General features: G+C 44.0%; 5 protein-coding genes across 6 annotated transcripts; 3 read left to right on the top strand and 2 right to left on the bottom strand.

Annotated features, from left to right (window-relative positions):
- Positions 1 to 30,113: 30,113 nt before the first annotated feature.
- WWC1 (WW and C2 domain containing 1) lies at positions 30,114 to 182,393 on the top strand (the record flags this gene model as incomplete). Its single annotated transcript, XM_084243467.1, has 23 exons — positions 30,114 to 30,232; positions 100,710 to 100,819; positions 111,007 to 111,210; positions 122,672 to 122,748; positions 124,034 to 124,113; positions 129,785 to 129,914; positions 131,592 to 131,738; positions 132,947 to 133,020; positions 138,051 to 138,293; positions 144,118 to 144,207; positions 145,098 to 145,630; positions 148,632 to 148,740; positions 149,168 to 149,248; positions 149,873 to 149,959; positions 151,072 to 151,264; positions 155,963 to 156,115; positions 158,132 to 158,223; positions 165,488 to 165,638; positions 166,972 to 167,136; positions 175,624 to 175,716; positions 178,749 to 178,982; positions 181,327 to 181,448; positions 182,327 to 182,393. The coding sequence occupies 23 exons, from the start codon at positions 30,114 to 30,116 to the stop codon at positions 182,391 to 182,393; spliced, it is 3,354 nt and encodes a 1,117-aa protein (XP_084099593.1).
- A 5,437-nt stretch (positions 182,394 to 187,830) lies between these two features.
- RARS1 (arginyl-tRNA synthetase 1) lies at positions 187,831 to 213,718 on the top strand (the record flags this gene model as incomplete). Its single annotated transcript, XM_084244295.1, has 15 exons — positions 187,831 to 187,875; positions 189,213 to 189,347; positions 194,059 to 194,247; positions 195,225 to 195,333; positions 196,946 to 197,046; positions 197,463 to 197,584; positions 198,541 to 198,661; positions 201,657 to 201,786; positions 203,144 to 203,248; positions 205,382 to 205,560; positions 206,337 to 206,446; positions 208,148 to 208,253; positions 212,331 to 212,503; positions 212,640 to 212,887; positions 213,609 to 213,718. 15 exons carry the CDS (start codon positions 187,831 to 187,833, stop codon positions 213,716 to 213,718), a joined length of 1,983 nt encoding a protein of 660 aa, XP_084100421.1.
- Positions 213,719 to 223,695: 9,977 nt separating this feature from the next.
- FBLL1 (fibrillarin like 1) lies at positions 223,696 to 224,694 on the top strand (the record flags this gene model as incomplete). The annotated part of the gene is made up of 1 exon (XM_084243751.1): positions 223,696 to 224,694. One exon carries the CDS (start codon positions 223,696 to 223,698, stop codon positions 224,692 to 224,694), a length of 999 nt encoding a protein of 332 aa, XP_084099877.1.
- Positions 224,695 to 243,122: 18,428 nt separating this feature from the next.
- PANK3 (pantothenate kinase 3) lies at positions 243,123 to 260,405 on the bottom strand (the record flags this gene model as incomplete). The annotated part of the gene is made up of 7 exons (XM_084243468.1): positions 243,123 to 243,173; positions 244,906 to 245,031; positions 246,757 to 246,880; positions 247,453 to 247,629; positions 249,530 to 249,783; positions 250,971 to 251,323; positions 260,378 to 260,405. 7 exons carry the CDS (start codon positions 260,403 to 260,405, stop codon positions 243,123 to 243,125), a joined length of 1,113 nt encoding a protein of 370 aa, XP_084099594.1.
- A 67,292-nt stretch (positions 260,406 to 327,697) lies between these two features.
- SLIT3 (slit guidance ligand 3) lies at positions 327,698 to 929,758 on the bottom strand (the record flags this gene model as incomplete). Of its 2 annotated transcripts, none has more annotated exons than XM_084244368.1 (36): positions 327,698 to 328,004; positions 338,639 to 338,847; positions 340,067 to 340,352; positions 341,097 to 341,251; positions 349,474 to 349,604; positions 351,809 to 352,049; positions 352,767 to 352,904; positions 358,426 to 358,519; positions 361,456 to 361,595; positions 365,369 to 365,466; positions 371,933 to 372,057; positions 374,071 to 374,234; positions 375,979 to 376,050; positions 385,855 to 385,926; positions 386,290 to 386,361; positions 387,766 to 387,834; positions 399,727 to 399,859; positions 401,224 to 401,387; positions 404,566 to 404,709; positions 405,441 to 405,584; positions 412,826 to 412,900; positions 414,055 to 414,205; positions 424,039 to 424,202; positions 425,445 to 425,588; positions 437,140 to 437,211; positions 440,717 to 440,788; positions 446,479 to 446,550; positions 456,917 to 457,058; positions 465,844 to 466,007; positions 471,790 to 471,861; positions 492,931 to 493,002; positions 531,488 to 531,559; positions 828,650 to 828,721; positions 880,179 to 880,250; positions 886,366 to 886,437; positions 929,547 to 929,758. In XM_084244368.1, the coding sequence occupies 36 exons, from the start codon at positions 929,741 to 929,743 to the stop codon at positions 327,769 to 327,771; spliced, it is 4,572 nt and encodes a 1,523-aa protein (XP_084100494.1). In that variant the 3' UTR covers positions 327,698 to 327,768. The 2 variants fall into 2 exon arrangements, with proteins under 2 accessions (XP_084100494.1, XP_084100493.1); XM_084244367.1 differs by having other exon boundaries at positions 371,933 to 372,105; positions 929,547 to 929,743.
- Positions 929,759 to 992,348: the final 62,590 nt, after the last annotated feature.

The raw sequence follows: 992,348 nt of genomic DNA, 5'->3' as shown, positions 1-992,348 counted from the left end.
GGGAGAAAGCACAAATAAATAGGATAATAAATGAAAGAGGAGAAATCACAACGGACACAGCAGAAATCAAAAGAATAATTAATAACTACTATGAACCGTTATATGGAAACAAGTTCAACAATCTAGAGGAGATGGACAAATTCCTACAACTCTACAATCACCCAAAGCTAAATAAAGAAGAAATAGAACACCTAAACAGACCAATTACAATTAGCGAAATTGAAATGGTAATCAAAAACCTCACCAAAAACAAAAGCCCAGGACCTGATGGATTTACAAATGAATTCTACCAAACATTCAGAGATGAATTGGTGCCTATCCTTCACAAACTGTTCCAAAAAATTGAGAAGGAAGGTATAATACCTAACACGTTCTATGAAGCCAACATTACACTAATACCAAAACCAAACAAGGACAACACAAAAAAAGAAAACTATAGGCCAATCTCCCTAATGAACACTGATGCAAAAATCCTCAATAAAATTTTAGCTATAAGAACCCAACAGTGTATCCATAAGGTAATTCACCACGACCAAGTAGGATTCATTCCAGGGACACAAGGATGGTTCAACATCCGAAAATCAATCGTTATCCAACATATCAACAAAAAGAAATATAAAAACCATATCATAATATCAATAGATGCAGAGAAAGCTTTCGACAAAGTGCAGTACCCATTCATGATAAAAGCCCTTGAAGCCTCCCCGGTGGCGCAGCGGTTGAGCGCTGGGTTGCGAGGCTGCCGGCGGCCTCTGCAGCTCCAGTTCGATTCCCGGCTGCTCCCCAGCCACCAGAGGAGGGTCCCACATGGCGTGCAGACCTCTCCTGCCGCCCGCTGCTCCCCTCAGCAGTGTACTTCGGTCCTTCTGCCTGTTCTGCTCCCCGCTCTGGCTCTGGTGAGTTCTCTCACCCTCCCGCACTTCTGACTGTACCCAGTGCTTGTACAAATAAATAAATGAATGAATGAACAAATAAACAAATAAATAAATCTAAAAAAAAAAATAAAAGCCCTTGAAATTCTTGGGATACAAGGAACATACCTCAACATCATAAAGGCCATATACGACAAGCCAACAGCCAGTATCATTCTCAATGGTGAAAAGCTGAAAGCATTTTCATTAAGATCTGGAACAAGACAAGGATGTCCACTCTCACCACTGCTTTTCAATATAATACTGGAAGTCCTAGCCAGAGCAATAAGACAAGAGAAAGACATACAAGGAATCCAAATAGGAAAAGAAGAAGTCAAACTATCACTATTTGCAGATGATATGATAATATACATAGAGAACCCCAAAAACTCCATAGAAAAACTAATTGAACTCATCAATCAGTTCAGCAAAGTGGCAGGATACAAAATCAACATGCAAAAGTCAGAAGCCTTCCTATACACTAACAATAAATCTGAAGAAGAAGAAATTAAAAAAACCATCCCCTTTATTATCGAAACAAAAAAATCAAATACTTGGGAATAAATCTAACAAAAGAGGTAAAGGACCTTTACAAAGAAAACTATAAAACACTGTTAAAAGAAATAGAAGAAGATACAAAGAAATGGAAAGACATCCCCTGCTCATGGATTGGAAGAATAAACATTATTAAAATGGCCATCCTACCAAAAGCAATATACCGATTCAATGCTATTCCAATAAAAATTTCAATGTCATTCTTCAAAGAAATAGAACAATTATTGATGAAATTCATATGGAATCACCAAAAACCCCGAATAGCCAAAGCTCTCCTGAAAAAAAAAGAAGGGAATGGAGGCATCACACTCCCAGATTTCAGGCTATACTACAAAGCCATAATCATCAAAACTGCATGGTATTGGAACAAGAACAGACACACAGACTAATGGAGTCGAATAGAAAATCCAGAAATAAACCCACAGATTTATGGTCAACTAATATTTGACAAAGGAGCAAAGAATATGCATTGGAGCAAAGAAAGTCTGTTCAATAAATGGTGCTGGGAAAACTGGGCCGCTACATGCAAAAGAATGAAGCTTGACCACTACCTCACACCATACACAAAACCAACTCAAAATAGATTAAAGAACTAGACATAAAACCTGAAACCATAAAATACATAGAAGGAAATATAGGCGAACCACTACGTGATTTGCACATCAAAGATATCTTTACAGACACATCACCCAAAGCAGTGATAGTGAAGGCAAAGATAAACAGCTGGGACTACATCAAATTAAAGAGCTTCTGCACAGCAAAAGAGACAATAACAAAAACAAAGAGAAACCCCACCAACTGGGAGAACATTTTTGCACCCAACACTAATGATAAAGGACTGATCACAAATATCTGCAAAGAGCTGATGAGACTCAACAACAACAAAGAAAATAATCCAGTCAAAAAATGGGCAGAAGAGCTAAAAAGAAACTTCTCTGAAGAGGAAATGCAAATGGCCAACAGGCATATGAAAAAATGTTCAACATCACTTGTAATCAGGGAAATGCAAATCAAAACTACCATGAGATACCATCTTACACCAGTGAGAATGGCACATATTAAAAAAACTAGCAACAACAAATGTTGGCAAGGATGTGGAGAAAAAGGAACTCTTCTGCACTGTTGGTGGGAGTGCAAACTGGTCCAGCCACTATGGAGAGCTGTGTGGAGATTTCTGGACCTACTAAACATAGAGCTTCCATATGATCCAGCAATTCCACTCCTAGGTATTTACCCAACGGACACAGAAACATCAATTCCAAAGAACACCTGCACCCCTATGTTTATAGCAGCACTATTTACAATAGCTAAGCTTTGGAAACAGCCCAAATGCCCAAAAATAGATGACTGGATCAAGAAGATGTGGTACATATATACCATGGAATATTACTCAGCATTCAAAAAAGATAAACACATGCAATTTGCAGCAACATGGATGGCGCTGGAAGGGATCATGCTCAGCGAAATAAGCCAGAAAGAAAAAGAAAAATACCGGATGGTCTCACTCATAGCAGGAATCTAGAAAACTTAAATAAGGGACCAGGAAAATGAATAACTATAAGAAAGTGAAAATCAAAATCAACAAAAATCTATGATCCAGAGACACTTTTGGGGAGGTGGGTGGAGGGAGGGGAGGGATTGGGGTCAAAATGGGGGGGTTGAAATTGTATGGGGAATATAAAAATAAAATTTATTATAAAAAATATAAATAAATAAATAACTGAAATTTAACTCTTTAAAAAAAAAACAAAAACAAAAAATTTACAGACAAATGTAAGCAAAACTGTCTAATAGGAATATTGCAAAGAATTTTTTCTTATTGGGTTTCCTGGGTATATTTATTAGTGAAGGGTTTTTAACATTTAAAATATGTCATATATACATTTAATTATATTTGTATATAATTACATAGAACATATTATCTATAATTGTGTGATATACAAAATATACCTTAGAGAATTATGTGTTTATATGTTTATATTTATATATAAATATATATTTAATTACCTGGTTTAGATAAGTATATGAAAGTACTTTTTATAATAAAAAAATTAGGAAATAAAGATAAGTAAAAACGAAAAATTAATAACCCCAACTACATTTTTCTGAGAGGCTCGCTATTAGTGTTTTTCCTCACATTCCTATAGTTTCCTAAAACATGAACCCTTCCCCTTACTAAAGCAGACTCTTTTCTATATAAATGGAGCAGTAGCAGAGGAATTTATTGACTCAGGGAAGTGACTCAATGTGGCTGTGTAGACGTGTGAGGAAATGTGCACAATCAGAGCTGTGGAGGAAATGCCTGAGGGTGAGGGTCAGTGTCCTCCTCTCCCTCTGTTAGGGAGAAAGGATGGCCTGAGCTAATTCCATACAGGCTTTGTAACACCTCCTCTTCCCCTTTTCCCTCACCATCTATCCTTGGGGTCTATGGAAACTTTTCACCAAAGGCCAGAGAGTAAATATTTTAGGATTAGCAGTTCATAGTATCTGTTGCACTCCTGAGGAGACCATGTGTGGGCAGCAGATAAGAAGTGGGAGAGGGGCCTCCCCGGTGGCGCAGCGGTTTAGCGCTGGATTGCGAAGCTGCCCGCAGCCTCTGCAGCGCTGGTTCGAATCCCCGGCTGCTTCCCGGCCACCGGAGGAGGGTCCCACATGGGGCGCAGACCTCTCCTGCCACCCGCCGCTCCCCTCAGCAGTGTACTTTGGTCCTTCTGCCTGCTCTGCTCCCCACTCTGGCTCTGGTGAATTCTCTCACCCTCCCGCACTTCTGACTGTACCCAGTGCATGTATAAACAAACAAACAAACAAATAAATAAATAAATAAAAATACATGCCTCTTAAAAAAAAATCTAAAAAAAAAAAAAAAGTGGGAGAGGCTGCATTCCTTCTAGGCCCTTGCCGGAAGGGGGCGGGGACCAGGTCTGTCCCAAGGTCTTACTTGGCTCCCCACTGGCTCAGGTGCATGTGATCCACATGCTAAGGGGCATCATGGGGTGATCACCTTGTGTATCCTTGTCTTATAGGTAATGGTCTAATTTCAGAACCTCTATCTGTGTCTGCTTCTAGGGACAGGTGGGTCAAAATTTTATCAGAAGTCTTGTTTTGGAGCATAGACACAGAAAAGGAGTATGTTTACTGTAGTGGGGAGAAGATCAGGTGAAAGAATTGGGGGTGAAAGAATTCATCAGAGACTGAGTGGAGACCAGAACAGGAGGATTTATTGAAATACAGTGTATTTATTGAAATACACTGCTACAGTGTATTGAAATACACTGTAAGACAGAATTCTATGCCCTAAGGAGGATTTGAGACTCTCTTTTATCCTGTTGTCACGGGCTTTCTAACTTGGGGTGCCAGTTTGCACCAGTTATCTACTGAGATGTATGGTCTCTGGTACTGGCCCTTGACACAGAAGCATGTTCTGGCCTCTGCTTCTGCATTCCTGGAGCTGGGCTGGTTTTCAGGTCATGGTGGTCAGTTTTATGGCCTTTCCCCCAAGCCTTATTCATTCGCTCATCTATACCAGCCTCCCAAAGCTCTCTGCTGGGTCAGGAGTAGGGGCTTAGTTTTTAATCTTATTGAATTGTATTTACTCCACCTGCATGAGTTCTTACTGGGTACCTGGAATGCACCCACACAGTGCACAGCTAATTGTCTAAGACCCAAGAGCACAGCACTGCAAGCAGCTCCTAGATTGGCCAAAGCGAAGCAAGTGCTGATGAATATGGCCACCGTAAGGAAAAGGAGACTCGGTTGGAGGGCAGGCTGTGGTGGGAGCACTTGCCCAGATCTGTAGGCCCCAGTTGGTGACAGGAAACCTGGCAGCTGCGACAATGTCGAGGGGACTTCAGCTAGCCTGAGCGGGCTGGGCATCAGTGAGGATTAGACATAGAGACTTCCCAGGGGTGCTCTACCCACATGTGTGCTATCCATGGCTGGGCCATCCTAAGCACTAATTAAGGAACAACACAGTTTGCATAGACGGCCCACCAGGCCTCGCTAAGATAGACAGGCTTGTAGGTGCTGCCATCTTGTGGTATCTCAAGATCATAATTTATCCAGTAAATTTAAATGAGGGAATTTTCCTATAACAGTGCTTTATTGGTATCAATATAGGATTTATATAAATTTGATTATAAAAAGGAAAATCCACATCATGTGCATGCATCGATATTTTTGCCTCTTTGTTTCCTAACAAACAATTTCTGTGATATGGGTTCTTTGAAGTTTAATTTAAATGATAAGAAATGGTAAGGTCTTAAACTCCTGTGGAAAGAAAGTGTTTCTACTTTGGTTCTCCCTCCCAAACAGACCTGGTGCACATAGTTTATTTGAGAAGTGATGACAGGAAGCTCGAGGAAGCGAGAATGTGAAAGGGGGGAGTCAAACAGGAAATGAAAATGTCAGAAAGATGACTCCTGAGCTGGTTACCACTGTGGAAAGCTGGAGATCAATCCCAGTGCAGATCATCTTGAGAATTATGGAAATTACATTTCAGAATTGTCCTTCTGAGGGCAATGTGGGGATTTATTCAACAATCCATGTTTCCCATCTATTGACAGCTTCTCTGGGGGGGTGTCCAATTTCCTAAGCTGTTTGTGCTTGTGCACAGCGGATTGTCCCTCACACTCACAGCCTGAGTTCGATCCCCTGCCAGGGAGCTGACCCACATATGGTGCAGCAGACCTCTCCTGTCTCGCCTGCTGCTCCCCTCAGCAGTGCATTTCAGTAGATCCTCCTGTTTTGCTCCCCACTCTGTCTCTGGCGAATCCTCTTACCCCCTGCACCTCTGGTCTACACCCCAGTTCTTCTATACAAAAAAAAACATCTAAGGGAAAATAAGAACCCAAAGAGGTATGTGTAACATCAAAACTGCTTTTTCCTGATAGCATTTGCCAAACAGGGAAAGTACTATCCGTTTTGAAGGTATTAGGAGTTAAACAGCCAGAGTTCAAAAGTCAGAACTTGCCCAAGATAAAGAGTCTTTGGAGATGAATGGACAACATGGTATCATTAGTTAATAATACTATGTTGTATATTTGGAAGAATAGATCCTATCCTAAGAATAGATCACAAGAAAAAACAGAACTATGTGTGGTGACAGATTTAGCTAATCTTACTGTGATGATCATTTTGCAATATACAGATATCTTAATCATCATGTTGTATTCCTGAAACTAATGAAAAGTTATGTCAGTTATATCTCATTTTAAAAAGAATAACTCATGCATCAGATTAACAAAATATTATGATTCAGTATAAAAAATTGGAAAGGGGAGGCCTAAAATGGCAGAACAGGGAGAACTTGTGCTGACTTCCTGCTCTGATTATGATTCAAAACCCAAATACCAACTAATCTACACAGACCTGAAACCTGGATCTTTCCACAACAGAGTAAAAAACCTAAAACCCACGTGTGTAGGAGAGACAGAGAGACATGCTTACCAAGGGAGAAACCCTATCAGGCAGACCTTTAATAATGAGGAAATGCATTTAGTTTAAATATTAAAATTCCGGGCCTCCCTGGTGGCACAGGCGGTTGAGCGCAGTGCTATGAAGCTGCCAGCAGCCTCTGCAGTACCGGTTTGATCCCCAACGGCCGCGGAGCAACCCACATGGCACCACAGACCTCTCCTGTCTCGCCCGCTGCTCCCCTCAGCAGTGTATTTCGTCAGTCTACCTGTTCTGTTCCCCACTCTGTCCCTGGTGAATCCTCTCACCCTCCCACGCATCTGGCCTGTACCCCGGTTCTTGTATAAATAAATCTTAAATATTAAAATTCCAAGCTTGGAATTTCCCATAGTTCTGCTGCTATTTTGGAGGCTTCTAGTTATCTTTCAAAAAGTAATCACAAGAAGGTAATGCTACCAACAAAGCTGTGTGAGACACTGCCTTTATTCCTCCACTTTAAAGGTCAACTAATCAGGGCCTCCCCGGTGGCACAGCAGTTGAGCGCTGGGTTGCAAAGCTGCCCGCAGCCTCTGCAGCGCCGGTTCGATGCCCGGCTGCTCCCCGGCCACCGGAGGAGGGTCCCACATGGCGTGCAGACCTCTCCTGCCGCCCGCTGCTCCCCTCAGTTGTGTACTTCGGTCCTTCTGCCTGCTCTGCTCCCCACTCTGGCTCTGGTAAATCCTCTCACCCTCCCGCGCTTCTGACTGTGCCCAGTGCATGTATAAATAAATAAATAAATCTTAAAAAAAAATAAAAAATAAAGGTCAACTAATCAACTACAGAGCAACAGGGGTTCGTGTGAGCATCAGGCCAGGGCATTAGAATGGACCACACATCAGTGTGTCTGCAGGCGGTAAATCGGCGTTCAAGGAGGCTGTAGACTCAGGTTGGTGAGTGGTCAGCCTGATCTCAGGCCCCAGAAAAGAGAAGACAGAGACTGCTTATAGATTCAGGCCCCAAGGCAATCCAGAGCAGAGAAGAGGAGCAGCAATTGGGCTAGAAGGGAAACGGAAAGCAGGGAACTGTAGCTCACCCTCCTGTCCCCACAGCATCAAAACAGATGCCTCCAGGGAGTGCAGGCAGCCAAATTTTGATGTGGATCCCCAGAAAAGGAGGGGCAGTACGAGTGACTCAGGTCTTCCCCTCTTACGCATACCCCCCATCACTGCCATCTTATCAGTGGAAGCAGATACCCTCACCCCCAGATTGCAAGTAGTGAAGAGACAATGTTTGATATTAAAAAAAAAAAAAGTCTACAAAGCAAGGCAGGCGAAAGGGAAAAAGAAACCATAGCATTACCTGCCAAAAAGAAAAAACAAAAGATGAATATTTTGAACCTGGCAAATTAAAATTAAGGAAGGTAAGGCTGACAAAATAAGCCTCTCCAAACGGGAAGACAGAGTATTATATCTCCAACCAGCATGAAATTATAAAATATGACATAAAAAGAGAAGAATTCTCCAGAAATCAAGCTTTAAAACACAAAAGAGTGGGGGCCTCCCCGGTGGCGCAGCAGTTGAGCGCTGGGTTGCGAAGCTGCCCGCGGCCTCTGTGGCGCCAGTTCAATCCCTGGCTGCTCCCCGGCTACCAGAAAAGGGTCCCACATGGCGCGCAGACCTCTCCTGCCGCCCGCTGCTCCCCTCAGCAGGGTACTTCGGTCCTTCTGCCTGCTCTGCTCCCTGCTCTGGCTCTGGTGAATTCTCTCACCCTCCCGCACTTCTGACTGTACCCAGTGCTTGTATAAATAAATAAATAAAAATAAATCTTAAAAAAACACAGAAGAGTGGGATAAAACCAATAAATAATCAAAATAGCAATAATAAAGAAATTCAAAGAGATACAAAAAAAAAGTCAGAGAAGCCATTCAAGGAGCTCAGAAATAATTAATGAGCAGAAGAAAGAGACTGGAGTTACAAATAAACAAACCATGATTCAGGATGTGAAAAGCTCAATAATTAAATTGACAGTGCTATAGAAAACTACAGAAATAGAATAGATCTCGTGGAGGAATGAATCAGCAATCTCAAATGTAGAAATCTAGAAATCAATCTGGTGGAAGAAGAGTGAGAACTAAGGCATATTTGTTTATTTATTTATTTATTTTTTAAGATAGATTTATTTATTTATGCATAAAATAGCTGGGGTACAGGCAGAGGTGTGGGGGGTGAGAGGACTCACCAGAGACAGAGTGGGGAACAGAACAGGCAGATTGACTGAAATACACTGCTGAGGGGAGCAGTGGGCGAGTAAGGAGAGGTCTGCTGCACCATGTGGGTTGCTCCCTGGCCAGCCAGAGGATCAAACTCATACTGCAGAGGCTGCGGACAGCTTCATAGGTTACGTCTTAACCCCTTGCGCCACCAGGGAAGCCCAACTAAGGTATATTTAAATGAAGACGTGCGATGAGAGCTATCTGATTCCATTAATTAATAAAAGCAACATATGGATAATGACTATGTTGAGAAAGAGGAGAGGACTCCCTGGTGGAGCAATGGGTTAAGCACAGCACTGTGAAGCTATCTGCAGCCACTGCAGCACAAGTTTGATCCCTGGCCGGCCAGAGAGAAACCCACATGGTGCAGCAGACCTCTCCTGACTCGCCCGCTGCTCCCCTCAGCAGTGTATTTCAGTAGATCCGCCTGTTCTGCTCCCCACTCTGTCTCTGGTGAATCCTCTCACACCCTTGCACCTCTGGCCTGTACCCCAGTTCTCGTATGCATAAATAAATAAATCTTAAAAAAAAAAGTATGCCTCACTCTGGGAGTAATCAAAAAGCAACTGTAGAAGTAGCCTAAGTAATTCCCTGGGACCCAGAATGAGGGTCCAACATGCGGCAGGCTGTCTGTTCCAGGGGGAGGCACCCACTCTTCACAGCAAGCAGCTTCGCGCATTTGTGTTGGCTCAAAATCTTGGGACTGAGATGAAAATAAGAGAAATTTTACACACACACTGCCAGCAACAGGAAACTAGCAATCAGATTAAGTCAAAGAAGTAATGTAGCTGAGACTGCAGGTCAGTGTTCTGGTTGCCAGAAGAGAAGGGAGGAACTTGCAAGGAGCCCAGTGGTGGGATCCAGGAGATCATCCCACCAATTCCTGCAACCATTTTCCCTGCCAATTTCATTCCCATTGAGGAGCATGGCTGCTTTTTGAAAAATATCCACAAGAGGGCAGCCGAGATTTTTGTTTTAAAGAAGTGGCTCCTATCCCAGCACTTGAGACAGATGGAGAGGGAGAGTCATAGAGGAGAGGGATGGGGAAATGATGATTTTAAAATAGATTTTATAAAGAAGCAAGCTTGTAAGAAATTTACAAACTTTTTGTAAAGCCTGTAAAAGTTTCTAAGAAGAGATTAAAAGCAAAGAAGTCACATTAGGTAAAAGGAAGAAGTGAGAAAAATCTGTCCTATTAGAACCTTCTTTTAGTAAAACAAAAAACAAAAAGGATGGGAGGACGTCAAGAATTAAAGAGAGGTCAACTCTTTGGGAGTTCGTAGATATTAGTCAGCAAACTAAAGAACCTAGGGTCCTGTATTCAGTGGTATTTTAAATCCCCTGGGGAAGAATTACATATTTAGTGACTGGTGACAAATGGCGGGTAAGATTCACCTTCCCTTGAGCAATGACCATACTGTTACTTATTTAAAAAAAAAAAAAATTGTGTGCACAGGGCCTCCCTGGTGGCACAAGGGGTTAAGACGCAACCTATGAAACTGTCCACAGCCTCTGCAGCACGAGTTTGATCACCCCAGCCAGCCAGGGAGCAACCCACGTGGTGCAGCAGACCTCTCCTGACTCTCCCGCTGCTCCCCTCAGCAGTGTACTTCTGTCAATCTGCCTGTTCTGTTCCCCACTCTGTCTCTGGTGAATCCTCTCACCCCCCACACCTCTGGCCTGTACCCCAGCTATTTCATACATAAATAAATAAATCTTTAAAAAAAAAAATTGTGTGCACATAGAAGAACTGTGTTGTAAGCCAGAGGTGTGGAGGGTGAGAGGATTCACCAGAGACAGAGTGGGGAGCAGAACAGGCAGACTGACTGAAATACACTGCTGAGGGGAGCAACGGGCAAGACAGGAGAGGTCTGCTGAGACTTGTGTAGTTTAGCTCCCTGGCAGGGGATCAAACTCAGGCCACACGGGTGTTAGCACTGAGACTTAACCCCTAGGCCACCAGGGAGAACCTATCTATCTAATTTAAACTCTTTCTAGAGAGTTTAGGCAGAACTATGGTCACACATCAAGAACTAAATACATCTATGAAATATAACTCTGTAATGCCTGGTACAGAATGGACCTCAGTATACTTATGTTTACTGTTGGTGGTAAGAGAAGGGCCTTTAGTGAGAAGTTGTGCAGAAAGGCAATCTTAGAAAATATTCAGATGAGCAATAACAACTTCAGGGCGGCAGTCAATCCATTCATATTGAAACCACAGTTCCAAGTTACTGCATTTCAGTGCTCAGAAGAATCCATTTGCCAAGAATGAAGTTTAGTCTAACACTGAATCTGCTGTGGGATATATAAACCCAGACTAACTTCATGGAAGAAGCCACATGTTAGGATAAATCATACAAAGTGACTTCTGCCATATTGGTAGATGAAGCTATTCTGTGATTAGTAGACCTATTGTCAACCACATAGGAAGAACCATGTGTCACAGCAATCCAGTTCTCTAACATGCTCCTACAATGGACCTATCATGTGCACATGGACCTATCCTGTGGACTTACATAAGATATAAGCTGGCATTACTTTTTCATGCAATTGACCTGGCTCTTGTAAATCATTATATTTCCTCTTGTATTTAATAAAAATTTATTGATTTACAAAACTATAAATGGGGGCTACATCTTCACCTCTATGTGTGCATAATCCTCATCTCACTCACCACGAGTGCGCTTCCCTCTACCAGCTTAGCATCTTCTGCCGTTCCCTTCCCCTTCCCCTGATGCTCCGGTAAGCACTATATATTTTACAGGGTCTAAAAATTATTTTTGTTTTGATTCTTAGTTTGTTTGCTTTAGTATTTATATCCCATATATGAGAGAAACCATCTGATAATTTTTCACTTTTCTGCCACTTTGCTTAACATAATTACCTCCAAGTTCTATCCATGTTGTCACGTGGTCAGATTTCATCTCCTTTTCTATAGCTAAGTAGTATTCCACTGAGTATATACACCACAACTTCTTATCCACTCATCTTCTGAAGGTCATTTAGGTTGTTTCCATGTCTCAAATGTTGTGAATAATGCTGCTATACTCTTTTGCAGAAATATTTTTGAATTAGTGCTTTCACATTCTTTGGATAAATATCTAGAGGAAGTATTTGCTGGGTCTTATGAAACTGCCATTTTCAGATTTTCAAGGGGTCTCTATAGGGGCTGCATCAATTTGCATCCCCACCATCAGCAAATGAGAGTTCATTTTTCACCATACCCTCACCAATACTTATTGTTCCTGGTCTTTTTGATATAGGCTCTTGGGACAGGTGTGAGGTGATAGCTAATTGTGGTTTTGATTTACGTTTCCCTAATAATAAAAGAATTTGAGCATTTCTGTCATATGCCTGTTAGCCAACTATGTATCTTCTTTATAAAATTGTCCACTCAAGTTCTCTGCCCATTTTTTGAGTTGTTTGCCTTCTTGTCAAGTATGGGTTCTTTTTATTTTTTAAATATTAAGCCTTTGTCAGATTTATAATAAGCAAATATTTTCTTCCAGTGAATAGATTTTCTTTTCATATTTGTGATAGTGTCTTTTGTTTCATGATGGTTTTTTGGTTTGATGGTGTCCCACTTATTTTTGCTTTGTTTCCTTTGCCACTATGATCTATGCTCATGAGTATATCCCCTATATTTTCTTCTATGTATTTTATGGTTTCAAGTCAATGAAACAAATGCAGTTCAAGTTAATGCAGTTCAACTTTTGTGTGTGGTGTTAAATGATGACCTAGTTTTGTTTTTATACATGTCCTGGTTTCCCAGCACCATTTATTGAAGAGGTTTTCTTTCTCCATTGTGAGGTCTTTGACACGTTGTCAAAGATTAAATCTTTTTTTTTTAAAGATTTATTTATTTATGCATACAAGAGCTGGGGTACAAGCCAGAGGTGGGGTGAGAGGATTCACCAGAGACAGAGTGGGGAGCAGGACAGGCGGATTGGCTGAAATACACTGCTGAGGGGAGCAGCGGGCGAGACAGGAGAGGTCTGCTGTGCCATGTAGTCAGCTCCCTGGCCAGGGATGGAACTCGTGCTGCAGTGGCTACAGATAGCTTCATAGTGCTGTATCTTAACCCCTTGCGCCACCAGGGAGGCCCCAAAGATTAACTCCTCATGTATGTGGTTGTTTATTTCTGAGCTCTCAGTCTATTCCATTGGTTTGGGTGTCTATTTATGTTTCAGCACCATACTGTTACTGCTTTACAGTATAATTTGAAGTTAGCAAAAGAGATACCTCAATTTTCCTCCTTTTTTTCTCAGGCTTGCTTTGGCAATTTGGAGTCTTTTTTTTTTATTTTTTTTTTAAAGAGGCATGTATTTTTATTTATTTATTTGTTTGTTTGTTTGTTTATATATGCACTGGGTACAGTCAGAAGCGCGGGAGGGTGAGAGAATTCACCAGAGCCAGAGCGGGGAGCAGAGCAGGCAGAAGGACCAAAGTACACTGCTGAGGGGAGCAGCAGGCGGCAGGAGAGGTCTACGCGCCATGTGGGACCCTCCTCCGGTGGCCAGAGAGCAGCCGGGGATCGAACCGGTGCCACAGAGGCCACGGGGAGGTTCACAACCCAGCGCTCAACCCTGCGCCACCGGGGAGGCCCAATTTGGAGTCTTTTGATTCTGTATAAATATTAGAATCAGTTCCTTTTTAAAAAAAATGCCATGATGGCTGGGCCCCCGGGTGGTGCAGTGGTTGAGCGCTGGGTTCGATTCCCTGCTGCTCGCCGGCCACCGGAGGAGGGTCCCACATGGTGCGCAGACCTCTCCTGCCGCCCACTGCTCCCCTCAGCAGTGTACTTCGGTCCTTCTGCCTGCTCTGCTCCCTGCTCTGGCTCTGGTGAATTCTCTCACCCTCCCGTGCTTCTGACTGTACCCAGTGCTTGTATAAATAAATAAATAAATAAATAAATAAATAAATAAATAAATAAATCTGTAAAAAAAATAAATGCCATGAGGGGGGATCATTAACAGATTTTAGAAAGGCTAAGATAATAAGCCTGAGTCTTTCAGAAGATATGAATAAGAAGCTTGGCTACCTAAACAAATTACAAATAGAAAATATTCCCCCCCAACATTTTTCAGTTTTTTCCACTTAAAACATACCATAAATTGGATGTAGTGAAGCTAGAGAATTTGAAAAAGATAATTTTTTAAAGATTTATGCATACAAGAAGAACTGGAGTGTAGACCAGAGGTGTGGGGGGTGAGAGGATTAACTGGAGACAGAGCTGGGAACAGAACAGGCAGATTGACTGAAATACACTGCTGAGGGGAGCAGCGGGCGAGACAGGAGAGGTCTGCTGCGCCATGTGGGTGGCTCCCTGACCGGGTATTGAACTCATGCTGCAGTGGCTGGAAATAGCTTCATAGATTGCTTCCTAACCCCTTGCACCACCAGGGAGGACCTGAAAAAGATAATTTAAAAAATTTTAAAAGTCAGAAATCATTTAAAAATAATTAGAGACAAAGTTTAATTTCTTTAATTATTGCCAAGGCGAGAAAGACATAGATAAATGAGCTAGAGTCAATGTCCATGCTCAGATTTTTCAATCCCTCCCTTTACTAAAGATCAACAAGAACTATTTAAAGAGAGAACTATTTTCTAGGATTACATTTCAGATCTAATCTGCCTTCTCTGGTCACCTAGTCGAACTGGAAATGGCCAAAACAAGGGTTAGGAGGTTCCAGGACAGCAAGAAATATTTTAAATGACTGAAAAGCTGATTCAGAATATCTCTACAGAAATTCCGGCAGGCAAGGCCATCTGCGGGTCACACGTGTCTCTCCATTTACCACCAAAGCTGATGCTTCACTGCAGTGATTGAGAGGCCTGTCCCCTCTCACTAAATGTCATGAAGCCCCACCAATACTGCAAGGTCAGCCAAGGAAGATGGCATTCCTCACCAAGGACAGTGGAGTCACTGCATTTCCCTGCTGGATGCCCTAAAAAAGACTTCTCAAACAGGAAAGCTTTCTAAATGTGTTCAATGACAAGATACCTCAAATTCCAGAAATTCCTAGTTTTTGACTCTTCCAGATCTAGTTATGTAACAATCTAACAAATCTAGATTCTATAATGAATATATAATGAAGTAATATATTTTCTATATTCTCAGGTAAAATACAACTATGAAAAGTGAGAACTTTCTAATAAATAAAAGCAAAGTAGTTAATTCAAAAATTATTTAAACCTTTATCTACAAAGTTAATTGTCTTGACAATTAAAAATAGCATCTCTGAGTTAAAATTATATAGGAACTTAAAATAGCAATAAAATAACTGTTATATTGGGAAAGACTATAGAGTTCAAATGTTGTTATTTGAATTGCCCACTAATAGGGAAAAGTGGACTTCACGAACAAAGGAGCAAAAGTTGCAATCCAGCCGGTCAGTGGTGATTCCGATCTTGATTCCTACAAAAGCTGGACACATAAAGCATGTGAATTATAATGATAGGTTCCCACCTAGAAGTGCTTCTTTTTTTAATGTAACCCTTGAAAAGCGATCCGTGAGTAGTAGGGGAGAAAGGCTGTCAGAAGATGGAGCTCTTACCACAAGAGGGCGCTGTGGGGTGCAGAATAGGCTTACTCTGCTGCCCCAGAAAATCATTGATACTCTTTATGACTAGCTGCACATTCCAAATCCTGTCCTAGACCAAGGAGTGCAATTAAGAAAAATAGGTGCTCTATGACAGTACTTTTCCTGTTTTTAGATATTACTTAATAAATAGGCCTCTTTTCCTTTTTTATTTTTTTTAAGATTTATTTATTTACGCGTTCAAGAACTGTGGAACAGGCCAAAGGTGTGGAGATGATAGGATTCACCAGAGACAGAGTGGGGAGCAGAACAGGCAGATTGACTGAAATACACTGCTGAGGGGAACAGCGAGCGAGACAGGAGAGGTCTGCTGCGCCATGTGGGTAGCTCCCTGCCCGGGGATCAAGCTCATGCTGCAGTGGCTGTGGATTGCTTCATAGGTTGTGTCTTAACCCCTTGCACCACGAGGGAGACCCCCTCTTTTCCTTTTTTAGAACCTGATGTTGAATGATACTGGAATCAAACAGCCCATGTGTTGGCTACATTTGGGAAGACTGGAGTAAGCCTCTTTCTGGAATCTTCCATTCTCCAAGTGCATTCCAGTTCCTACCAGAAAAATGGATGACAGCAAAACTGTTCTAAAACATGCAACCTTTTGTGATCATTGAATGCAACTTATTGTGTTGATACTGCACTCTACTTCTATGTAGAAAATTTTTAAATGTGACTAAAAATTACAATGGACAAGGTTGTGCAACAATCCTGCACCTCCCTGAAGTACAACAATACCGTGTCTGTCCAAAGACTGTGATAATATTTAATTTTCACCTTTTTATCATTTTTTCCAAATTTATGATTTTTCTCTATAAAAGACTTAAGTTGGAATGGATCGATTGCTCAAGGTTAACTGGATGTCAACAAAGAGGAAGTATTTATAAAGACAAGATAAGTGATGAAAATCCACTGACCACACATTATTTAACCACAAATCTGAAAGAAACCACAAGACAAAACCATTAGTAGTTGTCTATTTTCACTGCTAGTGCAAGAATATGCTTGATTCACTGAGGCCAGCTTTATAAATTAGCCACACATGCACGATTCCTTTTTCTTTTTTTCTTTGGGTAAACTAGATTGTGAAATTTAATGACTAATTCCTTTAATGCCTTCATATAGCTAATATTAGGCCTTCTTTTATAGGGCATGGGATGACTCTAAGGCATTTCATATGTTAAAATTAGACAACTGAAAGACAAGGTAGTTAAAACTGCTTTCCTCAGTCAGTAGTCAGCAGTCAGTTGTCTGTGGTGGATTTTACTGACTAATTTCTATTGGTTTGGATATAGCAGAAGTGACAATACTCACTTCTGAGATTAGAATATGAAATATCAACATCTTTCTCTTTGGGAATGTGCTTTTTCTGTTCCACATCATTGACCTGACAAAAGCCATGTCATGATCAGCCCAGAGAGAGGCCCACATGAGTAGGAAGTGAGGGCTCTTGCCAACAGAGCTATGGAAGGAGCTTGGATATGGATCTCTAACCCCAGCCAGGCCTCCATAGACTGTGGCTCAACCGATAACTCAGCTTCACATACATGTGAGATCCTGTGTCAGACCACCCAGCTTCAGCTTCCTGACCCTTGGAAACCATAAGATAATAAATATTTGTTTTTCTAAAGCTGTTTTGTTTGGGAGTAATTATGCTATAGATAGTTAAAATAGATTTGGGTAACTAAGTACGCAGCAATAACAAAAGTATAACACGTGAGAGTGTCCTAGGAACAGGGCAGTTGGCATGGAAGAGAAAGTTAATAAAAGTCTAACACTGGGACTTGGTGCAAGGGGTTAAGTCTCAGTACTATGAAGCTATCTGCAGCCACTGCAGCACAAGCTCAATCCCCAGCCAGGGAGGTGACCCACATGATGCAGCAGACCTCTCCTTTCTCACCCACTGCTCCCCTCAGCAGTGTATTTCAGTACATCTGCCTGTTCTGCTCCCCACTCTGTCTCTGGTCCTCTCACCCCCCACTCCTCTGGCTTGCACCCCACCTCATGTATGCATGGATAAATAAATCCTTATTAAAAAAAAAGTCTTACATGCCTTGAGTAGCTATTAACCAATGTCTCATAGTCACTGATAAGTCAATGAATGAGAACTTGCAGGAAAGAAAGGTAAATGCTACTGGAATCAGGGATCCAGAAGCTCTTTGTATTTTAGTAGCAGAAAGTTCAACAACAGTGTTGCATGTAGTTGTTGACTGAAAAGCAGAAAAAGTACCTAAAGAACCAGATATAGAGATTTCCAACAAGAGTATCAAAAGTGCCACCAAATTTCCTTTTACTGCTTGGGGAGGGATACAAGGATTTCTTTGTCCTTGTACACTCAGAATAACAGGAATACCATTTGGATTAATCTAGAATTGTTGAATCACCCTCATGCAAGATCTCATGTGCTGGCAGGATCTTCTCTATGGCCAGGTATGAGGTTCTTATTCTACCCCAGCAGCCTGAATTTTAATGTCAGGCAGATCCCAGTCTGAATCCTCTGTGTTACATTCTGAGGCTGGAATGAGTAGTGGACAAGGGAGATGCCAACTCAGAGCCTGGCATAGGGTAAGTACTCAGCCAGAACCCATTCACATTGCTTAACTGTATCACTCATTGCTGGCCCCAGAGATGCCCCTGGTTGCAGACTTGAGCTGAGCATAGTGCAGGCCCATCTTCTGGCAGTGACTGCTATTGTTGCAGTTCAGTTAACATTTTATTGAGATGTATTCCAGGCCAGACATTGCTAAATGAGAATTGACTAAAATATAAAGTGTAGAATCTATTATATACCAGGTGGTAACATTTTTGCCACATCTGCATGCTCTCTCTCCCTTCCTCCCTTTGAAATGCTCAAGTGGTCTCTGAACTAATTGTAAACAAAAGGACGCTTTGCTCATAAATGCTTCGATGAGGCCTCCCCCACCCCACACCCCCTTGCCACCCATGGTGCAGCAGGTTGAGCGCAGTGCTGGGAAGCTGTCCACAGCCTTTGCAGCGCAGATTCCATTCCAGGCTGGGCAGGAGATTCCCACATGGCAAAGCAGCCCTCTGCAGTGTCTTCTGTCCTTCTGCCTGTTCTGCTCCCCGCTCTGTCTCTAGTGAATCCTCTCACCCTCCTGCACCTCTGGCCTGTACCCCAGCTCTTGTATAAAAATAAATAAATCTTTAAAAAAATAAATAAAAATAAATGCTTCAGCTGATATTTCCTAAAAACAAGGGTTTTTCTCCTACATAACTACAACAGCATCGCTGAGATATTTAACGCTGACATAATAGTGTCTAAAATGCATTCCATATTCATGTGTTCCCAACTGTCCAAAGAATGTTCTTTGCAGCCTGTTTATTTTTTAAGTACTCCAGGAGCCTCTCAAAGATCACACATTGCATTTGGCTTCTTCTTTATGTCTTGATAGTTCCCTTATTTGCACTTTGAGAGACAGTGCTCTCAAATAAAGATTTTGGAGAAAGAACCTCCAGACTGAAACTAAAAAGAAAAATCCTTCCATAAAGGACTGTTGGGTGCTGTGTAATTCTCATGCCTTGCCACAGATGGGCAAAGTATTTCTTAGAAGGGCATATGGGCTCCTAATTATTCCAACAGATTAATGCCATCTGCTCCCTACAAGGAGGAAAAGCAGGGACAAGGTGCTGTGAGGGTGTCTCAGGCCCTAGGCAGGGTCTAACCCATGTCCTCTGACACATGTGCATGTCCATCTGTGCCAGGCCTGTTTCAGACACTGGAAATGGGGGTGGGGGGAGGGAGTACAAAATAACACTGTTCTCATAGGGTTTGCTGTCTGGTTAGAAGAGGGGAAAAAAGAAACAGGGCAATAAAATTCTGAGCTTGCTCATCAAAGGATAAAGTAGAGGGAAGAAAACATAACCCTGATTTAGACAGTGAAGGGACAAGACACATCTAAGCTGGCAGCTGAAGAAGGAGATTTTACCAGCTGAAGATGGAGACGAAACAGTTGTGGCAGGAGAAACTTCTTGTTCAAAGGGCCAGAGGTGAGAAGAATAGAATGTATGTGCCAACAATATACCCAAGTTCCATCGCGCAGCATGAAGGCAGGAGGCATGGATTTGAGACTAGGGGGACCACACTAGACGTTAGAACACCTGGTGAGGTGCTGGCACTTTATCCTAAGGCCATGAAGAGCCACTGAGGGCCTCTGTGGTGGTGCAGAGATTAAAGTCTCAGCGCTATCAAGCTATTGCCAGCCACTTTAGCATAAGTTTGATTCGATCCCCAGCCATGGAGCTGACCCAAATGGTACAGCAGACCTCTCCTGTCTCGCCTGCTGCTCCCCTCAGCAGTGTATTTCTGCAGATCCACCTGTTCTGCTCCCCACTTTGTCTCTGGTGAATCCTCTCACCACCACCACTTCCCTCCACCCCCTGCCTCTCTGGCCTACACCCCAGTTCTTATATGCATAAATCAATAAAAAAATAAGCAAAAAGGGCCTCCCCTGTGGCGCAGCAGTTGAGCGCTGGGTTGCAAAGCTGCCCGCAGCTTCTGCAGCACTGGTTCGATCCCTGGCTGCTTGCAGGCCACCAGAGAAGGGTCCCACATGGTGTGCAGACCTCCCCTGCCGCCCACTGCTCCCCTCAGCAATGTACTTTGGTCCTTCTGCCTGCTCTGCTCCCCGCTCTGGCTCTGGTGAATTCTCTCACCCTCCTGAGGTTTTGTCTGTCCCCAGTGCTTGTATAAATAAATAAAAATCTTTAAAAAAAATAAACAAACCAAAAAAGCCATTGAGAGGATCACCCCTGACACTCAGTATGGAAGGATGGGACAAGTGGGCAAAGAAAGTCCAACTGGGAGGCTGATGAAGGAGCAAGAGACAGTGGCCTGGACCTAAGGTAGTAGATATGGAGATAGTGGGGTGGGAACCATACATATTTTGGAGACAGGACCCCATGCTCTTATAGATAGAATGTACAAAGGGAGTAAAGAGAAGGGGAATACCTAAGGATGACACCCAGGTCTCTGTAATTAAAATGATGTCTTAGAAACTAAAACGTAAGGGCTATGGTCTGCTTAATAAATAAAGTTTTATTGACACACAGTCATACCCATTTGTTTACACTGATCTATGGCAGATGCCAACTGCAAAGGAAGAGGTGACTACTGAATGCATTTTAGATGATCTTATCAGGTCAGCATTAAATATCTTGGTAATGGTAGTGGAAATTATGTCAGAGAATAATCCTTGCCCTTATCAGCTGAATATAAGCTGAAGCAGTTCTGACAGAGACCATGTGGACTTCCAAGTCAAAACTATTTATCACCTGGTTCTTTATAGAAAAGTTCGCTAATCCCTCTTTTAGAACACTGTATTTCCAGACATGCCTCAGAAAAGAAAGAGTATTTTAGTCAAATAAATTTGGGTGGTTCTGTACTCTATATTGTTTTCTTGACTACTCTCTATGGATGTAAGTATGCTGATAGCTGTGAGGAATTCCATAGTGAAGTAATTCCTTTAGTTTATTAAAATCAACAATTCCCAAATACATATGCTCTCAGAACATTCTTAATTTTGACCCTGAGGAATGCACCTGTGAGGGAACGCTCCAGAAAGCTTAGGGGGCCTCCCTGATGGCACAAGGGGTTAAGTACCGCACTATGAAGCAATCCACAGCCTCTGCAGCACGAGTTCAATCGCTGGCAGGCCAGGGAGCAACCCACATGGTGCAGCAGACCTCTCCTGTCTCACCCGCTGCTCCCCTCAGCAGTGTACTTCGATCAATCTGCCTGTTCTGTTCCCCACTCTGTCTCTGGTGAGTCCTCTCACCCCCTGCATCTTTGGCCTGTACCCTAGCTCTTGTATGCCTAAATATATAAATTTCTTTTAAAAAAAAAAAGAAAGAAAGAAAGGAACGTTTAGGAAGTACACAGTAGATGTAAAAATTGGTAACAACACAAGTCAGTGATGAGCTCAGATACAATTAACATGACCAAAGAACCAGACAAAAGGACCTCGAGTTAGGGCTGCTTAGGTCAAAAAGAAGGAAGAGATATAGTAAAGCATGAAGTTAGAATCCCATTTCCTGCTTAGAGCACTGCAGGGAAGGTGAATGGAAACAGGGAGGCAGAGAGGGGAGGAGGAGAACAGGAAAGAGTCTTGAGGGAAAGGGGTGAATTCCAGCTGGGACACAATGCGTCTTGTTGGCTCAGGGAAAGCAATGAGCTTCTGCTTCTGGGAAGGTGGTGTAGGCATGCTTTCCCCTATTCTTCCAACCAAGTAAAATTAAGAACTCTGGACATTATGAATAAAAACAAGGCAACAATCAATGTGAAGGAAAGAAAGCAGAAGGCTAGGGTCTTCAGAATCTGAAGACCAACCTGGAGATGAGTTCTCTGGATTATCTTTTTGCCTCCCATATCCCAACTGAGTGCTGGGGAAATAGAAAACCCAGAAACACCAACAGGTCCAGACACAAAAAAATGGCCCCAAGAAGCCTGTTCTCTGTAGCCAAAGTAACAGGTAAGGGGCAAACAGAAAACTCTTAGGTAAGCAACCCACTCCAGCCAAACACCATAGAAAAACACTGTGGCCTACTTTCATCCAAACCAGCAAATGTTGAGGGAAGACCCCAAACCTCCCCCCAAAGGGGCTGTAATGAGGTGCCCCAGCACATCTCTGTTATGGTGTCAGGGAAGGCCAACAAGAATGTTCCTGTTTTGTCAAGAAGGCCAAGAAGGAACTTGGACTTCTACATCCACCTGACAGTAATGAGGTCCTTCCCCAATTTTCTCCAGTGGGATGGCATCATCAGTACAGTTGAAAGTGGCTTCCTTAAGATCCAGAGTTCAAAACAAAATATTAAAGTGCTCTGGTTTCACAGCCCAAATGCCCAAAAATAGATGACTGGATCAAGAAGATGTGGTACATATATACCATGGAATATTACTCAGCATTCAAAAAAGATAAACACATGCAATTTGCAGCAACATGGATGACGCTGGAAGGGATCATGCTCAGCGAAATAAGCCAGAAAGAAAAAGAAAAATACCAGATGGTCTCACTCATAGCAAGAATCTAGAAAACTTAAATAAGGGACCAGGAAAATAAATAACTATAAGAAAGTGAAAATCAAAATCAACAAAAAACTATGAACCAGAGACACTTTTTGGGGGGTGGGGGGCGGGAGAGGAGGGATGGGGGTCAGAATGGGGGGGGTTGCAATTGTATGGGGAATATAAAAATAAAATTTATTAAAAAAAAATAATGTTAAAAAAAAAAAAAGTGCTCTGGTTTCAGTCCTCAGGCCAAGAAACAAGACAATCTCAGACTGAATGAAAAAAAGTAGACAATCAACAAATGTCAATATAGAAATGACAGAGATGTTGGAACTGTCTGACAAAAGTGAAAAAAATGCTTCCATGAGTGATTATGAACACTCTTCACATATATGCAAAAACAAAGCCTCAGCAAAGACACAAAGTCTCAGCAAAAATAAGTGACATAAACAAGAACCAAATGGAAATATTAGAACAAAAAAAAAAACCAAATGAAATGAAAAAGCTCTGTGGATGGGTTTAGGAGCAAAATAGAGGGGACAGAGGAAAGAATCATTGAACTGAAAGACAGAACAATAGAAATGACCCAATCTGAGCAACAGAGAAAACAGAATGAGGAAAAAAATGAACAGAGCCTCCGGGACCTGAGAGATTATAACAAAAAGCTGTGAGTCCCAGAGGGAGAGGAGAAAGAGGGTGGAACTGTTAAAGGACCCAGAAATGATAGCTGAAAACTTCTCAACTGAGGGCCTCCCCTGGTGGTGCAGTGGTTGAGCGCTGGGCTGTGAAGTTGCCCGCAGCCACTGCAGTGCCGGTTCGATCCCCGGCCACCAGAGAGGGTCCCACATGGCGAGCAGACCTCTCCTGTCTCGCCCGCTGCTCCCCTCAGCAGTGTATTTCCTCAGTCTGCTTGTTCTGTTCCCCGCTCTGGCTCTGGTGGATTCTCTCACCCTTCCGCGCATCTGGCCTATACCCTGGTTCTCGTATAAATCTTTAAAAAAAAAAAAAAAAAAACCTTCTCAACTGACAGCCAGCATCAAACCAGGGTGAGGTGTTGCCTAGTAACAGGGAGAAAAGCATCCTTAGGTAATTTTGTAGAGGGTCTGCTAGACCCTAGGTAGGTCTAGCAGAATAACCAGAGCTGGGAGCAGGGTCCCTGTTCAATTTGGATCAGGGTGATAATGATACCATAGGAAAACATGTATTGGGGGCAGGCAGAGAACCCTGCAGGAATGTAGGGCACCCACCTCCCAACTTGAGTGTCTCCAAAGAAAGCAATCTCTTGTGGTTTTCACTGGAATGGACGCTGTGCTCTTCCAGTGTGTTGAACATACCAAATCTTCAGGACCCTTGTATCTGCTCTTCTGATGTTCTTTGCATCTTTATACTTCAGGTCTCTGCTTAAATGTCACTTTCTCAGGAAGGCTTTCTCCTTTGGCCCTGTCTAAAGTAGGTTCTTTACCAATCCCCACTCTCCAAAGTCTGTCATAGCATTCCTGCTTGTTTCCTTAATTAGTGATTGCAACTTGCAATTATTTGTTGATTGGCTTACAGTATATATCCCCCACTCCCACTGTAAGTTCTGTAAGAGCAGAAATCACCCTGTGTCCTGAGCATCGACTCATCGTCTGGTATCCAGGTGGAACACAAAAAAGTCTTGTTGAATGAGTGAATAAAGAGCTAATAAGGGGGGCCTCCCTGGTGATGCAAGGGGTTGAGACACAACCTATGAAGCTATCCACAGCCACTGCAGCACGAATTCGATCCCTGGCCTGCCAAGGAGCAACCCACATGGCGCAGCAAATCTCTCCTGTCTCACCTGCTGCTCCCCTCAGCAATGTATTTCAGTCAATCTGCCTCTTCTGTTCCCCAGTCTGTCTCTGGTGAATCCTTTCACCCCCCACACCTCTAGCCTGTACCCCAGCTCTTATATGCATAAATAAATCTTTAAAAAAAAAGAGCTAATAAGGGAAGGGGTCCCATCTTTAAAATACTCCTTCTGGTGGATTAAGAAGATGTAGTCTTTATACACAATGGAATACTGTTCAGCTCCAAAAAGGACAAAATCTTGCCACCTGCAACAACATGGATAGAACTGTACTAAGTGAAAAAAAGACAAAAACAGGTTAATTTCACTCATAGGTGGAATACAGAGAAACAAGACAAAGGAACAGATGAAACAAGACCAAAACAAACCCTAGAAATGTGACAGTAGAACAAGGCTACCACAGGTGGAGGGTACTGAATGGACTATGGTGGAGGATTCTGGGTCCTTCAGTGCTTGGCATGGTAACACACATCTGAAGAGGTGTGAACCCATAATCTTTAATTGGGTACAGTGTTGTAAACCAATGCTACCTAAAAAAAAATACAATAAAGAAATAAAATATTCCTTCTGTGTCCCATCTGAGTCAGCATTTTCCTCATATCATCTCATTTAGATGCCACAAGTCAACAAGGAAGCAGGTATTCCTCTCATTTGCAGGTCAGGAAATGGAGATCCAAAAAGGTACAGACTCAGGTCCAAAGTCATACCCAATCAGAGATGCAGAACTAATTTTCACCAGGGAATTTTTTTTCTGCCCATGCATTTTCTACCACTCTACCCAGCTACCCTGTTGAGGCAAATTGTTGGGGTTTAAGCCCCAACTCTACCCCCTTTTTTCTGATAACTTGTTAAGCTCGCTCAGATTGCTCATCTAAAAAGTGGCAAAATTCCAAGAATGAGTTATCAAACTCCAAACAATGGACAGGTAAAGAGCATTTCATTCCAACCCTCTCGAAGCCGTTGGGATGGAGTTTAATTTAAGTGCTTGGGTACCATGGCGATGCCAGCACTATAAATACCAGAGAGACTTCTCGCAGCCAGCCTGCTGGTTAGTGCGCTTTACGCCCACCCCCGGTTCCCACCAGGGCTCCTCTAGTGCTGTTGGGTTGGGAGAAGAGGAAAGCAGGGTTTGCAGGGACTCCCTCCCCCTGCTCACGCTCTTCCTTTCTCCTCTCCACACCCTCACCCTGGAAATTGAGATTTCATCTCCACCTCCTCCTTCAGCACATAATTCATTTCCTCCTTGGTGAAAGACACAACAGTTCCCAGCCCCCGGTACCCAGAGGACTTTTGGATGGGAGACTGGAAACCTCTTCTGGTAGCCCCAGAAAAGTGTGTATCCAGAAGAAATCCAGTTTGGCTAATGAATGAATGAATGAGCAAGGCAGAAAGGAGGGCAGAGGGAGACAGGCAGAAAAGTATACCCCTTCCTGGGACATGCCTGTTTAAGTCCCTGCTACTCAACCCCTAGGTGGGACTTGTTGAAGGTCCTCCTGGAGGTCAAGAATCAGGAGAGGATTATCTTCAGCTGAGAATTCAGAACCCCCACCTCAACTCTGCCATGTCAACTCCCCGACCTCAGGACCCCCTTTTCACTGCCACACACTCCAAATAGGCAATCCCAACGAAACATAGCTCAAGACTCTTCCTCTCTCACAGGCATCCAAAGTCCTATGATACAGTGATTCAGCAGCAAAACCCACTGGAAGCAGCTGAGCTGGAATCAAGGCTCTATTATGTACTCTGTGACTATCGAAAAGTCACTTCGCCTCCCTGAGCCTCAGTTTACACATCTGTAAACTGGAACCAATAAGAAATAGCATCATGAGCCATGGTTCATAGAAACAGCATCTCCCTGTTGGTAAAATGAGTAGGCTGTGCTAAACTTATTCCAATTTATTTTCAAGTACTATATTAAGCACTGAGGACCCAGAGATGATTCAGAAACCACCTCTTCTGCCTCAACAATCTTATCGCTAGGGGTTCTTCCACTGAATTTTCCCCAGCTGAGGATGTTTTCCCATCATTGGGAAAAAAAGAACACTCCCCATACAATTATGAATCTCCAATAATGCGTGACTAAAGAAAGGGGACACTTTTGGCTCAGTCACAGAACAGTAACAGTGTACATTCTCCGGGAGGTGGGGGTGGAGAGCAGCAGCAAAGTGTAGGAAGAAAACCTACCTTCAGAGAAAGTCTCCACAGCCTCCATTTCCTTGAAGAATGTAGAGGCTCAGGAAACTACTGCTGACATCTCTTTGCCTTTTATTTTAAATTTAATTCCTCCTTTTCCCCATCTTCACAAAAACATATTATTATGTAGCTCTGAAAGTCTCTGAAACACATATGTGGAAACCAGCCTTTCTTTGTTGCTGTGGCAGTAGAAAAAAGGATGAAGGTGGGCATCGTTCTGAAAAAAAAAAAAAAAAAAAAAAAAGACAACCTGCCCCAGACTCAGGTGTCCACTATGGCCACTTGGATGTGAAAGTAAATGAAAAAAGGCTCAGTCTGTGGTGACTTCTGCTCGGCTCCTCTACTGGCCAGGCCTGTCTCCTCTGCCTGAGTTCACCGACAGACAAGGCCCAGGAGGCAGGCCCAGAGGCTGGGCTTCTTGCCTTCAGATTCCTGCTGCTCAGTCACCTGGAGAGTAACGTCCAATTTGCCCTATCACGTGGCTGAGCCGGTTTTACCTTTAATCTCTTTCACATTTGTCCTCAGCCTCCAAGAATGCCTGGGGATGATTCACTCACCATCACAAGGGGCAGGCAGTCATCTGTTTTATTACTTCACCCTGCTTGCAACTTCTGGGAGATAACCTAGGATTCTTTTGTTGGGGGGGGGGGGGATGATCAGACCAAGTTCCTGAGCAATCTATTCCTGCCCTGGGCTCACTTTCCTGCTCCCCAACCCAGGTCTAAGGGTCCAAAGAAACAAGCCATTTGGAAAATGCCAGAGTTTGTACACCCAGGCTATAAGGAATATCAAATTTGGCAGTGGGGAGGGTGTTTTCCCCTTGCCAACAACACCAAGTTTGGTTGCAAAATGGAAATTAGCAAGCAAAATGGACCTTCGCAAGCAACTGCGCGCAATTATCCAGGCCTATGTTTGGAACAGAAAATACTTCATCAAGTCGTATTTCATAGGGGTGTGCTCCAAAGTACCCCATGTAATCCAGTAAGGTCCCTGGGATGATGGCTGACAGCTGAGTGCTGAGTCCTTTGCATTTTTTATTTCCTTCAGTTCTCTCACAATGCGCTCTGTGGAGCCTATGTTAGGATGATGTAAGATTGACACTTCAGTCAAACAAGTTACTCAAGGTCACAAGGCTAGAAAACAGGGTGGCTTTGGGACCCAAAAAACCTGGTTTTAGAGTTTTTGCTTGTCAGCCCCCCAAATTGTGAAGCAAGGAGCAACAAGATCAGGATTTATCAGCAATCCATAATATTCCAGATCCAGACCAGGGATAGGTCCAGGAGTTGGCAGGTAACAAAACAAAACAAAAACATTTAAGGGTTAGTGACTGAGGCCATGGGTGCTGGTGTCAGACAGACCCAGGTGTACTTCTTAGCTCTGTATTCCTGGCTAACAATAGAGTCTCAGAACCTCAGTTTTCACATCCATAAAATGGGTATAGGAAACAGTATTCCCTATGCCAGAGGATTGATGTAAGGATTAAATAAGATCATGTGTGAGAAGCACCTAACCCCATGCTGGCTTTACTTCTGCGCAATTGCCTTAATAATGGGAGGTTTTGATATAGTAAAGACTTGGCCCATGCAGAGGAAGTGGAGAGAACTTTGGGAATTCCCCATAAAAAGATGGGAAACTCCTATTCTTGAGTATCAGGACCAGTCGGAGGCCCTCATCCCTGAACTTCTGTACTTGGCATCCATGGAATGAAGGAGGGAGAAAGGGCCAAACATGGAGCCCCTACCTGACCTCAGGGAGGCATTTGAAGGTGAGGGGCTGCCATAGTGGGTCTTCCCTGCCAAGAGGAGATGAGTCCACAGACATGGAATCTCCTCCCAGGCTCAGCGTACCCATACAGTACAGCATGCGAGTCCTCTGGGGCAGATGACACTGGCTTGGTTCCTCTGGTCCAGCTTCCTGCCATATATTGGCCGTAGGGGGTGGAAATGGTTAAACATATTCTCAGGAAACACAGACATAAGAATGTGCAAAGCCAGTGGATCCTTAACTCAATCATGCTACCATCTTTTCTGTATTTAATTATGTATTTTTACTTTCTCGAGCAATCTTGTCTGATTTATTCATTTCCTCTCATTTTCTTCAAAATGGGAATGTGGCGTTGCTTTCTTTCTTCTTCTTCATGACCCCTTTTTTCCAAATCCATAGCACACCTACCTCAAAGGGGAGGCATGGGAAGCTCGCTAGCCCACAGCCTGGGACAGGTTAAGTATTCAACTTGGCTGACAACATCACGGTTACTATGACTTTTACCAAATGCTTCCCCTGATATCTTCTGGAAGCCCCCCCGGAGGTGGGGGAGGGAATTCATAGCATTCCTCATTTTAGGGACCTTAAGATGAGCCAGCTACATTTGCAAATTCGGGGGGTGGGGGTTGGCCTAACAATATGAGAGAGGAGTAAGTAAGCGAGACAGATGGTGCGTGTATTGGGGGAAGGGACCAGAGACACTGGAAAAAAAACTTCTGTTCCCGGATTTGCAAGACTCTTTCCATTTAACCACTTCTTGCCTGCCTCCTGCGTCTACAGGACAGAGCAGGGAGGCGTCGTAAGATTTGGGGGCCACCTGTGCCTCGCGGGGGACACCGGGGAGCGGAGGGCCAGGCGCGCCGGGAAGACCGAGCAGCGCGGGTTCGGCGCTGCCCTCCGGCGGCTGCGCGGCGGGTCCGGGACGCGGCGCGGGGCGGCCTCCCTTCCCCGGCCAGGGGCCGCGAAGGGGCGGCGAGCGGCTCGGACTGTCCCGCGAGGGGGCGCGTCTCGGGCCGTAGGACCCGCCCTCGAGGCGCAGGGGGCGGGAGGGGACCCGGGAATCCAGGCGCCCCTCGCTCCGCCTCCCGTTTCCGGGGCAGCGCGGTTACCTGCGCCGCCCGAGCCGCACCTGGCGGAGGCAGGAGTCGCAGAGCGCGGCGCGCGGCGCGGGGAGCAGGGGCGGCGGCGCGCGGGCGCGGGGGGCGGAAGAGCGGCGGCGCGTGGAGGGCGCAGCGCGCGCGCGGGAGGAGGGCAGGCGGCTGCTGCGCCCCGCTCGCTCTGCCCCGCCGGCCGGGCGCGCACCCGGGCCCGCACCGCGCCGCGGCGGCCGCACATGGCAGCGTGAGAGGCCGGCGGCCGGAGGAGCGGGCGGCGCCGGGCCGGCACTGCAGGGCCGCATGGACAGCGGCGCCACCCCGGCCGGCCCCCACTAGGCCCCCCAATCCGCGGGCGCCACCCCCTCCCCCATCATGGTGCCTCGGCGGCCGCCCGAGCCGGGTACAGCCGGCCGGAGCCGCTGAGCCGGGGCCCCCGCGGCGCCCGGGAGCTGCATGGGGGAGCGCGGGCCGCGCTGGAGAAGATGCCCCGGCCGGAGCTGCCCCTGCCGGAGGGCTGGGAGGAGGCGCGCGACTTCGACGGCAAGGTCTACTACATAGACCACACGAGCCGAACCACCAGCTGGATCGACCCGCGGGACAGGTAGGGCCCCCGGGAGGGCTCCCCCAACCCCCCAACCCGGCCTCGGCCCCCTCCGGCCCCAGGGACCACCAGCGAGGGCTGGGCAGGTGAGGTGGGGGGAAGGCAGAATGGGGGACTCTAGGAACCCCTTGCGCTTTCTTCAGAGTCTACACCTCCCCCGCTTCTGCGGGGCTCGTCCTGCTGGGGTGGATGACCGGGAGGGGGCCGGCCAGGGAGCTGGCCCAGGGTACCCCACCTGCATCCCCAAATGCAGGATTAGGCCCCTGCCGGCACCTGCCCAGAGTTTTGACCTTAAGCTCTAGCCCCGCCCCCGCCCCCTTTAGGAAGAGAGGTCGTGCCAGAGAGTGGGGAGCGACGTAGGCCAGATGCTGGGGCTTCCCGGGGAGGCTTTCCCCAGGATGGTGGGGGGGCTGGTGGGGAAAGCATTTGGTTTGGAAGGGGTAGTAGGGACGCTGGACAGTGGAGGTGGCTGGAGCAGGGCGCTGGTCGGAGGGGAGGCAGCCGGAGTGTGATATTTGACAGGTGCCTCCAAGACTCAGCTGCGAGCCCTGGAGTAGCCAGAGAGCCTGGAGGCCGGGAGTGGGAAGGAAAGGAAGGTGCAGGGGAGGGCTGATAGGGGAGACTGGTTCTCCAAGAATCTCACAGCAACTTGGAAGCTGTTAGGATGTAGATGGAGGTGAGAGGGCGTCCCATAATGCCCAGTCCGTGGCCTCTGTCACCTCGCTTATGTCCTCTGGGGTCCAGAGCGACCGTGCACCTCAGGCCAGCACAAACGCCTCCTGACCTTGGTGGGCACCACTCAGGCTAAGCAAGAAAATTTTTTTTTTTTTTTAATGCGGAGGCAGGTGGAGTCTTCCATGGCTGGTGAAGCTCTTAGCTTCCAGACTTTTTGTGGGTTTTTACTGCTTGACATTTCTTTGGGGGCAGGAGGGGAAGACCATCCTCTGGGACGACTTTGTTGTTCTTTGTAGCCTGGGTCTGAGGTCAAAATATCTCAGGAATGTGGAATTTTCACCTAGTCAGTGTGACCTTGGGCTGCAGGTGACTAGGAAGCAATGGAGGTGACTTGGAAGCAATGGAGGTGACTTTTTGGATCCTTCATCTTGGTGGGGTTGGGATGGAGGTTCCCAGAAGTCCAGGATGGGGAGTGTAGCAAGGTGAGAGTTAAGAAAGAGTATAAAGAAATGTGGATTGATTCCCAGTCCTTCCTGTGAGCCCTTAAGTCCATTCATTCCAGTTAGTGTGTTCCTGCTCACCAGTGTCATCTGGAAGAGAAGTGTTTAGTGCTAGAGAGTGTCCTTTGGATTAGAGCTTTAACCTCTGAGCCTCAGTTTCCCTATCTGTCACATTTTTAGTTCGCCTGGTAAGGCAGGAGTTAACAGAGGAATTCTTAAAAGTTGGAAGCAACAGAGAAGATCAGAACCCAGACCGATCTGGGTTTAAAGAGAGAGCAAGTTTGAGGTCCAGAGGGTGATTTTCTCAAGTATTTGTGCCTTTCTGCCTGCTCTGCCTTACACCAAGTTCTTTTGATCTGCTCTGCAGTTTTAACCTCCAAACCTGTCTTCCTGACTCACTTCCACCCCCACCCCACGAGTGGTTATCCCAGGGTCTCTGTTACTGTGGTGGTGAACTAGGCAGCTCTTTTTTTTTTTTTTTAAGATTTATTTATTTATTTATAAGCACTGGGTACAGTCAGAAGCGCGGGAGGGTGAGAGAATTCACCAGAGCCAGGGCGGGGAGCAGAGCAGGCAGAAGGACCGAAGTACACTGCTGAGGGGAGCAGCGGGTGGCAGGAGAGGTCTACACGGCATGTGGGACCCTCCTCAGGTGGCCGGGGAGCAGCCGGGGATCGAACCGGCACTGCAGAGGCTGCGGGCAGCTTCGCAACCCAGCGCTCAACCACTGCGCCACCAGGGAGGCCCTGGGCAGCTCTTTTTCCCTTGTCTTCTCCTAGAACAGACAGAAGTTCAAGCTCGTGCCTCTCCTAGTGTGGGTCCTGGCTGCTTACTAAGGCTGGAGTGCTGTCACTAGCTGGGTGTCAGAGAGCTAGGATAGCCCCATGCCAGGCTATCCATGCCTATGGGGACAACTCTGGGCTCTGGAGGATAATACAGTTGCAAAAGCTTCTCAAACAACAGTAATTCTCTTTTAAATTTTGATAGAATACACACAACATAAAGTTTACCATTTGAACCATTTTTGATAGTACAATTTAGTGGCTTGTTTTCACAGTACTGTGCAGCCTTCACCACTATCCTGAATATTTCACAGTGCTAGTGACAGTCGTCCCCATGCTGTACATTGCCACCCCCATGACATCTTTGTTTTATTTTATTTTTTTCCTAAAGATTTATTTATTTATGCATACAAGAGCTGGGGTGCAGGCCAGAGGTGCAGGGAGGTGAGAGGATTCACCTGAGACAGAGTGGGAAGCAGAACAGGCAGATCTACTGAAATACACTGCTGAGGGGAGCAGCAGGCGAGACAGGAGATGTCTGCTGTGCCATATGGGTCAGCTCCCTGGCTGAGGATTGAACTTGTGGCTGCACATAGTTTCATAGTGCTATAACTTAACCCCTTGCGCCCCCAGAGAGGCCCTGACATCTTAGTTTTATAATTGGAAGTTTGTACCTTTTGTTATCTTTCACCCATTTAGCCTACCCCACCCCCTTCCCCTCTGGCAACCACCATTTGGTTCTTTGCATCTGTGAGTTTGGTCTGGTTTGGTTTTGGCAAATAACAGTAATGCTTACCCTTGGAAGAGGATAGCTTCTAGGGGGGAATTGATTTGTCCAGGGCATAATTTCCCAAATTTTAATTTGGGGTGGCCCAGGGTCATATTTTTTTTTTCTGCATCCACTTGTGATACTACTTTACATCAACTCAATTTAAGAATTTTTGAATTTCTCAAATGGAAAACTAGTCTATTGTTAAAAGTAGAAGAGATGCTTAAAAAATACAAAGGGGAGAGAGACCCGATGCCATTATATTTCAGTTCCATACTATGGCCTGCCCAGCAACAGGCCTTTGATTTGAGCACATTGGCAAGATTGGAGAGGGGTGAAGAGCACACTGGCACTGAACTGAGTGATCAGATGCTCTTCAGCTTGTAAGTCAGTGGTTTTTAACGCTGTCTTTATACTTCTGGATCCCGAATTAGCCCACCACTTGGGCTGTGTGGAGTCACTATTGTGGTTGGCCAGTTTTGAATGTTTTGGGAAAGAGCTGAGCACAGACCATACACATGTGGCTTTTGGGACTTTCCCTCCTACATACCCTGTTAGGGATTTCTGCCTTGTAGTGCCTGCCTGTGTGACCTCAGGCACATTGCTGGACTCCTTTGAGCTACTGGTGCTCAGTTGGTGAGGGAAGTATGTTGATTAGATGGTCTTTCAAAGACCCTGCCAGCCCTCAGGTATGATTTCAGACTCCTTGGCCTCTCCATACCTGGATTGACTCCGTGCCAGATGGGGAGGAGTAGACAGAGGTGACTGTGAGAAAGAGAAGGAGAAAGAAAGCTGAAAAGATCCAGACTTTTGGGGGTTGGGGGGTGGAGTAAGACAGGAGAGATAAATTCTGCCGAAGAAGTTACATCTCTGTGACTAGTTAATGCTGTGAAACAAAAAATTCACATTAAAAGAATTCTCCTTAAGTATGTATATGTGTGTGTATATTTGCATTTGTATCTGTATTGGCTTTTTCCTTACCTGAATCAAGGAGGTTCCAGCCCATTCTCCTGAATTTAAAACAAGTAAGTCAAATGGTCCTTCAGTCAGAAAAGTGATTTCTTAGCCACCGAGAACAAAATAGCGTCTCGGGTTACCAACCCTGAAGAATGTCTTGGCACATTCCTCCCTCTGGGGCTGAGCTGTTTTGTGTGCTGTCCGGCGAGGCTGCTGGGGGTAGGGAATCCAGTTTTCAGCTTCCCCTTTCACCAGGGGGCTGGAAGAGCAGCCAGGCGGCCAGCCTTGCCAACTCTCTCCCCTTCTCACCCAGGGCAAGACTGGGAGGCCGAAATTCCTGAGGGTGGTTGTTGGGACAACCAGAGAGGGTCCAGTGGGCAGCCTGGGCCCTGCCTACTGGGCCAAAGGCTCCAGCTGCACCACAGACTCTTTTCTGAGGCCAGGCCAGTCAGGGAGGACCACAGGCCCATCGGGAGTCAGGTGCTGCAGACCAGGCCCGTGCAGCCCTTAAGCAGGTTTCCTTTATCAGAAACACTATTGCTGCTGGGAGCACCCAGCAAAGGGCAAAGACTCCATGTGTATTTAACATTAGTGTATGCAAAAACAAATATACAGCTTGTTCTTAGAGGAAGAATGGATTGTTGGAATTGGCCCCACCAGAGAAGGTTCCTGAAGCATGACTACTGCTCGGTCTGAGGTCTGAGTTCAGACCTTCTTCTAGAAAACCACCTGCAAACTCTGTTGGCTCAATTACTGGTTCTGTGATAAGTGCCGGAGCCCCACATGACTGAGAGACCAGGTTGAGAGAGTCAGGAGGAATTTATGCTAGCCCTGTTACTTCAGAAATAACTTACATGGTATGATATAATTTATATGGGTCTGTGGTAGTCAAAAGATCAGACACCCTCCTTCCTATCACAGACACTTATGAGAATCTGACAAAGATTTTCAAAATATTTCCAGGAGAAAAGTACAGACTCAGTTTCTAGCACATACTTTCAGGGGGCTGATGGATCTCAGGTTGATAACTCCTAAATAGATTAATCCAGAAACTGCTCATCCTGAGCTCTGTGGCCCCCTATAAAGGAGACGGGAAATAATGATTGAGCATTTGCTGTCTTCAGTGGTCTGCTGAGATCTGCTCAAGGGGGATTTCTTTATAGATATTCGCATAAGAGCCCTGGCAATAGGTATAGTTACCCTCTTGAGGAACCTGAGGCTCAGAGAAGCTAAGTGTGGAGAAAGACACTCAGCATTTGTGGAAATGAGATGCAAAAACGACCCCAGAACCTTGTTTCTAACCACAGCACAATTCAGCGGTCTACTGAAATTCTTTGCTGAATCAAGACCTCTGCTCCATGGCCTTGGGGGATGGGGTCTAGACATGCATGATTTTACTTACCTGAGATGATTCTGGTGTGGCCAGGACATGGTTATCCAAAGAGCAAGTATGGAAGGTGGAAAGAGGGGAGCCTTTGATTTGGCCAGCTTGTTTCTGTTAGTGCTGAGTGATGTTGGCAAGTGACATTTTCTCTCTGAGCCTTGCTTTTGTCTTCTCCAGGATGGAGAGTTGAATACAAGCTGTTAAGGGCAACTCTGGGCAGTAAATGAACTAAATCAGGTAGGGCAGCTAGCACAGTCTGGCATGCAGGAAGAGACACTTGGGAATGCCAGTTCTTTTAGTTTTGACTAGAATGTACCTATGCAGCACTTAAGTCCATTGAGACTGAGTCTGTACTGGCCTCTGTAGCAGTTGACAACTGGATGGACTCTTCTTGTCATGTGAGTCAGTCCCTTCATTTCACTGATGCAACTGAGACTCAGACTAATTACCTGCCTAAGGTCACACAGTAAATACATGTCAACCCTGACTCTCCAATAATCCATTTTGGTGTGGCCAGAATCTTCTCTCCTCTCTTTCTTTTATGTAAACTTTCCCCCAAAATCAGATCCTGTTTCTCCTGTCTGTTGTAATAATTCAGATTGTAATACTTTGTAATATTGTGTGCTTGTAGATGTTGTTCTTTATAATCCTTCTTAAAAGTGAATACCAGCAAGTTTCATTCATAGTGTCACAAGCATTTGTGAGTACCATCTAGGAATTTGGTATATATTGAACAGTTAAAATACCTAGTGATTGCAAGTGAATTACTATTTTTATATTCAGTTAAAACAGATTTAAGGTTATTGTCAGAGTAATGTCACTTTCTACCAATTTGTATCTGACATGCTTTCTTAAGCAGGAGTAATAACCAGCCACCAGGGAGTTTACCCAAAGCCTCTTTTCCCTTATACTCCTGCTCCTAATGATCCCCTAATACTTGTAGACTAGGTCTTTCCAAATTAGTAGAAGAGTAGATTTTCGCTTTCCAAGTCTTAAGATCTACATATTCCATGGGAGTCTGACATGCTTGGGAATATTGTGTGTCAATTAAGAAAGTTAAAAAGCACTAGTGTAGATAACAGGGAGACATAAAGATTTATTAAAGGAACCCACAAATAAATAAAAGAATAATAAATACTAGCATCTGTGTGGTATATATATAGTATAGCCTGGGTAGTGATCTCATTGAATCCTTTCACCAGCCCAGTGAGGTTAAGTATTGTCATTATCTCCATCTTCAGGGGAGGACCATGAGACTTTGAAAGGTTAAGTAACTTGTTAAAGGTAACCAGTAGGTGATGTGCCCAGGATTGGAGCCTAGATTGCTGGACTCCTGAATCCATACTCATATTAGCTGTCTGTAGCACCCTGTGAATTACGTTGCACTTGAGTTCCTGAAATGAGGCAAACCCACTGTGGCTCCCAGGGTGAGCTCGTGCCGAGGAGGCTTGATCAGAGAAGCCAGTGAGATCCCATGGTGGCTTAAAAAACTGCTGGACACAAATGCCACCTTCTGAAAGCAGCCAGTTAGCCAGAGCTCTGGGAGGGAGACAGTCGAGATGGAGGCAAAGAAACCAAAGGATGCAGTGTATGTGTAAAGTTTCCAAGTTGCTTGGGTAAATGCTCACAACGGCCAGGGAATTAGTAACCTAGGCAGCTGCTGTCTGTCACCACCCCTCCTGCATTGGCCTAGCCAAACTGACCTGATTTCCCATCCCCTGGGATCCCAGGTAGCTGTGCAACACTGCTCTTTTGAAGAGAATCAGGTTGCCTTAGTTACGGGGAAGGTTGGAACGCCAAGCTCAGGTGCACATATGAGAGACAAGGCTGGAGTAAGTGGGAGTGGGAAGGGGCCGGCATGCTGCTGCAGCGCTCTCTGGATGGAAACCGCTTTGGTCAGGTTTTGGTGGGGGGTGGGGGTGGCCGGGGGTGTGCCAACCATATGGCAATTAGCTGTCTAGGCTGACTTTCAGGAGTTCTTTCTGGCCAAGTCTGCCTCCAGACCATGAGGACCTGCAGCCCCAGCTCAGAAAGGGGGCTCTGATAAAAGAAATCCACTCCCTATGGAGAAATGTCTTGGGTGACATCTCTTAGCTTCTCTACTTGGACAGACCTGAGGGCTAGATCTTGGCTGAGTCCCAGCCGAGAAATTCATGCTGCGCCTCTCACCCAGCAAGGAGACCCTTTGGTAGGTCAGTAAGAGGCTTTGGCTGCTGCTGCTGACCAGCTTCTCAGCTGCCTTGAATCCCTGTTACAAAGTGAGATAAAAGAAGAGAAAACCCAGAAACTGGATAGTGTTTTGTTATTTAACCTTCACCAGCGTGCCATTAAGTCTCCAGCTTCAGAGTAGAATACCTCTTGCTTTCAAAATAGTGGGGGGAAAGTAGGAGGGGACAGGTATCCACTGTGTTCATGTAAGGAGAACATAGAACATTCTGTAAAGATGCTGGACAGGGAAGGGGGGTAGACTTAGGAGTGGAGAGGAGGGGGAAAGGACAAGGTGGTAGATCACATCCCTCCCCCAGTGCCTCCTCATCGCTTCTTCTACCCATGACATCTCACCATTGGGAAGAAATGGGATCTTTGAGTTTCAAATGCCTGCCACAGAAAAAGGGCAGGGGCTTAAGTTCTCCTTTAATGGTCAGCCAGAAAAAAATGAAGCTGAATCAAGATTAAGGATACCTTTGTTGGCTTTTTTTCTTCCCTCACTCCATTCATCACTCTCTGGCAGCCAGGACACCGGGCCAGCAGCAGCTGCTGACTTTCCCCAGCCGGCTGCCTGCTGTTGCTGGGCCTGTTTTGGTGGCAGCCTTGCTGTCCCCTGGTTTCCTCCACACCCAGTGGCGGATACTTGTTTGATTCCGCGCTGGGGCAGCCCCTGGGATCCGCTAACTGGTACCTGACTTGGAAGGATAAAGTGTCAAGATGGAGGTATCAGGTGGCTGGCTGCTGGGATGAGATGACAGATGACCTTGGGACCACTTTCGATCCTGCATCTGTTGTGACTTCTCTAGGGCTCGTGAGCATTTCACTGTATAGTCCAGGAATTTCTTGCTAGTGCACTGTTCATCTTTGTATCATGAAGAAAGAGAACAATAACTGGCCTCCAATGATGAGGATGATGATAATCCTTAATCATCTTTATCCAGTGCCTATCATGTCCCAAGTACTATTTTTTTTTTTAAAGATTTATTTTTTATTATTTTTTATACAAGCACTGGGTAGAGTCAGAAGCGCGGGAGGGTGAGAGAATTCACCAGAGCCAGAGCGGGGAGCAGAGCAGGCAGAAGGACCGAAGTACACTGCTGAGGGGAGCAGCGGGCGGCAGGAGAGGTCTGCCCGCCATGTGGGACCCTCCTCCGGTGGCCAGGGAGCAGCTAGGGATCGAACCGGCGCTGCAGAGGCTGCGGGCAGCTTCGCAACCCAGCGCTCAACCTCTGCGCCACCGGGGAGGCCCCCAAGTACTATTGCTCATCATATTTTTCTTGCATTTCATGAACGAGGAATTGGAGACGAAGGATGGTTCAGTGACAAATTCAAGCTCATACTGCTGGAAAGAGGCAGTAGTGCCTTGGTCCAGCTGACTTCAAAGCCTAATTCTTTTTAACACCGCATGGTCTCTCAGTGAATTTGGAAAGAGGAAGAGAGGAGGAAAAGCAAAGAGAAAGAAACCTTAACTATAGAGAAAGAAATGAAAACACACCTATCTTGCTCACTGAAGAAAAATTTTTGTGTGGTTGGTTTGCCATATCACACTCTTCTCTGCAGTGGGTCAGGCCTCCCTAAAGATCTTCAGAGGACACCAATTCACGTCCCAGTTCTGTTATTTACATATTATAAGTGACCTTGAACAAGTTTCTTTTCATCAACACAAGAGGATAAGAGTCAGCCCGATCCCCAATCCCCCAAGGGTTGTGGTGAGGATGAGACAACACCAGATCTGTCCAGTCTTAGCCCAGTGCTAGTGCACTGCAGGCTTTCAGAAGGGAGCTAGTACTCATCAGGCCCCAGACCCTCTTATGCAGTAGTAGAGAAAAAGGAACCAGTGTTCCTTCCTTGCCAATTTAAGACTCTTCCTGGTGAGCCAGGCTCTTTGGAGCCACATTGATATCAGAGCTTGCAAACCACCCTGGCAGCACTCATATATAAATAAATCAATAAATTCTTTCCCCCTGGTCTTATCAGAGACAAGCCCTTCTTTGGAATTTCTGGAGTGAAGTGACTCTTGCCAGTGAGCTGACTCTGGGCTGTGTGAAGCAGAGGCAGTGAATGGCAGTTGCTATGGCAGAGCTAAAAAGATTGATTCAGGATCTGGAGGTCTCTGGAATTCAAAGGTAGCCACTTTAATATCAAGTCCCTTACCTGGTCTTCCCCCTTGCAGAAGAACGTTGGTATTTATCATGTCCCGCCCAGCCAGGAGTTGGCCATTCATTCTGTAGGTATTTATTGAGTGCCTACTGGGCTTTGGGCTCGTGCTGAAGATCAGAGCAAAGTCCCTGCTGATGGTGTGAGGGAGATGAGCAAACAGTTAAACAGATAAATTTCATTTTGCCTGGGGGCTTGGTATTCTCTAGATTTCTTTTTTTTAAAAAAAAAGATTATTTTATGCATACAAGAACTGGGGTAAAGGCCAGAAGAGGGGTGTGTGTGAGAGGATTTACCAGAGACAGAGTGGGGAACAGAACAGGCAGATCCCTTGAAATACAATGCTGAGGGGAGCTGCGGGCGAGTCAGGAGAGGTCTGCTATGCCATGTGGGTTAGCTCCCTGGCCGGGGATGGAACGTGCTTCATAGTGCTGTACTTAACCTCTCGTGCCACCAGGGAGGCCCTCTCTAGAATTCTTTTAGACATCTTAGGAAGATGAGAGCCAGAACTTGTCTGTTTTACCTGGTGGTATTTATGATGCAGACTTGGATTGGGAGATGGAAGACCTTTATGTCTTCGATAAGGTGTTGTGGAGAAACTGTTAGGATGGGCCAGGTGCTGGGCTAAGTGCTGGGAATGCAAGGGTCAATAAGACAGTCTCCAACTCATAAAATTTACTATAAATTAGTAAGTGACAGAGTCATCAAGCTGGTTAGAAATGCCAGAATCTCTGAAACTTGCCTCCTTTCTCCTGTTTCACCTGTTTCATCTAGACTGGTTCAATCATTGAAAAATATTTGAGTGTCTGTAAATGGATGGAGTGTGTAATGTGCCAGGCACTGATCCAGCACTGGGGATTCAGCAGTGATGAAACCAGAAAAAACCCTTTTTTCTCTTGGAGCTTACTTTCTAGAGCAGTGGTTGTCAAACTTGGGAGAACAATCAGAACCACTGGAGGCATGTGAAACCCCTTGAGTTGGAATACATAGGTGGGACCTGAGAATTTGCATTTCCAACAGGTCCCAGGTGATGCTGCTAGTCTGCGCCTTGTGCTTGGGGAACCACTGGACTGGTCGATTAATTGGATGCTCACAATACCCTAGGAGGGGCCACCATATCATCCCTGCTTCACAGAGGAGACAACTCCTCTGTGAAGGCAGGTCCAGTAGCAGGGCCCTCCTTACACTAAAAGAGCCACAGGAAGTGGTTTCAGAGCAAACATTGCTTACCCACATCTCTGTGATCCCCATGAGCATAGGTTGCTTTAGTTCTTTTGCTGATTCAAGCCTGAATGGTGACAAAATTCTATAAGGTTTTCTCTCCCATTGTGAAAAAAGCATGGAGATCTGAAAGCATTCCAGAAGCCAGGTGGGACTTCTCTTTAGTTTAGAATGTAAGGAATTTGGGGCATCCCTGGTGGCCTAGGGGTTAAGTCTCAGCACTGTCAGCACTACGGCCAGCCTGAGTTCCATCCCCAGCCAGGGAGCTAATCCACATACAATGCAGCAGACCTTTCCTATCTTGCCCAGTGCTCCCTTCAGCAGTGTATGCCAGTAAATGTGCCTCTTCTGCTTCCCACTCTGTCTCTGGTGAGTCCTCTCACCCCCCACACCTCTGGACTATACCCCAACTCTTCTACGCAGAAAAAAAGAATGTAAGGAAGGAATTTATAGATCATGGTCACAAGAGGATCAAAGAGTCCTCCCTGTTTCTGGATGCAGGTGAGCCAGGACACTGTGCTGAGCTCGTTCACCCCTGGAACTGCCCTCATCCAGTGCTTCAACTCCAGGGAGTGCATGGGAGGTGTGGGGTAGAGGCATGTCCTACCTCCACTGAATGCTCACCACAACACTGTATCTCTTATCCATGGCTATCTCCCTTGACCATGACTTGGACTTTCCATACCAGGCTTGTTACTGGCTAGTTCTATGACTTAGTTAAGTTACTTAAACCCTCTTGAGCTTTTAATTTCCTCGTGAGCATAAGTGAAAATCTAGTTCATAGTGTTGTTAAGAATCAGTTTAGAAAGCTTGCTTTATTTTGGAGATCTGCTGCCTAGACAGTTCTAATTTTTGCAAGCAATGAAGGCCTTCTTCATAGTCTGTTATTAGCATATAAATTCTGTTCAATTAATATATCTGGATTACCAGATTTGGGGGACAAAAACCACTTTCTTCTTGTTTCTCTGGTAAAATTGATCATCCTTAAGCAGGCAGACATTTTCCCGTAAATGATGACTTTCGCTAGACAAGGCTATTAAAAGGTATCTTAACAGCTCAGGGAGTTTTAACATCAGTCTGAATGGTTTATTTCCATTGCTGATGGAAAACAAACATTTGCCAGCAATCAGTGGAAGATCCTAGGTATATATTCAGTCTCCTTCCTGGTCACCACACCCTCGTGGTTCTCAAAATGTGATCCCAGACCATACCTGGGTCAGCTTCACCTGGACACTTGTTAGAAACACAGATTTTCATAGCCCCTTTGAGCTACTCAATCAGAAATGCTGGATATGACTTTAAAGGAGCCCTCCAGCAGCTCTGCTGCCCCTGGAGCCATTAGCCAAATATTTGCAACCATAATGACCTAAAATATTTTGTTAGTGAGCCCAAGCAAAATCTGGCCATGTTTGAGAAACCTTCTGAGCTCAGGTAGATGCAGTGCAGCCAGTTGAAATGATCTTCATTGAACACTTTCTTATCTTCTCCAAACCCTTATTGGCCAACCTGGACCTCCATACTTCCTTCCCCAGGCATCACTTGACATCACTTGACATCTTCTTTGCATGAAGAGTCAGATCACAAATAAAATCTAAGAAAAGCTCCCTTGGCTGGGCTGCATGGCATCTTCTGTGGTGGAACAGCATGGGCACCTGTAACTCTCTCGTCTGTGGTGAAGAGGGAGCTCAGTAACGGGCACTCTTCAGGAGCACATGAAGTCAAGAGATGACTGCCCCCCCAGTTGGGAGTTCTGGATGCTCTTATCCTTTTTCATAGCAGCAATCCCTGGGGCCACCCTGAGCCACAGTGTCTGTTACTCTGCAATGGGGGGACAATGACCTCGATCACCTTTTCACAGCAGAGACTAGGAGGTCATGTTTGGAGCTGGAGAGCACCGGGATTAGCCAGTTCATTTGCACATTAGATTCACTAGAAAGGATATTAAAAATACCCATGCTCAACCCATCCAGGTTTAATTTTTCTGGGGTGTGGCCAGGACACAGGATTTCTAGACTTTCCCAGCTGATTCTAGAGCAGAGACGGTAGATGTGTATCTGCCTTCGTCATGGGCACTTGTAGAGCTTGAGATTATATGAAAGTACCTTGTAAGAGCTTTGAAAATTGAAGATTTATACAGTTCTCCATAGAAAGATAGATGCTTCAGAAAGTATTAAAAAACAGTTGTGGGAGAAGGAGAAAGACATACTTGTGGGCTGTCAGGCACCTTGCTGTTAGCTAATTTCCCCTCTTCTATACCTGTCTTGTTCTTTCTTTCTTGATGTGTTAAGTATCAAGAGATTTGGTCTCATCTTTTCCTTAATGTGAAAATCTTTCAATTCCCATTGCAGCAGTAATGATTTTAAATTGGTCTAAGCAACTTTAGAGTCCTAGGCCTGGGGGCCTGCTTTCGCTTGTCTCTGCCGGCTGCCTCTGGATTTCATACACCTGTGTCCCTGAGAATCCTAGAGCGTGGGGAGGGCAAATGTTGTCACCCTCTAGATCCCAGCCTGTGAATAAGAATGAATAATAGCTGTTATTATTAGCCTTTCACTTGCCAGTATCCAAACTGTGTGCTCTGAATGCATCATCCAGTATAATTCTCATAGCAACCCCCTGAGATAAGAAGAACTGTTACTGCTGATGAGGAAACTGAGGCTTGGGGTGTTGAAACCTTGCCCATGGTTGCACAACTAATAAATGTGCAGAACCAGGTGTGAACTCAGGATGTCTGCCCCCCATGTGCGTTCATCACCATCCCAGAGGTCAGGCCGTGCTATCAGGAGAGCTTCGCTGGCTCTGTCTTGGAATCCAGACCGCAGCCCACTCACGACTGTGATTCCTGTCTCCACAACTTCTTTCAGCTGCTCAGGGTCAGTCTGGAGAGCCAGGCCTTTTCGTTGGCTGTCTTCTGTCTCACCATCTGTTGCTCTCCCAGCGAACAGGGTGAGTGAGCTCTTTTTCTGTGTGCCGCTGGTTTTTCGAAATCCCTCCAAGGATCGATTTCCTTGTCCATGGTGGTGATTAGCTTCTTTCTTTCCTCACATGTCCTGCTCCAGGGTTTCTCATCTCTTGTTCGTTGTGTCTGACAGTTGCCTTTTTTTTGTTGTTAAAGATTTATTTATGCATACAAGAACTAGAGTACAGGCCAGAGGTGTATGGTGGGGGCGGGGGGGGGGGCGGTGAGAGGATTCACCAGAGACAGAGTGGGGAACAGAACAGACAGATCTACTGAAATTCACTGCTGAGGGGAGCAGCGGGCGAGACAGGAGAGGTCTTTTGCACCATGTGGGTAGCTCCCTGGCTGGGTATTGAACTCGTGCTGCAGTGGCTGCAAATAGCTTCATAGTGCTGTGTCTTAACCCCTTGCGCCACCAGGGAGGGCCCTGGCAGTTGCCTTTTGACTCTGCTGTCTGCGTATGGACTTGGTTTGCATGTGGGCTTGGTCTGCATTCTTCCTGCTTGTCCAATTGGACACCCTTCAGGGTGTTTCTTTGGGATTCACTGTGGTTCACCTTCTAAAGATCTAAAAGGTACACAACAAAATATAGGTTTCCTTCCACCCAGGGCCCATTTACTAAGCCTTGCTCCCCAAGCAACCTCCATTTCATGAAACTTCCATCTTGAGTCTTACTTCCCCCCACCTGACTGCCAAGTTCCACCACCTCCTTTGCAGGCTGACACTTCCTTTTGTGCTTATTCCCTGGAGGCTTAGTTGAAAATAGGGACCAAATGACAGGCCTCTCCCCACTGCCAGCCAATCTGTAGCCTGCTTCTAGATCACTCTCACATAACCCAGAGACCAACCCCCCCAGCCCTCTATAGGACCTGTGTGCTTGCTGACGGTCAGCCTTCTGAGCTTGAAATGCCCAAGCTGCTCCCATTTTCTAAGTCTCTGTCTCTTTGTGTCACTTTCCACATCAATAAGTTGAGGATGATAGTTATATTTACCTCATACTATATTTAAGCATTTAAATAAAAATCTTTCCCATGGTTATTTTGGTTTCTTTTGCATTTTGATATAATTTCAAACTCACAGGACATATAATGCAAAAATATAAGAAATGCCCATATATACTTTATCAAGACTTACCAAATTTTACATGTTGCCCATTTACTTTGTTTCTCTATACACCTGTTACTGTATGTGTGTACACCTATCATTGAATATGCATGTAACCATTACATTTATAAACCATTAAAGAGTAACTTAGTGACTCAAGTAGTTAGACATCATGTCTCTTTACCTGTAAATATTTCAGTGTGTATTTCCTAAGAAATACCGAACCACACTACTTCATGATATTTTAATAATTTTTTAAGTTAAATAAACTGTGGGAAAAACTTTGCAGAGTGCCCAATGGCAGCAATTGTTAGCTATAATTAACTGAGTTCTCTTCCTTGGTTCTGTGCTTCTAGCCCGCCTGGGCTGGTGGCAGTACCAAAACACTCCCTGTACCTCACCACTCTCTACTGCTGGGTGCCCATGTCCCAGCCCCATGTGATTCCACTGAAGCTGCACCTGAATCATGGAAACCCCAACCTCTTGAAAGGACACAGGAGATACCACCTGCTCATCTCTCTGCTTCCTCCCTGCTCCTGGAAGGGGTCTGCTTTCCAGGCCTGATCTACACAAGATGGTTCTAGAGAAGGCAGGCTGTTATGAGCTTAGAGATTTCACAGGAACCCCAGGAAGAGAGAAGCAGGCCCCACTGCCTCGCAGGAAGGAGCTGCAGCTGGAGGCCATGAGCATGTTTCTGCTACTTCCTGAAACCTACAAACTACAACAAATCTAAAACCTGTTCATAAATTAATTATCCTCGTTAAGAATCTGTTCAGCCTATTACTTGCATGTGACTTGGGCAAGCTGCTTAATCTCTTTGAGCCTCAGTTTCCTCATTCTGTACAAGAAAGACTGAGTAATAAAATAATAGTCAACATTTTATTAGGTGCCAAACCCTACTCTAATTGTTTCATATTTATTAGCTCAGTTAACTGTCACACTAACCTCTGAGGAAGGTTCTGATACTGTCCCCATTTGGAGATAAGGGAGTGGAGGCACAAAGAGACTGAGTAATTTGCCCATAGTCACACAGCTGGAAAGTGGCAAAGCTGGGATCTAGGCTCAGGCTATCTGGCTCCAGAGTTCATGTCCTTCAACTGCCATTTGCTTTGAAGGGTTATTGCGAGAATTATAGCAGGGATTTCAGGCACTTATTGGAGATCTAGGCTCAGGACACATATTCTAGAATGTTAACCACTATGACATCATCACGGCATCTGTGTGCAGGTGACCCTGATGGCCTTCATGGCCCCAGCCCATCATAACCCTTCCGCTCAGCAATGACTGACTTGCTGTCCTGGTTTTTAAATCTCATGAGTGAATCTGATTCAGAAAGATCACAGAGCCAACCTTGAACTGGCTTTACCAGGTGACAGGAAACTATGACAGAGGTTGAGGGTTCTGTGGTACCAACTGCAGCAGCTGCCCACTGGAAAGAGGCCATTGGCAGATGGCCTCCTTAGCCTGTTCTTCCCTAAAACTGCTGGAAAAAGATTGTTGGAAGGCTGTGGTACTTAGCATGACCTGGTGAGACAGTTTCTGAGCATGTGTGAGATTCTGAGCCTCATCCCAGCAAATTCCCATTTATTAGGGTCCCCCTGATCCTCTTGCTGACTCTTATTAGCTCTGATCTTAGGATGCCAGATCGCGGTATTAATAAACAGAGTTATAACCACTGTGCATGGGAAGGAGCTGCTTGGCCTGGTTCTGAGCCCCTCATGGAATAAGGGAACTGAAGCTGCATGGGAGAGTGGGTCTCCATTGAGAGGATCACACCTCCTAGGAAGAGGCTGGGCCCCAAGGCCAAGACATATCCTCCAGTGGGGTCAGAGGTCAGAGCAACTGCAGGTTCTGCAGGAAGCCCAGGAGATTCCACCTGTTGGCTATTGTGAATAATGCTGCTATGAACATTTGAGTGTAAGTATCTGTTCCGAGTATCTTTCAATTCTTTTGTGGAATTGATAGGTCATATGGTAATTCTGTGTTTCTCTTTTCGAGGACTGCTGGTACACTGGTTTTGAATTCTTTAGGTCCTTGTACAAATAGGGCCCCCCCCCCCCCCCCCCCCCCGCCAATGTCTTGCATTTTCTTCATTCAGACAGGGCATGACCCCTGCAGGGACATGGGACTCTTAGAAGGTAGGAACTTGTGTGTGAGGGTAGTGTCTGTGGGCCTGAACATGTAACAAAGAAGGTAGCTGGCAGGCCTGATCACGAAACCAGATTTTGGCCTGTAGAGAACAGTAGCCAGATCAACACAGGGAGGTCCAGGTTCCTGATAAGCTTCCCAGGCAGGGACTTGAGTCAGCAGAATGAACTGCAGTCCCCCTGGAACTAGCTGAGTGGGGCAGAGACAGTACTGAGAGGGGACTGCCTGAAATAATGCGTTGGGCCAAAGTACAGGCTAGTGGAGCAAGGGCCCCCACCTGCCAACCCTGGTCTGAGTTGGGGGAACTCGATGGGGTGGCACTGGGCCTCTGGGAGGGGCAGAGCAGGAGGCCCAGTGAATAGCCTGGCCTTCCTACCCTCAGGGTATTAAGGTGTGGCTGGATTCCTGAGGGCTTTCCTGTTACTGTCGCTGCAACTGGGCCCTGGCTCACCTGTGAACAGTGTTTTCAGCATCAGCGTGGACCTTGCCCCCACACATTCCTGAGATAACGCCCACCATCGCCTCGTGGAACACGGTGACACCCGGTGCTGTGTGAACGAGGCTCCCAACACCCTCCCTGCCTTCATTTCCACTTTGTTTGATGTCGTGTGTGTCTGTGTAAAATGACTGAAGCACGAGTCACTCTTGAGCTGTCCAAAGTCCCTTTGGGATCATTCCAGGAAAATAAACTAAATATTCCATCAAAACCGCAAATGGCTTTACCTCCCCCCATGCCTTCAAAGTGGGGATTTCTCAGAGTGTGGTCCGCATACCTCCTGCGGTAGATTCCCCTAAGGAGTTTGTAAAACTCAGATCCCTGAGCCTTTGCATGAAACCTGCTGAAGGAGAATCTCAGTGAGGTTTCCAGAATTCTCATTTTGAATGTGCTAACACAGACAATTATAATACACCTTAAATTTGAAAACCTCTCCCTGCCTTTGCCCACAGACATGCCCCCTTTACTTTGCATACGCCTGCTGAATCCCCCTTCCTGTGCTGCCTCTGCCACACCCAGCCAAAGGACCACCCCTTCCAGGGAGCCTCTTTGGCTTTCTTTTTTTTTTTTTTAAAGATTTATTTATTTATTTATACAAGCAGTGGGTACAGTCAGAAGCGCGGGAGGGTGAGAGAATTCACCAGAGCCAGAGTGGGGAGCAGAGCAGGGAGAAGGACCGAAGTACACTGCTGAGGGGAGCAGCGGGCGGCAGGAGAGGTCTGCGCGCCATGCTGGACCCTCCTCCGGTGGCCGGGGAGCGGCCGGGGATCGAACCGGCGCTGCAGAGGTTGCGGGCAGCTTCGCAAGCCAGCGCTCAACCGCTGCGCCACCGGGGAGGCCCCTCTTTGGCTTTCTTGGTCCCAGATTGTGTAAGGGTCCCCTACACATCCTTCCCACAGGACTCTGCCTCACAGCCATCATCTGTTCATGTCTCTGAAGGATGCAGCCTCTGTCTCCCCAGGCCCAGCAAGCCATTTTGCATATAATCAGAACTAAGTGAACCGGAGTAATGGCAGTTTAGAGTCGAGAGTGATAAGTAGCTGCTTCCCATTAAGAAACTGCCACTTTCTCTTTCCTTTCTGGGGCAGCCAGAACTCCTGGGTCAAGTTTTAGAACCAGAGGGCAGTCCCGGTACCCAGCAGAGCCCGGGAATCCTGGTTGACTGGGGGAACTACCCCCCTATCTGGGGTTTAGCTATCCCCAGTGGAAGCCCAGCTGTCTAGCTACATTTTAGGAAGACTCCAGAGCTTGAGATCCATCCTGATGTAGAAAATTAAGACAATTAATACATAAAGCCAGCCCCAGGCCTGACACCAAACCCAGGGCTACTAGAATACTCAAGCCTCCCCTCTGTAGGGCAGCAGGACTTAAAGAATAGAGCTCTGAAATTCCCACCAGGCCTTTCCCCGGTGATTCCCAGAGTTTGCTACCTTAATGTTGTTTGCCAAATTGATCACTGTTGACCCAACAGAGATCACACGAAGCTAGGAGAAGCCCTAGACAGGCTGTGGACAGGGGAAGGGGGAGTCTGATATCTGGGACCTGAAGAATGCTGCCCATCACCTTGCTCAGAAAAACAATATGTATTTCCTTATTCTTAACCACCTGAGTGCCAGGAAACCTGCTTGACCAGTCTGGGGTGCCTCTGATCTCCCTGGCTTATCTGTGGGTATGTGGGGAGCAGGGGACCTTTGGGCAGGTGGGGGAGGTGGGGCAGGGTGGCTTTGGAAAGACCTGACCTGGGGAGACTGTAGGGTTGGCCCAGACTGCTGTGGCCACAGGTGACCTTAGTGCTTGGAGACAGACTGACCTCTTCGCAGGTGAGGGCAGCCTGCTCTCTTAAGCAGCCATGGTAGGGGCAGAACCTTCCTTGGTTCCTTGGAAAAGAAGAACGGATTGGCTGAATGGCAGTGGCAGGGTGGAGCCACTGAGGGCTCAGGGCCCATTGGGCCCTCAGCAAATGCTTCTCAGATTGAGGTGGTGAACGAACGGGAACATCCAGTTTTAGTGCAGTGTGGGTTGTGTCAGAATTCTTCAGGCGTTTCCTATAATTCCAAGTGGGAGTCAGGTTTTATAAGATTTTAGATAATTACTGAGTTTCTCTCATGCTTTTTTTTCATGGAGGATGTTATTTCTAAGTCCACTCCCTTTGTCTTCTCATCTCTCCCAGATTACATTGGATTTAGCTTCCAGCAGGGAGGCAGTACAGTATTATCATTTGGTTAAGATTTCCTAGTCAAAAAATGATAATGGGATAATAAAGTTTAAAATCTTGGTGGATGCTGTGGAAAGCCCCCAGATGGAGGTTGTTACAGTGGCCGTTGACTGAAGAATCTTATACGCCTTTACTGCTTCACCTGTCCTCACCTTCCAGATGAGACAGCTGAGACCCAGAGAGGTTAGGGAATTTTCCAAGGTCACACAGCCAGGTGGGGAGAAGGTTGAGTTTCAATCTGGGATTCTCTGTGTCCTGGATGTTGCTGGTGTGGGTTGATGTGATATCATTAACGTGGAGTTCTCCACCATTTCTCAGAGGGTTTTGTGTATGTGTCTTCATTTGAAAATGAGTTAGGCTTCAGGCTCCCCTCATTCCAGTGAGCAGTGGTTGGAATCCAGGCACTGGAAGAAGTTTCTGCCGCTCCCCTAAAGTCTGCAGGCATCTGAATCCCAGAGGCAGTGGGCACAGGCGATGTGGCACAGTGGTTGCTGGGCTGCCTGGCCAAGGGTAGGTAGCACAGGTAGGGTGATGGGGCAGGGTGATGGGTGGTGGGGCACAGACTGCTTGTCAGTTTCAAGGCTCTGAACCTTCAGCCATTCTCCTGTCAGACCTCTTCTATTTCCTCTTTACCTCTATGGCTATTTGGCAATGTGAGTGCCGAGGACCCTTCAGAAAATGTCCTGATCTCCACTATTCCCAGAGTCTCATTCACTGGAGAGCAAGGCAGGAGTGTGTGGGAATGCCAGGAAAGTATAGGGACCAGTTTAGATCCAACTGCTAGCGGCTCCTGGTATATGTCCCTGCTTGCATTCAGGGATACTGCCTGATGGAGTGGGGGGCACAATACTTGAACCACGTGCTGCTGTCAGTGCCAGGCACCAGTTCTCTGACAGCCTGGCAGCCCCAGCTTTATGAAAACACCTTCACAGTAGAGAAAGCAGGACCATGTTACACTGTATAAACCAGCTTTGTTGTATGATTCCCATGTTTATTGGCCTTTCATTCCCATTCTCTTAGAGATTGCTTTTTTAAACTTTTCTGATTAGGAATCAGTAGTTCAAGCCTGCTGATCACCTCTTTGGCTTGGCATGTGGAAAACCAAGGCAAGGCCAAAGCATTTCACCTGTTTGCAAATATTCACTTAATTCCAGAAGTCAAGATGAGTCTTCAGTACCCCCTTTTTAAAAAAAAGATTTATTTATGCATGCAAGAACTAGGGTATAGGCCAGAGGTGTGGGGGGTGGGGTGAGAGGATTCACCAGAGACAGAGTAGGGAGCAGAACAGGCAGATCTACTGAAATACACTGCTGAGGGGAGCAGTGGGTGAGTCAGAAGAGGTCTGCTGAGCCTTGTGTGTTGCTTCCTGGCCAGGGATTGAACTCATGTGCAGTGGCTGTGGATAGCTTCATAGGTTGCGTCTTAACCCCTTGTGCCACCAGGGAGGCCCCCAGTCCCCATTTTTTAAAATATTAGAGTCTTATTCAAGAAAATTCCCACTGTAATTATAATAATACATGGCCTTAGATGGATGACTTTTTTTTAAATTTATTTTTAAAAGGGGTAAAATACTTGTAACAAAATTAACCTTTGTAACCATTTGTAAGTGTAGAGTTCAGAAACATTGAGTTCATTTACATTGCTGTGCAACTATCACCACCATCGGCCACAGAGTCTTTTACAAACTGAAACACTATATCCATTAAACACCAACTCTCCACTCGCCCTCTCCCCCATCCCTGGCAGCCACCATTCTCCTTTCTGCCCCTGCCAGTGTAACTGCTCTTGATGCCTCCCATGAATGGACCATTCAGCATTTCCCTATTGTGACTGTCTTATTTTACTTAGCATAATGTCTGCAAGGTTCACCCATGTGGTAGCTTGTGTCAAAATTACCCTCCTTTTTAAAGACTGAATAGTATTCTATTGTGTGTCTACCATGTTTTCTTTATCCATTCATTCGTTCCTAGACACTGGGTGGCTTTTACCTTTTAACCATCATGAATGATGCTGTTATCAACACGGGTGTACAGATATCTGTTCATGGCCCTGCCTTTAGTCCTGTTGATACATACCCCAGAGTGAGATTACTAGATCATGTGGTCATTCTGGTTTTAACTTTTAGAAGAGCCGCCATGCTGTTCCCTGCAGTGGCTGCACCAGCATGGCAGAGGGGTTCCCATGAATCCACACTCTCACCGACATGCTTGTTTTGGGGGTGTTTGGGAGTAGCCCTCCTTGTGGGTATGAAGTGGTATCTCACAGTGGTTTGGATTCACACCTCCCTACTGATCATTGATATTGAGCATCTCTTCAGATACTTTTAATATATTTTTTAAAGATTTAATTTTTTTTTTGCATACAAGAGCTGGGGTACAGGCCAGAGATGTGGGGTATGAGAGGATTCACCAGAGACAGCGTGGAGAACAGAACAGGCAGATCTACTGAAATACACTGCTGAGGGGAGCAGTGGGTGAATCAGGAGAGGTCTGCTGCGCCATGTGGGTTTCTCTCTGGCTGGCCAGTGGATCGAACTCATGCTACAGAGGCTGCAGATTGCTTCATAGTGTGGTGCTTAACCCCTTGCACCACCAGGGAGGCCCTCTTCAGATACTTTTTAAAAAGACAAACTCATGGGGGTCTCCTGGGTGGCCTAGGGGTTAAGTTTCCTACTGTGGTCTGAGTTCAATCCCTGGCTAGGATGCTAACCCACATGGCACAGCAGACCTCTCCTGCCTCACCCACTGTTCCCCTCAACAGTGTATTTCAGTAAATTCCCTTTGTCTCTGGTGAATCCTCTCACCCCCTGCACCTCTGGCCCACACCCCAGTTCTTATATGCATAAATAAATAAGTCTTAAGACAAAAATAATTTAAAAAAAAAAAGATGAACTCATGTCATTTCACAGCTGGAGCTTTTAACATCATGCTGAATCTTAGAAGCCAGACTGCACTGGCTTAATGCTGACTCCAGTCCTTACTAACTTTGCGACTTTGTGTCAGTGATCTTTCTTTGATTCTGTTTCTCAACTGTAAAATGGGATGATTAGCAAACTATGGAAAGGAGTCAGTGAATGAAAGCAGATAAGTCCCTAGAACATGCTAGGCACCTGTGTGTTTGCTAAATTTTGGGCACCATTAGTCTCAGTGAATGGAGTGGAATCTGCTGCTGTCCACCTTACAGGGATGGGCTTTACTTTGCCTACTCTCTCTCAGGTGGGGCATGCAACTCAGAAGTTGGAGGTAAGATGGGGGCTGGAACCCACTGGATGTTCATACCAGAGAGAGGGACAGTGACAGCCTGTGGTTTCCATCATGAGTCTTTTTTTTTTAAGATTTGTTTATTTATGCATACAAGAACTGGGGTACAGGCCAGAGTTGGGGGTGAAAGGATTCACCAGAGACAGAGTAGGGAACAGAACAGACAGATTGACCGAAATACACTGCTGAGGGGAGCAGCAGGCAAGTCAGGAGAGGTCTGCTGCGCCATGTGGGTAGCTCCCTGGCCAGGGATTGAACTCTTGCTGCAGCTAGCTTCATAGGTTGTGTCTTAACCTCTTGCACCACCAGGGAGGCCCTCCATCCTGAGTCTTGACAGCATCTGGTTTTGAGATGAGTGCAGAGCTGGTGATTGGGAAACGGGACGAGGCCTGAATATGGGGTACAGAGGTTGTTGGGGTTCCTTCAACCAGTAACTATTAGAGCTAATAGCCATCTGGACAATAAGTAGCTCCTCCTGGTCTGAGATGAAGCCAGTTAGGTAAGACATGCTGCTCTGTATTGCAAGGGCCTGGGCAACTGTGGTCAGGCCTATGACCCCTCAGGCTCCCCTGGGCCTTCTTCTAGTGGTCCCTCTGTAGGTTGTCACCTCACCCTAGGCAGAGAGCTCAGGGTTTTCCTGTCCAGGGATAAAGTCCAGGCATGTCAGAAGGATCCTGGGTGACAGCTGTTCAGCACAGATCTCTGATGTGGTCTCTTGTGCCTAAGGAAGATCCATGGGAATTTAATCCTCCTCATTCATCCTGTTTGAAACCTAACTCAATTTCCTTAGCAAGGCAAAAGGCAAAAGTACTAAATAGGAGGAGAATGCCTCTCTCCCTCCTTCACCTGCTTAACTGCCTTCTTTCTCTGGGCCCAGCTTTCAAATTACTTCCTTACAGCATCATTCCTGACTCCCTAGACAGGGTCAGGTTCTGTGTTTATAGCAGGGCAATATTACTACTTCCTATTATTTTTGTTTAATGTCAGCCTGGGACTTTTCTAAACCAACCAACCTCAAAATGTGGACCTTATGGTTTTTCTCTCAGGGATTCTGCAGTCAAAACTTGATAATAATATTAGAGAAATATTTTCTCTTTTTTACTTTGCAAGAGTACAGGGTACAAGAGTATAGTGGAGCTTTTCAGAGGCCACATGACATTGATTTTGCAACAGACTTAATAAGCCAGACATTAAAGAAATGGGCAGAGATGTGGAATAATGCCACTCCTCTCACTAATTTTTGGAGGGGGTTGAAAACATGTTTTTTTAAAAAGATTTCTATATTTATGCATACAAGAGTTGGGGTATAGGTCAGGGGTGCAGGGGGTGAGAGGATTCACCAAAGACAGAGTGGGGTGTAGAATAGGCAGACTGACTGAAATACACTGCTGAGGGGAGCAGCAAGAGAGACAGGAGAGGTCTGCTGTGCCGTGTGGGTTACCTCCTTGGCCAGGGATTGAACTCATCCTGCAGTAGCTGCAGATTGCTTCATAGTGCTGATGCTTAACTCCTTGGGCCTGAAGACATGATTTATTATAAAAATGTTGTTTATGTTAACTTGTGATGGGTTTGTTATTACAATGAAATTTATAGTATTTTCAAATTGCCTCTCTTTTGATTTCTAGTATGATAAATATTGGTAAATAATGACCACATGAACAAAAGCTCTTTGGGGTCTTCCATGTCACTGAAGAGTTTGAAAACAGAGGTCAATGACTTTTGTTTAGTAAAAAGATTAGATGGTAAGTAGTTTAGGCTGTGTGGACTATAACATCTTTGTATTAACTGTCCAACTCTAGCATAAAACTGGCCAGTTTTGATATACAAACAAGCAGACAGAACTATGTCTCAAAATAAGCTCTTGCTACAGAAAACGGCAGTGGGCGAGTTTGGCCTGAGGGCCATAAATTACAGTCTCCTCTTCTAGATTATAAGTCCCAAGACATTAGTTCCTACTGCTAATTTGTTAATTAATTTATCCACTGTGACATAGGTCTTGCTACTTAGTAAATACTTTATAATATTAACAGAAATAATGTTGAGCTTCTGAGAGTACAGTCAGAAATAACAGTGGCTTAACTTCAAGATGGAACTTGACATCTTTATCACACATAAAAAAAAAGGTGTGTGTGTATGTGTGTGTGTGTATTAAAAGAGGCAAGTGAGGGACACGGTGGTAGCTGCACACTGTCCCCAGGGGCCAGGTTCCTTCTGCCTTTCTGTTACACCATGCTTAGCATGCAACTTCCATGATTAAACTTGCATTGAGTCCAAAAAGCCTCAACTTAATGAAATTGATCTGCCAGTAAGTTAACAGCCCATCAGAACAGATTTAACATTCTTTTAGGAAAGAACACAAAATCCAGATTTGCAACAACTTTGTGGTCACAGCATACTGACAAGACACTAGATGTATGAAGAAAGGCATTCAGTAAAAAAAGATTCAGGAATTAGCAGATGACTTAAATTATTACAGATATGGTTAAGAATTTCAAGGAAAAGAAATCATTAGAGAAATGGAACCCAGTGCAAGTTGTAGATGAAAACTGCAATAACTAATAAAGAATTCATTAGAAGGATTTAACCACAGAGTGAATGATTTAGGGAGAGGGATCATTGAATATGAAGTGAGAGCAATGGAAATAATCCAAACGGAAGCACAAGAAGAAAAAGAAAAAATGGTCAGAACTTTAGTGATCGCCAATATTACTAAGCAGTCTAACAAGTCTATTTGGATTCCTAAAAAAGGAAAGAGAGGAGAGTGAGGAAGAACATAAAAAGGCTGAAAATTTCCAAAGTTAGTGAAAACTAACAACCCACAGATCCAGTATGCTCAGCAGATCCTGAGCAGGATGGTCATGTTGGAAAATAAACCTAGATGCATCATCACCAAAGAGCTAACAACTAAAGATAAAAGAAAAATCTTAAAGTCCACCAGAAAATAAGACATAGCACATAAAGTAGAACACTAAGAATTGTTGCTAACCTCTCATCAGAAACAATGCAAGCCAAAAAAAAAAAAAAAAAATCCTTTTGCTAAGTTCTGAAGGTGGAGAAAAACTACAGTTCTATATCCAATAAAAATTATACTTTAAAATGAGGATAAATCAAGATTTTTTCAGATAGAGTGAGAAAAATTCTCACCAGCAGGATTACACAGAAGAAATGTCCCCAAAAATGCTTCAGACTGAAGAAAATACAGACGGAAACTTGGATTTACGTAAGAAATTAAGAGCATCAAAAATATAAAAGGCTATAAGAAATTTCTGATTTCTGTAAAAGATAATTGTTTAAAGCAAGCAAACTAGAAATAGTATCTTATGGATGCATTTTTTTTTAAAGAGGGAAAAAATCAATATACTATGAGACAAACAAAAACAAATGGGCAACTTAATAGACTAAAATCCAGCCCTATCAATAATTTATTTATTGAACCAAATGCTCCAATTAAAAGGCAGATTGTGTCAGGTTGGAAAAAAGTCAAAATTCAAGTGTCTAGACTGCCTACAAGAGATTCACTTTATGTGTAAAAACACAGGTAGGTTAAAAGTAAAATGCTGGGAATGATACAGGAGTATTGCCAAATACAGAAAGTCAGCTTTTATTATAACAGGTGAGTTCATTAAGAAGTCATAATATTCCTAAATGTGTATACACTTAATAGCTAAGTTCAAAATACACAAAGAAGGAACTGAATCCAGTAGAGCAAGCTTTCCAGCTCTTCTCCAGGGGAAGGATTGATGGAGCCATTTCCTCATTCTAGGCGCCATCTCCTCTGAGTCAGTTACAAGGGCAGACGTTGGCAGAAGCAAGCAGAACTTCATGGCTTCATCTGTGTTCAGCATGCTGGCCATTTGCATCATTCCTGTGCCTCTAAAACAGGCCCCACAGCTCTCCCACAGAGCCCTTACAAGTCCTTCATACAGGGGACCCCAACTCTTCTTGCCATAAAGCATCTTCTGCAACTATCCAGTACTTGGAGTCAGGTCCCTGAGGTCACAGAGGGATGTCATTGTTGGTCTCTAGAAACTCTTGAGTGTCCCAAGACATAGGATCAGGTGGTACTGACCATCCTTAGAATGGTTCCTGCCATTCAGATACTGAAAGTCACCAGGTGGAGCAGGGGAAGGGGCTAGGGGAATTTTTGAGGAAGAATGAAAAGTTGCCAGAAGAGGAAGAGGGTCCCTCCCCCCCCAGAGTGGCATTGTTTACCCCAGTCCCATCTGTTGACAACCCAGCAATTATTTCTTCCCCTCCTTTTCTCTTCTCTCCCTCTTTCCTTTCTCTTTTTATTGAAGCACCAATGATTTACATCCTTGTCAGTGTTTTGAAATTACAGGATTTCCCCTCTTAGGCGTAGCCACTGCAGCACACCCACCCCGGAAGCACCCATAGTCCCCAATGTGGTCTAGGGCCCCCCTCCACCGATGTCTCAGATCTGTGGTCAGCTTTCAATGTTTTTTTTTTTTAAGATTTATTTATGCACACAAGTACTGGGGTACAGGCCAGAAGTGTGGGGGGTGAGAGGATTCACCAGAGGCAGAGTGGGGAGCAGAACAAGCAGACTGACTGAAATACTCTGCTGAGGGGAGCAGCGGGCAAGTCAGGAGAGGTCTTCTGCACCATGTGGCATCTCCCTGGCCAGGTATGGAACTCATGCTGCAGAGACTGCAGAGATTCATAGGTTGTGTCTTAACCCCTTGCACCTTCAGGGAGGCCCAGCTTTCAATGGTTTTAAAGTCTGTGTTTGCCTGGCCTTTGTTTGGTTTCTTTGTATTCCGCATATAAGTGACACCATCTGGTATTTATCTTTCTTCTGGCTTATTTTGCTTAGCATCATTCCTTTCAGCTCCCTCAAAGTTGCTGCAAATGGCATGAATTGTTTGTTTGTTTGTTTGTTTGATCACTGGGTAGTATTCCATTGTGTATATATACCACATCTTCTGGATGCACTCATTTGTTTTGGGCACTGAGGTTGTTTCCATAGCTTGGTTATTGTAAATGGTGCTGCAAATAATTTGGAAGTGCATGTTTCCCTTCAAATTAGTGCTTTTATATTCTTCAGGTAGACACTTAGAAGTGGAATTGCTGGGTAGTATGGCAGATTCATTTTAAGTCTTTTGAGGAACGTCCACACTGCTCCCATGGGGGCTGGACCAGTCTGCATTCTGATCTACAGTGGAAGGGGGGTCCTTTTTCTCTACTTTTTCATGAGCACCTTCTGTTTCTGGTCTTTTTGATATGAGCCATTCTCACTGGTACCTCATTGTGGGCTTTTCTTTTTTTTAAGATTTATTTATTTATGCATGAAAGAACTGGGGTAGAGGCCAGAGATGCAGGAGGGTGAGAGGATTCATCAGGGACAGAGTGGAGAGCAGAACAGGCGTGTCGACTGAAACACACTGCTGAGGGGAGCAGCAGGCGAGACAGGAGAGGTCTGCTGTGCCATGTGGGTAGCTCCCTGGCTGGGGATCAAAGTCATGCTTCAGTGGCTACAGATAGCTTCATAGTGCTGAGACTTAACCCCTTGTGCCACCAGGGAGGCCCTCATTGTGGTTTTGATTTGCATTTCCGTGATAACTATGATGAACACTTTTTCATGTGCCTGTTGACCATCTGTATGTTTTCTGTTTATTTAGCCTTTCTGCCCATTTTTTGATTGGGTTTATTAGTTTCTTTTTTTGTTGTTGTTGATTTGTATGAACTCCTTGTAGATCTTTGATATCAACCCCTTGTCAGAGGTATGGTGTACAAATGTTTGCTCCCATTCAGAAAGGTGTCACTTTGTTTTAGTTATGGTTCTCTTCTCTCTAACTTTCAAGGCAATTGTGATCAAATACACATAAAATAAAATTTGCCATCTTCAGTATTTCAAAGTGTACATTTCAGTAGTGTAAGTACATTCACATTTTTGTGCAACCATCACCAGCCTCTATCTTCTGAATTCCTTTCATATTCCAGAGCTGAAACTTCTGTATCTATTAAGTACTAACTCCTCATACTCCTTCCTTCAGCTCCTGGCAACCACTACTTTCTGTCTCTATGAATCTGACCATTCTAGGTACCTCAGATGAGTAAAATCATACTTTATTTGCCCTCATGCTTAGCATAATGCCTTCCTGGTCCATCCTTGTTGTTGAGTGTGGCAGAATTTCCTTTTTAAGGCAGAATACTATTCCAGTCTATATATTCCATTGGTTGCTTGTCCATTCATTTGCTAGTGGACATTGGGGTTACTTCCACCTTTTGGATACTGTGAAGAATGCTATGAACATGTGTGTACAGCAGTGATTAATTTTTTGATTAATTGTATTTCGTTTTAAGGTAATAAGGTGAAATGGGGGCAGTAGTGAGTGGCTCAGGACACTGGTGTGACAGCCTTACTTCACACTTAAAGAGACTGAGACCAAAAATCAGCACCTGGGAGAGTTTATTCTTGCAAATCTGCATTTTTAAAGGGAAAGGGCTACCAAGATCTTTGGGTGGTTGAGGTTAATTAAGTCTGTTCTACACTTCTGCCCACTTTTGCCCTTCTTGGTCCCATAGCCACTGTCTGAGTTAAGGTGCCACCTCTTGCATTTGCTTTTGTAACAGTCAGCTAACAGGATGGCCAGATTCCAAGATCATTTTCCAGCAACTCATGTTGCAACTACTTTAGGAATTTTCTTCCCCAGGCCTTTGCAGAGGAAACCACTCCCCTTCTCAGAAACTTCTCATGGTTCTCCAATGTCCATAGGAAACCCCGAAACTTCTTAACTTCTTAGCATAATTTAGTGCCTCACTGGCCTTTCCAGTTCCCTCCCCTCTTCCTTTCCCTCCATTCCCTCATTTATGGATTGGTTCATTTGTTCATCCTGTGTCCTATATTTTTGTATATGTTTCTGCATGTCTAATATTGACTCAATCAAATATTGTGTTGAAAGATCCAGTGTATAGTAAGTGCTGTATGTTTTATGATGAAGAGAGTTTACCCTTCATTCTTCCATAACAACTTTGTGAAGTAAATCATTTCATTCCCTATTGACAAGTCAAACAATTGTGCTTTAGCAGTGCAGAGAAATGAGTTTATGATTTTGGTCCTTGAATCAAAATTCAAAATTGGAACTAGGGCTTCCTTTGAGTAAGACTGTGGCTTTATGAGATAATTAGAAGCGAGAGGCAGCAAGAAGAAATGCTCAGGGACTCTGGATTACCTCTCTTCCTCCAAGCAAGGTTAAGGCCCTGCTGTTTTGTTTTTGTTTTTTTTTTTAAGATGTATTTATTTATTTATGCATACAGGAACTGGGGTTGCAAGCCAGAGGTGGGAGGGGTGAGAGGATTCACCAGAGACAGAGTGGGGAACAGAACAGGTGGATTGGCTGAAATACACTGCTCAGGGGAGCAGCAGGCGAGTCAGGAGAGGTCTGCTGTGCCATGTGGGTTGCTCCCTGGCTGGGGATCAAACTGTGCTGCAGTGTCTGTGGATAGCTTCATAGTGCTGTGTCTTAATCCCTTGCACCACCATTGAGGCCCCCTTGCTGGGGTTTGATTGAAGAAAGATCAGTGCTGGTAGATGTCTGTGTAAAGAAAGCTTGCTTGTAAAATGGTGCACTGTTTCATTAAGTTGACTGCTTTCCCAACTCTGGAAGGACAAATAATGAGAATATCTATTCTTAATGTTGGAAAGAACACACTTCTCCCTTTACAGGGGATCCAGGAACAAAGAAAAAGCCTTACCAAAATATGTTACCAAAATGTATAACCATGCTAGTAAAACTATCAACATTTGGCTAGGTCAGTCAGGAAACTGGAGCAATTGGGTGGAAATGGTCTCAGTCCTTCTAAGTGTCACCTAGTTAGAGTTGAGGACAGAAACCCCTGCAGAGGGCTGCGTGACTCACTGAAGGTCACCCAGCTAAAAATGGCTGAGCTGGGCCTCCCCCACCAAAGAGCCCACATTCAGTGCTGTTTCTGACACATTGTACACCTTGTTTTTAAAACACATCTTCCTTTTGGAGGCTGTGTAGAACCTGGAAAAAATGTGAGTTCTTTCTTGCAAGGTTAGTAAACCTCAGTGACTTCAACCGCAAGGTGTGGCTGCAGATTCCTGCCTCACTGTGCTGTACTGAGGACCAGGAGCTAATGGAGCCACGCAGCTGATGGGGACCCGAGACAGCTGGCTAGTCATGGTGCTCTTCCTGATCAGTCTTTATTTCATTGGCACTGCCTTCCCTTGGCGATGCCACAACCTTCATCCCCTGGGATGTGCGCATGGTTAAGATTCTTATGGATCACTCCTTGGGTACTAGCATTGAAGGAGCAGAAGATTCTGGTTGGGTACAAGCGTCCTGTAACAAAGTTATCCTTAGTTGTCCTTACGAACATCCTGTAACTGCAGTTGTTTTTCTTAGTAGCGCATTTCCATGGCTACACCATCAATATGGGAGTAGGTATGGGAAGGCTCTTTACTTTCCCATTTCCCAAAGATACCTGCATGGCCTCAGTAATGTGGCTAAATTGGCACTACCCATCAGCTCAGCCAGCACTCATCCTGGCAGCCTGTGCCCCACCCCTCACCCACCTCCAAGGTATTTCCAGAGATATTCAGACATGCCTCATTGAGAAAATGAGCATTGCCCAGAGTCAGCACCTGGGTCTGTCCCTGATGCAAAGTTGGCTTTGCCCTTGGGCACCCCCATGGTTAGGTTCCCTTTTCTTCCATCCACTTGGCAGTATCACAGGAGGAAAGTGCTACCGTAGAGCTTCCAGGAAAATTCCCCTTGATTGCATTACCCAATGATAACCCCGTGTTCCCTGGAGTAAAGGGACCTGTAATTTTGAGTTAGATTTAGGATTTGATGCATGCCAGAGTCAAGGCCCAAGTGAATAATTGAGAAGGCTTGGTTCTGCAGCGCCCAAACCAGACATTACCTGGAGGCTGTAGGGTTCTTATATGATACATTTTAAGGGGACCCCTTCTGTGGGGACAGAACTTCAAAGGAAACATTCCAGACTACACTTAATTTTGGTAAATCTTAACCAGTGTAAATGTTTACTTTTGTGTTGTAAATCCTATGAGGTGGGGGAAGCAGGAATTTCAGAAGCAGGTGTCCTGCCCTTAAAAGTTAAAACTTAATCTGCTGTTTGGGGTGCTTAGGAGAGAGGGTTGTGGGGGAGGGGAACATTTATAATTAACGAACCTGTTAATAAACCTGGACTGAGACAGCACCTTTTGCCACGTTCTGCAAATTCCTGCACCTTAGGAGAGGAGGAAAGTTTAGAAAGATCCACCTATGAATGAAAATGGGAGGAACAGGGAAAAGCAATAATTAAAAGGGTGGAAAGATAAAGAATGGGGAAAGTGAAATGATGTAAAGCAAGCCTCATCAAAAACTGCGGCTTTGGTTAAAAATGTGAGTCCTTCAAAAGATGACTAAAAGAAATGACCATTCCCCTACCATCTCCCCTCATTGCACCCAGGGACATAAAGCATTGAAGCGGAGGGTCTTGGGAAACTCCACTCTCCAGGAAAGACTTCTCATTGTCAATTTGCCTAAGAAATACCCCCTTGGAAGAAACTCTCGAAAAGCTATGGCATTCTCTGGCATGAGGGCCGATGTTGTAGTACAGCTTGGGTGAAGGCATTCACCTTCTCCAAGACTGAGTTTTCCCATCAATAAAATGGAGCTAACAACAGGTACCTTCAGCAGTGTGAGGATTAATTGGGATTGTGTATGGCCAGCACAGTGTCAGTACTCTATTGTCACCTCCACCCCTGCAAAGCCCACATATGTGCATGGAATGTGCTGGAGGGAGTCCTGACTAAGAAACCTCCCCTCACCTCCACCCTCTCTCTGAAGCCCCCTTTAACCTCCATTTCTCTAGCAGGGTGAAGGCTGGAAGGGGAGAAAAGGAGGCACAGTGAAGAAGAGGGTGCAGTGATTGTTACTGGGATTATTAGCATGCATTGGCTAGGTTTGGGGGTGTCCAGTCTCTGCAGTTTAGGAGGGAGGTGGGGAAAGAGTTGGGTGCACTTTGCCAACCTCCTCCCAACACTGCTGTATCTTCTGACTATAAGAAACAGCTGGTACATCCAGAATCCTCTACAAGGAACCCTTCCTGTCTCCCCAGAGGCTCAAACAGACCTCAAGGCAGAACTGCCAAGAAGTTAGGTGATTCACAGCCAGCCCATTTGGGGCCACCAGCATGTCCTCCAGGGGTCATATTTCACACCTCAACTTCCTCACTTAGTCTTGTGTGCGTGAGCAACAAAATCAGGAAACAGCCTAAATAGCTGGCACTGGGTGCTACCTAGGTGCATTCTGGGATTCCCAGGCATGTGTAGACAATGGACAAAAGTGCACTGATGCTTCAGGTGCTGTTGCAGAAAAAATTCCAAGGTATATGATTAAGCAGACAACAAGGTTCAGAAAGTATGTTTTGTACTAAAAAAACAAATTTGGAGTTGAAAATACTCACACACCCATTAAACTAGAGTCTTATGGAGGTACACTGAAGAATCCTCGGTTCCACAGAAACATTTGGCCACATGGGGTTTTAAAATAGCTGCTGGGCCAGGACCACCCTTGGAGAAACACTGCTCAGAAAACTGACATTCACTGCAGCCACCTCTCCCACTGCTCTGTTACCTGCTTGGCTCATGTGGTGATTTGAATTTGCAGCGCCAAGTCAGCCGAGCGTGAGTTGAGGAAGACTGTGTAGACCGTTCTCATCCATTTTAAAATCAACTTGACTCTTCGTTCTACAAAAACAAAATGGTAACTTCTTCCACTGTTAACACCTTCAAGTTGTGGAGGAATCTTGGAAACACCTTTGGCCATTGTCATTGCCTACACACAGCCCAAAAGCTGGTGCTCTCTCCAATACCACGGGGCATTGTGGCCCCTCTGGGTTTCAGTTGGGATATATAAGAACCATTGTGGACAGACCTTTGTTCCTATCCAAAAACCTTTCTTTGACATCCCTGGTAAAATCAAGAAGGGACCAAAATCAAAATTCAAGGTTATGTTCAGTGGCTTGTAAGAAAATCACGGAGACATTATAAGCAGTCTCTTTCAAGAAATGCTACTTTGATGCTCAGTGGCAGAAAATGACATTGTGAGGAGCACAGAGGTAGAGCCTGAGTTCAGCATGTCTGCAGAAGGATTCGGTCTTATCAATACCTTAGCTAATTTATTTTCTTTCCCAACATGGAGAAGAGGGCCGTAGAATTAATCATGTGTCTAAATAAATCTAAGTGAACTTTTTGCAATACATATAAATATTTTTAGGTAAAACAAGCATTGGGTCATGGTTTATTGGCAGTGTCTTTCTTACTTTGTTGTATATAAGGCAAAACTGTTTTGTAATTGAGAATTTCTTAGGTTTGATGAAGTGGAGTGTGTGTGTATTCAGCACATGTGTATATTTGCACATATGTGGAGGCATGCAGTACGCATGAGTGTTCTTGCACAGGTGTGGATGTATTCAGCATATCTATGTGTACCTGTATTGAGCACACACACCTATCTGTGTGTGTATGTGTACCACAACATGCAGCACTTGTATATATTCATGTATGTTGCACACGTGGATATCCACTACACACAAATGCATGTATTTCAGCATATGTGTGTTCATATGCTTGTGTATGCACTGCTAAGCACACACATCCCATGTAAATATATGCCTATTCAGCACACATGTAAACACACATACATTTGTACTCTTTCATCATACACACATGTGTGTACTAGGTGTGTATGCATACAAGCATGTCCATGAAAATATTTCTAGAAGGACATACAGGAGATCTTAACTTTTACTTTATGGGCTTACATCTGTGGGTAAGGAGGGAAAAGTTTTCTGTTGTCTGTGTTTTGGGGTTTTGTTTTATTTTTTTCATTATAATCTCTCTGAGTTTTTACTTTAAAAAGTAATGTGGGGGCCTCCCCGGTGGCACAGCGGTTGAGCGCTGGGTTGCGAAGCTGCCCGCAGCCTCTGAGGCGCCGGTTCGATCCCCGGCTGCTCCCCGGCCACCGGATGAGGGTCCCACATGGCGCGCAGACCTCTCCTGCCGCCCGCTGCTCCCCTCAGCAGTGTACTTCGGTCCTTCTGCCTGCTCTGCTCCCCGCTCTGGCTCTGGTGAATTCTCTCACCCTCCTGCACTTCTGACTGTACCCAGTGCATGTATAAACAAAACAAACGAATAAATAAATAAATAAACACATGCCTCTTTAAAAAAAAAAAAAAAAAAAAGTAATGTGGAGCAACCTTGAGAGTCTCAAGTCCCATCTAAAACCTCCTGACTTAGAATTTCTCTGGGTGGGGCCTCACGCTGCATGGGAAACATTAATGTCGTTGCAATCTTTGATCATCTCTTCGCTGTCTTGAAGTTTGATCATGTGCCCTCAGTGCTGTGAGCTCCCGCACGCAAATGCCTTCCCCGCCTGAGAGTGACCTGGGTGCAGGGCCAGGTGAGCCTGTCAGGTTCCTACTGACTGGCACTGCTGCTGTGATCCCAACCACTCAGAGAGGCTGCTCTGGAGGCATGTCGGGGTGCAGACATGCTGAACTCAGGCTCCTGCAAGAGAGGGACATTTGGAAAGAGGGCACCCCACCTGACTCTTATTGGCACACCCCCCACTCACTAGCCCAGATCCATAGTTCTGGGACCTTGGCAACAGCCACTCAAATTCCCTCATTGGTTTACTTACTTTTTGGCTTCCCTTCCCTTCCCCCACTCCACTCTCCAAGATGATCTTATTAAAGGTTCTTGGAGAAATGCAGTCTAATCCTGCTACCCCCTTGCATTAAACACTTTGATGTGCCAACGTGGCCCATAGGGTCCTCAAGTATGTCTGATCCTGATTTTGCCTCTCCAGCCCCATAATGTGCCCCAACCCCCATAGTATTCTGGCAGCAGGTCTGCAAAGGCACTGCAGGGTGGTACTTTCCAGAGCCTGTGCAAATGCTAGTCCCTCCACTAGAGTTTTCTTCCCTCATTGCTTTTAACCTGTTTGTGCCCACTCATCTTCACCCCTGAGCATAATCATCACTGACTCACCTCGCTGCCTGGGTCAGGCCCCCTTGTGCAGGTTTATGCCATAGTGTGCTGCTGCTTTGTAGAACTGCTTGTGCTGCTGCACGGCTCCCGAAAACAAGGGATCTGGCTGCTTTTCTATAAAGCTGTATTTCCAGTGTCTCACCCCAGTGAACACCAGACATATATGTTGGAAAGATACTGAGTGGATGGAGGTGCATGATGCTTCTCCCAAAGCCAGGCAGCCCTACTCCCAGCAGGAGTGACTGAGGAGGCTGATTGGTGGGATGGAATGCGACAGGTCCCTCTGGTATCTTGGAGACGAGAGGATGGGAATGTAAACTGGGCCCAGAGGCTGCATTCTTGAAATTTCACTTCGGCCCAGGAGGAGCCTGCAGGGAAATGAACCTGACCTTGAAGTTCTTGTCTTTATTTTTTCCCTTCTCTTTAAAAACAAATTGAGATAAAAGGTGCAATCATGCAACACATTCTTTCTTTGGGAGCTGTGGGCTGGGGGCTTCTAAGTCATGCTGTACTCATCCCACAGACCTGCCTCAGCTGGTGCAGAAGCACCTCCCAAACTTCCTCCACATCGTGCACCCGCAGTGAGTGTGCCCCTGGCGCATGCTCCCCGGGCTCCCCTCAGGAACATCTAGCAGCAGTTCTGCAAGTGAGGTGCCACAGCAGTCAAAAAGTGACTTGGTGACAACAGCAGGTGCTTATTGAGCACCTATAATACAGCCTCAGGCAACGTGCTAAGCACTCCGCATGCTTCCTGGGATCCCAACATGGCCATAAGTGGGGATTTTGATGCCAGTTAAACAGATGAGGAATTAGGGCTCCAGAAATTAACATGATCTGTCCGTAGTCACACAGCTGGGGTGGAAGTGAGGAAATTCAAACATAGATCTGTCAAGGTACACCCACAGCTCTGTCTGACCCCTGCACCTTCTCCAAGGTGCCCTGACAGCAAGCACCTTCCCCAAGGACAGTCTTCCCAGCATTTCACCTTCATGAGTTCATTTAATTGTTTACAGAACCTGCCAAGGAAATGATGATAACTCTCATTTCTCAACTCACCGAATGGGGGCTTAGAGAACTTAGTTAAGTGCCAGAACCAAGAATCCATCTGCAGAACCCTCTCCTTGATCTGTGTCAGGAAAACAGAAGTCTGTGTCCCTTGGAACAAATCACTTTTCCTCTCTGCACCTTGGTGTCCTCATCTGTGAAACCGGGACTTTGGGCTCTGCCAGGGATTTTCAAACATTTTTTTTAGCAAGGAAGTTGTCTCTTCAAATGGAATCTTTCCCTGAAACCTGGTGTGTGAACCTTTTCTCCAGAAAAGGTTCCATGGCCCCCAGCCAGCCTTGATAGGTGCGTCTCTTTCCCCACAATATTCTCAAAGAAAATTTGAGAACCATAGTGGTAGGTGACTTCCAAAGGCCTTTATGGTGGGCTGGGGCATCTCTGCATCTGTAAATGGGGGCCTAGTGGAAGAGAGAGCAGGGTAGGTCCTCAGGCTCCCATGGTCTTTTACTTTATGGTCTTCTAGCTCCTCCAGACCTTAGTCAGGAGCTGAGCCTATACCAGGAACACCTGCCTTTGTGTGTAGATGCCAACTTAACTGTAGGGAATAAAAATAAAACTTATCATCTTAGCAGTGCAGTTAGTGTCCTGACTTACTAGGAATTGGTATAAATTAGTAGTTACTTCAAGGCAGCTGGAGTTCAACTAAGTGGGGCTAATCCCTGCATCTGCTTGTCACCATTTGTGCCTGTGGGTGAGCTACTTCACCTGCTGCTCCAACTTCTCCTGTGTGTAGATGAGGCAGCCATGCCACACCAGGGTGCAAAGGGAGCTATCCCCCCCATTCCAAGGTAGAATGTTTTTATTTGGGGTCATTTCATAGCTGGTATTTAGATGTGGGGATGCCCCCAGTTTTTCCATATGAATTAATAGCAGTAAGCATTCCTAGATCCCAAAGATAACCCACCAAATCATCTTAAGTTGGAATGTTCTACTTTATGCTAGCAGGGGAAACCTGTATTAATCTGCAAGGTGAATGTGCTCAGTGAATACTGATCATTCTTGATAGTCTTGATTGCAGAGCACACGCTGTCCCTTGTGTGCCATGACCGCAGTTAGAATTTGGCACAGAGAGCAATGACTCTGGGTTGGGTAAAGATCAGGGGATGTCCTAAAAAAGAAGCATCCCCTCTGCTCCCCTGCCAGCACCCCAGCCATCCACAGCACCTGATGGGGGCAAAATCTTTAGAGTCCTTCAAAGCTATGGACTTGAACCTCCTACCCCACTCTTATATGTGAAGGAGAACAGCCCTGCTTCATGCTAATGTACCCCATTCTCAAACTATATGTCACTTGGGATTGATTTTTTTCCCCCTTGTGACTTACTCAATCTCTCAACAAATCTGTCAGTGATTATTAACTGAGTAAGATTTTGACACCACCTCCCCTCCACCCTGCCCTCTCCCCAAGGAACATTTGGCAGTGTTGGGAGACATTTATGGTTGTCACTATCAGGAGGAAGGGTACATCGAATGGTTAGAGACCAGGGAAGCTGCTAACACCCACCAGTGCATGGGACAGCTCCCCTACAAGCAAAGAATTATCTGCTCCCCCGAATGTCATGATGAAGGCCAAGAGTGAGAGACTCTAAAGCCCTGTTAAAGCACCCACTGTGCAGCCCAAAGATGAATAGACCTGTCCCTGTGACCCAGTCTTGTTGATGCTGTGGCCTAGTATGCATAGAAGGGGTAAAGGGAGGGCCAAAAATTCTTTTCCTCATCACTATCCCTTATACCCCTTTGACTTTGCTCCTTTTGCTCCTCAGAAACCCCAGTGCTGAGTCTCCCTGGTGGTGCAGGGGTTAAGTCTTTGCACTATCAAGCTATCACCAGCCACTGTGGCCTGAGTTCGATCCCCAGCCAGGAAGCTGACCCACATGGCACAGAAGACCTCTCCTGTCTTTCCTGCTGCTCCCCTCAGCAGTGTATTTCAGTAGATCCACCAGTTTTGCTCTCCACTTTGTCTCTGGTGAATCTTCACACCCCCTGCACCTCTGCCCTATACCCCAGTTCTTGTATGCAAAAATAGAAATAAATCTTTTTTTTTTTAAAGAAACCCCAGTGCTATTAGCTGTGCCCACTAGTTTATAGTTACTACGCTTTATCAGTTCATTGACTTTGTTTCCTTATGTTTATTCATATTTGTGAAATCAAATATGGCTTCTCTGCTTTGCATGATTTCCTTGAGCTCCTTCCATGTTGTGGTAAATGGTAACATGTCATCTTTCCATATGGCTGGACCAGTATATAACACATCTTTATCTAGTCCTCTGGCGGTGGACACTTAGGTGATTTCTAAGTCCTTGCTATTGTAAATAATGCTGCAATAAACATTTGGAGCATTTGATTTTACTAGTTGACATTTTTGTGAATCCTGTCATAGGGCATTTTCATTTTAAGTTTTTAAAGGTAAATTCAGACTACTTTTCAAAATGGCTGCACCAATTTACATTCCCACCAACAGTGTATTGGTGTTTCTCACTCTCCACATCCTCTCCAGCACTCGTTACTAGAATTCTTTTTGATGTTGGCCATCCTCACAGGGGTGAGAAAATACTATACTCTCTGTAGTAGTAGTATTCTTGCATTTCTCTGGGGGACAAAACTAAATGACCCAACAAAGAGATAAACATATAATTGCCAATGATTATCAGTTTTGTGCTAGAAATAGCAACACAGTGGTACCTTGGTGGAGAATAAACCAAGAGGTCCTAATTAAGAAGATTCCATCAGATCCGAGCCCTCTGGAAGTTGTCAGTTAACCTGGGATCTGCTAACCCCGGACCTAGGGGTTGGTTAGCATAGGTCTAATGCCTAGGAGGGCATTCCTGTTGGGTCAGAACAGACTGGCTGCTGGTGTAGTTTAGACAACATGGTAGGAGTTGGAGGAGCTGGAGGGTCGGCCATGGGAGTGAGGTCTTTTGTTCCAAAAGTGCATTTTGCCCCAAATGTAGTGAGAAACCACTGGAACCCTTTAACAGGGATATGGCAGTATCTCAGGTTTGTTGTTGTTGTTGTTGTTGTTTTTTAAGAGTTAAAGTGTGAACTGGAAGGGATATTTCCTGTGTTAAAAATGTTAAGAGGTGCTAAGAAACCAGGCCATTTGTAGAGAAGGAAGCTCCCAGGGCCCTGGGTAAGCCATGACCTAGGCAGGTGAGGACTCATGGTTTTCTTGGAAAGACAAAGCTTCGAGAGTAAAGGAGCTTCAAGAGAAAAGCAGAGTGCATCCCCTGGGCTTCTCATAGAAACCAAATGCCCCTGGAGCAGAGGAATGGCATGGGGCTCCTGGAACTCAAAGCAGGAGCCACCCTTGAGCTAGGGCCTGGCGGGTAGAGTGCCAGCAGGCAGGCTGTAGGGCCTTGGGGGCCCGGGGTGAAGGACGCTCACACTTGATGTGATGGAGAACGTTGCTTGTGTGTCTGTTTTGGCCAAGTTGTCCCAGCTTCATGCCCATGGGCCCCTGGATTTGGGGAATATTGTTTCTAGGATGATTCCACTTAAAGGCTTGGCCTGTTCTGCTGCTCACCACTTGATGGATTTGGGGGTTATTTCCTCTTTTTTTATATTTTCAATAATGTTGCTGTGAACATTCACATACAAGCTTTTGTGTGCATGCAAGTTTTCATCTCTCTTGGTACATTTTCTTATCCTGTTTTACAAATGAAGAAACCAAAGCACAGAAAGGTTATGTTACTCGCCTGAGTCTCAGCTCATGTGTGATTAGAACCCAGAGGGACTAGAACCCAGGGAGTCCGGCTCCAGAATCTGTTTCCTACACAACAGGGACTAAGCAAGGTGCCAGAGATACCAGAGGAGCAAAGCAAAAATGTCCCTGCCCATACCAAGCTCCCAGGGAGACCAGAGCAGTAATGCAGGAAACAGCCACAGCTGGACTTCGAATAATGTCATCTCATTCAAAGACTTTTCACTAGAAACATGGATGATCGAAAACAGAACTCTATTCCAGAACTTGCTTGCATTATATGTTGTGTCACTTAAGTCACAGTTTCCAAGAACCTACTGACAATGTTAAGTGGCAACTTAGTACAATGTGACAACAGCTCATGGTCCATCCAGGTTCTGACAGGGGGGCTGGTGGCTCTGTGACTCTTCCTCACCAGAGACTGGGAAGGAAGGTTGCCCAGGGCAGAGGTGCAGGGCCACGATCTGCAGAATGCGGAGATGCAGACCAGGCAGGAATGGAGGGAGTGAAGTGGAAGTCTGGGGTGGCAACAGCCTCCAGGGTGGAGCCAGCAGAGCGGGCCTCCTGCAGAGGCCAACCTTTACATAGCATTCGTCCAGCTCCCATAGTGGGCACAGCGATCCACAGGCACTGGCGCCTAGGGGCAGTGCTGAGAAAAGTCTCTCCAGCTCCACCACTGGGCAGAACACATCTTACTGTCAGCTGTTACTAATGTCTCCTTCAGGGAAACCTGGATTCCAGTCCTCACCTCTCATCTGAAACATAAAAAGTCTGGTATGCCTCAGATCTACACCTAGGGTGGCCTTTTTCATCTCCTTACCTCCAGGTAACTGGCCTTTCAAATGCAGAATATCCACTTGTCTTCAAAGGCAGGCAGGTGTCACGTGCTGATGAAAAGATGAAAAATGAATTGGGAGAAAAGCAAGATGTCAGTCACCAGATACCCCTCTGCCAGAGGTTTGGCTAGGTGCCCCCTGGAACCCTTAAGTGAGCCATGAAGAGACCTGGGGACTCCTCCATGGGAGTCATGTCATCTCTTGGGAAGGGGTTGGGAGGGGTGGGGCTCATTATAATCACCCCACACATTTAGAGCCCTGCTGTTCCCTGCCTGCCCTGTGCTAGCTGGTATCAGGGCCTGGAGTCTCAGACACCAGCCTTAATGCAGTGGGAGGAAGCAGCTCGCTCTCCCTGGGTGCAGGTTCCAAATGCCTCCTTCAGCGTCAGAATTGGCCCCTGTGCAGAGGTGGAGGAGAATGGGAGCAATGGTGGCTGGTGGCTGAGAGACCTCAGACCTGGGGAAGAGTAGACAAGGCTCAAGTGCAGCTTGCCTGATTTTATTCTGAATTGTGTGGAGCAGAGGAAGAGAGCGGGAAAATGTCAATAACAGGGTAATAGGTTCAGAGGCTGCTAGAATTGAAGTGGGGAAGGAAGCGTGGAGGGTAGAGCTATGAGTAAAAGTCAGGCCTTTGACAACTGAGTAGGTCCTTGGCCAGGTCCAAGTCCCAGTAGAAGGTGATGTGGGTGAATTGCAAGGGATGGCACGACCCCTGCCTCCCAGGAGCTCAGTGATGATGCACACATAGGGTCGTAGCCTCTCACTTAGATTTGGGGGGTGAATTCATGTGCTCAGGGTCCAGGCAGAAGGAGACTCCTGTAGACTAGGTGGGGGCCCTCAAGGTTTGTAGGATTTACCAAGGGAGTGATGTGTATGGGGATAGGCCAAGTGGACATGGTTAACTTCCCCATGGCGAGAGGTTGTGGTGGAAGAGCTTAGGGACAAGCCCTCATTGCCTGGTGGAGAGGGTGCAGACTCCAAGGGCAGATGAGGAGGAGTCTTCTGAAGACCCAGCTAAGGAGACCTATGGGTGACTTGGAGCCCCTGGAGGCTCATGAGCAGAGCAGAGAACACACAATCTGTGCCTGGGTTGAGGGCACTGTTGTGTGGCTCCTAACCATATCCACCAGTCTGGCCAAATGCCCTCCATCAGGTCCCTTCTCTGGGCACCTAGCCTGAAGCAAAGGGTGTTTTCACTTCCAGTATCCAGTCTTTCCTTGTTTTTATAAGTCAGGGACATTGGGCTCCCAGAAGTTTATCCTTGTTACGTAATTGCTGTTCCTACGCCAAGATACCCCAGAGCCCTGCAAGCTCTTACCAAATGCACAGGCTAGCCTCCCACCACCGAGCTTTCCCAACTTGAATTCTGTCACCCCTTTGCATAAACCTGTAGCATGGTTTAAAGGTCCTGAGGTCCCTTCGCTAACGGACACAGAAGAACCTCCTTGATGAAGGAACATAGCGTTCATGGAGCACGGTCGTGTGCCCTGCGCCCGAGCTTACTCATGATAGTACCTGTGTTTGAAGTGTGTCCTGTGAAGCAGGCACTGTGCTATCTGTGTATCACATTATCACAGTTTTCACAACAGGTGGAAGTCATCACCCCCATCTGATAGATGAAGAAAACTGATCCTGTATGCCCAAGGTCACAGAGCTCAAGTTGTCCCGACTTTAGGTAGAACATTCCTGCTTTCCCCACACCATGCTGCCTGTGGACAGCAGCACACACTGCTGGTTGCACAGATGTTGCTGTCTCACACCTCAAGAGTTGAACTCTTGTTCCTAAGGGTGTTTTATTTCTAGTCCTCTGGGGTTTGAAGTGCTTTTCCCAGGATTCACAATCAGTTTTCCACTGATGATGTGTCTTAATTATTCAGCTGCTTCTCCCTTGACTTAGTTGGGAGTTAGGAACTGCCACATCTAAGCCAGTATGGCTGACAAGAAGCTAACATGCATCCAACCCAAACAGTGGCTTACAAGGCTCCCTGCATCCTGAGCATTTGACCAAGAACACTTCTGAGACGTATTTTCCACCTAGAGTATTCAGGAGAGACCAGTGGAATGCACTAATCATTACTGTTTTGCTTATAGGCTTTAGGCTTTGGACTATTTGTGTGAAAGGAAAGAAAATATGTCTGCATGTTTTTAAGGCAGCCTTGCAGATAGTTTCTAAAAAGAATGCTTTGCCTGAATAAATGTTCGCCAGCCTGCAGAATTTTCATTTGTCCTTCCTAAAGTTGAGAGAGCTGAGTAGCCCATGGGAAAGAAAGAGTGGTTAAAACTCACTTATTTAGGTTCCAGTCCTAAAACTTCTACCAGTGAGTTATGGGGCTTCTGGCATGTTCTTTCAGTCGGAACCTCGGTTGCCTCACCTGTAACAATTTGTTGCCTCACCTGTAAGCTTTCTTGCAGAATTGTCCTATGGGTCAAGGTGAGATAGTGGATCTGATAAGTACTTTGAAAAATGCAAAGCATATCTACATATGTGAGATAACAGCAGTTTCCTTAACTCCAAAAGTTTGTGAAGGCATCAGATAAAACAAGAGATAGAAAAGCAGCTCTCTGAGTTTCTGGGAAATGTTGTTATTGCTCAGCCCTTAGCCATGTGTCTCCCATAGCAGAAAGCAGAGAGACCTTGATGGAGTAGTGCAGGGAGGGGCCATTTTCCAAGGAGAGGATTCATTTAGAAGAGAAATTACTTAAAATAAAGAGCAGACATTTATAGTAAATATTGGAGGAAAAAAATATTTGATTGAATTGAGAAATACATCAGAATGTATACAAGTGATTTTTTGTTGTGTTTAACAAAAATTGCTATATTTGCAACCATGCTGCAATTAGTAAAGTGTTGATGTGTTTCTTACATAATTGTTTTTGAAACAGTTAACAATAGCAGTAGGGATAGCTTGCTCTTCTCATTTGACTTTTCCAGCTCTTCCATTTGAGTTCCAGCAGACTCATAAGGAAGGTCATTTTGCAAAATATTGAAGAGCGCTTCATCAGTTTCCAAGGCCCTCCCTTAATCCCTCGTCGTCATTGAGGTTGTTCTCTGTGGAAGGACCTGTTGTCTCTTTTTCATTTTGGTAGCTTTTCGCCTTGGTTGTTATCTCAGGAACTCTGCACTCCTTGGTGTGATTTGAGGATCACTTTCACCATCCTCATGAAATCCTGCACACTTTTTAATGTTAGTAATTTCCATTTCAGTTGATGTGCATTGTACTTGCATTGCTTTGTCAGCTGGGAAGCCATGGAGTCCAAGAAGATGTTGATTCAAGATGTTCCAACTGATTTTAAGTGTGGAGTAGCACTTGAGTAGTACTGATTTTATAAGTGTTCAGTTTGTAGGTTAAATTTTAAAGTTGTGTTGACTCTTCCCATCTTTTTTTGTAAGATTTAATTATGCATGGAAGAACTGGGGGTGTAGGCCAGAGGTGTGGCAGATAAGAGGATTCACCAGAGACGGAGTGGGGAGCAGAACAGGCAGATCTACTGAAATATACTGCTGTAGGTAGCAGTGGGTGAGATAGAAGAGATCTGCTGTGCCATATGTGGGTTAGTGCTATTCAATCCAATATGTGGGGCTGAATTCCGGCCACAGCGATGACAGTATGATGGCCCTGAGACTTAACCCCTAGACCACCAGGGAGTCCCCCTAACTGATCTGAGTATAGAGATCAAGAAAAGAAACAGTCTAGGTGTGGGAGGTGGGTGAAGTAAGAGGATTCACCAGCCCTTGGATTGCAGAATTGTCCTGTGGGTTTCACCAGCCCTTGGGTTTGAATCCCAGTGCTACTTGTACAGTCTGTGTGACTCTTGACAAAACAATAATTAAATTATCAGAGTCTCAATTTTTCCCCGCCTGTGTAAAAGGGATAATATTAATCTTTAGCTCTTAGAGTGTTTCTGCAGGTTAAATGAACTATTTGAGCTTAGTTCCTGGATCATAGTACACTAAGTCCTCATGTAATATCAGTAAGTTCTTGGAAACTAGGCAAAACAATGCAGAATGAAAGCAGGCCCTTGAATTAACATCATTTCTTTTATTGTCAGCCAGGACTGCTTTTTCTCATCAATATTATAATGTCACTGAACAAAATGATGTATTTGATGACCTACTGTACATTCTCAGCAAGTGTTAATTATTATTACCAAGTGTCATTGCTCATGGTTTTCCCCAGAATTTTTTAATCCTATGTGGATCCCACCCCCTGCATTTTTCTGTAGAACTGCTGTTCACAGCATCAGCATCACTCTGCATCCAAGTCCAAGGTATAAAATAAAGAAGGGGAAAGCAGGAAGGAGGCATCACAGAACCCACATTAAGATTGGAAGCAGTGGACCTCCCTGGTGGTGCAAGGGGTTAAGTCTCAGCACTATCAAGCTATCATCAGCCACTGCAGCATGAATTCGATCCCTGGCCAGGGAGCTACCCACTTAGTTCAGCAGACTTCCCCTGTCTCGCCCGCTGCTCCCCTCAGCAGTGTATTTCAGTCAATCCACCTGTTCTGTTTCCCACTCTCTCTGGTGAATCCTCTCAATCCCCCGCTCTGGCCTGTACCCCAGTTCTCATATGCATAAATAAATAAATATCAAAAAAAAAAAAAGATTGGAAGCAAGCATATCACCAGAATGCTAGACCTTTGTGTGGTGTGAGAGGTTTCTACCTAACCCACCTTGTCAGGGAGAAATGACTGACCATCTTATAACAGAATCAGACATCTAAGGGAGGCATACAACCTCAAGATGTATGGACCAAGATGGCACAGCTGGCTCCCAAGCCACTAGAAGCACTCTGCTCCCCAAAATTCATCAGGTGCCTTGTGTCTGCCATGAAAAGCAAAGCGAAGAAGGGTATGGGAAGGGCAGGGAAGGGAGTTAGGCTCGGACGCTGTATTTTGAAGGTGCAAAAACACTGTAAAAAGATAGCACATGCTTTGCACTTAGTAGGCATGCCAGAAATGTTTGCTAAGAGAATAATGCATGTAGAATACTTTGGAATTCTGCCTGTGTTGCTATGAGCAAAGGAATTCAGCTAAGCCATTGCTGAGAAACTCGTGTGACTACTTAAAAAGTGAAACCTGGGAACCTCCCAGGACCCAGGTTTGGTGTGCTTTTGGAATGAGACTGTTCCACAAAACGTGGTAGTTTGGAAATGATAGCCAGATAGGCCTTTAAAAAAAAAAAAATGTGGCCGTTAATGCTTAGGAGGATATAAAACTATTTGAGTATGAGTCGTGTGTGTCAGGCTTACTTATGCATCTTTCTTCTGACATTGGGGCACTGGACGGATGTTCTGAGGATCTCTTTGGGAGTCTTGGGGGTATGTAGGGCAGGGGTTAGCTAAGCAGAGCAGGAAATGAGCCTGCAGCCCCAGACATGAACAGGATTGTTTCTCTACTCAAGAAAATCAGTTGGAATCTGTGAAAAGATTCTTTTTTCTTTTCCTTTAGAGGCCTAGAAATCACCCCTGTATTGTCAATAACCCCTAACTCCCTGGACTGGCCTTGGAGTGACAAGGGTCCTCCTTAGAGGTCCCTGTAGGTCTCTGGGGAGGCAAGGTCTCACCAGGCCAGCTGCAAGGACTGTGGAGCACTCTGGGGTCATTAACTGGGATGGATTTACAGCCTGACTGGAATGCTGACTTCTTGATTAACTGGTTTGACCCACATACCCTACGGGGCAAAAGATGTGGTTCTGCAGAGACTGCTTATTCAGCCCACTGTGTTGGAGGGGTCCATTCTAAGCTTGCCATCTGCCACCCCATGCTTGTCTGGAGAGGAGTTTGGAATTCTGTACCTTGCATCCCAGCAGCCTCTACAAGATCTCCTTGTACCTTTTGTTGAAATGCCTGTGTTAGGGGGGAAAAAAAGGCTTTACAAAGCGAAGTCCTTGGTCATTTTTTTGGGACCTGCATGTGGATCCCTTCCTAAGAGGAAACTACACCCCCTGTGTTTACTATTCTGTGGGCCTGAGGTCTGATCTTGACACAGTCCTCATCTTCCTTCACATGCCCTCAACTCGAGGGTCTGAGGAAGTATAAAGGAATCCCCTTGAGGATCTGTTTCATTTATTAGCCTCTGTAAAATCTAAGAGATTTTTTTTATAAAGTCATTGTGAAACAAAGTCAGCCCCCAAAGCAAATTCTGTATATCCACTGTCCTCACATTATTCTATCCCCTGGGAACACTGCTGTGACCTAAGTAGTCCTTGGGGAGGTCACTGTTGACAAGGAAAGACTGTAAGTCATTGTATGGCAAAGTGGGGTCTCACCTGGTCTGGGGGGCTGAGAGTGTTGTTTGGTTGTGGTGATTTTATTATTCCATGCACCCACCATGATAAAGAATACTGAGTACAGATGACCCTTGAAAAACATGGGGACTGAGGCATCCACCACTGTGCAGTAAAAATCTGCATGTAAGTTTTAACAACTCCAGAACTTAGCTACTAATAGCCTGCTGTTGACCGGAAACCTTACTGACATCATAAAACACTCAATTAACACTGATTTTATGTGGTTTATGTATTCTGTGCTGTCATCTCACAATAAAGTCAGCTAGAGAAAAGAAAGTGCTATTAAGAAAACCATGGCCGGGCCTCCCCGGTGGCACAGTGGTTGAGCGCTGGGTTGCGAAGCTGCTTGTAGCCTCTGCAGTGCTGGTTCGATCCCCGGCCGCCATCACGAGGGTCCCACATGGCGCACAGACCTCTCCTGCCACCTGCTGCTCCCCTCAGCAGTGTATTTCATTGGTCTGCCTGTTCTGTTCCCCACTCTGGCTCTGGTGAATTCTCTCACCCTCCCGCACTTCTGACTGTACCCAGTGCTTGTATAAATAAATAACTAAATCTTTAAAAAAAAGAAAAGAAAAGAAAAAGAAAACCATGGTCTTCACAATAACCAGGCTGAGGAAGAAGAGGGATTGGGGCAATCCCAGCTACACGTGGGCCCACACACTTGAAACCTGTGCTGTTCAGGGTCAGCTGTATAGAGTATTGAGTCAGGGTCAGCTGTATAGAGTATTGAGTCAGGGTCAGCTGTCTAAGTATTGAGCAGCTGCTGAACCCAAACACTGTGCCAACATCTGGCCAGCCAGAGCTGCTTCTCCTCTCGCAGCCCCTGTGAAATGGGTGTTGTGTCAGCTCCTTTAACTGGTGGGATGTGAGGCCCAGACTGAAGAAGTGATGTGTGCAGGGCACACAGATGCCAAGTGGCAGAGCTGGTACCTGAGCTCAGGGGATGCAGCTGCTCTGTGTGAGTGTGTGTGTGAGTGTGTGTGTGCAGGCAGAGGTAGGTGCAGCTCGGGGAGACATAAGTCCTCACCCTCACCCTCTCTGCTGCTTTCCTGCCAAGGAGGGGCACGTCCCCAGGATGTTTGCCGGCTTTATTCCGCCTGGGCACTCACCCAGGCTGCTTTAATCCATGGCCGGATGGGAAGAGCTGCTGGCACTGTGGGCAGAGGGAAGGACCGCACTGCATTGTCCCTTAAATGAAGCACACCTCTCAGTGAGTTCCGGGGTGGGGTGGGAGCTTGGCTGGGAGCACAGGCCTGCCTTTATCCCACCTCGACGTCCGACAGGCCCAGGGGGTGGTGGCCTCACAAACACAGGCTTCTCCAAGGAGGAAGCACAGAGGCTCACTCCGGAAGGCTGGGGACGGGAGGACTGTAGAGTAGTTGTCTGGTTAGGGTCCACTGGAGAAATACAAAGACAGACAGAAACCGTCAACCCAGGAAAGGGTCATGAGGGGCCCTTCCTGAATGTGGCCCAGAAGGAATCTGGTTGGGGTAAAACTACTGGTGATTCCCATCCTTTGTGTGGGAATATGGGGAAAAAGGGATTTCTTTCCTGGTGGAAAAGTTCCTGACTGACCTCTAAATTGACTACCAGCAAGCCCCAACTGCTTCCCACATGCTGGATATAATTCCCAAGGTTGTGCCCATGTGTTCCTGTAAGCCTCCCAACAGTCCTACAAGGTGGAAGCAACTGTCACCCACCCTGTACAGAGGAGGAAATGGTGAGATGACCATGCCCCAGGTTCTAGAGCTGGCTCTCCTCCCAGTTCCTCTTCCTCTGGTCACGACCAAGTCACTTGCCTTCGCTGAGCCTCAGTTTTCCCCCCTTCACATCGAGATGACCACACACACCGATTTCTAAGTCCTCCCAGTGCCAACTGCCCATGACAGCCTGTCTCTCGAAATCTTCTTTTGTAGCTAGCATCCCCTACCTTACAACTAAAGGGAAGTATTTTGCTATTGTGTTTTAAATGTTTTCCAACTTTGAGCTCAAGGAATTCCTCTTTCTCTTCTCTGTAAAACTTCGGCCCAGGTTCCTCTCTGCAGGCCCTTGCCATGGCCAAGAGCACAGCCCTGGTGCCCTTCACTCTCTAATCTTTGTGGCACTTGTCTCAGAACTCCCACATCACACAGTCATGAGAGGCGAGACCACACTAGGACTTCCATCTGATCTGCTTCTAGGCACACAGTAGGTCCTCAGGGGGTGCTGCTTTCCTTCTCCCTCATTAGCTGGCTCTCCTTCCTTTTGCTTTTATGCAGACAGAAGGTTGAACAGTCCTGGGAGCCAAGTTGACTGGTCCTAACCCAATGGGCTGGGTCTCCCAAGCCCTCCAGAAAGGTTGGTCTGACTGGCAGCTCCACGAGCCCCAACTCTGTGACCTTGACAGAAGCCTCCATAGTAACTCTGTGTTTTTAAAGCAGTACCCCTCAGAAAGGCAGAAATCCAATGGGCACCATCTTTCTTGGCCCCCCAAATGTGAGCTCTTTATATTTGGCTGCTTAAAACACCTGCTTCACTGTCTATCTCCAGGTCATTCCTCTAGGATCTCATGGAAAAATCAAGATGGGCATTAAATATCAGAGGATTATAGTGGTCACATACTAGAAAAGTCTCCAGAAGTCTCTGTCAGCTCCAAGACCCCAGTTCTATCACTAGGACTTGGTTTCCCTCCAGACTCTGCCTCTGCTGTCTTGGCCTCTTGCTTACTTTCCACATCATGGGCATCTAGGATTCAGGCAGATGCATGTGCTCACACAGAGGCGTGACTGCCATCAACTCTTACTGTCCTGTATGGGATCAGGCTGGTGTCAGCCTCTCTCCAGAACAAGGGTGGCAACAGTGTCCCACCAAAGCATGCTAGACGCCCTGACTAAGTGCCTCCCCTTCCTGCAGCACTGGTTTCTTCATCTGAAAAATGGGCACCTACTTCAGTGATCAAATACATTTACAAAGTCAGAGCCACACAGTTTGCCGCAGGTAAATATTTCCTTTCCTTGGAGGCTTTAGCTATGCTTTGGGTTTATCCAAGAATTATTCAGCTATTATTGACTGAGCTCTAACTTGATTCAAGAGACTTCTATCCTTTTTATTCTATTCTGATTATCAAAATAGCACTGTAAAATACTGGTTGTATTCCCCATTTCACTAGTAGTGGGCCTACTGGGTTTACATCCTGATTCTTCCATGTGATAGCTCTAGGGCTGTCAGCAACAGGCTTAACCTGTGCATGCCTCAGTTTCCCTAAAATGAAAAAACTCTTAGGTCAATGCCTGGTGAATACTACTTCTCTTATTATTAGTGAAGTTACTTATTAGCTGGTAAAAGACTGAGCTGAGATTTGAACCCGATCCTATGCCCTCCAAAGCCCATGTTCTTTCAGTTCCACTACCAGTTTCCCTCCCACTTGGAAATATTTTTATGCGTTGGGGCCTTTCTAGGAGGCCTGGGAAATCTTCCTGTGCTGCCTCTCATCCCAAAGCCTTCCAGGACTTACCCCAGTGGGTTTGCTCACCTGCCTCTGTTGCTTCCCTAAGACAAGGCCCCCACTGACCTTTTCCCTCTGACGTCCCTGGAGTTAGCATGTGACTGTCTTGGCTCTTCTTTCTAGAATTTTTTTACTGCCCTATGCTATTTGTCCAAACCCAAAGGCAGTTCTTGCCCTTTGCATGTGAAGCTCTTAAGTAAAGGGACAAGATGCTACTAATGCACAACTGCTTGAGAGCCAGCTCTCACCTTGTGGCACCTTCTCATCTCCTGTCCACAGAATGGGAGTTGCTGCCCTTCCCCTACCTAAACTCCTGGTGATCCAGACCCCCTTGCACCTGGACTGTAACCTGGGGGCCTATGGCACCATAGTTGTATGCCCATCACAGCCCCTCCCGCCCCTCCGTGACCTCCGCAGGAGGTGCATGGTTGTGAAGGTGAAGATTCAGGCTGTTTACTTGGCTGAACAATGGCTGCCCTTCAGGACAGGCTCCTTCCTTTCAGTAGCCTCCTGGGAGCAGTCCAGGATCGCAGGGGTCTCTCCTTTCTTTAATCCTGTGACACCTTTCTGGAAAGTTTCATTTTGAACAATGTCTCCGTTGTTTTTGTCTCCCCATGTACATGATCGCGTGTGTGCTTATCTCCACCTGGTTTTGCGCTCACGTGTAGTCACTAGTGCTGTGCAGAGGGGAGCTATGTAAAAGATATTTGCTAACTAGCATGTGCTCTTTCAAAAATGAATGTTTTTTTCATCTCTTGTTTTTCAGTATTGATGCACTTGAGCAGACGTCAGTCAGGGGTTCATTGCGGAATCCTTTCTCATGGGTTTGTGTGTTCCCTCAGGAACTTGTGTTCCCAAGTCTTCAACTGCATGGGATAAATTTCTGAATCTGTTTTAGCCTACTTTTTCAAAAAAGATTTATTTATTTATGCATACAAGAACTGAGGTGTAGGCCAGAGGTGCATGGGGGTGAGAGGATTCACCAGAGAAAGTGGGGAACAGAACAGGCAGATCTACTGAAACACACTGCTGAAGGGAGCAGTGGGCGAGACAGGAGAGGTTTGCTGTGCCATGTGGGTCAACTCCCTGGCTGGCCAGGGATCGAACTTGTGCTGCAGTGCCTGGTGATAGCTTGATAGCACTGTCTTGAGCCACTGCGCACTAGGGAGGCGCTGTTTTAGCCTACTTTTTAAAAGCTCATGTTTTCTTTCCTCCAGTCTGTTATTTTTCAAGAGCCTTGGGTATAGAGAGCACCAACACTGTTCTAGGTACAAAAATAAAGATTCCTGAAGCTCACCCTTTCCTTCAGTGTTTGCTGTGGACCAAGCTCCTGGGTCTGAACTTTGCCAGTCCACAGAGAGGTTGCCCGGTGCCCATCAGGCCCCTCTGTAGGCAGATTTCTCCTTCATGCATTTGTTTTGGTTTTGTCCACGTCTTCCCGCAGGGGGCTCTCAGGCCTGTTCTTTGGTAATTTCCAGTTCACCGTAGGAGCTGGGAGGGCATGGAGGTTTTCCATGAACAGTTCTATGGCCTGTAGCCGGCCCTGGAAGGGGCTGTGTACGTTGTGCCCTTGGAGCTCTGTAGAAGGCCGGGGATGGTCCAGGACTCTGCCAGCAGAGGGAGGGAGGAGGAAAGTGAACACGCTCACAGTGTTTCCCCTTGGAAAGGAAGAGGGTGCACACAAACCTCTGCTTCGTTCACTTAGCAGATATCAGGGAGCACCAGGCCCTGAGCTCCACCTGGATGGAAGACAGTGGAGAGCTTGACCTACTAGCTCCAATGGAGTGGGAAAGATAGTGAACCAGAGCCAGATAGAGGAAGAGAAAATAACGGGAGAACCCGCTCAGACAGGGCTGCCTGGGAAGGCCTCTGAGAGGTACATTGTGGCTGAGAGCTGAAGGACGTAAGGAAGCACCCACACAAACTGTAGACAGTGTGTGGGGAGGGACAGGTAGTGACATCCTGGGCAGAGGGTGTGAGGGGGGAATGAGGCTGTTGAGTCCTGAGGATGGAAGAAAATAGGACTGGAGAGGTAGGCAAGGGGCCATGGAGGCCACAGTAAGGTGTTTGATCTCATTGTAATTTTGGTGACAAGACTGTAGAGGGTGAAACAAGAAAGCTATGAGACAGAGAGAGAAAGAGAGAGAGAGATTGATTGATTGTGTGTGTTTTAAGAGGAGGGGTGCGAGCAGAAAGAAGAGGGTAGAAAAACCAAGAATGCTGACAGTCACCAGTTGAAGAAGTAAGGAGAGGAGGCTGCAGAGGGGAGAGAGGGAGGAGCTAAGAGAAAGAGCAAAAGGCCTGTGATTCCCTTGGGCACCGTAATGAAAACAAATGGGAGAGATCCAGGGTCTTTTGGAAATATACCAGGAAAAGCTCTAGGCCACTGACCATGAAAGCTCTGAGCTCAGAACTCAGTTTCCCCACCCATGAAGGGCATGGAGAGTGAGCCAGGAGGGAGGATCCTGGTTCAACAGCTGGTACAAGGCCCAAATAGGTTCTTTTCCACCAGGAAATCTTGCCACACAGTTTCCACTGATTAGACTCCTTAAATAGCTGAAAAGCATATTTCTTAGAAGCCTTTATTCTGGAGAAAAAAGTACAAGGAAGCATAGGAACCACCATTTGCAAGCCCTGTTCTGTGCTGAGGAGCCCACAGAGAGGCAGTTCGGTGTAGACTCAGCTGGAAACCAGTGCTCTGCAGTCCCAAAGCCCCAGCCTGCTACCCTAGCCGATGGGCCCCTCTGTGTTGGTGTCCGTGGAAAAGAAACTTAAGTCCGTGAGTGGAGGCAAGAGCCCTCCCACATCCGACTTTGATCTGGGGATGTTACATGGTGATGCAGTGGCTCCTAAATAACTGGAATCCTTGAGACGATCCATGGAGATCCTTTCTACCCCGAGGGGTCCTTGTCCCCTAGGACTTTTGAGCAGAGCTATCTAAGACTGCAGAATGCCTGTATCAGAGAGTTTTACTTCTGCATGATGATGATTATACTAATGAGATTGAAACAGGAGTAGGAGACACAGGCCTCCGTTGGCTCCTCAGTGGGTTACCCGGATACTCCTGGGGGAAAGGAAATTGGCTGTTGCCACACTTCTCCAATTACCAGCTGGGAGGGGCGAGTGCATTGAAACAGTTTGTGGTGGAGGGGACCCAGCAGTGTGCCAGAGCTCAAATGGTTCCTGTCCAATTCTGGCACAATCCTGGTGCCTGGGAGCCCTGCAGGTTTAGGAAAGTTCCAGCATGAGTTTGCTCATCTGAAAAATGGGGGCATAGTAATGATGGTAGCATTGCTGCTCTTGTGAATCAAAATAAAGACTCGAGAATCAAAGTAAAGACTACAAAAGCACTTCTCAGATCCTACAGTATTTCTTCCATCACAAATTTCTCTTTGTTCGTGTATGCATTCAATGAACATTCACTCTGTACCATTCATATAAGATGCTGAGGTTACAGTAGTTAAGAAGACACACCTCAGAACCTCATGAAGCCCATGGAAGTGACAGACAATAAACCAATAGTAACAGTATATATTGTAAGCTTTCTGGCCACTGCCTGAGATAGACAGTTGCCCAGTGACACTTCTGGGCAGAAGGAACAACAGGGACAGAGCATAGAGGTGTGTGAAATGAAAAGAAGTATGTGTGAAATGGTCTTAGAGAAAATGAGGATTCCTCCTAGAATGACATTTTTATAAATAGGTAGAAGGAGGTTCTGAGTAGGACTGAAAGTTGGCAGAAAAGGTTCTCGGTACTTTTAGGGCTTTTTGTCTTCATTCCTTTATTTAGGGCTTTTGTCTTTATTCTTTAAACCAAAAAAAAAAAAGAAAGAAAAACACATAAAACTTGTCCCTGTGAAAGACAAACATGGTCACCATTTTGGCATTTTCCTTAAGACTTCCCTTTTTTTCTTGCAGTCAGGTAGGATTATGGTGCTGCACACACAGTTTGGTATCCTGCCCTTTAGCCTTTTATTGTTTTATTGTTTTTAAAGATTTATTTTATTTTTATGCATACAAGAGCTGGGGTACAGGCCAGAGGTATGTGGGGTGAGAGGATTCACCAGAGGCAGAGTCGGAAACAAAACAGGCAGATTGACTGAAGTACATTGCTGAAGGGAGCAGCGAGCAAGTCAAGAGAGGTCTGCTGTGCCATGTGGGTAGCTGCCTGGCCAGGGATCGAACTCATGCTGCAGTGGCTGTGTTTAGCTTTATAGGTTGTGTCTTAACCCCTTGCACCACCAGGGAAGCCCCCTTTTCCTTTTAAATTCTGTAATATCAGAAGCAGTCGCCCTTCCATCTTTCAAATTGTTTCATAAGCGCATACATTTCAAACAGTTGCATCAAATGGTTAGAAACATAGTTTACCGATTCTTCATTCCCTGTAGGTATTGTGGCTCTGTATTATTTTTATTTTCCTATGATAAACAATGATGCATTGAACATCTTGCGTATAAGTCTTTCCAAGGGGGCAGGCTGGGAATAGCATCACTGGTGCATTTACCTTAAAGATAAATGATGTATTTCTTCAGGCCCCTTCTCTTTTTTGGAGCCAGGTGCTTCTCTGACTTCGGTTAATCAGCTGTGACTTCTCTGCTTGGGTTGGACCCCAGAATGATCATCTCTTCCCATTGATCTAATAATCCAATTCTTTTCCTCCTTGCCTTCCAGAGCCAGCCGTCTCCTCTCTCAGAGCCTTAACCACAGCATTTCTAATACCTAGTTTATAAATGGGGGCAGAAATAGCCCTCACAAATCTAGTCATGTTACTAGATTTTATAGTTGCAATTTATGGAGGGTTGTTTCAAATACCATGGTGTTTTAAAAATTCCCTCTCTGGCCACCCCATTGTGTAGTTAGCTATCTCCATTCACTATCTGAATAGGAATTAAGACCTGAATTTAAATCCTCAGTTGACTTCTTAGCAACCCAGTGACCTTGGGCAATTTCCTGTCATTCTCTAAGCTCCGTATACTCATGTATTTTTTTATCTGAATTTCTTTTTTTTAAGATTTATTTTTACTTATTTATGCATACAAGAACTGGGGTTTAGGCCAGAGGTGCAGGGGGTGAGAGGATTCATTAGAGACAGGGTGGGGAGCAGAACAGGCAGATCTACTGTATTTCAGTAAAGGGGAGCAGTGGGCAAGAAAGGAGAGGTCTGCGGCACCATGTGGGTTAGCTCTATGGCTGGGGATTGAATGCTTGTGGCAGGTGAGAGCTTGATAGTGCTGAGACTTTAACCCCTGCACCACCAGGGAGGCCCTACCATATACTCATATATTTTATGGGATTGTATTGGGAACTCCTTAACTGAATTCTGTGAGAATTCAATACATTGACTACATCTAAAATACTGAGCTGTGTGAGTATTAGCATTCTGTAAAGATTTTGACACCAGGTGATGACAAAAGAGCATTAGTCACCTCTCAGATGCTAGATGTTTATGACAAAATGGTACTCTGGAACACCAGACCTGTACAGCTTGATTAAGATGGAGTCTGTCCCACTTGCTTCATTGGCAGAGAAATGAGGCCCACGGAGGGGACAGGACTTGACCAAAATCCCAATGGATGGATATAAGGTACATTGCAGAGCTGCTCCTGTGATCAAGAAAGGCTGGGGGCTTCAGCCCCCATATGGAGTCCTTTCACAAGCTGGGCCCATTCTTTGATGCCCAGACATTGGATGGGCTCTGTGTGGGGATCAGCTCAGGTTCCAGATTCCACCCATTGCCTATTGAGCCCCAGGTCAATCCCAGTGAAACCTGAGAAATGCTAAAAACTATATATAATCTCTTTTGCACTATGCAGGTGGCTTCTTATGATTCTCTCTCTCTCTCTCTCTCTCTCTCTCTCTCTCTCTCTCTCTCTGTCACACACACATGCACACACACACCTCTTAGGCCAATTAGAAATTCATACATTCTCCCCTGGCACTGGAGCTGAAAGCATCTGCCAACCTGTGGGTTTCTTTTCCGTGTGGTTCACCATCTGGAGTGGCCACCTGGCTTCCGTGTATGTGTATGAGTGTGTATGTGTGTGTGCACGTGTGCACATGAGCATGTACACACACACACATGCATATGCACACAGGCTGCTCTGGTACCTGTATCCTAGGGCCAGGGTATTGTGTCCTCTCTCTGTGCTTGAATGGCTGAATGAACAAGAGAAAAAGAACAGACACAGAGGACAATGCCCAGAAGTCACCCTGGCGAGATGAATGAATAATTCATATTGTATCTGCCATTTTCCTGGGCTTCCCAAAATAGCTATTTTAATTGCATATTTATCTCACTGCTGACTTTAATTCAGCTGTCTTCTGCTCAGAACACTTAGGTATTTAATGTTGACTTGCAGGTAGGGCTTCCCTTCAGGGAAAAACAGTCTATTTATTTTCTCCTTTACAAAGAAATGTGGGAGGAAAATTAACCCTTAAAGTCATACTTTTCAGAGGTGAAAACTACTTTCTCTTCAACTCCTGTGCAGAATTCTTTGAAATAATTTCCTGTAGGCATCTGTGGTCTTGGAGCTTAAAGAAATAGCAGTTAGACAAACAGACAAGGACAGGTTGGGGGCCAGATCAGCTGGCTCACTCTAATGCAATCATTAAACACTAGAGCATCCACGGCTTTTCAGAACCTCAGACATGACCAGGCAGTGCTGACTTGGGCTTTCCTAGACAGCCCATCTGCAGCATCTAGGAAAGATATTGCAAGGTCCTACCTGCCTGGGCACGTGACATGGGGGACTGTCCTGTCATCTGCCTCCTGTAGAGTGAAGGGATGGCCTGTGTCTTGTCCCTCTGGCTCTGGTAGGACACAGCTAGTTTGGAATGCATGACTTGGCTTAAAAAGGTCTCTTCCAGTGGCCCTGGAGAAAGGATGGGAGAGTTTACAGACCCTGGGCAAAGGGATGCCATGTAGGTCACAGCTGAGATGACAGATGTTGCAGAAATGGTACCTGTGGGTTCTATGATCTAGTCCTGCCCCTGAAGAGCCAGTTGTCTGTAGAAAGGGTGAGCTAGCTACAGTCCACTCCAGCCCTGCTCAGCCTTACGGCCTGCAAATGGATGCAAAGGGAAGAGGGCCATTGTGGGAGGGAGGTTGGTGATGGTTTCTGAGAACCTACTAGGTGCAGAGCAGCAGAGTGGTTGAGAACCAGAGTTCGCAGATCAGATCTAAACACTGACTGCTTACTGGTCATGTGACCTCAGGCAAGACTCCATGGGACAGGCACTGAGCAAACGTTGTCAAGGCTGATATCGCCTACTTGCAGGGCAGAGCTCGGGGGGTAGGTGTTGGGTTGGGGGAGGTTGGTGGCAATGACTGCCTGCAGAACAGATGGGCAGCAGAAAAAGAGCGAGGGGTGGAGAAAGAGAAAGACGCCATCTGTGGGTTAACAAGCCCTTCAGGGCAGCATGACCTTGGACAAGTCCTTGGTCACAGACTTAGAAACTTATTCATGAAAGGTCCCTTAGCGAGCACTGTGTCATCTGATGGTGGGGTTGGGGAGTCAGCAGTCCCTGGCTGGGGAAGGAATTTGGCCGTAGTCCCTCAGTAGTTGCACTAAAAATTAGAGCCTATGGGATTTACCTTTCCACTGGCTAGTTGAGTGTCCCTGGATGTATCAGCCTACTTCTCTGTGCCTCAGTTTCCACATTGTAAAATGGAGTTAATAACAGTGCCTAGATAATTGTAAACAAGTTAGTATATGGTATTGAATATGAGATTGAGATTTTTCCTTTATCTTTTCCTTGCAACTATATTGAGGAATTATTGATGCACACTAAATTGTATGTACAGGGTACAGTTTACTGATGTGTTATATTTATATAATAGATATATATCCTTCTATGAACATATCTTTAGAATCAATATAACATCACCCACAAAACTTTCTTTGTGCCCTTTGGTAACCCCTTTCTCCCTCTAAACCCATTCTCCAGGAAACCACTAATCTGCTTTCTGTCCCTATTAGGTTAGAATTTTATGTTCGTGGGACCATAGTAATGTTTCTGAGACTTATCTGTGTTTTTGCAGATTTTAATAGTTTGTTCTTTTTCCTTTCTGAGCAGTATTCTGTGGTGTGGATGTGTACTCCACTTGTCTATCCATTCCCCTACAGCTGGGCATTTGGGTTGTTTCCAGTTTGGGATAATTACCAATCAACTTCATGTTAATTTTAAGAAGCACCTTTCTTTTACATGCCACTGAGAAAGGAAAAATACTACCAGTTAAGTTATGATGCAGTGTTTTAAAATAATCAACATCGGGCCTCCCCGGTGGCGCAGCGGTTGAGCACTGGGTTGCGAAGCTGCCCGCGGCCTCTGCAGTGCCGGTTCAATCCCCAGCTGCTCCCCGGCCACCAGAGGAGGGTCCCACATGGCGTGCAGACCTCTCCTGCCGCCCGCTGCTTCCCTCAGCAGTGTACTTCGGTCCTTCTGCTTGCTCTGCTCCCTGCTCTGGCTCTGGTGAATTCTCTCACCCTCCCGCGCTTCTGACTGTACCCAGTGCATGTATAAACAAAACAAACAAATAAATAAATAAATAACATGCCTCTATAAAAAAAAATTAAAAAAAAATAATCAACATCTATTTCATACTCATTGAAACCAGTCTTTCAAACTTAATTTTTTTAAACTCACCTATCCTTTTATACATGTAAAACCCCCAGAGGAATACATAAGCAAAACAAAGTCCAGTAGTCCTAAAATATCTTCTCATTCTGAATCCATTTCCCTGGAGTCAGTGTTACCAAAGACTGTGCTTTAAATATTGTCCTTTGTGCCTCGGAGAGTGTTGGTGGGGAAGCCTGGTTAGGAGGACCCACAGAAGAATGCAGAGTCTTCCGTGTGGTGGCAATTATGCACTTAGCTTACTCTGCACTCCCGCTTTGGGAATGCTGCTAAACGTGCTCTTCCACCCTTGCCCGAAGCTTCCTGGCAAGGTGAGAGGTGCTGCAGTATTGTCTCTGGGATTTTAACCCAAGCCTCTGACACCTTTGATGTTTGTGCACAGCAGACAGTGCCAGAGCCAATGAGGGTGTTGTAAGATGTCAGCAGCGGTTACACACATCCCAATTTCAGAGCTGTTCAAATGTGTTTAAAAACGTTCAGCTTAAAATCATTGAAATGGGGGCCTCCCCGGTGGCGAAGCGGTTGAGCGCTGGGTTGCGAAGCTGCCTGCAGCCTCTGTGGCGCCGGTTCGATCCCCGGCTGCTCCCCTGCCACTGGAGGAGGGTCCCACATGGCGCGCAGACCTCTCCTGCTGCCCGCTGCTCCCCTCAGCAGTGTACTTCGGTCCTTCTGCCTGCTCTGCTCCCCGCTCTGGCTCTGGTGAATTCTCTCACCCTCCCGCGCTTCTGACTGTACCCAGTGTATGTATAAACAAACAAAGAAACAAATAAATAAATAAAACATGCCTCTATAAAAAAAAATTATAAAAAAAAATCATTGAAATGAAGGGTAAGTTAGGGACCCTGAAAAGTGCCTGTCACTTTGTGAATACTCAATGAAATTTAGTTTTTATTATTATTGCCGTAAATATGAAGTGTCTGTTTTCTAGCTGGTTAAATGAAGGTGGAGTGCCTGCCTCACAGACATGCTGGGAAGATAAAGGAAATGTTTTATTTTACATAGATACACACATGCATGTGGTCCAGTGCCTGGGACTTAACTGACCTTCAGCAAAAGATGTTTTAATTATTGTTTCATTGCAACATCCCAATGCCCTTGACCCTTGGGACACACAGATGCTGTCCCATCCTTCCAGTATAATATTCCAACTCTCTTGTTTACACATGGGAAGCCCAGGGAGGGTAGATGCCTTGCTTAAGGGCATAGCTAATCTGGTGGCAGCTGAGGCTTCTCATCTAGATTTTGTCCCCTCTCTTCCAGGCCTCTCTCGAAACCATGTTGTCATGGAGGAGTTCTCAGTCAGGCACGTTCCCAGAGAGACTTTCACAGCCATTTCTAGGTAGACCAGCTGCTCAGGCTGATGGTGGGGTGAAGGTTGGAGTTCAAGGAACAGAGGAATGACCAGATTCCAGGGGATGGTGTGTTGAGTCATTCCCATGTGCAAATCCATCTAATCCCTGCAAGAGCCCTGTGAGGTGGATTTTCTTGACTGGGTTCTCCCTATAGAAAAACTGAGGGAATGAGCTAAGATTATACAGTTAAGAAGGATGGAACTGGGAATCCCACTTGGTTCTGTTGGTCCCTCCTGTAGGACAGAGAACTTCTGTAGCCTAGATCCCAATTCAGGAGTGAGAATGTTGCTGTACGGGAGGCAAACAGTTGTGCCAGGTACTCTGTTCTGCTATGTAGTTGGGCTTCCAGGAATTGACGAAATGAGCATAATGAAGGGCCCATCTCTCAACTTTGTCTCTCTATGAATGGGTGCCTCATGTTCATGGCTTCTCGACCAGTGATCATTCTCCTTCCAGCATAATAATGTTGGTTGACCCAGGGAAGTTCTAGTAATAACTACTTCTTGGAGACTGGCCAAGCACTCACTGCATTTTAAATGGAGCCAAACTCAGCCCCAGACTGACATGATCTATTGGTGTCACAAGTGTGAAGGAGACCTGGGCTTGATCACCAGATTTTAGTCTCAGCCCTGCTGTGGGGTCCTTGGGTGGCTCTGTGGAAAGTCTTTTCTCTCTGTACCTAGTATCCTTATTGATAAAACAAGGGGGTTGATCTGTCAGACTCCAGATAACCTTTTATTATTTACACTATTCAGTACCTTTACATGAGGGACTTCATTGGGACAGCAGTGAAAATAACAAGTGGCTTGCTCACACTGTGAGCCAAAATATTGTTTCATGCTGTATCTTATTTACTCTTCAAGGAACACTGTGAGGCAGGTCTGAATGGTAACTACCTGAAAGGGTTGTTACGAGGGAGGGCCAAGTGAGTCATGTGTGTAAAGCGCTTGGAGAACAGTTCCTGGGACACTGTGAGTGTCCAATAAATGTATTATCATTTTTCCTGTTTTTCAAGTGTGGAAAGTGAGCCTGAGACAGTTTAAGTATCTTACCCAAAGGTCACCAGATCAAAAAAGGCAGAACCTGGATTCAAACTCAGGGAGTCAGGCTACCTCCAGAGCCCTGTGCTCTTGTCCTCTGTGCTGCCTCTGAATAAAATGCAGGGAAAACACATCAGAGAGTGGTGGGGAGTTCGTTGGCCATGCCTACTCTAATTCACGATCAGATTCTCAGAACTGAATCTTAAATCCCTGCAATTGATATGCAGAGAGAAATAGCAGCACAGATTAACTGCCATGTCATTTAAGCTGGAGGGGATGGGGCGTGAACAGGAATAGAACATCAGGATGGAACCCAGGAAAGAAAACAGGCTCAAGGCTCAGGTGTGTGATCCCAAGAACACAGCGGGGACAGAGTGCAGACAAGACTGAGCAGTGGGAAGTGAACCACCAGTTTGTGGGAGCCCAGTTTGAGGATGAGAAGGGGATGGGAAGCAGTCTGGAACTTTCCCTCCAGCTCTCACCCCCTCCTCTTTTATCCCCGACAAGGGAAAAGAATTTCAGGAGTGGGAGTGACTAGACCAAGAAAGCTCCTGGATGAACCAGCCCAACCACAGTAGGGAATACAGGGCATCTGGGGGTCGAAAGGCCAGAATGTTGAGAAACAGGTGTTTTGAGAAGGAAGGGAAGCAATGGTTAAGAGCAAGGGAGCTTGGAAATTCCTGGTGTAAAGGCTTACTTCAGAGAACACCGTTTGAGAGACCCACCCAATGCAGCTGTCCTGGCTTAACTTCTCTGGTTTATTTTCCAAAAACAAAGAGCATAAGTGGTCCCAGTTCCTTCAGGAAAGGTAGCTGGGGAGGACCGTGTAAGGCATATTGGCTACTAGTCTGCACATTACTTTGCCTCGATTTCCCCATCATGAAAATAGGGATATAAAACCTAACCCGTAATAACAGCTGATGTTCATTGAGCCTTGCATGTTACATGCACAGCAGAGCTCATTTTAACCAGCTCGTTTTTCTGAGCACCCCACTTGACAGACAGATAAGCTGACTCAGACTGGTTAGGGTTCATGCCAAGGGAACAGAGCCAGTGAGTGGCATTGTAGGAGCCCAGATAGCTGACTGTGGAGCCTGAGAATTGTAACCATCACTGGGTATCTCTTCGGATGTAGAATGGTGATGGTGATGATCATAACCAGAGGGTGATATGACATGTTGACACGGACGGTGAACAGTGCTTCAGTTCTCTCTGTGCATAGACCACAGAATTCTCTCCACTGGTCACGTTAATAGCCTGTATTGCTCCTGAGGGCTCCCTGCCAGGCTCTACACAGGGTACTTTCTGTGGGTTATCTCATTTGATCCCCACAACGCCCTCATGAGATTGGGACTTCTCCTCAGTTTCACTGAGAAGGAAACTCCTAACCAGGTTACATAATACACCCACAGTCATGGAAGAGGTGGGGCTCCGGTGTCAGACCAGCATCCATTCCTCAGTCTGCCTCCCTGTCCCCTGCCAAGCTGACTAACTGTTCTCCACTGCCAGCCGACCTCTCTGGACTCCTGCCTCTCCAGCCTCCCCTTTCTTTTCCAGTCTCCCCTGATGGTATCCCATTGCCTCAGTCTCTCTCTTGACCTTTCACATCCGGACAGCTGACCTAGCACTTTGCTGGCCATCCCTGCATCCCCTAATTGCCTGAGTTTGTGCCTTGGGTAGGGTGGCTACCACGGGTACCCTCACCAAATGGCATGGGGGGTTGCTAACTGTTCTTATTTTGAGTCTCAGTTCCCTGGCCAGACCCTCTGCACTTGAAGGTAGAAACAGAGCTTATCCAATGCCGCAGACCAGCATAGCAGTAGACGATGAGGCCACCTCAGGGTTGAGAGAAGCGTGTAGGGTGGTCAGGGAGTCGGCGAAAGAAATGACAAACAGACACACTTCAAGAGTGAAAATCTGAGTGTAATTTTTTTTAAGTTTGTGACTAGTATATATATGTTTTCTAAAAGCACAGGAATGAATATTAAAGAAATTAGCTTGTTTGTTGGCTCAGTCTATCACTATCAGGGAGGTGATCTACATAACAAGCAATGACCATTATAGAAGAAAGGAGGAAGTTTAGAAAGACAGATAAGGGATTAAAGTTTGTAGTTTTAGGATTTTTAGTATTTTTGTAGTGGTTTTTGGTGGTTGTTATTTATTGATAAGCTTTTGTCTTTTTAGGGAACTTTTGCTGTACTTCCTCTGCTTCAGGCTGTTCTCTCCCCACGCGCTGGTTGCCCAGCCGGATCTAGGGACCGTGGCGAAAGCCATTCCTAAAGATCACTGCGGGGAGAGGTGCAGCAGGTAGGGTTTTGCTGTTCTCCCCCTGCGCGCTGGTTGCCCAGCCGGACCTAGGGCCGGTTAGCCCTAAAGGTCACTGCAGGGGGAGGTGCAGCAATCCAAGCTTCCGAGTCCTCGTCATGCCTGGCACTGGATTGGGCTGTGTGTACAGGCCATGAAGGCTTGTTGCTTGGAGCTTGATTGAAACTAGGCTGAAAGCAGGATTGTAAAGGGTGAGGCAGGAGGTTCCCCGCAGCTCTGCATATGTACCAACCTCTGCCTCTCTTTGCTTCTGCACCATCACTTATTCCCATAAAGATAGCGTGTGCAGCTTTCTCTTCTGTTCCTCCAACTTGCCAACCTTGTCCTGTCCCAAAGCTTTTGTGCCTTCCCACCACCTGGGTCTCCCTCAAAAGTCACCTTGTCAAAGATGCTTGCCCCGAAGCCCCTCTCATTACACTCGATTTCACCACCCCAGTGTATTTTTCTGATGGCGTCTATTTGCTTCCTGATTGGGTGTGTCTCCCCATGTGAATGTAAGGGCAGGGCCCTGACCGTTTTGACTGCTTCTGTAGTTGGCATTCATCTTAATAAACCACTGTGTGCTGGGTGTCAGCCCTCCTAACTTATTTGTCAGATGGCTGTTTTCACCTCCCCCAGATTTCTTAAATGAGTGAGTAAAGGTATTTTGATGAAACTGAATTCCAAGCAGTAAGGTGAATTTCAAATATTGCACTGCAGCTTCCAGGCAGGAAAGGCTAAGAGCTGCTTAGAAATGGGGGTGCACAGCCACCGGGAGATGGAGACCTGCAATAGGGATTTGTGCAATCACAGTTATGGGAACTATGTGTGTGAAACACCCCGGGGTGGGAAGGGCCCGCCTGCCCCTCGTGCCTAGGCCGGGAGGAGCGGTTCCGCTGAAAGTTTGGACAGTTCTTGGCTGCGAGTCTGGAGAGCTCTTTAGAAAATGACCCTGCCCAGCTGGCCCTCAGGGAGAGCCCAGTCCCAGTGAAAGGGGAGGTGGGGGGAGAGGGAGGGTGCCATAAAGAGGTTACTGTGGGAAGGGTTTGCATTGCTGGGGAAGCACTGGGATCGTGAAAGATATGTTAGGCGTTCTGCGGTCCCCAGAGAATCACCACCCAGTGTTAGACTTGGCAAAAGACTCCCTACTTCTGTGAGCTGCTGCCTCAGAAAAGATGCGCCTGTCTGAATACCTAATGTGCTCCCGGGGCCTGTCCCGTAGCCCATCCTGTATCCCCTAAAAAAGCACCATGGTACAGGCAGGAGGGCGAGGGCTCTGCTTTCCTGGACCTGTGTGCTCTAGGTTGGATGATCCAGCAGAACCTACCTGTCTCCAAAGTGACACATCTGGCCGCTTTGTCCAGGAGGGCTGTTGTGAAACATTCAGGAATGTGTGTGCTCCTTCAGAGATTTGTAATTAAGAAGAGGCAGAACTAGTTCTTGCTTGGCATCCCTCCCTCCCTCCCTCTCACACCTCCAGCATGTAGGTCATTTGATTTCATGATTGGGATTTTGCAGCAGCCAGGATGTGGCGTGTGGGGCTGCACCAGACTGGATTGGGGTGAATTGCTTCCTCAGAGGTGGGGGCTGGGAGTTCCAGGCAGGCCCCCAAGTTCTGGCCACATTTGAAAGTGGACATCTCTTCCCAGCTCACATTCTTGGCACTTGCCCAAGGGGAAACATCGCACGCCAGAGAAGCACCCACAGTTTCCTGGGGGGGGCGGGGGCTGGTTTAAACAGACAGTCCTCTCTCTGGCAGGAAAAGTGAGTGTGTGCACGTGTGTGTATGTGTGTGTTTAAATCCTTGAGCAGCTAAAAGCATTTTTTCTTCATCCTGATTCTCTGAATGACACATCTCTGCACACTGAATAATTCATCTCCTTCTTGGCATTTGTTCTCGAGAGAATCTTGCTGTCCAGATTTCTTGTAAGTTGCATAGTTTTCCAATAGGAGTGTTTCTTTTTCCCATGAAATAGCTTTGGACGTCAGGAGATCAGCCTTTTAGGTTCATCTCTCCAATTGCACCCTGAATATCAAGCCCAGAGTCTTCCTTTCTTCTCCCTCTTGCCCTCTCCTTTGAACTTTGAATCCCCTTGACTCCCTCCTCTTTTTCCATGTGGGGCACCCAGTCTGTGTTCACAGCCGGTGCCAGCATGCCAGGCCTAGTGGGCTAGCCACATGTCAGTCATATCACTGATATTTGTAGCTAACATTCATTCCATTCTGGTTTCCCAGTATCTTAAGACTGGAACAATCTGTGGAGTTAATGTTTTTCTGGAAAACTGGTGCATATTTTGGTGTTTCATTCCTTTCCCAGACTGAGCGCTCAGTGAATGGCTTGCGTTGATGACTTTGATGGCTTGGAAACATTTAGTTGCCTTTTTATTAAGCAGCTCTGGGTTATCCAAGAGCATTGAATATCTTTATGCCAAGCCATAGAGACCTGAAGGTGCAAGCCTGCTAATGCGCCAGTGCCTCTTACCTGCTCAGATTCCCCCAAGTTCCCCAGCCCCAGTCCAGCTTCATCACCTATATCTCTAGCATTGCTTACTCTGTGTTCCAGATTGATCTTACTAACTTTTATTAGCAAAGTTCAGATTTTGGAGTCAGGCGCTGGGGCTTCAGGTTGTACTTCTGGTGCTACATGATATTGAAATGTTTTCTTATATATGAAATGGAATAAGAGCAACTGCTACCCAGCGAAGGAATGCGTGTGTGTGTGTGTGTGTGTGTGTTGTTATCTAGACCTAGATTTAACCATTATTAAATATTTTAATTACAGCTGATATTTGAACATTAAAAAGAAATTAGTAAAAAGAAAAATGTTATAATCCCTGTATCCAGATAACATTATAATGCATATCTTCCCAGTAGCTCTTCCACTCACAGAGATAGACAAAATATCATACTGTGACTGTATCCTGTCACTTTTCTCTTTCACCAATGTTTTTCATAGGGTATTTTTTCACCAGTATATTTCTTAGCTCATCTTCAACATTAGCTCCAAATTATACAACACTACATCATTATTTTTGGTTTCTACATATTTATTATTATATTCACCCACTGCACAAATATTTATTGAGCATCAATTATAGGGGGCATAGGATTCCACTGCTTAGATGCACCATTAATGAAATGATTTAGTTTGGGAGAGATTTGGGTAGGGAGAGAGTTAGAAAGGTGGTGATCGGTACATAGGTTTTGGGGAAGTTGTTGAGAGGGACTTATCTCCTTGGTTTTCTGGGTTGCAAACTGTGTATTGTAAGATTCGTAGTACCTCAGTCAGACTGGCAGGAAGGCGGGGCTTCTCAGAGAAGAGTTCAGAGAGAGGAATGAACTAGAAGGAGAGTTCTGACTGTCGTTGGCAATAGCCTCCCTGTTCCACAACAGATTGGTCTATCCTCAGAAATATACTGATTTCCCCTGTGTGAGTACAGGTTTCCCCTGCTACCGGAAAGTAGATTGTTCCTGTATGGGGTGATTTGTTAGGTTATTTTTCAGGTCCGGGGATGCTGTTTATATGGAATTTTTTTTTTTTTTTTTTAGCACTCTCAGGCTCAAAAAAATAACCTACCAAATCATCCCTAATAGGAATGTTGTACTTTTGGAGAGCAGGAGAAACCTATATGTTTCTTCAGTGATCCTTTTGCAGATTTGTTGGATAAAATGATGTTAGATGAACTTTGGCTCTGAGTCACTGGTTTTCATCTTTGTAAGGAAGTGGGAGCAGCCCATTTAGAAAGTTTGAGGAGGGGGAAACACAGAGGGCTGCAGCCTTTTTCTTCTGAAGTCTGAGCAGCTCGTGGGAGGTAGAGTGGGATGAAGGCAGCTTTGTAGAAACTTTACCCACGCTGGCACAGAGGTTCTGAATGAAGAGCATTCTGAGCCAAAGAAATCACCTGTGTCTTCCCCAGTTTGTGGTTTTTCCATGGAATTCAGGAAATGCGGTGAAGTCATCAACTTTCAAGAGAACCTCTTTGCTCACAGCAGGGACTAAGAATACAGATTGCCTCTCTTGAAATCCCATCTTTTAGAATGTCCTTTTCTTGGCCTCAGTTTCCCCTTCTGGGAATTGGAGACAATAAGTACTAATGCTCTATGAGTACTTCTGTACATGAGGATCCGTGCTAAATTTTTTTTACAAACATGACCTTATTTAACCTAACTGACAACCTGCAGCACTCTTATCCCCTTTTACAGATAAAAATTCTGAGGCTCAGCGAGATTAAGTAAGTTGCCAAATGCACACAGTGAAAAAGAGATGTTTATTGAACCCCTTGATAAAGTGCTTAGTCTGGTGCATACCTTATATTCCTCTGGCTTCACTGTCTCCCACACTGCAGCAGTAAATTCCTTACTAGCAGAAGTGTTGGGGCTACCTTTTCATTTTGTCAGTAGGTATTATTCACAACTTGCCAGACAATGGACATACAGTGGAACCTAAACTTAGTTCTGTCCACCAGAGAGTTTCATTTGATGTTTGTTTTCCCCCCCATATATTTTCTTTTAAATTTGATTTAAAATTTAAAAAGGGAAGAAAAGTGGTAGTTTCCTGTGTTTTACAGGGCAGCCCTGGATACCATCCAGTCATCTTTCCTCCTGTCCCATTGTTCCTTGGCTTGCCAACCCGTAGAAAGAATAATTGCCTCCTGGGTTTCCAGAACGGAGTGCAGGTAGGGGGCAGAGAGGAAGAGAGTATCACAATAGATAACTAGGCAGGTCAGCAATAGGGAGAAACTGTAGGCCTCATCAGAGGGCCCACTGAGGCTGACCTTTCTGTCTCGATTCCTGGCCGCTGCACTCTGACCAAAATACTTGACAAATATTCTATGTTATTTTCAGCCTGGACAACCATTATACATTTAGTTGGGTGATTTGTCTCTCTGAATTAGCCACTAAAGACTGGGGGATCACCACATTTCTCCCCCCTACAGAGTGGAGACTTAAAGGGTGGTGACTACTAAAATATCAGTTTGGGGCCTCCCCGGTGGCGCAGCAGTTGAGCGCTGGGTTGCAAAGCTGCCCACAGCCTCTGCAGCACTGGTTTGATTCCTGGCTGCTCCCTGGCCACCAAAGGAGGGTCCCACATGGCGTGCAGACCTCTCCTGCTGCCCGCTGCTCCCCTCAGCAGTGTACTTCGGTCCTTCTGCCTGCTCTGCTCCCCGCTCTGGCTCTGGTGAATTCTCTCACCCTCCCGCGCTTCTGACTGTACCCAGTGCTTGTATAAATAAATAAATCTTTAAAAAAAAATAATATCAGTTTGACCTGGATTGCTTGGGGAAGGACAGCGATGGATGGGTACAGGCATTTGGGAACTGGCAACAGGCATTTGGGAACTGGCTCAGGAGGCAAATAAATACTGTTTCAGCCAAACTCATGGGGATGGAACACCTGCTATTGTAGATGCTGCAGAGACTCAGCTTTCCAGAGGGGAAGCGGACATGACAAGCATGAGATAGAGCCAGGATGATGACTAGGGATGGGATGGGCCAGTGAGTTAAATGTGAAGAAGCCAGAGTGGCTGGACAAATCCAGAAGAAAGGCTTGACCATCGAACCCTTTCCTGCAAATCCCTCAATTATGGAGATACAGAAACAGAGGCCCAGAGAAAGAAGGTGACTTTCTTGAATCCCTCCCAAGTTAGGAGCACGTGGAGACTGGATCACAGAGTCCCTGCCTCCCTGTGTGTGATCTGGCCGTGCTGCTTCAGCCATGTGTCCACCTTCCCGGGCAACAAAGACAGCAGAGCTTGTTTCACTATCCAAAGCTTCCAAATCATGGGGCCAGCTGAGAGGAGCAGGGAAGTCAACAAAAGCAGGAGCTTGGGGACTGGAGAATCAGGGGCTTGGGGACCGCAGGTGATGGAGTCTGTTTCTCCTCTCCCTTGCCAGGTACACCAAACCGCTCACCTTTGCTGACTGCATTAGTGATGAGTTGCCGCTAGGATGGGAAGAGGCATATGACCCACAGGTTGGAGATTACTTCATAGACCACAACACCAGTAAGTTCTTGGCCCTCCCTCCCCCATTCCCTGTCTCCTCTCCCCTTCTTCTACCTCCACGCCCACCCCAAGTCTGGAAGAACCACCAGCAGACGCTCTCGATGCCAGATTGTGTTTTACTTTACATAATGTTAGCTAGAGATGTCAGTGTCGATATAGATAGATAATGTATGCTGTAAAAAATCACAGTTTGGAAGGACTTTAAATAGAATCTAAGACTGCAACTCTTGCAACCCATCCCCGGTTTTATCGAGGCAAGCATAGCTAATGATTTCTTGTGTGTCATTCCAGGAAGTTTCTAGTCACGTGTGTATTTGCAGAGATGCAGACATTCTTTTTTGACGTATGTCAATTTCTGCACATGCAGATGTTTTTCATGAAAAGTAGATATGTCCCTCCTGTCATTCCTAGCCGATTTTGGAGCAGCTGGAGCCCCAGGCTGTCCCCAGGAGCATGAGCACATGCACATAGAGGATTGATAGGAATATGTGTGTCTCGAGCTCATTATAGCAGTCAGCCTCCCTCTCTTTTGTCCCTGTGATGTGGGTGTCCTGATCCAGGTTGAAGACTCCTAGTATCTTAGTCTCTGGGGCTATAGTGGAGGAATATGTTGGGAAAGGAAGGGAGAAGCATGTCAGCTGGCAGGGAGCGGAATCCAGCTCATATAGCCATCGGCTGGGAGGAGTCTTTACGTTCTTGGGCCTCACCCTCTGTGCTCTTCTTGGCCAATGCTGTTCCTTTCCTCTGAAATTTGCTGCCCCACTTGTCCAGGTTTACAGAGGAAAGAGGATTTTCTGTCCCATGCTCTACTCTTCCAAATTGTAGGATTCCCTGTATCCTATCAGACAAGCAGAGAATGGAATGACATGGGATGTGCCTGGCAAAGCCTGAAGGGTGAGAATAGGGCCCCAAATCCTAGAAGCTACTGAGCACGTACTCTGTGCAAGGTACTTGGCAGGCATCATCTCACTTACTCTCCCCAACTGCCCTTTTGGATGTTAAATTAAGATGATCATCGCCATCTTATAAATGGATTTAGAGGTAGTAATTGACTATGCAACACTCGACACTAAAACATGGCAGAGCTGGACTTTGAACAGCATAGGGAAGCCGAATTTTGCTTCTCTGTCTGCTTTCTCCTCTGAGTTTCAGTAGCACGTGGCCATAGCTCTGTAGTGTCCCACATCACGCAGTAGTTGCCCGCTTACTGTTACTGAAAGTTCTTTTAGAGCAGGAAGTTGTCTAATTCATCTCCCTAGTCCTGGGCCTTGTAAGACACATAGTAGGTATGCACTTTGTTGAATGGGAAGGGTCTACGTGCAGGAATGCGTGGATCGGAGGATGAATGAGCACACTGTTATTGGCACCAAAGTATAGAAGAAGAGTTTCTTTGAGACAGCTAATGGCATTAATTGCATTGTTGGGGGTAGCAGAGGTTTTTATTAGCACTCATTGCATACTGGATAATGAGAAGTAAATATGCCTAATTGAGTGTGTATGGGGAATGAGGTTAATGCTTGGAGGGCTGCATGGCTTGCTGGGTTAAACACTGAGGTACAGGAACCCTAATCAGTCCTTTCCTGTTTCTAATTGCTGAGTGCATCCCCCTCATTAAAATCTGATAGTAGAATGAGATTTTTAAGGTGCTTCTGGGAGTTGTTGGAAAGCTAGAAGGAAGGAGTAGCAAGCAGTGGGAGAGCTTATTCTTGAGGGAATGATGACAGAAATGGGGCATATGGGAAGGGTTGTAAATGGGAACCACAACAATAATTCCATCTGGTCATTTTGCCAGCTGTCAGATTACTGGTTTCATTTTGGTTTGGAGGTGCTCTCAGTAGATGGAGGTAGATAGAGTAGATAGAGATAGAGTCTGTAGATAGAGTCAGCAAGACAAAGGCAGTATGAAAATGACCACTGAGGCCTAAGCATTTGGGGTCATGGACCCAGACCGACCTTGTGTGTGTATTATTCATTGACTGAAGTTATTCTCTTAAGAATTACAGACACAGTGTAATGGAACAACAACTTGAATCTACCATCCAACATACATTCAGCAAGTATTTATTGACTACTGGCACTATTCCAAAAGATTTAGATACATAGCAAAATGGCAGAGATCCTTATCCTTACAGAGCTTTCATTTAGACAGAAGCAAAAAAAAATATACAGAGTAAATGAGCAGGTTATGTAGCAGATTAGAAAATTATCAATATTGTTGGAAAAAAAGGTGAAAGCAGAGTTTGGGACTAAGGTGCACTTCAGGAAGAAGATATGGTTGAGAACATCAGATTTGAGCTAAGAGCATTTCAAGTAGAGGAGTGAGCAAGAGATAAGACTATTGTAAGTTTGATTGAAGCGAGGGGACTACTGTTTGTGTAAAAGGGTGAGTAGGGAGGCAAGGAGAACATGTGGACAGAGAACAGCAGGGAATGGAGGTGGTAGCGTTCTGCCTCCAAGGCCCTGGCTTTTTGCTCCATGAGAAGGGGAAGTCATCAGAAGGTTTTTAGCAGATGAGTAACATGATCTACTTTATATCTTAAAAAGGTGATTGTGGCTATTGTGCTGAGACTAGGCCTTAGTGGGACAAGGACAGAAATAGGGAGAGTCCAGAGGACTGGAAGACAGTGTCCCAGACCAGGTAGTAGGGATGGACATAATGTGGAATGTAGGATTCTGGTTCACCCAACAGGGCGTTCTGATGGAGCACATGTGGGGTGAGAAAGAGAGAAAAGTTTGACCCTGTTGCTCCCAAGTAACTGGTGGGATGGCGCTGCCATCAGCTGGGCAGAGAAAACTACAGAAGAAGGCTTAGGGAGAAAGAACAAGAGTATCTGCACATGTCAAATCTTGCGTGCCTGTTACACAACTGGGAGAAGCTGTTGCAGATCAGTTTGACAGGGGAATCTGGAGTTCAGGAATGAGAACTGGACTTTGAATAGGTTTTTGGGAGTTGTTGACATAAAGGTAGCATGCAAGGGGGTGAAGCTGGAATAAGACAGAGAAGAGAGCTCGGGAATGAGGCATAGTGTCCCCAGACAGTAAGAGGGTGAGGAGAAGAGGAAAATCAGCTGTGAGTCTGAGGAGTGAGTAGAAAAGCTACAGTGTCTCAGCAGACTGTGTCAAGGGACGGTTGTCAGATAATTCTGATGGATCAAACACAAAGAGAGCTGAGTGATGACCAGGATGATGCCAGTGACCCTGCCTTGGAGGGCAATTTTGGAAAAGGATTGGAGGCAAAAGCCTGACTTTAGTGAGTTTGAAAGAAAATGGAAGGATGGAATTGGAAGAGCAAATATCGATCAAAATACAATGACCAAAATTATGTCTTTCCAAAATACCTGTTTTGAATATCTCATATCAGTGTTCAGCATTCCCATTACTTCTATCTGTCCAAATTCAACTAGTGACCAAATTATGTGCATTACTATTTTCTCTTCATGCATGTCATGAATGTTTGAGAGATGTTACATGGTTTTCATAATTGTCTTTTAATACATTACACAGATGTATCTATACATTTTAACACATAAAACAAATGTAACTTAATGCTCCTATTGCTAACCTATTAGGTTCTTTACATTTATTTTTTATTATAGATCACTGGGAGTAGGAACTTCAAGCACATTGCTTTTTTGCTTATATGATAATTTTCCAAAGATACATTTCCATAGGATTACAAAGTGAAAGATCATGAGCACTTTTGAGCTTCTGGCCCATATTTCTACATTGATGAGTATATCCGAAAGGTTCCATCCATCCATCCATTCATCCATCCGTGATTGTCACAAGCGTTAAGTGTACTCTTTTCCTAACACCTTCATCAGGATGGGCTATTCCATTTTTTTCATTTTTTTGAAGAAATCATCCTAGATTTAAACTGTTACATTTTTCACTCACATTCCTTTGCATAGTAACAAGATGGGTTGTTCTCCAGATGTTCTGCTATTTTTAAGACATTGGTTGTTGTTGAAGCCCTTGGAGAATCTAGCAGTGTTAGCCAGCTAAATATGAGTGAGTAGGTGTGTGGTGTATAGGAGGTGGGCTGTGGAATGGTGAAATGTGTGAAGAGCTCATGAGTGTGGTGAATATATCTGCTGTATGGAAAACTGTATGTGGAATGTGTTCGTAGGTAGAAGTTTCAAGCATGAAGGAGGAGGGAGATGTTCTCAACAATGGCCACTCTCAGTCAGCTATATATTTGTTGGAAGTAGCTGCCTTTTGGGGAGGGTGACCTGAGGGAGAAGAGATTGGAAGAAGAACGTTTTAGCCAGCTAAGTTTGTAACCTATAGATGGATTAAACACTATTCATATGTAGCTTTTAATAAAAATGAAAGAGAAACAATAGTTGGCCACATGATCTGTAAGATCCCATCCAGGCATAAGTTATCCATTCTGGAGGATGGTGTCAGCTGAAGGGGGCTGAGCTGTGAGAGGACCATCTCAGAGACCAATTAACCAATTAACACCACTCCTTAGACCCACCCAGAGTTCTTTTAAAATCCCTGTGCCCCCCAAGGACAGCCTTCTTAGCATTTGCTTCTATAACTGGTCAGTACATGGAATGGAAACACACCTCCAGTTCTGCCCCTGCCTCGCATCCTGTGCCCAAAAAACTCTAAATGATCCATAGATCTCAATATAAAAGGTAAAACTAGAAAACATCTAAAAGAAAACTGGTAAGATTTTAGGTTGAACCAAGATTTTTTTTTTTTTTTTAAAGATTTATTTATTTATTTATTTATTTATTTATACAAGCGCTGGGTACAGTCAGAGGTGCGGAAGGGTGAGAGAATTCACCAGAGCCAGAGCGGAGAGCAGAACAGGCAGAGTGACAAAGTACACTGCTGAGGGGAGCAGCGGCCGGCAGGAGAGGTCTGCGCGCCATGTGGGACCCTCGCCCTGCGGTCGGGGATTGAACCGGCACTGCAGAGGCTGCAGGCAGCTTCGCAACCCAGCATTCAACCGCTGTGCCACTGGGGAGGCCCTGAACCAAGATTTTTTTTTTAAACTAAACACAAAAAGCACTAGCCCTAAAAGAAAAATTAATAAATTGGGCTGCATTTTATTGACACTAGTAAGAAATAGGCATGCGATAAGTACATAATATTTGCAATATGCATATGTGACAAAGGAATATACTAGAATAGATGCTGAACTCTAACTTACTAGTAAGACACCCAGCAATGCAATGAAAAACACCAGCAAAGATTTAAATAGATCTTTGGCTAAAAAAAGATATACAATGGCAAATAAACACACAAAAACATGATTTACATCTTTAGTCATTAGGGAAATGCAAATTAAAACTATAGCAAGCAAGGGAACTAACCCATGTAGTGAAATAGACCTCTTTGTCTTGTCTGCTGCTCCCCTAAGAAGTGTATTTTTTTCAGTAAATCTGCCTGTTCTGCACCCCACCCTGTCTCCAGTGATTCTGCTCACTCCCTGCACCCCTGGCCTACACTCCAATTCCTGTACTCAAAAATAAAAAAATAAATAAAAGAATACGATTACAGCAAGGTATCAACATACCCGCTATGATAGCTAAAATGAAATGATGGTGGCCAGCATGTAGTTGGCTGGCATGTGGTGGAACTACTGGGGAGAATGTAAACAGGCACAACCACTATGGGCAAATAGTTCGCCTGTTCCTTCAAAAATCAGCATCTACTTACCATACATTAAAGCCATTCCTCCCTAGGTCATTTTATCGAAGAGAAATGTGAACGTGTCCACACACAGTCTTGCGCATGTGTGATTATTACAGCTTTATTCCTAACAGTCCCAAACTGGAAACAGTCTAAAGGTTTATCCAAAAAGTGTGTTGTGTTATATTCATATGGAAGAATGTTACTCAGCACTAACAAGAAACTGACGAGTACAACAGAAATGAGCCACAAAAGCTTTGTGCTGAGGCAAAGATGTGAACCCAAAGAGCATATTCTGTATGATTGTGCATGATTCCATTTTGTCTGTTTTCAAACAGACAGCACCAGACAGGAGGAAGTAGGTGGTGTGATTGACTGGGAAGGGGTATGGAGACCCTTGGGGTAAAGGTGATGTTTTGCACATCAATTTACATTTATGGTGTATGTACATATCAATACTCACTGAGCTCCACGCTTTAAATGACTGCATTACATTGTATTGAAGTTATGCCTTAAAGAAATCGATTTAAGTAATATCTTAATACCCGCTTCATACTAGAGGCCAATTAAATGAAAAGCTCCTGGGTAGTAATTCTAGCATGAGGCTAGGCTGAGGCCAGTGTTCTGCTATGGGTTTGTGTGCTGTTTGTCTCTCTGCATCCCTCTGTCGATCTTGGTGTATACCACAAGAGGCCAACCACAGCAAATGGTAGCCAATTCAAAAACCAAAATCAAAAAAAGTCTGAACCTGGTGCAAAAACACTTAAATCAGAATTTCTGGGAGTGGGATCCAGGCATCCAGAGCTTCCAAAGCCTCCCCAGGTGCCTGCCATGCAGATGTGGCCAAGAACCCTGGCTACATGTTAAAATCATCTGGGAGATTTTTAAAATCCTGATGCTTGGCCAGACCTTCCATTAAATATACTTCTGTATTTCAAGGAGCAAGGCCTTTCCCAGCACAAGGAGAGTGCTCCTCCCAGACTAAACCAGAGCCCCTCAGGGAGAATCCACCCAGGTATGTCCCAGGGCATATGTCAAAGGCCTAACAGTTCAGCTGGTGATTCTACCTGGAGCTCAGCACCTCACCTGCCAGCCTTGCTGCTGGCACACATGACCACTTCACCACTGTGTTGTTACTTCTTAAACAATGGTTCTCTTCTTTGGTAGCACATTGGAATTATTTGGAGAGCTTTTCAAATCACCATTGCCTCATTTCCACCCCAGGGATTCCCATTTAATTGGCTCAGGAGTGGGACTTGAGCATCAGAATTTAAGAAATCCCCCAGATGATTTTAACTTGTAGCCAGGTTTCTAGGCCACATCTGCACAGCAGGCACCTGCGGAGGCTTTGGAAGCTCTGGATACCTGGATCCCACTCCTAGAAATTCTGATCGAAGTGTTTTTGCACCAGGTTCAGACATGTTTTGGTTTTGGTTTTTGAAGCTCTTCAACTGATTCTAATGCACTGCCAGGACCCAAAATCACTGGCTGCAGCATCAAAAAGACAAAAGGCAGTTTTGCTGAGAATCTGGAAAGTCACTCATACCCATGGCGAAAGTAAAAAATTGCCACAACCTTTTGGAAAATCATTTGTTTAGTATCTATTAAAGTTTAAAATATGTATACCCTCTAACCTAGTCATTTCTAAGAAATCTCACCTATAGAATTTAATAGCACAATTTCATAGAAGTATGGTTTTAAGATCCCACATGAGTGGCCTGGTAACATAAGCTCTAATTCTATACTGTGGTATATTATTCAGCCTCTGAAAAGACTGTGGTGAGTTCAAAATAAAAACAGTACAAGCAATAATAAAATTGAAGAAAAAAAATGAAAGATTGAGGTAGAGTTGTGTACCTATAAGGAAGGATGAACCGGGTAAGCCATTTGCAAATGAAAGCCGATTGAGGCTAATATAGAAGACACTGGGCCATGTTGCATTAAAAACAAGTTTGTGCAGAGAGACATATGTCTCCACAGAGATTTGTTTATCATCAGAGGGCCATAGCTGTTAGTAGGTGAGACTCCTAACAGTACCTGTCTCTGGGGAGTCAGATTGATTGGAGAAAGGAAAATGCTTGCTTCTTGCTTTATACATTTGCACTGGTGGAATTCCGAGATTTTTCTTTTTTGTATATTCAGTATATCAAATCTTTAAATTTTTAAAATTGCAAACTTTAAAAAGCACCTCCAACCTGGCCATGACAAGCCAACTTTCTTTCTGTGGCCTGTGTTAGCCAGAGATGTGGAGGGGGCCTCTCACCCCCTCCACACGCACACCTCTGACCTGTACCCCAGTTCTTGTATGCATAAATAAATTAAAAAAAAAAAGTCTCACCTCCCTTTTTATTTTCTTTCCTTGTCAGTGTTCCTCCCTCTTGTATGGTTGACACCTTACAAAGCTTTCCTTATGGGAAGCAATCTTGTGACCCCTGCTAACAATCTTCTGACCTCCTTTTGTTTCTCAGAAAAGGGGAGGGGCAAGAGCTTGAAGAATTGCTGTTCACAGCCCATTCAGACTCTGGTCCTGGGAATAGTTTGGCTCTACTCTCTCCATTACTCGTTTGCTTTACCTGGGCATAAGTGCTTTACAGCCTCCTTGGAATCTGTGAAGCTGGGCCCATCATCCACCTTATTAATTACAGAAGCAGATTGGGAGGTCAAGCAGCCTTCCATTGTGAGACAGGGTTATTGGCAGAAATGAGGACTTGTTTTCCCTGGGGATGCTCATTTTGGCCTTTTCAGGAGGAATGAGAGCTAAAGGGCTGACAAAAGGAGGCACAAGCTCTAAATTCCTCAGGAACCAATCACGTGACCTAACTGATGCAACACATGCCGTGCTCCCAGCTGGGGTGCTGGGGTTAGTGGTGAAGGGAGGACCCAATGTGGCTAGATCTTCTGAATGATCTAGAGGAACCAGAAATCAGGATTTTAATATACAAATCTCCTGTTTTTACATACCAGTAATCTATTTAAAATTAAATAATTCTTTGAGCTAAGTTAAACCTGCAGATGCAGGCTGAATTTAACAATAGCCATCGTGGCAAAACTTCTAGTGAGCCAGTGACCTCAACACCCTCCCACTGACCTGGAAATGACTGTGGAGTGGACAGTCAATGGCATCGATTTTGTGACATTGGTTTGACTTCTTCCTTCTCTGATCAGTTGTCAGCTGTCCTTTTTTTTGTGTGTGTGTCTGTTTTTTGGGTTTGGCCTTTTTTCCCAAATTATTGTTGTGTGCATTTATTGTACATATATATATATATATATATATATATATATTTTTTTTTTTTTTTTGCATAGAAGAACTGGCACATAGACCAGAGGTATGGGGGCTGGGGGGTGAGAGGATTCACCAGGGACAGAGTGGAGAACTGAACGGATTTACTGAAATACATTGTTGAGGGGAGCAGTGGGCAAGACAGGAGAGGTCTGCTGCATCATGTGAATTAGCTCCCTGGCGGGGATCAAACTCAGGCAGTAGAGTGATAGCGCTGAGACTTAATCCCTAGGCCACCAGGAAGGACCTAAATTTTTATGTGTACGTAAAAATTATGTACACATAATTTTAAAAGATTAAAAAGTGAAAAAAAAGTATCCTGCCACCAAGAGATATCTGCTGCTGATACTTTGCTGTTTCCTCCACACCTCTTTGAGAATACACATTTTGATTTTGATCCATATAAAATTATTTATGCAGTTTTACATCTTGTATTTTCTATTTTTTTAATCATAAACATCTTTCTAATCATTTTTCTTCAAGGCATTGTTTTCAATGTCCATATTAGCATGTTGTATAACAGCAGAATTATTTGTTCCGCTACTTTCTGTGTGGCCTTCAGCAAGTTACTTAACCTCTCTGTGTCTCAGTTTTCTCTTTTATAGAAAGGGTTTAACAATAGAATCTCCTTTGTGGAGTTAGTGTAAGAACTGAAGGAGTAAACAGCCATAAAGTACGTAGTGCTTGGTATAGAACAGACATTATAGAAATGCTTGCTCTTTGCTTTCATTATTATCATGGTTTGTACAAATGCATCATTGTCTGAATTTATAATTATTTTTATGCCATATTACTGTACGGGAATTATTGGTCAAGGATATTAAGATTTAAGGCTCTCAATTTGCACAGTCAGATAGCCCCCTAGTAAGGTTGTCTAACTTATATTTTCTAGCAAGCAATGGAATGCCTCTTTCTTCATACCCTCCAAAATATCAGTTATTTTACTTTATTTACCAAAACAGATAACCTTGAGCCTCTCTTTCTAGATTGGAGCTCATAATTGGGCCTTCTCCTGTCCATGCTAATACACACTGATACACTGATTTGGGGTTTAAGAATAGATCCTTGCCTATTTTGTGTTTGTTTGCTTTAATCCACATGGGGAGTCTCTCTTTTAATAAGTAAATTTAACCCATTCCTACTTATTGTGGTTTACTGCTTATTGTGTATTTTGGTTTTGGGTTAGTGCATTCCACAGGCCTCAGACCAAATGGATACATGTGACATGCTTACCGAGGATCTCTGCGGTCTGTTGCAGAAACCACCCAGATCGAGGACCCCCGGGTTCAATGGCGGCGGGAGCAGGAGCACATGCTGAAGGACTACCTGGTGGTGGCCCAGGAGGCCCTGAGTGCACAAAAGGAGATCTACCAGGTGAAGCAGCAGCGCCTGGAGCTGGCCCAGCAGGAGTACCAGCAGCTGCATGCCGTCTGGGAGCACAAACTGGGCTCCCAGGTCAGCTGTGAGTACCTCCCACCTCCAGCACCCCCACAGCACAGTGGCCTAGAGGAGTAGGGGCCACTCTTGAGTCCTGCCTCTCAGTGCTTCTCAAAATGCCCCCTTTCCTCCAGCTCCACTCACTGCTTGTGCAAACCTCCATCCTCTCTACCGCTCTTCCTGCTCCTCATGCTTTGTGGTGGCTCATGTGCCATTCCCTTCCCTTGTATTAATCTGTACTTTTCTCAGAATGCCAGTTGGGTTACATAGCTTCTTGTTGAAAACCCTCCAGGGGCTGGAGAAGTCAGGGGTTGGGGAGCTCATATTGAATGGGTATGGAGTTTCAGGTTGGGGGCATGGAACTTCTGGAGATGGGTGGTGGTGATGGCTGCACACGTGTGCCTAGCACCCCTGAACTCTACACTGACAAATGATTGAAATGGTACATGTTATGTGCTGTGTGTTTTATCACAGTTAAAACCTTCTATGTCTCTTCCCATGGTCTACACAAGGATGCCTTTGAGCCACTCTTTCTATGTCTTTTCCCATGATCCCAGGCCTCTGCCTCATTTCATGCTCTCATTTATTTGGCTCTAGATGCACCGAATCCCCAACCCCAGTGCTGCTCCCCAGATTGCCCTGCACCACTCCACCTCAGAGCTCCTATACTTGCTGCTCCCCTGCCTTTCAAGCTGTATGCACAGCTGGCTCTTCTCATCTTTCCAGGCTGGTCCTTCAGGTACTCTCCTGGAAGGTTCACTTCTGAGAATTTCTTCAGCAGATACCCTTCCCTATTTGTTGCATCTCTGTAACAATGCTCAGGTTATTTCACATGGATCACAGATCACCTGCCTATGTGTCTGTCCTATGTCCTCCCTTCCAACATAAACTAGATTGGTAAGGACTCCTTTCTACCTTGTGCACCCTGGTATCTGCCAGGAGAGCAGGCACCCACGGTCCCCAGTCCTTCATTCCTAGTGCCATGCTGGACAGGAGTCATCAGGGAGCCCACTGACCTTTTCCAATATGTTGGGATTTTTAATCTTTTACCATTGTTTCTAATAATCCATCCTTTCCCATGGTTATTGAGTGCTTACTATATGCTGAACACTCACTATGCTGTGCCAGTTAATCCTTTTATTATCTAGTTAACAACTCTATGCGCAAGTTACAATTAATGTTCCCTTTTAATGGGTAAGGAAACTGAGGCTTAGAGGGGATGGGTAACATAACCAGGGTTTTTCAGCTAGTGAGAGGCAACAATGAGTTGCAGACCCATTCTGTCTGTCCCCCCGACATTAGTGGGATACAAGGAACCAGCATTAGGGACTTGGTGTCAGGGTGGGTCAGGATGACCCTCCTGTGTGCAACCTCCGCTTTGAGAGGTTCCATCTACCGGAACAAACTTTTGAGGCATCTCACTGTTCCAGCCCTGCCCTTTCCCTTAGCAACTAAACAAACAAACAAAAAAAAAACACCTCAGATTCTCAGATTATAGAAAAGAACTGTATTACACTTATTAGCTCTTCCTGAGTCAAATAATATCCTGGAGACTGACATTTAAACTGTCTTGTTTTAGCTCAAGCTGCCATCACAAAATATCAGCCTAGGAGGCTGCAACAATAGAAATATATTTTCTCACAGTTCTGGAGCCTGGAAGGCCAAGATCAGGGTGCCAGTATAGTAGGATTCTGATGAGAATCTTCTTGAAGGTACCGTCGCACTGTGTCCACTTGGCGGAGAGACTCATAGGGAGATAGAGTACTGCCTGATGTTTCTTCCTATAAAGGCACTAATTCCATCCTGGTTGTCCTATCTCCGTGGTTTTATCTAACCTAATCCCCTCCCAAAGGCCACATCTCCAAATATCATCATCTTGAGGCTAAAACTTCAACATAATAACTTGGGAATGGGCTGGGGAGGGAACACAGTTCAGTCTCTAGCATTTTCCTTGCCACAGCCCTGGTAGGGTGCTACTGTCATCCTTAGTGGAACAAGTCTGAATAGGTAGAGTGATTATTTTTTTCTCTCTAAAGTCCTGCTGCCCGAAAAAGTGTCTAGTTTATTAAGAACAAACCTTGGGGGTCAGGATACTTACATGTACCCAAAGTATCATTCCACAAATCATTTACTAATTTCAAAGGCTAAGATACATTTTTCACATGGGATAGAGCTACGGCTAAATTAGCATCACCGAGAGTGAGATGAGCTGATATCTGTTGATGGAGTATAGTGAGAACATTTGGTAGGATTCTTGACAAACATGTTTCCTCTAAATCTTAATCAGAAACAGCCAAACAGTTCCATCTTGTGGAATAGCCTTATAAGGCTATTGGTCTAAACTGCTTTAAAAGAAAAATGCTATGGGAAACCAAAAAGAAGAGTACTTTTTTAAAACCTAAACTTAAACCAAAAAAGTGTCTAATAAGGGAGGCACAAACCAAATGAAATGTGTGCTCCTTGATACCTTGATTAGACCCTGGATGGGGAAGAGGCAGCCATAAAGGACATTGTAAGACAATGGGAGACTGTCAAAGATGTGCACAGGTGTGCTGTGATGTGGCTGTGTAGGAGAATGTCCTTGTTCTTAATACATGCATGTAGCATCATGTCTGCAACTTAATCCCTATAAAGGTTTGGAGGAGAGTGGGCGGGGGAGGGAAGAAGACTGTGATGTCAGTCCAGGTGACTAGGGATCCATGACACATTGACTACTTTGAATATGGTGCAGATTTTGTGTTTGGCCTCCATTTCTAGTTCTTGTTCTTCAAAACTTTACTACGGACCAGTGAGGGATCCTACTGAGGGAAAACATTAGGGAGGTGGCATGGGATGGGGAGATAGAACAAATACGAGGGAATGTTAAAATTTGGTCGATCCAGGTGAAGGAGACATCAATATTCATTGAGTTATTCTTTTAAATTTTGTGTAAACACACAGTTCCCAAAATAAAAGTCAGGATGAGGGAAAGAGTGAAACATGTTGCAGTGAGGCATTCCCAGAGCCAGAGATGGCAGGCACCGGACTCCTGAGTCACAAGGCCTGCCTCCAGTGTCCATTCCAGCAGTACTATGTCCTCCACTTTTAAGTCTCAGATTCCTTATGCTTAAGTAGGAAATGTTAATAGTACTGTCACCTCACAGACCCATGTCAGTTTCTCTTCTCCACTAGTGACATTGGGAACAGGATAAATCTTTCTTGTAGGGGCTGTTTTATATATTGGGGTGTTTAGCAATATCCTTCATTTCTCCCTACCAGATGCCAATAACACTCCCTATCCCTAGTTGTGACAACCTAACAATGTCTTTAGATTTTGCCAAAGGTGCCCTTAGGAGCAAAAGTGTCCCCAATCAGAAATCACTTGCTTAGATAAAACAGTTCCCTTAGAGATCATATTAGTGGCTCAGTAAAAACTCTTTTTTTGACAGGAAGCACTTTACATAATATTTTGAGAGTGTGGACTCTGGAGCTGGGTGCCTGGGTTCAAATCCAGGATATGCAACTTACTAGCTGTGTAACCTCGTACAAGTTATACCACTTCTCTGCCTCAAGTTCTTTGTCCAGAAAATTGACATCATCTATAGGGGGCTTATGAAGCTTAAGTTAGTTATCAAGTGTAACTTGTCACATTAAGTACTTGCTAAACAGTAACCATCATTATTTGATATTATGAATTCATTGGCATTGAAATGACCAAGGTTTTTAAAATTTTTTTAACAGATCCCTGAATCAGTAGTATAAATACATGGCCACTAGGTAGCAAGGTAATGACGGGGCCCTGTCCTCGGGCTTCAGAGCTCCACCAGGCTCTAATGAGCTGCCAGTCTAAATGCTAAAGATCTTCCATCCAAAGGAACAGGGGTCATCTCAGGTAACCAGATCTGAGGACCAAACTTGGCAGGAAAAGAGATGTCCCCAGCCCAACTATGCCAGTTAAAGGGGCATGACTCAAACCCCCTTATGACTGTCCAGGTTTTACCAGCCATGTATACCTTCCAAGTCAAGCTCCCTGTGTGTTGATAGACTGGCAGGATGGCATACCATGCCTGTCACTCAGTTGGCCTGCTGGGGCTTGTGAGAGTTGGCTGCTCCAGGACCTGCCCACAGGTGGGGCCCTGGCCTGGGGATAGAGACGCTGTTGTCAACTCTGGTACAACCTATAGTCCATGGGCAAGGAGATGAGGACTAGCATTTATGTGCACCTGTTATGCACCTGCAGGGCCATGTACAGGCACTCGACACATGCTATTTAAAGTCACCTCCCTTTCTACTCACCCACACAAAGTCCAGCAAGATGATGGTATTCCCATCTTACAGATAAGAAAACTGAGGCCCAGAAAGGGAAAGTAAATTCCCTAGGGTAAAACTGGTGGACAGCGGCAGAGCTAGTCTTATCCCCAGGAGTATCTGACCTCAAAACCAGTCCTCTCAATTTAATCCAAACTTTCAATTAATCATAGTCAAATTCTAAGGTTTTTGAGCTATATTCAGGTCCTCTCATCCTCTCAAAAATGAGAACTCTGGGCCTCCCCTGTGGCGCAGTGGTTGAGCGCTGGGTTGAGAAGCTGCCCGCAGCCTCTGCAGCACTGGTTCGATCCCCAGCTGCTCCCCGGCCACTGGAGGAGGGTCCCACATGGCGCACAGACCCCTCCTGCTGCCTGCTGCTCCCCTCAGCAGTGTACTTCAGTCCTTCTGCCTGCCCTGCTCCCTGCTCTGGCTCTGGTGAATTTGCTCACCCTCCCGCGCTTCTGACTGTACCCAGAGCTTGCATGTATGCATAAATCAATCTATCAATCAATCAATCTTATATATATTAAAAAATGAGTCCCAGTTTTTTTTTTAAAAAAAAAATGAGAACTCTGGGGTTTTTGGGACCCCACCATGTCCTTCCTCTCTCTCAGCCTTGGTTTTGCATTTGAAAAAGAAACCACTGGGAGCCTTGCAGTTAAAAATACCAGTTAAACCGCCCACCCAGTGCTACTCACTCCAAAAACTATGAAAATAACAGAAACTGGATTTCTTAAGGCATATGTGCACAAGGACAGAGGGGCTCAGAGAAAAAGAGCTAAAACAAAATCTGGGAAGCAGGCAGAGCAGAGACAGCCTTATCTGGTGGACCCAAGAAAAGAAAAGATGTACCAATAGAGAGAAAAAGTAGCCCTCGGTCTCCATGGGCACAGGCAGAAGCCTCAGGAATCGGAGGCAACTGCTCACTAAGGGAGTGGGGGGAAAGTGAGGAGGGTATTGAAGAGGACTGGATGGAAGTTGGTCTGGTGGACTGTGGGGCCACCCCATCCCCCACCCAGATCTTGACCAGCCAGATAATTGCCCATCCCCAGCCTGGCAAAAGGCTAGAGGTTTATTTTTTGAAGAGAGAAAAGTCTCTGTGCTACAGATTACAAGGTAAGTTCAAAGATGGTGTACTTTTCTGTAAACATAGTGATTAAGTGAATGTACACAGAGACCCCAGTCCCTGTGTACCACTTGGTTCCAAAATGGTGTCAGCCCATCACCCTCTAAGCTGGACATGAAAGAGTCAGGGAATCTAACCAAAGGAAAACAGATGAAAGGAGAAAAGGTGTAAAGACACTGCCTTTGAGGGTTCCTGGATGAAACCATCCAGCCAAGTCATGTCCCGAGTAACCCACTGTCAATCATGGAGCCCTCAGTCAGCAGCTTCCACTCCAGCTAGCCGTTGGGCCTCAGTGTTTTTGTTTGTTTGTTTAGTTACTCAGTTCTTCATCCTTTAATAAGGCTTTTGAAAGGGAAAAGAGCCATCACTGTTTAAATTCAAAAATATTGAATGAACATTTCTACTCTCTTGTGAACTGAACTGTTCAATCATACATCCTTTCATTTTTTTTTTTTAAATTGTGGTTTTAGGAGTACAGGTTCACACTTCTTTAAATGTGGCCACCCACATACCCACCACCAAAATACCAAAAAGCTTCTACCACGTCTACTGGGCCCCTCCCCCTTTTCTCCATTCCCTCCCCTCTCCCCCTTAGTCCTGCAGGGTTTGCTTTGGTTTGCTTTATTTCTCTGTATTCCACATGAGAGTGAAATCATCTGGTACTTGTCTTTCTCTTTCTGACAGCATAAATCCTCTTCATTTCTATACATGTTACAAATGGCAAGATTTCACCATTTTTATAGCTGAGTGGTATTCCATTGTGTATCTAGACCATCTCTTCCTAATCCATTCATCTGTCAAAAATCATTTAATTTGTTTCCATAGCTGGACTGTTGTAATTAGTGCTGCATTGAAGATAGGAGTATGCAAATTCGTGGTTTTGTGTTCTTTGGATAGATACCTGAGAGTGGAATTGCTGTGTCATATGGTAGATCCATTTTTAATGTTTTGAGAAACCCCCATACTGCTTTCCATAGGTGCTGGACCAGTCCACATTCCTACCAGCAGTGTACAAGTGTTCCTTTTTCTCCACACCCTCACCAGCACTTGTTCCTTCTTGTCTTTTGATGTGGGCTATTCTCATGGGTGTGAGGTGGTATCTTGCTGTCATTTTGATTTGCATTTCCCTAATGATAAGTGATGATGAACTTTTTTTTTTTTTTTCCATGGGCCTGCTGGCCACCTGCATGTCTTCTTTGGAGAAATATTTATTTAACTCTTCTGTGGGGCCACCACTCTTAACTGTGAGCAGACAGCTAAGATTCCAAACATTCAAGAAAAGCCTCTACCATGAAAACTAGTGATTATAACAAGAACATGTGGAAGGAGACATTGGAGGGATATGCCTAGAGAAGCATCAGAGAAACCACATAACCACACAAAACAAGGACAAAATGCTATATTTTATAAAAAGGAGCCCTCAGAGAACACAAGCAGACCTCTGCAAATTAAAATATGGTGGTAAAAATGAAGGAAGACTAGAAAGTAAAAGTGAGCACATCTGCTAAAAAGCAAAACAAACATACAAAGAGATGCAAAAATAAAGAAAAGACTAGAGCATCAGGCCAGGAAATCTATCTGAGTAATATCTGAGTTCCACATAGAACAGAAGAGGCATCAATGAAATAATTCAGAAAAAGTTCCCAGAACTGATGGAAGAGAAATTTGAAGGGCTCCCTCAGGGCCCAACACAGGGGATAAAAGTCAACTCACACCAAGACTTAGCCACTCTTGAGACTTCAGATGCTGGAGATAATTTAAGACCCTAAAAAGTTTCCAAGAGAATAACCAGAGCACACAAAAGTTACAGGACACAGAAGGCTTCAGGCTTCTGTAGTAACTCTAGAAACCTAATAAACTATGAAAACCATTTTCCACCTTGAATTCTGTACCACCCAAATTGACTATAATCAATTGTAGACGTTCACTGTGTAATCCCGTTTTAGTCAACAATGCCCTGCACCTATGATGGTTCTCCCAAAATTCCTGTTGCCTTGTGATGCCATATCTGTGGTGATGTCATAGCTGTCATGACATCATAGCTAATGTGACATCATGGCATTTTGTGCCAGCCATAGCCGTATACATCTTAATAGCATTGTTTCCCCCTGTGCCTGATTTAATCTCATGTTTTCATCATGGGTCCTAAGTGTACAAAATGCCACTATGGTCCAGTTGTCTGCAGTATCCAGTACAGTACATGCTGCCCTGTGTTTGTAGCCTAGGAGCAATAGGCAAGCCCCTCCAGCCTAAGATGACCCCATCCAGTAGTAGGCTAGACCATCGTGGTTCATGGAAGTCCACTCAGTGATGTTTGCACAATGGTGATACTGCCTGATGGTGCATTTCTTAGACCCTGTCCCTGTTATTAAGTGACACATGAGTAGATGAAGTAAATATCCTTTTAGGCATGCAAGATTTCAGTAAGTGTCCTCCCTTTATGGTTTACTTCTCAGCAAGCTAGTGGTAGTGGTGTTCTACCAAATTGAGGGGGTGGACCACCAAGGGCGAAGACGTGGCACTTAGGAAGGAGTAGGGCAGCCCGAAGGGGCTCTCCCATGCTAGCTCTGCAGCCAGACCTGCCAGCTCCTGCCACCGCGGGCACACACCTGGGAGAGGCAGAGCAGCGAGAGCACGGCACGGATGTGTGCTGGCCTGGCCCCCATGAGAGAGATTCAGATAGGAGATGGGAGGTCAAATCTGTGGTAAGTTTGTAGAAAGTAAGCAAACATAAAAATGACAATTATTAACTCTAGGAAAAACAAAAAAGTGCTGGAAAGGAAAAGTAAGCAAAACCAGTCACATGGTTTTGCCTCAAATGGTGTTTACAGAGTAAAAGCAATGCAGACACCTAAGACTGCTTTCACCAAAGTGACACTATCTTAGGAGGGTGGGGAACTACGAGGGGCTTTATGTGTGGTATGAGGGCCTCGGGAACAGAGAGAGATGCTGGATGCCCATCCTCCAAAGAGAGAAGCAAGTTAATCAGGCCTAAAACTAAAAGACTCACAAAGCAGCAATACTCACAAAATTGACTAACCACTTTGAAATGGTCTCCCCTTGCAGAGTGAATTATGGGATTAGGTGCCTGTGGAATGTTCTTTTTTTTTTTTAGCACAATCCATGTAGTAGGTTGAACCAATTAATTGTGTTCATATATAATAGATCTTGAATTAAAGCTAAAAATTAAACTCTGGAAAACACTGAGCACCTGAGAGACAATCCCTAAGGTAGTGTTTGCCTGTAAAACTCTTTTGCAGGTGAGGTATTGACCTTTTCCTGGACTGGGGTGATGATTACTTGGCTGGGCTTCTTTTATGAAAATCCGTCAAACTAGCCACATATAATTTGTGCATTTTTTCATCTGTATGTTTTACTTCAACAAAAATTTCACCTAAAAACTGCTGATAGACTACATCCCATTTCAGAAGCTTTAGATACAAGCAGGGTATTTATCGGTGATACTCCAGAAGATGACATTCCAAACCCCAGATGGCCCAGCTGGCTAGAGTCTCTTCTTTTTGGAGTACCTTCCCTTCAGTATTTCTGAGCTTTCCCAAGGAACACTCCAGGTTCCACATATCAGCCCTGACCTGCAGGTCCCCCAAGCCACCCTCTTCCTGTTAAGGGCAGATCTGGCCATATTTACAGGCTCTTCCAGGCTGCTGTTAGGCTTCCCTCAAGGGTAACCCCAAGCCCAGTGGCCCAGCCTAATAAGCAAGGTAGATGGCTGAACAGGGTGCTCCCAGAACAGACACCGAGCCCCCTTTTGTATCTCCCCCTCTTACTTCCTCACTGACAACTCTCCACAGTATTTTTACTGCCAGTCAATGTCTAACAAATAATATTAAATCCCTTGAAATTATGTTGAAAGTGCCTATTTGGGGAATATGCTTAAGGCAGTTTCTCCAGCTCGTATCAGTGCAGCAAAGACCAGAGGAACTGGTAGGCAGAAAATGAAAACTTCAAAATGAAATGAAACCTTCCTGTGTCTTGGAGTCCCTGTTTCATGCTCATAACAAAGACCACAGGCACTCCTTACCACGGGTATCTTGCTGTTTATCTTGCCTAGTCTCCATCTTCCCCTTCTATTCTCTAGATCCCACCTTCACTGTTATAGTCATCATCGTCATTGCAAGCTCAGTGGAACTATCACGCTGCCCAGGTGTAAAACACCTTTACTGCTGTCATGCAGAGCAATTTGACTTTCTTTTCCCAAACTTGCTAGTATTAAATTTTAACTCTCCTTGTGCACAGTTGAAAGGACCATTCAAGTATTTCAACCAAGTCTAAAGAGCAGCCACCCCTCTACAACTGTCACTTCTCCCTGCGAACACTGAAAATTGCCAGTGATCTCCATGTAAACTTTGCTAGCCTGGGAAACGTCCAGGTCGCAGCAGATGATCTTGCCTCATGCAAATAGAGTGTCCAGGTGATGTTAAATGAAAAGAGGGGACATGATGGAATTTCTCCTGCTGTGGGATTCAGGATTCATGGGAGAAGCATTTCTCTTGCCTTCCTACAAAGAATAATTGTTCTTCTCCAGAACTGTGTGGGGTTGTGTTTGCCTTAAGGGACACCTTGAATTTTGTATCTGCCTCTTTCCCTTTTCACATCACTAGTTAGGAAGCTCAGAGCCTGACCTGCGGAGACTCAGGTCAGGAAGTGGTCCTTGTGGTGTATTGAATCCCTAACCTTACGCATGCTTGTCACCATTTTGCTTTCTCTCTCTTCCTCTTGCCTCGTTTTGCTTACTTTGAACATATTCTACTCTGGTGTGTTCATTTTTGAAAGCCTTAAAGTCCCTTTTCAAGACATAAGATAAACACTATTTTTAAAATGTAGTAAGATTACAGGTACATGTTAGAACTGCCAGTAGATTTGGAAGGCAACCTGGAGCAAAGATCATTGTATCCTGGCAGTAAGATTGTAGATAATTTGTTTTTTCTTTCCAAAAGTACATTAATGTTGTAAGATGAAATAAATAATATCTTTAGTAATTTTTGGTTACAGAAATAAATGTTCATTAGAAAATGTAGAAAACTACAAAGCTGAAAATTTGTATTACTCATCACCCAAATCTCTAGATAATGGTGTTATCTTTTGGGCATGTTTCTTTCCTGTCTTTTTTTTAGATGCATATGTTAGTGAATGTATTTGTTTTTGTTTTTGTTTTTGTTTTGTTGTTTTTTAAGATTTATTTATTTATACAAGCACTGGGTACAGTCAGAAGTGAGAGGGCGAGAGAATCCACCAGGGTCAGAGCGGAGAGCAGAGCAGGCAGACCGACGAAGTACACTGTTGAGGGGAGCAGCAGTGGCAGGAGAGTTCTGCACACCATGTGGGACCCTCGCTCGGTGGCCGGGGATCAAACCAGCGTTGCAGAGGCTGCAGGCAGCTTCGCAACCCAGTGCTCAACCGCTGCGCCAAGGGGGAAGTCCTGTTTTTGTTTTTGTTTTTAAGATTTATTTTATTTTCATGCATATAAGATCTGGGGTACAGGCCAGAGGTATGGTTGGGGTGGGGTAAGAGGATTCACCAGAGACAGTGGGGAGCAGAACAGGCGGACTGACTGTAATACACTGCTGAGGGGAGCAGCGGGTGAGACAGGAGAGGTCTGATGCATCAGGTGGGTTGCTCCCTGGCCAGGGAGCAAACTCGTGCTGTAGTGGCTGCGGCTAGCTTAGAAGGTTGTGTCTTAACCCCTTGTGCCACCAGGGTGGCCCTAGTGCATGTATTTGTTAAGAGTATATTTTCTAAATCAAAGTTTTCCTTTCTTTATAGGGTTTGTGTGTGTGTGTGTGTGTGTGTGTGAACTATTGTTTTCATGTAACAGTGAGTTTTGGACATTTTCTTATCATTCAGTGTTCTTATGTACCATCATTTAAAATTGCATAAGCCATATAGTTCCTATTTTATTTGTCGTATTTATTGAACAGATCCCCTTTTGTGGAATACTTATGTTGTTCACAATTAGTCATTCCTTTCTGGGTTTATCTAGATGGCCCAAAAGAACAATTTAGCCAAACTGTGTTTCTTCTACAGTTTGTTTTTATTTTCTGTCTCATTGCAGTGGTCTCTGGTTCGTCATCCAGCTCCAAGTATGACCCTGAGATCCTGAAAGCTGAAATTGCCACTGCAAAATCCCGGGTAGGGACTCCTTGCTGGTCCTGGTGATGGGGGTCATGAGGGCAGTCTTAGGTCACAAGCCCATCCACAGGATTAGAGTAGATGCTTCAGCTAGGCAATGGCAGCCACTGTTGACTAAGAAGGCCTGAAACATTAGCAATTGATGTCTTCATTGTCATAGTAACAATAATGGTAACAGCAACTATCATTTTCCAAGAAATCACTATATACCAGGCAGCGTGCTCAATACTTCACGAGTGACACATCCTAACAATAACCTCACAAAGTAGCTACTGTCATTACTTGTACCTTCAAGATGAGCAAACAGGCCTGGGAGAACTGAGTACCACACTTAAGGTTAGAAGGGACTCAAGACTCACTCCAAAGTTCATAATGTAGTGTACTACTGCATAGTCTATGTTACCTTATTTAGTTACTTCATGTTTACCTTAGGGGATAGCTAATGTAAAGTCATATTTTGAACACTGGTTTAGTTTCACTTCAAATAGCCTCTACAAACTCAGATACCTGAAAAAAAACAAAGAGTGGGGGAAGTAGGCTGGAGGTGAGGCAATAGGGAGTAGTGAGGACTGTATAACTTAGAGAGATAATGTATAATAGGTAGTTGATTTCAGCTCTAGCCTCTTATGACCCTGCTGACATATAGGTTCACTATTGTTAGATCTTTAAGTAATTTTAGAGAAGAATTGTATATCTAGGTTTATTATATCACCTCACTCAACATTTAATTATTAGGAACTAATTTTTTAGATTTTAGTAATACTCAAGGCTAAACAAAACTTTCTTGCCAGCTGGGTCTGGCTGCCAGGCCATGTCTTGCCTCTAAAGTTATTTTAATATTTCTTATGGCTGTGCACAGCACTCCCATACTTCTTTAAGTAATGCATAGCCCTGGAACTGCCATTGTCCTTATCCACCAGAACAGTAAATGGGGAATCAGAGGTGGCTTGAGAGAGGTCAGCCAGCTAGGCACGGAAGGTCAAACTAGCCCAGCCAGCGCCTGTCCACTTCCTATTTCCCCCAAACAAAGGCTAGGTAGGAATGACCAGGAACATGACTGACCTGCAGAATGCCAACTGGGTGGGCCATGTCAGAGACTGGGGTGACTTCAGTGAAGGGAAGGTATAGTGACCAGGTGACCTAAAAATGGTGACTGAGCCGTTAGAAGCTTTGGGGGGCTGTTAGAAGCCGTTAGAAGGGACAGCGGGGCTCTGGATACCCACTGGGGAAGAAGGCAACCTGTGGCTTACCATCAACCTCGTGTATATGGTCTTCTGTCATCCAGGTCAACAAGTTGAAGAGAGAGATGGTTCACCTCCAGCAGGAGCTACAATTCAAAGAGCGTGGCTTTCAGACCCTGAAGAAGTAAGTCCACCCTGCCGAGATCTCCTCCAAGAATCCCCTCCTATCTTCTTTATGTTGCCTTCCTCTTCAGTTCTTTTTACCCTCCTCAAAATGTGATTCGCCACTGATTCCAACTCTGGTCTACTGGCACTTACTGAAGATGCTGTCACACAGGTTGAAGTTTAAAAAGCAAAAGGGGAGCCACTGGAGACTTCAGGGTTCTTATCATCCTCTGAATTCCTAAAGCTGTTAAGGTCTGTTCCATCCAGTTGAGATTTACGAACCGGTCATAAAAACAAGTAACATACGTCATCGCCGTACACCCATCTCCTCACTCCCGTCGGTCTATTGGAATCTCATATGCACACAACAAACAAAGCAGGTGTTTTTCCATGACCCTGAGAGCAAGCATGGACTTTACCCAGTGTCTCTCAGTGACCAGTGTTTTCGTAGCAAGTACATTCCTAGAAGGGTGTGCATGGTGCCATGTGCCCTGTGCTTGATGGGTGACTTCAGAGTTTCCAGGAGAACTTTGACCAAATGTAATTTTTTCACTTTTAGGAGCTGACTAGCAGCTTGTCTGCAGGAATCTGCTCTGTGGCTTCTTTAGAATAGGCGTGTCCATTGTCTTCCTCACAGTCATGCTCGCTGGGATTTGTGAGGCAAATGTGCTGGGGAGCACATTAAGTGTTTCTCCATGGTATCTTCACTTAATCCTAGAAAGTCTGTGAGGAATGTTCTTTGAGCTAACTCCATCTCCATAGAGGAGGAAACTGAGTCCCTTGGAAGGGCTCAGTGTTGGTGGATTGTTACTAAACACAACACAGACTTGAGATTTAGTCATGAGTCAGGTTTAGTGACTGCCGGGCTCACAAACACTCATTTTGAGGTGCCTGTTACCTCCTTGGAAGGTCCAGGGAGGATATCCTATAGTTTTCTCCATCCTTGGGGACATCTCAGAGTCCCAGATAGGCTGCATCCAGATGGACAGCAGCTTCTGAAGTCACTTTCTCTCTCTCTCCCTGACTGCCTTTTCTTCATCCTGTAAACCTCAAATCTACCCCCCTGCTCTCCCCTTGCTCATCCAAGTCTTTGGATGTCAGGTTGGAGGCTCCATTCATTAAGGGAACTATGCTCATCTGTTCAGGGGTTGGTTCGGGGTTATTCATAGTTTCCTACTTTCCTCCCAAACCTCCACTACCTGGGGCTAGCCCATGAATCCCAAAACAAGGTAGAAGAAATTGTGGTTTTATATTACAAATTGTGCATCACACATTTTTTGATGTAACAAAGTATTTTAACTGATGACTTCATATGTGTGTATGTGTATGTATGTTTGTAGAGATATATATTGATGTGTGTTTACGCACATATATTGTATAAATGTCATCATTTATGATAGTTTCTAATTTGAAAAATGTGCCATACACAATTTGTAATACAAAGCCAGTCCTGCCTCTCAAACTAGATGCTAAACTCCTGAAGACAAGGGATGGTGCTTTATGCTTCTTGGTACTAGCAGCACCAAGGACAGTGGAGGGCAATACTGTGAGCTTCAAAAAAGTCCCTGGCTTTTGTTCTATGAAGCAAATAGCCTCCTCAGCCCTCCGCTTTGCAGTGGCACCACTTCTGAGCACAGAGTTGAAGGACTTCTCACTCCCCTGTCGTCTCTCTGGGCAGGTGCCTCCCCTCCCCCTCCTGTAGTCTTCCCCAGCTTCTGGTTAGTTAGAACACTTCCCTTTATTCTCCCGGCCACCACAAACCTGTTTTACTACTTTGTGACCCTGTAGCAGCATTGAAAATCTTGTCCTTTGGTAAGCTGATACCCAAGGACCAGAGACCAGCCTCCTTTATTTTTCCCTCCCTCCACCCCATGCTCGATATCAGGCCCAGATAAGAGTTCCTCACAACTCTGACTGCCCACCCTCCTCCGTCCTGGAAGCCAGCTCCTGTATTTGGTGAGGAGGAAGGTATCTGCCCTAAAGCACACCTTGGCATAGGTTAGGGGTTAGGAGTGTAGCCACAAGAGGCCAGTGGCTTTGGTTCAAATTCCAGTTCCCTGGGAACTTGGAAAAGTGACTAACCCCCTGGAGCTTTGGTTTCTTTATCTGAAGAATAGCTTATTGGAAAGGTCAAATTGAAAATTCCACCTCAAGGCAGACAAGGCCTGGCAGGGAGAGAGCGCCCAGTGAGTGTGGGGAGCTGGGCACCTCTAGCTTATTGCCTGTTTGAACTTGGGAGGACACTCAGATAAACTTACTGTTTACAGACGCCACTCAAAGAATGCACTAGTGCAATCACTCCATTTCATTGTCCTTACCATCTTCTGAGGATTTTTGTTATGCCTGACCTTATACATGGGGGCACTGATGGGGTTTGAAAATAGCTCCCAAACCATGGGGCCGGTCAGCATTGGACTGGATTTCGAACCCAAAACTGTAGGATTTTGAAGCTTACGTCCAAATACCTTCTTTTCCTGGTGCCTCTTAAACCGGATGCTAAACTGTCTGGTTCCCAGGTAACCCCTCCCCAAATCCAAGAGACTACCCCCCCTCCATCTCCCATGGGATCCTTTTCAGAGTCTAGTAAGGGCATGATCCCATTAGCCTCCTGTCTTTGGTTGAGGGGGAAGGGGAAATGTATCCATGCGTTCACTGTGTGGTCAATAATCCCACTTTTAAAGCCAAAGATTGATGAGGATTAAAGGCTACCTCTTAGAGGAGATTGGAACGTCCAGACCAAAGCTTGGGGTTTGGGGCCGTCAGCTGCCCTGAGCCCTTGTAAATAGGAGAGAGTTGAGACTTGGTGTGTCATCCCCGTGGGAGGAGAGCACGCCGTGTCTCTGCAGGTCCCCTGAGCAGTCCTGCCCAGGTGGGCGTTGTCTGGGCAAGACTGAGAGGAGCTGGCTGCTGCTGGAGCCTCTGCCCTGCTTCCCAGTGGCTCCTGTGGCTACTGGGCGTGTGAACCTCTGAAGTGCTGGGGAAAGGACAGCTGCGCAATTTGGAAATCCTAAAACATACGCATCCCCCCACCCCACTACCACACAACTTTTCTTTCCCTTAAAAAAAGATTCATTCACTGAGAGCATAATGGTGAGCCTTTGTTTCCTGCCTCCCCCCCACCCTCCCCCCATGTCCCAAGAGTGTTCCATCTCGGGCTACTCTCCACAGCCAAATTCCACAGCCTGGGTTGCTAAGGCCCTGAGAGATCAGGTAGGGGCAGTTTGAGGAGCCCGAGGCCCAGCAGACAAACCCCTTCTGTCTCATCCTGCTGAGGATTCAAAGCCATCCTCACCCTTCTGGCAGAGGGCAGCTGAGAGCAGCCCCCTCTCCAATGCCCCCAACCCCTGGGCCTGCTCGAGCAAACAGTGTCTCCCCTGTCCCCCCTTGACTTGGGAGAGAGCCATTCGATCCTGACACTCACTCGAGGGAGCCTCCTTTCCAGGGAGCATCTGGACTGGCCTCTGCTGGAGAGAACTCCCCTTAGTCTAATTTTCTAGACTAAATCTGAGACCCATCTTACCCGACCTGGCAGACTCTGCCAGGTCCAACTCCTCGAAAGGAATGGACAGCTATTTTTAGTGGGGAGACATAAATGGGGTTTTGTTTCCCCTCCACAGATGCTGAAATAACGGAGGGGGTGTGGACTGTGCTGAGACCCAGTGCCTCCTTCCCTCTCCTGCTCAGAGGCATGGACTTGAGACCTTGAGACCTGGGTGCACACCTAAGGCCCCATCTGAGGTTATTTTTAGCCCAGGACAATTTGGTCTCTAACTGGAGAACAGGAAGTCATGTCTGTGAGCGGTTTTTGTCCTAAAATAATGGGTTTGTGATGTTCCCTCAGACTGTAGAACTTCCTTGCCTTCCCTGAAGGCTCAAACCTCAAGCCTGTTGACAAAAGTGTGAAGCAGTGACAGTATCTGTGCCCTCCAGACCTTTTCCACACCACAGCTCTCCTTCCCTAAGATGGGGACCCCACCATCACTGGTTTGGTTTGACTTTCAGAAAGCGACATTCTGATCCCCTTCCCCCCACCTCTCCACCCCCATCAAAATAAACCTGTATAAAGGGCTGCAATGTACCAATAAGCTCTCCAGGTTAGAAGTATTTTGGTACATTGTATCTGGTACATCCTAGCTTACCACTTGATTTTTTCCAACGTGTTTTTTTCCCATTTGACCCTCCTAATGACCCCATGAACATGGACCAGGCAGAACACATTATTCAGAGTTTTCCAGGGGCTAAAGCTGAGGCTTCTTGCAGTTGAAGGTGATGCTCCAGGTTATATACTAAGAAGTAGGACTAGAGCCTCCCTGGTGGCCTAGGGGTTAAGTCTCAATGCTATCACTGCTATGGCTTGAATTCAATCCCCAGCCAGGGAGCTTACCCACATGGCACAGCAGACCTCTCCTGTCTCACCTGCTGCTCCCCTCAGCGGTGCATTTCAGTAAATCTACCTATTCTGCTCCCCCACTCTGTCTTTGGTGAATCCTCTCACCCCCCCAACACCTCTGGCCTACACCCCAGTTCTACACAAAAAGTAAATGTGTGTGTGTGCGTGTGCGTGTGTGTGTGTGTATATACGCATATATATATATATATATATATATATGTAGGGTTGGCAGCTTTTCACCCTTCTAACCCTTCCTTTGTTATGTCAGTATACTTACTAAAAGCAGTGGTTCTTACCAGGAGTGATTTTGTTCCTCCCCCAAGGGATATTTGGCAAAGTATAGAGATGATATTGGGGTCAAGATACTAGTAGCATCTAATGGGTCGATGCCAGGGACATTACTATACATCTCACAATATATAGGGCAGCCCCCCACAGCAAAGAATGATCTGTCCCCAAATTTCAAGAGTTCTGTGGTTGAGAGCCTTGGCTTAAGGTACTATTCTATGCCAGATACTAAAACTGTTCAAACATGCTCGACCCTGTCTCCACCCTCATGCCTGTCAGAGTCGAGGATACCAGCACATAAACTGTTAATTACAGTACAGTGTAATGTGTGCAGTGTCGCAGCTGCACACAGTGTGTTGTAGGGGCACCTAGCCCAGCCTGGGGAACCCAGGGAGGTAATTAGGAAGGCTTCCTGTAAGAGCTGACATATAGAGGACCCTTAACTTTAAGAGTGGTGTAGCCTCTTTTTTTTTTTTTTAATGACCACATTTTTTTTTTTAAAGATTTATTTATTTATTTATTTATTTATTTATTTATTTATTTATTTATTTATACAAGCACTGGGTACAGTCAGAAGTACAGGAGGGTGAGAGAATTCACCAGGGCCAGAGAGGGGAGCAGAGCAGGCAGAAGGACCGAAGTACACTGCTGAGGGGAGCAGCGGGCGGCAGGAGAGGTCTGCACGCCATGTGGGACCCTCCTCCTGTGGCCGGGGAGCAGCCAGGGATCGAACCGGCGCTGCAGAGGCTGCGGGCAGCTTCGCAACCCAGCACTCAACCCCTGCGCCACCGGGGAGGCCCCGGTTTTGCTTCTATAGCCACACATCATTTGCAATTTAACCTTTTGCATGGGTCCCTATTTGCACCTTCTGTGCCTTACCCCATAGGCAGGGCAGAAAGGATACTTTCAGAGGGACTGAAGCACTGTGAACTGTGCTTTTCCCTTCAGGAAAGCCTCCCCCTGGTCCCATCTTTGTTTCTTTGTCTGACCTTTCCTGTTGACTATCTCCTAGAATCGATAAGAAAATGTCTGATGCTCAGGGCAGCTACAAACTGGATGAAGCTCAGGCTGTCTTAAGAGAAACCAAAGCCATCAAAAAGGCCATCACCTGTGGAGAAAAGGAAAAGCAAGATCTCATTAAGGTATGCACATTTCCGGGAACCTGGGCCCTGGCGCCATTGCTTTTGAGCATCTATCTGTCCAGAACTCCTGGAGCTACTTCTGCTTGCTGTACCAGTTACTAAGATCGCCTTGCTAGTTTTCTTGTACAGAAGAGGAAATAGAGGTTCAGAAGTACCGAGTGACTTGCCTGAGATCACACAGCATGTGTAAATGGCAGAGTTGGAAAAGAGCCCTGTTGTCTAGACTAAAGACAGTGTCCTGGCCACGAGCTCTAAGCACCTGACTGAGCCAAATGGAGGGGGAGGTGGTTTCAACAGCACTAACCTTGACATCAACATGTCAATCTTTATAAGCATTTCATGGTGTGTACTGACTCTCCACTGGGGACAGAACGACTGATAACAGATATGAAACAGCATGCAGGGCAGTTGAGCTGAATTCTTTGCATGCATAGTGCTTCCCTTATCCCTGCCATCACCGATTCGTTCATCCCTGTCATAAAGATAAAGACTTTACAACTCAGACAGCACATGGTAGGGCCAGGATTCAGACTCATGAAAGCCTCACTCGGAAGCTGCTTCTCGTAATCCCTGTCCATCCTGCCTTACCTCCTGGGAATGACCCTGACTGCTGAGATGCTGTATTATTGTTCCTCTTGGGAGATAGGAGGCTGAGACTCAGAGATGCAGTAAATGGCTCACAGAAGGGGGTTTCTTTATGCTCTGAGACAGACAGTAATTTCGAAGCTCATGCCTCAGGCTGCAGCCCAGTAAGAACATTCAGATGATGCAGTGGGGGACAGTGAGCAGGCTCCAGCCATACTCAGCAAGTGGAAGCCCCGAGTCTTTTTTTTTTTCTGGAGAAAGTGATTCTTCACATTTTTTTTTAAAGATTTATTTATTTATGCATACAAGAACTGGGGAACAGGCCAGAGGTTTGGGGGACGAGAGGATTCACCAGAGACAGAGGGAACAGAACAGTCAGACTGACCAAAATACACTGCTGAGGGGAGCAGCAGGCGAGACAGGAGAGGTCTGCTGCACCATGTAGGTCACTTCCTGGCTGGCCGGGAATTGACCTAGTGCTGCAGAAGATGTGGACAGCTTCATAGTGCTATTCTTAACCCCTTGTGCCACCAGGGAGGCCCCCGAGTCTTAATTGATGGACCAGGACCAAATCCTGACACTGTCAGTAGCCATTTTCTCCATTAACAATTACCTTGGTATAAATCCGGGTGATGGTGGATAAATCCTGGGTTATCCCTCACACTGTGATCAGGAGTAAATATGATAGTGGTAAAGCTGACCACTGAGTGTTGACTGTGGTAGCACTTTACATGGTTCACCTCATTTAATTGAAATGACAGCCCTGTAAGATAAAACCTGTGATGATTCCCACTTTGCAGGAGAGAAACTGAGGCTCAGAGAGGTTAACCAACTAGCTCAGATCACACAGCCAGGAAGTAGAGTAGGGGCTCCAAATCAGGCAGTGTGGCTCCAGAGCTGGTATCTATACTGGTCTCTCCTGGACCTGGCACATGCCTGGCTCGAGTAAGCTCGTAGTCACTGCCAGCTCTTCCCAAGATAAGCAGAATATCTGGTATAAGCCTGGGCTCCTACTAAATCTTCAAAGGCGAAGAGGAAAAGAGAGCTCCCTCCCAGGAAGGTGGATCACTAACCCCTGTCTTCCCCCTTCAGAGCCTCACCATGCTAAAGGACGGCTTCCGCACTGACAGAGGGTCCCACTCAGACCTGTGGTCAAGCAGCAGCTCCCTGGAGAGTTCAGGCTTCTCGCTGCCCAAACAGTACCTGGACGTGAGCTCCCAGACGGATATCTCGGGAAGTGTGAGTAGGCAGTGGTGCTGCTGGGGCCCTCGGGACAGTCTCCAGAGGGGCCCTTCTCTCCTTACCCACCTGAGTGCTGGCCAGCAGCTCTCCAGTGGACTGGCTGTTAACTTCTGAACTCTTGCACATCTCCTGGCCCTAGGATGGGAGATGACTCCCTGCCCCAGTGCTGGCCTGGCCACGGTGCCAGCATCTAGAGGTGGCACAGAAAGCACCTTTGAGGGACCAAGCATCACTCTCTGCTTTCCGTCATAAGACTTTGCAGCCTAGTGCTGTTTTCCTTTCATCCATTGAAAAGGAGAGGAAAGCATGCTCCTGTTTGTCCCAAAGTAATGCAGACAGCTCTGAGCTGCCTGATTGATTACCTGTCAAAAGCACAGCCTGGTCATAGTGATGAATTCTGTCAGTGCTGTCTGCGGCAGCTCATGAAGCTTCAGAGCAGTACTGACCCACGGCACTATTTCCTCTGGGAGAACTTTTCTTTCCCTAGAGCACGAGGAATGTTCCTGGTGACGGGAAACAAACCCACCTCCCAGCCTCCCTGGCTTAAGTGCTATCCCAGTATGATTTCCATAGTTGGATTCCCACTTGTGAAGAGAAGCCATGTCCACATCTAACTGGGTGAGACTTGGAGCTTTTTGATGCTCTTGGCAGACTGGCATGGCATACGGGGCTGCCCCCTTCACCCTCAGCACCCCGGTGTCCAGCTGTTAACCACCTGTGGGCCCTAGTATTGGTGACGGGTCCTTGTGCTGCCTTGAAAGTTCTAGGACCTTTTCCTCGCTCACCCACTATTTCACTCCTGAATTCCCTGAGTTTTCAGTTGACACCCCCTCTTACCAGTGCCCCCAGAATGGCTTCCGTGTGTACTGGCTGCTCCTGTGTCTCCTAAACTTCTGACTATCCTCCCTGCTTCTGTGGCTTGAATGGGTTCCAAGCCATTTGGAGCTGCAAGATGGTATTCCAAGCCATTGGCTTCGCTCTAGAAGTAAGAGATGTCCGAGTTTGGGGTTCTGCTTATGGCCTGAAGGAAGACAAGTGTTTTTGTCTAACTAGCTGGCCTGTGATCCACATAGCCAGATAAATAATTGGGGGCCATTCTTACCTACTGCCCAATGCAAGCTGTCAAATCTCCTGTGAGCTCTTGAAGCCCAACTCAGCACTGGTCACCACAGCCATCTAATTTCCAACTTTGTTCTGCCCTCCAGTTCGGCACCAGCAGCAACAATCAGTTGGCAGAGAAGGTCAGATTGCGCCTTCGATATGAAGAGGCTAAAAGGAGGTAATTAGAGGCTGAGGGGTAGAGGATGGTTCCAACAATAACATCTATTGTTTTCGAGTGTATGCCTGTGTCCCTGCTTTTATGCATCTTCTTTTAATCTTCACCAAGATCATGCAGATGGGTATACAAATATTTATATTTTAATCTTCTCTGAAACTCAGAAGTGGAAATGACTGATCCAGGAACACTTCACTAGATAAAGAGTGAAACTTATGTTTTGAGGGGCCTCCCTGGTGGTGCAGGCAGTTGAGCGCCGCACTGTGAAGCTGTTCGCAGCCTCTGCAGCACGGGTTCATCCCGGCCGGCCAGCGAGAATCCCACATGGCTCAGCATACCTCTCCTGTCTCGCCTGCTACTCCCCTCAACAGTGTGTTTCGTCAGTCTGCCTGTTCTGTTCCCCACTCTGTCTCTGGTGAATCCTCTCACCTTTCTGCGTGTCTGGCCTGTACCCCAGCTCTTGTATAAATAAAATAAATCCTTAAAAAAAAAAACTATGTTTTGAACCCAAATACATTAAATCTCAAAACCTAGTGATCTTTCCACCTGCTGGCATCAGTTTCTATAATAAAGTAAGTACTACACTTTGGTTTAACAGACCACCACTGGAGTTTTAACAGTAGGCATGAAAGGGTGTTTGTGGTCTTATAGAATACCAAGTTGATGTCAGGCACAACTGGATCCAGAAATTAAAACAGTGTCACACAGGCTCAATCTGGATCCTACTCATTTAAGTGCCTCCTACCCAAAAGGAAGTGAGCTGTGCATTTAAACCATGTAGACCCAGTGACATTAGGTATTCTGTGTATTCCACTGCCACAAATAGAATAATGCTCAAACATTTTTAGATCACCTGTTATGGGCCAGGCAGTATACTAAATTTCATGTATTTTCACCATCTTATTTAGTTTTATAATTTTTAATATACCATGGCTTATATTACCTCCATGTTAGAAAGAAGAAAGGTAAGATCTAAGATAGTTCATGATTTTTCAAGGCAGAATCAGAATTTGAACCCTGGACAATCTTGCTTCAAGGCCATGATCGTTCAATGCAGAGCCAGCCTTTCAGGGAAATAAATGGTGGGGAATGAAGCCAGAGATACTGTATCTATTGTTCATCAGGCTAAGTTGCCTCACTATGAACCAGAGGGATGCCCCTCTACCAACCCTGTGTGAGCAATAGAATCTTGCAGCAATGACAGAAATCTGAGAGAAGCTAGAGGAAGCATGAAAGGGAATTTGTTGGCTTGTTGAACTCTATGCTGGCTTCAGGCACAGCTGGATCCAGGGATTAAAACGGCATCACATAAACACAATCTCTGTCCTTTTCTCCATCCTGCTTGCCTTTTTGTTGACACATTTTCCTATCAAAGTGTCAAGATGAACCTCAGCAATTCTAGGCTTACCTACTACTAGGTTAGAAGCCCCAGAAGAAAGAGGGCCTACCTTTTCCAGCAGTTTTAACAAGTTTGGGAGTTGAGACTCAGCTGGCTTTTCTGGGTGAAACAATCACTGTTGCAGGTGGGGGTGCTTTAGAATTACCCCCACTCTGGAGATCCAGGCATGGGTCTACTACCCAACTCTGGGAAGGAGATTGTGGTCAGCTTTGTGGGGAGCAAGAGACTTAAACATATGGGAGGAGTGATTTCCTAGAGAAAATTTGGAATACTGTTAACAAAAGAGGAAGAAATTGGAACCTGGTCAGGTAGAAAAGTGTACTATCTCAGCTCCCCCTAGAGGTTCAGCAGAACTTGAACAGTCACTTCTTGTCCCCATCTGAAAGGGACCACTCTGAATTCTGAATCTGTTTCAGCCTTAGATGATCAATCCTGGGAAGAATAAAGGACTGAAATCTTCCCTCTGGGGTTGAGTCCTTAAACTTCTCATCAGAGAGATTCCGGGCTCATCTGACTTTATCCAGCATCTTGTCTCTCCTCCCGCCAAAGCTAGTTTGAGCATAAATGCCACAGCAGCCTGTTGATGAGAAAGCAGAGGCTGCAGGACTTAAAGGAGGGAGGATAGGTGGCTATAATGCAAAATTTGATTTTTGTATGTCAAGTTTTGTCACTTGTGCATTTCTGGGAATTGAGTCTAGTAGTTTTCATCAGATTTTCCAAAGGCTGGATGACCCAATGTATAAGAAGCACTGGCACAGAGAAACTCCACTAGAAAATACATCCAGGAAAGCATCAATCACCCCTCCTTGCCCCATGTGTACCAGAGTGTCTGCCAGATCCGGCCATACCACTCTATCCTCAAAGCAGCCAGAGCCATAAAATTATCCCAGAGCCAAGTCTTTTTTTTTTTTTTTTTTTCCCCCCCTTGGGAAGTTTTATTTATTTATTTATTTATTTTTTTTTATGAATTTTATTGTTATATTCCCCATACAATTGCAGCCCCCCATTCTGACCCCAATCCCTCCCCTCCCGCCCCCGCCCCCCTAAAAGTGTCTCTGGTTCATAGTTTTTTGTTGATTTTGATTTTCACTTTCTTATAGTTATTCATTTTCCTGGTCCCTTATTTAAGTTTTCTAGATTCCTGCTATGAGTGAGACCATCCGGTATTTTTCTTTTTCTTTTTGGCTTATTTCGCTGAGCATGATCCCTTCCAGCGCCATCCATGTTGCAGCAAATTGCATGTGTTTATCTTTTTTGAATGCTGAGTAATATTCCATGGTATATATGTACCACATCTTCTTGATCCAGTCATCTATTTTTGGGCATTTGGGTTGTTTCCAAAGCTTAGCTATTGTAAACAGTGCTGCTATAAACATAGGGGTGCAGGTGTTCTTTGGAATTGATGTTTCTGTGTCCTTTGGGTAAATACCTAGGAGTGGAATTGCTGGGTCATATGGAAGCTCTATGTTTAGTAGGTCCAGAAATCTCCACACAGCTTTCCACAGTGGTTGGACCAGTTTGCACTCCCACCAACAGTGCAGAAGAGTTCCTTTTTCTCCACACCCTCGCCAACATTTGTTGTTGCTAGTTTTTTTAATATGTGCCATTCTCACTGGTGTAAGATGGTATCTCATGGTAGTTTTGATTTGCATTTCCCTGATGACAAGTGATGTTGAACATTTTTTCATATGCCTGTTGGCCATTTGCATTTCCTCTTCAGAGAAGTTTCTTTTAAGCTCTTCTGCCCATTTTTTGACTGGATTATTTTCTTTGTTGTTGTTGAGACTCATCAGCTCTTTGCAGATTTTTGTGATCAGTCCTTTATCATTAGTGTTGGGTGCAAAAATGTTCTCCCAGTTGGTGGGGTTTCTCTTTGTTTTTGTTATTGTCAGAGCCAAGTCTTGATGGGCTGCTAAATATGGGAATATGGGATTTAAAAGATCCCTGCTAAGAGATGGGCCTGGAAATGAGCAAGACTGAAATGTTGACTATACAACCTGGAGAATTCGTTTCCAACAGTGTTTTGATAAACTAAGAGCTTGGCCACATTGTATGCAGATAAGTTTGGGAGCCCAGACACCTGGACTCTTGGCAAGCACTGGCCATGTTTATGATTGCAATCTTAGGGGAGCCACATTTTCTCTGGATGTCTGTTCCTCAGGGTCAACCACAAGGATTTTATCCTGGGAGACACATAGGAGTGGGGGGGACAAGAATGTGATAGCTGAAAGGCTAAATCCTAAAAGATCACATTATGATTGCTGTTAGATGCTTGTAGCAGTATTCATGGTTATACTGAGAATCTCATTTTGGCCCAAAGATAATAATCCCTAGTATCCATACAGCCCTTGATAATGTGTAAAGAGCTTTAATGATATATTCTTCTTTGGTTTTCATAGCTCACCCCATTTTTTGTTAATCTCCACCCAACATATGAGGATACTGAGTCTTAAAGAAGCTAAGGGATAGGGTTCCCAACTCCTTCCTTAAACATTTATTAAGTGCCTGCATTATACCATGCAAAAAGCTGGTGATAGCAAAATGCTTTCTTTTTTTTTTTTTTAAAGATTGTTTTTATTTATTTATGCATACAAGAGCTGGGGTGTAGGCCAGAGGTGCAGGGCGGGGGGAAGTGGTGAGAGGATTCACCAGAGACAGAGTGGGGAGCAGAACAGGCAGACTGAGTGAAATACATTGCTGAGGAGAGCAGTGGGCTAGACAGGAGAGGTCTGCTGCATCACATGGGTTAATTAGCTCCCTAGCTGGGGATCGAACTCGTGCTGCAGTGGCTGCTGATAGCTTCATAGTGCTGAGACTTAACCACTTGCACCGCCAGGAATGCCCAGCAAAATGCTTTCTTAAGAAAAGTTTCCTTCCATCAAGCAGGCCAGAGCCAAGATTCCAAATTAAGGCCTGACCCCGGATCCACAATTGTTCATCCTGTGACTCCTCCCCAACCCCCATCCTCTGGACTGACAGCGCATGGTTAACAGTTAACCATGTATTGCGTTGTGGGAAAAGTCATGACAACCCAATAGTATTTGCTGTCTCCTATGCTCTGATTACATTGTAGTTCATCCTCCAACAATTTTGCCAAGGAGTTTGCCCAGTATTAGACACCCAATAAGTGGTCCAACTAGGTAATAACAGTAGCTGCAAAAGCATTTATTGAGTGTTTAGTATGTGCCAAATACTGTGCTTTGAGAATTTATGGAGCATGTCATAGAACCTTCAAGCACAGCTCCATGACCAAGGAGCTTTTGTTAATTTCCAGCAAACAAATGAAGTGACATGGCCAAGGTCACACTATCATTAAAAGGCTCTAGCCTGGTGACAAATCCAGCTCTCTCTATGAGGCTTTGTGTCCCTCCAGGCAAGGTCACTGTCTTGTTTCCCTCTTTCTCCATCCCTGTACAGCCCACTCATTGTTGGCACATGGTAGGCATCACATGTGTTTGATACATAAAAATATGTTCCCTGATGTGACATGCCAATCCACAGGAAGACAATAACTACCAAGATGGCACTGGCATTTCCTGGCTCCTTGGACTTCGTATCCTTGGAAACACAGTCTGTAGCCCCACTCCCGCAATGTCTTTGGGCACACCAGTCATGTGTACTTCTTGGCCCCCAGGATCGCCAATCTGAAGATCCAGCTAGCCAAGCTGGACAGTGAGGCCTGGCCGGGAGTGCTGGACTCAGAGAGGGACCGACTGATCCTCATCAATGAGAAGGAGGAGCTGCTGAAGGAGATGCGCTTCATCAGCCCCCGAAAATGGACTCAGGGGGAGGTGGAGCAGCTGGAGATGGCCCGGAAGCGACTGGAGAAGGACCTGCAGACAGCCCGGGACACCCAGAGCAAGGCGCTGACCGAGAGGTGGGGCAGGGCTGGGCCTGGAAGGGTGTTGGGACCCTTCCTTCTCTGTGGTCTACCCTCCAGGGACGGGGAAGGGGGACAACCTGGGGTGCCTAAGAATACCCAGTTTAGAGACCTTAGAACTCTCTCATATAGCTGATCAAGGGAAATGATCTACCATCCAGCTCCCCAGTATGTCACACAACGTAACCAAAACATCTGCTCAGGTGCAGAATTCAGGAATGCTCTTTTAAGGGAAACCACTTAAGTCTAATTTCAAGCAGTTGGTTTGCAGCAAGCCCAAGGGCTTCCCCGAACAATGCATTCTCTTTCAGTGTGTGGTATTTTCTATCTTACATTCATTTCTTCTCCTGCTGGTCATGACCTACTCAGTGGGTTTGAACACCTGCTAAGGGGTTGCTATTTGCAGGTTGCAAAGTACCATTTTAGATGGGAGTTGCAAACTGAGATGCTTAATGGGCCACGCAGGTGAAATAATAACTAGAGACCCACATAGTAGTGGACAGTGTCAGACTGGAGCTCCTGAACCCTGCCTGTCTAAAGCTGCTGTATCTCCCACCTCCAGCAGGAGTGAGGTCCTGACTGCCTGAACTCCATGTCTCAAGAAAAGACTTGTTTGGATATTTAATTTTTAAATATTGGCAACAAATCCATATTTGAAAAAAAATACTCTGAAGGCTAACAGAGCTTCTTCTGTCCACTTGATTAACCTGAAAGGCCCTGGTTTACTTTCTGTAGTTTAGACCTTTCAACATACTTAATTTTCTTAAGTGTCCCATCAACTTTCACACCCACATTGTGTGGAATACAAGCCCCTGTTCACAGCAGGACCTCCAATCCCCAGCTTCTCATACATTCATTCATTTAGCCCACCAGCCAGTCATCCATCCAATCATTCAGTACATCAACTATTCATTTATTCAAGAAATATTTTGTTTACATATTCTATGTGCAATGCAGTTTGGAAGAGTCAACAATTATTAAGGCATGGTCCCTCCCCCTATACCCTTAAAATGAGTTATTTCCACATTTTTTTGACAACATACTGAGCAATACCTGCCCATACGGAGCTTAGAAATGAAGATAGTGATATGTGTGTGTGTGTGTGTGATGTGTGTGTGTGTGTGTGTGTGTATTTGGGGGCTGGGACAAGCAGGGTCTTCCTCCCTCCATGAAAGCAGAAGCTGAAGCCCAGGTTGCAAAGCAGATAAACTTGACTGCACTCCAGTGGAAACAGATGGGAATTTAGATACCTGCATGTGGTCTCCCTGTATCACCCCAAAAGTTCATGGGCATCATAAGCTGCCTTCTGGAATCTTCTGAGCTCTAGGACACCCAGATGGGTAATACCATCCTAGCAACTGAGTGACTACCTTTTACATATGGTGGAGTACCAAAAGGATGAAGTTGGCTAGCCTCTGCCTGCCTCTGTGAGCGCATCAATGAGCCCACTGACTGGTTGATGGTGGGGAATCTCCCCACCAAGCCCTTTGGCAGACCTCTCCCAGAGAGTGTCACCTTCCTCTCTTCCATCCTCCCCTTGCAGGGATGACTAATTAGCTGTGCCCTCCCCACCCGCTGCCAAGCAGGTGGAAGAAAGAGAATAGGAATGTCACATAGGAGTTTTGCAGCCCCTGGAAGACCTGCAGGGACTCTTCTTTAGCACTAAGACTGTCTTGCCTTCCCTTGGGCTGTGCACCTTGGGTACCACGCTATGTCTATGGGCCCTGTTGTTATTGGTGTTAGTTGAAAGGATAATTTGGTAGCCAGCCCCAGTAGCTTCCCAGTCCTCTGTGTACCTCTCCTGACCTCAGTTCCTCACTTGTTCCCAGCCCAAATGCTGCCCTAACTGTTTATCATGTTTATCATGCTGTTTATCATGCTCAAAGCCAGGAGCTGAAGAGAACAGATTCATGACTGCTTTACTCTGTGCAGTCAAAAGAGAGACCCCTCCCCCTGTTGACCTTGAGCCAGGTCATTAACCAGTCAGCTATCCAATATGGAAAAGTGGGATACTTCTCCCCACATATCCACCTCGTCTGAAGACAGATGGCCAAGCCAGATTGTGAATTGAGGCTGTTCTCTGCTATACGTTTGGTTTCTGAAAACTAGGGCAGGAGGTTCTCTTAGACCATCCTACGGTACACTCCATGAAAAAGCTACCCTTATGTGCCAGACCCCGAAACCTGTATCCTATCTCATTTAAACCTCCCAGTAACCCTAAGGTTAATTTTTATTAGTGCCTTTACCTCACCTTTTGAAAGTCTGGTTCCCCAGACAGCAAGTTCACAACACCCAGCCAGTCACACCCCTATTCCTCAGCAGCTTCTGAGCAGGTGGCTCTGAGGAACCAAGGGGGTGTTGGGAGCCAAGGACAGGAAGAGAAGTGAGGTTCAGTGACAGACCAGGCAGGTGCTGATGGCCGGAAGGTTCTGTGAGGGAGAGAGGAAGAAGCCCAGCAGCAATGTCTGTGCCTGCAGCCATGTGTTCCAGGCCTGTGTTCATCCTCGGGCTCCGCATCTTTTTGCTTCTCATGCTCCCCTCTGCTCTCTTTTCTGTCCCTTTCAAAATAAGATTATAATACTTCTCACCTTCACACAACAATCTCTCCCTTCTGGTGCTTTGAGGACAGGACTAGACATCTCCAGGAAAGGCCTGCCAAACCCCAATCACAACTGACAGACACACAGACATCCATCCTGCCCTTCTACCTCGTTCTACCCCCTGCTGCCCTCTCCACTCCCTGGGGGCCCTCTCTACTGATGTGATGTGATGTGATATGCTGAACCCGGAACCCCAGACTGTGTAACAAAGAATTGAAATGCCACACACAAACAGCAGTAAGCAAGCCAAAAGAAGTTTATTTATAGGCATAGTCCAGCTCCTGGGAGCAAAGCCGCAAGGGCTAAGGAAACAGGCTAACTCTTGCCAGCAGCAAGCAGGCCTGAGATTTATGCAGGGACAGATAAGAAGCTCCATGCACAGAGAAGGGGCCACCAGTGGGTTGCCACTGGTGAAGACAACTTCAGGGTTTTTATAGTTACACTCATGTTTTGGTTCTAGCGTATGGGCCGTGGTGATCATGCAGTTTCTTGATTGGCCAATGTCCTGACATAGATTAACCAGTGATAGTGCTATGGGCTGATTTCTTGACTTTTCTCTCTTATTTTGTCTCCGGGGTCCCAGTCCTTATCCCTCCTGTTATGTCTCCCAGGGCCTGAGTACCTATCTTTCTATCAAGGGCTAACCCTTCACCACCACTTCATGGTGCCTGGGCTCCTGGCCGCAACCCAGGAACCAATTCCCCAGGCTGAGATGCAGTTCAGGTTCTTGAATTTTTAACAAGCTCCCCAGGTGCTGAGCTGCAGCTCATGGGGAATCCAGCCCCACCTTCTGGATCCTCAGCCTGCTTCCATGCTTGGTGTGCTCTTGCCCCCACCAGCACGTGTCAGGCATCTCACACACACATGCCATATGGCCTTCTCCATCCCCCCACTCCAGGAGGGCACCTCGACTTCTGCTTGTCACTGCCAGTGGCCACACCCCTGTGCTCCAGAGTCAGGGCAGCCCGACTCTCAGTTCTCTCAGCATCCTGCTGGGGTTTCAGTGAAGACCTACACTTACTCCCAGAAAATGCCTCTTTGGATTTCTCCCAGAGGAGAGCAAAATAAAGGTAGAAATGGTGAATCTCAGCTGCTCTGTGACCCCACACCTCATAACCTCTCAGACTTTGCTTCATTGGGAGTTCTAGGAATTCCACCATCTTGTCCTTTCTATTGAGAGTCAAGGGTGTTGTTTGTACAGCCTCTGTCTGCCAGCCTGCTACCCATCATGCCAGCCCCAGGCGGACTCTGCAAGAACAGTGCCAGGGATTGAGCTGGCTAAGAACCATGCCAAGGCTCCTCTGCCCCCTGTCTTTTCTTTAATTTTGCATATCCACTGCCCTGTCCCTGGCCGCGCCTGCCCCTCATCACATTTCCTGGTGCTGGAGCCAGCTCTGCTCCACATTGCAGAGCCTGTGGTGGGGACCAGGGCATGTTGATGGAGGGATGGCCTGGTGGGGGTTTTATATAGAAGTGAACTGTTCTCCTTAGGTCCTGCCGTCAGGCTGGATTGGCTTGTGCTCTGGATACAATGGGTCAGTTGAGGCAGAACACATCTGTCCCAGGATGATTTGATGTCCAGATCTTCCAGCTGAATGAACTTTGAACTTTGCCTACTTGAACTGGGAGAAAGTCATTGGTTCATATATGCTTATCAGTCACATCATCGGGTAATGAAAGAAGAAATGGTGAACCCCACCTGCTCCTTGACCCCACACCTCACACCTTTTCTGACTGCTTCAATGGATGATCTAGAAATTCCACCATCTTTTTCTTTCTATTAAGAGTTAAGGACTTTGTTTATTACAGGCTCCATCTGTTGGCCTGCTACCCATCCTGCCATCTACGTGCAGGGAGGGCAAGGTGTGGCTCTCCAGACAGTGAAGCAGCTCATAAACCTTAATGTGCCCAAAACTCACTAGGATATGTCATAAAGGTACAGAATCCTGGCCCCTGCTCCCAGGTCCTCTGAGTCAGATGTAGGAATGTGCATTAAATGAGTCCTGTTCCCTGTCTGTGGGCCAGCACCAAGAAGCACTAAGGTCATGGACATGGTTGTGAGGACACGGGCTTATTTGAGGGGCCTGGGAGCAGGCTGACTCCAGAACTGAGAGGGAGCCAATCCGGGCAAGCGCTCTTTCCTGAGCTTACCTGAGCTGTCCTCCAGGGGAGATTTCACGAGAGACTGAGACAGTAGAGAGATGTGCCTCTATTCAGCCCTACCTTCCAAACCCAAGTGTTTTACCTCTAAGGTGGTGGTTACTGAATAGGGTTTTAGTGTCAGGCTTGTCTGGTTGCAGGTTTCTGGTGCCAGTTTCTATGACACTCCATCACACTCACCCTTTCTTGCTCCCTGGTCCATTCTCTCTGACTTCATTCATTTATTCAGAACTGGATCCTGGGCCCTCTCCTGTCCTCCCCACTCTGTTTTACCCTAAGATGGTGAATTTGTTTCTTAGGGCTGCCAGACCAAAGTACTACAAACCAGGTAACTTAAACAGGAATTTATCGTCTGTGCATCTGTCTGTCTATACTGGATCTCTTCCCTCAGGTTCTTTTCTACCATTCTGTATTTTTTACTCATGGACCTTGTTACACGGGTGTTAATTTGATATTTGAGTATTTTTTTAATGTGACTCTCCCCACCCTTCCCAGTATAATGTAAGCTCCATAAGAGCATAAACAGGCTCTGTTTTTCTCATGACTTTATTTCCAGTGTCAAGGACAGGGCCCGGTATGGTAGACTGTTAGTGATTACTGCTGTGTGAGTGGGTAGGTGGGTGAATGGATGCATGGACTGATAGGGAGAAGCGAGGGAAGGAAGGAGGGAGGGTAGAATCCTAATTCTGCCACTAATTCTCTCTCTTTGAGTAAATTAAGAGCCTCAGTTTCCTTGTTTAGACGTGGTTAAAAAAAATTGTTCTTACCATGCAGGGTTATCAAGTTAAAACAAGGGTTCCTAGCGTAATACCCAAACTACAGTAGCTGATGGACATGACCATCACAGAGGGATTATCTGTGGAGGCCATATCTCCCTAACATTGTTGTGAAATGTTTCCAGAAAGCTCCCGTGTGTGTGTGTGTTGTGGCGAAGGGGTACAGGGGAGGGGGTGCGGGGATCTATAAGTACATTTCCATGAGTACATGTCTTTGATTCCTCTTTTGGGGAGATAGAACCTTGATTCCTTGGGACTCCCCCTTCATACCCTCTCTCCCTTTAGGTTAAAGTTGAACAGTAAGAGGAACCAGCTGGTGAGAGAACTAGAGGAAGCCACCCGGCAGGTGGCCACTCTGCACTCCCAGCTGAAGAGGTAAGTGGTGGGCCGTGCTCGGGTGCTCCCTGGGATGGCCAATGCAGGTGTCCCCGGGTGGCCCAGCCCAGGCTCTGCCCTTCGTGCAACCTTTGTGGTGTGAGTGTGGACCTTCAGAAGCACAGCAGTCAGGCGGTCAGTCTAGCAGACTTAGCCTTGGCCTGACCGGGCCACAGGCAGGCTGCTTCACCTACCAGCATCCACCACCCTCATTCCTCTAGCAATGGGGTTGGGGTGCGGATGTAGGGCGTGGGAAGAGTGGGAAGGAAGACCCAGTCAGTGTTCGGATGTCTTCTTCAAGCCTCTCACACCTGCTATAACTCACTTTTCCAGCACAGAGAGACTAGGCCTTGGGCTTGGCCCTGAGTGAGTAATAGTACATGGCTGGAATTTAGTGACATTTTGTTTTCATCAGACATTTTTCACAGTTGCCTTTTATTTCTAGTCAGTGATGCTGCTTTCCAAATGACACTTGGGATATTAAGTCTCTTTTTCCATAAATGCATTAAAGCATGGGGAAAAAGTGAGTTGATCTGAAGAGAAAATATTGAGAAATATTATTTTGGCCTGGATTCAAATATGGAAAAACATCACAGAAATGCAAGGGAACCATTGAAAGTTTGGGAAACAGAGCTATGGATGGGAATGTCGACAGTTTTAAGGCAGCTGACTTGGGTAGGAATCCAAGCTCTGCCACTCTCTCGTTGTGTGAGTTTCTTGGGGTATTCTTTTTAGTGAAATGGGGGTACATGATCCACTCAGAAGAATGCCAAGATGGTCCCACAAGATATTTTCTAAGTGCCCATGTGCTGTTTTGAGCCCATGTGCTTTTCAGGAAGTTCCAGGCGGCCTGCTTCACTCTGGCCTCCCTCCTTCTCTCCCTGCCCCAGCCTCTCCAGCAGCATGCAGTCCCTGTCCTCGGGCAGCAGCCCCGGGTCCCTCACATCTAGCCGGGGCTCTCTGGCCGCCTCCAGCATAGACTCCTCCAACTCAGCCAGCTTCACAGACCTCTACTATGATCCCTTCGAGGCACTGGACTCGGAGCTGCAGAGCAAGGTGGAGTTCCTGCTCCTGGAGGGGGCCACGGGCTTCCGGCCCTCGGGCTGCATCACCACCATCCACGAGGACGAGGTGGCCAAGACTCAGAAGGCAGAGGGGAGCAGCCGCCTACAGGCCCTACGCTCCCTCTCCGGCACCCCAAAGTCCATGACTTCCCTGTCCCCCCGCTCCTCCCTGTCCTCCCCTTCCCCACCTTGCTCCCCTCTCACCGACTCTGTCCTGACTGGAGACACCTTCCTGAGCCCCCTGGAGTTTGAAGATCCTGAGCTGAGTGCCACTCTTTGTGAAATGAGCCTTGACAGTGACCCCCAGGAAAGTTACCGACTGGAGGAACCAGAAACAGAGGACAAGCCATTGGGCCAAGGTAGAGAGCGGCACGTGGGGGAGGGGACTGCTCAGGCCTGTGCTCTGGCCCCAGTGATAATTATGATCATTATGTCAGCGTTTGCTGACTGCTTTCTGTGTGCCAGGTCTTCACCTAGCGTACCAGTATACTCATTCATTAGCTATTTATTATGTATTCACTATGTTCCAGGGCCTGGGCTAATAGCTTTTCTGTGGCAGATTCATTCATTCAAGATATTTATGAGGTATTTACTAAGACTAAATGTCAGGTCCTGCGCTAATGGAGATGCATAGATTCATTCATGTTTCATTCAACAGATGTGCCATGTGCTGGCACTGGGTTAGTCACAAGCATAGTCAGGCGATCCCTATTGGCATGAAGCTCATGTGCAAGTGGAGACACAGGTGAGGGGTATGCAGCCAGCCCAAGAAAAGCCCTAGAAAGAGAATAAAACAGGGATGCAGTAGAGCCACGGGTTGGGGTGGGGCTGCCGGTTCAGGCTGGATTGTAAAGGAAGCCCACACTTAATGGAACTTGAGGAGTCAGCTCTGGGAAAAGCCAGAGCAAAATCTCTAAGGCTAGAGGTCAGAGATCACTAACAAGGTGGAGAAGCCAGAGTCTGGCCCATGGACTACCTGGTGGACCATGTAAGGAGTTTGGATTTTGTTCTAATTACAGCCCAGCCTTGTGCCCCTTTGAAGCCAAGGGATGATGTGGTCTGACTCCCATTCAGCATGTAGTCAGAGAACATCCTCGTGTGGATTGGGAATCAAGTTGGAATTTTTAAGATGGAAGAGGATGCTAAGATTTATTAAAAGAAAAATTCTTTTGTTACTGTTTTTAGTGCCAAAACCCAAGGAGAGAATTTTTTTAACAGCAACCACATCATAAATCACAGCAGTTAACGTTTATTGGGGTGCATAATATGTTGGGTTGATATGTTAAATATGGCACAATAAGTTACTTCTTCTATGCCCATTTCACAGCTGAGGAAACAGGTTTAGAGAGGTGATGTCATTTGCCAGAGGCTCCCCAGGCAGCAAAAGAAAAGGATGGATTGGAATCTGGGTCTTTATGATCCCAGGACCTACCTCTTTATCCTCAAGTTCCTTTTAGGACATGAAGTTGCTCAGTGTGTTCACTCCTGGCAGGCCCCACCACTTTTGATTCTCTCTGATTCTCTCTGGGCCTTGGTGTGAAGGTCAGGTCCAAGCAGCGTCTTCCTGGCTGTGATTTATCCAGTGCAAGTGTACAAAATGCATGCACTGTTGTGCACAGTTATTCAGTTAAGCCACACATCAACTCTGTGTCTGTGTGTTGGGTAGGGGTTGGGGGGGGGGTGCTCCTTTCATCTTCATCTTACAGACAAAAGAAGTGAAGCATAACCAGGTTCAATGACACATTCAAGGTCAGTCCCACAGCTAGGACATGGTAGTGTCAGGATTGGCACCTGGGCCACCTGCCCAGAACCTATGCTCAGACATGTGCCTGTCTCGTCTGCAAGGGGCTCCCATTCCTGCTCCCCCAAGGCAGGTCAGAGGAAACAGGGCCCATCTCAGCCACAAGCTGGGAATGGGGAGGGGGGCCACCATGTGCCCAGAATTTCCTGTTCATGTACAAGTGTCAGTAGAAACGAAGTGGGGAGAAGAGATTTTCTAGTTAATTCAAGGCTCTGTTGGGTGCATGCTGGACATATCCTTAGAAGAGAAGCCTAGCAATCCCTGGGGCTCCTCATCAGGAAGAGCATCTTCCTGAGAGAGCAAACAAAAATAAAAAGCTGCTTCCTATGATAGCAGGTGGGAAACTTCAGAAAATAGCTCCCTGGAGAGGATGGGGTGCAGGAGGAACCTCTAATGAGGCTCAGGAAGTGGTCCCCAGGCACCCTGTCTGAGGACCGCCCAGCCTTCCCTCCCTGACAGCATCCCTGGGCCTTGAGGGCCAGACACCACCTGTCCCAGGGCAGCCTTTTCCTTCCTACCACCTCCTGAAGCCTTCCCCATGAGAGCAGGGCCAGGCAAGCTCAGACACTAAGCAGGTTATGCGATTAGTGCCGCTGTTCAATCAGCAGACAAATTAATCTCCTTAAGTGGTTAGTGGAGGGTGGCAGTGCCTGGCTCTGCAGATGGGAGATCTCCCTGACTGGGCCGTAGGCGTGGGACACGGGCTGGAAAGGCTGCACCCAGATGGCTGCCTGGCTTCCTTGTCAACAGCACTTGTCTCCCAGGCTCACTGTCACAACTCCTTTCCCCAGCTGGCCCCAAGCCTGGCATTCAGCAGTGTGGGTCCGGGGGCTGGAGGACCTGAATTGGGCTTCCCTCCACTCAGACAGGAGGAACCATCTTAGCACTTCATTGACTCTGAACCTGGTGATGGGCCTGGCACTTTGTTGGCACTCATTTCTTGGGGAAGGAAGGAATGAACATCCATCTGAGCCCCAGCCAGAGACTCTCAGGCCTCCATGAAGGACAGGGAAGAAGAAGAGCTGTGTTAGGAGTGGGATGGGGTAGTCTGATGGGCCCATTGAGACCCCGTGTCTAAATCCTCCTCTTATCCCTTGTCAATAGAGTGTCCAGGGCTGTGATGGTGTCCCAGGTGTGTGGGAACCCATTTCCATGGTGATAGGGACACCACACACAGTGACAAGAATAGTCATGGATTTTCTAGAGCACTTTCCCCTGCTCTAGCCCTACAAAGGAGGTATTATTATCCCCATCTTGCAGATGAGGAATCCAGGGCTTAAGGGCCAACGTCCAATGTCGTTCCAGTGTCATAAAGCAGTAAGTGGTAGAGCTGAGCTGTGAACCCAAGCAGTTTGGTGCTTAAGTCTGGGATATTAAACCCAAAATCACATGCCTCTCTTTCCTTCACCCCAAAACAAGGCAGGGTCTTGCTGTAGCACTCAGAATGGTTGGAATTTGGTGGAACTGTGTTAGAACAGAGTGAATCAAAGTGTGTGTTGCCAAAATGTTTTCCTGGTTTCTGAACCCCCCACCCTGCCACCTCCCCCCTCTTCCTCCAGCTGTGAATACAACCCAGGGGTGCAGCCTGAAAGTAGCCTGTGTCTCAGCTGCCGTGTCGGATGAATCCGTAGCTGGGGACAGTGGTGTGTATGAGGCTTCGGTGCAGCGGTAAGTCCCAGAATCCTAGGAACTCTGAATATCAGAGGCACCCACAAGTGTGTGGGAGAGGACTATAGGAGGCCAGGGCCAGGTGACCCCACCTTCCCCCTGGCAGGCCTGCAGAAGTTGCAGACAGCTTGTTCCTCCACGGGCTGGGGGTGGGGAGTGTTTCAGACTTGAGAGGGCATTAGTCTGGTGACTGCCATGAAGAGATGTATGGTTCATGGAGCAAGTTCTGGAGAATGGGCACCCCCTTCTAAGAAGGATCTGGAGCATTTATGGGAGGGTAGCGTCCAAGGGGAGGTCTAGCAGATCCAGTGCCCGCCTGAGGATGCAACCACACCCTCTCAGAGAGAACCCTGCTTCTTAAACCTGACTTTGACCCCAGATGGTTGTGAGGAAGCCTGATGTCTTTCCCTTTCCTCTTGCCTTTCAGACTGGGTGCTTCCGAACCTGCTGCTTTTGACAGCGATGACTCAGAAACAGTGGGTGCTACTCGGGTTCAGATTGCCCTGAAGTGAGTGATGGGGGTGAGGGGGGCCTTGGAGGTCCATTTCTGAGGTGTCCCACCTGCACTTACCATCACAGCTCCCCAAGCAGGAAGGCAGGACCTGTTGACCATTGTGACCCCTAACTAAGTGGGAATCAACTTGGACTACCTCCAGCTGCCCATTTTACAAAAGAGAAAATGAGACTTTGAAGACCTTCTAATGCTTCCACTCATTGAGCTAATCTGTGGAAGAGCCAGGCCTGGGGACAGGAACCTCCGTTTACTCATCATTACTATGGGCTTTGTCTTATTGTCTCACCCAGGTTTCCACCATCTAAACCGAGGTTGACACCTGGGGCTTCTGCCCACCTTTTGCTCTAGCTGTTTTCTGTTCATGCCAATGGCCTCCATATTATTTAAATAGGAATGAATTGCCAACATGTGAAATATCAGGAAATTTCATGCACTTGCCTGGCTTCTCTGAAAATTTAGCCTGCAAGCTCCTAGTTCTCTGCATAGCAGCAGCAAAGCACAGGACCTGTGCTCTCCAGCTCAGCACAGTCCCCAGAGCAGCCCACAACCACATCTGGGATTAGGAAGAAGGAGAGAAAGGTGTTAAAACTAGGCCTTCCCTACCCCCCTTTATTTCAGGTATGATGAGAAGAATAAGCAATTTGCAATCTTAATCATCCAGCTCAGTAACCTCTCTGCTCTGTTGCTGCAACAAGACCAGAAAGTGTGAGTATGTAGCGTGTTTTTCCCTCTCGCCCTCTGTGGGCATTCCACCCTGCCTTGGGTGCCCTGAGGGTATTTTGATGCATGTGACTGTGATGCACAACATCAGTGCTGTGGATGTGTCTACAGCACAATGCAAGCATGCTAACTATAGAGGCCATCCTGAATGCATAGCATGTGCCAGCACAAAACGTGGGGTGGGGGGGCAAGCAAATCCCTGCTGTTGAATATGAGGTCAGTCCCCTTTATCTAAACTCTAAGCTCACGTTGTCCACACAGAAATAGTCAGATCTTCCCTTCCTAAGAGCCCATGCCTGTCCCTGCACTTCCATTGGGAGGGTGTAATGGGGGTGCCCTTGCAGTTGCTAATACAGCAAGGACCTGAGCCAGCTGCCCGTTGGCTTTTTCCAGTGCAGACCAGATCTTTGTGCTATTGCAGTCATCTTCCTCCGCGTCTTCTTTAACTAAACCTTAGGCCTTGAGGGCAGTCACAGGAGCTTCTACTTCTGTGGTCTGTACCCAGCCAGCATTCTGGGGATGCGATGTTGTGGGAAGGAAGAAGACAGGCAGGATAGCAGGCAGAACAGAAGGGAGACAGGATAGGACCCTTGATGGCAGCCTTTGTTCTGACAAACAGCACCAGGATGAACTGTCCCATAGCTCCTTGGTGCTGTGCAGGGAGTAGGGGGCTCTGTGGGAGAGTGCCTGAAGTCAGTTTCCTGGATAAAAGGGTGAACATGTCTGTGAACATGACTGTCACACTCCCCTCTGCTGGGATTGTAGTGTTTTGCCTCCCTGCCAGCAATTGTAGGAGGAGTTCTCAGCATTAGCAAGCAGCTTTGCTGGTCCTTCTGGGCACATCAGTTTGCATACTTTTGGCCTCAGGCTCCACATGCTTTGAAGTTCTAAGGATCTGGAGGATTCAGGAGAAGGAAGAGCAATGTGTTACCCTTAGGGGATCTTTCTGTGTCCCTTGCAAATACCTACATGATGTCCTAACAAAGTACCAGCTGTCCTCTCTGTTGTTGGCTTGGGGATGTGCACAGCTGGTTGGCACAACACATCTGCCCCACCACAGGCTGACCCGGGCTCCTTGCATTTGTGTCTCCCTCTAGGAACATCCGTGTGGCTGTCCTTCCCTGCTCCGAAAGCACCACCTGCCTGTTCCGCACCCGGCCCCTGCATGCCTCGGACACCCTTGTGTTCAATGAGGTGTTCTGGGTGTCCATGTCCTATCCCGCCCTTCACCAGAAGACCTTAAGAGTCGATGTCTGTACCACTGACCGGAGCCATCTGGAGGAGTGCCTGGTGAGGAGTGCCTCTGTCTGTCTGTCCAGCCATCTGGCCTTGTGGATATTGGTTCACCTTGCACTTCAGGGAGAAAGCACAGGTTGCAGTATCCGTCAGGCTCATCTTGGGCAGGGACTCCTCCACTGTGAACAGCATTCTCAGACTTACTGGGAGCTGGGAGTGGAGGGAGAACCATCAACTTGACAGCATGTTTTAAATTGCCAGAACTTGGAATATGCTAGCCATAGGCCTCAGCTTTACCACACGGTGTTAGAACCTGGATAAGAAGCACAGGAAAGTGAGAACAAAGAGACAGGCGCTCACATCCCACCTTTATCACTCCCTGGATAGCTTGGTGACCCAGGGGAAGTTAGTTAACCTCTCTGAGCCTCAGTTTCCTCATCCATAAGATGTGAATGAAAATGCCTCCTTCAAGCCCACTAGAAGAGTCAGCTATAAGCAGTAAGAGAAACCATTCATGTAAAGTATCTATCAAGTGTCTGACACATAGTAGGTTCTTGTTGGATGGAGTCTTTGGTCCCCTCCCAGGACCAGAACTCCCCTTCTCCTCTGTGCTTTGGCAGGAGATGAAGTAACTCTGGGGACATGTGTATCATGAGAACACCTCAGGTCTCTGCTGTCCACTTTGACCCAGATCTGCTTGTACCGGGGAACCGTTCTCCGCCATCCCTGGACCTGCAACTGAGTTAGCAACCCTCACTGTCCCAGGCGTTCCCTAAGACTTTAAATCCCAGTGTGTTTCCTTATCTGTAAAATCTGGCTTGCACTGCCTATGTCACCAATGGTTTGCTGAGGATTACAGATATACTCTAACAATGCTTCTCAAACTGTAACACATAATGCAGGCCCTGATTCAGCAGCTCTGCATTTCTTACATGCTTCAGGCAGTGATGACGCTGCTGGTCCCAGACTGCACTTGGGGTAGCATAGATGAAAAGCATCCAAGTGTGTGTACACACGTGGTCTCACGGGATAGCAGTTCTCATCTCTTTCCTCCTAGGCCAGAATACAGAACAGCATCACTGTCATTTGTGGTGGTGATGTTATAATTACTGACAATAATGTGACAGTGTCCATTGCCGTTTATGTGGTGAGCGCTGAACTGAGCTCCTGATATTGATCCTCAACATAGTCTTATAAACTAGGTAGTATTAGACCAGTGCTGAAACTGAGGCATCTGGAAAGGAAAGAGCTTTGCAGGTCACACTGACTGGAAGTGGTAGGAGCAGTATTGGCAGCCAGGTGAGCCCATCCACCTGAGCCGTGGTGTACTCTCTGTGCTGGCACAGTGCTCCCTGGAGTCTGCAAGCAGAAATAGTGATGTGAGGGTTTGACCAGCATGGGGGACTCTGAACGACATAGCAGAATGCTTTTCCATACCCGGCTCCTCCCATGAAGCTGTACCTCGGCCCTTGGCATTCCTGAGCCAGAAGAGACTCAATCCTATTTTCTTCTCCTAATTGGATGCCTTTTATTCCTCCTTCCTAATTGAAGTCTGGTCCTTGCTGGTTGCCATGGTAGCAGCCAAAGCGCTCATCCCCCTGTGGCTTGTCTCCACCGTGACCAATGGGTAACCTCCTTTCCCGTTTCCTGTGGGGATGTGCAGTGTCAGACTGTCATGTTTGGGTGACTGGCGAAGGCGAGGGAATGAGAGATGGGGAGCAAGGGATGTCTGCTACCACATGCCTGACCCTCCCCGCACAGCTGTTTTGAGCCATGTAATCAAAGGCAAAACAAGAGGACCTGGCCTGGGCTGTGTCAGTGTGTCTGGCACTAGGCTGAGAACACTCCATGCAGTATCTCATTTAATCCTAGCAGCAGCCTAAGAAGAAGTGTTAGAATAACCTGCATTTGTCAGATCAAGGAGCAGAGAGGCTAAATAACCTTCCCAGGCTATTCAGCTAGTAAGCGGATGCCTAGATCTGAACAGATTCCAGCTTCTTTGTGTGTAGCCATTGCACTCTCCTGGTTGTTCTCCCCAGATCTGGACCGTGGATCTGCAGGGATATTTGGCTGACCATCCCAAATATCCCTGGCAGAGTTCCACCAAATGGTCACAGGTGCCCTAAGCTGCCCAGATATGGTACCGCAGCAGCTCCCTAGACCAGTTCCTCTGCTGCTCTTCTTGGTGGCTTAGTCTTTCCTTCTCCTCAAACATTCAGAGGCTCTTGCCCTGGCCTTGGCCTCACCTCAGTGAGAGAATGGGGACCGGAGATTGGTCCCACAGCCCCATTCCACATCTAACTCCTCTTGTAGGTTTTGCAGCATCTTCTGGTTCTGATGATGGCCCTTCCCCACGCCTCTCTCCCCACAGGCCATCCTCTCTCAACTACATCACGCCAACACTCTCCTTTGTCTTCAGTTTTCCCTCCATCGCTGGATCTGGCCTATCAGTATACCAATATGCCATTATTTCCCCCATGCTTTAAAAAATACAAAAACTAAGCTTTTTTGGTGGAGGAGGAGGGCACTTCTACCTCCAGCTACTACATTGTTTCTTTGTTTTTCTTTACAGCAAAACATGAATGAGGTGTTCCTGTCCTCTTACCCAACCCATGTGGGCTTTTTTCTTGTCTTTTTACCATAAAAGTGTTCATTGAAGTCCTCAGTGATCTGCTGTGCTGACCTGGTGGCCAGTTCATCCTCTCCCCTCTCAGCCTGTCAGCTACATTTGGCTCAGTTGCTCACTCCGTCTCCTCAGCATTCTCTGCCATGACTTGGGTTCCTGGGCACCTCACTCTCCTAAGCATCCTTTGTACCTCACTAGCTCCTCTCCATGTCTCCTTGCTGCTTCTCCTCCTATTCCCTGACCTCTATCTTGAAGGCCCCAGGACTCAGGCCCCCTCTTCCCTTTTCTTTTTGCCTTTGCTCCATTGGTGACCTCATTCTGTCTCCCGGCTGCAAACACCTCCCCTTGATTGACTGCAGCCTGGTCCTTTCTGTTCGTCTCTACATTTTATGTCCATGGCCTAGTTCATGAATCTTTTGCATGTCTTTTGCAAATGAACTTGTCTACAAGCTTGTCTACAAGCACACCCTGATCTTTGCGCCTGCATCGTCACTATCTCAGCTGATGGCAGCTCCACTCTTACTGCCCAGGTGAAGAGACCACAGTCATCCTTGACCCGTTGCCTTCTCGTACTCACATCCAGTCCTTTAGGCACTTAGGGCAGCTCCACCTGCAAAAGATCCCAGATTCCCACCACTTCTTACAGCTGTCTTGGCACCAGCCACTGTCTTCTCTCACCTGGATTATTATGTCTTCCTCACTGGTTCTCCCTGCCCTATCCTTGCCTCCCTTATCTTTTCTACATAGCAGCCTCAGTGAGCCTATTAAATTGCATTTTTTAAAGATTTATTTACTTAGGGCCTCCCTGGTGGCACAGGCGGTTGAGCGCCACACTGTGAAGCTGTCCGCAGCCTCTGCAGTCTGGGTTCAATCCTGGCCGGCCAGTAAGAATCCCACATGGCACAGCAGACCTCTCCTGCCTTGCCCGCTGCTCCCCTCAGCAGTCTGCCTGTTCTGCTCCCCCACTCTGTCTCTTGTGAATCCTTTTACCCCGTGCACCTTTGGCCAGTACCCCAGTGCTTTATGCATAAATGAATAAATAAATCTTTAAATTAAACAAATTGTAGGGACAGGAACGGACACTGAGCAGGTTTTCTATGATCCAGCAGACCAGGTAAAGGAGGAGTCAGAGTCCTCAGTGGCTTTTGCAGATTTTTTATTTAGATTACCAGGTACACGGCAGGCAGAGGTGCTGGGGGCCCGGGAGGCTGGCAGTCCTCCCAGCCCCTAGCAAATCCTCACTTTATCTGGGCTCTCTGGCGTTCTCTCTGCTTCTCTTCTCTCAGCTTCTCTGCTTCTTTCTCGGCTTCTCTTTTGGCTTCTACTGGCGTCCTCATGGCTCCGCCCTTAAAAGCCCAGTCTCAGCCCAGGTGAATCCCATCTATCTATGCCCACACCCTAGTCCAGGTGTCCGCCATCAGGCATGCACTCAGGACCGCAAGGATCCATCATCTATCCTGATGGTGGGAGCGCAGAAAAGCCTGACATTTTTTTCCTCACCCTACACAAATAAATCAGAGAAAAACAATCACTTGTGACTTAAAAAACAGATCTCATAGAAACAACATACACTGAAGAGGTGTGAGCCTATACTTCTGAATCATATACGGTGTTGTCAACTACTGGTAGCTCAATATATAATATTTTTTTCAAAAAAGAATCAGAGAGCAGATTGGTGGTTGCCAGGGTAGGTGACAGAAATGGTTGAAGGGGGGGTCAAAAGATAAAAAAATTCCAGTTATAAGAGAAATAGGTCATGGTGGTGTCACATACAGCATTGTGACTATAGTTAACAGTGCTATATTATACATTTGAAATTTGCTGAGAGAGTTGATCCTAAAAGTTCTCATCACAAGAAAAAGCATGTCTAACTATGTAGGTGACAGGTGTTGACTTATTGTGGCAAGCAGTTTACCATCATGAAAAAATGAAAAAGAACGTATGCTAGGTGCTCATTGAAGACAGGGCAAATGAGCAAAGAATGAATAAATAAGTTAGTGAATGGGTGCATTATCGGAAATGAAATGGTTAACAACTGGGAAACTTCTAGGACCTTTCCCCAGGATCCAGGTTCCCAGAACACTTCATTATCCCTGCTTATACTATGCTCTTTTTATCCTTGACAGGGAGGTGCCCAGATCAGCCTGGCCGAGGTCTCCCGGTCTGGGGAAAGGTCGACTCGCTGGTACAACCTCCTGAGCTACAAATACTTGAAGAAACAGAGCAGGGAGCCCAAGCCACTGGGAGCCATGGCCCCCAGCCCAGGGCCTGAAGTCACGGTGAGCCACCACCCCCACCTACCCACCACCACCACCACCACACCTCTCTCTCTCTCTTTCTCTCTCTCTCTCTCTCTCTCTCTCTCTCTCTCTCTCTCTCACACACACACACACACACACACACACACACATACACGCAGCACCAGCCTGGGTAGAAGACTCTTAGAGCTGGAGGTGGGGCATCAGAGATGGAGAAGCGGAGAGGACAAGGAAGGAGAGACCCCTACTAGTGGTCCCTTCTGCATTTGTGCTTTCCCTGCCCATCCCTTTGTGTGACCAATACAACTTGCCTGATGAAAACCTTTTAGTTCACAATTTTTTAAAAAATGAAGTGCAGAAGGAAAGAGCAACCTGTGGAAGATAGGAAACTAGAAATGAGCCTTGATCAAGAGCCTACTATGTGCATTGGGTTCCATCGTGGAGGTAGCAGGTCAGGGAATGACAAGCCAGAGCCTGGGCCTTTCTGAGTTGGGTGACAGGGGTCATTCTTTTCACCTCTCTGAGACGCCACTTTTTCCTGTCTAATCTGAGTCTATGAAAGTTGTTCTGAAACTTGGAAGGATTACATATAAAGAGCACTGGTAAGCACATGATGAATGGTACCTGTTCTATTATTAAATTTTTTGAAAATCTTACATTTGTTTATTTTTGGTAAAAAAAATGTCATTTTCATTTTGGTATAATATATTTTGTGATTAAAATATCCTTAACATGTTTCCTGCACTTGGGAAGCCCATACCTGCTGGCCAGGTAGACAGGCCAGGGCTCAGGTGAGCAGTGAAGTTGCCTCTAGACGGAGAATATCAGAGTCTGGGATCCTGGTGAGCTCCTGACAGCACAAAAGAGCCAAATAGTGTCTGGGAGTGTCAGCTTGTACTTCTCTGTCATGTGCCTTCCTTCCATCAGTACATGGTTACTCTGGAGAGTCACAACCCAGACTTTCGATAAAGAGGGTGGGATAGATCACAGAGGTAAGATAAGAGTAAGAAACAAACCTATTTTCTTCTTGTTCACCTTTTTCATCATCATCTTCTTCCTCTCCTTCTGCACTTCCTTTTGTGCTAGGCACAATCCCATTTATTATTATGTGCAGTTTTCCAAGACTCAGAAATGTTAATTGAATTATCTGATGGTCCACAACTATGCTAGGTCTCAAGCAGGTCTCCCGCACCCCAAAAGGGAGAGGGTGATTGGCCTGAGTCTCGAAAAAAGAGTCCTGTGTTTTCTGGAGCATCTCACTGGGAAAATAACTTCAAGCCAAGACACATTGGTTGCCTCACTTCCACTTTTTAATAATTATAATCTCTACCAGTCAGAATGGCAGTAAATATTCAGTAAGATGCTATGCGTAGGCATCTGTCACAGTGCCTGGCAGACCAGGTGCCCTTGATTTTAGTTTCCTCTTTCCTTCCCCAAAAGGTAGTCACAGTAATTATCTAGGCTCTGGACCACACTAGCAATGGTAACTGTAAATGAACCATGTGCTCCAAAAACTAAGCTCAGTTTTGCTTTACTGTTAGCTGTCACTTACCAAGTGCCAATGTGCCAGGTACCCTTCTGCCTGTCTTTTACATATATTCCCAATCCGTCTTCAAAAAAAATCCTTTGTAATAGTTATTAAAGGAAATGGAATCTCAGAGAACTTAATTTCCTGAAGTTGCACAGATTTCCTCCCAGTAGACATGGCTCAGATGTTCTATTCCTCCAGGAAGCCTTCCTTGAATGCAGCTCTCCAAGCTCTCCTGTTCCTTTTTTCCCAAACATCCAATACTTACTTCTCTTATAGGCCTTCTCACATTGTTATTGATGGTTCAGGTGTCGGTCTCCCTGACAACACAGTCATCTCCTTACAGCGACATAGAATTCTTCCACTCAGCTACTAAACGGGGTTGTCTTCCAAAACTCTGTCCCTGCATATAAGGGTTATTCCCAGTAGGGAGAAGAACTAAGGATAGTATTTCCAGGTGGGGCTGTCCACTGTGGCACCGATGACCCCATCTTGCTTTGTCTCCACAGGATGCCGTGTCGGCTCTGTTGGAACAGACAGCTGTGGAGCTGGAGAAGCGGCAGGAAGGAAGAAACAGTGTCCAGACCCTGGAAGACAGCTGGTAAGTGAAGACTCCCTTGGGCCTCAGAAACTCACCTGGCTCGGAGATCCCCAGACCTGGGGATCCTAAGATCCCCACTCACCTGAGATCCCCAGACACTACAGCAACTAAAGGAAAGCTTCCCCTGAGAACTGAGAATCTCTCTTCTTATGGCTTCTCTGCAGGCAGCAGGCAATATATAACCTCACACTGCAGATCCTCACCCAGATCCCTTTCCAGTTTGTCATTTTGTGTTCCCTGAATCACTCATGCCAGTTCACAACTGATATTAGTGTTTTCTTCATGGACTTACATTGATCTTGGTTTAAAAACTTCGGAAAAAATTTTATAATTGGAAAATAAGTAAAATTTGCCATAAACTGAATTTTCTCCAATAAGGATTGCGTTTCACTACTAGAAACAGAACAGAAATAATATTTAAGTAAGATGAAAGTTTTTTGTTACTTAAAAAGAAGAAGGATGGGAGGAGGCAAGCCAAGTCTTGTCTGTCAGCTCCACAGTATTAGTGGGACCCCAAGTGCCCCTCTTTGTGCTTTGTTAACAGTCCTTACTGTGTGACCTCCATCCCCAAAACCGCTTTATAGCTCAAAATGGCTGCTGAGTCACCAGCCATCCGGATGGCATTAGGAAAGAGGAAAAACAAAAGGGTGTGCCTACATGCCTTTTCACCAAGATGTCTTCTTGAAAATCTCACCCAGCAATTTCTACTTGATTCTGCTTGGCCAAGCTCAGCCACTTGGCTCCCCTGATGGCTGGGGAGATTGGGAAGTGAGGCCTGTTAGTTTGGTACTTACCAAGGAAGAAAGTGGGGATGGATATGGAATAGACCAAGAGCCAAGTCTGCCTCTAAAGGTAACTGTAGAAAATTAAATGTAGTGAACATGAAACAAGCATATCAGAGTCTAGGCAGGTATGTTACTTGCTAAGGTTTAGACACTGAAGTCTCTCCTGTTGCCAAACAGGAAGATTAGCGAGTGTTCAGCCACACCAGAGGGATACTACTGCCACAGGGAGACTCCTTGCTGCGGCCAGAAGGTCTGAAGGAGATCTGAAGGGGAAAGGCAACTCAGTGCCCTTTGGTCCCTTGTCTGCCCTCAGAAGGGCCTCTTCACCCATTCAGGAAGCAGTGACGCAGACCAGGGCTCAAATCCAAGCCTCACTCTTTTTATGTAACGTGGACTTTTTGTTGCAGTTATAACCTACATATAATAAAGTTAACCTAAGCATAGGGCTCATCGAATTTTCAGAAACCAAGCACCCAAATCAGGAAGCCAAGCAGCACCCACACTTGGGAAGCCACCACATGCTTCTTCCCAGTCACTGTCCCTCATGGCCATCCGCTGGCAGATATTGTCTTTCTGACTTTGTCTGCACCTCAGCTGAAGTTTGGGGACATCATGTCAACAGCCTGAGGTTATTAGAAAGGACTGATGGAAAAGGTACTTCTGAGGAGCAAGTGTAAGGCTCACAGTAGACACTTAAAGAGATGGTAGAAGTTATTAGCAAGACAAGAAGGAACATCACAGAGTACCAGCTACAAAAGGAAAGGGCAGATCCCCTCCGTGGACATGACCACCATCCGGACCTTGCCCTCTGGCAGGAAATCTTGTCCAGTTTAAGTGCTCCAGATTCAAATAGGTATGGACACAGCATCTCACCAACCAGCTTCTGTGAGAACCTGGCTCTGGGTGACGTCTAACACACAGCCCTAACTGAGAACCATGGCTCAAATCTTCCATCTCCTCATCTGTAAAATAAAAATTTAAAAAAACAGCCTCTACCTCACAGGTGTTTTGTAGGCTTGATAAAACGATGCATGGTAAGCGCTTATACAGACCCTGGACCCCAGGAAACACTCAGTAACTCTCCTTATTTATCCTAGTACTGCCGCAAGTGGTATAAACAATCTCAGAGGGAGTCTTGCCTTAGTATTTTTGCCTGCAGGGGGTGGGGGTCAGCAATTGTTTTCTGGAAAGGACCAGATGGTCAATGTGGCTGTGTTGCGGGTCCCAGGAATTCTGCTGCATCTATTCGGGTCTGCTGTGGTAGATGTCAAAGCAGTGTAGACTGTGCAACCCCGATTTGGTTCTGACACTGAAATTGTAATTTTATATCATTTGATCAGGTCATGATATGGCATTCATTTGCTTTTCCCCCTCAACCATTTAAAAAGATAAAAATCCTTCATAGTCTGAACTGTCCAAGAACAGGCAGGGGCTGTACTCCCCAACAGATTGAACACTTTAATATTTATTCCTCCATGTGATAAAGGGAGTGGCGCGTTTCCTGAAGTTTTGTGTTTATTTGTTTTGGAGTTCTCTTAAAATTGTCTCCATTTCTCTTGCTCTTCCTTCTCCCCCACCCTCTTTCTCCCATCTTTTCTCTGTCTCCTCTGCTTTCCTCCCTCTTTCTTCTCTCTCGCGCCCAATACCCCTCTCTTTCCCTCTCTCATGCCCAACTCTCTCTGCTCCTCCCTTCTTTTCTTCCTTCCTAACTTTCTTCCACCTCTCTCCTTCATCCTTCTTTCCCTTTTCTCTCTCTCTCCCTCCCACCTTCCCTCCTGCCTTCGCTTTCCCTCTCTCTGATACACTGCTGGGCTGATCGGCTGTGATTCACACAGTGATGCAGACCAGGCAAAAGGTCTGATGCCGGAAATAGGCCCAGGACCTATCTTCCAAACTCTGGCACAAGATCAGTGGTTTCCGCCAAATTCCAAGCTTGTATTGAGACTTTTCACGCCATCTCCTAGCAACCACCCTCTGTTCTCTCTCCCTTTGTGGCCCTCTCCCCCCCATCCCTTGCCATTCAGACTTCCCTAGACACTGACTTACAAAAAGAGCTGGGAATCCCAGAGCTGCTGTATTGGAGTAAATCCATCTGCAGCCCCCTCCCCCAGGCTGAAGGCTTCTTTTGGTCCTGGAATGTTAACTAGCCTCGCCAGGCCTGCTTAGTGCTGGAGTCCTGTGTGGAGGTCTGCAAAAGACTGGCCCTCTATTCTAATTTACGCTGCTCCCCTAGCACCCAGGGTCCAGAGCACCATTGTTTCTCCACCTTTTATTGGTTTAGGTTTCTTTAGTGCTTATGATCAGAAGACTGGATTATTGTTGCTTTTTGCTTTTTAAAGATCCACAAGCAAAGCAAAACTATGAGTATTAGAAAATATAGGAGACTATAATCACAAACAAGGCTGGAATGAAAATCCTCATATTTGCCTGCTTGGGAACTTGTGTGTGTTTGTCCAGGGTAGAGGTTGAGGGGGGGCACTGCAATAGGCGTTGCAGAATAGTTCAGATGCTGCCAGGCAATGCTCCCATTCGCCACAACAAGAGTTCCCTGAAACCTTCTCCATCTCCAACACTCAGTATAATCCAACTAGGGTACTTCAAAGAATATGTACTTTATAAACTTAAGCCAGTACTGCTGAATTGCCTTCAGAGTGTAATTTGGGCCACTCTTATTTACTCTACCCTCGGGAATATGCCTATGTTTGTACCTTCACCAGCAACCCAGGGCTAAATCAGATATATAGATGGATAGACACACATACACAGATGTATAATACATGTAGCATCAGAATGACTATCACATATCTGCTCTATAGAGAAATCAATATGCAATATATGTCTGTCTCTCCAGATACATATGTTTGCCACTCCTAGATGTGAAAAATGTCTCTTTTGACAATTTTCCTCTTCACAATTGAGTTTTTTTCCCCCTTTCCAGAAATACTTAGATCAGATTCACAGTAAGCACGATGAGCGCTTGAGTGCTTGACTTCATAGCAGTTGAACGCCTCAGAGAATTGGATGAGCTTGGGTGGGAGCTCTGGTTCCACCACTTAGTGCCTGTGACACTGGACGAGGCCTGTCAACCCTCTGATCTTTGGCTCTTGAGTCTGTGAAGTGGAGACAATAATCACTTTCTGTACTGTTGTGAGGCCTCAGCTAGGCACCTGGAGCTTATTAGGGCCTCAGTGAGTGCTGGTTCATGTGGCGTCTGTGGGGCTTTTAGGGAGGTGCTCCCCGAGGATTTCCACATTTAATGCCTCTTTTATGAGTAGACAGAAAGGGGGAGAGCAAAGACCCCTCCAGAGCAGTCAGACCTTCTAAGTGCAAGGAAGGTTTCATCAGGGAGCTGTTCTCCAATTGGGAAACTCCTAAAAGAGATTTTTGTTTATCGAGCCTCACTGAGCCTGAGAAATAGATGTCAGAATCTCTGCTTTTGGCCAGAATTCCTTCAACTCAGTGTGGGGACACTGTCGAGTGCTGCTCAACAGCCTGGCAGTTATGTATGTCTTTGGGAAGTAAAGATGGAAATAGACACAAATGACTAATTAACAAATGTGTCCATTTGTCAGCCCTAATTAGTCCTTCTGAAAAAGGAAAGTATCGGATGGTTTCACTTATAGCAGGAATATAGGGGAACCAAATAAGACATCAGTGTAAAAAAATAATAACAGTACAAAACACAACAAAGCAACAACAGACAATTATAAATCAGAGACATCCTGCAGGGGAGGAGGAGGCAGAGGGATCAGAGGGAGGGAGGGAAGGAGGAGCACAGGGAACTGAGATGATGGTTCATGGGTGCATTGGTGAAGGAAACTCTATGGGGACTACACCTGAGGCGGTAGGGGGAGCATATATTGTTTAAAAATGAACAATGATGTAAAAAAATTTTTTTAATTATATATATATAAATACATTAATTTATAAAATAAAAAGAATATAACCATCAAAAAAAAAAATTAGTCCTTCCAACCCTGGAGTCAAGGGAAAAGGATAATTATAAAGAACCTCATCCAAAGTGAAGTCTCATCAGCGAATGGTGCTGGAACGATGGGATAGCCATGTGGAAAAAGGTAAATTTAGCTCTTTAATCTGAAATGGATCCTAGAGCTAAACATAAAAACGAAAGCTATAAAATTTGGGGACAATTCTTTGCAGCTTGGGGTAGGCAGAGTTCTCTTGGATAGGACATAAAAGCACAAGTTGTAAATGAAAAAATTTGGTAAATTGCATTTTGCCACCATCTTGTCATGGTCTTTGGAAGATGCCATTTAGAAAAGGAAAAGGCAAGTGACAGACTTGGAGAAAATATATGCAAAGAGTTTGTGTTCAGAATACATAGTGAGGGGGTATAGCTCAGTGGTAGAGCATTTGACTGCAGAATACATAGTGAACTCATAAAATTCAATAATGAAGTGATCAGTAATTCAGGGCTAAATGAGCTAAAGATTCTAGCAGACACGTTGTAAAAGAAAACATATATGTGGTCAATAAGTGCATGGAAAGATTCTGAGCAGGAAAGTACAAATTAAAACCACAATGAGATATGAGTCATACCTAGTAGAATGACTAAATTTAAGGTTGACAGTGGCAGGTATAGAGGAGGAACTAGAATTCTCATCACATCCTTATCACAACCCACATGACATAACCATGTTAGAAGCCAATGTGTCCACTTCCTAAAAGAATACAATATACTTACTGTGTGGCCCAACAATTCTCCTCCTATGTATCTATCTGTTATGGTCTGAATTGTGTCCCTCACATATACACTCCGTATTCTTATGTTGAAGCCTAACACCCCACCCCCAGGATGTCAGAATATTTGGAGTATTTGGAGAGACCTTTAAAGTGATTAAATTAACATGAGACCATTAAAGTCTGCGTGGGCCCTCCTCCAGGATAATTGGATCCTTTTTAAGATAGGCAAATTTGGGCCTCCCTGGTGGTGCAGGTGGTTGAGAGCAGAGCTGTGAAGCTGTCCGCAGCCTCTGCAACACCTTTTGATCCCTGCCGGTTGTGGAGATGCCCACATGGCGCGGCAGACCTCTCCAGTCATGCCCGCTGCTCCCCTCAGCAGTGTATTTCATCAGTCTGCCTGTTCTGTTCCCTTCTCTGTCTCTGGTGAATCATCTCACCCTCCCGTACATCTGGTCTGTACCCTGGTTCTTGTATAAATAATTAAATCTTCCCCCCAAAAAAGATGAGCAAGTTTGGACACAGAGAGATACCAAGGATGCACATACAGAGGATGGCCATGCGAGGACACAGTGAGGAGAAGGCCATATATAAGCCATAGCGAGAGGCCTCAGAGGAAATGAGATCTCCCACACTTTCATCTTGGACGTCGTATATTTTTTCTGTTGCTGGATCCACCTCATTTGCGGTGCTGTTATGGCAGCCCTAGCCAACAAACACAGTATCCAAGAAAAATGAAAACCTGTATCTACACAGACTTACATGAATGTCATAGCTTTATTCTTAATTGTTAAGAAATGGAAACAGGGCCTCGTTGGTGGCCTAGATGTCTCAGCGCTATCACTACTGCAGCCTCAGTTTGATCTCCAGCCAGTGAGCTAACCCATATGGCTCAGCAGATCTCTCCTGTCAGATCTCTCCTGTATCGCCCGCTGCTCCCCTCAGCAGCACACCTCTGGCCTGTACCACAGTTCTGCTAGGACTAGGGGGACATGTCATGTGAGGACAAGTCCACACAACCCCCAAGAACAAGGAGACAGCCCAGTCCTTCCCTCCTCTGGAGCTGCTGGGAGAGGCTGAAATTACCCACACTCTCCGGTGAACAGCTTTAGCCCCAACCCCTGATTGATCCATCATTATCCTCATCCTCCTCCCTCGGGACTCCGGGACTTCTTCCTCATAGCTGAGTCTTCCCCACTTGGGCCTGGGTCATTACCTCCTTCAGTTGTTAGAGATTTTGAACCTCACTACTTTCTCTCCCATCCAGATGCCTTGAGGCTGTATAGGCCCCCTACACTTGCTGCAAACTGGGGAGTTTGGCTGGGGGAGAAAAGATGAAAATTTTCTCCAGACGGCAAAAATTCACCCCAAAAAACTGTGTCCTCAAATCGGAAAATACTTGGAAGCCCTGCCCTGGATGCACTTTCATTTATTTTTTTTTTTAAGATTTACTTTTTATTTATACAATAGCTGGGGTACAGGCCAGAGGCACAGGAGGGTGAGAGGATTCACCAGAGACAGAGCGGGGAGCAGAACAGGCAGACTGACGAAATACACTGCTGAGGGGAGCAGCGGGCGAGACGGGAGAGTTCTGTCACGCCATGTGGGAATCTCTCTGGCTGGCCGGGAATTGAACCTGCACTGTGGAGGCTGCAGACAGCTTCACAGCACTGTGCTCAACCGCTGCACCACCGGAGAAGCCCTGGATGAACTTTTAAAGGCAGGTGTGCAGATCATAGTGGCCTCCCAGTGGGTAACCAAACACTTTGTCATCGCAGGAGGTACGAGGAGACTCCTGAGAATGAGGTGGCGGCTGAAGAAGAAGGAGAGGAGGAGGAGGAGGATGGAGAGGAGGAGCAGGAGGAGGAGGGAGAGGACATTTTCACTGAGAAAGCTTCACCAGACATGGACAAATGTCAGGCCTTAAAGGTAGGGGAACCAAGAAGAAGGGTGGGGCTGTCCTGGGGAAATACTCCTCAATCCTTCAGCCCAGCAGTCAGAAAATTCTGGGCCTGCGTCCTATACTTTGCAATAGGGCCAGGCCCTCGGAATGGGGTGGCCTGCAGAAGGTTCTATGGGAGTGTTCCTGCTTGTGCTTTGTGACATTTCAGTAACAGTAAAACAGGAGAGACTGACTCACCCCTCATCACTCTTGCCCTCCTGCAGTTCCCCACTTCTCTGGACAGACCTCAGGCTTTGTAGCCAGGTGGGTCTGGGTTCAAATCCTTGTTCTGCCCCACCCTATCTGTGTGATCTTAGGCAGAGAACCTGCCTCATTATCCCTCAAGCCTCCATGTCCTCATCTCTAAAATGGACAGTCATACCCGCCTTCCACTTGGGTTCTGGGATTTTGATGGAACGTGTCTCTTCATTTGGGTCTGCCCAAAGTGCCACAGGAAAAGTGTGTGCAGTTGGATGTGCTCACCTACTGCCACCCTGCTGTAGAGGGCTTACCTGGTATGGGATCCACTTCTCAGAAAGGTCTCCATGCCCTGCACCTGCAGTACCCTCAGAACAGCAGCTTTCGTGTGGGCGCAGAGCCCTCACCACCAGGCTGGGGCTTTAGGTTGTGTGGTGCACAGATGTGTCTGGTGAGAGGGGATGGAGAAGACGCTATTGGCAATTTCTCTAGCCAAAGCGGGTACCTTTTTCAAAATTACCAAAAGGCATTGGTTAAGCTGACAGAGTCCCTACGTTGACAGAGGTAGTTTTTCTGCTTCTTTTATTGACTACCATGTAAGAGGGATGGTAGAAAACCTGATGACTAAGTTTGAAAAGCCAGACTTGCTTATTGTCTCAGTAACTCCAACAAAGCACTTGTGGGTTTTGGCTGGGGCAGCCTAGAGGCTTTGGGTGTGGTTTCCCCAGAATGTGCTCTGCACACCAGTTTTGAGAGGCTGTGACAACAATGCTGGAGTCACCTGAGCTTACTTGGAGACTGAATATTCTCCCAGGGGTGTCATTGAGGAAGGTGGGTCAGCACTCAGGGCCTGGGAGCTAGACTGAAACCAAGCAAGTCCCCAAAATCCAAGACCTACCTCTAGCACATGAATATTCCACTAATTTACTGGCTGCTTATAGAATTAGTCCCCACACAAAGATTTTCTGCAGCCCCTCCCAGAAATAACATAAACCCCTCCCTCAGCCAAAGGTAAGGTGACAAGATCTGGGGCAGCTGGGGAGGCTTGTCCCAAGAGTCTTGGGAAAGATGACTGACACTCCATGGATTACAGTGGTCTCAAAGCTGTGACTTCTTCCTCAGGTGGACAAAGAGACCAACACAGAGACCCCCACCCCATCTCCCACGGTGGTGCGGCCCAAGGACCGGCGGGTGGGGGCACCATCTCCAGGGCCTTTTCTTCGAGGGAGCACCATCATCCGCTCTAAGACCTTCTCCCCAGGACCCCAGAGCCAATACGTGTGCCGGGTAAGCAAGCAGGAGACACTTTCCTGCTCCCAGAACATCTGCTTCCCACAGAGGAGCAGGAGCCTGCGGCCTCACACAGTTCTGCATGCAAGTTCCAGTTACTTTATCATTACACTCAGCCAAGGCAGTGCCTCTGAGCCTCTCTTACCTCATGTGGAGTTAATAGGCCAATTCCATGGGATTGTTTTAAGGATTACAGTGGATAAAATATGGAAAAGTCTTGGTGACCACTATGTGACTGGTGTTATTGTAAGTCCATCCAGCTCTCCCCTCCCCTTCCAGTGCCCACTCACAGAGACCTGATTGACCTCTCATTGTCCCCAAGCAGGTGTTTCCTTCCCACCCTCTGCAGGAGGCCTTCCCTTACTTTCCACTTAGTCTGCCCCTTCTTAGGCCTTCAGTACTTTCATTCTATGAGGAATGGAGTGTTTGAGCAGTGGCCAAATCTGAGGGGTCCTCTGGGTGCTGGTAGTACAGAGTCAGACCCTGTTCCTCGGGAACAGCTCAGATAAGACACCTGCACACCGTCCCTGAGCTCAGAGCTCCAGTTGCATGTCAGCATCCACCCCTCCGTTCAGAACCACTGAGCAATGACCAGCAGCATAACTGAACCTTCAAGCATAACCTTGAACCTTCCTGCCGAATGCTCCAAAAAGTCATCACAGAAGAACATTTCTTTTTTTTTTTTTTTATTACTTGTGGACTACTTTATTTTTTTTTTTATAAATTTTATTGTTATATTCCCCATACAATTGCAGCCCCCCCATTCTGACCCCAATCCCTCCCCTCCCGCCCCCGCCCCCCTAAAAGTGTCTCTGGTTCATAGTTTTCTGTTGATTTTGATTTTCACTTTCTTATAGTTATTCATTTTCCTGGTCCCTTATTTAAGTTTTCTAGATTCCTGCTATGAGTGAGACCATCCGGTATTTTTCTTTTTCTTTTTGGCTTATTTCGCTGAGCATGATCCCTTCCAGCGCCATCCATGTTGCTGCAAATTGCATGTGTTTATCTTTTTTGAATGCTGAGTAATATTCCATGGTATATATGTACCACATCTTCTTGATCCAGTCATCTATTTTTGGGCATTTGGGTTGTTTCCAAAGCTTAGCTATTGTAAACAGTGCTGCTATAAACATAGGGGTGCAGGTGTTCTTTGGAATTGATGTTTCTGTGTCCTTTGGGTAAATACCTAGGAGTGGAATTGCTGGATCATATGGAAGCTCTATGTTTAGTAGGTCCAGAAATCTCCACACAGCTCTCCACAGTGGTTGGACCAGTTTGCACTCCCACCAACAGTGCAGAAGAGTTCCTTTTTCTCCACACCCTCGCCAGCATTTGTTGTTGCTAGTTTTTTTAATATGTGCCATTCTCACTGGTGTAAGATGGTATCTCATGGTAGTTTTGATTTGCATTTCCCTGATGGCAAGTGATGTTGAACATTTTTTCATATGCCTGTTGGCCATTTGCATTTCCTCTTCAGAGAAGTTTCTTTTTAGCTCTTCTGCCCATTTTTTGACTGGATTATTTTCTTTGTTGTTGTTGAGTCTCATCAGCTCTTTGCAGATTTTTGTGATCAGTCCTTTATCATTAGTGTTGGGTGCAAAAATGTTCTCCCAGTTGGTGGGGTTTCTCTTTGTTTTTGTTATTGTCTCTTTTGCTGTGCAGAAGCTCTTTAATTTGATGTAGTCCCAGCTGTTTATCTTTGCCTTCACTATCACTGCTTTGGATGATGTGTCTGTAAAGATGTCTTTGATGTGCAGATCACGTAGTGTTTCGCCTATATTTCCTTCTATATATTTTATGGTTTCAGGTCTTATGTCTAGTTCTTTAATCCATTTTGAGTTGATTTTTGTGTATGGTGTAAGGTAGTGGTCAAGCTTCATTCTTTTGCATGTAGCGACCCAGTTTTCCCAGCACCATTTATTGAACAAACTTTCTTTGCTCCAATGCATAGTCTTTGCTCCTTTGTCAAAGATTAGTTGACCATAAATCTGTGGGTTTATTTCTGGATTTTCTATTAGATTCCATTGGTCTGTATGTCTGTTCTTGTTCCAATACCATGCAGTTTTGATGATTATGGCTTTGTAGTATAGTTTTAAGTCTGGGAGTGTGATGCCTCCATTCCCTTCTTTTTTTTTCAGGAGAGCTTTGGCTATTCGGGGTTTTTTGTGATCCCATATGAATTTCATCAATAATTGTTCTATTTCTTTGAAGAATGACATTGAAATTTTGATTGGAATAGCATTGAATCTGTATATTGCTTTTGGAAGGATGGCCATTTTAATAATGTTTATTCTTCCAATCCATGAGCAGGGGATGTCTCTCCATTTCTTTGTGTCTTCTTCTATTTCTTTTAACAGTGTTTTATAGTTTTCTTTGTATAGGTCCTTTACCTCTTTTGTTAGATTTATTCCCAAATATTTGATTTTTTTTGTTTCAATAACAAAAGGGATGGTTTTTTTGATTTCTTCTTCTTCAGATTTATTGTTTGTGTATAGGAAGGCTACTGACTTTTGCATGTTGATTTTGTGTCCTGCCACTTTACTGAACTGATTGATGAGTTGAATTAGCTTTTCTGTGGAGTTTTTGGGGTTCTCTATGTATAATATCATATCGTCTGCAAATAGTGATAGTTTGACTTCTTCTTTTCCTATTTGGATTCCTTGGATGTCTTTCTCTTGTCTTATTGCCCTGGCTAGGACTTCCAGTATTATATTGAAAAGCAGTGGTGAGAGTGGACATCCTTGTCTTGTTCCAGATCTTAATGGAATTGCTTTCAGCTTTTCACCATTGAGAATGATACTGGCTGTTGGCTTGTCATAGATGGCCTTTATGATGTTGAGGTATGTTCCTTGTATCCCAAGAATTTCAAGGGCTTTTATCATGAATGGGTGTTGCACTTTGTCGAAAGCTTTCTCAGCATCTATTGATATTATCATATGGTTTTTATATTTCTTTTTGTTGATGTGTTGGATAACGTTGATTGATTTTCGGATGTTAAACCATCCTTGTGCCCCTGGAATGAATCCTACTTGGTCGTGGTGAATTATCTTATGGATACATTGTTGGATTCTGATGGCTAAAATTTTATTGAGGATTTTTGCATCAGTGTTCATTAGGGAGATTGGCCTGTAGTTTTCCTTTTTTGTGTTGTCCTTGTTCGGTTTTGGTATTAGTGTAATGTTGGCTTCATAGAACGTGTTTGGTATTGTCCCTTCCTTCTCAATTTTTTGGAAGAGTTTGTGAAGGATAGGCACTAATTCGTCTCTGAATGTTTGGTAGAATTCATTTGTAAATCCATCAGGTCCTGGGCTTTTGTTTTTGGGGAGGTTTTTGATTACCATTTCAATTTCGCTAATTGTAATTGGTCTGTTTAGGTGTTCTATTTCTTCTTTATCTAGCTTTGGGTGATTGTAGAGTTGTAGGAATTTGTCCATCTCCTCTAGATTATTAAACTTGTTTCCATATAACTGTTCATAGTAGTTACTGATTATTCTTTTGATTTCTGCTGTGTCCGTTGTGATTTCTCCTCTTTCATTGATGATCCTGTTTATTTGTGCTTTCTCCCTTTTTTCCTTTGTGAGCCTGGCTAGGGGTTTGTCTATTTTATTGATTTTTTCAAAGAACCAGCTCTTGGTTTCATTGATCTTTTGGATTGTTTTTTTAGTTTCAATTTCATTTATTTCTGCTTTGGTTTTTATTATTTCTTTTCTTCTACTGGTTTTGGGGTTTTTTTGTTGTTCTTTTTCTAGACCTTTGAGCTTCGAGATTAGGTTGTTTCTTTGAGTTCTTTCTTGTTTCTTGATGTGAGCTTCTATTGCTATATATTTTCCTCTTATTACTGCTTTTGCTGCATCCCATACATTTAGGATATTGGTGTCCTCCTTGTCGTTCAATTCAAAAAATTTTTTAATTTCTTCTTTGATCTCCTCATTAGTCCAGTGGTCTTCCAGTAGTGTGGTTTTTAATCTCCATGAGGTAGGAAAGTTCCTTGCCTTCTTTTTATGGTTTATTTCTAGTTTGATGCCTTCATGGTCAGAAAAGATGGTTGATATGATTTCAATCTTGGTGTATCTGTTGCTGTTTGTCTTGTGCCCCAGTATGTGATCGATCCTGGAGAATGATCCGTGTGCGCTTGAGAAAAATGTGTACTCCGTTTTTTGGGGGTTTAGTGTACAGAAGAACATTTCTATGGAGCACTCCCCCGCTCCCGCATCCTCAACATGTAGCACTTAACTCTTGTTATTTGAGGTAGGAGTTCTTGATATCTGGTATTTAGAATCCAAGACCTACCCCCATCCATGAACATTCCACTAAATTACTGGCTACTTATCAAATGAGTTCCTGCCCAAGCATTGTCTATAGTCCCTTCCTTATTGTCCGGTCTCAAGCTCATCATCTGAGCTAGTGAAGATTAAGAAGTCAGTGCAAGTGCACTGCATGTGGACTGAGTTCTGGCAAGTGGTACACAGGGTTCCTGAAGTCACTGAGTGTGATTTTGATGTTGGGGAAATTCCGGATCACAGCTGAAAGGATCCAGAAATTAAGCCAGCTCACACACAAAGAAGAGAAAAATCCAACCTTGGTTTCATCTGTGAATAATTTGGAGGATTTAGGAAAGCCCATAGGATAATGAATAAAACTGTCTGTTTTGGACAAAATTAAAAGCCTTCGAAAGTGCAGTGGAAACCAGATGCAATGTGAAGGACGTCCATCATCAGGAGAATTGCATTAGAATCATTCCTTTCTGTCAGGATTAATTAGAATGCCGTAGCTATTTTGTTCAGTGGATAATATAAAATATAACTTTTGTAAACTAAAAGATTTTTTTTCCAATATTTACTATAACATTCTGGTCCCCTGTTTAAATGACCTTCAGTCCCCCTTGTCCAGAATTGGCACTTTCAGATAACCAGGAGCTCTGGTCCCATCTATTAAGCATCCACCACACACCTGCTTCTGCATTGGACCATTCCCTTATTTTATTATCTGGACCAGTTTCCAATTCTGCAAGTTTGCAAATGAAGAGATTCTGAGTTGGTTGGATCACAGCCATAGGCAAAAAGGACCTTTCTTAGCAAAGCCATAGGTTTTCCTTCTCTGCTTTCTAATTGGCCCTTGTCAGCCCAAGCTTATGTCCTTGTAGACTCTGACTGAAAGCTACAAAAAAAGAGCCAAGAGTCCAACATCCTGAATTTTTTTCCTGTCATTTCTCCTGTCTATCTCCTGAGATACAAGTAAAGATTTAACCCTTTCTTTTGCACCCACAAAATGAACATTATCCAGTTCCCAGTAGGGAATATCATGTTTATGTGGGCCCTAACCTACTGCATACACAGCAAGCTCCCTGTTTTCCAGCCTGTGACTTCCAGCACTCCACTTCTGAGTACCATGCCCTGCACCTGTCAGGATTCTTCATGGCAAACTCCAGAAACAGACTGTGAGCACTATGTGCAGGAAAGATTATTTGGAAGAAAATGGAGTAGCTCACTATTCAACAGAAAGTTGTAGAACCAGTTTCAGAAATTAGGAATAAAGCAGGCCAGGCCACAGGCACAATCATACCTCGAAGGCAGTCAGGTGAGGACCCCACCAATGTTGCTTTAGAACTTGCCCCCAGCTGGCCCCGCTGCTTCCTCAGGCTCATCACTAATCCCCCAACACTCATGCTACTGCAGGAGGCCACAAGTTCTGGTGGCTGCGCCGCCACCAGGTCTCACCACCTGTGGCTTCTCCCTGAGATCCCAACAAACATGAGATGATTGTGGAACAAAAGAGAGAGGCCCTGTTAAGTCTAAGAGGCTCACTAGCATAAATTGGTCTAGTCTAACCAGGGTGTGATGCAAAGCCTGGAGTTGGTTGCATGTAATAGGCAGAACCCTGCCCTGGGCTTGGCCGTGGCTACAAGGGAGCCCTTGTGAGGACTCTGGTATCTCAGCTTTGTGAGTGGGAGGTGACGTTGTCTCCCATCAAGAGTCATAGGTGAGGATTTCCCTACCCACAGAGTGGAGTTTCACATGCTAATTAGCAACCTTCCCAAGAAAAAAAATCATATCATGTGTCATCTAATTTCACAGACAACCCTGTGAGGCAAGTTGTATTAACCCACTTCATAGATGCAGAAACTGATGCTCAGACAGTCAGGGTTACCTGGGTCCCTCAGTCCTGAGTGCAAAGCCAGGAGTCTGACTACAGAACCTGCTACCTTTCTGTGAACCAGCCAGCTCCTGAAGGACATCTTTGCCATCTTCTGTTCTGGATACCAGTAATCCCTTCTGCTGGCCCAAAGCCACATCTCTGCACACCAAGTGCCCTCTGCTTGCTGTTCAGCATGGTCTGTGTCACTTACGTTAGCCTGGACCCCCCACTGAACTTTGAGTCCAAGAGGTAGGAGCAATGATCACACACCCCATAACCTGTGTATTTATCTACCGGGAGTGCTGCCATCTTTGTTGGTTGGCTCGCTTTGATCTGATAAATACTGTCCTTCTAAAATTCTCATTCGTGCACTAGCTCCCTGCAACTTTCCATTATTTCAGCCCTCTGCTCTTCAGAGTCCCTCACTATTACATGGATATAAAACAAAGCAACAATATTCTTTACCATGTCTGAGCTTAAATGCACTCAAGTATCTATAAGAAAGTTAAGCTCAAGGACTTAAGGTTACTTCTGCTGCTCTTGTTCAACATGGTCATTATCACACAAGCAGCCAGGAGTTAAGGATCAGTTGCCCTGAAGCACATTTCTAAATGTGTGATACATGACTGTGGGGCCAACAATGTAGGGTAAAGCCCCCTTGAGGGATGATATCCAGACAGTCTGTTTGCACGCGTCCACCTGCAGTCACTGTGGTCCACAGCCCCCGTCCATCCATATGTTAATTTCATCTCTAAACCTGATGAGCTTCCCAGGGGCCAGGAGAGGATGTGGCTGTGGGATCAAACAGGTGGGACCTTGAACTCTTTTCCTGATGCTCACCAGCTGTTCAACTTGTAAAAGTGTCTCGATCTCTCTGATGTCAGTTTCCTCCACTAGGATTATGTGAGGATTAAATGAAACTGTCGATAAAGTATGCGGTGCAGAGTAGGTGCCCCACCCATGTGGCTGTTGTGTTACCTGTCTCTGCCGGAGACTGCCTGTCACAATAGCTGCTTCACCAGTCAGGTCCGTGGGGCTCCTCTATTCATCACCTTTGAGGTCGATTAATATCATTATCACTGATAATTTTTAATAACCACAGAAGTGACATCAGGAACCAATTCCCAGGAGAGGCCTGTGGCAGCAAGCTGCCATAACAAGCTGCTGGGTGGCATCAGCTGGTGGTGATGCCACCAGCTTGGAAATGTGTCTGGAGAAAGAAGCCCTGCCCTCACTATCTCCTGGGATGTGCTGTCACTCCCACTCTGGGTCCTACTCTGGTGAGGGGGGCGCTCAGTACAAAAGCATCTCAACTGGACCACAGCCCTGCTCTCTGGCCACAGAGAGGGGACATTAGCGCTTTGGGAGAGAACCCATAAATGAACTGACTGGAGGAATTCTGAGGAAGGGGAGAGCCCTGAACTGCATGGATCTCACAGAGCCCATTCTCCCATCTTCTCAAGGCTGGGGTGTTAGAGGCATTGCCATTGGTCTCCCTTTCTCTCTCTCTCTCTCTCTCTCTCTCTCTCTCTCTCTCTCTCTGTTTCTCTCTCTGTCTTCACAGTAGCTCCATTTGAGCTATAAAGGTAGGACCTGTGGACAACAAGGAAGAATCACTGCAAATGGGTCTTGTTGTAGTTGGCCCAGGGGCCAGTATGTCCTGGGATGTCACACTATCTGTTGTCGGCTCTGCTGTGCTGCTCCCAGCTCACCAACCTTGAGCCAGTTCTGGAGACCCTGAGTCCCTGCCTCCTCTTTGTGAAATAGTGATGCGTCTATCCCATGGGGCTGTTGGGAGGATTAAGTGAGATGTCACATGTAGAGCGTCTTGAGATGTGAATGATGGAGTATGTGTTTAGTGAGCATTCACCTTGGGGGAAAAAAAAGGAAGGTCGCTGCAAAGGATTGCAGCCTCCTGCAATCTCCAGAGAACAGGAAACACTGGGCATTTGCTGAGTGGGGGAACCCCACCATTCTCCTGGCCCCAGTGTATTATCTAAATGTACTTGGATGGGGCCTCCCCAGTGGCACAGCAGTTGAGCGCTGGGTTGCGAAGCTGCCCGCAGCCTCTGCAGCGCCGGTTCAATCCCCGGCTGCTCCCCGGCCACCAGAGGAGGGTCCCGCATGGCGCGCAGACCTCTCCTGCCGCCCGCTGCTCCCCTCAGCAGTGTACTTTGGTCCTTCTGCCTGCTCTGCTCCCCGCTCTGGCTCTGGTGAATTCTCTCACCCTCCCGCGCTTCTGACTGTACCCAGTGCTTGTATAAATAAAAATAAAATAAATAAATAAATAAATCTTTTTAAAAAAATGTACTTGGATGTCAGTTAACACCGATGACTTTTTCCTCGCAGCTAAACCGGAGTGACAGTGACAGCTCCACACTGTCCAAGAAGCCACCTTTTGTTCGAAATTCCATGGAGCGGCGCAGCGTCCGGATGAAGCGGGTGAGAGTCACCAGGAACTCGTTGTGTGTCTGTGCTGCCTTGTTTCCCCAGGCCCTGTGCCCTGAACACCCAGCCCCGGGGTCTGCCCATGACTTCTCAGCCATTAGGTAGAAGAGGGTGGTTTTGTGAGTGTGATGGTGTTGGCACTTGAAATTTATGAACTAAGGCCTGTGGAGGCACTGAGGAAGGTGCCACAGGGTAAATGTGACATTATTACCATGACCAGTTAGATCAGGTGTGTGCATACTTGGCCCCCTTCCTAGTAGAACTCAAAGTCACGAAGGACTCACTAGCCCAGAGGGCCTGCCTCACACAAGACCCTGACTTAGAGCTAACAACAGTTAAAGGTTCTGACAGCCATCCAGCTGTGCACCCCAGCACTGACCCAAAGCGGGCTGGGTTAGACTGGTGCAGTCTTCTTGGTCCAGCTGGAAAGGTGCAGGCAAGAAGCCACAAGCTGTCCCTACAGAGCAATCTCTCCTTTCCTTATGGCAGCCTGGCTGAGGGGTAGGGTGGTGTGGTGAATAGGAGCATCTACCAGTCAAGGCTGCAGCAAATGTAGAGGCATCCTGCCCCTTGAGGCTGTCAGCACAAACTTTGCATAGTTGCAGTGAGTTCAGAGCCAGAAGCCACCTGGGAGCCAGAATGTCAGAAAGAGTGGGAGAGGTGGCACAAGGGGTGAAGTCTCAGTACTATGAAGCTATGGGCAACCACTGCAGCATGAGTTCAGTCCCTGGCCAGGGATCTGACCCACATGGTGCAGCAGACCTCTCCTATTTCGCCCACTGCTCCCCTCAGCAGTGTATTTCAGTCTGCCTGTTCTGCTCCCTACTCTGTCTCTGGTGAATCCTCTCACTCCCCAACCTCTGGCCTACACCCCAGCTCTTATATGCATTAAGAAATAAACTTAAAAACAAAAAAGACTGGGAGAGAGAGCAGAGCGAAAGCAGGGTGCCCACAGACCCAGGCAAGACAAGGCTCCCCACATCTCCTGCAGCCCCGTGGCTGACAGCTACAGTCCACAGTCAGGAGCTGGACCTTTGTCTGTCACCACCCCTCCCCCCAATTCTCTAGAAAGAACTAGAGAGAGCAGGAGAAGAGGGCACAGAGGAAAGGGAGAGAATGCTGACCGTGGGAGGATGTGGACCTGACTTCCTAAAGGTGGAAGGTGCTGCCATCCTAGGTCCCCCACCCAATCCTTTCTGCTACGTCAGGCCGGTGCCAGTGTCTCAAGGGTACTGAGATGAAGACCCTAAGTCCACACTCCAGATGACGTAATCAAGGCCAGTGGGGTGGGGGCCTGCAAACTGCATTTATCAATTCCTCAGAGGATTTTGGAGCAGGTGTTCTGTGGTCCACTCCTGGAAAAAATGTACCTTGAACATTCCTTATTGCTCCCCTGCATTCCCTCGGACTCCCTTCCAAGGCAGGCCCCACAGAAGTTCCCCCTCTGCACCACCTCTTCCCCTTAGCACAGGGGAGCCCTTGATGTTAGATTTGAGCAGTGGAATCCAGAGGCTGGGCCAGGGCGCTGGGCACCACAGATTCTCCACTCACTCCCTGAGCCAAATCTGCTTTAGCACATCCAGACAAGGTGCTAGCACAGGAAACTAGCCAGAGCAGAGCATTTGTGGCCTGAGAACTTGAGTCACACAGGTGACTCAGCTGGACTTCCTGGTCATGCTCTTTTGTAAGCACGGACTAGGCAGCTGTCACCCTGGAAAAGCATTCGAACATCTGCACTGAGATGTTTCATGCCTGGGCCTTACAGTATTGTTTCTTGTACCATTGCTCAAGTTCCTTTATTGGTTATTGAATTTGCTGTTATTGCAGAACAAATCACTGCAGCTTAGGGATTTAGGCACACCATGGCTGATTCTCAGCTCCGCATCTCCCCAGGCTGAAATCTCAGTGTTGACAGTCTGCATCCACATCCTGGTCTGGAGGTTTGGCTAGGGAAAGATATGCTTCCAGACTCCCTGGGGTCGTTGGCAGAATTCATTTCCTTGTAAGCTGCAGGCCAGGAGCTATTAACTGCTCCTGGAGGTCACTGTCAAGTCTTTGCTGACTGGCTCTGTCTGCAACATGCATTGCTTCTGTAAAACTGGAAGGAACTCTCCCCACAAGAACGACCAGGGCCTCATATTTTAAGGACTTGCCTGATTATATCAGACCCACCAGTATCATTTCCCTTTTAATTAACTCAAATCAGCTGATTAGTTTCTTTATCACGAGAATGACATCCCTTCCCAGTGACATGTCCCACTCACACTGAAGGGAGGATGGGGACATTGCACAGAGCTTACATATCAGAGAACCTTAGGGGCTGTCTTAGAATTCTGCCTACCTGCAGTCAGTTATTGTTGTGTTTTTAGTTATTTTTTTTTAAGATTATTTATGCATACAAGAACAGAGGTATAGGCCAGAGGTGTGGGGGATGAGAGGATTCACCAGAAATAGAATGGGGAACAACAGGCAGATCAACTGAAATACAATGCTGAGGGGAGCAGCGGGTGAGACAGGAGAGGTCTGCTATGCCATGTGGGCAGCTCCCTGGCCAGGAATCAAACTTGTGCTGCAGTGACTGCAAATAGCTTCATAGGTTGCATTTTAATTCCTTGAGCCACCAGGGAGGCCTTAGTTATTCTTTATTAATCACTACTGACTTTTACAGGAGGAGTTAGTGATTATATTATTTAGGATCTTTTACATGCATATAACTTTAGAAGTCAACTCAAATATAAGTTGAAAATTAGAGGAAATTATTAGCTCAATTAGTAGGCATTCCCAGGATATTCAGGCTGGGTTAGTCCAGCAGGTAAAACAATGTCATCAAGCCTCAGTCCCCCTCTGATTTCCCCTTAGTGGGAGAAATCAAGATTGGCCTCTCAGGGAGGGAGAACAGGCCTCATATTTGAAGAAGTAGAAGACTACAGTGACCAAAGGAGGATATTTAAGGTTCAGAAGATGGCTTGTGTGGGTTCACTGGATCCAGCCTCCCAATAATGGGTCAAAACCATCTCATCTTCCAGCCTTCATCAGTCAAATCCCTGCGTGCCGAGCGCCTGATCCGCACTTCACTGGACCTGGAGTTAGACCTGCAGGCCACCAGAACATGGCACAACCAACTGACTCAGGAGATCTCGGTGCTGAAGCAGCTCAAAGAGCAGCTCGAACAAGCCAAGAGCCAAGGGGAGAAGGAGCTGCCACATTGGCTTCGTGAGGATGAGCGCTTCCGCCTGCTGCTGAGGATGCTGGAGAAGCGGGTGAGTATGGCCAGGCTCAGGGCAGGTTGTGGAGGTGTCATGTTCTGCTCTTGGAGCCACCAAGGAGTGAGGCCAGAGCTTTGATGAATGCTACAGTCCTGTGACTCACAGACAATGGCCACAGGTCCCTCACTCTCAGCAGCAGAGGGATCCTGTGCCCAGTAAACTTTGCTGTGTCTTGATGAGAAACTGCCAGGCCCTTTGGCTACCTTCCTGTGTGTATGTGTGCAAGCCCTTATTATGCATGTATGTATGTGTCCATGTAGTCCAGAAAACATATTGGGTACCAGATTTGTGCTAGGGCTTACACTTCAGCCAAGTTCAAATAGAACACTGACACCCCCAGGATCAGGCCAGGGGAAGAGGAGCCCGTCAGGCCAGGGCTTTGTAGCGACAAGACACCCTGAGACTACAAGCCTCCTGGGGTCTTGCCTTAATGCAGTTTGGTTGAGGGAATTGAGGTTGCTTGAGCAAGAAGACATGACTTAGATGGCAGTATTTGAGTGGCACTCTTTCCACAATTTTGCACACAGAGGAAGTCCCTTACAGTTTGACACCTTCCAGAGGTGCCTGTGCTGGGCCCACCAGACAGAAGGGAGGAAGGCAAGAGGACTTCCAGAGGTGAGGTCACTCAGCAGCACTGTGGGAAGTGAAAGAACTACAAAGCAGCAGCATGCTGCATGTATATAGCCCTGGGGTTTGTCTTTTCTATGATTTGCAGGTGTAAGGTGCAGCCTATGGGGTATGCAAAGAAGGCAGGTTCTAAGAGCCAACAAATCTGCCTGTGTACAGATATTTAAGGCAGCTGAATGGGTAGAAATTTGAGTTTGGGACCAAACTGGCTTTGAGGCTAACAGGTCCCAGGCTGTCATGAAAAAGTTAATAACACAGGTCCAACACACAGAGGCCGCCTCAACACATCCATGTAACGCCTTCCATGTTCATCAGGAATGGCAGTGCTTTGCTAGTTCTCTATGCACACAGCCAGAGAGTGCAAAGAGAACTTTATAGGTGCTGGATTGTCAGGAAGGTGGATGCAAGTGGTGATGCCTCACAGCAGGAAGGCTGTGCTGAGCTTCTTAGGTCTGGACTAGGGTGGGAGCTTCCAGTTAACTTTGGCAAGTCAAAGTTTCAGAAATGTATATTTCTTTCTAAGCTAGTAGTATGCTTATATCAGGGTTTCAATAAAACAGAAAATTAGAGGAAGTTTTAAGGAGGAGAATGAGATAGATATATTCCTAACCTATGTACAGTTGTCTGTTACATCTATCTCTGAGCTTCCTGGTAGCCAAGGCAAAAATAGGTAAGAAAACAAGTACATATATGCCCTGCCATAAGAAAACACAAACTAAGAAAACCTGGCCTTTGAAACAGAAAAAATATATATATAAATAGTACATCCATGACTGTCTGATAATGACCAAGTGAAGAGCCATTTACAGAATGGCTCCCTTCACCAAAATTCTGTCTTCATAAAATGTTTTCAAGTACATGATACATGGATTTTTTTAAAAGATTTATTTACTTATTTATACAAGGACTGGGTACAGTCAGAAGCGCAGGAGGGTGAGAGAATTCACCAGAGCCAGAGTGGGGAACAGAACAGGCAGACTGACGAAGTACACTGCTGAGGGGAGCAGTGGGCACGACAGGAGAGGTCTGCGTGCCATGTGGGACCCTCGAGGGCGGCCGGGGATCGAACTGGCGCTGCAGAGTTTGCAGGCAGCTTTGCAGCCCAGCGCTCAACTGCTGTGCCACCAGGGGAGGCCCCCAAATACATGGGTATTTTAAGGCTCTGTGAAGTTTGTTCTCAAAAATGCTTACATAGGCTTGCATCAGGAATAAAGGGTGCAATGTATCTAAAGCCCTGAGCACAATTGCATGACTTGGTATTGGATTGCTACCATTTTTACTACATAAAAAATTAATAATAAAAACTAAAAACCAGAAAAATACTTCTAAAAAATTTCTGAAAATGCCTGAGCCTCAGTTTCCTCATCTGTGATACAAAGATCATTATAAAATCTACCTTCCTAGGGGACCCTGAGGATCAAAGAAGGTAGCCACATTTTACCAGGCAGCCCTCACCTCCTTACTTCAAACAGGTACACAGTGATATTCGGTTATCTGGCCCCAAAACATGTCCACTGTGACAGCTGATGGGAACATTTCCCCTTATTCTGGACAAAGAGGATCCCACAGTAGAAGAGGAAGAATAACAGTGTCTGTTCTTCGACTCTCAGACCTCTGGAATACAATGGACTCCTCATTTGTGCTAGAACATTCTTCCAGATGCCCTAAGCACTGTCTCTTATCTCATGGCCTTGTTTGTTTTTCCCCACAGATGGACCGAGCAGAGCACAAGGGTGAGCTTCAGACAGACAAGATGATGAGAGCAGCCGCCAAGGATGTGTACAGGCTCCGAGGCCAGAGCTGTAAGGAGCCTCCGGAAGTGCAGTCTTTCAGGTGAGCGTTGGTGCCCACCCAGCCTAATTACTTTCTACATCTCACTGCACCCCACCCTTGCTCCCCTCTCCAGCAGAGCATCTGCTCTCCTGCCAGATGCTCCTCCTCTGCCACCCCCGGGCTTCGGGCTGCTGGGTCTGCGGTGCTTTCCCAGGGCTGTTTTTATCTGTCCCTACACAATTCAAGCTAATTTGTTAGATCCTCTTATTTAATCAATAAGCCACCTGCTTCAGCCTTTCCTCTTAATGTTTCCATGGGGTAATTGTGGAGGATTGGCTGAATGATAAATAAGCCCTGGGGGCTGATGGAGGCTTGCAAGGGCTCCCTAGCTGCCTTAGCTCCACCCAGTGCCTGCCAGGATCTCAGAGATGCACATTCTTGCCGTTCTGGGGCAGATATGTCACCGGGAGGGCCCCAAACACTATGCCCCTGGACTCCCCAACGCAGAAGGCTTGTGATGGTCTCTCCATAAGGTATTTTGTGTTGAGGCTAAAAAACATCCCCTCTGGAATTTGTACGACAATGTTTAGACAGCTCTTCATGTTGAACCAGTGGGGAATTGAAAATAAATACACATGCATTGAAGGCCCTTTCCACCCTGGGAGGCCCTTGATTTGTACAGAAGGCTTCTGGTCCTGCTAATATCCCCCAAAGCAGTGGTTCTCTAGCAGGGACCATCTGGCCCCAACTTTGGAGACATTTGGCAGTGTCTGCCTGCCCTTTGGGCCTTCACAGCCGGGAAGGGGCATAGAGAGGAGCTGCCACTGGCATCTGGTGAGCACTTTATGACACACAGTCGCCACCATCAAGAATCATCCCGTCCCATCTACAGTGTGATGTTGAAAACCCTTGCTCCAAAGTGTTGGCCTCTTTTACAGGGAGAAGATGGCATTTTTCACCCGGCCTCGGATGAATATCCCCACCCTCTCTGCAGACGATGTTTAATCGCCAGCAAAGTATTTCTTTCGTTCCACTGACCAGGCTGTGAACATAGACTGTGGCTAAAGTTATTTATGTGGTGTTATATGAAGGTCCCGAGTCCCGAGTCCTCTAGCGCTCTTGTTGGTGTGAAGATGAACAGATTTTTTTTTTTTTAGTTTGGGTTCTATTGTTATTAAAAAACAACAACAACAAAAAACCAGCATTAAAATGACAAGATTGTATAGTTTGTATATTTAGGAATGTATTTTTGAGAAAGAAAATTTAAATGAACTATAGCAGTGTTAAGTTGCTGCTCTTAAAATAAAATTGTTTAGATTTTTTTTTTGTACAGCTCTACCTTCTAGAGGTTTCACTGCAATAAGAAGTAATGTCTGGGGGACGGTCATCCTCAAAGGACGTCCTGCCAGTGTCACAGCACAGCTGACCTTTCCTACTTAACATATTTTGTACAATATTAAAAAAAAAAAATGCACAGGATCCTTCTGGGGGATTCTGGGGTGCATCCGAGAGTCTTCATGAGCTGTGATGTGGGTTAATGTGGCCACCTGACCTGGCACGGGCATGTGGGGCTGGTGACAGCCCGTCCATGCTGGTCTCAGATGCCCAGTGAAGCCACTGAAGCGAGTGAGGGAGGGCTGTGGAGGGCTTCTTTTGATTTTATCTCCATCAATAAATAAAGTGGCCTTTCTGAATGAATTTCCTCTCTTTTTCGCTCCCCCCACCCCATCCCTGCTTTTTCACTGATGTTTCACTCTCTCCCTTGCAGTCATTTCCTTCCCACCTCCCTGAGTCCAGGTGACCTTTTCTCTTCTACCCGTTCCCCTGCCCCTTTGCTCAGGGCTGCTGCAGACCATCGGAAATCAGCCTTCAGCAAACAAGTCCCAGAATCCCCTTCTCCCTCCTTCCTCTGACATCATCCTGTATCACTTTCCTCAAAGGACATTGCCGCATCCACCACATCAGAAAACACTCAAAGCAGCTTGTTAAAAATACAGACTTCTGGCCCTCTCCCCAGGCCCACTGAACTCCACCTCCCCCACCAGGATGGGCCCAGAAACCTGCTGTTCACCACATTCCTGCTGTAAGTCTAATGCAGTTTGAGGGACTGCAGGGATAAGCTGGAGGAAATACAGGTGGAGACCGAAGCAAGATGGTGAGGCCCTGAATCCTATTGGCGAGTCACTCAGTGTATAAGAATAGACTAGGCCTTTCCAGGCCACCTGGGACCTTTAGGGGAGAGGTGATGGAGGGAATGAAGCCCTTTTCACCTGCCTTTGAAGACTGTCCCCTCACCTCTTCACTATATCCCTTCCCTAACTATTTCTCATATAAAAGGAACGGAGAGTGGTGTACAATCCACTGTTACTCTCCCTCGTGGCTTCCAGGCTTTTCATTGCCAGGCCTCCCTCTATCCAGTCCAGTTTCTCACCATCAACACATGGCTTCTTCCTTCTCTATCCCAGCCAACACCAACCTCTGATGCACTGTGCCCTTCTGTGAATGCCTCTCCTACAGGTTGAGAGTTGGCTTTGCAGTTTCTGCAAACGACTAACGGTGTTGTCCCCAGCGCAACTGGAATCTCCAAGAGCACAAGGCTGGCATTCCGTGCTGCTCCTGCCACCCCTAATCCTGCCCAGCTCAGAGCTTTGAGGTGGCCACTGTTCTTGCTGGCCCTGCCCTTCTGTTAAGGTCACCAGCTGCGGTGAGGGGGGCAGAGTGGCCATCCCCTTGGACTCCATGAGTAGATCGAGTAGACATGAGGCCAAATGGAGCCCTTCCCTGGCATTTCTCTGGTTAGAGACTAGATTTTCTTTCCCCAATGGTATCTGTGGTCATGGTTCCAGCTTTGGGGGACATCCCTGCAGAGAGGAGCAACTGCAAGAAGTGGGGACAGTAGGGGTTCCCTTGGGGTCTGCATTGACACTAGCGGTCAGCTGCATCCTTGCTCTATTTGTAGCTTGTTTGCTGAACCAGTCAGGTGCTCAAGAAAACTCAGCCACACCTTCATGCATGTTCAGCTCTCTTGCCAACAGTCCTTCACACCAGAAGCAGCAGCCTCTGCGAAGTAGAGCTCTACACGCCTCCTAATGTATGGGACAAGCTACATGGAATAAATCCTCCTGCCGGAAAGTATGTCACTGCAACTGAGAGAGCATTTGTGGAGAGGCCCAGATCCCCCTCTGAGTTGTGACCTTGAATTCCATAGAAACAGTTCTCTGGTCCACCACCAGTGTGTTCCATTGTTTGCCTGGCAAGAAAATGAAGAGTAAATAAAGAAATTTCCATTCATAGCATGTGCGTGTCTTCTCCAGAATCTTCATGAAAGCAAAGCCCAGAAATGGGAAATGAACCTGCTCAAGACCTCTCACATAGTCTGTAGTTGAAACTGGGATGCAAATCTTTGTCTGCTGAGGCCTAGGTCTCTTAGCTTCGGTTTCTGTTTCACAGGCATCATCACCTCGTGTGAGGCCCTACTTGAAGGGACTTTGACCTTTCGGTTTTGAAGAGAGAAGTCATAAAAGCCTGTGGTTTCTCTGCAGGGAGGAGGAGGGAGACAGAGAATGGTGGGGTGAGCAGGCTATGAGTATGAGAAGCGACACTCACTAGACCTTAGAGGGTCTTGGTTGTCCCGTTATAAGGCCAATGTTTGTTTTTTTGACAATAAATCTTAATTATATACAAATATTTTGCTATGTCTCCCAAGAAAGCTAACAAGTAAGACCTGCCTGGTTAACTCTTGCCCTGCTGATCAGACTTACACTGACCTTTTACATTTCTTACTGAAGTAACTGCTTTATAACATTATATAAGTTTCAGGTGTATATTATTATAAATCAACATCTGTATATACTACATTATGTTTGCCACCAGGAGTCCAGTTTATACTCTTCACCATACACTTGACCCCTCTTACCTAATTTTACCCTGCCTATAACCACTACTTTGGTTTTATAGTCTAAGTTTGTTTTTGTTTTATTTAGTTCATTCTTTCTCTTCCACATATGAGTGAAATCAGACAGTGTTTGTCTTTCTCAGACACTGCATAATCCCCTCAAGTTCCAACCAGGTTGCTGCAAATAGCAGGATTTCACCTTTTTTTAATGAGTAGTATCCCATTATATATCCCACATCTTAATCCACTCATCTGGCCAAGGCATTCAGGCATTCAGGAGACCTCCAGCTCTTGGCTCTATGAACATGGAGTTTGCATCTGCAATGAACATGGGGTTTGCATCCAGTTTTTCATATTAGCAGTTTGTTTGTTTGTTTGTTTTGTTCTTCAGATAAATACAGCAGTGTGGTAACTGGGATGACCTTTTCTTTATTCTTATCACAGGGCCTTTTCAATTGTAATTCCTTCTGCCTGGTACACTCTTCATCCCCTGTCTTCATCCCCTCTTCATAACTGCTATTCAGATCTCAGCTCAAGCATCACCCATACAGCCGCCTCCACCCTGGGCCTGGGTAACCCATCAAATTTGACCCTCCCAGAAGTCACTCTGACACAAATGAGTAACCTGTTTGATTTAATGCTTCTCTCTGCAGTAGTCTTGCTACATCCCCCTTTTCTCCCAATTCCCTCTAGAAGTCAGATTTTTAAAGCAGGGACCTTGTTTGCTTCCTTTTCTGTTCAGCCTGACTCAGAGTGAGTCCTTAATAAATATTTGCAAAATGAATGAATGAGATTGAATGTCTGTCCAGAGGTGTGTTGGCAACTTTTGCTTTGTCATTCCTAATTAGGAGAAAGAAAGGTTCAGGGTGGGCCCAGAGCACTGGAGGCTGTACTGGAGAGTGTCAGGTTGTGGACCCCTCCTTGATCCAGCTCAATCACACTCCCCCTTCAAACATACACACATGCCACCCTGCTGCATAAAGTAGAAGTGATGGAGATTCCTAACACACTGTTTATATTCTTTGAGGAGTCAGATTATTTACTTCTCCTGACGGCCTCAGAAAGAGCTGGCTGGTGGGCTGACTCAGGGGTGATCCTAGCTGTATCCAAGACAGTATTTCTCACTGAGTCCACTCCTATCCCACCCTAATATCTTCCCCTAGATCTGTATCCCCTGGGTTAATTATCAGTGTAACTTTTTCATAATTCCTCTACCCATTTGTTAAGATTTATTGCTAAAATAGTGGTTCCCCCAATATAGAATCAAAATATGGAATATGTTTTCTTTTTGCATATATCTCCCTCCTCTCTTTACCCATCCATACTCTTAAAAATTAGCGATCTAGTTAAAAATGCAAGAGGTAGCAGAAGGCAGTAGCAGTCCCATTCTCCCAGCCCAAGGCCCAATCCTGTGGTGGAACCAGCCCCTGAGCTCCAGAATGGGTGACAACACTTACCACCTGCACTGCACTCTGGACTGCTCATTCCTCCTCCCCCACTGAAGATCCGGAAAGTCAAAGGGAATTTTGACCCCAGAACCCTAAGGGCCTTGGGGCTAAGGATGCAGACTGCCTCTTTCCACCTGGAATCCTCCTTTCTATCTGGAATGCCCTCCTTCATCTCACACCTGCCCAGTATTATAACTAGATGAGCCAAATTCACAGCCCCCCAGTTTTGATGAAAATGCATTGTACAAGAAACAGCAGGTCACAGAGTAGTTCATAGCCATTGTTTAAAGGTATGGCAAGTTTTCAGATCTCAACATTTGAAAGTCTACACTGGAGTATGAACTAAAAAAATCTTTTATGGGACACAGCACAGAAAAATTTCAAGACTGCTGTTCTAAGTACTATATAGATTTATAGGTAGTATATTTATAGGACTTTAGGGAAGAGTGAACAAGACAGGGAAGTTCCCTGACCTCTCAGAACTTACATCCCATGTTAACTGTTTATAACTAACATAAATGTCACCTACTCAGAGGGCCTTCCCTGACTGGAGTCCCTACTACAGCACCTTCCTAGACTATCTGAGATTGTTGATTACTTTCTTGCCTAGTCTGTCTCCGGTCTAGAATGTAACCTCCATTAGATCGCGGACCTTATCTGTCTTCTTTCCAGCTTGTTTTCCAGTGCCTGGAATACTGCCTGGCATATTAATGAGCACGGTAAATGCTTATTGAATAAATGACTAGATTTTGTTGGTTCCCAGCCCATTCCACAGAAGAGCAGCAGAAGCCTTGGAGAAATCTAGGTAGGTGCCACTGTCCATGTCAACCCAGGCACAGAACACAAAGCAGCTCCAATCCGATTCCAGTCAGTCCCTTAGCTCTCGCCCCACAGGGATCTTAGGGCGGCGTTCCCCAGCGTGGCAGGGACATCCCCGCGGGGTGCCCCCGCGGTGTCACCTGGATCCCGCTAGGGGGCAGCATAGGCGGATTCCCGCAGCCGGCCGCAGACGCCGGCGGGCGGGGGGAGGTTTCCGCTTCCGGGTGGAGCGGCCCGTTTCCGCTTCCGCCGAGGTGGTATGTGAGGCACTGACGGGAGGATGGACGGGCTGGTGGCTCAGTGCTCCGCGCGGCTGCTGCAGCAGGCAAGACCGCGGACCGTGAGGGGAAAGGCTTGCGGGCTTGGGGACCAGGCCCCGGATCTGGGCGGGCCAGCGTCAGCGAGACAGGGACGCCCGGGCCCCGCGGACGCTGGTGGGGGCTCCCGAGACCGGGTCGGCGCTGCCTCGCGGGGACGCTCTTCCGGGGGTCGCAGTGGACGAACCCAGCCCTCGAAGGCGCCTCTGACAGTGACGTTGCGTGGAGCGACGGGACCCGCCCCCCTCTCCCCCCACAGACCTTCCCCTAAGTCCGCATCCCCGGCGGAGCCGCCCTGGAGCTCCACGGTGCACACGTGCGCGCTCGGCGTCCGGCTCCGGGCGGGGCGCGGCGGCTGCAGGAGCCCTGGGTCCTCTCTCTCCGCGATGCCCAGCCGGGGGGACCCTAGGAAGCCCCATGGGGGGCATTATTAGCAGACAAGCAGGAGTCTGCTCTCTGCTTTCTGTGTTGGGGGGGGGGGAAGAAACAGTACCCGCTTGTGAGAGTGGGGCTGCTCGAGTCGGGAGGGATGAAACTAATTTAATTCTTCTCAGTCCTCATGGATCTGTAGTCAAAAAAGTATAAGGGGGGCAAGTCAGTTGGCAAGGTTGTTACTGAGCCGTATATCCCTGGTCATTCTGGGGAGGTAAAAGTACCCTATGACTGGGGTATGACAGGAGTTAATAGAGCTGACTTCTGACAGCTGTTTAATCAGCACTTGGAACGTAAGGTATGCTCGCTTATGGCAGGTGTATGTAGTTGGCGCAAGTTTCAGGTAAGGGCTCCCCCTTTTAGTGTCCCAAGTGGGAAGCTTGATTTCATTCTGGTTTGGCAGGTCTCTAGTTTTAGGAATTTTAAGTCAAAAGCCAGGTCTATGTCAGACACAGGAAACAGAAAATGAGGAAATCCCTTTGTCCCAGAAAGGGCAAAAGACAGACATTTGAGCTCTTTAAATGTGACAAAGGGCATTTTTTTTTTTTTTTCTTAAGAAAGACCCAAGTCGTAAGGTTTGGAAATAAAAGACCGTTACACTTAAACCCTTAAACTTAACCAGTGTTCTCACTAAAACAGTGTTTTATTCTGGCCAGCGAAACCAGTGAGATGAGACTTATGCTAATAGATTCTTTATGCACCAATGTTAACCTTTATACAAAAGATTATATGCTAAAGTCATCAAAAGCCTGGAGGAGGAAAAATAAAAGCAAATGGAAAGTTCTTCTTTCCCAGCTTCTGTACTTTGCCCTTGTGGAGAGGCAAAATGAGGAAGCAATTTAATGGTACAATTTATCTTATTCAGGAAGTGTTCAGTTTTACTGGACAGAACAAAGTACCTTTTCTTTCTTAGGAAAAAGAGATCAAGTCTCTGACTGCTGAAATTGATCGTTTGAAAAACTGTGGCTGCTCAGAAGCTTCTCCAAATTTGGAACAGTTGCGAGAAGAAAATTTAAAATTAAAGTATCGACTAAATATCCTTCAGAAGGTAAGTACCATGGGCTCTGATTTTATTCTGTGATTTGAATTACTGTGTCTTATTAAAAACCCTTGTTACTAATAGATTCTGAGAATGTACCTTGAGGAATTTGGAAAACACAAGTCATTTCCCTGCATTAGACAAGTCAGGACTAAGTTGTGGATTCAGTTAATGGAAAGGTTAGTATTGTCCTGTCCTTTGTCAGAAGTTCAGAAACAGCTGAAATGAAACCAATGAATCACTCAAATAGTAATTATTAAAGGTTTATTGTTCCCACAACAGAATGATAGTTTGCAAACCTGAGCATTCAAATCAAACATGGAATGGGGCTCAGGGTAGAATGTTACTAAGCAGTTAATACAGTGAGAAGGCAGTGACTATTTCTTCTTCACAGTGACTGGTTTGTAATTTTAGAATTTTCTTAAATGATTTAATTTTCTTAAATAATCTATTAGGCTACCTCATAACAACTTTAGGAAACAGTTTACCTTTTACTTAAGATTTCTAGATCAAGTTAGTCTTGCAAAAATAAGCTAAATTAAGCTTTACTTGTGCAACTAAATTGGTTTCCTCTGCTCAGGAAATTTTCAAGGCTAGTCTCCATTTGCCTTTGATTTTAACACCTTCCGGGGCCCTTTGAAATATTTCATCATATGTTTGGCTAGATTCAGGTAGCCTCCTAGTAGGATATAGACATTACTTTCAACGGTGGTCCCTTTTTTTAAAAAAACTTTTGAATTTTAAGTAACTGCCTATATCAAAGGGAAGTATTTTAAAATACACCCACAATCCTTCTTTCCACCCTGAGTTATTTGTGTTCTACAATGTCACATTTGGTTGTGTTTTTTTCCCCACTTATTAGTTCAAACTTTTTTTTGTTCCATCAAGCTTGTGCTGGGTTGTTATTTAATGACTTCATGACAGTATTTATTAGTTTTGTCAAAAAATTGAGCTTATTTCTGTTGGGGTTTTAATTTTTAGTCTTGTCTTTCAGGTCTTATGACACATCCTAGTGATAACCTCATTCCCATAATTGTTCTTCTGTGTATATTCTGCTTTCAGCAGGGCTGCACTAGCTTTTTATCTTTTTCCCTAAACTCACCACATTCATATTAGACTCTACCTATGCCACAGCCATGAAGTGTCATATTGCCTAATTGTGATCTGTTTCTGTTTGTGATAGCTTTGTCTTTGAGTCTTCTCAAAGCACACAATTCCTTTTCCATGAAATGTTCCTCAGAATGTCTCACCTTTCTGATTACTTCATGTATGCCGCACTTACATTTATTTCTCAGTTATATTTATTTCAATTCAAAAATATTATAAAATGCCTAATATGTGCTAAAGTTTATGAAAGAAAGGATACTAAAGGAAATGCCTTGTATTCTAATACACCTTAGTAATGTAGATTAGTACTAGGGGAAAGGTAGGTCAATGCTGTCAGTGTGATGAGGGAAGCGCATTGTTAGATTTTGCTCTACTGAGTAGCTGCTAAATACCAAGTACAAAATACAACTGGAAACACTAAGCCACTGAGCACTAAAGTTGCTGCTTGGGATATCTGTTCGCCCTTCCTTCTTCCCCTGGCTCACTTGGGCCACATGCTCTGACTCAAACACTTATTATATGGTTGTCTCAGGAGCATTTTGCCCTTGTCTCATTACCTCAGCTTAAGTCTACCTTAGGCCCTTCCCATTGAGCTGCCCTTATCTTTTTATAAGATAAAATCTTATATTTATTCAGTATTTACTAGAAATTATAGGTGTGCCTTTCTAACAGTAATGATTTTAGGATTGCAGTTATGAGTGTGCTCTTATTATAACCACACAGAGTTTGAGTCACTTGTGTCTGATTCTAATTTTCTCAAAGGTGATGTTATTTTAAGGATACTTTTCTTTTTTTGCATAGTGTGAGTTTTTTTTTTTTAAGGAAGTCTTTTTTTTTTTTTTCAAGATTTTATTTTATTTTTATTTATATAAGCACTGGGTACAGTCAGAAGCGCGGGAGGGTGAGAGGATTTACCAGAGCCAGAGGGGAGAGCAGAGCAGGCACACTGACGAAATACACTGCTGAGGGGAGCAGTGGGCAGCAAGAGAGGTCTGCGCATCATGTGGGACCCTTGCCCGGCGGCCAGGGATCGAACCAGTGCTGCAGAGGCTGCGGGCAGCTTCGCAACCCAGCGCTCAACCGCTGCGCCACCGGGGAGGCCCAGCGTAGTGTGAGTTTTTTAGAAGGCTTACATTGTGTTACAGCAAAAAATGTTTGTAGCATATGTAATGTAATAATATTCCTTAACCTAATATAATTACTTACCATTTTGGGGGAGAAGAGACTTGCACATATGAAACACACAAGAAGATAATAATCATTTAATTTGATCAAACATTAAATTGCATGGTGCAGAAATCAAGTACAGTGGGTTTCATGTGTATGCTCACAAAAACACACACATGTACTTACATACTAGTATTTCTATCCTTTAAAAAAATACAAGATTGTGGGCCTCCCTGGTGGCTCAGCGGTTGAGCGCTGGGTTGCGAAGCTGCCCGCAGCCTCTGCAGTGCCAGTTTGATCCCCGGCTGCTCCCCAGCCACCGGAGGAGGGTCCCACATGGCGTGCAGACCTCTCCTGCCGCCCGCTGCTCCCCTCAGCAGTGTACTTCGGTCCTTATGCCTGCTCTGCTCCCAGCTCTGGCTCTGGTGAATTCTCTCACCCTCCCGCGCTTCTGACTGTACCCAGTGCTTGTATAAATAAATATAAATCTTTAAAAAAAAAAATACAAGATTGAGATTATAGTGGTTTTAGAATCCAGTAAATTTAATATTTGCTATTGGAAATCTTTAGTTTGTGAAAAGCATATCTTTTCCTTTGAGTGTATTACCACAGAAAGGAATCATTACTTACTGGTTGATAAAAACTTAAATCAGTTTTTTAGTGGATTTAAGAATATAATTTCTTTCATAGGGTAGGAGGGTTATGAGGAAGTATAGAACTTGGATTCTTCATTCCAGCAGAACTGAGTTTGAATCCTGACTTATCTTTTCCGAGTTTTTCATTTCTAGCCCACAGGAAATGGTGATAATAGTAAAACTCAACTTTTGTTGTATAAATGAACTAAGGTAATACATACAAACTAAAGCACTTGACTCATTATACACTTAATAACTTTCTTTGTTCCCATTAGAATTGCACATAATATTTGATTAACAGAAAATTAAAATTAGTGTGTAGGTAGCCCTTTCACTTGTATTCTGCTAGAAACATAAGTTGTTACAGACCTAATACTGGGTTCTGTCACCCTCCATTTAGAAAACTAGACTCTGAACCACAAGATTGTTTCCACAGAGGAATTGACTTAATAACATATGGTGCCTCCATGGGAGAAGAGCAGTTAGTACTCCAAAAAAAGACCATCTCCCGAGTAGTGAGTGTAGGAACATTATAGAAAAGAAAGGAGTTCGAAGACATGAGGAATGTGGGGAAGGGTTTCCTTATGCTCATATCTGAGAAGGCAACAAGTAGTCTAGGAACAGTCAATCCCAGGATTATCGATGACCTTCCTAGAATAGTTGCTTTATTCTGTGTTATCAGTGGAGAATGGTGTCCTGGTGTTCATCAGGCACTGATGTGTTAGCAGCAGCATCAGATGGAACAGAATATCTTGTTATAAATTAAGCAACCCATCACTGTGGCTCTGAGGAATGTTGCATAGTGGATTAAACTAAATTGCTAGATTAAAGGTTTAGCTCCAGTCCGACAACCACAAGTGTTCAGTCATCATTTCATGATAACCTGAAAAGTGCAGTGCTCGGTGCCAGGAATATAGCTGTGGATAAGACTCTTACCTCCACCTAGAAGTCTGGTGGAAACAAATAATTTTAAGAATGTATGAAAGTACACATCTTCAATGAATATATTCTGCTTCAAAGAAAATGAGAAATAGAAAGTAGTGATCCAATTTCAGATTATTTAACAATAAGACAAAGCTAAGTATTTTCTGATGCTTTGAGATTTACTGCTTTGTTCTCTTTCACTTCATGCCTTGAGGGGGTCAACATTTTAATGGCAAGAATATATATTTTTTTGTTTCTCACTTTTTTTTCACTTCAGGCATTCTATACAAAGTTGTTTAGGATTGGTGTTATCCTGTTACTTCCTCAGCACTTAGGAGAAAAAGAAAAGAAGCTTCAGGACCTCCCCGGTGGCACAGCGGTTGAGCGCTGGGCTGCGAAGCTGCCCACAGCCTCTGCAGTGCCGGTTCAATTCCCGGCTGCTCCCCGGCCACCAGAGGAGGGTCCCACATGGCGCGCAGACCTCTCCTGCCGCCCGCTGCTCCCCTCAGCAGTGTACTTCGGTCCTTATGCCTGCTCTGCTCCCAGCTCTGGCTCTGGTGAATTCTCTCACCCTCCCGCGCTTCTGACTGTACTGAATCTTTTAAAAAAAGAAAAAGAAAAGCTTCATTCAATCCTTTTGACTCCCATCTCCCAGTTTCAATTCTGATTAAATTAGAAAGAACTGGACATTTTTCATGTGTCTTGAATGTTATGGGATAGATGTGTCCTATTGTATTGCTCAGCGCATCCCAGATGTGAGAGGGCTACACTGTGAATGTATGTTACCTTTGGTTCTTCTCATGACATTTATGGGTCTCTTAAAATATTTGGGAAAATTTTGTATAATGATTTAATATTTTGTCAACATTTCCATTCTTTTCCTACAGAGTCTTCAGGCAGAAAGGAACAGACCAACTAAAAACATGATTAACATCAACAGCCGCCTACAGGAGGTTTTTGGTTGTGCCATTAAGTCTGCTTATCCAGATCTGGAAAATCCTCCTCTGATAGTGACACCAAGTCAACAGCCCAAGTTTGGGGATTATCAGTGCAATAGTGCAATGGGCATCTCTCAGGTGATTATGTTATTATGAATCTCTCTTGGGGGTTTGACTTTCTTAAGCCAGTATCATCAGTACTTATATAGATAATAACAAATTATTGTATCTTCAATGAAAAATCACACTGTCATTCACAGATCTGAAAAACCTGAGAACAAGGGTTTTGTGTTTTTTAATTTTAAAACACAAATATGAGTATTAAGTTAAATTTTACATATATTTAATTATTTAAGGGCAATAGTTGGTGCTGTTTTAGTATTTCTCTCCTACTGTGTCCAGAATTGGCTGTTATTTGTGAGTGTTGGAAGGTGAACGATTAAGTTAGTCATTTATCAGTGAGCATTCCCATTAAATATTTAATGTAAACTGTGGTGTCTTTGTGGTATATTTCATTTTCAGTCAATATTTCCCAGTTTTTGATAGCTACATTGTGTAATATGTTTGTGGTCATTTGACCTGTCTTTGCTTTCCTTTCTTTGCTATAGAAAGGATTAAAGAGTTCTGAGTTTTTCTAGATAATTTTTATGTGACAACATGGGGGTTAAGTAGTATAAGAATGCTTTTTGGGGCCTCCCCTGGTGGCGCAGCAGTTGAGTGCTGGGCTGCAAGGCTGCCCGCAGCCTGTGCAGCGCCAGTTCGTTCCCTGGCCGCCGGCGAGGGCCCCACAAAAAAAAAACAAGAATGCTTTTTGTTAGTAAAATGTAAATATGCTGGAAGCTTTTATCTTTGTTGAAAAGTTCTAGCTATATGGCAACTCCTTTTGAGATAAAGATGATGTAGTTTTGGTACTTTTGTATTGCTCTTGGCACTATTGATGCTTGAATCTGTCCTTTCACAAGGTTATTGGTCTTTCCTGCCTCTGCTTTTTTTTTTTAAGATAGAAAGATTTGCCTCTGCTTTTTTTATAAGTTTTTTGTCAGATTTGTCAGTTTTGCATTTGAGTAACTTGCTGAAAGCTGTCATAAAATGAATCATTTCATATTGTGTTACAGCTACTGAAAACCAAGGAACAAAAAGTTAATCCAAGAGAAATTGCCGAAAACATTACCAAACACCTCCCAGACAGTGAATGTATTGAAAAAGTTGAAATTGCTGGTCCTGGTATGAGTTTGTTTTATCCTTCCATGTGGTTGTATTGATGCTGAATTCTTTTGGGAATAAAAGAAGCCATTTTAAATATAAATGTAAGGGGGTCTCCCTGGTGGCGCAGGGGTTAAAGTCTCAGCACTATCAAGCTGTCACCAGCCACTGTAGCATGAGTTCGAACCCTGGGCAGAGAGCTAACCCACATGGAACAGCACACCTCTCCTGTCTTGCTCCCCTCAGCAGTGTATTTTAGTAGATAAGGCTGTTCTGCTCCCCACTCTGTCTCTGATGAATACTCTCACCCCTGTATCTCTGGCCTACACCCCAGCTCTTGTATGCATAAATAAATGAAACTTTTTAAAAATAAATATAAATGTAGGGTTATAACTTGTATGTTGAAAAAGGTAGTAAAGTCCCTTGGACTGTGAGTTAGGAAACAGATTTTACTCTAGACCATGCTGCCTGATCTTGGGTGAGTTTTTCTTCCCTGTGATTCAGTTTTTTGTAGCAGAAGCAGATCCATAATGGCAAATAGGTCTTCTGCTCGAGAGTCATCTATTTTCTTTTTTTTTTTTTTTTCTTTTTTTAAAAATATTTATTTATTTATTTATTTATTTATTTATTTATTTATTTTTTTTATAAATTTTATTGTTATATTCCCCATACAATTGCAGCCCCCCATTCTGACCCCAATCCCTCCCCTTCCGCCCCCGCCCCCCTAAAAGTGTCTCTGGTTCATAGTTTTTGTTGATTTTGATTTTCACTTTCTTATAGTTATTCATTTTCCTGGTCCCTTATTTAAGTTTTCTAGATTCCTGCTATGAGTGAGACCATCCGGTATTTTTCTTTTTCTTTTTGGCTTATTTCGCTGAGCATGATCCCTTCCAGCGCCATCCATGTTGCAGCAAATTGCATGTGTTTATCTTTTTTGAATGCTGAGTAATATTCCATGGTATATATGTACCACATCTTCTTGATCCAGTCATCTATTTTTGGGCATTTGGGTTGTTTCCAAAGCTTAGCTATTGTAAACAGTGCTGCTATAAACATAGGGGTGCAGGTGTTCTTTGGAATTGATGTTTCTGTGTCCTTTGGGTAAATACCTAGGAGTGGAATTGCTGGGTCATATGGAAGCTCTATGTTTAGTAGGTCCAGAAATCTCCACACAGCTTTCCACAGTGGTTGGACCAGTTTGCACTCCCACCAACAGTGCAGAAGAGTTCCTTTTTCTCCACACCCTCGCCAACATTTGTTGTTGCTAGTTTTTTTAATATGTGCCATTCTCACTGGTGTAAGATGGTATCTCATGGTAGTTTTGATTTGCATTTCCCTGATGAGAGTCATCTATTTTCTATTAAGAGGTGCAGAGGCCACTAGCTGAATGTGGTGGGGCCCTAAATTTATTAGTAGGAGGCTTTTAGGAGAATGGTAAAGGTGTGAAATAGATGCTGAAAAAGGAGCTTGTGTGACAAGGGCTCATGTCAAGGCCCTGTGTTATTTAGGAATAGGAAAAGTTTGCCAGAACCATATCAGTAGCACTCTGGAGCCAGCATAAGTGAAATGGAGTCTTCGGGAGTCATTCAAGATTGGATATGATTTTTTTTTTCCTTCTCTTTATTTTCATTAGGTTTTATTAATATCCACTTAAAAAAGGACTTTGTATCAAAACAATTGACCGATCTCTTGGTGAATGGTGTTCAGCTCCCTTCTCTTGGAAAGAATAAAAAGGTATGTGTACAATCTTCAATTGATTAATTAGTACCTTAGTAGAATTGGATGGAAAGTGCTATAACTGGTAAATGACTTTCTCTTTTTATTGAGATTTAATCATCGATGTTTGGGATATGAACATGAAGCAACCTTTCTCCTGGGTCTTGGCTTGTTATATTATTTTCCTCTTCATTCCACAAGTCATTTGAGGTAGCCAGCTAATATCTATGAAGTTGAGGACAGATTATTTATATAAACAAACTCTGTTCTCTTTCCAGTTAATAATGGACAAGTAGGTTGGTCAGAAAACCTAACACACTACAATCCAAGCAATGTCTAAATCTAAGTTTATGATTAAATGTTATTAATGAACATGGTATGGATTAAATGTTAATTACTCTTTTTAAAAGCTCTCTTCTTATTGTCTATCTTAGGTTGTAGTTGACTTTTCCTCTCCCAACATAGCTAAAGAGATGCATGTGGGCCATCTCAGGTCAACTATCATTGGAGAGAGCATGTGCCGCCTCTTTGAATTTGCAGGATATGATGTGCTAAGGTATGTACTCTTGCTTTTGCTTGAGATTTCTATAGGAAATGAAAAATGTCACTTGAGGAAGACTCTTTGGCCAAATCAGTTAGTTATAAATGTAGTTATGCTTCATAATCACCTAGCAGTCCTTTTTTTTTTTTTTTTTTTAATAAATTATGTCCTTTGAACTATTATCTTAGACTCTCTGGAGATGGAGTCAAGAAAAAAACCTCCCCCATTCATTCCTCAAATATTTCTTGAGTGCCTCCTGTATACTGGGGGCTTACATTCTGGTAGAGAGAGAGCCAGGCACGAAACAGCTTATGCTTGGACTTGTAGGTCAGGTAGGAAATTAGAATTTTAGTTTAAGTGTAATGGAAAGCTATTGGAGTCATAATTAGTAGAGCAGTTGCTCTAATTAAAGATTACTCTGGCTTCTTGGAAGAACCTAGACAGAGTAAGGAGCTCTGTAGTTAATTTAGAAGACTATTTTAATAATCCAGTTAAGAGATGATCTAGTGGTTTGAGATTAGCTGAAAGCAGAGATGGCAGGTAATTAGAAAGACATATTTTGAAAAATTTATCCACTGTCATTTAGGAGCCACTGGTCTTAACACTAAGATAATTGGTTGAAGAGTTAAATTTTCATGAAGTTGTTGACCAACATTGAGTTAACTGCAATTTTTCCAGTTAACTATACAACAAAAGATCATACTTCATTACAGGAACTTTATTCATTCAGCAAATCCTATATGCCAGCTATGTGCGACTTGTCACTGGGTATAAAATGCTAAATGTAACAGTCATTGCCTTTTCCTCTTAGTGGAGCTTGCAACCAATTGAGGAAATAACGAAGTAGACAAGATACTACTAAATAAAAAGTATTGGCATTTAAATGTTAGTGGTTCCTAATGGAATATAATGACTTGAATTTAAATGTTAATCATTTTTTAAATGATTCTGTGTTCTCTGATCGGTATTAGATTAAACCATATAGGAGACTGGGGCACTCAGTTTGGCATGCTTATCGCTCACCTGCAAGATAAATTTCCAGATTACTTAACAGTTTCACCCCCTATTGGAGATCTTCAGGCCTTCTATAAGGTTGGATACTACTTATTGTTATTTTATTTGTGTGTTTATACCATTCATTATAATTATCTTTTCATTAGGGGGCTCAAAATGGTACTTGAAGCTACTATGGGGTTACATAGAAATTGCTAATCTCTCACTCCTTAACATGTCTTTTGCTTTTTATTGTTATATATTAGACACTGAATTCTACCATGTTGTCCATTCATTGTTAAGTGAATATGGGGATTTGTTCATCAGAATATATAATTAGTATTTAAATCCTTTCATGTATTTTTAAAATATTAAGTATATATTTACCATAATTTTTTTTTTTAAGATTTATTTTTTATTTATACAATAGATGGGGTACAGGCTAAAGCCATGGGAGGGTGAGAGGATTCACGAGAGACAGAGTGGGACGCAGAACAGGCAGATGGACCAAAAGTACTGCTGAGGGGAGTAGCAGGCGTGACAGGACAGGTCGGCTGCACCATGTGGGAATCTCCCCTGCTGGCAGGAATCAAACCCATGCTGCAGAGGCTGCAGACAGCTTCACAGCGCTGCCGCTGTGCCATGGGGGAGGCCCATAATCCATAATTTTAAATCACTCATTGTGATCAACTTTCTTTCACTTCTTGATTTACCCATACACAGTTTTTTGTTTTTTGTTTTTAAAGATTTATTTATTTATACAAGCACTGGGTACAGTCAGAAGTGTGGGAGGATGAGAGAATTCACCAGAGCCAGAGGGGAGAGCAGAGCGGGCAGACTGACAAAGTACATTGCTGAGGGGAGCAGTGGGTGCGACAAGAGAGGTCTGTGAGCCATGTGGGTGGGACCTTTGCCTGGAGGCCGGGGAGCAAACCGGCACTCAGGGGCCGCGCGGCAGCTTCGCAACCCAGCGCTCAACCGCTGCACCACCAGGGAGGCCCTACACAAACAGTTTTTTATAATTATTTTTTAAATGATGTATACTGCCCCCTTGTGACTATGCAGGTGTCTCTCTTTTCCTAATAAAACTGTCCTTTTAAAATGTAAAAATGGGGCCTCCCCGGTGGTACAGGGGTTGATCGCTGGGTTGCGAAGCTGCCCGCAGCCTCTGCAGCGCCGGTTTGATCCCCGGCTGCTCCCCGACCACCAGAGGAGGGTCCCACATGGCGTGCAGACCTCTCCTGCCGCCTTCTGCTCCCCGCTCTGGCTCTGGTGAATTCTCTCACCCTCTCGCCCTTCTGACTGTACCCAGTGCCTATATAAATAAATAAATAAATCTTTAAAAAAATAAAATAAAATGTAAAAATAGGACCTCCCCGGTGGCACAGCGGTTGAGCCCTGGGTTGCAAAGCTGCCCGCAGCCTCTGCAGCACCGGTTTACTCCCCGGCTGCCGGCGAGGGTCCCACATGGCGCACAGACCTCCTCTGCTGCCCGCTGCTCCCCTCAGCAGTATACTTCGTCGAGTCTGCCTGCTCTGCTCTCCCCTCTGGCTCTGGTGAATTCTCTCACCCTCCCGCGCTTCTGACTGTGCCCAGTGCTTGTATAAATAAATAAATCTTAAAAAAAAAAATAAATCTTGGATGAAATAAATGACAAAAATGACTTTAGAAACAGAACTAAATAATAACACTACATGCAACATTTGTGGGAGACAGCAAAATCAGTTACTAGGAGGAAATGTATAGCTATAAATAAATTTATCAGCAGAGAAGGCAGGTTGAAAATAAGTATTCAATTCAAGAAGTTGGAAGAAGCATAGGAACAAACCCATGGCTCTTGGAGGAAATAATGTAAGGAAAGAACAACAACAAAAAATTACATATGCTTTTTGTATTCTGTTTAATTTTCAATATAAACATTCGTTTTACTTTATAGTATGACTGCGCATTGTTTTCTTGGATTGATGTACCAACTCTTGACATTTTTTCCATTGGGGAGGCATTGTTATCTTTTCTATAAATAATTTTGTTTATGTGTAGGTTTTTATTTTTTAGAGAATTCTGGGTTTATTTCCCTGTGTAGAAGAACGGGGATGTAGGCCAGAGGTGTGTGGAGGAATAAGTGGATTCACCAGAGACAGAGTGGGGAACAGAACAGGCAGATATCCTGTTAGGGGGAGTAGTGGCGAGACAGTAAAGGTCTGCGGTGCCATATGGGTTAGCACCTTGGCTGGGGATGGAACTCAGGCAATTGTGGTGGGCAATTATAGTGATAGCGCTGAGCATTAGCCCCTGGAAAGTAGTTTTTAAGAAAAGATTGAAAAGAAGTTAAATGTGTACTGATACGAGATGGGTAAAATAACTATAATCTGTTATAATTTCATGTTCTTAATATAATGAGGAAGATTTACTAATGTAACAAAATGTTTATAATACATTTCTAAGTTTAAGAACCAAGATAAAAAGTAAAATATTTCCAGTTTTTGTTAAAACACATAGATACTGTATTTGCAAAGAAATATCTAGAATTAGACACCAAGATGTTATCACTGGTTAGTTTGGAGTGGGGTAACAGTTTTTTATTTTGTTTTTTTAATTAGCGTGTATTGCTTTCAAACAGGATTAAAATGACAAGAGCAGTTTTATTTTGGGTAACAAAAAATTTATTCATCCCATAACACATCCAGAATAGAAAATGGAGCCCAGAAAATTCAGTGTCACCTATTCGCCATTTTTTATTTCTCCTGAAAACAAAATCATTAGTTGTGAAGTGGTCTTCTATAAATTGGAAAAGTGGAGGGAATGATGTGGTAACAATTTTGTATATTCAGGAAAAAATATTTGAAAAGAATTAGCACACTCCCTTGTAACAATGTACTTGACTATTGTATAGAGCACTTCTGGTCTAAATTTTTTCTTCCTTACTCTTGAGGATTTTTTTGTGTATGTGGAATTTTTGTTTTAGGTTTTACTTGTTTAGGTTTGGGTTTTTTTTTTTTTTTAAGAAATCAATTTTTTATTTAAAAATATGAGGTTGAATCTTTTTACTTTTACTTTTTACTTTTCTTAAGTTTTATGGTTTTTTTAAATGCAGGAATCCAAGAAGAGGTTTGACACCGAGGAAGAATTTAAGAAGCGAGCCTACCAGTGTGTGGTTCTGCTCCAAAGTAAAAATCCAGATATCATGAAAGCTTGGAAACTTATCTGTGATGTCTCCCGCCAAGGTGATTTGGGGAGCTTTGTTCATTCATACACCAAATATTGCTGTATATAGTTTCCTTGAGTCTTTATTAATGCTATTTTTTCTTAAAGATTTATTTATTCATTCATTCATTCATTTATACAAGCACTGGGTATAGTCAGAAGCGCGGGAGGGTGAGAGAATTCACCAGAGCCAGAGCAGGAGCAGAGCAGACATAAGGACCGAAGTACACTGCTGAGGGGAGCAGCGGGTGGCAGGAAAGGTCTGCGCGCCATGTGGGACCCTCGCCTGGCAGCCGGGGAGCAGCCAGGGATCGAACCGGTGCTGCAGAGGCTGCGGGTAGCTTCACAACCCAGCGCTCAACCGCTGCGCCACCGGGGAGGCCCTCCTTGAGTCTTTATTCACAATTGACTTTGAGTGACATGTGAAACTTTCAAAGACTAGCAAATAGATTTTTTTTCCTTAAATATTTTTGAAATTATTACCACTACAGAGCTTCTGCTAACATTATATTGTATGATGTAAGCTGAGATTTTTTTTCTAATTAACATCGTAACACAATCGTATTTGAAGACCTGGTTATTATATATCATTTTCTTTAAAGTCACAGTTTTAAAGAACCTATTGACCATGTTAAGTGAAGCTTATTTTATATTAAGAAATATTATTAAGGCATGCAGATCCAAAATTCAAATTTCTTAAGTCAGCAAAAGTTAATTAGAATATAAAATAGGAAATAATTGGATTCACAGCAACCAAGTCTGTAAAGCAGTTAGGGATCAGTTTATCTAAAAATGTTTATCTAAAAATGAAGCAAAATAACACAGAAGAATGGAATAGAATGTTTGAAAAGGGGATCAAGCAAAGTCCCCTAGTTTTTCAAATTCATCTTTAGTTTTAAGATAATTTCAAGTTTTTACACTTGACAAAGTAATTTTAAAGTTGAAAAATAGCCAGTAGATCTTTGAAAAAAACTAATGATGGCAATTTGCAGCACTTAAATAGTAAAGTGATGCTACAATGAGTAATATTATGTCACTGATGCATCGCCAGATAGACAAATGAATGGTACAAATTAGACTTAATTAGAAAATTCAGTAAATATATTTGATCTCCAATTTAGATTTTTCACCTCAGCTACATATTTTAAAAAAAAATTTTTTAAACCTTATATGTACAAGTTCCTTATAGAAAAAGTTTTAGATACTTTTAACATTTTCAAAATAGCAATGTGTGTGTATAATGTTCTTACCATACTTTTTAAATATGATTAATTTTCCTTCTCAGTGTTTGAGTTATTTAATAAATGTAAAGTAAGATGCATGTTTCCTATTTGTTTAAATTCTTATATATTTATTTTGTGATCTTTTTGTCCCTAGAGTTCAATAAAATCTATGATGCTTTGGACATCTCTTTAGTAGAGAGAGGAGAGTCCTTCTATCAAGATAGGATGAATGATGTTGTAAAGGAATTTGAAGATAAAGGTAAACGCTTTACCTTAAAACTTTATGAAAATTTTCAAAACAATGGAGAGAATAGCATAGTGATCTCCAAATTCACCAATTATGAGTGTAGGCCAGTCTTATGTTGATGTATTCCTGTGTCACTGCTTACATCAGATTTCATTTGTAACTGCTTTGGTATGTCTGAAAGAACATGCCCTTCCTCCCACTCCAACACCATGAAGCATTATCACTCTATGAAAATTAATAATTTCTTAGTATCATTGAATAGCCAGAGTTCAAATCTCCCAAGTTGATGCATAATCTTTTTTTTTTTTTTAAGATTTATTTATTTATACAATCACTGGGTACAGTCAGAAGCACGGAAGGGTGAGAGAATTCACCAGAGTCAGAGCGGGGAACAGAGCAGTCAGAAGGACCGAAGTACACTGCTGAGGGGATCAGTGGGCGGCAGGAGAGGTCTGTGCGCCATGTGGGACCCTCCTCCGGTGGCCAGGGAGCAGCCGGGGATCGAACCGGTGCTGCAGAGGCCGCAGGCAGCTTCGCAACCCAGCACTAAACCGCTGCGCCACCAGGGAGGCCTTCATAATCTTTTTTTATCATCCTTTTTTCAGAAATTATATATTACATTTGTTCATACATTTCTTAAATTCTACATAGATTTGCTTCTTTCAACCCCCTTTAATTATTGTAGAAATAGACAATTTCTAATGTACATAGTGCAATGTTAAGATAGATTAGTGGATCCTGGTATTATCAGCCTGATGTCTATATAATTTTCCCCAGTAGATTTTCTCCTACTGGTTTTAGCAGCCATTGATGATTATAACTGATTTCATTACTTCCTGAAAGGTTGGAAAATGGTAGTATTCTTTCATTTTCTCTCCCTTTGTTACCTGGAATTCTGTGAAAACTTTATCACAATGATTTTGGTTACTCTGAGGTAAAATTCATCTTGATAAGAAGTGTAAGTGATTGATTCTTTATCAATTTTCACAATAAGTTAATTTCTTAGCATCTTGCAGATGTGACAAATGACTTGTTTTCAGCATTGTTGCAAAGGGATTTAATATATTTTATACATTTTTAATCAGTTACCTTTATTCTTTTTAATGCTCAGTTGTCCCTTATTTGGTTAATGTAGCCCACTCAAATTAACTCCCTGTTTTTGGGTTTGTTTCCTTCACCCCCTAGTCTTTGATCCTTTGCTTACTTTGTACACAGTATTTTAGGGTCATTTTGCACATTTCTTCCTTCAGATCTAGAAGTAAGTCATGGCTCCAAGAAAGCCTGATTCCTTAAATAGGAAGTGCTGTCAATCACCAATCACCATTAAAATCAAGGCACCACCTTTTTTAGATAATAAATTTTAAAGCCTTTTTAATGACAATCTGTACTAGGGGCACATAGCTGAGAAATGAATGAAACCTAAGCAGTCTCTCTTCAGAGCTTGTTTATAACCATTGTTTTAAGCTGCCTTTTCCTTTCCAAGCTTCAGTTTCCTTATCTGTAAAAAAAATAGTAACAATTACACTTATTGCATAGAGTTATTACAAAGGTTCAACTTTAGAGTTAGCATAACAGTGGCACATGGTAGCACTCATAACTGTTATGTTCTTTCCTACCCATGCTTGCATCCAAGAATTTTGCCTTTTTCATCATTTTTGATATATGAACATGGGGTTTTTTTCCCCCTCACTTCTCATTCAAAATACTAAATCCTGCCATGTTAGTCCCAGGATCCTATTACAATTGTAATTTCTTTTCAGTACATTTTAAGAGGCAGTGTTAGAAATTGCATCTTTTTGTCAAAGGAAGGCTGTGGTTCCAGCTTGATAACAACCCATGGATTCGATTTCCACATGCTGGGTCTGCTGAGCAGGTGGGCTCCAGTGAGGTGCTCTGAAAAGAGCTTGGGATCCAAGTGTAGTGTGAGCCAAGAAAACTGCTGCTTATCTTACTTTGCAGCCTCATAACACCCATGGCACCCAGACAACCTTAACCACAGCCATTTTCCAAGGCTCATTGGAGGTCATGGTGAGAAAAGAAATCATGCTATCTCTAGCTCTCTAATAAATATCCTAGAAAGGTTAACCATTTATGTTTGTTTAGGGTTCTTTTAACATAAATGTTAATAAAGATTTTTTTCCCTAGGATATGTGCAAGTGGATGATGGCAGAAAGATTGTATTTGTCCCAGGATGTTCCGTACCATTGACCATAGTAAAATCAGATGGAGGTTATACCTATGATACATCTGACCTGGCAGCAATTAAACAAAGACTATTTGAGGAGAAAGCAGATATGATTATATATGTGGTGGACAGTGGACAAGTGAGTTTTATAGAACTGTATACTTAAATTGTTTCACTGGAGCGAAGACAGTGTGGTGAGGTTCTTGTCATGTAGCACCATAAAACTATAAATTTTCCCCAAAGACTGAAATTTAGCATACCATATTTGGATTTGGCCAAACTTGCTATTCGCCACTTTCCAGTTTGTCTCTGTAAACTGAAAAAGGTCATTTCTCTGAATTTCAGGGACAGTTGCTATCTGAGAAGGTGATTGTGAGACCTAAAGTTTAAATGAAATGCTTACATGTAAAGTGCCCTTAAGTTGCTTTAAAAACCTTTTAAACAAAAAGTATGTTAACAGCCTTGCCCTTCTTTCTCATATGAAGGGAATCAAAGAGCTTTCATGATTATGCTTGCCTCACAAGATTTGTGAGTAATGTGAAGTTTACAAATTCTTATCCTTAAAACAACTTTAAGTTATTTTTTTATGGTTAGAAGTTTAGCAAGTGGGGTCTCCCCGGAGGCGCAGCGGGTTGAGCGCAGCGCTGTGGAATTGTCCACAGCCTCTGCAGCGTGGGTTCAATTCCTGGCCAGCCAGGGATATTCCCACATGGCACAGCAGACCTCTCCTGTCTCGTCCACTGCTCCCCTCAGCAGTGTATTTCAGTCCTACTGCCTGTTCTGCTCCCTGCTCTCTCCAGTGGATTCTCTCACCCCTCTGGCCTGTACCCCAGTGCTTGTATAAATAAATAAATCTTTGGAGAAAAAAAAAGAAGAAAGTTTAACAAGTAACTGTTTGTTTCTCTTTCTTTCTAGGCTGTGCATTTTCAGACAATATTCGGTGCTGCTCAAATGATTGGTTGGTATGACCCTAAAGTAACTCGAGTTTCTCACGCTGGATTCGGTGTGGTGCTGGGGGAAGACAAGTAAGTCTGGAAAACCCAAGGTAGTAATAGTACATACCTGTCCCCCAAGTTTCTTTGGAAAAGGCTATGATTCTTTTGATATATTGGATTTAAGAAAGTCCACCATTTTCTTTAGTCTACATATGTTGTAATGGCTAATCAAATTGAGCCATTTGTACTTGTGTACTGCCAGATAATGTAGCCTGTTAGGGAGAATTGTACAATTAAATCAAAACCAAACTGTAGACTTAACAGGTGATAAAGAGGCTTCCCATTTCCACAGAGCTACATTGTAAAATCTATCAAAGTACCATCTTAGATTTCAAGCATCTTGTAAATGTCTGTGGTTTTCCTTCATGGTTGAACACTTGGTTGATGTGTATAGGTTTATTGAGATTCCAAGTAAGTGTTAAGATTCATGGCTTTCCATTTCTGTGTTTGTCTCAAAAATACTAAGTTTATTGGGACCTACATGTGAATATCCATACTTAGGGCTTTTTAAATTTTTCAGTCATTTCCCCCCACTCTGCTCAGTGTTTATGAAATAAAAAGGAAAATGCATGCAAATGTGGTGGTAGTCATCATCAATTCAAAGGCACAAAACTTTTAACATTATATTCCATACTATCTTAGGATCGTGTAGGTATTTAATCAGCATATTTCTTAAAATGGCATCTTAGATGTGTGGTTTGGTACAGATACTGTCATCACACAAAGGGGGTAATGCTTGTGAAAAACCACAGAAAGTAACACAAGATGCTTCATCAGCTAGTTACAAAAGCCCTAAATAAGCATATAAAAGGCGGGTTAAGTATCTGATGGCATTATCTTAGATGTAGATTATATGGAGATCAAAGACCCTGTTGGATTCAACATCAAACAGTTTTAATTATAACATGCAACTCTTTGTCAAGCTGTATTTTTTTTTTTTAAGATTTATTTATTTATACAAGAACTCGGATACAGATCAGGTACGGGAGGGTGAGAGAATTCACCAGGGAGAGCGGGGAGCAGAACAGGCAGATGGACTGAAGATACTGCTAAGGGGAGCAGTGGGCGAATAAGACACTGAGTTTTATAGTGATCGTGGTCCTAAGAGAGTGCTTAAAAACCAGTGAACTGAGTATTGCTTATAGTGTCATAGTTCTAAAACTGTTGATTGTTTTTGATTAGCATTATTCCTACAGTTGGGCAAAATTATGAAATTTATTATAACTGATATGTGTCCCTATTTCAGCATTTAAATTGTCATGTAATGGCTAAGAGGTTTTTTTAAATTTTTTAAATATTTCTGTACTCTCAACATCATGTAATAAATGACATTCTAAACCATTCAATAATAGTTAACGAGGACAGCCTACCTTATTTTAAATATTTATTTATATTAAAATCCTCACAAGTTCTATTGTCTGTATTTTAGTGAAATTTTCATTTTAAAACTTTTCACAATAAATAATTTATCATTTAGTCATCTTTGTTATCCATTGGACACCTTCTAGCTGTATTAAAAGTGAACACGTAGAGAATGCTGTTACAAAGATATCGAATGCTTTGAATTGAGGGCTAGAGATGAAAGATAGTTGAAAATAAATACTCATTTCTTTTGGCATCCTGCCTAGTTGCCAGCTGGAATAAAGGCACTGTCAAACCTTCATTTTCAGGATTGTAGGTTGACAGAACTGTTTCAAAATCTATTTAATTGGGACTGAATTTTTTTTTTAGGAAAAAGTTTAAAACACGTTCAGGTGAAACAGTGCGCCTCATAGACCTTCTGGAAGAAGGACTAAAGCGATCAATGGATAAATTGAAAGAAAAAGAAAGAGATAAGGTAATCCAGGCCTTATTAGGCTATTGTGCACCATGCATCATGCGGTCATAATTCATTTTTGTTATTGTTGAGAGAATTGTGAAGCTTATAAGGGCAAACTTATATTTACCAGATTTTATTGCACAGTAGGGTTTTATGAATTAGTAAATATTAAATTAGAAAATTAGTTTCTTGGCCATTACAAAATACCATGGCCTTTCATCCCAAAAGCATTTGTTAAGTAAATGTGTGTAAAGTACAATGTAAAGCTTGGTGGAGTGACACACACACACACACACACACACTCTCTCTCTCTCTCTCTCTCTCTCTCTCTCTCTCTCTCTCTCTTCCTCTCTCTTCTTTTTTCACTTGGACACATATCAAGAAATAGCATTACTGGGTTATATGTTTGACTTGTGTTTAATTTTATTAAAACTAGCAAGGACAGAGATGTTTATTCTCCCACCATTACATGATTTTTTTTCCAGTTCCCCCATATCTATACCAACACTTGATTTTGTTTTATTTTGACCTTTGACTGGCGATTAGTGGCATCTCATGTGGTTGACATTTGCACTTCCCAATGAATTATGATTTTGACTAGTTTTTCTCCTACTTATTGGGCATTTACATTGACTGCTTTTTTTCATGCTTATTGGGCATTTACATATCTCCTATGAAGAATTTGTTGAAATCTTGTACCCATTATTGTTTTAAATCATCACTATTCATTTATCCACATATTTATCCACATATTTACCCTTTCCTGCATTTTTTGCTTCTATCTAGGATTATTTTTCTTAAGTATGAAGATTTCCTTGTAGTATTTTTTTCTGTAGTGCAGACCTGCTGGTAACGAGTTCTAAGAGCATTTGTTTGTCTGAAAAATCTTTATTTCACCTTCACTTTTGAACAATATTTTTCTTAGTTATAGAAATGTAAAATACAGCTGACAGCTGTTTTCTGTCAGCATTTTGAAGATGGCATTCGATTATTTTTTAGTTTTCAGTTTCTTTTGAATATCAGTTGTCACATTGCTGCTCCTTTGAAGGTAGTGGTTCTTTTTTAAACATTTTCCTTAGGTTTTGTTTTCAGTACTTTGACTATGAAGTATCAAGAGAACACTAATAAAAAGTAATATCTATGTGTGGTGTGGAGCTTTTGCAGGGAATTGTTTCTTTCATACTTACCTTGCTTGGTATTTTCATCAGGTTAGGAAAATGCTTAGCCATATCTCTTCAGATTGCCCCTTTGTGTTCTTTCTGAAACTATAAGTACATATATTATGTTAGAACTTCTGACTCTGTCCCTAGTATCTCTCATACTCATTTTTTTCCCCGTATTCTTTATGCTTCATTTTGATTATTTTCTACTTCAGATAGACTATTTTGCTATTCTGTATTCTGCATTTCTGCTAAAATTTTGTATCATTTCATCCAGTTTTGTCTTCATTTCCTCAAAATTTTTAAACTTAACATACCATATTGATTTTTGGCATTTTCAAATAATTTTAGACCTACAAAATTGCAAAATTATACAAAGGATATCCGTGTTAATGTTCCCAAATAGTAATATCTTATATTGTAAGTCCTTACTTTGTATTGGCAGTAGTCATCAGTAGGAAACTGACTCTATGCAGAACAACATAATGAAACCAGGTCCTGATATAGTGTCATTTTATTCAAAGTCTAGAGAAAAGCAGCCTTGATACAGCAATCTGAACTGTAGATCTGATTCACGTTTCACAAAATGTCCTTTTATCTAGTTCAGGATCCAATCCAGGCTCACATGGAACCATTACTTGTCATGTCTCCTTAGTCTTTTTTAATCTGGACAGCTCCTTGTTCTTTCTGACTTTTGTCACACTTTTTAAGAGGACATGTAATATTTCTCAACAGAAAGTAGAATTATGCAATCTTGGCAAGAATAAGTGTAGCGTTCTCACTTCATTATTTCAGGAAGCACATTATGTTGATAAGCCTCATGATTCTTAATATTAACTTTGATCTTAACTTCGTTAAGGTAATACTGCTAGGTTTTTTCCTGCTATAAAGTTGTTATTTCTCCCTTTGTAATTAATAGTTCTTAATTGTTTACCTTATATTGTTGTTGCCTTTTTTCTTTTGTTTCTATTTCTTGTTTCTCCCTTCCCCAAACCCTTGATTTTTTTTTTTTTTTAAGATTTATTTATTTATTTATTTATTTATATAAGAACCAGGGTGCAGGTCAGATTTGCCAGAGGGTGAGAGGATTCACCAGAGACAGAGTATGGAACAGAACAGGCAGACCAATTGAAATATACTGCTGAGGCGAGTAGCGGGCGAGACAGGAGAGGTTTGCCACGCCATGTGGGACCCTCGCCGGCTGGCTAGGATCGAACCGGCGCTGCAGAGGCTGTGGACAGCTTCACAGTGTGGCGCTCAACTGCCTGTGCCACCAGGGGAGGCTCCAGACCCTTGATTTTTAATCATTACCTCTGGCTTTTAGCAGTCCTCATTACTTTCTAGGCTGGATGTTGTGAATAAAAAATTATAGTTTCTGGGGCGCAGCAGTTGAGCGCTGGGCTGCGAAGCTGCCCGCATCCTCTGCAGCGCCAGTTTGATCCCCGGCCGCCAGCGAGGGTCCCACATGGTATGCAGACCTCTCCTGCTGCACCCGCTGCTCCCCTCAGCAGTGTATTTCATCAGTCTGCCTGTTCTGCTCCCTGTTCTGGCTCTGGTGAATCCTCTCACCCTCCCGCGCTTCTGACTGTACCCAGTGCTTGTATAAATAAATGAATAAATCTTTTTTTTTAAAAAAAAATATGGTTTCTGGGCCTCCCTGACAGCACATGGGTTAAAGCTTCAGTGCTGTCAAGCTATCGCTAGCCACTTCAGCATGAGTTCCATCTCCAGCCAGGGAGCAAACCCAATGGTGTAGCATACCTCGCCTATCTTGCCCTCTGTTCCCCACTCTGTCTCTGGTGAATCCTCTTACATACTTCTGGCCTACACCCCAGTTCCTGTATGCATAAATAAATAAAAATAAATATTTTTTAAAAAATTATAGTTTCTGGGTGATGCCATGTTCCTCTAAAGAATGGTTAAGCTTTCTTCTTGCCAGCGTAACAGCTCATTGTCTTGATCCTATCAGTCTTGGTCTTTATATGTTAGGACCAAATTGTTTCAATTTTACCTGGATTTCTAGAGTGAGGCCCTTACTCCTGAAATTTGGCTTTTCTGGTTTCAAGGGAATGTTTACTATATATTGCTCTTCTCTTTGCTGCTGCTGGGACTACCCTGCATCACACGCAGATCTGCAGAGATCTTTGCTTGGCTCTTTAACCACCCACTTGTGCTTTCCTGCTGGATTTTCAGGAGCCTTGCCTTCTGCGTGCCAGCAGTTTAAAAGGAGTGTGGTAGGTTTTTTATGTTGTTGTTTCCTCTTCTTAGAGATTTTATTCTCTCCTCTTTGGCAGCCCTAAGCTCCTATTCCACTCAGACCATTTTCCACTTGGGCTATTCTCTGCTTGCCCACTGCTGTGTGTTGGAAAATATCCTTAGGAAAAAGCCAGATATGTATGGAATTCATCTCCTTCTCCCAAGGGTCATTGCCCCTCAAACTTTGCTTGAGTGTTGACTTCAGGTGTTTATTATAATGAATCTAGCTTTTAAACAATCTAAAGAGTTAGTTTATTATACACTACTATAGCCAGAATAGGAACTCTTAATGTGGTTACTTGTGACCTTTGTAATGCTTCAGAATGTAGGACCAGTTATTAGCAAAGCAGTGCCTAAGTTCTCTCTAACCTTGACACCCTGTTTTGATTTCACTTAATCACTTGACCCAAATTAAAAAATTTTTATTGTATTACTCTATTTCCTATAAGCTGCCTCAGAATCTTTATGGAATTAAATTAAATAAACTAATAATGATTGTTTTCAGTTTCATATCTTGGGGGGAAAGTAATCAAGTTGCACTTGCTTTTTACAAATCATGTTTGTCATAAACATGTTCTTCATATGCATAACTAACAAATGTCTCATCTTCTGCCTGTGTGACGCCAGGGTAGAGGCAGTGTCTTAACACTATGAAGTATTGTTTTGTTTTTTTCCAAAGGTCTTAACTGCAGAAGAATTGAAGGCTGCTCAGACATCTGTTGCTTATGGCTGTATCAAATATGCTGATCTTTCCCATAACCGATTGAATGACTACATCTTCTCCTTTGACAAAATGCTGGACGACAGAGGAAACACAGCTGCTTACTTGTTGTATGCCTTCACTAGAATCAGGTAATTGTGGGTACAGCATTGTTTTGTTTTGAATCAAATGATAATGTCTGTGTTTGTCACTTATTATATATATTTGAATGGAGAAGAATGGCTGTGTTTAACATAAGGGAATGATGGTTATTGCCTGATTGTTCAGGTCTATTACACGTCTAGCCAACATTGATGAAGAGATGCTTCAGAAAGCTGCTCGAGAAACCAAGATCATTTTGGACCATGAGAAGGAATGGAAGCTAGGCCGGTGCATTTTACGTTTCCCTGAGATTCTGCAAAAGATTTTAGATGACTTACTTCTCCATACACTCTGTGATTACATCTATGAGCTGGCAACTACTTTCACAGAATTTTATGATAGCTGCTATTGTGTGGAGAAAGATCGACAAACTGGTGAGTATGTCCTCCTGTGTTCAAACTTGTTTTGTTTATGGAAATTTACCCCCTCTCCTCCCCCCCCCCCACACACATACACAATTCTTCCTATTTAATCTATTTCCCACTCTCAGGCACATGCATGCAACTTTTAGGACTGCAAAGAAAACAGTTGAAGGACCACTGCAAATGAAACAAAATGGGACTGTGGGTCCCAGAATGAGTCTCTTTAAGGGATCTTGATAATGTAAACTGACCTTGGAAAAAATGTGTTATCTTTTTTTACCCTGGGCTCTATCATTTACATAGTTAATGACATAGACGGAATCTGTCAGTTTCAGGGCAAGCTGGAATCTCTGAGAACTGAAACTTTATTCACAAAAAATTCACCACTGTTTTGAATTATTACTGTTATTAACTGTATGGTATTAAAGTTTATAGCTATTTCCAAGCTTCAGAAAGAAGAACCCTGAGTTTTCAAAAGTAATATAAAATTTAAAATTTTATATTAATCATAGCAAACCTTTTATCTCTTGTCCTGATTATCAGTTAGGAGAAAACTTCTTGAACAGAAATGTCTTCATTTCTTTTTCTTTATTTGTAAGGTAAGGTGATTCTAGTTAAAGCCTAAAAACATCTGTAAGTGAAACTACTCCTCAGTAAAATCCAGAAATAACAGATTCATTAATAATGGTTTTCAAAAAGAAAAATTAATGTTTTCTTTATTCTGTCTTCTCAGGAAAAGTGTTGAAGGTGAACATGTGGCGAATGCTGCTATGTGAAGCAGTAGCTGCTGTCATGGCCAAGGGGTTCGATATCCTGGGAATAAAACCTGTCCAAAGAATGTAATCTTAGATTTGAACACCGTTTTTACCAAAGTGGCCATTAGTACTGTTTGCTTTTTTACAATCATGTGGATATAAAAACAAGTAAAGGAAGTTTCTCAACTAGCTAAGTAATATGTGACTCTTTATCACTAAGTACTAGACTTCTGAAAAGAAAAAAATTACTTTGCTGTCCCATTTATTCTTTAGTCCATTGTTCTGTTGTAGATACTTATCCTTGTTTGACAAAACTGAGACTCTTTGGTAATAAGAAACCTGCCCTGAATTGCTTAGGAACAAAATCAAGACTCGTATCCATGTGTGTCTAATTCCCAAAGTTAAGCTCTTTCCATTTCAGCGAAAGACAACCGGGGCAGGGTTGGTGGGGTGGGTGACACAAGAAAATTTAAGAGACTAGAATTTTCTTGAAGCTCCAGATTAATTCTTTCTAGTCATATGCCAATTGTAATTTCAAGGGAAGGTGGAAAACAAGTATCTAAGTAAAGAATGGGATTGTCATGATTTGCTTAGATAAGTCAAGTTTCATCCCCTAGGCTTGGCATATTATTTCACACTGTGAATCTGGAGTTATTCTGGCATCACAAAAGGTAGAGAGAGAGAGAGAGAGAGAGAGTGTGTGTGTGTGTGTGTGTGTGTGGTAGGAGCAAGGGGGAGTGGCGGTGGTTCAAGATGGTTGGGTCAGTGGTTAATGTAATCTGCCAATACAAATCAAAGCTGAAATGAGAAGTCATATAAAGAAACTAACACAATACCTGGAAAAACAAGTGCAGTAAACAAACAGGAATTATATCACGCTTCTTCAAGGGAACCTACTTGCCATGTACACATAGACTGGTAGGTATGTCAATCTGACCTCCACATCAGATCACTGCCCCCTTATTGTTGGAACTTGGAGCTTATTTCTTAATTTATGCTTTTTCAGATGATACTGCAGTGAAGGTTCATGGAGCTAAATCATTGCACATACCCATAATCATCTCCTAATAAACATTAAGAAGTGAAATATTAAAAGATTCAGCCCACATTACCAAATGACTCTAGAGAGAGGATACAACCCCACAGTCCCGGCAGCAATGTAGGAAATTCTGTTTCTAGAACCATACCCAACCCTGGCTATCTAGTTTGACAGGATTGACAATGCAAGGTTAGTGCTAGGAAAATCAATCAGCCTAAAATTGTTTAACTGTGTTAAAATACAAGAGAAACATATGTCCTTGCTCTGAAGAAGGAAATCCTGAGTATGGATTGGGTTTTTATCCAGTCCAACCACTTATTTTCCTGCTGTTTGACTCTGGAAGAGATACTTAATCTCTCCAGACCTTCATTCACATTGCCTGCCAACTCAGAACAGTGTTACAGAGTGCCCCTCCCATTCCACTTTCATATGTTGATGCCCTAACCCTCAGTGTGACTGAATTTGGAAACAGGGCTTTTAAAGAGGTAGTTAAATGAGGTCACAAGAATGGGGCCCTAATCTGATAGGATTAAATGTGACTTTTTTTAAAAATGTCCAGAAGGGCAGGTTTATTTATAAAAGGGAAAGGAAGGGACACTTGCACAGATACAAGTGGGTGGAAAAAGCTGCCCCTGAAATGGACACGTTTGTGAGAAGAAACACCTGCATAGGCACAGGCAGGCAGAAAAGCTGCCTTTTTTTGTAGGATTGCTGACCTTATAGTAAGAGGAAGAGACACTGGAGAAATCTCTCCCTCCTGTTCCCTCCCACACACCTTCCCTGCCCCCAAGAAGAAAGGCCATGTAAGAACTAACAAGAAGGTGGTATTGGTAAGCCAAGGAGGTCTCACCAAAAAACTGTGCTGGCAGGTAGATCTCCAGTTTTACAGTCTCCAGAACTGAAAAAATTTCTGTTGTTCAAACCCCCCAGTCTGGTATTTCATTATGTAATAAAAAAAGGGATGGAGTTATAAGCACTGCAGTTCAGGGCAGAATTTGTAAGGTTGCATGTGGTCCCATTAGTTATTAGCTGTGTGATTCTGGACACGTTAATTTCATTGTGTGTAGTTAGGGAGGATAAATGCAAAGTGTTAAAAAAAATAGTCACTACTACTATTAGTAATAAGAGATGACTGGGTAGACACTCAAAAGATGTTCATTGTAACTCTATGACTTGGCTTGTAAATGTTACTTCCTCTCTATTCATCTATCCAATGGAAATAATAACCTACGTCCCAGGATTACTGTTGGGATAATGGAAAGTGAAACAGTTGGCTCAGTGCCATGAACAAATAAGAATTTTTCTTTCCTTAGAAATACTTTTGGAATCAATCTCAGAGAAACATTTCATAATGCCTGACAATTCAGAGAGTATATTTGTGAACTCTAAAGTAGAGGGATGGATCAACAAGATTACTGGTCAAATGAACTGTTTATCCTTGCCAAGAATCTACTCACCTCTTTGGAAAAATAATCCTTGCAGCTCCTTTGGCCTGCAGTTCAGTTACCTGTTGCTGGGTTTGCCTGGTTAATTGCAAAATCATAGGAAGGCTGAGGCACCAATTTCACAAGAGATTGAAATAAGAGCAGAGATGGGGAAGGAGCAAACTCTCCTGTTCTTGATTGGTAAATATCTCGCTTCTTAAGGGGTTGCAAGCATAGTTAAGTAAGGATGTACGAACATCAAGCAATAAACACACTGCCAACATCATAAGCCCCTCTGTACTTGTTCTGACTTAATATCTTTTTTTTTTATAGAGGCATGTTTTTATTTATTTGTTTGTTTGTTTTGTTTATACATGCACTGGGTACAGTCAGAAGCGCGGGAGGGTGAGAGAATTCACCAGAGTCAGAGCAGGATGCAGAACAGGCAGAAGAACTGAAGTACACTGCTGAGGGGAGCAGCGGGCGGCAGGAGAGGTCTGCGCGCCATGTGGGACCCTCCTCCGGTGGCCTGGGAGCAGCCGGGGATCGAACCGGCACCGCAGAGGCCGCGGGCAGCCTCGCAACCCAGCGCTCAACCGCTGCGCCACCGGGGAGGCCCCACTGACTTAATATCTTTGATAAGAACTACTCATTACTGAGCACCTATTGTAAGGTTCAATAATCCTTACAATTCCCTCATTACTCATTGAGGACATACTTAGCAATTCTGAAGCCATGTTTGTTTGCCTTGAAGTACACGTGTTTCCTTCTGCACTTTCCTTTCTTCCTCTCCTCTTTCTTCTGGTTTACTTTTCAGATTCCTTCCTTTTTCTTTCAGCCCACTTGGATTTTTTTTTTTTTTTAAGATTGATTTATGTATACAAGAACTTGGGTACAGGCCAGAGGTGTGGTGAGGTAAGAAGATTCACTAGAGAAGGAGGAGCCCAACAGGCAGATGTACTGAAATACACTGCTGAGGGGAGCAGTGGTCGAAACTGGAGAGGTCTGCTGTGCCATGTGTGTCAGCTCCCTGGCGAGGGGTCAAACTCATGCTAGAGGTGGCTACTGATAGTTTCATAGAGCTGCGTCTTAACCCCTTGTGCCGCCAGGGAGGCCCTAAAGCCGCTGTTTCTTAACATGTTTAGGGAGCTTGAATATTTTCGTCCAAAACAATTTCATATTATGACCAGGGCAAAAGAGTTCAATGAAGGTGAAATATGAGGTAGGGTTGTTACACTGAAGAAGACCTATGTTTTAACCATTAACAATTTTTATCTTTTACAAAGGAAGCAAGACTACTCGAGAAAAAGATAGTCTCTTAAATAAAAGGTGCTTGAAAAACTAATAATCATTCAAAAAAATGAAACTGCTGAATGCCTACTGGAATGAAGCTGGACTGCTGTCTTATACCACTTACATTAACTCAAAATGAATTAAAACTTAAATGCAAGATCTGAAATCATAGACCTCCTAGAAGAAAATGGGAAAAATCTCCTTTACATTGGTCTTGGCAATAATTTTTTAGATATGACATCAAAACCACAAGTAATAAGGGCAAAATTAAAGGAGGTTACATCAAACAAATGTTTATGCACAGTGACAAAACAAGTAAAAGTGCAATCTATGAAATGGGAGAAAGTATTTACAAAGCGCATACCTGATAAGGAGTTAATGTCCAAAATACATAAGGAACTCATACAACTTGATAGCCAACAAAACAAACCAAATAGTCTGATTAAAAAATAGGCAATAGATAAAAATAAGCAAAGGATCTTACTAGACATTCAACGAAGATAATCAACAGGTTCATGAAAATGTTCCCAAAACTAATCCTCAGAACACAAATCAAGACCCCTGTGAGATACCATTTCAAACCTGTTAAAATGGCTATTTTCATTTCAAAATGAATCTATGAAGACAACTCTTGTTTACTGTTGATAGGACTATAAATTGGTAGAGCCATTAATTTAAAAAAATTAAAAGTAGGCCTATATGATCTAGCCAACTCTACTTTTGGATATATGCCTGAAATAAATGAAATCAGAAATTCAAAAAATTTTCCTGCCACCCTCTGTTGATTGCAGCATGATTTATAATAGCCAGGTAACAGAAACAGCGAGGTGTCCATGAGTGGAGAAAGCAATGTGGTATGCCCATCTAAGTTTTTTGTGTATTTACTGAGAGCCAGTCACTAATTCTACTGGGAGAAATGGAATGAGAGTCTGTGTCAGCTCAGAGTTTAAGTACCAAACCAGGTAGAGGTAATGATCGAATGTTAATCAGATTCCAATTAAGGGACTTTAGCTATTATCCAATGCCCAGAGACTAGAATAGACCAGTTCTTTTTTTTTTTATTTAACAAACTATATTAAATAGCATTAAATATGTAATTGAGAATTGATTGTGGTTCTGGGTTTTAGTCATTTGTTAGTAAAAAGGCATTCTGTTTTGCCTTGATGTATTTAAATATATGGTTATTGAACAGTAAATTTCATCTTTGATGTCTGTGTTGGATACACTGATCCAGGGGTGCCAGCTTGACATTATACAACCATTATTGTTTACTGCAGCTGTTTCCCACCCACATTTCCCAGCTGCCTTTCAGTTACACAAGAATGTAACTAGTTGTGATCAATGAGTTGTATCTAGAAATGACTTCATCAAAGTTTGTACCAAAACATAGAAAGCATGTGAGCTCTCCATGTGCCCTTCCCCTTCAGTGGTAACAATGGATGCTCTCTTGTTTCTCATGTTACAATCACAGGATGCTGGTGCCTGACTTTTTCAGTGACTTTGTAGACCAAACTTCCCTCCCATGGACCTTCAATGGACATGAAATGTAAGCAAAAAATTAAACATAGTTGTATCATTCCTTTAAGATTTGTTAGCTAATGGAGATGTTACTGCATTGTGGTCCAGCTTATCTTGACCAGCTACAGCCATTCATATCACTGCGGGTAGAGATGCAAATCTCTCCCTGGAGTCACCACTGAAAGTGAACCAAGGCCTATAGAAAAATAGGCTGGGAAAGCCTCTTTGTGGGTAAATGTTTAAGTACTAATGAGAACAGGGGTGGGGTTTCACAACCTTCTAGCTGGTTTTATCTAAATCATGGCTAATTACTCCTTACGCAATTAGTTGGAGTGGTGTATGAGAAAAACAAAGCAAAGTTCCTCATACGTATACCTTTGATCTGTGGATAGGACAAATATACTCTGTTAACTAATGAGGTCAGACATCACTATAGATCTTACCTTGCAGAATAAGAAGTCAATTTTAAACAAAGGTATATTTATATTAAAAAAAAAGGTATATTTGGTTATCAGAGAAAAATGTATGGCTCATAATGCCAGCTTATCCCTTTAGAAAACATCTTGAGTACATTGGACTTGCTGCCAAAGAACGTGTGGGAATAAGACTGATTTCAATGTGATCAGTGGCTTCTGAGTATAATTTTTTTTAAGATTTATTTATTTTTATACAAGAGCTGGGGTACAGGCCAGAGGCACGGGAGGGTGAGAGGATTCACCAGAGGCAGAGCAGGGAGCAGAACAGGCAGATGACAGAAATACACTGCTGAGGGGAGCAGTGGGCATGACAGGAGAGGTCTGCTGTGCCATGTGGGATTCTCGCTGGTCAGCCGGGATCAAACCCACACGGCAGGGGCTGTGGACAGCTTCACAGCATGGTGAAGCTGCACCCCTGGGTGCACCACCGGGGAGGCCCCTGAGTATAATTTTTTTTAAAGATTTATTTATTTATTTATACAAGCACTGGGTACAGTCAGAAGCGCGGGAGGGTGAGAGAATTCACCAGAGCCAGAGCGGGGAGCAGCGGGTGGCAGAAGAGGTCTGCGGGCCATCTGGGATCCTCCTCCGGTGGCCGGGGAGCAGCCAGGGATCGAATCGGCGCTGCCAAGGCTGATGGGCAGCTTCGCAACCCAGCGCTCAACCGCTGGGCCACCGGGGAGGCCCCCCCCCCCGCCGAGTATAATTTTATTTTTTTTTATTATTTTTTTTCCGAGTATAATTTTAATGGAAGGTTTTTTTCACAATTCCCTCACCTCATGACGGCAATACTTGGCATGAGTTCCTGCCCTGTTGGCATTCTGAGGTCATGCACAGAATGGGTGGAACATGCTCAAGTAGACTGATAGTCTTGCTGACTGATGGGCACTCCCAGGCTGTAGCATCCCTACAAACAGGCTGTAAGAAATGGCTATGCCAGGTTGGAATCCAAACCAAGAGACAGAAAAGGTTTCTGCAAATTATCAAAACACTGATGGGGAAAGGATAATTCTAGTCAGAAGCGAGATTTGAAATCATAGTTGCATCAGTCCTGAGAGTGCCACTGGCAATGAGGCAATGGTAAGAGTCCTGAGAAAACCACCTTAGGCTTGCCAACCTTGAGGGAGGGTGGCTCTGGAACCCCTAGTCCATTGTTGAAAATGACAGCAGTGATGTGGTGAAACTGATGAGCAGCTGGGGGCAGAGGAGAAAAGATATTTGGAGGAATCATCACTGCTAGAGTGTAGTTAAGTCTTCCCCAAGCCCTGGTGTGAAATCTAGTGAATAGTGTAAGCCACCAGAACCTGAGGAAATGGGCAGAGGTGAGCGGGTCACTTCTGTTGCTAGTCCACAGTAGTTACTCCCAGAGTACAACTCAACACTCACAGAGATGTTGCTCATTAGATTTAGAATTTGTAATCACTAGTCATCCCTCCCAGTGGATTCCATGTGATCTATCACATGAGAATGCATGGCACCCTTGAGAGCATCCATTCGAAAATGAGCAGCTCATATAGTACAATAGAAAGATCCTCTCAGTCCATTTAAAGCAGAGGCTATGAACAGGGGCTTGGGAGATATTTGTATCGTGAAGATTTAATGGCAACATTAGCACAACAAAGTGCTAAGACAGGTCAAAGTGTGTCATTGGGTATGACCTCTAAGGCTTTTACCTGGAGTAGAGAACAGAATTATCTGAACTATTTTAAGTAAAAGTTGGGCAGATCCTTTGGTGTTGCATCCAGACCTCTTTCAGTACCCTGGAGGCATAGTGGAGAGGGTTCTTTGTGAGAGATTGGGCTTTGGTACCCTTATTAAACAAAGAGGGAAGAAGCTATTCAAATATGACTCAGGCTTCCATGATACTACCTACCAGAGTGAAAAATACAAACGTTCACTAATGACAGTTCTGTTCTGCTAAATTGAACACCTGTATTGCAGGTGAATGTATAGTATGACTTTCTTGATACACTAGTTTTATGAGCTCATGCACATTTTCTAAGTTAAAAATTCTGGTTGTATATGAGATGTATTCCAAGTGAAACAGGCACTGGTTTTTTTTTTTTTAATTTTATTGTTATATTCCCCATACAATTGCAGCCCCCCATTCTGACCCCAATCTCTCCCCTCCCGCCCCCCCCCAAAAGTGTCTCTGGTTCATAGTTTTTTGTTGATTTTGATTTTCACTTTCTTATAGTTATTCATTTTCCTGGTCCCTTATTTAAGTTTTCTAGATTCCTGCTATGAGTGAGACCATCCGGTATTTTTCTTTTTCTTTTTGGCTTATTTCGCTGAGCATGATCCCTTCCAGCGCCATCCATGTTGCAGCAAATTGCATGTGTTTATCTTTTTTGAATGCTGAGTAATATTCCATGGTATATATGTACCGCATCTTCTTGATCCAGTCATCTATTTTTGGGCATTTGGGTTGTTTCCAAAGCTTAGCTATTGTAAACAGTGCTGCTATAAACATAGGGGTGCAGGTGTTCTTTGGAATTGATGTGAAACAGGCACTGTTAATGCCCTACCCAGTGTCTCCTGGGACCTCAATTTATAATGATAGCAGAAACCTCTAAGGAGAGTTTTATGTGAACCATCCACCTCAGGAACTGTACATAGCATTCTCTGACCCCTTATCCACATTCCAACACATTGCTAATGAGTTACACAGACACTCAGGGAAAGTCAGACCTGATTTCAGTCCATGAACTGAAGAGAGGAAGTCCCAGTCCAGGATGGAATAAAAGTTTTGCTCTGTGCACATTCATTCAGTGTTCCCTAGTTGACATTTGCCCTAATCTAAGTTCCACTAACGGGGAGGGGCAAAGAGGGAGGTCTGTCAATTGCTTACACCACGGTCCGCGAGTCTTGGTGAGCCCCAAGTCTCCCTCGGGTAGCCGGAGTAGCGCCAAGAGATGCTGCTGTCCGTGGTGCTGACAACAGGCGCAGGCTTTGCGTTGAGACCTGTTTCGCTGTCCGTGGTGCTGCCCGATTTTTTTTTTTTTTTTTAAATTTTAAATGCTGCAGACTTAAAGAGCAGGTTTTTTGAAGCATAGTTCAAAGATAAACATAAGAGTTTGGCTTTGCAGTAGTGTATTATAGGATTTAGAGCTCTTGTCTCTGTGTTGCCATTAGCACTGAAGAATCAGCATTTCCTTGCTGCCTCATATTCCCAGAACAGGTTCTGAGATTTAACACAGTTAATAAAAGCGAGCAGAGCTAAGTAGAGAGGAACGGGGCTGTAGATCACAGGCCACTAACCACAGCAGGGGAAGCACTACACATTGGCTGTCCCTGGCTTGGAATTTTCCTCTTTCTGACTTCCCATTCAATCTATCATAAAGTTCTGTGAATTTTATCTTCTAAATACCTCTTGCATTAGTCTACTTTATCTCACCTCCACCATTGCTTTCATGACAACAACGATCATCTCCACTACTGCCATATCACCCTCCCTCCTCTAGCTCTAATTACCGTCACTTATTACGGGCATCATCCCTTCTGGATAAAGGTTTCAACATGGAATAATTAAATTGACGTATAGGTACATTAAGCGTTTTGTTAAACTGTACCAATTTGCACTCCCACCAACACTGTGTAAGAGGATCAAAATCATTCTTTAGTGGCTAAAATTCTAACAACGATACATTCGTTTAAAACAAAACATTTGGTGCATCGTTGTGTATGTAAACTACACCTTAATAGACAAAAAGAGATACCTAAAAAACAAAAAAGCTAATGCTAATAGACACTTTAACATGCACCATGGTAAACTTACATGGCGCTTTTAATCAAACCTGTGTGGTAGATTCTATTCTACAAATGGGATGATGAGACCCAGATACGTCAAAAAACTTGTCCGAGTGAGGCAAGATCCTCAGAGAGGCTCGGGTAGCTTCCTCAGACCACACAGCAAGCGAGTAGCAGCCCCCGACGCCCGAAGCCCATGCTTTTGGTCTCCCCGTTTCCTGACAAGGCGATGCCCCTTCCCGGAGGCCCAGAAGCGCCAGGTCCGTGAAAAAGCAGAAGGGAGGGCAGAGGGCGCGCATTATTGGGGAGCAGGCTGCTGTGCGCCCGGGCCGGAAAGGGGGGCTTCCGGGGTGCGGGGTGGCCTAGCGGGTGTGATGTAATCACGCCTCTCCTGCGTCAAGGGGCGGCTCCGGGGACGCGGAGACGGGGAGAAAGCGGGGTGCAGTCGGCGCCCGCTCGGCTCCGCAGCTCCGCAGCCCGCGCCCCGCGCCAGGCCCCTGACCGCTGCCCCGCCGGCCGGTAGCCCCCCACGACCACCCTCAGCCCCGTGCGCCCCGGGCGCGCCATGAAGTCGAGCTCAAGAGGCGGCGGATCTGGAGGCCGAGGCGGGGGCGGCTGGGGGGGCGGCGGCTGGGGCGGGGGGCGCGGCGGCGGCAGCAGCGGGGGGGGCAAGGGAGGGGGCGACGGCGGCGGGCCGGGGGCCAAGGGGGGCTTCGGGGCGCGGACGCGCGGCTTCGGCGGCGGCCGGGGCCGGGGGCGCGGCGGCGGGGACGGGCGGGACCGCGGCGGCGGGCAGAGGCGCGGCGGAGTGGCCAAGGGCAAGAACCGCCGCAGGAAGCTCGCCAACATGGTGTCGGTGGAGCCGCACCGCCACGAGGGCGTCTTCATCTACCGCGGCGCGGAGGACGCGCTCGTCACGCTCAACATGGTGCCCGGCCAGTCGGTGTACGGCGAGCGGCGCGTCACGGTGAGCGAGGGCGGCAGCAAGCTGGAGTACCGCACCTGGAACCCCTTCCGCTCCAAGCTGGCCGCCGCCATCCTGGGCGGGGTCGACCAGATCCACATCAAGCCCAAGTCCAAGGTGCTGTACCTGGGCGCCGCCTCGGGCACCACCGTGTCCCACGTCTCCGACATCATCGGCCCCGACGGGCTGGTGTACGCGGTCGAGTTCTCGCACCGCGCGGGCCGCGATCTGGTCAACGTGGCCAAGAAGCGAACCAACATCATCCCGGTCCTGGAAGACGCCCGGCACCCGCTCAAGTACCGCATGCTCATCGGGATGGTGGATGTGATCTTTGCCGATGTGGCCCAGCCGGACCAGTCCCGCATCGTGGCTCTGAACGCCCATACCTTTCTGCGCAACGGCGGCCACTTTCTCATTTCCATCAAGGCCAACTGCATCGACTCCACCGCCTCTGCCGAGGCGGTGTTTGCTTCTGAGGTGAGGAAGCTGCAGCAGGAGAACTTAAAGCCTCAGGAGCAGCTGACCCTGGAGCCCTATGAGAGGGACCACGCGGTGGTCATCGGAGTGTACCGGCCCCTTCCCAAGAGCAGCAGCAAATAGCGCTCGGCTCCATCTGTCGCTGAGCTCTACCCACAGCTGTGCTCGGTGTGAATATGTATGTGTTTTCTTTGTGTGGTGTTTTTCTTTCTTTTTCTATTAAATGCCGTGCAGAAACAGATTTCGGGTGTACTGGTGAGGTCGGACTAGGTTTTGGTACTGTGACATCAACCCCCAAATCCCTGGGACCCAAAACAGCTGGTGGTGTGGGTCCATGGAGAACAGTTTGAGAGCTGTGTTTAATCTCATTACTCACTCCGCAGGGCCCTGGCTCCCCAAGGCCCTTCTTCCATGCTTCCTTATCGCAGACCAGGGGAAGGAGCGCTGAGAGATTGCTAATAAGCTTGTAAAGTGCCTGGTGGAAATGTGGGGGGACTTCCATTCACATTGTCCAAATCACATGACCAAGTCAGACTCCCGGGAGTGGTGCAGGATACTAATGGGCTGTCATAGAGTCTAAAACAGCCCAGCTGTCTGACCCCAAGTCAGAATCTACACCATGATAAATATTTAGCAGTTTACTCCTCAGCTAAGCCTTTTTGCATTCCCTAGTACACGTAATCCACACACCATCCCCAGGATGGCTCTTTTTATTTTTTTCCCCACCATTTCTCTTTTATATGCGAAACAGCAGGGCTTCTGAAAGTAAACTGGTTGCCCAAGTATAACTAGCCAGTAAGGAAGTGGCCAATTTGGGGCTCTAAATCCTCTACTGTTTACTCTACAGTGACATCTTACCTCCCACACCACCCACACTGGACAGATTACAAGTCTCAACACACATATCAAGCAGGACTACATAGCTTCCTTGTCTTCTTTCTCCCACATCCCTGCACGACCCTTCCTTAGATTTCAAAATAGAAAACAAGGCAGGAGGTAACATGTGGGTACATCTCACACAGTGTTCCCACCACAAAGCATAACATACCCAAAGGGGCATCACTGTGTCTGAGAAACAACCTGAAGAAATAACCCCCCAGGGCCACCCTGGTGGCACAAGGTGTTAAGATGCAACCTATTAAGCTATCTGCCGCCACTGCAGCATGAGTTCAATCCCCCTGCCCAGGTTGCTGACCCACATCGTGCAGCAGACCTCTCCTGACTCACCCTTTGCTCCCCTCAGCAATCTGCCTGTTCTGTTCCCCACTCTGTCTCTGGTGAATCCTCTCAACCCCCACACTTCTGGCCTGTAACCCAGTTCTTGTATGCATAAATAAATAAATCCTTTAAAAAAATAGAAAAGACCCCCTAGAAAGTACCATCTCTGAAGGGTATTTTCTGCAGAATGTGGGTGTTAAATTCAATGCACTCAATCTTGGCTCGCCGAACCATCCTGAAAGGAGTAGAGGAGTGAGAAGCCTGAGAATGGAAATACAGTAAACCAGGCCCTGACAAGGTCTTCATTTATCCCTTCACTTGTACATTAAAAACATCCCTGCTGCCAGTTGCCAGTATCATCAACAGTCTGAGAATGATTGTTCCCTGATGCATCCTTGGGAGGGTAGGTTTACTCTCGTAAGATGTGCTTGGGTAGGGATTGGGGTTTGTCAGCATTTTTTGAGGATATACTTCTTAAATGAACAAAAAGAATATAAATCAGTTTTTTTAAAAAGCAACTACCCCTCCAAACCTGCCTATAATCCAACACACACACACACACACACACACCAAGCTACAATGCAGGGGGAGAGCTATAGTTCAGATCTGCCAGTAAGACTGACTCACGAAGATGCAGATGAGTGGAGTAGATGTGAAATCTTCACTGCAACCCTCCAAATCAAGGGTTATTATTCCCATTTACCAGAAGAGAAAAATGCAGTTCAGAGACATGGCATGACTTGCTTAAGAGCTCTCAGTGAGACTCAGCCAGAAAGCAAACCCACAGGAGTCTGACTTTAAAACCCAGGCCCTCTCCCTAGGCTCCTCTGTGCTGGCTCCTTTGTTTTGAAAAACCCTTTCTCCAATTCTGGGCCCATTACTTTATTTTTAAGATGACACCCTGAGACAGGGGATGGACTCCCAGGACAGGAAGATTATTTCCAGAATCTTACAGGATCTAGTCCTTCCTCACAGCCAGCTCAGCCTCCTTAATAAGAATCTCTTTGTTCTTCCTTAAAGGGTTTCTTTCTGCCAGTATGGGGGACAGAGTGGGGGAAATATCTTCTTCTTCTTTTTTTTTTTTTGGAAATATCTTCTTTAAGGGGCCTGAGTGGAGAGAGAGAGAGAGAGAGAGGATGAATTTGCAATCCATCTGAACTGCAGGTCATCAATGAAAAAATGGCATGAAAACAACCTCCTAAAGAATATCTCTGAGTTGCAGATGGGTTTATGGGCAATAGAATGACATGGTAAGTACTAAGAAAAATATGGGAATAAGAACGAAGGGAATATGGAAGGGAAGCTTGAAGCCAGGTTGTGGATGATGGGCTGGGGGATGTATGGACTGTGACTCCAGTGGGCAGTGAAGTCCAGGAAACCTAGAGATAGCAGTGATACCAATCCCAACTTGCCCAGAGCATTAAATCGGGATCTTCAGGTCTCTTAGGCCACTTGGACTGTCATAACAAAATACCACCATATGGGTGGCCTACCCAATAGACCTTTATTTTCCCATTTTTCTGGAGGCTGGAACTCCAAGGTCAAGATGCCAGCAGTGTTGGTTTCTAGTAAAGCCTTTCTCCTTGGTAGTTTGATGGCTGCTCTCTCCCTATACCTTCACAGGGCGTTTTTTCTATTTTCATGAGAGAAGTGGGAGGTGGAGGTAGGAGAGAGTGGGAAGGGGAAGGAGAGGGAGGGCAAAGGGAGTGAAGGGAGGGAGGAACAGAGAGAGGGGCCCAGGTGTCTCTTTTTATAGTATATCATTGAGATCAAATTAGGGCCCTATGCTTAAGACCTCCTTTAGCCTTAACTGCTGCCTTAAAGGCCCCTCTCCAGGGCCTCCCTGGTAGGATCTCCAGCCAGCCAGGGAGCTACCCACAGGGTGCAGCAGATCTCTCCTGTCTCACCCACTGCTCCCCTCAACAGTGCATTTCAGTCAGTCTGCCTGCTCTATTCCCCACTCTGTCTCGGCTGAAACTTCTCACCCCCACCCCCGGACCTCTGGCCTGTACCCCAGTTATTGTATGCATAAATAAATCTTAAAAAAAAAAGCCCTATCTCCAAACCTAGTCACATCTAGGGTCACAATAATTAGAGGGGAGGGTACAACTTAGCCCATAACACTAGGGGGAGTGGGAACTTTTAACTAAAATGCCTATCTTGTTGACTCTGGAGAGATGACAGGAAAAGCAATGTGCATATGATAACAGCAGCAGAGCTTGGGGCATGGTGTGTGCCCTGCACGTTCTCTTCTCCCCACTTTCCTCTGATTGCCAAAAGTGCAGAAATAACAGTAATGACCCACTGAAGTAGTACTTAGTACAAGTTTATTGTGTACATACTGGAATGACAACTTGCAAACCTGAGCACTCAAGCCAAAACATGGAATGGGGCTCAGAGGTAAATTGTTACAGAGCAGTTTCTGCATGAGAACATAGTGAAACTGTTTCTTCTTCATAGTGAGCCATTGTTAATATTGGAACTTTCTTAGAAAAGAATTGGGTGATGGTTGCCTCATATCAATTTTGGGAAACAGTTTAAGTGTTCCTTATAATGTCCAAAGGCATTATCAAGAAATGACCTAGATTATGGTAGACATGTGAATGAAGCTAAATGACTTTTTCTGACTCAAGAGGTTTTATCTGCTCCTGGAAATCTCAAGGCTGCGCTCCACTTGTTTTTGAAATAATATCATCAACATAAGAAACAGAAGTGTTGGAGACACAAAGAAATAATCCCATAACTGTCTGGATTTTTTTAGACTGGCAAGTAATCAAACAGGCATCAGATGATTGATAAGAAAAAAATTAAGAAGTTTAATAATAACATCTGTCCCCCTATGTGGGAGAAACCCAACAGGACTAACTTGCCCATGTGGTTTCAGATGCCATCTTAAAACAGCTTAGCTAAAACAAGGGAGAGTGAGGGAAAAGAAAGGAAATGTTACTGTCGAGTTTACCAAGAAAAGCACCACAAACAAAAGGAATACATATTCAAGTTCTGCCTTTTCCTGGGAAAGAGATGGGGCCTCTCTGGGAGACACTCTTAGAGAAGTTCATATGTAAGCATCTTTTTCAGAAGCGATCTCTACCTGACCTTCAGAACCTTCCCTCCCACGAAATCAAATTTTGCAAAAAAAAAAATTGGGGGATGGCATGTGTTATCCCCAGTCATCCCAGCCCAGGTAGATTCACCATTAGTTCTAGTGGCTTGAAGGAGAATTTTTGAGTGAGCCCTTCGCATCATTTTTACAGGTTTTCGTGGCAAAGGGTGTGGGGGAGACACCCCCTATGAATCTCTACATGCTCTTTTTTCTGGGCTTTCTCTGGTGTTATCTTTTTTTTTTTTTTTTTAAGGATTTGAAGATTTATTTATTTATTTATTTATACAAGCACTGGGTACAGTCAGAAGCGCGGGAGGGTGAGAGAATTCACCAGAACCAGAGCGGGGAGCAGAACAGGCAGACGGACGAAATACACTGCTGAGGAGAACATCGGGCTCGGCAGGAGAGGTCTGCGCGCCATGTGGGACCCTCCTCCGGTGGCCGGGGAGCAGCCGGGGATCGAACTGACACTTCAGAGGCTGCAGGCAGCTTCTCAAGCCAGCGCTCAACCGCTGCGCCACCGGGGAGGCCCTTCTCTGGTCTTCTCTTGTGGCCTCTTCCTCTCCTGGCCATTCTGCCCTAGCCCTCTCTAACGCCGCTTTTATATCCCTGACTTCTAGGTTGGAGGGTGCACACCTGCACATGCGCACACACCCATGCTCAGGTGTCCACAGTCAGGCACACGTGCCCCACATTCACACGCGCCCTCTACTTTAAGAAGGCCGCAGGTGATAGCCACAGAGGCCCATGGCGTAAAAGCCTGACAAACTTCACTGACACGACAGCTTTGTAATCCCCTACAGTGGCTGAGAATTGAGTTAGCATAAGGGCCAGAGGTCACACTAAGTGTGTGGGAGCCCGGCAGGCTTCTGAGAGGACCACTAGGAGGTGGGCAGAGCTGGCTGCTGAGTTTCAGAGCATGAGCAGCCGGGCAGAAGCCAGGTGGAGACCCCGCCCCACTGCCAGGAAGTGCCCACCTGTAGTCACTGCGCAGGTGCAGCGAGGCGCGGCTGGTGCTTAAAACCCCCGCCAAAGAGAAGGAGCAGGGGCCGCAGCGAGGAAGACACAGATCCCACCTCGCGCCGCTCACCTGCACTGCTGTCTCCATCAGCCTCCCCTGCCAGACGCCTCCTGGGATGAAAGGAGAAAGAAGAGGGAGGGTAAAAAAGATTAGATCCAAAGGAGACTCTTTTAAACCCGAAAAAGCCGACTTTTAAAGTTTTAAACTGGCAGTTTCCCTCCCAGCCCCAATCCTGCGCTCCGGCAAGACGCCTCCCACCTGCGAGCCGCGGTGAGTACTCAGATTCGCTCCTCTCACTCCTGCTGTCCAAGCGCTCACTATGTGCCAGGCATAGAGCTAAACACGCGTGGGACTTTTGACGATATTGTTTTAAAATTATGTGAACAAACATAGTAGAACATTCTGAGGTCGATAATCAGCCTAATGAGCGGCCGGTGCCAGCGGCCAGCGCACGTGTCTAAGCTCTTAAGCGCGCGGCCTGGAGCCGGACAAAGCCCGTGAGCCGCGTGCACAGCCAGCGTCTGGCTCAGCCCCATACCGTTGTGGGGCCTTTTGGGTTGGTTTGTAATGAAATGCTCAGAAATAACTGAGGTAACACCTTCCGTGAATCACCCAACTTGTTTTAGCAAAAGTTTATTGTGCGCCACAGAAAGCACCCAAACCATGGAATGAGGTTGGGTGGGATTGTTACAAAGCTGCATAGAGAGTGCGGGGGAGTGACTGTTTATCTTATTGTTCACAGTGATTGGTTATAAAATTATAATTTTCTTAAATAAGGCATTGGTTGGTTGGTGGGTCCCTCCTGTCAACGTTGGGAAAGTTTACATTTTGCTTATGTGTTCCAGAGGCGTAAAAAAAAATTAAAAAAAGACCAGGTTAAGTTAGTCTTGGAAGTGAAGTTAAATTCAGCTTTGCCCCTTTGATTCAAGTGATGTGTCTGCTGGTTTTCCTTTGCTTTTGAGTTTAACATTTTTCCCCTATGGGTCATTCCCTTAGCCTGCTGTGCTTCCCACCTTTGATGTAGCTCAGGTCCAAGAATCACTTCTCGCTGTTTCCACTAGTTGAATCACCAGGGTGAGGGCCAGGTGGATGGCATCTCCACGGTTTATGCAGTTATGGCTGATTCTATGCAGTTGTCTGATGCTGATGGAGTCTGTGATTATTGAGCGGTTCCAACAGGCATTTAGAACTGTCAAGAGCATACAGTGCCCAGGGAGGTTGATAGTGCCCTAGGGAGGTTGATATGAGGACCATGGAGAGTGTAGCCAAGGATTGGAAAATTCCATGGAGATGCCCAGAGCCCAATTTAACTGGTTAATTAAGTCAAAGGGGTTATAATCAGATTCAAGTGTTACCTTTCTAAGTCAGTCAACCTTTTGGGGGGATAATGTGTAATTGGGCTTCAGAAAACATTTAAAAAGTTGCTACGTAGGCACATGCTATGCATTGACAATCTGTTATTGCCTTGATCACTGTGGGCAGGATGAGTAGGAGGATGATTTATTTCAGGAAGTGGGGTCATGGGTGAGCTTCCACCTGAATTAGTCTCTGTGATGTGAGCAATCAGGTAGTTTGTTATAAATTCTGATTCTGAGTTTGGAGAATTACCAGTTGAGAAGATTTCTAGAATTGACTTAGAAGCATCTCCAAATGGTGGAATGAAGATGGCAGTTTGTGTCTGGTGTTTTTTCTGGTTTGCAGTTTCTTCGATGGATGAGGTCAGGTATTCTGTTAAACTTTCTCAAGTAACCCACTCAGCACAAGCATAAATCCTGTGAATACATGGTCTGCGTGGTGGTTTTCTCAAGTTTATGTCAGTTGTTGGGCTCTGGGAAAAGGGCAATTTTATTTTACCACGATTCCAAACTGGAAGGCTGGGAGAAAATTGGAAAGGTCAGTTTGGAGAGTTGCTGCCAAATATTGAAAGAAACTAGAAGAATTCAGGATCCAAACCAAACTTCAAAGACAACAGCACTAGAATCTGATATCCACAGAGTTGCATTACTAAAACACAATTTTTCTCTTAATAATCATTCCCATTTCAAAGATAACCACAGAAAGAATAATTTGTTTGCAAATTATTCTAATTTCCACAAACATGCCCCTGTTATTTACAGAAGCACAATCGGAATGGCTCTTTTAAATTTCTTTGGCTGAAACTTTTCATACAGTATTTCAGATTAGGCCTTTTAAAGTCTCTTTAGACTAAGAAGCCAAGCTAAGCACTCGTATAATTGTGTCCTATTATAAGGGGAGTAGATTCATATTGAAATAACGTAGTGTATGTTGTCATGAAAAACAAGAATATTTGATAAGTCCCTGAATTTGGAGGGACCAGGTAAAGAGGAAAAAAGTAAATGTTTCAATATTTATTGCCAAAGTCTACATTGCTAAATTTCTGTGTGATAGATAGCTTAAAAAAGAGGAGGAGAGGGCCTGCCTGATGGCGCAAGGAGTTAAGCACAGCACTATGAAGCAATCCACAGCCTCTGTAGCACTAGTTTGATCCCAGGCCAGCTAAGGAGAAACCCACATGGCGAGGCAGACCTCTCCTGTCTCGCCCGCTGCTTCCCTCACAGTGTATTTCAGTCAGTCTGCCTGTTCTGCTCCCCACTCTATCTCTGGTGGATCCTCTCACTGCTCCCCCCCCCCCACATCTCTTGCCTGTACCCCAGCTCTTGTATGTATAAATAAATAAATCTTTGGAAAAAAAAAAAAGAGGAGGAGAAAAGGGTCCTTGAAATCTGGAAAGTGAAACATAAAAGAATCAGCAGCAATTTAAAACAGTTCTAAAAATTACATTCACCATCATGCAGTCAGTCTCCTGTAATTTTTGTTGTGCTGCTTCTTGGATTAGCAGCTTTATGAACCAATCAGTTTTCCAATAGCATTATAGGAATTCTTATCCAGTTCAGTTTGGCGTCATTTGTAATCCCTCGTGGCCACCAAGCCCCACAGCAGCTCCTGCTCCAGGTCCGTTGTCCAGTAGATACTCCCCTCCCACTACCTGCAGGTAAGCTTCTCTCTGGAGGACTCTGGTACCTGCCACATCACCCTAGAATTCCAGGAGATGGGAGCAGCACTCCTGATTCCTCTGTAGCCTGGGGCAGGGGCAGTGAATTCCCGTCCTGAGGTGACACAGAACTGTCCTTTGCAGGGGTCCATTCATAAAATTAGGCAAAGTGTTTACATGACACTGGGGGTAGGAGGGATGGGGAAGGCTTAATTCTGTGAAAGTAGACAAGAATCATTGGGTTGGCAAGCATATTAAGAAGGGAAAAATCTGGAGGTAGAACGAAAAGCTTGTATTGCTTCTATTTCAGTGCAGAAATGTACTTGTCAATAACCTTTAATGTGGCCCTCAAATTGTAGACTTCTAAGTCATGTCCATGACATTAGGGGGAAACTAACTTGTTTAGCCTAAAATGCTTCTCTGATTCTGTCTCTAATCTGAACACAGATTCTTTCTCTTCTAGTAGTTCTATTGCTAGTGCTCTTGGTATCAAATTCCCCCCCCCCTTTACTGAAAATAACGTACTTATTTGAGACCATTTTATTCCTTTAGTGGGCACTGGAAGCACAACATGGTAATCAGTCTTGCCTTATGCACTATAATTTTGCTAGAAATAACAGATCCAGTGGTAAAATGTCAGGTGAATAGAAGCTGATGGTGTGTGAAGGTCTAGAGGCAAATAACCTAGAGGTAGCCCAGCGTACTGGTAGCTAATGTGCCAGTGTGCACTAACTCAAAATATAAACACACTTAAGCGGGGTGAGGGGTGAATTCCGGCTGCATGCAGTAGCCATGGGAAGAAAGCAGAAGTTGTCTATATGGAGAACACCATCTCTCTTACCCCTCCAGGGGTTGTAATCTCCCTTCCCAAGTTCTTTCCTCCCCACTTTTGACCACGTCACCACCTTTAGGAACCCCAAATCCAACACTATTCAACCCCATAGCGACTTCCAACTCTCTGACCCCCTCTTTTCACCACACCTTCAACTCCCCTCTCCACGGCCACCTCGCCGCCATCGGACTGCTTGGCCCGTCCTTAAAGTCACTTCATTGTGCAGTTCCTTGTCCTTTTCAGAGAAGGTAGGTTTTATTTTTTGAAATTTATTGAGACTTATGCCTTGGTCTTTTATGTGATCAGTTTTTGTGAATGTTCCATGTGTGCTTAAGAACATGAACTCTTTTTTTTTTTTAAACATTTATTTATTTATTCAAGATTGATTGATTGATTTATACAAGCACTGGGCACAGTCAGAAGCGCGGGAGGGTGAGAGAATTCACCAGAGCCAGAGTGGGGAGCAGAGCAGGCAGAAGGACCAAGTACACTGCTGAGGGGAGCAGCGGGCGGCAGGAGAGGTCTGTGCGCCATGTGGGACCCTCCTCCGGTGGCCGGGGAGCAGCCGGGGATCGAACCGGCGCCGCAGAGGCTGCGGGCAGCTTCACAACCCAGCGCTCAACCGCTGCGCCACCAGGGAGGCCCTTGAGTCATAAGTTTTATACCGTAATCAAGACAGCAGATTGCATGTGTTGACTGATGTGTGAGTGGTTATTCTGTGTCTTGAAAAAAACTTCACTGAGGTATAATCAATTTAAAACAAAGGAAAATATACAGCAAACAGTAAATATTTAAAGATAATTTAATAAACTGGTCTCAAACCGAAAGTAAATAAAAATAATAGAAACTCACTGAAATAATTTTTTGAAACATTAAACGGTCATCCTGAAAGCCTGAAGTAGTTTTCCAGAAAATCTGAAAATAAAAGCTCTAAGGACATTTTTGTTCAAACACTAAAATATGATAGCTGAAACAACAAAATAACACCACAACCCACTTAACTATGTACTCACTGTTTCCACATCCGGACCTTGAATTATCAGAATGACATTTGATATATATTTGATTTTGTTTGCAACATCAGGGGTAGCTAACTCCAAATTCTTGCTAGAGAAAAATGAGCAAATTAGGGTCTTCATGACAAAAGAGCAAGCTGATCTTTGTTTCCAAAACCTGTAAAGGTTGCTTTTATTTTTATTTTTTGAAAAGATTTATTTATGCATACAAGAACTGGGGTACAGGCCAGAGGTGTGGGGGATGAGAGGATCCACCAGAGACAGAGTGGGGAACAGAACAGGCAGATTGACTGAAGTACACTGCTGAGGGGAGCAGCGGGCAAGTCGGGGAGGTCTGCTGCACCGTGTGGGTAGCTCCCTGGTCAGGGATTGAACTTGTGCTGCAGTGGCTACAGATAATGTCTTGACCCTTTGTGCCACCGGGGAGGCCCAAAGTTTGCTTTTAAAGCCCTAGCTGGGGCCTCCCCAGTGGTGCAGCGGTTTAGCGCTGGGTTGCGAAGCTGCCCGCAGCCTCTGCAGCGCCAGTTCAATCCCCGGCTGCTCCCCGGCCACCCGAGGAGGGTCCCACATGGTGCGCAGACCTCTCCTGCCGCCCACTGCTCCCCTCAGCAGTGTACTTCGGTCCTTCTGCCTGCTCTGCTCCCCGCTCTGGCTCTGGTGAATTCTCTCACCCTCCCATGCTTCTGACTGTACCCAGTGCTTGTATGTATGTATATATAAATAAATAAATAAAGGAAAAGCAACATTAAAAATTCCCTTTTTTGATGTGAAAGAGATAAAGTCCCAAAGTTGGCAGCATTCCCAAGTTTATTTTAGAAAACAAAACTTCAAAATCCTCCAGAAACAGAAACAGGAATATCTTAGGGTTTATAAAGATTCTGGTGTATGAAGTGATCAGTACAAAAAACATTAGCAATGTTTGCTCAGTGAACTCGATTATGTGCCAATAGAATAAACATGTTTTCAAAATTGATATAGTTGTGGATAGAATTCAGTGCAAACTCTCCACCTCTCCTGGAACACATTCAGATCCTAGCATGTGTGAAACTTTGACCTACTGTTACTCTTCAGTATTTTATTTCCAATTGCCTATGGTACTTTCATACTTGAGAGCTAACCTACACCTTACACCTACTTATTTCCATACCAGATGCACCATTTTCTCCCTTAGCCACCTTCCTTTCATCCTACCTCCTGCTTGCTGGTTATTTTAAACAGGATGTGCACTTCACAAGTCACATGTTTTCAACCATGCCTTTATGCCTGGAGTTAAGACAACCATATACTTTGAAAACCCAGAGGTTAATTTCCCAACTTAATCCTCACATATCAAAAAAGATTAAAGATTGAATAGAACAGAGGCCTCCCTGGTGGCGCAGGGGGTTGAGCACAGTGCTGTGAAGCTGTCTGCAGCCTCTGCAGTGTGGGTTCGATTCCTGGCTGGCCAGGGAGAAACCCACATGGTGTGGTAGACATCTCCTGTCTCACCCACTGCTCCCCTCAGCAGTGTTTTCGGTCCATCTGCCTGTTCTGTGCCCCACTCTGTCTTTGGTGAATCCTCTCACCCTCCCATACCTCTGGCCTGTACCCTAGTTCTTGTATAAATAAATCTTTGAGGGGAAAAAAAAAACCCACAAAGATTAAAAGGAACACTTCTTATAAGCAGTACCTATTAAAAATAAAGGATATTTTGATTGAGAAGCATGCATGACTCTTCCCAACCAGCACCAAAGAAGCATCCATGTTCTGGCATCTCCCCTGTGGAACATTTGTAATAACTGCTCCATTGTCAACATTCATTTTCAGGTGTAGGTTAACATGGGGTGATTTCAAGGAAAAGCCAAGCTTTCCTTCATGTTGATAGACTTAAATCTTAAACTTTATGGCTATCAATGTTTGAAGAACATTTGTGCTTTCTAGATTTGGGAGAGGAAGACAGAGGCAGACCAGATAGGTAAGGACACTCTTAAACAATTTTTATTGAGTCCCTTCTCTATGTCAAGTTCTGAGTATCCGGAGGGGAATCAAACTTTATTATAAAGTCCCTGCTCTCCAAAGCTTGCTTGCTTTCTTTTTTTGAAAAAAGATTTATTTACTTATTTATATAAGCACTGGGTACAGTCAGAAGCACGGGTGGGTGAGAAAATTCACCAGAGCCAGAGCAGGGAGCAGAACAGGCAGACTGACGAAATACACTACTGAGGGGAGCAGCGGGCGCGGCAGGAGAGGTCTGCGCACCATGTGGGACCCTCCTCCGGTGGCCGGGGATCGAACGGGTGCTGCAGAGGCTGCGGGCAGCTTCGCAGCCCAGCGCTCAACCGCTGTGCCACCGGGGAGGCCCCAAAGCTTACTTTCTATTATCCTTTCAACTAAAACCTTGCATATTTCCACTCTGATTAAATGTAATACACTTTTAAAAATAGATAACAGAGTAAACAAGTCAAAAGAATTTATTTTGAAAGTAGGAAATAAAAAGCATGATTAACATTTAGAATAGGGACAAAACTAGAAAAAGTTAAACTACAGAAAAGGCTGAGTACTGGAAATTGGCTTAGTGGTCGTACAGTACAAACAAGCAAAACCCAAGTTTCTCTTTCATGCAAATAAACACTTAGAGGAATATGGTAATGTTACAGAATAGGCCACAACAAATACTTTAAAAATTTACATAAGATACTGTACATAAATGAAAAAAATAAATTAGACAATTTACAAGAAATGTTTTATAGGTTACAATAGGTTATAACTTAGTTTATTATGAATAAAATTTGTAGCACATTATACATTTTTACAGCAAAGATTCAGTGTTAGAATTCCAACATGACAAAGCTTAGACCTGACAAGAACACAGTAGATAAAATAAGGCAACTTAAACCAAAATAGCTTGTTTAAGTAAAATGAACACCTAACAAACACCTGCGTATGATTTGGTCAATAACTGGCAGAATGAGGCCAAATGCCTTTCATTCAATTCCAGTTAAGAAGTCAAAATTTCACTGTAGTTCAAATAAAAAGCAAAAGCAGTTTATATAAAAGACAAGACCACTTTAAACCTGACTTACTTCCGTTCATTGTATTTGGGACAGGCTAGTGATGTCAGGTCTATTAAGTTTTCCTTTGTTTCTCAATGCTATAAACGAAAAAGCACCCCTAAGAAGACAGTGGCAGACTTTGAAATGGTTTAATATCTGATACCTACTGACTGCGCCACGTACAATATCTGTATGATTCAGAAAGATGGAAAACTGAATCAGTCTCACAAGGTTTGCAGCATTTGTATATACTTTGCAGATTATGTAAAAGCTGAATTTTTTTTGAAAGCTAGTGGAATAGAAAGCACGGCAAAGTAGTAAAGATTTTTGAGAAATAGCCAACAAGAAATCAGCAATGTCTTAGAATTAATTTTAATTGCACATATAAGTAAAAAAAATCATGAATTATAACTTCATTCTTTTGGAAAATACTTCCCCATTCTTTTACATAAAATTTGTGTCAGTTGCACCAGAAAAACTAAATCTCTTATCCTTTAGAGGAGCCAGAATGTAAATTTTTTTTGAAGTAGGAAAAAAATCAGTTTTCTCTCAAACACATCATTTACTAACTATAATACCTTAAGTCCCAGCATCAAATCATGGCTACATGTGTTTCAAATAGAAAGCTGAGGATGTCAGACACATGTCCAATTTGATCATTCTCTGAGAAGACAAAGGATAAAAGTATTTTATATATTCAACACATTTGATGTGGATGACTGTAATCCATGATATTTCAACTTGCTTGCAGGTAATGATTGTGTTTTATAAATTTTGCTACAAATTGTGTTCAACAAAGCATTAATTTCAGAAGGGCGTTAAATTCCATATCTATCCTCAATTACAGTGATCAGAAATAAGAAAAAGTTGAAAAAAGGGTCCAGGAAAAATCAAAACCTAATATTCAAACAACTATGAATTTAGTGGAGTATTTTTCTCTGTATAATGGAAGTTATAATGTCTATATAATTTTGAAGTTAACACAATAAGATTTCTAGATTACTTATTTAAGTACATACACACTTGAATATACATTAAAAAATCGTATTTAAGGTACATTTACTTGGCCATTCTGAGCAATAACATAATGTTATGAATACCCCAACATTATGAACACTTATCTGCTGGTTTGCTGAGGATCCAAAACCTAGTACCGATCAACATCACAAATAAAATTAACTCCAGAACATGACATCAAATTGTCATCATCATTTAAATACTGCCATGAATGCAGCACCTCTTTTTCAAGGACATGGTAACTGGATCATTTTCCATTATAACTAATCAATCCTCTCATTTTACAAATGAAGAAAAAAAATTCAAAGTGTTCCAGTGGCCACTGCTAGTTCTAATATACTGAATTATGACACCCCCTGACTCTCATCCTCTGAAACGAATGATAGAAATAATAGAGACTGTTATGAAAACATATGAACTTTTTGAAAGGAAAAATCATTTAAAATTTAGATATGGCTGAAAAAGAGGATGAATTACTTTTTTATATAATACCACCATTATTTTTTAATGAGCTATTTATATCAAAATACTTGAAGAAAAAAATGCAGTTTTTTGGGACTTTGCTGATTATTACTAAGTACAGTAGAAAATGTAAGACAACTACTATCTCAGATATTGAAAACAGTAATAAAAAGCATATTTTCTAAGATTATTTTATAATAGAAACAAAGCTGATTTAATTCCTTCAGTATTAAAATGAAACACTAAAATAAAACTTGGAAAACAGGACATTGATATTTCATGGCAAATCATCTTAAATAAGGTGATAGTATTACAAAGATGCAACATAGTTTCTATTTTGTTTACACATACCACAAAACAGTAAGTTAAATACAAAATAATGCACATTTTTCTGATTATCCTTGTTTTTAAATGGCTTTAAAAGAGAATTTCTAAACTACATTCTCAAATGCTCAAGACTGAAAAGCATAAAGTGCTCAAAAGAAAAATACACTAAACAAATTATGAAAACTTTTGCACATAACAAGAGTGGTTATAAAGAACATTCGGAAACTATTGCCTTGCTAAGCTTTCCAACCAAAAACGCAATGTTAGAAATCAAGGCAAAATGTGGACTGCTCTGAGAAGGCAAGAGAATTGCTGGACATAGAGGGGGAAAATCTTTTCCCCTTTCAGCTGCATATTTTTGCTTATAGAAATGGACTTTCCAGAACTGCTATTTACAATACAGCTTATTATACATGCAAAGGTTAAAAATTCAGCAATTTCTATAGAGTCCAGTATTTGGCAAATAATCAGAAACTCTTAAAGGGACCGTCAATTACCATGTGTATTACTGGCAATGGCATTGACTTACTTAAAAACACTGAGTCCACCTATTTAGAGTAGCTGAGCAAGGAATCCCTATGTTGACAGGCAAGCAAGTCTGCTTATACTGTCTTCAGAGAAGGTTTCTGAGTGTGATTAGTTCTAAGTATCTAGTTAAAAGGCAGTTTCAGGAGGAGTGGTAGAAGTTCCAGGCTTGATTTTTACCAAGCCCCCCCAACAAATAGTGTTCCTTTTACTTGTAAATATTTTATCGTGTTAAGAATGAACATTAAATCCAAAAGTTTTAACTATATGTATAGAACGCAATGAAGATTAAAAGGATGAATTTTTAGTCTTCAAAACTGGCTTCTCTAAACAACAGAAAAAAAATAAAAACTTCTCAAAGTTCAATTGGATAAGGTAGGGAATGAAATTTAAATCATTGGACTCTTCAAACTTACTTCAATGAAGGAAATACACATCTTGGAGACTGTTGCGGTCAGTCAGAATGTATAGTGGGCAACTTGGTCAGTATCTTGGAAATGTGATAAACACCCTATGATGAGACAGCAGGATGCAACTTAGGATGTTTTTGGAATGGTAAGAAATGAAACTTGTCTATATAAAATACACTAGCCCAAATGATCTACTTTCTGTATACAATCATTATTTTTACATTGCCCCTTAAATATTCTTTAAAAAGTCCACATTTCTAAATTTTTTAGTGGATACTTTGAGCTAGTTCTAGCACTGCACTGTCTAATACAGTAGCCACAGGCCACATGTGACTTCTGAACTTGAAATGTGGTCAGTCTACATTACATTGAGATATGTTATAAATATAGAAGGTAAAATATCTTGTAAATGATCTTTTATATTGATATGTTATCAGATACTAGGTTAAATAAAAAGATAAATGAATTTTTACTTTTTAAATGTTTGTTTTCACTTTTGAAATGTACCTACTAGAAAATTAAAATTACACATGGCTCACATTTTATTATTAGCCAGCACTGTTCACAAGCATAGAGCTTTGAAGCATTATGTTGACTGAGGTTAGGGCTTACAGGGCATTTCTTGATCATAAGGAAAACTAGAATCTTGGCAGCCTTTATCACAATTCTGTGTTTTATTTATACTATATTCTTGCTTATAAGAAAAGCCAAGACCAACAGTGGTGAGACAGCTGTTCACTTTATATGCACTTTGGCAGGTAATACCAGTTTCCAAGATAGAAAACAGGAATTATATCCCCTGCCCCCCATTAGCCAAAGTATACACCAAAAAAACCTACATAGACAGCCATTTCTTTCTTAAAGACAGCCTAAAACTGTAGCTGTTCACAAAGTACAGTTTGCCACAGGTATACAACTTAAAATTACCATAAAAAAATAACTTAGTACAGATGCCTGGTAATATTAATTTTAAAATAAAACAAAGAGATGAATATTGGCTGACATATCTAGTCATCACAATGGAAACATTAAAGAAATGTTTTGTCATTTTAAGTTTTCAAAGACTACTGATTTGATTCAAAATTCCAAATATTCTAAATTCAAAAAATTACCTTTTTATGCTGCTTTCCAATCATTAACTTCCATTATTCATAAAGAAAACCAAATTTTAAGTATTTGAGCACAAAATGTGAAAACTCCAAGAAAAAAAATCTTTGTCAAGCACCTCTTGATAGTCTACTGAATATTGCTCTCTATGGAGCAAAACTGGGTCTATAGAACCACATTGAAATACTTCTTTCTTATAATGTAAACAATTTTTAAGCTCTTCAAATTATATCCAGATTTACTGGTAATTAAAGGGGGTAAATACTTTTTCCCAACTCTATTCCTGAAAAGTAACAGTGTTGAAGGAACAACTCTGCTGAATTATTGGACCTTCAAATCTTACTGCCAAAGTAAAATTGAAAAAATGCTAACATTAAAGAAATAACATCAAAATGGAGAGCAAATTCCAGGGCAAAGGATTTATAAATTTTAGAACTAAAATGCATGAAACACTGATACTTTTTTTTAATTCAGCAATACTGCCTCAAAAATCACAAAAAAAACCCACAAAATAAATTTTTTAGATTCCATAATAGCTGATTAGAATGTGATTTTTGCTGCTGTTCATAATAGAATAGTTTTGAGCTTTGATGGGTTAGACATAATTAAAGAAAAACTGTTAAGTTTGGACCAAAGATGAATGTTATATATAAAGATCTCGGAACTCTACCAGTACACTCAAACCATATTTCATTACAATTTCTAGGACCTCACTGAATGGACTTTCAAATAAAATAATTACAACTCCAAGCTATAAAAATTATTTTAAAATGTATTAACTCAAAATATGGATGTGCGATGTCACCCAATATGTGCATTTTTGAGGATTCATTTTACGATTCAGGCTATATTTAACAACAGTATTTCAATTAAATTATGGCATTAATAAGGTTATGCTTCTGGGGGAAGATCACAAACATGCTTATTTTGGTGGATGTGTTAGAAAACTATAACAATTGATATTGTCTTAACATTTCTAAAATCACATAAAAATGATCATGTTTGATTGCCATGTCAATAAATTTTGATACAGGGTGTTATTTTCCATTCACTAGTAACCAAACTCATAGAGAACAGACTTATAACAAATATTCAGAATCATCTTCATGAGCTAAACATATCTGAGACTTTAAGATTCTGTTTGAGCATACAGTACTGCAATGTTGGCTACATAAGAAAAAACAGAAAATCTTTCTCAGAGGAAGTTCAATAATCAGAGGCTGTATTGCATTTAAGGATTAACACTGGCTATATACAGAAGGGAAAGCATTTCATCTAGAAATACTTTAAATGTTATGGAGTTCTCTTTTAATGTGGCAACATTTAGCAGCTAACCATTTTGACATTTAGAAATGAACAGTGATAGCGCTACTCTTTTATCCTTTGGTTCCCAGTGACAAATAATGCAGTGATGATGCCTCTGGTTTCCAGTTCCTCTTGAATCACATTAGCAGAGAAACCTGGTACTTCAGCTGAAATTTGGTAGTCCAAGAAGTGCACCAACTGCTCCAAAGTATCCCTGTAGATTTTAAAAACAATTATTAATATAGTGAAGCTTTTAAATAGCATACAAATAGCATATAATGAACAAAATATTTATGTATAATCAATCTAAGAACAACTATTCTGCCTTGTTAGCTATTATAAATTTTTTTTTCCTGAAACTGCATTCTCACTATATACTTTCAGAGTACATATTTTTAAAGTACAGCTTTTATTTTTTTTAAAGATTTATTTATTTATGCATATAAAAGCTGGGGTACAGGCCAGAGGTGTGGGGTTGAGAGGATTCACCAGAGACAGAGTGGGGAACAGAACAAGCAGATTGAACGAAAAGTACACTGCTGAGGAGAGGTCTGCTGTGCCATGCTCCTTGTGGGTTGCTCCCTGGGAGGCCGGTGATCAGAGGCTTCAGATTGCTCCATAGTGTAGTGCTTAACCCCTTGCGCCACCAGGGAGGCCCCCTAAAGTACAGCTTTTAAAACACAAGCTTTGTTATATAACTATTATAACTAAATGCTAACAGCTAACTTTAGAAGCCATGTCGTCTAGTTCTATTTTTTGTTTCTTCCACAATATATTGTGTTCTTCATCATAATCCACTCAGACTGAACTTTCCTGACCTATTCATACCACTACTTCAGTTAAAGTCAAACTTCTGAACATCAATTTCTTGAATTAGCCAGTGAATTGTTTTTAAAAATTTTAGAAGTTTATGTATTAAGGAATATTTCTATAAGTTTCTTTTTCTCAAACCCTCACTTCTTTCCTGCTTAGTTAAATCTGTCCACATGGAATTTCACTTTGAATCGGAAATGATCAACCTAGGATAATCTCTGGTGTCCATATTGGCCTCCAACTCAAGGTGTCCTGAAGGAAGTGCTATGATAAAGAGGTGCCATGACTGGGGTTAGGTGGAGAATGATGATGATTTATAATAATAAACATTCATGGAGTTTACAATGAAAAAAAAAATAAATAAAACACAAGCTTTGAGGGCTATTCAAGCAATTTTCTGGCCCTCCCTCCCCCCCCAAACTTCCTCTGGCTCTGCCTGACATTCTCACAGCATCAAGCATGCCACACTGATCTGGGTAGTGAGAGTAGAGACAGTGAATCATTCAAGTCAATAAGAGCAGAACAGAGACAGTGAAACATTCAAATCAATAAGAGCAGAACAAATACCCTGAATCTGCATTCCTAAAATCCAAACAAGACATCTGTTTCTCTGACTAGAAACAAAATAATTCAAAATTTACTTAATCCAAAACATTTATAAGAACTATTTACTCAGATCAGAATTTAAGAGTATAAAGACTAAGTAAATAGAAAAAACTTTAAGAATAAACATCAAAATGCTAACAGAGGTCGCCTGCGAAGATGGGGGTGAGGTTGTGTTGAGAACAATAAGAATTTCCACTGCTAAATTAAGTATTTTTGTATTGTTTCACATTCAACATGTTATTTTGGGGAGGAAAAACAAAAGAAACAGTGTATCAAATAACAATAATGCAACAGCCTGGTATTTGAAGAGTTCCTGACTTGCTATTACCTTCTTGGTCAGAAGTGAAATTCTCTTCAACCTACAGGTTGTAGTATCTTGTTCCCTCCAAACAGACTATTCTGAGAGAACTAACATACTAGTTAGGTAAACTGTAATTTTTATTTTTCCTTGTATTTACAAGGGAAGAAATACTAAATGAAAATTACATAGAAAAGCATTAAAAGTCACAAAACTTTTTTCATCATACCTCATGCTCTAGAAACAATGCTTTTAGTTGACCTTTTGACCAATAATCCAGTGCATATGCCAAAAGTTTCATTGAGAGAGTATTGACACGTAAAAAGTTTCCAACAAAGACAACTCTGTTTATTTTCTAGAACAAAACAAAGGAAATGATGTGAAAGAATTGTCAAGTAGATTTTACAATACTACGGAGTTTACAAAATCTCTACTTCAAATTATAAACCATTCCATTTTTTTAGTAGCTATTAGGACTTCTGGTACATAATGTCCATATATTCCTGAATATTTAAAATCAATTCTGAACACACTACTACATTATTTGTTAAAACCCACAAAATGTATACTGAGAGTGAGCCCAAACATAAACTATGGCCTTTAGGTAATAATGTGTCACTATAGGTTCATCGACTGTAACAAATATACCACTCTGGAGCCAGATGTGCTGCAGAGCCTTTGCACCTGTGGGGTCAGAGATGTATTGGTATTCTCTGTACTTTCCACTCAATTTTGCTGTGAACCTAAAAGTGCTCTAAAAAATAAGCTATTTTTTAAAAAGGTCTGGAAAAACTCTAGGTTAGTGAGAATTCCCCCCTACTTTAATGTTACTGAGAATTTTCTTCCTTTGAGACATGTTTTTGAAAATGGCCAAGAAATAATCCATTTAACAAAGTAAATGGGAGAGATGCATATGGGATTATAGGTGACAAACTCAAAAATTTATTTTTAAGTGTGTTCAGAGTTAAAAAAGCTATAAACATGGCCAGCATGTTGTGCTATATACTACAAAATGACATGCAACCCAGAGTTGGAAAGCAACGTGGACTGGGGCATTGGCACGTGCACCCAAGCCCTAGGGCTCAGCATGCTTGGTCCCCAGCCTGACATGTCAAATCACCGCTAAAATTCCACTCGGTAATTTGGTTCCTTAAGTACTTAAATGACTAGGAAATCTCAGAGGAAATAATTCGTGTATGAATCTTCAGAAAACCTATTTCTACACTTAAAAAATACACTTTTGAATATACATTTTTGCACAGTGAGCTTGGATCACATAAATGATAGCCAGTGAAAATCTAGACCTACAGGTTAAGAAAGAAAAGTCCTTTGTTAAGTTACTTTGTTAGCTCCCAAATTAAAATATTCTTAATTTAGGTTAAAAGACTTGCTAGTGGCTCCCTCAACCAATTCACTACGCTGCTAAAAAAAACTCATGGATTTATGTATAAAGAAATTCAATGGATTATATGGGTCTCTGCAGTTGGAATCCTTTAGAAAGAAAACTTCCCAATTCATTTAAAATATCTGACAGTTACACAAATGGGCAATCAAGTTTATGACATGAATGCAGAATGGCATAGTTTCCTTCAAGAAAAAGAACCCAACTTGAGGTAACTCTAGTACTATAGGCTTTTCTCAAGTATATATCATCCAAATTTCATGTGAAGAACAAATCTCAATGCCTTCATAGCCCTGTACAATGCTGCTTGATCCATATGCAACAAGGCAGCACTGTAAAGAAGCCGAGGGCAGTAAGAAAATTTCCCAGTTAACAAAGCTTCACCAATTAAATGCAACATTAACAGTAAAACAAAAACACAAACTCACTTACAAGGAATTTTATATCTTCAGAGATTTAGGTGTGCATTTTTTTTAAAGGTTTCAGGATAAGCAAGATGTAACCTATTTGTGCTTTTTTGGATTTGAATTATCTGCTACTTTAACAGTGATCTAACAATTTGGTAGGTAACAGACTTAATGAGCCTTAATGAATTAGGAGAGCTCAATCATAAAAGACCTTAAGGAGCTCTGCAATCTACATAAGACCCCAATTCACATATATATATATATTTTTTACCTCATTAACAGCACACATTCTTGCCACAGAACCAATGTTATTGGTGATAGTAACTAAAGTTGCTCTTGCTAGATCTTCTTTACTAACAGATTCTCGTTTCTCCTTATAAATCATATTGCCAAAACTGCAAAGAAATGAAAAACCAATTCAAATTTGATATCAACATCTCAAACACTTGGGTAATTTGGTGACTGATCCCTAAGATAAATCTATGCATGTACAGTGTAAGGTATGCATAAGGTTACTCACTGACTTATGGACCCACACATAGTGAAATCCTAGAAACCCAAACATCCAGCAAACCATAGATACAGATGGGAATACCATGAAACCATTCACAAAGGAGGGGGAAGAATAGTGGGGAGAAGACAAGATAAAATGGGAGGAGACAGACAGATTGTTGTTGAAGAGTATATGTGGTATGCCAGGTAATGGTACATAAAATACAGTACCTTCTACATAAGGGGAGAGTAAGTATTTGTAATTAAGTGAGGTACATTGGAAGGGCACTCAAGAATAGAAAGCTTTCCTATGGGGTAGATGCAGGGTAGACTTCTTGATATATATTTAATTTTAAACTACATGAATGTTCAAAATTTGGAAGGTAAACTGGGTAAGAGGGGAGCTCTCTACAATTTCCTAAAACTATTTCTTTCCAAAAACCAACTTGAATTGCAACTTAAATGATAAACTTACCTAGATGCTACAGCCCAACCTGGCAGACCAAATCTTTCATAATCTCCTCCATAAATATCACGGACCAACTTATCAGCTTGGGTGCTGTCACCTTTGGATGCCATTTCAAGAGCCTCTTCAAAACTTTCACAGCCAGTCAATAAACTGCATAAACCCAGGAAGGTACCCCCTCCAAGACTAAAGAAAATAAAAAATCTTGATTAGTTTCAATTACATACTGTATTCTTTCCACAAAGTGAAAGGTTGGAGCAAACACACAACATATTGCTAATATTAAAGCTGAAATATTCTCATAATGAAAGTAAGAAAAACACTGAAGAAGACAAAACTTGTCTTATCAAATCAAAGAAATAAACATGGGGGGTGGGAGAACACTTAGCAGGGATTTTTAAATGGTCTTGAGGAAATGAATGCTCAGCAGGGCTAAAATCAACTGAATGTGGTACATTAACATTTAAAATGACATAGAAGGGCCTCCCTGGTGGCACAAGGGGTTAAGAGGCAACCTATGAAGCTATCCGCAGTCACTGCAGCATGAGTTCGATCCCTGGCCAGGGAGCAACCCACATGGCACAGCAGACCTCTCCTGACTCACCCACTGCTCCCCTCAGCAGTGTATTTCAGTCATTCCGTCTGTTCTGTTCCCCACTCTGTCGCTGATGAATCCTCTTGTTCCCCCCCACCTCCGACTTCTGGCCTGTCCCCCAGTTCTTGTATGCATAAATAAATAAATCTTTAAAAAAAAAATAAAATAAAATGACATAGAAGTCAGTAGTGTGAGGAAAGTTGTCAGGCTGCTTACCATGTTAATGACAAATTCATTTGGTTTTATTCTTTTGGATATGCTTACAAGATGAAATCATGTTTTTCTGATCCTAAAATCAAAACCTTTGTTCCCTGGTCTCACCTAAATTTCTAACGGGTTCTGTCCCTGAATCACCACTGAAATTTAGTTAACCGGGGCCTCCCCAGTGGCGCAGCGGTTGAGCGCTGGGTTGCAAAGCTGCCCACAGCCTTTGCAGCGCCGGCTGGGGTGAGGGTCCCACATGGTGCGCAGACCTCTCCTGCCGCCCGCTGCTCCCCTCAGCAGTGTACTTCGTCAGTCTGCCTGTTCTGCTCCCCGCTCTGGCTCTGGTGAATTCTCTCACCCTCCCATGCTTCTGACTGTCCCCAGTGCTTGTATAAATAAGTAAATCTTAAAAAAAATAAAAACACTTAATAAAAAAAAGAAATTTAGTTAACCGACTGAATTTGTCTTTTAGAAACAAGTGAAGTAAGTAGTACTTCCTTGTAATTCCAAGGCAGAGTGTTACAAGGGAGGTTGATTTTTGGCCAGAAATAAAATACCAATTAAATTTAAGTAACACTTAAATAGAAATTCTACTTTAAAATGGCAGTGTTTTTTCACAAATCAATCTAATGTATTCCCAAATCTTTATTTTTCAACTAAATTTAGAAGTCTCCACCCTCCTCAGAAACACAAGGAAAATTTTAAATCTCACACTTAAATTTCATTATTTCAGGTATTATGGAAAAACTGAAATATTCAGAAAACAAATACTATCCTATAAAGGAGCTCATCTTAATTTATTGTGTAAAATTAGTGTGCCCAATACTGCTGTTTAAAAGTGAGTTGAATCAGCCTGTGGCAAATTTTAGGCTTAAATATATTGAATCCTCACGTAACATCTTGGATAGCTTCTTAGAAAATGTGATGTTAAATGAAAGGTATTTAACAAAACCAAGTCCTCAAATAACTTGGCAGGGATACGTTTTTTCTCACCAATGTTCATTCAGCCTGTTATCTGAGGATGTGCTGTATAGAACTAAATGGAAAATAAGAAAAATGCTTTGGAAAATAAGTCAGAATCATTTCAGGTAAAAATCCACTCTATCATGGAAATATTGATGTCCTTTACATACATGCCTTGTAAACAGTGTTGTCTGCTACACTGTAACTTATACATCTACACTTTTTGCTGTTGTACATATTATTTTCCTGATGAAACTAGAAGAGTTGATTTCACAATTTCTATGTATAAAACAAAATGAATGCTGCAAACAAAAAGGTTACTACCTTGTCCCAGTTACTCGCTTATAGTTGTCTTTGGAATGGACTGCTAAAATACTGACTCCGGAACCAATGTTCACTACCAGCAGTGGATAGGGGTCATCCAGGTTAAAAGGCATCTTTTGGCATCGCTCAGGTTCTGAGGCATTAGCAAAATAATAGCACTCTGCTTGTCCATTGAAACTGACAGAATCTATATACAGCAAGCCCTTTACAAGGCAATCAAGTTCATCCAGTTTGTGCAGGTGGAGGTTTCCAATCTGTAAAAATATCAGAAAATTTGTAAAGTGAACAAAGGACAGCATTTAAAATATGATTTAGCTGTATTATATAGTTACGTACTCTACAAACTTCAAAATCATCTAAATGCTCACATTTGTACTGTGTTTTGTGTTAAAAAATCTAGTTCATTGGTTCTTGTGGTGGTGGAATCACTTTATAAGTCATTTTGAAAATCTGTGAGGACATTTTAGCTTCCACAGGGATGGGGAGTACCAAACTCAGATTTAGTGGGCTGGGACCCACTAAATTGTCTGGAATACTAGACATTTCCAATTGGTGAGATGAAACAAAAAAATAGTTTGGGTTCTTGCTTGAAAGCATTAAGTTCATTTCAGATTACAGAGTGTACTTAAAAATATTTGCTCTAAAAAACATTTGCTTTGGCATCAGTTTTTGTGGGAAACTTCTCAATTCTCTAGGATGTGTTGAGGGTCCTTTCTCTGGGTTTCCACCAAACCTCTTTTCAGGGCAATAGTAGAAAGCATAGGCTTTTATTTATAATTCTGTGTGGTGTAGAATACTGTAACTGGGAGGCCTAGGTCACTTTCTTATTCCTTAGTTCTCAGTGTGAGCACAATACCTGACTCTAAATGTTCATATGCTGCCTAATAAATGAGTATGAACACAAACAAGTATTATACCTAACGCTAACATAGTTCTCTTATCATGTCTGAAAAACCTCTTTTGAAACAAATGTAGTATGGGGTTGATGGTAAAAGAAAAAAGGAAAACCTAAATACAAAGGAGTAACAAGGACTTCCATTCAGGTTTCTTTCTATTAATCAAAAGACACTAGTTTTGTTGGCCCTCGGAGAGATGACTATGTGGATAATACTCAAAAACCACATGAACATAAAACAGTAATAAAATAATTCTAGCTCCCTTTGAATCTGGCTTTGTACACTGTCAAAATTCATTCCAGTATCTTTTATTATAGCTTGTGGCAGTCCCTAAACTTAGTGTATTATGCATATGCCCAAATTTGAGAAACTTACACTATGAAAGTGTTTAAATGGCCAAAGTAGAGGCAAGTCATGAAGATATATTTCCTCTGTATCCTCACTGGGAACTAATCTAAGAAACATGCTAGACAGAAATAGTTGCCTCATAGTCTAAAACATGGAGAGAAAGGGTATTAAGTTTTGACTGATTAACAGATACCTACTGTGCGAAAATCTTTTTCAAACTTGTAAGCACCACCTCCTGTAGCACATAGCACCGTGTGTAATGTTGAGAAGTTTTTATTTCTTCCCATTTGGATAAAAGTAGGCAGGTCTTGGGTTGGAAATCTGATAAAGTGCAAGTTCCCTCTGCGGCCGAAAAGTGTTAAATCCTTTAGTTCTAGGTGTACATCCCGAATGCCAGTAGATCCGTATGCTACATTAGAAGTCAAATACTTTCGAATACTTTTTAAGCTCTCAACTTCTTCTTGTTCTTCCTCTGCTGTGATATCAATTGGTTCAAAATATGAGAGCTTGACTAGAGTTCCCCCAATATCCATGCCAAACCATGGGAAAGCTGTGGAGTTAAAAAAAAAAAAAAATTAGGAAACAGTTAACTGGCTACAAACTTCCATCTCCCTGAACCCAGTACTTGTCATACTACTTCTAAAGTAAGGCACATCTTCTAAGTGCAACTTACTTTCTCCCCTTCAAAGTGTTCATTTGTATATTTTCTAAAAACTCTTCTCAATAGGATGCATGGAGTTGGCCCAGGGCCTTTTAATTCCTGATCAGGCAGGCTTTCCTGGTACACATACTGATTATGTGCACTAGGGAATTAATGAGAATATGGACCATATCAGTTTTAATAAAATAGGTCATCAACTAAGGCTTGAAAATCTTTGCTTCTAAAAAGACTGTAATATAATAAAATTGGCCTATTATCACTTCAAGTAACCCAAGGGAAAAATGTTTCCTCAGAAAGAAATCTTTTTCTTTGCTCATTAAGCATATTAGATTTCTTTGGTACATCTGGTTATTAGCTGTTAATAAAGCTGAAGGTAAGCCTACTTGGGGACAAGTACAATTGGCTAGGCAATATCACTTGGGTTTGAGACCCAATGCTCTCAGAAACTGGGCTACATGCCTTTGGAAAAGCCATTTATTTATCTCCTTGAATCTTAGTTTTCTCAGTTTCCCTTAGGAAATCACTGAGCATCTCTTCTACACCAAAAAATAGGAATGCAGTGAATAAGATAAAATTCCTGCCCCTGAGAAAAGAGGCAAGGGACTATACATTCAAGTATTAAAAAAAAAAAAAAGGTGGCAGACAAAAAAAATTACAGTAGATGGAATACTTAACTCTATGCCTCAGTTTGTCTGCAGGGAGTGTGAAAAATAAATAAAACAAAGAGCCTACCCAAAGGAAAAGAGGCATAGTTAGGGAATATGGAAAAGGAGTAAGGCTAAGGAAACAGAAGTCATGGTAGGTGACGGATCTTAGACTTGAACCTGCAGGCAATCGAAGCACTACTGATGTTCTAGGCAGGAAAGTGACACAGTCTAGCTGCTGATAGAAAGCTTACTTAGTACAGTGTGCAAATGGACAAGAAGTGCTGAAGATTTGCCTATAAAGCCTAACATTTTACATAAAGTAATCGAAATAACCTAGGTACCATTAAAAAAAAACATAGATTGTTGAGCCCAAACCCCTTAGTAGTGTACTAAACAATACTCTTTAAAGGCAGGAGCTGGGACTCTAAGGAAAAAACAAATCCAAATGGCATTTGAGAATCTTTGCCTTAAGTCACCTAATTCCTTCACGCCATGACATTGAATGTCATATACCATTGTCCCCAAGGCTGGAGGGAAAATCAGTATCAAATTATTATGAATTACAAACTTTCCAATTCTTCGAATTTAAGCACAAAGGACTTAGTTTTCTACAGAATGGCATTTATTAAGTGCTAATCATACCGATTGGTTCATTTAATTCCCAAGGCTCCTAAATGTTGTCCTTGTCTGCACCACCACACAGACAAGGAAAGGCAGCAGAGATGACAAATTCCCCTACTAAGGTCAAATTGTTGACAATAAGTGTTAAGATAGGATACCATTCTAGAAGGCCTGTTTCTATAGCATCTCAATCATTAAGATACTAAAAAAAATTTTTTATATTTATGATACATGGATTACAAAATGCTTATTAACAAAGTATTTAACAGGGTTTTCGGTATAAATGTTGTAAAAGACAATCAATTCTAAACTACTTTTATTTCTTAAGTGTTCAGATTTTACTTATTTGATACATGTGTACCATTAGAAACAAAGAACATGATTCAGTGAGAAAGGTTTCTATACATTTCTCTTTCAGAATTCCATTTAACTGAAAATAGTAAATGATAATGAGTATGACAGAGTAATTCTCATTATCTTCTGGAGAAATAGCTCATTTGTTCCTGCATTTAAAACCAAAGTTGCAGATCCACATCTAAACACAATCTTTAGGGGTCTCCCCGGTGGCGCAGCGGTTGAGCGCTGGGTTGCGAAACCGCGCGGCCTCTGCGGCGCCGGTTCGATCCCCGGCTGCTCCCCGGCCACCGGAGGAGGGTCCCACATGGCGTGCAGACCTCTCCTGCCGCCCGCTGCTCCCCTCAGCAGTGTCCTTCGGTCCTTCTGCCTGCTCTGCTCCCCGCTCTGGCTCTGGTGAATTCTCTCACCCTCCCGCACTTCTGACTGTACCCAGTGCATGTATAAACAAAACAAACAAACAAAACCAGCAAACATAAATAAAGCATGCCTCTATTAAAAAAAAAATAAATAAATAAACACAATCTTTAAAAAGATTTCTTTTAAAAAAGTAAAATGATTTAAGAACTTGTCCAATAAATCAGGAGCAACCAGCAACACTAACAATTACAGAGTGTTTGCCTGGACAAGCATGTTTAAAGAAAACACTGGGAGTAATCTACTGGTCCAGTAAACAAAAGGTTCCTTGAGAATTCTCCCTATCTGATGAACAGATATGTAATTAGGACACTTTTCAATGGGCATTAGACAAAACAAAGAGACCCTTCTATATTACATAACCAAAATGAATTCTTTGTGCTTGATGCCTAATTCTAGATTTCATGGGGGGTGGGCAGGGTGGAAGGTGGAAATCACCATTCCCATATAAAGTACATTTTGGAATAGAAAAATTTCTATGAGGTGAGATTTATGTTGAGCTAAAAATCTTCATTTTCCAAAATACATTAAAAAAGTGTTTGCAGTTTTTCTTCCTGTGTCTTTGTCAGTATCAAACATCCAGGTATCAAAATATACATACAAATAAAAATGTTAAGGAGCAAATTACAAAGCTGAGGCTTAACTTGGTTCAAAGTTCATGCCATTTTTTTACTTTTAGTTGGAAGCCTATCTGCTCCCAGGTTTAGAAACATCAGAATATTGCTTTTTGAAAGGCAAAACTCCAATTAATACTTACATGAAGAACTTATTTCTTACAAAAAACCATGAATTATGCTTCAAAGGAGACTTACTGCTTAGGAAAATATTTCAAGTTTATAGATAAAATATTCGTGAAATGATCTACTTACAAGAGCTGGGGTGTAGGCCAGGGGTGTCGGGGGTGGGAGGTGGGTGAGAGGACTCACCAGAGAGAGAGGGGAGCAAAACAGGCTGCTTGACTGAAATACACTGCTGAGGGGAAGAAAGGGTAAGACAGGAGAGGTTTGTTGTGCCTTGTGGCTTAGCTCCCTGACCAGGGATCAAACTCCTGCTGTAGTGGCTGCAGATTGCTTCATAATGCTAACACTTAACCCCTTACCCCACCAGGGAGGCCCTGATCTACTTTTCTAAAGCCATGCATGAACTAGGTTTCTGATCCCAAAAGTATACCAACAGCCAATTCCAAAAGATATATATTTGAGCAGGCAAGCAATAGAAAGGTTCACTGAATGAAATCCTGTTTCTGAAGTCTGGAGTGCACAGAAGTGTTAACTGGCTTTCCCAGAAAAAGGCATTTAAGGCATAATTATCACTAAGATGATAAAGGAATACCTTCTACTGATCCTTCTTTGTTTTTTTTTAAAGATTTATTTTATATAAGAACCGGGGTACAGGGCAGATGCACGGGAGGGTGACAGGATTCACCGGAGACAGAGCGGGGAACAGAACAGGCAGAAATACACTGCTGAGGTACTGCTCCTTCTTTTAAAGGAGTTGACCTTTTTGTATGAAACCTGTCCTATCTCAAAAAGAAAACATTGCTCTCTTTTGGCTTGCGTTCATTGCACCCTGGTTTCTGCTCAGCTGGGCTAAAATATAGGTAGGGCAGATAGCATCTGGCCATATGCTGGCCAATATTCTTTTATCTTAGCTCTCCCTTTTCTCACTCCATATGCAAATAAATCTTTTAAAATCCTTTTCCTTATTTCTCTTTACATCTGCTTTTAGGTCTTATCCTGTTATTCCTAAGCATGCGGTGTGGACTTAACAAAATCTGGTCATTTCTTTTTCTTCCAGGGTTTACCGTATTACAATTTGAGCCTACACATTGTTCTCTATAACAAACAGTTGCTCATTTTAGCCTTGACTCTGTTTAGCTAACTCTATAATCTTAAATTACTGTTAAAAAAGAAACAACCAGCCCGAAATGGAGTCACTTGTGCTAAGCCCCAGGTCAGCAACTCCCAGAAATGTAACCTTTAGCTGGCAAGATGGAATTTCCTGGTCAGCAGGGATGACGTAATATACCCTGATGGACCGCTTCCATCTCCCATAGGAAGGTTATCTTGTCTGAAATAATAATGCCATCCTTTCCCTCTCATTTGTACCACTCCTTCAGGCCTCTTTTCTACTTGCTACACAGGATGCTGATGGATTAATTAAGCAATGAATAAAGCAAATTAGAAATTTAAAAAAACCTTACACAGAAAGTAAGAAAAGTTACTGTATACAATGCTGTATTATTGTATAAAGTAAATCTCTCACTTGTTTTAAATTAAATCAAATACTGAAGAATATTATAAAATGTGGGTGGTAGCTACGGCATAAAGAATTAACCACAAACCACTAGGAACTCATGATTACCATTACCATTAAATTTTAAACTTTTATTTGTAACCCTCCTTTATATACTGGACTACAGAAAAGGTTCCATGAACTTTAAATGGGAAAAACCATACAATTTCCTTAAATGAAAATGCCCAGAGGTAGGTTTTTTTAAAAATCTGTAATACAAAAAAGCCCAAATTCTCTCATATCTAGCCTGTTAGATATGTCTGTTCTTTAAAGTGCTTTTCTTCAAGAAAGGGCATAAAGATAACTATACTGCACACAAGGAATTTCTTAGTATAACCATACTGTGACAATTTTCTTCTTAAAATCAGGAAAGATTAAAAAAGAACTCAGATCTGCTAGTGGCTCCAATTACTAAAAAGTTGGTTAATAGCCACCTTTTGCATAGAAATCCTTTCACTTCAGCAGAGTTCTGAAATTCATTTCCTTATGCCAGAGAAATAATCAGCATTCAGAAAGTATGTGGGAGGCAACAAGAACACTGGGACAAAAATTCCTAATTATGATGCACTCCTATCAGTTAGCAAGTGGACTAATTACAGGCTTTTACATTCTCCAGTATATTAAGAAAATATAATTTTTATTTGTCACTGACCAAAATGAGAGAAGAGGTGTGAGTCTCAAATTTTATTTGCAATGAAAGGATAAAGTTATTAAGTAAAACCAACCACTGGTCCATTAATAGTTCCATTGAGTTAAAAAAAAATCCGTTTCCACGGCTCTTATCCTAAGACTCCCCACCTGTGTCTATGCAGGAGCCCCTTTTAATAAACCTGTCCTTTTAAAATGGAGGGGGGAAATCAGTTTCCTAAGAAATCAGGCAAGCATCTATAGCTTTGTTGCTTCTAGAAGGTTAAAAGTATTTCATCAGTGCATAAGTAGTCTACTTACTACCAAAGTGGGAAAAAAAAAAAAAAACCCCAATCCACATTAAAAACCAACACTACATTCCAGAAATACATTTGACGACAAATATGCATTACCTGCACCAGACCTTGAAAATGTGCTAGACTGTCATGACATGTATATTTGGTCTTCAAAAAAAAATAGTGCAGTCTCCCTTTATGCTCAGTTTTACTGTCTGCAGTTTTGGTTACACACAGTCCAAAAATATGACACACAATTAAGATATCTTGAGAGCAAACACTCTTATGTAACTTTTATTACAGTGTAATTGTTCTATTTTACTGCTGTTAATCCTACTGTGCCTACTTTATAAATTCAACTATCACAGATAATCATGAATAGTAGAAAACATCGTGTATATAGGAGTTGGCACAATTCTGGTTTTGGCATCCACTGGATTTCTTGGAACATATCCCCTGGGGATAAGGCGGGGGCGGGGAGGGACTATATATACAATTTGTGTGATTTCTCACCTAGGCCTATGAGAGCTGCTATTAGTTTTCCCAGTAGTAACCTAAAATGCTATCAAGATTTATCTTACCAGACTGATTATTAATTGGGCAGGGGGGAATCTGCATGTCCAATCATATTTTTAAGTGATTCAACAGCAGCCACAGGGGTAAAATGTGAATTTCCAATACTACTATAAAAGTTTGGTCAAACTAAGTGTTGGTAAGAGAATGAGGAAGCATTAAAGAACTATTTAATTGTTACTGGTCTCATGCAGATTTTACCCCAAAGGGCTCTTATGCCAAGTTAAGATTTCAGCTGTTCTTTAGCATAAAGAGAAACCAATTGCAGAAAATGTCAAAACATTAGTGGATTATTTCAAAACAAGGATGTGCACTGGTAAATTCCACATAAGTTTCTAGTTCTTGGGTGAAAGACATTTCACTCTTCCTGAGTCAATCCAAGTAAAAATGCTTTAGAAACAGACTATAAAAATAAGCATCTTCACACCTTCAGAATTATAATCCCTTAGTAGACCTTCAGATAAATTTCTTTAGTAGACTAGTTACATATAAAGGAAGGTACAGAGAAACTAGTACCTCCAAATGCATCTTCTTATCTACGGAAGTTATAATTTTAAAGTGACTGACTAAATTTACAAACAGGACATTCAAATTATAGAGGCAAACCACATATATATGCTATATACTTCTCTCTTGACCAAAAACTTTTGTTTTAGCAAAACACAAACTCAAAAACTTATTTTGAATCAAAATAAACATATTTTAGTATCACCTTGTTAGTAAATTCATATGCCACAAGGTAAGCAAAAACAAAAGCTGAAAAACCTTAACCTTAAATTATGTCAGTTGAGGTACACAGAAACACAGAATCATGTGGACTTTTAATAATAAAGCAGTGTGAAAAACCTTAGTAAAGGCAGCACAAACATTGCCATTGTTTTGGTTCTCATATTTTAAGTAGCAGAATTTTTTTCATTAGCGCTTGATTTCGACTGCTCCTAGAGTTGAATTAGCAATTTCAAATGCTAATCTTTCATTAAAAATCTTGAGAAAGAAACCAATTCTTTATTTTCTAGTTAAATAGAGAGATCGGCTTGTAATCTGAAAATGATGACGGTTTTAAAAGCAATGCTTTCTAACATTTAGGTGAATAATGTAATGTGGGAAACCACAGTCACTTGTTTCAACAGTATGATAGTTTCTATCAATAGTTACAAGAGTTGTTGTAAGGGTTAAATGATGTAATGCATGTAAAGTGCCTTACACATACTAAGTGCTCAATAAACTGATTATTAATAGAATCCCCACCACGAAAACTCTATAATCAAAAACGAAATACAACTTTAGTTAACCTAAATGGTTAAAACAATTAGAAATAATACAAATATTTCCAAGATAGTTCAGAGTCTGAAATATATTCCCATATGAAAAAAAGTTTATTTTTACCCAAAAGAATTGAGTAGCCAGTAAAACACTTTTTAGATATAAGAAAACTAAAATGTAATTTTAGATTTCTGTCATATTAACAAATTTTTCAGCACTATTCTATTTTGCCAATAATACTCTCAAGGTAGCCACAGGCAACTCACTTGAAAATTACTTCTCAACGTAAAGCTTATAAACTTTTCATTATCTTTTTGGAAATACATCTTGGACAGGGCGGTAGTCATGCTTAGATTACCAGTTTGCCCAAATCCAGCTAATCAAATAATTATGACAAAAATGTAAGATTATTACTAAGATCATTTTACTAACTGGAAACTAGACAAACAGAAAATGCATCTGTAAGGAGAAGATGTAAATGAGCAGTGTTTCCTCTATTCTGTCATTTAACTCTTCAAATCACTATTTTATAGGCTCCTCAAACAAGAACTTTTCAGCTATCACAAGAAATCATTTTTTTTCTTAAATTGGCAGATAAAACTCTCAAAAGTATTTAGACTATGCCCTATGGGGGCAAAGAAAGAACCCTGGCCTACAAATCAGTCATTTTAGGGCCCTGAACGTCATTAAAATGCAGGTAGGTAAAGCCTTGAAAAAGTTATTCTGAGGCTCAATAAGTTACTTTTTGGCATATGTAAAATTAAGATGGAATAATCTCACACTTAAATAACAATTAGCAGTTTTCAAAGTGCTCATTTTTAGCATGCTGCCTCTCCTGTGAGGTTTACTAGAACCCACACAGGCTGTCAGGGGAGGTATCAGTGCTGTTTTACAGCAGATTTCTTAGAACTGTTGGGTGCATCACATGAGACACTATAAAAACTGCAAAGTATCAATAGAATTCTAAGATGGAAGCATGCATCCTGACATTCCTAGAAACTCTGGAAGATCAGACAATAACAATGGCTAAGGGATCAAATAAGTCATTTATAGGAGTAAAGGTTTTCAAAACTCTAAAGATAGAAGAAAGTCAATGAAAGTTGATCTGTTCTCTTAAAGAATTAAAAGAAAAACAATTTTTTAACTATATGCAAAAAAAGCAGATGCAGATGTAGTCATAGAAATATTTTCTTTGGGTAGTCACCAAATCATTAACAGGGATTGGCTCCAAGTGGTAGGAACATGGGTGATTTTTATTTTTTGTCGGCGTTCCGTGTTTTAAAAACTAGTTGTCATTCCAAACAAAAACAAGCCAAGTTCAATAATCCACTGGCTGGTTACCTACCTGCACGTGCATTTAAAAGCTCAAATTGTAACAGCGACAACTCCGAGGAACCCACCAGGATTTCAAGGACAAAAGCAGAAAGCTCAGAAATTAGTAAATAAGGAAAAAGAAAAAAGGGGGGGGGGGTTTGCTGACTACCGCGACGCAATTCGACAGTCTGAATCACCCATTTTCAACCAGACTTCAGAGGAAGCTGAGAAACATGACTGTTAGCTCTAGCCTCGCTTGGCAAAACCCGAATCAAAAATTCCCTCTCGGACCTCTCACATGGCGAGGAGTGGAAGAAGCCACGGGGAGGGCGACAGGCCTTCACCCGGCTCTTCCAGAGGGATGGGGAGGAACCCTCGAACCGGCAGCTGAAATGCCCCTATCCCGTGCGCCCCCATCCCGTGCGGGGCGCTGCCGAGGCACCGCGGGCTTGCAGCCAGGCCGCTCCACCAAGAGGCTTCCAGACGGGGCCCGAGGGTGCTCCCCCAACCCGGCGGGCCCAAGTCCCCCATCTTACAGGGCTTCTTGGCATCCTTGATCTTCATGGCGTCGGCCTGAGGGGCGCGGGGCAGCCTCGGATCCGGAGGACAGAGGGCAGTGGCAGCGACTTCGGAGGTGGCTGGGCCGCGCACAGAGAGGCCCCGCCGATTCCTCCCCTCGGGCCGGGCGGGGCGGGCCTAGGGCGGGGCAGCGGCGCCTGGGGCGAGGCCCGGCCCAGGGGGCGGCCCCCCACCCCTGCGAGGGGCGGCCGGGGCCAAGTGAGCTGGGGAAGGCCGCCGGCCTCGCCACTCTGGGGGGGCCCCCCCCTGCAGCCGCTCCAAACAAAAGGCCCCGGTTCCCCAGCCTCCGCCGCCGCACTAAGAAAATAGCCCGCCCAGGCCGAGCGCCCACGTGATGTAACCCGCACCCTCTTCCCTCTCCGCCAGGCAGCTGGGGATTGTAGTTCTTCTCGGGGTGAGGCCCGGCTCTCTGCCCGCAGCTGCGCAGATGGACTACAAAGCCCAGGCTGCATCGCGGTCCTTCCTCGTAGGCCCTGCCTCTTCCGGAGGTCGCCTCAGAGTGGGCCCAGGGGGAGGGGCGGGGCCTTAATCACGCCAGCGATGACAGGACCAATGGCCGCTGAGATGGGCGGACTGCGGAAGTTGAGGGCTCAGGTCCCACCTAAAGAGACTGGGTAGGGAGCTCTTCACAGGTACTGCCTGTCATGGCTGTCGTGCTGGTCGCCCACTTTACCTGCAGGCAGAAAACGACCTGCAGGTCCTTGGGCGTGGAAGTCGGCTATTAGGGGTTCTGAGGGTGCCCTTTGGACAGATCTTCCATTTGCAAATTGAAGTCGTTTACAAAGACAATACAGATACCTCCAAGGTTGGGGTTGAATGGTGATGGTAATAATGGCAATAATAGGTAACACTTATTGAATGATTACCATATGCAAGGTACGCTGCAGGTACTTTTTGTGAGTAATTCCACAGCCTTGAGAACTACTTAAACTCATTCATTTTATTATCTAACACTGACTTTGAAGATGGTGCAGGATCTGGTATGTTAAAGCACTTTGGAGGCACATGCTTTTTGCCACCATTCCAAGTTCCCCTTGGCCCTGCAGCCCAGTTTCTTCCTTTCAAGGAAAAATTAATTCCCAGAGGGGAAAGTTACTTGCTCCAATTCTCATGGAAAGCCAGGGCACTTCTTTCCTTATGCTTCCTGGATTGAGTCTCTACCTGAAACAGGAAAAATAGGTCATTAGGAATCTTCTGGACTCCTCTCCAATTAGCTGACCAGGAATTCAGTGACTTTGGCAACAAATGTTTGGAGGATAATTCAAGAGGTGTGAATGAATAAAGGACACAAAGAACCATTTAGGGCAGTATTTGGGAAGAGCAGGCAGTTTGTCAGGTGCTTTACTTTTTAAATTTAATCCTCAGAGCTACCCTTTGAAATGTAATGATAAAGAACTCAATCTGTTATAGGACAGGGAGAGGGGCAGCCCAAAAAACGTGAATTCACATGTTGGCCCTACAATTTGATAATAAATTACTTTGCCTCTCTGATTCTCATTGGAAATAATGATACCTACATTATTATTATTATTATGAGAAAGGGATTGGATGAAAGAAGGCATTATGAAGTGCTATCCTCATTGTCTGGCATGTAAGTAGGGATTTAGAATGATCACTATTATATATTCTTATTCTAAAGATAAGAAAAGTTAAGTGTCTAGACTCTGCCTAAGGCACTGGACTCAAGATTGGACCCCCATTCTGAGTGGTGATTTTGTGGTTCCTTGCCTTTTGTTACTTCAATCGCAGATTCCAGATTTGTTGTTTAGAAATGTATCTATTTTTACTTTTTATAGAAGCATTCTTCTGTGCCCCTACTTAGGTAACCTGATTACTTGGAGTCCTGCATATTTGATTTAACCTTCTTTTCTTCTTTTTTCCCCTTCAGTCATTCCATTCCACCCAGAACCCTACGTATTCTTAAATGGCTCTGTTTTCCTAGTTTTATTGGATGAGTCATGATTTCTGATCTGAAATGACTTCAAAGAGTGTTCACTACCTTAACACGATGTACCCCCTGGTTCTGTAAGTCTGCTGTGCACTCTCTTGTCTACCAACAATTATCTTTTGGTTGGTTCCTGCCTAATTTGATAGCATCAACATCCATATATTCGATCTTCATCGCCATGGAAATGGGGGCAAAAAGTGAAAGGGGGGAATTGTTAGGGGGAAAAGGATGTCCTAAAGCTAATTCCATACAGGCTTTGTGGACTCCACCCCCACCCCAGGCCAAAGCCAAAGACACTGGGAACTCCAAATCCCATCACCACCAAAGGGAAGGTGGCTGGGACCTGAGGGTGGGGTTAAGCATCCAGGTTTGGTATAAAGTCAGACATGTGGGCTTTGGAGGGGATCCCCCATTTTTGGCTCCCCGCCAGCTCGCAGCGTCAGGCCAGCTCTGAGGGTGCCTTTGGGTTTCCAGGTCAGCGGATCGGGTAGGACGCCTTAAAGACTTTATTTCCCTATTTTCTCCCTGAGTTGTGCATTTCCTTAATTCCCTTTCCCTTGTAAATAAACCTTTTATTAACCTTTTGTGTGTGCCTGTAGTGGAGTATTAATAAGTCCCTTTTAAGCGCGTGGTTGAGGACCCACAGCCAGGCAACCCGTTTTATATCAGGGTTGCCCTATAACAGTTCTACAGTGTTGTAAACTATTGTTACCACCATGGAAAAATAAGGAAGGAGGGGAGAGGGAAGTGATACATGTGCCTTGTGATAGGCTGGCCATGGATCAAGAGGAAGAAGAGTTAGAAATGAAAAACCATAGGAAATTGAGTGACTTGGATACAGGCCTTGCTAGTTTCATTGGCCACAGAGGAGAGCATACACATGCTTCACTTATTTAGCTGAAGGTAGGTTTAGACCTGTGATCGTATGTGCCAGAAAAACTCAACTTTGTGAGAATCCTCATCTGCAATCAGTCATGGAATTTCATTGTAGTCCCAGGAAAGTCCTTTCTCCTCTCTAAATTCAAATTACTCATCTGTAAAATGAAATGATGGATATTTCTTCTAATTCCAATTTTTGAGCTTCCCTAAAATATGTCTTTTTAAGGAGAAATATGTGTCCAACTATGTTTTTCTTTAGGTTTTCGCCTAGTGTTATTGAAACTGACAGGTTCTCCCCACTTCAGTTTCTGGTCAGAATTGTTCTTCTGTAGCCTCTACTGTCTATTGTCTATTAGTCCTCATCTTTCCCTCCAGCACTGCCTGGTTAGCTGTATTTTCTCACCTTTCTGACATGTCTTCAAAACCCTTCCAGGAGAAAGAATGCAGGAACTGGGAAGAACATTTAAAGGGGCCAAGAGACTATCTTCCTGTCTCAGTATTTATTGTCTACCAAACACAATAAATCTACCCTGTCTTGCAATTGTTAGAGGAGAGCTGATATATCCTCATTTTGTGTTTACTGAGTATGCATCCAGGGAGACCGGTGGTAGATGGTACCTAATGATGACCGTAAGGTCTCCTGGCAAGAAATAAACTCACACACACACCCCTAACCTCAAAGCCCAGATTGCGCTCGTAACAACAAATTCTGACTCTAATTAGATGGTCAAGAACATTGTCTAGTCTGTCACTGGATCTGCAGACCACCATATCACCATGGGAGAACATCATTATCAGCATCATTGTTGTCAGCATCGCCATCACAATAATGGAAGCACAATTTTATCTAACAGACATTTTTTGATCTTTTACTTTTTTTTTTTTTTTAAAAAAGATTTTATTTATGCATACAAGAGCTAAGCTGTGGGCCAGAGGTGTTTGGGGTGAGAGAATTCACCAGGGACCAAGTGAGGAGCAGAACAGGCAGATCTACTGAAATACACTGCTGAGGGGAGCAGCAGGCAAGCCAGAAGAGGTCTGCTGCACCATGTGGGTAGCTTCCTGGCCGGGGATGGAACTCATGCTGCAGAAGCTGCCAATAGCTTCATAGTGCTGAGACTTAATCCCTTGTGCCTCCAGGAAGGCCCCTAATTTTGTTCTTGGCATTGGAGTCCATGCTGGGGGTAGAAGGGTTGAAAAATAGAAACAGTGATCATGTTAATAAATCAATAAACATGAACAGGTTGTGATTAGTGATGTGAAGGAAATAATCAGGTAGAATATCCTGGAGGGTGCCTAGGGTTGCAGAAGAGAGGGAGGGCTCCATTTCAGTTTGCTGGCCTGAGAAGGCTTCTTTGAGGAGGTGGTATATGAACCAAGATCTTTGCCAATTGCTAGGGAAGCCATATGTGGGTCTTAGACTAGAGGTAGGTTTGGTTTCAGGAACAGAAGCAGAGTATCCCGAGCAGAGAACAAGGAGTCAAGTGATAGAAGGTGAAGTTGGGGGATGTCCAAGCTAGGCCTTGAGGGCCATTGGAAACTTCTAAGCAGGGAAATATATGATCTGTGATTAGGGAAGGCTACACTGGCTGATAAGTGGAGAGGGATTGGATTGGAGTGGTACATGACTTGGCAATGGAAAAGTCATCAGGCAATCGGTCACCAAGTCCAGGAGAAGGACTCTGGGAGCACTCCAGCATCATATGAGGCTTGGCTCAGTGTGGTGGCAATAGAGATGTAGAGGAGTGCTGAGATCAGGATCTTCAGTGCACCTGCACTGTTGTAGGAATTAGGGAAATGAGGAAGAACTTGGAACTTACTTTCCACAGAGGTTGTAGACAGTAAACAAGTTAATAGATGTGTGATAGCAAGTGCTATGAGGATAATAAAGCGGGAGAGGGGATCAAGAGTGAAGGGACTGTTTGAGACTAAGTGGTATTGAGGATGAGTTAGGGGTGGTGGTTGGAGGAGGGGAAGGTAGGCATAAAGGTAGGCTATAGGATATGGGCTTAAGCCTTGGGGTACTTGATGGAGGTTTTGCCAGTGGTCCTCCACCCAATGGCAGAGAAGCCAAAAACCATGCCACCAGCTCTTGAGGAAAGAATCAGTTTAATAGAAGGTCACCTGGCAAGGAGACTGGAGGGAAGGCTCAAATCAGTTTACCAAAGGATGGGGCTTTGGGCAGTATTTATGGTGTTGGGAAACAAACAAACAAAAAAAACCCAAAAAAAACAACTTGGTAGAGTCCGATTGGTTGTTTTCTGCTAAGTCATGGTATAATTTGAATTTGGGTCCAGCACTACAACAAATCTGAGTATTCCTTGCTTCTGAATGTTGTCAGACATGTCTAACTATAAGCCAGGACCTTATTTATGTTTCCCATGGCTATTTTTCAGTCTGGGTAGTGAGAGGTTACCTCTAGGTCAGAGAGCACTCTTCGGCCTGCTCTCTGAAACACAAAAGTCAGCTTATGAAAAATTAGGTATTTTTCCTTGCTTACAGTGAGTAGAGGTATTTTTGTCCCATTGTTGCCAACAGCTGACCTTGCTATTCTTGCAAGATAAGGAGAAATAGGGAAAGATCATCAGGACCATCACAGTTTCAGTGTCATTTACCAAGAAGAGGGAACTCTGGGAATAAAACCATCAAGGTTCTGCCTTGGCCTTGTTGATTCTTCAGGACCATCCTCTTCTTTGGTTGTCAACACGCCTGTGCTTTATTAAAGGATCCAGCTTATTTCACCTACTGACAGTTTGCATGTTAGAGGTCCCAGCCTGCAAGTCTTACTTCTGCCCTGCCCAGAAAAGTGTTCTTCTGCACATATCTAGTGGGAGCAGAGTAGGGTCTCTCTGTAGAGCTCTGTTCTGCTGACTAATCACATCTCCTGGCACTCGAAGTCAAGAAGTCAAAATGCTCATCTTCCTCCCACTTGCTCTTGCCTACTGACTTCCTGAAGGCCCTGCCTCGGCAGGTCAGACCAGCAACCATCCGCTTGCCCACCAGATACAGAAAGTTGGGAGTCCTCCTTGACACTTCCCACACCTGCACAGTGCACAGGGGATCAATTACCAAGTTCTCTTGTTCTCATTCCCATGTCTGTTCCTTCCTCCGACCTGTTCTTGTTGGAGCACATCTCACATTTCTTCTAAAGGCCTGTCTTTTGACTGGCTTTATCTGATCAGCTCTCCTTATTGATGCCAGAATGGTTTGCTTTTTGAGAAAACTCAGACTGGATCCTTCCCAGGGCTGAAAACCATGTTTCTCCACTCTTATTTTCAAGATAAAATCCCAGTCCCTTAGCCCAGGATATAAGACCTACCACGATTGGCTGCTTTGGATTTCTTTTAACTGCATCTTGTGCATCTTCGTGCCCTTCCTTATATGTTCTGAAAAGACAAAAACTGCTTATAGCAAGCTGAGTGCATACTACTGCCTGATGTTGTCACTCTGCAATATTTTTCAGTTTCCATTGAACACCTATTCATACTTTAGAACCTAACCCATAAATTCCCTCCTTCAGAAAACTTTCTTCTATGTTACTGCTGGTTCCTGTAGAAACTTCTGTCTGCTACTTGTTACATCATAATCTACTGATCCATGATCCATTTACTTGCCTGTTTTCTTCAATACCAGGCAAACTCTTTGTTTTGTTTTGTTTTGTTTTTTTTATTTATTTATTTATACAAGCACTGGGTACAGTCAGAAGCGCGGCAGGGTGAGAGAATTCACCAGAGCCAGAGCGGGGAGCAGAACACGCAGAGTGACGAAGTACACTGCTGAGGGGAGCAGCGGGCGGCAGGAGAGGTCTGCACGCCATGTGGGACTCTCCTCTGTGGCCAGGGAGCAGCTGGGGATTGAACCCGCGCTGCAGAGGCAGCGGGCAGCCTTGCAACCCAGCGCTCAACCGCTGCGCCACCGGGGAGGCCCCCAGGCAAACTCTTTGAAGGTGATTTGTTCTGCTTTATATCCCCAAGTCTACTACAGAGTCTGACCCAGAACAGTCGTTCACAAATAATGAAATGGGATGGGTTTAGGTCCACGTCCTTCAGATGGGAACTCTCATCCTTCTAGAAACTTTCAGCAACCAATGATTATTGTCCGCAAAAACTCCTATTGAGTAGGAGCGAATCGCTGTACTTCATGGGGGTTGTACTTTATGGGAGTAATAGTCAGGAGGGTATGACCTCGGGGCCATCTTGTACTTCCTGGCAGCATGTTTAATCAAGAGCAGCTCTTATTACAGCAGGGCCTCTTCCTGGGCCTGGACACTTATGAGGATGTATTTATGAAGGGTTTGACTGGATTAGAACAGTGCACAGTAGTTAAGAACTAGGCATCACAATCCGGTCAAATTAGATTCTGATCTGATTGGTTATACATTTCCAGAGTGATAACTTTACCTCTCTGTGTCTTGGTTTCCTCATCTGTACAATCAGGACAAGAATGACTTCCGGGCTATCAGGCTTTGTGAAGATGAAATGACTTCCTACATTGAAAGTGCTTTACACAGTACTTGAGACATGGGAGCAGTAGAGTGGCCTTGGTGGTGACTGTGGGAAACACAAAGCATCCATGCTGACATTTGAGCCACAGTTTCAATGACCCTTCCACCCTCACTAAGGCACAAAAGCAGACTAGCCCAGGGTGCTTGTTTTACTTTCTCAGGAAACATTAGTCCTTTTGTCATGGCATCTTTCATGACACCACATGTGTCATGTGTGATCTGACTTCCTGTGTCAACTCTGAAAGCTCCCAAGGGCAAGGAGCCTCCTTTACTCCTCCAGTTTAACACAGTTCCTGGCACATAAGACGCTCTAACAGAATGTTTGAATGAATGAGCAAAATGCCTTCTACCACTAAGATCCTAGCAAGGGACACATGTGTCTGTGTGTCTTTGTATGTGGATGGGTGTGTGTGAGTAAAGGGGCTATTTGGTGAGGTGAAAAGTGGGAATACTGGAAGAGGGCCCATGGTGATGGAGAATGGGGGCAGACTGATTAGGCAGCTCTGTACCTATCTAAGAGGAGGCTAAGAGCACATGACAGGCCCTGCATCATAGGATTTTTAAGGTTGTCGCTGCCTTAGGCTGTGAGGACAGTGTGTATGATAAGAATAGTTTGCACAGCTCTACTTTGGAAATCAGGGCTTTGACTGAGAGCTTAGCCAACTAGCCTGCAAGAATAGCTTTCCGGAGCCGAGGGCCTCATGAAAATTCCAAAAGTATAAATAAGGCTTTCTTACTGGCTTTGAAATGCAGGATTTAAAAAGTTTTTTCTCGATATACTGTTCATCTACTGTACAAATTATCTTATGCTTCCTGTGCACAACTCCCAGATGAGAGGAAGGAGGAGCCAGGAATAAACAGATGCTTCATTTGAAGTCACTGGCTAATGAATGTAGAAGAGTAGGGGTCCAGGGACTTGGCCAAGGCTACCCTAACTGTGGTTCTAAGATGGGGGCCAACCCCCAACTCTTTGTGATTAACTCCCAATGGGATGGAGTTTGCAGAGAATGTGTATCAATTACATCACTGAGCACACTGTTTTTAGTTCTGCTGAAAATTTTTTCATGGCAGGATTTGCTAGCTGAAGGTAGCATTACATTGTTTAATATATTTGTGCAATTTGTCGCTGCCTTAGACTTGGATCAGAAACAAGTAATTTGATTAGCAGCTAACTTTGAGCAGCACTGGTCTAGAGTATGGACTTTTAAATCCATCATACTTGGCTCTACTACTTAAACAAGTCCCCTAAGCTTGCTGAGCTTTGGATTCCAAATCTGGAAATGGAGATTTGTTTATGCCCAAACATAATTTTGAGAACATACTATCTGCAGGCACTGCTCCTGATTTGAGTTTTGGGATGTAGGGGGAATTTTCACCATCCTATCTGGGTTCTTCTAAGACTAGATGGACAAATTAATATCAGACAGATTAGTAGGAGAAAAGTCCAAAATTTAATGATACATATATATATGTAGAATTTACATGATTGCAAATTCTAAGGAATAATGGAGTGGACCAGGAACTTTTATCCTGTGTTTAGGGACCTGAGGCTTTAGGGAGAAGGGACATTTCATGACAGACAAGAAGGGGTTACCTCATCTTTACTCTGTAATAATGAGACCCTTAGATAGAGTTCACTGATAAGCCTGTCATGAGACACTGGATGAGACACATACCCCTAACTACATTTTTCTAAGTCATAAAAGGAATAACATTGATAGCTTCTACAAAAAGGAAAAGGGCAGAAGCTTAGGAAGTGATGTTCTGTTCTTTGATTAGAGAAGGGTGAAGGATTTAGGCAAGAACAGAAGCTTCTCCTTAGCCTCAAGGGATTTCATTGTTCTTAGCTGAAAATGCCCTTCATTCCGGAGTAGGATATTGAGAAGATCAGGTTTGAGAATCTTGGGTTGTTCTGATGTGGGTACCTTCATGAGGATTTTGCTGTGACATTGACTAATAGGATTCCTGCTTGCAAAGATAAAGACGTTAGGTAATTTCAGTTTATGATAAATGCTATTAAGAAAGCCAACCTAACTCTGAGGTGTGTGTGTAATAAATGGGATGATGAGGGTCGGGCCAACTTTAGAAGTTTAAGAAAGAGCCAACTATGTATGTAAAGTACTGAAGAATGGGTACTCCAGGCAGATGAAAGAGCAAGTGCAAAGGCTAAAAGGCTTATTGAGCAAACTAGAAGACACCAGTATGTCTCTGAAGTAGAGTGAAGGCAGTAAGATAGAGGTGGGGAGAGGCGAGGTCAGAGATGATCCAGGTCATGCAGGGTCCAGAAGGACATAGAGAATAGTTAGGATTCCATTCTAAAAGCCTGGACATTTGAAGCCAGATCATAAGTTTCTTATAAATTATGTTAAAGAATGTGAACTTTGTTCAAAGAATAACAGGGACCTACCAAAGACTTAAAAGCAGGGGAGTGTGAAGATTAGAACCACATTTAGAAAGTTTACCCAGACTTGGTAAAGATAACAACATAGGCAGAGACCACCTATGGGAAGATATTCTGGTGGTGGGATGAGTGAATAAATGTAAGGATTTAATTAGTATTGACTAGCTTCCAAGCTTCTTTATGCTTAGACTTCATTGCCTCTTGCTTGGGATACTCAACAGCACAAACTTTGGATCTTTGTGCCAATTTTTATTTAATAATTAGCTAACTAGACTGACTAGATCCCCCATCCACTATACAGAGCCAAGTCCTTGGATCTTCTCCATGGCATAGTAGTCTGTTTCCTTCATCTGTTCTCTCCTTACCTTCATGCCCACTGATGTGCAAGGCTAGACAGTGAGTCAGTTTCCAACAACTTCTGAACTAGAGTGATTTCCACCTGGAACCCTGTTTGGAATGTGCTTTCAGAATCATCAAGCCACCAAGCCCGCCACACCAGGCAAACTCGCACTTGCCCAGCCTGCTTGAGAGGATTCTCAGTGCTCTTACATGAAAGAGGCCTATTCCTTCTCAGAGGCCTCCTTGCTTGTCAACGTTGACTCAACGAGTACCAGGGGCCAATGATGAGAGGTTATTGAGTAGAAACTATGTACCAAGTTTGAGGCTAAGGGATTTACATTTATTCTGATTTGTAAATTTCAACCAGAATATAAACCTGTTCTTTCTAATCCCAAAGCCCTGTCATTTAATAGCACATTTTAATTTATTTTCTTTTGGGGGATTGTTTATAACAAAGTTATGCTTTTTTTTTTTCACTCATTTTAAGTTTATATAAACTACTGAAAGTATTTGTTCTGGTCATCAATTACTGTGTAACAAATCAATCCAAAGTTTTGTGGTTTAACAACATCAAATCAGGGCCTCCCTGATGGCATAGGGGTTAAGTCTCAGAACTATCAACAGTATGACCTGGGTTCCATCCCAGGCCAGGGAGATAACCCACATATGGTGCAGCAGACCTCTGCTGTCTTGCCTAATGCTCCCCTTGGCAGTGTATTTCAGTAGATCTGCCTGTTCTGCTCCCCACTCAGTCTGTCTCTGATGAATTCTCTCACCCCCTGCACCTCTAGCTTCTACCCCAGTTCTTCTATGCAAAGAAAAGTAAGTAAAAAATAAAAATAAATAAGAACATCATATCATTTACTCATTATCTACCATGAATCTGGGGCCTGACAGTGCCCAGCCAGCTGTGTAACTATCACTCAGGAGCTCTCTTATGGTTATAATCAGACATCGCTGGAGCTAGGTTCTTCTTAAAGCTGTCAAATGCTCATGTCTGGTACTGAGTGCTCACTGTGGGACCCCAACGGTGTTGTCAGCTGGAACACAGTTGGGTTTCCTCATGATGGGGATCCAAAACAAGCATCCAAGAAAGATGCTCATTTCTTAAGGTCTGGGTCAGAAACTGGCACAGTGTCTCTTTTGCTAGTGTTCTATTGATCAAGCAGCTACAGAGCCAAGATTAAAGGGAAAGAGACATTGACCCCACTCTACCATGGTAGGAAGGTCAAAGAATTCGAAGGTCAAGAAATAATTTGGAGGTCAAGTTTTGAAGCTGCCGTAGTCTGCTTTTAATATTCCTCCTGCATGGAAAACACAGTTGCCCCATCCAAGATCCTCCCCCAAATCTCATGCCATCAGATTCACAGTTCAAGCTCGAAGTCCAGGTCTCATTTTCTTAATAACTTGGAGGTATAGATGAGATGCCATGAGTGTGCCTCCATAGTTACAGATCTTCATGTATGATTCTTCTTGATCTGAAGGTCTGTGAGCTAAGAAGACAAGTTATCTGTCCCCTCCACCCAACATGCAATGATGGGATAGGCTTCAGAAATCACAGTAAACATTTCATAGTAAGTAATGGTCTGTGGCAATTCTGAAATCCACCCAGCCATGTTGCAGGGTCCCTGATTAGGGTGCATATCTATTTAAAGATTCTCTGCAGATCTGCCTTCTGAGCTGTAGGTTCCACTTTCTGAATTTCCCCTTTTTTGTGAAATGTAACTCAGTAGTTTTTTGGCTTGCTCCCTACCCACAGATGTCCTCTTTTCACCCTACACTATCTCTGCTATAGTTCAAGCTGATTATAAAAAGCATTGAGAATTTTTTATGATTCTTACTGGGGTTCCCTCCACTGGAAAAAAAAAAAAAAAGCCACGTCCACAAGTCTTTTCAGCTCCCATAAGTCCTTTTCCACCTTGCTGCTGTGGACAATGCTATTTAAGATTCTCAGAAATCCCATTGTCAAGAAGAGACCGTGAAGGTCACCCCAAAGCTCCTTAGAAGGATTTTGTCTGAAAGGGTTAAGGGAGTATCATCTTAAACTTTTCAGAGATCTTAACAAAAGATGTTATACCCACCTTTGCTGGAATGCCATTCATTTAAGAATGGTTTGCCCTGTAGAGCTTCTGGGAGTGAGAGGTAGTTTTATTTTCAAAAACCAGAAAACACAGGCTCTTTTACATTCTCTCAAATACTGCTCAAAACTCAAAAAATGTTCCTTTTTTTTAAGTTTCTCTCTCACCTTTGGAATCGGGAGCATCTTAATGATGCTACATGTTTAGGTTTTTGTTATAGCAGCAACCCATTTGCGATGCCAAAATTGGTGACAGTTGCTGTGTAAAAGTCACCCAAAATGTAGTTGCTTCAAACAACAATTAACTTGATTGATCATGGTCTTTAGGCTGGAGAAGGCTCAGGGAGCCTGTTCTTGCTCAAGGTCTCTCAGGAAGTCACAGTTGACTAACTGGGGTCAGAGTCATCTTCAAGGTTCATCCAGGCTACATCATTCTAATCCGCCCCCTCAGGGGATGTATAACTGCGATACTCACAGACTAGTTGGTTAAGTAAGAAGAGCCAAGCTGAGAGGCCTTTGGGACTTTATAGTCAAAATGGAGCTGAGATTGGTATATTGGACCATATACAAGAAGGTCAAGAAAAGGAGAGAGAACAGGGATGTAGAGGACAGAGAGCGTAGAGCACTGTGATTTCTTATGGCTTTCCACACCCACTAAGTCACAACTGTACTTTGTTTCCATAATACCTCAAAAATCTCACTCTAAACTTACCTTTGACTTGAGAACCTGGCATGCCCTGACCAGAATCGTGGAAGGATGTTGTGAGGGATCTTTATTATTCTCTGGGAGTGATGGGGAGAAATGGATATGGGCATCAGGGCTCTTGACTCAGGCATGATTTATTTATATCCATTATTCATGCAAGGAAGCCTGAACAGTATTGAACTTGATAGGTACCAACTTCTGCGAGGCATTGGGTACACAGACACAAACAGGGGTGGCAGGGCCCCTGTCTTCATGGCACTCATAGTCTAGTGAGAATCACAGAGAGCCAAAGTCAAAATTTACCTCACCCAGTAACTAGCTGGGTTAAGTCCCCCACTTAATTGGAAGATCCCTTTTTCTCCTCTAGGAAATGGACATCGTTTTGTGGAGTTGATGTGAAGCTTAAATGATGTATATGAGTAGACAATATTGTACATGAATGATCCATAAATATTTGAATTTGTTTTTCCTATTGTTTTCCTCAAGCAGGGTTGATACTCGAGCTGGATAATTTTTCATTGTGGAGGCTATCCTGTGCATTATAGGATGTTTAGTAGCTTCCCTGTCCTTTACTCACTCTATTGTCGTAGCACCCCCCCACCCCCACTCCCCCAGTTATAACTAAAAATGTCTTGCCAAATGGGCCTGGGGGTGGAGAAGAGATGGGCAAAATTGTAAACCACCTAGTTGCAAACTACCACTTTATGCTTAAAGCTACAGATCCCAACACCGCCTCTGCATTTGACTTCCCAATCCATCTGACTCCCTTTCTCTGGGATTTTTGCTTCCAAAACTAAATAGCATCAGAAGAAATGTAGACACTCATGCCAATTTTGTGGCTGTGGCATTACCAAAAGGAAAATCTGCATAGTCCCCCCGCCCCTTCCTTCTCTGAGGCTAAGCCCAGTCCTGCCTACTTGATTCCCTCCAGTGAGTTAGCATTCATCAGGTCTGTTGATCCACCCTGACATGAAGAACAGCAGGCTTAGCCAGATCTGACAGTGCAGGGAAATGGCAGTCTTCCCCTGCCATCAACAATGTTGATCATTGATCTCACAGGCCCCAGCTGGGGGTTCCAGGTCATGACTTTGGTGGCTCAGGGCTGGAACATACTTGTCATTGCCTGAGGGAGAGGGAAGGGATTCTGCTTCCAGAGATTGCTCCAGAATTTCACAATAAGGGGAATCAGGAGTATAGGCATATCTGATTTGTGTAGAAACTGAATTTGCATGGCAAGAATAAGATTTATCCATAAATTATATTATAGAGCTTTAAAAATACCTTAGTTTTCTAAAAGCCCTTTGTTTACACTACATAAATTTGAGAAAACAATCAATTGTTCACTTTAAATCCTATGGTGGTGATCATAATCTCATTGGTCCGGGGTTGTAGTGTCAGAGCCTGTGGGGTAGTGTTAGGGGAAAAGGATGTCCTAAAGCTAATTCCATACAGGCTTTGTGGACTCCCCCCCCCACCCCAGGCCAAAGCCAAAAGACACTGGGAACTCCAAATCCCATCACCACCAAAGGGAAGGTGGCTGGGACCTGAGGGTGGGGTTAAACAGCCAGGTTTGGTATAAAGCCAGACATGTGGGCTTTGGAGGGGATCCCCCATTTTTGGCTCCCCGCCAGCTCACAGCATCAGGCCAGCTCTGAGAGTGCCTTTGGGTTTCCAGGTCGGTGGATCGGGTAGGATGCATTAAAGACTTTATTTCCCTATTTTCTCCCTGAGTTGTACATTTCCTTAATTCCCTTTCCCTTGTAAATAAACCTTTTATTAACCTTTTGTGTGTGCCTGTAGTGGAGTATTCATAAGTCCCTTTTAAGCGCACGGGTGAGGACCCACAGCCAGGCAACCCCTTTTATTTTATATCGAGGTTGCCTTATAACAGTAGGACTGGCAGAGCTTGCCGGCCCATTCTTTGTCTTACACTGCCTCCTTTGCTTATCACTTACCTTCTGTTCCTGGAACAACAAGCTCCTGAAGGGCCTTTGTACATATTTCCTTTTCTTAGAACATGTTCTGTCTTAGTTGGCTTGGACTGCCATAACAAAGTATCCCAGACTGGCTAGCTTTAATAACAAACTATTTCTCAAAGTTTTAGAGCCTGCAAATTACAAGGTCAAGGTGTTGACAGTGGGTTTCATTTTGAGGCCTTGTGTCTTGACTTGTGGTGGCCTCCATCTGGCTGTGTGCTCACAGGACCTTTCCTCAATGACTAACACTCATAGAGGGATGGGGAGAGCAAGCTCTATGGCCTCTCTTGCAAGGACACTAATCCTATTGGATCAGAGCCTAACCCTTATAATCTTCCACCTTAATTGCTTCCTTAGAGGCTCCATCTCCAAGTACAGCCACAGGGGTGTTAGGGCTTTAACGTATGATTTTGGAGAATGGAAGTGCTAGAAATACACTGTTAATGACACTCCTGTTAATACCTATACTTGGCTTTGTCCCTAACTTGAAGTAACTCTTTATCTGTAGCACCTTTTCCACCTTTTCTTCTGTTACTGGCCTTCACTGCTTTCATTTTCTTCCTAGCACTTACCCTACCTAAAATTATTTTATATTAAAAAGCTGTGTGTCTTGCCTGTCCTACCTCATGTTTGTTGACGATCAAATGAGCTAGCTTAACTATTCACTTAAAAAATATTTGAGTGCTGGGCCTCCCCTGGTGGCGCAGCGGTTGAGCGCTGGGCTGCGAAGCTGCCCGCAGCCTCTGCAGCGCCGGTTCAATCCCCGGCCACTGGCGAGGGTCCCACATGGCGCGACAGACCTCTCCTGTCACCCGCTGCTCCCCTCAGCAGTGTATTTCGTTAGTCTGCCTGTTCTGTTCCCACTCTGGCTCTGGTGAGTTCTCTCACCCTCCCGCGCTTCTGACTGTACCCAGTGCTTGTATAAATAAAATAAAATAAGAAAATATTTGAGTGCCTACAATGTACCAGGCACTGTATCAGGTTCTACGGTTGTCATAGTGAAGTAAAGTACACACATTCCCTGCCTTCAGGGATCTTACCATCTGGTAAGCACATATATTGAACACTTCTAAGTATTGGGTATGGTGCTGACAGTTTTACTTGGATTATTTTGTTTGATCTTCATAAAAATCCTGTGCTGTCAGTCCTATTACACTTATTTTATAGAGAGGAGAGCTAAGGCCCCAAATGGATGAGTCACTATTTCAAGGTTATTCAACTCCTTGGAGCTGAGTCTTGCATTCTGGCTTCTTAACCAGTACGCTTGGCTACTATGATAAAGTGCACAAGGAAGGCTGGCTAGTGTGCAGGCAGGTTCCAGGAGATGAACACAGCCATTAAGGCTAAAACCTATGTGTCGAAAAATATTCTGTATTGATGCGTCCTATCAATCATCAGAATAACCCATACATTCACTTTACTATAAAATTTGTATATAAAGACCTATATTGTTAGTGTGCAGACTGAGGGAAACCCTAGGATCCCCAAACTTGCACTCTGAGTGGGTTCTGTCACCTGCCACATATGGACAAAGCATACTTAGTGTGAAGAACTTTAATAGGATTAGTGTGCATAGAGAGAGGAAAGGATAATAGTTTCCCAATGATACACCCAGAGTTTCCCTTCCCTTCATGGGTAAATGTCCAGCCAAACAGGGATGGCCCAAAGCAGGACCACCGAGGCCTGAAAACTTGCCACAAATCTAAGGCATCTTCTGGTAGGAAACCATGGGAAAGGGATAGAAGGGGAAAAAGTCTGGGGAAAAAGGAGCAAAATCAAAGTACAAATCAAGGTGACAGTTACCATCGTCAGCCTCCCCATATGTCTCTTCCAAGTGTCTCTACATGTCTCTCCTCCACATGTATCCTCCAAGCCCCCCAAGTCCCTGGTGCAAGGCCAAAGGCAAGAAGCAAGTGGTACTTCTTCACACGCCTCTGCTGCACATGTCTCGTCCAAGTCTCTTCCAAATCTCCTCTAGCTTCTCCTTTCTGCTCGGCTCCACCCTTCCTTAAGTGGGGCAGGAAACATGGAACCTCCCTTTTTTATGGAGATTATACTCTCTAACAGCATCACAGGATTGATAATCTGAAGTACTATGAAGGAGTCCATAAAAAACATTGCCATGGGGGCCTCCCAGGTGGCGCAGCGGTTGAGCGCTGGGTTGCGAAGCTGCCCGCGGCCTCTGCGGCGCCGGTTCGATCCCCGGCTGCTCCCCGGCCACCGGAGGAGGGTCCCACATGGCGCGCAGACCTCTCCTGCCGCCCGCTGCTCCCCTCAGCAGTGTACTTCGGTCCTTCTGCCTGTTCTGCTCCCCGCTCTGGCTCTGGTGAATTCTCTCACCTTCCCGGCTTCTGACTGTACCCAGTGCATGTATAAACCAAACAAACAAACAAATAGATAAATAAAATAAGACATGCCTCTAGAAAATTAAAAAAAAAAAAAAAAAAAAAAAAAACATTGCCATGGGATTCCTTTCCTTTCTGAATGAGAGAAAACTGTAAGAGCTGGGCTTATGTCCCTGTCTCTCTCACTGCCCTTGGAAACTTCAGCAGGGTCTGAGACTTAATTTTCATATCTGTGAAATAGGATAGGATAATATGTATTCCTAGAGTTCTATAATATCCTTGCAAATAGAGGCTATTTAATTAATGACAGCTAAATTTTATTGTATTACTTCACAGCACATTTTAACTATAATTTGATTTTATTTAAATTACTAACCACATGGATCCATCAGTATTATATAAAGTGAGACCAATCTGGAAGAGTTGTATAAACTGATCATTTGGAAACATCTTTCTCCTTCAGTTCTCCCAAGCACCTCAAGATATTGCTATTAATCCCCAATTCCCTGTCCCCTTGAATGGAATGTCTTTGGAACCATCTGGATCCGTGTTACTGGGTTTGGTTGGGTTAGGTACTATCACTGGTTTTGTAACAGGGTGGTCCCCAGGAAAGGGGGAGGTTCCCTGCCCCACCCAAGGGAGGGTGGAGCTGAGCAGGAAGAAGAGAAGCTGAAGAAGAGACTGAGGAAGGAAGGAGCAGGATGGAGCCAGAAGGAGACCTGGAGGAGGCACATGGAGCCTAGAGACACGTGAAGAAACTGTGCTTGTCTTTTGGTCGTAGACTGGGTGACACAGATGTGGGTGAGACCCATGGGGAGGTGACAATGGCAGCTTTTATCTTGATGTTGATTTTGCTCTTTTCCTTCCGGGCTTGTCCGGTTGTTTGTGATCCTTTTCTGTGGGTCCCCACTGGAAGATGCTTTAGACTTGTGGCAGGCCTTGGGGCCTTGCTCTGGGCCAATCCCATTTGGATGGACTTTTACCCACGAGGGGACGGGTAACTTTGGGTGCTTCATTTAGAAACTAGACTCTTTGCCTTTCCTGTATTGTTTCCTAGTTTTATTAAAGATCCTTCCCATTAGTCTCATGTGTTTTGTGTTGATGCGGCGGATGGCCGAACCCATTTAGAATAGGCAGGTTTGCAGGGTTTGGGCTGACCCTCTCCCTGTCCTATAACAGTTTGGCAGACCACATGGTAACAGGCCTTTGGTGAGGTGTTTCAGAGGCAACTATATATTTTCCCTGCACAGCACCATTCTCACTTCTTGTAGAAGTACCTCGACTTTTTTTCCTTTGGGAAACCAACCTTCTACCTATTGATTACAGGTCTCTTCAGATGCTTCCAAATAGACCCTCTGACACTGTTGATAAATGACCCTATCATTTTCTCTCTTCAACCAACCAGCAGTGCTTACCAAAAACCAGATTCCACAGTGTTGTAAGGGAGAATTGGGTAGAGGACGGAGGCATGGGAGTGAAAGAATTCACCAGAGACAAATGGAGAACAGGACAGGTGGAATTATTGAAATACACTGCTAAGAGAAGCAGTGGGCAACAGGAGGAATCTGCTGCACAGAGTGAGGGTTCAAAGGCCTATTTATACTCCTGACATCATTGACTGGTTAGAGTGACTGGTCTTGGGTGTATCCTGACTGATGATTTGAATTAACATAGAGGATCATCAGCTTTTGGGATCACCAGCTTAATATCCAGGTTCCCATGGCTGTTCCATCTACTCCCTTTATCCGTTCAAGCCTCCCAGACTTGCCTTCTGGGCAAGGAATGGGGTTAGGGTTATTGGAAATTTAGCAATGATACCATGACAAATGATTGGTTTGGTCAGCATTTGCCCAGCCCTCTCAAATTCAAGTCCCCGTGTCAATATATGAACCTTCCCCTAAACTCTCCACCTAACAACCTCCTGTTCAACCGAAAGTGGATGTCTTAGCTGAGTCTGTTTCCTAGGACCACTGCTGGCACCAGCTGTCTTGGAATGGTTTCCCTGGAATGAGACCTGAAGTGGGGTTCATTGTTCACGTGGTTTTTTTGAGGGAACCAAAAAAAAAAAAAAAGAGAGAAGGGGAATAAGGAAGCAAGACAAAGCTGGTGAAAAGTTAAGCAAGAATGTGCTCTCAGTGGGAGTCTAGTTTTAGTCTGAAATCCCTGGAACATAAACTGGATCAGAGTTGAACCCCGACTAGAGGCCAGGGAAGCTGCTTTTTCAGTCATTGGCCTCCTCTCCCAGGGAGGAGCAGTCTGTTGTTCTCTCCTTTTCAGAAACCTGTCTGAGGGGAAAGCAAACCCTCAGCCTCAGGGGAAAGAAACTCAAAAGAAGAGGTTTGGCCTTTGGCCCAATTTCTCTGGAAAACTATTTCAGGCTTGAAGTCATTTTAATTCATTGTAATGCATGTCACTGATCCCATCTCTTCTGGGATGGCTGTTGGCATGGGGACGGGTGCCTTGCCCGCCAGATTTGCCTTCTGGGAGCCGATAGTTGGATAATCATGGACACCACAGGGATTTTGTTGCACATGTCTTTTTCCCCCCTTTCCTAACACGTTTACTAATTATCTGTTAGTGAGTCATTTTGAAACCTGAAGGACTCAGAATATAAGACTTTTAACCAGCTATCTGGGGTGGGCCTGAGAGACTGGGGTGACAGGGAAGGAGGGTGTGTTGGTTCAGTACCTGCTTGTTGGCATCAGGCAGACCTGAGCTAGATTCCCAGCCGTGACTGGCCTTGAGCATGTGGCTTAACATTTCAGGGTCTCAATTTCCTCTTCTGTTAAATGGGGTGAACTGGTTTCTACAGGTTTCAATCACGGGGTTGATGTGAGAATAAAATGAGATCATACATGTGTAAGGGAACAAAATCTGCCATCCCAAAGTATCTCTTTTTGGCAAGGATCTCTGAAGGCTGGTTGGAAGTTGCGTTTGATATTTATCTATAAACTTCTCCCTGTAAGGGACCTTATCTCCTTATTGCTCTTCAGTACAGAGGCAGAATTTAAATCTGTATTCTTGTTTTCCCTGATAGACTTCCTGAGTTTTCCCTTTTGTTCCCCCAACCTCCCCTGTCTTAGCCAAGCTATTTTAAGATGTTATCTTCAGGGGCCTCCCCGGTGGCGCAGCGGTTGAGCGCTGGGTTGCGAAGCTGCCCGCAGTTTCTGCGGCGCCGGTTCGATCCCCGGCTGCTCCCCAGCCACCAGAGGAGGGTCCCACATGGCGCGCAGACCTCTCCTGCCGCCCGCTGCTCCCCTCAGCAGTGTACTTCGGTCCTTCTGCCTGCTCTGCTCCCCGCTCTGGCTCTGGTGAATTCTCTCACCCTCCCGCGCTTCTGACTGTACCCAGTGCATGTATAAACAAACAAACAAAACAAATAAATAAATAAAGCATGCCTCTATAAAAAAAAAAAAAAAAAAGATGTTATCTTCAGTGGGTGAGTGACTCAGTGACTCAGTGCTAGGTTTCACTCATGTATACAGGAGGTATATATGTTCTTAGTAACACCTTTTTGGCTTTTTAAAAATCTTAAGGGCCTCCCTGGCGGCGCAGGGGTTGAAGTTTTCAGCACTATCAAGCTATCGCCCACTGTAGCACAAGTTCGATCCACAGCCAGGGTGCTAATCCACATGGCACAGCAGACCTCTCCTGTCTTGCCCGCTGCTCCCCTTAGCAGTATATTTCAATAAATCTGCCTGTTCTGCTCCCCACTCTGTCTCTGGTGAATCCTCTCACCCTGCCCCCCACAACTCTGGCCTATACCCCAGTTCTAAGCATAAATAAATAAAAATAAATCTTTAAAAAAATTAAACAAAAATCTTAATAATCTGTCTGATGCTTTTTTTTTTTTTTTTAAACTGTTTGCCAGTCTGCATGAACCCAGAGCAGTACGGGATGATGTCCTTTGCGTCCACATGGAATTGATGGATCACCAGGAACCTGGTGACTGCTTAGTAAATGCTTTTTTTAAAAAAAAAAAAGATTTATTTATTTATTTACACAAGCACTGGGCACAGTCAGAAGCATGGGAGGGTGAGAGAATTCACCAGAGCCAGGGTGGGGAACAGAACAGGCAGACTGACGAAATACACTGCTGAGGGGAGCAGTGGGCAGCAGGAGAGGCCTGCCGCCATGTGGGACCCTTGCCCAGTGGCCGGGGATTGAATTGGTACTGCAGAGGCTGCAGGCAGCTTTGCAACCCAGCGCTAAATCTCTGCGCCACTGGGGAGGCCCAGTAAATGCTACTTTTGATAGTGGAATGTTCACTGAACTTTTTTGATCAAGGAAGAAGCTAGGACTTTGAAATCTGACGGAATTCACTTTCATTGCAGTCTCTTCTACTTCCTGTTTGTGCGACTATGGGCAATTTACTTCCCCCCTCTGAGCCAAGTGGAACAATGTTACCTGGCAAAGAGTCTAAGAACTGTCACCAGGTCAGAACCTCTCTAACTGGTACTGGGTCTGGCCTCCCACCACCACAGTGCAAACTAAAAGACCTTTGGTGTGGGAAAAAGTTGGAAAAAAATTAAGCAACAGGGTAAAGGGAAAGGGAAAACTAGCAGGTGAGAGGGAGGGAGATACAGTTAAGTTACTCACCTATTTTGTCAGGTGGAGTTGCAGGCATAGGTGCCAACAGGGTGTAGCAGAAACCTGCCACTCCTGAGTGGGGGAGGGGCACGCCTCTCCACTGCAGGGCATGACAGCTGCCTCCCATAGCAGTTCCCACCAAAAGGGCCAGCCTACTTGTGTTACTCCCTTTTTTTTTTTTTTTTTAAGATTTATTTATTTTTATACAAGAACTGGGGTATAGGCCAGATGTGCGGGAGGGTGAGAGGATTCACCAGAGACAGAGCGGGGAACAGAATAGGCAGACTGACGAAATACACTGCTGAGGGGAGCAGCGGGCGAGACAGAAGAGGTTGGTTTCACCATGTGGGATTCTCTCAGGCCGGGATCAAACCCGCGCTGCAGAGGCTATGGACAGCTTCACAGTGTGGCGCTCAACTGCCTGCGCCACCAGGGAGACCCATTGCTCCCTTTTAAAGGTTCCTAAAATGGCCACTCAGCTCTACCTCTCCCCTCACTCAGGACACATCAGGGGTGGTTTTCCAACCAAGGCACTCTGCAGGCATCAACCTTCTGGATTGGGTGGTGCTGAATGTCAAGGGAAGGTATTTGACCCCTCAGCTGCCCAGGGTGCTCCAACAACAGTACACTTACATTGCAGAATTTTGGTGAAAAAAGCATCTGATTCACAGTTGGCATTCAGCTCACATCAGTGTTCTTTCTTCTTTCCATTTGCAACATATATTTGGCCCATGCTTTTATTTTCTCACATGTGACTTGAAGACAAAGCTGAAAATTAGATTTTGTAAGTTTCTTAAGGATTAAAAGGTAGGCCACAGAAGGAGTGAGCGCATTAAAACAAAAGACTCCTACATTCCCAAAAGAAGCCAGACATTAATTGTAATAGAAACATGCAGCATCAAGTAAGCAAAGACAGCAAGCTCTGAAGTGCCATTTTAACAATAGGAGCTATAACCGCTCTTAGCATCTGTTCCTCTTAACCCTTAATTACCATAATGAATGTGAGTGTTTCTGAGCAAAGGGTCTAAAAACTGTCACCAGATCAGAACCTCTCTCATCACTTCTGGGTCTGGCCACCTGCTGCCACAAATGTAAACAAAAGGACTTTGGTGCAGGAAAAAAACGGAAAACAAAACTATTTAACCTATGGGTTAGAGGGTGAAGGAGAAGGTCCAGTTACTAACCTATGGTGTGATCGTTGGAACAGCCAGGTGCACATGAAGGGTTGAACTCTGTCCCTGCTATCAGGCACCTCCCAGGCTGGAGGAGACAGAGCCTCCCCAGTGCCTTGGTCTGAACTCAGCCCCTGACATCCTGGTGGAGGGAGGGGGGAACAGCTGGCAAGGGGATGGAACTGAGTGGTGATTTTTGTGAGAAGCCTTTAACAGGAAGGTAGTCGCCCCACTGACCTGCTGGGAATTGGGCCTTTGCTCTGCTCCCCTCCTCCCCCCACCCCTGCCGGCTCCTGTAACAGTGCTCCGCTTTGCACCATTCCAGTAACTGCACCTTCTCCCTTTGCTTTGCTCTCTCTCCCTCTCCCTTTACTTTGTTGGCCAAAATATTTTTTTTTCTCTTTTGCTGCACCCCTTTTGTTTGCATTTGTGGCAGGGGGAGGCTAAACCTGGAACCAGTGAGAAAGATTCTGACCCAGTAAAAATTTTTATACCCTTAGCCCAGTAGCACAAAATTGAATTGCAACTACAGAAACTGGCAGAGTATGGCAGAAGTCTCCTACTGCTGAGGTCACCACCCCCTGCTGGGGGGCAAAGTCCTACCTCTGGCCAATTGACCATCTAGTATAGCTCCAATGACAGAGAGAGCCCATGTGCCTTGCTCCCTTTAAAGCTTCCCCCAGAATGGCCACTGTATCCCATCCCCTTTCTAGGAGCCCCCTCCATCAGGTGTCAGGGTGGAGGTGTGACCAACGCATTGTGCTCAGCATTCTTTCAGGTGTCTGGGGGTGGAATTCAGTCCCACACTGTGGGCCTCATTTCCTGGTGCTGGGAGCGGGAAGAAAGCAGTAGGTTTGCATCCAGACTAGGATGAAGCTCCAGCCACACCAAGGACCTGGGAATGTCTAGGGTGAATCCAACAGGAGGTTGATGATGGCACCGAGTAGTTTCTGTTAATCTTCCTTATAATCTTCGATAAGGGAGTAGTTTCTGTTAATCTTTATAATCTTAGTTTCTGTTAATCTTCTTTAAAATCTTCGATAAGGGAGAGTCCATGTTCATAGATAAGTTAAATAACTTATTCCAAGGTTATGAGATAGTTCAAAGCACATGGGTATAAGAATGTAAGTCTGAGTCCAGAACCCCAGATGGTCAGCAACACCCCTTTATATCCTATGAACTTTCCAAGAGTCAAGCTGTGTGACTGAGGGGCATGCAAGGACCCCCAAATATACATGCCCTAAAACTAGGTCCTTTCATCCATCTGCCCCTGTAAAAACAAAGGAGACAGATTTAGTGTGATCTTTAATAGAATTAGTGTGCATTGAGAGAGGAGGAGAAGAAAGGATATTCTGAATAAAACACCCAAATTACCCATCCCCTCATAGGCAAATGCCCAGCTGAACAGGATCAGCCTGTACCCAGGCCACTGAGACCCAAGGCAATCTTAAGTGTGAGGCACTTGTTGGTGGGGAACTACTGGAGAGGGGCAAAAGCAGCCTGGTAAATCTGGGACAAAAGAAGAGCTGCAAAAATACAAATGAAGATAACATCTGCCATTGTAAGACTCTCTATGTCTCCAACCAAGTGTCTCTACATGTCTCTCCTCCAAGTCTCCTTCCTAGCAATACCAGGATGCAAGTCAGGCCACAGAATCAAGAACTCTGTTTAACCCAAATGCCTTCTGTGTAATATAGCATCACCTGGCAACTCAGCTCTACCCAGAATTCCTAGTATTTTCTTCCAAGTGGCTGCATGTAAGTGGGGGCAGGGAACATTGTACCCCCCCCCCCGACAAACTTTAAGGAAATAACAAACTTCAAGGACTTCTTAAAGAAATACTGTTTGAGACTTTCATAAAAAGATGTTTGCCTAGCAGCTAAAATTCTCTAAGGGAAATAATTTTGAAAGAATCTTTTATATTGCTCATATGATTTGTAATGATCAGAGAAATGCTTATTTCCTATGGTTAGTAAACTAGACAGAAAATTATATATCTACAATAGTAAGCTCTCAATGGTGAGGAGAAAAAAAATAAAGTCACTTAGGAAAAAAGAAAATGTTAATAGTATTGTAACTGGAAGACAGTTTGGGCCACCTGTCAACATGAATGCCAATAAAGTAGAGATAGGAATTGAATCTTTACGGTGCCCTTTATTCAGACAGCCAGCTATCTGGAAGACAGGAGGTTAACACCCTAAAGAAACTGCCTTCACATTTCATTTCCAGCTGGTGCTTTATAGGGAGTTGAATAAAGACAGTTCAGCAGTAAGCCGGCCTTCACTGCTGCCAGGAGCTTGCGATGCCCAACCCTGGGGCTCCATATTGCCCTCATGGATGCCTGGCCCCACGCTTGTCCCAGTGTACTGAGGCTGGTCTTCAGATAGCATGGGCTCCCTGCACTCTCCAGATGTGTCCTGGGACTCGAAAATTTACTCAGAGCAGACAGGCCATAAACAACATGTGTGTGCAGATTTCCAGCTATACCATGCATAGTGTCGAACCGATCTTCTTCCCCTCCCTGGCCCCTATTATTGTCTCTGCTTACTTGGAAGGAGTAATTTTTTTTTATATTTTCCAAAATTACTGCACTCTTCATTTATTTCATTGGTAATCAGGGAGAAAAAAGGTAAAACACAACTGGAGAAAATTATCTCCTATGTTGTGATAAGCGATCTGCAAATTATCTGGGAAATAAAAACTTCTAGAGCCAAACTAGGCGTATGGGGGGCCACCCTCCCCTTTAGAAACAGTTACCAGGAAGGGTGAGGGGTGCCCCAGGGACTCCAAACCTGCCCACTGTAAGTAGGTTCTGCCATCCGCATCAAGACAAAACGTGTAAAACTTTTAATGGAAAGGAACTTTAATATAATTAGTGTGCACGGCTTCCCTGGTGGCACAGGGGATTAGTCTCAGCACTATCAAGCTACTGCCAGCCACTGTGACATAAGTTCCATCCCCGGCCAGGGTGCTGACCCACATGGTGCAACAGACCTCTCCTGTCTTGCCGGCTGCTCACCTCAGCAGTGTATTTCAGTAGACCCACCTATTCTGCTCCCCACTCTGTCTCTGGTGAATCCTCTCACGTCCTGTACCTCTGGCCTATTCCCCAGTTCTTGTATGCATAAATAAAAATAAATCTTAAAAAATATAATTAGTGTGCTATAAAGACAAGGGAACAAATAGATAAAATAGTTTCCAAATCAAGCACCCAAAGTTACCCATTCTCTTATGGGTAAATGCCCAACAAAACAGGATTGACCCAAAGCAGGACCACCAAAGCTCAAAAGCCTGCCATAGGTCTAAGGCACCTTCTGGTGGGGACCCATAGGAAAGGGGCCAGATAAGTGTGGGAGGAAAAGAGCAAAATCAAGATAAAGGCTGCCACTGTTTACCTCCCCACAGTCTCTAGCTCACATGTTTCATGTGTCTCCTTTCATGTCCTCCCAAATTCTTGATACAAGTCCAAGGCTGAGAAGCAAGCACAGCTTCATTGTGTGTCTCTGCTCCATGTGCCTCCTCCAGGTCTCCCTGCTCTCCATCCTTCTGTCCTTCTTCAGTCTCTAGCTTTCCTCCTCCCAGCTCAGCTCCACCCTTCCCTGGGTGGGGCAGGGAACCTGGAACCTCGCCTTTCCTTGGGGACCACCCTGTTAAAAAACCACACAAATGACTTACCAACAAAATGTTGAGCACAAGAAAACTCACAAATGTAAGCATAATGTTACATTTTCTGGGGACCCCAACCCTGGTCTGGCAGACAAACAACAGAGCTTTTGTCACAAAAGCCATCTCTTATGCAGGAATCTGCTGTCTGAAAGTATAAGTCAGTCTTTTCAGATGAAGATGATTTAACAATGGGCACCCAGCCTTTGCAAATCTGCAAGGCTTTCTTCAGAAACTAAAAGATTAAATCCTGCATTGCCTCCCTCTACCATCAACATATCTTTAGATCTGGACAATTTAGAAACAGAAGCCCCTCCTGTCAAGAATAATGCGTTTTTGTTTTTTTTTTTAAGAATAATGCCTTCTTAATGTCACTGACTCACTGTTTCTAGATATGTAAACTCATTCAAACTTATATTTAGCTACAGTACTCAAGAATAAAATCTGTTGGGCTGCTTGCTGGGTTGGAATCCTCACTTTGATTATCTAATAATCTCTAACTATTATTGAGAAACTACTTTTTAGTTACACAAATCAAGAAAACCCATACATTTCCATTTACTATTACCTAACAAATTGCCATGTATATATGTTATTAGGCAAAGGGCCTAAAAACTGTTTATGGGTCAGAACCTCTCTCATCAGTTCTGGGTCTGGCCACCTGCTGCCACAAATGCAAACAAAAGGGCCTTTGATACAGAAAAAGAGAAAACATTTATTTTCATCAACAGGGTAGAGGAAGAGGGAGAATTAGAGTGTAGAAGGAATGGGAGAGGGTCCAGTTACCCACCAATGCTGTGAGATGGGATTGCAGCTACAGGAGCTTCAGGGTGTGATAGAGATGGGGGCTCCCCCCTGGGATGGGAGCAAAACCTGCCCATCAAGCTGGGAGGCAGCTACCTTTCACAGTTGCTCTGATGATGACAAAAGAGAGCAAGCCCATGTGCACGGCTCCCTAATAATGGCTCTCCATGTGGCCACTGAGCTCTGCCCCCCTCCCTGCAGCCCCCATCTCAGGAGGTGCGGGGGGGGGGGGGGGGAGTCCAGACTAAGGCACTGTGCTGGAGATGGAAGCAAGAGTAAAGAATTTGGAAAGGAGGCTCCCAAGACCAGAAACTGGCTCTCACACAAGCCAGAAACTGGAGGTGGGGGTAGAAGTGATTAACATAGTTGTTAAACCAGTTATAGAAATTGAAAATCCCTAGCCAACTGCTTTAGCAAGTATCAGACTGCTATAGAAAGGATCATGGGGTGCATACCAGAGGTGGTGATATGGGGATGGAGAGCCACTGTGGAGAATCACTGGTCCTTTCAAATCAACCTAGAGACACCTTAGAAGTAATTAATTTAGCAAAAGTTAACAACTCTGCAAAGAAATGAGCCACTCCCAAAGAGAAGTGGACAATTTCTGCTCTGACAAGGGGCAGCAGCCCTTCTGCCCACCTGTGCCTATGCAGGTGCTCCTGGTCGTCAACCTTTTCCCTTTGCAAAGCAGCAGGGCAGCTCTCCTCCCAGGGTTGCCCACCGGTGTCTATGCAGGCCTCTCTTTTAGCAAATCTGTCCCTTTCAGGGGCAACTTTTCCTGCCCACTTGTGTCTGGGCAAGTGTCCTTTACTCTTCTCTGCCCTTTTGGGTATAACCGAATGTCTCTGCCTCGTGGGGAAAATTGCTGCACACTGCTGAAAGGGGAGAGCCGGTGAAACTTTTCCCAGAGGTAACCCAGGTGAGAGGAGCTGAGACCAGGAGAACCTGGGAACTGGAAAGGCCGAGATATGGGACAGTGATTTTAAACAATGTAGGAACAGAAGGAACAAAACACTCCCAGGAAAATAGAAGTGTTTTGCTGAAAGGTTGCTGAGCGAGCCACCACCTGGAGTAAGACCCAGTTACAGAATAATTAGGGAACAGAAAAACAACCACTGGAACTGTTATAGAGCACCTAGTATCTAATCAATAGCCTGGCACATTGGGCAACAGGAAATCTGCCAGTATATAGTCATGTATACACTGACATTGTTGCAGAAATAAATTCTAGGGGAAGGGCAAGCGGTACTTTAGGAATGGTGAGGTCAGGAAAGCTTTTTCACTCATGCACGAGATCTCAGACCTGGGTAGTCCCATAAGATCTGAGCACTGTCTAGAGACAAAGAGTTTCTTTTATACACAACCACTTTACATTGGTAAAGTTGGTTAGTTAGCATACAAATTCTTGACACAAGAAAAGGGGAAGGATACAGATCTTCCAGGATGGCCTGGGAGATCAATCTGCCTAGCAGGCTGCCAGAGCTTGTTTAGATATGCTTATTAAGGAAGCAAATTTATTATTTATTTTACATTTCCAGGTCTATGACTCTTTAACAGGGAAAGATTTCTTTTTCTTAGCAGTTCCCTTTCAACATATGTATAACACAGGGCTGGAGTAAACGGGCCTCCTCCCTAGAATCCCCTCCTGCTGTCAGGAGTTCTTTCCTCTTGCTTCCATAAATCCACACTTGCCTGCTCTCATGTTTAGTGTGGCAGCTGTTATTCTTCAACCGATGTACACACCGAGACCCACGAGCATCCACTCTCCTAACAGAAGGACCCTGCTCTCTGAACCCAGCACCTCTTCAAACCCATGTAACAGGCACCAGCCCCTACAGCTTGGGAGGTGTGAGGTGTCAGGGGTTGGAGTTCAGCCAGACCAACTTTTATGGGTCTGCTTCTGAGCTTTCAACTCTGTTCCATTGCTTTATTTGTTCTTTAATAAGACTGCACTGTGTCAACTGTTGTGGTTTTAAAATATGCCCTAGTAGCTAGTTACATGGAAAGCTCCTCCTTAGCTCTTTATCAAAATTAATTTAGCTGTTTGCAGACCAATTACAGGAAATATACTTGACAGGTATTTTGAATATAATATCTTTTGAACTGTGAGTTGACTTTTATAGAAACAAATTATGGATTTTTAGAAACAAATTCTATATGGATTTTTTCTGTTATCTTGAATCATGTTTACTTCATTTTATTTTTTATTTTTTTAAGGTTGTTTTTTAAGATTATTTATGCATACAAGAACTGGGGTACAGGCAAGAGGTACAGGGGTGAGAGTGTGGAACCAAGTTTAGCCAAGGTTTCGCCATTTTGTATATCCTCCACCTTGATATGTTAGTCCTTGTCCAGCCGCATTCCGGAGATAGTTTCAGCAGTCACAACCCTCACTCCACTTGGTGGCGAAAAAGCAGATCACCCCAGCCGCCAATGAGGGCAGTCCTGTCCATAAATGGGACAGCATCTCTAACCGTCCAGTCAGTTTGAAACTGTAACCGCGCGCGCCAAAATGCCTTTGTAGTAGCCAATGAGTAATTGCCAGCTTCTTTCAGAGTTCGCGCCACTCGCGACCCTATAAGATACCCCTGCTTCCTCTATTCGGGGCTCTCGACCTCTGCCGTTGCATCGGTGCGTGTCGAGGGCCCGGTCTCGAGCCCGTAATAAACTCCCCTTTGCATTTGCATCAGCTGTCTTTGGATTCTTGGAGGCTATGGAGTCTGCTGATCTTGGGCACAACAGAGAGGATTCACCAGAGACAGTGGGTAACAGAACAGGCAGACTGACTGAAATACACTGCTGAGGGAAGCAGCGGGCAAGACAGGAGAGGTCTGCTGTGCCATATGGGTAGCTCCCTGGCCAGCCATCAAACTCATGCTGCAGAGGCTGCAGATAAGCACCACCAGGGAGGCTCCCTCTTTTTAAGTTGTTTTTTTTTTTAAAGAGTTATTTATTTATTTGTTTATTTGTTTATTTATACAAGCACTGGATACAGTCAGAAGCGTGGGAGGGTGAGAGAATTCACCAGAGCCAGAGCGGGGAGCAGAACAGGCAGAAGGACCAAAGTACACTGCTGAGGGAAGCAGTAGGCGGCAGGAGAGGTCTGCGCACCATGTGGGACCCTCCTCCAGTGGCCGGGGAGCAGCCAGGGATCGAACCAGCGCTGCAGAGGCTGTGGGCAGCTTTGCAACCCAGTGCTCAACCGCTGCACCACCGGGGAGGCCCTACTTCATTTTATTTTTTATTACCTTTTCTATTTTTTTGTCTTCCATTTATGTTGACTTCTGTTGGTTTGAGATACATTCTATTTTTTTTTTAAAGGTTTATCTATGTATGCATACAAGAACTGGGGTACAGGCCAGAGGTGTGGGAGGTGAGAGGATTCACCAGAGACAGAGTGGGGAACAGAACAGGCAGACTGACTGAAATACACTGCTGAGGGGAGCAGCGGGCGAGATAGGAGAGGTCTGCTGTGCCATGTGGGTAACTCCCTGGCTGAGGATTGAACTCATGCTGCAGTGGCTATGATAGCTTCATTGGTTATGACCCAACCCCCTGCACCACCAGGGAGGCCAAGATACATTCTATTTTTAACTAATAAAGACAAAAACTTTTATCTTTATAATTTTTAAAACTTGTCAATGTCATTATCTTCCTTCTGAACAAGACGAAATTGTCAGCATCCTTTTGTTTTCCTTATTTTTCTATCCTTAATTCCCTCCATCTATGTCCATAGTGATATTGTCTATAATTTTATTTTTTAAGATTTATTTATGCATACAAGAGCTGGGGTACAGGCCAGAGATGCGGAGGTGAGAGGATCACCAGAGACAGAGTGGGGAACAGAACAGGCAATTGACTGAAGTACACTGCTGAGGGGAGCAGCGGGAGTCAGGAGAGGTCTGCTATGTGGGTTGCTCCCTGGCCAGCCGGGATTCCAACCTGTGATGTGGAGGCTGTGGACAGGTTCATAGGTTGTGTCTTAACCCCTTGTGCCACCAGGGAGGCCCGTCTATAATTTTAGATTTGAATTCTTAGTGATTGTTACCAGCTATTTTTATGTGTCATTTTGACTTAGACTGCAATGCTGGAACTGGTTAAAAGTCAATCTAAATATTTCCGTGAAGGGTTATTTTTAAATTTTTATTTTTGTGGGCCTCCCCGGTGGCGCAGCGGTTGAGCACTGGGTTGCAAAGTTGCCCGCAGCCTCTGCAGCGCCGGTTCGATCCCCAGCTGCTCCCCGGCCACCGGAGGAGGGTCCCACATGGTGCGCAGACCTCTCCTGCCGCCCGCTGCTCCCCTCAGCAGTGTACTTCAGTCCTTCTGCCTGCTCTGCTCCCCGCTCTGGCTCTGGAGAATTCTCTCACCCTCCCGCGCTTCTGACTGTACTCAGTGCTTGTATAATTAAATAAATGAATAAAAAAAATGAATAAATAAATAAATCTTTAAATTTTTATTTTTGCATAGAAGAACTGGGGTACAGGCCAGCGGTACAGGGGGTGTGAGGATTCAGCAGGGACAGAATGGGGAGCAGAACAGATGCATTTACTGAAATACACTGCCGAGAGCAGCAGGTAAGACAGGAGAGGTCTGCTGCACCTTGAGGGGGTTAGCTCCCTGGCCGCAGGGTAGGGTGGTAGTGCAGAAACTCAACCCGTAGGTGACAAGGGAGGCCTTGGAGGTTTTTTTTTTTTTAGATGAGATTAACATTTAAATGAGTAGACCAGAGTCAAAGAGATTACCTGATATGGGTCAACTTCATCTATCTAATCGGTTCAGAGAAACTGGATGGAGGTCCCCTGAGGAAGAAGGAATTTACATTCAGACTGTCTTCAAAGTGAGCTGCAACTTCAGCTCTTCACCCCCTGCAGTGTGTGGCATTGCCAGACCTCAGAATTATACAGGCATCAGCCTACTTGTGGTGTATGTGTGTGTGGGGGGAGGGGAGTACTTATTATCTCTCCCCCCCACATTGTCCTCCTCCCTCCCTTGCTCTCCTTGGGAGAAACTTGACTCAACACAAGGATATACTTATCCCACCCACTCACACCCAACTATTCTAGAGAATAGTGTAACGCTGATTCTAGATTTAAGATTTAGAATCCAGACTTTTGGTCTGGCTGGCTGGGCATGATTTAAAATTATTTACATTGCAGTATCATATACATATACAGATACAAACTTAAAAGGACAGCTTGATGACTTTTCAGAAAACCAACACACCACTATAAATAGCATAATAAAAAGCCAGAACATCACTAACATTCAAGAAACTTCCATACATCCCTTGTTGAAGGGACTGTGCATCTGAAACCTATACAGTGTTGTCAACTAACATTACCTTGAGAAAAGAAAAAAAGAAACTTCCTTTATCTCTATTCCCAGTCACTAGCAAAATCCTTATTAAGGTAAACTACTTATAAAACTTATAAAAGATCAGCTATATTTCATCAATTTTTGTAATTTATATATATTGCATCATATACTATATCTTTTTTATATCTTTTTAAAATTATGTTTAACATTTTGTTCATAAGGCTCATGTAAATGGCTATATATTAAGGTAGTTTGTTCATTGTCATTTAGTATATCTTGTATAGTTTGTTATATGTCTCACTATAAAATTCGTGTATCCATTTTACTGTTGATAAGCATTTGGACATTTTCCATTTTGTTTGCTATTATGTACAGAACTACCATGTTCTAGTGTGTGACTTGGTGAGCAGACACAGGCATCTCTGTGGAGTATGTCACATGGAGTAAAATTGCTGGTTGTTAAGGCACACAGGTTTCAGCTTAAATCAATACTGCTAGGCAGATCAACAAAACAGTTGCGCAGTTTACACCCCCATCACCATTGTATGCTGTTCCAGTTCCTCCACATTCTCACCCACATGTAATTTTTAAAAAAGATTTATTTATTTATGCATACAAGAACTGTGGTACAGGGCAGAGGTGTGTGTGTGGGTTGGGCTGGGGGGGGTTGCGTGGAGAGGGTGAGAGGATTCACCGGAGACAGAGTAGGGAACAGAACAGGCAGATTGACCGAAACACACTGCTGAGGGGAGCAGTGGACAAGACAGGAAAGGTCTGCTGCACCATGTGGGTCACCTCCCTGGCTGGGGATCAAACTCATGCTGCAGCAGCTGCAGATAGCTTCATAGTGCTGCATCTTAGCCCCTTGCACCACCAGGGAGGCCCCTCACCCACACATAATTTTGCCATTTTTTAATTTTAGCCATTGTAATTCTGATGGGTTTGTACCATATTGTGGGTTTTGTTTGCATTTTCCTAAAGGCCAGCAAAGCAGAGTGTCATGTTTATTAGATGTTTGACTATCTTCTTTTGCAACGAGATCTTTTGTACCTTTTTCTATTGTGTTGGTCTCTTTCTAGATTATTAAGGTGGAGGCTAGCCTATTGATTGAGGTCTTTCTTTTCTGATATCGATATTTAAAGATATGCATTTCCTTGGAAGTATTTTTTTAACTGCAGTCCATACATTTTGCTACTTATTTTTTTTTTTTTAATAGAGGCATGCTTTATTTATTTGTTTGCTGGTTTGTTTGTTTTGTTTTTGTTTGTACATGCACTGGGTACAGTCAGAAGCGCGGGAGGGTGAGAGAATTCACCAGAGCCAGAGCGGGGAGCAGAGCAGGCAGAAGGACCGAAGGACACTGCTGAGGGGAGCAGCGGGTGGCAGGAGAGGTCTGCGCACCATGTGGGACCCTCCTCCGGTGGCCGGGGAGCAGCCGGGGATTGAACCGGCGCCGCAGAGGCTGCGGGCAGCTTCGCAACCCAGCGCTCAACCGCTGCGCCACCGGGGAGGCCCCAGTCCATACATTTTGACATCATGTTTTGTTTTTATTCAGTTCAAGATGTTTTCAGATATCTTGTGTGATTTCTTCTTTGGTTATCTATAAATTTGTTTAATTTCTAGAAATTTGAGGAATTCTTAGCTTCCTGTTAGTTGATTTCTAATTCAATTCTCTATGCTTGGAAAACATGCTTTGTATGATTTCAATCCTGTTAACATTTATTAAGACATATTTTGTGGCCTAACACATGCATTGGATTTTATTTGACTTTCCAAAGCTTTGTGCCCAGCTCATTTTGCTTCCCACACTTCTAACTTTAGGAATCAGCAAATGTCCACTGAGGAAAAGCAGGTGTGTCAGAGGCTCCTCGTTCCCTCCTAGGCCTGTGCAGTTGCTGACGGTTTTGATGGTTTCCCTCTCCCCTAGTAGCGTTTCTCCGCCTGGGTCATGTCCCTATCCTTGGCCCATGCCCAGATTTGGCAGATGCCCCAGGGGAAGACACCAGCTGCCAATCTAACCGCTCTCCTTCACCTCTCCTCTGTGATTTTTTTAGTCCACCCAGTCTTACTCTTCCTGGTGTCTTTGCAAACCTTTAACATGTGACTTTTATAATTTATCCAGGTTTTAATATTTGCTGACTGTGGCACTATTGTCTATTTCAACCTTCCACATCCCCAGCCAGAAGTGGAAGTTCTTTGTCCTGACTATGTTAGGTAACAGTATCCATACTACGCCATTTTCTCACCTTTACAGCATGCAGCATTCCTAGGTACTTATTTATCTTCTCAGAATACTCCCAGTAAACATTTTTTCAAAGAGGAAGTTTGAGTGAGAGAACTGAGATTTGGCTTTGATGTTCTTTTCCTGTAAAACTTTTGAAAATATTATTTCTTTATGAAAGTATTTTGTTCTTCCTGACTCCCTATTGGAAACAACTGAAATGTCCATCCACAGTAGAGCTAAACATTGATATGTTCATAAAATGGAATACTATACAGCAGTGGACATGATACTGCCTCCCAAGAGACATTTAGCAATGTCTGGAGTTGTTTTCTGGTTGTCACAATTTGTTGGGGATTTGGAAGAAGATTGCTACTGGTGTATAGAGGATGGTGACGGGGGATGCTGCTAAACACTTCCCAGTGCATAGCAGAGCCCCTCAAGAAATTATCTGGCCCAAAATATTAGTCATGCTGAACATGCTGACCTTTCTTCTAAATCAGTGAGAATAAATGGATGATTGGTTCAAGGATGCAACTCACAAGCATAATGTTGAGCAACGGAAGTCAGGTACTGAAGAGTGTGTTTCTATTTATATATAGTTCAAAAATAGAAAAAAAACCTTAATTCATAGTATTGCCACTCAGAATAGGGCTGTCTTTGTGTGGCAAATGGTGATGTTAAGAGGCAAAAATGAAACTTGGTGGGTGGTGGTGACGTTTTCTTTTTTGATGTGGGTGTTAGTTACACAGATGTGTTCACGTTGTGAAAACCAAGCCATGCTTTATAATTGGTGTAGTGTGTAGATTATATCTGAATAAATGTTTTTCAACATTCCATTGTCTGACCTTAAGATGTGATCTATTCATAAACATTCACACTTTTGCTTTGCTTTCGATATTCTGAAATATCATTATAAGGTTACTGAATGAGTTTATTTGTGGGTATCTATCACTCTATAAGATCTTTTCATTTAAAATCTTTCTAATCTGGGAATAATTTCTAGTTGTTGTTTCTTCAAATGTTTTCTTTTTCCCTTCCTGGATTTTTATCTAAATGCTGACAATTCTACTTCTCTCTCTTTTTACAAAAAATGTTAGTATATTGGGCCTCCCTGGTGGCACAAGGAATTAAGTCTCAGCACTATGAAGCAATCTACAGCCACTGCTGCACAAGTTTGATCCCCTGCCAGGGAGACAGCAGACCTCTCCTGCCTTGCCCATTGCTCCCCTCAGCAGTATACTCAGTAGATCGGCCTGTTCTGCTCCACACTCTGTCTCTGGTGAGTCCTCCCCCATCCTGCACCTCTAACCTACACCCCAGCTCTTGTATGCATAATTAAATCTTAAAAAAAAAATTAGTATATTTATTGACATGGAAAGTTAGTCACACTGAATGATAAATGCATAAAAAGGTTATATACATAGTAGGTGGAGGTACTTATAGTATACTTTCTCCTTCATATCTCTTTTCTTTTATAATTGATATTCCTTTAATCTCTTCTCAGTTATTCTTTGGGTGAGAAGAATTTCCATGCAAATTCTTGACTTGAATTTCTACCTTACTAATTCATTCTTCAGATTTATTCTCTCTGCAAGTGAACCCATTCATCAAGTTTCCTTTTTGTGAACCTTTCTATTTTTCTGCACACTATTTTCTTTTTAAAGATTTATTTATTTATTTATTTATTTATTTATTTATTTATTTATTTATTTATACAAGCACTGGGTACAGTCAGAAGCGCGGAAGGGTGAGAGAATTCACCAGAGCCAGAGCGGGGAGCAGAACAGGCAGACCGACGAAATACACTGCTGAGGGGAGGAGCAGGCGGCAGGAGAGGTCTGCGCGCCATGTGGGACCCTCCTCCGGTGGCCGGGAGCAGCCGGGAATCGAACCGGCGTCGCAGAGGCTGCGGGCAGCATCGCAACCCAGTGCTCAACCGCTGCACCAACGGGGAGGCCCTCTGCACACAATTTTCAACCCAGTGTTTCTTACTGTTTTTCAACAGAAGTTTTTGCTTTTGAATTATTTTATATAAACTCGGATCCTCTGTTATGTTTTTGAAGGTATGTGGTGTGCTTATTTAAATTGCTGTCTGGCCTGATCCATCAGGTGTGCTTTATCCCATGTTCATTGTCCACCTCTCAGACTTGCTGTGATATGTTACCTTGTGAACTCACACACACTTCCTTCCCCCCGCCCCGGGGGCTCCTTGCCTGGGCTGGTAATGTGGTTCTGGTGGCCTGTGCTCCATGCAGCTGTGAGAATGTGTGCATGGAGGAGTCTGCTCTGGCGGGCGGAGTGCCTAGAGCCTTGCCCTCTGAGTGCACCTTCCCTTCTCTGCTGCCATCTGGGCCAGCATCCTATAGCAGCTATTCTGCCTCAAAGCCCTGACTGGTAGCTGCATCCTGACCACTCTGGAAAGGAGAGAGAAGAGCTACTTTAATCCCTTCCAGGATCTGTCACCTGGTTTCCACTTGGTAGTCTTCTGTTCTAGGCTGTCACTGCCCATCTACATTAGGACCCAATCATCTTTTGGCTTTTCAGGGGATTCCTCACAGTTATACCCAGTTTCCTCAGATTCATCAAACTCCCTATTGTTGTAGAGCAACCCCGATACAAAACGGGGTGCCTGACTGTGGGTCCTCACCCGCGCGCTTAAAAGGACTTATCAATGCTCTACTGCAGGCACACGTGAAAGGTTAATAAAAGGTTTATTTACAAGGGAAGGGGAAATGAGGAAATATACAGCTCTGGGAGAAAAGCGGGAGACAAAGTTTTAAATGAGTCCTACCCGATCCGCCGATCTGGAACCCCAAAATGGCGCTCTGAGAGCTGGCCGCCAGCCAGGAGCGGTGAAGCCGGGAGGCGAGCGATCGCGAGCCAGAGAGAGCCCTAGGCCCACGTGTTTGGTTTTTTATATCCAACCTGGCTGCCCAACTCCACCCTCAGGTCCCAGCCACCCTCCCCTTGGTGGTGATGGGATTTGTCTTCCCCAATGTCCTGATGGTTTTAGTCTGGAGTGGGGGTGGAGTCCACAAAGCCTGTATGGGATTAACTCAGGACATCACTTCCCCCTAACACTATCACCTCATATTCTGGAGAGTCAGGGAAGGCGTCAGCAGCCTTTGTTAGTTTATCACCTTGTTGGAAATCAGAAGTGGTCATGAGTGTGGACTTTAAAAGCCACCTCTTAATACTAATATCCATGTGATCTCAGGTTAGTTATTTACATTTGCATATCTTTGAAATGTGGTTGAAATGTTACCAGCTCAGAGGGTTGCTGTGGATTGGCACAGCACTGGCACATGTTGACCTGAGAAGTAATCAAGCTGCAATAGAACCAGGAAAGGTGTTCATTCAAGAATAGGAGTCACAGGGCCTCCCTGTTGGCGCAAGGGGTTAAGCAACACACTGTGAAGCAATCTGCAGCCTCTGCAGCATGGGTTCGATCCCCGGCTGGCCAGGGAGAAACCCACATGGCGCAGCAGACCTCTCCTGTCTTTCCCGCTGCTCCCCTCAGCAGTGTATTTCAGTCAGTCTGCCTGTTCTGCTCCCTGCTCTGTCTCTGGTGAATCCTCTCACCCCCCTGCCCTGTACCCCAGCTCTTGTACGCATAAATAAATAAATCTTAAAAAAAAAAAGAATAGGAGTCACAGCGTGGACCCACATCCAAGGGGCAGTCCCAGGGTGCGTTCTACCAGGGTCAGGGAGAGGAAATTCACAGGATCAAACAGGGAAGTGGGCTGAGCTTAGGTTGTGAAACTTTTGGATTGGTTCTTAAATTCATTTGTTGATTTATGATTGGTTGGCTAAAGTCTACAGGCAGAAGGCTGCAGTGTGGGAGTCTGTGGCAACAATCAGCAGATGACCCCTCCTTGCTTCCGTAGTCACCTATTCAGGCAGATTCAGCAATTCACCCAGAAGTTTCAACATATCTACTGGACAAGAAGGGTCTACTTGACTCAAGGCAGGTTCCCTCCATGAAGTTCCCTCCACATATTATGATGTGGTTGGGAAGTCACCAGTGGGGAGCTGAGGTTCGTGGTTGAAACTGTGGATTTGAATGTCATGTCGTGGATGAGTGAATAATGTGGGGAATGAAGGAGCCTTAGGAAGTGGCCCTGGCATTGATTGAAGCGTTTGCGGATAAGGATGGAAAAGGAGACGGAGAAGGAGGGTATATTGCTGCCAGAGGTTGGACCATAGAGGAAAGGAGAGTCTCAAGATTGTGGACTGGGGTCCTCCCTGGTGGCTCAAGGGGTTAAGTCTCAGCACTGTGAGGCTATTGGCAACGACTGCAGCACGAGTTTGATCCCCGGCTGGGGAGCTACCCACATGGTGCAGCAGACCTCTCCTGTCTCCCCCACTGCTCTCCTCAACAGTGTATTTCAGTGGATCTGCCTGTTCTGCTCCCCGCTCTGTCTCTGGTGAATCCTCCCATGACCCCACACCTCTGGCCTCCACCCCAGCTCTTGTATGCGTAAATGAATAAAATAAATCTCTCTTTTAAATATTTATTTATGCATACAAGAGCTGGGGTACAGGCCAGAGATGCAGGGGGTGAGAGGATTCACCAGAGACAGAGTGGAGAGTAGAACAGGCAGATTGACCAAAGTATACTGCTTAGGGGCTGAGGGGAGCAGCGGGTGAGTCAGGAGAGGTCTGCTTCGCCTTGTGGATTGCTCCCTGGCTGGCCGGGGCATTGAACTCATGCTGCAGAGGCTGTGAACAGCTTCATATATGTTGCATCTTAACCCCTTGTGCCACCAGGGAGGCCCGGAATAAAATAAATCTTAAAAAAAAAAAAAAAAAAAAAAAAGAATGTGGGCCGGGTAGTGGTGAGCCTCAGGGCTGCACGAGAACATTTTTTCTAGCCTTTTGGAATTTGCAGTTAGATGATGACTGTAGATCATGTTTTAGTGGCGAGGAAGGGACAGAAGCCATATTGCAGCCCATTGAGAAATAAATGGGAGGTGAAGAAGTGGAGACAAATATAGACCTTTTCCCTGAAATGCTTACCCGTGAAGAAAAGGAGAGACATGAAAGCAGTAATTGGCAGGGGTGTCAGGTCAGAAGTGTAACAGAGAAATCTCCTTAAAAGGGGAGGTACCATGTCTCCTGCCTCCACTTCTATGCAGCCATCTTACACTAGCCACTGGGAATGAGGGGGTGGAACTGAGCACCCAGGTGGAGTTGTCAAACAAGGAAGGCAGATGGACTTTGGGGAGATTCGTGTAGGAGAAGGGCTTGTTTACTTCTAGGCTTTGCACTTGCACCAGGGGCTTGGGGGACTTGTGGAAGTCACATGGAGGAGAGACAGGTAGACACTTAGAAGAGACACGTGGGTGAGAGATAGGTGGTGAGGCTGACAATGGCAGCCATTACTTTGATTTGTACTTTGATCTTGATATTTTTGGTCTAGGCTTGCTTAGCGCTTTCTGCCCCTTTCCTATGGGGCCCCTCCAGAAGGTGCCATAGACTTGTGGCAAGCTTTTGGGTCTCAGCAGCCCTGCTTCAGGCCAACCCTGTTTGACTGGGCATTTACCTGAGAGGCAATGGGTAATTTTGGGAGTTTTATTGGGAAACTGTAGTCTTTCTTTCTCTATGCATACTAATCCTATTAGAATTCTTCCATGCTAAGTATGCTTTGTCTTTTTGTAGCAGGTGGCAGAACCTCTTTAGAGTGTGCAAGTTTGGGGGTCTCAGGGTACTCCTTGGTCGCACGCTAACAGAAGCAAAGTGAGTGTCGGTTTCTTGTGGGGAAAGAGCCAGTTACATCTTTCCTACTCTTCCTCCCTTTCCCTTCACCCATTCCCTTCTCCCTTCCTCTAGGTTTCATCTATAAATTTAACATAGCATCATTCTAAAAATGGAGTTTAGGTGACTAGAAAGATATATATATATATATATATATTTCAAAGCTATGTGAAGAAAGAAGTGTTGTAGAGCAACCCCGATACAAAACGGGGTGCCTGACTGTGGGTCCTCACCCGCGCGCTTAAAAGGACTTATCAATGCTCTACTGCAGGCACACATGAAAGGTTAATAAAAGGTTTATTTACAAGGGAAGGGGAAATGAGGAAATGTACAGCTCTGGGAGAAAAGTGGGAGACAAAGTTTAAAATGAGTCCTACCTGATCCGCCGATCAGGTATCCCAAAATGGCGCTCTCAGAGTTGGCCGCCAGCCAAGAGCGGTGAAGCCAGGAGGCGAGCGATTGCGAGCCAGAGAGAGACCAAGGCCCACGTGTTTGGTTTTTATATCCAACCTGGCTGCCCAACTCCACCCTCAGGTCCCAGCCACCTTCCCTTTGGTGGTGATGGGATTTGTCTTTCCCAGAGTCTTGATGGCTTTAGTCTGGAGTGGGGGTGGGGTCCACAAAGCCTGTATGGGACTAACTCAGGACATCATTTCCCCCTAACAGAAGGAAGAGAGAGTTTTGGGACTTGCCCTGAATGGGCAGAGGTATGGGGTGCTGAACCCCAGGGCTGGGAGCCTTTCCTGTGTTGCAGGAAAGCCAGAGAGGTATCTGTGGGCATCAGTGTAGGTAAGTTTGCAATGGGGGTGGTTGAAGGTCAGGGAGGAATGTGATGTTTAATAAATAAGAATCACCACTGTGTAGAGGGAAAAAGATTTATTCTTGGGAGTCAGAATGGAGGATTAACCCAGAGGGAACAGACCTGGGAGAAAGTGGTTCCAGCCAGCTGCTTCTTCGCTTCCCCCCATTGGGTGGGGCTTGCATAGCATTGGGCCAGCAGGGTTTCACAGTAAGAGGGAAGAGAAACATCTAAGGTAAGCACATTAGAAAAACAAAGGATTGTGGGTTTTTGGTTGTTTATTTTGTTTTGTTTGCAGGATGACATGCATACTTTACCCTCAGGATGCAAACTGTGTATAAAGAAGGCAAGGACTTTGGGAGATAAAAATCTCTGATAAGGAAATGCTTGTTAGATTAGATATATGCGGGCCTGTAGTCAGTGGCTCCAGGGGGAGGTTCCAGGTTTCCGGACAAAGGTCCCCACAGGTCAGAATCAGGACTTATCTATAGGACTCTTCACAGCAGATCTCTTTCTTCTGCTGCACCTGCTCTGCAAGTCTATAACACTTGCCCCAAACTTGTTGACTTTCTTTCACAAATGTAATTCCTGGCTTTTCCAATTGTATTCACTTTGGTTTATGAAGAACCTCAGTAGGCTTGAAATGAGCATTTCGCCTTTCCCATGGACTGATAATATTCTACTCACAGAGCTCTGCATAAGAGCAAGATGAAGAGATGTGTGTGTGTGTGTGTGTAAGAAGTGTTGTGTGTGTGTGGGATACTGTGTGAAGTACAGTACAGGCGGTGCTGACAGGAATAGCATTCCCGGAAAAATCCAGTTTGGCCTGGTCACTGGCTCTGATGATGCCAGGACTCAGTGACTCAAGCTCAGCCCTAGTGTTAGGGGGAAAAGGCTGTCCTAAAGCTAATTCCATACAGGCTTTGTGGACTCCACCCCCACCCCAGGCCAAAGCCAAAGACCTGGGAACTCCAAATCCCATCACCACCAAAGGGAAGGTGGCTGGGACCTGAGGGTGGGGTTAAGCAGCCAGGTTGGTATATAGCCAGACACGTGGGCTTGGGGGGGGGGGTGTCCCCCATTTTGGCTCTCTGCCAGCTCACAGCCAGAGTGCCTTTGGGTTTCCAGGTCGACGGATCGGGTAGGACACATTAAAGACTTTATTACCCTATTTTCTCCCTGAGTTATACATTTTCCTTATTTCCTTTTCCCTCATAAATAAACCTTTTATTAACCTTTTGTGTGTGCCTGTAGTGGAGTATTAATAAGTCCCTTTTAAGCGCGTAGGTGAGGACCCACAGCCAGGAACGCGTTCAATATCGGGGCTGCCCTATAACACTAGTAGTGGCCCTTGATGGCGGTGGTGGGGGAACAGCACTGGGGTCAATCATGATCTTACACTCATTTTTGGGTGATTTTACTGTTTGGGGGTGCCCCTAGGAGCTTAAAGTGAGGGAATCAGGTTACCACCCACAGTCCAATAGTCAAATGAAGTGTGACCAGAGAGGGTAAAAGGACCGCAAGTTGGCAGGAGGCACATGGAGCAGAGAGACATGTGAAGAAACTGCGCTTGCTTCTCGGTCCTGGACTGGTTGCACCAGATGTGGGTGAGAGACTCCGGGGGAGGATAACAATGGCAGCTTTTGATTTTGATTTTGCTCTTTTCTGTCCTGTAACAAAAGTACAAATCAAGAAAAAGTCTGCCATTATCAGCCGCCCCTTGAGTCTCTCACCCATGTATTTCTTCCAAGTCCCCTAAGTCCCTGGTGCAAATCCAAGGCTGACTTCTTCTCATGTTTCTCTGCTTCATGTGCCTCCTCTTAAAATCTTCCAAATCTTCCAAGACGTCTTTCAAGTGTCCTTACTGCTCACTTCCACCCTTCCTTAGGTGGGTCAGGGAACCTGGAAGTTCCTCTTTTTATGGGGAATACTCTCTGTAACAGTTCCTCTAGAGAACAGGCTGAGGCCACGTGTAGCAGGATATTTTGGGCCCAGATGATATTTGTGGAGATAACACCTTTACCATCCAAGTCTCTTAGGCTCTGTTTTCATCTCCTTGGGCATATGTGCCTATGGGAGTGTTGTTAGCACACAGATTGAGGGGCATTCCAGGACCCTCCACACTTGTGTGCTCTAAAGAGCTTGGCTATCCGTGTGTACAAAGATGAAAGCATACTTAGTGTGTGAAAGAAATTGATAGGATTGCTCTGCACAGAAAGAGGAGAAAGGGTAATAGTTTCTCAATAAAACCCCCAAGGATACCCACCCCCTCATGGGAAAATGCCCAGCCTTACTCAGAAGTATGTGAGAGGTGAGAACAATAGGTGTGAAGCGCCCCCTCAATTTTTTTTTTAAAGATTTATTTATTTATACAAGCACTGGGGTACAAGCCAGAGGAGGGAGGGTGAGAGAATTCACTAGAAACAGAGCAGGAAGCAGAACAGGCAGAAGGACCAAAATACACTGCTGAGGGGAGCAGTGGGCGAGACAGGAGAGGTCTGCCACGCCATGTGGGAACCTTCCTGGCAGGCCGGGGATCGAACTGGTGCCTGTAGAGGCTGCGGACAGCTTCACAGCACTGCGCTCAACCCGCTGTGCCCCTGGGGAAGCCCCCTCAATTTTTAAAAGGAGGTGCAAGACTAGCTATGCAGCACATACCACATGGGGATAGAAACACCTGTGGGGGCATGAAGAGGCAGGATGATGACAGAGACATCCCGCTGAGAGTAGGAATTTCCTTGAGGGGGGTGCTCTTTATTTACCCATTCCTACCCTGTGCACCCACACGCACCTTGATTGAAGCGAAAGGTGCCCAGTAAGCCACTGAGAATGTGGCAAATATCTCGTGGGACTTGGGGACCATCTGAACAGAAGCCTTCTCCTTCCTAAAATGGAAGACCAGAGGCTGGCCAGAGCCTCCCTGAAGAGCAGGAGCATGCTGGCTTCCACCAAGCCAGCTGGCCAGGGAACCCCGAGTGTGTGGTCCTAGGGAAAGGCCTCTGGGGCACAGTCCAGTGGAGATAGCAGTGAGCCAATTGGCTGGGGCATGTGCATGCTTGATGGGAAAGAGCGCAGTTTCCTGTTCTTCTTCAGTGAATTCTAGCTTGAAATGGCCTTGCAATTCCCACCTAGGATCCTCTTTTGCCTCCAGAATTCTCTGGGGTGAGTGGGGGTGAGGAAGCATGGTGCCTCAGAGCCAAAGCATTTCAGCCGCTTCGCCCATTGTGTGATGCTCATGAAGTAGGATGGGTGGTTGGCCAGCCTGGGTCTGGTATCCAGACACAAGGACCCTCCTCACCTCTACTTTCCTTGGACCTCTAGGTTCCTGCTCTCCACCTCCAGTTTTCTAGCCTGTTGCCTGGCTGGAGTGATGTGGTGGCAGAGAAGCTGCCTATACTGCCCAGGGCTTGGGGCTGGAGCTGTGAGGTGGCTGCTGTCAGCATCCCAGGCCAAGCTGAAACAGATTCAGAGATGTGGGAAAGGGTCAGCTGTGACCACAGTTCCCAGAGAACCTGTGAAATCCCGTATCACTAAGAATAGATTGCTCACTTTGAGGGTTCTCCACGCTCCCTGGAGATTTCCCAGAGGTCAGGGACATAAGCATGGGTCACCTCCAGCCAAGGTAGGACTTCCTCCATGATTGGGCCTTTTGTTCAGAAGGAGCTTGGTCCTTCTGTCAGTGGACCTGATTACCTAAATCCAAGCCTGGCTTTATCACTTACCAGCTCCCACACCCTGGTTTGTGTGTGGCTTCCTCACTCTGAGTCCCACTTTTGTCATCTTTGGAGAGATGATCATACTCTGAGTCCCACTTTTGTCATCTTTGGAGAGATGATCACACCTGTTCTCAAGGGTTGTTGTAGGAATGAAATGAGACACCACACCCCAAATGACTTGCCTGGCATCTTGGAAAGAGCAGGGAGACACATATCACACCGCAAGGGTAGGCCTCCCCAAAATGTCCAGAACAGGCCTCCCAAGACATGTTATTTTGGCGTGTGATTATTTTGAACTGAGGTCAACCAGCTCCCCACTTCCTTAACCACCTAGAAGAATGAAAATGAGGGCAATTACCCAGAATTAGGATTTTCACCAGAGCATCTGGTCTTTGTCATGAGTCACCCTTCTCTCAAGCCCCAAGCCCCTCTCCCATTCCATATCTCAGTGCAGAGAGATCTACACCCACATCTACATCTATGTTTATATCCTTATTTTAGGTCCCATTGGCTTTGAGATCTATATCTATGTAGATTCTCCATACATATATAATTACGTTTGTTCTTTCCGGCTGTGTACCTGTCTGATGTTCATTTGATTGCTCAACTAGCTTGAGAAGAACCTGCAGAGGTAGGGGGAGATTTTCTCTCTACCCCTATTTTCTTTCCTGGTCAACTTTTACCTAGACCCAGCCACCAGTAGCATTCACTGGCAGCCACTAATGTTGGGAAACGAGAAGGAAGTTCCTGCAGCATGCCTTGTGATGCCACTTGTTGGTAAAGGTTTGGGCGTGGCTCCTCCCTGCCAGCCACTCCTCTGGTGAATGCCATTTATCTGCAGGATGGCTGGGGTTGACGTCTCAGGGGCCAGGTATATTGCCAGGTGAGGGGCCCATGCGGGCAGCCGACAGAAGCTCGCAACCTGAAACAATGTCCTGTCTCACAGCCCTCTCCTCTACAGCCCATCCGGAAACCTAATGGCCCTTCATCTGACTCCCGGCTCCAGTCCCATGCTTTGAAACTGGGGGCTGAAAATTGGGGAATCCAGTAATTGTGATAATTAGACGAAGAGTTTATTAGCTCATCAGAGTGAGGATTTGAACCAGTCTGACTGCTCTGACCATGAGAGCATTGCTCTGCCAGTCACATGTGTGAGAGAGGTTAAATCCTTAGGGAAGAAGGGAAGAGTCACTGCCTTTTGTCAAACATTGCAGTGACCAGATGGTGCACCAGCCCTTAACATGTCCAACATCATGCCAATGGGTCAAGACACTAGGTTTTTGACAGGGCACTCTGGTTTTCTTTAACAGGCTTTGTGATGTCAGACTTCCTCTCAGAGACTGCTGTTATCGCACAGGGAGACTGGTGGTCGGGGAGACTTGTTTGAGCTTCCTGTAACTGCCTCTGGTCAGCCATCAGGGTGGAGAGGTTGTTGATTTCATCTTTTCTTGGGTCTGTAATTTTTCTGGGGGAATTCTTCACAGATCACGGCCAGCCAGTTCTGACTCTAGCCTATGCAAAGGTTTGGAACTTCCTTCCCACATGTTCTCACCAGGGAGAAAGATCCCAAAATGAAATTTCACTTCTCAAAACTGCCTTCCACACGGCCCACTCATGTCACTTTCCTAAAACCCCCCAGTGGGCCCCTTATTGTTTAGAGCTGTGTTTTTCAAACAATGCCTTCTGACTTTTAGTGGGTCATGAAATGAATTTAGTGAATTGTAACCAGCATTAAGAAAAAAAAAGCAATCACATTATTGCTTTGTGAAACATTATTTCAGTTTAAGAATAAGGATGTATCCTAATAGGGAATTTGAGCCCCTCCCCACATCTGACCATTTTTTAAGGATACTTTTGACAAATATCATTTCTGACAACTTTGTGTTGTGGTTCAACAGATTTGATGAAGTTCACAAATTGTTAAGGGTGGTGAGTTTTCATATATGTAAACTCTCATTTAGCTACCACTTATATCAAGATATAAAATATACCTGATACCCCTGAAGTGTCCCTCATGCCCCTGGTCACATACACCCACTCCCACTTGAGATAGAATTCTAACTACTCTAATTATCAGTTAGTTTTGCCTGTTCTTGAACTTTCTATCAGTGTGATCAATGAATATGTCCTGTTTTGGGGTTTGGCTGCTTTAACTCAGCACTCTGCTGTGACCTATAGTCACGATGCTGCGTGTGGTCTGCTTCATCCGTGTTCATGGTTGCATCCCATTCACGAGCACACCACAACTTGATGACCCATTTCTCCTGCTGATGGATGTTTGGGTTCTTTCTAGCTCTGGTTACTGTGAACAGAGTTCTGTAATATTCTTGTCTTTTTGTGAACATAGCCTCTCCTTTCTTAGGGTCATGAGAATAGGAGTAAAATATCTGGGTCATAGAGTAGATGTATGATAATGTTACTAACTCTGCCAAATCACTTTCCAAAGTGGTTACAATTGAGACTTATTTCCTTTTTCTTTTTATTTATTTATTTATTTTCAAATATTTATTTATTTATTTATACAAGCACTGGGTACAGTCAGAAGCACGGGAGGGTGAGAGAATTCACCAGAGCCAGAGCGGGGAACAGAATAAGGAGACCGGCGAAGAAATACACTGCTGAGGGGAGCAGCGGGCAGCAGGAGAGGTCTGTGTGCCATGTGGGACCCTTGCTGGTAGCCGGGGATCGAACCGGCGCTGCAGAGGCTGTGGGCAGCTTCTCAGCCCAGCGCTCAACCGCTGCGCCACCAGGCGAGGCCCTTCTTTTTAATTTTTGCATAGAGGAACTAGGGTGTATGCCAGAGGTGGGAGGTGTATGTGTGTGTGTGTATTCACTAGAGACAGTAGGGAGCAGAACATGCAGATCGACCGAAATACACTGCTAAGGGGAGCAGTGGGTGAGACAGGAGGGGTCTGCTGTGCCATGTGGGTTAGCTCTCTGGCCAGGGATGAAATTCAGGCCGTAGCTGTGATAGGGCTGACTTAACCCATAGGCCACCAGGAAGGCCCCTACAATTGTGACTTATGTATGTGTCTGTCTTTATATATGGTATATATAAGTATGTCCATGTGGTCCAGGTTGCCTTGTAAAATGATTTTATGATTAGATTTTTTTAAGATAGATTTTTATTTATTTATGCATACAAGAACTGGGGTATAGGCCAGAGGTGTGGAGGGGTGGGGTGAGAGGATTCACCAGAGACAGAGTGGGGAACAGAACAGGCAGATCTACTGAAATACACTGCTGAGGGCAGACAGGAGAGGTCTGCTGCGCCATGTGGGTGGCTTCCTGGTGGACTGGGGATCGAACCTCTACTGCAGTGGCTGCAGGTAGCTTCATAGTACTGTGCTTAACCCCTTGCATCACCAGGGAGGTCCTGATTGTGGATCTTTGTAAAAAAAATATGTTGAAAGCTAATCAGAGGAAAAAATCAAATTCCTTAGCATGGTTGACAAAGCAGGGTGTGATCTGCTTTTCTCTATCTCTATTGCCACAGCTCCCACCCACTTGTCCAGACTCTTCTTCTTCCCTGAAAAACAATTTTCTGTTTGTAGACTCCTACTTGTCCCTGAATGTTCATTTGGAATTTTAGTTATTTCATGAAATTTCCCTGATCAGTCCTTTCCCTTTTGACCCTGTATAGCCTTAGCCATCCTCTATCATAATGCTCATGCCTTGTATTCTGTCTCCTACCAGTTTGTTTCCTTTTCTATAAGCTCCTTAGGAAAGATATGACCCACCTTTATTACATTGTAGGAACACTTGTTCTTTTTCTTCCCAACTCCAAGATCTCTTTTTTTAGTGACAGCCTCTAATTTGAATGCAGGGAACCAGAATTCTGTACTGTCAGTCCAGGGAGTGCACATGTTGTCCCATCTTGTATTCTGTGGATTGGTATTCAGATGTACTTGTGATCGCCATCTTGGTCCCTCAACCTATCCCCTGTCCTTGACCATGGAGCTTGGTTGTGGTGTGTAGCTAAAGAGGGTTGGTGGGCATGGACCACATTGTCTTCTCCATCTCTGCTCACCCTTGGTTGCTAGCCCATTATGTACAGGCACTGTGCTAAGTGCTTGACAATTACTATTTAACTTTCACAGTGGTCCTATGGGGTCCAGGCACTCTTATCTCCATTCATAGATGAGTACTCCAGTTCTAAGAGATTAAATAGCATGCTGCTAATGGACCTCCAGAACTGGGATTTGACAAAAACCTCAGGACTGCCTTTGTATCAATGATAAAACATCAAACTTTTCCTCAATTGAGAACAGATGGATGAAGAAAATACTTTTCATGTCATACCGCAGTGGCTGGTGATAACTTGATAGCACTGAGACTTTAACACCTGCACCACCAAGGAGGCCCCAGCCTTTAGGCTTTAACCACAGATAGTCACTGTGTTCTCTCACAGTGGGCCTATGGAGAGAGGAATGGGCAAAAAGGCTCTTTTCCAGACAGTGGTGGGTGCCTTCTACTGCCATTATTATTATTATTTTTTTTTATAGAGGCATGTTATTTATTTATTTATTTGTTTGTTTGTTTGTTTGTTTTGTTTATACATGCACTGGGTACAGTCAGAAGCGCGGGAGGGTGAGAGAATTCACCAGAGCCAGAGCGGGGAGCAGAGCAGGCAGAAGGACCGAAGTACACTGCTGAGGGGAGCAGCGGGCGGCAGGAGAGGTCTGTGCGCCATATGGGACCCTCCTCTGGTGGCCGGGGAGCAGCCGGGGATCGAACCGGCACCGCAGAGGCCGCGGGCAGCTTCGCAACCCAGCGCTCAACCGCTGCGCCACCAGGGAGGCCCTCTACTGCCATTATTGAGATTAGAAATCTGTGTCTCCAGCTGTAGTTAACAGTTGTTCACAAGTCCAAAACCTCAGAATTTCCTTACGTTCAAGGCAAAGCTTATTGGGCTAGAGGGTCTGAATTAGACTCATCAAGAATTTGAAAGGAAAATGTCTGAGATCAGGGAGCTCAACAAGATGCTGTGCAGAACTGTGTATTAGGGCAAAGACTGGGAGAGGATACCTCCCCTCAAACTTGCTCCAATATGACCTCTTCCCTAAGCTCTCCAACCAGACATCAGAGTGGCTTAATTATCAAACCCAAGCAAGTCTGGAAAAATAATCTTTATTGAAATAAAATTCATATAATAGAAATATCCATTTTAACCATTTTAAAGTTATAATTCAGTGACTTCTAGTACATTCAAGATGTTGTACAACTGTCCCCCTGATCAAATTCCAGAACATGTTCATTACCCCCAAAGGAAACCCCATGCCCATTAAATACTACCCTCCATTCCCTTTTTCTTTCCGGCTCCTGGCAACTCATAATCTCTTTTCTGTCTCTGGATTCACCTCTTGTGGACATTTCAATATGTGACTTTCTATGTCTGACTTTTCTCACTCAGTGTGAAAGTTCAACATTTGTTCATTGCCTAGAAGTTTTGACCCTCATTTTTGCATAAATTCCTGTGCTTTTTGACTTTCCCAAGCTGTCTTCTTCTTGGGAATTTCCAACAGGGAAGCGTGAACCCTGGTGAAATGCGGTGGGGGTAGTGGGTGCAGACATTGCTGTTTCTGCACCCACTGCCAAAATTCTTAAGGCTTTTCTGTAGGTGTCTCAGTTTTTCCACCTGCCCCTTCAGCCCAACTGTAACCAAAAGATCATTGTCTTCCTAAGGTGTCTATTTATTTTTTATTTTATTTTATTTTTTTTAATAGAGGCATGTTTTATTTGTTTGTTTGTTTGTTTATACATGCACTGGGTACAGTCAGAAGCGCGGGAGGGTGAGAGAATTCACCAGAGCGGGGAGCAGAGCAGGCAGAAGGACCGAAGTACACTGCTGAGGGGAGCAGCGGGCCGCAGGAGAGGTCTGTGCGCCATGTGGGATCCTCCTCCGGTGGCCGGGGAGCAGCCAAGGATCGAACTGGCGCTGCAGAGGCCACGGGCAGCATCGCAACCCAGCGCTCAACCGCTGCACCACCGGGGAGGCCCTAAGGTGTCTATTTAAATGCAACAAGGTAATATTGTTTAGGAGAAACTACTATGGTTTACAGAAGTGGATTTCAGTCCTATCTCTGAGAATGCGGAGGTCTGGGGACATCCCAAAGCAGACACACCTTCACAGGGTAGAGACACCTAGAATCTAGATATGACTCTAGAGAAAGGGAGTGGGAGACGGTGAACTGAATAGGATTGCTTTTTTTCCCTCTATGCAGGAGGAAGGAGAGCTGAAACAGGAATCAGGTTCAATTTAGGAAAGGCCTGCTATGATTTTAGCACTTGTGAATAGGTTACCAAGAAGCCTAAATTTAAAAATAAGGTTGTTATCCACTGCGCTTCATTCTACTTTATTTCATTCTGAGGTCCAGAAATAGGTTGGACTTCTTTCTTTAGAAACTTTTTTTCCCTCTTAATCTGAGAAAAGAGCCTATGATTGAGCTGATGCATTGAAGAGGTAGAACTTTCTAGCTTTAGAGGACCAGCCAGCTGACTTAGGGCACAATTTCTCAGATGAAGCTCCCAGGAAACCCTCCTGGGCAGTCAGCCTGAGGCTTAGCTTGGAAGGGGAGGGCTTTAGTCAGACTTGGCTTCTGCTGCCTCAGAGCCTGGTTTTCTTGTGAAATCTTCCTGTAGCTGCAGAACTTCCTTCCTCCTTCCCCCTGCTTCTTTTTTCCTTCCCCCTTGTTTTTAAAGCTAGGCAGAAGTTACCAAACACAAAGATAACCATTTTAAAGAATACAATCCATATTAGCACATTCACAGTAGGCCACCACCTCTGTCCAGCTGCAAAGCACCTATCTGTGAAGCCTCACAGGCCATGCCTCCCAGAACCTGGCAACAGCCCATCTGCTTTCTGTCTCTACCAATTCTCCAGTTCCTTGTTCTGATCTGTCTGTTCCATATCAATGGAATCACAGCCTGTGACCTTTTATGTCTGGCTTCCTTCTGCATCCCCTTTGTACCCTGCAGTCCAGATCTCACCTCCTGGAAGCTTGGGGGGCCACCCACACAGTCCCCACACATTTCCAAACTCCATTTTCTAGGAGTTAAGTTAGAGAAACAAAGGGGAAAATGTCAGAGGGCCAGGGGGTTGGAAATTAAGACAGTTTAGGAAAAGAGAAACCCAGCAGTTTCTGATCCAGTCCCAGCAGATGAATTTGGTCTGGAGGTTTTAAGTACCAAGGCTCAGGCTTCTGTGTCAAGCCATGTGGGAGACAGGCTGGCCCTGGCTCTGCACTCAAAACAGGTGCTCTGTGCCCAAGAAGAAAAAATTGAGTTTGGAAAAAAAATGCAGTCTCATTGAGACGGTGGTGTGACTGATTTTCACAAAGCTGTATTTGTAATCAGACAGAAAAGCCCCGGGGAACCAGCTACAGGGTCAGCTTGCCCCTTCCTTTGCAAGTGGCAATACCTGGCCGTGAGATTGGCAGACGCTTGGAGACGCATCATAAAGTTGTGGTCCACCACTTGTCTGATTCATACAGAGGCAGGATTTTGAAACTGCAAGTGGAGGAAATCGTAGGTGGAGGTGTCTTTCTTGCTCTGTGTTTTGATAGAGGGCTGGCTGGTGACACACTTTTCAACTCTGAGGTTTCTCTCTAGGGCTTCAGTGATTTTTCTGTGGAGCAAAATGCTTGCCTTCCTCAGTTCCCCAGGAGGGGGAACCATGGGCCAGTTATAGGGTCATGTCCATGAATAATGTCATTTCATTCAATGTCTTTCATTGTAAAGTTGGTGAAAAAGAAAACCCCGCCTGGATTCCCTCTGGGGCCATGGTGTGTGTAGGGTTTCCATGTTCAGCTAATTATGTTTTATTGGAGGACTCAGCAGGGTTTAGCAGTGATTCACATTCTCTTTCTTCTTCCCCCCCAATCCCCTCCCTTCCTCCCTGCTTCCTCCTTTTATATATATGTGTGTGTGTATATATTCCTTCTACATATATATATATATATATGTATGTATGTGTGTGTATGTATGTGTGTGTATATATATAAAATATGCTAAAAATATAGCATAACCATTTTTTGTTCAAAGAGGAAAAAATGCACTGGTCACCGTGTGCAGAGAGGGTGAGCCGTTTCTGCTCCTTGCTGTGCACTGTAGCACAGTTTGATTTCAACCACTGCTTCTCCATCTTCAATCATTTATCTAAGCTAAAACCATACTATAAAGATACAGGAAGAGACAGGGCAGGTGGAATCCAAGCTCGGCCATGCCTTACCGCACGGGTGACTTCTCCGGCCCTCAGACTGTATTTATGTTGGATCAGTCACGCCCATGTTACCCCCAGGCACCGGCATCCACCAATACATATTCCAAGTGGAAGGAACTTAAGAAGAGGGCTGAGCAGAGCTTGAAATGAGCATTCACATAGTCACAATGGTATGACCGAGTAATTCTGGAATTACCTACTTGTTTAATTTTGAGCAACACATCCTAGCATGAATGCAGTCACATTCTCAACCAGACTGTGTAATTCTAAACCTACTGAGAGGAAAGAGAATGCAGCCGCTGGGGAGAGAGAAGTGGAGAGCCACCTGCATCCTTCTCTGCCACAGCCGCTATTTTTCCTCTGATTTTTTGATTTCCAATTCCAAATGAAAATAGCATCTTGAGTCTCATGAAGAACATTTCATAGACCTTCAAGACTGCTCATAAGAAATTTGATGTTACCTTTTAGCTGCCAAAATTTCAGCATCTGCATTTACCACTCATACTCACTTGCTATCCTGGACTCCCCAAAGAGGGTCAGTCTATAACCCATTTCCTCAAGGAAATACTGAATTTTTTATTGTAATATAAATGATATTTGACATTACATTAGTTTCAGGTATGCAACATAATGATTCATAATTCTAACTATTGTAAAAACATAATGATTTACCTGTATTGTGAAATAATCGCCACAGTAAGTCTCGTCATTCATTCATCACCACACAGTGGTGACATCCACATACAGAGTATGCCACCATTGCCTACGTGAACGTGATGTACATTACAGCCCCACAACTTATTTTATAACTGGACGTCTGTACCTTACCCATTTTGGTCACCTCCTCACCCCCTGCTTCTGGCAACCACCAATCTCTTCCCTATGAGCTGGGGACTTTTGTTTTTAGATTCCACAAATAAATGAGATCATACTGCCTTTGTCTCTCTATGTGACTGTTTCACTGAACATAATGCTTCAAGTTCCTTCTGTGTTGTTGCAATGGCAGGGTTTCCTTTTTTATGCTGAATACTATTCAATTGTGCATATATATATATGTGTTTGTGTGTGTGTATATATATATATATATATATATATATATATATATGAAATATCCATCCATCATTGGATGCTGAGGTTGTGTCCATGCGCTGATGATTTTTAATAATGCCGCAATGAACATGGGGGTCCATTTATTTTTGTGGGGCAGGTTTTTGTTTCTTTTGGATAAATACCTAGCTGCATCATATGTTCTATTTTTATTTTTTTGAGGAACCTCTATCCTGCTTTCCATAGTGGCTGCACTAATTTGCATTCCTATCAACAGTGCACAAGGCGTCTCTGTTCCCCACATCCTTGTGAACACTTGTTGTTTCTTGTTATTTTGGATAATAGCCATTCCGACAGGTGTGAGGTGATAGCTCATTGTAGTTGTAATTTGCATTTCCCTAATTAGTGATGTTGAAGGTCTTTTTCTGTAGCTGTAGGCCACCTGTATATCTTTGGAAAAAAATTTAAATTGGGTTTTTTTCTATTGAGTTACAAGAGTTCTTCCTGTATGTTGGATACTTACCCCTTATAATATATATGATTGATGAATATTTTCTTCCTTCCAGTAGGTTGCCTTTCATTTTTATAGTAGTTCCCTTGGCTGTGTAGATAGATGTCTTTTAGTTTAAGTCCCACTTGTTGATTTTTGCTTTCGTTGCCTTTCCTTTTTGTGTCATATCCAAAAGTCATTACAAGACCAATGTCTTACCATCTATGTTTTCCTCAAGAAAATTTATGATTTCAGGTCTGACAGGCAAGTCTTTAGTCTGGTATAATATTATTATTATTATTTTTATTATTATTGTTCATTTTTAAACAATATTTGCTTCCCCCCACCTCCTCAGGTGTAGTCCCCATAAAGTTTCCTTCCCCAATGCACCAGTGCACCATCACCTCAGTCCCCTGTGCTTCTCCCTCCCTCCCTATGATCCCTCTCCCTCCTCCTCCTCTCCAGTATGTCTCTCATTTATAATTGTCTGTTTCTGCTTTGTTGTGTTTTATACTGTTTTTATTTTTTTTACACTGATGTCTTATTTGGTTCCCCTATATTCCTGCTATACATGAAACCATCCAATATTTTTCTTTTTTCTTCTGGCTTATTTCACTGAGCATAATTCCTTTTAGCTCCATCCACATTGCTGTGAATGGCATGAGTTTATCTTTTTTGATTGCTGAATAATATTCCATTGTATATAAGTACCACATCTTCCTGATCCAGTCATCTTTAGTCCATTTTTCAGTTAATTTTCACATATGTTGTAATATAGTGGTTTCATTTTTTCATGTGCCTGTCCATTTTCCCAACACCATTATTAAAGGAACTGCTCTCTATATCTTGGTGCCTTTGTTGAAAGTTAACTGGCTATATATGCATGTATTTATTTCCAGGTTTGCTATAGGGTTTCATTGATCAGTACATTTATTTTGTAAAGTTTTATTATTTTTATTTATGCATATAAGAACTGGGGTGCAGGCCAGAGATGCAGAGGGTGAGACAATTCACCAGAGACACAGTGGGGAGCAGAACAGGCGGATTGACTGAAATACACTGCAGAGGGGAGCAATGGGCAAGACAGGAGAGGTCTGCTGTGCCATATATGGGTTAGCTCCCTGGCCAAGAATTGAACTCAGGCTGTCATAGTGATAGTGCTGAGACTTAACCCCTAGGCCACCAGAGAGGCCCCTTGTATGCTTTCTATGACCATATCTTCCACCTCAGTGATTCTATCTACTGCTTCATCTTTTCTGCTGTTGAGTCTCTCTTGTATTTTCAATTCACCTATTAAGTTCTTCTGCTGTATTATTTATGTTTAGAACTTTTGAATATTTTTCTGTCTTTTTTGTAGTATTTGTTTTCTCCATCCAATACACTCCCAAGTTCAGTGATCATTTTTATGACTTGGCTTGGAAGCATCATCAGGCAGTTTACATATTTGTGTTGTATTAGGTTTTTTCCCCTAGGGTTTTATCTTTTTCTATCATTTGGGGGTATATTCCTCTGTCTCTTCATTTTGTTTGACTCTGTTTATTTCTATGTGTCATGCTAAACAGCTTCTGTCCCAATATTGACTTTGTGTTATGTTGCTTGGGCAACACTACACTGATAAAGAAATGGGAATTGTGGAGCAGGCTACATAATGCAGGATGCTGCCGAAGAGCAAGATCCTGGCCTTTTTATTGATACACAGCATTAATTGAAAGGGGAAGGAGATTAAGGGGAAGGAGATTAAAGAAAGGGGTAGAATGTAGAAGATCAGGGATTGTGAGTCTGCCCTCCAGGCACTTCTCATCTGCTTGAGGACTTGGTATTGTCATTGAGATCACACTCTAATCCCCCAGCCATGGTTTTAATCTTATCAACAAGGCATTCCACTGATCAGCTTCTGGGGTTCCTTGCTATACATCTGTCCTCAGCCCCCACCCCTGGGCGTTCCTGGTCAAACCTCACGCCTTCCCAGCTTTGTGCTCTTGTTTGATATGAAGGGCACCTTACAGGCTTGGGCTCCTGTACCTAACTGACTAGGCCATTTTGACCTTGCTTAAGATTTAGAACTATAGGTGACAAAATGGTGGCTGAACAGGCCACTTAGGAGTAGCAGACCCACAGTGTTAGATTTGAAGGTCATGGCATGTTGGCCTGGGATGCTAGGTTATCAGGGACTCTATCAAGTGAAGTCTTGGCACAACCACGAGTGACTAGTGCATAAGAGTGGGCATGAGGTGGAGGCCCTGAGCGTATAGCTGACAATATGGGAACCAGAGTGGTGTGAAGTATAGAATCTTGCTGCTAGGGAGTGCCGTGGGCACAAGTCATTCTGGTAGCTGCAGCTGTGTGAGCTGTGAAAGGAGCAGGTTCATGGCAGCTTCTGTTGGCAATTTCCCCCTGGAGACATAGACTTGAGTTGACTGAGCACTGGGTCTGTGGACATGGGTTATAGATGGATGCTGTGGGTGAGTGAGCACCCAGTTGCTGGCTGGTAACTGCAAGAGTTGAAGAGGGGAGGGATTTTTCACTGTCTGGTTCAGGTGTTTTATTATTTGTTAAAGATTTATTTATGCACACAAGAACTGGAGTGTAGGCCAAAGGTGTGGGGGGTGAGAGGATTCACCAGAGACAGAGTAGGGAGCAGAACAGGCATATCTACTGAAATACACTGCTGAGGGGAGCAGCGGGTGAGACAGGAGAGGTCTGCTGCTCCATGTGGGTAGCTCCCTGGCCAGGCATCGAACTCAGGCCATTGCAGTGATAGTGCTAAGACTTAACCTCCTACGCTACCAGGGAGGCCCTGAATCCAGTGTTGTAAATGAATCCTGTCAGTATGGCCTATGCTAGTTCTAACGCTATATGGACAGAGGGGAACCTGGAGGATCCCACCAACATCTCCATTTGTGAGGCGATTGCATCTTTTCCCTATGCCTCTGGCTGATGTTTAAAATGTTATCAAATGTAAACCTTCTAGTATGCTTTAAGCACACTTCAAATTGTTTTTTTGTGCTTCTCCTTGGGTCTCTGTTCCCCACAGTCCTCTTATTTTCCTTAATGAAGCCCATTGTTTTCCGCAACTGGATGTGAGTACTTCCCTCTCTGGTGCAATTCCCCATGTAGGAAGAAGCTCTTCATTCCCCAGGGAGAGGCTTTGTGTTTAGGATGTACCCCCCCAGAGTGCTGTGTCTCCACTTTTCCTCCCTTTCCATGGTGTCTTTGACTTTTTGTTTTATCCTCAATGCTGTTTCTAAAGTAGTTTGTCCAAATATTGTTTCTGGTGTCTTGTATCAGTGGGGAGGGGTGAGCCCAGAACCTCCTCACTCTGCCATATGGCACCCCTCCATCTATCTGCAACTTTTGACATTTTAATTACATGCCTTGATGTGGATCACTTTGGGCCCATATTCTTTGTTACTGTCTGTATTTTCTAGACTTGGATGTCTCTTTCCTTCCCTAGGTATGTAATTAGGGAAAGGGCCTTAAAAAAACTGTCACAAGGGGCAGAACCTCTCTTACCAGTTCTGGGTTTAGCTACCCACTGCCACAGATGCTAATAAAAGGGCCTTTGGTGCCACAAAGGAAAAAAAAAAATGTCCTAACCAACATGGTAGAAGTGTTACAGGGCAACCCCGATATAAAATGGGGTGCCTGACTGTGGGTCCTCACCTGCGCGCTTAAAAGGGACTTATCCATGCTCTACTGCAGGCACACGCGAAAGGTTAATAAAAGGTTTATTTACAAGGGAAGGGGAAATGAGGAAATGTACAACTCAGGGAGAAAAGAAGGATATAAAGTCTTAAATGCGTCCTACCTGATCCGCCCACCTGGAATCCCAATGGCACGCTGAGAGCTGGCCAAGAGCCAAGAGCCGTGAAGCCCAGAGAGAGCCCCAAGGCCCACGTGTCTGGTTTTATACCAACCCTGGCTGCTTAACTCCACCCTCAGGTCCCAGCAACCTTCCCTTTGGTGGTGATGGGATTTATCTTTCCCAATGTCCTGATGGCTTTGGTCTGGAGTGGGGGTGGAGTCCACAAAGCTTGTATGGAATTAGCTCAGGACATCCTTTCCCCCTAACAGAAGGAGATGGAGAACTAGCAGGGTAGAGGGAGGGAGAAAGTCCAGTTACTGACCAATGGCATGAAGTGTAATTATAGCTATAGGAGCTGGCAGGGTGCAGCAAGGGCCTGCCACTGCTGAGGTTGGAGGTACCCCCGCCCTCCAGTGGGCATGAAGCCCTGCTGCCAGTTCAGCAAGGAAAATGCTTTCTGCAGACGCACTGATGACAAAGAGAGTGAGTCCATGTGTACTGCTCCCTATTAAAGGCTCCCAAAATGGCTGCTCAGCTCTTCTCCTTCCCAGCAAACCCCTTGCTCAGGAAACCAGGGGCAGAGTTCATACAAGGGTAATGTCAGGCGTTATCCCCCTCCAGCTTGGGCAGTGCCAGAGTCAGGGGGCAGAGTTCAGCTCTCGTAACATTGGCCACCTGTGGGCCCTGGGGTGCAAAGCTCATCTTCGCTGGTCTGTTCCAGTAATTTGGGACATTAACAGCCATTATTTCTTCAAATATGTTTTCTGCCCATTTCTCTCTCCTTGTCCAGCCCATATAACATGAAGGTTATTCTCCTTGATGTCCAGTAGCTCCTTTAAGCTATCTTCACTTTTTAAAATTCTGTTTTCTTTTGGTTGCTCTGTTTGGGTGATTTCCACTACCTGTCTGTGGGCTCAGTGATCCTTTCTTCTGCTGCTTCTAGTCTGTTACTGAGCATGTCTGGTGTATTTTTCAGTTATTTCATGCATCAACTCTGTGACTTCTTGTCTGATGCTTTTTTGATTCTCTCTCCTTGTTGACATTCCCACTGTGTTCATCCATTCTCCTGAGCTGTGTGAACATCTTTATCATCATTGGTAAAATTCTTGCCTCTGTTTCACTTAGTTTTTTTCCTTATATTTACTGTGAAATATATTCAGAAAATCTATTTATTCCCTCATTTTGCTTGAGTCTATTTGTTTTTATGTGTTAGGTGACATGGCTGTCTTTCTCAGCCCTATAGGGCTGTCCTCCAGTGTAGGTGATAAGCTTTATCATTTAACCTTGCCTAGCACGTGTTTGTCTCTTGAACTTTTATGATTTTTCTAAGTAACCCAATTTTTTTTTCTTGATTGCTCCCAGTTGTGGAGGTTTCCTTGAGCTGTCTCTCTGATCCCGTCTGTTCCATGGGGTGCCAAAACTCAATCCCCACCCCCCAACCTCCCTTGTCATTGGAGTGGCACTTGACTTTAGTAGTTTGCTCTGTTTTCCGTCTGCAGTGGTTGCCAGTCACTTTGCCATTTCCTCAGGAATTTCTTCCCGAGAATGCAGCCCATGCACTTGAAAGCCAAGTGTGACCCCCCCCCAGCTTTTTTTTTTTCTTTCCTTTTTTACATTGTATCAGGTCCAGGAGCTAAATATTCCTACTTGACATAGTAAGAACTACCATAGATTTTCCTATTCTTGGACCATCCTATTCCTTTTTTTTGAGTCTTAAGTTATTCTGAATTGTAAACCACAGAGCTTTGATTATGTCAGTTTTCCCCATTGTTTTCTAGATGTGGAAACTGAAGTTCCTGGTCATGTTGCTAGAGCCGGGAAGAAGGGGAGCAGATACAGCGATATCTAGGGCAGGTAGAGATGAGAGGGATAATCTGTGAATAAAAATCCTCCCACAACCCCCTAGATGTCCCTCACTTCTGATCTCCAGCATCAAGTCTGGCCTCATCTCCTCTCCCCCTGCAGGGGCTGCTAAGCAGGGACATTTACAGAGTCTATTTACAGAGCCTTGGTAGGAGCTGAGGGCATCTCTCTTCCTGTATCTCTTTATAGGGTTATTCTGAGTGTGTGAGGCTATTGTGCCAGTCAGTTATCTTGCCATTATTGAGAGCTGACCTGGCATCACTTGCCACATCTAGAAGTTGGACTGTGCTTTTTTAGTCACACTTCTTCACTTTATCAGATTACACGCAAATCCTCAGTCCTCGTGTTTTCATTTGATAATCTTTCCTGCTCATCCTGCTGGAACCTAGCTGAAGGGTAGGATTCCTGGAAACGGAAACATACTATTTTTATTCTGTTCTTTAGTTCTCTGCCAGTGGTAGGTCCAAAGATGAATGCCTCTCCTGCTTTACCATGTGATTTGACATGTACGTATATTCAACACACAGTCCATTGCTATCACCTATCTGTAGTGACTAAGCAATAAGGACAGAGTAGTAGAAAGGATGTTCCACTGCTGGGAACATCTTGGGCCCAGTTTCTCATAAATTTTCTAATACAAGTACAGCCCAGCAGTCTGTCCTATGTTCCCACCCAGGGATTACTTTTCTCCTGAAAAGGTCAATATTTGTGCCTATTTAGCCCTCTGACCTACTTCTTCCTCTGTGTTTGCATCAGGTGTTCAGGGAAGGATCCCATTAGTCCAAGTCAGGGTTTCTTAATTTTCTGGCCACAGTCATACTTTGCTCATGATGTTTCCCACCAACAGTGCGCTGTATTTACAATGGTGGTTGCAATGGGCTACGCCACATAGCCTAGGTGTATAGTTGGCGAGATCATCTAGGTCTGTGTAAATACACTCTATGGTGTTCACAATGACAAATCACCTGATAGTGCATTTCTCTGAAAGCATCCTTATTCTTAAGTGACACATAACCATACTGGTAGCTTTGTTAGGAAAAAGTTTTGTGGTGGGGGCTGTCCTGTGTATTGTAAGGTACGTAGCAGCATCTGTGACCTCTGCTCACTACTGCCGTTAGTGCCCCGCTAGGCATAGAATCAAAAGTGTCTCCAGATATCGCCATGTGTCTTCCAGGGGAAAATATCTCCCAGCTGAGAAGCTCTGCAATGGACTGATGGAAAGGGGAATTTTGTAGGGCTTGAGAGATCAAAAGGTTTCAAACCTGGAAGGAGAGGCTACTAGGTCTACCTCTGGAACATCAAAGCAGTGGGTTCCTGGATAACAACTCCTCCTGGCATAGATGCCCGGGCTCTCTTACAGTGTGTCAGTGCAAAATCCACCCCCACCCCATTTTAGACTCATTGACATTGTAGAGTATGAAGCTAATGTCAAGAGCAGCTCTGATGTAGGCTCAGGGCCCCTGCTCATCAGGCCCTGTCTTGCTCAGGGAATGTCAAGGGGAGAAGGGGAAAGCCATTTGCCAGGGAAATGAAATTGACCTTCAGTGAGCCAGTACAGCCTCCAGACCTGTGACAATCTTTATTCAGAAAGGCCATGGCTGTGCTGGGGTGGGGGGTGGGGGGGATGGATGCCCCAGGGCTTGTTGGCTGAGGGATAAGCTCTTCTCAACTTGCAAACCCCTGTGTCCTGCTCTCCAGCCTAAGATGCTTGGGCTACCCTCTTCCCTTGGATGCCACCACATGAGGGCAGATGTGGGGTCAGGCCTCTTCTTCCATTCCTTGGTGCTTCACCTCACTCCATGGGCCATCCTCAGAGAGGGCCTCTTCACAGAGGACTTTTTGACTTCATTGTGTAAAGACCCTACCCAGCTATTCAGTCATATCACCTCTGCTTTATTGTCTAAAGTGAACTTATTGCCATCTGGCACTATCTTTGCTTTATTTGCTGACTGATGCATACTCCCTTAGTTAAAGTTTAAGCTCTAGGAGAACAAGGACTTTGTTTTGATCATTGTTATGGTCTCAGTGTCTAAACCAGTACCTGGCATGTAGGATGGGGTTAATTAGGCTTTGGAGAGCCCTGGAGAAATTTCGCTCATGTCTTCATAAATGGTTTCTTCTCTCAGCTGGTGTGGTTTCCTACCCCAGGACCTTTGCAAGTCAGTTTGTAGCTTACAGATCGTACCCCCTGTAGATCCTAAGCTGTGTGTTGTGTCTTCTCTCTCCCACCTCTGGGTCTCCCACATCATGGTCCAAGAAAACAGTTATCCCCACTAACTCCATTCTTCACTTGCCCAAGCCCATGAATGCAGTCATCACTGCCCCAGGGAGTGTGAAGATCTGTGGTAAAAATGAAACACTACAGAGCAGGGCTGATCTTAGGGCAATCACAATATCTCTCCTGTGACTCATCCATTTATTTTAATGATATCAGCATATGACAATGTTGGGGGGGGGGGGAAGCACATTATTTATCCCATACTGGGAAAGTGGCATTATAACATTTTTTTTTTCCAAAAAAAAAATCGTAAACTTTTTCCACTAAGAACTTATTGTGGAGTAAAATAAGCTTTGCCAAATGCCCACTCTGTCTTTACTGGTCCTGGCTAGCTGGCATCTCTCACCAGCTTTCCCCAAGCTGTGGCACTGTCTAGCACTGTCTAAGTCACTAGAAAATATAGAGAAGTGCCACCAAACCAGATAGTGTCCCAGCTTCCTGGCCATCTCACTATGTCAGGAGATCACCATGGGGAAATTTTGGGGATACTTTTCTGGCCATCAAGAGGGTGTTCAAGGGTCTGTCTCAGCTTTCTCTCAGTCTGGATGTCCACTGTGGAGTATTAGCAAGAACTTTGGCTTGGGTAGACACTGGATCTATCCCAGCCTTGTGATAATTTCTGGATTAACCTTGGTCTCTGTTCTAGACCCTTCATTTCTGATTCTCATTTTACCACCCACCCCCTCACCTCCAGCTGGGTTCCTCCAGCTCTTTTTGGGGGACCCTATCAATCCTTGAGGGCTTCTGCTCCCAGCAAAGGCTCTGAGTGACTACTCAGCCTGAGGGCTCAGTCTGGTGACATCTCAGAGGGGCAAGGTTAGCTCAATCCTGGCCACTACTGGGTTCCTGAGGGTTGTCCTGAGGATATTCTCCTTTCTCTAGCCCTAGATCTCCCTTCTTCTACTTGTCCCTCTCTTCCTTGTCTTCCTCTCTGTCATCTTTCTGAAGTATCAGTCTCAGTTTCCTTTGTATGAGATCAAAAAGGCAAATTCATCTTCTACAAAGAGCTTTTGGCATGTTAGTAGTAGCAACAACAACAGTAATAACAACAGCATCTTACATGTAAGTTTTGTTTACACTGTACAAAGAGCTTTGAAATACATCATCTCATCTGCCATTTTTGGGTTCCTTGGTTGATTCAAAAAGGGAGGCTCTACTCTCTTTTCCCTGAATCCTGCTCAGGGAGAAGTAGAGCTGGGACCCTCTCTTATTATGTGCATGTGCACATCCCCACAAGACGCATTCAATCATACTTTTAAGGACACAAATTAACTGCATTTTGGGGAGGGTTTTTAAAAAATTAACGCTGAATTTGGCACTTTTTAAATTCAGGGCTTCCAAAATTGAGGAGAAGGCTCAAAATCACCCCAGGCCACACCGAGAGAACCTCTTCTCTGTGTTGGCTGACTGTGTCTGGATTCAGAGCTGGGTCCCAAGGAACGACTGGCAGAGGAGACCTTGGATATGCCTGGGCAGAGGGAAAGCTGGCAGCCAGGTGAGTCTCCTGAGGGAGTCAGTAACCCTGGATGGGGCGCTCAAAATAATAGGCTGAGTGTGGGTAGGGAGAAGCTAATATAAGTTTTGATAGAATAAGGCTCAGGTCCACCTGCCTGGGTGGAGTGCGATGGAAGGGTAGGGGGGATGGGTGGAGTGTGGGTCAGATCCCAGGACAGCCATTCTAGAGCAGAGCTTCTGAGCAACCACAGAGGCTTTAGTGACCCATCTGGAAATCAGTGCTGTCTAGCAACAACACACTAGCATGCATACCTGGGCGCCCCAACAGCCATTTTAGGGTGCAGAGCTCTGTCTCATTTTCAGGCCTCAGCCTACTTTGCCACGAGTTCTCCTAAAACAGTGCTTGTCTTGCTCCTCCCCTGCTCACTACTCCTGCTGGGTCCTGTAGTCTAGCCTGCCACCCATGGCGCCCCCGTTTCTTCCTGCTCCCTACATTCTTGTTACCCCAGACCTGTGACTGCTCCTAAAACCTACCAGGCCTTTTCATACTTTACTGCTTTTTAATAAACATTCTCTGGAAAGTTCCACTCCCTCTCCCACCCCCTGGCAAACTCCTCTTATTGTTGAGGACCCAAGGTTGGAACTTCGGTACTCCGGGCAGCCACTTCTCTATGTACCCTGCCCTTCAGGAACGCGTTACATTAAAGCTGTTCCCATTTCCATGATTGTTTTCGCCCCAGACTGTAGGATCCTTAAAAGCAGACATGTATCCTTCCCATGAAGAACAAGTCTTGGGCCCAAATCCTGGTCCTACAATTCATTAGGCTTCTGCTCTCATACAAGTTCCTTAACTTCCCATGCCTCAATTTCCTTGAGTCTAAAATGGGCTAGTAATGCTTTTACTATACAGTTGTTCTGAGAATTAAATGACTATATATTCAAATTATATATATATTTATCTAATTTGTATATAAATTAGAATGGACTCTAATACATATTTACTAAGTAAATCTAGCTAGTAATATTTAAAACAAATCCATCATAAGGTACAGTAAGTACCCGGAACATAGCGTATATTAACATATATTTTAAAATTCTTTCATCTTACCCTCCCTTTCAGACTTCATTATTTCCTCGCCTCCATTTTCCTTCCTCTTTCCCTCCCTCCTCTCTCATGCCTTCCTACCCTTCCTCCTTCCTTTTCTTTTTATCTGCCACGTGCCTTGTGCTCCTCCATCATCCTTTCTTTTCTTTCTCCCTTCTTTTGTGCCTCGGGCCCACCACTGGTCCTCACTGAACTACCAGGCCCCTCTGGGGATTCTCAGCTGGAAGATCCACTGAACCCCACTCTCTCCTCCTCCTGCAGGGGAGAGATCTGAGCTACCATGGAGACTTCAGTCACTTCTGGAAACCAGCACTGTCTAGCCACAACAAACATAAACACCTGGGCAGGAGAGATGGGCTCCATGAGACACGCAGTTGTGAGCAGCTGAGGACCTGGGCCATCACCCCTGCCTGGTAGGGGTAGAAGGGGTAGAGGAGACAGGGATAGTCCCTTTAAGGAGGACTTGCAGTCTTGGAGTGGAATCATGCCAGGCTAGTTGCCTTTGCTCATGCTCCCTGATACTAAGCCCTTCCATGTAGAAAATTTCCAGTTACTAGGGAGGCAGAAGGAATGAGCAAGGCAGAAAGAGAATAGGATAGAGTGGGGAAAAAAAGTCTATTTTCCTTTTCTGGTAAAACTTCCCTAATGAATTGAAAATGCCTGGGCTCCGGGCCTGGCTCTTCCACTTCCAGAAGTGATAAGTTGCAGAGCCTGAGAGGCCACAGTTTCCGTATCTATGAAATGGGGCTGTGCTGGCTTACCTCTGTGGGGAAGGGTTAAATGGATAAAGTAAGGTGCCTTGTGAATGTGCATTGCAAAGCATTGCAGAAGGGCAAGGGGTCATCACATTAGGATGGTAGCCTGGATCAGGTGGCAAAGGCCTGTGCCTCACAGCAAAAGCCTCCAAGAACTTCCTAGAATCGTAGGAAGGCACGGTTCCCAGCCTTCCTCACCCAGCAATGTGGCTGCCCGCTCTCCTGGTATCACAGTCCACTGTGAAGCTGGCTGTAGGGCTGAGAGTGGTTCTGAACCTTCAGAAAAAGAGCAGTAGCTGGGGCCTGAGGCTGCTCCTCCCCACTTCACTTGGGGCACCACCTTCCTGGAGAGGGCAGGAAAAGAGCGATGTTAAAATTCAACAAAACCGGCTCAGGAGGCGCCTGGGGCAGAGTTCAGATAAGCCTGGAACACAGACCAGATCCAGCCAGGAGGGAGAGGAGGGGTCTGTAGGAGGCCCTGCTGAGGTCAGGGCAGCTGGTCCGATTGCTCAGGGTTGCAGAGACTGTGAAGGCCTGGGCTCAGGAGCTCCACTTAGAAGATCTGGGCATCTCGGCACTCGTAAAAGCTGGGTGCTTTTAGGGAAGAATGAAAAGTTGTTAAAAATAAGAAGAAACAAACGTCTTTTCCTTTTCTCTCTTCCTCTTATTTCCTTTTCCTGAGCTCAGAAAGTAGGTCTTGGTTTCTGCTGATATGAAGAATGTTTCATAAACATAAAAATGTCCTTCTTCCTCAGACAGGCTAGCACTTCTTTATTCTTTTCCTTTTGTTTTAAAACATTTTTATTAGTCTTTTTTTTCTTAAAACTTTTAATAGCCGTTTATAAAAACACGACAAATACACAACACAAAACTCAGTAAAAATAACTCACTATATGATACATGTACTCAGACGATGTGATATATTTATATAAGAAAAGATGAAAATAGTCACTTTCCATAATAAAAATAAGTTCTATTTTTTTTTGTTTATTTTACAATATACTTAATATTCTCTTCTTTTGTTTTTTTTCTCCAGCTTTCAGGTCTTCACTCTGAATCCCGAGGGGGTCCCACATGGCCGTCTCGGCCCCACGAAGCTGGACTCTGGGGGGCTTAGGAGCACAGGCGGCAGCCACACTCTAAGTGTCTCTCCACCTCTTCGACGAACGAGGAGCCGTCTGTGCACTGGAAGACGTATTTCCGCCGCTTGCTGCGGGTGGGCTGGCAGCACTGGGCCCCGCAGCCCCCACGGCATTCCATTATGGGCACCTTGGAGGCTGTAGCACATGATGCGTATCCTTTTTGGCGGTGAATCACCTCTCGGACCACCTCCCCCAGGCAGGGGCTCTCTGTAGAGGGCAGAAGGGGTAAGGTCAGGGCACTGGCAGCACAGTGGGTGGGGAGAAGCCAGGCAGCTCCTGGGAAGGCTGTTCTGAAACCCTTGTGTGCTGAAGAGCACACGAGTTTGCTCATTCACTCATCAGGCACCCATCCATCCCTCCATGCCCCCATCTCCTTCACTTACCACCCATTTATCCATCCCATCCACAAACACTAACTAAGCCTTGGGGGATATAATGATGACCCAAGAAAACTTGCTCCCTTCCTTCAAGGAATTTAAGACCAAACTAGATGTCAAACCGGTAGGCTGAAGGCTAAATCCTGTCTCCACATTTTAATTGCGCCACATATGCTTAAGAACAAAAAACATATGAACACAACCAGTCCAGGCGATGTCACCTAACAATGGAGATCTCTGACTTAGTGGAAAACCAAGAGGTCTGGCTCAGCGGAGCCTGCATCCCTGCCTACAATGATGGGCGGAGGTGGAGAACTTTAGCTGGCACAGGAATCTCCATTTGCCCTGGGCCCCACCACTCTCAGCAGCCTGTCTTCCTTAGTGCAGAGTTTGGACACAATAATTATATACTATTTTAAATGAGTATATTTGCATTGATAAACTGAGGTGGATGCTACAAAAGGAACATGTTTATACAAGAGCACACAGCAGCAGCAGCTGACCCAGCCCAGGGCCAGAGGTGCTGTATCTCTGGGAAGCTGTAGATGGTGAGATGTGAACTAGCAACAGGAAGGAGGGGGAGGGGAGCTCCTATAGCTGCTTGAATCCTCCAGATACTGATCCAACTCATCCCCCCACCCTCTGTCCTTACTACATTGGAACTGTCTGGAGCAAGGTACTGAGGAAGAGAGTAATGGGTGGAGGCCCTGGATCCTCAGCCACACAGCCTGTACAAGACACAGCACTCCTGAGCCTCAGTTTCCTTCTTGGGGAGGGCACCAGGGGGAGGGAAAGTAAGTGGAAGAGGAGGCAGAGATGGATGGGAGGTAAGGGAGGGATAGAGGGGGGAAGGGTGGGTGAGGGGAGGGGGGAAGCATGGTAGGGAAGGGTGGGGGAAGGAGGGATGAGATGGGGAAAGGTGGGTAGTGAAGGGTGGAGGAGAGTGGGCAGGGGAGGGAAGGAGAGTTGGGAAGAGAAGGGTAGAGGGGGAGAGTTAGGGAAGGGTAGAGGAGGCTGGGGAGGTGGAGAGGGGAGGAGGAAAGGGGAGGGGTGAGGGAGTAGGGTGGGGGAGGGGCTGGCAGGACAGGGTAGAGGTTGGGCAGGGGTGGGGAGGAAGGAGAACTGGAGGGGGCGGGCAAGGGAGGAAGGAAACAGGAGGGTGGGCAGGGGGAGGGAAGGAGTGGGTAAGTGTAGGGTGGAGGAGAGTTGTTCAGAGAGAGGGAAAGGAGGGTTGGGGAGGCAGGGAAAGGCAGGGAGGAGGAAGGGGAGGGGTGGAGAAGGGTAGAGGAGGGTGGGCAGGTGAGGGTGGAAGAGGAGCGGAGAGTTAGGGAAGTGAAGTGTGGGCAGGGGAGAGGAAGGAGGGGAGGGGGAGGGTGGAAGGTGGTGAGGGAAAGGAGGGATGGACAGGGATGACAGAGGGCTGGGGGGGGAAGGATAGAGGAGGCGAGGTGGAGGGTTGGGGAAGTGTGGAGGTGGGAAAAGGAGAGGAGGGAAGAGAAGGGTAGAGGAGGGTGGGGGGAAGAGAAGGGTGGAGGAGGTTGGGCATGGGTGAGGGAGAATTGGGGGAAAGGGGTGATAGGGAAGGAGGGTTGGAGAAAGGTGGGGAGAAGGGTAGTGGAGAGGGGGCAGGGGTGAGGAAGAGAACAGTAGAGGAGGGTGGGCAGGCAGGATGGGGAAAGGGAAGATGGTGTGGACAGGGAGGTAGAGCCGGGGCATGGAGGGTTGGGGAAAGGCAAGGGTGAAGGAAAGTGGGCAGGGGAAGGAGGAACGGGAAAGTGGAAGAGGGGTGGGAGAGGAAGGATGAGGTGGAATGGGGACAGGTGGGGAGGGAAGGGTGGAGGAGAGTGGGTTGGGGGAGTAGGGTTGGGGAAGGGTGGAGAAGAGTGGTCAGGGAGGGGATGGTAGAGAAGGGAAAGGAGGGGTGGGGAAGGAAGGAGGGTCAGGGAAAGGCAGGGAGGAGGAGGGGGAGGGTAGGAGAGTGGTGTTGGGGAGAGGAGGGAAGAGAAGGGTAGGTGTGAGGCAAGGGATGGTGAGGGGAAGGAGAGGAGGTAGAGAGGGAAAGAGGTGAGGGAAGGTCTGGGAAGGGTGGTGGGGAGGGTTGGAGAGTGGGCAGGGGTGAGGCAGGAGAGTTGGGTAAGGGTGGGGTAAGGGGAGAAGTGTGGGAAGGGGAAATAGGGAAAGGAGGGTGGGGAAGCAGGGTGTGGTAGAGGCAAAGAAGGGGTGGGGCAAGGGGTAGTGAGAGGAGGCATGGGGTAGGGGAGGGTAGAAGAGGGGTGGATAGGGAAGGAGGGTTGGGGAATGGGAGGAGGGGGAAGGAAGAGAAGGGTAGAGGAGGGTGAGCCAGGGGTGGGGGAAGGAGGGTGGGCAGAGGGTAAAGTGGAAGGGAGGTAGGCAAAGCAGGGTGGGGCAAGGGGTGGTGAGGGGGGGAGACAGAAGGAGGGTTGGGGAAGTGAGGAGGGGTGGAAGGGGGGAGATAGGGGAAGGAGGGTCAGGGAAAGGCAGGGAGGAGGAAGGAGAGGGTGGAAGGGTTGTGGGGAAGTGAGGGTTGGAGGGTGGGTGGAAGGGTGGGGAGGGAAGGAGGGTTGGGGAAGAGAAGGGTGATGGATGGGCAGGGGAAGGAGGGTGGAGGAGAGTGGACAGAGGGGGAGTGGACAGGGAATTCAGAGGAGGGAGGGGAGTGGTAGAGGTAGGTGGGGAAGGGAGGTAGGGGAGAGGGGAATGGGGAGGGTGTTGGGGTGGTTATAGGAAAGGAAAAGGTTGCAGGGGGGTGGGAAGGTGGGGAGGGGGGCAGAGGCTATAGTGAAGGAAGGAGGGGAGCAGATGCAGGAGGGAAGGGGTGATGGGGAAAGGGGTGGGAAGGGGACATTAAGGGGATCTCTCTAAGCAGAAAAGAAATAGAATTTAAGCAGTAACAAGAAAACATGAAAGAAAATCTTGTAACTACACAATAAGGATAGTGGATTAATCACTTAGAAAAATAGTATGAAAGAATCATCAAACCACAGGGATGTGAGAGAAAAACTAAGTGGAAAGATAAGACAAAACAACAAAAGGGCAGTAGTACATGCCTACCAACAAGCGCTTTAAATGTAAATGGACTAAATTATGCAATGAATAGATCAAATGACTGAATAAAAAGGTCTTATTTACATACTCCCAATAGTATTAATTTTATGTGTTAACTGTAAATATTAGCAGCTGTAAAGGGAGAAATTGACAACAATGACTATAGGGGTGGGGAACTTTGGTACCTCACTTTCATAAATTTATCCCGCTAGAAGAGCAACCACGGAAGAAGCCCAAAATGGCACATTAGACCCAATGGACTTAGTAGATTCAGAATATCCCCTCCCCAAACAGCAGAATAGAGATTCTTCTCAAGTGCACATGGATATTCCCCAGGATAGATCGTATGTTAGACCACAAAGCAAGTCTTAATACATTCAAGAAGACTGAAATCTCATCCAGCATCTTTTATAGTCACAATTACATAAAACTAGAAACATCTTAAAAAATGTGGAGGTTAAATGAATGCTACTGCTCAATCATTGGGCCAAAGAAATAAAAAAATACCTCGAGATAACTGAGAACAGAAATAAGGCACCAACATCTATAGGAGGCAACAAAGCAGTTCTGAGAGGGTCATCCATAGCAATATAGGCTTACTTTAAGAAATGAGAAGAGTCTCCAAAATGTCTAACTTTCCATCTAAAGAAACTAGGGAAAGAACAAAGCCCAGAGTTAGTAGCTGTGCGCAGGTATAATCTAAAAATGGGAAGCTCCATGTTCCCTGCCCTACCTCATGAAGGAAGGCGCTGAGCAACTAGGGGAAGTTAAAAAGGACTTGAGAGAGAAGACTTGGAGGAGGCATGTGGAGCAGAGACTTGTGAAGGAGAAGTAATGCATGCTTGACAGCCCTGGACTTGCACTAGGAACTTGGGGGGCATGGCAGGAGACACTTGAAAAAGATGTGCGTGAGAGGCCCTTAGGGAGGCTGACAATGGAAGCCTTTATTTTGACTTGTAATGTGATTTTGCTCCTTTTGCTCCTTTCCTTCCAGACTTGCCCGGCCCCTTCTGCTCCTTTCCTGCAGTTCCCCACCAGAAGGTGCCTTAGATTTGCGGCAAGCTTTTGGGCCTCTGCAGTCCTGCTGTTGGCCAACCCTGTTTGGCTGGGCATTTACCCACAAGGGGATGGGTAACTCTGAGTGTTTCACTGGGAAACTATTATCCTTTCTTTTCTCTGTTGGCATGCTAATTCTATTAAAGTTCTTTCCTATTGAAGGTCTTATGCACTAAGTATATGTTTTGTCTTTATGTAGTAGATGGTAGAACCTATTTAGATTGTGCAGGTTGGGGGGGGCTCTAGGGTTCCCCTTGGTCTATTCACTAATAGCAGAAAGAAAATAATGAAGATTAAAACAAATAAATGAAATAGAGACTAAAAAGACAATAGAAAAGATCAATGAAACCATGAGCTGGTTCTTTGAAAAGATAAACAAAATTGACAAATCTTTAACTAGATTCACCAAGAAAAAACTGAAATCAGAAATGTAAGAATGATGCCACAGAAATATAAAGGATCGTAAGAGACTACTATGAATAATATGCCAACAAATTGAACAACTTCAAAATAAATTCTTAGAATCATACAATCTTCTTAGACTGAGTCATGAATCAAAAATCTGAATAGACCAGTTATTCATAAGGAAATTGAATCAGTAATAAAAACTCCTTACAAAATTCCAGGACCAGACAGATTCCCTGAAGAATTCAGGCAAACATTCAAAGAAGATTTAATACCTAGCCTTCTCAAACTTGCTTAAATTGAAGAGGGAGTACTTCCAAATGCATTTTATAAGACCAGCAGTGCCCTGATACCAAAACCAGACAAGGTTATCACAAAACAAAACTGCAGCTCAATATCCCTGATGGTCATAGATGCAAAAATTCTCAACAAGATATTTGTAAACCAAATTCAAGAAAACATTTAAAAGTATCTTACACCATGAGCAAGTGGGATTTATCCCCAAGATGCATGGATGGTTAAACATCTGTAAAGCAATATGGTATGTCACAATAAAAATGAAGTATAAAAATAATGTGTCATTAAATCTGGAAAAAGAATTTTTACAAGTTTCAGTATCCATTTATGATAAAAATTCTCCACAAAGTGGGTCTTAGAAGTAATGTAGCTCAACATCAAAAAGGTCCTCTGTGACAAGCCCCCAGCTACCATTATGGACAGTGGTGAAAATCTGAACATTTTTCTTCTAAGAGGAACAAGGCAAGGATGTTCACCTGCCCTATTTTATCCAGCAAGGTATTGGATGCCCTTGCTAGAACAATTAGACAAGAAAAATAACAGGTATCCAAAATGATGTTTGCAGATGACATGATTATATATATATATATATATATATATATATATATATATATATATGTATGTATGTATGTATGTATATGAGAAACCCTAAAGACTCCAAAAAATTGTTAGAACGAATTTAGTAAGTTAGTTGCAGAGTACAAAATCAACACAAATATCTATTGTCTTTTTATTCACCATTAGAAGGAAATTAAGAAATCAATTCCATTTATAATTGTATCAAAAGAATAAAATGCCTACAAATAAATTTAACAAAGGAGGTGAAAGTCCTCTACACTATAAGGCTTGAAAAAAATATAAGATGAAGGTACAAAGAAATGGGGAGATAGTCTCTGCTCACAGATTAGGAGATTTAATATATTACCTAAAGTTAAATGTCCATATTACCTAAAGCAATCTACAGATTGAAATCAGTTCCTATTGAAATTCCACCACCATTTTTTTTATGGAAAAAGAATAAATATTAACATTGGCATGGAGCTACAAAAGACCCTGAATAGCCAAAGCAATCTTGGAAAAGAAAATAAAGCTGGAGGTATCACATTCCCTGATTTCAAAGTATATTATAAAGCCATGGTGTTCAAATGGTATGATGTTGGTGTGAAAACAGACACATAGATCAGTGGAACAGAACAGGAACAGAACAGGGAATCTCGAAATAAACCCCAATAATATTATAGGTTGGTCAATAAATTTACAATAAAGAAACCAACATAAATGATGGGGAAATCTCACGGTTGCTTCAATAAATGGTGTTGGAAAAACTGGACATTCACGTGCAAAAGAATGAAACTAGATCACCCTCTTACACAATATACATGTTAATTTCATGTGGATTAAATATTTGAATGTGTGAAAGAAACCTAAAAATACATCAGTATAAGTTTTGATCAAAGAAAGAGGCCTAGTCAGCAGATCCAAACCTGCTGTGAAGAATTGCAGTTAAACCTGTGTTCACCTTCCAGCCATCCATCAGCAAGTATTGTTGACTAAAGGCTGAAGCTTCCCTCCCCAATGGAGACCACAGACATTTGACTAAAAAGCCATTTCCTTATCATAAAATATCTCTTAAATTCTTGCCTTATATGCATATTGTCTACCAGAGATAAGATTTAAGATATGCAAGTTACCAAAACATTTTTTTTTTTTTTGGTCGCAGTGTGTTTATCTCAATATAAACCTCCTTTTCTGGGCTTCCCCTCCCTACCACCTCAATACTTAATAAACCAAACCCTAACTGGTGGGATGGGGGTTGAAGAAGAACTGGCTCAGGCCCCCTTCCCTCTTCTTCCAGGTTAATCTAGAATAAATATTTAACTTTTGTTTTTCCCTGTACACAGTGGTGATTATTTATAAGTCCATAAGACCTGAACCCATAAAACTAGAAAAAGATACAGGCAGTAAATTCCCTGATATTGATCTTAAGGAATGTTTTTTTCCCTCCAAGACCAGGGCAACAAAGGTACCTATCTACCACAGTATGGCAGAATTGCAGATTTTGATAAACATTGCCAAATGTAACTACAGAAAAAAAATGTGTTCATAGAAAATATCACCAGTTCCATGCAAGCAACTGGAAATTGAAACATGCGTGTCTTACCCAGAGGTCGTGACTCACTGATGGGGCAGAGCAGCTAACTGGTAAGGGAGTCACAGACAGACTGGTGGCCATGCAGGCCAGCCCAGCAAGCCAGGGACTTGGCACAGACCTTGCCTACGAGTCTCTGGACTGTTGAGTTCAGCTGTGGAAAATTTGGCTGGGGAGCCCCCCACTCCTCTTTCTTGTGGGGAACACTGAGAGAGAAGCTGCACATTTTTGACTGGGAGGGTTTTGCTACACTGATGCCCATTCCACACCAATTCCCACACTCCCCAAGCCAAAACTGCTGCCAAGCCCTGGGTGTGTGCACCAAGGACTGCACCAAGTCCTGTGTTCCTGGAGCCAAGGCCCACAGACCTCGAGACAGGATCATCAGGGAGCTGGGCCCTGGAATTTGGGTTCCATGAAGCAGTGAACACAGCAAGGGAAGAAGAGGGAGTCCCAATAGTTCTGAGTGAATTAAGCCCCCTCATTCCACCAGACAGGTACAGTCTCTTTGGACTTCAGCATTCTCTCCCTCCTTCAAGCAGCTGCCAAGTTAAACAAAGATAAACAAAGACACAGCACCCCAGCTGGAAAAAGCAAATAAGGTAACCACATATGTCTAGGAGACAAGGGGCATCTGAACACAAAATGGAAAAGAGGAGAAGCCCAGAAAAGTATATAAAAACAAATAATTTGAGGCCCTACTAGAGATTTTTGATTAACCATTTTAGAAATGCTCATTGCAATTCTGGAAGGACAATCAGAAAGGCAGATGCCCCTTGTCTCCTGGGCATATGTGGTTCCTTATTTGCTTTTTCCAGTTGGGGTGCTTTGTCTTTGTTTATCTTTGTTTAATTTGGCAGCTGCTTGAGGAAGGACAGAATGCTGGAGTCCAAAGACTCGGTGTACAGGATCTCAGGAAAGAAATTCAGGAACAAAAAGAGCTCTGCAGCATTACTCACAATAGCCAAGACATGGAGCCAATCTAAAGGTCTGTCAACAGATGATAGGATAAAAGAAATTGTAGAATGTACTCAACAGAATACGACTCAGCTATTAACAAGGATGAAATAGTGTCTTTCGGGACAAAGTAGATGGATGTTGAGGTGATTATGCTAAAATGAAAGACAGAGAAAATGAAAGACAGTGGCAGAATAGAAATAAGCAAAGAAAGAAGCCTATGAAACAAGAAAAAAAATCCTAGGTTATATGAATAATACACTGCTTAGCATAAGTTATGGGGAAGGGGGTAGGGGAGGGAAGGTGACAGGGTTGTGGCCCTGGAGCTTTGGTGGAAGGTGAGTGAAGCCTATGCACCGATGGAGGTGTGAAGTTCAACTCCCAAAATTATATAGTTACGTAAATTAGTGGAAAATGAATAAAACTTTTAAAGAAATCCTCAATTTCTAGTTTGTAAAGTGAGCATTTACTATGAATTGTTGCAAAGATTAAATAAGCTATATATAGTACTTAACACAGTACCTAGTTTTTAGCAGGTGCTCAATATAAAACAAATTTCTTGTGTGTTAAAAAGGAATAAGACAACAAGAAACCATGCATTATTCCCATAAAAATAGAGAAAAAGCTAGAACTATCAAAACAAAAATTAAACAAGGAAAAAGAGGACAAAAAATAAGAGAAACTACATGCTACTAAAGTTTCTGTGCAGTGAAGGAAACCATCAACCAAATGAAAAGTTTCTGTGCAGTGAAGGAAACTGTCAACCAAATGTGGTATGCAATGGAGAAGATACCTGTATACCACACATCCGCTAAGGGGTGGAAATGGAAAATATATAAAGAACTCATACTACTTAATAACAAAAAAAAAATCAGTCTGATTAAGGAGTGAACAGAGGATCTGAATAGACATTTTCCCAAAGATACACAGATTATCACTATTATCAAAGAAATGCAAATCAAAATCACAATGAGATCCCCACACCTATCAGAAGAACTTATCAAAAAGAGTAGACATGTGTTGGCAAGTAGGCAGAAAAAGGGGAATCTTTGTGCATTATTGGGGGAATGCAAATTGGTACAGCCACCATGGAAAACAGGATGGAGGCTTTTCAAAAACTTAAGAGCTAACATATGATCTAGCCATCATACTTCTGGGTTTTTATCAAAAGAAAATGAAAACACTGATCAAAAAGATATACGCACGCCTATGTTCATTTGTATCATTATTTACAATAGTCACAGGATGACAAGTGTCCATTGATAAATTAATGGATAAAGATGTTCCTATATAGAGCCTAGGTGTGCTGTAAGTTAGACCATCCGAGTGTGTGTATGTATACTGCGATGTTCACTACAGTGAAATGAACAAATGGTGCGTTTCTCAGAATGCATCCCCATCATTAAGTAACACATGATTATGTGTACATGTGTATATGCACACACGCACACCAGAATACTAGTGAGCCATAAAAAAATGACTGAAATTATGCTATTTGCAATAACATGGACGGGTCTTGAGGGTATTGTGCTCAGTACAATAAGTCAGAGAGAGAAATATCATATATTTTACCACCATAAAAAAAAGAATCTTAATGTTCTCCTTTATCTAATATTATCTCACTCAGTCCTCACAATAAACCTACCAAGAGTGGGGAATAATGCTGCCCTAGGTCATGTGGTTCAGAGTGATGGAGCATGTCTGCCTTCATCATGAAGGTAATGCTGTTTCCACCTTTTGAGAATGTTAACCAGGACTGTTTATGAAAGCAGATAATGTTGTTCAGCTGCCAGGCTCGTGGCGCTATGCTAGGTGCTGATTACTTTAGATCTCACTCCAAGCAGCCCTCTGAGGAAGTCTGGTGGCCAGTCCGCTAAGATTCATGTCCTCTAGTCCCCCCGCCCCCCCACCACTGATGGCTGATACCTCCTTGCTGTCACCATGAGGAAGTGACAGTGTAAGCGACTTCCCTGGCTAGAAATATAAGACTTCTGGCTTCCTCCTTGCTCTATCTTGTGTTTTTCACTCCTGGGGAAGCCAGCTGCTTCCCCATGATATGGGGAAGCCGTATCATGGAGATGTCTGAGTAGAGACTCAGGTAGGGAGGCACTGACACTTCCTGCCAGTAATCAACACCACATACCTATCCTAAATGGTAGCAGATCCTGCAGCCTCCAGATACCTGCAGTCCTGGCTGTGCCAAATGTGACCTTCAGAAGCTCCAGCTGCACCTACCCAGCTAAGCTTCATCTGAGTCCTGTACTGGAACTGTGTGGGATACACATGCTTAGTATGGGGTTGGAACAGCAATGTCTGGGGCTGCTTTGTAATGCAGCAATAGACAAAGGAAGGTAGTATTGTCCCATTTTTGAGATGAGGGAATAGAGATGGAGGCTTAGAAATGACTTACCCAAGGTCACAGAACCTCTTAGGGACTCAGCCAGAACCGCATCTTGGATATTCTAGAGCTGAAGCCCAACTCTTCTAACTGCATCCTGCCCAGGTCCCCCCTTGTGGGTGCACAGCAGACATACCTTGTTCGCAGTGCTCCCCACTAAAGCCGGGCTGGCACAGGCAGTGGGTCTCCCCTCGATCTGAGATGTGGCATTGTCCATGGTGGCACTTGAAGGCTGAGCAGGGGTCGGTGGAGTCATTCTTGCGGTCACACAAGGCCCCACTGTAGCCCTCGGCGCACTTGCACACGTATGAGGTCCCAGCAGCTATGCATTTCCCATGGTTACAGCTGGGGGGAGAGGATAAGAAGGGGTCAGCGTGGGCTGTGCTATCTGAGGCTCCCTCTTCACCATAGCCAGGGCCAGGCTGAGACTAGGGAGTGGGTGTAGGGTGTGGGGTGGTGTTGGCGAGCCCCAGCTGACTGGCCTGACCTCCACTAGCCGAGTAGTGAATATTTAAATACTCTGCTCTCGTGTCAACCAGCTGGAGGCTCCAGAGTGTCACTGCCAGCTGTGACCATGACAGAGGCTGGCTGGCTCGCTCTTTTACACACACACATCAGAATTCACACATCTGAGTGGTAAGTCACTGCCTGGAAGAAGCTAAACACCCCATACATTTTAATTGCTCCACCACATTAATTGCCAATAGCCTATCATTACAACCTGCACACCAGCTGCTACCATGTGCCTGGCAGCAGGGAAGCATTTTACACCTTCCATCAGTTTTATTTTCTCCAGCCACCTCTCATCCACTGCTCTTATGAAGTAGATGGTCTGGTCCACACTGAGGTGGAAGAACCAATGCCTAAGCCTATTCACAGTCACCTTGTGGCATCGTCTCCATGGAGCTAGAATTCCTCCTGTCCATATTCAGTGCAATCAAACACACACTCACGAGCTGCCTGGAAACTCAAAGTCCGGATAGTTGTCCCAGATGCAAAACATCATTTCCCAGCTCGTTAAGCCAACCAACTTACAGGCTCTGGTGTTATGTTTGGCTGACTCAGATTTCTTACCCCTGAGAAGGCTGGGTCTCTTGTGCTTAGCAAAAGGCCTGGCCCATAGCAGACTCTCAGTAAATGTTTGTTGACTCGAACGAGTAAGCCATGACATGGGATTGGTCTGGGCATAGTGACATGCCTGGCGCCCTGCCCAGGGCACCGGCCGAGGGAGCCAAGTCCCACCCCACCGCTTGCCAAGCCAAATATCCATGGGCTGCGTCTGCCCCCAAAATAAGCCTCCGATTTCAGAGGACATGAAGTGGCAACTCCAGACAGGTTCTAAAGGCTGTCAGTCAGAGAGGTGACTTTCAGCTGGACTCTGTCACTGATGCTTCTGAGTGGGACCTGCTGTTTAGATGTGTAAGCTCTTAACCTTTTGAGCAGTGACACCTATGTAGGTCCTAGCGCCAGTCCTTCCTCAGTCTCTGTAGCGTCTATCAGTACTAATGTCTTGGGTGGGGTGGGGTAGGGTGAGGATGGGTTGGCTCTATGGAGGGGCACTGACCTGTGGCTGAGGCAGGGGTCCTGCACCTCCTGGTCGCACAGCGGGCCTGTCCAGCCCGGGTGGCACTCACACACCACGCTGTCCTTCTCCACTGAGCGGCACAGCCCGTGCTTGCACACGGTGCAGGACTTGCAGCCCGGCGACACCCCCAGGGACTGCGGCGGGAGTGCCTTGAAGTCCTGCAGCTCATTGTTGATGCGCACCTCGTGGATGCATCCGTGGAAGCCGCCCAGTGGCCGGTCGGCGCCCTGGCGCAAGGCCGAGAGGCCCGTGGAGGTGGGGATGCCTGTGGAAGGGGTGAGGCAGAGCAGCCTGAACACCCACCCTGGCTCTCCCTGCTGCCTATCCCAGAGACCTTCCCTCTCAGCAAAAAAGAGCAGCTGCAGTGTTTGTGGTTAAGCATGAGCCGTCCTGAGCCTCTGCTGTTCACATCAGGTGAATGGGCCCACGCTGGGACCCAAGCACACTGGACAGTTTGTTTTCGTCCTGCACGCTCACTCTTTAAACTCTTGAATTTGTTGTCAGTATTTAAATATAGAAGATTTCCCATAAAAATATTTCCCATAAAATACATATTTTGGTCTTCTGTAGAAAAACAAGACAGCTGGTCCCCCATGGTAGAGTGGCTGCTCTGCCTGGAGGGGCAGGACTCCCTCTAGGCAGGCAATGGATAGGCCTTACAAGTGTCTGGGGGTGGCAGAGCACAGGGAGTGCGATCTGAAGCCCATACATCATAGACACGGACCCTACCTCCATCTGCTCCCTCTCTTTCTCTCTTTGCCTTCCCCCACAATCCTTCCTGAACAGCCCTGCCTTCTCTCCTTTCCTCCTCTTGTCTCCATGACTTAACCAATTACTTGCTCTTTAGGGATTGGCTTGGTTGTTACCTCCTCTATGAAGCCTTCCTTGGTTGCATTTGGCAGTGGGTGCTGATATGAGAGCAGGGGCACCCCAGCCAGTGGGCTTGAATGTGAGTGCACTAACACAGAGGACAGTGGGCAGTGTGAGTAGTAGGGGAGGAATACCTTACCTCCAAGGTAGAGTGGACTGTTGGTGCCCACTGCCGGCTGCTTCTGGAGCTTTCCCAGACTCTTGGGGGCTCCTTTGTCCACCACGAGGTTCAGGGTCTGATTTAGCATCACCAGCTCCACGCTGTGAAACTGCCCATCATTTACCGTCTCCACGCTGTTCAGGAAAGGGTAAAGTCAAGAAGTTTGTTCAGTGCCTTCCATGGCTAGGCACTGGGCCATGAACTTGAGTGTATTACTTGCATTTTGTTTCACTGATATTTGGAAAAAACTTCAACCTCACATAAGTTGCAAAAGTAAAAAGAGTATAGAAAATCACTATTATAACTACAGTCTCCTATTAGTCTCATTTGTTTTATCTTTTATTCTCTGTGTGTGTACACACACACACACACACACACTCTTGCACACTTGCACCAGCGTGCATAGGACATCTAGGGAAATGCTCCTGCAAGGAAGTTTGTTATCTCCATCAGGAAATGAGAACACAGAAGTCCAGGGAGGTAAAGCCATTCACCTAAGGTCCCACAGCTAGTAAGTGACAGGTGGGGACTTGAACTGAAGAGTCCCCCTTCCTCCCTGGGTTTCCACTGACAGCACCAGCAGCCACGCACCCAGGGCTTACAACAGGCCAGGCTTGGTTCCCAGTGGGTCACTTCTGTTATTTGAACCTCATGCCAATTCTGTGAAGTGGTTTCACAGAGGAAACCCATTTCACAGAGGAAGAGACTGAGGCCCAGAGAGATTAAGTAATTTGCCTGAGGTCACCCAGCTAGTTAATGCCAAAGGTAGAACTCGTAGGCAAAACTTTTGATTCCAGGGTTCTGCTCTTTCCTCCATTCTCATCAGGGGCTGAGAGAGAGCAGTGACAGGGGATGGTAAAGGAATCTAGGGAAATGATACCTCCTTCCTTGAAGAAAAGGGCCTCAGAGGGGTGGCTGAGTGCTGTCTTATCCTTTCACGTATGGGTGGTAAATTGGAGGCTCCTTCTCCCTGGCAGATCCCCTATGAACTGGCTCCAGCCAGATGAGGTGGCACTGATTAGTGCCACCAGCAGCAGAGACTATTTCAGTGACTGACTCAGATTTGGAAATTTCAGCAGCCAAAGACATGAAGACAATGCTTGGGAGAAGAAGACAGGCTAAGTTCGGGTGTAGCAGGGAAAGCGCAGAGTCCATTCTAGCCCTTTCCTCTGCCTGGGACCACGGCCACCTACAGAAACGGAATCCCTCTGGCCTTGGCTTCCTTATGTGTAAAAGGGAGAGAATAACTTGACAGAATTGTTGAGATTATCAAGTCAGAGGAGATATGTGAAAGCGCTCTGCAGATTAAATTGCTGGGAAAATGAGAGCATTTATGTGTTACTGAGAATATTAGTAACACCAAGTAGACACCATTGCCTGAAAACCTAGTGACCCTTGCTATAGTGCTGGCCTCTGAGAGAGTGTGATGGCAGAGCAGAACATGCAGGAGCCCAGGACTCTCCCATGTCCATAAAAAATTTTCTCCTCTCAGACCCACCCACCCACGTACCTACTCATTATTCATCTATCCATCTATCTAATCATTGTCTATCAAGCCATTCACATTTCATTCACCCTCTCACCCATCTTGTACCTGTCCATTCATCCATCTACCCAGATCCATCTACCTCCCTCCCCATCCATCCATCTGCCCATCCATTCACCTACCACTCACCTAACTGTACACCCATTCATTTCTACCCATGCACTGATCCAATCCATTCACCACCCACACAACTACCACCCACCCAACAATCCATGCATCTATCCATCTGTTTCTATTCATCCATCCATCCATCCACCCACCCACCACTCATCTACCTCCCTCCCCATCCATCCACCTACTACTCACCTAACCATCCCCCCATCTAACCATTCTTCTCTATCCATGCATTCAATTATCCATCCACCCACCCACCCATCGGCCCAGTGTCTGCTGTGAATCAAAATGTCCAAGGTTCTGGGCGGCAAACAGGACAGACAGGGCAACTTCACCCACCAGAACTCACCACCCCGCAGCCTTTTCTCTAAACCAGGCAACTAAATTATTTATGTAAGGTCTAGTCAAGAAATAGCATAGTAGGGTGGATTTATGACTAAAGGAGTTCACTGGGGGATCTGGTTTTATGAAGGGAAGCCAAGAAGCCATATGAAGGAACACAGTGGTTTCTATTTCAGTGACTTCCAATTACTTTAAATAGTGATTTGAAGACCAGACAGAGGCCTGTGAGCCTGCAGGCTAGTTGGGAATGGTGGGTTGGGGAATGGAGGCTGGTGTGCAGAGACTACAAATCTGAGACCTGTAGCCTCACACAGTTTTCCAAATACACATGAAAAAATATGTGGATCTAGCCTCAGGCCATCCTGTAAACTGACATTGTTCTGAATGCAATGAGCTCCTGACCCACACAGGCATGTACCTAGACATTGGACAGTGTCTGTCTGAGAGTGAGCTGGTGAGTGGTCTTAGTTCCCCTCCAACATTAAGATTCAAAGAGTCTGGGGCAGCTGCATTACAGATATACACGGACACACCCAGCACACACCACTAACCCCTTCCTCCAGCTGGCTTCCAGCCTGTTTCCTTCTTCCCTTTCCTTGCCTTAGACAGGGCTGGCCTGGAGACAGTGACCTGGCTGAAACCTCAGGGGCAGAAGCAGACAGGACTGGGTAGACACTAACCCCTGCCCTGACAACATGCTGGCATCCTCAGTGCCCTAGTTGCCCAGCTCTGGGGCCATATCCCCCGGCTCCCCTAAAGGGGAGTCCTATCATGTCTCTTCCTCAGGTTTGCTCTTCAGCCAGTTCGTGTGCAGGGCTGGAGAGATCAGGTGTCACACTGGGTCCTCCAGCTGGGGGTCCCGGGTAAGTCACATCACTTCTGTGAGTCCCTGTTTTCACTTCCATGTAACAGGGATGCTGATGGGGTGGATCCCCCTGGCCTTTATGGGATGCCTAGCCGCAATGCAAGTGCCCAGGGAAAGGTGAAAATGACAAGCTCTTTGACCTTGATCTTGGGTTTGGAAGAACAGGGTGAGCAGGAGGGGCAGGGTGGAGGAGTCAGTCAGTGGACCCTAGAATGCTTCTGCTGAGTTCTCGCCCTTTCAGCTGCCCAGCGTTTGAATTTCTGTTTCCACTGGCTATAATGATCTCTGAGGAGGGTGCTTTTGTGAACCCCATTTTCCAGGGAGGGAACCTGAGTGACCCCATCCAAGTCCCACTGATAGGAAGTGGTGGGACTGAGGTTCAAAGTCAGGACCAACTCCAAATTCAAACCTCTACAACCTTGTCTGTGCCTGCAGGTGCTCATGGGTTAGAAGGTCACTGCCTTCCTGGCACATCTTAATTTGGGTCTCCTGGAAAAAAATGCCTAAAACTGGGGGACCACCAGGGTTTGGAGTGGGTAGAACTAAAGGTTCTGATTTCTCACCACAGTCTTTCAAGTCAGGATGGTGTCATTTCTACTTGAATTTTTCTGTTTAAATCTAGGTCTTTGAAGTAAAATAATGAGCAAATAGGCTCTCTTGCTACAAAAGATGAGAAAAAAGTTGTCTCCTCCCTCCTAGCTCTCCAAACCCTGCTGTTAACTCTGAAAGAAACAATCCTACTGTGGTCCAAAGCCCTATATATAAGTATATCCCTGGAGAGATATTTTGGGATTTCAGGGGAGAGAAGGCTGGGAGTTTTCCTTGCTAGCCAGTGGGCCAGATGAACCAGCCTCACATGGGCAGGTGGAACACACTGGGGGTGGGGTCTCAGCCAGGTGGCTCCCAACTGGGACTGGCATGAGGACATGCATAAGTCACAGTGGCCCCAAATTCTCCTCTACTCTCCGTAACAATGGTGCATGTGTCCAACACTTCATAGGTGCCAGGACTTGTGCGTGTCCTGCATTCTTTCCCATAACCCTAACACCCCCTATTTGGCAGGTACAATTTTTTTTTCCAGGCCTAAGGCTCAGGGACTTAAGGAGTCCAGCCCAAAGTCTTAAAGCAGAACTAATGGAGGCCAGGGGCAAATCCAAGCACCTAAGCCACAGGATCCCAAGCCACTATGGGACCAACAGTGATTCTTCAAAGTGCTGGGCACACTCACCTGGATGCCCAGTTGTGACCACTAGGTGGCAATAGAGCCTCACGGGAACAAAGGGTCTCCAGGATTTCTGTTGGGCAGCAGCCTAAGACCTCAGATCCCTCTGCTGTAACCCTCACGCCCAACTCCTGCACCTTTAGACCATGGAACCTTTGAGGCAAGGCCCACACACTTACACATTCAGGCTTTCCTCCCTCCCCTGACCCCCTCTTTCTGCCCCACCTTTCCAGGCTGGGAGCCAGTACATGGGAGAGAGGGTTTGGTGGGGACTTAAATCCCAGCTCTGTATTTACTGAGTGTGTATGCCTTTGGGTCAAGGACTTCAACTGGGAATCAGGTTTCTCATCCCTAAAATAGGAGTGAAGATGCTTGCCTGGGGCTTGTGGTCAGGATCAAATGAGACAAAGTCCTTGGCAAGAATGGGATTGTGGTTATTAAGTCAAGTGGAATGTGCTTCGGGATGAACAGAGCTATCAACATGGGCTCTAAAGTGGCTTGCATTTAAACACTGAACTATTTTGCAGAAATGCTGAATTTCTAGCTCTCTTGAGAATCTGCATTCCCATATGGCAGGAACTGCTGATGCTGAGGTTAACTGTCCCTCTGGATGAGGTCTGTACCCTCAGGCCCCACAGTCCCCACTGCTCCCTACTGGAACCCCATCCACTTTCCCCAGGTCTGCTACTTTCCTTGGCCCCTTGGCCTTGAAGGAAGCTGATGTGCCCTGACCAGTCTCAGATATGAGGAGTAGCACATCTGTCACCCTGATGGGCAGGTAGGGGCTCAGGTGGGCCTTTGCCCATGGGGCTTGAAATAGTACCTCATTAGCACCTGTGACTACAGCTGGGTAGATGAACAAAATTAGGTACCCACACCTAAGAGGCCTCAGGCTCCAGCCCGGGCTGGCTGCTCCTCTTCACTCTGGGGTAGGTCAGTGGGGGCTCAGTGGGCAGAAGTACATAGGCTGCTAACCCCGATTAGACAGCTCTGGTTAGACTCCCTGGCCCTGAGACTGAGGAGGCCTTCTGGTTGATTAGCGGTCACTGCAGTGACTGAGGAGGAGAGCTCATTTTAGGTTGGGATGGTCTCCTGGTCCTGTTGGTTAGCTTGGCCTGTGCCCTCTATGAACCCCAACCTGCCAGCATGGCCTTCATGCATACCTCTACCTGGGCCACCTCACTTCTTAACCTGTGGGAATACTTCTCAGTCAAGTACAGCCTCAGCTTAAACATTACCTCTTCCTCCAGGGAGCCTGCGCTGGTTTTCCAAGCAGAAATATCTGTTCCTTCTTCAGTGTCCTCCACAGCATGTACTGGGGTCACTGATCGGACCTATTTTATTGTGCCTGTGTAACTATTGCTTGTATACATATCCGTCTTCCTGAACTGCATTTTATTTAACTCTGACTCCTACTCCTAGCCCAGGATCAGGAACCCCTGCAATCACTCCAGGGTGCCTGAGTGGGTTAAAAAAATGCACTATTGGGGCAAAACCAGACAGCAGCCTCAGAGAAAAGTATTTGGAAGCAGAACCTACTTTGATATGGGATTTTGGGAGAGTTTAAACCTGTAGGATTATAAGGTGAAGGTACTAAAGGTCTGTCACCAAGTTTGGTGTGCGGATGCAGGGCTGGGCATCTGACACTGGTTTCCTCCCCTGGGTAAGATAGAGGGCCTGGGCCTTCCCAGGGCTACCTGCTCACTCCCCGACTCCCTGATAAGGGCTGTAGGAGAGAGCCGTTCCCTTGTCTCCTGTTTCATCCCTCATACCCTGGATTTAGGCAACAGCATGAAATTTAATCCAAGAATGCTACTGGCAACATCACCCCTTTATCAGTCTGCCTCCCACCAGCTAAACTGGTGTGGGGAGTGGCAGACTCCACATGGAGGGAAGCCTCTGAGTTTCTGTCTTCAATATGCCCACATTAAGGCTCAATTTGTTGAGGCAATTCTCAACCCTCTACATTGCACGACACCCCGAGGTACATCTGCTATTATCCACAGTACAGAGGGAAGAAAACTGAGGCAGGAGATAGAGTAACTTGTTCAACCCAGATGCGCCTGTCGCCACAGGCATTGTCAGGCAGAAAACATATCAGGCTGCCCCCAGCACTGCCTTCTGCCATTCTGCCCTCTCTGCTTTGCCCACAGCTAGCAGCTCCAGGAGCACAGAGGTGGGAGGCCCTGATCCCAGCAAGCATGGAGGCCACTGGGGTGCGCTCCTTCTGGTGGCCATTGTTCCCCACTGTCATAACCTGGCTGGGCTTCCCCCCAACCCAGCCTCCACCCTGAGCCTCTGCCCTGACTGAGGTGGAGATGGGCCAGAGACTTGTCTTGCTGCCCTCTCTGCACAGTCTCCTTTCTTCAATGCCACCTGTGCCCAAAGTGCCTTTTCCAGGAAGCCTTCCTGGGTAAACACTCCTCAGACTGATGCATCACAATTGCCGGGAGGTGCCTTAAAACACATGCTTGGGCCTCCCCCCAGAGCTCCTGCCCGTAGGTCTGGATCAGTGTATGAACATTTACAACCAGCTCCAAGTGCTGCTGGAGCTGCAGCTCCGCCACCACACTCTGAGAACCACTGGGTTAAACCATGGTGTGTGAGGCATAAGGGGCCTTCCTTAGAGTGTGTGTGTGGGGGTGTCTGAGGGGCAGCTTGTCCTTTGTGGACAGCTGACCACTGACCAATGTGGGGTGAATGGCACTGGTCCACAAACTGGAATTTTCTTTTTAGTTTTCAGTGTGAACCCATGGCATCAGGGGTGTGAGCACAGCACCGTCAGGGTCTGTTCTTTCTTTCTTTCTTTTTTTTTTTTTTAAGATTGATTGATTTATTTATACAAGCACTGGGTACAGTCAGATGGATGGGAGGGTGAGAGAATTCACCAGAGCCAGAGCAGGGAACAGAACAGGCAGACTGACCAAACACACTACTGAGGGGAGCAGCACGCGTGGCAGGAGAGGTCTGTCGTGCCATGTGGGACCCTCGCCGGTGGCCGGGGATCGAACAGGCGCTGTAGAGGCTGCGGGCAGCTTCACAGCCCAGTGCTCAACTGCTGCACCACCAGGGGAGGCCCCCCTTCTGGCTTTCTTAAGGCCACTTTCCTTTTTCCAGCTTACTTTGTTGCAAGCGTACAATGTACAGTACATATAACATGCAAAAATCAGTGTTCTTTGACAGTTTATGCTCTCAGCAAGGCTTCCTGTCAATAGCAGTTTGATAACTTTTGGGAGAGTCAAAAATTATACTCAGATTTTTGATTGTGAGACAGTTAGGTACCTTGACCTCTATGTTGTTCAAGGGTAAAGTGTTTTTTATATTGTTGAGTTCAACATTGAGTTTCCACTGAAGAAAGATGTAGTTACTGGGGAAAAAATTCTAAAAGTGACTGCTTTCCACTCATCCCAGACATTGGGGATCCCCTTTCTTCAAAGGGGAGAAAATGTGGGCCTCTCATGAACTCTGTGCCCCCCAAAGAAAGGCTCTGCTGCCACCAGTGGTTTTACAGGATTTTAAGTGGAGCCTAGATAGACACTTATCATTTTAATAGTTATTTTTATAACCATTGCAAAAAATATAGCTACAATATCTTTCTATTCTCATAGTTTAGGATTAATTTTCCTGAGATGTAGCAAAGGACAGACCGTATTGACCTAGCATGTGATGTCACAGATGACAGCAACCTAGACAGCTGTGACTTCGATGATAACACCTAAGCGAAGCCACCTTTAAAAAGCCAGTGGGCTGCAGGCTGATGGAGGGAGCGTGTGATGTGAGACGGAGGATGACACACCGCATAGAACAGTGTGAAAGCAGGATGGTGGTTGGAAGGACAAAAGTTTAGGAAAAACCGTCCCTTGGGACAGTTTGAAAGTCATGTAAGGAGCAGAGCCGCTCCCCTCTGCTCTCCAATTTCTTCCCCTCGAGTTGCATGCTAATCTCTCCTGTTTTCTTTCTTAAACTAATAAAAGATTAGGATGACATTTTGAAAAGGGCATCTCATTAAGCCGCCTCCTCCCCATTGGAGCTCGGGCCCCTGCACGGTAGCCAGCTGGCCATTCATCTTATGGTAATGAGCTGTCATCTCCCGCAGCCTGCCTTCCTCTCTGCGCCTCCTCCAACACCACCTTCCTCCCTCCCACCCCACACTCTGCAAGGGGCAAGTCTGGGGGGCTGGTGAGGAGAAGGGACTGGGTGGCCCCTAGCATTTCTGCAGGGCTGACAGCAGGTAGGACGAGGCAGGCAGGTGCGATGGGGTCCTCACCTGTACACCGTGGTGGGCGGGGAGCTCAGGCTGTCGTAGACCAGCCTCACGTGGCCCTGGTACAGCTCCAGCGCCAGGGGGTCGTTGTCTCCCTTGTAGAGGAGGATGCCGTTGTCCTTATCTGTGGCCACCTGGAGACAGGCACATGGGTTAGGGCTCCTAGAGGTCTCACTGCCGCCTCCCCTCTGCACAGAGCCTCTTCCCAGCTAGCATCGTCTGAAGGAACCTGGATCTGAACTCATGTCCGTATTTCCTTCTTCACCAAGCCTGTCCGTTCCCAGAAGGAAGATACCTACTTATTTAATTGCAAATGTTGACTGAGAGATTCACTTCCACAAATATCCCCTGGACCTACTAAGTGCCACTAGGTGATATGATTTTATATGACCTGATATACTGAATCATTACATATCACATAGACTGCATAACATATTTTGTTATGTTGTATATATTTCACTATAAATGTATACTATATAATCTTACACATTTTATTATATATATTTATAGGTATGTCAGGAGCCCCAAGCTCTCATCAAGCCTCTCCCACTGGCATTCAAAATGATTCCACCCAAATACCTGTCCTTCTGAGGACTTCAGTCTTTCTGTGTAAAGTATAATAGTAAGATGCTAACAGTTACTGTTTAATCCAGTGTTTAATCCGGTGTTTACTACCAACCAGGCACTGTGCTTGAAGTCTGGGGGATTGGTAAAAGCAGTGTCTGGGCTTCACCCCAAACCAATTACACACTCTGGGGGTTGAGCCAGGCCAGAGACAGTTTCAGAAGTTCTCCAGGCAACTGTTGTGTGTTGCCAGGACTGAGAACCCATGTCTTCAGAATCACTGCCCAGAGGGCACTCATTTGTGGGCATGGGCTGCAGATTGGGTCAGCTCCCTGCCCCTCCCCAACCCACGTATAGCCTGAAGGAATGGGGTGTGGGGCAGGGGCCTGATAGCACTTCTGGGGTACAGTGTGCTGCTCTGGTGGGCACAGAGCCTCTATTGGGGTCCCTGGGTGGGATAGACTGAGGGAGCAGGGGAGGAGGGCATGAGGGTCACCCAGGAGAGGTGAGGGTAACTGAGCATCTTTCCTGTGTGAGTCCAGAGCCAGCTTCCTGCTGGGCCCTGTTGCCTGACTGTGGGCACTGAGGCTGCTGCAGCTGAGTGCGGTCCCGCAAGCCCGGTGTCTATAGTGATGCCGGATGTGTGTGCTCAGCAGTCTTTGCTGAATGCATATTTCACTATGAGCTTAAACCTGGGCTATCATCGCTCTGACCCCCAGGAGAGGAGGGTGACTCAGACCTGCACCTTCTCGCTGTGCTCCCCAGGTCCCTCCTCCCCAGAAAGCTTATAGGCTCTTCTCTACCACACACATCCCCTGCTCCTAAGCCCACCAAGTGTATCCTTTAGTATAGTTTGGAATGAATGTGCTCTGATCCACAGCTAAGGAAACTGAAAGAAGTTAGTTGGAAAAGAACTGGGTTCATATTAAAGGGTTTTCCATTCCCTGAAAAGTGGCCCTCTTGCTTGGGCCTCTGGGTCTTTGCACAAGCTGATGTCTCAGGCTGTGCTCCCTTTTTTTTTTTTTTTTTACAGATTTATTTTTATTTATTTATGCATGCAAGAACTGGGGTATAGGCCAGAGGTGGGGGGGCAGTGAGAGGATTCATCAGAGACAGAACAGGCAGACTGACTGAAATACACTGCTGAGGGGAGCAGTGGGTGAGACATGCTGTGCTATGCGGGTTAGCTCCCTGGCCAGGGTTTGAACTTGTGCCATAGTGGCTGGCAATAGCTGAATAGTGCTGTGACTTTAACCCATGCAGAGAGGCCCTGCATCCCTTTCTCACCCTGCCCTCTCTGCCCCTGGCCTTCTCCCCTTTCATCAACTCCTACCACCCCTCCAATCTCAACTTAGTTATCACTGACTCTGAGAAGCCGTCCCTGCTTATTCCCAGCAGCACGCCTCCCTCCATGCGTTCCACAGCACGCACTGTAATGTCACTTTGCTTGTCATCCTGCCCCGGGCAGGGGCTTTGACGGTCTTATCCACCCCTAAATCCCCACTGTCCAGGAGTGTTGGGCATATATTTGGTGAATGACTATTTTGTAGAGAAATGAATAAATGAAGGTGGAAGTAGAGGCTGCTAGGCAGGCCTTGTCTACAGAGCCCTCTGGACAGAGGTAGGTAGGCCCCCTGAATTGAGCCTTGTCCTTGATGATGCTGCAGGGAGGGGGCAGCTCTGCTGCAATCTGGGTCATCACAGCTCTGCTGGGAACATCAGAGCTTGGGGGCATGTTGGGGTCCTCCTGACAGCTAGGTGGAGTAGGACGCACCTGCAGGGAAATGTTGGCCTGGGGTCGGACCTTGGCAGACGCCAGTTCCACGTAGGAGTCCTTGCCTACAAAGTTGACGGTGATGAGCTTCTCACACCGCGGGCCAGCGAAGCCAGGGGGGCAGCGGCAGGTGGGCTCCTGCTGCACCACGATGCATTGGGCCCCGTTCTGACACTCATACTGGTCGCAGGGGCTGGTCTGCAGCAGGACCATGGGTGGGGGGTGCTCACAGAAGAGCCCGCTGGAAGAGGGGAGAGAGGACAATCAGTTATTGAGGCCAGAGAGCCATGAGCAGAGAGGGTGGAGCAAGATGGGAACTGGCACTAGTTGTAGGCTATGGCTCCCTCCCACGGTAACCGGTGAAGCCCTTTTCCTTCCCTGAGCCTCAGTTTCCCATTTAAAAAATAATAGGGGTTGGACTACAATACAGGTCTCCAAATTTCAGTCTCCTCAGAATCACTGGGATGAATTTGTTAAAAGTACAGATTGTCATCTGTCCGTGATGAAAGGATAAAGAAAATGTGGTCTGTACAGTCTGGTGCTGCTTAGCGACCCCTGGTTGATGAAGGAGCACGTACATGACAGAGGTCCTAGCAGGCTCATATAGTCTGGGCTGTGGCAGGCTAGACCTGCGAGGTTTGTGTGATTACTCCATGATGTCTACACCACGAGGACATCGAATGATGCATTTTTCAGAACGCATTCCAGTCATTAAGTGATACATGACTGAACATACAATGGAATATTAGCCAGCCTTAAAGAGGAGGGAAATACTGACAAACATCATAGCGCATGAAGCCTGAGGGCTTTATTCTAAGTGAAACATACTAGATTGGGGGGTAGGTGGGAATAAAGCCTGGATGAAGATCCAGGCCTAGAGCTGTCTAGGCCTGGATCTCCTCCCTGGCTGCCTTAGCTCACCAGAGCCCAGCCTGCTGCTCTTTGCCTTCGGCCCTACCTGAAGCCCTGCGGGCAGATGCACGTGTAGCCATTGACTGCGTCCATGCACTGTGCCCCATGGCGGCACCTGTGGGCCACGCAGTCGTCATTGTCAGTCTCGCAGAGCTTTCCGCTGTAGCCAGGGAGGCAGTCACACCTGGAACACAGAAGCGAGAGAACACTCCGTGGGCTCCCCTTATCCAGGGCCTCTTCACTCTCCTCTCCCCAACCACTGTCATAATTCCCCCCAAACTTGTGAACCCTGCCAGGCCTGGCACTTCTTTCACTGGCCACCCATAGATCTGGTCCCTGCACGTTCACGTGTGCTGCTTCACGTAGGGGCATCTTGTTTTCAGGAGCCAGGCTGAGCAGCAGAGTGAGAATCACACAGATTTGGGCTTGATGACCTACTTTCTCCCTAGAATTAGCATCTAGTTAGGTCCTGCCTGACACTGTGGGGACCACCCCTCACAATCCCCTGTCAGGGCTGCTCTGCTCCCCATGCCCCTGTTATGAGGAGGAATGAGGCATAGGTGGCCAAGGAGGACCAGGAGGAATGGCCTCAGAATACTTAGGGGACAAAGGCACCTGACTGGGGAGGCATTAGGATGAGGGGAGGTCTCTCCCTCCTACCTTCCTTTCTCCCTCGGCTTCTGAAGTGGGTAGAAGTGGGCTGGAATCACATATGGAGACTGACATCACTGGGGCTATGGATTCATGGCCAGGTAAGAAGCCTGGGGGTAGGTTTCCCTAGAGGGGAGCACATTCTAGAATCTGAGGATTTACTGGACCTGTGCTCAAACACTGAAGTTTACTCAGATCTGACCTACTCACCTTTACTTATCTGACTGGTAAATTTGAGATTATGTGACCTATTGGGGTGCCAGAGTCACCCATATCACTACGCTAGCGTTAAAGACAGAGACCACGCATGTCGTTGACGGGAATGCACCCAATAAAACACTGTGCAGAATTCCAAAGAACACCTGCACCCCTATGTTTAATTTTTTTAATTTTTTTTTTTTATAGAGGCATGTTTTCTTTCTTTGTTTGTTTGTTTGTTTGTTTGTTTGTTTTGTTTATACATGCACTGGGTACAGTCAGAAGCGCGGGAGGGTGAGAGAATTCACCAGAGCCAGAGCAGGGAGCAGAGCAGGCAGAAGGACCGAGGTACACTGCTGAGGGGAGCAGCGGGCGGCAGGAGAGGTCTGCGCGCCATGTGGGACCCTCCTCTGGTGGCCGGGAAGCAGCCGGGGATCGAACCGGCACCGCAGAGGCCGCGGGCAGCTTCGCAACCCAGCGCTCAACTGCTGCGCCACCGGGGAGGCCCTGCACCCCTATGTTTATAGCTGCACTATTTACAATAGCTAAGCTTTGGAAACAGCCCAAATGCCCAAAAATAGATGACTGGATCAAGAAGATGTGGTACATATACACCATGGAATATTACTCAGCATTCAAAAAAGATAAACACATGCAATTTGCAGCAACATGGATGGTGCTGGAAGGTATCATGCTCAGCGAAATAAGCCAAAAAGAAAAAGAAAAATACCGGATGGTCTCACTCATAGCAGGAATCTAGAAAACTTAAATAAGGGATCAGGAAAATGAATAACTATAAGAAAGTGAAATCAAAATCAACAAAAAACTATGAACCAGAGACACTTTTTGGGGGGTGGGGGAGGGGAGGGATTGGGGTCAGAATGGGGCATGTGCAGTTGTATGGGGGAATATAAAAATAAAATTTATTATTTAAATAAAAAAATATATCAACCATAAAAAAAAAATCTATTCACTGGAAAAAAAAAAAATAAAACACTGTGCAGAGCTCTGCCATCATGCTCAGCCTGGCCCAGGTAGGCATTGTGTGTTTCCTGAATGCATTTTCAATTAATTTTTTTTTTTGGTATTGAAGTAACATTGCATTACAATATTACGTAAGTGTCAGGCATTCATTGTTGAGAGACAGCAAGTCTATACTACATTAGTTTCACCCCTAAAGATCCAGTCCTATCCTTCATCATACTATTGTCTCCTTTGTCCTGCTTTACCACCCCCTAACCCCCTTCCCTTCTGATTATCACTAACTGGTCTTACAGTTGAAAAGCTTATTTTTATTTTACTTAATTCATCTGCTTGTTCTCTCTGTATTCTGAGGATTCTAGAATTCTCTTGAATTCTAAGAAGTACCTGCAGTGCAATTCAAATTACCAAGGATCTTCCCCAAGGCAACAACAGCTGCTCAATACTTACAGGGTAAAACCCAGCCTTGTAGGCATGGAGGGCAAGGCTGCTGAGGAGATCTGCATGCAGCAGTGGGGAGGCTATGCTGCCCGTAGACTAAGCAGTGGAAGTCTGGACAAACATGTTGACATTCTTTTCACTGCTAAAGCCCTCTCCACACCAGCACTTGTCAAGCTTGAGCCAAGCACTTGAGCATATGTAACACCTGGGATCCTATTAAAGTGCAGGTTTGGGTTCAGGGTGGGTGGGTGGGGCCTGGGGATTAGCATTCCTAATAAGCTCTCTGCCATGCTGCCTGTGGTGCTGGTGCAGGAGTCTCACTTCCAATAGCAGGGGCTGACCGTGACATTTCTTCAACCGCTAAAGAGATGCATCTCTTTATCTGGTAGTTGTAACTTGCACTCCCTATAAGGCTGGGGCCTCCCCAGTGGCACAGAGGTTGAGCGCTGGGTTGCGAAGCTGCCTGCAGCCTCTGCAGCGCCGGTTCGATCCCCGGCCTCATCCCCGGCCTCCGGGGGAGGGTCCCACATGGTGCGCACCTCTCCTGCCACCCACTGCTCCCCTCAGCAGTGTATTTCGTCAATCTGCCTGCTCTGCTCTCCCCTCTGTCTCTGGTGAATTCTCTCACCCTCCCACGCTTCTGACTGTACCCAGTGCTTGTACAAATAAATAAATAAATCTTAAAAAAAAATAAAGTGTAAGGCTGATGCAATTTTGCTAAGCATATGACCTACTGATGTATACAAGGGGGTGTAACCAAGGGATGTCCTTGGTTCCAGGACACTAGGGGTCTTTTGGATTTAGGAAACGGATCAAAGTTGGATCCACTTGCAGCTCTACCCTCTTCTGTGAATGTGGGTAGAGGTGATGTGCCTCTCTCCAGAGCCTTCCTCCCCACATAGAAAAGGATAACTGTTGCTACAGCCCATGTGTGTTGAGTATTAAATGAGATACTGTATAGTTCTGAGTAAATTTCAGTGCATGCCAGTGATGGTGATTTTCATTTTTGCTATTTTCAGTGCTTCCATATACCAGCATTTCAGTGACCATATCATGAGGGAGTGACACAGCACCATCTATGCAGCATTGTCCTGTTGCTAGGACTGCACATAAGGACTCTCCAAGGACAAACATCTTTGAACCTGGGCCAAGGCTACACTGACTCACTTGGCTTTTGTGATGTCCCTGTGGCCTGCCTGGGGGTATGAATTGTGATGGAGATGGAAGGGGAGAGGGATAAAATCCCACAGCATTGCATTGAGAGGAGGGATTTAAAGTGCATTTTTGATTGAAATACATTTTAATTACAAAAAATCCTCATCTTAGGGCCTCCCCGGTGGCACAGCAGTTGAGCGCTGGGTTGTGAAGCTGCCTGCAGCCTCTGCAGCACCGGTTCAATCCCCGGCCGCCGGGTGAGGGTCCCACATGGCGTGCAGACCTCTCCTGCCGCCCGCTGCTCCCCTCAGCAGTGCGCTTGGTCACTGCCTGTTCTACTCTCTGCTCTGGTGAATTCTCTCACCCTCCCGTGTGTCTCTGACTGTACCCAGTGCTTGTATAAATAAATAAATAAATATTTTAAAAAACTGTTTTAGTTACTTCCTAGTGCCTCTGGGATAACATTTAAAAAAAAAAATCCTCATCTTGGAGCTGGCCTGCAGACCTCTTCAAGATTCTAGGAGATGTAAATAATTATATTAAGTTGTGAAACCTAGACTGGTTTCTTTCTATTCTATTTTGTCCTAGAATTCATGGGGCCTTGATTACAGTAGAGTGAGGTTTCCGGGGATAAAGCATCTCTGGCTGTTTGTCTCCAGCTTCAACTCCCTAGCACCCAGGCCAGACTTGCATCCGGGACCATTTCTGTCCTGCCTTCATGCTCACTGTTCTCCATCAAGCCAGTGTCCTCTGAGATTGCTGTCCACTCAGCCTGGAGTGCCACTGAGCTTCACGGGATGATATTCTACCTATCCTTCAGAGCTCAAATCCCTAGTCACCATCATTGCCCCTTTGCTCGTGGGCTCAGTCTGCTCTGCTTTGGGGTCAAGTGGTGTTTTACACCCGTATTCCTTCCCCTTTGCTCTTCATTAAGTTCTTCAGTTAAAGTGCAGCCCTGTACTGAAGTCGAATTCTGTGATGGGAAAAGCCAGAGGTGCTGGTGAGGGGGTTTGGAGGCTTTCCTCACTCTCATACTTTGTAATTCCACAGCCTGACAGCCCCTCCTGGCACACCCCAGGAGTTTGGAGGCAGATAAAGGCAGATTTGAATGAGGGTGGGCTGAGCTTCCTTTGCTCTCAGCCAAACCAGAGGCACTCACACACATCTTGCATTTTCTCTGGTAGTATGGTCTAATTTTGGGGTGTCAAAGCAGGAAAGGAAAATGTAAGACAAGACAGGTCCTCTTTCACCCCCTCATTATTTAGGCTCCCCTCCACCCGTGAGGTCCTTCTCTCAGCCCATCCAAATTCCATCCAACTTTTGGCTCTAGCCTCATTTCCCATCTCCTAAAGGTGGGCAGGTTTCCCTCTCTGTTCTAGAAGCTTCTTCTTGCCCTCTTCATCATCCCAGAAGTCATTAGGGCCAGATCAAGAAACCCAGACATTCCTTCTTTTCTAAATGTTTGCTCTGTATTGCATTTTTCTCCTGGTAAGAGCCTGTGGGGGAGGAATCAGAACCTTGTGCAGTTGCTTCTGCATTCAACACAATAGGGTTCTGAGGACAGACGGGTGAACCCACAGTTCTTAGATTCTTGGATCTAAGAATTGGGAAGGTGACGAAACAGCCTTTGAAAATGGCTTGCTCAGTGGGATCGCTCTGCTTTTCTAGCTCTGGAGAGAAAGATATGCTGAGAAGGGGATGGAGAAAGGGAGGGAGGAGAAAAGAGAGAGAGATTAAGAGAGAGAACTCCCCCTTTTTATTTTTTTTGAGGGGTGGGGAAACTAAGTTTATTTATTTTTTAAATTTATTTTTTTCTTATTAATTTTTTTAATTTGATGGTCTCACTCATAGCAGGAATTTAGAAAACATAAATAAAGGACCAGGAAAAAGACTAATTATATTAAAGCAAAAATCAAGATCAACAAGCAACTATAAACCAGAGACACGCTACAGGGGTGGGGAGGAGGGAGTAGGATCCAAACTCCTTTCTTCTCCTTATCCCTCTGACTGCCTCCCTTCCCCCCTTCATCAATTGATCAATCGATCTACCTAGACAAACACTTAGAGTGACACCCACAGAGACATGCACATAAGTAAACAGAGACAGAGAATTAGACCATAACCAGTCAGAGAGAGAAGTACATGATAATGAACATGCAAAAGGCATACAGACTGAATATGAGGACTAGAGATGTAGAAAACTCCAGAGCCTCTGTTCAAATTCAGACAGTCAGTCCGAGCGCTCAGGTCCTTGTGTGTGGGGGCACATGAAGGCTTACCTGAACCCTTTGTCCAGGGAGATGCACTTGGCCTTGTGCTGACAGAGGTTCATCTCAGGCACGCAATGGTCAATCACCTCATCGCATAGCTCACCTGGTGGGGTGGGTGGAGAACTGGGCCTCAGTGGGGAGGGTGGGGGGCACCCCAGACAGAAGATCAGACCTATCCAGCCCCCTACAGAAGGTCATGGACAGCAGCAGTCCTGCATTTACACATTTGGCCTTCCTCTCTCCTGGTTCTTGCCTCAGTTTCCTTAGCAGTGACAGTGGGAAGATTTCAGGATCTCCCTGGGCTCTGTAGCACCCTCTTTTGGCTATTTCACTTGATGATTCAGGGGCTGCCACAGGGTGTTTGGCCCTGGCCTGGGGCTATGGTTATGCTTCATTTCATTCCATGCATTGAGCACGTCCTGCGTGATGGGGGCACACATGACTCTCCTGTCCTTCCCCATGACCCAGTGAATGGGGGATTGACAAGGAATCAGGCAATCACCACACAGAGATGTAAGTGTGACAACATTGGAAGCCTGTGGGGAGGTGGGGGGGGGGGTCCTAGAGGTGCAGACAGGCTCCAGCAGCACAGCCTGCCTGGCACAGACCAGTAAGCCCCTTGGATTTCCTCAGAGGGGAAAAAGGAAAGGAATTTGGGGTTCTGGTCTCTTTGAGGTCCCTATGCCACCAATGGGTCATAAATGCTCAGGGATGCCCTTGCACAGAAGCCCCCAAAGCTCACACTACCTGAAAATGTGATGTAGGGATGTGGGAGGTGGGACAGGTGGGCAGCTGCCCAGATTGGGGGGGTCAGTGGCAGGTATGCTTCTGAGCTTTGTCTTTCCTCAGATTCTACTGGGTCAAGTCAGGTGGAGAGTGATCTAAAAAAGGACAACTTCTAACAACGGGAGTTTTCTCCAGGCCAGGAAATGGGGGCAGGAGAAGGCTCCCAGGAGACAGGACACAGGAAGGTCCCGAGATGGCTGGGGAGTGAATGACAGACAGACACAGTCCCAGACTCTGTCCCCTGCCATGATGGGGACAAGCTTCCTCCTATCCAGTCTGGGAGGGGCCCTGCCCCCCACACTACCATCAGCCACTTAAGGCCACAGAACACCTTGTATTCTTTCTCTGCCCCCTCCTTTTCCATCTCCCCCAGAGAGACACAGAGAAGAGAACTAGTCTCTGTGTGGGACAGGCCAAACCATGACAGTCCATTCTCAGGAATAAAGTGCCACAAATCAGAAGTGGACCCCTAGTCAAGTAGACACCAGGGGTTGTCCACAGGGGCAAGAAACTGAGGTGTCAGTGTCTCCTTAGCACCTTCCCTTTGCTCCCCACTGCTCATTTGCTCTCAGTAAATTCAGTTCAAGCCCCTTCTCTGTCCCAGCCCTATTTTGAACCCCTGTGTTTTGTCCTTCTGAACTGCTGGGATCTTGACTTGTCTCTCTTCTGACAGTGAGCAAGTCCTTCTGGGCCAATGGTTTGGTTCTGTATGGCAAGCCCCCTTATTTAGGACCAAAAGCCCCAGTGGGTTAAGAGCATATCTTGGCCTTTGTCTCTCTAGTAGCTATTTCAAATATTTGCACACAGGAAGTGCATAGCAAGTGTTGCCTGCTGCGAATGGAGTGCTTGCCTACAAGCAAGCGTAAGGTGGAAGCTGTCCTAGGGGAAGTAGACCAGTGGCAGCTTTTTCTGCACAAAGCCCTCCTAGGGACCCAGGTGGTTTTCTCACTGGAGGCCAGGTGGTTTTCTCACTGGCCTTAGCATACTTCAGCAGTCCCAAGAGTATGGGGGTGGGAGACCTGGCTGTGGGGCTAGAGGTCTGCAGGGAGCAGGATTGTGAGGGACTGTGGGGGCTACCGGGCGTCTCCCTCTGCAGGACTGTGTCTATCCCTCTGGCACATCTGCCACCGCCCACCTTGCTCCTGACATCCAAGTCAGGTTCCAAAAGGCTTGCACTGTCTCCCTTGTCACCTTGCCTCTATTTCCCCAAATATGTTTCTTTCAATAAAAGGTTGCTGGGTTGCCAAAGGAGTTGTGGGGTAAGCTAGGAGGGGGTTTTGAGATCCAATAAGTTTGGGAACTGCTGGTTTAAACAAAGTTAAATTGTTCTCTTTTGAGTTGGAATTTTCAGACCCTTTAAAATGCTTATTTTTATGAAAAATCTCTAAGAAGAGGATTATATTTATATGTAGTATTTCCCAAGCTTTTTTGCCTATGGAGATTTTTCCTCAATCCATGGAATTTATGGAATTCCAGCTTGGGACCTGGAACAGCTCAGTTCCAGTTTGGGAACTTTAGGGTGACTCAGTGACAGTGTTGACTATGTTTCCACCGGGTGTGGGGGTGGGGTGGGGGCATTTTGCTTTACAACCTCAAGGTATGTTTAACTGTCCTCATTAGGGCTGTTAATACTGGAAATAATGGTGCTGTGTTTTGGGGGGGCAGAGGTAGAATGATAACCTCCCGTTTGGAGCCTCCCTTTGTTCTCAGGCTGGCTAGCTGCCTCCTCCGTGACCCCATGCCCCCCTGGGCTAATGGTATTCTTTCTTTTACTGAACACATGACTCTGTCTCCTTCACAATGAGCATCTCATTAAAAGAAATTATCTTGTTCATTTTTGTGTCACCAATTCCTAGCTGAGTGTCTGGAAAATGGAGATTTCCAGAGGAGGCTGGCTCCATCTGAATAGGGCATAATAAACACACCACCTCTCGGCCAGCCTTGAGTACCAAGGGGCCTCAGAGGAGGGGATGGCATCATCTAGTTGCGCTGACAGTGGAAAGGAGACTGGGGGCCTGTTTCAAAGGGGGGAGGATCTATGGTTTGCTGGATGGGGGTGGCAGGGCTGGAAAAGCAAACTGATAAGACTTTTGGGTGGGCCCTCATGGCAGAGCATGGGGTTGGGGATCCGGGTCTGTCCACAGGGGGCAGGAGGTGGGGTCCCTGAAAGAAGCTAAGGAAGAGGTATTCGCCCAGTGTGTGACACGCCTCCCCCCACCCCCCGCCCTCCACGTCAACCATCCGGGACCTTACCTGTGTAGTTAGGTGGGCACACACACACATAGTTATTGATCCCATCCACACAGGTGGCATTGTTCTCGCAGTCGTTGTCCTCACAATCATCAGGGTTGATCTCACATCGCTGCCCCTCAAAGCCCAGAGGGCAGGAGCAGCTTTGGGGGTGTGTAGGAGGAGAGGAAGGGACCAGGGAGTAGGGTGGAGGGGAGTAGGAGAGAGGAAGATAGGGGGTAGGAAATAGGATTAATTAGTCAGGTCCAAGGCAGCACTTCGGACACAGGGAAGACCCTTTGGAGTCTAGGAAGCCATTTCACCCAGTCCCCTCCTTTGGGCAATAGTATTCCACCCCCTCCCCAGCCTGGATGGCTGCCTGGCAGTGGTGATGGGGAGCCGATCTCCAGCAGTAGCACCTCCTTCACCATGCCTGGGCTGGAAGTGGTCTGCCAGATCTAGCTCAAGTCCCTCCAGCTGCCTTCTAAGCCTCCCTGCCTTTGGCTCGTCAGAGGCATAGTCTCTTTTATAAACAGAATGAGAAACAGGGTGACAAACAGCCCCTTCCAGCGACTTCTCTTGAGCAAGAGCAGGCAGAGCGGCTAAGATCTGCATCCACTTTTGTGGGGATGAGTTCTGGCCTGCCACTCCCTAGTTATCTGACCTTGGAAAATAAACTGAATTCTGTGTGTCAGCTTCATCATCTATGGGCTGGAGTAACAATCTTTACCCCCAGGGTGGTTTAGGGATTAACTGAGATTATACAAGTAAAACAGTTACCAGGGTACAGAGCACCACGAAAATGCTCAGAACATGCTAGACCACTTTAGTTCTAGACAAAACCAGCCAAATCTTTCCCTAGGGATGCCATTTCTCCTTGTCCTGCGACTCTCCTATTTCCAAGCTCCCTCCAACTTCTGGGTAATGAGGGGGGTGAAGTGGGAGGCCCCTTCTGTTGCCAGGATTGAGGCTTTGCGTGAACTTGGCTTAAAACATCATAGATTAGCACGATGCATTTCCTCCATTTGTCTCTGGAGTGTTAGATCTCCTGAATAAAACCCTCAACACTCCTGCCCTCTGCCCTATCTTGGCCACATCCCCAGGATGAGGGCTGCAAAATAAATCAGAACAGATACAGGCCAGGCAGACAAGAAAGTGTATTGGGCGTTCTAGAGGGTTCAGGTGGGAGACGAGTGTCTGATTAAGAGAACCCCTAAGTGAGAACAGAGGTGAAAGTTACTCTTTCTTAGGCCCAACCCACTAACCAGTAATTTAAGCCCCATCCAGGAAAATGTGTCCAGCATCAGACCTAGAATTGTAGGCCTCTCTGATGCAGAGACTGCTGTGATTTGGGATTTAGCTAAAAAATGAAACATAACTAACAGAAGTGGATTTCTGTAGCTCTGGACTCCTATATAACCTCCTTCCTCTACAACTGGAAAATAATATCACATTTTCAACAAAGGCCAGGGGACCCCAGGACCTGGGGTCTGAGCTCTTGAGGTACAGCAACATGAATCTTATTCCTTTTTTCTGTTCTGGACCCTGGACTTACAGGAAAAAAGCTACTTCTTGAAAGAGCCACATAGGGCTGGGTTTTCTGAGACCAGAAATCTTAACATTGCCTGGTTTCCTGAAGTGGGTCACTATGGCTATCCCCAGGGCCTGGGGATCATGGGAAAGTGGGGCAGAGGGGATGGGTCAGGGGAGTGAGGTAGCTGATGGAGTGGACAGAGCAGGGGAAGGAGGCTAATATCTCCTGTCCTCACTGGAAGCCTTGGCGGGGGTGGGGGGTGGTGGTTGCCAAGGATCACCTAGTCATATATCACCTAGTCAGCTGTGGGACCTAGGACAGGTCACATCTCCTTTCTTGGTCTCCTGCCTGGCCAGATCTGACAGCCTTTGCCCTTCTTGTGAATGGACACGAATCAAGATTGGAGAAGCATCAGTGTGGAGGGGTAGCTGATGCTTCCAGAAGAGGTGCTAGGGGTTGGATTGTATTGTGTCTCCCTAAAATATTTCAGTGTTAACTCCCAACAACACAGGTGTAATTAGTTAATGTAAGATGGGGTCACACTGGAGTAGGGGGGTTCCAAATCCAATATGATGGCTGTCCTTAGAAGACAGCCATGTGAAGGGACATGGAGTGAATGCCATGTGATGATGAAGATAGAGATGGGGTGAGGCAGCTGCAAGCCAAGTATGCTAGAGATTGCCAGCAACCCCCAGAAGCCAGGAAGTGGACAGAAGGGGCCCACCTCATGGGTTGAGAGAGCGCACAGCCCTGCTGACACCTTGATTGTGGATTTCCAGCTTCCAGAACTGCGAGCATCCATTTCACCCAGTTTGGGACATTTTGCAGGGCAGTTCTGGGAAACTAATGCAGGAGGGAAGAAGGGAGCAGAGCATTCCTGACAGCTGTTCTTCCCTTTGTCTTCCCACCAGGCTCTGACCTGAAAGGGGAGAGGGTCCCTGCTCCCTGGGAGCTGTGCCAGCCCCAGTACTTGGGCCTCTTTGCTCTAACCATCCATACTTTACCTAATCCTGGAGATCTGGACTCTATCCCTTGAAAATTAAGCCCTAAAAATTTTCCAGTTCATTTGAATATCTTCCACGAGCCAGGGTGGAAATCAGCCTGGTATTCCCAATCACCAGTCCCTCCAACCTGGAGGGGAGAAGCACCTGCGTGCAGGGGGCACTCCTCCCTTTGCCAACCCCATAGCTGGGCGGGGTAGGCAGAGCCAGGTTTTGCCCTGGAGGTGTGTTTCCTGTCTGAGACCGTGGCCACCTTGGTGAGATTTCCCTGTGGTTTCTCCTCACCCCTGCTTTCATCGAGAAAGCAGGAGTGGGTGGTTTGGCTGGCCCCAGGCAGGAAAACAAACTCTGCCTTGAAATTCACTTTCCAAGAGTCAGAGTTTGATGGGGCTGGCTTGGCAGGTGGTCACAGGGGCGGCTGGTTCCCTGGGGAGGAGAACCAAGAGCCCAGGTCTGATTTCTTTCACAGACCACACAGCAGCCTCCGGCCAGAGTGCCTTTCATAATTAATTGTTTGCAACCTGAGCTCTTAGCCTTCTACATGGAGCTTGGCATTGGGTGCCCGTACTTTACAGCTGAGGACTGCCACCTACTCAGCTGGCTCACTGGGGGTACCAACAGAGCTGGTTCCCACAGGCCTGCTTTACCAGGGTCATGCGCTGGGGAATTAGGCCCCTGAAAGCAGTTGGGGGAGGGTGGGAAATAGGAGGGGCCCTGAGGTTTGGCAGAGGCCCAGAAGACCCAGTCTCAAGATAGGGGTGAGAAAATGGAAGTGGCTTCTAACCCCTTTTCTTCCTAGCTCTTAATGCTAGGGCAGGATTGGAAGACGCAGAACAGTGTCAGGATATGAGACCTAGAGCAAATCAATCTCTGGGCCTCTGCTTTCTCATCTGTTAAATGGGGATTTACCTACCAGCACCAGCTAGAGTCACTGTGAAGATTTAAATGAGATCATATTTGACCATGAGACCCATAACAGTGTGATCAGTGTCACCTATTATGGTTTTTGATCACACAGATAAGAGTGGTGGACTTTCTAGGCTTGTGGGTCTTTGGTTATCATCCCATCCTTCTTTGACTTTAGCCATCAACTGTAGCCTCCCTGGTAGTTTTCCTGGTTCTAGAGTAGACTACTGGAGGTCAAATCCCTGCACCAATGCTCATTGTCCATGCAACTGTGGGCAAAGGACATATCCTGTTGGTGCCTCAATTTTGCCATCTGTACAATAAAGATAATAGCAGTTCCTTTATGAGGTGTGAAGAACCTTGAAATCATTCACATAAAAGGCTTTGCACACTTGTGGGCATCCAGTAGGTCCTCAGGGAGCACAATTATGCTTCTTCCCTAGGTGTCTGCTCATGAAATCCTCAGGGGAGGGAAGACCCCAGGCTGAGTCATTACCTGAAGCCATCCTCGTGGGCCTCACTCAGGTGGCAGGTGCCTCCATGCTGACAGGGGTTCTGAATGCAGGTGTTGATGGGCGTGGTGCAGTCTTTGCCCTGAGGAGCAGAAGAGATAAAAGCCCCTGGTTAGGGAACTTTCAGTGGCATCTATGACCCAGGAGACCCCTCTGAGTTCCCAGCATTGGTTGGCTGTAAGGATGCCCTGGGTCCTGCCTGTTTTGTGACTCAAGAGATAGGGGAAGCCCTGGCCTCTGGTCATCCCACATGAGAATGGAGAAATGGGGAGGAGTCTGGACCCCAGCTTCATCACTTCTCAGAACTCATACCCTTCTCTAAATCCTAAACTGCAGCGCAAGAACATGGGCTTTGGGTAAGGGAAAACCTGATTTCACATCCCAGCTTCCTCTCTTTCTGGTTGTCTGTCCTTCATCTTGCATCTTGTCTAACCTTTCTAAGCTGACTTTATAGGGTTCTTATGAGAATTACACTAGGCATTAAAGACTTGGCATATAATATCTGAAACCATATAATACATAGAAGAAAACATATATAATACAATAATCAACACCAACCTCAGAGATATATTTGGGGATTCAACTCTAATGGCAACGGAAACAAAAGAAAAAATAAATGGGACTACGTCAAGCTTATAAGCTTTTGTACAGTGAAAGGAATCACTATGAAAACAAAAAGGACTGGGAGAAGATATTTGCACATCACACACCTGACAAGGGGTTAATTCCTAAATATACAATGAACTCCTACGAATGAAGAATCAAAACCCAACCGAAACCCAATCAAAAAATGGCAAATGACCAAAATAAACACTTCTCCAAAGAAGACAGAGATGGTCTACAGGCACAAGAAAAAAATGTTTAAAATAAATTATAAAAGGAATACAAATAAAAACCATGAGGCACCACCTCACTACTGTGAGAATGGTTGATATCAAAAACACTAGTGTTGGTGAGAAGGTACAGATAGAGGAGGTAGAGATAAAGGAACTCTCACTCACTGTTGGTGTGAATGTAAATTGGAGCAATGTCTATGGAACAGAGTGTGGAAATTCATTAAAAAACTGAAAGTCTAAATACCATATGACCCACTTGTAGGTATTTATCCAAAGAATATGAAAACACTAATACAAAAAGATTTATGAGCCCCTATGTTCAGAGCAGCATTATTCACAATAGCCAACACATGGAAATCAACCTAAATGCTCAACAGACTACTGGATAAAGAAATTGTGGAATCGACACTCAATGGAATACTACTTAGCTATTAAAAATGAAGAAAAAGGGCCTCTGGGGACAAAGCAAATGGAACTGGAAGTCATTATGCCAATAATGACTCCACTCATTTGTGGAATATAAATAATCAAAGAAGACAAACTTGCAAAACACAGCAAAAATAACTCTTTGATTCTGAAAATTATGGTAGTTAATAGCAGGAAGGGTAAGGAGGAAACACAGGGGGTAATGGGACAGGGCGCCAGCACTGGAGCTTTGGTGGAGGGTGAATGAAGCATGTGTACATACTGAAGGATGAAGCTGTAGTCCCTAAATTATGCAGTTTTGTAAACAAATGGCAAGTCATTAAAATTTGATTTAAAAAAAAAAAACAACTAGTGTTTGGGGTCTTTATTTAAAGGTGTGGGACGCTTGTGTGACCAGAAATATGCTGTAGGAACTTAATTCCATGTCTGTCCATTAGCCTAAGGTCAATTAGGTCTCATTATGTATTGTCTCACATAAAGTAGAAGTTTCCAGGAACCAATTGATGACATTTAATAGAGACTTCTGTAGCACTTGGGAAGACCTGTGGGGTTGGTGGTATCCATGCCATTTGCTCTGGGGATGTGGGCTTGGTGTGGGCTTCATGGCAGGCAGGGGTGATCATAGGTTCCCTCCTATTGCTAGACCACCTGCTTGCCATCTTCCTGAGAAAAGCCTCTTCCATGCTCTGCTGCCTCCAGTGCCTGTGACAGAGCAGGACTGGGCTTCCTGGCTGGGAGGCCACTGCCAGCTGGGCCCAGGCCTCTGCTGTGCACTGCCTGCTTCCTATTGCCTCAAATGCCCAAGCCCCAGGCCTAGTCTCCAGCAGCCAGAGGGGACAGCTACATCTGTCTGGTTCTTTCTATGTTCCATCACAGATAAAGAGAAAGCCAGGGGCTTCCTAAAGGGGAGGAGAAAGTAGTTTCGGGTAGGATCTGGGTTTATCCTAAACCAAAGCAACTGGGATCCTGTTTAGAAAGTCAGAGTGTGGAATAGAAACTCCAGGTCTCATTCCCACTCATATGGATTTTTGGTCTAGGGCTCATGCTAAGTGTTTTATATTCATAGTTATATAATGTTCACAACAACCATAGGAGATTGGAATGATTGTTCTAGCCCCATCTTTAGAGCTAGGGAAGGCAGACATGAAACACGAGGTATTTCAGCCAAGGTCTTGCAGCAGTAAGTGCGACAGGCAGCAGCTGAGGCCAAATGTTAGTAAGACCAGTGCTGGAACTGCTGTGTGGGCCTTTTTCTCTACCCTCTCCATTTAGGGCTATGGAGCTCACAGGTCTAAGAGCTTATTCTGGTCCAACTGTTCTGTGCCTTGAGGGAATGATCAGTTCTCTTTGAGAGATGGTTTTCTTATCTATAAAATGGGATAACACGACCTATGCAATGGAGTTAGGGAATGATGTGTGTATGTGTGTATGTTTGTGTGTGTGTCAAATGAGCAGACGCTGAAGACAGAACAGGAGAAACCTGAGTGTGTCAAGGCAGGTCCTCCTTAGCACGCAGCAGGATCAGTCTCTCTGCCCTGGAGATCCCTCAAGTGTCAGGGACCTCAGGTGGCATTGTTGTCTGGGGGTGGGGGTGGAGAGGGACTTCCTGGTGTCTGTTGAGTAACTCATGAGCACAGACTCCCAGGAGGCTGAGCCTAGCACCTGAGGACATGGTAATTGGGCCTGGAGGTGGGGATTTCTGTCACTGTACAAGTTCTTGACAGATATTCCCCATTGTCAGTGCCTTGCAAATGAGCTCAATTCAAATCTCCTCTGCCTCATTTTGCGCAAATCTACTAGATTTGTAATGCTCCTTAGTCCTCTTCCTCCCTTCACTTCCCTTCCTCTGTGTGTGTGTGTGTGTGTGTGTGTGTGTGTAAGAGAGAGGCGGGGGGGGGGGAGGGGGGCATGGCTGGACTCCTGGGCTGGCTTCCTTTAGAGAGAACTGGGAACTGCTACCCCCTTGGGAACCTCTCTTTGAGATGGGGTCAGGAGGGCTGCCCTGCAACCTTGCTACTCCAAGTGTGTGGTCCATGGACTCATAGTGCTGGCATCCCCCGGGAGCTTGTTCTAAATGCAGTGTCAGGCCTGATCTCCCAGCTAATGAATTGGAACCTCTGTTTTCACATAGTCTCTCGGTGATGCTAGTGCACATTAGAGAGTGAGAAGCACTGTCCTGAGACACTGAGCATATATACATGATGCCAAATGGCTGAAAATGAATCAAACTATAGTTTATTTCCTACAATCTTAGAATAGTGGTGAGACAATTATCCTTTGTGAAGTGTCCACTGAATCTACCTACTGAGGTCAGCAAAGCACCTGCGTGACCCCTTTCAGTGCTCACAAGAGCTCTGTAGGTAAGGGTGAAGATTCCCATTTTCAGTGGGGAAAGGGAGGTTTAGAGAATCAGTTACTGACTGAATGGCTGAGTACCAAATTTCCTGCAAAAGAGAGCGGTGTTCTCTAGTCCTGGGGATTCAGACAGGTCTTAAATGATTCTCACTCTCAGCCCTTGCAATTACAGTTTGCCAATGGCCAGTGAAGGCAGTGGCCAAGAGCATGGGTCTTAGATTCAATCGACCCTGAAGCATTGAATCCCAGCTCCTTCACTTACTATTCTTGGTTTCCTCAACTGTAACATGGTCATTTTAGGATCTGTCTTGTAGAGTTTGATGAGGAACATGTAAGATAATGCATGTACTTTATTTAGCACGCCATCAGTAGAGAGTAGATACTCAATAAACACAGACTGCTATTACTGTTGTCATAGCAATCATCATTCCTATGATCATCCGCACCATCACCACCATCATCTCTATATCACCGTCATCACCAAACCCATCACAATCCTCACCACTACCACCACCATTCTTATCACCATCACTATTATCACCATCACCATATCACCACTGTTATTATCACATATCAACATATCATTTCCGCCACCATCATCACTTTTCTCATTATCATCACCATTATCATCACCATCACAACCATCATCATTACCATCATGCACTCCAGACCTGCCTGGGCCCAATCACCACCTAAAGGTTAAAATCTGCTTGAAGTCTGTAAGATGTTCAGAAAGTTGTGAGCGAAGCCCACACAAGTGGTGTTCCTTGCGGGAGCCCGTGGATGCACGTATACTCACCCTTAGGGCCAAGCCACTTTCATTGTGTTGACTAGTGTCAGTTGGAAGAAGTCTGAGTCTTAAGATCTGGTTCTACCACTTTCAGACTCACCAGGCCAGTTTATTTTTTTTTAATTATTATTATTTTTTTTTTGTGGGACCCTCGCCAGTGGCCGGGGATCGAACTGGCACTGCAGAGGCTGCGGGCAGCCTCGCAACCCAGCGCTCAACTGCTGCGCCACCAGGGGAGGCCCTACCAGGCCAGCTTAAAGAGAAGGAAGTGAGATTCAGAATGTGGAGTGACTATTTTTAAGATAGCGATGATACCATTCGCCTTGTAAGGTGATTGCAAAATCAAAGGAAGAAATAAATGCATGAGGCCCAGTTGCATGCCAGGCGCACAGCTGATGCTTAAAAAGATAACTATCTGTGTATACAAATTGGGAATATTTTCAAATACCCATGTCACAGTTTTAGAGAGCTGACAGTCTTTGAGACTTCACAGTCAGTGTCACAGTCCGAGAATCCCTGGTGACACAGCAACACGCTGCCTGTTACTAATGCCCATTCCACAACCTGCTTTCTCAGCAAGGGTGAAGGTAAATGGTGGTAATATGCTGGCTTATTGAAGTCCTTCTTGAGTATGTCCTAAGTGTTAATGTACATCCGGTTCTCACAGCAAACTTGTGACAAGGTCCTGGTTGACAGATGGGCAGGTGGAGAGGAAGCCACTGGCTATTAACGCACAGCAACTATGTGACAAAGCTGGGGTCCAAACTTGCTTCTCTGCAATTCCACAACCTGAGTTTTCTCCACTGAATTAGTATAAGTTTGAGGATCCAAACAAGTATGTCTGTTTTTTATTTCCTCTATGATAGTTGTGTTTGTGTGCATGTGTGTGTATGCCTGTGCTCATGCATGTCATTGTGTGTCTGGGACCCATAGGAGTGAGGCCCTGGGAGTAACTGCCTGGCACAGGGCAGGCTCGCTGACTTCAAAGGGAAGCCTTTGGGCTCTCTTGTCCTGGACCCATAGGTGGCACTCTGACACTGTCTGCTGGAAGCATGGCTATAGCTGATAAAGCCACCAGCTCCCCAGAGTGAGCCTGCTCTTCAAGCTTGTCACTACACTACCCCCATGGGCACAGGACAGGCTACCAGCTCTCTCCTACTCAGCCTGCAGCACTTGTTTACTTTCCTTGGAGGTGGGGCTATCTTGAAACTCAGCTAGCTTTGGTATTCAGATGGGTGCCTGAGGGAGCTAGAACCTGGGGAGCCAGGAGGGCCCTGGGGAAGAAGAGCCAGTCACAGCCTTATGTTCCCAGAGGGGGCACTTGATGGGCTCTGCTATCCAGGAAACTCCCCAGCGGAAAAGGTGCAGGTTTTGAAGTCAAATGGCCCTGGGTCCTATCCCAAACCTACTTTGGGACACAGAGTCCAGTCCTTTCAACACCCCGAGGTTCAGTGTCCCTGTCTGTAAAATGGTTTTTAAAAATAGTGGGTGTTTAAAAGGAAAAGACCAATAAAATACCAAGGAGAGTGTGTGTCCACATGCTATACAAGTTAGCAGTGAGAAGGACAGTGAGTTAGAGGCAGTGATGGGTGAGAAGAGAGGAGGGAAGTCTTGCTCTGGAATTAGTCTGGATTTCTGGGAAACCCCTAACCCTGTGTCTATCACCAGTGTGGCAGGATCGGCAGTCCATGGCCTTTAATTCCCCATCCCTGTCTTTCCCACAAGCTGGAATCAACATGTTCAGTATTGGCTGTTCTCAGGGCAGAGGTGGGGGAGCAGTGCAGGATCTGTCAAGTCCCTTGGAAGGGAAGCCAGGATCAAGGGATGCCTCTACTTGGAAGCACTTTCACTCTTGAGTGAAACTTAGGTCTTGAGACCTAACTTCCCCAGGTGTAATAAAGAAAATACAAATATTACATTTCCTCCTTATTGCAGTTTGTCAAGACTACATGGGGTCATCTGTGACTGGCTTGGGCATGATATGACTGGGCGGCCCCCACAAGGTTTGGGGGACCAGGAGTATTGCTAGTAAATGCCACTTTGGGGTGACCTGTGAAACAGGATGACCTAGCCTTGGAAGGGGGCATGGCAGGGCACAGTGCCCTTCCTGAGGCCATGAATGGTGGGGCTAGGGGTCCTACCTTGTAGCCATAGGGGCAGGCACAGCGGTATAGCTCCACAGCGTCCTGGCTACATGTCCCGTTGTTCTTGCATGGGCTGGAGAGGCAGGCATTGCACTTGGCCGCGATGTTGATGTCCACAGGCCCTAAACGACAAAACCAGAGTGTGAGTGGCAGGTCCCCAAGTGGGCTCACTGTCATCTTTCTCTTCTGGTCCCTGCTTCACCAAGCTGCCAGCCCTCCCCATCTCCATGCACAGAGGATGGCTGGTTCTCCCAGACAGCACCACCCAGTCCAGCTAGAGTCTCATTAATTCTGCCATTGTCCAGCAAGGAAAAAGCACAGTGGGGCATCATTCATAAGCACTTCTGCAGTCAAATCAATTACTGTAATTAGCCTGATCTGATTTTGGTATTAATCTGCAAACAATGCAGCACAATTAGAAACCCTTTGTATATCTTTCTATGTTCCGGAAGCTTGGTGCAGGCTCCTGTTGGATCTCTCATTTTTCTGTCTTCCAACACCCATCCCCATGGAGGGGAGTCTGTGCCAGGCTCTGGAGGGCATCATGCCTGGGCCAAAGGCACACATCAGAAGCCGTCCTGCTGAGCCCTTGCATAGCAAGGGGAGGTAAGAAATGGCCCTGAGGCCCCCAGCAATGATTTTGAGGATGGATGCAACCTGTACTCAGGTGGGCTTTGCAACCTTGACAGTCCCGACTGTGTCCTCCTTTCTCCAGCTGTAAGGGCAGGAGGAAGGGAGGGGGCCCTGTGCAGAGCTTTGCAAGGGGGCTGTGCACTGCTGCTCAGATGGCTTGGATGGTGTGTCCTGGGAAAACAGGCCCTGCTTCATGGCCAGGCTTTAAATGATGCCAGGATAATAGGCATCAATTTAGAGCTGGGTTGAGATGGAGCTGGGTGTGAGTCTGACCATGGGTGGGCATGGTGAGCTGAATGGTCAGATGGAGCACCTCCCCACCAGCTTAACTCTGGCTTCACTGGGAACAGAGACACTCCCTGACCTGGTGTGGGGGTTGGGGGGAGGGGAGAATGTGTGTCCCAGGGACACAGTAATGTTTTAGAGAGTACTTCAAGTTTATCTGTATATCAAAATAAACATTAAGGCTCTTGAACAGAGGATGCTAAAAGACAAATAGGTAATACAAATGGAAAATTTTGGGAAAAAATTCCATTTCCTCCCCAAATAACAGACAAAAATCTAAGGACATACTATTTTTTAAACCTATTAAATTAGCAATGATTATCAAATGAGATAATATAATACAAAAGTCTGGTGGAAAATATACCCAAATGTCACCATGGGGAATGTAAAGTGGTTATAACCCTTTTTGGAAATCAACTTCACAATATGTATGAAGACCTTAAAAATGATCAGTACTCTGGCTGTTATTTCTGTTCTCTACACTTTATCTAAGGCCATCATTTTAAGTAGAGAAAGACCTTGATGCATCAATGGAAAGGAAAAAAGTGAAAATACTCTAAAAGCTCAAAGCCAAGAATTGGTTAAAGAGGTTATGATGGAAAAGTACAGCTTGGTGGTCAAGAGCATGCACTTTGGCATCAAAAAAAACCTGGGATCTTCCTGTATGGTCTTGGGTATTTATTTAACCTTAGTAAGCCTCAGCTTTCTCATTTTTAAAAATATGATCTACCTCATAAAGGTGTGAGGGGATTAAATAAATTAGTGTATGGAAAGTGAGAATTAAGTGAAATAGAACATGAAAAATGCTTAACATAACACCAGCCACATAATAAGAATGCAGTAGTTGTTCATTTTTATCACAATAATGATACTCCATCAAAATCTCATGGACCAAAAGTTTGCTCTAGTACAATGGGAAGGTGTTTAAGTTGTGAGCATATTGGATAAAAATACAGGTTAAAGTTTTTCTCAACTATGCAAAAAAGAAAAAAAAAAGAAGTCAATGAAGAATACATAGAAATGCCCACAAAGGGACTTGGGGGGAGTGGGAAAATGACAAATGGTCCCTTTGAGACAAGTCCTCATCAATTTCAGCCTCTTGGCCTTTGTGTGGCTCATGGAGAGACAGGGCACTGGTGTTAGAAGTCACATCTCCTGAGGTGCTCAGTTCTGACCCTGTGAAGGGCAGAGATGGGTGGAAGGGGGTCAGCACCTACCTTTGCACTGGAATCGGTGGGTAGGGGTGGTGAGCAGCAGTCTGTCCGCCATGGGCTCGGGGCTACTGCAGCGCGCGATGCCAGGCTCCTTGTAGCCCGCCTTCACCCACTCCGACAGCCACCGAAGGCTGCAGTCACAGTGCAGTGGGTTGGTTCCCAGCGCCCTAGGAGGCAGAGCAGGACGTCAGACCCCCTTTCACCCCCAACTTGGCCCCTACCCTTGGCCTTCCGGAAAAGCAGAATTTTCAGACTTTGCTAGACTGGGGGTATCTGACTTGAGGACCAGCAGAGCAGCAGTTCCCTCAGGATCAAAGTCAGTGGCCCCCATACTGTACTCCCAATCCCTGAGATGTTTTAGCCCCACCCCATTGCTCTCACTCTGGAAAGAATCACTCCACAACTCCACCCTCATCTCTGGCTCTAGGAAGTTTCCCGATCTGTAGGCTCTAATTATCTGCTTCTCTTGCCCGGCTGAAGGTCCATGGGAGGACATGCTCTGCTGAGCAGGCTCCATCAATCTAGAAGCAGCTTTAGGCAAAGAACGGCTTCAGAACATGCCTCCCCTCCCCGCCATGTTGCTTTGCCCTATTATGTTGAGCTGAGGTCAGCTGAGATACAGCAGATGTAGGAAGGGCTCCCTGACGTCCTTCCTTTCTACCGAAAGGCAGTACCTAACATTTCTCATGAGGAAGGTGCCCTCCCTGTAGCAGGCGGAGAACACCTTTATCACCAGTCTGTGAGTCAGTGCCGAAATGGACCTGTACAAGCAAACCCCAGTCTTGCATTAGCTCATTAGCTCCCCCACACATTTCCTCATCACTGTCCCAGTTTATTGCCTTCAGCTAAGCCCCTTTGTCTTGTCATATTATTTAGCATTCTTTGTGTAAAAAGAGTTTGGGTGCAATGGTTTCTTTGGGTCTTCCTTTTCCTTTTAAAGATCCCCACATCATGCAAGATATTAAATAAACACATCTGCTTTTTTCCTGCGAATCTTTCTCATGTCAGTCTAATTATTACGCCAGCCACCGATTTGAAGAGGGTAGAGGGCAGTGTGTTCCTCCTTATGCCACTCAGCTTGAAAACGCAGGGTCATCTCCAAAGTGGTGTTCAGGAAGAAAATATTAGAATGCCTGCTTATTTTTTTTATCAGATCCTTTACCATTCCTATTTTTTGAATGTTTTATGACAAGCACACATAATACACTAGTACTGAAGTATATACAGTGTACAATATGAAAATAATTAGGGGTACAAACAAAAGTTTTTACTGGCAGACATATGTAATAATAACAAACAACCATAAAAAAAAAAGCTGAGACCCTACACTCAGGGGAGGGAGGTTTGATCAGGGAGTTAGGAAACCAGGGTCCAGTCCAATGTGTCACTGGCTTGATAGGCAGCGTTCAGCTAGTCACTACTATTTATGGGGATCAGTTTCTATGTAAACTGGGTAGGAGCACCAGATGCAGAGTGGTAAAGAATATTTACTTTGGAGTCCAAGCAAAGCTGGAGCTGCCCCTTACTAGCCAGGCAACCTGCATATTCTTCAACCTTTCTCAGTTTCAGTTTCATTACACACAATGAGTGGATAAAATGCCTATTGCTGTAAGAAATAAATGAGGTACTTCATCTAAAGGGTTTAGCACATCAGAGTTGTGTGTTAGTTCTTAGTAAATATTGACATTGTTTACAGAATTGTTGCCTAGGGCACAAAGCACACCAGTGGGTAGCTTTTGGTAAAACACACACTGTATTTCGTAAGTCACATTCTATACATTCGGTAGGTCACATGCTCTGCATAGCGAAAGGACAGATGCTGATGCATGAACAGTGACAATATTATCTCTGGCGCTAGAATGATTTTCTGTTTTGAGTGGCGGCACACTGGGGAGAAATACGGTTACTTACAGATGGGAAAGAGATGTCAGGTCGTTGAAGGAGCCTTCGGGAACACTGGAAATGTCGTTGCCATGGAGGGTTCTGAAGCAGAAGTGCACAGGTCAGAAGGTGAACACCCAGTTACAGCTGTGAGCTCAGCACATGCTCTTGGTGTTCCAGGCTGGGGGCACCCTCAGTGGCACCGGGACCCCCACTACTAGCTGCTGCGGTAATATCTTCCCTGTAGCAGGCGGCAGGTGCATGAATATTTCCACGCCCAGCTCAGCATTGTAGGGGGTAGAGGGTTGGGAGAAGATTGGACTTTTGAATCAGATGGATCTGGGATGGAATCAGCAATCAGTCCCTTATAGATGCAGAACACTGAGTAATGTAACTTTTTTGGGCTTCCATTTCTGTCTCTGAAACACACAGAGAGAAAGCTACCTAATGGAGACTTAGTGTTTCAGAGATGACGTGAAGCATTGTGGTGGAGGCTGTAAGTTCTGGAGCCAGGCTGCTCACATTCCAATTTGACTCTGCCCACCAGGCAATGCTACCACCCTCTCTGCGCCTTACTTTCTTACTGTAAAATGGGAATGAAAGTGAAAGATTTTTCTCCAGAACATGGTTGGGGGTACAGTCATCCAGGTAGAGTCTGGCATTTGCTAAGTGATTAAACATTGCTGATTTTGGTGACAGGGTCTTGCTGAATGTCTGATACAGATGGAGAAATGGGTTCACTTCATATTCATCAGGAGAGATTATAGGGAGATTTTATTTATTTATTTATTTTTTTATACAAGAGTTGGGGTACAGGCCAATTGTGTTGAGAGGATTCACCAGAGACAGAGCAAGGGACAGAACAGGCAGACGGACTGAAGTACACTGCTGAGGGGAGCAGCGGGCGAGACAGGAGAGTTCTGTCCCGCCATGTGGGTTTCTCCCTGGTGGGCCGGGAATCGAACTCGTGCTGCAATGGCTGTGGATTGCTTCATAGGTTGCGTCTTAACCCCTGCACCACCAGGGAGGCCCTATAGGGAGATTGAGAGAGGAATAGAGAGGGGTACAGTCAGCCTTTGGGGAGTCCCTGCAGCTGGACTCTCATCTTTATGGAAAAGGGTTTGTCACCAGACACACACACACACACACACACGTGCACAAACGCATGCACACATGGGTCTGGCACTTGCAGGTATCTGAGTTCATTTTTTGACAGCATGTCCTAAGGGCCAGGAAACCTGCTTGGTATTAATCAGACCACTGTCTGCCCTGCCGTGTGGGAGCTGGGAACTATTCTCACTTGCAGAGTGGTGCTGTATACAAAGCTTTCAATAAAAGCACGGAAAACACTGAATGAACATTATTCTGTTGTTCCTGTAACAACAGCTAGCAGATTCATGGATGACACTCTCCATGGCAGGATTACTCATCAACTGCAGACACAAAGTTCCCAACCTGATGATTCGCTGTGGGTCTGACCTGGGAAATGCATGGTGGGTGAATTACTAGAGATGCAGCGGTTTCTCTAGTGTCTGCCAGGTCCTTGTGCTGTGAAAGGAAGTCCCAGTAAAGCGGAGGGGCCATCAGTGCTGATTCTGGAGTTGTAAGCAGGGTAACAACTAATGAATCTGCTCTTTTGTTTTCCTTTTAGCTGATGTTTGCTGCTCCAGATCTTTGGCTAAAATACGGATGTGAGCTTAGGCTTAATCACACTTAATACACAGCAGAGCTCTCAGGCTGGCTGAGCACAGGAGCTTGCTCACACACAAGCATTCTGAGCCACTCCCAGAAATTCAGATTCAGCGGGCCTAGGGTGGAACCCAAGAGGACTCATCTCTAACAGGCTCCCCAGTGATGCAGGTGCTCCAGGTCCTCTGACCACATTTTAATGGCCTCAGTGGTCACCATCATCACTATAAACTCCCCTTGCCCTGTACAGTTCTCTGTGATCCTTGAGTGGCAGGAGGAAAGCCATCCTCAATTCTTAGATGACCAGGACAGCAGGAAGAGGGTAACTGGTCCTTTAGAGTGTTCCTGACAGTGTCTCACCTCCCTGGCAAGAAGGGGCTAGAAGCATTTCCTAACACTTATTAGTATCATTTAGTCTGTGAATCATGTAGTTATTTACAAATCACACCAGCCCTCTCCTGCTATTAACTTGGATGACTTCAGGGCTGCTTGCTGTTTGGCAAATGCACCCAGCCCTGTTGTTAATCATTTCCGAATGAGGCCTGGGCCCCTGGAGAGGCACGAAGCCCGAATTTAAAACACCAAATGACCCAAAGGCAGCTTTGGTGCTGTGACTCCTGCAAGTCACGCTCCCATTTATTATGAGCTGAGCCGCTGAGATCTCTATAAACTGCAGAGTAACGGGGCTGTAATTTACTAGGACGATGCAAAGGAACTTGCCGACACTGCAGATTCCTGCTCCTGGCCTGGCCCCCAAAGAAGGCTCTTATATGTCAAACCCCATCCTAAAGGATGCCTGGGAAGTGGGACACATGAGTCCTCCCAGGAAGCACTTAGCAATCCCCCTTCTCCAACCAGGGGCAGGAAAGCACCTCACTGAACTGGGAATTAGTCATCCTCTAGTGCTTGGGTCTCCTTTGTCCCTCCTTTCATTCTTAGGAACTGTTATGGAAAACCTGGGAACTTGGGGGTGCAGATGAAGTCATTGTTAGAATAACATGAGCACATAACCATCCTGTATCAATTCTGGGCTGCCCGGACATTGGGTCTCCAAGTCCCCAGGAGCTCATGATTTATACAACAGAGGCAGGAACTATGACCTAACTGTGGGCTGAGATGGGTAAATTCTGAGCAGGTCAGGTATCTTGCAGGTGACCTGGGCATTAAGAGGTATAGAGTCAGACTTCCTGGGCTCAATAATCACTGATGACTTACTCTGATAATCACTGATGTGTGAGCTGAGACAATTGTTTCAATTTTAGTATATCTGCTGCCAAAGCAAGCACAAGCTCAGACAATTGATTTGAACTTTTTGTACCTGAGTTTGTTCATCTCTAAAATGGAGGCATTCTTAGTATCTATGTGTAGTATATAACTTGTGGGGGTTGTGAGCAGCTCTGGCCCAGTCTCCTCTTTCTGTAAATTTCCTCTCTTTCCCATTGGGGAATGGCCTCTGTCCCAGTGATTTGACCTCACGGGTGGAGATCTAATCCCCAACTGCCCAGTCGGAGTCACAGGGATTGGCCTGAAGCTGAGCCTGTGACCTAAATGGACCAACGAGAAACACCACTGGGCTTTCTCTGAAACTCTGAGGATTGAGGTGGTTTCATTTTATGGGGCTGCTAAGCTGCTAGAATATAAACGCTTAACCCATTAGGACCTCAGGAGAATGACTGTCTGAGAGTGAAATCTCCTCTGGAAAGCAGGGCTGAGGAGCAGAGAGAGACACATTTCTGACAGTGTCATAAGAGCACCTGAATCTAACCTCAGAGACCAATAGCTACAGAAATTTTCAGTTACCGGTGTGAGTAAATTCTCTTTTTATGACAAAGGTGATCTGAATTGATTTATTTCCAATTAGGAAGAATTCTTAACATCATTTTATAAGTCAGTTGTGAGGATAAAAGTTAGAACATTAAGAAAATGTGGTCTATATACACAACAGACTACCACCCAGCTATAAAGAAAGGTTAGATTGGGCCTCCCTGGTGGCGCAAGGGGTTAAGCATCAGCACTATGAAGCTAACTGCCATCTCTGCAGAATGAGTTCAATCTCTGGCTGGCCAGGGAGCTACCCACATGGCATGGCAGACCTCTCCTGTCTCATCTGCTGCTCCATTCAGCAGTGTATTTCAGTCAGTCTGTCTGTTCTGTTCCCCACTTTGTCTCTGTTGGATCCTCTCACCCCCTGCATCTCTGGCCTGTACCCCAGCTCCTGTGTGCATAAATAAACAAATCTTAAAAAAAAAATTCTTGGTTTTATATCCCACCTTTACTCTCTACCAGTTGGGTCACTTGGAGAAAACTGCTCAATCTCTCCAGGTCTCTGTTTCATCTGTGAGAGGGGTATAACATATTCTTTACAGGACTGATGTGCAGAGTGATGATGACCATGTAATCAAAGCACTCATCCCATGCATGGAGCATAATCAAGGTGTAGGGTCAGTGGTAACTACCGGTTTCCTTTCAGAAGGCTTTTTGATGGATATAATCAGGCCATGTGACCCTCACTTGCATTTTTTTACCCCCTCCCCTCACTTGTATTCTTAGGGTTCACTTACAACACCACCTTGAGTTGTAGTTGATGATTTCCTCGCCTGTTCCTCCTTCTAGACCGTGAGCTCTCTGAGGGCAGGAACTGTGTTGCAATCACTGTTTTTTCTCCCCTCATTTAGTACAGCATTGAAGACATCCAGGGATGACAGGTCTTGTGTTGGTTTGGTTAACACTGGATGACACACACTGAGGGTCCTGATGGACAATACCTCACAGCCTAGGTGTGTTGGTGGGTGATACCATGTAGGTTTGTGCAGTTAGACTCTAAGAGGGTCACACCATGACAAAATCACCCAACGATACATTTCTCAGAACATGGTCCCATTATTAAGAGTCATGTGACTGTACTACGCCTTTCTGAATGTGTCTCATTTTATAAATGAGAGGTTTAAGTTGGATAATTTCTTTTTCTTTTTTCTTGAGAACAGAAAAGGCAGAGTATCCTGCAAGGGAGCAGGGGGTGAAATGGGAGATATCCTCTGTGCCCAAAGAAGGGCTTGAGGCTTTCTTTTATATTCTCTTGCGGTGCCATTTTATGCCAGCTGTCTGCTGGGATGTCTGATCTTGGATGTTGACCTTTGACACAGCATGTGTCCTAACTTGCTTCCACATTCAAACTGGGATAAATTCCAAGAAATCACTCCCTATTGCTAAAATTCATAATTAAACACCCTTTTATTTTGGGTGGCACCAAAGGATCAAACCAGGACCATGGCACAGAGAGCACCAGGAGTCTCCTTTTGGCTCACAGAATGGTCTACAATGCAACACTGTTCAAAAAGGAATGGGGTTTTCTGGGAAGTGGGTGAGCTCTTGGTCTCTGAAGGCAATCAAGCAAAGGGCAGATGGTGCCCTTTATAGGAATGTGGTCGGGAGACTTCATGCAATCAGTAGAGCAGTGAAGAATGGCCCCCCAGGCAGAAAGCGCACACTTATTTCAGGGACTGGGAGCTAAAAATACTGAGGATGATGAATGACAATTCCACTGAAACAGCCTCTCTGTGCTAACTGATTCCAGGTGGCCTCTTGGGGCCGGGCTGGGGCGTGACGGCCGGGACCACACACAGGCCTAGAACTCAGTGTGGGGCAAAGAGCAGGAAGCACGCAAACGGGTAAGGAAGGCCTTGAATGTCCATGAGAATGTTCTCTTCTAGCTATTTTTAATTTAGGAGTGAAGTCTGAACAACATATCTTCATACAGTGTTTTGTGCTCAGCCTCCCACTCACCCTCCTGTTGTGTTTTCTGAAATGTATTCTTATCCACCCATTAACACACACTTTCTCTCTCTTCTTTCCTCTGCTCCTTGCTCTGCTCCTTGTTCCCCCCAACCCCTCTCTCCCTCTCCCTCTCTCTCTCTCTCTCTCTCTGACTCTCTCCTTCCTCCCCCTCCCCTCTCATAGGTCTGGTCTCTCTTCCTACTTTCCAGGTCCATTTTGTGTCTTCTTCCATAGTTGACCCTTGATGCTCATACTTATCTCCTCCCCTACCCCAGACTTCTAGCATGCCTGGGACTCTAGTCATTTCTGGAATTTTCATCAAAATAATGAAACCCTTTAGAAATGAGAAAAGAATATAGAAGCGAACAAATGCATTCCTGATTTCAAAATACCTATCTTTTGAACTCTAAATTGTAAATTTGTGAGTATCTTCATTCATCTTTAACTCACTTTCATCTGCTACAAAAAACACTTTGCATTAAAATTAACTATCAACAACTTTTACATCTGTCCCATTTTTTTTAGTCTTTCTTCATAGGTATAAATGTTTACAAGTCAGTACTGCACATACATACAAAACAGGTTTGTTTTCCCATGTAATGCTGTATGTTTAATACTTTGCCACACTGCTACCTAGTTTTTATCTTCATGTCTTTTAACAACTGCACTTTACACGTGAAAAGATATTCAGCATCACATATCATCAAAGAAATGTAAATCAAAACTAAAATGAGATCTCACCTCACACCCATTAGAATAACTATTATCAAAAAGACATAAAACAAGTGTTGGTGAGAATGTGGAGAAAAGGGAACTTATGTAGAGTTGGCAGAATATAAACTGGTATAGCCACGATGGAAACAGTACGGTGATTCTGCAAAAAATTAAGAATAGATCTAAAAACCATATGATCCAACTATTCTACTCCTGGGTCTTTATACAAACACACACACACACAAACACAAACCACCACTAAGATACCACCACTAACCACCACAAAGATACATGTACTCCTATGTTCACTGGCAGCATTATTACAATAGCAAAGATATGGAACCAAACTAGGTGTCCATTGATGAATGAATGAATAAAGAAGTGGCATATACACCAATGGAATAGCACTACTTAGTTGTAAAAAAGAATGAAATCCTGTCATTTGCAACAACACAGATGGACCTTGAGGGGATTATGCTAAGTGAAATAAATTTGATGGCTATAAGACAAATACTGTATGATTTCACTCATATGTGGACTATAAAACCAATCAACCAACCAAACAACCAACCTAAACCAAATTCTTAGACACAAAGAACAGATAGGTGTTTACTAGAGTAGAAAAGGGCTGGGGTGGGGGTGGAGGGGTGGGCAGGGAGAGAAAGGGTAAAAATGCTCAATTGCAAGGTGATGGATAAAAAGTAGATTTTTGGTGGTGAACACATTATAATGTATACAGATGTTGAACTGCAATGCTGTATACCTAAAAACTATACAATATTATAAACCAATGTAACCTCAATAAAAACAGAAGTCATACTTCATTGCCTGGTTGCATCATGCTTTCCTTACACATTTCCCCACTGTGGCACTTAGAAGTAATATTTAAATTTTAGGTTAAAATTAACAGTGCAACCAAGATCTGAATGCATAGAACCTTTCCCTTACTTTGGATTATTCTTTAGCATAAATTCCTAGATGTGCAATAACTGGGAGAAAGGACACAAATATTGTAAAAGAAATGTAGCCCATAAACATTTTTATTTTTCCTGAATTGGCCCTTATGCAAAGATGGTTGCTCCCCAATGAGGCGGAGGGTTGGCAAGAGAGCCTCTAAGACCATTTTTTATCTACAAAATCCCATGATTCGAAAATGATGATGCTAAAAGCCTTTTCATTCCCAATTCAAGCAAGCACGTGCATGTTATATGTTTGTGTACTGAGTTCCTGTTGAATGAATGCGAACAATGGCTCTGGAGTGGGACAAACAGGTGCTGAGGAAGGAGAAAAGTCTGGACAGATACATGTGGCATTCACCCCACCACCCCAGTTGACACACGGACAGCCAAGCTCCTCTCCCTTTTGCCCTTTCAAGTGTAGAGGTGCCCCAACGAGAACAACTAATTATGAACATATGAATAGACATGCAGATTCCATTAAAATGAGCAGATCCATCCCCGGCAGCAAACCAATTCATGCACAGAACTGTAAGACAGGGATGGCAGACAGTGGGCTGGGACTGAGGAAGGGTGATGGGAGTGGGAGGGGGCGCAGGTCCAGCCCCAGTGAGAACAGCCCATTTCCCATGTGTCAATTGGAAACAGGGAAGAGTACTGCTGATGTTTCCATTCGCAAACTCCCCAGAGAAGGTGGATAATAAATAAGTGACAATAACAGATTGCACACTGTCAGCGCGGGCACTTCTCTGCCCCCAGAGAATTGATTTTTAATAACAGTGCAGATGACATGTGGCGGGAGTTGTCGCTGACACTGGTGTTTTGTGGGCCTCAATAAATCACATCAGCCTGGAGGCTGTGGTCCAGACCTACTCACTGGGGGTGATTTGCCGGTTACTATGGGGTTCCAGGAAGGATCTTGGGGTTCTGGGTTAGGAGGATGGATTCTGTGACTTCCTGACTGTCAGGTCTTATTTCTCCAACCTGGAACTTAGCTTTCCTATCTTTAAAATGGGCATAATCCTTTCAGCTTCACAACCTTTTGTGAAAGGTTATATGAGGCAATGACAATGAGAACCTCTGGAGAAAAAGATTATCACTGTTCTAGAAATAAGGCTGTCAGAAAGGTAAGAAGTTGACAAGTTGCTAGCAGAGTGCCTGGCATCTCTGCTCTCGGAAATATCACTCAAAGGATCCTCCTTTGCTGGCAAAATAGATGGAAGGTGGGAAATCATACAACTCAGCTGACAATTGGGTTCAGGGTTAGGGGTGGCAGTGGGTACCTTTCCTACTTTTGCAGGCTCTGATGTGGGAAGAGCAGTCCAAAGTGGATATTTATGAAGTGTTTACTATGGGCTAGGGCCATGCTAAAGGCTTTACTTAAAATATCTCATTTAAACTTCATAAGACCCTATCAGGCAATCCCTGTCAGGCAATTATGAGCTGACTTGTGGATGAGAGGATGTACAGCTGCGAGGTGCAGACAGTGCTTGGGAAGCAGGCACTCCTGGGCCTTTCTCAGAGCTCCTCTGCCTGGTGGCTGCCCTCTATCCAGGTACCTTGTCAAGGTGTGGAGGCTGCAGGCTGCGCAACACTGTCCAAAGAGGCAGAGCTGCTCAACCACACAGGAACAGAGCGAGTCCTGGAATGGCCAGGTCTTGCCATTTTCCAAGAGAGTGTAGGGATCAGGATTTGCATGAGGAATCTCCTGATTACTTGTTAAAACTTTGTTTATCTAACAAGATACTTTATGTGCCAACTCTACAACTGCTAACTAATAGCTCTCTGGGCTGGACTGCCCTGGGCTTCTAGCTTGTGATCTCTGATGTATGGGTTGGGTTCCTCACAGGGTTTTACAGCCTTAGTATCGCCCCTTGCAAGTCAGAGGGGCCAAGCATAAAACAACTGTCATCAAAATAGTGCAGAATCTAATCACATATCCCAGTCCCTGAAAGGAGCAGCTAGCATCCATCCCATCTTACTCATAAAGAAGTAGAAACTCAGAAGAATTAGTCATGCGTTCTGGGAGAGTGGATGACCCCAAGCCTGGGTGCTGGATGGGAGGTTTGCAAGTGGTGCAGAGTAGGCTTTGAGCAAAGGAGAGAGGGGGAGGGGTGGGTTTAACAACTGCTGTTAGTGTAACAGGGTGGTCCCCAGGAAAAGGGGAAGTTCCAGGTTTCCCACCCCACCCAAAGGAGGGTGGAGCTAAAGAGAAAAGAAGCTGCAGAGGAGACTGGGGAAGGAAGGAAGCAGGATGGAGAGCCAGAAGGAGGCCTGGAAGAGGCACATGGAGCCTAGAGACACGTGAAGAAACTGCCTTTTGGTCATGGACTTGCCTTTTGGTCATGGACTGGTTGACACAGATGTGGGTGAGAGACCCGTGGGGAGGTGACAATGGCAGCTTTTATCTTGATTTTGATTTTGCTCTTTTCCTCTGATCGTTTTCTGTAGGTCCCCACTGAAAGATACTTTAGACTTGTGGCAGGCTGTCGTGCCTTGCTCTGGGCCAATCCTGTTTGGGTGGACTTTTACCCACAAGGGGACGGGTAATTTTGGGTGCTTGATTTCGAAACTATATTCTTTGCCTTTCCTGTGTTGTTTCATAATTGTATTAAAGTTCCTTTTCATGAAAATCTCATATGTTTTGTGTTAATGTGGGGGACGGCAGAGCCTATTTAGAGCAGGCAGGTTTGCAGAGTCTTGGGTGCCCCTCTCCCTGCCCTGTAACATTAGCAGTGTGGTTACAATGGAATCCAGGGCCTAGGGTACTTACAGCACTCGGAGAGACCGTAGCCCATTGAAGGCGTGGATGGGGATGCATCGCAGTCGGTTGTAGCTCAGGATTCTGCAGAAAAGGACACGTGTGTTTACAGTGTACACAGCTAGTAGAAAATAAATGGAACTGAGCAAAATATAATTGTCTTGGGAAGCCCTCCACTGGGAAAGAAAATTCACAAAGCACAGGAGGTATGCCAAAGAGGGCCTCTTCAGAAATAATTAGGTGGCAGTCCTTGCTGACTACCCAGACAATGGAGTTCTGCTCTACTTGACTTTCCTTCTGATGGTGAAGGTCTGCCCTCTGCAGGGGCAACAACAGTCCTGAATATCATTAGGGTAGAGAAGCTTGGCCTGAGGGTCAGAGGTAAAGGATAGACACAGGACACTTTGTGCCAGGCTCTTGTCAAACACGGCACCTTGCAATACTTACAGAGTGGAGAGGTGAGACATGTTACTGAAGGTGTAGTTGGTCAGCACGCCAATGCTGTTGTTGCTCAGGTCACTAGGAAAAGTAAAACAGAGGGTTATGCTTTACTATTAGCTGTATCCCAAGGGGATGTGTGTGCACTTTCACACATGCTATCCTTCCACCATCCTACATCCATTCATTCATCTATCCAACATCCATCCATCTGCTCATCTATCTACTTATCTGCCTACTCATTATCCATTAACCATCCACCCATCCACCGGCCAATATGTCTACCCATCATCCAACCATTCATTCATCCACCTATTCATCTATCTACCATCCATACATCCCCCTACCTAACTGCCCATCTGTCTACTCATTATCCATCCATTTACCGACACACCCATTCCTTCAAATGTTCATTTTTATTTGACATTTACTCAATTAATCACTCAAGCAATTGTCTTTCATTCATTAATTCAGTTATTCCATCATTTGATTACATGTCTATCCATCCATTTCATTCTAGTAGCATAATATTTCTACTTATTCTAGGACTTTATTCTTTTTCCTGTTCAATTCTTCTTCTTTACCTTTTTTCTCCACCCTCCCTCTGTTTTGGTGCTCTTTCATTCCATCTTATCAGATTCTCTTTTATGGGGAATAAGCTTGGTGAGGAAGTAGTCCTTTGCCAACTACAACCTTTGAATTACCCTTGGGATTACTATCCAGAGCAGTGGTTTTCAACCATTAGCTTCTCATTAGAATCACAGGAGATTTTATATCCTCTGAGCCTGGGTTCCATGTCTGGATATTCTGATTTATAAGTCAGCTATTCTGATTTAATTGGTTTAGGGAGGGTTCAAGCATACTATAATCAGCTGAAGCTGAGAACCACTGCTCTGGAGGTCCCTGCTTCCTAAGCAGGAGGCGGCATCTTTCAACAACCACTTAGCCAAGCAATGGCACCTGCCTGGGTCCCATCTTGGCAAGGCAGTGAGACAGTCGAGGCATAAAACTTTCAGACTGCCTGGCTCCCTGACCTCTGCCCATGCCTGGTGGCAGCTACCACTTGAAGACACCTCAATTTGAACCATCTACTTGGAACATTTTCCAGGTAACTAAAGAAGGAGGAAGAAGTGTTGTGTGTGCTTTTGGCACATCTAAGGGCAGTTACAGTTTTTAAGAAACTGGAGGCTGAGAGATCTCAGGAATTGAATTTGGAAGTTAGATAGTCAGAGGCTCATCTACCTCTTCCCAAGCAAGGAGGGTATGATGCAGAGGGTCAGGGATGTCAGGCTCTGGGGTTTTGCATGTGGCTCTCACCAACATGACCTGGCACATGAGGTGTCTGTTCCTTTCTCTGCTCCACCCTGGGACAAAAGTGCCGGGATGTTGCAAAGCCTGTACCACTGTCACACCTGCTCCTTCTCATCAATGCCCTGAGCTTGCCCAGGGAAGAAAGTTAATTGTCCCACCCTAAACGCTCCTTACATGAGTGTCAGGTGTCGGAGGGTGGACAGCTCCCTGGGCACAGCTGTTAAGTGATTTCCTTCCAGGTACCTGCAAAAGAGACACAAAGTAACATGTGGCAAAGAGGCGCTGCACTAGGATCACACACACACACACACACACACAGAGCGAGAGCGAGAGAGCGAGAGAGCGAGAGAGCGAGAGCGAGAGAGAGAGAGAGAGAGAGAGAGAGAGAGAGAGAGAGAGAGAGCTGTTTTCTCAGAGCAGCCTCCCTGATCTTCTAGGCCATGTCAGATCCGTGTTTCAACAATCTCATTTGTCTTTTCCCTCTTTAAAGCCCATGATATATTTGCTTAAGACATCAGTATAAAAAAATAACAGTACAAAACACAACAAAGCTAAAACAGACAATTATAAACCAGAGACACACTGCAGGGGAGGAGGAGGGAGAGGGATGAGGAGTAGGGAAGGATGAGCACAGGGGATTGTGGTGATGGTGCGTAGGTGCCTTGGGGAAGGAAATTCTTTGGGGACTCAATCTGAGGGGGTGGGGGGAAGCAAATAACGTCTAAAAAATGTTAAAATAAAAAATGAGATGTATACATTAAAAAAGCACATGATATATTTGCTATTTTGGGGATTAGCTGCATGACTATCTAATTAAAATTTAATGACATTTTGTTTCCACTGAGGTGAGAATTTCCACGATGGTAGGGCTCTTGTCTAAAATTATCCAGTGTTGGGCCTCCCCGGTGGCGCAGCGGTTGAGTGCTGGGTTGTGAAGCTGCCTGCGGCCTCTGCGGCGCCGGTTCGATCCCCGGCTGCTCCCCGGCCACCGGAGGAGGATCCCACATGGTGCGCAGACCTCTCCTGCCACCCGCTGCTCCCCTCAGCAGTGTGCTTCGGTCCCTCTGCCTGCTCTGCTCCCCGCTCTGGCTCTGGTGAATTCTCTCACCCTCCCGCGCTTCTGACTGTACCCAGTGCATGTATAAACAAAACAAACAAACAAATATAATAAATAAATAAAAAACATGCCTCTATTAAAAAAAAAAAAGTTAAAAAAAAAATTATCCAGTGTTGGGTCCCCCCAAGGCTACCAAACTAGGTATCTCCCCAGCAGATCCAATAAATATTGAATAAGTAAAGCACCTGCTTTGTACCTGGCCCTCACTACACCCTTCCATGGCCAGGATTCACATGTGAGGAAAGAGAAGTTCAGAGATGTTAAAACACTGTCCAAGGTCACACAGCATGGGAGTGGCTGAGCTAGGATTCAAACCCAGGTCTCTCTGGCTATGCTCTCATCACAATTCCATGTGGCCTTCACTTAGCTACCAGAGGGTGGTGGAAGAGCTGAGCCATGACTCATAGTAAGAATTCTAATTCAGTATTTAGTATCTCTGCATCTGGATACAGAGGAAATGGGCATTTCCTGGAACCCCTGCCAGCAGAAAGACTACCTGCAGGAGGGAACAGGGCTTGAATTGAGCATGTGCCAGCAGATGGAGACTCCTCCCAGAGGCAAAGTCTGAGCTCAGACCTGCCTGAACTTCAGGGTCCTGCACTGACCTGGTCACCTAGCAACCTCTGCCAACCTCCTTGGAGATTCAAGTGTGGTTGAACATAAGAGAAGGAAATCTCGTTCTGATCATGAATTACAATGGTTATTATTACCCTCCAGGGGGACACATCCCAATTCATTCTCTCAAACCCTGTTAACCCGTTTCCTTGACCTTACCATTGCTCTTAGCACAGAAACGCAAAACTTCTTTAGACAGTTTACAAGACATGCTCTGATCTGGTGAATACCCCTTGATGCAAAGCTCCCAGGTTTCTCTTTTCCCAGTCACTGCCATTCACTGCTGCAATTCCTGTGTTAAGAGCCACAAGGGCAAAGCCTAGGCCTATGCTTTTCTAGTCCAGTGCTTCTCAAACTTTAACATACATATGAGTCACCTGGGCTCTTGCTGAAAGGCAGATTCTGATCTAGCATGTCTGCTGTGCGGTTGGAGAGAGCATTGCTCCCAGGCTCCTGGGTGAGGGTGGGAACTGCAGTCTGCAGGCATTTTGAGTAATGAGGTGCCAACACTGCCTGGCATCCAGCAGACCCACCACAAAAAGACTGGATGGGATGAGATGGGTTAAAAGAGGATATGGGTAGTTTGTTCATGCCCAGAGCAAGTGAGCTCTAGGGACAAGTCAGAATGAATATTACCTTAAACGAAGGCCTGAGTGACTCTGCCTGTGGTTGGTCTCTAGAGCCCTCCTGCCACAGAACACAGGGCAGGGCCCCAGTGGTCTCAGGTTGCCCTGGCAGGTAAAGTTAAGTCCCTTTGATCTTCAATTCTTCCTTATATATCTATTATATCTACCTATATACTACCACACAGGATGCTGGGGGAGATACAAAGAAGAGACAGACTTCTATTTTCAGGGAGCTTGATCACCTGGCCTAAAATCCCTCGCCTGCCCCCCTTTGGTCATTCCCTCATGCGTAAGAGTCAAGAAGCATATTCATGGATGCATTCATTTCTCAGGTACAAATATTCACTTGCATCATCAAGATGCCAGGTACTGTATATCCCAGGGAATGAGACAGGCATGATGTCTGCTTCCTAGCAATTAAAAATCCATTGTGGGAGGGGGAAAGCAAGGAGAGGCCATACCTGTGAAGAGATGCATTCTGAATTGGGATGTATACTTTGAAGGGAAGGAACAGGTACCTTCATGGAGAATGCCCAAGGGCTTTTGCAGAAAGATGCAGCTCAGGAAGAGCTATTTAAGAGGAAGGAAGCAGGAGAGGAAGGAGTAGTCTGGGAAGGCCCTGAGTTTGAGTGTGGGACGCAGAAAGGCGGCCAGGGGACTGGAGGACGGTAGTAAGGGACACGGTCTATGGTGCTGAAGCCTTGGAGGTCAGCTTCCAAGTGCAATCAGAGGCTGTGACTACAGACAGGTACGGGGGACAGGTGTTTGAGAGCTTCCTGGGGGTGGCAGGAACCCTGGGTCTATCTATGTTGGCTGAAAAAGGGGAGCACAAATTAGGCTAGGTCCCCCACTCCAGGAAATATTTTATGGATGGTATGGCATGGAGGGAAGCTTGGAAGCAGCTTTAAACGTGGGGAGGTGCTGATGTGGGATCCTCTCACCTGGAGGGGGATCATTGATTCTGAGGGAGCTGGAGCCCCTGGGATGGCGTCCTACACTGGCGGGATTGCTTGCCACTCCTACCCTGCTTATTTTCTCCTCTCGGATGTTTGCTACAACTACTTAGCAAATTTGAGGCATGGGAGATGAGACCCAGAATAAAATGCCAACACCCCGAGTCTCCTTACTGGGATATTGAGAAGGTTAAAGATAAGCATATCTGAAGATGCATCTGTGGCCTGGGGGGCCAGTTATTTAGCCTCTCAGACTATACAACGCCAGGGCTGAGAGCCAAACTGTAGCGCTCCCAGCACAGAATCTCATTCAACCCTCTGGGCCCACCATACCAGTCTTTTGGGGTCCAACCTGGCTCTGCTGGGTATTGTGCTGAACAGTCAGCTTCTCATCCTGCATAAAATCTTTCCCTGGTTTCCAATGCTTGTTGGAGAAGGGCTACCTAACTCCTGTCCTAATCCTGCAAAGCCCTCTGTGGTCTATCCTGTATCAGTCAGAGAGAGGGGCCGTTAGGGTCAGCATACACACACACGTATAACATTTCTGTTCAAGGATGAGCCATATAATTATAACTATATATAATTACATGTGTATGATTTATACACACGTAATTATATAATTTACATATATAATTATATGCACACACATGTATATAATACGCACAATTATAAGTACAGTTGACCCTTGAACATGGGTTTGAACTGTGTGGATCCACTTATACTTTGATTTTTTTTTCCTATTATTGCACATTTACAAATTCAGCAAAGTGAGGATGTTGGTTGGTTGAATGCTCAGATGCAGAACTATGAGGAGGGTCGATGCCCCTTTGCCTTGTGCAGTTCAAGGCTCACCTGAATAATTATACTCATAATTACATAAGTATATATAATAGACATTCAACATGTAATATGTAATAGATATGTAAATGTATAAATAAAGAGAGACGGCGAGAGAATTTATTTTAAGGAAGGGAAAGCTGGTCAGCTGGAAACTCAAGCAGGATTTCTATGTTACAGTCTTGAGGCAAAATTTCCTCTTCTCCAGGGGATCTGTTTTTTTGTTCTTGGGACCTTCAACTGATTATACGAGGCCCATATCCATAGCAGAGCCAGTCGTCTCTTTTAAAATCAACTGATTATGGAAGTGAACTGCATCTACAAAATGCTTTCAGGGTTACATCTAGCTGGGCACCATAGCCTGGTTGAGCTGATTCATGAAATTAACCATTGCAGTCCCTGCCTCCCTCTCCAGTTCATCTTACAGCAAGCTCTCCCTTGACCTCTGCTTCCAAGTCTCCTGATCCTCTCCCTATCCCAATGGCCCCCTCTCTATTTGGGGTAGAGCAGGCTTTTGCACCTGTCAGTCATTCTCCACCGCCCCCACCCTAGCCTAGTTATCATCCACAGACACTTAGATCTCAACTTACATGGCACATCCCTGCCCTCATCTCCCACACCCAGTGAGGAAATGACAGGTTCTCAAAGCTTCCAGGACATTTTCCTCATAGTGTCTAACCTCTGTGATGACATCCCTACGGTGGCTCTCTGACTAATGGGGCAGACCCTTGTCTGTTTCGCTCATGATAGCGCCCTACCACACCAGCCAGTAACAGTAGATGCTCAGGAACATCACCTGTCTGATACAAATCCCAGACCTCCTGGGCGGGGCTGCACTTGGCACTGTGGAGCTGAGCAGCAGCTGCTTTAAATGCAGAATGTCCCTGACGACCTGGAATCGCAGCTCAGAAGTTGAGGAATCAAAAGGTTGCACTTCAAAAGCACAGATGCGGTTGTGAAGGAAAGGCTCTTTGTTGGAAGCCCTTCATGAAAATGCTGAGCTCCAAAGTTGCCTGTAGTCTGCCGCCCAGGCCCTGGAGGGCCCCTCAGAAGACTGCTCTGTTGCCCCACCAGCCTTAGAACTACCAGAGCATTTCTAGCAGGTCAACCTTTGAGCTGACCTGCATATAAATGCCCTGTTTCAGCACAAGCACATGAGGACAAGCACATGTCTGTCCTGCATGAAAATCCACACAGACCTGTGAATGGATGTTACCCATTCCTGCTTCCTGCTTTGCAGTGCCAACAGATACCTTACTAAGAATGCTTGGATCCACTGGATGGTGCAGGAGACAAGACTAGTTACCTTCCAGGAGGCCCCCACCCCTGACCCCTAAGCCTCCAGGTCAGGATTTTCATCAGGGGTCTGGGCTGATGGGAGAAGCTCAGGGCTCAGGCGACTGAGCTTTATATTCCGGCTTGATTATCTAAGAGCTGTGTGACCTTCATCAAATGCTTGCCCTCCCTGAGCCCTCTGTAAAGTGGGGATTTCAAGAATCACCACGTGGAGTGATTATGAAGATTAAATGGGAGTCACTGTAGAAAGTTCTTGGAGCAGCGCCTGGCACACTAGTGTTCTGTACCTTTTGAATATATGCACGAATATCTACACATGCGTAGATATGCACACATATATACCTATTCACTCACGTACACATTTATACACACCTATCTACCTCTATCCAGTAATACATGATTATTGAAAGATAACGATCCCCTTGCTGTCTAGTCTCTATTCTTCCAGAGTAATATTTCTAAAGTGAAAATTGGTTCATGTCCCTTTCCTGCTTAGAATTCTTCCGCGGTTCCCACAATTCTCCTGGGATAGGAGCCAGCCCTCCTCACAACCTGTAAGAACAGACTTCCCTTCTCAAGTTCCCGGCACACACCATCCTCTTTGCTGTCCTATTTGTTCTATCCCACGGCCTTCTTGGTTTCCTGACGTTAAGGTTTTTCCACCTTGGGGTCATCATAGAACACATTTTCCTTCCTCCTTTCCCCTTTTTATTTCCCTGGGGAACATTGTTCTCCTTCCTCTCTGAAATGCCTAATTCACTGGTTAGCTTTCTTACTGAGTTTCTGAGAACAGGGATCTGCTCTGTCCTCCCAGTTGACAGCCTCCAGCACAATCAACCTAATCAACGCTTGACTGAGAGAAGGGGACTCCCAGCTCGAGACCTGTGCTCAGGCTCTCTTAGTCCCTCCTACAGATGGCTGTGACTGCCTGTGGCCTAGAAGTGTCCCTCCTGCAGCCATCTGCCGAGGTCTTCTCTGGGCCAGGGCTGTGCCAGGGCTTCTGAGTGCTGCTGTGTTCAGAGCCAGCCGGCTCTCCAAAGCATGGATCGACCCCTCCAGCTGGCTGCAGGCAGTTTCTGCCCTTCTCCCAGGGCCAAAAGCAACAGCTCTAGGAAGCTGCTCTATAATGTGTTCTGGGGAGTCTGCCCAGCATAGGGGGTGGGCACAGAAAGCAGCAGCCTTTTCTTGGGCAGCAGCTGGCATTGCTCGAGAAGGTCCAGCTGTCAGGACAAACCAGGTCAGAACCACAGACAGGTATCTATAAGATGGTGGCAGGGGTGCTGGATTTGCTGTCTTCCTGTTAAATGCTGGTGAATATTCCAAGGAGCCTTGTGACTGTCCACCAAAAACTTCCCCAATGACTCAAGCTCCGGGCAAGAACACACAGGGACATGGGGTTCAATAGATAAAGGGTAGGTCTTCATCCTAGACAGACCTGGGATCTAACCTTTGCTTGCTGCTTCTTGGCAGTGTGATCTTAAAATACTCAGACTGAGGTAGGGTAGGAACAATGTCTGCCTTGCAGAATTGTTGGAAGGATTCAGTAAGATCACAAAGGAATAAAACTAAGCACAACACCCGACACACAACAAATGCTAAGTGGTAGCAGTGGTGGATTTCATGCAGATAGTACATTTTCCCTTGCTTTCTTAAAGCTCAGAGTGGGCAGAATTTTCTGGATTTCTCCCTATCCCAGAGTATATACTGCTGATGCCACCATTTGTGCTTGTCAGTAATTGCATTGCTCTGCCCCTTCTCTTGCATGCATGCCCACTGCCCTGATTAGATTTCAGATGAGGAGGAAGCTTCCTTTGAGCTACTTGCTGTAACTCAGGCCCACACCACTGAACCCTTGGAGCTAGCTACCCAGGGCTGGGCTAGTGTCCACTCTCTCCTTCAATTACCTCCTGCCACAAAGAGCTGTGTCTTATCCTGTGTCCTCCTGGTCAAACCCCATCTCTTTAAGTCTCTTGTCAGCACTGTGTGTGTGTGTGTGTATGTATGTGTCTACCTGTCTGTTCGTGCTTCTGGCCTGCTTCCCACAATATCCTTAAACCTAAATCCCTTCTTCCAATAGTTGTGCCTGGAGGGAGAGCTATCACCTTACTTCTCCTGTCCTTAGGATTATCAGTGGGGGGGACAGCAAATCCATCACCACGGTCCTCAGACCAAAATCCATATTAACACTTTCTGGGTATTTTCCAGCAGGCAGTGTTGCTGTCTACTAGCACTAGTTCTCATTGTCCTTTGAAGCCCCAAGGAAGATGAAAGTTTGCAGAGTTCGTTTCCAGAAGTAGAAAGCCCTGATAGTGCATATCCCTTTAAATGGAAGCAAACAGATTTCTAGGTTACATTCTTTCAGAATGGTATGACTAGATCTAAAAGGCTAGTGGCACTAGCCCTAAAGGCACTGTCTGAATACGATGAGGCCCTCCCTGTGCAGAGAGTGTTTGTGTGACCTTGGGGGCTGAGTGTCTCACATCTGCTTCTGCTCAATTTTTCACAAGTCTTTGTAGGCTTGCTTTTTAAGTCAGGACCTTAATGTTGATGTACAGCAGCTGTCCCTCTGTATTCTTTGCCAAACATTGTGGATAATCTCGATAATTCTTAAAGAATTGTCTGCTCAGAGGTCAATGAGGGTCAAACTATCTTTGCAGTAAGATGAAGAAGACATTGTTTCCCTTTTGTCTGTGTGAGCAGAACCGGTGGCACTGCAGTGACTCACACAATGTTACACAATGATGTCAGTGGCCAGTACAATTCTCACCTTCATGAACTTGCAGGGTCACTTAAGATAGCCCTTGAGGAAGCTGTGAAAATTATTAATTGCATTAAATCTCAACTGTTGAATTCACATCTTTTTAATATTCCAAGTGATAAAATGGGCAGTTGGCATACGGTGCTTTTGCTTCATATAGTTCACTGAGGAAAGGCCCCTGTGAAACAGTTACAAGCTGAACTAGCCATTTTTTTTTTTCATAAAACACGATTTTTTACTTAAAAGAATGTCTGGCAAACTGGTTATCCTGACATGGGTATTTAGAAGATGGTTTCTTGAAAATGAACAGAGTGACCTTGTCACTTCAAGGAAAACAGCTGACAGTATTTGTTGGCACTGATAAAAGTTGAGCTTCTGTGTGAAAATGAAAATTTCAGAAAACTTGTTCACCGTCACATTGAACTTGACAGTATCTCCTTCCTTAAAGCCTTTTCTGATGAGAATGGCAGAGATATTGATGGATATGACTTTTTTGGGAATTTGCGTAATGTGATATGTCAACTTTGAAGATCTGCCTCACTCAGCGAAATGATATTTTCCAAATGACCAGCCTATGCTGTTACAAGGTGAGGCACAGGAGAAAATTCCATTCCAGGTGCAAGACAGACTAGTGGAACAGAATGTGGAAAGTTCATGGATATGGGCCTCCCTGGTGGTGCAAGGGGTAGAGCACAGCACTGTGAAGTTATCCACAGCCTCTGCGGCATTAGTTTGATCTCCAGCTGGCCAGGGAGCTACCCACATGGCGCAGCAGACCTCTCCTGTCTTGCCTGCTGCTCCCCTCAAGCAGTGTATTTCAGTAGATCTGCCTGTTTTGCTCCCTACTCTGTCTCTGGTGAATCCTCTCACATCTGCTTCTGCTCAATTTTTCACAAGTCTCACCCCCCCCCCCACCTCTGGCCTGTACCCCAGTTCTTGTATGCATAAATAAAGAAATTTTTTTTTTTTTAAAAAGAAAGTTCATGAATATGCCTCTGGATTCTAAAACTCATCTTGAAGAAACTACCACTATGGGATTCTGTTGAATTACCAAAGAAGAATATCCACAATGATTTGAAAAGGCTATTAACATTCTCGCTTTTCCAACTACACCCTGGGTGAAGCCAGATCTTCCTTCTATATCTCACCCCAAACAACAAATCACAAGTGACTGCTGAAGCAGATATGAGAAGCTCCCTATCTTTTCTGAAGCCAGATACCAACTAAAGGGATTTGTGAAAATGTTAGAGAACTCCACTTTTCTCATTTAAATGTTTTTGGATTTCTTTTTACATATCCCTGAATGGGAATATTACTTCTAAATGAATTGGTACATACATATTGAAAACATTTCTCAGTTGTAACTTCCAATATGGTAAATGCCAATAGCTAACACAAACCAAAGTTCTTAGAGTTCTTGAAGTTTTTAAAAATCATCAAAGGGCCTGGAGACTCAAAAGTTTATACTTCTTGGGTGATGAATGATAGCATGAAAGGAGGGGCCAGTCAAACCTGTTTTCTGGTTGTGCTTGGGCCACTTATCCAAGATGAGCCGTGGGGATTGGCTTTTACTCCTCTGAAAGGCCGCAAGGGCACTGCAGGCCCACCGTGGGGGAAACTGGTTGGAGTGAAGCAGGTGTGGGTGGTCCGCTGCACCCGAGGAAAGAAGAAGGAGGGATGCACAGGAGTGGGCAGATGCAGCCCAGGGCAAAGATCACCTGCTCTGTGGCTCGAAAAGGACCCACATTCCTGCCCCAAGAGGAATTTTGTTGTAACTTTGTTTTCCCTCCTTTTGGTTGAATCAGACTTTGTAGGGTGGCAGATAACGAATGCCACCTCAGGGAGCCAGAAAGGCATTGGAAACTTGGATCTGTACTCAGCTGATATCCCTGAACTACAGCCCTGGAAGGCAGTTTTCAGGACCTGCCAGCTTTCATTTTCCTTCTACCCCCCAGTCCAGACACCCTACCTCCCCTCTGGGCCGTGGCTTGGTACAGAGGGGAAGACTATGCTCTTTGGCAAGCTTTGGAAACCCATGTCTGGCCCAGAGAAGTGCCATCATTTCCAAAGCAGGAAATCAGGTCTCTCCCCAAAGCTCTGAAGTTTACTTTATAAATTATAGCCAATTATCTTTGTTATTTCAATCTCTGTTCCATGAGCTTTAGGGAAGAGCATCCAGGGACCTGTTTGCATGACATTTTCTTCTCTTTGCCATGTGCAACTTGGCATTCAGCGAGCCCAGGAAGGAAGTGTGTGCCGGGGTCATTTTCTGTAGCCCCTACCCCACAGCACAGCCTGGCAAGGAACAGGGATTTGTTTGGGCAGTCCTGCAAGGGCACGGCCCCAGGCCAAACTCAGGGCCTTCACGGACTTTGTGGGGACTGTCAAGACCCTTCTTCTGTCTCTTGGGCTGGCAGTCCTGGCTACAGAAGAGCCAGGAGTCATCCTGCCACTCAGACAGGCACGCTCAGGTGAAAGGAGCACTGGTGGAGCAGGTGGGAGAAGCTCCCTTAAAGGAGGCAGGTGGGGGGTGGGACGGGAGGGATTGGGGTCAGAATGGGGGGGCTGCAATTGTATGGGGAATATAAAAATAAAATTATTAAAAAAAATAAAATTAAAAAAAAAAAAGGAGGCAGGTGGAACTCTGTTGCTTGTATCCACGGACACATGCTGAGTTAGTCCAGAGGAGGGGGTGGGGTGCTGGGGCTGGGAGTGAGGGGGTCAAGTGCAAGCATGACTTGGTGGGTGGTGGTGGTGTGTGAGCGTGTCTCCCTGCTCAGGTCTCTGGGTTTCCGTACAGTCCTCACCTGGTTCTGTCTGCTCCCAACGCAGGGGCTTTGCTCAGGCAGCAGCTTCCTTATGGAACCCCCCCCCCCTAATTATCTGCTTCTAACCCTGCAGATTTCCACTCCAGCTTCATTTCCCCAGAGAAGCCATCTCTGATCTTCACATCTAAGTCAAACCTCTTCCCTTTAGGATGTCATAGCAACCTTGTTCCTCTTTTTTGTAGCATTTTTTATGGCTGTCATCTCACAAGTCTTCGGAAATGATTGAGCATGTGTGTGCCTTCCTCAGTAAACTGTGAGACACCCCCACCGCTGCCAGTGCAGAGTCCCACCTGTTTAGCACACTGCTGTCTCCCCAGTGTCAGCGCAGCACATGACATACCATACATGTGGAATGAATGAAGGCAAGAATGAATGTGGTTTGTGTTAGTTGTGCAAGTGTGCAATGCCCTCCCCTTTCCTCCAGCTGCTGCAGCAGTGCTGCTTCTGGTACATTCCAGAGAGGCTCTGCCTCTGTGTCTCCCTTGTCCATGTGTTTGAGCTTTGTAGAGAGCAGATATAAGGTTTTCTCTGTAACTGTAAGAGGCCTTCAGAAAGGGAACAACATCTCTTTTGTTTAACAGGGGGCTTCTGGGCAAAACTGGCCTCTGTATAGCCATGGTGCGAAGTATGGGTCATGGAATCAGAGGGTTCCTGTACTCAGAGTGAACAGGACTGGGAAATGACACTGCACTGTGTATAATGGATGGTTTTAAGGTGGATCAGGATCATACTGCTAAGTGTTGGTGAGCCATAGTGCCTGCTGGACAATGTCTACGGTTTTCTTGTGCTGTTTCTGGTTTCAAACTGAGAGACTGCGGAGGAATCTAGAAGGCAGAATGCAGAGGGTTTGGAGTGAAGCAGAGAATGAAACAACAACCCTCCCATTTATATTCTGGGCTCTCTGTAGGCACAGTAGGGTTGGAAACTCATCCCCTACCAGGCAGAGGCCTGGGGTTGGTGCTTCCTGTCCCAGGTCAAAGGTGCTGCTACCTTCTTGCTGTATCCACTCAAGGTACCTTCCAGCCAGTCTTGCTTGAGATACTGGGTCAAGTGTGATGTATGTTTGTGGAAGGGGGACTCCAGGGGGGTCAATGGTGGCACTTACAGCTCAGTCACGTCCTTGGGAATGCCCTTGGGAAGTGCGCGGAGCCCCTTGTTGCTGCATCGCACCACCGTCTCCATGCAGGTACACTGGTCCGGGCAGCGGGGGCCCAGCTGGCAGCTGCTTTCGTCGTTTCCTGGGGAGCAGGAACCCCAGGAGTGAGCATTTGGGAGACAAAACCAACTGGGGGAGTGGCAGATGAGCAAGACTGGGACAGGGCACTGAGCTGCAAAGGGAAGCCCTGGCTCTGAGCCAGACCACAAGTGAGGAGCCTGTGGCCTCATCAGTGGTTGCAGAGGTAAGAAAATGCCTGGCTTGGGGAATAGAGCTCCCTAATGTCCACCACATGTACATGAAATGAAGACTATTAAAACTTGAATCAAAAGATTGGAAAGAGGTCATTATTAACCTGATCAGGAATAAACCAAAGTAACTAAAAGGTGGGGGGCAGGGCCCCATTAATCCCTCTTCTTCCTCCTCCCTCTCTCCCCTCATTCTATTATATAATCATTCTGGGTGATAAATGTGTCCCCAGTCCCCATTATACCTTAAGGGCAGTTAATCTACAAACCAGTAATAGCTCTCTAGATAACCTAATGTTGAGCAAGTGAAGAACTGTGCTAGCTTGAATTTATACAAACATGTTCTTTAGGATCCTGAGCCATGGGGGTATTCAGGTCCCCTGGTCAGTGACAGGAATTTTCCAGGAGCTCATCTAGAAGTCTGTTTCTTTTGAGCACACATTCTGAGCCTCATGATGATGCAGGCAGGAAAACTGAGGCCCAGGGCTCCCATGTACAGTTGTGTAGGTTGTATACTATACAAGGGTGACATAGCATTTAATGGGTACCAATTTCACTGTGGACTTGACAGGTTAGGATGTTTGGTAATTGTATCAATGACAGTGTTGTCATTGAAAGTACAAAATGTCTTATTTCAAAAAATCAATGACAGGGCCTCCCCGGTGGCGCAGCGGTAGAGCGCTGGGTTGTGAAGCTGCCTGCAGCCTCTGCAGCGCCGGTTCGATCCCCGGCTGCTCCCCGGCCACCGGAGGAGGGTCCCACATGGCGCGCAGACCTCTCCTGCCGCCCGCTGCTCCCCTCAGCAGTGTACTTCGGTCCTTCTGCCTACTCTGCTCCCCGCTCTGGCTCTGGTGAATTCTTTCACCCTCCCGCGCTTCTGACTGTACCCAGTGCATGTATAAACAAAACAAACAAATAAATAAAAAAAAAAAAAAAAACCATGCCTCTATAAAAAAAAAAAAAATCAATGACAAGTTTTTGACTGACAAATTTAAAATGTCTTTAGAAAAAGGCATCTTTCCTTAATTTGCATGAAGGAGTCCTGTGGGATAGCAGCAGGCCCAAGCTCCAGTTGCAGGCCTAAGGGCATAGTGTGAGCAGCTCTCAGGAGACCTGACAGTGGTTTTCTGCTACTTCTCTCCTCACTGGAATCCCCTTTGCCTCCAGCTACTGCCTCCCCCACCCCCAGCCCTCTCACCTTCACAAGTGAAGTCCTGGATGGCCACATCCTGGATGGGAATCTCCTTGAGGAAGAAGGGCTTCTGGCACCGGGGGTTCCCGCTGACAATGCGTCTCTTTCGCAGCCACTTGCCGAGCCAGGCTAGGTGGCAGTTGCAGTTGAAGGGGTTGGACAGGAGGTTTCTGGAAGAAGAGAAGGGCCATCTCTGAGTGGCTAGCCTGGGACTGAGGGAGCTGGCCCTGGGATCTGGTTCCACCACCCTCAGGCTGGCTCTCCAGGTAGCTCTGCTCTAGGTTCAGAAGGAGGAGGGAGGGGACCTAGAAAAGGGAATGCAGACCTTCTTCTAAAATCCTGAGGCAGTTTCTGCACATGTGTCCTTCCAGACCTCCTGCAGACAGGGCTATGGTCTCCTGCGTCATTTGCTGCGTGACTATCCCCAAGAACCTCTGTAAGTGGGTTTCACCTGCCTGGGATGAATCCAGACTGTCTGCCTGGTTGCCTCCGTTCCCCTTTGGTCCTCAGCATAAATGACCCCTTGTCAAAGAAGCCTTCCCTGAGCCCCTCATCTGAAGGGAAAAGAAAATTCTGTCTCATTCCATTCTTCTCTGCCACAGGCCCTTGGAACCTGTGAAGATGGTACAGTATCAGCCTCCTGACCTTAGACTCTCAGTTCCCGAGAGCAGGGACCAGGTCTGCCTTCTGCCTGTGTCTCCAGACAACCTGACCTCAGCACAGGCACTGGATGTGGATTTGCTGAATGCTATTCTGGTGGATGGAGGGATGGAAGCAGCTCTCATTTTCTGAGCCTCTCCAAGAGTGTGTGACCAGGGCCTCCCCAGTGGTGCAGCAGTTGAGCGCTGGGTTGCGAAGCTGCCCGCAGCCTCTGCAGGCCCAGTTCGATCTCCGGCTGCTCCCCAGCCACCGGAGGAGGGTCCCACATGGCGCACAGACCTCTCCTGCCGCCCGCTGCTCCCCCCAGCAGTGTACTTCGGTCCTTCTGCCTGCTCTGCTCCCCGCTCTGGCTCTGGTGAATTCTCTCATCCTCCTGCACTTCTGACTGTACCCAGTACTTGTATAAATAAATAAATAAATAAATCTTTTTTTTTTTTTTTAATTTTCTAGAGGCATGTCTTATTTTATTTATCTATTTGTTTGTTTGTTTGTTTGGTTTATACATGCACTGGGTACAGTCAGAAGCCGGGAGGGTGAGAAAATTCACCAGAGCCAGAGCAGGGAGCAGAACAGGCAGAAGGACCGAAGTACACTGCTGAGGGGAGCAGCGGGCGGCAGGAGAGGTCTGCGCGCCATGTGGGACCCTCCTCCGGTGGCCGGGGAGCAGCCGGGGATCGAACCGGCGCCGCAGAGGCCGCGGGCAGCTTCGCAACCCAGCGCTCAACCGCTGCGCCACCTGGGAGGCCCTAAATAAATAAATCTTAAAAAAAAAAAAAAAAAAAAAGAGTGTGTGACCAGTTTCAGCTCTTTACAAAGCCGCTCTCTCAGACCCGCCACAAAACCCCGGGAAGGAGCCAACGTGATTGCCATTTCACAATGTGGCAAGGATGATGTAGGGAGGTTACCTAAGATGAACAGGTGGCTGCGGCATGGGAGGGCTGATAGGAGTTTGGGTCAGACCTTCCTGGGATTGAGTCCAGGCCCCACTGCCCAACCCCAAAATGCCCAGGATGATGCCAAGTTCTTCTGTCAAAGCTGTTTCCCTCATTGCTTTGTGAGTCTCCCCTTCTGGGCACGTTTGTATCTTTGAATTTCCAGTGTGATGGCAGCTAGAAGCTGTGAGAGGTGGGTTCAATCCCACCTCCTCTCCCCTCCCCCTGCCCCCAGGCTAGCTCCTAACCAACTGTCCCATCATCAAATCATCCAATTATTCAACAATTAAGTGACAGGCATCCACTTAGCACCAGGCACAGGCCTAGGCATTGAGGAAGTAGCAGAGAACAAACAGTCCTACTGTCCTTCTAGTTCTGTATTCCAGTGGGCAGGAGCCAGGCAGTATATAATTAACAACAAATAAGTAAGTTATATCATAGAGTAGGAATGGTCAATGCTGTGGAAACAGAGCAGGACTAGGTGGTGAAGGCAGGGGAGGGGTGGGGGGTGCAGCCATAGAAACCTGAGTTTCCTTCTGTGGAGGAGGGAGGAGGCTAGGCAGTGGCGCAGTATTCTAAATGGGGGTGGGCTGGGGGTGGGCTAGAGGGCAGGAGGAAGGGGCTGGAGCGGTCAGGAGGGACTAGAGGACACAGGGCCTTTAGCCCATCCTATCACTGGTGTTAATGCCGGGTGACGTGGGTGTATGAGAACATGACAGCAAGTAGCAACAAGATGCTCAGCTAAAATCTTTCTCCTCTGCCTTCCCAAAGGCCTTTGGGGAAGGAATGAGAGGGGAGAACGAAATAGCAACTAAAGTTAAGAGAACCGCACAGAGATACTATGAGCAAAGTAAATGCTGACACATACTGAGTCACCTCTATGCCCCAGCCCCCCTGCTGTGTATTTTACAAACACTAACAGATGCAATTTTCATAATATTCCTACCAGGTGAATTATGCAGAAGGGACAGTGGAGAGACGAAGTAACTTTTCCAAGGTCACACAGCTCATGAGAGGCCGAGCCAGGATTTGTACCCAGGAAATTGGCCTCTAGAGCCCAAAGTTTTAACCATTATTCCAAACAGCCTTCTTTACCAGTACAGTGAATTCCCCAGACAGAAATACTCACTTAGGGGTCCAGAATGCTAGATTTGACTCTGGTTCCAATATACATTTAAGCGGCCAGTGACATCATTTTAAACGCCCTGTTGGATCAGTCACTGCCTGCTTAAAACCTTGAGTGGCTTCCTGATGTGCCCTGGATGAAGACCTAAACAGCCTATGGCAATCCTGCAGCCTGGCTTGGCCTCTTCTCTAGCCTGGCCTGATCCCTGTTCTGTCTTATTCTGTGCTGTCACCAGGCTGGGCCTGGTTTGGTCCTGAGTATCTCCTCTGCTTCAACCCACCACAGGACTGTTGCATAAGCTCTTCTTATTGGAGCACTTGCCTTTCTTACTTTTTGAACAAGTACCTCCCACTCACCTTCCAGAACGCAATCCAGTGTTCCTCAACAACCTACACTGGGTTTGCATATCACCACAGACCTCCAGTGTATGGCAACTCATGGTATTGTGAGCTTAAGGGAGGAGGGACTGTGCCTTCATCTTCTCTACTTAGATGGTGCCTGACACATGAGAGGAGTCTGGCAAATGTTTGTGGATTGGGACTTTGGCCAAAGATAGCAGGGAACTGGGAGGGAAGAGGTCTGCAGGAGAGGGGCCCAGGATGCGTGGGCAATGCATCTGGGAGGACTTACATGGTAGACAGGGAGACCAGGGTAGTGAAGGCCCCAGGGGTGATGGTGGTGATCCGGTTGTCATAGAGGGACAACAGCCTTACTGAGCTCAGGCCAGCAAAGGTGTCATTGCTCACACAGCTGACCAGGTTACTCCGCAGCATCCTGCAGGGGAAGGGAAAGGGATGAGAGAGAGAATACAGATGTTATCCTTTCCTTCCCACAATGGTGTGTCAGTGGTGTGAGCACATGCCTGTGCACATGTTGGTGGGGTGCTTTGGCAACTCCCAACCCGGAACAGTCATGTGACTCAGGTATGTCTGGTCATAGCAGGGCCCAGGACCCCTTGTGGAGCCTGTAAATATGCATGCATATTCTTGTCTGTGCCTGCTCTATAGCAGAAGCTGGTGTCATGCATGACTATGTGCACAAACACATTCTGTGCCATTGTCAGTGTATGCGTGTATATTTCTGGGAGGAGATGGGAGTTAAGATGTGACTGTAGGTGTCAGCTTGTATGTGTGTGGTTGCATGTACACGGTTGTTGCTTGCGTGTGTGCACGCTGCATGTCGTGGTTATGTACATATGGGCATATGTGTGAGTGTGCGCTTCCATCAGCATATTTCTATGTGTGTATACATGTGTGTATACACATGTATATGAATTATTGTGTGTATACATGTGTGTATGTGTGGGCATGTGCATATGCATGTTCTGGGGAGTGCTTAGCATATTGAGTTCTTTCTCAGTAAGGACCAGGAAATGCCTAATGCTGACCTGGTTCCAGGGAGGGAGGGATCTGTAGGCCAGGCTAGCTCCAGGGCCTCGCCTGCTGCCTTCACAGATCCCCTGCCCTCTGACCTGTTGGAGCCTCATCCATGTTCTGGGTACTCACAGGGTCTTGAGGCCACTGAGGCCACGGAACATGCGCCCGTGCACCGTCTCCAGCTGGTTCCCTGTCAGCATCAGCTCCTGCACATTGGTTGCTCCATCAAAGGCACCTTCTCTCACCTCCTTGATCTTGTTGTTACTCAGGTTTCTAGAAGGAGGTGGAAAAATGGATGCAGGGAGGAAGCCACCTAGGAGGTGTGCAGATGGAGGACTGGATGAGGGGGTGTTGAGTCTGGGCTCCCTGACCTCTGGTCTTCAGCACCTGTGTGCAGAGGGCAGGGACTCCTGTCCTACACAGGTGGGGCCACCTTTGGAAAGCAGATTTGAAGTCTTTTCAGTGCCCTGAAAAGTGATTCTCAAAATTATTTTCTCCCTTTAACAGATACTTTCACTAAATAGTGATAGTCAAGAGAAAGGAAGTGATAGTCAAGAGAAAAATACACAATGTCTCCCCAGGAGGTGGGGCATTTGTAGAACTTCTAGCTCTCTCACCATTGGATTCCAGCAATACATGGACAATTTCTAGTTACTACTTTTTGAGTAACTGTTACATTACTCATTTGTACCACCGAAGGATCTGGCCAGCAGAAAACCACTTCAAATCCTCAAAACAACACCTATCATGGGTATCACTGTTATTATTGCTTCATGAGGTCAGAGAGGTTAAGTAACTTGCCCAGAGTCACACAGCTGACAGAAGTGGGGCTTGAAGCCATGCTTTCAGGCACACTACAAGGACTCTAGCAAACTGTCTCCTTCCTAAGTGAAAATTTCCTGAGTGATGTGGAAACTTCCTTATATTATTATTGCTTTGCACAATTCAGTGCTTTGGATACTATGTATTCTTAATGGGCTCTGGGCTATCATTTCTATCTCCCCCTGAGCTCAGGGGGGCCATCCCCCTCCCTGTCCAACCATCCACAGCAAGCAGAACCTGAAGAGTCATGGACTGTGAGTTCCCAGCCGCTCCCTGGCAAATGGTTGGGGGCTCCCACAGACCACTCAAATGTTCAGGAGTGAAAGTCATTCCAGGCTGACTGGACAGGGCTCAAAGTGATGTTGATCACAAACTGAAGGAAGAATTACCTCTAGGAAGATGATGGCCACTGCCCTACATAGGGCTGGTGTTCTGCACACAAGACATTGCAGGCACAGTGGGGCCTGTTGATGGACTGAGCACCCCAGGCTGTCAGACCCAAGAGCTCTCTAGACCTGGCCCTACTGGCCCATCGTGCTGATGGGGACCTGAGGCTCAGAGAGAAGAGCTACAGGTCCCAGAGCATTGTAAGGGGATCTGGGAGAACAAGTTCCTGGTATTTTCTCTCAAGTTCCCTTCCTTGGGGCACTTGCTGACCCATGTTAACACTGGGGGTGGGGTGGTGGGTAAAGCCTCCCTTAGTGACCAACTGGACATAGTTGATAGAACTGGGTGCACAGGGCTCACGCAGGCCACTTGCCCCCTTCCCAAGTCGGGGCTTGGCCTGCCAGGTACACCCATGCCCACACATTTGGGCAGGTGTGGAGGAAACAGAGACCACCTCAGTTTCTCTTCTTGCACTGTCTGCTTCTTGTCCTGGTTTTGTCCTCCTTCCCCTTCTGTCTTGCCAAGGAAACAAGAGCAAACACTCCTCAGAGTCCTGCCCCAAGATCTGAGAGAGTTGGCTGACTCTAGAACTGCATATCCACTCTGTCTGGCTCTCCTTAAACTTAGCCTGTTTTCTTAATAAATCCTGATTGTCCTCGTCTGGGATAACCCAGGAATGAAGGTAATGAACAGGGAAGACTGCAAATTACCCCCAAATTAGACATGGGAAGAGAGATAAAGGCTCTCCCAGCAGCTATAACTCATCTGAATGCCAAGGAGAAGGATTTTACTCCAGAGATTTAAGCTTCTTGGGGAATGACAGTACCTGGGACTGGCAATGAAGATGAGTTAAAGCAGCTATGAAGGGGGAGGAGTCCCATTTCCTGACATCTGTTTCTTTAGATGAGCAAAATTAACATCACATTACTGTAAGGTTTATGAATTGAATTTCCCTGGGGGGTAAGGAGAGTAAAAAAAGGATAGAAGTTTCTGGAAGACCAGGATGCTATTCCCTCTCCTCCCACCAAAGCCCTGATCAAAAACACAGGCAGCTCGGGCTGCAGAGAGCAGCTTGGGGCAAACACTCCCACCGCTAAGCAGCACACCAGGGTTTGTAAGAGCATTATCTTATTCTCAAAGCACTTTCTTCCTGAAAATGACAAAGGTCCTAGAAAACCCTGAAATGTAAAATCAGGGCCACTCAGAGGGCTTCTCTCCAATTTTTTCTGCAGACCCATTAGAAGGAATTACTGTTTCATCACAGCTGACTCCTATGTGTATGGTGGGGGAAGGAACTGACACCTGAGAGGTCCAGACAGGCCTGGGGTATGTCAGAGGGGTCAGCACAGGACACGTCTAGCTCCCCTCTGCCACCTCTGCAAGCAGTTCTCATTCTTCCCAAACAGCAAAGTGAGGCCAAGGATCCATCTGTGTCTGGAAAGCCCTCTTTTGGGAAGGTAAGCCTTGGCTTCTTTGGGGCTCATGTGTCCTCAGTTTTGTACAACATCCCACAAACTCTATCTAGCAACTGGCAAGGAACTGTAATAGCAAAAAAAGCCCAGGCCCAGGTGGGGAGAGAACTAAGTGGAATTTTCTGGAAACTGTGGGTACTAGGTTATGGGACAGAGCTCCTGACACTCAGCCACAGGTTGCAGGCTGAAATGTCCACAGGTAGGTGGCTTAATGCAAGTCTAATAGACACAGGTGCCCCTGGTAAGGGGTCAGCTGCTTAACTGGAGCCACTTGGCTACATAGGCCCAGTTTTGCCAACCTAATTCTCTAAAAGATGCCAGAAATCCAGATTTTGTTTGCCGTGAAAAACCCTAGCTTTTAAAAATGGGCAACTCGTGATTAAAAATACAACCACCAACAACAGATCAACCCATCCAAACTGGGCTGGAGGGCAACAGTTTTTAGTCTTAGGCTGAGATGGTCTTTCAGGGTAAGAACCTACCTGGGTGTCTACCTGAGAAGGCCCGTAGCTGATTTCTGCATGGGGTGTCATTTGAAGAGCTGCCCTGAGTCATTGGAGTTCACAAGGGTGATTTTTTTTTTTTTCCATCTCTTAGCACCAGTGATGTTCAGAGAAATCATTATGCCAACACGACAGGTAAGGGCACAGAGGTTCAGAGCTCCTGAAAGCATTTGTTTGTGATACCTGTTTTAGATAGATAACCATCTGCTCTAGGTACTCAACTTGATGTTCTCTTTTCTCTTTCTGTACCTTCTTGCCCCCATCCTATGGCCAGAGGTCATGCCTTTCTTCCTATCTGTTCATAATTACTTCTGCTCCTCATCAAAAGGAGGAAAGTAGATTTACTTTTATTATGCAAATGATGAAACCAAGGCTCACGCAGGAGGGGAGGGGTAAAGCTGAACTCAGAACAAACACAGGTCTATCTCTTCTACCCCAGATTTTGGGCTGCTCCTGAGAAGTAGAAATATTTTGTAGCCCTGATATTCATTCTAATGTGGCAAATAGTGATACCAGCTGAAAGATAGCTACTTGTTTTGATGAGAACTGGGCCTGTATTTTGCCACAGTCTCCACCACTCCCTTTTGGATACTGAGCCTGGGAGTTGGTTGGCATTTACAGTGTTTGTGCTGTTGTTTTCTTTTGGGTACAGAAATATCTCTATATTTGTGTCCTTGTCAAGATGTGAAGATGATAGGTAGACTCAAGAGTGCTTGAGTTTCACCTAAAATGGGAAGAGTACGTATCTCTTCATGGAAACAAGGGCTGCCAAATTCACTTACCACACAAAAATGCACTTGGTCAGCCTCACTCATTCTAATTAATGCCCACCTTCTCTCTATAGAATTTCTGTCTTGAGGTTTGAAACAAAGTGAATTCTTGTACAACTCCTGGCAGGTAATGGGTGAAGTCTGTCTGCTGGGGAGGGACCCACCGATGATCAACAATGATTGTCACCAGGACCCATGTGTGCCCGTTTCTCAGCAGTCCCTTCAGGAGCTCCCACTGCTCTCAGTTACAGAGCAGTCATGAGGCCATGGCCAACGCGCTGGCTGTAGGCAGGGAGGGAGGGAGAAATCCTGAATAGCACCAAAGAGATCCAGAAGCAGCACAGGGCAGGGCAGGGGAAGGTCTCTCTCCTTCATGTCTGCAGGGACTGATGGGTGGGAGAGTAGAGAAGGTAAAAATAAGGGCTGTAGTCAGTTCTCACTATTCATCAGAGTGATGCTCTACATGGCTGCTGGAAAAAGAATTAGCAAATGCTGGAACACTGCTCCTGGGGAAATATGGTGGGGGAGATGGTTCCTGTCCCCCTCTGTACAGTTTCATCAGCCCTCATACATGAATTTGTTTGATGCACATTGCTGTTTAAAGACATCTTACTGAATATACATTGTTGATTTCTTACATTGCACTCACAGCCACAGCACTACAACTTATATCCGAATGAAGTTTATCTAATACATGCATTTTCTTCATAAGGCATATCACAGCCTCTCTGTGTTTAGGGACACTAGACAGCCCTTCAGCATTATGCTTTGGGACCACTTTAAACAGTGAAATGGCCAATAAAAAGCACAAACACGCAAAAAGCAAGGCACTAACTATACCGTGAAAAGGATACTTGTTTACAGTATGAGAAATGAGATAAGACACCAGAGCACTGCCTTGTTCAGTTCCAGCTGGAAACATGCATACAGGGTGGCTCAAATTTTTTGCTGTTCTGTTCATGTTTATATGTGATCATGAAAGCACTGTATTGATTTGGGGGTTACAAACAAAGTTCAGTGAGTAGACGAATTCATAAATATGGAAACTGGGAATCATGAGGATTGACTGTACTCCTTTGTTCCAGAGGCAGAACAAAATTCTGGAGCTTAGAGATGTGGAATGTGGGGTGGGGGTAGGGAGAGGGGTCAAGGAGATGAGAATCAAGGAGTAAAGAGTCCCTACTCTGTGCTGGTACTTCGCTGGGGCACCTCAGAAGCAAAGCAAGCCCAACTTTACATATGTGTGATTAGAGATGACCGAGTCTGAATGCCAGCTTGACATTCATGGGCTGTGTGTTCTTAGGGAAGTTACAGCACCTCTCTGAGATTCAGTGACTTCCTTACTCCTACAAAGGAGAAAGTGAAGTGAGCATCAGAAGTGAACTCAAGGACTACATGAGGTAATGTGATTGGGCAGGGAACATGGCCCCCAGTCCAGGATACATGTTTTAATAGCTCAGCAGCAATATTTTTGCTATCTTCATGACTTGGTCTCAACTTCTAAGCAGGAAGAGAGTTATAACAGAAAGCAGACCTGGCAGTAGAAAAGTCAATATAAGCACATGGGCCCTTTGCTTAATTTTTAGTACTGGTCAGACCCTGGGACAACTAGATTGAAGTCCAGTGTGTGACAGGCAGGATTTCTACACTGATGTGCCTTGCTGATGCAGAGACCTTTGGAGTCCATCTAAAAGCAATATTTAGGCCATCAATATTTAGGCAATAAACAGATTTCATGCAACTCCTATCAAAACTCCCATGGCAATTTTCAAGGAAATAGAAAAACACCACTAAAAATGTATGGAAGCTTAAAGTCCCTAAATTGCAAAAACAACCCTGAGAAAAAAAAGAAAAATGGTGGTATTACACTCCCTCACTCTCCCAAAAGCAATAGTATCAAAACAGTTTGGTATGGGAATAGACACAAGATGCGCAGACCAATGAAATAGAATCAGAAGCCCAGAAATAAACCCACACTTATATGGACAGTTAATTTATAACACAGGAGCTAAGAGCATATAATGAAGAAAGGAAAGTCTCTTCAATAAATTTGCTGGGAAAACTGGACAGCCACATGTGAAAGAATGCAACTAGACTACTACATCATGCTGTACACAAAATTAACTCACAAATGGAGTAAAGATTTGGATATAAGTTTTGAAACCATGAAACAGAAGAAAACAAAGGCAACATGGCCATAGACATTGGTCTTAGAGATGTATTTTGTGATATTGCTCAATGGCAAGGGAAACAAAGGCAAAAATAAACAAAGGGACTACATCAAACTAAAAAGCTTCTGCAAAGCAGACAACCATCAAAATGAAGACATAGGACTGAATGGGAGAAGACTTCTGCACATCATACATCGATAAGGGGTTTATATCTAAGGTATATAAGGCTCAACTCTTATGGCTCAACATCAAACTAACCTTATCAAAAAAATTGGCAGATCTGTGTAGCTAGTTCTTTACAGAAGATACGGAGATGACTAACAGGCAAATGAAAAAAAAAATGCTCATTGCTACTTGTTATTAAGGAAATGCAAATCAAGACCACAAATGAGATATCACCTCATATCAGGAAAATGGCCCAAAACAAAAAGGACTGGAAACAACAGGTATTGGTGAGGGTGTGGTGAAAAGGGAACTCTTGTGCACTGTTGATGGGAATGTAAATTGGAGGAGATATTTTGGAAAATGGTATAGAGGTTCTTCAAAAATGAAAAATAGAACTAACAATTTCACTTCTAGGTACCTATCCCAAGAAGATGAAAATACTAATTTGAAGATGTGTGCACTCCTATCTTCACTACAGCGCTACTTACAATAGCCAAGTTATGGAAGCACCCTAAGTGCCCAATGACAGATGAGTGGGTTAAGAAGATGCGGTATATATACACAAAGGAATATTAGGGAGCTATGGGGGTGGAACTGGAGGGGATCATGCTATGAAAAATAAGTCAGAAGGAGAAAGACAGGTATTGGATGGTTTTACTCCTATGTGGAACATAAACAAACTAAGTAGCTGAGCAGTCAAAATGAAAACAAATCCTTGGATTCTGACAACAGAACTGAGGTTACCAGAGGGAAGGGGTGAAGGGTGGGGACAAAAGGGTGGACTGTGGTGGGTGAAGTGTGAACGTATATTCCTAAAACATATACAATCAATGATACCTCAATAAAATAATTGACTCAAAAACAACCCCCCCCCCCAAACCCCAGACCTTTAAACCAACACCTTATAAAAATGACTAAGTGACATGAACCATTTCCCATTGCTGGCCCTTTCCTGCATCCTTACCATCAGTTCGTGGGGTAGATATTGGGTATAGATGGGGGATCAAGATGCATGGGACAGATATGTTTTACATGATGCTGGATGCTTTTAAAACAGTGAAGTTCACTTCAGTCTGTGTCTACATGGCCATGCCTTAGAGTCCTGCTTCTTATTATGTGCCCAGAGAAGGGGTCAGAATGTGGCTGAGTGGTGAGACAGGATGAGGGTCTACCAGTTCCTCGCAACACAATCCTGGGGTGTGGGGGGTGAGCAGTCTGACTTACATTTTCCGCAGGTTAGGCAACTTCTTGAAGATACCAGTGGCTTCCAGAACAGATATCTCATTGTCGTTCAGCCGCCTATATAGGAAACAAGGAGATGAGGTTGGTTAGTTGTGGCTGAGCATTTCCTTTGCTGCCCTCTATTGAGTCTCCCCACACCTCTACTCTCCCATGATTTCAGCTGAGTTGCTGCCTGGACCTCACACTCAGCCAAGGTCAACAGAACCATGGAAAATGTTGGTGTCTGTCCACTCAGTCCGGGCATCCATCAGGAAGACAGCATGTGAATGGGTAGGAAAGAACACAGAGAAGGTTTCTTCTCCTGGAGGAAGCCCTTTATTAGGGTATATGAGGTTTTTGTACTCAGCATGCACATCTTTTCATCATCCAGATAACCAGTTGCCAACAATCTATCTTCATTTTTGTTGGGCTACTAATGCTTACTTACTGAAACCCTCCAGAATGGTTTCCCATGTGCTCCCTAAGTTCCAACACTTAGGCTCCTTCCTGATCACATCCTCCTGCTGGGGTCAGCTCAGCGACTCCACTTCCAACATTCACACTCACCTAGGGGGAGCCAGGCCCAAAGGCTGTGCACTGCCAAGTCCTGCTGTGATTTGTTATGCCTGAGAGAATTATAGCACTAATGAAGACCGCTACCATTTATGCCGGACTTTTTACATGGCAGAATTCAAGATGCATTCTGGCCTTGCTTTCTCTTAATCTAACCACCCTAGAAGGCAGATAGCATCATTTCCACTACAGCTAAGAATCCGAGACTCTGCCTGAGAAGCAACCTCCTCCATGCCCGGGATAGAAGGGAATCCTGGTCTGCCAGTCCCCATGTGCAGTGCCTTAACTCCCACTGTGCTGTAACTCTTCAGCTCTTCCTCTTCTGCATAAACCAACATGTTTCTTTATTAGCACAGGGAAATGGAGACTCAGATATGTTTAATCATTTGTGTTGTCTTCTTGCTTTACTGTAATTATTTAATCTCTTTCTGGCTATAATGTAAGTTTCATAAGGGCCACTGGGGACTGTCTACTTTGCCCACTGTGGAAACTGGTGGGCCTGGCACTGAGCCTGGCCCACAGTGGAGATCCAAAAAAATGTAGGATGAACAAAGTGGAATTGTGAGTGGGATGGCCTCAGGGATGGAGAACAGCTAGGGGGAGCCCATGTTACCGGGTACATGGGGATGTATAGGGGTTCATGCCCAGGAAGTACTTACAAATCAGTGACATATTCTGGGAGGTGGCTTGGGATGCGGGCCAGCTTCTGGTTGGAGCAGTCCACAATGGTGCCCTCGCAGCGGCATTTCTCGGGGCACACAAGGTCCATGAAGCACTCACTGCTGAACCTGCTGCGGTAGTCCTCTGAGCCTGGGCGGGCCAAAGAGGTGCATCAGCATCACCCGGGTGCCCAACAGGTGGTGAGATTGTGGGCAGTGGGGTTGGGGAGACACACAGAGGGACCCATGGGGAGAAATGAAAAACTGAGGGGGGTTGAGGGACAGATACATCATTGCCTTCATGTCAGGGCCACCTGGTTGGGGTTCTCCCCACTCCCAGTCCTGCTGTTTTGTATCTGATCTCTGTCATTCATCATTTTCAGTCCTCAAGGAAATAAGGCTCAAGCTCTGTGGGCTCTGAAGATTTTGTGGGTTATGGACCTTTTGGAGAAGCTGATGGAAGTCTTAGAAGTTCTCAGAGACATGCTCCTGGGCCCATGTGCATGGAATTTGGCCTGAATTTGGGGTGGGGCCTACTTAGTCCATGGGTCCTCTAAATGTTCCTGATAATCCAAATGAAGAGTTTTTTTTTTTTTTTTACTGGAGCTTTGATGGAGACTCTGCCAGGGCTGAGAATGAGGAAGGGGGTGGGATCACAAACTCTACTGTCCTCAGGATCTAAGCAGACAGTGACACAATAAAGGGGCTCTGGCATATGGTGATCAATAATGATTGATACCTCCCTGCAAGTTGGGGATGACAATAACCAGGGCTGGGGGCTGGGTGAATTGGAGCCCACTGTCCTACTGCTTGGGAATTTGGCTCAGGGTTGCCTGATACCCTTTTAAAAAAGGATACAAAAACAAACTCAGATTTAGAGACTTTGAAGACATAACTCTTGTGAGGGTCAGCTTTGACCTCTGTCTTTGAGAGCAAGCTCTGTCTAACGATAGTAAAAGGCCAGTTCCCATGAGCCAAAAGCAGCTAAGATTTATTTTTTGGAAACTGAATTTCTCTGGAGGTCACACAGTTATGGTAGTAGGACTAACAACGGGCTATCTTGAGAGATGCCCTGGGGAGTTGATGGAACAATCAGAAATGACACTCCTGCACCTGGGCAAACCTCTGTGAGCCCACAAATCATGGGGGAAATCATGGGTAATGGGGGAAGTTTGTCTCATCCTGTCAGATGTGGAGTAGCTGACGAGGGTCGGGTCTTCACCCTTTCACCTTCAAAGTTTCATTGGTATAAAGCTACCACAAGATGTATGTATAAATAGGATACCACTGGGGGCATCAGTTGTCCCGTATGTGAGTCTTTATGGTAAAGTGTTTCAGAGAATGTGAACATCATTCGTGTGCTTAGCTGGCTGGGGCATGCCTGGGCCATGTTGTCTGTGCTGGGAATGAATATGGTGTTAGCAGTTCCCAGGTTTTAGCAGTAGAAAGTGTGGGCTTGTCCAAGCTTTGCCTAGTGCTAGACTAAGTCTCTCCACATGTAAAACATGGATCAAACACAGCAGATCCTTGAATAATGTTGTTTCACTATAATCTGGATGAGGGAAAAAATCCCAGGTGATGTTGAATGAAACGACGTTATTTGAGGACTTGCTATATGTTGCTTCCCTTAAAGCCACAGTTTCCAGGAACCTATGGATCGGGTGAGGACTTACTGCCATTGCCCCATTTCAATAGAGTTGTTATAATGATTAGAGGAAGATTAAGGTGGCAGAAAGTCTCTGGGGAAGGGTTGAGAGTTGTAGAGATGTTTGTGACTGAGTGTGTGTGTGTGTGTGTGTGTGTGTGTTTTAAAGAACCTAATGGGACATCTGGCATACCTGATGCCACTAAAACATCACTGCAGCTAGTAATAATGGTATTTACTGAGCATAGGCCATGAACCAGGCCCTATTCTTTGAACATGAAATGGGTGATGCCATTTAATCTTTGTGACACATTGATGTTATGAGAAGTCCATTTTATAGATGAGGAAAATAAGGCTCAGAGGTATTCCATTATTGGCAGAGGAATAAATCCAGGCAGATTGCTGCTGGGGTCCATGTGACTCATACTATGCATAAAGACTATCCACATCCTTCTAGGAATGGTAATAAAAGTCCAAGTTGGTGGAGGTGGGCTGGATGACATTTTCTCACGGTGTGCAATGTTGAGGCAGAAAACAGGTATTTTCTGTCTTGTTGGTTCCTTACCGCTCACATTTTCTCCCTGTGGCAGTTCCCATGAATTTGGTGGGTCACTGACTCTGAAGTAACACCTGAACCTGTCTCCTTTCTTCTTCTGCTCCTTCCTCAGTCCGCTCTTTTATCTACTCCACCACCTTCCATCAGGAGGTGTCTACAAGCAAAATCTGTGCGCACATCCCCAGTCACTGTGGTGGCTTCCCGGTCCAATGCATTATGCAAATCTTTTGCCATTGGCTTGTCAGCATCTGTCCACCCCACTGAATAACTCTGACCTCGGCCATTCTTCCTCACACACATTGATCTGTTGAATTCTGGGCAAATTTCACTTGCAAACCCTGCTAAATACTAGCCTCTGTTGTTTCCTACCAGTGGGTCCACACAGCGACAGCGTGAAGGGGCAGGTCAAACACATACAGATCTATTTTCCTGCAGAAGATACCTACAATGGGATTCCTGCAAAGCAGAGAAGCCTCTAGTGCCAATCACAGGCAAGCCAGGAGGGAGCACTGGTTGCTCTTCCACATGATGAGCCTGAAGGCGTGCATGGGCTGGGTGGCAGCCGGGACAGCCGCCGATTAAATGCATTTTGGTTTTAATCAAGGTGAGAGCGTCTGTAGTTAGCAGGAATTGCTCTCTGTAGTATAGTTAGATTACAACTGGCAGACCTCTGCAATGGAGGCGCTGACCCATTTTAATGAAATGATTTTGCAATTAGATTCGATGGACTAATGTGTTCTTTTCCAGAATTGTTCCCCCTGCTGTTTGTGTTATTGCCCTGGTTTGTAATAATGAGGGGGTCGGAGTGTGATATTTTGTATGAGTGGGAGCCAGAAATGTTAATAACGGCGTAGGTACAAAACCGAAAGAGTTCGTTTTCCAGTCTGAGCCAGCCTGAAATGCCACCTCCATCACTTCATATTTCATTACCGAAACTACCCAGGGTTTCTCAGAGCCATTTGTTATGCCTAATGCTCATAACTACCCCAAAGTATTTTTAACTTTTCCAGAGCTTTAAAAGTCAATTTCAATCTCCAAGCATATTTGTCACTGCCAGAAATACTTAGTAGGAGAGGAGTAACTGAAATAGGCTGCAGCATCTTCTCTTGGGGGTGAGTTCAGATGGGAGAAAGATCTCAGAGGAATTGAAGAAGGGCCATAAAACTAAACCCCGGCTGAAATGGCTCTTAGGAGAACTGATGTCATCTGGCATGTCGCCTGCTTCTGCCCCTGATGCCCTCCTCCCCTTTCGCAGGCAGCTCAGAACAACGACACTGGGTACATGATCACAGAGAAGCTTTAATAGTCCGGGGGTGGAAGTCCACAGCAATGTGATTTTATGATGGATCCCTGCCCTGCAGTCACTTCCTGGGGAGGGAATGGACAGTTGAGGGGTGGGAGCAGGCAGGGAGTCGGAGCTCCCATTCTTTGGGTGGACTTGGTGGCAGAGACCAGCCCCGGGTCCAGGATGGCTGCTTCTGTCATGAGCAGTCACCTCCTGTGTCATCCTTTGGGCAACCAGTTTGTCCAGTGGCAGTCACAGGTTCATGGTTATCTTGTGACCACAGACCTGTCAGTATGCATATCCAGAGTTCTCCTCTTCTACCTCCATGTCCCTAAGATGGGAGGGATGAAAGGGCGAAAGGAGCAGAAAGCGAATTAGGGGCCTTGGGTGGCCTCCTGGGGTTCATCAGCTTTGAAGGAGAGTTACATGGACAAGCAGGGGTCATAAGTAATGAATGGAAGAAATCAAGAGAACACTGCCAGGCACATAATTATCCACTCTTGGGCAAAGGCTGGAGGGCCAGATATCGGTGGCTGGAAAGCATCAACTCTTTTATCAAGAACTTGGTATTTAGTTGGATGGACAGCTGTCCTTATCAGAATCAGTCACCAATACAGCCATCTGCCTGGAAGCAGAGGGAAATGCCTTGGTCTGGAGGAAATGCCATGGCCTGGTCCCAAGTTAGCTGCTGCAGGACCAGGGGACCAGTATGGCCCCTATCAGAGGCTTTGCCCCTGGCATGGTGGGGCAATGTCGAGGACCTTAGAATGACCCCTCTATTCAGAGGGAAAGAGGATTTCTCCAGACTTGAGGTCCTGTTGTACCACATGGATCTTGGTATTTTCCTGCTGAGAGATTTTCTACCTTCCTCAAATTATTTTTTTTTTAATGAACAGAAGTAAGTTGAAAAGAGAGTGAAAAAAAAGTTTCAGTTCTCTAGCAATTCGGTCAAGGTCTTTTTGAGTTAATTCAAGGCCATGGGACAGTTCACAGTTAGGAAGGCTAAGTATCATGGTCAGAAGAGGCAGCCATTCTGGACTCAGAGGACACTGGGCAAGTGAGCTAATTTCTTGGCGCCTCAATGACCACATTGGTAAGGTTAGAGGGTTGCTGTGAAAATTAAACAAGGGGATGATGTAAAGCCGTTGTACTCCTGCCATATTGTGACGTTCCAATACGTTAACACAACTCAGGTTGGTAAGCAGGACTTGCTGGACACACCAAGAATAATACAATGAACAGGATGCACTAAGAATGAAATCTCTGGGTGGAGGGCCTGGAGCCCAGTTCCTGGGCTTACACCAGGACTTGGTTCCCACCGGGGTTCTCTCTCGGGACAGGATGCAGAGTAAAGGGCAGAACCAACAACACAAGCTGGTTACACTGTGTCTAGGATTTATCAAGAAACGAGCCAAGTGGAGATATCAGGAGCCCCCTATTTATGGTCGGAGACAGCAGGTTTCTACACAGTCCCCATGAGGCTCTGAGTTAGCACCATGGGAGGAGGCCAGGACTTCGGCCTCCGTGTTAACTGTTCTGGGAAGGTCCAGGAAACCGAAGGGACTTCACACTGCAACAGGGACCAGGGTCAGAGGTCTCATGAGGGCTGTAGTCAGTTACAAAGGAGACTCAGATTAAATCCAAAGTGTCAGACTCAAGCAGGCTGGATCCATTCTCATGCCCACATTCATTCCAAATGCTTCCAATAAGGTGGCAGCTGGGGAGGGGGGTGGGTCACAGCAGTTTGATCTTTGGGTTAGCTACCACTGGGAAGGCGATATGGGCTGGGACTCTTCCAGGAACCAACGGGGCAGGCATCCAGACTAGCTGTAAGGGATTGTGGCTGCTTTGGGTAGGAGAAGAGGATCTTGGGACACAGATTTTTAGCTTGCCCCCAATGTGCTCCTCCATACCTATTTCAGTCTGAATCTGCTACCTGGAGGTGGAGGCGCTCTATGAATCTTTGGATACTCCCCCACGCCCCCACCCTTTTCAAGGCTAGACCGGGAGAGGTGGGTCTGGCAGGTAGGTGGTGGGCCGAGGTGGTCCAGAGCAGAGAAGAGGTGTCCAGCGGCGGCGTTGGCGGCGGCAGGCCATGCTGCAGGAGAGCGCGGTGCTTTCCGCGGTGCTTGACAGAACCATGTTCCGTTTCCATCGTTCCACCACATGGTTAGATCAAGCACAAAGGAAAGCCCCGCGGCGACCGGTCAGAGTCAAGGTCAGGAAGCAGCGTCAGAGAGAGGACAGGAGCGCTCAGAGGAAGCAGCGTGGAGAAGCGGAAGCCGGAGCAGGCCCCCACTAGGCGTGATTAGTACCAGGAGCAGGGGTCCACAGGAGCACTTCCGAAGACAGGAGGTTCTCCCCCACCCGCACCTGCCCCGGGGAGACACAGGAGGAAGGGGAAGAATAGGTAGGGCTCTATTGGATACCCCTACTGAGGAGTCTCCGGCAGAACGGATCCTTCCCAAGGGAATTACAACCCCAGATGTCTGCAGTCATATCACAGGCCTGAGCTGAACCTCTAAACGCCACTCGATCACTCCCAGGGATGTGAAGAGACACCACACTTAGCAGAAGGATCCTCCGCACCCTCTACAATCTGGGGACCATCCCACCAGGAGGGTGCTTCCGGCAGTCTACTCCCCTAGTCCCTTCAAGAGACAGTCCACAATTCCCAGTGGTCTGGCAATACCACAATGTTCTTTACAAACTCTGGCTGACAGATGTTCATCCCAGATCCTTCAAGGTGTAAGAGAGGAGGGTTGTGAAGGGAAAATACATGTTCTTAGCTGGAGGAAAGAGGCAAGCTGGTGGGGCTCAGGTTTGGGACTGAGTAACCCACATTCCGGTGGTCTGAGAACAATATTTATAGAGGGGTGACTGTTCCGCTGGCCATGAGGCACCTCTTTCGACTAAGAGAAGGAACAAAAGGGGGAAGGGTCCTTCTTGCTCTCCTCTTTGCCAGTGAATTGTGGGCAATTGTCCACCAACCACCAACCAGCTGTCCTGGATGCCCAGGGCCCAGGTGAGGTTGCCCAGTCTTTCTGGCCCTATCTGCCAGAATAGGGGTGGTTTTCATGCATCTGCTAAGTTGGGACTCCTTCCCCTTGACACTGGACTGGGGATGTGTGCATTGTGAAGAGACAATGAGCCAGGATCCAACTGTACCATGCCCTGTGATAGGAGGGACATGGGCACTGATCCTCAAGGTGTTTTGGGTATAAAAGGGTCTCAGCATCTCGACAGTGCACAGGTCATCTGCAATGTCTGACCCTGAGTAAAGGTCACTCCACAGCTCTGGGTCTGGCCTCTTTTCTTCCTAAGTTCTCCCAGTTGAGTTAGCAACTGGCATCTAGACTCGACACTTCTCTTACTCCTCAGAGTGGCAGGGCTCTGTAAAGACTGGTTTTGGGATTTCCTATTGAAGTTTGATCAAGGCTTCAGTACCAGAGTAGGGAAAATCCAAGCTTTTCAAGTTCCTGCCCCCAAGCCTGAAAATATCATTCTCTTTCTCTTTGGTTTCCCTCAACAGAAAGAAATGGAGGTAAATGTAGAGAAAGTGATCAAGAATCTTCATGTCAGAAGTCCTGGATGCCAGATGTGGCCCTGAAAATAATTCTCTATAACTTTGGACAAGACTTTTCTGCTGTGGGCCTTGCTTTCTTCATCTCTGGCATAGGCTGGTGACCTCTGTGGTCTCTATAATGTCCCGGGAGGCGTCTTGCTGTCTGCCACTGGGGACACATTTTGTCAGTGGCCGCCATTCTTGTGCCAGGGGGCCCTTCTTGCTGATCAGTCTCCACACAAAGCCAGGAAGGGTAATGGGAGACAGGAAGCATCTTCCAACAGCCAGGTGTTCCCTTGGACCTGGGCCTAGGATCCCTGGCTGCCAGACACTGCCTTTCCAGGGGGACTTAATCTGATGGCCAGAAGAGCCTGATGGCAGCATCCACCTCTAAGCTGATCTTGCTGCCTAGGGTGGCAGATGCAGCTGATAGAGGCAGACACAGGGCAGCTGGGAAGCCAGACACCCCGCCTAAGGAGGGGCTTTATGTGTTTCAGGAGCAGCCCTCAAATTGGCTCCTAATTACATCAGCTGTCTTTTCAATGGGGTGCTTTTAGGGGAAAGTAAAACACAGAGTTATTATCTGTCAAATCCAGTACATGTCACCTGCCCCTCCTTATTTCTTCTGGAGCTTCCTGGAAACAGAGCTTTAGACCTATGACTTCTGTAACCCCCTAGGCCAAGGCAGGACTGCGCTCCAGTGTCTCTCCAAGTCAAGGCTTGCAGAGCTCAGCCAGGCCGCTCTCTGCCTCTCTTATCCCTTTGCAGCTTCACAAAATAAAAGTGTTTTCGATGCTTTGTCAGGGCCTTCACACACTACATTTCTCTACTTTTATAGGAACAATCTTTCTAAGTAATACTGATTTAAAGAAAAAATGAGTTTAGATGGGATCAATCCAAGAATCCTGCCCCTTCATCCCACTTGTTACTTTTTTCATTTCCAGTTACTCCTATCCCATATAGGAAAAGCAGCCAGGCTCTCTCCAATGCAAAGGTAGAATTAGACATAGAATTCATCTCTGCATTTCCTAGGTCATCTCTAAATCCCCCATTTAGCTCTGTCTGGATCCCCAACCCCCAATCTGCCACCCCCATTCCCTGACTATAGACATTCCCAGGCAACTGTTAGGACCTTTAATCTGGGGGATGTAGGTCCCAGGGCCTGGGCTGATTCCTCTCCTGCCCTTTCACTCAGGCCTTGGCCACAAGCTGGGGCAGACATCATGCCAGCACCCACACAAAATGAGGGGTTGATGCTGGCAGATGGTACCCTGCATTCCCCCTGCCTCTTATCGGCCCCTCTTCTTGGACACAATTGCTTGGCAGAGATCATTAACTTAATCCTTGCCAGAGAGAGGCAGCGGAGGGAATAAGAAGTGTACCTCAGGAGGAAAGGTACCTCGGGAAAGGCTGTTTGCACCTCAGGTGACACCTGAGAGGGAGGGAGGGAGTTTTCTTCCCAGAGATGCTGCCAGCCCAGGAAGAACTTAAGGAAGGAATTCGAGGTGGGAGGGGGCAAGGCAAGGGCATGAGATTGGGAAAGGATATCGTTTAGGGAGGTGGCCCTCTCTCCCAGGTGCTCCTTTTCTTCCAGATGCCACCAGATCTCAGGCCTCGCCCTGCCTCCATCATGCACTGGCTGTGACCTTGGGGTGTCCCTTCACCCCTGAGCCCTTGGCTCCATGTGCTACAGAACGGACCACTTCTGCCAATTTCAGAGACCTTCTGGATGAACCAAATCCTACAAGAAGCTAGCATATTGCTCATCCTAAGTGAGACAGCGCCTGGAAATTGACATCATGATTCCAGGGAAGACAGACTGGGACCAACATCTCATATGGTCACACACCCCAGTAGTATCTCCAAGCCCTCTCAACGTATTTGCTTCTGTTGAAAAGAATAAGGTGGCTAAAGTTCATCATTCTAGAGAAAGGAACTAAGGAGTTTGACTTAGAAGACAAGAATGACTTGAAAGACTCAGAAGGCCGCCTGCTGGTCTCTCCCAGCACCAGTGTTGACATTCTCCCCACGAAAATTCACTTATGCAAGATGCTTTCGGTTGGGGGAGGGGTAAGAAGGGCTCTTGCTGATCACAGACAGTGAGGGTCCGTTCAGTACTTTCACCTATCCATTACTCAGCATTGGGAGGACAACACAGGTAGGTGAACATTTCCAGCAGCAAATGACACAAATGATAGTCATTTTTAACAGCCTGCCCATCTGGCTTTGTGTCAAGGACAGCTCCTGCTCTTTCCAAGATGAGCTGAGAAGTTTCCTGCCTTTCACCTCCAGGTTCTTTACTAGATGTGGTAGAAAGGGGGGAAATTTCTGGAGAGAGCATGGGAACTAGAGTGCAAGGCTCAGCTTTCTTCCCAAGCACAGCTCTTTGCTACTGCTGCCATTGCCTGAGGCACATATCCGGGCTGGGAAGGAGGCAGGCAAAAATGTGTGTGAAACCTGTACAACACTGTGGTCGAAGGGCTGTACCAAGGGTGGAATTAGAGGTGATGAGGGGCCCCCCCAGACAACAGGCATTCTGGCCTAGGGTATATTTATTTTTCTATCTGCCACTTTGGACACTAAAAAATACAGATGCAGGTTGTAAAGGGCACAGGTATAAAGGTGGCCCCAACCTCAGGCTTCTGCCTAGCCCTGGGGTTAGGCTGTTGTCTGGATTCTGTTTCTCCTGAAAACAGCTTCCCTGTCCCCCTGCTGTCCATGCTTTTAGAGTGTGTTTGTGTGTGTGTGTTTTATTTTAAATCCATAAGATAATTGGTTTTCTGTAGGGCTAACTGAATTTCCCCAATTTAATTTGCAAAGATGCTCCCCAGGAGCCATTACAGCGCTTGCTGTCCTCCAGATTGGATTACTGGCCTCTCTGGGGCTGCTGTACTCGAGTCAGAAAGTGGGGCCCAGCCCCATAACCTGATTACCTGAGCAGCGGAACTTCTTGCTCTTGATCTGGCTGATGCGCTTGTTGGCCAGACGGCGCGGGCTGCTGCAGCGGGCCCCACTGGTCTCGATGGGGTTGTCCTGGAGGTAGTCGGCCAGCCACTTCAAGTGACAGTCACACACAAATGGGTTTTGGGCCAAGTGGCTGCGAGAGGGATGGAAGTGAATCAGGAGTGATCCGTGATGCTGTGCCCCACCATTGCCCACGTGGTGCGGGACCCTCCACAGCATGGTGGCTGCTTTGAGACAGGACTCAGAGAGGGGGCCTGAGGCTTGCTGTCTGCAGAAGACAGTCATGCGAGCATGTGGTCTGGGGAACCAGGTTCACAGCTCTCTGTACTTGGGGTGGGACACCCACCACCTTCCCCCCTGCACCCTAGAAGCTCAATCATGCCAATCCTGATGGCCAAAGAAGCTGCACTCTAAGAGGTTACACTTAGAGCAGGCTGCATCTTATTCCTTCAAGCTCGGTAACACCAGGCATAAAGCAGCTGGCACGGCGACTGGCACCTGGTGAGCATACCATATATAGCAGTGCTGCTGTTGTCAGTGTGTTCCTCCTCGCAAGAGCAGCACTGTGGTTCTTGCTCCCCCGGCTCAGTAAATAACTGCATAGCACTGTGCACGGTGCATGGCATGGAGTTGGGGTGCATGCGCAGCAGATGCATTTCCTTTTTATTAGCTCCTGTCTCTGTCTACGGGCACTAAGTGCCAAATGACTCAGGGGGTCTCCAGAAACCTTCAGGCTCATGGTCAGGCTTGGGTTGGGGTCTGGCACCATCAAACATCTGAGTTGTGATTTGTATTCAAGTGTCATCTGTGTTAGTGAAAAATTTATGAATATCTGCAGAGTTTGGGAGTGAGGAAATGCTCCCCAGAAAGGGAGGTGAATGTTCCCAGAGCACTCCTATCAGAGGCTTGCTTTTGTTGGGTGGCCGGTTGTGAGGGTGGGCAGGGATGGCTCATAAACAGACAATCCTGCGCAGATTATAGTGGCCACAGAGGTTAAGAGAGCAGCTCAGGAGCAACTCTGCTTGGATTCAAATTCTTTTTCTTCCCAGCTGTGCAACCTTGATTGGTTTATGTAACCTGTCTGTGCCTTGGTTTCTCCATCTCGAAATGGGGGATAATAATATCATTTATCTCATAGGTTTGTCTGAGGCGTAAAAGTTTGAATTCGGGGAAAGTATTGGGTGTGGCATCAAGCATGGTCTATGCATTAGCCTGGGGAAGCTGGCACTAATATTGTACTTCCACTATCAGTGCAGGCTCTAGAAAGCCCCTCTGTGTATTCTCACTGTGCCTTCATTTTGGGTGTTTTCTGGGGATGCATGTTTGGGATCACTGCCACCTGGGCATGAGCTGGCACCTGGGGCGGTATACTCACAGTGTCTGGATGGCCTGCAGAGGGGCAAAGAGTCCCTTGCTGATGGTCTGCAGCTTGTTGTCATACAGGGAGAGCAGATTGAGGTTCTGCAGATCCTGAAACGTGTTTACTCGCAGACAGTTGATCTTGTTGGCATTGAGGAGGCTGCAAGCAGAAGAGAGCCAGTACTCACTAATCCTGTCATTGCCTGTGGAGCAAAGGCTGTGCCTGCAGGCATAGACTAAGGGCTCAGTGCTCTCCCTGATGCCCTGTGCTGCTGAGCAGAGAGAGTGAAGTGAGTGATCTTGGCCAACGGGACTCTGAACATGTCTGGGCACTGGCACACCTGGTCTCCAGAGCTTTTACTTGGAGCCTACCCTGGCATCTGTGCCCTTGGAGGAGCACTGGAAATGGTGTCTCAGGAACTCACATTTTGCTTTAGGATGCAAAGCTTCTAGACATAGAAAAGAAATCATATGGCACAATTGTTTTAAAGCTTTAGTTGACTAAGTTTGATTCAGAAAACTCCCTAGAGTGATTTTGGAGTGCTTAGTGCACTGGAAATCTGATGAAAGTGATAGGGCATCCTCCCAGAAAAAGTACATCTATGGTTAAGTGTATGTGTGCTCTTCTGCATGCTCTCACTTGTCCTCTTCCCACCCCCCCCACACACATACACACACATGGAGCCCCATGTGATCGGACCTCTGCCCCTCTCCCCAGCCTTACTATACCCCACTCACTACCTGCTACTCCACCTGCCACTGTGGTTTAGCTCTTCAGTCACTTCATGTGTCCTTCAGACATACTCTAGCTCCTCTCATAAGATGGTCCTTCTCATCCCCTGCTTATCAGCTCAGTCACCTCCGCAGAGAGGCCTTCTCTGACCACCTCATAGAGTAAGCCCCCCAGACCCCACTACTGTCCCACAGCCCGTTTATTTCTGTCATAGCACTCCTCTTGAGTTGTGATGACAGAATATGTGCTTTCTTGCTTTCCATTTGTCCCCTCCCGAGACTGCCAGTCTTCTGATGGCATACTATCTGATGACGTCTATTTGATCCCTCTCCTTTATTCTTAGTGCTTAGCACAGCATGTGCCAAGGAATACACCCACTCTATATGCAACTTCATGGTACAGATTCCTCCTGGGTGGCACCAGACACCCCCCAGGGCCAACTTCTTATCCACAGGGACCCTGTGGTTTTAGCCCTTCAGCCCCTTCCCTTCTGTACTCCCAAATAAAGCACCGTGATCTAGGGTCTTTGTAATGGGCTGGCTGGCTCTGGAGTCCTTCACAACAGACCCTAGGATGGTTCTTCAGTGGGAATAGTGAAGATGCCCACAGGCACACTATCACCAGTGCCACCTCTCTCTTGCTGCCAGCCTCATCCTCCTGGAGGGTCCCTGTGCCTCCCACATGCAGGCAGCAGCTGCAGCAGTGACAAGTGGAAGAACTGTTCAATCTGGCTAATAATAGGCACAGTCCCAAGGGCTCACACAGATGTCCTCCTGCCACACCGTACTGGAATATCTTCATATTTTTCAAAGTGCCTTCCCAACATCCCATTATTCTCACAATAACCTGGGCAGAACCAGCCTCACAAGTCACAGGTGAGGAAACTGAGGCTGAGAGTTTGCTGGGCTTGCTCAGGGTCATGTCTTTTCCAGAAGGAATGCTGGAAGTAGGAGAAAAAGATATTTGGTGGGTCCAGCTTATTTTTTTTTAATAAGTTTTCTGCCCTCCACCCTCATCTATCTATCCCCTTTGCAAGCATTTTCTCCAATAATTGCCTAACTTTGTATATTTAATTTTAGTCAAAGTTACTCCATTATGGGGACATTTCAAGGAGCATGTATGGAGCAGAGGGACAGGGGGAAAAGCTAGAGGACCCACAAGGGCCAAGCACCTAAGGGTCAGGAATGAAGTGACCCTTGACACACACATACTTTTTTTTTTTGGTTTAAAAAGAAAAAAAAAGTATGTGATAAATGATTTGTTTCAAACCTTGATGTTTAGAGCCTTCTGAGAGTATCAGTCACTAGGAAATATTCAGTTATTCAGTAAAGAGACCATTTCAGAGGTACAATCTAATGGCCCATGATAGATGCTTCCAAGGCCACATTTTGCAATACCTGGCATGCAAATATATTCATTTAGCCTTCCAGAGTTTTAAAAATTTAGAAATTTCACACACACACACACACACACACACACACACACATACATTCTCACACACCCAGATTTTTGTTTTCTCTAGGGAAAATTTTTTAAAAGCTCAAGGGGTCATGAAATGGCTGACCCCCTTAGATAGGACATATTTTCCTATTTTTGCCACACTCCTCACTACTTCCCATTGTTTGCTCTTCATTCATTCATTCATTCATTCATTCATTCTACCTACTTTATCTGAGTAACCAGTTATATTTGAGAGCTCAGTGCCGATCAATGAGTCTAATTTAAGTCCTTGGTTCTGGGGAAAGCTAGAAGTTGGATAAGAAAGATGGCTCTGGGAAGAGGTATGGCTACTTGGGCCTACCTTGAAAGAGTTATCCAAACTGAATGCTGCTCTGGCAATGCTCCTTACCCATCAGTCCTATCAAAGCTTCTTTTCTGAGCTAGATGCTTTCCTGTTTGCTCTTGCTCCTAGCTGTGTATGTGGAACGTTATCACAAAGATGTAAGGCATCAAAACAACCCAGACTGGCAGGAGGACCAGGCAAAGACAGCACGAGGTCCAGGGCTCAGGAAGAAGGAGCAAGAAGAAACACAAAGGGCACAGCCTCCTGCTCACTCATTCCTTCCTGGAAGGCTTGGCTCCGAAGGCCAGATGGAGGTGCAGGGAGAGATAAAATTAAGCTGCTTATACAGATTTAGATGGCTGGGACAGCCTCACTGATCCCCAGTACCAGCAAGATCTAACAGCTAAATCTTTTGTCCACTCTCCTTTGTGAGGAAGGGTGGCATCTACTCAGCTTAGTCTGCCTTCCATGAAAAGATCTCTGAACTGTCTGGTATATGGATAAGAATTGGAAGGGAATTAAAAAAGAAAACACCCTGTGATGGAAAAATAGAGAGTAAGCAACTATTTGAAATGGGGTTCAGCAGTTCTGTAAGAAGTTTGCAACACAGGCTTTGTCCCTCTTTCCCTGGAGGTCTGCTTCACCCTTTCGTCCATCAAGGTTGCTCTATGGCTCATCTTGCAGTGGTTTAACTGCTGAGTGCAATGAGGATGATAATGCAGCATCACCTCTAGAGACCACAGCTCAGTGTGCAGCCTTCTGCCAAGCACTTTCCATGCTCATTTTTTCTTTCATCCTTATACCAGCACTAAGATTGTCCTCATTCTGTCGATGAGAATACTGAGGGTCAGAGTGGTGATGGACTTGACCAAGGTCACCCAGCAGTAAGTGAGGCTCCAATCTGGCTGACTTCAAAGCTCATCTCTCATCCATTACATAAAATCTGCATTCTCTTTTCCCAGCCTAGTGGAAGGTGTCCTCTGTTTCTGGGGAGGGACTACTTAACTCTGGAATACTCCTAGATGTGCTTCAGGAAGACAGAGGTGTGGTTAGGTCATGTAAAGGTAACAGGAGTCCTGCCGATACTTGGGAAGGAACTGGCACCAGATAGAATCCTCTTAAGGATGTTCACCCAACTGCCATTGGCATGAAAGGGCAGAATCTTTGCCAAGAAGCTTACACCTGTGCAAGGGGCTGCAGCTTTCAGGGGTCATTGACTAAATGCTGATCTGGGGGCTGGAATGCTGCATTCTATGCTCTGCTCATCTTGAATTCTCACTCTATGCTGGGCAGACCAGGGGTTAGTGATGAAGCAGAGACAGCAGCAGCATATGGAAGATGGAAACTCTGCCTTACCTCACCTAAGAGGCCGCCAGGTATGCCAACTCAAAACTTGGATGCCCCAGCTAGATCTTAGTTTGACCTGTGGTTGGATCCAGTGGGTCAAGGGATTTGGGGGGTGTAATGTTCATAATGATCTTCCCAGAAGCAGATCCAATCATCTTTTGGGGCCACATGCTCCCAAGACCTATTTACCAAAGGAACCTCAGAGGTCATATAAACAAAAGAGAGGGAGAGGTTGAGATTACCGGGTCAGGTGAACAGCAGTAGCCATATGACTGAACAGAAAATAAGCTGGGCCTTCCTAACAGATGATATGCTAGGTCAGAAATAACAGGTAGCAATCTAAGTCATACTTGACAGGTAATTTGCAAGGTCATACCCAACAGGCAATAAGCATTATATAGGACCAGGTACTTGCCAAACACCTTGCAAACATTAACTCACTGGATCTCCCCCAAAGCTCTACAAAGTAAGCAACTGTTCTCTCCATCTGACAGATGACACCTCTGGAACTCAGAAAGCTTAAGTATCTTTGGCCAAAGTTGTACAATTAAGTAGTAGGTGGAGCTTTGGATCTATCTGAATCTAAAGACTTCACTCCTGATCATGCTGCCCTGGTGCCCAGCTTTGCTCTTGCTAAGGGATGCAGGAAGTACCTAATGTTTAGGGGAGGCGGTGGGAGGATGCTCAGTAGCCACTCCACTTGACTTAGTGATGATTCCACAAGAACACACAACAAAAAGAGCTGGGCTCTCTTCAGAGGGAATTAAGGAGGATAGTACAAACCCAAGAGGGAGTACATGCACATCACCTTCTAAATTTATTTCCAAGTGTTAGCTCTGTGAGGCGCTTTGCCCCCACTCTGCTCCGATCACTCTTGGCTTCCACATATGTTCCACGTCAAGAAGTATTAGCACTCAGCCCATTCACTAACATAATGCATAATGCTGCTGCTGAGAGAGAATCCTTTCCAGAAGCTGTTGACTTTAGGAAGAGCAAGGCAGGAAACAGCCATGGAGAGCTACCAAGCTGAAGCTTGAGGGGAGAAATGAAGCCCTGAAGTCTGGGCTAAGAATGGCTCTTGTGACCAGAGTCCTTCTGCTAAAGGACCGGGTCTGGACAGAAAGGTCCCAGGTGCTCTCATGACTTGTAGCAACTTGTAGTTTCAGTGTGTCAGGGTCCAGGGAATATGGGGAGGGGGACTGTGAGAAAGCAAGGAAGCATCCAGTCTCCCTAAAGTGGGACATGGGCAGAAGACTAGGGAGGCCCTGCCCTCACCCACATCTCCTCCCTAGTACAGATTCCCCGGGTGCTCACAGGGTTTTGCTGTGAGCCTCGGAAAATACAAACATCTGGAATCAGGGTGAATGATAAATTGCATTAAAATCACCTTGGTAACTCCAGCAGTTCACATGTTGATTCAGTGGACCAGAGCTATCATTCTGGGTGTATTTATATTCTCCACACCTGCCCCTGGCTCTGCAGAAGACTGGGTTATGTTTCTCCTCATTACTCTTTGGGGTTTGTGTGGAAACACCAAAAGCAGACTCTAAACTTGAGCACAAGGCCTTCCCAGAAAACATGTACCAAGAAAGAGTATCGTGATCCTTTCCTGAAAAGTAAGCGAGGTGCTTCCAGAAAAGATGGACTAGGAATGGGCTGAGGATCCTGCTAAGGGGGGGTGCCTCATGGAACATCCTCTCTGAAAGCAGGCTGTCAGGGTCAGTTTCTGCTTCATAAACATACAGATGCAGACACACTGGAGGGAAAGATGGTACCAACAGCAGCTGGGCATGGCCTTGTCTCAGCCTTCTCCAATAGAATGATTTTTAAAGAAAGAGTTATAAAGACTTTAGCTATTTGAAAAAAAAAAAAAGTACTCTCTGTGTCCCTGGAAATATTTGCCACCGTTAGGCAGTGACAAACTATTAGTGAGGACACCAATTAGGGGAGCTTTTCTGGACCCCTGATTAAGCTGCAGGATATAATCAAACCTCCCTCATTAATATGTCTTCCCTTTTAAAAATTTCTCTATAATTAACCCTCTGCCATCCTGAATTTCTTTATCCATTAATTGTCATAGAGACCATTCTCTTCCCTGAGAATAAGCATTATGCTCTCTTCTTTCCCCTGTGACATGCAGGAGATTTATTTTGACCTTTGCAAACCTCAGACTGGACATTGGGAGGAATCTGGTGATGTCTGGGGCGAGTAGGTCAAGGCTATGTGACCCTCTGTGGAATCTTCTTTGTGATTTTAAATGGGGGGCCTGGGCCACAATGGCCAAACACTTACAAGAAGGAACAGAAAGAGTCCCAAGTAGGGGCAGAGCTGACTCCTCCCTTTTCTCCTAGTAAAGACTGCACCTCTGGTCAGGGCTGTGGTTGTCATGGTGATTCAAATGCAAATGTAGCAATCCTATCAGTTGGGTGTCTGAAAATCAGGACTTCCTTCACCTCCACTGACAAAGGCAAGCCCTACACACAGGCAAGCAACTGGGCTTTCCTTGAGCAGTTGTGAGGAAACTGAGATTCTGAGAACCCAGACTGGGAGTCACCATCGAGATAAGGGGATCAAGCAGTTGTGACCTGGCCTGCCCCTCCCCTCCCCAACAGCTATTAGGGTGGCTCTTCACCTGTCTGATTGCTCCCTGGTTACTAATTAGTCCTTTAGAAAGATGCACCATTATTCAATGACCAAGCATGAAATGACTCCAGAATTTAAATTTCCCCAAGAGCTGCCTAAGGAAGTTCTAGGTACGTGAGAGAGGGAGACACTTCTCCCTCAAGACTGCATACAGGTGGGGATGTAAATGCATGCAGCCCCTATGGAACATAGTATTGCGAGTCTTTACAAATCTGAAAGTGGAAATACCATATGATCCAGCAATACCTCTCCAAAGTATTTAACCAAAGAATATGAAAACACTGATTCAGAAAGATTTATGCAGTCCTATTTTCACAGCAGCAGTACTGACAATAGCCAAGTCATGGACTCAACTTAAATGGCCATTGACAGATGACTCAATAAATAAATTGTGGTTTATACCCTCAGTGGAATACTACTCAACTATTAAAAAAGATGAAATCTTGTCTTTTTCAAAAACATGGATGGAACTTGAGGGGATTATGGTAAATGAAATGAGTCAGAAAGTGAAAGACAATTATGGATTGGTTTCTCATATGTGGAATATAAATAACCAAACTAACAAGTCACAGCAAAAACAACTCAGACTCTATGAAAAATACAGTAGTTACCAGAGGGGGAGAGGGTGGAAGTGTCCAGCTGATTTATCAGGAAGAGGCACTAGACCTTTGGTGGTGGGTGAGGTGAGACTCATACACTAAGGGTGAAGATGTACTGCTGAAACTTACAGTTTTGTAATTAATGGTAGATCAATAAAATTTTATTTAAAAAACACAGCACAATAAAGTCAGTTTGCTTCGATTGCTGGGGAGAATTCTCATCATCTCATCTCAACACAGGCTTTTAAAGCAAGTGGTTCTCATAGCATTACAGGGCTAGTGGGGTGATGACAAAGAACCAGAGGTCCCTGGAACCTAGGGCTTCTCTGAGGTATAACAAGAGGAGGAGCTTGTTAATGTCCTTGACTGGAGCCAGCGAGGAATGTGCTTGCTCTGGGTCAGGATGCCGGCTCTGGGGAACTGGCCATGAGTGGGTCTGAAGCAGAAGTTCATGAAGGAGGGTATCGTGGTTAACACCTGACTCCGGAATCTGGCTGCTGGGGGTCCGAGGCCTCCTCACTTACATGCTGAGTGATACATAACTGCTCAGTGCCTCAGTTTTCCCATCTTTGAAATAGACCTTTCAATCCTACCTTCCTCTTAGCATTGTTGTGATGAGGTTAGATTGGGTGAACTGATGCACATGGAATGGCTCATTACGGGTCTGGAGCATGTTAAGTCTTCCATCAATGATAACTGCTTTATTAGCAGCCGTAGCAATACTTGTGAAACAGCTAATGAGGGAAAGTGAGCAACAGGAGGGGAAGTTTTGCCTCTTGGAATTGGCATGTTGCTTGGCAGCCTCTACGATCCTCAAATGGTCTTGTCTGCCTTCCAAGAAAATCGAACAACAGGTGCCTGGGTTGTCTTAACTTATTCCAGTCCCAAGATAGTCTGGTTTGGTTTTAGACCTCCTGGAGCAGGCTTAACATCGACCGCGACTAGCATTTACATGAAAGCCTTCACCTCAAATGATGGCCGGCTCCACTCAATGACTTTTCTACACAGACTACAATCAATGAGAGCTACATGAATGTTCTTTATTCCCTGGGGGACCTGTAACAGCGCAGCTTGCAGCTGCCCATCAGAGGTGGACGTGTTGGTTCTAGAAATGCACTGACTGCTCTTCTTGCTTTGGGGAGTGCTGACTTCTGAGCAACAAGGCAAGGCTCTGGGTGTGCCCAGGATTGCCATCACAATAGTCACCCCAGGAGCCCAGAAGCTGGGTGGACAGGAGAGCAGAGAGAAGGAAGAGCACTTACCCTAAGTTTCTGGTGGGAGAAAGGGATGGATGGAACCTGGGAGAAGAGGACAGGTCACTTTGGTAATCTAGCTGTGTCTACCCCTGAAGTGGGAAGCAAGGTCCACCCTGACCTTGGATTCTGACATACCCCCATAGGGGATATTTTAGTTCTCAGTGGCTTAGGAGGGAGTCACCACACATACCTCCTCTTGTCTAAATGGGCACCTGACTTGCTTCCCTGTATCCTGTTTTAAGGAGGGATGCTGACAGATGAACTTGCAACCCCCCCAAAGATAATAAGGGCTGTTAGTAATAAGCAATGAATGTGCTTTTATACAACGAATGCCTTCAGGGACCGAACCTGTTTAGGATTAACTGCAGGGAGATGTACTAGCAATTTTCAAACATTTGAAGTCTATGATAATAGCCTTTTCTGAGTTTTCGGAAGCCATTACTGAGGTTTAGTACAAGAAAGAGCTTCCAAACCTTCTAACTATGCAGTGGCGACTTATCTCAGAAACCATCAGCAAATGAGCCCATCAGAGCTGTCAGAATCTAGGGAGGGGGATTGGTGGTGGGGCCTAGGGGCTGTGCTAAGAGCCCTGAAGTTCCTTTGAATTCAGACACTTTGGAACTTAAGCTCAGGGAGGTACCCTTTCGAGGCTGACTCCCAGAGGGCAGGGGATTGGGTTTCAGGGGTAATTTCTAGGACCAGTGAAGCTTGTCCATGAATACCCTTTTGCAGAGAAACGCTGAAGCCTAAGTTTTTCCACTATTAGTATATTGCATCTGCCCAAATGAGCAAGTCCAGAAAATCACCCTGGAGGACAGGGTCCATACTGGCTGGGCAAGTTTGCTGGGAGGGCTGAAAAGTTCACGGGCAGAGGGGGACAGACAACCATAGGTATCCACGTTATTACCAGTAGCTTCATGACAAGTGGCAGAAAGGAATTATCCAAGACCCCTTCCTGGGGCAGAGATGGCTTGGCTCTGATGCACCAACTATTTCAAAGATGCGGAGAGAGCAGAAAAAAACAAACCTCTTACAAAAAGCCTTTGCTGCGAAGTAGAGGAAATCACTCAGACTGCAAGGGTATTCTAATCAGAGCTTTCTTATCAGAGTGTCTCCAGCCTAACAAGGAGAAATCCAATCTACAGCGGCCAAATGCTAAATTAGATCTAATCAGGACCTGCTTCCCAACTGCTCAACAGCAGGTCAAAATCCAATGACAGCTCCCATCGCTGGTTCTTTTTGGTAAGTGAGCTTGCCTGAGTAGTGGCAACTCTTCATTTCCAGGGAAGGGGGGTGGGGGCTTTGTCTTAACTCCCAGCTATTTAATTCCCTCCTCTCAAAACAGTTATGTTAAACTGGAGTTGCTTTCCGGCTCTAAGCAAAGTCCCCTAGTTCTGCTCACGGCAAGACCAAGACCTAAGCAAAGTCCCCTAGTTCTGCTCACGGCAAGACCAAGACCGCTGTCAGCTTGGAGCAGGGGTACATTTCTTTCTTAAAAAGCTTGCACTTATTAACTCATTGCTACCTGTCATGCATCCTACTAGGCACCTTGATGCTTGCTCTGTTTCTCCTTAATGCTTGCAAGGCCATTTTCTTTTCCTCACCGAGCACACAGATTGTAAAAGGATATTCACCCTGCCCAGTGGGACATAACACCCTCCAAACTACCTCAAGGCTGATACCATTGTTACCCTTCTTTCAAGGGATTAATAGCTACAGTTAACTAGCCTTATGGTAGCAGTTATAACTTATAGCTTCTTTGCTACAAGCAAAGGACACCATCTGTGAAACACCCAGCTCCCTGCAGAGCCCTGGCGTGCCATGCTAACAAACAGCCTTAGAGGTCCATTGAGGGCTGGGGCCTTTGAACACAAATATGCCCACACAGAGTCACACACAGTGTGACAGGCATGGAGGCAGAGGTGGGGGTGGGGTATGAGTGCAGAGAAAAAGATACAGAATTTTCTTTCTTTTCCTTTCAGTTTCATCAAAACAAGCCTAACTATTGCTATGTGGGTGTGTTTCCTTCAAACTAGCTGGGTGACTCTGTGCGACATTACTGTACGGTCCAAGAAGCATCTGTCTGGGGCTGAGTGTTATAGGATATGTGCAAGGTAGGGGGTAAAGATGGGAGAAGTGAATGGCTGGAGGAAAAGTCTCACTTCCTCTTTCTTGAAACACCCTTGGGTGTTACCCTGTGTGATATGATGCCAACCTTCCCCTCTTATCCTTGGTCCTAGCCTCTCACTCATTTGGAGACCCAGCTGGACTGCCTGGTCTACAGCTTTGCTTACCTGCACATTGACAGCACGGAGGCTCCAGGCCCCATCCTCACTGCCTGTCATTGCAGGTGAGTTTACAAAGAGACAGAGACAGACAGACAGATACAGACACACACACACCCCTGCCCATCCTCAGATGCACACCTCTGTGAGCCTTCTAAGCCACAGGACCACGTAAGCGCCACACCAGTTATCAAATCTGTTTTGCTGTGTGACTGAAGGAAAATTATATACCTCTCTGAGATTTGGTATTCTGCATTGCTCACGGGATATTTAAGCTCAATTTCTAACTCCAATAGGAATTGTGATGGTCGCCAAGCAGACACGAGTCTGCACGCATACATCCCCACCCCCATACATATAGTACACGTGTGCAGCTGCTAAGAACACCTACCACAAACCAGAGATAATTCTCCTGCATCATAAAATCTCAAAACACAGGGTGAACTAAATTCCTTTCCTTCCCTCTCTACATCAGAGTTCAATTATCTTCTTCAAACATTTAAGTGCAAATGACCAGAATGAAATAACTGCAAATAAATAACCCTAGAGCTTAAAATTCAAGGCAACAAATCTTCCTTTAAATTAAATAAACACTTCCCCCCTTAGCTATATCTTACCTAGATAGAGTCACATCAGTGACTGATTATGCTCTTCTCTAATTATTTCATCCCTCCACCCCACCATTCTTCAAGGTCACATGTCTATGAGAAGCTCTGTTTCAGCTATAGTACTGAAATAGGTTGTGTGCATATTTTAGTTCTCTCAGTTCCTAGCACAGCCCCTGCAAGATGCTTCTCCTTGTAAGGTTCAATGCTTACAGAATTTCTAGCCTCTGAACCTGTGGCTAGTGACTCTGGCCAGGCACCTGGGTTATATCATTTAGTAGACAGTTCACGTTGACTTGGCCTCCCTCTGCCAATAAGAGGTGATGGAGGTGAGGGGTAGACAGCTCAGAATTTCTTTTCCCTTGGGGTGTATATAAAGTCGAAGGAAGACTCAACAGAGTACAACTCCAAGTTTGCAGGGGAGCAAGCAGCCCCAGAGACACAAACAGCAGTCACTCACAGAAGCTGTAGAGACACCAGCCCGTCGAACAGTCCCTTGGCGATCTCGGTGATCTTGTTCCCATAGAGAACCCTGAAAAATTTAAGAGAGTGGTCAGCGTGGATATGAGACCTCTGGGACCCACTCATGTGCGTGGCCACCCCTTTGGTCAACTCCAGGAAGCAGGGACTCTTCGAATGTCTCTTCCCTGCCTGCCTCCCTTCTCACCAGTGAGACAGCAGGCCAGGGCTGGAGGGAGAGGTTGGCCGGCAGGCCAGGAGAAATGGGCTCCATTTTTTCACTCCTGGCGGCCCAGCTCAATAAATAATCCACAATAGGAAGAAGCAGTTCCTTTGTGGTGTCTCCCTGAGCAGCTAAGATGACTCACATACCAGCAATAAATAAGATGTGTGGGAAGCCGGCCGGGCCGTGTCTTCTCGTCTTCAATGGGTATTGATCAGACTGTGGCCTGCCTATAGAATGTTTCCTTTTTTATCCCCTTGCATCCTAGGAATCCCTGAGCTGAGTCCTTTAATCATCCATCTAGACGGGGCTTTTTGGTGTCTGGGGCCCAATCCAGATGCCCAGGGTCAAGGACTAGCTCTCAGGAAAAACTGGGAGTGGGGGACTATTATCTGGGAGTGAGGGAAGCTTTGAGAGCACAGGCCATTTTTCCTATGCCTTGAGCTCCAGGAACTCCCGATTCTTTTATCCTTTTCTCTTTCAAACCCCCAGTGGCGCTCTCTTGTCTGCCATTCATGGGTCAGGCTCTGGTGTCTTACAAGGCTTGGGGAAGGAGTCTATGGGACAGGCCTCTGCACCCCATCACCCTGTGGATCCTGCTAGCCCTGAGCATAGGCACTGAAGATGCTGCTGGCCTCTTTCCTTCTCCTCCAGGGCATAGACTTTGCAGCCTCTCAGGTCCAGCCTCCTCTGAGATGGAGGTAAGTGAGCATAGGAGGGTTTTGTTTTCCTTTTTGATTCCCTCTTAAGCCTTGAAAGGCAATGAATTGCCCAAAATCCTACTGCAAATTCAGGTCACAGTGCATCTTAGAGGAGGCAAAATAATAGGACCAGGAAGTGGTAAATGGGAGTGGTAACCCTCCCCCAGCCCCCTACCCCCCCCCCCCGTCCCCCACTTTCCAGTTGCACCAGGAGTGAAGAGTGAGCTTCTTGCTCAGCCTGCGGGTGTGTTTCATCAATGTTTCAACAAATTAATGACTAAATAAAAATCAGCATGATGGCTCAGGCTCACATTTGTAATTCATATTAATTTCTAGAGCTCACTGTGCCAAATATGGTAACGCCACTATCTGCTGGTCTTGGCTGATGTCAGATCCTCCAGTGGAGCAGAAGCTGGAGGGGTAGAGTGGGGCTGGGGTTTGGGGCAGGGTGCTTGCAACACCCATCACATCTCCTTATGGAAGCCTCCAGCAGGCTGAACTGGGCTGTGCTTCTCCCTCGGGGCACCTGGGTGGAGAGGACCCTGGCTTCCCCTCAGAACACTTTCCTGACCACTTTCTTCCATCTCTCTCTTCCTTGGAAAGTTTCTTCTGAATATGTTGATGGTTTTCACCACCTGTAGCCCTATTTTTATTTCTTCATAGCACTTTTCTCAATGCCACAGTATAAAACTTATAGACTGGTTTACTTTTACAATTTCCTCTGTGCACTCCTCCAGCCACCTTGAATGTCGGTTCCACGAGTGTGGTGACATTACATGGCTTGCTAAAGGCTGGGACCCTGAGCTGAAAGGCTGAAAACCCAACAGGGTCCAGCATAATTAATATTTGTTGAATGAGTGAAAGATTTTCCTGCCTTTAACTCAGCCATCTCTCAGTTTGGTTTCAATGTAAGCTCCACGAGGCCAAGGGTCTTGTCTATCTCTTCCAGGGGCATATTCTCAGTGCCTATAATACTGCTCAGTACACAGCAGGTGCTTAGTGAGTGAATAAGTGCATAGATGGGGGTGAGAGGCACTTCACTTTAACAATGCCCAATATCATCCAGAATTGGCTAACGGCATGGCAATTCCATGGTTAGTAGCCAGATTCTGAATTTTCTTTCTGACAGGACCAGAAGAATCTCATTGTCTTTAGACTGTTCTCAGATCCCAATAGAGGGGCACCAGACAATGGGAACAGGGTGGGGGCAGGGACAGGAACCTGATGACAGACAGCTGCTCCCCCTTCTCCTCTGTGATCTTCAGCACAATAAGCAGACACTAATCTCACATACAAATCCTGCCTTTGATATCCCAGCCAGATGTTCTATTCGATAAATGAAACTAATTTACTCTGCAGGCAGCAGGCAACAGCTGAATGGAGAGACTTCCCAGTCTTCAGTCCTTTCCCAGGGGGACGGGGCAGGTGGAGGAAAACGTGTATCTGGTTACCTGTGCCTGCACACATCAAGCAAACAGGTTGCACAGAACAGAAAAGCCCAGGCAGGATGCTGCTGAGCATCTTCACCCTTGCAAACGGGGGCAGGTCACCAAGTGATATAAATAATATCAACCAAGGCTGCCTTTAGTAGCTTATATTTTTCACATTATCTCAGGAGTTTGTGGAATCAGCCTGCCTGGGTCCAAATCTTGCCTCTCACTTGTTACCAGTGGCCTTGGAAAAGTTAAGAGTTAATGACTCAACAAGATTTGGGAGTATGTGTGTGTGTATGTATGTGAGCTTGTGTGCCATAACTATGTTCTAGGTACAGCTTAATGGACCAGAGGTTCAACCAGGGCCAAGAGAGATAAAACAAATAAAATCTTCCTATCTGTGTGGAGTTTAGACAGTCCAATTTTTTTCAAGTGGAAAAGACAGGTGAAGACAAGGTTGTAATGAGGATGAAATTACCAAGGCTCCCACATGTACATTACATCCTACCTAGTAAGTGAGCAATATGTATGGCCAGACCATGCTATCATGCAAACATAGTTGTGGGATATGTGACAGGCAGGGGAGGTACCACTGTCCCCTTCTGCCTCTGAGGATGTTCACGACATCACATGGCGAGTCCCTGATGGATTAAGGACAAAGTCCCATGCTTTCCTGTTCCTCTGGGTCTCTGAGTCCCTGGTGAGCCCAATAGGCTGCCCTCCAGTTTCAAAATCAGAGAAAGGGAAGGGCTCATAGGATTGGGCTGAGGCTTTCTCAGAACAATGATCCAGAGGTTGGAGGTTTGGAAAAAAAGTCTTAAAATAGGGAAAGAAAATTAGCTCCTCCCTTGACGAGGCCACAGAAATGGGGCAAAATGGGCTTGTCGATAATAAACACATACTATGATTTTCTCCCTCCCTCTCCCCAGAGAGCCTGCCAAGGTATGGGGCGGGAGGGGGTGTGCGGTTAGAGCAGAAGATGCATTTGAATTAGAAGCCAATAACTGGGAAGGCTGCTGGGCACTTAATCAATAAAAATAATGCATTTGGGTTGTAGAAATATTCCCCGAGATCAATTTCCCCTGAAGAAATATTTGTTTCTTTTACCAGGTTGCCACAAGTGTGTGAGGGAACATAAAGCCTTGATAAACACCTCCTGAGAAATATGGACACCTCCCCCCACCACCCCGCCTTCCCTGTGCAACTGGGCTTCCCACTTACAGTGATGTGAGTGACTTCAGCCCCTGGAAGGCATCTGGAGCGATGTCCGATATCTGGTTCTTGCTGATATCTCTGAAAGCAGCAAAGGCAGAGACTGAGCACAGGGCCCAGAGGTGTGACACAGCCCCTCCCAAGTGCCAGCCCTGTGTTCCAGGTATGCAAAATGCTGAGATTGAACCACCCCATTAATTTAGTTATTCATCGTGCAAGAGAAGGGGTGTAAAGACCGCTCAGTTCAATTGCCTAGTGATAAAATACACTATCTTCCTATCACTCTTCCTGGCTTCCAAAGAACGCTTGCCATCCATAACTTGACTTTGACATATGGCTGGGCACATGTGCGCCTTCACTTTGTAGACCAATTAAGGCTTTGCCGTAGGTCGTGTGAGCAAGCAAAGAGAACTGAAATGAAGCAGGGCCCTGTTCCATCCAGGCACAGGCCAGAAGCATCCTTTTCTTGCCATGTGCCTCAGTCAGTACTTATTTTTCTCCCCAGAAGTCCCAAGTCATTTCATCTCCTGCAAGGAGGTCTGGAGCAGTGGCTGCAGTGTCTCATTCAGTGAACTGTCCAGGCCGTGTGACGTAGTGCATCATGAGATTCTCACCTGCCAGCTTAGAGACAAGGATTTGTCGGTGGAAGTGCTCCTCAGACAGAAGCCAGCCCAGCACATTGATGTCCAGGGCTTTGGGGTAACATGAGCAAGGGGTATGCTGTGTGTTCAGACCCTTAGATGCTGGACTAAGAGGCAGCTCACCTACTCTCACTGGTGCAGAGGCCTCCCCCTAACCCAGAGGCTGCCCATTTTCCAGCAATCCAGTGACTTCGGGGTGCTGGCCTCTTGTTCTTGCTGAAGGCACTTTACTGAGGGGGAAGACTTCCTCCCAGAGCCACTGGCTCAGGCACAGCCTTCGGCTCCTATCACTGGAAGGGGAGATGCTCCAACTTCCAGCAACAACAGCTCATTTAAATGAAATACATCAATGGGTCTTTGCTCTGTGTAGAAGGAGGGCACTGGGGTGGTGGCAGGTCAACAAGAGGAGACAAGGGACTATGGAGAAGAAAGTTCATCTAAGCAGATTCCCAGGCAATTGCCTCCAGTGAGGCCAGACATCTGGCCCCCTGCCTCTTACACATATCCTCCACCTGTTTCTCTCCTCCTTCTAAGGGCCTTCAAGAGGGCAACGGGACCATGTTTGCCAGGGCCTCTGCACGTTTCCCTCCCTGTTTCCAAAGCCTGTAAGTTGAAAGACACTTCACAGGCTAAGACTTCTTAGGCACTGCTATCAGGCGCAGCCCTTTAGCCAGTGAGATGGCCTCTAAGAAATCTGAGATTGTGCTCACACACTTACTGGCTTACACCAGGCTTTTCTTTAGCAGCTCTATTTTCACCTCAGGGTCTTAACAAACAAATGCCTCGGATTATCCTAATCTTGTTGGCCCTTAGGGTGACTGCTTAGCCAAGTATTTCAGGCAAGTGCCCAGGGTCTGTGTTCAGATCCCACTAATGAGAACACCAGGCCTTTCTGTTTCCTGATGGTGGGATGTCCCTTTAAGGTATTTAGACATCTGGGCCTCCCCGGTGGCGCAGCGGTTGAGCGCTCGGTTGCGAAGCTGCCCCCGGCCTCTGCGGCGCTGGTTCGATCCCCGGCTGCTCCCCGGCCACCGGAGGAGGGTCCCACATGGCGCGCAGACCTCTCCTGCCGCCCGCTGCTCCCCTCAGCAGTGTACTTCGGTCCTTCTGCCTGCTCTGCTCCCCGCTCTGGCTCTGGTGAATTCTCTCACCCTCCCGCGCTTCTGACTGTACCCAGTGCATGTATAAACAAAACAAACAAACAAACAAACAAATAAATAAACATGCCTCTATAAAAAAAACAAAAACAAAAACAAACAAAAAAAAAACTGATTAAAAAAAAAAAAAGGTATTTAGACATCTACCGTGCAAGAGCAAGCTTTCTGTTTGAGCGTTATCCTGACACGTTGGCTTTTAGGCCACAAATGGACTTTCAAACCTGGCCCTGGTTACGACATGAAGGGTTTTGGAGATGGCAGGGAGTGGAAATTGGAGAAGCTGGGAATTGACCCTGGTGGTTACTTTGTCTTAATTCTAAATTTTGCAAGAAGGAAACAGCAGGTTTGAGAGGTGAGGGACCTGGAGACACGAGGGACTGGACAGCTATGTAGGTACAGAGCTGGCCTCTCAAACTGCCTTCCATTTCACTGCAATGGATGCAGGGGCACCGGGTGGGAAGACAGGCCGGGGGAGGGGTCGCCTGCTCCCCCTGGCCATGCTTGCCCTCTCCCAGGCCACTCGGGTGGTGCTAGAGAAGGCTCTGGGCACTTGAGTGGCTCTTGAGCAGTGGTTCCTATACTTTTTTTTTTTTTTTAAAAGAAATCCACTTCTTTTTTTTTTAATTTTTTTTTTTTTAATAGAGGCATGCTTTATTTATTTGTTTGCTGGTTTGTTTGTTTGTTTTGTTTATACATGCACTGGGTACAGTCAGAAGTGCGGGAGGGTGAGAGAATTCACCAGAGCCAGAGCGGGGAGCAGAGCAGGCAGAAGGGCCGAAGTACACTGCTGAGGGGAGCAGCGGGCGGCAGGAGAGGTCTGCGCGCCATGTGGGACCCTCCTCCGGTGGCCGGGGAGCAGCCGGGGATCAAACTGGTGCCGCAGAGGCCGCGCGCAGTTTCGCAACCCAGCACTCAACCGCTGCGCCACCGGGGAGGCCCGGTTCCTATACTTCTTGGATATATTATTAAAATACATGTGCAGAGAGTCTGAGTTGTGGTTTGGGGAACTGGGGTTGAAGTTGTATGTGACATCTCTCCAAGGGATCTTCAGGTAGGTGGTCCCAAGTCACTTTAAGTCAGAGTGTTTCAGAATCTGGTTGATCTCAGATCCACCCTTGTCCCCCGGGGCTTATAAACTGGACAACCAAGAGGTGGATGGCCTTTGCAGGCTATTGAAACAGAGATGGCAAATTCAAGGGCTTATAGGGCTCAGCAAGGATGATGAGCCTGAGATAGTAGGAAGTCCTGGAACCGGAGGGAAACTGAGAGCATGTAAGTGAAGCGTTCAATACTCCAATTGGTCAAACAACATAGGGTGGGCCCTCAAGGGTCATGCTGTCAGTTAACCGGCCTGTAAGACCAAGGGGTGTTCTCAACGTCCCCCCTACCGTCAAATGCTCTCAATGTCTCCCCTACCGATGTCTTCTCTACTTTCAAACTTGTTTTCACCTAGAAGTGCTTTTCTAACCTGAGTGCTAGAAATGGGGACAAAGTGATTCATTCAGGGAGAATTTTTTCCCCTTGTGCTAACAGCAGGATGGGGTTCAATCTTAATACAGGGGAACTTCTTCCTACTAGAGATAAACTGGTCATGTTCACCCAGGAAGAATTCACATTTAGAGTCTTAAAATCTATTCTCAAGCAGTGATCCTGCTTCTCCTAAGTTGTTGTACTTCCGTCTGGGTTTCTGAAGTTAGTTGCAACATTTAAAAGTGGACTTTCTTCCCCATTGCCCTCCCTTTGGTGGGGAAAAAAAGGCATCATAATAAATATCAATAGCATCAGAAGTGATAAAAAATTAAATGCATTTTCCAGGTCGTGACTAAGGCCTTATGAATTTTGAATGTACAGATCACGCAACTCTGATAGGATGGAGAAAGGACAGTAAAACACAGCCACGCTCTAAATTACCTGGACTTCACAAAAAATGAGAGCAGTAACTTAAATCATGCAAGAGCTATAGGTTGGGGCAGGGACTGGACTTGTCATTTTTCATTGAAATTACTATCTGGCTGCATAATCAAGCTGGGCTTTAAAAATGAATTGGGGGGGTTGGCTATGGAGTGTGAGCTGGGGAAGCAGGGAGAACAGGAGATTAATGGTCCAAGGTTTTAAATATTAAGGCCTATATTTATACAGCTTCTCCAGCAGGAAGGCTGCCAAGGGGAGGGAAGGAGGACGAGCTCAGGGCTGGCTCACTATGCTGGTCTTCACTTCTGGAATTGTACCAGAAGAAAATTGTGTTTGGTTTGGATTTCCAGGGAGATGGGAAGCTGGCTTCCTGAGATCTGAGGGCAAAGCCTACCAATGCCACTGTTTCACAGGGATGTTTATTTTAACATAAAAGGAGTCAGAAGACACTTAACCTCTTTAATGGGGGCCCTCCTACTCAAGGGAAGTCAATGAATCAAGATGGAGTCCACAGATAACTCTACCTCTGCGCTCTCTCTCGCTCTCTCTCTCTCTCTCTCTCTTCTCAGTGGGGGGCCAGAGAGAGTGAGTGAGTGGAAAGAAACAGCATGCTGGTTATTGGGCTGTAATAGATGAATTCTTAGCCTGGTAAAGGGATAGCAATCTCCTGCCAGATTCTTAATTTCTATGATGGAAAGTATTAAGTAGGGTAATAGTGGGTGATCTCTGAACCCCACCAGCCTTCTGCCAGGGTGTCCAGCCCAGACTCACAGAGCAGTGCTGAGGGTGGGGAGGATATGGCCACAATGACAGGATGAGGGCAAGGATGAGGGTGCTGATGCTGCCCATGGTGCCCAGGGGAAAGCCATCGCTGTGTAGGTATCACCAGGCATTGATGGATAACACGTAGTGGTGGTGATGGGGGTGTTGGAGATGATCATGGGCAAGTCACGTGTTGTCAGTAAGTACCTTCCAGGACTCCTAGTCTCACTTGGAAAGTAGATAGAGTCCTTATTATGGTCTGAAGGGTCCATGGATCCCTTTCTACCTGGCTGCTGCCTACCTCTCCAACACGTTCCCTACTGCTTCCCCTCACCCACTCCCCTCCTCCTCTGTCTTCTGCAGGCCAAGCTTCTAGGGCGTTTCCATGCTCTTCTTTGACTCACCCCTCACTCCCTCTGGTCACCTGCACAGAGAGACTGTCGTAGGAAGATCCACCTAAAAGACCACCCACCCTCTATTCCTTTCACTTCCTGGGTCATATTCTAATACTTCTCAATATTCTCCCACTAGAATTTATAAGAGCAGACTTCATTTCGCATCATAGCTCTAGCCACAGAGTGTCTGTGTTCTTATACACAATGACCTTGCACTAAGTATTTGTTAAAATGTGTGCGTGGTTGTGAGGATGTTGGTGGCAGTGCTATAGAATGATAGAGATTGCTGTCACTCCTCTGCTGAAGCTCCTACTTGAGGCCCACACACCATCAACAGGGGACAATAAAAATGGTGGTGTGGGTTTTTTTTTAAGATTTATTTATTTATACAAGAACTGGGGTACAGTCAGAGACGCAGGAGGGTGAGAGAATTCACCAGAGACAGAGCTGGGAGCAGAACAGGCAGATGGACCGAAGACACTGCTAAGGGGAGGAGAGGGTGAGGCAGGAGAGGTCTGCTGCACCATGTGGGTATCACCCTGGCCACTTGGGAATTGAACCAGCGCTGCAGAGAGCTTCACAGCATGGCGCTCAACCCGCTGCGCCACTGGGGAGGCCCAAAAATGGTGGTGCGGGTTTTTAAGGACAACTTAGTCCTCCTCCCAGATCACTGGACTTCACTCTATCAGGGAAGCCCTTAGCTGTTGAGGTTCTTTGAGCCCCCACACCTCATCTTCTGAAAGCAACACTTCTGAGCCTCACCTCCCAATTTTAGGAGTGCATTCCTACTCAGACAAGAAGGAGGACGGAGGAATGAGGCAGGCTGCCCACTACACAGGACATATCCCCTGCCCACCCACCCATCTGAAATCATTTGGGTTCATTTCTCCTTAGAGGAAACTCACATTCGTTTCAGTTTCTTGTACTGGGTGAAGGCTCCAGCAGGGATGGATTTGATGGAGTTCTGTTCCAGGCGTCTGGGAAATAGAGCAGAGGAGTCAATTAAACATTGGTTGGCTGTGGAGTGCCTGAGGACAGAGTGGCCTCCCCCAGCACCCATTCTTGGTTGAAGATCCAGCAAACACTGCAAAAGCCAGAGAGTCTACTTTTGGGGGGATATGGTACAACCACCCCAGGGTCTAACTCCCCTGAGAGAGAGCCAGAAAAGATGACTTCTCCATGAGGATTTTTGGTTCTTGCTTTTTATAAGCTGTTTTTGTAGCTTCTTCAGAAAAAGCTTTTGGAAGTAACCAAATGGTGAGCTGAAAAAGTCAAAGGGAAAGAAAAGTAAAAGGAGAGATTTAGCATATAGCATGATCTTAATGTCTTATTATATTGTATATTGCATATCATATACTTGACATTTGCTGAGTGTCGATCTAAAGATTTATTTATTTATGCATACAAGAGCTGGGGTAAAGGCCAGAGATGCGGGGGGTGAGAGGATTCACCAGAGACAGAGTGGGGAACAGAACAGGCAGAATGACCGAAGTACACTGCTGAGGGGAGTAGTGGGCGTGTCAGGAGAGGTCTGGTGTGCCATGTGGGTTGCTCCCTGGCCTGCTAGGGCTCGAACTCAGGCTGCAGAGGCTGCGAATTGCTTCATAATGCAGTGCTTAACCCCTTGTGCCACCAGGGAGGCCCCTGAGTGTCAATCTAAATGCTCTCATCAGACACTCCCAAAATGGTAACTACCTAAGGTGACAGACATTAACCAATTTGACTATAGCAATCACTTCCCAATGTATATGGATAGCGAAACAATTGCATATTTTAAATGTATACATTTTTATTTGTCAATTTTACATCCAATAAAGCTGGAAATAAATTTCAAAAAAAAAAAAAAGTAAAAAGAAATGGGCCATGGCTAGCAAAGCCAGCTGTCACAGAACCAGTCACCATTGAAAACTCCACACTGCCCATGGGATGATGAATGGGCAGAAATGACAATGGCCCACTTCAATTCTGGGCTTTTCCATGGACTTTTCTGATATGTGGAGAAAGAGCCCTCATGTCTTTACCTTCCAGCCTGACATCCATCAAACTATCTCCTTGACATACTGGAGACTCCAGGACCCCAGCTGGACCATCCCCTGGGCTTTACCACCTTAGGGACTTTTCCAAAATGCTTCCCCCTCTTTCCTATTACTCTGGGAAGAACAAGAGAGGCTGTAGGCCCAGGGCACAGACTTCCCTGGCAGAGAAGGGGCTGTGGGGGTGGAAGGAGCAGGCACACTTGATTCTTTATTCTTTCATCTCCCAAATGACTTTCCATCCCAAGACCAGGTGTGGTGGGAAATAGGCCTGAGTGAGAGGCGGGGCCTCAATTAGAGGTGATGGATGAGGCCCCAGGCCAGGCAGAGGACTCAGCCTCTCATCCTCATCCATCTCCCTTTTCTCCAAGGTCCGGATCTTTTCATCACCTCCTTATTTGGCATGGATACTCCCCAAACCCTCCACGCGAAGACACAAGAATAGGTGTGCTGAGGAGAGAGGGGCGGGGGAGCTGTGGGAGCAGACAGGCTACATCTAGCTAGCGGATGCACATTTCTGGCTGGGATGAACCCATTCATCTTGAAGAGTAATTCCTGCTGCAGAGTGAGGGAGACAGTCGTATTAATTTGTGCCTTGCGATCTCATCTTCATTGGGGGAACAGAGTATTTGTTACTGGGACCGCTAATGGAGCAGTTTGCCAGCAATTTTCCCATTTCAAACAACATCTCAGCTGCTAATGTGGGATGGTTTGTCAGGCGGACCCATAACACAGACAAATCACTCTCCAGGCCAAAAGAAGGGAGGGCTGGGGGGGGGGGGAGAAAGAGAACAGGCAGGGGAGGGGCGAGAGGGAGCATCGGGACAGATCTTTCTGGGCTGCTGGACGAATACAGTCTACAAATGAGCCCACCACGGTCTGTTAACCAAGTCTTTGTGGCTGGGTGGAGGGGGCGGGGAGAGTGCTCTGTGGCGCATATGGACACAGGCTCACTGCACAGGGGGCTGGCTGGCTCATGGTGAATCACTGGGTCTCAGACACTGTATTAGATTCAGCCACCCAGAGTGGCAGCAGACTCTGGGCTGGCTGCCGTGACTGAGAAGTTCCAAGGGCATTTTTGTTTCCAGCTGAGCAGAGTTCAGCAGGGATTTCTCAGCCAAGGCAGCAGTTTCATGGGTCCCTAGGGCTGTCAGTCAGGTGGCAAAGCTCTCCAGGAATCCTGTGATTCACCTGCTCCTCTGGCAAGGGATGGCAGCAAGATGACACCTTTGGAGAGAGCCACAGACTGTAACGATGGCAAACCCCTCAGCCTGGGCAACAGCATCCATGGCTGCCAGGTGCAAGCCAAGAGCCAGGGCAGCTCAGGTCGGTGGCAGGCATAAGGTTAGCTGCTATCCCAGAAGTTCATGATCAATTAACTTCCACTTTAGTGATGGGTACAAGAAGGGAGGGAGGGAGGAGTCAACATGCCCAAGTGATACAGGTTCTGGTGATAGAGACCAACTGAGACAGTCCAGCAAAGAACCACATTTTATAGTAACATAATAAACAAGCAGAGTGATCACCGACGCAGTCCAGTTCACATATGCCTGTCATATCTTGTGATCCTTGTCCTCGTGAGGTAAGCAGTGTTGGCTTCATTTGTTGGATGGGGAAAATGAAACCTAGAGGGATCAAATAACCTGTCCCAAGTGACAAAGCTACTGAGTGGCAGAAGTAAACCCTCTGTTTCTCTGCATTGGAATTGCTGCCTCTCCCTCTTTTTTGAAAATGAGAAAACTGAGGTCCAGAGACTAAAGCGGGTTTTCTCAGAGTCACAGAGAGGCAGAAGGCATTAAAGCACTTCTGAGACATCATGCAGAAGTCAGCTCAGTAAAAAGACTGTAGGGATGGAGGGAAGATGGCAAATTGATGTGACTATACAAAAGACACAAAGAGAGTGCAAAGGTGTGGTTTTTGAACAAAGAACAAAGAATCCCAGTCTGAGCCTGTTAATCCACTGCTGCGCATCCTGGACTCTTAGACTTGCATGGTCTGGGGGTGGTTTTTGTCTTTGCTTCTTATGTTCCTGTCCCACAGGGCAGGAGGGATCATTGTGAATAGTCAGCATGCAGGCAAGCCTCGGAGAAATGGTAGGTTTGGCTCCAGAACAACACCACCAAGTACATACTGCAGTCAAGTGAGTCGCACAAACTCCTGGCATACAAAAGTTATGTCTCCACTATATTGTAGCTTATTAAGTGTGTAATAGCATAATGCCTAAAAACAATATACAGACTTTAATTAAATGTGACATGGAGACAAGCAACGAGTTTGTGCTCTTAGAAAAATGACATTGATGGACTTGCTTGATGTGGGGTGGCCACAAACCTTCAATTTGTAAAAACAGCAATTTTGGTAAAGCCTAATAAAGCAAAGTGCAATGAAATGAGGTACGCCTGCATGTCAAATTAAGGCAATGTAGGGACAACTATTACAGGAAGTGCTAACAACTACAGTAACAGGCGCTCCTAAGGTGTTTATTGGACTAGGAGTTTTACACAGTTGGTCAAACTTAACACTTATCCCTCTGAAAGGCAGATCCTATTTATTACCATGCCCACTTTAAACATGAGGAAATGGAGGCTACTCTGAGAATGTTAAGTCACTTGTCCAAATTCACTAAGTCAAGAAGAGTTACAGCTGGGACTCAAACCCAAGTTCATCTAATTCAAAAACCTGAACTGCAGTCACTGAGCTTTATTGCATGTCATTGGTGCTCAGCCTTCTCCACTCTCAGTCATTGCTCATCCTCAGAAAAATGGCCCCTCTCTGTAGGCAGTGAGACTAATGTGTGTGTATGCATGTGTGTGTGCGTGTAAAGGCACACACCTACCCCTGGCAGGTTTTACGCACAGTCCAGCCCCATAGCCTGGAATGAGCCTGCAAAGGTGTATACTCCAGTGACAAAAATCCAATGTGAAGAGCAAAAAGCAGCACAAGCATCAGCAAAACCTGTCACATGTAGGGATGTGTCTGAAGTCACCAGCTGGTCTAGGTTTGTCTTAACTGGCACATGTATCTTTCTTTGTCTTGCAAACATTCTTCAGGCTGCAAATGGACTTAATAGAACTTGCATAAAAACAAACACACAAATCAAACATCTGAGCATCCGCCAGCACCAGTAAAAACAACAGCAATATCTGGTGGGGATTTCAGCCATTTGCACTCCGCATTGATTTGCCCTAGTTCCTTGGTGCTTCCTTAATGATCTGTCATCTGCAAACATGCAACTGAACACAATATGTTTCTAGCAATCCATAAGTCAACACAGTACCAGAAAGACTGGCAGGGGCACAGCTGGTCCAGGGGCCATGGCTGCCAGTGACCTGATAAAGAGGTTCTAGAACTGGGTGGGCATGTTGGTGGTGGTGTGGCCAAGTGTCGATCATGGCAAACACCAATTTACCGAGGGTTTTTCATGTGTCAGAGACAGCTCTTCACCAGTTGGCTCATTTTATTCCTTCAACAGTACTACAAAGTGAGTAGTATTGTTGAAATCTCATTTTGAGGGGGAAGGGCCAATTTATCTAAACAGAGATCTACAGAATAGACTTGAACCTAGGTTGGTCAGAATTGAATGTCTATGTTCTAAGCCTCGAGGCTCTCCTGCATTCCCCCCGCTCCAGGAGCCCCTTTTTGAGAGTGATTCTTCACTCTTTCCCATATTAGTCTACCCTTGACTTGGATCTCTGGTCAGAAAGCCCAGATCCTGCTGAAGGAAGGGAATTCTACATTTATTCTTCCCCAAAGTCATCCTGGATTTGATTAGAGAACAGAAAACTCAAGAGTCCCGAGAGGCAGCTCCTGATGCTTCGCTCTTTCCAGTTCTCTACAAGGTTGTATTCTGGGCTCACTTCTGGGTTGGGCCCATTCTGGTCCCTCCCTTTCTTTACATTTCCTTCTGGGGATGCTTCAGAAGGGCAGTGAGTCTTAAATTCACCTACTGAGCTTATATGTTTGGTTGACTGCAAGAATGAGGAATGTGGGTCTGTGTGACATGAGTCATGCCTCATCTGTTTTGCAGAACCTGGCATTACCTGCAGGAAGTAGAGGCACAGACCTCAAACTAGATTTGTCCAGATGCCATCAAAAAGAGAAATTTTTTCTTAGTCATCATGGGAAAAAAATACATGAAGAATAGTATGGGAACTTGAGACTTCTTCATTTCATTTGTTCTATAGGCATATAGGTGCAGAAGTTTTTTCTCTTTGGATTCTACTTTGTTGCTTCTAAGCTTGGTGCTAATTTCTCTGCATTATTTTGTTTAATCTTCATGGGAAATCTCTAGTTGGTATCAAGAGTCCCATTTTGCAAAGTAGGGAATGGAGTGAAGCATGAGATGGTAAAAAATGTGCCCAAAGGGAGAGGTAGATCTGGGACTATGTATCCCAAGGCTCTATCCTGAACTATTGTGCTGCCTGATCAGTTTCCCCTTTATGCTACCTGTCCCCTCCTTCCACGTGGCAGCCCCCCAGAAACCTGGTGTCTCAGAACATTTCCAGAATCACTAATGTTGGTGAGGATTTCTAGAGTCCTCTAGCAGTTTTGTGCTACTGGCTGTTTATTTGGTTCGCTCTCTCTTTCATGGCAAACAGTATACTGGGAATATATACTTTTGTTGAGCAGATAAACTAGAGTTCATCTCTCTATCCCAGATAAACTGTGAGGTTGAGAGGAGGTCAAGTGGAGTGGGGTTACCTTCTCCCCTAGATGCTTTCACTTATGACTTGACATTGAAGTCATCCACAGCCTTCAGCATTCAGCTCCATTCACCTGCAGTACCAGATCACAGGAGCCAGTGAAGGAGCTTCATGGTTGTATGTAGCAAAACAGAAGGTGGGGCACAGAGGGGAATGGGCTGGAGGCACAGATGACCCCTCTCAAGGCTTGAGGATCCAGGAAGGTGGGCTAAAGGTGACAGAACAGAAGATATGGTGGGCCTCTGACTCTTTCCAGAATTTCTCCCTACTGGAGGCTGGAACCTGTTCAGAGAAATAGCAGGAGCACCAAGAACAGTGCTACTGCTGGGGGCTCAGTTTCATGGAAAATCTGCAGTCACCCGTTTCACTGTGGGTTCTCTGAAGAAAGCTATTTTTAGAGAAACTGGCTCTGCTATACAGGGAGAGCACACAGGTCTCTGAGCCAACAAAATCCAAGAGTCAGCCAGATTGCCTTGCATGAGAGATAGCCTTCTCTCCCAAAATGTTGGGGCATAAAGAACCCCTCCCAAGGTTTAAGGGGATCACTACTGGCTAAGGGTTGGGGGTAGGGAGTGGAGAGCTGATGTTCTGCCAAGCATGCCTAAGGAGAAAGGGTAAATTGGGATGATATAGGTGGTCATAGACACCAGGGGGGAATTCTCAAGAATAAATAGAACAAGTCACATTCAGATGTCTTATGGATGATAAATCAGACACTTTGTAATCATCCTGGGGTGCATCCTGCAGTTTCAACACTCTGCTCCCTTTTTTCTCATCTTTCAACCTCCCCATCTGCTCTTTTTCTCTCAGCACTAAGAGGAGGCACCTAACTGCTTAAAAGACTTTTAGGCCAACACACAGATCTCCAGGCACAGGCCTTTTTGCCTTGGGGAACAAACAAGTTTCCCTCTCAAAGTCCTCTCCGTCACCTCTCTCAGGACCCTCCCAACCACATCATCTTGAGGCCTCAGCCTCATTTCATCACAGAGGAGTCCCAGGCCATCTGTCTGGTAGGCTGTGGGTGTCCTGTGAGCATGGATATTTCCATGTCTGCATACATTTGCATGAAGATGAGCTACCACCAGGTTCAATTCACAATGCAAGTGAGTGGTCTTCAGAGCCAATTGTCTCAATCACAGCCTCCATAGAACTGAACCAGCTCTACAGGGGGTTTGCGTCCTCAGGCAGCTCCAACTCCTAGGATGTGATTTCTAACCTTTTTACCTTGTGAAATAAAAGTGGCAATGGTGGTGAAGGAAACATAGTCCCCTCACACAGGGTATTCCCCATGTGCCAGATACAATGCTAAGCAGGCAACAGCACACTCACTTAACTTCTACCAGAAACATTAAGAAGATGCCATTTCATTGAGGCAACCAAGGCCCAGCAAAGATATTTGCCATTGGTTAAAAGGCAGGGCCAGAGTCAGAAAGAGGCTCTCCCTAGCTCAACAGGTTTATACTCTTAAGCACCTGCTTGTTGGTGGCTGCTTATTTGTGGAAAAACTCAAGTGAGATCCAGACTTTGGATTTCATAGGCTAGATGATTATAGACCTTCTCTTTTGCCAATTAAGGGAACCTGTGTACATGTAACACATAATGCACATTCATAGAGACATACTATTATAATTATATAATACAGGTAATTAAACATATGTCTCATGCAAGTGTATATATGTGTACATACTCATGTACATATGTATGTAGCAATCTAGAGTCTGACTCTGGTGCCAATATTTTAGAAAATAAAGGGCATTCTGAATAACAATGGTAATAGGATATTTAAGTCTGTGCACTTACAAGATATGTCTTTCAATTGAATATTTTTGCTCAATAGAAAAACATCACATTGTTTTTGTTTTTCTCACTTTCTCTCCTATCAGGAAAACCTTAGTAATAATCAGACATTCTTTAGAAAATCACTCTTCTAGCTTATCAATGGTGCCTTTAAAGTCCAACCAGCTCTTGGGCATCTTATTCAAAGAACCTAAAACCATCAACTCAACAAATTCTGTCCTATGCAGTGTTTAGTGCAGCATTATTTGCAGTAGCTAGGGCACAGAACAGCCTAAATGCCCATGGATAGAGGACTGGATTAAAATATACAGTCTATCCACACAATGGAATACTATTTAGCCACAAGAAAGATGAACTGCTATTCTTTGCAGCAAAATGGAAAACATTTGAGGGAATTATGTGTAGTAAAGCAAGTCAGGATGACAAATAATGAACATTTATTTGGTGGACAACTCAGTAGAGCAAAATACATATAAAAACTAGCTGACACTAATAAATGAAGTGAGGCTTCCGAGGTTAAGAGGGAGAGAGGAATGAGGAAGGGTCAAAGGGCATAAGGGATGGTGTTGGGGAAAACAAGTAATGGACATGTTATTATTTTGAAATAAAAAATCCAGTGTCCAGATATGTGACCAAGAGTCCAGGTAGGGTGTGGCCTGCATGAGTCCCACCTCCAACGTGCAGGGTTGCAAATTCTCTCTCCCATATACTTGACCTGTGTGTCTGTGAGGTCCAAGCTGTGTGTCTGTGAGGTACAGGGATGTGGAGAAGGAGAGGAGGGCAGGTAAGCCCTCAGCTTTGGAATCAGGGGCTTGGGAGGAGGTTCCTGCTCCTATGTGAGCCATAAAATGGCTTCTTTCATCAGAGTGTGTTTGAGATCTGATCAAGGGAATGACAGGAATGGGAAATGGTGGAAGAAGGAAGCAAAGGATCGAGAGGCAGAAGTGAGGTTGAAGAGAATTCCACAGAAAGAGGGATCTCAAGGCTAGCACAATGGCCAAGAGGAGTGAAGGAAAGTTACAGTACAACATGAAGGGAATTGTTGCTCTTTGCTGAGAGGAAGACTGAAAGCTGAGTGAAGGTGGATGAAAGTCATATGGGGGTGAATTTCAGTCCAAAAGGATGCTTTACTGACTAGCTGCTGGCTGACAGGATGGTGCAGGGCATGAACTGTGTCTACTGGGGCTGGGGAACAGTTTTCAAGGGAATTACAGAGAAGGTGGCCCAGTCAATGAAAAAAGAAGAAACTGAGGCTCTCCTGTTGAAAGTCTGTTCTCATATCAATGATAATGCAACCAAAGTGCTTAAAATGTCCCCATGATGTGGCCCTTCATTACCAATATGCCCTCATCCCCAATATTTCACCTTTTGCTATGTGTCAGCCACACTGGCCTTTAGTTCTACCTGGCATACCCCCACCTCAGAGCCTTTGCACAGGCAACACTTCCTCCAGATATCTACTTGTTTTTACTTTCATTCACTTCCAGTCCTTTCCTTGCTTCACTTCCCCCGCATAGAACCTATCACATCCTCACATATTATCTAATTTATTTTGCTGTGTTTATTTTACTTTGTTACTGCACTTTCCCCAACAATAGTATGCAAGTACCAATATTTTACCTATTTTGTTTGTTGTTGCTTTCTAAGCACAGAACAATAACAAGAGCACAACTCTGCTTAAAACAGCTGTTTGTTAAGTGAATATATGAACAAATGAAGGAATCAACAAGCCATCTTTTGGAATGCATTAGGAACAGATGGGTATGCATAGAAGAGGAGAAGAACATGAAGCAGAGAGGCGAGGGAAATGCCTCTGTGTTTTATTTGGAAGCATTTTATCTAATAGTGAGTTCAGTAAGAAATTCCATCTAATTATGTTTTGAATATAGCCATCAAAAGGTGAAGGGAGAAAATAAAAATGATTATCATCATTTGCAGAGTGGTCTTGAGGTCAACATTAACTCAACCTTTACTGAGTTCAAAATGAGACAATGGCCATTTCTAATATCTGAGGGAGGAGGGAACAAGACTTAGCTATGGGGACACATTTTACTGGCATCTGGGACATCTGTGTAGCCACATGGGCACATACCATTTTGTCTCTTTACCTAAACATCTAATCTGAAGGACAATAAGCTAATTTGAAATGATAAAAGCTCAGTCTTTCTTAGATAATGGTAGCTATGGAAACAGTTCATCATTTGTATACTTCTTACCATTGCCATTCTACAGAACACTTACCCATGTGTCAAGGACTGAATTAAGTGCTTTACATGTGCATTTCATTTAGTTTTCACCATGACCCATGAGTAATACTACAATCACCACATTATTATAAATGAGAAAAATAAAGATGAAAGAAAGCAATTATTTTCCCCAAAATGACACAGCTAGCAAATGCCAGGATAGAATCATAAGGCAGAGGTTGGCAAACTTACGTAAAGGGCCAGATGGAATACTTATTAGGCTTGGTAAACCATAAGTTCTTTGTTGTAACTATTCAATACTGTCTTACAAGAATAGTATGAGCAATATATTAACAAATGGGAGTGGGTGTGTCCCAATAAAGTTTTATTTATAAAGAAGGCATCTTGGGCTCCCATTTTGTAGTTTGCTAAATGTAATCTAGAGTCCATATTTGTGACTACTGAGCTATCCTACCTGGGAAATCCCAGAAGGAGAGCACAGAGATTTCTGATCTTTCTCAACTGTCAGCTCTGACAGTCCAACATACTTCCAGCCTACTGGTGGATTGGCTCAGACAGATAGGCGCAATGTCCAGGGATGAGGGTGGCAGATGGGACACTTACATTTCAACGATGCCCTCTGGCAAGTTGGCGGGGATCTCCGTCAAACCCTTCCCTCGACAGTCCACGATGTTATTACTGCATGTGCAGGCCGAAGGACAGGAGATGGAGTTGGCATTGCAGGCTGGAGGTTCCGAGTGGGAGCCTGTGGGGCCAGAACACAATGGTCAGCTAAGGTCAGTGTCAGGAGCTGCCTGGGCTTCTGTGCCTCTAAACCAGTTTCCCGGGGAAGCAGCATTCCTGATTCAGCTACTTGAAGTATGATCACCAGCTGACTTCTCCTCTCATCTGGGAGACACAGCTGCCACTGGCTAGATATTCAGCTTAGAGGAGAGATTCTGATCTTGACCTGTTTCTGGATTGCTCCCCTTGCTCTGTCATCTTGTCATCCTGGTCTTTAGAAGAGAGTGGCTCCCAGCATCAATCATGCATGAAAATATGCCACAGGAGTGCACAGAGCATATACTAGGACAACATTCTCAGGGTGCTCAAAGTCTGAATGATGACCTGGGGTTTTGGGTTTTCATTTGGGGATTGGTTGCCGAAACTTCACTCTTTCATGGCTGGAAGTCACTTGAGATATCAAAACCAGGTGGGAGGACAAAAGGTGGCAGAATTTCCCTATATGGGACACTGATGTTGTCAAAGTGGCGGTACAGTCATAGGCAGTGACATCCAAGGCATTTTCAAACCATTTTTATGTCCTGAGAATATGCAAATAAAACTCACTTCATAGGAAAAAAAAGGCAAATATGAGTTACTAAATATTTTAGAGCTAGCTCTTACTATTTGAGGTGAGACCCAATGTGGATTTTAAAGAAAGGTGGTGAAAACTCAAGAAATGGCATCCAAGCAGCTTATTTTGAAAGTTAAATATATTAATAGACACACATATACAGTGGTGAACTAATATAAGATTCAAAGACCTTTAGGAACACTCTTTCATTGGTACAAATCTCTAATACAGGAAGCATGAAGTACATTCGAGCATTTTAAAGGCAGTGTAAACTTTTCACAGTATGGCTTCTGCCTCAATATTAGGTAAGAATCTCAAGCTTGTGGCTATGTTTTCAAATGTAGACATTATGCTCGCAAAGGCAAACTAAACTCAGGGCCTCTCCTGGGACCCCAGCCCATGCCTGCTGGATCTAGTCAGGAGGGGTTACTTTAATGTCCTTTCAGGTCCCTCCAAGAGCAAAGACCATGACTGAGACCAAACACCAACTGCATGGACCTTCTTGCTGCTCAGATGGGGCCCTTCTGGCTGGAAGCTGCTGTGTAGTCAGTCAGTAAACACGAAACATGGAAAATGCCTGCAGGGAAAGATGATGTCTGTTCACTGGTGAAGTTGAGTCTGGGAAGCTGGCAAGCCCATCTATGGTGGCTGAATAAGAGGACTGACCAGACCTAGAAACTGAGGGAGACTCAAAGTAGAGGGTCCTCTCTAGATTAACAGTCCTCATGCCTGGGGCAGGTCCTTATGCAAAGGACTGGGTTGATGCCTGTGGCTTAATTTGGAAACTTTACCTTGCCAGGAAGCACCAATTCAGTCATCAGCCTCATCTTTACACACACAAACACACACACACACACACTCACACACGTGCACATGCACACATTCACACACTTCCAAAATTTAAAGACATCCTCTTAGTTGGGACATTTGAGAAAATATTCTTGTCAAAAGTACAAGGATTTCCAAGTCTCCAGTGTCACACTAGTGGAACTAATGGAGACTATAGAAAATGCTAGGTACATCCTAACTTTGACTAAAATACCCAAGTGGAACATTCTCTTAGAGAGAGAGGCAATACTGGCATTGTTCTCAACTGGGAAAGTCTTCACATTTCTGAGAAAAATCAAAACCCAGAGAGCCAGCCTGGAAGAGCCTCAGACCAAGAAAGGGAGGACATTTTGGCTAAGTGGGTGTACTCCAGAGTCACAATTTGCATCTTGTTTCTATCATTTCACACTTAGGTCCCTGAGCCTCAGTCTTCCTAATCTGTAAAATGGGGGAAAATAACAATATTTATTTCATAGCATGGACTTGTTGTGAAAGTAAAGAAAGTTAATGCACATGAAGTATTTAAAAGTACCTGGCACAGAGAGAGCTTAGAAATGTTTGTAGGGATTGACAGATCTGGCTCTGCCATTGTCTATAGAACCTTGGGCAAGTCAGTGTAGCCCTTCTGAGTTTCTTTTTTCAACTGCCAATCTCAGTGAATGAGAAGCTTGGAATACAAGAATTCTTAAGTCCTTTCTGGGTCTAAAGATCAGCTATTCCTTTTCTTCAGGAAGCAGGGGGAGCAAGAAGCCTACTAGCAGCTTTCCCTTCTCTCTATGCAGATGGCAAAGAACATCTACAGTGTGAAGGGCTCCCACCTCCTCACACATGTCTACCCGAGGGAGGATGTGAGCAATAGGGCCTCACTGTAAGGACTTTGTAGTGCAGATGGCTCTCCCCAAAGAAATGACCCTCTAGGTCAAGGGCAAATGTGCCAGACAAAGCCAGAGACAATTTCCACATCCCCAGTCACCTTCCTTTTTTGAGAAATGTCAGGGGCTCCACGGAGGGCTGGAGCATGGGTTCTTGCATTCCCATCTGCTCAGGTGGAAGGTATCAGATCAGGGGAATATTTGATCTGTCAGAATAGTCCTGACAGATGGGGGGTGTCAGGAAGACATCGTATTCAAAGGTCATATGGGCAACAGGAAGTTCTGAAGTGCAGTTTTTTCAAAACTTCCCCTTCTGACTTCTCTGCTGACGTGAATTGTTTAAACCAGACCTGGGTACAGCCCTAGGGCCCTCTGGGAACAAGCTGGGTCTTTCTTAGGGTGGCTCTGATTCAGCTGGCAGTGTGTGCTACATCTCAAGGGATGTCGTCAAGGCAAGAAAGCCTTTGAAAAGATTCCTTAACCAGGTCACTAACAACACCTTTAATTATGTGCAAAGAAAGAGTGTAATTATACTCCCCGTCAGCATTCTAGGCTGGTGGCTTCCCAGCCAGGTACTCTCACACGTGGTGAGAATGTTGCTCCCTTGTTGATGGAAAACACTTCAGGTTTAAATTGGGGTTGAAAGATGGGCTTGCTTTGCATGGAAACATTCCCTTCTGACCAGTGCTGCTGTCTCTGAGGGCTGTGATGGCAGAAGTCCCTCCCTTTGCTTTCTGTCTCTGGACAGACTGAGGTGACCTTCTGTCTTACTGGTGCCTAAAACAGGGTCTGACAGAAAACATGGACTTGGTAAGCACACCTTGGGTGAGAGGGTGAAGACATGTGTGACATGGACCCAGAAGCCTGGCAGACAGGACCGCATGCCCATGAGTCATCTCTCTGGAAGGGCCCTGGTGGGTACGGAAGCCGGAGTGGGGAGACACAGCAGTGGTGGAGAGATGGGCATGCCTTCCTGAGCTCACATCTTTCTACCCCACAACTAAGTTATGGCAAAGGTCATTTGCCTTGTCCCGTGGGGCTGCCTCTGAGCCTAGTTCACCCACGTGGTTTGGGGTCCTAGGCACTTCATCAAGCTTAGTCAGCAGTCATCCACCCCAACCTTTTCTGCCTACTCATGTTGGGGGCCGTGGGGGTGAAGTTGCAGGGGGCAGTGGGTTTCCAAGGGGGACAACATGAGGAAACGCCTACATTTTACCCAGCAAATCTCGATTACAAGCTGGGAGGCAGAGGGGAATGAGAACAGAGTTCTTCTGTCAGAGCAGAAAGAATCTATGTGTCTTTGATGGAAACCACTATCTGGGTAGGTGCCTTCATGCACATGTGTGTTCCTGCTGTGCACACATTCTCATGTGGGCGACAAGTCCTACTGTCCTTAGCAAGCCTGCCTGCTGGCTCTACCTACTCCTTTCCCTGAAATTAGAGCAAGGCTGTGACCTAGCACACAGCCCTATCACCTACTCTCTGAGATGTTCTGCCATAAACTTAGGAGTGCATAGGGAACTGCTCTTCAGCTCTTCCTTTGTAAGTAAGTGCCCATGCCATCTGCCTGTGGAGCTTTTCAGTGGTGCTCAAAAGTTGCTGCACCGAGGTGGAAGGATGTCCTTACCCAGCACAAGGAGATGGGGAACTGTCTCTCCTCTGGGGGCCCATCTTGCCTTCCCTTAATTGCCACTTCAACTCTGGAGTGAATCTGGAGCCAAAGCTACCTCTGTGCCAAATGAAGAAGGAACTGCAATGTCTTATGATGTCTGCTAAGACTCCCTGAGCGTGGTCTTGAGGGAGGCAGGGCAGAGCTTAGGGGAGAGCAGAGATGGCCCATCCCTGCTCTTTGTGGATCACCAGGGTGCTGCTGCCAGACCAGGGGCACTCACGTTGCTAGCAGCAGGGAGTTATTCCCAGTGCTAGCATGGAGGGTACTGCTCAGCCTGTCTCCACTTACTGCACAACTCCCTATTGAGTTGTGGAGCAATGACCAAGGAGACTAGCTCTGACCCCAGCCACCACTTCAGCTTCATTCTCCTAGCTGGCCAGTGGGGATGATCCTCACACTGAGAGCAAAGGCCCTAATGTGTCCACCCAGGTGAGTGGGGCAGAGGTCACCAAACTTCAGACTTAGAAAGGGCCACAGAGATGGTGAGGAAACAGAAGCCCCAAGAGAGGAGAGAACTTGGCCAAGGACACAGTCATGACCGTGGCTCCCATAACAGCAGTTAACGTAGCTGGAATGTTTCTTTCCTATCAGCCAGATCCTGCATGAAGAGCTCTGTATAGGTTATCTCCCTCGATCCTCCTAACACCCTGTGACTTAGGTTCTGTCATTATTATTCCCATCATGCTGATGAGGAAGCTAAAGAAAATGAAATCACAGAGCAAGTGAAGACCAAAGTTCTGCATTTGGGCCCCATGCTCTTCTTGCCAGCTCTTGTGCCCAAAAGACGGCCCTCAATTTCTTTTTGCTGCCATGAAATTGAAAACCATCAGCAGCTCAGAATCCTGGGAGGGAGGCAGGAGGACACTTCAGGGCTGAGACATGAGCTGCGGCCGGATGGACTTGCCCGTGTTTCGAGCTGCACTCCTTTCTTTTGTCTTTCAGACAACTTCATCCAGCAGTGTGCCCAGAGTTGAAAAATCCAGTGGTCTTGAGAGCACGTGGAAATAAATTAATTCCAGTATTTAAATTAAGCATTCGGGTTGGCCTCTGGCCTTTTAAAAGCCAACAACAGACCGCAATGACAATGGGACTGGAGCAATTATGATGAGAATATAAATGAACGTGATTTAAATACCAGAGGCATGATAATTTTGGGAATGGCTAAATAAACCTAATCATCTCATTCCTGCAATATGCAATTATGGTGTTTTAATTAAAACCTCCTAAGGAGATGGGTGGCTCGTCACGGCTTACCTTAATTATCTGTATATTTTGTAACTAGTTCCCCAATTTTTTTTTTTTAGAAAAGGGGGAAGTTTCTTGTTTCCAGGGTGATATGCCTATTTCATTTTTAATAATATATGAGGAAGTGTGGACTGAGAGGTTATTATAATCAAGAACTGTGGTTGGCATTGGGGACTCCTGAAAATGTAAGACATGGTCTCTTATTACTAGAAGACAAGGTTCATCTTCATGAAAACGTATCTTCCATTCAAGCAGAGGGTGTGACAGGTGTGGATAGACTCATGGATGCAAAGGGGTTCAGAGCAAAGCGGTCATGACTCAGGAGGTCAACTACTTAATGAACCCCTTGAATTACAAATGGTGACTTGCCGAGATGTTCTCTGATGAAGGAATCAGAAAATTGGCACACAGAAGATGAATTCTAAAGTTTAAAACCCAGCATAAACTCTTAGAGTAAGGATGAGAAAAACAGAGCCACCAACAACTTGCTACTCATAACAAGAGCTGCATTGTAGCCAAAGTAGAACTTTTTTGGGGTCTGTTACCTTGAACTTTGATAATAGACCACTGTGCCTCTGGCTCTGGGGTCTTCTACTTGAAATAAGAAAAGTCAACAGAGAAATGTTTCTAGCAGTAGCTGAAGGGCACCAAGTGGCCCAGTTATACACATAGAAAAAAAATAATAAATAAAAATACAATCCTCTACCTTAGTGAAAAATTCTCAGTTGTCACCTCAGAGGAAGAAAATGAATGCCTCCAATGAGCAGGATACCACGAGAGAGGGGATGCAGTTGCTGCAGTCTGCCACCAGCACATTTCTGGGGTAGCTGGAGTGATAAGGAGCCCAGAGCTGGGGGCTTCTGGGGTGATGAGGCTGGGGCCCAGACAGCTGGGTTTAATTCAAAGGAAGATATCAGAGACTTGGCAGGCAGGGCCCTCACAGGCTGAGTGAGATACAGCTCTCTCCTGTCCCTGGAGTGACGTGTTTCGTGAATTTTCTGATGCCATTTAGGGGTCCAGGGAGGTTTTCCTATGCTGCCTTCATGGGATCACTGGAGATGAAAACAGAGATGGCGTGACTGGTGTCCAGAGATGGGCAGATGGCCTCTGTTTTTAAGAGATGTTTCTGTCCCTCCTTTCTTGAATGAAGTTCTCTTTCTATGAGTAGGGGTGGGGGAGAACTAGCTTGAACAAGAAAAACTGTTGGTTTTGAGGTTAAAACAGCCACAATCAGGTCTGCACAAAGCAGCCTCACTCAGATGCCTCTTGGGCTCTGCTGTGGGCCAGGGCCTGCACCTCCAAAGGTCTGTGTATACATGGTGTGCGTGTGCGTGTGCGTGCACATGGTATCTGCGTGTATGGGATATGTATGGGGTGGTCAGCGTGGGAAATGCCCCTCTTTCACCTCCTGCATGTGCACAGGTTAAGTCCTGATCTCTACCTACCTTTATCAATCATTAAAGAGGTGGTGCTTTTTTGGAGAGGTGCTCCTCCTGCATCCTCCCAATGCTGGTGGTAGATCTTTTGTCATGAATGTTTAATTCACTAGCCCCCCAGACAGAATACCTGACTTAGACCTTTTCAGAAAATAACCCCACACAGCATTCTATTTTTTAACCCAGGAAAGCCTGGTGAAAGCATTTAAAGAATCCCTCATGTATAGGGGTCCCAGTATGTTGTCCCCCTACATTCATATCTATGCGGAGTGGGTAGAGCTTAAAGGCATATTCAGGTTCTGGTATCTGTGGAAAAATTTTTCCTGTGGTCAGAGACACCAAGTTTGTATTAAGAAGCAACAGTGACCAACACGAGCAAAGGGTTAATCTCCATAAACAGGGAAGGTGACAGGGACGCTTCTGTGTATCTAACACCCACCCATTAGATCCAGCCATTTCCAGGGAAGGCGATTTGGGGTACTAGCAGTTGCAGGAGTTTGGGGGGTTGATCTTCCTACCCTGGATCTGGGATCCCGATGGCTGTTGGCTAAGCCATGACTCGCCACTCCTGCAACGGGAAGTCCCGACAAAGGGAGGGGGGGGCGTGCACAGCGTTAAGCCCGACCCCCACCTATAATGATGTGTTTTTACATTCTCTCTAATGAGTTTTTCTCACTTGCTCGCAGATGACTCCGGCACTCTATAATTATTTCTTTCACTGGTACTTATGCCGATATTGTACCCTTTGCCTAATAATTACTGTAATTACAGTCACTATATCTGAGTTTGGTGCCTGTGTGATAAACGGTTTTATTGTATGTGTTTGATGGGAAGTGATTTCTAAGTGGGCGTCTATAGGAAATTATTGAGGTGCTGCACTGAGACATGTTAAAATGTTTTTGGATAATTAATAACTTGACGGAGTAGCAACATGACAGGAGGAAGCAGCAGAGAACGAGATGACATTAATTCAAGGAAAATTCTTATATACTGTGAATGCAGCCTAAGAGTGGAAGAAGGCCAATCTGTGCTTTGCAAACCTTCTCTGGAGGGCCCAGGAGTACATGTGCGCTCAATAAACAATGGCAACAGAGGAGAGAGGTGGGAAAGGCACTCCCACCAGCACTCAGCTCCCTGTTACTCTTCCATGCCTGCTCACTGGACCCTTCCCACCCTACCCCAGATCAGCCTTTAGGGGCTACAAGGCCTCATTCCAAGACTGGGTTGCTGAAATCAGCAATGCCTCTTGGGGAAACTACTCAACTGGCGACTTTCTTTTTCTTTTGAGGAAATCAGAAGATTGGCGCTACTTCTTTGCCAGTGGAAAAGTGATGGAAGTGGAGAGTGTCAGCCAAAAGTAAAAACAAACAAGCGAGCAAATTTAGCAACTGATTCGAAAGCCACGTCCTCTGGGAAGATCTTATCCATCCCTGGGTCCCCTCCCATCCCTGAAGATCCAGGCGGCCTTCATTTATATCTGGGCTCAGCTCTGTTTTCTGTACAACGCAGACAGTCTGGGCTTTTACTGCGCTTCAGTTACCCACAGATCAAACTCTGGCATTTGCTCAGTACATTTTGTGGGTCCACTAAACTATAATAATTAAGCCTCCACTTACTAGCGCTTACTGAGTGAGTGGTATTATGCCCAGTGCTTTCTATGCCTTATTTCGCTGGAGCCGCCCACCCTTCCCTTGAATTATCTATGATTATTATCTCAATTCTGCAGTCAAGTGATCACTTGTCCAAGTCACACACTGGCAAGGGGCAGAACAGACTGACCCCACAGCCTCCATGATCCCATTTTCCAGTTTCTATGAGTAACTGGAAGGTTGGAAAATGTTCAGCAAATGCCAAGATACCTAATACAGATTGGTTTTCTTAGCATAGACAGACTGTGAGGCTTAACTGAAAGGGATTTATGAATTTTTTGAGCATTTTCCTTTACGAGGTGACAAAAGCTTCTTTTTTTTGATCCCTTTGGGTGCTGCAGAGTGAAGTGACTATCAAGCATGGGGAGCAAGCTATGGGGTTCCACACCAGACTCCTGGTAGGGGTGTGTGTTCAAGACCAGGGGGATGCCAGAGCAAGCTTGAGGGTAGGGAGTCACGGCACAGGAGGGAGGAGCAGCGGGGCAGCCTCACCTGAACACACGTACTCCTTTTTCTGTACATCCGCCACATTGAAGCCTCGCAGGTGCACAGGAGCCATGCACAGTGTGAACTGGCCGATGGTGCGCCGCTGCCGCAGCCAGTCTGAGAGCCAGGCCAGGTGGCAGTCGCAGTACAGGTGGTTAGAGTGGAGGCGCCTGGGGAAAGAAGCAGCAGCATGAAGCCCTTGCTCAGTGTGATCATTCTCAGCACCCAGGGAAGCCTTTCCGTCTGCAAATCCCAATGACCATAGGAGCCTCAGCCCTTCTATTGCTAAGCGACAAATGACAGCTATCTTCATATGTAGCCTACATCCAAAGAAAGCCTCCAGGATCTGAACAATTCTCCATTTCTTAATAATAATTCCACCCTTTTCTTTTTTGCACAAGAAAGCCTCAGCACCCAGGAGAAGAGATGCAAGGCAAACTTCTGAAGGCGAGACTCAGCTTCAGATTTCAGTACTGGAGTGAGTTACACATGGCTCAGAACAGCTCCTCAGGATCAATACCCAAATCTAAGGGGCACTGTGGTCCATTTCTGTTGCTGTTCTCCCACCCCCTTACCTCCTTTTTCTTTCATTGCTTCCTTATGTCTCTCTTTAATGAACCCACTGCATGTAATGCTGGCAAGTCTGAAACCACCTCTGAGTGTACTAGGCAGGCTAAATGGACATAGAAGGGGGCTTTGGGAAGGCTGCATCGTCTCTCCATCCTTCCAGTTAAGCAAAGTGTCATCCATATCAGACTCCTGCACTGCCATCTCTCCAGGGAGCGCCTCCTTTCCTTCTTAAGTTCAATTCTACCTACTGTATTTGCTATTCTGTTTCAGGTACCTCTGAAAAGATTTCCCAACTGGCTCCAGGACTTTTTGACTTTCTCCCTCCAGAGGCTGTGATTCCCGATAAATTTCTCACCCTTGAGGGAATAAGATTTCCTAGAAGGATCTTTAGGTTCTACTTCTGGGTTGGGGTGGTAGAGGGGGAGAATCCCAAGTGGCTGAATTTCTTGAATTTCCTTTCCATTAACTGGGAGTGGGGTATAAGCTGAAGATGTCCAGGGGCTTTTAAAGCTACTTTCCCAGGTTTTCTCTATTGGGATATGCAATTTCTACATTTCCTCCAATCCTAGGTCATTATAAGTAGATGAGTTTTAGGCACTTCAGCTTGTCACAACCTGGTTTTTGATGCAAATTTCAAATGCTCAATCCTGTACATGCTAATCAGCCAGCAGTATCTCGGGACTTTCAAGTACTCTGTGTCAAGCTAACTAATATTGAGTGGCTGCCCAGAGCAGTGGTTCGGGCTACCTCTGTGCCTGAAATGGAGAGAGCTCAAGGGCTCTTGACCACACTCCACTTAGTGGAAGGTCAACATTGCTAAACATTGGCCAAGTGCTGCTGATTGTACCGCATGCCAGTGGTGCCTTCCTGCCATCTATGGGTGTAAACCTTGGGCAAGGTGGGGTCACGGGGTGCACGGGTAGGAGCAGATCCCATCATATAAGACTGACTGAATGAACCCATATCCCACCACATGTCATTTTTGTACTGAAAAATATTTTGAAAAGATTTTTATGATTTTGTTTTAAAATGATTACTTTTGGTGCTGTAACGTTCTTTTCATATTTCAGAGGCCACATTTTAAGGTTGACCACATTTTCATTGGCTACGAGGCCCAAAATACCATGCCTGTAAGGGGCCCCCTGCAGTCCTCCTCTTTGAGTTTCCAGTCTCAAAACACCCCCCTCTCCAACCCCATACTGCTGAAGCAACAACGGTTTCTCTCATCTAAGCACTCCAGAAAGAGATGCAACAGACCAGAGGGCTAGGGCAGGCAAAATCCCAAGTTGGAGGAAGGACTTCAGCTCTAAGGGGAAAGCAAGCCCTCTGTTTACTCCACCAAGATGACTGCTTTGTGCAGATGGAGAGGTGCCTGGGAGTGGGCACAAAGCTGGTTATTCAAAGAACACAAGGGAGGGAAGGGAATTCCTTTTTCATGTTGGGGCTGCTTAGGAAATTATAGTGTAAGTGAATATGGTCTGCTTCCTGACCCATCAGTGAGGGAGAGGGAGAGGGGGAGGGAGGGAGGAGGGAGGGGGAGAGGAGGAGAGGCAAAAGGAGAGGTTTCTATGGTGAGTAAGCTTCCACCAGATACAGAGATTGCCTAGGAAAATGGCAACAGTGGATCGGTTCTTGGTGACAAGGTCAAGCAGAGGCAGGCTACAAAGATAAACACAGGATGAGGGGCTGGGGTTCTTCTGTGTGCCTGAGAACCAGAGGCTCTGAATGAGAGCTTGGCTTTTATTGAGCAAGGTGGAGGTCCTCTTTGGCCCCGAGACACGGGAGCTGGAGGAGCAGGGATTCACTGTGAGGCCTGAGAGGTGGATCAATGAGAACAAATTCCCGTCAGTTCCAATCAGGGATAAGAGATCAATGGAAACAAAAACGAGGCTTAGGTAAGTCAGATTCTTACTGATGATTAATTTCTGGGATAATCAAAATGTCAGAGGTTTCCATTTTGGAAGATTCTATTAGATTGGCTCTTCCTCAGTCCCCGCTGGCCAGCTCCAAGCTACCTTTCTTCTTGCTCTTGCTTTAGTTGGTCCCTGTGCCTTTGTATGTGCAGGATTCTCTGCCCTTCTCAAATGAGACTATGAAGAAGAGGTGACAGTGAGCAAAACTGTGTTGGAAGCCACGTGAAATCTCCTGTCAAAAGCCCAGTACAGTGCACGGGCTCAGATACCCTACTGGAATTTTACCCACCAAAAATGCTGTGTGTGTGTGTGCGTGTGTGTGTGTGCGTGCATGTGTGTGTGTGTGTTGGGGGTTGGGGGAAGGATGTCAGCTAGGCAGATTCTTTCAAACTGCCATTTCTATCTTGTTAGGGAGAGCAAATTAAGCCATATCATCCCAAATGGTAATATTAAAAGAAAAATGATGACAACAATCATGAAATGTGAACCTGGACACAGCAGGAGTACTGCGAACCCTCGAGTGAGCATGGAAGTGATTTATTTAATTTTGGTGAATCTGATGGCAATGACACAAGGAGAGTGGCCTCCAATGTCCCTTTGATTGTGGAAGCCCCTGCTCCCCTCCCCTCGACTCCCTGAAACTTTCTGTTTCTGTTCTGCTGCCAGGGCTGAGCACAGGCTCTGACATCAAACTCTCAAATCTGACAGTGACACTGTACTTTCCAACTTCGACTTGGGTCTCAGTGTATTTATCTGTAAAATGGGGGTGCTAATGGTGCTGCCTTCCTGGAGTTGTCAAAGTAGTAGTGATTCATGGGACATTCTTAGGATAAGGCCTGGCACACTGTAAATCATGAAAAATGCCTGCTGTAATTACCACTTCTAGGCGACTAGCCCAGACTTGTCTTCTCCCAATCCAGGAGCCTGCCTGTAGGAAGCTATCATTTCTTATTTAGCTCCAAAGGCATCAAGGTGGGTATGTGCTTCCTAAATGTGGTTTTGCAATCTTTTGTTGACAGAGACATGTTGGCCAAACGACTTTTGCAGACTATAAGGTGAATGAATACAAATGCCAATTTGTGAAAGGTGCCTTTTAGCCAGAGATGCTAAATTAAATTTCCAGCAAATCCTTTTAGAGAGGGCCAGTGTTCATTTTCTATAAAATGTGGCTTTCTGAATTCAATATAAAAGCTTTCCTTTAGAAATCCCATTTATGACTTCCTTCCTCTCTTTTCTTCCCTCCTCCCCTTCTCCACCACTAGTCTCCCCCACCCCCCTTAACTTTAATTACAGTGAAGGGGGATTAGTCAGCTCAAGTCTCCTGGGAGTTCGATGCGGAGCTATCTCTGAAATTAAACTAAAGAGAAAATGGCAGCAGGCAGGGAGCAAAGAGAACAGACTAGATTGACTGATTGATCTGCACTCATCAGATGAGTATTTGGGACCACAGGGAAGAATGACAACGGAAACAAGGAGGAAAATATTCCTTCCCCCCGCCCCAACTCTAACTAAACACTCAAGATCCAGACCCAGCTATGTCCCCCTGTCCCCGTGGGTCCAGTTCATCTTCTTTGCTGCTGCTCTAAACTGAAATAAAAGAAGGTGAGTACACATCACAGAGTTGCAGCCCGGGGGGGTGGGGGGCGCCACTGCAGGCCTGGACAGTGGCTCAGTTCGCTTGTCTGGGGAGAGGCAGAGCCAGCTCCTTAAGGTGACTTTTGGCTTCTTGGCGAGGAGTCCTGGGCCTCATTCTTCTCCAACTCATGTGTGGTTTGCTGGGGACTTGGATGAGATCTTTGAAGACTCAGTGGCTTTGCCTTACTTTGCCTACTGCACCATGCACTTTAAAAAGTGATAGAAATGGAGAGATACACTGGCTGAAGTACGCTATCCTGTGAGGGATCAAAGGAAGGACTGGGGAACAGTGATGACAGCTGCTTGATTTCTTCTTCTTCCGAAAAACTGGTATTTGTTGAGCGTGCAACATGAGCCAGCACTTCACATTTTGTTCCTGCGGCAACATGGAGACAAGCATCTTTGAACTCAGGGCTCTGCAAACATAGAGATAAGAAACTTGCCCAGAGTAGGTGGCAGAGTTTACGTGTAAACTTGGGTCTGTCTGACTTCCAACTCTGTGTTCTTTTGATGCTCCAAACTCTTTCTGCATCCACTGCTTCGCTGCTCTCTGCTTCATTCTCTTCTGGGATAAGGTGACTTTCCACCTGATGCCAGGGTCCACAGACTTTATGAGCATCAAAATCTCCTGGAGATCTTGTTATAAAACAGATGACTGGCCCCCCTCCCAGAGGTGCTGATTCCATCGGCCTGGGGTGAGCTGGAGACTTTGCTTTTCTGAACGCATTCTGGATGATGCTGATGCTGGCAGTTTGGGGGCCCCAGTGTGAGAACCACTGCTCTAAGGAAATTCAAATCTCTGTGGATTCCATGTTGCTCAAACCCAAAGATAAACCCGTGGCTTGGTACTTGGTCCATACTTCTAGATAATTAGTATGATAATAATTATAAAACAATCAATATTATTGATTGTCTACTACATGCCAGGCACTTATATTGAATCTCATCTGATCCTCACCACCATCCTTATTTATAGCAGAGAGAACAGAGGTCCCAGAGCTTAAAAGGGCCCAGAAGGGATTCCAGTCCTCTCCTTGGTCCTAAATGCCTTTGGCTGGAAGCTCCTGGATGCTGGCTATTTCTCTCTTACTGTCGTGAGGCAAACACCATCAAGGCTCCACCAACACAAGAAGAGTATCCAGAATGAATCTCTGTGAAAAGATCTACAGAGCCCATTGCAGAAAAACTTACAAAATGGGTCCTGGCTGAGAGCAGAGGGGACTCCCTAGGTAATAAGGCAATAGCTCTGTTCCCAGTAGGGGCTGTGATGGGGGAGAATCTGTTCCTGAGTACGTGCACTGGATGTTCCGACTCACCCAGCATATTAAAGATAAAGAACCAAGGTGCAGCATTCCACATGCGAGCATCATCCAACGAGTGGGGGTGTGGGAGGGAAGCTGGGAGAATGACAACTAGGAGGGACTAACCCTCCCTTTCTGCCATTGGTTGCACAGGAGAAAACAGCAGAAAGCACTGGCAAATTGGTAGAACTGCCAGTGGTACATGAATCAGCTAGGGAAATGGCGAGTCATTAGGTCCCAATTCTATGTTCTGTAACGAACTAACAGTATTAAACTTTTCCATCAAGATGGAAAACACAAAGAATTCCCAGGTCCTGGAGTGAAGAGAAATGAGTCCAGCTGCTGCAGAATGGGGGTTCAGAAGGCACTATAAGCCTTTTTTCCCCCTTCCACCCTCATTCATGAACATACCCCTTAGGTAACAGCAGAGGAAGGCGGCATTTGGATACAGGAACCCTATGCCCAGTCCCTGCAGCTTAGGGGGCTGCACTTGGGCTGCGACAGGTGAGGAAGGGGCAGGGGCTTTTACTCACAGAGTTCGAATCTTCGGCATGTGGTTGAAGCTGGTGACCAGGATGCGGCTAATGTTGTTGTTGTTGAGGGTGCTGCGGAGAGAGGAGAAGAAGGGAATGGCTCATAAAGGAGCAGCATGTGCAGGGAGGGGGCATCAAGATGCTGGTGGAAGGTAGGGCAGGGGTGAGTGTGATTGCAATTGGCACCACAGAGCAATAGCTGTGGAGCAGCTGGAGTGAGGGCACCACCTCCAGATGGTAAGAGACACTGATGCATTTCCCAGGTAATCCCGCCTCCCTGCTGCTGTCCTCCCAGTTCTCCTGACCCATCCCAAGCAACAACACAGCTTCCCGAATTCCTACTGTGTGCTGAGTGCTCTGTTAGAGATCTCCACTTCTTACAACTATGATGCCAATTATGTGTCATCACTCTCTTTATTAGAGATATACGTCATTTTGCTTAGTTACACACAATGCTGAGAGGTTAGAGATGAGGTGTTTGGTCTGCAGAAAAGGAAAATGACCTTTCCAAAACCCCCAAGCTGCTGAGGACTGGAAATGGGACGTGAACCTGGCACTTTTTTACTCCGTACTCCTTCCTCTCCACTGCATGAACAGGATGCTCTCCGTAGAGCTCATGTGAGTATTTTCTATATTTTCTAGGCATCTTTGACTCTCCAAGCACATCTGAAAGTGAGCCTGTGAGCTCTACAAGGACAGGAATTAAGCCTCCTCTTTCTTCTGCGCTCCATGCCCATAGACGGGAGCGCCTACGTGCACTGTTAGCACTAACTGGTATCCTTGCACAGGCAAAAGGGAAAGACGTGAGCGCCACAGTGAACCAGAATGACACTAGCAGCCAAAGAATGAAATCGAGTCGTATGTAGGCAATTCAGCCCTGGGCTTACCCTTCTCATGGGACCTATTATGGAGGCCCAGGGAAGGCGTGGCTTCTCTGCAGGGGTTGAAACATTACATTCAGCTCCGTGAGTTGAGTGAAGCCACCCTATGTGGGAAGGCTGGGTCTAGTTCTCAGCTTTTTGAGCCCACACCTGCCTCACAATGCATCCTAGAGTGCACAAGTTAGATGTAGCCTGTGGTACAATCCTTCACGGTGACCACCTGCTCTGCACTCTGCTTTGCTTCTCCCATGACACATCAGTCAGTGTCCTCACCGATCTGACTCTTACCCTCTCACAGCCCCACTGAGCCAGGAAGGAGCCTTGCTTTGGAAGCTTCCATTGGTCAAACAAATTTCTTCTGCCCTTGGTTCTTGGCAAACACATTCTCTTCCTCTTAAAATGACCTCTAGATTTTAAGTGCCATGATCTGGTTCATACATGTGTAGTATGGGCTTAGTTAAACAGAGGCTACCCTTTTATCAATACTGGTAGAAAGAGTCTAGTGCTGTACTGGTCACTACTATTAACCCCAATCCCAACCTCCAGGGAATTGAAAAGGAGCTTTGTTCAACATAGGGTCCCCATATCCACCCACTCAAGGGTGCCTGCACAGATTCCTTCCCTACCTGATGGTGACCCCGGTTCATAGCAGGAATCCAGCAATCACATCTCTATCACTGCTGGCAATTCAACCCCCCTGGTCAACCTGGCATTGATTTGGCCAAAAGGTCAAGAGGAAATCCATTTACACCAAGGCACAGGACCTCAAACTTCTTCTTCCCTTCTTCCCATATTTCTTGTGCACCTACTATAAGTCTGGCCAGGCACATAGTATGGTAGAGAGGAAAGAACAGACCAAATTTATGTCACTTGCTTCTGCTACTCCATAACGTTCCTAATGTGCCACTGCAGATACTTATTTTATGAAATTGCACTTATGTGTTGCTTTGTTTTGTGTGACCTTTCTTTTCTGAGTGTGAGTACAAGTGTGTGGGGGTGAGTGTGGGAATCCCTGCTGTCTCCGTCCTCCTAGGAAGTTTTCAGACCATCTCCCGGGGCAGGACTAGAGAATTTATCACCTCTGATCAGACCAGGTTCTTTGCAGGAAGCTTCCTGGGAGTAGAAACTCAAGAATTCCTACTTCTTCATAGAATTAGAAATGCCTCTGGGGCAGAAGTGATGCCTTCCTTTCCTCTACTATCCATTCCAGTATTCCAGGCTCCACACATGGGGACTCCTAGTTAGGATCCATGACTCAATACCAGATTTCGGAGCAACCTCAAAGGCAAAGAGCAAGAAGCCTGTGGCAAGGAGAGGCTTCCTTCTGACCCCACACGGCCACTCTACATAAGGCTGAGTTCATAGCCAGCCCTAATTTAGCCCAACACACAGTGTGGTTACACGCAGGGCTCCTGCGGTAACTGCATCCGGCAGTAGTCCGGCCACAATGACTTATTAATGTATTACTACACTGATATTTAAATGTGAGCCGTAATGAGGGCTATAAAACATTTATGATAATAGCAATTATTCCAGAACCCAAATGACTAAACACAGTATTCAGCCTTTCATGATTTGCTGTGAGGGACTGGCCAGCCTAGGGATGTCAGAGGGTGGGTAACTTCTTGGATGCTGATCTCTGTGGCAGCCAGTTTTTGTTTCCCTAATAAACACAGATTTATTTGATTTCCAGTCTTGGCAGCTTTTGCTTGTGCAGGAAGCACTGTGCTCTGTCTGGTTCTTGTGTCCCCACCTAAGCTGCTGCCATTGGTGGAGGTGTTATTGTGAGAACCCCAACTCAGTGGAGCAGTATGGGAGAGCATGGGCTTGAAGGAGAGATCTGCTTTAGATTCAGGGTCTGCCCCAGACTGCCTCTGCAACCAAGAGTAAATTTTTCTTAGTCTTATTAAGTTTCCTGCTTTGGAACATGTACATAAGGATAGCATGGATCTCATAGAGCTTCGGGGATGATTAAATGAGTTGATACTAATAATAACATGACCTGGAGGTTATTGTATGCCAGGCAGGACCTGGCTAAGATTTCTACTTGTCCCATCTCATTTACTTTCTCTAACCAACCTCTGTGACAGGCACTGTTATTATCATCTCTATGTCCATGGATGAAGCAGGTACCAGGATTATGAATCCAAGCAAGTGACTCCAGGAAGAATGACTGGATTAGTTGTCTGTGGCTGCTGTAACAGACTGCTATACACAGAGTGGCTTAAAGCAACACAATTTATTCTCTGAGTTTGGAGGGCAGATGAGGTAAAATGGGTTCGTGGGGCTGCATTTCCCCTGGGAACATCAGAAGAATTTGTTTCCTGGCTTTCTGCAGCTTGCAGAGGCTGACCACATTCCCTGGCTTGTCGTGCCTCCCTGGTATAACCTCCACTTCTGCTTCCATTGACACACTGAGACACTCCTACTGCTCACTGAGACCCCCTGCTTTCCTCTTAGGAGGACCCTCATGATGACACTGAGAGTTTAACAGAATAATCCAGGGTATAACTTCCCCCTCAGTATTCTACACTTGGTGCCATAGATGGCCAAGTTCCTTGGACAAGGACAAGGCCATCTTTGGTGGTGATGTGAGCAGGTAGGAGGCATTGTTCACCCAACCACCATAGCCTTGCAACAAGACATAGAAAGCACCCTTGTTAGCAAACTACCTAGCTCAGAAACAGTCATCAATAATGATCGGCTACCATTGTTGCAGCCTGTGTTTGTTTAGTACTTCAGAGTTTATATTGTGCTTTTGCATTTATCTCACTGGATACTTGGAGCACTCTGAGGCTGGAATTATGACCCTGTTTTATAAATGAGTAATTTGAGGCTACAAGAAGTAAGGGATATATCCAGGGTAGCACATGAGCTCCTAGAGGATTTGAGATGCTGTTTTTATTTACACCACAATTTCTCCCAACTTATCTACTGCCTCCTGTTTCAGAGCACGTTTTTACTCCTGCCTGGCTATTTTCTGTCATTTCCATGCCAGCAGCCAAAGCTAGAAATAACTGCACAGGCTTCCCATTTCCTCTTGTTCTATAAGCCTCCTTGAAAATTAACTAACAGAAAAATAAATGGTTTGGTCTGACAATGACCTGCTGCCACTCCCAATGGCTGGCCGGCCAGATGTACTATGGTGACCTCATCAACTTCATCTTACTCACCTCCATCTCCTGGAGGAGTTGTGCTAGTTCCAGAGTCTAGCTTCATCCTCACACTCTGCTCCTTTGGAGATATTCTGAGAAAATACACTTTACACCAAGTCACCCAGGTTGGAGGTTCTGCCCCTAGTAAATGCTCTCAATTCAGCATTTTCCATCAGGTTTCAAGCTCAAGTTCAGGGTCAAACGAATTCTATAAAATTTCAGGATTGTTCTGGCCTCTCCTTTTTGCACCATCCCAAGTGACTGAATGGGCATTTCAGTATGAAACAGACATGAGGCCATTTCTCCCATGGAATTTAAAGGACCCTCCACTCAGTTCCCATTTCTTTCTAATAGAAACTCTTTCTCCATTGTAAACACTGCACTTACATTGAATGTAAGTTTGACCTGTATACTGACTAGTCACTATGTGTCTGATGAGTATAAATACCTAATGAGAAGGGATCGTTTTCTTTCTTTCCTTTTATCGATTAAACTTTTTTCTTACACTGTTTTTTTTTTTAATGATGTTATTTTTGGTTAATTCTTGCAAATCTTTTTAAAGATTTATTTATTTATACAAGAACTGGGGTGTAGGTCAGATGCACGGGAGGGTAAGAGAATTCACCAGAGACAGAGCAGGGAACAGAACAGACAGACTAATGAAATACAATGCTGAGGAGAGCAGCGGATGCGACAGGAGAGGTCTGCAGCGCCATGTGGGATTCTCACTGGAAGGCCAGGATCGAACCAGCGCTGCAGAGACTGCGGACAGCTTCACAGCACAGCGCTCAACCACCTGCACCGCGCTCAACCACCTGTGCCACCAGGGGAGGCCCTGTTGTTCATTTTTGTACAATATTTCAATATTTGAATTCTCCCCTTAGGTGTCATTCCCATAAATCTCCCATCACTACATCATCCATGAACTGTCACTGTAGTCTGAGAAGGGACCATTTTCCATATTAAAATGACCCATGTGGGGCCTCCCTGATGGCGCAAGAGGTTAAGCACCACACTATGAAGCAATCCGCAGCCACTGCAGCATTAATTCGATCCCCGCCTGCCAGGGAGCAACTTACATGGCATGGCAGACCTCTCCTGACTCGCCCACTGCTCCCCTCAGCAGTGCATTTCAGTCAGTCTGCCTGTTCTGTTCTTCACTCTTTCTCTGGTGAATCCTCTCACCCCCCACACCTCTGGCCTGTACCCCAGCTCTTGTATGCATAAATAAATAAATTTAAAAAAAAAAATGACCCATATGGACAGTGCCACGTCTACCAATGGATCCTGTCTTCTCTCTATTGTAAGCACTAAAAAAGGGGCATTAAACTTTTTCCCCAGACATGAGGGGATTGTTCCTAAAGCACAGAAATAGAGTACAGCAAGAAAGTTGGTGCTTCCTCATGTTCCTTGGTAGCAAAGCAAGACACAGGCTCCCCAGTAATGATGAAGGTGCGAGGAAATGGTGCACGTTCTGCTCTGTCCCAAAGGTTGAAATCCACTGCCCACAGGTCAAATCTGATCCAGTGCAGCATGTTTTTGTAAAGAGGGGCTTTACCCACTTGTCTGAGTATTACTGGTGGCTGTTTATGTGTTACAACAGCTGACTAGTTGCAATGCAGACCATATGGCCTACACAAACCTCAGTTATTATTATTATTATTAAAAGATTTATTTATTTATTTATACAAGCACTGGGTGCAGTCAGAAGCTTGGGAAGGTGAGAGAATTCACCAGAGCCAGAGTGGGGAGCAGAACAGGCAGACCGATGAAGTACACTGCTGAGGGGAGCAGCAGGTGGCAGGAGAGGTCTGTCACTCCATGTGGCACCCTCGCTGGTGGCCAGGGATTGAACAGGCACTGCAGAGGCTGCGGGCAGCTTCGCAGCCCAGCGTTCAACTGCTGTGCCACCAGGGAGGCCCTATTATCATCATTTTTTTAGATAATATTTATGGGTCCCTGGTGACCCTTGAGCTGGGAAGTTCTAGTCCTTCCTTTGCCTATAATGAACTCTGCAATGCTGAGTAGGCAGCATGATTGCCCTTTAAGAGGAGGCAATTAGGTCAGAGGCTTTCAAAACCCCCAAACAGAATTGGTAGGAAACCCTAAGCAGCAACTAGTAGAGAAATTCACTCTCCTCGACACCCTACTGTACTCCCCATGCCACCCTGGCAACCTTAATAAGGCTGACATTTCCCTCATCTGGAGCCTAACATGTTGATGGAATCAGAGCCCAGGAGAAGGTCCTGTTCAAGAGGTAAGGCAGTGAGTCCATCTTGTGTTTAGTGTGGACTGAACCCAAGTCCAGTGATGATCAGTCTTGCCCACTACATTACTTAGAAATCATTGAGCTTGGGTTCATTTCACAACAGTTCTCAAACAGGGTCCTACCATTGTCAGCTAGGAACATGTTAGAGACACATATCTGCAAGCCAGACCTGGACCCACTGAGTCAGAAATTGTGGGGTAGATTCAGCCTTGTGTGTTTTAATGAGCCCTCCAGAAGATTCCATGCAAATTCAAGCTTGAAAACTACTAAACTAGGATACGATTAAGAATAGAACCTTCCCCTAAGGGTAGAGGGCAGTGTACAGGCCTCCTTTCTTGCTTCTGGAATTGAAGGCCACTTTTGTGGAGGGCCTGTTTTTTCCTGCTTAGAAAGAGGCCCATGACCTGAAATAATATACAGCTCTCCATGGAGTAGGCTGTGATCACCCTGGGGGAGCTCCAATGTGGGTCCCATCTCTGCAGAGTGCTAACTAGTGGCCCTCCCTTGCCTCATGCAAGTCAGCCATCTTTGATCTGGAGGAGCTAAGTCCAGCTGCAGCCACGCCACCCTGGCAACCTTAATAAGGCTGACATTTCCCTCTGTCTCCTCCCATTAGGCCATCACTTTATCACTCTGTGCTTCCTGTAATCTGTGTGTTGTGTGTCCCTAACACTATGTAATTGACTCTAATGCAGCTATATTATCTGTGAGCATGTATCACATAATTGCCAAACCAGGCATCCACAGTGATGCCACTGCCGTCTCCTAGCATGCCAACCTCCCCATGGTGCTCTTGAGGCTCCTCCTTTTCCCCTCCAGGAAGGTGGGGATCCAGATTCCTTGGGTTAGACTGACCCTCTTAGCAAATTAACACGTTCATCCACTCTCTCAAGGCAACTTGACTTATCCTAAGTCTGGAGAGACAAGGCAGTTCTCTCCTTAATGGTCCGCAGGAAGGGGACTCTTGGTGAGTCAGCAACAGCCATGGTTACAGCATGCCTTTTTAAAGTGAGTCTGGAGGGCCTCCCCTGGTGGCGCAGTGGTTGAGCGCTGGGCTGCGAAGCTGCCCGCAGCCTCTGCAGTGCCAGTTTGATCCCTGGCCACTGGCGAGGGTCCCACATGGCGCAACAGACCTCTCCTGTCTCGCCCACTGCTCCCCTCAGCAGTGTATTTCGTTGGTCTGCCTGTTCTGCTCCCTGCTCTGGCTCTGGTGAATTCTCTCACCCTCCTGCGCTTCTGACTGTACCCAGCACTTGTATAAATAAATAAATAAATCTTAAAAAAAAAAAATAAAGTGAGTCTGGAGATGCCCTGACTTGTACTCACAAATGTGATATTCAATGGCCAGCATGCTAATCCTGGAAGGTATCATGACTTCCAACAGTGCTAATATTGACTTCATATGCATGGACACAATCAAAGGAGGCAGAATCACTTTTTGAAGAGCAATGAGTGCAAATACTGCGGCTGGACCTGTGGGAGAGCTCTATATTACTGGCATGAGGGATGAGAAGCACAAGGACTCTGGGATGCAAGAGGACCTCAAAGGGAGGAAAGTGGGGGTTCCCTTTTGCATGTCTCTTGGCTTAGGCAGAGAGAGAGGAATGGAAGGGAGGGCACTTCAGATCTGCAGGACTATTCATCAGGTGTCTGCTCATCTCTCTGCTTCACATGTCAGCACACCAGTCTGTCTTGGTCTTCCTTGGTGGCTGCTGATTGACAGATATCATATTGCCAGCAATTTGGACCTAGAGCTTCCATGTACTCCTAGATCTGGGGATGGGAATGCTGATGCCTGGCTTGGCCCATGAGGATGTGTGGACTTGTGTCTTGTTGTGGACTTGGTCCCAGGAGACCAACCCCGAGTGTCCTCTGAGTCCTGTGAGGCTGAGAAAGGTATTCCTAAGCCTCTCTCCCAGCCCAGGGTCTTCCCAATTGCACTAATGCAATCGTTTTAGACTGAATCTCCTCTGACTGTTCCCTTCTTGTCAGTGTTAAGTTTGCCTTTCGTCCCTAGCTGTGTGCCTTTCTGGCTTAGTGGGAGGTTCTAAGACCTGTCAGAATTCAGGAAGAATAAAGTACAATATAAGGTATCCTTTGAGATGAGCTAAACTGAATGTACATGTTCTCCCATGAACTTCCTACTTTCCTCAAAGAAGGTAGACCACTGACAGGTATCTCTTTGAGGTGAGTTTGCTAAGATCTTCCAGTAAGGATGTCCATAATATGAATAATAAAATAACAACGATACTATATTTCCCATCTGTCAGCTCAGGTTGATCACATTTTACATATTATCTCATTTAATTCTCCCCATAGTACTGATACACTTTTGTCATTTCTGTCTTGGGGCCTAGAAAGATCAGTGAGCTCTTCCCTGATCACATGGCTAAAAGCTTTGGAGTCAATATTCAAAGCCAGGAAAGTACAGTATCAGGACCTATGTATTTTTAACCCTCACACACACAATCACTGCTTACAGGATTGTCTTCACACAAATGTTGGTTGTCCTATTTCCACATCTTCCCAAGGAAGAGGGGAATTGTATCAGTTAGGGGTGAGTGGCAGTTCAAAATGTCTTCCAAGGACTAAGTTAATTGGATAATATGTCCTTAAGGGCAGCATGAAGGAGATGGGCTCAGCCTCCAGATTCCATCTCATCATCTATAAACCGGGACCCAAGACCATCAGTCTAGCTCACTATTTAGAATTAGGCAGCTTGAGGTAACAGGAATCAGGGCCTCACTGCCAAGGCTGCTCAAAGGCACAGCACTTGTTAACCCTCCTCTTATACGATGAACAGCGAGAGCTAAGGTGCAGGGGGAGACGCTATACAGTACAGGGGCACTTCTGCCGTCTCAAAATCTTCAAAGGTGGTTTCCCTAATACAATGGTCTGTTGCCAAAAGCCACCCCTGTGGATTGGCTGATTGGGATTACTAAGAATACTCTGAAGAACCAAGAGTACAGATTCGCTCCTTAAGCAAAGCTCATCTTCTGCCAGTCTGGAGCAGTCAATGAGTCTCTGAGGGCAGATGGGGCAGCAGGATGGGGAGGTGTGGAGAGAGAAGGAGGAGAAAGGATGGTAAGACACCTCAGGCCCTGCTCTGCTGGAGTATCCTGGGTGCTGCCTAGTACCGATTTCCTTGATCTCCCCACGGACCGCTTAAATTAAAGCTCATAACCATTGTGTGGGCATATAATGAAAACAACTGATGCTGCACTGATTAGTCCATTACTCTCGACTGTTAGAAAACATAATGCTCTCACAAGGGGCCTTATTCACTGACGTATAGCAGTGGAGCTCTCATTTGACACCTCAAATTAGCAGCCAAAGCAATAACAGCTGGGGTTTTTGTCTCAATATTTGTACCCGACTCCAAAGTGATTTGGCATTGGGTGAGCGTTATTTTTAAACACAGAGCTCTCACCGCCAAGTAACATTTTAAATGGTCTCCAGGTGTCATGTAAAACCTACAGAAATAAATAAAAACAATCAGCTGCCAATTTGGACCTTTGGCGTTACGGATTCCTAAACAAAAGGACTTGCCCTTTGGTGCTTCCTTCGTTATACATTCATATTATGACAGGCAGAAACTCATCTTCTTCCACCCAGCAGAGACGCAGTGATAAAAAGGAAAAAGATGCCTCCAAAATAAATGCACAAAGTGAAAGATCAAAAAAGAAGGCTGAATCTTCAAATGCTGCTGTTGCTCCATCAGATGCGTGGGAGTTTTAGTATTTGTGGCACTTCAGTGTTTTGGGTTCCTTGATTCTGAAGAACTCCTCTCAGATCCTGCTTACTGGTGATTCAGAATCATCCAACTGCCTCCCCCAGACTGACTTAATTGTAAAACGTACCTTTTCAAGGACATGAATGAGATGGCTTCAGCCTCCTGATTCTGTGTCATCGTGTATAAACTGGGACCCTGGACTGCCAGTGTGTTCATTACAGTATTTAAAAACCAGGCAGCTGCCAAGGTGCCGAGACGACTGCAATGGGCAAGGATGAGAGAAGGACCTCCCACTTCTGTGACTGCACAGGTGAGTCTGCAGTTGAGACGGTGAGAAATCAACAATTTCCTCTCAGCTGCACTGCTGCTGTGCCACTCAGAAAGGATGACAGTGATTCTGTTTAGTACCCTGTTGCCTGGCAGGGCCTAGCCCCATGCTTGGCACCTGGGGCCACAACTTAGTGAATGGAGCCATGACTTTCAAAATATGAACAGTCACACTTTTGATAAAAATAAATGTCCACTCTGCATAGCCTCCTGGGGTGAACCTGGAGTGCAAACTCACTTGTCTACTCCTCTTGCTGGCTTAGGCATCTAAGTAAGGCAAGGCTCAGTTAGGGGCCTGTAAGGGGACAGTGAACCCAGGTTTATTCTAGATTCTCACTTCTCTTGTCAAAAGGTTGCTGCTATAATTGCATGGAGTGGCTGCTGCCAGTCTTTCCCGTTTGAAAGAGAAAGTCAGTCTCTAGACTTTTTTATATATCTCCTGGTTTCTTAACTTTGGCAACTAAATCACCGTGAAAAATACCAAGTTAAAAATGAAATACACCTGGGGGCTGGATTGGGCTTGTGGATGCTGGTGTTTGGTCTCTGAACCACACAGATTAACAATTTGAGCAATATATATGCATACGTGTGTGTGTATCATGTCTCTATATGTAGAGTTGATATATGTCACTCACATACGCACACACACACACATATCATCTTTCTCTCTGTGCATCTTTCTATCAAAGTATTTTGATGGCATCGCAGTGAAACATGCTTAGAGCCTTCCTTCTGTACTGTAGCTCCTGAAGGGAAGTCACAAGCTGACCAGTATCATTACTTAGGGACAAAGAGTGTCAGAGGGCAGATGGAGCAGAAGGATGGGGAGGTGTGGAGGGAGAGGGAGGAAACTTTCAAAATATGAACAGCTATAAGCAGCTTCTGTTTATAAGGGTGAGGCTGTGTTCCTTCCAGGCAGGGGATCTTGCCAGGCTTCCACATGCTACGCACCCGTTCTGTGTTTAAACCTAAGTCCTTCCTCATGCACAGTTCAGAACTGAGCCACTTCAGAGCTGTCAGCAGAAAACACTGCACGGGGTGCATGAGGCTCTGTTTCTGGACTGGGATGCCAGAAAGGCCCTCCTTGACCTTCTGATATCTGCAAGGGAGGGACTCTCAGGAAGCTGGTACAATTAACTCCTTGGGCTACCAGGGCTTGGAGATGGGCAGCTCCCAGTGCCTACTCATTTGGTCTCTGGTCCCCACACACAGCCTGATTACTGGCATAGATCAGTCTTCCTAGCATACCCTCTGAGTGGCCAGCAACTTGCTGGAATACGGGGATCATTCTCTAAGCAGAGCTGCAGGACTGGAAGGCCCAGAAAAGCAGAGTGTGATCCCCATGCTGAATGTAATGCTGTGCCCCCTGGAAAAATGTTGGAGATTAAAGGATCGTGAGATGGGCAAGACATAGAAGCTGGCTTTTGTTTCTGTCTGCTAATATAGGGGAAAGGCTGGGCTAGTGCTGCCTCTAAAATGGTATTTCTGGAATGGTAATAGTTTTCCAATGGAAAGGATTATGGATGCCTGGATCTGCCCAGGTCTGCCTAAAGACAGGGCATCTGGCCAGTCTCTGAAAGTCACATCCAGCCCCGACAGCAGCATTTGAAAATAGTTACTAGGAGTTGGCTCTTCTTTCTCCCTTTATACAGATTCCAAGCTCAGGCTGTAAGGTTAATGGGCTTGTTTTCCTAACTGGCTGCTGCATCCCTGGTAAATATATGGAGAAGTGATGGGTGCAGACAGAGAGCGATTTTCCTACCCACTGGACTCTGTGGAAGTCATTTAGAAGGTTCAGAAAAATGAATAATCAGGATCAGGAAATTAATTCATACAGAGAGGGGTTCACTTGGAAAGAAGATGGTTTGAATAGCCATATTCCTGGGTTCCAGTGAATATCAGTCTTTTGACCAAACTAACAACAAACCTTGGAAAACTGACTATAGAACTGAGGTTAACTGAGCAGGCGGGGTGACCACAAAGTGGGGAGGAAACACAATGGGTTATGACGGAAGAGTATGGGTGTTTTGATGGTGGGTGCGGTGTGATCACAACACCTGAAGGGGGAGATCCTATACTTCTAAAACACAATGTTTTAAACCAATGTTATCACAACCAACCAACCAACCAAAAAGAAAAAACAAACAGCAATTACAAAAAATATTGTTCTAAGCAAAAAAAGGAAAATGAATCTTTTGTGGGTACAAGATTCAGATGTTTAAATTAAGATAGATAAAGGGAAAAGTAGAGAGTAAGAGGAGTGTCTGCTATTTCCAAGTGTTGGAAAATACACTATATAAACAGCATGCTTCTTAATGGTTAAGAAATGACAGGACAGGTTTGGAGCAGGGCAAGTGGCAAGCAGGGCTGGTGGGAGTCGTGGAGATTTGCAGAGGTTATGCCCTGTCCAAATGGGGCACTTGCCACCCAGCTCTAAGCCTGAGCTGTTCTTCTCACAATCCCTTGCTCCTTGCACATGCCTTCCCAGCTGGGAATGGAGGCCCAGGGAAAGGCAGGAATGATGCTCTTTGTCCCCAGGCCTTCCTTGTGCCATGCTCCCTCTGTAAAGCCAACTGCCAGGAGGGATCGATTTCCTGCTTGAGTTCCTACGGCCTTGACTCTCAGGACCCATTCTGCAGAGAAATGGGCTGCAGAACACAGGTCTGCTGAGCTATCAGTCTTTTGCATTCTAGGTGGAGGCAGAAGCAGCAATGGGTACATGTGGCTCTTCAAGGAGATCTTGTTCTCCTGACCTGGAGGTAATGAGAGCCAAGAGATGAGAGCTGCTTGGGGGTAAGATCCCCACTGAACACATTCAAACACTGCTCACCAAAGCCACTGCTGGCAGCTGGGGGAGGGAGTAAGGGTGTAGGCTCACTACAAGGGCCAGAGCACCTTTGCAAATCAGTGCAGAAGCTCCCTTTGAGGAGTGAATGGAACACTATGAATTTGGTGGGTCTGTGGCATTTACCCACCTCATCTTGTACCCGAGTAAAAACTCTCTGGGATGTTTATTTCAGAGTTGCACAAATACTTTCCATAGTGTTTTAGGTGAGACAAAACAAGTCAAAATGCTGCTCCCAAACCTATTCTGTCAAGTCAGGATTTTGGCCCAGAGACCTGGTGGCTAGAGGCTGAGCCCCTGGGAACAGCAAGGATTCTATCACCTGATTCCCCCTACGAGCTGCTCAGAGACGATAACAGGAGCCCTGATTCAAATGGTCTGCTGGTGAAGAACAATTCAGTGATCCCCTCCAGGCCTTAGAGAATGGTGTACATTTCCCAGAATCTGGGAATATACCCTGATATATTTTCAATTTAGAGATTAAACTGGCTTTTAGTTAACAAGAAAATGTAATCAAATGAAGTTGCTAAGCATCCCCCTCGCTCCCCCCAGATTCTAGTTACTTGAACTTTTAAAGGGCTGCTTATTTAAATGAAGACAAAGTGACCTTGCATTTCAAAGAAATTTTCACTTTTCCCTCAAGTCGATGTTCTCAAAACCAAGCATGACAGTGAAAAGACTCAAGTTCTGGGGTACAATGAGAGAATGGGGTGTATGATGAGGTGCAAGAGGCATTTCTAGAAAACCTCCTCCCCTTCCTAATACTCTAGGGGCTGAATGGAAGTTACTGAGGCTTCCCACAAAGTGCAGTGTAATTCCTGATTGCTTGAATAGATCATAATTTGTGGTATAGTACCTAAAAAAATCATATTCTGGAGATATTTTAAGACTTTCATTAAGTAATGACAGTTCTATATTCAAAGCCGTGTCATGACTACCTACTCCGATTCCCAAGACTGTAGAGACAAATAAAATGTTTGCATTTCCTGGAGAAACCCAAATGAAATGTTTTGTAAATAAATGGAAATGAGTTCCATCTCTGTTAGAAAACACCAATTTTCACTGTGGTTCTAATTTTTGTTCATTATTAATAAGTGAAATGGAATGAGAAGCCAAAGCTTATATGAGAAATGTGCTGTTTCAATAAAACAAAACATTATTTGATATTTAAACTAATTCTGGGACAAGCCTGACTTAAGTTCTGTTCAGGGCTGAGAGAAAACAGAGAATCTGGAGATGGGGGTGGAATGGGAGAGGGGAGCAGGGAGGCTTCAGTTCATTTAACCCATTTCAGCTCTCACTGGTTCCGTGTACTTTAACCAACAACTTGCTAAGGGCCAGGCTTGTAGGGGGAGACAAGGCAACAAAATAGCACAGGTACAGTCACGCCAACTTCAGTGTTCCTCAGCGTTCTGACACTTGGCTATGAGCTCTCTCCTTAAATTCGCATCACTAGCCTAAGGGGCTGGGGATACTGCTTTTACTTTTCAATAAGGAAACGAACCTCAAACCACCCAGTTTGGTGAAGATGAATTGGCAGCCAGTCCTATGGGAGGACCCAATCCTTCAAGCTCAACCTTTGCCTTGTGCTGCCATATCTGGAATCAGATATGATGCTGATTAAACTGAGGTTATAGGTTTAGAGCCGACTGCCCTATGGGTCAACCTTTCAGAAAGAAAGGCTACTACTTCCCAAATTATTGTGGGCATTTATGACAGCCACCAAGTGCTCTAATCAACAGAACTGTTTGCTGGTGTGTGTGCTTTAGAGTGTATTTTTAATTTTTTTTTTTTTTTTTGTAGCAGAGCAATTAGGTGCAGGGACTCAGGTGCCAGGTAGAAAAAGATTTGATAATGGAATAGCAGTCCCCCTTGTACTTGCTGGTGTCATTAGGGCAACTTACCTTCTCTAAACTTTAGTTTCCTCACTGCTAAAATGAGGAGGTTAATAGGATCCACCTTGTAAGGTCATGGGGAGGATTTACTAAGTTGCTGTACTCTAATGTCTTATCATGGGACCTAGAATATAGCAGATACTAAGAAATGGAAGCTATAACAGCAACAATAATATTTACAATAACGACAGTAATAGTTGCTGTAATATGGTTGTATAATATAGTCTAAATCATCATGATTTGTTAATCAGAGCATCCATTCTTCACCAAGAGGATGCTCAGTTGATGCAGAGGACAGACTACCAATTGCATGAAGCTCTGAGTTTCCTGAACTGGACTGATGTCCATTAACTGGACTGACAATGACCACGGATGTCCCAGCACCCTTCAGCCAGGTCAGCAACCCCACATATGAGAGTGTCAATTTCTTCTCACTGCCACCTCCTCATACTGGAAAAGTATTTTCTTCTCCACTCACTCTTATTCTGTGTGTAAGAGGGGCTCACTCAGGGTCAGGCCATGTCATACTAGCTGGGATGGGGCTGAATTAGAATTACCCTAAATTCTGTTAATTCCCACCTCTGCTTTAACTATGGCATCTCTCTTCTCTAAATGTGAACTGAGAGGGCCCTCAACACACAGATTCATATAGGGGTTTGGGGAGTAAGAAACAGGGCGGTGGGGGGATGGTGTTCATCTCTTCTTTCTCATCTTCACAAACCCAATGCTAGATCATTACTTTCAGGTCCAAGGGAATTTGGGGCCTAGTTCACCTTCTGAGATAAAAACCAAGAAGGTCAGACATGGGCTATTTCTGCTCACTTCTGAGGTGTCTTTGCTTGCTCAATTTGGGTGTTCTGGACCCCATGTCACCAAACATCATGCAGGTGCAGTCAATTTTGTTGAGCTTAGGTGCAAAGCTTGACCTGCCAGAGCACCTGCTCTGTATGGTCCTTGTTCTATGCTGGCAGCTAGTGTGTCCTTGTGTCCTGGATTACAGGAAGGGTAAGCAGGTAACTGACATGAGTGGGGCTCAATGGGAAAGTGGAGTCCACACGCCTAATCTAATCTAAAGAAGACATGCATTCTTCAGCCACCACTGTCTCCCGCAATGCAGCCTGGGGTTGCCAAAAGCCTGAAGCTGGGAACCTTGACTGGAAATGTTGAGTTTTATGAGAAACATCACATTCAAAATATATGCAATGTTAATTTCAATTAAAGAGCCATTCTCTCCTGGATTGAGAAAAAATCATCGGTGGAGGCTACTACAGTCTGCATGCGCTGGTTTTGAGGGATCCTGAAGCTCTGGTTCTGGCTCCCACTGAAGTTCGCCCTCCCCCAAACTCCTTAATAATGCAAAACACATAATACTGGGTTTTGAAAGGACAACTGTGCTTAGGGTCTCCAGTCTTATTAGGGGTTACTCCCGAACAGCCTAAATGCTTGGAGTCCCCAGAGTAGGCAAAGAACACAGGATGAGAGCTGTGGAGACCAGGTTATAGTTCCTTGGTTTCTGCCAACACGTGTTGCCCTTCGAATCTAGGGTTGGGACCAGGGTGTGGAAGGGAAGTGGGAGCAGAGAGGGGGACCAGGGTACAAATTGTTAGAGGCCTGGACTTTACCCTAGTCTTAACCCTGTTCTTAACCTCTCTGTGCCTTATCTCAACAATAAGAGGTCATCTCGGTCATACTAAGGTTCCCCAGAGCCAGTCGACATTCATGTCACCGAATTTCCAAAATTGGCAAGCGACATAAACAGGTGCAAGTCTTTCCAAACAGCACACCCTGGTTATCTGCAGACCTGTTGCATTTGCATGGAGTTTAGCTGGTGCTGGGGGTCAAGGGCGGACCACTCACTGGGAGATGAGAGCATTTTCAAGATGTGTTCCTGACATCTCTGGTCTGGCATTTTTAACAGCAAACTTAATCAACTTCTGCTTGGCTATGTGTAGTCAGGAGATACTGCCTGAAAAGCTTTTTTCTTCTCCCGCAATACTATTGTAAAAACAATAGCTATTTTCCTAACTAGGTTTTCTCATTTTCTCTCATTTTTCATACTCTTAATTTTGTTGGCATTGGACATTTTTCAGACCCAAGCTGGCCTGCTGGACAGGGAAGTGGTCAGTATTAATGGCCACTCTCCATAAAGGCTGGCAGGGGCTGGAAAGTCACAGAGCAGTGCCGAGAAGTATTCCTCACCACACAGGTGGAAAACGCAGTATCGGCTGCGTGGTATAAGCACCACATATAAACACCTGAGTATATGACTCACCAAATGTATAGAACAGGTGGAAGGGTCACCATTTAGGTAACAGAAGGGCATCTGCCTCACAGAACACTGCGGCCCTTCAATTAAGAACCTAAAGGTTATATAGAAAGCGGGGTCTATGTTGTGGGAAGGTCTGAAGGATAGAGCCCCAGAGCCCTGGAGTGCCTATGTCAACTGGTAATATCCAGAAGTGAGAACAAATCATCTCTGGCACTAGAACGTATGTCAGTGGAAAAGCAGGGCTATTTTCTTCCCGCTGTGAGTTGGTTTCCTTTCAATTTGTGGGGACCCGTTAATGGGGGAAAGGGAGTGACAGGTTCACAAGCCTGTGGGAGGCTCTGACATGCTCCAGGGCAGCTAACTTGCCAGCTCAGCTCTGAGGGCCAGTTGACACCCTGGGTGGCACACACTGGCTACGCATCAGGGGAGCAGAGGCCACGAAAAGCCTGGCAATGAGTGTTAGCAAGGTGGCCTGCTAGCCGGGCTCATTGCTTGGGCCCTGCTGTTTACTAGTGTGGCACTGACTTGGCTTCTCTAAAGCAGGCTATTCCTGTTATTGGAAGGTGGCAATAGCAGCAGCTTCCCAGAAGGGTCATGCGATGCAGAGATCATATATGCAAGGCACTGGTATAAGCCACCGAGAACTATACAAGCAACGCCAGCTGTTATCACTGACATTACGTGTCCTCTCCTGCAGAGGCTTGGGTCCTGGGAAGTTTCCCCTACATTGTGCTTTTCTTCTGATTTCCTTCACTGGCTACTGGAAAAGGGGAGGGTGCTCGCTCCTTTCCTTTGTCCACCATCTTCTGTCTGGACATCTCCCACTGGACATGAGCCAACAATGAGGTTGGTGTGGGCAGAGTGCACAGTCTTCTCCAGCCTTGCACCCATTTCTTTATCCTCACTGCCAGGGGCTCCCTTCAGACTCACTTCCTAGGTTTTCATTCTGCATAACCAGTAAAAACCAACCTCAGCCTGGTGGAAAGGAGTTTCTACAGCATTTCCACCCATAGAAAGGTTGAAATGATGGCTGATTCCGTATGAAATATTTTTTCTAGCACTTGATGGCCACAAACTTTCCTTAAGTTAATTTTGAGAGTGCTTTCCATGAGATAATCATAGTCCTAACTTTCTACTTTCTACTGATCAATGTCGGAGAGAAAACAAACCTGAAATACTAATTTTGCCTTTTTAATTTGCAGATTTGGAAAGCTTTTTGAGACTTCGAGATGATCTCCCTGAACATAGGGTGTTTCGAACTCCTCTCACTTTCTCTCAAGAATTTATTAAGTTACTATCGGATTGCCCTCACCTGGTTACTGTTTATTATTTCATTGTCAAGATTCTTTATGGGGTCTAAGTTGTGATTACAGAGAAAGTATTATAAAATGTCAATGTGTGGATGAGATCTGGAAGGTCTGGGAGGTGGAGAGGGGAGGTTCTTTAAATGGAGATGTCAGCTCCAGCCAATTTCAGAATGGTTCTCTATTAAGATGGATGGTTCCAAAGCCATTTGCCTCTGCTGGAAATTAAAAACCCATGGAATAACTGATTATGATTAATTTTAAGTACTTAGCCATGCGAAGCCATAGGAGAGCGTCTTTTAAACAAAGCCATTGATCTGGCTTTGTTTGGAATTGAGAAGATAAACTAATCAGATCTGTGAGCTCTCTGCAATGATGGGAAAGAGAACTTTTTTTTTTAAGCTTCAAGTTTGAGAGACCTGATATGCTTGAATACTGGTAGTATTATCTTTTAATAGCAAAATCTGACAGGTGCCCACCACTTTGGTCTCTGGACAGGGTCTGGGTGGATGAAGGCATGTGCTGAGAAAGGTAGGGGGGTGGAAAATTAACATCAGAGAGAGAGACTACCCTATGCCACACATAAGTCATCTCAAAGATGAGGCAACAGAGAGGGGTCCACTAGCTTAGTGAAAGTCCCACAGCCTCCAGGATCCTAGCCCAAGGTGTCTGCCAATAAAAGCCTTTCTTTCCCAATTGCCTTCCTGCGAGAGGGCACCACTCCTAGCAGAGAGAACTAACATGAGGCTATCCAGTTGTCACAGCTGTTTTATGGCAGCTGGTGACTTCCATTTCCTGGTCTCTTCCCAAGGAATTTTCTCATCTTTCTCAGGAATAGGGTGATATGCTCTCTGCAGCCCTTTCTACCAATGCTTTTTTGTGGGTAGGGAGAATTGAACCTCTCCTCCTGAGTCCCAGCCTCTTGAGAAAGAAGTCTGGGGCTACTAAATTTGGGATGGCTGCCTCTCCCTAGCAGACATGCATTTGTTACTGGTTCTGGGGTCAGAGTTTGGGTGAGGAGACCATCCGTCTTAGGAATGACAAGCTGACCTCCCTGGCTGTGGGTCCTGCCTCTTCCATACCGGGAATGTCTCAGTTTTCATTAGATTTCCAGCAGCCTGCAGAATCAGCATCCCCTTTTATTTCCCGTAATTCTTCTTGGAATCACCTTCTCACACAAAGTAGAGGGGAGTTCTCCAATCACTTGCTACTGTCTGTGGGGCCAGGTGTAAAGGAAGGTAGAACTTTCACTCCCTCCCCCCTTTTGTGCACAAAGGACATTTTAATATGCTCACTTATTTGCTTGACATTTCCTCATTCTTCTAGAATTCAGACATGTACTGGTGACTATGTAATTTTTTATCGACATGAGGATGCTCAACAAATCCTATTCTTCTCATTCATTAGATCAAACTGTACCCTGAGGGTTATTTGCAGAACCAGGCAGTCACAGAACTTGGGAAGGAGAATTCACCCCCATGATATTACAACCGCCCCCTTAATTTTTTCCAATGGGAAAATGCAGGCTCCTGAGGATGAAGGAGACTTGCCCAAGGTCACACAGCTAGTTAGGGGCCAAGTCGGGACTGAACCATGCATCCATTGACACAAGTTCCACCAAGCCTTCATTGCCCTCTTCTCCAGGTCGCCCCGGATCTGGGACAGCTAGATGTGTAATTTTGGGTGAGGACAATAAAAATGTTTTCTTACACAATTCAACTTCAGTTTGAATAACCCAAAGATGACTCCTAGCTGACTGCCCTCCTGGAAATCAGGTTTCCTTAGCTCGACCCACTTGAAAATCCAGAACACAGAAAGACAGCAATGCATTTTTTTTTTTTTAGACAAGGTACAGAGGGAGGGGCTCTAGGGAGGTGTTTCATCTCCCCCCATTCAGTCACTTTAAGGTTACCGCTTAAAGTTTGATTTTAAACCTGATGTGAAATCCCAGGAGCTGTGGTGACAACTGGACTTAGTCAGGCTGTTTGGTATTCCCTCCAGTTCTGAGCCAAGGTCTCTTTCTTATTCGGGGCGATCCCAACAGACCCTCTGGTGCAACCCCGTCTCTCATCTCCATGACCTGTAAACTGTCTCCTCTAGTGCCCACACTCCAGCAGACTCTCCCAGAATGCGCTGGCAGGTGCTGGGGGGCTACTCCAGTCCATCTGCTTCTCCCAGCAATAAACACTGCGGGAGCATCAGGGGAGAAAGGACTCAATTGAGACTTAATTAGCAGGAACCCCAGTTTGTGGGAGGTGAGAAATCGCACTTTGCTGCCTGCAAACACTTTGGCCAAGGTGAGCCGGAGGGATCTCCCAGTTCCCAATTTTAATAGCACTGCAGCAGAAGCCACAGAAATGCATCCACACGGACCCCCCTGGACACACACTGCCCCCCTTCCTCTTCTCACGGACACACACACCCGCACACGCACACAAGGCAGCGATCGCAAAAGCAACTCACAGGATCTCCAAATCGCGCAGCGCTCGGAAGGCTCCATCTTCAATGCAGCTGATGTGGTTGTTGTCCAGTTGCCTGTGGAAAAGCAAGGGGAGAGCGTGAAGGCGGAGTGGGGGCAGCGCAGGGAGCCGGGTGGCCCGGGCCGGGTGTCCCCGGCCGCGGAGCGCCTGTCCCTCCACCCCTCGCAGGCTCAGCTCGTCCCTGCCAGGAGCTCGCGCAGAGCCAGGCTGTCTGCCACGCTGCTCCGTCTCTCCTCTCTGACTGTCTGAGAACTACACAGACGCGCACACCAAAGGCTGTCAGGTCTCAGTAAATATTAATTGCGCATTTTTTTTTTTTAGGCAGAAGGGAGTAATTTCATTACATTAGGGCATCCAATCCATTACGAGCTCTTACCGTCATGTCACTGAAACAATTTCATTAAGCTAAAGGCCTGTAAATCATTGGAGGTCACTGCGCTGCCCTCCGCGACCTCCCAGAATGCTTTTTCTCCTCTCTCCCTCTCCCTCGGCTCCCTTTTACTGGAAGTTGCCGTCTCCTGCTCTGACACAGTGCTAAATCTCAAGGCTTTATCTGCCCAAGAGCAGCAAGGGTGCATGGGGAATATACCAATTCCAAATTAGACTCAACTAATCTAATTTTATAGTCTTTTTATTATTCTAAGCACCAAATGTCTGTGGTGGTTTGATGCCTCTGTGCTTTGTTATGGGGCCCATCTGGTAGGTCATTCTATTGAAGCATTTTCTGACTAAATACAGATTCCCTCAAACTGCACCAACCATCATCAACATTAAAGAAATCCATTGATGAAAGCATTCCTGATGGGGGGAAAAAAGGAATACTGTTACCGCCTTAAAGATGTAGCACTTACATTTAAATTGGGGAGGATTAAATGCACCTCTTTCAGGACTTCTTTTAAATTTCCATTTCTATCATATGAGCATAAAAATAATGTCTTTTTTTTTTCAAATGATGCCTTGACTAATATACCTTTGAGCTGGGGGCTGAGGGATTTTAGTGGAGAGAGAAAAAAACAGATATCATTAACTCTAAATCAAAATATGTATGTATACCAGGATATTCACCACATCACACCCCAACTTAAATATCATATATTACAGATAATGCATTATTTTCTAGAAAAAAAATGCTATACACAAAATGGTCATCAGCACTAGATTGGGTAATGTATTTTGTGTGTGGAACACACCACGGTCTTGGGTGAGGGTGGGGGAGTGGGGCTGACTGAAGTTGTAAGACTGCATTGGAAAATTCCCTTATAGACTCTTTTATTCCCCTTTTGTCTCAGAAAAAAATCAGTCCCTCTCAGGTGGAGGGGTATCCCGATGCTGGAATTTTCATTCCTAACTTGTACCAATCTATGCCCTCACAAGACGTGTCAAAGCTCCACTTGGTAACCCTCACGGAGGGTTTTATATTCCACTGAAGGGAAGGTGGGGTGGAAATTAAAATAACTGCTATCATAGATGTAGGATTGTGTGAATGTACAGTAACGGAATATGCACAATTAAGAGTGATGGAGCTTGCAATCAAACATGCGGGTAATTGAATTGTGCCCATAGATGCTGGTGCTAGACATTTGGAATAAAGTATAAACAGGAAATGGGTATATCAAGGAGCAGAAACACTCTTGCGGATGCCTCCCATGCAGAAACTCAGGGGGCTCTCTATCTTGAATTCTTCAGTAGCCTTTCTTTTTTAAACTGTTTTAACCATTTTTTTTAAAAAAAGATTTATTCATCTATGCATACAAGAGCTGGGGCACAGGCCAGAGGTTAGGGGGTGAGAGGATTCACCAGAGACAGAGTGGGGAACAGAACAGGCAGATTGACCAAAGCACACTGCTGAGGGGAGCAGCAGGGGAGACAGGAGAGGTCTGCTGCACCATGTGGGCTGCTCCCTGGCTGGCTGGGAATTGAACTCATTTCTTAACATGAGCTCCTTTTTAGATTTCTCACAAGTGTTGGGGGTGCCCATTCCCTGCAAAAGTTCTATGAAGGCAGCTTCTAGGATTTATCTCCAGTGTAAGGGTCCATGAATCAACAACCATTGCCCCATGCCAAGGCCACCAACCCTTACCAAGCAGAAATGCAGGGGAGCTGGCTTTGGGCCCCAAGAAATTGTTCACAAACATGCTGAATTCGGCAAAAACAGTACCACCCGCCTGAACAGAAAAGTATCTAAATCATCAGGTTGGGAAGTCCGGGCAAGAGCGGAGCCATGGCAGCTCGTGGCTCGTCTGCTGTTGTGCGGGTCTTCCAGAGGGGTCCTGACTAGTGGAATGTTATTTATTTGTTGGCTTTTTGGAGCACTTTCCATTCCTTTTCTTTCTGAGAGCACCAGAAACCAAAAAGGATACTCTAAATGTATAGAATTTTATCTGGAAAGGCTGCAAACTGTAGGGGAGAGGAAAAATGCAGAGAAAGAGAAAAAAAGAAGTTGTAGAAAGTTTTTTAAAAAAAAGATGGGGGAAATTCTTAGAGATTCTTAAAAAAATCCCCTATAAACCAGAGACATAGTAGGGGGAAGGGGGCAAAAGAGGAGGGATTAGGGTTAAAATAAGGGGGAGGGTGTGGGAATTGTATGGGAAATACATAACCAAGAAGAAAATGCATACATTGTGTAAAAATGAAAAATGATGTAAAAATATATAAAATAAAAAATACAGCAATAAAAAAATCCCCTAGTATTTTAAAAAAGTTCCATCAGGATCCTGCCACTCTGGATACTGAAGTGGTGGGAACAAGGACTGTGAGAGAGGGCCCTTGTCATCTAAAGGCTAAAGGGGAGAAGTCTAATATACTATCAACTATGCAGTGTTTAAATAGTTCCAGTGGGTGGCAAAAGTTGGTACCTAGTGACTTATTAGTGATCAGAAAAACTAAGGTTTAATATTGGCATCTTTGTGAATGTATTTTATAGACTACCTTAGAACATAGGAAATGTACCAAAATTTAAAATATTTACGCCTAAGAATGTTTTTCCTAGAAGACAGTTATTATAACCAAGACTGTCTATTTTTATTTTAGCCAAAGATAAATGATGTCCCTACCTGGGTAGTCAAAGAACCAGTAGTAAAATGCTTCACACATCACGTAACATGCCAGTCTGTAGGGGTACAGGCCTATGAGGGTCCCATCAAGCCAAAGAAAACCTGAGTCACCTAATTCCAAGATATTATATCTCCATGGCACTGAACATCAGAGTATTCATAAAAAGTGCATTGATTATTTACAATCAATCCTGATATTTCATGCAAAGTAGGTGTCTAAAATAAAATACACAAACAATTGCAGACAAGGTCCCTTTTTCTTCCAAAATTACGATTCAGACACACATGCTAGTCCTAAAATAAGGAGGGGAAGAGGTGAAATAAATGCAAGCTCAACATTTCTTTGGGGGTTTGGGGCACTGCTAAGCACATGCACAGTGCCTTCTGGAGCCAAGATCAAAACATTTGACTTCACGATTTGCTTCTGAGCCTCGATGGAGTTCTTGGATGTATGTTCAAGCTCTCAGGTCAAAGGTCCCTATCATGCCTTTGAAAGAACTTGGGCACACAGAATTCAGCAGCCTTGGGGTGCCTGATGGCTCACTTTCTGTTTATCCTTGACAATAACTGCTGCCAAATATCCTTTCTATTTACTACACAAAATAACCTATCCTGGTGCCCAAGCACTTCACAGCTGGTCACATATGACTTCAGAAGAATTTTTCTATTAAAAGTGTGGCCTAGCTGGGCCCAAACTATACAGAAGAAAGGTCTACCCCATGAGCAACTCTGTCTGGGCCTAATGATGAATAATGATGGAGCGACTCCTCTCTGTCCACCTGAGGGGCTGTCTTTCTATCAGACAGACCTCAACAAGGGAGCCTCTGGGAAGAAGACTTGGAATAAAGGGAGATTTCTGTGGTGACGATGAGGTGCAGGCAGGCTGCAGATGGAGAGTTGGCTATATTCTGGAGGCAACTTTTATTATCCTATACTTTGTTCCGAATACACAATTTGATTTATCCTCTCCTGCCTGTGAATAAGCTGAGAAGCCCCTAAACGTTCACAATATTAAATTAACTGCTCTAATTTCCCTGAGAAGCTCAGGTTTCGGCAAGCAATGTGAGTGCGCAAATGATACCAGCGTCCATTTAGAAAGGAATCCTCAGACAAGAACTCAATGCAGACTCCTTGAGATGAGCTTTCTGACTACTGTATTTTTATACTCTGAGACTATAAACAAGTCAGAAAGGAAAGCCAGTGTGAGTGAGGACTTAAAATAATCTCTACCATACCACCAGCAGACAGGGAGATAGTGCTTTTGTAAGAATTCCCATTTGTAAGCGTATTATTATCAAAACCCATCTTTTTCAATCACAAGAGCAAATTTCATAATTGAAGCAGGAAAGAAATATTTTTTTGTGGTTCAAAATTTAAAGAATTGTATCTAAATCCTCAATGGAGGATTAAAGAAGAAAGATTGATTACAATATTATGAGCAATCCACTTCGCTACGACCACCACTGCTATCACCACAATAGAAGAAGAAAGAAAGACGTCATGGTTTCGATGATGCAGTTGAGTCCCCAGGGGGAATAACTTGAAAACAGAAATCTCTAGACATTGGCTTTGGATGCAGGGGAAGACAAGGGGAATTCCCACCTAGTTACCCAGATGCAAGTCTACATACCAGGGCATATGCATCCACATGTTCACTTCTCATCCAGATGTTCTGGGGGGCCCCAGTATCTCGTTCCACAGATGAGTAAGCTTAGCCTGGGGGTGCAGTTGCTCCCCGGTGCCCCAAATCCAGCCGCAGTGTTTTGCTATAGGACTGCAGCTAGAGTCGCTGCGGTCCTCTTTGTGCCAAATGGGGAAGTAGCTAAGGTCCAGCGCCCTTTGGAGTTATTAAACAGCGTGCTGATTTCCTAACAAAACTGTCTACACAAAATGTGCAAAATAAGTGGAAGGACTTTTGCGTGAAATTCATAAGTTGTAGCCTTATTGGAAATTCTTGCAAGTCTAGGGTCTCTGAACCTGACAATTAATTAACCCTAAGAGCAACTGAATACTATTAGATGTTCACGCTGTATTGTGCTGTATGTACTGTATGTATATACCCGGGCTATAGAATGAAGTGTAAGCAAATCTTTGAAAATATTTGGAAGAGGGTTATCACCTACGGTTTTCACATCTCCATTATCTTCAAAGATCTAAGCAAATTCCAGAAATGAAACTAATTTGAACTGGTTTTCAATGAAATGCAAATGTTCATAATCATAATACCTATTGGAAGTGTACTTTTCCCTCACATTACAGAGAAAAAGGATTTCTCAACTACTAAACAGACCTAGGGAATCCCTGCTTTCTTTAGACAAATCAGAAGACAAAACATGAAGCAGTATTGTCATGCTGTCTTCCCCCACACTAGTCAATTGTCCTTTAAGCAGAAAACAAGAAATCTAGCAGTGCTAGTGAAGGTTGTTTTTTACGACAGCTAAAATTAAAAAAAAAAAAAAGTCATTATTGAAGAACAAATTAGAGCGGCATTTGTCTGCTGCTGGCTGGGGTCTTCAAAAGAAAAAAAAATAAGCTCAAGGTTATTCTAACTGGCAAAAGGAAAAAAAAATACATTCAAAAGAAATGCATATACTTCATATAATTGAGTCTTGCTCACACTTTGTAGGCAAATCAAACACTTGATCTAAGCCACCGTCTGCTAATGAATTGTCACTACTTCTCATCATTAAGGAGCTACTGTAATTCCACATTAAAACAACGTCTCAAGTGAGCAAAAAGAGGTGAATGTATGCTTTTGCACATTTTGTACACTTGTTCACCAGACCCAAGAATACATGCATATAGATATGTTTACCTATCCATGAATTATTTATGTATCCACCAAGATTCCTGTCTGTACAACAGACAACTTTATGCTTATTTTTCCTTCCATAATAATTACAAGTAACATCTCCCTATTGTATGTAATGCAAATGTACATTATAAAATAGACAAAATAGGTGATTGTTGACCTCTGCAATTTAATGCGCCTGTATCCTGTCATATTTACAGAGATATTTAGATAATTAAATGACTGATAGTATCCCAAAGATGCCAAATAACCAAACTTCCTTTGTATAGGATGAAGTTCTAGATTAATTAAGCTCCCTGAGCAGAATATTATGCCTGCAACTTAAAAATAGAGCACAATTTTATTATTGTAATAAGCATCACTATATACACTTTGCCATGTGGCTAGCATCATACCTTTTAGTTAGTATATATCATATTGCTATTCAACATATGCAACTACTCAGCAGGAGAATAACTGCATCCACTCCAGTAGATGCTCCTGAAGGCAAGCTTTGCAATAATGCAAACATAGATGATGGATTAGCACCAAAGAGGTAAGTCAGACCTTGGAGAATAAAGAGGTGTTTTACACATCGCTAGGAAATATCAATAATCCCACCTCTGTGTTTATATAGTTTCTGGTATGTTGGGGATTTGGCAAATGAATTTGTGCTGAAACATGCAGGAGGAGAAAATCCCTGCAAACCATCTTAGCATAAAGGACAGTTACTGGAAAGAAGCTGATTTCTCACTCAATTTAGACAATTTTCAATTTGAAACAAATTTCTGCCATTTCTAGAGAGATGGAACAACAAAACAAAAAGTGAATCAAACGAAAATATTCCATATTCATGATGAGATAGCTTCTTTTGTTCCCCAGCATGCACATATGAAAGAGCAAAAATGAAACCCCCCAATTTAAAAAAAGTAAAAATATTTATATAACAAAAACAAAAAATTCTTAGATCCTAGCGCCAAGAAAGCTGTGTTGTTTTTTGCAAAATGTGCGCTTATGTTTGAAGGCTGATTTCAAAGATATCCTTTCCTGTGTCAACCAGAATATTAGGATCAAAGGACTTTACCCTTACAGTGTCCAACTTGCCATGGTTTGTCTGGAATTTTCCCTGTGTTAGCAGGGAACTGTGTGTGACCCACTCTGGGAAACTAGACAGTCCCAGGCAAACTTCGATGGCTGTTCATGCTGTATTCCTCAGCAGACTTCCTTGAAAATAGACTTATTCTTAGTGCATTGTTCTATCACCAGCATTCCTAAACCTTTAAGGGTCTGCTGATTTACACATTTGCCTTCCAGGATTGTCAGTTCTAAAAGGCTCCTCACTGCAAGGACTATAAAATGGACTGTCCTTTGACAAACATACTGACAACTGGGCTGGGAAGACCTGAGAGTATCCAAAATATCCTACTGCGCATTCTCAATCCCAGCGTTGGGAATTAAATTTCTTTGTCAGAAGTAGTCTCTGTTTTACTCAGTGGCCTTGCTGATGTCATGAATACTCAGAGGCCGAACAAATAAAAGGCCGTCTCCATAGTGATTGGGGCAGGTTTGTGGTTTCCCTAGTTACACTCTTGAGCGATAACCATCTGTGGTTCCTCAGGGCAGAGACACAGGAGGGGAGAGCGAGTGAGAAGCATGAAAGATGAAATGTGCTTTGGTTAATGGGTCTGAAAGTTATCTTCCACATCTCTGATTTTCACTCCTTTTCTTTCTTTCTTCTTCTTCTTCTTTTTTTTTAAATAGCAACCAGCATACACTGTAGTGACTCCTAAAATTTTTTGCCCTCACAGGGGTTTCAGACATTTTCCTGTCTGACTCCTGAGGTCAACTATTCCAGCTGTGAATGACCACCAAGCAGCAGTCAGAATTGAAAATTTCTTTGTAGACTGAAGTGGATACGGCCATCTGAGGATCCTGGGCAGGAAGCTGGTTCTCGTTCAGATCCAGGATCTTCAGCAGCCACACCCTGGGTTGAAGTCTTGCATCTCTCCCTGAGAGCACATCAGGCTGCATCACGGGAGGGCAGAGATGGCCTCCTAAGAGCTGGGGAGATCTCTGTTTCCCTCTGCAAGTATCACCTGGCTCTCTCATGTAGAAATTTAAGATTTTCTTGAACTTACTAACATGTCCAATTCATAGTAACTAACCTTTTAGATGTGCTCACATTTGTAATGATGAATCTTTTTTTTTTTTTGTAAAAGATGAGGCTTTCTTGTAAATTTCTGGGCATGTGAGTTGATTCACATCAGCTCTGTGTGTCTGCAAGGCAGTACTTCTACCCCAGTGGGCCTGGAGGGCAGGGTACCCAGTCAAAGCTAATTAATCTCCAGCCTGTAGGTTTTGGACTTGCTTGGACCTGTCACTCCTTTCTACTTTCCTATTTCTTCCTTTTTGGGATGAGAGTATCTGTCTATGTCTGACCAGCCACTTGTGTGTTGGAAGCATATAATATGTTTGAATTTACATGTTCACAGCCTGACAGAGATTTGTCTTAGAACAAATCACAACTTGTGTTTCACCCATATCTGAGTTAGGTGATATTTAATGAGACTTTGGATTTTAGACTTTGAAGTTCATGTTGGAATAAGTTTGGGTGTACTGAAATGTAAAGAACATATATTGCAAATGGGAAGGATGTGAACCTTGGGGGATTACGGGGAGAATGCCATAGACTGAATGCTTATGTCCCCACCCTCTAATTTTATAAATTGAAAATTAGTCCTTAAACTGATTGTATTAAGAGGTGGGGGTCTCTGGTAGGTGATTAGGTCATGAAAACAGAGCTCCTATGAATGAGATTAAAACCCTTATAAAAGAGGTCCAGCTATCCGGGAAGCAGGCCCTCACCAGACACTGAATCTGCTGATGCCCTCGTCCTCAACTTCTGAGCTTTCAGAAATGTGAGAGGCTAGTTTCTGCTGTTTATAAGTCATCCAACTTAAGATATTTGTGATAGCAACCCAAACAGCCTAGAAGAATCCATACCCACAAGTCTCAGTTTTTTTCACTTGTAAAATGGAGATAATAACATCTAGCTCCAAAAGAAGTTTTGAGTATGAAAACAATGAAATAGGTAAAGTGCTTACTTTGCTTGGCAATAAATAATACTAAATATAGGACTTCCACTTTACATAATCTCTAAAGTCTCTTTTCAGCTCTGAAGTCAATTTCTGATGAGATTCTTAAGAAAAAGTTCCTATTCATCTTACTCATATCCTTGTGTGATTTGAGTCTATCCCTTTATCCCATCTTCTTCCGTCCTAGACCAAAGACTCTAATATTTGAGATATTCGATATATTCTTTCTGGACTGGTGGCAACAGTTCAGCTTCACCTGCTTTTTGTACTACTTCAATGATATGAAATTGAAATATAAGAAGCCATCAAAAATCTACATGAAACAAAGATGAGTTTTCTTCTACCAGGAGAATGATGTCAATGTGAGTCCATCTTTACAATTCCTATAGGTGGAACTACTAAGAAGAGTAACTGCAAATTTTAACCTCATGTCTCGGCAGACATTTAAAATTAATAACCAAGTAATGTATTGAGTACCTAAAATAGTCGAATGCCACACCATCACCTATGTTGTACAATTTCTTACTTTTAACATTCCTTAAATCTGAACACCAGCCTTCACTAGAAATTGTAATGAGGATGAGACCAAAATCATAACCACAATAATAACTACATACAGTAGGTATTCACTGTTTATTAGGCATCAAGTTTTGAGCTGAGCATCTCAACTATCTTATCCAGGTGGGCCTCACAACAACACCATCTATATTTTTCAGAAAGGAAGTGAGACATGGAGAATCCCCTCTTGGAGCTCAGCTGGGCACCAGGCCCGGTCTGCTCACAAGGACTGTGGGTGATACTGCCTTAGATGGTGCTACTCCCCCCTTCTCTCTGCCACACTTGCACATACCAGACATTTACACATTTCCTTGTCTCACGTATGCTGCTCCTTTTCTTCTCCATCAAGCCCCTCCTAGAGGCCACATCCTCAATGGGACCTTCCTGTGCACACTCAGTAAAATAAACTGCCCTCCCCAAATTCTCATGATCCTCAGGCCATTCCTCCATTAAAGCACTTATTTTACAGCTGCAGGATGAGTTGAAAACCACAAGGAAACCAAGGTTCAGAGAGGTTCTGTCGCATCTTCAAGGGAACTTAGAAGGGAGAGTCTGGTTGAGACCTGTCTTGCTGACCTTCAGAGTGTCAGGACAGGAAACTTCTCTTCTGACTGCATGGTCTTAATTATTGTAGCTGGGAAGAAAGTCAGGCTCTGGTCTTAGCATCTCTCACTATGACCTTGCTGTGTTTGTGGGCCTGCATGCATTCTTTCCCAGGTGGCAGGTGAGGGTAGGATATTAAGGTCCCTGAACTGTGTCTCCACACTGTTTCCCATGTGTCTCTCCATCAGATCCCCTGGGAATTCCAGACAATTTGACTTTTGAGATTACTGGGGAAGCAGTCTGATATTGGCTCCAGTTTCTAGGAGTAATGGGCAGGTACCTATACCCAAAGAAGATGCTGCAATTCTGGGTCACCTATTGGGGCCTCATGGTTGGGGTCCTGACTGGGCTGAGGCAGACTAGTGCTTAAATAAGCAGAGGTGAGGCACATGCAGGGAAATGATTCTGTACTCCAAGCGAGTGGCAAATTGCATAGATTTTAATTGTCTTTCCTGGGCATGGTCAGTGCACAGTGGTGACACAGTCTTGTCTTCCAAAGGCATACAAGCTGAGGATCCCAGAACAACTGGGCCGCACTAACAGGTCGTGTACTAGGATGTGAGGGGCCAGTGGCTATTAGCGATGTGTCATTCAGAGGTATTTGGTGGCAGCAGAAGCCAATTAAAATATGTCTTGTAAGCTCAGTGTAAGGGGGATATTAAGGTCTCTGTAATTAACTGCTGAAAAAGGGCATCAAAACTCAGCAACGTGGGCAGTGCTGATAACTACATTCAATCCAGCTAGTGCACAGACCTGAAATACTTGAGAAGGCTAGTTTCTTTTCCTTTACTATTACTGTTCATGAATAATGAGAGCCTGATCATCAGAAGCAGGAGAGGGGGGCAGGATCTGTCTTGCTCATGACCCCATCTACTCTACAGTGCCTGGCACATAGGGGTTTCAGTATAAAGGCCTCCCTAGAGGGTCAATATGAGATACCACTTTATACCCGCTAGGACAACTATAACCAAAAAGATGGAAAACCAGTGTTGGTGAGGGTATGGAGAAATCTGGATCCTCCAACACCAGTGGTGGGAATGTAAATGCAGTCACTGTGGAAAAGTTTGGTAGTTGTGCAAAAATCTAAACATAAAGTTCCCAGTGACGCAATGATTCCACTTTGGGATATATTCCCAAATAATTGAAAACAGATGTTCAAACAAACACTTGTTTAAAAATGTTCACAGCAGTATTCATAGTAACCAAGAGGCAGAAACCACCTGCAAATGGGTAAACAATTTGTGGCATTTATAGGCAGTGGAATATTATTCAGTCACAAAAATGAAAAAAAAAAAAAGTACTGATACATACTACAACACAGATGAACGCTGAAAACACTGCCAAGTGAAAGGACCAGACCTAAGAAGACTCATGGAATGATTCCATTTATGCAAAATATCCAGAACATGTAACCTATAGAAGCTGAAGACAGATGAGCAGTAGCAATGGACTGAGTGCAAGGCGAGTATGGGAGTGACAGCTCAATGTTATGGGGTTTCCTTTTAGAAGGGTTGCATGTTTTAGACAAAAATGATGGCTGTACAACATTGTGAGTATTTAATATATACTACTACTACTAAATGCTACCAAACTGTACATTGTAAAATAGTAAATTCTGTTCTGTGAATTTTAACAAACCAAAAAAAGAGGCACTCTCTTTTTGTACAAGGAGGAGCTTTATGAGAGCTTCACTGCATAAGGGTAATTTTCCTGAGACAGTATCACAGAGAAAGGCAGGAAAGCCCAGGGCCTGATATTATAGCAGGCATGACCAGGCAGCAAATCCAATGTGAAAAGAAATACATTGGCATTTGAACAGAAATGAGAATGAAGGGGAGAGACATGGGGATGGGAGGGAAGGATTTACCCCACCTTCTTTTGGGGATTATTTCTCCTAATTTGTGTTGGGGATACTACCGGTCACTCTACACTCAGGAAAAAATAAACTTGTAATGAGAATGAGACTGGTAAAATTGATAGAAGGAAGAAAAATACTACCAGTTCAGCTTCCAAGTCAAATGGAAAATGCTGAGGGGTTAGCCGCTATTTCATATTTTCACACCACTATGCCCATCCCTCAGTACCGATACAGACCACTCAGGAGGACTGTCAATGTAGTTCACAAACTCAGTAGCTCACTTTTCCTTTTGTCTTTTCTCAGACGGGTTCTTAGGCTCTCTCCCTCCCCTCAAAACCAAAAAGGGGGCCTTCCTCTTACCCCAGGCCCTGAGAGAAATGCCTCTGACAAGAGATTCTTCCTTGACTGGACCTGCTGGGCTATGAGAACCCACAGGGGCAAGGCTCCTGCAGAGACATGGGAGTAAAGGGTGGGATGAAACAGTGACTTGTTTTCCTGAATGCTCATGTCTACATTCTCCCAGGATCTTTGGGTTTGCCACACAGACCTCACTGAACTGAGTGCATCCAAAAAAGTTGGATCAGAAGGAAGAGGCTGGAAGAACAAAGGAAAGAACTGGAAGGTGCAGGCCCCACCGAGAAGATTCCTTCCTGGAAACCAAAGTGGGGACCAGTGTTTCCCACTCTGTGTCTGCAGTGAGTTTCCAGCTTTGCACTGCAGCTACTGCTACATAGCTGCCCATCTCAAGCCTGAAGGAGATTTATTTCTCTCCTGATTCCAGAAGGGAAATAAGGACATAGTTCACACTTGCAAGGACAGGAAACACTGAGCTGGGGTGGGTACATGGGTGCATGTGAAGAAAAGAATAATTCTCTTATTTGCCTGTGGTAGAGTTGTATCTAAAGTGCTGTGGTTTGGTGATGGAAAAAAATAAAAAATTTACTTGGGAATCAGAGGACGAGGTGCTCTGAGCTTGCTGGATTATGCCTCAGTTTCTCTATGTTCAAATTTGCCCATCAGCAAAATCAAAGGCATAAAACCCATGATTTTTCTGTGCTCCTCCAGAGCTCACATTCAGGGCTAATGAGTTTTAATCCAGCCCCTGAATCCTCACATGAGGATTTTCTCATTTTGTTGTTATAGGCACTACATAAGGCATCAGATTTTATTTTTAAGGCAGCTTCTCCCTGGAACAGTTAAGACAGGAACTTTGAAAGCACTGGAGGCCTAGATAGCAGGTAGGAAAAAAAACATGATCAAAATGTGGTATTAACTTCTGCCTAACTGCTCCATCAAGCTCAGAACCTCAATAGTTAGTGCCTGTCAGATAAAGATTCTTGTAACATTTTTTAAAGTAGCATAAGACCAGCTCTCTCAAGCTTCTTGATGCTTCTCCCATTAGAAATAAGAGGTGGAGCTATTGTGATTTCTCCCACCTTGCCTCCTTAAAAAGTATCTTCCTGGCTGGAAGCAGCAGGTATCCAAAAGAGCTTCTCTCTCCTTTCCATTAGTTATGAAGATTTCTTTTGACGTGCATTCAGTAATTTCTACAGTGGCCCCTGGAAACTAAGGTTACATTCCCGCACAAAAGAGGGGACTGGGGAAACAAGAGTCCAGAAGTAGGGAACACAGAAGGGTAGAAGGGGCTAAAAATCTCCCCTGTTAGTGCCCTCATGCTGAGTCACTCACTGGAAAATTCCTGTAGAAGCCAGGCAGAGAACCAGCCTTCCAGAACATTCCCAAGATTCATCTCTAAACTACATTAACTATGGGACCAAATACCTCCTAGTCCAGAATCCTCTTTGGATTCACATTGCTCTTTCTAACAGTGTGTTTATTTCTGGCTACTTTCCCACCCCTGTCATAGGCTAGTTCTCTTGCAATCCTTGGTTTGGGCAAAACAAGGCCCATTCAAGTTGGACCTGAGGGGGAAAATGCTTATTTTCAGGTCACAAGTACCATTTTCTCAACCATCCAAACTCTATCTCCATAGTGTTGGCCTTTGTCCCCAAAGTCCCAGAAATAGTCTTGCTCCCTTGTGGTTGCCCAGCAGTTTTCTTGGCTGTTGCTGATCTTCTGAAGCCTGATGGATACAGATGGGTGAGTCTTATACTTCAAGTTCTCTAACTCTATTTTCTCATCCTTTTTTGGGCACAGACACCATGGGACTAACCTCAGAAGGGGCCACACACATCTTCATCCCTGATACACTTTGCTTCCTTTGTCCCCGGACAGACGGGGTACAAGGAGGTCAAGACTCACAAGTGAAATATAGAAGGGGTGACTTCTCTAAACAGAGGATGGAAGAGACTTGGGGTGGCGTGAACCCAATAGTCCTGCCATGATGAGCGATGCCATCCCACAGGACTTCAAAACGGAGCTGGAACCCAGCCAAGTGGAGGGATGGGGTGGCTGGGCAGAGCTAACATTTCCTTTGTCTGTGATGGATAGCCACTTTGGAACTATTTCCCTTCCTGATTTTTCCACTGGTCAGCAATGAGGCGGAAGCAGGGAATGGAGGGACAGGGTCTGTGTTAGCCAAGAATTCCCGCACCCTCCCAACCCTCAAGAAGAGAGCAGCACCAGCATTGTGTCTGTACAAAAGGTTTGCATTAACTGTAATGAAGCAAATGACAAAATCAATAAAGCGGGAATTGCGCTGCTGTCATAAAGATGATGTAAATCCAGGGTTCACGATGGTTATGAAGCTATTTAGAATTGTAATTAAAACCAGCACCATTTTTTTCAAGATAAAAGCCCCTTTGACAACCATAAATGCAAGCTACAGGAAATTTTCAACAAATATATTCAAAATTAATGTATGGCCCAAAGATGGCATAAATTAACTGAGGATAATCCATAAGCCCAGGCTTCAGAATGTAAGTGCACTGAGTAAAGAGATTTCGATTTCACGTTTGGTTTTCAAGCAATGTGGTTTTCAATTTTAATCAAGTTAAAGCTTGACAGAGCACTTAGAGACTCTGAATGAATGGCAGATTTCTGACAACTACTTTTCAATGAGACTGAAAATGCTGTCTCTGTATTTGCCCAACTTGAGATTTGACGGCATTTGCTATTTTATGCATCCCACATATTTCAGGAATGAATCTAGGACTGTGTGTGTGTGCCTGTGCAGGAGATGACCTTTTGCTTCATTTGGGAGTAGGAGGAGGATGTGGTGGGGAGGAAGAGGACAGGATTTCTAAGTCATAACAAGGTATCTTCCTTAGAATTATTTTCTGAGCTCTGATTATAAACTCTAACAGTGAGATTTCTTGAGAAATATCTACTTACCTACTACCTATCCATCCATCTGACTGTAGAGTATCACTGTTTGCTTTTAAGGCATTAACAATATTGCCTACTAGGAACTTTTGCCCTACTGAAGGAGATTCAAACCCTTTGGGGTTTACAACTCTGTAAAGTTGCATGTAGAATGTCAGGCTTGGAAACAATCTTAGAGACCATCAGGTCTAAATCCATCATTTCTAACATAAGAGGAAAGCAAGGATTAGAGAGAGGAAGGATGACTTAAGATGCAAACATAGGATCTGGCAGAATAGCCAGGGCTTGATCAAACCCCTTAGGTCACACTATTTACAATACACAAGTAGAAAAAATAGGAGAGTTGGTGATGATGGAAATTGTATTGTCAAGGTGGACAGTCACTAGAAATCAGAGCTGTTTGATTCTTCTAATTCATGTTGGGCTTAAAGTGTGGGGAGCATTGGGGGACTTCTTAGGAAGGAAACCAAGAGTCCCAAGACCTTATATTTTGTGATGGTTTGACATCTTGGGAGGCCTTCTGACTGGGCAGGGATGACCCCTCTCAGACCTAGTTAGTTCCTACAGATAGTAAACAACTTGTCAGTGAGTCTCTTTCATATACAAACCACCCACTGCTGAGTCCACAACCCCATCTACCTCCTTTACTTAACTTTCACAAGCTGTTATTTCCCTGTTGCCACCACTTTAGGAGCAGGTATCAGACCACTAGGGACAGCTCCATGCCCCAAGGCCAACCAGAATGATTCAAACTGGCTAATCCCAAGCTGTTACCCTGCCCTGCCTTGCCTTCCCCACAAATACTTCAATAAGGGCTCTGGGATGCTTTCCCGTCACACCAGCTTCAGGCTTCTAACTCTGCTGCTTCTCCATGTAGCCCACAAGGCATTGTGTGACTTTGATTTCCAGAACTCTACAAAGTCATATTCAGTGGCACCTTGTCATTGCTTAGTTACTTTTATATATTAAGACTCTGGCACAGATCAAGGGGCCCAGGATTTGGTCACAACTTCTGGCAAATATCTGAATGATCCTGGACAAGTTCAATCGCCATATTTTTAAAAGGAGATATATGGCCTGCATATACTTAAAGTCCTTTCCAGTTTGGTAAGCCTAAGACTCTAAGTGGAGCAATTTGAATCCTGAATCCTTAATTCAGCAGGCTTTGAGGCTGGTCGCCATAGAGGAATTGCACGCTAGCCAAACCACTTATTATAAAAGCACAGCTCATACTTGTCTCAGCAGTAAAATGGGCAAAGAGAGGAATTCATTTTAGTTAATCTAATTGCATTAAGGAGCTGATTCCCGAAAAAAGGTCTTGGATTGATGGTCTACTGAGAAGATTTGTCTTCTGCGACGAACAACCTGGCAGAAGACATGGGCACATCTACCACTCAATTATACTGGTTGATGGCAGGTTCCTCAAATTGAACATGGGCCATCTTAATTGCTGGAAGGGTACACATACAATGAAACAATTTCATGACAGACCCAAAAGGAAGCTGAGTGGCAGCCCTTGTTTTAAATGGCCTGAAACATGTATAGAGAACCCAGGAAGGTTTGATTCAAATCATCCAGACACCCAACAAAATTCAAAGATGGAATCATTAGTTTGGGAGTCTTGGGAATCCTCTTTTTAAAAGACTTATTAATTTATGCAGAAGAACTGGGGTCTAGGCCAGAGGTGCAGGGGGTGAGCGGATTCACCAGAGACAGAGTTGGGCACATAACAGGTGGATCTACTGAAATACACTGCTAAGGGGAGCAGTGGGCAAGACAGGAGAGCTCTGCTGTGCCATGTGGGGTTAACTCCCTGGCTGGGGATTGAATTCAGGTCATAGCGATGATAGCGCTGAGACTTAACCCCTAGGCTACCAGGAAAGCCCAAAGCTGAACCCTTTCAACATTAGCAGCTGGCTAGTGGTAGTGAGAGCATCACTTGATGGGACTATAGGAGTTGAATCTAGAAGTGTTCAACCTTTCTTTAGAGAATAAAACAGAACCATTTCTAAACTCAAGTCAAAGTTGAGACTCTTGGCTTTGTGGTCTTCTATTTTTCCTGTAGCTGGAAAACATGTCTAGGGCTGGTATAGGGAGGTCAAAGGAGTCTTTTGGGGGATATATATAGGATATATTTATATACGTATGAATTATTTTTTCCCAGTCCTGCATGAAGCAATTTATTTATTTTTATTGAGGTAGCATTGGTTTACAGCACTATCTATGTTTTGGGAATGAAGGTTCACATCGCTTCAGATATATAGTGCCGTACCACACCCATCACTGAAGAGCCAATCACCTTCCACCACAGTCCATGGGACCCCAGCCTTCCTCTGCTCTCATCCTGTTTTCCCCTTTGGTAGCCCTCAGTTCTGCAGTCAGAATCCAGGGGTTTGTTCTGGTTTGGCTCTGCAGTTTCCCTGCTCTGTTTCTTTATATTTCACATCCTGGGGATATTTCAAATAGGGCAAGGGTAGTCAAAGGCAGATGAAAAGGGGTGGAGGCAGAGCATTCTATTTAAGGAAAATTGGGGGAAATGCGTTTGTTTTACCTACTGGGAAAAGTCTTAAAAGGCCAGATGCAGAAAATTCCAGAAATTGATTATAACTCATTGAGGAGTCGCTGGTGGTATCCTCCTTACTCTGTTGTTCAGGGGTGAGTCACTATCACTCCCCATTCATCACACCCCCCTCCATTCATCTCTCTCTCATCCATAACTGCTAACGATCATGTAAGAGAAAGTTGAGATTTATCTTCTTCATGAACTGGTGTAGGTAGCAACGTGCGCTGGGAGTGAAAAAGGACATGCTGTGGAGGAGACACTCATGCTCATGACTTGAAGCATTCACGGCCCCAACTTCAATGTGGTTTGTTAACCAGACCCCACAGTTTGGTTTGCTTGACAAGTGAATAACGACTCAGTATCGGTATCTTCCCAATGAATTGCTGTCCTGGCTTTTTTTAGTGATTTCACAGAGCCAGGAACACACGTTGAACTGGGGTATTGGAGGCTTTTTTTTTTTTTTTTTTGGTATAAAAAGAAGCAAGCAAACATTTGCAGGGTTGTGAGCTGAATATGCTTAAGTAGACAAAAGCGATATTCAGTCAGTGATCTAATTGACATTTTACTTGGGCAAGAGAACTGGGGCCAGCCCAATGGCAGGCAGATTCATTTTCCAAAGGTCATGGGGTTGGCTGCCGTGACTCGTTGTTGAAAGATATCTCAGAGCTGGTCAAGGCCACGATCAGAGGTGTCTGTGGAATACAAATAATTCCTCTCATTCAAAACTGACAGCCACAACTGAGCATGGGTCAACGTGGTCGTACTTATGCAAATGGTAATATCATAGTTTCCAGGGATGCAGGGTCAACTGTGGCAGAGAAGAGGCAGCAAGGAGCATGGCTGCCCGGGAGTCTTGGGCGTTCTTGCTCAGAAAAGCACATTGTGGTGTGTCCTACCAGGGAATCAAGCAAACGGTGACCACTTTCACTCTTTGGGTTAAGATTAGATAGATTTCTTTAACTCACACAAAAAATTTAAAATATGTACAGACATATCTCGATTTACTGTACTTTGCTTTACTGTGCTTCACAGAGAAACAGTTTTTCACAAATTGAAGGTTTGTGGCCACCCTGCATGAAGCAAGTTTATCTGTGCTGTTTTCTACCAGCATGTGTTCACTTTGTCTCTGTGTCACATTTTATTAAGTTTTGTACATTGCTTTTTAGACATAATGCTATTGCACATAATCTAATAGACTATAGTATACTGTACGTGTAACTTTTATTTGCACTGGGAAGCTAAAGAATTTGTGTGACTGCTTTTATTGTCTTACTGCAGCGGTTTCTGAGGTCTGCCTGTATACATGCACAGGACAGGATAAAGCCCAGAGACCATCCAGGAGTCTAAAGTGAAAAACAACACCCCTGCTCTAGTCCTGCAGTTGGTTTCCTTAGAAGCAATGCCTATTAAAGTTTCCCATGATGTTTGTCCATAAATACTTCATTGAGGACCTCCCTGGTGGCACAAGGGGTTAAGCCGCAGCACTATAAAGCTATCCGCAGCCTCTGCAGCAGGAGTTTGATCCCCAGCCAGGGTGGTGACACACATGGCACAACAGACCTCTCCTGTTTTCTCCGCTACTCCCCTCAGCAGTGTATTTCAGTAGATCTTCCTGTTCTGTTCCCCACTCTGTCTCTGGTGAATCCTCTCACCCCTGCACCTCTGGCCTGTATCCCAGTTCTTGTGTGCATAAATAAATATTTAAAAAAATATTTGTCAATATAAAACTACAGAAGAGCAAAGCAGAGCACACAGTTTTAAAATAGAAATGGCAAAAAGTTGTACCCTCTGTCCTATACCTTATTTTCTCACTGATATTGCTCATGTTATATACAAAAATCTGTCTCACTCCTCTCAACTACTCTATCCACTAAACGAACCATTCATTTAACTCTTGTCCTATCAATGGGCATTTAGGTGGCTCTCAAAATGTTTTCTCTATAATGTTTGTCTATATATCTTTGGGGACCTATATATGAATTTATCTCTAAGATAAATTTATCATCCAAAGTTAAATGGATGGATTTTGGAGTATGTATCATTTAAACTATGATAGCTATTGCCAGATTGCCTGTTAAGACGTTTGTAACAAGCAATCCTCCCACTGTTATTGTAAAATACTGCCCCACACCTTTGCCAATTCAGTGTCCTATGAATTCTCATGAAATACTCAAGAAATCTCTCTGATCACATCTAAATTTCATGGCAAGAAGTTGGATGTACTGCCTTCAGATTAAGACAGCCATGGCTAAAACATACCAATGCAGGCTTTCTTTCCCAATCTATGACAGCTTTCTAACACCATGATGTACCTGACAGGTCTTCCTACTCTGATATTTGTGTCATTGTTAGAAAATGTATGTTCACTACAGAAATAGTAGAAAACAAAGTAAAAAAATTATTTACGCCAGAGGAATAAAAGCATAGATTATAGTATATCCATACAATGGAATATTATTCAGCAGTGAAAGGGTAAGTTATTGATAGATAATACAACAAAATATGAGTTTCAAAATATGCTGAGCGAAGGATATTAGATACACAAGACCTTGTAGTGTAGAATTCCACTTATGTGACCAATTCTACAAAGACAACTACAGCAACTAAAAGTAGATTGGGGTTGCCAGGGCTGAGGTAAGGCTTGTGCAGAGGTATGTGACTAAACTGGGGCGGTGATTACATGAATAGCCACTTGCCAAAATGCACTGGAAAACTGGATGCCTTGTTGGTGGGTGTGGTGTGAACCTACAATTGAAGTTACATCTGAAAAGGTGTGAACCTATAACTGTGAACCAATGTTACCGCAATAGAAAATAGTACATCTAAACAATGCATTGAAATGTATAGTCAAAAAGGGTGCACTTTAGTGTAGGTAAAATGATGATACCTCAATAAAATTGATAAAAAAATAAAATCACCTAAATTCCTACCACTTTATAGTTAACCATTCTTAGCATCTTTGTTTACCCCTTTCAGATTTAATTCTCCACGTGAACATACACCTGTATAAAAGCTGGATTCTTTAATGGTTTAATGCCTTATGTCAACTTGTTTTCTTCCCTTCCCACCCATCTCAATAAAATTCATTCTGGGAGAAACTGAGCTGGAGGAAGCACTGAGTTTGTACATCTCCATTAGCTGCCTTTCTTCTTCTCCCTACACTTATGTGTGGGTTAAACTGGTCTCAGGCAGACAGTGGCCTACTCCCTGCCAGCTGGGCTCATGTTTCCAGGGTACAAAAACCAAGAGCTGGTCAGACTCATCCGCAGTGAGTAGTGCAAGCAGAGAAAGAAACCCCAAAGCAAACCAGAGATTAGTACCCTCCACTGTTAGGGGAAACAAAAGCCTCAAAGTAACTGAAAGGGAGGCTTTGTTCTCTGGCTTTGCTCCAGATGAGGCCCTCCCACCTTCTCCAATCCATTGTCAACATTGAGCCCTCCACCACTGACAACATTCCAGGGGACTGACAAATTGAGAGCAACAAAGGCAAGGGCATTAGACACTAAGGGAGTCAGTGTAAACTGCAATCACTGCCTCTTAACCCCTCAAGCTCCCCAAAGGGCACACAGAGAAAGTCTGAGGAAAGAGACATTTGCCTAGCACACCTGAGTCTCTTCCCCCATTTTTTATTCCCCAGGTCTCTGAACTCTCACTTTAATTCTGGATTGATCTCCCCTTACTGTTTTAAAAACAGTTAACAGTTTGAGTCAGATTCCTGTAGGTTTGAATTTCAGCTCTGCTGTGTGATCTTTGGTAAACAACTGAACCTTGCTGAGTCCAAGTATTCTTCTTCATTAAATGAGGGATAATTCCTCCAACCCCACTGGTTGTTAGATCAATGAAACTAGATGATATCAATAGGTAAAGTCTGATGCGCTTCCTCCATGTTGGTGCTTACTGCTTGACAAAACAGCTTCTGATTTGGGTATTAACTGAAAAACGAGAAAACCAAACTTGGAGACCTTAGCAACTTGCTCAAGGTAAAGCATGCTTTTGGCTTGCAAAACATGACAGAATTAGCTGAGGAGTTAAAATTCAGATCCTTGGGCCTGGACCTGAAATGATGATTCATTTCATCATTAACTTAGGACTCTGCAATCTTCCTAAAGGCCAATGAAACAAAGAAATTATTAACCTTAAGAAACAAACAGGAAATATTCTAGAATGGGCCGAGAAGGAAGGAGATACTAGGACTTGGCTGTTTCTCAAAGAACAGACAATCAATGACAGTCAGCACGATGCTGAGGACGGCTGAGGCACAGAGCTGGCGGTGTGTGCATTGAGTGAACAGTCTAACTAAATTGACAGGCTAAAAGACGTGTCAGTCCCTTGGTATTTGGAGTTTTTGGGCTGCTTTGGTGAAGATGACTGCTGGGATGTGACTTTGAAAGAAGCAGGGTATAGTCACCCACTTCCAGAACAGCCATGCCCTGAGGCACCAGCAAATCCAATTCCTGGAAGAAGACTCAGATCACCATGGAGCATAGTTGAAAGGGAAGTTCAAATCCAGAGTAAACTTCTGTTGAGAGCAAGTAGCAATGATCCACAGGGTATGATTTCAAGACAATCTACTCCCAAATTTGTCCCCATAAATAGAGACTGTCCCTCTTCACCTTCACTCTTAGACTCAATCTTTTGGGGCCTTTGGAGACAGGTGGATTTTATCAACTTTAGGGAGGTACTGCTCTTCAACCTGCCAACACATCAGTGAGGATCAGACTTTTGACACATTGGGACACTGGACAAAATACCAGAAATTCCATTCATTTTGCCCCTGCAGTCATCTTACCCTAGGAAGTGGGAGGTGCCATTTAATCCAGATGCCTTTGGCTGAATCTGATCCACAAATGGTGCAATTTGGCCTACACATTGTAGACTTAAGTCTTTAAAAAGATTCTGCATGAAATGCCAACATCTCAAAATCAGAAGATTGCTAAATTTCTGCTTTTCTCAGAAAAATGAAAAAAAAAAATGGTTAAAGCTGGGCCTTTTGCATCTGCTGGATCACATATCTTCCATAAGGCAGAGATCCCACCACTTCCTGTTACTCCCTAAACAACATTCAGACTGAGTTCAATTGTGATTTGTCAAGTCAAGGTCTGTAAGTTTGCAATTCCTTATAGAAAGTTTATCATCAATATACTGGATTAGAGAAAATCCTCAAGGCCATCAAACAAAGTCCTCAAACCCTTTCTCTCCTCCATATCCACATGCTGAGAACCCAAAGGTGAGGTGATCTCTCTGTGCAACAGTGAAAGTGGAAGGATGCATGAGGAGGGGGTGCAGAATATTAATATTCATTGAGCACCTACTTTGTGGCAAGGTCTCTTAAGTCCTTTCCACTTGTCTCTCATTTAGCTTTTCATGAAAATGTATGGTTTAGATAAGATTTAATCACATTGATTTTATTGACAAGGAAATGAAGACTTGATGAGGAAAAGAAATGTGCTCAACATCACCCACAAATAAGGCAAAAGAAGAAACCTCAACTCTTGTTTTGGTGACTGGGGATCTTGGTAGTGTAAGAGGTATGTTGGTAACTCCTCCTTTGAGATGGCTTACACAACAAAGGAATTATCAAGAAGCTGGTAGGACTAGTGAAACAAGCTTCGTGGGGATAGGAAAACAAACATCACATCTAAAAGGGAAGCCCAACTCAGGATCAGACTGTTGCTGCTATCCAGGACTGGATGCCCAGTGTTAACACATGATTTTTCCAGAGAAGCTGGAAATTCAGATTTTTCCAGCAAAATTTGACACTTAACCTCAGGAAGAAGAAATAAACCTGCGTGGAGGTAAGATTTGGTCAATGGTTTTTGACTTTCATTAAATGATTTTCTAAGCTTAGGCAGTATAGCATAGTGATTATAGATTCTAGAGTTAATTCTTTGGGTTCAAATCCCAGCTCTGCCATTAATTAGCATGTGGCCCTGGCTAAATCACGACTTGTCTGTGCCTTGGTTTTATCACCTGTTAATTGATGATAATAATCATAACCATGATGATTAATGAGATAATAGGTAGACATTAATAAGAACCGTATCTGGTATAATATCAGGCTCTCTAAGAACTAATTACCTACTGAGAGTCATAGTCTGAAGTTACTACTCTTTCTTTCCTTGAAACAGTCTATGTTTATTCTATGTGGGAAAGAGGGGTAGTTACAAACATTTTAGATTAAATTATGGGCTTTGGAAGGATCTCAGAACAAATATTCCATCCTCAGACCCAAGAAATGGTGTTGCCTCTAAGAGTACAAAAAGTACAAACTTCCATATTAAAAATACTAATAAGCTATAAAATCTCAGAACTGCTGCTGAACTATGCAGCCCTTTAAACCACACCTCATTCACTTGGTTCTTACTTGTCTGGCTAGGTAGTTTTCCTGGCAGACGCTGTAACTGAGAACTGATCATCAGCATTTAAAAGTAATTTAGGTTTACGCACTTGTGTCTGGGGACTGGTTATAGAGTGAGTTTTAAAGCAGAATGTTAACAAAGGCAAGTACTAGCTGTCATTCTAAATGGACACATCGTAATACACTGTCTGTTTACAGAGCCGCCAAAGTGCTCCGAGCTCCCTTGGACATGGCAGTCGCTGTGGGTATAGATTTGTCAGTTCTGATCAAGGGGCTGGAAAACACCAGTTCCAATATAAGATACCCTGACTCGACTTCTGCCCCAAGCAGGGTCTCAGTTGGTATTTCAGCCTCTGCACCCTATACAAACAACTTCCTTATTCACACAGCAAATACTTTTTGAGCACTGACGTTGACTAAGTCCTCTCCCCAGTCCTTAAGAACTCTCCATCCTTATTTCCCTGAGATGTAGAGCACTTTATCTGGCACAACAAGCAGAAGGGGGCCTGTGCAGGAAAACTGGTTGAACTCAGACCTGCTGCAAAAATCTCTAGCCAGCCCCAAAGATGTCCAAGAGACATTATGGAAGCTCTCAGTTCCATTTCATGAAATAGCTCCCAGTCAACATCCAACCTCTTTTTTTTTCCCTTGAAAAGTGAGCACAGTCCTGAGCCTCATCCTCACTGTACAGCCTCTGGGCACACCTGTCTGGTGCTATCCTGATGCCCCGTTCTGCTGTTCTTCACCCAGTCCTGGGTTGATTCTGCCTTTGAATTTTCTCAGTGACCAATCCCAGTTCCTCCCTGATGGAAGATAGTATAAAAAAATCATCACACTTTGCAATCTCATCTGAATGGAAAGACTATCTAGTCCAGCCATTTTTCCAGCCTTTCATGTATTTTTTTTTTAAAACAGGACTCTTTGTTATGTAAAATCTCATGATGAACTTAAAAGAGGCAATTTAAAACTTAATCATTATTGAAAAGTCACTTATTATTTGTGGGCTCAAGAATTTACTGGGACTCACATCAATATCCACTGTTCACAAAATGACTTATTTTATTTCCCCTACCCCAAAATGACTTCTTTTAACTGATGAGAGAATGGAGACAAGAGGTTAACAAAGTAGCTGCCTGAGGGCAGATTTGATTTCCTATTAGTTTCCTCTTTGTATTAGTTTACTCTGGTTGTTTTAACAAATTTCATTGAATTTAGTGGCTTATAACATGAATGCATTTTCTAAGAGTGTTGGAGGTCAGAAGACCTAGATCAGTTTCATTGGCCTAAAGTTAAGGTGTAGGTAAGTATGTTCCTTCTAGAGGCTCTAGGGGAGAATTTATTTCCTTGCCTTTTCCAGGGTGGGTGTGTCCCTTACTTCCTGTGACTTTCTCCCTCTGTTTCCAGCATGTCTTTCTTGAAACCACGAAGTCCATAGAAGAAAACACAGGCAAAACAGTCCATGACATAAACCTCAGAAACATCTTTGTGGGCTCTTCGCCAGCAGCAAGGAAAATAAGAGAAAAAACTGGAACTAAACTAAAAAGCTTCTGTACAGCAAAAGAGACAGTGATCAAGATAAAGAGACACCTTACTCAACAGAAGAAAATACTGCATACCATACATCTGATAAAGGACTGATATAGATGATGTACAAAACACTTATACAACTCCACAGAAAGAAAACAACCCAATCAAAAGATGGGCAGAAGAGCTACATAGGCACCTCTGCACAGAAAACATGCAGATGACCAATAGATGTATGAAAAAATATTCATCATCACAAATCATCATGGAAATGCAGATCAAGACTGCAATGAAATACCACCTCACATCTGTAAAAAAACCCCACAAACAACATGTGCTGGCAAGGGTGCGGAGAAAAAGGAACTCTATTACACTCTTGGTGGGAATGTAGACTGGTCCAGCCCCTATGGAAAGAAGTGGGGAGATTCCTTGCAAGACCAAAAATAGATTTATCATATGGCCCGGCAAATCCACTCCTAGGTGTCTTCAGAAGAGCACAAAAACACGAATTCAAAAGGAAACATGTTTATGTTTGTAGCCTGCTATGGTTATAAACCTGTTATGTTTATAGAAGCTCTATTTACAATAGTCAAGATATGGAAATGACTTAAATGCCCTACGTCAAAGAAGTGGATCCAGAAGATTTGGTACATACACAATGGAATACTACTCAGCGATTAAAAAAAAATAAACTCATGCCATTTGTGGCAACATGGATGGAACTGGAAGGTATTCTTTTTTTTTTTAAGATTGATTTATTTATGCATATAAGAACTGGGGTGTAGGCCAGAGGTGTGGGGGGTGAGATGATTCACCAGAGACAGAGTGGGGAGCAGAAAAGGCAGACTGACTGAAATACACCGCTGAGGGGAGCAGCAGGTGAGACAGGGAGAGGTCTGCTGTGTCATGTGGGCTAGCTCCCTGGCCAGCTGGGGCTCAAACTTGTGCTGCAGTAGCTGGCAATAGCTTAACCCCTTTGCCACCAGGGAGGCCCCTGGAAGGGATTATTTTAAGTGAAGTGAGCTAGAAGGAGAAAGATAAATACCAGATGATATCACATAAGGAATTCTAAAGAAACCAAAGGATCAGGCAAAGACAAAGACAAACTGTAAGACTGACCCTCCAAAGCAGACCACAGATCTGAGACATTCAGGAGGGGTGGGGATGGGGAAGAGAAGAGGAAGAGTAGAGAATGAGGAAGGAGAAGAGGAGCGTGGTGGAGTACTATGGGCACTTTAGTGGTAGGAAAACTATGATGACTGTACCTGAGGGGAGAAATCCTCTAATGTGAAAAAAATAAACAAGGTTTAAAAAAAAAAAAGACCCTTATTTGGTTCACCAGAATAATCCAGAGTTCCTATCCCTCTCTAGACCCATAATGTAATCACAACTGCAAAGACCCTATTGCCATGTTAGGGTACAGAACTCTTTGGGAGAGAGGGATCATCCAGCTGACCACAGGTAGGCAGGAGATGAGAAAAGAGCTGTGACTAAACCCTGTCACCTGGGTTCTTTTGGAATATTCGGTCTTGATAGGGACAGGGAGAGGGCACAATGTAGGGTAAGTGCACCCTCTTTATCACTGACCCACACTGTACATGGCCTATTACAAATCATAACCCAGAATAAGAAAGCCACATCAGAATATATAGAAAATCATGCTGAAGTTAACACCAAGAGTGAACTGTCATGTAAAGGTGGGCGTTAGTTAAAAGGTATCAATACTGGATCAACCTGGGAACAAATGAACCACACTAATTTAAGATACCAATGATAGAAGGAACTCTGTGTGGGGAGGGTGGACAGGGGGTACGTGGGAATTCACTGTGGTTTCCACTCAATTCTTTCATAAACCTGTAACTGCTCTAAAAATAGTCCATGAATTAAAAAAAAAAAAAAGAACTCACATTAGCAGACAATTCTGATGGTCTTCTTGGAATGTCTTTCTGAATAGTGGCTATCCCAGCCTGCTCCTGCCTGGGGGCTTGGCTGGTGCTGTGGCCGAGAATGCACTTCCAACATTCCCCACTGATCTGTACCTGCTGTTTCCTACAACACACCACTACGCTTAACAAATCTCCATGCTTTTCCTGGCTAAGTACTCAGAAAAGTACTGGCACTCCAGACTCATGCTGGGATTCTGCCTGACACTGATTAGCTCTGTTGCCTTGGGACCATTCCTGAATTTCTTTGAGCCTCTACTTCCCTACCTATATCTAAAGGCTGACAAACAATTCCCTGGCAAGGCTATTGTGTGAATTAAACAAGCTATGTAGTATTTTTATGCACAAGTGTAAAGCACATACTTTCTGTTTTACTCCTTATTAATTTTTTTCCATTTTATAGATTAGGAGACCAAGGCCCAGAAAGGTTAAGTAACTTGCCCAGAGTCACGTAAGTCATAAGCAGCAAAGTGGGAATTAAAAAAAGAAAACAAGTCTGACTCCAAAACTCATACATTTAATCATGACTCTAAATTGATTCCAGTGAGATAAGGCACCAGAACATCAACAGTTATTAGAGTCTCAAAATGTGGCCTCCACTGGAGTAGCTGTCTCCTTTCTTCTCTCTTTGGAATGAAAAATCTCCAGGAAGAAGCTCAGTCCAATGGTGAATGTCTCCTAAGACCCCTAAGCCCAACTCTGTGGGACCCTGAATCATGTGCTTTCTCCCTTTGGTACGGGAAAGATGGGATTCTATTTTTTCACATGTTTTAAACCCCTTGCTTGCTATGGGCTTCATGGTCAGGGGGGTTAAATATCTGTGGTAAGTGAAAAAGGAATTTTTTCCACAAATAAAAATGTCTCAGACAATAAATTTAAGTGTTTGGAGCCAGAACAATGGTCTTCCGATATCCTGAAAAACCACCACGGCTTCCCCAGCCTGGCTCTTGCTGCTTTGCTTGTATTCTTCTCTGCTCCTAGAACTAGTCATGTTCTTTCACTAGATCTGAGTGATTCTTTCTTTGTTCCTGAAGTCATCCATTCATTCACTTACTTATTGTTTACTGAGCCTCTATTAGACATAGGACGAATCTTGCAAATAAACAGTGACAAGACAGGCCTGACCTCTCTACATAGCTTCAGGCTATTGGAGGGGAGCAGACTATAGGCTATTGGTGGGGTGCTACAGGAATGTTCAAGACCCAACAGAGGACCTTAACTGTCTATAAAACTGTGTATAGACTAAGGCTCAACTTAAGACTTTTCAACTTTTTTTTTTTTTTTTTTTATTTTTTTTATATATATTTTTTTTTTATAAATTTTATTGTTATATTCCCCATACAATTGCAGCCCCCCATTCTGACCCCAATCCCTCCCCTCCCGCCCCCGCCCCCCTAAAAGTGTCTCTGGTTCATAGTTTTTTGTTGATTTTGATTTTCACTTTCTTATAGTTATTCATTTTCCTGGTCCCTTATTTAAGTTTTCTAGATTCCTGCTATGAGTGAGACCATCCGGTATTTTTCTTTTTCTTTTTGGCTTATTTCGCTGAGCATGATCCCTTCCAGCGCCATCCATGTTGCAGCAAATTGCATGTGTTTATCTTTTTTGAATGCTGAGTAATATTCCATGGTATATATGTACCACATCTTCTTGATCCAGTCATCTATTTTTGGGCATTTGGGTTGTTTCCAAAGCTTAGCTATTGTAAACAGTGCTGCTATAAACATAGGGGTGCAGGTGTTCTTTGGAATTGATGTTTCTGTGTCCTTTGGGTAAATACCTAGGAGTGGAATTGCTGGGTCATATGGAAGCTCTATGTTTAGTAGGTCCAGAAATCTCCACACAGCTTTCCACAGTGGTTGGACCAGTTTGCACTCCCACCAACAGTGCAGAAGAGTTCCTTTTTCTCCACACCCTCGCCAACATTTGTTGTTGCTAGTTTTTTTAATATGTGCCATTCTCACTGGTGTAAGATGGTATCTCATGGTAGTTTTGATTTGCATTTCCCTGATGACAAGTGATGTTGAACATTTTTTCATATGCCTGTTGGCCATTTGCATTTCCTCTTCAGAGAAGTTTCTTTTAAGCTCTTCTGCCCATTTTTTGACTGGATTATTTTCTTTGTTGTTGTTGAGACTCATCAGCTCTTTGCAGATTTTTGTGATCAGTCCTTTATCATTAGTGTTGGGTGCAAAAATGTTCTCCCAGTTGGTGGGGTTTCTCTTTGTTTTTGTTATTGTCTCTTTTGCTGTGCAAAAGCTCTTTAATTTGATGTAGTCCCAGCTGTTTATCTTTGCCTTCACTATCACTGCTTTGGGTGATGTGTCTGTAAAGATGTCTTTGATGTGCAAATCACGTAGTGTTTCGCCTATATTTCCTTCTATATATTTTATGGTTTCAGGTCTTATGTCTAGTTCTTTAATCCATTTTGAGTTGATTTTTGTGTATGGTGTGAGGTGGTGGTCAAGCTTCATTCTTTTGCATGTAGCGACCCAGTTTTCCCAGCACCATTTATTGAACAAACTTTCTTTGCTCCAATGCATAGTCTTTGCTCCTTTGTCAAAGATTAGTTGACCATAAACCTGTGGGTTTATTTCTGGATTTTCTATTCGATTCCATTGGTCTGTATGTCTGTTCTTGTTCCAATACCATGCGGTTTTGATGATTATGGCTTTGTAGTATAGTTTGAAGTCTGGGAGTCTGATGCCTCCATTCCCTTCTTTTTTTTTCAGGAGAGCTTTGGCTATTCGGGGTTTTTTCTGATTCCATATGAATTTCATCAATAATTGTTCTATTTCTTTGAAGAATGACATTGAAATTTTGATTGGAATAGCATTGAATCTGTATATTGCTTTTGGAAGGATGGCCATTTTAATAATGTTTATTCTTCCAATCCATGAGCAGGGGATGTCTCTCCATTTCTTTGTGTCTTCTTCTATTTCTTTTAACAGTGTTTTATAGTTTTCTTTGTCTGACCATGAAGGCATCAAACTAGAAATAAACCATAAAAAGAAGGCAAGGAACTTTCCTACCTCATGGAGATTAAAAACCACACTACTGGAAGACCATTGGACTAATGAGGAGATCAAAGAAGAAATTAAAAAATTTTTTGAATTGAACGACAAGGAGGACACCAATATCCTAAATGTATGGGATGCAGCAAAAGCAGTAATAAGAGGAAAATATATAGCAATAGAAGCTCACATCAAGAAACAAGAAAGAACGCAAAGAAACAACCTAATCTCGAAGCTCAAAGATCTAGAAAAAGAACAACAAAAAAACCCCAAAACCAGTAGAAGAAAAGAAATAATAAAAACCAAAGCAGAAATAAATGAAATTGAAACTAAAAAAACAATCCAAAAGATCAATGAAACCAAGAGCTGGTTCTTTGAAAAAATCAATAAAATAGACAAACCCCTAGCCAGGCTCACAAAGGAAAAAAGGGAGAAAGCACAAATAAACAGGATCATCAATGAAAGAGGAGAAAAGACTTTTCAACTTTTGATGGTGTGACAGGGATGCACACTAACTCCACTTTCCGTTTTGACGTTCTGTGGGGCAGTGACACCCAGGACTGCCCTCTCTTGTGATTCTGGCAGCAAGCATGGCTCCCAATCATCCTCAAGACCATGAGGGTAAGTAGCTAACAGTATGCATGGCACTGTGGCACTGTGCTATTAGTGTTGTGGAGTTCTATTTTAAGTTCACAACGGGTTTAGTATAAGCTGAAGATCTGATATCATGTCCTGGAAGAGATTCTACTTGTCACTTATATGACTTCTAATACTATCACAATTTCTGGGAGGGGGCACTTACCGCCACCATCTCCTTACTTTTGGATTGCACTGTATCCTATCTTTCTAGACTAATGGAGTCCAATTAACCTGTCTTTTATTATTTTTCTTACTTCAGGGGATTTGCTTTAATAAATCAATGATATTTATTGAGCACTTACATTGTTGGCCATGGGCAGATAGAGAAGAGTGTTGGAGGGCTGTATTGATCATATTATACACACTCGTTGCCTATCTGCTTGCCTCCCACTGCAGAAAAATGTTCTCCAGAGCAGAGACTGTCTTGTTCATCTTTCTATTTCCAGGATTTGCTTTGGGCCTGGCTAGAATATGGTCAATGACATGTGGAGGAAGAATGCAAAAGTGGAAGAGCAGAAGGAAGGGAGGGAGGGAGAGAATGAAAAAGGGAGGGGGCAGGAAGGGAGGAAGGAGGAATAGAAAGGGGGAAGGAGGGCGTGCACTGGGCTGATATGATCCCTTTCCTTAGATAGCTTATTTGGGTGGCACTTAGCAGATTGGGGTCCCATCCAACTTCCTCCAGCAGCTCTTCTGAATCTGACACACTCAGCCAGGAATGTAAAGGAGGGAAGGCTGGAACTCCTGCTGCATCTCAGAAAGCTGATAAATCAGCATCTGTTTGGCTGCTGTGAGCAGATTTTCCCAAATCCTCCTTCCAAGACATAGCGTGGCTTTCTTGGTGAGCACTGGGCACCATTATCGTGTTGAAGTCCCACTGGGGGCTCCTCTGCCTCTGCCTGACAAACCCTGGTATGGGCACTTGGGTAACCTGCCAGTTAGCCCCCAAAGCACTTGGCTTTGCCTGTGAGTCTCTGCATCTGGACGTGGCCCCCCCACTCTGCCCACTTGATTCAGGCCGCATCGTCTCTGGGCTGCACCGAGTCCCCTTGCTGGCCACCTTGACTTCAGTCTCCTCTCAGCACCCTCTCACTGTTGCTGGAGTTGTGTTTCTTAAATGGAATCTGATCACACTACTCCCCTTTTATAAGCCCTTCCATGGGTCCCTGTTTCTCTGTGGGTCATGGCATTGAAGGCGCCCTCCACACTCCCTGCCTCATCTCTCTGCATTGCCTCTCTTGCTTGCTCTGTTCCAGCTATAATTCTCTGACAAACATCAACTCTTTCATACACCTCTGTCCCTCTCCACAGGTTGGTGATTTTTCACATGCTATTCCTTCTCCCTGGAATGCCTTTCCCTGGGATGAACTCTACTCATCCTTCAAGAGTCACCTCATGTCATTTACTAAGTGAAGCCAGAATCAGGCCTGTTCCTTGGAACTTTCCCACCCTGTTGTCGTTCCCTTCAATGGAGTCCTAGCCCATGTCCTGCAGCAACTGGTTTACTAATCTGCTCTGAGATTGTGAGTTCTTTTAGTGCAAGGGGGTGTCTTATTTCTATACTATTATTTTCATATTAAACATTTAAACAATTGTGCACAGTTTCTTTTATGTACAGGCCACACACAAATGCTTGAGGAATGAATGAGCAAACTCTTCAGTGGTTGCATTTCTAGCCTACTTTATTCTCTGCCATGAGCTGCTTGGGCACAGGGGATTCCACTGGGATTGGGACAGGTAGGTCCTGTGTCCAAGTTCATTCCGTGTGACATACAGAGACAGGGTGGCAAATAATGAGCAAGATAATCTCAGAGGACCGTAAGTGCTCTGGAGAAAGATGACTAGGTAATGGGATAGAGAGGAAGGACAGAAGGGAGTGGGGAGCTGCTTTTGATAGCTCAGGGAGGGTCATGCCAAGGAGGTGTCATTGGGATTTTGCAAAAGTCTAAGAGTCTAGCAACCCACACAAAGGGAGTGGCAAGTGCAAAGGTCCGGGGACAGGGAGGAGCTTGAGATGTTCAAAGATCAGATGGAGCTTGGGAAGCATGATATGAATGAAAGAGGACCTGGACCGTGTAGAGTCTTGAGGGCATGAGCGGGAGCGTGGACTCTGGTCCAGGTGCAGTGACAGAATTCACGGCTGCTGAGATAGCAGACAGAGACGCTACCAAGGCACGCGTGCTCCGCGTCCCTTCCCCCTCCACATCCTCACACAAGATCCTGCCTGCTCACCGCCCAGAGACAGCCCTCATTAATCTCAGGAAGCGGGAGGGCAGACGCGGGCAGTGCAGCAACACAGACTAAGCAGAGAACACAAAGGCCGCCTGCCCAGCTTTGTTTTGAAACCGTCAATTCCAAATTCTGCTAGCTGGCAGAGACAGGGGTTATTGATTTTCCCTTCTGGAATGCATGTCCTACAGAGTTCTCGCAAATAGAAACTGAAAAACAGAGGAAAACATAACTGCTGAGAAAGATAGGGCAAGGGGACATTTTTTTTTTTTATACTGGTTTTTGTCTCTTTCTTATTGTGCTTTGTTGGATTGTGGCTTGTCATACCTCTTTCCCTTGCCCCTATTCATTTCTTTTTTCTTATGTCTTTCAAATTATTCATTCACCTTCCCATCGCACCCCATTTCTTTCTGTCTCCTCCTCTCTCCTTCTCACTGTGTCTTTATCTAGCATGGGCACGGCAGGCATTTAATAAGGGCACATGGACTTTACGTAAGTCTGTGGACTGGTCAGTCTCTCTGAGGGTCCCTTTTTCCAGACCAATTTGCCCATCCTACCGCCTGTCTCTCCTTAAACACAGCCTGCGTCCCCTTCCAGACAGGCAATGGAGTGAGGCCAGCTCCTAGGAAGTTCGGAAGTGGTGTCCCTAGCTAATTTACTCTCTCTCTGGAAGGAAAAGGAAGAAATTAGGGGCCTTCTGCTGCCTGTGGGGAGTGGGGTGCCCAGTCCCTTCAGCACCAGCTTATGTTGGAGACTCGCCCCATACCCACAAGGACCAAGCACCACCTGTACTTCCCGGCCAGGCTCTGATAAAAGTGGCACACTTACTACTGGCCCAAGAGAATCAGGCGTGGCAGTCCTGGTTCTGTTGTCCTTTCTGGCATGGGTGTGGCTTGGTGGGAGGGGATTTGGGTGGACAGAAGTGTTTCTGGAGTGTTCTTGAGAGAGTGGATGTATCACTAAGGGTGGGTGAGGTGGGGAGGCCTAGGCCTAATGGAGTCTTCTGACCTTTTCCATTTACACGCACTGCTCAGGATTTAATGTTATCATCTGGAAAATGGGAATCCCAGGCTTTCCCTTCAAATCCATGAGAAGACTACAAAATCACAGAAAAAATAATCCTTGCTTTTCAGCCCTAAATGGAAGGTGTCATGGATGGGTCAAAGCAGCTGTCATGTTACATATCATTTAGTGTGATACTCCATCATTTGTCTTCTCCGATTAGACTTAAGGTAATAGTAGGAAGGTGTTCTATTCTCTGAGTTCACCCCCAGGGGTGGAGAAGTCTAGGGGATTGGAAGGTGGTTTTCTAACACATTTGTGTCAGGGCCATGATATTTAAAACTTGCAGCTCCTCACTCATAGGAGAGACCGTCCACAGGAGAGACCGCCCTTGGGGTCTGATGGGAGGAAGCACATTCCCTTAAAAGGTTTAACAGGAACTTCCTTTCCAAGGAGCAGTTCCTCTTTTGCATGTGCTAGTGCATGCACAGCTTCAATTTCCATGCACAACTTCAATGATCACCTCCACCCAGAAGCTTCTCCTTCTTGGATTTGCTCCTCTGCTTTGGTCCTATGTTTCCAATTACCCACATAACATTTTCTTTTAAGGTTCTATTATTTAGTTGAACTTCCTCTTATTAAAACCATGGAAGCTGAGACCAAAAGACATAGCTGTGGCCCAGAGACCAAAGACATTTAACCGGTAGGAACAACAAGATGGGGTGTCAGGTTCATCATCTTTCCAATACACAGAAGATTCTCGATCCATCTATCTGTCCCTCCCTCCCTCCACACTGACCGTGGAAGACTTGGCATCACTCCTGGAAAGATTACAACCCAATTCCTGACTTTCCAGCCTGGTTCTTTCTCCAGACCTTCCAACCTCCATGGAGCAGAAGCAATGAGGAGGCAGGGTTCATAGATCTATATTTCTTACTTTCTACAGTTTGCCCCCAGAACTCGCACTTAGCAGGAAGGACCTCAAAAAATATTTTGATGGATGCATGGATGAATGGCTGTGAGAATTTGCCATCAGTTTCTATTTCATCTGCTCTTGGAACTTATCATTTGTCTCTTTTTTTCCATGGCCTCTAGTAACTCATTGACTGACTTGCTTTTGTGGGCTTGGTCTCCTTTAGCCTTTTCTTTTGGACACCCTCTTCCCCTTCTGACTACTTTCTCCAAAGTGAGAGTCTGGTCCCTCATGTTGGAACTGAGACTCATCTTCTGCCTTGGCCTTTCCTTTTTCAGTTTCTCTCCTGCCCTAGGTTCCTCTGCCAGAATAAATGTTTTCATCATGACCTTCCCCAGGCCAGAAGCCAACCTCAATCTCAGTTCTCAGCACCTGTGTCTGAAGTCCATCCTCTCAGGCAAGGCTGGCTTCCCCTCTCCTTCTAATCTTATCCCCCATTATTCTGCCTTGCCTTGCCATCCCCTCACTTCCAGGAGACGTCTCTGCTTGAGGGTATGTATACAAGTTTACTGCCATACTTGATTCTAAATCTCCCTCAGGGCCAGCTTCTCTGGTAAGAACAACCAAGGGGTAGAGCAGCAATAACAGGCCGTTCCAAGTACTTTCCCTGTGTCAGACATAGCAGTGCCTTATCCATATGCATTATTTTATTAACCTTCACAAAAACCCTAGGAGGTTAGGTATAATTTCCAGTCTCATTTTCTAGTAGGGTTCTTAAGTGTCAAGCAATGTACCTACAGCAAGAGACTCGGTGTGGACCAGCTGGGGGGGGGAGGGAGAGAGAGAGAGAGAGAGAGAGAAAGAGAGAGAGAGAGAGAGAGAGAGACACAGACACACACACACACACACACCCCCACCCACTCTGAGAGCCTTTTTCTCTGCATAGTCAGTCACTCATTTGTCCAAGTTCATGAGGATAGACCTATTACTACATATTCTCTCACTGACACGCATTCCTGCTCCCCAGTTTTACTGTAAACCACCTGAGAACATGAATTATACTTTTGGGTCTTATTGGTTCTGCCCAACAGGTGCGAGCTGACTGAACTGTGTGAAGTACACAGTCATCAATCCTTTGGTTTAGTTGGTTAATTCATCCTTTACGCAGGGGCTTTCTCCCCACACCTCTCCCCGCTTCCCTCCCCCACCTCCCACCCCCGGGGCCACATGCTGACACTGGGTATAAACCAAAAGGAAAAGCCTTGTGGAGTCCAGGCCCTGGAGGAAGACCTGCTTGCTCGGCCTGGAAGAGGAGCGCCTCCTGACAGCCCATCTTCAATGACACAGGAGTTTGTGTTTGCAGCTCCTTGAACCTTTTAGTCCTTGGGCCTTTGTGAAGTTAGAGATATTACAGGAAAACAACAATAACCCCCGAAGCCCCAGCTGCAATTGAGAAGCACTGAGACATTTAATGCCTTTCTTGAGAATCAGAGATGTAGTCGCTAATGATGCAGCCCTGCTCATCCGTGACTATGGTACGATGTTTTGCTACCTGGTCTATTTAAATAAGAGCCATGAGATGGGGCAGATACGCCATTTTTTATATGTACATTAATTTGGGACTGGTCAGCAAGAAGCTGGTTGATACGAGTTAGTCACTGCCTTTCTCAGCCTCAATTTTCTCACTGCTGACCCATGGGGATTTGAAGGGTATCTGTATTCCTCCTCTTGCCCACTGTTCTGGAATGCTTTGTAACACCATGTCTCGGCTTGGGTCTCTGTGCACAATCTGAAGTCACTTTCTCTGAGATTTTGCCTACCTCATCCACTCTTCTGCTCCCTCCTGGGTAAAACTTCCCTGAGGAAGCAGTAGGCAGCCTCCTGCCCAAGAGCCTCTTTGCCTAGTCCTCCCTCCCCCCCTGCTCCCTTCACCCAAGATGCCTCTGTCCTCTTATGTGCTTTGCACATTAAACACCAAAAACTTCCCACTGATTTCTGGGCCACCAGGGAGGCAGACAGCCAGCCTGTATCTGGAAGCCATCAACCACTTCCTGGTACACTGAAATCCCTGCCATCCTTACAGGGAAAAGGGACAGCTAGAGTGGTTTTTAAAAAAGCCTCCAAGATGCAAGTTGGATTTGTGTCCGTGGAGGAGGGGCAGCGGGCAGACAAATCAGCCCTTCTCCTACACCCCTGTCCAAACACATATGCAGACCACACAGACACAGAGGTGTGGCTGGAGAACTCCAGCAGCCAACAACGGAGGCCAGGTGGGAAATGATAAAGGTTATTTGCCAAGTTCAAATACGCAGTCGCAGGATGGTTCTGCATCTATGGTGGCAATGGTGACAGGATCTGCACGTGACAAAGGCGCATAAACCCTGGCGCACGCGCAAACACGCACTGACGAGAGCTTGCATGGCCGAGGAATCCGCAGGCTAGGTTTGTGGATCGAACCACTGTCAGTTGCCTGCTTTGGCTCCTGTGCTGCAGTTATGTAAGCTGTTAAAACTGGGAGACAAGTGAATGAGCAGGAATATGAGCCTGTTGACTATTTTTTGAAACTTCCCATGAATCAGTAAGTATTCAAAAACAAGCCAAGCAAGTGCCTAGAGTAGTGGATCTGGCAATGTCTCCCCAAGATGCTGGGCTACAAGTCCCAGTGCTCTCTCACAAGACGCTGACATTTTCACCGTTGTGATCTTAATCATCGTTATTGTTACCATCACCATCAAGTCTCATTTGTTCCACACTTGCTAAATACAAGCTACACACAAAGCTCTCATCTTTGTTTTATAAAAGATAATAACCTAGGAAAAAGCTGAGTTTGAGTCCTAAGTCACAGGCCAGGCAACTGTGGGGCCAGGCTCTGACCCAGCTCAGGGACTCCACAGAACAGCTGAACACCCAGGGAAGAACAAGTCTCGGGAGCTATCCTGGCATTGCATGTGTGCTCCCTGGAAGCCACTAACCACATCCTTCAATCTGTCTCAGATGTACCTGGACCAAGATGCCTTACAGCACGGTGATGCCACCTCCCTGCTCTATCTCTCCTCTAGACTTTGGCCAAAGAGCCACCTACATCTGTAGCAAAAGCAACAAAAACATCACTTACAGGTTCTTCACGTCAGCGATGCCTCGGAACGCCTTCCTTGGGATGCCCAGGATCTGGTTTTCACTCAGGTCTCTAGACAAGAGAAGAGGCACAGGAAGTTAAAGAGGGAGCAAGGCCTGCTTTATCTGCATCTCATTATGATAACAAAACCCTCTGCAGTCAGATGGGCTTGGGGGCCCTTTCAGTCTCAGGCCCCAGGCTGCTACAAGCCTTCACATTGTCCCTCAAGTGTGGCCTTTGCTGGAATGGTTACCAGGCGGAGCCACTTGCTTCCAGGCAAGCTCTGTGGGTGGTCTCGCACCTCTAGGCCACGAGCCAAAAGGCTGGGCTATTTGTTTCACACTCTCCACCCAAGTCTCTGTTTTGCCACCTCCCACAGAGGACCCTTGGCCCCCTCCCCCATTTAGTCCCTCCCCCACAGCAGGGTCAACACCACTCAATCTTCTATCTTTCAGGGACTCCTGCCTTTGTCATCTGGGATTGGTATGGAGCAGGGCCATTCTGATTTTCTAATGGGGGACAGCCATTTTGGCTGATCCTAGAGAACCAGAGACCTCAGGGGGACTGCGTGGTTCATCTAGCGACAGGCAGGATGGAATCAAATAGCATTTCTACAAATCCATGCAAGATGGGGTTCCTCTGCTGTCCCTGTGGTCCTCATCTTCCCCTCCCCCTCCCCCGCCCCCATCTAGCATGTGTTTGCATTGAGGACAGAGGGTAAGGGGAAAAGCATTGGGTCTTGCAACTGGCTCAAAACCACGTTTTGCCACAGGTTTTTCTTTAAGCATCCCCCCAAGCCTCAATTGCCTTTCCACAGAGTCATGCAGTTTTTTCATTTTGCTTTTATTTTTGATAGAACAAACACACACACTTGCTTTCATTCAGACTTCAACCTGCTTGGGATCTCAGTGAGCCATCAATCCCTAGAGACCCATTAGGCCTGTAGGGTGGTCCCGCTAAAACTTCATGTTCTGCCTTAACTGGTGCCAGTTGTGCACAGTTGCAGGCTCAAGAGGCTCCAAGAAGGGGGGTGGGGGAGAAGGGGTGTGCAAAGAGATGGGGCTAGAGCCACAGTAAGCTCTTCGTGCTTTCTGCAGATTGTAAAAGTTATATACATACACACATATTAAGGTAAAAAATTTACCTACCCAGACATAACTATTGCTACCAATTATGAGCACTATATATAAATGCCACCAATATGATCTCCTAGTGCAGTTTGTTAAAACCTCTTTTTTCAATTATACTGAGAACAGCTGTCCATGTTATTAACAGCAGTCTACGCCAACATTTTTAATGGCTATATATCACTCAAAGGTGTGGATGGCTATATGATCCTACATTGTTGGGTATTTATTTATTTGCCATTTAAAGAAACAAAAGGATGAATATTCCATCCACAAATTCTGGGGAACATTTGTCTAGCAACTTCCTTGGTACAAAGTCCCCAAAGGAAAACATCCTGGGAAAAGGCATCAACACATCATTCATTGTTGACTTGTCCAGAGACAGTGAGTACTAATGTACACTTCCACACACACCACTTTTCCTCAGCAAGAGCTACTGATGACGCCAAATAGTTTTGAAAACAGAGCTCAGCTAACCACTGAGACCTGGGCCATACAAACAAACATTTTGCAAAGTGGCAGGAAAGACAGTGTGAGCGAGAGAGAGGTGTCCATGTGTCTGCATCCATGTTACCTGCTGAGATGAGCTGCCACGAGCTCCTGGATGCAACATAGTTGGGAATTGTCTGTGGCCACAGCTATGCCCAAAGCCGGGCTCAGAGCATGGGGCAGGGTGCAGCTGTAAATACTGGTGGCTCACAAGATGAGTGCCAGGGTGCTCCCCATCTGCAATCCAGTTTCCTCTGTCTGCAGCTGATATAAGTAAATCTATGCACAGTGAGTCCGGGTGCACTCTCCTGACTGGGCCTGATTCAATGAGCAGGGCTCCAGCCTGGAGCCAGGGCACTGAACAAAGCCCACGATGACAGCAGAGGTCAGGCAGTGTCACCGAGGCCACTCCTCTGCTCTCCATCAGCCTCCAGGAAAAGGGGGCCCAGCTCCTGTCATCCAACTAATGTGATTTCCACAGGCATCTGGGCCATACCCAAGGCTGCAGCAGACACAGTGGTCCCAGTCTTTTTTGCCTACTGAAGCCTAGTCTCTGGGACTCCCAGCCCCTCCCAGGCCAGGCGGCTATCTTTGGCCGCTCTGGGAAACAGATCGGGCAACTTCTGGGAAATGGATGATCATGAAAATCAGGGTCAAGGGTTGTGCAAACAGGAGTGAGGTCTAGAACTGTCAGTTCTAACCATGCCTGGAAGCCAAAGTAGGGCCACATATTCCAGTAACACATAAATTTTAAGGCACCCCAAACATAATGGGAACTCCCCCGCCCCCAGTAATTGTAGGTAGGTTCTAGTTTGCAATACAGTGGGATGAAGAAAGAAGAGCAATATTTAAGCAGAAAAATCTGGTGGTGTTGCTGGAAGTCCTATCAGAAAAGCATTTGCACAGGCAAAATCCTGCATTTGGTGGGGCGAACACTTGGGTTTCTGGCTGTAAATATACTCAGTCCTGCTCCTCCTTTAGGAGCCTCATTTACAGCCCAGTTCTCTTGCCACCTCCCCAAGTGGCCTTCTTCTGCCACAATTGAGCAAAACAGTAGATTGTAGGGAATTTATCTGTTCCCCATGACAATCTGCTTGTAAATTTTATTAATTTTATTTTTCATTGCGTCTCTCTTCTCCAGCTAACAATCCTGCCGTTATCCATCTGCAGGATTGTATATTGATTTCATAAATACCTCCAGTGGGTTGACAATCTGACAGCTTTAATGGTGTTACTGATGGGGCGTGGAGGAGGGTTCAGGGCTGGGTGCTTCATTTTCGGTAACTGTCCCTTCACAATTATCTCAGGGCCTTTGTGATGGTTCCTAATAGTGTGTTTATCCCAGCGTGATGCCAGAACACCGAGCTATTGTGAAGCACTCTCCTTGAGAGAGACAGAAGCCACCATTTTTGGCTGACAAATAAAAATAACAAAGTCTATCCATAGAGCTAGAGAGACTAGTTCCTGACAATTGCTTGCTGGGGGTTTAGAGTCTCACCCTTCTGGGGGAGAAAAGCTCAAAAGTGATCAGGGGAAAGGATTTCCTTTTTTTTTTTTTTAAACCTGGGATAAAATGTATGAGGTTGGAAATGAATGAAGGGGTGAGAAGGGTACTGGAATATTTTCTGGGAAAATAAAAAGAGATGGTTAGTGGAAAGGCTTTCTTGTTGGGGAGGGGTATGGATGCCTCTTTAAATAATTAGAATTCTGAAAGAAACGGAGAACTGCATTAGCTAAAGTGCATCGTCCTGCTTCCGGAAAATGATTAACTGACCGATTATTCCATCCAAAAACACAAGAGCAAGGAGGACTTATCAAGGAGACAGTAAGTCAAATAGGAGTTGGCAAGAACCAATACATCCCCCTTGCAGCCAACCCTCCCCCCCTTTTTTTAATTTACTAAAATGCTTTGGACACAGATTAACTTTCTTTGCAAATTTATTATTGCTTCATCTACCTTGAAACGGGAACTGCAGACACTTTGATAAATGGATTGAAAGGTTGTCTAGTTCCAATGGAGCTCTTGAAATGTTTCCTGGGCCTCTCCCTGCAATATCTGGCATGCTTTGTTCTCAGAGCAACAGTGAATGACAGTTCCCACCCTTACCTACCCCAACCCACCCATGTTTACCAGGCAAGATTGCAAGGCAAGGAGCAGGAATAGGGTCTCTTTTTGCTCAGGTGGAGATAGTGCACTTGTCTGGGCCACATTTATGCTACCAGCAATCCTATCCAGGTTAAATGACAGTTGATGCTTTACTCTTAAATATCAATCTCAAATTATTCGGAAGCTACACAATGGGGCTTGAATGCTCCCCAGCACTTGGGGAACTTGTTTCTGAAATGGGTGGAACCACTTATTAACTGTAGGGTCTTGCAGACTACTAAAGTGCTAGGTGCCTTGTTTTCCCCATCTTTACTGTGGGGTATTAATTTTAATGACTTCAGAGGTAAATCATAAGGATGAAATGAGCTGATGCAAGTTGTATACCTCATGGAGGACCTGGAATCCTGGTGCATTCAATGAATGGCTGCTTTGATTTCTTAGACTTTTCCCCTACTTAGTCCTGGATGTACCAAAAATATCTTTTATTGTCATCCTCAGGATATATGCCTAAAATTCTGCAGAGAATAAAATGCAAAATTGCTAATAATTTCTTCTTCAACCTGAGGGAGGTAGTAAAGTTTCCCTTAACTATAATCTATACAGGAGTGTTCATATTTGGTTCTAGATTTTTCCAGATAAAACAGGAGAGATTGATTCAGGAGTAAAAGTGTGACTTAGGTTGAGCTCTCTGTGAAAGACACACTGAGCCAAGGAGTCAGGGTTAAATGCCGATTGACAAAGTGCTTCTGGGAGGGACCAGTAAGGGAAGAAAGAAGCAGGATGAGAAGGGGAAGAAAGGACAATTAGGTAAAGTTTTGGCTCTAGACCAATACCCTAAAAGCTTGTTTCTGAACAAGGGAGCGGGCCCACTGCAGCCCTGAATTAAGCCAATCTTTGGATGAGCCTCCCCATGATCAATGCAAATGCTCTGGCTTCACCAGCTCTCCATACACTGCATGAAGTGACTCCAGCACCACGCGCAAGGACCGACTACTTCACAGGTTCTTGGCTTTGACCTTCATTTAGTAGCAAATTGCAAAGAAGCAGGAGACGGGAGCCAGTCGGTAAAGGGAATCCAAGCGGTCCCACCTAAAGCCTTCATTAAAAGGCTTTAAAGACAATTCTCCTGAATCTGGAAATTCTCAGAAGATTAAAAAACTCACTCCTGAGAGGTGACATATTCAGGACCAAAGACCAAGAGGCCACAGGGGGAAGTTAACTGATCAAAGAATACTGGAACAACCCGATCTGGTACTTTTCTACTTCCTCAAACCCTCTGTACTGAGAAAAAAAGTCCATCCACTCCCAATCAATCAAATTAAAATAGGAAATGATCTAAAAGCATTTCTATTTGGAAATATTGAATATGGATCTCGGCAGTGGATTACCATTCACTGTGGCATGATAAACCATTAAAATTACTTTCTCAGCCACTGTGAGGGAGGAAACCTGCCCATTTTTGTATTAGGTATCCATCAAAACTCATTTAGGGATTTAAAAAAGTTTTTGATCGATAATCCATAAATCTAAAATTTTTTGTACTTTCAATATAACCAGCCTGTATAAATAAAGCTGAACGCCGCTTGCCTCACGCTCAACAACTAATATATAGTACTCTGTGGCATATCACTCTGCTCTGGGAACTAAAGGGAGAGGCACTGTTTTGCTTACCTTATTTTATACAGCAGGAGGAACAATCACACAGGAAAAATTGTTCCCTGGGGGTTTTACAATGGAGACTTCAGGGAGGATTTATCTTAAAAGGTAAATCTCTTCTGCAGGCAATTTATCTTAATAAGCAAGATTATATATTTGCAGTTGGGTCACTGTCAAAACCAAATGAGCCCCAAGCATATGTCCCTGGCTAAGAAGCCCTAGTACCTCCAGCTGGGTGTCTGGTCGATGGCATCCTTTGTCCTAGGGAGATGACAGCAGAGTCATTGTATCATTTCCTGAAAGACCTGCCACCCATCTCAGGGGTTCAGAGAATCAAAGTGCCAATGGGGGACAAAAAGACCCCAGATAACAATTATTTCCCATTGCTCCAGTTCGGTTCTGAATATTTCATTACAGCAGGTATATATATATATATATATATATATATATATATATATATATATTGCTTATTTCCCTGATGTTAGAAAGTGATTGAAAGATTAGTAAGAGCTTGTTCCACTCTGCCATCTCAGATAAGCTCACTAGAGATGTCCCAGCCACACCATTCAGATTAAACATCATCAGTTCAGGTTTTTAGTACACACAACAAAAATGGGTTGAGCACCTACTATGTGCTTCAGTATGTCAGACATTGAGATAGAGAAGTGAAAAGAACTAAGTTTCTGTCATTCTGGACTTGCATTCTCATTGATGCCAGGTATAAGAAAATAGACCCCCTTCACCTATAGGAAAGTGAAATATACATCTAACCCTTCAAAAATAACAGCTGCAGTTAACTTTTTTCCTCACACTCACACTGCAGATTGCTCCTACTCACCAACGAAAGAAAACATATTTCATGACTTTGATTTACTTGAGGTCCCAAATCTATTTAGAGTTTTATTTTGGTGGGGGAGGGTGATGCCAGTCTGAACCCGCAGGGAAGCAGACTTGCTTTACTAAAAACTCTGGTTTCGTCTTTCAAAGTGGACAGTTGAGAAAAATCAGGGCAGTTGAAAGATGCCATTAAGAGTCTGTATGGCCCAGGGCACCTGTTCTGACTGCAGGGCTCTTGTTCTAACCTACCAGAATTTACTAATAGTGCTTTGGAAAAATACAGGTCTCTGTTGAAATAAAATTTAGATACAATAAATGGTATTTGGGTTATATTTCCTTTGATTTATGCCTTTATATTTGAGAGAGACACACTGAAATAATGATGATATAATGATGATGCCTGAATTTTGCTTCAAAAAATATGGATGAAAGGGAAGCAGACAGTGGTGTATATGAAGTAAGACTGGCCATGAGTTGGTACTTATTTAGCTGGGTGAAGGAAGGGTACAAAGGCACCTGACTTTTACACAGATGAGAAATTTCCAATAATAAGAAAAAAATAATGCAGATTCCTGGGACCCATCCAGATATACTGAATCAGAAGCCCTGGGGACAAATTTGCTAACATGGGTGGCCTGATCAGTGCCTGGGATTAGGTGTGAAGTTCATGTCCCAGCTGTGCTCTGCATCTTTAAGACTAAACATTCTATTCTTTGAGCTTCAACTTGCATTTCTGTGAAACTGGGATAAGCACCTTGGATATGGACAAGCAGGTAAGCTTTTGCTATTTGAACGCAGCATATCAGTGCAAATAATTTTTTCTGCCTTATGAATATGAAGTTAACAAACAGAGCATCTTTCTACTCTTAGAGTCTTAAGTATGTTTTAGGGAAAATTTTTGGTCCAAGTTGCAAAGATTTTCTGTGTCTCAAGTGTTGAGACACAGGAATTAATAAGATTGATAGAGTTGTAAGAGAAGACAAAGGGACTGAGACTAATATCTAATCTGTATTTTAGAAAGCCACTCAGGGGCAAGTTTGGAAGCTGACCTAGAAGTCTTGGATGGTTAGAGCTATCCCTGGGATCCCAGGTATGTGGCAGAGGAAAATGAAGTACTTTCTCCTTGAGTTCCTCTAAATCCAGGGCAGGCTCTGCTTGACTGGGAGTAGGGCATTCCTGGTGGGGCTTCATAGAAAATTGATTTCCTAGGAGAAGAAGAAATCACTGGAGGGCGGTTATGAGCAGATGGAACAGCTAGGCTGGGGAGGCATATCAGAGCTGTGATGGAGGGGGAAGGTGTCTTCAGGCAAGACTACAGGATCTCAGGTTCCCCCAGATGTCTCCCCCACCTTCTTCCTGCCCCTCCAGGGACTGAAGTTACTAGCTGATACAAAAGGCTGAAATACCCTAGAGTTAGGGTATTGGTTTGCTCAATGATTTGTTAACAATGTGGGCAGCCTTTCTCTATGGGGAGATGTCCTAGAGATAGAAAACTCAGATGCATTAAGTTATGGAGGTTAAAGGAAATGAGTAAAGCAAGCTGAATATGGACAATAAAAGTAGTAAGGGGTTGTACTATGGAAAGCTGTGTGGAAGTTCCTCAAACTACAGAAAATGGAGCTATCATATGACCCAGCAATTCCACTGCTAGGAATCTACCCAAATCTATTTACAACAGGTAAGATATGGAAACAACCCAAATGCCCAAAAACAGATGACTGGATCAAGAAGATGTGGTATATGTTCACAATGGAATACTATTCAGCGACCAAACAAGATTAAGCTCATGCCATTTGCAGCAACTTGGAAGGAGCTGGAAGGGATTATACTCAGTGAAATAAGTCAGAAGGTAAAAGAAAAATATCAGATGGTTTCACTTATAGGATGAATATAGGGAAATCAAATAAGGGATGAGGAAAAAATAATAATAAAAATAAAAAAAACAATTTTAACAGGTAACTATAAATCAGAGACACTCTGCGGGGGTTGGGGAGGGAGAGGGATCAAAACAGGGGAGGGAAGACCACAAGGGACTATGGTGATGGTTCACGGGTAAATTGGTAGTAGGAATTTTGTGGGGAGTACACCTGATAGGAGAAAGCAAATATTGTACAAAAACGAACAATGATGTGAAATATATATACATAAATAAATTGAAAAGAAATAGTAAGGGGTTGAAATGGGAGAATTAATGTAGGATCCACACATTAATTCCCCCAAATCAAACCCGTACTGGCCAATAGAAAGCTTCTATACAGGCCTAGTGGATGTAGAGGCCAACAGTCCTTCAGGGGAGAACTTGCTGATCCCACAACAATGCTGTACCATAGAAATATAACACGGAGAGCCGATGCAATTTAAATTTTTCCATTAGCCATATTAAAATTAGTACAAAGAAACCATTGAAGTGAATTTTAATAAAGTATTTCATTTGACCCAATAGAGCCAAAATACTACCGTTCCTATAAGTAATCAAGATAAAAATATATTAATGATATACTTTACATTCTTTTTTCCTTCTGGGTCCTCAGAACTTGGAGTGCATTTTTTATCCATCTCAATTGGGACCTGCCACACTGTGAATGCTCAAAAGCCACACGTGGCCAGTGTCCACTATGTTGAACAATGCAGTTCTAGAATATGGCTGGGGAGAGGCTGCTGTGGCTATGTAGTCAGTGTCAAGGAAGGGGAAAAATGTTAGGTGTTGAAGCTAATCTAAAAGAGCACAATATGGGACTGCTTTGGGGGATCTGAGTACCCCCATACTGCACAGAGTCATTCATGATAGAAACTTCTCACCTGAACAGACCTATTCCAAAGAAGACATGCAGAAGGCCAAAAGGCACATGGAACGGTGTTCATCAACTTGTTATTAGGGAAATGCTAATCAAGCCCAGTCAGATATCACCTGACACCCATGAGAATGGCTATCATCAAAAAGAGAAGAAACAATAAATGTTGGTGAGGATGTGGAACCTTTCCCCCGTTGGCGAGAAGGTAAATTGGTTCAGTCATGATAGAATGAACAGTATGGCGAGTCTTCAAAAATTCAAGACTAGAAATATCATGCAATCCAGCTATTCTACTTTATGCAATTATCTGAATAATGTAAAAAACTAATTCAAAGAGATATACACACCCCATGTTCATAGCAGCATTTAACTAAGAGCAGGCAACAATTTACCCACTGACAGAATGGATAAGGATGTACACATCCTCACATATATTCAGCTATTAAAAAAAGGATGAAATTCTGCCATTTATAATAACATGGATGGATTTAGAGGATAGTATACTAAGAGAAATGTCAGTTGGAGAAAGAAAAATACTGTATGATTTTATTCATGTGGAAGATAAACAAATGAACAAAACAAATCAAAACTCTAAGACTATAAGAACAAAATGGTGGTTACTTAAAAAGAAAGGGGAAGGGGTGGGAAAACAGAGTAAAAGGGGTCAATTGCATGGCGATGGATAGAATGTAGACTTTTGGTGTTGCGCATGATGTAGTATGTACAGATGTTGATTTATAATGCTGTACAACAGAAGTCCAAAATGTTATAAACCACTGTTACTTCAATTTAAAAACAGTGTAGAAATCTTTGGATGAAGGCAAGCAAGGAATGGCTTGAAATATTCCATTTGGCCATCTCTCTTGTGAGCAAAGAATTTCCTTTCAGTCACGGGATTAATTTAAGTCTTTCCAAACCACTACCATTCCAGGATTGGCAGGGTTAACCAACGCTTCCAGTTTAAACAGAAGGCTTCTTCATTTAATTATCATATGCGACTCCAACTAAGGTTCTTTGTGTTCACGAATAATTGACTGATGATCTCCAGCAAATGGCACAGAGGCTGAGCGTCTCAATAGCTCACTAATCCTTGGGATTATCACAATTTAGTGACAAGGCAGTTACATTAGATGGGATTGGGGAGCACTCATTATCAGTCCAACTGTGCCTTCCGTTCCACTCCAGACTGCCCTGTGTCACTATGCAGACCAGAAAGCCTCCCCGGGATTCTGACTTACTGCCACCGGACTAGAGTCCATCACCATGTACCCCACAAGGGGTAGAATTGTGATTCTGGAATCTTTATATATATATATACACACACACACACACACATATAGAAATCTCTCTCTCTCTCTCTATATATATATATATATGCAGAAATCTGATGCTGAAAATCACCTGATGGTAAGGATTTAATTAAGTATCTGCGGTAGCGCCCTGTCAATTTTTAGGCTCAATCAGATGTTTTGGTTTAATTTATCAATCTTGGTGGGGTGAAGGGAAGCAGTGGTATATAACCATCTGGTTGAAAATAATGAACCAGGTATTTTTTTCCTTTCGTTTGAAGTGGTGTGTCTGCCCAGTGGAATTTGGGAAGCCAGTTCTTCGCGACTCATCTTCCTCAGAGGTCGACACACTGGCCCCACCCCACCCCCTCCGTCCTTCTCCCTTGGCAACCCTCGGAGGCTTTCATCCCTAATTTGATTGTCGTAGCTGACACTGTCAATCTGAAATCCAGTAGCATGTCTAATGCTAGCTGGACAAGGGGAATGCAGGGGAGCTGAGGGGGAGGCAAATTCATCTTAAGTAGCTTTATGTAAATCGATCCCTTTGGCCGAAAGCTGGAGCCAAGCATTTGCTGATTAATTGGAGAAGCGTCCTTGCTTCTGTGTCTTCTTTAGAGAGATGGCCCAAATTGAGTCCTCTCCTCTTCACAAAGACATTCCCATGCCAAAAAGGTTTGCCATTAGGAGATAAACCTTGTGAGCAAGGGGGGAGGAGGGGCAGGGTGATGGGGGACATTTACAGAATTGTTCTGAAAAGAGGTGTGTATGTTTGGCCTGCCTGGTGATTAATTACTGACCCAGGCACCCTCATTAGCCTCCCGGCCTGTGCCTAACAGCCTAGGTTCTGAGGCGCCACACCCCATAGATGAAGATCTGCTTCTCCATGAAGGGATGGAGGCTGTGCCTTCTGACAGGTTCTTCTTGCAGATTCCCTATTTAGATTTTCAGTTACAGCTTGGGCCCATTTCTGTTAGTGTGGGGAAAGAGGGAATTAACCAGCGATCAATCCAGTCTCTTTTCCATGACCTTAAGAAACTTTTCCCAAAAAGGAAAGCTGAACCAAAATGGCAGCTCATCCACCAATGTGATGTTCAACTCAATTACTGTCCCAGGGCACCATTAAATTTGCCTTCACCGAAAGACTAATTTAGGGTAAATTAGGGACCTGGGCACAGGTAAAAGTGAGTTGGTTCTGGAGAGGTTGCTTGAGTTACATGCTAACTGGAGGTCAAGCTTATGAGGTAACATGGTATTTCCAATGGCTCCCTCACTAAACTCTTAGCTTCACAGGATCAGGGGCTTTTGCTAAAGCACAAGACCTGACATACAGCTTAAACACATTGTTGAATGGATAAAAAATTTAAATAATTTCAAGTCATTGCCTCGTTCATGGATGATAGAGAATAAGTCTGAAGCTAGAGGAATTCCCCCCGCCCCCATGTCCAGTTTGTTCCTTTTGATTATAAAGAGCTCTTTTTCTGTTCCTCCATTCTTCTATCTCTGCCTCCCTGGAGTGTGTGTCAGACTTGAGAACTAATGGCTGGTGGAACAGGCTTAAAGTCTCCAGCTGAGCAAGGCTTAGTGAGGAAGGTGAAGTGAGGCAATGAACTGATCTACTGGGAAAGCTAAGCAGAGAAATAATTTGGTTTTTCAGAATAAGGCTTAAATCTGTCCTGAGAGGTCCTTTGGGAAAAGATTGCAATCCAGAAAGGGGTTGTGTGCCTGCAAACATTTTCTCTCTAAGATCACCCCCTGCTCTCCCTGGCACTGGTTGAGACCAGGATGAGAGAGAAAAGGAGGCTCTGGGTCCAAGAGGAGACACTTTAGCATCAAGCTCTGGGACAAGGGAATGATTGGCAGGGAGAAAAGTTTGATTATCTTTGTGATAAAATGCTGCGATGGGACTCTCTCCTGCAAAATTATCTAAAAGGTCCGGAGTGGGTAAGCAGGAGGGGATTGGGAAGAGGGAAGAAGAGAGGCAACAGGCAGGACCAAGGCACCATCATCTGGGAGCAGAAGCCAACCCATAATTTTGATGCCTGCAACCACAGACATGCAACTTGATCATGAGGAAAGGAATCTTTGATTGCCCTTCTGGATCCCCTGTGTTTGCCTGACTTTGAGCCTAAGGTCTATGAAAAGAACATGCCCCAACCTCTTGTATACTACTTGTATACTAGGGTGTATAGCACTGGATTTCTCTCCTGTGGTCTGTTCTGGTTTACTGAAGAACGGGAGCCTGCAGGGCAAGGTGGGGAGAGGGTATGCCTGGGTTGTGGCTACCTGTAGGTGGGCTGCAGCCCAAGGAAGCATGGCTTATAGATGTCTGTTCATTCTTAAAACTTTCTACAGCCCGTTAAACAAGGGAAACCTCAATGATGAAAGTGAGATGCTATCCTGGGACCATTGAATGAAATCAAATCTTCTACAGAAGCAGGAAAGTAACTCAGCAAGAGTTCAGCACCGAGTCCAAGGCCAATTCCTTGAAGCCCAGTGTTGGATGATGTCTGTAGTGGCTTAAGTCATTAAGCCCTGGGAATACTCTAGAACGATAGTTCTCACATAGCCCCCTGTACAAGTTATTGTTCCGTTCAAAGCAATTACAGTTATTGCTAATAACTCACACCTATGGATGTCCTGGTATTGACTGAAGGAGAATAGATGCTGTTCTGTTGCATATCTATCTAAAAACGATACAGTTCAATAGATTAATACCACATTTGAAGTTAACACTAATATTTAATCCCAAACCTGCTTCCGGCCATTTAGCTTGAAAGACACTAGACAAGGGATGTGAGGGACCAGCGAACTGCAAAGATGAAATTAGTGACAAATGTGAGGCGGCCGCCACTAGTCTCATGCCAAATACACTCAACTCCCCTGTCCCAGGCAAGAGGAAGGGAACTCCCTGGTAGGAGACAGGGACCGCAGAGAAGGATAAAGGGGAAACTTATGAAACACCTCCCTTGCCTTGAGCTTCCTACACAACAGCCTGCTAACTTAGCTCCTTTCCTCTCACTTGACACCAGAATCGTGCACATGGCCAAGGTCTCCAGAGGTGGTGAGGCACGGCATTGACAGTGTGGCTCGTAGGCCAGCTCTGACTTTGCAGCTGCTAGCTGTGGTGCTTTGTAGATTGCCCTGTTTGAGCCTCAGTTTCTTCATGCAAACATGGAGACAACAAAAAGACTTATGTCAGAGAATTACTATGAAGTGTCTCATGAATTTGGAGCTCTTTACACATTACCTGGCTCCTAAGAATAGCAAATGCTAATTATTATGAGTACTTGTATCTGCAAGTATCTCAAGTCTGCATCCAAACATTATGAGTAGAAGACAACCCTGGCCTCCTTATCCCAGAGAATGTTACAGAGGGACACTAAAGCTGTAAAGCAGTCACTCTAGATCAAGTTGAACACCAAAGAAGGTAGTAGCTGGGTTCCACTGAGCTGGCTGTGTGTCCAAGCTTCCCTGGGGCCTGCAGGGAGACCCAACCTGGTGGGACCTGCCAGGCTCTCCCCAGGAGGGCTCAGACAGAGACACTGTTCAAAGCCTCAAAGCTCTCTATAACCCACTTATAGGAAGCCGGTCAGGATATGGTTGACCATATAGCAACTGCTGTGCTGTGAAGGTGGAGGAGACTTCCTTGAAGAGAAGGAAAAGGAGACCTGAGGTGGCCATGGGACAGCTGGGAGGAGAGCTTAGGATCACAGCCCTGGCAGGATTTAGGCTGCAACTTAACCCAAACACAGGATCTGAGCTGAGAACAGAATGTGGACCTAGCCTGGTTTTCAGAGACTCAAGGCATGTCAAAGCATCCCCCTGCCTTCCAAATGCATCCAGGGATTTGGGTGAGCTTCCCAGGGACCCAGAGCCATGCAGGAAACAGCCAGAAATGAAAGGCTGATCAGTGAAAGTGGGAAGACAAGTTGAATTTGCTACTAGTGCAAATTCCTGGCTATCATGATTGTCTGCTGACAGAGAATCCCCACTACCCTGTTAGAGCTGTTCTGGGGCTTAGGTTTCAATGAAAGCTCATCATTAATCCTGTGGCCACAATGTGCATGGGGAGTCACACCTGGGGGTCAGAGCTAAGAAAACGAAGATTCTGGCTGCCAGAGAGGACAAATGGGTGAGCCAGTATGATGTCACCTCATGGGAAATGATCCTCGCCTCTGCAGATGGACCCAGCTGCTCCAGGAGGAAGGAGGGAAGCAGAAAGTCACCCTGGGGGTGCTGGGGGGAGGAGGGGTGCAGGCTATGACCAGATGCCTTCTTTAAAGTTGCTGTCCATGGGCTGAAGAACCCAAACAGAGAGGGAGGGAGGGATGAGGAGAGGGAGAGAGAGAGGGAAATAGTGAAAGACAGAGAGGGAAATAGTGAAAGACGGAGAGAGAAGGGGAGAGAAGATCAAAAGGAGGGGGAGAGAGAGAATATGAATAAAACTAGAGAAGACAAAAGGAAAAAAGAAATATACCTAGAGAGGCATTTCAGAGAAGAGATGGTGAAAAACAGAGAGGCTGGGACAGGAGGCTGGGAGAGACAGGATGGTTCAGACACGCGAAGGGGACACACAGAGGGCAGGGCTGAGAGGATAAGAGACAGAAAAGCAATGGGAAAACAATGGGGAGAAAGCCAGTGGGGATTGCGAGCCTGGGAGATCTTTCCGCCCCAAAGATCTTGACCTTGGGCTTTTCCAGGATAAGGGGGCCAAGAATGGAGGGGCTCTCCTCTCACATCCCTCCTGGGGCAGATCAGTGTCACTCACGCTCCTCGTCTGGACCTGCACTGAGTGAGTTCAGGCCTCCATCCTCTACCCCAGCCTGACCCATGGAGACGAAACCCCCATGAGGGGGGTTCCCTCGGCCCCAGGCCAAGGGCAGGTGGCCTCTGCGTCTCCTCAACTTCTACCTCGAGCATTTCCAATCCATTCTGTTTCCCTCTGCCCCAGAAGCCAGACACCAAGTTGAGGTAGAGAAAACTTGAGAGTTCAAACTTTTGACATGACAAAGCAAGTTTTTAAAAGCATCATAAAATTTCAAGGCACATATTTAATGTTCAAATGGCAGAATATATCGATCCCTGCCCATCCTCTAGTATCTTAAGTTTACCCCGAGGACCATTTTATTTAATTAACTTGGTGCTTTATTAATATAAATATTCTCCTATTGATCATAAGAGGCCCTGACAGGCACTCCAGCTGGGTATACATCACCTCCCTCCCAGCAGCACCACTTAGAGGAGTGGCTGGCTTGGAATCAAGGAGAGTGGCAGCAAGTGGTCCCCTGGGATGTCAGGCACAGATGAATCTACAGCATTTTTATTGAGGGAGACTTTTTTTTTTAAAATCCAGCACTTCCCTTCTCTTAAAGCAGAAAGCATATGGAAATGAGATATGAAAATGGTCTTGGCTTATACGTATCAATTAAGCATGTCAATACCTTAATTAAATTGCTCAACTTAATGAGATTTATACCAATGAATATGTTTTATAGTTATAATAGCTTTTTTGGCCACTGTTCAAAATGTCAAATAAATTGTGAAAAGGGGATTAAAAAATGACATAATTGACGTTCTGAACTAAAGCCAGTGTTTTTCTTCCTCCCTTTCCCCCCTTTTTATTCATATGATTTTAGAGCATATATATAAAGTAATGGACCCTATAATGGATTGGCTTTTTAAGAGATCTTTTTATCCTTCAATTCTAATCCTTCTTATCAACTCTTCTAAGCTTCACACCATTGAACCTGCAAAAGCCCTCACTTTCTTCTGGTTCTTTGGAGCTTTTTATTTTTTTTTAAAACAATTTGCAACCTGAGCATCTTGGCACATCCAGAGAAAGGAAAACAGTTCCTAGGCCCTGACAACAAAACTCCAAACAGAATAGGGCATAAGGTTAAAAGGTATTACCATATGAGAAGGCTATTACCATAAAATCAAAACGTGGGGGTGCAAGTATTCGTAATCTCTTCTGTAAAAGCCAGGCTAAAAGCTATTTTCTCTAAAATGTGTTGCAACTACAGTGAAGACTCTTGCCTCTCTCTTCTTATACTCTTTTAATCTCTGAGATTTTCTAAATCATTTCTTAATCAGTTTATTTCTGTATATAACTACAGTCTATTTCCCTAAGGAGAGAATACTGGCTCGACAAGTGTGAACAAGCACAAAGAGTCAAGAGGAAATGGTTAGGGAGGCTGGGCACAGGCACTGCTGCTGTGGATTCCTTCTCAAAGTTTCAGATAGAATGAGCCCAGTGGTGAGCATTGCCACATGAGTTCAGAGTTATCTAAAACTGTGACTGCCACTAGGAAAGAATAATATGGAAGATTTGGGGGTACTCTGTTGAAACACACCAGGATGTTCAAGTCTGGTTTGGAGTATTGGTTACATTCATCAATGCTGAAACCTCTGCTGGGCCCTTAAGTGGGTTGAACACTGCCCTAAAGCAGGATGGCTGGAGGTGGGTGACCCTTGGACTTCTGTGTTCCATGATACCCCAAGGCTATAGCCTGTGGGGGCTGTCTGTGGCCTCTGTTCCCTCCTAGTTCCTGGGCAGGCTCCGGAGAGAGCTGGTCATTCCTCCCAGTTTGAATCCCTCTGATCACATGATCTGACCAAGGATAAGGGGAACATTATCAGACCCCCAAATATTACCAGATAATATTAGAATTACCAGGATTCTTAACAAATTCTACAGTGGGAAGATCTGAACTCCTTGGTTTCCAAGGAGCAAATCCGGGCTCTGTAAGAAGGACCTGCCCAGAGTCACACAGCCTAGGCTGACAATACTGGCCTCTGACCTTGGACATGATGCCTACCCTACTGTGGTTGTTTCTGTTTTACTCAAAATGGGGGCCAGGGTGGGACAGGGGTCTTAGTGCAGAGTCTATCATTTCTCTGGTTGCCAGGGGGTACCTAGCTCTCTGCTAATGGGGAGGTCTCCTCCCTTCTTGACTGTCTCTGTGACTGGCCTGCAACATATGCACAGTCCTCTTAATGCTCTACATGCATTTAAACCCATGCAACCCCATCTGTTCATCCATTGGCATTTATTGAGCACCTACTATATGCCAAGCACAGGGGACAGGTGGCAAACTGATGTTTTGGTCGTGGAGCTTATGATAGGGAAGCACGCAAGCAAATAATTGTACAGGTGAGCAGTTTTAATTTAGAATGATGCCATGAGAAGCATACTATGTTTGTATGAAAGGAACATGGGTAATGAACCCTCAGGGCCTGCCAGGCAGCCAGAGGAAGTGGGGCTCCAGTGAAGACGTGAAGGACATGTAGGAATCACGCAAGGGAAGCGAGTGTGTTGGCAGGGTTTGCTGCTGTGGTCCTCAAAATACTGTCTCTGGGCCACCAGCAGTATCAGGATCATCTGGGAGTTTGTTAGAAGTGTGAATTCTTAGATGCATTCCAAGAAGTTCTGAACTGGAAACTTGGAGGTGGTGGGGACACTTACCAGTGGGTACCCCTTCCTAAGAAGTCATTGTTTTTATTTTTTAATGGGTTTTAAAAAACATACACAAAAGTAGAGAGAATAGTCTAATGAACATCAGCTTCAACAATTACTAATACCTTGCTTATTTTGTTTCCTCTACCTTCCTCCCCTTTCACATACATACATGCTTTTCCTTTATGCAGTATTTTAAAAGCAAATCCCAGACATTTCATTTTATAACCCTCACCCCACACACAAATTCACACACACTTCAGCACATAACTCTAAACAATAAGGGCTTTTAATGTAGCCATCTAGCATTATCACACCTGACAAAATTAATAGAAAGTTCTAAGAGTTGGTTTGCAGTCAAGGTCTAAACAAAGCCCAGGCATCCCTTTCAGTCAACTGCATTGTAAGTAAGCCCTCGGGTAATGCTGATGTGATAGAGCCTGCTGGGAGCTGGACAGTGTGGTGAGGACTCGCAAGGCTGAGCACAGGGATTTTAGAAGCAGAGGAAGGTATGTCCAGAAGAAGGCAGGGGACAGCAGTGGCTGCAGGGAGAATGGCTGGGCAGACAGGAGAGGACAGCACTTGGGGTTGGGTTGGGACATGGTCCTAGGACAAGAAGAGTCACAGCAGGCCTTTAGCAGCCTAAAGCTACCACATTGGAAGGGGACAGAAATTAGACAGATGAAGGGCTCAAAAGCAGGTTTGTTTGGGTGCAATCCTGGTATCTCCGTCACCTAAGAGTTCTTGGTTCGGCAAGTTTTTCCTGTCAGGGTCACCTGTTTGGCAGTGTCTGATGAGCTGTATCTACTCAGTTGTATCTACCAGTATCTCGGGGTTCCACTAGAAGATAGACCTGGGACCTGTATCCAGATCAGAGGGTGCAGGCTTTCCCCATCATCCCAATGACACAGAAAGCAGGGAAGGAACCCCCAATCCCTTGCTCTTTGTTCTAGCTACCCAGCCCTGTGCGGGCATGGGATGCATGGCTGGGGGTCTCAGGGTCTTTGGACCTAATCCTACTGCTGTGTGTACATGGCTGGAGCTTGCTGCCCTCTTTCCATCCCTTCTCAACCCCTCTCGCCCCAACCTCTTTGTCACTGCTGCTCCCACCTCTATTACTGATCTCCCCCCAACTCCGGCTCCATGACTATCAGTCATGGGGGTTGTTTGCAGGATGTTTTAAACTGTGAAATGCAGACTTATTTTGTGGTCAAAATGGGCTCTAATAAAAAATCACTGTCGAACATCTCTGATTGAAGGGGTAGGGTGACTAGGAAGCCCATTTGTGGTAACCCCAGTAACATATGGCATTCTGACACATTTTGGATGTTACCAACCACTTTGATTTACTCAGGGAAAGATGAAGAACAGAACTGAAAGCATTGTTTGAGGACTCATTGGGGAGGGAACTAAAACCAAGGCCAAGTCATGCCTACTTCTAGTGCCCTACCTCCTCCCACCACTCTATTTCCAGAAGCTTCCAAAGGTACAGAACAGGGAAACCATTTTGCCTCAAAGGTGTAGCTCATCTATATTTGCTTACTGTCATAAACAACTTGGGAGACATTCCAGATAAGAAAAAAAAACATTTTATTTCTCCCCTAGTCTTTCCTGCCAAATTCACTTGAAGGCCAAAGATTGGCAAGAAGCTGAACAGTGAGAAGAAACTCCAAATAATCTAATTCTCCATCCTGATAACCAGTCTTTGTGTGTTCACTGCCATGAACCAGAGTCCCCCTCTCAGAAGAAGCTATGACATTGTAAATGTTCTGCCCCTAACTTCTCTGTGGAGCTAATCCAGAAAACTTTGGAAATAATAACAATGATAGCAATAGCTTACACATACTTAAATAGTGCTTATCACATTGCTAGTACTCTTCTAAGCATAGGTTTCTCTTTCCTATCAGAAGAAAAGAGGAAAAAAATCCCCCAGACATTACTGAAAAAATGCTAATTCGAGCTCTGGGGGCAGGCATAATGGCAGACAGGTGAATTCCTATGGAGATGAGTTCTGATAGACACATGCATAATTAGAACACCAGTAACAACTAGAGTCATCCCTTTGGTCTGGAGGGAGGGGGGTGGGCAGCCCCTCTGGGCCATGATTTTGGCAGCTCAAGGGTGCTCTGCCCTGGGCTGACAGAGGTTCTAGCTAAGCCTGGAGTGCTTGAGCATTACAGTTTCAGTCTTTCAAAAGACAGATTCCGAACGCTGCCCACTGACAGAGAGGTAGCCAACGAGCACAATGAGAAGGAGTCAGGCTTATGTCTGGACTCTTAATCAGAGAGACAGACATTTGATAAGCACCTAGTATATGCTCACTTCCATCTCAAAAACAACAAGGCAGGTACTATTGTCTGATTTTACATAGGACACCACAGTTCAAATACCAGGCAACTTGGCCCAGGGCACAGAGCAGAGAATCAGGATTGAACACATCTGTTTGAGTCCAGAAACTGTCCTGCTCTTGCTAAAATAAACACAAATGCTTACTCGGAGGAGCCTTGTTCATCATGCCCATCCTCCACTGCCAGTCTCCCTAATATCATTCAGTTAGAAAGAGGCACCCACTTTAGATACCCATAAGCACAGAGAAGATGTAATTTTTTTAACCTTGGAAAGAAGATGGTATCTGACTGCTTTAATATTGTCAATTATTCTGGAATTAGTATTTCCTTTTAACTCATTTAAATCTTTGGGGTCACACTAAAAAGGTTTTAGCATTAAGGAGGTGCTGGGGATCAAAAATATAAACTCATGCCATTTGCAGCAACATGGATGGAGCAGTGAAATAAGTCAGAAGAAAAAAGAAAAATACTGGATGGTTTCATTTATAGGTGGAATACAGGGAAACCAAACAAGGGATCAGAAAAAAAAAAAAAAGCAGCAAGCTATAAATCAGAGACCGTCAGCAGAGGAACAGGGAGGGAGAGAGATCAAAATGGGAGGGAAGAGCACAAGAGACTAGGGTGATGGTTCATGAGTGTCTTGGTGGTGGGAATTTTATGGGGATTACACTTGAGAGGAGAAATCAAACTTTGTACAAAAATGAGCAACGATGTAGAAAAAAAAATATATATATACACATGAAAAAAAAAAAAAGGAGGTACTGGGGGTATAAAACAAGTTGAAGAGAAAGTCTTTTTTTAAAAAGATTTTGACTGATGTCCCAGGTCATGCAGCTACACTCACACACAAAGCTTATATTTTTGGGTATGCTCGTGGTTGAGGTGCTGAGTGTTAAGCACTAAGCAAAGCACTAAGAAGGGATGAGCACTAAAGCGATATGAGTTTCCTTTGAGGACTTAGCCAGAGAGCCAGAAACAGCAAGCCTGGAACCCCAGTTACCAACAAGTCCTAATTTCTGTCCCACATCCCTTGATGTCTGCAGAACTCAGGTTAGCAGCAGGTTTTCTCATCAGGAAAAGATCCCACTCTCCTCCCCACCTCCCTTTTATATTTTAGCATTTAAGAGCAGAGAGGAGAATGAGAAAAGTATCTTAACACATCATGCTATGCTATTACACTTAAAAACACAGAAAGGATTAAAACTGCAGGACCCACAAAAACTAAAGACGGGTTTGGACTGACCCTTCATTGCCTTGGCGTTGCCCACTGTCTGCAGCTATAAAGAACATCACAGGCAATTTATTGGGAGTTATTCTCAAATGAATTGCATTTGCTATGAAGAGCGCATTTAGCATTTGGCGATTCATACGCAGGAAACATTATTGCTCTGTAAAAGAGCTTACAATAAGTGAGATTTAGAGCCCAGGGGATAAAAAACCTGAGAGTTTAAGTTTAATTAACAAAAAAGCATGCATTCATTATGTATCTGCACAATTATAGATTTGGATGTAAGTGTATCAGCTAAGTTCTGTCGGCTTCCCCAACCATTAGCAGTGGGCACCGCTATACAAGGAATGGGAGAAGGAGGTCAAGGGGAACTGTCTGCATTTTTTCAGCTAGAAAAGTAGGGAAAAAGACAAATACATTTCAGTATATACTATGTAACACTTAGCATTTTTGCATTTATATAATTTTTATAATAAAGTACTGATAGGTTATTTGTGTATACTTGAAAGTACAATTAAGGGGCATGATTTTACTTTTAGAGCTTCCTTTTTACTGATTCTGGGAGCAAGGTAGGACTTCTTAAACTTTTCACCAAGCATTTTCAGTCTCTGTGCTCCAGGGCTCCCCCATACCCTGTGTCCATGCAGAACCACAGCCGTGAATATGTGGCCTGGTCCTGGGGTGTCACAGTGTGGCAGGTGACTGACCAGGGAGCAAGGCTGCCTGTTCTCCTTCGTCCTCACAGTGCTGCTGGCTTGTCAGGGAGCCTCCAGCTCCCAGTGAGAGGACCTTCTTAATTCTCTTCAGCACCTGCATGTACTCAGCTTCAGCTTTCTTTTTCATTTTTCCACTACTTTTTAATTTCTTTCCTTTTTTATTTTGCCTCCCTGAATATTTTAATCAGGAGGCAAATAAAAAGTCAATGGTTTAAAAGCATGGCCACAGATACTCAAAGAAATGGTGTGGAAGGTAGCACATATAAATCTTAAGCATCCTCATGTGCAAATATTAAGCATCATCAAGTGTGAATTCCGGGTTGTGAGAGAGTGACATTCATTTTCTCCTTTTGATTAGTTTGTTCCAGTCACTTAAATGATGGCATTATGTGTACAATAAGGAAATTTATTATTTCCTCAGTGTATATCACCTGCAGAATAAAGCCATTTTGCCAAACATAGGAAGGTTGAGCAACTACTATAACCCTTCCATTCAAATAAGCAAACACTTTGCTTATTTCTTTCAGTCTTGCTTCTATGTATGTTTGTATGTGTGAGAATGTACATCCATACACATCTAAATATAAAAATACAAAGACATGTTTCGAGAGATTGGGAGAAAGCTTTATAATCGTCTCATTTAACGTCATATAACAATCTAGGTGGCAACACACCAGAGACGTTATTGTATATCCTTTTGTATCTTTTGTATTTTGAGCCATTTGAATGGTTGCTTATTTGAAAATAGATTAAAATAAAACATAGCTCTGTATTGTATAAAGCATTATCTGTGCTTTTGCATTTTGTATACTCATCATCTTTTTTAAGTGGCTGCATTATACTCCTTACAATCTGGGAGTGTTGGTGACCATGTCAGTCACCACATCGGTGGTGAGCGAGTCACCTCAGTCCCTCCAACCTGCTCATGCCCTCGCCCCATCTCTCCTGATCACTCTGAGTAGCATGCCGGCCACGGCTAGGTCTGTGGAGGACAAAGGCAGGCTTCCAGCAGAGCTGATGTTACTCTGTGGGAATGAATCCTGATGTCAGGAAGGACGAGAGGTGGTGGAGGATGGGAGAGACCTAAGGAGCCTGAATTAATAGCACCCCCATTCCTAGACCTTTGCCAGACTGTGCCACTGAAGTGAGAAGGAACACAGCACTGTGGTCAGATGGCTTGTAAAGGGGCTCCAGGGGATTTTGGAACACCTATAACAAACTGTGCAAGGCAACACAGTCACACCTGCACTGAAAACAAAAAAAGGAATTCTTGAGACCAGCAAACATGGCTTACGACAGATCTGCCTTGTTCTGAAAAAATATAAAAAAAAGCAAACCAGATAATAAAGTTCACTATCATGCTTCTAACCTTGATTACCCTCTATCATAAATTAAGAATGGGAAAGGCATTCAACCACTATTGCAAATAAAGACTCTCCAAGTAAAGCCTGTGAGGAGGCACATGCCTTCCTAGCTCCGTATAAGATGTTCCCAACCATGTTCATAAGCCCTTCCTGACACTGCCCTTGACTTGTGACTCCTTACAGATGTGAAGGCCACGTGGGAAGCACTCCAGGTTCCCTACTGGTCGTCTTGCATTTTCTCCCATTATACTCAAGGGTTTTTCTAGGTAAGCTTATATCCCCCACACAGACACCTGTCCTCAGGTCACCCCTCCATCACACCTGCACAGAAATATGACTAAAAGCACCCGAGGCAACAAAGGATACTCCCTGGGCAGTTCTCCCACAGACCACCAATATTTAGGATTTACTTTTACTTTTTGTGGATTCTCCCTTGCTTACACCAGATATTGCAAACTGGTATTTAATTTAGCTTACACCATTTCAGAAGAAAAGAAACTGAGGGAACATTTAAAAAATGAGGAAATGTATATCGACAGCTGGATATTTGGCTTCTCTGGAAAACTCCATATATCCATCATTTTAGGCCTCTTGCCCATGGCACAAAGCTTGGTGGCAGCTACCCTCTGTGGAAGGTGCAGGCAATTTTTATTTTGAGTTCAGCATCGTCCACAGAAGTCCCTGTGGCCTCCTAACATTAAGGTCCCTGTGTCCACTGCCATTTGTCATCGAGCTGGCATTGTTGTTTTTTTTTGTAGAGAAAAAATTTTATTATGCCTGCCCACTTCACTCAATTACTTTACTTGAAGGTATTTGAGTTGTAATCCCTGGCCTAGAGTTTTGCGAATATGGCCTGAAGATTTATGTGGGCATTGTAAGAAGTCACAGGCACAAAGAACAAACAAGGTTGTCCATTTTCCTCTCCACCATGGCAAGTCCTGGGCAAGAAACCCAGGTTTATGAGCTGAGATTCTGAACCCATCTACCTAGATGTGGCTCTACTTTCCAGTGGTCTCCCCAAAGAGCCCTGCCCTCCCCGTTAAATGCATGAACTTCAAGTGTTAAACATGGCAGCAAGGCACAGCATTTCAAAGCTGAGAGAAGCACATAATCAAATGATCTTATGCAGAACCAGACCATTTGAGCTGAAAACAAGCTTCTCAAAATAATTTTCTTCTCTCCTTGATGGCAGATCACATTAGAGTATTTAGCTCTTTGCCCAAGTCTAGCTCCATAGATGAAGTCTGTTTACTCACACAGTAATGAAACTGAAGGTTCCATGGAACTAACTCTGCTGTCATAGAAAAATCAACTTCAAGACTCAATATCTAAATGAGCAGAACTGCCATCAAGTTAGCTTGCTCCAGTTGTTTAAATAAATGTTTTTATCCAAAACACATATGAACACACACATTTATTTTTATAATCACCTACACACAACTGAATATTTCCCCATCTCTCTCTCTCTCTCACACACACACACAACACACACCCCCCTACACACTGGTCATGCCTAAGTAATGAACAAAACCATCTCATGGCCCTTGTAAAGTTAGATGGTATTAACACGTGGGTCTGTATACTTGATCAGAATAACCTCTACACACAGAATCTCTTAAAACACAGTTTCTGCTTCCTCTCCTTAACAAGGGCATCTGGAGCCCTACCTTTTGCAGCTGTGAGGGCAATCATGGAACTCATGCCTCTTTTGTAAAGAAAACATCAATGAAAATCCTAGAATCTGGGATATGGACAGTGCCCTGGGTACCAAAGAAAAACCATGTTTCAAATCAAGTCTGGTTTCCTGAAAGCCAGTCTCCTCTTTATCCCGAACTCTCATCTCAGCAGGTCCTCCCATAACAAATAGCACACGTTAATGAAATACCAAATGATTATTACAGACACTTGTGAAGGAATTATTACTTTGTAACCAATATATATATATATATATATATATATATATATATATATTAGACCGCCTATACGAGTCGTGAATGATTTATGGGGTAGGTGAGCTGCAGGGGGTATCCTATTCCTCTTCACCTTTTTCTGTGCTGTCTTCCATGCTGTCTTCCATGCTTTCAACTACTGCACATGGGAGCACAGCTGCCTTGTAGATTTAAATTTATTTTCTCTGACTGATCATTAGCTCCCAATGAAGATGCAGTTAATGAAGAGTCTCTGATTAAAGACGGGGTTTTGCAAAATCTAAATTAAAAGCATAGGAATTTTTTTTCTGGAAACAGACTCACCACATGTAGACTTGTTAGCATAATAAAAGCATAGACAGATACTGAGCCACAAGCAATGGCCATCATTAACCACTGTCTGGTCACTTTTCTAAATCACTGTAGCCCACGGTTTCAGAATCAAGGAGGTTAGTATTAGATGGCATAGTAAGGATGTCAATGGGCAAAGCAGGTACTTCAGAGCAAAGCTGATTTAGGTTCAAGTCCGAGCCAGAACGCTTTCTAGAGAGACTTCTTCCTTACTGTGTCATAGCTCTGTTGTCTCACGTATCTTAGAGAGTCCTGGAGAGGATTCGATATAATCGTGTTTTACAATGTCCTGAAACCCGAGCTGCAGGTATTCACACTGGCTTCTTGCACTGAATTTTGTGTGCATGAAACCCCCCACTGTTTATGGAGTACTTAGCATGCACCAGCATTTCAACCAAGAAGTCAGGGAAGCCTGGTATGAAGCAGCTAGGAGCTAAGTCCTCTGACTTTAAAGTCAGCAAAATTCTTTGCTGCATGTTGCCTCTTCACTTTCTCTGCCTCTTTCCATGTTTCTCTTTCCCCCATAAATAAAGCACTAGAAAAGTTTGGGTGTTTAGCACATACACATTGACCACTGAATGAGCATAATACCCTTCTATCCTTTTAACATCTCTGATGCATTTGAAACACTTTACACAGGGCAAAACTAGGAAGCACACATTTGCCTATGGACCCCAACAAGTAGCCAAGTTGGGCTCTAAACCCCTGTTCTACTAAACCAAAAGCCCATGACCCCATAAATTCAGTCATTTTTAACTTCATTGCTTAGGTCTGCCTATTCTTTCCCCAACTTGTGCCCCCTTCTTTTGTCCTGTCCAGCCTGGGTGCGGCTATTACAGTCATTTGATTTAGGAGTCCTACTTTAATTCTCCCGATAGGAAATTCTCTTTTATATTCTGAAGCATCATGTGTCTGGAAGCCAGGATCAGCACTGAATTCCAGATGGGCCACTATTGTTCTGAGTCATTTACGTGCAGTGGTCTTTTCTCCCTAATTTGACAGCAAGCTCCTAGCCACACACATGCCTGTACCTCTCCCTCCATAGCCCTTCGCAATGCTTATTGTGTCCAGAACTCAGGACCTATTTGTTCAGTGAAGAGAAGACCAAATTTTAAAAAAGAAAACCACCATCAGCATCCCCTTAATGTAGCTGCTATATTTGAATACTCAAATTTGTTCGTAAATTTGATATTTAAAGCAATTAATACAAGTGCATGAGTAAAAAATAAGTAAAAATAAAAAGCAAAACTGCTTTTTTTCATCCTCACTCTGACCTCCAGTCTCTTCTTCCAAAGATCTTAACATTTGCTTGTGTATCTTTCTTGGAAATGTTTATACACATGCTAGTATATATGCACATTAAATTAAAATAGGCCAAAATTATTTAAATTATTTAAAGTAGGCAGAAATATGAAAATATACACATTGCTCACCATTTTTCTTTTTTAAATTTAACCATAACTTTTAACTTTATTTTTTGTATCTGCATGTGCAACTCTATCTAACTCTTAAACGGCCACATTCCTTTATATCTGGATGTGCAATAAATTATTAACTAGTGTCTTATCAAAGGCTATTTCAGCATTTAATTTCATAGCCCCTTCATTTTTGTAAGGATACTGAATTACCAAGCATATAGATCTTGGAATATTTTGTGAGTGTGTTAGAAAAATTCCTAACAGGGAAATTGCTAGGTCTAAAAGGGTAGGCACACTGAAAATTTTGATAAATATCACTCAAGAGGTCTCCAAAGAGGTTTCACTAATCCTATTTATGTTGAATAGTTCACAGTGACTCTGGAGGTCATCATCCCCAAGGAGGGTCCGGAACTGGAGCTAATGCCATGGGCAGCAGCAGAATCCTCCCAGGGTTTGGGAAACATTTAATCATGGCCAGATAGAACCACAGTGGCAGCAACATTAAACTGTCATCTGCATGTGGAAAATGCAGAGCACATGCTGACGGGTGTCTTCCGGGAGCCATCACACTGTCACTTGGGCTTTCTGGGAATAGCTTTTTGGTAACTGAGGAAGAGCAGAGTGGTCCTCCTGGGAGGGAGGAAACCTGGCTTCCAGTCCCAACTCTGCCCTTGATACTGCTATTCCACTCTCAGCCTGTCTCTTTTCCTTACTGTACTTGAACTTCCTTATTGATGACACTGGATGGTCTTGGGTTACACATCAAATACAGGGATGAAGCAGACAATCTAATTCAGTTGGTGGATGGCCAGCAACAGGGGGACAATATGCTCATCTGAATGTAGAGCCCAATACCACTCCAGAAATATGGGGGCTGGGGGCGGGCATATGAAAATACAGGTCTGCTGTTGCTGGGTCTCCTAGTTTTCCATGGGAATCCAGAAAGATGGATTTTCTGCAAAGTGTTCAACTCCTTTTTCTAAATGTTTAAGTGCTGAAAACTAATTTAAGAATTTAAAACTTCTATTTGATACTGAACACTTAATATACAAAAATCTAAGAGTTCTGAAAAAAAAAAAAACTCAGAAAGAGAAAGCAAGAGAAAGTCATTTGTCAACACAATTCCTTAGCCTGGAAACTGGTAAAGAGCAAGAATCAAGCATTTTTCTGGTCTTTCCTAGAGAAACTGTATTTTAGGATCACCTATTGGTCCAGACATCTGAGATTTTCCTCTTTAACTATGAATTCTAAGTAATAGATGTAGAGAAAATGGTAAGAAAAAAAATCACTTCGCAACTTTCAGTGAAATAATTCAACAGTCATTAATGAATGCTAAAACCACAGAGACAGTATAAAACAATTCACAGCAGGGACATCACCATGCAGTACTCTGCAATTCACAGGGTCTCTTGTGGAGTATTCTTTTCCAAATATTTAAACCTGTATCAGCAAGCCTCATTAACCAGCTGCTAGAAATATGGGTGATAGAGGAACAGTGAAACAATAGTGTGGAGAAGCCATCAGAAAAAGTCAGAAGGAGGGGCATGTTTTAGGACCTGGCCTTTCATCAAGTCAACGGCATGAGAGAAAAAGAAGAAGGGGAAACATGTTAGACCAACACTATCCACTGGACATATAACATGAGCCACATATGCAGGCCACATGTGTAATTGTACATTTTCTTAAAAATTAGAAGGTAAAAAGAAGTACATTAAATATATTTAATAACAGATTTTTTTTACACCTACATATCCACAATATAATTTTAATGCAGAATCAATATCAAATCATTAATGAGGTATTTTACATTTTGTGGGTACTGTCTTAGAAATCAGGTGTGCATTTTACACTTACAGCACATCTTAACTTGGACTAGTCACATTTCCAGGGCTCTGCAGTCACATGTGGGCACATGTATTGAGGAGTGGGTCAGAGGCATAACCACTAAATCAAATATGTGAACTGTTCTTGGATTGTAGTTTCAGCAAAAAAATTGTTGAAAAAGATTTTGGGGACAATTGGGGACTTGTAATATGGACTGGATAATGGCTGATACTAAGAGAAGATGATACATCTTTGTAGGTGTGATATTGTGTTGTAGTTTTGGAAGGACATACTTGTACTTTTTAGGCAGGTGTACTGAAATATTTGTAAGTGTCACCGTGTCTATAATTGACTTTAAAATATACTGGCAAAAGTAACAAAACATTTCTAACTGTTGAACCTAGCTAAATGGGATCTCAACATCAGTGTTATTTAAGGTCTCTTCTGGATGGAAAATTTTAGAGTTCCAGTTGCATATTTGCTTGGAAATTCCACTGTTCTGGGAAGGGAGAAGCAAATAGAATACAGCAAGTAAAGAACTCCAGTTCCAACACTTCTCTCGGTCCTCTGGAGGGAAGGTCTAGGACAACCTACAGCCGGCAGAGGCTTTCTGCCCAGTCCTGGGAGACAGAGCTGAGCCTGAGGCAGCAGGACCCAGCCAAGTCAGGTCTCAGCTGAGTGCGGAGCCAGAGGGATTGGGGGGTGGGAGCCTCCAGGCACCAAGCACGTCACTTACCGGACTCAAGGAGAACGCATCCAGCGCTGTCCTTCATTAGTGCTAATGGAATTTCAAGGTCAATGACCAGTCACAAACATCAGCCCTAAATAAAGTGTAGCTGAGGCTCCTTCCCAGAGGATTTCTCTTTTCTTAAAAGCCAAGTTGCTTGGGAGATAGGGAGTGTCAAAAATACAGTTAACCTTTCAAGAAGAAAACATTATCAGTTCTATTGATTGAGATCATAACTCGCTTGCACTTAACTCATCAAGAAGGATTGCCAATTTTAGAAATAATGTATTTCTCAGTCTTATGGAGTTCCCCTCTCTCCCCCCCCAATCTCTTTCTCCAGGCAACTTTTCTCTCAGCTCCACTGGGAAACCTCATACAGGAGATTGACTGGGGTCTGACTAGATTGCTGACAACACCAAAATGCCGCACACCTCACCATGGTGCTTTATATTATTGATAGCAGCTTCTCTGCCTGTCATTTCTCCCCGTCTCCTTCCGAACAGCTGGGAATATCCCTGCAATCCTTGTCATACAACATGACTAATATGCTCAGCTCCAGAGGTACAAAGGAGACGGAAATAAATGAAGGGCTCACTAAATGGGAGTTTTTCTATCCCTCCGGTGGGATGATGAGTAATTAGAAACAGACAGCCATGAGCATCATTGCATAATAATCATCAAGTAGAGGTCCTGAGAGGCACGAATGGAATCTGAAATCAACACCCGATCTAAGGTCAAGTGTACAGTGGGCTTAGGTTCCAGGGCTGACTCAACAGCCATTTCTAGCTAAGTCCTAGTGTGATCACACCTGAGACCTAGCAGCCAGATTTTAGCAGCTCCAAACCCCACCTGTTCCCATCTATCTGGGTCGTTGTGCTGTGGCTGTCTGTATAGGTCAGCTGTTTCCTTGTCTACTTCCGAATCTGCGTGTGGTCCTACAGGACAGGAAAGAAATGGTCCTCTCAAATAAATCAAAGCCCCTATTTGCTTTTTGTTGATACTTTATGCCAAAGAAACCTCTGAGAACTCTGAACAAGGCACACCTCGCTGCAGACAGTAATGACGATTTTTTTTTTTTTTGGAAAGATTTTGTCTGTATTGAAGAAGGATGGCCACAGCTCAGCCACCCCAGCCTTCTCTCTCAGTCTGGGGTCTGTCATGTCCCATTTCCCAACAACAAAAAGAGTTCAGTATTGCTTTTATGTCCATATAATCTCTAGAAGCATACCCTCACATATGGAAGGTTGTGGCATGTTCAAATTAAATTCTTCTTTGGGGAAGCCAAGGAAACCTTTGCAGTACTGTTGTGTAATTCCATCCCCCCACCACCCCTGCACCCCACCCCTCCAGGCTGCATGGGTTAGCTTTAGCAAATTAATACAGTCTTCTCTCCCAAGACAGACTAACTCTCACTTTAAACAATCTGTGAATAAATATCTCAGCCTTTCCCCAAGTCTTTTTCCATTCATCTCAGCTGGGGAATGAGAGACTACGGATTATCATTTTGATTACAAATATATTTCTATCTAGAGGAAGATCTACAAAGGGCTAAAGTCACCTCTATAAATTTAAACAGTTTCCAGTTAGTCCAGAGGAGTTAAATCCTTTTTTTTTTTTTATAACATCCTGGTGCTTCAAAGATGTTATATTAGACAGATGTCACACTGATATAATAAACAGCAATGCCAAATCTAATGAATTAAGGGAAAAGAGAACCACATGCTGAGCTCTTCAGATGAAATCAGGTAATGACAGGGAAGAAAAATGAAGTCACAGTTAAAAATGGCTCGAGAGTCCAAAATTCAAGGTGTGGAGAGACTCATAGCAGGAGAAATTTCAACTATGCACCGCATTCATCTTACATATATATGCATTTCTGCTTGATCTTCTGACTTGAGCAAAAGAAAAAATAAAATGAAATGTAAGGGTCCCTGGGGCTGGTCGTACTTTGGTATAGGAAGTTCGTATATCAGTTGTCACTGAGGGCTCCAGCTAAGTTGTCAACAACTGAACTAAGGTGAGAGTTTTAGAAGATATTTTATAAGAGGTTGTGAACTCCATTTGTGTTTTCAAACATTTCTCAGCACATGCCCTTAATTACGGTCAGGTAGAAGAATTCAGCTCTCCTTGGTTTGGGTCTGGGGACAGATAGGTGGCAGGGTGACGGCCTCCCTAAAGCATCTTTGTATATGGCAGCATCCCAGCCTGGAGGAGGGACTACTCTTCTTAGAAAAGGTGATATCACAACCTTGGGATGCATTCAAGTTTATATATACATGGATAGCAGAGTTGTACTTTTTGTCTGGCCCAAACAACGATGGTTTTAATTTGTGCAGGTTTCATGTATTAAAAATGTACTGCAGACATAACAGCATCCTTCTCAGAACCAAACCAAACCATCCTCTCTCTCTAGGACCATTTGGCAGTACCTATCCAAATAGGAAGTGGTCATGCCCTCTGCCCCAGCTTTTCCACTTACAGGATTTTATCTTATCGATATACTCAGAGAAATGTGCAAAGATAAAAGCATGAGCATGTTTATGGAGGCAGAGTCTTACACATATTAGAAGCAATTTCAGTCTCCATCAGTGATTACCTGGTTAATGTTCAACTAAATTCCAGTGCAACTAGACAACACCATGAAGTTCATTTAAAAAGTTTTGTTCTGACATGGAAACTTTTCATGATACATTGTTAAGTGAAGTGCAAACTTCTAAATGGTATACAGTCTGATTCCATTTGTTATGCAGAGAAACTTCCTAGAAAGTTTTGCTACATCTATAGAGAAAAATATGGAAGAGGAGTAGGACTTCTATGTTATAAGATTAGATTTTATGTGACTTATTAAAAACAAAGAATATTATTTTTATAATTAAAAACTTTTAAAAATGCGCCTTATCTAATAAAGATCAATTGAATCCCACTTTAGGGTTTTTCTCCCCCAGGTTATGTAACACCAAGTGGTTTAATTTTTCAAAACAGTCATGATGAAAGATTACATTTGGATTCTATACATTAATTATTTAATGACACGCCCTTACTGATAGAAAGTGGGAAGATCCAGCAAAGAATCTGCTTCCATGTCACATTTTTGGTGACTCACACTCAACTAGATAGTCTTCAATCCGCTTTCTTCTCTTATACAAGGACTTTACTTTGACCAGCACTGAAGTCAGTAGTCAGTATATATTAACCGAGTGATTTAGAGGGGTTAAAATCAAATAGATTTTTTAGTCTTTCTGCATGCAAGTGACTGTCATTTCTTTTTAGCAGGGATCTCCAGCCCCTGGAGTTCCCTGAACAGTAAACTCTCCGTAACAATGACCCGATTCTGGCAGATAGAGGACTTTAGGGTACCTGATCCCAGTTGGGGAGAATTCTAACAGAGCACAATGAAAGGCTGCAAGTAGAGAAAGCAAGCTCTGCTCTTGGGGAAGATAGACATATTTGCTTGGTTAATTAGGATTATGTTTTGGGAGTCAAGGATTTCAACAGGCTGGAGCCTCTGGCCGGGTTACATTTGCTCCCATTTGTGGAGGGCCCTGTATCTGTGAACTTCACTGCGTTGTTTAACTTCCCCTCTCCAGACACCTCACACTTAAGGAATCACAATAGCCTCACATACCCAAGCCCATTTTGTGGCAAGCAAGAGCAACAACTTAACTAGAGGCAGGGAGAATAATCTTAGAATGAATTATTCACCACCAAGACCATCACGCTGCACAGAGGGAATACAGATGCTGCCGTGGGACTAGGGCTCAGCACGTCCTTATTCAGTTTTAATGCATCTTTCCAGTCCTTGTGAATCAAGTGTATTCATATTCAGGGAGTTTCTTTCTGCATTAATTCCAAACTGCTGCTGCCTTTTCTCTCCATCTTCTGGTTCAAGCTGACTTCTCCGGATCTGGGTGGAATAACTTCCCTTTAAATCCTCTTTTGTTTCAGTGAGTTTGTCTCTTTTTTTCTGGCATATTTAAACTGAGTCTCTCCCCCTATATATCTATTTTTACTAGGAATCACAAACACCATGATGTTTCCAGGCTGCAGTGACTCATAGATCAGATACTATGAATGTATGAGATTCATACCCACAACATATCACTCATTCATTCATTAACAACCTATGGAAAGGGCCTCCCCTGGTGGCGCAGCGGTTGAGTGCTGGGCTGCGAAGCTGCCCGCAGCCTCTGCAGCGCCGGTTCGATCCCTGGCTGCTCCCAGGCCACCGGAGGAGGGTCCCACATGGCGTGCAGACCTCTCCTGCCTCCCGCTGCTCCTTTCAGCAGTGTATTTCGTGAGTCTGTCTGCTCTGCTCTCCTCTCTGGCTCTGGTGAATTTTCTTACCCTCCCGCGCTTCTGACTGTACCCAGTGTTGGTATAAATAAATAAATCTTAAAAAAAAAAAACTTTATTTAAAAAAAAAAACCTATGGAAAGACTAGTTTTCAAACTTGCTGTCATGACATGTGGCCATGGTCCTTCAGAGCGGGAGTAGCTTGCCTCTGAATGCGGAGCCACTAGGTTCAGATTACTTGAGTTTAAAAGCCAGGACTCTGATTTAAAAGCCTAAGTTTTTTCTTTTTCTGAGAATCTGTATTTGTGACATCATCTGTCACCTGACACATGGAAAGACAATTGACAGGACCTCTAACCAAGAGGATATTTCCCTGCCCATGAGCATGTACAGTAAACAGGTTTTTTTCTTGTTCCTCTCACCCCAATTTTTTTTTATTAGATAATAAATTTTATTGTTATATTCCCCATACAATTGCAGCCCCCCCATTCTGACCCCAATCCCTCCCCTTCCGCCCCCGCCTCCCTAAAAGTGTCTCTGGTTCATAGTTTTTCGTTGATTTTGATTTTCACTTTCTTATAGTTATTCATTTTCCTGGTCCCTTATTTAAGTTTTCTAGATTCCTGCTATGAGTGAGACCATCCGGTATTTTTCTTTTTCTTTTTGGCTTATTTCGCTGAGCATGATCCCTTCCAGCGCCATCCATGTTGCTGCAAATTGCATGTGTTTATCTTTTTTGAATGCTGAGTAATATTCCATGGTATATATGTACCACATCTTCTTGATCCAGTCATCTATTTTTGGGCATTTGGGTTGTTTCCAAAGCTTAGCTATTGTAAACAGTGCTGCTATAAACATAGGGGTGCAGGTGTTCTTTGGAATTGATGTTTCTGTGTCCTTTGGGTAAATACCTAGGAGTGGAATTGCTGGATCATATGGAAGCTCTATGTTTAGTAGGTCCAGAAATCTCCACACAGCTTTCCACAGTGGTTGGACCAGTTTGCACTCCCACCAACAGTGCAGAAGAGTTCCTTTTTCTCCACACCCTCGCCAACATTTGTTGTTGCTAGTTTTTTTAATATGTGCCATTCTCACTGGTGTGAGATGGTACCTCATGGTAGTTTTGATTTGCATTTCCCTGATGACAGTGATGTTGAACATTTTTTCATATGCCTGTTGGCCATTTGCATTTCCTCTTCAGAGAAGTTTCTTTTTAGCTCTTCTGCCCATTTTTTGACTGGATTATTTTCTTTGTTGTTGTTGAGTCTTATCAGCTCTTTGCAGATTTTTGTGATCAGTCCTTTATCATGTGTTGTCACCCCAATTTTCTTGATCATTCTTAGAATACCAAACTTCTCAGGGTCCCCAACATCCTACACTTTACGCTCCCACTCAGATGCACCCTGGGCTTCAACCATTCACCTCACGTGCAAGATGAAGAGGGCAGTTTTATGTAGTAAAGATATATGGGACCAGCCAACCTCAAGTTCACATCCATTAAAGCATTTCTCTGTTGGCAACATTTTTACAAGGCTCTCACCGCTATATACTTAATTAAAATAAAAGGGTGATATACATCACTGCACCAGCTCCTTGCTGATGTAGAGGAAGGGAGGGGAGAAATGAGTGCATTAGTTCTCCTTTATTAAAAGAGTTATTTCAGGATGACATCTTGAATAAAGATGGACCATTAGCAAAATTAAAAATTAGGGGAAGTTGATTTTGGGAAATGCACACATTTGTGCCCACCTCCTGCTTCTGGCTGCATTTCCTGCTGTCCCAGCTCCAACTTGCCTATCTAACCCACCCAGGTAGCATTCTTGAACTGCACTCTCTCCAAGTTGATTAAGATCATGATGCAGTGACAAGCAGAGGTAAAATAGCATATGCATTCTGCCTGATACGTCCTCAAATTAAAAAAGTTTTATTAGGGGCCTCCCTGGTGGCGCTGGTGGTTGAGCACCACACAGTGAAGCTGTACACAGCCCCTGCAGCGCGGGTTCGATCCTGGTTGGCCTGCGAGAATCCTACATGGCGCAGCAGACCTCTCCTGTCTCGCCCGCTGCTCCCCTCATCAGTGTATTTTGTCAGTCTGCCTGTTCTGCTCCCTGCTCTGTCTCTGGTGAATCCTCGCACCCTCCCGCACATCTGGCCTCTACCCCGGTTCTTGTATAAATAAATCTTTACAAAAAAAGTTTTATTAAACATATACTATATGCCAGACATTATTTGAAGCACCATATCCATAAACACTTGTTTAATGACTGAAACTCCACTCCCTGAGCATCTGCCACATGCTAAATACATTATGTAAGTTTTCTCTGTTAACACTCAGACCAACCCTATAAAGTTAATGAAATGATATCCATTTTGCAGGTGAGCAAGCTGAGGTTTGAGAAGTAGGTCCTCTCATGCTGCAGTGATAGAAGTCAAGGAACAAGACCTCCAACTGTGGGAGTTGATGAGTAATCTCCATCTAGCTGGGAATATGCATGGTGCATTTGAAGGGAAGGTCTGGATAAAACAGAGGTGTCCTGAAGGGGAAGGCACAAAGGCCTTAGAGGGGGCTGGGCTGCAATGGCAGCCGTCAGCACACCAGGCTAAGGGCCATGAGCTTCAGTTTGAAGGCCAAAGCAAGCATTACAGGTCTTCAGGCAGCTCATGTGAAATTTCATCAGGAAGTGAGGTACAAACTGATTATAAGGCAGATGTACTCACTGAAAGTGGTCTGGCCCAAAACAGGGTTTGGCTAAGGTGGACCCCTGGGGAGGAATAAAAAACTCTGGGTGCCTCTTGACAAGGGAAGTCCTACTATCCTAACCTCTGAATTGCTTCAGACAAATAGTTTGGGATTCCCTTGCTAGCTGAGCAAGGTATATCAAAAGTCTGACTTTTTGAACTAGAAATTGTAGAAAGCAAGGAATTTGTGCACTAGTAGCTGAGCTGACAGATTATGTGCTTAATTAGATGGGAGCAGGCTGGGGAAGGGGGTAAGCAGTGAAGAGTAATGTCAAATGGAGCCTTTAGGACTGGGACAGTGATAGTGAATTCCTAAATGGAAGAGAAAAGCCTGGATTATTTTGGGAAAATGGTTTACTTGAAAACAACTGCCTATACATAGCCAGTCTTTATCTGGCTTCAGTCTTTATCTGAACATAACACTAGATGGAAGGAAGAAAGAAGGGTGAACAAGTGGATGTTGAGAATATTCACATGAAGCCACAGTCCTGGGTGTTGTCATCTTGATGCTTCCATCTCCTTAATCCTTATGTCCCACCAATCACCAAGTTTTATAATTTTTATTCCCAAGTATTCATGGTATCCATTTCTCTCTCCTCTGGCAGCATCCCTGCCTACCATCACCTTTTCCTGGTCTTCCCTCTGAATCAACTTTCTACTCTCAAGTGGAGGGCTCTTTCATAAACATAAATATGATTCGATAACCTCCTTCCAAAATATTGTTTAAAAACTTTTCACAGTGTCCTTACACCAGGCTAACCATTAGCAAATGATGGCCTGTGGGCCAAATGCAGCCTGCTGCCCAAAATACAGTTTACAGGAATACAGCCAGACTTTCTCACTTAGGGACTGTTGAGGGCTGCTTTTGTGTAGAGTTGAATCGTTTTGACAGATGTGCTGGCCCTTTAAAAAAAAAGCTTGCCAACGCTTGCACTAGACAAGAGTCTCTAACATGGTCCATGTGGCCTGGCCTGGCCTGACCCCTGCCCTCCTTCCAGTCTCTCTTCATACCACTGATGGGCCTTGCTCTGGGCCCTTCTGTCATTCTGGCAGGCTTCCTGTTGCTCAAGGGGCCACTGGATATGCTAAGGAGACATGTGTTGGCACAGTCTACAAAGTATCCTGATTCCCTGTGTTTGTGGGGGAACAGGCTGTTTAGACTCCAAGCTTTCCTGGCTCCAGTCTTTATCTGGCGTCCCCTTCTTGTGTTCTATTTCTCTCTGCTTGTGGCTGGGGATCCAGTACCCTCTTTCTCACTCCTTCTCACTCAAAACCTCCTTTTAGGAAAAACATTTGAGTTTTGAACCTTATTTCTAAGTGAGAAACTTTTTTTCCCTTGTCTTTTAAAGAGTCTTCCAGAGATCAATAAGATGGTTGGAAGACTTTGCAGAGCGGGGAAAAAGTAGTGAAATCCCTTCCTCGCATCCCTGCGATGCCATCATTAAGGAAAGTGGTGGCTTCCTCCCCAAAGTGAAGGTCAGTCCCAATTTCATATTCAGAGTCAACCAGTGTTTACTGAGCATCCCGTAGGAGCCAGGCACAGCCCTAGGAATCTTTACTCATTATTTTGTGTTGTCTTCCTAAACTGTGCAAACCATTTTGGGATCAGCTGCAAGCAACTGAGCCACTCTAGAGAGTTTAAGCAGGAACACCAATGATTTTGTAAGGATCTGTCAATTTTGTAGTAAATGGGATTAGATGCTTACAAATTTGTTGGATGAGCAGCAACAGCAGGCCCCAGGATATACCTAGGGAGTAGATCACAGGAGCGATACTATAGAACTGGTCAGCTACCACAACTGCTATTATGCAGAAGCTGGGGAGGCAGGCAGCAATGGTGTTAATGGTTGGTTCCAGAACAGACTGTCTCAGCCTCCATTTGGGGACTCATTATGACTACATGAGTTGCATCATCAAGATGGATTCCTGGCAGGTAGGTCTCCTTTATTCCCACCTAACTCAGTTCTGCATTCCAGCTTTGCACCATCACATTTGATGGCAGGTATTTCACACCCCCAAATCCCTGGCAACAGGAGAACCTGGGGAGTGCTGTCTTTAACTTCCCCATATCTGCAGTATAAGAAAATGCACAAAGAGCAAATGAAGCTGATTCCCTGGTTTTAGAGAGACAAAAACTGAGGTTCTGAAAGTGTAATGCTTAGATCCAAATTCAAACCCAGCATTGCCAACTGTAAGGCTCATTGCCTTTTTCCAATACAAGGGAGAGAATGTCATTTATTATATACTTAAAGGCAGTAACCAAGTGAAGCCTTGGTCTTCCTCCTACAAAATGACACATTTCAGAGCTCAGCCAGCTGCTGGAAAACTGATTAAAAGTCAGCTGACAAGGGTTGACCATGGACCCAGCTGGGTAGAATCTGGAATGTGCCAGCTTTCTTCAGCAACTCTCTCACCATTCAGAAAATGGTCTGCACAGGACATGTTTCACCCAACAAGGTGCTCTATGATGACAGTGTTTTTCTCTGGAAGCAGTGACTCAGAATTTAAGAACATCACAAAGCTACAAATCTTAGTCTTCGAAGAATAGGAAGGCTTAATTTATCCACCTGGTTGTGGGGGAAGAGCGGGTATGAGGTCCTGAGAAAGAGGACATTTCTCTTGGCTGGATCACACATCTCCAATGTGGGGGACCACAGTTTTCTGGAGTAGACGTAATTAATCAGTCATCTCCACTGCTTTAGTTCCGGTTCTTCTCATTCTCAGCTGGATCATCACAAAGCCAACTCCTGGGAGGCCTGCTTGTGTTTTCACCCTCCAAATTCATCTGTTTTGCTGCCAGCCCTGTATTTCTACAGTCTGGATCTAACTAAGTTAATGCCCTGCTAGAACCTTTTGGCTTACCATTGCTTGAAAGATAAAGTTTACTCACCTCAATAGCAAAAACAACCCAATTAAATGGGCAAAAATTTTAAATAGACTTTTCTCCAAAGATATACAAATGTCAACAAGCACATGAACAGGCATGTGACATCACCAACCATTAGGAAAATGAAAATGAAAATCACATGAGATTCCACACTACACACTTTAGGATGGCTGTTATTAAAAGTTATTTCTTAATAATGTGTTGGCAAGGGTGGAAATGTAAAATGGACAGCTGTTGTGGAAAATGGTATGGTGGGTCATCAAAAAGTTAAAAATGCAATTATCCTATGATCCAGCAATTCCACTTGGGGTACATATGCAAAAGAATTGAAATCAGGGTCTTGAAGAGATACCTGTACACCAATGTTCATAGCAGCATTTCTCACAATAGCCAAGGGTGGGAGAGACCCAAGCATCAACACAGGCATGGAGAAATGTGGTCCATTCACGCAATGGACTGTCGTTGGGCTTATGGAGAAGGGAAATTCTCATACCTGCTATAACATGCATGAGGCTTGAGGACATGATGCTAAGTGAATTAAACTAAGCACAAAAAGATAATACTGCTTGGCTCCATTTTCATGAGGTGGTTGCCAGGGTCTGGGGATGGTGGGCAAATAGGAAGTTGTGGTTTAATGGGTCCAGAGTTTCATTTTACAAGATGAAAAGAGTGTTGGAGATTGCTTGCACAGCAATGTGAAGGTACTTAATACTATTGAATTTTATGTTATGTATCCTGCACAGTTAAAAAGAAATATGAAGGTCAAGGTACCTGGTGGTATGTTCACGACTTTAGAGCATAGGGCTCTCCACTGCTGTTCTAGCATCCCCCTCACCCCTCACCCCTCCACCCCCCAGCTCCTCTTCCTGCCATGAAGTATAATGGCCAGTCCTGAAGTGCATCATGTCCTTTCATCTCTCCTCCGTAGCTCCAACTACCCCCGAGACCTGAAGTGTCTGTTTCCCTAGATGTCTGCTAAACAACCCCCACTCTCATGACTTTGCCCATTTTATTCATTCATTCATTCACTCATTCAAATTTTTAGTTGAAGTATACAGCTTATAAATCAGTATCTGACATACTATATTGTATTTTCCACCAAAAGTCGTGTCCCTCCTTCACCATAAAATTGACTTTTACTTGTTTTACTCCTCCTTCCCCCCTCCCCTTCTAGTAACTGCTATTTATTCTTACAGTCTAAGAGTTTGTTTTTGTTTTGCTCATTCATTAGTTTTATCTTTCACATGAGTGAGGTCATATGGTGTTTGTCTTTCTCCATCTGACTTATTTCTGTTAGCAGAAAGCCCTCTAGCTCCATTCATCTTTTTAGCAAGATTCATGTTTTTATTTTTCGTAACTGAATAGTATTCTGTTGTATATCTAGAACACATCTTCATTACCCATTCATGTATCAGGGGTATATAGGTTGGTTAACTCTTGGATATTGTAATAATGCTGCTGTGAACATGGGGGTGCAGATATCTCTGATGGCTCCACCATCCTTATTCCCGAGTTCATTTACTGCATGACACTTTTCAAAACTTTGCATTATGTATTTCCTTTGTCAGTAGGATTTTGGTTATCCTGCCTGAAGAATGCAAGCTCCATGACATGACGGACATTGTTGGCTGCAGCACTGAGTACCTATTGGTCACTGGATGACCAAGTCATGTTTTGTACTGGTTCAAGTGTTCATTCCTCTCTGAAGCCATTCTCAGTGATCCTGGCAGAATGGATTCCTGTGCCTGGTTTGTTTTACAATTTCTTAAACTGCTAGCACATAGCCTATCACATTGCCTTATAATGAGTGTGGATGTGGTTATTTCTTGCACTAGATAGAGAGCTTCAAGCCAGGGATCATACATTATTAATTGTGACATTCCCAGCACCCAGGAGAGTACTTGGCAAATAAGAAGAGCTCAGGAAAGGTTTGTTTAATGTGGCATTTTCCAAACTTTTATCATTTTTTTCACCTTCAAGATTTTGTCATAATTACTTATTCTTTCCCTTAAATTGGCTCACATTTAAACAATTATTTAAAGAGGAAAAATGGAAATATCAGTAAAATCAAGAGTTTAATGTGCTAGTTATATTTTTCTCTATTGCACATTAAATGCACAATAATAAATGTTCAAAAGCATTTGCATAGTTATGTTGACTATCATTCTCTGGAAAACATTGGTTTAAAGAATGAGCACTTGACTTTCTTTATCTACTTATTCATCAATGGGCACTTAGGTTGCATCCATGTCTGGACTATTGTGAATTGTGCTGTGGTGAACACAGAGGGGTATATAACTTTTCAAATTCATGTTTTCATATTTAGATAAATACCCAACAGTGGAATTGCTGGGTCATATGACAGTTCTATTTTTAATTTCTTGAGAAACTTTCACATTATTTTTCATTGTGGCTGCCTCAATTTATATTCGCACTAACAATGTACTAGGATTCCTTTTTCTCCATATCCACACCGGCACTCACTGTTTATCTTTTTGATAATAGCCATTCTAGATAGGATTGGATAAAGATGTGGTCTATATACACAGTGGAATGCTACTCAGTGATATTTAAAAAAAAAATGACATTCTGCCATTTGCAGCAACATGGATGGAAATGGAGGGGTTTATGCTCAATGAAGTAAGTTAGAAAAAGGAAGACAAATACCATAAGATTTCATTCATATGTAGAAGACAGAGAAACAAAGTCAATGAACACTCCAAACAGAAAAAAATCCTAGACCTAACAACAGGATGGTGGTTACAGAGGGGAAGAGTGGGGGGTGTGGGTGGAGCGGGTAAACTGGATGATGGTACATGGTAAGAAGACCTTTGGCGATAGGTGTGGTGTGGTATATACATTTGTTGAAGTGTGAAGCTGTATTCCTGAAATGTATACAGCATTGAAACCCATGTTACCTCCACAACAAAAAAAAGGTTTTAGGCAGAAAAAAGGAACAAGCATCTTGATTCCATATGTCACTCTGGGTCACTCCAGTGTCTCGGGCAAGGACTGGATGTTGGGTCAAGGACATGAGAGGCTGGTGTGCATCACCTCTGCCTGTTTTTCTCCCTTTGCTTAGAAACCTGGCCCAGCGGGCCACTTCCTGTCCCCTTGCATATGCTCAAGTCTTTCTAGAAGGAGGAAATGCCAAATGTAATTAAAAAATTTCTACTGTTTGACATTCTACATTCTCCTTTAGAGCAATTCTTAATTTTTTTTTTTTTAACATTTAAACAGCCAGGAGTGAATCTAATGAATATTTTAGATCTTACTTAAAATAGAACTTTTAGAGCCAAAGCACTTTCACACCTGTTTTCCCATTTTCTCTTCATATCATCTCTGGCAGAAAGCTGGGGAATGGACAATATTTTTTGTGTGGTGTGAGTCACCCATGCTGAGATGATCTAAGCACCTCAATGTCAGAGGCCTTTGATTTGGAACATAAGACTCTTTCCAGGGGCCTCCCTGGTGGTGCAAAGGGTTAAGCACCACACTGTGAAGCAATCAGCAGCCTCTGCAGCACGAGTTCGATCCCTGGCCAGGGAGCTACCCATATGGCACAGCAGACCTCTCCTGTCTCACCTGCTGCTCCCCTCAGCAGTGCATTTCAGTCAGTCTGCCTGTTCTGCTCCCCACTCTGTCTCTGGTGAATCCTCTCACCACCCCCACCCCCGCATCTCTGGCCTGTACCCCAGCTCTTGTATGCATAAATAAATAAATTTAAAAAAAAAGACTCTTTCCATTAGATTCAGATCATGGGCCTGGGCCCAATAATAGTAATAAATTATTCATTAAAATATTAATAATGATGATAGTATGATGCCTAGTATTTGGTGAGCACTTCTTATTGTCAGGCACTGTTCTTAGAACTTACTCAATTTCCACAAGTCTATGAATTAGGTTCTCTCACCTTGTCCATTTCACAGGTGTGGAAACCAAGGCTAGTAGACATAGGTCACCTGCACCAGGTTACAGCAGCTGGTGCTTGCCAGCCCTACCCAAAGTCCTCCAATTAGAAGAGGAAGCATTATGGCTATTGTTGCTGTTATAATAACAGCTAACATTTATTGGGGGCTCTATGTGCCCCATACTGTGTTAAACTTCTGATCTGATTTAAATAATTTTATCACCATGATAATCCTATAAGTGGTATCATGCCCTTCATTTCACAGATGGGGAAACTGAGGCACAGAGCCATTGACCTACCGATCCAAAACTGTGTGGGAGAGGCAGGATTCAAATCCAGGCATACTCTGGAGCCAGGGTAGGCATGGCACAGAGAAGAGCAGAGAGTGGGGGGCAATTGGATACAACTGGCAATGAAACTTCAGGGGATTAAACTCCCCAGTGAACCTGGAGGGATAGATGTCTCTCTTGACTGGCAGGTCATTTATCTGAAGTCTATCCAGGAAGTCTATTTGTGTACTGCAGACACATAGAGCCTGGCTCCTGTGGGGGAGGCGAGATGCCTGGGAAGACCGTCTAGTAGTTCACACTGGTTCTAGGGCTGTAGCTGAAATAAGCTGCTGTGGGATGTGCACACCTGGGAAGTGGCTGGGGCTGGCCTCCACTGTGGGGCGAAGGATGCTGCCTCAAAGTCAGGCTCTGGCCTGGTTTATGGCGTAGGGTGTTCCTGGACAGGAACTATATTCACTTTTGGGCTGAGGGTCTAAAGGAAGGTGGAATGTGAGTGTGGACAGTGAGATGTGTGAGCTCAGGGTTTCTGCAATATGGGTCATTCTCCTGAAAAAGCATCCTGGTTTGTGTTACACAGCCTCACCTGCATCGTTGGGGAGTGACAGTCGATTCCTGGGCATTCCCCAATGAAACAGCACCTACAGGGAGAGGGCTGGGATTTAAGGGCCCTTCTCAGCTTTGAGAACTTATGGCCGCATCTTTGCCTAAAGAAAAGAACCATCTTCTATATGGAGAGTCATCAGTATAGAGGCCATTAACCCTTTTTAATTATTTCTATGCAGGCCTGCTGAAGAAATGGTCTACAGTTATTCACTTCCTAACCACAGGGATACATTCTAAGAAATGCAGCAGGAGGTGATTTGGTCATTGTGAGAATGTCACAGAGAGTCTGGCCTAGATGGTCTGGCCTACTGCATAGCTAGGCTGTATGGGATAACTACTGGGACCCCCACATATATGTGGTCCAGCTTTGACCCAAGTATCCACTAAGCAATGCATGACCACACGTTTATGCCAACAAGTGAACAGGCCAACATTCTTGGAGTCCCACTGGTTTAGGTTTGGGGCTCAGAGGTCAGGCAACCTGGTTCCAATATGGACTTTCAGTTCATTAACCAAACCTCACAGCCTTCATTTCCTAATGTCCATGTGAGATGGCCCTCCTACAGTGTCTGAGGTGCTGGGAGGCTCTAAGGAGATGGAGCATGTGAAGCTGAGCTGAGAATAAGGCACACAGTAAGTTCTCCGTGTGACCCAAGTAGCATACCTACTCTTATGCCAATTCACAAAGAGGTCTAGGGCACTATTCTTACCCTTTGATGTCTAGAAACAGCCTTGGTGCTGACACCTGCTGCTCAGTTCACACAGAGAGCTGAGCTCCAGTTCTAGAACTTCTTATACCAGCAGTCCTAGAAGACCTGATCCACCCAACACTGAGTCCTCTGTCCTGTTTCACAGTGCCACAAACCATGAGTGATGTGCATCCTGAATAGTAACTTGTGGACTTTTGGTCTTGTGGAAGATGAAACCTATTTCAGAGTATTGCTGCCCCAAGGCCACAGAGAACCTGCAAAACCTCCTGGACTCTCACAGGCCTGACAATGTCGCTGTCTCCCTTTGCAAATATTGGCTCCTGACAACCAGCCCAGGCTCAACGACCTCCATGCCCCCATCAAAAAAGCCCAGGAAAACCTTGCTAATCATCTTATTGGTCCGGCCCATGATTCAGCAGAAGGGAAATATGGATACAGATCAAATTCCCCAGGTACGTCAGAGCCACTGCTGAAAAGGTGTGTGAAAAAGAGAAAGACCACACAATTTCATTTTGCCCTTTCTCATGTTATATATGGAGTTTAGAAAGCCTCTTACCTGGCAGTTGCCTTTTCAGGAAAAAATATATCCATGATGAGGGAGTTGAAATAGCAGATGATTAACTGATTGACTCATTCATTCATTCATAATCGACCTATCCTCCATCCATCCACCCACAATCTAACCTCCACACTTCATCATTCATCCTCTATTTTCCATCCATCCATCCATCCATCCATCCATCCATCCATCCATCCATCCATCCATCCAGTAAATATTTTTGTACATCAATTATATGCCAGATATTGTAGTAGGATGTGGGAATAGAGAGGTGAGCAAAATAAAGATATTGTCCCTGGCATCACTGACCCTAAAGTTAAAATGGGGAGAACTTGATCCCACCATCTCCTCCAAAAAAATCTCTCAAGTCACAAGTATAGAATTCTTATAACAGTTTCTGTGGGTAAGGAAAAGGATGGCATGTCTGTAAGCAAATACAAAGGGATGTGACTTAGGCTGGATGGGTTGGGGTGTCACTGGATGGTCAGGGATTTCATTTCTGCAGGCCCAGCCTCTGGCTTTGATAGAAACTACATTCTGTTAAGTGTCTGTGAATGAAACAGTGATTTGTGGCTGGAAGGTTCATGGTGCAGGTGTCTGATAGCCCACACTGCTGCCCAGTGACAACCACCCAGGATGCTCTGGTCTGAAATGACTCCTGGAGGTACCCTCACAACTTCTGCTTTAATAGCTTCCTGGAGTCCGGGTGCTGGGCCTGGACTTTAAAACACTCCCTGACACCTTTTTCTGAGTCACAGAACTGTGGGGGGGGGGGGAGGGAACTCTGTTTGTAGCCACCACAATGTTCTTGGTGGGATGGTGGGGGTTTCAGATACGGTGAGATCAGATGATTAGACTATCACCGAGAACCACAGACAGGGAGAAGGAGGCCGCTGCTGCAGGGAGTGCCGCTGCCCTGTGCTGGGAGCTTCCTGGCAGGTGGCCATGACTATGGGGACCATTTTCCCCAATTCAGCCTGAAATTCCATCTCTTCACCCTATTCCTGACAGTTTTCTTTTTGGTAGCAGTCACAATCGATTTTCAAATTATTCTTCTGAACCAGATAAGGAAAGAAAGGGGGTGAGGGGAAAGAGACACATATGTATGGGTTTCTTCTTCTTTCTCCTCTCTCTTCCTGGGTCTCTACTTTACAAGGATGCAGAAAGAACAGGAACCGTGAGATAGCAATCACCCAGGACACCCCATGGATAAGTATAGTGGGTCCAGTGAACTTGAAAGGAACAAACTTGTGGGTCAGAGCCCAGGTGCTTCACATTCTAGTAGGGTACTTGGATCCATTCTTACTCTCTGTTTCCATAACTGCACCTGCCTCCCAGAGCTGTTGAGGTCAGGCATGTCTAAACCAAACCCATGCATGTATCTAGCCATGCAGACTATAATCTGAGTTGAACACTGCAACATGCCCGACCTTACGCAGTAGCCTGGCTCAGAACAAGAGCTCAGTCTGTATAGTAATTATTAAAGGTGTGGTCCTTGTCTTTCGACAAGCTGACACTACAACAGAGCCTTCCAGGCGAATCATACCGTCAAGCAGACCAGGCGATGTGGGAAGACTGCTGACTTATAGAGGTGACAAAACTCACTAACAACAGAAAAAAGAGAACATCATGGGAGAGGAATGAAAATAGAGTGAGCAAAAAACAAACAAACTAAAAAAAAAAGGGCAAAGATGTGCAGGGGAGTTAAACAGAGCAATAGGGGTGAAGGGGCAGGTATTTAACAATCACTAGCGTATTAGAAAGAACTTTTCAGTCTGCTGAGTGTTTCTGACCAGCTGTCTCTGTTAATTCTTACCATCACCAGAGATGCAAGACTTAGGATTCCCTTTTCAGCAATAAGGAAATTGAGGCTCAAAATTGCCAAGTTCCTGGCCCTACTGAGCATTGTTAGTAAGTGTTGAAGTCAAGACTTGGATCCAGGGCCTGGGCCCCAATGCATGGATGTGGGCAAACTGAGGGAGAAATAAAGGATAATCTAGGGCAAGACCGTGGAGTCAGCAAAGGCCCAACAGGACAGTCTGGATGGTTTCACATAAGCAATGGGGCAAGGAGAAAGGGCTTTTGGTGGACAAGTGACTAGATAATGTTAATGTTTTAGGAGGATGAACCTGGTCAGGATGCAATGGGGAGAGGTGAGGAGTAATTATCTTTCATTAATTATTCAGCCAATATTTATAGAGCATGGTGCTGAGCTGGTGCTTTTTGCTTGATCCCCTCCCTTTCGTAGTGAGGGTTTGCATTTTACTTTCCCAGGAAGACCTGGCTCTGGAGTTTTGACAAATATGTGAACTGCACTATTCCCAAGGAAGGGGCTTGATCTACCTCCTGGAAGCCCACCAGGATTGCAGCTCTGATATCTTCTAAAGAGATCCATTTACAAAAGTGGGTAAGCCCTTCTACAGATGGCACAGCCATAATTAGCAGCCAAGAACTCCCCAAAGGAGTAATTAACCTATTGGAAGCTCCTGCTTGAGGGAAGAGATTGGAGAGCGGAACAGACTGATGATTTAGAGTTACCCACGTCTGCTTTCCTTCCCTGCAGGGTGGGATTCTACTTAAATAGCAAGACAATTTAGATCCATATTTTTTTTTCTGCATGGAGAGAAACTACAGGCTCTGGGAAACAGGGTACCTGCTCATTCATTCACTCACTCCTTCACACAATCATTCATTCAATGAGGATTGACTCTATTGTGGGAAGAAGTAGAGGCCTTGGGAGAGGACAGACTGACAGCACATGGAGACAACAGAGAAGGCATGAAGCTGTGGGCCAAAAGCAAGTCTTCCTACTAGAACTGAGATCCAGGTTCAGTCCTGAAAGAAAAGTCAAGCCAGCTCTCTAGACTGGGCAGGGCTATTTGGAGAGGGCAGGGGACCTGTGCAGAGGTGGAGCAAGAGTGTCTGTTTGAGGAACTAAAACAATAAACAGCAGCTGATTATTTTTGAATACTTATTGTGGGCCAGGCAAGGCATGATGCCAGGTTGTAGGCATAGTTTTCACCTTTTTATTTAAGGTTTTACTGATTTGCCACCAGTTTACATGAATATATAATTTGGGAGTTGAACTTCACACCCACAGATGAGTGTGCCTCATGCCCCCTCCACCATCTCTCTAGCACCACAACCCTGTCTCCTTCCTTCCCTTCCCTCTTGCTTACCCTATTCTTTTTAGTAACTAGTATATATAGACTAAGAATTTGTTTATAGTCAGTGAATGCGATTATCTGATAACTTTCTTTCTGACTTTTTTCACGTGGTATAATCACCTCAAGATCCATCCATTTTTGTCCCAAAGCAATTTACTGATTGAACACATTACCAATCAAAATTCCAACAACATTCCTCAAGGAAATAGAACAATTATAAAAGTTATGTGGAACCACAGGACCCAAAGAGCCAAAGCAATCCTGAAAGAAAAGAAGAAAAATGAAGATATCCATGTTCTCTAACTTGAAACTATACTATATAGCGATAGTAACCAAAACAGCATGGTTCTGGAACAGAAATTGAAACACAAACCAGTGAATAGACTAGAGAGCCCAGAAAAAATCCACACAAATACAGATAATTAATCTAACCATGACCATGCAATGGAGAAAGCCTCTTTAAAAAACAGTGTTGAGAAACTTGTACAATCACAGGCATAAAAAGTCTTCATGTAATGTCATAGATAGGTTCTTGGAAACTGTGACTTTAAGCAAAAAGTAAAATGAAAGCAGGCTCTTGAATAAGGGCATTTTGTTTCACTTTGGCTGGGTTTATTTTTATTAATATTGTAATAATGTTATTCAAGGACCTTCTCTCTCTCTCGCTCTCTCTCTCTATATATATATTTATATCTTTGAATACAAAACAATTAAAAATAATAATTCCATAAGGCAGCTCTTTTATTTTACAGAAAAGGAGACAGGATAAATAATTGTTTCTATGTTCAGTTCCTTCAGTTCATATGTTAAAATGTGGTGAGGTTGGGATTCAGATTCAGGTCATCTCCCTCCTGGTTCTGAAATGGAACCTTTATGCTATTTACAGAAGCCCTCTGGCCATGCCTCCTCCAGGAAGCCTTCTCTAACTCTATCAGCCTGAAGGAATGATTTGCTCCTACTGTGGTTAGCTCTGAATTCTATCCTATCACCACAATCACTATCCTGTAAGTCAGGGGTGTAGTCTCTACTCTGTTGTTTTATTGTATGTGTTCATTCTTTTGTTTTAAGGCTCTCACAGCATCTCAATAAGTATTTACTGGCAGCTCTTCTGCCTGCCTGTGACTTTAATACCTCTTTTTATTTCTCCTTTTCCTAATAAATCTGTTCTTTTAAAATGTAAAAATTAAAAAACTGAAATATTTGACCGATCACTCAATCTAGTGTCGCACTACTGAAATGATCTTTCTGAATGGAAAAGTATACTGGGTCTAAGGAAAAAGACATTATAATAAAGTAAAAATCAAAATCAACAAGCAACTATAAAACAGATACACACTACGGGAGAGGGGGAGGGAAGGAGGGGTTAGGGTCAAAATAAGGGGGAGGGGAATTGTATGGGGACCATAACCAAGAAATGAAAGTGCATACATTTGCAAAAATGAAAAATGATGTAAAAAATATATAAAATTAAAAAAAAAATAAATCCAATGCCATAAAAAAAAAGAAGTATACTGGGTCTAGACCTCTGGCCAAAAGGGAAGTTTGAGTGCATTTCAATTCTCATGGGGTTTTCATATATAGGGTGTATAGGGTAATGGTGAGTTATAAGGAAAGAGAAAGTTGACACAAATCCTGACATTCTATTCTGAGTTCCCAGGGCCCTGGCAAAATTCAGAAAAACCCCATCACAGTGCTCACAGACCCTCTGGTGTGGTTTTTATGAAAAGTATCCTTTGTATTTGTGTCTGATTTTTGTTTAAAGAATATTCTTTCCAAGATGGCAAACATGAAAAAAGAAATCTGTTTATATTTGTCTGGTAACAAAGGGTGAAAAAAAAAAAAAGGCAGGAGACTGAAAGCAAATTTCAAACAATGAAATGAACCTGGCCTAGCATATAAAGGCTCTGGAGTCCCATGACTATAATTAGTTTCCCTACACAATTAGGGATGCTTAGGCAACGCAGGACCACATGGATATGAAGTTACTGAAATGGAACAAAGAGATTCTAAGGAAAGTTTCCCCCGGGCATCAAGGGACTGAGATCTGATTACTTCTGAATGGGAAACCAACAACCATTTGGCCAAGACTAATGACTGGCTCTCTCATGTGTCCCTCCTGGGCCACAAATTTCCATTCAGAGCAAGTGGTCATTGCAAAGACTTCCCATTCAATAGTGTCTGCTCAGAAAGAATGAATGTCCCTAAGGTAGAGTGATGATCTCCATGAGCAGTCTAGATCACACGGAATAACCAGCACACCAGTCTGTATATGCTCCATGACGACTTGTAGTGACTCACTCCCAGACAGGGTGACAAGCTCACACTGACTGTCAAGGAATGCAGCATGGTGTTTGGCAAAGGGAGAGGGCTTTGGAATCATTCCATCATTCCATCTAAACAACACAGATTTATTGAGCACCAACAGGTGCTTGTAACTGGAAGTGGGGCTACAATAGTGAAAATTTAAAGGCAAGCCCTGCTCTCTTGGATCTTCCAGTTTGATGCAGGTACCTAGAGATTCAATAACTTTTAATTATAACTGAGTTTAATGCTATATAAATGTTTATCTCACAAAAAGAGAAAGATGGGACCCACGTTACAGTTAGAAAAGGCTTCCTGGAGGAAAGGGCACCTAAGCTGGGGTTTGAAGAATTGGGGTGAGGTCAGGGGAGAAGTTCCCATGAGGCCTTGGGAGAAGAAGTTGTTCACTACCCTGGAGGGAGAAGGCTGGTGGGTGTGGAGTTGTGAAGCTGAAGGGGTGAGCGTGATGACGCTGGGGTGAACTCATGAGGGTTTGTATAGACCATGGGAGAGGATCTCTTTCTACCCCCAAAAGAATGAGGGGACCATTAAAGTGTTTTAAGCAAGAACACAAGGGAATGAGATGTGTTTTGGAAGAGATGCGGAAGATGGGTTGGATAAGGAGGAGAGTGTATGAGGAGGATCACTTAGGAAGTGGCAGGCTGGGCTTGGGTGGTGGAGATGATAATGCTTTGGTATAATCTACGAGACTGATGAGATGGGGGTTGGGAGAGGTGGCATACAAGATGCACTAGCTTATGCATCTGGATGGGAGATTCTAGAAATTTTCTGAGCCTGGAACACTGGGATTGGGGAGGAAGATAACAGACATGGGGAAGGATCACAGATTGACCACCCACTAGCTGCATGATGAATAAAATAGTGTTCAGCACTGTGCATGGTATATGACAGACTCTAGTAAAAGAGAGCATTTATAAACATTAGTATCTTTCTCCCAATGTGAACCATCAGATACATGCTAAGCGTCTGAGCCTGAGAACTGTAGTTGGACTTGTGACTTCTGGAATGCAAGTGTGGGTGTGGTCCTGGTCCAAAGGGGGTGCCATCCATATCACAGACCCTGTTGATTTGTATATTTATTACATTTTCGTCCCCAGAATCTGGCAATAAAGCTTTTGTCCTAAGAAACAAATATATCCCAACAATTTTCTGACAGGCAGGCATAAACTACTTGGAGGAAAGGAAGACTTCTAAGTCACAAAATTTGCTGGGGTTCTGTTCATGATGAGAGAATCCCACGTGTATTCTAGCTAAATACAAGGCAAAAAAGGGAGCAAGCTCACCCCGCACCCCCCTGCCGGGTATTTATCAAACGCAGATGGATTTTAGCACCTGACTTTTATAGAGAATATTTACTTTTTTTTTTTTTTAGATTTATTTATTCATGCATACAAGAACCGGGGTACAGGCCAGATGTGCAGGAGGGAGAGAGGATTCACCAGAGACAGAGTGGGGAACAGGAAGACTGACTGAAATACACTGCTGAGGGGAGTAGCGGGCAAGACAGGAGAGGTCTGCCGTGCCATGAGGGTTATCTCCCCGGCCAGCCGGGAATGAACCAGCGCTTCAAAGGCTGTGGGCAGCTTCACAGGGCTGCACTCAATTGCCTGCGCCACCAGGGAGGCCCAGAGAATATTTGATTTTAATACCAGTGTGTGAGAGAAAGGGCTTTTCAGCAGGAATGAGGTGAAAGGTGCATAGAATGCACCAAGCACAGTGCTGGCCCCTTTGAGGGACACAGACATCCAGGTAGGATTCATGGCTGCCAGGGATGAAATCGTGTGTTCTAGAACAAGTGGCATCTGAGTGCTGTAGCTCAGAAGAACCCTTTCTGGGTATGTAGGTGCTGCAGTTTGATTTTGAATCCCCACTCTCTATTCTGCTTTATCCCTTTCTACCATTGACAGAAGTCTCTTGAGCCCAACATGGAGATCTTATTCAAAACAGAAGCCATGGCACAGCTCTGATTCACTAGGGGATGATGACAGGAAAGCATGTCCTCACTGGGTGTATAAAATCCAGGGGACACAGGACTGGACAGAGAGGGAGACATGCTGCAAAGTAACCAAAACACAGAACAAGGGAGAATCCACAGCAGACAAAGAGGCTGCAGGCCAGGCGAGACCTGGAGACAAGAGGTTGATGAGACTAGTTACATGCGAGGCTGGGTCTGATGAGTGGACCCTTTAGATGTCACTGCACATGTCACTTTACTGTTATCGGCATCACCAGGCTTCAGACTTACTGTATTAAAACAGGTAGCAGGGGAGAGATGGGGGTGTGTACCTGGCTCAGGAATTCCAGCTCAAACTGATGTCAGGTGAACATGACCTAGCCCAGGAAGGAGTGCAGCAAAACTGGTGGATTTTCACATTTCAGAAACATGGACTTTTTGTTAATTCAGAAAGTCTTAAGAATAGTCTATGGTGAAGGCTTGGCTAGACTATTTACTCTTGCAGACAAGACAGAGCGAGACAGGCTTCCACAAAAAGCACATTCGACAGCTTTAAGCTCTTACCTTCTATAAAGCAGCTGCCTCAAGCATCTCTGTGGGTTGCTAGTTTGCTTTAGGACACACACATAATGAAATGTATCTTTTTCCATAAATCAAGAGGCAAAGCACTTTGAAATACAGAATGGAAAGTAACATTTACGACCATGCTTTTTGCTATTAGTAAGATTATCTATACATTAATCTAATCATAACAGTTAGCATCTATTAAGCCCCTTCCATGGACTTGGCACTCTGTCAGAGAGGTTTCATACATCACTGCATTTAATTTTATTATCATATTTTTACCCCCGTTTCACAAGAGTGGCCAGAGTATGCGATACAGCCATGCCTACCCAGGAAGGATGTAGCAGAGATCGGATTTGATCTGGGCTGGACTAACGCTGGGGTCTATGTTTTGAGAAGATATAGAGGGGGAACATAAGATAAATGCTAAATGAAATTGTCAGGCAATAAATGCTAAGTGTCAAAGGAGACCCAGTGACAAATGCTTGCAGAGGGTAATAGTCCTTGGTAAGTGCTATTGGCTGGTTTGGTAATAACAGATTTGTTCTGTTCAAGTTTTCATCTTGAAAAAGTTTGATGGCCGCTTGGGGCTTCAGGACTAGAAGGTTGAAGTGATGGAATGTTTCTGGATGCCACTTCTTCACGTTGGTCACACTGAGAGCAGGTGTCTTCAGAGAAAGTGATCCCAGAGAAAGGAGGGGATCTCTCACTGCTGCAAATCAACAGCTAAGAAGAACATTCTTGAATATATTCACCACTGTTTATAGTCAAACGACATCATTGATAGCAAAGAAAGAAAAAACCCAGAATCGCCCAAACATGTGAAGTTATATAGTATTTTTTATCACCTCCTTAAAAAATAAAAAAGGAAGCTACTAGAGTCTTAAGATTCTTTTTCAGCCTGGCCTATTTTGCAAACACCAACCATCATATTAAAGGTATCAACAAGACAGGGGTGATTTAGTTCCAACCTGGAGATGTGAAATAAACTGTGAGGCAGGTTGCATTAAATCAATCCTGAAATGAATCTTCCAGATAGCAAATCTGGGCTTTTCAGGACAGTTTTACTTGCTAATAAGCCTAATAAATTGAAAGCTGCCAGTGGTGTCATGAGATGGGTACCTTGAAAATTATCCGCCATGTAAAAATGCTAGTTTGCAATAAGCCGACGAAGTAAAGGGAAAAAGAACCTGTTGGGAGAGGGGCCATGTGCACCATTTCGGAGAGGTTCTGACTGGGCTGCTGGTGTCTGCAGATGGAACCACTCAGGATGCTCCGAGTTCTCTTGGCATTCCCTAGTGAGTTATAGGAGCAAGTGAAACACAAGATTCTCCTCTGAAAGCAAACTAGCCCCACCGGGCTTGGACTATTAAACCCTAGTCCATTTCAACTTTTGGAAATCTTTGAAAGATGATATTCTTGAGTTAGCGTGGAGTCAGCCTGCTTATTTGTTTCTCATTATTTGGGTTTGAGGCCTTTTGAGGCATGAGGAATTTGACTAGAATCTAATTGTATTATACTTTTTCTGGACTCCCACAAAGTTTGGGATTGCTGCTTTTCTCATCGTCCATCCAGACCCAGTTTTCTAGTGAATTCTATTCAGTTGGTGACTGAAATGAAAAACTTTCTGCCTGTTCATCTCTCCATAGCAGGAATAGCAAAAAATAAGCTCAAAATCTGATCCCTACATTATCCAGGTGAGGGCACTGCATTCTTCTGAGACTTGCACTTTCTCAGCTGTCTGATAGGAATAATTATTTCAACATTAAATGGGATATTCTTTGTCAAGTACTACGTTGTGCTTGGTACATAGTATGTTCTCAATAAACTATAGTTGGTATTAGTTCTACATTGTACTCAAGTACTGATTTACTGTAGGGGAATATATGGGTTGTCCGAAAAGTCTTGATGCATTTTTGCTTGAAAAACAAAGAAAAAATATGTCATGACTTTCCCAACAACCCAATAGTCCTCCTTAATATAAATTTGGGGTTCACCTCTTACACTATTAGTGGGAATGTAGACTGGTCTAGCCCCTACCATACGACCCAGCAATTCTACTTCTAGGTATTTACCTAAAAACACAAAAACTAATTTGAAAGGAAACCTGCACTCCTATGTTTATTGCAGCACTATTTACACCAAGCTATGGAAAACCAAGCTATGGAAACAACCTAAATGCCCCAAAACAGATGAGTGGATTAAGAGGATATGATATATATACAGAATAGACCACTAGTCAGCAATCAAAAAAGATAAACTCATGCCATTTGCAGCAATATGGATAGAACTAGAAGCGATTATGCTAAGAAGAAATAAGCCAGAGGGAGAAAGATAAATACTGAATTGTGTCACTTATGTGAAATATGGAGAGCCCAAACAAAGAGTCAAAGACAAACTTTAAAACCAACCCTTGAAAGCTGATCATATATTTGAGACAGCCAGGAGAAGGAAGGAAGGGTAAAAATAGGTGTAGGGAGAGAGCACAATGGACTAGGTGGAGGAATATGGGTGCTATCGTGGTGGGAGAGATTTAGGGAGGACACCTGAGGGGAAACATCCTGCACTGTCAAAAAATTCGCAGTGATGTAAAACAATGGCACTTAATTAAAAAAAAAGGGGTGGGGTAGTTCAAGTCTTGTTCCTAAGTGAAGAAACTGAAATCTAGTCTCTGACTTGCCTCTTTCAGGTAAATGAGCGAGGATTTCCATTTTTTAAAAATATTTTATTTATACAAGAACTGAGGTACAGGCGAGAGGCACAGGAGGGTGAGAGAATTCACCAGAGACAGCGCGGGAAGCAGAACAGGCAGACAGACCTAAGACACTACTGAGGGGAGCAGTGGGTGAGACAGGAGAGGTGTGCCTCACCATGTGGGTATGTCCCTGGCTGGCCAGGAATCAAACCGTGCTGCAGAGGCTGTGGACAGCTTCACAGGGTGGCGCTCAACCCGCTGTGCCACTGGGGAGGCACTCAGGTTAATATTCTCACCTAGCTAGGCACAGGGCTCATGAAAGGGCACAAAATTTGTAGACCAGCAAGTTGAAGGTCAAAGTGCCAGGTATACTCAAGTGGGTTATAGAGCATAACTTTTCTCATCTGCCAATGGTGATAATAAAAATATTTTGTGGTGCTTATCATGGTCAAATAAGATTCTTTATACGAAGATAGTTTGTAACCTGTTAAGCTTTGGAACTAATTGTAATGTGCTTTTTAGCATTGCACTGGGACACAGCAAGCAGTCACTGGAGAAGTTGCCAGCTTTCCCTCTAGTCTACCATATTGGCAACATTTTTATGTGTAAGTGGTTGGTGTGAGGTTGGGCAGGAGAGAAGAGCTAGTCTCCAGAGAGACCACACGAGTCAGGCCTGGCCAATCTGACTAGTGTATCCCCAGCAGCAGTAATTGGTTGAGAGAAGGTCACATGACCAAGTCAGACCCAATGAGAACAAGTTCCAGACTTCTGCAGGAACTATTGAGGTGGGGAAAGGGTTTCGGAAACTCCTTTTCTGCCAAACTCCTTGCTAAAGAGGTAAATGTAGAAATGCTGAGAGCCACCATGTAGAAATATTCCAATGACAATAAACCACCAGGTCCAGCCTTGCCTGAAACCATTGATATTTAATTTTATGAGTCAATGAATTTTCTTTTTCTTAAAAGTCATTTTGAATATAAGTTTTATTATTTGCAAATGAGAATCCTGACTATATTTTAACAGGTATGGGTTGTGTTTATTTGCTTGTTTTTAACCTTGGGCTATAAGTTGGATATGCTTTATAGGATAAAAATCTGTACCATATGTGGCATCTGCGTGTATTTCCTTTTGGGGAAGTGGGGCTATATAGAATCATTGATCTGTAGCAATCTAGATTTCTGCCTATGCACAAACCTTTCCTTTCTGGCAAATTAGCTTTTGCTCCAATCTTTACTGTAACTGTACATTGAATATATTCATTTCCTAACTCAAATTCATGTCCTTTTGATCATTCCACTTTCTCCTTGAACTTCTCTGGGTGTGTTGAATTTCTGATCATGAAATGAGGCCAGCTAAATTACATCAGACATTAGGGACAGACTGACCCTTCTGATAGTACCTCTTATGGTCTTTGGAGTTTTGGGGGCTTCCCCTATGGCCTAGGGTTTAAGTCTTAGTGCTGTCGTGACTATGGCCTGAGTTTCATCCCCAGCCAGGGAGCTAACTCACATTTGGTGCAGCAGACCTCTCCTGCCTTGCCCACTGTAACACTTAGCAGTGTATTCAGTAAATCCACCTGTTCTGCTCCCTACTCTGTCTCTGGTGAATCCTCTCCCCCGACCCCTGCCCTTCTAGACTGCACCCAAGTTATGGTACACACAAAAAAAAAGTCTTGTGGAGTTTTGTGGGGTCACCATAGGATCAGGAGAGTAGAGAGATGCCATCCTGCTAACCCATTCCTGACTGGTGGTGGCTGCTGGCGGTCAGTTTTGAAGTCCAAACCCAGGAGAAGAAGAGAGTGTGTGATGACCCACTAGCAATGTCTCGAGAGTTTAGGAGGCGGAAGTGGAGGCAATTTGTAGATCCTAACAAACATTTGGAGCTCAGATTCACCTACTCACAGTTTTAATTGTAACCATTTTACCCAGGTAAGTTTGCTCCCCTGCCCCCCAAATAAAACTAAGTCATGTTAAATAAAGTTATGAGAGACTGTCTGGTACATCTTTCTAACACCAACAGATATGTCTCTAAGCCCAGGACCAGGTATTTACTCTAGAAGTGATGACCAATTTCCATAAAAGGAGGACACACTCAAGTGAATGTATGAAAAAAAGAATTTGGGGTAACCTCCAAAAAGTTCCATGATGTTTCCTGAGTTCAGAAAGGAGAAGAAAGTACTTATCAATTAAACTGGTTAATCAAAGCTGATAACTGATATCCTCACAGTAAAAGGGGGAACAACCAAATGGTTAATCCAAATATTCAATGGCCATGAGTTGAAGACATACTTTGTGTCTTAAATACATGTATAAGCTGAGTTCACATGTATTCGTTGGCTGCAAAGCTGGGCATAGAAGATTTCAGTAGTAATCTCAGTTTTGGGTCCCTCTAACTGGATGACCAAGAATTAACCTCTCTGAGTCTCAGTTGTATTATCTGTAAAATTGATATAATAATGCCTGTTTCTCCCAAAGCATTGCTGTGTGGGTGCAATGAGAAGGGCTCAGTGCTTGTAAAGCTATGAAGCATTAAGCAAATGCAAGGTGTTACCTGGGCCCAAACTCTCCATGTGCACATACACACAGAGTTTATGAATAATCAATGAGCCCTGTGTGTCTCACATTCATTCTGATCAATAACTTCACCTCCAGGCTCAGACAGAACATGAGGGACAAACATCTTGGATTAGTGCTTTGACAATAACTACAATGGCATTGAGGAACAGTGTGGAAAAAGGGAAAACAAACAAGAAAATGCTGACAGGGGCTTTAAGCCACAAACTCCATCTGAACAAAACTCCTTGGTGAATCCCTAAGCAGTAATTCAATAAACAAAGCCATTCACTTGGTTTTACCCACAAAGTCCTTGGTGGCCCAGCAGCGTACATGCTGAAGGTTCACTTTGTTATGCACGGTCCCCATCCTAGGACTAATCTTTTTATAATGAACTTAATCCAGTTAGAACTCCCTAGAATGGCCACATGTCAAAGTAATTGGATAACGGCCTGAGATTTTCTAATTATTCCTACTCTTCAAGCAGAGCTGGGTTGAGTCTGCGCAACCCTCCTCCTCTGTGACAGCTCCTCCCAGTGACAAAGCTAATGCCAAGAGTGGGGAAGTCAGATGAGCTCTGTCTCAGGGAGCAGGGGTGTCAGCAGGAGAGAACTGAGATGGGGGAGAGCGGAGAGGTAAAGAGTTAGCTGTTTCTGGTAGACAATCAGTCTCTCTTAATAGGCTGCTTCTTGCAATAAAGAAACACAGGCTTGGGCAGGCGTAGGTGCCTTGGCACCATGGGGAAGAACAATTAACCCAGTTGAGAAAATGGTTTAGAACAATTTCGCAGCTGCTCAGGCACTGCTTCCCTCCTCATTTTCTAATTTGCCTCCCCTGTCCCCCTAGTAAGTTTGTCACACTCCCCTCTGAGCTGCCCATTATGCTTCAGACACAAAGAGGCTTCTTTGGGGGTACTTGTCCCAAAACACTCTTAAAGAGGAAGTCTGGGTGGAGCCAGTGATGGAGGAATTAAAATGTCCAAGTTTTCCTATAAATAGAAAGTTCAAACGTTCCAACTGCAAGGGTGTCTTCCGCTTCCTAGTTTGCTCTTTGATGGGCGGAAGTTGTCAGTAAGCCTGGGGTTACCATTCACCAAGCTATTCTGCACTGGGACTTGGAAGTTCTCACTTGTCCCAACTAAACTCTGAGCTGAAGGATGGTCCTACTTAATAAATCCTACTTAGAAGGGGCTGCAGCTCCCAGGAGCTAACAGGTCCTGATGAAACAGAGGTGAGTCTGGACAGCGACCAATCTGTGATGCTGGAGAGGCAGAAGGATAGCAGGCAGCCCCCAAGGTGGTCTCTCCTTTCAGCATAGCTGGATGAGACGCACAGCCTGTGCAGAGGGAGTGGGGTCCTGGCAAGGCCAGCTTGTGCGGCCCCAAGTTGCACCATGTTGATCTATCTTGGGAGTTGTTTCAGAAACCAACATGAAAACTCATTGTAGGGAAGAAAAGAAAAGGGAGCAGAAAGGCTTCCCGACTAGAATGCACAGTCAGCGCCAGGGAGAATCTACCACACTGCAGCCTGGCCTCTCCCCCAGGGGATCAGTCCACTTCTCGCTTGTCTATGTGCCAGACCTGGCATGGAGTTCTCTCTGTTTCACTTTTAAGACATTGTAGATCTGCTTTCAGTGATTCCAGAGATATCAAGAGATAGGGGAAAAAAATCCCAAGGGGCATGGCCTCCCCTTGGTCTAGCCCTCACCCAACCCCACTCCACCCCCAACCTTTAACTCAGTGGCTCCAGCATTTGGGGAAGGTGACTGTCACGTGACCTAGTGGAGCAGCCCTCAGTCCTCTTCCTACATCTATGAAGTCTTTTATCAGAATCTGATGAGAGTAAAGAAGTTTCTGGAACTACCATTTAGCTCAGTCCTTCCCTCAAAAAGTTTCCACAAGTGGACTTGGGTGTTGACTCCCAACACTTGGGTCGAAATGCCTGCAGAAGTGGCTGTGGGAAGGGCCAGCAATGTCTTGTGTCAAGGAACTTGAAAAGGCATTAAAGAGTAAGGGGAGGTGTAGTCCTGTGAGGCCTGGGCCAAATATCTCAATTTGTTCTAATCTAAGCTAGTGCTGCATTTCATGATGGTTAGAGACATGCTTCTTCTCCCAAGTGAGGACTTGGAAAGTTTTTTGCATACTCCATTATTCTTATTTATTTCTTATACTACAAGGGAGCCCCTTCGAATGCAGGTTGGGAAGAGGCCTAAGTTCACCTGGCCTGTAAGGCTGGGGTTTGGACTCATGTCTGTGCTCTTCACCGCCACACATGCTGGCCCAGAATGTTCACCCCCTGCTGTCTAAGGGCCTGACAGTCACATGTGTGGGTATGGGGGTTGGTCAGTGTATCCAGATCACTCGCCCTGGCTGAGATTGTACTAGCGACTCCATCTTCCTCCAGCTCCTGCAGGGCCAGAGAGCTTGGTGTCAGCCCCAGCTGCAAGCCTGGGTGGGGAACAATGAACCCCAATCTCACAAATGCCTGCAAATAGATCTGATCTTACCTCTTCCTCAGAAGCCTCCCCCAGCCCCAAGGGGCAATCATTTCTAGGGAGGGTTTTTCAAGGTCCCATAAGCGCTCCCCAGCAGGGTTCACACAGCACAACAGTGACATCCAGGGGAGAGGCTGGGAGATGGCAGGGACCGCCTGGCTCCTGTTTTCTGCAGGTTTTGGCCTGACTTACAGGCGCATGGCCCCTGAATCATCAGCTTGAGAGCCTTCTACTAGACCTACTACAATGCACTCCCCCTGGCCTAGCCCTCACCCCATCCCACTCCACCCCCAACATTTAACTCAGTGGCTCCAGCATTTGGGGAAAGTTGCCTTTCACCCAACCTAGTGGGGCAGCCACAGTCTTCTTCCTACATTCACCAAGTCTTTTATCAGCATCTGAAGATAGTGAAGAAGTTTCTGGAACTACAAATTAGCTCAGTCCTTCCCTCAAAGAGAGAAGTTTTCACAAGTGAATGGTAAACACGCCAGGTATCTTCTTACTATTATGTCCCCGCTATCACTTAATCACTGGTTTGATCTGTACCACAGAGTGCTAAGGGTAGTCCAGGGAACCGAGGAACATACCCTGCACATAAAGAATGAAGCCCCAAACACACAAATATAGAGATATGCAAGCATTTAAATATCTAAACAGACACCAGGGACAACATTAGCAAAAAGGCTTAAAGAGAAATGCAACAAGAGAGAAAATAGATCTGCTGGGGTTGAGGTCTTGAGTGGGCTGGGGACATTTTCTAGTGAGCTTTTGGGCTGAGGTACATGGCCTGTGGGTGTTGGCTCTGTGGCCGGGACTCCAGGGTGCTCCGCAGCAGGGCAACCGGACTTCACTCCCACAGCCCCCTGCTCGCTACTTGCTTTGGCCAGGAGGTGGCAGGGAAGAGATGCTGCGCAAGAGGAGCCAATGGAGGAGGGAGAAAAGGGGAACGGGACAGGCCTGCATCTCTGCTCAGGGAAGAAGCAGGGTCACACACCTATCAGAGCCATGCAAAGCTTCCAGGCTTCCAGCATTACCCTCAGGGGCTGGTTCTTTTGTCTACTTGGTCAGGTTGGGTGAAATCCCACAACCAGTGCAAAAGGCAGGATGAGGACCTAGGGCAATGGGGAAGGAGGCTGAAGGGCAATTTGCATCATCCTGTTAAACTGGCAGGAGGGAAAATGTTCTGGAAACTGCTGCCCTAGGCGGGTGGAGGGGGAACACTTTCTTCCCTTTCTCTTCTCCCCAGTCCGGGTGGCCCACCTGTTCATTATGCCTTACACAGTACAGTGCCTGGCACACAGGACGTGCTCAGCCATCATTTGACACGTCATGACTATAGCACTGGAGGCAGCACTGGAGGAGCTGTGGCTTCCTGGGTCTACAGGAAAGAGACAGGGAGGAAACTCAATTTGCAGTAGATGGGATTTAGGTATAAGGTGATTTAGATGCAAATAGAGCTCAGAACTGGAGCCTGCAAGAGGCAAGGATGGAGGCTTCAGGTAGTAACTTGCTGTCTGCCTGAGAGAAGTGATCTTGAGGGCTGGGACACACTTTGCAGGTATAGGTGGTGGAGTTCTCCCTCTGGAGATTTTTAAGAAGAAACTTGTGGTAAAGGTTTAGTGGATTGATTTAATGCCAGATTCAGGACTAAAGTTTCCATTTTCCATTCCCCCAATAGCAGATATTTTTTCTTGCCTGCTTTTGCTCTGGAAACAAAATCTAATGTGAACCTAATACACGCAAATGCAGCAAGTCTGGAACACAGACAAGACTGTGTGGCTCTGCTTTGGAGAGCGCACCCTGGTTTGTCACTCTCTCCCCAGGGCAGCTTTAAGGCATCTTTGTGAAAACCCCAGGAATCTGCTGGGGGTGACAGAAGGCAGGGATTCCCAGGATTTGGTCCTCACTGGTCATTTTATGGTCTGTTAGGGATGACTTTCCTGAACATGCAGGAAAGGGGGTGGAGCAGATCAGCAGCTCTGATCTGCTGCAAGCTCTTCAGACTCCTGGACAGAGCTTGTTGAAAAAGCAAACACCCATAACCCCACGTCTTCTTGATCAGAACCTCCTGGGACAGCACCCGAACATCTGTATTTCATAAGCATCCTGGGAGCTCTGATGAGCTGACCTGTGACATTCCTTTACCTGTGAATGTTCCAAGGTTCTGCAGCTTTTTTCCCCCTTTGAAACAAATGTTATTGATTTGTCACTTGTTTACAAAATGACATAATTTTGAGATCTTCTCACCTTGCTATGTATATATACCACATTCACCTACCACCCAGTTCAGTGCTGTCACACTACCATACTGACCCTGAAACACTCCCTTCTCCTCTGGGAACTGCCATATTGGTCACAGAAAGGAAGAGTTATTTTTGTTGTGTTTTGCCAGTTTGTTTGCCATGGTTATTTGCAGTGCACATGAGTGAAGTCATCCAGTACTTTTCCTTCCCTTTGTGAATTATTTCACTTATCATAACCTCCATTTATATCCCCATGTTGTAGTACTGGTTAGATTTCATGCTTTTCACATCATCTTTTTCCAGTCAACTCTCAGTGGGCGCTTGTGTTGACTCCACATCTTGGCTTTTGTGAATTGTGTAGAACTCTCTAACTATGAACAAACCTGGTTGGGTTTGGTTAAGCTAAGCTCCCCAGTAGTGTGTCCTCAGGCTGTCATAGGGACCACTAGGCATCTCCATGGACAGAAATGATGGCTTGGGAAATACAGAGCCACAGGATGGGGAATGGAATCTCCCATCTGCAATATGTCACCCACTTGTGGCTCTGTGAAATTCTGTCCCTGGAATACATCACAGAGATGTTCTTGCTCTTGTCCAGTCAGTCCATCCTCCAGAGAAGGCTTCCTTTGAGTATCTTCCAAAAGCTTGTGCCATGACTTTATACACAAGGCCAAAAAGAGCTAACTGGATTGGGTTAAAAAAAATCAACTCTTAACAACCAAAGGCGCCAGAGGGGAGGGGAATCTGCTGGGGTTGGGTGCAGAAACCAATGTGAAAGACAAAGCTACAACTAGTTAAAACTGCTCTAGAGGGCCTCCCTGGTGGTGCAAGTGGTTAAGCACAGCACTATGAAGCTAGCCAAAGCCTCTGCGTGCGAGTTCGATCCCCGGCCGGCCAGGGAGAAACCCACAGGCGCAGCAGACCTCTCCTGCTGCGCCCGCTGCTCCCCTTAGCAGCATACTTCAGTCAGTCTGCCTGTTCTGTTCCCTGCTCTGTCTCTGGTGAATCCTCTTACCCCCTGCACCTTTGGCCTATACCCCAGTTCTTGTACGCATAAATAAATATTAAAGAAAAACTGCTTTAGAAAATCCCTCAAATCACCCATACTATACAGGATAGACTTCAGTACACTGCTCCTACAGTAATATGTACAGGTTTACATAAAATGCAGGGCAGGAAAGCTTCCCCTTAAGGGCCAGGTGGTCCTTAGTCAATCTCTGTTGTGGCTGAGTTCTGCAGTTGTATCCCAAAACAGCTGCAGACAAATGAATGAGCATGGCTATGTGTCAATAAAACTTTATTGACAAGAACAGGCAGTGGGTCAGATCTGACCCTCTGGCCAACTTCCCATGCTTTGGTGCATTCCCCTTTGTTAGAGAATACAAGAGCAAAGGGCTCATATTAGAAAAAGCATCTGTCTCAAAACAATATCACACAGTATGTGATGTTGGGGTGGGGGTAGAGTCATATTTTCCATCTCAGGTTCATCCTTTGGCCAAAATGGCAGGCGAGATTGCCTGTTATCTAAATGATTTATCTGTAGGCGCTGTTCAGCACATAAAGTTGAATTCCATCAGTAGACTCTTACCCTTCACAACCCAATATATGAATAGGAAAACAAACACCAAAGCTCTTTCTTTTTTTTTTTTTTTCAGATTTCACTGAGCTACGCTGCATCCTGTAGATTTAGACTACAGCACAACTAAATCACGGGAGGCATAGGAGGTGGGGGGGGGGGCAATGCACAGTCAAACTCTATCATGTTATCTTGGGCAAGGGCAGCCCCCAAGAGAAACATCAGCCCCAGCGTAGAGAATTAGGTCAGGGAAGCTATTGCTGTTGGGAGGAGAGCTTGATTTTCTTATGCTAACATTTGGCCAGAGAATAGCTGATTTTTTTTTAAATTTTTATTTTTTTTTAATCATGTCAAAGCACAAAGCTCTTGTAAAAGCCTTACAGATAACTTGGCCTAGTTACTTAAGGCAGAATGACTTAATGTCAACACTGGTTAATGGAATGGATTCCCAGCTGCAAACAATGCTTACTATTAAGAAAAATGGCACTTTAAACAACAGGAGAAAGCTACACCATTTGATGGGAAGACCTAAGAACTGAGCTCTTCCTGGCTGACTCCACATGGAGGGGGTTCAAGCCAATATCTGCCCTGAGTGGCCACTTTCTTTACCTCTACCACACTGTCCCTTGAAGAGCGACCTCTACCAAAGAAGGACGAAAGCCAAGCGCAAACGGACCCACAACTCCAGTCCTTAGGTGCTGTTATGAATATGGGTAGTTCACCCCACAACCCCCAGAAAACTAGCTGGAAGATCATTGGATCACCTTTTCACTGTTCTCTCTTTACGCTGTCATTCAGGCTCAACACCAGAGATCCACCTTGCTGCAAGCTGCTCCAATAAGCCTTGATTTTTTTTTGTTGTTGTTGTTTCTTGGGGAAACAGGAGGCAGCTTCCAAAAGTTGGGAAATAGATTTAATGAGAAATATTCCCCCAAAGTTCCCAAAGTGCTGTGGGTTATAAATGAGGCCATGAATCATGGGCTGCCTGTAATATTTTATAAGTGGTGTTGGAAAACCGCCTCTAATAAACTTGGGGGAAGATGGATCACCTTCCTGAAAAAGCAAAGGGATGTTGGAGGCATCAGTATATGCAAAGACCAGATTTTGATCTGTCCCTAGTTGAGAGGCAAGGCTGCATTCCCCTGCTCTGGCATGCCCACCCCCTCCAGCTGTGAGAGCTTTAGGACCCGCGCCCCAGCCTGCATGTTTACATTTCAGGCTGGCTGTTGGCACCAAAATCTCATCTGGGATTACTTCCCCAATTTTGCTGCATTCCTCTCCTCTCCTGGCTCTGTCACCCCACAAGTTCCCGAAAACATTTTCCCTACAATCTCAGAGGCCTGAGGGCTGACTTTGTGGGGAGCAGGAGGAAGAAATGGAGAAGAGGAGAAAGAGAGAAGGATGGAGGAGGAAAGGAATGTAGAGAGGGAGGAGCGAGAGGATTGAAGGAGAGAATGAGAAGGGAGGAAGGAGAGGAAAAAGACTGGGAGGAGGAAAAGGAGCAAATGCCAAAAAAAAAAAAAAAAAAAAAAAAGGCACCAGAAAAAAAGAAAGGGTGAAAAAAAAATTAGACCTAAAGGACAGGTTATGAAGGACACAAGAACAAGGTAAAGGGTAGTAAGGAGAAAAAAGAAAAAAAGAGAGAGAAATGGGGAGGCAATTCTAACAAAGAATACCACTCTGCAAACAAGGTGATCCAACTGGGGTATTTCTTTGCCCTGACACCTTTGCCAGAGACTGTAATAACCAAAGGGCTGTTTCTCCTCCCACTACCACAGCAACGAGCCGATCAGTACAACTTTCACTCATTCATGCACATGCATTTCAGAGCAATTTGTTCAGCCCACTCGCAAGAGTCGATGCAAGGGTTCAAAAAGACAGCCAATGCTGAGTAGGGGGCAGCCCCCTAGGAAGGACCAACAGCATCTTAGCAATGCTCACTCCAGGACTCCTCAAAGAGCCCACAGTTGAGTGGAGAAAAGGGAGAGAAAACAGTGGGATTATTATCTTCTTTCTTGGCCCCTGTCCATGCACAACAGGGCAGTCAAACAAACTCAGCCAGATGTCATTTGCAAAATGAAGTTGTGGCAAATGAGATAATGAGTTCTCTAGGCTCAAGCAAGCACCTCCTCGCCTGTCATCATGGATGCAGGGTCTCGTGCTTAGCACATAGTAGGTGCTCCAGGAAACCTTGCTGAATGAGTACAGGTGCCGAATGCATATTCACCTCCCACTCTCTCTTTTTGGCCTCCGTCATTGACTCTCAGCCCAGGGAATTGGGGCAACAGAATCAAACATGTACTGTGCACAAGAGCCCTCACACATAAATATTTATTTGCCCTTCAAAATGTTTCCCCTGCTGCTGGCTGAGAACTGAAGAAATGTTATATTTAAGCATCCAAGTTGACGGCTTCTAGAATGCAACCATAATGGGCACCCAAATAGGTTTTTCCTGTGGAGCTGAGAGCTGAGAAAATTTTACTTCAAAGGTGTCATTTCTGCTCCGGGGAAACAGGTGTCACTCCAGAGCCCCTACAATCCACCGAAAATTGTCTTATTCTAGCCGATCAAGCAGAGAAAGGAAGGCGGTGGGGGTGCTTTGGCGATGGGGACTCCAAAGTTCACCTTGGGCAGATTATTGAACATTCTGGGCCTTCAGTGCTATCTGCAAGCTGGGACTAATCACAACTTTGCTGGCCTGGAGGAGCGCAGATAATGTGCACAAAGTGAAAGAAGTGTGGCACATCAAAGGCTCATCCACAGTGTTAGCTATTAGCATTATTAATATTATGTTTATTAGAAATACTGGCTCAGTTTTGGTTGGGGTCTGGGGAGCAAAAAATGCTAGCAATCTATTAGAGAGTAAAGGAAGAACGTTCATTTCTAACACCTTCAAGCTTCCCGTCTCACAGTTTCAAGCTGGTTAACACTCTGCAAAGAAGGTTCCTGGAGATCACTGTGCTATCAGTTAATTGGCATAAAACTGTCAGGTGGGCATGATACTCTTCATGCTCCAGATGAAAAAAATCAAGATGTGCAGGCAAGATGTGACCTTAACAAGGTCATTCAAAGCCATACATTCAGGCTTTGTCTCCAAAGCCTAGGGACTCAGAGTTCACACACAGCAGGCTCGGCCAGGCAGTTAAGGAAGAGGGTGGAGAGACTGCAGTAAAAGGTATTGTTTGCTAAGATGGAGGGTTAAAGTCTTGCCTAAAGGGAACAGTTGTTCCAGCTGATGGCTTCAGGAAAGAATGTGGGCTATAACTTCTGATTTTCAAGCAGAAACACAAACTCTGGCTTTTTACCAGTGATGACTTAAAAAAAGAGGGGCCTTAGTGTGCGATTTGGTCTGAAGTCCAAAGTCCTCCAGTTCCTGCCCCCTCTCCCCAACACAGTCTCCTTCCTGGAGGAAGACCTGTTCCCTGCCACACTTCTCCGGCCACCTCTTGGCACTCCTGACTGCTCTGAGATGGGGGCCCCAGCTCACCAGGTGTTTCCTATTTAGTTCTGATGGGCAGGTTTTAACAAGAGCAATTTCTAAGTTTGACATTGTCAGTGGTGGTCTGAATGGCTTCTCAGACTAATACAAAGGCTGCCAGAACCCATTAGCAAATCAATTGGGTAGTGTGGCGTTTTTGAAAAGAAAATTATTTTTCTATTTTCGCAGGTTAGACAGCAAAGCTCCCTGGGGGCTCCCCAAAAAGGGACTCCATAGGTTACCTTCTCCAAGTTTGAGTACTAATGATTAGGACAAAGTTGCTCCCTGAGCTCCCCATTCCCCCCCTTCATCCTTGCACAGGCCCTCTCCAACCCCGCCCCACCCCCCACAGATAGCAGCCTCAAACCCTTTCGTTCATCGGTTCAAATCTTCAGGTCACACAGGTGCTTACTGAGCCCCTTCTGTGCGTTGGGCTGTGCTAGACTCTGAGCACAGAAATGGGGCGAGTTGTGAGCCTTAAATTCAAGGCCCTGACGCACTCTAGTATCAGCCACATGACCAGATGAACTGGCACATGAAGGGGGGCAGACTTAGAAAATGTTATCATTGGACCAACTTCCAAACCTTTACTGGACCCAGAAAGGACAATGGGTTTAGGGTCACTGCTGAAAGGTTGAGGGTTAAGAGCTTTTAGAAAATGTTGGGGATATGACCCCCTCACCCTGCCCCCAATCTGGTCTTTTGTTGCCTAAGAAACAAGAAGTGAGATAAGCCAACAAAACATTTGGGATACCTCCAAGCCAGCAAAAACAGGGGGGCAGAAAAAGGCTGCTGGTCTAGTGTGCCCCAAACTCTAGATGCAGCTCGGGAAGACACACCATGCACAAGGCCAACTCATTTTGGCATTTAAAAGGAGAAAAAATGACTAACTAGTACCTGTAAAACTAGAAATCAAACAATAAATGTTGTTAAAGAAAAATTCAAATTCCTCTCCTCTTCAATTTCAAATGTAAAGGTTATTTATAACATATTTCACATATACCTGCTATGGAAGCAGCCTAAGAATAAAACTCTTCTTCAAAAAACAATCTACTATACTCCACAGAGCATAACAAGCCATTAGTGTCGCTGAGAAATCAGTGCACAAGAAATCAAGGTAGAGAAGTTCTCTGGATGTGAGATCAGAACAACGTGAGGAAGCCTGCCTGCGTTTATCGAGGCCCGAGTAAGACGGAAGAATAAGCTTCACTGAAAATTAAAGTAAAATAAAGTTACCTTTCATCTGCAGTCAGGAGATTCAATGAGTCGACCCAAGAAGAATCAGAAAACTGTCTTTGAGGTGGGTAAGTTTTGAAAACGTGGCGAGATACCCATAAGGTCAAAGTCTTAATTTGACTTCATTCCAGGCCTGTACAGTCTCTTGTGTCCAGGCAGATTTGTGGTTAATCTCGGTCCCTTTTACTTTGTGCTGCTGTTCGGATGGTCTGTGAAGGGCCTTTGCGTGTCCTCCATACACTGGGGTATCTCAGACCTCAGGGCACATGCTACCCAGGGGATCTGTTAATGGGCGGCTTCTGACTTGGGATGGAGCTCAGGAGCCTTGCTACAAGGTTCCCAACTGCTGGTTCCCTGCCCCACTTGATTGTGCCCTAGAATCACCTGGTTTGATCATGCAGCTTCCGGCCCCGCCCTCAGGCCCTGAGGTATGAAGACTTAACTAGCTGCTCAGGTGAATCTGCTGCACCCTCTACTGGGTATGCCTGGGGGTGGAGAGGGCCCACGGGGCCATGACTTCCAGTGTAGGTTGGGTTACTTATTGACTGCGCGACCTTATATAAGTCTCAAGCTCTTCAACTCAGACACTGGATGGTTTTTTTTTTTTTTTTTTTTTTTTTAATTTAGTTATACAAGAACCCGGGTACAGTTCGAGGCACAGGAGGGTGAGAGAATTCAACAGAGACCGAGCGGGGAGCAGAACAGGCAGATGGAATGAAGACACTGCTGAAGGGAGCAGTGGGCGAGGCAGGAGAGGTCTGCCACGCCATGTGGGTTTCTCCCTGGTTGGCCAGGGATCGAACCGTGCCGCAGAGGCTGCGGACAGCTTCACAACGTTGCACTCAACCTGCTGCACCACCGGGGAGGCCCTGGATGGCAGTTCTACACATATGGCTTCAACACTGTCGCTTCCTTCTTGTTTTTAGTTAAAATATGATAAATACTGGAAAAAATCACTAAATCATCTGATTTTCACTCTCTCCACCCCCAACTGCCTTTCTAAAATGTTTTGAGGACTGTTAACTTCTGCCTTCAATCCTGTCACTGGAAGACTCCAGTACATTGCATAGATGGGGTGTTCTGATAAATGAAGCACCCCAGTTGTAGGGTAAGTGAAAAAGTTTCAGGCTTTTCTGCCCTCCCACCATTAGGATTGATGATGGATCCCTGCAGTCCTGAATGCATGCCTGATGACTGGCACCTGGAGTAGGGTGTGGGCATGTGTACGTGGGCACACCTGGGCTGAGAGACTGAGCTTCTAAGGGCGGCATCACGGGGACGCCAGCAGAACCGTGAGGAGAGCAGAGAACAAACGGAAGAACCATGAGAGGAGCAGAGACCACCAGAGAACGCCGTAGAGCCCAGAAAGAGTGAACATTTGCTGGGGGCTGGGAGGCCTGCCAGCCTCCCGGCCACCCAGCACCCCTGCCTGCCTTGTGCCTGGTAAATCCCAATAAAAGCCTGAAAAGCCACTGAGGGCTCCAGGACTCCTTCTTTACCCCATCTGCTCGGATCATAGAGATCCTGCACTGTACCCTTCCTGCCATTACACCAGTTAACCTTGGAATGGTCACCCTATAAGCCATTCAGTCATATTTCCAGATATTAGGATATCCTAAAATTCACTTAGCATAAGTTTTTAAAACTCTCACTGTTGAATCAGAGGATCTTCTAGTAGTGAACAGGGTTCTGAGGGTCTCATTATGCATGCACAACTGCACAAATGCATTCTTCCAACTGGAGGAATGACTGATTAATAGTTCACAGCTCCAGGGGGCTCTGCAAGTTGCTGTATATTTTCAAGATACATTCGTGTCCATCTGCCATTTCTTTGAGGAACAGAGAAGCTATATATACATTCCCTGCTTTAATCCTCAACTCCTATGAGGCAGATAATATCACTCCCACTTTACAGGGGAAGAAACTGAGGGTCAAAGATTTTCAATAACTATGGGCCTCCCTGGTGGCACAGCTGGTTGAGCACCGCGCTGTGAAGCTGTCTGCAGCCTCTGCAAGCGCGGGTTCGATTCCCGGCTGGCTGGAGACCTTCCCACATGGTGCAGCAGACCTCACCTGTCTCGCCCGCTGCAACCCTCAGCAGTGCTTTTAGTTCGTCTGCCTGTTCTGCTCCCCACTCTGTCTCTGGTGAATCCTCTTACCCTCCCACACCTCTGTCCTGTACCCCAGCTCTTGTATAAATAAATCTTAGGGAAAAAAAAGAATTTCAATAACTGGCTCTAAGTAAGCCAACGATCAAGTGGAAAGCTGGGATTCAAAGTCAGAACTCCTGTCCTCTGTCTGTGCCCTTCACTGCTGTTACACCTATGACTTATGACTGTGCCAGGACAAAGGTTGGGAAGAGTTTTACTTGGAGAAGCATGGGAGGAAGGACTGGAGAAGAGGGAGATGGGCTGTGTGCAAGGGACACCTGGATTATTGTTGTGTTGAGGGGAAGGGTGTGAATTATGCCCCCTACTTCTAACCTGCAATTTAACACCTTAGATCCTACTTGTTACCTGTGGCCTAGGATCAAAACTCCACCAGGACTGGTGCCTCTTGTTTTACATTAAGCTAGGTGAAGGAATACACCCCCTCATTGGTTTTCCATGGCAGACATGGTTGACCTAGCCTGGTGGGTGTAACCTCTCCACCCTGCCTTGTACGGGACTCCAGGGTGGCATAGGCAACTGATTTGGGTGGAGATTTGAAAAGCAACTGGCTGTTTTTCAGCAGTAAACACTGTGGTAAAGTAGAAATAGCATTTGTCTGGGAATCTGAAAGCCAGAGTTCTAATTCTGGCTCTCACATGTTAAGTCTTACCCTAGGCTTTCAACTTACCCATCCATAAATGAAGTTGTCCGGCACCCTGCAGAGAATCTGAAGTCTACATCCTAGAGAGTCTAAAATCTCTCAAGAATGAATGCCAGCTGCTCAGAGCCAGGAGTTGCTCATCACGGGGGAAGAAAGACGCCTTCTCTGGTAATATAACTGCACAGCTGAATCTGGGTAAGAAAACTTCACGTACACGTGAAAAACACCCCAGAGAGGCCACTATTCCACACTATCCGTGCCTTTTCAGGATAAAGTGTCTGTAAGTGAAAGAAAAAGCAAACCCTATTATTTGTTCCTATTATGAGTGACAACCTGGCAGTCCCCCTAACCTCCTGTCTGTCTAGAGCTGGTGATCTCTCCTGAATGGAACCTCAGGAGGGGGGGCCAAGAATCGCCCTAGTGATGTGATATGGGTAGAGGGATTGGAGCCTCAATGTAGGGTAAATTAATTAATCAGGCTTTTTACGCTACTAGCCTCTGTGGCCATCACATGAGGCCTTGAATGCTGAAGGCACTTGGAAGCATGAGCTCCGGAGCACGCGTGCCTGATGGTGGACACCTGAGTATGGGTGTGTGTGCATGTGTAACTGGGCACACCTGAGCCTAGAGGCTGGGTTAAAGGCAGCGGTGGAGGCTAGGAGAGAAAAAGTGACTACAGAGGAGGAGAGACCACGAGATGCCACGAAAGAGAATACCAGAGAGATCCTGGAGAAAGAACGTGAAGATTCACTGGATCTTTACATCTGGTTGCCCCACTACACCTAAGGACCTGGCTGCTTGGCTCTTCTGTAGGCCCCAGGCCCCCAGCTTCATATTCTCCATGCCAGGGAGTCAGCCTGGAGTGGCTTCTCCTAAGTGGAGCTCACATGCAAGACTGTGGCTGTGGCTTTTCAGCAAAAATCAAGATGGCTGGCCTTAGTGACTACCACATCACTCCAGATAACAATAGGGCACATTTACTGAAAGCCTGCTCTGTGCCAGGCACAGTTACGTATGACTGAACCCCTCCCTCCAACCCATCCCCTTGACACCGTTTTATGAGGCAGGACTTCCTATATACTCATTTTAGAAATAAGGCAGAGGGTGAGTAAATAACTTGCCTGAGGTGATGAACTAGGAGGACACAGAACCAGGATTTGATCCCAGGCATTCAGGCTCCAGAGCGCTTCATTTTAGTCACATACCATTCTCTCATGGCCAGTGACTCCAGAGACTGAGGACTCTGTGGCATATTTTCTACACACTTGTTTCAATGACCATCTTTTCTACTGGATTATAGACATTAGGAGGGCAGGGGACATGTCTTACTTATTCACCACCGTCTCCATGGTGCCTACAAAATAGCACATAGTACTTGCTCAGCGACTCTGATTAATGCATGCAAAATGAGGTGGACTAACAAAGGCCAGCAGTTAAGCAGAATGTTTCTTTCCCAGAATTACAAGCTTTCTAAAAAAAGAAAGCGATTAAACATATTTACTAAATAATTATCAGATAGTATGCTAAATATTTACATGATTGGTTTCTTTAGCCATCCTAAAAAGCAAATGAGATACAATTCATACTTCCTTCACATATGGAGAAATTGAGGTTCTGAGACCCTAAGCAAATGGCCAAGATGAAAGCGATATAAGTGGCAGAGCTGGGATTCAAATTCAGGACTGTCTGCCTCCCAAGTGCCACGATTTTTCTGTGATGGTATGTTCTTGTTAGCATGGGTACAAAATTAAAATGGTCCTGCTCAAAGACACTTTCCATTGAATATACCCTCCTGGGCTGGATGGTTTGGTTTGGGAGAAACTGAAGAGGCAAGAATATAATACAATGTAGATACTGTAAAATGGACTGGAGTTGTAGGTTTTAAGCTTGGTACCTTTATTGACTTAGTAACAGTCATAGCAAGTTCCTCCTCTGTCTGGGAACATCTGTAAAATGAGGAGGTTCAAGTAAATGGTTACTAAAGTACAGGAATTCCTCACTTAATGGCATCGATAGGCTTTTAGAAACATGGACTTGAAGTGAAATGACATATTTTGAAACCAATTTATACTGTAAGGCTGATTGATAAAACAAGAGGTAAGTTTCTTTGGCATATTCCTGGTCAAAGAAATATCACCAAACTTCAAAATAAAGACCCCAAACACTTCTGATATTAAACAATCATTTCTGTATCCACTCATTCACTTATTTTCCAACCCACTAGTCAGTTCAGGGTCTTAGGTGGCCAGAACCTGTCCTGGCAGCTCAGGGCACAAAGTAGGACCTGACCTCTGGACAATATACCCTGCCATGGCAGAGTGCATAGCTCTCTCTTACACACACACACACTCACACTCACTCACTCCAAGTGGGACAAACCGAGACATGAACCTCACACACGTCTTTGGATGTGGGGGCTAACCGAAGTCCCTGGAGAAAATCTACCAGACAAGGGGGAGAATGTGCAAACTCCACACACACACAGCAGCCCTGGCTGGGAATTTATTGTTTGTCTCATCAAAGTTATAACGAAACAGTATTGAATGAAAAGATGTTATTGGAGGCCCTGCTGTCCTTAATGGTCTGCAACTCAATGGAAGAAAGAAGGCCCAGAAGAGGGCTAGAGACATAGCTGTGGTCTCATGGGAGCTGGAGAGAGAAGGGGCTCTCTTCTGGCCAGCTAGAGGTAGTGGTGAATAGGACAACAATGAGAATATCGATAGCCACTCTTAGACTTTTTTTTTTTAAATTGTTTCCATCCTGCCTGAACCTTGTGAATCTTTAAATTCATTAAGTCATTCAGACATTCACTAGCTCAACAACAGGGGCTGCCCATGTGTTTCACAGACAATGCTAAGATGTACAACAGAGCTGAGAGTACGGAGTTGGGTTATGACTATTAGAAGGAAAGTACTAAGGTCCAGCAAAGACATGTAGTCACAGAACCAGTCAGATCCCTGGAGGATGGGAGGTGAGCACAGGAACCCCTAGAGTACAGGGAGGTGAGCACAGTAGTGCACACATATTTTGCGTGGACTCCATGGTATTTTAATGATGAGATATAAGTTGAAAATCAACACTTTCAGACTTTGGGGGGAGGAAAAAAGGGAAAATCTGAGAACTATGGCCCTGTAGTCTCACCAGGGCCATACTGGATGGAGCTGAATTAAGAGTCTTGTTATAAATAAAGGGAAACCCAAGTGAAAAACCTGGACAGCCCAGAGGTAGATTAGAAGGGAAGGTTGGTGAGATGACAGCTCAATGAAGTCATCAAGGACCAATTTCTTTCTGTTCTTCTGTTCTGCTAAGGTTTTAGCTTCTTCCAAAGTTGTCTTCCCTTATGGGGACAAAATGGTGGTTGTAGTTCTAGACTTCACAACTGCATTCTGTACCTCTGAGAGAGAACCAGTCTTTTTGTGTCTCAGGATTTCCAGCAAAGATACCAAGCTTTGGGCTGATTTGAATTATCTTAAACTAAGAATACCTGTGGCTTGGGAAGACCATGTTGTGCATTGGTTTAAACATAGATGGCTTGACATAATCATTATGGCAAATCTGATAAGTTACACCAGTCAAGGGCATAACACATGGCTTGGGTCCCATGTGAAGCACATGACTGCTACCTAGTGGGAGAGGAGAGGGATTGATGCTAGAGAGATTGTCTCATTGTCCATTAGATCCTGCTATCCTCCCTTGGTGGACATGTGTTCTCCAATTTACCATGCTCCCTACTACTCCCCATTGTCTGACACTTGACTCATTTTAGCCATGCTTTCCAGATATTAGACAATAAATCTCATTCATGACCTTCTCTTATTACTTAAATGAAAGAACATATAGACATCCAGAAATACACAACAGCCAGAATCATTTTACACATGGAGATGTTGAGGGAACCAGGGATACATCCTGCAGTTGTCCATCAGGCAGGGACAGTTACCGCCAGATGGCACAACTGAACCAACCATAGAGCTCAGGGCTTTTCAGGCTTGTTGACATGTTGGCAAACATGATGTGGACCTGAAAAACTTATGGTTCACTTGGATGTGACAAATCCCACTCAAGAGTCAAATTCAGTCCATGGATGGGAAGTGATGGAGTACTCAAGTCAATTTGGTTATGATATGCAGAGGATGCCTTTTGCCTATGCTACACTTGGGGAGTCCCTGTTATAAAGGTGGAATCTAGTGCTTTTTTCTGCCAAGAGCAGGGCTGAGCTAGTATAAGTCAGGTATAATTCCCCATGTTGGTTTGTAACCATGTCCCAAGTTTCCCCTGCTTAGTGGCTCTTCGCTGGAAAATGAATATTAACTGAGTGTACCACATATAAACCCATGAGCACAACTCGTTGGTTTCTTTGGTAGCTGAATCAACAAAGTTACAAATAAAGGTATTATGGATTTAGAACAGGTTAGTTTGGAGGATGACAGACCTGGAAAGATGGGCGTAGAGGCATCCTCTAAAAGGTGCTGGGCACCCTTACAGTAGAAAGAGCCCTAGGGTCTCTTGGTCAGGAGTGGATAATGCAAGTGGAGAAGAGGACCTGAAGAGGGAAATCATGTGAATAGCAAATCATTTGCTGAAGGCTGACCTTGCTTTAAGGACAAAGGGGGACACCATAATTAGGAAAGTTCTTAAACTGAGAATAGAAGATGGGCAGCAAGGCTGATGATAGGAAACTATGTTCTAAGAACTGACCATTGGGGCTGCAAAGATGGTTGACAATCTAATGATTCCTTGACTTTGAAAACCTTTTTCTTCTTCCCTATATACTGAGGAGTTAAGGGATAATCTCAAGTATCCTCTTTGCTGGGAAAATCTTCATTTCCAGAAGGGGTTGTCATTCCTTCTCCCTACTGCTCCCCCTTTCACTGCTGAAAACACCCAGTCTAGGAGCAATGATTGATCCTTGATTGATAAAAGCCCTGGTAGGGGGAAACCACCAGGTCATCGGATATGATTACTGAAGATTATTCAGGAGCCCACTGCAGAGGAAGCAGCCAGCAGAGTCATATGTTGTTTAAATACACACATATTTTGTTTCAACCGGGTACCAGACACCGTTTTACTGCTGTGACGAATAAACAGAACCAAACAAAAATAGATTCAACACATCCCCAAACTATGCACAGACTCTGCTCTGTTTCTTGCCCCAAGCCTGATGAGAAGGGTGGCGGCAGGAGGTGAGAACTGAGATTAATCAAAGATTAATCAATAATGAGCCAATCATACATGTGAAAATAAAATTATAATAGTGAGAAACGCTAGAAAGAGAAATAATGAGTGTTCTAGGCTTTTGGAGAAGAGAAAAGGGATCTAACTAGAAGGCCAGGTGTGTGAGCTGAGAACACAGTGAAGAGGCAGCAGGAAACAGCGCCACGTAGAGGGAACAGCATCTATGAAGGTTCTGTGCATGAGGAAGTAGGATGGGAGGTTAGACCTGTAACAAGTTCAAAGAGATTGGAGGAAAGTGCAAGAGGACTTGAGACAAGAAAGAACCCAGTGGCCCAACTATTGGAATATGGTGTACCCTGTCAGGAGGCTGAATTTTTTTTTAAATATTATTTATTTATAAAAGACTTGGGGTACAGGCCAGAGTCGTGGGAGGTGAGAGGATTCACCAGAGACAGAGTGGGGAGCAGAACAGGCAGACGGACCGAAATACACTGCTGAGGGGAGCATCGGGTGAGACAGGAGAGGTCTGCCTCGCCATGTGGGATTCTCCCTGGCTGGCCGGGAATCGAACTGGTGCTGAGGAGGCTGCAGAGGCTGCGGAGGCTGCGGACAGCTCCACAGCACTGCGCTCAACCCATTGCGCCACCAAGAAGGCCCAGAGGCTGAAATTTTAATTTAAGCCAATAGGACACCACTGAAGGGTGTGTGTGTGTGTGTGTGTGTGTGTGTGTGTGTGTGTGTGTGGGTGTGGTGGGCACATGTGCACATGTGTGTATGAGAGAGAGTGAGAGAGTGCTGATTAGAGCTATGCTTTGGGAAAAGAGCACTCTGAGTATGGAGCAGAGGAGGGAATGATCAGAGAGGTGTGACAAGGCCATAAAGCCCCTTGATCTACTGGCACCACCACTGCAAAGTACTGTACTGCTTCTGCATTCTTACTGGACAGAACTATGGATTCTGATTATCTGAAATCCCTGGTGTCCATCTGCTCTACACTTGTCCACATCAGGGATCTCTGGTCAGTTTCAGGACCCTCAGGGAGTTTCAATAGCCCATGGGACTCTCATTCCTGATGACATGGCTTCCAGTTGTACAAGCATTCTGCTCTCCAGACAGCACCAGACTATGAAATTCTGCCTTGGAAATCAACCACCCCCCCACCTCTCTCTGTCTCTGTCTCTCTCTGTTTCTTTGTCTCTCTGTTTCTCTCTCACACACACACACACACACACTCACTCACATATTTATACATTCAATGGTACCCTGCATAGCTGTCAGAAACCTTTCTCCTCCCCCTTCCCCTGCACAAATGATGATTTATGGGAGGCTGCTCTATTTCCCGCCTTTCTCTTGCTCTATTTCAGGAGAATATATTCAGACCATGTGTTTTTGCTTAGCCTGACACATTCCAAGCAAGGTTTCTGTATTCCATGTGCTGGTGAAAGGTCCTCCCTTAAAAAGTAGATGGAAAAAAAGAAAAAGCTCAATGCCACCTTCCCTGGGCGGCTAGAGGAGAGGACATTCTCTATTCAGTGGACATCCCCCCCAGGCAGCCTGCACAGCCGCTGCCAGATAGTGGGCATGCCGACAGACTTGCCCTGTTTCACAGGAGTACCCCACTTTAATCATGAGGAAAGCTGTGAGGCATGAGAGGTGGCCCCTGTGGTCTTTTAGCTCCTCAGATTCCCCCAAAACACTTTCCTTCTTGGGGCCTTTGAACTTGCAGTTCTCACAGCCTGGGATCCTCTATCTCCTCCCCTACTACCCCCTTTACACTGAGGATGAACACCTCCTACAGGCCTCAGATTAAATGACTCCTTCATGACACAAAGTACCTTTCCTTCCCAGCACCCCCTACCCGAAGTCAGTCTCCCCTGTAATCGCTGTCTCAGTGCCCTGCTTCTTTCTTTCGAGTCAGTGATCAGGCTCCTAATTGTTATACTTAGACCCCTATGATTTTTACCTCATGCTTTCATTTGCTTAGGGATCAGCCAGCTATGCCCATGGGCCAAACCCAACGCACGGCCTGTTCTTCTACGTGAAGTTGTACTGGGACACGGTTACAACAGATCATCTGTGGTTGCTTTTGCCATCCATGGCAGAGCTGAGCTGTGACAGAAACCGTATGGTTTTCCAAGTCTCAGATTTTTATAGTCTGGCCAAGGACTGAAAAGGTTTAGTGACCCCCCCCCAACCTTTTAGACTATAAACTCCAAGAGGGCAAATTCTAAACTTGGCTTGTTTATTAGTATATTACTGGTCCTTAGCCTGGAGGCTGGCCCCAAATTAGTACTTGGTAAACATTTGTGGAAAGAGAGACCTTCAAAAATGCTAAGTTTCTGAATAAATGACCAAGAGGACAACCTTCAGATTTAAACCTCAGGCTTTTTCAAATCTGACTCTTTTTTTTTTCTTTTTAAGGTTCACCTTGAAGTTAGGTTGGAATTAAAAACCAAGGAGAAGCTACTTTGCTTCCATAACACAGTACCTTTAAGAAAAGAACAAAAGGTAACATTTTAAAAGAAGGGGGAAAACCCCAACACTCAAACTGGATTTTAAAAGACCAAAAAAGCCATAAATATGAACAATTGTGATTTATGAGGCCACAGAGGGCTGTCCCTCATTACAATAGCAGCCTCAAAGCAGCAGCCCAAAAGGAGAGAAATGGAAGGGGGTGGGGAGAGGGGAAGGGGAGAAAAAAATTGATTAGCTTGATTTTTTTCCTCCAAGTGAGTGAAGGCATCCTGGTGATAAAAGGTGAGTACTTGTATACATCTTATTTAATCTAGCACTTGGAAAACACTTTTGTAGCACAGTCAAGATTTTTTAAGTCATGCAGTCATGGGAAACTATTAGGAACAATTTAACTGGACTCAGTGAAAATCTTGAAAAATGATCATTTGATCAGACATCCAATGTGGGTTTAGGTAAGAGAGCACTTAACACCTCACCTGTTGGTCACAAGCTCCTGGAATTAGAGACAGATATTTGCAAACACTTCCAGAAAACCTAGGACACAGTTCCATGCATTATTGGTCAACAAGACATAGGAGGGGCAATTAGGAGACTGCCGAAGACACAGTGCCCAAAATTAACCATTTCATTTTTTAAGCTGGACAAAAGATAAGAAGTCAGGTAAACAGAGTGAACATAACTGTTTCTAAATAAAATAAAGCTGAAAAAAAGTCCAGTTCAACACAGTAAACCTTCAAGACTTCTGGCCAATCTAGAGATATATAAAATCTTTGGGTCCAGATGTTGTAATGGAGGGAAAGAAACTAGGAGGGGCATCAAGGAGACAGCAGCCAATCTGTGTTCTAATAACTGATCCATGTGGAGATGAGCAAAGAGGGACCCCTTTACCATAAGGTATTTCTGATATCTGCTCTCCACACCAGCACACCCCCAAGGACATCTGACATCTAGTAGAGTCTCTGAGAAGCTCTAAAAGCTGGGAATCATGTGTCCCCAAAAAGCCTAAAGATCATAACCAGAGCCAGGACTATGGTGAGACCAGAGAGGCAGCTAAGACACCATCCAAGGGGGCACTGCCTCACAGGTATTGACCCTGCTCTTATATCCCTGAGAGTTAGAGCCTCCTTAAATAGTAGGACCCGGTCTTCTTACTTAACTCATCCTAGTCCAGGCTCATTACAGTTTTGTTCTTCTCAGAGCAATAGAACCTAGATGGATTACTTTTTTAAATTTTTTTTTTAAGATTTATTTATTTATGTATATAAGAACTGGGGCAGAGGTGCAGTGGGTGAGAAGATTTCCCAGAGACAGAGTGGGGAACAGAACAGGCAGATTGACTGAAATACATTGCTGAGGGGAGCAGCAGGAGAGACAGGAGAGGTTTGCTGCGTCATGTGGGTAGCTCCCTGGCCAGCTGGGGAGAGAACTTGTGTTGCAGAGGCTGCGGATAGCATCACACTGCTGTGTGTTTAACCCCTTATGCCACCAGGGAGGCCCAGAATGGATTACTTTTAAAGAGAAGTGATGATGTCCTTCACGTAGAGTGTGATGAAATAGAAAAATCTCATACAACGTGTTAACAACATGATGTTTTAATGAATAAGGAATAAGCTTATTCATGCAGCATTGAGGAGACAAACAAGGTAATAAGGTATGAGGATTTGCTCACTTTAACAAGGAAATATACTAAAATACATTAATAAGCACAACTAAAACAGGAAGATTAGAGTTGAGACCAGGATAGTTAAGAAGCAAACTCAGAGTTTTTTTCTCTTCCTATTTCCAAAGATGAACTTGAGCTAGCTATGCAATACTACTTACTTTGTCTGTTCTTGCCAGTCCCAAAAATACATAATTGTGACTTTCACTGCATTTTAACTAACATTAAGTTCATTCAGGAAGTTATGATGTGTTCTGACTATGGTGCCATGTGGCAGATCTCTTGTTGATCATCCAAAATAAACTTTAAGCCAAGAGCAATTAGACATACCAGTTTGCAAACCGATATTAGATGGCTATTCTACGGGCAAAATTCTTCTCAATTATCAGCAATGACACCTGAAAGTTCACTGTCTTCTGGAGGGCACATCCACTTGATTTGGAGTCAGCATTTCTGGTTTCTAGTAAACAGCTCAACAAACCCAGCTGAAATCTACTGTGATATGTCTACATCTCCAACTGTGAACTCACTTGGCTCTCTCCTACTCTATCTCAACTTACCCTGTGTAGTCGGGGAAAATGAGATCTGCCTTCTTAAGTCACCCAATAGCAAGATCTCAGAACTGAGTATCTCAACAAAGGGATAATAAGCAACAGCATCTGGTTCTCTTATCTGCAGCAAGCCAGAGCTTAGGCGCTCGTACCGTGCAGAGGTGCCTGAAGAGATGTTATATTGATTATGAGATACAATTGTGAATTTTATTACCTTCTGGGAAAAAATAGAAAACATAAAAGCAAGAGTTTTGTGCCAGATGTAAGAACTAAATGCTATGGTTATCTGATTAGCATTAGAGACATGTGCTTTGAATGTGAAACACTTGTAAGTCTCCCCAGGTGAGCTCTCGATCTTATCTGTGCTGGTTATGTCAGACTTTTATATGCCTGCTCTTCTCAAATGGGACCCAGATGAAATTCAATCTTTTGCCCAGAAGAGACTGGGAAGTTCACTGCATTGCTTTATTTTAAAGCCAGGGTGGTTTTTATAAGAGAAAGACACAACTTCAGGACCTTTCTTAGAATTGCCAGGAAGTATAAGACAAGAAGACCCAAGGAAGTCAGTGGGGTACTTCCTTTCTGTACACCACATGGGACTGCTCCCCTATTTTCCCTACTGCCAGTGTAAACTCCTTTTTAAAGTGTCAGTTCTGATGGCAAAAACTGTCTGATTCTCTATATTAAAGCTGACAGAAAGAATCTCCTAGTCACTACCATCATCCATATGTTAAATGCATTCTTCTATACATGGTTTGATTTCCCTAAATCTATCTCCAGGGGCTCTATGTACCCCCCAATGCTTGAAAAGTGCTGTGGGGGTTCAGATGGCGTTAGATCACAACGTTCCTTTCAGTCTCTCAATCTTTAACAGCATTAACTGTTTTTTATAGTGATGATACCTTGTGAAAGTGAGGATGGGGAAAGACAGACACGCTCATGCATTTCTGGAAGGAATATAAACTGGTAATGCCTTTTAGTTGAGCAATTTGGCAATATCTTATAAGCTCTTAATGTGTACATAACCTTTTATTCAGCAACTTTTCTTGTAAGGAAATAATCTGACAAGGCACAAAAAAATTATATGTATAAGGTTATTCACTGGAGCACGTTGATGATGGAAAGAAATTGGCAACCACCTGAAACTCCCAATTGTAGAGCTGGATATCATGGCACATCACTGCCATGGAGACCAAGCCATTTACAAGAAGGCTGATATTCACAAACTTAGAAAAATGTTCCTGTTCCTTAGGCACCACTGTCTCAAGCCCCAGAGAGGTTTTCACTACCTATGAAACCTAGAACCCTCATGCATTGTTTATGGGAATGTATACTGGTCCAGCTCCTATGGAAAATAGTATGGAGTTTGCTCAAAATAGATGTATTAATGTAATCCAGCAACCCCTCTCCTAGGTACCTACCTGATGAAAACAAAAGCACTAATTCAAAGGAATAGATGCACCCCTTTGTTCATTGCAGCAATATTTACAATAACCAAGCCACGGAAACAACCTAAGTGGCCCAAGTGCAAATGAGTGAATAAAGAAGATGTGGCATTTATACACAATGGAATACTACTCAGCTATAAAAAAGACAAAAATCTATATTTGGGCAATATGGACAGAAATGGAGGGCATTATGCTAAGTGAAATAAATCAGCAGAAGAGACAAAAATACCAGATGATTTCACTCATGTGTGGAATACATAGAAACAAAGCAAAGTGACAGATAAAACCCGACCAAAAAGAACCCTGGAACCTGACTACAAAACTGAGGCTCTCAAGACAGGGGAGGGGAGCAAAGCGTATAGAGGGCCCAAAAGACTATGGTGGATGGTTATTGTATTTTGATGGTGGGCGTGGTATGGCAACATTTATTTGAAGAGATGTGAACCTGTGCTCTTAAAACATACAGTGCATAAACAAACACTGCTTTAATAGAAAAAACAAAGTAAAAAAAAAAACCCTGCAAATATGCATCTTGTAATCCTGTGCTATAAATACAATGTGCGTGTGTGTGTGTGTGTGTGTGTGTGTTAAAGAAATAAAAATGTTAACAGTGGTTATTCCTAGGGAGGGACTATTAGTAACTTCTTTTGTATTTTTTGGCCCCTCTGTATCATATAATTTTTCTGAAGTGTCTATATAACACTTCTGTAATAATTAACAACTGTGAAAAACAAAACAAAATCCTCACATCCCTCTGGCACCCCTGTCTCAAAGCCTAGACAGATTTTCAGTACCTATGCACCTGTCCCCTTTCATAGCTCTACAAATATGATATTTGATGTGGTCAACCTTCCTCTGTGGGAGGATAATGCATTGGTTTCTCACTTTACTTCCTACCGTGTGAAGCTGGCAGAAAAGATGAGGTCTGCACTCTCAGGCACTCCTCATACCTCCTGCTAGCATCTCTGTGCTTACACTGGCTACTCTTCCTCAGTCTTGTTCACCTGCACTGGCAGGCATTCAAATTCCTTCCTCACTGCACTCCCAGGGCCTTGGAAAAGACAGCGGGTTTTTGAGATTCCTCACCACCCTCCTCCTTGAACAGAAAGATAAAGAATTATTTATTTCTCTCCTCCCATTAAATATGGCATTCTTTCACTCCCAGGCTATCTCCTCTGCTGCTCTCCCAGGTCAGCAGAGCCAGGGCTATTGCTCATCACCCCTGTTATCAGCAAGTGTACACACTCTGCTTCTCCACATGCCTTTGCTCAACTGCTACTCTTCTTGTGTCTCCTAACACAACATGTAAATCTTCTTGTTTGCCACTCCCTGATATCCTGGAATTTTGAATTCCCCTTTTCCTAAATAGGACTGGGGTGAGAGCACCAGTCTCCACTCTCGGACACCGGCACAATTTTATCACTATTCACCCAACCTTGTCATCAGCTTCACTGTGAACTTTGGAGGGTATCTCTGTAGTTGGCACTGGAGGGTACATTAGAAAGGAAATTCTTCTGCAGACCTAACTGTAGACTCTTTTGAAGTCTTCAAGACGCATAAGATCGCATTGGGGAGATATGACATAAACTTTCGCTGGCCCATCCATAGCATTCCAGTTCCCATATCACCTGCCAACCCAAACTACCTTTCTAAAGCTAGAGTAACTTCTCTGTTTACCAAATCTATCTCCATCACACAGTATCTTGTCTCTTTACCTCTGTAGGAGGTCTTTGTTCCACTGACCACATCAAACTCAGGGAAATTCAGAGGCCTTCACTCAGACAGATTTAAGTCTGTCTAGCTGTGTGACTTTGGGCAAATCCCTTTCCCTCTCTGATCTTTCTTTTTAAAATGGTGACAATAGTGTCACCATTGTGATATTTTCGAAAGCAGATATGCTAAAGCAAATGGTGATATTTTCTAAAGCAGAAGAAAATCCAGTGGGAGTGTGTGATGGGGAGTGTGCTTTCTGTTCTAACTCCCTTTTGCTCAGAAAGAAATTCAATGCACTATTTTTTTCAAGAGACATCAAATTTGAAATAATAATAAAATCATTTTGATGCAGAGTCATTTTTGTCTTAACCAGCAGAGAGGAACAAAGTCATTTGAGGAATAAAATGAAAGACTTGTTGCTGCAGTTTTTGTATTTTGGTTTATCTTACCCCCTGAGTCGATTCTTCTGTTTTCCCTTTAAACAGACACAGCGGAAGCAGTTAAATGAGCAAAACCTGAATGCACACAAGCAGGGAGTCCATTTTAGGTTGCGATGAATAAATTATACAGAGGTTTTCAGCTTGAATTTTCTCCTCAGTTGACAGGTACCTTGAGTCACTTTACTGCCCAGGAGCCAGTGTTTACCTGGACAAAAATAGACCAAGCTAACCAGTGCAATCCTGGCCAAAGGCGGTCTTATTGTTGGCTTCTCCATTAACCCCAATTGCGGAGCTCTTTGTTTTTGTTTTTCTCCAGTTCAGAGAAACTGCAATAGGAAGAGAATCCACCCTCCCTCCACCCTGTCAGCCATCCTGAAACAGCCATCAAGCGTTCAGCAACGGGGCAGCTCTGCCCAATCTGGCTGATAAACTCAGACACATCTAGAAGGGTTTCTGACAGGTTAGGAGTTGACAGCTTGATAAATGGGAATGAGACACCTGAATCTGTCTGTGACAGATGCAGTTTTCGTGAACTTTCTTTCCTTCCTGGTGGCAGCCCCCGCTCCTTCCTGGTGGCAGCCCCCGCTGGAGAAGGGTGTGCTTATCCTGAGTTCTTGTTCAGGTCCTCAATGCAACATTTCTCACAGGGATGGGAGACTAGTTAGCATTCTAATTCTTCCTCACCACCCTTTCCTTTAAAAACAACACAAAAACTCTTCTGAACTGGGCTGCATAAGAAAACCCAGAAGCAGTGTATTTTTGGGAGTCTAGCCAATAAGTTGCCTTCTGTCTGCAAATGACACCACTTAGAGCTGTCATAGCAAGTTACAGTTTCTCTGTGTGTGGGTTATCGCAAACTCATTCTTATTCTCTATGCAGTTTTTACTCCCACCCATGACCAGAAGTGCCTTTTTCTTACAAAGCAAGTTTCCTGCTCTCATGGAGCTTATGTCCATATGGAAATCATGTGGGGACTGAACAAGATAAAGCAAAAAAAAGTGTGCTCAGTATCTGCTGATTGCAAATGAGTGTTCGCCAGCATCTTCACTCTTACCAGGTGTGATCACAGGTCACCTGCCCCTACCGTGGCGTGGCCCTGGGTCTCTTCTGCTCTGTCCCTGCATCAATCACCTGTGAGGTTGGGTGAACCTGTGAAGATCAACTGGACAGTGGGCTGGAGGATCCTGTGTTGCAGGGACCAGAGACTCAGCCCCTTCACTCCCCGTCTAAATGGTGGTACCTCGCAAGCTGAACAGATAGGAGTGTTACGTTTCCTGGGCAATCCTGCCTCTTCCCACACCAACCTAGGAACTTAGACTCCATTCCTGTGCCTCATGGTCAGATTTACACTTTAGCCTGTTTGTTGCTTTCCAGAATATCTATGTTCTATCACCAAGAAGTAGATATTATTTTAATAAAAACTGTTCTATCAATACCCATGGGAAAGAATGCATGGGAAAGGGGTTGAGATGCTGACAGACTAGTAAGCAGGAACCCAGGTGTCCCAGAGCCCTTAGCTGCATAGAAATGACTACTGGGGGCCATTTCTCTGTGGTTTACCTCTAGAGAGCACCCCTATCACCTTTCCTATTGCCCTCCCTCTCTCGAGCATGGCCCAAGTGCAAGATACTGCTCTGTCTTGTGGAACTATCTTGGGGAATGAGAAGACTGAGTCTTTCCCCTCCTGGACTTATGTTACAGTTAGGGAATAGGGGGCAAATAAAACCACATGTGAGAAGACCTTAAAAAAGTTGCAGGTTAAGGTAAGTGTTCCATAGAAGTAGTTGTGGTGATGGTTCAGAAAGTGTTTGGAGGAAGCCATACTAGCTGGGAGGCAGGAAGTTTCTGGAGTGGTAGTGACTTTTGAGCTGAGACCTGAGGAATAAGGATCCAACAACATAGCAGAGAAAAGCATAGTCGTTCTCCCGGCAGATTGGGGGAAACAAAGCAGAGGATGGAGCAGAGGATGGAACAGGATGGGACTGAACAGGAAACAAGGAGACAGGTCATACATGACCTTGAGGGACCCAGTGAGGTGTTTGAACCAGCTTGCTGATGAACTGGTTGTGGGGCAGATTCTGGGGAGGAGAGAAAATGAAAATGACAAATGACCGCTCGGTTTTTTGGGGATCATGGTGGACCCTGTCCCTAGACCCATTTTATGGCAACATGGGTGAAGATGTGCTCCATCTTTATGCTTGAATCTACTTCCCTACTTGTTAACTGAATACCCTCTGCAAAGGCAAATACCTCTGAGCCTCAATTTCCTTCTCAGAGGTGTATCAGAGCCTCAGTTTCCTTAAAAGAAGTGTAATAACCACCCACCTTTGGGGATGCTGTAAGGGATTAAGAGAGGGGAACTTTGTGAAGCACACAGTGAGTTATAGAATGTCTAGTGAGGGTTCCCTGATGGCTGGTTGGTTCTCTTTGTTGTCTTCCATAACCTGTACCTGTCGCCGTCTGTTTTAACTCAGTCTGCTTGTGCTCTGCATGGGTGTGAGTAGCATGCAGCATTTCACCCACACTTCAGGGCAGCTGTTGTCACTCTGCCCTCTCCTCCCATTTGCCGGGTCAAATGCATTCTTTCCCAAGTCCTTCCTACCCCCCATGTCGTGCCACAAATATGCCCTGCATGGATTTTGAGGTTACTTTCTCCTCTCAAGGTGTCATTTCCTGGTAAAAGCAGAGATTAAGAAGTGTGTGGCTGAGCTGAAATGCTGGGAGTGACTGGGGCATGCTTTCTTTAGATGACCTTTGAAATTCTTTCCAGCTTCAGGATGCTAAGCTTCAGCCTCACATCCATTCTGGGTAATGTCCTTGCAGAACCCAAAGGAATGAAGGGACACAGACAGGTTCCTGCTGTCTTGCTTCGTGTCTGTCATGAATATGTGACAGTTTTCTTACTGTCGACTTCTGACTCCTGGTCAGAAGCAAAATCATCTAGAAATAACTTTTCTTCCCTGTTCTTCACTGAAAAAAATTTAAATAGCTTCACTGAGACATAATTCATATCCCATCCATCCATTTAAAATGTACAAGTCAAGGCTTTTTAGTATATTCACAATATGTGCAATCATCTCAAATTATAGTTTTTCATCACCTCAAAAAAGAAACCCCATTCCCTTTGCCAATACTCTATCCTCCCAGCTCTGGCCATCCCCAGATCTAAGCAACCATTAATGGACTTCTTTGTGTCTACAGATTTCCTAATTCTGGGTTTTCCTATAAATTGAATTATATAATATGTGATATTTTATGACTGGCTTCTTTCACTTAGTATCATGCTTTCAAGATTCATCTATGTGGTAGCATGTACCAGTACTTCATTACATTTAATGGTTGAATAATACTCCATTGTATGGACATACCATACCTTTACCTACTTGTCCACTGTGGATATTTGATTTCTACCTTTTGACTACTATGAATAGTGCTGCTAGGCACATTCATGTACAAGATTTTATGTGGACATATGTTTTCATTTTTCTTTAGAAATAACTTTTATCACACATAAATTAACTATTATCACACATAAATTAACACATGCATTCACAGATAGAGACATCAGGGTTGTCTCATAACCTGGATATAACCAAGGTCCTCTCGGTCCAGTTTCTACATGCAGTTATATGGAAGGAAGCATTTGCAGAGGAGGAACCTGAGGCTTATAGAAGCTAAATAACATAAAAGATAAGAGAAACTCCCAGGTGTTATCCAGGTTTGTTTCTCTTCTTTGAAGAACTAAACATGAAAGACAGACTGATCCTGAAAACTTTTTTCCCAAGGGTCGCATCACTTGTGACACGTAGGATGTGCCCCCAGTCGTATACTCATTTTTCCAGCAAAGAACTGATATAATTTTTTATAGTTTTTACACAAAGCCACCTCCCTCGCCTCTAATGACTTTAACATGGAAAAATAATGGGACAAAAACTACATAAATTAACACACGTATTCACAGATAGAGACTTCAGGGTTGTGTCATAACCCTGATATAACCAAGATCCCCATGGTCCAGTCTCTACATGCAGTTACATGGAAAGGAAGGTGAGGTAACTGGAGACAGTAATAAAGGAATTTTATTCTCTATTGCCATCTCCTAACTTAAACTTGACTAGAGGAAGACTTATCAGACACCATTTTTCCTCATCTCTATGTGCATTCCTCCTGGTGCTCTGAATTCTTTTGGTTGCCAACATACCCCACTCTTCAGTCAATCCGGCCATTTGCCACCACTCAGGACTTGTCTTTCTCCTCACTCTCCAGACTTTATTCCATAAGATAGCCAGGATTGATAAAGTCTGTAATTTCTAATGGAGGGGAAGAAGTCAAGGAGGCAGCAGGGAATGGTGGAACACAGAGCAGTGAGGGAGCAAAAAAGGATGAAACTATTAAGAGTAATTACATTTTCCTCTTAGAGTGCATTCATTTTTCACTGTGTTTTCATTAGTAGGAAGAGGAAAATTCTTCCTGTTTTAAGGAGTCAGATCATTTGACCAATGGGTTACCATGAAAGGTAAATAGATACATAAAATACACTGTGCACATGAACGGTAGAATGAATAATTTACCCAGTTGTGGCTAAAATGCACATGGCCCCATGACAGAGGTAGCTGATCCTCACTATTCACAGATTCCATCTTTGTGACTTCACCTTACTAAAATTTATTTAGCAAATATCACATATCAATACTTGCTGAGATTTTGAGATTATTTGTGGACATATGCAGAGTGACAGACAATGTGAGTTGTCCAATGCATGCATTCACAACTAGGGTAAACAAGACCCTGCCTTCTTAAATTTTATACAGAGATGATCATGAGTGGAAATCATGGGGGCAGGGCAAGTGTGCAAAAGATTCAGTTCTCAGACCAGTCAGATGAGGTTTGAATTGCAACTCTGGCACCTATTAGGGTACCTATTAGTGAGGGACCTCAGGGAAGCCACTTAGCATTTCTTTCTTTTTTTAAAGATTTATTTATTTATGCATACAAGAACTGGGGTACAGGCCAGAGGTGCCAGGGCAGGGGTGAGAGGATTAACAGAGACAGAATGGGGAGCAGAACAGGCGGACTGACTGAAATACACTGCTGAGGGGAGCAGTGGGCATGACAGGAGAGGTCTCCTGAGCCATGTGGGTCAGCTCCCTGGCCGGGGATCGAACTTGTGCTGCAGTGGCTGCGGATTGCTTCATAGTACTGCATCTTAACCCCTTGCGCCACCAGGAAATCCCCTCACTAAGCATTTCTAAACCTCATTTCCTGTTTTGTAATGCAGGGAAAATAGAATCTACAAGTATGAGTAATTTTTAGGACTTAAGGTGGAAATCTATGTGAGGTGTGTGTGTCCATGACTACCCTAGGAACAACAATTCAGCATTCACTGATTCAGTGTTCGCATTAACTATAGACTGTAACTGTTGTGAATTACAAGGAAGGACTGCATATTGGTTTTATCCTGCGGTGACTTAGATGAAGGAGAGGAATTTATACTCATTCTTGGAAACTAGCAGGGGGCTAGATATTCAGCTCAGGACTCATCTATCCAGAACTCATAAACTCAGATTTTTGTGTCTATTTAAACATCACAAAAACTTAGACATGGGAGACTTTAGACTTTAAAAATCATCTGTCTCTTCAATTTCTTTTTTTTCCCCCATCATAAACCCTTTCTATAAATGAAATCTGACATGAAAACCTTAATATATAAATCAGATAAAAGTAGAGCTGGATACTTGAAAGAACAGGCCCAGGGGAACCTGGAGTCTTGACAGCTAGGATTTTCTTCCCATCCTTTCTCCCTACCCCACTCTAGCCTCAACCCCTGGGGCATGTCTAGAATCTAATCAAAGAATCTGAAGACCACTGATTTAGCCCAACATCCTCATGGCTTGAGTGCATTCAGACTCTGAGAGGTAAATTTCCTAAAAGCACAAATTAACAAATTCCTTAAGTGTAAGGCCCTGCAAATTTGGTCAGCACTGTGATTTCTCCAAGATTGTTTACCCAAGGTAACTGATTGTCAACCAGGACTTGCCTCTAACTTCTCTTCTTTACCTCCCTCCACCCCTGGGCATCTAGAACATAGTAAAGAAGGACTTTTTTTGGTTGACAAGGATATTACATTATTGGCTAATTTCAATCCTAAAATGGGATATATTCAAATTTTTGTATATAAATGTGGTCATTTGTAATCCAGTTCAACATTATCAAGGTGGTGGGGGTAGGGACTGGATTCTGAACTCATAAGGCTTTCATGAAAAATACAAATAACTACCAAACCATAATTATCAAAGCATTCCATTCTCCTCTTGTTTGGAGTATTTTAAACTGTAATTTTTTTTTTTTTAGACAAACTGAGATCTATCTACTTACCTATCTATTTTTTTTTCAGTGAGTTTGTTTTAAAGTTTAAAAAATTAATATCCAAAGAGGTCAACTGTCTTGCTCAAGGTCACACAACTCGTTTGCAATGAGCTGGAGCTCAATCTGATGTCTTCACCTCTTGGTTCGCTGCCTTCTTCATGCTTGACATTATTTATTGAAGTCAGATCAGTGAGGGCCTCAGACTTACGAAATAGAATAATATTGCTCATCAGAAAGAGTAAAATCCTCTGCTGACCCTGTCTTCTTTCCAGTTCAAACTAAATCTTGGCCTAGACTACTCCAGTGAAGACAGGATCCCAAAAGAAAAGAGAATTTAAAAAGTAAGTTACATTTTGGCCTTGCAGCTTTGAAGAGCCCAGGTGACTGAAGGGTGATTTAAGGGCTTTCCAAGGGGCCATCTGATTATACAGATGTTCACATCACTGCTGCTGCAGAAACAAACACTTGCATTAATTGGACTATATTGTATTTTCCTCCCAAACCAGCTCCACTTAGAAGATTCTGCTGAGTTCTGGAAGTATCATCAGGAAATATGAAGAGAGATAATTTTTAAAAAGTCAGATCAGAATGTGGTCACTTCTATCCCTGGGAATGGCTGTCACCCACCTCCTTTGCCCTGGGCCCTCTGCTAGACAGTCTGAATCCCTGCCACATCATGCTCTCCTCTACCCCCATATTCTCATAGCCCCCTTCCATGGATTAGCTCCCAATTGCTGCAGGGGGTTCAGGAAATTCCAGAGCAGGTCGCCCTGATCTACCTGGTAACACACATCTACCTCTAGCCTATACCCTGAGGATGGAGCCAGGACTTCTCAAAATCTTGGCCATTTGGTGGGGCTTTCAAACCTATTTCAGAGGGCTGGGCCTCCATCATTTCCTTCTCTGGGGTTGCCATGCATACCATAGCATCCTTTCTCCCAAGCTCTAGTTAGGTGGGTGAAAAGTCACTGTAAGGGGCAAACAGGCTCCACATGGAGCAGAAATGCAGAACAGAAGGCACATCCTGGATAAAATATCACATACCAGAGAGTTGGTATGTGATATCCAGCCAGACCCTCCTTAGCCTGCTCAGGGTGGGTGGGGGAGAAATGACTTGGGTATAGGAATGTCCTTGTTGCTGAGGAAGCCCTGTGTCCACCCAGCCTCCGTGGGGCCTGGTGTAGAGCAAAGATGGGGGCTCTTATGGGTCAACTCTAGTTCTGGAGTCCTACTTCTATTAAAACAGATGAATTTATGGATCATCTGGTCGACCTCACATGTGCCATTCCTGCCATGTACTTTCATTTAAAACAACCATATGTGTTTTCACGCACATTTCCCTATACACACACACACACACACACACACACACCACACAGCATTTATATAAGAGGAAGGCTAATGTAAAGATTGTAGAAATGGAGAAAGGCTGAAATGGATTTTTTGTGTCTTTGTTCTTCTGAATTTCAGTCACTTCCCCTGCCGGGCTCATTTCCTGTACTATTCCCTGGATTCTCTCCTTTACTTCCCTCTCTTACAAGGGTACACTAAAAACCAGGTCCTCACCCCAATGCCTCCAATTTTTATTAGGCAAGATTGTTCAAGTCTGGCTAGCCCCAGTTCAAGTGGGGCTCCTCAACCTGCAGAGCACCCTGAGATCTCAGCAGGACCCTTGCTCTGGGTCTTAGTATTCTCCCTCCCACAAGCAGAAGGTTCAGGAGGGAGATTAACATCCACATTTGATTTTGCATCTTTAAGAGCCAAAGTATCCAGGATTGATTTTAATTTTAAATCACAATAGTATTTTCTATAAACCACCAACCTCCTTACCCAGACCTCAAACCCCACGAGGAGCCCTGAGAACACATTCCCACAAGGGCAGTCTGCCAGGTGCATGGTGCTTGCCAGAACTTTTCATTCATTTTCTCATTCAGGTCTCAAGTGTTTTATGAGGTAGATGCTATCATTATCTCCTTTTATAGGGAAGGAAACTGAGGCTCAGAGAGAATATGTCACTTCCCCAAGTTGTAGAGCTGAAGACTTGACTCTTCTGTTACGCTCTTTCACTTGCTACAGAGCACTGAGCCCATTGTCCTCCACATGGTTGCAGAACCTTGGAACTTCCTGGGAAATCAAGGACCCAGAATTTCCAGGTAGGTACAGAGGAGCCATGGGGGTCACACACCACCTTTGAGTCATTTCTGGAGAACCTTTGCAACCGCAGAGAATGTGGTGCTCCATGCTAACCAATCATCTGAAATTTCTGCAATAAATGAAAAAATAAACATGCAGCTGAGGATATAATTCAGCTAACCTCGCTCCCAAATGAGGCTGATTCCAGATAGAAAGCAGATTTTCATATTTACTGTATGTGACAGCTGTAGGAATTAAATGAATCATCTGTCTATCTCTATCGCCTTCTTCCTCCTGTGCTGTATGTATCTATCCCTGGGGTTGTCTGTCTTCCCATTCCAGGAAGACAGATCAGTGTAGTTTCAATTATTAATTCCATGTTTGGATCACAGTAACACTAGTTCCAGTTCAGTGACCTGCAGTTCCTATTGATTTAAGTGATGAATTATCTACACTGCAATGTATTATTAACTTTATTTTGTCTCTTATTCCTTCCGCATTCATGCATCAAAATAATAAAGCACCGCTCACAGGCTAAAAGGACCCGTTTCCCTTCTCACATTTCCCAGAAGGGTGAAGCCAATGCACACCAGGGAGGTAATTACATAGAGCTGGGGCTGGGGGCTGGATATTTATTTTGCCCATGCATTATTTATCTCAGCTATGAATTTGGGGGAGGAGGTGGGACAGGAATCTTGAGTGGTGGTAGGGACCTAGATGGGGCTCAGGAGGCAAGTTAATGAAGACAAGTGCAGATTGGTATCTTGATAATTCAAAATAAATAAAGTTAACTCAATTCAAAAGGTCCAGTTCTGGGAGTTTAACTGCATAGGTGATAAAGACAGAAGGGTGGGTGTGGGCGTGGGGACAAGGGTGCAGTGAAGGGGAGGTGGGGGAGGGAGTGTCACTGGGTTCTCTTGCAAAGACTTTTAAACTGCTCCATATGGACCAAAGCAGAATCACCCTAGCAAGACAGAGCCCATTGAAGCATGGAACTGTGCATGGTTGGTGAGATCGCCCTCAGCCCGCCATCACCCTCATCCTATTACCTGTTGAGGAATTGTCTTCCTCTGCATACAATCTGGTAGGACCATTAAGGGAGATGCCCTACTTTTTCCTGACTGGCTGTGTAACCCTAGCTGAACCAATGAGATTCTGCCCTCATGGCATTTGAATTAGACAAAGGAACCAGAAAAGTGGATGTAGCTGGCACCCACTCATTAGCACTGGTGCCTGGATATGATTGTGGGATTGCTGCTCTTAAGACTTTCTGAAGGTGATCAGTGCCTGGCTTCTCAAGACATGTTTTTCAACAACCTTCCCTTTGATTCGACAGGCCCTGCACCATATGCTTTCAAAAAATTTTCCTTTTTATTGAGTTAACTAGATTTGATTGTGTTTTGCTGCTTTCAACCCAGAACTCTGGCTAAGCAATCAAAGGATTGCTTTATCTGGAGTGTCACTGAGCCCAAGAAGATGGGAAAGGTGAGAAGGTGAGAGTGACCTTGTCGAGGCCTCTCCTACCAATCAAGCAACAATCACACAAATGGGGAGAGATAGGAGAGCTGGGCAAGAGAGAAGGCGAAGGGAAGGGAGGGATTCCTCTGGTTGCTTTCTCCCATTTCACATTTTAGCTGAACTCAAACCTCCCTGACCCCCAGGATTCCTGTTGGGGCAATTCCCCAGGCCAGAGAGACTAGAGAGATACCCCATCTGACAACCCCAGACAAAGGGGCAGACCTTAGAGCTGAATGCTTGGGGTCAAGTCCCGGCTGATGAGCCCAATCCAAAGAGGAAGGAGAGATGTCCAGAGACCTCCCAGCTTGAAAGGGAAGGGGAAGATGCTAAACATGTAAAAGTTTCCATGTGTGGACAATTGTAGGATTACCTGGGTCTCACTCCTAACTATTAAACTCAGGAACTTTTGGGGACGAGGCCTGCCTCACTCAAAATTGCTCCCAGTTTGTGACTCACTGCTGGAGAGGCAGGCTGAGCATGAAACAGATGTCTCAACTCTTTGTCCTTCATTCATCTGATTCAGATGGCCTTCCTTTCTTTTGTTTCCCAGCCCACCTCCTCATCCACCCCCTTCATTGGAAGAGCATGGAGCTGAACACCTAATCTGATCTTATGGCTTAGCCCAACACCTTAGGAAGTGGAGGAATGGCCAGTCTATGCCAGAAAAGTGAATTCTTTCTCTTTCCCAAACTTCACCAAAGAAGGAAGGGAGGATCAGAAAACCACCACGATTAGATTATATGGAAGAGGGTCAAAGATTAAAAATCCACTGCCTCTCATTATTAGAGGCGGATGACAGATTCAGACCAGAGCACAAAAGAAAATACATTATTTCAAAACAGGATATGAAACCCAGTCCCAGGCGATTAGTCTCTGTTAAGTAAATTTACTATCTAATCTTTTAACTGTCTCCCGAAATTGCTGGTCCAAGATTCCCTCCCTTTGCTGTTGGAAGCTCAAGCTTAGGCGGTGCTGTCATCTGCCCAGAGCTCCATCAGCACGTTAATGGAACTGGGGCTCATGTCATGGGGGAGGAAGGGGCAGGGTTGGCTGGAGTGGAAGGGGCTGAAAGGGAAATGCACCCTGTAATAAAAACAGGATGTGCGCACTACAGAGCTGCCCATGCGCAGGAAGGTCAGGGATGGAGAACAGGGGAAAACTGTCCTGGCTTTGGTTTCAGGACCAGGTCCATCATCAGGGGACAATTCTTCAGCATCACGTTGCGCTCATCCCGGAGAAACTAGACTCTCCTTTTCCCCCTCAGCCCCAAGTGGCCCATATGCCAAGGAATCCCATGTTCCCCCAATCACTTTCAAACCAGAACCACCTCCAGACCTTTGATCTGAAATGAATGCTGCCTTGCAGGCCAAATACCAAAGGCCTTGGGGGTGGGGACGAAGAGGACAAAATGTGCGTTTGGAGCCTAGACAGGCAACTGACACCGTCCAGCAGAGACAACACAAAGAACCTAGGGCATGGTGACCAGGAGGATTTGTGGCTCAATATCTTTCTTGGCTTGGGGGCCACTGTCAACATGGAGCATAAGGATGGGAGAGGTGAAGAGTACGAAACCCAAAGCAACTCCTTCCCTCCCCTATTTATGAAAAGGAACCGTTTCCCCCCCCCCCCTTCTTCTATGCTTCATTATTTTCTCATCGTCTGTTTAGTCTAAAAGGCTGGACTATTGCACAAAGAAAGTCCTCTCCAAGAATGAGTTTTCCAGAAAAAGTGCTTCAGATGAGGGTAGTGTGTGCAGCGCACCCCACGGCCGGGAGAATGGGGCATGTGTTTTTCAGAGGGGGGTGGGGAGCAGAGCCTGGCTCCCTGAAGGATTCCCAAGGTGCTCTGTTTGTGTGATTTATCCCTTCTGGAAAATCCAAACATACAAATGTGCCTGCTGCAAAAGCAAAGGCAGAGGCGGAGACTCAGTCCCCCAAACAAAGCAAACTGCATACCGCTTGCCTTCCCTGGAGGTTTTCTCAATTTTAACCTTTGTATGTTTCAACTGAAACAGATCAAAAGGAGGTGTATGTAGTTTTGCTGGAGATCAGTGGGGGTTGTTCTCCCCCCCCCTTCTCTCTCTTTCACCCGCAGCCAGCTTTGCAAAGAAAGCTGGGGGAACGGGATGGGAGCTAAAGGGACTTCTCTCAGCTTCTGGGATTTCAGATCCTGTCATCAGCTTGCTCATCAAGGATGCAAAACCACACAGCTCTGAGGTTTCGTGTTTGTCCTTCCAGAGAAGGGACAGAATCCCCAGAAGACATAGAGCCCAAACTATTTGTATCTAATAACCATTTGTTCGTAGGAGATTTTATTCACATTAAAAACCAGTTCTGCATGCCTTTAAAATTCCAGCCCCATACTCTGTCCCCCTGCCTAAAATGTACAGTGGAATGAGGCCAGGGTTTGAGGAGGTTTGTGTAAAGCCTGGAGGAGATAGTGGATGGACTTTACAATGTGTCCTCCTTGATGTGTCATTTGACCAAATGCAGGACTGCTTTTTAGATCAGGAGGGGTTTTCAGGACCTAAAACGCATGATTTTATTTGAACTTCAAGATAGTCTGTGAAGTTGATGCTTTTACTTTCATTCCTATATAATATCTGGGCAGCTGAAACTAAGAGAAGTTACCCAGCTCAGTTAGTGGCAGGGTGACCAAGATTGTTTCCCTCCACAATCTAAGGTCTTCACTTCCCATATTCACTTGGACAAAATGGCAAGGTTTCAGGAAGGCCCTGGAATTTTCTATGACCATTGAGCCAGTGCTTACAAGGCTATGGACTTAACCTAAGAAAGTAATCACGAAGGCAAAAATATATTTATGAGGGTGTTGAGTAACAATATTGATAAGAGCAGAAATATGGGAGAAAAATATGGCATTGGTTAAATTATATTGTATCCATACAACAGAATACTACGCAGTCATTAAATAACTAGGATAGAAGATTATTTACAAACAGGGGAATGTTTACAATGTAATGTGAAGTGAAAAAATGAATGTGTAACCAAATTTCCATTAAGAAGGTCATTGTTATGTCTGTTTTGGTACATTTGTACCATGGGACTTTATGACACTGTGGAAAAGAATAAATAAATTCTCTACAAGTACTGATTTAGATGGATTTCTTCTTCTGGCTAATTTGTATTTTTCTCAAAAACACTTCTTTTAAAATAAAAAATGGTGTTAAAATAATTTTGAACTAATGTGTTGGTCACTATTTTCAGAAACTGTCTTAATATATGATTTTGTCATTGATTGTGTTATGATATTATATAGGAGAAAGGTTGTTTTTGTTTATCAATATACATATAATTTGCACCACACATTGGCTTATTCATCCATCAATATGCATGATGTTGGGGTATGCTGTGAGGATTTTGACAGTGCAAGTGGTCCAATTTGGGTAAATGTGGAGATCTCGGGAGATGGGGAAGGGCCCTGAATAGTGACAGGGTAGAAGAGGCAGAGGATTGTGATGAGACTTGGGGGTGTCAGAAAGGAGGTGGGAGTATGATTCCCTCCTCATAAACAGTAGTGCCCATGCATATAGTGTGTGTCCCATAACTAGACCTCAAGTCACACCCGTCAAAATAAATGATATAAGCCAAGCCTAGTTGGGGGGGGGGGCAGCAGGACCAGCAGCCAGAGCAAGACTAATCTGCAGGCATGGTTCCCAGCCAACACTCCCTGACTTTAATTATTGCAGATCTAGTTGAACAAGTTACCCAGTACCTCAGGCACTACTGTTCCTACCTGGCCCGCCTTTACTATAATAACCAAAAGCCTTCATTTCCTCTCCAATCACTAACTCCATGCTTGAATTTTAAAAATATATCATCTGTTCTTCTCTTCCTCTGATAAATGGTTTGAATCAACAGCAGGCACATTATTCCTAGGACCTGGTTTATTGTATCAAAGACTTCTTGGCTTCCCAAGAAGCTTGTAGGACCCTGGATATTTAAGGGTCCTAGAATCTCATGACTTTTAGGTGATTACTACCAGTCCATGAACTATTGATTACGGGTCTCTGGAGACATAAATACAGAGGAAGTTATCTGGAAACTTTTACAACAATTTGACATTGCCACATCCTACTTTATGACAATAACCACCTATAGAAACCCTTCTTTCCCTTGGTCAATGTGTTCAGTGTTAGAATTATTTTCCTTTTTCTCTAACTAGGTGTATTCTTGTTATATATTTTTTGAACTGTCATTCTCTGCCTGTTTAATAATTAAATAGATGGCCTTCTATTTTGCATGTCTTTTTTAGTACATTTTTATTATGTTTTACAAAAGAATTAGTCTATAGATTGGAGTGTTTTTTTTTTTTTTTTAAGAAAAAATTCCATCTGCACAGACAAGTTGCAAAGCACTGAGTAGGTGTGGGCTCCTTGCTCTCAGTTTGAGTTTTTACTAATAGAGATAATGGAGAGTTGAATCAGCTGGCATTTGGGTACAGCTTTGTCTCTGAGGAGAACTCCAGCTGGTTGGCACTTCCCACGATCATCAGGGCCTTCTAAGAATCTCTTTGGACTAAGCTAATGGGACTGAGAGAATGCTGGAACATAATCTTATTTCGTGCCCAGGGACTCCTGGTTATTAATATCTTTATTTCAAATGCCATCATTACCCCATTGCACCCTGCCTTCTTCCAATTTCACTCAAACGTGTTGGTCTGCATAATTGTGCCTAGTAATATTGTTATTTTTAAAAACAACCTCTGCTACAAAAAAAGTTATATAAAACCTGGGGGGGGGGAAGGAGGGTAAGTAAGACATTGCCATCCTTAGCATTAACTTACTTTCTTCTGAGAAAAGATAATCATGCATTTGAAGCCATGCTCGCTAAGCCATGGAAAAGATGTGGAAGCAAGGAGTGACTGTACTGCTGTTCTGGACACATAGCTGAATCGATGCTCCTACCTCAAGTGACATTTCCATTTGCATTCAAGATTAATTTGAATGTCAAAAGGCTAAGTCAGACTTCCAGATGTCTGGGGCCCCAGAAAACTTGGTGATCAAAACATCACTCTGCACAATAAAATGATTCTGGCTTTGTAGAGGTCTCACCAGCCTTATCTTTCAGGTAAACTCCCCAAGATTACCTAAATCCTGGGATTTCCCTGTCTGGTGCCAATTTATCTTTTCACATAAATCAATAGAAGGTTCGAGTTAACGTCCTCTCTGACTAAGCCTTGCAATCCCTTTCTCAAGGATGGGTGCAAATATCTTCTTTAACAGAGGATTGCAAATCCCAAGTGGGAACTTGAGGTTGCTTCATTTCTCTGAGGCTAAAATTGTTTTATGGAGGGTTTGTACAGGGTGTTGGAGAAGGGCTAGGCCCTGCTCTCTCATGTCTTAGCTGTGAGCCCAAGGGAAATCCCCCAATTTTGGTGTGCCTCAGCAGTGTTTAGGACATTCTCCCCCCCACCCCAACATCAATTTCCCCATCTGCCAAACAGGGGAACCTGACTCCTAGAGTTATAGTAATTTAGAACAGTGCCTGGTGAATGGTCAATACTAACTGCTCTAATTATTTACTTATCTACAAAGGCATAAATTATTTCCAAGCTTTGTTTTTTTTTTTTTTTTGAAGTGCATTATATGAACAGAAGTCACAGAAATTTTTACTTTCTCAAAAGAAAATCATATTAAAGTATCATTACCATATTAAAGGGAAGCCAAGGAAGAAAGGAAAAGTAAGAGAGAAATGAAGAATTGGATAGGAAAAATAATGCACAAAAGGACAAATATAAAATGCACTTGTGAACAAGGAGAGAGTTCCTTGACTTTGAAATTGAGTGCCAAAAAATAAAAAATATGAATAATAGAACTTTAAACAATCCTAAGGGGTGGGGAAACAGAAATATAGGTGTATTTGAAAACATTGGTGTATGAACATGAGCAGGGGCAAGAACTCAGTGTGAGGACCGGCGGGTGGTCAGGGGCTGGGGTGGAACTCCTCAAATTGCATCCCCCTCTTTAACAAGGGAACTGGTTATTCAACCTGAATTTCCTAAATGAGAAACAGCTACCTCATCTGAATCGCTCAAATTCAATTCAGTCACCTGGCAGGCCTCCTGTCAATATCCTCTTCGGCTGCCCTTGTCTTGTATCCTGACAGCCTCTAAACATCAGGAAGCCCAATGCGGCCATGCTATTTGAGGCCAACAAGAGAAGGGATCCTTTTCTCGGCTCCAGTGAAATATCAAGGTGAGACACCTGGGGTCCACCGGCCTCTTGAAAAGTCAGGGAAACTGAAAACCACTTGACTGCCCTAATTTTCTCGGGGGGGGGGGGCACTGGAGATGCTTGTTCCTTAATGGACTACTTTTCAAACTCATAGGGAAATAACTGGAAGATAAGGCTAGTTTTGAGTCTAGTGTTGATAAAATGTCTACACCAGAGAACAAGAGCAGTGGGCTTGTTAACTCTGTACTTGGCTAAACAGGTAGATTCCCACTGTCTCTTTCCCCTTCCCCTCATCCTGAATCATAAGGTCAATGGTAGGAGCACCCAGGGGATCCCAATAGTAAACTTCAAGAGATAATAGTTTAGGGCCTCCCTGGTGGCGCAAGGGGTTAAGATGCAATCTATGAAGCTGTTCGCAGCCTCTGCAGCATGCGTTCGATCCCCAGCCCCCCCAACCCCCGCTGGCCAGGGAGCAACTCACATGGCGCAGCAGACCTTTCCTGACTCACCCGCTGCTCCCCTCAGCAGTGTATTTCAGTAGATCTGCCTGTTCTGTTCCCCACTCTGTCTCTGGTGAATCCTCTCCCACATACCTCTGGCCTGTACCCTAGCTCTTATATACATAAATAAATCTTTTAAAAAAATAAAAAAAATAATAGTTTAGAAATATCACACTAAGAGAGAAATGCAGAGAGTAAAACTAAAACAGTTGTGAAAGAGTCATCTAAAATCTTCAGATTATTTCATAGAATTACAGTGACTTGACTCCAGCTACCTTCCCTACTGAACTAGAATTCCATAAGATCAGGAATTTCCAGGATCTTCCTGCAGCTGCCCTGGCCCCTGCACCCCTCAGGGGAGTTCAATTCCTGGTCGAAGACTAAATTCACTTGAATTTTTTCAACTACAAGCTTAGGACTTGGGCCTATTCTTTCTTAGTTACTGTAGTGCCAGGATGGGCCACTAAGCTGGTTTTCTATGATCCGAGCAGACCGGGTAAAGGAGAGTCGTGGAGCCCTTGGTGGCTTTCTCAGGCTTTTATTGAGCTTTTACATGTAGTGTGGCAAACAGGTACATGGCAGGCAGGAGTCCCGGGGGGAAAGGAGGCCAGGAGGCCTCCAAGTCCCTGGCAAGTCTTCAACCTGGGTTCTCTGACTTTCTTTCCTTTCTCCTCCTTCTGCTTCTCTTGGTGAGTATCTCAATACTGAGCCATGGCCCACAGAAGTAAACAACACAGCTTACAACAATGTAACAACTGCAGGTACCCCATTAGTCGGGGCAGTCCTAATGGTGGGAGGGCAGAAAAGCCTGAAAACCATTTACCCTAAGGTTACCATTTGCGTCCAGGCAGGAACATGCGACCTGGCCTCCACCTTCCCCCCAAGATTATTCTGTCCATTCTTTTGGATTCTGCAAGTTCCTAGGAAGTCAAAAGAGAATAGGCTTCAGCAACCTCTGCTGTCATCGTCTGCAAGCCATCAACAGAACTTAGCAGTGCTAGTTCTGCAAGGAGCCCACACTGAAAGGAAAGGCAGTGGTGGCAGCATCGGATGGTGGCCTTGCCAGCTAGGCTTTCCCAGTTTTTATTGCAATAGCCCTGCTTCTGTTTGCAAAGCCAGCCTCCCCAGATTTCAGCGCCAGAATGTGGCCAATCAGAGCTTCCCATTCTCTTGTCCTGTGACCCAGCTGGAACCAATGGGAAAGAGAGCAAGAGACTGGGCGTGGAGGTTGTATCTGGGCCCCTGATTAAACTAGGGGTGCCCCATGTGGGAACAAATTTTTTGGAAGTAAACTTGGGCTGGCTTTTCATATAACTGGGAAACTGAAACACCAATATGGTAAGACTTTTAAAACGTCCAACCTCACAAAGAAAAGGCTACATTCACATTTTCATACAAGCTGCAGACCAGGGGTCTTCCCAGAGGGTATATTCATTCAATTTAGGAAATCAGTATTCATCATACAGCTCATACGTTTCACAGTTCTTTCACATCTCTTCTTATATTTGATTTTTTTCGATTTCCCGATAGGGTGAATGATTTTCAGGTTTTTCTGCCCTCTTACCAATCGGATTGCCCTGCCTGATGGGGCACCTGCATTTTGTTCCATTGTTATAGTTGTACTGTTTACTTCTGAGGGCTGCAGTATTGATAAATTCCCCAAGAGAAGGCTAAAGAACAGGAGAGAGAAGGGGAGAAAGGACGCTAGAGAAACCCAGAGTGAAGACTTGCCAGGGGGCCAGGAGGTGGGCACACCTGCCTGCCATGTACCTGGTTGCTGCACTACATATAAAAGCTCAATAAAAGCCTGAGAAAGCCACTGAGGGCTCCAGGACTCTCCTTTACCTGTCTGGTCTGCTCGAATCATAGAGAACCAGCTCTGCGCCCTTCCTGTTGCTACACTACACCCCTCCTTCAGTGTTAGGTACTGTTAAGTAGGTAAAGTCCAGGAAATAGGGCAAAAATGGTGATTCCAGTAGGATGGATGGGGAAATAGGCCAAGAGAGGTGAATTACCTTGTTTGAGACTGATCTTCCGCGAAGGCGTCTTTCTATCTGGTATGAACGTGGGAGAGGTACACACTTGGACTCTGGGTCCTCCTCTCCCTTTGGCAATGCAAAGGCAGTTCTTGAACCATACTGGGGGTCTGGGATTTTGAGGGGAAAGGATCTTCTACGCATTCATCAGTCAGAGCATTGACATTTAGGCCCTCACCTCAATTCTCGCCATCAATCTGTCCCTGTGCAAAACTCTGGTCTTGCTCACATGATCTGGAGTCTTCCTGACTAACACTGCCCTCCATGACTGTGCCAGCTATGTCCCCCATGGGCCCCCAGCAAATATGCTGAGGTTTTTGCATAGATTTTGAATTAGGAGACTTGGGTTCAGATTGTGACTGACTTTCTCATTTCTTTGGAATATGACTAGGGAAGTGACAACCTCTGTAAGCAACCTCCTATAAAATGGGAGTCATAATAATGCACATCCAAAGAGGCTTTTGCATATTAAAGAGATTCAGTTAAACATCCCCGACCATGGTTCTAACTAACAACAGGAAACACTGTTTACAGGAGATAACATTCATCAAGCCCCAGCTCTGTCAGCATGACATGGACAAAATGGGAGCTACTGCTCACTCTGGTTATCTGATTCCTACCTGTCCTTCCCTGGCTACTTCAAGTTCTACCTGCCCTTTAGTCTTGAAGCCTGACAGTTCTAGTTCTCTCTTCCCCTCTGCTCTGGATTTCACTGCATTTGATCTTGGAGTCATTCTCTGACTTGTGACCACCCTTCCTGTCCACTGATTTAGTCTCTCAAATATCCAGGATACCTTTCTTTCCCACTCAGACAAGCTGTGCAGTCCTATGTTTCTGTTCTTGCTAATCCTATCGCCAGTACAGTCAAGTGGTTCAGGCCATGAGCTTTAGGGCACGGAATTTCTAGTTTTCTGGTTTCAGACTCTAATCTTTGTTTTGTCTCCTTACAAAATTGATGCAATCTTCCAGTGTCCTTACCTGTGAAAAGGTGATGATGACAGTACCTACCTACCTCTCAGGGTTGTCAGAAGCACTTTAGGGCATATGGCATACAAAGTGCTAAGCATATCTGTTTTTTATGTGCCTAAAAAAAGTTCTCCCTTGTTAATTGCAGTCTTAGCTGCATAATACTTAGCTTCATGCCTAATACTAGTAGGAGCTGAGTTTATTTTAAGAGGCATCCCCTTCTCTGTGGCGAGCTGCATTCTCCAACCTTCCCTCATATCACCACAAGGTGGCAGTCTATCCATTATAGAGGAAGCATCTATTCTCCAGAACAGGGAGAGGATGAAGTGATTTGTTGTGGAATATACAGATGACTTTTTTTTTTTTTCCTTTTTGGTGGCGGAGAAGGGGGTGGTGTACTAAAGATCTTCAGGCTCCCATTTCCATTTTCTGTTGCGTTTCATATGGGTACACAGCAACCCAAAGTGGCACATGGGAGCTGGTTAAACAAGGCAGCTGCACTTTAAGGTGTTATTACTTCCAGAAACTCCCCTGGCATCTTTCCCCGTCACCCATCAACCAGGCTCCATCAGGAAGCCTGCTGGGTTTAGAAATCCCTTCGAGGCCATCCCACATCTCTGCGAAGGCACCAGGGAGGCTGATGTGTGTCCAGAATATTCCTGGCTTTACGTCAGGCTGAAAGTCCTGCCCTGGGAACTCCTTCAGTCCCATGCAAGCCAGGGCAACTGGTCACTCTGTGGCATTTCTGTCACATCACTCCTCTAACTCAGTGATGTGGTTTTCCTCTCAGTAGCTTGGATTTTCAGTGTGCCAAAACTTTAGAATTCTCTAATTTTATATTTGGAAGAGATCACAGACAACACTAACTTCCCTAGGATGAGGAGAATGACTAGGCTGGCAAGCGAAGCTCCAGAACTTCCAGTCTCATCTGCAGCTCTTCCCATGAGCTTCCTGTCCACTGGGAGCTACAGGGTATGGAAGGAGGGGTACCTGACTTCCTGGCCACTCTCTCAGAATAGCTTTTGGAAAACAGCAACCCAGGGCAGGACACACCCAAGGGAACTGGGAGATTTAACCTGAAGTGAACACCAGCTAGACGCTTTGGGATGCAATTAATGTGTTCCTCAATGCACACCATAATGTTTGTGGGTGAGGAGGGGGACTCACATTTCACTTGGAAGGCATGGCTTCACAGAAGCTCCCTACTCCCTGCAGGAGGCTGGAGGAGTAACCTGGAGATTCCTTCAAGGGCAAGAGATTGAGAAGCCTTCTTGGATTTTTGCCTCAGAGGCAAGGCTGTACCAGCTTCCTGTGGGCATCACTCCTTCCCTTTCCACTTCCACCCTGCTAGCCCCCTTCTTTTCTTTTCACTTCGGGGCACAAAATTGCCTGGGTTTATTTTCATTAATGAATCCTGCTGAAGCAACTCCTGCTCACAATGTTCTTGGACATTTGCTTCTCCCTCCACAGTCTCAGCCCCGGCTGGTGCTGAACTGATTTGCTCTACACACTGCTGATTTCAAGGTTTTTATCAGAAAACTAAACTGAATGCAGTAAAGATTTGCAAAACAGGATAAAAAGAATGCCTTTTTACAAAGCCATGAACATCAGGTAAACCCATTAATGACTGAAAATGGTAACTACACACCTTTAAGAAATGATCTTTTTTTTTTATCCTGTGGTCATGTTTTGGCTGAAAATTCTCATGAAACAGAATTTTTATTAGTAACTTTTAGAAATTAGTTTTCCAAAACAATATTTGCAGGTAATGAAAATATCTACATGAAGATAGAACAAGTCTAAGGGATTCTTCTACAAACTAGAAGAACCAGAAGCTGGTGTTTAGCTTCCTGAAAGGAAATCTGCTAAGGACACAATAAAGAGACTTTAGCGAATCTCCAGCAAGATTTGCCACACTTGCCTTCCTCCTCTGTGAGGGTCTGTGAGAAGAGCCAAGCAGGGGAGCGATGTGGGGGCATGTTGCAGATCATGTCTCTGCATCTAGTCTAATAATTCTGTAAGTTCTATGTGTGAGTTAGCTGAATCCTGAGCTAGGCACACTTGAGTTCAATCAACTCCTACAAGAATAGAAAAGGGCAGATACAAACGACTGCAAAGTAATACAGCAAAAGGTGGGGTCACTGCTCCCACAGCCCTATAAAAGAGGGAGGAAAGAATGAGTGAGAGACACATTCACTGAGATCCTCAGGGTTCTAGAACCCAATGGTGGGAACCTGAGCAGGCTCTCACCTGTTGCAGGGTCCATTTCCTTTTCCTGAAAATAGATGAATCCGACTGAACGTCCTCTGAGGTCCCTTTTATCTCCAAAAGTTCTGTGAATGAACATGTAGCTGGCACTTCAGAGTCAAGAGGCTAAGTGAGTCTAGGGCTGGACTGTAAGTCCAGGTCCACTCTATAAATACCCTACTGCTGCTCTCCTGCTATTTTATTTGGGCTCAGAGCTAGCATCTCAGGCCAGGTTGGCAGAGCCTAAGCTCCTTTCCCTTAAAGATGTGAAGGGGAAGGACCTGACTGCAGCCCCTGCATCAGGGGTGTTCCTGTGGAGCCATCAGAATGTCCCTCTTCTACCCTTGATGGCTGTGACCTTGAGGGCATCAAGGTGAAGAGCAGCTCATTTCCTCAACTCTCTTTTCTCGTCCCATCTCCCTCCAGTCAATACAGGTGAGATCAAAGGGGGGCTGCGAAGGGTGGGACTGGACCTGACGCTCCAGCCCACGTCCAAAAACCCCAGGGAAAGCCTGTCTTCAAGCTAGACCTTTTTGTTTTGTTTGATAGAGAGCCTGTCAATTCTATTTCACATCAAGGTCTTTGTTTTTTCTAATCTCTTCATTTGCCTTAAGAGCACTGTCTTTATTAGATTTGAAGAAAATAAAATATTGGAAAGTTATGTCCCTGTTCTGGCTCAGAGCCTGCACAGCATGGTTCCAGGTCAGTGAAGGGGGCTGTCCCTCCTGAGGGGATGGGTACTTAGTCCGTCTTCCTAGCCCGGGTTCAGATTGGGGAACACACTTGGAGGAGGTTGTAGGACAAATGAAACACAAGTTCTTTCTGTGAATACTGTCTGAGAGCACTGACATTACTCAGCGTATCTCTTTATCGACTCTGCTGTGTGCTAGCCCGGTGTTAACAAAGCACTTATCAGCATTCTCTTTCATTGGCCAAGGTGCCTTGTGAAATGGGCATTATCATCCTTCTTCTGCAAGCTGGAAAAGCCAAGCTCAGAGAGGTCAAAAGATTGATCCACATCACACAGCTATAGCAATGGGTGCAGCAGAGATGGGAACCCCGATACCCTGCATTGCAAACCATGTGCTCCTATGAGACACTCTTACTAGAGAACTTGCCTACCGGCAAGAATAATTAAAGTAAAAACATTTAGTAACACAGTAAAGAGACTGTTCTTTGGTTCTGCTTTTCCTTTGGTTATGTGAATGGTTACTAAGAGCAAGGACTGAACTGTCCTCCCTCATCCTTTCAAACGCCTGTTGAAGCAGGTTGTATTCATCTCTCCATTTTAGAGCTCAAGAAACTGAGGAGAACCCCAACAGGAAGTGGTTCTGCTGGATGAGGATGACGCCAGGGTTCTTGGCGTCACCAGCACATATGCAGTCTTACCCTGCTCTGCCTGGTGGTGATGGGTGTACCCTTGGGCTTGGGAGAGAGGCCCCTCAGGTGCTCTGCTGCCCAAGCCCCCTAGGCACCCAGCTTGGGTCACAGGCATCATAAACCTCAGCTTTTTATTTTCCAATCACAAACCTGTAGCCAGCATTGAGGCAATGCCCGCCTGGGAAAACGAGCCTGAACAGCATGGCTTCAGGTCAGTCAAGAGGGCTCCAGAACAGGGTCCTTGGGGAGGGGGCTGCCCCTCCCAGGTGGCTCAGTACTTAGTCTCTCTGCCTCAAAGACATGGTCGTGGCCTTCACTTGACATTTTTATCCCAGACCCCTGTGAAGATCCTTGTTAGTCTTTCTAACAGGCAAATTGCTTTCAATAACCTGAGTGGAAAAAGCCCGGCCTGTCCATCACTATTCAAAACCAGACCAGCCTCCCTGCCTGCCTCTGCCCCCACCTTTCCCTCTTGACACTGCCTTTGCAGTTCCCACCAGCTCTGACCCAGGAGCCTGGGAGTAGGGGTGGGGGCATGGCTGCTGTGCAGACTCTTTCAGGGATTGAGAGGCCTCCTCACTGGCAGGCACTCATTTTTTATTTTAAAGCAAAGCAAACAGGAATATAAAAGGGCCCATATAAGAACTCAGTGTGCAAGGACGACCTGCCTCCGGCAAATTTTTCTAATTTTCCTGAAAACATGCATTTTACCCTTTGGCCCCAAGCCATTGCATTTGCCACTGGATTTGCCCCCATCTCTCCCCTGACAATCCTGGGCCACCATTCAGGGACTGAGAAGCTGCCTCTGCAGAAAAAAAAAAAAAATGACATGATCATTTTATCCAGATATGTATAAAGGCTGGTGAGAGTTTGGATCAAGTTTGCTCACTCAAACAGGGTGGAGTGGGGATGGGGTCTAGATGACAGATGCAAGGACCCTCAGCTACTACAGCCAAAAGGGAAAAAAAGGGCTTATGATGACCCAGAATCTGGTAGAATGCTGCTGAGGTTTACTTTCACTTTATGCAAGGGCTAATTAAACTAGATTTGTAAATGGGTGTTTATTTATTTTTTCCTGTAACTGTAATTATAGTTTGAATCATGTGGATAGAACCTGTAAATCAGCCAATCGTCTTCAAACTCCTTTTAACAGCAACGGAACCTTCTATCAAAAGCATGCACAACCACAACACAAAAATAAAAGCAGTTCTCTGGTTGGAATGGAGGTGGAGGGTCTGGAGTCTGTCCCCGGGGCTTCCCATTTCCCTGTCTTTTTTCTCCTACCCTGTCCCATGCCTGGGTTCCCGAGGTAGTCCATGGAGCTTCAGGGTTCCGAGGGGTACTGTTAGAGAAACAATGCTCTAAAGGCATGAAGATACCTTGGAACATATCTTCTGGTCACTGCTTCCTGAGATGGTTGAGCAGAGAAGAGGAACTGGGGTTTCATAACCCACTGTCACTAGCACTTTGGTCCTTGTGGGGGTGGATTCAGTGCCCCTCTTGTGCTAGAAAATGCCAGTGGGTATTTAGTGACGGCTTTTAACATGCACAACAATGACTGCCAGAACCAGTGTGTGCCTCAAAGGGCTCTCTTGACTGAAAAGGGTGACAAGGTGCAGGATTTACCCCTGAGCCACTCAATGGGGGTTCAGGCTTCAGTGGGTGGGCGTTTGGGGGCTGGGAATCCCAGAAGGCTGTGTGAGGCGCCGGATGAAGAGAACCCTTGTGTGCACACTCTGAGCCTCAGGAGTGACATTTAGAGATTTTTTTGTCCTTCTGAAAATGCACATTTCTTCCCAACTCCTCAGACTGAGGGAACCTGGCATGTCAGTCCAGTGCAGAACGGTCAGGTTCCTGGGGAGCTACTGACAGACTGAAGCGTTGGAGCAGAACTTGGGGTTCTGTGCTCCCCTGCAGGCTCCCCAGGTGGATCACGGCAGAGCGCTGATGGTTTGCATTTCCGATACTCCACCTGCCAGGATCCCAATGCCCTTGCTGATTTTCAGAGATTCCTCCTACAGTCCTTCTGCAGCAGGCAGGGCAGACAGGAGCCCAGAGAGCAGATGTACAGGATGAGGCAGCTTGGGGTCAGTGTCAGACACCTCCACCCAGCCAGGTGGCCAACTCTCCACAGTTCTGTGTTTCCTTTGGTTCTGCTCTGAGGTGCTTTCGTCTGAAAAGGATTTCCCATTTTATGTGACTACCTGCTTCTCTATCTCCTCATCAAGACTGATGGAAGAGAGTTTTTGTTTTCTAAGTAACCAGAAAAAAATCCTGACTAGGTGATGAAAGACAGAGAATAAACCCCAGTAAACATGACTTGTTCTCCGCAATGCCCACCATCTCTTCTACAACAGCTATGGAGCTGCCTAACATTTCCCACCTTCTCGTTCTGGCAAAGCCCTTGGATTTCTTCTCTTGAAGTTATACTATAAATAAAAGCAAAACACATAATTCACAAAATGTCAGTCTCTGGCAGCAGCTGATGGAGGGCCCCTAGAGTCAGGGCACTAGTAGACATCCTACATGGCGGTGGGGGATGCTGAAGTCAGAGGCAGGATTTTCTTTCTGACTTTGCCCTAATGGGCTCACCGGGTGACTTTGGAAAGAACACAGGGACTTTACCAGCTGTCTTCAGGGATCCAAGTTGCACTGGAGTGGGAAGGCTGAATGGGCACCTTGGAAGAGTCCAGAGCTCCAAAGACTGGGAGACTCATGGCTGTGAAGAATAAGCAGGGTACCTGGGACTTGCAGTGCTGGGAGGGGCCTGAAGCTTTGCTGCTGTCACTGGCTAAGACTTTGTTCTCAGGGCTTTCTGGGACATACAGAGGATGAAAGGGCACCTGCATTCCTACGGAAAAAGAACCCAAGCTGTCACAGAGTCCTCTGTGTATACCACTCCTTTTCACCTAGAACTTGCTCGTGCCCAATAAGGGAGAACAGCACCTCCCAGGATTTAGTTATCTGTCCATCTCATTCTCCTCCCATTCCCAACCAAATTATTCATTTATAAGCCCAATCTCCACCTGGCCTCCAAGATCAACAATGGTCTAAATGGTGATAGTCAGAAGACAGCAGATCCTCAAATAGTGTCATTTCATTGCAAGGTTGATGGTGAAGGAGAGACCAAAAGCAACTCAGGTTGAGGTTGAATGCAACCGAGTTTGACATCAGTTACTTGAGGATCTATCGTCATTATGTTTCCCTTAAAGTCACTTTCCAAAACCCCGTATATGACTCTATTCAGCATTATTAATCCCCACCACTGTCAAGCTTCTGTTTTGCAGGGATTGTTTTTTCATTCATATATCAAGCCTTTGGAGTTAGGAGCTATTATCACCCAGGACACTGAGGCACAGGGAAATCTGGTCCTGCCTAAGATTAACGATTGGTAGGAGATAGAGGCAGGAGTCCCATCTTTGACTCACACGCTCAGCCAGGACTTGTATGTTACACCTCAGGATACTCACAGTGCATCCAAGACAGTGACAGGCTTGTTTACCCCAGAGGCACACAAGGAGCTGTTTAGGACTGGGCTACAAGGGGGGTACAGGGGGTATGCATACAATGGGAGTAAAGTGGCCATTCAGAAGCTCCACCAGAGTGGACACTCTAAATATCACTTATCCTGTTATCAAATTAAAATTATAAGTGTTTAAATTATAAATAAATTGAATTACAAATTAATTTCCACAATTTCTAGTTGAGATACCTTAGCTGTGGTTTGCCCTAGTAAATACTCAAACTTGTTTGTCTTCCCTGGGTATTCCATAGTTCATTGATGAGAGAAAATCATCTGAATGGTGTTAGGAGACAGAAGGGAAAAAAAAATCCTTGGCTGATCTACTGTCAGAAAATTGAGACTCATCAGTGTCAAGGAGACTCTTCTCCTGAGAAGACCCACTTGACACATTTGCGAAATAAATGATACTCGTCAGTCAGATGGAAACGCTTCCAGTGGATTGGGAACTTGTGGTCCCCAATGGCAGATCCTCTTGCTCTCACTTGGCTAACCAGCATCGAGCTGACACCCACCTACCCTGTATGCAGCCCCACTCCCAGAGTGCAAGGCCAAACCCTAATTGAGCCTCCAGGCCTCCATGCTCTGACAGAGCTTGAGAACTGTGCTGGACAGCCAAAGCCAGTTGCTCTTGAAGCCAATCCCTCACCACTGCATAGTCTTTCCAGCTCTTCTTGACAAATTGTGAGCATCCCAATACCTGCTTACCCCCAAATGTTTATTGGGGGTCTGCGGGGATCACAAATGTATAGGAAAGCACTGAGCACTGGCTGGGGGCAGAGCAGGAGCTGCACAAAGCTCCCGGAGTGGTGGAAGTTCTGGCTGATGTGGCATCTGGGACAGGGATGCTCTCCCCTTCAAGGGAGGCCTTTGCCTCTTCAGACTGAGTCGCAAACACAGAGGCATGGGTCTGCAAGCGGAGCCTATCCAGCCCACAACCCGTCCTCCCCTGCCCCAGACACTCTTGACTTACTGGCTAGAGCCATCATGGGGACAGTCAAGCTGAAAATATCCTTTCCCTTTCCACACGGGTGTGGGGAGTGATGTAAAGGGGTTCCATTTTAAGCAGGTGGGAGATGGGAAGAGGAAGGACTGGAGCTAAAGTTTAATTTTTAATGAACACCAGTAAAATATTCTTCTCTAGGTACTTCTATCCCCAAACTTATGTGAGAGAAGTAATCAGTCAGTGAACTTCCAATGACACTGGGCCTGCTTAGATGTACTGGGGCTTCAGCCACAATGAAGCCAAACCTGTTTATATGATACTGCATTGGAGTTCTTTCCCCAAAACAGTGGGTTCAGAACCATAAGGCACTCTGTGTGTGGTAAGCCTCAATGCCTTTTGGCTTGCAGGGATTCATTCACCTGGGGCAGGTTATGAAGCACATATTTAAATGACTGCCATCTATGGTCACATGACTCTGGGCTGGTCAGTGATTTGGCATCAGGACCATCCATCCAGTCCCTAGTCAGGGTGACAGGAAGTAGTGGTCCTGACAGATGTAGTAGTGCACCAGTCCCAGATGTTTTCTAGTCCTCTGCTTAGATGCAAAATCTACTGAGACTCAAGCCTCCCTCATGAGTGGGCTGCCTGTGCTGGGAGGAGCTGATGTCTGAAGGCGTCTGGCTTTTGGCCATTCTGAGGATAGGCCCTTCAGCTACTGCGGAACCAGTGGGGGGCTGCAGAGGGTTTGTTGTATAAGTAGGTCATCCTCACAGCTGCAAGCCAGGTCAGAGGTCACTCCAAACATTAGGCCCAGGAACAGACTAACTGGCAAGGGTTCACCGATCTCTTTATGCTGAGGGAGGAGAAGCACGCTGTTGTGTCTAGCCCAGTGGCCCTCAAGTCCTACACACTCGGGGATGTGATGCTGGCCACCCCTTCCCAGAGTGACATATGTTCTCTCCAGGACTTGGATCTAGAAGTCTGCCCCCTGGGAGTTATATTGGGCTCTGGGAATAACTGCACTGCCCCTCTGTCTGCTCACCCCACCAGAGAGTGTGGACGGCAGGGGAGGGTAACACTTCTGCAGACAACCAAGGCTCATGTGGTTTCAGGGTCAAATCTGAGCTATTCTGTTTATCCTACAAATAGAAAAATAATACAATCATTTTTTTTAGGGAAAGAATGGAATTATTTTTCTATACTTCCTGGGAAGAGTTGAGTGTTAGAGGCAGGTTCAGTGGGTATCAAGTCCTATTGTAAAAGAATAAGATTTGAAGAGATAAAACAAGTAGGCAGAAAGGGGCTTCTTTTCCCCAAACTAGACAAGGATGAGGGATGGGGCATAAAGATGCGGCAGAAACATTGCTCACTGCCTTGCCCCAAGGAGGGAGAGAAATACCCCAGGGAATCACAGCTGGTTGGTTTACTGGAAAACTTGCTGCAAATTCTTTTTCCAGCAAAGTGCCAAAAAGCAGAGCTACTCATTCCAAGGGACTTCAGCAGGTCTAGCTCTGGGGGGGCCAGTGAAAGTCATTCTTTGTTTCCTGGCACTGTGCAAACTCCTAACTCAGCTGGAAGAGACGCTAGAAGGGAGAAGAAGACACCCAAAAAGGTACAGAATTCCTACCCAGGCTGATAAGATGGGATTCAGAGCAGACTCCCCAAAATGTGCCACCTTGCATGTTGATTTTGAATTAAAGTTACTTAAGAAACTGCCATTGCAAAGAGAACACGATGATGTTGCTTTGTCGTTGCAAGCAGATGAATTCCCCATGTGAGAAGGTGTCCTCCCTCTATCAGAAGAATGTATCCTCATTACCAGAGATGGGAAATTCAGGGCCCAAAAGACTATTCAGTTAGACTTTGTTACTTGTTTACTAATTTACAAGCCCTAACCTTATTTCTCAGTTCTTTGTCTAAAAAGGATATAAAAGCAAGATGACCTTCTGATTTCTCTAGGTTTTATATCTATAGGGTCTCCATAAGCATGAAATTAAACTTGCTTTATTATTTTTCTCCTGCTAATCTGTTTTGTGTCAATTTGATCAGATCAGCCATAAGAACCAAGAGGAAAATGGGTAAAATTTTCCTTCCCTGACAATGGTGTAAATCAGGCTCCTGGGAATGATATTTCTTACACAACTGAGCTTGCCGTTGGGTCCTTGCCATTTCACACCAATTTGTAGCCTCTGTTTGACCTTACCTTTGGTGTCTATCAAGGACGTAGGGCTCTGTATTCTTTATGCAATGACCTTTCCCTGAATTTGGGACCAATCTCCAATCTCTCTTTCTCTTGTTCATATTCCAAATCGGATGGAAGCTCTCATTAATAAATTCTGAGAATCAGTTGGAACACAGGGATGGATGTGCGTTTCACTGTTACAAGAATGAAAGTCATCCCAATTGGTTCCAGAACAAAATGTCACCAGAACATATTTTCCAGGAATGAAATACATGGCCAGAGTACATTCCTTCACTTTTCCTTGATTCATTTCAGCTTTAGAAAGCACCACAAACAACACACTCCAAAATGCCTTCAAGGGGATTGGACTTCTGTTAATTCAAGTTAATAATTAGTTAGTAATTCAAGTATGCTTATTTTTCTAGTTAATGGTCCCCAAATTGTATATTATCTTTGTGTCCTGGTGAACCCTGAACTGAGAAAGGGCCACTGGACAGTATGAGGTAATAGATGGGTTCTAATAGTAGGTCCCCCGGATCAGTAGCCCCAGCAGCAGCACGTAAGAACTTGCTAGAAATGTGGATTCTTGGGCCCCATCCCAGAGTCACTGAATTGGAAACTCTGGGAGAAGGGCACAGCGATATGCGTTTTAATGTCTTTTGGAGATGGGGGGAAGGGTGAACTTCAAATTTGAGAACCTTTGGGAAGGGGTTAAGGCCACAGGGCTGGGGAGTCAGGCAGAACTGGGTGTGAATCTCAGATCTGCAGTCACCAGGCTGCTCATCTTGTGTCCTGGTTTTACCCCCTCATTTCCCTTCCTGTGCCTGGTGTTCCGACCTGATAGATAGTAACACTAAACTTCTTCTCACAGGGTTGTAGGATTAAGCAAAACAACATAGTTACACAGAGCCTGGTAGCGGGGTTCAGGAGGTCCAAGGATGCTTTGTGGTAACTAATCACAACCCTGACTCTTCCAAGTGCCAGACCAATGTGAATCAGGCAGATGGAGACCAGAGCATTGGTGTACGACTGATGAAGCTCCTCTGATAAAGCACATGAATCAAGTGTGTGGCTACCATCCACCATGGACTTCCTAGACCTACTCCTGAACTTTGGACAGTGTCCCTGGCAGAGGGTGGCATGGGGTATGTAGAGGTGGCAGGCATAACCCAAATCACTGCTCATGCTCTCAAAGCCCATGAGTGTGGCCAGAGCTATGCCCTGATATCTTCACAAGTTGTTCTGGGCTCCATCAGGGAAGGCCATGCTCTGTGCCTGCATCCACAGAACAAATGCCCACCTGGGAGCCAGCAATTCCATCCACAAGGGGGCCTGCTGGGCTGCGTGGCTCCATTGTCACTCTTGAGCTCTCAGCCCTTGGAGCTCAGGACTAGAAGTAGAGTAAAGGGTGTGGAAGGTAGCACCAAGCCATTCTTCTCCCTCCCTGCCTAATTTTTACTCTCAAGGCCTGGATAGTTTCCATACTTTTATGGAAACAGGAGGAGTTGGGGTCAAGCATTTCCTATCACTTGCAAAAATCAGGGCTCAATAAATGCTACAGTCATTATTAGGAAGTTCGAGTTCCAGACTGCTACATGGTAAAAATTATGGTAACTCTGAATTCTTCCTGGCAGGTAGAAATGGCAACAGCCAACACAAATGGAAAGTTGAGCATGGCCAGCCATTAGTCAATGTATTAACCTGTTTAATTCTTACCATACCAGTGTGGGGTAGGTGTAACATTATCCACTTTGATTCTGTATGTAAGGGAACTGAGGCACAATATGATCAGCTGGGAGTCAGAAGTGACACAGTTGGTGGGCATGTTAGTCTAACGTCAAGTTCATAGGTTCATGTCCCCAGACACTGTTGGGTACCAACACCCCACCAACTGGCTGGGGCAAGGCTGGGAATTTGCAAACATTAACGTCTTGGCTCAAAAATAATTAGTAAAGAATGCAAAGAACTGTAACAGCTATTAACCTGGTGCTTTTCAGAACTGGAAAGTTCAGCTGCATTAAGGCTGAAGTCTGCAATTCACAATCATGCAAAGAGAAAAAAACAATAAAGGAATCAGCAAAAATGTTCCACAACCTAAAAACAACGATGGCAACAAAAATCTTTCACTAAGAACTAGTAACAGAAACTTTATGCTATTAGAAGCCAGAGCATGAGATGAACCATATCTATAGAGTTGAAGATTATAGGCCTAGCATAACAATGACTTCACCAAAGAATGGTCAGAAATGACCTTCATATAAATGTAGCTACAAAATAACCCAGTTATAACCCAGTTGTAACAACCCAGTGCATACAGTAAGCATCTGATAAATACTGATCGACAGACTGTTCATGAATAACCATCCTGAGAAACTATATTTGAAGTCATTCTTTATTTTATGTGAGATGCTCATTATTGCTCAAGAGCTCATAACATTAGAGAGGTTTGAGCACTAAAACCTCTTCTGTCCCTTGAGTATCTTTTGAATAACTTTTCCTGCTACTCTATCATTTGACTTGTTTCAGAAACACTTTTTTTTTTTTTTTAGTAAATTTTTCATCGAGCAGTGTCCTAACGAGAAGGAAAAATGTGATATTTTTAGAGGAGCATAAATAGTCCCATTCAACTGGGGGAAAATAAAAGCTTTTCTGCATCACCATAGTACTTTTTACATTACAAACCACTTCCATGTTTACCCAAATGCTCACTGATTTTTTAAAATTTATTTTTTTATTTAAATTATTTTTATATTCCCCATACAATTACAACCCCCTTTTGTGGGAACTACAACCCCAAACCCTCCTTTCCCTGCCCCCCCAACCCCCATAGAGTGTCTCTGGTTCATAGTTGTTTGCTGATTTTGATATTTTCTTTCTTATAGTTGTTCTTTTTCCTGGTCCCTTATTTAAGTTTTCTAGATTCCTGCTATAAGTGAGACCATCCGGTATTTTTCTTTTTCTTTCTGGCTTATTTCGCTGAGCATGATCCCTTCCAGCTCCATCCATGTTGCTGCAAATTGCATGTGTTTATCTTTTTTGAATGCTGAGTAATGTTCCATGGTGTATATGTACCACATCTTCTTGATCCAGTCATCCATTTTTGGGCATTTGGGTTGTTTCCAAAGCTTAGCTATTGTAAATAGTGCTGCTATAAACATAGGGGTGCAGGTGCTCTTTGGAATTGATGTTTCTGTGTCCTTTGGGTAAATACCTGGAGTGAATTTTTAATGAAAGTCTGATAGGGGTGAAGTGAAGGAAGCTCAGCCAACAATTTTAAAAGTTGTTTCTCACATAACCCCTCTCTATTGTTAGTTTTTTGACCCTGTATTTTCTTTGCCTAATCCTAAGAAATAAAAATTCCTCAATTTCCCCTCACTTACTAATTTGCAGTATCTTCTCCCTGTGACAAAATCGCTTGAAATTCACCTTCTGCTTGAAATGAAATGAGAGGTTCTATCTTTTTACTTTGGCTTCAACAACAAAAAGATTTAGATAACCACACAAAATAACTCTAAGAGGGATATGCACATTTGCTACTCATGTCTTATTTTTTTTTCCCCCTGGAGTGTTTACAACGGAGCATTTCAACTTGTTATAAGAGAGTGGGAATGAGAAAGTGAAATAGACTAGAAACAGACCAATTTCATTTTTCTGTCAGCATCTCATGACAGGCCAAAGATAAACCTCATAAACTTTGAAAAATGAACAATTTTTGGTTTTGATAACCTAAGCTGGGATGAGGACCAAGGAGTTAATATCTCTGGAACCCGGGAGTTTATCTCACTTGTTTCTCAATGATTAATCCTAAACTTATCCCATTTCGTCAACAACTTCAACAAGCCAAAAGGGAAGTTTTAGACTCCTGGCTAGAGCTCCCCTCTTAGTCTAGGCTTACTGGTGCCAAATGAAGTGGTAATTAACCAAAGTTGCCTTTTTTTTCTGACATGCAGAATTGCAAGGCAGCAATATTCCAGAGAAGGGAGAAGCCATGCAACTGCAAAGAGTAGAATGGGGGTTGTGGATGGGGAATAAGGGGCTCAAAGTGGAAATAAGGAGCACAGGAGCAATTACACTGGCAAAGCATAGATGCAGACACGAATATGGACTTTGGGGAGGAGAGCGAAAAGAATGGTCTGACAGGAGAAGAGTATCTGAAGTAGGACAGAGTGGAGATAACATCAGGTAGAAAGCTGGACTCAAAAAGCCAGTCACAGTCTGGACATAACATGGTGGCCACAGGGAGTTGTCGTGTGTTCTAGAGTATGGCGGTCTTATTATTAGAGTTGGTATTAGAATAACAATGATATAGGCAATTGGTGGCAGAGGCTAGAATTGGCTGTCTAATCTATAGTCATCTCAATAATTGGGACAAGAGATGATGAAGGCTGGATTCTTCTATGGTTTTCTTCCTTGATAAAGTATTTTCCTAGTCCATTAGTGAATTTTGCCATAGTACACAGAAATTACGCTACAATTTATTTTATCCTTGTCCGCTAATAATTTGACTCTTAAATTGACTTAAATAATGCTTTAGCATCTGCTTGGTGTGTAATATCTACAAAATTATAAGCTTTAAATTTATCTATCAGTCATCTACCTATATTGTTAAACCACGTGAAAACAAATACATGACTAGCAAAATAAGAAGTTTATCTGAGTCTTACTTAAAATCACCTCACACAGGAGTGAAAGAAAGCTGCCTTAATTAATGGGTTCTTAACCTTATTGGGGTTAGAACCCCAATAAGGGGTTCTTTGCTTACCTATCAAAATCTACAGATTCCTCCCCCCAAAACTAAATATATATCTGCACATATACATACAATTTTACATATCATTTCAAATTATCACTGTCCTTTGTGTTGAAACTCTCAACTTACTTGAGATTCACATGCTGTGAACCTTGGCTCCCAGCAGGTCAGGACACTTGACAAATCTTCCCAAAGCTCACTGTGGCTTTGCAGAAGTCCTTCCAAGAGCCTGCAATGCTCCCCTGGGAAAGTCTGAGCTCACTCAGCTTCCAGAATGTTCTGTGGTAAAAAGCCATTTCTAATGGGTCCCCAGATACCCTTGCTATTTTTGGAGGCTCCCACTGAACAATTGGCATGAGGAAATTCTTTCTTTCTATGGTGTAGTTCTGCACAGTCCAGAGCAGGCAAGGGCAACACCCACCTGTTCAGGGCAGAACCTAGATGGAGCTGGCCCAGCCCAAGTGAGTGAGTTGTGTAGCTTCATCCGTTCTCCTGACCTGTGGCTAAGAGGAACGTTTGGTCTCACCCATGGCCTGTGATTGCTCTGTCAAATCAATTCAAGAGACTATAAAGATATAAGAGCTGAACAGCACCAGCAGGGGACTATTTTTTTTTTTTCTTTTCAAGGCTCCTTGCCAGATACAACAAGAATAAATATGAAATGGCTTCATATTCCAAGCATGAACTCATGTTGGGGTTGGGGTTGGGGCTGATAAGTAAAGAACAGCGAAACAGACTTTGACACTGTGACTCCAGAGAGGGCAGCATTTTCGCTAGAAGTGGGGGTGTGGGGATTTATCAGGGCTGTTGGGGAGAAAACTGTCTGGAAGAGGTTCCTCCCTCATAAAAAACCCAGGCCCCTGCTGACCGATTCTCACGTTACGAAAACATTGGTAAATCATCAGCATAATCCAAGAATTATTCCCTTCCTCTGCTCTGAGCACCAGGGCCTTCTTTTCTTATCTGTTTCTCATTTTCTTCATGGGTGCTGCTCCTAGTTCATTAATTGAAAGGATTTTTTGGCTAGAAGCCCATAGCCTGCTTTGAAACACACACACACACATACACACACACACACTTTTAGCGGCTTAATCTAAGAGAAATAAAAGTGAATGGAAGTGACTCCTTCGGAGTCCCTGCTGGGTTGGGGGTGGGGGAGCCCTGGGACACAGGTAAGGGACGGGCCACCTGGACATCTTCCCCCAGTTAGGGAGCACTGGTAAATCACTGGCTTTCAGAATGTCCTCTGGAGAAAATAAGGTCATTACAAGACTTTTAAGAGCAACCATAATAGACTCCCTACAATTTGTTTTTCTTCTGCTGCTTTTACTGACCCCTCTGGGCCTTCCTCCAATGTGAAGCCTGACATTGCTCAGCATGATGTGGAGGTAGGAGAAGGGGCTTTGGAGTCGAACAACAGAACTGAGTTAAAATACTGCCTTCATGCCTTCCTAACGATGTGACTTTGGACACGTGGGCTAAGCCCTCTAGGCCTCAGTTTCTATGTAGTAGAGAGAAGTCTAATAACCGCACAGCAGAATGACTATGAGGATTCAATGAGATGACGTATGTCCAATGTCTCAGCTCTCAGTGAATGGTGAGCATTGTCATCATTGTCACCAACACCACCCACGGCTTTCCTGATGACCCAGGCCAGGTTTGAATGAGATCAGAGACATTCAACTCAATACCATTTATATTACATTTGAAAATGTCACTTGTGATAGTACTGGTATGTATCTCCTAGTTTCACTCTTCAGCTAGACAATCAGGATATAGGAAAAGACACATTTGCCACCAACTTCCCTCTCTCCCTCTTTACGTCCCTTCCTTTCTTATACACATATTTTACCTTCTATGTTTCAGACACTTTTCTAGAATGGTAGAAAAAGCTCTAAAGAGGGAAGACGTAGTCCTTGGCCATCTGGGCAGATGGTCACCTCTGCCATTGTAGGGGTGGGGCTGGGAGGAACTGCAACACAGTCCCACAAGCACAGCACAAGACATCTCAAAGGCCACCTGAGTTGTTGCTCAAGATTAGTGTTGCAGCCAAATGGCAGGACACAGAATCAGGACCACAGGAACTTTGGGGTTCTATATTTTCCAAAATGTGCCCAGGTATTTGCTGACATCTCCCTTCTGAGTACCTGGCACCATGCTAGGACCAGGGATATCCTGAGAGTAGGGTTCATAACCTAAGTGGAGGGGGAAGACACAAGGAAACCATCTTCCTACCTGCATCTGCTGTGTCACTGTATTCCAGGGCCTTATGGTACACCAATCACCAGCCAGGTCATCTTCTGAAGAGGGCAAATATACTAAACCTTAAACCACATTTGCCTGCTCTAATCATCTATTTTAATTACAGGACAATCTTCAAAGAAAAGCCAAGGATACCTTCCCCACTTAGGAGATGGGACAAGTAGAGAGTTAAGGAGATCTGAACTGTATTCCACTGCCCATATGTCTGGCTCCCTGTCCCTTAACAGCCTGACTCCTCGGGACCCATTAGGAATCTGCTCCTCCCTCTTTCCTTTTTCACTAGCCCCCATCCTCCCACATTAGCACAGAAGTTGTGGTCTGGGACTAAGAGGGTTTTGTGTTTTTAAACAGTTAAATCTTTCATTGCAGACCAATTAAAATTTAAAGACTCTCCTGCTTGCCCCCCCCAACTCCCCCCCCCCCCAACCCCGTACACACACACACAGTCTCACCTCTCTGAGCACAAAGAGCCGACGACAGCCTGGTGTTTATTATTAGAAACAGGATTTGAAAAGCCATCTTGAGAAAACCCAGCTCTTTACTTCCACTTGTTTTTTCCTGTCCAAAGTTTCCTAAATAAAAGATTGCTCACTAGGAACCCCAAGTGCTTTCCACTCAAGTGCTCCTTTTACCTGAGGGAGAAACCGATTCCCGTGGCATTCTTGGTGTCCTTCCCTGGGTGAGCCATCCACACCTGTCACACTTGCCCACCTACCACCTGCAACCCTGCTGGGTCTTCTCTCACTGCACTCTCTACTCCTGGTCACCAAAGAGGAAAGAGCAGGATATAAGGTTACCCTTGTGGCCTGTCTGTTTGACAGGCTACAAATCCATTTGCTCTGCTACAATTTTTAACTCTCCTTAGTTTCTCAAAGTAGAAATCTTCTCTCAATAGCTTTTCTTCCCATTATTCAGAGCAGGAGAGAAGCTGAAGCTTGGACCTTTCCCGACACAATGAAGTCATACATACACATGTGTGTGCATTGCACACACACACAGATGCTTTTGCCTACAGAAATCTTGTTGGAACATTCTGGGCAAAGGAAGTCATGTATCGGTGTGAATTTGTATGTTAATCTTTGATGTTAATCTCCCTTTTCTCTGTTGTGTTAATCAGACACCGGATATTAACCTCTTTGCAAAGCAGTCAGCTTGCGGATTCTGGTTCTGGGCTTCACAGAGCCATATCTCAGGAGAGCTTGCCATTTTCCTTCAGTATCATGGGTGGAGAGGACTCATTCTGCTGTCATGTCGGACATACACTCCCAGTTCTAGCTGGTTCTTGGTGAAATGCTAATAACTTTAGCCTCTTTTATGGGCAAAGTCCATATAAAGAAAGACCAATTAAAAATCAAAAAGTCATTTGTGTGTATCCGGGAAGGAAATCATCTGGCAAGATATATGTTAAAAATTCTTCTGGGTCCCATGGATAAGGTGATCTCAAGATGCCCATGAAACAAGGCAGATGCTTTGCATGATGACTCACCTTTAGGTCAGCAAATACTCTGGGGCAATGGAGTTGTGAGATGGGAGGAGTTCTTAACATATGGAGGAACACATAGAGAATGCGGTTGATTACCCTGGCTACCCAGAGGAGCATAAGGCTTGGCAAAGAGGTCATCATAATAGCTAGAGTTGGCATTCAGAAGGAGCCAGAGGAATCCACAGAGCTTGTAGCCCTGGCCAGTCCACATTTTACTGAGCAAGAGGGGCTCCCCACTCAAATACCAACTCCCCTTGTCAGTGGACAGTTGATTTCTCTGGTTCTCTCTCTCCTTTTAAAAACAGGAAATCTTCCTGCCCTTCCTTCACTTTGCAGATGAATTATTCCAAAAGCAACCACGGCAAGCACTCACATGCCCTTACCATACACCAGGTACTGCACAGGTAGTTCCACACATTTTCTCAGAACAAACTCATGGCCAATGTATGGCAATTTTTTTGCATTTTACCAACAATGAACTGCAGTATAGCGAAGAGCGAACTTGCTTGAGGTAACACCACTGGTAAGTGGTTGAACTGGCATATAAGCAAAGACACCTTGGCCTTTCTGCACCCAAAGTAACATCTCAACACAAGCACAGTTATTGCTCTTTTTAGCAGAACCACGAAAAGTAAATTGGGAGAGAGAGCCCATCTTGGAATACAAAACAAGAGCACCAGGTCCTTAAAAGGTATCAGACTAGATGTCTTCCTCCTCTTGGAACTTCTATCCTACATCCAAGTGTTCCACCCCCAACTTTGGAGACCACAGCCCACTAATTCACTTCCCAGATCCCGGTTAGCTGGGTCTCCAGGTGATCGTAACTTGATTGAGTCAGCTGACAAGGTCTGTAAGGCTTTTGGAAAGATATTAGTTGGAAATGATGCCAAGTGTCACACAGGGAGTCTGTTTGCAAACACTCTCCTCGCTCTTATGTCACTACACTCTCTACTCTCAAAGAGCAAGCCTTCTGAGTAGCCACCGGCAATTCTCAGCCGCCTCTCTGGGGCAGTCTGTTCAAGCCCAATCAGCTCTTCATGAAGATGAACAGATCAGCAGTGAGCCAGGGAGGTAACATTTGGTCTCTGTTGTCATCAAGAGAAGCCAACTTTTCTGACAGGTGCTGAAGATTCACATAGTGACAGCCTGCAGCTAATGCTGCACCATACATCATACTTACATAGCTGTAGGTCACCAAAACAGGTTCAACAATCAATGAGAAGACATGACAAAGTATGATGCCATTCCCTTCTTAGATGATAAATATAGGAAAGGGAAAGATCAAGAAAGGAATCCCATGATACAAGGTACGATATAAATATTGCTGCTTCAGGAGAGAAGAATTGGTTCAATTAAACCAAGATCAGTAATTCTCAATTCCATGTCTTCAAATTGTTTTCTTCTCTGAACCATAACCTAGGAAGGAACTGAAATCATCCCTAGATCATCCTGTAGGATATGCAGTTATATATATTACCCCCATATACAATTAATATCAAAATAGACACATGCTAATTGAGCAACATATTCTGAACCATTCATTTGTATTTATTTTCCCTCTATTTTCTCTTGTTTTATCCTCTCTCCTCCTGCAAGTAGTCAGTCAACCTTGCCTTGCCCATTCCCTCAGAGATGGTCGTTTTCAAGGAGAAAAGGGAAGTCTCATGCTGGACTCTCAGGCTTTCATATTCTGAAGATGGCTGTGCTGAGTGGAGTCAAGGTTTATGGAGGAGAGAGACAACAGAGGTTTTATAGGAAGAAGGAAAGTGAACTGGAGAAAGTCAAAATAGAGAAAGGCTTATGAAAAAATGTTCAACATCACTTGTAATCAGGGAAATGCAAATCAAAACTACGAGATACCATCTTACGCCAGTGAGAATGGCGCATATTAAAAAAACTAGTAACAACCAATGTTGGCGAGGTTGTGGAGAAAAAGGAACTCTCCTGCACTGCTGGTGGGAGTGCAAACTGGTCCAACCACTATGGAGAGCTGTGTGGAGATTCCTCAACCTGCTAAAGATGGAGCTTCCATATGATCCAGCAATTCCACTCGTAGGTATTTACCCAAATGACACAGAAACATTAATTCCAAAGGGCACCTGCACCCCTATGTTTATAGCAGCACTATTTATAATAGCTCAGATATGGAAACAACCAAAACGCCCAAAAATAGATGACTGGATCAAGAAGATGTGCTACATATACACCATGGAATATTACTCAGCAATCAAAAAAGATAAAACACATGCAGTTTGCAGCAATATGGATGGAGCTAGAAGGCATCATGCTCAGTGAAATAAGTCACAAAGAAAAGAAAAATACCAGATGGTCTCACTCATAGCAGGAATTTAGAAAATCTAAATAAGGGACCAGGAAAAAGCCTAATCAATACAAAGTAAAAATCAAAATCAACAAGCAACTATGGACCAGAGACACACTGTGAGGGGGTGGGGTGGGTGGGAGGAGGGCTGGGGAGAGGAAGGATTAGGGTCAAAACAAGGAGGGGGGTGCAATTGTATGGGGAATATAACCGAAATGAAAATGCATACATTGTGCAAAAATGAAAAATGATGTAAGAATTATATAAAATAAAATATTTTTAAAAAATTAAAAAAATAAAGTTCTGAGAATGGAAAAAAAGAAAAGAAAAAAAAGAATAGAAAGGAATATCCCTGGGCTGAAGGCAGTAGTAGGGGAGGAATAAGAAAATGAGGGAGGGAGATGAGGGGAACAGATACACACACACTCTCACACACATACACATACCCTGGGGTTGCTGGGTGCTCAGACAAAGGGAACTTAACCCCACGATTCTGCCTGAGCAAGGCCACCACAAAGCAATGACTGTGTGATATGTCTAGGCAAACACAGGATCAGAGGTGATTCTGCAAAAAATTCCCAACCACAAAGAGTTGCTAGCCCTAGGCGCACCACCTGGAGGGGATGAAGACATTGCGGAGGCAACGTGCTAGGTTTCTGCCCTACCTTGCCACTGCCAACTGTCTCCAGGCCTGTGGCACAGACTGGTGCGTAATGCAAGCAACTCCTACCATAGTTTCCTGATAGACTGGAGGGATAAGATGAAGGCTGCCAGACACGATGCAGGCCGGCTTATTTTGTACTGGGTGTCCTGTATTTTTACTTGCTAAATCTGGCAACTCTAGATTGGGCTTGAAGCAGCAATTAAATTGATAAAAATGATGTGGACCAAAATTCACACCGAGTTTGTAGAACTCAAACAGAATGCCTTTTATTTTCCAAGATAGGAAAACAAGACTCTGGCAAGCTGAATCTGCCGAAGACTTGAAGACCAGATGGTCCAAAGTTGTAACCAAAACTGCTTCAGCCTCCTGTCCAGTTCTGCCCTGTCTGGTCTGATGGTGAGTCCTGACCTGGCCTGGGCTCTGGCATTCCAGAACAAAAACTGCAGAATTGCTCTAGAGTTGTTTTTCACCAGCATTTGTGAAGCATGGGGCTTAGGGGTGTTTGATTTCAGATGGCCTGTCTCTGGTTTGCTGCAGAGCCAGAAGTAGGAGATGATTTCACCTGCTGAGGGGACCACAGTTAAGTCTCCATTGCCTATGGTTCTAGAATGGCAAGACTAGTAAGCAGTATAACTACTAATCCTTGCGTCATCACCATCCAGTCCAGACAAAACCCAACTTCAGATAAGATGGCTGCTTTGCACTGTGGCTCAGTGAGGATAGTGAGGACGCTGATCGATGGAGCAGAGGGCTATGTAAAGGAGGCCAGACTTTTGGGGTGCCTTGTAGATCCCAAGGAGACCAGGCTGAGGAATTTCCTGTCCAAACATTTGAGACAGCCATGGTTTTGGGGGAGGGACCTGCTGTAAGAGCTCGGGGTTTTACACACCCCCAAGTGCTGACTGGGTATCAGGTCAAAGGGAAGGGAAAGATTCCACCAGCCTTGGTGCTGCTGTTTGCAAATGGGCCGCAGCTGTTTCTGTCATCACAGAAGCTGGTGTTTGTCTCTTTTTTGTCTTAAGTATGTTGTAGGAAATAAAGGATACGATTCTGGGAAAGCCTCCTTGTATGCCACTGCCCTCTTTAATAAAAAATTCATTTTTTACTCACAGATTGGACTTCAAGGATGGGGAAATGTTTTTACTTTTTTTTAACTGGGTGTTGGAAGACAGGAACCAGTTTTATTGCCGGTTTTTACTCTTTATACGTCGATGTGTTATACATATTATTTATTATCCACCCAATAGTTAATACACTCTTACTGTCGATAGAAGCCATTTGTGGGGTACGGCCCCGCCTCTACACAGGGAAATGGGATGAAGATTTTGATGATCACAGAAACATTCATTACCAGCATCTACTTTGTAACATTTCCAAAAAAGCAAAATGACATGAAGCTCTTTGGACCAGGGATAAGTGAGTCTTAGTAGTTCAAGGAGCTCATGGATATCTGGGGGGAATGCCAGCTTTATCTAAGGAGCTGAGGCCAGACTGGTGACCGAGCCAGGCTCTCCACCCACCCTGGACATATGTGTCCTGCTCAGAGTGAGGTGCTGCACCTGAGCACATGGAAGGTCAGTGTGACCCAGTTTGGTGCCAGTATACAGGTTCCTTTTCTTCTGCTCCTGCTGGTGACTTGTAATGTGGAGGCTCTGCTAAGCACTGGGATTTCATTAAGGGTCTTGTTAAAATTTACTAGAGTCAAATAAAGAAAAGATCCAGCCTTGGAAATCACTTTCCACCCTGCCTCTCTTTCTCTCTCACTGATTCCCGCCCCCCAGCATAATCCCACTTACTCATCCATTAAACAGCTAACAACTGAGCTAATTTTGGAAAGTTGCCCCTACCAAATATCTTTAGAAATCACTTCAAAAAAGACTTTAGAAAGGTAGGTCACCTCTTCGCATTTGTCTTCCTTTGCCAGGAGGCAGCAAAGCAAAATTGTGACGAATGCAGATCCTTAAATCAGACGCCGAGGTAATCTGAGGATAAACTGCCAACTACAAGGATGACCTTGTACAAGCCATCTGACCTCTAAGTCTCAATTTCTGCGTCTGTAAAGTGGGAACAGTACCATTACTTAGTGCATAAGAAATTGAGAGGATTAAGCAAAATAAATATGTCAATTTGATCCAGTGGCTAACATACAGTAGGTGCCCAAATGTCACCCATTTAAAAGGGGATCTTTGGCTGGCACTGCCTGTCTTCCCCTTGCATTGGTCTGTCTTTTGTTTACCAGCGATGTTGCCAGATGCCTGGGAACTAAGAGGGGGGCCATGTTTCTGCTCCTGGACTTGCAAGTTGTCCTGTACTTCTGTAATGTCATAATTTGGGCTGCAACCCACAAATCTGGACTGTAACAACCCCTGAAACTGGTCCTCACCTCATACATGCTTTTCATCACCCACTCACACACAACATCTGGGGCCTCTGTTTCCATCCTACCATTTCAAGAGCCTGTCCAACTCAAATTCATGTCCAGCATCGCTCAAAGTCGCTGGTATCTGCATGACGTAAGCTGACCAGGGTCTCCAGGATCTGAGATAGAAAACCCTCTGATGGGGGAAACTGAAATTTAGCAAAATGGGATAGAGGCAGGTACATCTCTTTGGGTTCATAATTAAAATTGAAACTCAACCCCTCTGCTCTTGGAGAGTGGACCACGGGTTTCATTTTTCAAAGGACTACCTGGTTGCTTATTAAGGATGACTCGTCCCCTAGATTGGGTTACTCCACTTTTAGCAGCTGCTTGACCTCTCCCTCTCAAGCCATGTCCGAGGTGAAGATTCACATGGAATTAAACCCAGCTGAATAGGTGGCCGAGGGCAGCCAAGGCCCAAGGGGGTTCCTCGGTCAAGGATTAGTTTATGAGCAAGGCTGGTTCCTTCTAGGGATTCAGGTCTCTGCCAGATTCCCACTCATCAGAGTCATTCCCAATGTCCAAATATAAACCCACTCACCTCCCATGTCTTCTGCACATTCTCCTTTTCGATTTTCTCACGCCACTTATCCCAAAGTATCCCACTGATAAAATTGCTTACTTGGTTTTACTGGCTGCTCCTAGCCCATGAGTTCCATAGGAAGAGAAAGTCTGCCTGTCTTGTTCACAGCTAGCCGTAGCATGCTTGTGTTAGTATTTGCATTGAGTAGATGAGAGAAGAGAGTAAAATATTTATAAAATGCTGCACAGAAACCATGAGGGCTGTCTGCCAATGGGGTACGGTGTGTAGAGAATTTCTGTAGAGGAAGGAGGAAGAAAAGGGAAGGGGAAGGAAGGGGGAAGAAAGGAAAGCAGGAAGGGAGGGAGTATGGACAGGTGGAAAGAGGAGAGTTATGATCTTTTACTTCTGATGGCGAAAGGGCTTATGACATACTTATAGACTGATGAAACTCTTTATAACATCATACACAGGCCTGAGCAACTCAAGATAATTTTATCTGGAAGTATTACCTGCCATTAGACATACTCATAGTTCTGTATGTGATGAAAGAACAAACAAGAGTAGCTCTGGCCACCTGCCTTGTCAGGGAGAATGTCACTACTCACCCTCCTTCTTATGCTCAGGACAGAAGCTCCTGCTAGGGAGCTTCAGGCATGCTTTCCTGTGACTTGAAGCAGCGCCCCAGGGATGCTGGAATTCTGAGTTCCAAGAGCCCGTCAGCAATAGCGTTCCAAAAACCAGAGCTTGGTTAAATAGAATGCGTGTACCCAGGCACGCAGACACAGCAGGCAGGCACAGTTTCTGCACTAATGTCCAAAAGTGACACACATTCTGTAGCTGTGTAACTTTATGTAATAACCTCTCTGAAACTTTCTAAACTTATATTAAAAAAAAAAAACAAGACATTGGGATATGTATTCTTTAAGGACCTTCCCGTTTAAAATTCTGCACACCTATGACAGATGATTCTCTTCTTTCTCCCCCTCTTTTGCTTCCCATCTCATCTTCTGCCTTTCTTCTTCCCTACCTTTGCCCAAGTCCCCTTCATCTGTCTCACAAAGGTCAGCGACCTCCAGCAGCCAGCTAGGGAAGCCAGCAAATCAGTAATTGTTTTCACAAGGTTTGGAGTAGCTGATATCCCATGATTATGATTCAACTATGCAGTTCTCTGGCTCTATGACAAATCCCCAAGTCTCCTGTGGAGCAATGAATAAGAAAAAACAGCCCATCCACAAGCAAGGGTCTCCCGATGAAGCCCTGGGGCTACAGAGCAATAAAGGCAGCTGCTGCACCAAGTTTGTCTAATAAAGAAACAGGCACACAGAAATGCAACTTTCCTGCCTCAGAAACAAGACTGAACTAATGGGTGGAACGCTAGCAACTAAGACATCATTGATGATGGGGGAGCAAATTTGATGTTTCAGAAATCCTTCTTAGGAAGAGAGAACACCATGGGTGTGTTTAGTGAAATTTAAAAAGTATCATCATTATTCATGAAGTGTGTCTAGTCCTATAAATTGAGAAATCACTCTATTTGGGATGAGTCCATCCATGAAACACATCAAAACCTTGTAATTTTTCTTGAGGCTGTATGCTATGAACTGTGCTCAGCAACTCCCACTATCTCATTTAACTCTCATGATAAAATAGGAGGTCAGTGATAGCACAGTTAAAAGCATGTTTATAGGTACACAGATTCTGCCCTTCTCTGCATGTCAGTTTTTTCAGCAGTGATCTGGGGAGACAAATAACAGTACTACTTCAGGGCTGGTGTGATTTTTCAAATAAAGAATGATATAAGTCACTTAATGCCATGTTAGTAAACGCTCCATAAAAGTTTTTTATTGCTGACAGCATCATTGTTCCGCATAGGGCTACTAATGCCTGCAGAACTTATGCGACTTGCCCAAGGTCCCAAGGCTACTGGTTTGAACCCAGCTCTGTCACCACACTTGCTGTCCCTTGGGATGTAAACCGTCTCCGACTAACTCAAGTTTGTTTGATGGCAGCTTCTTAAGGCTATTCCAGTCAAATCAGCACGTTTTGTGTGATTTGTCCTGCAAACTTCCTTAAAAGACATATGGATCTGTGGTTCAAGTTGTTTTACCCTGGAAAGGCCAGGCAAATGTGTGGCATGGACAGGTGGGCTGGCATTAGAGTCAGAGTCACCTACTATCCTGAGGTAGGGAGGTTAGGTCACCGCTTCCCATGTCATCACCGAGCCCTCCTCACCCAGCTCCCATTCCAAACTTTCCTGGAACATTCCTTTCTGTTTCTTCTCTAACAGGCTCAGCTCTCATCAGGCACTAGGGGATTCCTAACACAGAAACATCCAGAAACAAGCCAAGAAGAGCAAAGGCATGGAATGGGGCAGGGAAGGCACGGATCCAGGAAGGCTGGGGGCTCTCACCAAAGGAAGATTTTTTTTAATCCCTATATTTTATTTTATTTTTTTAATATTTTATTTTATATAGTTCTTACATCATTTTTTATCTTTGTACAATGTATGCATTTTCATTTTGGTTATATTCCCCATACAATTGCTATTTTGACTCCAGTTCTTCCTCTCCCCACCCCTCCCTAACCTCCCCCACTCCCCCATAGTGAGTCTCTGGTTTATAGTTGCTTGTTGATTTTGATTATTACTTTGCATTGATTAGTCTTTTTCCTAGTCTCTTATTTAGGTTTTCTAAATTCCTGCTATGAGGGAGACCATCTGGTATTTTTCTTTTTCTTTCTGACTTATTTCGCTGAGCATGATCCCTTCCAGCGCCATCCATGTTGCTGCAAATTGCATGTGTTTATCTTTTTTGATTGCTGAGTAATATTCCATTGTGTATATGTACCACATCTTCTTGATCCAGTCATCTATTTTTGGGCATTTGGGTTGTTTCCATAGCTTAGCTATTGTAAATAGTGCTGCTATAAACATAGGGGTGCAGGTGTCCTTTTGAATCAATGTTTTTGTGTCCTTTGGGTAAATACCTAGGAGTCGGATTGCTGGATCATATGGTAGCTCCATTTTTAGTGGATTGAGGAACCTCCACACAGCTCTCCACAGTGGTTAGACCAGTTTGCACTCCCACCAGCAGTGCAGGAGAGTTCCTTTTTCTCCACAACCTCGCCAACATTTGTCGTTGCTAGCTTTTTTAATATGTGCCTTTCTCACTTCACCAGAGGAAGATTTTAAGGAAAGGAAAGCAGCCATCTTGGCAGTTTGGGGACCATCCATGACACTGATGCCAGCCCTTGCTAGCAGCAGGGCTGGAAAGGGCAAGCCAAATTGCATACCATTTGCTGATAGCTCCTCAAAGTCAACCAGCTGAATGCTTCCCAGGAGTCTCTGTACAGGAGTAGGACCACATTTCCTGTAGAAATGGATGACCTCAAAGTGTCCACTGCAGCAGTAACTCTAGGAAGTGTGGCATAAAGGGCAAGAGTGATGAGCCCTCTGAGGGGGTCCTTAAGAATTTTGTCTATAAGGCAAAAAACAAAACAAACAACCCCAAGGAATGGCTTAGGGTCTTTCAGCACCTTAAACTGCTTTTTTTTTTTTTTTAAATCTGGTTTACTTGCTTATAAGAGGAGAAGTCAGAAAAGCAATATGGAGCTACTGAGGATCAAAGAAAGAAAAAGCATTTAAAGCAGGAGAAAATTCCAGTTGGACAAAAGAAAGTTTCTTTGAAGGCAAGGCTAATAAGATTGCTAGATTTCACTGCTGAATGAGGTTACGGTTCTAGCCATAAGCCCTCAAAAAACAATTCCCAAACAAACAAAAAAACCCTCTTCTTTCATCCCCTAAAATGCTGCATGCTTCCTATTTTATACCAAGTGTCCCAAAATGACCTGCATTATTTATACCACCTGCATGAGAATCACCTGGAAGCATATGTAAATGCAAGTTCTCAGGTTCCAGATGACCAAGGTAGAGTTAGTCTTTGAAGGGGATGCCCACAACCCACATTTTTACAAGATTCCAAGGTGATTGTTATGCACGTAGACATCCTTAGGCTTTCCCCTGTCTGCGTGAAAGAAGCAAGCTGATCAATGGGCTTTCACCTGGAATTTTCTGAATTACACATTTCACCAAATTTACCAGAGGGCTGCTGGATGGGGCACTGAAATGAAATCAAAGCTGCCTTTTCCAGGGAGGTGGGTTGCTCAGCTGCTGGAGCCCCATCCTGAGCCCAGGGGACTGCCAAGCTGCTGAGCTGAAGGAGGAAGTTCAGTTTTGGCAACCCTTGTTGGCAGACAGACAGCTGAGAGGGGGCTGCCAGGCTGCTTCCTGGAGGAATCAGAGAAACCAGTTAAGGGCAAATTCCCGTGCCTAGAATCAGATACAAGCATAAGATTGCCATCCTCTAGTAGAAAAAGAAATCTTAGGGGGAATCTTTATCCTTTTGCCCCCTCTTATCTCTGAGTTGGAGGGTGAACTGTGGAAACATACATTGATTTGCTCTTCACTTTTCAATGCTTTGCAGGCTTCTTGCTAAGGGAATTGAAAACAGCCCCACCAATTCTGATGGTAGGCAACTGGATTAATCTGGAAGCAGAGGGCTCGAAGGCAGAATTCTTTTTCCTTCTATTTCTATTGCATCTTTGGAACATGAACACATGGGCTGGCATATGGAACTCCCTTCCCTGGCACTACTGTGATGACTTTCACAAGGTCACCCAATGCACAATTTTGCCTCTTATTGCTGGGGCTTTGTGAGCACCCTGAATTGACACCTAGCACTTTTGGGCTTTCCCTAGTCAATCTCTCCCCTCTCTCTCTGATAGGTGGGCAATGGAGGGGGAATCAGGAACCCAGGGCTACTGCACGGAACTTTAAGCTGCATTGAGGGAGGGGAAAATATGTGACATGGCATTAGGAACGAGAGTCATCTAACTGTGTAAACTCATTGCTCACAATTTCAGATTTCTCTTGCCAGCCCATACACTGTCCCTTCTCAGATTTGGGGGTCATCGTTTTTCAGAGGGAAAAGCAAGTGAAGGAATGCCTAAAAATCAAAACTGCCTGGTTTGGAAGTCTTGAATCTCTATTTCTTTCTCTGTGTCCAACTATGGGTAGCACCATACACAATTCATTACTCCGAGTCCCATTTTAATTCAATTAAATGAGAAAGAGTATCAGATCACTCCCACTCCCTTGCATTTTGATCATTTCCATGAAGGAAAAAGAAAACCGAGGCTTCCTGAGATAGGTGGGTTTGCATCTTACTTATTACAGACTCCAAAGGTTCAGAATTGGTTACAACTATGAGATTGAGAAAAATGACTGGTTTAGCAGTATTCAGCAAACTGTGATCACATATCACCTCTATCGCTTGCTTATAACCAACTGAAGAAGCATGCTGATTCCTGGGTGAATCCCAAAGATTCTGAGGGTGGAATCCAGAAATCCACATTTGTAATACATCACCTCCTCATAACTCATAGAAGCGGAGGGCTCGAAGCACAGCTTTCTTTCAAAGTATAGTTGAAAAATATTTCTCTTTTATAAAGGATTAGTAATCATTTATTTTTAAAGATTTATTTTATGCGTACAAAGCTGGGGGATAGGTCAGAGGTGCAGGGGGTGGGGGTGAGAGAATTCATCAGAGACAGAGTCGGGGAGCAGAACAGGCAGATTTACTGAAATATACTGCTGAGGGGAGCAGCAGGCAAGGCAGGAGAGGTCTGCTGCATCACATGGGTCAGCTCCCTGGCCAGGGATCCAACTCGTGCTGCAGTGGCTGCCTATAGCTTCATAGTGCTGTGACATAACCCCTTTGCACACTAGAGAGGCCCGGATTAGTGATTATTTAAATAAGTGCCCCGATTCCTTCTCTAGTCTCCTAATCTATTTTCTTTTGCTAACTCCAGTTCCCAGAGCAAATACACATAGTTTCTCCCCAGTTCTTTGAAAATAATCTAAAATGTCCCTGTTCTGTGTCTTGATAGGGAACAAGTATTTTCTCCAGTCTAGAGCAGAGGCTGGCAAATGATAGTCTTCGTGCAAAATCTGACCTGCTGTTTGCTTGTAAATAAAGTTAGAGAACATGTCACACTATTTTGTTTATATATTGTCAAGGCTACTTTTTTTACTATAATGGCAGGGGTGCATATGGGCAACAGAGATCATATAGTCTGAAAACCCTACAATATTTACTATCTGGTCATTTGCAGAAAAAAAAAAATGTGCCAAATGCTGGTTTAAAAGGGTGGCAGAGATTAACTAGCTGTTAAGCAAATCCTTTCCCTTGTCTCCCTGGGCACATATTCAGACTACATTTCCCAGCCTCCCTTGCAGCTAGACTTAGTCATTTGACTGTGTTCCAACTAAGGAGATGTGAGAGGAACCAATATGACCTAGCATGGCTTATTATATCTCCTGAATTGATCCTCCATGGTACAGATAATCCTAGCCTTGAACCTCAGAAAGCTCCTGCTGAATGTGGCAGAGGGCCCTGAAGGAGTTGGTTCTCTTAGTCATAAGTTGGAGGCAAGTCACTAGCCCATAAACAATTGACTAATTGGGGCTTTACATGAAAAAGAAACAAAGCTCAGCCAGTTTGTGTCATTAACATTATATTAAATTCATTTGTTATAGCAGCCTGACTTAATTTAACTTAAATACAGGGTCTCCTCCCTTAGGCTGGAAGAGTTAAGAAATAAGGGTTTTTCCTTATTCAGAGCTCCGTTAGCATTTCCAGTAGTGTGGATGAGATGTGGAGGGACTGCTACCATGTATAGGGAAAGAGAAGGGTGGAGGAGAATCAGACAGGGAGGTGGTAGTGGGAACTAGTTTGTCCGAGGTCTCTACTCACATCTTGTAGGCTGTGGGCTGGTCTGTCATTGCTGAGGGTAATGTCCTACCACACACAGTGTAGAGAGAAGACATGCTCTTTTCTACAGGAAATAATTATTTCTGGGAGAGATGGAACAATTTAGCATTAGGATTAGAATCCTATGGGAAGCTCAGAAGTATAGTGGAAGGTGTTCTGAATCAACTGTGACAGACACAGCTGTCAGATCTTTTTTGCAAAAATTAGTTGTACAGCTTAAGGAAAGTGACTACCCCCTTGAAATTCTGACTTCTTCCACACCACAATTATATATCTTTGAATCCATTCAGAATCAGACTGGATTTTAGCTACAACTAGCTCAGAGGAGCTTGCTTTCCAAAGCAAGTTCCAGGGACCCCTGTGATTCCTAGAGGTGCCTCCATTATCTTCTGCAATGTGTAAGGGGTTGACAGTGGGAAAATTCTGGGCTGATTTTGACTCACCCAGGACAGCATAGCTTTTTATTTAGTTATAGTGGGGTGGGGTGGTATTCTTAAATGAAAACTGGTATGCTCCACACTACATACTCCAGTACATATCCACTTCTTGTATTTGAACAGACATAATATAGTCCACCTTTATCTTAGGGACAGATTGTCCCAGAAAAACTTAGAGAACAAAGACATTAATTTTTGTCTTTTAAGTTTGGAAAGTCTGGACCAGTGCTATTCAGCATGGTAGCCATTAGTCATATATGAACTTAGGTCAACTAAAATTAAACACTCAGGTCACATCAATCACGTGTGGCTCCGCTAATGAACATTTCTAACATCACAGAAAGTTTGATTGGACAGCACTGATTTAAATATTAAATATACTCAGGGTATACTTGATTAGTCACAATCAGTTACTCCCCACTTCAAAAATTGCTTCTGCTGAGGAGCTGATAACAGATGGGTGCCTGGTCAGAGACCTATTTCCTAACCTCTCTGACAAGTACCTAGACTGGAAGTGGGTGGGATGAAGGCAAATAACAGAAGCTGAGGTCTGATGAGACATGTGTTTCTCTACCAGGTGGAGACACATGAGGTAGCAAGGCCTCCCAGAATTCTCCTGGCTCTGTGCAGGTGCAGCAGGACTAGACAAGCAATAGACTCATGGTGGCAATTAGCAGTCTTGTCTGAAAGACAGCTTTCCAGAGCTTCTTGGAGACTCTGAAGAACAAGAAAGTAGAAGGATACTATTCTGTGTCCTGGAGAATTGCAGAGAAGTGAGTTGAGTTAGAAGAGGCTGTCTCATTCAACACCATGGTGGACAGATTTAATTAGGTCCTATGAACTAGATGCACATAAGGAGAATTACCTCCTCCCTCATGCAGAGTTCCACTAAACACCTGGGAACTTGAACATTGCTCTGAGAAAGAAACTCAGAAGTGCCTAAGATTTAGTTTCCATGGAAAGTGGACACGAATAAGAAAGAGTAACATGTACTGAGGTTTACAATGAGTTTATACCCAATATGCTTTTATTTTTGCCTTGTACAAAAAGTTATGCCACTGAAAGCAATGAAGTGCGGAAAAGTTATATGTCAGAGATCTGTTTCTTGTTCCTCAATGCATCCTATTGGATATAATGAGCCATTTGGGGGGTAATAGGTAGTTGCAGGTAATATGTAGATGCAGGTAATAGGTAAATGCAGGTAATAGGTAAATGCTTTCAGGCCCCTCACTGTTTTACATTAAATGCTGTGTGTAGAGGTGACACAATTCTCCAGCTTGTGCCCTCACAGCCCTCCTGAGTCACACCAAGAGCCTTACCAAGTAAACAATAGAAGGTTAAACTTACACACTAAGTGCACTATCCAAACTTAAAGTCCTACTTTGTTTCACAAGAAATGAGAAAAAGAGGATCAGTTACTCAATAAAAAATATATCACCTTCTTGGTAAAGCCCTGAAGTATCTGTACTTCTAGTGACATGCAATTCTAAAATGATGTTCTCTGCATATACAAAGGTACCTAAGGAAATGCAAGCTCAAACTACTGTAATCCAAACACGCTTATCTTCAATGTGCTCCTGAATAATTTCTGAAGTTATTATGGTCATGTTGGGTACCTCCTGAGCTAGGGATTTCATGAAGGCTATTTTATTTATCCTCAAAAGATAGCTTTGGCATAATTATTTCCTTCTTATGAATAACCAATAGGAAGATCTGAAAGGTGTAAAGCATGAGCTGTCATCCAGCTGGTAAGTATCTGAGCCAGGAATATCATCCCAAGAAAAGGTACTGAGTGTAAACCCAGCCCTATTAACTACCAGGAGCCTTTGGGAGGGCCAATCCACCTTGGGGGGAAGCGAGGGGTATTGGGTGGTGATGGGAACACCTGGCACTTGTTAAATGACCCATGCCCTGTCTAGTACATAGCAGCCTTGGGATTTGGTAGAGATTCTAGAGTTGGACTCCTTTCCGAATAAACTACACTGTCCTGATGCATGGACACACTCATTCTGTAACTTCGGGATGCAAACTTCACCATGGGGGAAAGAGAGCTCCAACTGGGCACACATTTCCTGGGCAGGAAGTTACCAGAAGGACTGTGAGACTTTAAACAGAGAGGAAGCCCACGAGTCGACTGAAGATCTGCTTTTTCAGTTTCCAGAGCAACAGCACAGAATTGGGAGGACATACGTGTTATTGGATTTGGACAGGGAGGCGAGCAGCAGTGTTTGTCGGTGGGAACGGAGTGTGACACAAACAGCCTGGGCTCCGCGCCTCGCCCAAGCTGTCACGCGCATCCCATCTTCCAGAAGCAAACTGATAACAACCCAGAATCAACCACCCCTCCCTGCTTGTCTTTAAAGAAAAGTCACAGAGGAATGGAGGCAGGGGAGAGGAAAAGAAAACAACAAAGACCAAAGACACAAACCCAAGACACAGATTCAACCTCAGGCAATTCCTACCAAGGTCTTCAGAATCCTCACAGGCCATAGGATTAGAGAACAATGTGAATCCTGAAGTCTACAGACACCTCTAATCTCACCAAATTAGAAAACTTGTCAAATTAAATTGCTTCTCGGTTTCCCTGGTGGCGCAGCGGTTGAGCGCTGGGTTGCGAGGCTGCCCACAGCCTCTGCAGCGGTGGTTCGATCCCTGGCTGCCAGGCGAGGGTCCCACATGGAGCGCAGACCTCTCCTGCCACCCGCTGCTCCCCTCAGCAGTGTATTTCATCAGTCTGTCTGTTCTGCTCCCTGCTCTGGCTCTGGTGAATTCTCTCACCCTCCCGTGCTTCTGACTGTACCCAGTGCCTATATAAATAAATAAATAAATCTTTAAAAAAAAATTAAATTGCTTCTCATGAGGACACTGTACTGTTCTTCGTTCCTGGGGATTCCCAAGTCCGAATGGAACTTTGGGTCAAGGCTCAGTGTCGAAAGTTTCCACCTGCAACTCAATCTCTCTTGCTGGGCCCAAATCAGAGCAGGCTGTTTTAATGGGACTTCTCCAAATACAATTAACAGGGAAGATTTAAAAAATATATAGTGGATCCATGTGGAATTTTAAAGACATTATCACCCAAAGGAAGGAAAGGGGTAAATTCATGACTCTGACCCAGTAACAGGCAGCTATTTGGGCCCCTGAGTTTTTCAGCTCTGTCCTGGAAGGTCATACTTACTGCAGGTCTCCTCCAGCATCTCTGCTCTGTGGTGGATTTTGTAGATATATATTCAAGAAACCAAAACAGGTAAGTCCAGAGAAGAAGAGACTCAAAACCACCTCCCTGGAACAGATGGCAAATTCTTTGCTTATTTTTCTCCTGCAGCCTTTCTCTCAGTTCTTTCTAAGGGATGGATTATGGGGATACAGAAGCCTCATTCCATGTCTGGTGGAGGCCAGGCATAGAGAAAGCCAGGATCTCTTTGGTAAAGAATCCCAGAGATGGCTGAGATCAATTATCTTCTTGATGGAGAGGAAAACACACAGTGCTAGGGTCCTCCCAAAGTCATGGTATGCAAATAATTCAACACTTGGCTTTACTGTGATGTTTTCAGAAAAATAATTTCCAATTCTATCACCATGGTGACAACTCATCAAAAAAAAAAATCTAAATCTAAAAATTGCTTTCATTTGGCTGATGAAAAATAATAAATAGGACTCCTGAGGCCTGTACTCTGTATTAACTCACTATTCTCCCCCAATTCTCCTCAGTGCCACCTTCCTACCTGCTCTTTTCCAGCCTAGCTACAACCACCTACGATTCCCTCGGATGCACTTGAACTCACAAACTTAAAAGAGGAGAGGATCATTCCCTAAAATCCCAAATTCCCAGCCTGCCTCCTCTCCGCATACTCTTGCTGACCTTTATTAACCTTTGACCCTGGATTTATTGGCTGTACACAGCAATTTCGTGGGCAGGACATTTATGAAAATGGCTCCAAGCCTCACATGGCAGTGACTCCAAGGAGCAAGAGCTCAGAGGAGATGTCAATATCCTAATGTTTTGAGATGGGAATGAGCATCCCATGTGTTCTTTCTGTTCCAAGGGCAATGCCACAGTTTAGCTTGCATATTAAAAACTGAACTGGGTAAGCCTCAGAGGCATCCTGAAACAGACAACACATATGCTGTGCCATTTCTAGGAGAACTATACTCCAAGCAACTGCTGAGGGTGTAGAGTTTTCAAGAAGTAGGGCTGAGAGGAACTCAGAGCAGGAACTGAGAGCACCAAGTTGCAAGTGTTGCAAGTGAAGGAAAGTTCGCCGCATCTTTTTATAGAGAGACACAGGTCCATCAACTGTGGATTAGTAAATTCTGATATAACCAACTGCACAACAAATGCTGAACAAGATTATGATCCATATACTGGATGATCTATGGTGATTGATGTGAAAAGGTACCCACAATATGCTATTAGCAAAAATATCAGTCTACAGGACAATGCAGATAAATAATCTGTAGGGTAAGGAAAAATATCAGGCTTTTCTGCCCTCCCAACATCAGGATAGATGATGGATCCTTGCGGTCCTGAATGCATGCCTGATGGCGGGCACCTGGAATAGGGTGTGGGCATAGGTAGATGGGATTCAACTGGGCTAAGACTGGGCTTTTAAGGGCGGCATCACGGGGATGCCAGCAGAAGCTGAGAAAGAAGCAGAGATGCCGAGAGCAGAGAAGCAGAGAGAACGTCAGAGAGCCCAGAGTGAAGATTTGCTGGGGGCTGGGAGACCTGCCAGCCTACCGGTCCCCCAGCGCCCCTGCCTGTCGTGTACCTGTTAATCCCAATAAAAACGTGCAAAACCACTGAGGACTCTGATTGCTCCTTTACCCAGTCTGCTGGGTCATAGAAAACCTGCACTGTGGTCTTCCTGACTCTACATTATCCTATTTAAATTAAATCTTTCTAGGTATAGGTACACGAGGAAAAGAGTAAAAGTTCATATAACAAAATGTTAATGAGGATTACCTCCTCCAGTAATTTCTTATTTTTGTATAATTTGGTGCTTCAAGCAGTATTACATGCAATGAATTTGTATCAATATTATAATAATCCCAATTCCCCAAGCCCTAAAGCTACCTTCAGATTTTTTTTTTTTTTTGAAGAATAAGGCAGGGAAACAGGTCTATGGTGAGAGGCATAATTCAAGGATTGTATTGTCCCTGCCCTCAAGCACCTTGGAGTCTAAAGAAGGGAAAACTTGAAATAAGCACCAATGCTGCTGCATTATATTCACACCAGTGAAGAGACTTTGGTGCATACAAGCAAGAGATCATTGAGGCTTCCAAACAGACACATGTGAGATTAGCCATGTTGCTTATCTGTGCTGAAGCCCAGGCTCGCCATATGAAAGCAGAGTCTGTACAGTAGAGGCTGGCATGGGAGGGCTGCTGTGGGGCTTGCCTGAGATAAAGACAGTGCCCGCAGGGGTGACATTCAAAAATAACATCTACTATTTTTCATTATCATTCTTACCAAGTGTTCTGCAAAAGCAAGGGTAGAAGCAGCTTTAGAAGAAAGTCTGCCTTGTGGTCTCACATCTCTTGGATGTGCCCAGTCCTTCTGGAAAATAGACTCTTTCCTAAGTGTTTAAACAATTTTTTAAATTAAAGGGTATTCATTTTCCCTGGAATTTGGAAAATCTGGCTCCCACTTTCCTGGCACAAGGCAGTTTTCATTGTCGTACTTAATCTATCCGTGTCTTAATCTGTTGATGAAACCAATCAATGGCTACCACCCCCTTCCTAAGCAAATGATTTGCTCCACTCCAATCAAAAGGCAGCTTTCATCTGATTCCTTTTCACTCAACTCTTCACCATCACCCACATGTCATTTCATTGCTCCTTTTCCCCTCCTGAAAGTAATCAGCCTGGTCCAATTTGCCTGTATAAACAGGAGGCTGAGGCAGGGAGACTTCACTTGGCCCTGGTGGTTCTGCTTTTTATACCTCCCCCCACCCTTTGTTTCCTGAGACCTTCCGATAGAGCCAGACTTGGAGGAGAGTTATATTAAACAGTTTGACTCCAAACCTAAACAGCCCCTGAAGCATTAATGGTTCAAAGATCTCCTGGTGCATTTATGAAAAGCCATGGATCTGGGAAGAGGTGTTGGCGGACTTGAAATGCACTAAGAAAACGCCTTTGCTGGCGGGAGGCAGAGTGGTTTTCATTAAGGGACTGCCCTTTATCTCGTCACATTAGTGACCTGCACAAGCCAAGATGGGCTACTTCCCTTTGCCTTTAAAAGAGGCTGCCTCTGGTTAGAAGCAACGATAAGAGCATGTTCACTTTTAAGACAGGCACAAAGGACAGAAGTGACTTGTTTTTCTGAGTCTGAACCACAAACCTTGTTTATATTTTAATTTTTGGGATCACCTCTTGATGCATAAAAGCCTTGATAACACTATGGTCATTTCCCATATTTGGTTGTAAGGACTTGGGGAAAATGGTGAATTCTAGCACTTTAGAGTTCAAAGAAATTGATATAGTACCTAGGGCAGGATCCATTCTTAACTCAGGCTTTTATATGCCTAGAGCACCACTTATCAGCTTCAGGACAGTGCAGACGGCTTCAAATCTCCCCCAGCCCCCCACCCGTGCTTCTTATAATCAGGGTGACCTTTGATGAATTTCTTCCCCTCTCTGCCATGATTTTCTCATCTAGAAATTGGGCATTAGGACCTCATAGGGTTATTGCAAGAATTAAATAAGGTAATACATATAAAGTGCTTTGCACAGTGACTGGCACATAGCTGGCACTTGGTAAATGCCAGCTACTATTATTGCTTGTTATTATGATATTATTATTTATGCAGTCTAAAAATTGTAAGCAACATGTTGCCTTCATGTGCACGTGTGAATTTTCCTGGGAAGAGGTCCATACATTTCATTTTCATTCTCCCCTTGAGGAGAAGAACCACTAATCTAGCTAGATTAACTCTCTCCTATAATTGATGAGTAAATTCTGCCCATAGGTTTACAGCGATTTTTCCACAGTCATGTGGCAAACCAGATGCATGGCCAAAACTAAAACCCCAAATCTACTGATTGACTCATGGTCCAGCACTTTGCAAAGTTCTGGAAACATTAGCAAAAGGATCCATGTCTTCTCCAGCCTTGCACGGGAGAAGTGATCTGTAAACAAATGTCAGTCATAGTTGGACACATATTGGCGACTTCCAAGGAGAAGGAGTGTTCAGCAGTCTGGAGGTGTGATGGTGGTGGACTTGACAAAAATCTGCCTGACAGTAATAATCAACATAACAGGAGGGAGTGGAAATCAGATAGAAGGATGCATGCATGGAGGTCACCGATTCCAAACTCTTTTCATTTCCCATGCTGTAGTGAAAGGCATTTATCCCTCAGCCATCCCTAAGTTTTAGAAAATCCAAGACAGTATATGCAGATTTGACCTAGGAGATAATTTTTTAGTTCCGAATGATTGTATTTCCTTGAGATATCTGCTCTCTTTACTTTGACCAGGTTCTTTAAAAGACTTTGATATCTCTCCAGATCAGTGGTTCTCAAAGTGTGTTTTGGGGTGATCGCATTACTGGGGAGCTTATTAGAAATGCAAGTTTTGGGGATTTCTCAGATCTAGTGAATCAGAAACTCCAGGTGGGGCACAAGAATGTGCTTTAACAGCTCTCCAGGGGATTTTGAATGCACATTCCATTTTAAGACCCACAAATTCAGGTCATTGGTGTGGTAGAGAAAGCTAGCAAGGAAAGAGGGTTTGGAGAAGGCTTCCAGAAATCTGAATCCTTGTAATACCTTTTTTTTTTGGGGGGGGGTATGAAATAAACGAACCGGATTAGTACCTTAGGTTTCTCTTGTGTTTTGCAAACACAAGATCTTGGAGGGAAGTGGAAAATAAATTTCAAGGCCTTTCATCTCCGTTACAACGACATGTTCATTTAGCATTGTATGGGGAGAGGGGCAGGGAGGAGGTGGGAGGGGTGGTAGTTAGGTTTGTGGAGAATACACAATTGCAATGGAATCCACTGTAATTTAAGGGCAATTAGTGTCTGCACATTCTCCATCCATGAGGCTCCATTAATCCAGTTAATCCTTATCTTCTAATCAAAACCAAACATCTTGACTATGCTTGGGATCCTTTTAACACATTCTGCCCACCTGTATGCTGTCCTCTACCTTGTAATCCAGGGCTTCTAGGAGCCACTTCAGCTCCTGGAAAGGGAAAGGGGGGACGACCTACCATCTTGGCTGGGTCCTGCTAGTTCCTTGGAAACAAGCCCTCTCCCAGGCTGCACCCTCCCCTGAAGTGAGGGTCTCTGGCTAGACCTACTGCCTCCCACCATTACTAAGTCATTTTTGATACTTCCTGGCTAATGTAGGCAGCCTGCCCTGATAACTCTTTGACTGCCCTTTGGCTAAACAACGCAAGTGCTTGAATTACACCAATATTCTGCATTGCTAAGGCACTTTCCTGTTTCCAAAGGCCTTTCTTAATTTCTGTTCTATTTGATTCCCCAAACTACCATAATGTCATTATCATTCCCCACTTCCCCTTCAATTTACAGACTTGAGGCCAGTGAGACTTCCAGGGGTTATATGACCTACCAAACTCCCACAGCTAGTAATTGAATGACAAGGTAGGTTCAAATCCAGGTCTCCTGAGCTGCAGGAAAAGATCTTCCTGATCTAGAAACTGTCTCTTTCTGACCACCCACCTAAATCCACAATGCGAATGAATAATGCATTCATTCTTTCACTATGGGATGTCTTTGGAATGTCTTTTTATCTATGAAAATCAGTGCATCCTCCTTCATTAAAAAGCCCTTGCAGAGAAGAAATCATATCTGAGCAACTTGATCTCAAATAGTAACATAAAGTGCTTGTACCTGTTCAAAATATTTTCATTTTTATCTTATCTTGTTGACAAAACAATCCAATGAGTTAAGTAGGATAAGCAATATTACACCTAATTTAATGGTAAGAAAACTCAAGTTTGGCCAGTAAGTGCAAATTACTGACTCAGAAGTAGAAAGTGGCATCACTGGCACAGATTTCTAATTTCTGGTGCTGTGTTTATCTACTGGGTGTATAGTTTTAAAACTGTGCTCCTGAGAGTCCTAGTGGGAACCATGGAAAGATAGGGCTGGCAGGCATACTACACAGGGTTTAACTAGAATGTTTTCTCCCTTAAAAATGACTTGGAGGGCCTCCCTGGTGGCGCAGGGGTTAAGACACAAGCTATGAAGAAATCCGCAGCCCATTGCAGCACGAGTTCGATTCCCGGCCAGCCAGGGAGAAACCCACATGGCAGGACAGACCTCTCCTGTCTTGCCCGCTGCTCCCCTCAGCAGTGTACTTTGGTCCATCTGCCTGTTCTGTTCCCCACTCTGTCTCTGGTGGGTCCTCTCACCCCCTGCATCTCTGGCCTGTACTCCAATTCTTGTATAAAAATAAATAAAAAAATGACTTGGAAACTACTGGGGGTTCTCATTTCCTCTCTGGAGTATGCAGAGTAGTGGAAGTGGTAGTCAGGTGTAGATAGCAGCTTTAGGATGACACAGTCCCTGGTGGCCCTGATCAAACTTCAATTCTTGCACATGCTTCCTACCTCCTGGCTTGCTCTCAGTGTAGGCTGTGAAAACTGCACCCTGTCCTCAGGGATGTAAACCACCTTTGAGGCCCTTTCTATTCTGTTCATTCATTCAACAAGTGTGTGCTGTGCAGTTACTGTGCACACATTCTGTGTGGGGTCTCAGATGAGAGAGGTAGAAAAGCAACACCAAGGCCTCCATCTCTGCCCTGGTGCTGCTTCCACCAGTAAACAGTTGCAAATCCTGAGAGCTATGAAGGAAAGCTCTGACTGCTGAGTGGGTAATATCCAATCAGGAGATCAGGGAATTCCTGTGGCCCCCTCTCGTGGGGCCAACATGGAAGCTAGGTTTTCTTGGCAGAGGAGGGGAGAGAGCATTCCCACCATGTGGAGGTGGAGGGAACTTGTCTATCCATGTGGCCTGTTTGAGGAACTGTGATGAGGTGGCTGGGCCCAGTAAGCAAGACTAGAGTGACGGGGCATGGGATATAGGCTTTATGAGGAGTGGGCCTTAGAACTCACACCTAGCAACATGGAAAGTAAATGCAGGGACATAAGTTAGGAGTATCATAGTGGATCTTGTTGTGCTTTTGAGAGGATTTTGGCTATTGTCTGGAGAAAAAAAAGTGCAGTTGGCTGTGAAAAGAAGTGAAGAGACTTGTGAAATCTATCAGGGGGGTTTCCTCAAATGACACTGAAACGGGCCCCATCAACATCCTGGCACTGGAAACAACACTGAGTGCCCTTGAGTGAGAGTGACTTATCAGAGAGGAAATCCACAGTCACACCTCAGAGGTGCTTTGAGGGATTTTGCAAGTTATTGTGGCCAACAGAGCAGGCAGTGTAGACAAGAATTAGAAGGGCGAGAGTTATCAGATGTAGAAAGCTCTACCATGAACGTGGATCATGAGGTCCCAGCCCAGAGCCACCACTACTCATCAGTAATGTGGGGAAAGGCCATTAAACAAACCCCTTGAGGTCTCATTTTCCCCATTTGTGACAGGGGGCTAATAATCCAACCTCAGCTGTGAGAAAGCCCAATTAAATAATATAAGTGCAAGTGCTTCATAAACAGCAAAGCATTATTGAAGTGCAGGATGTCATTATCATTAACCATGTCAATATATACAAAATAATTATAATTATTTTTCTGAGTAAATATGGAGTAACATTTTTACATTTTTATCTCTAGTTGTATCCTGAAGATAAATTACCAGAAACTGAGGATTTTGCGTAAATTGTAGGTTAGAGTTTTACCACATTCTCTCAATCTAACTTCAGTTTTTGAAATGCTAAAAATTGTCCATTTAACTAGATAAAATAATAGTGTTCTTTAGAATTAGCATATTTACAATGATCCATTTTGGAGATGAGACATCTGGCAATCAGAGAGGTAAAATTTAGTTGTCCAAGGTCACGCAATGGTGAAGAGCTGGAATGGGAGGCTTCTAGATAGCAACCCCAAGTTGCAAGCTTTCTTGATGGTTTTTATTGAAAACAGACACCTGTTAATAATACCAACTGCAGGATCTCTTTTCTCTGTGTCTTTTTTTTAAGTCTTCCAACTCTTTTTTTAACTTTATAGATAAGCAGATTTTATGGATATGAAGATATGTAGAGGTTGCTTATTTCCCAGGTGAGGCTTTGCAGTTGTCTCCTAACTTTTCTTGGACATGGTTTTCCACCTTTGTTTTGCAGAAATAAACCTCCACCTTAATTAATGTAGGAAGAAGAGTCAACTACAGAGTTGGGTCTCCACTGCTCCTTGCTTTGGAGAAAGCTCTCAAGGAGGGCAGGATGGCTTTCAGCAGTCTCAGAAGTCACTTTTCTCCTTTGTAGGATCCAGTTACACCCAACAGACTTGAGTTCTGGATAAACAATGGGAGATTAACACACCTAGGGGGGCTCTGGGTCCAGCCTCAGATTTTAGCAACCAGCTACAGGGAGGTGAGAAGAATCTGTTGTTTTCTAAAAGGGAGATGAGGAAACCACCCTCCAATTAAACAGTAGATTCAGCTTCACAGTTGAATACATAGCATGAAATCGGATGTTTTGCAAGCTCAAAATAAAGCAGTGGAAAATCTACCTCCTCTTTCCCTCCACAAAGAACAGCTAAACGCAGTGCATTTAATTTCCGAATAGGGCAATGTTCTTTTTAAGGGAAATGTTAAGCAGGGATTAGAGACACGATGGGCTGTGTAACTCTATCCTCAACCCTTTCATTGTTAATAGTATTTTTTTTTTGGCGGTCTCTGTGCAAAGATGTGGGAAAAAACCAAAGTCTTATGTAAATGAGAATCGACACACACTGATAAACCAAGTGCCAGACCTGAGGTCTTAATTACACAGGAGTCTAGATGTCAAAATGAATGCGGCTTATTGATGCACAGACATTTCACTCAGTATTAAGTTGGACGACCTTCTTCCGGGAGGCAGAGAGCAAAGCGTAGGTTTCTCGTTACTCAGGACCACGTTCACAAATGGCACAGGGTTGCAGTCATGCCCGAACCCTGTTCTGGGGGGAACCGATCTGTGAACCCTGACACCCACCCCACTTGCAGTGGCATAAGCAAAGTAAGATGTTTTCAGTTGTGAGGCAAACAGCTGCCAATTGAGCAAGGGCTCCTAGAAGCAGAGGTCTCTAGGTGCACCCCTCTCCCCTCTAGCTGGCCTACCCCATTAGCATCATTGGTGGCCTCTGAAGCACTGTCACAGGTGTCATCTCTTTCATCAGTAGTACTGCTGTGAGCTACATAAGAGCATTAGCAGCCACTTCTGAAGGCCAAGGAAGCTGCCAAGTCAATCATGAACAAGTATTATTTGCCGAAGATGAGGACACTCAGGGGGCATCATTAGCTCACTCAAGTTGTTCCCAGTGGACTAGACCTTAGTGAGGTTTCTACTTCCTGGCCTACCGCTCTTTTCATTAGCTGACACTACAGCCATTACTCTAGGGGGTGCAGGCTGTGTTTTGAAAAGGAGAGAAGAGCACATTCAGGCTTGGGCATAACCAAACAGTTCTCAGTGGGGGTTAGGGTCTTTGCCTCGAAATAGAAAAATAATACACCCTTCCCCTCCACCCTGCTAATTAAAGTGTCAGGATGGCGCCCCGACACTGATCTGACACGTGACATGACGTCCTGTGGAATCTGACGTGTTTTCCGCTCACTTCAAAGTGCCGTCAAGGAGAAGGGAGCGGGATATTTAGTGCATGCCTGCTGCAGTCTGACATCTAACTCCAGCCGGCTTTATTCGCAGGCCCTCGCTCACTGGGAGATTAACCCGTCAGGCCAGGACCCAGCAGACCCTGCCAGGAGGCCCAGGATGCGGGGGAAATCAAAACAAATCCACCTGCTTTGGGAGGACCTTGCCGATTACTTCGGCCCCGTGAAGCGTCATGCAGCAGACATCTGAGGCGAGTGCTATCTAGACCGCTGATGAGGCACTGGCTCATTTATAACTGTCTCATGACATTTTCATTCATGATTGTGTTTGCTCTATTGTTTAACAACTTTGGGTAATCATCTCCTCTCACCCAAATAAACCTCGGCGTGTGGAAGGGACAGAGTTGAATCTGTGTGTGCCTGTCCTAGCAGGCTTCCCTGAGTCCATGAAAGGACGGTGTGTTACTTGCTTGAAATTTATCACTTGGCAATACTTTCATAGAACGTAACAAAAAGGAAGTATTAGAAAATTGAACACAGGTATGGATAGCTCTGAAGAGTCCAATTATTATGTGTCACTGTTGATTGAATGTATATGTGCAGATAATATATATACATGTATTATCTCCAGCTTTGATAAATTCCTATCACAAGTATCTATATTCACACACATTTGATTAAATTATACTTTACAGGGCACATGTAACTAAAAGTACGATACAAAATGGAGACCTATGGCTGGGAAAAAGAAAGCAACATTATTGGCACCAAGACCCACTGGATGAAAAGGTGCAGGTGGGAAGGGATTTAGACTGAGCAATGTCCACTCTGTGCTCTGTGCTCCAGCTTTTGAGTTCTCGTAAGTTCTCCATGGATCCATTCTCATGCTCATGTTTTACCAAGGGGTAGTGATGCTTACTGGGGATAAGTGTTCATCGAGTTAATTAGTGACAGACATGGGATGATTTAAATGCAGGATTGATTCCCCAGCCTGTGAAGGTGGTGATAGCCTGCAGAGCTATTTGTTGGATGTGTCAGAGGGGACGAAGTGGATGGAAATCTCCACCGGGCTTGCCTAGGCAGGTTTCACATGAGAGCAAGTCTACTGCAGAGCTTCTAGGAAACATCTACTCCCTCTAAGAGAGAGGCTTAGAGAAGATTCCTTCTTCTGCTGGAGACTAGAATGCCAGGCTATGATGGCTGGGTTGTCCTACAGCCGTCTAAGACTCAATTAGAGGATAATGTCAACACACCAGTAAAGTAGAACTCCAAAGGAGCTCCAGAGAAGTGGAGTAGGAGCCCTTCTTCCTGGGGCACCCCCAACCTAAAGACTCCTATTGCACGCCAAGTATATTACCTCATTAAAATGAATTCACCTGGGAATTGTTCTGTTACTTTCAGCCAAAGCCACCCTACTTAATGCAACTTCCTCATGATGACATTAAACTTCACTGTCCCTTTTAATAAAAGCCAATATTTGATTCACACAGTTGGGTTAGAATTTGAAAAGAAACTGTCATCTAATTCATGCCAACAACATATATTTTTCAAGCCACCCTCTGAAATGGAATTTGAAATGGAATTTAGGTGCCCTGAAGGAACCACAGAATCTAACTTGGAAATTAAAAAAGGAATGAAAGAAAACCCACGATAGGGAATGTCATTCTTACTGACTGCATCGAGGGTTTAGTTCAACTTGAGACGCAGTACATCAAGGCATGTGCAATCACAACCGTCAGCTCTGTTTAGGAATTCCCCTGCTCCTTCCTGCATGTTTACACAACTTTAATACTTTTCTATACTGACTCAATAAAGTGTTTTTCTATTGAGATGGCATTGCTCATCTGTATTTATCCCACAGTGAGGAGGCTGAGTTATCTTAACAGTCCATTTTGGTAACTGTAAAGCTGATAAATTGTGTATAAACAGCTCACAAACTTCTCAGGAAATAAAACTAGAAAGAAGAGGCTTTTCCTTCAGCCATCTAATACAGTCTTGCATATTTAGAGATTAAGGCTGAGGTGTGGGTTTCTTCTTTCAGCTAAGCCCCTCCCCCCACCTCCCTCCTGCCCTTGACAACTTAATTTCCTGTCCTCTTTGGGAGACAGACGGATGAATATTTAGTGTAGAACATGATTGTGATTAAGCTTCCAAATGTATCTTCATCTGGATTCCAGCTGGTGTGGCATCTCAATTACTCTTCCATCCCCCTATGGAACCGTCTTATTGATGTAGTAAGCTTTGCATGATGGCACTGGATTAAAAATCTCCCAGGACTCTCCAAAACTTCTGACCTCAATCAATTATCCCTTATAGAGGAGGAAAAACAAGCCTTGCGCATACATATAGCCTGAAGAATCCCACCAATGCACATTAGACCAATGCTGGCCAGCTCTCCTCCATGAGCAGAAATATTTCCTACAGTTGGTCTTTTCATCTTACTATCTTCCGCCGCAAATAATGATCAGCGCATTAATGTGAGGCTGATAAACTCGGATGGAAGTGGTGATTACCAGGTGTGCCATCAATACAACACGAGGAAAGTTACAAAATGTTCAGCTGCCCACAATTCCTTAACTGGACCAATATTCTCTGTCATTCTTCTCATGATTCCTGGTTATACTGTGAGCAAACAAATTTATAGAAATTACACTATCATTCTCAGAATGGATTCTGAGTTATCTTGGATATGCACTTATTATTTTTCAGTATAACTTCTTTTGAGAAGAGGCCCAGCTAATTTACATGGTTCATTCATTCACTTACTCAATCATTCATTCACCATTTATTGACCTATGTGTGGACTGTGTACTAAGCACTGGGCATAGATCTGGAAACAAACATGGAACCAGTTCCCAGTTCTCAGGGGACACAGTCTAGGAGGGGTGACTGGCATACACACAGGTAATCACGATGGAGTGTGAACAGTGCTGGAACTGAACCAGAGGCCATGGGGTCACAGTAGTTTCAAGGAGGAAAGGGAAGGCTTTTCAGAGCTTTTCTTCTTCTCCGTTGCATTTGCAGTGGCCTCTGCAGCTGGTTTCAGACTAAGTCTTCTAAACTACGGATCAACAATACGCCCACCCGCCCTTTCCGTCCCTCCCTTCCTATAAAAGTAAATGTCACACTCTTCAATTCTCGTGCCTACAGTCTAGTGAATATGGCATATTTATGAAATATTGGACAGAAAGGCAGGCTGAAAGGTATTTTCTATTTCTTCCACCAATATATATTGCTTAACGAATAGCTATGTATGATCACATGTGATACCCAATATCGCAGATGCTATGGTCGCTGTAGGAGTTTGGAGAACTGGAGTAATTTTGTGTAGACTTGAGAATTTGGGAGATGTGTCAGAAAAGGAGGAAACTGAGTTTGCTTTCTAATATAAGCTAACAATGAAGTCAGTACTTTCTATTTCCATGAGAAGACTCATTTCCTGCAACCAGACACACAGGGGTAGATCTCTTAGGAACCCACTGAGTTAGGCAAGACACTCCAGTCCCCCTCCTGGGGATGAATGGGAAAAAGTAAAGTTATCAATTTCATCCCTTATTCAAGGAGAGCAGTTCTAAAAAAGGCACTTTTTTTTTCCCAAGAGGGGAATCTTGCTTCTCCCACTTGCTTCAGTGAGTCAACAACTGTGTATATCAAAGTACAGGGCACATATACAAGGAAAATGGAAGCTGGAACAAGGATATTTGGTAACAAAGCAGGTTAGGCTAGCTCCTAGAGGCCACTGGAGAATTCTTGAACCCTCTAGAATCATTCTTCCAGCCAGTGACCAAGGAGAAAATAGAGTTCCTCAAATACATTCATACAGAGACTCTAAAACAAATCTCCATCCCATGAAAAAAAAAAAAAATCCTGGGCCTCCCCAGTGGCGCAGCGGTTGAGCGCTGGGCTGCGAAGCTGCAGCACTGGTTCGATCCCCGGCTGCCAGGCGAGTGTCCCACATGACACGCAGACCTCTCCTGCCGCCCGCTGCTCCCCTCAGCAGTGTATTTCATCGGTCTGCCTGTTCTGTTCCTCGCTGTCTCTGGTGAATTCTCTCACCTTCCCGCGCTTCTGACTGTACCCAGTGCTTGTATAAATAAATAAAAAAAAATAGAATTAAAAAAAAAAAAGTCCTCAGAAACTAGGAGAAGCTGGAACAATACTGTAAACTCATGAAAAATGGATTCAGTCCTCCAAGTCAGCACCAGTAAGGGCTGTTCTAAATAACAAAAACTTTTTACTTGTATTATTAAAAACATTGCTTTTGAGTGACCAATTGATTTCAAAGACTCAGCTCTCTGCATTAGAAATTATCAGAGAGAGATCTGCCAAATGGTCATCTTGAGTAAATTCAGGGTCCATTTGCTCTTTCAGGGTTATCACTGGGATTCTTATTATGGTTTGAGCACTTTTGTTTTCATTTCATTTCATTTTATTTTTTAAAAAGATTTATTTATTTCCTGTTTTCATTTTAAACTAAATGTGTATGCATGCATGCATGTGTGTTTATATATGAGATTAGGGAGGGAGGAAAGGAAGGAGCAAGAGATGGAGAGAACTATTTCCTGTAAAGTCCAATGGAGAACATGATTGGTAAAATCAGTCTTTTTTCTCCCAGGAGTAACTTCTTTGACCCAGAAACCCCAAGTTTTCCCACACAGTCTGGCCACATCAAGGGGTGATTGTTATTATCATTGTTATTTGTATGACACTTCAGCATTTGCCAAGTAAAGACTCAAACTGTGACATTTTTAAAACAGAGGCAGGAGTTGGGGACTTAGGATTCTGGACAAGTGTGTCCCATTTTAAGAAGCTCTGCTATTCATAAAGAAAAATTACATAAGCCAGATAAAACTAGAAGTGATTCATCTATTTGTAAAAGAAAACTCTCCATGGGGTTCTTCCTTAAAAATCAGTTCCTTAATATAGTTAATATGTTTCATTGTCCACAAAACAAAAACTGAAAGATGTTTATTTATACACTTTCTAGAACACACCTATTTTTGAAGGAAGAAACATCTATTGTACTGCTATTACTAATGGTTTCCCTTTATTAATGCCTGCTGTTAATGGAGCTATCTCTGTGCCAACACTTTACATAACCTCACTTACTTTTCAAAATAGCCCTGTAAACTACATATCAAAATCTCTTATTATACTAGAGAAAAATGACTTGCCTGAGGTCACACAGTCAGGGCAGAGCTGGAATTCAAGGCCAAAGTCTGCTTTGCTTTGCACTCCACTCTTCTTGTCTTGTTGGAAATTAGATCCAAAGGTTATTCTCTAAAGTCTCATTAATTTGGATTGGTTGAGATAAGACCATTAAATTTAAATTTAACCATTTAAATTTTCTAGGAAAGACTGAATTACAAAGTATGTGTAGGTTGGCTATAAATATACAGAAAGAGTTGGTGATTAAACCGTTTGCTTGAGAGCCTTCAGAACTTAAATGTTAAGAATAATTTCTAACACTAATTGAAAGGGACATATGCACTCCTATGTTCACTGCAGCACTATTTACAATAGCCAAGCTATGGAAACAAACTAAATGCCCAACAACAGAGGAGTGAGTTAAAGAGATGTGGTCTATATGCACGATGGAATACTATAATCAAGATGAACACGTCATTTTTAAAACATGGATGGAACCAGAGGGGATTTTGCTAAGTGAAATAAGTCAGAAGGGGAAAGACAAATACTGGATGATTTCACTCATATCTGAAATATAGAAAAACAAAACAGAGGAGAAGAAAAAAAAAACTAAACCAAAACAAATCCTAGAAATATGACTTCAGAATTAAGGCTAGTAGAGAAAGAGGGTAATGGGTGGGTAAAGAAAGAGGGAGGCAGTTCAATGGTCTATGGTAAAGGAATATGGGTGCCTTGGTGGTGAGTGTGGTGTGGTGACATATCTGAGGAGGTGTCAACCTATTCCCCTGAATCATATACAGTATTGCTATACCAATGTTACTGCAATAAAAAAATAAGAACAATTTATATCATAACCTCAAACACAGAGGGGTAATAGAAACACAACAAATGAAAATACTTTGTTCCCTTAAGTTGGTTTAGCATAACTTGATAACATGCATATCACATGATCTTTTTTTGGGCACTTTAGACCAGTTTATGTTCAAGGGAACACCAATTCCTGAATAGTAAGACTTGATGGGATTATATTTGGCTTTTAATTTCTTCTAATCCTAAATTCTTATATATTTCATTAATCCCTTGGTTTAGAAATAAAGAGAAGCAAAGGGTTTCAAATAAAAACAGCGAGCTCCTTCATTTCTCTGTCCAATTGCCTGAAATGGTAGGATGGGGTTTTAAGAGGGAGTGGCTATTTCTGTCTTATCAAACCCAGGCCTTATAGTTAGTAAAAAACAGGAATAAGAGGATTCTTGTTCTTTAGAAGGTTTATGAGTTGGGCACTCAATACTGGGATAATGCAGATTCTGGCCAGGCTAACCATAAAGAATGATATAACTATAAGAGACACAAAATATTAAAAATTGTCCAACATCTTTTGCATTCTAGGGCAAATTCTGGATCCTAGATAGGAGTAACCTATCCTGATAGGATCAATGGGTAAAGTGAAAAACCTAAATTGGCCAAATGAATATGCTGATACACATAAGAAAGGGCACCATGTTACATGCACTAGGCATTAGGAAAACTACATTTAAAAAAATAATAATGAGTGTTGGCAAGGATGTGGAAAAACTGGAATCATCATACATTTGTTGGTATGATTATAAATGCCACAATGGGAAATGCTTTGGCAGTTCCTTAAAAATTTAAAACTAGAACTATGAGATGACTGTGACAGTTGAGAACTTACATCCACATAAAAACTTGTACACAAATGTTCATGACAGCACTGTTCATTATAGCCAAAGAGTAGAAACAACTCAAATCCTAGTCAACTGATGAATGGATACACAAGATGTAGTACGTCCGCATGACAATATTATTCAGCCATAAAAAACAAACTGGGCCTCCCTGGTGGTGCAAGGGGTTAAACACAATATGAAGCTACTGCAGCCTCTGCAGCATGAGTTCTATCCCCGGCCAGCCAGGGAGCTACCCACATGGCACAGCAGACCTCTCCTGTCTCGCCTGCTGCTCCCCTCAGCAGTGTATTTCAATCAGTCTGCCTGTTCTGTTCCCCACTCTGACTCTGGTGAATCCTCTCACCCCCTGCATCTCTGGCCTGTACCCAGCTCTCGTATGCCTAAATAAAAATCTTTTTTTAAAAAAGGAACAAACTACAGCTACATGGCACAGCATGAATGAACTTCAGGAATATTATGGTAGGTGAAAGAAGTCAGACATAAAAGGCCATGTATGAAATGATTTCATTTATAGGAATGCCAAGAATAGGCAAATCACTGGGGATGGAATAGTAGATTAATGGTTGCCAGGCCTGCAGGCGGTGGGGAGAGGGACAATACTGCAAATGAATGATAAGTTTCTTTTAGGGATGATGGGAATGCTCTGGAATTAGACAGTAGTGATGGTCGCACAACATAGTGAATATATGAAAAACTGAACTGTATACTTTAAAATGGTGAATATTATATTATTTGTATTATATCTCAAGAGGAGAGAAGTTGGGGAAAAGAACAGCCCCAAACAGGGGTGGTTTACCATCTTTAAATTTGGCCAACTCCTGTGTACTGGACTTAGAGAAAGAGATGATTTCTCTCTTCATTTGGGGGCATCAACAATAAGAGTAAGTATATGCTTCCTTAGCTACCCACTGCCACGCTTATCATTTCTGAATATGCAGCTCTTCTCCATCATGGCATGGGGCAAACTCCTTCAAGTCCTCTAGAGGCCAGGTAGCCCCAGAGATGCTGGAGGGTTAAGGATTCAGTGGGGTCAGTGGTGTATAGTCTCCTTGCTCTGTGCCACCACTGGAAATGTGCATGAGATGGCCAGGTTCTCCCCAAGGAAAAGGTCCTGGGAGCATGCATTTTATTTGCAAGAATTTTAAGTATTCCAAAGTAGTGGGTGCTTATAAAACTTTAAGGCATCTGTTTGGATTTTAGACCATTTCTTACAGCAAGGAGTATGACAATGTAGTCTTATGTACCTTGTCATGCTAAGAAGATCTAGATTTGAGATGGGGTTGGGAGGGTGGTGGTGGTGGAGAGTGACACTTGCCACGCTTCAAGGAGCCAGCCTGGCGCTGTCCAGGAGATGCAAACCTGAGATGTGCAAGGTGGGCAAGATGCCACTTGCTCCTTTTCACTACCAGGGCTTCTGCTTAGCCACAGGAAAGTCCTCTTGGTTGCAGTTTCAACAGGCAGCAAAAGAGAACTGCTATTTATATTCTTAAAGATAGGGATACAGTATCTTCATAAAGAAAAAGGGCTGAGATGAAGCAGTAGTTTATTTCCTAGAAGTACTGGTTTTTCAAGACCTGAGCACACCTCAACACACCTCCAAAGACATTACCTGGCAAACCAAAAGGTACACAGTAGGTATTCATTGAATAATGGTGTGAATGAATGAATATGTGCTTATTGAGCACTTCCTAAGTGCTACACGTCACTTAATTTTTAATTCATTTTTACATGTTAAAGGCACAGAGGTATTAACAACTTGCCCAAAGAAATACAGCTTAAATGGTAGGTCCAACATTGAAATCATACTAAACTATTTCCAAAAGCAGCCTATTCTGCCTCCTCTAGATGAGTTTGGGGCCCATACTGTATGTTCCCACATGCCCAGTACATACCCCCTCTGAGCATCCCTCATCTGCTCTGTTTTCTGTCATTGCCCTCACTACACTGTGCAGGAAGTGATGAGGGGAACTGTGTTTTGTTCATTGCTATATCCTTGGGAAGACCATAGCACAGTCCTCAGGGTATCAGTCAATATAGAAATATGGAGTTAACAGATGAATAGACTTGATTAGTGGGTGATACAGACCAAAGAGAAGCAGATTATGGGAAGGGTTTTGTGGGCAACGGAAAAGAAGTTGCAAGCCCTTTCCCCCTGAGTTATCCTGTTTGGGTGTTTAACTGCAGGTAAAGGGGTGGTATTGCCTAGAGGGTCTGTAGCTAGCAGGGGATCTCAAAGTAAATTAGGGGGCACCAGGGTCTGGCAGTGGAACATCTGCACAGCACATTGTGAGCGCCAGATGAAAGGCATGCATAGAAAAGCAAAGATCACAGCACCATTTTTGCAGAAATGAAACATTCCTAAATTAATACAAGAAGGGAGGTGAGCTCCCAGAATCGGACACACTGCAGAGGATACTGGTTCCCTTTGACACTGCATGTAAAAATGAGGCAAAAGAGAGTGCAACTCGCTCTTGTGCATATATGAAATTTCTCCAGATCCTTCATCTCATGGGTACAGGCAGGTAGATCAAGTCCAGAGGTGCACAGACATTTAGGAAAGCAGGAGGAAAGCCACAGAGGGATAGGAATTCACTTTCTCCTTGCCCTTCATTAAAAATACATTCTTTGGAGCACCGGAATTTGTTCAGCAGAAAGCAACAGTGCCCCCAAGCCTCTTGTGAAGGAGGCTCACTCTTATCTCCCCATCTCTCTCCATCACTAAGCCCTGTTCTTGCAAGTATTATGGGCCCCATGTGTGCAAAATTAAAAACAAAAGTGATTTCTTCTTAGAGATAATTCTCCTGCCCCTACTTTTCTCTACCCTCCCCAACACCCTTCTGCTTCTGGCCCCTTCTCCAGGCCTAAACCCCTACTTAGCAACTTAGCTGGTCCAGGACTGCCAAAACACCATTTGCTTTCTATATTCTGGGCTTTGCCACAGGGGGTCTGCTCTGGCCACAGTCAAGAAACACTGATTCTGACATTATTTTTACTGGCAACTGCACTTCTTTAAGGAGGATTCAAGTTCTAGTTGCAGAATGGGAAAAACAAAATACACAACAATGCATAACTGAAGAAATTTCCTTCTCCACCTGAAGGTCTTGCAGGCATCTTAGACTCACATGCCCAAAACTGTCCCTGGCAAATCTTCCCTCAAACCACCTTCCATTGGCATCCTGGTAAACAACCCATAGCCTCTGCTAAAACCTTCAGATTTTCCACTTTACCTTTCTTCTCCTTTTCAAATCTGTCTCCAAGTCCTGTGGATTTCATACTTTGAATGTCTTTCGAACCTAAGCGTTCACATAATTTCTACCTGCTGTCCTAAGACAGGCCCATGGTGCCAACCTACTCTTCCATTTAACCTAATGGCCATCTCCATGAAGATTCTTCCATCCCTTCAGTGGACAGAATTCCCTTTGATTACATAGTTATTATTCTCCTAATTCTCCTAATATCTTGTGTGCTTTCAAGTTTCGAGGTCTTTACACACAAGGTTGTTGCATTTTGGCTGAGATCCTTGCTCCTCCAACCTTCCAAGCATCTCTTTCTCCTATGGTCTAGCAATGCAGGCTGTCACTCTGTGCTGCCAGGATGGACTGTGTGTTCACATACACTTGTAGGTGACGAGGGACTTGAGAGCAGGACCAGGTTACAGTCAACTTTCTACAGTGCCTAATAAACATTTATGGGAAGATCAGAGGAGGAAAGGAAAAGGGAGAGAAGGAAACAAAATGGGAAAAAAAATCCCATTGCTGCTCTCAAGATCCACATAGTATACCTCCTGTACCCCAACTCACTTAGTTTCTTTTCCAGCCCCAATGTGAGCTCCAATTAGAAAGGAGGAACTGAAAAGATTCAGTAAAGACTTTGTGCAGACAAAGGTTTAAGTGTTCAATCTCAATTCAGGGGTGGTCTCAGCTCACTTCACCTCTCTATGCCTCAGTTTCCTCATTCTCAATCAGAGAATTATTAGCACATCTACGTAGAGTTGCCTTAAAGTTTGACTCAGGGTGATCATTTTTGTTATTATTTGGTAGTGACAGTTTCCTAAAGACAGTTCCTCAAACATTAAGGTTATCTCTGTCCTGGTGAGGTTGGTAGTTAGTTAGGATGACAGATAAGTTAGTACAATAAAGAAAGGAGGCTGATTTTCTTAAACCAGATGTTTCAGAATTTAGGCATCGCCAACAGACATGTCTGTTCACAGCAGTAGTTATTTATTTGGCCAACAGACATCTTCCAGTATTGTTGCCAAGGACTCAAAGTGGTTTGTACTTTTTAGCTTTAAGTATAAAAAGACTATAAAAAAGTATAAAACTATAAACATTGTATAAAGAACACCCATCAGACCTGAGTTCAAGTATAATAATATACATTAAATGTCACCGTATTTTCACCTCAGATAATAACCATATTAAGTTGTTATAGTTACTGGCTCCATCTCCTCTCGGCAGGTGGCATGGGATTCTTCTGGAAGGAATCACAGTTAAGAAAAGAGAACCTTACTTCCTTGCCCCATTGGTTTAGCTGGTTGGAAAAATTCCCCACTTAGTTAAGACATTGTTCCAGAAATGTGGGGTGACAGGACTAAACCAAGAACAGGCCTGACCTGGAAGCCACTGGAGTTCAAGTGACACCAGGACTAGTACTGGGCCTTTAGGGGATAGTGAACACCCATTTAGACTCTGCAGAGAGATCAGCTGGGTGATTTTCTTGTGAAAGCCAACAGCCTACGAGGGGTCGTTGGACTGTATCAAGACAGTCAATACCTATGTCAGCTGAACTTTCTCAGGGCATCTGACAATGTTTAGATGTGGAAAAAAAAAATCAGCCCCCAAAGTATAAATCAAAATTATTAGAAGAAAAGATTTTAAGGTTTATGTAAACTTATTATATTTATTATCATCATTATTTTTATTTTTGCATGGAAGAACTGGGGTATCGGCCAGAGATACAGTGGTGAGAGGATTCATCAGACAGAGTGGGGAGCTGACCGGGTAGATTTACTGAAATACACTGCTGAGGGGAGCAGTGGGCAAGACAGGAGAGGTTTGCTGTCCCATATGTGGGTCAGCTCGCTGGCCAGGGATAGAACTCAGGCCGTAGCGGTGATAGTGCTGAGATTTAACCCTTAGGCCACCATGGAGGCTCCTATATTTAACTTATTAAATTTAATGTATGGCCTAGTGTGATTTATTTATTCTTTGTTATGGTAGAAGGGTGGGACATCTCCCAAATAAGGATTTGTAATGGGGCCTGAGATGACCACAGGATGTCAGCAGGAGTCAGTCTACCTATTTTCTGGAATCAGGTATTGCTTTGTTTAACTTTCACTCTTAGGTTATGTTATCAACCTCTCTTCTACCTCTCAAGAAAAACTACACAAGCAAGAAAAAACAACTGGACACAGAAATGGCCAAGCAGAGAAAACTACCAACATGTAGAGAGTGGCGAAATTTTTCAAACGATCCTAAGTGAAAGTGTCAGGATTGCTTGTTTCTGTCTGAGAAGTCTACTCAGGGCCACAGACTAGGCAGGATGCTGGGAAGTTTCTCATTGTCCAAAGATTTATTGTAGTGGTAAGAGGGAGTGACATTAAAATAGAGAAACCGGCATTTGGGGTTGACAAATGATAGGCAACACGTTTAAATCTGTTAGATACAAACCTAAATTCGGAAATGGGCGAAACAGAAACAAACCAAAAGTGTTCTGTAACTCTCAGGGTGGGTTTGTGGTATTGTTTTTATTTGTTGTTACTGGCTCCGTTTTGGTAAAGAATTACTGCCGCAACATTTATCTTTACCAAGGAAGCAACGCCTGGCTTGAACACTGGTTTAGTTGGCATAGTTGAGCCATTTGTTCCTTCTTGGTTGCCTCCTTTTCTCTCCATTTCTCCTTTCAGCCAATGACATGGCTCCAGAATAAGGGATAAGAGAAGAGCTCTGTTGGGGAGAGTATTTTCTACAGGCAGGAAAGGAGAACAATAAACATACTGGGGGTGGGGTGGGGAGGGGAGGGAGTAGGATTAAAATAAGGGTGGTGGGAATTTTATGGGAACTATAACCAAGATGAAAATGCATACATTGTACAAAAATGAAAAATGACATAAAAAATATATGAAATGAAAAAAAAAAAACAGACCAGCAGATCCTGGATTTGCTGGACCATACTGCTTGATGTCAAGGCCTCTCTTACTATTCTCATCACTTAGTGCTCAAACCTACCTGAGGAATAGTCTTTCAACAGTTAGGGATGGAGTGTTATGTCTCCTTATAAACAAATATCCAAGACCTATGATTGCTTTCTAGAGAGTGAACACTGAACCTCACTGTCTATTACCAGTTACGTTGTTTGTCCAAAACAAATCTCATCATATTTCTTAATCTCACTTTACCCAAACTATTCATCCACCCAGCCATTCATTTATATTTATCCACTCACCCATCCACCCATCCATCTCTATCCATCCAATATTTATTCTCTCTGATCAGCTTGCTGACTACAAAGTTAGCCTATATTTCTTTGAAGTTTTTGGGACTGTATCTAGAGAATTAATTCATTCAAGAAAGAGCTATTCACTGTCTGTGGCAGGCCAAACGCTGCTAGGCTATCAGAATGTGGTGATCAGCCAGACCAACATTGTTTCTGCCCTAATGAAATTTATAGTCAAATAAAATGCCAATTAATGTTAGGATTTTCCTAACCACTGCCCCCTTTGAACTAGATATTGTGCTGCCTATAATAGGCCTTTTTAAAATATATATATATAAAACGCTGTTCATATTTAGTTGGCTGCCAAATGTAACACTTAGATTTCCTTTCTGACTAGGAGGGATACACATGACAAGAAGGGGATGCTACAGGTACCTCTGCCTGATCAAACACATCTCTTCCAGAAGTTTCCATGAACCTGGCACATAACAGGCAGAAATATGTGTTGAATGATTTTTTTTTTTTTTGGCTTTATCTCCTTTATGTGTTTTAGCTAGACTAGCATTATTGCAGTCCTCTGCTATCTTTATGGAATCTAGTTTGTTATCAGACATGACTTCTTATTTGCTTTTTTTAAATCTGAAAATATCACTAGAAAGCCTTCAAGATCTGCATCTAAATCACTGAAAAGAAAAAAAAAAAAGAACGATGGAAATGGAAAGCTGGCTGTACCAGAAAGTTTGTGTCAACTTTTGAACTTGTCAGAAGTAATCAAGAATAGACTTTGTGGGTCCTTCAGAACCGGAAAGGAAAAGGAAATCAAACATTCAAGGGATCAGTTTAGATTCATAAAAACTAGAAGGAAGGAAAATGAATGCCAACAGAATTAAGTCTAGCTTGATTCAAAAATAAATTGCCATTCTTTTTTTATTTCTAGTTTTTCTTTTTTCCCCTTCACAAGACACTATGGGACTGTATATAAAAGAGTAAATCAGAGCTGTGGGTGCTGAATCTCAATTCACTATTTAAGCTTCCTCCTGCCCAGGAGTGACTCCAAGAAGGAAATGAATTCTCGGTGGGGGATCCTGTCCTTGATTAGCTTTTACCTTCCAGAGGAGATGTCAATCATGTTAATTGGAATCAATAGACAGCTGTTCAGGGGCCCAGGATAATTAAGCAAGTCATAAAGGGTAGAATTAGAGTTCCCTTTAAAAATTAAAAGGGATCCCACTGTTTGCTAACATTTTAAGCCACTTTGGCTACCTAAGACCTATTCTGATTCAAACTCACTGATCAAAGAGAGGCCAACTTTGGGGTGGGAGGGAGGAGAGAGCAAATGCTCATCCTGTGGGAAAGAGGAAAATCCACCCTCAGAAACAAATGTCTGCTGCCTTCCAAGAGAAATATCTATTTGTTGGACTTTGAGCTTTTAAGTCAGGTTGTTCTACAGAAGTGGGGCATGGGAGGTGGTGGAGAAGAAGGTGGAGAGATAATGAATGAGCAAACACTGCTAAGTTCTCTGAGCTCTGGTCCTGGTGTGCCCTAACCAACCTAAGCATCCCCAGTCTGTGACCTGGGTCTTTCCAGAGGGCAAAACATTGAAAACATCACAGGAGCACCAGGAAAGAAGACATACTGACAGCAAGTTACAATAACCGGACATCTCCAGCCCCCTTCAAAAAAGATGCCCCCCCCCATCAACTTCTTCACAGAAATCCATGTGCATTTTTATGTCCCTGTTAAAACTTGAAAGGGAGCTCACATACCACCCTCCCACCCCACCCCCTCCACACACATTTGCTTAAAGACAGAGAGGGCTCCTTCACCCACATGGCAACATGAAAAGAAAATGAAATTCTGTCCCAGGGCTTGCAATTTTTTCTTCCTTTTCCTGAGTCAATGAAATCCAGATGTTCTCACAAAACGTCTTCATATCTTCAGGACAGCCTATGAGAATACTATTTATTATTGCTCAGAGGTCAGAAGGCCACAACAGATTTATAAGAAGACTGTGGTCACTGCTGTGTCTCCTATACTTAGGAGATATATGTGGCGAGAGAGGCAGCTCGCTCCTCTTTCTATATAATTTACTTCCTTGGGGCCAATTAGCTGGGTCAGATTAAGAGCAGAGGTGGTTTCCCCGCCTGAGGCAACAGAAAGCCTGTCAAGGCCGGGAAGTCTAAGCAGTACAAGACTTTCTAACTGTTAGAAGAACCAGGGGAGGGAAATCTCCCAAAGAATAGAGTGAAGGCTGGTAAGCCTGTCTGTCAACAATCTGAAAAATGCGATAGGGCATATGCTCTTTGGCCTTGACCTGCCATGTCTCAGCCCCAACAAGCAAGCCATCACACTGTTGGGGTCTTGCAAGGTTGAAGTGGGTTCCTCAGTGGGAGGAAGGTGGGTTTCATTCCTCACCACCCAAGCTTCCTATCAGAACACTGCTGAAATACTGCATCATCGCCTCTGTCTGGGGCCTACACACTCAATCGGCCTTTTCATGGGGATCACCACCTACCTCCATTCTACTCTGCTTCAAAGCCTAGGCGGATGTTGCAGAGAACCAGTGCCTCCAGGTAAACATGCTGAAAGGCACCAATGCCCATGGGAAAGTGGGTTGAGTTTGGTGTGGAGTTCAAAGAGACTCAGCTATAGGCACCGGATGAACCATGTCAGAACAAAACCCTGGATTATGGGGGCCAAAGCAGAGGGTGCTATATCTATAGAGTCTGCTGTTTCCTGTGTATGTGAATGCTCTTCTGAAATGAGCTCTGTGGCCTCCTTTTTTTCTAAGATTTTCCAAGCAAACAAGACACTATTGATTTCAACCTGGCTCCCAAATGAATGAAGAGTCAATAGATTAAGCTGGGAAAATACATTTCCTTCCTTTTCCTCCATGAGGAAAACTCAAGTTGTGTCTGAGGCTCTAGGTTTTAAGAAATCAACTGAATTCAGTAATTTGATTTTCATTTTGGCTTCTGGTCTGAATTTTGAGGAAGGTAATGTTTCCTCTTGCTTTACACATGCAGTTGCCTTTTTGGCCATTTCTTCCTCTCTAGGGAAGTTCTTGAGGCTATAGGATTGCTTTGGATGATATGTTAAGTATTGGTAGAAAAGAAACAGTGATCTCGGGTCTGATGCCTTGTATGATATACTCTCTTCTATATTTTAATGAATGATGCCACCTCTATCCAAAACAAGCGAATTCTTTTAGATTACCCTCTCTTCTTCAAACTTTCACATCCATTTAGCTTTCACGATTTACTGAATCCACTTCTATTCAACTCTGGAATATCTCCTTCCTTTTTCCAGTCACTCCCAGTTATGGGTTGAATTATGTTCCCCCCAAATGATATATTAAAATCCACACCCCTGTACTGAAGAGAGTATTTGTATCCCCCCAAAATCTGTATGTTGAAACCTAATGCCCAATCTGAGGGTATTAGGAAGTGGGGCCTTTTTGAGGTGCTTATGAGGGTATAGCCCTCATGAATGAGATTAGTGCTCTTATCACAGAGACCCCAAAGAGCTCCCTTGTCTCTTCTGACACATGAGGATATAAGAAGTCAGCAATCTGAATGAACCCTGAAGGGTATTCTCACCAGACAGTGTTCCTGCAAACACCTTGATTTGGGATTTTCCAGCCTTTAGAACTAAGAAATAAGTTTCTGTTGTTTAAAAGTCACCCAGTTTGGGCCTCCCTGGTGGCGCAAGTGGTTAAGCAGAGCACTATGAAGCAATCTGCAGCCTCTGCAGAATGAGTTCCATCCCTGGCTGGCCAAGGAGCAACCCACATGGCGCAGCAGACTTCTCCTGTCTTACCCGCTGCTCCCCTCAGCCGTGTATTTCAGTCATTCTGCCTGTTCTGTTCCTCACTCTGTCTCTGGTGAATCCTCTCATCCCTCCCACCTCTGGCCTGTACTCCAGCTCTTGTATGCATAAATAAATAAATCTTAAAAAAATAAAAAAATAAATGCCACCCCGTTCATGGTATTTTGTTGCTGTAGACTTAACAGACTAAGAAACCCTGGTAGCTGTGGATGAGAATTATTTTGAAATGGGCCTTCTAGGTTCAACAAAGATGGTGTCATTAGGGTGGTCCTAAAACATGATTGGTCTAACATGATTGGTGCTCTAATAAGTGGAGAGACATGTTAAATGAAAACATACAAAGAAGGAGACGATGGCAAAGTGAAGAGGGAGGTGGTGCTGCCACAAGCCAAGAACACCTGTGGCCACTGGTGGCTAGCAGAGGCAAAGAAGGATCCTCAGTGGGAACACGGCCCTACCCACAACCTGGATTTCCAACTTCTACATTTCTGTTTTAAGATATCCAGTTTGAAGTAATTTGTTACAGCAGCCATAGGAAACAATTATACTTCCCTCATTAGGGCCCATAGGGTGTCTTAAGGCCACATTATCCCTCCATGACCTTTAGCCACCTTTTTCCTGTTTTGACTCATCCTCTCCACTGTGGTCATGGGAATTATCCTGAAATGTAAACCTAAATTCCCTCCTTCAAAGATCACAGTTGTTTCACGATAAAGGTCAAATTCCTTAATATTATAACATCCATTTTATTCTAGCTCCTACCTGCCTCTCTAGTTCCTGCTTCTCTTTCCCAGGACTCCTTCACACTAGCCATATGGAGGGACATCTGCCAGGCTCTCTTGGGTCTCTTGATAATGGCTTTTCCTATGCTCAGAACACTTCAACACCTTGTTTGCTTAACTCCTATGATAAATCTGCTGGGTTACTGGTCAAGGTTTACATTCTTTTCTTTGAAACCATTGATGTAGGGGTCCATGTCCTGAGTATATGACACATACCTTTGTTATATTTCTTACCATGTGCTACATGTATTACAGAATTTCCTAGGTTCTGAATTCTTTGAGGTTAGAGAGCTCTGTGACCCTGATGACTGGCATGTAGACTGGCAGACGGTAGGAAATCAGTGAATATTTATTGAACAAATGAATTTAAAAAATGAAGGCTTGAATCTCTGGTAAACTTCAACATGGTTTTTCTCAACTGGTAAAGAAAACCATCAATTAGGGGTAGAAAAGGAATCAGTCCAATTAATCAAGTCCCATGAGGATGCCACCCATGAGCTAAGGTACAGGAGATAACATTTGTGAACATGACACATAGAGTCCTTGCTTTCTGGAAGCTTCCACTGCAGATCAGGAGATGGAGAGTAGTTGAGTATATAAGTAAATTTCAGACAGAGGTATGTGTTCAAAGAAATAAAACAGGTTAGTACTTCTCAGAGATACTACTAAAACAGGTGCACTTCTCAGAGGAGGTGATGTTTGAGATTAGACCTGAATGATACTAAGTCAAAAGCAGGATGTTCAAGCAGAGGTTGAGCAAAGGCCCAGAGGGAGGGACATCTTGACCTGTTCAAGTATTAATAAGAAGGTCAGAAGAGGTTGCAGCTTCAGAAGAATGTTGGGCAAAGGATGAGGAGTCAGCAAAGCAGGTATAGTTGTCAAAACATGTAGGGCTATAATGGCCGTGGTATGAAATGGGGGATTTTATTCAAGACACAATGGGCCACCTGAAGGTGGGCTTGAGCAGAGGCAAGATATGATCTCATATTATTTCTCAAAAGACGGCTCTGTATTCTCAGTGGATATGGATTGCAGAGGTCAGGGTAGAGTCAAGGAGGCTAGTTTCCTTTCTTTCTCTTTTTTAAACAAAGTTGATTTTCATTGTCATACATATGAAGAAAACCCACATAACCGTATAGTAAAAATTTGTGGGATAGGAGAAAAACAGGGGATTAGGACAAGAGCCACTGCTTATGTAGAGTTGTCAGAGGAGCAGAAAGGCCTCTAGGGGGATGATGTAGATTAGGTTCCCCAGAAGGTACAGATGGAGATGGAATAAGGGGTGGAGAAGATTTACTGGAAAGTAATGCTTGTTAAGAAAAAGTGAAGGAGAAATACTGGACAAGGTAACCAAAAACTTATAACTTGTCAAGAGGCCTCAAAGATTGCTAACCCAATGGAGAGCTCTGGAGCAAAGACTGCCTGCTAGATGGAATGTGCATTGAACAAAAATAGTTTGTACCACTGACGCCAACAATGACCACGGTTACAGGCTGGGGACACCACAAGAAAAGTGTGACCTCAGTTCAAACACTGAGGGGATCCTGAGGGAGCAAACAGCTAGGCTCTGTTGGCTAACCACAGCCCTCCCAACCAGGCAGTGAAGTCTTTCATTTTTAATGAGGTAAAACACACATAACAAAATTTACCATTTTTAAGTGTGCAGTTTAATGGCATTAAGTACATTCATGCTAGTTCAACTATCATCACTGCCCATCTCTAGATTTTTCTAAACTTTTCCAACTTAAATTTCCAACTAAACCCTTATTCATCCCTTTCTTCAACCATTTATTTTGTTTCTATAAATTTGACTAATCTAGGTACCTTAAAGGAATGGAGTCACATAGTATTTGTTCTTTTACATCTGGCTTATTTCACCGAGCATGACGTCCTCAAGGTTCACCCATATTGTAGCATGTGTTAAAATTTGATTCCCGGGCCTCCCTGGTGGCGCAAAGGGTTAAGTCTCAGCACTATGAAGCTATTGGTAGCCAGTGTAGCACAAGTTCGATCCCCAGGCATGGAGCTAACACACATGGCACAGTAGACCTCTTCTGTCTCATCCACCGCTCCTCTCAGAAGTCTATTTCAGTAGAAATACCTGTTCTGCTCCCTATTCTGTCTCTGGTGAATCCTCTCACCGCCCCCCCCCCCCACACCTCTGCCCTACACCCCAGCTCTTGTATGCATAAATAAAAAAATAAATAAAATAAAATTTGATTCCCCTTTAAGACGAAATAATATTCCACATACCATATTTTGTTTACTCATTCATCCCTGTCCAACCCATGGACACTTAGGTCACTTCCACCTTTTGGTTACTGTGAATAATGCTGCTAAAAAAGGAGCGTACAACTATCTGCTTGAGTTCTTGTTTTCGCTTCTTTCGTATATACACTCAGAAGTAAAATTGCTAAATTGTGTGATAATTCTTTGTTTAATTTTTTGAGGAACTGCTGTGTTGATTAACAGGCTGCACCATTTTATACACCGTTTCAATTTTTCCACATTCTTGCCAACACTTATTTTCCGGTTTTGTTCTTTTAATATCCATCCTAATGCCTGTGAAGTGGTATCTCCCTGTGGTTTTAATTTGTATTTTCCTAATTATTAGTGATATTGAGCTTCTTTTCATTGGGTTATTGGACACTTGTATATATTCTTTGGAGAAATGTGTAAGTCTTTGGCCCATTTTTAAATTGGGTTATTTGATGCTTTTAGTGAGTTGTGGGAGTACTTTATAAATTCTGGTTTTTAATCCCTTATCAGATACATGATATACATACATTTTCTCCCATTTGGTGGTTTGCCTTTTGATTCCTTTGATGTGTCCTTTGATGCAGAGTTTTAATTTTTAAGAAATCCAATTTATCTATGTGTTTCTTTTGTGGAATATACTTTTTGATGTCATATCTAAGAAATCTTTGTCAAATCCAACATCCTGAAACTTTCTCCCTATGTTTTCTTCTAAGAGTTTTATAGTTTTAGCTCTTATGTTTAGGTCTTTGATCAATTTCTAGTTCATTTCTGTATGTGGCTTAAGGTAAGGATCTAATTTCATTTTTTTGCATGTGTATTCCCAGGTTTCCCCGCACCATCTGTTGAAAAGACTGTCCTTTCCCCATTGAAGGACTTGGCATCCTTGTTGAAAATCATTTGATATTATATGTGAGGGTTTATTTCTAGGTTCTCAATTCTATCCCTTTGGAATACATGTCTGTTTTTCTGAAGAAGGCTGACTTTTGTAGAAGCCCAAGTGGAAGGTGAAGGGGGCTTGGAGCAGGCAATGGAAAGGGGCGTGTCCCATCTTTTTTCCCTTGGGCAAAAAGCGTCGCTTAGGCAGGGGCTTGAGTAGATTCTGGAGCCTTTGCTCCGTGTAAAGGAAAGCAAAGAATTCCTTTGTTTTCTTCTAAGGCCAGTGGATGAGGAGGGGGTTCCCATAAGAATCCAAGTGGATTCCTAGCTGGGAAGGTTTCCCAGCAAGAAGGAGAAAGTCCAAAAGATTCCTCAATTATTATGCAGTTTTTATTCTTTCTGCATTCCATTAAATGTATATGTTTATACATATTATGTGCCCATGTGCTGTCTTCTCAAACCACCTTTGGAGAGGCCCAGGGATGATTGATTTGTCTTTTAAAAATGTGTTCATAAGCTGAATGATTTCGATATCACATTGCCATCAATAGAGAGGTTTGACTTACAAATTATGTAGTGCTTACAATGGGTCGTTGGCCACCTCCCAGACATTCATAGCTGGCAATCTCTTAAAATAAAAAGATTAAATGAAGCTCACAGTGACTTCAGCATTAACTGCTGGCTTCCAGGATTTGTGCCTATTTGAGGCAGAATTCCTGCCGTTCTTGCAGCTGCTGATTTCATGGTTTCAACTTTATAATCACTTTAAGGGACAGAGGAGCAGACTGGCAGAGCTGATGGTGCCCTGTGGCTGACTTCACAGCCCCTTGGAAGAGTAGGGCGCCTTAGCAGGGGAAGTAGGATGCTGACACAGAAAGAGTGCTCAACCCAGAGTCAAAAAACCTAGGTGGTCTTCTCAGCAGTGCCACCTACAAGCTGTGTGCTGTGTGACCTTGGCAGGTTTCCTAACCTCTCTGAGTCTTCGTCTTCTCAGCTGTAAAATAGGAAAATGCTATCTATCTTACTTGTCTCCATAATGACAAGTGCAAACATGTTGTAAATAAAGTGGTATTAATATTTTAAAAATATTTTCTTGTTTCTGGAAAGCAAGAGCCTTTCTCTCCATCCTCTTTTCTATTCAGGCCACACAGAGGCTTGATATTCCAGGACAGAAAAGGGCAGCCACTACCTGTAACCTAGGGAAGGTGAGAAGGAGGGTATGGCATAGTGGCAAGTTCCCTTCAGTCAGGAAAAGAGGAGTCTTTTGGTCAATAGGGGAGGATTCAGACTTGGAGAGGGGAGAGGTCCAGTTACCTCATAACCCTGAGCTGAGGTCTGGAAGGATGGGTCACAGAGCAAACAAAACTCCAGATGGTCTGGGAAGAGGCTGAGTGCAGCGGCGATTTCTTTCCTTTTCCCTTTCCTGGGCAGAGACTAGGAAAGTACTCTGGCACCAGCACGGCGCACCTAGGAATTCTGACAGTAATGACATGCTGGCCTTGGGTAGAGGGAATCCAGAAATAGAGCTCCAAGGGTAGAAAAGCAGTCAGAAAAGTACCCGAGAGTTTCTGAGGGGATGCGGAAGGCGGCTAAGTGTATAAGTAGTTGGTGGGTCTTTTCTGAGGCTTTTGCAGGAAGGGTAGAAGGATCCCCTAACAGGAGATGGAAGAAAAAATTAGGTTACTGGAAGGAAACATGGTGAAGACACAGAGAAGCTGCAGAATGTAGATGGAATCAGGCACAGAGGGTGGGGGTCCTCACTACTCCCCACTGTACTGAGAGAAAAGACCTGCCAATGACCTGAGAAACGCAGGCCAGATGACTGGGAGCAATGGGACCAGCTTCTGGACCTAGGCTCATGCCTCCATCCCTGCCACAAGGAAGCCAGTCCCCTCTACATCTTTTTGTTTAGGAAAATGGGGTGACCTTGAAATGCTGAGCATTTGCCCCAAAGATATTATTTCACTCAAATGAAACAAAAAGAGATGACTTGCCTTTTTGTTGGAAAGATGGGGGCTCAAGTTCAAAGATGAGATTAATTATAGCAAATAATAGTTTCCTCTGGTGGCGACCCCAGTCTGCAGTAAATTGAAGAATCACCTAGTTCCACAAGGGAGAAAGAACAGAATTGTCTTCAGTGTCAAGTGCGATGAGCACTTACTGCAGATGGAGGCCCTGTCACGTTCTCACATGAAAGGTCTATTCCTCATACTGCTTTTAAAGAAAAATGTTCCTTACAGATGGTTTCTCCAGAAGCCTTGTGGCATCCACTCTATTATGCAATGGGGCAAACTACAGATGCATGTGCATTTGCAACCTTCCTGTACCAGCGTGCCCATGCCAATTCTTTGTAGCCTGCTTGCCTTTGTATCCTGCTTGCTTTTGTGCCACACTGGAGTTCAGGGGAGTAGGGCAGACCAGGGGAAGCCAGGAAGGCAAGCCTTATACAGGAAACGCAGAATTAAGGAGACACTAGATGTAGAAGGTAAGAAAGCAGGTTGGAGGCCAGAGCAGCTTAGGTTACATTTGGAAGAACACTGAGGGGAAGCTGGGCAGCAGGGGACAGCAGCCTGACAGTGAGATACAGAGAAGTTTTGTATCTGTGCTGTAACTTTTGAGGAACTGTTTTTTTTTTTTTTAAGATTTATTTATTTATTCATACAAGAACTGGAGTACAGGCCAGAGATGTGTGTGGGGGTAAGAGGATTCACCAGAGACAGAGTAGGGGGCAGAACAGGCAGATTGAGTGAAATGCACTGCTGAGGGGAGCAGCGAGTGAGACAGGAGAGGTCTGCTGCACCATGTGGGTTGTTCCCTGGCCAGGGATCAAACTCATGCTGCAGTGGCTGCGGACAGCTTCACAGGTTGTATCTTAACCCCTTGTGCCACCAGGGAGGCACCAAGGAACTATTTTAAGATTGACTATGGACACTCTTTTTGGATGTGGGTCTGTGATTCTGTCTGAACACTTCATTGTGCTGGGACAGACTGTGGAGCAACTTGGCATTAATTTTAATTCTGTTTCCTATTCTGGTTACACTGCCTATCCGTGAGTGAGCATTCCATTATCTCCTCTACCTTTTATGAGATTCAGACAGTAGTCTGGGACCAGAGGGAGGAGTAAGATAGTTTCAGGTTTGGAAAGCACATCTCCCTAGGGTAAGGACTTTTTGCTGCTCTAGAGAGTGGCAAAGAAGAGCTTCCAGAATATTTCATTGCAGGAAATCACCCTCCCAGGTATTTTTGCACAGACCAAACACAGTAAGTATATTACAATGTGCAAAGTGAGGGACCCAGGGGTTGGAGATTTGCCAAGAGAGCTGAGGATAAACCCTGAATGGGAATGCTTACTTTCTCTGAGGACACTTGCTTCTGTCCTGGAGCTGGTGTTAATCACATGCTCATGGCATCTTTGGATCACTTTCTGGATAAGGAAGTCACTATCAGAATCCTCCTGACAGACAGCTACAATGTGTTTGATTCTGAAGATTTTGGAGATTCTATAAAGAGCATCTTAGATTAAAAATACCTTCTCCACCACCTAGGAGCTGTTGGGCAGCTCACTCCTCACACATAATTGATAAGCAGGGACACGACAGCACATGCTTTCAGCACTTCCTATCTGCCAGGCACTGCACTGTGCATTTCATAAGCATTACCCATTTACCCCTAAGCAGGTCTACAAGGCAGCACATTAAGATTACCATTCTATCCAGCGGCCAAACCATTTATGTAAGTCACACTGAGGGGCAGTAGGAGAAAAGCAATGATTTGAACCTAGCACCATCTGTCCCAAAGCCCTTGTTCTCTGCAGACATCGCCAATGGACAGCCCCCCCGGCTTCCTTCAGTCCACAGATGGGTTTCATGTGCCCAGCACAACATTAAAAATAAGTTTTCAAATCAGTTGCCAAGGTTTTAAAGATGGGAGATTTCATGTTTAAAAATCTAAATCCCTGGCATGACTTCAAACAAAACAGAAAGACCAGGTATTTCAGCCTCACATTACATAGCAGGTGGATGTGGACATGCATTTGGCTGGCTTCTGTGCCAGGGAAGACCAGCCAACCCCACAGGTACCTGAGTTCTCTAGTTCTGTGTGTATTGCCAATGTCACAACCATCCTGGGTACAACTGCAGCATCAGAGCCCCCTGCTGGGTATCTGGATCAGGACTTCACATGTCGCCTGTTCTCCATTGTACCAGTTGACATGGCCTGTCCAGCCAGAGGTTGACCAGAAGCACAGCTGCAGGCAGAGAAGTATGGCGACAGCAGGGCAGGAGCAATGTCCATTAGGCCATGCAAGGCACTTACTCCAACCTGGATCTGCTGCTCAACTTGGGACTGGATTAGAAAAAAATGGATGCATGGCTGACCCAGAACCACTGGGAATATCACAGACCTTCCATCTGCCTGCTTCTGAGACCCGCTCATCTGCCTTAAATGGAACACAGTGGTGCCCACATGGGCGGCGGGGTCAGTCACCTGGTTTCAACTCTTGCAAAGTTGCTTTCTAAGCTATGTCCTTAAGCAGCATTATAGCCACATTAAAACTGCCTAACAGACCAGTTTCCTCATTTGCAAGTGGGGGTATCTTAACAGACTTCACCTCCTTGGGAGGCTGAGTGCTCAATGAGGTAATCCATCAGCCCTGTGTCTAGAATGGACATTCAATAAACAGAAGTGGCTCATCAGCTTTTCATTAATGTTTCCTTCCAGGATAACTGAGAGACATTTTCAATTCAGCCCAGGGAAGAGAATGCCCTCTCACAATGGTGTGGATGCTATGGGTGGCTTCAGGGTCTCTCTGGGGGCTTGCACAGCACTTTGGTCCATGGTGTTGGGGAGAGAAAAGCTCTAGATGATAAAGCCTCCTGTGTGCTGGAGGCTGCTGCGCATGGATGTGGATGTTGACTGGTGACATGCACTGCATTAGAATCCACATCTGCTGCCCCCAGATCTATATACACTGCACTCACCCAAAACTATATATGCAATTCTTTCTAGAGGCCCCACTACCTACCACTTGGTTCCCTTCCATCCATCCCCAAATCCTGCCTGCAGAGAGCATCCTGTTAAGCACACGGGTGAAAGCTGATGGAGAGACATGTCTATTCTCTGTCTGCACTTGAGCTGGTTAAAGAGCTCTAACTGAGCCCCAGCCAGGATGTGGGGAAGGCCAAGGCTGGCTTTGTCTCTGTCATCAATGATGTATCTGCTTCCTCCACTCATTATGTCTCCGTCACACTTGCTTCCTTTTCTGTTTCTTGAATTTGCCTAGACGGGCGCCTTCTCTTGCCCCTGTCACTAGTCACTATTACATTATCCTTTTGTGTTTACTTCTTACTACTTTCCACTTTTTGAAATTAATTTACTCACAGGTTTGATTCTTGTGCTTTGTCTCTCCCTAATCAAGGTCAATCGAATGAGAGCAGAGATCCTATCTGTGAGGTTTCATGACCATGAGTCCACCCAGCACAGAATCAGGTCTAATAAGGTGCTATGACTATCACTTCCCCATTAATGTTCCCACTTGCCTCACCCATAAGTTCATTAACCATGAATGTGAAGACTCTCCAGGATGATGAATGTGATATTCATAAGGAGGCTGTGTCTGTCTGTTATGTAAAGGGCAGTCACCCTTATTGCCATTTTTACCTCCCCCCATTTCAGTGACTTGTAACTATTATCTTATTCTTAATAGTGAGATAGTCTGAGAGAGAGACAGACATAAGTTATTGAGATAACTTCTATTACAGCATATTGCTATCACCATTCTACTTTATTATTAGTTACTGTTATTAAATCTCTTACTGTGCCTAGTTTATAAATTAAACTTTATCATAAATGTGCATACGTAGGAAAAATCATGTTTTATAGGATTCAGTACTATCCTTGCTATCAGGCATCCACTAGGGGTCGTGGACATGTGTGTCCTGTGGATAAGGGGGGACTATAGTGTAAACCTCTTCAGAATCAAATCTTTCCTAAAATGGTTCTTACATTTTGAAATGGAAACTTAAGTTTTTTTTTTTTAAGATTTATTTATTTATGAATACAAGAACTGGGCTACAGGGCAAAAGTGCAGGGGGTAAGAGGATTCACCAGAGACAGAGTGGGAAACAGAACAGGCAGATCTACTGAAATACACTGCTGAGGGCAGCAGTGGGTGAGACAGGAGAGGTCTGCTGCGTCATGTGGGTAGCTCCCTGGCCGGCTGGGGATCGAACTCATACTGCTTACCTTTTTTGAACTGATTTAAAAATGCACCCGTTGAATTGTCTGCCAAGCTTCAATATGACATTTGGAAAAATCAGTACATTGGTGGCTGCAGATACCCAGAAGAAAGAAGTCTGGGGTCCTAGAAGCCAATCCAGTGCCATTTGTGCCCACTGGGCCACAACTCAATACAATGCCAGATGCTGGGCTAGATGGTCAGTTCCACAGCCTCAATGGAAGGTCGCTTAGTTCAATCTCCTCTCACAGGACTGTTCTTCAGTACCCCAAGAGATCCACCTCAGCAATTCTTCCAACAAATATCACTGGTTCTTCAATTCTCCCACATTCTCATAATTCTTTTGTGGCTGACAGAAGGTGGAGGGACAGACAGCTGAGGCTCCCAAACACTGTCACAATCCCACTGGGGATTCTATCCTGGTCTCTGCACCCTACTGCTGACTGCTAGCCCCCCAATTCATTCTAGCTCAGACCACAGTTTTGACATCCTTCTGTCCGTGAGAAAGAGGGAGATCCAAGTGAAAGTTTTATGTGTAAGATGTGGACACCATAAATCTCAGCCCTGGTCCTATTTAAATCTCTGCCATGCAAGGGAATTGAAACAAGCCAGTCATGCAGGCAGGTGGCCTCGAAGCTCCGGAATGTTCATCTCACGCTAACAGCTTGCACATTTATATTATAGTACTGGAAGCAGTGAACAGGAGGAGTGGAAGGTGTTAACAACCTCTGCAAAATATTTCTTTAAGGATACATTTCCTCCATTTCCTCTCAACATAAATTCTGACAACGCAAATGCAGTATTTATCCATGAAATCATGTATCTGGGAGGACTGCTTTTAATTTATGGAATGATTTGAAAAAGCAGGCCTTTAATCTATACCAAGAGCAGTCAGTTAATGTGATGTAATTAGCACAGTAAATTATTTTCATAAGGGAAGAGCTTAAGGTACGAAACTAGCTCATTACAACAGAGCACCTTCCCATCCTGCTTGTGGCCAAAATGATGGATTCTGTTGCTCTCCTTTCTATAGATGAAAAGAGGCACGTTCTTGGATGATGAAAAACCAAACTCTCAGGACTCACCTGTAATTTCCTGGGAGGACCCTAATCCCTAATTGATGTGATAAGGGGAGCAGCATAATATTTACCTGGTCCAACATTTCTTAGTTCTGGGCCACGGCCTCTTGTTTCTTTGCTTGGTGGAAACTGAAACCTGTTTTCTCTGTCTTAGCCCAACAATGGTGATGGTGATCAAGCTACTGAGCATCCACTGTATGGACTCTCTGTAATGTGCAAGAGATGTGATCATATTTGCTACTCACAAGATACAGCAGGGGAATTATCTTTTCAAAAAAGATAGAAACTGAAGCCAGAGAGAAGTGACTTATTTCCAGTTACATGGCTAGAAGGTGACAGAGTCAAAATTTGAATCCAGGTCTTCCATTGCCAGATATAACACATTTTATGCACTGGTGCCTGTCTGCTGAGGGCTGCTACAGCCCATACCTGATTTCAGCTACAAGAGGGCAGACTGTAAGAGCTCTATCTGCATAGTTTGTGTCCCATAAAGCTTGATTTCCTTCAATATTGACTCAATTCTGGGAGCACTCTATATTCTAGGGATTTGCTCTTAATGAACCCTTCTGGACACTTCAAAAGAACTCCCAGAGCCTGATTGTTATCAGGAACCAAAGAGACTTTCCAGCTCACCCTCCTCATTTAAAGATGGGGAGAAGGCAGCCTAATGTTCACCTTGGCATTCTGGTCTTTGACCTTTTGTGCCTATTATTTAATTATATACCTTTTCTTTGCAAAATCATTACAGATTTTCCTTTGAGAAAGTGTGGAAGTTATTACTATGGTCCTTTTTTATTTTTTAAAAGATTTATTTTTATTTATTTATGCACACAAGAACTGGGGTGTAGGCCAGAGGGGTGGTGGTGAGAGGATTCACCAGAGACAGAATGGGGAACAGAAGAGGCAGAGTTAGTGAAATATACTGCTGAGGGGAGCAGCAGGTGAGACAGGAGAGGTCTGCTGGGCCATATGGGTTAGCTCCCTGGCCAGGTATCACCTTGTGCTGCAGTGGCTGGTGATAGTTTGATAGTGCTGAGATTTTAACCCCTGCACCACCAGGGAGGTCCCTATTATGGGCCGTGAAGAAGGGAAGATCAGTGGAGCAGCGTTCCCAAGGTTAGGTGGTCGAATGTAATACTGGAAGGGAGGCCCAAAGTTGGGCGAGTAGAGACAACCTAACATGCCCAGAGGATTCCTCAGAGTCATGGATATTCAAAGGAATCAGGCAGAAAGCCTCTCAAACCAGCTACCACACAATCACATCTCTCCTCCCTCCAGAAGCACTCTGCATGCACCTATTGAGCAGCAACTGTTACAGTGTATCACCCAGGCTGCTAGTATCAAAAACAACAGGAGAAATCTCCCTGCTCCATACCAAATGGGTAATGTGGAAGCCATCACACAGAGCAGGGTCCAAGCTCAAGTCAGAAGCCTCATATATCCTGTTCCCTGCACTTGTAGACTCCTCTGAAGTGTTTGTGGAGACCCATGTCCTGGTATCCCCAGAAGTTCTAAGCCTGTGTCCCTTGGGAAGGAATTGGAGGAGCCTGACCATCAACATGATCCTCTTTTGGACTTGATCTTTGTCTTGACCTTTGACTTGACCATATCAGGCATCCAACTAATTGCTGGGGAATGTGGAGGCCAAGTCATCTTCCTGAAGGGGTCCTTGGGTTCTGGGAGCTTCACTATTCCCATGGCACTGTGGGTCAGGATGGAGGTGGGTTATCTCTAAGTTCCCCAAAAGGGCTCATTCCATAGTAGAATGGGGGATTTTCTAGCTCATTCCAAGGGAGACAGGAGGTTTTCTTTAAGCCTTTCCTTACTTGTCTCAGGCTTGTCCCATCAGCAAAGAAGAAAGGGAGGGGGGAGGCAAAGGTTACATCAAGGTGATATGTGTGTGCATAAAGTTGCATGCCATTTTCCATAATCTCTTAAGTGATAATAATGATGTTGTTCAATAGTTGCCATCTTTGTGCCAGGCACTGTGTTTCACAAGTTTGATCACATTTGCTACTTAAAAAACCTGTGAGATAGGTGTTATTGTCCCATTTGACAGATGGGGAAATTCAACTCAGAGAACCAAGGTGACCTGACCCAAGTTCACAAGCAAGTAAATGGTCTAACATAGTAAGACAAATAACACCAGAACTGGTAAAAAAATTTAAAAAGATACTTTTGTGCACTCTAAAATTTGTTATGTATACTCTGTTAGCCTTGATGGCAGTCCCCATCCCAGAGTTGATCCAGTCCTCTCCTTTGACATGAAGTCATAAAGCCAGTCAGCAAGGGGCTTCTTTTGGTAGAGCAGGACAAGGGAAACCCCTGGAAAGATAATCCCACCAAAGTTAACATCACAACTCAAAATGGGCAAAGGATAAGAAGAGGCCACTCACAGGAGATGGAATTCAAATAGTCAAGACACACTGCCTAGTGTGTATATGTGTGAAGAGGGGGGCGGAGGGGGGAAAATGCAAATTAAATATTAATTCTTGTACATTGAAACTTACAATAGAAACTAATCATCAAAATAATAATTCCTTGTGTAGGAGAACATTAGAAAAAACAAGAAAATACTCTACTCCCTTTGGCCAGCACGTAAAATTTTTGCCCAAGAAAATACTCATAGCTGTGCTTAAGTACGTTTCTAAAAGGATATTAATTACAGAGCTGCTTATAATAATATAAGCTTTAAAATAATTTAAATGTGCAACAATAGGCATAGGTTAATAAATTATGGAACATTATGTAATGACATTCTCGACAGACCTTAAAAAATAATCTTGTAAAAGATGATTTAATGACATGGGAAAATGTTCGTGATCTATTGCTAAGGCAACAACGTGATGCCATTTCTGAAGAAAAAAAAAAAGGAAAGACAAATATATGCCTAGAAAAAGACAAGAAGAACAAACATGCCATATTAATAGTGAAACAAATTATAATTGTTACTGTCTTCTAGGCATTTTCAAAAATTTTCCACAATGACTACATCTTTGTTTATTATTCATACGTTTGTTTTCTAAGATAAAGAATAAAAACTAATTTTCCCACATAGGTAATGAGTTTCCTTACATTACATGCAGGTTAATCCATTCACCTCTGCACCTATAAAAGTGCTGGCAGGCAGAGGGAGGAGGCTGCAAGTTTTAATTCTCAATCCAATGGCCAATGTGGATATAGCTGAGCTTTTGCAAGTCAGTCTCTTGCAAGCTCACAAGCCTCCAACTAGTTGATCTTCCTAACTTAGATCACAACAAAGGATCTAAATATATCTGAGGAAATATTTCAACTGGGCTCAGCTTATTAGAAGTGTCTGACATTAGAGGCAACAGCTGAGGGCATTGTGTAGTAAACAGAAAGACGTGGGCTCTGAGAGCAGGGGCTCTGGCTTGTGTTTTCCTGTGTATGCAGTCTTCCCAACCTCCAGCATAAGACAGTGACTCTGTTGTGAACTGGCAAAGAAAGAGACTGGGTCAGGCCAACTACTGCTAATACTCAGGGCATCACACTGGGCTGGAATGCTTGAGGAGAATTATTTAGTTATGATCATTATTAGCTGCTTTTAATCACAATAATGAACTAATACAGCAGTACTTATGCTTGGAAAAGTCAAAGAGGATCCATTAAAAATCTAATTAAAAGCCAGTTCTTAAGAAGAATCATGGCTTATTTATCTCTCTATTAGGTAATATAAACTAGTGAACTGTGCAGCTTGGAAATTTTCCACTAGTCGGGCTGGTGAGGACTATTCCCTTTTGGGCTGTAAAACTACAATAAATTCTGCTTTAGGGAAACTCTCACTATGTTTTAAGAGGAAAGACAATGAAGGAGGGAAAAAATAGAGGGAGAAAGAAAAAAAGAAATGCTAATAATGACATTTCTTTGTCTATCTCTTGATATTTTCTAAAGAGTCCTATTTATACAATGCTATAGAAAAAAGCAGTGCATTGGTATTAGACTGGGAAATAGATGGCAGTTGACAATTACTTACTTTGGGCCGGACATTGTATTAAGTAATGAGGTAAAGATATTAAAGTAAAAGAAAAACAAGGTAGGTCACTAAACTGAAGCCTAGGGTAAAGTTAGAAGATCATATTGATCACCACAAGCACTTACTTAAGGTGAACTGCAAGTTATATACTGTTTCCCAGTACAGTCCTTCCTGCAAAGGCTAAAAGGAATTTCTTCAGTGAGTTGCCCCCAAACAATGTCCTCAACAACTCCCTTAATGGGTGCTCTTCTGGTGATTCACATAGGACAGCTTCTTCAGATGTTCCTGGGCACAAACTGAACAAGTGGATCAGCACAGTCACTCTTAAAGTGTTCAAAGCAAAGCTATCTAAGATGCCATGTGTCTTACAAGTGAGGAGCCTTTCACTGGCAGAGCCCACTGGGCATGTGCACAAAGCACCCCCAGCACCCCCAGCTGGCAAAGCTCTGCTATGGAGCCCTCACTCTGCTCACCAGAGAAAATGTCATATTAAATATTTGAATTTTAAAAGTGTCAAATAATAATAATAATAATAATAATAAAAAGAGTACAGAATTTTTTTTCTTGTGATCCCACAAGAAAAGGTCACTTTTTAAAGTAGTGGAAGCTCAGGGGCAATTCAATTTCAGTTAATAAGTTTGTTGGATTTTATTTTTTGCCTGTAGCACACAGGAGAAATAAGTGGGGAGGTGTAAACCCTGTTGCAATGGAGCAGAAGGCATAGGTAGAATAATAGGAACACTTTGGAATTAATGTTTCTGTGTCCTTTGGGTAAATACATAGGAGTGGAATTGCTGGATCATATGGAAGCTCTATCTTTAGTAGGTTGAGGAATCTCCACACAGCTCTCCATAGTTGTTGGACCATTTTGCACTCCCACCAGCAGTGCAGGAGAGTTCCTTTCTCTCCACATCCTCGCCAACATTTGTTGTTGCTAGTTTTTTTTAACTAGCCATTCTCACTGGTGTAAGATGGTATCTCATGGTAGTTTTGATTTGCCTTTCCCTGATCGCAAGTGATGTTGAACATTTTTTCATATGCCTGTTGGCCATTTGTATTTCCTCTTTGGGGAAGTTTCTTTTCAGCTCTTCTGCCCATTTTTTGGCTGGATTATTTTCTTTGTTTTTGTTGAGTCTCGTCAGCTCTTTGTAGATTTTTTTTTTCTTCTTTGTAGATTTTTGTGATCAGTCCTTTATCATTAGTGTTGTGTGCAAAAATTTTCTCCCAGTCTGTGGGGGTTTCTCTTTGTTTTGGTTATTGTCTCTTTTGCTGTGCAGAAGCTCTTTAATTTGATGTAGTCCCAGCTGTTTATCTTTGCCTTCACTAATTCCAAAGAGCACCTGCACCCCTATGTTTATAGCAGCACTATTTACAATAGCTAAGCTTTGGAAACAACCCAAATGCCCAAAAATAGATGACTGGATCAAGTAGATGTGGTACATATACACAATGGAATATTACTCAGCAATCAAAAAAGATAAACACATGCAATTTGCAGCAACATGGGTGGAGCTGAAAGGGATCATGCTCAACGAAATAAGCCAGTAAGAAAAAGAAAAATACCGGATGGTCTCACTTATAGCAGGAATCTAGAAAACCTAAATAAGGGACCAGGAAAAAGAATAACTATAAGAAAGAAAAAATCAAAATCAACAAAAAACTATGAACCAGAGACACACTATGGAGGGGGGGGGCGGGGAAAAGAGGGATTAGGGTCAAAATAAGGGGGTTGCAATTGTATGGGGAATATAGAAATAAAATTTAAAAAAAAGAATAATAGGAGCAGCGCCACCCTTCATTGACCAGTGAGACAGGGGCTCAGTGCTTTATGCAAATTATCTCAATTAATCCTCCCAGCCACCCAATAGGTAGTTTCAACAGCCTTCCCCCAACTGACAGAAGAGGCACATATGGAAATCCTCGGTGTCAGAGACTGAAGCTGAACGCAAGCCTGATTCCAGAAACCCTCACCATGGATGGTACTGTCTTCCAGATAATTCTACAAAAAGGGGAGCAGTAGAGTGACACATAGTTGGCAGGTAAATATGCAAAAAGGAACTGCCTCCCACAGAAGGTTTTTGAGAACTTGAGCTGGGAGACTAGAAGCCAGAGTCACTTTAAGACCAGGGTCAGCAGGGTGAGGGTGCCATGGAAGGGACACTCAGTCCCCATCTGGCCCACTAGCAGCTTTTAACCCTGAATATCCCAGGTCATGTATATTTCACTGAAGAGACAGGTATCTCCCAGTTGGCAAACATTAGTTAGTTGAAATACTGGCTAATGGGAGAGAGCTGCCCTGGGTGTGTGAGGAACTCAGACGTGTGGAAGTGGTCCCAGGGGTTTGTGAGTGTGGAAGAAAGACATCTAACTTGTACCAGATGCTTTGCATCCTGTATATGCAGTAGTTATCCCAGGTAGAGCAAATGTGTGAGAGAGTGTGGACTATCGGGGAGCACCCAGGAGTTTGAAGGAAGGGAGAGTGAGAGGGGAAGGAGAAAAAAATGGGTTAGGGAGACAGACGGATAGACACAGTGAAGATTAAGAAAAAAAATGGAGCGTGGAGAGTGTGTAACACATGAGAAGCAGGAAGGGGTCTTAATTCAAAGAGAAGTTTGTGTTTTATTCTGAGAACAGTGGGACGTTCTCAAAGACTGTAAGCAGCATCAAGTCAAGGTCAGATAAGGTTTTAGAAACCACCAGCAGGGTGGAGGAGGTACCGGAAGGAGGAATGAAGACAGAGTAGTCTTAGCAGACTATGCAAAAGGTTATGGGATGTGGAGGAGCACAGTGGGAAGGGGAAAAGAGGGAAAATAGCGGGGAGGCAGACAATCCTCTCTGATGTTCCATAAGGCAGGAGGTGGGAGCAGATTCCTGGGCTCAAGATGACAGTAGATCCAGGAGGGAAAAGAAGCTTTGAAGATTTCAGCAGGGTGATTGTGGGGTTTGCAGTATGTTCAGGTGATGTGTGGGAGGTAACTGGGTACTCTGGGGTCCAGGAAGCACCCCAGTGTGGGGTGGGGTGGGGGGCTATTAGCATAATGGATTAAAGAGACTCCTCCCAGAAAGGCTGCTACCTGTCTGATGCCCCATTCGAAGGTCAAACGTTCTGTCCAGATGAAGAGAAGCTTTCTGATGACTGCAGATTCTGTCTCAGGTTGTCTCCTGTCACTGGCCATATGTTGCAAAGAGGAACTAAAAACTGAAATTTCGGCTAAAACTCTCACCGGGGAAAACGAAAAGGCAAACTTAAACTAATTGCTCTGCTGGTTGGGATGACCTTTAGAAACAAGTCTGAACTTTCGTCTGCGTGTTATCGGTACTTCCATCAGGAAGTATTTCAACCAGCTAATGTTTGCCAACTGGGAGGACCAAGTGTTCAGTGCAGCATCAGGGGTTCTGGGCTAATCTGACCTTCTGAGGTATTTAAAGATGCAAAGGCCAGATTCATCACTTGAGTTCCCAAACCATCTCCTGAATGCCACCAAGCTACATCCACTAACGTGCCTAGACTTTCCCCCTTTGCTAAAAAAAAAAAAACCCAAAAAACCAAAAAAAACCCCAAAAAACAAAAAACCTGATGCTCCCGACCCTGAAAACTTTTTCAAATCTTATGTCGCTGAGCCACTTGAATCATTACCAACCTCTTTCTTAAAAGCAAGCCATGTGTAACAGTTAGGCAGACTTTGGAGCCAGTACAGTGGGTTCAAGTTCTGACTTTCCCAGTTTCCAGCTGTGCGATGCTGGGAAAGCTACTTAACCTCCTTAAGCCTCAGTTTCCCCTCTGTAAAAATGCAGCTCATAGGAGAACCCACCTCACATGGAAGGTGATTATGAAGCTAATAAGAGACTTGGGTCTGTCCTTATCGCCGGGTGGCGCCTGGCTATTTCTTGACGTGAGTGGCTGTGATAGCCAAGAAGCCTTTATCACAATTCACCACACAGGAAAGACTGTGGGAGTTTCAGGCCCTGGTGGGGAGCCCAGGCTCTGTGCTTTCTTTTCTTCTTTATAAGAGGCAACAATGGATAAAATCATTTCTGCACAATTCAACACCTCTAACTATATTTTGCTGCTCTAAAAAGTAGCAACAAGAGGAATCCAGAGTTTAATTAAGTTCTTATTTTGGTAAAATAAGGACAGAGAATGAGCCTTTGTGGAAAAGGCAATTCCTAAAACGCTGATTACTGTGTTGGTAGGCACACAGCTGATGAGTGACAATCCCAGAAGAGGGCTTTTCACACTCTGCAAGTTTTCTCTTAGTTGCAGCTCCTCTAGTGAGGCTTCATCTCTTTAGAACACCCAGTGCTCTCTACTTATCCCTCCATCCCCACTGCAAACTAGCAGCCTTCACACTAGGGGAGCTGACTTGGAATTGCTACTGTGAATAAGTTGAGAATCCAGTCTGGAGACTGCAATTAAAACTGTCTGCCCTGTCTCTTCCCACTGCATGTGCCTCAAGTTCTTGGATTACTAGCACGACTGACTTGGCCTCTTGTTCAGGAAACCGCCTTCCAGTTTCTTGTGTGAGGGGTTGGAAAGGTGGGCGGGCCAGGTGAGGAGAGGTACTGGGTGGGTCCTTAAGGTTAGAGGAGGAAGGGGGAAAAGACAGGTGCAGGGCCTCTGAATGTCACGGGGAAACACTAGAAGGTAACAGAAGTTCCCTTTGAAGTTTCTTGGATCTAACTTGGCTTGAGTTGGGACGAGAACAATAGCTCAGTTTTGATCCCCAAAGAGTCCTTTATTAACCTGTCTGAAAGGCACTACCTTCACAGTCCAGAAGCCTGTGAAGGGGTGCCTACATGAAAGTCTTGCATCAAGACAAGAGGGGACTCCCAGTGATGGAGTGTGGTGGTGATGCTGGGGTGTAGACGTTTGGGAGTGCACCAAAGAACAGCAGAGGATAATGATGGACGGACGTGGCAACATTATTGAGCACTGTTACTTGACTGGCTCTATGTTAAGCGCTTTCATGCAAACGAGGCAATCTAAATGCAATCCCTAAATTATCCTGCAAGATGCTCTACACCTGAGTTCCAGACTAGGAGGCAAGATAGCAAGGAGGCAAGTCCCCAAGGATAGTGACAACTGCACTGGCCATGGACTGAGAGACAGGAAACCTGGGATTAGGATTTTCCTTATTGCTGTGTGACCTTGGAGAAGTCACATAAGCTTCCTGAACCCCAGAGGCATCATCTATCAAATGAGATTGTAAGTAACTGCTGGCCCCTTCCTAAGGAGTTGAAAGGAACGAATGACTTAAGGCATGCAAGTCTCTGTATAATATCAACTCTTCCATTATTCACATCAGGCTCTTCCAGCTCCAGAGGGACTGTGATGAAAGGTGAGTACAAATGATGATGTGACTTATTATTCAAGGCTAAAGAGTCTCAGATGCTTCTATTGGAGTCACCGGTGCGACGTCTAGCCGGTCTGGAGAGGTTTTATCATCTTGACATAGCCACCCAGGGAGAGTGTTAGGGATGTTTCTAGACTCCAACTGGGCAGGGGTCAGCACAGAGAAATGAGGGCCTAGCTGGAGAAGATAAAACTCACACCTGATCATCTGTCTGACTGGGTGATTGACCAGAATAATCCCTTGGGCAACCTTATGCCCAGCCCTTGTCTGAGCATCTGGGTTGCTGTTTCCGCTGCCTCTGGCCAATCTCCACCTCCATGCACCGCCCTCCCCTGCCCCCCCACACCCTTTGTTTATCTGCATCACACTATGCACACTGTTCTAGGAAAGGGCACCTGCCATTTGATGAAACACTGCAGGTCTCAAACAAAGACCTGGAACATGCTAGGGGCCAGAGGGCTCATCCCATCATTCCAGCACACCCACTTAATATTTATTGGTAAGTGCTCACGTAATGCAGGGAACATGTAAAGCACTTTAAATCAATTATTTGTGTCCCTTTGTTAGGCTTCTATTTAACCTTTCCTAACACTGCTTCCTCCATTCACCCATGCCCTCTTGTTACTTGGTTCTTGGGGGAAACTGCATTTCCAGAAACATCAGCACATTAAAGGGGGGCAGGGCTTGGAGCCATGATAGTCACCACAACACACAAAGCCTTACCATGCACATATCCCCAACAGTCTTCCCCAACATTTGGGGAATTTTCTGCACCTTGAGTCCTGGTAGGAGACAAAGCCCCCTTCTACAGTAGAACCAGACCATTCCAAATGGCTGTTTGTTTACTCCCTTAAGGTAATTACGGGGCACACCAATGAGGTTCTACCAACCCACGGAGCACGTCTGCTGGTGAATTAGGAATGTGTTTCTGAAAAAGTGAGAATTTGGCAGAATCATCTCTAGAGCTAATAGCTGGTTGAGCAAGATGGATTTTTGGGGCAGTAATGGCTGAAGGGGCCAGTGCTGTGTACCAACAACCTCTGGAGCCAGGTGTGGGTGGCAGAGTTGCTGGGTGATCCCCATGTCTCATTTTCCAGCTCTAAGCAATGCTGTAGGCCACCCAGTATCATTTTTAATGCAGTAATCAAATCAACTAAGTCTAATTTTATAGTTTAAGACTAGGAATCTTGAGAGGTACACCAAAAGACAGAGATAATAAGAGTAATACTACTGCTACTGTTAGGGGGAAAGGATGTCCTGAGCAAACAGGCTTTGTAGATGCCACCCCCACTCCATTAAGACACTGGGAACTACAAAGCCCATGATCCCCAAAAAGAGGTTGCCAGGACCTAAGGGCAGAGTTAAGCTGCCATTTTCTCTGTTTGTAGATAAAACTAGCTATGTTAGTGGAGTCTTGGGCACTTGGCTCTTGCTGTTGGCCAGGCAGGTTTGGTCTTGGTGGGTCATATGGGATTCCAGGTCGGCGGAACAGGTAGGACACATTTAAGAATTTATCTCCCTCTTTTCTCCCTGAGTTGTACATTTCCTCATTCTCCTTCCCTTGTGAATAAACCTTTTGTTAACCTTTTGTGTGTGCCTGCAGTGTAAGTCCCTTTTAAGCATGCGGGTGAGGACCCATACAGTCCTTGAGGCAACCCACACAGTCAGGCAACCCATTTTAGAGCAGGATTGTCCTGTAACACTACCATTGCTATCAATAACAGCAGCAAAGAACATGTACTGAGTAGTCCACATTTTAGGCATATTCCCAAAGTTTTCACATAATAAGTCATTAACTTCTGAAACACATCCTTTGAAGTAAGCACCATCAACTTTACAGTTGAGCAAGCAGAATCTAAGAGAGGTCAGTAACTTTGTGAAGGTCTCAGGGGTCAGCCTTTTTTTTCTACTCCCCCCTAAGGAGCAAGTTGAGGTGTGGAATTCAGAATTAAAGTTGTATTGCTTGGAGTTCCTGACTCTGGTTCCTTGGAGTTCAGACCTGGGTTGATTTTCTTTATGCCAATTGAGTGAGCCTGAAACTCTTCCTGGTGGAAGTAAAAAGTCATCTTCCCTCACTCAACCCTGCTACAAACCACAGGAGGGAGGGCCCAAAGTGGGACAGGCTCCTGTAGCTCCTGGAGTGCAGAGTCACCCAAGGGATTGAGACCCTGGGCCAAGTTAGCTGCTGGGAAGATGGATCATGCTCTTTGGAAATGTCACTGCTGACCTCTTAATCACCACCCTGTGATTGGATTAACTGGGCTGGGGCTGTGCAGAGTGCTGTTCTCACACATGGAGCTGTTTCATGCAGGGAACTCATTGCAGAAGGCAGGTCATTCTGGAGGTAAATCAGATACAAACATAATACATCACCCAGACGTATGGCTGTGGTTGGGTCATCACCTGGGAGTGATGGATTGTTTTCACTTTGTTCTTTTTTGGACTAGACACTTTGGGATCATGGCTGGGTTTAACATTTTTGTCTCTTCTCATTCTGCAAGAAAGTCTAGAGCCACCGTGACTCCGGTAGGAGAGGTAGGAAGTATGCGATCTGTTGAGGCCAAGATTTTCATATATATTTTTCTTGAACCAACTATATAGTGAGTACATAGTTGGGGAATAAAATCTCTGCATGGGGGATGAGTGAGGAGCTGGAGCTTTCTCTGTGGGTATGTTTTGGTGTGGCTGGTATATGTGTGTCTAAATTCTGGAAAATAATAAAAGCTGTTTTTAAAATACTGTGGAGCTGAAGGCATTTTGTTAAGAAATTCCCCTTTCTAAAATTCCAGAGTGAGGAAAGTTTTTGCCTAAATTTTAGCTCTGCTGGAGTGAGCTATATGAAAACCTCCCCCAATTTGTGATGGTCTGACAGTAATGTTCTAGCCAGAAGAACAGAAGGGAATGGGCTTCTTATAAAGAGACAGAACAGTAAAGGGGAAAACCGTTAAGGACATGATACCCTTTTCAGAGAATTCCATTGCCTTCCTTGCAAGGTCCTACATGATTTGGCTCTTTGCTTCCTCTCTTTGGGATCTCACCTAGTGCTTTCTCCAGCCACACTAATCTGCTTTAAGTGCTACTAACAAGCCCTGCTTGTTCTCACCTTGCTTTGTCATTGGCTATTTCCCTGCCTGGAGCTCTGTCTGTTTTTTTGCAAGGATGTCTAAAGTAACTCCCTTATTGGCCTTCAGAAGCTTGCTTCTCAAGGTGTGGTCCAAGTACCAAGGGCATCAGCAGCACTTGGGGGGTTGTCAGCAATGCAAAGTCTCAATCACCACCTTCTCAATCAGTGTCTGCATGTTAATATGATCTCCGCCCCTCCCCCCCCCCACCGGGAGTCTGTGCGTGTGAAAGTAGGAGAGCACCTATTAGAAATCAAATGGAAAGTCACCACCTCCCTGTCACCTAGAAGGCCCCTAGCTCTCAGGAACCTTGCAAGCAGGGTTTTCCCTACTCCTAGTCACCCCTCTCTCTCTCAGAGCTATGGGAAGTGCTATGTACTCTACTTGATATCTCTACTTCCCTTGTGGTTTGCCTGTGTGTCTACAGCTCTGGAGCATCAGTGCAACCATGGAAATGTATATCTGGTTTAGCTGAGACTTTTCTGGGCCTGGACCAATGCCTGATGCTTAATGGCAGTGGGCACTCAATAAAGACTTTTTTATTTTCTCCAAGTGAATAATTTAATGTATTTATTTATTTCTCAGGGATATTTGGTATAATGGGCAAAACCATAAGATATTTAAGGTTTACATCATGTTGATTTAATATACATATTATTAAGTGAATTAAATAAGGAGGTCATTAGACTGAGGTGACTCAAATGCTGAGGTGGCCTATGTAAGCAAACCCAAATCTAAGCCTGTAAATGCCTCAAAGTTATACAATTGAAACACTTAGGATAACTGATCACAATTTGTATGCTTCCACATATTCTCAATGTTAAGTCTTCCTTCTAGTTCCTGTCCACAGATAACCACTTCTGGTTTGATGCTGCCTGATTGGAATTGATTTTTGTTCAAGTACCCTTTTAACACTTGTAATATGCCTCAGTTTATCTTTTTAACAATATTTATTGGAAAAAAGATTTCTTGAACAAATGAATCAATCAACTAGTCAATTATCACAAGATGCAACCTTCCTTCTCTCTCCCTCCCTCTCTGTTGACTAAGCCATCCATCCATTGCTCCATCTCATTTTGTCTCTATGGGTTTTAATACAACAAATTCCCAGCAGAGGGGGTAAGGGGAAGATATTAGCCCTTGGGCTGGGTGATGGGCATACACATTGGTCTTTGAGAAAATGCAGTGTGGTGAAAGGTGTCACAGGAAGGTTCATTAACAAAGATGACCCCCCTCATACCATGGGTGAGGATTCCCTGAAGGAGGCCCACCAATGAAGGCAGAACCTTCAGGAAGGTTTCACTCAGGAGAGGATGACATTGTACTGGGTTAGTATGACCCTGGCCTTGGTTACATGCAAGAGGGTTACAGAAGATAAACTAAATTTCTCCAATAGTGTATGAAAAGTGCTATTCAATGGTCAAGAGAATTGAATATCCTTTCACATTTAAGGAAGATCATAGAGATCATATTTTAGGACCAGGGCTTGTGCAGAGGCTGTGATTATCACCCAGGACTGGTCTGATTGGCACTGGATAACTACTAGCCAGATGAGGAGTCCTGCAGCCCCACACTGGAGGAAAACCACAGATTCCTTCTTGACTTTGTGCCTTTCTTCTCTGTCTTTGTCTTTTCTCTTTTCTTTTCATTCCCAGCTACCTCCTTTTCCAAGACCCTTTCTCCAGCTGACCAAAACCTATATTTCTAGAACACATCCAGTAGAGAATAATCAAAATCTGGTTTTTCCGGCTCTTATGTTCTCTAAGAGGAGAGGGCAGAAGAAATTTGTCTTGAGAGCTCAAGAGAAACAGAAGACACATTGTAACTCAATCCTTGCAAATTTTAGAGTTAGTGGTAGAAAGTGCAATTAACAAGCTACGCCAAGAATGTCCCTCTCACTTTAAGGCCTTGGAAAAAACTAATCAGAAATAGAACCTAGTTCACTTCATTGAGTTGAGGGCTTGACAGACAGTCAATGAAATATTATTGGATGGATGGATCTTGGGAAAACTATATAAGTACTTAGCAAATAATAAAATTATATTCCAATTTACACCACTCTTACCAAAAAGAAAGGTGCACTTGCATGCACATACATGCACACACACACACGATGCAGTTACAAATGACTAGTCTCTAAGAATTAGTAATTTCTCCCTTACTTGACAAGTTTGCTTTCTTTATGACTATCACACACACACATCAATAATGAAATATCTCTTGATGGGCTTATAGGTGTTCTTTTCTACATTTCCCCAAATTTCCAGAATGAATGCCTATCACCTTCTTAGTTTAAAACATGAAAATGTCATTGTAAAATAAGTAAATATTATTTAATGCAATAATGCTACTTCCCAGATATACTTTTCCTAGGTCATTATCTTTGTACACACAATCAGACTCTTGTCAGGCTTGCTGGGCAAACTGATGATCACAGCCTCCAACACACACAGGAAAATGACAGCTGTCTACATGCTGTGGAATCCTGGGAAACCTCATTTTATTTTTGAGGACATGGTCTAGGATCCTACCTTCATTTTGCTTGCCCACTTCTGACCCCGACCATCCCCTGCTTCAGCTGAATCACACCAGAGTACAAACTACAGGGTCAGTGAAAAGGTACTGATGTCCAAGTGCAAGGGTTTCCCAGGTCCAAGTCCAACCCAAGGGCAGAAACATGACGATCTTGGGACATCGAGCATGGGATATCCAAGTATTGGATATTTGGAAGCAAAATATCCAACCCCCTCACATCCCATACACACACACACACTTCAATTCTCTACTTATTCTTCCCCTGTTTCATAGTCTTTTTCTATTTCCTTTGCTTGTCTTTTTCTGTCTTTATTTTTCATGATTTTTGGTACCAAATGCACCCCACAAACTGTAGGGGCTGCATCTACAAATTTATTCCTCCTTGTATGCCATAACCAGTAAAAATAAATGTTTTGTTCCCTAATAGAAGTGGAAGCTAAGATCCAAAATAGTTGAATGACAAAGTAGAAATCACAGAACTAGTGTGCGATCAAAGCCATTTTTCACTAAATCTGGACCCCTCCCTCCATCCTCACCTCTGCCCTTTTCTTCCTAATTCTCCTGTCTTCTCTTCTCATCACTTTCCTCTCTTTACCCTTCACCTTTGTCCTTCTAAGGAGCGTGCCTAAGATGAGAGAAGGAAAATGAACATGCAATGAAAATATCTGGGCTAAGGGCTTTCACACACAATATCTCAATAATTTTGACAACCCAGTAACATCAAAGTGTGCCAGATACCACACTAGATGCTCAGAATAAAACAGTGTTTTTAAAAAGGAACCCAATTCCTGCCCTCAAGCTGCTTATAGTCTAGTGGAAATTCCTATCATTATTTGATTTCAAAAGACAAAGAAACTCAAGCTTGAAAGAATTCATCAGTCCCTTCAAAGTCATAGTTCTCAAACTACAAGCTTTCTTTTTTAAAGTCAAATTTCACTGATTTATCTTCTGGTTACAAACTAATTTCAGGATCACAGCTTCCCACCTTAACATGTGCCCTACCACCCGAGTTCCAGTGTCAGCACACTATTACATTGACCTGCTCTGTCCACTGAACCACTCCCCATTTGCCTTCCCCTTTCCTTTCCCCTCTGGGAACCAACATCTTGCTCATAGAGGCAAAAAGTTATATTTGTTGTGTTCTGCCTGTTTATTTGCCTCGATTATTTGTAACCCACATACAAGTGAAGCTCTCCAGTAATTGTCTTTTACTTTCTGACTTATTTCACTCAACATAATTACTTCCAGTTCCATCTGTGTTGTTGAAAATGGCAAGATCTTCACCTTTTTAACAGCTGAGTAGTAGTCCACTGAGTATACAGACCACAACCTCTTTATCCAGTCACCTGTCAATGGGCACTGGGGTTGCACGACTCTTTTTGTATCCAGATGTCAAGTTTTCTAACAACACAGAATTCTTGGGTATATCAGAAAAGCATAGCTTCCTAGAATCAGCCTTCATATTTAGCTCCCTAAACAGAAAGAAAAAAAAAATAGAAGATGAACGAGAGAGAGAGAGAGAAAGAGAAAAAGAGACTGAGAGAGAGAGAGAGAAAGAGAGACAGAGAAAGAGAGACAGAGAGAAGACAGATAATCCATGGCACTTATCTTGCCATATCACAAGGCAATGACTCTCCAGTGAGTTCCTTCCTTTTCCATTGAGGGTGTGGTGGGGAACAGGTTTTGAGACACCCAAGGTTTCTGGCAGGATTTGCCCAGGTGCTTGTGTAAACCAGAGGAGTAAGGGTGAGGCATGCTGTGATGCACCTGCCTCCTTTCAGCTTTTTTGCTTTCAGATTTCCCAGCTTCTAACTAAACAAAGACACTTTACTTCTCAGCCTGGTTTCTAGGCAGAGAATTACAATTCTTTCAGCTGAAAGGGAGACTCCTGCTGACCAGGCCAAGAGAGCAGGGTTGGACACAGGATCCCGAGATTTGAGGCCTCACAGGCAGATAATGATTATGTTGATGCTGGTAATGACGATGACAGCATGAACACTTATTGAGCGTTTATAGGCCAATCTCAGTGCGAAGTGCTTTTGCATATATTATCTCATTTAACACACAGTAAAGCCATTCCGTGTGTAGGTACTAATGTCATGTCCATTGTAAGGAAAGGGATTTGGGACCAGTAGACACAATATACCTTGCCCTAGATTCCATCAGTAGGTGGTGGAATTCAAACTTGATCCCAGGCAATCCGGCTCCAAACCTTCAAACCTACACAAAGCACCACACTACACTGTGTCCCTGGAGAAAGCTGAAAAGCCCGTGGCAGCTCGCAGTAAAGACTGGCTTCCTCTTCTCTTGTTAAAACACCTCTGGGGGAGTTGCTTTGGCAACTCTTGGCTCTCTGTGACCACCAGCCTCTTTATTCTTCCCTCACATGGTCAACTCTGCATTTGGTTGGGTGGGGAGTCCTTCTTAGTGTCTAACTTCTATCTCTAATGCTGTAGAGGACCCCACAGAGTCCACAGCTGGTTGTCTCCTAATGTCACCTTTGTGCAGTGGGCTTTTCCTACCACACCCAGATCTGGGTGACCCTGGGGGACATCAGGTGTAAGAATCCCAGCTCTTGAGAACATTTGTACTTGGCTGTTCTGAACAACTATCTATCATATTTCATGGTTTTAAAGAAAATAACAAAAACATAAAAAGACAGGCACCCTGGAGGAGCTGACAGGATAACCTCTGACCTGTGGTTTAGGATGGGAAAGTATGCACAGTTAACTCAGCAGCTGCCTCCCCTTATCCCCCAGGCCCCCACCCCCTCCTGGCTGTGTGGACTTGTGAATGGCCTGGGGGTGGGGAACTACAGGAGAGCGCTCCCACAAGTCACAAAGTGCCAGAGCCAAGCCTGGTCAGCCAGGTGCCTGCCACTTACAAGAAAACAATTTTCTCACATTGAACTCTAGCTCTGGGGACCCCCTGGAGGGGTTGATGCCTTTCTCTTTCATTAAACAAGGGTAGGGGGTGCTTAGTGGGGTGGGGTGGAGTCTGTGAGTGGAGAGAGGAAGAGGGTTTTAAGTCTAGCAGGCAGGGGGCTGACTGGGCCTCTGCCTCCCAGCCTGGGCTAAATTGAGCCAGAGAGCCCCACAGGTTCATAATTCATCTTAATGAAGGGCCTCGGTAAACCTGCGGTGCCCTTGGGTTGCAGCAGGAAGCTCCCAGCCATTTTGCTGACCCAGGTCCCCAAATGTGCAGGTGCTAATGGCCCTTTCCTCCTGGGTTTTAATGGCATGCTTAGGAATGACTGGATGCTTCAGAAACTTCCTCCATCAGGGCCCCCAGGGAGAGGGGATGCTGAACTGAGGGGCCTACTTTGGGAAGGTCCCAGAAGCCTCTAGAAGCTCTACCCTTCAGCAGCATGCATCCCTGTTCAGCAGATGGCTGAAGGGAAGCATGAGTGGCGGGCAGCAGTGGTGGTAGTAGGAGGTCATATAAAATGAATGGGATTCAAAGCAGCGAATAACAGTAAATAACATCCCAAATTGATCAAGGCTTCCTTCTAGGCCAGACCCTACACACACACTTTTCACTCTTCAAGGACATGGAGAAGGCCTTATCAGTCCAGGTTTTCAGTGGGAAACTCAGAAGCCCAGAGGGGCTAAGTGATTTGCCTGAGGTCACTCAGCTGGATGGGCAGCCCTTGAAGGTGCAGGTGGTACTGCACAGGCTCCCAGAGCTAGACAGCTTGTGAGTGTCCTACCAGGTGAGGTATGTTTGCTGTTCTTCTTAGCTCCCTGGGAGATTCCTACTATTAACACATTTTGCAGACAACAGAGGCAGCTCAGAGGGACACAGGAATCTGCGCAGAGTAACACAGCAAGAGTCCTTCGCTAGAACTCCACAGCCTATGGCCATCCCAGCAAACTGGTCCCTGAGTGGAAAATAAGACTAAATAAATCTCAGCTTTCCATGGTTAGTTCAAAATCCTCAATCTTTTTTTTTTTTTAAGCTTTTATCTATTTTCCCCTTATACTCCCAAGGAAGCTCCCAGATAACGAAGAGACAGGATTCATATTGTGGGCTCTATTTTTTTTTTTAACCTACAGAGTTTTTGAGTTTTTGGCCAAAGATTGAGTTAAGATAATGTTGGAGTAATTTTGTTTTTAATACTATATGCTTCACCTATTTTCCAAAAAGGAAATGACAACTTACTAAAAAATAACACATAAGCCGCCTCCACCACAATGTAAAATCCTCAAGGTTGGGTGTTTACTATTGGCTCTTTGAAGCCTGCTCTTCTGACCCCAATACCCAAGTTTTGGAAAAATATCTGTATGTGTACCTGTGTGAGTGCATGTGTGTGGATATGTCTATGTGTGGATGTGTCTCTCCACAAATGTATGTATATCTGCATGTGTATATGTTTGCATCTGTGTATGTATATGTGTTTCTGTGTGTCTGTCTACATCTTGCTATGTGTATATCTGCATGTGTGTCTGTGTATATATCTATATGTGTGAATCTGCATATGTGTATGTAGCTCTGTGTGTGTAAAATCATGCAGTGGAATATGAGAAATGACTAGGACTTACTATAGTTTGCCATTTAATAGGTTCAGAGTGGAACCATGGGAAGAGTAGGAAAATGACACATTAAGATGTGATAAATTTAGTATTTCTTTTCTGGAAGACACACTGTTTATCTTTTGCCTCTGACAGGTAACTTCATCAGCAACTGGCTGCAACCTCATTTGCTTTTGGCTGTTTTATTCCTACTTCCTCCTTGCCTTGATAATACCCTTCCCACAATCAGTGATAGATATGTTCCCAGCAGCTCAACACAGGAAATATCCACAATCTGAACTTTTCCTTTTTCTTACATTTGCTTTCATTCCAAAGCAAATGAAGTGATCACAGAATCAGATAATTCGATCTTTACCGAATGCCCATGTGTTACCCAAAACATGAATGTGCCCCTTCGGATGCTTGAGTGAAGCATCCTCTGTGCTATTTGGAAAACCTATGGGTCTCTCCAAAAGGAGGATGGAACACACAAAAATTCTCAAAACAAATCAACGTCTGTTACAAAACAAGACAATAGACTCCAAATGCTAAGCCCCTGTCACCAAACAGACTTAAGTCCAGTTTCAATTCTCCCAGAAATGGAATCTTAAACTAGTCCATCAGGATTTGCCTGATCATCATTAGTTAGGGAATCTGCCTGATAAGCCCCTGGATTCCCCTAAAGGAACATAACTTTGCAATAACGCACCCACCTATTTGCCTGGTATAACTTCTGTCTTTCATTTTGTACAATTCTTTGCAGCTCCTATTTGCTAGATTGGATGAGGATCAATTTCTACTCAAGTAAACTCCTAGAATTTTTAATATGCCTCAGTTTATCTTTTAACATTTTAATGTTGACTCTTCTTCCATGTATTTTATGTGTAAGTGCATTTTCCTCTTGCATATATATGGTAATTTAGCTATACGTGTGAATATGTATGTATTGGCAGAAAGATATCTCTCTGTTCCCTCAGGAGCACAGACTCATTCAACAACACTCACTGGATTCACTAAGCCCTTAAAGCTTGCCTGCGCCAAGATCCCCCTCCCTCCTCCAAAGCAAAGGTACCTGAAAATGAAACGGGGAAGAAAAGACATTGCTCACCAATCCACAATGTGAACTTTCAGTAAAAGGTGATTGATATTGGGTGTTGTCAACATGTCTTAGTTAAACTTAACACATACCCAAAATGAGCATTGGGGTTGCAACCTGGCAAACAGGAAATTGTCCCTGTGATCTCCTGCTCTTCAAAGGGGAGCCTCTCCAGTGTGTTTGTCAGTTCAGAGTTTAATTAGCTGTCTGTATGCACTCAATCTGGACTCAGCAGGGAAGACCAAACACTGTGGGGGCTGCAGGCACAAGCATTGCTCAGGGCTCTGCCCACCAGGGAGGTGGCTTGCTAGCCTCCTTTTAATGCCACCTCCTCCCCTGAGGGGAGACCTGGAATTCTTCTAGGCTGCCTGACAATTAAAGAGGAAAATTCGCCTTGGGCTACTGAAAACACCTGGAGCAGAACTGTCCCTCCTGGTTAATTGTTTTCCTTACCTAAGAACCCTACTTCCTCACCCACAAGAGCCCTGCATCTCATTTCCTTGGGATTTTTTCCCTTCTCTTGCAGGGCAGTATCCACCTCGCCAGTGTGAATATGCACAAGCCTGGCATTGGTTATATTCCCAAAGCCTGCTCATTGGATGTAAGTATCAAAGAAAGGAATCCTAGAATTCTCAACTCTTTTGTTTCAATTGTGAGTGGGAGTAGGGTGGGGAATAGAGATGGTATATTAGTAACTCCTTTACAATATAATACCAGAGTCTGCAAACTTGTAGCCCAATGCACCGCTTACCCAGGCCTTGTTGGTTCACCCCAGTGCTCTTTAGGGGAAACAAAAATTGGAGTTGTGGCTTACATATTAAAATTGGGATACTTCACACGCAAAAATTCTATTTCTAGTTTATTTAAAAAGAAAAGAAAAGAAAGGAGAGGAGAGAAGGAGGGGAGGGGAGGGGAGAAGAAAAGAAAAGAAATCGGAGGTTGTTAGTGTTATGAGTCCACACCACTAAGACAAATGTTTCAGGTGGGGCAGGAGTCCTGCATTGGGTTGTGAGGTTGTATCAGCTGTGAGGGTCCAGAAGGGCTGGAAATGGACCAGTTGGCTTCCATGGGATCAAGGGACTCTTTTTCCTAATCCATGCAGAGCCTCCCTATGGGCCAGAGAGGCCAGTTCCTTCACAGGTCACCTGACCAAACTCACCCATTCATGTTACCTGCCTCTCCCTGCAGGGGTGTCTAATGTCTGCTGCAGACAACAAGAACTACAGCTATAAACTCTTTACAAGCCTAACAGCACTAGCACATAGACTGGCTTTCTACCAGGCTTTGAGAAAATTCTTACTGGGTTGCCATCCAAGTCTAATCTTTTCTGGACCTGTGCTTCTATCTTTAAATTCAGCCTTCCCAACCCTCTTTCTGCCCTCACTTCTGCTCAGGTTTACTTGTTTCCTGGGGTCCTGGAAAAACACAAAATCAGACTCTCCAGCCAGAGCGGGTCGGCAGGAAACACTATGAGTTATTCCATCACCAAGTTATAAAGTTATAAAGAATGAGCAGGGCTGGTCCAATTTCTTTTGTGGAACAGCCTGCTGTCTCTGGGGTTGTCAGAAACCTTGGGCTTCTGCTTTTATGACATCTTCTGACCCAATGAGCAGACCTGGGCAATAAAATACAAATCATTCTGGCAATCAATTAATCTCACTGAAATTGCTTCATCTAACACAGCAGTAAAAGGTGTGTGTGTGGGGGGGGGGGGAGATGGGGATGATGAAGAGTTCTTTCTTTCTTGTCTTTACTCAGAGATAACCTGAAAAACTTAAAGAACCTTTCATTGTCCAGATCCACCCCAGTTCCCCAAATCCAGGCCACAGGCATGGCTGTTTAAATCTTGATGAAAATTAATGAAATGGAAACAAGAAGGAGGTTACTGCTGTGAGTCAGAACTGTGTGGTGTCAGTACCAAACCAAACACAGCCTGCCCCAGCTCTGCGAGGCAGACAGCAGTCAAAAATGGACCAGCAAATAGTGTGTGATGCTTAACTCTCTCATCCCAAGCCCGTCATCCTAACACTCATCCATCCACTCGCTAGTTTACCGATTAGCAAGAGATCTGGAAGTGAGTGAAATGCCTTCTGTGATTTTCGGCTGCATAGAGAGAGAGAGTCTAAGCCACAGCAGAAATGGCATGGATGTTGCCAGGCAGCACCATCTTGCTGCCTTCAAAGCTGCTCCAATGTTGGCATCTTTGATCTCCAGCTGACTTGGCTGAAAGAGAGCCAGAAGGAACCTTTATTCCATGGGTGCGCCCCCCCATCATTGCCCAGAGACCTAGATTTGAGGGAGTCAGCTTCTTTAGCAAAAGCACCAACCGATCTCTAAAGCTCAAAATTTCCCACTCTCAGCCATGAGGTCCTTTAGAATTACACACACCCTTAATTAATATTGCCTTTAATGATAGTTTTTCCTTATGCCCCAAAAGATGTGATTAAATTAAGGCTCTTGAGATGAGCTTATTTTGCATTTTCTAAATGGACCCCCAAAGTCATCACAGGTACCTTTTAAAGAGAGAGGCAGAGAGATAGACACATAGAAAAAAAGGTGATATGAAAATAAGTTGAAAACAGAGGCTGGAGAGATGCAGTCACCAGCCAAGGAATGTGGGCAGTCACCAGAAGCTGGAAGAGGCAGGAAACAAATTCTCTTTGTAGCCCTGTAGCCTTCAGAGAAAGCACAGCCTTGCTGACACCTGGATTTCCAATTTCTGGCCTCCACGACTGTGAGAACGCATTTCTGTTGTTTTCAGCTAAGAGCTTGCAGTTACGTGTTATAGCAGCTATAGTATACTAGTACCATGTTCCTTCATTGTGCTCCCACAAGTGCACCCTCTGTTGCCCCCCTCCCAACTCCACGTCCCATGCCATGGTGCCTTTGCACTGAAGCAGGCATGGAATTGCACTGGAGAAGTCTATTCATTCCACTGTCCTATTTGTTCTACTAGACTGACCTCCTTGAGGGCAGAACTAAATTTGGGGTGGTTATTTCTCCAGTTCTTAGCATAATGACTGACACCTAATGGGAATGTACATTATTAATATTAAAAATATGTATATTTCTACGTTGAATTTAGGTTTCAAGCCACAGCTGATCTTTCACTTAGAAACAATATTGCCCAAATGAAGACGTCAGTACATTCTAATATTTCTAGCCATTTAGCAAGATTCTATACAACAGAGGGGGTAGTGATCAATTAGCCCCCTCAGTGATCAATTAGCCCCATCTCCCACCCTGCTCTGCTAGGGACACTCTTTGCTTTAGGTGGCAGAATACACCCAATGGCAGTTCTAGTCTGTCTTCACACCTAACCAAGCCCTGGTCCCTGAAAGTGATGGTGAGTCATGGGGAAAAAGCACTTCTTAGCTTTTCTCTTGAGTCATCCAATTCATAGCCATGGGCCAGGTCAAAGTTTCTCTGGAGTCCCCTGTGTTAACAAGCTGGAAGTTAAATAGTACAGGGTTGTACAACATTTTTCTGAGTAGTTAATTAATGAGGGGATAAGCTACCTTGACAATCACTGAAGCAAGCAAGCTCACTGTGCAGTCGTCAAGAGGGATGGGATTAGTTTCCAGGGAGACAATAGGGAAGTGACAAAGAGGGCAGGCTTGATGGGACCTGCGGCTTTCTTCCTGCTCCTCTTTGCCCAATTCTCCTTCTGCCCAAGTACAAAGCAGACGTATGCAAAGCTTTGTGGTGAGGCTGGACTGGCCTGATAATTAGTTATCACTCAGAGCTGTGGGCGGATTTACAGTCTGCTCACAGAAGGCATGAGCCGGGTGGAGGGCCTTCTGGAAATCACAATGCCCAAGGCTCCCAGCCCAGGGAGGTAAAGTGTTCCAGTAAAATTAGTGAGTGGCCCAGAAAAGTGACTTAGAGGTGGCTAAGGTTGGTCAGCTACTGGGTTCTGGGTGACCCATGGGGGCAGGAGGTGAGCTGTAGCTGTTGTTAAGGGCCACGGGTGGTGATCAGATACCCATATAGTGACAGTATTTCTAGTGACGGGGCACTGACCCTAGTGAACATGTGCCATTTCATCTATTCCATCCCATCGTATCCCATCCTTTCCCATTTTATGTTTTTGCTATCTAAAGCCAAAAGAGGAGGTTCAGCCTTCCTTCCTTCTGGATGTCAAAATGACAGACCCTCGCTTTCCTAGCCAATTTTGCAGCAAGGTTATAGTTATGTGACTTAGATTCAGTCAATACAATACACCTGCCTGGGGTTTTGAATCAGAAGTTCAATGAAAAAGCATCAGTCAGGGCCTCCCTGGTGGCGCAAGGGGTTAAGCACCACACTATGAAGCAATCTGCAGCCTCTGCAGCAAGAGTTCGATGCCTGGCCACATGGTGAAGCAGACCTCTCCTGTCTCGCCCGGTGCTCCCCTCAGCAGTGTATTTCAGTCAATCTGCCTGTTCTGTTCCCCACTCTGTCTCTGGTGAGTCCTCTCACCCCCACCCCCACCGCATCTCTGGCCTGTACCACTGCTCTTGTATGCATAAATAAACTTTCAAATCTTTTTTAAAAAAGCACCAGTTAGCATGTAGGGTACTTACAGTGGTAGCAGCAGTGCCAGAGAGGCCTGGACCAGTGCTCAGTGTTGGCAGTGGCCTTCTCCCCATCCAGGCCCTTTGTGGTTCTGGTAGATATGCTGCCCCTATCCCCATTCCAGTCCTGTGTCCAATTCTTCAGTTCTCTAGCAGGTTCTGAGAACTACCTGGTTTATTTTCTGTAAGTCCATTCCCCATCTACCTGAGCCAGTATGATTTCTGTACCCTGGAACTATTAACCTGGCCCCATCCTGAGTGTCCACTGGCTTATATGTAAGTGGTTAGAGAAAGTGAGTGAGGTTAAGTTTGCCCTGTTTTATCTGGATAGAGTTTGGGAAATGATTTTCAATTTTTTTATTCTGTCATGGCATAATAGGTTGGATATATTTGTCAGGACTTTTTGAGATACAAGTGGCAGAAACTGGTTTAAGAACAATGGGAATGTATTTATAACTATAAAGTATGGGGGTTAACAAGATCCGGTATAGTTGGATCTGATGAAGTAAGTTAACGTCAAGAATGTCTCTTTTGCTTGTCTCTTAGGTAGGTTCTGTTCATGCAGTGGTGTGGGGCTCATCCTACCAACATAGCAGATCCAGAAGAAAAAGGAAGATATTTTTTCCTTTGGGAAAAAGTAGAATTCTGAAACTGACTCTAATCAAGCAAATTCAGTCACCTGTTCCACTCTAACCTGTGGCCAGGGAGAACTGGGGTGGGTGGAGAGGTGGTCTGGGTTGAGAGGTGGTCTGGGTTGAGAGGTGAGGTTCAGTCATTGAGTTAAATTTCAAATGTTCTCAGATTTTGCTGAACCCCCCTAACCCCTATGCTTCTCCATATCCCCAATTTATGGGAGATAGAGTTTTATAATAAACTGTGTTTTTAATGTTTTTTTTACTCTTTTGCACTTAACATATTATTAGTAGAATTTAGTGACTTCCCCCTTGGGTTGGGCCAGATAGAAAACAGGCTGTCAATTCTAAGCTGCTGCTCTATTCCATTTCTCATCCCTTCAAAAAAATTATATTGCAAAGCAAATGGATAAGAGCTGCCTTATTATAAGGATGGCCTTGAATCAGCTTTAATTTATTCATTTTTAAGACAGATAAAAGCCTGTTAAGGTCATTTTTACTCACTTCCATTACAATATAATTTTTTTAACTGATGATAGAAGTAATAACTACCACTTACTACTAGTATCTGATGGTTAGTTAAGAGTGCACTATGTTTTTAACACTGTTTTAGGCTCTTCCCATCTGTCAATTTACATCATAGTCCCTACATACCATGAAATAGGTATCATTATTAATCACATTTTATAGCTGATGATATTAAGGAGTATAAAGAACCCACCCCAAGATCACACAGATAATAAATGCTGGAGCCAGGAACTGAACGCAGTACATTGGCATTCTGTATTTTTAACTACTATCCTGCCTCTGTTCAACAATCTGACTTAATATTGACAAGAGCCTGGTAGACTAAGCAGTATTTCTATTTTACATATGAGGATACTGTGGCTCATGAGGTTACACTATTTGTCCAAGATCACTGAGCTAACTAGGGTTTTGGGCCGGCATTCAGAATCACTGCCCTTAACATTCCACACATCCTTGGGCACAGAAAATAGTATTGACACCCCAAGGTGAGAACTGGTTGCTTTACAACAGCGGTTGGCAAACTCTGGCTCACCCACCAAACCCAACTTGCTTCTGTCTTTGTATATTAAATTTTATTAGCACACAGCCATCTCCATTCATCTAAATACTGCCTATGGCTGCTTGCAAGTCTTAATGGCAGAACTGAGTAGTTGTGACAGAGACCACATGTCCTGCAAATGCTAAAATATTTACTATTTGACTCTTTGTAGAAACAGCTTGCCAAATGTCCCCCTGCAGGGGAGGACCCAGAATGGCTCATGAGTCACCCATTCCATCTACACCACAGAGACCACCGGGGTTGGGGTGGTGGTGGTGGCTGGGGACAGCTGTGTCCCTAATACTCAGGCACAGTGATAGAGTTTGAAAATCATCTCTGTAACTTGGAAACTTTGCCTCTCTGTCCCATTTCCTGTTTATGCCAAGCACCATAGCCAGGGCACACCCTTATTTCAAACGGGAGCCCCAAATCTGACTACCTCTTCAGTGTCTCCTTGTCCATTGTGTAACTAGTGCTCTTCCTGGGAGGCACATTTATATTCTCCAACTGGGTGGATTTCCTAATGTTAAAATATAAATGCAGAGTCATCTTGCCCCAAACCACATCTGACTGGCACTTCAACATGTTATAGCAGCTTTAAAAACAAGCATTTTTTTTCCCTCTTAATGCTAAAAACTAAATCCATTTGTCCAGTTTTAGGAAGTGCTGGGAAGCATAAAAATCTCTCTAGTACCCTCCTACTAGAACAATCTGAAGAAATCAAAACTTACATGGAGGGCATGGACAAGAGCAAGCCCCACCTAATCTCCCAGACCAGATGGACCCTGGGCTTTCTCCATCTTGTTTTAAGTTTCCAAGACCCTCCCACCTGCTTCCTCTCTTGAGTTGTAGTGCTTGCTGACCTCAGTTTTACTCCTAAATTCCCCTTTGTGACCTCTGCTGTCATAGATGACCCTTCCTCTGTGATAATTGTCTGTTTTTCCTCCCCAATCCTCACCTTCTTCTGCCTTTCATGGAGTCACATTGGTCACTGTCTTCACTGTCTAGGAACACCAGTGTCTTCCCAGTATCATTGTTTTGCTCTGTGATCCCTATACTCAGTATTGTGCTCTTCCCTCGTCATTCCACCTATTGGAATCACACCCATCTCTCCACCTTCTGCCTAGATGTCTTACTTTTAAATACCTTGTTTTTTTAAATCAGTTTTATTAAACAAGAACATGTGTTTTCCTGGCCAAAACATAAGAGCATTGTAGACAGGGCTGAAGTCTTTACTGACACAAACCTCCAGGTCCACACCTTCTCAGACAAGCATTTGTATCCATTTGCTGCAGATATTTCCAGAGCCCTCTCTATGTATTTGCATATTTACATATGAACTGGTAGATATATACAATATGTTTTGCATGTTTCACACAAATGGTAACATCCTTACCTTTTTCCACTCAACAATGCCTACTGGAGATTCTCCCACATTATGCAATATAGATAGAAATTATTCTTTTTATCTGTCATAGTATGAGTACAGCACTCCATTTCTAACTGACATTTAGATTGTTTCCAATGACTTGAGAGTAAAATAACAATGTTATAAGCATCTTTGTCTTTACCTCCATGAGCACTCATGAATTTCTCATGTATAGATTATATATTAGCTATTGTTTTCCAATTGTCTAGAGCAGGGATTGGCAAATGCTTTTATTTCCGTAAAGGGCCAGGTGATAACTATTTCAGGCTCTGTTAGCCATTTGGCCCCTGACACAGCTACTCAACTCTGAGCTTGTGGTTTGTAAGTAGCCACAGACATATGTAAATGAGTGGGTTTATCCGAATAAAACTTTATTTGTGAAAATAACCACTTGACATGATTTAGCTACAGGCCAGAGTTTGTTGACTCTAGGTTTAAAGCATACCTCCCAAAAAGAAGATTGGTGTTTCATGTGTATTTAAGGTCATCACACCAAAGCAGTGATCACGCTAATATTTACTGATCCCCTCACAAGTGCTGTGCCCATTGCAACTAACTTTGCCAGCACTATCCCATTTCATCCATTCAACACTCTTATGATAGAGTAAAATCAACTGAAGCTCAGCAATATTAAATAATTCTTTAAGGTCACATAGGTACAACTGATGGAATTGACATTCCAAACCAGATGATCTGACTCCAGAATATGCTTTTAGCTCCACTTGTCTTCCTACCTCAAAGGGAAAAGAGGCAGAGAGCAGATGGGTCAAAAGAGCCCCAGGTGACTTTGACTACTAAGAATCTCTTGGTTCTGGTTGGCTATCTCCCCAGGAAGATCCATACACTTTGCCTACAATATCAGGTCATTTAGAAAACTTCTGAGTGCCACCCATGAAGGGAGAAAAGGGGAAACATGAAGGAGGGAAAAGGGAAAGGAGGGAGGGAGGTAAGAAGGAAGGGAAAGGAAAAAAAAGAATCTCAATGTTAAATGTATATGCCCTTTTAAAACTGTGTTTACCCAATTTGCTTTCACCTCTTAGAGACAATTTGGGGTCTGTCAAGGGTTGACTATTAGGAAGATGTTTATTCTGCAGGAAGAGCAGTGAAGGGGTCAGGTAAGCTTAGCAGCCTTGGACAGTTCTGGCCGGTGTGGGGAAGTAGTCAGGGAACCGGCAGTAGCAGGGACACTGTCAGTTTGACATTGGAGTTTTGCAGCTTGCTCTGGAGCCCCAAAGGTCTGTAAATGCTGCTCCTCATCTGCCCTTTGTTAGGTCCAAACCCAGCTCTCCAGGCACAACTTGGAGGATCAAGTGCATTTTCCACTCTGTTTCATGCCAACTGGAAAGCTGAGACTTTTAAGGCTGGAGCTGTTAAAAACATAAGTGGGATCCCTCAGGGGGCCTGACCAGGGGCCATTCAAAATGTTCTCCTCCTTTTAAAACATTTTTATATACTCAACAAGTGCTTATTCCCAGTTTTGGGGAAAACCCATCAGAAGAGATGCCCTGGGCAGAGGAAAGTTCGGGGATCAGGCAAGTTGCCCATTCATTCCTGATGGTTATCAAGGGGTCCCAGCTTTGTTTTATTTCTTTGGAGAGCTAGCTTCTTCTCACACATGGTGTTTCATGGCTTGGGCTTCATTATTTAGTTGGAAATTACTCCAGGAATGACTTCCCTTTCCATGGAGCCAAGTGACCAATGTCCTTCCTTCTATAAAAGGCTCCTCATCTTTTTAAACATGGGCCCACTCTGCCCAAACCTCACCCATGTGTACACACATCCTGCACAAGCAACCAGTAACTAAGCACAATCTTAGGCACATTTTTGGACTGAGGATGCATCCATTCTTGAAAGGGTCTCTCTTCTACGCCCAGAAACTCAGCAGAGACTATTTTCAAGACATTACATGGAATCTGAATAAACCCTGATAGGCACAGAGAATTCCACCTCTCAGTACCTCCCATGTGTCATTCAGCACATCATCTGACCCTAAGTTCTAGATATTCACAACTCTGATCATTCCAGCGTGGGAATGGCTGCACAAAATTTGGTAGACATGAACTAGCTCAGCAAACAAACACAACAGTGAAAGTGGAGGAAGTTGACATGCCCACCTACAAAAGCATCAAACAATAGAAGAGTTACGAGTGGATGGCTTCTGACAAAGATTTCATCTGAAATCTTAGACTTCTGCTTTGCTGCACACGGTCATTACAATGAGGCAATTGTTCACACACAAGAATCAAGATTCACATTTTTCCCAACCTGTCTATACTTTTCCCTCCCAAAGGGGCATTTCTTGAGAAGTCAGAGGAATTCTGCTGATTACATCTCCAGCATGGCCGCATTCCAGGGGGTGGGAGGGTCACACACCTGGGCTGAGGGGAGAAGGCCAGAGCACTGAGCTCCTGGGTCAGATCTCAGAGGACTGCCCCAGCCAAGCAGCACAAAAGCTCAGGGCCTGCTCCGAGCAGTCTAGTGATGGTTTCATAATTCCCTGCCTCTGCTTAACTCTCTCCAGAGATGGCTTGAAGTCTAAGCAAGTCTCTTCACCATCCCACTGTCTCCCTAGTCTTCTGTCATCTCATCTTCTTCTGACTGTTCTTCCTTGCTTCTGGAATTCTCTGATCAGCATGAAATGTGCCTGACATTACAGATTGTGTTTGCACAAATTAGGTGATTTATTGCTACAACAGATCCCCAAATAGAGGCCTCTTCCTATCTGCTGGTAGGAAGGTCTCAAAAATATCACCAGGGATGCCTTTCTTATCCTCATGCTGTGCATGTGACGGTTCATTTTATGTATTGTCTTGACTGGCCACAGGATACCAGTGTGTGTGAAGGTTTCTAGATGAGATCAGCATTTACATCATTGGACTCAATAAATCAGAATGTCCTCTCCATTGTGGGAGGGTATTTTGAACCACAGAGGAAGGAGGAATTCACTTCTTTTTTTCTTGTTGCACTAACTGAGCTGGGACATCTCATTTCACCTTCTTTTGCCCTTGGACTGGGATCTGTACCATAAGCTTCCCTGGTCCTCAAATCTTGGACCTCAGACTGGCTTTCCTGGGTCTCTGGCTTTGCAAATGTGCTTCTCAGTCTCTATAATTGTGTGAGCCAATTCCTTATAAGAAATCTCTATCTATCTATCTATCTATCTATCTATCTATCTATCTATCTATCATCTTTTTATCTATCACCTATTATTAACCTATCTATCATCTGTCTGTCTATCCATCTATCTATGATCTATCTGTCATCAATCTGTTTCTCTGGAAACCCTCATGAGTACACTGATACAACTTGTTCATCATCTATCCAATCATTTTTCTTTTCTTAATTCTATCAGTTTTCCTTCTTCCCTCTCTTCTTCCCTCCCATCCTTTTCTCCCTTCCACATGCACTCACTATACACTGGGGATGCAAATATAACAACAACAATAACAACAGCAACATGTTGAACACCTATTGTGTGTTCTTCATAGTGCTGGACATTTTCTAGACATTATACCATTTTATCCTCATGGTGACTTTTGAATCATGTATGATCCTGAGCTCTGTTCTACAGATGTGCAAATCTTTGTGGGTCAAACAGTTACTGAGTGCTGGCACTGGCATTTAAATCCAAGCAGTTTGATCTCACAGCTCATCCTTGTCCTAACCATGTCAGTGACCTGCATGGAAGCCTGGTCTCAACCTCCATGTGCTCGCAGTACAGTGGACAGGGTGGCCAGGTAAGGCTGGGATTGCCACATAGTTGCAACAAGTGCTGCTGGGGAAGTAAGTGCTCTGGAGAGGCACCTAACACTGCCCTAGGGAAGGACAGAGAATACTGCAAAGGGGAGGTGACATGGAATGTAAGTCCTGAAGGCAGATAGGACTTTTATCAGCTGGAAGAGGAAGGTGCAGACCCACTTTCTGGGTTTATTGAATGAAAGGCTCAGTGACCAACAGCCAGAAAATGCATTTTCCCGGGGAGGAGATGTCAGAGAGATGACTGGCCTTTAGCTTGGAATGCCTTGTTCTGCTTCACCTCCACTTATCTAATTACCTGTCAAGCCCTCCTCTGGTATGCCAATACTCAGGATTCAGTGATAGCACAGAGGAGAGGGTGCTTTCCATGAAGCAGTGGGGTACAAGGCTGGTACAGAGCCATGCAGAGCTCAGGATGCAGTACACAGTCAAAAGAGCCAAGAAGAATGAGGTCCAAGGAGACAATGATCAACACCACTGTTGACTGGGACTCTGGATTTAATAGTGGGATTATGTCCTGGTGCAACCACCTGGAAGCTTTGGGAACATGGGTCAAATCCTTCAAGGTACATGAGCCTCAGTTTACCAATTAGTGAATGGGGGATATAACAGGGCTACTGTAGCCACAAAGGAAAGAGTGGTAAAAAAAGCAATTTGTAAATGAAAGCAGGTAAGGTACAATATAAGGGAGTCAGGATAGGGGCCCCTGTTTGCATCTGGTCAAAGGAGAGCAATGATAGCTCAAAAGTCAGGTCTCTTCTGGGTATTTATCTAAAGGGCACAAAAAAATGAATTTGAAAAGATACATGCATTCACTGCAGCACTATTCTTAATAGAAAAGACTCCAGAAACATGATTCACAATCATCAGACCACCTATCCCAGCCCAGAGCTTCTACTCCTAAGCTGGGAACTGGCAGAGAGAGGTGGTACAGAGACCAATCATTCCATCTTCCAGTGCTCCAATGGCTAATATCAGGTACCTACATCACAGAAAGGACCTGGGTGCCTCAAGATCTAGGATTAGGCTGACTCATCATGGTTCACCATGATCATTGGTGCGTGGCAAGCTGACACAGGGAAATCCCATTTATCAGCAAAACCTACTGGCAAGAAAATGCTAGTTGCTGCCTCTCCAAAAATCCTCCTGTTTTTTAAACAAACAGCCCAGCATGGGAGTCAAAGGGAAAGTTGACAATCAAGAGTCCTCCTCCCTGGAACTCATCCTGGCAGACTGGTTTTGAGTTCTGTTTGTTTTAGCAAAGCAAAAGTTACTATCCAGCATTCCTTTTCATCCTGAGTCCCTTGGATATCTGAAATTAGTGTTTTCACTTGGATGGTTTTAGGGAGTGAAGGACAACTAGTTGTTACCATTCAAGAAGAAAGCTATGAACATGAGCATAAGGGGACAACGACACTTCTGCACAATGCTGTACAGAGAAGGAGCTCATGGATGTTGTGTTCAAGGTCATTACTGAGTCCTGAATGGTCTCTCTTCAGAGGATAGGACCTCTCAATGCCCTATTGCCTTCTACACATCCTACCATGGACACTTGTTACTCTTGGGGAAGGTCCCTGAGCTCATTCTCATTGAAGTGTGATAGACATCAAATTCTTTTCCCATATACACTATGACAGGAATGAAGCTTTACCTACTAGAATGGAAATCTTAGACTTCTAGACCTTTGCCTTCCAGATACTCCTTTGCCTTGTTGCCCACACCTCACCCACTCATTTCATTCTCCACAAAACAGCTAGAGAGATTTTCCTAAAAATGGAAATATCTCAAGGGGCTTGAATCCTTTTCAAAATAATGATTTGATGGGCCTGCTGTCTCTCTGGCCTTAACACCTAGGCACCACCATCCTAATAACTATGTCCCTGGAACTGTGGCCTCCGAGAAGGGATTGGGGAAGCCCTAGCCCAAGTGATCCTCTTAAGTTTGTGAGGATCTGCATTCTTGTGTTTCCCTTCACAAGAAAGATCAATCCTGCCTGCCTAGTTTTTTTTTTTTAATAAATTTTATTTTTATATTCCCCATACAATTGCAACCCCTTTATTTTGACCCCAATCCCTCCTTCCCCACCCCCAACCCCCATAGAGTGTCTCTGGTTCATAGTTTTTTGTTGATTTTGATTTTCACTTTCTTACAGTTATTCATTTTCCTGGTCCCTTATTTAGGTTTTCTAGATTCCTGCTATGAGTGAGACCATCCGGTATTTTCCTTTTTCTTTCTGGCTTATTTTGCTGAGCATGATCCCTTCCAGCGCCATCCATGTTGCTGCAAATTGCATGTGTTTATCTTTTTTGAATGCTGAGTAATATTCCATAGTGTATATGAACCACATCTTCTTGATCCAGTCATCTATTTTTGGGCGTTTGGGTTGTTTCCAAAGCTTAGCTATTGTAAATAGTGCTGCTATAAACATAGGGGTGCAGGTGCTCTTTGGAATTGATGTTTCTGTGTCCTTTGGGTAAATACCTAGGAGTGGAATTGCTGGATCATATGGAAGCTCTATGTTTAGTAGGTCCAGAAATCTCCACACAGTTCTCCACAGTGGTTGGACCAGTTTGCACTCCCACCAACAGTGCAGAAGAGTTCCTTTTTCTCCACACCCTCGCCAACATTTGTTGTTGCTAGTTTTTTTAATATGTGCCATTCTCACTGGTGTAAGATGGTATGCCTGCTTAGTTTTTAAAGAGAGTGGCTCTTGGTATCCCAAAGCATCCTAAAGGCCAGTGCCAGTAGGTTGTGTGGAGAGTGAGATCTCTTTCCCACCAGGGGCCAATTCCTTTTGCATTTGCAAGATGCAGAGATTAAATGACCTGTTTCAAAGCTCCTTCCCCAAGAGTCCCATGCTGTGACTGGGTGTGGGAGGTCTGTCCCTCTCCTTGGTTCAGATAAACTCACTTTCTGAAAGTGAGGCCTGCCACTCCACTCCCACCCGCTCTGGCCCAGGGGCTGGCCATGCGGCCTAGAAGCCTTCACTGCAAGCTTTGCCTCTCATCATCAGAAAGGGCAGTGAGACCAAGTAGAGAGAGCTGGGGCAGTGCCTGTGTCCCCAGCTTGCCATCAGCATGGACCTGCCACTTGCTGCTCTGTGCTGGGGTTTCCTCAAGACCGGTCGGTGAACTCAGGGCCGCTCGTTAGCAGGGCTGGCTACAACTTGTCAGGGATCCTGTTACTCCCGAATCCAGTTCCAAAAACAATACTGGGCCTGATATATTAGCCCTGATTAAATTGGCCCACAACATGCTTTTCACTTAATTCACCTATTTTTCTTCTTCTCTCTCCTGCTCAGGGCACCACACCTCAAAGCTCAATGTGGAAATAGCCCACATTTGATCCGGAGCTGGGTCCCCTGCTGAGAACTGTCCCCAGGAAGTCGTGTCAGCAAGGAGCCCTAAACCATGGAATCACCTGCCTTTTGTGCATTTTTACACGGAAACCTCAATGAGAGGAAATGCCCAAAGAGCAAATGTGTGAGAAATAAATAAGTCTGTGCAGAAACGCCAGGCTAGAGGAAGCGCTTGCCGGCTCAAGCACATTTTCCAATTTCCTCTTGTATATTTTTCCTGACATCTTTGCATAGGGTAATTCTGATGAGGTTTTCACCTGTCAAAATGAAAAGCCTTGAAAAACTAACAGCCCTGATTTCACACAGGGGCCCTATTTAATCTTAAGTCAAAGACCCATTGAGCGCAACGCGGAACTTCAGATCTACAAATGGGTCAGGGGTTGGTTTTCTCCGTAGTCGCCGAGAGTCGGCATTGATTCATTCCACCTTGGGCCAAGCTTGCAGCCTTATCACCGTCTCCTGGTGAGGAGCTTTGTGGAGCTTTTCTGGTACTTTGCAGTGGGGGTGGGAGAGAAGGGATGGGGGTTGTGGTGGGACTCCAAGAAACCCTGTACCGCCTTGTCTGGACTATTGGCACCCGGGAGCCATCTGGGAGTCAGACAAGGATTTATCGCACACCGTGGTCAAAAATCAGGAGATCGTAGGAAAACAACCAGTTAGACAAGGAAGAGAGCCACGGAGAGGCCCCAGTTTTTAGGAGCTGGCTCACCTGCCCTACCCGTGTCTGCTGTTCTAATATGTGCTCTTCTTTACTGGGTGTGACATTTTGAAAGCAACATACACAACATTTTAATGTCAAGAGAAGAATTAGTGTCTTAGAAAAGCCTCAAGTATGATCACATGTAATTGTTTTATAGATGCTGGCAGAGGTTCAGGGAAGAATGGGTTTTTAATACCAAATCTTTCCATTTCTCTTTGTTTCCCTGTGATTTGTGGGCTCCGTGAATGGCAGGTTTCTGGCAGATCCACAATTTTGATTTCCCCTTTGTTTTCTCACGCTCATGGAGTTCAGGGTTTCTTTTCTTTCTTTCCTTTTTTTCCATGCATCACAAATACTGTTTAATGGGGGTAGGGGTGGTTTTCTCCCCCCTGGAGACACATCATTTGGTTAAGCCACATATAAATTTAACCTCTCTCCAAAGAAACATTAACGAATCTAATGCACATGGATGTATGTGCTCACACAGATTGAGAAGGATTTCTCTTTTTCCTTTAAAACCAAGGAAATACCAAGGTACAATTTCTTGCTCCATCTTCATCCTCTGGGAAAAGCAACTTCAGCCAAAGAATGCAGGAGAACCTACCAGACCATGCTGAGAACACACTCCCCTGATGGCTCAAGTCCCCTGATGGCCTGCCAAGTGTTACTGATATTGGGGATGCTGTGGGTAGAGAATCTATGAAGACAAGACTCATTCACCAGAAATGTCCTTCAGGGTCATCCTTGGATAAAGCAACATGTTCCAGAGCTGAGGGAAGTAGAAAATTCAGCTTTGAGAGATCAGAGTCAGCAGCCCTGGGTTTTTATCAGGATGCAGAGGTTAAGGATTTTCTTCTAAACAGATGTATTTTACATTAGCATCCTTCTGGGAGGAGTTTAGAGGGCAAACCACACAGTGACCAGTGCTGGGACAGTTATAGTAGTATGACAGCGTGAAGGTGAAGGTCTAAGCAAAAGGCATGAAAAGGGAAGAGAAATAGGGGAACTTCACGAAGATTCTGTCAAATTCTGTCTGACAATCCTCAGGATTGTCAATGTAACATGGATCACTCTGATAGGATCAGCTTGACCATCATTTCAATATCACACATGTTATATTAACATACAAAAAACCACTATTTTCAAAATGACTAGTACTGGGCACAACCATCACCTTATTCCTGACCCATTACTTTTTTTGGATGTTCTTGTTCTTTGTCTCAATCCCAGCTCCCATTTCCCTGATGCTCCGGCACATATCCCATCATCCCCTCCTTGTCTCCCTACAGCATGCTAATAAGGTGTCACAACATGCACCGAAATTTCACTGACTTGATTTCAAGCTCATGTCAAAATGACCTTATGTTGAAAGAGCTAGGTCAAAATATCGACTTCAAAAGAAGCTGAAAGTCCTTTAGCTTTTTGAGGATAAACCCTGAAAAGAGAACTAGGAAGATAATCATCCTCTGCAGAAAGTTGTCTCCAAAATCTTTACCCCAATCCAGCATCCCTGGGCATTCCAAGGTCACGTGCATCTCGGGACAAGCTGCAGGAGGCAGAAGAGATGCTGCCAAACATACCAGAGGAGGCAGCACCTGCTGGCTCCTCTTCCAGGACTGCCCGCCCCGTGCAGGAAATGGTCCCCGTTGGGCGTCCCTGCAGCCACTTCAGCCAGAGCAGCTTGCTCCTCATTAGTGCTGGGCAGGACACACAGGCTCTGCCTCCTCGTGACTGTCCATATGGCTGGACCCTGCTTCTCACTGCCAGCACACAGGATGAGGGAGTCTGTCTCCCTTTCTCTGTTTCAGAAATCAACACTACAGCTCACACTCCTCCCGCTCAAGTTCTCAAACCCAAAGGTACTAGCGGTCAAGGTGGACAGTATAGAAAAATCAAGCTCCCCTCTCATATTTGACAGACCCCAATACACTGGTTGGCCTTACTTGATTGCCTAAGAGCTGTGGCCTGCACACTTCCCTGGTGCTAGAATGGCTAACATTGGTCTTTTCTTCCAAGGAGATATGGGTTCAACATTTTTGAAGGCTAGACAAAAATGGTTATTGTGTTAAGCTGAGTGCCCTGAGAGGGCTTGTTGGATTTTTGCGTGGTGATAACCTCTCCCAAGGGGCGAAAGCCTCAGGGAGGAGGCTGGCAGGGCTCTTCAGAATGATAAATGGGAGGCCCTGATGATGTCAATGTCAGAGGGAGCCTGGGAATGAGGCAGGCATAGGGCCTTTTTATGCTCTTTGTTGGGGTCTGGCTGTCTGACTTCAGTTTCAGCAAAAACAACCCCCTGGCTTTCTCCTTTCCAGCCCAGCACACCTTCATTTAGTTTCTCCAAATTTCTCCCACTTGGAGGCCTTTGCCAAGGTGAGGGGCCCTCTACCTGCACTGTTTTTCTGCAATTGCCTTCTTTTCTGTCCCTAACTGGGCTAACTTTTCCTCTTCCTCCTACTTTCAGTTCAAGAATCCCTGAAGCAGGATGCCTTCTTGGGCTTCTCTGACCAGCTCCACTGCCCTCAGATGCTCTCTCAGGACTGTTTTCTGATCATTTATCATTTCTTATAGAAAGGACATTATACGTAATTTCATTTATGTGCATGATACTTCAACTCATACCTATTTGCACCATAGACGGCTCTAGGAGGGCTATCTACCCCAGGAACCGAATATAGGCTCTAGCACTGAACAGGTACTCAATGAACATGTGTGGAATAAGTAAAAGGTCAACATTCTCTAGAAGGAAAGCGAGGATCGGGGGCCTAAGTCCCAGGCAACAAGATCAAGTGGAAGGGATGGACCTTCAGGGTCAAGGTTCAAGTCCCATCCTGGACACTCGGATGCTGGCATCACTGCATCAGGGAACAGATATTTGGCAGAGCCAGTGAAAGCTGGATCCGCGTGCACTGAGAACCAACAGTACATCAAGGGGAGGCATCCTGCCACTGTCCTGAAGGCCAGAGGGATTTTTAAGAGATGTTCCTTAGTGTCCAGGCTTGGGAAAAAGTCCACTGAAGAAGTGGTAAAGGGAGTGGAAGGGGATAGAGGCCACAGAAAGTTTGGTTCAATTACAGAAAGAGTGAACAGTGGTAGCTTCAACTGCAAAAATTGACTAAGCATCATAAGCCTGAAAACCGAGGGATTGCTAAACCAACAGTGGGGCCAATGATGCTGCCCAATGTTCTTGGGGTATGGACTGGCTATTGAGAATGAAGGTCCTCTAAATGTCAGGCTGTGGGGGGAGATACCCAAAGACCACCCAGTGAAAGTGGCCTCCCCCTCACTGGACATCCTAGCTAATTTGAACAGAGAAACTCCAGGAGGGGAGATGGTTGGCCTATCTTGTTCTTCACTATGTCCTGAGTATCAAGAACAACACCTGGGAAAGAGCCAGTGCCCTGTCTGTCCTGTCTGAGTGGAAGAGTTAACTGCAATTCACTGATGCAGAGACCATGAAGTGTCCCCTGATGATGCTCTGCCAACACCATGGGCATGAGTTCCCTATCTTTGTGCCATCCTCTCCTGAGAGAGTAGGAACTGTGACTTGCTTCTAAGCAATGTGACAAAGGTGATAGAATGTCACTTCCCCAGTTCAGTTATATTAGCTAGCAAAGGTGGTAGGCTATCCCTCCCATGACCACTTTATGTTATGGGGCAAAGGATGGTTGTCAATTCAACTATATTCAGTAATACAAGACTCTGTCTTGGTGGACCCAAAGGAGGTTCTCTTTGCTGGTGTGCTGAAGTAAGGTACACTGAGGAATCCCTTATGGTAAGGCATGCAGAGGCCTCTAGGAGATGAAGGCACCTCCAGCCAATAATGAGCAAAAAGCAGGATCTGTAGTCATACAGCTGCAGAGAAACTGACTTTGCCAACAACATGAAGGTGTTCTGGAAGTGGATTCTTCATCCCCAGATTGGCCTCCAGATAAAAATGTAGCCCAGCCAACACCTTGATGGTAGCACCCTGGAGAGACTCCATCCAACCTGTGCTGAGACTCTTGCTCTTGTACACTGTGAGATAGTAAATGTTTATTTAACCTTGAAGTTCATAGCAATTTGTTTCAGAGATAGAAGAGTAATATAGCACCAAGGCCTGCGGTCATGTTCTTCCCCCATCTGGAAAGGAGGGTCTAAAGGACTTTTGTGAGTTTAGGTAACACCTCTTTCAGGAAGCCTTTCCTATTTCACTCTGCTCCTACTTTTGGGGTTTCTCACCTATGCCCCTACAAAACTCCCTATGCTTGCTCTAGGGCAGCACTTTTGGCACTATATTGTAATTTTGTTTTCTTTTTCTTTTTTAAAGATTTATTTATTTATGCATACAAGAACTGGGGTGTAGGCCAGAGGTGTGAGGGGTGAGAGGATTCCAGGCGAGCTGAGCCAGGAAAGGTCTGCTGTGCCATGTAGGTTGTTCCCTGGCCAGGGATTGAACTCATTCTGCAGTGGCTGCAGTCAGGTTCATAGGTTGCGGCCTAACTCCCTGCACCACCAGGGAGGCCTATACTGTCATTTTCTGTTTGCACATGGATTTCACTCATTGGGTCTTGAGCTCCTTAAGGGAAGGGGCCCTGGTTAGTTTTCTGTTTTCTTTCTTCACTACTCCTTAGCTTTGGCAGATGGCTTGGAAGGTTCACAGTATGCTAGATGCTGTGATATAAAGGCAAACAACATTAATCACAGAAAGGTCCTGTTGTTACCCTCATGAACTATCTGATCTAATGACACAGAGACATTATCCCTGCATCCCCACACTTGCTCACCTGGAACATTGCGGTTGTGGGTAAATGTCAGGAAGGTGCCATCAGGATGGGAAAGGGTGATGAGAGCTAGTGATCAGGGTTAGGGGCAACTCCCTGAGAAGGAAATGTTTAGGAAGACCTATGAAGAAAAAGTAGAAATCGGAACAGACAGGGGTGAGGTGAGGATTGGCCGGGGCAGAGGGCCAGTTTATGTAAGGGCCTGTGAAGGAAGAGTGCATGGCAAGCCGCAAGGCTGCAGCAGAGATGGGGGAAGGTGTGCAGGGTACAATGAAGTGGTAAGGCCCCTGGAAGCAGCCTGTGCCATGCAATGTAGCGCATGTTAAAGAATTCAGCCTTGACCCATTAGGTGTGCCTTGGAGGATTTCAAACAGGAGAGTAACATACTCCAATATAAATTGTAAAATGATCCATCTCTGAAATGTACAGTGTGTGTGAGGATGGGATGGGGGCTGCAGTGCAAAAATGGGGAAACTAAGGAGGAAGCTGTTGCAATAGTCCAGGTAGAAATAATGCATCTTGGTGTTATGGGCTAAATTATACCACCCCTCTCCAAACTGCCCCCCCCAAAAAAAAAAGATGTTGAAATCCTAACCCCAGTACCTTTATCTGACCTTACTTGGAAATAGGGTCTTTGCAGATGGTCAAGTTAAAATGAGGTTGTTAGGATGGGCCCTAATCCAAGAGGACTGTCCAAAACAGAAAGTTTGGACATGAGACAGACACGCACAGAGGGAAGCCCATGTGATGATACAGGAGGAAAGTCATTTACAAGCCAAGGAGTGCCTGAGGCCACCAACAGCTAGCAGAGAGGCTGGAACAGATTCCCCTCACGGTCCTCAGAAGGAGCTGACCCTGCTGATACAGTGGCCTTGACTTCTAGCCTCCAGCTGTGAAACAATACATTTCTGTTATTTTAAGCCACCCAGTTTGTGGTACTTTGTTAGGGCGGCCCTCGCAAAGGAATGCACTGGTTTCAGTCATGAGCCAGCCAGCATTTCCTGTAAAGGGCCAGATGGTCAATATTTTTGGCTTTGGGAGCCATTCTGTCCCTGTCGCAATTATTCAGCTGAGCTCTTGTGATGTGAAACAGCCATAGACAATAGGTGAACAGAGGTAGACCCGGTGCCTGTCAGACCTGACTTCCTAAGACAGGGAGCAGGCTGGGGACTCTGGGCTAAGGGGATGCTGGTGCCCGGGAAAAGAAGATGGCTGGGGGTGCCTGAGGCAGGCAGGTGTGAAGTTGTACTCTCCAAGTTGTATGATTAAGTAAATGCATGGCAAATTAACACTATTCTGAGAAAAAAACAAGGGGATGGTATGGGAAGGAGTGAGGTCTATATCTTGGGTCTCACCTCCATGTCTGGTTCAGACAGGGACAAGCCAGGTACTCTGTAAATGTCAAACACCAAACTGGAACCACAATGGACTAATGTGTCATTTTGGTCTGGGCAAAACGAGGGTTCAGAGAGCTGGTTTTGAAGGTCTCTGACAGCAGAGCATTCTGGCATACACTGCATGACAGCCTGCCATTTGTGTCTAAGATAGTATGACTTGTTTAGGTGCCAGGCCTCAAGGCCCTGTGGGGTGGGAGGGGCCCTAGCTTATGCACAGTAGCTCCCTTTGTCCAGACACAAGGCACAGTGCAGCCCTGGCTCTGTGATCATGTCCCGATGATGCTGGTGATAATGGTGGGGACCGGAGGCTGCCTGATCATCCCTGCAGCTGGTGGGAAGAGCTCAGCTTCGGAGTCTGGAATCCTGGGTCTGCTGCTTATTAGCTGCCTGACCTGGGACAGGCCACTGAATCCAACTCTCTGAATCTCTCTTTCCTTCCTCACTAGTGGAGAAAGCACAGGTGGTGCAGATGATCGACCTTTTATTTTTATTTATTTACTTTAAAAGATTTATTTATTTATTTATTTATTTATACAAGCACTGGGTACAGTCAGAAGCGCGGGAGGGTGAGAGAAGTCACCAGAGCCAGAGTGGGGAGCAGAGCAGGCAGAAGGACCGAAGTACACTGCTGAGGGGAGTAACGGGCAGCAGGAGAGGTCTGCGCGCCATGTGGGACCCTCCTCCAGTGGCCGGGAGCAGCCGGGGATCAAACTGGTGCTGCAGAGGCTGCGGGCAGCTTTGCAACCCAGCGCTCAACCACTGCACCACCGGGGAGGCCCTTATTTTTATTTTTTAAAAAGATTTATTTATTTATTTATACAAGAACCAGGGTATAGTCCAGATGTGTGGGAGGGTGAAAGAATTCACCAGAGACAGAGTGGGGAACAGAACAGGCAGACTGATGAAATACACTGCTGAGAGGAGTGTTGGGCACGAAAGGAGAGGTCTGCAGCGCCATGTGGGACCCTAGCTGCCCAGCTGGGATCAAACCAATGTTGCAGAAACTGTGGACAGCTTCACAGAGTGGCGCTCAACCGCCTGTGCCACCAGGGGAGGTCCAGATGATCGACCTTTTAGCTAAATCTTTTGACCTACATTTTAGCTTGTGACCTTTCCCCCAGGAGCTTCTGGGCCAAGTGCATATAATCACTAATTGCGTGACTGTAGGTGAATTGTAGAATTCATCTGTAGAGTGAGAATAATGGAGGCTGCAGTGACACATTTCTGATCTGCACCCTCTTCAGTGTCTGAGTCCTTCGGAGTTGGACCCAAAAGACAGCAGCACCAGCCTCTCCTGCCCTCTGGGTGAGGTCATGGGAGAAACGGGCAGGCAGGAAGAGGCCAAGGTACTTATCCCCTGGGTCTGCTCTGTCAGGTGAGGATTTGAAGCACTCAATTCCAACATGTAAAGCCATGGCCCTGTTGGGTGGTCCTCCCATGGCTACTGTCCTTACCTTATTCTGGTAACTTCTGATTACCCGTCAGTCTACAGGGAGGATGTAACGGCTGTGGCTGCCACTGGCCTGGTACTTAACTCTTTCTCATTAGCACCCACAGCCTTTCTGCATCTTAGTCAATGCCCCTTCCTTAAGCTCTCTTTACTCAGCATTCAAAAAAGATAAACACATGCAATTTGCAGCAACATGGATGGAGCTGGAAGGGATCATGCGCAGCGAAATAAGCCAGAAAGAAAAAGAAAAATACCGGATGGTCTCACTCATAGCAGGAATCTAGAAAACTTAAATAAGGGACCAGGAAAAAGAATAACTATAAGAAAGAAAATATCAAAATCAACAAACAACTATGAACCAGAGACACTCTATGGGGGTGGGGGGTGGGGAAAGGAGGGATAGGGGTCAAAATAAGGGGTTTTAATTGTATGGGGAATATAAAAATAAAATTTAAATAATAAAAAAAAATTAGTTGTGGGGGCTCCCTGGTGGCGCAAGGGATTAAGCACAGCACTGTGACACTATCCTCAGCCTCTGCAGCACGAGTTTGATCCCTTCCTGGCCAGGGAGCTACCCACATGGTGCAGCAGACCTCTCCTGACTCGCCTGCCGCTCCCCTCAGCAGTGTATTTCAGTCAATCTGCCTGTTCTGTTCCTCACTCTGCCTCTGGTGATCCTCTCACCTCCTGCACCCCTGGCCTGTACCCCAATTGTTGTATGCATATATAATCTTAAAAAAATATTTTAATCCGGTAAAATACACATGATATGTGTGTAGCATTTGCTGTGTAGAGACTAGTGACAGGCAGCACATACACATTGCTGCACAGCCACCTCCACCTCTATCCCCAGCCCTTTGCATCTTGTGAAATTGTGACTCTAGCCATTAAACAGTAAGTTCACATTCTCCATCCCCAGGATCGAGGCAAAACCATTCTCCTTCCTGTGTTTGAATTTTCTGCTCAAAGTGACACACAAAAGTGGGTGCATTCAAGTATCAGTCTCTTGTATCTAGCTTATTTCACTTAGCGTGACAATTCTCAAGGTTCATCCAAGTTGTCTGGGGGCATGTGCTAGAATGCCCTTCCTTTTTAAGGCTGTATTGCCACATTTGGCTTATCCATTCACCTGTCAATAGATATTTGCTTAACTTCTACCTTTGGGCATATGTGAATAAGGCTGCTATGAACATGGGCATACAAATACCCTTAACCTCTCCATAATATTTCTTGGACGCTTCTTTTGGATTTTACACAAAGCCCTCAGTGATACAGAATATATGCGTATATTGTTTTGTATCATGTTTTGAGAAACTGAGTTAATATACATAAAATATTGTTGGGCCTCCCTGGTGGCGCAGGTGGTTGAGTGCTGCACTGTGAAGCTGTCCACAGCCTCTGCAGTGCGGGTTCGATTCTGGCCAGCTGCAGAGCTACCCACATGGAGAAGCAGACCTCTCCTGTCTCGCCTGCTGTTCCCCTCAGCAGTGTATTTCGTCAGTTTGCCTGTTCTGTTCCCCGCTCTGTCTCCAGTGAATCCTCTCACCCTCCCACACATCTGGCCTGTACCCTGGTTCTTGTATAAAAATAATAAATCTTTAAAAAAAATAAATAAAATATTGTCTAATGCACAATGAGTGCTTATAGGCCCACTGCTATTTGAACGGTTTCTCTTTGTGGCGAAGATTGGGAGGCACTGCTTCTTCACCATGGGCACCAGTAATTACCTTTCCTAACTGGGTAAGGTTGGAAGCCCATGACTGCATTCTAAATTGTGAGATGTACCTGGAGTGAAGCACCCTTGCCAGGCCTCACCAACCTAATCCTTTCTGACATCCTTTCTGCCACACGGGGGCTAGAGAGCCACTTTCAGGAAGCTCTTGGGTGCCATGTGTTACTGGCAGAGCTACCAGCATCCCTCAGCATGTGGAGCAGAGTGAGGTGCTAGTGGTATTGTTTACATTTTGTGGATGATAAAATCAGAAGCAGGAGCTTGCTCATGGAGCAGAGCCTAGATTTGAACCCAAGGAAATAATCTGGTCTCAGGGTTGGGACCCTGAAAAACTGCTTTACACTGTTGTTCTCTTAAGCTTAGGCACCAGGCTTTACATTTCCTTTGCCCAGAAAAACCCAGACCCAGTCTAAACTCATGGTTGCTGCAGTGGTGGTAGGGTGTCCATGGAGCTGACCACTGCACCACAGGGCCAAAATGCCCTGGATGCTTCAATTCATTGTCTTTCCTTCTCCTGTGGAGCCGGAGGGTTGGGAGGGAGATTGATGTGCATCGTGGTCACTGATGCCCTGCTTTACAGTACTCCTTTCTCTTACAGGTGGTGGCTTGCTCTAACTACTTGGTAGATTGAAGAAAGAGAGGTACTCTCTAGCTCCATGGCCACAAAGCCAGTATTACCCACTGACATTACAGCTGGCAGCCTCTGGTTGCTGGCACCCTTTAAAAGAAAGCATGATGGCAATTTTCCAGCTAAATTCTCCCAATTAGGCAGTTAGAGAAACATTATCCACCCCAGGATGGAGCTGATGAAATGGAGGGGCAGAGATGGGGATGTGCTGGCTCCCACATTTCCAGTCATGCTCTGTGTTCATGGGGAAGCACTAGCAGGGTCCAATGAGATGCCTAGGATGAGATGGGTGATCTGTCCACATCAGCTACCAGAAGGACCCCATCTTTCTCAGCTAGCAACATAAAACAGTCTCCAAGTTCCCCAACCTCTCCCATCTCTGGCCTGGGTTGAGTGGTCAAAGTGGGACAGAAGAGCAGAAGTACACAGAATCAGAGCCAGAGGAAGCATCCCTTCCCTACCCCAACTAGACTTACAGGAGCTTGGAGAAACTGAGGTCCGCCAAGGAAAGCCTAAGATGTAACAAAGGTCAGAACTAACTGGTTAACCACAGTGATTCTCAGAATTCCATTGTTTCCTGATCAGCTGAGAAAAGTAGGCATCCTCTAGCCATCATTGCACTTAATTCTTACATCCACCAGAGGAGAGGCACTTCTGGTGATCTTCTCTGTTTCCATATGAGGAAACTGAGACTTAGTCACTACATGGAAGCCAGATCAGAGTCCCACAGACAGACCAAGCCAAATGCCCCAACCCTCAGGAAAGCTATCCTATTACAGGAATTCTAGTCTTCAACATACATCTATGTCATGAGAAAGAGAATGAGAATAATAGTGTGCTGAGCTCCATGCCAAGCGCCTGGCACAGAATATCAGGTTGAATCCTAATAAACATTTCTGTCAAATCACTCCACATTTTTCAAACAGGCAATTCTGGACTGGAGAGATGAGGGGACTTGCCCAGGGTCACACACTGTGGTGGGATGCGAGCTTCAACCCTCCTGACTCGGGCCTGTGCTCCTGACCTCCGTATCAGTCCCTCTCCACCTGCTCCTTGGACCAGGCCCACCCAGCACCCAGGTGAAGAGGCCTGTTTCTGCTTAGGTCAGGTGTGGAAAACAAGTTCCCAGATTACAAGTACTAAAGGAAGAGGAGGAGAAGGAAGAGGTGACAGAGAGGGAGAGAGGGAGAGAGTGCGCCAGGTTCACAGGTTGCAGCTGCTAGAGGTGCTCTGTGAGGGGTGAAGGGCTGCATGGAGCATTGTCACAGGGCACTTCATTGTAGGGAGGCTGTTCTGAGCAGAAATGTGTGAAGGCAGGTGTCTAAGGGACAGTGAGCATTCTGTGCGGGATAAGAGGACATAAACATCGGTGTGGACATGCTGTGAAGAGATGTGAAAGTCAGGAGACAAAGTTGGGACTCTGCCTTGGAAAGGAAGCTACAGTCTGTTTGGGGGATGAGCCACCTGGTTATGGAATTCAGAATGGACTGGAAGAGAGAAAGACTAGAAGTCTGAAGACACTGGGAATGGAATGAAAGGGGAATTAAGAGCTAAATCTGTGCTGACAGAATATGTGGCTGAATGAAAAACATAGGTAACCAGGGCTATTATCCTCATGGATAAGATGATAGTTCATATGCATGATCATTCTATTAATTACATGTCCTCTACCACAAATATGCCTTTCCTTCAACAAAAGGTTGAGTTGGGCTGGGGTGGGGGGTGGTGGAACCAGGTTAATCAAGCCTGCATATGAGAAGAGCCTCTAAATGCTTGGCACCAGTGCTGGAGAAAAGTCCTCAAGCATGAAACAGCCTCCTGTCTGCTGGTTCCCACGGCAATCACATCCTAGTTGTTTATAGGGAATCTAATAAAAAGTGAGGGGTAGCTGATTTGTTGAGGTTTTCTGGGCCAGCCTCAAAGTCCAGGGAGCCTTTCAGATTTACATAACCCTTCAGGGAGGGCTTCATCCTTCTACCTCCTTCATTCCCACAGCATCTGTATTGGGCTGAGGGACCCTCCACCAGGGTACACAGCAAATTAGAGGCTGCCTTGGGTCCAACAGGGACATGGCTTTCTCTGAAGAGCTGGAGGGGACTGTGTCTGATTAATCAGAAGCTATGTGGAAGGGAAAGGTACCTATAAATGTTTGTGCCTGCACTATCTCTGGGCACCGATAACAAAGAAAACACTACAAACTGTTATACAACTTCACAACGGACTTATGATCTATAAAAAGGGCAGCTCTGTGCCTTGCCTGAGGGAATGGGAGGACCAGACCAGAATTGAGAGAGCAAAGACTTCTTGAAATGACTTGCTAGGTAGGCCCTCTCACTGGGCCATTCACAGCAATTACCCTGGACGTTCTTCCCACTTCCCTCCCTTCTTGGCCCCACACCTCTTGCCAGCCCAATTTTGCCCATAATTTTGAAAGCCGTGGATATGTTTCATTGGGACTTGGTTCAAGTCTGTCAGGAAAAGCAAATTCAGGCCAGAAAGAGTGGAATTTGGACTCGATGGCAGAGCCAAGCTGCTGCCAATTCGAACTTCACCTTAAGTTTGCTATGGGGAGAAAGAACAGAGGATTTCTAGGCACTGATGGGTGGTGTGAGCCAGAGTCTTGTTTGTTTAATATGTCTCTTACCCAACCCACAGCCAGGGGTTCCCATTTCCTGGAAATGTCCACTGCATACTACTCCATGCCACCTAAACATCTCTATTCTCAAGAGGAGAACACTCTTGTTCTCTTCAAGGTGAGCTCTGAATGTTGCCAGTGAAGTCAGAAGTAAATTTAGTAGACTTGGTAACTCTGAGTTCTCGGGCATTTCAGTGGCATTTGAGCAGTGTATGTCTTGAGCATGAGTTGGCATAACAAGGGAGAGACTGATACGGGGCCCAGACCACTCACACAGAACAATGAGTAGTTCTTTGAATCTATGATGCATACTTTCCACTTCAATATTTTTAAAATGTATGTGTCTAACAGAGTCTTTAATTTCCCAATAATTCCTTTGAGGTAGATTGTGTGATATATTTCATGATGTCTTCAGTGCAGGATATTTGTGTCCTGGGGCAGGATCACCTGGCAAGGGACACTAGGACCACAAGAGGTCTTCTTTGAGCTGGTCTCTGCTGTGACAGTGCCTGGAAGATTCCCTTGGAGATTGAGAAGGGGGAAAAAAATTGGGACTTAGCAGTGCCATTCTGCTCTCTTGAAAATTTAGGCAGGACCTGGCTAAGGCCAGGCACTGACCCAGGACAGTGGGTCCAAGGAGCAGAGCTGTCTATGCAGTAAGCTGAAGGTATAAGTTGTAGTCTCCCAGGGGGCATGCTCTGGATTTCTAGAGAAGAGATAGCACAGGAATTTTGATGATATATAAGTCTGGGAGATCTAGGACCTTAGTTCATCAACAGGAGATGATAGTAACAATTGTTGAAAGGGGTGCATGTGTCAATGATATCTGCAGGAACCTGTTTATGTGCTGGCCTGACACTCTGATAAGGACTTATTTTGAGAGGTGAGGGCACTCTGGTCTTCTTTTTCATGTGAACAGCATTTATAATATTCTGTGGTTTATTTTTCCCCTCTAGGAGGATACACTGTGTTTATGTCCCAGATTCTCATGAATCTCGAACAATTTCAGCAGTATTCTCAGTTTTCAAACTACCATTTATGAACATTCCCTATGTGCCAGGCACCATGCTAAAGTATTCTGCATGGATTATATTTCTTTTTTTTTTTTAAAGGTTTGTTTATTTATACAAGAACCGGGGTACAGGTCAGATGTGCGGGAGAGTAAGAGGACTCACCAGAGACAGAGCAGGGAACAGAACAGGCAGACCGACTGAAATATACTGCTAAGGGGAGCAGTGGGTGAGACAGGAGAGGTCTGCTGTGCCATGTGGGTAGCTCTGCGGCCAGCTGGGATTGAACGGCCGGGATCAAACCCACACTGCAGAGTCTGTGGACAGCTTCACAGCACTGCGCTCAACTTCTTGCGCCACCAAGGAGGCCCTATATTTATTTCTAAGTGTTCAATTGTTCCCAAGATCCCATGATCAGTTAGGACTGAAGGTCATATTTGAACCTAAGTCTGCTAAATGGCCCATGATGCCCCATGGCTACCTCTGCAGCCGTTAAAAGCATGAAAGCAGATACATGAGGAGGTCGGACCCTGGCTAATCCAGAATAAAGGATTTAGAGTCCCACCAGAACAGGCATCTTCAGCATGGCCTTACAGATGACCTTGGGAATCTATCCAAACCTAAATCACTCACAGACACATTTACCCTGTATGGGCACATGTGAATTTCTTAGGAAATAGCACCCACCAGAGACCCAGTTTCCTCCCTTAGGCACAAAACATAGCTGTGTCTTAATGACAGCAATCTGCTATCATGCTGATTAGTGCTGTCATTGTTTAGAACAATGATTAACCCAGCAGGAAGGACCTAAGGGAATGAAATGGTGACTAATCAATTTCCAAGCAATGGCGAGGTGATGCTTTTTAGTGAGAAATGGAGGGAACCAAAGAGACACTCGTTTTTTCCTGACATTGATGTTCTATCCAACAGCTGGGCAGCAGCAGCCAGAGCCCATCTATATCCCATTGCAGGATTCAGTCAGCAAATCCCACACAAGAGCAACAGGAAAGGACTAGGGGAATTCATCTCTGCCTGACTACCTGATGGTGGCAGGCTGCCTCTGTGGGTCTCCTGTCTTCCCTTCGATCTCAACATCCATTTTCTCAAGAGCAAGTGCTCACCTGAGTTGCTAATTAAGTAATTTCCTCATTCATCTAACTTGGATGGTTTTCTTGCAGCACTGCCAAATAGAAATAGCTTTTAATTATGTCAACTCATGAAACCACACCAAAGACAACTGTATCAGAACACATGTTTGTCATATTATTAAAGAAAAAAAAATCAGGTAACTAATAGGAGGCCCATGGAAGCCTTTTTTCATTATAAAGCTTTTCAGAGTTGCCCTCATAGGCTTCCAAGTCCAGGGACCTGGCTATTTAAAACCCTACTCCCTTTGTAGAAACAGAACATAATTAAAAAGGATGATATCTTAAGTAGGAATATAAAGAGAACCTTATTTTAATCCCAATTAAAATTAGACTTAATTTGATCTTTCAGAAAGCACAATTAGATAGATATAAAGTCAGAATGCTCAGCCTGGGGGTGATGATATAAGCTAAAAGATCAAGATGCAGTAGGGATCTAATTTTCTGGGCTTGTCTACCTTCTTCATGTAGTTACTTTGGAACACATGTTTGGAGAAATCCTGTGAAAAGGAAGTGATTTCTGTTTATTGCTACCACCAGAATTCCATCCCTGCCCCAGAGGAGAGAGAAGGTGATGTAATGACAGAAACAGAATGGGATTTAAATGCTGATCCACTGCTTTGAAGATGGAGGAAGGGGCCATGAGCCAAGGAATACAGGTGTCCTCTGAAAACTGGAAGTCAAGGACATGGATTTGCCCTTTGAATCTCCAAAAAGAGTGGCCCTGCTGAGATCTTGATTTCAGCCCAGTGAAATCCATTTCAGACTTCTGACCTTCTAAACTCTAAGCAAATAAATACTTTCTGTTGCTTTATTCCACTAAGTGTGTAGTAATTTGTCATAGCAGCAGTGAGAAATGAATACAGCATGTGATCCATGATCTATGAAACTCCAGTTCTGAAGGACTCTTCAGCATGGCCATTCTCATATACCACCCCCACAGGCGACCCCAGCAACTGGGGCCCAGAGCCATTTCTTTATACCTGAATGGGATATTATAACCCAATATCCCAACTTTAGGAACACCAACTCCTACATCTTTTTTTTTTTAAAGATTTGTTTATTTATATATACGAGAACCAGGGTACAGGCCAGATGTGTGGGAGGGTGAGAGGATTCACCAGAGACAGAGTGGGGAGCAGAACTGACAGACGGCAGAAATACACTGCTGAGGAGAGCAGCGGGCGAGACAGGAGAGGTCTGCCGCGCCATGTGGGACTCTTGCTGGCCGGCGGAGATCGAACCTGCGCTGCAGAGGCTGTGGACCGCTTCACAGCGCTGCACTCAACCGCCTGCACCATGATGGGAGGCCCCCTACATCTTTCTGATGAGAGTTGAAACTGAATCTCTACTTGATTTTTTATTCAAGAGAAGCAGAATTAAAGCTTGGTTCCTGTGTGGCAAATTTTGTGTAGCTTTAGTCTCATCAATCATCTTCATGCCAAAAATATGCTCTAAGACCCTTCCCCCACTTCCTGTGGACTTGTGTCTATGCTCCAAGCTCCTGAGTCTTCCACAAGGAGACCCTCCCATGATCTCTGATGGCCTGTCTACCCCAACAACTGACTGATGATGAGGCTGTCCTGTCCTGTTGATGTTCAATGTTCAGAACTGCAAGGGCTTCATTTTCTTAGTGAACCTGTGTTCAATGATCATTCATCTAGACATTCCTTACTGCTCTGAATCAAGCAGAAAAACTGTACTTTAAAAGTAAAATGAAAATATTCTATGAATTGAAAATTATTTCATTCCTAACATTTTTAAAAATGCCACTATCAGTTAAAATTAGAATTATTTATTCTGGAAAGTGTGTGTGTGTGTATGTGTGGGGAGACAAATAACACTTGCTTCTGGTTTGAAGGCTTTGACTTGCGAATCATTTTTCTTTCAGGCATCCTTAGCTGGTGGTTCTGTTCACAGGGTCCTGGGGTGTCACAGCAGAAGGGCCCCTAGTGATGAACTGGAGATCGTAATATCAAGGACAATGGCAATAGCTGAGGTTCTCCAGTAACTCCTAGAATTCCTGAGGGCTTTGTCCATGTCAACATCTGACACTCCAATTCCACTGGTTTCACAGAGGATTCTAGAGGCACTCATAAGCTGCCCTGGGATACTTACTCTGCTTACCAAATGATACCTCCTTTACTCACCCCCACGTGTGTGTGTGGGGGGGCGTAGTAGCTTTCTATTGCTTTTTCTTGAGCTGAGAGTGGGAAGTTGACTGGCTTGGCCCCAGAATGTCCAGTAGATAATGCTGCTTCTAAATTCTGCCTCACCAGGGCCTGTGTTTAGGTGTTCCCAGATAGGAGGTATTCTGAAATAGAACTCAAAGTGAAGGCTGTAACAGGATCTCGGGGAGCACGATCAGATGTTATTACATGCACCCTGGTCTCAGACCACACTCTCAAGAGAAGAACCCAGAATAACTATCTGGTTGTTCAGAAAACTGTCATTACTCCAACCCTGAAATTAAAACAAGGTTGCCCCATCTCTTGGGTCAGTGAAGCTATTTCTGGAACGTGCCTGCCTTTTACATATGCATCAGAAAGCCCTGGATTCTGGTACCCAGTCTCCTCCTGGCTTTTCTGTCTTGAGTAAAAATCTCTGGGAGCCATTTGGTCCCCTTATTTCATGTTTATTGAATATTTCATGCTGTGCGTTCTCTGTTAAGATACCTCATTTCTCCCAAAATAGCACAGGTGAGATCACACAAAGAAACAAAGATTAAGAAGAGGATGAAAGAAGTTGACTGTCTTCCATGCCAGAATATAGCCACATGGTCATAGTGTCCCTTAATTTTCAGCCATTGATAACACTGTGACCATCATCACCACCTCCTCGAATGCTTACATCCCAATTGCACCAGGGGGTCCCGGTACTGCTCAGTATGCATTACTGACATTTCAAAGTCAAATTCATTCTCTTCCACAGTCCATTCTCATCTCTCGGAGATATAGATTTAAGCACATAAAAGGGTAGTAGCAAGGCTCAGAAGGGCCCCTGGATCTTCTGAAAAAACTCTTCATATTTAAAACCACAGAGTTGAGTCATTTCCAAGCTCTTAACTCATCATAAAGAAATTTGATACATTTAGACTTGGAAATAATTTTCCTTTATAATACAATATGCTGGTTACATGATAACAGCTAATATGAAATATATATATATACATGCATATATATATATATACTTGCACACACACACAGAAGCATAAATGTTACAAGAAAATCCATTATCACTGTATGAATTTCAAAAGGACATTACTTCTGGGCAGATAAATTAGAAATAGGCTTTCTTTCCTCTGGAAAGACACAGTCTAGGGATGGTATGGCAAATGGAACAAGATATGGATTTTGGACTTCACTCACCCTTTCTAAACAGTCTAGTTCAGTAAATAACCCCTCCCACTATATAGAGCATGCCTGGACAAAAGTATAGATGGATATGGAGTAAGGATAGAGGTAGAGGTTGCTAGAACTAGAGTGATTATAAATCATCAGAGGAAAGGAAAAAGTCTGGAAAACAAAAATTTCAAAAGAGAAATAACCACCAGTAATGTCACCTTGAGAAATAAGAAACTAAATCTTTGGTGTATTGCCTTCCATTTTTTTTCTTTTTGAGCTATTCATGCAAATAAAGAACACCAACCAACATGATATTGTCCTGTATGTGCTGTTTTATGGTCACTGCTTTATGCCTGTTATATCCTGCCTATTTTTGCATGTGAGCTAAGACACATTCCCAGCATCACTTGCAAGGGCATCTCAGCATTCTCTCAAACTGTCATGCATTTGGCCAATCCTGTGGTTGGAATTTCAGGTTAACTAGTTCTAATTCCTGTCTTAGTCACCTGCTTGCCATGAAAATCCATCTGGCTGGGAACAAAAGCAAAGGGAACATTAAGCCTAATAATTAGGATGGAGCTAACTGAGTAACAGCACAGGACAGGGAGAATATATCCAGAGCAAGCAAAGTCCTTGCAGCTTATTTCTGACTTTCAGGGAAGGTTTACCTGGCTTCCCTGGTCACCCTCTATCTGCCATTAGGCACATTCCTGGCTTCCACATGCATGGAGCCAGATGCCATTGTCAGAAGCTGTTGACAAGTGGCAGCTGGCTGAAACTGAGGCAGCTTGTTCTGCACCCCTCACCCTGCAGAGCATCCCCCTCCACCATAGTTTTTTCCCCAAAGCAGAGAGAGAACAGATAAGAACATGAGTTCCATTTGTGCCTGGGCACCATCTAATTCCTGCCAACAAATGCATTCCTTCCATACCTGTCCATCAGCTTGAGAGGAGTTAGGCTGGGACCAGGGGCTCACATTTCCTGAGCAAAGTCCTTTATCTTTCCTCAGGTAGAGCTGAAACCAGCTTGCTAAGAGATGAAATATGTTGTGAGCCTGGCTGTTGGAGCTGCACACTAACTAGTGTCCCAGAGGTCATACATCTCAGGGACTTCATTTTGGTAAGCTTGCTTTTTAGCTCATCTCAGGACAACACATTGGCATTGTGACCCACAGAAAGAAGGGGTGCCATGGAATTATAGCAGGAGACTCTATATTTACCATAGGAAATCTGGTACCTAAACCATGCTGGATTCCAACCCTTCAGTATATCCAATTATTCAATCTCAAAGAACTTTATAGGAATGTCTTCCCTGACCAGATCCTATGATGAATTTTTATTCTAAAAATCATCCACGTTGGACATCCTATTTATGTTTTGAAGCAACAGGTGCTCTGAACACTCAAAAGGTAAGGATATGCACATAAAGAGAGAGAGAGAGAGAGAAGAAGAGTGGGAGAGAAAGAGGAACAAGGGGGGGCAAGTCCTCATCACTGAGGGAGCAGCAGGATATTGCTTAAGGTAAATTATTTAATGATCTTTACAGTCTCCCCACTTTATTACTAACAAAAAAAAAAGCTAGCATAAGAGAAACAACCACGACCTACAGCTGAGAGGTTTCAGTGGTGACATTATAAAGAAGACAGCCTGGGTCGCTGACTCTCTCTGATGACATCATGGTTGACACAGGACCTTGCCTTTCATAAGTTCTCCATGGTAGCTTTGCTCAGACACAGGCTCTGGCCTCTCAACTCAGAGATATCAAGCATTTAAAGGGCCCAGGGGGGGCAAATTTAGAGATTCATGGACCTGCCACTGTGTCTGGAGCTTTCCTCTGACACTGCTGGGGAGACAGGCCCTGGTGAGTCAGAGTCCTTAGTGACATGGGAGAAAACATCTGCCAGGGATTGGCTACAGACAGAGACTGCGTCAAGCCTTGCCCTTGGCTGCCCAGATTTTTCTCCCCAACTTAACCAAATGACCCCATGATCCATTAGTCACTCTTCGTTGAGACCCACAGGGAGTCATCAGGACTTCATGAGCCACATAATTACAATGAAAAGTCTGCACTGACTTCAGTGATTCAAGTGAGTTAGACAAAATGTTCCCCAGACATCTGACCGTGGCTTCATTATCAGAGAGCTCGGCTGAGAGTTACCCCTGTTAACTCCAGTCACAGGCTGCTCAGAGGCAGCATTTGTTCTTCAATCCTTTCAATAAGTCATTTCAAGATGGCGCCTCTCAGACCCAATCATCAGCAAAAAGAAAAAGTCTAACAAAAACCCTTCCAAGTGCTGAGTGTCTAATGAGGAGAATCTGAATGGCAGTCACAAAATCAGGGACATTACTGTCCAATGCAGAGAACAGTCCAACAGGCACTGTCCTTTCTTAAACCTGTTGGGGAAACACAACTGCACTTTCCACTGTTGGAGCTCCGAGTGAGTTTCTACTGTTAAAAGGAGGTGGCAGTAGCAAGGCCCATGAGCATCAGTCTTCTAACCAAAATGGTTTGCCCACACACAGAGAAAATACTTTCGTTTTACCTCCCGGGATCAAATAAAGAGTCTCTCAAATAGCATGTTGACTGTCCATCTTTCTCTAAAACCAGAGCAGAAAAGTTAGAAAGACAAAACTGGAAGTAGAAAGATGGCATTAAACCATCAAACCTTTGGTGAAAACAGATGCTTTCAAAAGTGTTTATCTAGTCATTCATTTCTCAACCAAGTCAGGGTTTTCCTGAGCCAGATGCTGATCTGGACATGAGTACAGGATCTCTGATTTTGCGAGCATCTTATCTCAGCATCTGGTGGAGTACCTGATACCTAGACTCATGAGAATGAATGGATAGATGGACAGGTGAGTGGATGAAAGAATGAATAAAGCAGATCTTCATAGTTGGGGTCAAGTCAAAGTTTAATTTGAGAGCAGGCAGAGACATAGGACAAAATTAGGAAGTTCAGCATCATTACTTGGCTTCTGTGGAGCCCTAATAAGATAGAACCCACTTTAACCTCAAAATGTATCAAAAATTTTAAAAATGCCTATAATCCCTGACCTAGTCATCCCATTTCCAGGATTCTATTTCGTAGAAATAATCTAATATGTAAAGAGAGGAAAAGTATACTTTTAAAAATATTTCTGTCAGCATTGAAAATTAACTAAATGTATCCTAGAATGACAGTGAAACTAAAAATCATTTAAATGAGGAATTAGTATGTAGTTATTGAATAGTTAAAAGAAACAGGTATATGATAGTGTGTAAAACTTTAATAAAAGTACTTTAAATAATATTCTAATAAAGCATAAACATATAAAGGGAAACAGGTGCAAAATACTAGCAATAATTGTCTTTGGGACATGATTGTGGACAATTATTTTTATATGTTATGTTGCAAAAATTTCTAAATTTTTTTCAGTTAACATTTGTAATTGAGGGATGAAAGTAAGCATAATTATTAATATATACATTTAAATATATTCAAGGATAAAATAAATATAAAACAAATAAATATTTACACATACAAATTTAAAACAAAAAGTGCCCCAACCACTGCCTTGCTAAGAATGAAGTTGGCTATATAGGAGATTCTAAGAATTGACCCTTTCTGTGTTCTTCTATCCTGTCAGCTTAATAACTATTTTAACCAACCATTTGGACATTGTTTCACAGTGTTCTCTGATCCCTCCATTTTGCACGGAGGGTGGGTCTGGAAAAAGTAATTACTTACATTGTCTCTTGGTGACAGGATCACAGAACCCAGGCAATGGAAGCTCACTTTTATCCCTTTGTGACTGAAGGGCTTTTATTTGGAATCATCAGAAGTAAAGACTGACTTTTGAGAGACAGAGGTATTCATGGAGGATAACAGAGCTGGGGGAGTTGTTATAGCATCACATGTGGTTATGAGACACTTGTATTGGCGGCAGATGGTTACAGTTTCTTGGTAAGCTGCTCTTCACCAAAATCTACACTTGCCATTCTCAGTGAGTACCTGGCCCTTTTAGCCTCAGGACAACGCGTCAACCTGGCTTCCCTGGTCCAGAGCGTGTCCAGGCAGCAGTGATGTAATGGCAACCACCCTTCACTGACATGACCCATTCAACCTTAATTAACTCTCCAATGAGTGGGCCACAACTCTAAATTCTTTATTCTGCCTCATTTGGACATCTGTGATAAATTGAATGAAATCAAGACAGCAGTACACTGATTATCAAGATCAAGAAAAATAAGGAAAGACTGAGAAGCTATCACAGACCAGAGCAAGGGAGACATGAGGATTAATGTGGTCTCTGATTGAGATCTCAGAGCAGAGAGGATATTAAGGTAAAACCAGTGACCTCCAAATACAGTCTGGAGTTTAATTAATAGTAATGCACAAATGTCAGTGTCTTGGTTTTGACAAACGTACTGTAGTAATTAAAGACCATAATGGGGGAAACTGGACAAGGGCTATGTGGAAACTCTCTGTACTCTTTTTGGAACTTTTCTGCAAATCTGAAGTTATTCCAGAATAAAATGTTTATTCCAGAATAAAATTAAGGCCTCCAGAGATGAGGAGAATTTTTATAAGGATCCCTCATGTCAGGATTATCTTGGTAAAATATAAGAAAGACTCTTGGAATTAGAGTGAGATGATCTGACTCAAAACTCCCTATAATTTTCAATGGGAATCTGGTAATTCTCTTAAATTCAGACAACTGCAGTTCCTCATTAGTAAAATGTGAATAACAACACCTGTCTGATAGACTTATTAGTAAGTATCATAGCATCAGCACAGGAGCTAGTTAGTTAGCTAGCTAGTTAGCTTGCTTCTATGTTTCAACTGTGCAGCACAGCTATCTGACACATACTCATTGTTATATGTGTGAACATAGGAAGAATTCAAAATGGCATCGGACTTCTATATGTTGTTGCTGTTAATAGCAACATCAAAACTGTCTATATCCTGGGCCTCCCTGGTGGCTCAGCGGGTTGAGTGCGGCACTGTGAAGCTGTCCGCAGCCTCTGCAGTGCGGGTTCGATCCCCGGCCAGCCAGGGAGATATCCACATAGCAGGGCAGACCTCTCCTTTCGGGCCTGCTGCTCCCCTCAGCAGTATAGTTCAGTTGTCTGCCTGTTCTGTTCCCCACTCTGTCTCCGGTGGATCCTCTCACCCTCCCATGCCTCTGGCCTATACTCCAGCTCTTGTATAAATCTTTTTTAAAAAAACTATCCTATTGAAACCAGATTGGAACATGGGGAAAGGATAAGCATTATGATATATGAAAATGGAATACCACAAGCAGTTAAACTAGATTGATGTATCACCATGACTAGAGTTGTATGTAAAGTATAAGTTATGAACAAAAGCTACAGTATGATCATGTAATGGTTGCAAATACACAAAAGGTTGCTGTATACAGTTTATAGATACTGATTTACAGAGAGAAACATGAACCAAAGAGGTTCAATAACTGGGGATCAGCTTTGTCCATCCTGTTTGAGACATGGACAAATCATAGACCCAAAGAACCTCTGGCTTCAAAACAATACCACTCCTGACAAGTCCATCAAGGATTGAGATTAGCTGTCCTATTAGTCATATTATCTGTTGCCATGTTATTTAATTACTAAGGAAAACAGGAGGAAGCCTAAATTAACATAGCATGATTTAGGAAAATCTGGCATGGGATAACTGGATATAAATTACACGCATGTATTTGGTTGGCACAATGCTTCTCAAAGTGTGGTTCCTGGGCCAGCTGCATCAACATCATCCAGGGACTTGATATAAATGCAAACTCAAAGATCTTGCCCCAGGCCTGTGGAATTCTGAACTTGGAGAATGCGGCCTAGCAATAGGTGTTTCAACAAGCCTCATAGATGATTCTGATACTTACTCCTGAGGAGAACCACTGGATTAGCAGCATCAGCCAAGATGGGTTCTTGTCCTCTGGATCTTCACTAAGCCCCTTTATCTCTGATTTAGGTTTTTCATCTCTTAAAATATGGATCAGATCCAGATGACCTCTCAATTCTTTAATAATTCTACAAGTTTATGACCCCACATAAACTTACAAGATTACAAGACTTTCTTTTAATATATAGTTTGTCATTTTGGAACAGGTAAGGAGAGAGGACACTGGCTGGCTTTACTTCTTACCATGCTTACCCTTGGCTGTTGCTATCACTCAGAAATCATCCATGGCCCAGTTTTTCCCAGTGCTCCTCTAAAAGCTAAAACACGTTCCCTGTGACTCCCTTGCAGGTAGGTACACGCGCGTGAAACAGTTCTCACCAATGAGACACAAGTGAAAGGGTGGAGATTCCTAACCATAAACCATGATGTGAAGGGAAGGAGGCACTTCCCAGGAACCACTTCTGGGTAGCAGCTTTCTTACAAACTTGAAGGTGAAAGTCACTAGGGAAGGAAGGAGGCCCCAGAAGACAGAGGGTACCTGGGACTTCGGGGCTGTGCTGTAATAGCTGCATCAGTGCTATTCTGCCTCCTGCATACTCAAAAGTTCCCTCTTCTTTAAACCACAGAATGAGCAGTCTGTTCTTGCAGCTGGACACTTTCCCTACTGATGTACCCCCAGATGCCCAACACACACTGAGCTTTAAGGAATGCCTGTGGATGACAAAAGGGAAGTAGAAAGAGGGAGGAAGATGAGGAAATAGAGGAGGAATGGAGAAGTAGGACAAAGAGGGTTACTGAGGACAGGACACCTAAAAGTAGCAAGAATTGAGCAAATTTGTAAAGCAAGAAAAGGCCTGGAATAGAGGAAAAGAAGGTATGCCAAATTTGTGTTTATACAAGAAACTTTATGATATCCATTAAAACATGGGTTTGATGTACTGGGTATACATATTTATTGCGCATTAAAATGAATACATGACTATTAAATCTTTTAAAAAAATTGGTCCATGAGCTACCAAGTATCATCTTGTGAACCAGCGGAGGCTGGCCTGACCTCATTAGCAGTGCTGACTTGTGCAGATTCCTGGCCAGAGTATTTGCAGCTTTAGGTCTAAAGTAGCAAAACCTGGCATCTAAGATTGGAATCCAAGATTGCCTGAACTTCCCAGGAACCAGCACTTCTGTACCAGCCTAAAGCTCTTTATGCTTATTCTCTTCATTTTCCTAAGGTGAACCAAATTTCTTGGCTAATCCCAAATATACAAGGCAATACAGATACAGCAATCACAAAGAGGGAAGAGAGGTCCCTCTTTGGAAAGGGTCCTATCATCTCTGATCATCCAGGACAATTATTTTATAACCATAGCAGGGTTGCACATTTTAATGTGCATTTGCTGTATGTTGAGATATTGTACTACATCAAGACACTTTTTTTTTTAAATGTCTTTTGGTGTTCTTCAAATTTTCATTTTCAATCCATTCCATTCTTTCTTGTGTTGCTCCACATCTTTTCTCTTTTCAACCAACCTTTGCAGCAGAGGCACAGGCAGCTCTGCCCTGCCTGTTACATGCCACCAGCCAAGATGACAGACCAATAGGAGATATGATCTGCCTCTCAGCCTCCTCTTCTGCTCCTAATCCTAAGGGAGGTTTTGGTATTTCTGCCCATAGGTAGGAGTTTTCTGTCCCTCCTCATTGCCTTCCCCAGCTCTTAACCCTCAGAATAATGAGACACATCAAGCCTAACATGGCTTCATAGAGCTGATTAATGGCACCTCTGAAGGGCACCGTCATAGCCCTGGCCCAACTTCTTGGAATCTTGAATAGTGAGCCCAATTTTGCCACCTCCCCATTAATGCAGAGTCTGTGTGTCTACCACCATGCTTGCTGAATTTCATCATCTATGCTTGGGGCCATGGGAGTCAGATTGTCAGTGGTCTCCATGGAGAAGGCCAGAGGTCACAAGAGAAGCCACCAAGAGACAGGCCAGTGTATCAAAGGATGCTCAAGTTTGACAGGGAGCACTTTCTCAAAATGGGAGCAAAAAACATCTCTACAGTAGGAGCTAGATCAAGGCAGAGGGCTGAGTGGGGAGGGCAAGAATGACATCTGTGTCAACTGTTTATTTTGGTGATTGTCTGCAAGTTGCAGGCAACATGGCTGAGCAAAGCTGTCATGGACACACGACTTCATCGCAGATGACAAGTTGGCACAAAGACAATGTAGGTGGAAGAGAAGTATGGGAAACAAAACTACCTGTCATGCAGGCAGAGGGAGGAAGAAAATCTAGCTTCGAATATTTGCCCGTAATTAAATGTCAGATGTACACAATGCAGTAAAATAATTAGCATGGCATAATTACTGTTCAGATGGAGTCCCATGTATATGCCAAACAAATTGCTGTACTAGAGCACAAGCTGTTAAAACAAATTGAGTTACTTAATTTTTACATGTAGCAGCCTGTTTTATCATTTCCTAGGATGCAACTATTTCATTAATAATGCAGTTACTCTAAATGTGTGTAGCTTGGGACTGCTGCAGAGGCAGAGTTGCTGGTCTCCCTCTAGAGACTTGGCAGACAAAAATCAACTGATTTCCCTCTTTCCATGCTTGACCCCACTTATCTTTTCTGTACCTCATAGTCAAGGGGACATTTAAAAGCCAGATCATGTCACATAACTGCTTCTAGGTCTTTCAATGGCATCTATTGATCTTACGGAGTAAAATCCAAACAGGAGTGGAGTCCCATGTTTCTACAACCATCTAGAGCCTCTAGCCTTCACTGTGCTCCAGTTACTGGTTCAACTTTCCTTTGACTCCAGATTGTCTCCAGATTGGCTGCTCCCTTTGCTCAGAAAACTCCTCAGACTCCTGTCCTTCTCTCCCCCACCCCTCCTTCATAGGCCTTGGCTTAAATTTTGCATCTTTGGTGATACCTTTCCTCATTATCCTACGAGAAGCAGCTGGTCCCAGCTGATGTCCATGAGAGCTCTTGCATTGCTCACTTCATAGCGGGGACCATACTTATCCTAAAACTTTCTAGATCAGTTTGTGTTTTTAATTGTTTAATAACTGCCTCTTCCACAAGACTCAAAGCATCAGAAGAGTAGAGATCATACCTGTTTTGCTCACCCCAATATGTCAGTGCCCAAGAAAACTACTGGCCTATAATAGCTGCTCATATAATATTGTACATGTTGGTTATGTGTGACCCAGGGATGCCCTTTTCCCTCCACTGTGTTTGTTCTTTCCTTCACAGAATGACAGCATGGACAAGAGTGGCGTTCTCTGGACATGTGGGTGGTTGCCTATTCTTGGGTTTATGAGACCAATTAGCTTGCAGAACATAAAATAGCATGGAAACTACCACAAGCATAAAGACAATCCAATGATTGAATTAACAGTAAATGCTGCTTCAAGACACCCTCCTTTCAGTATTTACATACTTACATGCATTTGTTTATTAGGTCATGATGTAAAGAATCTCTATTTCTTTCTTTGGGACACAGACAAAAAGTGTCAGAAAGTCTTAAAAAACATTAGAAGCTGGGAAAGGATTGATGTGGACAACCTCTAGAATCCTTAAGCCAGCTGCCAGACTTGGCCTTCTTGACTCTCTCTCCCCACTCCCCCTGAGCCATGGAGTGCAGGTTGGGAAGGTCTTTCTACATGGAGTCCATGCTCTTCTGCCCCTGAGGTTGAGAAGAGATTTCAGACAATGGATTCTGCCCCAGGGAAAGTGCACCCCAGTCAGTGAGGCCTTCACCAACTTCACTTAATAGAGTGGGTGGCTGTGTCCTGAACAGGAAAGACAAATGTGTTCTTCTCAGTCCTATGCCCTCCCAGGACAGACTCCTGAGCATGAGGAATGGTCAGAATGCCAGGCAGGGAGAAACAGACGTGGAGGTGACTCTCAAGTTCCCTAACACATGGGGAGGAGTCAGGCTGAATATCACAATCAGAACCCAGCCCAGAGGGGCAGAAGCATTTTTCACGGGTGGCCAACTTCTCGGGAGCTACCACTGACTAGGAAACACTATGAGATCGAACCATCAGGGATGACCAGAAAGACTCCTAAATAACAGGGAGTCAGTGGGCATGGCTTCTTGTCTGTATTTGCTCCTTTTCCCAAAGCTCCATCCCAAACCCATGCTGCCAAGCTACATCTGCTCCCTGACACAGGCTTCCTGCAGGCAAAGCCTGCTGCCTCCCTGCTCTGGCTAGTGTGGGGGAGTTACCGCCTCAAGTTCACCCTAAACTCTCTTATGCCCCTGGACTATCTATGAGTACCTTCATTCCCGAGATGACATCAAAGAGCAGTCCCATCTGGGCTCACACTGGACCATGCATCAATAATGCTCTGGAGGGAACTGCTAATGGGACCATCTTGGAGGTACAGTGGTGACCCTTGGCCTCTCCTTTCCAACTCCTAAAACAAACCTAACTCTGTGTGGCCTTGGGCTCAGCTCTCCATCTGGACAGTGGCTATTCTTCTGGCTAGAAGGAGGTTCTGTGTGTTTGTGTGTGTGTTTACACAGATACATGTATATGTACATACAAATATATGCATATATGTATATACATATAAGTACTGACTTACATATAGCATATATTTTACATATATATAAATGAGAATTGAGTCATTACAGCCCATATCTTGGTCCTGGGGATCCAAGACCCACTTCTGTTTTTAGGTGTCTGTATCTCAAGTCTAGACCACCCTCTTTGTCTCTTACCCAGAAAGCACCACTAAAGAACATGATTATTCATGATTTCATAGTTCCTGGCTTCCTGGTAGTTTCTCTTGTGAGGGCTGCAGGAGATTTAATGGATTTCAGATGATTGGGCCTTCAAAGTACAGGGGCCAAATTCACCTTACTTAGCCCTATAGACAGGGAAGAAACTTAATTGGACAACACTTGCTGATCAGATTAATGAATCTTCTCTCATTCCCTTTTTCTCTCTCTCTTTCACACACACACACACACACACACACACACACACACACACACACACACTACACACTACACACTGCAAACAGCCTGCTTCAAACTGGGAGGCAGAAGGGTATCTATTTCTGGCAAGCTCTGCAAGGAGGCCTCAGGGGGCTGGTAACATAGCCCCCCTTCTCCAATCCATTCAATTCTCTCCACTCATTATCCCACCCTGGATCTCAGACCACCCTCTCTGCTCAGATCCTGGATAGGATACCCTCCTGTCAGGGGGTTTCCTGGCTCACTTCACCCTACCCACATCTCCCAAACAGCCCCTAGCAGAAGTGGCTCTGTCTTCAGGAGCCCTGGGGAGTGTCAGCACTGAATCCATTTCTACTGCATCCCCTGGGCCCTCGCAACCCCATAAATAGAGACCTCATATCCTTCCCTTGCTCCCCTGCAGAAGGCTAGGCTGACCACTAGTTCCCACTTGCCCAAGACTGAGAGGGTGGCCAGGATGTGGGGCTTTCAGTGTCTGACAGGGAGCTTTTGGGAAAAGCAGGATGAGGTGGTCCCACCTCAGAAACCTAACATCTTTCTTGCCCTTGCAAGTCCCTAGTCTTTCCCTACTCCCTAGGTCTCCTGAGCCCATTCCTCACTTGTCTCTGATTTATGGGTTTCTACTCATTATTTGCTCGTTATGGAGAATTAATGGAAGAGTGAGTGCAGGCCACACGAGAACAAAGGCTCCAGACAGATGCCGGGTTTGGACTCGTGGCTCCACATGGCTGTGGGCCAATTATATAACTGCCCTAAGCCTCAGTTTCCTCCTCTGGGAAACAGGTCTATCATTAGTTGTATCTACCTTAGATGATGCTCTCCCTTATCTGGTTTGCACATTCATTCCCCAGCTTTGATGAAGCTTGGGTGCTAATAGTTCCAAGATGCCCTTGGAATATGGGAGTCACTCTCCAACAAATGGATGGGAATTCACGAAACCCCCTACCCCCTGCATAAATGACAGCAATGACTGAGAAGAGAACAGGAGCCCAGTCCTCTGGCCCAAGGGAGAACAGATCCCTGGGTCCATTCACATACCAGCTTCTCCAAGGTTTCAGGTTGAGACTAAACTTTTTCTGCAGCACCCTCTCTGTTTGGCTTCCTCCCAGTCCTACCCTGCTTCCCTTACATTGTTAAGGTTTTCTCCTTGAGCATTTCTTTCACAAATTCCTGGCAAAAGAATTGCTAGCTCAGCTCTATTTCTAGGGAGCATGTGCTAAGATACTTCCCGCTCAGAACTGCAGAAAGACTAAATAAGAGTGTGCACATGAGATGCTTACGTGACAGCCTGGCACACTGTAAATTCCCATATCAGGGCTGCTCTGTCCTGAGCCCAGAGCTCGTCCTCCCTCCCTGTGACACACACTTGCAATCCAATGCCCTGGTGGCTTGACACACCTGCATGGATACACCGGGATGTGACAAATGCTGGGTGTCCCTGCCATTATGTATCACTGACTTGGAAGTCAAGAGAGTGCTTCAGGAAGGAAATGGCCACATGTGACATTCCCCCATTACTGGGGAACTGGTTTTAATTTTTTTTAAAGATTTATTTATTTATTTATACAAGCACTGGGTACAGTCAGAAGCACAGGAGGGTAAGAGAATTCACCGGAGCCAGAGCGGGGAGCAGAACAGGCAGACTGACGAAGTACACTGCTGAGGGGAGCAGCGGGCACGGCAGGAGAGGTCTGAGTGGAAATGGTTTTAATTTTTAAAGTAACCATTTAAAAGTTCCAGCGGTATTCTAAGTAGCGGGTTTCTCCTCTAGACTGATGGAAGTTGAGAATCACTGCCTAAATCTAGCCCCCTCATTGTTCCAGCCCTGTCTGGAAACTTCCCCACAGTCCTTTTATTTTCTGCTTCCCAAAGAGATCACATACAGAAGTCTTCTATCATTTTTCACTGGTAACCCTGTCTCAAATACTGGGGAGAAGAATGAAGAAAACTTCTCCCTTCTCCTTTGGGAGAAGAAGAAGAAAACTTCTCACTGGCACTTCTCACTGGTTTCTTTCTGGATTCTTCTGCCCAGGGTGATGAGGGCACTGACCAAGAATGTGAACACTTGGATGACAACCCCAAGTTGTAGGAAGCTTTTCCTATATCTCTGGCTCTATGCCAGAGAGAGAATGGGAGAATGACAGAAGAAGTAGTGGCTGTAGTCCTTGTCCCTGTGAAACACAGGCCAAGCAAAAGGATCCAAGAATCACCAAACACTTATGAAAGAGAAAAACAATGATGAACAAGATCCACTCTTTATCGAGCACTTACTACCTATGAGGTGTTTTGCTAACGGATTTGCAGGTCTGATGTTATTGGAGCCTTGCAGCATTTCTGTTCTCTTCTCCACACCTCCCAGAGGGGTATCTGAGATGGTGAGAGGTCAGGGAGCTTGCCCAAGGACACAGCAAGTCAGTAAGAACAGGACTCCTCCCAGCTGATTCTGGGCCCACACCTCAGCTTCTACACTCAATAATTCCTGGTACCAGCCTGGCCCCCAGGATCTTCCAAATGCAGGTATAAGGATCAGAACTGTAGCAGAGGTGGAGTGAATAAAATACACTAGAAAATAGTGAGTGATGCGGACAGAATAAGGCACTGACAACATGATACAGTGCCAAGTTGTGAGGCCGATGTAAGCGTGCGTGGGAAAAGTAAGAACTCTTTTTCCATGCCTGTTGTCAGCAGCTAGTAACCCCATCATCCCTGCCAAAAAAACAAAGAATGCTAAGAGGCAAGGCGATCTATCTGCCGGCATCCCAGGGACCTGCTCCGTGCCAAATACCCTCCCGAGCAAATATTGATATATTAACCGCAGCTCAAACACTCTGAGTGCTGGGAGCATGCCTCAGCGGGGAGGGGTGGGGCTGGCCTGCTGCCACCCTGCGCCCCCCCCCCCCCACCAGCCTTCCTCGGAGGCAGAAACAGGCTCTCCTTCCTGCTGGAAGAAACCGGAGGGCTCTTGACCAGGACTGGCTGGGAGGCAAGAATCCCGGGGATGCTAACCAACCTGTGATGATGGGCAAGTGGCACAGGCAGGCTGGGGATGGAGCCAAAGTCTGTTTATAAAGAGCTCCAGGGACTGCCACCACCTCCTCATCAGCCTTCGGGATGTGCAGATGAAGCCAGGAGCAGGGACCTGGGGACCGGACCAAGGATTTCAAGAGAAATTATAATGATGCCAACAATCTAAGCAGAGCCCCACCATTGAGTTCTGCTCAGTTATGGATGACAGGCCTCTTATTTATATTTACATATACAGTAATACAAACCAGAAACCTGCTTCACTTCCTTCTCCCAATATTCCCTCCATCGCTGAAGGAAAGACTGGAATTCAGCTTCTCAGATTTAAAAGAGCAATGTTTAATGAATTAGATTAGAACTAGAAGAGAGACAGAAAGCTCATTCTAGAGGTGCAGAGACTTTGGCTCAGGGGGGTGAATTTATTTTCACAAGGTCCTGAATGGCAAATGACAGCTCCAGAACAATACCTAGGTTTTCTGTCCCTTGCATCCTTTGTCCTTGCATAACCCTTGACGCCTCACCTCTACCCCCGTTTGTGACGATCACTGCCAATTTCCAGTGGTGGCCATTGGGTTTTCTTAACATAGAGTGACTATAGGAAGGGTTAGGTAGGTGAGAAATGAGGGGGGAGGGGAGCAGATGGGGCACACTAGTCTGATGTGAAGGAAGCAGGGCACACCCCTGTGCGGTTCTGTAATAATGTCAGACCTGGGAAAAATCCTGGAAGCCCATTCTCACTACCTGGAAGTTGCTTCCTGGAGCATTGTGTCAAGAATGATTCTGGGGTATCTTCAGGTTCCATGAAATAGTGCTTGGTGAATTATTTGTGATGTTGACCCTGGGGGCCGGGGGACTATCTCAATATATGTACTGATTATTTGCAAGTGTGTAAAGATAACGTTGAAGCTGGAGACTGCAAATTTTATTGCCCAAGAACCTTTCTATATACCTCCAAGGAGAAAATGGGACATTCCATGCAGAATGTCCAGTATATAAGTTTAATAAGCATATTCATTTGCGGAAAGGAGGGAGGAAGGAGGAAGGCAGAATATCCTTGACATCCACTGGAGTTTCACTGCTTTGAAAAACTCCACCTTCATTCCTGGACTTCATCTCTCATTGGCAAGGCTGCTACAAGGGGTTAAGTTGCAGCACCGTGAAGCTGTCCACAGCCCCTGCAGCATGGCAACAGTTCGATACCGGGCCGGCCAGGGAGCTGACCCACATGGCACAGCAGACCTCTCCTGTCTTGCCTGCTGCTCCCCTCAGCAGTGTATTTCAGGAGATCTACCACTGTCTCTGGTGAACACTCTCACACACCCCCTTCCCATACCTCTGGGCTGTACCCAAGCTCTTGTATGCATAAATAAAGAAAAGAAGGGAAGGAAGGGAAGGGGAAGGGGAAGGGGGAGGGGAAGGGGAAGGGAGAGAGGGAGGGAGGGAGGGAGGGGCCCAAAGAATGGAACCATTCTCCAGACACCAAGGTTTACTTACATAAAAAGTCCTAAAGTACCAGCAGGTCTTGGGTAAGACAGTCAGAGCCCATGCCCCCTAAAGAGACCCTGAAGCTTTCCTAGTGCAAATCTTCACTCAGAGGCCCACTTCCACAGGGGCTACAGCAATGGCAAAGGGCAAGAGTAAGGGAAGGAATAGGGGTGAAGGGCTCTTAGGACGAGGGCAATGAGAGGCTGTTCTAAGGGATGATACCATCTGGAAGAATCACACAGGCCAAAGGTAAGTGCAACCGTAACCCTCCCCTGCTCAGAAAATCAGTGGTACCCCACTGCCTTCTACATCAAATATAAAACACTTTGGGTCAGGGGACCCTCCTCCAGAGGACTCGATCCTTGAACCCCTTGGGTCATCTTCAAGCCCTCTGAAAATGGATCCTCCGACAAAATTCTAAACACCCCCAACTTCTCACATGCCATGGTAGGAATCTCATCATCCTTCAAGGCTCAGTTCAATGCCACCTGCTCCAAGAAGCCTGTAATATAAATAGCCTTGAGTTGCACATTTTCACTCTCTCTCTCTTTCTCTCTCTCTCTCTCACACACACACACACATGTACACATACACATTCAAATAGAAATAGATGTCAATAGGTCAACCCCAATTCCATTCCCCAAATCATGGAGCTGGACACAAAAACATGCTGCCTGCCTAGTTGTCAAACAAACAAAAACAACAGACAAAACCCACTGGCACAAGGTTGATTTTAGGATCTTGAATTTCTCTGCCTCACCCCACCTCCCACAGGAAAAGGTTTTGTCCAGGTTGCAGTGAACTAGAAAACATTTTTTAAATCAAACCAGGTCATGAATGTGCATAATTCTGTGGTGAGTGCCCATCCGGTGCATATTCACTAGGAATATAAACTAAAACTTAACCAGTTAACTTTATTTATACTCTGGATGGAGTTTTAATAAAACAGAATCCATTAAGAATTATAAACAAACAGTGTTTTATGAACTAAAACTGCAGCGCACTAATCACTCAAGGGCAAAAACTGGGCTCTGGGAGGCTCAGCCAGCCATAAATAAAGATAAGGTGCTGCCAGGCATGGGCTTGGGCAGAGTAATCGCTGACTCCATAATCAGCTTCTCCCCTCCTCCTTCAAGTCCACAAATCACTTGGGCGTTGGGTCACTGCCCACTGGATTCAGCCCAGAGACAAAGAGAAATGGCAAAACACTTCATTAGCTGCGAGGCTGATTGTGAACTGCATGCTACGAAATGTCTAGGTGTGAGTCCTCAAAACCCCCACTACTGGATGAGTTGGTCAGAGCACTGAGGGTTGAGCCTGTGCTGCACCCCAGACATGGCTTCTAATCAGGGAGTGTCTTTGCTAACCATCCCCCTCCTTGTATATAGAGACTTGTACTCTCTTCAAGTCTCCAGCACCCACTCCTTAGACCAAACAGGTGGTGGAGCTGCCAATCATCCCAACTCCCATCCTGGAGCCATAGTAATGGGTCCACACAATGGGTGTGTACACCAAACACAAGCAAAGTTAATCCACATAGGGACTGGTTCAAACTGGAAGAGGACAGCCTTTTTTGGTTAGTCATAGGATGAAAGGATGGGACTGTGTAGGGACCAGAGATCCCCTTCCTTGTCATGTGAAGAGATCCCGTCCACAACCAGAGGGAGCTCTCTTGTGAGATTTGGGTGATTACTATGTGTCAGTGGCAGGCTGTGTTTTTATCCTACCTTTTGTTACAGTTCATCCCTGTAACAAAAGTCTCACTCTGGCAGGCAATGTTGAACAAAGCAGAATTGTACATGCATAGGGCAGGGGCTTAAGGGACAGCTCCATACTTTCCTATTGATTTCCTGTGAACCTCAAACTGCTAAAAACAATGTCTTTAACAGAGAAAAATGAAAGCCTGTCATCCCAGGAAGAACAAAACTAAGATAGAGAAAGGAGAGAGGAAGTGGGTGAGTCCTACTGGTAATTAACTTTCTTTTTGTGTAAGCAGTGTCTCTGCCTCCTTATCTTAAAGAGTATTAATACCATTATAGTAATTTTTATTGAGCACCTACTTGGTGCCAGGCATGGTACCAAGACATTCAGTTCTGCAATTATTATTATTGCTATTATTGAGCATTTACAATTTACTAAGGACTCTCTATGTGTTGTCTTGTTTAAGCCAAATACCACCAGTGAAGTGGGCCATCTCACCTTCACTTTGAAATATAGAAACTGAGGTTTAAAGAGGCTAAGTACTTTCGTACTAGTTGTGTGGCTAAGGATTAGTATAGGTAGGATAAAAACACAGCCTGCCACCAAGGCCCATGCCTGAACCCCACACAATCTTGCTGCAGTATGATTTCAATTTTGTTTACATATACAATGTGTATACACGTGTTTGTGTGTGGTGTGTGTGTGTGTGTGTGTGTGTGTGTGTGAGAGAGAGAGAGAGAGAGAGAGAGAGAGAGACAGAAAAAGTGAGAGGGAGTGAGACTTCACAACAGACGGACTCACATGAATTCTTGGTTGAAAAAAATGGGGAGATAATACAGAGATATCAAACCAGAAGGTCCTACTAGCTCACAGGGCCTGCATTAACTTAATTGCCATTAAGTTCAGGACAGTGATTCTAGCCTTGACTCTGTTGGCACAAAGTAGGCTCTCAATAAATACTGCTGGACAGATAACACAGTCACAAAGCACTTCTCTCACTTTATCCCCACAATTTCTCTAAATGTAGACAAAAAAGGGAAACATCTTTTATCACAGGGATGGGAAAACTGAGGTCCATGAAGCTACTCAGCTTCTCCTCTTATCTTGAGACACCCATGCCCTTGACCTCTGTGTTTCAGTCCACTGGCTTGTATTCTGTTCTTGGATGGTGTCACTGACTCCTGTCTCAGAGTGCTTGCCTCATTTTTCTCTAGACTAGCCCCTCCTCCCACGCTAACTGGCTCACTAAGTTCTATACCTTCTGACCTTGACTCAGAAGTGCCTTACTTGGGTTCATTTTCCAGGATCACTTTGACACCCCTTTTCTATGCTCCCACAGCACCCTTTCCTTCAAGGCATGTTTTGCTGCTTCTAATGACTTATTTGGGTTAGTATTCTATTAATATCCAGCTTGCCTACCTGACTATAAACTCCTAAAGGCACAGAACACATTTATGTTGCTCATCATTTCATCCCAAGAGCCCACCACTGTGTGTTGAATGTCCTCGACAAATGTTTGATGATCAAGGAATGAACAGGAATGAACAAGGAATGAACAGGAATGATGATCAAGGAATGAATTGTAGTGTCCAGGATGGCACTACAATAAAAAATGCCTGATACATGTAAAATCCTAAGGCAGATTCTGGCCTCTTTGAGAAGCCATGCTCACCACCCAAGGCCTCCTACCACTAAGCTGGTCTAGACCTTCTGATTGACTTCTACAGCAGGAGAACTTCCATTGGCCCAGATCTCAGAACCAAAGACCTGTCATATGCTCAGTCTTATAAACTGGGCAGAAAAGGACTAGAATGTCCCATACCCAACCCAACAAAAGAGGTAGTTGTGAGCTGAGAAAAGAAAGGCCAAGAAGTAAAATATCACCCGACTGGGATATAAGCTACCTACCTCCCTCTCTCCCCCTACTCCCTCCTTCCTTTTTTAATCTGCCAGGGAACACCTTTTACATTTAGCCTGATTATGTTTAACCATGGGCTTTTTGTCCTTGCCTTATAATTACTGCCTTTTAAACACAGTTGCACAATTAATTGCCCCTAATGAAGCAGGGTAGCAATTAAGGGCAGTGGACCTTGTGAGAAAGGAGAAACACATGTTTGTTTGAGGCATATCGTGAGGAGCCCGACTTTGGAGGCATCATTGTTATTGGTTGTAATTATTTTCCAAGACTGCATGACACCTCCTTGGGCCTGATCAGAAGTGCCAGGTTCTGGAAAACCCATTGTTTCTTCAGAGTTAATTAGAGTCTAATAATTTGGAGCTTTCTGTCTGCTGTGTTGGAGAAGAAATACAATTTATTATACCCACTAGGCCTGCCAAGGACAGGAGACCTTTCCAGGAAAGCCATCACAGCACACATCAGCTTCTTCTCCATTAATATGGCTCCTAAGGTGTGCAGACACTAGAGAAGCCCAAAGCTACAGGCAGAGCCTCCAGCTCTCCACTGGATGAAACCCTCTGTGTCAAAGGAAGTGCACCTATGTCATTAGTCTTGCATTAAGGCTCCTGCAATGAAGTTCTTCACAGTCATATAGCCAGGCCATGTGCCTTGGGATCTCTCTCACCATTTAGCAGAATCAATGACCTTAGATAGCTGAGAAACAGAGGTAGATGGACAAACCTAGCCTCTTCTGCTGTCCTCTGTGATAAAGCTCATGTCTCAAATCTGATGGCAATGATGAGCATTAATAGCCACGATTGTCATGATCACAGCTAACACATATTGAGGACCTACTACCTGCCAGGCACTTGTATTCTTGCAACAACCTCTTGCAACAGTGATGAACACACTGCCACTCTGTTGGCCAGTGAAGAGATGACTGAGGCACAGAGAAGTCAAGTCCCTCATCCAAAAACACACAGCCGAATGGCACAACCGGAACACAAGCCCAGACATTTGCTCCTAACTGCATGTATTCCTTCTCAAGCATAGATTGATGGTGGTGTAAAGTGGATGGCCCACAGTCCTGCTAATAATGGCAACTCCCCACTTTAGGACAAAGGCATTGACTGCCCTGAAGAAGCCTGGCCTCCCAACCCCTACTAGGATTACATCAGTTACACGTGTGAAGGGACTTCATTTCCTCTGGTTCTGGTTTGATGACAATGGTTTGAAGTGGTCCCAGCTATCCCAACTGACTTTCACATACCCTTCTCTCTGCTCACCTGTTCAAATCATCCAGGCTCCTTCTGTCTCTAAGGCACCTGTACAACCCTTTCCAACTGGGGCACTGTCACTACTTCTCTCCATATTTATAAATCCTTCCAAAACTAACTGGCATACCCCCATGTCTTATGGCAGCTTTACCAAACAACCAGCTCACAGAGGCCCCTTCTATCTTGAAACTTCTGTAGTCTTGAGTTTTCATGGATCTTAAGTAGCAGGTAGATTTGCCAAGCGCTCTCTCTCTCTCTCTCTCTCAATCATCTACCTATTCATCCATATCCTTTCCCTCCCTCTTTTCTTCCTTCCTTTATCTTTAATGCACAATATTAGTGCACTATCTTTTTATACAGCAGAATCCCTGAGATACCACATACTGTGTGACTTTGGGCAAGTGGCTCAGTTTCTTTGTGTCTTAGTTTTCTTGACTGTAATATAGAGCTAATGATTGTGCTTCCCTCATAGAGGTGTTTGCAGTTAATACAAGGTAACTATTATACTTGCCTCATTCCAGATTCATAGCAAGTGCTCCATACATGTCAGCTGTGGGTATTACCTGTCAGAAGGCTTCCCACTCTTTGAGCATGGAACTGCACCTGAGACTTCTGAGCAGTCACAAAGAGCCTGGTACAGGGAAGTTTCCAAGTCTAGAGACACTTGTGCAGAAATGGGCCTTTCACCAAATTTGTTTTAAGCATTCATCACCTTCTACTGAAGACCTGGGACATACTAGGCATCTGACAAACATTTGTACAATTAAAACGAGTGAATATATGACAGCACTTGCATTTGTTTACTTGTACTAGCCACAAAGTTTGGTGGCTGTATTAATTTTTTACTGTTGTCAGTACTAAATTACAAGTAGGTGTCTATATGAGGACTAATTTAGGAGTACTTGGCTCTGTCCCTTTCTTTCTAACCTGCCTTGGAGGTGCTAGACCGGGAGTGTGGAGACACCCTGAGCCCCCTGCTGTTCGTGAAGGGTTGGTCCAGCCTATCCAAGTGTCTGGTGGTACTGGACCTATGCTGTCTAAGAACTAGAATCTTCCTGATGCTGCTTACCACGTACTCCTGCCCAGGCAGGCAGAGCTCTGTGCCTTTTCCTCTGCCTTGTGCCCTCTTTGCTCCCCTCAGAGCACCCTGAGGCCAAAATGAAGACCCCTGCATTTCTGAGAAAAAGATCCTAGGCTAATGTCTATTTTGCATGTCAGAGAGGAACAGGAAGATAAGCAGTGAGCCGCTTTAGAAGCCCACTATCATATATTCTCACCCTCCAGTTCCAGTCTCCGCTCCAGGGTCTTCCTGAATGTTTCAGGTCTCGGTCACAACTGTTGCTTATGTTCACAAGAATCACAACGTTACCGGAAAACCCCAAAGGGTTTTGAAAAATGGAGACAGCCCCAGGAGTCAATACTGGGTCTGTATTTAACCAATTTAACTTTGCAAAATGTTCCAACTACATCCATGCTTGGGCTGCTGCACAGCGCCTCTTTTTAAAAGGCAAGAGAGGAAATAAAAATGAATGATGACAGAATGTCCACACGGATAGAAAAACAGAATAGCCCGAAAGCTCCAGGGCAGGAACTGACACAATTTAATTAACTATTTGGAATAAACATGTTTGTTGCCGCCAGCAGAGCTGTTTGTTTGCCTGTTTGCCTTCACAAAATAATGCTCTTAATAAGTCTGGGATTAAGCCTTCCAGAGATTAATTAAATGCAATACCTTGACTTGAAAAGTTAGGAATGACCAAGAAAGGATAATATTTTCTTTGCACATTGTTTGGTAGCTGTTGTTGTCTTGCATAAACCATTCCTGACCTCTGCTCTATGTTTTAGAAAAATTGTCACTGGTTGTGATTTGGCATGGTGCTCTACATAAAGTGCTTATTTATTAAATGGTCTAATAAACACTTAACAAGGAGACAGGATAGTCAAATTTAATCGGTGATAGTAGTGGAGCTGAGATAATTAATTACATCCTTGAAAGCTGTAAGTTGCTCTCCAAGGCAGACCAAGCCTCGCTTAAAAATATACTACAGCCCCAGTCTCTTCCCAATCTTCCTTCCTTCTTCCTTTTATTCCTCATAAGTTGGACTTGTATTGTGGAATGAAGGCTTTCCCCCACCTTCTTCCAATTCCTCTTGTCAATAAACTTTTTCAGATTAAAAAAAAATCAAAATAATCATCTCTGCCATTGATTGAAAAGCAATGTGCTCATTGTACATCTACTAGTCACGGAAGCCCTTTAGAGGAATTTCATTGTTTCCATTTCATGGAAGAGAAAAATGAGGGTCAGAATGTTTCTATGACTTGCCCCAAAAGAGCTGGTAGGTGGCAGAAGCTGGGATTTAAAGGCCAATCTCTCTAACTGTAAATAAAGCTCATTGAGTCAGCCACCTACTCTCCTAAAAGAGGAGAAAGAAACACAGCCTGGCAATTCCAATCACATGCTAATTGCATGACAAATTAAGAGGAGATAATACTAACAGATTCTATTTGATTGCTTATAGAAAGGCATTTTGTACTCAATGATTGTTTGGGGGTGAAATCACTGTTAATAGTGTTGTTAGAAAAATATTACAAAGGAATACAACTCGGGTTTGTTGTTTTTTAAGGGGGGGGGGTCATGTGGCAAGACTCCTTTATTAATTCCAGCTCCCAATCCTGTCCCTGGCATATGCACTGCAGTCTGCCTCCTCCTTAGGATAGTTCTGCAGTTACTGACTTTTGACTTTTGACTCTATCAGTGGGAGACCTAGACCCCAGAGACCCCTGTGCACCCTCTAGTGGCTCTCAGCTCAAGTCTGTGGAATCAAAGAAGCTGGGGGCTGAAAGGGGTCACCCTTGAACTACTTTTGCTTGTGCTGGTGAAAGCAAAGTGGAACACATTGTCTGATGTTGCACAACATGAAAGATCAAGGGCATGAATAATAAAAATGTATTTTAAAATCTGGTTACGCAATGGTGTCCGGAACTAAGCAAGTCCTGGGGTACTCTCTTAACGATCAAATTTCAACCCATTTTTCTCTCCTGAGTCAGAAATGAGCACTGTCTGACAGGCCACCCTCAACAGAGATCTCTGCTTGAGGCATCCTGGGTTCAACTAGCGTGTAGAGGCCATGGCAAGTGTGACAGGATTCCCCATGTTTGTTGACCATCTCATTTAATCCTCAGTTTATCTATCATGCCTGTTTACAGAGGAGGAAACTAAGGCTCTGAGATAAGGTAACCTGCTTGGGATTACCTTATGCCACTGGTGAGTGGGATTTCAGTCCCACAGTTTGACACCAAAACCAGATTCTTCCTTATATTTTGATGTGCAACTAGATATTGTAAATATTTCTTATGCACACAACTGCAAATAACTGGTTTCTGTTTTATAAAGACCTCTGAAAATTAGCAAGGGCTCTTCTAATCCCCCTACCCCCATATCCTGTTGTATTCAAGACCTCAAAGGTAATTACCACACCAGACACTCCACAGCAGAGATAAACATCAGGGCCCTTGGCCTGCTGTGTCTGCCATTATGATCCAGCCCAGGCAAGGCCCTCACGTGGCTAATGAGGTTAAATATAAAGTAAGATAAAGACACAGCTGTGAGGCTGTGCAGGTTCTCAGGGACAAGCAGATGACACTTGGGTCTAAACAATGGTCTAAATAAGGAAAGGAAAATGATCTCCATCCCAGACTGGGATCGATGAACAATTTCCATCCTACCACACACACATACTACCTCTGTTTATTGCATACAAACATATGTGTGAGCATACATCCTCAGGCATATCCACTTCTTTCTCTGCCAATCAATCAGGCACACACCTTTTCACACACACACACACACACACACACACACACACACTCCTATCTCACAAAAGGATGAAGTTACTTTGGATTCAGTTGCTCGATGCTTTTTGCCTTCTGGAGCCATGAGGATGAAGAGGGCGACAGGCCTAGTTTGGGAACCAGGCAGTCTGCTGCCTGTTCCTGGTCATCACTAAAGCATTATGGCCATTGAATGAGATTTAAAGAGCTCCCATCTGAATGACAAGCAACTACCTACCTGCCTTCAAAGGATGTAGAGGAGCTTCCAGCTGTCACTCTGGAAATTATCTATCATTCTAAAGAATGCCCTTTTTCACATGGCTTTGGGAATCAGCCGTTTGAATTCCTGCCAGAGGTGCTGGAAACATCTACGAAAATTAAGTCCCCAGCAATTTGGAGAAAGCAGAACTCAATCTCTTCCTGCCCCAAAGGATGCCCTAAGCATTCTACAGCTGGACTTCTGGATGTGAGGGAATGTGGTAGAAACCCCAGGAACACAAGTGGGGCTTGGGAGCCAGGTGTCAGGCCAGAAATGGGGGCTGGGAGTGAGGAAGAGGAGCTAAGTTCAAAGGATCCTGGGATTGTGTCTTCAACACAGGCAACAATCATGCCCTGTTTCCCAGGGAGCCAGTGGCCATCCTCAGCACAGCAGGCGGCTTTCTGAAGAAATGCACCATTTGCAGCCCATCATTGCCCTGGAGCATAATTGCCTCTGCCCTGTATGTCTCTGCTTTCCACTTTGATTGGATCTGACTTCCTTTTCTCATTTCAGCGGCCTCCTTGAGTTCCATCCAGAGGGCCATCAAGTGCAGGTTCTAATGGCCCATTGCACCAAAGGGGCAGCAATCCACAGAGCTAACTCCCTTGAAAAGTCAGTCTTGAATGACAGTTTGGCAGAAGGAAAGTTAATGCTGGGAAAACCCATGTATCGGGATGCACATGAGCCTCCAATAGAGATATGGTGTGCAGTATACGAAGAACAGCGGGGCATTAGCTGAGGGGGCTGGCTGGGATTTCACTTGTTATTGTCCTCCTTCTTGGGAACTTGATTTAGTCAGGTGATGGGGTCATTTGCTAACAACTTTCCAGGTTCAAGATCAAAAGCAAGCCAGAGAGTCCAGGCTAAGGTTCAGGTGGCTTCTTCTAACCTCTGAAGGGCTTGCCTTCCTCACAGGTCTGTGGTCACATGACTCAGAAGAGAGGAACAGGGTGAAAGAGAAACACAAGAGCAAAGTGATCAAGTGTACAGACTCTGGAGATGCTGAGTCTGAGTTCAAACCCTGTTCATGGCTCTTACAAGCTGAGTAAACTTCTGTGCCTTAATTTCCCTATCCATAAAACGGAGTAAGATTAGAGCAAATCTCTTAGCATACTGCTTGAAGAGCAAAGAAGATAAAACATGTACAACGGTGAATTCAAGATGAGATATTGACACTTGTTGCTGCCATTGTTATTATTACTCTTATTATTGGCATTATTACTACTGACAGGCAAGCAAACAGTGGTTCCCCTAACCAGGCAAAACTGGACCAAGGGAGGCCAGGTGACTCTGGTATAAAGGGCCCTAGGTTTAAAGTGAGGGGGCTTGGATGAAATGTCTGCTCTGTAAACTGCTATCCAGATCCATTTAAATTGGGCAGATTAAACTATATACATTTGTCATAAGAAACACAAAGTCAACAACTGAAGTAGTTGCATTGCCTGCCACACACCCTTGGAAATACAAATGGTTGAGAGGTTCGAACCTGCTTCCCCCTCAGGAAGCCTCTGCTCTCCATGCTTCTCACATGTCTGGACCTCTGAGAATTAAGACAATCTCCTTCTTTTCATACACATGACCTCTAGGTGCAAGTAAAGGACATGAGCTGACAGCCCACTAAAGAAGGTGAATCACTTCCAACTCCAGAGGGTAAACTGGCTGGGGACAACTCTTGGGGGGGGGTGATTTGCATTACTTTTCAGGGTAATTTTGACCACAGCCACCTTTCCACAATGTGGGTTTAAATGTGTGGGTCCATAGATTTCTCTTTCCCCAGTAAATGCAGTACAGTACAGTAAATATATTTTCTCTACCTTATGACTTTCTTAATAACACTTCCTTTTCTCTAGCTCACTTTATGGTAAGAATACAGTATATAATGAATAGAACATACAAAATACGAGTTCATTGACTGATATGTTGTCAGTAAAGCTTCTGGTCAACAGCAGGCTGTTAATGGTTAAGTTTTGGGGACTCAAAAGGGATACTTGGATTTTTGACTGCACAGGGTCAGTACCTCTAACCCATATAAACTGTTCAAGGACTGACTTTATATGTATATTTTTGCTTTATGTGCTGAGCTCTGGGGCTGAGGGGTGCCTATAGAGCTGTGTGGAGATGTGATATGAACCTCAAGTTCCTTTCAGAAAAGTGGAGATCAACAGGGCTTCCCAGCATATCCACCTGCTGTGAATGCTACAAAACCTGTCCATGTGTTTTATAAAGCATACTCACAAATACAGGGAATAATTATTTCCTTCCCTGATACTAGGTATCCTCACCTCAGGCTAAGCTGAGGGGGTGGAGTGGCTATGACGACAGCCATCTCCTTCATGTCACATTCCCAGAGAATAACAAGGACCAGCACTCCTACCCTGGCCCCAGGGAAGCAGCCAGGGGCCTCCCCCGAATTAGATATTAGCCTGATTTAGTTATGAGCCATTTTCAGCTTCATGGTCTCCAGAAGGTTGGCTGTTTCCCTTTTTTCCAGGTTAAAAGCATTCTAAAAATACCTTCTGCTGGTGCTGAGGTCCCCACAGCCTTTCCTGGCCTGATTTAAACCCCATTCACATTTATGGCATGTGTCTGAGAAGACATGGCTTTTGCTGAGGCAGGCTGGGTTCCAAATGCAGCTGTGCATGGGCAGGTTACCTCAAATCAAGTTCCCTGTCCCAGGCCCCTCTCCATGTGGGCCCAGGAAAAGAGCAAGAGGACCTCCAGCCCCACTTTGATTCAGAGCAAAGTTCCAGTATTTGGCAAATGGACAATTTTTCTCTCCCTGAACAACCCCTAACATCCAAAAGCTTCATATCCAACTTGCAGATTTCATTAAGTAATCGAGATCATACTGGGTAGTTAACAGATCCCTTTGTAAAACTCCCATTCCCTCTGTCTCTCTGTCTCTCCTGCAAAGTGTTCCAGTAGGCTGCATCTTCTTTGAGCTGAGTGAGCACTAGATGGTATTGCAACACCTAAGCATACAGATTGCCTGTCTCTACTAACAGACTGTCAGACAATATTCAGATACTCGACATTTTTGGAAACGCCCAGGCCTGGGTTTTTTCTCTTTGGCTCAGGACAGGCTGAGTGTCAGAAACTGCCCACTTGCATTCTCCTGGGGGCATGTCCAAAATCAACACTAAGAGGTAATTATTAGGATTTATGCTTCACCTATTGGGACTCCCCATCATCTACAAGGCTTTCTAACCCTGAACTTGGAGCTCAATTGTTGCTTCAGTCTCTAGTCTCCACCTTGGACTTTGATTCCAGTTATTAGTTCCAGATATTTTCCTTTGGACTGACCCCATCAAGGTAAACTAGGAGGCACGTGAGTCCCTCCATTTTAGGGTCCTGCCTCTGAACCCTACAGACCCAGCTGAATCCTTGACAGACTCCCTTGGTGCTGCCAGCCTTTCCAGATGTCTTGGTAATACAGTCTCCTGACTGTATTGACTTGTCCATCATTTCGTTCTGCTCCTTTTCCTCTTAATTGTGCCTCCACTCATGCTGACAGCTCCTTGGCACCACCTGAGGCCATACCCTCCATTTCTTGTGTTCTACCTGCTGTCATCACCTACAGCTGGGTATAAGTCTGGCCCTTCTGCTATTCCTAGGGTTCTAACCCAGTCACTGCCTGCCCCATTTCACTGCCAGGAACAGGGTCATCCCCAGGTGTATCCTGATAGAAAAAGCCATTGAGCTGGGATAAACTGCAGGGCTCTAGGGTTAGGTTGCTGGTTTCAAATCCCAGTCCCAAGGCTGGCTGTGCAACCTTGTACATGTTTCTCAATCACTCTGTGCCTCAGTTTCCCTCTTGTAAAGTTAAGATAACCCTATGGAGCTGTTGAAGAAATTAAATCACATTAAAAAAAATAGGATAATGTTTGGTACATTTTAAGCACACAATAAGTATTAACTTATATTACTTATATAGTTATATATTATTTATAATACAAATTATATTAATCATGGGGTACAGATATTCAATAATTCTAAAATTTATTTTGAATTGTGGTATGAAAATGATTCTTTGGAACAGTTTATATGAGCTTATAAATTTCACCAGGTTTTTCCAAATTTGCTTTCAAAGCAATTTCAGACCAAGTCATCTTTTGGCCATGTCTCATGGCCACAAGAATGTTTTACTTAAGAACATTAACAGAGGACATCATCTAAAAATGAGCTCTAGGAATCAAATAGGATGAGAAGACAGTCACGTTGGCCTACAAGCTTCAACTAAGACCAGGTTAAGGTAATTACAATGTGCACAAGCACCTGCAGTTTTTGGTAACCTGGTGTCAGAGGCTGGTGTTTGAGATTTTTAACCCTGTGTCTGTGAGTCAGATAAACACCAATTTCAAAGCTCATCCACATATTTGCCTAGGCAAGAGGACAACACACTCAAGTCTTCACTATCAATGCAGCCAGCCTTTGGAGGTTACATTCCTGCTCAGACAAAGCAGGACTGTTCCAAGTCTTGTCAACACCTCTATGTCTGTCACTGATAATGATCAGAGCCTTTCTCCTGGCCCAAGTCACGTTTACATGAAGAATCACGATCAATTTGGATCCGAAATTAACTTATTGAAAACCCCAACAACTCACAAGCTGTTAAAAGTATAAACCTTTTGTCCCAGGAAAATCACATTGCTGAAGCAAAGAGCCCCCAGATGAGCTAAGATCTCAATTTTCATATGGATCCAGAGCTGGGGCTGAGAAGATGGAAGAGGGTATAAAACAAAGTTTTCACATCAGTGGAATGAGATTGTGCCCCTTTTTCACTGGGGAAACTTAACTCCTTGGGAGAAACCAATACAGAGAGAGTCTGGGGGCTTTTCCTTTTTCCTAAAAATGAGGGTTTAAAGAGGACATGGATCTAGTTAACATCAATTTCCAATTCTCCAAGTGACAGACGCCTTTTCTGAAGACACAGAGGTTGGTACAGATGGGAAGAGAGTCTGTTTGTGCACCTTGGTTAGGACTTTCAAGACTCCTCTTCAAAGCTATGAACAGCTAGGCCTTGTCTATGTATTTCCAACAAGATGCCTCCTGTCTGGAGCAATGCTCCATAACAAAATGGATCCATGACCGGGAAATTTGGGATACACTGCAGATTTTACAATGCACGTCGGCACATTAAAGGTTCTTAGAACTCCCACAATAAAGAAATGTATTTAATTTATTTTAACCTAGTATTTCTCAAATGCTTTTGACCACAGAACTTTTTAATTTACTAGCCCATAGAAGCTTCAGGAAACATTCTGGGAAATGTCAGGCTTATTATTACAAACTGCCCAGTTCATTCTTCTCACTGCTAAAGGGAAAACCAAGGACTCTATTCCCAGTTCATTCTCTCCTGACAAAGAGTGAGAAATCAACATGATGGCAAAGGGAAGTCTCTGAAAACATGATTTCCTCTAAGACAGATGCCTCCTAGAAAGCCGCACAACATGCACATGCACGTGCACACATACACATACACTTACATACACACAGCCAAGAAAGATCCCAGATCATGGTCCTTATTACCTGAATTGCGGATACCGGGTGATTCCCATGACTATTCTGACAAGCATACTGCCCAGTCTGTCAACTGTCTTCTTGCTCCAACAACCTGGTCCTGGAATAAGCAATAGGACAAGCATTCCCAGGCTATGGAAAGTAGCACATCTGTGCCCCTTCTCTGTCTCGTCCTGGGCTGTGTCCTCTCGCTATGAGTAGCTATTTATCAAAAATTCAGTGGAGAGCACATGACAAAATCTTTACAAAGAATAAATATAGGACGTAGAGGCAGATTTATATATGAACAAATCGTGGCTCAAATCATCAAACAGTTCAGGATTACCTGGTCAGAACCATCAATGTTATGAAATGCTTAAGCAGATGACATGCTTAAAAGTCATCTTAGAGGAATTTTGCTTCTGTAAAGATGGAGCAGATGGAGATATTTTTCCTTATTTCTCCCACTGAGTTCAATTTAAGGCCCAGACATAATATGAAAGAAATAGGAGAAAACTAAAAGGTGAGGAAAAGAATGCAGTTTGGCAAAGGAAGCTGGAACTTGAGGAAAGACTAGTGGTTAGTTCCTGGGTTTCCTTTTTGCTTTATACATTCCAGACCTGGTGCTGGTGAAGCAAAGTCCCATATTCCAATGTGCACAGATAATAATAATAATAATAATAATAATAATAATAATAATAATAATAATAATGCCAGCTCTCCTAGTCAAAGGAACCGGAAAAATAGGAAGCCTAGCAAGCAGAAAATTCCTAGATGATAAGCACTCTATTCCAGTCAAATACCTTAGAAAAATTTAGCTGATTGAGGAACCTAGACCTCTACCCTCCTCTTCCTTACAAGGGAACCCAACACCTTTTTGAGGTAGTATCAGGAAAAGTCAAGTTATTCACACTGAAAGATAATGAAATCCCCTCTCTATGGTTTCAGTGGAGACCATGCAGGGAGTTTGGTTTCCCAGACTCACCACTGGTAGGTAGCAAGGTAGTTATCCATAACTTAACCTCTGGGGAGGTATGAAAGTCCTGGTCAAGTTCAGTACTTTCACCAGTGCCTAATGCAATGAGGCTATCTCCAACCCTCACATCACCTGTACTATTGGGGAGGCCATGTGCAGAACAGAAATAAGTCACTGTTGTCTTTCTAGCCAGGTGGTAGCAACAGAAGCCAGGTAGGGAGCTGAAGTTCCCACTCCCCTCTAACCATAACATGAAACCCTCTCCCCTAGGTTTCAATGGAGGCCAAGCATGAATCAGGATTTCTACCTCCACCTGGTAATAATAAGGTAGTGCCATCCTCTCCCTCTGCCAGAGCAATGTTGGGAGCCAGCTAAACAGAAGACTTAAATAAAATCCAGAGTCCCATTACATAATATTCAAAGTGTTCTGTTTCAATAAAAAAATCACTCATCATACCATAAACAAGGAAAATCATAACTTAATGAGAAAAGACAATCAAAATATGCCAACATTGACATGGGTTTTAAAGCTGCCATCATAAAGTGCTTCCATGAGCAACAAAGAACAAGCTTACAACAAATGAAAAATTTGGGAAGTCTCAGCAAAGAAATTGAAGATGATAGAAACACCAAATGGAAGTTTCAGAAGTGAAAAATACAATAATCAAAGTAAAAAATGTCTATGGGTAGATTCCATAGCAGAATGGAGAGGACAATGGAAAGAATCAGTGAGCTTGAGGATAGGAAAGTAGAAAGTACTCAATCTGAACAAAAGAGATATGATAGACTGAAAAGAAATGTACAGAGCCTTAGAGAGTTAACATTTGTGTCATCAGAGAGCCAGAGGAAGAAAATAAGATGACAGGACTGAAAAAGTACTTGAAGAAATAACAGCTGAAAACCTCCCAATTTTGGAAAAAAATAAACAAACAGATTTAAGGAGGTGAGAAGAACTTAGAAAGTAAAGACCCAACAAAATCTATGCCATGACACATCATAGCCAATCTTCTGGAAACTAAAAACAAAATATATCTATTTTGTCAGAAACATTTGCATGACATTAAATTTCTCATTAGAAACTACAAAGTCCAAAAGAAAGTGGAACAAAGTATTTTTCACAGAGACTGTCAACCCAAAAAAGAATTGTCAGCCCAGAATTCTATATAGTAAAAATGTCTTTCAGGATGTCTTTCAGAACACCTTGTTACCTGCCACAAGGTAAGCGTAGGAGATAAAGATATTCTCAGATGAGAGAAAATGAAGAGAATTTGTCACTAGCGGAACTATCTTTTAAAAATATGGCTTAAAGAAAGTTTCTAAATAGAAAAGAAACAAACATCAGAAAAAAGAAAGAACAATGGGAAAAGTAAAATATGGATAAATTGATTTCCTTATTTTAAGTTTTCTAAATTATGTTTGGTGGTTGAAGTAAAAATTACAAAACTGGTGTAGTTCTCAAATGCAGATAGAGGAAATATTTAAAAAAATTATAAATTGGGAAAGGTAAAGGGACATAAATGGAGGAAAGATTTCTATACTGCAGGTGAACTGGTATACTATTAACACCAGTTTAATATGATAAATTACTCATACATAATGTAATACCTAGAGGAGCCACTACAATATATACAAAAAGCGATACTCACAAATGCGAAAGAGAAATAAAAATGGAATTCTAAAAATGTTTGTGTAACCCAGAAGATAGTAAAAAAAACCCAAAAAACAGGGAAACAGAAAATGAGACTTAACACAATTAAATTAAATATGAATGGCCTAAATATACCAATAAAAAGATAGACATTGATGAATTTTGGGGGGTTAGACTGTAAACTGAAGCAACCGCCATGGAAAGGGATCTGGATTTATTTTAAAAAACTAAAAATGGAAATAACATATGACCTAGCAATTCCATTCTTTGAGCATCTATCCAAAGATATGAAACCATCAATGCAAAACACTCTATGCTCTACAAAGTTTACTACAGAACTATTTACAATAACTATGATATGGAAGCAGTCTAGATGTCCAACAATTCATGACTTGATTAAGAAGATATGGTATGTCCACACTATGGAATACTATCCAATCCTAAGGAAAGATGAAATGCTGCCATCTACAGCAAAATGGTGGGAGTTTGAGGGGACTATATGTGATAAAGCAAGCCAGAATGATAAAGACACTTATTGGACATTTACATAGTAGACAATTTGACAAAGTAAAATACACAAACTAGTGGATATTAATAAACTCTGCAAGGTCTCTGTGGTTAAGGGGGGTGAGGAGCAGGGAAAAGAGACAAGAGACATAAGGAATGATGGTGAGAAAAACAAAAAATAGAAAGTATTTGCCTAGATTTATATTTTAGGTTGACTGACTATGGTATAAGGAATATATTGCACTGAAGGAAAAAATATCTTGGTGGACTTTTGTATAAAGCAGGAACCACCCATATGCTAATTACATGTAAGCAAACAAACAAAAAAAAAACCACTGTGATAACTTTCCTTAAAAGACATGTAGCACTTAGATCACAACACAGGACTGATGGAATGAAAAGCAACAATGACCTGACTCTCTGAGTATTTCAGTTCCTATACCAACTCTGGACTTCTTCTCCATGGATTCTGTGTTCAGAGACAAATCTCTAACTTGTTCAAACCCTGTGGCTGAAAGGTTTTCTATTCCTTGCAGTTGAACCAAACCTACACTGATGCCACAGTTATAAATACTAGAGCTTACTTGCATGGCTCTATCACTGTGCCAAGTCTTTTGGAGATTATTTTAATGAGCTGAGGCAGAAAGTACTAGAATTTTATAATGGTGAGGAAACTACTGTTCTAAGCAGTTTGCTATTACTGCTCTAAGTATGCTTTGAATGACTTGTCCAAGGTCATATTTCATCTGCCCAATGCAAGCCTGATCAATCTAACTCTAGAACCTGGGCTATTAACCTCATCTTTGTACTGTAAAATCACTTTTAGAAGAGGTTTTTGTTCCATTCCCTCCAGCCTGATAGAAAAACTTCCTTCCACAGTCATACAAGTCAGTGATGAGCTCAGTATAAGTTTTATTCATTGGGCATCTCTACAGAGTTAGCGGAGATTTTGAATCTATTATCCTCTTGATACATAATCAATTAATCAATAGTCCCTTCATTTATTCACCAACTATTTATAAAGGATTCATGATGGCATACCATGAGACAAGCTAGAAGAATGAATCTAGAAACACAACCCTTTTTTCCACAGGTCCCCAAAAAGCTTAGAGCTCATTTACTCTGAAAGTTGATTTTTTTCTACATCTTATCATGTAGCTCCAAATCCAAGATGTCAAAGAAGCAGACAAGGGGGATCACTTGTGAAGTCTATTCTTCCCAAAGCCCCACTGTCCCATTGCATGTACACTTGGAGGGTTCTAGGTCAATTTCCCCCCTTTTATGTCTCACCTGACAAAAAGGAGAAGAAAGGGCAGAAATGATTCAGAGATGGTGGCCAAAAAAAGTTTGAGACCATGCCAAACCCCAGCAGGGCGGTTTGGTCTTTCCTCTAAGTTCCCTGGAATGAAAAGTGGATTTTTCTAGCTTCCCTCTCACTCCCACATCCCCACCCACCTCTCGGTTCCTGGCAGTGCCAGCACTCGCATCCAGGGATCACAGTCAAAGTCACCCCCTTCTTCACTGACAATAAAATACAGCAACCATTTGGCATCCCAGTGGTGCCCCAGTCTCCTGACCCCTGGCTGGGCCCCAGGGGATTTGTGGTCGGCTGCTAATCAGAGCCCTGGCCATAGCCATTTCCCATGACATAGCTGGAATTCTCCCACTGCCTGCCCTCTCGGCTTCAGTTACCCCGCCAGGCTGAAACTATTTGCTCCCCTCCCGCCCTGTCCATCACTGCCCCTTCCCTGGGCTGTGTGCACCTCTGTACCCGCCTGCTCACCACGCTCCTGAGGCCCTCAGCGGGGAGCTGCAAACCTCTCTTCACTTTTATTACTGACCCGCAACCCACCTCCTACACTCCTTCAGCCCACAAGGCCTCTTTCAAACACCCTCCTCTTGAGCAATGATAAACTTTTCGGTGCCAGAGAAGTTTAAAGAGAAACAGCCACTCCCCATTGAACACACTGGTATCAGACGGGAGGTCAAGCGTGTGCTTTTCAAGCTGTGGTCATAAAACCATTGTCTTTCTCTGTTGTTTCTGGTTAATCTGCCTATCAATGAGAAAAACAGCCTTTTCCCTTTTTTGAGGGCTCATTCTGAGCCTAGCTGAGTACAGGAATGGGAATGCTTCCAATTACAGGCCAGGTCCTGTGCTTAGGGGACCTCAGAGCCGCCTGACTCTGAAGCAGACTGCCTGGGTTGTAGCCCAGCCAGACACAATCAGCATTTGGGGGAAGTGGGGCAAGTCACACATTTCTCTGGGCCTCTGTCACATCTCTTCACAATAAGGAAAATCCAAAGACTACCTCCGATGGATATAAAAGACATTTATGAGACTATGAAAGTACTATCAGAATGATAACATGGGCATACTGTTAATAACAATAGAGGATTGGAAAGAGGCTTGTCAGGCATATTAAATGCATTTGCATTTATATTTATAAAGCATGTGAGCAAGCAATTAACACACAGTCAAAGCCATATCCACGTTTGGTAAAGAAATACTGTGCAGATATGTGACATTCAGTTCATTTTCACAACAGTTTGATGAGCTTATTCTTCTCTCTTCAGAAAACTCTACTTGAGCTCTCAGAGATGTTGAAACTTGCTGATGGTTGCACAGTAACTGGCAGAGCTGGGATATGAACTTGGGCTGTATTTCCTATTATGACAGTCATTCTTAAAGTGAGGTGCCAGATCTCCTAGACCTACTGACTCAGGAACTCCGGGGTTGTATTAACCCCAGAGTTAATTGTATTAACCAGCTGGTTGTATTAACCAGCTCTCTGGCCAAGGTTAAAATGCATTGCTATTGCCACCTTCCCTTTGAACAGGAAGAGACGCACATTTACTCTTAGTAATGGGTGGAAAGTGAACACAATTTGCACACACCTCTCAAACAGCACACAGGAACACAAGTCTTCTGGGAGCAAAGTGCTATGCTAGATGCCATGCAAGCTTCCTGACTGAAGTACAGTCCAAGCAAGCCCATGCACAGTTACCCAATAGCAGACCACATTAGGAGTTAAAAGCATCTGCGCTCAGAGGTTTGGGTTCCAACCCTAGCCTGTTTCTTACTTTTACCAGTTGGGACTTTAAAGAAGTCATGTGATCTCGCTAGGCGTGGCTTCTCTCCCCTCCTCAAGAGCCTGCTCCAGTGGAATGAAGCTAAGGCAACCACCTTGTACGGTGGCAGGCACATGGGATAGAGCTCAGTTACTAGATAGTCATGGGCCATCATTAAGATTTGTCACCAGATGATATGGGTTTCCCATGATGGAAAGATAAGAGGGGCTTTGAGGAGATGGCTTTGAGAGAGGAAGACCTCCACAGAATGGGAACTGGGACTGGATTTCAATGCAGGGTGAAAATCTCAAAAGGTAGATAGAACAGAAAAGAAGAAAATGATGCCATTTATTAAAAAGGGACAAAATCAATCTTATTTCCATGGCCTTTACTTTGAGCATATAGACATAAATGCACAAAAGCCGAACTACATTCCAGATCCCAGAGTATCTGAGCTCCAAGGGAGGGATTCTGAGCCAGAGCCTATTCAATCATGGGGTATTTAGGAAGAGGGATGTGGATATCTCTGTAGCTTCCCTTTCTCTGGACCCACTTTGGAAGAACATTCAAAATACAACTTACATTTTGGGGAATAACTGAAAAAAAGTAACTGAAAAAAACCCCTCAAGTTCTGATATTCCCACATTTTCTCTCATTATAGAGATCTAGACCCTCATTAAAATGCACATGTACAGAACATGAGCTATTAGCTCAGAGAAAGGCAAAAGTTCTGGAAACTTCATTTTACCTTTGCCCAGCCATAAGATGTCCAAGAACAATTTAGGTGTCATCACCTTGGACAATAGAAGTATGGCTGACATGATCACGCCTGTCATCTTCCAACTTTAGTACTTTCCGTCTAGTGTTCCAGTAAAACTCACCAACACAGATTCATCTGACCTTTGCCTGTTAGTTCCTTCTAGGCCTGGGCAGATGTGGTATGCTTGGGCCCAGCCAGGAGTGGCCCAGGGCAGAGGGCAACTGGACCACCATGAGAGATGAAAGGGGACACTGAGTCCATCTCACCATGAGCTTTGATAGCACCCAAACCCCCACCACTCATCCCAGTGATTAATGTCCTGGAAGGATTTTTAGCAAATCAAGATGTTTTGGCTGTTCCTTTTCAAAGCCAGGGGAAAGCAACCCAAGAGAACCACATTTTTGCAAGTCTAGCCTATTGTCTTAGAATTTCCCTTGAAGGTCCTCTAAGCTCCACCCTGAGACTCCCCACCAAGACCAGTAAATGTAAGTCTGGGGGTGGGGTGGGGAGAATGTGATGTGAAGTATTTCCTGCTAATTCAATTCCCTGGGAGAAAGCTTGTCTTCCCAAGGCCCCATTCTGGAATCCTTAGTGGGGCTAAGGACTGTAGCATCTTTTCCCTAAGAAGCAGAATCTGTGGTTCCTTTTTGCTTAATTGTTTTAGTGAAAATTATCTCTGTGGCTTCAGGGTGTTCTTCCAAGTCTGGGTGGGATGGGGAAGGGAGTGATTTGTCTGCCACATTACTCAGTCCCAAAATATAAGCCACTGGGGGCAAATTTGGCTTCTGCATTTCCCCATTCTCTCTGGGCTGTTCTCCCATCTCTGTGAGTCAGACTTTTCCTGGGCCATTCCCAGTCAAACCCTCTAGGCCCTGGACCTGCTGGATCAAGGGCAGTAGTTTAGGTCAGGGGGCAAGGACTGTGCCCTTGCTTGCCAGTATGCGGAGATAGATATTGTTCTCTAGGCCCATGGCTGCTTTTATCTCCGGCATTTCTCCAGTCAGAATCAGCAGATCTGTGCCTGTCAACTGTGTTGATTTCTACTTCACTTCAACTGCAAGCCCACCATAGGCCCTCTATGCTGGCTTCCCAGGCAGTGCTAGTTACCCAGAGGTGGCATCCCAATGTATCACAAAATGGTGCAGGCTCACTCTGTGAGGCACAGAAGAGGTGACAGAGGATGCCAGAGATTTAGCCCCAGCAATCCCCAACTGCTCTGTCTCTTCAAGTCAAGCAAAGCCCTAATTATACCTTGGTTTTCTTGTCTCTCAAACAATGGTGATAAGGAAAGTCCTCCTGAACAATGGAGGGTGAAGAGAGGTGACATCTAATACTACGACCATTTATAGATATGTATGTTGGATAAACCTTAACCAGGCTTCCCTGAAAGAGATGTGCAATTGCACATATCTGCCATTAGAACCAGAAGAGGCTCTGTGGCCTTCCTTTCTGCCAATCTTGAAAATGATTTTCAGAAAACTAGTAGGGGACATGGAAGCAACTTCATTATTTAATTTGCTAATTCAGTTAGCCATGAAAACAGCTCACATTTACTGAACATACACTACTTGGTGGCATATGCAGAATGCTTTGTTTATTATGTTTATATTTCATCCACACAATCCCACCATCCACCTACACTCCCTCCCACCCACCCATTAGCCCATACGTCCGTCCATCCATCCATCCATCCATCCATCCATCCATCCATCCACCCACACACCCATCATTCAAAAGTGATCTTTCTACAAACATCCACGTGTGACTTTCTTACACCTTCAAGTCATTACTCAAATGTCACCTTTTCGATGAGGTTTTCCCTAGCTACCTTATCTAAACTTTACCTCACCAGCCACAATCATCGTCTCTGTGTAATATTCTTAATATGTATAACTACCCAACATACTAGTTTTTATTTATTAACCTTATTTCTCACAGGCATCCTTCACTAGACTGTTAACTCCCTGAGGGCAGGTATTTGCTGTTTCATTACCAGCTGTGTCTTCAGCACCTGGAACAGAATAGTGTCTGAGCGTCTAACTCAGAGTAGGTGCTCAACAGACGTTTGTCACTGGAACGAAACCTATGAGTTAGAGACCATTAGCATCACCACACCCTGTCTTATAATAAAGAAACTGAGGCAAAGGGAGGTTAAATATCTTGCCTCAGGTCACACAGTAAAAATCAAAGTCAGGATATCTATACTATATTTTTCTACCATTCTATCTAATATTTGCTTCTGCATGACACTGCCATTTTTTTCTCCTTTTCTTCCTCCTTCCCCTCTTCTGGGGTCACTGCCTTTGTTTTCGCTTTTTCATGGAAACCAATGAACCCCCAATGGACTCGTTCACGCCGAGATGCAGACTCCTTGCTGGCACATGTTCTTAATGAGAAAGCTGCTGCCTGGTAGATGATTCACTCAGTGTGTTCATGCTCAGATGCTTCATTTAGCAGTGGACACATCAAGGTACACGACAGCAGTGTTATTGTTGGCAGGTCATGGAGGTCTCCCTGAGCAATAGGGCAGCAGCATGAGGTGGCAGAAATAGCCTGGGTCCCCAAGCCACACACACCTCAGTCTGCATCCTAGTGAGATCTCATTATAACAGAGCTGTGCAATCATGGTCGAGTCAGCTCACCTCTTTGGCCTCTGTTCCCCCAGTGACAGAGGAACAACTTGTTGAGGGTGGTTAGGCTAATCCAGTAAATACTTTTTTTTTTTAAGATTTATTTGTTTATTTATTTATACAAGCACTGGGTACAGTCAGAAGCACGGGAGGGTGAGAGAATTCACCAGAGCCAGGGCGGGGAGCAGAGCAGGCAGAAGGAGCGAAGCACACTGCTGAGGGGAGCAGCGGGCAGCAGGAGAGGTCTGTGCGCCATGTGGGACCCTCGCCTGGCGATTGGGGATTGAACTGGCACTGCAGAGGCTGCAGGCAGCTTCGCAACCCAGCGCTCAACCGCTGCGCCACCGGGGAGGCCCTAATCCAGTAAATACTTAATGGAGGGCTGGCCATGTGGTAGTGAACCATAAATGTAATTCCCATGCTTTCCCTTGGCTCTCCCCACACTATCACCTTCCTTAAGCTACAGGTCACATCTCTTCCAGTTTCTGGTTTATTTTAGGAATGTGCTGAATATACAGGAGAGACAAAATACAAGAAAAGTGGCAATATGAAAAATGATACTCCTTTCAGAAGGGTCTGTGTATATTCCTATGTCACTTGGAGAACGTGGAATAGTCTCCAAAGTAAGGATATTGGTCAACATGACTTATTGCTCACTGGTTCCAGGTCCTGTTGTATGTACTTATATACATGAACTCGTTTTATCACCATAGCAATCCTCTCAGCTAGGTACTACTATCATGCCCATTTCACAGATGGCATGACTACAACCTCAAAACCGCAGCAGAGGATTCAAAGCCAGGCAGGCTGGCTTCTGGTACTGTCCTGCCCATTCCATCTGCTGCATAGGAGCCCTGTCTGCACCCCTTCCCACCCCGTTCTCCTCTTCCCCTGGCAATACTCAGTAGAGCTGAGTGACAGAGAAGGAGGGGGAGGGTGTAAGTGAGCCCCGAAAAGTGCTCTGGTTTGGGGGGGTGGGTATCACACAGCTCTCTTGGAACACTACCTCGGAATTTTCTAACCTCTCCACACTGAGAATATGAACCTCAACGTTCTGTCGTAATTTCTGGCAATGAAGACGGGCACTAATGAGGGAATTTCCTGGGGGAGCGCCTCTTCAACTTCTCAAGCATTTCTCCTATACCATAGGTCAACAGAACCCAAATCCCTTACGTCCTCCTGGGCCATTCATTCTGAGCATGGGTCAACCCCTTCTACTACTTCATTGTCAGGAAAACAGTTTCCAGAGAGCAGGTGACGTGCCTTATGAAACTTTCATTTAGTAATAATTTCTAAAATTGTTTATAAAATCATTTTTAATCAGATGAAAGATAACTTCCAAAAAAGAGTAAATATTCCACCATCTTGTGTTTCATTTTTCTAATACTGCAGAGTCCCACAGCCCTGAGAGGGTGCAAGAATCCAGTAAGATCTCTGCTTTGGAGTCTTTTGAGAAGGGACAATGAGCTCCACAGTCAGATGATAAAAATAGCAAAAACATTTACTCAGGCAGTGTTAATTAACTGCTGTGCATTATGCCAGAAGCTGTACATGCATCCTCTTATTCAGTTTTTACAACAGCTCTAAGAGGTAGGTGTTGGTATCACTATTTCAAAACGAAAGCAAAGTTGAATATCTGGGATATATAGGAGCTTAGCCAAGGATCCCAAAGTAGCAAAGCCAGGATTCAAATCCAGGTCTGCCCAGTTTTTGCAGTCTTCAACCCTCATCTATACAGTAAGCAACTTAGAACTCATTACTTTTACCTGCCTGCATCCTCAGGAGGAACAAGAGGGCATGGAAATGGGAGGTCAAACCCACAGAAGCCCTTGACCCCCCCCCCCCGGGATGTGGCCACTGGCCCGAAACCTTGCCAGGTCCTTGCCACCCTGCTCCATGCCTCTCCTCCCTCCATCATGGCATTAAGAAATGCTCTTAGGAATAATTAAGATTCACACCAAACCCTGTGATCTGGGGCATGATCAGCTTAGAAAGGGATCCTTTTCTAAACACACAGGATGTTGTAAGGATTATTTGCACCCTAGTTGCCTTCATCCTGTGAGCACAGGTTCCTCACTGGTAAAATGGGGAGCCTGAACTGCATTAGGGATGGCTGTACCTAGGGAATGCATTGCTATCATAGTCCCAGGTCCATAGCAACCAAGCATAAGAAATCCCAGGGTGCCTTTCTGAGTTTGTATGAGCCAGAGTTCTTTTCAACATCTCATCCTGGGCACCATTTACCTAATTGTAGTTGACATTCAAGATGTAGTCTATTTGCCATGCCTAAGCTAGAAGATCTCTGAGGGCCCTTCTGGATTAATATCTCATTTTGTGAGATGTGTATGAAGTGTATGAAAATACACATTTTTTCTGGAATACATCATGGAATCCACTTTCATTATACAACTTGGGAAAATAAATTAGCTGACTTCTCCCAAAGCTTTCCATGTGAGAAGGTCCTGAACCCAGAGGCCCTAGCGATGTCAAGTGAGAGAGAATGGAAGAAGTTTTCACGGTCGGAAAATTAGAGAGGAGATCCCTGGCAAGGGAAGTTTCCTTACCACAAATTGGTCCCTATCAGAGAATTGTTGCCCATTCAGACAGTAATTAGCACACTCAAAATCACTTGCTGGCAACAATATAACTAAGACCTGGAGACAGAGGGGCATAAACTTGAGAGAGAAGCTGTATCACCGCAAAAACAGGGCCCTGACCAAGGAACTCTGGGATGAAATGAAGAAAATATTTCAATTAAAAACAGACCTACTCATTTCTCTAAACCCCCTATTTGCAAAGCCCCACCAGGCAGAGGAGCTTCAAGGCTGGATCCTGACTGTAAGATGCCGGAGGCTACAAGGACCAGCCACGAAGTCCGAGTTGAGCCTCCTCCTGAGAGGAAGGCCTGTGATGTGGGGCAGGCAGCTCAGCTTTCCCTGAACCAGAAATGGTGCACACAGGCGAAGGGCTTCCTGGCAGGATGCCGTGGTGGGTCCTTTGTAGGTGTCCTTGACCGTACCCAGAAGAGGGGGTTTGACTTTTCTGATGTAGAGATGGCAAATGTGAAGGTCCATGGATCACAAGGACACCCACATTTGGAAGGCTCGAACTGTCTTCCCACTGCCTGGCTTCACAGAGTTCCAAGAAGAGCATCTGAGGACCTAGGCATTGCTGGTCAGATTATTTTCTATGGAGTAGCAACCAGGATGTTTTCCTATTGCCTCTCAGGGGCGAAAGGAGTGTGGAAACCATCAAAGACATCCAGAAGAATCTCAATGATTCCAAATCCAACAAAGGAAAGAGAACCCTGCTAGAGGCTTGCTCTGCCTCCAGCACAGTGGAGACCTGACGAGCCAACGCCCTCAGGAGCCTCTGCCATCACTCACCAATGGGCTGTGAGGGCCTCAGTAGTCTCTTCTATGCCATGCAATGGGGGATTAAAGATGATGTTATCCCCAAACTTAAAAGACTACAAGGATTATGGGAAAAAAAAAAAGGAGCACGGCCCATGCGGACCATGACTGTGCTGGGAATTTTAGCAGACTGGAGAAACCAGCTCTTCAAAGGGCACACCCAAGAGGTCCCCTGAAAACTGTTCCTCTATGGGAACTAGGGCCTTGTGCTGCTTCCAGAACTCCCAGTTTTGGGGGAGGAACAAGCAATCTGGATTTTGATATGCCACTTCTGATTTTCAAATGCAGTCAACCTATTATTTTTAAATTATGCAGGCCAGACACAAAATATGTGTAGGTAGATTCTACCGGTGGACAGTCAGTTAGCAACTTTTTAAGTGAAAGGGCAGTGGTAAGGGAAAGAGGAATAAGGGTGATTTTTCCAGATCCTTGACTTGAGTCAATTAGGTGGCTGGGACAAAAAGACCCAAGGATTATCTAGCCATTCTGTGCACTGTGCCCTGGCAGACCTCATGATTACCAACCAGCATGCAGTTGGGAGAAAAAGAGGAATGCCATGTTTAATGACAGCAAAAGTCAAAACCAGTCACTAAAGCAACACACACACACACACACACACACACACACACACAAATCACAGAAGGTGTCATCAATGTGGTTCTGATGATCATGCTGAGGAAACTGAGGACTGAATGAGGAGGGTGGAGAATTCAGGACTAGATAAAAAGGGAACTGGTGTTCACTGATGACCAGCAGTGTGCAAAATGCTTTATAAGAAGTCCTTCTCTTAAGGTTTGCAATAATTTTCTGACTTAGAGCGCTTATCCTTAAGAATCTTATGACACTATCTAGACCTGGGAAGGTTTTAGAAGGGAAGCCAACAACTGAGGCAGGAAGAATGGTTATGAGCAAAGGCCTGGAGGTGGTACTGGGTCATACAAGTGTATGGGCAGAAGGGGAGGGGAAAGTGTGAGTGTTAGACTTCCTCAGTGCTTTGTGCAGAGTCCAACACCAAGATCCCAGAGGTTGCAGAAGCCCTGAAGCCTTGACCTGAAGCCTCAGGAATGAGATTTCAACTGATGATGGGGGTCTTCCCACAGGAGGTACAGAGATCAGATCACAGTCCTGAGGGGCAGGGTGGCAAAGCAGGAGAGGTCCCTGCCCCCAGGCTGGAATGCAGGCCCCCCAAGTGAATTCATGAATATTTATTACTTTGGGAAAGCTGTTGAATATTTGCAGGCATCCATCTCAAAGGACTCAGCTGGGAAATATTCACTCCACCCCTGAAGGGAAACTGGGTGGGAATGTTGGATTCAGGCAGAAACCTAGGTTCCAACAACCCACCCAGAATGCCTCTGGGACCTGTAGCTACTCTCTGCCTTTGGGGATAATCTCCCATAGAATCAAAGGGGAGCTCTGAGCGTGGTGGAGAAAGAAGAGGAGAAAGGACCCGCATGTCTAAACAGGGTAATCAAGGAGGGAAAATGCCACCTTTCTTTTAGCAAATCAGAAGAAGCTTTGGAAAGAGGTGGGGTGTTGAAATGTTCTTCACTTGGTGGAGGGAAGATCCTCAAGTGGAAAGTTGACATCATATCAATACCTATAATAAAAGGCTTTCCAGGGCCATGTTGATATTGCAGTGAAATGGGACCCCAGAGTCACCAGCTGGACTGACCAAACTTTGATCCACTTTTTTTTTTAAATATATATTTTAAAAGATTTATTTATTTATTTATACAAGCACTGGGTACAGTCAGAAGCGCGGGAGGGTGAGAGAATTCACCAGAGCCAGAGGGGAGAGCAGAGCAGGCAGACTGACGAAGTACACTGCTGAGGGGAGCAGTGGGCGGCAGGAGTGGTCTGTGCGCCATGTGGGACCCTCGCCCAGTGGCCGGGGATGGAACTGGTGCTGTAGAGGCTGCGGGCAGCTTCATAACCCAACGCTCAACCACTGCGCCACCAGGGAGGCCCAAACTTTGATCCACTTTGACCACCACCACATTCCCAGAAATAAACTCTAAATTGCCCTCATATATTTCTTTCAGGATCTTTTTTTATGGTCCTTTTACTTATGAATTAACCCAATATTTGAAAGTTCTAATGCCATGTTTTCTTAACACCAACCCTACAAAACGCAAGTCCTACCAAATGTGCCATGAACACACATTCCACAGTCAAAAAATGTCTGGGAACTGAGTACTTATGATCACCACTTGGAAATTCACATTGTATATTCCCAAGGTAAAGGCTATGAGAAGTCCTACAACAAGAAGCCTTCCACATTTTCTTTTGCACATTTTCTAAACCTATTTTACCAGGAGATAGATAGGGAGATATTTCTGAATATCTATTAAGATGAAATACATTTGGGAATCACATCTAGACATCTGAAGTTGGCGTTCATATCCTGTACTTCAAATGCTTTGGAGATAGTAAGTCCCATAAAATCAACATCTGCTCAATGTCACTATTTCTCATTTGTTAAAGACTGGATACTTATGTATCCCCCCAAAATTCATATGTGGAAGCCCTTTAGAAGGTAATGAGGTTTAAATGAAATCATGAGGGCCAACAGGAGTTTTGCCATGAGAATCTTCTAGAATGGACTTCAGGGGAAGCTCTTTGTCTCCAAAGTTATAAGATGGGACCAGCCCACCAGGGCTCTGTCAGAGGGGACTCTCAGGGAATGAAGGTGTCTGGTGGAGCGCTGAGACCTGGAGAGAAAAGAGATCAAGGAGGGACGATCCTGGGGATCTTTAGCATTAATCCAATCTCCTGGTTTTGTGTTGTCACTGATGAGTCTTCCCCTTTTGTTTTTGCTATTCTATTTTGCTCTAGGTGTCTGTAATGGTAACATTGACAGTCAAAAAGAAAAGCCCAGTCCCTTTCGGGTGAAAGTGGTCAAAGCCCAAGAAGACACACATAGCCTCTGAAATAGCTTTTAGAAATTCTTTGAAGGCTCATGGAGTGTCATTAAAAAAGTGAAGGAAAACGAAAGAGTCTCCCTTCCTCACAGCATAAAGACAGACCATCTGATATATAGTGTACAATGAGCTCCAGAGCTGGAATGCCATGGGAATGATCTTGCTCCCTCAGTGTCAAGTGGACATAAGATGAACACATACCTCACAGGTAGGGGATAAAAAAAAATGAGAATAGTGAGAAAAAAAATTACTCATTACACAGTACTAGTACTATACAAGGCACTATTAATTTTCTTGTGTTTGAAGTTCCTATTGAAGGCTAGCTTATCAGCACATCACAATCCATGCCAACTCCAGGAGTTGGACCAAGAGCCTTTGCCAATCCATCAAAAGAGAAACAAGAGCTGGCTCTCATCTGCTTACACTCATATTTCCAGATCTCTCTCTGCTTTCTGTTTTTTTTTCCTCTTTTTTTAAAGATTTATTTATTTATACAAGCACTGGGGTACAGGCCAGAGGCAGGAGAGTGAGAGAATCCACCAGAGACAGAGCAGGGAGCAGAACAGGCAGAAGGACTGAAATACACTGCTGAGGGGAACAGCGGGTGAGACAGGAGAGGTCTGTTGCACCATGTGGGAATCTCCCTAGCAGGGTGGGAATCGAACCGTCACCGCGGAGGGTGTAGACAGCTTCACAGTGCTGCGCTGAACCCACTGCGCCACTGGGGAGGCCCTCTGCTTTCTGTTTTCATGGAGCAGAAGCTCAGCAAAGATGAATGAATTTCAGGGAAAAAAGGTCTTCCTCTAAAATGCAACTTCTCTTGATTTATATGGGATGCAAGTAACTGTTGCTCCATTCATCTTTGGTGGGGTATTCTCTTCCTGTGGCTGAAAGGTCCATAAATATATACCCATTTATATGTGGATAAATTTATATCCATCTTGGATGGAAAATGTAATGAGGGCAGAGATTGGGTCTGGGTATTTCATTATTTCCTGTAGAGCTCAAAGCAATATCCTGGGCAATGATGGTAGTGATGGAAAGCTTGGGTTTCTGTCTTATCAGTCATTGGAAGAAGAAAGAAAATAAAGAAAGGGGTCTGTTGAGCTGTCACTATGAGTTACATAATAGGTTTTATGTTGAAATAAACACCATCATCCTTGATAGTGTCTACATTCTTGAAAGTTGTTATATCCATTCAAGCATTGAACACTGAAACTCAAAAAAGCAGATCTGTACCTATGTGGCAGTGCTGGTACAGTAGCTTGACTCCATGTCCAAGGTTTCCCCACATCTCCCTCTAAGTATGTGGAATGATGAAAGTGTAAGGGAGATAGGGTTCTCACCTCCACAACTTACATATTAGCTTGAGCACATTATTTATGATCCCTTCATTTCCTCCTCCATAAAATGGAATAGAAATACCCACCCTTCAGAATGATTATGAAGATTAAATGAGATCATGAAGATTAAATGAGATTCAGATCAATGCCTGGGGCCAAATAAGCATTTGAGAAATGGTAGCTGTGCTATGTTGTGTGATTCACTGTTACTTCTGCTACTCCTTCTTGTATTCCTATGTTCAGAGCCCAAGGATTATTCTGCAAGAGGTGCTTTGGTTCTGTTTTCAGCCTGAGATATCTGCTGCTGCAGTGGGCATACTGGTGGCTTCAGTAGGCCTTTGGTCATACCACTTTTCCCACGCCCATTGGAGAAGCTCAGGGCATATGACTCCAGCTTCCCATTGCCACAAACCCTGAGGCAATCTCTCTACCCTGCTGCAGCAGAGCCAGGACAGCCACCTCCCCCATAAGAAGGCCACATGCTCATGCTCCCTCTCAGGCAATCAACATTAAACAGGCAATACAAGCCAAATAGGCTTTTTATCACCCAGCCTTCTCTCTTTTGCTTTCTCTTTTTGCCTGACAAACAACTGTTATGTTTTCCAGCATCATAAAGTACTCTTGGGTCCGCACCATCCACACCACTACATGTGTGGACTGAAGCAAACAAGATCCCCTCTGGCTTTCATGTTTCTGTGACTTGGCTGCTCTTCTGTGCCCTCTCAGCAGTCCTTCTGCAGAGAGGCAAGGCCCAGCTAAGTCCTGCTCCACTGCCAATGCCTTCTCTCTCTTTGTTCTTGGGAGGCAGTGAGGTATAGATGAAAGAAGAAAGAACTTGGAGTCAGAGAGGCAGGGTATAAATCCCATTTCTGCCATGTCCTCATGAATAACCTTGGGCAAAAACATTTCATCTTTTCAAGTTTCAGTTTGCTCTTCTGTAAAATATGTTCACAGTCCCTACCAAATTGCATGGCTGTTGAGAGAAGTCACCTGAATATATTCCACAGTGTACTACAGTTTCCCTCAATTTTCTATCCTGTAGGATTGAATTGCCTGAAAGAAGAAAGTTTGGAATGATCCAAATTATCTGTGTCCACATGAAATGTTTATTTGAAGGTTATTCTTGCAGTAGAGCAAGGATTGGCAAACTTTTTCTGTAAAGGGCTGTATTATAAATTGGGGGCGGTGCTTTGGGGATCATAACCTGTCACCACTATACAACTCTGTCATTGTAGGACAGGAAAGGCCATAAACAGAAAGCAAATGACTGGGTATAACTGTGTTCCAATAAAACTTTATTTATAATAGCAAAGAGCAGTGGACTGGACAAGCCTGTAGGCTGTCCTTTGCCCATCTCAACCTTAGATATTTAGAGAGTTTGGAAATAAAGAAAGCATCCCTCTTATCTGCACAGCACCCTCCCAGAAACCACCACCCATCAAGAGAGGCAGAACCCAGGCCAGCTGCCCAAATTCCTTCTCCGCCTTTGTGAAACTGGAGTTTAGATTTATGGGCATGGCAATTTGTTTCACATAATTCTGTCAGTAATTACACCAACTTCCACCAGCAGCCATTAGGTAAATGATTTGGCTCTTTCCCCCGAGTAATATTTCCCCCACTGAAATAAATGGAGGGTGCCCTTCTCCCCCATAAGTTAAGCATATTATTTGCCTCATCACACAAGGCAAATGTGGTAGCTCTGAGCTATTAGTCTATCACTGCAGCGATCAGACGGCCAGGAGCCAGGAGTAATTTACAACAGGGAAGTAAACAGGGCCCTGGATAAATAAATAAGAGGTCTGGGCTGGTCTGAGGCCTGAAAAGATTAAGTAATGAGAGTATCTAGTGAGAGATTTAGTGCTAAGTGAGCCAGGACCAGAGCAGCCTCCCATGGAGGAATCAAATTATATCATTGGAAAGGGATATTATTGAAGTCCCTCGTGCTGAGCTGGGAAATCAGCGCTTCTGGGGAGGGAGAGGGCTGCCATCATTAGCATAGCAATTTAGGAGTCCTCATGAAGTCTGGCTAATTAGCTGCAGGATGGGTTTAGATGACAGGTAAGCAGGGTACAGTGATCCTGCCCACAAGGAAAACCTGGTCAGTTCCTCAGTGACTGTTGTATCATAACTAAAGGTCGGTATCATTTTTCCTTAATGTGCAAGCTCCTTATAAAAGAATTGCCCTTAGTGACGTAACTAGTTGACATGCGAAAGAAAATGTTGAGGGTGCTGGGGTCATGCTGACATTAGATTCCTAACTTCTGAAATTCCCAGAGGCTGGAATTTCACATTTTCCAAGGCTGGGTATCCCTGGGAGAGCTGCCAGCTCTGAGAAGCAGTCTCCATCACCCTCTCCAAGGAGACTTCCTTTTCTCTTCCCATACATGGTACCTCCAACATTCCAACCCCAGAATGGAAATCTTAGGGAGTCACCTTAACTTCTTCCTTTCGATTATCTATTTTGTTGATTCTTTCCTGGGAAAGGCTCTTGAGAATTTCTTTTCAGTTCCAGTCCTCAAATGGGGCCTGATAAAAAGTCACCATGTAGCTGCCACAGAGTCTCCAAAATGCCTTACATAGGTCAGGACTGTTCATCCTTACTTGGATGAGCGAATCTATTACCAATATCACCTCTTTCAAAAGAATGTTCTTTCCTCTTAAAAAATTAACTGCTACCCCAGCCAGTCTGACCCCTAGAAGCATTAATTCTTAATTCGCCGTAAGTCAATGAACCTTCTATGGTTTCTCTTCCTCATGATTTAATGAAAATTCTTGGCCAAGTCCAGACTATCTTTGGGCTGTGCCTACCATGCCATATCAGGTATTAAAGGGCTGAGGTTTGTGAGTTCCCACTGCTACATGCCTTAGATTCCCCATGTGAAAAATAAAGGCACAGGCCTAGAAGCTGGTGCCATTCATCTCTGGATGTTGTTGTAGAGATAAGAGCTTACACAGAGCTTGGCACAGAATGAAGAGGCACCCATGCGATCAGAAACCACTCCAACTTCCTTGAGAGGATCCAGAAGAAAGACACAATTGATCCTGGATATATTTTACCTCAAAGATTCCTATGTTCTTTCTTTCCATATTTCTTCCCTGTATACCTGTTTTTCCACCTCTGTTCTATCTTTTCTTATTGTTATCCTCCTCTATTCCTCCCTCTTTCTTTTCCTTAGTCCAGGTTTACTTTCTTTCTTTCTTTTTTTTTTTAAGATTTACTTATTTATTTATTTATACAAGCACTGGGTACAGTCAGAAGCGCGGGAGGGTGAGAGAATTCACCAGAGCCAGAGCAGGGAGCAGAACAGACAGACTGACGAAATACACTGCTGAGGGAAGCAGCAGGTGGCAGGAGAGGTCTGCAAGCCCTTATTCCAGGTTTTCTTCTTTCAGTCCTATCTACTCATTACCCCAGTCATCTAGTGAATATTGGAAAACCTCTTCTCTGATGGCATGGGATTAGAGGTGGGACTGGTAAAATTGTTCAGAATAGCAGCATCTCTCATCATCATGAGAGAAAGAGTCTGGAAGACCTGCATTTATAATGCAGCTAGGGTGACTGTCCATTATTGAGTGCCGGTATATTTTCAGAAAAGAGAAGTGAGAAATAAGGGCTGAAGGCTGCATGGGGAGCAGAGGAACAAACAGTAGGTTGGTGTTACTGATACACCAGCCAGAGACTCAGAGAGGGTTCGTTAGAAAACATTAATATTTTGATGTTCCAGTGTGGCTCTGATTCAATTGTTTTAGATGATATGGTTCACTTCAGGCTTGGACTAATTGCCAGATGTCTTTCAAACAACCTCTGGTTTAGATCTTGGATCAAGGAAAAACACATTTGGAGGTTGAGTTCAGTGTTCAGTGAATTAGTGTAATTTTTTTTTTTTTTGACTAAGGTTTGGATTTTTTTTTTTGAGTCTCCACAAGTCTATTTTTTTATTTTATTTATTTTTTTTTTTGTAAAGCCTCACTGAGCTGAGGCTTCCTACAGCTAGACAATCCCTTTCAATGCCCATTAGAAGTAAAAAATTAATGAGGCCTGGAGATGAAGCAAACACAGTTTATTTCATTGCATCAGAGAATATTATTCCCAGATCTTTGAAATGAGCATCAAAACACAAAATTCTCTCCCCAGTTCTCAGTCTCACACACTGGCTCACACCTGTTGGCAGGGGATCCTGGCATGAGCTGGTTTTCTCTTTTTGCTGGGAGTGTGAAATCCCATCTTACTGGCCTTTGAAAAATCTGCTTCCAACCCCACCTGTGTGTGGATGGGCTTGTCCCATAGTTGGAACTCCACTTTAAATCTCAGGGAGGGTACTTCTACTTTTTAAACACAAGTAACATGTCTCGTACAGAGTGAAATAAATAGAGGCTGGAACTGGGGGATGAAATCCAATGTATTCACTTTGTCTCCACTTGTGTGGGTGCTTATGTGAGTGTGCATGTGCATTGTGTGCATACACATGTGCACACATCTCTTAAATAGGCATTTAGGGCATTTTCAGAACAATGAGGAGAGAGCTCTGGTTTGGAGCAGAAGGTGCCTTTGACCAGCTATTGAGAGGAAAAAGCAGATTTGGATACGCTGAGTTCCTTCTCTCATTCACTCATTTATGGAATATTTATCCATAGTGTCCACTATGTACTAGAGGCAGAGGTAGACAATTATAGAGTCAACATAATAGAGAAAATCCTTACTCTTGAGAAACTTACATTCTACTGAGGGATGGGAGAGCAAAATGTGAACAAATGAATGGGAAAAAGAGTTTCAGGTAGTAATACGACTCTGAAGAAAATAAAGCAGGGTCATGTTATAGATAGTGACTGGAAATGATGAAGAAGAAGAATGTTTAAATTTTAAGAGGGACTTTGCCATGCCAACCTATAGGGTCAGGCATGTTTCAGGCAGAAGTAGGGGCCAAGGTCAACCTGAGAAAGAGATGGGAATACTGGAGCTGCAGGAAGAAGGCCCATGACGATGCTGTGTGGCAGATGTGGGATGAATGACCTATGATGGCAGCAGAAAGAGAGATAGGGACCAAACTACATAATGTAGGAGCCTGAGTTTCTTCTTAGGACAACATGAAGTCGGTGAAAGCTTTAATTGGGGGAATGAAGAGATTGTTCTTAAAATGATCACGGCACTATTGGATGGAAAAAGAATGACGAGGAAACATGAATAAATGTAAGATGACGCAGTGAGGAGTCCTTGGAGATATCTAATGCAGAAAGGATTGTAGCTTGTACTAGGGTGACAGCAGGAGACACCAAAAGCTTGGACAAATAGGTGATACATGGTAAAGGTGGAGCTCACAAATACTTTCTAATCTCCCTCCCAATTCAGTCAATGATTCTCCACTTGGAGAGAAACTAGAGAGCAGTGTACTGCTTAGGCACATCCTCTTAACTCTGCTGCTGCTTCTCTGGTTTCATTAGGCGTAATGATTTCCCATCCTTCATTCTCAGTTAAATAAAGGAAGTGCATGAGCAGGGGAAGAGGATCTGCAGAGAACACCATTAGCCAAGGAAACCATAACAATTATTTACTAAGATAATTTTGTTCAATGGCTGGACCATTGGGAAGTGGTGGTTGACAATGCTCTGCCTTGTGTTGTAAAATTAACTGAAAGTCCCTGAAGGTCTCTTGCAGAAGCCTGACCCATGCAAACTCTTCCATGGAAATGAGACACTGTCTCCAGAGATGAGAAAACATTTACACAAATTTACTATTTGTCACAACATCTGCTTCTACCATTTCTATTACCCAAAACACCAATTATGAGCCAAGGAGATAAAGGGCCTCTCCTTTCCACCACTGTCACTGCCCTTCTGACCTCTAATATCTTATCACAATATTGCTCAATAATTTGGGCTTATTTAAAAGTCAGTGTGTTGCAATAAAGTGAAATTATATCTGTGCTTTGATTCAGCAGCCTGGAAAGAATCTTAATTTATCTGTCTGGGATTCTTCTACAATGAGAAAGTCATGTATACGTGTGTGATATGGTATGTGTACGTGCATATCCTTTTAAAAAAAGGGAGAGTAGGGCCTCCCTGGTGGCGCAGTGGTTGAGCGCTGGGTTGCGAAGCTGCCCGCGGCCTCTGCGGCGCCGGTTCGATCCCCGGCTGCTCCCCGGCCACCGGAGGAGGGTCCCACATGGCGCGCAGACCTCTCCTGCCGCCCGCTGCTCCCCTCAGCAGTGTACTTCGGTCCTTCTGCCTGCTCTGCTCCCCGCTCTGGCTCTGGTGAATTCTCTCACCCTCCCGCGCTTCTGACTGTACCCAGTGCATGTATAAACAAAAAACAAAACAAACAAAACCAGCAAACAAATAAATAAAGCATGCCTCTATAAAAAAAAAAAAATAAAAAAAAAAATAAAAAATAAATATTTAAAAAAAAAAAAAATAAAAAAAGGGAGAGTAAAGGTAGAGACATATAGACCCAGGAAGGAGATGATATAAACTGACGATGCAGCTTTTCTTTCTATATTGCTATCACTCATTTTGATTTAAAAAAAAAAAAACAAACTATTGAAGTTAGATCTCTCTGTGCATCTTGATCCAAGTTTAAAGTCTCATAAATCCCAAATTAAATAAATTGAGATGGAGGGGATAAGTCCTCAGTCACTCTTTCACCCTCTTACAAGCGTAGTTTTCTCCCTAAACAGGGCATTTTGATCTCCAAAAATCAAGATGCTTCCCTCTCTGGGAGAAATGTTGGCAGGGTTCTGTTTGTAGTTGAATCAAAAGCTGACTCATTGATGAAAAATTCAAGTCCAGAGCCCTAGACATGCCAACAAGAGGTCACAGCATCAGTTCAATAGCTGAGTACTCCTCTTAGCCAACCATGGGAGGATTTTTGGCTCCAAAATAGGCATTGCCAATCAAGGAGACTTCATCACCATAAGTAGGGTGAGGAGAATTAGAGAAGGAAGGTTGGGAAAGAAGAAACATCATGAATAAACCATTAAAATATTATTCTAAACCATGAATCAAAAACTCAGGTCCAGCACTCCACATTCAGGGAAGGAGTGTGAAATTTACTTAAACTTCTCCATTTCTATTTGGCTTGGATAGTACTGTGTTATCATAGTTTTGCTGTTGTTAATACTGTGTCAACACTTTCATTATAAGCTTCGATCTCCAAGACTTTGTAAATGGTCTGCAAACCTCACAAATAAAAATTCATATTCAACATCCAGGATATCAAAAACATGGTAAAGCTGGAAGAAAGTTAAAGCTACAGGATGTGTGTGCACTTGTGGGCACACGTGTGCATGTGTGTGTGTGTATGTCTGTGTTGATTTGAAATTATGCTAGAATTTGGGGTATCAAATTAAAATGCTATTTGTCCCCTGGAGAGTTCCCAAATGCCTGTTGAAAATGAGAGATGATTAGGCCCTTTAGAAATGTTTTGTTGATGCTGAATGTGGCTTAAGAACAAATATTTCAAGATTATTAGATGTGGGTACATTTGCATCATTCGGGCAATTTAAGAATGTGTGTTTGGGGTCTGCCCACCTCAAAAGGCTAATATTTTTCTATATACAATGTGGTATTTCCCTGACATTTTCAATTCCCTTGACAGTTCCTAACTCCAGATAAGGAATGGGCATCCCATGGCATGGGGGAAAATTGGCCTCTGGCTCTCATTTGCCACAAAGGCCATCACACCGTTAGGAGCACACTCTTGATTGGAGCACCCTGGTGATGGCCATCTAGCCCCATAGAGGCTGGCTGACTCTGCCACATGCCATCAGGTCTTGAAGAATCTTTCAGTGATGCAGACAGGTTCCAACTCTGGAGGTGGGTCCCAGCCAAGGAAGTCTCAGAAGGAGCCAGGTGGCAGGCAGCCCATGTTCGCATCCTTGGGGCTCAGATTAGATGCATCTGTGCTCTTCTCTCAGCATCCCATCAAACAGCACATTGCACTGACACACACAGTAGGTGTTCAGTTGCCCCCGTCACACAGTTGTCTTCCTACAAACTGGGCAGGAATGTCTCCAACAGGGAACTAACTGAATTCCAGCTATCGACTGGGTGTTTTTATTTCCCATTTTTCCAAAACACTGTTTGTATGTAAAACACCGACACATGAAGGCTTTATCCATATGGGGGAGGAGTTGAGCTCTTTCTATCCATAAGGTGTGGATGGACTGTACCACCGCACCACCAAAAGTAAGGCTCAGGAAGTTTCCTGAAACCTTTACACATGTAGCAGCCCTTTCTCCCTACATTATTCCTTTCTCTGTAGCAATTTATTTGGCCCTGACTTTTGCCATTATCACCAATGTCTAGTGTTTTTCACTGAAGGTTGGTTTGACTACTTGCAAGGATGAATTTTCTCACAATGGCCTGGGGCATCCCTCTAGAATGCTTAACCCTTTATACACACCTTCAGAACACTATCCTGGAACCCCCACCAAGTAGATCAACAAAACCCTTACCTACGAACCAAAGAAAATACTAAATCCATGAAATCACTTAAGCCACCCTTCCAAAGAGAGGGAGACTCAAAATGTTTTATGCAGCAACCTATAAGAAACTCATTTTGTGGGATGTTTCACATTCCAGTTCATGGTTTATTCCCCCATATATCCCTGCCAGTAATATCAACCAGATGTGGCAAAGAAGTCTGTGCAGAACTGTAAAAATTACAAGCATATTCTGTAATTCCAAAGCATTGTAAAGTCACAGCTTGGTTTTCTTTCTTAAAATAAAATAAAATATCTAAACTGGCAGAAGGTGCTTAGTACATGCATTGCCTCATGACTCTAGAAAATTCTTCTGTTGGTCCAAAGGGCTAAAGAGTTCAAAAATGCAAAGCCCAACTCTACCCTTGATAAGTTGGAGGGAATTTAGAAAGGTATACTTGCAAACATGCCTTTAAGTCTATAAATTTGTCTCTTTCAGTGTTTCAAGTCTTAATACCCTAGATCTCAGATAGGAGCATAAACTCACATGTTCATATAAGCATAAAAGCACAAAACACTGGACCTTGGAAGTTTCAGAGATTGATGATTGTCCCCCAACCCCTCTCATTTTCAAGGACTGTTTGAGCACAGGAGGCACATGATAAGGTTGGGGAAAAAAGGAAAAATGGAATTGGATGTCAGAAAAACTTGGATTTGTTCCTGGTGGGTTACTTAACTTCCTCAAGTCTCTGTTTCATCTTCTATATACTGGGCATAAAATACCTACCTTGTGGAAAGACTGAAGAAGAGGGCATATGAACAAGGTGCTTAGCACACAGTAGGTGCTCAGGAGCTGTTTGGTTCTTCCCCTGCTCTCAAATATATAAAAATAATCATGAATGTTCTAGAGAGGTGTTTCTTAAAGTATTTCCCTGGGTGACCTACACCAAAATCACCTTGGGTGCATAATGACAGTTGGATCTCTAGGTCCATTCCAGAGTTCATGAGCTAGTCATGGGTACAGGTCCTGGCAATCAGCACCTAATCCAGCACCTCCAAGGATCATTTTCTATATGCTAACTTTGGGAACCACTAAATCCTTGCTTTGCAAAGTATGGTCCTAAGTCAGGAGCATCACCTGGAGTCTGCAGGGAACACAAACTCTTAGGTCCCCCCCCACCCCGCCCCCGAGGCCTACAGAATCCAAATCTGCATTTAACAAGATTTCCAGGTGTTCAGATGCACAGCAAAGTTTGCAAAATGCTGGCCTAGGTAACTTTAATTCCTAGCTCCAAATTTCTTTGGTTTAAGAGTCTACACGACAACTCAAAGTATTAGCCTTATAATTAAGGCTATGGATAAGACAACAGGCTTCTGTGCTCAGCAGAAAAATGTCTTGGTGGTGAAAAGGAGAAAAGAAACCTTCTGTACTGCTTCTGGTTTAAGGAACTACAGAGAGTGCAACTCCCACAAAATAGAAATGCCAAGAGTGACATGGCACCCCCTGTAATCCATTATCTGTCCGCACGCAGATTAAAGCTAAACCTGTGCTCAAGCACATGATGAAACTTGCAATTGAGGAAACATGCCATAAAGCAAACAGAAGGCTGGCCTTGTCACAGCAGGGGTGGGGGAACAGAGAAGGAACAGGAAAGAGCTTTAGTTTGCAGGGACATTTTCCATGAGCTTAAGGAGGCTGGAACCCTGGAAAAAGTGACCCCATGTCTGCCAGGGTGAGACTGGCACTGTCCCTTGGCTTCTGAAGGCTGGACCAACACACTCAGGGAGATCTCTGGGATCTGTCTCCAGGTAGGTGGGCAGTCTCTGAAGCCTCAACCAACCCTGATGGATTGGTTTTCTCATTATTCCATTATCATTTCACCACATCAGGTAACAACTCTGCTGGAAAATTGAGTAGTATGGTTTTTGTTTTTTCCACTGGTTTTTCACTTTTATAGCACTGTTTCACATCAATACAGAGTTTTATGGAGGCACATATTGCATGTAGTTATGTTTTAAAGTTTAGTGCAGAACTGGAAGACTAAGGTCTATGAACAACAGCAGGAAGGACTATCCAGAGGTACAGGGTTCAATCATTCAGCAAGTCTATATTCACTTAGAGCTGCAAAGAATTAAAGGAACTAATGCTACTTGTTTCTACTAGATGCATGGCACTTTAACCAGTTAGTAACTTTTCATTGCTATAGTATGGACGTTGTGGTTAAGTATGGGGACTTGGGTATGAACTTTGACTCTGCCATTTGTGGGCCCTATGGCCTTGAGTAATTTGTTTAAATCTCCAAGACTGTTTTACATAATATCTCACTTCCTAACCTGAATATATGTAAAGAGAGAATATATGTAAAGCAGGCCACAGGAAACTTGTAGGATAGGAAACTGCAACACATTCTTGGAACTACTATGGGCTGAAATGTGTCCCCTTCCCCCTAAGTCCCCCTCCCCGCCTCTCCACCCCTGCACATTCATATGTTGAAGCCCTCACTTCCAATATTTCAGAATGTAATTGTATTTGGGGATCAGGTCTATACAGAAGTGATTATGTTAAAACATGGGAGGGGCCCTAATCCAATCTGATTGGTATCCTTCGGAGAAGTGGAAGGGATACCAGGGGTGAGAGTGAACAGAGGGGCAGTCATGTACAGAGGCAGAAGATATCCATCCACAGACAAAGAGAGAGATCTCAGGAAACCAATCTGCCAGCACCTTGATATTAAACTTCCAGACTTCATGCTATGAGAAAATACATTTCTGTTGTTCAAGTGATTTAATATGAGATCTTTGTTATGTCAGTCCAAGCAAACTAAGATGGGAGCTACAACTATTATTCATAGTGTAGAACTAACCCACAGGAGATCAAGAAAGTTGAGGTCACTTGGCTAGGGTGGCCAGAGAGCAGAATCCAAAGCTAGGCCTGTATTGCTCCAGCATCCCTCTTCTCTGCTTTAACATTGGGATGCTTCAAAAGGACATCAAATCACTATGCTGAATGGGGCTCCAATTTGTTTGGGGATATAGGGCATGTAGTCACATGACTGATAAGAGCAGAAAATGGTAAATTAGAAGAGGCACAAGCAAGCGGCAATGCGAGTTCAGGGAGGCCTCCTTCTTTGGGAATAAATTTCCTGAAACTGAGGTCTCACGCCTTGTACTCTTGGGGAGGGAAGCTCTTTCACCCGTGACCAGAGCCCCAGCGACTGAGGTGATTTGGTTAGCCACATTTCATATTGTTTTTGTCTTCCTGGGGATTAACTTCCCAAGCCACTTGCAACTCCACTGACCCAAGTGAGTGACAGCAGGTTTAACCCAGGTGGCATTTTTTAAAGCTGTCAAATGTCACCTAGAACTGAGTAGAGAGTAATTGGAGGCTTCTATCCTGCTGATAGCACAACTGCTTATTCCAGCATAGATTTTAAGCCACTACCAAATATTTCATGGAAACTTTGGACCTGAATCCAGGACAGGGGAACCAAAAGGACCCCAGCTATTTGCTCATCTCACATAGAAAAGTCAAACTCTTAGGAAAGGAGTTGGAAGCCAATGAATCCTTCATTTCCCTCAAAGCTCTCTAATCCAGTGAAAGGCAGAAGACTTTTAATCACTGTTTTCACCTTGTCTTCTGCTTCTTCTAAGAAATTCTGACAATGTTAACCACTTAATCTCCAAATAACCAGAAATTTTTCTCTTTCTCCCCCCACCACACACAAACACACACAAGTAGGTGAAAGGTAAAGCTGGAAGAGGATGCAGAAAAGGAGACATTAGTAGCCTATAGATCATATAACAGTCTGCATTCCATCCCAGCCTCTCTAGATGGACAACTGAGGCCCAGAGAGGTAAAGTAACATGCCTAAGGCCACAGAGTTTGTGGGGCACAAAGCCAGTATGAGGACTGGAATCTTCCCACACCAAAGGCAGTGCTCCCACAACCCTCATCTATTTAGGGGCCTGAGCTAGTTTGCCAGATGCTGATGTTTGCTCAGCTCCTTTCACTGAGCACTTGCTAAGTGTTATCTCATCAATGCTAAATGTTGTCCTTGGGTTATGCCTGCTGAGCCTCACAACAATACCAGGGAATATGTTTTACTGTCTATTTCATTGATGATGAACTTGAGATCCAAATAGGGTAAACAACTAGCCCTCAGCACGTAGTTGGCCGCCTCTTAACTTTTCCTGCCATGTCCTGTGATCTTCCCCTTAATGCTTTACTGCCATATCCTATGCTCATCTCTGAGCTGGGTGCCCTAGGGAACACAGAAAGAGCAGAAGTACAGTCCTGACCCTTGAGAACCTCAGGATCCAAATCAGGATGGGGGTGGGGGAGCTACTGAGTGCCCAAGGCAGGACAAACACTTTTCTGGGTGTTTTATAGACCACAACAATATTAGCTAAACCTCAGTGCACTTTTAAGCCCTATGGACTGTGTTTTATGTGCTTGAAAACAGCTCAATGTGATTAAGAGGGTAGACACACCACTGCCATCTATGCAGATCAATGAATCTGATGGTGGCGGCACCGAGTGGATGACGGTGAGGTGACCAGCAAAGGTCTAAGAGAAGTGCTTGGCTCTGTGACCAGTCCATTATCAGTCCTTGTTAGCGTAATGTCAGTTCTTTACAACAGTTAGCATGGCAGGGGTCTGGGCAAAGCTAAAGGACTTGGCAATGACATAGACATTTGAGTCCTGGTTGTACTTATCCTGGTTATATGACTATGGGTAAGTTAGATAGTTCTAAGTTTTAGGAGTATATTGAATAAAGTTTCCTTTTGCAGGATTATTAGGGAGGTTAAATCTTAGCATTAGAATCATTCTTTCCTTGGAGAAAGGCAATCCAAGGTCCTGTGTATCCTCATACTCACGCAAGTGGGATGAACACTTGATACCAACTTGACTGCTTTGGTGACACCGTCTCACTGACAACAGTAATTTGCTCAGATATGGATGTGTGACCAACCTAATAAACAAGATCCCTACAAGTGTGCTGGTAAGGACACTTTCTCCACCTGCACTGCTCCTGGGAATGAATAGAGAGAGATGAAGTCCCAGTGACACCAAACCCTGGGAACTGGTTGTTCTTTTTTTTTTTTTTAAAGATTTATTTATTTATGCATACAAGAGCCGGGGTACAGGTCAGATGTGCAGGAGGGTGAGAGGATTCACCAGAGACAGAGTGGGGAGCAGAACAGGTAGACAGGCTGAAATACAGTGCTGAGGGGAGCAGCAGGAGAGACAGGAGAGGTCTGCTGCACCATGTGGGAATCTCCCTGGCTGGCCGGGAATTGAACCAGCACTGCAGAGGCTGCAGACAGCCTCACAGCGCTGTGCTCAACCTGCTGCAGCACCGGGGAGGCCCACCAGTTGTTCTTAAAGCCATCCACAACTATCCCTGGGCTTCTCAGTCATATAAACTAATAGATTTCCTTTCAGAGGTTCAACTAACTTTGGTCACATTTCTGTCATTGACTAGTTAGTGTTTTTATTATAATAGCATGGGTTCTCCATAAATATTATTTCCCTTTCCCATCAGGACTTGAGACATCTTATTACACATCTTAGCTTTTTCAAAAGGTACTCTTTGGCTAAATACTGAGTATGAAGCAGCCTTTTTCTATAGATCTAACAAGGAAAGACAAGGCATGTCTAGAATGCTGCTCACCCTATATAGCATGCTAAGGAGAGGACAGATACACAGCAACCACAGTGAGCATCCCCGGGAAAATAGTTTGCTGTGCCTATGAAATGTAGCACTCTTTTAAAGCAGAGCTGGTGGCATACGTATACACACTCATGATTGCACTTTTATAGATTTCTAATTTGTACCCTGCTTACTTCCAAAAAGGCCCTGGAGTGGCTAACAAAATAAGACAGAGACACAATAGGGCCATTAAGAAAAAATCAAAGATCAAGCCCGGAGAGAAAAAAGGGAATGCTGATGATGGCCCAAACCTGGGTTAATAGAGTTGCTTTAATAAAAAGAAAATTATATTTAGCTCTCAGCTCTTTGGCAGTCATTCAGAATGTTTCATGATGGGCACGTGGCTAAATGGGCATCTTTCATGCAGTTCAAGACCCAGCACAGAGACCAAGCAGGAACAAGCGCCCAAAAAGAGCTTTTTGAATAAATGAATGAATTACTGATTAAGTAAATGAATGGTGCTTAACAGAACCAAAGCTCCCTAAGAGCACCACTTACATCCTTAATCCTCTATCATATTTATTCATCTCTGCTTCACTGGGTGCCTGTGTGTGCTAGACTCTGCCTTGCTGGGGACCTGGAAAGGGATAGATTCCAAAATGAATCAAACGCCAGCCCTACTTGTCTGGTCAGTACAATCTCTGGCTTGAAGTAAAAGCTCAGCGTAACTTATTTCAATGAAACTGAAGTTGTGATGATGGGAATGGTAGGGGAATGGTAGGGGCAACAATAGCTATCTTGGTGAACCCACTTGTACAGCACTTCTAACCCTAGAAATGTATACACTATGGCGGCCACAGATCCTGACCAAGGTCGGGTGGAGGGAGGAGTGGACAGCTCCCTTTTACTGAAGAGCATATTTACACACAGAAGGGAAAGCGACTCTCCCAAGCTCTCTTAGCAAATGGCTGTCAAAGGATTCCCATGTCCAGTTGTATCTCAGTGACTTGTTTTTACTGTCTGAAATCCCTCCCCCCTCACCTCCCGGTCCCACCGACATCAAGCCAGCTCTGCACAAAATGGGCATCACCTGGTCACTGCTGGGAAGCAGCCTTGGGCAACCCAGCTCACCTCATGACTATACTAGTCACTGCCAACAGGACTGTAGGTTCAAAATCACAGAACCAGCCACCAAGGTCCTGCAGAAGGGGAACACTCAGGCCCCTTTGCCCCAACCTTTCTAGCAGCCCAGTCCACTGGCACCTTCAATTTGCCAAGAAGGACAGGCTGAGATTCCAGAGGAAGGACAGACACATAGTCTGTGTTATTTAATTAAGAGCAGAATCGAAAGTCACAATGTGGTACTGGGTGGAAAGGCAGCTACTAGATGAACATCTAAGAAAAGAACTATACAGGGAAGGGGAAGCTCTAAGCCAGGGTGGTGTCTGTGTCCACTGGGCATTGCTCACCCAGCTTGACTAGACATTCAAATTGCCAAATTGCACTTCTTCCCAGCAAGGCAGGTTCAGAGGGGAAGGGTAGAAAGGGGAGAATATATTCTCCTACCTTTAGCAAAGTCAGCCAGGTGACCTAGCAATAGGAGACCCTGGCTAAGCACAGGTTTGTCTTAGAGAAGACAAGCGAGGCCACTGTAGCCAACCTTTGTCTACCCTTGTTCCAAAAAAGCACCCCATAAGTGTTACATATATATAGTCTCTCTGTGGTACAGATGTATATATAGAGTTAGACAGATAGATACAGATATAGATTTTTAGTTCAAAACTCATTCTTAAGTGCACACACAGACATGTGTTTCCTATTTTCTTATCCCAGAGCCTACATGCATTGTTTGAGTGTATAAGTAGGTATTAAACACAGTCATTGGAAATAAGCATGGTGGCCATGGCTTTGGAGCCTCCCCAGCACTGATAAGAGTCTTCCTAGCTGGGCTGTAAATCTCCCGCATGACTGCTAAGCAGTCCCACACTGTGTCGCTCCATTCAGAAAGCCAAGCCTTGGGCAACCCAGCTCACCCCATGAACTATACTAGTCACTGCCAACAGGACTGTAGGTTCAAAATCACAGAGCTGTTACTGTTAATGATTAGCACTTGCCTAACACCCACAATACGTGAATCACAACCTTTATTCCAATGTGCATCTCTGACTCCTGAGCTTCCAAACTCTCACACTGAATAAATGCAAAGAGGCATCTCCAACTCTCTCCCTCACTGTCACATCCCAGACCATTCCAGAAGAGAAAGTGAAATTCAAGGTGTTAATTCCTTTCCCCACAAAAATAACAAGCCTCTAGACCAGTGTTCCCCATGCCAGCCACTGTGAAAAGCAGAGAAAGGGCAGGAGCTCCTTAAAGCAGCAGGGTGTTGAGGCTGAAACCTCCAGTCCAATGCCCTCTGAACGAACCACTGGCAGTCTCCAAGAATAGACTCACCTCAAATCCCATACTCAGAGCTTTTCCCTGAGTCAAAATTAATGAAAGTTTTCTCCTTCTTTGCAAAGGAGCCATTGGCTAGCCATCTGCATGAATAGCCAGCCCTCTCTGCTGGGATGTCCCAGCCCTCTGTTGTCTGGGACATCACTGACCTCCCAAGGAAGGGAGTAGGTATGGTAGGGAGGGTGGGGGCATGCCTTGTGGGTGCCCTGCTCCCATCTCCATGAGCACTGCCTAACCACAAACTCAACAAGGCTCCAGGCTCCCTGTACCCCTGGAACCACATTCTCCACATCACCAAGGTCAGGTAAGATACCAGGCAGAAAACACAATCCAACTCTACTCACAGTCTGGTGAGCTTCGGTGTACTCTGGAAAAGCAATTCTGGAAGGACTTGGAGCTTATTCTTGTTCAGGCGCCTGAAGATGAAAAGGAGAATGAAAGGCTGTCAAAGGGAGGTTAAATTGGATCCAATATATTCACAGACAAGTCTTCCATCCATCAATCAATAGGCATTACCAGTTTCTCTAGACCTTTCAACATGGTCTACTCAGCATACATTGGGGGCAGAAGGCAAAGGTCAGCCATAGCAAGAACACAGCATGCATGCTGCCCTGGCGCTGTCACCAGCTAGGATAGATATCACTAATTGGTCACAATGTTCTTTCTCATGCAGCTCTGGCAAGACTTTCGAAATTTTCTTACTGTGTACTCCAGGTAGCTATGAACAAGTGAGGGAATTGGCATGTGAAATAGGCTCCCCAAAAGAAGCACAGTGCCATGGAGAATATTCCAGATCCTAAATGGTGGTGGTGGTGGCTGGGAGGAAAGATAGCAGTTTTTATAGAAACAGAAATCATAGATTAAGGGGCCAAATGCAATCTTTGCCACTCTAGTTTTTCCAATTGGAGCAGGCCTGCAAGGTGTCTTTTGTGGTTTTTTGACCTTTTTGAGTTCCTTCCTCCATTTAAAATAATAATAATAAATTTTACATCTGTTGGGATAAAAGAAATTAGTATATATTGCAACATTTACTTAAAATGAAAGTTCTTTTTTTTTCCTTTTAATTTTAAAAGAAATAAAAATACGTTCATGGGCCTCCAAGGACATGTGGGTGGTAGATACTGTCTGCTCTGCCTAATGGATTAGCAGGCTCTGGGTCAGGACCAAGGTCTGGGTATAGCTGGAGGTAAAACTTGGTTCAGCAGGGATGCTCCACACTGAATGGTGACCACAGAGCCAATCAGATGCCCTCCTGAGAACGGTTAGGGCTGACACGCACAGGAAAGAAGGGTACTGGGCTTCCAAGGGACACAGAGACATGAAGGCTGTTCCCTGGATGGGTGATGCCAAGGAGACCCTGTTCCATGATCTCTGCCCTGGTGTCTAGGTGCAGTCCGATCAGTGAATGCTCAAACCAATGTCACCAAATCTTCTGTCCTAGAATCTCCAGAATCTTATTTCTCAGAATCCTTTGTACCAAAAGAAAGTTTGTAGACTGGCCAAACTTTTCTACTTAGAGTGGACTTTGTATGTCTGGTTCTATGGGAAAATTGTATTATCCCACCTTAGAGCAAAGTAAAATGAAGAAAAGATGTGAACTTCTTTCCAGCTCCTGGCCTCAAAGCCCAGGCACACCCCTCTACACTAAGCTGACATGTTTCTCTGATGAGATTTTTTTATTTTCCCCCCTTCATCCCAAAGTCGATGGACAAAAATGTCAGAGGGATGGGGGACTGGAATGAGGTCAAAAAGGGCAAAGCATGTGAGAGTGGAGCATTTAAGGCTTCCTGTCAGCAGTGTGCTGATGGATTCCCAAAGCCTGTGGGTAGGTGTGGCACAGGGAGGCTATAGGTGAGACTCCTGGCCAGAGAAAAGGCCAGAAAGTTCACAGGATAGGCTCAAATTTCCTGTTCCAATGTAGATTCCCACAAGTATTCCTTTTTGCTTTTTTTTAAAAAAAAATATAACGAAAAAAATACACAAAGCATAAACTTGACCATCTTAAGCACCGTGAAATATACAGATAGCAGGGTTAAGTATATCCATGTTGTTGGGCAACAGATGCCCAGAACTTTCTCATCTTGTAAAACTAAGACACTCTGCCTGTGAAACACCCATTCCCTAAATGGCCTCGCCCCAGTCCTTAGCGGCCACCATCCCATTATCTGTTTCCATGAACTTGACCAGTGCTCTCTGGTCCCAACACCCTCCAGGGAAAAGAGAGGGGAAGCCCAGGAAACAGGAGTAGGGGGTATCTAGTTCCTCACTTAGTGCAGTTTCCATATAGTCAGTGAAGCCCTGGTCCTAGAGGTGAAGTTGTATGACTTTGGGGTTGGTCAGGGAGGCATTCTGATCTGGCTGTCTCATGCTCTCACTGAAAGCTTGGGGAAGTTATCTAACCTTGCAGCCACAGTCTTCCACTGGCAAAATAACCTTATTCATTGGGTTATGGTAAGTCTGGACGATACACTGTGTGCATAAATGTCTAGCAGTGCAATAAAAACATGGCAATAACAATAATGGTGCTGTGGAGTCCTCAGTGCATGTCAGGTGCTATGCTTCAGTGAGGCAGGCCTTATAATTATTTCCCACCCACAAAGATAAGGACACCAGTACCTGGAGAGGTTGAACACATTCCCTGAGACCACCACAGTGTTAGGAAGTGACAGAAGCAGGATTTAAGCCAAGGCTTCTGACTCCAGAGTTAGACTATTATGTTAATAGAAGAATTTCAATTGCTCTCCTCCCTCATTCCCTTTCTTTTATTCTCTACTTCCTTTGTGCAGAGTTGCTACCTCCTCCACCCCAACCCAGACAACTATCTATCCTGATACATTTCCCTCCCTGAATGGACTCTCTTGGAGGTCCCTAAGGCCAGAATTGCGTCTCTATGTGGGTCTGTCTGGAACCACCCAGTATTGTCACAGCTGCACAAAGCCTGGCAAGAGTTACTTTTAGACAACCAATATTCTATTCCAGTCTAGGCACAAATCCTAGAATCTGACCCAGCACTGCCGGCAGTCGGTAGGGTGTTTAGCCTGCTAAAAGTCTTAAGCCAGAGTTGAAGCTAAAAATAAAATCAGTTTGGCTCTAAGGCTCCAGGAAGGGAAGGGATGGTTTTCAGTTCTTTGCCGGTATTTGTGGCTGGACAAAAATAAAAACACAACCAAATTTAGTAGATTGTGCTCTGCCTGCTGCTTCCTAAATCCTGAATGAGGATTCCAGGGCAACTGGGCTGGGATCTTCTCCCAAAAGCCTTACGGGCTTTCCGCTTCAGCTTGGGCGGGCTGCATGCTGGTTCTCAGTCACGAGTTCGATACTGCATTCCATTCCAAGATTTATGCATGTTTAGTTGACTGAGTTGGCCTGAAAGGTCTTCCTCAAAGAGCTGGTGAAGGATCCAAAATGCAGAGGTGCACTTCTGTGGCTGCTTCAGAGCTGCTCCTGAGCAGGAAAATGAACTGTATGAAATGAGGGACAGGTAAGCAATGGGCTGCAGACTGGCCAGGACATCCTCCATCATTCACACTGTCTTCTGCTCTGTTACCCTGGGTCCAGAGGTGGAAATATCCTGTCAGAGTTCAAGTTGGAGATAAATCTGTGATAACTAGGTGGACAGCAAGATGGAATCCATGGGCAAATTCACCTGAGGAGGTCACCAAATAGTACAGGTTCCAGGTCATTGATGGAATGAAGTTTACCTGGGTGGCCTCTCTAAGATCAAGACTACTTTTTGGCTTTCCTTCTAGAACAATTGGGAATGTCAAGGTCAAAAACTCATTGGTTGCTAGTTGAAAGGTCACATTGCCTTTTAGTCTGAACAGTGAAGCTCTACAAGAGATACTTTTTTATAGCTCTGTTTTAGGGTGCTGTGGCCTTCCAGGAGGACCTGGGTATAAGATCTAATTAGACTTTTTTGTCGCTTTGTCAAATTTATCCATTCATCTATTCATTTCAACATCTATTCACCCACTTTCTATTCAACCATTCATTTTCCATTCATCAGCCATCATTGATATATCATTTCATCCACCCCTCCACTCATCATCTATTCATCTACCCATCTACCTGTGCATCCATCCATCCATCCATCCATTCATTTATCCTTCTATCTAACCATCTTCCATCTATGCATACATCTCTCATGTCATTTTTCAATATGAATATGCAAGGATGAATAAATGCTGTCCATTGCTTTAAGAATGTCAGATTCTAGTGGAGGAGATAGACATGAAAACAAAAAGTTGCCCTGTGATCTTGTAAGCAAAGATATTGTGGGAGTACTGAGGAGGGGCAGCAAACCCAGACCTAGATAAAGAGGTTTTCCAAATGAAGTGCTTTGCAGTTTAGTTTTGAAGCATGAGTATAACTTTTCAAGAAATGGGAACAAAGAATTATGAACTTGGTCATGAGACCAGGGACATTTGGGGAACAGGCTTGCATTGCTGGAACATGCAGATGACTTAGAAACACAGAGCTGGGCAGAGCTCATGTCCTGAGGGCATCTGGGATTTGGGCTTAGTTGTTTATTGAGAGTAATAGAGAGCCATAGAAAGGGATTATAATCTGGTTTAGAAGAGGGTGAAATAGGAAGCAAGGAGACCAGTTAAGAGGAATCTTGAGTAATTAATGTGGCTCTGTGAGGACCTGTCTATGGAGGAGAGTGGTATTATCATGTAGGAGATAGACATGAGATATTATCAATAGGGGTTTGTGACTGAACAAATATGAGGGTTGAGACAGTTACAGGAGTGGAAGTGCTAAAAGTGGCCCCCAGAATTCTCACTAGACTGACTTATCATTCAAGTTACTAATCACTACTTAATGGAATAGCGAAGGAAGGGCACCATGCAGAAAGCAGTATGTTTCCATGCAGGATTTCTATACCAGTCTCTCATGTGGTATAGAAATATCATGTTTTGAGAACTAATAGCAGTAGCTGGTATTAACACTAAAACCATTAGTTGGACACTGTACTAAACAATTTACAAGCATTATGTCACTTCATTGACAGAGACACTTTGAGTCTAGTACTCTTAGTAGCCTTATAATAAGAAGATAGAGGCCTAAGACGGTGAAGGCACTTGCCCAAAGTCGTGATGGTGATTGATTTGAACCCATACATTTGATACCAACCTGTATTCTTGAGTACTATGGCTAATGATGCTATGTAGTTTTAGGTCTTCATTGTAGACTACCCTGAATTATTTTCTAGTGTGAGGATCTTATTTTCCCTTTAGGTTCTGAAGGTCTCTGAGAGTGCGAAACACATCTAACACCTCTTTGGTGTCCCAATTCAGTTGACACAGCTTTAGGCACAGCTTTAGTCTTTCAAGAAGTCTGTGAAATTTCATGAATAAATCTTAAGCAGGAATGGCAAACCTGGGGAATCTGCAGAATCAATAGCCTTACTGGGGTAGGTGAGGGGAGCCATCCTGTTCAAAGGTGAACAGGGCTCCCAGAAGGCCTACTTGTGTCTAGCTGCATCCTCCAGAAACATCTTGAATTCCAGACTCACCTGCCTCACTACAGGCAAGGAAAGAAGGTAGTAGGGCTCAGTTTCCTGGGAAGAGAGGCTTTTGGGGCATAAGGGCATCGTGGCAGGCTGTGTCAGGGCTCAAGCACAGCAAGTCCTTTCCTTTTCCCTGGAGATGTGGAGTGTCCAGCTGCCCAGCTAAGGCCAGAGGTAGGGAGAAAGTTAACAGATGCTAAAGGTCACCAGGACTGACTGCAGGTTTTAGTAATGAAATCAACTGGGTCCCTTCCCCTAGGCAGCCTGGATGCCTGCCATGTCAACTGGTGCTTTCAGAAATACCAATATGTCTAAAAGTATTCAGACAGAAGCTCCTACGGAAGGATGTAACCAGTGGGTCCATGGAGAGATGTAGAGGCAGCCTGAAGCTTCCTTCCAGCTGAACTCCAAACAGAAGCCACAGAGTTAATGGCATGCTCCAGCAAGGTCAGATATGAAGTGCAGAGGCCTCAACTCCCAGCTTAACGGTGGCACCACCACCCATGAGGATGCACAGGTGACACAGGGGAATGCTGTGGGCAGAGTCAAAATGGCAGAGAGCCCTGATTTGGGGCTGTTTCCAAGATTCGTTCCTTAAAGTCATAGATGGCCTCGTGTTTTCCTAGCTTCCTCACCTGTTGAGTAAATCAAATTCAGGCATTTTTTTCCTACTATGCAAATATTCGTGATATCAATTGGATGTAACCTGATCAGGTCAGTGAGGAACTTGATCTTGATGGTTGTTGGTTTATATCACTGCCATGATTAAAATGGTATCCACATGTGCAGGAAGAAAGCCTGCTTACCTATCACCCACAGCCACCTTAGCGGAGTGATTGACTTTCTTTGCATTGGTGCTTCCTTTTATTAAAATCATGTCTATTTTCTTGGTAGCAGTCTTATTGAGATGAAATGGGGCCTCCTTTTAATAGCACTTGTGGACCAAATTACAATTTATTTTGATGAGTCAAAAGCAAGTTGACCTGAGATTTTGTCTTCCGGGGGATTCAGTGTTTGCTCAATGACATTTAAGCTGACTTAAGAAAAATCTGTTATTTTTTTGTGAGTAACTTCAAAATGTCCTATTAGCAATTAACAATCTTTGTTTTTGACATTTCTGTAGAAGTAACTTTGTTGTCATAATCTAAAATTCTTTGTCTTTTTTTTAGGTAGGTTGTTGCTCATTTAGTTGTTTGTTGCTCATTTAGTTGTTTGAGTGCTTTTTAAAAAAAGTAACTAAAAGTTGATTTAGGAAGACAATTACTTAATAGCAAACCATCTACTTCAGGAGATAGTTGAATGGTTTAACATTTGCAAAGGGCTCTGCATAGTCCTTACAGGCTCAATAAATGCTAGCTGCCACAGCCTCTGTTTTTACCATTATCATCTTCCCCAGACATCTTATGAAGTTCAGAAATACAGATTTTTTTTCTCCTCATAGATGACTGTATTGGTCAGCAAGTCTATTAGCAATAACAAATTAAAATCTCACTGGGAGACCACAGCAAAGAGGAATTCCGTATGCACATGAGAATACTACTCAGTTTGTAAGGTGCTATACTGAACATGTGTAGGGTGGTGGGAGGAGATCAGGAGGAAGGAGTCACATGAGCTCTTTACTTCTTTGACTTGTAGTAACTCACTCACTTCTGCCCTCAGCCTATTGGCTGAGATTGGTCACATGGCACAAACCTAACTGCAAAGGAAGCTGGGAAATCTACAGGGACACCTGCATATTTACATAATCAAGTTGTCTTAGCATCCAAGCAACACAAATGATCTCTTTATTCTTGTTTCTTCCTTCCTTCCTTTTTTTTTCTCAGTCAGCACAGGGTACAAGTGGGGTGCTAAGTTCTGGGTAAGATGATTTATATGCTTCACCTAATTTTCTTTAAGTGCCTCTTGGAGTAGATATTGTTATTGTCATTGTTTTCCCTAAGGAGAATGAAGCACAGAGAACTTATGTAATTTGCCCAAAGTCGGACAGCTGATGAATAAGGTTTGGGTAAAGCTCTCTGACACCAAATCCTGAGCTTAGAAGCCCTCCACCAATCTGCTTCTTTAATATTTTTGTTGCTTGATTTATCAGGATACTTCCCACCAACCCCAGGAAGGAGTATTTTCCTATTCTATAGCTCAAGAAACTCAGTCACAGCAGACTAGGAAACTTACTCTTGGCTTTACTATCTAAGACCTATTTAATGATCTTGCCTCTTTGGTTTCAGATGAAGGCTTTGAGGGTGCCTGAAATCACTGGCCCCAGGGCAGAAAGGGAATACTGAACCATCTATTAAGAGCATTATTCTAATCTCCTCTCAGACCTAATGGGCCAAGTGCCTGCAGAACATTCCAAAGGGTATTCTCAGACCTGCTTGCCCTTGGGAGTGACCTTGTATCAAGATAAATGCACAGTTCTAGAGAGTTTTGGGGCTTATACATCACCTCACCTTTCTGGGATCCAGCTCAGAATTCCAACAAGAAAACAAGCACAAAGACCCCCAAACAGCCTTTTGAACTTTTCTGCACCTCACATTGGACCAATTTTCCTCCAATTACATGGTTGTTAGGAGGAAAGCAAAGCACATCAGTGGCCTGAGCCTGCTTGTCTCTGACCTCTGTCCCAGCTGCTTCCAGATGTCCAAATATCCATGCCTCCAGAGGACTTTTTTTCAGGAGAAGTGGGGGTTGGTGGACAAAGACTGGCAGAAGCACTTTTTAATGCAGCTTCTGCAGAATACAAGTGGCTCTGCAGAGCATGAGCCAAAGGGTACTGAGTGTCCTCTTGGTCCAAGGTGGCACACCCATAATGTCTGAATCATTTTTGCCCTCAATGATGCAGGAAACTGCTTTATCCAGGACTAAAGTCACGAGTAGGGGTATCTGGGAATCCCTCAGCAGATTGTATGTGGAGCTACACTAAAATACTAAAGATTCAGACTCCAAGAAAACATGTTTAGGGTGACAGAAAACAGACAGCAATTCCTGCATGTGAACGTGATGCATGCACACACAATACAACAGACACTGTAGGCATAGCACACATGCAATTTAACAGTCACATGTGTCCCTCAGCTGACCAGATCCATTCCAGACACCCACACCACTTGGCAGTACTCAAAGCTCAGATCCCCACCAACATCTCTTTATCCAACATTTTATAATGGGACCAAAAGGGCAGGGAGTTCCAAGATTCGATAATAATACCGTGAGAATACCCGGTGTTGCCTCTTCCCCTGACTCTGAGCTTTTGCACATGCTCCTCCCCTTTCCAAGAATTCTCTTGACCCCATTATACCTTTATAACTGCAGCTGCAGAGGCATTAAACTGGAAGCATGTTGAAGGTAGAGTAGACAGGGTTTGCTGATGGATTAGAGGTGAGGTGTGAGAGAGAGGGAGGGGAATCAGGGCTGATACTGAGGAGTTGGACTGTGTATCTGAAACTTTAAAACTGCTATCAGTTGGGATGGGGATGGGGAAAAAGCAGGGTTCAAGGGGGATAGGCAGATTTTGACATGTCACATTTGATATGCCTATCAATATCCAAGTGTAGACACCCATAGACAGTTGGGTAGGCAATTATGAATGACTTCAGAGATAAGACCAAGACAGAGATGCAGATGCTATTTAAAACATGATATGGCCACCAAGGGAGATGAAGATAAAGAAGAAAAGAGAATTGCAGACTGAGTCCATCCCCTGTGACACCAGAGAGAGGAAGAAAGAGTTGCTTCTGTGGTAAAAGGAGAAGCAAGAATAGAGTTATAGAAGCCAAGTGAAGAGAAAGGACCCCAATGAGAGAGCAAGGAAGGGACTGATTTGCACATAGGAAGCTTACTGGTGACCTGGAGACAGCAACCTGGTACAGAGGCAGGCACGGACAATGAACTGAAGTGGTTCAAGAAAGAGTAGAAAAAGGGCCTCACAACCTTTCTTAACACCCTGCCAGCTCCCACCCAGATTGCTGTGACCCAAGATCCATGTCAGGAAGGGTGTCAGAGCTGCCAGAGGACTCCTGACCTCCTGCAGGGGCCCTGTCCAGACCAGCAGAAGCCTCATGACCTTCCACAAGATGTCTCCAGCACCTGCCCAGACTGGCAGAGGCCTCTCAACTTTCTGTGCGACACTGTCACTGCCTGCCCAGACTGGTGACACCCCGGACCCACATTGGGGAAGGTGCCAAAGTGACCTGAGGGAAAAAGAGACAAGCCTCTAGCAAGAATCACAAAGAAAATAAGGTAGAAATCTCAAATAAGAATAAAAAATGAGGGCCTCCCTGGTGGTGCAGCAGTTTGAGCACAGCACAATGGAGCTGTCTGCAGCCCCCACAGTGTGGGTTCAATTCCCAGCCAGCCAGGGGGATACCCACATGGTGCAGCAGACCTCTCCTGTCTCACCCACTGCTCCCCTCAGCAGTGTATTTCAGTCAGTCTGCCTGTTCTGTTCCCCGCTCTGTCTCTGGTGAATTCTCTCACCCTCCCGCACCTCTGACCTGTATTCCTGCTCTTGTATAAATTTTTTTTAAAAAAGAATAAAAAATGAAAGAGAAATCACAACAGATGCTGCAGAAATTCAGAGTATAAATAGAGACCACTATGAATATCTATATGCAAACAAATTCAATAACCTAGGAGAGATGGGCAAATTCTTAGAATTATACAATCATCTGTGGCTGAAAAATCAGTCACAAGCAAGAAATTGAAACAGTAATCAAAACTCTCCCAAAAACACGAGTCCAGGACTAGATGGTTTTGCAAGTGAATTCTACCAAATCTTCAAAGATGTATTAATACCTATCTTGCTCAAGCTCTTCCAAAAAATTGAAAAAAAAGTATACTTCCAAATACTTTTTATGAGGCCAACAATTATCCTAACACCAAAACCAAATAAAGACAACACAAATGAAAAAAAAATACAGAACAATCTCACTAATGATGCACATGCTTAAACCCTTAATAGAGCCTCTCTGGTGGTGCAAGGGGTTAAGCTTCAACACTATGAAACAATCTGTAGCTACTGCAGCATGAGTTCTATCCCCAGCCAGGGAGGTGACCCACATGGTTCAGCTGACCTCTCCTTTCTCACCCTCTGCTCCCCTCAGCAGTGTATTTCAGTCAGTCTGCCTGTTCTGCTCCCCTCCTCTGTCTCTGGTGAATCCTCTCACCCCCTGCACCTCTGGCCTGTACCCCAGTTCTTGTATGCATAAATAAATATATTTAAAAAAAACCCTTAATAAAATCCTAGTAAACTGAATCCAGCAATGCAATAAAAAGATCATACAGCATGATAAAGTGGGATTCATACCAGGAACACAAGGATGGTTTAACATCCAAAAATCAATCAACATAATTCACCACATCAACAATAAAAAAAAGATAAAAACCACATGATCATATCAACATGTGGTTATCTCAGATGCTGATAAGGCATTTGATAAGGTCCAACATACATGTATGATGAAAACCATCAAGAAACTGAGGATAAACATAACACAACTTAACACAATAAAAGCCATAGCAAAATATCATTTTCAATGGTGAAAAATTGAAAAATTTTCCACTAAGATATAAGACAAGGATGTCCATTCTCACCACTGCTATTAAATATAGTATTGAAAGTTCTAGCTAGAGCAATCAGACAAAAGAAAGACATAAAATGAATCCAAACTGGAAAAACAGTAGTGACATTATTTGCAGATGACATGACAATAAACATAGTGAACCCTCAATATTCCACAGAAAAACTAATTCAAACAATCAGTTTTGCAAAGTGGCATGGTATAAAATCAACACACAAAAACCAGTTGCCTTCCTATTTACAAACAATGAGATAGAAGAGGAGAAATTAAAAAAGTGACCCCATTTACTATTACACCAAAAAAAAAAATACTTAGTAGTGAACCTAACAAAGGAGGTAAAGATCTATACTAAGAAAACTGTAAGCATCATTGAAAGAAATACAAGACACAAATAAATGGAAAGATATTCCCTTTCATGAACATTGCCAAAATAACCATCTTACCCAAAAAAAAAATACAGATTCAGTGCAATCTGCAATAAAAATATCAATGGCATTTTTCAAAGAACTGGAGTAAATACTACTGAAATTCACATGGAATTGCAAAAGATCCCAAATAGCACAATCAATTTTGACAATGATGAAAGAAAATGGAGGTATCACATTTCCAGACCTCAAGTTATATTATAAAGCTATAATAATTAAAACAGCCTGGTATACTGGAATGAAAACAGACACAGAGGCCAATGGAATAGAATTGAGAGCCCAGAAATAAATCCACATATGCACAAGCAGCTAATTGATGACAAAGAACCAAAAACATACACTGAAAAAGGGTAGTCTCTCCAATAAATGGTACTGGGAAAACTGGATAACTGTATGCAAAAGATTGAAACTAGACCATGATCTCACACCTTACACCAAAATCAACTCAAAATGGATCAAGGACTTGGATGCAAAACATGAAACCATAAAACACATAAGAAAACATAGGCAAAACATTTCATGACATAAATGTACCTTTAAGGACTTGTCCCCAACAGCATATGTGCCTTTAAGGGTCTGTCCCCAACAGCAAGGAAAATGAAAGAGTATATAAACAGCCAGGACTACATCAAACTAAAAACTTCTGCACAGCAAAGAAAACCATAATGGAAATGAAAAGGCACCCTACTGATTGAGAGAAAATATTTGCAAGCCATACATCTGGCAAAGGACTGATATCAAATATATACAAAGAACTCATAAAACTCTAAAAAAACAACTAAAATAAATGGGCAAAATAACTGAATAGACACTTCTCCAAGGAGGACAATCAAATTGCCAACAGGCACATGAAGAAATGTTCACAATCACTATTATTAGAGAAATGCAAATCAAGATCACAATGAGATACCATCTCACACCTGTGAGAAAGACCCATATTGAAAAGAACAGAAACAAGTGCTGGTGAGGATATGGAGAAAAAAGAACCTTCCTACACTGCTGGTGAGAATGCAAACTGTTCCAGTCCTATGGAAAGCAATATAGAGGTGACTCAAAACATTAAACAGGGATCTGCCATTCCACTCAGCAATTCAACTCCTATATAGCTACCCTCCCCCTAAAGATGGGTGGATCAAGAAGATATGGTGTACATACACAATGGGCTTACTCATTGATCAAAACAGATCAAAAAGATCAAAAAAGATAAACTCATACCATTTGTAGCAATACGGATGGAGCTTGAAGGGATATGTCAGAAGGAGAAATATAAATACTGGATGGTGTCACTAATATGTAGAATATAAAGTAACTAATAGTCAGATAAAGACAAGTTTATAAACTATGCTTGATAGCTAACTACAAAACCTAAGCAACAAGGGGGACAAGGTTGGGGGTGGAGGAGGTGTAAGGACAAAGAGGGAAGGAAGCACAATGGTTTATTGGTGAGTTGGTGGTGGGTACACTATCATGGTAATACCTGATGGGGCATCCCAGTATTATCTCAATCGAAAAAAAAAAAGGCAAATAAAAAGAGTAGAAGCAGAATAAAAGGAGAAGCAATGGTTTGGAGAGGGTCTACCATAGATGGTTGTGAGCTAGAAGGGAGATGGAGTTAAGAATAATTTTATTGTTTTGACTTGTTTAAAGATTAGGGAAATTGCCAACACCCTTATATGCTGATGAAAGAAAACAGGTGAAATTGATGATAAAGGAGGTGAGGGGAGAAATTTTAGGGTGGGCCTCATGAATAAGTAACAGGGGACATTCCCATGCCCATGCGCAGTGGTGGTGATGGCCTTTGCCAGGGTCAGAGACAGGTGACCTGTGGCCACAGCAGGGAAGGTAGAAAAGGTTGTGGCCAGCATAAGACAGAGGTGGAGGTGAGTCCATGCAAAGTCTTTCCTGATAGTAATACTATTTCCTAAGTAAGAAGGAAAGCTAAATCCTCAGCAGAGACTGAGGAGGGGGGAATGAGGTGTTTGATGACTGCAGAGAGAAGGTGAGAAATAGTTGCCTAGAAAGACTGAGGGTTGGCAGGCAGCAGCAAGTCCCCTCCAGGTCAGCAATCTGAGTTGAAATCGAGATTCATCCACTTAAGCATGTGTTTATTCTCCAGGCACATCTCAGTTGTAAACAACCCAAGATTGAACTTCACCAAAGTTAGGGTTTATCCAGGTAACTGTGATGCAGGAAGTCAGGGGCAAGAGAGTTGAGAGACTGTGCTTAGAATAATCATAAAATGGGTCATGAAAACTATGTTGGTCAAGGAAGTTGCTCTGGTCTAAAAATCTGTGTTCTCCCCTAAATCCAAATGCTGAATTCCTAACCTCCAGGGTAATTAAAAGTTGGGATCTTTGCAACTTGATTAGGGCATGAGGGCAGTCTTTGGGAAGAGAATTAGTACCTTTATAAAAGAAGTTCTAGAGAAATACCTTGTCACTTCCACTAATAAAGAATAGAGCAAAAAGTTGGCTGTCTGCAAACTGGAAAAGAGCCCTCAAAGAACATGACCCTGCTGGTACCCTGAACACGGACTTCCAGCCTCCAGAACTGTGAGGAAAAAAATCTCTGTTGTTTATGAGCCCCCCAGTCCATGGCATTTTCTTATACTGTCCCAAACAGACTATAGCAGAGGCCATCAGGCGGGCAAGGGACAGTGACAAGATGACAGAGTTGGTGAATTACAGGACCCTACAGGGTCCAAGAACTCATGAACAGGGACTAAGGCTGGGGCTTAAAGAATCTAAATTCTGGTTCTAGCTCTGTCACCAAGAGCTGTGTGACTTCTCAAACATAGCACCTCTCTGAACCTTGGTTTTCTATATAAACAGAATCAGGGGCTGGATGAGATAATACTAAAATTCCTAATCTTCTTTTTCTGAGCACTGGATTGGATACTTGGATTCTGACTCCAACTGTAAATGAGCTGTGTATCCTAGGATGTAACCTCTCTACTGTTTTTGGCTTCTTCATGTAAAAATGGCGATAATGATATCTACTAAATATCCATTCAAATATGAAGTACCATGAGAAGAGGGGTTTTTGTCTGTTTTGTTCACTCCAAGTCAGAGCTTAGAACAGTTTCTAGCAACTAGTAGGTGCTCAGTTAATACAGGCTAGTTGGTCAGTTGGGTGAATGAATGAATGAGTGAGTGAATACTTACTTCAGTTAGCCCACAGAATTATTAAGGAACAAACAAGATGAATGAATTCTGCCACCACAAAGGTGCAGACTGTGGACTGAACATGTTTGCCACAGAGCTTGAAAGTGCTTGAGCATATGCAGTATGAGGGCCCCACCAACTGAGTGGGAGAGGGGTGTAAGGGGGGCAGTAGGCACAGATTCAGAACTGAGTGAAACCAGAGAGCGGGTAAGGGTTCCAACAACATTTCAGTATGAGGTTTCCATATGAGCAAAATGAGGGGTGCTAAACGGAAAAGGCAGAAGGCCCCCAAATGCTAACTCTCTTGCCTGTGCTCCTAGGATGTATAGGGGAAAGTATATTGGGGGCAGGGCAGGAAGGTGGAGAATTCCTTAAAAGTCTGTGAAAGCACATTCCATCAAGATATTAAGTATGCCTTGAGCAGCCCAAGCTTAATGTTGATCCACTTCTACCAAGAATTAAGAGAAAAGTACTTTAGGCACCTATGCAGATTATTTCCCCCATAAGGTCCCTTAAATAGTACAGCAAAGCTGGTTCTGAACAGAATGGTTGAGTGCAACCCACCACAGATTTTTCCCGTGTTCTCTCTGCATTATGCCAGGCCCTTCACCTGAGTCTCCAAACCCTTGTACCCAGAGGTGGAAAGTGACAGATGCAAATTGTAGAAGAAACACTCTAGCTGGTAGATGTCACAGAGGGCAGGTTCCACTCAGCAAAAACTTTCTGCAAGTGTACTGTTTAAAGTGATCCTAATTGAACCCATTGGCCATTTCTTTTGTTCTGAGAAAGTGTAAAGAAAATAAAAAGGGGGAAGGGGGGCAGGCCTCACAGCAAAAGATTCAAATATTCCTAGCTTGTGAATGCCACATTTCCCTTTCATTTCTGTCCTAAACACTCACACTCGGCAGGACTGGTAATGACAGCACGCTTCTCTGTGTGTTTATCTAGCTATCTAGATATCTGTCTATGTAGCTAGCAACAAAAATGATCTTTTAAGCTTTCTCAGGCATGAGCCAAGGAATGTAGAGTAATTATCTGTGACCAATTCTCATCTATACCTAATTAGAATTTTACTTTCTCATAGCATTTCCTTCCTGGTCCAAGTTTTTTTTCTTTCCCTAGAAAAAGGAAGATACGTGGCTGTATTTAGAACTTCAGGGTGGAAAGGGAACTGGGTGAAAGGGGAAAGAGGGCACTTTTCAAATTGCTTTATTGCTTTGATCTGATTGAATCTTCTTTGGTTAATTCCTTTTTGGGGGGAAAGCTTTACCAGTATGGGAAGGGTTTCTTGACCCTCTGGCTATTGAATTTGAACTTAAATCTGCAGAATAGTTTAAGAGCCCCTGCTCACCTCTCTCACTCCCACTTTGGCTGAGCAGTTCTCCATCCCAACCAAGGCTTTGAGATCCCATCCAAACTTGTCGGCATCTCAAACTGAATCCCAGATGTTCACTTAGTGAGAAATAAATGAATGGCCCAAGCTGTGGATTGAACCAGTGATCCTCACAAATAGATTCCAGGTGTATTGGCATCTGGATCCCTATCTCTCATTTTCTCTATTTTAAACACACACACACACACACACACTCACTCACACCCACACACACCGCCCCCCCCACCATGTTGAGTGGACTAGTTGCCTAACTTAAATTCTATCTTTCAATCATGCACAAAGCTGAAGAACTCCAAACACAGCCTTCTTTGCCTTCAATAATCAAAATTACTATGCATTTAGTGTTCAAAATCTGCTTACACCTGAAAGGGCTTAGAAGAGCTAAACTATCTTAATTGGCATCAATTTTCATGGTCAACTTTAGCCAGCTCCAGCACTCATCTTACTGCAATTTTAGCAAGCACCTGTTTTCCTACCTAGAGCAGCACAAAGGGAGCAGGCACGAGCTCTGTCCACAAACAACATACAGTCCTATGAAATAAAATGTTCAAACCACCAAATTCATAAATTGATTAAGAAATTCAATGGTTACCAAGAACCTATCCTTTGTTATGTTCTGGGTCACAAAATGCAGCAAGAACTTCTTCTTAAAGAGTTTACATCAGTGTGGTGGGAGAGGAAGATAAATACCCCATGACCATAGGCACATGTGACATGTGCTAAGTGAGAAGAAAACACAGCTTGCTGGGGAAGCAGTCTTTATGGCTTCAGGAAGGAGGTAGCATTTGATTAGCATCTTGAAAGAAAAAAGGGAATAAGGAGGGAACAAAACATAGGGAAAGGACAGAGAGAATACATGGTCAAAAGAACGGTGATGGGATACCACACAGAAACAGCATCTACGTTAATAAGCAGAATGAAGAATCCCTGGGCGGTAGATGGAGAGATGCTAGGCAGGCACAGGTCCTATGAGGCTTGGGCATTTGTGAGTCTAGTCACTAAGATCAACAGTGAGAGGAGCATGGCCTGGAACACTGGGCAATAGGTACAGAGGGGAAGTGAAGCAGAAGGCCAGGGGATACATGGGGAGGCAAGTCTTGAATGTCAGGTGGAGAGAAAGAAGTAGGGGTTTCCAGACTCAGAGGGCAGTATGAGGCAAATGCTTTTTCAGACACTAAGGGGACATCCCAGCAGTGGAAACAGGTAGAGATAAGAGTGAAGGGCCTCCCTGGTGGCTCAGGGGTTAAATATAGTGCTATCAAACTACTGCCAGCCAGTGCAGCACAAGTTTGATTTCCCTGCCAGCCAGAGAGCTGACTCACATGGCACAGCAGACCTCTCCTGTCCCACCCACTGCTCCCCTTAGCAGTGTATTTCAGTAGATCTGCCTGTTCTGCTCCTCACTCTCTCTGGTGAATCCTCTCACCACCCTGTGGGGTGAAGAAAATATCAGGCTTTTCTGCCCTCCCGCCATCAGGATAGATGATGGATCCTTGCGGTCCTGAATGCATGCCTGATGGCAGGCACCTGGAGTAGGGTGTGGGCACAGGTAGATGGGATTCACCTGGGCTGAGACTGTGCTTTTAAGGGCGGTGTCACGGGGACACCAGCAGAAGCCCAAGAGAAGCCAAGAGAGAAGCAAAGAAGCAGAAGCAGAGAATGCCAGAGAGCCCAGAGAGAGTGCAGATTTGCTGGGGGCTGGGAGGACTGCCAGCCTCCCAGCCCCCCCAGCACCCCTGCCTGCCATGTACCTGATAAATCCCAATAAAAGCCTGCAAAACCACTGAGGACTCTGACTCCTCCTTTACCTGGTCTGCATGGAATCAGAAAACCTGCACTGTGCCCATGTCCTGCCACTACAATTGGCGTAGTCGGCAGGATGATCCATGCAGACGGGTATGGAGCCCTCCAAAGACCTGGAGGGACTAAGGAGTTGTAACAGACTGTTTGCCTGTGATGATGCTGGAGGCATCATGGCGGCACAGGAGATAGACAAGGTCCGGGAGCTATAGGATGAGACCTGGCGTGAAGGAGATGCCCGTGAGGACCAGCCAACGACCCCTGAGAGGACCAGCCAATGACCCCCAAGGCAGCAAGAATCGTCAAGGAAGAGAGGACTGCGATTCGGAGCTCGCCAGTGCTGATGGAAAGGCCTAATGGACTTGGACTGATGAACTTGGACTGACAATCCCACCAGAAGGTGGAGGACCTTGGCAGGTTATGTTTTTTTGGGAATCTGGGGGTGGCCAGTGGGCCTTGATGCCAAAAGTAGCCTGTGTATGCCCAGCAGCTAGGCGGAGGAGAAAAGCCAACTGAGAAGGCAAAAGCTGGTACTGATGCTAAGTTTGGGAAGCCCTGAGTGGTTGCTAAGCACTAAGTAAGCTGAGGCAGGACAGTGAATCTCGTAAAATCACCTGTGGGTGATGCCCTGCTCATTCTTGAGTGAGGCTGAGGAACCTGTCCTTGGGGGACAGGTGGGGAACGTGGCTTGCGGTGGAGCCCAAGCCAAATGTAGAGTTTGGATCCCTGACCCATGTGCTTGTGCAGTGGGTTGGCCTGAGTGCAGGGGTCTGCGTGTCGCATTGGTGGCCATGAAAGCCGAGTGTTGGAGTGACCGTAGACAGAAACCCTGAGGGTTGGGCGATTACCCCCAAAGAGTAGAGAATCCCCAATCCAGGAGTGAGTGCATCCTGGGGGTGGATGCTGTGTGTGGCTTGTAGCCGAAATACAGCCAGAGAAGGTCAGGAAGCCTGACGGCTCCTGGTGTGTTACAGTAGATGCCATGAGTGATTCCCCTCCCTCGTATGAGCAGTGCCTTCGGCAGCAGATTTGGAGGCTCATCTGCTGGTACCAATAATTGTCTTTTGCACTAGGTTGGGGCCCTGCCTGGACTTATTTGTGTTCTGTTGTATATTGTTGTTATATTGTGATGTATTTGCTTTTGTGGGCCATGGCTGCATTGTTTATGTTTGCTAAGAAAATTGTATATATGAAGACTATATGGCAGAAAACCCTGAGGCAGTGGACCGTGGGGTGAAGAAAATGTCAGGCTTTTCTGCCTTCCCGCCATCAGGATAGATGATGGATCCTTGAGGTCCTGAATGCATGCCTGATGGCAGGCACCTGGAGTAGGGTGTGGGCATAGGTAGATGGGATTCACCTGGGCTGAGACTGTGCTTTTAAGGGCGGTGTCACAGGGACGCGAGCAGAGCTCCAAGAGAAGCCAAGAGAGAAGCAAAGAAGCAGAAGCAGAAGCAGAGAACGCCAGAGAGCCCAGAGAGAGTGCAGATTTGCTGGGGGCTGGGAGGCCTGCCAGCCTCCCGGCCCCCCACCACCCCTGCCTGCCATGTACCTGGTAATCCCAATAAAAGCCTGCAAAACCATTGAGGACTCTGACTCCTCCTTTACCCGGTCTGCATGGGATCAGAAAACCTGCACTGTGCCCATGTCCTGCCACTACACACCCCCACACACCTATGGCTAACACCCCACTTCTTGTATGCATAAATAAATAAATCTTAAAAAGAGTGAAGAATAGACAGGAGAGTGAAGTTGCAGAGGATTGTGGGAGGCCACTAAATCCCCAAATGCAGTGATCAGACTTCTAGTGACTTCAGAGGGTAAGTGCACAAGCACATTTATTTTATTCAACCTATATTTTTATGTTTTTAGGAAAAAATATATGACTATCTTGGCCACTACAACAAGATGAGTCTAAGGGGCGAAAGTAAGTCAAACCTAAGGCAGTTAAAAGAAAATATTAAATAATGGTACAGGTGTTACACAGGTTGACAAAAATAATGAAAGAGGGGCAGAAGTTACTGGCATTTGAGGAGCCACATTGCTTAGTTGGTGGTCACTGAAGTGTCTTGAGCAGGATCAACATGAAGAAAGGCGTTAAGTCGGGCAGGGTAAAGGGTATGTTAAGAAGAAATAAGAGTTGGTGGGGCAGAACATGAAGATCTCGGTTTGAGGCAGCCTGTGAATGGAAGAAGAGAGCCAGGAATGGATGGAGTAATAGAAAGTTAACAAGTCAAAACTTGGAGACATTGCCTGAGGACAATGGGAATAGAGAGGATGTGCTAGATTGGTATTTGTTTCTAATTCTTCCCTTCTTCTCCACTGTGGAATCATACACCCAAGATTTTGGCCAAGTGTCTTTGCTGTTTCTCCCATTAAAGAATATTTCCTTGTCCCACTGATGGTAGACTTAGCCATGGACTTCAATTTGGTCAACAGAAGGTTACTGAGGTGATGTGAGCAGATGCTTTATGTTTTGTGTGACTTGGCTTGGTCTATCTGCCTCTTCTTCCATGTGCCATGAGAAAAATATGCCTCGGGTAGCCACAGCACAAGGAGCATGAGAAGTCACATGGAAGATTCTGAGCCCAATCCAGAGTGTGAATCCAACTCCAGCTAAGTCTTGCTGAGGTCAGCTGCAATCAGTCAAATTCAACCAACCCATGATCCACATGCGAATAAAACAAATATTTATTTTTGTAAACCACTGAAATTCTGAGATTGTTTATACAAAACAAAGTTGGTTAGTTGGCTCAATAAAGATTTTTGAGTGAAGAAGGGAGAAGTGACTAATACAGAGATGGAGAAGTTACATTCAGATTTGCAATATTCTCCTGATTGGACTCCCTGCTTTTGCCCTCACCCCCCCACACTCTTTATTTGACTACCAGCTGGAGCGGTCCTTTCAAAATCCTCATTAATCAAGTCATTCCTTTGTGTACAACTCTCTAATGGCTCCTAACTCACACAGAGTGAAAGTCAAGGTCCCTGCAATAGGACTCATCCCTACATTATCTAAACACTTTGCTAGCCCTGTCAAATTCCCCCTTCTTCCATTCTTCCACTTTCTTACTCTGCTGCAGCCACAGTCTCCCTGTTACTCCTGGAACAGAGCAGGGGCAGCCTCCCTTGGGTCTTCTTCTTGGTCCCTAGAAAAATTTTGTTCAGATATCTAAATATTCCTCTCCAGTCTTAAAGTTGAATACATGAGCAGATGGTACGGGTTGCTCTAAAAAGACAACTTGCCATTTCATGGACATTGCATAGGCATGTCCAACATGGTCCCCATCTCACGAAGTGGCCCTCCTCCATGCTTCACTCATTTTCATTAGATAGCCCCCCATGTGTACCCACTCTGATGTGCTATGAACTTTGCCTCTTAGATATGTCTCCAAACCATTCTCTTCTCCTCACTCGACTGCTACTCCCCTAGTTCAGAATACCATGCCTCCTCCTCCATTACTGAACTGGCCTCCTCACTGGCCCTCTTACCTCTAGTCTTGATCTTCACCCTCCCACTCAGCTCTTGAACCCATCCTCCATATTCTAAGTGAAATGATCACCATATAATAGTATAGTGTACATTTCCCCACTTGCTGAAAATCCTTTCAACAGCTCCCACTGTCCTCAGAAAATCAAAGCTTCTACTACTTTCAAAATGATGTGCCAGGTGTCTGTCCTCTCTCTGTCCCTTCAACTAGGACAAATTTCATTTCATTGAGTCCTGAACATACCCTACACTCTCTCACCTCTGGACATCTGCAACTATTACCTCTATCAGGGGAAGCACTTTTCCCATCTTCTCTACTTTAACAACTCCTATTCAGCCTTTTGATCTCAGCTGAGTCAGCCTCTCTTCAAGGATGTTGACTGGTCCTCCTCTCTGCTCCTAAGGTCATCTGAAGTTATTTTGCTATACTGTATTTTCCCCTTTACTTGCTTCTTTCATTAGAAGTAAGCACTGTAAGGAAAGGTCTCTGTAGATCAGGGTCAGCAAACATCTTCTGTAAAGAGTCAGACAGTAATTACTTTAGGCTTTGCAGGTCCTACACTGTCAGTCAAACTACTCAGTTCTGCTAATGTAGCATGAAAGCAGCCATAAACCATCTATAAATGAGTAGGTGTGGCTGTATTCCAGTAAACTTTACCAAAAGAGAGGGTGGGCTGGATTAAGGCCCCAGGCTACAGTTTGCCCCACGTCCCACCTGATACATGCTTACAGTATCCCTGAGCCTAAAAGAGTACCTTGCATATGCCAGGGACTCAGTAAAGATTTCTTGACTAAAGAAGGAAGACTGAATGAGATATGAATAAATGAATCTCATATTTAAGAACTGTCTTTTCCTGACCCCTCATGCCTGCTTGGAAATAATAATAATAGCATTTAACTAAGTGCAACTCTTTTAAGTACTTCACAATATTTAATCCATTTTATCCTCAAAATGAATTCTGAACTGTTATCTTCAATTTACATAGGAGAAACCCTCAAAAAGGGCCTTTAAAGATAGGGCTTTGCCCTGCTCTTCACAGACCCTTCCTCCCTAGAGGCCCTCACATGGTACCTGCATCCAGCTACTTGGGTTGGCTTCTTCCTGCAGCATCTTGGTGGTGGGCCTGAACCCAGGCCCAGGTCAGACAACCATAATTCAGATTGCCTACCTACCTACACCTCTAATTCCCTTACCCTCAATCTTTGGGTCAGAAGCTGCTTGCCTCTTTTTCAAGGGTTTATCTCTCTGCTCTGGGTCCCACTGAGCTTTTGAGATCCATTCTATCACTTTTTCCCCTCTCTCACATTTTTTTCTGCCTTGCAAAGAAGTTCTAATACCAGCATGTCATGTTTCAAAGGCCAAGGCACAATTGATTGTATCTAGAACTTAAAAAGTGTAAGAAAAATCCAAGAGATGAGAAATGCTCTGATAGAAGCAGTAGCAAGCCCAGCAGTCTTCCTACGGAGATTCGGCCAATTACCGAAAACACTTCCTTTGGCTGAAAGCTCACTATTGAATCAGACTCTGGGAAGAACACGCTGTAATGTTAAACCCCAAAGGGCCGCTCTCTGCTCTGAGGCCCTGATTTCATCTGTAATTCCTCGATGGTTATCTGAAGTATGTTCCCCATGAGGATTTAAGGGCTCCCAACAAAAGCAGTTCCCTCATTGAGAAGCTAGAGGCGGCACTTTCAGCCTGCCTTTGCCTTTTCCCCCCTTTTCCAGACACGGGTCTCTCTGCCTCTCTCACCCTGAACTCAGCAGTCTGGTGGCAGCTCACAGTGCTGACTGGAAACTGACTTAGGAGCCCAATGGGCATCTCCATGTTGGGATGGGAGTCTTGGGTATTAATTGCTCATTAGCCATCTGTGTGATCTGTGCCTCAGTTAAAGCACTAAAGCAAGAGCATCGGTGGATACCTGGGAGTCCAGCTACTGACACACGTGGAAACGATCCAGGGAGACCTCAGGTTCAATCCGCAGCTTGGCCACATATTTATTTCTCACTAAAATAACATCTGGCTTTCATTTTTTGGTGACAACTCGTTTGGACAAGACCTTGAGTAGGTTAAAAAAAATTACTTTCCACCCCTCCCCCAGCCTTAGGGAACTAGATTTTGTTTAAGCTCTTATGTGAGCCAAGGGTACAAGGCAGCAATGGGTGTGGGGACCAGAAGCTGGGGTATAAACAGGGAGCTATTTGTTTCTTCTTGTTTAAAGATGATGACTCCGAGGCATTTGCTCACTCCCCATGTGTATGTAGGGCAGAATTCTTGGGGAGAACATCTAACAAGTCATGTGTAGGTCTCAGGAGTCCACAGTTCAAGTACTTGGCAATCCAAGGGTCCCATGACTGAGGCACTTGGGGCCCCAGTACAGGATGGCTGGATTTGGGAAGCATGTTTGAGTTGTGCAGTGTCTCAGGAGAACCTGACACATCACCACAAACACTATGTGGGTCCCACAAAAAGTTAGAGACCCTGGCCACTACAGTTTGGGATGCTTAGGGGCCTCCATTAAAATACAAATCCCATGAAGTCAGGGGGATTTGCTCTTTTGTTCTTTAGCGGCTCCTCAACATCTAGCGTGTGGTAGGCACTCACGGTGTTTGCTGAAATGAATGAAAAAATGAAACAGTGCACAGGCTCTACTGTGACTCCAGCCTACCTGTGGCCATATTCCTTTCACAGTTCACCTGAAATATTTCCCACAATCCCAAGATGTTGGAGGTCACAGTCTTATGGCAAAAAAGATCCCTTAAGACAAAAAGACAAGACTCTTACTGGAATCTCTGAAGCAGGAAGGAAATGAAGTTCCTACTTCCTGGTTCTCCTGCTAGGGCATTTCTGAAGGACAGAGTTGATCTTACTGTGAAGTTTCACTGGAAAAAGCAATATTTGTGCTAGACTTTGAAGAGTGGGAAGGAGTTTGGCAGTGGAGAAGAGGTATGATATATTATAAACACTGATATAAAATAGCCCTTGATTATGGTCACAGAGTCAGGACAGAGTGCATCACACCTGAAGAATAGCAATGCTTCATTCTGGGTGCTACATGGGTGTTTGGAATGAAGGTCTCGGGAAGCACACTGAGGAACCTGAATTTAATTCACATGCAATTTCAAGTAAGATTTAGTGTCCATCTACTATGTTTCAGTGCGATCTATGACCTCATCTGATTCTTGCAGCATCCCTGTGGGGTAGGTACAATAAGATCTCTACTTACTGATGAGAAAAAAATGAGGTCCATGTGGGTTATGTGAGTTCATTTGGTTTAAACTAACAGATAAAAGTTGCAAGGTTAACTGTAGCAATAATGTGATCATTGAAATCAAACTTTATTCAAGTGGGGATAAACCTGTCTTGCATCTCCAGCACCTAGCATGAAGGTGGAACATACTAGAGGCTTAATAGGTGGTTGGTGAATGAAAAAATAATTGAAAAAGTTTGATGGCGATGACTCCAGCTGTAGTGATGGGTAGGAAGGAGAGAGGCAATATTGAACCTGTGTTGGGAGTAAAAGTGTTGGGTTTACTCCTGGAGTAAACCCAAAATTCACTCTTTGTGTGACTTTGGACAAGTCTCTTGACCTTGTATACACTATTTGAAAAATGGCAACAGTAACAGTGCCTTTTCTAGACAGTGGCAAGAGCTTAATTAAGTAACAAACAGTTATCAAACAAGTAACAGCTCATGTTATTAAGAGATGACCAAGGTCTTGTCCCTTTTTAGAGGCTTTAGAAGGTGGAGGTGCCATGGATGGTATGCAGGTTAAGTCAATTTGGGATTTGAATACCAAAGGAAAGCGGCAGCTAAGAGAGGAATCAGATTCCTGAAAAGATCTGAGCTCTGAGACTATGATCAGAGATGGGGTGTGAATAAGCGGTTAGCGTATGAAATAAAGATCATAGTGACTTTCCTGGGGCCCCAAAACCAGGAACCCAGTTGAGACTCAGGAAATAGAGATGTCCAGGGGTACAGAAGGACCCACTCTTGGATAAGGAGGATGGATCAAAGACTGAAGGAGAAGGGCTACCAGGCCTAGTCTTCTCAGAGCAGAGAAACTGCCTCATCATGTTTACCGTCAAAGTCCCACAGGGTCTAGCTTCTTACTTGCTGACAGCCACTTGTGACATCATTCTCCCCAAGTGTGGATGAGTCGATGACTGCCAGGCATGACACACTGAAGTAAGGTCAGCTGGCTTCCCATTTGGTGTCTTGTGACTCAAAGCATGGATGAGGGACCAGCAGCATCAGCATTGCTTGGAAGCTTGTGAGAAATAACAGCTTCTCCAGCCAGGCCCCAGATGGACTGAACCCACCTCTGGCTGTCAGCCATGTCTTCAGGGGACTCATGAGTACCTTGTGAACATGAGAATCTGAGGGTTTAACACTCCACACAGACCCCTGCCTGGTACTACTTCTGTACTTACTGGATCTGTGGCCTTAGGTGAATGAGTTAACATCCCCAGTTATGGCGATGCCTCAGTTAGGCAGAGGTAGGTTAGCAGTCAAGCCAACTCATCGGGTGGTTTTGGGGCTTACCCAAGATTATTCATATGGAAGTGGTTAACAGAGCCTGTAATGGTAAGTGCCCAATTAATGCCAGCAGTGGTTGTAAAAAATCCAGTGCCCAAAACAGGAGGCAAAAATGACGGTCCTACTGACTGCCTTGTAGGTAACAAAATGTTTACACAGGCAGGAATTGGTAACATTAAGATGAAGCTACCAACAACCCAGCCGCCCTACCCAGATGTGTTTAGCCCTCCAAATGTTTGAGAGGCTCTGACCCTGCAGAGCACTTGAACAAGATCTGGCCCATCTTCTTGGACTTACAGTTCAAGACAGACAAGATTAGGCCCAGAGCCAACGTAAACATTGGAATGGGCCCTGAATCACTCTCCTGATTAGATCAGCAAACACACCAGGGCCATGTAGGACACATTTCCCAAGGACAGAGGCAGATATGAATCAGGTCAACCTCAGGCCCTGCCCAGCAGAGGTTTATGGCCAGAAGGAACAGAAAGAGCACTGGATTGGGCTCACCGACTTCTAGCAAAATCCGTGCCAGTGGCTGACAAGAGAGGCCAAATGAAGTTCCAGAAGAAGGGCAGCAATAACGCTGAACCTTTCTGAGTACTTAACCAGCAGTGTTCTGAGGCACTATAGGCTTTAACTAATTGTACCCTGTCAACAACCTGTAAGGTACAGACTAGTATTAATCTCACATTACAGACGGTGAAACTGAGGCTTGGAAACCTTGTTACTTGTCGCAACTCATCATACTGCTGGTAACTGGAATTTGGTTGAGTACCTCTCACATCATCTGTGACTGTAACTCTCATTCACAGCTCTCCTGCTGTCTGTCCATCTTGTCTGTCTAGAGCTATCTGTGCTGCACAGAGGAGAAAAGGGTGGGCTTGACAGGCAGGCAGCAAAGGGCCCAGCCTACCTTGGGAGGTATAGATTTCAGACCCTGCCTGAGGGAAGGCTTCTCATCTTATTCAGTCTCAGCTACAAGCAAGTGGTGACTCTGGAATGCCTATTCCAACCCTGAGAAACAGAAACACGAAATTCAAAGGATGAAATCAAATTAGCAGCTTATCATGACAAGTACCAAGACAGGCACATGGATATAGATGAGCATTCTTTGGTGGCTCCTCCTCTGTTGTTCTCAGAAGCCTTTTAAACCCTCAATTTGTCAATCAGCCTCTCCTTTCAGAGAGGCGATGTCTCTGTGTGTGCTGAGACCCATGCAGAGGCAAACATGGAGCCTATGATCTCCTGTCCTAGCCCTGAATTCTCTAGTACAGTCTCCTGGCTGCCTCCCTGAGATCCTGCTAGTAGTCTCCTGGCTGCTCTTGCCCTGAGATCCTGCTGACTCATGTCTTTTCTCATTCAGCCCTTGCCTTGTCTTTGGAACCCCAACCCATGCTGCTCTGTCCACAGTGTCCTATGTGGCTGAGGGGCCCACTGAAATCAACCCATTTGCAAACAGGCCCTCTTCATTCCTGAACTTGCAGATGGTTCTTAGCCAAATGCAAGAGAAGTTTTAATAAGAAAGTTTTAAATCTAAATTCAAGTCTATAGAATATGAAACACCAAAAGTGAATAGTAATGTAAAGTATGGACTTTTGGGTGATTCTGGTGTGTCAGTGTTGGTTCACTGATTATAACAAATGTCCAACTCCAATGGCGTATACTGAGAATGGGAGAAGCTTACGGAGAGAGGAGAGAAGAAAGGGTATATGGGAAATCTAGCACCTTCCCCTCATTTTGCTGTGAACATAAAACTGCTTTTAAAACATTTTAATAAATTTTCAAAATCTAAAGAATAATTTTCAAATGGTTGAAAAAAAATCCTGGATTCTGGCTTAGGGAATTTTTTTCTTTTTCTTTTTTTTTTTTTTTGATTTTGGTTCTGAGACATTTTGGCTTCCTTGAAACCATACCAGATGAATAATAATCTTCTCTACCTATGGATACATCTCTGATATGGTATATGAGATCTTATGTACACACATAGAACATGTGCATAAGGTTATATATGAATAAGTACTGGAAGCATACAAAAGAGACAAGATAATGACTACATTTGGGGAGGGAAACTGAGAATCAAGTAAAGCAGGGACACTTACTTAAATGAGATTAACTTCTCATCCTTATGAGCTTTATACACTACCTGCTGTTTCAAGTTCAACAGTAGTCAATAATAACAGCAACACCAAAATGTGGACTTAGTGAGAGAAATAAGGTTGGGGTCATGTGCTCACCCCAAAGTGGTTCATCAAATCAGCTCCTCCCCCTTCTAAGTGCAGTGCACACCTGTCAACAAGGAGAAGCTACACCCTTTAGGACAAACCCAATGCATCCACCTGGATCTCTCTGCCCCCAAGTACTGCTCCACTTCTGATTTCTGACCCTGAACTTGGCTCCTACTGCCAACTGCTACTTTCTGTACTGGCCAACCTAGCTGGTTCTAGGGCCAAAGCAATTGCTGCAATATACCCTCAAGCTTTTCCTTAAACTGGGTGTGTTGTGCTGACTCCTGAGATCACAGTCAGTGGATCCCACCCTGGCCACTTTGAGGGGTCAGGACTCCAGAATTCAACTTCTCTAAAAGGCTAAGGTGACTTTGTGTTAGTTCTTCGTAACCCTGTATAAGCAAACTTGCACTTTAAGTATAAAAGTAAACCTAAGTTTCAGGGTTCAAAACCCTGGCTCACACAGGAGAAAATCTCATGATTACCTCACAGCAAATATGGCCCAGAAATGAGTGCTTCCCCTCTGGCTCTGGCTGTTCTGTTTATGCACCACTTCTTCCCATTCAACTGGCTGTCATTATGTGAGCGCTAATAAACTGGGCAGAATCATGGACACAATATATCACTGTTCAGGGCTGTCAGAATTGGAACATAAAGACCACTTAACTCAGAACAAAATCAGGGAACCCACAAATTAGTCACCGCAGAGATGCCAAGATGCTGTTAGTCTATTCATTGCGCTCAACAGTATTACACATCTGAATGGGTTTAAGGCTCCTCGGAGGGGCACGTGATGGGTTTATTCACCACTTCTCTCGCAGGGGATGGGCTACCACTAGCTGAACACATCAGGTCAGCAGCCTCCAGGCATGTTTTTCCCTCTGTCCCTCCTTTTCCATTGCCCACTTGTCATCAGCTCCTGGAGCTGTGCCCACTCTGTCCCCAGCACCCCCTTCCCAATGCTAATGCACAGAGTAGATGTGCAGTGATTAATGGGAACCGCCACATCTTCTCCTCACTCAGAGAGTCAAGGTTTCAGGGAGTAGTCTACACCTTAGTGTTCCTGCTGTGCGGACCATGGGGAGTACACAAGGATGTGTGTGTGAGCAATTTCATTAAAAGTCCATTATGGGTTGGCTGTGCGGTGAGCCGTGCAAGCTAATGACCAGGTATTGTCAAATACTCAAAGGCCCTAGGCTTACCTCCCTGAATAGTAAAGCCACTTGCTTACTTGGGGACAACATGTGTTTAAGTACATCTAGGATAGTGGCTTTTGAGAGTCTAATCATTCAAGTACTACCTTGTTATCATTTCTAGGAATCATCTCGATTATTATTTAACTAACATGCTTTTGTAAATTAACTCCCCCCCCCCCTTTTTTTATTTCACTTAAGTGCCTGCTTTATGCTCATTCTAAGCAAAACTACCGACAAGGCCACAACTTTGAAGAGCTATTTATCTAATATACATCACCCAAAAATCCATGAAAATGGAAATTAAAATGTTATGTCTGTCACACCTTGATGCACTTGGAAGGAAAATAATCATTCAGAAGTCAATAGACTCCATTGTGTCTTGAACTCTATTTTCTACCACCGCTAGCAAGGAATTTTGCACATGGTAAGTGCTCAATATCAATTTGCTGATTTGATTTGATCTCAGGTGCCATTTAGCCAAACTTTACTTGTCAGGATTATAATGAAGAGGGGGAAAAAAGATATTCTAAGATCTAAGCTAATTATTTCTCTGATGTCTAGGCTTTGAAACTTGGAAGCTATTGAAAAAACATCTTAGCCCTGAACTCCTTGGTTCAATGAGAAGGGTCTAAGGAAACTGACAAAGTTATGCTCTAACTTATTCTTAGCAAAACAAGAAAGCACTCAGGAGAAAAGAGCTTGCAAAATATGAAGCAGAATTTTGCTTTAAGTGTCCTCAGGAGGAAGAGTGCTTGCAGATCCAGATCATTCAAGTAGGTGTATACATGGCAATCCACCTGGGTAGACGTCAGTGCTTCGTCACAACCTCCTCCCCTTCCAGATACAAGCATCGAGGGCCATGCTGGAATCCCCACAGCCCACCCTTGATCAAAGCCAGTTCTTAACCAAAATGGCCAAGGAATGGGATTTCACGCAACAAGGACACAAACAAAACCAAATGGGAAGGTCGGCTTCTCACCGGAGAAACTGGACTGTACATGGAAAATTCCATGACACAGTTCAAAGGGGCATTGTGACCTAATAAATTTAGCTGCATGGGTTATTAAAGGCAACTGTAAATTCAGCCTGAGGTTTTTTTTTACTCTGTTTTTCCCACAGCTGAAACACATGTTAAAGTGGAGAAAGTTCCCAGGGAAGCTCGGTGCCTGTTTTGATCGCATCTGACATGCCATGCGCCAGGATGAAGGATGCCTCTTTAAATGACTTGTTGCCAAAGCCACAACTCCAGAAACACTTGGAATTGCTGCCGAAGGCGTCAGAGTAGGGCTTCTTAGACCTCCAGGTAAAGAAAGACCAAGAGTAATTGAATCTGCAGCCAGCCAGAGCTGGGAACATTTCCTTTGTTGGCTAGTTGTAATACCCAATATCACTAGAGAAGCCCTGTTGGGGTGTGAATAATTCATGTGCTCTTCCTCAGAGGGGCTTAGCTAGGTAGGTGTCCTGCCAAGTCAAACAATGGGGATAGAGATGTGTCTTTAGGGATTACAGCAAATCTGACTCCTACCTGATAGATTTACCTCTGTTCAGCCCCTGCTCTGCAACCTGTGTGATTCTGGGTCAGAAAACAATGTGAAAAGGCAGAGCTTGGGATTCAGAATACATTGTATACATGCAAGAGAAGCACACACAGGCTCTCTTTTATTTCTTCTTGGGCTTTTTAAGAAAGACCTTTGGCAATTGAAAAAAAAAGATTTTGAAATTCCAAAATGATGTACAAAATGGGTCCTTGTCAAATAAATCAACCAAGAAAAATAAAACCAGCGAAGAGGTTTCCCTTTTACCAAGGGCTGACTCAGATCTGTTTCTGTAGCCATGGCGGCTTCTGTATCTTCCATGCAGTCTGCAGGGATGACTATCTGGGAGGGAAAGAAGGAGGCTGCAGAGATGCATCCTCCACATTGGGTGCTATCTTCAAATTCTGTCTACAAAGTACAGAAATAAGCAGGTTTTTGACTTTGCAAGCAAATCTTATCATTGAGATCTTAAAAATATACATAGAATCAAGATACATAGAATCAAGATACATAGAATCAAGATGGTCTGTTTTTGAGGTAAAGAGAGCTGCTTTCAAATCCTGCCTTCACTTCTCATAACAGGGAGACTTGGAGCAAATAATCTCACCTCTCTGGTGCTCAGTTCCCCTACTGATAAAATGGGAGGATAATAAGAAGGACCCTGTTAGTTTGCAGTAAGGATTAAACAAGGAAATACAAATGTGCTAAACACATGAGGATATCATTTAGATGGTGCTACATCAATTAGATGGTACAGGAGTTCTGTCACCTCCTCATCCCCGCATCCCTCCAACCCTTGTCTGCAGTTTCACTTTCTGAGGTTTCAGTTACTGGCAGTCAGCTGCCATCTGAAAATATTATTCACCATAAGATATTTAGAGAGAGAGGGTACTACATAGCTCTTATTACAGTACAGTGTTAACAATTGTTCTATTTTATTATTAGTTACTATTGTTAATTTCTTACTGTGCCTGATTTGCAAATTAAACTTTATCATAAAGCTTGTATGCAGAGAAAGGAAAAAAAAACAGTCTACATGGGGTTTGAGACTATCTGAGATTTCATTTCAAGCATCCACTGGGGGTCTTGGAACATATTCCCTGCAGATAAGGAGGGACTGCTTCATAGAGAAAATTACTATGATAGGCGATTTCCCAGCTTACTGACATACTATGATTACTCAATGGGGTTACCCATTTTCCCATGAAATACACACTCTAAAAAGTAATATAACACTGAAAATGTATGCACTTTATTTTATGTAATTTGTACCTCAATAAAAAAAAATTTCTACTAAGAAGGATGTTGAAAGTAATATGCTACTGAACATTCAACAAATCAACTGCTACGTGTCAGGTCTCTGTCACAGTTCTGGGGAGAAGTGAAGGCAGTTCTAGAAGAGGTGATTCTCAAATGGGTCCCTCCCTGGGCTACGTGGGCCTGCCAAGTAACCACCATGACAGGTGAGTCTCAGAAGGAAGATGCTTGTCTTTCCCTCTGGGTTGGGCAGTGACCAGCCCTGCCTATATGAGGGGAGATGGAAGGAGAATGATGTTGGGCACTCATAGGACCCTGGCGTCTGGCCACACCTCTTTCTGTGTTCAACATGTGTTTCCAAAGCACTGGAATCCCAATGACATTGTTCATTCACACAACAGATGTTAGTGAACACAGTATGGTGTTAGGTGTCAACTGTGGTTTCTACCTCAGGGACTTACAATCTAATGATGGAGACAAGTGTCAATCAGTGTGACAATGTGAATGAATGTACAAATATAGACTGAAATGAGCAAGGGGTCAGAGTCCTGTAAGAATGTTCAAGAGAGGGGCCTCCCTGATGGCGCAAAGAGTTAAGACGCAACCTATGAAACACTCTGCAGCCACTGCAGTACAAGTTTGATCCCTGGCCAGGGAGCAACACACATGGTGCAGCAGACCTCTCCTGACTCGCCCTCAGCAGTGTATTTCAGTCAGTCTGCCTGTTCTGTTCCCTATTGTGTCTCTGGTGAATCCTCTCACCACCCATACCTCTGGCCTATACCCCAGCTCTTGTATGCATAAATAAATAAATCTTTAAAAAAAAAAAAAAAAGAATTTCAAGAGAGGAATTTAACAGCCTGCAGGGGCATGGAAGTTTTATCTGAGGAAGTGACCCCGGTGGCTAAGAGCTGAAGGATGAATGGCAGCTACTAGGTGAACAGGAGAATGGGAAAGCTCAGAAAAGGTAGCTGGAGAGGGAGGCAGGGGTCAGGCCATAAAAAGCTCTGAGGACCGTGGCAAGGAAGTGAAGTTGAATTTTAAGAGCCAAGGGAAGTCATGGGAAGATTTTTATACCCAGTGTAGTTCGGTTTGGAGTGTGGAGAACAGTTTCCCTGGGGCCAGAGTGCAAGCAGTTAAGAAAAGAGGTCTGTGGACCTTCAAGCAAGAGATGATGATGGCATGGAGCTCAGTGGCAGTGGGGATAGAGACAGGAGAGAATACAGCAGTCTCCCCATTCTGCTCATGGTTCCCCACTTGCCTCCAGATGCTGCCACCCCTGAGATATAGTGAAGTTGATGTAGAATCCCCACTCTCAAATCTGCCAGCCATTCCCAGCTGGGCAATGGGAGGTCAGCAGAACAGAGATACATAAACCTGAGGTGGGAGAACCAGAGCACAAAGCTTAATGAATGGACCTCTGGGCTGGGAGGCTCTCCCACCTAGATTTGCTTTTAGGAGGCAGGTGGAATCCTCCCCAGACCCTGTCTTCTCACCACCCTTTCCTTACTCCTAGGATGCAAAATGAAGTATTTTTACAGCCACTCTACTCTGGTCAGTCCCTCAGAAAACCCAAGTCCTATAGAGACCTGGAACACTTGCGATGGTCCAAGCTTTGGTCCCAGTTCCTGCCTCATGGGACTGAGTGTCTTACTGTGATTCACCTGAGAGCCCCTGTCCTTGTCTGTAGAATGTGGATGATTATTTCTGTCTTGCGGGGTCGCCCAGAGAATGTGATCAGACCATCTGTAAAGCACCAAGCACTATGCCAGACAGAGTGGCAGTTTGATAAATATTTGTGTTATTCATTGTTCTAAGGGTGAAGCTTAGACACAGATTGAAAAAAAAAAAAATCCAAAACACTAGCCTGGAAGGAGGTAGAAAAAAGGAAACCTACACTGTTAGCAGGAATGGAAATTGGTGCAGCTACTATGGAAAACAGCATATAGGTTCCTCAAAAAGTTAAAAATAAAATCTCGATATGATCCAGTAATCCCACTTCATAGTATTTACCCAAAGAATAGAAAACACTAATTCAAAAAGATATATGTTCATCACAGCACTATTTACAATAGCCAAGATGGAAACAGCCCAAGAGCCTGAGAAAGGTGAATGTATTAAGATGAGGTATGTATACACACACACACACACACACACACACACACACAGGAGTACTATTCAGTCATAAAAAAGATGAAACCTTGCCCTTTTTGACAACATGGATAAGTTAGGAGAAAGACAAATTCCATATGATTTTACTCATTTGTGAACTATAAAGACGAAAAGCAACCACACAAACAATTTCTTAGACTCTGAAAAACAGGATAGTGGTTACCAGGAGCGGGGAAGAAAGGAGGAGGGGATGGGTAGAGGCAGTAGATGGGGAACGGACATTTATGGTGAGCATGGGGTGATGTACAGTTGGTGAGATGAGAAACTGTACACCTAAAATCTATGAAATGTTATAAACTAATGTTCTCTCAATGGAAAGAAAAAGTAAAAGAACAAAACAAACACTGGTCTGTTATTCTTAGCCCCTTTTCTCACCCTGTCACAAACTGCAGAGGTGGTCTTTGGATACTCAAAGACTCAGCTGAGATTCATCTTCAGTTTGTTCTAAGATCCAAGCCCTAATTCTCTCCAACATCTGACAGCATGGGTGCTCGAAGGTGCATTGCAACATGGTGAGCCAGGAGCTGCCTCCATGAGACACAAAACTGCAGGAGCGACAGTAAGTTTATTTGGACTCCCCAAGTTCTCTGCATTCTTCAGTCCTGTCACTGCAGTTCCCACCCTAAAGGGAGTGGGGCCAGCCTGGGAAATTGTGCATCCCAGACAATTAGAGGTCAATTAGGAGGCATGGAGGCCACCAAGGAGAAAGGGTGTTGTTGTGGCTAGTGCCTGGGGTGGCCTCGCTGGGTGGGCACTGGCTTATATAGGACGCGCATTCTTGAGCATTCACAGGTCCATCCTCACATCTACCCTTGCTTCCCTCTGGGAAGAGATTTTATATACTAAACCATGTCTTTTAAGTTTGGTCCTCACAATGATGATGTGATTAACAGTTAATACCTATTAAGCGCTTTGTTCTGTGTCAGGTTCCTTACTAGACACAAAACATGCATTATTTCATTTAAACCTCTCAATAACTCTGGGTATTTCTACTACCCCTCTTTTACAGATGAGAGACGGAAGGCACTTGCCTAAGGTGGCATAGCTGGCTGGAAAAGAACCTTCCCAGGAAGGTGGCCTGGGGACACAGCCTGTGTTCACAATCACTCACCTAATCTCCAATGAAAATCAGCTATTTAGTGCTACAATTTCAGTAGCATTCTACAGTCTTCTACAAAGGGCTGCAGCTTCAACTTTATCTTAATTGATTCTATAGAAACAATGTCATAATTGGTGCCCAGGTTCCCAACGGAGGGCCTGATGGCATACTTTCCTAGAAATGACCGCAATTGCCCTACCTAATCAATTATAAATGGTTTATTTGTACACTGTATAGTAGAAAGCCCTCTAGTGTGTACAGATATCAAATAAATAAAGCAGTACAGGAACCAATCACATATATTTCATTACATGTTATTTATTTAGGTGCTCCTGGGAGGAGAGCCCAGCAGTGCTGAAGGGAAGCTGTGGGACTTTGAGCAAACAGCTGGAAGAATCTTAAGGGGAGGGTCTGAGGCCAAGAGCCAGAAATAGTCCCTGAGAAAGGGGTTTTCTCTATTTAAGAGAGAAGTCCTAGATGACAGATGCAGGGGGATACACTCTGGAAACATGGAGGCTGTTGAGAGTGGAATTACTGGGTGTCAGGGAGTCGGGCTGCCAAGTAATGACCTGCGCGCAGTCATAGGCCCCTCAAGCCATCACTGGGAAAGGCAGAGGTGGCCTGGGACCTTCCTTCCTCAATACACTTATTTAGCATATCAGTTCCCCTGTAGCACTTACATCTCCAAGATGAACTGCTTAACAACACATAATTAATGTGTGCTTGTTTGGTGCTGTTTGGTCTCTAGGCCCCTAAAAACAAAGTAATATGCTCAAAACATATCTTTAAAAAGAAAAGAAAAGAAAATGAAAGCATTCTGGAAAGTCCTTCTTCATTTTATGGCAGTAAAGCTCCTAGGGATCTTACCAGTTAGCACCTTAATTACAGAAATTCTCATTTGTATTACATGATTTATTTTAAACCTTGTCTTTCCAAGAGCAAAATCCAGGTTTTGAAGCACCTCTCAAAACAATTTATTCTTCTGTACTGACTAACTGCTTTGGCCGACAATTGTGAATTTATAGTACATTATGCCAAGGCAAAACACTCTAATAACTTAATCAAACATTTAAAATCCAGCTCACAGCCATATAATATACAGAAGCTGTTTTCTCAGCTCTCTCGTTAAAGGTCAATTACCATTTTTATTCCAAACCTCCACATCTTGGAGAAACCACACACACACATGCACACATACACACACACAGCAGAGCAGAAAGAGGGAGAGGGAGGGAGGAGAGAGAGAGAGAGAGAGAGAGAGAGAGAGAGAGAGAGAGAGAGAGAGAGAGAGAAGCTTTTTGAGATTCAAAATTTAGCTGGCATATTCCCAGGCTTAGAGCAATTTTCCTTGAATTACTTTGAAATGGGAAAATTGATCCTTCAGATTTTCTTTTTTTAAAATTCTAGCAAAGCAATATGGCACAGAGAAAGACCATGAAACAAATGAACCTACAGTATTGTTTCTTTTGATACTCAAGGCATTTGGGGGATGAACCGGGAATAACTCTAAACTGGTTATGTGGCTGTGCACCCACAAGCACAGTAATACAGAAATAATAATGATAATTTGCATTGTTTTTATATGTTAGCCTTTTTAGAGCACTTCAGCAGATGCCTACTTCCGACAATGTCCTCACTCCTACCAGACAGAAAATACTATTACGACTGTTTTTCAGATGAGAAAAACATGCTTCGACAACTTTTGATGGGAGAACAAGAGCAGGAAAGCCATTTGGTAGAGATATCTGGATTGGGGCATGTGACTTGTGAGGGAACAGAGTCAAAAACTAAAAAGTCATTTCGTTTACTTGGTCAAATACATTGCTCTCTTTACTTATCCATCACTCTTGGTGTTGGTGATGATGAAGAAGAGGAAGAGGAAGAGGAGAGTCTGGGAGTATGGTTAAATATACTGAGCGGTGCCCATCCCTGTGTCAAGCACTTCACGAGGGCAATCTCCTGCATGCTCCCTGGAGTGGGTTATGTGCTTTACCTCATAAGTAAACCAAAGTACAGGCTCTCAGCAAAAATTAGAAGACAGAAAGAAAGTGAAACTGTGCTTCCACATGACCAGGGATTACAGACATGAATTTGCTCCCCCTCAACTGCTCAGGCCTCGGCTTTGCTCGTGGGGAGTATTTTTTTAAAGATTTATTTATTTATACAAGAACTGGGGTACAGGCCAGAGGCGCAGGAGGGTGAAAGGATTCACCAGAGACAGAGTGGGCAACAGAACAGGCAGATTGACTGAAATACACTGCTGAGGGGAGCAGCGGGCAAGACAGGAGACATCTGCTGCGCCATGTGGTTATCTCCCTGGCCAGCCAGGAATCGAACCCGCACCACAGAGCCTGTGGACAGCTTCACAGTGCTGTGCTCAACCTGTTGCACCAATGGGGAGGCGCTGCTCATGGAGAGTATTTTGTTGAGGATTCCCTTGACCAATAATACTTTTAAGTATAAAATGGTTCCTACATATTTTGTTTATGGGTACTAGAATCATCCATGATTTTGAATATCTTCCATTTTTATCTTTCACGCCAACCTTAGAAACAGCCTCTGTATAAAAGGCAAATCCACTCATCACTTTTTCTCCCCACTTTAAAGATGGTACACAGAGCTATTAGGAAACTTGCCAAGATCTCATGGCTGGAAAGTGAAATTTACTTAGGTTCAAATCTAGGTCTGTCCTAACTTTAGAGTCCATGTTCCTTATTTTTCCTTTTTTAGTGTCTTATTAATGTAATTAATGAGAATTAGTGATAGTTAACAAGTAACACCAAACATAGAATCATTAGTGGGCATATTGCTACAGGTCTAGTCTATCTTTTGAAAGAATTTCAACTACTTCTCATATTAGTACCTACTATGATATAATTTAAAATATCAGGGCTTCTTGAATAAATTAACTAAATATTAAATGTTTTATTCCTTAGTTAATAAAATAGATTCTTCAATTACTTACAGATTCCCAAGATAAAGTTAATACATATATGTGAAATCAAAGAAAAATGACAGAATCTATAAATAGAGTGCATGTTCTTAATCTCCAAATTATTAGGCTAAGTATCTACCATGCACCCACTCTAACTAAATTAAATGATCAAAGTACCTTTGGAAATTCTATAGTGGTCCTTGCTATTCTTGCCTCCATACTGAATAACCCCAGAATGATCATTCTTTGCCAAACTGGTGACCATGGTTTGTATATCTATGTGGTCTTCAGGACTCAGTTCAAGTGATGCCTCCTCCATACAGCCCTCTCTAACCTCACCATTAGAGGCCATAATTTTCTCTGTACTCAGAATCCCAAGTTCAATATCTACTCTTTTGAAAGGTTTGTGTCCATACCATTGCCTGCTTTGTAAACTAAGTAGCAAAAGGGCAAAACTTCCACATTGTCTTCTCAAAAACTCTAGTACAAATATAATACCTAGTACATAGCAGATATCCATTAAATGCTTGTTACATTGAACTACCTAATACACAAGACAAAAAATATTACTGCAGTGACCCTCTGGAAGTGGATAGGCTGTAATAGGGTAGGATGGGAGAAGAAGTTGCTAGAAAGATGTCTGAAATGCCTGTTCTAGAGGTTCCCTCAGGGACATGTTATCAATCTTTTGTTGTTGTTGTTTTTTTATCAGTCTTGCTACAGATAAAATTAAGCATTTACTATGAGCCAGACACTATCTTAAATTCTATGCATATTTGCCATTTACTTTCCCCCAACCCTGTAAGGTAGGTAAGTGCTTTATAAATGAGATGACTGAGGCCCAGAGAGGTTCATTAATTTGTCCTAGGTCAAACAGCAAATAAGTGTAGGACTGATTTGACTCGATAGTCCTTTTGGTTCTCCTATACTTTCTTCCTACTCATATGCTTAAGTTCCTGCCATCACTAGGCCCATATTCCTAGTTTTGTTTTGAGGGAGCAGACCCATGCTCCAACAAATGACAATTTGAAGATTTAGACCTAAGTCTTCCAATGACCATCTAAGTCCAACAACCATCCGCCTAAATTCTTTTAATGCAATCACAGCAGAAGGACGTTGGTGGGAGGGGCTCATAAAGGATTGGCTTGTGACCAAAGGCCTACAGTCCTGTCTGAGTCTTCAGATGGCCTTGAATATCTTCTCTAGCTTTGAATATCTTCTCTAGCTTTTATTTTTCTCATATATTCCTAGTTTCATGACTTCCCTCAGTCTGTCTTGAAGTTCTTAAACCAATGGAGAAAATATTCCAAGAAAGAAGCCATGTTTTGTTTTTATTTTAAATTAGAAATAATAATATAAACCAATTGAAAAATCTGTCAACAGTGGTGTTTCAGTGTTGGCAGCTTATACCCACACAGACACTGCTTTTTTTTTTTTTTCAGGGACTTACAGTAATTTTAAGTGTAGACACCGCAGGCGATAAATTTCACAAAGAAAACCCTGTCCATAATTCTGAGTTAATAACAATGATCCGCCTTTGATGTTGATACAAATGAGGCTGAATGAAGAAAAAGCCACATTCATGGGCTGTTTGAGGGTCTGGCCTCTAAATGATCAACTCAAGGAACATAACACATGTTAGTGCTGGCAGGACAAGCAGGGTTTTATCTACCAGAAACAAAATGACTTTTGCAAGTAAATATATATATATATATATATATATATATATATATATATATATATATATATTGCCACACACATGCATTTAATACATAATCTAATTATTTCTTTCCCATCTAATTAAAGAGTAAATGTGCACTTTGGGTTGCAGCTGAGGACACAGCCTCATGTTCTCTTTTGTGGAAAACTGAGCTAAAACCAAGGCAACTCAAATCCTTAAACATGGCATGCTGCATTAAAATTTCATGGAAGTAAAATTCCTCTTTAGCCTGTTTCCTGATCTGAAATTAGGGAAACTGGGTGATATATTACCTCCATCTTTTTCAAGTTCCTGAAGATTATGTTTTCTAGCACCTGAGTTCAGGATAGTCCTGGATTCAAAAGTGAGCCCGGCAGTGACTTCAACTTACTAAGTTTCAGTGTTTTGCTTTGTGACCAGGACATGATCATTTTTTAAAAAGATTTTATTTATTTATTTTTGTGAAGAAAAACTGGGGTGGAGGCCAGAAGAACTGGGGTATAGGTAGGGGGGGTGAGAGGATTCACCAGAGACAGAGTGGGAAGCAGAACAGGCAGATTTATTGAAATAGACTGCTAAGGGGAGCAATGGGCTAGACAGGAGAGGTCAGCTGTGCCATGTGGGTTAGCTCCCTTGTGGGGGATTACACTCAGGTCACTGCAGTGATAGCACTAAGACTTAACCCCTAAACCCCCAGGGAGGCCCAGTATATGATACTTTTTAAAAGTACATTAAATTTTTTGGGTCCCCAGTGGCACAGCGGGTTGAGTGCAGTACTGTGAAGTTGTCCATAGCCTCTGCAGTGCATGTGCGATACCTGGCCAGCCAGGGAGATTCCCACATGGTGTGGGAGACCTCTCCTGTCGCGCCCACTGTTCCCCTCAGCAGTGCTTTAGGTCCCTCTGCCTGTTATGCTCCCCACTCTGTCTCTGGTGAATCCTCTCACCCTCCTGTGCCTCTGGCCTGTACCCCAGCTATTGTATAAATAAAAAATAAATCTTTAAAAAAAAGTATATTAAATTTTTTAATTAAAAATATTCAACTACAAAAGAAGAAATATATTTTGAGGATTCAAATGTCCAACATTTAGATACATGTCTTCATTTTTCATGTTTTTTTTTTTAACTGAACAACTTTGAGGAACATTATAAACATCAGGATACTTGATCCCTGAATACCTCAGCATCCATCTCAACAAATTAAGGAGATTCTCTTACATAATGAAAGTATCATTATCACACATAGCAAAATGAATGAAATTGCCATAAAATTACCTGATACCCAGTCCACTTTCAGATTCATGCATTTGTTTCAAAATTTTATATATTCATTTCTTCAAACGAGGCTTCAATTAAGAGTCATGCACTGGATTTGACAGCTGTATCAGTTTCCAATGTCTTTAAAAATAACACTTGTAATTATAAACTAGAACATGTGTACAGAAAAATATGCAAACTCTAAAATGTATGGGTTAAAGCATTTCACCCAGTGAACAAATTCAAAAAATCTCTACCCAAATCTAGAAACACATACAATATACCCCAGAAGCTCCTTAATGCACCCTCTATTTACAGTCCTACATGGTAAACACTACCCTGACTTTGAATAGCATAGATTAGGTCTGCTGTTTTGAAGATGATATAAATGGTGTCAGGTACTATGTTTGATTTTTATGACTTACTCTGTTCCTGAGATTTATCATGTTGTTACATGTAGCAGTAGCTTTGTTTTTGCTGTTTTCATTCCATCAGTCTAATTCCTCCATATCCGTATGAGTATATCAGATTCTATTTTCTTCTCAAGTTGATGGGCATTTGATTAGTTTCCAGTTTGGGGTTAGTACAAATAACGCTGCTATGAACATGCTTGTGTATGTCACACAGGGTGTTCGTCCAGGAGTGAAGCTGCTTTGTCAGGGGAATATGTATTTCAGCTGTATTTGACACTGCCAGAGACTTTTCCAGAGTAACTGTATCAATTAGACCCACAGCAGTACATGATATCATCATCAACACAAGTACTGGGCCTCCCCTGGTGGCGCAGCGGTTGAGCACTGGGTTGCGAGGCTTCCCGTAGCCTCTGCAGCGCTGGTTTGATCCCCAGCCACAGGCGAGGGTCCCACAAAAAAAAAAACAAAAAAAAAACCCACAAGTACTAACCATTCTGATGGATGTGATATGCATGAATTGTGGTTTCATCTTATATTTCGCTGAGGACAAATGCGACATGTATCATCTCTTCATATGATCATTGGCCATTTTGATAACCTCTTTTGTGAAATGCCTATTCAAACTCATAACCATTTTTCTCTTTTACTACTGATTCATAAGAGTTTTTAATATATTCTCAGTCTAAGTCCTTTGTCAGTTACATGCACTACCAATATCTCACCATTCTGAGACATGAATTTTCATTTATTGAATAATGTACTTATATAAACATAAATTATTTATTTTAATGTAGTCCAAGTTATCTACTTTTCCCTTAAAAGTTTAGTACCTTCTGTTCTGCTTAAAAAATATCAACTAGTCAAAATTCATGAAGATATTCTATGCTACTTTCTTAAAGTATTATTAATTTAACTTTCCCATGAAAATCTACAATTCACTTAAAACTTTGTGAATGGTATAAGGAAGGGACAAGACAATTTATTTTCCATATGGATAGCCAATTACTCTGTCAGAATTTATTAAACATAATAAATCCATTCCAAGTTGCTTCATAGAAGTGTCATCTTTGTTTCAAGTCCAGGATGCTATATATGCATTCAGGATTATTTGGATTCCTGTTGGCCATTTGCACTTCCATAGAAAATTTGGAATATCTAAAACAATGTATTAGCATTTTAATTAGGATTGCACTGAATTCATATATCAATTTGTACAGTATTGAAGTCTTTGAGACACTGAGTTTTCCAATCATGAACTTTATGAATGTCTCTATAGAGCTGAGTCTTCTTTATTTCTCCTGGTAAGGTTTGTTGTATTCTGTGTTAAGGTCTTGTATATCTTTCATTAGATTTATTCCTAGGCAGTTGGTATTATTTTTTGTGCTACTGTTAACATCATTTTTAAAATTCTCCTAACTTTTTGTTGCTGGTATATATTATATTGATTTCTTGTTATACTGATATTGTGTCCAGTGACATGAAGAATCCACTTAGGAATCTTGACAGTTTATCTATAGATCATTTTGTATTTTCTCTGTATTCAATCATGCAATCTCATATAATGATATTTTCTTCTATTCAATACTTAGACCTATTCATTACCTCTCCCTTTTTCCTTCTCTCCCCCCCTTTTTTTCTTCTTCTTTCCCTCTAATCATTGCCAGGATCAGGATTTCCAATGTAATGTTAACTAGGAATTATGATGATCCCTGTCTCTTGGGAGGGCCATTTTCAATATTTCATCTTTAACAATGATGTTTGTTTTAGATTTTTTGTAAAGAAGTTCCATTCTATTCTTAACATTTAACATGCTTTCAAATCATGAATTAGTCTTAATTTACTAAATACCTTCCTCTGCATCTGTGGAGATGAAATGACTTTTCTCTTTTACTCTGCTAATGTGATGAATATATTGTTATTCTTGAAAAAATGGCTTATTTCTTGTTCATGACATAGCAGGGGCCCAAAATTCTTTCATTTTGGGTTTCTACATACTTTTAGTTTTTAAAGTACTATCAATTTAGCCAGCATAGGAAGAGAGAGCAAGCATGGAGGACCATGGAGAGCACATCACTGCCACATGGAATTCCAAAATTCAGTCACAGAGAGTTATGGAAGTGTAGATTCTATCTGTCTTTATGCCAATGTCGCTCCAGGCTATTGGTTGTATGAAATTTGTTCTCTGGTAGACTCCTAAGGAAGGACTCATTGAGAACAATGATGTCTGAGTTTTGAAACGCTCACAATAGCCTGTAGTCATATTTAATGAAATCTCTGGTTCACAGTTTATTTCCTTAAAATGTTATTCAGTTGCATTCTGGCTTTGGTGTCAAAAGTATGCTAGAAATATGATTTTCTTTTCCTTGTAAGTATTCAATAAACTGAAGGTTTAAAGATTTTTTTTTCATTGTTAGGTGCCCATCTAGGATGCCCAAGTTCAATTGATCAACTTTTTTCTCTTATGGGTCATAGTTTTGGTGTTATTTCAAAAAATTCAATCCCAAGCCCAACATCATGCAGACTTTTTTCTCTTTATACTTCCAAAATTTCATAATTTTATATTTGAAAATGAGGTCCATTTTTAATTAAATTAGGTAGAAAATATAAGGTTTGTGTCTACATTCATCTTTATATGTATTAATATCTAAATGTTCCAGCACCATCTGTTGAAAAGACTATTCTTTCAGCATTGAATTGTCCTTGCATCTTTGTTAGAAATCAGTTGACTGTCCTTGAACTAGTCTATTTTTAGACTGTCTATTCTGTAACATTAATTTATACATCTATTATTTTACCAATGCTTTGCTGTATTGATTACTATAGCTTTATAGTAAATATCAAAATTGATTAGTGTAATTCTTCTAAGTTTGTTCTTCAGTATTATACTTGCTGTGTATATTTTGAAATGACTTTTTTTTCTAAATTGTTTGAGTTATTCACTGCCCTTTCAAAGTCTACTTTTTCTTTAATCATCTAATTTCTGAGTTTTTAAAATTCAGAAGTATGTTTTTCATTTATAGTTTATAAGATCTTAAATTTATATAGGTAGTTTTGAACTATTCTATAATGATTTTCAACTGTTTTGTGACTACCTCTTTGTTACATATTTTCATTGTTCTAGGGAGGATACTATGCTTCTTATTCTTTTATTATTTTCATTATTAAGAACAACACCGTATGAGCTTCAATCAGTATCCTTTTTGGTTATTTCTTAAATGAAAGAAATTTCATGCAGTTTTATGGGACTGGAGTAGGACATGATAGCTTTTTTAGCTTCAAGAGTCTGAAGCTCACTCTTGGCTTATTTCAAACTAATGAATTCTATTTTCTAAGACTTGACTCTTTGGGTGATTTCTAACACCTTCATCAAGTTCTCATTTCACTTCTACTTTGTACCTGTTCTGATCAACTACACTCAGAAATTATTTTTTTTCTCATCACCACGAGACCTTTGTTTGAAAATGAAAACTATTTTTGTTAAATTTAAGCATTCATAGAACTTAGAAAATGCCAAGTACTACCAATCATTATCACAGCATGGTTCCTTTATATATACTATGAATTGGATTTAATTGAAAGTCCTTCCATTTCTGGCAGATTTTCCAAGATTTATCATTTTGCTCCAATGATTACTTATTGGAAACTTAAGCAATTTCCTGTTCTTAGGGCCAGAAGAATTTCAGTTGCTTTCCCTCTGCTTTCTTCCACACATATGAGATAACACAACAGTGTTATAACTCTCAGTTGTTGTCCCCCACCTGCTTATGGGTGGCAGTGATAGGGAAATTCATGGGATACTGTGTCAACTAATTTTATTGTAAATGTTGTTTGTATGTCTTTAGTTTTGCTATCATAGTTGTTCAGCATGCTTTTATTTGGGATGGAAGATTTTCAATTATTAAACCAACCTTGCCTTCCTCAAGTAAGCTAAAATGTTGTAATATATCCTTTTCATGTGTTATCAAATTCATTTTGCTAAGAATTTGTATAATCTTTAATGAAAAAAAGTTGGTTTATTTTTTTCTTGAAATATCCTTAGTGGGTGTTGCTATAAATGTTGTGATGTTCAAATGACAAATGTCCACATTTTCATAGAATGCATTTATGTTAAAAATAATGATATTAAATTTATTCCTTAAAACTTTGGTAAAATTCACTGGTGAAGCCATCTGAAGCTAGATGTTCCTGATAGGATGTTTCAGTTAAATATTAAACTTCTTTAATAGATAGAGGACTATATACAATATCCTTATGTTTTGGTTTTCTATTTTGCTTGACCTTTAAAATCAATGAATGAAGGTGCTTAAAATATACTCTTATTATCATCTCAATCTTTGTGAAGTTCAGCATTGTGCCCCATTTTTTATCCTTCACAGTGGTAATTCGGTCTTCTTCCTTTTGTTTTCTGATTAGTCAATGTTGCCAGTTTTTATAATTGTATTGATGATTTCAAGAAAAAAATAAAAAAAATCACTTTTTAGCATTTTCTATTATATAACTTTCAATTCCATACACTTCTGCTCCTAATTATTTCCTTTCTTCTACTTTAGTGTTTCCTCTTTAATTCCTTAAGATGGATGCTTTTTTGGGCATCAAGAAGATGTGGTATATATACACAATGGAATATTACTCAGCAATCAAAAAGATAAACTCATGCCATTTACAACAACATGGATGGAGCTGGAAGGGATTATGCTTAGTGAAATAGGCCAGAAAGAGAAAGAAAAACATTGGATGGTTTCACTTACAGGAGGAATGTAGAGGAACAAAATAAGGGATCAGGAAAAAAAGTAATTATAATAAATTAAAAATCAAAATTAACGGGCAACTATATATGAGATATTCTGCAGGGAGGAGGAGGGGGAAAGATCAAAACAGGGGTGGGAATAGCACAAGGGACTATGTTGATGGTACACGGGTGAATTGGTGGTGGGGATTTCACAGGGATTACACCTGAGAGGATAAAGCATACACTGTACAAAAATGAAGAATGTAAAATACACAGTCACTCACTCACACACACACACACACACACACACACACACAAAGATGGATGCTTTAATCATGATTTTAGTTTTACTTGAAAAATGAAGACTATGCATAATACATAATAAGTTGAATAACATAGCTTAAAGGCTATACACTTTCCTTTGATTATGGCTTTAGCTGCAATCCATACATATATTATGATATATTTCCATCAGAAAGTTCAGTTTTCATTCATAAAACCTTTCCAATTTCCTCTGATATAAGCTTTAACTCAGAAGTAATTTAGAAATATGTTAGTCAATTTCCAAAATTTTTGAAATTTCCTACTTGCTGTTTTCTTATTGACTTTTTGTGTATTTTTGCTGTGATCAGAGAAAATACTCCATATGATTTCAATTCTTTATATTTGTTGATATTGCTTTCTAGAGCATTATCTTATAAAAGTGCCATATGTACTTGAAAAGGATATGTATTCTACAGTGTTCTCTGCATAACAATTTGATCAAGTTTGCAAACTTTGTCATTAAAATAGTCTATATGATTTCTAATAATTGCATCTGCCTTTTTCTATTAGCTTCAAGAGTAATATCTCAGCTGATTATCAACTTGTCTATCCTTTTAGTTCTGTCAACATTTAATGTATATTCAGACTATGTTTTTAGATACATACAAACATAGATTTGCTGTACATTCTTGGTTTACTCCTTTGTAATTATGAGGTAGTTCTCTGTTTCCATTTTTTTTAAAGTCTGTTTTAACTAATAGTAACTGAGTTAGATCAACCTTCTTTTGCTTAGTGTTTTCACGAAACACTAAGTTTCTATTCACTTACTTTCAACTTTAATGTTTTCACGGTATCACTTTCTATTCACTTACTTTCAACTCTTCTATATCATTTGGTTTAATGTTTGTCTTTTGTAAGGCTTATAAAATTGTTGTTTATTTTTTTAATCCACTCTGGCAATCTATATCTTTTAATTGGAGGACTAATCCATTTACACATAAAATAACTATGACATGTTTTTGTTTAAATGCATCATCTTACTATTTTCTTTTGTCTCATTTTTATGTTGCTTTTTATTTTCTTTTGTCCTTCATTTGAATTAATCACATATTTTTGTATCATTCTATGTCCTCCCTCTATTATATGTTTCTCCCTCTATTATGTCACTACATTTTTAAAACTATTCTTTTTAGATGCTTTCCTATAGATTATAACATACATTCTTGATTAATAAGGCAATAGACGTATGCATAATTTTCATTTCCTAGATAATTCAAAGATTTTATAATATTTTAACTCCATTAACTCTCACAAATTTTGTTGCTATATTTATCCTAAGCTTCTTTTAATCTAGAACAATCAACTCCCACCTCCTTCATGACACTGAGTTTTTGAAGACGCCACTGCAGTTATCTTGTGGAATGGCAACCTACAAAATTTGTTTTACTTTGGTTTCAATTATCTTGTTCTTCTATCCTTTCTACTTTCTAGATGCTATGAGCAAGATTTAGCTAAATTAGATTTTAGGACAAATGTATTTAGAAACTACACTTGATAGGCAATGCTTTGAATTTTGTATTTTATCACAACAATAACATTGCCATTATAATATCAAAATACTGTATGGATTAAGTGAGAGGGCGTGTGTTATGTCTAAATGTTATCTGACGCATTATAGGTAAAGAGGAGAATTTTTCAAACTTAGCACTATTAGCATTTTGGACCAGATGATTCTCTGTTGTGGGAACTAGCCTATGTATTACGATGATACAATGTTTAGCAGCATCCCCGGAGCAGAACCAAAAATCTCTCTCAATAGTGCCAAGTGCCCCCGGGGGGAAAGTATTGGTCCCCTTTCAAAACCAATGGCATAGAACAAAACCCCAAGTATTTGTTAAAATATTTCATAGGCACTTACTATCATGATCCTGCAAAGAGCATGATTGCTGACTTCAACATACTCATGGTGTTGGGGAGATCCTATCAGGAAAACAGGGAATAATAATATGATGTGATGAGTGCTGTGACAGAGACAATCATGTATTGTTAGAGAAGAGGGGCACCTGGCTCAGACTGTAACAGGTGTCCTATCATGGAATAGATAATTCTAAATTATTACCTGCATCTCTTTAAACAAGCAAGAGATAAATCCAATAATGACCACTCTGAACGGAAACAAACACTCCAGAAATTAATGATCAAAATAATGTCCACGTTGTATTTCAGAGTGTGGTCCACAAAGATTAATCTACTATCAAATATAGACACATAGAGAGGGTAAGTCAGGAGTAAAGGCCAGAGATGGCATAATCAGCCATCTACTTATTCAAGTGTGAATAGAAAATAAATTATATCTTCCCATTTTATAGATCTCTGTCTGTTCATGGACAGACTGCATAATCAAAGCCAAATTAATAACAGTCAAGATATTGTCATTTGCACACACGTGCGCACGCACACACGCACACACACACAGACACACGCACCCTTTTGCTGACACTGAAAGACCTTACCTATCCAGCTATGTATATTAGTCTAGTTGCATATATGCCATTCTCCTTCCTGACTACATACTTAGCACACTTGCAATATAAGTCAGAGGCTGGCTAGCTAAGTCTGTTTCTTCTACTTCTTGAGGTTCAACTACCTTTCCCAGGACCCATGAAGTTTACTGTATTCATGTAACTGAGTCCAAGGTTTATAAGAGTGGAAAAGACAGGTACTCTTTCCTGTGAGGTAGCTGCCCATGAAAACCTCCCATGTGACCATTCATGCTGCTTCCACTGGCTTGTTAGAAGACAACATTGGTACCTTGGAAGCAAGACTTACAATGGCAGAGTCAAAGAATGGCAGGATCACATGTTCCTGAGTCTCCTGTTGGAGGCAAAAGACCCAGCAGCTAGTTAAGCCCTTACTAGGATTTGCTAGGAATAAAAGGAAATTCTCATTGTGTTAAGCCATGAGATTTGAGGGTTTATCTAGTATGGCAGCTAGCATTACATTCCTAATGCCAAAGTAGAGAGATAGCCAGGTTTACCCTGCAATTGCAATCCCCTCAGGCTCCTAGACAAGCATAGTATTTCAGCTGCGCTCACCAAGCCAAAGAAAAGGGCCTTTCGCCAGAATATTTCACTAATATTCCCTGGAGTTAAATGGGTATGTGAGAGGCTATTTGCAGGGCCATTGCTAAAGCTCACACTTCATCCAGTGTCTGTAGCCCAGAAGTATGAGAGGACGTGGGCTTTGATGTCAGACAGATGTGGCTCCGAATCTTGGCTCCCTCCTGACAATCTTTGGCTTCACCTCCCTGGGTCTCTGTTTCTTCATTTACAAAATGAGGGTAATAACACCTCACAGGAATTTTGTGGGGATAAAATAACAGATAGACTATAAAACACTGGCATAGTTCCTAGCATGTCCAAGATACTCAATTAGTTCCCTCCCAACAACCATGAAATTAATGAACTGGGAATTTATTTACCCTTATAATCAGAACACTAAGCAAGAGGAGACCTTTTTACAAAGGACTTTGTATTCTTCTGTGAAAAAGTTGAGTATCACAGAAAGGAAGCACATTCAACAAATACTTTCATTTATCCCTTGATTCAAATAAGAAGAATTTAAGTTTTAAGAAACTTGTAAGTGTGAACACAAGCAACATTCATCATTTTGATAACTATTTTCTTTATAAGAAATAAATGTTGGGGCCTCCCTGGTGGCACAAGGGGTTAAGATGCAACCTATGAAGCTATCCACAGCCACTGCAGCATGAGTTCGATCCCCGGCCACAGAGCAACCCACATGGCACAGCGGACCTCTCCTAACTCGCCTGCTGCTCCCCTTAGCAATGTGTTTCAGTACATCTGCCTGTTCTGCTCCCCACTCTGTCTCTGGTGGGTCCTCTCACCGCCCCGCCTCCACATCTCTGGCACGCACTCTAGCTCTTGTATGCATAAATAAATAAATATTTTTTAAAAATCCAAAAAAGAAATAAATGTCAAGTTTCAAATCACTAAGAATAAACATACGCTGATTTTTGACCCAAAAGAATAGCAATTAATGAGAGGGTTCACATAACAGACAAGGAAAGTAAAGGTTATTGCTGGATAGTAACCCTTCCCATTACTGTGTAGCCCCCAATGGAGTGATTCCACTGGGCAAGATGGCAGATCACGGTAACAAGTTGATGGCAGGCAGTCCCCACCCCACTTAGCCCAAGCCCATCTCTGTAGATGAGATTTCAGCACAGGGCAGGTAGACAGAGCACCACCCTTCAGAGTGGGCTGGGGGAGCAGGGAGCTGGTGCAGCCCCATCTCCTGGCTGCAGGGGAAGGAGGCTGCATGGCAGGTCAACCAGGATGCAGAGAGAAGCATGAGAGAGCCGCCCACAGGCATGACTAAGTGCTCTTGGGGACAATCCCCACTCAGTGGGCAGAAAGCAAATATCCAGATGTTAAAAGCTGCCAGATGTGATTAACCGAAGTAAGGTGAAGCTTACCCACTTAACCATTAGAGCAGTCCCCTCATCAAAGAGACCCAAGAATTTTCTGCAAAAGCACTAATCAACAGAACAAATGGAGACTCCATCCATCTCCCATCCCCACCCCTCTCCCTCTCTCTCTGATAGAGTTAGAACAGTGGCCTATTTTTAAACTCCTGGCAATGTATTCTCTCGTGGAAACGTGTGGGCTTCCTGACACAGGCTGATGCTCACTCATAGGAGAAGCAGGCACGCCACAGGCTTCGCCCACTCGCTGTCCTTCCACTCCCACGAGAACAAGAACTGGGCAGATGAGGGTGTGGGGAGGACAGGGACCGAGGGGGGAGCCTGAAGCTCATGTAGAGGGTTTGTGAGAAGCAGCTCTGTGACAAGGCTAAGTACAGCTTCTTTCTTCCCAGGAAAGGAAGCCAGAGGCTTGGTAGAAAACCAGTCCCACAAACAAGTACCAAGAGAGAGCACAAGGCTAGGGAGAAGAAAAACAAGCCCCAGACACTGATTCTCTCATCTTTTAAAGAAAAAAGAGTTTAAGTGGATCTCAGTGTCATCTTAACATGCATCTCATGTGCTTTAAATATAATAGACAATATTTTATTAAACATTGGAGACTTTTTTCCAGCAAGGTCACAATGAGCCCTATTTGCAGAGGAAAAAAAAAAAAAAAGACTTTTCAAGAAAGGAGGCTGTGCTGTACTTACAATCGTTCCAGCTGCTTCAGATCCTGGAAGGCACCTCTCTCGATGACGCTGACCTGGTTGTCTTCCAGATGCCTAGAACCACAGAGGCAGCAATGGTCAAGGACAAGTGAGGCCTGGGGATCCTTGTGTTAGGCTTCAGGCCATGCAGGCATGGGCCCTCTGCCCCTCCAGCAACCCTCTGGGGCCCTCCAGCCAGGATCAGTCTTAACGGGACAAGATAACTCACATCCCAGCTTGGTGTCACGGTAACCAGGGTTCTGCCGCCTGCACACTTCTACCTGACAGATTGGTTTCCATGCCTCTATTTTAAGAATGTTCTCAGCAAATGTCCCCCCAAGCACTGCAGGATGTTGCACAGAAAAGGAAGAGGTAAAAGCTGCTTTTTTAAAAAGCCACACATATATTCAGCATCTCTTCCCTCATAGCTCCCTCCTCCAAGGATTCAAAAATACTTCATTGAAAAGGGCCTTCTCCACGCACTCTGTCTCTGGGTCACCCCAAAGAAAGGATAAAGCGCTTATTGGACAAATGGCAGTGTCAGGAACCCACATCCCCTGGGCCTGGCTGCTGCTGGCTTGAGAATGATGGTCACAAAGCTAGGTCTCCCTGTCATGGGCTTCATGCCAGTGATTAAAAAACCTAAACGCTCTGTTTAAGTGAGTTTGATTCATGCGTGTGGCATACCCTAAGAATTGAGCATACAATGAGGCATTTGTTTCCCTAACTTAAAAAAAAAAAAATGGCTTCTTAAAATGGATTAGCTGGGTGGTAGAGACTGGAAGCAAGGAAACTGCAGCTTCCCTCTGGACTGACCCTGGTGGCTGAGTGGGATTTAGCAGGGATGTTGTGTGATGGAAGGCTGTTTCTTTGGAAGATGCCATTTAGGAAGGGCCATGGATGCCTCTGGATTAGGACAGAAGGGAAGCCATGGAGCACCTGTAGCAAAGAATGGGTAATCTTGGGGAGGCTTCACCTTCATTTCTAAATGATTCCTGGATAGACAGGAATGATCCCTATTCTCCTGGACTTCTTGACTTGATACTGACTTGATACTGACTGCAGCTCAAGTCCATCTTCCCCACTAGGCCTAACAACCAAGAGTTAGGAATTTCCATTCATCATCATACTCCCAGATGTAACACAGTGGCCTAACACAGCAGTCTCTTAATAAAGGTTTACTGAAGAAATGAAAAACTAAAGAGGACCTCAGGTCATGGCACTTTTTGATTTTATATCAATAAAAAAGTTAGTCTACAACATATAATGTCTCTGACATAGAGTAGCAGAGTTGTAGAGGTATACTGCTTGGGTTCAGTGATATACTGAAATTTGTTTTTAAAGATTTAAGAGTGGGTTTTTTGTTTTTGTTTTTGTTTTATTTTTTTACAAAATACACACATCCACACACAAAAGCCCATGAGAAACACCTCTTGAAAAATCTACAGGCATCAACACTTGGTGAGAATTGAGGATATGTGAGCCACTTGGGACTCCAGTTTGCCATGATCCTCATCCACTTCTGGTCCCTATAAGCGCCTCATGTAACAGATGTGGACACCACACAGCAAAGAAGTCAAGACACTTGCCCAAGGAGAAATTCTTTGTATAAAGTACCATGGCTAGCTAGGGCAGACCTCCACTCCCAGTCTGGCGTGCATGCCAGATCTACTGTAGAATCCCTTTCTCATTAGCTGATGGTGTGACCCTGGGCTTCTAATCTACCTCTCTGAGACTCAGTTTCCTCATTTTTTAAAATAGGGAAAATAAAACATCATTAATTCCTATCAAGGGAAAAAAAATGGAGCAAAGCATGTAAATTATCTAGCCCAGGATTTAGAGTACAATTAGAGGCTTAATAAATGTCCTTTTCCTTCCCTTCTCTTCCTTTTCCACTCTGCCATATGGCACAAGGAGGGTTTTGGAATGCTAACAGACTCTCACAGCACACCCTGCTAAACAGGGGACCAGTTCAGTCTTAGTGACTAGGGGTTTGTTCAGCTGGGTTTTTATTATCAATCCATCCATCACAGAGCTTGTGGCCATTACATCCCAATTATAACAAGGGGCAACACTAGGGTGGCTGAGAGTCACATTCCTCTGGGTTTCTGGAATGGTCCAACTCCAACATACTGTGAAGGATTTCTTGGTTCTATAAAAATTCATCTAATACCACTAGCTTCTTTCAGAAATGAGAGTAGGAAAAATGCAAATATAAGTGTGTTTGATATCTGCTCCTTCTCCACCTTGCTCAGGCCATGGAGGCTCATTTCTACTTGCCTCATCAAGACTTCTGCCTGCTTCTTTGACTCTGGCTTCCTGTTGGGTTCATCAAAAGGGTCACCAAGAGATCAAGGCTAGGAAAAGAAAAAAGTTGGAAGATTTTTCCCTGCTTTCTCCCTGTCGAGTCACTTCAGGTTGACTCCACCTAAGACTACCTGTCTGGCAGGCATACCTTTGCTTGGCTGGAGAACCACTTTCTCCCACTGCTTCTGAGGTTCAGAAGGCAGCTGTGACCCCCTGTTGTACTGGCCACAAGGAACTGTACCATCTCTTCTTGGTTTCTCTTAACATGACCCACACCTTTGTAAATAATTCTTTATTTAGCTCTTCTCATTTGTCCGACGTGAGTGTCATCTCTTTTTAGCTAGAATCATGACTGATAAGGTATCTAGGGCTCCTTCCGAGATCTATCAGAGTCTAGCACAGTACCTGGCCTTAAAAGGCTCAAAAAAAAAAAAAAAACAATGTGATAAATAAAAGAATGAATGAAATGAATGAACAATGATCCTCCCATTCAGACTTTTAAGTTGAGACACAATTCAGGAGTTTGTGCTAAAGTCATTGATATCATTCTTACTTCACTCACCAGAGGCAAAAGGACAGGAGTTCCGGGAAAGGCTAGACACTCAGAAGGGCTGTCCCTGACTGAGTCTGTTCTGAGTTAGAGGAACACAGGCTGTGTTCATTTTCAGTTCTTTTGGCATTTTTTCCCCTTAGTTTTAACACTGGATCAGAATCGGAAATCACCCCCATGTGATGATGGCTGGGGTGGAGTTTAACTCTTTTTTATTAACCCCATTTGGGATAAAGCTGCTTCCCACATTGTGGGCATTGCAGAGTTCTTGCACAAGACTACTAAGAAAGAGAACATAATTGATACCACCAGAAGAGATCTTTTCCTGCTTCCAGTCAGTGGGAGAAAGAATTGCTATGGGCAATTCTTACATCTTCTTCCTGAATGCACTTTATTTAGGGAAAATTGCCTCTGGATGAGGCAAGAAGTTCCCCAATCTTCATTTTATATACTTTCTCCATTCACCTGCACTGTTATGAACAGTTCTGCATGGAAATGGGTGGCAAGCTCAAATTATTCAAGATGATTGAGTCTTTTCTGGCTTCACTATAAACTGTAAATAAGAAACAGATTTAGGGAATGCACCAAGGTGTGATGAAAGCTTTTCAAAAGCGACAGTTGTCTAGGTTACTCAGCTAAAAAGAATAGATTGAGGGAAAATATGGTTTCAATGTCTGGATACACACACACACAATTATTTTTTGGTGTGTGTGTTAGAAAGCATCTCAGATATCCCACCCAGCAGATTCTTTCACAGTACTAAAAGGCCACTTGAATGTGATTGTCCTTGAGTTGATAAGGGAGACAATGATACACAGTATATCAACAGAGTCTGTAGAGTGGGGGTGGAGGGTGAGGGCTTTGGCATTGCTTATCAAACTAAGAATGTCCTAATTAACTGAAAAGATAAACTGTATTCAAGGAATGTTGTAAACCATCCAGATGATATTAATATGATCTTTTGTGATTATTTTAAACTTTCTATTTGCAGAGAGCTGATATGGAAATTGGAATTTTTATTAGTCTTCCTGATGTAATGGTAAGAAAATCAAAGGGTTATTTTTGACTTTGTTAGAAAATGAAGCATTAGGTGAAATTTCTGACTTGTATGAAAGGAAATCTCTCACAGATGCAGGGGGAAGAAGTGGGAAAAAATAGAGAAGCTAAGTGTCTGTTCTTGAATGTGACAAATGACCAGAATCAGAGTTGACTGCCTTTATCTCTTCAATAAAAATTACCCTAAAACTGGGACATGGAATCCCCCACTTTTGCCCCAGTCTCAGTTCTAAGTACTCAGTACCTTGTCAGAGCAGCCAATCACTTCACAGACACAAGAATGCTTAGGACAAAAGAAAGACTTGGCAGAGGGGAGGGTCTTCCCTTTGAGAATGGCAAGAGGAGAACATGCAGGCCAGGGAAGAGAGAACACAGAGAGAGGAAAACTGCCAGGTGGAGGCCCAGCATTCAGATCCAGTGTCCCTATACATGGATGCTCAGGGAACCTCAGGAAACCATCTGCACATCGGTGCTGTTTTACACAATGGGTAGACTGGCACCTTGTTGGCTTTCTAAGCTTTCTGTAATGCAGAAGAACAGTGGCAACTGCAGGGAGGTTAAAAAGCACACATTCTGGGTTGTACTTTAGTAACCTGCTTTAGGAATCTGGGTCCACTGAACCCATCTGGGCCTGTCTCTTCTAGGCAGACTACGGTTCATAATCATGCCGATCTCTGTGTTTCAACTACACAACATAGAGCTTGGTCTATGGAAGATACTATTTATATCTTGGTTATCATCATCATTACCACGACCTACAACTCAATCAGAAAAATAATGTTATATGTAATACTCAACAAGTGGCAGTGAGCATAAGTAGACTGGTTGTGAAAATGTTAAAACCATAAAACATTATGAGTTTAACAATGAGAGTTAGATGGACCCTAACTGTTATGGGTTGAATTATATCCCCAATTCAAAAATAAAAAAATAAAAAATATTACACATTGACGTTCTAATCCACTGTCTATAAGAATTAGATTTCATTTGGAGATAGGATCTTCACTGAGGTAATCAAGTTAAAATGGGATGATTAGGATGGGCCCTAATCCAATATGACTGCTGTGCCTATAAAAAGGGGAAGTTTGGACTGACGTGCATAGAGTGACGACAACTGGAAAAGACCACCACCAAGAATAGCAGGAACACTGAGAGCTAAAAGACAGCTGGACTACATCCTGATCTCATACTCTCTGATGGAACCAACCCTGCCCACATCTTGATTTTGGTCTTCTGACCCCCGTAACAGTGAGAATAGTTTTCTGCTATTTAAGCTACCAAATCTGTGATACTTTGTTACAGTAGCACCAGCAAACTAATAGGCTGTTCATTCCCTATTTTATAGATGAGGAAACTGAGGCTCAACAAGGTAGTACTTTGCCCAAAGTCACATGGGAAGTTCATTCTGAGTCAGGATCAGAACCTGGTATTTCCTGTACCTAGAAAAAAAATTCATCATATTATAAAGGGCTATTACTAAAAAGAAAGGGGTGGCTTCAGATTCCAATACTTTAGCAGCGACTAATAGTAAAGCCATGTAGAGAAGATGGTATGACAAAACAAAGGCAGTGAACAATCACTGACTGACTCCAGGTCTGGAGCCACACGTATGGGTCAAAATTGACTTCTGAGTAAAGAAGGAAAGAGAAGTCAATTGTTCCTCTCTTGAACCTCTAAATATGATAGGCTTGTCAACAAACATCTGAGCAGCTTATTGTCCACAGGCTTGGGGATGGGTGAATGTGCTCAGTATTTAGCATGAAACCTGGTACTCCTTGCTCTCCTATTCCACCAATGTCCATCTCAAATTTGCTACCTGTCTGCACAGCTGTGGGTATTTGGCAGGGGCTCTGACCCTGTCTGACTCTCCCTTCCTCCTCCTCTCCTCTCCATTAAGCAACAAGATAAATAACTTTGGTCCTGATTGTTCTTTTAATGCACAGACTGGAGAAGAAATTATAATCTCTATAGAGGGGAAGCATGGTTAGTCAACCTGACATTGCTGTCATCCTACAAGCTGGACATGTTGATTTATTCATGGATAGCCTTCTGTTTTCCCTGTCACTGGAACTGACTTCTTCCATCGATCTAGCCCAGCCAGCAGCAATGAGACACGGAACGAGACACCTGTGAAAGCTTGGGCACATTAATGAAGGACTTTCTGCTGCAAACCAGTGAACTCCTATTGCCCAGTGCTTGGGGTTGTGATATCAGGTCAAGAGAACATTTTCACAAAGCTGAAAATGAAAATGTGCTTGAGAGAAGCATGCTACTTACAAGACTCGGAGGTTCTTGAGTCCAGCAAAGTCCATCTTGGTGATCCTGGTGATATTATTTCTGTCCAGGTCACTAAAATGAAGGGAAAATATGAGTCAGACTTTTGCCTTACCCTTAAGATCTGCTCAACCCAGACTGACCTGGACTGGAGGGACATCATGGAGAATCAACTCCTCTGACTAATGATACCCAGTAGCATGCCCAGTGAGCCTTAAGGACACCGTATGGAGGGAAGTATTCATGACCTCCCTGGCTTCTGTTGCCCCTTATTCAGGTAGCAAAACTTTCTTTAGACAATCCCCTCCTTCAACTCTTAGATCATGTCACACAAGGGGGCCGACCTCTCTTCCCAGAACCAAGGATGACCTGATCCAGGTTAGGCTTAAAAGTAAAATTAGCACTTCCTCTGACTACAGTAATTGTTTCAGGAATGTGTACATGACTTCAGTTCCCCGCCTCTCTCTCTCATGCTTTTTAAGTTGCCATGCATTGTCAAAAGCCATCTTGTCACCTGGACGAGAGAGTTTTCCAGAACTAGGAGATGAGAAGAGACCTATTCTTGGTGCAGTCCTATGAATAGCTGAATCCACCCATGCCTGAAGTCAGATACCTCAGTATTTTGAAATTCCATGAAATGGGATAGTCAGTCTGTCCCACCTGCCTTATATTCTGGCTTAGACTACTTTCAGTTGAATTTTCTTTTACTAGAAATAAAAGTAATCTTCACAGACTTTGGACTCTATCTACCTACGTAGTGGCAGGAAGGGCACAGAGCAGGATTTCTATGATTCTATGCAGATGGGTTAAGGAGTCGTCCTAGGGCCCTCGGTGGGTTTTCAGGCTTTTATTGGGATTTTACCAGGTATACAGCAGACAGGGGTACCAGGGGGCCAGGAGACTGGCAGGCCTCCTAGCCCCTGGCAAATCTCCACTGTTTCTGGGCTCTCCAGAGTTCTTTCACAGCATTTGCTTTTCTGCTCCTTTTGCTCTGTTCTTCCTTCCTGTTGCTGTCTTTCGCTCTGCTGTTCCTCGTGACACCGCCCTTATAAGCCCAGTCTCTCAGCCCAGGTGAATCCCATCTACATTTGCCCACACCCTACTCCAGGTGCCCAGCATCAGGCATGCATTCAGGATTGCAGGGATCCATCATCAATCCTAATGTTGGGAGGGCAGAAAAGCCTGATACTTTTTTACCTTACCCTACAACCTACTTATCCATTTTCCAGCCAGTTTGCAAGCTCCCTTAGGGCAAAGACCATATCTCATTTAGCAACTTAGCCCAACATAACAGAATGTGAACATGGCATTGTGTAGAGGTAACCTTGTTATTCTCATATATTAAGGAAAGACCTCTATATAGGTTACTCCTGCCTCAACTTCTCAGCTTAAGCACCTGGCAATGGCTCCAAAGAGAAGAACTTAACCTAGAAGAACTGAAAGCATTAGGGTAATACTGATGTTTGGAAGAAGGAAGCTGCATGGGTGGGAGAAAACCAGGACAGAAAGCCAAAGCTGAGAAGGGGGAAGGGTGGGGGTAGGGTACTGGCTCTGGGCCTGTGGTGGAGGGTGAGTGAAGCATGTGTAGCTATAAAGGGGTGAAACTGTACTTCCAAAATGACATAGTTATATAAATGACTGACAAATCAATAAAATTTGCGAGAGAGAAAAAGAATGAACCTTTGAGCAAATGTATAAATAGCCTGTGTTCTCTAAAATTATCTAAGAAAACTGGATTCCAAAAAAAGGAACCATGAATAATGTTACCATTCTTAATAATAGATTAATTCCTATTTATCATGCCTCCCTTATAAGAAACTTTTCAGAGTTTTGGCTGTTGGAGTATCAATTATGTGTCTGTAAATTGGCTTGTTTTCCTCCAGCACATTAAGGTACTAAGAGGCCATTTTCCCAATGATGGATCCCTATCCAAATATTCAGTTTCTTTTCCTAGTCAGGACCTAACGTTACCATCCTGCAATTATGCCTCAGAAAGATGTGTGAGTCAAGTAAAAGAAAAAGGGAAATGATGTTTTACTTCTAGCACTTTGTATGAGGAAAAAAAATTCAAGGTTGAGGAGGGATCACTCTCTATATGGGAAATAATATAGAAATCAAGTGAGTTCTTGAGTAACCTCACCAGAGAGCCACCTCCCGTTCTTATCCGGTTTTCTACTATCTCAAATAAGCATCCACATTGTTTCTAAGGAGTTTATGATGGAGAGACACAGTAGCACAACCCCCTGGACTGGGGGTTTTATCCGGTTTTCTACTATCTCAAATAAGCACCCACATTGTTTCTAAGGAGTTTATGATGGAGAGACACAGTAGCACAAGCCCCTGGACTGGGGGAAAGTAAGAATTACCTGGGAAATCAAAAGGAGTTGCCCACACAAGGATTAGACACCAGCACCTACTGGAATCTGCGCTTGCACATGAACCACTGGTGTATTCGTCCTAGCTCCATCTCCCCTGGGATGGATGTCTGGGGACCTTGACAACCACGAATATGACAATGCAATGAAGAGTTTAATTACCAGGACACAGCATGGTAGCTCAGCAGCTTGTGCTAGCGGCTGTGGCACCAATATTTTCAATTAATACTTATTACGTGAAGGGGCACAAAGAGTGCTGCTGAAATGCTGAAGACTTAGGAGCGGGGGCTGGGGTGAGGCCTGTGGGGAGGCTGAGTTCCAGAAGCAAGCAGTCCTGCCTTTGCTTGGCCTCCCTGCCACTTACTAGTGACCTAAGGGCAGGTCACGTCATCTCTAGGCTCAGTTTCTCCATCTCCAAAATGAGGGTGACACTTTTATGAGGGTTAAATGATATGATGAATATATAGCGCTTATCCAGCCCTTGTTAAATACTCAATCATGCAGCTATTATTACTATAATTAGTTGAACTGCATCCCCCCTCCCCCTGCCGCCTCCACTTTGAAATTTCAGTGCACCAAGAGCAGCTGACTGCCCCACCCCAAATTCTGCACGGAGAGATGAGTCCTGGGATCCCCCAAGAATCTCCACTGGTGTGCTCTCTTCTTATAGGTGAAAATAGGGGCATATTTGTGGCTGGCCAATAGCATGGCAGCACAAGAACAGCCCTTTCCCCCCACATATCCCTCAAGGCATTTCTATAACACCCACTTTCCTGGTTTCTGTGTGTAGAGACGAGGAGAGAGAGCTCTGGCTGTCTGCTCCTTACCCAAACATACACAGGGCCAAGGAGAAGGTCAGGGAGTACCTGGCTTTGAGGAAAGCCAGGGAAGGGGCTGATCGCAGTTCCACACCTCACCCACAGCTGTGTGAGTCTGAGAAACTTGATTGACTTCTCTGAACTCCCCTGCATTAGGTAGCCTCCTGCTCACAGAGCTTGGAAGGTGGGGAACACAAATGCCAGGTTGCAGATATGCGTGGCTATACATGGGGAATGATTGAAACAAGGCTACACAACCTCCTGTGCCCCCAACACCCCAGTACAGCACTCTATGCACCGTTACTGAGATTTAGCCACCTTAACTTTTAGCCTCTGGTGAATCAGTACATCTCAGTCTGGTGGGAGCTCTGAGTCATCAGCAGGCATGATCCCATGGGGACAATCCTAGTTGGGGACGCCATTACAGCATCTGCACTTGGGGTGGGGAGGTGGGTGGCTCTGAAGCAGGCTGCCAAGTTTACTTGATCCACCTGCCCTCAAAAGGTAGTCTATGTCCCTTTTCCATGAACCTGAGCAGGGTTTTGTGACATGGGGGGTCGGGGTCACAAATAGGAATATGGCAGGTCTGAGCTGGATTAGACGAGGCCAATAAGTGACTTGGGTAGACCTAAAACCTCCACTGGTAAGACATTGTGAGGGAACCAGGGAGAGAAAGGTAGGGGAAATAGGGATCACTGGGAAGCCCCTGTTGTTTGATCCCTGGCTGTGTGACTCCCTCCTGCCTAGATGTCAGGCACAAAAAAGCAGGGACTTCTGAGATCACAGCCCCAGCAACGACTTATAAGAAACTGAGCCAGGTCACCTAGCTGAACCATTCTAGAATTCCTGCTCACAGAATCTGTGAGAGAGAACACTAACATGAGTGCTGTGTTGGGCTCAAACCCCAGACCAGGCACAGTGCTAAACTCTTTATGTCTAGGCTCTGTAGTCCAGACAAAACCTATGTTGTAGGTCTTATCAGTATCCCATTTTTCACAAGGAAGCTGACATTTAATCTCCCCTACCTTCACCCAAACTTAGACTTTACCAATAAAGTGACTTGCCAAGAGGTCATACAAGCAGTAAGTGGAAGGACAGAGGTTTTCACACTTGGGCTATCTGAATGTGGAAGCCACACTACTAACCATCACATCGTGCTGCCCACCTAGAACCAGAGTCTATGCATTTTCTACTGCATCAGATTAACCACTGACTGAAAAATGAACAAATAAATAAATAAATGAACAAATAAATAGAACAAATAAATGAACAAATAAATAGAACATAATACAATTTCTTGGAGAAACCAAGGGATAATCCTTGTGACTTCTCTGCTTCCCACTCCAGCCAAGATGGCCCATTTCCTATCCTGTCTCCCAGGGAGGTCTGAGCCAGTTGAATGCTGAGCTCCTCTGAAAACTCCAGGGGGATGTGCTTTCTTGCTGTTTTTACCCAGATCTGGTTTCTGCCATGTTGCTCATCACTGACCATGTTGCCTCCATAAACAGACATCACATGGTCAGCTGCATTAGTTTTCCCCTTTCGAATCAATGAATCATAAACCAATGCTGTGACTTGGAGCTTTGTGGTATTTTCACATCTGTTCGACACCTTGGATGGGGCGGGGAAGGAAGAAGAATTAAGAATAACATTGGAAAAAATGAAACAGACATGTTCTAGGGCAGGCTTGCTGTCCCCTTTTTGGCACACGTCTATTCATACCCTTCTTTTGATTCATTCTGTGGCATTCCCGCAAAATTTTCTTTTTGCAGTGGCACATCTGGGAAGGGGGAGGAGTAAAAACTACCCCCCAGTGAAGCAGCATAGTGTGGAGAGAAGGGCCTTGACTGTAACCCAGAAGACATGGACTTGAGAATCCACTTACTCACTTCTTAATTGTGTGACATTGGGAAAGCCCCTTGATAGGACTGAGCCCCAGTTGCTGGTATTGTTGTTGAGACTTTTATAAAATATGACTGAAAACACCAGCTCTGCTGGACTGCCAGCGAGGCTTGAGAGATAACGCGTATTTGAAAAAGTACTTTCTCAACAACATTTGAAGTGGGTAATTTTCCCTCCATAGCCAATAACTGGTAGAAAGAGGATGCAGAGGGGTAGGTTAAGATTGGCTTCAAAGAAGAGGTTTATCTGTGATGGTGAAACATACAGAGTTAGAGAACACATCACCAGTTCAGATCAGATTTCATGGACACCTAGCCCTGCACACATACAATTGGGGTGCTGTCCTCTGGATGTCAGAATAAACGCCATGGTCTCAACATAAGGTGCAGTGGCCAGGGCTGCCTTCCAACACAGTGGTTTCCGATTATAGAGGTACACCAGCACACTGGCAGCACACTGGCAGGTGAGCAAGACACCTAAGGAATACTTGTGATTGGCAGGAGGCTAAACTACAAGATCTATGAAGTCCTGACAAATCTGAGATCTGTAGTTCTATTTGGGGAGTGCAAGACCAAGGGCTTAAAAAAATACAGCTTGATCCTTGCCCTCAGGAAGTGCGGAGTCTAGTTGAGGAGGTGGACTAAGATGTGAGATACACAGAAAGAAATGTAAGGATATGTAAAATTAAATGCTAAGAGGTGTGATGTAGATTCCATAGAGTGGACAGAGATTTGAGAGAGCTGTAAGAGCAAGAACTCAGGGAGAAAACCTTCTGAAGGCAATGGGAAGGGAGTGTGTGACAACCATGTGGGAATCACAGGGAAGTGAAGCATCTGAGCACAAGTTCTAGAACAAGCCTTCAAAAGATGTGACATACTCACGTTCAAGATCTCACAGTGGGATCTGGGCAGCCCTACACAGGAAAGGGATACGAGGATCAGAATTAAGATGCATCACACCCAGCCTGACCCCTGGTTTACCACCAGCAACGGAGAATTCCAATCAAACCTGAATAGTCGGTGAGGAGAATTTGGACTCAGTTTCAATCATTTGCTCTCCATTTTTCTCCACTCAGGGAGGCTGACCTGAATGGGACAGGGCTGATTCCTGTGCCTCTTTGAGTTGAGTAGGAGATGGGAGGAAGTGAGCACAGTGAAGCAGGAGCATGTATCCTCCTGGTTCCCTCCCTGAGAGGTCACCAGCTAGCTTTACCTTTGGTCTTCACCAAAGGTGGCCAGTACTCTATATGACCCACCATTTCCTGGTCCCACAACACTTGTTTCCTCTCATCCCTTCCGGCCTGGAGGTGATAACAACCCCACTGCTTCTAGTGCTGGTTTCTCTGAACCACATCCACAGCTCTGAAATGGACTCCCTGTATACCAGTGCCCCTCAAGTAATCCTATTTTGAGTTTTTCCACCTGTTTTGTTTCTGACAGATAGATAATTCATTCATTCATTCATTCATTCACTCAACAATATTGATGCTGTGATGGCATGAAGGGCATGTTCCCAGCCCTTGAGCACTATTTAGTGGGGTGAAAATAAATAAAGGGGCAATGACCACACACTGTGATAGTCTCTATGCCAGGGTTTGGCAAACATTTTCTTTAAAGCACAAGATTGTGAATAATTTTGATGCTGCCAGTCATATTTTCTACTGCAACTATTCAATTCTGCTTTGTAGCATGAAAGTAGTCATAGACTAATATGGATATGGCTGTATGCCAATAAAACTTTATTTACAAAACAGACGGAGGTCTAGATTTGGCCTGGGGTCTGTAGTGTACAGACTCCTGCTCTACGCTGTGCCAAAGGAAAGAAAAAAAGCTTATGGGAGAGTATAGAGGAAAGAACATGATATGATCAGGTTGTGAGGGTCAGAAGAGGCACCTAGGATAAGGGAACATTTTAATTAAGACCTCAAGGATGAGTTGGCCAAAGCCAAATTGGTTGGCATGGGAATATGTGAGAGGAAGAAAAAAGGAACCAGGTCAAAGAAATAGCATGTGTAAAAGCCCAGAGGCATTGCCTTAGGATAACTGGAAGCATATTGTTTTGGTTACTAAAGTTTTTTGCAGGGAATAGCAGAACTAACCCTTTCTCCTCCCTCAGCCTCCTTTCTTTCCTCCTTCCTTCCCCTCCTTACTTCTCTCTTTCTCCCTCCCTCTCTCCCTTCTAGCCTCTCTTTCTTCCTAAAGTAAGCTCCCATTAAACACCTACTCTGGACCTAGCACTGTTTGTGGCTAGGAATAAAGTACTGAAGCACAGAACAGTTCCTTTCAGGGAACTTTCATTTTCTTGGTGGGTGTGGCTTCTGTGATCCTTGCCTCCTGTGTGATCACCCTCATATAATTTCCTCTCCTTGATTGTGGGTGGAACCTAGTGATTTAATGCTCACCAGTATAATACAGCAAAGGTGAATGATGTTACATCTGTGATTACGTTACATACAATTAAATGTTCTTTTGCTAGAGGGCTTGCCACCTGTGATGAAGAAAGTGGCCGTATTGGGGGAGGGGCATTTGGCAAGGAACTGAGGGCAACCTCCATACACAACCAAAAGAAACTGAGGGTGACCAGTAAGAACCCAACACCCTCAGTCTAACAGGCTGCAAGGAGCTGGATTCTGTCAACAACCTGGAGAGCTGGTGGATCTGGCCCTGGTTGAACCCTTGGATAAGACTACAGCACCAACCAGTGCTGTGATTTGAAGCTTTGTGAGATCCTGTAGCAGAGGCTCCCAGCTAACTGTCAGATCATGAATGGGAATTGTTTTAAGCCGCCAAGTTTGTGGTAAGATTATCATACAGCAAGTGCAAACTAACATGGTAGGAGACAGGCAACCACAAATAAGCAGCAGAACCACAGACTACAGCAAGGAAATAAGTAGGAAATCATTTCAGGGTGAGGTGAAGAGAATAAAGATGGTGGTGAGAGGAAGTGAGGGCACTGGCTAGGGGGGTCAGGACAGGTGTCTCTTATGGAGAGAGATTTGCTGTGAAACCCAAAGGGAAAGAAGGGGCCTAATGAAAGGCAGAGGCTGAAAAGAGAAGTGTTCAAGTAGAGGCAGAGAAACACAAGGCCCTGAGCAGAGAAAGCATTTGGAGGGTCAAAGCAACAGAAAGGAGGGCTTCCCTGGTGGCGCAAGGGGTTAAGCACAGCACTGTGAAGCTATCCGCAGCCTCTGCAGCATGAGTTCGATCCCCAGCCAGCCAGGGAGCAACCCACATGGGGCAGCAGACCTCTCCTGTCTCACCCGCTGCTCCCCTCAGCAGTGTATTTCAGACAGTCTCCCTGTTCTGTTCCCCACTCTGTCTCTGGTGAATCCTCTCACCTCCCACACCTCTGGCCTGTACCCCAGTTCTTGTAGGCATAAATAAATCTTTTAAAAAAAGCAACAGAAAGGAGATTCAGTTGACTAGAACAGAATGGCACCCTATGGGGTCACAGAGGCAGGTGGCACCCAGATTGTGGAGCATCCATGGGGCAGAATCATTGCCTGCAGTAAACAGCCACAGATGTCAGGTAGGGTCTGCTTTTGGTCTCTCTCCCCTGACATCCAACCTGTCCTCTGCACCTAGATATATTTCCACAAAATGCCAATTTCTTTAGTAGTATAATAGCATTACAGCCAGAGGGGGAGGGGGTCTCATCACTGCCTCACTTAATGCTTACTTCTTTTGGTCCACAGACATTTGCTGACCATCTACCAGATCCGGGAGTTGTGTCATGCTCTTCGTTGACACGTATATTCCTGCTATTTGCTTCCCTCAAAAGTCCTTAACCTCTTTTCTCCAGGCAAATTCTACCACCAATGTTAGGGGTTGAACCATGCCCCTCCCCCAAATATTGTAAAGTCCTAATTCCTGCTACCTGTGCTTGTGACCTTATTTGGAAATAAAATCGTGGCAGATGTAATCAGGACAAAATAAGGCCACCAGGGTGAGCACTATTCCAACATGATGGGAGTCCTTATAAGATGAAGAGACCGAAGCACACAGGCAGAAGGCTATGTGAGGACAGGCAGATATGGAGTGATACAGCTGGGCCACCAATCCAAGGACCACCCAGGATGGTAGCCACCTCTGGCAGCTAGGGAGAGGCAAGAAAGGATTCTCCCCTACAGATTTCAGAGCGAGCATAATCCTATTGATGCCTCAGTTTTGAACTTCAGCCCCAAGAACTGTGATGGAAGACATTTCTGTCGTTCTAAGCCACCCATTTGGTGGCCCTTGGTTCTAGCAGCATTGGGGAGCTGGGATACAATCCTTCCAGACATTGTGCAGCCTTCCACCCCTCCTCTCTGCAGCACCCCCAGCCTCTCCATCCTACGCTGATCTTCCCCTTCTCTGAACTTCTGAACTGCATCATTTAGCCGCTGCACAACTCATTTTGGCCTTTCATCACATTTCCTTCCACCTCGTGTGTCTGCCTATTTCCTGTGTGTTTGCTGTGTCTCCCAAAGGAGTGCATGAAGCTCCATGGGAGCCAAAACCACAGATTAATCTCCCTCACTTCCTCCCAGACACCTCGGGTAAAGTGAGGGCCCTTGGAGACACTCAGAGAAACGGACACCAGTTTTCTGGAGCAGAGCATGCTGGGTGGTTTTTTTTTTTTTTAGCATTGTATATTTTGTTTATTAGTATTGTCAGTGTTTTTCAGAGTAAATATGTATTACTCATGCATCCTCGCCTCCCCTTCCTCTAAAATGTTAGAAAAAGAAGTCCAATTGATATAGAACTCTCACTGAAGTGACCAGCAGGGCTAAAGCCATCAAGACTCTGGAAATTTTGACTAAATGAGGATGTTCTTTGATGATCTAAAGAGCAGTTCTTAGGAATAGCTCAGACAGCCATTCCTAACGAGTCTCCTTCTCTCTTTGCCTCCTTTCTCCAGCCCAGAGGACTTAATGCCATCCACCCACCTTCCCTGAGAGAGAGGAAACATAGTATATGCTCGAGACACCTGGAGCCCCCATCCCACCAGCTGATGGGCAGCGGTGTTCCCCTGCAGATTTCCCTCCTGAAGCACCCATCTCACGCTCGACCTCTCCTGACTTGCACAAGCGGCTTTATTCAATTATATTCTTACTTTTGCACTTCATGCTCTTCCCTTACATAACCACGTACGAGTTTAAAAACACATACACACATTGGAGAAAGAAATGCCTGAATTTGATTTAAAAAACTGGCTTCACACCACCTCAGTTGTTTGGGAACTGAGCCTCCCTGGGCTAAATTTCTGGCTTGGCAACTCTCTCGCATATATAATTTTACACCTGCACAACTTTGCAGCCAGCGCTGTGCAGACAGCTACCTGCAGGGAGGAGAATGGGCTGGGCCAGACAGCCGGGCAATCTGGATGTGGTGGTGGTGAGGGCCTGCCAGGGAGGAGGGAGCTCACGGTCCTCCACTCTTTCTCTATGAGCAGCAGGAGGACTCTCAGCCCACCCATCTTGCTCTGCTCAGCTTCATGCTCCAGCAAGAAAGGGCATCCAGGGGGCGTAGCTAGTTCTTTGCTGGAGGCAGGAGAGTAGAACTTGCAAACTGGTACTCCCAGGTCAAATCTGGCCTGCAGATATGTTTAGTCTGGTCCTCAGTAAGATTTTAACATTTGTAAATTAATTGCCAACTTGGGAGCATTTCAGACACAAATCAGGAATCCTGGCTTAGCTCCAAAAATCAGACAATCTGATAACCTTGGGCTTTTGTGGTCACTATAAACTGGAGTTAAGCGGCAACTGCCTGTATCAGACATGGCATGCACCCTGACATTTGTCAATCCATCCGAACCACTTACATTACCTGCTGGATTTGAATTTGAGATCCCTGCTTCTGGATATAAAGCAAGCAGGTCCTGGAATCAGACAGCCCAAGCTCACAACTTACTAGATATTGTATAGTGTAGTGATTGTGTAAGCAAGTTACTGACTCACCCCTAAGATCTGTTTCCTTACCTGTAAAATGGGTATAACAGAAATACCTACCTCTTGGGATGTTGTGAGGATTAAGTAAAAGGATAAGGTGATGCTAGCATGGGGCTGTCCACATTGAAAAGAGTAAGTAAGCACTGCCATTAATTTGTTGAATACTAGCCATGTAAATTGTGAGCATAAGGAACATGCAGAAGGGATTGATGGAATCTTGGTGCTTAACTAACACTGAAGCGGCCTGGTATATTCCACAGTTCTCATCAAGATATTCCTAGTCCATCCTGACACATCCTTCAATAAAGCAGCCACACAGAGATGTCTCCCCATATGTCACACCCAGGACATGCCAGTTCTTACCCTCAGGAAATAAAAAATAAAAAAAGTTCCTTCCCAAATGATTTCCAGGACAACTTAAGACACCTTCATCCTTGCTGAGCAACAACCTCCAGGTGACCAATCGAAAAGTTTCATACTTTATTGTGCCCAGGAATCTCAAATCCTTCCAAACTCTTCTCGGAAGGCCTATTCTCAAAACCCTCCCCACACTGTCCATGTAAGCAAATGAAAGGCTCCTTCCACAAGTTCTGGGAGTCAGGAAACAGAAACCTCAGAGGAGACTGAGATCAACTTTTGGAAATGGGGCAAAAATTATTGGATATGGCATGGTCAAGACAATGCTATTTGTTCTACAAACAATAATTTTCTTCCCAGGCAAACAGCCAGGTTAAATTATCTAGCTTCCCTTGTATCAAGATGAGACCATGTGATTGACTTCCAATTAAAGAAAAGTGGATGGATATGTGTCACTTCTAAGTAGGGCCATAAAACATCCTGCACAATGTTACACTCACTTCTCTTTTCCAGTCTTCCTTGAACATGTGTAGGACACATGTCAAAAATGGTGTTTTCTTAAGATGGAAGGAGCCTGGGTCCCTGAGTGACTATTTGGAGCATGGACCACCCAGATTGACTGCACTGGACTATGATATGAGGAAGCCATGCAATTTACTGTGTTTCACAATAGATACATTTGGGGTATTTGTTTCTGCAGCATAACCTTTTCTGTGCTGACTGACGTATCTGTCAATAAAGAAGAATGAAAAAGAAGTTATATATGCTAGGCATCCTTAATCTTTCAGTATGTTTGTTTCTAACTCATAGCATGAGCTTGGAAGAATTACTTCCCCATCTGTAAAAGTAGGAAAATAAGATGGCTGATCTCCCAGGGTTTCATTGACCCTGAATTATCTCCCAGGATAATCCTCACAGGCTTTCAATCCCATTAACACACATTACCTTAAACAATGCTTTTTTAAAGAAGGGCCTGCTAAGTCCTAACAACAGAGGTATATAAGCTGCAGTCAGCCCTCTCATCAGGGTCTAAATAAATACCTATAGAATGAGTAATTGTTGTGCAAGAGTCAACGTGTATTGGGTGTTTACCATGCACCCAACACTATGTTAAGCATTTCACATTCAGAACTTCTTGTAATGTTCACAACCAGCCCATGAGGCCACTGCTTTGCCAGTCCCATTTTATGCTGAACAAATGGAGGCATGAGGAGATTAAGACCCTTGTATAGGTTCACAAACTGCTAGGTACATATGGGCATTTATAACCAGACAATTAGCTGTCAGTATCTGAGAACTTTAACAATCAACTTGCAAAAAATCAACACAAAGTCTTAGAAAGGTGAAAGACCAAATTGAAATGATCTGATCAGAGAATTTTTGTAATATATTCACAATTTTAACCAAACTAGTAAAACCTAACTTCTTTGGAGTAAGGGTCATATATCATTTATGTTTGAATCCCCAATGTTCAACACAAAGCCTGGCACATAAAAAGCACAAATAAACATCTACAGAATGACTGAAAGATGTGACTTGAACTCTTTATTGACAGATTTAACTGAGAGTTACATTTGTTCTGCATTGACAATGGCGTGAGACCCAAAGTCAATGTCAGTATTTCATTTATACCAGTAAATCTGGGAACCAGTTAGGACTGGAGCAACCATACAATTCATCAACCAAAACTGAAAGCTTTTGTGAGTCAAAAGGGATGCCATTAATAATTACACCAGGTAAATAGGCAGAATTAGGACTGCCTTGAGCAAATCAATACAAATAATGTTTCTAGCCAGAATCACAACACACCCATGACAGAAGTGAATGATAGGGAAAGTGCTCACAAGGAAATCTGGATGCATCCCATGTCCTTGTTCTTAAGGATACCAGGACATCTCCTTTCTGTTCTCTTGGGCTGCACCCATTTCAGAGTGTATGGAATTTATAGGAAATGTCCTGGTTAAGTATCATTCTCTGAATGGTGCATATCTCCAATCCTGGCCAGTCATAGTGCACACATGCTATTAACTTTTAATATAGGTGCAGTAATAGCCTTAAGAAAACAGGAAGGAGCAGTCCCAGGAATGCAATGATTGCTGCAGGAATATAAACATGGATTGCATTGGAACAGACTACATAGTTTTGTATAAACACTAATAAAGTGAGTTCAGGCTGAGCTGTGACTTTAAAGGAAATTCTTCCCCATAAACATGTCCTGCCATGCCCTAATAACTCTTTAATTTGATGCACATTTAGGAAGGATGATGCGAAGTAATCACAGAATAATGTTAAGGTCTGTTGTGAAGGAGGGGGGATGTGATGCAACTTGGAGCTAACACCATCTACCAGAGAGCTGGCTTCATTGCTCATTTCACACATGGGGGGAATTGGCCGAGTGACATGCAGGAAATCAGAGACAGGTCTTTGCAGGTTCAGCACAAGAAAATTCTGGGTGTCATCTGATGGCGCCATCTAAGACTCCTGCCTAGTCAATTCCTGGCCTGCCTTCTCTTGCTGGAGACAGTAAAAGTGGTTTCCACTTGTATGTAGACTCTCCACTTCTTAGACCAAGACTAGTCACATTTCAACTAGACAGCTCCTTGAGAGCAGAGAACACTTCTTACACACCTGGGCATCACCCATGAGGCTGACATGACTCTGCCCCCTGCAAGAATGACACAGAATGACACAGAATCAGTGACAATAAGACTGGAAGCTATAGCTTATGACCGGGTTCCACAACTTTCTAATTGTGTGGTTTTTGGCAATCTACTCTTCTCATCTGCAAAATGGGTTAATAGCACCTATTGACTCTCAGAGGGATTTCAAGATCACATGAAGTATTATTTTCAGAAAATGTAGGAAATGATTATGGCTAGTACAAAATGATAATGATAATTAATAATAACAGTGTTGAATTACTGAATTTAGGCACCATTCATCTGAGTCTTCATAGCAATTGTATAAGGCATTTATTATTATTATCCCCATTTTACAAGAAACTAAGTCCTGGAGATTAAGTAACATCCCAGTTCATGCATCACAGAGCATCAATTCTAGAGGGCAGATCTAGATTGTCAGAGCTCCTTTCCCATTGCTCTCATAACTCCCAGGAAATTGAAGGAATGGACTCTGTCCCCTTTTCATCCTTGTGGGCTGTGTGTGGAGAATCCTCATGTCTCCAGGACCCAGCAAAGACCAGGGGAGTTAAGGGTTTTGGCTCAAATGGCTTCAGCTTTTCCTTCTCCCAACCACTCTTATTCACATATCAACTCTTGGCACCCATGCTCAACATCATTTGGCCAAACACACAGCTGACACTGACTTTCACCCAGGTACATGGCACTGGTCCCTCAACTCATCATGGTTCTGTGCCTTCACAAAGGTAAGAGGTCTGAGCCTTATGCCCCTGTCACTGGGAACGGTAGCCCAAACACTTTGTCCATCCTGGCAGGTTTCCTGCATACACCAAGCTCATTCCAAGTAGCAGCCCTGTGCTCGGGCAAATCTCCTATCTGTGACGACCCTTCCATGGGCCCTAATGAACTATAGCTATATGGAAATGTGGCTGGGGAACGGGGACTGATAAAGTTCTTTACAGAAAAACTTGGGACCTCCTTCAGGAGAGTGCTGAAGAGGAGCTATGAAGAAAGAGAACATCTTGATAGAGGGTCAGTGGACTGGAACGGGCCTAGTAACTTCATTCAGGCTGCAGACATACTCCTTGCTTTGGTGCTGATAAAATGCCGAGGGACAGAGACTAGGCAGGAAGAAAGAAAGGCTATTCTGATTCTGCAAACAGTCCAGCATGTCAAGACCCAAGAAAAGCAAACCTCCCTTTCATCATTCATGAAACCGTATCTTGCTTATTATGACAATTTAAAAAATGTCTCTGATTATTCCTCTGAGAATTCAATTTGTTTCCTTTGTAAAGAGGAAACAATTCTCTCCTCAGTTTGGGAGGTGGGGACATTCCATTTATCTTCAGGGGAGAAATCTGTTTCTTATTACAAATCACGTTCTATAGGTCTAGTTGCGAAGTATAAATCCCCACACTTCAGGTTAAAAAGAAAATCTTTCTTCACTCTCCTACAACCTTCATGGAGCCCCACAAGAGGGAGGCTCCTGCCCTCTTTTCAGTCATTGTTACAATGACTGGATTTTCTTCTCTTGGTTTAAGAAAGGAAAACATTTTGCTCATTCTCTGAAAATCAGCAGAGTGGTGTCCCGAAGTCACCTGTACACCTGAGGATAGCCCATGAGTTAATTCACTTTATCAGCATTTATGGAGGGCAGTGAATTTCAGGACCAAGACAGATCCTGGGAAGACACAGATTTCAAGTAAATTCACAACTCTCTGAATCCCTGTGCTGTAGGACAGGGGTCAGCAAACTATGGGCCACAGGGATATTAAGCCCGCTGCCTGTTAGTGGGAGACCCACGAGCTAAGAATGTTTTTATATTTTTAAACAGTTGAAAAAAATAACAAAAGTCAAATAATATTTCATGACATAAAAATTACATGAACTTCAAATTTCAATATCCATAAATATAGTTTTCTTGGAACACAGTCATGCTCATCCATTTATAGAAGGTTTAAGGCTGCTTTTGTGCAGCCTTACAGGGGCAGAGTTGAATAGTTGCCACTGAGATTGTATGGTTCTCAGAGTCCACATATTTACTACGTGATCCTTTACAGAAAATGGTTGCTGACCCCTGATCCAGGAGCTCATTAGTCTAGTTGGATAAGAAACATGGAAATGACAGAATTATGACTGAGTGCTTACATCCCCCTCACCCCTCTTCATATGTTGAAGCCCTAACCACCCCCTTGCCCCCCACCAAGGTGACGGTATTTGGAGCAGAGACCTTTGGGAGATAGTTGGATTTAGATGAGGTCATGAAGGTGGAGCCCCATGGAGGGATGAGTGTTCCAATGAGAAGAAGAAGAGACCCCAACAATTGCTTTCTGCCTTGTGAGGACACAGAGAGAAGGTGCCTGAAGACTGCAAGCCAGGAAGAGTGCTCACTCAGACCTCCAGCCTTCAGAGCTACGAAAAATAGAATGTGTGTTGTTTAAGTCACCCAGGCTATGGCATTTTCTGGTCATAGCCCAAGGTGAAAGGGACAGATGGTAATCTTAGTCACAAGAAGAATGAAAACATGTGTATAAGGGGTGATGCAAGATGGTGGGGGCACCCAACTCAGACTGATGCTGGCATTCCACTTGGTAGGAGGACCTCATAAAATAACCCTGGGGAAGTTATTTAAATTCTATGTGCCTCCATGTCTTTATCTGTAAAATGGAAATAATCAGTGTCCTCCTTCTTGGATTGAGAATTAATCAGGTATATGTCTGTCAAGAGGATACAATATTGACTGGCCCATATGTGCTCAATCTCTTTGCTCTTATTTTTACCAGTAATGATATTTGCACAACTCCAACTCCAAGGGTTGTTATTTACAAACATACAGTGGGAATGGCATCCCCATGGCATATAATGAGCATTCTGATCCAGGAGTTCAGCAACATGGTTGCTTTGATAATAGCCAATATGAAAATGATGCCTGTACAGAGTTCTGAGGAAAGAGGTGGAGCATACAGCATTGTAGATGCACCAGGCAGGTCCCTTGTATTTTTATTGAAACATCATTAACTCTTCATTTAGAAAGAGACCCAAGAAGGCAACAATGTCAAAAGGCTATGGGGGGGGGGCCCCATAATCTGTATGCCTGCCTTTCTCCCAGCTCATAGACCCTGCACAGTCATTCTGGGGTGGGTCCTCAACACTCATTCCTCTGATTACACCTTGCTTCTGGTCCCTCAAACTCTCAGACTGGGGGCTATTTTAAGCCCAAATTAAAGACTCCTCTCCTGAATGGCTGCAATTTCAGCCTGTGGTTTGTTCACTCCAACGTGGCTGGGCCATGGTGTTGGTACACAGGGCTCTGCAAGGGTAAACTATATAAGGAAGGAGGTGAGGGGATTTAGGATTTGTAGAAACCAACTCAATGGAACACACTGTCCAAGGAAAACACACTGAGGACACTAAAAAAAAGTGTCATGTTAGCAGCAAGAAAGTCATGGATGGTACGTAGTGCTTCAACTTCCAAAGAAAGGGCTTGTCACTCTAATTCCATGAACCCACACCTGTGTGTCTTCTCAGCCTCTTGAAGGAAGGGCCAGAGGCTGGCATAGGCTTTTACACTATAAACACAGAAACCTTGTCATACACCCTAGCATCACAGACTAAAGCTCTGGAGGCTGAAACCACAGGTAAAGCTTTCAGAGCCTCCCATGAGGCTATCTGAATCCACTGTCCAGGGATGGGCAAGGGAGCACAGTGTTGGTGGAAGCAGGCAGATAAGGACAGAGGGAGACCAGAAAAGTTGGGTGGGAGCAGGGCAGAAATCCACCAAGTTTTCATTGTCAACAATATCTATCTACTCTGGAAAAAGCATGGACAAGAGTGCTTAGGATTGTACTCTCTTCCTTTTCTCTGCCCTTGGTTTCTCTTGCTCTTAATGGGACAGGAAAGGAGAGATGACCCTTCAACTCATACTTGGAGGGCAGAGTCACTACAATTTCTTCTTTATCCCATTTGCAGCCTCATCAGACTCCTTCACCCAGACCCACCAGCCAGGTCAATTGCTGATTTGGCTAGCTGCATTCTGGAAGCTTTCTCGGATACTCTGTCAATGTTGGCTTCTAAAGCAGCCATTGTAGATGGACCTGGCTCCAGAAGAGAGCAGCTCCAGGATCATATGTCTATTCTGCATTTTGAGTTTCCAGACCCTCACACAGACATGAAGGAGCCTGTGGCCTCTTCGCTGAGTGCTCACCACTAAGTGGTTAGAAGTAGATGTCACACTGGCTGCCCACCACCAAGTCCCATTTTACAGACGCTGTTTTGCTTGCTTCTCAAATAAAAAGTTAGGTGAGATTGGCAAAGAAAGCTTTTTAAAAAATGACTTTTGGTTGGGTATGTGATCTTCAATTTATTTGTGGTCTATCATACCCCATCACTCCCTATGGCTTCATAGGCAGCCCAATTCACCCATTTGTATTAAGCACATAGGCAACTGGACTTGATGCCAAACTTTATGATGGCTAAATGCTTCCCTCCCTAGTGTTAGGAAGGCAACCAAGTCTTATGCACCAGTCCTCGCTCCAGGATAGCACGAAGCCTTACCCATTGTTCTGCCTCAAACAGCAGAGGATGATTTGAATGGACTGATGTGATCAGATCTCTTAGACATGACTTCTGAGGCCACATGAGAGAAGGCAAAGGATTGAGAATTGTTCACCCAACTGTCTCTCTGGGAGATTTGATCCTGTAGGTCTATGGAAGCCCACCCAACCTCCCAGGGACAAACTGATGGAGATGACTGTAGGTGAGCCAAACTTTGGCTCCAGTAAAATTGAGAACAGCTGGCACTTCTGAAAACCATAGGCCCCTGGGACCCGGGCTGAGTGCACACCGGTCAGCACCAGCCCTTTCCCCTTGTTCTTCTTGTCATGCTTAATTACACCAGGATTGTGCTGAGTCAAGCAACCTGCTGGGTTGGGGGCCTAGGCATGACCTTTCCCATTGCTCTCGGCCAGCAACTGGGACTCAAGTAGCCGGGTGCATTTTCACCGAGAAACCCAAGAATAAACTCAGCACCAATGTGCGTGGTGCCAAATTCTAAGACCCACACCTCAGCCCCTCCTAAACCAAGGGTGAACAAAAGGGCCTTGCAGCAGCCACACCACCTGCATTCAACCTTGAAACAGAGCCCCTAGGCTATGGAATGTGGCAAGTAGCAGTAGGCCCCAGGAGGCCATAGGAGAGGGCAGCAGGCATGCTGATGCTCTCAAAGCTTTGCTTCCAGCCTTGCCAAATTTTTGCCCTCAGATTTACTTCCAGTCCCTGCACCCTTAGAATCAAAGAAATTCCTTCTGCACCACTCCAGAAGGAGCTCAGAGCCCTGTGCTCCCTATACACAGGTGTACACACTCATGTGCACATATATGCACAGCCCTCTGCAAAGCCCAAGAGAAAATAATGTGGCCAAATCCTTAAGATCAGGGTTCCTGGCCTTGGCTTGCACATTGGGATTACTTGGGAGTTTCAGAAGTCTGGTTGCCCAGGTCAAGCTGCAGACAAGAGAAATCAGAATCTTCAGGGGTAAATATCAGGCTTCAGTAGTACTTTAAAGTTCAGAATTGTTGCTGTGGGTGAACTGAAAACCCTGGAAATGTCAATCCACCAATTGCTTTGAGGTTGGAACTGAGCTCAAGATAATAGACAAACCTTCAGGCTGTTGGCCACCATCCCACAGAGATTGGTGTTATTCATTCAGCAAACACTGTTGAGCACCAACTTTATGCTAGACCCCTTTCTGAGTGTCTAGAAGTTGAATCAAGAGCAATACTTTCAGAGTTAACTGGCTTGCAACTTGAGTTTTAAGTGCGGTTGATCTCTAAATCAACTAACCAACCAGCTGACGTTTACATAACACACAGCGTGTGCCAGGCTCTGCAAAAGGTGCTAAGAAGACTAAGGTGAAATTTCTGCCTCCCAAGAGTTTAAATCCTAAATGGCAAAGCCTAAGAATTTGCACATTGAGAATAAAAACACAACATGGTACATAAAGCAGAAATGATTGTCACTTGATGAATTTCAAACTAACAAATATACATCAAGCAACTACTTTATGCCAGATAATGTGAAATGCTGGAGGAACAACAAAAACAGGATTCCCCCATCTTCAAAAAGCTTGAACTACAGAAGTGAATCCCAAAGTGAGGTTCCCCAGCTAAGAACATCAGGTGGGAACTTATTAGAAATACACATTCTCAGGCCTCATCTCAACCTGGAATCCCTGAGGTAGGGGTTATTAATCTGCGTTCTAACAAACTTTGCAGGTGGTTCTGACATGCACTCAATCTACAAGACTGATTACTGTGACAGGAGCAGAAAAGCAGAGACATCTCTTTGTTTAGGTCTAATGAAAATCTTGAAGGATTTGAATCCTGGTTCCAACATAATTTGGGGGAGCTTCAGCAGTTACTTTAGCCTCCTTATGGTCTCTATTTGTCAACTTTAAAATAGTAATAAGAAGTGATAATGAGGTCTACTATGTAGAGTTGTGTGAAGAGTACATAAGATACTGTCTAAAAATCACCAGATCCAATGCCTTCCTTGCAAGTGCTGAATGAGAGATCTCCATCTCTACAGTCATGAAGCAAGGGAGCTGTTCAGCAAATGAATGTTCAAAGAATGAATGAAAGAATGAATGCATTAATGCATTATGGATGGAGACTAAATCTGGAAAGTCTGGAAAAGCAAGACAGAATGGGATCTTCATTCAATGGGCAAATGGGGAGATGTTTAAGGACAGGAATACAGGTTGGTAACACCAAGTGGTCTGAACACATCACAGATCTTAAGCGTGGCATCATCCTAGTTCATTCTCCAAATCGAACTAAGGAAGGCTCTCCCAGACTTAGCAGCCAGAATGCTGGCTATGCATCTGGGCTGTGGAGTCAGGCTGGCTGGGCTCCAATACTAGTTAAGAGACCATTTAACCATGTGAAGCCTGTTTTCTCTTCTGAAAAGTGGGTATATAATACTACCAACATCAGGGTTGTTGCAATAATTAAGCAAAATTAAGCACAATGATATGAGTACAGCATTTCAGTATTATGAACCATCTCTACACCCAAATGTTAGCTCTTTGTTTCATGGTAAGCAGCTGAGTGTATTGTGACCTCTGCTAAACTATGGCTGGCTGGATGTTTTAAGCAGACCAGTCTGAGTACACTGTAGTGTCAGATCCAAATAACACAAATGGCTGTTTCGTTTCTGCATAAAAACAGTAGCTGCTGAGTACTGGGAACATGCATACTTTCAGGTTGTGTGAGGGTGCTTTCCAAGTAAAGGTGCTGCACACAGGAGCCCTGGGACAGAGGGTTATTGTACCCATTTTGCAGATAAGGAAACTGAAGTTCAGTGATTTGTCAAAGACATACAACTATCAAGTGTTAAAGCCTGAATGCAAATGAAACTCTAATTACAAATTCCATGGTCTTTCTACTATCATCAAATGATCCTAAGATTTTCCCCAGAGGCTGCCTAAAGACTTCCCAAATGGGGTTCACTTAGCAGCAGTGACAAAGGTCCAGATTCTTTTGTGGTGCAGCTGTGTCACAACACATAGCGGAATGACATGTAACCCAGAACTCTGAGTCTGAAAGAGGAAATAAGAGGGAAGACACAGTTGGGTCAGAGACAGGATGCCAGACCCTGCAAAAGATCAGACTCTTGGATTCTAAGACTGCTCACCCTTGCCGATAAAGCATGCCTATGTGTCTTAACAGTGTATAGGTTAAGGACAGAAAGGAAGCAAAGACCTTCCTTCCCTGATCCAAAAATGATGATCTAAGCCTGGGCACAGAGAGCGTAAGTACATGCAACACAACACTCACATCAGCTCTCAGTAAGCATTTTTCTTCTTCTAAAAGGAGTATTCTGGTCCATGACACAACACAGCAAGATGAGTCCCTTTTATATCATCCCAGGTCTAATTACTTAAATGCCAAATGATGGTGTTTCTTCATCCCGTATACCAGCTGTGGCAGTGCTAACGGCCAAGGGGATCTGTAGACCCTTAATGCCTCTCCCTGAGGATCTGAACTGTGTTGTGAATGAATGGAGAAAAGTGTCTTCACTTGGGAGCTTCTAACAAAGATTCCTGGAGCCCAAAATACCAAGTTGGAATTCATCCCCTCACCTCTCAAGCAGTCCAAAGACCTGCCTGATGCTCTCAACTGGAACAAAGAGAACAGTTGAGGTGGGATTCCCAGTTGTTGTGTTGTTTTTTTTTTTAATAACAATTACTAACAATTTACTCCCCTCAAATCTGGTATTTACCTGCAATGGGCCATGTTACCTTCAGCTGACCCTATGTGCCAAAAATATTACTGCATTTTCATATTTATCATCTTTGTGTTCCACGGTTGCCATGGTAGTAAAATTTACACTCAACAGTTTCACTGCCATTTTCAACTACAAATGGAATTATTCTGTTCCCAGTTTGGTTCAGCAAAAATAAAAAAGGGAATGTACATGTCCTTAGTATATGCCAGGTCCTGTGTTAGGCATGAGGCCTGGGGCTGCGGGAATAACAAAGGGATTTCTGTAAGATTTTGCTCCTTTACAAAGCAGACATTTTGTTTCTCTTGGGATGAGATTTCTTTTAAGTTGTAGTAAACATATATATATATATATATATATATATATATATATATATGTTTATTGCCATAAAAGTATCTGTTTGAGTACCTGTTTCAATTCTTTGGGGATATACACTTAGGAGTGTAATTGCTGGATTGTATGGTAATTCTATATTCAACTTTTGAGGTACCACTACGATGCTTTGCACATCCTCATCAATACTTGCTATGTTCTAGATTTGGGGTTTTTGTTTTTCCAGTAAAGCCATCCTAGAAGATAGATGCAGTTGTTGTTCGTAAGAGCGAATGACAAGAAAGTGTTGGTCAGAGTATCACTGGCATGAGTATCACTGGCATCAGCTTGGGTGACTGAATGAATGGATTCTCCCATCAACAGGGCTGTTACTCCCATACACAGACTGGCACTATTCTACTAACTCCCCCATGGGAAGGACGGGAGTTTGCACCAGGAAGCCCATCTCCACGAAAGCAAGCCAGGCGGCAACTGAGCTCACAAGTCCCCCAGGACTTTAATTTGGGGACCATCTAATCTATCTTGCAGAGTTTGTTTACATGCCTGGGAATCAGTAAAACCTGTTGCTTTAGAATTGGGGGCAGCCACTTGATAGCACCTAAAAAGTAAGACAACTATAAGCCCTCCAGTGTGGGGTTAAGAAACCAAATCTGTGGGTCAAACAGACTGGGTTGAATTACAGTTCTACCATTGGTGACGTGTGTGACCGTGCACAGACTTAATCCTCAACTTGGACCTAATCCTATTCTTGAGAGGATTAAAGGAAACAATAAAAACCACTTAGCACAGTGGCTGACACAATGTGAGGTCTCCATAAAAGTTAGCTCTTATTGTTACTATGAAGTTCCAGTATTAGTGCACAGTCCTGACACCCCCAGCTCCTTTGGCTAGTTTCTCTGATCCCCAAGACCCCTAGGAAAACAGAAGGGGTTCCAGGATGAGGATACCAATCTCTCCAAGTTCATTCTGGCAGGGGGTTTAGGGAGAGAGCAGGGCCATCACCACAATGCTGATTTTCAGAGGCCCAGACCCATACCCCAAGAAGTGAAAAAGAACTTTTTCATAGTGTTAAAAGTCACTGATGGGACTGGAGCCAAGTCGATTTTCCAAAGAGAAGGTTGGCAGACACACCAAAAATTGAATAAGAACAGCAGTGAGCTTCAGCATGAGGACCCAAGAGGAAACACAGTAGGAATGAACTATGAGGCTGGTGGGGTGGGATTTCATGCCAGTGGCACCATAATTCGTATGTACGTGGAAGGCAGCAGGCTTCCAGCTTGGTCTAACACAAAGCTTCATATTAGACTGAAGCATATTGAAAGTATCAAAGTCCCATGGAGTGAAAAACAACTGCTGGGCTTCATGCTTCACCTGTAACTTCAAAGCTTTTTTGCACATGGAGACCCTTAGGTGAAAAGCCAAGCCTCTGGGTATGAAAGGAGTTTTGCCTAGCAGGGCTCTGCAGGTATGTGGAGAAAAAGGTGGTGGCTGGATAATAATAACAAATCCTATTTATTGAGCACATGCTAGGTGCTTTCCACATGTGTAACTGGTATGGCAGGGCTGCCCCATGCATTACAGATGTCGCCATGTTTTATGGAGGAAGAAGTTGAGGTTTAAAGTTAAGAACTTGTTAAGTCTCTCTCACCCCTTGATTGACCAATAGTTACACATAAAGGCTAAAAAATAAAGAAATTTCCATATGTATCATCTATTAAGATGACCTCTATGAAGTGACTACTATTCACCTTTTTCTACCAACAAAAGTGAAAATCCAATAGGGTTAAACTTAATGTGACATCATATCTAGCAATTATTTATATATTAAAATTATATAAACCATATGATACATAATGTCCTATTTTGTTTGTTGACTAGATAATGTCAGCTATAGATTATATAATATTTACAAGAGGCACATTGCTTAGTGATTAGAACACAGATTCTTGAATCTGACTGCATAGGAAACTTGGCTCTGCCACTTACTAGCTATAGGACTTTGAGTAAATAATGAGGATTCTTCCATATCCTCATTATAAAAAGAGCTTGTAATAGTTCTGACCTCACGGAATTGTTATAAAAATTAAGAAAACACAAGCAGTGTGCTAGAACAGTACCTGGCACATACTACTCATTAGCAGCCATGGTGAACACTTCTGTTAATGGATGCCTCGCCATAAGTCTTGGCAATAGTCAGTGTTACCTGATTTTACTGAGATGCTCGAGACTCAGACGTTGCCCAGAATCTTACGTCTAGCAAGGTATCACCAATTTAAACTCAGGTCTGTCTGAGTCCCAAGGTCTGCCTTTCTAAGGTACCACTTCTGGTGGGCTCTCTGAGTCTTCATTTGCCATTTGATGATAAGAGAGGTTGGGTCAGTTGACTTTATGGTTCCTTCCACCATCCTTTTGCAAAGGGGCTATGTTAAAACCACAGCAGTAGAAATAATAGGATCAGATGCTTTTGGTTTCACTGAACACAGTATCCTTAGCCATGTGGTCAGAAGCTTTCTGTATTTAGGGTTCCCATTTTTTTTTTCCTTTCTGCTATTTCTTTCCAGAGTCCTCAGTACATTTCCTAATTAATCACTCCCACTTAATTTCCTAAAGCAATCACATCCTCCCCGCAGGCAAGTGTCCTCGTCTCAGGCAGAAGCACACACACCAGCTGGCCTCTCAGCTATGTGGGAGTGTGTGAGCAGCCTTGGACACAGACCAAAGAGTGGCAGAGATGCAGGAAAAACACAGCTTGGGAGATACACTCAAAGGACACTCTTCCCATCCTGGTGACATGTGGCTTTCTTGGTGAGCAAAAAGGACACAGATTTCATTTTCCAAGGATACCCTAAGATGCAAAAGCCCTGACTAGAGCATTCTAGGTGCAAGGAGACAATTTGCAGCTGTTCCATGATGCCAGGAAGGATTATGCCGGTGAGGAAGGCTCAAATTCCTCTTTCAGATTTGTGGTTTATTTCTTATGTCAATTCTTATGTCAAACAAGAGGTTTCCTTTGGTAAAACCTCAGTTTTCTCATCTTTAAAATGAGAACAGTAAAATAAGCAACATAGTATGGGATGAGGAAGGAGCCACAAATACAAAGATTGGCCGAGTCGGGCAGGTGATGTCAATGAATGAAGTTGGGCTGAGCAAAAAAGAATAACATGATGTCAAATGGCAGCTGATGGATCATCTCATGGTTGGATTCACCATAGGGAGTTGTGGAGACTGCAGGGAAAAGGAGATTTGCCTCATCTCCAAGCCAGTCAATTCCTGCCATAGAGCCAAGCTGACACCCTGTTGCCAAATTTCCCAATTAAAAAAAAAAAAAAAGGGCAGCACAAGGAATAGATTTTTACACGAACTCACTAATATTAAAATGTTGGCAAGAAATTGATATTGAAAAAAATGTTGTGAACCCATACCATGTGAGCCAAGCTCAACAAATTAGGGGGCTGGATTTGGCTCACTGGCCACTGGTTTACAAACTCTGTCAATCTAAGTATTAATTGAGACAATGTAATATATAATGTACTTAGCTATGTGCATAACACATAATAAACACTCTATAAATAGTAGCTGCTGTTGTTATTATTATTACTATTAGCTTTTCTGTAACTCTTAACCCCCATCTGTGACAATGGGTGTAAGGATTCCTGATAGCTGTCTGGCTCACGGATATCTGAGGAAATTTCTGAGGGCACTACAGAGATTAACCACTATGCACTCACATTTATCCTGCCTTGCTCATTTAAACACACTTCCTTGAGATTGAGAAGAGCAGTGATACTCAACCAGAGATGATTTTGTCCTCCAGTGACCACTGGCAATGTCTGGAGACTGTGGTCATCAGATTAGGGAGGGGGACTACTGAAATCTAGTGGTAGAGATGAGGGATGCTATTAAATATCTTTAAATGAATAGGATAGTCTCTACAGTGAAAATATAATATCCTGTCCAAAATGTCAATAGTGTTAAGGCAGAGAAACCCTAGACTTGGTGGAAGTTTCCCTTTGCATCCTCTTTATAGAAAGGATTTTATAAAGATAGAGGTTTCAACAGGTTCCTACAGTGTACGATAAGACACAGGCTGTGGGGCAGGGTTAGGGGGTGGCATATGGGAAAACCAACACCTATAATTATTTCCTCTAAGAGGTTCAAGGTTCTGCTTTCACTCTGCTTCCTATAGAATCTTCTCATCATTGTCTTAACTCTTCTATCAACATATTTCTTTAAAGGATTCTGTTGAAGCTGCACTAATTGGAAAACGAGCTCTGGGGAAACTGAGGACTTGTAAGATGCATTTTTTGATCCTGTATCAGTCAGTAAGGTTGCAGGACAGACCTGGGGGAGAATCCTCTTGTGTCCTGATCCAGTTCCCTCTAGAAAATATTCGTTTTTGCTGTTGCCATGGTAATTATAAATCAATTTTATCTCTTCACTAAAGCAGTTGCTCTGTAGAATGTATTGTTAAACATGCTGCAATTATTCCATAGATGTGAAAATAATCACATTTTTGTATATTCTGTAATTCTGGCTACATTTACAATTGGCCTTCACCTCAAATGGTATAAATAAGTGGGGTTATGTTGCACTGTGGTTGTCATGTATTGCTATGACTACTCCAAACAAAGAAAACTGTGCTAGAAGCAAAAGCAAATGATTTTGGTTCACCTTAAGAAAGGATAGTGACTTTCATCAATCTCTACATTATGCTTAAGTGTTTTACATAACTTTACTAAGCTTCTCTATAATGTGAAGAATAACCTTTGGTCTGTTTTCTCAAATACTGCTGCACATCAGAAATACCTGGGAGTTTGCTAAAATCACAGTATCCAAGAAGCACCCCCAAATCATTAAATGAGAATCTCTGGAGATGGAATCCAGGTATGGGACAATTTTAAATCTCTCCATGTGATTCCAATGTGCAGCCAAGTTTGAGAATTACGGGTTCAGGACTCATTCTCCCTATTTTCCAAGGATTCTACAATCCTAAGATAAAAATTCATGTCCCTAAGGGCATCCCATTAGCGAATGGTGCAACTGGCATTCAAATCTGGATCTGCCTTTCTCCAAACATGGGACACAATCTTTCTCACTGAGCCACTTTCTCCCCAGAAGTTTGTTGTCTGTGACTTTCTTGGTGGGTTACTTGGTTGCAAGTTTGTAGAAGTGAGCAAAGGGGGATTTATTAGAAGGATCTCAGAAATTTCTGAATTCGATGGGAAACTTAAGATCAGGTCTGGAAAAGGGAAAGCGGGAATATCCAGACTGCACAGATGCTTAAATGAAATAATAAGCCATCAAGTCCAATTTTTGGCCCCCTGGCCAAGGTTCCAATTCCAAAAAGAAGCACCCAATAAACCTGACTTGGATCATGAGCTAGTCCTCTGACTAAGAAACAACAAAGTCCCTGATCACAAATCCACTGACAGTATCTTGTGGGTGCAGATGATATTCTGCTAGGAAGGGAGATTGAAACCTAGGTAGCCAGGCTCAGATAGATAGATAGATAGATAGATAGATAGATAGATAGATAGATAGATAGATTAAGGTTGGGACTCTGGGGCGATCTCTAGAGAGAAAAGGAAGAGCACCTAACAAATTGCTCTGATCTACCAGTGCTTCCTAACAGAGCCTTTGGTCCCAGGAACTACATGGAGAAACTGAACCTGGTATCCTGATCAATACAATATAGAAAAGGCTGGCACAGTTTGCCAAATTTGAACTAGGAAAACCATGCTTTAAACAGAAGTAATGAGAAACAGATCAAGGTAAGACTCAGCACGTTTGCTGTAATTACACAGCAGAAGGAAGAGGATAAACCAAAAGAGGAAAGGAGACATGGATATTTAAAAAAATGGTTATAAATTTAAAAAGCCAGGGAAACTCTGGGGTCAAAGGTGATCAGGGGCAATCCCAACTCAATTGCAGATGTGTTCAAATAGACTACTGTCCTCAGTAACTGGCCTGGATCCTTGGGCTCCCTTCCAAAGGGCCAACTCTGTATCTGGTGAAAGGATTTTCCCAGATCCATGGATCAACAAACCCTAGCATGCAGGACCTTGAAAAAAGGAGGTCACTGTATTAGCATTAAATAAATAATTGCTGAAACACCTGCCCTACTTTGGCATCGACATGCTCAAGATACAGAAGATGGACAATACCGTAACTGAATTGGAGATATTTACAAACTAATGAGTTGGCAAACGGAAGCTGATTTAGGAAGCCCCTGTTTGCACCCAGGTTCACAGGTACCTGAAACTTGAGTAACAGTTGTTATCCCAACTCTGTGGTACAGTACTTTTTGGCATTCCCCAGCTATAGAGGATTTCCCAGCTATATAGAAAAGATGGAGATGAACAAGAACCTCCAGAAAGCCCCAACAGACTCTGCCCAAACATCAGCATCCATTTGGCCAAGCTGGACTATAGCCTTCTTGGGGAGAGTATTGCAAGCCAACACTAGAGATGGACAATGGGGTGGGGACCAGGTGCCAGAACAAAAGGAAGTTAAGATGGCACCACCCCTCAGCTGTCCAAGGTCCTCACTGACCAGGGCACCTTGATTTCTCCACCAACCAGCATCAGGATGCCCAAGAGTTCTTCCTTTACTTTGTCAGCATGGTGGAGATTACTTGCGGGAGCTCTGAAATCCTAATGAAGTATTCTGATCTTTGATGGGGGAAATTATCAAGTCTAACCACAGAAAAGGTGAAGTACACCCAACAAATGCAGTTGCCTGTGCCCCTGGAAACAACTCTTAACAAAGAGGAGGTCTGGAGTATCAGAAGTCGTGGTAAGTCAAAGGTGAAAGTTGCCACTGTCAGAACTGGTTCAAGTTCAGGTGCCCTGCAGGTTCTGTCTTTTTTTTTTTTTAAAGATTTATTTGTTTATGCATACAAGAAGTGGGGTATAGGCCAGAGGTGTGGGGGGTGAGAGGATTCACCAGAGATAGAGTGGGGAGCAGAACAGGTGGAATGACTGAAACATACTGCTGAGGGGAGCAGCGGGAGAGACAGGAGAGGTCTGCTGCTCCATGTGAGTAGCAACCTGGCTGGGGATCAAACTCATGCTGGGCTGCAGTGGCTGCGGATAGATTCATAGGTTGCGTCTTAACCCCTTGTGCCACCAGGGAGGCCCCAGGTTCTGTCTTAAGTGCCATGTATTAAGTATGTATTAAGTCCCTACTTTGTGCCAGGGGCTGACTTAGAAGATTTACATGATGTATTTCCCATTCACACACTAACTCTAAAAGGCACTTACATTTATACACATTTTATAGATGAAGGTGCAAATACATGAAAGGACTTATAGGTAGTCACATGACATAAATGACAGGATTTGAACCCAGACTTATCAACCTGAGCATCTGTGTCTTGATATAGTGCCACAGAAACCTGCAATGTTGATCAGCATCAACTCTGTGTGGGGCATTATGCATATGTTATCCCTCATCTTACAACAACCCTTGAGATAGGAATTACTGCCTCTAACTTTTGTATGAAAAAACTTAGTCTAGAACCATGAATGTTTTCCCAAAGGACATTTTTTTGAATACAAATTTTTTTGAAATTTAAATCTTCGACTTTGTTGTTCAGGGTCTTTTCACCAAGCCTGTTGCCTATCCAACTCCATTTGGATTTTTAAAAATGGATTGGCTTCATCTTATTTTCCCAAGTATTGTTCAAACCCTTTGCAAAGAAATGCAAGATCCTTTCCTCAAGAAGCTTTTAATCTAGTTAAGAGATTAGCTACACAATATAGAAAATGACAATGATAATTATGTGTTTTGTAACTTGCTTGAAAATTCTTTGGAATTTTTTCCTTTGAGAAGTGCTCCCCACCCTTGAATCTGGGCTGACTTGTACTGCTGAGAGCAATAGAATGCAGCAGAAAGGACACTATCTTGCTTCTAGTTCTTTTTAGGAGACTAGTTACTAAAAAGTCATGCAACTTCTCCATTGTTTATCAGGACAACTGTTCTTCCAGCTCTGACTACACTCAGACTGCCATGGTGCAAGGAAGCTCAAGCCACATAGCACAATCATTTGCAGGCACTCAGCTCAACAGTTCCCTCTGTGCCCAGTCTTCAAGTCAACCCAGCCAGGATGCCGTGAACAGCCCATAGATGATTCTAGCACCCAGCTATCAGATCTCCCCCAGTCATTCCCAAACTCACCAGGTGATTCCTCAAACATCAGGGAGCAGAGAGAAGCCCCTGTGTCCAAAATTCTGACCCAAAGAATCATGGAGCATAATAAAATGGTTGTGTCTTTACAACATTAAATTTTGGATTGCTGTGCTAAGCAACAATAGGTAATTAGAATAATAACTTTTTGATTGGTTATTTAATGTCAGATACTCACTCTGAGTTTAACTGTATTATCTCATTTGCCCTCCTTGAAACCCTTTGAAGCAGGTGATGTTTAAAGAGCATTCCCAAGGTCACTTAGTGAATGATGGCACTCATGCCCGGGTCACGCTAACTCTGGCATGGATATCCTAAATGGCCCTGCTATAGAATAAGGGAAATTGTGTCTTTGCATGAAAGAATTCAAGCTTAAAAAGACATAAAGCCCAAAGCCAATGGGCTTTAAGAAACCCAACTGCTATTTTTGAAACTAAACATCTTTTTCTTTCTTAATTTCAGAAGGCTTTCTGTGGAGCTAAGCTAATTATTTGAGCCTTAATCAAGGACTAGCCCTGCCCCAAAGCAGCTGTTCTGGCCTCTCCATAGCCTCTAGAAAATCCCTTGGGTTGGCTGGGCTTAAACCCCAAATCCTAGACCCCAGAAGTGAGGATACATAGGTTGAAAGGATTCTTGGAGATCATCCAGGCTGCTTTCCTCCTCCTCCATAAAGACAAGGAAACTGAGGCCCAGAGAGGTCAAGTCACTTTTCCAAGGTCACACAGTATGTCAGAGGTACAGCCAGGTCTCCAAATTCCCAGGCAAGCGTTCTTTCCACTACACCATGCTGCAGTTGCTAAAAATTCCCCAGAGCCACCTCCCTCAGCCCTCCTCTTGACAAAGCTGTTTTCCCCCACACAACTACACACAGTCACATTTGGCAAGAGGTGCTATCAGCCCCGCTCTGCTCATGAAATGTTGTTTTGCAACGGGGCCTCTTTGTTCGTTAGCAGCACAAAGAAAACTGTAGTGCAGTCTTTCCACAACGAGATGGTTCTTGTTTTAAAGAAGAGAGGAGAGCTTCCTGGCTGAATACAGCTCCAATCAGCATGCAGCTCCAGTTGGGAAAGAACCAGAAGAGGTTTAGTTCTTTGCAAAATTTCTAGAACATACAAGGAGGGCAAGAGGAAGCTTACAGAGAAAGTATAAAAATGTATGCCTAAACCAAGTAAACAGAGCAGATTGGTTACCATCTTGTGGTAAGAAGTGTGTGTGTTGGGGGGAGGGAGACAACAAGAATCATTAAAAACACCCACCAAAAAATTGGCCTACCCATTTTGGATTCTTGTTCCAGCCCTGGTTCCAGCATTTCTTCCCCCATCTGGGATCTTCCTTTTCTAGACCCAAAACAAGCTATCTCTATGGTTAGTGACCCCAGGATATGATCAGCAATCCTGCATTACCCATCTGGTGCCTCTCCCCTCTGGCTCCACATTACTCCTTCATTTCTGTGTTAGATTTCCTCTTCTGTCTCTCTCACTTCCCAGACTGGCAGAGGCTTCCTGAGGCTCTGAGGCATTCTTATTGAGGACCAAATGCTGTGAAGAAGGCTGAATTGAGAGCAGGGCAAAATTCCCACACCACAAAGCTGGTGATGTTCCTTCTATTAGCGCTCCCAGACACTTTTCTTTACAGGTGAGTTGAGAGCATAGGGGAGAGGGTAGACCAGATGATCTTCAGAGATACCACAAAAGTCTGCAAACCTCTTGGCTAGAGAAGGAAATGAGAGGGGGAGGAACAGAACTGAATTCCATGGCAGAAATTCAGGACTTGTAAGCTGGCAACAGATGGAAAGAAAAGTGCCAGCTTCTAGCAGGAGGAGAGGCAGTGCATGCATTTCTCATCCACAGGTCTCCCATTCCACAGGACTAGGGGAACGCTGCCTGAGAACTACCCTCTGATACACAGAAGCACCTCTGGTTTCCAGGCATGAGACAGGATCTTCCAAGCGAAAACCTGACCACGTTAAATTTCTCAGACCCTTCTCCTCAAAAGGCAGTCTTCCCATAGGCTGCTTCACTCACAGGCAAACCTGCTCAAAGAACAAATTTCATTCCAAAAGTCTCCGCCCTCATTTTCTCCTGGGAAAATCCCTACTGACTTAGTTAAACCAAAGAGAGTAAAATAAGGGAATTAACACCATCGGAAAACAATGTCCAGTGGTTTAGTTACAGCTGGACCAGCTCAGGAGGGGAAGCTGGCTTCTCAAGGGAGGCCCTGTATCTCCTCATGGCCTCAAATGTTGCTGTGCTGTGTGTCAGTGTTTATGAAATGCTTCTCAAATAAAGTCAGTGTTCTATGCAGAGCTAGACTCTAATAAAATGCAGAACTATGCTGTTTGCCAGCTAGTTGTGGAGGCATACTTGAATGCTTTCTTGGATACAATTGTTGTCAGATTAATATTTTCCCCATGAGTTTTTTTTTTAAATTCTACTTGTACTATTTTTTTCATGATAGGTTTTTCTGCATATGCGTACCCACTAAGAGGGATGAGTGGGACTTGCTTTTATGGTGTGTCCTCGGGACTTGGTGTTGCTTCTTTCATCATCTCTGTATCTCCCCCACCATCCCATAAATCTCCCCTCTGAGCCTGGCATGGTGACCTTCACCTTGTCGGTCATTGGTGGGAAGTAAAAGCCCAGAGTGAGCTCCATATTATTTTAAGCTGTTCTCATTATGTGGACATTTCACTTGCTTTATTCTTCATTGTTCCTGGCACACAGTAGGTACACACAATAATAGCTTCATTAAATGATTCCATCCTTCATGAAGCTTCTTATTTGGTCCTACTGTCTGGGAACACCGTCACTTATTATCCAGTGGGCAAAAAGTCCCCTGAACTCTACCTGGTGTTGTTGCTGACATGGCTGATACGAGGCTATAGCTGCATTTGTAAAAGATGCATCTTGGTAAGTAAAAAAGAAACCCCTAGTAAGAGTCCAATATCTTGGGTGACACTGAGCAAGCCTTTTGAGCTTACCCAGTTTCCTCATCTGTAAATGCAAAATTCTAAGACGAATCCTGATCATATCTCGGCTATAGAATTTGGTGGTTAAAATCAGGTATTATGGGAGAACTCGCTAAAGTATTCAAATAGCACTAACTTTAGGATATGTGCAGAGATCTAATCTCATTAAACCTTGCACTGGGCCCCTGAGAAAAGTATTAGTTCTACCTGAAAAAGTAGATTGAGACTGGAAAGATACTCCTACAAGGCCCTGCAGTTAAAAAAAACAATCATGGGTCCAAGATTCTGTCTAGATCTTTTTATTCATTGAAGGTTATATCAACTGTTCCCCCCATTGGTTTCCCATTATTATTACTTAGAGATCCACACATAAGACATTTTTTTAATATACATTCTAGAATTGGGGAGAAGTGGAGAAGAGAAAAAAAGGATGTCAGAAAAGTACTGGACAGTCCAGAAAATTCTAAAACACATTTATGGGCAGTACAGCTCTCCAATGAAATAATCATCACTGAGCTTCTTAATCACAGAATAATCTATGCTATTCTCTGTTTGTGCTGCAGGGAATTCAGGAGTATGCTCATCTTTCAGAGTTCAGCGCTGGGGCACTAAGTACACTACCGTGGGCATGATGAAAGCCATGAAGATGAAGGGTGAGGCTGTTTCCAAGACATAGTCATGGGTTGGGAGTCTCCAGTCCACAAAAATCCTCCTGAAATCCAGTCTTGGGACTTAAGGCTTAGATGGTGAAAGTCTGCCTTGAGTACCAAATCTCAGGGGAGCTATATGAAGGGCAGGAGAAGGCAAGGAGCTAAGCTGGCAGGGCCAAAACAGGGCTCAGGAGCAGCTGAGGCTTAAGAGGTGATGCCATAGATGCACAAGCCTATGGTCAAGTCCACAGGCCTCAGATTAGAAGGGGAATGTGGACCTCACTATATGCAGACCAGCTCGAGTCAAGGCCTATGAAGATTCTAGAGAGCAGAGGAGCACGCCAAGTAGCAAATAGGAAGTTGGGAGGCTAAAAAACTCCCAAGGGAGTCAAGGTGGGTGGTTAAGTGTGCTGGCAGACTTTCAGGAACCACAATCCATACTGCTGCCTAAGTACAGAATGAATCAGGGGTCAGGAACCCAGGCTGGCATTTCGGACAAGAGGTGTCTAGGCCCATATAAGCAGTGATAAGGCAGCGAAGAGTGAAGTCATATTTACTCCAGCCAGGATATTTCTCATAAACATCCTGTTGAAACAGGACCCAAGCTTGGGGTAGCAGGTCGGGGGGCTGAGATCATGGCTGAGAGAAGGCAAGAGGTACATCTAACTAGAAAGGAAGGCAATCCCTGCAGACATATGTAGGGGAAAACCATACTAGACACACAAGAACTGTTCTTCAAAGGTTTATCCTTTCCAAACAAATATAACATAGTAATAATAATTATCCACATAACCATATTGATATTTTTCCTGGTAGACTGACCAAGATTTTGTTCTAAAGCCCATTAGGTAAGACTTTGTAAAGTTCCTATACTTTAAAACTTTAATCTCAGGCCTCTTATGTTCTGCGTAAACATGGACTCCTGCAAAATTGTGCCTTATGCCTATTTCTACTCATGAGAATCCAATTCATTCCTCAAACTCCCACATAAATCATCAGGTATCCAGAACACAGCGTGGACATTCCTCTCATGTCACCCACTATCCAACAGGTGCTCAGTGATTCAACTGGGCTCACTGATTTTCTTTCTTTCTTTGTTCTTTGGGAAGTATATTTGAAACAAGGGAAAGGGGATGACTTAAAAGAGTTGGGGAGGAATGACATGATGGGTATTAGAGCACAGGGCTGATCTGAGGCTAGCCTGCCTGGATGTGCCTGACTCTCCTGCTCCAACCAAGAAAGCAGCTTTACTTCTCTGACCCAGTGTACTCATCTGAACAATGGGCACAGTCTGGGTTCCTGACTTACATGCTTCTTAGAAAATTAAATGAGTGCATGTATGTAACATGTGAATAGTCCAGGTATAGTGCAGGCTTAATAAATGGTAGCTGTTGTTATGCTGGTGATTATTGTTGTTGTTACTCTTTAACAGAGATTTGGGGGGTCCTGTAGGCCTCAGTCCTCTGTGCTTCATCTATCACACCCATTTCGGCATTACAAAGGTAAATAAGAGCATCTGAAATGTTACAGGGCATCACTCTGGAGAGCTGATGCTTCTCAGCTTGGCTCTGCTACTGACAAGGTGGCCCAAGTTCTCAGGCTAGAATATTTTCCAAGTGAGGAGAACACATCCCACGTGCACACGCAGGCACACGTGCAAGCATGCCCTGCTTTTGGCACCAGTCTAAGAGGAGGAAGCTCAAGTCATGATGGAAAGTGCTATGAGAAACCCAGGATCGAGTGGGAATTCAACAGACAGGGAAATTAAGCATTAATAGGAACTGATTCCAGAGAAAATATGAACAACAGAATCCCAGGGAAAGAAGATGCTACAGGCCAATGAGATCTCAATATTTTTATCGGACCAGCCAGAAAGAACAGGACAATATATTTATACCCCCTGGCCACAGAAAGACTCTGAAAATGGCAGAATGGACTCTGCTGATTATATGGACAATCTGGATAAAGATCTGTGGGGCAAGTTCCCTGAAATTGCAGAAGAGGTGGGTGGGGCAGGGTGGGGAGCGAGGCGGGGTCGGGGAGGAGTGTGTGGTTAACAAGCTAGATGAGAAAATCAAAACAAAAAAATCAAAATGTTTCTGAAAATCTAGTGAAATTATACTATTTTGCCAAAATTTAATCTGAAAGAATGCAAAGGAGTGCACTTAGGCTCCCCAAAGTCAACGGCGGGGGAATAGAATCAGCAGCAGGGAGTGCTGGGAGCTCCTGTGGATATAGTGAACAGCCCATTCCAAACAAGCCCACCCAGGGGCCTGGCTGCACAAAGTGAAAATAACCCTTCAGAAAGCACCGTCTCAAGTCAAAGAAGACAGTGAGGGAGGAGATGGTCTTATTCGGCATAATAGTGGGAAAGAGTATTGGAAGAGGTTTAGGGGAAGACAACTGTATACAGGGTCTGTCTCAAAACTGTAACATGTACAGAATAGTTGACACAGTTTTGGAAACCTCTCACTGGGAAAGTAGTATACCTACTTTTTGTATCAACCATCCAAGGATTTAAGTTCAAGCAAATACAAATTTCTTGTCAGAGCTGTTTTTAAAAATGGAATAAAGTGCTTTAGGAAGAACTTGATTTCCTCACCATCAGATGTAATTGAGCAAATTTTCACAAAATTATGTTGGCGGAAATCATGCACTTTTCCCCAAAATTGTGTTGGTGGAAGATAAACCTGCCTGTGGTTGGAACTTGGACAAGAGGGCGCCTTCCAATCCTGACAGTCTATATTTTTTCCAAATTAGCATGCTCTGGAAGGAAGATGACAGTTAGCATGAATGATGCTGATAATAATGACAGGGATATTTATGGAGGCTGTGTTATGACCCAGGCAGTCTAAGTGAGCTAACTTACAATAATCCTATGAAGCAGGTTGTTGTTGTTATTATTATCATCATCATTATTCCCACTTGCCACATGAGGAAATTGAAGTCTCCTATCTGAAAGTGGTGAAACCAGAATTTGAACTCTCTCTGGCCGTGGAGTCCACACCTTTCCCACAAAGACCATCACTTCTCCCACCCTCCAATTCACTCATTATTGAAGACTTTTAGTCCCACACTCATGACCAGTGTTTCTCAGGCAAAAACTGTATCAAATACGCTGGCAACAAAACTATGAAGCTCATGGTGAGTGAGGAGAAAAGTACAGTCTTTGGCAGCCCGGCCAAAGCAAAACACAATCCAGGTCTTCGGAAGACAAGCAGAGGATGCCTCTTACGAGAGCTCTTTTCAGCAGTTCTACAAAGGGTTAAGACCACCTTACATAACAAGGGTGGGAGGGTGGAGTATGCTAGTAAATACAGCTGTTTCAAGTAAAAGCAGCAATGGAGGCAGATACTGGGAAGTGAGTTAAAGGAGGTATTTAGGGAAAGACAGAAGGAATGAACATTGAAAAAAAAGTCAGGGCCAAAAATCCCAAAGAAAATCCAACCCCCGAAATAAATAAATAAAATGTATTTCTTATTTAAATATACCACAAAGCAGCATACCCATGGAAAAGATATAAACCACTTCAGCTGTAATCCCTTTTGTGGAATGGAGGCCAACCTGGACTTCACTGGAGAGGGGGTGGGGAGCAGGCACGATGGTGCTGGGCACAGCCTATGTGCAGGCAAGAAGTTTGACTCCACAAGGCAGATGGAAGGTGAATATCGCAAACCTTCCAGCTGGAAGGGCCTGAGATGAAGCAATGGAAATAGATATGGTCACTAACGTTAACAGCTTGTGGAGGCCTATGTGCCTAACACGTTAAGCACTTTTGAACGTCATTCCTTCTAATCCTCCCCAAGAGGAGTGTTTACTACATGCACTTTACAGGGAAGGACTAGTATTTGGAAAGATAAATGGGCACCTGACTAAGTGCATTAGATTTCCTTGGGCCATGTTCACCACTTGCCCTGGGGGCATGTGATTATCAACCCTGTGTTACAGGTGTGAAAATACAGTACCAGTTGCAGCCCAGGGGAAAGGAGTAACCTGTCCAGGGCGCAACAGCAAAGTCCTAAAAGAGCCACAATCCAAGCCTGGGCTTTCTCTGCATTCCAGACCTGAAAGACCACACCCCAAACTCTGAAACCTTCCTGCTGTGGCCCACTTGTGTCCATGTGGGTCCCCGACTCTCAGACTCACTGTTTATCACTTTCTGAGGGAGAAAGAACTTGGCAACAACAAACAGAACTGGAGTGAAACAAAGTAACAATCAAAATGGCAAAAATGCAGTAGTAACATGAGACCCAGATGATTGGCAAAAGCAAAACTTAATAATGATTCTACCCATACATCAATTAATACAAGAAGAGCAGCAATCAAAACCCACAGAGAACGCAGGATGATGCTGATGAGTTACTGATTAGAAAGTCCTATGGTTTGAGTGTTCAGGATTTCTAGGTCTTTTCACCAGGCATGTGCACAGTAGGAGTTTTGTAAGGTTGCTAAGCAATGCCTGGCAACCAGACTGCAGAGTGGAACACTCATTAGGAGTTCATAGTAGTAAGGCAGTAATTTTAAATTATGAAAACCAAATTTTAGAAACCCTTAATAACTCATGTAATAGTCTACTAGTAAGTAGCCCATAGTCATACTTAAAAACGCAAGTCTATAATGGTCCATAGTTTACTTCTACGATTAAATGACATGGATTTTTTAGAATCAGCATTCATTTATTCAACACATACAGAGAAACACTTACTATGTGCCAGGTACTTTTCTAGATGCAGAGGAAGAGGAACCTGAGAGTTATCCAGTCAATTGCACACCATTCTGGAAAACCACTTAGTATTTGTTCGAATTCTAATTTCAGGAAAACAAAGCCCAGAGAGGTCAAGCAATCCGTTCAGAGTTTCACAGCACAATGGAGGTCGGTATGTTCAGCTATTCAAGTTCAGTCCAGTAGACTCCCAGGAATGAACTGTATTTCTCTGAAAGTCCACCTCACTATGCGTGGCCCTGAGAGGCCCCATGATTTCACACCAGTTGCCTCTATCCTCTGAGCTGGCCCTGAGAGCTGGGAGTACCAGGACATAGGACTTGGCTGTTGAGCATCTTGGAAAGTCTCCCACTTGACCTCTGGCCCCCTGTGGTCAAGTGAGGGAAAGCCTATGACACGGTGTCGGTTTTTATTGGACCCAACCACCGGCGAAGCTTGCCGTCATCTGGAGTGATGGAGAAAATTAAGTTACCACATTCTCACGTTTCAGCCTTTCGCCCGTTTTCCTTCACAAACAGGAAATGTTTATTTAAATACAGCAGTCCCAGCATGTTCTGGAGCCAAGTGAAAAACCAAAGATGTCCACTCTTGCACCACTCTGTTGCTCAGGCCACCACCTTGAGGGGGAGACGTGGGCCTCTGCCTGCCTTTAGGGAGGACAGACAGCGAGCAGGGGCCCCGAGTGAGAGCTCATTTTCCTCCGTCTCCTCTTTTTTCCAGGCCGAGATTGTGGTTGCAGAAGAATTACATCTGTGGGCTCCTTTTGTACTCAGAAGGGTAAACGCAACATCTGTTTACTCTGTGCTCCATGGTAAATGTTTTGTTTCAGGCACCACCATTCACTTCCTCTCCTCTTGTCCTGGATCTTTGCTGCACGGATAATAAATTACACTGAATTCTCCTCGGCGTTTATTTAGCTTTCTTGTGGGTATCACCTCCTCGTGAAAGGGAATGAAATTGTCAGTAGTTTATAAACGACAGGGAGTTTCTCTTTCTGTGTGAAGTGCTGACATTATAAGGAAGAAGCTGGAACACAGACCCCCAACTCTGATACCAGTTTAATTATGAAGTCTAATAGGCCCCATTCCAGGCCTGAAGCAAAGTCAAATGGTGACCACATTGTCCCGACGAAGGTTTTCTCTAATAACACACCCTGAGAGGACGAGGTCCCAGCAGTCAAAAATCAGAGAAACAACGACACACACACACACACACACACACACACACACCTCCCTTCAAAAAAGTCTCTTTGGGAGGTGGAGTAGCAGAACTGGAGAAGAGAGAAAATGCTGCTTCTTTGTTATAAAACACAATGTAAACATATTGAGATCAGAAAGCTGGATGTTAGGAAGGTCCCAAGCATCTGACGGTAGTGCTGACAAAATTATGCCCCATAAAAAAAAAAAAAAAAAAAGAACTCTTGGACACTTTAAAGGAAGTTTCCTTCCATCCTTTGCTTACATTTTTCAAGTTGAATTGCTAGTTTTCTTCTGTGTATGCAACGATTTTATACACAGTCGCTGGAATGCAGCAGAAGCTCAAGTCATGTTTGTTGAATGAATGAAGGGAGGAATGAATGAGAAATTCCCTCCAAAAGAAATCCTTATCATAGTTTAGAAATGCCAAATAGCCCCCAAGAGTTTGCAGACTTGAGATGTTACATCTGAGCTGACTGAGAGAAGGTGTGGGGTGTGTAGGACTGTTGATGGGCTGCTGCTCACCCCTGCAGTAATTCTGACCTAGCTTGCTCCAAAAGACTGCCCCTCTCTCCAGGAGGAAAGAGACTGCAATGAGAAGCCAGCCTCAGCAATCCCATCATGGCCCCTGCACCCCAGCTTAAGTGGCACCAGGGACCAGAACCAAGGCAAATGAAACTCTTATTCCAAAGCACTTGCTACTCGGCCAATGCTGGCCAGTGACCATGACTGCAGCAGAGGACCCATGGGAATTCCCTGGACTCCAGTTTTTCCAGTTGTAGAACAGATGGGTAGACCCAAACTGCTGGGTCTCCTGGGGTAGGTGGCTGGTAGCTGCACTGCTCTGCTTGCAGCTTTGGAAGACTTCCTACATGCTGGGGGGAGTGAGGCCCATATTTCTTGGTTCTCCAAACATGCAAAACAATTTTGAAGGGGGGGGATGAAGTAGTCTGAAGACCCCCGACAGAAGAGCTGATGTCAAAGCAAGCTGAATATTTTGCAGGGTATATCTGAATCAGCAACAACCACAGCCTATTCTAAGACCCAAGTCCAGCCAGAACCCTTCCAGGACCATCTGTTTATAGATCTTGACCCAAACTGACCCTTGTTCCAAAGATATTCAGCAGAGTAGTAGACTTATGGACTTAGGAACCAGGCATTCTTGGGTTCAAACACTTGACCAGTTACATGACCTTGAGCAAATGACAAGATGACTTAACTATAAAGTGAATAATAAGCATTATCTATGTAACTAATAGGGCTGTTATAGAGATTCAATGAGATAACACATGTAAACAAACTAAGGCACTGAAAGCATTCATTAAACATTAGCTAGTTATTATTTCACTAACTCAAGTGGTTGACCCTGATGAGAAGAGGGAAGGTAATTTAGTTAGAGGTTAGAGTCATCCAAAACAAGTTTTTCACAGGCATGGTAGAAAATAAGATCTGAATTAATTTGTGGAAACCTAAATTCTGGCCCTTTCATCACCATCGATTTGCCGTGTGACCTTGGGCAAGTCATTTTCCATTTCTAAGTCCTATCTCCTACCTGTGTTAATGAAGGTTCAGCTCTAACACTAGAATTGCATGATTCAATCGCACAGAATAATAACTATACTTGGGGAAAAAATGTTTTGAGCCAGAGCAAAATGCCAGGAAAAGGCAGGTAATACTACTGAGTCCCAAGGACACATAAAGAATAAGACATCAGGTGACAGGTGAGTAACGTGAATGATGCTCTAGAATGGTTCATCTTAATCTCAGGGCCACTGTCTTCCAGCCTACAGCCTAGATGACAGAATCCAAGACCCATGCACCCAGCCCTCTGACCTGGGGTGGGGTGGAGGGAAACTGTGCGGAAGCCTAGCACACTAGAGCAAACCCTCACCCACTTCTGGGCTGTGTTCCCAGGCAGGGTCCAACCCCTCCACCATTCCCCTCCTCCTTCCCCACTCCCCAACTGTGGGCTTGGAAGAGCCCACCCCAGAGGCCAAGTTTTGAATTTGGTCCGAGGATCAAAATGATAAATGTTTCCAAAACGTTGACATATGAAAAGTAAATATTTGGTTGCACAATTGGGGTTAAAACGAGTGTCAATCCACCCCACTCTCCAAGCGTCTCTCCTCTCTCTGCCAAGCCCAGGATTCGAGGCTGAGTGCGGTTTGTAAGATTATAGCGCTTGGTCTCATTTAAAGGTCTGTCAGCATTTCCATTCTCCGGCCCCTTTGGGGAGGCATTTATAACAGAGCCATAAAAAATTCACCCGGGCTGCAACTTGGCATCTCTGAGGCTGCCTGCGCTCCGGGCGGGGCGGGTTTTGCAAGCACCCTCTCTGAATTCATTCGTTCCTCAGAAGTTAGACCTTTCGTACACACTCAACTTTGCTCAGAAGGGCAGCCAGAGAGCAGACAGCCCATTCTGATCTGCAAACCAGTCACAGACTTTGGCCCTCTCGCTTCTCTCCCTGCCCTGATGCCCCACCGCCCCTCGGCCTTTTCCTCTGCCCCCTCTTTAATGTGAGCGGACCCCTTACCTTCACCCTAAGACCCATCTGTCTGCGGTGTACTCCCTTTGCCTTCTGCCAGCGCTTATGGGGAAGCTGTCAGGGGGCCCTGCATCAGAAGCCCTCACCTCTTCGCCCATCACAGGGGGTTTGGAGACTTCTCTCCCCAACCTGCCCAAAGCCACAGACTCCCCCAAATCCGAGGGTGAGATCAGAGGGCTTCAGCTCCACAGGCCAAGGGGAAAGGAAGGATTTGGTTCCTGGGGGCCCCCCTCTGTGGAACCCAGGTGGGTGGCCCGGTGGGGCTGGGATACTCACAGGCGCTCGGCGTTGCGGGGGATGCCCCGGGGAACCGCCCGGAGGCCCAGTCCATGGCAGTCCACGCTGGCGGCGGAGCAGGTACACTTGGTGGGGCAGGCGGCGGTAGGGGGCCCGCTCAGGGCGCTCGCCAGCGCCAAGGCCAGCGCCAGGCGGGCGCGCACAGCGGCGCCGGCCCCAGTCCGCCCGGGGGCCATGGTGTGCAAGGGCCCGCTCCCGGAGGAGGAGGAGGTTGCCTCGGCGGGGCAAGACGCGTGGAGCCCGAGAAGGCGCGGGAGGAGCACAGGCGGCCTGGGGAGCGGGCGACGGAGTTGGCGCGGAGGAGGAGCGAGCTCGGCGCTCAGGCGCACGGGGCGCGGGCGGAGCGGGGCGCGCCGGGTGGCGGCGGCAGCAGCAGCAGCTCCATCGGCGGGGCCGGCGCTGCCCCGCTGCGCATCGCTTGGAGTGCCCAGGTGCCGAGCGCCCCCTGGCCCCTCTGGCCTGCGACCCGGGGCGTGGGCCGGGTTGGGGACCTGGGGCTAGCGCAGTGGGGCACGGCTCCTGAGAGGGTCCAGCTTGGGGCTGGGCTCTGGAGCGCAGCGGTGGCGGCTGGGGCACGGGGCAGCCGGGTGAGCTGGCCGGCAATCGCTCTCTCCATTCACTGAGCAGGGCAGACACCGGCGACGCGGGGCCCACCCCTCCCGCCCCCCAAAAAACGCCAGCTCCGCCTCCCATTGGCTGCGCCGCGCGTCACGTCGACTAAGTTGGGAACTTTGCTGGAGCGGCTGAGAGTCTGGAGGGAGGAGGAGGCAGAGGAGGAAAGAAGGAACCGGGGAAGGAAAGGGGCTCAGCTAGCAGGGGCCCACAGTCGACATTCATTCACTATTAGGGACTGACCGGGCTGGCGGCACTTTTCTTTATTCTAGTACTGAGCTAGAAACTCTGTTTATTTTCTTTCCTTGAGTCTCAACAGCATCCCGCAAAGGTCATCTGAGTAACCCCATTCTGTAGATTAAAAAGCCAAAGCTCAGAGAAGTGAAGTGACTTGCCGGAGGGCACATAGCTGCTAGGGATCCAAACCGTGGCACTCTTGTTCACCCACATTTTACATCACAGCCCATGGAAACTAGGTTCCTATCTCATCTACAAAGATCTCGCTTGCCTCATCTTGACAGAGATCCACAACTTATTCCTAAAGGACCGAGTATATAACACTAATGTGCTCCACAGTCACACATGTGACAGATAATGCTTGTAGGTGATGTTCAGGTCTCTGCTCACAGTCCTGCTTTGCCCATACCCAATGCCCGGCGTGCTGCTGAAAGTGGTAACAGCAGAGACTTAAATCCCTGGATTGACAAATCAAGTTCATAGTCCTTGAGCACCAACCCCCCACCCCCCAGCCTCCTACCCCCCAACTCCCCAGTTTCTTGACTGGTGACTCCAGACCTGTCATGTCATCTACTAAGCCTTGGTTTCCTCAAATTGAGGGGCCCACAGCCTTGTCTCGGCCCATCTCTCTGAGTTGTTGGGTGCATCAAAGAAGAGAAAGTGTTTTTGCAAAACAGTCATTCGCACGCAAGGCATCTCTACTGCCCGGAGCGCCTTCCTTCTTCCAGTACCCACTCTAAATTGGCCAGGTCTGAGCTTTTCCAGATGCTGGTGGGGAGGGGCGTGTGTTAGAGGCTCCATAAATACTTGTAGGAATGATTTTGTTTGTTTGTTTGGAGGGAGAGGGCAGGAACTGGAAGTATTGCCCAGACTTCCTTGAGGTCTACTCACAGTGGAAAAGTCTAAATAAGTCCTGAACACACACACACACACACACACACACTCACTCACTCACATACTCATATATACACACACACATTCACAAGCACAGTCACCCACAAAGTCACTACTTGTGTATATACATGCTTATACACCCCCATACACATACAACCACATACACACATATATGTGCACACACATACGTGCACATATACACACAACATAATGGTCCTGAGAGCTCTTGCCTTTTCTTTCATATAAATGTTATCTGATTCCTTCTACCTCGTTTTCCTTCAAGGAAACTTTAAACCATTTGACCACATCCTGTGAATATATAGTAGAGAAGCAGGTTTTATTTTATTGTACTTAGCAGATTTTCTTAGCTTCAGGCGCTCAGTTTTATATACATGTACACTCGCGTGCACACTCTTCAGCCCTCAGTCATTCATAAACACGAGGTGCAGCTTTACTGCTGCTTCTTGGAAACAGCTTTCCAATACAGATGTTGTTGTCATTGCCCTCTGGTGGCCGTAGAGGGTCTATGCTCTGGTCCTTAGGGTGACTTCAGCTTGTAAGAACTCTAAACATCCTTTCCTCTGAAGCTTTCCTCCAAACCTTGAACCAATTTAGTACCAAGACTGAAGCAGATGAGAGGAGATCTGGGCAAAGACCCAAGGGCACACAAGCGTCTCAGACTGTCTGGAACAGAAGAGTGGGATTTTCTTTGTTTTCCCCCATGTACACTAAAATGTGTTCTGCAATCCCTTCTGGTTGGGCCTGGGTCTGTGCTCTGAGCACAGGGTGGTGGGAGGAGGTTGTGCTTTCTATTTAAGCTGTGGGGGGCTCATGAGCTTGACTGGATCTTTAAGTGACTTCATAGGTATTCAAATGTGACCTTCCCTGGGAGAAGCACCTTAGAACAGGAGTCAGTCTTAGTGAAGGATGGGATAAGAGGAAGAATCAAGAGGAGCACAGGACATGGGCTACACAGAATCAGGGAATGTTTGGACTGGAACATGCTGCAGGAGGCCTTGTTGCTCCAGCCAGATAGGATACTGACAAGCAGCAAAGAGAAAAGGCCTCACACCATGGGGCTGAAGATCTGGCATCCCTTTGCTTTTTGTTCTTGGTCATAGAGAGAGAAAAATTTATCAGAAAGTATATTAGGCAATAAATTATATGTATCAGCATATTGTAAGTAAATAGCACAGAAAATTGTTTGTTAAAAAATTAGTTGTTGGGCAGTTTGGCCCACTTGACAATGGGAGATGGTTTGTTGAACATGCCTGACAAGCATTACAATTCAATAATTACAGTGGGTCCTTCTTTTGCCTTCTCTTGAAGTTTCTTGGGAAAGTTTTTAAATGAAGCTATTTGAGTTAAGAAGTTTCTAGGTAGAGGAAGTTCTGATAGCTGAGTAGGCAGCCGGCCCCTGGTGTGAAGGCCATGAGAATAAGAAAAGTTCTTTCTTTGCTTAGGCTTTAGCTGATGGGAATGTTCTGGTGGCTATCAATTGTTTTAGGTTATTGTTTAGCTGAAACAATGAATTTTAGTGTAAGACTTAGTTTTTTATTAACCTTGAAGGTTGCCTTCTTGCTGAGAGCATGAAAAAGGAGATGCACTAATTGTTTCTGCTTTGTTTCTATGAACTTGATAATGTAATCTCAATGCTTGCAAAAAACGTATAAATAAAGAACCTGCTGAGCCTTTCGGCAGAAGATACTAACACCTCACAAAGTGTCAATGTCTCCTCATTCCCTTCCCCTCAGTCCCTAAGTTTCAGATCATTCGTATTCGCTGTCTCATCCTTTCAGGAACCCTGACACGACATTTTGCCGGAGGCTGGTCCCCGGCAGGAACAGCCTTATACATTCCCTAATCCAGTATTTCGGCAAGTGCATTATGATGGCTACTAGTTCCAAATGTTTCTTCACAGAGAGGAAAAAACTTCCTTGGGCAAAAATAGAGTGAGAAATACTGCTCACTTTCACCTCTTTTGCAAATTTGCATCAAATGAGTATATTAAGATCCTGAGAAGTTCTGCAATAAGAAAACAAGTTTAAGGTTTGTTGAATGAACCCAGTTTCCCAAAATATATGACCCTTTTTCACATAAACTTAAATTGTTTTGGAATTTTTTTGGAGAACCATCTATATAATTCAATCGTTTATTTAATAGTATGGAAACTGAGCTTCAGAGAAAGAACAGCACTGATATATCATAAAGTCACCCAGTTAATAGTGAGGGAGACAGAGCCAGGATCCAGGGTTCTCAGTTCCTCCGGGGTGGGGGGGTCCCACCTACTTCTCCTCCACTGATTCTGGAACATCTGTAAAATGCATAGCTATAGAAGAATTACCCTCATTAGAGAAGTTGGGGTAAGTCCTTAGGCACTCAGGTTATTGGGGAGGACTTTTATGTTCTAGTGCCAGAGATAGTTTCTACTCTCTGGTGTGATTTTCAGAGTTCCACAAAAGTCTTCTGGACCAACTCTTATATTTTTTTCCTCTACTTTCTCATAAACTTCTCAAAAGTCAACTCCCTACCTTTTCCTCCAAGAAAACTCACTCACATTTTCTCCTCGACCTGTTTTCTCTTTCTCATTTTAAAGCACTACCATCCACCATGGTAGGACATCATAATCATTTGAAATCTTCACTAATTAAACTAAAAAAATTATGTGTAAATAAGGCTTTGGGGTAGTATGTGGTATTTAAGAGAAAACTGAAGAAGGCGGTTTCAAGAAAAACAAGAATCAAAGCAGATTCTAGGTGTCAAGTCCAAGATTCCAAATTTCCAGGAGGGAAAGATGATTGCCCTGGTGTAGGTCACATGATCACTGTCTTGGCCAGAAAAAACTAGAAACTCTGGGTGACCGTTCCATGGAAATTTATACTCACTTGGGCAGGTGAAAGTAATGTTCTCAAAAGAAAACTGAGGACCTGTTAGTAGAAAAATGTAGAAGGATGATGATAAGCAAAAGAGCACCAAAGCATCTTCCCACTCAAGTCATAATCTTCCCCCATGATAATCTCTTGAATATGTTCCCTCTTCAACTGTGGGCCTCCTACCATTTGACAGATGTTAGTTTCATGCATGGTCATTGCTCCCACTGGCTCCCACACCAGTTCTCTAATTTTGTTTATTTGTTTGCACTATCAATCCATTTTTTGTCCTGATGTTCAATGGAGCTTACTATAATGCAGAACTGACAATGCAATCCTGAACTTTGATGTAGATTTCTGTCTGTACCATCTCATTTCCCACCACTCTCCTGCACCTACTCAAAATGCTCTGAGAACATTTTCCCCTACTCTTTTCTATTTGATTAGTTCAAAGTCCACTTATCTATTAGTTCCTTCAGGAAACCTTGCTGGTACAGACTGTTAGATTCTCAAGGACAGTGACCCTGTATAATCCATTTATTCCAACATTTCACTGTAAAAATTTCCAAGTCTACAAAGTTGTGTAATCCACTTTGCATGCTTGATGCCTGGAGGTACAAATAAATCTTTGATGATTGATGAATTAATAAATGAATGAATACATGAATGAATGATCTTCCCAATCAGCAAGATTACTTGTCGTTCTCTTGCAGTTTTACTTATTTTGATCTGTGTTTCTTAGTCTTTTTGAAATTATTTTGTAGAAGAACTGGGCTTTAGGTCAGAATTGCGGGAATTGAGAGGATTCACCAGAGACAAAGTGGGGAGCAGAACAGGTGGATCTACTGAACTATACTGCTAAAGGGAGCAGGGGCAAGACAGGACAGGTCTGCTGTGCCATATGTGGGTTAGCTCCCTGGCCAGGTATAGAGCTCAGATTGCATTGGTGATAGTGCTGAGACTTAACCCCCAGGCCACCAGGAGGCCCAGTGTTTCTTGATCTTTTGGGGGAGGAAGAGGTTACATTCTTCCAGAATTCCTGGAAGAGTTACCAGCAAACTGTATAATTCTCCCCCATTCTGATATGCTTTTCCTACCAAACTTATCATTTATACTGATCATTCTCCAATGCAGTGTCCAAATTGCTCTCTGCTCATTATCACCCTCTACTATTCCCCAGAATGCTGACCTCTTTAGACTGTATCACTTGCACTCCTTGGATCTGACTATGTGAGTAACTAGCAGATGAAGAGATGAAAGAGAGCAGGACTTCCTCCACAAGCCTTGCACAGGGCTTCTTCCACAATGACTCTCTTCTGAAGGTCACAGTTCCTCCATCCTGGATCTTCAGCTTCCATTCCTATCCCTCCACCCTTTCAGAAGCAGGGATAGGAACAGCTTCCTAAATTGTGGGCAATTCCCATTTTTTGTTCCTGAATGCTGTCTCACCTTTCTAAGTAGTCCCTTTACTAAACTTTCTTCAATTACTCCTTTGAGTTTTTTTTAAAAATTTTTATTTATTTATGCATACAAGAACTGGGGTACAGACCAGTGGTGCAGGGGGTGAGAGGATTCACCAGAGACAGAGTGGGAAACAGAACAGGCAGATTGAATGAAATACACCGCTGAGGAGAGTAGAGGGGGAGACAGGAGAGGTCTGCTGCACCATGTGGGTAGCTCCCTGGTCAGCTCAGGATCAACTGCATGCTGCTGAAGCTGCAGATAGCTTCAGTGCTGTGTTTAACCCCTTGTGCCACCAGGAAGCCCCTACTCCTTTGAGTTATGTCATCCATTTATCTCCGGGGACCCTGAAGCTGGCACTGAACCACTGAACACTGAACCACTAAGGCAGATCTGTGAGGAATAGGCAATCTTGGGGGAGATGATGATAAAACCCCAATTTGAGATTAAGATTTGAGCCCCTATTAAATCCTCACATTCAAGAGCGAATGTAAGAATTTGAATTGCAGGTCATTTCTGAAAAGCAGGCTTAAGAGGGGAGGTAACATCAGTTGGACTAGAAGGTCATATTTTTCAATGAAATGCTTCATTCTCTCCCTTCGGAAAGAATGAACAATATGTTGATGTTCACTGTTTAGGTAAATGATGAATTAGTATGTGATTTTAATATAAATAACCTGTTCTGAAAAATAAGATGGAGGAAAAGAACTTTCTCAAGTACATTATTACTTGGTTTATCACTTCATCCATGTGATTGTTGTTTGGAACTTTCTTATTCTTATCTTGCCTCCCTCAAGACAGCAATTTTCTAAGAGTAAGGACATGACTGAAATGAACCAATCAGAGTCTTCCCTGAGATATTTCCAACTGGATCTAGAGAAGAAAAGATCCATTCCCTCTGGGATGTGAACGTAGAATATGAGAGGAACAGAAATGAGCGGCCAGATTTTCAGGTGGGTGGCCCAAGCTGGTATAATGGAATAGATTTGACCCATCTTCCACAAGTGTTAAGTGCATCTAGCATAAGGTGGCAGTCAAACAATCATTTGTTGAGAACTTCCTTTATACTCAGGAGAAGACACATGTCACAGCTTCTGGTAATTCAATTAAGAAGACAAGATTAAGATACATGAAAGAAAATATGTGAGAAAATTAAGTCATAATAGAAAAACATATCATTAAATGCTAATTGATGTGGGTGAGATAGCAAATACTATAAAAATTCTGAAGACAGAGAAATCACTTCATCCTAGACTGGAAGGGCTGAAGAGTACTGTTTGACTTTTGAAGGAGGCAGGGATTTGATAAGTTCAACAAGAGGATAAAGGATATTTGCATGAATGGAAGCAAAGGCAAGGTTGCAGAATTAGAATGGTGCATGGGGGTGGGGAGAGGGCTTTGGTAATGTGAAATATAAGAGAGTTTGGGGGCAGATTTATATGGTGTGGAGCCAATTTAAGAAAAAGAGGTTCGATACCTGCTTTGCCCTTAGATGTGACCTGGCCACCTTGCTTTAGAAGCTGGAGGGCTCTGTGGAGGAAATGATTCTGACCTTAAGAAATGATACATATTGAAGTCTCCAAAAAGGAAGAAGAAAGATGACCCCAGATCGATTTTGCCCTTATCTGAAATAAGGGTAGATGAAATGGGAAGCCTTGTTTCCCTAAACTGGTCCACTGAGATGGTGACTCAGTTAGATGTGGGGTCAGACTCCTGGTCCTCAGGGCCAGAGAACTGACCAGAGAAGCCTGGAAGACAGGTGAGTTTAATTATGGGCGTCTCCAATCTATGCAGTGAAGATTTGTCTCATATTTGAGCAAAGCAAAAACTGTCACTGGGGAAAGGGTTCTCCAATTTGAGGAGTATTAATCACCTAATTAACCAGAACACCTGCTCATAAAACTCATCCCACCCGGGAAACTAAATTAAACAAAGCATGAGGATGTGCAGCACAGACATGGCAGTGGCATCTGCATCCTTGGCTGGCCTCTTTTGGCACTGGAGCTCACTAAATTCTCCAGCCAGCTGTTGGCCTCGACAGAAAGTCAGTATACCGGACTTATTTAGCAAGCAGTGATGAGTACAAACTCAGAGAAACTCCTCTTGCAACTTACACAGAATCATGGGTGCCTCTGATATGCTGGGCACTTTTCAGAGTGCTTCTCATACATTAACTCTTTAATCCTCATGAGAACCAAATGAACTCACTTATAGTGAGAGAAGCTGCCTCCATGCTTACAGATCCAGCCTCCTCTTCCTGGACATCCAGGAAGATTACATTTCCCAAGTTCCTTTGCTATTAGGTTGGGACCACATGCCTCATTCTGACCAATGGAGCTGGTGCAGAAGTGAGGTGAGGCGTACCATTTCCAGATTCTTTGAAACCTCTTATGATAGGATTCGACTCAACAAGAAACAGGAACATACCCCTGATACATGCAGTGATGTAGATGAAACTCAAAAACGTCATGTGAAGTGTAAGAGGTTGGACAAAAAGGGAAGAATACATATTGTATGATTCCATTTCTAGCACATATTAAGAAAAGAAAAAGTATAACAATGAAAATCAAAGTGATTTCTTGAGGTAGGGTGGGCAGTGGCAATTGACTGCAAATAGGTAAAAGGGAACTTTTGGGGTGTGAAGGGAGTTTTCTAAGACTGGATTGTGATAATAGCCACACGACTATATACATTTACTAAAATTCATATAGCTGAACTTAAAGTGGGTGATATTTATTATATGTAAATTATACCATGAGAAAGCTGGACATGAGGGTGCTCAAAAATGTTTTAGCATTTTTAGCAAAAATGTTATAATAGCATTTAGAGACCAAAAAATAACCTACGAAATTATACCAAAAAATAACTATTGTTAGGTGGTGAAAATTCTCACTTTTGCTAAAATAAGGTAAGACAATGGGATGAAAGAGAAGAAGTAACAAATGGAACAAATAGAAAAAAAATGACAAATTAAATTCATATAACAATAATTACATTACATATACCTGATCTAAACAATCCAGTTTATATCCAGAGATTTATCAGATTTGATTAAAAAATGTAAGCCCCAATTGGATAAGATCCATGAGAAATATAAAGACATAAAAAAATAAAAGAATGAAAAGATGCAGATGAAAACACTAGTCTAAGAATGCTAGAGTGGTTATGTTAATATTTGCAAACCAGATTTTAAAATAAGGTTTGTTTTTGTGGATAAATAGGGGTATTTCATATTGATAAAGGAGTCAATTCACAAAGAAGACATCACAATTGTAAATATGAATACCAACAGAGCTTCAAAATATATAATGACAGAAATTAACAGAACTACAAGAAACAGACCAATAATCAATTATAGATGGAGGAGGGCGGATCAACAGTGGCGAGGAAATGCTGCCAGTAAGATCTCCCATTAAAAAAAAAGTTAATAGGGAGGAAAAGCGGCAGGTCCCAGTGAGAACTGGGACACAGAAGATAAACGGATGACTCCAGCAAACTACTCGAAGGAGAAAGTTGCCATAAAAGAGGACTAGAAGGGAGGAAAGCTCAGAACCCTGCTACCCTCTCCCACCCACAAAGTTGTCACTCTCCGACCAACAGAAAGGAGGAAAAAAAACAAAAACAAAAAAAACTAAAACAACCAACAAGAACAAACTATGCATCAGGCAGGACTGTGAGTGGAAAGGAACTATTTCAGCCCCCACACCCTGTGAACTGGAGCTGTGGAGAACCCTGCAGGATTCGCCACAGAGGTGAGCGAACTGTTCTAGGCGCCATTAGAGAAAAACAAAGACTCCCTGAGACCTACAAATGGCCCCAGGCCAGCCAGTAAGCTTGTGCGGAAAAGCAGCACACTTGAAAAGCAAACATGGATCGTGGCTGCCCAGGTCCCCACGCCTGCGACCTAGGCTTGCGGGGAGACGCACGGGGGCCCTCACTGAGGTGAATGTTCCTCACTGAGTAATCAGAAACCAGGAGCCTGGACACGGGAGTGGGGTGCAAAAGGCGCCATTTCTGAGGACACTGAACTGGGCTACAGCCTGCGTCCTGGACCTGAGGGCTTTGGAACTGAGATCCGGGGCACGAAATTTGGGGTGTGGGTTCCCCACGACGGTGGGGCACAAGGCAGACACAGCATCCCAAAGCCGTTGAGGCTTTCCCCACCACTCCCACTCTGTTCCCCGTCCCACGGGGTGAAAAAACAGCTCCCCAAGGACACTAGGAGAGATCTCTGGCACCAACTAGCAACCAGAAAAAAGAATCACCAACACCCCATAGAACAGGGACCTTTCTTCAGTAAAGACTGCTTGAAACCAGCAGAAGGCTCCCGGAGGAGCCAGTGGTGAGTGGGAAGTTTGCCCACACTAGGCCCCTTCTGACCAGCATTCCGAGCCCAGAGGGGGAGAGGGCACCCACGGCCGGGGCAGACCAGGCGCGCAGGGAGTGCCTCCCACATTGCCAGTTTAGAACAGGGACATTTCTTCAGTAAAGACTGCCTGAAATCAGCAGAGGGCTCCCGGAGGAGCCAGAAGTGAGCTGGGAAGTTTGCCCACACAAGGCCCCTTCTGGCCTGCAGTCCGAGCCCAGAGAGGGAGTGGGAACCCACCGCCTGGGGCAGACCAGGTGTGCAGGGGAGTGTGTCTCCACATCGGCATTTTAGAACAGGGACCTTTCTTCAGTAAAGACTGCTTGACCGACAGATGGCTCCTGGAGGAGACAGAGGGGAATAGACAAGATCACCCAAGATGCCGGCCAGTCCCAGCAACACAGTGTCCCAGTGCATATGGCAAATTAGAAAACAGACAGTAGGAAGTAGAAGAACCACACGCAACCTAGCAACTCCTCAGGAAAAAAGCACACCACAAAAAGAAAACCACCCCCCAGATTGCAACGACAGTAACTTGGAAGAACTTCTGAGCCTTCCAGAAAGAGAATTTAAAATTGCCATGGTTAAAAAACTGACAGAAGTCATAAAGGAGAACAATGATAAGAGAAAAATAATCAACGATCGGAAGAATGAAATTGAGTCCCTAAAGAGGGAAGTAAAAGAAATGCAGGAGATCAAAGAATTAATGGAGGCACTAAAGAACTCTGGGAAAAGCAATGAAAGCAGAATAGATGAAATGGAAGAACAAATAAGTACTCTTGAAGACACAGAAATAAAAAGAACCAAAACAGAAAAGGAAAGAGAAGTAAGAAGGAAAAAGAACGAAGAAAAACTTCAGGAACTATCTGACTCCATGAGGAAAGGAAATATAAGAGTTATAGGAATACCAGAAGGAGAGGAGAGAGATGTAGGAACAGAGAAAATATTCAAAGAGATAATTGAAGAGAACTTCCCAAACATGAAGAAGGAGATGAAAATTGATATACAAGAAGCAAGAAGAACACCAAACTTCCACGACGAAAGGAAAAATATAGCAAGACACATAATAGTAAAGCTCCCAAGAATCCAGGACAAGGAAAAAATAATGAAGCTGATAAGAGGGAAGAAACAGATAACATTCAAAGGAAAGCCAATCAGGTTGACATCAGACTTCTCTGAAGAAACACTACGGGTAAGGAGAGAGTGGAGGGACATAGTCAACAGACTCCAAGAAAACAGATGCCAACCAAGAATACTCTATCCCGCAAAGCTCTCCTTCCTCTATGAAGAAAGAATAAGGACCTTCCCAGACAAACAGAAACTCCGGAATTTCATTACAACTAAACCCCCACTCCAAAAAATACTACAAGGAATCCTAAAGCCAGAACCTCAGAGGGACAAATAACAACAAAAGAAGGCCAAAAAAAAAGTTATTACAAGAATAAATAAATAAAATCAAAGGAAAGACAAACACAATGGCAAATACAGATGCTAACATATCAATATTAACTCTAAATGTAAATGGACTAAACTCTTCAATAAAAAGACACAGACTTGCAGCCTGGATTAAGAAACAAAACCCAACCTTTTGCTGTCTCCAGGAAACACATTTAGCTACAAAAGATAAAAATAGACTCAAAGTTAAAGGATGTAAAACAATCCTACAAGCAAATGGACCAAAAAAGAAAGCAGGCACAGCTATACTTATATCAGATAAAACAGATTTCAAACTCAAAAAGATAAAAAGAGACCCCAATGGTCACTACATTATGATCAAGGGGACAATACTTCAAGAAGAAATAACACTCATTAACATATATTCACCAAACGAAGGAGCATCAAAATATATCAGACAACTATTGCCATCTCTGAAAACAGGCATCAGAGAAAACACATACGTAGTGGGAGACTTCAACACACAACTATCAACAATGGATAGATCAACAAGACAAAAAAGTAAGTAAAGACACTAAGCTCTAAATAAGGACCTAGAGCGCTTGGGCTTAACAGACAGTTATAGAACACTAAACCCCAAAAAAAATGGAGTACACATTTTTCTTAAGTGCACACGGATCATTCTTCAGGATCGATCACATACTGGGACACAAGACAAACATCAGCAGATACACCAAAATTGAAATCATACCAACCATCTTTTCTGACAATGAAGGCATCAAACTAGAAATAAACCATAAAAAGAAAGCAAGGAACTCTCCTACCTCATGGAGATTGAAAACCACACTACAGGAAGACCACTGAACTAATGAAGAGATCAAAGAAGAAATTAAAAAATTCTTTGAATTGAATGACAATGAGGACACCAATTTTCTAAATGTATGGGATGCAGCAAAAGCAGTAATAAGAGGAAAATATATAGCAATAGAGGCTCACATCAAGAAACAAGAAAGAACTCAAAGAAACAACCTAATCTCGAAGCTCAAAGATCTAGTAAAAGAACAACAAAAAAACCCAAAACCAGTAGCAGAAAAGAAATAATAAAAACCAAAGCAGAAATAAATGAAATTAAAACTAAAAAAACAATCCAAAAGATCAATGAAACCAAGAGCTGGTTCTTTGAAAAAATAAATAAAATAGACAAAACCCTAGCCAGGCTCCACAAAGGAAAAAAGGGAGAAAGCACAAATAAACAGGATCATAAATGAAAGAGGAGAAATCACAACAGACACAGCAGAAATCAAAAGAATAATCCATAACTACTATAAACAGTTACATGGAAACAAGTTCAACAATCTAGAGGAGATGGACAAATTCCTACAACTCTACAATCACCCAAAACTAGATAAAGAAGAAATAGAACAGACCAATTACAAGCAGCAAAATTGAAATGGTAATCAAAAACCTCCCCAAAAACAAAAGCCTAGGACCTGATAGATTTACAAATGAATTCTACCAAACATTCAGAGATGAATTAGTGCCTATCCTTCACAAACTCTTCCAAAAAATTGAGAAGGAAGGGACAATACCAAACACGTTCTATGAAGCCAACATTACACTAATACCAAAACCGAACAAGGACAACACAAAAAAGGAAAACTACAGGCCAATCTCCCTAATGAACACTGATGCAAAAATCCTCAATAAAATTTTAGCTATCAGAATCCAAAAATGTATCCATAAGATAATTCACCACGACCAAGTCGGATTCATTCCAAGGATACAAGGATGGTTCAACATCTGAAAATCAATCAACGTTATCCAACACATAAACAAAAAGAAATATAAAAACCATATGATAATATCAAGAGATGCTGAGAAAGCTTTCGACAAAGTGCAACACCCATTCATGATAAAAGCCCTTGAAATTCTTGGGTACAAGGAACATACCTCAACATCATAAAGGCCATATATGACAAGCCAATAGCCAGTATCATTCTCAATGGTGAAAAGCTGAAAGCATTTTCCATTAAGATCTGGAACAAGACAAGGATGTCCACTCTCACCACTGCTTTTCAATATAATACTGGAAGCCCTAGCCAGAGCAATAACACAAGAGAAAAACATACAAGGAATCCAAAAAGGAAAAGAAGAAGTCAAACGATCACTATTTACAGATGATATGATAATATGCAGAGAACCCCAAAAACTCCACAGAAAAACTAATTCAACTCATCAATCAGTTCAGTAAAGTGGCAGGATACAAAATCTACACACAAAAGTCAGTAGCCTTCCTATACACAAACAATAAATCTGAAGAAGAAGAAATCCAAAAAACCATCCCTTTTATTATCAAAACAAAAAAAAAAATCAAATACTTGGGAATAAATCTAACAAAAGAGGTAAAGGACCTATACAAAGAAAACTATAAAACACTGTTAAAAGAAATAGAAGAAGACACAAAAAAATGGAAAGACATCCCCTGCTCATGGATTGGAAGGATAAACATTATTAAAATGGCCATCCTACCAAAAGCAATATACAGATTCAATGCTATTCCAATAAAAATTTCAATGTCATTCTTCAAACAAATAGAACAATTACTGATGAAATTCATATGGAATCACCAAAAACCCCAAATAGCCAAAGCTCTCCTGAAAAAAAAAAAAGAAGGGAATGGAGGCATCACACTCCCAGACTTAAAACTATACTACAAAGCAATTATCATCAAAACTGCATGGTATTGGAAGAAGACCACACACACAGACCAATGGAATTGAATAGAAAATCCAGAAATAAACCCACAGATTTATGGTCAACTAATCTTTGACAAAGGAGCAAAGAATTTGCATTGGAGCAAAGAAAGTTTGTTCAATAAATGGTGCTGGGAAAAATGGGTCATTACATGCAAAAGAATGAAGCTTGACCACTACCTCACACCATACACAAAAATCAACTCAAAATGGATTAAAGAACTAGACATAAGACCTGAAACCATAAAATACATAGAAGGAAATATAGGCAAAACACTACGTGATATGCACATCAAAGACATCTTTACAGACACATCACCCAAAGCAGTGATAGTGAAGGCAAAGATAAATAGCTGGAACTACATCAAATCAAAGAGCTTCTGCACAGCAAAAGAGACAATAACAAAAACAAAAAGAAACCCCACCAACTGGGATAACATTTTTGCACACAACACTAATGATAAAGGACTGATCACAAAAATCTGCAGAGCTGATGTGACTCAACAACAACAAAGAAAATAATCCTGTGAAAAAATGGGCAGAAGAGCTAAAAAGAAACTTCTCTGAAGAGGAAATGCAAATGGCCAACAGGCATATGAAAAATGTTCAACATCACTTGTAATCTGGGAAATGCAAATCAAAACTACCATGAGATACCATCTTATACCAGTGAGAATGGCACATATTAAAAAACTAGCAACAACAAATGTTGGCGAGGATGTGGTAAAAAGGAACTCTCCTGCACTGTTGGTGGGAGTGCAAACTGGTCCAACCACTATGGAGAGCTGTGTGGAGATTTCTGGACCTACTAAACATAGAGCTTCCATATGATCCAGCAATTCCACTCCTAGGTATTTACCCAAAGGACACAGAAACATCAATTCCAAAGAGCACCTGCACCCCTATGTTTATAGCAGCTCTGTTTACAATAGCTAAGCTTTGGAAACAACCTAAATGCCCAAAAATAGATGACTGGATCAAGAAGATGTGGTACATATACACCATGGAATATTACTCAGCATTCAAAAAAAGATAAACACATGCAATTTGCAGCAACATGGATGGCGCTGGAAGGGATCATGCTCAGCGAAATAAGCCAGAAAGAAAAAGAAAAATACCAGATTGTCTCACTCATAGCAGGAATCTAGAAAACTTAAATAAGGGACCAGGAAAATGAATAACTATAAGAAAGTGAAAATCAAAATCAACAAACAACTATGAACCAGAGACACTCTATGGGGGCTGGGGGTAGGGAGGGGAGGGATTGGGGTCAAAATAAGGGGGTTGCAATTGTATGGGGAATACACATTATTTTTAAGTCCACTTGGAACATTCACCAAAATAGAACAGAGTCTGGACCATAAAGCAAGATTTAATAATTTTAAAAGGATTGAAATCATATAAAAATATTCAGTGACCACAACAAAATTGAACTAGAAATCAAAAACATAAAGATATGTGGAAAACTATCCAAAAATCAGAAAATTAAACAGCACTCTTCTAAATAAGACATAATGAACAAAGAAAATCACAAGAGAATTTAGAAAATAGCTTGAGTTGAATGAATATGAAAACCCAACTAGGAACATTTTCAGAATAAAGCTAATTAAAGCAGTGTTAAAAAGGAGCTTTTTGGTATTAAATATTTATATTAGAAAAAATGGGAGGCTTAAAATCAATAGCCTGAGCTTCTATATTAAAAGACTAGATTAAGGGGAACACTCAAATCCAAAGTAAATAGAAGGAAGGAAACAGTAAGAGCAGAAATCACTAAAATTGAAACCAGAATGCCATGGAGGGAAACAATGAAATCAATATTGGTACTTTGGAAAATAAGTAAAACCAAAAAAACCTCTAGTCATTGCAGTCATGAAAAAGGAGAAGTGCATAAATTGTCAATATGGGACCTATCTACAGAGTCAATTAATATTAAAAGAATAATAATTGAGTATTGTGCAAAGCTTTATGCTAAACATCTGGCAAGTTGATGGATTGTACACCATCCTTAAGAGACACAAACTACAAAGACTCACTCAAGAATAATTACATCACCTAACTAAGCCTATCTATATTAAATAATTAAATTTACAGTTGAAAAACCATCTCACAAAGAAAATTCTAGTTAAAAGGCTTCACTAGAAAATATGAACAATTTTATACAAACTCAGAAACATATTTTCCAACTCATGAGGTCAGAGTTATGATACTAAAATGGAACAAAGACATTTTAAAGAAGGTATGTGTCTTTGCCCCTCATACAAATAAAAATTCTTCTAAGTTATTAGAAAATGGGATTCAGTCACAAACAAAAGGATAATACATGATGAACAAGTTGAGGTTATCTCAGATATGAAAAATTACAAAAACTGCAAAATTAATCAATCATTACTATAGTAACAGTAAAAAAGAAAAAAGTATACAATCATCTCAATAGATGTAGAAAAGGCATTTGACAACATTTCACACTTGTTAGTGATAATAATTCTCAGAAAACTAAGGAAAAAAGGAAACATCATCAATTTGTAAAGGGCCTCTACAAAAAACCCTATAGTTAATATATTTATAATACATATTATATGCAGTATGTATTATGTGTATACATATTATATGTATAATAATACAAGAATGAATGCTTTCCTTCTAAAATAAGGAATAACACAAAGATGTTTAATCTCACCACTTATTTTCAACATCATATTGGAGATCCTTGCCAATGAAATATGAAAAAGTAAGATGTATATGGAATTCATACATATCAATGTGATGTGTGCAGCTGGTTGTCCACAGTCTGGTCCAGACTCTCGCATTACCTTTTACTTAGAGATTTAGCATGGGTATCTCAGCAGTCGCCTGGAAGTCTAGCCTAGTTGGTAGAATATGAGTCTCTCAATACCAGTATTGTGGATTTAAGCCCCACTTTGCATGGACATTTTATTGTCAGTTGAATACCACGAGGGAGAGGAGAGAAGACGATATGAGAGGAAAGGGAAACCTGAAGGGGTGGGGAAGGGAGGAAAGGAGATGATTCATAGCATTCGTATATGAAATTCAATCACATAATTGATGGAATTGGAAAATGGTAAAGGCATTAATAATTTCTAATAAAGTTAGGCTTTCATTTATTATGTGAGCCAGAAACCCCACTCTTCATATTTTAACCAAGAAAAGTGAAAACCTATTTCCATAAAAGACCTATATAAAGATGTTTTTGAAGTTTCAGTTGTAATAATCAAACGAGAATCAATTGTTGAATGGATAACCCATTTGTGATACATCAGCATAAAAGAATACAACTGAGCAATAAAAAAATAAAGCATTGATACAGGCAACAAAATAGATGAATACCAAAAGTACTTTGCCACTGGAAGAAGGCACAAAACATACATTCTCTATGATTTTGTCTATATGACATTTTGAAAGGGCAAAAAGTACATCAGAAACCAGATCATTGATTTCTAGGGACCAGATCATTGATAAGGGAGGATTAACTACAAAATGATACAAGGAAATGTTTTTCAGTGAGGGAAATGTTCTCTATCTTACTTATGGTTCTGGTTACACAACTTATACATTTGTCAAAATTCATCACACTATACTTTTAAAAAGGGAAAAATTAAATGTTCTGAAATATCAATAAACCTGATCCCCAAAAATATTCACCTAAGTTTCAGTTTCTTCATTTATGAAACTATGCCAAATGTTATGTTTTCTTAAAAATGATCCTTTTCTATGGGAACATTCTGGCCCTAATCCCTAAGTTATTCCCTTGATTATCATTTGCCATTTTGTGTTGCTGATAAAGATAAATACATTTATAGCAAGCTTCTATTACTATGCTCCCATTGTACTGAACATTTGCACCACAGGTACATGCATATGACACTTAATAAAATAGGCAGAGTCATTTTTTCAGGGTCCAAACAGACACTCCAGACGACAGTGAGAACAATTTGCTTTTCGATTCATGCCCTGCCCTTTTCTTAGTGTGCAATGGAATGTGTGCTGTTGAAGGAAGAATTCTCAGGATTGTTTCTATTTATTTCTCATAGCATAGGAGGTATGAGTGTTCTGACATATAGCAGTGCAACTTATAAATGTATTTTCATAGCTGACATAATTATACTTAGAGCAATTGAATCCATTCTGTGTTTTCTTTCCTTCTGTTTTAGTGGGCTAACTCTCACACTTAGCCTCAGAATTCAGTCTGGATGTTTATGTCCTATTGCAACCTAATAGTAATTCTTATTGTCTAAACTTAGTGTCTCCCGCCCTCACAGATTTTCTCCCCTAGCTGTCCTAATGTAGCCTATGGTATGGGGTCCCAATTTCTAGTCATTAATTTCAGTTGATGGCAAGCATCTTAAGCTTACCTATACCTGGATTTTCTAAACCAGAACTGTCTGCCTATTGTACCACATGATCATTATTTTGCTTTTTAATAATAACAATAACGATAATAATGTAGCAACCATCATCATTACCTGTAATAGGGATCAGGACAATCCCAAATATTATAACTAACCTTCACAACTCAAGTGACATAGGTGTGATTCCCTTTTTATGAGAGGCCTTGTGGCACAGTGCATCAATGGCTTTGCACAGGTTGTAGAGCTATTTAAATTCATGACAGCATCGTGTATGAACATAAACTTTTAAAATGGTAAGTGAAAAATAAAGTCCAAAACTGATATGTGTAGTATCATACCATTTACATAAGCTTACAAGCAAATTTAATACCATAAGTTCTTTACTGATACTCATATTAGCAACATAATTAGAAAATCACTAACAATGTAAACGCTAAATTCTCCATAGTAGTCACCTATGGAAAAGAAAAGAGGGCAACAGGATGAGGAGCTTCTTGTTGTATCTGTGATATTTTATTTCTTTAGAAAGTTCTAAAACATTGGATAAATATTAAGATTTAGCAAAGAGGATGAGTAAGAATCAAGACATGTTTTCATATTATTTTCAACTCATATACAAGCTATTTGAATATCAAATTCACTTTTTCTGCCATCAAGATCATCTTCAGATGAGTTATATGAAAAAATCACTATGAACTGTGCTCCATAACAAGTAGTCAATAGTTTGTGATGAAATGGTAGATAGTTTTATTATGAACTCATCACATGTGCTCAAATGTCTCAAGGACATTCATCATTATGTATTTTAATGACCTATTTTAATTATTGTTGTAAAAGTATAGTACACTCGTTCACATGAATGTACACATAAAAAATTATGTAACCATCAATATGATGGTTTTGAGGATTAACGTTATGGGAAATGCTTAATACATAGTGTTAAAAGAAACAATATGCAAATTGGATTATATTTGATATCTAATTATGAGAAAGTCAGCAGACAAATTGACATAAGAAAGCAAAACAGGGCCTCCCTGTTGGCACAAGATGCAAACCATGAAGCTGTCCACAGCCTCTGCAGCACAAGTTCAATTCCCTGGGCCAGCAAGGGAGCAACCTACATGGTGCAGCAGACCTCTCCTGACTCGCCCACTGCTCCCCTCAGCAGTGTACTTTGGTCAATCCACCTGTTCTGTTCCCCACTCTGTCTCTGGTGAATCCTCTCACCTCCCCACACCTCTGGCCTGTACCCCAGCTCTTGTATGCACAAATAAATAAATAAATCTTTTTAAAAAAACCAATACACTGGGAGAGATGGTAGAATTATGGGAGCTTTATCTTCTTTGCTGTCACATGCCAAAGACTGAAGCTAGACCACTGTGTCACACCATACAGAAAAGTCAACTCCAATTGGATAGAAGACTTGAATTTAAGCCCTGAAACCATAAACTACATAACAGAAAACAGGCAAAACTCTCCAAGACATACACCTCAGAGATAACTTTATAGATTCATCCCCAGCAGCAAACAAAACAAAACAAAACAAAACAAAGAATATAAACAATTGGGACTAAATTGAACTAAAAAAAAATCTGTACAGTGAAAGAGACCATTACCAAAGCGAAGTGACACCCTACTGAATGGGAGAAAATATCTGCACAGCATACATCCGATAAGGGATTGATATCAAAGACCTACAAAGCACTCATACAATTCAACAAAAAGAAATCAAATAACCCCATTGAAAAATGGGCAGAGTAGCTAAATAGGTACTTATGTATGTCAAAAAGAAAAACCAAACATACAGATAGCCAGCAGGCTATCTGATGAAAGATATTCATCATCAGGGAAATGTAAATTAAAACCATGATGAGATATGACCTCATACCTGTGGGAATATCAAAAAGACCAAAACAACAATTGATGGCATGGGTGTGAAGAAAATGCAACCCATTTACAAGCTGACAAGTTGCATTGCAAATTTATATGTAAAGGCAAGAGTAGACAAAACAACTTAGGACAACGGAGAACAAAGTTGGAGAACTTACACCGATTGCAAGAGTTAAGCTTTAGTAAATAAGACTGTGATATTAGTGAAAAATAGACACATAAATCAATAGCTAGAAAAGAATGTCCATAAATTGTCCCATGCACATAGAGTCTATTAATTTCAACAAAAGTGTAAAAACAATTCAATAGAAAAAGAAGTTTTTACAACAGAGTGTGGTGGGATCATTGGACACCTGCATGATAAAAACAAAATATAAACAACATCCATCCATACCATAGACAATAGTAAATCAAAATGAAAATATAAATCCTCAGTCTATAAGCTAAATGTAAATCCTGACATTGTAAAACTTCTTTAAAAATAGGGAAAAAATATTTGTTATCTTAGATTAGACAATTAGTTCTACTTATACCATGAAGAGTATCATATATAAATAAATTAGGCTTTCTCTAAATTAAAATTTTCTGTTCTAACTAAAACAGACAAATATTTGGACAGATAATTTAACTAAATAACTACACCAAGGGCAAATGAGCACATGAAAGAATACAAATTAAAATGGCAATGCAATGTCACTAGATTGGAAGGAAAATGCCTAAAACAAAAGAGTGGAGCAACCAGAACTTTCATATATTGCTGGTAGGAATGTAAAGTGGTACAACCACTTCAGAAACTGTCAGTTTCCTCTATAGTTAAATATTCACTTGCCATATATGATTCAGTAATCTCATTTCCAGGTATCTATCCAAAAGTAATAAAAACATGTTCACACAAAGTCTGTATGCAGATGTTTATAGCAACTTTATTCACAAATGTCAAACACTGGAACAAACCTAAATGCCTTTCTAATGGTGAATAGGTAAATACACCATATTACATATGTTCAATGGAATACTACTCAGCAATAAAAAATGAACTATAGACAAATGAGTAACAAATGCATTTTATTGACTGTAATTAGTCTGTATGAAAGACTACATTTTGTGTGGTTCTATTAGATATTCTAGAAAATGAAAATTACAGGAATAGAAAACAGATTAGTGGTTGCCTAGACTTGGGTGGAAGGAAAGGCTGATCACAATAGGGCATGATGAAATTTTTTTGTGTGTGTAATGGAATCATTCTATAGTAGAGGTCGCATGAATATGTGCATGTGTCTGTGTGTGTGTGTGTGTGTGTGTGTGTGTCAAATTTTATAGAATCATACACTAAATAGAATGTTGCCTTATGGAAACTATACTTAATATACCTGAGGGGGAAAATTTTAGGCTAACTGCTCTGTTTCTTTTGCTATACTTTGAAATTATTATTCTATCATCTTCCATCCTCTATTGTTGAAAATTTTAGTGTAATTGAATTCTTAACTTACCTACAACATACTAAATTATGTATTTATTTTCATTTTTACCTATTCTAAAGAATCATAACTTACTACCTCTGGAAATTTTTCAGCATTATCTTTTTGAATATTTCACCTCCCTTTTTCTCTCTTCTCTCTTACAGAGCAGCTATTGTAGATAAATTTGATCCTCCTCATTCTCACATTCCTTTTTATATTTTCCAAATTTTATCCTCTAGCTGCATTCTGGGGAATTTCTTCAGATTTATTTTTCAATTTTTAATTCTCACCTCAGTTGGGCCTGATTTTTTTTTAACCAATCCTTTGCCTTTTAAAGCTATTTATTGAATATAGCACACATGCATAAATATGCATAAATCGTGAATGTCAACTCAAATAAGTTTCACAAACCTAACACACTGTGAAACCAACACTCAATAAATTGAGTATTGCCAGCTTTGCACCCTTTCTCAGTCACCAGACACTCTGCCATGGCAACCACAATTCTGATTCTAGCACCGCAGATTACTTTTACTATTCTTGACCTTAATATAAATGGAATTTTTATATGAACACTTCTGATTTCTTTCACTCAACATTATGTTTATGAAACCTGCTATATTGTTGTGTGTAGTATTCACTTTTTATTGTGGTTCAGCATTCTATTGTATTAAGACAGTACCTCTTGATCTATTGTATGTTTTTGAAAATGTGGGATGTTTCCCACTTGAGGCAATTATGAATAAGGTTGGATGAATATTCTTGTGTATAAAATTTGATGTTCATATCTTTTCCTTCATGTTGGATAGGTCTTTGGGCAAAATCTCTGGGTCAGAGGACAGATTAATTTTCTATTGATGCTATGATAAATGGACACAAACTTATTGATAAAAAAAATACAAATATCTTACAGTTCTGTAGGCCAGAAGTCTAATGTGAATCTCACTGGACCAGTATCAAGGTGCTGCCAGGGCTGCATTTATTTCTGGAGGGCTGTATTAGATACAGGTTTTCCCCTGCTACCTGAAAGTAGAGTGTTCCTATGAAACCTTTCATAAAGGGAAACAGTGTAAAGAAGCAATTGACATTAATTTATTTGGAAAATATTTTGAGCATTCCCAGATCCCCAAAATAACTTACCAATCATACCAAATAACACATAAAATCTAAAATAATGCTAATATATAGTAAAAGCCGGAAAGATATGAGAAACACGCAACTAGTGTGCCACTTGTGCCACTGTCACTGCTGCAAAACAAACGCTGAATGCTAGTTTCACTTTTCACCTTTTGTTGTAAAAGAGAAAAATCCTCACGCTTTAAATTTCTTTGGTTAGTGAAAACAGTTATTAATGTAGTTCTCTTATATAAGCAAAGTAGCACAGCAGGGCCTTTTGAAAATCAGGGATACCTGTCATTAATTTCTTATTTTTTCCAACTTCTAGAGACCATGTGCTTTTCTTAGCTCATGACGGCCTTTCTCCATTAATTTTGAATCTTTCTCATTCTTTCATATAATTCTTCTTCTGATTCCTTCTTCCACTTTTAAGGACCCTTGAGACTACCTTGGGCACGCCCAGAAAATTCAGGACAATCTTCTTATTTTAATATCAGGTGATGAGCAACCTTATTTCCATCTGCAAATTTAATTTCTCTGCCACATAACCTAACCTAACACATTCACAGATTCTGGAGATTACAACATAGACATCTTTGGGAAGTCATTATTCTCCCTACCACACAAAGTATGCATATGATCAGCTTTATTTTACTACGAAGTAGTTTTCCAAAATGGATGTACCAATTCACATTCCTACAGCAGTGGAGGAAAATTCCAATTGCTCAATATTTTTGCCAACATTTTGTTTTTTATTTTATCCATTTCAGTGGTGTTATACTGGCATCCCACTGAAGATTTAATTTGTATTTCTATAATGTTAATAATGTTGAGAGTGTTTTTGAGTATTACCTGATTTATGAAATGTTTCTTTTGTGATGTACCTATTTGAATCTTTTTCTATTGTGCCCATTTTTCTATCAGTCTTATGTTTTCATTATCTGTAGAAATTTCTTACAGATTATGGGTAATAATCCTTTGTCAGTTGTATTATAAATATTTTCTCCTGCCCTACAATGTATCTTTTTGCTCTTGAAGTGGTGTATTTTGACTAAAAGAAGTTGTTACTTTTTACATAGCTCAGCTGTCTTTTATTATTACTGTTTTTATGGTTATTCTATTTAAGTAATCTCTGTCTAAAGATATTTTACCATGTTTTCATTTAGAAACTTCATTTTTACATTTTTTCCTACAATACATGAGGAATTTTGTATAATGCGAGTTATAAATTGAAATTCAGTTTTTTTAAAAAATCTAGTTTTTCATATGGGGTTCCAACTGATAAAAAGTTATTGAGAAGGCAATTAACTTTCTATAGCATTTCAGTTTCACTTTGTAATAAAAATCAGTAAACATATAAGTGCATGTCTTATATTTACTTTTCAATTATGGGCTTCTCTGGTGGCCTAGGGGTTAAATGTTAGCACTTCCACCACAATAACCTGAGTTTGATCCCCAGGCAAGGAGCTGACTCACATGGAGCAATAGATCTCTCCTGTGTTTCCCCCTGGACCTCTTAGCAATGTATTTCAGTAGATCTGCCTGTTCTGCTCCCTATTCTGTCTCTTGCAAATCCTCTCCCCCTCCCATCCCCACCTCTGGCCTACACCCCAGTTCTTCTATGCAAAAATGAAGAAAACCTTTAAAAAAGCAAGGTTTTTCATTTTTAAAATATCATTAATTTCTTTTCAAGTAGTTTTCCTTTACTTCCCAAATAGTACTCTATATTTCTGTAAATGGTACTTATACAATTAAATTGGACTTTTTAATATAATATCCATCATGTAGTTCTATTATTTCAGGCTTGTGGGCCACTAATTTCAAGTGTGTTGTCTCTGCTATTCTCCTCACAGTAGGCTGGCTCCCTGTGTAGTTTTAATGTTTGTATGTGATCTTCTTTTCAATTGTGTGTGTGTGTGTGTGTGTGTGTAAGAGTCATAGGAAGCATGAATTTTGGCTTAACACATGAAAGTTTATTTTTCTCTCTTGCAAACTCTATAGCTGCCCTCCAAGCAGTGATTCAGCAATCCAGCTGTTTCCATCTACTGGCTAAACTATCTCAATATGCAGCTGCCACTGTCACTGAGGAATGAAAAGGAAGAGCAGATCTCATGTCTTGTGTTCTATGCTTAAGTCCGAAAGTGACTTGTGTCACTTCCATTTACAATCCATTGCCTAGAAATGTGTATATGGTCCTGACTAATTATAAGTGGTCTGGTAATTATTGGAGGGGAACATGCATACATTGTGGTTAGTAAATGTCTCTGCTTTTCTAATCACCAAATACTATTTTGCACCATTCTTCTGGGGAGAGGGTGAGACTTTGGGTGTACCCCTTCCCCAAAGAAAGCAACCCAAATGCCTACCCAATCATCTCATCTATTTGAAACCCATCATATCTAGACATGGCCCCTCTATGCCTTGAGGTCTGTTAACCAAAAGGACAAATTTCTGTCTCACTTCCAAACATAGTAATAGAACATCAATAGGTTAATTTCTGTGAATATAAACATTCAGAAAGGAGGAAAAGGGAGGCACACTGCATCCACTGCTCCATAACAATTCTGAAGTGGCACTTGGCAGGTGGGAGGAAAGGAAGTAGAACTTCTTGATTATGATTTGCTTTCTTTAGGAACATCATATAATATCAGGTTCTTAGAAGACTCATTCTTTAGTTACTGGAAACTGACCCTTAAATGAATTTCTTTGTACATTTTTATGCATTTTGTAATTTTTGCAGGTGAGCTAATCATTAATAGGGATTTACATGTGCATGAGTGTGGTACTCAAGGCATGTACCTTAAATTGTGAAAGTGTTTATGCCGAGTTTCAGGAGATTCATCAGTCCAGGACTGCTGTTTTCAGTTGGAGATTTCTATTTCATGCAGTGTAAATTTAGACTCATGCTTACCCATGCACAAGCTTGAGGATTTGATTTCTTAAGAGAAATGTCTGTCTTTATAGGAGGAGCAATGAACAATCTCTAAGCAAGTTGGTGGTGCTCACAGCCAACTTGACAGTAGAAGGGAGAACTTTTCAGATTCCACCCCCTGGGTAGGGCTGATGGGAAAAAGAAGTTGGGGCTCTGGGAAGTTAAAGGCTGTTGCGGTTTTTGGCAATTAAGCTGCTGGGACTTTGGCATTTGAACTGCAGGCACTTCAGCAGTTAAACCACTGGTGAGGAAGGTATGTCTGTGGAGAAGCCAAGAGAACGCCACTTGTGATGTTGGCTTGGACCTCAGTCTCTGTTTAGCAGACACTACCTGGCATAGGAGAGACAACATCTGGCCATGTGCCAGCCTACTCTCACTTTCAGCTCTCTTTTCTCACTCTCTATGTAAATAAATTCTATTATTATTATTTCTCTTTGGGTGTCTGCTTTTGGGGCATATACTGTGTTCTTATGCACATGGGTGAGAACCCACCAACTGGATTTTTCCTTTTTTGACTCCAGCTAAAGCTGCTCCTGTCACCCTCCCAATTTCACTTCCTACTCTGTGTCTACTAGTATTATACAGTATTGATCTGTGGTTTAAAATTTCTATCACTAGCATATTATGGTTATTCATTGAAACTTTGTATTTTTTCCCAGTAAACATATTTTTAATACTTAAATGTGATGATAAATATAGATCGTTAATTCATTTTAATTAATGTGCAGTATTCATTGTAAAAACAATCTCCACTTTTTTATATTAATGAAAGTTTAAGTTGTTTCCAACTCTTACTATTATAAATACCTGCTGCATGAGTGGCCTTCATGCATGTCTATGGTAGAATATTTGGACTTTTTACTTATCATGGAGTTGAGTCATAGAATTTGCTATCTAACTTTATTATTGACAAATTATTATCTTATGTGTTTATGTCAATTTATATGTATAGCATTTTTATAAAGAATGTGATTTTGATTTTTCAAGATCCAAGCAAAAACTTGGTCTGTTAGACTTTCACTTTTTCCCCATATGATAGAAAATGTTATCACATTGTGGTTTTAATTTGCAGTGACAAGATTACTATGAGGTTGAGCTTTCTGTCAGGATTATTGTGTTTTCATGTTTCTTCTGTGAATTACCTATTTTCTTCCCTTTATTGATTTATGGGGAAGTTTTATATTTTTTGCATGTAATTCTTTGTCAGCTCTGTGAATTGTAAGTATTTTCTCCCAGTTTGTGGCTTGGAAACCTTCCTTAGAATCCTAGGAAGTTCTTATTTTGTTGATATTTGTAAAGCCTGTTTGCTAAAATTTATTGTTCATGCTTTTCTACTTTTCTATGGTGAGAATAGGATAGGTGACATTTTTATATTCCTCTGGGACCCATGTACACACTGCTCATGAGGATGAATTTATTTTCCTTGCTGACTTATGAGTCTGGGACTCCCAACTCCCAATAGGATCCAGGGTGCTCTGGTCACCCAGACCTCCTGGAATCACTTTTTAAAATTTAATTAATTAATTTATTTTTGCATAGGGCAGAGGTGTGTGTGTGGGTAAGAGGATTCACCAGAGACAGAGTAGGGAGCAGAACAAGCAGATTTATTGGAATACACTGCTGAGGGGAGCAGCAGGCAAGACAGAAAATGTCTGCTGCACAATGTGTTGGTTAGCTTCTTGGCCAGGATCAAACTCAGGATGTAGCAGTGATAGTGCTGAGACTCAATGCCTAGGCCACCAGGGAGGACACTTGAAGTCACTTTTGATGCCATCAGATTAAGAACTAAGAGGATTGAAGACCTAAAAATAAATAATTTGAGTAACAACTCACTACCACTTCTACAAGCTTTTCACAGAGTGAAACTAGTGTCTAGATTCAAGATCACTGAGTACTGAACTCTAATAAGCTATGGAAGTGCATAAATAGTGAAAACCATTGTTCTAGGCTTCTTAAATTGTAAGGTTTAGTTTCAACATCACAAAACCAGGAGCACAATTTATATCAGTCACCCCACAAATGAATCATCTCTTGATTGTTACTTAAAACTTTAAAGATAGTATGAAATTACTAATTCAAAAAGATACATACACCCCATGTTCATCACAGTACTGTTCACAAAGCCAAGATAGAAACAACCTAAACACCCAACAATGACTATATATTACCATTATCTTAAATATTTATGCGAATTTTGCAGTCTACTCCACACTCTCTGAATTTATTTTATTGAAAAAAAATATGTATTTGAAATTCAATTTTTCAAGCAAGTTGAATCTGCAGGAAGAGGTATTATGCTTATCCTATAATTTTTAATAGCCCCTTGTTCATGTATAAAAACACATGAGACAAAGAGATCTGAGGCACAGACATGATCTTGAACATCACATGTGGCCCATTTGGGGACATGTGTGTATTACAAAGGAACCAACACAGAAGACCCCAAGCTCTAAGTTCCCAGCACAAAGAAGGTATGTGCTTTGCGAGCAGAAGAAGGAATAAAACGGGAAAATCTTATTAGAGAAGAAGCTTCTTCAATGTCTCAAATGATTTCAGTCTTAGATGATTTCAGTGTGCTGGATGGGAAAATGACATCAATAAGATTTTAGTAAAAGCAGAGTAACTAGTTCAAAGAGCAAGTAGACTATATGATGGAGCATCTTATGTATGTTTGGAGAGAGAAGGATACATGGATACAAGAAATCTCTGCACCAGGAAGACCCCAGAGTGTTTCCAGGTTTCCTATTCCACCCAAGAGCAGATTCCAGGTTCCCTGCACCACCCAAGGAAGGGTGGAGTTGAGCAGGGAGGAAGAGAAGCTGGAGAGGAGACTGAGAAAGAAGGAGAAGGATGGAGAACAAGAAGGCCTGGAGGAGGCACATGAAGCAGAGAGACATGTGAAGGAGCTGTGCTTGCTTCTTGGCCTTGGACTGGTTCCAGGGATTTGGGGGATGTGGAAGAAGATACTTGAAACAGACGTGGATGAGAGAACAGCAGGGAGGTCAACAATGGCAGCATTTGTATTGATTTTCCTTCTAGTCTTGTCTGGCCCCTTCTGCCCCTTTCCTATAGGTCTCCACCAGGAGGCGCCTTGGACTTGTGGGCTTTCAGGCCTCAGTGGCCCTCTTTGGGCTAGCCCTGTTTGGCTGGGCGTTTACCCATGAGAGGATAAGTAACTTTGGGTGCTTGATTTGGAAACTATATTCTTTTCCTTCTCTTATTGTGCACTAATTGCTCTTAAAGTTCCTTTCCATTAAAAGTCTCACTCATAGCAGGAATTTAGAAAACATAAATAAGGGACCAGGAAAAAGACTAATTAATACAAAGTAAAAATCAAAATCAACAAGCAACTATAAACCAGAGACACACCACAGCGGAGGGCGGGGGGGAGGGAAGGGCAGAGGAAGGACTAGGGTCAAAATAAGGGGGGGTGCAATTGTATGGGGAATATAACTAAAATGATAATGCATACATTGTGCAAAAATGAAAAATGATGTAAGAATTATATAAAATAAAATATTAATTAATAAAGAAACAACTTTAGCGCAAAAGAATTAGAAAAAAAGGTTTATGCACTAGATTATGTTTTATCTTGATTTGGTAGATGGCAGAACCTATTTAGAGCAGGCTAGTTTGGGGGTCCAGGGATGCCCCTCACCCTGTATCATGAGGAATTAAGTAATTTCCCTAAGTGCACACCAGTTTGAGAGAGCTGGAATACCTACCCCGAAGTCCTGATTCTAGAACTAAAGTTCTAGACTATTAGGAGAAAAAAAGGTGGGGGTTGGGATAGCCATTTAACTTGGATAGGGACATGGGTGAAAGCAGGCAACACAAGATATTGCCTGTGGTCAGGGGTTGGAGAAAGAGTTCTTTCTAGTAGACAGACTATTTCCTTCTAATGGAAAGTAGATACTTTTTGCTAGAAAATACTGTCCCAAGGAGGATTCAGAGACACTGACCTGACTTTGATGAGCATGTGGTCATGTGAGGGATATATAAGTACAATATAGGAACTGACAATTCCAGGCTCAAGTGGGCATCACTGAGCACAAGGAGGACCAAGGCATTAAGGAGAGAGTAGAAGAGAGGATACCTCTTGTAAGTTGCCTCTACCATTGGATCTCTGTTCTATTGGTTCTTCAGGTCTTTTCTCTCATGTGCCCACTCCATAGAGAACACACATTCTCCCCAGAGTCCACATCCTTTCTTCCAGCTGTGTCCATACAGAAACCAAACTCTGCCAGTCTGTCAGTCTGATACCACGCCTGGCCACAGCAATCATGCCTGCTCAGCATTCCCACAGATGGATATCGTTTTCCAGAATGGAACAGGGAAAAACGATATTTTTCTTTAGCCATGATAACATCCCCACAATTAGGGAAGGAAAAAAAGAGCCAGGAACTGACATTTTACAAGGTCACGCTTCATTTTCTCTGGCTTGATGCAGCCTAGGGTGGAGGGCTAGGTTTATGAGAAGCCAGTGGAAATGCTGGGGGCCCAGTATCTGAAGGGGTCTATGCCCTCTGTGTTTGGTGGGTGTTTTGCAGTTTTTTTCCTCCTTAAGTGGAGAATATAAAACGTGTAGAGAAAAGGTTTAACATTCAGCCAGTCGGTGAGGATTTGTCATATCAACGAAGGCCAATTCTAAGTGTTCCCTGCTGGGCTTCCTAACGCCCTGGGACACTCAGCTGAACTATCTATTAAGAATATTTTCCCAAGTCATTTGTGTTAGATTATAGGCTATAAACTGCTTATTGTTGCCTGTCTGCCATAAATATAAAGCAATCATTTTTAATGCAAGCAGCTGTTGGGCTGGCTTCCCCAACATGCTTTGCCCAGGGACTCACGTTCTGCTGTTTTCTCCTTCATCAAGCGCATTTCTGATTGTTTTTTCTGCTCTGCTGCATACCACACACATGGTGGTGGTGGGGGTATTAATTTTCCTTGCGAGCTTTGTTTGGACACAGGGTTTCTAAAAATATCCAAAAGGAATTGAAGGTGCAGAGGGGCAATTTAAGATGTACGAAATCTGGTGACTCAAGCCCTCATCACAGTTTCTAATTCCTTAAAATGACCTTGGAAACACCAACCTATTTTTTTAAACATCCAGCAATAAGATTTGGGATTTTGGATTGTAGGTATTGATTTAAAAATTCTTTATTGAGGGTCTGCAAAGGACCAGGGCACCGTGCTAAATATTGAGAATATAAAGGTGAGCTGAAAACGACATGGCATGCTCCCCTGCCTCTTCTTTTTCCAGTTTTACTGATAAATTGATAAAATCATAATCTATTTAAAGAGCACAATGTGATGATTTGATATACATACATGTTGGAAATGTTTAGCTCATCTTAACGCGTATATCACCTCACGTATGTCACATATTTCCCCTTTTTATCTTTTGTCGAGAATAGTTAAGTTCTATTCTCAGCAAATTTCAGTTACACAATACAATGACATCAATTATGACATCTAATATATTACATATTAGATCTTCAGACCTTACTTACCATATAGCTGAGTTTGTAGTTTGTATTCTTTCACCAACCCCTCCCTATTTCCTCTACCTCCCAGGCCCTGGCAATATTTAGTGGAACACACAACACCACAACTTTCTATTCTGTGTTTCTGTGAGTGCAATACCAGTTTCTCATAGTCTGGAAGGAGGGACAGACTATCTAATTGCATATTCTGTGATTTGGGATCTGAAATGATTAAGGAGCTAATAAAAGGTTGAATCTAATGACTCATGGAGAGTTTCCTGAAAAAGGCATCATTTGAGCTGAGACCCCTCCCCGCCACCAAGATTAAGTAGAGTTAATTCTGCAAGGGTAAGAGGAAATAAAGAGATTTCCAGGAAGAGGTAAAGGCACATTCAAAGGTGGGAATGAACATTACATGAAGACTGGGAAGGTCAGGCCTCAGATGCAGAGTGGAAAGAGACACAGTGGGGCTGAACGATAGGCAGGGTCTACATACATCAGGGCTGTGGGATCAGGTTGAAGGGGAGCTTGGTATCCCTCCTAAAGCCAATAGGAAGCTATTGGAGATGGCAGCCTTTAGGGCGTCAGGAAGAAATCGTTAGTTTCCTTGAACTATATATAAGTGAAATGTTGGGGGTACACTCCAGAAGAAATTCTCTTTGTGGATGTGGGTGGAATTAAAGGAGCCAGGGAAGGATGTTGAGACACCCAAGCAAAGTGACATTGAGAAGCCATTATCACCTGGAGGGGAGCAAACAGTGAGAGGTGACTGGGAAGGAGAGATGCCCTCCCTCCAGGAGCTGTGGCCATCAAAGTTCATATATCAACAAGAATTGCAACACTCCGATGGGAATAAGTTCGAACTCTCTTACCTCTTGACGCATTGATCGTTTGGTTACTGGTCCAAATAGAAGCAAGGAAGTCAAAGGGATTCACTGAGATCAGCACCCATCCCCCACCCCAACCAGGCATACAAAGAAAGGCAAAGGGAGGGGCAAATGGAAAATACCCACCAGAGAAGCTTTTAGCTTATGAAAGACATGCTCAGATATGGGTTACAAAATAGATTATATTGGCTGCTCTGCAGAGGACCAATGGCAAAGATTCAGAGTGGGAAGACCCAGAAAGAAGCATCTACAGCAATCAAGGGAGCAAGAAAGAATGGTATATCCTTTGCTAGAGTGGTGACTGAGTTGATGTGGACCATTTTAAGGGTCTCTAACATGGTAGTGCTTGGCCAAGACTAGAAGGGACTCAGCAGCTTCAGATTGCTGTGAAAAAAACAAGGCTCAGAAAAGAGAAGGGACTTGAGCCAGAGGCAGAGTTCCTCCCCCATCCCCTCTCCCACACTGCCTCTGTCAGCATGCTATATTAAAACTACTCCTTCACTTTTATCATCCAGAACAAGGCCTTTCTTTCTCTAAGGCCCCTTGATTTGATACCCACTCCCAAAACATTGACTTTGTCTTCCTGACTATAGTTTTTTGACCTCATTGCTAGGGACACCTGGGCACAGGCTACCCTATAGAATTGTATAGCTTGAGCTCACCGACGTTTGCTGAATTGGGATAAACAAGGGGTGCTGGAGAAGCAAAGCAGATTCTTTTCACTTTACTTTCTGTTAGTGAACAATTAATGCAAGCCTTGTAGCTTGCATGCTTACTCTGTCCTGGGCAACATTTAAATATCACAATCCTAAATGGAGGTGTGTATATATATCTCATTATGAATGTAAATCTCATGTATATCTCATTATGAATCATTACATTTACAAATGAGTCAGTGGAGCCACAGTTAAGTTAAACAATTTGCCAAAGATCCACAGCTGGCAAGCAAGAAGCCCAAGTTCAAGCCCAGATTCCATGCCTCTAAAAGTCTAGGATCTAGCCAGTACACCAGACTGGCTTCACCTACTTGGCACAGCACTATGCCTGGCTTTCTTGTTTGGGTTACTGGGGTTAGGAAGATGAGTTTGAAGCATGAAAGAGTAGGAAGTGGTAAGTAGCCAAAACAGTGAACATTGTTCCATTCCCTCCCTGTGTATACACTCAACTCTTTGAATGAAGAGGAGTCCTCTAATATCCCTCCCCTTGAATCTGGGCTAGCCCCTGTGACTTTGTTTTAATCAGCTGAAATATGAGATTTCTGAGGCTGGGTCACAAAAAGACTTGCAGCTTGCTCTTCAGATGCTTGGTCTTAGAAGCCAGCTGCCAGGCTGTGAGAAGCCCAAGCCACATGGAGAAGCCATGTGTAGAAGTTCCAAGTGCAGCCTCAGCACAACTTGGCTCTAATTCAACAGCCAACAAGACATGCATACATGTGAATAAGCCATCTTGGACATCCAGGCCAGTTGTGCCTTCGATGACTGTATCCCCAGCCATCATCTGACTGTAACCACATGTGAGAAGTCCCAGCAAACATCACCCAGATGAGCCCAGACAATTCAAGAACTGTAAGAGATCCTAATAAATAGCTTTAAGCCACTTAATTTAAGAGTGGTTTGCTAGATATTCATGGCTAGTTAGAACATAGATCTAGGTCTCTGGCCTCATGAAAACAATATTTAGACAAATGGAACATAAATACAGCTACATGCATATCCTGTCCCAAGCAACTGTTATAAGGACCTTCCTTCCTGGATACTTTGCTTGTCTGCACAAATCTGGGCCCACTAGCTCTTGAGCCCAGTTCTCATCTTGGTGTGCAGGGTTTCCCTTTCTGTGAATACCTCAGTATACAGGGACCCTTCCAGAAGCACCTTGGACCACAGCTCCCTGCCTTCCACTCTCTTATAGTTTCTGGACATGTCTCACCACCAGAGTGGAGTGAAGGTATGAATAGGCTCTTGACCTGAAGATCTTTAGACTAGAAGGGAAAAAGCCAAGGGTGATTTGGGCCTTGTAGGGAAACTTCCATACTAGAAAGAAAACTTCCCTAAATTACTCTGTACCAGGACTGGGCTTAAACCTGAGTCTAACATGACTATTAACATTTTGTATCAGATACTTGTGGATTGTGAGGGCTGTCTGCTACATTATAGGATGTTTAGCAGCACCCCTGGACTCCCTACACTAGCTGCCAACAGCATCGATTCCTCTTGTTGTGACAACCAAAAATGTCTCCCAAATAATCTGGAGAGTGGGGGGCTGGCAAACCTGAACTTGGTTGAAAACTATTATCTCCTTCCTCTTTCTCTGCTTTTAAGACATCTAAGACACTAAAAAGAACTCATGACTTCCTGTCAGGGGTCCTTCATCTTTGCAAGCACACGACTAGTATAGCATCACCCCATGTGTCTCCACCAGACTCCTCTTTCCCCACTCACCCCCTGGCCAGATGGCATTCAAGCTCTCTGGAGAGTATTCCATAGATACAATGTGTCATTGCAGGCTGAGTCGTTCTTTTCCCAGGCTAAGGATGATACAGGCCAGATTATTGGGCGAGCCATCCCAAGCACCAAGCTACAGAATAAGGGACCTAGGGACACAGGTTTCCATACAGAACTACTGGCAAGACCGTTCAGACATATATTAGTTTGGCTGCCATTGAGCACTCCCTCTGCTTCCAGTCTGTCTCTGTTGATATTCTCGTGGCAAGTAAGTGCATACAGTATACATGGTACATAATAGGTCCTCGTTGCTAACTTTGAGACTGATTTTGAGGGTTCCCTATAACAGCCCAGTCTCCTGAAAGTCTAAATGGGGAAATTTATGAGGCTGCATGTGCTCTTTCCTGAGAATGATTTATTAGTATGTCTACATTTAAAGAGTTTAATATGCCCCCCTTTCAAGAAATTGCCTACTTCAGAAAATCACATATAATATGTACATGGGAAATACATCCTTATTTTGAACATGAAAAGGTGTTCACTTTTATTATATTTTCCATTTCTGTTAAATCTTAAACAGACATGTAAAGAATAATAGTGAAAAGGGGCCTTAAATTACTCACCTGACCTGTCCACATCTCCATGTGGCCTGAGTGGCCAGACAGTGTTAATGGGGAATGAGGAACAGAGACTCAAAGAAATTACATTGGCAACATTTTCTACTTCCATTTATTTCTATGTAAAAGTAGATAAAAGTGAATCTTCAAAGTAGCCTTAATATGGAAATAAATAAAAACAAAATAAGAAATATGTCAGGAGAGGTGGGGGGGAGTAGGTCATTTGGCCTTGAGAAAGATGGGGTGCTGATTACATGTGTAAGAGCCTCAGAACTTTCACAGCTCCATTAGTTAGATCTTATTCCTCCTGTTCCAGTGAATTCTTCCTTGAGCCCTCTCTGCTTCTCCCCAGTGAGGAAGTGCTCATCATTTGTTGGGGTTGGAGAAGTCTTCCTGCTGCGTGCAATCTCAAGGTCACAAGTATGTTACTTGTGGTTTGCAAGTAGCAGAGGTGAGAGGGGGTTACACACACAAGAGATCTGGTGAATGGGGAATTGGAGGAGGCAAGGAGAGCTGTAAGACCCTGTGAAGAGGAGAGAGAAGGAAGGAGGTTGGATGGACATAGGCTAAGACTGCAGCACAGTGCTAAGAAAATTGCTGCCATGGTTGATGGAGAGTTCCAGAGCTAACTTATCCAATATCTCCCAGCAATGACTTATGTTCATATCCTTCTTGGGCTCAATTATTGGCTGAGAGCAGCCCAAGGGAAGCAAAGGCTCAAAATGAATGGTAGATTTGGAGCAGAGAATCTGGGATTGTCAGTCAATTATGGAGGCCATGGCATAGCAAGAGCTCTGAGAGGTGCATTTTTCAAGGCCACTGTAGCTGAGGAAGTTGCAGTGCAACAGAAATCCTCAGATAAGAGAAGAGGAAGGAAGATACCAGCAGGTAAGGGAAGCTACAGACAATCTGATCCAGGTTTTTCCAGGGCCCAAACTCATACCTCACATGAAGACTATGATAATTTCCAGTCTTTTGGCTCCTGAGTCCCAGGCCAACCCACCATCCATTACTTCATCTAGTGCATGCTAACCTGGAAAATGAGTATTACTGACCACATTTTACCTCAAAGAAAAGGCAATTCAGGTTCAAAACAATCAATTATCAATTGGACTTTGAGGATGCAGGCATGCCAAAATGGGCTTGTTAAAAATAAAGTAATTTTGCTCTTAAAATGGTTGTAGCCATCATCAGAGAATATCTGATAGTGCTATGGGGCTGAAAAGATGCCATCCATTCTTTTCCTAATATTGATCGAATAGCTTACATGTTGCCAGATGCTAGAACAATAGGTAGTCTTATCTGGAGTGGTATAAGAGCAGAGAACTAAGAATATGTGGGTCAAAGTCATAGGGAGATAGATTTAGACTTGGATTAACAAAAAAATAATTGCTTAAAATGTTCAGTAAGTCTGTCGCTAGACTGAATGCACACTACCTTCCAACGTGCTTCCCATCCCTTCTCACTGTGTATGCTTGCAAGTATCAGAAAAGCCAACTCAAAGTGCTTCAACCTCACACCCTCTCCCCCAAAGGATAATTTAATTATCACTTAAAGAACCACAATGTATGTCAGTAATCTACAGTTCTATATCCCTTCATAGTTGGCAAAATCACCAAGGACTGGGAGCACATGTATCAATTCAGAATTAAATAAATAACTTATTGTTCATATAGTTATTGAACAAAGGTTTCTGAGATATTTTGTGCCCGCTGTTGGCATCAGGGGAGGCCACAACAGCTCAGAGAAAATTAGGGAGAAAGATGAGGAGATCTCAGTATAATCCTGACTGGTGTATATGGAAAGTTGAGGTTTTTGCTGAGAAGAGCAGGGGCCTCAGGAGGGAATGTCTAACTCTGCTGAGGGGTGGCAATGAAAGAATTCATCATAGAATTGATGACTCTTAAACTGAACCCTGAAGGGAAAGTAGAAGTTATCCAGGATTTTATCCCTAGTTTCTTGCACCAAGCAAGTCTTCAATTCATCTCAGCAAAATGAATGATTGAATGAGGAGGAATAAGCAGAGTGTAACTGAGGGTATTTTTTTTCCTGACAAGCATCTATTGCCCTTGGTTCTGGTAACAGTGTCTCAGGTCTGGCTACAGAGGTTGGCCAGTGTTCAGGCCTTGCCAATCAGACAGATGAATAGGCTGTGGCCAGTGAGTGGCTCAGGTGTGTGGATGTGGTTGAACTTGATCTAATGACATTCACCCCAGGACTTGCTTAATAGTGAGAAGATACAATCTCTTTTTGCTGACCCAGAGCCATGAAATTGTCAGCCTGGGACACCGGTGATGGGTGGATGGGGGGGCAACTTGGTTGAGAGAAATCGGCCTGAGAGTGAAGTCACATAGAGAAAGCAGGGCTAAGAGGTGGAAAGAGAAAAATTTGATCCTGATGACATTGTTTTAGCTCCTGCATCCAGCACTTTAAGCACTGCATCTATTCCTTATCTTTTCTTTAAGTGATAATTAAATTATCTTTGGGGGGAGATGGCGTGGGGTTGAAGCAGTTTGAGTTAGCTTTTCTGATACTTGCAACCAAACGTGTCTTGGCGAATAGACAGAAATAGCTCACTATAGTGGGAGATGTTTCACAAGTACTGAGTTCCCATTTCCAGAATGATTTATGTAAGTTCAAGATAAGCCTATCAGAAAAGGAACTGCTGTTACTGGGGAACCCTAAGCACTTTTCAGCTCTGCTGATTGAAGCTGGAGAGTTATGTCTGTTACATGAAGCAGAGAACAGATGTGAAAGAAAGGCTAGAACACACACGCACACACACTAACACACACACACAGAGAAGAGAGAGAGAGAGAGAGAGAGAGAGAGAGAGAGAGAGAGAGAGAGAGAGAGAGAGAGAACATGCACCATAATATCAACCAGCCTGGCATGCAGACTCTTATTAAAGGCTTGCTATCACAATGATTTTATTTTCCTCATTTAGGTGAGAGACAAGGTTGACCCTAACTAGAGAGAACTGGGCACCAAAAAACTTGTTGGAAAGAATTAACGAATGTGCAAGTTGGTTGAGACAAAGAGATGTGGCTGCTGAAAAAAGGCAGCAGAGAAGGTATTTTTCTTTTCCCTTTTTTCCTAAGGGAGGGATTATCATCAAAGTCCAAAGTCCTTCCAACTTGCAGACAAACACAGACATCCCCACCCTGGTGCCAACCGTGGCAGGGACCAGAGAAGAAAGTGCCCACTGCCACTGCCCTCAGGAGGAGTTTGAGTCAAGAGGTTGAGGAGCTCAGGGAACACAACTGGGGCAGAAGAGCAGACATCTAAGGGGCAAAGCCTAGGAGCAGAGAAGATGCATTTCATGAAACGGAAATACAAATAAATAGCTGACACCAGAAGACAGAGAGTCTCCTGACTGTCTAGAAACCACTAGACTCTGGTTCTATTTATAAAGGCGACATGTTCCACAGAACCAGTTTTCTCTGTTACTAATTGAGGCCAAGGCAGCAACATATTCCAGGCATATGTGGAGAGGGCTTGAGATGTGGGTTAAGGCCTCCAAGCCTTTTAATGAATTCATGCTGGCTCCGGGTCAGGACACAGGCAAAGCGTTATGTGTTTTCTACTCTCAATAACTGTGAAGACATAGGAGACAGCCTTCCTCTGCATTTCTAGTCCTCTTCACTGTCCTGTCAGTTTCCTTTTTCTCCTTTCTTGCTGGCCTGCCTCCCTACCATTCTTTTCATTTCCTCTTAGTAAAAAGAACATTCTTCACAAGTCAAGATCTGGATCAGAATAATCACTGATTGTTCAGCCTTTATCACCTTATTTAATCTCTCTGGACCCTAGTTTCTTTATCTGTAATGTGATTCTAGAATTAATGTCCCACCCAAATAAGAATTGGGGTGCACATGTGGATGTGAAACACTCTGTGATATACTGCAGTAGAGAATCATGTTTAATCTTGTGTTGTAAAGCACGGCTGAAATTCATTTGAGAGCAAAACTTGAGAACAAATCTTTAAAAAAAAATTAAAAATCTAGCTACATTTCACTTTCCTTTGGCTTATACTGTCTCAGGCAAATAATTGATTTAGGTCTCGTTCACTTCTTCTCTTCTGCATTATAGTAAATCCCAAGAAATAGACCCACAAAAAATTTAGAAAGGATAAACGTTAGCTAGGACCATCTTGTTCTGAAGTCCCCATCATCTTTTACAGTCCATTTATGATTCAGTGGGACAGAGTTCAACTCTCTGAGGTCTTTCAGGCATTCCAAAGAGTGAGAGACTTGCAGAAATGTTGAAACTGTGAGTATTGTGCCCCACAGAACCTCTGGCAGCCATTACAAGCCGGAGGAAACACAGAGACTGCCCCCTCCTGTGCCCTGCTATTATTTGATAGGGATGACTGATTTCTCACCACACTCCAAGACGATCTTAAATGCTACTCCAGTTGATGAAGACACTTCTGGAAGACAAAGATCTAACCCTGGTCCCACAATGACTTGTTAGCAACCTCTGTTGGGACAAATAACAATGACATCACTTAGATTTTCTGGGTCTAGAATTGACAAAACACCATTTTCCCTGACTTCCAGTATTTTAGGCAAATAGAAGAATGATTTTTAGTGCAATGAGTTTTTAAATTGAGGTTTTAAAAACAGGTATCAGATACTAACCAAGGTCAATCTGATCTTATCACCATGAAGGTTAAACACTGGATGTTAAATTCACCAAAACTTGAGATAAAGAGAAACTCTGGGTAGCTGGTCCTTTGGCAAAATTATGAAGTGATTAAAATTTGTATGCTTCTCCTTTTAAATGATAAAATTTAATTTCTCAACTTTTAGTTCCAGAACCCCATTCTCCCTCTGACCCCCAGACTGGAAGTATTTGAACTCTGTCATCCTCCTCAGGCCAGGGGAAAACGGTAAGCTTGTTTGTCCTGGGGCTGTGTTTTAACCTGGCGTGGAGAGCTTCAGAAAGCACAGATGTCAGGGCCCCACAGCTAGAAACCCAACTCAGTTGGTCTTGGATGGGGCCCAGGTATACTAATTATTCCAAAGCTCCCAGGGACTGAGAACCACCAGGGTTTTGTTACCTAAAAATACCTTTTCAAAGAGAATAATGGAAGAGGTTCCAGGGATGAACTTATTTTGCCCCACTCCTACTCAAGATTTCCATAAAACAGGTTATTGCCATGCACATTCACTTGTAAGTGTCAAGACAGTCTAAAGTATGTCTCTTACCATAAATAAGAAGCTCATAAAATATTGTCATAATGCCAAGGTTAGTTCAATATGGAACTTCAGTCTAGTAGCTGGTGCCCCTTTCCAGAAATTCTGTGCCCATTCTGCCGTCTGTGCTGGGGGTACTTAATTATCCCAGCCTCACCTACCCCCAGGACATGGTTTTCATCCTGTTTCTCATCTAACCTTCCAGCACTAATGTGACAGCATGAAATAATGCAAACACCCAGACTTTAAGCTAGATCTTATTCAAGTCTTGACCTCTCTATTCTTCCCAGGATACCTTGGGAAGGTTATTCTGAGCCTTGGCTTCTTATAACCTATTCTGTTAGTTTAGGGATAGGCACACAGTAAATATTCAACAGGTGTGAAGTCCCCCCCAATCTCACTATTATTAACTTGGTCTTATTTCTACCTATTGTTTATGAGACCAGTCACCCAAAGGACTTTTAGAAGTAGAGTGAGGTATTGGTAGGAAGATGTTTTAGAGGAAGCGAGACCTGTGCATTGTAATTGAAATTTCAGTTTACTGGTCCTCACTCACTCTTAGTTCCCACCACAAGGGGACTGACCAAAGCATTGAGGACTGTGATTGGATGGGGAAAACTAGTGAATGTGTTGATTGGAGCTATGATAGTCACTTGTAGGAGACTGAGAAATAAACCCAGAGAAGCCCTGGAAAGGACAGAGTACCAGATGTCCAACTAGGAAGCAGAAATCCTGGCTGGAGACTGTTTCAAACCACAGAATCTGAATTTGTGGAAGAAAGCATTAAAAACAATAAATTACCGAAAATGGCAAATTTAGGATTCAACTGCCTCAAACTGTAACAACTTAGGCACTTATAAAAGAGAAATATTCCAGATGGCAAAGTGGAAGGATGAATTATAGAGAAGGAAGTGGCTAATATCCTGTGCAAGACCAAAGCAATGCAAAGAGAGAAGCTTCCTTGAGGGGCAGGCTGTGGGAGCTGGTGTTTAGGAGGCAGAAGCAGGCTGCCATATGATCAGGGTCAGTTGGCCCCACCGGCCAGCCCTGGGTGCTCAGGGCTCAGCTTTGATTTCAAATTGCCTTCTGTCTTCCAAGAGATTTTTGAAGTAAAATGCCTGTGGTAACCTCAGAAGGGCAGCTAAAGTGACCACTTAACACATATAAAAGCTTGACCTGACATGGTCCATCTGGCGGCACTTTCTTGGTCCAAGGTTCCGTGGGTCTATGCATGACTTCAGATCATTTGTGGTCCTTTTCTTTTACTTCTCTTTATAGGAGATCACTCCAGCCCTGAAAACAGGGGATGGAATCTGAACAGGGGAACTAAAGGCAGCTCAAGGAACTTAGCTGCATTCTGGTCAAAGGAGCCTTAGTTCAGGCGTCTGGAAATGCAGTCCTCAGACTGGCAGCCTCAGACTCACAGGAAGGACCTGGGAGATCATCTTTCTTGAGCACACCAAGTTCATTCCCAGCTCTGAGCATTTCTACTTTTTCCTGTGTGCGAATGCTCTCTTTACTCACATGTGATTATTACTGACTCTAAGTCATTTAGGTCTCATTGCAAATGCTGTTTTCTTAGAAAGACCAACCCTGCTACTGAAGTCCCACCTGCATCTTATCTACTACCCAGGTGATTTTCTTCATGACACTTTATCTGGAATTCTCTTGTTTATATTTACTGAATTATTTCCCTTCCCTTACCATATATAATACAAACTTTGAAAGAACCTGGACCAGGTTTTTCTTTCTGACTTCTATATCCCAAATGCCCAGAACGGTGCCTGACAGAGTAATTATCCAATGAGTGTTCACTGGATTTGAATGAATGACAGGGCTAGGGAGAAACAATTTTTTGGATAATCTATAATTTCCTGCTCTACCCATTCCACTCGTACTCACAGTTCAGAAGGGTTTGAATGGCAAAGCCTGAGTGAATGATAGTTTAGATTTAACACCTACAATTGAGACAGGTCATGTTGTGCTCACTTCACTGTGTGGTATTTCATTTCAATATAGTTCTGGAAACCCTTATTGACCACCAACTCCTACACAAAGCACTGTGAAATACAACTAGGAATATAAGTTTCTGACCTCAAGATAGGGAGATAAGCAAGTCATTTTTATGCAACATGAAAAGTGCCATAGGTCTAGTAAACGTTTGAATTGTAGAAGAGCAAAGGAAGACTGACGGATTAACTCCAAAGGGGAAGGTTTAGAAAGAATTTCTCAAACGAAACTATGTTTGCTTGGGTTTTAAAGCACAAGTAGGAGTTTGCCAGGGGAACAAACAAGCAAAAAGCATTCCAGAGACACAAAAAGACATAGACAAAGGTACAGAGGAAAGAAAGGGGCTAGGCAGAAGGAAACGAGACTGGATAAGGGGCCAGGGAGCTTGTAATAATACATCTCCTGGAGGTGCTGGGCCTACTTTAGTTCTGAGGTCAGATATCTCAAATTCTTTTTTCTCCAAAGGAACTAGCAGTGAGCTTAGTTAAGAGCATGTTGCAACCTCTAGCCCTCCTCTGTGCTCCCCATGGGCACCATGAGCACCATACCCAGCAATCTCAAAAGCCCCCACATGCTGGACACATTAGGCACTGCATGCTCTGCTGCCTGAGTCATTTCCCCCTCTGCCAATGGTGGTGGAGCCCAGAGCAACTCTCCACTAATTGAATTTAAGATGACTCACTCTAAACTAGGGACTTGAAGTTTGAAAACCTCAGCAATGATACCTTGGCAGTGAGATTCTTGGTTCAAATTGTCCAGCTTGTTGTCTTAGGGAGAGTCCATGTGAATGAAGGGACAGGATGGATTATGGGCAGGGGGTTGATGGTATTTGGAGCAGGACTTCAAGTTTTCTCAGAGAGCTGAAAGACAACAGTGCCCATTGCATGTCATTGCTTGTTTGCGCTCTAGCAGATTGCCAAGTACTAAAAAATGATAAACATGCTTTGTTTGGCACACCTAGTTTTGCTTACAACATTTGACAAAATATTTAAAGAACAAGAAGATTTCACATTAAATTCTAGATTTCTGGATTCTCGCAAAGATTTGAAAGGCTTGGCAAGAACCCACCGCAAGTGAAGAGTGCGTACCCTTTATATGGGTGGTGTGATTCCCAAGTTTCCACACTGCCCAAACATCTAGTCCCCTGTACTTATACCCAGAATGCTTCATATATCTTTATCTTTTTTGGCCTTTGGGGCATTTGACTTTGCAACCCCTATTATAAAGTCACCACTGAGATGATAATCTCTGATAACATTTTCAGTAACAGGAATAAATCTCAAAATATTATCTCTGGAAAATTTACCTACTCAATGATCAGGAATTTAGTGGAAAATAATGCAAAATAAAAGGGCATGAATACATGGTAGACACATTTGAGGTTGGGGTTGTATTTATTGTCCTAGCTTATATTTCCCATCATGAATGCATCATGGTTTACATTTCTCTGATGCCCAGTAAATGGATAATGAATGGGATGGTATTGCAGACATTTGTCTTATGTATCTGGTATTCTTCCTTAGGAGACCTGACTCCCAGGTTACTGAAAGTATTGTTCTTTCCTCTATTTTTTAATGCGTCAATGCTCTTTTTCCTCCCAAATGTATGCATCTCCCTGCTGTTGCAAGAAGTAGTTCATGGCTTCCTAGGCTGGAAATGTTAGCTTTCTGTTCTCTATCCAAAGTTAGCACTTACTCGTTTTTTTTGATTTTTTTTTTTTTTGTTTACTTTGTGTGAAAAGTATTTGTCATGAGATCATTAGGTACATTATGTCTGGACGTGGTGCAAATGATAATGATTGACACATATATCATTTGCTATATGGCAGGAAACTTTCCACATGTTTTGCATATGTTGACTTACTTATTCTTTATGTTATCACTATAATGTAGATACTGATGTCATAAAATCCATTTTACAGATGAAGCAGCTCAGGAAAAAGAGGTTAAGTAACTTTCTCAAGGCCACCTAGTTAGTAAGTCCTGGAGGTTGACTCCAAACCTCCCAAACTAGCCAGAGTCTATGACCCTAACCACAAAGTAATATTGCCTTTCTTCTGGAATGCAATCTACAATATATAGTAGTATCATTTGCATTTGAGATTGCAAGTTGTCCTCCATTATCCATTCTTACCAGTGCTATTTTGGATTTTTAGTCACATGCACAGACTGAATCCCAGTTGTAAGATCTGAATACCTGAAGAGAAAGGTAGGGAGAGAAATCTCAAATAACTTAAATAAAACTTTATAGATCCTCTGCCCTTCCTTCTTCTCTCCTTCCAGGAGAGTCCTCAGGCTAAGAATTCTTGAAAAATAGATTTATCAGCATTTTTCTCCTGAGAACTCTGTACCTTCCAGAAATTAGATACATCTAACAGAGATGAAAAACGTCCCTGAGGTCAAACAAAAACTTAGAACTATCAGAATGCAAAGAACATTGGCTTTCCATTTCATAGTTTTTTGATATGGATCTATTCCCATTTCTAACACTAACTTACCTATATAATTTGGTACAGACTCTCTTATATTTGTTTGTGTTTTCTGTACCTGTAAAATGAAGGATTGGGAAAGACCACAAATGGCAAACAGATTTGCTTGCAAAGGCCATATCCAATTGATTAGTTGTATTTGCCGGGAGTACTGCAAGCCATATACAGTATTTGACCAGTACTGTCTGAAATTAGAGAGAGGTTTGTGTCAACATATTGGCCAAGCATTTGCCTTCCTGGATTAGATGATTTTCCAGGCTCCATCACAAATTTATGTTCATGTGAAAATTGATACAAGGGGAAAAGAGAGTAACAAAGCAAGAGATTATGTATATGATTTTCTTAAAAAGGATGGTAAGGAAACAAGGTATGATGTAGAATTACTTCTATATTGGAGGCAGTAAAGAGCACGATTAATATTGCAGAAAATCAAATAGGTTATGTAGTGGATAAATGTAAAATAAACACAGAGAAAAGGTAGAGTGAGAAGTGGGACAGGAATGGCAACATGAGAGATATTTGTGGTGATGGTACTGTTCTGTGCCTTGACTGTGGTGGTGAAAATGGATTGATAAGTGTAATAAAATTACACAAAGATAAGTACACACATATAAGTGTAATAAAATTTCATACTGCTAAGCACACACACATATATATGCAAAAGAGTACAGGTAAAATGGGAAATCTGAATAAGATTGGTGGATTGTTTAAATGTTAATATACTGTTTGTAATGATGTACTATATTTTCACAAGATATTCCCATGGGAGGAAACTGAAAAATGGGTATATGGGGTCTGTCCATATTATTTATTACAACTGCATGTGAATCTACAATTATCTCAAAATCACTGAGAAAAAAATGTTAATTCACAAAAAGAACAAAGCTACAGAGACATAAAGGGAAAATTACAGATAAAAGGGCCTCCCTAGTGGTGCAAGGGGTGAAGCACCACACTATGAAGCAATCCACAACCTCTGCAACAGAAGTTCGATCCCCGGCCAGCCAGGGAGCAGCCCACAAGGCGAAGTAGACCTCTACTGTCTAGACCGCTGCTCCCCTCAGCAGTGTATTTCAGTCAGTCTGCTTGTTCTGCTCCCCACTCTGTCTCTGGTAAATCCTCTTACTCCCCCCCCCCCACATCTCTGGCCTGTACCCCAGCTCTTGTATTCAAAAATAAATAAATCTTAAAAAAAATTACAGATAAAAGAGTAGAGATCCAATATATAGACAGTGTTATAAAATGGAAGGAGAAAGCCAAAAATAAATGTAAATGTTTCTATGCTGAATAAATACTAATATTCATTAAAAGTCTCACACAAATCTAGGCATAATAAAGAAATTGATTCTTGGGCCTCCATTGGTGGCGCAGCAGTTAAGCGCTGGGCTGCGAAGCTGCCCGCAGATTCTGCAGTGCCAGTTCAATCCCCGGTAACTGGCAAGGGTCCCACATGGCGCGCAGACCTCTCCTGCCGCGCCTGCTGCTCCCCTCAGCAGTGTCTTTATCAGTCTGCCTGCTCTGCTTCCCACTCTGGCTCTGGTGAATTCTCTCACCCTCCCATGCTTCTGACTGTACCCAGTGCTTGTATAAATAAAAAAATTAAGAAAAAAAAAAAAGAAAAGAAATTGATTCTTAAATCTTCTGTCAAACTTTCTGCTTTATGAGGATTGCAGCCTAAAATGACAGCCAGATGAAGTAACAGGAACCAAAAACTTGTGAACCAGGGGCCACAGTAGAAACTCACAGACCAGTGGCATTGTGAAGTCACTCCCTCCAACTTGTTTTAGGACATGTTTTACCTCCTAAAACCATACCCCAAAATCCCCAAATTGCTGCTGAATTACCTATCTGCATGAGAGATATTTGCATTGAGAGAAAAACTGGATAAATTGCCCCACCATTCCAAATGATTCTCAACCATTTATCAACAATTTCATGAAAAACTGAATTTTTACAGTTGTTATTTAGATGTGGATTGGGGTATAAAGCAAATTCAATCCCTATATTTGCTCAGAAACACTTTTTAAGCTTTAATGCTAGGGATTCAATGGAACACATGGCAGGTACAAGGCAGTAGGAATGTACAAAAATATTGAATCAGGCAAAGCCCTATCCCCAGCAGCCCATTAGAGATGAACATGTAGTACTACCAATAATAGCTGTGGTTCATTAAGTATATTTGCTTTCCAAGCATTGCACAAATGTTTTATGTATTATTTAATTTAATGATTTCAGGAACTCCTGAGCTGGGATTTTACTTTGTATCAGTGTGACTCAATGACTGTGCTACTTTTTCTGTTCACTGGCCACCACTTTTCAAGAAAAAGGTCAAATCATACAGACACCATGAAATCTTATATAAGCATGTACAAATTCATCTCTAATTCACTGACTTACTAATTCAGGAAATATTTATTTTCATCATCTATTATACCACGGTCTATGCTAGGTCCAGGCATACAGTGATGATAAAAGACAGAAATTCTTTTTCAAGAAACTTCAAATATAATGGTGGAAACATATATATGGCCAAGGCTACAAAAAAAGGAGTACATGTTACTTGAGAGCATATAAGGAACCAATTTGCCCTCATGAGGGTATTAGGAAAGTTTCCTCCAAAGAGGTGACCCTTGTAAAGAAATCAGAAAAGGGATTATGAATGATTTGGCTGAAGAACGGAGGGAAAGCACATCAAGAAAAGGAAACATCTCCGTGATGGAATAGGGCATGGCAATTATTATGGGCTAAAAAGACCACTGTGGAGAGAATGTGGATGTGTGCAAGATGAGGATGGAAACATTGGAAGGATCAGGAAATGCCAAGCCTTGTGGCCAACCTAAGAGATTTTGCCATTACAAAAAAAACGAAGTCACTGGAATGTTTAGAAAATAGGTGGTAGAGGCATGATGAGTTTTAAATTGCCAATTCTTTTTTCTTGATTTCCATAGCCAAAGCTATTTGTGTGACTTTCCTAATTATATTGTCTTACCCTGCTTATTGTGATACCAAGTAACAAAATAATGTATTTATAGTTAGAGGGGAGACACCTGAAGGTTGAGGTCACTTCCTGAAACATTTTATTGGATTTAAGACACCTCGAAAGGAAGCATCTTTATTATTACATTCCGTTAAAATGAAGTCAAGTCGACAATCATTGACTGTAAATAGCATTCTTATTCTAAAGATTTTAAAATGTGAAATAACATGCATCCTTAATCTGATGAAACAATATACTTTCTTACAGTACCTGGTACAATACTGAGTGGTCATGAGTAGGGAGAGTACTTGACTTCAAATGAGGAGAGTGAGTTTGTAACTGGTAGTGCTAGGCAACTGAACAAGAATCACTGTTTTGTTGGGTCTCAGTCCATTCTTCTGTTAAATTATCACATTTTTCTGTTAAATTACCATATGATCTTTGAGGTCCCTTTTAGGTCTGTCTTCTTCATAAAACAGCTTCCTGTCAACAGCTCTAGGAAAATTAATTCGAGATTTTCCACTGTAGGGACAGCTCCTGCAGGGCGTTGTAAGATCTTTCTCTACCTCTAGTAGAAGGACGTACAGAATGTGCTTGGAAGCCACAAAATGCTGATTAGAGAAAGGAAATGGAAGGCTCAAAAAATCTAGTGACCAGGAAAAGTTTCTATAGACTCACTGTGACCCAGAAGATGGGAGCAAAACAAGGCTGTGTTATGAATAATGTACCTCTCCCCAAAAGATATTAAATATTAATGTCAATCAGTGTAAAAAAAATAATACCAGGGCCTCCTCTGGTGTCACAGGCGGTTGGGCGCTGCACTGTGAAGCTGTCTGCAGCCTCTGCAGCACCGGTTCGATCCCGGCCAGCCGGCGAGGGTCCAACATGGTGAGCAGACTTCTGCCTCACCCGCTGCTCCCCTCAGCAGTGTATTTCTCCAGTCTGCCTGTTCTATTTCCCACTCTGTCTCTGGTGAATCCTCTCACCCTCCCGCTCATTTGGCCTGTACCCCGGTTCTTGTATAAGTAAATAAATCTTTAAAATAATTAAAAAATAATAACAGTACAAAACACAACAAAGCAAAAACAGACAATTATAAATCATAGACATACTGCAGGGGAGGAGTAGGGAGAGGGGTTAGAGGGAGGGAGGGAGGAGCACAGGGGACTGAGATTATTGTGCATGGGTGCATTGGTGAAGGAAATTCTATGGGGACTACACCTGAGGGGGTGGGGGGAAGCAAATATTGTTTAAAAATGAACAATGATGTAAAAAATTTAAAAATTCAAAAATAAATAAATAAATAAATATTAATGTCAAAACCTGCAGTACTTGGGAATGTGACCTGATTAGCAAATAGAGTCTTTGTAAATAATCAAGTTGAGATGAGGTCATTAGGGTGGGCTTTAATCCAAAATGACCTTGTCCATATGAAAAGGGGAACTTTTGACACAGATAAAAACAAATGCAAGGACAAAAGTGTGAAGACACAAGGAGAATGCCTTCTACAAGAGAAGGAATGCCCAAGGCCTCCAGAAGCTGATAGAGGCATGAAACAGATTCTTCCTCACAGTCCTCAGAAGCCACCAACCCTGACAAGACCTGATTTAGACTTCCAGAACTGTGAGACAATACATTTCTGTTATTTAAGCCCCCCAATTTGTGGCACTTTGTTTTAGCAGCCCTGGGAAATGTCTACCACCTGTTTGCAGAAAGTACTGAGTGACTATAGTGATTTAGAGGTTTTAGTTCCCATTTTCCTCTGCTTCTGAGAGAAAAAGATCACCATAGTCTAGAGGTAAGAAAGAGAAGCAATTATTGAGTGTAAAATTTGTTCCCAACACTTCCACAGACCTGTTCTCTTCATCTGGCAATTCTTTTTTGTGCATTTAGTGTCAAGTCCTGGCACTACATTGTGCCTCCCTATAGCCAAGAACATCTCCCAGTGCCCTCCTTCACCATGTGAATATTACTCACCCAACCTTAATTCTCTTCTCATGTGCCTTCATCTCATGTGTGTTTTAAAAAGTAATATTTGGCAGAGGAAAGAGATGAGGAATTCTGTAGCAGAAGTGATAGATCTTATGAGGTCTGACACAGAATTTCTCCAATGAGTAAAACACCTGTTGGTGTGGAAGACACTACATTCATGAGCCATCCTCGTGAGCTGAGAGGATCTCTAACATTTGGTTCAATGGTTAGAACAATGCTGACTTTCTCTAGCCAAAATTTGTCCCTTCTTACATTGCTTTTATTTCTCTCTGATTCAATAATAGACAGTTTATTTGTGGGTTGAAATCATCCGGGGAAGCCCCAACCCAGTCATACCATTCACAGGACTCAATTCATTAATGTCTTGTAAACCGCTGTTCTCCAAGGCCAAGATTTTGCCCCTACATAACCCTCCTCCCAGATCCATAAGGATGGAGGATTAACCGAGAAGACAGATTGGCTACCTACCAATTCTAAGACATAGTGATCCTAGGGTTTGATTCTTGTTAAGCAATCTCTGCTCATGGACCCATATCCTCCACAATCACTTTCTCTCCTATTTTCCAAAATTTTCTCATTTCATACCGGCCCTTGGGATGCACCTGGAAATGGGAGTCTGCCTGAAATTCAAATTTCATGCAATATATAGTATGGAGGAACAATATTAATAATTACCATTATGACTTTCATTTGTTAAGAGCTCATGATGTGGCTCAGTTGATGTGAAGTGTTTTATAAGCATTTTTTAAAACCCTCACTACAAGTCTATCAAGTAGGTATGAATATGAGACCAATTTCAAAATGAAGACTGAGACCAATTTCAAAAGAAGAAACAAGTGTTGGAAAGGATGGAGTGAGAAGGAAATCCTATACACAGTCAATACGAATGAAAATTGGTGCAGCCATTATAAAAAGCAGTATGGAGATTCCTTGCAAAAATTAAAATAGAAATTTCATATGATCCAGCGATCCCACTCCCAGGTACTTACACAGAGAAAACAAAAATACTAATTTGAAGAGATATATGTACTCCCATGTTCACTGAAGCATTATTTACAGTAGTCAAGAACGTGAAACAACCTAAGGGTGCCCATCAATAGATGACTGGGTAAAGAGAATGTGGTGTATATACACAATGAAATACTACTTAGCTCAAAAAAAAAAAAAAAAGAGATGAAATCCTGCCATTTGCAACAACCTGCATGGATCTAGAAAGTATTATGCTAAGTGTGATAGGTCAGATGGGGAAAGACAAATACCACACAAGTGCACTTATATGTGGCACCTTGGGAAAAAAAAAAAAAGGATGAACTGAATAAAACAAAAATAAACATTTAGTAATGGTTACAAGAAGAAAAGGGAGGTGGGTAAATCATGGAAAAAGGTCAATTTTATAATGAAAGATAGAGTTGTATTTTAGTAGCAAACTTACTGTAGTCCATATAGACATTGATATAATGAAGAACATCTGAAACTTAGTGTCATAATGCAATGTCACATAAAAAATTTGAAAAAGAAACAATTCAACCAGAAAAATAATAAAATTAGAAGGCAGTTTATCACTATCTGTAGAATTTGTAGATTTATACTAAAAAACTCTAGAATTTGTAGCTTTCTAATTTGGCTTTTAAATATTAATATGAATTTTGGGAATTTGATAAATTTGACAAATAAAACATTTAGTAATCAAAAAAACCTCATATCCACATAGATTATAGATTAATTTTTTTTAAGATTAGTTAGGAAAAAGAAAGTGGGAATCAAATGTAGGTAGATCCAGGAGCCCATGTCCCTAGTCACTTTGTTTTATTGACTCTAGTTTCTGGAAATTAGAATCTGTTTATGATTTAGAAACATATCCTTCCATCAGGGATGTTGAGTCATTTCTGAAAATTAGGGAGGAATTATGGAAATGCAGAGTTTTTTAACATTATAAGACACCTTGGAGATTTTCTGTTTTTCCCTCAATTCACAAATAAAGAATCTAAGGATTTCATAAGCACAAATACCTGCCAGCAGATAAATATTTACAGATAAAGCTTTGAACTAAATCCATCTCTCTAGACTCTTAGGCACTCCTATGAGAGAAGAGAAACATGATCTAATCTTTGTATTATTGGTTCTCAAATAAAAGTGACCATTAGAATTATCTTGTAGGATAGTTAAAATACAAATGGCTGTGTTCCATCTATGGGTTTCTGTCTAATCCAAGGTCTGAATGAAGGCATGCCAATTTTCATTTTTAAGTTCTCATGTGATGTATTTGGTGACTGCCTTCTGAAAATCACTATCTTTAAAACCATAGGATGCAGTAATATTAGGTGAACAGGCCTCTTAGAATAGTCATCCAATAAAAATTACTCCTTAATGGGTCCTACCCTTGGCACAACATTTTGCCTGGGGAGATTTTAAAACCTACCATAAAGTTTTATTTAATTTTTCTGAGGTGTTTTACAAACTCCTGAGATGATTCTCTATGTGCAAAGAGCCTTGAGAGACTTTCTTAACACTTCCAACTCTCTGTTTGTGGGTAAGTTATGTCACTTTTGGTGTTTTGGTTTTCTCATCTGTATAAATAAGAATAGTGATAATACTTATGATTTTAGTGAGTACCAAATGACTTAATAAATTAAAAAACTTTAGAAATATGTTTGGCATTTAGTAAATGCTATACAAGTATTGTCATTTTGTAGTTATAATTAGTGTCTTCTTTCCTCTTTCCCTTTTTTTGTATTCTGGTTTTCATGAACAATTTTACATATGTTCAAGATTTTAAATCTTTTTTAAAGTGGGCTACATTAAAAAAATAAAAATTAAGTAGAGCCAAGTAGCAAGCCTTACTTTACTCCCTCTTACCCCAAAGACTCTGCTCTGTTTCATGGTATTTGATGGAAGGAGTTCTAAACAGCGAAGCAGGAGAAATGGATTCTTCTTTATGATATAATTTCCAAAGAGACTTGTTAAAAATCAATTGACTATAAATGTGAGAGTTTTATTTGGGGACTTTCAATTTTCCATTGTGTTATAAATCTATTCTTATGCCAGTACCATATTGTCTTGATTAATGTAGCGTCATGGTAAGTTTCAAAATCAGAGAGTGAATCCTCCAACATTGTTCTTTGTCAAGATTGTTTAGGCTATTTTTATTCCCTTGTACTTCCATATAAATTTGAGAAAATCAGCTTGTTAATTTCTGAAAAGATGCAAGCTGGGATTTTAATAGTGGTTGCAATGACTGTCAGTCAATTGGGGCAAATACTATTTTAAGAATATTAAGTCTGTGATTTATGAACATGGTATACCTTTCCATTTATTTAGGTATTTAATCTTTTTCATCAATATTTTATAGTTTTCAGAATATGTTTTGTTTTAATTTTTGGTTAAATTAATTCTTAGGTATTTTGTTAATTTTATTATATTTACAATTTTTGATAAATGGGATACTTTTCTATCATTTTCAGATTTTTCATTGTTAATTCATTGCTATTTCTAATTGTATAGAAATACAATTGATTTTTGTATGTTGATCTTGTATTCTATACTCTTACTAAAATAATTCATAATCCTAATATGTTTTTAGTGGATTCCTTAGAGTTTTCTATATACGAGATCATATCACCTACAAATAGAGATAGTTTTATTTTTCCTTTACAATTTAAATAACTTTCATTTAATTTCTTGCCTAATCATGCTGACCAGAACTTGTGAAATGTTAAAAAGAGATGGCAAGAGTAGCCATCCTGGTCTTGTTTTTGATCTGAGAGGGAAAGCATTTAGTCTTCTACAACTAAGTATGTGATATTAGCTATGGGTATTTTTGTACATAGCCTTTATTAGGCTAAGGAATTTCCCTTTTATTTCTAGTTTATTGAGGTTTTTTAATCATATTTAAATTTTATCAAATACTTTTTTTGTATCAATTTAGACAATCATGTTATTTTTATCCTACTTTCTTTTTTTAAAAAAAGATCTATTTATGCATACAAGAACTGGGGTTCAGGCCAGAGGTTGGGGGTGGTAAGAGGATTCACCAGAGACAGAATAGGGAACAGAACAGGCAGATCTACTGAAATACACTGCTGAGGGGAGCTGCAGGCAAGCCATGAGAGGTCTGCTGAACCATGTGGACAGCTCCCTAGCATGGTATCGAACTCATGCTGCGGTGGCTGTGGACAGTGTCACAGGCTGCATGGTAACCCCCTGCACCTCCAGGGAGGCCCAGTTTTATCCTACTTTCTATTGATATGGTATATAATATTAATTGGTGTTTGGGTCATAATCCCAAAAGACAAAATCCCAAATGCCAGAATCCTGATTGTCAAAAATCTTGAAATCTTGATGATCACAACCCTGAAAGTTAAAATCACAAAAAGAGTGCTGGAGAAGAGAATATTCCAAAATGTTAGAAATCAAGAAAACAATCCCATTTTCATTAGCATAAAAAGTATTAAATACCTAAGAATGAATATAGCAAAGGAAGGGAGAAACCTAGTCAATGAAAACCATTGCTAAAAGAAATAGAAGACATGAGGAATGGATGGGAAGAATTAACATAGACAAAATGCCATTCTCACCCAAAGCAATTTTATAGGTTCAGTGTAATCTCTATCAAAATTCCAATGGACTTCTTCAAGGAAATAGAGAAAATATCATTAAAATTTATACAGAACCACAAAAGACCCCAAATAACCAAAGCTATTTTAACAAATAGGAATGGGAATGTATATATCACACTTCCAGGCTTCAAACTATATTACAAGGCCATAGTAATCAAAACAGTATGCTATTAGAATAAAAATAGACACATAAACCAATGGAATAAAATTGAGAGCACAGAAATAAAACCACATTTATAAGGACAGTTAATCCACGACAAAGGAGCCAAGAGTATACAATGGAGAAAAAGCCTCTTCAACAGATGTATTGGCAAAACTTGACAGTCACATAAAGAAAAATGACACTAGACCACCCTTTCACATCATACACAAAAATCAACTCAAAATAGATTAAAGACTTAACTAAAAGTTCAGAATCCATTAAATAAATACAAGAAAACATAGACAAAGCTTCCACAACTTTGACTTCTGAGATGTCTTTGGGGACTCAAGTCTAAATAGAAAAATAAAAGCAAAAATAAACAAATGGGACTATAGAAAATGAAAAAGCTTCTGTACAGTGAATGAAACTATCATTGAAACAAAAAAAAAATCCTACTGAATGGGAGAAAATATCTTCACATTATACATCTGACAAGGGGCAAATATCCAAGATCTATAAAGAACTCATACAATTTAGTAAAAAGAGAACAAAGAATCCAATCAAAAAATGGACAGAGGAGCCAAATAGGCAATTCTTCAAAGAAGATATATAGGCCTACAGGCACATGATAAAATGTTTACCATCACTTATCATCAGTGAAATGTAAATTAACACAAGAATGAGTGCCACCTCATATTAATACCTAACTACATTTTCTTTAACTCTTTGCCTAGTTTCTCTCAACTTCATGTAAGTGTTTATAGGGAAAAAAAAAACAGTAGCAACTATAACAACAAAACCATATTTCTCAATGAGAAAAGTGACAGAAACCTGGAGAGGATAAATGTCCTGCTTTTTAATGAAAGAAGGGGTGATTCTAGAATTTATTTACCTTTTTCCTAAAGTGAGAAAAAAAACTGGAAAGAATTACTAAAAGGTGATTTATGAGTATATTTAAAAAGGTGAATTTTTAATCACCAGGAGGTCTCTTGGGTTCATTGAGGACAAATTATGCCAAATGAAACTAATTTTCTTTTCAACAGAATTTCTAACTGATAAACTAATAACTATTCATATCAACCCAGGATTTTACATACAAAGAACTTTTCACATACATTATTTCAGTGAGGTACTATGGTATTATGGAAAGAGGATGGATTTTTAAGCAAGATATGAGTTTGACTCTTGGTGCTGCTTTATTTCTCTGAGTCTGTTTCCTTTATTTGTATAATATCTTTAAAACATATCCAAGAATAAAACATAGTCTCTGTTTCAATCCAGTTTCTGAAATACAACATCATCTGCATTCTATGTAGAAGTATTCTAATTCTTATCATTCTTACTTTTCTCAGTAAATAGTAAGGAATGCATTATTATTGTCATTTTTGCACAAAAACAAATCAAGGGTAAGTTTAAATAATTTTCCTCAAGATATCCAACAAGTGAATTAAAGAAGAAAGGTTTGAACCTCTGTTCTCTGCTATACACTTTCCCCATGTCATGGGGAAATGAGATCACCCTTCCATTTCCTCACTTTGCAAGCACAGAGCATGTATAATGATGAAGTCCTGTGAGCTGGATGGAATTACAATATGGAGAATTTGCTTGACAGACCAGACCTCCATAATGTTGATAGAAATCCACCTGAATAGGGGTGGAGTAGACTTTCTTTCACCCCACAAAACTCTGGTTTGGTCCATTCTCTCAATAATTTAATTAATCTAAATGAATAAAGGATGTTCAATTAAATCTATAAACAGAGTGTACAAATAAGTAATATGCTGGATATTGCAATCCAGATTTATTTTAAAGGAAATAGACAGGAAGAATTAGTCAAATAATATGATTTTTTTTTCAGAGATTAAGGAAAAATCCTGCATGTATGATTTAAAAATTAAATTTCATGAGTATGGAATTTAAGAGATATGTCTTAACAGCAGCAAATGTGAAAACAACTTTAGCACTGAAGTGGTTACAAGCTTAACATGATCAACAATATGGTGTGTCTGCCACTTTATCTTTGAGTACATTCAAAGAAACTTAGCATCACACACATTAAAGGCAATGGACCGAAAGTGTTTTGGGCTGTTCCATTTGCACCTGGAGCTGTATATTTAAATCTGAATATCATATTTTGAAGAGAACCTTGAAGCCTAGATAGGAAACATCTGCATGACGATAAAAGTGTTCAAAACCAATGCAAAGTGCCTTGGAGATAGTGGGGAAATCTACACTAGAGGAAAGAATGTCTGTGGAAGACATTACAATGAGAAAGCTCCACCTGGAAGAAAGATTTGATTCAGTCTGTGCAGATCCAAAAAAGACCTTTGCAAGAGAGATATCCTTCTAGGCAAATGGGGGAAAGTGGATGTTAATAAGCCCATTATTTATCAAGCACAGAGCTAATATGTACCTTATGTAATTTAATTCTCCCCAAAATCCTTTAAATAGCAAATACCATTACCTCCATTTTCCAGAAAATTTAGAAAAATTGAAATATCTTGCACTAGTATAAAGCGAGTAAATTCCTAAGCAGGGACACATCCTCACCACCCTATGTTGTAGCAAAAATTTAACTTAGAAAATTACCAAATTTGCTAAAGGCCAAAGGTGACTACATGATGGAATTGGCTTAATAAGCACTGAATTTGTGCTAGGATGTGGGCAATACATTTTGCAAGCATAGTTGATTTTAATGCAAAAATGCTTTGTAATATATATTACTACTCCCTACTTATAGATGAGGAAACTGAGATACAGATAAATAAAGTAACTTACTCAAGATTATAATATAGTAAGGAATAAAGATGGGATTAAAATCCAAGTCTATGTGACTTAACCACTGTGCTATGCTGCCTCTCCCTCTCCCTAATTATTAATTTTCTAATAATTAAATTTCTCCAAAATTACCTCAGGAATTAATCAGCTCATCATCACAGAAGTGGTCCAACAATAAACTGGCAATCCCTGTGTAAGGATAGAACCATAGACTGAGATGCCTGGAAATTCCAAACTTTTATGATTCTATCAAGTTTTTTTTAGGGGATTCGTTCTTCACAGGGTTTACTAAGCACCAAAAAGGTGCTCAGTTAGAGTTGTTGACTTGAGTGGACTAGAAGTTCACGTTCTAGAAGGGTATCCCTCAGTGCATTGCTGTGGGATTTGTGGCTTTGCAAGTGAACTTTTTAGCTATTTGTGTCAAGGCTGAATTAGAGGGAGGCGGGCTTCACAGCACAGCTAGCAATTAGAATCTGAGCCACAAATTCATGTACTAGACTGGAGGCTTGCGTGAGAAGGAGGCACCTTCAAGGGGCAGCAGATTAAAGTAGGGGCAAGTGTGGGCAGCAGCACTGGGAGCTGTGGCCACAAGAGGAGTCTGGACAGCTGGCCAGAGTCTCGATTTGGATTAAGATGTTTACTCTGCTCTGCCTCCCAGGCCTCTCCCTTCCTGCCCCAGGGGCTGTCCACTCAAGGAACTGACGAGGTGATTAATTGGGTACAGACTCTCAGGCCCAGCTAAGAAGTGTTCTATAAAATCACAATGGGGGTGAGAGATACCATTCCAGTGGTATTATATAGAAATCCCTTTCCCTAGCCCACTCTTATAGTTTAAAGGTCATGATTCATAACAATATTTGAATTAAATGCATGTCATGATGAGCTTATAACTTATGCCCGAGCACATATTTAACTGGTACTATAAAATGGTAATGCAGGAAAAAAAAAATAAAAACCAGGTCTTGACTGGGGGCTCCTGGGAACAAATGTTGCCAGAACATGTATGGACTTTCTATTTGGTTTTTGTGGAAACAATAAAAACTTTTCCTGCCCAATGCTCACTCCACTGATTTATTAGGATCACCCAAATATTCAGTTCTTTAGGTTAAAACAAAGGTTCCCAACATTTCTCAAGTCTTATTTATATTATAAAAATAATTAAGGACACCAAAGACCTTTTGGTATCTGTCAATATTAACCATATTTGAAATTAAAGAGGAGAAGATCTTAAGATGACTAATAAATGATAAATATTATAAATAATAAAACTATGAATAAAATGATTAATAATAAAGTAAATTAGGAAATTATTTTACAATAACAACATACCATTATGTTAGCAAAAATTTTTTCTGAAAAATGTATTTTCCTAAACAAAAATACTTTGTCATTGTTTTACATTTTTAAAAATCTCCTTAATATCTGAGCTAATAGAAGGTTGCTGGATTCTAATCTCTGTTTCTAATTTCAAACTGTTCTCATACAGTGTTTGGCTTGAAGGTTATGAAGAAAATTCCACTTCATACAGTATGTAATTGGGAAAAGAAGTATTTCGTTAGTCCTTCAAAGATAATTTTGGCAACTCATTTTTATGACACCAAAACAGGTTAGTTACAGGTGGAACCTGACCCCGTGTCTACGAGCCTTTCATACTCTGTTACATTAAAAACCTGGTTCTGTCTTGAATTTTGAGTAGATCTTTTACCAACACCTGGTTTTGTAATATCATACATTAATCATTGAAAAAATATTGATTCACTGATCTTCCAAATGTTCATACATTTCATTAAACAACACAAAAAGCCTGACATCCATTAATATCACCACTAATCTTATCAGAAAAATCTTTAAGTATTGGGAGCCTGTCAAACTCATAGTGGCATATACAAATTTTTTAAAATTTGAATTTTCACAGGAAAGCTGAAATTTTATCACTGACATCAGATACTGTCAGTTGTTTTCCTTCAATTGACAGGTTCACTTTGTTCATTTTTGAGAAAATGTCTGCCAAATACTTAAGTCTAAATAACCAGCTTGTCTGTCAGTCATTTTTTTCAAGAAAAAATGGTGTTTCATTGCAAAGTGGGCTGGCTCAGCTCACAGCTCAATAGCACAAGTGCTTTTCCTTCAGAATTTGGTGTGCAGCAGCAATGTTTCATAAATTTTTATTTATTTTTTTTACCACCCCATGCTCACCACCAAGGCACCAAGTCCTCCATAGTCCATCAGGCCCCCTTTATTTCCCATCTTCTCTGGTAACCTCAGTTCTGCAGTAAGATTTGTAAGGTTTGTTTTGATTTAGTTTTGTCTGCTCCTTTTTTTTCTCTTTATATTCCATATATGAATGAAATTATCTGGCATTTGTCTTTCTCCTTCTTTCTCACTTAGTACACTTAGCACAATCTCCTTCAGTTCCATCCATGTTGTAAATGATAGGATTTCATCTCTTTTTATAGCTGGGTGGTATTCCATTACATATATATACCACATCTTCTTTATCCATTCACCTATCTTTGGACACTTAGGTTGTTTTATAACTTTGCTATTGTAAATAGTATTGCAGTGAGCATTGGAGCACATATATTCTTCAAATTAGTGTTTTTTGCATTCTGAGGGTAGATACCTAGGGGTAGGATTGCTGGATAATTTGGTGGATCTATTTTTAATATTTTGACAAATTCCCATGCTGTCTTCATTGTGACTGGATCAGTCCATATTCCCACCAACAGTGTCTGAGGACTCCTTTTCCCTCCACATCCTTGTCAACTCTTGTATTTTTTGGTCTTTTTGATAGGGGTCAGTCTCTCAGGTGTTTGTGTATTTCCCATTTCATCACAGAAATATTAAAAATATGTAAACTCAAAATTTTAATAAAATTAATATTTACTTCATCATAAATATTCTTAAGAAAACTGCCTTTTTGTTATTCTGATATGTGATGTTGAAGAATACAATGGCAGTCAAGTATTTGACAGTCTTGATTTGTTCCAAGGTGCTAGCAGTTATGTCCACAGTTGCTTCTGCAAGTGAGAACAGCAGATAACATCTTAGTATTATTATGAAAATAGTTTTGACTTTACAGACCTCCTAAAAGGTTCTTAGGGACCCTAGAGGCTGTACTTTCAGAACTGTTGGGAAAAAGTGTTGAAAGACTTTATTAAAATGCAAATGACACCGGGGAAGGAAGGGTAAAAAAACCTCTGCAGTCACTGTCAGCTTTGTGTGGAAGCACAAGAGTTCAGCAAGTATGACCCTCAACTTTAGGAGTCAGATAAATCTGAGATAGAATACCATAGTCTCTCACTTCCTAGCTCTTTAAGTCATATAATTTTTAAGGTCAAGTTTTTTTTCATCTGTAAGTAGAAATAATCCTAAACTTTTAAACTTGCTATAAGAATATAATACGATAAGCACCTAACGCATAGGACATATGTAATAAATATTAACTTGTTTTATAATTTTTGTTCTTATACAGCCTAGCTAGAATTGGGAACAGATGGTTATGTTTTTTTATTTTAATTTAATTTTATTTTATGTATTTCTTACATCATTTTTCATTTTTAACCCTACTCCCTTCTCCCTCCCCATGTAGTATGTCTCTGGTTTACAGTTGCTCGTTGATTTTGATTTTTACTTTATTATAATTAGTCTTTTTCCTGGTCCCTTATTTAGGTTTTCTAAATTCCTGCTATGAGAGAGACCATCCAATATTTTTCTTTTTCTTTCTGGCTTATTTCGCTGAGCAGGATCCCTTCCAGTGCCATCCATGTTGCTACAAATTGCATGAGTTTATCTTTTTTGATTGCTGAGTAATATTCCATTGTGGATATGTACCACATTTTCTTGATCCAGTCATCTATTTTTGGGCATTTGGGTTGTTTCCATAGCTTATCTATTGTAAATAGTGCCACTATAAACATAGGAATGCAGGTGCCCTTTTGAATTAATGTTTCTGTGTCCTTTGGGTAAATACCTAAGAGTGGAATTGCTGGATCATATGAAAGCTCTATCTTCAGCCAACTGAGGAATCTCCACACAGCTCTCCATAGTGGTTGGACCAATGTGCACTCCCACAAGCAGTGCAGGAGAGTTCCCTTTTCTCCACATCCTTGCCAACATTTGTTGTTGCTAGTTTTTTTTTAATATGTGCCATTCTCACTGGTGTAAGATGGTATCTCATTGTAGTTTTGATTTGCATTTTCCTGATTACAAGTGATGTTGAACATTTTTTCATATGTCTGTTGGCCATTTGCATTTCCTCTTTGGAGAAGTTTATTTTTAGCTCTTCTGCCCATTTTTGACTGGGTTATTTACTTTGTTTTTGTCAGGTTTTGTCAGGTATTTGTAGATTTTTGTGATCAGTCCTTTATCATTAGTGTTATGTGCAAAAATTTTCTCCCAGTTGGTGGGGTGTCTCTTTGTTTTGATCACTGTCTATTTTGCTGTACAGATGCTCTTTAATTTGATGTAGTCCCAGCTGTCTATCTTTGCCTTCACTATCACTGTTTTGGGTGAAGATGTGTTACTGAGGTGTATGTCATGTAGTGTTTCACCTATATTTCCTTCTGTATATTTTATGGTTTCAGGTCTTATGCCTATTTCTTTAATCCATTTTGAGTTGGTTTTTGTGCATGGTGTGAGGTAGTAGTTGCAAGCTTGAGGAACAGGGACCTTCCTGGGGATCATTTCTGGGGGAAATTCTTATCAAGCAAGATTAGCCTTCGTGGATGCATAGAAAAAAGATGAAGGGAGATGAATGGTGCTCAGTGAAATAAGTCAGAAGGAAAAAGAAAAAC

Source organism: Talpa europaea, assembly GCF_964194135.1.
Source record: "Talpa europaea genome assembly, chromosome: 9".
NCBI classification, from domain to species: Eukaryota; Metazoa; Chordata; class Mammalia; order Eulipotyphla; family Talpidae; genus Talpa; species Talpa europaea.
This window is presented reverse-complemented; position numbering and strand designations above follow the sequence as displayed.